The 1,153,433-nt window shown below is 38.4% G+C and overlaps 2 protein-coding genes, 2 long non-coding RNA genes, 1 other non-coding gene and 5 pseudogenes across 9 annotated transcripts; 5 read left to right on the forward strand and 5 right to left on the reverse strand.

The window, feature by feature from the left end:
- Window positions 1-42,373: 42,373 nt before the first annotated feature.
- On the reverse strand, window positions 42,374-108,679 carry Gm51641. The gene is made up of 3 exons (XR_003947954.1): window positions 108,594-108,679; window positions 97,616-97,725; window positions 42,374-42,591 (listed from the first exon to the last, which is right to left on the reverse strand). It is a non-coding gene; the product is annotated as a predicted gene, 51641 (long non-coding RNA).
- Cntnap5b (contactin associated protein-like 5B) lies at window positions 93,550-811,903 on the forward strand. Of its 3 annotated transcripts, none has more exons than XM_006529594.4 (24): window positions 93,550-94,150; window positions 261,947-262,051; window positions 288,496-288,689; window positions 371,946-372,093; window positions 393,352-393,555; window positions 397,334-397,518; window positions 419,038-419,181; window positions 462,478-462,742; window positions 481,342-481,491; window positions 485,372-485,543; window positions 534,971-535,077; window positions 576,363-576,482; window positions 595,665-595,865; window positions 679,958-680,075; window positions 691,061-691,188; window positions 691,362-691,532; window positions 700,355-700,573; window positions 704,685-704,924; window positions 711,771-711,995; window positions 753,020-753,150; window positions 768,138-768,222; window positions 799,662-799,880; window positions 803,209-803,280; window positions 805,809-811,903. In XM_006529594.4, exons 1-24 carry the CDS (start codon window positions 94,069-94,071, stop codon window positions 806,003-806,005), a joined length of 3,882 nt encoding a protein of 1,293 aa, XP_006529657.1. In that variant the 5' UTR covers window positions 93,550-94,068; the 3' UTR covers window positions 806,006-811,903. The 3 variants fall into 3 exon arrangements, with proteins under 3 accessions (XP_006529657.1, NP_766439.2, XP_011246307.1); NM_172851.3 differs by having other exon boundaries at window positions 93,705-94,150; window positions 419,038-419,178; XM_011248005.2 differs by lacking the exons at window positions 93,550-94,150; window positions 261,947-262,051; window positions 288,496-288,689; ... (7 more) ...; window positions 534,971-535,077; window positions 576,363-576,482 and adding an exon at window positions 580,128-580,161.
- Window positions 111,503-112,400, reverse strand: Prdx2-ps1 (peroxiredoxin 2, pseudogene 1; annotated as a pseudogene).
- On the forward strand, window positions 327,319-327,888 carry Gm19029 (predicted gene, 19029; annotated as a pseudogene).
- On the reverse strand, window positions 571,291-573,812 carry Gm41923. Of its 3 annotated transcripts, XR_878421.1 has the most exons (3): window positions 573,765-573,812; window positions 573,002-573,160; window positions 571,291-571,484 (listed from the first exon to the last, which is right to left on the reverse strand). It is a non-coding gene; the product is annotated as a predicted gene, 41923 (long non-coding RNA). The 3 variants fall into 3 exon arrangements; XR_878420.2 differs by having other exon boundaries at window positions 573,006-573,793; XR_878419.2 differs by having other exon boundaries at window positions 573,002-573,793.
- Window positions 574,221-574,352, reverse strand: Gm23602. Its single transcript, XR_003949297.1, has one exon. It is a non-coding gene; the product is annotated as a small nucleolar RNA SNORA17 (small nucleolar RNA).
- On the forward strand, window positions 598,379-608,409 carry Gm29667 (predicted gene 29667). Its single transcript, XM_030244453.1, has one exon. It carries the CDS (start codon window positions 603,534-603,536, stop codon window positions 604,635-604,637), a length of 1,104 nt encoding a protein of 367 aa, XP_030100313.1. The 5' UTR covers window positions 598,379-603,533; the 3' UTR covers window positions 604,638-608,409.
- On the forward strand, window positions 918,378-918,926 carry Gm18700 (predicted gene, 18700; annotated as a pseudogene).
- Window positions 964,886-965,552, forward strand: Gm18185 (predicted gene, 18185; annotated as a pseudogene).
- Gm46243 lies at window positions 1,099,154-1,104,706 on the reverse strand (annotated as a pseudogene).
- Between the last annotated feature and the right edge of the window lie 48,727 nt (window positions 1,104,707-1,153,433).

A 1,153,433-nucleotide genomic window follows, 5' to 3' on the forward strand; every position in this document is an offset into this window, starting at 1 on the left:
CTCATGAGTCTCCTCATACCCTCATGCATCTATAATGAATAATGACTGTTAAAAGGCACTCTCAGAACAGCTGAACTAGCTAGAAGAAACATGCTTTGAGCAAGGCATTCCTCCTTCCTAGCATTTAAGAAGAACTATGGACATAATTTTTCCAGAATAATATAGTATATAGATTTTTTTTCTTGAAAAACATTTCTATTCTACAAAATCATAGTTTTAAAAACTCTCAGAGAGAAGCTGAGTACTATGTCTGGTTAGAATCCAACAGTTGCAAGAGAGAAGAGGTTAAATTTTAGTGTACAAGATTATACTTTTTTATTCCTACTGTATCTCTGTAACATGGATGATGCTTATAATGAGGTGTAGGTTTATACATTCATGAATTTGAAAAAAAAATATTTCAAAAGTAGCACAAGAATACAGCCATTACAGAATGCGCTGAAAACCAGAAAGTTTAACTCTTCCCCCTCCCCCCCTGACATGGCTGGAAAACATCATTATCTCAAGCCTGCCCATTTATGTAAAAAGTACATGTTTGCCTCTTGTTGTACTGCTTTTTATCAGTTTTATGTGTCTCTGTGTATGTTTGTGTGTGTATGCTTGTGTGTGAGTGTGTGTGTGCATGTGTGTGTATGCTTGTGTTTGAGTGTGTGTGTGCATGTGTGTGTGTGTGTGTGTGTGTGTGTGTGTGTGTGTGTGTGTGTGTGAGAGAGAGAGAGAGAGAGAGAGAGAAAGAGAGAGAGAGAGAGAGAGAGAGCATGCACATATTACTATCTTTGTGGACGCAGAGGACAATCTTGTTGTCTATCTTTGCCTTCTACATTGATTCAGACAAGTTCTCTTGTTTGCTGCTTCATTCACCAGGATATCTGACCTGAAAGCTTCTAGAATTCTCTTACCTCCATTTGTCTTCTCAGCACAGGAGTGCTGGGATTACAGATTTGTCTGACTTTTCCTGAGTTCAGGGGATCCAAACTTAGGTCCTTACACTTGAAAAGAAAGCATTTACTTCCTGAACAATTTCCCTAGCCAAGTATATTTTAGATTTTATTCTGAAAATGTCTGTATTAAATAATATGGTAACACATATGTATACATACATGTATAAAGTGCATATATAAATTTTGAAATGCTTTAATTTTGAGGATAAAAATACTATCACAGTGTCACAAAATCTTAAGAATTTAATAGCACTGCCATTCAAATCAGAGTTCAAAATCAAGTCAAACTAGTCGTATGCATTTCAAGCAGGGAAAAGGACCTATTTATGCATACCTTGTAACCTGACACCCCATATATTGCCAACTTTTGGTCTTGTTGACAATACCAAATTGAGAGTAATGTTGTGAACAATCGAGCATGACATTGATGAAACCATTTGAATATATAAGTCTTTTATGACTGCCTTTCTTCCTTAAAGGTGCATAAAAACAGAATGCTGAGGGCATCACTGCATATGGTCAGGAGATTCTAAAAGCAAGTGCTAAGTAGAAACCAGAATAACCCACATTGTACTCTTACCATCTGCTCACCAATTGACACACTGGGGCTTGCCAACATGTTATTTATTCATTTAAAATATCTATGCATTCCCATATTTTTATAATGGTATAAAATGTCATTAAAATAGAAATGTAGGTATAATATTTTTATATGAGCTCAAATTCACTTCAAATTTAAAAGATCTCAGAAAAATGTGCCTGAATTTTTCTATGTATACTTTCTATTTTCTAGAACTCCCAGATTAGTATTATCTAAATATGTAGCATAAGCAAGCCTCCATGTTATGCTTTCAGGTTAAAGTCAAAGTTACATAAAGTGGAGCAAAAGAAATGCAAGAATGGTTATGGCCACGTTCTTGCAGAGGACCAAAGGTTCTTTTTCAGGATCTACACTGGGTGGCTCACAAATGGTTTTAACTACAGTTCCAGAGCATCTACCACAAAAATGCAGCAGGTAGAGAGTGACCCACTGGGTCTGACTTGATCATTTGAAATCTTAAAGCCCACTCCCAGTAACATACTCCTTCCATCCCTACTCCAACAAAGCACATACCTACTCCAACAGAACATCCTTCAATAGCTTGTGACAACTCTTATCAGTGCCACTCCCTATGTCCCTTTAGGGGCCATTTTCATTTAAACCACCACATATACCACACTTTCATCCTCCCTTATAAATCCCTTATTTGGTTATTTAGAATTGGTTGTACATATAATTCACAGATCAGGAAAATATACATAATAGTAGATGGGTGTCTTTTAAGGACATTAATGAGAATGCCCTCATGTAACTTATTCATATGAATCGTAGCTTTTCTTGAGAGAGACTTTTTGAGAGTGTTAATTCATCTAAAAAGTCACAAATTGTTTCATTAATTTCGTGAAAATGATTCTTAAAGGAAACCTAATGTCTCTAAAAGTTTTCTTCTGTGAGGTATTGTAATTGTTATGCCTGGTACCTCTGCCTACTCTATAGACATTACAGCACTGGGTTATAGATGTGTCCACTAACTGTGCCTAACTTTCCGTGAGCATGCTCTTCACTCATCTAACCATCTCCTCAAACCAATAATTTAGCATTAGACCTCCTCAGATCTTGTGTTTGTATGTATGTGTGTGTGTTTTATAACAACCTATTTATTTTACTCCTTGCTAATATATTTTGAGGAAACAACACACATCAGAACCATACTTAAAAATGGATTTGTATTCCAACAGTTTGGAAAATGTAATATCATTCATGAGCAATGATGAGAAGTTCTAGAATATCATAAAACTGGAGAAAAACTCAGGAATGTTTTCTGCTTTTGAGAGAAACAGGGGTTGGTTCCTAGCATCCTCATCAAGAGGATCACAACAGCTTGTAATTTCATATCCATGGAATCCAAAGTCATGTCATCTTATGGATTCTGAGGGCAATTGCTTGCACATGATATACATAAAGTATCATATCTCTCTCTCTCTCCCCCTCTCTCTCTCTCTCTCTCTCTCTCTCTCTCTCTCTCTCACACACACACACACACACACACACACACACATACACATAGATACATTTTGTTTTTAAAGCTAGGGTATATGAACGCTTAGAGACTGTACACTAAAGAAATTTGGTGAATTGTACTTTATTCAAAGCTCTTCAACTTCATAGCATTCCATACACTACTTTTTGATTACATATGTGCTACTATTTCTGCTTGTATCCAGGAAACAAACTTGTTTTCAAAATGTTTGAAAATTAAATTCTGGGGGCTAGAAAGAAATGGCTCATCTGATAAAGTATTTCTCATACAAGCATGAGGATCTGCATGCAGTCCCCAGAACTCATGCAAAAAACCTCAGGGGACTGTGCTTCAAGCTGATCATTCAGATTCCAAGGAGATGGAGAAGGAAGGATCATCGTAGCTTAATGTCCAACCCATCTAGCTGATTCAGTAACTCCAGGGTCTGTTTGACACCTTGTCTCAAAATTAACACAATGGAGAGTATCAGAGAAAGATAACCAACATTGACCTTTGGCCTCTCCATTCACACATGTGCACATGCACCTATAGACACATGTACCCAAGCACAAATATGCTCACATAAAATGATGTAACTCAAGAGCATTGGCAAGAACCAACTACCTGTATCACTTTCTGAGAACTACTACTAGTGACCATACATCTGGGTCAAACTGTCTCACTAACAGTCTCCGGACAATATTTTGCAGACTCTGTTCTTCAACATCCTTATTGCACCAGTGATGAGTACTACCTCTATTCTCCCCAGAAATATCTACCCAATTACCATCACACTTCTGTGGGGCTTTGTCTCCTGACTCAAATTATGTAATGCTGCCTAGTGTTCTATGCAGAACCCTACTTTTTGACAAGGACAAAGAGAGAAATATTATTCAACCTCATTCAGATTTCTAAAGGGGAAATACACTTTGCCCTCTCCATGGGCGACAATCCCTCCTCCAGATTCAGAAGCATCGAAATGCAAATGGACACAAATGCCCACCATATCATTTAATGTGCTTTCTGTATTGCCTTTTTCTTTTTCATAATAGGTATTGTTTATAATTATGTTGGCACATATTTGATTTTACCACAGGCTTCCTTTATGTTATCCAGAAGCTTTGGGTTTTTAAAATGTCATGTCTTTCTTAATTAGTGTCTCGCCCCACACTGTTGTCCTAGCTCTCATTTTATAGCACCCATGCCCCATAAAATTGAATAAGATAACAACAGATGCTGACTAAAGTTGATTTCCCGTGCCTACAGTCAATCTGCTCAAAATCATTACCTTTGTCTTTGATTGCTCTTTTGTTTTTTGACACAAGACATTTCCTTGGATTTACTAATATTGCCTTACTCTTTTTAATTTATCCTTCCAAAGTGAAACAATAGTAAATTTGGGTTTTTATTTCTGAAAGAAAATGAGGATGAGTCTTCTTGTCTATATTTTGATGTGTTCTCTTAAGTTTGAGAATAGAATGCCAATTCAGCAGCTCTACCATTCAAAGAGGATCACTGGCTGCGATCTATGATCCCTCGTGGGTGCCAAATCTCACAGGATTCACATGCTTCAATATCTCTGTGAAAACCCCTGTCATTTTTCACCTGAAACCTGACTCTAAACTAAGGATCTTGGTGTTTGTTTGTTTGTTTGTTTATCTGATCTTCCTCTGGTCTCAGCAGAAATGAAGAGTATCATGATGTAACAAGGTCAAATGGTTCTATTCATGGTATAACTTCTAGAACTTGGATCTCTCAGGGTATGTGTAAATATTCTTAGTGATATTCCTGACCTGGCCACAAGGTTTTAAAGAAGAACATTTAATTTTATTTCTCTCAAGAGCTACATCTAGTACATTTCAGTACACCCATCTACTCTCTGGGCATGCAAGAAAAGGTCCCCGCAATTATAAGTGACACACATCTGAATGTTGCTGTCTGCTCATCCTGGATACACAGTTCAGTTGTGAAAAAGTCTCTGGGATCTATGTGAACCATATTTAAACTGTTTGACTCACTAATCAGAATGATACACCTTCCTGAATCTTAAGCTTTTCTCTCAATACCAAATTTTAGAGAATTTATAGTATCTAGGAGCTCTTTAACTGACATCTCTAAGACCAAGTTGCCTTTTTTTTTTATGGTTTATATTTAGGTACTCTTTCTATTGTGTGTTTGTTATGCCCACATTTTTTTAAAATTTTTTTAAAATTTTTTTATTTTTTTATTATTAGGTATTTTCCTCGTTTACATTTTCAATGCTATCCCAAAGGTCCCCCATACCCACCACCCCAATCCCCTACCCACCCACTCCCCCTTTTTGGCCCTGGCGTTCCCCTGTACTGGGGCATATAAAGTTTGCAAGTCCAATGGGCCTCTCTTTGCAGTGATGGCCGACTAGGCCATCTTTTGATACATATGCAGCTAGAGATAAGAGCTCCGGGGTACTGGTTAGTTCATAATGTTGTTCCACCTATAGGGTTGCAGATCCCTTTAGCTCCTTGAGTACTTTCTCTAGCTCCTCCATTGGGGGCCCTGTGATCCATCCAATAGCTGACTGTGAGCATCCACTTCTGTGTTTGCTAGGCCCCGGCATAGTCTCACAAGAGAGAGCTATATCTGGGTCCTTTCAGCAAAATCTTGTTAGTGTATGCAATGGTGTCAGCATTTGGAAGCTGATTATGGGATGGATCCCTGCATATGGCAATCACTAGATGGTCCATCCTTTCGTCACAGCTCCAAATTTTGTCTCTGTAACTCCTTTCATGGGTGTTTTGTTCCCATTTCTAAGAAAGGGTAAAGTGTCCACACTTTGGTCTTCGTTCTTCTTAGAAACATATAAACATATTCTTTCTCAAAACTTCTCTAAAATATGTTCTTTTGCTTCATAATCCTAGGTAGAAACCCATGTTAATAATCTTTTTTTTATTACTTCAGGATTTGGAAAATCTAAAAAAAATGTATATCACCCATTTTCTAAGTCAGTTTTTTAGAATTCTTACAATATCTCATTCTCATCCATTTCCTTACTTAACTTGATGCATATATTTCAATTTTATGTCCTTTATTCATAGAATATTAATTTTATGTATGTTTTAGTTGAATATTTATTAATTTCTGCATGTGATGGCACATATGAGGATGTCAGTGTACAATTTATGGCACTCATTTCCTCCTTCCACCATGTGGGTCTTAGGGATCAACTCAGGCTATCAGGCTTGCCAGAAGAGACATCTCACTGTTCCTAGTATATTTCATAAATTACTCTTGCAAGCCCATTTGCTACCCCATGACAAAAAAAAAATTGCTTTATTTCTGGTGTGTGTATGATCTAAAGCAATTCATTGGACTAAGTCATTGTCTTCTCTTATAGCCTAATATGATATTTTTACTCTTTTTTATCCTGAGAACTCCTGTATGTGTGTGTATAGCTGTATGTATTTATTCATCTCTCATAAATTGCATGTCAGCAACAATTTATCCTCCCTGAGTGCCTCCCAATCACTCCCGCCAACTTCCCGGTCCTCTAGAAGCATTCTTCCTTTATTTTCATTCAGCAAACAGAAGGTGTCCCAGGGATATTAACTGAACACAGCATGACAAGTTATAATAAGATTAGGCATAAACCCTCACATCAAGACTGAATGAAGCAACACAATAGGAAGGAAAGGATCCCAAGAGCAGGAAATCCTGTCAGAAACACTACACCACTCCTACACTCCTACAGTTAGGAGCTCCACAGGAATGTCAAGCTACATAACCACAACATATATGCAGAGAATCTGAAAACTTTCGAGGTAATTTAACTCCTATTCTCTAGTTTTGAAATATTCCGAATATCCTCATTAATCCGTAATGAAAATACTGAAGAAGTAGCTAGAAGTAGCTAACTAGGTAAAAAGATTGTAACAAAACCATAAGGAACTTAAGTCCAACTGTAGAACTCCCATAAAAGAAAAACAAAGAGGCATGGTAGTTTGTATCTGTAACCTGTAACCCCACCAAGGTAGTAAGTAGTGGATCTCCAGGGATTTTCAGCCATCTGTTTTTTGTTTGTTTGTCTGTTTGTTTGTTTTGTTTTTTAAATCTCCAGGTACAGTGAATTATCCTGTTTAAAGTATATAGAAAGGAAAGGATAGAGAAAGGCACCACACACATTAACTTCGGGATTCCATGTAAACATACATTGTTGAACACACACACACACTCACACACAAGCATGTGTTTATATGCATGCAGTAATACATATACACATATAGTTGCACAGACATATATACAATTATCCACACATACACCACCTACACACAAACACATACACTCACACACACATACTCTGTAGGTAGGCTTTATCAACTTGATATAAAGTTAGACATATTTGGGAAGAAGAAACTTAACTGACAAAATCTCAGTAAGATTTTCCTTTGGGCAAACATAGCACAGTATCATTAACAATGTCAGGGATTGGCACTTGCCCAGGGGATGAGTCTCTGTGTGGGCTTGTTATTGTTCGGACAATTCCCTCAGTTTCTACTCCATGAACCTTCCCTTCATTTCTTGTAGGCTGGATAACTTAGCCATCTTGACTGGATTCAAGGGAGAAGAAATGCCTAACTCTGCAGAGACTTGACATACCAGGGTAGAGGGATAGCAAGGGTGGTCCTCCACTTTCTCAGAGGGGAATGGGAGGGGTAGGGAAGGGTACTGTAAGATAGGAGAGGGGCTAGAAGGAGTGACAGCAATGAGGATACAAAATCAATGAAAAAACTTTTTTCCTCACAGAAAGTTTGTGCGGCATTTTCTTGATTATTAATTTATCTTCAAGGGACCAGTTAAGTGTGTATAGTCCCACTTCTGGGCTGGTGGTTTTTTGGTGTTATAAGAAAGTAGGCTTGGCCAACCACAAAAAGCAGACCAGTAATGAATCTTCTTCCATGGATCTCTATCAGTTCCTGCATGCTTAACCACTGAACAATTTCATACTACTTATTGTTTTCATTTAACTGAGTATGGTATATACAGATTTTACTCTGCAAAAATAACACGGAAAAATAGATTCCTTTTTGTTTGACAAAACAACAATAACAATCATGGAAAATAATTTCAGTTCCTTTTTCCTTAAAATTTGGATTTGTTTTTATGATTATGTATTTTGCCCTAATGGATATTAATATGATTATACAATGAGAATTCAGTTTAGAATCTTTATATATTTTAGAAAATGTGTGAGATGTCTTATTCTAACGTCCTTATCTTTAAGGCATAGAACATCATTTATGTCAGGACAGAAGACTTCAGCTTTGAATATAAACATCCTGAAAGATTAACCCTTTACAACTAATAGGTAATACTAGGTCCCATTGAAAATAAGGCAAATAAACATTAACAAAATGATTGGAGAACATTTGAAAGCCCATATAATAGGATTTAAAAGACACTATGTTGGAGTTCCCAAATGACTCAGCCTTAGAGGTGCTTGCTACCAAGTCTGAAGATTTAACTTTGATACAGAATACACATATGGATAGATAGAACTGACTAGAGCAAGTTATACTTTGACCTCACCAAAAGTCTTTGTATTGTATTCTTATTTAAGCATGTGCATCCATGAACACACACACACACACACACACACACACACACACACACCTAGAACATCTGACATGTGATTGTGAATAAGCAAGTAAAGACAGAATGGAGCCATAGAACGAAAAGGATCCAGAAGATCAGAATACAACGTTAAAGTCAGTATGAGGCCAAGCAGAGCAATCCAGGCAAAAGACTGAATCAATCAGCTTGAAAAATTAGGTGGTACTGAGGCTAGACGCTTCCAGTTAGGTCAGAAAAAGAAAGGTTCTGGACTTAGCCCAAGTCGTGTATTCACACAGCTTGAATATGGTTCTAATCTCATTCCTTCATATAAGCAAACAAAAGCAGCATTCAAACTCACCCCTCCCCCCACACACACACAAGTGTAGAACCTGTAAAATATGTATGTATGTTTATGCATTACTTATCAGCCTGATAATTTTTTTAATCTTTATTTTGGCAGGTACATATTTTTAACGTTTATTGTAAATTGTGGAGGAGTTTCCCTATACTCTGGTATGCACTACTTACAAAATCATTATTACTTTTAAAAGACTAGTTTTGTTTACATTTATGTGTCTGTGAACAAACACACATGTACATGGATGTATCTCTAGCGGACTGAAAATTTGATGTAGTGCCTGTAGCTAGATACAGGCAGGCAGTTATGTGCTATTGAACATGTTTGTTGGGAACTGACCTTGGGTCTTCTGTAGGAGCAGTCATGCTCTTAGGTGCTGAACATCTCTCCTACCCATATATTTTCTTCAGAAAGAAGAAGAAAGGTGGAACTCTGAACATCTCTCAGTCTGATTCATAGGGCTTTTCTAAATGTAAAGACATAACTGTTTCCTGTGATTTCTGTACTATTTCCACAACAATACTTATGTACCTTTAAAATGTAAAGGGGACATGCCCTTTCCCACTATCTTTCTTGATCAAAACCAAAATGGATATGTTTTCTACCACATTCTTCTTTCAGATGAAGAACCTTTGAGAAAGTATATCCATCACCTTCAATCAAAAGAGCTCTGTGGTACAGTCAGAGCTCAGAGAATTCCATGGTCTTTGAGTTGCTAGAAGAAAATATCAAAAGAGCTATTAAAATATTTGAAAAATTAAGATTAATAATGTCTTAAGTATAAATGAGTGAAGAAGTTTTTGGCTGTTAGAGTGACACAGAACTGTCATTTGATATGAAGGAGGGACAGAAACCAGGAAGTTGTGGAAACAGACTCCCAACATAATGATGATAAGGAATTGGGAAGATGGACCTCTTTGTAAAGGAGAACAGAGTCACTGGTCAATACTTTCACATGACTCAGCAGTGAGTATCTGCAGCTCTATTTAACACTCCTTTCTCTTACATGCCAATTCACATTTACTCATTTCCAAATGATTTCATTTTTAGAAAATCAGGAAGGGTCTAGGAATACAGCTTAGCAGGTAGAGAATGAAGACTTGGGATATAGATATAAATGTAGACATAAATTTATCTAAAAGCATATCTGTAACATCTGTAAACAACAGGGCTTCTGTAGGGACATCATTGCAATGCTCAGGTGGCACACACTGGGAAATATTTATAAAATTCTCAAAATGTTTTCATAAATTTAAAGTGAATGAGTCTTGCATAAAGCTAATTTTCTATTATTTCAAGTGTTTGCAAAATTATTATAATAAATTTACTTAATAAAATATGCAAAGGAAATTAAATAACACAGCACATGTTAAATGGGTTTCATTAAGACACACTAAGACTGCCCTAGGAGATGTTTCAAGCAAGTTTCTATGTCTCTGGCTTTTAGTATAACAGAAAATAAGATGAGGCTGATAAAAACGTGCTATTGTTTTGTAACCGTAATGAGTTTACCAAAATTATTTATATTCAGGACTGTAATTAACAGTATTGTTTATTTAGAGCCTACTCTATCACATGCATGTTATGATAGAATACTGGATATTTCATTATCAATCTCATAAAGTTATATCAAGATAACATGGGATTTAGGTCTAGAGTTCAGGCTCTTTTGATCACCTAACAAGCTCTTGGCCATTTCTATAGAGGGTATCTATATTTACACACACATGCATGCGCACACACACACACACACACACACACACACACACACACACACACACATACACACACATATAGTGCAAATATATACATATATGAATATATATATATGTGTGTGTAATTATAACTAATGAAATTATTTAAAATACTGAAGTCAGTTTCAGAGGCCATTTTAAAAGTAAATAGCAAAGCTTAGATTGCAGGTGACAGCTGAGGCTGTAGGTGATTGAGTGCAAAGTGCTTACTAGGTAATCAGAAAAACCTGAATTCTAGACCTAAAGCTTTTCTTAAAGAGCAGGGCACGGAAAAAGCTTCACTTGACAGTACACACTTCTGAGTATATCCACATGTACTCACTACTCCCTTATATATAAAGAACACATGTGTCTGTCTACAAGTTCAAATTACCCTTCCATGTACAACCACTGTTTAAGGATTTATCATTTCATCTAAATGCCAGGCACTTCCTGTCCAGGATAAGAAATTCAAGGTGTTATTACCAAAGGTCTCCTTCAGGACACTTCAGCAACAATTCAGCTGTCTTCACCTTGGCTAATGTTGTGAACTGCTATCACACCATTTTACTTCCCCACTGTGAGGAAGCCTCCGTCAGATTAGGGATCACCATCCCTTGATTTAATGTAGTCATTACTTGGGACTTGTCACCCTTATGGCCACCCCTGTTCCAATGAAGTGCTTTGTCCATGCTTATATAATTACAGTCTAATTGGTTCAGGAAGGGACCATTAAAGTGCTCAGAAAGTCATTTTACCTATAACCTTGATTTGAGTTTTAATTGAATAATAATTTATTCATTATCTCCTTTAGAGGATCCTGTTGTGATCCATAATTATACATCTCTCCAAGTGTCTATACATACTGTGTAAACTCAAGAAATGTTGCTCACAAGCTTCAGGCCTGGGAGGAAAAGAACTCTTCTCATTCAAATGTGATGAAAGTAAAGCCAGTAGTGACCTGGGTAAAACTGAATGCAATGAGCATTCTTTGGTTCAAATAGTAACAATGCTAGGCATCAACGTGTAATAAAAAGCTGGAATTTGAAGTTGAATCACACTGGGAAAATATGCTTGAACCCAAGTGTTGTGCCCACTGACTCCCTTCAGTCCTAGTTAGAATAATAAGTGCAGGTTTGACCACAGCATATTGACATTTGATATGTAAGCTTTCCTATATGCTCGTAAGCTAATGGTACTGAACTTAAGCCATGCCCACTACTCCAAGATAGGACTCTTTCTAGATACCAGGTTCCATTGGAAAATATAGAGTATATTCTTTTGCTGTTAACAGCAGTACCTTCTTTAATCTTAGAGAAAAGAGGAGCTGAGTTCAGCTGCAAGAGAAATAACATCCCACATGTCATCTGCTTGCCATGGGTGACATGCTAAACAGCTAAATACAAATAAAATTGTAAATAAAACCAGTTAATATATCCAGATCACGCATGTAACAAACGCACAGACACAAAATGTTAACTATTAAAATGGGTAAGCCTGAATGGAAATGGGTGCTTAAGAAGCAACTTGCTTTGTCAGTGGTTAAATAGATAAAGAACTTAGTATTCATCAGGAGAAATTCTTTTAGGTAAACATTGGAATGGATCAATACACAAGGCTGGCTTCCATTAGTAGCTCTAGTTTGTTTGCTTCTAGAGACCAAGGGATTTTTCTACTACATTATTTCTACTCTCAAGGATCTTTCCCTTTCCCTCTCTAAGCTAAGACATTGATTGTTTTCTCCATGGCCACATGTGTCATCTGAGTTTCCTTTCAGGTGAATTATAAGACTCAGTTATTCAAAATTTTCTTAGATTAGATAAGAATGGTGTTCACTATTCAGATTAAATTGATAGGATCTAGAATCAGTGAGAAGGCCTGTCTCTGGGCATACACTTGGTGCATGTTTCTAGATTATGTGGAGTTATATGAGGTATAAAGACCCACCTTAACTGTTTATAGCATTACTCCATGGGTAATTATAGCATTGCTTCATGAGTTCTGCACATGAAAAAAAAATGAGAAAGTCAGCTGAGCAACAGCATTCATCAAACATTTTTCTTCTTCCTGACTGCGGATGCCATGTGATAAGCTGCCTGATACTTATAACCATGCCTTATCCACCATGATGGACTATACCCTCAAAATATGATCCAAAATATAATATTCCTGCCTTGAGGTACTTTCTCTCATATTAAATCACAGCAGTAAGAAAAGGAAATAACATTGGATTTGAAGAACAACAATGGTTCCTTTCTTTTTCTTTTATGGTTTAGGGAACCTTGGAAATTCCAAGTCCTGTGTCATTGTGATGCTCTGTGCCTTTCTTTGAAAGTATCAGCTACCAAGCTTCATGCCTTAATCCCTAACTCTTACACGTGGATTGAATATCTGCTGTCTGTAGGAAAGACAAACAGACAAAAACAAACAAAACAAAACAAAAAAAACAAGAAATAAATTGTTACATAGCCTTGACACTTCCCAGGTATGTTATTCTGTCTAGCCTGTACAGTCATGTTCTAACCTTTTAATGGCAGATAGGATTTAAACCTCAGGGTTAAACTTAGTGTCTTCTGACACAGAAAACTCAAGTGCTTACTTCTGCCCATACCCTGCTTTTGTCTGTTTTCATTGATCCCAGATAATCTATATGTCTTCCTGAATATACTCTTGTATGTATCCAGAGAATAGATGCCTGCCCATTTAGACAACTTCTGAGAAGTTAACCTGGATGGCTACATTGTAGAAGTGACCACTCACTAAAAGTAGCAGAGAAGGAAGTGCAATATATGCCATTTCCTTGTCTTACCCAAGTTTTACCCCAGAAGCAGCTGTAGTTAACTCATTTGGATTTTATACATATCAGATGATATTCCAAATTGGAGAAATCTCTGAAAAATAATCCTTATTAATCTTTCCTTTTTCTACATTTTTAAACCTGTATGATTTGAGGGGCATGGAGGTCGTGCTGCCTCTCCAAAAAGCCCCCAAACTATAAGTGAGTCCTGTTACCTTTTTGCTGGACATCTGTTCTCTCTGTGTCACACAGCTAGTTCTCTTTTTGGTTATTCTTCTTACTGTAAATTTGTATTCCCCAGATGTATGCTGGCTCTTGCAATATTGTCCTTTAGAGAGTCTGTGTTCAAAATAAATCACACTATTATTTTGAAATGAAAATTGGCATTAATTATTTTGCTCAAAATCACATATGACTTTCCTTGTTCTCTTTTTGAAATTATAACTTAATTACATTTCTCCCCTCCCCATAACTATCCAAACTCTCCCATGCACCCTTTTCTGCTCCTGCACTTTCAACTTATGGCATTGTTAATTAGAGAAAGCACCGAGCCTTGACTACCTTTCTTGTTCCCTCTTCACAGAACACACCGTTCCATGCTTTTTTCTGTGTAATTTGTTCCCTTTATTTGCAAACATAAATGATTGTAGGTCACTCTCTTTTTAGACTACTTTTTTTTAAAATGTGACCTTCTTTTCATTGTTGAATATAGGTGGTAGAACCTCTGCCGTTCTGGCAATCTAACCATTTAGAATTTTAGAATTGTCAAGTGGTACTAAGACTATCCAACACCTTATAAAACCATGCTGCATTTCTAGAATCTCTCCTCCATTCCAAGCAGAAACTCCCCTAACAAAGCATAACCTCCCAATCTCTTCTCAGGCTGACAACATTTCGTCTCTGATTTCTCCCTCACTCTACATCCTCTAGAGACTTCATGAAATGGAATGACACCTCAATTTTACTTTTGTGCCTGGCTTTTACTATTTCCTGGATTTTCATCTCCTTTGTTCTGATGTTGTTGTGTCTCTAAGTCAGGGCTTCATATAGCACACACTGGTGTACTGATGTTCTTTGTCTATCTGAGTCAAGGTCTCCTTATGTAACTGGCCTGCTGGTAGCTGTCCAGGCATTTTCTTTTCTAAGCTTGTTCCTGTTGGACAAAGAATTCAACATCTGGGAACATAGAGCACCAAGGTAGAAGGAAAATAAAAGTATGTGCTTTATTCCTTCAGTGTAGGTCCTGAGGCTGGGAGTCCACTAAGGGAAACATTTTTGGGTATTTTATTGGCTCCTCCACTTTCTCCTTAAGGTCATGTTTAAATTTGTTCCCCTACACTGTCTTCATGATTCTCCTTGCTTTCTAGGGAAAAAATGCTGCCATTTCAGTAAGCTCATTTTTGTTTCTTTTTGTTTGTTTGTTTTTCCATGTTCCTCTAACTGTACTTCAGTTATGTAGCACAAGCAGGATATTTTCTTACCCTCTCATTGTATGTAATATTTTCTATTTTGTTATGCTTCTAATAAATTATATAATACCATTGTATTTCCACTCAATTGGCTCCTAAAAATTATCAACATTAGAAAATATAGCTTCATTGTCACTTTTAAAAGTGCTTTTTAAAAAAATTTAAATTATATGTGTATGTGCATGTGAGTGCAGTTTGTTCAGAGCCCAGAAGAGGGCATTATATTATCTGGAACTGGAGATGTAAGCTATCCTGAGCAGTCTTTTTTTTTTTTAATTTTTTATTAGGTATTTTCCTCATTTACATTTCCAATGCTATCCCAAAAGTCCCCCATGCCCTCCTCCCCACTCCCCTACCTACCCACTCCCAATTCTTGGCCCTGGCATTCCCTTGTACTGAGACAGATAAATTTTCCACTACCAATGGGCCTCTCTTTCCACTGATGACCGGCTAGGCCATCTTCTGATACATATGCAGCTAGAGACACGATCTCCAGAGGGTACTTATTAGTTCATATTGTTGTTCCACCTATAGGGTTGCAGATCCCTTTAGCTCCTTGGATACTTTCTCTAGCTCCTCCATTGGGGGCCCTGTGATACATCCAATAGCTGACTATGAGCATCCACTTCTGTGTTTGCTAGGCCCCAGCATAGTCTCACAAGAGACAGCTATATCAGGGTCCTTTCAGCAAACTCTTGCTAGGGTATGCAATGGTGTCTGCGTTTGGCAGCTGATTATGGGATGGATCCACAGATATGGTAGTCTCTAGATGGTCCATCCTTTTGTCTCAGCTCCAAACCTTGTCTCTGTAACTCCTTCCATGGATGTTTTGTTCCCAAATTTAAGAAGGGGCAAAGTGTCCACACTTTGGTCTTCGTCCTGAGCAATCTTAACCCAGTGTTGGATACTGATGTCAGGTGATCTCTAAGAACCTTACATTCTCTTCACCACTAAACCGTTTCTTTGGTTCTCATTTTGTGTTATACATTTGTTAATTTGTTACAGGATCAAGATCTGTGTATATTTCTTACTGATGCAACACAATTCTGTAATTTTCAATTCCGTTAATATAAGTGATAATGTTCTACCCTTATATTCTTTTGCTTAAAACTGCATTTGTTGTAGGTGCTGGTATTCCATGACTTTAATTTCACCACTGGAAAGCAGATCTGCTCTACAGAGTTAGTTCCAGGACAGGTAGGGCTACACAAAAAAATCCTGTCACAAAAAGGAGTTTTGTTAAACATCAGAAAGGTATCTGCAGCTGAATGTCTTGTGAATTCCTCTTTATGTTTTTACATCCCATCAGACACTGATGTAGGCCATCCAGACTTTATGTGTTTAATAAGTAAGTGTATGCATTAATCAACAGAAAATTTTAAACTGCATTATGCATCTTGCCCAATTGACCTGTTCCTGTACATTTACTGCCTGAAGTATAATGATATCATATCGAACATTAAATTGTGAATATAAAACAACAAAGAAATGATGTTTTCCCTTAATATGTTAAGATTGAAAAGGCATATTTTGATCCATTTTGAGAATCTGAAAGCATTTTAATTCTATTAAAGGAATGTATTCTTTTTTCCTCCAAGGCACTGCATGCATAAGATTAAGTACCAAAAGTGTTCATTGAGTATATAATTGAGTTGAAGAGTTTTATTCTGTGTCCAGGAATGCTGTCATTGTGAAAAATTGGGTGAGATAATAAAATATAAATGGAACTACCCTGAATTGGAGATCCCTGGAAATGAACATGGAATTTGTAACCCCACTTCTTTTCAATCTGCTAATGTTGTGAAAAAACTGTGTGGTGGTTTAAATATGCGTGTCCCAGGGAGTGGCAATATTAGGAGGTATGGCCTTGTTGCAGCAGGTGTGGTCTTGTTGGAAGAAATGTGTCACTGTAGGGGTGGTCTTTGAGAAGGCTTCTAGCTGCCTGAATCACTATCCTCCTACCTGCCTTTAGATCAAGATTTAGAACTCTCTGCTCCTACCTCACCTTACCTTCCTGATCTCTTCCATGGTCCCACCTTGTTGATAATAATGGACTGAACCTCTGAATCTTTAAGCCAGCACCAATTAAATGTTCTTTGTAAGAGTTGCCTTGGCCATTGTGCCTGTTCAAGCAATGGAAACCCTAACTAAGAGAAAATGAAACATAGACTTTATTAACCAAGCAAGATATGTTCCTCATCATATCGTCAGTGGGACATGGGTGTTGATGCCAAAGGCCTCAAATTCAAAACAGTAAAATTCCATTAAACTGGACGATAGTCCTCTCATAATCTTGTTTTGACATCTGTTCATGTTCCTTATATTTAGATTTGAGATTAAAAACCAATGACCCTTGGAACTGTTGAAAATGCACATTTCTATCTATTGCAAATGAATCTAGACTACAAACACTGCCTCTGTGCTTCACAAACTCCCAGCCATGACTGTGGCTGAGACAGGCTTGGTTACAGTGAGTGCTATCTGCTTCAATGTCCTTTTGGTGTGTACATGTATACATTAGTGTAGGTGTAGGCCAGAAGCCAACTTTGGGTGACTTTCTCAATCTCTTGTTATCATATTTTGAGACAGATCCTTTCACTTCTCTTAGCCCATAGTGAATTAGTTAGGTGGGTAGGCCAATGTGTTCTAGGAAGTTTCTTGTGTCTGCCTTCCCAGCACTGGGAATACAGACACACAGTGCAGTGCTGGGTTTTATATGTGTTCTTGGAACCAAATGCAGGTTAATGTAGATTGCTGTCAGTACTCAGGTGAGGTCAAGTGAAATATAAGGCTAGAGCCTGTGACTGGGCAATGGAAAAGGAAGGCAGGGCAAAACATTTTAGGGAGATGGAGACAGGGAGCAGACAGGAAGAAGAAGGAAGAAGATGAACCTGATCCATGTGGCATGAAAGAGCCACAGGGAGCTATGGATATCATAGAAGGACAATAGAGTAATGTAGGGTGGATTTGCCCCATCTAGGTGTACAGCTTGTGTTTATATTGAGATTTAAGTTCTTTTTGTGATTATTTTGGGGGTTGAGAATTTACTGTTGTAATTCTGACTGATAAATTATAAGTCTCTGAAGTTTTCTTTATACAGGGCTTGGGGTTTAGAACCACTCTTGACGGACTAGGTTCATGGGATAGATGACTGGGAATGTGAGCTGTTCTGAGCAGGCTAACTTCAGGAACCTGAGAAGACAATGGCTTATAGCTCTTAACTGGAGAGGGGAGACCTTACTGCCAGAGAGTAGCTGGCATTAGCATAGATTATTTTTTAATAATTACAAGCTACATGTTTCTGTACTTGTATACCAAGTACTTTATCAACCAAGTTCTCTGCCTAGCCTGTATTGAACATTCTTTAAGTCTCTGTATATTGTGTTACCTCTGGGAAAACTAACAATTACCTTTTTTGTGTCTGAAATATTTCCATGGATATAGAGGTTAAGCCACTTGCCCAAAGCAAGGGCAAATTGGCCCCAAAACCTTCTGTTCAGACCTGTGTTAGAATGGCATGGTGCATCATACAGAATCACAAGTGCAGTACCCACTGTTAAACAGATAAAACGGTCCCAAATAAACAAAACTATGAACTGAGAGGATCGGGCTGTGGTAGAGAAAGAAGGAAGTACTCATAAAAAAAAAAAAAAAAACAATTGGTAGAGAGAAAGAGATAATGAGGCTAGAAAGATGGCTTGACCCTGAAGAGCACTTGCTGCTCCTTCATAGTCCCCAAGTTCAGGTCCTAGTGTACATAAAAGGATCACCATATATGCAGCTTCAAGTAATTTAATGGGCTCCAAAGGCAACTTCACTCACATGCACGTAGACATGTGTTTGTATGTATGTATGTATGCATGTATGTACATATGTGCTTGAAGAGACTAGAGGACAACTCTGACTTGCTGAATCATTTCTACCTTGGTTGTAGGAATATTTTGTTTCAACTAACCTGGGAGTTCATTCTTTTGACTACACTGGCCATCTAATAAGCTCCATGGTTTTGCCAGTCTATGTTTTATCCCAGCAATGGGATACATCAGCATTTTCATGAATGCTGGGGGTCAGATTACAGATCCTCATGGTGTGCGTATTTATCTGTGCCCCAGAACTCTTATAAAGCAGGTTACCCTATGCCTTTTCACTGTCATTACAGAGAAACAACTACAGCATTTAGGAATGCATTGTGACAACATTGAACTCCACAGTAAAGACAGAAAGGGAAAACCAGAACCAAAACAAACAAAAAAAAAAAAAAAAGAAAGAAAGAAATGTTTCTACTTCTGACATATAAATATCTCTGTATGTGTATGCATTTGCATATGTGTGAATAGGCACATATGTGTGCATGGGTCTGTGAGTGTATGTATGTATGACTGCATATGTGTTTATGTATATGCATATGTGTGAATGCATATGTATGTTTGCAAATATGCATGTATGTGTGCACATATGTGTGCATTTATATATATATGTATATATTTGTATATATGCATGTGTGTGCATCCCATTCACCTGTATCTCTACTCATTTTTCTTTTATTCAGTGCTAGGCATAAATTCCAGACTTTTGCTTATGGTAGATAAGTGGTATCCTACTGAGCTCTGTCCTGAAACATTTCTCTACTCTTATTGATAGCATGATTCTGCTATTATACAGCAGACTATACCTATGAATGCAAAAGACAATGATTGTTTTCTGATTATTTTTTGTGAAATTTTGAAAGAAAAATTAGTCCAAGTCAACAATCATTTTAAAGATGTAGATGAACAGGTAGAAACCATGCTAAATAGTGAGCAGAAAAATGGAAGGGAAATAAAATTAGCACTGAAGGCTTTTTAGTTTAGTGGTGGCACAGGCAGATCAACAAAATGTATTTAATTATGAAAAGTTTTTTAACAAATTTGTTTAAGAGTTATGGTGGAGATTATATGAGGTGTCTATATACCCTGCAGTATCTATTATTGTGTGGGGCCTTATCTAAGTATGTCCTTGAAAGAGAAGGTACCTGATCTGAGCTTAAAATATAAATAATAGTTTTCAAATATAGAAGAGTTATGGGGTTTCAAGGCAGAAAACAAACAAACAAACAAAGACCATAGCATTATTATGCCCTGCTTGTGTGGAAGCCTTGTCAAATCTTAAGAGATTTGCTCATTCCTTCAATAAGTGTATATCAAGCTGCTGCCAGGATTTGGCCATCATCCTAATTTCTAGGGATATAGAGACAGCAACACAAATCACCACCATAGAAAAAAGTGAGTATGGAATAAATCTTATTATAGGATTATCCTTTGACAAACAGGACATACTTTGAAAAGAAAGTGATATTTGAAAAACTTTTGAGGAAACTGAGGAAGTAGGAGTTGGGACTGTGAAGGGAACATCTTAGTGATTGGGGCACTGGCACTAGTGGTGGAGCAGTTCTATAGAAGACGATGAGCCTCTGGCTACTTGAAGAGACAGCCAGAAGCTCCGTTGTTGCTAAACAATGAGGCACATGAAACGAAATGGATTCATCGGAATACAATCACACAGATAAATTTGTACATCCTCTGGCAAGCTTGGGAGCCATAGGAGTACAGAATGTAGGAGAGAGTTGGAGATCCTCAAAGTAGCACGGAGTTGGGTTGAATCTTGTGGAATGATCGGACACAGTACTCACTCTGAACCACACAAACCAATAGGATGCTTTAAGCTTAGACATACCATGTCAGTGTTAGAAGATCCTTAATGGGTAAAGCTTATTCTTTAATATTTCAGTATTCAGTTTGGTTCAAACTGAGGTTGATTATCTAGCATATCAACAAAAGAATCCATATTAAAAAATAAATAATACTTTTAAGTGAATTATTAAAATACAGTACAAACTTAAAAAAAAAAAAGAACTGCCAGAAAGCGAAATATTTCCTCCTGTACTGGGAAAGTTACCTTGCATGTACCACATGTTCAGAGAGGAACCAGTTCTGTTAGTTCATTTGTCTATCTATTAGCATCTATTGTATTTGTCAGCAGAACTCAGGAAAAGCCACATTTGCTATTTCAACACAGTTATAGTAAGCCGTGATACAGAAAAATAGATAAAGGATCTCAATACATGGTCAGCTATACAGAGACATTGAAGACACAGCAAGAAGAAACACAGCAGATATGGAAAATTCAAGTGGGTTTCTAAAGGAAATGAGAACTGAAATAGTTGTAGAGAATTCAGTGACATTGTTCACCCTGTAATTTCTGACACAGCTCCCACCTAAGCTAAGGTGATGTGCTGCAGTTTATGAAAATATCAGTAATCTCTTAGAGCTTCAAATAATTTCAAAGTCCAGTCCTCAGAGCCAGGTGGGTATTAGTTTTTTAGAGATGATTTGTTGAGGGCCAGAGAGGTCAAGAGAATTGCTAGGGGCAATATAGATAATTAGCTCCTTCTTAGGTCCAGGCTTTTGCCTAATGCCATAGAATGACCAGAGCTGAAGTCCACTGCAAATGTGAAAAGTTGTCACGTAAGAGTATTTATTTTAGGGACACATTCTCACCTTAGAACCTTTTTCATGTCTTTGTGCTGCCAAATGTGCTGGAGAGTAGATTTTCTTCTGTTTTGCTACGTATTTTCCAAATCTTAGACTGCAAGTGACCCCTCATCGCTAACTCGCAGGGGACAGGAAAGCATCAATGCCAAAAAGCCAGCCCACCTGTGGGATTATTTAGTAGAGAACTCAGAGACTGAAATCAAGGTTGACAATTTTTTTCTAAAAGGCAAGAAAACTTAGACAACTTATAGTATAATGTGTCTTGACTTGTTAGATTCTTCTGCCATTCTTTCCTTACTACAAAATAGCACAGCATTTTGGTTTTTCTTCATCCACTCACAAAGAAGCTGGAATTCCAATATTAGTTTTGTTAGCTGTGCCTTTAGAAGGGCTAAGAAAATGGTATGAGTGGTGTATAACTGTCTCTCTATGGATGTGTGTTTGTTAGTGTGTCTTTTTGTGTGTTTGTGTGTGTGTGTGTGTGTGTTTAGATACACATGTGTAAGAATGCCTGCATATGTGTGTAAACACGTGTGACTGTCCGACATGATCTCAAGTCTTGTTCCTCAAAAGTTACCTCTTATTTCTGAGACAAAATCTCTCCCTAGATCCTGGACCTCATCAATTGAGCTTCACTGGCTGGCCAGTAAGGCAAACATTTTCCTTTATCTACTTCCGCAGCACTGGTTAAAAGCATGCCACATCTGGTTTATTCACGGAGTTCTATGGGATGGAACCCAGGTCCAGACACACTTTAGGCTGATTTGTTCACACAGCCCCAGTTGTGCTTTTCTTAGGTAACATTTCTATTGACTTGGCATTTAGGATACAATAGTGAATATTCACTGAAGTTACATGTCACACAATCCTTTGAAAAGGGTCAAGGTTCTTAACCATTCACAGGCAATAGCTCTTATATTTGGTAAGAAGACAATAAAACAAAGCTTTACCGAACTGTAAAGGGTGAGCAGCCTTGTTAATACTGGCTAGCTTTACTGTCATGTTTTCTTAAGGCTGACTTGGTTTGCTGTTCTTCAGCAGGCTACATGTTCCCTCTCCTCTTTCTGGAATTGCTTTGCATTTATTTCAGTTACAGCTCTGACCATATGTAACGCAGTCCTGGGCTCTTGTAGCTCTTTTATTGTTCCACACACATCAGAGTGCAGGCATTTGCAAACTGAAAACTATAGTTTATCTTTAAATTAAGAAAACAGAATATAGAACATGACAGTTATCTAAATATCTCTGAAGTGTGGAAAATTTAATGGCTATAGAGTAGCTGTATACTTCTTCAGTTTGGGGATTATTCTATGTGCCTATTTTCAGGAAAGACAGTCCTAAACACAAAACAGATCAGAAATCCAAGAAGTTGAATGGACAAATATAAACTAGAAAGTAAACGTGGACAGTAGGTGTTATGTGTGTTTAATAATAAAGAGGTATGGTGTCAATATTATCTAACAATAGAGACAGTTTTATTTATTTTTTTTTCCATTTTTTATTAGGTATTTCGCTCATTTACATTTGCAATGCTATACCAAAAGTCCCCCATAGCCACCCACCCCCTCTCCCCTACCCACCCACTCCCCTTTTATGGCCCTGGCGTTCCCCTGTACTGGGGCATATAAAGTTTGCGTGTCCAATGGGCCTCTCTTTCCAGTGATGGCCGACTAGGCCATCTTTTGATGCATATGCAGCTAGAGTCAAGAGCTCCGGGGTACTGGTTAGTTCATAATGTTGTTCCACCTATAGGGTTGCAGATCCCTTTAGCTTCTTTGGTACTTTCTCTAGCTCCTTCATTGGGGGCCATGTGATCCAACCAATAGCCGACTGTGAGCATCCACTTCTATGTTTGCTAGGCCCAGGCATACTCTGACAAGAGACAGCTATATCAGGGTCCTTTCAGCATAATCTTGCTAGTGTATGCAATGGTGTCAGCATTTGGAAGCTGATTATGGGATGGATCCCCGGATATGCTAGTGTCTACATGGTCCATCCTTTTATCTCAGCTCCAAACTTTGTCTCTGTAACTCCTTCCAAGGGTGTTTTGTTCCCACTTCTAAGGAGGGGCATAGTGTTCACACTTCAGTCTTCATTTTTCTTGAGTTTCATGTGTTTAGGAAATTGTATCTTATATCTTGGGTATCTTAGGTTTTGGGCTAATATCCACTTATCAGTGAGTACATATTGTGTGAGTTCCTTTGTGAATGTGTTACCTCACTCAGGATGATGCCCTCCAGGTCCATCCATTTGGCTAGGAATTTCATAAATTCATTCTTTTTAATAGCTGAGTAGTACTCCATTGTGTAGATGTACCACATTTTCTGTATCCATTCCTCTGTTGAGGGGCATCTGGGTTCCTTCCAGCTTCTGGCTATTATAAATAAGGCTGCTATGAACATAGTGGAGCATGTGTCCTTCTTACCAGTTGGGGCATCTTCTGGATATATGCCCAGGAGAGGTATTGCTGGATCCTCCGGTAGTACTATATCCAGTTTTCTGAGGAACCGCCAGACGGATTTCCAGAGTGGTTGTACAAGCCTGCAATCCCTCCAACAATGGAGGAGTGTTCCTCTTTCTCCACATCCACGCCAGCATCTGCTGTCACCTGAATTTTTGATCTTAGCCATTCTGACTGGTGTGAGGTGGAATCTCAGGGTTGTTTTGATTTGCATTTCCCTGATGATTAAGGATGCTGAACATTTTTTCAGGTGCTTCTCTGCCATTCGGTATTCCTCATATATAAAGAACTCAAGAAGGTGGACTTCAGAAAATCAAATAACCCCATTAAAAAATGGGGCTCAGAACTGAATAGAGACAGTTTTAAATGAAATTGTTTTGGTGGACATCAGATGCTTCTGAAGTTTATGTAGAGCTACAACAATCGGGCATGTGCCTCAAATGGGAGTCAGCTCATATGAATGGATATTATGGGTTTGGGAAATAATGCAAGTAGTGAAGTGCCTGCTGTGAAAGCACAAGGGGATCTAAGAATTAACCCAAAACCTATCTTACAAATCTGGTGTGATGTGCAATTATAACCCCAGTTCTGGAAATGTGGGAAGATATGGATCAATGGAGCTTATTGGCCCTCTAGCCTACTGTATTTCATAATGTCTAGCCCTCAGAAGGTCTCAATTGTGAAAATATGATGGATGCTGCCTGAGGTATGATACCTGCAGCTGAATTATGGATGCTACACATACTTGAACATATCTACACACACACACACACACACACACACACACACACACACACACACACACTGCAATTAGTGAGAATGAAACCACATGTTTAAAGGGCTATTCATTAGCCCTATGTTCATGCAGCTGTACAAATGTCATGACTTATATTCTTAACAGATCCACAAATTATGGATCAGAGACTTTTGTAGGTTCCTGGAAAAAAGCAAAAATTAAACACAGTTAGACACTAATATCAGTCATTCAACATGGCTACTTATTTTAAGAAGCCATGCACAGTATCTCTACAAATCTTCAGAGGACAAGAATGTTTACCTTCTGTGTATAATTTTGTCTCTGAATATCTGTTTATAGGCTCTGTATGTCCAGAAATAGTTGCATATGTGTTCAAGGGCATATGCACATATGCAGGCCAGAGAACATGCACTATGCGTCTTACCCACTGTCCATCCTAGTTCTGAGAACGTTTCAGACTGACATGGAGCTCATCGAGTAAACTAGGCTGGGACCAGTGAGCTTTAGGAGTGCAGCTGTCTCTGCCTCTTCTGCTCTGAAATTATAACTGTAGGCCACTGTGCCTGGCTTTTAAAATGTGGATTCCAGTGATCAAATTCATGGCATTTTAATAGCAATAACATCATGTTACTGAGTGAACTCTGTCTCTTAACTACTGCTAAGTAGAGTTACAGATTTGTTAATAACAGAACTTTAAAAGTCAGGGAGATTTTTGCAATCCATAGAAATAGTAATAAAACTCCCTTAGACGATAACACAAATCCACTAGGTCTGTGAGTGGGAACTCAGTTACAATAACATTCATACCAAACATAAACCACCTTCCTTAAAATCAATTAATGAAATGCATCAAATTAAAAATATATCTTTGTTAGCCACCCCCTTAGGCTCTGAGTTGCACTTTTCTAGGTTATGAGAGACAACTTCCTCTGGAAAGACTGGTACTTGCTTTGAGACCTGACAAATACCACTTTATATGACCTCTACCACAGAAGTCTTGTTCTAAGGTAGATGGGTATCTATGAATACCAACCTTGTGAGAACTAACCCAAAGGATTGCTGCTAAGACCAAAATCATTCAGTGTTGTATTTTAACATACTAGATACTATAAATTATAGTAAAATACATCCATACATTTTTATTGAACATTGATTTATTCAATTGTGATAAGTGCATATGAATTTATATATGGTAACAAAGCATCAGTTCATAAAACAAACAAAAATAAACCTAAATCTCACTGTTAGGAAAAAAACCATTATGTTAAAAATTCTAAAATGGGCAGGGGTGATACATAACTTTAATCCTAGAAATGAGCAAGAAAATGCAGGCAGACCTCAGAGAGTCAGATACCAGCTTCTGGTCTACAGAGCTAGTTCCGGGACAAGCAGAACTACACAAAGAAACCTGGTCTTTTGGGGGAAAAATGTAGAATGGGTCTGGGTTTTAACTTTGTCAGTAAAATGACTGCATTAAAAACATAAAAAAATTTGAGTTTGGTCTTCAAGATCCATGTAGAAAAAAAAAAGGAAGGAAGGAAGGAAGGAAGGAAGGAAGGAAGGAAGGAAGGAAGGAAGGAAGGAAAAAGCTGGATGTAGTAGCTTATGATTATAATTCTAGTGCAGAGGAGGCAGAGGCAAGAAACATCCCTGGGTCCATGGCCTAACCTGCCTGCACTTTTAGTGTGTCCCAGATCAGTGAGAGATCCTGTTTCAAAAAATTACATGGGTTGCTTCTGAAAAATGAGTGCCAAGGTTGTCTTTTAGCCTCTACATGCATATACACTGGTGTGTGTGTACAACCGAACACATACATGGAAACCTACACACATGATTTTATAGATAGCATACACAAATATGTTAAGTAATGTCAGTAATAATTCTAGAGCACTGTGTTAGAGAAGGGAGAGTAATGGTGCGCATTTATCATAGAGCAGGGAGAAGTTTAAATAAGGAAGTCTGTGAGTGACATGTGAGTGATATAAACAATTATGACCTGAAATACTTTAGTAGCAGATAATATGACTGAGGCATCTGAGAGCAAACATTGCACTTTTAGGAAAGAGCATATGCAATAGTCCCTGGCTGGAGATGGCTGGGCACTGTGAAAAATCAGCCAAGGAATTATCATAGCAGTCTAAAGAGAACAAAGTGTAGGAACAGCCATAAGAAATACAGTAAGTGTTGTGGAAGAATTAAGAGAACAGAGTGCAGAAATGACACATCTTTACTGCTGACACTATTTAAATAGTGCTGTTCAAGTTGCCCTGTGAAAGCAGACTGCCGAAGAGCAAAATTCCTAATGAGGGACAAGACAGGCATGTGGATGCCTGAACAGCTCAGATACTGTCTACATCACAGACACATTAAAATTAAGATGTAAAAGAATGAGCAGCAGTATCAATAAGACTGAAAATCCATGGCCCAAACCACCATGGAAATGAAATTACCTGCCAGTGTCTGTAGACAATTATGGTTATAAGTTCCACGCCCTTCCATAGCCTACAGTTCCCCAGGCACATTTTCATTTCTACACAGCTACATGTTACTTGCTGTCTGTAATCTACTCAGATTGCTAGCTCATTCCAAAACAACCAATGGGTTTGTGTAACCAATGGTTCATAAGTACTAAAATATGAAAGAGTATCTGTGGTACCAACAGTCATGGGTGTGGGTTAAGGTTTGAAGCCTTTTATCACTAAAAACCCAATACTCATGTATGTCTCCATACTCTAAAATTGCATGTGGCCTCTAGCACCTAATACTTGGGAAGTTATTATTAAAATGCACTCCAGTTCTATAGTATTATAATTTCTAATGTGGAACCTTACGAATCTCTGAGTTTAATATACACCAGAATTTAAGACTATTCCAGAGCAAAAGTGAAATGTCCAAATGACTCCGAAAAGGTCATGGTTGCTTTCTCAAGGGTTACTATAAATGTGCTAAAGTTTTAGTCCTAATTGTTTTAGTATGTCAACTGAGAGAACAAATCACTATCAAGTCCTTCACTTCACTATGAGAAAATTGTACCTATTTAGAGAGTTTAGCTTACTTAAAAATTTACTCTGAACTGAAGCATTACCTTCTGGAAGGAATAAGAAAGGCTACTTAAGACATAAGCAATAAATCACTCACAGTCTCAGGAAGTTCCTACATCTAACCATACTCACAGGATCTCTCTTCAGCATCATTATAAAAGCAATAAAGAGGGCATGGAGAACAGATGCTCACATGTTGAACTGTTTGCACTTTGTTCAGGGAACTTCATTAATGCAGCTTTTGTGAGTTTCATTTATATGGGGTGAATTTCTTAGTGGTACTGCTACTACCCATTCTCCTATAAGTAATCTCTCAGACAAGCTTCTGTAAGCAACCTCAATTAACTTACTGGCTCACCACACTAGACTTGGTTGGAATCTTTCATTTGGTCAGACCTCAGTGTCCTATATGGAGTCAACTACCATTTGTTTAAATCTTCCCAAGGAAAGTCACAGTTTTCAATTTTGTCCTCTAATAAAGAAGGGAAATACATATGAGATGAAATGAGAAGATTACAGACATCAATTCCCCAGAGAAGAAACATAAAGTAAAATTTACAAAGAAGCCTTATGCCTAGCAACCATCAACATTCACAGAGGCCCAATCCCTGCTGGCTCTATTCCATGAGTGGGGACTCATGTTACACCTTCCCGTTCACATAGCCATGAAGAACTCTGCACATAATCTTTTCCTTTAAAAACATCAGAACTAAGGATTAACTTTTATGAAGAGAAAACTCTTGATAAGAAAACAGAAAGTAATAATTACTTAAATAAAAAGTGAGAGTGACTATGTTTATTTTTGTTACTCAGATCATCTTGCTACTTCCTTCCTGCTTCTCACCATATGTACACACTCTTTAAATTAAGTTTGTATAAAGTTCATAGCATAGTATAGATCCTTATATTAATCTCATGTATAGCAGTCTGCAGATGCAGTTTTGCACACTGCTGTTCTTTGGATTCACAATTCACCAACACTGTTCTACACATAGCAGTCTGAGCACAGTTTTCCCTTTGCTTCTGGAGTTCAATCAAATAATAATAAGTTAACTATTTTATTGTGTGCTTAAAGTGCTAGACCTCCAGTATTCACTGAGGAACAGTTTTGTAATTTGTTTTGTAAGTGACAACAATTACAACTGAAGTTCTGAGATCAATTATAACAGACATGTTTTCTTTTATTGGACATAATATATTTTAGCAAAATGAGATATGTCATAATATATTTTAGTAAAATGAGATATGCAATAGTAGATAACTATGTCTTATTTTATTTGGCATGGTATTGCTGATTGTACTGTATTTTTGAGCAAATCACTCAACTGACATTGTTGTGAGATTAGCTCTCATAGTATATGCAAGTGAAGGACTTTTGTTCTCAGTTTATACATGTCTCACTATAGGTTTCGTATTATGACATACACACACACACACACACACACACACACACACACACACACACACACTAGCCAACCCCTTTCCTACTTCAACAGGCTTATGAAATATCATTAAAATATTTAATTCTACAAACGTTTTAAACCACCTGTTCTCAGCAACCTTATTATATATCACAACCAGTTTGATGGAGACTAAGAATGCCATATGAAATATAATTCTTGACAGTATTCAACTATGAGAGGGTAAAAACATTTGCCAAATGAAATCATGTTATGTTGTTGATTCACTGATGAAGCTGGAGACCAAGATCCATAATGCAAAGCTGGCAAACACTTCATGGGTGCATCTACACCGTTCTCCTACCCACTCTGTTAGGAAGTACACATAAGGCATCACTGTAGAAGCGAGACACAGCCTTGGTGAGGGCTTCCCACCTTCTCCAAACAATGACCTATAAGAAGTGCATTCAGAGGAACCCTATCTGGAGATGGACCTTAAAAGTCATGCATAGATAGTTACTGACTTCAGTATCATGGTTTGTTCTGAAACAGCACCTGATGAGAATAGCAGCTTTGTTGCAGATGCAGTATTGCATACTGCTGTTCTTTCGATTCATAATTCACCAACACTATTCTACACATTAAATGTCTAACACACAGATTGGTGTTGATAGCCTATGAGATCTAGTAGGAGCTCTAGAGGTCATCTATGGTGTCTCAAGAAGGTGAACCTATAATAATGCCGCTTCCTTTGTTTATTTCTCTTTCCTCTTTAATGATGTGGTAAGACACTTCTTTTCCAGCCACTCCTTGACATGATGTGGAATCTTGTCTTAGCTTAAAGAACTGTTCTGAAAGTTCTCAGATTGGAAAATACAAGGTTGTAGGTGAAGTAAACTTTTCTAATTTAATTTCCATAAGCCCTTGTTAAGTGGTATAATGGCAGACTAACCTACTCTTCAATCTTCATCCCTAGTGATTAAAAAATGAGATCTATCATCAAGAATATTAGTACACGATAAAGAAAGAACAGGTCTATGAAAAATCATCACTCACGGAGCAGAGAATTAGGGAAGGCAATCCATTCATATTATAGGTAAAGTAGACCAGTCTGTGACCTTCCTGAGTTTCCATAATAGGAGGTCCAGCCAATCATTGGGCAATTTCTATAACACAACCATCACGAGACAAATCAATCAGCTTTATGTCTGGGATAGGATTTTGAATAAGTGATTAATTTTTACCAAGCCACTTTCTGGTATGGGTTTCCTAAACATACCAAGTGATGACATCAGAAATTGTATGGCTTAATTGTCTCCTTTTTATTAAAAGATATATGATTAAAAACAACCTTTAAAAATAAGGACTTGGCCTGAAGAGATGGATTGATGGTTTAAGAGCACTTACTAAGCTTGCAAAAGACCACAGTTTAGTTCCTTACATCTGTATCAAGCAAATTAACAACCATCACTAACTTCAGCTCCCGGGCATTAAATACTGTCTCTAGCTTGATGGGCACCTACATAGACATATTAACACACACACACATACCCACACAGACACACACCAAAAGTAAACAAATTAAATATACCACAAAATGGAAACTATAATATAAAAGCAAAAACCTAATAAGACCAAAAATAAATAATAATAATGCCCCCCCCAAAAGCAACATGAAGCAAAACATTTACAAAAATAATATTAAATTTGTTTTGTGTTGGCCATCTACTACTGGGAATGTGACTCTGAAGTGCAGTTAATATACCCAGTGAAACACCATATGAGAAACTAATTTTTCCTTTGCAAGTGTCTGTAGCGCAGCCATTATCAGAGAAGCTTCTTCTTGCAGTAAATGGGAATTAACACAGAGACCCGCAAGGGCACAATGTGGAGAGAGTGAAAGGTGTGGGAGCACTCAGTACAAATGGAATATGTCTTTATCAAATCCTCCCCTCTGGAGTCAGTGAAGATGAGGAACCAGAAATACTGTAAGTGCTAAAAGGGATGGATTATGTCAAGGAAATCTTCTTTCAGGCACAATGGAACTGATATACATTTGAATGCACAAAGATTGCTACAGCCTGCACAAGGCTTGCAAAGGGTTCAAGTCTTAAGAACCCCCTTACTGAGAAGGGGAAACAGACACAGACTGCTACACCATCTAGGAAAATTAATTCCTTTTATGGGGTTATTTTGGCTCACACTTTGTGAGTATAGTTTATAAGGGCAGATTACATATTTAGCCAGGAAGCAGTGAAAGCTCATTCCCATTTTCTTCAATCTAAAATCTCTACTGAGAATGCTGCTGCCAGTACTCAGAGAGGCATCAGCAATAGGAGCAGGTTAATTCATCCACCTTAGATAGTAGGATTCTGACACTTCTTCCCTGTCCAGTCAATGGATAATTCAGTAGCAGAGATATCTGTGGAGTACTTTTCAATGGTTTGTTATTTGAGCTAGTTTTGCTTTTTTTTTTTTTTTTGGTTAGTTTTGTTGTCGTCGTCGTTGTTGTTTTTCTTTCAAAAAAGCAAATGCAACCGAAAGGAATTTTCTATACCGTGCCACTTTAACTCACATTTGATTTCAAGGAGTCTTTATATATCAATAAATAATGGCCATCCAAGAGTTCTCTCAAACTGACAAATCAGCATGATTTGACATGGAGATGTTTTTATTGTCCTATTCCCCAATTATAATATCTCTAACCCAGGGCATTATAGGAAAAGGGCTATCTGATTTATTCTTACTTTTCTAGAAACACACTACTTTTGTAGTAAAGGAGTCTAGAGTAGACAAAAGAGACATCAAGATTTGTGTGTGAAAGAATCTACTTGAGCAAGATACATTAGAAGCCCTTTCCAGCAAGGTTTACCATCACAAAAACATCAAGGTCAAGAAAAACTTGATATGTGGATTGAGGCAATGCAAATTTCCTAATTAGAATTCTGAGTCTCCACCTGAAAGTTTTAAGTACACACTTTTCTGTCAGCTTACTAACCCCATTCTTAGGACTGCCTTCCTTTTCCTTACCTAACAACACAAGAATTTAGATATTCCAACAGATGCCCTGAGAAACATGGCAGGACTTTGGGTCAAGAATCACGCCTGTAAGATTCTCATTGTCAATTCTGACATTCACTGATGTTCAAAATGGTTTTGTTTGTTTGTTTGTTCATTTGTTCTGTTGGTTTGGTTTGGTTTATTTTCCTGTTTCCACTGCTACAGACACTAACTCTGTCAGTAAATTATAAAGCATGAAAATGTTTGAAATAGCTCCCTTTAAGGTGTGTGTCACTCATAACTCATTTCATGCACCAGTGGAACTGCATACTGACTCAAAGCTGTTTCTAATGATAATGGAAAGAAGGATTTTGACAAGTAAAGAAGAAAGAACCTATGTGCATGACTGGGTTACCTGTAAGAAACATTATTATGAATCCAAATATTATGATACTACCTTTAAGGCAAGGAATTCAAGTCTGTTTTCTCTCCCTCCTTGTGACATTGTTGCACAGATGTTTCAAGTCCCCTTCCCCAAACCCAGTATGACTTTTGTGTATACACAAGTCCTGATACATTCTTACTTTCAGAATAAAGTGACTGAGCTCTTCCCTTTGTTTCTGGTGTACTAATAATTTTAAGACTTTCTAATCAAATAAGACTGGTGTCAGACCTCAGTCCATGGGGAAAAGATAGGTCACCACCTTGTTTAGAATAAAAATCAAGTGTACTTCTGTATCCCTAGATTATCATTTTCAAAAACCTGATCAAAAGTAAAATTTTGTCTTGCCTAGATACTTCAAGTTGGGAGATGGGAACTTTTGACCCTGAATCTAATTTTAAAACAATACCAAGATGTATGTGTTGGGAGAGAAGGTGGTATATACAGTGTCACATGCTCTTGAGTATGTGGTACATCTACCTCTGGGAACACATGCAGAGGCCAAAGCTACTATTGTCTTCCTCTTTTGCTGTTCTCCTTGTTGCCTTGAGACACAGCACCTCACTGAGCCAGGAGCTCATTATTTGAACCAGAAGAAAACTCCATATGTGTGCCTTCATTGCCTTCCAAAGCAGGGGTTACATGTTCAGCTTTCACATGAGTTTTTGGGGTCCAACTCAAGTCATTGTAATGATAGTTATCATCCATTGAGCCATTCACTTGACCTAGAACATTACTGATGAACTATTCACTTAGTACACTATCCAGGTACTCACAACAGGATATAATTTAATGAAGATAGGAACAAAAGGAGAGTTGAGATAGAGGAAAGGAGAGAGACCGACAGGGTGCAATTGTAGAGACAGAGTAAGACACTAAGAGAGAAAGAGCAATTTGGGTTTAAGGGAGAGAATGTGTATGTGACAGCATGAGAAAAAAGATAATAACACCAAAAAAGAGAGAAAGAGAGAGAGAGACAGAGAGACAGACACAGACACAGACCCAGAGAGACAGAGTCAGAAAAAAACACAGACACATAGACAGAGAGATTTGGGCCCTGACAGTCAGTGTCACTTACATAATTGTTCTGGCTGTGTTCTTTGAGCTTCTCATGGCCAATTCCACTAAGCCAAGCCTCTGGAAAAAGCACAAACTAACTAAACTAACAAAGCAAAGATACACTGAGAAGCACAGTGTACAGAATTGCCACAAATATAATGAGCTTGAGTTTCCATTAATCCTTCACACTCAGGTTAAAAATGTTAATCAACTTGAGAGCACCCAATTTAGTTCCTTTTCTTAAGTAAATGAATTAGTGACCCATACAATATTAATTAATTTTGTGTTTATTATTCATAAAATGTTATCCTTTTCACCCTGGTACATATGTTTCTGATATTAAACAGTATGATATAAAAATTATAACCAGATTTTCTATAAATGGATGTCTTAAGATAGTATATATTTTCCCATTTTAAAGTAATATTGGTCACACACATCATAGTTCCTGTAATAGCAGATCCAATATTGATGCTCAAAATAGAGACATTCTCGTAAGTTTTCTTATGTGTCATTCATTTACCTAGTGCAACTTTCCCTTTCTCAAGGTTCATTCACTTGCTTGCTAATTTAGGCTTCTGGATTTGTGTGTGCTAGATATGCAGTACAGGATCTTAGTTAGACTCAGGGCAGGCTTAGGACAATGTTTCCACATTCCTGAAGCTAAACTATAGCCTAAATCTTACGGTGTCACTGGGAAAACTGGTGATTAGGATTATTGAAGATAATTATTGAAGTTCACCACAATTTAGGCTAGAAAAGAAGGGGCAATATCTTACATCCAAGTGCATAAGAATAGAAGGCAGCAGGCTGATAAAAAAAAAACAAAAAAACAAAAACCCTTACTGGAGAATGATTGGAATTTCCACACTGCTGTGTACTCAGAGGATGTAGGCAATACCACATGCCAGGTAAAGGAATGGATCCATACTGTGTTAATGCTTAGTGTCCCTGTTCTACTATAGCTTTTCATCTGGAATTCAGTATTCAATGTATCACTATCTTGCAATTGAGATTTCTTGGTCTGGTACATACAGCAACCAGAATTATACAAGGATAGACAGATTGTGAGCTATGGTGATGTAGATAATTTATATTCTTTAAGGGAAGGAGGGAGGTAAGAGCCAATGGATCCTCTCTGCCATCATTGCCTATCCAGGAATCACACATCCCTGCTCTCCCTTGACTGTAAATGGTCCTTTGATAGGTGTGTAGGAAGTATGATGTTAACAGAAGGGGAAATTTTTGTTTCAGTTTCCATGAGATCACCACCCAAGATGGATGAGGGTTAGAGAATAAGAGGAAGACAAAGCCCAGTTTAGTTTCTGCTAGAAGAGACAGACAGCTAGACAACCATCATAGCTCATTTACAGTGAAATAACTGCTCAGTCCATTTACGAAATGTTCCGAATCTTCATAGGTGTTAGAAATTAGGACATAATAGCAAAATTCTCTTAACATATCCCTTTCTTTTCCTTAGTGTTGTCAATGTGAGACAGAATCTTCTAGTTCTAAACATCAGAGAGACAGAGACAGAGAGAGAAAGGGGTGGGGGGAGGTTCACACTACTGTTATAACTGCCAAACCTATGGGCAGCCAAGCAATAATAGTCCTATTATAGGCAGTAAGTCAAATGAACATTATCACTGACTCTCCCAACTTCATCAAAGCACTCACTATAATTACATCATCTTAACTGAGCATCAATGAGCATGGTTGGTTGCCATGTGAAGATTATGGGAATACCAGGTGATCCTTAGACTGGTAAATTATATTTACTATTGGTATCTCATAAGGACACTTAGCCACAGATGTTCCTTTGAACCTCATCATCACCCTCATCTATCTCTAACTTCTTCTCAACTCAAGCCTAGCCAATATATCACATTTCACAGCCCACATGTTCTCTCCCTCTTTGATGATGGTGACTTGCTAGTATTTCCCAAAATTGTGGGGGGAATTTTACATGACTTTTCTCCTCCAAAGGATCCATATTCGTTTTATTCTTTCTTCATCTTCCTTTTCTCTTCCTCTTTTCTGTATAACATTAATGTTCTCATCATTTAAAAAAACTGTGTGTGTATGTGTGTATGTGCGTGTGTGTGTGTGTGTGTGTGTGTGTGTGTACTTTTGTGTGAATAAGTACAGGGGCACATATGCCATAGAGCATGTGTGGAGGTCAGAATACAATATTAGATATTGGACCTTGACTTCTACCATGTATGATACATGGCCTCTTTTGTTTTGTACTACATATGGCTATCTGGTCCAAAGGTTTTAAGTGACTTTCTTGTCTTAAACTTCTGCCTCTCCCAACAAGTTCAGACAAGTGCTGCTGCAACTGACTATGATTGATTCAAACTAAAGTTAATCATGCTTGTATGACAAAGCAAATTCATACACTGGGCTGCCTTTTTAGTACCCTTCATTCACATTTAATTTAAATGTGTTAGGTGCCCCATAGTCCCTGTCACCTGCACTGATTAATCCAGGTATATCCTCCCACCTCCCAGGGCAGATTTTCTTTTGGTGCAGTTGAAGGCACCCCCTTACCCTAAGGCTAGACTTCAGGGCTCCAAGAAGGAGCAGCATTTTTTCTGCGCTCCCAGAATCCACAGGATCACCTGTATTCTCAGCTAACATCAAGGTTATTGTCACTTCCTGTTCAGCTGCTGGCTCCACTCACTCTTCATCTCTGTGAAGAAAATGGCAAGTCTCCATGTAAAACATGGGTCTCACCTCCCTCAATGGGAATGAAAAGCAGTTCTTGAGCCAACTCAGAGTGAGAGCAGCCTGTGCATGGGAATCCAGCCAGTTCCCATATAACACTTCTTGTGTCTATACAATATTATAAAAAAATGTCTCTTACATTCTAACAGACTAGAACTTTTCAAGACTCACGATCATAGTTAGTAATACTGTTTGAGCCCTTAAGACTGTTATCCTACTGTGTACTCCCTTTTTAAAACCTGCTTTTAAGAAACCAACATAACAGTTAACCATACTTGCTTTGTCTGTCCTATGTAATCAACATTTACAAACTAATCCAATGAAGAGCTATAATCTTAAATTATAAATGCTTGCATATCTTTGACCCACAGCTATGCATGCGTATCATTTGATGAAAATAATAACAGAAGTTGAAAGCAACTTCCTAAAAATGTATCTGCAAAGTTGAGCACAATTATCAATATTTGTTGATCAAAAGCGATGTTTGTTGTACTGTTTACTGTTTATCACCTGGGTCAGTTGGATCTAGTGACTAAATAGCTTGTAAAGCTCTCTTAAATTTTTTATAAAGTCTCCCACTCCTTTCTCATGTGATGTTTTCTCTGTGGTTCAATAAAAACAAAACCAAGTTCTTTATTAGAGACACACTCACATATAAACAGACACATACAAAGACAGACACAAAGATGGAGTCACAAGAGAGCTTTCAGTCAGGCATAGATTGAGGTTCATGCAGTAGACAAAGGACAGAAGGCACAGGGAACATGATGAAGAAAATTTAAACATGCATTCACTCTTGGTTAAATGACTGCATGGGGAAGTACTTTATTTCTTGCCATAAAATGCCACTGTTACATTAATGGTGACTCAGAGTGAATTGCTAATGTGCTTAATACACAAAGTGTTCTAGGACGAGTTTAACATGGTTTTATGAAGATTTTTATAGGAATGGAACAAGGAAAGTCATAAGTCACACATATATTATTGGAAGCATTATTGAGGCAGGTTAAAGAAAGTGCAAAACCTCTTATACAGATTTCAAATATTATGTGTTTGATATTCATTGCACTTGGTTTAATAGAAACTCAGTGTCTATTATGTTAATGCAATCCAAGTGGTTCAGCTAGTTGTTACAAGGATTTGGTGGTCACACAAAGAAATTAAAGTACTTTCTAAGGACTAAAGGACTAAAACTCTCTCAAGATATATTTGGCTCTGAATTTGCAGCATTTTCATTTTCCATGATGTGTTTTTAGATGGTCATTTTCATTTTTGTCTGTGTGTGACTGCTCATTTTAGTTTTGTTGGCATGTATGTATTTGCAGTGAGTGTTTGCCTAGTGCTCACTGGCAGTAGAAAAAAAGAGTCAGATCAACAGGAGAGAGAGGCCAGCTGCTCACAGTCCATGCACAGCCCAGAATCTGAGACTAAACAGGAAGGGGACAGGGCTCTATGGTAGTAGAAGCCACTCAGTATGAGAAGTACAGGGTTAGATGAGTGCTGGAAACTCACAAAATAGAAACTATGTGAGAAATGAATTTCCACATCTGCTATGTAATTTGGGTTGCTGTAGGAGAGCCTTCAGAAGTCAACAGTATGGGTAAGTACCATCGAGGGTCATTTTATCACCCATGATGCTAGATGATGGAGGTGGTCTGGTCTAGAGTGACTCTTTAGGAGCAGATACAAATGATTAACACATACAAACAAGAAGCAGTAGGGGCAATTCTAATTTTACCATAACTTAATTTTTTTTTACTTATTCATTTTAAATTGAAAAGAGATTCTTCTCTCATACATCTTCACCAATTTCCCCTCCCTCCACTGTTCCTACTTCCCCACACACCCCTCCACCAGGTTAAGTCCACCTATGTCTCTTCTGCAATGAAGAGCAGATATCCAAGAATGACAGCCAAATAGGACAAAATGATAAAATAAGACTACATTCAGAGGCTGGATAAAGCAACCCAATATGAAGAAAAAGGTTGCAAGAGCAGGCTGATGAGTCAGAAATATGCCTGCTCTTACTGTTAGGAATGTCACAAAACACCAAGCTAATAGCTATAACATATACTCAGAGGACCTATTGCAGGCTTATTCAAGATCCATGCTTGCCACTTCTGTCTCTGTGAGCTCATATGAGCTCTGCTTAGCCGATTCATTTAGCCATGTTCTCTTGATGTCCAGCTCTCTGACTCCTACAACTTTTATGCTCCTTTGCTCTAGTCTCCAAGGGGATGAACACAATGGACATCTCCAATGAAGATTATCTCTTCACATAATGCCTGGATTTGGATCTCTGTACCCACTTCCACCTGCTACTTCCACCACACTTCATCTCCATATTTGCTCCCGTAAGTATTTTACTACCCCTTCTAAGAAGAGCTTAAGCACCCACACTTTGGTCTTCCCAGGTTTCTAAGCTACTGCTAAACAGGATTCAGCTTTAAACCTTGTCTCAGGTAACAAGGCAGCTTCAGATCTGTGAGCAGGGTTCAGGAAACATGAATATACACACATATTCACCTTCTCCACAGTTGACAATTCATTTATAAGATAACTCTCTGTCTCTTTCTCTCTCTCTCTCTCTCTCTCTCTCTCTCTCTCTCTCTCTCACCTCATCTCAGAGCAATCATATTATAGGTATGACATTCAAGCTAGCACTATTCACTGGCACCACTGACTGATACCATCTTCGGTGCACATTGGCTAACAGGAGAATGACCTTGAACTGGAGAATGTTTAATTCACTTGACCTTGAACAGGATTGTAAAATTTTCTGGACCTCATTCACTTTATATGCAAAATAAATGTAATGAAACCTAACTTAAGTGCTTGTTGTATGAAATAAATGGCATAGTTTTAGCATAATTTAGTTCATTCTTTCCACAATAATGATCCACTTTAATAAAATGTTTCAACAAATTAAAGTTGGAAAACTTGCCCAATATGTGACCATTTGTGGACAGATTTAAGAGGGAACTACAGGGACAAATTACATAGAAATATATCTCCAAAAGGTTTACTGGAATTAGAATAGTGTCATTCACAAACCACTTGCCTATTCATATAAAGTTATAAAGGAAAGCAATAAGGTCAACTAAAAGTCTTTATTTTCATAACAGCCCAATCCCTGGATATATATTCTGTGGTGGTTTAAATGAGAATGGCCCTCATAGGCACATATCCTTGAATACATGATCATCAATTAATAGAACTGTTTGGAAAGGATTGGGATGTGTGGTTTTGTTGTAATAGTGAGTCATCAAGGGTGAGTTGTTTGATTTCAAGATTCCTACCATCCCTAGGGTGTTCTCTGCCACCAAATTGAAGTTTAGTGCTTCCTGCTGCCATGACTTTGCTCTGCCATCGTAGACCCAGACTCTCTGAAATATTAAGCCGAATCAAATGCTTTCTGTTACAAGTTAAATTCTCATTCTGTCATGTCCTAGAAATAGGAAAGTAATTAAGATATGTGATTTTAAAGTAAATTATTTTTTTCTATCATTAGTCCATTAAATATTCCCTCACAACCTAAAATATACAGTCTTACACAAAAATGAGAAGGAAATGTACAAAATTGTTTGTAGAGGACAGCAGAAATGGCTCATTTCTTTATATATATATATATATATATATATATATATATATATATATATATATTTTATTAGATATTTTCTTCATTTACATTTCAAATGCTATTCCCAAAGCCCCCTATACCCTCCCCCTATCCAGCTCCCCAACCTACCCACCCACTCCTGCTTCCTGGCATTCCCCTGTACTGGGGCATATGGTCTTCGCAATACCAAGGGCCTCTCCTCCCATTGATGGCCGACTAGGCCATCCTCTGCTACAAATGCAACCAGAGACACAGCTCTGGGGGTTTACTTGTTATTTCATATCATTGTTCCTCCTATAGAGTTAAATGGCTCGTTTTTTAAGAGCACCAGCTGCTCTTGCTGAGGACCCAGACTGAGTTCCAACACCTACATTGTGGCTTACAACCACCTCTAAGTGTAGTTCCAAGGATCAGGTAGCTCTTTTTCTGGCCTTTACAGACTCCTATACAGAGCACACATACATATGCTCAGCAATTTTATATAAATATACACACATATTTAAAAATATATCCTAAATGTTGTCAGTTTGAGAATGGAGTCTGTATTTCCTATATAAAATTTGAACAGATTTACACTTTTATTATGTCTTGGACAGAATGCTTGATATAAGCAATTTTCAAAAAGGAAAGTTTTATTTGGTTCATAGTTTCACAGAGTTCAGTCAGGGTCACTTTAATTTATTCTATATATTTGTGCAGAATATCCTAGCAACAGAACAGATAACATAGTGCGCGCTCTCTCTTTCTCTCTCCTCTGCCCCCACACATCGTGTGTGTGTGTGTGTGTGTGTGTGTGTGTGTGTGTGTGTGTGTGTGTGTGTGTGTGTTATGGTTGCACCTGCACTTTTGGGTATCTTCTACTCTTTTGTTTAAACCAGGGATTTTGCTGCCTGGAGTTTTGCAAGGTGTTCTGCTTCTGCTTCCCATCTGTTGTAACATCCCCGACTGTTGGGATATTACTGTCCTTCAGTTCATAACTACTTTATGGATGGTGGAGGAAAGGGAAGGAAGGAGAGAGAGAAAGAAGGAGAGATCATGGGCAAGATATAATCAAATACCTGACTTCAGTGACATGTCTTTCTTGTCTAGATGCCTCCATCTAAATTTTCCAGAAACTCTCACTATAGTATCACCAACTTCACACCAAATACTCTATACATAAGCCTATGAGGTCAGTCTACATTGAAACTATTACAAACTCCAAGGTGGTGAGATTAATGGAGAGGTGCTTTAGGATTTGTTTATGCCATGAGTTTGCATCCTTATGGACAGGGTTACTAAGCATTTTTTTAAATAAAGCTTGAAGAAGGAATATTGATTGTTTTGCTCTTTTTCCATGCTGCTATTGTAAAAACACCCTGAAAAATCAAGTTAAGGGTTGAAGAGTTTATTTTGCCTTGCAGATCAAGGAGGGTACAGTCCATGATCAGGAAGTCATCAAGGCATGAGCTAGCCAGTGGGCCATTGTAGTCATGAAGCAGAGCAAGAAATGCATTTTACTTGTGGTCAATTCACTTTCTTGTTTTATGTAGCTCAAGATCTCAATCAGGCATATGGGTATCATACACACTAGGCTTGTGATTCCACCTCAGTTCATTCAATCAAGACTACCTCTCACAGGCATGCTGAGAGATCCATCACTCAGGTGACTCTATCTTAGTCTTCTTCAATGCCTTCCACAATGTGAGACTAATGAATCTAGAGTCTCCATATGATAATCTTCTATGAAAGTGTTTTAATTTGGATGCTTTTGAAATGAGAAGACTAACTTTAATGCCTGCAAGACCTTCTGGAAGGGGATCTCCAGTTATAAAGACACATGGGTAAAGGGTTTATCTTTTTAGATGCTGCCTATTACCTGCTGGTGAGAATGGTTTATCTGTGGCTGTCCCAGCCTTGTTGTCTTTACTGACACTAGAACCCAGTTCCTTCATCCTTATAATATGAATTGAAGATCTGCAGCTTTTGGGAATCCTCCAGGGTTTACATTCTAGGTTGGAACTGTTGAGGCCTCCACATCCCTGGGACATAGCAGCTACTAACTTTGTAGCTTCCACAATGTGAAGGCAACCATTGTTATCCTGTTCAGGGCTTATCTTGTAAGACAATCTAATAAATATTGTTGTTCAACAGTATTGATTCTATTGTTTCTCTTTCTCTAGAGATCTCTGATAAATATAATAGCTGATATTTATTTTTTTACCTCTTTTTAAAGAAATAATCTTGCCCAAGTATTATAGGTTTGGTGGTAAGTGTAATTGCTTACGTATCATTTGATGCTCCAATATCATCTCCACTCTGTGATTCTGCACACAACCATATGCATCACAGAAACATGGGAATGTGGATTTGAGCTGGGAAGGATTTATTTATTTATATTTTAATTGTGCAAGATCTTCATACATCATAGAATTAAAATGATGTTTTTAATTACTTGAAAACATTTGTTTAGCCCAAGGGACATATGAAAACAGAAGATAAACTACATTTGTGACAATGTATATATCTGACTGTTTAAGAAAATAACTATGAGTGAGTGGCTCCTGTGAGTCTCATTAATGTGATTCCACAGCATGCATTAATCCCTGGATTCTGTCTTCAATACCTGGGAATAAAAAAAAGAAAGAGGAAATAAAAATTGTGCTTGTATGAAACTCTAATTCTTACACTAGGGAGGAATGTGGGGCAGGACAAGCAGGGTCATCCTCAGATATACAGTGAGTGTGATAGAAGCCAAGCGTACATAAGCAGGAGAACCTCTGCCAAAATAAACAAACAAAACTAAAAAGGAAGAAAATTGCTGCAAGTTAGTGACTGAGAGATAGATTCATAGGCTAACTAATTGGAGTTTACTCTCAGTTTATCCCTGGCATAGACCTGTGACATTGAACTTCCTAGACTCCTTAGATGGGGCTTTATACAGGACTCAAAGTCTTCTTCTAGAATTTGATGGGAATACACTTGAAAATTTTTCCACTATGCAGGAGACAAATGTGCTTTGTCTTTTGAAATCTCTTCCAGGAGAAAAGGGGATGTTGGACCGTAGTTGACTAGGTAAGTGAAATCCCAGTGATGGGGAATGAAGGAAGACATTTTACTCATGGAGTTAGACTTTTCTGAAAAAGGAATACATGTTTTTTTTTCTTTTTAGATATTTTATTAGATATATTCTTTATTTACTTTTCAAATATTATCCTCTTTAGTGGTTTCCCCTCTGAAAACCTACCTCCCCTCCCCACTCCCCCTGCTCACCAATCCACCCACTCCCAATTCCTACACTGGGGAATTGAGCCTTTACAGAACCAACAGTCTCTCCTCCCACTGATGACTGACTAGGCCATCCTCTGCTACATATGCAGCTGAAGCCATGAGCCCCACCATGTGTATTCTTTGGTTGGTGGTTTAGTCCCTGGGAGCTCTGGGGATATTGGTTAGTTCATATTGTTGTTCCTTCTATGTGGTTGCAAATGCCTTCAGCTCCTTGGGTCCCTTCTCTTGCTAGGAATACACGTTTCATAGTTAAGCATGACATATGAATCTAAGCTTAATTCAGTTATAGTTTTGAACTAACATTTCCATATTTTCTTCTAATGCCAGTCACAAATATTTTATCGTTTCCATACCATAGAGCTGAAAGGTCAACTGCAGCATGACCTTGTGATCATCACATTTGAAAGCAGTAGATCTATAGTCTGTACACTGCAGATATGAATGTTTTTCTAAAATTCCTTTACTAGGAACACAACCTATTTGTTTCCTTTGGTGATACAGTATCTCTGCACATACCATAATTTCAAATGACTAATGGGGTTGATTTTACAAGTCAGCTTTATCTGTTGCACCAATGATTAATAACCCCAGAGCCAAACTTGCTTATAAGAAAAGAAGAAATACATGTGAACGATTTTGTATTTGAGGGAGCTGGATCCAAATTTTGTGAGCAAGATTAAAGTAAACTTCAGCAGATGCCATGGGGTGGACGTTTTCTTGTTTAGACTATGAGGAAGAATGTGGGATATCACCTCAGTCCTTTGGTGATTAAAATACTGATTATCAGCTTGACAGGATCTAAGTAAGGAACAAACCTAAGGACAGTCTTCAGGTGTTTTTACATAAGTTAAGGTGGGAAGACCTTGCTACAAGCACCAACCATGGGCTGTATAAAAAAGAAAAAAATGATCTGAACACCAACATTCCTCTCTCTCTCTCTCCTTTCCATCCATATATATATATATACCATGATTTCATCATTAGGATTGACTGTACTCTTAAACTTTAAGTCAAAATAAATGCTTCCTTCTTAAATTGCTTTTGTTGGTATTTTGTCACAGCAAAAGGAGGAGTAGCTGTCCTGCCTACTCCCAACTTTAAGTGTTCATTTCTTGAGCAATATTATCATCCCTTTTCCATCATCATTTTATACAAATTAAATTGAATTCTTTTTTAACATCATTGGTTGTTTGTGTTTCTAATTCTGAGAAAGTAAAAACAGTTAGAACATGTCCTCTGATTCCTCAACACTTTATGTATTCTATTAAATTCTTTTATCTTCGGCTCACTTATAATTATTTTGGTCTGTTCTGAAGGGTTGATTCTGGGTTAAAAGCACTTTCTGCTTTTGCAGAGCTGCTGTTCAGTTCTCAGCAACAATTTTAGGCAGCACACAATCACCTGTAACTCTTGTTCCAGAAAATCTGACATCTTCATTTGGTCTCCTTCTGCCCTGAACACATGTGGCATATACTCAAAGACTTACATGTACATAAAAATAAAACCAATATTTTAATGTATCTTCGTGGGTTGTCTCCTCTTCAACTTGATAGCATTCAGTGCCATTACTATCTTGTTTTTGTGCTCTGCTTTTAGTTGGTTTATAGGCTGTATAGAAGAAGTATAGTATCATCTTACTGTTGCCCATACTTGCTTATTGTTATCAATATATCCTCAAAAGAGAGCTATTGAATCCATTCTCTCTCTGTACCTTTTTTTGTTTGCTTTAATTGCACTTCAATTTGTGTGTGTGTGTGTGTGTGTGTGTGTGTGTGTGTGCGCGCGCGCGCGCGCGAGTACATATGTTCCTGCTATGGAAGCCAGAACACCCTGTATTGGGAAGTTGAATTACCTAAATAGGTGCTGGGAAACAAATTCAGGTCCTCTGCAAAAGCATCAAGTGCTCATATCTTGAACCATTTCTCCAACCCTTATTTAGTTTCTTACAAGAACAGCTTTATTCTTTTTTTTTTTTTTTCTTAAGCTGATTTATCTTCCTTTTCTCTTCAGGTGTTCTCTGCATTGTAATGCTTAGATTTTGTTGCCGTTGCTGTTGCTGTTGTTGTTGTTGTTGTTGTTGTTGTTGTTGTTGTTGTTAAATGCCTGAGACTGAAATCAGGATTTCATATATACAGATTTTTCTTTTTCTTTCTTCCTTCTTTCTTTCCTTCCTTCCTTTCTTTGCTTTGGATTTTCTAATAAAGATCACAAAGTTGCTAAGTTGTAAAATTCTGCCTTTAACTTACATCCTAGACCAGGCAAGTCTGGACTCTCCATTCTCCTGCATCAGATTCCCCCTCAAAGAAAAATTCCTGGGACTAGCTTTTATAGTTATGTGTCATCTCAAAAATATTTGCTTTACACATAGGTGCAATTATATATGAGAAATTCCTAAAAAGGGCCTTTCTCCTTATGGTAGCTGGAGTTTCTTGAGAAACAAAAATAATGCCATTCTAGCAGCAAGGGGTTTATTATGCAAATTGGATCAGGGGTTTAGAAGTTCAATAGAATCTAGCCATCTATAGAGACAAGCTGAAGATAGCCCATTATATAAATGACAGTGCCTGCATGAAGGCCTGAAATCTGGGATCCCCATCTTTGCAAATCCTTATAGATAACAGATTTACATAGCCAGTCCCAGAGAGCAAGTCCTTTATTGTTTATGCTTCCTGTCCTGTCCAGGTCCTGAGCAGTGAATGCAGTGCCTACTTCCACTGGAAAAGGTGATTTACTTTAATTTTTTATCATGTTAAAAAGAAATTTCTAGAATTAATTCATAAACATATTCAGAAATGATAATTAGCTAAACACATAGGCACACAGGAACATAGAACCATGTATGTCATCTATAACTGGTTTCAATTGTCTGTCAACCTAATCTACCTGTTGCTACAGGTCTGTGAGCAAACCTGTCTCAAAGAAATGACATGGAAGCCTTCTGAGGAGCTATACCTAGAGTTGATCTCTATCATCTACATTTAAACATGTGTACTTCTCCCCCTTTATGAACATGACTAAATTGGAACATGCACATGCATGTACATACATGCACATACAAACACATACACATATACACACACACACATACATACACACACTCAGAGTAGTTGGCATATCAGATGGTGGTAAGCAGATTTTAATAATTCACTTGTAAAAGTACTTATGACTTAGTATATTCACATTTGTATATGTAACACACACATGTATGTACACACACACACACACACACACACATATATATATATGCATATATATAATATAGAGAGAGACATACAAAAAAATAGAGATGATATACAGCATATATTGTAAGTGAGCCAATTTTAATATAATTTGATACAGTATATATTTTGCATAATTTGAAAATATAAATTACAGAATGAGAATTCATAGAATCTGTGACTACAAAGCTTGGATACCAGAGTAGAACTTCAAAGAAGTGGAAAGGTTGAAATATCAAATATTTTAACACCTAAATTCCTTATTATAGGCTAGTTTAGCTCTCTAAAACAGCCATTTCTTGATCATTAACATATTAGAAGTAACATTTTTAACTAATAGATATTAATATTCTCAGGTCTATTATTTTAAAAGACCAGTAACTTTCACCAATCTCAACTCTAATAATGCCATTAGATAACATTTGAGGCCTTTGGAAGAGACTGCCCCATCTTATTGTAACGCCCTTGATATTTCCAAGAATTTATTTTTAAAATACTTTGACTGATGACTTTCTTTGTTTTATTATGATAAAAACTTCATGAAACTGCTGCTACATAGGAAGAAGAAATCTGGGGTGACGTAGCTCTGTGGTTTCAGGGCCATAATCACTCATACGTAGCTGCAGAATAAGCAATCTCCTGTTTGCTTTAAGGTAAAAGCTATGGAACTTTTTGCATTGATTCTTACATTGTGTTCCATTTGCTCAGTTTTGCCAGGCTTTACCTAAAATGAGAAACATCTAAGTATGCAAATTCTAACTTCTAGAAACAGGTGGGGCATCAGATTGGAGGTGCAGTCAAGGGAGCATTGAACCAGCAGTTGGAATAGAAGCAGACTAAGTCCAGTTGATATGAACACCAGACATATGTATGTGAGAAATAGAATGTATGAAGTGTGTTTTTAACAATCATAGAAGAAGGATGATAGTATTGTCCTATACTTATAAAATGTGAACTACTAAGGAAAAGAAAGACTTAATTATTTACTCCAATGTTCACATTGAGTAAGGTAAAACAATAAGTTGTAGTGTGTGAAATGGGGTGATAGATGCAACAACAACATGATTGCCAATAAGCATGTTGCCCTGCTGATAAAGGTCAAAGTCTACTATTGCCCAGATAGCCTTCTGAGCTCTGGGCAATATAGAGGTCTGTCCCTTCATTGGCTGGGCTCCCCCTTCTCTGACCTTGTCTTAGGAGAAACCCCCACACATACCTTTACCTGAAGAATGACACATAGTCTTATTGGAAAACAGGTCCCACTTTCTTTCTCCTGATATGAACCCTTCCAGCCAGCATCTGAGATTGCTGAAGTGCTTCCCCATGCTATGAGGAATTTCAGTACCTTAAGCTTTTACCAGTGACCTTTGCCCAGACATTTGCTTTTCACCTGCACGGGTACACACACATATACATGCATACATGCACTCCTTCAATATTATTTTATATTTATAAAGTAAAATTTTAGTACTGTCTACCTAAATTTCTGGATGTTATTTATTGGAGTATAAATGCATCAAATAATATATCCACTTTGTGTTTCTTAATATTCACAAAGCATTAGTTCCCAGGCCAGCATTTCACATGAAATGTGGAATATGGAGTCCACCAAAACCAAATGTTACTACTTGACTCTGAGAGTGTCTACCAAAACAGAGAGTTTCTGAGAAATCTGTAGTAAAAAGAAACCAGTTAACTTTATCAATTAAAGAAACAAAATTTAAAAGTCACACTATTGTTGTCTTTGTATATTATATATATCATGAGCCTGTGAGCTAGCATTTCCTTCATTGTACATTACGAAGTGTGACTGAGGTCATTCTTAAATGAGGACCCAGGGGTGATGAAGTTAAACTTCCTCCTACACAAAAGATTCTGCACACTAATTAGGTTGGTGGCGCCTGGTCATGTCTTCATTAATTTCCCTTCTTTCTTGGAATTGGTTCCTCTATAGACCTGAAAAAGACATCATTTTCACAACTCTCTCTGTGTTTTTGAGATAGGCAATATTAATAAACAGGAATGGGGCATTATTGCATAATATTTCCTGTTAAATGAATGCTGTTCCAACTGTTCCTATTCAGTAAGAAGTTACAAATTGAAGATTCAATAATTGGCCTCTTTTTAAAGACCCATTTGAAAATTCTGATAAAAGGGAGGGTAGACCTCATCTCTTAACTAAGTCTACACTCTCTCCAAAGATCAGGAAGATCCTTCTAGAAGAGGTAACAGAAAAATATAATAGCCAGAAAAAACATGAAGTGCTTTCACATTTTCTAGCATGTTAAGTTCTTGAACTGCAAGTATGATTATGTGAAAAAGACTTGTAGAAGATTGGGCACTTTGTTACCCTGCTATAAAAAGAAGGTTACATATGGTGATTTATATACAGACAGTAATTGATGCTGGAAAAGATATTTTAACAGTAGACATGCATGCACATGTGCATACACTCATATGCACATGTGTGAACACCCCCCCACACCCACCCCACCCCCCACACCCCTTTGAGCCATGGATGATAAAGGCTGGGGCAATGATGTACCCATTAAGGTCTTAGATATTCCTTGTTGGAAAGCATTTAATATAGTCCTGAATATATTAGAAACTAAGACCAACAGAAAACACAGGAGGTTTTGATTTCATAGTGCAAAAAATAAGATGACTCATGATGTCCTCTAGCCTCCACATATCTACAAAAATATGAAAGAACGCATACACACACAAGCACACACACAAAGAAAGGAAGTCGCACATAAATGACAATAGGCTTGGATATTATATGAGGAAAAGTCTAAATTGATCATTAATACAATACCTGCTTATTTTCCAAACATTTCAGATTTGCTCAGTGATAGCTTTAAGGGTGTGTGTTTCAAGTATACAAAACTGCAAGTTGCTCAAAGAATAAATCTCTGATAGATGGAAGCCCTCACATTTCATTTTGACCTATGACATATCTGAATGCTTATTTATATATTCTGCAAAATCTTCAAGTGATATCATAAAATCTGCTACAACACATGCACACATACACACATAGTTCACATAGTTATATCATATTGAACCTACATGAACTCCATGAACAACTGTAAACTCTTTTTTTTTTTTTTTTTTTTTTTTGGTGGTTTCTCTGTGTAGCCCTGGCTGTCCTGGAACTCACTTTGTAGACCAGGCTGGCCTCAAACTCAGAAATCCACCTGCCTCTGCCTCCCAAGTGCTGGGATTAAAGGTGTGCACCACCACGCCTGGTTTAACAACTGTAAACTCTTAAAATATCAATGGTAAGATGTGCAAAAATGTTTCACTGTAGAGATGGCTTAGCAGTTGAAAGCACTTGCTACTCTTGCAGAGGACCCAAGTTCTGTTGTCGACACCCAGATAAAGCACATCACAGCTAACTGCCTGTAACTCCAGATCTGGAGGCATATACTAACACAGATACACACAGACACATAAAAAGAAATACTTAAACTTGGACATTTAATTGAGAAGTACTAGGATAAAGACAAAAGAATGCTGGCTGTGGGAAGATTAACTCCAAAGCAACTTCTGTGATTGGAAAGTTTGAAAGGGTTTCTATATATTTCGAGTCACAGTCATTCTGCTGTGCCTGGCTTGGGGAGCTGGTGTATGGTGATGTCAGACAAACCCTCTGGGCTGCCCAGCCTGACTAAGTTCCAAACCACAGGGGACCGTGGATGAACCCTGACTTTGAACCACTATTTACAGCACTAATATTGTCAGAGATTAATTAGAAAATGAGGAAATATTTTCCAGTTTGAAGTATCTCATTAGGCTGCTGTTTATTTCTAAGAAGATGTGATTTGAAGGTTAGGTCTGACGTGCAGAGGTGAAAAGATTCCCAGTGAGACAATCCATGGGAGGCTGAAGAAGACTCGGAGAACATGTAAAGATGTGAGGGAAACCTTTTGGGAACAGGGGTTCAGAGCATTTGATAGAAACTATTTCTGAGAGCAGGAATCAGACAATGCAGCTGGAGTGTCCGATGGAGGCCTGCTACTGCTGTAATACAGGGCCTCAGCTCTCCTTTAGGCAGCAGCAAATTATTGAACCATTTTGCAAAATGATCGTTATAATTGTAAGGAATAACTCTGGAAAATATTATTTCAATGAAAAGACTATTTTCTGGTAATCTAAAAATCACTTTTATGTGTGTATCAAAAGTAAATGTAAAATTTCTGCTCATGTAAATGCTATCCCCTATAATTAATCTACACAGAAGTGGGGAATATTGATGTTTTGCTGGTCTTGAACACAATGCCCCCCATACACACAGAGTAGATATATTATGAAATGTAATTACAATATGCATAACAATTTCTGAAATATTTTATCCATTTAGATAATTTCTAAATTTAATGTAGAACAGATTTAAATTTTAACATATATTTTTGGTTCTAAATGCACAAAGATTTAACACACAGACAACCCCCCCCCCCGACCACACACACAGTATTATGTTTTTTTTATTGGTTACTTTATTCACTTACATTTCAAATGCTATCCTGCTTCCAGTTTCCACACTGCAAGCCCTTTATCCTATTCCCTCCCCCCTGCTTCTATAAGAGAGTTCCCCCACCTATCCACCCACTTCTGCCTACCTATTCTGGTGATACCTAGAATTTCCCTACGCTGGGTCATCTAGCCTACATAGGACCAAGGCCCTCACCTCCCAGTGATGCAAGATAAGGCAATTCTCTGCTACATATGCATTTCTATCCATGGGTCCCTCCACGTGTACTCTTTGGTTGGTGGTTTAATCCTTGGGAGCTTCAGGGAGTCTGGTTGGTTGATATGGTTGTTCTTTCTGTGGGGTTGCAAAACCCTTCAGCTCCTTCAATCTTTCCCCTAATTCCTTCATTGGGGTCCCCATGCTCAGTCCAATGGTTGACTCTGTGCATCTGCATCTGTATTGGTCAGGATCTGGCAGAGCTTCTCATGGAACTATTATACCAGGCTCCTGTCAGCAAGCACTTCTTGGCATCAGCAATACTGTTGGCTTTTGATGTCTGCAGGTGGGATTGATCCCTAGGTGTGACAGTCTCTGGATGGCCTTTCCTTCAGTCTCTCCTCTATTTTTTGTCCCTGCATTTCTTTTAAACAGGAACAACCCTGAGATTCCACCTCACACCAGTCAGAATGGCTAAGATCAAAAGTTCAGGTGACAGCAGATGCTGGTGAGGATGTGGAGAAAGAGGTACACTCCTCCATTGTTGGTGGGATTGCAAGCTTGTACAACCACTCTGGAAATCAGATTGGTGGTTCCTCAGAAAATTGGACATAATACTACCAGAGGATCCAGCAATACCTCTCCTGGGCATATATCCAGAAGATGTTCCAACCGGTAAGAAGGACACATGCTCCACTTTGTTCATAGCAGCCTTATTTATAATAGCCAGAAGCTGGAAAGAACCCAGATGCCCCTCAACAAAGGAATGGATACAGAAAATGTGGTACATTTACACAATGGAGTACTACTCAGCTATTAAAAGGAATGAATTTATGAAATTCCTAGGCAAATGGATGGACCTGGAAGGCATCATCCTGAGTGAGGAAACACATTCATAAAGGAACTCACACAATATGTACTCATTGATAAGTGGATATTAGCCCAAAACCTAGGATACCCAAGATATAAGATACAATTTGTTAAATGCATGAAACTCAGGAAGAATGAAGACCAAAGTGTGGACAATGTGCCCCTTCTTAGAATTGGGAACAAAACACCCATGGAAAGAGTTACAGAGATAGTTTGGAGCTGTGATGAAAGGATGGACCATCTAAAGACTGCCATATCCAGGGATCCATCCCATAATCAGCTTCCAAACACTGACACCATTGCATACACTAGCAAGATTTTGCTGAAAGGACCCAGATATAGCTGTCTCTTGTGAGACAATGCCAGGGCCTAGCAAACACAGAAGTGGATGTTCACAGTCAGCTATTGGATGGATCACAGGGCTCCCAATGGAGGAGCTAGAGAAAGTACCCAAGGAGCTAAAGGGATCTGCAACCCTATAAGTGGAACAACATTATGAACTAACCAGTACCCCGGAGCTCTTGACTCTAGCTGCATAAGTATCAAAAGAAGGCCTAGTTGGCCATCACTGGAAAGAGAGGCCCATTGGACTTGCAAACTTTATATGCCCCAGTACAGGGGAACGCCAGGGCCAAAAAGTGGGAGTGGGTGGGTAGGGGAGTGTGGGGGGGAGTGTATTGGGGACTTTTTGGATAGCATTGGAAATGTAAATGAGGAAAATACCTAATAAAAAATTAATTCTTTAAAAAAAAAGTGGTTGAGATGGGTGGGTAGACCCATCCCTTAATTGGGGGCAGCGCCAGTCTACAGAAGATGGTCTCTACAGGTTCTATCCCCCCTTTGTTACATATTTTGATTAATGTCATCTCAGTTGGGTCCTGGGAACCTCTTGCTTCCCTTGCATCTGGGACTTTCTAGTGGCTATCCCCAGTTTCCCATCCCCCATTGCTACACATCTCAATTTAAATTCCTGACCCTCTGTCCTTCTCCCCTCTCTCCTCTGGAATCTGATCATGCCCCCCTTTTTTCCTTCCTCCAGATCCCTCCTTCTCTTTACCACCCATGATTATTTTCTTCCACCTTCTGATTAGGAATGAAGCATCCACCCTTTGGTCTTCCTTCTTCCTGTGTTTTATAAGGTCTGTGCGTTGTATTGAGAGTATTCTGCGCTTTTTTTGTTATTTTAACTAACATCCACCTATTTGTTAGTACAAACCATGTGTGTTCCTTTGTGACTGGTTACTTTTCTCAGGATGATTTTTCTTTTTTTTTTCTTTTTTTTTTTTGTTTGTTTCATCCATTTATACCCAATAGAGAGTTAATATCCAATATATACAAAGAACTGAAGAAGTTAGATTCCAGAGAAACAAATCACTCTATTAAAATGGGGTACAGAGCTAAACCAAGGATTATCAACTGAGGAATCTGAAATGGCTGAGAAGCATTTAAAAAGCTGTGCAATATCCTCAGTCATCAGGGAAATGAAACTCATTTGACCCTGATATTCTACCTCACAGTCAGAATGGCTAAGATCAAAACTCAGGTGACAGCAGAATGTTGGCGAGGTTGTGGAGAAAGAGAAACACTCCTCCATTGCTGGTGGGATTGCAGCTGCTGGGACTGCTCTGGATATTAGTATGGCTGTTTCTCAAAAAACTGGAAGTATTTCTACCTGAGGACACAGCTATAACACTCCTGGGCATATACTCAAAATATATTCCAACATATAACACGGATACATGCTCTACTATGTTCTTAGCAGTCTTACTTATAATAACCAGGAGCTGGAAACAACCCAGACGTCCCTCAACAGAGGAATGGATGCAGAAAATGTTGTACATTTACACAATGGAGTACTACTTAGTTATTAAAAACAATGACTTACAGTATTGTTATCTTTACACAATAGAAATATGAACAGAATAAGTAAAATCTCTTATTTGGGCACAAGGAAATTTATTAAGTTTATAGAAACACTGCCAAACATAAATAAAAATTTAACAAATATGTGCATTCATAGATTGGAAGGTGACTCTCTGCTGGTTTAGCAGCATCATAGTTACAAGAACCTAAAGTCTAGATCCCAAAAACCTTTGTAAATGTTTGCTAGGTATGTCAGCCTACCTGTAATCCCAGTGGATAGAAGGCAGAGACAGGGCAACAGCAGAACAAGTTGTCAGGATAGGCTATACAAAATAGTGTGCTTAGACTCAAGTGAGGGACCCTGCTTCAATATTTAAGGTGGAGATTATCAAGGAAGATGCTAATTGTCAACATTTGGCCCTCATGAACACTAGAACACATGTGATATGAATTACACACAATCATATACATAAAGAAAATAATTTTAAAAGTAGAATAATAAACAAGTACACATCTTAAAATATGCATTCACGTTATAGAAGATTTTACATGTATGAGCCTTGTAGATAAGACTAATTTCTCAAGATGAGTCATAAATTGTAGAATAAGTACTAAGGGATGTGGTATCACATTCAGTGCAAAATACAATGAGCCACTGATGCATGCTGGGATGGTCATTAATATTTAATGCTAGGCTGAGTGTAAGTCAGGCACAAAAATTCAATGAAATGCAATTTAAATGGATGCTCTTTATACAGCTTTTCCTTAGTGAGGGCCTATATGCAAAGAGACAGAACACAGATTAGTGGTCTCTGCATGTTGCCGAAGGGACAAATGAACAATACCAGTTTTTCAGTGTAAGGAGACTGCTGTAATATCCTTTAAGGTATCTTCAGAGTCTTGCAAATAAGTTATAAAGCAGAGCTGCAGACTTCAAACATACTCTGTGTATGAGGACGAGCATGTTATAGTGTGCATTTGGGGGATTCAGTTCTCTCCTTCCACTCAGTGAATTCCAGGGATTGAATTTAGGTTATCAAGCTTTACGGTAGGTGCCTTTACCTACTGAGACATCTTTCTTGAACATAGTTTGATGGCATGAGGACATAGTGTCAAACACACTCTGAGTCTAAATGGATCATTGATAGTGGATGTTGAAGTAGAGAAAAGTACACTGAAGTACATCGTTGCGGGGGGGAAAGACAAACATTAACAAAATCTGTATTAAACCACAGCATTATATCAATGTTGTATTACTTCCGTGACTGTGTATAAGTTACTTTTGGTTAAGTTAATCAATAATCCTAGTTATTCCATATTGTTTTAGAAGTAATATAAAAACCGAATGTTGCAAACAGAGATTTTTCTATCTAAAATTTATGTATTTATTCACTTTATATCCAGAGTCTTAACAGCTCCCTCTCCTTATTATCCATTCTCCTCCCCAGAAAAGGGGAAGCTCCCTTGGGTCCCATGGACCCTGGGAAGACATCCATTCTCAATAGACATAAGTGCATCCTCTCCCACTGAGGCTCAACAAGGCATTTGAGTTTGGGGAAGGAAATCCAATGTCAGGAGAAGAGTCAGAGGCAGACTCTGTTCCAGTTGTTAGGGTTCTCACCTGAAGACCAAGTTGTACATCTGACACAAATCTGTAGGAGATTTTACTTCAGGCCCCACATGCAATTTTGTTGATGTTTCAGACTCTGCCCTCCTTGGACCAAGATTAGTCAAAATTAGTAGACTCTGTCTTCTTTTGGTGTCCTACATCTCTCTGTCTTGCTCAATTCTATCTGTTACTCCTTCCTCAAGCTCTCCCCACTACAACACTGACTGATGTTTGACTGTGTATCTATACATCTATTTCCTTCTGCTGCTGGATGGAGCCTCTCAGGAGACAGTTATGCTAGGCTCCTGGCTGCAAGCAAAGCAGAGTGTCATTAATAGTGTCAGGGATTGGCTCTCTTACATCTCAAGTGGCTACAGGAGGTAGTCACTTCAGTTTCCACAGCTGCACTCCCCACCACCCATTGGTAGGAGTAGCAGCAAGGGTCACAACAATAGACACCCCAGAACATCCCCAGTGACAGGTTCCAAGCTACTCCTAGAGATGTCCCACCATCAATTGCCATTCTCACTCCCAGCCCTCCACAACCATTTCTCCCACACTTGATCCCCATCACCATTCCCTTTCTCACCCCAACTCCCACCCAGTTTCCTCCCTATATCCAGCTCCAACACCTATGATGACTATTTGCAAAGAGTTCTCTGAATGTGGGTAAAGGGTTCAAAGCACATTTCTAAACTTTTCTTTAAGAAAGAATTGCTAGGCCCCGGCATAGTCTCACAAGAGACAGCTACATCTGGGTCCTTTCGATAAAATCTTGCTATTGTATGCAATGGTGCCAGCGTTTGGAAGCTGATTATGGGGTGGATCCCTGGATGCTCACAGTCAGCTACTGGATGGATCACAGGGCTCCCAATGGAGGAGCTAGAGAAAGTACCCAAGGAGCTAAAGGGATCTGCAACCCTATAGGTGGAACAACATTATGAACTAACCAGTACCCCGGAGCTCTTGACTCTAGCTGCATAAGTATCAAAAGAAGGCCTAGTTGGCCATCACTCGAAAGAGAGGACCATTGGACACGCAAACTGTATATGCCCCAGTACAGGGGAAATCCAGGGCCAAAAAAAAAAAAAAAAAAAAAAAAAAAAAAAAAAAAAAAAAAAAAAAAAAAAAAACAAAACTCCAATATTTTACTGTGAAAATATGATGATATAAACAAAATGATCAAAATAAAATACATATTTTAAAAGTCCTTGGATGTATAAATGCTTTTCCTGTAACTCTTTCATAATCTCCATAAAGAAAATTGCTACTGATAAGCTCAAAAAAGTACCTCTTTTTTCTCCTCCTGACGAACACATAATTTTAATAACCATAACAAAAGATCTTCTTGAGACAGTAAGGGACCAGGAACGTATCTCAGTGAGTTCAGGCGCTGACCAACAACCTACATGATGGAGAAAAACCCAAATCCTTCAGACCGTCCTGTAAACTCCACATATGCACAGTAGAATAGGTCTGGGCACAGCTATGCCCATACTTGCACCCTCCCTGACCACCACCATAGTAAATGCATAAACTGGAAGAAAAAAGCTGAGATATTCCACTAATTACTTAAATCAATAATCCTAATTAAAAGATGAAATGGTAGTTTTTCATGATTTGCTGTTTCTTCTGTCCCTACATGATAAGAATGGACTTATTCAACATCATGACATTCCAGATATTCAGATTGCTTTTTCTTTTCTGTCATTGGAGTATGTTGTTTTTCTTGTACATTTTTTGTGAATATAAATGTATTTGGCCATATATGTCCCATCTTCCTTGATTTTTCAATGGTACCTTTACTGCAATTCATCCTCATTCCTCTGGATACTCTCATTTTACTTTAGGGTCACATATAGATGTAATTTTATAAATCAGTATGCAATTTTGGAGTCAAAAGTATTGTCATTTTGAGTCAGATATATTTTGTTTGCTGTGCTTTCCACTTGAAACCATTTTCTTGAATATATTTCTTTTGAAATCTTAATTTTATTTATATATGCAGAATTTAATAAATCCATATAATGAAAAAAAAAAAGGTCTCTACAAGGAACTTCATAAATGCCTCTTCCCCAAGAGAGAAGACTGACTGCAGAGTTGACTGCTGGTCATACAGGGAACTCTGCGAATATAGCTTTGTACACATCCATGATGGGACTTTGTAGTGATGCAACTGCCTCAGAGTAGACCATGCTCCTGTAACCCCTTATTCCTATTTACTTTCTCTCTCCCTTTCTCTTTTTCTTTCTTTCTATTACAGACTTGCCTTTTAGAACACATCTTTGTTAAAACTAAAATTTTAATATATACAGAAAAACAAAGCACCATAATACAAATAAAACAGCAACATGGAACCCTTATATTCAAATTAGACCCTAACTTGTCAGCTACAATCTGCTAAGTAACATTAGAAGTAGGTATTTCTATTCAATCTACAAATATTCAAAGATATTAAAATATTTGCATGCCTTTGTCCAATTTTCATAATACAAAAGCATTTGCCTCATGTTATTCATTAAAAAGCACTCATTCACAGAACAATACATATTTCCTGGGACTGGGGGAAATGAGTAAGTACTTTTTCCCCAATTAATTTAATATTCAAATCAGGATAGGATATGATAAACTTTTAATTTAAGTAATGTTCATATAATTAAATAGGAAGACACACACAAACATGCATACATATACTCTTACACACACAAACACACACATACATGCACTCTCTCAGATACACAAACACTTATATCACATATAAACACACACACACACACACACATACACACACACACACACACACACACACACACACACACACATATATATATATATATATATATATATATATATATATATATATATATATTTACCACACACACATACACAGACAGCCATATACACACACATACAAGCACAGTCACACCCAAACACAAACACAACATGGTATATAAACATACACATAATGATATGCACAAGTACACACAAAGGTGCATAAAGATACACAAAATGATTCATATACACAAACACACAAACTCACACAAAAAACACACATACAAATGCACAGATATACACATGCACACACACATACAAAAATACACACATAGACACATACAAAAAACACACACAGAGACACAAACACACAGAGTCAAACAGAAAAAACAGAGAGGAAAGAGAGACAGAGACACTGAAAGAGAGACAGAGAAAGAATGTGACATCATTTAAGAACTCAAGGATGATTCTTTTTTTTTTTAACTTTTTAATATTTTTTGTTTTTCTTTAGATATTTTATTTATTGACATTTCAAATGTTATCTCCTTTCCCGGTTTCCCCTCCAGAAATATCCTATCAGCTCCCTCTGCTTCTGTGAGAGTGCATCCCCACCAATCCACCCACCCACTCCTGTCTCACCAGCCTGGAATTCCCATTCACTGGAGCATCGAGACTTCACAGGACCAAGAGCCTCTCCTCCCACCAAGGCCATCCTCTGCTACATATCCAGCTGGAGCCATGGTTCCCTCCATATGTGCTCTTTGGTTGGTGATTTAGTCCTTGGAAGCTCTGGGGCTCTGGTTGGTTGATATTGTTGTTCTTCCTATGAGGTTGCAAATCCCTTCAACTCTTTCAGTCTTTTCTCTAACTCCTCCATTGGGGGCCCTGTACTCAGTCCAATGGTTGACTTTAAGTGTCTGCCTCTGTATTTGTCAGGCTCTGGCAGAGCCTCTCAGGGCATAATAATTCAAATATAATACAGATGTGACAAACAGCTCCTCTACAATTTTCTCCAAATATCATGATACAAAACTTAGTAACTCTATCATATTTTACCTGAAGTATATGGTAGAAATAACAACCTAGTAAAATATAGTATGTCAATAGGATCTACAAAATATAGTAAATCAAAAAGATCTAGTTTTATTTTTAATTGTTTTCTTGTTCTTGGTGTTGTTGTTGGTGGTGGGTTTTTTGTTTATTTATTTGTTTGTTTGTTTTTTGGTTTGTTTGGGGTTTTGTTTGCTTCTTTGTTTTCTGGAAAACAAAGCATGATCCCAAAGCTAAGAACACAGGACTAAAGCTTATAATCCCTCAGCGATACCTTCCTAAATCCTTTGTAGCCTTCACAGCATGCACAGATTTGTGTCTACCATAGGATGTGAATGCTATACTCTCCTTCCTGTCTACCTAGCTAAGATTTCAGTTTTTAATGTGGGTGCATGTGTGTGTATGTGTGCATGTTTGAGTGTGTGTGTGTATGTGTGTGTGTGTGTGTGTGTGTGTGTGTGTGTAGAATAAAAGCTAACACCAACTGTCTTTCCTCTAGTGTCATTATACCCCTCCCTTTCTCTGCTTTTCTCTCCCCCTTCACTTTCCCTCTTCTCTTCCTTTCTAATCTTTTACTTTTCCTCCCTTTATTCCCTCCTTATTTTCTTTCTTTTGAGGAGGACAGACTAAAGAACTCAAATTGGTTTTCGACAATAGTTAAGCTAGGCTAGCTGGTCAACAAATGCACTCTGCTATTTGCTTACAACTTTTTAACTGTTTCTGAGAACCACATCCACATTTTCACAAGGAAGCTATCTCCCCAGCCTTAGCTAACATCTCTAATATAAAGACCAATTTTTTTTTTTATGTGAAGACACTGATCCTAATTTTGCAATTAAGATCTTTATGAAGACCATGTACAAAAGAGTCCCTGCTTCTATGCATTACATATTTGTGTGTTTTCCAAAGTATATAACCAAATTCTTGGGAAGAGCAATTCCTCCTGGTAGTGAGGAGATTATTAATATAACTTTGATTTCATACAGATTTCATCTACCTAATATGGCATGTTATCGTCACACTTAGTATTTCAATGGCTGGAAAGTAGTTGTGGGTTTGTTCTTGTATGTATGTATACTTTACATAAGATGGAGAACCAATGAAGCATATTGAGACCAATGTTTCGACATTTTTTTGGGAAAGTGAGGAACATAAAGCAATAAACTATATCGTGCATGACATTTGACTTGCTCAATAAAATTTACTTCATCAACTCGACAGTAATTCTGCAACCTGACATCTATCCACTTCATTTTTCATGTGTTGCTATGAAAAAGAAATTGTAATTTAAGGAGATTAGTCAATTTGCAAAAATCTAAAAACTGCTAAATTTGTTGGAGACCAAATACCAACTCATGTAAGCCTCAATCTGAAGTCTATAAAAGCTCTCCTAAAGCATGAAAAAAGACTCTTCTCTGGGGAATAAACAATATGTTCATGAATATGCCCAAGATTTCTCCATGTTCACTATTCTAGATCATGCCTACCAGTGAGGAGGCCATATTCTTACTGAAATTGGATACAGAAACAGGATGAGAAGTAACACAAAAGACATTGTCACAATTGCTGTTTTAAATATTTGTGTTTGAGTCCATTGTGTTAGTAGAACTCTGGTATTTCCTTATGAAAGACACCACAGCCAAGTCATTAATACACTCTCTTTCTGTAAGTCTGAGAAGTGGGGAATGACTTCAGTACCTTCCATCAGGAGTCCTCTGATATGATTGTTTAGCTTATTGTAGTTACTTAAAACCTGAATACCTTGGGCTAGGTCTTGGTTCAATGAGCAAAGTGCTTGCAGTTCAAACCTGGAGGTCTGTGTTAGAACACCTAGAATCACAAAAGACCTGGTTATGATACAGAGTGGAAGCCCCATTATAGCTAAAGAAGGAAGGAATGAACAGCCAATGAATACTCAGAAATTCCAGGGTCAGCAAACCTGAAATACAAAATTTGGAACAGGAGACTTGTCCTGACCCATGGAACAGTTGAACAGGGACTTGAGGGGAACCTGGAAGAGAATGGGGGGAGGGGGGACAAGAAACACAAAGGACAGACAGCAAGTCAAGATTCCCTGATCAAGCTGAAAAAAATTTTATTTTTCCTACACAGGTTATATACTCACAGGAGCAGAAAGAGGGGTGTTGAGAGGGACCGTTTCGTCTCTGGGTAATGCACCTGTTCCCAGGAAGAGGCTATTGACTGGGTAAACAGTTGAGCAGGAAGATCATAACAGAATGGGTTATTAGGCACCTGTCCACAAGATTTATAGCTATTTGTTCTCTTCTCATTCAGGATCTATGTCTATTTGTACTCAGCTGGGCTAGTACTTTCCCACAGAGGCCAAGACTTTATGCCAGCAAGCACTTAAGATAGCAAATGTTCAAACAAGGTCAGTCACAACAGAGACTATCTTCAAATATCACACATCTCAATTTGTCCTTTACTTATACAATGGCATAAGTGTGTGTTCCAACATACAAACATACAGATACTTATACCTTACAATCACACATGAAAAAATAGGGGTGGTTGTGGGGGTAGTAATGTAGTAGTAGTAGTAGTAGTAGTAGTAGTAGTAATAGTATTAGTAAATAATAATAATAATAATAATAATAATAATACCAGAACTCTTTTGGAAAATATGTTACCAGTAGTTGTAATGTCATATTTCTCTTGTTACAATATTATTTCCTATTGGATTGTGTTTTAATGATGAAGGAATTGTCATTAAATAATCACTAAATTCAATCCAAGCATTGTTGAACCCACAGAAGCTAAAGGGGTCATATTATAGTCATATTTTCAGACACAGTTTGGGTCTGTATCCATGCCATTCTCAGAGTTAGGGACATTTTAATGGAAGCACAGATTCTCCATAGTTAGTAACAGAAGACAACAAAAGGCCAATAAGAAGCTTATATAAAGAACTAGAGACATCACTCAAGATCTTGACTGCTAAAAGGACCTCCTTTGCATGAAGCACCTTACTGGGTGATTACAGCCTTTTCCAGAAGCTTTCTAACTACTGGGCAGAGAGGTGGGTGTGACATGGTTAGCTTGTCCCAACTAAACAAACTCTACATCTAATAGCTCACGGCATAACAAAGAGCGGCCACAATTTCACCTCAAGGAAAGAGTCACAGGAAGAAAAGGCCTGTGTATGTAAACCAGGAGCTGTGTCTACCCTTAGTTTATAAGACAAGTAAGAGAAAAGCCACCACATTTTTTCTGCCTTTGTCACTTTACTGCTCCAAACTTTCAAGCATCCTCATACTGACCTAAGCATCTTGTCAAATATGAAACAAGGTAGCCAGGCCTCATATGATAAGGTATGTGCCTTGGATCACAAGAGACAGGTGCTAGCAGTCCACATTGCCTTTCAGCTTACCCTCTTCTCCTATCCCAAAACTGCTATAGAGACTGCATACACTTTGCCCCTGCTCTTTCATGCTTTTAACTTCCCAGATTCTCTCCTACCACTGCCTTGGCACAGGATCTTACTGAGCTTTCGTTCATACCTATCTCTTTGCCTTTCCTCACAAACCTTTCTACAGTCACTATTTCACTTTCTTTGGCACTCCCTGCCAATCCTTTGTCTTTTGTATCCCTTCCAAATTTTTTTTTGGCAGGGGTGGGGAGAGGAAGAGATTTATTCAGTTCACATTTCCACATTGCTGTTCATCACTAAAGGAAGTCAGAACTGGAACTCAAGCAGGTCTGAAAGCAGGAGCGATGCAGAGGGATGTTCCTTACTGGCTTGCTTCCTCTGGCTTGTTCAGCTTGCTTTCTTATAGAACCAAAGACTACAAGCCCAGAAATGGGACCTCCCACAAGAGGCCCTCTCATCTTGATCACTAATTAAGAAAATTCCATACAGCTGGATGTCATGGAGGTATTTCCTCACCTGAAGCTCCTTTTCTCTGTGATAATTCCAGCCTGTGTCAAGTTGACACAAAACCATCCCATATAATTGACACCTTGTCAACTTGACACATAAACACATCACTATTAAGCCTCAACCCCCTACTTTCTTATTCATCCCCAAAATCTAATAACTTTAAAAGTTCCATAGTCTTTGTAAATTCTTAAAAACTCAATCCCTATAATATATCCAATCTCTTTTTAAAATTCAAAGTCTTTTTACAATAGGAAGTTTCCTAACTTTGGCTCCACTAAAGTGCCTTCTTACATCAAGAGGGAAAAATATCACGGCACAGTCACATTCAAAAGCAAAATCAAACTCCAATTGTCCAATGTCTGAGATCCACTCACCATCTTCTAGGCTCCTCCAAGGGCTTGAGTCACTTCTCCAGCTCTGCCCTTTGTAGCACACACCTTGTCTTTTAGGTTCCAGATGCCTGTACTCCTGCTGCCACTGTTCTTGGTGGTCATCTCATGGTACTGACATCTCCAAAATTCTGCTGTCTTCTGCTGTAACTAGGCTTTCCCAATAGCCTCTCATATGCTCCCTTCATAATGCCAAGTGTCAACTCCTTTGCATGACCCCAAAAAGTCTCCAAAACAATGTGTACAGATGCTGAGGTGAAACATGATACAAATAAATACTACTCTCATTAGCCACTAATGTAGCCTCTCCTTGAACCCTACTCATCATCCTTTATGCTTCAAGACTCCCTACTGCAAGAAGCAATCCCCTTTGACAGTATGTGTAATGCTGCACCACTTTTCTACTCCTTTTTTCCTAGAATCCTGACTCCAGCATTTTCAGGCTTAGCATCTGAACTTATAATATGAAAATGGACTCTGATTATCCTGTAGTTTATTGTAGTGAACAATAATACTTTAGGTAAGTGTAGTTACCTTAACAGAAGCTAAGGTAAATGGTTAGCTGGATATCAAGGTTTGTACAAGCACACAATTTAACAGGGCCTAACCATCTTGGGTTCCCAGAATAGAGTTGCATTACTTTCCATGGGGTTCTCTATTAATATATCAAATTCTAGTTAAATCTGAAGTGGTCTCAGCAATAATACAAGTGGAAGAACTACTGCATTGTATGCCACTTTCATATTAATTAGTTACTTCTGAATAGTCTTTTAAATAGACCAAAGTTACTTTATTAACTCAGATCTTGGTAGTTGTTCTGTTTTGCTTTTAGTTCTTTTTTTTTCTTCATTTTTTATTAGATATTTTCTTCATTTACATTTCAAATGCTATCCCAAAAGTCCCCTATACCCTACCCCCACTCCCCTACCCACCCACTCCCTCTTCTTGGCCCTGGCATTCCACTGTACTGGGGCATATACAGTTTGCAAGACCAAGGGGCCTCTTTTCCCAGTAATGGCCGACTAGGCCATCTTCTGCTGCATATGTAGCTAGAGACACGAGCTCTGGGGGTACTGATTAATTCATATTGTTGTTCCACCTATAGGGTTGCAGACCCCTTCAGCTCTTGATTTTAGTTCTTAAAGTGAAGGTGCTGTTAATGTTCTTATGAAAGATTTAGGAATGGGTTGCCTAAGTTTTATTAATGTTTATGTCTATCTTTTAAATAAAATTGAAGTGATTTACTTCTTTTTACCTTATTAACAAAGCAAAAAAGGACATCATTTGCTTAGTATGGTAAGGGTTTTTTATTTATTTTTTGAAAAATACATACATGTGTCCAAGATATCCTGTCCATACTCAGGCAGTTGTGGTGCATGCCTTTAATTCCAGCACTTGGGAGGCAGAGGCAAGTGGATTTCTGAGTTTGAGGCTAGCCTAGTCTACAAAGTGAGTTCGAGGATAGCCAGAGTACACAAAGAAACCCTGTCTCAAAACAAACAAACAAACAAACAAACAAACAAACAAAAGATATCCTGTCTATGTGCCTCACCAATCCCCTCTATACATCTCTCTGCTGGTTCCATCAGTGTGGGAACTCTGCAGGTAAAACACAGGGGAGCTTATTTTTACTCATTTACTTTTAGTAATTAGTTTTGTATTAAGACACACATGAACACCTGACTGTTTCATGGTCAATATTTTAGAAATGTGAAGATATATTACCTCAAACAACAACAAACAAATGAAGAAAGTTTTGTTAAAATCTAATGTACAATACTGTGTTTGGAAGAAAGGAAATGGGAATTTGTCTTTTCACATTTCTAACCTGAGAAATGCTACTTGGCTCAGACTCAGCCATGTAAAAGGAAAACAGTCAGAGATGAAAACAATAAAGAAAACAAACAAACCAACAAACATATCCCAAGAACTTGGATTCTTAGTACTTCAATAAAAATATACTTAGTGTGGTATTACATTCTGTAATCCAAACTCTTGGAAGAGAAGCCATCAGGGCGCCTGACACTTGTCCAGTCAGTATAGAATGCAGCTGTGAGTTTTGAGTAAACCAGGCACAGCATACCACTCTGTCCCTTCCTACAAAGGAGAGAGGAGAGTTCTCTGAGTCGACAGTGACTGGTCTGTGGCCCAGGGCTGGTGGTTAAGGTCACAGATCAAACACTAATCTGGACTTCCTCCTTTGCCCTCTCCCTTCTATCTGCCTCCTTTCTCCTTTTTTTCTCTTCTTTCTTTACCTTCTCTTCCTTCTCAATCTAGACCCCCTTACTTTTCCTTCCCTTTTCTTCCTCCCTCTTCATGATCTCCTCATCTTGCCTGTTCTCTTCCTCTTCTTCCTTTCCTCTGTGTCATCGTCTTCATTTCCTCCCTCCTCCTCTCCCACCTCTCTTCCTTTCTTGTACTCATATTTATTCTCCCTCTTCTCCTCTCTTCAAACTATCCCTTTCCTTCTTTATCCCTTCCTATTCCATCTACTACTCCACCTCTTCCTCCTTCTTTTATTCTTTTTCCTCTCATTCCATACTTCTTCTCTTCTTACTCCTACTTTTCTTCCTCCCTTTCCCTTCACTTCCATCTTCTTTCTTCCCTTGTGCTTGTTCTCCTACTCTGCCTTCTCTTCTCTTCCTGCATCTTTTCCTTTCCCTTCCCCTTTTCTCTTGTTCTCCTGTATCATCTTCCTCTTTCCTTTTCTTACTCAATATTTTCTTCTTCCAAGATCTTCCTTTTGCTCGATTTTATTAGCATAGAAACCTATGGCCAGCATCATTGTCTATAGAACAATGTAATAAAAGGAGTAAGTTTCATGCCTCTGACCTATAGGAGACATTCTTAATTTATTTTTGAAAAAGAAACAGTTTGATTTGGAAAAAATACCTCAATAAGCTCAGTGTACTCTGACTTTGAGTGCTGGAAGGAAGCCAGAATAGAAAAGGCTTAAATTCCCTCTTAGAAATCTTGGTTACTTTCTTTTTGGCTTAGTTTTAGTGAGAAACCCCAGAGCACCAGAGAGAGGAGAAGATGAAACATAAGATTTGAATGCCCTGAGAGGTAGAAATATTGAGTAGGAAAACTCTGTCCCTATTGGGTGAAACAACCAAGGAAAAGTGAAGTAATTCTGTCCATAGGAGGTTTAAAATTGGTGCATGTATGATATTGTATCTGGAGGGCTAGAGATCCCCTGACCTGAAGTTTGCTTCTTCTGTATGATTCAAGCTCAACTCTAACAGAATTCTTATACCAGGACCACACTGAACATCTGTCATTTTTGTTTTTAGACATCAGTCAAATATGGAAAGTGTCAAGTATGTAATTAACTGACCTGGGGGAGAAAGGTCAAGGATTGATGAACAAGAGAACTAAACTCTAAAAGCTTTGCTTTTACCTTCACATGTATGTGCTGTTGAAAAGAACCTTATACATTTCCTGTACATGTAGCATTTATATACATTCTGTAGAATACTTCCAATTCCCTTGTATCCTTGGTTTATGTACTCTAAGTGTACCTGTGTGTCAACAGCATAGAATTAAAGAATATATACATTGCCAAAGAGATCCAGCACTCTCTCTCTATCAATATGTATTCCACTGCAAAAAATCAAGTCCCGCTCTTAACAAAAATCACAGATTTCACTTAGATTTGGGGCTTCTATAATATGTACCATGTACCATTTCCATCAGAAAATGTGTGTTCATTGCAGAATGGGATTGTGGTATATTTAGTTTGTTTTAATTGACTCCTATATTGCATATGTCCTGCTAATCAATCTTGTTTATGTTGGGCTGTGTTATTGAAACAATAAAGTGACTGCTATACAAACATCAGTGTGGGCCTGAATTTGGCCACTATAACCCATAAAAAGCCACATGTGCTTAGGGCTGCAGAGTTATCTCAGCTGTTTACAGTACCTGTTGTTTTTTCAGAGAACTTGGGTTTGGTTCCCAGAATCTACATGGAAGTAGAAATAAACAAACAAATAAACAATAAATAAATAAGTAAGTAAATAAATAAAGTGAATCTGTAAGAGAATGTAATGCCCTTTTCTGGCCATAAGAGTAGCAAACATGTAATTTCCTAGTCACATATTCAATCCATACACATTAAAAAAAAATCTTAAAATAAAGGCACATGTGGGCCAGCAAGATGTTTCTAAAAGTTAAGGTGCTTGCTGCTAATCCTGCAGATGGGAGTTTGGTGCTTGACCCCACAGTGTAGGAAGAAAGACCTGACTTCTTTATATTTTCCTCTGTCCTCAACTCCACGTGCATGCTATGACAAAAGCATCCCTGCATGCATAGACATGATAGTTCACAGCTGTTATTCCAGTCCTGGTGTTTCCGGGCAGCAACAGGTGGATACTTTAAAATTTCTGCCAATCTAGTCTAGATAAAGCAACAAGCTTGGGGTCCACTGGGGAGCCCTGGGTAAAAATTAAGGAGGATATCTCAATATTAACTTCTGGTCTGCACACTTTCCTGCATACAGAAAGATACCTGAATTTATGTGAATATATATGCTGTCACTATGTACATACATTCAGAATATCGTTTTGTTCCCTGTTGAAAATTGGAGAATTTTCTTTCTCTACAGATTGTGAGTTAGAGAAAGGACTGGAGTTTAAGAGATTTACAACCCCATTGGAAGAACAACAATATCAACCAACCAGACCTCCAGAGCTCCCAGGGACTAAACCACCAATCAAGGAGTACACATGGAGAGACTCATGGCTCCAGCTACATAAATAGCAGAGAATGGCCTTGTCAGGTATCATTGGGAGGAGAGGACCTTGGTCCTGTGAAGGCTTGATGGCCCAGTGTAGGAGAATGCCAGGCTGGGGAGGCAGGAGTGAGTAGGTGGGTGTTGGAAGACTATCATAGATGCAGAGGGGGTGGGGGTGGGGGATGGGATAAGGAACTTCTGAGGGGAACTGGGAATAGGGATAACATTTGAAATGTAAATAAAGAAAATAACTAATAAAATATGGACACAAAAAATTTTCTATTACAGGTATTTGGTGTATTCTGCTATGATGTTGCACTATTCTGTCACATGGATATATGACAATATATGTATATGACATACACACACATATATATAATACACACACACATATATATAATACACACGCACATATATATAATACACACACACACACACACATATATATATATATATTACAGACACACGCACATGCACAAGCACACACTAGGAGCCATCTAGGAGAGGCTAAAAAATCTAGTAGGTGATTTTCTCAAGATGATTTACCATGGAATATAAATGATGATGAATAAGACAGTTTCAGGCAAGGCCAAAAGGGACTACATTCTAGGAAAGATTCCTACTATTAATATGAGTTTCCTGTTTTTACATATATATAACAATCACTAGGTATTAGCCCACAATTTTGGGCAGATTTCTTCAAATCAATGAAGATTTTTTTTCCTGTAGTGATGCAATATAAAGGAATATATGATTTCTTAATTCTTAATGATGATCATATAAGAATTCCTAAAATTATATTAGTAATTATTAAGCCCATTATAATAGGACTGCTATGAAAACCAAAACTGTACTAAAACTCTGCCCATCTTCCAATGTCAAGACTTAATTGCTTCTGAGATAGAAACTTACAACTTAGAACACATTCCAAGAAGTTGTAAAACAATGGAACTAACCATTTATTGTAGGTGCAAGGAAAGAGGATAAAATATTGACTGACATTTTATATACATTTCTTCTATGTTAACTTAGCCACAAAATTATGGTTTTAAACTCTATGAACCCATGGAGCTCGTGTCAGTTAATGAATATCTAAGAAGATAACTACTGTTAATGAAAATACACTTAAACATCTAAGTTGTATACTTCTTATTCAATTTATGATTTGAATTTATGCCTCAACTTCTAGTGAACTTTTGTGGTAAAAAATGAGACACTTGGAAAAAAACAGGTGATATATTCCCCTAGAAACGGTACCAAAAACTAGCAACAATTACATTTCATGGAATCACATTACAGCAGATGGAAAGAGTAAAATCAGGAAGAGAAGCATAAAGCAAAATTAGGAGGAGGAAGGAGAAGGAAAGCAGAGTAGAGTAATGTAGAATTTAAGGAAGCAACTTAGATATTTAGAAAGCATACACCCCGCTCATTTTTTTTTTTAAATAAAGATTAGATTAAAAAAAAATCTAGTCGGCCATCACTGGAAAGAGAGGCCCATTGGACTTGAAAACTTTATATGCCCTAGTACAGGGGAACGACAGGGCCAAAAAGTGGGAGTTGGTGGGGGGGGGGGCTTTGGGGGACTTTTGAGATAGCATTGGAAATGTAAATGAGGAAAATACCTAATTAAAAAAAAATGTGTCTTTTTCTTCTCTTCCTGTGAACAACTTTGTCTAGCTGACAAGTGACAGGTAGTTCAAGCAGAGGCCTGTAGCTGCTGGCTGCTGGCTTTTAAATAACTTAGAATCAAGGTAGAGTATATATAATCCAAATACCTGCCAAGACTATGTCTTGACCACAGTGACAGGCTTTCCCTCAGCTAACTCCAAGAAAGAACCAGAGCCCAGAGACTCAGAGCTGGTCTCTGATATGCATGCACACACACTACATATAGATAACCACCATATGTATGTATAAAGTTACAGTCAGACTGGGCATGGTCTCTTGTAATGAACCTGGATGAGGCAACCAAGTTGATGCAGAGCAATAGTGGAAGATAATTCAAGTCAACCTCCAGCCTCCAAATGTACAAGCACAGAGAAGCACACAGAGTCAGCATGCATACAAACACACACACACACACACACACAGAAACTCACACACATACACACACATACACACACATACACATGTACACATACAATAACCAACAGCAACACTACCAGTCATTCACAGAATCACTTTCACCAATAAAAATACATATTAATCCATTCAAATCATAGTTCTATGTGAGTACTAGCTCTAAAATGTTACATATGAGTCCTTGTAGAGGATAGTGTTGATCAAAACTGGGTATAAAGTTTCCAGTAGAAGCCAATAGTTACTTCAATGGGGATAAAACAAGAAAGAAGAATCAGGGGATTTTTGATGGACAGGAAGCTATTCTGTCACCCAACATTAGTGGTATATCCTCTAATCAAAATGTGTTATAAACTTGAGATGCAACAGGTTAGAGGAGTTTATTGCATGGAATTGAAAAGCCTTATAAGGAAAAACAGGAGGAAACAAAGCAGCTGTGGCAAAAGGATCAAACTTGTAGAGATCCCTGAGGTAAAGTATACCAATAATAAATTTTAGCTGGTAATAAAAGCCAGAAGGCCTATGATTGATTGAAGATGATGAGGTTAACCATAATGACCACATTTTGTGAAGTGCCCTCCATGTCCAGGAGTGGTGGCTTGGTAATAAAGCGGGCTTGCTGCAGAGGTCTCTGTTTCTAGGACTCATGCCAGTTCATAACAGCCTATGACTTCAGTGGTTATGACAAAGGCTCTTCAAGTCTTTGTGGGCACCAACACACAAACAGATAAACATACACAAAAAGAATCATTTAAAGGCAATGTAGTTTCTGCTACAGAGGCTCAATTATGTATAAAATTTTTAGGGATCTTGTGGAAAGAAACCACCTGTTTAATATATGATGATTTTGAGTTAGTGTTGTAAGTCCTGGAGTCAAAGGCCCTACACAGCTCTGGGAAAACAAAAACAAAAACAAAAAACAATAAACAAAGCTTGATCTTTGCAGAACATCAGAAACTCAACATGTGCTGTTATCAGTGTAAAAAGAACAATGTAATGTCCTGTCAATTATGGGCTTTCTCCATTCTATCACCTATAAACATGTTAATTTTTTTATAACACAATCAGTTTTTCAGTCACTAAAGATTTTGAGTTTATCAGGATTTATTCTGATGGGCCCATTGCACATGTGGAAATTGGAGGCTGGAACTTCAAAGAGCTTTGAAAATACAATTCAATTAACTTGTAAGAATATAAGAGGATTGTCAAGGAAGCAAAGCTTGGACTTCTATAATCAGGGAAGTGAGTATTGTCTTCTTCAAGACACTCAGAAAGGGCAGCATCAGTGAACCTCTGGCTCTGCCTACTATACCCCTTTCAGCCTTCTGAGCAACCGAAATTTCAGATAACATGTTTGTGTTGATTTAAATCAAAACAAGGTAAAACAAAACATATGTAGGGGCTAGAGAGATGGCTCAGCCAGTGAAGTGCTTGCCACACATTCATGAAGACCTCAGTTTGGTCCCTATAATCCATATGAAAAAAGAAACAGAAAAAGCAAAAACAAAAACAAAAGCAAAAAAACAAAAACAAAAAAACAACAACAACAAAAAAAAACAAAAACAAAAAACGAAAGCAAGTGATGTGGCACTTGCCTATAATCTCAGAGCTAGGGTGGCGGAGACTGGAAGATCCCTAAGAGTCTAGCCTAATAGTACACACACACACAGACAGACACACACACACACACACACACACACACACAAACACACACACACACACACACAAACACAGACACACACATTCACTCATATAGATAGAACAAAATGTTTCCTTCTTTTCTCTTGTTTGCTTCAAAACAAGAATAGAAGAACTGAAATACTCCAAGGTATCAAACGATGTTTCTATAGTCATTTGTTCTGAAGGTGCTTGGAATGAACTGGAATAAGTTGGTTCTTAGGGCCACAAACACACTGCTCTTTGCCAGTTATTGGACAGAGTCTCTGACTGCAAACCATCTCAAACTGTCACTGATAAATAACTCCATCTCCTTGGTGGTATTTTCTGCCAAGACATCAAGTCCTAAGCGTAGGGTGAAAGGCTGAAATCTATAAATATTGCAATTTATCTCTACTTAGAAAACAAAATATATATTTATTTAGCTATCTACCAGTTATAATGTGTAAAGTGTTCTCAGAAACATGCCATAATTACTACCCTATGGATTAGTCATATATAAACCTGCTTCTCTTTTATTATTATTTGTTCTTTGAAAATTTTACATTTCTATAGAATGTGTCTTTTGACAATAGCCACTTCTCTTTTTCTCTCTCTGTCTCCCGCCATCACCATTTCGTTCCAATTTCATACCCTCCATTTATGTTTATTCAGTCAGCCCACAAATTCAAATTAGTTACATTCCGACATACAGATGAGTGTGAAGTCATTTACTAAGTTATTGGCAACCTACCAGCAGTCATACTCTTCAAGAAAAGTGACTCTCAGACCTGTAGTTAGTATCAAATGTCAAAAGCTACTCAGAATGGTAGAGCTTTGAAGCCATTTCTGCTCCTTCCATAATTTCTCAGTGATTTATGTTGTGACCGCAGGTCACAAGTACAACTATGTCATGCTCAGAGAAAAGCATTACACAGCACTCCTCTTCATCCTCTGGTTCTTACATTCTTTACTGCCCCACTTTTCTGAGAAGTTCTGTATGTCTTAGATGTGGCAGAAAGATTTAAATAGAAATGTTGTCTGTGGAATTCTTTCAGAGTTTTGTTTTGTTTTGCTTTGTTTTTTTTTTTTTAATGTCTACCAGTAGTGTTACAATCATCAGGATTGATATATATCATATATTTGTCTTCTTAACCTCTAAGGCTACCCAAACTAATTTCCCTTTCTGCCTGTGAGCTCTTCTCTGATCATTTTTCTTGGGACAGTTTGCATGTACATCCACTTCAATTGTAAAGCACAAATTAACATTACTTGCAATGAGACAATTATTTTGTTCTTCCCAAGTAGTTTGTTGAATCTTTAACTGTGATGGCATTTACAGATGGTCCACTGTGATAGAAGTGATTAAGCCCTTCGGATGAAGTTAGCACCCTTGGAAAGGACATCCAAAAGAATGATTTTTATCCCCCCCCCCACTTGCCCAGGTGAGTTAAATGATATATCATTTGGATCCAAATAAGTAACTTGATTTTGTCATCTTCAGCCTCCACACAAAGGAGATGAAAATTTCTGCTTAGTAAATCTCCTAGCCTCAGATATCTTGATATCTTGATATTCACATTAGTTTATTTAGTCAAATGTCTTTCCATATGTACTTTGTAGTCAAAAAGAAAGTTTTATTTAACACTTTCTCTTAGATACTTTGTTTTCAATTTTTGAAAAGATATTTGTACTTATGACATAATTCTATCAACTTGAAGTTTTAACTTTTAGTCTTATTCTTCAAACATGAGTATTGGTGAGCCACAGTGACTGGAGGATTCAATATTGGACTGCACTGCGTTATAGCAGTAGCATCCTGAGTATATTCATATGATTTAATAGACAGTGCTCTCTAGAGGAACAGAATTGATTTAATGAACATATACTATAAAAGGAGATGTATTTAATTGGCTTAGACATTTTGGGCTGGTTAGTCTAACAATGGCAATTTACAAGCTGAAGAGGTGGTAACCTGGTATCTGCTAAGTGCATGAAGTTGAGTTTGCATGTTAGCAAGAATGACAGTAGCAGCATCAACAACAGCACAGAGTAGATATACTCAATATCAGGGCTAAATATAAAGTATTGAAGCATATGGGCAGACAATGTACATGGCAGAGACCGGTTGATAATGAGTGATGGAATAGTGCCCCAAACTGCAGAGATAATCAGTGGGGACCAAGGGCAGGAAAGAGAGAGAGTGTAAGAGGGACAAGAAACACGAAGAATGAGAGCAAGTCAATTATACTGATCAAGTTCTGAAAAACTTTATTCAAGAGTGGCAATATAAGCATAACTAAGAGGAGACTCCAAGGGAGGAGGGAAGAGCCTGGGCACTCTCTGAAGGTCAGATGGCAATCTTCAACTCCTGGAATCAATGGTCACAGTGTGCTTTTTACCCACAAACATTCTTACTGTTATGACCACAAACGTTCTCTCAGGATTGTTTATATAATCTAGAAAATTTCCACAAGGCCATGGCTCCCGGCAGAATAGGGACTTGGAAAGAGACACTTAGACCAGCTGGTGATGTTTTTTGTGTTCCACAAAAAAGGGAAACTTTGTGGGTACTAGCCAAAAATAGAATGACTTTAAGGAAGACAAATATGGTCCTAACTTGAGGGACCACTTAAGAAATGGAAAATTACTATTAAAATTGAATCAAAAAATTCTATGAACATTGGAATCCAACAACTCCAAACACTTCATGAGGTTTCAGGATATATCACTATGTGATGGTTAGTTTTTGAAATGTTTTTCTTATATTTGTTTGTGTGGAGTGTGGTTAGGAGGTATAGGTACTTGGATATGGATGTCAGAGAACAACATATGGAAGCCAGTTCTCTCCTCTCACAATGTTGGTTTTTGGGATTAAACTAAAGTTCTCAGGCTCATCAGCAAGTGTCTTTACTTTTGAGCTATCTGCCTGGCCAATGATTCTTTACCTTAATTTTACTGGATGTAGAGTCAACTAAAGGACAAGTCTCCAAGCATGAAGATGATCCGTTAAACTTCAGCATCTCCCTTCAGTGGTTCAGATTTATAGAGATGCATGTAAAAAGCAATATTGTAGTGCATCTAGCTTTTACCACCATGCGACTTTTAAAGTGTGATGAAACAAAGGAAGGCAACTACAGTGTTAGTATGGGACATAAACCAGAAGGTTCCATGTTTATGAACTTGATCCACAGTTGGCTGAAATGCCATTATGTCTCATTTTTCTACATTTCTTATTCTCACATTTTTGAAAGTATAAACTATAAACTATACTTTATTCAACTGTTTTTCACCTTAGGGAAAAATAGCAATGAGATACAGGTTGTGCACAAAAATCATAAGTATAAAATAATCTCAGAGCTGAGTTTGTAAGAGATGTTAACTGCTTACTTACCTTCTAAAGACAAGGGAATGAATGTACATTGATATTAAAGAGACTTCACAGAAAAAGTGAAAATAAACTCTTATCTGTGCAGAATTTTAAATTATTGGTGTGTGTGTGTGTGTGTGTGTGTGTGTGTGTGTGTGTGTATGTGTGCATGTGTGAAAGTAGAAGTCAAAAGTCAATTTACAAGGTCTTCCTCAATCACCTACTACCTTATTATGGGGTGGATGGGTCTTCCAATAAATTTGCAGCTCCCTAATTTGTCTCCACTCTACTGTTCATGAGTTTCAGGTATCCTGTCGACTCTACTTTAACTGTGCTGGGATTACAGTTACAAGAACAGTATGCCTGTCTTTTTTATGTAGGTTCTGAGGATTACATTCAGATCCATTTGCTTATATGCCAGGCCTTTTAACAATTGAGTCATCCCTCCAGTTTCATGGTGCCAATTTGAATCACTAAGTCAATCATTCAGTTTAGAAATCACAGAAAAGATTAATAGTGGAAAATGAGGGTAATATATTCTTGGATAATATATATTCAAACAATCCCATCTTTTAGATAATGACATCATAATTTAAATTAATTCTTACCAAAAAAAATATCTTGATGAGAAAGAGAATTATCCTCACTTGATAGATGGGAACACCAAAGCCCATTGAATGTAGGCAATAAATCATCTATATGAAAAGGAGCTACACTGGTATTCAAGCTCAATTCCATGCCATAGAGGGTTGTTCATTGTTTCTGCAGTGTTGTGCTGGACTGTTTCACTCAAGTCCAAAAGGTGCAGAGTATGTTGAGAGTTTTGAGCCGTACCATGGCAAGAAGCATGCTCTTCCTACAACAAAGTGCTCAGGAGCAAATGCAATTTGGGATTAGGTGTGAAGCATTTAGGGACCTACTCAGTGACCACTCACCGCCTCCATTTATCTGAGAGGACAATTTAGGCGCCATGGCTACTAAATATAGGTTTTCTAGACATATTCCTTGTCTCTAGCTCCAGTCACTTATCACATCACCTTGCCTCATGCCCATTTAGTTCTCCATACATAAAGTACTTTGGCTACCTGCCCTTCAGAGAATGCTGGACAGCAGACTTGAGACTGGCCTGGGTAGAATTCCTAAGAAGGTACTCTGGTAGAATTCTAAGAAGAATTCTAGTAGAAGGATACAGGGGTTGACCAGAGTGGAAAGAAGTTTGCTGCTCATTTGCCATTAATAATAAGGCAGTCTGTATTTCTGGGCTTGCTCCAACCTGCTTATAGTTACACTCTCGGTTACAGCCTTATCCTCCTTCACAGGCAGAGGAGAGCCATGGCAGAGCATCTGTGGATCTAAAGGACTTCTAACCTCAGAGGACTCCTCTGTTCAAATGGAAGAATGACAGCTTCCAAGCATCCAGAAAATGAGGAAATTGAGTTATTCCACCTGCTTTTTATCTAAATAGTCTCTTTGTTAGAAGCTCAAACTTTTGATTTAGTTAAAAGATTAACAGCAGTACAATCTATTCTCCATGTCTCACCTGATTTATCCTGGACTATAGCTTGAGTTACCAGTCACAAAACAGGAATGAGAGAAAGAGTTTTGGCCAATTTTATAGCCAGATGAATCAAAGCACAACTGGGGAAAGGCTGAGTATAGTGAATGGAGCAGGGATGCAAAGTTGAAGCTGCTGGATTTCTAACCCAGCAAGAATCTCATCACCTTGTTATTTTGGGCAAGTCCCTTCTGTTCTTTTCTTATTTTTGAATGACCTGGTTCTATGAACTTGGCTATTTATGAGAATTATGAAAAGGATTAAAAAAAATACCAGAACTCCAGGACTTAGTTAAAATAGATGCTCTAAATTTCAAAGAAAGCTTGGAAAGACCCTAGGGTTTGATCTGTGCCAGTAAATTTCCTAATTCTCTGGATCCAAGGAAGCTGTCTGCATCCACTGACTATGCTGAGGTACAAACATGTCCCAGTAAGGGTAGAAACGGGCTGGCCTTCAGGGCTATTCCCACACTTCTCGTGAAGATCCAATAGTGTAGCAGGATAGTGAAACATAACCTGGTCAGTACTGGGAAATTGAAAACCAGATGAGCCCATTTTATGTATTATCCAAATATTTCTTTATCTGCTTTTCTCCTCCATTCACAAGATATGAATTGCTCCAGAGTGGTCTTTCCCTTACATACACCATCCTTCATATATACTTAAAGTTTTATGTCTGTGCATCTCTCCTCTCAAAACAACTCTCAGACTTGAAGACAGTTCTGCTGTAAAGCATGTGGTGTACAAGAAGGAGGATATGAGTTTGGTTCCCTTGCCCAACTTAAAAATAAAGCAAAGTTGAATGCGGTGACACATACACTCAATCCCAGGACCAAGGAGATGGAGACACAGGGATCCCCTGGCCTTGGTAGTCAGCTAGTCCTGCAGCATTATTGGGGACTGGATACAGAGAGATAGGCTTCATTCAAAGACATAATGGAGAGTGACTGAGAGGGACAATGACCTGTGGCTGTTACCCACACAAGTATACTTGACACATGCACCCCCACAAATGCAACTTTTTGTATGAACACACATACTCACACATTCTTAATTCTACAGAGCTAATGGTATTTGACACCTAATATGGACCAAGGTATTAATAATCTATTTGGGCATTAACCTATCTTTATAGGGTTTTTAACTAAGGACATTATCTAAATCCAAAAAAACATTTCTCTTCAAGGTATTGCAGCTTTTTACAGCATGTGAAGCAAGTGTGGAGATATTTTGTCCAATGTCATATTTCTGACACTTTTAATCATATCCCAACACTGTGAAAGAAAGTTCATTAATAGCTCTTTACTTTTAAACATTTTGATGGCTGGAGGAGATTTACCTTCTAGGACAAAAAAAAATCTTTCTGCTATATCTGCACAATCATTTCAAAATTTAATAAAATTACATTTACCCCATTCTGATATTTCCTATAAAGTTATTCTTAACCCTCAGTTAGAAGCATTTCTGCACTCTAGCTTTCACTGACAGTGAAGCTGATCCCTCTCAATGCAAATCTAAGTATAAATTATAACTTTATGAAATATTTGCATCTTGGAGGAGGTTAGAGGGGAAACATGATTGTGTTGAGACCATAGGTAATCATATTCCACAACAATGCAGTGGTGGTGTTTGTTTGTTTGTTTGTTTGTTTGTTTGTTTTTTAATAAAGCTGATGGACATATTTGATCTTTAAAATCATTTTACCAACACTTAAAAGGTGATGCTGAGGATTTTCTTGTATATGCATAGGAAAAAACTGAGGAATGGTGATACTTGAAAGCAAATAGAAATAGAAAGAGAAATATTACTTCCAGGTTTCATCTAACTAAGTTCCCAGGAAACTTGGGAGGAAAGTCCAAGCACTGTCTTTGTTTGCACTATGCAATGACACTGTGGTATGGAACCTGAGTGTACATGTAGACTGTCTGAGTGAGATGGATATCCAACTGTATTTAAATTGCAGTTTCCTAAATGAACCCACTTATTTCTTTATGTCTTAGCACCTGTGTTTGTTTTTTTTTTTTTTTTTTTTTTCCATTTTTTATTAGGTATTTAGCTCATTTACATTTCCAATGCTATACCAAAAGTCCCCCTTACCCACCCACCCCCACTCCCCTACCCACCCACTCCCCCCCTTTGGCCCTGGTGTTCCCCTGTACCGGGGCACACAAAGTCTGCGTGTCCAATGGGCCTCTCTTTCCAGTGATGGGCACCTGTGTTTGTTAACAGTGCTTTTTGAACTTATTAAAGAAAATTCCCAGAACCCAGGGTGGCAGTTCCCAACTGCCTGTAGCTACAGTTTCTGGAGTTTCGACACCTTCTTCTGGTCTTCCCAAGCAGCAGCAGTATCCCAACTCTCTCTCTCTCTCTCTCTCTCTCTCTCTCTCTCTCTCTCTCTCTCTCTCTCTGTCTCTCTCTCTCTTACACACACATACACACACCACATGTATATGCACACATATATACATACAAATTCAAATGAAATAAATCTTTAAGAAGAACTAAACCATTTCTCACTAAATGTTTCTATGAACACTAAATGGGATCTTAAATATACTAGCCTCAAATACCATCCCATCACCTACCTAATTATGACTTATATGTAATAACCTAAAATAGCACCTTGAAGTCTACCTAGTTAATACTTACATGTAATAGCCAAGAATAGCATGCTTTCATATTCCTAGCTAAGATTTGACATTCATGACAGGTATTTTCACTATTACTCAATATGCTTCTTATACAGAGTGTCTGTTAACTTGTCCTTTGTATGTAGTTGTGCAGTTCCCATTTTCCAACATTAGGATAAGGGTCATTACTATAAGGGAAATCCCAAAACTGATTTTGGGGAGGGCAAAGTTCTGTCTTAGTAGGTAAAAGCACTTGCCATGCAATCCTGATAAACTCGGGTGACAGCAGATGCTGGAGAGGATGTGGAGAAAGAGGAACACTCCTTCATTGCTGGTGGGACTGCAAGCTGGTGCAACCACTCTGGAAATTAGTCTAGAAGTTCCTCAGAAAACTGGACATAGTACTACCTGAGGACACAGCTATACCACTTCGGGGCATATACCCAAAAGACGCTCCAACATATAACAAGAACACATGCTCTACTCTGTTCATAGCAGCCTTATTTATAATAGCCAGAAGATGGAAAGAACCCGGATTTCCTTCAACAAAAGAATGGATACAGAAAATGTACATTTACACAATGGAGTACTACTCAGGTATAAAAAACAATGACTTAATGAAATTCCTAGGCAAATGATGTAACTAGAAAATATCATCCTGAGTGAGGTATTCCAATCACAAAAGAACACACATAATATGCACTCACTGATAAGTGGGTATTAGTCCAAAAGCTCTCAATACCCAAGATACAATTTACAGACTATATGACGCTCAAGAAGGAAGACCAAAGTGTGGACTCCTCTGTTCTTCTTAGAAGGGGGAAAATAATACCCACTGGAGGAAAGACAGAGACAAAGTTTGGAGCAGAGACTGAAAAAAAGGGGGGGGGCTTCATGAGACTGCCCCACCTACGGATCTATCCCATGTACAGTCACCAAACTCAGACACTATTGATGATGCCAAGAAGTGCTTGCTGATAGTAGCATGATATAGCTGTCTCCTGAGAAGCTCTGCCAGAGTCTGAAAAATATAGAGGCAGATGCTCGGAAACAACCATTGGACTGAGCACAGGTTTCCAAATGGAGGAGTTAGAGAAAGGACTGAAGGTTTATAACCCCTTAGGAAGAACAATCATATCAACCAAACAGAAGCCCCAGAGCACGTGGGGACTAAATCACAAACCAAAGAGTACACATGGAGGGATCCATGGGTCTAGCTGCATATGTTACAGAGGATGGCCTTTTTGAGCATCAGTGTGAGGAGAGCCCCTTGGTCTTGGGAAGACTTGATACTACAATGTAGAAAAATGCCAGGGCATGGAGGCAGGAGTATGTACATGGGTGGGGGAACACCTTCATAGATGCAGGGGAAGGGGGAATGGGCAAGGGGTATTTGGGGGGACCAGGAAAGGGGATAATATTTGAAATGTAAATAAAGAAAGTATCTAATAACAAAAAGGGAAAAGAAGGAGAGATGAATACAGTTTATCAGTTCAAGTTTTCCTTCTTATTTAGTCTAGGACACCTGATCATGTAATGATTCTATAGCAGTTATTGTGTGTTTTCAATTAACCCAACCTAGGAAGTCTCTCACAGGCATACTAAGAAACTTGTCTCTCTGTTGACTCTAGAACCTGCCAAGTTGACAATCAACATTAATTATTGCAGATGTATTTTTTTTTAATTATGTCTAGGGTCATTCTGATACCAAAGAACTTCAACAGTTCAGGAAGTCCTTTGAAATACTGAGGCCACTCCTTCATCTAATGGATGTAAACAAGTGATACAGCAGATTTCTGCTCATGCAGCAGAGTGACTCATGTTCATCTCTCTGGCTCATGAGACATTGTGAAAAGAAACCCCATCTTCCACCCACATGTGTACTCAGTCTGCCTCATCAGCCTTCTCAATCATATTCTTGCATATTCTCTTGTCTTGGTCACATTGTAATGAAATTCCATTTCCTCTTCTTAGTGCTCATGGGAGCTTACTCAATTTGTTGATTGACTTTATGTCATCGCCTCCAGATAATAAGAAAGGCAGCACTAAGTCATCTGGTCTCCATCAATGCCTTTTATTCCCTCAGCCATTCCCTCCCTAGTCTATGTGTAGACTTTAGGTTGACTTTTTGAGACAGACATAAACATTTTATGGCAGAAGTATTGTACAAATTTTCCATTCTAGCATATATAGTCAGGAGATTGCTAGACAATTTAATGACTTGTGTACACAGAGAATAAACATATGTAGATTGAGGCTTGGATCCTCATTATATGCTAATTTTACCTCAACAAGTTATTAAATTTTAAAGTCATTTTCTCCATAATCATCAGTGGGAATAGTTGTGTAAGATTCCATGCTATGAACATACAAAATGCTTTTTGCCAATGTGTGAATTACAAATTTATTGTATTGTCTTTTACTTATGAAAGAAAAGCTATGATGATCATCTGTTTAGGATTTTCAGTTTCTATATTTAGAAAAATTTTCTAAATTTTTAGGAATTTAGAATATTCACATCTAAATTTTGAATAATTTTGTTACTAAATACTTTGTAAGAGTAACACTAAAACAAAATATAAACATCTTAATTCTGGGAGTACTTCTCAGTGATATAATCCTTGACTATATGTGTGAAGACAGGCTAGATCCTTTGTCTAGCCCTATACCCACCCCCTCCCCCCATAAGTTTGGAACTGTTTTCTCCTCTAAACTAATTTTTAAGCCTGTGTGTTTGGAGACTTCCATTCTACACTGAAACTATGTGTTAACAGTTGGAATGAAAGAAACCAAATATATCTACAAATAATTCAAAGTTAGTATATCTAAAACGTCCTACAGTCTCTATCCCTGTATTTTTATTGCTAACATTTGCAGAATCTTCTAAACTTAAATATGAGGACTATTCTATAGAAGATCAACATTTCCTTTTTTCATAGCTTCTTTCTTTTTTTCTTTTTTTTTGTCAAGCTTAAAATATAGGCAACATAGGCACACTTGCTAACAATTCTCATTATCTCTTTATAAATTTCACACTTGGATACTGCAACTCTCCAGTTCTCTCAGAATGTTGAACACAGGTCCAGGATTCTGAGTCTTTTCCTTTCTGTGGAATAATTTTTTTCATGGAAATAGATACTTATCAGCTCTGGAAAGTGCAAATTTTGTTATTATCGAGTTTCAGGTGGGCAGAGACCATTTCTCCTTCTCTCACTTCCTTAGTTCATTGCCCATTTAGTAAATGATTTGTTTTGAGGTGTAAGATTATTCACATCTAGAAGCATCATTTGCTAAATCCTTACCCATTATCTATTCAGTTTGGTCATTTACACTCCAAATTGTGAAAATCTTCCCATCTGTACACATTAAACATAATAGCCAATAGTGTCAAACTGTATCAATAATAAATTTCTCAAGACTGGAAAAAAGCTTGTATTAATAAATACGTATAAAAGTAAAAAAAAAAAAAAAAAAAAACGAATAGAATGCTTTCATCAATATCCCAGAACTACTTCTGTCAAAATAAATAAATAAATAAATAAATAAATAAATAAATAAATAAATGTCAGAGGAAATAGGAGCCTCTAATGGCCTGCTCCCAAGTGTTCCTAGTGGTCATCAAGTAATCTGTGTGCCTAATCAGTCAAAGTATAGAATTAAATCTCACAAGGACAGCCATGTATCTTGTGGGTACTGTGCTCCCTACCACTACACACTGTGATGTTGCATCATTGTGGTGTGTCCCTAACCCTTCTGTTTTGTAATTGCCATATTTTCTGTTTAAAAGTAAAGTAAATGCTAGCAAGGAGTGTAGAAATAGTTCAAAATCAGCTGAATTAACTAAATATCCCCTACAGAATATCTCCTTAAGACCTGTTTTGACCTAGACTTCCCTGATGCATATCATGAGCCCAGAAAATATCCAATATCATGAATGTAAAAGTTCACACTTGGTATTCATAGATTTGTCTAATCTAATTCTTGAATGTTTGCTCAATGAATAATAGCAAACTAGAAAACAAACAAACAAATGAGGTTTAAAATTTATTATTCAGATTTTCTGACAAAAAAGGGGGAGTATATTTTTTCTAGAATTCCAAATATGCATAAGAAACCAAGTTTCCCCCATTTTCTGTTTTGGTGTGGGTCAGTGTTTCCTAGCCACTAAAAGTAATATGACCATTTCTAGGCTGCAAATTAAATATGACAAAGAAAGGGAGGTGGGTAGTGTCAGGAAATACAAGAGAAGTTTCCTCTGGAAATGTCTGCCTCCAAAATTTGGTAGCAACTGTTCAAGTTTAACATCTGATCATCCCAAATTGTGGCATGTACCAATAAAGCCAGTAGTAGGGAAGTGGAGGCAGGAGGATTATTGATGCTATGTCCAGTAAGGTAGTTGTGTTGGCAATTTCCAGGTTTAGTGAAAATCCGTTTGAGAAAATAAGGTGGAAAATGACTGAGGAAAACAGCTGATGCCAAAACCCAGCCTCACCATGAACCCTCATGCACATATACACCAGAACACACACCTGCATTATTGCATACACTAAAAGGTGTGTTCTTTATTTAAGTTGTACCTATATCACAACAAACACCAAGATGCCACACATAGTGACACTGAGCCACATCAAGGATCCAGAAAGGCAAGCCCAGTAATCACCAGCTATGCTCAGAAGAAGGCAACCCCAGTAATCAACATTTATAATAGCCAGAAGCTGGAAAGAACCCAGATGCCCTTCAACAGAGGAATGGATACAGAAAATATGGTACATTTACACAATGGTAAAACAATGAATTTATGAAATTCCTAGCCAAATGGATGGACCTGGAGGGCATCATCCTGAATGAGGTAACACAATCACAAAGGAACTCAAATGACATGTACTCACTGATAAGTGGATATTAGCCCAAAACCTAGGATACCCAAGATATAAGATACAATTAGCTAAACGCATGAAACTCAAGAAGAATGAAGACCAAAGTGTGGGCACTGTGCCCCTTCTTAGAATTGGGAACAAAACACCCATGGAAGGAATTACAGAGACAAAGTTTGGAGCTGAGACAAAAGGATGGACCATCTAGAGACTGCCATATCCAGGGATCCACCCCATAATCACCTTCCAAATGCTGACACCATTGCATATACTAGCAAGATTTTGCTGAAAGGACCCAGATATAGCTGTCTCATGTGAGACTATGCTGGGGCCTAGCAAACACATAAGTGGATGCTCACAGTCAGCTATTGGATGGATCACAGGGCTCCCAATGGAGGAGCTAGAGAAAGTACCCAAGGAGCTAAAGGGATCTGCAACTCTGTAGGTGGAACAACATTATGAACTAACCAGTACCCCGGAGCTCTTGACTCTAGCTGCATATGTATCAAAAGATGACCTAGTCGGCCATCACTGGAAAAGAGAGGCCCATTGGACATGCAAACTTTATATGCTCCAGTACAGGGGTACGCCAGGGCCAAAAAGTGGGAATGGGTGGTTAGGGGAGTGGGGGGGGGGGAGGGTATGGGGGACTTTTGGGATAGCATTGGAAATGTAATTGAGGAAAATATGTAATAATATATATAAAAAAAATGGAAATCATTCTAGGACATTCTGTTTTTAGAGGACAGAAATGGACAGCGATTGAAATGTAAATGCAGCTAACTGTATCCAAATCTACACTTGCTGGGCTAGTTTTCAACTGACAGATATTGGTTTCTTATTGAATTTTATCCCACAGCATATGACAGTTGTTTTACATTGGGGAACTGGGCTGCAGACATGGCTCAGGGAATAATAGCAGTAAAGGCACTTGCTACAGCCCTGAGGACCTCAGTTAAATCCTCAGTTCCTATGTGAAAAACAGCCAAACACTGTGTAATCTTAACACTCCCATAGCAAGAAATGAGACAGCTCCTAAGCCAGTTAGGCTGCAGGTCACAGGAAACAAAAGCAACAAGAGAGACAGAAGGAGAGATCCTACTAGTGTCATGTGTGCTCCAATTTCCCCTGTATAGCATGGCATGTATGTACCCACCCTACTCTCTTCCCCCTTTCTCCTTCCTTCCCTATATTTTTGTAAGCCATACCCCCTCTCTGTTTGTGTGTGTGTGTGTGTGTGTGTGTGTGTGTGTGTGTGTGTGTGTGTGTGTGAGAGAGAGAGAGAGAGAGAGAGAGAGAGAGAGAGAGAGAGAGAGACTGGGTGGTGAAGTTGGGGTTTCATCTTTAATTGCTCTCTAGTTTATTTACTGAGGCATGATTTTTTTGAACCGGGAGCTTGCTAGTCAGCTTGATGCAGGGGATACCCTGTCTCTGCCTTCTTGCCTTTAGGATTACCTGCAGCTAACATACTCACCAGGGTTTTACATGGATTCTGAAAATCTGAATCCCAGTCTTCATAGTTGTGTGAAAAATGTTTTATCCCCTGCTCCATCTGTTTGACTCCACCTTGGTTTTCAAGTGAGAGTGTCTCTCTGAATCTGTCTATCACATATTTTGATAGATCAGCTGACCAGAGAGCCACAGGGACCTACCTTTGTTTGCCTGCTCAGGACTAGGATCACTGGCAGACACCACCATACTTAGATTTTGATATCTATTCTTTATCTTTTTTGATTTTCCAGGATGGAGGAATAAGTACAGAAGCTTGATAATGCTCGTAAGAGAGTGGGTCACTAAGGCTTAACTGCAGCTTCCTGTAATTTCCCCAAGTATTTCCCAGCACCACAAAATGTGTGAAGGCAGCTGGCTACACGTGGACAAAAATCATACTCAGGCACACTGGAATATAGTATGCAGTTCTCATATTCTACAAGGTACTATTCATGCCTGGATATTTTAAACGTAAAGACATAAAGACAGTTCATAGCTGTGTTTTTCTCAAAGCAAAGCAAAGCAAAGCAAAGCAGAGGCCCCCTTGGTCTGTAATCCAACCTTGTCTACTATTTGTCCGTTTTTGGTCTTTATTTTACTTGGACACCAATCTTTTTTTATGTGCTCCTATGCATCTTGCTTTATATTTCCAATCTCATAATTATTTCACTAATAGAAAATTCTAGCTTAACTTGATCAATATAGAGTCCACTGAAATAAATTCATACCAGTAACACTTACTACAAATTTCCCTGTTTAAATACTTGTGGAGTGGATAGAGTTGTTTTCAGAGACTGATTTAATCTGATATCAAAGGTATGGCTCCAGAATATTTCTATGGATATGAAAAGTTGAGGATTCTTGAGTCATTTGTAAGAAATGAAGTGATATGTACATTATCACTCATAGAAATATCTCTAGTTAGTTATGATAACCCCCTCAAATTCAAATGGCATTCAAATCCTTATAATATGTTACTTAGGAGGTAACTATAAGAAAAATATGTAAATATACGGAATACAAACAATTTTCTGATTTTTTTTTACTTGAGCTGACAGAATGTGCTGGTGTGGTAGCATCATATATACTGACACCCACATACATTTGTCACCTAGTACAATCTCCTATTGGACATATTGGGTTGCAGTGCTATGAATCCCTAAAAATAAGGGAACACTTAGTTATTCCACAATTCACATCTCTTTTAATGAGATTAATGCAGAAAAATTACTTAATCAAAAGTGATTGAAATTATTTATGATGACAATAGAAGCTCATGCATACTTTTAAAAAATATATTGTCATGATTCCATAGTACAAAGCACAAAGATATATAATTTAAATTTTATATATCTTTAAATGATTACAGTAATATAATTTTTCTATTGGAAGGGACAAAATAGCATATTTATTTTAATGAGAATGCAACCCAATAGGAAGACAAAAATATCAACTAACCAGACAACTCAGAGCTCCCAGGGACTAAATCACCAACAAAAGAGTTCACATGAAGAAACCCATGGCTCCAGCTACACACATGTAGCAGACAATGGCCTTGTTCCTATAGAGGCTTGATTCCACAGCATAAGGGGACGCTAGAGCAGTGATGCAGAATGGGTGGATGGTGTGAGGAGCACCCTCATAGAGGTAAAAGGGAGGATGGATAGGATGGGAAATGGGGAAGTGGGAAAACATTTGAAATGTAAATAAATTAAATAACCAACAAAAAGTAAAAATAAAAAGAATAATTTAGATAACCAATGTTATTCTCTATATTGGCTTGCAAATAATAATAAATTTAGGACTTGTGTATTTTACTTAACAGACATAATCTCAGAGACACTAGAACAACTTAAAGTGAGTCATCAATGCATTTGTCTTTCTCTTCTGATATATTTTGCATCCTTTCTTTCACTTCCTGCACTAAACAACATTTCTACACCCTACAAAGTTTCTCACACAGCAACCTTGTCCTCTCTCTCTCTCTCTCTCTCCCCCCCCCCCTCCCTGTGTGTGTGCGTGTGTGTGCGCGCGCATGAGCGCATGCGTGCATTTGCTATGTTTATTTCATATTAGGGCAACACACCTGCTAGCTCTAGGCTAAATGTTATTGAAAATGCCAATAAAAAGCGTATTAGAGATGTTTTCCAGTGTGTTTTCTGTTGTAGATTAAATTCAAAAAGGATAAAGGGACACTAAGGAAAAGGTTACATAATAAAACAAAACCAGGAAATTAGCTGTTTCTACTATGTATTAATTTCTTGAAAAGTATCACTTTGGAGATCATTATGAGATTATTAGTTTCTCACTACTAGAATCTGCTAAAATCTTCTGTTCAAATATTCGCCTGGATTATGTAAAAATCAAGGAGGGACCTTAGATGGGACAGATATCTTTTTCTTCATTAAATTCAGTAAATTTAGCAACAGAGCACTGGCTGCTCAATTGTTTCCTGGGGGAGAAACCTGAAAGTAACCTTTTTAATAAATATGAAAATTTCAGTGATATTTAGTTCAAATAAAGAAAGTCAAAAGGACATTGATGTTTCATAATCATTATTCTACCTTTTAGAAATTTTACGTATGACTAGCATGCATTTAGATCCTGTATTCCACTGTGGAAGTCATTTTCTATAAAAAAAAAAAAAAAAGGAAAACAAAATGTAAAACAAGTAAATTAAGTTACCAAGAAAAACAATCATACAGGAAAACATAATGAACTTCTACTGCATCAATATTTTACAAAAACGCAACAAAAACAAAAATCAAGCAAAGACCTTGAAATGTGGCAGTAACAGGAATTATCCTTCAGCCACTAGAACAAATCATGACATGTGGAGTCAAAATCATCCAAAAAGAGTGCTTTTCTAAACAAAATAGCTAGTGTGGTCTTATGTAAGTTCTGTTTCTGTATACTCTGGCATTCACATTACAGAGATTTCATCCTACAGGATCTTGAAAATAGAGGAAAACAACTGGGGAGGCATGCTCATTGGTTAGTAGCCTATGAGTAGAAGCCATTACGTTTTGTCCAGTTTAATGTGTTGCCTTGTCTCCTGCTAGAATGAATCCTATCAATAAAATGAAGATGACCAAACATATTTCTCAGGCATGTGTTTTATGAGTATTACGAATTAGTAGACGGACCACTTGCTTGGATACTCAACAGCAAAGACTAAGTGATAAATGATTCCTTTTTTTGTTCCATTGTGGATGAAAAAGAAGTGTTCCAGAAAAATGAAAAAAGAATGAAATATAATACAACTCATTTCACTTTATTTTATCTTTTCTATGTATTAATGTACATGATCCATGTGCATGTGTGTATATATAGTGTATGTATGTATATATGTGTGTGTGTGTGTGTGTGTGTGCATCTGTGAATGTCCTTATGGAGGCCAGGTGTGATGTGCCATGGATGTTAGAAATCAATCTCACTCCACCATAACTAATGTTGCAGCTATGCCAAATAACATCAGGAGTTTTACTTATTTGCCAGGGAAAGATCTTATGTCAATACACTTACATGTACTTTCCAAACTGATATAAACCCCATTTCCTTTTATTTATATCTAAATAAGGTTCTGATTTAGGATGTTGTCCAGATGAATATTTGTAAAATATGGCCATTCCGAATCTTTATTATCCGTTTTTTTCTCACTCTGTATTAATATTAAGCATCCACCAACTGTGCCTAAACTGTGAACATTTTCAAACTCATATGCCATACAGGTAGGAATTATTTTATGTGCAGCAACATGAAAAGTAATACATGATCATTTGTCCCCTCTATCATGTGGCAGTTGCATCAATCAGATCAAAAATCCTTATGAAAGAAAAGGATTTCAATAGGCAAATAACGATCTGACTGAAAACTGTTTAAATAGTGATTGATAGTCTACTCTGACTAAAACCTTCTTGCAGCCAAAGTACCCTCAGAAGATGGCTTTGTTTACACTACTGTCTATGAGTAACAGCTGTTTTCTGTTCACCATAGTCAGAGGCACAATAAGCTTGCTGAAACATTTGCAAACCTTAAACAGACATCTGCTGCTTAAAGCTCAAAGTTGGTCAAGAACTGGTGTGTTTGAGGCAAAAAATGAAAGTCTTAACTCTAAATATGGTTTTGAATTAGGTATATCTAATACACTATATACTATGTCCACATATGGTTATCTAAAAGAGGGAGTCATGGTATTTATCACCAACTTGAAAATAAATCACAATTGTGAACTCCATAGTGACACATATTCACACATATTCACAATATCAGGGGACTTTACTAGAATAGACAGAATTTTTTAATTAAAAAATTTTTTTTTATTTTTTTTGGGGGGGAGGGGGTTTTGAGACAGGGTTTCTCTGTATAGCCCTGGCTGTCCTATAACTCACTTTGTAGACCAGGCTGGCCTCAAACTCAGAAATCTGCCTGCCTCTGCCTCCCGAGTGCTGGGATTAAAGGCGTGCACCACCACGCCTGGCAAGACAGAATTATTAAATCTTTCATTGTTAAAATATTTTGCCTAGTTGCACTGTATTTTGGAGCTACATTGTAGCTGTGATAATATTGAGGAACACTGTCTTTTATTCTTAGCTATCATTTTTCTCTTCACAATAGCCAAGATGCTTCCTTCTGGAGAATATCACTCCCTTTTAGCAAAGGGAGAAACATGAGTTGATGTCATCTTATTACATAATAGTGGAGAGACACGAAACACTAGAGAAAAACATTTTCAAAGAATGTAGAACTTTCACAACTAAATGTAAGACAAATTGCAGGATGGTTAAAGAATTGTATAATTTAAATTGAGGGAGAAAAATAGAAATAACTCAGGCCTAAAACAGGGCCATTAATGTGTAAATACTGGCATATTCAAAACATGGAAAAATATAGTGAGTAAAATGAAACAAGCAGGGATTCATGTATCAAAACACTAAATTTCAACAGTGATATTAAATAGATTGAAAAGGAGAATATCAAAAAGTTTGATACCATTTCTATACATTTGAAGTAGATATTAGATAAGTGATAGATAGATAGATAGATAGATAGATAGATAAATAGATAGAGGGTGAGTGGGTGGATGGATGGATAGATAGATAGATAGATAGATAGATAGATAGATAGTCAGATAAGCCATAGATATAGTAGGAGAATGGATTCTCAAGTAGCCTTTCTGGACTGAAACTCCATTTGTTGCCTAGGATAACCTTGAAATTCTTATCTTCTTGCCTCTACCCTTCATACTGATTGTGTTGCAGTACCATGTCTAACAACCACATTCTGTTTTATAGTATTACAGGTTGAACCTAAAGCTTCCTTCATAAGCACTCCATCAACCATACTCTATTCTCAACCTCACCATTTCTAAATTGATAAAAGATAATCATAATAATACAATGTGATTTTTAAAGACAAAGATGTGATAACACTCATAAAAGCAACATATATGGACATAATATACCAATAAATTAACATTTTTTATATTATTTTATTCTTTTAAAACTTGCTCAAGAGATGAGACTAGAGAGAAATATCTGTGATTAACAGCTCTTTACTGCTCTTATAAAAGTTAGGAGTTTACAATCTCAGGCAGCACACAAACATCTCTAACTCCAGTTCCAGAAGATCTGACATCATTTTTCTGGTCCATGTGGGCACTGAATGAATAAGATAAATGTACACCCATGCAGGTTCACATACATCCACACAGGCTCTCATACATATATACACATATAAAATTAAATTTTAACAACCTTAAGAAATCAAAAAGTCTAAGTATTACACACAATTAAAACGTACAAAATAATTATCAGTCATGGGTTTGTACATTCAAGACCTTTTGAGTGTGATTAAACTAGTCAGCAGGGGAATTTTCAACCCAGACTCTCTAAGGCCAGAAAAAGTGATGGGAGCATCTCTGGGGTTATCTTAGAAAGGCTGTAGGGGAAACCACTCAAAGCAAAAGGACATAGAATCTCCTTACTCTTTTCATTTCTACACTCCCCTCCCAATATGACAGGAAAGGGTGTGTCCCACAGAATTGATATGTTGTGAGCCAAAGTCCCTCTCTGTATAGTTATGCCTCAAAACCTTGTATTGAATTCACTGTGAACCAGGAATCTACTGACATAATTGATTTCAGTTAAAGTATAGGGATGCTATTTGCTTACAGCTAATAGGACTTTCAGAATTCTTTCCTTAGTAAAATATTGGCCTCTTGTTTTGTTTTCATTGAACTGTCTTTCAGTATTCCACTGATGGAAGCTGAAAGGTTGGGATTTATGCAAAGGCTGCTTAAAGCTCAGTCCAGTGTGGAATAGCTGCAGAGCTGGCAGCTGAAACCAAAGGCTGTCAGGAATCTGTGGTGTAAAATAAATCTGTGTGCTCAGTAATGCTGGGAAGGAGAATTAGTTAAGAGAGAGAGGAATTGACTTCCTTTGATGTGGAAAAATCCTATAGACTCTAACTTGATGTAAATTTCACATAGAAGACATCATTACTGGTTCCTCTTTTGTTAACATTTGACACGTTTCTGGCAGCTTCACACTAAATGCACAATAAGTTGATCTATGGCAAAGCAAGCAAGTCAGCAGACTTATGCTAGAACCTAAATAAACAAGACCTCTAATGCAGAGCCCCGAGGAAGCAATCAAAATGCATCTTCTCTATTATAGATGTAAAGCTTTTAAAAGCCAACAATGGGCTCACACATGACCCTCACACCCACTTGTTTCTACTCATCCTCCAGCCCCTTCCTGTTAAAAATAGTTTTTAAACGTTTTTCTTTTATGCCAGCGTACCATCTTGGCTCCTTTGGGACCCACAGCAGCAATCATCCTGTAGTACTTGTGGAAGCAATGTGCCAATAGCAACCAAGGATAGGTGCAGATAGGGAAAGTCAAAAGTGGAGAGCGATCCTATCTCTAAATGGCTAAACCGGAAATCCCAATGAGATCAATACTAGTCAATTACACATCCCTACAGTTGAAATTGAACCCCATAATTGAAGCTTCCTTTGACTCTCTCCTGCGAAGTGAGGAAAAAGGTATTAGGCACTAGCATAGGTCATTGCTGAGTTCTCCATGGGAAAATCCCATTTCCTAAGGCTTCTTTCTCTCTTCCAACCCCTTTAAGCATCACTTTAGCATCATTGTTTGAAAACCTGATTTAAATGCCAATACTGGCCCCTAATTTGGGAGGAAAAGAAAGAGAAGTGATAAGTGGTTAGGGATGCTGGGATGCATGGACAGGAAAGAGAGAGAGAGAGAGAGAGAGAGAGAGAGAGAGAGAGAGAGAGACAGAGAGAGAGAGACAGAGAGAGAAACAGAAGACAGAGAGAGACAGAGAGAGAGACAGAAGACAGAGAGAGACAGGGAGAGAGACAGAAGACAGAGAGAGACAGAGAGACAGAGAGAGGGAGAGGGAGGGTCGGGGCGGGAGGGGAGGAGAGAAGGATGGAGAGGAAGGGGAGAGGTAGACGGAGGGAGGCAGGCCGGCAGACAGATAGATTGGATCTTTTCTCTTTACTTTCCCAGCAAGTAGCCTAAGCGAGTCACAGGAGCGTCTGTGGGGGGACGCGGGAGCAACCAAGGACCGCCCAGGGCACTCTGATAGGCGAGCTCGCTTCTAGGCAGGGGGCGGTGCCGCTCAGAATGTGCGGATAAGGAGCTGTCCTTCACCCTGGTGCTGAATCTAGCTCTTGCGCCGGAACAAAGTACTTTAGACTATTGGTGGAGCTGTGCGCAAGATCTGAACCTTTAAGAAAGGCAATCTTTAAGAGAAGGCAAGCAAGAAAGGCAAGCACAGAAAGGGACAGTTGCAGGAACTGTCGACTGCAGCTCGGAGCTCCGAGGAAGCTCTGCTACGGTTTCAGTGGAGGATCTGAGAAGCAAAATGGAGTGAAGGAGAAGAGTGTCTGTTTAAGGGGGGGTGGGAGGGGGCGAGGCTGTGCGAAGGAGTGGAAACAGAGAGTGAGAAAAGAAAAGAAAGAAAAGCCAAGGCTGGTGCCTATGAATTTGGGATTCAACTGGAAGAATCGCTCACTCGGGGGAAATGGATTCTGTACCAAGACTGACCAGCATTTTGACTTTGGTGCTGTCTGGCTTGTGGCACGTTGGATTAACAGCGACAAATTGTGAGTACTCAGAGCTGGGGGAGGGAAGATGAGGTGGGATCGATGCTCTTTGGAATAACTATCCACTTTCTGACCATATATGCCCTGGGTAGAAGGAAAGATGAAGGGGGAAACTGTAACCACCACTCCAACTATTTCAAAAGTTATCAGAACTGTAAGGAGCTTGCTCTGCTGCCTGCATTGCTTGCCCTTCTTTTGTAATCATAAAGTTCCCTTAGCTCCATGGTTCTTAATCTCAGCCAGGGATGCACGGCCATGAGCAAGCCTCTAGGGGCAGAGAACCTTCAGAGTCAAGGAACTCTGTAATAGCAGCAACTGCATCTCCCACCGATCTGAAAAGTGCCCCAAACAACTCAACCCCCACCTCCACCCTAAGTACTGAGCTCTCTTCACTGCCTTTGGCATAAGGTTCCAATTGGGGCATTTTATAACCAATGAACACCCATGTAAAGGGTTTGGGAGTTTGGGCCTAAGAATTGTAGTCCAAATGTAGTTACTACAGGAGATCAATGGTTCCCTATTACAAGGCAGAGGAGGGAGAGCTCCAGAACACACTCCACCCTCCAAATTCTGGTGCCTGAGAAGGAATAGGGAGTATGCATCGCACTGTCCACGTTTCGACCCGAGCAAGCATATAACAGTTATTTAATTGGCAGTAATTTTTGACTCTCATAGATCTGCCCCTTGTACTACATATTTAAAGAATCCAGTTTGTGAAACTTGAACACAAATAGCTAAACCTATGAGAGGTTCAAGCTCAATTGCTCAGTTGCTTCTTTAGGCAGAAGGAGGGAAATTTTGCCTTCTTTGGGAACTCCCAAATGAGAAAAAATGCAATTAAGCCATCTGTGTTCTTTGCAAGGGTGGCTTACCACAGACTCTCAAGTTTATGCGTTTGTTCCCTCATCTTCTTTTCCTACACTGAAGCTCAGAAATATTATCCAGACTTGACCAATATTGTTTTACTTGTATTATTTTTTTTATTTGTATTATCATTTCTTTATTTGTATTATCATTTTCAGGTGGAAAAAGATAAGAAGACTTACTATAGACGATCCTTTTGCCTTATTACTTAATTCTTAGAGGATCTTGTCCCAGAATTTGCATTATAGAGTGCAGACAGGTGAATAGATGTTCAAAGTAGAGTCAGTGTTTCTGTTATCCAAAGATTGGAAAGCTTACAATTGTTAGGCTTCCCTGTCCATTGTGTTTTGATAAGTGAATAAATTATTTTAGAGGATATATTGAGGGAGATTACATTCAGGTAAATGGAATTTTCTCTTCTGCTTTCTCAAACTTCCTTTCTCCCCCCACCCCCACCCCCGACTTTCTTCTCCCCCCTTTGCCCTTTTCTCATTGAAATTATCCCCATGGTGCCCAAGGGAAAGACCCAAGAGCCTTAGACAGGAAGTAAACTTTGCTACTGAGCTAGTTTCTCTACCTTCTCGAACACTAGAGGTCAGTGCTGCCCAGTTAATGTAGAGGCGTGGCTCTGAATTGTGTTTTCCCTGTAGCACATTCCTTTAGCTGAAGAGCATGAATACTTTGAAGATCCTATAGGTGAGAGTGAGGAATACTGATGAAATGGGTAGAGTGCTCAGCGTGACTTAGGCTTCTTCAAGTATCACCCTTCTTGAAATTCTTTCTTGGAGCTATATTTTCTGTAAATTAATTTGACTATGGTTAATGTATTTTAATTATGTACATGAAACTAAATGACATGGGTTTAAGACTTCAATCTGTCATATCCACAATAGTTACAAAGCCTGTTCTGGGTATTTAAAGAGAAAGTTGGTGATAATGGTCTTCAGAATTTCCCAAGTGGTCATTGCATTCCCCATTTACAAGTAACACAGTCACTGAGTGAGTGAAGCTGGCTAAGTATTCTAGAGACAGTTTTCTTCAGGAATAGCAGTGAGAGTTTATTGTACTGTAAAAACTGGATACATTCAGTAAACAATAGGTTGGCAGCTGGTTCTGAAATCTATGCATATTAGTGGTCTTCAGAGCCTATAAGGCAAAACTTCTCAATGCAATCATGAGTATTTCCCAGTTTCTCTAAGCTATTGTGCAGTTTTTGTGTAGATATTGGATTTGCTAGTAATATATAATATGTTCACATTTGCATATATTCTTTGATGACCTAGATATTTCCTTTCCAAGAGTTTCCTTTTAATTTAAGAGAATTATTCTTTTTAAAAATTATTTCCCCTACATGTTAAGGAGTAATATCTGCCTTCAAAACAGATCGTGTGACCAAGTTCTTCCATGGGGGACAGTTATGGGTATTAAGTTATAGGTGTGAGGTTTCTTAAAAAATAGCTTGCTTGTCTCCTCTTTTTTGTAATCACTCTTTATTGCTGTTGCTATACTCTGTAGTGTGTAAGTATCTATTTGTATATGTTTGGTTTTCTCATACACCCTTTCACACATAGTCCTTTCTACTTACCAAAGTACAAATTGTGTAAGTTTCTTATTAAGCACTATGTAAACAAAATCAGGCTAGAAAGAATGCCAGCATAATACAGATATTCCATTTCTATGGTAAGAATCTAATTACCTACCAGTAATAAAAACCTCTGGAAATTCTCGCATTCTTGATTTTCAGGATATTAAACAGCTAGAGTGTTTCCATTGGGTATATATATTCTAAGAGGACTGTTTAAGTTTGAATATAGATATAGGTCAATGTAAAAATTTTTAAAGTATTATACATTCACCTTCTTTGACATGAGAAGCTATGGTATGACTTGGGAATTTGGGCAAATGTGTCTAGAATCAGTATCTAAGAAGTTCTAGAAACTAGGATGCCTCAGACCAGAGGGGTCAAGTGTCTATCTAATTACTGTCCTTTCCAGCCTGCCAGTAAAATGTAGCCAGCAAGTAAGATATGTGTTTACTCCAAATTGAACAGCAGCTAAATATCTTAATAATGCTATTCTTCTAAGATTAAACAAGTTTAATTTTTATCATGACAAAGTAGGGTATCTAGAAAGCAGGAGAACTAATTATGACACGCATATAAATGTATTGTTAATTTCATTTTAAAAAGAAACATAATACATGATGTAATTTTTAATTTAAAAAAACCTTTAATTTTTCTGAAAAAAGAACAAGAACTAAGTACCTCTTGGAAGTTTGATGCTTATTATTAGAGTCACAGAGACATGTTACTATGATAAGAATATAATAAGCTCTATTCTAGATTTTTCTCACATGCTGTTTTAAAAAGTCTGTGAGAATGCTGATCATGACAGTAAAGAGATATCAGACTTTTAATAGCAACTTCATGTTGATCATTAAAGGTAAAAAAAAAAGTTGCTTTCCATTTCCTTCACTTAACTCCTATATCTAAAAGAGATTAACATTTTGCAACTATAAAATATAAATTAAGAACTAGAGTAGAGATTTTTTTAAGAACAGGACTTATGATAATAATGTCTACTGGAGCAACTCTACTCTCACCTGTGTTTTCCTAGTTAAGGAACAACCACCTTCCCAGTTGTAGTCTTCCTTTGTCTCTGCTCATCTGTCCGGTTGGCTTCAGTTTTCTTTGAGTGAACCACTTTAATTTCCTGTATCCATTTAAAATAAAATGATATGATTCAATGAATTTCTAAATATTTTGTTGTCACCTCAATGTCTTCCAGCTGAAAACACACACCGTGGTGAACTATGACCTGTGTGTGGTAATTACTCAGAACAGATAAGAAGGTGGAGAATGGAGAGTTACCTAATAAGGCAGAAGACAATGGTGTTTTAAAATTTTGAGAAGTTGCACTGTTCCAATTTGGAAACAATACTGACATTTATATCCCCAAAGGAAATAATTTCATTCATTAAAACACTAGTGCCTTTGTCTGGTGAGCTTGTAAAGATTACACACTGACCCCAGGAACCTTGGTGTCTGGAGTAAAAGACTGGGTTTAATGAAAAAGACAATGTTTACTTGTAATGTTTTGTCATTGTTACCTAGAGATGCTACTTCCTGGTTATTTCATTTATGTGTGTTTGAGATTAACAAGCTTCAAAGTTGAGAAACAATGATATTCAGGATAAAAGTTTAATGTGATTTTAATTCCTACTAGTAGACATGCAGAATATACCCCCAGGTTACACACTTTAGAAGGCAAAGTAGAATAAGTGATCCAGTTCATATGAATAAATTTCAATTGAGTAGATCTTAACCATGTCCCAAATTTAATAGTCTAAGCAAATGAGAAAAATGTAAATCCCAACCTACATCCATTTTTAAACACAAATATCTTTACAACAAACTGTCTCCCAATGCATGACAGTAGGTAGTTTGTATAACATCCACAGGAATTTGGCACGGGTTCTCTAAGTTCAGCCTCATAACCTTAGCCTTGGAGAAGGACATGAGCTAGCAGTTTTCCATAAACTCAACTCTAGAGTCATTCCTAAAAAAAGAAAATGAAAAAAAAAAAAAAAAGAAGAAGAAACTCACACCAAGATTTGAAGCATAGCTGTAAATATCACATTGTTCAAAGAAAAGCAACTTTCTATCTGGGCTTGTACCCTGGGCTGAGGATTTACTCTCGTTCATATCTTTAATTAAAAACTTGAGAAGGGATGGAGAAAATCTTAAGAAGAAATTTAGAATATAGTGCTGTGTATACACAAGCACAGGGCACTGCCACAAAGGGCACTTCTATAGACATTATATTCCATAAGTCTGACAATGTCAGACCATAGTTATGCTTAGGTAGTGCTATGAAGTCCTGTTATGTGTGGTATGGTGAAACTCATCTGTCTTTACATAATCATCTAATCCTCATCTACAGTATCCCTCCTAACAAAATACAGAGCTCTACTTTTTACAAGCAAAAAATACTGTCTCATATCTCTTGGATTTATTTGTATGTGTTGTTTATTAATTTGGTCTACAGTACCATTTTCTCTTAAAAAAAAGTTTCCTTGTAGTCTTTCAATCTACATACAGCAACCCCCCAACCTACACACACATTCTAATGCAGGATGTACTGGAAGTGTCTTGGGGACAGGGAAAAGAAAACTGGAGATGGTAAGAATCAGAAATGTTGTGTATATATGAAATTGTCACAGAAAAATATATTTTTGAATATTCTGTCTCAGTAAAGTGACAATTTCTATAATTCCTTTTTCTTCAACTAAGATTCATTACCTCTTTGTCATGTTTTATTTGCACTACTGCACCCAAAACCTAAAAGACTGAGCAAGTTGATGAATGAGCGAATGATTTAATGATTTTCTAGCAAGAGCTTTCAGGCTTAAACTCAGAATTTTCTACTTTGTATTGGCAGAGACTTGCATTTAAGATGTGTTAACTTTGTGCTGTTATTTTAACAACTATTACTTATGACTGTTGTGGAAATTCAACAACAATAGCATCCAACTATGGTCTTGAAGAATGTAGAACTGAAGCTAAGGGTTGGAAAAACTCAGCAGACTAATAGGGGTGTGCTGCTGATTAATATAGAGAAGGAGGAGAAAGTAAAGAAGTAGAAGTCAATTGTAAAGTTAAATAGAAGTTCAGACTGGCTTAAAGAATGTGGGATCTGCAGCATGAACTTCCTTCTGGATTTCTTTCAGAGCAGGTCTAACTTAGGCAGCATGAAAGCATTTGTATCCTGAAGTAAAAAAGAAGGCAAAAAAAAAAAAAAAATAGAAAAGAAAAGAAAAGCAGAAGTGGATGCTCACAGTCAACTATTGGATGGATCACAGGGCCCCCAATGGAGGAGCTAGAGAAAGTATCCAAGGAGCTAAAGAGATCTGCAACCCTATAGGTGGAACAACATTATGAACTAACCAGTACCCCAGAGCTCTTAACTCTAGCTGCATATGTATCAAAAGATGGCCTAGTCGGCCATCACTGGAAAGAGAGGCCCATTGGTCAGGCAAACTTTATATGCCCCAGTACAAGGGAACGCCAGGGCCACAAAATGGGAATGGGTGGGAAGGGGAGTTGGGGGGAGGGTGTGGGGGACTTTTGGGATAGCATTGGAAATGTAATTGAGGAAAATACGTAATAAAAAAAATTTAAAAAAAGAAAAGAACAACAAATAAACAGCTTGTTAGTTACCTGACTTTTCTACAAGATTGAGCTCATTTGATTGACTTTCTTTATGCTATGTTAATGAAAGTTTTATCTAAAATCTTAAAAATATGTGTTCCCCTTGCTATAAGAAATTTCTCTCATTGCTTTAGGTTTGATATAAAGGAGCATTTGGATTCTATTCAATGAAATTTAGTGCTGGATTATAGAAAAGCCTTTTTAATGGAAAACTCACTTCATTTCTCTTGCAAAATGACTGTGCCATCTTAGTTATGAACAGAAAGGTGTCAGGAGTGAATTTGTGTTACAGACTTGAAGAACTTGCTGATGAACTTAGTTCCAAGGACTGGTCTACTTTCTTAAAGTCAAGTTTCTCATGTAGTTAGAGAAGTGAAAATTAACAAGATATACTGCAGGACCTCTAGGTATTGTGAAATGCTTGGCAGCCAGTAAAATAATTCACTAGTTGTGTCAGTTTTAAATATTGCAACACATGTAAGCACATGCACAGTGGAAGGTATATAATGAGCATCCAACTATGGTCTTGAAGAATGTAGAACTGAAGCTAAGGGTTGGAAAAACTAAGCAGACTAATACGGGTGTGCTGCTGCTTAATATAGAGGAGGAGGAGAAAGTAAAGAAGTTGATTATCATATGGGACTCTTTTTTTTTTTAATTGAAAAGATGCAGTTTCACTATGGCATTTTACTTTTTAAAATATCATTAATCTTTATGCACATGAGTATTTTGCTTGCATGTATACATATACATATCTATGTACATGATCTTACATGTCTAGTGCTTGCAGAATCCAGAAGAGGATATTAGAAAACATAGAACTAGAGTCAATGAAAGTTGCAACCCACTATGTGGGTGATAGGAACTTAAAGTCCAATTATCAATGTAAAATTTTAATTTTCCCCTAATAATTGTGTGTGTGTGTGTGTGTGTGTGTGTGTGTGTGTGTGTGTGTGTGTATGCATATGTGTGTTTGTAAATGTGGACTGTGGTCAATTTCTGGTTAGCACTCAATGGTGAAGGCCATCTCATGTACCAAAAACATAGATTTTTTTTGTGGGTTCTATGGATCAAACTCAAGTTTTAAAACTTTCAAGGTAAGAGAACTTTACCACATAAGCTATCTCTAGACCCTCCATTTTTTCAAAAGGATTAATGAGGCTTAGAATGGAATAGAACAAAGTGTTGGTAAGAAAACTCACTTAAATAATTACAACACATCAGATAATAGCTGGTGAGGAACCCAAGAAGGACATTTGGAAGGAAAGCTCAAAAAGTTCTTCAAAGAGAATAATGACCCAGAAAATTCAAGTCACAGGGATGTATGAGATCCTAAATATACAGAAGCTCAGATTTGCAGCTAAAATATACTCTGCAAATGGTCCCATTGTTTGTGACCAATGAGAGCAATAGGTACTCAAAAGGTATGCAGTGCTCTGAAATAAAGTTAATTCTGGAAATACAGTGTCCATATTCTGAATATCACATTTAATTTTTACATGACAGCATTTTGCACACACTGCCTATATGCATCACTCCGACACAGTCTTCTGGTTTGTAAATTATATTGGTTTGTGTCAGCAAAATGAGAACTAGTTATTAAGGAGTTTATAATTAAAGCTCAACACCGTGAATGCTGGCCTTCTCAACTGGGAATTGATGAGGCATCCTAGCTTCCTCTGGTGTCTGCTCTGTGGAAGGAGAACATCTAGAGTTGGGTGTATCAGGTATATGTGTTACTAGTAGTAATTTATTTTCAAGCATAAATTCCAACGTCCCTCTGCTGTTTACTTGCCTTTGTGAATATTCTTGGGAGTGTGTTAATGTTATGTTTCCTGTACCAGCTAAATTGATTGAGCTCTTCTGGGTGATAACCACAATGGTGAAGACAGAAAGGGAACAGGTCATTACACTGCATGCATATTGTTTTTAACAACTTATGTTTGATGGAAAAATATTCCATCTGAAGATAGTCCAAAATCAATGACAGGTTAGAGAATTTTGAAGGGCTCATAAGATAGCTGAGTGACTAAAGTGCTTGTTCTGAAAGAGTGAGAACATGAGTCTGAATCTCAAGCAACAACAAAGAGCTGGATGTAGTATTATACTTCTGTAAGCACAATGCCCCTAAGCCATCTAACCTCCACACATGCACCAAGATATGTGTAAGATTACACCCAACATAGGAACACACACAAGAATCACATGCATATCCACAAATACATTTTCCATATACATATATATCACAAAAAGAAATAAATCAGTTTATACAAAGAACAATATTTAATATGAGTTGTATGGCCATTGTACCTGAATGTATCTTTCTTTGCTGCTACTTCCTTCCAAATATCACTTGCATTTCCTTGGTCTCCAGTCCTATGTAAGGTCACATAGCTTGTGCATTGTGGATGTATTTCCCTGAGCTCATTGCTGCATAGAAGGTATAGCAGGAGAATTGAGTGTCTGCTCAATTTCAGCACCAATTTGTTATACTGTGTGGGCAGTCACCGAATAAGATGATGCATCCCAGCAAAGACTGTTGCAGCACAGACTTGATCTACAAGATACCTCAGGATACTGGCCTAGTTACATCACCCCTACTCTCTGTCTCTAAATTACTATTCTATGATTGCACTAATTTCCAAAATCTGTCCTTATGGGGAATACCTTTAAATTCATAGAAATTGGGCGTGCAGAGTTCATTAGAAGAGAAACTAGAGAGAAAAATCTGCACAGAACACTTGAATGCTGTGAGGACAGACTGTCCAGGTAGAAGTACTAAGTATAAGGAAGATGGAAAGGGATGTCCTGGGCTGAGGTAAGAGAGAGATTAAGCATGTTCAGGAGATCAGAACTAATGCTGCCCTCTGCAGATTTGGTGGCTGACCATCTTCATTGTGTTTCTGCTCAGTGAATGAAGGATTCTTCCCTCATTGTGTTTACTCTCACCACCTCCTGCCCAGCTGTCCTCTCCACTGTTCCTTCTTTCTCTTCTCATATCCTCCCTCTGTTTCTTGCTTCCTTCTCCATGCTTTCTCCTTCTTGTCGTCCTCCCCTCCCCTGCTTGCTCCACTTGCCTTTTATGGAGTGGCAGTTTTATACTTTAGGCCCAAGCTAATGCTTTTACAGATATCTCCCTCAAATGCCACATCTCAAGGAACAGAGTCTCAGGAGATCAGTAGAAATTTGAATAGTACAACACCCAGTGACCAGTGAAGTGTACAATGTCTAGAAATTTTGTCTTAAACACTCAAATTTGCATTTAGCTTTATGTTATATTCTTGTTTATGATTATAACATTTTACTCAAATCTTTAATTAAAATTGATGAGCCAAGTGTCCTTATGGGGAATACCTTTAAATTCATAGAAATTGGGCATGCAGAATTCATTAGAAGAGAAACATTAGCCCAAAGCAGAGTACTTACTATGAGTGTTAGGGTAAATGCTTGACTTTTTGTCTTTCTCTGTGTTTGTGCCTTCTAAGATTACTCTATCAGAGAGAAGGCCAGTGCCATTATCTCAGAACAATAGTTTACTTCATTTTCCATTATCCACTGTTACTTGTCTTCAAACTACAGACCATGGTTAATCAATGACAGGAAATAGACATAATGCACAGAAGCAGGGAGACCCACCTGCACTGCAGTGTAGAGAAAAGGAGGTCTGAAGAAATGCTATTCCTAAGAAAGATATCTTAGTGCACCTAGGTCTATAGGGTCTCCACTACAGTCATATGGGAAAGCAGGTCAATATTCCCTCTCTAGTGGCTTCCCTCACACTGAGTCTTGGGGGCAGCCTGGACTGAGATCCACAAGGGCAAGTTCTTTCTTATAAGGAAGCAATTAAAATAAATTAGCACGTCTCATTTTAAGTATTTACTAATAATTAGACACAAATTAGCACTATGTCAGTAGATTGGATTGGTATATCACTAGAGAGAGAAGTAGTATTAATCAATGTGTCTTAAGAGGATTTCAAACATACACCCCCATCCCAACTTTGGCAGTTGATGAGGTTTTACTTTGTTCCTTATGACAGTCATACAGGAAAAGTGTTGTGTCCTTTTGCTGGGAATGTGGTAGCTTGCCTAGGTAGATAAGTGCACCAAGATTACATCCTATACAGGGATTGCAGTGAGTTTTCAATCCACTTTCCATGATTTTAAATCTCACATATATTTTTCTCAGTCTACCATATTATTAAGAATAACACTCAAGTGGATCTGTTATTAATACCTGAGGGGTTGTTCATCTTTTCAAAGCGAGCTCTCTCTAACCCCTTTTGGGAAATGCTTTTGTTGTTCAGACCCACAGATTCTGCCCACTACTATACAAGGCAGCTTATGCTAACCATGTAAAGATTCCCATCCCATCTCTAAAGTATAACACTGTTAGGTAGCACTATCTACCTACCTGAACCACTCATTAAATCTTTCTACAACCTCTTCATGACCAGGATCAACTTGTCAAAATGACACTGTAGCTTCCACTCTCAGTGCCTACTGTCTATCTGTGATGAATTTAATTCTGATTACTAACTTGTTAATATTTATAATCACTATGGAAATGAGCTTCCAATAATACCTATGAAGAATTATCTAGAATATGGTAATTGAGTGGTTAGACTCACTCCAAATGTGCATAACATCTTCTCCTGGACTGGTTTCCTGAACTGAGTGAAAAGGAGAAAGAGCAATAAGTATCAGCATTCACTGCCCTTCTTCCTAATTAAGGATCCCATGTGCATAGCTGCCTCACTATCTCCATGTCTTCTGTACGACGATGAACTATAACATGAAACTATGAGTGCAAATAATTTCCTCCTTCCTCAAGTTGCATTTGTCAGGTATAAATTACAGCCACAAGAAAATAAAGTGAAAGAGTTTATCTCACTTGTTTTGTGTTCATGGAAAATTGTTCTAATTAAAGAGTTTCAAGTCCTATAGGATGTGTATTATCCATGGAACTCATTCATGGGCATGCGGGTTTTTGTCTTTTTTTTTTTTTTTTCACAAATCCTTAACTCTTAAACATGGAGCACTCTTCACATACCCATGGTGTAAAATAAGGCAAGTGTTCATCTGCTGATGAATACTGATTATATGAGAAAGTAAAAACTAATAACCTCTACCAAATTTCATTCTTTATGCTGGGCCAGGTGCAGTGAAGAACCGTGTATGATGGCCACAAAACAGACATCTAGAAATAAGAAGTGGCCAATATAACATACTTCTCTCATCATCAACGTAGTGAAGATAGACCAATACATTCTTGGCTTTAATTTCAAGATCTCATGAGAATTTCCACCTGCATCTTATTTTTCAGTTTCTCCCTTGATTGTTTTGGTCATGCTTCCTCAGGCTTAGGGAGTCTAAAAAGACATTGTTCATTGTTCAATGTCTTTTTCCTTGGGCCACCCCTCAATTCTTTTTAAATTCTTACAGACAAGAAAAGTCTTTAATAATCGTGACTGTTAACAACAAAGAAATCAACAAATGTTTTTGTTTTGTTCTTTAAAAATATCATGAAAAGGAGTAAATCCATAATTACTGACGCTTATTTCTTTTTTTTCCTATTCTTTATTTTTTTCCCTTTTTATTTTTTTTTAATTAGGTATTTATTTCACTTACATTTCCAATGCTATCCCAAGAGTCCCCCACACGCTCCCCCACCCACTCCCCTACCCACCCACTCCCACTTCTTGGCCCTGGTGTTCCACTGTAATGAGGCATATAAAGTTTGCACAACCAATGGGCATCGACCAATGGGCCTCTCTTTCCACTGATGGCCGATAAGGTCATCTTCTGATTCATATGCGCCTAGAGACACGAGCTCTTGGGGCGGGGGTATTGTTTAGTCCATATTGTTGTTCCACCTATAGGATTGCAGATACCTTCAGCTCCTTGGGTACTTTCTCTAGCTCCTCCATTGGGGGCCCTGTGATCCATCCAATAGCTGACTGTGAGCTTCCACTTCTGAGTTTGCCAGGCCCTGGCATAGACTCACAAGAGACAGCCATATCTGGGTCCTTTCAGCAAAATCTTGCTAGTGTATGCAATGGCTGACACTTATTTCAAAAGCATAATATTTTCATTTTCTAGAGGAAATTTATATAGAATTTCATCATTTAAAATAAATTACTTAGGGATGCATTGGAGAAAACGGGGCAGGATAGCCCAGAATTTTATGTTTCAGCATGTCCTTACTCTTCTGATTCTTCAAGGAAGGATCTTGTGATATTCCTCACATGTTAACAAAATCTCTCCTCCCTCTTCCTCTTTCTCTTTGTGCTTGTATGTGTTTGAGTGTGAGCTCATGGAGTACAGAAGACAGTACTGATGTCAGTCCTCACCTTCCACCTTGAATAAGACAGATAATATCATCATTGCCTATAGCAGGCTGGCTGACATGTGTGCTTGTAGAGATTCTCCCATCTTCTTATTGTATGTTTCTATAGTTAATATGGAAATATACATGTGCTATGATATCTAATCTTACATGGTTTATAAGAACTTCAAACACGTTATCATACTTCCTTGACAAGTACTGACCCTGGTGTGCAATTTCCCTAGCCTTATCTAATTCTTAGTTGTAAGAATTAAATTTCATAATTACATGCAAAAATAATCATATTTTAAAGTTTCAATGAAAAAGGATAGAAGGTGCTATTATTCAGACACTATTTTCTGGCTGGGTTGCAGTACTAGGGCCATTCTGGGAGGACAAGACTGCAGCTGTTTGCATTAGTCAGTGAATGTCTGGCATGGTTATTAATATGATCTCTGTCTCAAGTCATATTAAATAATTAGGTACTATTTTCTGATGTTATGAACACATAATAATTATGTATGTGTATGTGGGGAGGTTTAATGTTTTAACATACTATATACATTATATTCTGATCATACAAGGAGATTCAGCATATTGCTTCAAGTACTTACCATTTATTTTTTGGTTGCCTAATAGCAACAAATTCTGGCACTCTTAAATATACAGTAGGATATTCTAGCTAGCAATAAATATTGTATAGTTTATATATCCAGAAGAGATGCTCCTATTTTTATTTTTACCCGCAGGAAATCTGATTGCTATTTTCTCTGATTGCTATTTATATGGGTCATCGTATTGGCTTTTACTGATCTGAAAAGGTAGCAGCTTGCCCAAAAAATGCCTCCTCACCTTTTTCTCCTTAGTTTGAAATCAGGAGCTATTTTTGTGTGAAGAAATTATCTTGTAAAGGCCCTTGAATAATCTACCTACATCCAGGCATCCCCTTGGGACCCCCTCAAAAGAAGAGATCTTGTGCTAGCTATGATTAAATTGTCTGTGTTTAGCACAGTGAATGGAAAAATAACTACTTGATAAAACTGAAACACAGGCAAATTGAAAGAAACTCTAACCAAGGCAGCAAGCCCTCATCCAGTAAAGGGTACACAACCCTCTTTGTTACACATCTTTTTATATTTGGGGTAAAAAAAAATGAGCCTTGGATCATCATAAGCAAGAATACCCCAGTGCTACCTTCTACTGACCAATGGGATTGGAAGAAGGGACAAACACAAATTAAGCACTATTTTTACAAATCTGGATTTGGCTTTGGTCATTGTTTCTGATCTAAGTGCTGATTTTTATCACATATTTTGTGCTCACTCTGAGAAACATCCTTCAGAACATCTGTCCAATTAGATCTTTTCTCTCCCTACTCTTCTCTTTAGGGAACTGTCAAGGCCTTGCTGCTTTTGCCATTGCAGTGCATATTCCATGTTAGCAGTCCAAGAGTCTCTGGCTGACTCTCATGTCTCCATGCCCACATCTGTGGGAACACTAGGATGAGATGTGTGTTCCATAAAACCTTCCTATTTAAATGACTTACAAATATTGAAATTCAGGCATCAGGCATGAGTGGAAAGTGCTTTTCCTGTACCTGGCCTTTAATACTCAAGTCATACAGTATTGCATGTCTTTTTGTAGGCAACTTTAAATATATCAGTTGTATTTAATTTTATTTTAAAATTTGAATCTATAATATAGTTTTTTCCCTATTATTCTTGACATCATCTTTATATCAATTCTGAGTTCAGAATGACACTATGTTGTCTCGGGACAGAAAACAAGAATGTGTTTGAAGCTCTGAAGTGTAAGGTTTCTCTCCTGTCTTCCCTGAAGAAGTGATTTTCATACTAGGGACATGAAGCCACAATTAAATTCTTTGGATGAAGAGGATGTAGTGAGAAGCAGGATGTTTGACTACCAATACTAATATCAATAATTTCCAAAGGCTGAGAAGACTGGTGAGCCCCTGTTGGTCTTGCCATACAGGTAACTTATTAGGAACATTGTTATGTATAATTTATGCTTCGAAATACTGACCTGCATAGATTTGTTTTGCCAGTTTTAGTTTTAAAACCTCTTTTACTTGGTCAAACTTCATGCTTCACAGTTTCTGTTTTGTCTCCCATTTTGCCTGTCCTGCAATGAAATCAGAGGGAAAGAAAGACACAAACCACTTATTGCCTTTGAGAAAAATCTCATGTGGCTTCCTGATTTTTGGGGACAAATAAAGCTCAAATACTATAAGGCACAAACAAGTGCTTGTGACAAGACCAGAACGGTTAGCAGATTTATTGTCAACAAAAATCCTCTAAAGAAGACCACTAACCTTAGTCTATAGCCAGTTGTGTCTTTATTCCAGCTGGCTGCGATTATACTCAGGTACTCAAGACCCAACTGTTTGGAGTAAGGGGTTTTTAAAGGCAAATTCACACTTTGGTATCTTGCTCAGCAGTTACAGGAGGAGATTTTGTGCAAGCAAGCAGTTTAATAAAAACTAAAATAGGCACTTTGCTTAGAGGAAGGTTTAATAGAAGGTGAGTTCGTTGGGGCACCTTGACTTCGGGTTCCTAGAATAGAATTGGGTAAACTTCCATAGAAATCCCTATCAAAGAGATTGAGTTTTTGCTAAACATTAAACAACCTTACCAAGGATGAAAGGTGAAGGAGCTTGTAGAATGTCTTACCATGTCACATTATTATGTGCTAAAGAACATGCAAAATAGCTCCATAGGTTAAAATGCTTACCCCAAATCCAAGAGTTCAATCACAGGGAATTGGAGAACCTACAAGTGGTCCTCTGACCTCTATATGTGTCCCACATCACAATTATATCCCTACACACCCACCCCCCCCCACACACACACACACAAATGTAGTAAGACAACAAGAACTCGTGAATGGCTAATTATTTTTTTTTAACTTGAACAATAATAAGGTTGGATGTGTCTGCCAGAGCCTGACCAATACAGATGCAGATATACAGAGTCAAACATTGGACTGAGTGCAGGAACCCCGAAGTAGAAGTTAGGGCAAGGAATGTAGAACCTGAAGGTGTTTGCAGCCTCATAAGAAGACCAACAATATCAACCAACCAGATTCCCTAAAACTCTCAGGGATTAAACCACCAACCAAACAGTATACAGGATATACCCATGGCTCCAGCTGAATATGTAGCAGAGGAATGCCTTATCTGGCATCACTGCAAGGAGAGACCCTTGGTCCTGTAGAGGCTTGATAATCCAAGATAGGGGAATACTAGGGCACTACAGGAGTGAGTGGGCGTGTTGGGAGTATCCTCATAAAGGCAGGGGGAGGAAAGAGGGGATACGGGGCTTATGGAAGGGAAACTGGGAAGGGGGTTAACATTTGAAATGTAAATAAATAATATAACCAATACAAAATGAAAAAAATTAAAAAATAAAGCTTGGAGGTATCTTATTGGCTTCTTGATGTACATAGCTGCTCTGATTCCTGATGGCAGAGAAATGATGATGATGATAATAGTAATAGTAATAGTAATAGTAATAGTAATAGTAATAGTAATAGTAATAGTAATAGTAATAGTAATAGTATTAGTAATAGTAATATCTGTTTAAGGATCAGCCTGGTACAGGCTTTGGCTCTTCACAGGCTTTTGACCATTGCAGCTGAACTGCAGTTTCAGCATTTCCTTGTATGCCTCTTGATTATAACAGTAACTACTTTGTGACTAAGTAGAAAAATAATTGAGCTGCCATGTGATTGCTGGATTGTCTAGTACAAAGTTCCAGTCCATGTAATTTTATACACACACACACACACACACACACACACACACACACACACATGCAGAGGACACGTTGTGATGAATTTTGACCATATCAATCTTCCTCCCAACTCCTCCAAGATCTTGCCCCCATTCTATACAAATTAAACTTCATGTCTTTATTAAAAACAGAATATAACATTAAATTAAAATTTCAATAAGTGTCAACTATATATTTTTAAGTGTTTAGTCATCTACTGAAATTTTATAGACATATCAGGGGTCACACCCTTATGAAAATTTCATCTCTCTATCCACACAGCTTTTCCACAGCTATTTTAAATAGGGGTGTGGTTTCATGACCACTTCCCCCTTTACGTTAAGGATTTGTATTACTTGAGCTGATACAGGTCTTGTGTGTGCTGTAACAGCAACTATGAGTTCACTTGTGCAACTGAACTCCTGTGTCTAGAAAATGCTAGTCCCCCTCCAGAACTTAATGGTAAGAATCCCCTGTTGAATACATCATAATTCTTGAGTCCTACAGCAAAATCTAGTGCTGACCTACAATTCATCCAGGCTGGCTTGTGTTGCAAGCCACTCCAATCACTGCAACTAAAGTAATTCACAATCCATCAGCTGCTTGTTAAATGAGGCCTGTTGCCTCAGCAATCCCAATTTGGTGCTGAAGGCCTGGAAGAGTCCTTCAGTCTCTGGTAATATTGTTGCAAGAGAAAAATGAGTGAGTTCTGAGGTCAGGGTAAGAGCAGCAGTAGTGACAGTGATGCACTTTCATGCAGACACTGGAGGCATACAGGGATTGCACTATTTTCCCGCAGACTTCCTTATATATGGATTGTCATGGGAAGGAGCTAGTCACTCTCTGGGGAAAGGATCCTTCCACATCAGTTAGTCTTTCTAGTAATTACCCTCCCAGGTCCACCCAGGAGCATGGCTTATAATTGACAACCAATATCAATCATCACACCCAGGTACTTGGCTCTACTGGTTACTTCCAGGGTAGCATGTCTCCAGGATGTTGCGAAACAGTCAGCAATTCGTTGATGCCAATTTGCTAAAACTCCCTGAAATGGATTATGGATTTTTAAAGTGGCATTTGACATGGAATCTTAAAAATCAAGAAACTTTCTTTTTTTTTTTTTTTTTTTTTTTTTTTTTTTTTTTTTTTTTTTTTTTTTTTTTACAGTCCCTAATACTTTATTGGTTTCCTACAGACCTGGGCCCAGCTGGGTGTGCTCAGGGCAGGATCACTATTCACCAGATTCCAGGTGGGTAATGAGAAAGCCTCAGCCTAGACTCTAGCCCCTTCAGAGAGTGGAGGAAGATCTAGCATTTTCTGGGCCAGCACAGGACATCCAGGTTGGGGCACAGGTGAAATCCAAGCTTCAGGCTCACCGATGTTTACCCATCTCAGTTGTGTTTGGAGAAGTATTACTTGCTGTAATCCACATTGGGCTTGATGGTGTCACTGCCGGGCTTCCAGACAGCAGGAGAGACTTCCCCATGCTCGTCTGTATACTGAAAGGCCTGGACTAGGCGGAGAGCCTCGTCTACAGAGCGTCCCACAGGTAGGTCATTGACTGTGATCTGGCGAAGGACACCCTTGGCATCGATGATAAAGAGACCCCTGTAAGCAATGCCCTCATCATTTTTTAACACGCCGTAATTCTGGGACAAGCTTTTAGTCACGTCAGCAAGCAGAGGGATATTCAGGGGGCCCAAGCCTCTCTCCTTCCGTGGGGTATTGATCCATGCCTGGTGGGTGAACTGAGAGTCCACAGACACTCCCAGCACCTCGCAGCCTAGCTTTCAGAAGTCCTCAGAATGGTCGCTAAAAGCAATGATCTCCGTGGGGCAAACAAAAGTGATGTCCAGTGGGTAGAAAAAGAGGACTACATACTTCCCTCTGTAATCCGAAAGCTTGATTTCCTAGAAGGTACCATCCACCACCGCTGTGGCCGTGAAGTCAGGAGTCGACTTTCCTATGTGCGCGTTGCCAGAGGCCATGACTGCGTGAGCAATAGCCGGACACACGGACGTCCAGACACCGGTAGAGACAGGAAAGAGATCTCAAAACCCTCAAGAAACTTTCTTAGGATACCTTAATGTCACTCCCCCCCCCCCCCCCCCCCCAGTCAGGAAGCTAAATCTAATGCTAACACTAAATGGCATGGAAGGGTAAGAAACCATGTGCTACTAGAGTGTATTGACTCAGAGTTTGCATCATTTGAGCTAAATTTCAGGATAAATCATCTGTGTGTACTCTCCAAGTCCATCCCTTCAACTGATAAGTGTCTATAATAGCCACCCTATAGAGTTTGTGTGAACTTTGAGTAAAAGCAACAATTTGTCTGCTAGATATACACCCAACAGCATTAAGGTAAACTTGCACATATGTGATGCCAGTGTTCAGATATGGAGACAGAATTATCACTAATTTAGGGTTATCTGGGTCTACAAAGCAATTCCGATTTCATCTTAAGCCTTTTCCTTGCTATAAGAAGTAGAATACTCTTCAAACAGTCTAGGATGGAGTATTTTTTTTCTCTTAAGTCCTCCAACAGTCTTCATCTATTCTTGGCTAAGAAAACTACAATAATTAAAAAAAAAACTGTACAAGATAAAGTTTAATGGTTCCAGTCAATAGAAATAAAATCCAGATTGATAGAGATGCACTGGTGTTTACCATGATACTCTCCTTATATCTTACCTTGGCTTCATGACAGAGATGCCACATACCCATCCTTGTCAGCACAGCACATTGGGAGAGCATGAACCATGAGGGAATGGAGCTGGAAATCAAAGAGATAGCTCTCTGGGATATTTTGCCCAAAGCAAGTATTAATAGAGAGAACAACATTGGAATCTGGAGAGATGACTTCACAATCAAGAGCACTTCTGCATAATCATGAGGACTGGAGTTCAGTTCTTAGCACCCACAGCAAGTAACTTAGAAGAAATACCTGAAACTCTTGCTACAAGGAATCAACACTGTTGTCTAACCTTTGTGGGACACTTGTATAAGTGCAAACAATTACACAGGACCATATATGCAGTCACAGGTACAGACACATGCACAAATAAAATGAAACAAGTCCTTTCAGAAAATCAATATCCAGTACAAACTGTTAATAAAATTTAATCTGAAACTACCTTATGAAAAGAGACCTCAAGGTCACATATAGGAGAACATAAATACAAAAGTTACTGAGACACACCACTCAGCTGAAAGAATCAGAGCCACTCTGGGAATTGACTTTATTATCTCTCAAGCAGAAGTATTGTTATTTATAGCATAAGGATGGTATAGTAAATGCAACCATTTTATAGAGCAAAATTTTTAGAATTTTATAGATTTCCATTCTAGAGATTCTATTCAGTAATTAATAACCCTTTGACTCTAGATTGTTTAGAGATCACTAGCCTTGTGGGAATATTCGCCTCCTACATTTCTTTGTACCTCCCACCTTGGGGCAGAATGAGCCCTGTACAATATGCTCCTGATCGTCTCATGTTCCTCCTGTTTTTGAAGCATGCTACAGCCTCACAGCCCTAATTCTTGCTGGCTTCTCTGGATTTAGCTTTCCTTCTGAAACCTGTATTTCATGTTATAATTTCTTAGAGTTATTTTAAATAGTTTAGTTTGTTTTTAGTGAGTGGGCTCATGTGCATACATGCACACATGCATGTATGTGTGTATGTGTGTGTGAGTGTATGTGTGTGTATGTGTGTGTGAGTGTGTGTGTGTGTGTGTGTGTGTGTGTGTGTGTGTGTGTGTGTGTGTGTGAGAGAAACATCTGTAGAAAGGTAACTCACCTGTGAATGAATATGTGGAATTGAGATTCAGGATGCCTTCCTCAATTACTTTTACAGCTTTTTAAAAAATTAGGTATTTTATTTACATTTCCAATGCTATCCCAAAAGTCCCCCACACACTCCCCCATCAACTCCCCCACCCAGCCAATCCCAGTTCTTGGCCCTGGCATTCCCCTGTACTGAGGCAGATAAAGTTTGCATGACCAATGGAGTTCTCTAACCACTGATGGCCAACTAGGCTATCTTCTGATACATATGCAGCTAGAGACACAAGCTCTGGGGAGTACTGGTTAGTTCATATTGTTGTTCCACCTATAGGGTTACAGATCCCCCCAGCTCCTTGGGTACTTTCTCTAGCTCCTCCACTGGGAGCCCTGTGATCCATCCAATAGCTGACTGTGAGCATCTACTTCTGTGTTTGCTAAGCCCCGGCATAGTCTCATATGAGACAGCCATATCTGGGTCCTTTCAGCAAAATCTTGCTAATGTATGCAAAGGTGTCAGTGTTTGGAAGCTGATTATGGGATGGATCTCCAGATATGGCAGTCTCTAGATGGTCCATCCTTTCGTCTCAGCTCCAAACTTTGTCTCTGTAACTCCTTCCGTGGGTATTTTGTTCCCAATTTTAAGAAGGGGCAAAGTGTCCACACTTTGGTCTTTGTTCAGTTTCATGCGTTTCACAAATTGTATCTTATATCTTGGGTATTCTAAGTTTCTCGGCTAATATCCACTTATCAGTGAGTACATATTGTGTGAGTTCTTTTGTGATTGGGTTACCTTACTCAGAATGATGCCCTCCAGGTTCATCTATTTGCCTAGGAATTTCATAAATTCATTCTTTTTAATAGCTGAGTAGTTCTCCATTGTGTAAATGTACCACATTTTCTGTATTCATTCCTCTGTTGAATGAATACCCTCTATCTGGGTTCTTTCCACCTTCTGGCTATTATAAAAGGCTGCTATGAACATAGTGGAGCATGTGTCCTTCTTGCCTTTTGGAACATCTTCTGGATATATGCCCAGGAGAGGTATTGTGGAATCCTCCGGTAGTACTATGTCCAATGTTCTGAGGAACTGCCAGACTGATTTCCAGAATGGTTGTATAAGCTTGCAATCCCACCTACAATGGAGGAGTGTTCCTCTTTCTCCACATCCTTGCCAGCATCTGCTGTCACCTGAATTTTTCAACTTAGCCATTCTGACTGGTGTGAGGTGGAATCTCAGGGTTGTTTTGATTTGCATTTCCCTGATGATTAAGGATGTTGAACATTTTTTCAGGTGCTTCTCAGCCATTCGGTATTCCTCAGGTGAGAATTCTTTGTTTAGCTCTGAGCCCCATTTTTTAATGGGGTTATTTGATTTTCTGGAGTCTACCTTCTTGAGTTCTTTATATATATTGGATATTAGTCCCCTATCTGATTTGGGATAGGTAAAGATCCTTTCCCAATCTCTTGGTGGTCTTTTTGTCTTATTGACAGTGTCTTTTGCCTTGCAGAAGCTTTGCAATTTTATGAGGTCCCATTTATTGATTCCTGATCTTACAGCACAAGCCATTGCTGTTCTATTCAGGAATTTTCCCCTGTACCCATATCTTCCAGGGTTTTCCCTATTTTCTCCTCTATAAGTTTCAGTGTCTCTGGTTTTATGTGGAGTTCCTTAATCCACTTAGATTTGACCTTAGTACAAGGAGATAGGGATGGATCACTTCACATTTTTCTACATGATAACCGCCAGTTGTGCCAGCACCATTTGTTGAAAATGCTGTATTTTTTCCACTGGATGGTTTTTGCTCCCTTGTCAAACTTCAGGTGACCATAGGTGTGTGGGTTCATTTCTGGGTCTTCAATTCTATTCCATTGGTCTACTTGTCTGCCGCTATACCAGTACCATGCAGTTTTTATCACAATTGCTCTGTAGTACAGCTTTAGGTTAGGCATGGTGATTCTACCAGAAGTTCTTTTATCCTTGAGAAGAATTTTTGATATCGTAGGTTTTTTGTTATTCCAGATGAATTTGCAGATTGCTCTTTCTAATTCGTTGAAGAATTGTGTTGGAATTTTGATGGGGATTGCATTGAATCTGTAGATTGCTTTTGGCAAGATAGCCATTTTTACTATATTGATCCTGCCAATCCAAGAGTATGGGAGATCTTTCCATCCCTGAGATCTTCTTTAATTTCTTCAGAGACTTGAAGTTCATATCATACAGACCTTTCACTTCCTTAGTTAGAGTCATGCCAAGGTACAAAAATAAAAAAAGAAAGAAAGAAAGAAAGAAAGAAAGAAAGAAAGAAAGAAAGAAAGAAAGAAAGAGAGAGAGAGAGAGAAAGAAGACAGACAGAAAGAGAAAGAAAGAAAGAAAGAAAGAAAGAAAGAAAGAAAGAAAGAGAGAGAGAGAGAGAGAGAAAGAAAGAAAGAAAGAAAGAAAGAAAGAAAGAAAGAAAGAAAGAAAGAAAGAAAGAAAGGAAGGAAGGAAGGAAGGAAAGAGAGAAAGAAAGAAAGAAAGAAAGAAAGAAAGAAAGAAAGAAAGAAAGAAAGAAAGAAAGAAGAGTCAGAGGATGGGGAGAAGGAAGAGCAGAAGGAAGTGTGGAGAAGAAAAAGAAAACAGGCAACAAAAGCAAAGCTGCAACCAAAAAAAGATCTGTGCCCCGTGCCTTAATCCTCCAATATTGCAAATGTTCTTAGAAACCCAGGTTTATACCCACCCTCTACTTCTAGATAAACTACTAGCATTCTTTTGTATACATATTTATAATGCTTTTATTAAACTATCACTCACTGTTTTAGCCATGCATACATTCATTTATTCAGTTACACTTAAAGGATAACCTGCATTGATGAGAATCAAGGTATAAGACTTGGTGAAGCCTTCAGGCTGTATCTCTGCTGTACCGTGGGCTTGGTTAGGACAATGGTGATGCCTGTACCACAGACTATTGGGAAGATGAAGGAAATAATGCATGGTCAGTGCTTGAAATCATTCTCTGGATGAACTATAGAAGTTACCACAGTCTTTCTGGTAATTCTCATCTCATTATTCCCCAGTCACTACATAAAACCTAGTGTCCCAAAAATTTTGAATAGCTTCAACTGTTTTTGTTTTAGTTGTTGCTTGTTTGCTTGTAATAGACAAATTGGGTATAACAAATAAAATATTTGCATACATATAATAATGTATTTATTGAGTATTTAATATTTATCTTGCACTATGAAAGGATTTTGTAAAATTTCCTTATTTGTTTGTTGGCTTGAAACAAGGTTTCTCCACGTGGCCCAAGCTCATCTGGAACTCTAACTACAGACCAGACTGGCCTCAAAGTCAAAGAATCACCTATTTCGGTCTTCAGAGTGCTGGGATTAAAGGCACCACCTCCACACTATAAATTTCATTACTTAATGCTTGATTCTAATGTATTTAGCAAGTTCTTTAAGGAGCAGGTTAAAAAAAATGACCCCAAATTGTACTACCCCCAAGTAGCTAAGGTGGTAGATTATGTGGAGGATGGGAAGTGAGCTTGCTATTCAGACTGGAGGTTAGTAGGTTTTGTACGTGACCCAATATAACTGAAAGCTTATGACTTACTTTCTTGCATGTCTTATGATAAAATGCCCAACAAAGGAGATTTGAGGAAAAAGAATTTGTTTTGGCTGACTATTCAAGGAGTTTCAGTTTATCAAGGTGGGGAAAGGTGATAATAAGAACACGGAGTATTAAGTAACAGCTGTATTAAGATTGAATTTATATGCTGGTAGCTCAGAGTGCACAGAAAGTCTCGGTGGGCTATAAAGCCTAAATGCCCAGCTCCTGTGACCTACTTTTAGCAAGCTTCTACTCAGCAAACAAGAACAAGAGCTGGTGACCAAGTCCTCAGTCTGCCAGGGAAATTTCACATTCAAGCACAACAAATTGTTTAGGCATGGAAAGACGTTGAGGGCACATCCCAGTCTAGCTATTTTGAGTTTGGAGGATGGGGTCATGAACAAAGTAACAAGGTGCAAGCTAGAAGAGTCAAGGCAATATTCTTCCAGATATTTGAGGCTCAGATTTTGGCACATACCCAGAAATGTCTCTATCTAATGATTCTCCATTATGTCTTCTAAGATCATATTGATTTGGATTCTGAGGCATTGGGAAAAAAATGCACCAATAAATTGCTGGATGATTGCTCACACAATATAACATATAATTTGTAACCCGAAAAATAATCTTTAAAAGGATAATCCATTCTTCCCAATAAGTTAGCAGTATTTTTTTCTTCTTTTCAAAATTATTTTGTATTTCATACATTTATAAACAGAATTTTGGTCATTCTCACACCCCAAAAACCATTCTCATTTCCTTGTCTATCACATTAAAGTCTCCTTCCAAACAAGGACCCTCCAAAGCTCCTTCAATCGGGCCTTTCTATGACCCACTGAGTTTAATGAAGGCTGTATAATTTTGAGTTGGGAGATATTTGCTAGAACAAGGACAACTTGTCAGTGGCTACTGAAAGAAATAACCTCTCCTCTGCACCCTTCTCTGCCCATAGTGTCTTACTGTGGGGTTGGCAGGTAGGAGCCATGATAAAATTACAATAGGTCTAGCCTTGTCCAAACAACTCCTGCTGCAGTGAGTTGATGAGAGTAAAATTCTTGTCCAGTTCACATCACCCCTCCCCCATCTCTGTCTTTTACATATTTTCACTTTTTTCTTTGTGATATTTTCTGAGTCTTCTGGGATATATATATATATATATATATATATATATGTTAAACTATGGTGGACTATTAATACTCATTCTCAACACTTTACATATATATATGTAGTGGTAATCTATGAACATAACCATGGGTATTTTGGAGGCAGTTTGCCACCACGTCTATTTGGAAAAAAAATGGTAGTAGATGTTTCCTCTAGGGCTGTGACCTCTCAGACTATGGACTCAATGGGCTCTAGTTACATTGTATCAGCCCTAAATTCCCCCTTCAGAAAGTAGGGTTTTTTTTTTGTTTTTTGTCTTTTTGGTTTTTTGCTTTTGTTTTGTTTTTGTTTTTGTTTTTGTTTTACTAACTTTTACTATAGGAGCCAAACACCAGTGATAAGTATGTATGATGTCTTGTACAATTAGAAGCTATAGTTTTAAAGAAATTTTGAAATGTGTCTCAAATCAGATTATATTTGCATCTCAATATGGGAAGGTAATTATTTCCTAACAAATACAGGTGTGAAGATTCTCTAGTTTATCCTGTACATCTAAAGTGTGACTAATCATTTTTAAATTTTTAGATGGATAAATCTGAAGCAATTAGCAGCAGGTACATGATCCAAACTGAAGTCTTCCTAGTGTCAAATTCTGTGCTCTTTGTCTTCCAGATGGAGCCTTGCAAGTCTGTAAGGGCATAAAACCATTCTGTACACAGGTGTGCTCACAATAATCTGCTTCAGTGTCAAGTTTCAACTCCTTGAGATTGAAGTTCCTCAGGGGGCCTTTTCAATATTATCACCTCTCAGATGTAAACTGAGGCTTTTCTGTGGAGTAAAGAAGGACCTGCCTCTTAGTATCTGAGTAATTTCATACCCTTCTCCAACCTGTTTTCACCAGGTATATTGACCACCTCCAGCTGCCTTACAAACCAATTAATGTGTTCTTGGCAGATACTTGCAGCAAACAAATTCATTTATGCGCTCCCGACTGGGGCAGCTTAGCATGATCTATCATGACAGATGTCTTCACTGTGGATGGATTTCTGCTATAGCAGATTTCTCTGAGCTAGAAACTCTGCTAAGCTCTGTGCAGTTATCAATTCAAATTCAACAAGACCAAGAAATGTAAAAGGTACCATCAAGTTCAAAATAAAATAAAATTCTCTCTAAACCATCAACTACAGCTGAAGTCTTAACATTAGTCTCAGACAAGATACAAACCACTTGTAACTTTGTCATTTTAAGAAGCATGTATTCATTAGAATTAAATTATTTTTTTTCAAGCAAAACATGCCTCCCACCATCAGACATTTTTTATATAAATAATTTTCTTACCCTTAGGGAATTTGACATTTTGTTGGGAAGACCAGTGTCACACTTATTAACCAGCTTAATGATGTTAAAGGGAGTAACAGACAGAAGACAAGCAAGATGACAGAAAGTTGCCAGAAAAACGCTGTTTTCTCAACTCCTTCTTAATGGCTCTATCATAAAATAAAACTCCCCACTATAACAGAAAGTTTATCAAACAAAATCATCCAAGAAAATGTATCAGAGTCCTTGATAGAGGCACCTGTCACAACAAACAATATAGGTCATTGCTATTGTATATCCCAGCACTAAAGCGCTCATATAATTATATTCATTTTATTATTTCTTTTATTGAAAATATATTTTCTTATGAAATATATCCTGTTTAAACTTCCTCTCCCTCCACTTCTCTCAGTTCCTCCTCAGTTCCTCTGTGCATTCATCCCCTTTCTGTCTCTCATTAGAAGAGAATGTGTTTCTACAACATAGCAAGCATTACAAAATAAATATAATAACATACAGTAAAACTATTATATCATAAGTAGGAAACCACAACCTAACAGGTGGACAATCATCCCAAGTGCAGACACAAAAGTCATCAGAGACTCACTTTTCATATGGTCAGGATTCCCTTAAAATACTACAATAATAACTATAATATATAGGCAAAGGTCTTGGTGCAGACCCATGTAGGCCTAGAATTTCAGCTTCAATCTCTGTAGATAATATGTGCCTTGCTTGGTTGATTTAGGAGGCCTTGTTTTCCTTATATCCTTCATCCCACTGTTTCTCACAATTTTCCTCCTCCTCTTCATTGAGATTCCTTGAGATCCAAGGAAAGAGATTTTATTGAGACCTTCCAATTAGATTTTTTTTCCATGGTTGTGGGTCTCTGCACCTGTCCCCATCTGCTGCAGGAAGAAACTTCTTTGGTAGTGATGAAATAAGGCACAAATCTTCACAGGAGAAGTCACAATTTCATATGAAAAAACAAAAGACCCAGGATAACTAAAAGTAGTTATAGATGGCCTAGTCGGCCATTATTGGAAAGAGAGGCCCCTTGGTCTTCCAAACTTTATATGCCCCAGTACAGGGGAACACCTGGGCCAAGAAGTGGGTGTGGGTAGGTAGGGGAGCGGGGGGGGGGGGAGGGTATCGTGGACTTTCCGGATAGCATTTGAAATGTAAATTAAGAAAATATCTAATAAAAAATTGAAAAAAATAGGATAAAAATGTTTTATTATTTTAAATTGTCAGTGAGTGTGTATGTGTGTGAGCATGTACCCGTATATGTGCATTTTTGTATGATGACAGCATATACAAGTAAGTTATAAGCTGTAGGGGTCTGTGAACAAAAGAGTAGGATCCCCTCTCAAGGCTTAGGTGAGGCAATTCTGAGGAACTTGGTATGGATGCTATGGCAAGAACTTGAATGGCCTGAAGAAGTACTGAGCACTCCTTAACCTCTGTACCATTTCTCCAGCCTCCTCTCCACTTTAATGAAGGAAATCCAGGGGATTAGGAACATTATCTAATCTAATATTTTATAGACCAGGTCCCAACGTTCTGTCATCATTCTTGTGAAGCACACAATCTTTCCAGACACTAGCTAAAGCCTAGATCTCTGAGGACACACATATCCGTTAGTTGCTCTATTTATGTCATTTCAACACACAATGAAATTGTAGATAGAATAATTGAATGATTTATTAATGCTGCTAAAAAGAGGTGTCATTACTTAAGATAGGAGTGAAGAATAAATATAATAAATTATATATTCATTAATTTTATTGAGAATACATTTTAATAGCAAACATAGAATAAAGATAATATTACAACAAAAGCCAAAAATTAAATAGCATTGTCAATTATATTACTTCTAGTAGTGAGTTCAGTTCTATAATTTAAGAGAAGCCCACACAATAAAAAAATTTTGTCACCAGGAGTGGTGGGGGACAATTTACCTTACTGGACAGCCTCGGAACAAGTACAGGGGCAGTTAAACATCTTTAGGATAGCAGACCAACAGAAAACAACTGAAAATCATTTGCTTGAAAGTAGCAGAAGTAGGATCAGTAGATAAAAACCCCAGCCACACAGCATGACTATATCAGTTCAATCTCTGGGATTCACACTAATTCTCTCACTTCCACATGACAGCTCACACCTCACCTCTTCACAGTCCAATTCCAAGATGATTCAGTGTAAAATGTTTTTAAAAGTGAATTGAGTTCAAAGTGTTGATACTATGTTTGCCCCTGACTGTAGATTTATCTGCTTAATGTCCCTCTGCTTTGTAAAGCTAAAACAGAACAATGTATTTGCAGTCTGATCTGGATTTCAAATTAAGAAATGCATTCTAAAGCCCATTAGCATTAAGTAGGTATTCTCTCAGGTAGAATTTCAAAGTGTCCTGCACATAATCAGACAAATGAACATTATTCCTGCTGCTGTTTCTCTCCATAGGGCTGTCCATGGAGTGGTATGCATGTTTCTCCTCTCTTTCTCCCTCCCTCTCCCTCTCCCTCTCCCCCCCCCTCTCTCTCTCTGTGTATGTATTATGTATGTATGTATGTATGTATGTATGTATGTATGTATGTATGTATGTGGTGTGTATATGCATATGTGTGAATGAATGTGAATATGTGGGGTTTTTTTGTATGTGTGTATACACATCTCTGCAGGTGTAGCCATGCATAGACATGTGAGGATGTATATAAGCAATTATGTATATACATGGGTGTATGCACATATTTGCTGTGTTTTGGTTTGTGCGTTTGTGTATTTGTGTGTGTGTATATATGTGCACATATGTGTTTTCATCTGTGAATTTGTTTGCATATGTTTTTGTATACCTGCTTGGGATAGGAGTCCATATAGGAGAAGAACAGCAGTTTGTTCTATCCAAACTGCACAGAGTATTACAGGGAAACTCATTAATTCTCTGGAATGCTTCTCTTTAACTCACAATTCGATTCTATCCTGCTTCAACATCAAAATCAGAATTAGTTTTTGAAAACGTCCATGTTTGCTCAGTTCCAGGTCAGTTTCTTTACACAGTATAATACGTGGAGATCAGAGTTTGTATTCTTACTCTAGTGATGAGACTTATACTATTTGGAAAACATTAATAAAGTCATGACACCCCTTTGATTGATGTATCCAAGTGTGGCTCTTGTCTTCATCATTTTCCCCAGGGAGTCATATCAGATCATCAGATATCTTGGATCACTGCTTTGTCATTTTTACTCCTAGAGTGTCCTTCTACCTGGCACAGGTCCCAGAAAGCTTTTACCACAAAACACTTTGATTGTTATCTTATTAATAAAAATGAGAACATAGGTAAACAAATCAAAATGAAGATTGAAATTAAAACCATAATTCTATAACCATAAAGAAACTAGGAACGATGATTCATATAATCCATGATCATTTTAATATCATTATTTGATGGCCATCTTTTACATATCTATATATGAATGTGTTTCTCTGTACATTTGCTTGTAAACATATTTTTAAAAGGCAAGTAAAATTATATTATATGATGCCCTACTGTTTTTTTTTTTGCAGTCCCAGGATTTAAAGGATTGTGCAGTGTTATACATGTACAGTTCACGCATTCAATTAGTGAAACAGTACGTAGAACTCAAACCCTTTGTCCTATTCAAGCTAATAGATATCTAGCCCCACATACCTCACTTTGTCATTTCTCAGTAGCTATTTTTGAGTTTTATTTAGCCAATTAAGGTAAAAGATACTTGGGGGTAATATTAAAAATATAGAAATAAAGTACTCCTGTGCCTTGGTATTTGTGTTAAGAATTATTACAAAGTCAATGGCAGGAAAAATTGGACTCTCCAAATCTAGATATGAGAAGAGGGCATTTGTTATTTTGCCAGAATTGAAATGTTAGTAAGTACACAATCACAGGAGGAGCTCCAGAAGAAAATCACTCTTTGCCACTTTCACCTTTAGGAGATGGTCAGCATTCTTTGAGCTATTGGCACATTATCACTATAATTAGTGAACACTTTATCACTTCCAAATAAACATTCCCTGTCCCTTCATCATATGAGGAAATGTGATTTCATTTAGATTCCAGTGGACATTTCATAATAATCAGATATCAACATCTGATCATGAATATTATCTGTAAAGACCCCTTGCGCCATACAAGGTGAATGTAAAACTTCCAGTAGGAAATGAATATTTGGGTGTGTGGTAGAGGTACTATCAATCCAAACACTAAAAGCACACAGATTCAACTGTAGGGCTAATTATAGAAAAATAAGTATCAAGTCAAGGGAGAGGAGGTCAAGTAGAAAATAACACACAAACACCTTTTCCTAGAAGAGTCATGTTGACACCTAGGAAGAAAGTTTTATTTTAATATTTTTGTTTCTATGAAAGAGGGGAGGACAGATTTCTTAGCATTTTCATTGAAGTCAGAGGACAATTAATGTGTGTCAGTTCTCCCCTTTCACTATGTAAGTTCCAGGGATCAAACTCAAGTCATCAGATTTGGCAGCAAGCACCGTGACCTCTGGGAAGATGGCTCAGCTGGTACGTTACTTACTGGGTGTAGGAATGTTCACTGTGTAGTAGGAAGGCTTTCAAGGGTTAAATACCTAAAGAAAAATGACTTTCCCTCTCCTGGCAGCCAGCAATTGCTAATAGGTCCTAAGTGATATAGTTTTGTTCCCACTCCCTGAGTCATGCTGGGAGTTTTTCCAGCTTGAACTTGTGCAGGAATTGAGTGATAATGTTATCTCAAATGTGCACCATCCCTGTTGTGACCCACACATACTGTTATGCTACATTCTTCCCATGCCTATGGATCTTACTATCTTTCTGACCCACATTCTGAGATGATGCCAGAATCTTGGGAGCAGAGAAGAGGGTGGTGATATAGTTACCCCATTTAGGGATGAACATACATACAAGGTCTTTTGTTCTCTGCATGTTGCCAGGTGTGGATCTCTTTGTTAATCATCATCTACTGAAAGATGAAGTTTCTTTGGTGAGGTTTGAGAGATATACTAATGTATACATATAACATCTAGTCCTAATGTTTAATACCATGTTTATGTTATTTTAACAAAATAAAATATTAGATTTTTCCTTGGGGCCTGTTTCATAGCCAGCTATAGATCTTGACACTAATAATTGTGCAGGATATGAATTCTGTCTTGTGGAATGGACTTCAAATCAAATAAAAATGTGTTTGATATTATCACAACATTACCACCACTATTGTACCAGTGGGCATGCCTTGCCAAGTCATGGACTATTATAGCTTTCAAGGTTCAGAGGTGGGTAAAATAAATTATTAATTTTCTATTATTGTAGAATGCACATCAGCTTTCAACACTATGAAAATTATCCAGTTGGGGTGAATGTATCACCTTTAGTTGGATTTCACAATATCCTATGATTCAAATATGTGTTGCCTTCATCAACAGTATCTCAACACTAATTCTGGATGGTAACCAAGAACAACACTAACTGCCTGTAAAACATTGGGGATCTTGGAAACACTTTGTTGCTCAAAAACAATAAACAGATCCACCACAAATCCAGCTATGCAACTCTTGGATGTATATATCCAAATAACTCTATAACCTAAATCTCTTATGTTTTTTATCCATTTTCAATGCTGCTTTATTCACAGTAGCCAGAAAATGGAAACAGTCTAGATGTCAGTCAACTGGTGAATGAATAAAACAAATGTGGTATTTTTACATGATGGGATTTTCTTCAATTGTTAAGAAAAATGAAATTATAAAATTTTAAAGTAAATGGATAAAGCTGGAAATAATTATTTAGAGTGATGTATTCCAGACTCAAAAAGACAAATACCACATTTTCATTCATTTTTGGAAATTAGCTTTGAATCTTCTGATGTGCATGCTTATATTGGATTATCTTAAAAGTGAGAAAGCTTAGCGGTCAGCAAGATATCATGAGAATTTTTAATGAAAGTGAAGTAGAAGGAAAGTGTATGCAGGGAGAATTTGGAATAGTGGAGCAACAAGTGTAGGGAGAGTGCAAGTGTGAGGAAAGAGTCAAAGAGTGTATACAGGAAGGATAAATAACACTGAGAACCATAGAAAAAGCCATATACAAACCTATTGTAGAAATTTCCTAGCATATACACAAATGCACATCAAAAATGCTTAAATGGAATTATTGTATAATGAGGGACAATGCCTTTCTTAGACACAAAAGGCTCTCAGGTACAAAATTCATGCCAAGTATGAGTGAATTCTCCTATACATTCTTACAGATGCTGATGAATATATGAGGAAATGGAACAATTATAAATATTAATATTGATTTTGTGATTTTCTTATTTATTTTTGTTAGGTATTTTCTTCATTTACATTTCAAATGCTATCCCAAAAGTCCCCCATACCCTCCCCTGCCACTCCCCTACCAACCCACTCCCACTTCTTGGCCCTGGTGTTCCCCTGTACTGGGGTATATAAAGTTTGCAAGACCAAGGGGCCTCTCTTCCCAAAGGTGGCCAACTAGGCCATCTTCTGCTACATATGCAGCTAGAGACAAGTGCTCTGGGGGTGCTGGTTAGTTCATATTGTTGTTCCACCTATAGGGTTGCAGACCCCTTTAGCTCCTTGGGTACTTTCTCTAGCTCCTTCATTGGAGGCCCTGAATTCAATCATATTAGAAACATTGAGAACTAACATATTTTGTTTCTTTATAAAGACATTATCATTAGTTCACTGAATAGTGCTTGCCTTTTTCCCACGATGTGACTTACAAACAACATCTCTTTTAAGTTTTAGTGAATCGTAATATTCTTTTAATCAGCTCAAGACTCTAGCTGCCATCATTTGTATTTCCAGCAAACATCTGTGGACTCTCAAGTTTATGGGTATCAGCAGTACCTCTGGATATGCTAAGTTTGCATCAAAACCACTTGAAGAAGTTATTGTTGACAACTTCGTAAATGTATATAATACATTGTAACTCTCCCTCCCACTATCATGTTATTTTGTTTTGTGATTCTCTGGGTTTAACCATAGATGTCTTCATGAGCAGAAGGATGAAGCTCTCCATTAGAGCATAAACAAATTCCCAGTAGCTACACCACTCTACTCTCTCTCTAGTTCAGTAAGGACACTCCCTTATTAATGGCAGTATTCCTAACATTACAGTTTTTTAAAAGGGTTTTTTTTAGACCCCATTTCATGTGAATATTCTCAAAAACAATAGGTCAAAGCCATAGTTGTGTTTATGTGGTGTAATGTAGAATTAGCTATTCTCCTAATTACTGTGACAAATTGATGCACCCAAACAATTGAAGGGAGAAAAGCACTTTGGCTCTTTTTCAACCCATTAGTCCATAGTCATGGGGAAGGTCTAGTGACTGGAAGGTATTGAAAATATCCTCAAGGAGCCAGTGAACATATTCTCAAAGGGATCAGCTGTTAAGAAAACTTATTGCTCTTAAAGAGCACCCAAGTTCAGTAATCATCATTTCTCAGCACTCACACAGCAGCCCTCAACTGCTTTTTATTCACGTTCTAAGGGACTTGGAACTCTCTTCTGGTCTCCATAGCACCTGTATACAGGTAGAACACATAGAATTATCCAGTCATGTGAATCCACATGCATTCATATGCACACATGCACACACACACATACACACACTTAAAAGAAAATAATAATAAATATTTTTTAAAGAAAGCTCTTCACACTTAGATGGACCAAGAATTAGAGAGAATGTTGGAGTTAAGGGTGGAAGTAATTTCAAAGATCTTTGTTGGTAGAGTATTTCTACCAGTCAGGTTTTTCCTCTTGGAACCTCCAAAGAGGCTTATAAATGGCAACAGCACTGGAGACACATTTTTAAATCATGAGCCTGTTGGGATGTAATAGATCTGATCCCTTTTACAAACTGCATTTTCTTGACCTCTTGTGGACACTTCTATGACATTGTTAATTTTGCCTTTAATTTTCTTCTTAGTGAGTCTTTTTGTGCATGATTGTTGATTCTTTCTCTTCTGCTTTGAGGTTGAGGCTTTTTTGTTACTATTATTTGATTTTGTTTGTTTGATTTTTTTTTCTATTCCCTTTACCCCCAGAAATGCCTGAATAGTGCCTTTGAAGTTTTACCTTTCTAAAATCTCCCAGAAGAGAAGATCTATTTGCATAACCCCGTATTTCTCAGGCAACTACCTGTGTGTATGAATATTTGTGTGTGTACATGTGTGCGTCTGTACAGTTGTATATATCCATGTGGAGACAGAAAAGTGACCAGAATGACTTTTTACTGTGTTGTGGCACTGTCTGCCTTGTTGTATTGAGACAGAGTTTCTGACTAATCTAGAGCTTGCCAAGAAAGCATAGAGATCCATCAATCTTGCCTCCTAAACTCTGGGAATACAAGTCTACATACTACAGCCACCAAGATTTTTTACATGGGTTCTGAAGTACAGAACTCAGCTTTATACATTATCAAGGCACACTGAGATAGCATGGTAACTCTTCTAGGCAGTTCTTTTGTAATTTCAGGATAATGTGGCATTTCTTATTCTCTTCCAGTTTGACATAAACTGATGGGACTGAGAATGCATAAGATAGATGGAAAAACACATTTTTCTTCCAAGAAATAAACACCTACTCTTCTCAAAACCAAACTGACCACTGATTTGTCTCTCATGATCATTTTGGAAGAAATTAGACACATTTGACACTAGAATCATCAAACCTAAAAAGGAATTATTGTCTGTTCATGCATGGCAACGCTGCCTTAGTTCTTCAGGTCTAACACCCTTGGCCCTGTATCTAAAGGCCAACTGCAGTGTCTGGTGATTATGACTTGAGCCAAGAATGAACACTCAATCCACTCTGTCCTTTGTAAAATTAAACTCAGTTTCGATCTGTGTAGCCACTGAAGTTGTAAAGACAATTGTTGTAAAGTTGTTGCCACATATAAGGTCATGCAAAAGTAATTTCTATTACCAGGACTCTGTGACTTATGCATGTATAAACACATTCTTTTGTCTATTCATGCATTTACTTAAATTATCCAGAAGTCCTTTGTTTTACCTCCCATTATCTGTGCACTGAACATTACCAATATGCCACAGAATAATTTATTAACTGTATGGCATGTTTCCAAATGCTTCTCTATAGTGCCCCTTCTATTTGACAGGTACAGTCAAAAGTAAAACCACAATTGTTAACATTGCTTAGGAGATCATCAGCAATAGTCAATTCTCCTGAGTTAACCCTTACAACAAATCTAAGGTAGTACCTTGAGTTTGATAGTCAGCTCTATTTCCCTAGAATTTACGTTGTCACAGGTTATTGAGAGGTCATTTGTGATTGTCATTAAGAACATCTCACCTATTTGTGACTAAGCACACAGGTAAGGAAACAAACTAGGTCTTTCCTTAAGCCCTGACCACTACTGGAATCTCAACTTGCTCTAACACAAACTGAGCATCGTACCCCCCCACCTCTTTCACTTGAGCTCCACACCTCTGTTTATCTTTTCTCAATGTCACCCTACCATGGAATAAAATTGGTTCTCCTAATGCTTTGCCTCTAAGTAATCAGATAAATGAGTGTGTTTGATGTCTCTGATATCAGAAATTATGGTTTGACCATTTGGGAAGTTGTGAGAGAACCTGGAAATTGGAAGTTGTGTTAGTGAGATGCTTTGTTTTCAATGGAAGAAAACTTCAGCAATAACACAACAGACACTGAAAGCAGAATGGCATGATTGTGCAGGGGAAAAGCAGTGAATAATCTCTGGATTTGTCTGTTCAAGAGCAGATAGCTGTGAGATTTTGCTACCTGGGTAAAGGTGGACCCCTGGATCAACAGATCTTCTGAATGTGTGTGGTTGTCTATTATAGTTTCATGCACTTCAAATGTCGTTCATACTATTCATAGACGTTAATTATACTTGTGTTAGCAAGACTTTCTGAAAAAGTATAAGAAATCATAAAGTAGAGTAGGTATAAGATTCAGGACAACAAAAATAGCTGCTGCATAATACCAATATAATATGCAGGATATTTATCTTAGAGATATTAATTCATTTGCCTGAAAACACTCAGCTTGTGTGTCAGGCCCATGCTTGAGGCTTTGTTCTTCTGGTAACGGCCATGTTTCCTTACATTCCATAGCACTGATTCCAGGATGGTCAACTCCTTCACTTTGCTTGCACAGGAGCTCTGGTCATCTGGTGTCCCATTCAGGTGCATGAGCACAGAAGGAGGGCATTTCTAGCTTCCTATACCAACTCAGCAAAATCTCTGACAAACTTAGGACTTCTTTATAGTTCTTTATGAAGTAATTGCCTGTTTTGGTTATCTTTGACATTTGGGTAGGGGGTTAGTCAATTTCTAACTTTTAATAATTTCATAAAAAATATTCATTTGTAGTCTGTTGATTACAATATATTGAATTATAAGAACACTTTAAGGACATTTTGATTAGCATTTTTAGAATGAAACAACTGAGAAAATGAAAATATCAGAGGACATGATTTATGTCACGTTATCAAAGGACGGAAACAACAGCCTTTTCTTTTGGAGTACATGTGTGTGTATGTGTGTTGTGTGTGTTTAATAAATATATATATTTATTTGTGCATCCTTTGACCCTATGCAGGAAATATAATATAACATGAAAACAAAATTAAAAAAAAAAGAAAATAACCAAAGACATTTGATAGCTCATAGTTTCAAACTATGGGATCAGTAATGTGTAAATGCTTAGGTGACAGCTCCTAGTACCATCTCACACTACTTGGATTTTTTATTCTGTCCACAAAATACCATCAACCTTGAGGAGCTGCTGTGAGCAAGAAAGTAATGATTATAAGCAAAAATCCAAAAATGTTACCTACATATGAGAATCACCAAATGAATATTTTAAGAATTATACAAGTATAATCAATGCATGAAAAATAATTTGAGATGCATTCTTTTTTCAGTATGGAACAAATGATAAGAAACTCATCCAAGTTTTAAGCTTCCTAGAAAGATATATTTTCAGAATTAATATAAATCTAAAATTTCCTGCAATTGTCTTTATATTCTCTTCCAAAGAGCTCATAACTAGCTAATGTTTTGGTTATACAAGCACAGTATTTCTCAATTTAAGCCATGAAGATCTTAAGAAAATCAAAGTAAAGTGCCTATATTTATGAACCACACTGTATTCTGAAGTAAACACTGTATCATTTCTTTGGGATAGAAGATGTGAGTAAAATTATCTAATGCCTCAAATAGTCTTGTCAGCTTAGCAAAATATTGTCAAGTTTCCATAACCTAGCACATAATTTTCATACAAATGCTCACGCTAGATGAGATACCAAGAATAGTTCTCAGAAATTCCACCCAAAATAAAGCTGATTGAATTTCATCCAAAATAAAGCCAGTGAGTATACTAACAGGAGGCTGGATGGATTGCTGAAAAGCCTACCCATCATTTGTGATGACCTACAAAAGCTGCATCCGTGGTCTTTTCTGTGTCACTGAAAGGCAGTTCACCTAGTCAGGTCAAAGTCTTCTCCGAGTTGCTACTGTTTGTACAACCTAGGAAAGGTCTCTGTGCATCATCCAAGTTTCACCAAATTTCTGATGCCTTTTGTTTTATATTCTTCCTTGGACAGTTAAATTTTATTTACTCATTGATTATTTTTCATTAGATATTTTCTTCATTTACATTTCAAATGGTATCCCCAAAGTACCCTACACCATCCCCCCCCCTGCTCCCCAACCCACCCACTTCTGCTTCCTGGCCCTGGCATTCCCCTGTACTGGGGCAAATGACTCTTTCTAGGATGGGATGTTTCACTTTAGAGGAAATTCTAACAGCACAACACACACTTTCAAATGCAGAAGGATACTATAGTCTGGTCTTCAAGTTGGAAGCATTGACTTTGAGCTATTACTGAGTATGGCAGTTTTCTTTATGTAATCTGGAAGAGTCATTCCTGAATTGAGTGCACACCAAATACTACAGGGCAATTTTGAGTGGTATTTTCTATCCCATTAAGTTTGTTAGATTGTAAACACTGACATTTTCCAAATGAATTCAAGATAGAATATAAGTAGAAAATGACAATGGATCCAGAGATCAGCAATTTTGAGAAGTCCTGGATTGCACAGTTTGCTGACTACTTTCCTTGGCTGGAACCAATGCTGTAAGTGATGGTTTCTGTACATCTGCAGCAATGATTTCATAAATTTATACTCCCTGCCCCATTATGGTGATGATCAGCACTTATAGACTAAGTGTATATAGCCATGCTCATAAATATCCTTTACAGGATTGGCAAGGCATCACTTACAAATATTCTTGTGTTCTTTTTCCTATAGATAAAATATTGTGTTATGTTTGCATGTTCATGTGCCTGAGTACAGATATATGTGAGCCAGCATACAATTGTTGAAAGTTCAAAAACAACCTAAAGTGTCAGTCTTTGACTCCTACCATGTTTGAGAATGGGTCCACTGAATGGCACACCAGGTTGCCTATCCCTCAATCTCCCAAGGATTCCTCAGAGCCAGCCTGTCATTTCACTATAATTATGCTGGGATTTCAACATGAATTAACTTGTCTGGCTTTTCAGGGGTTCTGGGCTTCCAAATCAAGTCTTTTGCCTCACAGCGATATTATATCTGACCCTCACTTGTATTTTTATTTTCAAAACCTCCTTTATATTCAAATATACTATAGAAAATATTTCATCCCCAAGAATACTAAAGCTGTGTCATTTGCAGATAAATTGATACAACTAGAAATAATCACATTAGGTGAATTAAATCACTCTAAACAACAAATGCTTAGGTTTGCTAGGTATGTAGAAGTATGCTTATACTGATAACACAGAGGTAGAAATGAAAAAGTAAGACAAAGGAGATCACAGAGCAAAAGAAAGGGTAAGTTGGAAAGCATGAATATGGGTAGGAAAATCCAAGTACATTGTACATATACATAAAATTCACCTAAGCAAAAAAAACCAACTGCATTAAAAACATGCACTATACTATAACTGACAAATGCATAAATCCTTCCATAGGCAACAATTTTCTATTACAACATGTTAGTGTCTATATTAGAATTTATTTCCTAATACATATTTAAGTTACAACAACACAATGTGCACAAATATATCACATCTTACAGCACCTGAAATCATCTATTAGAACCTTCCCTTGTGCAATTCTCAGTTCATAACAGGAAATAAGCCTCTTATGTGTCTCAGCTAACAGCTCTTTGGGTACATGCATCTGCTAGTTAACATTTCTCCACACTGGCTAAATCTCTAAATCTACCTTAACCACTTCCTGCATTAAGTGATTTAGTAAGTGATCTGTGTCCTAACATTCTTCCCCTAAATGCTCTCTGATGTGTAAGAGTCACATTTAGAAAGTGGAAGGAAGGGGCGGGAGTAATGGCTTAGCGGTTAAGAGCACTGTCTGCTCTTCCAGAGGTCCTGAGCTCAATTCTCAGCAATCATGTAGTAGCTTACAACCATCTGTAATTGGGTCTGATGACCTCTTCAGGTGTGTCTGAAGAGAGAAGTGGTGGTATACCCATATGCATAAAATAAAGAAAATAAAATAAATCTTTAAAAAGAAGAGAGTAGAAGGAAGCTTTTCAAAGGTGTTAACTTCTTACTTGTTTCCATGACACTTAAGCATCTACCTCCTCTGCTTCCTTTTACTGAGCTATTATAGGCCCAAGGGACTGACTTCTGTAAAGGGTAAAATGGATCATGCATTAGAGAGAGCATTACTTAGCATACTGCATGAATACTCTGTGCTTCATTCACATTGTACTGGTTATTGAAGACTGATCTTTGTCTGAAAACAAGGTCCTTCACATGGGCACTACCATCTAGTCATACTCATGTCCACTCGCAAAATCTTGCACCACATAAAAATTAAAGGTGGCACACTGACACAAACAATACACAGAGATCCTGTGCATCTGTTCCCAGGCTTACCTGATACCAACAGCTCACAAAATTGTACAACATGATAATCATGATATGGCCCTAAAATATTTAAAATACAGAAAAATCTGTCATTTCAGTATCCTGTATTTGCCTGGTACAGTCAATACCTATGTGACCTCAAACTCAATGTTAATTCTAGTAAGTTATCAAAAGTTGTTCATCCAATAATCTAACAATCATGAATATTGCTAATGTAACTACATTGTAAAGGTGGGTTGGTATTTATTATTTAACATAGTGTGCTGCAGATTCAGAGTGGCATGTATGCAAACATTCATCATTGATCATTTTCCAACTCTTGCCTTGTAGTTTTCCATAATGGCCACTTCATTTATGTATTCATTGTTAAAGAATAATTGGATTGGCTAGAGTATATTTCAATTGGATATAAAGTTAATCTAAAATTCACACAAAGGTTTTTGTATGAACACTTTGCATTTTATTCTCTTAAGTAAATACCTGTATATAATAGCCAAACCATATGGTAATGGCCTAAACACCTTGAAGGAACCAGCAAGAGTGTGTTCTAGATACCTCTGTCTTGCAAGTGATCTGATTTCCCCACATCCCAGAAGCACTTGGTGGCATCACTGTTTTTCAGGTTGTGCATTTCTGTAGCTGTGTACTGATCTCTCCCTGCATTTTAATTTGCATTTCTCTGCTGGCTAATGAGGCTGAACATCTTTCAGCTGGTGATTTGCCATCTGAAGGTCCTTTGGGTGGAAATTCACTTTCTGTTTCTTTCCTGATGATAACTGTTTAATTACTGTTGAGGTTTCTGAGATAATTCCAACACTGGATATGGCACGTCTGTTGTGGAGGAAGTTTGTGTAAGGTTTCAGAATTTTTCTTCAGTATCACAATCTCTTTCCAGTGAACAGTTTTGGATTTGAATGAAATTTGCTTTATGTTTATGGGTACGGTACACTTCGCCAAGTCTTACGTGCCAAATATTTTTGCCCAGGGTTTGTTTATTAAACTTTAATGGTTTCAAAAGATTATTTTTTCTCCACTGAATTGCTTTTAAGCATTTTCTAAAATCGATTACTGTGAGTTGCCTTTCTGTTGCACTGAACACCTGCTGTTGCATCTGCCTCCAAACAGCACTCATGTTTCCTAAGAGGGCTGGATGGAGTGTTAGAGAAGGCGAATTGATCTGCCCTCATGCCTTCTCTTCTTCTTTGTTTTCATTTTATTTTAAAAACTTAGATCACTCTGATTCTTTTGTTTTTAAATATGCACATATGTATGATCTTTTTGAAACAAAATGCCTTGCTGGGACTGAGAAACAATGCTCACATGTGCTTCTCTAGGAATGAATGAGCCTTTCCACAGTAGAGTTTTGAGCTATAGACTTCCTTCATTCTTCAATTTTGTAGACAGTTTAGTTTTCATCATCAGTCGCTAGTTTCCAGCATATACACTCTTGTCTACATTTGGATTATATTTAGACATACCTGCTACTTAACTAGAAGAGTTAGAAATATATGTAACTTGTATTTCCATATATTCTCATTCTGAGTATATAAAATATATAATGATTTTTTGGTTTCCTTTTATTCTCTAACTCACTTATCAGTTCCTGGTGTCTTTTGTAAATTCTTACCATTATACAATCAATACTTTTGAATAGTCTTTACTTCCCTACGATATTTTGTGCAAAATAATCAGAGTCTTATCAATAAATGATCAATAAATGTAGTGTCAGCCACAATACTTTAAAATATTGCTATTTTTAATATTTCTAATTTGCTATTATTGTGTATGCATGATGTGTGTGGTAGGAAATGTGTGTCATGGTGCCCATGTGGAGGTCAAAGGAAAACCAGTTTTCTCATTCCACCTTCATATTGGCTCTAGGGATGACCTCTAGGCCTTCAAGGGCAGGAGGAAAGATCTTTGCTCCAGTAAACTATTCATCTATCCCTAGTCATAGTATTTTGTGGATAGTCTTAATTTAGATGAGAAACACCTTCTGTTTTTAGTATTCTGAGAGAGTTTTCTGGGGGTGTGGGATATGGCCAGTTTGTGAAGACAAATCCAGGTCAGAACTATAACACTGACCTACATCCTTAGTCCCCAAGAACTTTCTTCAGAAATGGGTGTTGAATTTTTATCAAAGCCTTTTATTACATTGGTAGCAAATTTTCCCACTTTATTCTATTAATGTATTGGATTATCAATGACTTTAAAATAGTCAATATTTAATCAATAAACATATCTGAGAAGGAGAAGCTCATTCCCTTTCAGAACAATGTTGAGCTATTTTTGTATGATGGTAAAATTTGTGTAAAAATTCTGTAACTCTTTTTTCTCTGTTTTTTGTTGTTGTTGTTGTTGCTGATGCTGCTGCTGCTGTTGTTATTGAAGAATAGTCTTAGTCTATTGTGGTCAGGTAGAATACATTGAATAAATTCAATGTTTTTGTTTCAGTTCAGGTTTGTTTTATGTCCAATTATATCACCAGTTTTTTGAGAAGTTACCATGAAGTGCTGAGAAGAAGGTATATTCATTTGCTTTATGATGAGACGTTCTGTAGAGACCTGTTCAATCCATTTGGCTCATAACTTTTGTTAGTTTCAATGTATCTTTGTTTAATTTCCATTTCCATGATCTGTCCATTGGTGAGAGTGGGGTGTTGAAATCGCCTACTATTATTGTGTGAGTTTCAATGTATGCTTTAAGCTTCAGTAATGTTTCTTTTACAAATGGGGATGCCCTTGCATTTGGGGCATAGGTGTTCATAATTGAGAGTACATCTTGTTGGAATTTTCCATTGGTGAGTGTATAGTGCCCTTCCTCATCATTTTTGATGTCTGTTGGTTGAAAGTCTATTTTATTGATTATTAGATTGACGACACCAGCTTGTTTCTTGGGTCAATTTGCTTGGAGAAAGGTTTTTTTTTTTTTTTTCTTTTTTTCTGCCTTTTACTTTGAGGTAGTGTCTGTCTTTGTCACTGAGGTGTTTTTTCCTGTATGTAGCAAAATGCAGGATGCTGTTTATATATCCAATATGTTACTCTATGTCTTTTTATTATGGAGTTAGGTATATTGATGTTGAGAGATATTAGGGATCAATGGTTGTTGGTTCCTGTTAATTTTTGTTACTAGAGGTTGAATAATGTTTGTGTGTTTCTCTTCTTTTGGGTTTGTTGTAAAAAGATTAATTTCTTGCTTTTTTCTTTGCTGTAGTTTACCTCTTTGTCATGGATTTTTCCTTCTATCATCCTCTGTAGGGCTGGATTTGTGAAAAGACATTGTTTAAATATGGTTTTGTCTTGGAATACCTTGGTTTCTTCATCTATGGTAATTGAGAGTTTTTGTGTGTTTGTTTGTTTGTTTGTTTGTTTTGTTTTGTTTTTATATAGTAGACTGGGCTGACAATTTTGTTCTGTTGGGCTTTGTATGACATCTTTCCAAGATCTTCTGGCTCTCAGGGTCTCTGTTAAGAAGTCTGGTGTAATCCTGATCTGTCTGCCTTTATATTTTATTTGACCTTTTCCCCTTACTGCTTTCAATATTATTTCTTTGTTCTGTGCATATGGTGTTTTAAGCATTATGTGACAGGAGGAGTTTCTCTTCTGGTCCCATCTGTTTGGTGTTCTGTAGGCTTCTTGTATGGTTATGGCCATCTCTTCCTTTAGGATAGGGAAGTTTCCTTCAATAATTTTGTTGAAGATGTTTGCTGGCCCTTTGAGTTGGGAATATTCACTCTCTTCTATACCAATTATTCTCAAATTTGGTCTTTTAATTGTGTGCTGGATTTCTTGAATGATTTGAGATAGAACCTTTTGCTTCTTGTATTTTCCTTGACTGTTATGTTGAAGTCTTCTGTGGTATCTTCTACACCTGAGATTCTGTGTTCAGTCTCTTGTATTCTGTTGGTGATGTTTGCATCTGTGACTCCTGCTCACTTTCCAAGGTTTTCCATCTCTGGGGTTGTCACCTTTTGTATTTTCTTTAATGTTTCTATTACATTTTTAGATCCTGGATGGTTTTGTTCAATTCCTTCTCCTGTTTATGTTTTCCTGTATTGATTTAAGGAACTTAAGTGTTTCCACTTTAATGGCTTCTATTTGATTACCCGTGTTCTTTATTTCTTTAAGGGAGTTATTTATGTCTGTATTAAAGTCTTCTATAATCTTCATGAGATGAGAATTTAGATCTGAATCTTGCTTTACAGTTGTGTTGGGGTATCCAGCACTTTTTTGGTGAGAAAACTGTATTCTGATGTTGCCAAGTAGTATTGGTTTCTATTGCTTATGTTTTTGTGCTTTCTTCTTGTGATATTTTTATCTCTGATGTTAACTAACCTTGATGTCTCTGACTGGAGACTCTCCCTTCTGTGACCCTGTGATCCTGTGACCCTGGGTGTTTTAGAACCCCTGAGGGTTTGAACTGCTACTTGTTGTGAGCTGAGTGGGTTGGGATCCAGAATAGAGGCTCTGCTCCTGCTAAAAATGTAAACAGGAAGGAGTGCTTGTCTCTGGCTGGGTGGAGTATCTGTGTTCCAGGGTCCAGGGTTGTCCCAGTTCTACCAGGTATTGGGGCAGTGTTGGGGTCTCACATATGTTTCTGCATATGTCATAATACCTGGGACGTCCAGCTGCAAATGGGTTGTGGGCTTAGTTTGTTGGGATCCAGAGCAGAGGCTCTGTTTCCAGCACAGGTCCAAACTGGAAGAAGCCTCCACCAATTCTCAATAACCATCTCTCATGTCTTTAATTGGTGTTGCCCATAATCATCATTGTAAGGCCACCCACTAGAGCATTCTAGCCTACCAGGGGCCATGCTCATAAGGAAAACTGACTCTTGGGAGTCATCAGCTATTAATAGCTCCTCAGTTAAGGTTATGGGATAGTGAGCCTATCCTTCCTCCATGCTAGAAAAATGGCTGGCGTGATCTTGTGTAGATCTGAACACTGAGACCTGTTCAGACTTGTTCTACCTTTTTTATTTAAAGTCCTAATTTTAATTTGTAGTATGACCAATAAATAAATAATATAAGCACACATGAAATGATTCAAACAATGACAATATCTTAAGTGGAGCCCTGATCTCTCTCTGTGGTGTATTTTTTTTTTTTTGACTTCACAAGTCACATTTATTTTTTTTCCATTTTTTATTAGGTATTTAGCTCATTTACATTTCCAATGCTATACCAAAAGTCCCCCATATCCACCCACCCCCACTCCCCTGCCCACTCACTCCCCCTTTTTGGCCCTGGTGTTCCCCTGTACTGGGGCATATAAAGTTTGCAAGTCCAATGGGCCTCTCTTTCCAGTGATGGCCGACTAGGCCATCTTTTGATATATATGCAGCTAGAGTCAAGAGCTCCGGGGTACTGGTTAGTTCATAATGTTGTTCCACCTATAGGGTTGCAGATCCCTTTAGCTCCTTGGCTACTTTCTCTAGCTCCTCCATTGGGAGCCCTATGATCCATCCATTAGCTGACTGTGAACATCCACTTCTGTGTTTGCTAGGTCCTGGCATAGTCTCACATGAGAGAGCTACATCTGGGTCCTTTCAATAAAATCTTGCTAGTGTATGCAATGGTGTCAGCGTTTGGATGCTGATTATGGGGTGGATCCCTGGATATGGCAGTCTCTACATGGTCCATCCTTTCATCTCAGCTCCAAACTTTGTCTCTATAACTCCTTCCATGGGTGTTTTGTTCCCAAATCTAAGGAGGGGCATAGTGTCCACACTTCAGTCTTCATTCTTCTTGAGTTTCATGTGTTTAGCAAATTATATCTTATATCTTGGGTATCCTAGGTTTGGGGCTAATATCCACTTATCAGTGAGTACATATTGTGTGAGTTTCTTTGTGAATGTGTTACCTCACTCAGGATGATGCCCTCCAGGTCCATCCATTTGGCTAGGAATTTCATAAATTCATTCTTTTTAATAGCTGAGTAGTACTCCATTGTGTAGATGTACCACATTTTCTGTATCCATTCCTCTGTTGAGGGGCATCTAGGTTCTTTCCAGCTTCTGGCTATTATAAATAAGGCTGCTATGAACATAGTGGAGCATGTGTCCTTCTTACCAGTTGGGGCATCTTCTGGATATATGCCCAGGAGAGGTATTCCTGGATCCTCCGGTAGTACTATGTCCAATTTTCTGAGGAACCGCCAGACTGATTTCCAGAGTGGTTGTACAAGCCTGCACTCCCACCAACAATGGAGAAGTGTTCCTCTTTCTCCACATCCACGCCAGCATCTGCTGTCACCTGAATTTTTGATCTTAGCCATTCTGACTGGTGTGAGGTGGAATCTCAGGGTTGTTTTGATTTGCATTTCCCTGATGATTAAGGATGTTGAACATTTTTTCAGGTGCTTCTCTGCCATTCGGTATTCCTCAGGTGAGAATTCTTTGTTCAGTTCTGAGCCCCATTTTTTAATGGGGTTATTTGATTTTCTGAAGTCCACCTTCTTGAGTTCTTTATATATGTTGGATATTAGTCCCCTATCTGATTTAGGATAGGTAAAGATCCTTTCCCAATCTGTTGGTGGTCTTTTTGTCTTATTGTCGGTGTCTTTTGCCTTGCAGAAACTTTGGAGTTTCATTAGGTCCCATTTGTCAATTCTCGATCTTACAGCACAAGCCATTGCTGTTCTGTTCAGGAATTTTTCCCCTGTGCCCATATCTTCAAGGCTTTTCCCCACTTTCTCCTCTATAAGTTTCAGTGTCTCTGGTTTTATGTGAAGTTCCTTGATCCACTTAGATTTGACCTTAGTACAAGGAGATAAGTATGGATCGATTCGCATTCTTCTACACGATAACAACCAGTTGTGCCAGCACCAATTGTTGAAAATGCTGTCTTTCTTCCACTGGATGGTTTTAGCTCCCTTGTCGAAGATCAAGTGACCATAGGTGTGTGGGTTCATTTCTGGATCTTCAATTCTATTCCATTGGTCTACTTGTCTGTCTCTATACCAGTACCATGCAGTTTTTATCACAATTGCTCTGTAGTAAAGCTTTAGGTCTGGCATGGTGATTCCGCCAGAAGTTCTTTTATCCTTGAGAAGACTTTTTGCTAACCTAGGTTTTTTGTTATTCCAGACAAATTTGCAAATTGCTCCTTCCAATTCGTTGAAGAATTGAGTTGGAATTTTGATGGGGATTGCATTGAATCTGTAGATTGCTTTTGGCAAGATAGCCATTTTTACAATGTTGATCCTGCCAATCCATGAGCATGGGAGATCTTTCCATCTTCTGAGATCTTCCTTAATTTCTTTCTTCAGAGATTTGAAGTTTTTATCATACAGATCTTTCACTTCCTTAGTTAGAGTCACGCCAAGATATTTTATATTATTTGTGACTATTGAGAAGGGTGTTGTTTCCCTAATTTCTTTCTCAGCCTGTTTATTCTTTGTATAGAGAAAGGACATTGACTTGTTTGAGTTTATTTTATATCCAGCTACTTCACCGAAGCTGTTTATCAGGTTTAGGAGTTCTCTGGTAGAATTTTTAGGGTCACTTATATATACTATCATATCATCTGCAAAAAGTGATATTTTGACTTCCTCTTTTCCAATTTGTATCCCCTTGATCTCCTTTTGTTGTCGAATTGCTCTGGCTAATACTTCAAGTACTATGTTGAAAAGGTAGGGAGAAAGTGGGCAGCCTTGTCTAGTCCCTGATTTTAGTGGGATTGCTTCCAGCTTGTCTCCATTTACTTTGATGTTGGCTACTGGTTTGCTGTAGATTGCTTTTATCATGTTTAGGTATGGGCCTTGAATTCCTGATCTTCCCAAAACTTTTATCATGAATGGGTGTTGGATCTTGTCAAATGCTTTTTCTGCATCTAACGAGATGATCATGTGGTTTTTGTCTTTGAGTTTGTTTATATAATGGATTACATTGATGGATTTTTGTATATTAAACCATCCCTGCATCCCTGGAATAAAACCTACTTGGTCAGGATGGATGATTGCTTTAATGTGTTCTTGGATTCGGTTAGCGAGAATTTTATTGAGGATTTTTGCATCGATATTCATAAGAGAAATTGGTCTGAAGTTCTCTATCTTTGTTGGGTCTTTCTGTGGTTTAGGTATCAGGGTAAGAGTGGCTTCATAAAATGAGTTGGGTAGAGTACCTTCTACTTCTATTTTGTGAAATAGTTTGTGCAGAACTGGAATTAGATCTTCTTTGAAGGTCTGATAGAACTCTGCACTAAACCCATCTGGTCCTGGGCTTTTTTTGGTTGGGAGACTATTAATAACTGCTTCTATTTCTTTAGGTGATATGGGACTGTTTAGATGATCAACTTGATCCTGATTCAACTTTGGTACCTGGTATCTGTCCAGAAATTTGTCCATTTCATCCAGGTTTTCCAGTTTTGTTGAGTATAGCCTTTTGTAGAAGGATCTGATGGTGTTTTGGATTTCTTCAGGATCTGTTGTTATGTCTCCCTTTTCATTTCTGATTTTGTTAATTAGGATTTTGTCCCTGTGCCCTTTAGTGAGTCTAGCTAAGGGTTTATCTATCTTGTTGATTTTCTCAAAGGACCAACTCCCCGTTGGGTTAATTCTTTGAATAGTTCTTTTTGTTTCCACTTGGTTGATTTCACCCCTGAGTTTGATTATTTCCTGCCGTCTACTCCTCTTGGGTGAATTTGCTTCCTTTTTTTCTAGGGCTTTTAGATGTGTTGTCAAGCTGCTAGTATGTGCTCTCTCCCGTTTCTTCTTGGAGGCACTCAGAGCTATGAGTTTCCCTCTTAGAAATGCTTTCATTGTGTCCCATAGGTTTGGGTACGTTGTGGCTTCATTTTCATTAAACTCTAAAAAGTCTTTAATTTCTTTCTTTATTCCTTCCTTGACCAAGGTATCATTGAGAAGAGTGTTATTCAGTTTCCACGTGAATGTTGGCTTTCCATTATTTATGTTGTTATTGAAGATCAGTCTTAGGCCATGGTGGTCTGATAGGATACATGGGACAATTTCAATATTTTTGTATCTATTGAGGCCTGTTTTGTGACCAATTATATGGTCAATTTTGGAGAAGGTCCCGTGAGGTGCTGAGAAGAAGGTATATCCTTTTGTTTTAGGATAAAATGTTCTGTAGATATCTGTCAGGTCCATTTGTTTCATAACTTCTGTTAGTTTCACTGTGTCCCTGTTTAGTTTCTGTTTCCACGATCTGTCCTTTGAAGAAAGTGGTGTGTTGAAGTCTCCCACTATTATTGTGTGAGGTGCAATGTATGCTTTGAGCTTTACTAAAGTGTCTCTAATGAATGTGGCTGCCCTTGCATTTGGTGCGTAGATATTCAGAATTGAGAGTTCCTCTTGGAGGATTTTACCTTTGATGAGTATGAAGTGTCCTTCCTTGTCTTTTTTGATAACTTTGGGTTGGAAGTCGATTTTATCCGATATTAAAATGGCTACTCCAGCTTGTTTCTTCAGTCCATTTGCTTGGAAAATTGTTTTCCAGCCTTTCACTCTGAGGTAGTGTCTGTTTTTTTCCCTGAGATGGGTTTCCTGTAAGCAGCAGAATGTTGGGTCCTGTTTGTGTAGCCAGTCTGTTAGTCTATGTCTTTTTATTGGGGAATTGAGTCCATTGATATTAAGAGATATTAAGGAAAAGTAATTGTTGCTTCTTTTTATTTTTGTTGTTAGAGTTGGCATTCTGTTCTTGTGGCTGTCTTCTTTTTGGTTTGTTGAATGATTACTTTCTTGGTTGTTCTAGGGCGTGATTTCCATCCTTGTATTGCTTCTTTTCTGTTATTATCCTTTGAAGGGCTGGATTTGTGGAAAGATATTGTGTGAATTTGTTTTTGTCGTGGAATACTTTGGTTTCTCCATCTATGGTAATTGAGAGTTTGGCCGGGTATAGTAGCCTGGGCTGGCATTTGTGTTCTCTTAGTGTCTGTATAACATCTGTCCAGGCTCTTCTGGCTTTCATAGTCTCTGGTGAAAAGTCTGGTGTAATTCTGATAGGCCTTCCTTTATATGTTACTTGACCTTTCTCCCTTACTGCTTTTAATATTCTATCTTTATTTAGTGCATTTGTTGTTCTGATTATTATGTGTCGGGAGGAATTTCTTTTCTGGTCCAGTCTATTTGGAGTTCTGTAGGCTTCTCGTATGATCATGGGCATCTCTTTTTTAATGTTTGGGAAGTTTTCTTCTATTATTTTGTTGAAGATATTAGCTGGCCCTTTAAGTTGAAAATCTTCATTCTCATCAATTCCTATTATCCGTAGGTTTGGTCTTCTCATTGTGTCCTGGATTACCTGGATGTTTTGAGTTAGGATCCTTTTGCATTTTGTATTTTCTTTGACTGTTGTGTCGATGTTCTCTATGGGATCTTCTGCACCTGAGATTCTCTCTTCTATTTCTTGTATTCTGTTGCTGATGCTCGCATCTATGGTTCCAGATCTCTTTCCTAGGGTTTCTATCTCCAGCGTTGCCTCGCTTTGGGTTTTCTTTATTGTGTCTACTTCCCCTTTTAGTTCTAGTATGGTTTTGTTCATTTCCATCACCTGTTTGGATGTGTTTTCCTGTTTTTCTTTAATGATTTCTACCTGTTTGGCTGTGTTTTCCTGCTTTTCTTTAAGGGCCTGTAACTCTTTAGCAGTGCTCTCCTGTAATTCTTTAAGTGACTTATGAAAGTCCTTCTTGATGTCCTCTATCATCATCATGAGAAATGTTTTTAAATCTGGGTCTAGATTTTCGGTTGTGTTGGGGTGCCCAGGACTAGGTGGGGTGGGAGTGCTGCGTTCTGATGATGGTGAGTGGTCTTGATTTCTGTTAGTAGGATTCTTACGTTTGCCTTTCGCCATCTGGTAATCTCTGAAGCTAGCTGTTTTAGTTGTCACTGTTAAGAGCTTGTTCTTCAGGTGACTCTGTTAGCCTCTATAAGCAGACCTGGAGGGTAGCACTCTCCTTAGTTTCAGTGGGCAGAGTATTCTCTGCAGGCAAGCTCTCTTCTTGCAGGGCAGGTACCCAGATATCTGGTGTTCGAACCAGACTCCTGGCAGAAGTTTTGTTCCACTCACTAGAGGTCTTAGGATCTCGTGTGGAATCCTGTGTGGGCCCTTGCGGGTGTCAGGCGACTCGGCTGGCAAGGTAGCCCGGGACTCGAGTGGAGCGGAAGGGGTTTGTGCCCCAGATCAAGCCCGGGTAGCCTGCTTCCCTATGTACCGCAGTCTCAGGTTCTGCGCGATTGGATTGGGGCAGGCACTATGTTCCACTCACCAGAGGTCTTAGGATCCCGTGGGGAGTCCCGTGTGGGCCCTTGCGGGTGTTGGGCAAGACTCTGCTGGCAAGGTAGCCCGGGGCTCGAGTAGAGTGGAAGGGACTTGTGCCCCAGATCAGGCCCGGGTAGCCTGCTTCCCTATGTACCGCAGTCTCAGGTTCTGCGCGATTGGATTGGGGCAGGCGCTGTGTTCCACTCACCAGAGGTCTTAGGATCCCGTGGGGAGTCCCGTGTGTGCCCTTGCGGGTGTTGGGCAAGACTCTGTGGTGTATTTTTTTAATCACAGTTTTAGGATAGAAAATGGAAAGGAACTGGAAAGACAGCACAGAGTTCTTTCTGCCGTATAAAATATAAGAATCCTAAAAGTGACTTGACAAGCTGGGCATGCCTTATATATGTATTCCTGACTACTATGCAGGATTCAATGCTCTCTTATACTCCTCTGGCCTCCGTAAGTACACGTGTTTGTAGTTGCCCACTCCACAAGTGTCCCAGTTAGGGTTTTTATTTATGTGAAGAGACACCAGAGACAAGGTGAGTCTCATAATGGACAGCATTTAATTGGGATTACCTTAGAGGTTCAAAAATTCAGTCAGTTTTCCTCAAGGCAGGTAGCAATGGCAGCCTCCAGGCAGGAATTGTACTGGGAAAGCTGAGAGTTCTACATCTTATTCTAAAACTAAACAGGAAAAAAATGGTCCAGGAAATTAGAAGGAAGTTCTCTCATTGCCCATATTCATAGCAACCCACTTTCTCCTACATGGCCAGACCTCCTAATAGAACCACTCCCTATGTCAAGCATATTCAAACACATGAATCTATGGGGACAAATATTCAAACCACTACACTATGCATGTGCACACACTCTCAGATACATACTTCTATAAATAAAATTTGAAAAACCACAAATGTTATTTCTAAGAAACAAAACAGGGCAAGAAAATATGGATTGACTGCAGCCTGTACAGTGGCCAAGATTTCTTCATGTAATCTTTTAAGTGAAAGATTTCAAAATAGACAATATTCACTCAGATTTACACTCAGGAAGTATCCAAGGCTTTGAGAGATTGAACAGCATGCATAGTGCTGCACATTAATTAGGAAAATCCAATGTCAAGCAGAGTTTGAGAAAAGAACTCAGTTTCTGTCAAATACATTAAGCTTGTTGATCTCAACAGCCAACATAAGTTTAGTAAATATGTGTCTCAAGATTTAACAGGAAAAAAGAATGAGTGGAAAGAACATTCTTTTCATGTGAAATATATAGGATTTAAAGGGTTCTGAATCATTAAAAGAAGAAATGAAGAGCTTGTCAGGAGTTGCAAGTGGATCACCCATACCTAGAGGAGTAGGTAAGTGAGTTCAAGACAGAGATGCAATATGACACAGAGCGTGTCATAGTGCCATCAAGTTATAAAAATAGGAGAATATGTTAGAACAAATAGATGACACAGGAGATCAGAGTCAAGCCATTTCAGGAAAATCAATCTGACTAGTTCCCATATGTATGTGTGTGTAATGAATGTGGGACAGAGGAATGAGATATGTGGCTAGAATAAATAATGGCTAGGACCCAGGATGCAGAGTGAAGAACCTTTTCATTTCTATGAATCTGAGAATGATATTTTTATGGTCTAATACTGAATTCCAACAACAGGAAAATAAGAATGAAAAGCAAGAAAAAATTACAAAGGCAAAGCAATGTTGTGCTTGAAAGAGAATTGAAAAGTAGCATAGTTGTCTTGTATGATGCTATGCCAGTGCCTGACAAATACAGAAGTGGATGCTCACAGTCATCTATAAGATGGAAGACAGGACCCCAATGGAGAAGCAAGAGAAAGCACCCAAGGAGCTGAAGGGGTATGCAACTCTATAGGTGAAACAACAATATGAACTAACCAGTATCTCCAGAGCTCATGTCTCTAGCTGCATATGTAGCAGAAGATGGCCTAGTCGGCCATCACTGCGAAAAGAGGTCCTTTGGTCTTGCAAACTTTATATGCCCCAGTACAGGGGAATGCCAAGGCCAAGAATCAGGAGTGGGTGGGTAAGGGAGCAAGGTGGGGGGATGGTATAAGGAACTTTTGGGATAGCATTTGAAATGTATATAAAGAAAATATCTAATAAAAAATAAATAAAAATGTTAAGTACAGGAAAAAAGAAAAAACAAACAAACAAACAAACAAAAAACCAGAACAAAACAAAGAAAAAGAAAAGCAGTCACTACCAGTTTGTGATCCTGGATTTGATCCTAGCACCATGAAAGACTAAAGAGCAAGACAAAGAGAGGGAGACAAATAGATTGTACACACATGCACACACACACACACACAAACAAACACACAGACCTCAGAAACATACACAGAAATAGACTGCATCCAAAGGACTACTATGGCTCCCCTTTAACATTTCATCTTGTCTAAGTCTAGAAGGTAAAAAGCAAATCTAGGTAAAATATTTGTCTTTACTTATGGATTAGATCTACCAAGTTTAGCCAAAAATTTACATCATTCATCTGTATAATGCTTTAGCTGGATTCAACACATGCATCCAAAGGTCTACAAGTTTTGCCAACATATCCATGATCCTGATGTTTGTGCTCACACAGAATTACCAGGTGATATTGATGCCACTGGCTGTATTAATGTCCGCATCTTAGTAGTCATTTACTTAAGTTCTTTCTCTGAGAAGGCTGATTTTTCTGAGACTTGCATTTTGATTAATGTGGAATATCAGTTTAGGCTCATCCCAACAACTCTGTCCTCGTGCCTGACACTCAATGCCACATTGATGTGTCTCTACTGCTCAGTCTTGGAAGCAGTGACGCCTTTAATGCCCACTGTAGATGTTAACTAGAACCATGATCTCTTCATGAGCTGACTTTTTCCAAACATTGCGCTTTCAAATCTATTGCCACTCTGTCAGAATTAAACATTAAGGAAACAGAAAATATGAAGGAAGAAAGTGACCTTTGAGTTTTCCTTTGTAGATATTAAAGACATTACAGAAGCATAGGAGGGAACCCAATCTCTGAGGCCACTTTTCAAAGACATTTTAAAATTATAAGTAACTGCTCTATGAAATAGATGAAAAACCTCCCAACTCAAATTATGAAATAATGCAGTAAAGAAATGTAAATTATCCTCAGGGAAGAATTGTACCCTGGACTCTGAGTGACTTTGTAGATGAAAAGAGCAAAAGATCTTGGGGCCAGAAACTAAGTGGTCTGTACTCTGGCTTTCTGACCTCTCCTTAGGGAAGACAGAACAGTTGGATTTCAGGCAGTTTGTTTGAGAATGTAATGACTTGGTGCAGAGAAACAAAAGCAAGTATAAAAGCAGAGACAGAGCAAAAATTAATGAGAAAGTTATGTCCAGCCTGTCTCTCTATCTTTATTTATATTAATTAAAAACGGAACCCTGACCAATGCTTTCATTACTGTTTTAAGATTTGCCTCTGGGCAAATATGCTCTCCATGTATACCCTATGACCTGCTCTCATTCCTAGGAATGAATTCCCTTGAGAAACATATTCATGTTCCAAAAGTTTCAATCCACACATATAACGTTTTCATTACAAAATGTTACTGACCTTACAAGGCTGTTTGAATACAAATATGATAACTTGGGAAAGGCTCTGAGAACCATCCCATCAAAATATATGGAAAATGCTGTGTCCAAAAGGAAGTGCATGGAGCTGACTCAAAAAGCACAGTCCTGGTGATGTAAGCTGGGGTAGTGGAGTTTGAATGCCTAGAACTCACAAGAGTTGGGATATGGTAGTACATGTTTCTAACCTCAGTTATTCTAAAAAACTATTTGAGGCAAAGACTCCTGGAAATTCACAGGCCAGGTAGCTTGCTATACACAAGTAGTCGTGGTTTCTATTGCTTATGTTCTTCCCCTTGCCTCTCACCATCTGGTTATCTCTGGTTTTAGCTGGTCTTGTTTCTGACTGTGGCTTGTTTCTCCTGTACGCCTGTATGTCTGAACTCCTGGGAGACCAGTTCTCTCCGGGAGGAATTTGGGTATGGAGAGCTGTTGCACAGGTTCAACTCCAGCTCCAGGATACAAATGCAAACTGTAATGATCCTGTGATTCCTGTGTTTTGATGTCTCTGAGTGGGTCCCTCTTGAACTCATAATTTGACGAGAAGTGGTGGTCACATCTGTGCTTTCAGGAGTGTCTGCAGTTTGGGGAGACCATCTTTCTCCTGGTGGGACCTAGGTATTGAGAGCTGTGCTCTCAGATGTTTTAGCAGTCATGGGAGACATATTTTCGTCTGGTAAGATCTAGATGTGGAAAGCTGTGGCCAGCTACAGGTACACATGAAAACTGGAATGACCCTGTCTCAGGTTGCTCCTTGGTTCCTGTGTCCTGAGGGTTCTGGGAGTAGAATTGGTGGTCTTTCCTGTGCTCACAAGTGTGTCAGCACTCCTGGGAGACCAGCACTTTCCTGGCCTGACCTGAGTATGGAGAGCTGTGGAACAGAGACGGCACCCCAGCACAGATGGAAACTAGAAGGGTAGCACCTGATTCTTGTGATGCAAGACACACACCTTATCACTTGAAGCTTGGCTGCCTTGTTTCATATTTGACAAAATGCCCTAGTCTTCTTCACTTAAGTACAAGGACTGGCAGCTTGTAGCAGGTCACCTCCATCCTGGAGCAGGGTGGCAAAGGGAGTAGAGATTTGATGGATTATATTTTGTGTTGCCTGTGAACTAGGGATGTGCATAGCTCCCTGTTTACTATCACGGGGTTTTTCCTGTGACTGTTTCCCTGGTCACTAAGAAGGTGGATTTCTGGCAGGTCTTTTTCATGCAGTAATTTCCTAAATGTTAAGCATTATTGGCTGCCACAGTCTAACCAGGGCATTCCCAACTGTCTGCTCAGTAGTTGGGAAGCATCTGGAGAAAGGTGTACCTCGTAAGGTCCCTCATACAAAGGAGGTTCTGCTTTTCAACCAATGCCTTAAGTGCTGTCATGGTTTTTATGTATATTCTTATTGGCCTTTTGTTGTCTCCTGTTATTCCTCTCCTCCTTCTCCCTGAAGCCTCCTTTCCCTCTCTGTCTCTCACACAACTGTTTTTTCTCTTCATTCTTTTTCTTGTTCTCGATGTCTCCCTTTTTTCTACTCCTCTCCCTCATCTTTCTCCCCCTCCACACTCCTAATTTTTCTTCTCTAATTCTTTTTATTTTTTATTTTACTTTTTTTTACTTTTAGCACAATGTTCCTTAATCTAGGAAAGTAGAAGTTAGCCTATGCCCTTAGTTGCATATCTCAGGTTATTTGCAATTTTCAGGCAGGCCTGAGATTTCATTTTTGCCCTGATAGATGTCATTGCTGAATTTGGGAGGACTAGAACATGCAGGAATTTTAACTGTCCATTATGGAGTCCCAGCTTTTCCTCCTGTGGGGAGGGTGTAGGTAGAATGACCATTGTACACGGGAGGTCTTCTCTGGTTATGGACTTCCTGGCATTTACAGACTGATTCAGGTAATACCACTTATCCCAAGAAAACCATTATTTACTGAATAAAATTTGCATAGTGGTAGAAGATAAGCCAAACAGAAATTACACACATCTGATTGTAAGCTCTGAAGCCAGTCATACATACAAAAAAAATGTCTAGCTGCAACCTATATGAGATAGACTTTGTTTGCTAGGGCAGGAGTAGTGGAAGAATTAGGAGGCATTGAGAGCAGGTGTTGTGATGCAAAAATCAAAACTGAACAAACTTGATGCTTCTTCAGGGCACTGTGATAAGATGGACCACACTTCAGAATCCTAGACTGAGATCCACCATGACAAAATGTAGTAGGTCTGTGGTGAAAATGCTAAAAGCCTAGTGTATAGGAAAGTCAGATGGTGCAAGAACTCCAGAGTCCTCCCCTGAATCTCAGTGTTGATTTAAACTGGGGTAAGCTTCCTCATTTCCACTCCTAGTACATCTGATTCCTGTCACTTTAGGTATTCAAGAGCCAACATGATATTGAAGGCTGGATGAAGGAATGTGGTATATATTGAAGGCAGGCAAGGCCTGTTTAGACTTCTTTTCCTCATTTTAGAAGGGTACACTGAAAAGAGTACAAAACAATGTTGTTCAGTTAGTATTTTGTTTACCCAGAATGCACAAATTCCTGAGCTCTAGTCTATAGCCTCAGCATCACCATGCAAACATGAATGGTGCCTATACATAGCCTGAGCACTAGGAGAGTTAAAGAGGAGTCATTGGAAGATCTAAGTAGGCCTTGAATACAATGGAATTCAAGTCCTCCTGGGATATATGACAGCTTATTTCATGTGTATACATACATACACACGTGCACACGCACACGCGCACACACACATAGAGACAGAGAGACAGAGAGGCAGAGAAGCAGAGAGTTAGAGAGACAGAGAAGCAGAGACAGAGAGACGGAGATTGATACAGGGATAAGGACAGAATCAACCTACTACTCTTCCTTAGGTCACATAGCAGCTTGAACAGTTAGTCAGGTATAGTAGATCAGGAAACCACACATCTCATGATGCCTAATGTAATCTCCTGGGAAGACCGGGAGTAAAGATCACGATCAGAGCTTCCTTAGCAGCACTTTTAAAAGTTAAACTCCACGAATGTTTGATGATCCACTCCTGCAGTATCTGTCTGTATTTTCATCAGCTCATTACTACACACCGATAAGAAACCATGCTTCTTGGTCTTTGTGACATATTTCCAGAGAAGGAATGCCTCATAGATTGTCAAGGTAGTGGTAGTGGTATGTGTTGAATGAAAGGAAGATGCACAGTTTTTCACTGGAGATGGACTCACTATTGCAAGCACTGTTAACAGTTGTCAAACTGTTTTTTTTTTCTTATGCCTAGGAGAAGATACTTTCCATTGGTAAGTTATCTTGCCAGAGGGCATATATTAATCTTCTAAAAACTAGCATCTTTAGGAGAAGAGGAAGGTATAGAAAGTTCCACATCCCTCTCTCATGTTCCATTGGTTCTGGTGTGGCCAACGCTTCTCATTCTCCTCTAAGGGGCATTTCTTTGTGTCAAATATTAAAAAGATGTTCAGAGATTCCAGAGAGCATGTGTGTGTGTGTGTGTGTATATATATATATATATATATATATATACATGTATTCATATGTTCATGTATATATGTATATGTATGCATATGTATGAAATGGTTAAATATGTATTGTCCACAATGTCCTTAAATTCATATTCCTTTTCCCCTTATCATTCCTTGTGCTGGATTCTGTGTGAATCATCAAGGCAATCCTATGCTTTAGGTTTTCAAATTTCTTTAAGTTAACGTTATGCATATATCATAGATTACAAAGTTCATTTTAGTCCTTGTTCATAAGCACTGTTTCATACTATCTATAGAGATTTTTGACTTTTCCTCCAAGCAAAACCTGGGATTTCCATGCCAATAAAATTTGGCTCATTCCCCAATTCTGTTTGGCAAATATGAAAAGTCCGTTTTACACACTCTAGATTCATATATGCTCTACCTAGAACACTGACCATTTACTTCCCTGATATGTTTCCTACAGAGTCCAACATGAAAGAAAACAGTTTGTTTTCTTGAGTGTGTTGCTTCTGTTGACTTGCTGATTTCTTCTAACTTACAATTACTCCTACTCTATCTTCTTACATTCTCCCTCTGACTGTTTCAATATTCTGCAGCGTTTAAACAACACATCCTTTGCTGTTGCACTGTTAGTGTTTAATTTTATCATATAGACAACCAGGTACTGACAGGACAGTCTCTCTCATCTAATTATTTAATCAACCTTTTATCTGTATTTATATGTCTGAAATTTTCTGTATGTTTAAATGTATATATTCGTACATGAATATTTAGCTCAAAGGCCAGCCAGGGCACACAGCGTTTAGTATTTTAATTGATGGATATGTTTATTTACCATTTGAAATAGAATTTCTCACCAGGACCATGGGATCACTGATTAGGTTATGATAGCTGACCGTCAAGCATAAGGGGTCTTCCTGTCTCTGCCTCCCAAGTGGTGGGATTACAGGTATGTACCACCATAATCAGCTTCTTTACATGAGTTTTAAGGATCTAATTCATTCTTTCAAGAGCAACTTCTTTTATTTTCCAAGTTTTTATTAGGCATTTTCTTCATTTACATTTCAAATACTATCCCGAAAATCCCCCATACCCTCCCCCCCACTTCCCTTCCCACCCATTCCCATTTTTTGGCCCTGGCATTCCCCTGTACTGGGGCATATACAGTTTGCGTGTCCAATGGGCCTCTCTTTCCACTGATGGCCGACTAGGCCATCTTATGCTACATATGCAGCTAGAGACATGAGCTCTGGGGGTACAGGTTAGTTCATATTGTTGTTCCACCTATAGGGTCGCAGACCCCTTTAGCTCCTTGGGTACTTTCTCTAGCTCCTCCATTGGGGGTCCTGTGTTCTATCCAATAGGTGATTTGAGCATCCACTTCTGTGTTTGCCAGGCACTGGAATAGCCTCACAAGAGACAGCTATATCAGGGTCCTTTCAGCAAAATCTTGCTGGCATATGCAATGGTGTCTGCATTTGAAGGCTGATTATTGGATGGATCCCCGTGTGCGTCAGTCCCTAGATGGTCCTTCCTTTCATCTCAGCTCCAAATTTTTTCTCTGTAACTCCTTCCATGGGTGTTTTGTTCCAAAATTCATAGAAGGGGCGAAGTGTCCACACTTTGGTCTTCGTTCTTACATGCTCCACTATGTTCATAGCAGCCTTATTTATAATAGCCAGAAGCTGGAAAGAACCCAGATGTCCCTCAATAGAGAGAAATGGATACAGAAAATGTAGTACATTTACACAATGGAGTACTACTCAGCTATTAAAAACAATGAATTTATGAAATTCCTAGGCAAATGGATGGATCTGGAGAATATCATCGTGAGTGAGGTAACCCAATCACAAAAGAACTCACACAATATGTACTCACAATAAGTGGATATTAGCCCAGAAACTTAGAATACCCAAGATACAAGAGCAACTTCTTAGTGACTTTGCCATCTCCTCAGGTCACTCCTTCACCCTACCCATATCTCTTTCATATCCTCCACACATTTAGTATTTTTATTCTCATTAACCTCATGATCCTCTTTTGCATTATGCTCTGACTCACTGATCAGAAGGTAGGAGTGCCTACTTTACCCAACTATGTGCACATTAGATTCATTAATTTCATTTGTAGTAGTTTAGAGAAATTATTCTCAGATTAGCTCAGAAGATGTCTATAGTTTTTCCTTCATTCAACTTGATATTTTCAATCACATATCCAGTTTGTGCCTGCCATACAATGGAAGGTCACATCTTCTGGACAGATAGAACAATAGCATTCTTAATGCATTTCAGAACCATCTCCCCAAATGAATGTGACTTGCAGCAGGTGACCCCACAGAAAGCCCACTTCATCTATATTCATATATTTCTGTAGAGTCAGAATATGATGATGATGATGATGATGATGATGATGATGATGATGATGATGATGATAGCGGGTCTGGGCTTAGGACTGAGTGTTGTTTTGGGTTTGCAAGTGCCACAATTTGAGTGTGAAGGTCAAAGGAGAACTTTGTGGCTTAGTTTCTCTCCCTTTACCTTTACAGCAATTCCAGAGATTGAATTTATGTCATTGGTCTGTACAGCAAGCACTTTTCCCATTGAGCCAAACTGCCGGCCTTGAACCAGGTTTTTATCAAGACATCATTATATTGACATGATAAAAGTGGAATTTTGAGGAGAGTGTCAGCTCAGAGCTTTCAGAGACTAGGAGCTCCCTGTCAGCATAAAAGAAATTATCAGTGGCTACTTTATGGGCCCTGGCCGTTGAAGTCACATAGGTTCCCAAATTTAGAACTCTTCTTATTTAGGAAGGATCAGTATGGCTAGTGTTATCTTTGAAGTTTTGTTTTGGAAATTAAATTCCTTGAGATAGAACATGTGCTTGGGTAATTATAGCATTTGTTCTTCGAAGACAATTAAGCTTTAATCTTCCAACCACTAATGAACAACTCCTGCTCACACAGGGTATGGATTGTGCAGACATAGAAAACCCAAACACCCACCCACCCACACACATACAATATATATATATATATACATACACACACACACACACACACACACACACATATATATATATATATATATATATATGTATATATATATATATACACACACACACACACATATATATATATATATATATATATATATATATATATAGAGAGAGAGAGAGAGAGAGAGAGAGAGAGAGAGTTGAGGCTGGTTACACATTTCAGTGGCATCATTGTGAGTCAAGACATAAAAGAATATACTTTTTTATATATTTTATTAGGTATTTTCCTCATTTACATTTCCAATGCTATCCCAAAAGTCCGCCATACCCTCCCCACAACTCCCGTACCCACCCACACCCACTTTTTGGCCCTGGCATTCCCCTGTACTGGGGCATATAAAGGTTGCAAGTCCAATGGGCCTCTCTTTCCAGTGATGGCCAACTAGGCCATCTTTTGATACATATGCAGCTAGAGTCAAGAGCTCAGGGGTACTGGTTAGTTCATAATGTTGTTCCACCTATAGGGTTGCAGATCCCTTTAGCTCCTTGGGTATATTCTCTAGCTCCTCCATTGGGGACCCTGTGATCCATCCAATAGCTGCCTGTGAGCATCCACTTCTGTGTTTGCTAGGTCCTGGCATAGTCTCACATGAGAGAGCTCTATCTGTGTCCTTTCAGCAAAATCTTGCTAGTGTGTGCAATGGTGTCAGCATTTGGAAGCTGATTATGGGACAGATCCCCAGATATGGCAGTCTGTAGATGGTCCATCCTTTCATCACAGCTCCAAACTTTGTCTCTTTAACTCCTTCCATGGGTGTTGTGTTCCAAATTCTAAGAAGGGGCAAAATGTCCACACTTTGGTCTTCGTTCTTCTTGAGTTTCATGCGTTTAGCAAATTGTATCTTATATCTTGGGTATCCTAAGTTTCTGGGCTAATATCCACTTATCAGTGAGTACATATTGTGTGAGTTCCTTTGTGATTGGGTTACCTCACTCAGGATGATGCCCTCCAGGTCCATCCATTTGGCTAGGAATTTCATAAATTCATTCTTTTTAGTAGCTGAGTAGTACTCCATTGTGTAAATGTACCACATTTTCTGTATCCATTCCTCTGTTGAGGGGCATCTGGGTTCTTTCCAGCTTCTGGCTGTTATAAATAAGGCTGCTATGAACATAGTAGAACATGTGTCCTTCTTACCGGTTGGGATCTCTTCTGGATATATGCCCAGGAGTGGTATTTCGGGATCCTCTGGTAGTACTATGTCCAATTTTCTGAGAAATGGCCAGACTGATTTCCAGAGTGGTTATAAAAGCTTGCAATCCCACCAACAATGGAGGAGTGTTCCTGTTTCTCCACAGCCTCACCAGCATCTGCTGTCACCTGAATTTTTCATCTTAGCCATTCTGACTGGTGTGAGATGGAATCTCAGGGTTGTTTTGATTTGCATTTCCCTGATGATTAAGGATGTTGAACATTTTTTTCAGGTGCTTCTCTGCCATTCAGTATTCCTCAGGTGAGAATTAATTGTTCAGCTGTGAGCCCCATTTTTAATGGTGTTATTTGATTTTCTGAAGTCTACCTTCTTGAGTTCTTTATATATAGATTAGATATTAGTCCCCTATCTGATTTGGGATAGGTAAAGATCCTTTCCCAGTCTGTTGGTGGTCTTTTTGTCTTGTTGACAGTGTCTTTTTTGCCTTGCAGAACCTTTGCAACTTCATGAGGTCCCATTTACCGATTCTAGATCTTACTGAACAAGCCATTGCTGTCCTATTCAGGAACTTTTTCCCTGTACCCATATCTTCAAGGATTTTGCCTACTTTCTCCTCTATAAGTTTCAGTGTCTCTGGTTTTATGTGGAGTTGCCTAATACACTTGGATTTGACCTTAGTACAAGGAGATAGGAATGGATCAATTCACATTCTTCTACATGATACCCAGTTGTGCCAGCACCATTTGTTGAAAATGCTGTCTTTTTTCCACTGGATGGTTTTAGTTCCCTTGTCAAAGATCAAGCGACCATATGTGTGTGGGTTCATCTCTGGGTCTTCAATTCTGTTCCATTGGTCTACTTGTCTGTCACTATACCAGTACCATGCAGTTTTTATCACAATTGCTCTGTAGTAAAACTTTAGGTCAGGCATGGTGATTCCACCAGAGGTTCTTTTATCTTTGAGAAGAGTTTTTGCTATCCTAGGGTTTTTGTTATTCCAGATGAATTTGCAGATTGCTCTTTCTAATTTGTTGAAGAATTGAGTTGGAATTTTGATGGGGATTGCATTGAATCTGTTGATTGCTTTTGGCAAGATAGCCATCTTTACAATGTTGATCCTGCCAATCCATGAGCATGGGAGATCTTTCCATCTTCTGAGATCTTCTTTAATTTCTTTCTTCAGAAACTTGAAGTTCTTATCATACAGATCTTTCACTTCCTTAGTTAGAGTCACGCCTAGGTATTTTATATTATTTGTGACTATTGAGAAGGGTGTTGTTTCCCTAATTTCTTTCTCAGCCTGTTTATCCTTTGTGTACAGAAAGGCCATTGACTTGTTTGAGTTAATTTTATATCCAGCTACTTCATTGAAGCTGTTTATCAGGCTTAGGATTTCTCAGGGTCTAGACAGGCTGTCCACTCTCTCCCTACCTATTCAACATTGTACTTGAAGTTCTAGTCAGAGCAATTAGACAACAAAAGGAGATCAAGGGGATACAAATTGGAAAGGAAGACATCAAAATATCACTTTTTGCAGATGATATGATAGCATATATAAGTGACCCTAAAAATTCCACCAAACAATATACTTCTTTGGACTGTCAATATCATAGCAGGATAGGCCAGCAGCTCATGAGAAGCAAATGCTCATCAACAGTTCATCCAGGAAACATGTCCTGAAACAGTAGTTAAAAATTCTTAGCCTGGAGAAAGGACTTGTGGACAAGAATATTCTAAATTTTCTAATTAACCATGACACAACATTGATGTTTTGGAAAGAAGGTAAACTTGTATCTGCTGAACCAAACATTTTCATTTGCCAAAGTCCAAGGGGATTTCACCTATCTCCCATTGTCTGTACTCACTCCACGTTGACCCTTTCTTACAAGGTGTGAACATAAATTAGTAAACAGCAAATAACCATCCAAGACAATGAGAGATGAAAGTAATTAATTAAAATATCCTTTATATATAAATGATATTTTATAAATATATACATTTATAAAACTGTGTGTATATGTGCACTTGTGTGCACATGTATTTCTTCAGTGTAGAAGTCAGATATCAACATTCAGTAATTGGTTGTATCTTTCCATTGTAGCTTTCTGTTTACATGAAGCCCAAGTTCTCAGGCATGCATAACAAGTACTTTTTACTTACTGAGCCATCTCTGTGGCTTATGTTTTCTTGTTTTTGAACCTATGTTTTTTATTTAGCCTCTTCTATCACATATGCATTCAGTTCTAGAGGTTGTATTGATACTAGAAAATTGTACTGGTGGTTCCAACTAGAGGGTATTCATTCACTAAACCGAAATACCTTCACAAAACATGGGTTTTTCTTAGTCAACTGTGCTAAAAGTCTGACAATAAACTTCTGTGTTTTACTGTATTACCAGATACACACTTTCAGGATGAAAATCATGGTTTGCATATTTGCTGTGAGTTCTTAGGAAGTATTTGTCTACCTTGTCTTCCCATGAAATTATCAGGATATATGGAGGTCCTGTCTCCTACTCCAAGCATAGGGATCTCCTTTAGCAGTAAGGGAGTATGTACAAAATTAATTAAACCAGTTTAGAGTTTGCATTTTCAAGCTTATGCATATGAAGCAGTCAGGTTCCTATGCATATATTTGACTGGTTGGGCATTGGGGAAGGGATAATGATAAAGCAGATCAGTATCTCAGGATTGTAGACTAAATCTGACAGCAGAGCACACATCCACATTAAAGAAAGGTAAATACAGTGATGGGCTTCATAAGGGAGTTCATCAACAAATCAACAAAGAGCAAAAGCAAAGGCGATTACAGAATGCCTGTCACAGATGAGACTGGATAAGGTTACCGTCCCAACAGTAGAAGGATGCCCTTTTGCTTTGTGTGCAGTCACAGGCATGCAAGTGTGTGTGTGTGTGTGTGTGTGTGTGTGTGTGTGTGTGTGTTTATATGTGTGCTAGCAAGAGATCAAGAATGGTTGTCTTCCCTCGGTGATTTTGCACCTTGCTTTTCAGAACAGTCTCTTACTCAAACTGAAACTTATCAGTTAGATTTTGTTTCCTGTCCAATGAACGTCACCTTCTTGATCACCCTCCCCACCACCATTTTGGATGATAGGCATGTGCAGCCATGTCTGGCATCTTACACTGGGTCAGGGATCTGAACTAAAGTCTTTGTAGTCATATGTCAGGCACTTCACCGATTGAACCCCCATTTTGCTCAGTTTAAAGTAGGGCTTTAATTGTTTAGATTGATCTTAGAAGTCACTCACATACTGCATTCAGAAGCAGGTCTCTCTCACTGGAAAATCTTCTTTTAAAAAATTCTGCATTACAAGGATCAGTATCTAGGTTTATTCAGTGAATTGATCAATCAGAGAACTTCTCCAACTATTCCTTAATTTGGTCTTCAGAAAGGCCCTTGATCATCCACATCAGAAAAGGAGCCAAGGACACAGAGAGGGTGAAAAGCCTAAGTTCGTTATCAATTCATAAGAGTGTCTATTCTGATCTCCAGTGATCTCTAACTGGTCTGTGAAGGGAAAGGACTGAAAATTGAATGCATAATCAAAATGTGGTTTATCAGGGTGGTGCTACATGAATAATGCATACAGCATCAACAGCACTTGATGGAGCACTTAAGCAAGCCCTTTATCAGATCCTCTTATTATTTGGCAGGCAAACAATCAAAAGTGCAAGGAAATTTGGGTAAGTTCCATAGAGAGCTTAGAAAAGTCCATAGGATGCAATGGAAGAACACAAAAGGAGAGAAGTCTTGAGGATTCAGGGTACATTTGGATATCTAAGATTTATGGATGCCCATTATGGAAAAAAATCTTTGCATGCACAGCATAGCTTAGACTGAGTATCTTAGACAGCAAACTGGAAGTGCATGCAGTAGCTTTACTGCACATATGCAAGAATGTCCTTTCTGGCTAGGATAAGAATAGGTATGACAGGTGAGTTGTTTCATAAGTTTGCAGCCTGGGTTGGGGTATAGGTTCAGGTCTGAATTTGGACTGCACCCAAAGATGTTTTCAGTTCTGTATGTCCCATGACAAATAATTGAAGCAAGAGTATATAGTTATAAATAGAAATGGAACATTTTTATTTAAAAAGGGAAAGTATTCTGAGAATGTGAGAGGGCCAAAGATCTGAGAAGACATCTCTTTCTAAATCTCTAGGCACGAGGCTCATGACCCTTTTAGTGGTCATTTTCATAACACCTACCTCTTCTAAACTTGTCTCTCATGGGACTTTTGTCATACATTCTTTTAGGTTTTTCTTTAACCTAGATGATGAATAATTTCTAGCCCTTTCCTAGCTGGCTTCTTTTGTATTATGTTTTGTTTATTTAGTGTATTATGCATGCATTCCTGTTTGTATATATGTGTGTGTGTTTGAATGTGTGTATATATGTATGTATGTACTTATGCACGCATACATGTGAAAGAGAAACAGAGGTGGGTGAGAAAAAAGGAGATGAAGGGAAAAAGAGAGAGGAATATGCCACAGAACATTTTTGGAGGGCCCAGGGGATCCAATTTAAGTCTTCAGACTTTGTATCAAGAATCTTCAGCTTCAGAAAAATCTGAACTGGCTTCTTTCATGTGTTAATCTTGATGCTGTTATTTCATATTTTCCTATAGCAGCTTACCCCACATTTATTATCAATAACAGTGAGAGACCTGGGTGTTACTAATAGGCCCAGCATTACCTGAACCCTAACACACATATGCCTATCACAATATCCATCTGATTACACAGAGCCATAGTGGTACTGTTCTCATCTTGAGGACCCTAATACTATTCTCAGTCCAGGCTTCAAAATTACTGAGTTATTGAAAACATTTGAAGAAGCTACAACATGACTGATCCAAAACCAGAAGGAAAGCTTTGAGGAGAAATTGCCAACACTCCAAACTCGAGGACCTACACTAATGACTCACTAATGCTCACATAAACATTTCCATGACACCGATTCATCTTCTTCCTGGCACTTCCTCACATTTATTGTACACCAGTTCCTCCTTCCAAGTAGTAGTTTTCACATGTGATTTTGCAGTTTCTCCAAATCATAAGTTCTGATTCACCACACTATGGCTAATATGGATTTTCCATCACTGCATAATTTGACACATATATAGCAGGCCATGTCCCAGGAGATATCTCTGATGTGGAAGGGCACACAATAGTGACTTTGCCTAGCAAGACCAATGAGGATAAGCTGGCTGGAGACAGTGAGCCCCAGTGTAGCAATTATAAATATATACTAGCACATCCAAATATCTATACATAATTGTTGCAGATTTAACTCAGCTCCTTTTGCTCTGAAAAAAAGATGTGTTACAAATGGAGCTGTCTCTCTAGTTCCCATTGAATGAGTCCTACAAGACAAAATATCAGTCAGTTTAATGGTTAATACACAGTTGATGCATCATCAGTGTTTATTATTTTTCTTTATTCAGTTAATACTAACATACAAGGAAAAGGGATATTATTAAATGTTTTAAGGGTCATCCTTATTTTTCTTGCATTTGGGGAATCAACAAATGATTATCAAGAAGGCAAATGTAATAGCACCCCTCACAAGAAATTTGCTAGCAGATCAAGGCCAGATTCAGCTACATGCAAAGTTTGAAACCTTCCTGGGAAATTTGTGATGATATCTCAAAATTAGAAAGGAGAGGAAAGGAGAAGAGAGTAATAGAGGTAAAAAGGAAGGAGAAATGGAAATAAATAGGGAACAGAAAAAGAAGAGAAAAGGCAGATAAAGTTTGAATAGTTTAATAGTTACACCACTGAAGAATTTAGTTCCTCTTCCCTACAATCTATTAACAGTCTATATCTACAGAGAGAAGGGTAGACCTTATGGAACCCCCTCATCAGGTTGGGATGCTAACTAACTTTATCTTGTGCTGGCAATCACAGCTTCTGTGAGTCCATTGCTGTAACAGTCATATCATGTCCAAAAGACAGCATTTCATAGCAGTTCTTCACCATTCTGAAGGGGTGGCATAGATGCTGTTTACAGCTTTGCACTCAGAAGTTACTTGTTCTCACAACTTTGATATGTCTGAACCCACTGCAGCCCCTGAAAAAAAATTTGGTACACTTGAAAGCTGTGAGAGTAGAGATGGATTCTTTCCTTTGGGTTCTTTCTCTGACCACTTTATCAAAATTTTCACATATACTCACTTTCTGCTCAAAATTTCATGTTTGCAATTTTCTTCCAAGATGATAAAAGTCTCCTGATGTATGCATATTAACTGTGTAAAGAACATTGCAGCACAGTTTTCTAAATCATTGGAAGAAACTTCAGGCAAACATTCTTATAGGATCCAGATATTATCATCTGAGGATGCTTTAGTCTTTTGGCATGTAGTGTTGTTGTTTATTTGATTAATTTGCCTCCTTTCCTAACATCTCACAAAGGAGGAAATCAAGTACTGTGAGTCCCCAATGCTTTAAACAAGACATATTTCTCAGTATACTTTGTTGAGCTAGTCCTTATTTCAATTTATATATAAGTATGTTGAAGTCTAAACTCTCAATTTGTCTTGGTTAGTAAATTAATTTGCAAGATGAAGGACAAAAATATGCATGTTAGTATGAAGTACTAATTTAATGAGTACTAAGTTTTCTACTATTTCACGTAAAAAAGTCCTAGGTCAGGAACAGTAATCCCTTCCTTAGTCTCTGTTACTCACAAACTATTGGTGATCTCTCCTATTCTCCATTCAAACATAAAACTCTCTAAAGAGCAGTGGACACTAAATGTGAAATCCAAGGCAAGTGCAAATTGGCCAAATCAGGCAGAGCAGGAATAGATGGATTTTGATGCATGATCACACTTGTTGGTTTATATGATTTTGTTGTTGTTGATTGCACTGAATTTGCAGTTTTTATTAAAATTGTCTGTTCAGACCAGGAGATAAAAGTCTGTTGATAGAGTGCTGGGCTAGCAAGTACACATTTTCAAGTTTTCTTCCCAGATCCACATAAACTGAGCATCATTCTGGATACCTATAATTCTGCCATTCAGGAAAGAAGGGCAGTAGAATTAGATGTCCAAAGTCACCACTGGATATATGGAAAGTTAGAAGACAGTGTTAGCTACAGGAAATCCTATTTCATTTTTTTCTAATACTTTTAATCAAATATGACAAAGGTGAATACAGTGATAAAATGGTGGGAACACAACCATGTATTTCACTGCATACATTTTTATAGCACATGTACATATGCATGTATATACATGTTAGGTATATGTGCATATACTACTCTTTATAGGAATACCCACAAAGAGTATTTATCACACAAATGAACTTGAATGAATATTTTGAAACTTCAGAGACACAAAGCATAAGGCTTGCTTTGGACTGCAGTCTATCCAGGTAACACAGCAGGTGTTCAACCTGTAAGAGATGACAAGGTAATCCCACTATAGATTCCAGTGTCTGAGGAAAGTAAGAGACAGAATTATCATGATGTAGGTCTAGACTAGTCAGGAAATACAAGGATAACTCTGACCAGCACTTGCTTTAGGTACACAGGCCTGGTCTTCTATAACCACTCCATGATTACTTCTCAGAGCCTTAGCAGAGCAGTGAAGGACAGGAACAGTGACACAGTCTGAAGGAGGATATCTGAGGTAAAAATGAGAGATTTTCAACAGAAAGGAGTGAAGGAGAGTTAGAGAAAATGAAAACCTTTGCCATTGTGGGAGGTCAATGAGTATGGGTGAGGAAAAGAATTAAAGCTAAGTCTAAACAAATATTCTTGGAGGAGTCAAGATATGAGCTTAAAATGATAGAAATTATAAAAGTATCATAAACAACACTAACTATAAAAATATGCATAGTTAAGGGTGGTGGCAAGTGTTTAATTACAAGTTGTTGTAAGATGTGTCACAGGAATGTGGAAGTTCAAGGCCACACTGAGCTACAGAAGATGCTATCTCAAAAGAAAAAACAAAATGGATGGATAGAAGGAAGAAAGAATGGAAGGAAGGAAAAGAAGGAAGGAAAGATAGAAGGAAGGGACAAAGGGAGAAAGAGAGGAAGAGAGAAAAAGAATGAAAAGAGCATGTGAAATGGATAGATAAGAAAGGAAAAGGGGAAATATGTACATATCACATCATCTAACTAGCTAATCTTACCAGAAAAAAAAAAGGCTATGATACAATATTTGTAGTCATCTGTCTCCAAACAACCAACTAGATTTTGGTGAAGGTACAGTTTGTATTGCTAAACCTGCCTAGAGACTTCTGTGTGAGAGTATCTGAGATTTAAGTTACGAATTTGACATTGGAGAAATACACATACCTATAGAATGTAGACATATATGCTATCTGTTATGTTCTATGACCTGAAAAAATTATTCCTGACTATTCAATTACCCTTGCAACAGACTGTTTTCAAGAGATGTCCTTCTTTTCTAAGAATGGTAGCTCTTAGAATAGGTAGGTGACTCTTCTTGTAATGTCCCGGCCATCCAAGAATAAGCAATCCATGAAAAAAAGCTGGGCATAGTGGTAACCCCAGTTCTCAGTGCGTAGACATAGGCAGATATGTGGAGATCATTTGGGCAAAAATCAGTCTACCAAGATTGCAATACATGTTGAGTGACAAATCTTGTCTCAGAAAGCAAGGTAGAGAACAAACAAAAAAGATATCTGGCCTCTATGGATATAATCATATACATACATGATCTCACACCTTAGGAATGTGTACAGACACTACATCATTACCACCACACACTTTGTTTTAATCAGAAACTTGCTGAAGGAAGTATGCTACTATGAGTGAGTGCTTTGAGGTTTCGTACCTTGGCCCTACTTCCTGATTCCTCTCTCTCTTTTCTGCTTATGGATAAAATGTGATAAAACTGCTTCCTGACAAGTACCTCATTTTTCTGATGCTAAGCCTTCCCTTGATGCTGAACTGGATCTACTCTGCATCTGTGATTTAAAGTAAACTCTTCCTCCTTCAAATTGCTTTTGATTTTAGCATTTTATCACAGCAACAGGAAGGAAACGCATACAGTAAAATGATAAAGTCACATACTTATTCCTCCATGTGATGAATTGAGCACTCAGGAAGATCACTGTTCTCCAGACTTTGGCTGGTTGTTTGAATAGGAATGGCTCTCAAATGTTCATATATTTGAATTCTTAATCCCCAGTTGGTAGAACTATTTGGGAAGGATTAGGAGGAGTGGTCTTGTTGGAGGAGGTGTTTCACTGCCATGGTATTTGAAGTTTTAAAACTCCATACTCTTGCAAATTAGATTTTTCTGTTTTTTGCATGTGGATCAAGATGTTAATTCTCAGCTCCTATTCCAGCATCATGCCTGCTTGTCTGCTGCAATAACCCCACCATTATAGTCATGGACAGTAACTCTCTGGAACCATAGCCCTAAATTAAATGCTTTATTTTATAAATTACCTAGACCTTAATGTTTTCTCACAGTGACTTAAAAGTAACTTTAAAAACTACTCACATCTTTCTGGCAAGAATTTTCTATATTAGAAGTGTGTAAGCTTTTGGTATTGTTATGACACTCCCACTTCCAACACACACACACACACACACACACACACACACACACACACACACACACACTGATGACCTTCTCTTACATCTAAATTAATTTCTAGGTCTCCCCTCTAAGTCTTAACTCATAGATCAGTTGGAGATTGACCCTTTAAATCAGTCTCCAGACTGTAAAAATTCGACAGAAATACCCCACTGCTTAACATGGGTAGACATATTTCCTTGCTTGCATTCCATGTTGGACTTGTTTTTTTGAAATATTTCAGAGGCATTCTCTTTTGCTAGTATTTTCAGTTTATCAAAATCAATTCATCTGAAGCAATCTAGCTGTAGAAGAAAAGCAGTCTGTGATTGGTACATTTGCACAGTCAACAAAATCATTGCTTATTCTGGCTTCTAGGACTTTTATCATCACTGAGAATAGTTACATAGCTAAATGCATTCGCCTTTGTGGTCAAACACTGAATTAGATTTAAAGACAGTCTACAGATGGGAAACTGATAGGTATTTTGACTCACAGGCTACACCATAGGAAATGTGCTAAGGAACTTATTGCTTCCTCTGTCTCTATCCTTTCCTGAGGTTGCCATCGTATTTCAATTTTACACACTGCTTGAAAACAAGAAAGCTTTCCTACCAAGAAATTCATGTTGATCTCTCTTCTGGGAACATCATCTGAGTTTTATAGTGTGTACCAAAAAGGTAACACTTAAAGCTAATTAAATGAGGTTAAATAAAATCACTTCTACAAAAGTGTCTGCTTTAAAGAGTACTAAACAGATGCATGGCTCTATTACTGCTTTTAATTAGATTAATTGTCTTTTTGTGTTCATTTATTTTCTCCTCAGCTCTTTGCTGTGCTTTGTGCTTGAGGTTACATGTCAGGTAATTCATGAAAGAAAAAGGGGAGATGCTAAATGGCTGTGAATTTTGTATAGGTGGAATCATACTAAATGCCAAAGTCATAGTGATGTTATTTCTTCTTGCTAGTGTCTTCTCCTTGAAAAGTTTCACTCATCTTCAAAAAAAGCAGCAGTGCCAGAACTCACATCTAGCCATGTTTAGACAGAGAGAAATGAAATAATTGCATTATGACTAACTATCTGTAGCCACTGAGCAGTGAAGAGAACTGTGTGTTTGAAATCAAGGTTATTTGTGGCCCCAGGCTAAGTCTGCTAGAAATTATGTAACCATAAGTGCCTCAGCCAGAGGTATCTTCATCTATTACTTTCCTATATTGGGATAATAATGTCCACACTGTTGGTTAATGGAAGATTGAATGGACATAACTTTTATCAGCCTACAAAAAAAAAAAAAAATCCCAAACAAACGAACAACAAAAACAACACAACAAAAAAAAAGAGAGTGGTCAAACTGGTTAATGAGACCCGACACTTATTTGTACCCTGATTTAACACAGGAAATGTTTACATCACAACCATCCTGTGATAACACCTTTGAAAACAGTGCTCTTAAAGGCCATATTCAGGAAGGAAGATACCCCAGAGTTAATGCTGTGAGAAAGCAACCTGAGAAATATCCCTCCAGGACCAAGTTATGTCAATAATCCCATATTTCTCACCACCCTTGCGGCCCAGAAAATAGGCTACTAGAAGAGCTAAAGGCACCATGGTAGCTACTGAGAAGGATGTCTACACTAAGAATTGATCTCAAGTTCACATGACACATAATCTAAGACCTAGGCTCATTGTTGCTTTTATAGGCACCTAATACCCTTTGCATCATTAACTGAGATAATAAATCTGAGAATGATCTCAGAATTCCTTTTGGTTTGTTGGATGCCTACAGATTTGGTTCTAGTGTATGTTAACAAGCTAACAAGAAGACACTGAAGCTGTTTTCCACTTGTCAAAAGTAGATTTTTTTCTGTGCATGTGCTAAGTGAAAGAGGACTGAAAGGCGGGGAAAAAAGCCTCATAGGTATATATTATCATCAACTTTAGATTGTATATTCCATTCAACTATATTATACTCTTAATGAGGCAACTCATTCAGACTTATGCATAGCTTTGGATGCAAATACAATCAGTGTTATTAACCCCACTTTCCAGATAAACAAGTTGGTAAATAACTGATAATAATTAGTGTTGATTCTAGGACTACTCAATAGCCATTCTATGTAGACATTCAATAAATTTAATGCAATTATACTTGTGTTAATACAAAATACTATATAGAGTTCATATTTGATTATTGTTCTTTTTGTGTTAGGCACCCAGCTAAGAACCATCTCAATTTTTCTCCAGAAAGTTGAAGATATAATTTGGCCTGATGCCTACATGGGGCTGTAGAAAAATGTGAAGTAATGTGTGCGAGAATGTGTATTATTCACCAGCAAGTGTTCATTTACACAATTACTGATGCTGAAGAATAATACTACTCTACCACAAAGTAAACTGCCCAGCTCTGACACTCAAGTCAGTTCTTTACAATTGTATCTCCCATGTTTATTCCTTTCTTTAATTCCTTAATAGCAATATGAGTAGCACAGTGTTGATGCCAGTGGTAATGACAGAATAATATTCTTTTCCTTTTTAAAAGGCTAACTAACTTACAATGTTTTTGTTTTTATATATTTGCTCAGCAAAGTCCCCCTTGTGAACAGAGTAATCCAGGTATCATTTTTTTTTCAGAGAAAGTAATTGAGATTTAAACCTAATAGTTCTAGCCCACTCCAACAACAAAGAAAAATTCATAGCAGTCTTTTTCCTCCTTGTTAGCAGCCTCACCTGATGTTTCTGTCCTTGTCTTTATCTTTAAAGATAAAAACTTTATCTAGAAATACTTTTGTCTTCTTTAGTGACACTCACACCATCATTATACTGTAAGGTTCTATCTAACCTTAAGTGACCCTGTTCCCTGTGATAGTCACCCCAATTTCTAGTCCCCTTTAGAGACCCTGAAAATATCATGGGGACCAACGGCCAGAGCTGCTTATTCTCGGCAGGATCTTTCTATGCTTGTCTTTCTGAAACACTAGAAGATTCCACGCCACTGTCTTCTGAGAAATCTTTGCCCACACTCTTCAAGGATCTCTGCTGGTTTTTCTTTTTCTTTTCTTTTTTTCTTTTTTCTTTGTTTTTTTTTTTTTGACTCTTCTGAACCCACTGCCCACTTTCCATGTAATAACACACACATGGTCTATTCCCCATAATTACAATCAAAAATATATCATGGCTATGTGACTGAGTGCATACACTAACACCATATGTGGCACATAATAAACACTTGACACAATTTGGAGCAAATCTATTTGTAATGCAGAAGTCCATTACACATGTTAGAGGACAGAGATTCTCCAATTGCTGTGACTCAGTTGTCATATGATGGGTATTAAAGTAGCTGAAGCAGCTGCCTCATTCATTGCTTATTAATTGATGTTCTTTTCTGCAACATTATACATGTAATGTGTTGGTTTTTCCTACATGTCACCATGATATACTTTGCAGATGTGCATAACACCTAATTCTGGTTGTTGTCATATGTAAAAGCCAAAGTTGGGAAAGTGACAATCTCTAACTATCTAGTAACAGCAAGCTTCTTAAGGGTTCATTCCCAGGTCATTAGTGGAATAATTTTCCCCTCCACATCTTCATCTTCTTGCATAAAAAGCATAAAAGCTAAAGAAATTACTAGACTCCCTCCAGTAAGAGAAAAGAGGGGTGATATGATTTAGACATGCTCTCCAGACAAATTAGCCTATGGAAAAGCAAGAAGAAAGGTGAGATCATGCCTATCTTTATAGTAGTTATCTTAGATTCCAAATTGACATTATGTGGTCTTTTAATACAAAAATAGTTTAGAAAGAGCAGTACAGTAGGTCCAATTATATGGTAGTTTCTTCTTCAGAAATATTAGTAGTGAAATAGCTCCTGCAAGTGGTCTGGCATGATTTGTACTCATCTCATAAAATCGATACAACCTACTTTTAGTCAACACTCTTTAATAGAAAAAAAAATTGTGTATGGTCTTGAGGTAACTGAAATGAAAAAAAAAGCCAAAACTATAAATAATTGGCTATAGTCAATGTTGCTAATTATTATGCCCCATGACTCTTCAGATATACCTGCATTTATGAGCACATTTCGACATCTGTGAAAAACCCTAGTCTTCATTAAGCCCTTGATTTGATCCACCCTAAATGATATGATTTCCTGAGAAATGGTGTCCTAAGACCAGAAAGATGCCTCAACAAATAAAGCATGTGTCACATAAGTATGAGGACCTGAATTTGGATCCCTAGAACCCACACTAAACTGGACACATATAGCAATGTACACAGTAGCACATATGTGTAGTCACACATACTTAAGTCAAGACTGATGGGGTGACAGGAGAAGCCCCAGAATCTCTGAGGCCAGTTTGTCTACTTTACCAGTATTTACTCTTTACTCATAATTTTCCATTGTTAATATAGCTCCCCTTTCTAAAGTATTCCATCTTATTCTCTATATAAGACAGATAGATGATAGATAAGGATTATGTGTAACATAAAAAGATTATACTGTAACTTACAGGCAAAAACATCTTTAACCACTATGCAATTATTTGTTGTGTCATCTAGGAAGTGTCACTCCATCAAGAATAATCTATTCATTTTGAGTAACATGTATTTTTTCTCTCTTTCTCTCCTGAATATGTGAGTTTGTTCATGTTTTACCTGTGTGCTGGTGAAGATGCACATCTGTATATACATGTGAAAGCAAAAGCATAAGGCTCTAGTTATCATGCCAAAGATGATGTCCACATTCTTTGTGGACACAGGGTTTTGCAATAGGTCTTGAATTTCAGGGATTTGCCTAAGCTGGTTTGTCAGTGAAAGCCAGACACCCTCTTGTCTCTAGTGCCTGACATTAGGGAGAGGAACTTATAGAGCCCATCTCCAGCAGGAAACCATGGCATCAACTGAGGAATGGGGTTACTATCCAATGGTCACAACTCTGACCCATAATTCTTCCTATAAGAAAGAATTACAGGAATGGAAATGGAGAAGAGCTTAAGGAAAAGAGGGTCTAGAGACAGACTCAAAGTGGGATCCAGCTCAAGGGGAGGGCTGAAGGCCCAACACTATTACTGAGGCTATGGAGAATTCACAAAAAGGGACCTAGCATGACTGCCCTCTGAAAGACCCAACAAGCAGCTGAAAGAATCAGATGCACATATTTGCACCCAACCATTGGACAGAAGCAGCTGACCTCTGTTGTTGAATGAGGGAAGGAAGGATGAATAAAAATGCGGAGATGAGCGATCCTGTAGGATGACCAGCAGTCTCAATTAATCTGGATCTCCAAGATCTCTCAAACTGGACTACCAACCAGGCAGCATACGCCAGCTGATATGTGGCCCCAACACACATACAGTAGAGGACTGCTGGGTCTGTGCTCATTCAGAGATGATGCACCAACTCTTAAGATACTGGAGCCCCCAGAGAGTTTAGAGGTCATGTAGGGTAGGGGTGGGGACATTCAGCAGGGTGGGAAGGAGGTACAGGAAGGATGTGGAACAGTCAAAGGGTGAATGGGGGGAGATAAAATAGAAAGTGTAAAAAATAAATTAATTAAAATATAAAAAAATTTAAAAGGAGTTTTGAATCAATTTTCAGGAAGAAGTTTAATATCTGAGAAAAATTTCAGGTATCCAAGCTCATGTACTGATCACATAAAAGACACTGTAGCTTTGGGGCTTTAATAATAGAAGAAAATATTTGGTTAAAACTACTCTCTAATTTTAATGAATTTAGGTTGTCCTCATGATCAGATGACACACAAATATAAAAACGTTGTTGGGAAAGGAGCTGGAAAAATGCTCAAATAAGCACTTGACCAGAATTTGGATCACCAGAGCCAAAGTAAAATGTCTGATGCAGTGGTGCAGGGAGAGAATCTCAGTCACAATTAGATGGCACTCACAGACAGGCAGATCCCTTGATATTTTTCATTAGTTATCCTAGCTATGTAGAGAATTTTCAGGACAATGACCAACTCTATCTCAAACAAAAGGTGGAAGTTCACTAAGAAATGTCATTTGAAACTGTCCTTTAAAATATACACCTTCATCCATACAGCCCACACATACAGAGGTGCAGAGAGAGTGAGAGAGAGAGAGAGAGACAGAGAGACAGAGAGAAAAACAAGAGAGACACAGAGAGACAGAGACACTGATACAGAGAACAAAAGAGAGCATCTAACAAGGATTATCATATTGGGTCCTACAATGGCAAGTGATGCTGAGGCAACAAGGCAGGTAGAAAAATCATGAGGGAAAAAATTGTGCTTTTAAAGGCCTTTTGTGATACACATAAGTAGTATTTTTTGTGAAGTATAAAAAGAGAAGTAGAACCTGTAGTGGAAAGTATGATTTTGCATACGGTATTGAAGATACATATTATCTTAACATATGGAAAATCAGGGATTACTTTATGGAAGAGCATGGTGTCTAAGGGCTCCAAACTTGGGCTAGACCAAGTAAATCATTGCTAGAGGAGAACATTGGAGTATAAATGTAGAAAGCAAGTCAAGGCGATGTCCTTCCCATGACTTCCACACCCCTCGGGATCCATATATAAGAACAATTCAGTTTTACTCTTAATAATGAACAATTTCAGTAGTATACACATTTTGGTTTTCCACACAATACCCAAAGAACATTAAATATACCTTAAAGGGGAAATTTTATGGCTATTTATATTTATAAGTTTATATATGTGTGTATGTGTTTTGGAATATAACTTCCTTATACCTAAAGGAATCAAAAGACAATTTGTAGGAGTTGTTTGGGTTCTTATATTCTCTGATCTGATTTCTGGGGATTGAATATAAGTAGTCAGGCTTGTGGGCAAGTACGTTTAGCAGCTAAGCAATACAGTTCACAAAGTCCAAATTGTTCTTTATATATGGGGAGTGGAAGACCAAAGGCAGGAGAATGGGAAGCCATCATCTCTGACATTTTGTGTGTTAACATCTCAGAAATGTTGTTTGATTGTTTGTTTATTTGTTTGTTTGTCTGGTTGTTTTTATCAGAACTGAGGGACTCCTAGATGCACAGTAAGAATCAGCAGTATATTTTCCCTTTATTAATTTTGTAACTTCTCCTTGAAAACAACAAGTAGCCAGTGAAAATGAGGGTACACCTTTGTCAACACTGAATGATTTTGTAAAGTATTATTTTTCAGCTTCTAAATAGCAGTTGGCAACCCTTTATTTTTATTAGAGTCATTTAAAAACTGGTGAATGTTTCAAAGTTTAGTAGAGACTTTTCTTTTATAATGATTTATAAGCACATATTAGGTACACATAAAAATGTTTTTCATTATAGTATCTTTATATATCTCTTTAATATGTTCTATTTTGTTCATACTCAACACTTGTTCTCTTCATCTATTCCTCTCCTGCTCTTTATGATTCCTTCTCTGTTCAACTAGTACCTTTTCTATTTAATTATGTATATCGTATTATATTATATATATATGAATATATACATGTAAATATATACTATAAGTCACCTTAATAAATAGTTTTTCTACTTTGATTATATATTACAATATATTATTAAAATATATTTTATAATATATTATATAATTATATTATATATATAATCAAAGTAGAAAATTCTAATTGAAGTAATTTATAGCATATATTTACAGTGTGCATATACAAATCTATATGTGTATTATGACCCAATTCCCAATAGATTGCTTCTTGGGCATGGATGGCTAGTCAGTGTTTACACTACTACTCTACACTATTCTACTACATAAATCTATTCAGTATCACCACAAGAATGATTTTCTGCCTTTGGAATGTAGAACAGGGCCTTATGATTTCCACAGTCCCCTATCCCATAGGCTACTGAGGAATGATTCTTGCTTGGGTCTTTCAATGGGAGCTCTTTTCTTCTTAAGAAAAGTATAAGAGTTGATGGTCATTTTTTCACAAATGTCAATACATCAACTTTGAGAAATTGGGATATGGGACTTTTTTCATAGACCTCAGATGACTTCCGTCCCTTTTCCATGGGAGGAGTTCTCTATACTTCCCCATCTTATCTTTTATCTAACTTGATCTGAGATTTCCACTGTGAGATCATCTGGACCCTAGGCAGATAGGCTGAGCGCTTAGAACCAAACTAAAGATTAGATTCTAAAAGTCAGAGAAAGCCTATTCAATTTGCTTGTTGACAAATAAATAAATAAATTGCCAAATCATTTTACTTTGATGTCCTTAATTTTGGATATAAAGGCATACAATATGAAAGTCCTAGCTTCTGCTCCTCCCTTACACAGACACACAGAGAGACTGACACACACACACACACACACACACACACACACACACACACATCCCTTCATATTAAAACCTTTATGCGGATCCCTATTACCATGGTTTGTAGGTCTTAACTTGGGTGCTCTGTAATTTGACAAAAAAAAAAAAAAAAAACTAGAGAAGGTCTCATCCCCTACACTTGTGCAGCTGAACATATTTTATTTCATCCTGAAAATGGACTTGTGTGGCAATTATCTATTTACTTTTTCTGTTTTAGTTAAAGCCAAAGATCACGATTTTATTTTCACCCGGGAAATCTCATTTCTCCTCCATCCCCCTCTCCCTTCCTGGTTCCCTTCCTTTATTCATTCATTTGCCATTCTTACTTTCCTTTTCCTATGAGGAAGATTCCCATGTACCTGAGGCTAACAACAAACATGTAGCAAAGAATAATCTTGACAGCACACCTGAAAGCTCTAGAACAAAAAGAAGCAAATACACTGAAAAGGAATAGAAGGCAGGAAATAATTAAACTTGTGGCTGAAATTAACCAAGTAGATACATAAAGAACTATACAAAGAATCAACAAAACCAGGAGCAGGTTCTTTGAGAAAATCAACAAGATGGATAGACTCTTAGCCAGACTAACCAGAGGGCAAAAGGACAGTATCCAAATTAACAAAATCAGAAAGGAAAGGGGAGACATGATAACAGAAACTGAGGAAATTGAAAAAAAAATATCAGATCTTATTACAAAAGCCTATACTCAACAAAACTGGAAAATCTAATACAATAGACAATTTTCTAGACAGATAACTGGTACCAAAGTTAAATCAGGATCAGATAAACCATCTAAACAGTTCCATAACCCATTAAGAAATAGCATTAGTCTTTAAAAGGCTCCAGGACAACAAAAATAACAAACAAACAAAAAAAAGCCCAGGGCCAGATGGGTTTAGAGCAGAAGTCTATGAAATCTTCAAACTAGACCTAATCCCAATACTCTGAAAACTATTCCACAAAACAGAAAAAAACAGGAACACTACCTAATTCGTTCTATGAGGCCACAATTATGCTCATACCTAAACCACACAAAGAACCAACAAAGAATGAGAACTTCAGACCAATTTCCCTTATGAATATAGATGCAAAAACATGCAATAAAATTCTTGTAATCAAAATTCAAGAACACTTCAAGACAACCATCCATCGTAAGACTTTATCCCAGGGATGCAGGGATGGATGGTTCAATATATGGAAATCCATCAGTGTAATCCACGATATAATCAAACTAAACACACACACACACACACACACATAATCATCTCACGAGATGCTGAAAAAGCATAAAATTCAACACCCCTTCATGTTGAAAGTCTTGGAAAATCAGGAATTCAAGGCCCATACCTAAACATACTAAAATCAATATCGAGCAAACTAGCCAACATCAAACTAAATAGAGAGAAACTTGAATCAAACCCACTAAAATCAGGCAGTAGACAAGGCTGCCCATTCTCTCACTAACTATTCAATATAGTACCTGAAATCCTAGCCAGAGCAATTTGACAACAAAAGGAGGTATGTCAAAGGGATACAAATTGAAAAGGAAGAATTCAAACTATCACTATTTGCAGATGTTATGATAGTATAATTAAGTGACTCCAAAAATTCCACCAGAGAATTTCTAAACCTGATAAACAACTTCAGCAAAGTGGCTGTATACAAAATTAACTCAATTCAGTAGAGTTCCTCTACTCAAAGGATAAACAGTCTTAAAAAGAAATTAGGGAAACAACACCCTTTACAATAGTCACAAATAGTATAAAATAACTTAATGTGACTCTTACAAAGCAAGTGAAAGATATGTATGACCAGTACTGAAGAAAGAAATTGAAGAAAACCTCAGAAGATGGAAAGATCTCCCATGTTCATGGATTGGCAGGATTAATAAAGCAAAAAGGCCATCATGCTGAAAGCAATCTACAGATTCAATGCAATCCCCATCGAAATTCCAACTCAATTCTTCATAGAGTTAGAAAGAGGAATTTGCAAATTTGGTTGGAATAACTAAAAACCCAGGATAGCAAAAATTATTCTCAACAATAAAATAACTTCTGAGGAAATAACCATTCCTGACCTCAAGCTGTATTACAGGGAAATAGTGATAAAAACTGCATGGTGTTGATACATAGACAGGCAGATAGGTCAATGGAAAAAAATTGAAGACCCAGAAGTGAACCCATTCACTTATGGTTACTTCATCTTTGATAAAGGAGCTAAAACCATCCAGTGGAAAATGACAGCATTTTCAACAAATGATGCTTTCAACTGGTGGCCACTGTGTAGAAGAATGCAAATTGATCCATTCTAATCTCTCTTGACAAAGCTCAAGTCCATGTTGATGAAGGACCTCCACATAAAATCAGATACACTGAAACTAACAGAAGAGAAAATGGGGAAGAGTCTCAAATACATGGGCACAGGGAAATTTTTCCTTAACAGAACAACAATGGTTTATGCTCTACGATCAACAATAGATAAGTGGGGCCTCTTAAAATTGCAAAGCTTCTGTAAGGCAAAGGACACTGTCAATAAGACAAAAGGGCAACCAACATATTGAGAAAAGATCTTTAACAACCCTACATCTGATAAAGGACTAATAATATCCTATATAAAAAAAGAACTCAAGAAGTTAGACTTCAGAGAATCAAATAAAGCTATTAAAATGGAGGTATAGAGCTAAACAGAGAATTCTTAACTGAGGAATACTGAATGGCCAAGAAGCATCTAAAGAAATGTTCAACATCTTTAGTTATCAGGGAAATGCAAATCAAAACTACCCTAAGATTATCCCTCAAACCAGTCAGAATGGCTAAGATCAAAATTCAGGTGACAGCAGATGCTGCCAAGAATGTGGAGAAAGAGGAACACTCATTCATTGCTGGTGGGATTGCAAGCTAGTACAAGCATTTAAGAAATCAGTCTGGATATAGAGACTGCCATATCCAGGGATCCATCCCATAATTAGCCTCCAAACGATGACACCATTGCATACACTAGCAAGCATTTGCTGAAAGGAACCTTATATAGCTGTCTCTTGTGAGACTAGGCTGGGGCCTAGCAAACACATAAGTGGATGCTCACAGTCAGCTATTGGATGGATCACAGTGCCCCCAATGGAGGAGCTAGAGAAAGTAACCAAGGAACTAAAGAGATCTGCAACCCTGTAGGTGCAACAACAGTATGAACTAACCAGTACCCCAGAGCTCTTGACTCTAGCTACATATGTATCAAAAGATGGCCTAGTAAGCCATCACTGGAAAGAGAGGCCCATTGGACACACAAACTTTATATGCCCCAGTACAGGGGAACGCCAGGGCCAAAAAGTGGGAATGGGTGGGTAGGGGAGTGGGAGGGTATGGGGGAGTTTTGGGATAGCATTGGAAACGTAATTGAGGAAAATACGTAATAAAAAAAAAAAAAAGAAATCAGTCTGGTGGTTCCTCAGAAAATTGGACATAGTATCACCTGAAGACTCAGCTATAACACTTCTGGGCATATATCCAAAAGATTCTACAACACATAACAAGGACACATGCTCTACTATATTCATAGCAGCCTTATTTATAATAACCAAAAACAGGAAAAAATCCAGATGTCCTTCACTAGAGAAATGTGGTACAGAAATGTGGTACATTTACACAATGGAATACTATTGATGTATAAAAAAACAATGACTTCATTAAATACTTAGGCAAGTGGATGTAATTACAAAGGAGCATCCTGAGTGAGGTAACCCAACCATAAAAGGTATGCTTTCACTGATAAGTTAATATTAACCCAAAAGCTCAGGGCTGAAAACCTAAGATACAATTCACATACCTCATGAAGCTGAAGAAGGAAGACCAAAGTGTGGATGCTTCAGTCCTTCTCTGAAGTGAAGACAAAATATTGGAGGAAATATGGAGACAAAGTATGGGACAGACTGAAGGAAAGGTCAGACAAAGACTGCCAAACGTGGGGATCCATCCCATAGATAATCACCAAACCCAGACACTATTGTGGTTGCCCAAAAGTGCTTACTGACATAGCATGATATAGCTGTCTCCTGAGATACTCTACCAAAGCCCGGCAAATCTAGTTTGCTAGCAGCCAACTATTCGACTGAGCATGGGGTCTCCAATGGAGAAGTTAGAGAATGGACTAAAGGAGCTGATGGAGTTTGCAACCTTATAGGAAGAACAACAATGTCAACCAAGCAGATGCCCTCAGAGCTCCCAGGGACTAAACCACCAATCAACGAGTACACATGTAGGGAACCATGGCTCCAGAAGCATATGTAGCAGAGGATGGCCTTGTTAGGCATTAATGGGAGGAGTGCCCCTTGTTCTTGTGAAGGCTCAATGCCCAGTGTACGGGACTGCCAGGGCAGGATGGGTAGGTGGGTGGGTGGGGGAGCACCTTTACGAAAGCAGGGTGATTGGGGATGGAATAGGGGCTTTCTGGAGAGGAGATAGGGGATAACATTTGAAATGTAAGTAAAGAAAATATCCAATAAAAATAATCTTGAACTCCTAACCCTCTTGCATTTACATCCCAATTGTGAGGATCAAATGTGTATATCACCTTGCCAGATTTATTAATTTTTGAGAAAGGAACACTTGGCTTTAATAAAGTCAGGGAAATATTGCTCTACCACCTAGTACATGGCTTTATTCCTCTTCACAATTCTTATTGCTGAATAAGAAATTTATTCCTACCAAAGGTAAGAGGAATCCAAAGACCCATATTAAAAAACATCATGGAGTTTCCAGAGCAAGCAAGGAGTGAGGAGTGAGAACCGTACATAGAAGAAACACCATCTAGACACCAGTGCTCTTTCTCCTCTGAAAGATATGGTATCACAGACCTAACAAACACTGATGAGTTACATAGGGGCAGATGCTGCTCCAAAAAAAACTCCCTTGGCATAACTGAGCATGCTAAATACAGCGGCTCATCCCTCCACACCATTATAGATTGTGCAGGTGCCTTTTTCACTTTCAGTACCTTCTCTCCTTGGATATGCACATGTGAGAATGAAGAAGAAAAGACAGTGTCTCAAACAAGAAGAAACTCCTGAATGCCACAGGAGTTTGTCCTCTGAGGTCTTTATATGTTACACCTGTATTTACAAAGCTAGGTTAAATCACTAGCTTTGCTCTTTGGTTTGGGGTGTGTGTGTATGTGTGTGTGTGTGTCTGTCTGTATGTATGTATGTAAGTATGTATGTATGTATGTATGTATTTCTAATTATTTTCTCTCAATTACATAAAGCAAATGAGCTATTTAACTCAGATTTGAAATTCAACCAACCATAACTCTAGACGTGTCCAAGGATTAAGTGTTTATTCATTCTGTGAAGTCATTTATTTTGTCTTTTTGAGTTATAGTCACAAACTGAACTATTAACTGGAAGTATATAAATGATCTTAAATATGTGTAATGGGAATCATCAATCTAGAGAACGTGAATTTCTTGTTTTGTTTTGCTGTTACAAAATATTATAAGCCAGATTGACAAATCAACAGATATTCATTTATTGGTTCTCTGGGCTATAAATATGAGCTCAAACTGTCACTGGATTCTCAGACTGATGAGAGACATGCTTCTTGGTTTCGGATTGTTGTCATCAATCTGTAACCTCACAGATTGGAGAGGAAGAGAGGAAAAATCAGAGAATATTTTATTCCTTTTTTATGAAAATCTACGTGTGCCCTTTTCCATCATGGTCTTAACTTTCAAAGGTGTATTTTGGCAATGAAAATCTCAGAATGTACTTTTAAGGAGCATACATACACATGCATGTGCGCGCGCGCGCACACACACACACACACATATCATTCATATATATATATATATATATATATATATATATATATATATGTATATATATATATACATATATATATATATATATATTCCTTTGATGTGGGTAACTATATTCAATTATTCTGTGAAAATTCCCACTGAATATCAAATTCCTGTCCAGGGATCAAGCTCCGTGTCAAAAGTAAAGAATTGGGATGCAGGAAGTACCCAAAGGAGACACACATTTGTGAAATGGACCTAATATAGCTTAGACTCAGGCAAAAGGAAGAGAAGAGGGATCTATACAGTGGCTTAGCTCCTATAGAACTCTTATTAAAGTACTCAGAAAGACAATGCCTGGCATTGATGTAAGTGTGGACTGACTGGATTATTGTTTGTAAAGGTCTTATAATCCAGTTGATTGAATGAGCTAGATTGGAACTCATGAACAGATCCTTGTAGTCAACCCCAGAAATTTGAGCTATATCCTATGAGTAGTACCACACTGGGATCCAGAAATGCAATGGATACATCTGATCTCTAGGTATATCTCACCAAGCTTGCTCTCCATAGGATCTGTTATTGTCTCATCTTTGAGTACTCTCCTGAACGTCCTCTCTGGTCTTGGCCATCACTGTCAGTTTAATGAAATTACTTTAGAGACTGTGGTTCCAAGTTAAAATCAAGGTCTTCCATTAAACCTGTGTGATTTAAGAGTCATTTTGCTGAGGTTGTCTCCCTTTATTGGATCTCCGAATAGACTGTAAATTTAGTCTAAATTTCGACCTTAACAATATAGACTATTCTAGAAATTTGTATTTCAATTACATACCCTGACTCACTTGATACAGCCATTTCAGTGGAATTCCAAAATTATAGACACACACACATATATGTATATATATATACACATATACATACACACACACACACACACACACACACACACACACACACATTTCTACTCTGTCCTGCTATGTCAGAGTAGATAACATACAGCCAAGCTAAATGGTGTTGCCTTGCACAGATGATCACATACTCTTGTCTACTTAGCTAAGTAATCTCTATAATTCATGGTTCTAGGAGTCAACAAATTTCAGACCCAGGATTCAGTAACAACAGCTATTAGTTTAGCCTGCTTTTGCACTGCGTGTCTTTGTACAAAATGTGCATATGTCTTTAGGCATTTAACAATGCATTAATTATCTGGTGAGAACCAGACACTGATATTTACTGAGAAAATTGTAACTTCCTAAATGTTAGGGAGGAGAATCAGAGAAATAAGATCAGCTTTATTTATGCCAACTTTAAGAAATCCTACTGAAAAGTACTTTGCTTAAATTGTTCATTGAAATGAACCTGATTGAGACATTAGTGGATATGTTTTTTAAAATAGTTTTATAGACAAGGATCAGGAACCGAGTGACAAAAACCAAGTGGCATTTGTGTTAACTATAATCGTTATCCAGACTAGTAATCTCCAGCTTGTTGGCATCTTACTTGAATGATCAGAATAAAGACACATGGATTGCCAAGAAGCATGGAAACAACTCAAAATTAAAGTAAGTTTCAGATACACAGTAGAATCAGTAGCATGCCACCAGAGCAGGAGAGTACTCAGAGGGCTCATGTTGTTTGCAGGGCTTCTTCTATGGAAATCTAGGTGAAGAAAGACAATTGGAAAGGTATATAATTTGAATGGATTCTGTTTTACCTTGGCAGGCTTGAATTACGTAAGCCTTACACATTATGCATATACCTTCCTATGATGGACCTGATATTAGTCATATTAGGAATGGTTAAAACAGGAATTTCTCTAATCATTTAAATTACTGCTCCTGTATTCAATCCCACTGTGGATTGGATCATCCTTCTTTCCACAGATGGATATGATCTGAAATGTATGTCAATTTAAATGTTTCATAAAAATGTTCTTAATAGATGTTACAGAAGACATTGTTCCAAGTTCAGTGTTCATGTACTGCAACATAACCTAGATCATAGGCCACTATGGGCACTGCCTGAAAAATGGTTTGTCTTCTAATTAGGTTTCTAGGTTTCCAAATTCACTGTTAAAAGAAGGACACATTCAAAATCCAAGATAAGTGGAGTTCCAGGTTTATAACTTGTTATTAACGCTTACCAGCCTGGTTGTAATTGTGTACTTATGAGTACATATATAGGAAAGCTGTCAATAAAGAGATCATCTATTTTTTAAATCCTTGTACATTCCTTGAACATATTTGAGGAAGTATCAAAGTAAATGCTGCTGCTGTTTTAGTTACCAATTACCTAATGCATTGTATGTGCAGATACTACCCTATAGATATTGTAGTTTATATATAAAAACACTGGATTTCACAAAGGTTAAGACATAGTTCATGTATGTGCAGATACTACCCTATAGATATTGTAGTTCATATATAAAAACACTGGATTTCACAAAGGTTAAGACATAGTTCATGTATGTGCAGATACTACCCTATAGATATTGTAGTTCATATATAAAAACACTGGATTTCACAAAGGTTAAGACATAGTTCATGTATGTGCAGATACTACCCTATAGATATTGTAGTTCATATATAAAAACACTGGATTTCACAAAGGTTAAGACATAGTTCATGTATGTGCAGATACTACCCTATAGATATTGTAGTTCATATATAAAAACACTGGATTTCACAAAGGTTAAGACATAGTTCATGTATGTGCAGATACTACCCTATAGATATTGTAGTTCATATATAAAAACACTGGATTTCACAAAGGTTAAGACATAGTTCATGTATGTGCAGATACTACCCTATAGATATTGTAGTTCATATATAAAAACACTGGATTTCACAAAGGTTAAGACATAGTTCAAGATCAATACCTCTGAGTAAACTGGGGCCATATGTTGAATCATTTTACTGCCTTTTGGCCTTTGCCAATATATTTGGCAGCAGATTACAATTACTCCACTTACACAAAATGATATCATCAAATATTTATATGTTAATTTTTATCTACACATGTCTATAGGTACTTATATATATCTATATATTGATACAGATGCATATATATGATGATACATAAAATAATACTAAATATTTGATTTTCACTTAGAGTTGAGATTAGTTAGTGAAGACCTAAAAGTATTTGGAGAGTGAGAGAGAAAGAAATATAGAAGTAAATCGAGATAATTCTTGAAGGTAGTGAGGAGAAAAGAAAGATTTGCAATCAAGGAAACAAGACTAATAATGTTTACAGGATGAGAAACAACATGGAGGTATTATGAAAATAACACAGAGGTAGGTGTATATATTTCAGTGTGAAATATAGAGCTGGTAAATATGCTTTATTATAGCAAGGTGGCTTTGCTTGCTCAGCAATGCTCATTCATTTCTAGATTCCTAATAAAATAACATTACAATGGCTAGAAAGACAGTTCACCTAGTAATGGATAGTGGAAGGAGATAGCTTAAGACAAGAGCAAAAGGGGGAAACTGAACCCAAGGAAATTTCATAAGATTCCAGTTCTGATCACCAGGCTAGACTTCAGAGAGTGGGCTTTACTGGAAGATATTCCATTACATACTGGTAATGAAAGGGTTATCAACACTAGGTCAATGACAAACTGAACTGAGTGAATGGCATCAACTGATGTCTATGCTGGTCCTATATGGAGAGCCCAAATGAACATGTGTATTGAATCTACTTACTACCAGGTCCTGAGGTTGGGTCAGGATCACTCAGCAAAACAATAAATGTAGTCACCTGACTTAGAGAAGTCATTTATTATCCCTTTAGCTCAGTTTTGTCTTCTGTAAATGGGAGATAATATTACTGATAATACCTAGTTTGCGTGTTGCATAGATGCTTAGTGGACAATTGACTTTCCATACAAACCTGAGAACTAAACTTTGAACACTTAAAACACACATATAGCTAAAAGTGGTAGTGAGTGTCTATAATCCCAGAAGACCTTTGGTAAAATAGGAGGCAGAGAAAGAAGAATTCCAGAAATTCATGGAGCACCTAGCCTAAAGTACGAAACTGTAAAATGTGGGAGATACTTTATAAAACAAGGTAGAAGGCTTGGGCTATATGTGTGTGTGTGTGTGTGTGTGTGTGTGTGTGTGTGTATATGCACACACAACACACATGCACAAACGCACACATGACGAAATAATATTCATGTTGTGAGATTATTCTGTGGATAGAAAGTGTGCATAAAGTTCATGTAATAAGGCTTGTGATTTGTAAAGATAAGGAAAGTAAGATAGTATTTGAAGGACTTTTTCTAAATTGATTCCCAAAAGTCACAAATCCCACAGGGTCAATTCAAATCCACACACATTACACACAAATAGAGGATTTTTTCAGTGAAGTCACTAGCTTCCACTCTCACAAATTTTCTAATGCGTGCATCATTTTCCAAATGCACGCTATCTCTATTCCCAGTTAAACCGACTGGATTTCCTTTTTCAGCACCTGGATATCATATTGTGGCTACAATATTTTAATTGTCACATAATCGAAATTCCTCATTATTGTTGTTAATATTCTCTTTCTTTCCCCCTTTCCCTTTCCCTCCCTCCTGCACACCCCTCATCTATTTATATAAAGGACAGGTATGCACTTCTACATGTGTAGACATCAGAGGACATCGAGGTCTTCACTTTTCACCTTGACTAAGATAAGGACTCTTGTCTTCAAAGATAGTATACCATGATATGTGATGAGAAAATTTCAAAGACTTCTCTTTTCTCCTATCTCCATCTCACTCTTCTCTGGAGAAATCCTGGGGTTACAGATGTCCTATCATATTCAGTTGTACATGTGTTAGGGACTCAACTTCAGGCCATCATGTTTATATGGAAAGTATTTTATCCACTGAGCCCTAGCCGGTAATTCATTTTATATTAATGAATGAAGTTATGCTATGGCATGTTTCCTATGACTTCACAGATTGATTTCTATGTTTTCTCGTGAGGAAGCTGTATATTGTACCCTTAGAGCAAAAATCTGACATGGCTTATTATTCTTTTGCTTCCTAGTTTCCTCATTTTAATTTTCCTTTTCTTTTAAATGCCTATCCACTTAGTACTTTTACTAAATATGTGTTTAAGTGGCTATTTACTTCTATATTGTTATATTACAGGTAAATTTTAAGTCAAAGGGTTTTTTGAAGAAAGAATGTGTTTCTATTGGAAATATATGTTAGGATCAACTTATAAAGATGCAAGTTTTATTTTTGCTCATAGTTTAAGAGTTTTAGGAATAGCTGCATATCCATAAGCTTAAAGCTGGCAATGGATTGTGATGAATCTTCATGGAAGTATTTTATCTTTAAAAGAATATTTGGGGAAAAAAACACCTTATTTTCTTTTATCAAAGATTGCCATAGCTTCAATCTGGGCAACATAGAGAAGGGACACATGGAGAAAATGATAATGAAGTATTCAAATGACATGGACTCAGTTGTGTTACTGAGCTATCAGACTGAAGACTCCAGGAAATGCCATCCCTTTTATACTGCGTGAGATGAGATCCTTTCCTCTTGAGATTCACTGGTTTGGCTTTATCTGTTTCTTATGACTCCATGTCTTCTTTGGAAAGCATCATCCTACCAGAGAGCATAGAAGAAATGGACATCTTATATACTATATAATAACTATTACTAACTTATTTGTGACAGTTATGTTTTCATGCTTAACAAATGGATACCTTTATGATGTTTAAAGAAGAGTTTACATGTGTTTAATTTTAGTAATAGTAAAACATGTATAACTGTTATAGTTTTTTCAACTTTCATATATCCAGGTATAATCCCTCTTACCAAGGCATATTACTGTGGACAACACATGATGCATCCCTCATTGTTTAGGAAAATCTGAGAAGCACATTTATCTATTGCATGCCAAGTACATGGTTAACAGACTATATATGCCTTATTGATGGAATAGTAAGATCTTCTGACGCAGAGAATTCTTATAGTTCAGGGCTAACACATCTTTCTTATAGTTATGTATATGTATCATTTACATATATTAATACATGTGCCCATGGGCCCATAGATTCCAAATGTCAATATCACATGTCTTCTGCTATCCCTCTCTTCCTTATTCATTGAAGCATGGTCTCCCACTGAACATTGAGTTTGCCAGGCCAGCAGGCCTGGATGACCAATCATCTCCAAAAGTCCTTCTGTTTTTATCTCTGTATCACTTGAATTATAGGTATGCACTGCCAGGCAACAAATTTCAAACTCAGATCATCATACAAGCACTTTATGAAACATGTTATCTTCTAAACCTCAAATATTTCTTCCTTATAAAGCAACTGTGTAAAAGTAAGAGAAAACATAAGAGTAAGAATCTACTTGATGTGATTTTCAAAAAATTTCCTATTTTCTTGGTTTTAACGTTTTCTCTCCAGATGTATTTATTACCACCTCCTAAGAAGATTTGGGGGTGTGATGATGGAAAGGTTTCAGCTAGCTCGGTTTGTGAGTTGGAGTATGGAGGTATTCATTTTTCTTAAGAAGAGGTTAGAAACGAATCTGCAAAGGGCCAGCGTCTAAATATATTCCCTATTCAGGCCATATACTTTATGTCACAGCTACTGAACTCTTCTGTTAGATCAGCAAACTACACAGTATGTAAATGCATAAATGTATGACCTCCACAGTCAAACAATCCTTACAAACATCGTTATCACATGACATTTTGCTTCTGGGTCATAACTTTCCAACCCCTGGTCTTACTCAGTGGGAATATCAATTGAAATTTGCACTAGCTTTCTCCCTGACCAACAATTTGGCCATTGATAAAATTACTTATCCTCACTGTGTTCTACTTTTCTTCCACTGGGAAACAGAAGGGTTGAACAAAGGGACTCTAGGTTTTCTTCCATATCTCTCAAGTGTTATTTGTGATGTGTTATTTGTGATGTTACACGCACGCACACTCACGTGCATGTAAGTGTGTGCTTATTAGTGGAAATGAGCGTATGTGTTCCTGAATATAGAGCTCAAAATTAAACTCTCGGTGTCTTCTTCAGTCACTCTTTAACTTATCTTGGTTCCAGCAGGCCTCCTGTCCCTGTCTTTCCTGTGCCAGTGCCACATATACACACAAACATGCCAGGCTTTTACTTTTTGCTGGTATATAACTTGAGAGAGGCATTCTTGCTTGACAGGTGTTTGTTGAGTGACCTACATCGCCATCCTCAGCAACTCTTTGATGGAGGATGCTGCATAATCTAATTCTATTTTGCCTGATGTTTGCTGGATCAATCTTCTTTTTTTTTTACAGTTTAAGATCAATTGACCATGGCACAGAAGTAACAAATAATAAAAACTGAGCATGCAGGGATGGAGAATTGTGGTATAATCAAAGAAAACTTACAACAGAGTTAATTTGACACACAACTAATGATATACATGATGTAGTTTTGAAGCATAAAAATTAGCTATATACAGTAAGCTGTTAACACAAATGACTGTAATTAGCATTGCTCCTGCCCAGGCAAACCCTCTGTTTAGTTGTACATTTCTTAAAATTTTTACATCTTTTGGATTTATAAATAAACACAATTTTTTGACAGACTTTATAACTAGAGAACCCAAGGCTTTGGAAATTTGTGAACAAAATGCTACATTTATTTTTTATATTTACCTGTTTTCTTAGAGTGTCTGTACAAAATCTTGTCAGTTTTCCAAAGGGCATTTGTGGATCAAGTGCAAAAGCAATTAGTCATGCTACAATAAAACCATAACTGTTTATAAGCAAATGATTAAGATCAGAGAAAACACCAATTAGGAAAAAAAAAAACATAGATTATAGAAATGACTAAGCTCTGGGCACCTTTCATCCATAGATAGATAATAACATTTGGGCAACGAATTTTTAATACATCACTTATTTTATGATTTTTCCACAGTTCTGAAGTAAACTATCTAGTTGTCATTGCAAAGACAGAGCCAGGGAGATGTGTGTGTGTGTGTGTGTGTGTGTGTGTGTGTGTGTGTGTGTGTGTGAAACAAGTAGTAAATGAGCAGAGCTGATTAAAATTTACCTCCATGACCAATCTCATGTTATATGGTACAGAAGAGAATAGAATCTAGAATAATATAGTGATAAGAAAATGTCAAGTCAAAAATGTGGGGAAATAAACCTTGAATCTATGTCACTTAAGACTGTAAGAATTAGGAAAGAAATAGTTTGAGTGTCTGTACAAACACATACACACTCTGTAAAGTACCACATGAGTACCATTCCTGATAACTACCTGCAATTAGTATGTGAATGACACTTTTTCAATGATTTTGCAATGAAGAAGTACTTCAAAATGTCTCAAGCATGTAAATGTCAATGGAGGTATTTTAAAAATATTGCTGTTTTTACTTTGAGTGTAGTATCCTTTTCTGCGTTTAAATGACTTCCTTTGTTTAAAGAAACATGATCTAGAAAGAATATCATCTCTGTGTTCATAGCAGAGAAAGGCAAAAATAGAAGAAGAAAGAAAGAGAAAGAAAGAAAGAAAGAAAAATAAAAAGGCAGGGAAAGGGAGAGAAGAAGGAGGAGGAGGAGGAGAAGGAGGAAGAGGAGAAGGAGGAGGATGGAGAATTTCAACATAGAATTTTAAGAGTTAAAAAAGTAAAAGAAACAAATGAAAAAAAGAAATGTACAGCTGCTGACATGACCTGTGTTGCTGTGACAGAGAAATTCACTGACTTGGATCCTGGGTTATGATTATATTAAAGCTTTGGTCCTCTTTCCATGCATACCTCTCTCTAAGAAACATCATTAAATTAGAGCATCAGTGTTGGGACCTTTAATTATTTCATTAACAGAGTAATTTTATACAGGTACGTTTACTTTATATTACTTCCCTTTCTTATAAAGAAAGTATGTTTTCATGAAACTTCAAATAAAAATCTTTAAACCCTTGTGATGCCTAATCTCAATTGTCAACTTAATGAGACCTAGACTCACTTGGGTGGCAGGCTTCTGAATATACCTGTGAGTGACTACTTTTACTAGGTTAGCTGACATGGGTAAGTATGCCTGATATGAGTGGACATTTTCCTCTATGCTGGATCCTGGGATGAACAGCAGCATGCATTACTCTCTGGTTCTCAACTCTCTATGCAATACGGCCAGCTAAATCACCTTCCTACTACCGTGACTTCACAGACATAAGGAACTGTAACCTCACACTGAGTCAGAATAAAACCTTTCACTCCCATGTTGCTTCTTTCAGGATACTTAAACACAAGAGGAGGAACGGTATCTAAGATAAACCACATTAGCAATAAGGAGCCCATATTTCAAATGTAACATATGGTTATCATTAAATCAAACATTTCACTGCTCTTGTTTATTTGATAATTGTCACAACCATTATCAAGTCATCCATTCTGTTATCCTCATTTCACAGACAATCAGTCAAGACATAAAGCTGTCAAATCTCTCTCTAGACTCTGCTTAGATCAAGGCCCAGAGCTGGACTTCTCACTCACATCCTGGAGAGAATTGTCTGATTACTATTTAGTCTTTCTACAGTTGTCATAGCAATGCAGATTCAACCATCACTGCTTTGGAAATAAAGCCTATGGCACTCAAGTTGAAGAAACAGCATTACCCCTGTTAATTAACAGCATGTCCTGTCCATAGAGTGTAATAAGGCTCAATATGTGAAAATCACAACTAGGTAAAAGAGAGTAACCTTTTAACCAAGAATTTTATCAGAAATGATCAAAAATGGAAGCTAGGAATTATTTTGCTACCACTGTTCTATAAGAATAGTAAAACTAAGATCTTCGACCCTATAATAGCCTTTCTATATTCTCCTTAAATATTTATTTATTTAGTGTGTTTGCACGTACATGCATACTTACCACCACTTGCACGTGGAGGTCATAGGATGTCATTTGGGCGTTAGATATCTCCTATTATGTAGACCCCAGGGATCAAACTCACGTAATCAGTCTTGGCAGCAAGCACCCTAACCTCTTGAGGGATCTTGCCCGACCAGTAGCTTGTAGTTCTAAGCATACTTAACTTTGATTTTCTCTTTGGTATTTGCTTCTCTCTACTACTTCATATAAGCAAATATCACTGAAGGAGGTTGGAATCTCACTAAAAGGATGAGCATTCTGAAACCAAATTTTCTTTAAAGTGAACATTATTCTCAGAGTTAATGAAAATGCATCCTGATAATACCATTAACAGTATACCTCTGACACATTATTTGATTGGAACACTCTTCTGTCATTCCACTATGATGGTCAATTATTTGGAATCACAAAACTTTAAAATTAGAACTGATCTTAATTCCAACCTTCCTTTCATTCCCTAAGAAGAAAAACTGAAACTCAGACATATGAACACAGCTACGAAATGTGGGGCTGGACCAGAATATTCAACCTGGTCTTGGTCTGCATCCAGTTGTTGTTGTGCTGTACCCCAACTAGGAAGCACAGCAGTGGCAGGACCACATTTTTCATAGCAAGTTACCATTGCTGGATATCCTCAGAAAGCAGACATCTTATCTACCAGCTGGCAGGTATTTTTCATTTACTAGACATATCAGGATAGGATCAACTTACTTTGAGGATTAAATATGAGGCACCTAATCTAATTTACATGAAGGTACTCCAGGAAATAAATATTGTCTATTGAGATCATTCTGCATGAATTAAGCAAGCAAAGGTTATTTGTATTAACCCCTGTGATTAGTATAAGAATAACAAATTTATTTGAAGATCCTGTTTTGAAGGCAAGGTGGATTTTTCTTTGTCTACTACTACAAGAAAGCTACAAACCTCTGGGACAACTATTGAGATTACACCCTCCTCCACGCAACTCTGATAAGTTTTCTCTGCCTTCCAATCCCTTTCCCCAGGTTTCTTATGTGCTTGTACAAGATCATGTGCATGTGGACATGACAAGTTATATGTGTATTTGAATACATGTGCATATGGGAACTAGAGCTCAACATTAGGTATATTTCTCAATTGCATGTCACTGTGTGTTTTGATATCAAAGTCTCTTGTTGACCCTGAAGCTTATAGATTCTTCTTGCTAGGCAGAACAACAAGCCTAAGAGATCTTTTCTGCTTCCCCTATATAAGATTACAGGTACACATGACTGAAGCTGGCTTTTACAGGGGTCTGGGGTCTGAACTCAAATGTTATATTTGTGTGTAGGATATTTTATTGAATGAAATATCTCACCAGTCCCATGATTTTTCTAATTTGAGAAATAGCATGATAACAAATATTTTTAAAGTTCCATTCATGAAAAAAGACCTCTTCTTCCTCTATCTTCTCTGTGTGCATTTTCTAAACTAAATACCCCTCTTACCAGTAAGCATAGATTTATCATTTTCAATATTTCTTCCAAGATCTATGGCTTGTGTTGGTTAGCTGGAATCTATCTGTAAGTATTCTCTCCTTAAAACTGTATTCAGTGCTAGTATGTGTGATGAATTTCAAATCATGGCAGTTCTAGTATTTATGGCTTCAGTGAATTCTTGCAACCACCCAGTGATCATGAAGAGAATTACACAGATCATACTTATTTGGACGTCACTCTGATTGACAGATGTGCATATCACAACCATATTCCTGGATGGTACTTCAGACAGGGAAAGGAAAGAGGAAATAAAAAGCACATAGTTTATACTATAATATATCTTTAGATACCCTTAAATGGAAGAAAAGACATAATAGCCTAAAGGTCTTTCCCAGAGGAACTATTGATAATTTATTGTTGTTGAGTAAGGGGATTTTTTTTTTAGTTGGTTAGCCACAAAAAATGTCACTCTTGCTAGGCTGAATAATCTTCCATCCAGAGAGATCTAAGTGACTAACTCAGTGAATCTTACACAAAAGAATACATGAACATAGGAAGGAGACTTCATCAAAACAATGTTGCCAGATGGAGAAGAAGGAGAATGAAAATCAGAGAAAGTCATGGTATAAATATATGAAGCTATAAAACAATTATTTTCTAATGAAAAGAAGTGGAGAGGTGGCTCAGCATTTAAGAAGGAGTACTGTCTTTCCTTCTAGAGGACTGAGTTTGGTTCTTACCACCTTCATGGTATCTCACAGTTATCTTTAATTTCAGTTCCTGACAGTCCAGTGTATTATTCTGGCCTCTGTCATCACCAGAATTTCATGTGGTACTAATCATGCAAACATTCATGAATATAGAATAGGAATAATAAAAAAATTAAAAGCCCAGAGGAATACAGAGAACCTATTTTAAATCATATGTATTTCTGTTCTTCTATTTAAAGTAAAGCCTTTTGAGCAAGAGATATTTGAACAGACACCTAAATAAAGAGAGAACAAAGTTTAGAAAGAGAATTTTTAAATATAGAAGACAATCCACCATGGCAAGATGCCCGTCAGTTCTCAGAGGATCTTGAAAAATGAAAAGGTGAGAGGAACTAGAGAATGGGCAAGTGGGATGTGGAAAGGTTAGACAAAGACATCACAATAGGACAAAGGAGTCACATGAAGAAATGTGGATTTTATTTTAAATATAATACAGGACTACTCCAAGATTTCAAGGAAGGTTTAACAATGCTATTTATATGTCCTTCAGGACAACTTTGAAACTCTGTAAAGACAGGCCTTAACTGGGAAAAAAAAGAAAAAAGCTAACAATTGGTCTCAGCTTTTTTTTAAGTGAATAGGGCATGTGTGTGTATACACAGAGGTGAAACAGCATAAGAGGGATCACTGTGTCTTGATATGTAACATGTAACAGGAACATTATGTCACAGAAGGGGTAATTGATTCTCAGAATATAATCTTTCTCCATCTGGTTAACATCTGTATGACATGCATGAGGGGCTGGCCTTCAACTGTAAAGTATGGACACTCTGTGGAACCCTGTTACTGGACCTGCAGGAAAGTATGAAGCTATTGTATAATGAGATTAACACGGAAGCCACTGTTTATCTAGGAAAGCCATGATGTGATTTGAGTCAGATTTTATTATTAAATGTATTATTATATGCATCACTTTAAATGCCAGTTTGCACAGTCAGTTTTCTTGGTCTATAATCTTGTACTCTCACTAAAGCCCTGGGGGCCTTTATTCTAAAACAAAAGTATGTGCAATGTTGTATAGCTCATATGATGTTTTGAGGATTAAATTATGTGTAAAGGCATCCAAATACAGAGAACGTGATTAAGTAGTTGGAGAAATTTGGACTGATACACTTAATCTCTACTATAATTTATCTTTTAATATTGCTTTCTTTTTCTGTGAGTGTGTATGTAATCCACATGTGTGCACAGAGATTATGGATAATCATTAAGAAGAAATATGTTACTCTTGCTTTAAACTTTTGAAATCTAAATATTTCTGGTAAAAGCCTGCATATTTTGCAATTATATGAGACAGTGAAGAGACTAGCTATTTTCATGCAGCCCTTGCACCCTCCTTAACGCACTGCAGTGCGCCGCAATCCACCCACCCAATGACTTTCAGTTACAGCATCCTGAGTACCAGGAGTATGGAAATGTGATCAAATGTGAGAAAGGCTGGGATGAAACTCACTTGGTAAAGTACTAGCTGTACAAACATTATCTGTGTTTCAGCCCTTAAAACTCATAACAAAAATACAGGTAAGAGTTCAAACCTACAATAACAGGGCTGAGAAAAACAAGACTGGGCAGCCTTGGGACTTCCAGTCTAGCCAAACACACAAACACAGACAACCCCCCCCCACACACACACACAGAGGGACCAAGACACAGACACAGAGACACACACAGAGAGACAGAGATAGACAGAGACAGACAGACAGAGACAGAGAAAGGGGTGGACAGGGACAGGGATAGACTCTCCAAATTTCCCTGTCACACAATACATTTTTGGCTGGAGTGTGAATACCATTGATCCCTAAAAAGACAAAAGTCAAAACAGCCATGTGTTAAGGGTAAGATGTGCTGATTGTTTTTCTACTTCCTCCAGCCCTATGGTTTAACATCTGTGCTTCTGTAAACACTACATGGATCAAATTACAGCGACTGTTGTTTTGTTTTAATGAATGTGCTATAATCCTGCTTAAAGTATCACATGGGAGATTTTATAATAATAATTATATTTAGTGCTTCTTAGAGCCAAGGAGAACCTAAATCATGTTTAATAATCTAAAGCTTGGAGCTAGTCATGCTCATTTACATAGGAACCAGGGGCTGAGTGAGGGTGTACTTTCATCCTCTAGATGTACTGAGAGCTTTCACACTTAACATTACATAGTTAGTGAAGGTGGTGTCTGGCAGATCTTTGGCTAGTGGCTGTTCTTGCCTCCTGTCCTTTGCTCTAATATGCTTCCCATTTACCTCTTTATCATGCCCATGTAGTTTTATGCTTGTGCCAATAAGTTAAGCTACTTAACAGGAACCACCAAAATACGGAGCTTCCCCATCTCCAAAGTGAGACTATTCTTTCTGTGAAACGGCACCACTTTGCAATGATCTCAGTGATTGGCTTGACAGAGGCTCTGGCCCAGAACAGATATATAGCCTTTAGGATCCCCAAATCCCAGGCAAATAATTCTACTTAAAGCTTTATTTCTTCTATAGAGTTTGTTTAAATCTCTTCCCCTACATGCCCAAGATAGAAAATGGAAATCAGGTCCAATTTTTGCTAGGTTTTTAATGTGTGTGTGTGTGAATGTGTATGTGTGTGTATGTGTGTGTGTGTGTGTGTGTGTGTGTGTATGTGTGTGTATGTGTGTATGTATGTGTGTTTGTATGTGTGTATATGTGTGTGTGTATGTGTGTGTGTATGTGTGTGTATGTGTGTATATGTGTGTGTGTGTGTGTATGTGTGTGTGCATGTGTGTGTGAAAGAGAGAGACTGAGAGACAGAGACCAAGACAGAGATAGACAGAGAGACAAACAGATTCAAGAGACAGAGGCTGCAATAGCTGAGGCAGCAGAAACCTAGTAATAATCTCCTATATGAACTCCACAGGATGCACTGTCAAAATGTCTACTCACCTTTCTTGCCTGGAGTATCTGTGAATACAAAACAACAACAACAACAACAACAACAACAACAACAACAACAAAAGAAAAACACTTTTTTTTTAATATAGTGGACCCTGTATTAGATACCTTTCTATTTGTTGTGAAAAAATCACTAACAACAGAGACTGAAAGAAGGAACAGTTTGTTTTCACTCATGGCTTGAGGACATATTTATCAGAGTGGAAAGTATAGCTTCAGAAGCAGGAGGTACATTGTTATGGCATACATTGTTAGGAATCATAGACTGATGAATTCAGGTGCCAAGCTGACTTTTTCTTTTTGATTCAGTCTGGGGTCCCAGCCTGAAAAGGTGCTGGCTCCAGATAATGTGCCCATAGACCTGTCTTTTCTGTAAATCTATATACCCTGTGGAGTTGCAGATATAGAAGGATACCTGCAGGAAAGCAGCATGAGTGAATAGAGGATGTAGGGTCTCGTGTGGATACAAAGCCCACAAAGGTTTTGAAGGTAAATTATTCCTAACATTTATCCAAATATTTCATTCCAACTTAGACTAGAAGCACTCAGGTTCCATGTGGCTTCCACTCTTTCCTAAAGCCTTCAGTGTAAAGCTCAAGTGTTTATATAACTAGATATAATTAAGGTTAAAAAAAATACTGTTGCTTCTAACTGGAAGGAGTTGTTCCTGATGTGTTTTCACATGTGATTGTATTCTTAAACCAGAAGAGGTTAAAACATGCACACAGGGCATAGAAATGGATTCTACAGTTCCATGCATGTTAGGCAAGCACTCAACTGTCAGAACCATACTCATGTCCTTCAAAGATCTGCTTACATTCCACTGCTCATTTTAATGCGTTCATTTCAACTTCAGTTATCATCAGAAGTTGTCAAGTACAAAAGTACTTTTAAATAGATTCGCGCTTTTCTCACTATTGTATAAAATCATCAAAACAAAACCATGTACTTTTCACATTTATTCAAAGGCATAAACAGAAGCTAGCAAATTTTATATGAAGAAAATGTCATTACCATGCATTATCTCTCAAAGTCTGACCTGCAAAGGTTGCGGAAGAACAGATTGCCCCTCAAGCATCCAGTTAGGTGGTTCCTAGCCACCTAGCCAGCCTATATAACCAGGGACCTCAGGAGATAACCATGCATCTGATGCTTTGAAAGCTGAAGTCTTTCCACGACTCTAGAAGACTACCCAGTTACATTAATATGCTGATTGTAGATATCTAAAATTTGTTTTTAAAAGGGAGGGGAGATATCTCAAGTATAAACTTGTGAAATAAAAAGCATATATATTTTTATTAACAAAACACAACATTGGGAAGAAACAAATAAAGGAGAAGAGATGGAGAATTAAAAAGAAAATCCAGGGAAGATAACTCTACTCTCAATTCTAATGATTTCTCTACTCCAAATTCTAATGGTTGCTGTAGTTGCTTTATCTATGCATATGATCAGAATACATTAGAGTTTTTGTGTAATAGAGACTGACCAGTAGCTTTAAAAAACTTGTATGAGGACATGAAGATTTGGGTCTGCATCGGTGTGTGTATATATATATATATACACACACCGATGTGTATATATATATATATATATATAAGTTTTCAGGTTTTTTTTTGTACATGTATGTATGCATGGACCTATGTAATTTGTGCATATAGTTGGAGTTTATAAAACAACATTGGTTGTCATTATTTGTTACACCACTCAACTTGTATTTTGAAACAGGCTCTTTCATTGATCTGAAATCATCAAGTAGGTGAGTGCCAAGAATCTCCCTATCTGGTCTCACTAGTGCTGGGATTGCAAATGCACACTACTCCTCCATGTCTGCCTTTGTTTTACATTAATTGTAGGGAGCCATATTCAGGTTATCTTTGGAAGGTTAGTGCTTTGTCTACATAGATACCATCACAAACCTATCACAAGGAGTTAAACAGCCCTGCTATCAGAAGTGAATGTACTTACTTACTAGTGTGGGACAATTGGCTTCAGTCTCCTAGCAGGTTACCATTATTTTTTTTCAATATTTTATTAGGTATTTTCTTCATTTACATTTCAAATGCTATCCCAAAAGTCCCCTATACCCTCTCCCCACCCTGCTCCCCTACCCACTCACTCCCACTTCTTGGCCCTGGCATTCCCCTGTACTGGGGCATATAAAGTTTGCAAGACCAAGGAGCCTCTCTTCCTAATGATGGCCTACTAGACCATTTTCTGCAACATATGCAGCTAGAGACACTAGCTCTGGGGGTACTGGTTAGTTTATATTGTTGTTCCAGACCCATTCAGCTCCTTGGGTACTTTCTCTAGCTCCTCCATTGGAGGCCCTGTGTTCCTTCCAATAGCTGACTGTGAGCATTCACTTCTGTGTTTGCCAGGCTCTGACATAGCCTCACAAGAGACAGCTATATCAGGGTCCTTTCAGCATAATCTTGGGGGTGTATGCAATAGTGTCTGGGTTTGGTGGCTGATTATGAGATGGATCCCCGGGTGGGGCAGTCTCTGGACAGTCTCAGCTCCAATCTTTGTCTCTGTACCTCCTTCCATGGGTGTTTTGTTCCCGATTCTAAGAAGAGGCGAAGTGTCCACACTTTGGTCTTCTTTTTTCTAGAGTTTCATGTGTTTTGCAAATTATATCTTGGCTATTCTAAGTTTCTGGGCTAATATCCACTTATCAGTGAGTGCATATCTTGTGAGTTCTTTTGTGATTGGGTTACCTCACTCAGGATGATACCTTCCAGACCCATCCAAAATTGGAACTCTATGCTTGTATTTCATACTCTATGGAAGATAGAACTCTGATCATTTCCTGGTTTGGCAGTGATAATATGAGCTAAGAAAGTAATATCCCTTTGGGCCTAGAAATTGTATGGCAGAAGGGAAAACATCACTACATCAACTACCTCTCAACTGCCAAAATTTTCTCCTATGGGTTTTTTTTTTTTATGTTAGGCTCCAATTATGAAAAAGCATAAAGTCACTTACCCTTCATGCAAATGACTCAGGGGCAGGGGAGTTGGATGAAATTTCTTTATTCATATAATACTGGGAAGAGAGTTGGGAGGGAATTTGGAACAATATTGCCCAGTCTTGGTTGCAGAAAGAGAAGGATGCAAGAGGTAGTGCCCTGATTTATTTCTGATATCTTTAGCAATCTCATTTTGGGATGTGACTTGCCCAGGAGAGAAGGAAGATCATGGAAAGATTGAAATCACCTAGTCCTGACTATATCATAGGAACCTCAAGATTTATTATTCCAGGGAGTGCAAAGAAATGGAAATAGCTGGGGCAATTATTACCATTTAATTAAGATTATTTCTTATCCAAATTCAAGCTCTACTAGTCAGTTTTTTGACACTACAACAGTATATCTGATAGAGCTAAATTTCATAAAGAAGTTTGATTCACAATGATGCAGTATAGCCACGGATTCTTTTCATATCATAGAACACCTTGAGGACAGTGTTCTGAAAGAATAGAGAATGTGGAGTCAGCCTTTTACATTTGTAACAACCCTCTCTTGAAAATTCAAAGCCCACAATAGTAATACATTGTTTCCTTTCTGTGTCAAAGACCATCTATTAGGTTCCACATCTTAAAGATTTCATAGTAACTCTTAAGGCCTAGTGGACTAAGTCTACAATCATAAAGGCAGTTGGGGACACAAAATAGATCCAAAGCATAACCACAAAACTGAATTTGGGGTACAAACTGATGTTTGTACTAATATGCTGTATAACTATTTCTGCTAATTTAAACCCATTTCCTGAAGGTCCTAGTGAAACTCACTAGGCAAAAGAAACCCCTAAAACTGACAAGACCTGTCCCCAAGGTTTTATTAGCAGTAGGAGAAACAGGGGAAAGGAGCTTCTTTTTTTTTCTTTGTTTGCAGGCTTGTTTAAAATTATGTAGAGTGTACCAGGATGCAGCTTTTGTGAGTCATTTTTCATGGTGAGTGGGCTTTTCAGTGATGCAGCTTCCTAAGTCACACATTCTTCTATAAGTAACTCCAGCAACTTCAGTGGTCTACTAAGCCTGACTAGTGTTGAATCATATTTTTGGTCTGTCCTTTGTGCCCTATCTGACTTAAATAAATTTCCAGATAATTTATACAATAACAGCATTTAAAATGACTGTTCCATCTGACTTCTCAGCATGCACACAGCACACCTGAGTACCATCACTCACCAGGGTTAGAGTCTATAAGTTCCCTTCCTTTAGATCCTATACGTAAATGATAGTCTCTTTTGTTCAGTTCTTTATATTCTTTCCCACTAGACAGGAAACATGTAAAGCACGGGCTACCCATTGTGTTTGTTAGTTTTTTATTGTCAACTTAAACAACCCTGTATCATTGGGAAGGAGGAACTTAATCAGAGGAATGGCTTCAGTCAGATCTGTCTATGGCCATTTCAGTAGCAAATTGTCTTGACTGATAATCGATGTTGTAAGTCCCAGTCCACAATGGGTGACAACATGCCTAAGCAGATGGTCCTAAGTTATATAAAAACTTAGCAGAACATGAACCAGTGAGTAAGCCAGTCATCAGAATTACTTTATGGTTTCTGCTTCAGCTCTTGTCCTGCCTTCCCTCAGTAATGGACTATGACATTAATATATAAGGTAAAATACACTCTTTTCTTGCTTAAAGTATTTTTGGTAACTTTGGTCATGAGATATATATATATATAAAACACAGTGACAGAAATTAATACATGATACTCACCATTTCTTACATATACATGAACAAATATCACATGGCCTTTTTTTCCCTTCCTTCTATATGTGTTCTGTTATGTCAGGGTTCTTTCTTGACTAAATATAGAACTAGCCTAGAGACAGTTGACAGAATATCAATGTAGATGTTCTTAGTAACACTTTTACATTGATCACAGCTGGGAAGATCCAAAAGAAAACACTTAGCCCATCCATAAGATGAAACTAACCTTAAGAAGGATAGAAAAACAGTGAAGAAAAATTCATCAGGAGGGTGAAGTATGGAGACAGGAGGTGGGAGGGTGCATCTAGGAGGAGAGACAAGAGGGGGCCAGTGATCAGATTTAAAGTAAATAAAGTAATTAACCTCACAACCACCACCACTATCACCAAAACCAACAACTCCTACGTGGGGGAAGTAATGATATAGAATCTCTTGAATTATTAATAGAAAAATAGACATGAGGAAGGCTTAGCATTTCCTATGAACTTTCAAAAAACTACAGAAAAATATAGTAATATCTTGTTGTTACATTATTATGAGAGTCTCTCATTTTATTTATTTCATTTCTTCCTCGATTTTATTTTAATTATTTTCTTTATTTTTGAGATTCTAATAAAACTTCATCATTTCTACTTACTATTCCTAAAAATTATTCCACATGTTACTATCTGTTATCTTTCCAAATCATGATCTCCTTTTTTTTTCTATTAAGTGATAATGTTTTTGCATGCATCTAACAAACCCATGTATGAAACTCTATTTTTAGTACCAAGTAACCAAAGGGTGCAAGACGTATGATTCTTTTACAATAAAAAATTAAAGAGGTACCTGGCTAACACTCCTTGTTTTTCTATTTCTCTGTGTAAGGAGTAGTGGAGAGTGATGGGATAGCATTACTGGACTTAAGCTCCAAGTGACTGGGCAGCTAATGTGAAGAGACCACAGTGAGGGCAGAAGAGTCTGGTTATAGGAGCTAGGGACACTGGAGACAAGTACCAACTCTTTTTTTTTTGACACCCAAAGTTGCTTTTTGTGGTTGTACTTATGGAAATGGTAGTGTGCAAAGCCTGACCAGGAAGCATATATGTGTCCATGTTCAGAAAATGGCTACAGGAAACATATGTAGAAGAATTAGTTTTATTCTACACTTTGGACAAGGAAAATGCAGAGGTATTTAGTGGAAGAAAACTGTAACCTGAGGATGAAAAGTGCAGGAGTAATTTGAAGCATGCAGCAGATGGAGACAATTTTAAATGAACCTACTTCCTTAGCTAGCCTTCACTTTCTTCAGTTTTCTCTTGCCTTCTCCTAGAATAGCCAGGACTGATTTCTGTTTCAGGCACTGACATGACCTTGGTTTTCCTCTGAGAAAACATTTTGGGAGAATGCCAATATGTTTTGACTTTTTAATTTGGCATAATTTAGTTCCTGAGAGAGCCTTCCAATATTAGCCTTGCCAATATTAGCATTGTGTGCAGACACTTCTCAAATGAGTGCACCCAAGGATGTCAGTTAGATGGTGCAAGTAAATCACACAGAAGAGTCCTCTCCCATTGTGGGGAAACCAGGTCATGGTTCTATAGCTCTGAATATCCATTGTCAGATAAACTGTGAAGTTCTTAAAATCTGTGGAGTAAAACTTTGTCCTCATGAGATGGTTTAAGTTAAGTGCAGGGTCCAGAAGGGGATTAATATTGGAGCAGAGGTAACTACATAGCATTTTTCACAACATGTTACTAGCTTTCATATCTCCATAGTGAAGAATAACTAGAGGAAGTCCAAACAGGATAAAGGCCTTATTAGAGGTGCAGCAGAATGGGGAAAATAAGTGTAGAATATGGTTAGCAAGATAGTTATAGAATAACGACAATCAGAAAGCCAGAGTTCATTGACCCCAGTGTGTCTCCTTTCCTGCAATATGACACTGTATATGTTACCCTAATCTGCCTGAGTAGTAGAATTATGACTCTTCAATATGATACACAGTGGTTACTGGTAGCCCTATTCTGATCCTTCAGCCTTCAGAGGAGCCCCTTAACTTCCTGACCATCTTGTTTATGGCACCATAAAGTTTGATAATTTTTATTCCCAAATTGATGAAAACTGTAATAATAACACCCTCTAGCTATCACTCACATAGGAAAGAATAAATTGCTTTTCAAAACAGAACAGAGTAACAGCAGGAATATAAAAGGTTGCTTCCATTGGCTACATTCAACTGCCCAGGTGTCTTTAGAGAGACTGTCTTCCCTTGCTCACTGGGGTGACTACTGCATCTCTTTGAGCAAGGGCAAATGAAAAACCAAAGAGTATTTTCTGATCTACTGAATACATAAATCATAGTAATCAGCTGACTCTCAAGAGTATCCTAGTTTTGTTTTTGATCCTGCAGAGTTGAGATGGCAAATCATTGGCATGGAGCTAGTCTAAGCTCTTCTCCAAGATAACAGTGAATATCATGTGAGGTCAGATGCTGGGGAAGTCAAGAGAACTCAGATAGACGGAATGGGCAATGAGGTAAAGGAGGCACCCCAGAGTCTGTGGCCTTACTCTGTTAGCTAGAAAGGGTGCTGGAGACCAAGGTATTCATGAAGTTTGCATCTTTGTCTCAGACACTCAAGTTTTCCTAGATCAGATGATAGATATGGATTATATCCCAGAAGCTAAGGGCCAAGTTTTCTTCCCATGCTACTCTTTGGTAAATACTAAAAGAGGGTTCTCTGAGCAAATTATCCAGAAAAGTCTTCTGTCCATCAAAAGTGGGCATGTTTTACCTTTGTTCTAGAAAATAGCAGCATCATGACTCCCTCCCTCACTTAAGCCAAAGGCAACGTCTTTTTTGGCTTCATAATGCAAAGCTGTGCCCATTTGTTCTTGTGCTGTCAAAATTATAGCTAAGGAGTGTATCAGTGTTTCCAGTGCTCTGATAAACAAGTAGCAAGTGCTCGATACCCAGAATATATATAAAAGTGAACACATGAAATGATATGGCTTGAGGTACCCGCAAACTCAGAGTTAAGTTGAGAGAATCTATATATATGATGGTATATATATGATGGCTAGCTTCAGTAGTCACCAGGACACAGCTGACCCTTACCTCAGTAGAGTGTCGAGGTTATTGTCTATCTGTGTTATTTTTCTGTTGTCAGGTTTGTAGGGGACTGTCACTTTAATCATGTGAGAACACCAACTACACCATGGTGACACAATTCCTTTGGCATAGAGCCCTGAACTATGACTTCAGGAAATGAGTAAAGTACAAGTATGAGGGCAAGCATTTTTCTCTTCTGTGGATAGGATATGACAAGTTACTTAAAAGTTCCTACCTTAGCTGTCCCATAACAACAGACTGTAACCTGGAATTGTAAGATGAAATAAGCCCCAGTCTCTCCTAAGCAGCTCTTTATAGGGTATTACAGCATACAAATGAAATTGTTACACACCTCTCTAGATAATAAGATATAAAAAGATGAAGAATCTTGATGTTAACCTTGTGTTTCCACATCGATGCACACATACAGACATGCCTCTAAACACATGTGACTGCACATGTGTAAAATAATGCCCTCTACACTCATATTTGTTTTTGAAGAAAACCTGCCCATGGCCCATGCCTTCCAATTGCACTACAATGCTTCAAATTCTAGAATCTACCTGCATAGTTTACATTTCTCTATCAGAATTTGATAAATATATTATAATTTGATGTACATTTTCAAAAGTTTCTACATTCATACAACATATACTTCTAAAGTGTATGTAGACAAGAACCACCTTCATGAAGCTAAGTAACAGTCACTGGGACATTACTACTGCTTTTTCCTTCTCCTCTGTTAAATTTGAGTTAGTTATTAAGTATTAAGAAACTATAAAATACTTGTATATTTGTTCACATGTAAAACTAGTAAGGCTCAATTTAGAAAGACTTAAACTACTTTTTAAAAACATATGCAACTTTATATTTTATTTGTTTATGAATAAGATCAACTTAATATTTGTTTATACCAGACTCCTTAATTTGGTCTTAAGTTTATTTTTCTTGATATATGCTTATATATGTTGCATATTTATATGTCATGGGCATAAATGTATGTATATAAATGTGCATGTGTGTTTATATACATTACTATATATGTATAAATATGTACATGTAGCACACAACTAGATTCCTCACTTACATATGAGTAAAGATATATTCATAATTATATATGTTTATAATTTTCAACTCAGCTTCTATTGTAATATTTTCCATGATTTTAGCTACCCTCAAAATATTTGTACAGCTGAATTAAGAGGCAAATGAATCATCATGCAATTTGTTCGCTGAGATTTGAAAATCACATGAGCCCTAGAATCTGAAACCAGCCTGGGCCACACAGAAGGGCTGTGTCTCAAAACACCTTTCTCGCTGCTTCGAGGAATTTTACTTTTTTAAAATTATAATAATAAAACCCTACTGCCTTGTTGGATCAACCCTCAAAGGGCAGCAAATTATAATGGCCAGAAAGCAGGGCACTTCTCCACACTCTGTTATCAGAAAAAATGAATTAACTTGTATGGTGACAGGAATTGTCTTTTCATATCTCTGGTGAAATGACTCCTGTGTTTGGATGTTCAGTGCTTCACAAGAGGCTCCTCCACACCAAGCAACTCTCAGCTGTTCTTTTCTTCCAAAAATCAAGTGCCAAGATCTCTGTTAGAACATGTGTTAAGAAAACTAAACTCTGAAATCAAGGAGAGCTGTAATCAATTGTGCTTCATTTACCCGGATGACATGTGTTATTCCTAGCTTTGCTTCTTAGGATAAAATTGGGGAAATTCCTGGTTAACCTGTGTTGTGGGAATTATTTAAAATGGTGGCACCATCCCGTGCTGTACCCAGCTACTCACTGCCCCTGTGGTCTAGCCGCCTCTGTCTCTAGGCTAGCCCCTACTCACTTCCCCTGTGGTCTAGCCGCCTCTGTCTCTAGGCTAGCCCAGCTACTCACTGCCCCTGTGGTCTAGCCGCCTCTGTCTCTAGGCTAGCCCAGCTACTCACTGCCTCTGTGGTCTAGCCGCCTCTGTCTCTAGGCTAGCCCCAGCTAGAACCTATAGAGGTTCTCTTGCCGAAAGTTCTGCTCACATTCCCAGCCATCCACCCCCTGTTGCCAGTGGTTCCAAATCCCAGAAACCCAGTAAAATCAAAACTCTAGAGACTTGGAATTTATAAGTCAGATTTATATCAGTAAATTCTCACCCCACAAAAGGCCCACACAATGAACCCAGGGCCAATTAATATTCATATAAATTGCCAACCTAGATAAGACAAATTGTCCTATAATTATCCATCCCTTATAAGATATTCAGAGCTACCTGTAGCTATTTAAAGGTACGCAGAATGTGAATTGTCTTGCTCTTCCTCCATCTTCCTTCCTTCTCTCCTTGTCCTCTCTCTCTCTCTCTCTCTCTCTCTCTCTCTCTCAAAACTCTTAGCTCTGCCTCCTTTTTCCCTGTCCAATCAATCACAGACTACTTGTATTAATATTCTAATTAACTGGGGGAAAATTCTGTTACAAACCTGGTATTAGAGAAGAATATATGTACAAATTTATGAAGAGTTACTGACTTGTGCTGGACAGTGTGTGTAGTGTGTATGAGAGGAGGTAGAGTAGGTGTATGTGTGTGTGTGTGCACACACGTGCACTCATTTGGTTGGTACAGGTGTACACATGCACGTACCACAGAATGCATTGGAAAGTCTATTTCAGTGTTATTCAATACCTTTTACCTTACTCAAGTCAGGGTCTCTTGATCTCTGCACTGTATGCAAGGCTAGCCTGCTAATGAGTTTCTAGGCATCTTCCTGCCTTCACTTCCCATCTCCCTCTGAAAGTCCTAGGATTACACATGGTCTGTGCCCGTTCTTATTTTCAGGGGATTTTGGAGAATTGAACTTAGGTTCTCCTGTGCATATGGCATATACTTTACCCAATGTGCTACCACCATCCAGAGTAATATGTTTTAATCAATGAAAATTCTGTCTCATGTAGCGATTCCAAGAGATGTACACACCGGACACATGCCACATATCTCTCTGTCTTTCTGTCTCCCTCCCTCTACCTCTCCCACTACCTAGCTCCCTCATTGCCCCATTACATTCTATCTACAGAGCTTCTCAGAACATAGATACATGAGAGGAGCGCTCCTATCTCTGCAGTCTCATGCTGCACCTGCTTTCTGTGCTACATATAGGTGGGTTTTTTTTTCTGCTTTTGTTTTGCTGTTTATTTCCTTGTGTTTAGCGTTGACATTTGTCTTCCTATGTATCTCTTCCAGGATCCATTCCTTTCACCACCTTTATTGCTGAAGATGCAAAGCATTGGATCTTATCTATTCTTTTTTTTTAATATTTTTTTTATTACGTGTTTTCCTCAATTACATTTCCAATGCTATTCCAACAGTCCCCCATACCCTCCCCCCCCCAATCCCCTACACACCCATTCCCATTTTTTTAGCCCTGGTGTTCCCCTGTACTGGGGCATATAAAGTTTGCCTGTCCAATGGGCATCTCTTTACAGTGATGGCTGACTAGGCCATCTTTTGATACCTATGCAACCAGAGTCAAGAGCTCCCTGGTACTGGTTAGTTCATAATGTTGCACCTACAGGGTTGCAGATCTCTTCAGCTCCTTGGATACTTTCTCTAGCTCCTCCATTGGGGGCCCTGTGATCCATCCAATAACTGACTGTGAACATCCACTTATGTGTTTGCTAGGAACCGGCCTAGTCTCACAAAAGACAGCTCTATCAGAGTCCTTTCAGCAAACGCTTGCTAGTGTATGCAATGGTGTCATCGTTTGGAGGCTAATTATGGGATGGCTCCCTGGATATGGCAGTCTCTAGATGGTCCATCCTTTTGTCTCAGGTCCAAACTTTGTCTCTGTAACTCCTTCCATGGGTGATCGTTTCCAATTCTAAGAAGGGCAAAGTGTCCACACTTTGGTCTTTGTTCTTCTTCAGTTTCATGTGTTTTGCAAATTGTACCTTATATCTCGCTATACTAAGCTTCTGGGCTAATATCCACTTATCAGTGAGCACATATCATTTGAGTTCTTTGTGATTGTGTTACCTCACACAGGAAGATGCCCTCCAGGTCCAACCATTTGCCTAGGAATTTCATAAATCCATTCTTTTTAATAGCTGAGTAGTACTCCATTGTGTAAATGTACCACATTTTTTGTATCCACTCCTCTGTTGAGGGGCATCTGGGTTCTTTCCAGCTTCTGGCTATTATAAATAAGGCTGCTATGAACATAGTGGAGCATGTGTCCTTCTTACCGGTTGGGACATCTTCTGGATATATGCCCAGGAGAGGTATTGAGGGATCCTCTGGTAGTACTATGTCCAATTTTCAGAGGAACCGCCAGACTGATTTCCAGAGTAGGTGTACAAGCTTGCACTCCCACCAACAATGGAGGAGTGGTCCTCTTTCTCCACATCCTCACCAGCATCTGCTGTCACCTGAATTTTTGATCTTAGCCATTCTAACTGGTGTGAGGTGGAATCTCAGGGTTGTTTTGATTTGCATTTCTCTGATGATTAAAGATGTTGAACACTTTTTCAGGTGCTTTTCAGCTATTCGGTATTCCTCAGGTGAGAATTCTTTGTTTAACTCTGAGCCCCATTTTTAATGGGGTTATTTGATTTTCTGGAGTCCACCCTCTTGAGTTCTTTATATATATTGGATATTAGTCCCCTATCTGATTTAAGATAGGTAAAGATCCTTTCCCAATCTGTTGGTGGCCTTTTTGTCTTATTGACGGTGTCTTTTCATTCTTGATATATTTAATTTACTAGGGATACAATTGGAATGATCATACTAATGATAGCCTAGTCAATACTTCCGCTGGCAATAAAGACATAGCCAAAATGTGTACAGGTCTTTGCCTCCCCACTAGCAGCTTGAAGAATTTCCTTCCCCTCACAGACCTTCAATCAGACCTTCAGTGAAGGAGAGATTTTTTTAAATATATTTTTATTCGATATTTTCTTCATTTATATTTCAAATGCTATCCCCAAAGACCCCTATACACTCCCCACACCCTACTCCCCAACACACTCACTCCTGTTTCCTGGCCTTGGCATTCCCCTGTACTGGGGTATATGATCTTCGCAAGACAAAGGGTCTCTCCTCCCATTGATGGCTGACTAGGCCATTCTCTGCTACATATGAAACTAGAGACACAGTTCTGGGGGGGGGGGTGTACTGGTTAGTTCATATTGTTGATCCTCCAATAGGGTTGCAGACCCCTTTAGCTCCTTGGGCACTTTCTCTAGCTCCTACATTGAGGGCCCTGTGTTCCATCCAATAGATGACTGTGTGCATCCACTTCTGTATATGTCAGGCACTGGCATAGCCTCACAAGAGACAGCTATATTAGTGTCCTGTCAGCAAAATCTTGCTGGCATATGCAATAGTGTCTGGGTTTGGTGGTTGTACATGGGATGGATCCCCGGGTGGGGCAGTCTCTCGATGGTCCTTTCTTCCATTTCAGCTCCGAATGAACTTTGTCTTCTCTGTAACTCCGGTGAAGGAGACAATTTAAGGGAACTCCACTATGAAGTAATTGAATTCTTACTGAGAGCCATTATTACTGTGAATGTTTAGCATAAGGATTAGTAGAAGAGGCAGTCAGATAGGTGAGTTTTAGCTTCTAGGAGAGTGCAGAGCTTGGTGAATTTACAACATGTATATGTATGTATATGTGTGCTTGTGTATGTGTGTGTACGAGATTTTGCTGTCTCTCAAAGATATATATATATATATATCAGGGTTAAGATTCATATATTCACTTGAACATTTCTCTGGGTGTAGTTTAAAACAAGATTAAAATTAAAGAAATATGGCACTGGAAGATGCAATACCAGTTAAGCACTTACTACTAATAGAATGAGAAACAAAGTTGTGACCCTCAGAACCCAAGTAAATGGTGATTAGGTATGGTGACCTATCTGTAAGAGTGAGAAGCTCTCTGGGGTAAGCTGGCTTGTGAGTCTAGCAGTATTGGTGAGCTCCAGGTTCATTCTGTCTCAAAGACTAAGATGGAAGAGAAAGGAAAGAGGATTCCCAACTTCAACCTCTAGGCTTCCTCAGGCCAGCAGACAATCATATGCACCCACATGTGCATGTGCTCAAACAAGCATTCACTTCTACATACACATGAAGAAGACAGGAAAGGAGAAGAAGTTTAGGAAATAAAGTTATAACTTAGGTTCATTAGAAAGGTTAGAATGCTCATTGTAACAAACAACTTGGGGAAGTTGTTTCTTAATTCATTTTGACTACTATGTTTTGGTGATGTCTGTAGCAAAACATGGACCATCTTAATAATGTTGGCTTCATTGGAGTTCAAAGTTCCTTGACTTGGTCAATAGGACATGAAATCCAGATCCTGTACGGAACAATGTTTCACTCTCCTCTACAATCCTGCATGCTTGCCTTGTGTTGCCCCCCAGATTTCCCATGTCTGTCTGTCTGTCTGTCTTTCTAAAACATTGAATATTTATTTTATTAATATTAGTAAGCTGTTATCAGACACACCAGAAGTGGGCATCTGATCCCATTACAGATAGTCATGAGCCATCATGTGCTTGTGACAAATTAAACTCAGGACATCTGGAAGAGCAATCAATGCCTTTAACCACTGAATCATCTCTCTGTGTCCTCTCATGTTTTTCTAATTTGGGATATTCTGAATGATTGGCAGTTCCTGCTTACAAGGATTTGTCTGCCACAGAAATTTAAGTGATCCGTTTAGCCTCAGAGTCTTAAAATGTGGTCAGTAGTATTTTGCTTGTAATCCTCTAATTTTATTACGTCTTCTATAATCTCAGTGTCCCAGAGGCAAGATTCAGACTCAGTTTTGAATGTGAATTATGTGCTGTTGTAATTGGTTCTAATAGTAAGGTAGTATTTGATTGTTTTCTTCTGTTTCTTTGGTTTATGGTCCTGGGCTTTTATTCTTGTTCCAGTTTGTTTTTGCTGATATTTAAGAAAACTTTTAAGATTCTTAGATTTCTAGTTTTTGGGCTCTTGTCAGTTTGCTTATTAATATAAGATTAACATTATTGGCAATAGATGCCAGCAACTGTTCTTCTAAAAGAACAGACTTCCGTGAGTTCTGTATCTGAAAGAGCTCCTCCTGGAAAGTATGCTGGATTTAGAGCTGAGGGAGTGAGTCTTTGGCTGAATGCTTGCCTTTCAAGTCCTTGCATGATAAAGCCAACTACACTGAAATGCACTTGTAACCCAGCACTAGTAAGACAGAGTCAGGATGAACCCAGTGTCTCTCTAGTTAGCTCTTTCTAGTCTTTCTTGTGAGTTATAACCTTGAGAGACTTTTTCTCAAAATAAGGAGAGGGCTTACTCATTTACTCCCTGACATTGCTAACCTGAGTTGACTACAAAGAACCAACATAGAGATGGAAGAGGAGAACCAATTCCACAGTGTTTTCTTATCTCCACATTTTCTCCATGTGCACCATGGTGGCACACAGGCTTACTCTACCTACCCTTTACATGTATATACATATACTCACACACACACACACACACACACACACACACTCACAAACAGAGAGGGGGTAGAGGGAAAGAGAGAGAGACAGAGGCAGAGAGACAGAGAGACAGAGAGAGACAGAGACAGAAACAGAGAGACTGAACCTAAAATACTTTTTGGAGCTCACATATTATTGTTGAATTCCACAGGCCAAAAGAAATCATCCTTGAAGTTATTTCCTTTAATTACATGAAATGCAGTACTAAAAGCTGAACAGAGCAGAAGGAGGAATTCCACTTCAACCAAAGACAAATGCACTCCCTATTACCAACTATTAAAATCCAGTGCCTGTGGCTTTCCCAAGATTAATAGGATTTAGATTCATTTTTGAGAGGTTTGACTTTTAGATTCCCAAAGCTAGCCCTATGCTTGTGCTGGTGGCCATTCATCTGCTTATTTCTGCTCCCTGAGGACAAAGCTATTTCAAAATATACATTCTCTATTGCCAGAAAAAAGCTAGGGAGGGCTGGTTTAATAAATAAGCCTCTGAGACTAGAACTTCCTTTGTACCAGCATGCCTTGGGTGGTTCTAATGGTTATGAATCAGAATAAATAAAGCATTTGGCTTCTGGCTTCCTACAACAAGTAATTTAATGAAAGAATATTTTGGAAGCTTACAAACAATGCATAAAAATATGTGATGGTTCTGGACAAGACTTCAAAAGACATGTGGGGCTGAGATGATTCCTAGCACAGAAAACTAATTTCCTGTAAAGAGTAAATGGCAAATATTTGAGGAAAGCATCAGTTATAATTCTGGAGAATCTATTTTCTGCTTCTTTTCTGGAAGTACTGCCTAAAAATTTGAAATAGATACTTTCACTCCAACTTAATTCATTTGCACTTTGCTCTTTTCATTGGTGATATCAAAGTTTACATTTTATGAATTATTTCAGACCTGCTTCTATTCCAAAATATAAGTAGGAAGGAAACAAAGTGTACATATACATACATTAGGTATAAAATGAGAAATTTCTAAATATGTAGATAATTTTGTGCTCCTTTCCTGTTTTTTATAGCAGTACCATTTATCAAACTGAATATGTCTTTTGTGGCATTCTCTTCAAAATGAAGAAGAATGTGTGTGTGTGTGTGTGTGTGTGTGTGTGTGTGTGTATGCAAGAGGGTCCCTTGGATCCTTTGCCTCATAAATTACCTGTCTTACTTTTGTTGTTGTTGTTTAGAGACAGATTGTCTTATTTGCACAGCACGTTTACAGCAGTCTGGACTAGGTGACCAACAAGTCCCAACTGTCTACATCTCTCCAATTCCCAAATGCTGGGATTTTAATTGTACAGAGTCATGTATTGATGTTTTTCCATAGATTTGGGGCATTATACTCAGGAGTTACTGCGTGTAAGGCAAGCAGTTTCCTGGCTGAAATTATCTCCTCATCCCTGCACACATGTCTGTGATCTATTTGAATATACCTCCACTTTCCCCATCAACTCTCCTCTGAATCAGAAATGCATTTCTTCCAATTTTTTGATTCCAGCCAATTTATTCTACTTTGACATTCACAAATCTTCATTTTTACATTTTATTCTCTTTAAACTTCTGCATATAACATTTGTTCCTCAATAGAAAACAGTAAGAACTATTTCTCTCAAAATAGTGTACAGTCTATATTTTTACTTGTTCATTTCTGTACTTTGTACCACTGTTTCACTATTTGGTGATAGAAAGACATTAATTCTGTCTGCCTGGTACATTGGGATGACAAATAGTTACTTACTCTCTACGGTTGGCAATTCCTATCCCCTACAACAATTATTGGCAAAGAGCAAATATTCCACTAAAAAAGATACTATAATTGGGTACAAGACTGATTGTAAAAATGACAATGAGTGATCAGATATAGAGCAAACATCTATAGCAACCTCTTCCTCCAAGGCTCAGTGATTGATCATACCAGAAGTTCAAAATGAATCTAAAGCCAGAGGATGGAGAGGAATGGTGTAAAATACTGCCCGTTTGACATGACATGACATGACATGACATGACATGACTGTTGCATACAGTGGCTTTAACACTTGCACAACATCAAGGAAATTATAATCCCAGTATACAATGGGAAGAAACTACAGAAGCTCCACCTACACTTAGGAGATACTGGTAAGTGAGGAGAATCACTTTTCTTTAGAGTTGTGGTACCTGTAAGGTTCCTTGTCTTGCAGGGGGTAATCTAACATCTATGTGAAGCCGATGGACAGCATTAATAATATTCAGTGGTAAACACTTATTTAAAAAGGGGAATGAAGTTGGGAGGAAGAAAAGTTTGGTGTAGTAGAGGAGATTTCTACATGGGGTTGAGGGGTAGATATGATTAAGATACATTATATATAGATATTACATTTTCATGTAATAAATATGAATTATTATTGGAAAAGGATGCATGAATGGATGAACAAAATATGCATCTGAAAGTGAGGAGTAGCTTTAAAAGTCCATGTTATGCTGTCAACTCCAGAGAGATACATTCTCTGCTAGCTACTTTAAAGGATCATTGAAATTAATATAATATTTTCTTTTTTTTATTATTAGGTATTTTCCTCGTTTACATTTTCAATGCTATCCCAAAGATCCCCCATACCCACCCACCCCCAATCCTCTATCCCCCCAACCCCCCTTTTTGGCCCTGGCGTTCCCCTGTACTGGGGCATATAAAGTTTGCAAGTCCAATGGGCCTCTCTTTGCAGTGATGGCCGACTAGGCCATCTTTTGATACATATGCAGCTAAAGACAAGAGCTCCCGAGTACTGGTTAGTTCATATTGTTGTTCCACCTATAGGGTTGCAGTTCCCTTTAGCTCCTTGGGTAATTTCTCTAGCTCCTCCATTGGGGGCCGTGTGACCCATCCAATAGCTGATTCTTTTTTAATTATATAAAATCTAGCAAAAGTACCTGTTTTGCTTTAAAGTAGACTTCATACCTAAGAATGCAAAAGAAAAAATAATGAAATATATACTCAATGTGCCATAACCTAATGGAAATGACTGATATTAAATTTGTGCTGCCGTGCTTGCGCTGGGCTCAACTGGTGAACGCCTTTAATCCACTTGGGAGGCAGAGGCAGGCTAATTTCTGAGTTGGAGGCCAGCCTGGTTTACAGAGTGAGTTCCAGGACAGCCAGGACTACACAGAGAAACCCTGTCTCGAAAAACAAAAAACAAAACAACAACAACAACAAATAACAACAAGAACAAAAAAAAAAAAAAACCTTGGCTTTCATCCACCAACACCCATAACCATCTGTCCACAGGGTTGAATGCCCTTGAATCTTTCTCTTCTAAAGAGTAGTGTAAAACAAACACTATGCATTTTCTTGCAAGCATCATGATCCCTTCCTAATGTTTGTTTTCAAGACACAGAGACCTAAAACCTCAAGAGAAAAGCTATCTTTAGATCTTGTTCAGAAGTTGACACATATTTTACAATAAGGAGGTGGTGTTAGTGTTCCAGTGCTGCAAACCTGGTCATGTGATGGAGACATCTATTCTTCTAATTAGTAGATGCATGAGTGCCCTATCTGCTCCACAGACTGTGGTGTAAATATTATTGTAAATCACCTAGGATACAAGGACTCAGTGTTTCTCTTAGTTCTCAGGCTTAAACTCTCAAACCTGTGAAAATGTAGAGCCTTTATTATGATTTGAATATTTCAGTCTTCACAAAATATTAATTCAATGTCTTTCTCATCAAAGGACAGTAATGTTTAAGTCAAGGATCAGAGTAAGAAATCAGTACAATGAAGTAGTCTGATTTCTTTCCCCTGATAATGTCCCCTTTGTTATTCCAATGTAAAAACAAACAAACAAACAAACAAACAAACAAAGAACAAAAAAAAACCTATGCTTTTCTTAGCAGAGGTTCCACTCTCCACTCTCTACGTGTGATTCCTCATCCACTCACAGTGTCAGCATACCTCAGACTGCTGCGTGGCTCATTTCTCAGAGCTAGTTTGGTTTACTGTTTGTATTCACACTAAATTCAACATTACCAAAGCAGGAAGATGAATCTCTGTCTTGTTCTAAGATTCCTCTAGAAAGTCTTACTTAGCATTGGGCATGTGGAAGGCCTAATAATATTTTCTGAATAGAGTAGCTTTGTCAGCCAGGAATGGCACAAGAATCTAGTGTCATATGGCACTTTACATACTTTGGGTTCCCTCTACGGCCATTCTTATTTCAAACCTTGAGGAACTACATGAAAGTGCATTTAAATAAGCAAAGAAAACACAAAATTGTAGTCACAGGACTGTTTAGAGGATGTTCTGCTCATCCTTCAGAAATGGGAGAATGAAACATAAACCACACTAAAAAACAGAATCTTAACATTGATTGATCAAAGTACAGCCACGAGCAATAAACCTGATACTATTTTAAGAACACCTCAGACACAAAGTCTCAGTGGATTCTCTTGGGTCTCAGATCCAAGATTACAAACATGCCCCATCTCAGAGAGATGTCTCAAGAGTTTAAAATCACTTTCTACTCTTGCAAAGAGCCTGAATTCAGATCCCAGGAACCATGCCCAGTGGCTCAGTTATACCTGAGGCTTCAGAGGATTTCCTGCCCTCATATGGCCTCTGAGAAGACATGCCATCAAACACACACACACACACACACACACACACACACACACACACACACACACACTCACACACACACTCACATAAAATATACATACATTTTCTTTTTTTTATCCCTCTCTTATACAATACATTCCAACAGTAGTTTCTCCTTCCTGTGCTCGTCCCAGTTCCTTCCCCACCTCCTCTCTCTCTCTAGATAAACTGCTTATCCGTTTCCCTTCAGAAATAAGCAAGCCTCCCAGGGATACCAACAAGATACAACATGACAAGATGCAGTAAGAGTGGACACAAATCCTCACATCAAGCTTCACCTAGGCAACCAAGTAAGAGGAAAGGGCTCACAATAATAGGTAAAGGAGTTAGTGACACCCTCACTCCCACTACTAAGAGTCTTAGAATACCTCAAAGCTAAACAATTACAAGATATATGCACAGGACCTAGCAGAGACCAATGTATTCTCTGGTTTTTTTTTAAGTATTTTTTTATTATTATGTATTTTCCTCAATTACATTTAGAATGCTATCCCAAAAGTCCCCCATACCCTCCCCACCCCACTTCTATCCCCACCCATCCCCACTTTTTGGCCCTGGTGTTCCCCTGTACTGGGCCATATAAAGTTTGCATGTCCAATGGGCCTCTCTTTCCAGTGATAGCCGACTAGGCCATCTTTTGATACATATGCAGCTAGAGTCAAGAGCTCCGGGGTACTGGTTAGTTCATAATGTTGTTGCACCTACAGGGTTGCAGATCTCTTTAGCTCCTTGGTTACTATCTCTAGCTCCTCCATTGGGGGCCCTGTGCTCCATCCAATAGCTGACTGTGAGCATCTATTTATGTGTTTGCTAGCCCCGGCCTTTAATCTCTGTGAGTATCTATAAGCCCTGGTTGGTTAATTTTGTGGACTCTATATCTCTCATGTTCTAGACCCCTCTGTCTCCTACAATCCCTCCTTTTCTTCCATGGGGTTACCAAGCTTTGCCTAGTATTTGGTTGTGGGTCTCTACATCTATTCCCTTCAGTTGCTGGATAATGCTCCTCTGATGACAATTGGGCTAGACACTAATCTGAATATAGCAGAGTATCAAAATATAATTAGAAATCATTTCAATTCCCTTTTAAAAATTCTTTGTTCTACCCTATGTCTCTGGGCTATCCAGGTTCCAGTTTCTGGCAATCCAGGTAGTATCACACATTGGCTCCAAGTTAGACCAGTAATTGATTAGCCATTCCCACAAGTTTTGAGCAACCATTCCCCAGTATATCTTGCAGACAGGGCAGGTTATAAGTTAAAACGTTTTTGACTCGATTGGTGTCAATACATTTTTTAAAAAATAGGAGTACTTCCATCTAATTCCTACTTGCCTTCTCAGAATACCTGCTCAATATGTGTCTCCTTTTTGGATCTTTTAAATTCAGTGTCCCTTAACCACTGTCTGGTTTCTGTATTGTGCTGGGAAGTGGTATATGAATGCAGCCTTTCAACTTAGCCGGGAAGTTAATCCTCCAATTACTTACCCCGACTAGCATTACTGTGTAGTGAATTATATTAATGAATACTTTCCATAGGACTCCCATATGGTAGCATTAGGCAGATATGTACATTCCTCTAAAAATGTGTAAAAAGTCTGTTTCCTATATGTTGACTCTAATATATTCATGATTATATGCAATCAGAATCATCCACCAGATTTCTTAATGCACAGCTTTCTGAGTTTCCCCAATTAAAATCTAGTTGGTTCTAATGGGTATGATATCTGGCAGGTTTTTCAAGTTTCCAGATGAGGTTAACCATGCTGAATCAGAACCAAACATTTAAACTAGTTGTTACAAGAAACACCTTCTGATATTTTTCTATATGTGTTTATTTGCATCTAGATATATTCTACAGTTCAGTGTTATGTTTAGAAGCAGATAATTTACCACCCTTATCTACATATCTAAACTTACATCTATAAAATATAAACAAGATATGCATTCATGTATAAATATATCAAAACAACACTTTGTGAAAGATTACAAGCATAAGTATAAATTTTCTATATCTGCACATGCATAGATATATATTTTTTATGTATGTCTATTTATGTGAGTGTTCATATGCATGTTCACAGGCACATGTGTATATTTATACAGTAAACAGAGGACCATCTTTAGTGTTATTTCTCAGCTTCTTTTCAGTTTGTTTTTGGAGACAGCTTTTTTTTGAGACTGGTCACAAACTAGTAACCTAGTCTGGCTGGTTAGCATGTCCCAGGGACCTGCCAGTCCATGTCTCCCCTCCATTGAGATTGCAAGTGTCTACCACCATGCCTGGATATGCTTATACAGGTTTTCAGAACCAAATTCTGTTTGAGGTGTTTTCCAAGCAAGCACTTTTCCAATTGAGTCATCTTCCTAACAGTTGAGGCACCTTTCACCTAAAGATACAGTTATAAGTACATTTCTTAGTGGCATTTAGGCTGAGTGTGCATGCATGCATACCATTACTCTGTTTCCTTCTTCAGTAATAATAAAGTGCATGAACACATTTCCTATTTTATGATAAATTCATTGCTAAGACTGTTCCTACAGACTTATCTACCTGCTAGCTGTGTTAAATTATATTAGGATGATGATTTTTTTTTTTCAATTTTGCTGCAGTACCTTTTTACATTGCCATATGTCACAGGCAAGTCTGCCAAGTCAAATAAGGTTTATAAACTTGTGGGATCACTTGGATTCTCCTATAAAGTGAAATATCAACCATTTTCATTTTTTTTCCTCCTTCACTAAGCTGTAGAGAACTTATTTGGCCATTTAATTAATGAGAGCACAGCACAAACTTAATGTGTCCTGCACTCCTGTGTACCTCCAGTGGAAGTGCTCATTCTCCTCAAAGGCAAGTGTTGTCTTTGAAGAAGGAGAACAAAGTGGTATCAGAGATGACTTTTTGGTCTTACATTTTGGAGGCAGAAAGTAGATAAAAATAATGAAACATAAGATAAACTATAAGGAGATGTCTTAACGGGAAACATACTTGTTGTATAAACATGAAGAATTAGGATTAGATTCCGAGGTAAACACCCCTTGGGAGGATGCCTCTGTTATCCTAGCACTCTTACAGGGAGACACAAAACTGATCCAGCAGATTTCTTGGAAGCTCCAGGGCAACCATTCTGGACTGAAATTAAATCTTTTTTCAAATACAATGGAAGGTAGGGCTTGACAATTAGGACTGACCTCTGACCATCACACACATCATGACATCTAAGTACATACACTTTTATACACAAACATACACAATTGCACATGCGCATCATCAATTTAAGTAGAGTTGATTGGAAAAGATGTCAAAAAGGGGCCAGTTGTTCAGATCATATCAGGACACTCACTGCTTATTCACATCTGCTTTCCCTTACTCAGTTAATCAGGATCAATAAGAAAAAGAAACAGAGCCCAGAAAAAAGAGAGAACCTTGAGAAAAGTGGTTCCTATATGTTGTTGGCTGCTGGCTTCTCAACACAAATTGCATCTTTATGCTACTGTTTTCCATCAAAGTTAGCCTTAAATATGCCCGTACTGGAGGACAAACAGCATCTATTAACAACATGCTTAGGAGTTCTTGTCTGAAAGCAGAGAAGCCAGATTTCAGTGAGAATTCTTTCTGACCTCAAAACTTAGGTCCAGGACACTAGTACTTCCATTTTAGAAAACACGGGATGAGAAAAAGACAGTTATTTTAACAGAAGCTGGCAAGGTAGACTACAAGAGTAAATCAAAATCCCTGGGAATTTACTAGAAGCCATGTGTCACAATCATGATCAAGTGAAGAGCTGGAGGCAGCCTGCTAAGCACCAGTAAGATGATCTTGGTGTGTGAAGGATGGCAGGAGTTCACTATAGTAAGCCACTTACATCAGTGTGTCTTAAACATAGACTGGATAACACCTGTCACAATAACATTGACACACATCTAAGATTCTTACACATTTATTCACGTCAGTAGCGCATATAAAGTTTTTTACCTATAGTAAGTTAACAGCTGACCCTCTGATAATTAAGTGTTCATGTGTGCTGGCTAGTTTATGTCACCTTGACAGAAACTAAGAACTTCAGGAGAGGAGAACCCCAATTGAGAATGGGGTTCATAACATTGTAATTTAGAACAGCCTGTAGAATATTTTCTTGATTAGTGATTGATAGTAAGAGGCCCCATCCAATTCTGGACGGGATCAAGTCTTAACTGGTGGTCTTGTGTTCTTTACAAAAGCAGGTTGCACAAGCCATAAGGAACAAGCCAATAGACATCATTTCTCTAGGGTCCCTGCATCAGCTCCTGCCTCCAATTCCCTGTCTTGTTTCAGTTCATGTCCTGAACAGCAATGCGTATGCATAAGCCAAATAAATCCCTTTCTTCCCAAATTGCTTTAGTCATGGTGTTTCTTCACAGCACTAGTAACCCTAAATAAGACACCTTGTTTCCAGCTTGGCTTCCCTTCCTACTTTTCTAGAAACTAAAATAATTTGAAGAAAGGATCATATTTTTATTCACAATCTGAGAAAAGGTTAAATGCAAATTATGCAGGAAGCCAGGAACATGGTCTCAGCAGCTGGAAGAATATATAATGAATGGAAAACTATCCTCACTGGTGATGACATATTAGAGAACAGAGAAGGTCACTGAGATGCAATAAGTGGGTGTGGATGAGCATATAGATGAGATTCAGGTAGAGACAAATACAAGGAACTGGCCATGCCAACTGAGGAGACTGTAAGCAGAGGGAGGATGAGCAGGGCTTTTGGAGATGGTAAAGGGGCACAGAACCATTTCTGACAACTATCTATGTGTCTGTCTGTCTGTCTCTCTGTCTGTCTGTCTATCTATCTATCTATCTATCTATCTATCTATCTATCTATCTATCTATAAATCTATCAGTGCAGTATTCTGTATCAGAGCTTCATAGAGGTTAGGCAAATACACTGCTGCGGGACCATATCAACACAACAAATTGCTCATTTTGTGGTGGTGGCTGTGTGTGGGGTGTGGTATATGTTCTTCAGCATAAGTTTGTGGGGGACTATTGGATTGTGGACATGTGAAAGTAACACTTTACCACTGAGCCATGTCCTTAGAATTAATTATTCTTAACTTTGATTGTTATTGTTCAGGAAACAAATATTGCTCATATCACATAATCACAGCCCTAGTTAAAAAAATATAAAAGCCAAGAATTAACACACTCCACCTTGCTTTATGTTCATAAAATGGCTAATAATCAAATTATGTGAATATTTTTAAATGAGATCATTGAATCACACCAAATCAATCATTTAAATCAGTCTTTTCTCTAATTTAAAATACAAGGATCAAGGATCAATGGAAATAACTTATAGTGAGCCCCAAAGGCAATGTCTAATGAAATACATCAGGAAGGAGGGCAGCTTAACTGAGAGTTCAGGCATATTGGCAAAGTGAGGACTTTCTACCACCATTCAATTCAGACATTTGTTTCCTTAAAAACATATTAATGGTTTGTTTTATTTTATTGCCTTTAGATGTGGGGAAATCTTTCAGAAGACAGTATCATGAGCATGCATGTGAATGATGACTGAAATAGTTATCTTGTGAATTTGTTAATGTGGGTGTGATTTCATTTAACTGGGAAGACAAGTTGCTTCCTTTGGTATGTTGCACCTCTGTGGTCTTCGGCTCTGGAGGTTAGTTATTGATGGGCAAGCAAACCTTCTTGCCTTGTTAAAATCTAGAGAGTTCAAGATCGTATATATATATATGTATTTTTTACTTATTATTATTGGAGGGATTGCACGTACCATGACACCAGGGTTGCATGCATAAAGTCACAGTGGAATTGACTCTGTCCTTCAAGTTTCACATGTTTCCTGGGAGCTGCTCAAGTTTTCAGGTGCATATGGTAATCTTCTTTATCTGCCATCTCACCAAGCAAAAATACTGTCCTTAATGTCAAACATGACTGTGAAACGTAATCATTCTACCTGAATATTATTTTAAAGTTATAAATGAATAGAGAGTCCTTTTTTTTTAATTAGGTATTTTCTTCATTTACATTTCCAGTGCTATCCCAAAAGTGCCCCATACCCTCCCACCCCACTCCCCTACACACCCACTCCCACTTCTTGGCCCTGGCATTCCCCTATACTGAGGCATATAAAGTTTGCACGACCAATGGGCCTCTCTTTCCACTGATGGCCGACTAGGCCATCTTCTGATATATATGCAGCTAGAGACATGAGCTCGGTGTGTGTGTGTGGGGGGGGGGCTACTGGTTAGTTCATATTGTTGTTCCACCTATAGGGTTGCAGATCCCTTTAGCTCCTTGGGTACTTTCTCTAGCTCCTCCATTGGGGGCCCTGTCATCCATCCAATAGCTGACTGTGAGCATCCACTTCTGTGTTTCCTAGACCCTGGCATAGTCTCACAAGAGACAGCTGTATCAGGGTCCTTTCAGCAAAATCTTGCTAGTGTATGCAATGGTGTCAGCATTTGGAGGCTGATTATGGGATAGATCCCCGGATATAGCAGTCTCTAGATGGTCCATCCTTTCGTCTCAGCTCCAAACTTTGTCTCTGTAACTCCTTCCATGGGTGTTTTGTTCCCAATTCTAAGAAGGGGCAAAGTGTCCACACTTTGGTCTTCATTCTTCTTGAGTTTCATGAGTTTCACAAATTGTATCTTATATCTTGAGTATTCTAAGTATCTGGGCTAATATCCACTTATCAGTGAGTACATATCATGTGAGTTCTTTTGTGATTGGTTTACCTCACTCAGGATGATGCCCTCCAGGTCCATCCATTTGCCTAGGAATTTTATAAATTCATTTTTTAAATAGTTGAGTAGTACTTCAAAGAGAAAATAATATCTATATAGATACAAGGTAAATTGAGCATGTTTTCTTTTATCTACTTACATAATGCACAACCTTAAATTTCATATTCAAATAAAACAAAGAAGAAAATTTTAATTAGTAGTTAAGTTAACAGAATTTACTACAAATTATTCAGAATAAGATGATAACATATCTAGTCACATAACCTAGAACATGATTTTAAAGTCAATATACTGATAGGAAATCAAAATAATTGGGCATGGATTTGTTTTTTCTTATTTTCTGTATGTGTGCATGTTCCTGTGTGTGTCTTCACATATCTGTATAGGTGTGCATGCATATATGAACATGCATATAAAGAAGGTAGACGTCAGCCTTGTATGATGACCTCAGCGCGTCTGTCACCTTGATTTCTGAAACTGTCTCAGTTTGATCAGACTTCCAGCCAGGAAGATCCAGTAGCCCACATGTTAGCACCTTATCGGTGCTAATATTATACTCATATGCCACTAAAACCAGATTTTATTTTTTAACAGTGTACTTATTACTGTGTGTATGTATGTGCATGTATCATATTATGCATTTTGAAATAAAGGACACCCTATAAAAATCAATTCTCTTTTTCTCCATGTTGAGTCCAAGGGATCAAAATAAACTCCTCAACTTTGGAAGAAAGTGCATTTACCCATTAAGTCATTTTGCTCTCCACTTTTTGTGTGGGTTCTGATAACTCAGGTCCTAATGTTCATGCAAAGGTACTTAACCAATTGAGCTGTCTCTTTGCCCTTTGTTCCTTATAATCCTTAGACGTCTTTATTAACTGCAATCTTTTACAAAGAAGTGATCCTTCAGATATCCAACAGTTGAAGCACTGTTGATATTTTGTACATTTTTTATTTATAGACACAAATGTATTTTGGGATGGCAGAGGCAGTAGTCTAAAATTGAAATGAGTTATTTTGAAATAGGCAAAACAAACATAACATTTTATATGATCAAACAGTCAAAATCCCCATTTGGAGTCAAACTGTAGTTGTTATATAAGTAATAAAAGGGAAATTAAAACTCTAAACAAAAGATAGAGAATTCTGCCCCCACTGGCTAGTATTCTAGGAAATATTGTTTAAGAAAATACTATTTGAAGGCCCTTAAGATAATGTTGCTGGGGGAAGAGGAACTTGTGTTCATCTTTGGGCCTTCAAGAGACCCAGAGAATGAGATAATGAATGCAATTGTGATTACTAATGGGAACTAAAAGGTGAAATAACTGTGAGGCAAGAGGATGCCAATTTAGCATTTATCACTCATTGGACAGGATCCTGGGTGACTGTAAGGCACAGGACCAGCATAATAAGCTTAAGTGTTTTAGCTTGCCTACATGAATTAATAATAAAGGTGAGAAGAGGTATCAATGATATCAAATATGATCAATGAGGCTAGGTATTATGACAGACAACTGTAGAGTCTATGTAGCAAATGATTCCTGGGAATGTTGAGACTTCTATTGTGGGCTGAATTTGCTGATTAGAATTATCACACAGCAAAAGTGTGGTGAAGATTTTCCTTCTCAGACCCATTTGCTGATCTCCAGGTACATTCACTGATGGCTTCTTGTTCTTCCCAGTCTCCTGCCAGGGCAAAATATCTTCATAAAAACTGTTGCCAATAGTGTCCCTCACAAGAGTTATTCCTTTGACAAAGGTGGTAGGGATTCCAGGAAAAGAGAGAAGGTGCCCGAGCGTGGTGGCCCATGCCTTTAATCCCATCACTCAGGAGACAGAGGCAGGCGGATTTCTGAGTTCCAGGCCAGCCTGGTCTACAAAGTGAGTTCCAGGACAGCCAGAGCTATACAGAGAAACCCTGTCTCGAAAAAACAAAAAAAAAAAAAACAAAAAAAAAAAAAACAAAAAAAACAAAAAAAAAAAACAAGGAGAGAAGGCACAGCATCCGTAGGCCACAGAGAGAGAGGAGAAACTGCTAATCCTTGAAAATCACTCACTCAATGTTCCTTGATGTGAAACCATGGGAGAGAATGAGGTGGAGACATCAGGCTAAAGAGGTCAGTAAGGCCAGAGAAACTAGGATAAGACTGGTATTTAAAGCTCACTAATGGATTCTAACACATGTTCTCTGAAGAACAAAATGCAAACTAGTAGACTTGACTTAGTGAGACTTCAAAGCCTCCTTCCTGCCTCTTTCAGATGCTTCATCTTCAGTTTTCATACTGCAGGTTTGGGATGGGACCTGGTGACTTAAAGCCTATACAATTCATTCATTCTGTGAAAAATACCTGCTTTTCAGGTCAAGGTTCTCTCTTAGGATTTTGGGTTTTCTCTATGTGCTGGTTTCTCACCACTGTGACTAGATACCCAACAGAAGCATCTCCATGGATAAAGGGTTCATTTGATTCAATTTTGAGATGACAGCTGATCATGGTGGATAAAGGTGTCTAGTCAGGTTGCATTGGTAATTGTGAAACAAAGACATGAGCACTGGAGACCAAGTGGCTTTCTCTTCTCTCATTTACTCCAGGAACCCAGCTTGGGTAGCTCTTCCCTCTTGAATTAACTTATCAAGAGCATTTTTAAATATATACTCAGAGATGTATTTCCATGATGATTCTAGACCCTGTCAGGTTAGCAATGAAGATTAACTATGGTGCCATCTCAGTCACTTTTCTTTCTTTCTCACTTCTGCTGGTTTATTCCCTGAAATGTAAGGCCTGGCTTAGTGTGAGGTCAGAATATGTGTGGCACATTACATGCCTGCCCCAGAAACTGGGAGAACCTGCTTCCCCTAAAGAATCCTGTGACTCCTGTTCTTTCTCTCCAGTTTTCCTGTTGTCCTTGTGTCCTGCTTGCCTCTATACAAGACTTAAGCACACTGAAAATTCTCCACTGTGGTCTGTCAAAACCAAGCTTTCCTCCATCACCTCACAATTTGGAGACAGAACCTTTGTTCTCTTCTCCTTGTTGCAAGTATCAGCTGCTGCCCACTGGTACCCTAATTGATATGATATATGTTAGATATTTCACACTCCATATGGCACAACAAAACTCCACTGTACTCCCTACCTGTAAACTTTTTAATTCTCTCAGTTGTGGCAATCTCCTTTCACTAGTTGTCAACCTCTAAACCTCAGAGCACATCTTGCCTGCTGCCCAGTTCCTCTTGTGAACCACACAGAATTACTGAGGAAATTACTTTCAACGTATAGCCAGAAGTTCTTCCTGACTTTTCTCTCCAATAGTTGGGCACAAGTTCTAGCTTTAGCTTTTATTTTCCATTGTCCAGATTAATGTATTGGTGCTTCAATGACCCCTGTTTCCGGGGCCCAGCTCAGTTGTAGAGCTGACATCAAATATATTATGATAGATCTATTGGTGGGACCCTTCTAAAAATGAAGCCACTGCCAGGGTAACATGCCAACCCTCTCACTCTGAGCCACATAAGTTAGAGTATGTGCCATGCCTACATGTACTTTCATATGATCCTACCCATCCTGACCACTCTACTTAAGTGTGTCTCATCCCAAGCTGCTTTCAACTCTGATCTTCATCTATGTCATGCTATTTTGTTTCTCAGGAAGATGGTTCTCCAGTGTGCATGGTGTGTCACTTCTCTCACTGTGTTTGTATTAGATAGTTTTTCATTGCTGTGACAAAGTGCCTGGCAAACAGAACTTCAGAGAGTAAAGATTTATTTTGGGTCTCAGTTTGAGGACACTATTATGCAAGTAAAGGGAGGGAGAATTATGAAGCAGCTGATTACATTGCATCCATAGTCAAGAATCAGAAGTCAATGCTGATGTTCAACTCACTATCTCTTCTTTATTCATTCCAGGATCCCAGAGTAGGAAATGGCGCTGCCTACATTTAGGGTAGGTCCTCTCACTTCAATCAATCCACCTAAAAGCTCCCTCATAGCTATGCCCAGAAGTTTTTCTGCTGAGAAATATTAGACCATGTTGAGTTTACATAGCACATTAGCTATCACACTACAAATGACCAAATGTTGAAAAGCTTAGAACAACTGAGACATGGTTCCTCAGGTTCAAAGACTAACACTGTATAAGGGAAAAAATTCCCACTTCTCAATAGCATTTTTGCTTTCTTAATGATACTCTTACTAGGGTGATATAGAATTTCAATAAACTGTTTTTTATTATTACCCAGAAGATAGAGGGTAGTAAACATTGTTCATAGGTTCCATGACAATTTGTATCTCTTTTGTGACAGCCATTCTTTGATACATTTATTAGTTTGATGCTCCAATGGGTATTTGTGTTTAATATTTTGAGTCTGTTATACAGCCTGAATGTTAAGAAAGTGCTTTGAGCATGTCATCATTAATGATATAATGGTGTCATACACATCTCTGATGGTTCAAGTTCATTTTCAGCTTGATTAGAGTTAAAATCACCAAGGAAACACAACTCTGGAATGTCTATGAAGATATTTCCAAAAAGTTTAACTGAATAGAGAAGACCCACATTAAGTGTGGCACTCACTATCTGACAAGGTGTGGTTCTAGACTGAATAAAGAGAAAAAAAAAACTAGCTAAGAACTGGCATTCTTCTGCCTCTGCTATCTGATACATGCTATGCAATTGACTTCCTCATCCTCCTATCCCTGTGTGTCCTCTGCTGAAATGTTTTGGACCAACAACTGGAGCCAAATAAATCTTCATGTCTGTAAGTTGCTGCCTGTTAGGTATCATAGCAGCAGGACAAGAAACTAATACAATGATCTCCGGCTTTTAATTTGCTAAAGCTATTTGTCAATAATAGATATTTAGATATTTTATTGGATATATAATTTTTATCTATTGAATTAATCATGTTTTTTCTCTTGGCTTGTAATTTTGAAAATAACATTACATAGCATTCTATGTAAAGCCATTCTTGTCATGTTGACTGGCGATAAGTTCTTTTTTTTTCTTTCTTTCTTTCTTTCTTTCTTTCTTTCTTTCTTTCTTTCTTTCTTTCTTTCTTTTTTTTTGTAACATACATGCAGTCTCCCACATACGTTAACTTATAAAACCATACAGAATGCAAATGTTATATTAATAGCTACTTCTCTATACTGTTAGGTAATAATTACCAGAAGATATATGCATTTGTTCAGTATAGAGGCAATCATTTTCTTTTGTGATTTGTTTTTAATTTATTTTTATTTTTTTATTAGATATTCTCTTCATTTACATTTCAAATGCTATCCCCAAAGCCCCCATACCCTCCCCCTGATAAATTCTTTTAGATTTCTTTCTCCTTTTTGGCACAAGTTTATTTTTTTATATAGTTCTCCAGGCACCAGTCATTTTTAAAATGTTTCTCAAAACATTCTGTCATTATTTATATAAACCTATTTGAACTCATAATTAGGTTAAAACTCTATGTACATCTTAATTCATGAACATTTTATTTTTCTTTTTGTCAAATCTTAGTAGAACACAGTAAGTGATTTATCTACTAGCAGTTGTTTACACATAATATGTTGTTGTCAAAGATGTGAGATTGTAAGTGGCTCTGGAAATATGCAGTTGGCAACAGGAAAAAACATGTATAATAATCTAAACTATTGCTATATTCAGTCTCTAGCCTAACTGAGAGGGTTCTGAGCCTTCTCATTTTGTTTAAGCCCTATCTTTTTTCTTTTTTTAATGTTCCTGAGTTTGTTCATGAGTGTTCAGATGGGAGCATGCATGCTGCTATATAAGGACATGTGTCTACATGGGTGTGCACACGAGGGGACCACTTTATGTGGCATTTATCTAGTGCCACCCATCTTGGGTTGTACTACAAGATATTTCATATTTACCTTAAATTCAACAATTTATTATGGGTGACAAGTGATTCCCCAAGGATGTACCTGTTTCCACCTCTACCCCGGACCCCCAGTGCTAAGATTACAGCTTCAAGAAACAATACTTGGCTTTTCCATGTGGGATCTAGGGAATCAAATTCAGGTCCTCTTGGCTGTGAATCAAGAACTTTCCTGATTGAAGCATGTCTGTCAGCTCCTTATCATATATTTTAACACCCTAAATGGATTGTGAATCACAGGCTTGAGGCAGAATTTACTCCCTAGGTTATATAATTTTGAACTTGTTTCTCTGACATCTGCATTCAGACTATAACTCGGATTCCCTTCATGGTCTCTCTCTCTCTCTCTCTCTCTCTCTCTCTCTCTCTCTCTCTCTCACACACACACACACACACACACACACACACACACACCAAAGTTCTTTAGAGTCAGTAACTATATAGGAGAACAATGGTGAGTAGCTCCCTTTGATCCCCTTCCCCCACCAGTGTTCTAGAGTTAACTAGTACTGTGAGTAAAGGATTAATCCAGTCATCCATCATTTTCAAAGCTATCTCAAGTGTCTCATGCTAGGTCAGAACTTGTAACAATTGCATTATTTGTGGACCACTCTATCCTCACAGCACGTTTAGTCATGCCCATCACTTCTAAAGGAGAAAACAATATTTTAAAATAGCAATTTCTAAAGATTACTAAACTCATATCTGTCTGCTTGTTAAAAAGAAAATGAAGGATCATTTATAGGCCTCTGATAATCGGCTGAATCCTTTATGTGTCCTCACATTTTATCCTCTTAGAAGCAGTGCTGCTATGAAAGACTGATGCCCTCATTTTTGCCAAAGAGAACAAAATTCAAAGAGGGCAAATAATTACTCAGGAGTCTTCATCTAAAATCTTACTCATTTCCCATGACACCAGTCTCCTCATGGGACTTGGCATTTGGAGCATAGAATAATGTTTATGTCACCTACTGAGACCTTGTCTCACAGGAGATACAGACAGCAAGGATCACCTGAAGCTGTAAGGGATGAGCCCACAACCAGACAAGTGAGGAATGAGAAAAAAGGAAATAGAGTGCTTGACTTGATACAGGGCAGTGCTCTGATTTCCCTTTCTGTACCTGTGATGGAACATTTGGACGGAAACCCACTTAAGAAAGGAAATTATTTATTTAGCTCACACTTCCAGGTCATATTCTATTTTTATGGGAGGCCAAGGCAGGAACTGACACAGAAACCACATGGGAGTACTGCTTGGTGACAAGCTTACAGCTTTGTGCTTAGCTAGCTTTCTTATACAGCCCAGGACATCTGCCTAGGGAAATGTCACTCACAGTGGGATGTGCTCTCTACATCAATTAACAAGACAATTGACTCAGACAAACCCACAGGCCAATAGGATCTAGGCATTCTTCCAGTTGAGTCTCAGGTGATTTGGGCTGATTCAAGTTGACAATTAAAGCCGCATAGGAAAGGCTGTAATTTTAATATATTTAGATTTGTTCTCAAATACCTATGAAAGTACAGATGTATGAATAATAATTCAAGACACACTATATAACTTAAACTTATAATTTATACTAGGCACAAAAAACAGTCTAGAATTATTTGACCTTTGTCATAGCTTTACTTTTGCTCAAATTCAGAGCCTAATTGATGTTTAAGCCAATTTTAGATGTAATAAAGGAGCATTTGAAACCTATGGTAATGATGTCAGTTGTAAAGTAAATCTGCTGTTAATTTACATATGTATATAATTCTTGTGTATATTCTGAATCCTGGAGGAAGTGAATGTCAAAAATATTATTAAAATCATTAAGTTTAATGGGATGCTCAAACTACTGGTGCTTGTGGAAAATCCTGACAAGCTGAGTTTGACTGCTAGAACTCACATAGTAAGAGAGAACCAACTGCCAAAAATTGTATTCTGTCCTCAACATCCAAAGTAAATAAACACAATATAATCATTTGAGGTTAGTTCTAAAAACAGAGAGAGTTCTCCGTAATGTTTGCTCATCATTGCTGGTGTTCCAGACAGAAGCACGTCGCCATCACCCATTCTCGATCTAGATACTTCAGTGAGCATTCCAAATCCTACAAGAGCCCCAATCAGAAAGAATTGTGGGAGTGTCCAAGCTCCAACCACCCCACTCATAAGTGAATAGATGCCCTCTCTAAATGTCTTGGTTTTGGAACTTCCAATTTTGTTGAGGTCATTTCAGTAGTGCAAAGCTGAAGCATATCCTCAAAAAGGTGAGATGAGGGCCTCACTGAAGATTCCAGACAGGCAGCATGGGGATCCCAGAGACTGAGTGGAAGATTTCAGGGTAGCAGCAGGGCTGCACTGAAACATCAACATCCTAGTGACATTAAGGAACTCAGCGTAGTGATGCCCTTTATAAGGGACAGGTTTTTTTTTTTCTTTATCCCAGCTACCTCCCAAATAAATTAGGCAGAACATATAAAATGTTTCATAGGCTTTATATCATAATACATGACAATTTATTAAATTATGCTAGCCCTCTAGGCTAATCTGGCTACCTCTCCACCAAAATTCCTGAGATACTAGCATTTTAGTATTTATTTGGCTCTCTCTGCTCCAAGTACCCATGCTCCGTATGGTAAATCCTAATTGTCCCCTCCCCAACCCCCAACAGACCCCAGGCTAGTGGATGTTCAACTCTTTATTGACAGATCAGATTTTATTGACAAATAAGAGAATAAATGGGGAGCAATATTTATGTAAACTTGAGCTTGAAGATTCTTAGGATAACCATTACAATGCCATATCCATATGGCAACCATATATGGGAGCAGAGAAATCAGCATTTGAATAATACAGGAATAATTTTTACATAGTGAACATCATGATGACATCAGGGTTCACAGCCTTGTCTTCTATTATAAGCCTTAGAATCCAAAGAAATCTTTTTTGGCCAATACATCCAGTAAAGGTCACTGACCAAGCCACACTTTTGTGTCTGGGTCACAAAATTACACATTTTTCAAGAAAGCAAACAAAACCATATTTAGGCCCATGGTAAGAGCTCTACTGTAATTTGTTGCATGATATTGATTCACCACAGTTAGAGAATCGAAGGCAGGCTAAAATGGGATTTCTAAGAGAGTTCAACTTAGTGAGCCCATGACTTAATTGGGATTATTTGTTGAAGGGTGGTGAAGGGTACACATAGGAGCAGGATAGCTCAAAAGAAGCTACATAACCAAAAGCCTATGCCAGCATATGATGAGTCTCGGCATCACTTGCAGATAGCTCAGCATATCTGAGAATCTCATCTCAGGAGATCTGCTGGGCAGGCTTCCCTTCCAGGAGAGAAGGGGATATTCTGTGCTTCCTTCCTGGGTTCTAATGAATTTTGTCTCACCTTTCTCAGCTGTGTTACACTTGATTATGTCTCCAGTCACAGAATTTCCCTTATCCTTCCATTGAAAGGAAACTGCTCTACAACACAGACCTAAACCTACTTTGGAAATAGTTTTTTTCTTAGTGCTGTAGTGAGTTTTCTGCCTTGGTTATAGGAGAAAAGAAGAAAAATGCGGCACCAAACTAAACCAGGTATCAGATTCTTGTCCTAAGATGGAGGCCTAAGTTCAGTCACATATTGCTCTATACACCTTTAAATTCCTTCTCCCGTATGTGATTAAGCACATATAAAGTAGTCCTGCAAATTGGTTGGTTGATTAGTGGAGTCTAGTAATATACTGAATTTTCCATCAGTCATAGAATTAGCCACAAATAAGAGAAGAGAATGAAACATACCCAGGTGCATTGATGAGGATGAGGAGGATGTAGGCTGAAGCTGACTTGAGATTCACAGGAAGTCCCTGATATGATCCTTGCTATGTACCATGTGAAGAGTCTCAAAGCTAAGAGCTGAGAGCTACTGCAAGTTCTTTTGTCATCTTTGTAGCCAACCAGAGAGACTCTATGTGGTCCAAAACTATAGTAGCTCTGAAGATCCTGCTATATATGCTATATATGCTCTCAGGTTGTTCTCAAACCTCTGGACAACAATCCTTATGCATGGCTTGAGGAAGTCTTTCCTGTGAGTCTGTAGCTTTTCCTGGATACAATAAATAAATAAATAAATAAATAAATAAATAATTGATAATTTAACAGTCCTGATGAAAGTGGATATAGAAATTACTTTTTATTTTTCCAGTACTTCAAGTTTGTTTCCAGATTGAGAGCAACTATTTTGAAATGATTTGTATAGTGTGTGCATTAAATTCCTTTAGGAAGGTAACCAAGAAAATTAAGAGTAAGTTATTGGAAGTATTTACGTTGAACCCAGGTTTGTGAACTTGAGCAGTCACTTGAATACTCAAAGCTTTAATTTGTTTATGAAAGCAGAATGATAATGCTTAATCCAGTGGTGACTCCAGTCACTTGTCACAGTGTCCCATCTTCTGAACTCAGTAACTAGTGCATGCAGTCATAATAAGGGAAGTGAATGTAAATGAGCAAGTCAGATGAGGATGGTCATTTTGAGATGGACAGGGATAATTTGGCATGTTGCTAAGGAAAATGTGCCTCTGAACTCCTTTTCAAGAACCACCCCTTTTCTCTTGAGTAAAGGAATGAAATGTATTTTCTCAGCTCTCTGAGTGCTATCCCAAAGGATTGGCAGATGCCAGAGTTCTGAATGAGCCAGGAAGGGTCCTTTGCTCAAGAGATAAGTTAGAAGAAAATGGAGAAAAAAAGATCACCAATGTTGTCGGGCCTTTTAGATCCAAGTTCAATTCATGGGACCATGGAACAGCTTTATCAGTGGCAGTGGGAAACTCCATATGGAGCCAGAATCTGTATATTACCATGACACGACAAATATACTGTCTGTCAATTAGAAGTCATCCCCATCTTAACACTTTGTGTACACTGTATTTACCACTAAATTAAATTTTCATTTAAGGAAATGACTCATACCTAAGTGCTGGGCTGCTATGGCATAAAAAGGATATGGCAGGCTCCAGAATCAGTAGGAGACCCCATCTCAAAAACTAATCTAGGAAGCAACTTGGGAAGACAACCTGATGCTGACCTCTGGCCTCAAAGGTGCACACACACACACATACACACACACATACACACACACACACACACACTGGGTGGGGGAGGGGAGAGAGAGAGGAGGGAGGGGAGAGAGAGAGAGAGAGAGAGAGAGAGAGAGAGACAGAGAGAGAGAGAGAGACAGAGAGAGAGAGAAATGAAGAAGGTAGATTTTATTCTTAAAAAATTTGCACTCTAAGGAAAGTACACTGTGTCTTAGTACATTAACAACTGTCTGGAATTTTTAACCAAGGTTTTTTTTTTTTTTCCTCTCTTTTCCAAACCCACAACTTTAGCTACCTGAGACAGAGCTACAGCTCTTGTAGAAAATATTTTGTATTCTATCCTGGGGAAAGTGCCTCCTGGGAGAATTTTTAACTATTTTGCCATCAATGCTAAACTTAATCTTGTGTGAGAAGGGGTTGAGGGAACACTTAACTGGAAGCACTGGCCATGCAAGTGTTAAGTCAGAAGTTCAGATCTCTAGAGTCTGTGAAAAGTAGAGCAGATGTTGTAGGCCTCTGTAATTCAGGCTCTGCAGAGCTACAGACAGAGTTTCCATGGGTTCACACTGGGCAGCTAAGAGAGCAAATAAGCAATCTCTCAGTTCAGTTGAGGTTTACCAGCTCAGTGAAAGCTAACAGCACATTTGAGCCTCCACGTGTACTGATACACAATTGCACACAGACACGTGATCATACAAACAATTATGTATATGCAGACTATACACACACCTTTAAAAAAAAAAAAAAAAAAAAAAAAAAAAAAACCTTAATTTCAAACCTACTCATAGCCAGGACCATTCAACTTACAAAATAAAATGCTGGAAAGAAAACCAAACAGTAAATGCAGTTATAATTGATGTTGCTGAGGGCTGGTACATCAACATCTCCTGGGTTATGAGGATGTCATCGTGAAATGTACTGCTTCTCAGTTGCCTCTTCCTCCTCCCCAAATATTTGTGCACCATTTTGAAACATTTCAGCCTCTGTACTGAGAAATGACATTTAATATTCCTAGGGCTATAATTGCTTTCCAATGTGTCTTTTTTTTTCCTTTCATGTAATATAACTGCTGAAGAATTTCTGTAAAATGAAAGATATTTAGTGAATATAGTAAGGTATTTTTCCTGCTGTTTTTAATCAAACCATTCATAACTAGAGAGATTAGTGGAGGGTAGAAAAAGAAGGTTGAATTCATCTGACCATAACTCTGGCAACCCAAAAATGTATTAATAGTTTCAAATTATAAAAGAGAATTCATAGACCTGTCTCTGTGATATTAACATTTGTAGCATTTTATTTTCTCATAGCCATGGCCAGAATTACCTCAAGAATCACGGTTGTGATTTGGAAGAAGTAGAACATGCTGAAGCACTTTGCCAGATTTTTATTTTTAGTCTGTTCCTAGAATAATCATTATCTAGAGTCCAGAAATGTCTCAAAAAAGCACTACATTAGAGAAGCAGCCTGTCATTCCACAGAGGCTATAGGACATGGCTGTCAGATGGCTGTATTTTTCCATACAAGAGAACTTTATTTGCAGTGGCTGGGCACTGCTGGGACCAGATCCCCCTTTGTAGTCCAGCAAATCAACTGGCTATGTTAATACTGCTGTAACACAGCACAGCCCACAATCTGGCCAAGTAAATTCACCCAGGGTTTTGACTGTTTTGTTTTAAAATGAGTATTTCCACAAATGAAATCTGGTTTTTCTCTCTAGCATAGATACACTTTTAAAACAATATCATATTAACATTGACAGTGATGGATTGGAAATTCAGCTGTGAGCGCTGTTCTGTCTCCTTTTGAAGTAAGACAAGGGTTTTCTAGGGAGTTGGAGAAATGGCTCCATGAGCTGTAAACATAGGACATGAGTTAGAATCATTAATAACCATTTAAAATCTAAGTCAGGCAATGTGTTCTTATAACTTAACAGTTGAGGGGCAGAGCCTAGAGGATGCCCAGGGACTGCTGACCTGACCAACAAACAAAACCAAATACTGAACTTTGGGGTTAGTGAGAGTTTCTCTCAAAAAGAAAAGTTGAGCAATTTCAGGAATCCCTCTACTTGTTCCTGCTTGGGTGCACACACCCACATGCACCAAACTAAGATGCACACACAAACATGTGACAGCAATAATATAATGTCTTGTCAGAATAAACATTTAGTTTAGAAACACATAAAAATGGTACCAGAGCTTCCAGTTTCCATCTGCACCTGGAGCTGATCCTGTGCCAGAGTGCTCCATACCCAAATAGCCCAAGGATAGAGCTGTTCCCCCAGAAGTGTGAACACACCTGTGAGTATAGGTAAGACCACCACGTCTGCTCTGAGGGACCTGCAGGAAGCCCTCGGGACACAGGAACTGAGAAGCATCTTGGGACAGGATCCTTCTGGTTTCTGTCTGCACAGGGAGCTGATCCTGGGCCACAGTGCCTGAAGCTGGTCCTGTGCCACAAAGCTCCATACTCAAATACCATGGGAAGAAAGCTGGTCTCCCAGGAGTGAGACCACCACTTCTGTTCAAATTCCTGGCCCAAGAGAGAATTGCTCAAAGCCATCAGGACACAGGAACCAAGGAATATCCAGGGACATGATCCTTCCAGTTTCTGTCTAGAGCTGACCCTATGCCACAACTCTCCATATTCAAATTCTTCCTGAAGAGAACTGTTTTCCCAGAAGTACTGACACACAGGCTTGCAGAAGGAACAAGCCACAGTCTGAGACTGCAAGATCAGCTAACACCAGTGATAAGCATATTGATAGAGGCAAGGACACAAACATAAGCAACAGGAACCAAGGCTACTTGGCATCATCACAACTAAGTTTTCCCACCACAGTGAGCCCTTGAATACCCCAACAAACCAGAAAAGCAAGACTCTGATTTAAAATAATATCTCATGATGATGATAGGGGACTTTATGAAGGACATAAATAACTCTCTTAAAGAAATACAGGACACAGGTAAACAGTTGGAAGACCTTAAAGAGGAAACACAAAAATCCCTTTTAAAATGCCAGGAAAACACAACCAAACAGGTGAAGAAATTGAACAAAACCACCCAAGATATAAGAATAGAATTAGAAACAATAAAGAAATTGCAAAGGGAGACAACGCTGGATATAGAAAACCTAGGAGAGAGATTAGGAGTCATAAATGCAAGCACCACCAATAGAATAGATTGAAAAGAGATAGAAAAGAGAATCTCAGAGGAAGAAAATAACATAGAAAACATTGACACAACAGTCAAAGAAAATGCAAAATGCAAAAAGAATGCCTCTGCATTCTTAATACATTGCCCAAAAGGAGCATCTACAATACTCAATATCAAAGATACTAACCCAAAACATTCAGAAAATTTGAGACATAATGAAAACCCCAAACCTAAGGATAATAGGTATAGAAGAGAGTAAAGATTCCAAACTTTAAAGGGCCAATAAATATCTTCAATAAAATTACAGAAAAAAAAAAAAAAAACTTCCGTAACATAAAGAAGGAGATGCTCATAAACATCCAAGAAGTCTACAGAACTCCAAATAGATTGGACCAGAAAAGAAATTTCTCCTGTAACATAATAGTCAAAACACCAAATGCACAAAACAAAGAAATACTATTAAAAGCAGGAAGGGAAATAAGTCAAGTAACATACAAAGGCAAACCTATCAAAATTACACCATAATTCTCACCAGAGACTATCAAAGCTAGAAGATCCTGGAGAGATGTTATCCAGACCCTAAGAGAACACAAATGTAAGTCCAGGATACTACACCCAGCAAAACTCTTAATTACCACAGATGGAGAACCCATGATATTTCATGACAAAACCAAATTTACAAAATATTTTTCCAGAAATCCAGCCCTACAAAGGATAATAGATGGAAAACTCAAACAAAAGGAGAGAAATTCCACCCTAGGAAAAGCAAGAAATTAATAATGTTTCCATAAACCCAACAGATGATAGCCACACAAACATAAAAATAACATAAAATAACAAAAAGTGTAATTTTTAAAGTATTATTTACCTTTAGTGACTGTCCATCCTCTTTTGTTCCTACTATTCAAATGCAGGATTTGAGATCTTCCCTACTTATATGATACTATTTTTTTCCAGGTAAAATTCTTGCAAGCCTTTTTCCTGTAACACCCTTCATATTTCTGAAACCATCAGCCTCCACATTCTTAATACATTGTCCAAAAGGAGCTACTACAATACTCAATGTCAAAGATACTGTTTCTATAAAAATTTTAGTAACTCAAAACCTTGACATCACATTGACCCACTGATATAGTACTGTATAACTGAATACAGCATATATGTTATGACTTAGTAGCTTGGTGTTCTTATGTAAAAACCTAACAATGTAAAGTCTAAGTGTGTATAAAGATTGTCCCTGACTCTTTTGCCTACTTGTGAGACCATTTTTCTCTTACAGGGTTGCCTTGCCTAGCCTTCATGTTATGGTCTTATTATAGTTTGTTGGGCTGCTTGGTTGATGTCCCTGAGAGACCAGCTTTTTTCAGAGGGGAGGCAGTTGGGGTGTGAATCTGGGGAAAAGCACTGATGGTCATTGGTGGAGGGACTGTGGTCAGGATGTAATATGAGTAAAGAATTAAAAAATATCACTGGCCGGGCATGGTGGAGCACACCTTTAATTCCAGCACTCAGGAGGCAGAGGCAAGCAGATTTCTGAGTTTGAGGCCAGCCTGGTCTACAAAGTGAGTTCCAGGACAGCCAAGGCTACACAGAGAAACCCAAACAACAAAAAACCAAAAACAACAACAACAAAAAATCACTAATGCTACTGCTTCGGTAAAAACTACATGTTGTTGTACACATTACCCAATATGTTCATTATTACAATTATTTGATAAAAGTAAAAAAAAAATCTGAACTTAAATACATAAATCAATTCTAGACTTAAATTGTTTAAGCCAAAGGTAGAGCTATTGTCATTACAGTGAGAACTGGTAAACTTTCTGTCATAATATTGTTCTGTCCAAATATCAGTATCATGGACATCTGCTACTATCATCATTACATCATACAGTTTATAATTCAGCCAGGAATTTCCACATGTGTCTTTTCATAAAACCAGTAATTACTTATTTTGCCAGGTAAGGAGGCCTGCTCCAACCAGAGAGAAAACACACTCTCTTTGAATTCCTGTCCTTGGCTTCTCAAATACAAAATAACTTCCAGGGGATTTCAAGGAATATGCTCCCCAACAAATCTGAGTCCTGTTAGGCCAGTATAATGGTGGCTTCTTCTTTTCTATATAGCACCAGAGAGGCTCAGGGTCTGGAAAAAACCTGGAACTTGGGTTCGAGGATGGCATAAGCACCTGTAGGGATTGCATATGCCAAAAGAAAAGAAACAGATTCTGAGGTCTGCAGGCAGTTGTTACCCCAGATGTCAGCCTCTTAGGCAGGAATTAAAGGAACCCAGTTCTGACCCATATTCCCAAGGATCTGTGTCAATTAGGCCAGTGAGCTGAACTGAAGACTACTATTAATATGAGTCTATAGTCCAGGTCAGGACTGCCTTTCAAGTTCATCAACATTGAAGAAGGAATAATCTAACTGTGGTCACAAATTTCAGAAGAAGTGTCCATATGTTGAATGAGGAATAATGAATAAATTAACCACAAATAAACTGCTCATTTTAATTACTATTTTTGTTTCAAATAAATGAGTCATTTATTGTTACTTTACTTGCTTATAGGCATAATGGTAATAATCAATGAATGATAATGTAATAAGCATTTCCAAAAAATAAATATGATTTTATATAAGTGAAAAAAAAAAGAGGAAGTCGAATATAGACCCAGCTCTTTTGCCTAAATCCTGTTGTACACTATCTGAAGGGAACCAGATCAGCCTCCTACCTACAGCTACCAGTTGCTGCTGCTGGTGTGACCTCTATTTAACAGGAAAAACTTCAACAAGTGGGAGCACAATCAGACTCTGAGGCAGGGCAAATTTAACTATCTGCTCTCTTGTACGTGGATTAGCTCAGCCTAGAGATACTGAGAATCCTGTATTCTTACCTCATTGGGTTTATAGGTGTCAAAGCCCAGGGCAGGAATGAAGTGGCCGTCATTTAGTTTGACACACTGCTGTTTGGAGCTCGTTGACTTTCACTCCCCTGGCTAAGCACATCCTGAGTCTTCCATTGCAGTGAAGGGGAAGTGGGTATCATCATATATCAACTTCCTGTCTATTGGTTAACAAGGAACACTTCCTTTCTGGAAGTTAGCCATGCCTACTCACTGGCTAATGTTTAACTATCTTTGCTCCCCAGCTAATGATTAATCAGTGCTACTGTCTGGTTAATGGTTAACAGTACTGTTTTGTTCCTACTTTTTAAATACTACTATTGTCTGTCTAATGGACAACCAATAGAAGTGAGGAGTCAGGCATGTCAGGCATGTAAGCAGTATTCCACATATAAGGGAAACCACTCATTTTCCTATGAAGGATGGATTTCAAATAAAGTACTATATAATGATAAAAAAAAAATGGTACCAGAGTGTTCATTAAGACCAATAATGTTAGTAGTGGCCATTTCTAGGTAATAAACAGCTCTATCATGAATATAAACTACAAATGCCATGCCCACAAGGGCTCTGGTGTTAAGAGAGAAGTGCTATCACATTACAGCTTTTTGATTCAAACGTCTGCACAATTTACACATCATCTCCTTATTTAGCAGTCTTCACAGTATATTATCACCACAATGCTGTAGTTACTGCTATCTGAGCCATTGCTTTGGACTAGCATTTTTCTCTGCCTGTGGCTGCTGCTGTCTTTGTGTGAAGTTCCCTTGTGGAGAGGAGACATCATCCTTTCTTTCCTGAGAAGACATTGAAGCACAGAGAGGAGATGGATTTGCATAATTACTCAAGCTGGTTGGTTGAGTGGCACCTTTTTAGCAATGGGGTGGAAGTGACAGTTATGAAGTTTAATTTGCTTTGCATAATTTGTACATTATTAAAAATTCTGAGTTCTATATAATCAGATTCTCTTCATTTCAGAGACATTTCTTTCATGTCTGTGTACTAGGAACATATAAGTTATTCTTGGAATAAGTGTCTTATTTCCCAGAAGATCTCATATAACTTTGGATCCTATGCATCATATTTTGTCAGAGAGCGAGTACCATTCTTTGTTCTATAAATCACACATGTTTGGGGAAAGTATTTATTTCTTACCTATCCACCTTAAGAGCCCACACTCCAACCCAATGTGAATTTGGTAAATAGAACTTTTTACTTATACTCAGTGTTATTTTTTATTTGATGAGTTAACGTTCTTGCCATAAAAACACTCAGATCTAAATTTGATCAACAAAATCCACATTGAAAAAAAAAAAAACTCTGCCAGTTATGGTGTTGCAAACTGGTAGCATTTGCTGAAGGAGGCAGAGGCAGGAGGATCAAGGCCAGTCTGGGCTACACATTTGCCAGGCAGTGGCGACTCAAGCCTTTAATCCCAGCACTCGGGAGGTAGATGCAGCCAGATTTCTGAGTTCAAGGCCAGCCTGGTCTACAGAGTGAGTTCCAGGACAGCCAGGACTACAAAGAGAAACCCTGTCTCAAAAAATAAAATAACAACAAGAAAAAAGGCCATGTAATAGCACACTCTTTTAATCCCAAAACTGTATGGGAAAGGGAGAAAAGCAGACCCCCTGGTGCTACCTATCCAGGAAGCCTAATATAATCACTGAGCTATAGTGATATTCTGTAAGTGTTGAGAAAAATCACATGATGTTGTTCTTTCATCACGATGTAGACATGCACATGTATGGAATACCTACATACATGTACCTGTGTGTGCATACATGAATAAGCCTATAGAGATGTATAGTTGCATGTGCATACAGACATATACATACAAACATGTGCAGACACCCAGAAATAGCTGCTCAATACCTAGATTTTGGTTCCATTAAAAGACTGCCTTCAGCATATCTAAAATTTTTGTCATTATTGATGAAATACTTTGTGTTCCTCATTGTAAATAAAGAGGATGACATGGTGTCTGCATGCAAAAAGAAATGTCATAATGTGTTATCAACCAAATAAATGTACATCATTAATTAGGTTCAGTACTGCGGATGCACCATACCCAGAAACTGCCAGTAAACTGGGAAAGAGAGAGCCAAGATGTAAATGACCAATAGTCTGACCAAAAAGGGATATCCAGAAATAAGAAACTAGAATTGTACACAATGGTAGTTCCAGATTAATGCTTCACTTGCAAAGAAAGTTTAAAGAAAGTATTAGAAAATGAAATAGAACCAACATTGGGGCCCCGAGAAAGAAAAAAATTATTAAAGTTATGAAATAAGTTTTGCACAACATGTAAGAGTGGTTCCTGGATAGGCAAATATAGAATATGTAAAATCTTATATTAGTAAATCCAATTAAAAACACTGGGACTTTTAGGAGAGTCATTGTGTGCAATGTGTAGAAGTAGAAAGCTAGCAGAACTATTGAGTTAAGGGTTAACTTGATTCTTTCTGGCCACTGCCTGGCAGCTTTGCCCATGTCATTTATCATTAGAGTTTCACAAGAAAATACAAGTATCTGGCCTCAGAGCTCTGAGCTCTGAAGTATAATAAGTTAAAATTTAAGTTCAAATAATGATAAGTTTGGAATTTTATTATTTTGACTATAGACCTGGGAATAGGTAAGCTAGAAACTTTGGGGAACAATTGTAATTCTTGATTCTTCGTGGTACGTGGTACGTGGTTATTCTTTTGAGTTTGATTGGGCAGTGATTATACAATGTCTTTTTTAAAAATCTGCTTTTAGAGTATCAATAAAAGACTGGGGCAATAAAAAGGTTACAGAGCATGTAGAAAGCAATTGAGGAGCATGTGAGGGGAATGTGGAGAGTGAATGAATAGTGAAAGAGAGAAAGAGAGCTTGAGAAGAGAATGTGAAGAGTGAGTGAATAGAGAATGTGAGGTGTATATGGAAAGTGTGTGTGTGAGTGAAAGAGAGTGCATGTGGTGTGTGTATGAGAGATGTGAGAGACTGAAAGGTGAACACAGAGAGGTGTGTATGAATGTGGTAGTTCAAGAAAAGCAGAGTGCACAGACAGATGCAGAGTGTGTGCAACCTCAAGCTGGGAGGAAGCAAGGGAGAGAAAAAGAAAAGTGATTAAAAGAAAAGAGAAATTTTTTGAAAAATATTTTTCTTTATTACGTATTTTCCTCAATTACATTTCCAATGCTGTCCCAAAAGTCCCCCATACCCCCCCCCCTTCACGGCCCTGCCCACCCATTCCAACTTTTTGGCCCTGGCATTACCCTGTACTGGGGCATATAAAGTTTGCATGTCCAATGGGCCTCTCTTTCCAGTGATGGCCAACTAGGCCATCTTTTGATACATATGCAACTAGAGTCAAGAGCTCAGGGGTACTGGTTAGTTCATAATGTTGTTGCACCTACAGGGTTGCAGATCTCTTTGCTCCTTAGATACTTTCTCTAGCTCCTCCATTGGGGGCCCTGTCCTCCATCCAATAGCTGACTGTGAGCATCCACTTATGTGTTTGCTAGGCCCCAGCATAGTCTCACAAGAGACAGCTATATCAGGGTCCTTTCAGCAAACACTTGCTAGTGTATGCAATGGTGTCATCCTTTGGAGGCTGATTATAGGATGGATCCCTGGATATAGCAGTCTCTAGATGGTCCATCCTTTTGTCTCAGCTCCAAACTTTGTAACTCCTTCCATGGGTGATTGTTTCCAATTCTAAGAAGGGGCAAAGTGTCCACAATTTGGTCTTTGTTCTTCTTCAGTTTCATGTGTTTTGCAAATTGTATCTTATATCTCTGGTATACTAAGTTTCTGGGCTAATACCTACTTATCAGTGAGTACATATCATTTCAGTTCTTTTCTGATTGTGTTACCTCACTCAGGATGATGCCCTCCAGGTCCAACCATTTGCCTAGGAATTTCAAATTTCATTCCTTTTAATAGCTGAGTAGTACTCTATTGTGTAAATGTACCACATTTTTTTGTATCCATTCCTCTGTTGAGGGGCATCTGGGTTCTTTCCAGGTTCTGGCTATTATGAATAAGGCTGCAATGAACATAGTGGAGCATGTGTCTTTCTTACCAGTTGGAACATCTTCTGGATATATGCCCAGAAGAGGTATTGCTGGATCCTCCAGTAGTACTATGTCCAATTTTCTGAGGAACCTCCAGACTGATTTCCAGAGTGATTGTACAAGGTTGCAATCCCACCAACAATGGAGGAGTGTTCCTCTTTCTTCACATCCTCACCAGCATCTGCTGTCACCTGAATTTTTGATCTTAGCCATTTTGACTGGTGTGAGATGTAATCTCAGGGTTGTTTTGATTTGCATTTCTCTGATGATTAAGGATGCTGAACATTTTTTCAGGTGTTTCTCAGCCATTTGTTATTCCTCAGGAGAGAATTCTTTGTTTAGCTCTGAGCCCCATTTTTTAATAGGGTTATTTGATTTTCTGGAGTCTACCTTCAGGAGTTCTTTATATATATTGGAAATAAGTCACCTATTTGATTTAAGATAGGTAAAGATCCTTTCCCAATCTGTTGGTGGTCTTTTTGTCTTATTGATGGTGTCCTTTGCATTGCAGAAGCTTTGCAGTTTCATGAGGTTCCATTTGTCAATTCTCGAATTTACAGCACAATCCACTGCTGTTATATTCAGGAATTTTTCCCCAGTGCCCATATCTTCGAGGGTTTTCCCCACTTTCTTTATAAGTTTCAGTGTCTCTGGTTTTATATGGTCTTCCTTGATCCACTTAGAGTTGACCTTAGTACAAGGAGATAGGAATGGATCAATTCTCATTCTTCTATATGATAACTACCAGTTGTGCCAGCACCATTTGTTGAAAATGCTGTCTTTCTTCCACTGGATGGTTTTAGCTTCCTTGTCGAAGATCAAGTGACCATAGGTGTGTGGGTTCATTTCTGGGTCTTCAATTCTATTCCATTGGTCTACTTGTCTGTCCCTATACCAGTACCATGCCGATTTTATCACAATTGCTCTGTAGTAAAGCCTTAGGTCAGGCATGGTGTTTCCACCAGAGGTTCTTTTATCCTGAGAAGAGTTTTTGCTATCCTAGGTTTTTTGTTATTCCAATGAATTTGCAGATTGCTCTTTCTAATTCGTTGAAGAATTGAATTGGAATTTTGATGGGGATTGCATTGAACCTATAGATTGCTTTTGGCAAGATAGCCATTTTTACAATGTTCATCCTGCCAATCCATGAGCATGGGAGATCTTTCCATCTTCTGAGATCTTCTTTAATTTCTTTCTTCAGAGACTTGAAGTTCTTATCATACAGATCTTTCACTTCCTTAGTTAGAGTCACACCAAGATATTTTATATTATTTGTGACTATTGAGAAGGGTGTTGTTTCCTGAATTTCTTTCTCAGCCTGTTTATTCTTTGTGTAGAGAAAGGCCATTGACTTGTTTGAGTTAATTTTATATCCAGCTACTTCACTGAAGCTGTTTATCAGGCTTAGGAGTTCTCTGGTGGAAAATTTAGGGTCACTTATATATACTATCATATCATCTGCAAAACGTGATATTTTAACTTCATCTTTTCCATCTTTCCTTGACCTCCTTTTGTTGTTGAATTGCTCTGGCTAGGACTTCAAGTACTATGATGAATAGGTAGGGAGAAAGTGGGCAGCCTTGTCTAGTCCCTGATTTTAGTGGGATTGCTTCCAGCTTCTCACCATTTACTTTAATGTTGGCTACTGGTTTGCTGTAGATTGCATTTATCATGTTTAGGTATGTGCCTTGAATTCCTGATCTTTCCAAGACATTTATCATGAATGGGTCTTGGATTTTGTCAAATGCTTTTTCTGCATCTAAGGAGATGATCATGTGGTTTTTGGCTTTGAGTTTTTTTTTTTTAATAATGGATTAGTTGATGGATTTCCATATATTAAACCATTACTACATCCCTGGAATAAAACCTACTTGGTCAGGATGGATGAATGTTTTTATGTGTTCTTGGATTCGGATAGCGAGAGTTTTATTGAGTATTTTTGCATCGATATTCATAAGAGAAATTGGTCTGAAGTTCTCTATCTTTGTTGGATCTTTCTGTGGTTTAGGTATCAGAGTAATTGTGGCTTCATAAAATTAATTGGGTAGAGTACCTTCTACTTCTATTTTGTGGAATAGTTTGTGCAGAACTCAAATTAGATCTTTTTTGAAGGTCTGATAGAACTCAGCACTAAACCCATCTGGTCCTGGGCTTTTTTTGGCTGGGAGATTATTAATGACTGCTTCTATTTCTTTAGGGGATATGGGCCTGTTTAGATGGTTAACTTGATTCTGATTTAACTTTGGTACCTGGTATCTGTCTAGAAATTTGTCCATTCCATCCAGGTTTTCCAGTTTTGTTGAGTATAGCCTTTTGTAGAAGGATCTGATGGTGTTATGGATTTCTTCAAGATCTGTTGTTATGTCTCCCTTTTCATTTCTGATTTTGTTAATTAGGATGCTGTCCCTGTGCCCTCTAGTGAGTCTAGCTAAGGGTTTATCTATCTTGTTGATTTTCTCAAAGAACCAGCTCCTCGTTTCGTTGATTCTTTGAATAGTTCTTCTTGTTTCCACTTGGGTGATTTTGCCCCTGAGTTTGATTATTTTTTGCCCTCTACTCCACTTGGGTGAATTTTCTTCCTTTTAAGAAAAGAGAAATTTTAACCCTTGAAAAATTGCCTGTCAGCTTATATCAAAGATAAATGGAAAGAAAGAGAGAAAGAAAGAAAGAAAGAAAGAAAGAAAGAATAGAAGAAAGGAAGAAAGGAAGAAAGGGAAGGGAAGGGAAGGGAAGGGAAAGGAAGGGAAGGGAAGGGAAAGGAAGAAAAGAAAGAAGGAAAGAAAGAAAGAAAGAAAGAGAGAAAGAAAGAGAGAAAAGGAGAAAAAGAGAGAAAGAAAGAAAGAAAGAAAGAAAGAGAGAAAGAAAGAGAGAAAGAGAAAGAGAGAAAGAGAGAAAGAGAGAAAGAGAGAAAGAAAGAAAGAAAGAAAGAAAGAAAGAAAGAAAGAAAGAAAGAAAGAAAGAAAGGAAGGAAGAAAGGAAGAAAGAAAGGAAGGAAGGAAGGAAGGAAGGAAGGAAGGAAGGAAGGAAGGAAGGAAGGGGAAGGGAAGGGAAGGGAAGGGAAGGGAAGGGAAGGGAAGGGAAGGGAAGGGAAGGGAAGGGAAGGGAAGGGAAAGGAAAGGAAGGGAAGGCAAGGGAAAGGAAAGGAAGAAAAGAAAGAAAGAAGGAAAGAGTGAAAGAGAGAAAGAGAGAGAAAGAGAGAGAAAGAATGAAAGAGAGAGAGAGAAAGAAAGAAAGAAAGAAAGAAAGAAAGAAAGAAAGGAAGGAAGGAAGAAAGGAAGGAAGGAAGGAAGGAAGGAAGGAAGAAGGAAAGAAGGAAAGAAAGAAAAAAGAGACTAGAATCTAGAATTGTATTTTGATGGTGTGGGGACTCACGGTAACATGCACATATGATCTTTCACTTTCCTGACCACATGGCTCATCATTCTCTGTCTTTCGACTATTAGAAATACATTACATTACCTCATCTTTTTTTTTTAAATAGCAAGAAATATAAAATATTTTTTTTTCTTTTTCCATTTTTTTATTAGGTATTTTCTTCATTTACCTTTCAAATGTTATCCCCAAAGTACCCTATACGCCCCCAAAAACCCACTCCTTGGCCCTGGTGTTCCCCTGTACTGGGGTATATAAAGTTTGCAAAACCAAGAGGCCTCTCTTCATAATGATGGCCGACTAGGCCATCTTTGGCTACATATGCAGCTAGAGACACAAGCTCTCGGGGTACTGGTTAGTTCATATTGTTGTTCCACCTATAGGGTTGCAAACCCCTTCAGCTCCTTGGGTACTTTCTCTGGCTCCTCCATTGGCAGCCCTGTGTTCCATTCAATAGCTGACTGTGAATATCCACTTCTGTGTTTCCCAGGCACTGGCATAGCCTCACAAGAAACAGCTATATCAAGATCCTTTCAGCAAAATCTTGCTGGCATATTCAATAGTGTCTGATTTTGGTGGCTGATTATGGCATGGATCTCCAGGTGTGGCAGTCTCTAGATGGTCCATCCTTTTGTCTCAGCTCCAAACTTTGTCTCTGTAACTCCTTCTATGGGTGTTCTGTTCACAATTCTAAGAAGGGGCAAAGTGTCCATACTTTGGTCTTCGTTCTTCTTCAGTTTCATGTGTTTTGCAAATTGTATCTTGGGTATTCTAAGTTTCTGGGCTAATATCCACTTATCAGTGAGTCCATATCATGTGAGTTCTTTTGTGATTGAGTTACCTCACTCAGGATGATACCCTCCAGGTCCATCCACTTGCCTAGGAATTTCATAATTTCATTGTTTTTAATACCTGAGTAGTACTCCATTGTGTAAATGTACCACATTTTCTGTATCCATTACTCTGTTCAGGGACATCTGGATTCTTTCCAGCTTCTGGCTGGAAAAAAATACATAAGGCTGCTATGAACATACTGGAGCATGTGTTCTTATTACCAGTTGGAACATCTTCTGGATATGTGCCCAGGAGAGGTATTGCTGAATCTTCTGGTTATACTATGTCCAATTTTCTGAGGAACCGCCAGACTGATTTCCAGAGTGGTTGTACAAGCTTGCCATCCCATCAACAATGGAGGAATGTTCCTCTTTCTCCACAGACTCATCAGCATCTGCTGTCACCTGAATTTTTGATCTTAGCCATTCTGACTGGTGTGAGGTGGAATATCAGGGTTGTTTTGATTTGCATTTCCCTGATGATTAAGAATTTTGAACATTATTTTTTTCAGGTGCGTCTCAGCCATTCAATATTCCCCAATTGAGAATTCTTTGTATAGATTTGTGGTCCATTTTTAATGGGGTTATTTGATTTTCTGGAGTCCACCTTCATGAGTTCTTTATAGATATTGGATATTAGTCCCCTATCTGATTTAGGATTGGTAAAGATCCTTTCCTAGTCTGTTGGTGGCCTTTTTGTCTTATTGACAGTGTCTTTTGCCTTACAGGAGCTTTACAATTCTCGATCTTGCAGCACAAGCCATTGCTGTTCTATTCAGAATTTTTTCCCTGTGCCCATATCTTTGAGGCTTTTCCCCACATTCTCCTCTATAAGTTTCACTGTCTCTGTTTTTTTTTAATATTTTTTATTATTACGTATTTTCCTCAATTACATTTAGAATGCTATCCCCAAATCCCCCATACCCTCTCCCCCACTTCCCTACCCACCAATTCCTGTTTTTTGGCCCTGGCATTCCCCTGTACTGGGGCATATAAAGTTTGCATGTCTAATGGGCCTCTCTTTCAAGTGATGGCCAACTAGGCCATCTTTTGAAACATATGCAGCTAGAATCAAGAGCTCTGGGGTACTGGTTAGTTCATAATGTTGTTGCACCTACAGGGTTGCAGATCTCTTTGCTCCTTAGATACTTTCTCTAGCTCCTCCATTGGGGGCCCTGTCCTCTATCCAATAGCTGACTGTGAGCATCCACTTATGTGTTTGCTAGGCCCCAGCATAGTCTCACAAGAGACAGCTATATCAGGGTCCTTTCAGCCAACCCTTGCTAGTGTATACAATGGTCTTATCGTTTGGAGGCTAATTATGGGATGGATCCCTGGATATGGCATTCTCTAGACGGTCCATCCTTTTGTCTCAGCTCCAAACTTTGTCTCTGTTACTCCTTCCATGGGTGATTGTTTCCAATTCTAAGAAGGGGCAAAGTGTCCACATTTGTTCTTCGTTCTTCTTCAATTTCATGTGTTTTGCAAATTGTATCTTATATCTCGGGTATACTAAGTTTCTGGGCTAATATCCACTTATCAGTGAGTACATATTGTGCGAGTTCCTTTGTGTTTGGGTTACCTCACTCAGGATGATGCCCTCCAGGTCCAACCATTTACCTAGGAATTTCATAAATTCATTCTTTTTAATAGCTGAGTAGTACTCCATTGTGTAAATGTACCACATTTTCTGTATCCATTCCTCTGTTGAGGGGCATCTGGGTTCTTTCCAGCTTCTGGCTATTATAAATAAGCTTCTATGAACATAGTGGAGCATGTGTCCTTCTTACCGGTTGGGACATCTTCTGGATATATGCCCAGGAGAGGTATTGCTGAATCTTCTGGTTATACTATGTCCAATTTTCTGAAGAACCGCCAGACTGATTTCCAGAGTGGTTGTACAAGCTTGCAATCCCACCAACAATGGAGGAGTGTTCCTCTTTCTCCACATCCTCACCAGCATCTGCTGTCACCTGAATTTTTGATCTTAGCCATTCTGACTGGTGTGAGGTGGAATCTCACGGTTTTGATTTGCATTTCCCTGATGATTAAGGATGTTGAACATTTTTTCAGATGCTTCTCAGGCATTTGGTATTCCTCAGGTGAGAATTCTTTGTTTAGCTCTGAGCCCCATATTTTAATGGGTTTATTTGATTTTATGGAGTCCACCTTCTTGAGTTCTTTATATATATTGGATATTAGTCCCCTCTCTTATTTAGGATAGGTAAAGATCCTTTCCCAATCTGTTGGTGGCCTTTTTGTCTTACTGACAGTGTCTTTTACCTTACAGAAGCTTTGCAATTTTATGAGGTCCCATTTGTAGATTCTCAATCTTACAGCACAAGCCATTGCTGTTCTATTCAGGAATTTTCCTCTGTGCCCATATCTTCAAGGCTTTTCCCCACTTTCTCCTCTATAAGTTTCAGTGTCTCTGGTTTTATGTGGAGTTCCTTGATCCACTTAAATGTGACCTTAGTACAAGGAGATAAGAATGTATCAATTTGCATTCTTCTACATGATAACTACCAGTTGTATCAGCACCATGCTGTCTTTTTTCCACTGGATAGTTTTAGGTTTCTTGTCAAAGATCAAGTGATCATAGGTGCGTGGGTTAATTTCTGGGTCTTCAATTCTATTCCATTGGTCTACCTGTCTGTTGCTATACCAGTACCATGCAGTTTTTATCACAATTGCTCTGTAGTACAGCTTTAGGTCAGGCATGGTGATTCCTCCAGATATTCTTTTATCATTAAAAAGATTTTTTGCTATCCTAAGTTTTTTGTTGTTCCTGATGAATTTTCAAATTGCCCTTTCTAATTCGTTGAAGAATTGAGTTGGAATTTTGATACATTACATCATCTTATGACTTGCTTCTTGACTGTTTACAGTAAAACGCATGTAATCTTCAGTCCCTTGCTATAGTGGTTTGGATATGAATGAAATGCCTGCCATAGGCATTTGATCTCTTGGTCCTTAGTAAATAGCACTGTTTGTGGAACTTTAGGAGTTGTCTTGCCCAAGGAAGCACAGCACTGTGAAAGTGCTTTGAGAGCAAAAATCCTCAAGGCACTTCCAAATCAGTCACACATACTCACAAACACACACAGGCACACAGACACACACATACACACACACACACACACACACACACACACACACACACACACACCTTTATGTTTGGGGTTAAATGTGATCTCTGAGCTTCTTCTCTCAAGGCCTTACCTGACCCTTACCATCATGCTGGCGTTCCATCATAGACTCATTCATCCATTTGGAACATTAAACTAAAATAAACTCCTGGATAAATTGCTCTTTCAGTGGTGTTTTAGCACAGTAACACAAACATATCATCAATTTTACTGCATTGTTTTTCTTCATTTCAGGAGAAGATGAACACTTTATGATTTGGTAGTTGTTAAATGTGTGACCATTGGTCACTTCTCTTTCTCTTGATATAAAGATTTGTTACTTTTAGAAACTGATCCATGGAAAACAAAGAAGACCATCAACTTGTCAAGAAATCTTGAGGTAGTCCTTCATTCTGGCCTCCTTATCTTACCTCATGTCCAGGCTGTTTTGTTTGCATGTAGTTTGGCTCATTCTCCTGTCTCTGCATACAAATGCAATTATTTACTTCAGATTTTTCTGCTTCTTCTGTACTCTCTATATCTTCTAAAAGAAACCTTAAAAAGTTTGCTCATTCCTCTACCATCATACACACATATGCCTTTACATACACACACACACACACACACACACAGAGAGAGAGAGAGAGAGAGAGAGAGAGAGAGATATCAAGGCTACACTTTTCAAACTGAACTCATAACAAACTTTCCCTTTTTTCCTGTTTTTATTATGTTTTGAAAGTTTCACCCAAGATATACCCAAGTGTATCTTGCTCATAACTACCACTACACTCACCTGCCAGACAAGTATGGAGAAGTTGTCCATGGATATAACCCACTGATTTTTTTTAACTGGTTTTATATCCTGCTCCTCAGGTCAGAATTCAGGCCTGGTATGGCAGACTCTGTTGTAGAAGAATATGACCTAGGACAGAAGTTGGTGAAGTTTTTGATAATGGCTGTGTCCTCAAAAACAAATATTTGAAACTTCGAGTTAGTGTCTTTCATCTCCAGTGCAGTGTTTTTACGCGCTAAAGCTTAGTATCTGAAAACACAAACATGTTAGATGTCATTTTAATTGCTACATTTTAAGTAAATTATGTTAGTACTAGAAATACATATAAGCACATCCTTGCTTAAGTGCAATTGTGTATGTTTAAAAGCTAAAAGGAACTTACGTGACTATAATAATGTGCCAATCAGTGGGATGGACCATTCAAGCACAGTCTCTCATCCCATTATACACTGTTGTCTTAATTATTTTCTATTACCATGAAGAGATATCATATCCACTGCATCTGCTTTAAAAGAAAACATTTTAATCTGGGCTTGTTCACAGTTTCAGAGGTTTAATCTGTTGTCATCATGGGGTGAAATATGGCAAAATGCACACAGACATGGTGCTGGAGAAGGAACTGAGAATTCTACATCTGCATCAACAGGCAGCAGGAAGAGACTGCCATACTGCTTGAGCATCTGAGAACTGAAAGCCGGCCCCCAGTTAACACACCTCCTCCAATAAGGCCAAACCTACAGTGAAAAAGCCATTCCTTCTAATAGTGCAACCCTCTATAGGGATGCACCACATTCTACTACCTGGACCCCCATAGGCTTATGGCCATATCTTAATGCAAAATGCATTTAGTCCAACTTCCAAAGTCCCAGTAGTGAATGACCATGGCAAACTCATTTAAAAGTCCACAGTCAAAAGTCACTTCTGAGACTTATGCCATCTCATAACAATAACCCCATGTAAAATCAAAATGAAAGAGAAGATCACATACTTCCAACACACAATGGAACAAGCTATACACTACTATTATAAGACAGGAAAAAGGGAATACAATGAGGAAATGTTGAACCAAATCATTACTGAAAACCAGAGGACAAACTACCAGAACTGATAGGCATACAAGTAGATCAATCATCATGATAGGATGAAGCTATAGAAATGAGGTACTCAGCTATACCTTTGATGTCTCCATGGTATTAGCAATAAGCCATTGATTATTTGCTAATGGCTCTAGACATCTTAATGCTAACTGACTTTTCACTGAGAATTATCAAAATCTAAGCTATCCCATAGGTAATGGGATCAGTTGTAATTAAGTAAGTGTGAGGTCCCCACCCATCATGCCTAGCTCTGCCCAAATTAAACCTCCTGCCACTGAAGCTAGTTCATAGCATGCTTGTTACCAAGGTTTAATTAACATGTTAATTTCAACTGATCACATATGTCTTTTGGTACTTCTGTACCCGCATGCACACACCTACACACACACACACACACACCTACACACACACACACACACACACACACACACACTGTATTGTTTTATTCTCATCCTCCACTTACATTTCTTTACATTTCTCTCCTACTCTCATCATCCCATTACTCTCTAGAGGTTCTTTTTTTTTTTTTTTTTTTTTTTTTTTTTTACATTTGTGTCCTTGTTATTTGTTCTGTGGCCCATTCATATTAATCAGGACTGTCTTGTGACCATGAGTTTGAAATTATCCTCTGGAGCCTAGTTAAGCTCACAGTTAGCTTACACAGTTGAAGACAATGCCTCTTGCTTCCCAAAAGTTTATCAGTAAAATGTGCACATTTTGTCATGTGGAAACCTCTTTATCTCTCTTTATACAACTACTTCTCACTATGGTCTTCCCATTCTGTGAACTCAACATGTTGATGACTGAACATTGTTATTAGATGCCCTGCAAAGTTATTCTATTTTTTTTAATTTAGTTCAGTTCATTTTAATTTTTAATTGTCATACAAAGTGACAGTTTTCTTTAAGGTATTTTCATGCATAGATTGATCATCTCTCTAATGTCTATTGGTCTTCCTTATCTTCTGGGCCCCATCTCTGCATAAGACCACCAGTATTGTCCCTTCCACTTTTATATCATATATTTTCTATTACTATTCCTGCTTCCTATCTGAAACAAGTAAATCATAACCAATAAAGACCTGTACAAAATTAATCCAGTCAAACTTCCAGCAATGGTAGTAGAGAGCTCCCAAGCCTGTACCCCTATTGAAAGAGATGCTGTCAATTGCTCTTAAGGGTGGGAAAGTCACTCTCATGTTTGGAAAGAGTTTCACTGTATTATACTTGCTAAAGTGGATGGCACATAACCCTTGGCCATATGGGAGGCACTAGTTGAACTAGAGATTATAAACAACCAAATAGAAAGTAGATATGAACTTAGGAGGGTGGTGGTATAGAGAATGCTCAAGGGAATAGCAGAGAAGGTAATGGTAGATGGATGTGATAATCTACACTGTACAAAGGTATAGAACATTCAAAAGTTAAAAATTAAAAACCAACAGCAAAATGAAAGCACAACTAGGCTAGGTGTATAATTCAATAAGAAAGCAGTTTAAGGCTTGAATTGTGGTATATCCTTGCACAATCTGAGATAGAAAGAGCTAAATTCATTTGAGGTAGTCAGTCCATAAGTCTTACTACTGTAGTATTGAAGAGCAGATATAAGACTGACAAAGTTTAAAGGCTCATAATGACCTTGGTTGAAAATGCAAACTAGAAAAAAAAGACAGTTTCTGTGTGCATGATGGACATTGCAAGTCCTCATTTTTTAATGAAAGTCTTCCCCATTCTGTTTCTACAACTGTTCTTGACATCTCAGAACTCTACTGTTGACAACCCAGGACTTCATCTGGCTAGTCACTCTACAAAATGGAAAACTTACCTAACATCCTGGGAATTGTGCTACTGCTGACCCCAGACAGAGAGGTGCATCGCTACTGATCCTAGACTGAGAATACATCACTCCAGGTCCACAGCCCTGTATCTCAGGACATGTCATCTTCAGTCTTACATGCAATTATTCAATAGCACAAATTTTTAAACACAATTTTTAATTTTAAGCAAATTTTTGTTATTGCTATTAGAAACTGCCCCATGGGCTTTATGCTGGCTAATTAACTGATTACCACTGAGACCCTTGGCTTCACGACCTGTTGTTAAAATAAAAGAAGATCTGCTTATAGTTGACCTCAGGTTTGTGTCAACTTGAGTTGAGTCCAATATCTTCTTGTACCAAATAGTCTGGCTCTGAGTGCCCATAGGCAAGTGATGCAAGGTCATAAGTTTGCATATTGTTACAATGTGAAGACGGAGGGCAGACACAGAAGATGAGTTTCTCTGTACTGTACTGCTGTACTGCTCTACTTTAAAGGACTTTTGTATTCTGGTCTCTTCATTTTGAAGTCCTTCGTCCTTGGATTTTTATGTTTGAGTAATGATACAGGAACATATTTAAGAGCAAAACCAGACTAATTGTTCTCATTGTTTGCTAAGTGAAATTATAGGTTTCAATGTGAAAAATAAATGAAGTCAACATCCTGAGTTATCATCATTAAGTACCAATAAAGACATGTGAGAGAATTCGTCTTTTATTACCTTTTAAACAAAGTAGGTTGTTACATATTCAATCCAAAGAGGAATTTTATCTTGCCAATAAATACAAGTGAATATCTTAAGCTCCAAATCCCCATATGCAGACTATTTACTGTAATAATCAAGAACATACACACAATGCAATTTAACTTTAGTGTTGTCTATAACTCTGTTCATGTTTTAATAACAACAAATAAAATATCTGTTGGCAACAGAAAAAAATGTTACTAAAGCAGCAGCCTCTTAAACATTGAACACTAACTTCTAAAACGCTACGCTAATGGCGCATTTACCCTGCAGTCTGTCTGTGCTGTTCCGTGCTGTGAAAGAAGCTCCTTGGAATTCAGTCTTCTTACTTGTGGAGAGCAAGTCTTCCCCACCTCTGCAATGTGAAGGGTCAATGTTCCTGAGTATACATGCAGATCAGATACTCAGAAACAAAAAGATGAATTTCTTCCATTTTCTGTTCTTACCTGTTTATCCATTCTGTGTCCTCCCGCAAAGAGGAGTGATGCTAGGGGATACTGAAGGAGAAACCAGAAAGCAATGTAGATGTAAAAAACGGAAAACACACTGTTACATGTCAAGGATTTCCACTGTTAAGAAAACAACTTTGTTGTAGCAATAAGACATATTTATTGTCTTAGTTACTTTCCTTATTACTGTGACAAAATACACTGATCCCTGTGTCAGGAGGCACAGGCTTACCAGGAAGTGGAGCTGAGGTGAAACACCTCAAGATGTGCCCTCAATGCTCAATTTCTTGCAAGGAGACTCCAGTATCTGAGGGTTCAACAGTCTTCCAAGACACCACTAACACCATAATTCTCTGAAGACATTTCTCATTCCAAACACATTTCACATTAAATAAATAGTTATGAATTATGTAAATAATGGCAGCATATCACACAGAGGTGGTACCTGCCCAGTGGTCATCACTACACAGTGATATACTATGTCCTGCTCCAGGCTAATACAGTAACAGTCCTGGATGACTTTTTTTCAACTCTTTTGGCCTAAATATCCTCAAACATAAACTGAATTCAGGTGTATTTCTGATTCCATAGACCTAATAATCTTTGAATACTAGAACATGTTATTGGTAGATGTGTCAAATGTTGTGTCAACAAGGTTTGATCTGTAAAAGCAAATGTGCTTTTGGTCTCGCCATGCAGCCTTGGATTTTTATTTATGTGGGGATGGAAAATTGCTAGCATTTTGTTTTTAAGTAATAAAAGAAAACAGTAGAAGACTGGAGAGATGGCTGAGCAATTACGACTACTTGCTGCACTTGCACAGGATTTGGGTTCAATTCCCAGAACTCAAGTCAGGCAGCTCACAGCAGCCTGTTGCTCCTGTTTTAGGGAACCATTTCTGCCTTCCACAGACACCCACATGTGTACATATACACATAGACCACATAGAGACACATACATGCCTAAAATTCAGTTTTAAAAAAAGAGAAACTGCAAAAGAAAATTAGTCATAAACATTATAATTGAAGCTTGAATTTTACTTGCAGCTGAGAGTTGGAAGGAATGCCACGGGAAGGGAGATTTGAGAGCTCATTCTGGAAATAGTTTGTTGTAAATTAAGTTATATCTACTTCACAGTTTTTTGAAGAATCCCTATGGTCTATCTCAGTACAATGCATTAGAACTGCTCATGATGAAAAGCTGGTGTTCACTTCCTGTCCTGGTCAGGAGACTCTGTAGGAAGGCAGCGTAGAATGAATATATATTAAAGTGGAATTTATAATTTGATTCACATGTCATCTGGGTGGGCAACAATGGCTGTTTTCACATTGGAGAAACTTAGAATAGATACCTGCTCAGACAAAAGGTACTACCATCTGGTACAGGATCCTGGTGCTTCAGCATCCCCAATCTGATACAGGACACTAGTGATCCAGCATCTGAAATCTGGTACCAACATCCTGAAGGATTCTTGGAGAACCATTGTCCTGCACTCCACAGTTGATAACCAAAGACATTGAATCATGATATCAATGAAGGATGGCATCAATAGATTCAGCAACAATTGAGTAGACAAACTCTTGGCAAGGTAGATACGCCTGTCACTAAGGTGCAATAAAAAGGCAAGGAGGATAAAAGCAAAAGCTTTTCTATTGGACCTTACATCTAGGTACTACCAGAAAGTGCAGCCTACATTTTGGGTGAGCTTTCCTGTTTCAACTAACCTAACTAAGAGATTCCCTGATAACTGTGCCAAGAGGTTCCACTGCAAGTGATTCACAGTAGTAGTAGTAGTAGTAGTAGTAGTAGTAGTAGTATTTATTCCTTTAAAGTTCAGTCTTTATCTGCCTCCAAGTCCTGCCCCCTGACCGCTCCCCATCCCATACCTCCTTTCCTTTCCCACCCCACCCAAGAGGATGCCCCCAAGCCCACTCCACCAGACCTTCCCACTCCCTGGGGCCTTAAATCTCTTGAGGGTTAGGTGCATCTTCTTTTGCTGAGGCCAGACCAGGCAGTCTTCTGCTGTATATGTGTCAGGGGCCTCTATTAGCTTGTATGTACTCCCTGGTTGTTGGATCAGTGACTCAGAGATCTCAGGGATCCATGTCAGTTGAGACTGCTGACATTCCCATGGGGCTGTTCTCCTTTTCACCTTCTTCCAGCTTTTCCCCTATTCAACCACAGGGGTCCCAGATTTCTGTCCATTGGTTGGGTGTTAGCATCTATACCTGAGTCTTTCAGCTGCTTGTTGAGCCTCTCAGAGGGTAGCCATGCTAAGCTCCTATCAGTTGCCCTGCTTTGATGGACCTATGGGGGTCTGCAGACTGTAGTATTTGCAGAGGAGCAGACAAACTGGTGATCTGCTCAGGCAGAAGACCCCAGCCAGAAGGGCTCTTAGTGATTCTTGATTCAGCCAAGTTGACCACTAATTCCATTCATCAAAGCTCCTCAATTGTTTGATTGTTAGTTTGTTTTTGTTTGTTTGTTTGTTTATGAAACTTAAAAAAAAAAAACCTCTCTTGCACTATAAAGACTGGTACTGTGGATGATGAGGGAGAGGAATTTCAAATTGGAGATTATGAGCTACATAGACACCATCTCACAAACAGGAACTCCCTCCAGATCAGGATTCTTCCTATTTTACAGTCTCTAAACACACACACACACACACACACACACACACACACACACACACACACACGCCACAAACATGGTGGTAGAGGGGTGCCCACCTTTGGTGAAAACTCTAGAAAACTGAAGAAGCAGAGTAGCCTAAATTTGAAAGGCAGTGTAGTAAGTTTGCTGGAAACCCATAGGCGTGACAGAACAGGTGACATTTCCTTTCCTTCCTTTCCAGACATGATAGGTGTGAAGTCAAGCCAGCCTTTATCTGGATGCTGTGTGTTGAGTACACCTTGTTATTTCTTCCTCACACACCTTTACTTCCCTCTCTTCTGTACTCCTGTGCCCTTGGTTCACTCCGAGCCCTTAGCACAGCAAAGCTGTCAGCAACACCTGTTCTTTGGAGGGTTCTCATAGCACAGTAGCAAGATCCTAAGAATAAAACTGTTAGATCTTTTTTAGAAGGCAGCAGATATCCCCAGAAGCCTGTGCTCATGTCTGCTCATGTGGGCTTCATACTGACTGCTTTTCTTCCTCTTATTCTTATTCCATCACATAGTTTATGGCAGGATATGGCTCAGGTCACCTTTTATTTGTCATACATAGAACACAGCTTCTTCCACTTACCTAGATTGTCTTCTGACGATGTCAGGAGGAGCAACAAATCTAGGAATTGGGAACTCCAAGCTCTCATGCCTAGTCTATTTTCTGTCAGAATTATTGGGTAAACATAGAGATGCCAGAAGTAACCACATTCTTCTTCAAAATGGAAGGCAAGATGATCTTTCTTCTTTCTAATTTGAATTTTCCCATTTTCATCATTGGACATGAAATCTTAATTCAGTCAAATTCTTAAAAATCCATTCTTTAAGCATATCAAGTCTGTGAAGACAAGACACTTAAGTTTTTCTCTGGCCTGTCCCTTGACAGAGATTCATAGATTTGCTGTTAGTAAAGTGGAAAGTTTGTTCTTAGAAATGTCATAGGTGGATAAAGCTAGTAAGAAACTTAGCTGTTATTGCTGTGAGGGCAATGGATTCTTGGAGATCAGCTCCTCCTAAAGCTATTGTGAGGGGAGCACAGAGGCTGGAAACATATGGAAGCATCTTGAGCTGTGCTAGTCCCTTATTAAAGCTTACCCTGCAGTATATCTGTTCATACACTTCTATTTGTGAGTGGTCTGTAAGCTCTGATGGATGGCTTTGTCTTGATCAGATTTATTCCCAGTGCCCATCTACAGATGGGCAAAAGCGAAGTGATTAGGTCATACCTATGATTCCACATTTCAGGTATTTTAGCAAAAGGTGAAAAATTATGCACTAGGTCTGTTTTCTAAGCAATGTGTCACTTGACCTGACTTCAGATTTTGAGGGACTACATTCAGTTTTGTTAGAATACAAAATAGCAATGTGTAAAAAATGAAGGGGTGATGATTCTATAAAACCTGATAAGAAAGGCTTAGGGATGGACATAGCCAGGTGCACAGTACTTATCAAGGTCATCTATGACATATGGAAAAGTTATCTGAGCCAGATAAAGAGAAATGCACTCTGTGTGTGTGTGTGTGTGTGTGTGTGTGTGTGTGTGTGTGCATATCCATGTGTGTGTGTGCATTCATGATCTAGTGTGCACTTGTACAAGTTTACAAGTACATATGCATTCTGGTACCTGTCTGTGTCTTTGCAGGTCAGAGGTCAGTCTTGAGCATCATAACTCCAGATGCTGTCTACCTTTTCTTTCAAGACAGAATCTCTTACTGTCCTGGGCTGGAGTACAAAAGAATTTGTTATTCTCAGTGGCAAGCAAGCCCTAGAGATTCATTGTTTCTTCTACCCCACTGCTGGAATTAAAAGAGGGCAACATAGCTCTCAGGATTTTATCTGGGTGGTTGATATCAGGTCCTTGTCGAATAGCAAGCAAAATAAGTTATGCTTCCAGCAATCTCTGTTCTGATGTTTCTTGATGTCAAAAGATTCATAAGCAAATGCAACATCTGCCTTGTATTTTGTGTGTGTGTATGTTTGTGTGTTTGTGTGTAAGAGAGAGAGAGGGAGAGAGAGAGAGAGAGAGAGAGAGAGAGAGAGAGAGAGAGAGAGAGAGAGAGAGAGAGAGAGAAAGAGAGAGAAACAGAAAAGTGGAGAGATAGGGATTAAAAACATGCTGTGTGGTACATATGCAACACTCTACCACCATCCTGTGTTAGAAGTAAGGTAGCCACATGGTCCATGTTTTCTTGCTGGCTTGTCCCATCCCAGAGACCCCAAGCTGCCACTAATGTAATTCTGATAATTTGCTGTTCCAGCTGTAATGGGCCTCTGTTTCATCATTGTCAAACATTTTTAGATGTGTGTATGTGGGAGAAACCTAAAACCCAGTTTACTAGATAATTCTTAAACATACTTATCAAACAAGAATTTAAGTCTCACATTTCTAGTTATTTTTCCTGCAATTACCTGTAAAACAGCTTTGGAAGAACTGGCTGGATAAACAATCAAGATCTTATGTAAATGTTTTTTTCACATGTCAGATCAGTTCCTCCCAAATGACTACATAATAGAAAACTTATCTTGAGTAGCACATTTCAAATCTCTTTTGAATAAGGTCTAGCTAGATGTTATGAAGTCATTTTTCAATGTCTCCGAGAATCAACTGTATACAAAATAAAAACAGGAAAAGAATGGTGAGTTGGTGGGGTTAGCTAATTGGTTGATTGCCTGGTCCTTGTTTGCCTTTATCATTCACCAACCCACTCTTTACAAACATCTTTACTTGAGTTTTATTATACAGTATTCTCATTGCTAAGTAATCCCCATCCCACCCCACCCCCCCCCCCCAAAAAAAAACAAAAAAAACACAGACCAACTTGTGGAAGCACTATAACTCATTGATAACTAAGTAGCCTAACCTGTCTTGAACTGCTATAACAGAATATCTGAGACAGAGTAACTTATAATAAAATATCTTTGGCTAACATTTGTGGAGGATGAGAGGCCTGATATCAAAGTTGCAGTATGCAACAAGACCAACATGATAAATCATTATGTGTCCGAAGGAAAGAGGATGAGAAACTGCACTTCTGAAGCAGTAAAGCCACCAAAAGGCTGGAACTTTCAAAGATCCATCCTCTTAGTTTGGTTTCATGGTAATTAAATCTCAATGATAGTTTTGTTGAGCACAAATGTTCAAACCAGTTATGTATATGGTATGTGTAAATGTGACCAGCAAGTCCCTCCATCTGTAATCCCATAGTTCTTACTTAGTGTGAACTTGAAGGGTATTACTGTCATGTCAAGTCATGTATTGGCCCATGGTCTTATCATATTTAGTATTATCAAAGCAGCCTTAGTATGTAGTTCACCAGAGGAGGCTAGAAAGTTAGCTATTGAAGTTCCTGTCCAGCTCAAGATTGTACAACATCTGAGGCTATTCTCTTTCATATCCTGTAACATATGTAAGTAGCACATTTCCCACTTGATTACACACAAGTTGTAATAAGAAATTTCAAGGTATCCTATTTTGATAAACACATTAATTGCAAAGGTTGTTGGAACCTGGGTTGGAGAAAAAATGTTGCCCTGTATGAATCTCCCTTCTCTTAGACAAACCAGACATGCTATGAGCCTTTGATCAAATGTTCAACTAAAGGAAAGGATGGGAAACTGGGCTTTCAACCCAAGCAATTCTTCCTGAGAGTTTTTGCTTATGCTATTTACTAGAGTTGTGAGCTTAACTGCTTCAGCCTTCATTTTTCTATCAATAAAAAGAAGTCATACCATGTTTGAGGGTTTTGAGAAGTAACTACAAAGACACACACTGAAAAATAATTCCCAACCTTTTCCAGACCAGATGCTTATTAAAAGAGTGTCTACACTGCAAATTTCCTCTTCGTAAAATGTTACTTGCCCATAGAATCTGACCTTTCCTGCTTTCACCATTTTTTTCAGACAATTGTGATGACCCATTGGCCTCTTTCCTCTCACCGAAGGCTTTCTCCAGTTCCTCAGATCTCACTGGAAGTTCCAGCTCAGCTCAACTGAATGGGAGAATGGGTAAGTATTGTGATTAAGCTTGCAATCCAAGTGTTAGATAAAGACATTGTGAGTGCTAAGGAGAAACTTCCTTGTTCTGTCTATACAGGAGTCTCATCCAAAGTCACAGTGCAGAAATAAATCTAGGAGGTTAAGTCTATAGCAGAAATACTTCCCATCATGTAATAAATAATCAACATGTCCCTCTAGCACTACGATCCACTAAGGACTTACCTGTGTATTTTTTCTGTTGTTGTAGTTGTGTGAGGTACTGACTTTGGGACCCATTTTCATGAATATTAGGACATTGCTCTGCCATAGGAGCCGATAGTCATCATATGAAATTCTCTGAGTGTATGAACTTGTGTATAGACTGCAACATGTGAGTGTATATGGATGAAACGTGTGAGTGTATATGGATAACATGTGAGTGTATATGGATGCAACATGTGAGTGTATATGGATGCTTGCATGTATGCAATTGTATGATGTGGAAGGGGCTCAGGACAAACTTGAATGATATTTTTTAGGTGTCATATAACCTTATGAGAAAGGATATCTCATTTTCCTAGAGCTTGACGATTAGGCTGCTGTTTCTGTCCTCCAGAGGTAGTACTATAAGCAGGTACTACCATGCCTGTTTGTTGTTTAACATAGGGACAGTGGGATCAAACTCACATCCTCATGGTTTTATGTAATCATTCCATCCACAGAACCATCCCCAACCCTATGAATTTCTCTTTTGATCATAGTAAGAAATATTAGAGGATGTTATATATTTAAACATTTATTTTATTATGTACATTTTATACATCAGCACAACTAGGTAGCAAAACATGCTTCATGACAAGTTAATAAAATGTTTATTAAAATATTTCAGTATATTTAATTTTATAGTGAGATTAATATTACTATTTAAAGTATATATTAAATGTACTTAATTAATATAAGAATATAAATAATATATAATACTACAATATAGAGAGCATCATGTGTAAGTACTTAGTCTGGTAAAACTAGAGTAGTTACACTTGACTTGTCTGTTATGAAAAGTGTACTTAACTAATATGATGTTTATATATTTAGCTATATTTTGATATTGATTTTGTGATGTAGAGAGATTAATATAGAAACTAATTTGTCTTGTTTTGAAAAGAATTTAACCTCTAAAAATTTAAAATCTGATTATTATAAGCTTATCCTTGATTTAAAATAGTTGAGTGCCCTGGCTAGGGAGATGGCTCAGTGTGAAAAGTACTTGCATGAAGGCAGAGGTCATATCCCTAGAACCCATGTATATGCCAGAAGGGTATGGTAGCTGCCTGCAGTCCTGACACTCAGGATAAATTAACAGATCATGCCTAGAGCAAGATAGCTGGCAAGACTAGCCAAATAGTGACTTCCTCATCTCTAAGACAGCTTGCTGCAACATATCAGGTGAAGAGCAACTAAGTACTACCTCTAGAGTTTTCTTTCTGTTCCCTTGATTAAAAACACTCTGAACAAAGCAACTTAGGGGAGGAAGTGTTTATTTAAGCTTCTGGATTCCAACTCATAATTGAAAGAACCCTGGACAAGAATTCACAAAGAAATCTGAAGATAGGCTGCTTGCTGTTGCATTACCTCTAACCAAAGATTTCACTTTCTGCCAAAGAAGTATAGTAGAAATCGTGGAGGAGTAGACTGTTGCCTGATGATTTGGTTACAGCCTTAACAAGCTTTTTAGTACAGCATGAAACCACCTGTCCAGAAGTGTGGTGTCCTTCCTACATCTATTAATGATTAAGAAAATCCCCATAGACATGCCCTTAGGCAAATCTGGTCTCTTAGTCAAGAAGCTTTTCTTGGGTGCTTCGAGACTATATTAGGTTGATAATTAAAGCTATCTAGGGCAATGCTGATGTCAACTTTGGGCCTCCTTATATATAAATTAGTACATGTGCATCCACATACATTCACACGCACACATACACACACACACACACCCTCTCCTGTGCACACATTTAAACATACCATACACAAATGTATATAAAATTTTGTTGGCAAGTATGCAGTATTCATTGGTCTTTTTTAATTTATGCCTCTCTACTGTACATAAAATAGGTGTATTAGGATGACTATTTTGTATTTCCCCTATTTTGATTTACCTTTGAGTTCTAAAATGTATTGTAGTTAATTATTGATTATTGCTATTGATGTATCAAACTTCAAAGGATTAATTTGTTAACACCTTATGATTTTTGAATATCAATTCTGATTTATAGATATGTTTTTACTCTTGTAGTTTAGTTCATGATAGATGTTACAAGGTTACTATTATAATGTTATTTATAACAAAAAAAAACAGAGTCAGAATTTATTTGAAAATTCATCTAAGAATACAGATTTTTCTCCTTAATTTTTTTTGGAGAAAATGGAAGAAAAAATGCTTAAGCACTGAACATGAGTGTTTTTCTTGCCATGGTTCCCAAACAATACTGTACAGCAGTTATTTATTTAGCATTTACAACATATTAGATGTTATAGAGAGTCACTGTTCTGTCATTTTATACCAAAAATATTGAACATCTGTAGGTGCTATGAATGTTTCTGGAACTGAAGCTTTAAGATGCCAACAGGCTGTAAAATGCTAAAAGGAAAATAAAAAAAAGGCTCATTATAGCACAGTGGAGAGATTATTGATGTAATTACTGTTATGATACTGGTATGTGATTAGTCATATAAATTAATACCAAATTGTATTAGTTGTTTTAGGTATATTATTTTATTAATCCATAAAAAAACTACAGTCAGTCATTAATTACAACTTTTTCACACTAAATAAAGTTGTTGAACTTCAGAGTAGTTACATAGTTTTCCCAACATCACACAGTAGTAAAATATTTGGGTCCAAACCCAAATCAAATGAATTCAGGATTTAGCATGCTCACTACTGCTGTAACAGCAGATTGGTTCATTAACAAAGCTGTGAGCAGAATGGAGCAGTACAAAAAGGGATGGCAGAGAAACAATTCAGCTGGGGCTCACATACTAGCTATGACACTGTGGAGTTCCATGGGTATAAACAAACCACTTAATAAGCTCAGATTCATATTCATATTAGTAAGTTCATATTCAGACATCTCTGGATGATACCTGTCTTGCAGTATCACCTGGAAAAACAGACTGCATATCCATGTTGAGAAGAGCTTCCCCACTACAGGACTGAAAGCTAAGAGTCAGGCACTGAGATCCCATTTTGATTTCAGGAAAAAACATATGTTGAGACATTTTAATACAGTTCTAAATGTGCTTCCCAAGACAGTTTGTCTCATCTTTATTCAAATTGTGGGATACCCAATCATCACACTCTGGGAACTCCTTATCCACTTACAGGGATTCTAAGGGTCTAATTTTAGGCCAGTAACCTCTGTACTGGACTGATATTTACTGGAGAGAGTATCTCTGTTAATGACTATTTATACCTGCCCTTTTCTGATTTGGTGAGAGAGAAGACTGCCTCCTAGCTTATCCTTGTTAGACTCTAAACAGATATGATTGAACAGAAACTTCAGTCATGAAAATGGGATGCACAGATTAGAACTCCCCCCTCTAGCTCAGTGTACAATATACTGTTAGGAAGTTTTGTTTACAGTGCCTCATTTTTCCTTAGGGAATAGCAAACGATGGATCCAGGAAAATTAGAACCCACCCCCACCCCCATGTGTGTGTCTGAATCACCTGGCCATTTGCTAGTGACATTGCCCAAAACATCATGCAGATGTTTTGTGAGGCTATTGATAAAGTGAATATACAAAATGTTTCTGGAAGGTTTCAAAACGCAAGCAGAGGTACAAGCCAATAGTTTATGCCAATTAAGAAATAGACAGTGCTTCTGTGATTATTCAAGAGTACCTCTTATGTGTTAGTCACTGCACTAGAACCCCCACGCATCATTGCTCAAAACAAACAGGAAGGCTATTTGTAAAAAGTTGATGGTTTGAGACATGGCTCAGTTGGCTAAGTGCTCTCTTCACAAACATGATGATCTGACTCCATCAACCATACAAAAATCCAGGAATAGTAGTATTTATAGGAACCCAAGAGTTGTGAGGGGTAAATAAAGTCAGAAGGAACACTGGGCCATGCTGATTGCATACTATAACCAGACCAGTGTGCTACCATTTCAATGAGAGACTTTGCATCAAAAGGAAAAAAAATGATATGGTGGAGGTGATGGAAAAATGGTTAAGAATACTTGTTTACTCTTCCTGAAGACCCCAGCTATCATAACTGGTGGCTACAAACACTTGCTACTTCACTTTCAGTGACTATGTCATCTTCAGACCCACACGGGCATGTCACACACATGCAAATAGCCACACATAGACACAAAGACACAAATATTAAAATAATAAAATAAATATTTTAATAGTTAGTTTGCAACATGTTGTATAATTATTTAATCTCAATTTTGGGTTTCTACCTGCCATTGATCATTCAGTTCCCAAACAAAAGACGCACACTTTTATTTTTATAATAAACCCTAATCAGCACTGGAGCCAGGCATGTATCTATCCTCTTTGTTATTACCATTCCCCATCAATAACCCCAAATTATAATTTGCTAAGATCCATCTAGGCTGTTCTTAACTCCAGTTGTCCAGCTCTCATGACCATGTATTCATAACTCACCCCATGGCAGCTTCTTCCTCTCTCGCCCTTCTCTCTCCCTAGTGGTCTCCCCTAACCACAAGCCTGGAAACCAAAGATCTCTCTCACTGTCTCCTTATTCACCAATCAGAAATAGCTTGTGTGTATGTGGGCGGGGGGGGGGGCAAGTTTATATCACTTACCTATGTCACTTGGGTATATGGAGACTTTCCTGTCCCTGGAAGCATCTAGGTCTTGGGGGCCAATATTTAGCATTATAAATACAAGCAAAAGACCAAAGCTCAGCAGTATCTCTTTTGGGAATGTAAACACATAATTTAAGAACTCAAATTTTTTAAACTGTATGCACATATAAATGGATAAAGTAATAAATATGTGTGCATTCAAATATATATCTAACATAGGGAATATGTGCACACTTGTTATAAAAGATGAAAGTATGGTAACGTTATAAAGAACAAATTTTGTCCTGTAGCTAGGAGGTAGTGGCGCACACCTTCAATACTAGCACTTGGGAGGCAGAGACATGGAGATTTCCAAGTTTGAGGCCAGCCTGGACTACAAAGTGAGTTCCAGGACAGCCAGAGCTATACAGAGAAACCCTGTCTCGAAAAAACCAAATCCAAAACCAAAACAAACAAACAAAAATTTGTCCTGTGAATGGACAGGCAAGTATACAATTTAGCAACCCAAGAATATACCACTTAGCATTAATTTATATTGAAAATTACACCAAAATGATTTCTTTTTCTTCTTCTCAGACTAGATTTATGACCTGTCTATAAACTATCAAGGCTCAAAACAAATGAGAGCCTGACCGTCCCATTTCTACATGGAGTTTTTAAATTTCTTTGTTTTAATAATGGACAGACATCAAATAAAACCCACTAGAGCAAAGAGTTCCACAGTACAAAATGCTCAATGCTCTGAGAGCCACAAAGGTATCAAAGAACTTCATTAGTACTAAATTGTGTGTCTAGAAATTTAGTCTTGTTGCTAGCTTATGTAATGTACAATTGAAAAATCAGGGGAGAAATATCTACTTATGGTGTAGAAAACCTTACTGCTTCACTTCTTAGAACAGTGGCCACTTCCATATCCAAGATGCAGAGCTTCAGCACAGGGTGAAATGCCATGGCTATACCAGAAATTTACCAGTAATTCACCTTCCACATCCTCACTCCATACAGGGGCACCCTCTATATGTCTCTGTCAAAAGGATTCACTTAACTTTGCTAATGTACGGGTAAATAGATGTGCATGATTCTTATTAGCTCAGTTACTTCCCCCAGTGGTGTTACTGAAGCATAAGTAATAAAATAAGTGTGTTATATGTCATGCTGTGATGATTTGACATCTACACACATTATAAAGTGGTTAAGACAATCAGATTAGTTGATACCTCCTTCTCTTCCCATACTCCCTTTTGGGCATGTTCAATCTTGTCAGATTTGAAGTGTGCAGAAGCAGATTGTCATTAATAGTTAACTATGATGTGTCACTGTAGTGTCAGAATTCTTCTGCTGTTTCAGCAATTGAATTTTTAGTTCAGGCTGGCCTGAACCTCACTTTGCAGCACAAGATGAACTTGAACTTCTGATCCTCCATGTGCTGTGTCCTCAGTGCTGTGAATCCACAAATTTAGGGACATACATGGATTATACAGTGCTGGTGAACCATCCCTGGCAAGCACTTTATCAATAGAGCTCCATCTCCAGCCTCTCAGACATAGTGTTTCCATAACAGTATACAATTTCAGCATTCTATTTTAGTTTTCAACATTCCATTCTCTCCTTCTTATCTCCATCTATTACAAAATCACTGCCTCTTCTAAATATCTACACACCAATTTTGCCACAGGCATATATACAAACACATACACTCAAACATATCCATCTCCTCTAAACTAAATTTAAACTCTCAGAGATTGGGGATTAAGGTTCACATGCAGGGGATCATGAACTTGACAGCCAGTCCCACAGCCCCCACAGGAGGCTCCACTCCCAGGTGCTCTAGTAATCCCAGGATCTTAGGATCAGGGATGAGTAGAATACAACATCAATTCCAATACCAATAGTGACTGGGACCAGTAGGATCCAGGGACACAGGATCCCTGCCTGACCAGTGGCTTGGTTTCCTTCTGGACTGTGCCAGTTTACCATGGGCTCGAACTCAGCAGTCAGTCCCACAGCCCACAAAGGAGGTTCCACTCTCAGGCACTCTAGCACACTCAGGATCCTGGGATCACATGTTTCCAGTATCCAGGAGCTTGGTCACACAAGGACCTCAGGGTCTCACAGGCAGCTTGACTCCTAAAAACTCTGACACACCAAGAATTTCAGGATCACAGGATCCAAGAATCATAGGATCACAGAAACAGCTGGACTCTGAGGCGTTCTGACTCAACAGCATTAGAGGAATGAGAGGCACCAGTAAGATATAGGAAGGGAACAGAGCACTAGAAATAATAAGATGGTAGGAAGCAAGCATAAATACATAAGCAACAGATACCAAGGTTAGTTGGCATCATCAAAACCCAGTTCTCCCACCATAGCAAGTCCTGGATACACTATCACACCAGAAAAGCAAGACTTGGATCTAAAGTCACTTCTCATGACAATGACACAGGGCTTTAAGAAAGACAAAAATAAATACCTTAAAGAAATACAGGAGAACACAGGTAAACAGGTAGAAAACCTTAAAGAGGAAACACAAAAATCCCTTAAAGAATTATAAGAAAGCCAGGTGTGGTGGTGCAAGCCTTTAATCCCAGCACTGGGGAGGCAGAGGCAGGCAGATTTCTGAGTTTGAGGTTAGCCTGGTCTACAGAGTGAGTTCCAGGACAGCCAGGGCTACACAGAGAAACCCTGTCTCAAAAAACAAAAGCAAAACAAAACAAGACAAAACACAAACAAACAAACAAAAAACAAACAAACAAACAATAAACAATCAAACAGGCAAAGGAAATGAGCAAAACCTCCAAGATCTAGAAATGGAAATAGAGACAATAAAGAAATCACAAAGGGAGACAACCCTGGAGTTAAGCAACCTAGGAAAGAGATCAGGAGTCATAGATGCAAACATCACCAAAAGAATGCAAGAGATAGAAGAGAGAATCTCAGAGGCAGAAGATAACATAGAAAACATTGACACAACAGTTAAAGAACATGCAAAAATGCAAAAATCCCAAAAGATCCAGGAAATCAACGACACAAAGAGAAGACCAAACCTAAAGATAATAGGTATAGAAGAGAGTGAAAATTCCAAACTTAAAGGGCCAGTAAATATCTTCAACAAATTTATAGAAGAAAATTTCCCTAATCTAAAGAAAGAGATGCCCATGAACATACAAGAAGTGTACAGAACTCCAAATAGATTGGACCAGAAAAGAAATATCTCCTGTCACATACTATTCAAACCACCAAATGCATTAAATTCTTTGTTTACAAGGAAAGGATATTAAAATCAGTAAGGGAAAAAGGTCAAATAACATATAAAGGCAAACCTATCAGAAATACACCAGACTTCTCATCAGAGAGTAAGAAAGCTAGAAGATCCTGAGCATATGCTCTAAAGACCCTAAGAGAACATAAACACCAGCCCAGATTATTATACACGGCAAAACTCTTACTTACCATATATGGAGAAAATAAGATATTTCACAACAAAACCAAATTAAAAATATAAATAATATTTTTCCACAAATCCAGCTCTACAAAGAATATTGAAAAACACCAATACAAAGAGTGAAACTACTCACTAGAAAAAACAAGAATGTCATCTTTCAACAAACCCAAAAGAAGATAGGCACACAAACATAATTCCACAACTAACAACAAAAATAACAGGGAGTATCAATCACTTTTCCTTAATAACAATATCAATCCCAATATCAATGGACTCAATTTCCCAATAAAAAGACATAGACTAACAGACTCGATATATAAATAGGAACTAGCATTTTGCTGCATACAGGAAATGCACCTCAGTGACAAGGACAGACACTACCTCAGATTTAAAGGTTGGAATACAATTTTCCAAGCAAATAGTCCCAAGAGACAAGCTGGATTAGCTATTCTAAAACAAATAAAATCTAGTTTCAACCAAAAGTTATCAAAAACAATAAGGAAGGACACTTCATACTCATCAAAGGAAAAATCTACCAAGATGAACTCTCATTTCTGAACATTTATGCTCCAAATGCAAGGTCATCCACATTGATAAAAGAAACTTTATTAAGCTCAAAGCATACATTGCACCTCACACAATAATAGTGGGAGTCTTTAGCACCCTACTTGCAGCAATGGACAGATCATGGAGAAAGAAACTGAACAGTCACAGAATGAAACTAACAGAAGTTATGGAACAAATGGATCTAATAGATATTTATAGAACATTTCATCCTAAAGCCAAAAAATATACTTTCTTCTCAGCACCTCATTGTGTCTTTTCCAAAACTGGCCACAAAACAAGGCTCAACAGACAAAAGAGGATTGAAATAATCCCATGCACCCTATCAGATCACAACAAACTAAGGCTGGTTTTAAATTCCAAAAACAAAACAAAACAAAACAAAGCAAAAAACAATGGAAAACACATATACACATGGAACTGAGCAATGCTCTTCTCAATGATAATTTGGGCAAGGACAAAATAAAGGAAGAAATTAAAGACTTTTTAGATTTTAGTGAAAATGAAGACACATCATTCCAAAATTTATTTACTTACACAATGAAAGTAGTAGGAGGAGGAAACTCATAGCTCTAAGTGCCTCCAAAAAGAAACTGGAGAGAGATTACACTAGCAGCTTAACAGCGTACCTGAAAACTTTATTACAAAAAGAAGGAAATACTACCAACTGTAGTATACAGCAGAAAATAATCAAACTCAGGGCTGAAACCAACCTATAGAAGCAAAAAGAACTATACAAAGAATTAACAAAACCAGGAGCTGGCTTGTTGAGAAAATCAATGAGATAGGCAAACCCTTAGCCAGACAAACCAGAGGGCAAACAGACAGTATCCAAATTAATAAAATCAGAAATGAAAAGGAAGACCTAACAATGGAAACCATGAAAATTCAAAAAAAATCATCAGATCCTACTGCAAAAGTTTATATTCAAGTAAATTGGAAAATCTGGGTGAAATGGAAAATTTTCTAGACACGTACAAGGTGCCAAAAAAAACCAAGATCAGATAAACCATCTAAACAGTCCTATAGTCCCTAAAGAAATAGAAGGAGTCATCAGTATTCTCCCAACCAAAAAAAGCCCATAACCAGGTGGGTTTAGTGGAGAATTCCATCAGACCTTTAAAAAAGACCTAATACCAATACTCTTCAAATGATTCCACAAAATAGAAACAGAATTTACACTACCCAATTCATTCTATGAAAACTACAATGTTTATACCTACGCCACACAAAGACAAAACAAGGAAAGTAAACTTCAGACCAATTTCGCTTATGAATGTTGATACAAAAATACTCAAAAAAAAATTCTTGCCAACCCAATCCAAGAACACATCAAAATGATCATTCACCATGATCAAGTAGACTTCATCCCACGATGCAGGGATAGTTCAATATTCAGAAATCCATCAATTTAATCCACTACATAAACAAACCCAAAGAAAGAAAACACATGATCGTTTCATTAGATGCTAAAAAAGCTTTTGACACAATTCAGCATCCATTCATGTTAAAAGTCCTAGAAAGATCAGGAATTCAAGGCTCATATGTAAACATAGTAAAAGCAATATAGAGCAAACCAATAGCCAACATCAAACTAAATGGAGACAAATTTGAAGCAATCCCTCTAAAATGATTTACTAGACAAGGCTGCCCACTCTCTCCCTATCTATTCAACATAGTACCTGAAGTTCTAGCTAGGTCAATTACACAACAAAAGGAAATCTAATGGATACAAATTTGAAAGGAAGAAGTCAAAATATCACTATTTGCAGAAGATATGATAGTATACTTAAATGACCCCAAAAATTCCACCAGAGAAGTTCTAAAGCTGATAAACAACTTGAACAAAGTGGCTGGATATAAAATTAACTCAAACAAATGAGTAGTCTTCCTCTACACAAAGTATAAAGACCACCAGTTGAAATAGCACCATTTGTTAAAAGTGACATCTTTTTTCCACTGGTTGGTTTTAGTTCCTTTGTCAAAGATCAAGAGACCACATGTGTGTGGGTTCATTTCTGGGTCTTCACTTCTATTCCACTGACAGAAATCAGGAAAATGACATCCTTCACAATAGTCACAAATAATATTATATACCTTGGTGTGACTCTAACCAAGCAAGTGAAAGGTCTGTATGACAAGGACTTCAAGTCTCTGAAAAAAGAAATCAAAGAAGATCTCAGAAGATGGAAATATCTCACATGTTCATGAATTTGCAGGATTAATATAGTAAAAATGGCTATCTTGCCAAAAGCAATCTTCAGATTGAATGCAATCCCCACCAAAATTGCAATTCATACAGTTAACTTCATATTATATTCTATATTCATATATTCTAATGTCATAGATTTAGAAAGAAAAATTTGCAAATTCATTTGGAATAACAAAAAAACAAGATAGTGAAAACTATTTTCATCAATAAAGTAACTTCTGAGGTAATAAGCATCCCTGACCTCAAGCTGTATTACAGAGCAATAGTGATAAAAACGGCATGGTATTCTTACAAAGACAGGCAGGGATATCTGTGGATATCTGCCTTCTCAGAGGCAAAGGGAAGTGGGTAGAGAGGGTGAAGAACTCAAAGAAGAGGGTCTGGGAAAGGAGGGCAAAATTTGGTATGTAAATAAGTAAAATATTTTTTTTAAAAATTAATTTAAATTTCCTTTTAATAAAAAGGAAAAAGAGAAATACAATGAATAGATAGGCACATAATAGATGATACAGGTATTCAAGAAGAGACTCATTGTGGAACTTGGTCATGTGGTCATGGAAGCTGAGAAAGACCCCTTTAGCTTTCTACAAAGTATAGAACCAAAGGTACATCCCAGTGAGCCCAGAGATCTGAGGACAGAGATGATTGTTAGAGTAACTCTTAAATTGGAGCTTTAAAATGAGCAACTTCCTCTATATTTCTTCAAGCCCTAATATGTTTGAGCCTAGACTCCTGCTAGCTATGAACAGGAGAGAACAGATGTAGCAGCCCCAGAAGAGGGGGCAAGTGCTCTTATTTTATCTGATTGTTCCAGGGATTTCATGGAATCTTCTCACAGGAATGAGGATAGATCTACCCCACTAAGTATAAAAATTAAAATGCCAGTCTCACCCAGAGATATCCTTACAGACAGAACCAAGGACAATATTTTTTCAGCTGTCTTGGTGTCCTTTATCCAAGTCAGACTGACACTTGTAACTAGCCACCATCTTCTCTTAAGTGATGCCAAAACTCTAAAAGGCAGATTTTCATTAGCTAACATGCAATTTCATGGTATCTGAAATCTAATCAGTCCTCAAATAGAAGAAAGAAAGAAAGAAAGAAAGAAAGAAAGAAAGAAAGAAAGAAAGAAAGAAAGAAAGGAAAAAAGAAAGAGAGAGAAAGAGGGAGAGAGAGAGAAAGAGGGAGAGAAAGAAAGAGGGAGAGAGAAAGAAAGGGAGAGAGAAAGAAAGAAAGAGAAAGAGGGAGAGAGAGAGAGAAAGAAAGAAAAGAGAAAGAAAGAAAGGAAGGAAGAAAGAAAGAAAGAAAGAAAGAAAGAAAGAAAGAGGGAGAGAGAAATAATGAAAGAAAGAAAGAGAGAGAGAGAAAGAGGGAGAGAGAGAGAGAAAGAAAGAGAAAAGAAAGAAAGAAAGAAAGAAAGAAAGAAAGAAAGAAGAAAGAAAGAAAGGGAGAGAGAGAAAGGGAGAGAGAAAGAATGAAAGAGAGAAAGAAAGAAAAAGAAAGAAAGAAGAAAGAAAGAAAGAAGGAAGAAAGAAAGAAAGAAAGAAAGAAAGAAAGAAAGAAAGAAAGGGAAAGAGAGAAAGAGGGAGAGAGAAAGAATGAAAGAGAGAAAGAAAGAAAAAGAAAGAAAGAAGTAAGAAAGAAAGAAAGAAAGAAAGAAAGAAAGAAAGAAAGAAAGAAAGAAAGAAAGAAAAAGAAAGAAAGAAAGAAAAAAAGAAAGAAAGAAAGCCAACAACTTGTGATTTGCAAGGAGAGCTGACATGGCCTAGCAAACTGAATAAGAGGAAAGGATGTATGTTATAAAGGAGCCCTGTGTGCCCCTGAAAGGACATAGAGTTCTTCCTTACATGTCTGAGATTTGTTTAGGTTTTCTAAACATAGTCTATTCTTAACTTTTGCTCCTGTCACAGCAATTAACAAATTTCTTCTGTGTTGTGCCACCCAGCTTTACACACAAGTGTTAGGGTCTGTTCCTTTATTTTCCAAAGATGAACTCCAAATTGTAAAAATCTTTCAATGAAGTTCTGGCCCATTAGACTTGCAAACTTTATATGCCCCAGTACAGGGGAACACCAGGGCCAAAAAGTGGGGGTGGGTGGGTGGGAGGGTATGGGAGACTTTTGGGATAGCATTGGAAATGTAAATGAGGAAAATACCTAATTAAAAAAAAGAAAGAAAGAAAGAAGAAAGGAAAAAGAAAAATGAAAAAGAAAAATTGCTTTGGGAGCAAATAAAGATTTCTCAAAGAAGAAGAAGAAAAAAAAAGTTCTGTTTTCAGGCCTAGGGGTGCTCAGTAGCTGTGTCTGGCATTTTCTAGAATGATATAAAGAAACATCTGTTTATTCTAGACATGGCACTTATGACATCCCAAGCAAGGAGTCCACTCGAGTCTAGCTCTAGCTCAATACTTGCAGGGGTGTGGCTGAAAGGCCACTTATAGCAACATGGATGTCTCATTAGCAGTGAAGCATTGAAAAGCACTGTCCATCCTTCAGACAGCTTAGATGATTCCAAAGTTGTCTCTCTCCAAATGATTATTATTGGTGTAACATCTGAGAGGGACCTTGTAAAAACTGGTGGTTTATGGGACTTTATGAGACATATGAGTTTTGTTTACTTCTTGAGATTCGTAAACTTGCCTTCTATATCCAAAAAGGAAATTTTAATTCAGTGTTTTCTATTCTTGCACTCAACCTGCTAAGACATTTCAAAGGGAGGAAGGAATTTTCCTGCTAGTCTTGGGAATCACTCAAGTCCCCTGAGGACCACATTAAATCCACTATGTACAGAACATGTGTAAAATAGTTTACTTCCAGTGTATAAGAGATCATTGAATATATTCATGTCTGACTACATACAAGAAGAAAATATATTGCAGATAAATATATACCAGCACACAATAATTGTCCAAAATGAGAGGGAAAATCCAAGAAGGCTGTGATCCAACCCCAAGCAATACCAGTATAATGTGTACTATTGATGCCAAAATATTTTTTAAACATAAAATTAAAATAAAGTAGAAATACCACCCTTAATGCTGCTATTATATAAATCAAGATCCAGCAACCACGCTCAGGAGTTGAGAACTAGGTGGTTAATGTCTCCCTTAACTCCTCAACGTTGCTTTCTCATCAGTGGAGGGGATATAGCAAACTGACTTTATTTCTTTCCTTCCATGTGCCCTCCAACCTCCATCTCATCTCACACAAGAAAGTTGAAAAGCAAGAAAGAACACTAATCCCTCCTGAAAAGACCTGGAAACTGCACTAAGCTGATGTCAGTGGCCATTAACTCAATCAGCCAAGCTATTCTATGCAATTATGGCTTAGGAAGCATCTTTGTGTGTCAGATGTGATGCATTTATGGCAAGAAAACTGTGAGTTAGGGGATTAATTCAGCTGGGTTTTCACAAACACTGTCAACAGGAAATTCAAGAGCTGAGGGGCAAAGATCAAACTGCCCAGATGTGGCTTAGATCTTGACGATTAGGGGAAGAATTTAAGTTACTCTGATTAAAACACAAATGAACATAGAGCTCTTTGTATCCGTAAGAGGAAGAAAATTCAAGGCTCTCCATTCAGTGAAACGGAGTTTATCAGTAATAATCTTTAACATTATTACTTGAAATTTTAAGTCTTCTTCCTCATATCTTTTTTTTGTTTTGTTTTCTTTTTGTCTTCTTCCTCCCTTAAATACATATTTTGAGGTGTTTACATTTAGAAGTTCAGAACATACACCTCTGCTGCAACAATTGTTTTTGTTTGTTTGGTTGGTTGGTTTTTGTTGTTGTTGTTTTGTTTTGTTTTATTTTTTGTTTTTTGTTTTTTGGGTTTTTTTTTTTTTTTTGGTTTTTTGAAACAGGGTTTCTCTGTATAGCCCTGGCAGTCCTGGAACTCACTTTGTAGACCAGGCTGGCCTCAAACTCAGAAATTTGCCTGCCTCTGCCTCCTGAGTACTGGGATTAAAGGCGTGTGTCACCACGCCCAGCTGACAATTTTGATTAGATGAAGAGTTTGATTATTTTATATGAATATATTGTAGAGTTCTAAAATCTCTTTTTGGATACAGAATACAGACATACACACATGCACGCACACAAATATGCACATACTAAGCAAAACATATTATGTGCCACATACACACCAGATACAGAAAAAAAAATACTAGACTATACTACCCCTACACACATACACACAAAACACATTCACACCTACAACACATACACACACACACATACATACATATACTTACAAACACACTAAAACTGCATACAGACGACACCATACCAGAACACACACACACACACACACAAACACACACACACAAAATCTTTCTCTGGCAATACTAATCACCCATGACTAGTACTCGTCCTTAGAAGTGGCTTTTCATTTTGTACCATTTGACTATGAAGAGATGGAACTGGAACAAATTTGTGGATCAGAGTAAATTGTAAATTAGTGTGGACACCATAATGGTATGATTGTTTAATGAAAACTCTAGGCTCCCATATAATCTGACTGATGCTGTGTTTTTTCTATTTAATATGTTTAAACAGGTTTAGGGCTCGGGATGTAGGTCAGTTGTTAAAGGACTTATAACATGACAAAAGTGTAATGTCATTTTCCAGTACTGAATAAATGAAATGTGTTAGTATGCCTGTAATTCTAGCTCTTAACATGGAGATAGAATCTATAGGATCAGAAATTCTAAGTCATGATCAATAACACAGACAGATTGAGGATGCCTTGCACTAAAGATCTTGTCTCAAAAACTGATAAACAAAAAATAATGATGTAAGTCATGTTTGTAGAAATTGGCCAACCCATTTCCTCTTTTACCATTCATCTCTCCCAACTTCATTTTTGTCAGTACTTTCCTATCTTCATATTCTTGCTGTCCCAGGTTGTGCAGACACTTGTACAATGTCTTCCTTTTGTGGCTTCATATTGCATTCTACTGGGAAGTCCTCACAGTGGAAACAAGTGCATCTTGAGTAGTGTGGCTTCAAGAGGGACAATGTGGTGGGTCATTGTGGTTCACCACATTGTGGTTATTAGAAGTTCTTAATGTTGTGGACAGATGGGAAAATAGACATACATCAGCATGGAAATATTCTGAAGAGTAAAGTAGAACCTATGTGGTGACTTGGGTGTCTCTCCTAACTCTCTGAGGATGGAGGGGCTTTCACAGCACTAACCTGCATACAGCCAGGATCTGCAGTTCCAAGGCAGAATCCTGATGTGTGGTCTTCAATAACCACTTTACACATGAACTCACTTCTGTAGGGATGAGATCTCAGCATCTAGGGACCCACATGCAATGTCTCAGTACGGTGCTTGTGGGTATCTGGGAGAAAGGAAGCCTGTTACAGATATTGTGGCCTGAACAAGAGATAGATTCAAATATCACATTCTTACAGTCTCCTGATTGGCTGGGTCAACAGTTTTCATAGTGATTTTGTTTATTCCAGTGTGGGAAACACTTTTCTAGAATACTTCTGAAATGCCTGCCTTTTCAATTCTTACTTCTATATTTTATTCACAGTAGATTTAAGTGACTAAGGAGCTTGTGAGATATTGAAGTTGACCAAGATTTTAAGAACACGAAAATGTGTGAGAAACTTTAGTGCTATCTCTCTCTCTCTCTCTCTCTCTCTCTCTCTCTCTCTCTCTCTCTCTCTCTCTCAATGAAATCAGTATCCTAAAATATTTCTTCTGTTTTTTCTATTTCTCTTCCCCCATTCCATTTCCTCACTCTTTTCCTCCTTTCTGTTCTTTTCCCTCTGCCTCCTTTCCTTCCTTTCTATGTTGCTTTGACATACAATTTTACTCTGCAGCTTAGGTTAGTCTTGAATTTGTGACAATGCTCCTGCCTCTGCCTCTAGAGAGCCAGTATTACAGGCCTGAACAGAATCCCCAGAGATGAACTAAAGATTTAAACAGTAATATCAACAAGATTTCCATTCAAATGACTAAGATTTCACATCTCTTATTTCATCCCAAAGATACTGATTAAGTGAATTATTTTTACTGTATATGTCAGAAATCAGGAATAGTGTCTTACTCTGATGTTAAATTTTCTAAATTGTTTAACTTATAGACAGAACTTAATAATTATAAATAAAACAAATAAGTAGTAAAGAATTCACTAAAATCTATCAAAAGATCCCCTAGCATGACCTGTAGGTGCCCATTAGTACATACATGTACTAAATTAAAATGAAGCTAAACATCAAGTCACTATATGAAGATAGACCTTCTGCAAGTTCAGAAATATCTTATTGTGACAAAGAATACAGTAGTCAGTAACCACATAAATCTACTGAGTATTGTGACTGAAAAATAGCTCATTTGGTAAGGTGTTTGCTTTGCAAACTTAAGCACATATATTTATTTCCCAGAGCCCACGTTAAAAAAAACAACAAGGGCTGGTGAGATGGCTCAGTGGGTAAGAGCACCCGACTGCTCTTCCGAAGGTCCAGAGTTCAAATCCCAGCAACCACATGGTGGCTCACAACCATCTGTAATGAGATCTGACTCCCTCTTCTGGTGTGTCTGAAGACAGCTACAGTGTACTTACATGTAATAAATAAATAAATCTTTAAAAAAAAAAAACGAGTATGGTAGAACATACATATAATCCCAGAATTGGAGAGGTGAAGACAGGAAAATTCCTAGGGCTTGCTGGCTATCAAACTATACAAATGGTGAGCTACAGACCAATGAAAGACCCTGATGCAAAGGAAAAAACGTGGACAGCTTCTTAGAAATGATTTACAACATTGTAATATTTACCTCTGATCTCTCTGATCTTCATACCGGTATGAATAAAACTGTACCTGTACACATACAGAGAGAGAGAGAGAGAGAGAGAGAGAGAGAGAGAGCAAAATCAAAGAAGTCCAGTCATTTTAATTTAGCTTGAATGTAGGTATCCAGTATCATATTGAACCATTTATAAGTCTTCAAGCTTTTAAATGCATCAGCACTCAACATAATCTATAAACGACTGGCTGTTTTATGTGTGTACGAAGCAATTCTTGATCTGGAAAAGATACCACTGTGTGGCATTCTCACTTAGAATTAAGATGCAAACTGTCTTAGCCTCAATGAATTCCTGTTTGCCACATCATTTCATGAGTAACCCCAGGCCTGTGAAATAGAGAGATGGGTATTTACAACATCCAATGCCCTTGATAGCTCCATTTTTTCAAGGGTGAAAAACCTTGCTATGGGGTTCCATAGTGAGCACTTAAGTAGACTGTCCTTTGGGGTAGTAAATTTCATAGTAGAGGTATTAATGTTGTATGCAGACAGCAGGAGAATATATCTCTGAGAGAGTTCAGGCCCACCTACAAAACCAGGTGTTCTTTCTTACAGATTTCAGATGAAAGAGGAAGATTCCCATGATGTGGTTGTTCTGTATTCCACAGCACAGTCTGTAGCCAAGCTGTTATACCTTCATAGGCAGCATGGAGAAGTGAGGGCTGCTGCATTATAGGAAATAAACCACACAATTCTGAGCATGTGGTAGAAGTGTGCAGGAGGGTCACATCTATTAAAGGTACTCATTTATTACCATCATCCTTTTGATGCCCCAAAGTCCAGCAGTTGAACCCTATAAATACCCTGCAGGAACTGAGACTAAAATTAGAATCCTGGCCAGGCTTCTGATTTCCTGGTACCTGGAGGTGCTGTTAAAGGGTTAAAGACTCAGAAACAGAGCCAAGATATGTTTTCTTCCCAGGTGCTATGAGAAAAAGGCTGCTGTCAATGGCTGATTACTCCCTAACCCCACTTGACAGAAACTATTCACTGAAGGTCATCACAGTACAGAGCTTTGGTGTTCAGCTAGCTCTCACAGCTTTGCTCCCTGTCAGGGAATATTCAGAGGCAAAGAATGCCCCAGCAGAAAAGCTCCACATCATGGCAACATCAAGGTCTTTTTCTCTTTGCTCAGCAAGGCCTTTGACTCTGCCTATCCTGATGCATTCCTTAATCACTTCCTGTCAGAGTCAGTCTTCAAATCCCCCAGCTTATTCCCACTATGCTGTGATGACTGTGGGCACCCCCTGTGATGGTAGAACCGACCTCTCATTTACACCCAGATGTAGAGTTCCATGAGAAAGGGCTGCCTTTCACACAGTTTCTTTACCTTCAATAGTCTCCTGGTGTCATGCACGAATGAATTACTTGCACTGAAGTCTTTGTTTCATAATTGATACCCAGAAGAACTGAAGTAACAGGACCCCCAAAATAGTCTTCCAACATTGCACCAGTGGCTCGCATCTCTTGAATACAACTGAGTCTGATTCAGACACAAAGTTGTCCTCCCTCTCCAAGAATCTCCTGTTATGAATTACTTTGCTTTTCTTTGCAAATTTGTCTCAATCAGCCCCACCCCAGGTATGTATATGTATATATATATATATATATATATATATATATATATATATATATTCCCTATATCTGTATCTCTCTCTTTTTTTCTCTCAGTAGATAGATAGATAGATAGATAGATAGATACATGTTTCTTATATCTCTCTGTGTATGTGCCACTTATTTGCAGAAGCCAGAATAGGTAATGGGATACCATGTACCTAGATTTATAGATAGTTGTGAGCTTGCCTGATAAAGGTGCTAGGAACCCACCTTGATTCCTCCAGATGAATGTTAATTAAGCTATCATTCTAGGCCTATCCTATAGAATTTTATTCTTTTTTAAAAATCACATTGAATAATTTTGAAGTTGCTGTTTAGTTTTCCTCTTGAAAATTTTTATTCCTTAAACTGGAACTTTGGTAAATGAGTAACAGTCACCTGTAGCATCCTGTCATGCTGTACGTGCCTGGTGTCACTAGAAGTGTATATATGTTTCATCCAATTATGTTCCAGCCGTAAGAGTTTTTGCTCAGCACAGACCCAGTTTCATATGGGTGAGAGTGTTCTACAAAGAAGAGCAGGTGTCCTGCTAAATGTTGCAGATGCAGGCACATATGAGCATAATGTTATTCCTCTTACATACATGATGCAGTGTCATGTTCATAGAAGAGCCTCTCATGAGGGTTAAGTATGTGTATTTATGTGTGTGTGTATGTCAAAAGACAATCTCGTGTAATTTATAGACTCTACCCACCTTACTACTACTACTACTGCTACTGCTGCTTATCATAATAATAATAGTAATTATTATTATTATTATTATTATTATTACTATTACTATTAGTAGTAGTAACAGCAACAACAATAATAGGAGACAGGTTTTACAAAGGCCTGAAACTTCTGAAACTCACCAAGTAGGCTTGTCAGTAAGCCTCAGCCTCAGTGTTCTATTTGTCTCCTCCTTCCTAAAACTAAGATAGCAGCTATGAACCATTATGTTCTTTATGTTACTATGGGTGTTTGGGTTTGAACTCTAGATTTATGTTTGCAAGGCAAATGATGTCTCTATTGAATGAGCCAGCTTACCAGCCATGAGTTCTCTGTTTACTCTTTACAGTGTTTTACTCACTTAGTATATCTGTCTATAAAATAATTTTGTATACTGGCTTACTGGGTCACCAAGTGTGTCATAACTGAGGTTACAGCTTGTCCTTCCTGCTAGCTCCCCCTTCATTTGTGAAAAAATGTTTGCTCTTCATAGACTTCTGTGTGATGTGTGGGGAGACATGGGACTTGGAAACATGTTAATTATAAGATTTATTTTATGGTTAAAAAAGAGTCAAGACCTGGGTTAGTAGGTAAGTTTTTAAAGTGCTTATTGTAGAAGCATAGAGGCTTGTGTTAGGATGCTCGACATCATGAAATAGCCAGACCTGGTTGGCCCAGTAAAGAGAGTCTGCAACTAGGCTCAAGAACACTAAATGACCTTGCCCACAAGTTATTTCAGATTTGTAAATAATGATGCTAACAGCCAATATCTGGGCAGAAGATATATTGGTTTAGGGTTCCTAGATTTTGTGTCAGAGGAAAATAACTACAGGCAGAAAAAGGTAGAGAAAGGAGAAAGCCACCATGGCTTAGGTGAGTCAAATGACCATGTGCATTAGCAAATACAAATTAAGAGCAGCCCAGACAAAACATGGCAAAATATATAATGGGATTATTGGCTGGGAAATAGATACAACAGCATAGAGGGTAGATATCTGCCCAGTTCTTATGCTGACTAAGGCTTATTGTAATTTAAAAGTTGTGTGTATCTTTTATCTAGTAAATAAAGAGAAAAAGGTGAGGTAGAAACCCGGGATTGACCTTAATATTCCTACAACAAAGCCTGAATGTCAGAAATTACTGCACTGGGAAGGAGGAGAAAAGTTATGCGTGGCTATTCCTTGGCAAGTATAGCTGAATCATTTTATCCCAATGTTTGAGTTCGCCTTCTGGTGCTATGATAAAACACTGGTAAAGCAACTTAGCAGAGGAAAAGTTTTCTTTGGCTTACACTTACAAGTCACTTCCATCTTTGAGAGTATTTAATGCAGGAACTCAAGCAGGAACCTGGAGGCTGAAAACATTGAACACCACACTTTGTTGGCTTAATTACAGGCTTCTACTTTGTTAGCGTCCTTATAAAACCCACCATCTCCTGTCAAAGGAAGGGAGTTGTCCACTGTGGATCTGGGCCTCCAAATCGATTAATAGTCAAGATCATCCCTACAGGCTTATCTGAGCAATCTTTCAATTGATCAGAGCTTAGATGGCTCTGGGCTATGTTAGGGTGAAGTTAAATAGGACATCAGGGAGAGACCTTGCCTCAAAACCAAAATGGAGTGCAATACAGATACACAGTAGACACTTGACTCTGACTTTCAGACACATTTGCACAAGAACCCAAATCATATATGCAGATTCATACAAGTACACACATGGCCATATAAATGCGTCATCGATGCACAAAATAAAAAGAAATAAAATAAAATAAGCCATTGTGCTTATAACTTATTATGTGTGAAAGTATTGGATGTCACATCTGACTTGTTCAGTTGGCCTTGTACAGATGGAGACTATTTTGGAATGCCTGCTATTTAGTTTCCCTGAAAAGAAAGTATGTTCTTTTCTCTGTGTTCCATTTTCAATGTGGGACATGCATCAATTCTCATTTCCATTTTTGAGGAGGAAAAGAAAAACAGGTAGAATGGAAAGAGTTCTGACTTCCCCATGAGTTATTCTGTTTCACAATCAGAATCTTCTCAGCCTGCATTCAAGCTGACTATCAGCAAGGTGGCATAGAAGGCTGAGAGAGAGGCTTGCCAAGGTAAAAAGACGAGTTTTTTATTTGTTTTATTAAAAGTTTGATTGTGCTTTATACGAGTGGTTTGTACATGCTTACGATTTTTAGTCACTGCTAAAACCTATGGCATAAACCTGAAATCAGAAAAATGGAGTTAAAGTCTCTAGTTACATTCTCAACACTGGTGCTAGGCCTGGTTTGTTTCCTGATACATGGGTAATAAAATAGCAGTTTGGGAATAGATCATCAGGAAGAGGCACTTGCTGCTAAGCTGAATGTCCTAGGTGCAATCCACATGGCCTACATGACGAAAGGATAGAATCAACTCCCACAGTTGTCCTCTCACCTACATGTGGACACCATGGGACACTCCTACCAACCCACATGCACAAACATGCACATACTAATACAATAAGTAATGTTTTCATGAAATGCAATGACTGATTTCCCTGAAAAGCTAGAGAAACACTGGAGTGAATTTGAGTTATGGCTTAGGTGGGAACAAGGATTATGAGTGAGAGAGGGTGACTTAGCGTGGTTAGGAACATAGAACTTTGTTGCAGGATTCAGAATCTCCTGCTTGGTCACATATAGGTTCCATGAGGTTGGATAAACTGACTGACTTCCTGGCATTGGGTCTGAACACAGTTGGGAAAACCACCACTAATCTAACCCTGGGAGAAGAACTCGGTACTGAACCTGACTTCTATTTTTTGTACTCAGATCTAGACGCACCAAATTTTCTGAAAGAACAAGAAAAAAATGAAAAAAACCCTGAAGTTAGCTATACAGTGGGGAGCATACTCATATATTGCTAAATTGGTAATTAGCTAATATACACAAAGCACTGGTTAGATTCCCAACATTATGTAAAATCAGGCACCATGGCACTAACCTGTAATCCCAACATCCTGTAGATGTAAGCCGGGGATTCATAGTTCAATATCATCCTTAGCTACATAAGGAACTTTAGGTCACCCTGGACTCCATGGGATCTGGCCTAAAAGAAAGAAAAAATAATATCAACAGCCCAGTATGCAGTTAGTAATGCTTATAGGGTGTTAGAAACCAAATCAGACATAGTCTTAAAATCATCCCTGGTTTTATGAAAAACTGTCATTTAATTCTGGATGCTGTACCTATCTAAGGTGAGATCTTATTTTCTCTTTTCATTTGCAACTTAAAAGATGGCTCAGCAGGTAAAGACATCTACATCCAAGGCTAATTCCCTGATTTTAATCCCTCAGGTTCACATTACAGAAGAAGAAAACCAAATCCCACAAAATGTTTCCTGATTTTTACATGCAGGCATTGACACACACACATGTCCAAAGGTGGACAGACAAACACACACTGAATAAATAGATAAATGAATAAATGAATAAATGTCATACATGCAGATGTGCAAATACCTATGTAATGTCAGGGACTCAATTAACATAATACAAGCAATAAACCAAATCTATAAAATTTGCATCCACTTACTATCAAGTTTTAGTGTTGCTGAGGTGACACTGTTTAAAATCACTTTGAATTTTTTTACCTTTTAAAATCAGTGAAATCTCTAAAATGAGCATCAATAGAGATTGCACATGATGAATGCTTCAAGAATTAGCTTGAATTTCCTAGGAAAATAAAATCTGCACCTCTTTCAGTTCTAAGGAGTAAGCAGAGAGGCAGGAGTAGTAGTTGGGACTTTTGAGCATGGTGAGTAGTAGTGATAGTAGTAACAGAAAATGTATATTTCTTGGGCTGATATCTCAGGAGACTCAACGGCTTCCTCCCATGACTATTAACCTATTGAATTTGTTTTTCTCTATTATTTATTGAGAAATACATGGATATATATATATAATATGTTTTAATCAAGCCTACCCATTTTCCCTCCTCTCCTATTCCTCTTCTATGGCCTCTACTACTTATTCCTCCCATCTTCATTTGTTTTACATTTTCTGTTTTTGTTTCTGTTGTTTTTGTGGGTGGTGGAGGTGTTTGGGTTCATGTGAAAACACTTAATGAAATAGTCCCCTCTTTGTGCCACATGGTTCTGAGGATTTGAGTCAGGTGGCCAGGCTTGGGAACAAACCTTTTTCACAATGAGATGTCTCCTCAACCTGAGATTCCCTGGGGATGAGCCACGTGACTTCCTCTTACAAGGGAATCTCAGGGAGCTGCATTTCTCTTAACTGTATCTGAATCCTGGCTGTCTGGATGTTTAAACTGTTTTGACCTCTTCCTTCCACTATGTCAAGAGATGTATGTTACTTCTTTCATAGGGCATTGTGCAGGGAGTCAAAGCATACTGAACACAGTAAATTCCAGTATAAAATAGCTGAGTCACAATAAGCATTGATTCTTATCCCAACTCTGGATTTGTTCAGTCTAACAAGTACATGGGAGGGTCCCTCCAAGTAATGGTGCAGACACCCAACATCTTCCCCAGTAATTATTCCAGCACCATCTAGACCTTGTGTGCTGTATGTGTTATAGGAATATGAAAACAGGGGGGAAGACATAACCAAAAGTCTACTTATAGCTTTATTCTTGAGAACTTGGTCTTGTAGGTATAGCTGGATTACTATAAAAAAAATGAAAAAAGAAAAAAGAAAATCAGTCATCCCTTCCCCCACACCCCCACATCACAAACACACACACACACACACACATACACACACACACACACAACTCATACTAGAACAAGAGTGGAGAGTATCAGCATACCATTGGGCCTATCTTGTTTGTGGCATACTAACTACTAAGAAGAACACATTTCAAAGTAGATGACAATTATGGGCCTTTCGCCATCCCAGTTTCAAATCTTATTTAGTTGGTAGAACTGAAAAGAATCTTATCAAACAAGATAAGATGATGCTGGAAGACAATCTCTGCAGCAGAAGCCAGAATGCAGAGTGTCCCTGAGCTATTAAGTCAGATCTGAATGGAGACCAGAAATAGAAAGTACCTGAGCTACCAAGCTGAGGTCTGAGTAAATTCTCTTTCATTTGGTAGGAGGTAAACTAGAGCATCAGGAGAGTGTGCATGCAAGTTTAAGGAAATGGCAAAACTATTACGCTATATTTAGAAGCACTTTTCCATCCAGATCTCAGCAAAGGAGCCAGCAAGATGGTTGATTTTTACCACACACCTGTCCATCTCAAAAGACACTGCAACATCCCTCAGCCCAAGTTCCAGAGTACTTGAGCATTAAGCAGTCATTAGAAGTTTATATTGATTTACTTTTTCCTTACTTAAGGTGGAGACAAAACTTAAGGCATAGGTTTTCCAATTCCAAGAAAATGAATATTGATTATCTTCAAAGTTCAAATTTCATGATTAGTCTAGGAGCCAAGCAGCTGTTGCAAAGCCCTTCTGAGTACAGTGGGTTATATGTGAGATGTGACAGATGTCCTCAAGTACTGCAGCTGCATATGTATCAATTCCTCTTTTGTTCCTAGCACGTGGATGATTACAGAACTATCTGCTTCCCACCTTTCCAGGCATGGCTACCCTGGACTCAGGTTTCAGCTTTACTGTCTCTGTCTTAGAAAGGCCTTTATAAGGCATATAAAATTTGCAAGACCAAGGGGCCTCTCTTCCCAGTGATGTCCGACTAGGCCATCTTCTGATACATATGCAGCTAGAGACATGAGCTCTGGGCGGAAAAAAAAAAGGCCTTTCTAAGCACCTGCTAAGACATTCTGTCTCCTGTACCAGCATTGTAACTTCTGTCTTTCTCTTGTGAAGGTTCCTCACAGGCTTTCTTTGAACCTTTCATTTCCCTTCACCAAGCATTCTCCTCATAGAGAATAAAGCTTAAAGTAATCAATGATGCCCATGGAATGCTTAATGAAATCCGTCTTTCAGCTCTGCATCCACACTGAGATATGAGTCCACTAGTAGGTTCATTTTACAGATTTGGACAGAGAAAGGAAAAAAATGGAGCTAAAGAGAGATGATTATTAGAAGGAAAGAAAGAGGAATGAAGTTGGCTCCAATAAACACTGACCTTTCCCTGGACCAGGTGCCCTGGGATATAAGTTAGAAAATTGGTTCTGAAACTAGGAGCTTAATTTCAGAAACAAAAACTGTGCCATAATTGAACATAGTTTCATTGATCTTTGGCATATGAAATGGTGACTTCCTAAGGCATTATTACAAGTCTTTCTTTCATTATATTCCAGGAACTGGTGGTTGGTCTCCAGAAAATTCCAGTGCCCATCAGTGGCTGCAGTTGGACCTGGGAAACAGAGTAGAGATTACAGCAGTGGCCACACAGGGAAGATATGGGAGCTCTGACTGGGTGACAAGCTATTGCCTGATATTCAGCGACACAGGGCACAACTGGCAACAGTACAAGCAAGGAGACAGCATCTGGGTAGGAAATACTTCCTTTTCAAGTGAATAAAGATAAGATATGCTAATGCTAACCAGTGAGAGTCTCTGCCATCTCACTGTAACCAGACTGTGTAGCCTAATAACTGTACTGTATCTATTCAGAAATAATGAGATCACATCTAGGCCCTGGTTCAAGTGTAGTTCTATTTCAAGGGAAATTGGACTACCAGCTGTAGAGAGATTGGTGTGTTACTTCCTTTATTGAAATTTCAATGTTTTTAAACACAGAATCTTCTATGCCAACTATAAAAATAGGAAAACATGGTAATAAAATATGATTGTCAGTAAGATTGTGTCATTGGCTATCTTACTTTCTTATGTTCAGTGTCTGAGGTAAAATTCTGCCAAGAAAAGTCACATAACTGTGAAATGGCTCATTTTGGCTTAATGTTCAAGTTTACATTCCATCTTGGCAGGGAATTCACAGTTGTTGGAGATTAAAGTGGCTGGTCACATGACATCAATAATCAGAAGGAGCAGTGAATGTTGTTAGGTCAGTGCTCAACTCACTTTCTTCACTATTATCTAGTTCAGGATCTTAGCCAGGGAATGCTGCTGCCCAGTGCTGGCAAGTGTTCCCATGTAAATAAGCACAAACAAGAAAGTTCGCTACAGACATGCTCAGAGGCTCATCTCTCAACTGATTTTAGATTTTGTCAAATTGACATTCACCATCATATTGGCTGAGGATATGTCTGCATATATATCAGACACTTTTCATAACTTGTCTAAATAACTCAACTATGTCACTTGTCCAACATTGCTATTTGTAGGATTACATCTGAGGAATCTGTACTCTATTCTGAGTATGCTGAACAGTCAGCCACCACTCACAGTTCTAAAAACATTCAAATATATATGACAATGTTTAGATTTAGCCCAGGGTTGAGGGGGAAAGGTGGGGATAACCCCTGTTGGGTCCTGAGAGGAGGAGAGTCCTTGGCTTGTCCAGAGGGTGGCTTAGATTGGTGGAGGCCATAGCTGGGAGCCTGAGAGGCCTTCTGCGAGAGATTAGTGGCTGACTCTTTAGAAGAAGGCCTGTTCCATTGCTCCTCATGGTGGATCCTGATGAAAAGAGACAGTCTATGGTTTTAAGGAATTTATTGTCATGGTGGAGAGTAGCAATGAGTAAAACCATACACCACTTTCTCAAGAAGGGCCTGGGGTTAAATATCTTTTGCAAGGAGGAGTGCCTGGGAAGGGAGTTTATTGGCTAAACCTCCAGGCCTTTAGGTACCTCATTAAAATGAAGATCTGTCTTGAGACTACATGACCTGTGGTCATGTCCTCTACCTATGGAGGGGCTTCCGGCATTGCCCTTACTTGATTGATAGCCACAAAATTATGGAGGACTGTGGCCTCCTATCAAGAGCCTGTTGCCAATCTGTTTTTCTTTCTTAAGTGAAAATTTGCAGTGATGTTTCAGGGTATTGCCTGCTTTGAGTATAGCCTCTTCAGTAAGCTAGTGCTTTTCTACATTTACCTGTGTACACACATGGTGCTTAATAACATTCCTTCGACATGGAGTCAGCATATAGACTTCAGTATTAATACTCATGGACACTGTGTGTAAACAAGCAGATAATTGTAGTCACTACCATGCTTGCATTGGCAGTTGGATATAATCCAGCAGTTGATATCAAATGATCAGGATGATCTGTTTAAAATGAATGTTAGACCTAGTAGGGAAACCCCCACCCAATTCCCAATTCAGCATGCACCCAAAAAAATCACGAAGGACCATCTCTTGATGTAATTACGTGAGGACATTTAATGACGGAGCTCTGGACCGACATGCATCCCACACAGGAGATAACAGATATCGGCCACGAGGCTCGAAAGCTAAGGGTTTTTATGAGGTAAGGGGATTATGGGTGTAGAATTCAGGGTGTAATGTTATTCAAACATTAACACAAAGATTACATGTTAACAAAAGGGCATCAGGACTTTGTTCCTGTAGGTTGGGGGCTTATCTTGTTCGCATAGCATCCAGTTGATGTATGACTTTACCCGGAGTCAAGGGGCAGTAGACAGAGGGGAGGTTCCGGCCAGGTGGTGTTGACCCAGACAAGATAGCCCTGCTTGTACAATCAAGCTTTTCTTAGGAATGTCTTAACAACAGCCCTGTCCTGCTTTGTTCTCGGCCCCAGGCTGTGGCTCATAGACAACTCTTTTACATGAATCACAAGATACAAAATCTCATTTTCTTTCATGAACTCTTCTAAATCCACTGCTATAAAATGGATCTTGTCACAGTACTCTAAGATTTTTAGGAAGTTCAACTCATAATGGTATGCTTAATATATATAAACCAAATATGTTCTGAACACTTTCTCTTTAGAAGTCAGAGTTAATATTTCAATTTTAACACTTTTTGCCTCTTTAAAATTACTGTATCACGTGAAGTATTATAGTGTCTGCAAAAGTGAGAGTTATTTCTAATTGCCTCTTCTTTACTGAGATATGTGTTTGTGTGTTTGTGTCTGTGTGTGTAATGATGTGCATGCACATGTGTGTGATTGCATTTGGAGCCCTGACCTAACATGTGTCTGTCCTCTATGCATTTTTGAAGTCAGGTTTTCTCAGTAGCCTGGCTCCCTTGAATTTGGCTCTGCTGGTTAACCCGCAGATCCTAGGAATCCACTTGTCTCTACCTGTCCAATGCTTGGATTATAAAGGTACACCCAAAACCCCAAATTTTCTCTTGGTTCAGATCCTTATTTTGCATATCAAGCACTTTACCAACCAAGAAATCTCAGTACTGAGAATTTACTACTATATATGCAGCAATTTCTGTTTCATCTTTAAGCTGTTGCTTTCTCTATATATTTTGTCTCTGTTTTGGAGTTTAAAATAATCTGTGGCTCTGATCAGTAAATCCCTAGGAAGCTTAACTTCCTCTCTTGAAGAGCAAGTGTAATGAGGATCCTGACCTCATATGACCTGTAAAAGGGATTTTCAAAAATGAGCATGTTTCAAAATAGCCCCACAGGGCTTGTTAAGGTGCAGTGTACTGAGCTCTGCTTGGAGAATATCCAAGCCAGTATGTCAGAGTAGGTTTAAGAATTTACATTTCTAAAAAAGTATCAGGTAATTTCGGGGGCATCTGGTCCAGCCCTTGCTTTGTGAAGCTCTGTGTAAGTGTAAACCATAAGTAATTGACTCATGCATGTGATGAGCATTGACCAGAGCTAAAGTGGTGAGAGCCATGACTACTGCTTTTAAAGCCAGTGCGTGGCAAACACTTAGAGAAGATACCCAGTGTACACAGGCTGTCAGCTTCTGTGTTTTGAGCTTTGAATACAAAAGAAAGAACAATATTTCAGTGCTTTTTGAGTAAACTGAAAACTCAGTGGGACAGGTAAGCTCTCCTTAGGTTATGGGCTATTTCCCAGACAGGCTCATTAAGAACAATTGGCTCAGAGGCCTTTCAGCAGACAAAGAGGCGCTATAGCTGAACCTAGGGGAGTTGCTGACGCCTAAAGAAAAGAACTCTAGGCCAAAATCTGAAGCCCCAGGTGTCTACATGCCCTGCAGTCAAATGGAAAGCATCCAGACCTGGAAGGGTTCCTGGAAACAAAAGACTCCCTCTGGCTTAAAAACAAAGAAAAGAAGCTCAAAGGAAATTCATCTCAATAAGATTATTAAGCCCATTATCACAATAGCAGTCAGTGCCAAGGAGAGAATGTGACATAAGAACCAGAAAGCAAAATCTGTTAAGGAGGGCTATATTGTTGTTGGCTCAGTGTGAAATGCGAGCAAGAGGGATAATGGAAAATTGATGGATGCAGGGTTTAATAAATGACCCACCCCACAAGATAAATGTGAAGTAGTGCTGGAGTTGATTTGTTTCATGATTGTTGATTTGTTTTCTATGCCTGGTTACAGTTATTCATATGGGGAAAATATTTCTCTATGTCTGAGAGTATCAAAATACTTTAAATACTGTTCTGAACTACAGGAAAATACCAAATGGACCCACAATATGTGTTTAACATCTCCCATTTCCATTGAAAATAGTTCTTTCATTTTGTAACCCGAGAATGTATCAGAAACTTAGCTACAGTCTACAGATGAAGGTAATAGCGATTTTTTTCCTTCAAAGTTATCTCAGAAAAGAGATCCCCAAAGATGAAGAGAATGCGCATTAGTTAAGATCTCAGAGACCTGAGTTCAGTTCAGTTTTCCTCATCAATGTATGGTAGGTCACAACCACCTATAAGTCTAATTCTAGTAGATCCAATATTCATGGCCTTCACCTCATTCATTTACACACACACACACACACACACACACACACACACACACAGAAAAACAAACACACACACACACACACACACACACACACACACACACACACACACACACACACACCTACAAACAAAACATGACTACCACAAAAAATTTAAAAACAAGGGTCCTTTAGAGCTATGCGGGAGTTTTCAAAGAATCCTGGGTCTCTCATTTCCTGTCTTGTTTGAGTATATTTTAGTATATCAAGCATGTCTGACACTATAGATTAAGTTGGTTTTAAAAGTAAGACGTGTCAGTCTTCTGTAAGAGACAGATAAATGTAAAGAAGGACACTGTAAAGCTCTATGTGAGGCTGGGGAGATATGTGTTTCAGGCTTGTCAGTAGATCAAGTTGTATGGTACCTTTTCCCTAGAAGCGATTTTGACTTTATAAATATTTGGCTACATTTTTGTGTCATCTTTCTTTTTTATGACAAGCTGCAATGATAGATGTCCAGACTTCTATTAAAAGAGTGATAAACTGAGTATCTATAAGGGACAAGGACTTAGCCGGATAAGCATCTTTGCTGACTGAGGATCTGCTTGAGATGGACATAGAAATATTGAGTGCATAATCTCCTGGCCATGGACTTACTCTAAGGTAGCTGCTTCTGTGATGTGCTGCTGTTTCAGACATTGTGTCTATGTGAATGCTGTATGTTAAAGAGAACAGAAGGTATACACATAAGGCTCACATGGCTACATTACATAAAAAGGTAACTTGCTGCATTAGCATTAAGATCTGAGTTCAAATACCAGGTGTGGTTCCACACATTTGTAAACCCAGAGCTGTGCAGGACTGAGATTGAAAGACCGATGAACATTCTGGCTGCCAGGTAGCTCAAGGACCAGTCAGAGACCCTGTATCAAGAGAATAAGTCAAAGACTGTCAGAGCAGAGTACCTTCTGTCTTTCTCTGGACTCTGCTCATATGCACAAGATACATGTACCCACACATACATGTGCACACACACTCCCAAATCAAGAAACAAAGATGTTTGCACATGCACAGAAGAAATGCATATAGTGTATAAGAAAGATAACCCAAGCCACCTTAGTGAAGAGATAACAGGGAATCTGTGCTTGACAAAAAACTCCACTTAGAGGTTAGATCTGGGTGTCCCTTCCATTGAGATAGCTTTCCCCACACCTGCAAACACTAAGACTGTATTGCTAATGTGGTTGGACACATGCAAGTGACTGTACTTCCAGGGATTCCTGAGTGATCACTAGCTACTCTGCCAAGCAAATGTAGTGCTGCTTCTCTCCCAGACCAGAAAAGGCTTGATCTAGGAGCCCCAGTGCTCTTGTATTTTGCTTCTCTTTCCCTGCTGGGTATCTAGTTACAGTTCCGGCATATTCTTTATGCACCTCCTTCATCACACTAATATGTCATCCTGTCAGTGTTCTCCTTTGAGACAGATTTGTCACTTAATAACTTCTGAAACAATTAGATGACAATTCAGTAAGTGGATTTGTCAGTTCTGTGTAATGAAAAAGAAAAATTATTTTGTAAGAACATGCAAAATCTTCAAGTAACATTGTAGAGATTTTAAAAATAGAGTCAGAAAACTCAAAATTTGAAGTTTTTTTTAAATTTTTGTAAACTTCTTGAGGATGTTTATAAAACCATTCCTTCAGGAACCTGAAGTCTTCCAGAGAGCTATATTTAAATATACAGATGTAAGTGAAAAAAATATTATTCTTTAGAATGTGACCCTAGTATTTAAACAAGAGTTGGGAAATTTTCTCAAAACACACACACACACACACACACACACACACACACGTATACGTATACGTATACGTATATCACTTCCTCCCATGAGAAATCTTCCCAATTGTCAATCATTCCAATACTCAGTCTTTCCAACTTGCAATTTTTTTAAACAGCACTATTAGCTAGGATCCAAGGGTTCAATCATATGATCCTTTAGAAGATATTTCATATTTAAACTGTGACAGATGGGTTGGAGAGATGGGTCAGAGCTTAAGAGCACTGACTGCTTTTCTAATAATAATTTCTGAAACAATTAGATAAGTCTCCTGTTCAATTCCCAGAAAATACATGGTGGCTCATAACCATCTATAATTAGATCTGGTGCTCTCTTCTGGTATGCAGGAATACATACAGGCAGAATTCTGTGTGTGTGTGTGTTCTGAAAAATAGCTACAACACTCAATAAAAGACATGAAAAGTGCCTGAATTAATTCTTTTTCAGATGTAACATATGCTAATAAGTTTGTTTCCTGGCTGGTCTATCAATGAACCACAGACACTACTTGACAGTTTCAAGCCTTTACATTTTAGTGCCTTTAACTGTGGAAGCTTTTCTGTGTGCTGGTGCAGGGAAGTAGGCAGGGCAGAGGACAACTTAACTAGAACTTCTTGGGTGTTGTCTGTCTTAATTATTTTGAGACAAGACCTCTCATTAGCCTGGTGCTCATTAAGCTAGACTAACTTGAAAATAAGCCCTAGAAATCTGCCTTTCAAAGCATGTACCACTAATATCTTGATTTTGCAAAACAGATTCTGTGGATTGAATTCAGGTCCTTATGCCTATAAGGAAAGAATTTATCAACTGAACTATTACTGCGCATACAAGTAGGTTTTGTTTATTTGGTTTTGATTGGCCATTTTCCCCTCTCGATTTCTTCTGTTCAAGCCATTTAGAAGGAAGTATATTAGCAATATGTATGTAGTAGGTATCTTCCCCTGAGTGACATTTGTACTCTTCTAAACTCATCTCAAAGTACAGGAGAGATAGGTGGTCCACATGTAGAGATGAACCATTAAGGAGTATGGCTGTAGCTCAGTTGTAGTTGAGAGAAAGCTAGGTTTCTTCCATGACAGACTTCAAATTGGCAGTTAAGGAGAGTAGACCTAAATACTGGGCAAGTTTAGGCAATCCTAGGCAAGTCAATTATTAATAGAATAAACCCCAGAATCCAGCCTTCACACCCAGATAATAGACAGCCCTAGTCAGTTGGTTTGAAGCAAGGACAATAGGTCAGCAGCAGATTCCAGATGTCCTTAGCTACTTCCTTGGCAACAGTTCCTAGACATCTCCAGCAAGTTCCTGGCCACCACACCCCAATAATAGAATGCCCATATATGGACCAAACAGATTAACATAGAGGCCACCTTCCCCAGAATTCCTTTGACTGCTTTCCAGTGAACTTGTTTTGCAATTTGACTCATTGGTTAGATAAATTATAAATAAAATATAAAATAAAAATATTTCTTATCTCTCAAGTTGGCCTTGCAGTTGCTCTATGGTCAAGGATCACATTGAAATTCTGATCTTATCTTCAAGAATGTTAGTATTTTAGTCATGTACCATAAGGCTAAGCTTGTACAGTGATGGGGTTACATTCAGCATTGAGTACATGCTACTACACTATATAGTAGCATGTATAGTATAGTACTATCATACCAGTACACTGAGCTACTCGAGGTCTGCTGATAGAAATTCTCTAGATTCCTCTCAGAAAATGAACACACTATCTAGGAGGAATCTCTATAAGAAACTACAATGTTACTGTTACTCATGGTGAGAGGATTGAGACAGTCTGACTTCATAACAGGCTTCAAACTGACTGTTCAGGAGGCTAGGTCTAGATCTCAGTTTCCCAAAACTGGTCAAGTCCAAACTAGTCATTTACTGAAAAAAAAAAAAAAAAAAAAAAAAAAGAAGAAGAAGAAAAGAAAAGAAAAATCCAGGCCTCACACTGTCAATAAGAATCTGAGATAAGGGCAAAGAATCAAAAAGTTTTCAGGCTTCCCTAGCAACAGTTTCTAGCCTCCCATCCCTAGCAATGGTTCTGGAATGTTCTTAGAGATTGAACAAACTAATTAAGATAAAGGTCACCTAACCTTCACAGGAATTCCCCTAATGTGTTTTAAATTAGGCCTTCGACCTTGCATGGATGTCTACATATGGTAGATCCCCAAAATGCTGGAATTCAGTAGAATAAAAGACTTTTTGCTTTTGCATACTATTTGAGACTGGGACATCATTCTTCAGCAAATCATGGACACTAACAAGGGAACATCAGGCACATAGCCTAGATATCAGAGTCCCTAAATGGGGAAGGAGAACTCAAGGAATTACCAGATTCTGGACCAGGGAGATACTGGCTCAAGAAAGATCTCGGGATTATGAAGACTGGAAACAAATCTCTTCAGACAGGCAGAAAAAAAAATCTCTTACATGGGTATTGAAATTAGGCATCTAATACCGAATGGCAGAGAAGCACCTGAAAAAATGTTCAACATCCTTAATCATCAGGGAAATGCAAATCAAAACAACACTGAGATTCCACTTCACTCCAGTCAGAATGGCTAAGATCAAAAACTCAGGTGACAGCAGATGCTGGCGAGGATGTGGAGAAAGGGGAACACTCCTCCATTGTTGGTGGGATTGCAAGCTTGTACAACCACTCTTGGAAATCAGTCTGGCGTTTCCTCAGAAAATTTGACATAGTACTACCAGAGGATCCCGCAATACCTCTCCTGGGCATATATCCAGAAGATGTCCCAACCAGTAAGAAGAACACATGCTCCACTATGTTCATAGAAGCCTTATTTATAATAGCCAGAAGCTGGAAAGAACCCAGATGCCCCTCAACAGAGGAATGGATACAGAAAATGTGGTACATTTACACAATGGAATACTACTCAGCTATAAAAAAAATGAATTTATGAAATTCCTAGGCAAATGGATGGACCTGGAGGGCATCATCCTGAGTGAAGTAACCTAATCACAAAGGAACTCGCACAATATGTACTCACTGATAAGTGGATATTAGCCCAGAAACTTAGGATACCCAAGATATAAGATACAAGTTGCCAAACACATGAAATTCAAGAAGAACGAAGACAAAGTGTGGACACTTTACCCTTTCTTAGAAATGGGAACAAAACACCCATAGAAGGAGTTACAGAGACAAAATTTGGAGTTGTGACGAAAGGATGGACCATCTAGTGATTGCCATATGCAGGGATCCATCCCATAATCAGCTTCCAAATGCTGACACCATTGCATACACTAGCAAGATTTTGCTGAAAGGACCCAGATATAGCTCTCTCTTGTGAGACTATGCCGGGGCCTAGCAAACACAGAAGTGGATGATCACAGTCAGCTATTGGATGGGTCACATGGCCCCTAATGGAGGAGCTAGAGAAATTACCCAAGGAGCTAAAGGGAACTTCAACCCTATAGGTGGAACAACAATATGAACTAACCAGTACCCGGGAGCTCTTGTCTTTAGCTGCATATGTATCAAAAGATGGCCTAGTCGGCCATCACTGCAAAGAGAGGCCCATTGGACTTGCAAACTTTATATGCCCCAGTACAGGGGAACTCCAGGGCCAAAAAGGGGCAGTGGGTGGGTAGGGGATAGGGGGGGGTGGGTATGGAGGACCTTTGGGATAGCATTGAAAATGTAAACGAGGAAAATACCTAATAAAAAAAAAGAAAGAAATTAGGCATCTATATTCTGTTGTTGACTTTGTCCTGTATTGGCATATTTTCAAGCCCACTTTAAGCCTTTCAGGTTGAATATTGACAAATACACAGCAGTCTTGCAATGAATGTTGGCTGTAAAAATTGAATCATATGTCATTTTTCTGTTTGCTTGGAATCCCTAGCTTGCCATGCTTCCTCCCACACATGACCCAGCAAATTTAATTTCCTCCCTCTTCCTCCAACCCCACACACTCTGAAAGCCTCAGGAGCAGAAAATGTACCAAAAAGGCCCAGTCCAGCAGTTCTAACATTCCAGAGTGGTGTCCCAATCCCCCTCACCTTAAGTCACACTGCCCCTGCTCCGCAATCTATAAGAGGCTTCCACAAAGTAGTCTGATTACCATTAATTCTAATATCATCCCCTGAGACTGGTGAACTTACCCAGTAGCCTGTTCTCAAGTAAACCTGCCTTTTTCTTTTAATTTGTCTGTGCTAGCTCATTTCTTCAGAAGAGAAAACCTATCATTTCACTAAAGAGCAGATAAATATTATGATTAATCACAGAATTAACTAGTGAGAAATATATTTACTTGCCATTGACTGCCTAGGAGTTAACAATAATGTCATCAGTTGGAGGCATTTCCCCAACTGAAGCTCCTTTCTCTGTGATAACTCCAGCTGTGTCAAGTTGACACAAAACTAGCCAGTACAATTGATCCCTTGTCAACTTGAGACACAAACACATCACTAGTAAGCCTCAACCCTTGCATTCTTATTCATCCCCAAGATCTAAATAACTTTAGAAGACCAACAGTTTTTACATATTAAAAGTTAAATCCTTTCAAAATATCCAATATATTTTAAAATCCAAAGTCTTTTTACAATTAAAAGCCTCTTAACTGTGGGATCCACTAAAATACTTTCTTCCTTCAAGAGGGAATAATATCTGGGCACAGTTACAATCAAAAGCAAAATTTAAATTCCAACTGTCCAATGTCTGGGATCCAACTCACGATCTTCTGGGCTCCTCCAAGGGCTTGGGTCACTTCTCCAGCTCTGCCCTTTGTAGCACACACCTTGTCTTCTAGGCTCCAGCTGCCTGTACTCCACTCCTGCTGCTGTTCTTGGTGGTCATCTCATGGTACTGGCATCTCCAAAACACTGCATGACCCCTTTAGTCCCTGGCTGTCCATTGCAACTGAGGCTGCACCTTCAACAATGGCCTTCCATGGCCACTCACAGTGCCAAGCCTCAGCTGCTCTGCATGACCCCTTCATGCCTTTAAAATCAGTACCACCTGGGTGACCCTTACACATTACCAAGTCCAGCCACAGCACAAAGTACAACTTTGGCTATCTCTGGAACACAGCCTCTGTGCTCTCAGAAAACACATCCCAGAAGATGTCACCTCAATGATGCTGGTCTCTCCTTAATCACTGATAATTTCTTAGCTCCAGCTAACCAGCATCAATAGTCCCGGTAATGCCAAGGTTTTGCTTTAGTAGTTCTGGTATCTTGTTAATCACAGCTGATTCTTCAGCCCCAGCTAACCAGAACCACAGAATCTTCACAGTCCAAAATAACAATGGCCCTGAATAGAGTCTTTACTTTTACCTCTGAAATTTCACAAGCCAGGCCTCCATCTTCTGCACTGTTTTCAACATTATCTTCCAATCTCCTATACAATGTCTGAGAGAGCACTTAACGCTTAATGGATCTTCTATCCCAAAGTTCCAAAGTCCTTCCACAGTCCTCCACAAAACATGGTTAGGTTGTCACAGGAATACCCTACTATGCTGGTACCAATTTGCCTTATCCAGGGTTTCTATTCCTGCACAAGCATCATGACCAAGAAGCAAGTTGAGGAGGAAAGGGTTTATTCGGCTTACACTTCCATACTGATTTTCATCACCAAGGTAGTCAGGACTGGAACTCAAGCAGGTCAGAAAGCAGGAGCTGATGTAGAAGCCATGGAGGGATGTTCTTTATTGGCTTGCTTCCCCTGGCTTGCTCAGCCTACTCTCTTATAGAATCCAAGACTACCAGTGCAGAGATGTTTCCACCCACAAGGGGACTTTCCCCCTTGATCACTAATCAAGAAAATACTTTACAGTTGGATCTCATGGAGGCATTTCCTCAACTGAAGCTCCTTTCTCTGTGATATCTCCAGCTGTGTCAAGTTGACACAAAATTAGCCAGTACAATTACCTTGTGTGCATATTGTGATGAACTTACGTTTTTCCCCACAAACTCATTAGCACCCAGACTCTCAAAATAATACCTTTTTGAAAACAGCTTGTTTGCTGATGTATCTACTCTTCATGTAAACTGTTTCTAAAATTAGAAGAGCCTCTAAATTAGTTGACTAGTGTCTTTATCAGTCTAGAGGTTGGGCTGGGAGGTGCTGTGTAGGTGAGTATTTGAATTCTGAGTTCCATCCTTAGAACACAAGTACATGAGGCTTTCTTTAGTGATGTGCACTTGTAATCCCAGTGATGGTGATACAGAAACAGATGGATCTCTCCAAAGCACTGTTAGCCCAGGTTAGCCTAAACAGCAAATTCCTGACAAAAGAAGACGTGAGACTAGGCCAGTGCCTGGCAAATACAGAAGTAGATGCTCACAGTTATCTGTCCTATGGAACACAGGGCTCCCAATGGAGGAGCTAGAGAAAGTACCTAAGGAGCTGAAGGGGTCTGCAACTCTATAGATGGAACAAGAATATGAACTAACCAGTACCCCCAGAGTTCATGTCTCTAGCTGCATATGTAGCAGAAGATGGCCTAGTTGGCCATCATTGGGAAGAGAGGCCCCTTGGTATTGCAAACTTTATATGCCCCAGCACAGGGGAATGCCAAGGCCAAGAAGTGGGAGTGGGTGAATATGGCAGCAGGGTGGGGGGAGGCTATAGGGGACTTTTGGGACAGCATTTGAAATGTAAATGAAGAAAATATCTAATAAAAAATTGAAAAAAAAAGAAATTTCTACCTGGATTCTAAGTCATATCAGAGGGAGATCATTCTTTCTTCTGGGCAATGTAAAAACTGAAAAGGATGGAGGGCTATGTACTGACTTTTTCAAGTCTCAGATTTTACAGAAAAATCCAAGGAGAAAAAGAAAGAGCAAATCATTGGAATCCAAATACACCCTTCACCTTTCATTTTTTAACAACCTTGTTAGAAAGAGAATGCATGCCAGATACACACAGACACACACAGACACACACACATACACAGAAAAAAAAAAGAAGATACTTTGTCTCAACAAACAATGTCAAGGTAGACAGCAAAAGAATTGCAGCCAACTTTAATCTCTTGCCTCCACACATCCTGCTGTATTTATATTTACCTACAAGAGGATAGAAAAAATGTATATGGAGTGAGTCATAGACAAAATGTGGCTGCAGCTGGTCTGATACATTTGGAGGCAATCAAAGCTGGGAGGAAACTAGGTAAAATACTCCCTTAGAATATTCAGACAACATATAGTCAGTCCTATAAATATCAGTTGAATTTGTGAATTTCTGATCTCCATAATAATGACATATTCTTGGTTTTATTAATAACCTAGATACTGAGAAGTTGTCAAAGCAAACTAATCTAATCTACGTTTGTACCGACTGTTTTTTGCTTTACACCTCATTTAACTTGGACTCCTACAGAAGACAAGTCACTAAACACTGGCCAGCAAGTCCTGTCTACATGGCAAAGCAATGTCAATTAAAACTGCTCAAGAACAGCAATTGTTCCTTGGTCTCCACACACACAGCACATATGCATGCATTAGGTTAAACACTAACTTGCCCAACTCAAGAACATTACAGGTCCTTCTCCACCCTCAAAAGAGCTCTAGCTCATGGTAACACCATCTATAGAACTCAGGATTCGCTCCTATGTGCTTCTTGACACTCATCTCTATTGCTGGAACCTTTTTATAGACCTGATTCAAATGCATTCAGCCATACTTGTTCTGATTAAGATGGGGCTCAAGTTTTTAAAATGGACACATGTTATGCATAGCTACTCCTGGTAAAAATGTTTTCACACCTATCACTGATTCATTTTTGTTTGAGATTTAGTCTTTCCTGCCCTGTAGTCTGAGATGTTGTAGAATTCTGTGAAGTCCCTTCCTAGAAGACAAGCTAGCACTAGAATTCCAACCATTTGCCTATACCAACAAGAAGTTTCAGGAGAAATTTCAATTATTTGGACTCCATCATTTCAATAGTCTGATAGACTTAGAAAAGGCACAATGACTCTAGAATATCCTCATTCCTTCCAAGATAACATAAGATGACTCTTCTAACCCATCACTGGTATCCCTTAAACACTGAAGTATTCCTTAAGAATTTTTAGTCAGGGGCATGAAACCTTAATTTTTGGGAAAGATAAATTTTACTTAAAGACTATAATAAACACCTTTTTATAAAAAAAAACACTTTTTTTCTGGAACCCATAAAGTTCCAGGAAAACACAACCATTTCCCTGACTCTTAGGCACAAAAGCACACTTATAATAAAGTGTCCTTTATTAAAACTCCCATAGTGTATGTCATTGGTCTATGGAATATCTTAAGTAAGAATGATGTCTTTTCAGTGTAGCTCATCGATGCTTGTCATCTTCTGTATCTATTAAAGTATGAGTGAATGGCAAAGCCTTTCTGCACATTGTGATCATTGTGGTCCTGGCTTTCTCATTCATTTCATTAATGGACTCACCATTCCTTGAGCTTATTGGGTTAAACTGCCACTTGACCATCATCCCTCCACCCTTAATCAATTGGCATAAATTATTGAAACCAAGAAATTTTCACTGAACAAGACTCTTCCGAGGGTCTCGGGAAAGTATTGTGGGAGGCAAGAACAACACACCTGAATAAGATGATTGCATTCAGGAAGAGAGAAAGACCTACTGGCAAGGTTTTGTGTTGCACCCAATGCAACTAGCTCATGGAAAAGGAAGCATTACAGGACACTGGTATCTGTTCAGGGTGTGTGGCCACTCTGGCTGCTCTAGGTGGTAGCTGGCTGGTCTAGGAGCCCAGTATTTTGTCTTCTGGTTCCATAGCCCCAGCTAGACTACACACAATTAAGGAGCATTCACCTTTACATGTGTAGCATGAGAATTATAAAAAAGAGTTGTTTCTTTGTGTGATGTTCTGGCTCAATGTCACAATGAGACAAAGAGCCAAACTTCAGCTTTTTGTTATATAGCCAGTTTTCTGGCCACTCACAAGACATAGATGATATATATATATATCCATACTCTGGGCCTCAATCAAGTTCCCAGCATTCGTAGCTGTATAATTTTGAGCAACCTCCTTAATTTCACCTATAAAAGTCAGGGTTTCCTAACTGAAAGAATTGATAACAGCTTATAGATGGATTCCTTGTTGCCATAAGACTAAAAGACAGAATAACAGAATATAGTGTTAACAAAACTTATTGGCAATTCAATAATAGAACATTGGTAGTACTCAAGAGACCATCAACTTCAACAGGGGTAAAATTTCTTTGGTGGGTTTATGGTATCCTCTTTCCTGACGTCCCCTTCCTATCTTCATTGGTCTGAAAGTATCTATGTACCCCTTCTACATCAGGGAATATGTCTCTGTCTTCATTGACAAGCATGAAATAACTGACTCGTTGGTTGGCTGGAGTAAGAATGAGGTCCCAACTTCCTCTTCTCTTTGTGATATATCAGACACAGAGACACACAGGATGTGCAGGACTTGCTTCAGAAAGATGGAAGCTTAAGTCTGGGGAGCAAAATGACACAAAGAAATTGTGACTCACTGACTATTGCTAGGGCAAAGAACCATGACAACCTTAAACTGAGATTATTAAATTCCATTTTATCCCAATGTACAGCCAATCTAGAGCCTCCAAGGGAATATGTATTGCATGAAGATTTATTACATTGCTTTCAATGTTGGCTGTTGGATAGTCCAACATTAGCTGTTTTATACCAGAAAGACTGAGAACTGAATAAATGCTTAGTCTTCAAGGCTGGATATCTCAGAAATCTCAGTCTGGTGTTGAAAGCCTGGATCTCTGGGCGAAGTTAAATTTCCCCTTATTAAAAAAAAAAAAAAAAAAAAAAAAAAAAAAAGGTTTGGCAGCCCCTTAGAATGATTTATGCATGGCACTCTGGTGCATAAAATCTCATTTTCTTCAGTGCATTTGACAAGAACTTTCCAGGCATGTGCCTCCTGTAGGACAAATTGCTGTCCTTTTTTTTTTTTTTTTAAAGATTTATTTTTTTATTTCTATGAGTACACTGTAGCTGTCTTCAGACACACCAGGAGAGGGCAAAGGATCCCATTACAGATGGTTGTGAGCCACCATGTGGTTGCTGGGAATTGAACTCAGGACCTCTGGAAGAGCAGTCAGTGCTCTTAACCGCTGAGCCATCTCTCCAGTGACACCTTAGTGGAAAAGGACAATTCTGTTTGAAAGTTTCTCTTGACACACATTGGTCCTCTTGTCTTTGACTGATGTTCTGCTCTTCTTCCTTTAACTCCTGCACTGTGAAGTTTATATCCAGTCTTACCCTCCTGTATATTAATACCTGAGTTTTCATGGCCAGATGAAGTGAAGCCATAAAAGTCAGACTCTATAGCCAATTAGGTTTGCATCTGATAAACTTGGCTTTGTCTTTTGTGTACTATCCCCTGGACAATGAAGAGATTGCACCTTGTTCCTTTTTACAAAACACCCCACACACACACCATAGAATAGAAATTGCTTGCATGTTTGCTGGCTTAAGCATAATATTGATTTATTACACCAAAGATAGGTCAGGGATTTTTTTTAACATGCGTGCAATGCTTTAAAATTATTTGTTGTCCTCATCATTAGGAAGCAGGCATTATCTGATCTCTCTCTCTCTCTCTCTCTCTCTCTCTCTCTCTCTTTCTCTCTCTGCAGTGTTTTATGATGAGGCTCTATTTTAAGATTCATAATTTTAAAGCATCTTCTGCTTCTGCATGGAAGATGCATGCAGCATGGGGAAGAATGAGGGCTGACTAATGTTAATTGGCCATCTGTATTAGCTAAGGTCCTCTAGAGGAGCAATACTTAAAGATTGAATACCTAGCACACAGGGAATTCATTGGATTGCCTTACTTGATAACAGCAGTGTAATTTACCAATGACCATAAGCAGGCTGGAGAGGTTGAGTACCAAATATCTGCTCAGTCTGCAAGGCTGGATGGTGCAGCGTTCCTAGTCTGCTGCTGGGGAACCAAGAAGACTCCTGGAGTATCACTGGTCCTCAGAAAAAAGCTACAGAAGTCATACTCTTCTGTAAGTGGAGCAGGGCAACAGTTTCCATAACATGAAATGGCTTTACTTGCCTGCAGACCATGAAGCTACAGAGGCAGAAGCTGCCACTTTCCTCTACCATATATTTTTGTTTCTCCAAAGTTGCTGCATACTCTGGGAAAAGGACTTGCCTCCTCAGTTAGTCCTTCCAGGATGCACCTTTACACACTCACCCAGAGGTATATCTCTTAGCTGCTAGTCAAGATGAACCACAACATTATCCCAGAAGCATATTCAGAAAGGGGCAAAACTGAGTCCTGAACAAAGTGGACACTTCATAGAGTTTTTAGAAAAAGACTGACTGGAATTTATAATACGGACATTTAAAATCTTGAACAGCTAAATCTTCATGTTTGGGGCCATGGTTATTAATTCCCACTATAAAAGTAACTCTCCATATAGACTAGAAATCAAGTTAACAGTCTTCTGTGACCAACAACCCCATGAATGAATGCAGAATTATTAAAGTTGTAGGGATCTTGGAGACATATCCCTTCTATTTGTATGCTACTTAATTGTAAGGTATAAATATACACGTTGTACAAGATGGCCACATATGTCAGATGTTAGGGGTTCAGCTTCTATTTCTATTATCAATTTCAATTAAATTAGAGAAAAGAATTCTGATACAGAAATAAATAAAGTTTATGACAATTTTTTTCTAGGAAAAATACTTGAATTTTTTATACAGCATGAATATCCTGGGAGAAATTTTTATTACTCTAATATACATCTTTGGATAAATATAAGATGTTCTGTATATAAGAAAACAGCTTGGCAGAATTTGAGAGTGAATGTTTCTATCAAGCAAACTGTTTTCATGAAGAAAATGCAGAAAGTCTTTGAGCAAAGACAAAACAGCATAGCCTTGTTTCTCATACTTTAAAATATGTGGCTTGAAGAGCTGAAAATTCTCTCCTGGGGATGTGTGCTTGATGCACATGGAGGGAGAGGCATGGAGCATGAATACTAATCTGCCATCTGTGTGAAAATCAGGTCTTCAGAGCAGGGTTTGAGCAGTTTAAAACACACTGAAAAGGAGAAAGTCCTGAGCATTCATGGAGGACGTTGGGATGTGACTGCCATATATGACTAAGCTCTCTGTCTTTAGACAGATATATACTGGCAAAATCAGAAACATGATGGTGCTTTGTAACCATCCCCACTGTGTTTGGTTTGAAATATTAAGAAAATGACTCTTATTCAGAAGAATATAAAACTGTCTACATAGCTGGGAAGTTCGCTCAGGAGGTAAGGGCATGTTGCACATGAGTATGAGTCCAAATCCCAGAACTCACATATGGATATGGCCACACAGAGCAGTTGTGGGTGGAAACACTAGGATGGCAAGTTTGTGCTCACTGCCAGGTCAGTCCCAGATTCTGTGAGAGAATCAGTGTCAATAAAATAAGGTATAGAATGACAGAACAGAATACTTCACATGCTTCACTGACCTCCGCGTACACATGTGCAATAGGGACACAACACACACACACACACACACACACACACACACACACACACACATTAAAATATTCATTCCCTTGTTCGCCTTTCTTATTGTGCTCACTTCTGCCAATCACCTTTTATGTGTCAAATGGTCCCATGAAGACTTTCATGTCTTTTATTTTAAGAGAGTGACTCAATATGCATCATGAGAGTTACTTATAGGAGCATGGATTAGGCATTATAACAGGAACATGAGAGCCTTGCCAGGGACTATTTCATTCAAGAAAATGTCTTTTACTCCCCTTCAACTATTAACTGCCAGTAGTTCCTAAGAGGGAGTGTGGCCAGGTTTGCTTTTCTTCTGTGAAAGGATATTGGGGGCTAGATATTTCATAAATTTTGTGCAGGTAATCACAGCTGCCATGAGTTGAAAATGCAATGGCCATATTTATTCTATATGTTGGTGTCACACATACTCCCCACCTTCCTCTTACATCCTTAACACATAGGGGATATATTGGAAGAAGTATACAGAATCATCATAATTATTTAACTCAACTACTGTGAGGATTATTATTATTATTATTATTATTATTATTATCATTATTATCATCTTTTCTACCCTCTGAGACCTACAAGCTCTATGGATAGAAAGCTTGTAAACTTTATGACTGACCTTTTTTATTGCTACTGATACAGATTCTATGGAATTAAGTGCAAGAAATGGCTGTTGATCAGTGTGTTTGTGTATGTCTAAGTATGTGTGTATATATTTCCATGTATATGTTCACATCAGTGTGAGGATCTATGTACATATGTGCATGTGTGCGTGCATGTGTGTGTGTGAGAGTGCATGCATGTGAATATGTAGGTCACTAGTCCACTCAGGTACCCTTCCATCCATCTGGTTTAGTGAGACCTCACCAGGGACATATCAAGGAGGCTGACTAGTGAGCTCCAGAGATAGGCTTATCTCAACTTTCCTATGGTAAGATTCAAATAATCCACCATATAACCTTTTTTTTTTTTTTCCAAGAGCCTGAGGATCAAACTCAGGTCTTCATGCAAATGTGAGAAGCACCTTGTTGACTGAACTATCACCCCACCCTCAAATTCCCTTGTATTACTATCTTCATTTTGTAGATGTGATTGTAAAGATGTATTTGACAGATACTAAGAACTACACCCCTGTGGACATAGGGTGGTCACATTCTCCCAGCAACATGGGGCCTGGTCATTTTCACAATTATATTGACTCTAAGTGGCTATAACATAAAGTTTGTGAATGATTTTACCACGAACATTTGAGATGGTAGGTATATCAAGTAGTCCCAATTGATGTTTACATAATCCATACACGTGTCTAGTTACCACAGTATTGTAAGTAGCTGGCTATCACATGCCTCATAAAGTGATGACATTAATGGGGCAATAGAGATGGCTTTCACATAGCCCATGAAACTGGCCATGATAGTACGCATTTCTAATTCCAGGGGTGGGAGGTAATGACAAGCAGATGCCTTGAGCTCATTGGTAGTCAGTGAGCTCCATATTCAATAAAAGAGTATCGCTGTGAAGAGATCATGACCAAGACAACTCATAAAATGGACAACAATTAATGAGGGCTAGCTTACAAGTTCAGAGTTCAGTCCCTTATCATCAAGGCAAAAAGCATGGCCGTGTCCAGGAAGACATGGTGCTGGAGAAATTACTGAGAATTCAACATCTTGTTCTGAAAACAAGCAGGAGAATACTGGCTTCCAGGCAGCGAATGAGGATGGCCTCAAATCCCACCCTCACAATGGCACACATTCTCCAACAAAGTCACATCTAATAGTGCCACTTCCTTGGCTAAACATATTTAAATGACCACAGAGATCATTTCACAAAAAATGAAGTGGAGAGCAGTCAGTGAACAAGGATGCACCTGCTGCTGACCTTCAGCTTCCAAATATAATTTACACCACACACACACACACACACACACACACACACACACACACACACACACACACACTCACACATACATACAAAACACAGCACATACACATGAAAGATGAAATTATAAATGAAGTTCTATGTATGTAGCAATTGTAAATTATATTTTAAAAACTGAAATAACAATTTTGGAATTTCCTTCCTTGCACACAAGTATGCTTTCATACCACAGAAGTTCAAGTCCCAATCAGAGCATGTTCTATTTGTGAAGCAACACTGTACTTAAAATACCTGACTCACATTTCCAACTACCCCACCTGTTTCTCCTGCATTTATCCTGCAGGTACCCATGATGCTTATCGTCTTCAGGCCTAGCATTCTTATATTCTCTAGCATCTCTGAAAATCACTTTCAGTTGAGGGAAGGCAGAAGGAGTAATTGTTGGACACCCAGATAAGTAGTCTTATCACCTGTCAAACCCCAAATAGTAGGAAGTGAAAGAGATGATCAAGAAAAAGAGTACATAGCAAATTTGCTTGGAATCTGAAGAGCTAGAAGAGAGGCCTACTATCAGCAAAAAATGGCTAAAGGAAATGAAATGCTAATAAAGACTTTGAATTTGAAACTTGCTGCCTCATCCAGTGTTTCTGGCAAAATTTCTAGTATTTTAAGTGAAAAACTAAGAAAAATTAAATCACTATAGTAGATACCTGGTCTGTTGAGTAATATTTCCAAAATAAAAAATTTCTAGAGAAGTGCTACAAAGTCATTTGGGTCTCATGTTGCCATCAAGAAGGCCACTGTATACTTAGCCTGCCTTCTTTCTTTGTGATATACCTGAATTGTGAATTTGGAGTATCCTGGTCCATTTATCTGCTAGTTGAGCTTACGATAAGACATGCAGGGCTCACAGTGAATGATAGGAGCTTTGGGCTTCTTCCTCTGCTCAGTCAACAGGAACCAGAGGCCAAGATAAGCACCTGTGAGAGGGATTTTTCTTGCTCGTCCTCTGAATGCAGAATGTGATAAAAGAGGGAGGTCTCTGTACACTGACCCAGAAAGCAAATGCAAGTTGAATAAAACAGTGCTGTGGCTGCCAGAAGATGAGATGGTCACAAAATTGAACCTGGCTGGAGGTTATCTGTTTATTCCAGGCACAATTCAAGCTGACAACATAGACAGGAACAGAAATAAAAATATTGTTTAAAATACAGATGACAAGAAAAGGTCTCATTTCATAGTTTGCTTTATTTAGCACCTCAAAAGTGCAAGTCAGAGAGAGGTTAGAACATGGAAAGTATTGGATCCCACTGAAAATCCAGATGTGTGTGTGTATGTGTGTGTGTGTGTGTGTGTGTATGTGTAATATGTGTATATTTGTATACACACAGGCACTTAGGTGTGGTTGATGTTGAGTGCATACATATAGGGGTGATTGTATGTGCACACATCTGTGTGTGTTTATGTGTGTGGGTGTGTAGTAATGTGTGTACACATGCATATCCACATTCACCTGCATATAAGTGATATTGCATGCATACATGTAGGAGTGCATGCACGCACGCATGCACGTGTGTGTGTGTGTGTGTGTGTGGTGTGGTGTGGTGTAGTATGTGAGTGTGGAAATGTGTATATGCACCGTAACTTGTATCTGGTTGATGCTGAATGCATCCATGTAGGGGTGTGTGTGGAGTCCAAGGCTGACATCGGCTGTCTTCTTTTATCAGTCTACCTTATACAATGTCACAGGGTTTCTCTTTGTAACTAGAGTTGATTTCTGTAGCTAATTTGAACAGCAAACTTCCTGTGGTGATTTATTGTTTTTGCCTCCTGTATTCAGGGATTAGAGACAGGCTACCTCATTCATCCTATTTTTATATGGTTTCTTTTCATGCAAACTATGATTTATATAACTCTATGGCAAGCACTTTACCTGATGAGCCATCACCTAAGGCTTGAAACCTGCACATCATTGTGGAGACATTTTCTGCATACTCAGGTAGTCTATAGGTGCTACCAAAGACAGACTAGGAAAAGAATCAGATTACATTTCATGTTTACAAATGACCTGGAAGTATAAATGCTCTACCTATAAATAATTTTCAAAAGCCAATATCTGATCATCCTATAGTAACTCTGTAGTGACCCCAAATAGAATTGAAACATCTCAGATTATAGGCTCATGTCTCCTGTGAGAGGCAGAGCAGATGACATACATACCTGTTCTGTATTATTTAATTTTCTTGTTATTGCAAAAAAGTATCAGAGACAAATTAAGAAAAAAAAGCATTTCTGTGGTTTAAAGTTTGTGAATATAGTCCTTCTTGGTGGAAGAGACATGGAAGCAGGGTCATAAATAGGCTGATCTCATCGTACTGTAGTCAGGTAGTAGAAAGAGGTGTACTCAGTTGTGTGGTGCCACTCACATTTAGGATGATTCTTTCCATCTCAATTAACACAATCTGGAAACTGAGAGGCCGGTCAGAAGATTTGTCTAAATCCAGTTAAATCGACTAGAAAATTAAATATCTCATGTCTAACTTCACATACAACTGGAAACACCATGCTCTAACAGGCATTTCTTGTTTGTCCAACCATTATAGGAGGTAATAAAAATGCTTTTTGTGCCTGTGATCTGAAAACTATTGTGTTTGTAAACTTGATGAAGTTAGTTGTGTAAAGTGTTTTATAACCAAAACATCATGACTTAAACAAAAATGTCAATATGAAATGTCACATTCTTATTTCAATTGCTATGCCAGTAATCACATGGAAGAGGTCTATGAGAAGCGGAAGTTGCTCTTCCTCCTCCTCAATTATCTTGCCATTAGAATACGAGTATAAGTATCACATTTTCTACATCTATATTCAGGTCGCTGCTTAGAGACTTTAGCCCTGCAACTGCAAAGTTTTACTTCTGGATTAACGCACAGAAGAAATTGTTTATAGAGTCATCAAATGTCATAGCTCTGGACAGTAAAGGTGTATTTGCATGATTACCAAAGTCTTTGTTCCTATGACCATTGACCTTGCATCTGTGTTAATACCCACATGTAAATTCTGAGTATTATGATCCCAGAACAGTTGAAAATCACTCCTATGGAAAGTCTAGAGAAGATGGAAGTGGGAATAGATTCAATGAATCAGGAAAATATTACGAGTAAGTGGTATTTACATGTGTATCGAACAGAGGCGCACAACTTAAAATTAGAGTATAAAGATAATGGACTTCACAGGGGAAGAAAGACTTATACCATAGGAAAAGGACACATCTGACCTTCTGGAAAGCAAATTAAGGATATTAGACACTTGTCAAGGCATCTGTGGATGTGATAAGTGAAAGACCAGGAAGAGAAGATCAGAGACAGAGATGTGACATGGTATTCCAGTTTACATTCTGTTTCTATCCTAAAGCACTGGCCAGAAAATCATTGTGAGGAGAGAAAGTGTTTATCTTGTATCCAAGAATCTTTGAATGAAGCTGAGGAATTTATGGCAGAAACCTGGAAGTAGGAACTGAAACAGAGATCACAGAGGAAAGTTGCTTTCTGGCTTGGTTGATCTAGCTCCTGCTCAGCCATTTTATTATATATTTCAGTCCCATCTGCTCAGTGCATGGCAACACCATGTTAGATTATTTGCTCTTATATCATTATCAATTAAGAAAATGGCCTGCAGCAATGCCACAGGCCAATCTGATTGAGGCAATTCTTCAGTAGAGTTTGTTAGGTTGACAGTCAAGATTTGCTATAGTAAAAGGTAAAGGCAGAGCTTACAAAATACAGTACTTAACAGCATGCATGACTTAGAGAAGTCAGAGGAAGTGTAGTTAGGGAATTGGAACAACGATCCTCCTGAAAATATCTTTTGAACTTTAAAATATCATTGGGAGTTGAAAGATACACAGGCTTAGGGGTTGGAGAGATGGTTCAGTTGGAAAAGTCCTTCTCTTTTCAGCCTGAGAACCTAATGTTAGTTCTCAAACATCCATATTAAAATGAATGAATGAATGAATGAATGAATGAGAGAGAGAAAGAAAGAAAGAAAGAAAGAAAGAAAGAAAGAAAGAAAGAGAGAGAGAGAGAAAGAAAGAAAGAAAGAAAGAAAGAAAGAAAGAAAGAAAGAAAGAAAGAAAGGAGGAAAGAAAGAGAGAAAGAAAGGAGGAAAGAAAGAAAGAAAGAAAGAAAGAAAGAAAGAAAGAAAGAAAGAAAGAAAGAAAGAAAGGAAGGAAGGAAGGAAGGAAGGAAGGAAGGAAGGAAGGAAGGAAGAAAGAAAGAAAGAAAGAAAGAAAGAAAGAAAGAAAGAAAGAAAGAAAGAAAGAAAGAAAGAAAGAAAGAATAAAGTTCCAGGTAGAGCAGTTTTGTTTAATCCTAGTACTGGGGAAGTGGAGACAGTAGGATTCCTGAAGCTTACTTAGGTAAAAAAGTGAGCTTCATGTTCTGTGAGTTATTTCATCTCACAAAATAATGTAGAGAACAATGTTTGGCCTCCACACATATGCACATATAGTTCCCTGCATACATAATCACCTGCACACACAGTCACCTGCACACACATGCACACAGTCACCTTTATGCACACACCCATAACTAATCACCTGCACACACACATATATACAGAGTTATTTGCACACACAGATATACACAGTTACCTACACACATATGTGTACCCACATACTACCTGAACAGACATGTGCATAAACACAAACATACCATACATAAAAAGTAGAATTGTTTATTTTCAAAATTTTTATAGTTGATTTTATACATGTTTTTGAGAAATAGTTTGTACTTGAGAAATTCCTATTTATATCTTTAAATTTTCTGTACTTGCCACTTAGAAAATTTTCTTGTGCTGTACATTTGAGACATCAATATTGATAGTTATCATTAAAAACTAAGCAGCAGCAGAGTTTATTTATAAGATAGTTTTAGTTTTCCCAATCTCTGATTTGCACTTCTGGTTTTCATTTATTTTCTTTAATTTGGATACGATGGATTGTTTTGGCTTATGAAAGGGATATTTTTTCTGTTACTCAACTCTACTTTGAAGTATGTTATGAAAGTGGATTGAAATAGTATTTTACAGAAACTAGCTAGAGTATACACATATATTCATATGTATATATACAACCAGACACTCAGCCCAAGTGTGTATAAAGAAAAGTAAATACAGAAGCCATCTGGTCTTTCCTCTATCTTTTTGGAGGAAAGCAGGGAAAAAAGCAGTGAGAGAATGCTTCACTCTAGAATTTTAGAGTCAAAGTAATAAGCCTAGAATTACCAATGCAAACATCGTAAAATTTTAATAGCGGTTTTAGAAATTTTCTGGCTACGTTTTAGTTAAAACCTTCAAGTGCCTGAGTCTGTTCCCTTATCTGTAAAATTACATATATCTACATGACTTAATGGAATTTGGGGATGATTAAATAAGGCACTATGTGATGTGTAACATTGGCAATCATCTCAACAGAAATGATGTAGAGTTAGATCTACCCTAGATCTGTTTTATTGATATCAAGTGCTCAATATAGACAGAGCAATTCCACCCACATAGTGAGTGATCAGTGTGTATTGACTCTTTATCCTTAGTGTATCTTAGAATGTTACTAGATTCACCTACATTGCAAGGTTATTTTTTCAAAGGATAGGTAAATGATATAGCAGAAACTTGAAATGAATAAGTAGTGAAAGAAAAAAAAATCCTCCTTTAGTATCTATTTCTCATAGTTTCTGACAAGATCAGGTTACAAATCGTACTACTAAACTGTACATACTACTAATATAGCTTTAAATCATTTCACTCTTTTGGTTACACTCATAGGGTTTTTAATTAATTAATTAATTAGTTAATTAGTTAATTAATTAATTCACTTTACATCCTGATGGCAGCACCCCCTCCTATCCTCCTATCCCCACTCCTACCACCCTGCTTTTATTCCAATCTTCACTCCTACTCAGAGAAAAGGAGCCCCTCACAATACCAAATCACTCTGGTACATCAAGTCTCATCAGGACTAAGCAACAGCTGATGGAAACAGATGTAGAGATCCACAGTCAAATACTAGACAGAGTTCTGGAGTCTTGTTGAAGTGTGTTGTGGGGTGAGGAGGGAGGGTGTTGAGGAAGAGAGAGGGACCAAGGACAGCACAAGAAGATCTATAGAGCCAATTAACAGGGGTCAATGGAGAGACCAACTCCCAGAGACCAACCATCAACCAAAGAGCATGCATGCACTGGACCTGGGTCCTCTACATATATGAACCAAATGTACAGCTTGGTCTTTATCTGTGTCTCCCAAGAATTGGAGTGGGGGCTGTCTTTGACTCAGACTCTGTTGTGTGCCTTTGGATCTCTTTCCTTTAGTTGGACTGCCTTCTCTGTCCTCAGCAGGAGAAGTTGTGCATAATGGATTTTTAAATAATGTGTGAAATGTTGTATTCTATATGACTATATGGTGAATGTGACTGTCATAGTGCACATGAGGAGGGCAGACATAATCTTGGAAATCATGAAAGTTTATCTTTACCTAGCACCTTGCTTGAGATAGGGATTCATGTTGTTCTCTGCTATGTATCCCAGGCTAGCTCACTCATAAACTACTAGGATTCTCCTATTTCTGTCTTCCAACTTCTCTTAGGAGCACAGGGATTAGGTGTGTGCTCTACTGTGTCAAGCTTACAAATATGTGTTCAGTCTGAGAAAATATATTCATACTTCCATGGCAGTGCTATTACCACCCATCCCCTTCCTCAGATTCAGTTAATTTGGATTTTACCAATTGGTCTGAATATTCTTATTTTATCTCTGCTCTATTTTCAAATCACACACACACACACACGCACACACACACACACACACACACACACACACACACACACACACCTAACACACACACACCTAACACACATGCCCAGCATGGTTCTAGAATCTTCCTCATTATCTACTTCACTGTATCATCTCTTACCTCTCAGTACTTCCTTCACACTTAGCACTACAGAATTCAGTTTCTGACATTACTTCAAATGTTATCCAGAGTGTAATCCATTATACCTCATTCCATGGCAGACTTACTTCTTTCTAGCTTTCTCTTTTGAGGCTATGCCTGTGCTTGGCAAATACAGAAGTGGATGCTCATAGTCATCCATTGGATGGAACACAGGGCCCCCAATGAAGGAGTTAGGGAAATTACCCAAGGAGCTAAAGGGGTCTGCAACCCTATTGGAGGAACAACAATATGAACTAACCAGTACCCCCCAAAGATTGTCTCTAGTTATATATGTAGCAGAGGATGGCCTAGTAGGTCATCAATAGGAGAAGAGGACTTTGGTCTTGCGAAGATTATATACCCCAGTACATGGGGAATGCCAGGGCCAGGAAACAGGAGTGAGTGGGTTGGGGAGCAGGGCGGGGGGGGGGTATAGGGGACTATCAAAATAACATTTGAAATGTAAATGACCAAAATATCTTATAAAACTGTTTTTCAATAAAGTTTAAAGTAATTTTTCTCAGAATATACTTTTAATTCTTTTTTTTTTTTGTATGTGGAGATATTTAAAAGACTCTTGTTAGTATATGAGCAATTTTACTGTGAATGTCTACCCCAAGGAAATGACAGCTAATCCAGGATGCTTGGCAAATTTGTATTCTCTTGAGACTAGTTAGGTAAGGATAAGAAATGAGTTTCACCTTGTTGTTTCTGTGGTGGCTTCCCAGAATGGGTACTAGGTTGCTTCTGATCAGTACAGAAGCCAGATTGGACCTTTCAAGGAAATAAGTGAAAGGATTCTCTCATAGCTCTAATTCCCAGACTGAAGCAGAAGATCAGAGTGTGGCCTGACACACCTGCAGGAACATAACACTGCACACTCAGAATTCACTTGTCCTCTCCCCTTATCTTTGTTCCCAGATGAATCAACCGTTCTTAAGTTTGATTAAATTAGGTTCAAAATAATATAGGTGCCAGGTGTACTTCAGAGCTTTCTTAATGCTTCCAAAGTTCCAAAGACCATATGTAGAAAATTCAAATAGGACTTGACTCACAATAAAGGCAAACCGCATTACTGGTGACAAAAGAAAGGATTTGAAATACAATGATCTTGTACTAGAATTTCAGCATTTGGTATGGTAGATATATGCTTTGTACTTAATGTGTAGACATAATAAGCTTTCACATGCTTAATGAAAGTATCGATTTATAAAAGAGTTCAGTAAACAATTTCCATGTGGATGAAGTAAAATGTTATTAGTACCTGCTGTTACCTCTTACCCCCATTTGTCTTTGGAGTCAGCAATCATGGATAATAATCTAAATGAAAAGACAGTTCACACAGGATTGGATGGGGTTCAGCGAGTAATTAAGATGCTATTGCAAACATTAAGACCAAGTTAGATGCCCAGATTCCATTTGCAAAGTCAGGCACATTTAACACACTTAAATGTCAGGACTGAGGAGGCAGAGACAGGCTGATCCCTGCGACTCACTAGTTTACTTAGTGAGCTAAAGGCTAATAGGAACTGGCTTAATAAGTGAAGTGAGTAGTTGTTGAGGAAGGACACTTTTGATTACCCTCTGGCCTCTCTACCTCTCCATGCATTTCTATACACATGCATAAACACCTACACACACACACACACACACACACACACACACACACACACACACACACAATGCACACACACACTCATGCTCACACATACACTGTAAGTGCTCAATACTCAAGTGCAAGATTGTTCATAGTTAGCCTCCTCTGCCTGACAAAAATAGCTGCAGCTTGCTTAAGCATAGAGCACCTCTACAGAACTGGTCACAGTTGAAGTTTACTTACTCGTGCATCCAGGCAAAATATATTTTCTAAAAGGCTGAAAACTTTCATTCATTGCACCACTCCTGACACAGCATGGGCCAATGCCTGGTCCACATTTACCACACAACATATACTGAACAATTTGAAGTCCAAGAGAAGAATTTGCTAAAATGTTTCCCATTTTGCAGCGAAGCAATATGAGACTCCAGAAGAACACTTTCCTAAGATGGAATAGAGAATAAATGATGGGATGATGGTGGTAGACTGAGGAGTCAGTAGTTTCCACCAAGATACATACCTTCTCATTAACATCACCTTGGCATAAGAATGAATAGTGATCAGACAATGATACATAGCTTTCCTAAATAGCTACTCCCAGACTTGGGCTCAAATTCAGGCATGTTGTTAGGTGTCCCTTACACCTATACTGTCTGGTCTCCTACTCTCTCACTAATTAAATATTTGGGTTGGATGCTTTCCCTCTCCAGTGTTTGTTATTGTTGTTGTTTTGTTTTGTTTTTAGATAAGATCTTCCTCTGGGTCTTGAGCTCATCAATTAGTTAAGCTGGCATAGATTCCCGTGTATGAACCATCCTTCTATTTTTGTTGGTTTGTTTGTTGGTTGGTTGGTTTTATTTCACATGCCTGGAAATCTCCACAAAGGTGAGACTATCTGGCCATATAACCACACATTCTCAAGAAATGAGAAGACACAGTTATCATGATTTTCAATACTGGCAGATCCTTAACCATGTTAGCCATGGAATATTCAGAGCGGTCCCAAAACCCTACAGCGTGGCACACTTTCCTTTTACACTAGGGGTCACTTCTATTGATTTTAGATTGACATGCTCCAATCACTTTCTTCTTTGCTATTATCCATGTACTTTTATAGCAATTGTGTCAGTACAGTTTCACAAGAGATTCAGAATAATTCTATCTATGTGCTTGGATTGTTTTGGCAGCTTGAATTAGCACCCCCGGGAACAGCTGGGACAAATTATGACCTCCTAGCTTTATGCTATGTAAAATATATAATAAACAGAATGTAATGAAATTTTGTACAGTTGTACTAAACTGTGAACTAGCTTCCATGTTCTAACTATAATTCCTCTCTAGATTTCCCATACCCAGGTCCCCATTTAGTGCAATGCCAGAGTGCAGATTGTTCAAAAAGAGCCATATTTTTAGAGACTTATGATATACAATGAGTTAAATACCAATTAACTCATTCTTTCTAATATCTTTACATTTAGAATGGAATTTTAAAAATCCTGACTGGAGAGAAAGCTCAATTGGTAACCAGGAAGACTTAAATTCAGTTCCAAGATCCCATGTGAAAAAGCCAGCCTTGCCGAGATGTGGTTCAGTGGTTAAGAGCATATACTGCCTTTGTAGAGAACCAGAGTTAGATTCCTTCACTCATGTTGGGCAGCTCACGCCTGCCTGTAACCCCAGCTCAAGATGACCACTCATCTTTTACCTTTGTCAGTCCAAAGCATCACACACACACACACACACACACACACACACCCCTAAATCTAAAGCTAAATATGCTTTTAAAAGGTCAGATCACTCTTCTATGTATATGTTGTGGCTGTTACTTGGTGTTTTCTATGGGAATCATAACATTAGGAATGAATATGTTTCTGAATCCTTTTCCTCGTTTTTGGATCCTTTCCCTCCTGTTAGGTTGCCTTGTCTAGTTTTAGTCTGAGGGCATTTGCCTTATTGCATTTTGTTTTGTTGTTTTGCTAGTATCTAGGTATATGACAATGATACTCTGGACTCAATTAGTATGCAAAAGCAGAGTGTTTCTTCAGCTGAATTTCCTGCATGCAGGGGTCTCCCAATTTGGGAATGGAGAACCCTAGTGGATTCACAGACCCAGCTGTTATTGCCAGTTAGGGGAATCCCAGAGAGTGTTGTGGTCCCCTTTACCTTGATTGGTGAGCTCTATCTATACGGGTATAACTGATTCTATAATTAGTTAGGCTCCAAAGATTTCAATCCTGGGGTTGTTTATCCATTCTAACTACCTTTTCTTACTTCAGGCCAGATGATAAGGTGTCCTGTAATTAGCTGCCTGCAGCTGTGGTTGGCTTACCACAGCTTCCTGTATCTGGGTTTTCATTTCTAGGAAATAAAAACTAAGACCAAGTCTCCCAAACTGATAGTTTGCAGACTGTCATGGAGTCAGCCTGGCTCTGGCTAACTCAGTCCTCTTAGTGTATGGTTGTTGTCCATTTGAGGCCTGCTGTTTTCTGTTGGGAGATAGAGGAGGCATGGATCTAGGGAAAACAGAAGATGGGGGTGGGTCTGGGAGAAATGAATATTGTGGTCAGGTGGTAATTTATTAGAAAATCATATATATATATATATATATATATATATATATATATATATATATATATATATATATATGGCATATCTCAGCCTTGTGGAAATGAAGATAGAAGGATCCTTAGGGCTCATTGAAAAGCCAATTAGATGAGGTCCTCTATTGTGACAAGCTCAATCTCAAAAGTCTACGGTGGATGGTGCCATCCAAAGAATGAGATCCAAGGATGTCCTCTAGCCTCCAGATTGAAATGCATTGATGTGTGTCTATACACATATGTTAGCATATGTATCCAAATATAGTATTAATAATTATATTTTAATAGTGTGATAAGGTAATACTTATTATTTACTGATTACACAAGTAGGTGGAGCTTTCAATAGATGCCCTCATGTTTCTCATGTTTTAGTAATACCTTTCTAAATTGAATATTTTTATCTTCATTTTTACCAATAAGAAAAGTAAAAGGTAGAGGTTACATGATTTTCCCTGTGTTGTAAAACTCTCTAATTGGTGACTCAGAATTCATGTTTGGTCTGGCTCTCTTTTAATCTCATTAGGCTTCCCCTTACCTCTATCCCCTTCTTTTTCCCCACCCCTGAGGACCAGTCTCAAGTTCAGCATCTCACAGAGGGCATAAATGACTCTAATGGATGGAAGCATCACCCACACCCAGCAGCATTCTCACCAGGACAGTATTCATTGCCAGATTCCTTTGCACATGGAAGACCATAGCACCATCAGGATTGGAAATACATAATGCACAAAGGGGGCAGAGAAATAATAGCCTCCACACTATCCTGCGTGGAATCTGCTACCCTTGGCCTTGTAGAGTAGATGACAAACTATGCTGAAGGACATTACCTTCTGAAAGCTTCATTCTGTAAGAAAGTAAGGACTCAGTTTGGGAGGGGCAGAGTGGGAACTAGGATGGCAGCTGATTGCAACCTTGAGCTTATAAACTTCACAGGTAATTCATCCTTATCACCCCATCCCTGATCCTTCACTGGGTCCTCTAATTCATTATGATAACGAGTCCTTTGCTGATACCCTGTGGTTTTAAGCCCGTTTAAATACCAAATGAAACACTTAACAGTCCAAATTTAACAATATTGAACTGCACCCACCAAGAGCAGTCAGTGTGCCTGCTCATTGAACGACCCGTAAATGGGTCTAATCATCATTTCCTCTGTCTTCTGATTTGTCACAGGTTTAAAAGCTAACCTTTCTAAGCTAGAACTTGGGATAAGTTCTATTTATTCACATATATCTGGGTCTCATGCAAACTTCCCTCTTGTTAGCATGTTATATACTATGCTCAGATTTTACATGTTTACAAGAGTTTTAGTAACACTAATTTTGATAAAATCATTTTAATTTATTTTTATTCTTTATTTTTCAGATTTTTTCAATCATATGATTTTTCTGTATCTATTCTATGCCATGGACCGGGCCTAGTAGACCCCCCTCAATCCATGGGAATCAGGGGTTCAGACAGATGGGCATGGAGTCAGTGAGAATTGACAGACAGATGCAGACATGAGAGAATGTGTTGGATCTGAATGTAATTTGTCAAATCAAGCATCAAACTTTCTATACAGAAGAAAATAGGGAAGTTAGGTGACACATCGGCAAGGTACAACGAGGTTACCAGATGCTTAATGACTCTTACACAAAACAGAGGAATGCAAACACAAAGACTGACAGGAACTGGGCAGTGAAACAACTGAGACAAAGTCAGTTCTATTAAAGGTCAGCTATAGTCTTATAATCCAGGTGTGAGGTCTTTACACTCCCAGCGCAAGGGCTTTCATGCCCAAGTCATGGTTCTAATTAGGGAGTTCCACTCTAGCTAACCTTCTCATGAATAATGCAATACTCTAAAACCACAGCCCGATCTACTTCCTAAACTATTGTAAATTCCTGTATATAGGAGTGACTTGGATTTTATTCTAAGTGATAGTGTGGGGGGACTTTCTACTAATAAGTAATGTAGTCTGCCATATATAACTATAATAAGAATTCTAAACTTACTTTGCTAAGCTTGCCTTGAGATTTCTAACTCTGTGTAGTAGATAGTAATGCCTGTTTTCTTTCACTATCTCGCTTAGAATATTAGATGCAATTCTGAATGTTATTAAATAGGCAACATTCTTACTGAATTCCAAGCCCATGGTCGGGTCAAGGACTACCTATGACATTGATGAAGGCCAGGAAGCAAAGTTCGATTTTGCTTAGGTATTTGGCAAGTCATTGCTTGGAGGCACCTATAACAAAACAATACTGAAAGGAAGCACACAGATCCATTCGCAAGGACAAAATTGGAGTGTATGTGCTATGGAATGTCACAATACCAGGAGACTAAGTTTCCGTGAAACTCTTCATCTTGGGACTGCTTCCAGGTTTCTCAACCTGTCAAGCAAGTCACTACTGGAGTGGATGTAGCAATTCTATCCTCCAAACTTTCCCATATACGCCTACCTGCTCTCCTTCAAATATTTTGCCTTGTTTTTTCCCATCAATTATTATTGCATATATATATGTATATAAATATTATTAAATATAAAGTATTTATTCCATATAATGTTACTTGTAGTATATGTTTTCAGGAATGGCACTTTGATACTGGAAAACCAATTATTGTGCTCCTCCCTGGGAAGACTACCAGTACTGCACCCAGCTTTATTTGATTGTCAGTATTTCTTTATATAATGGGATTAAGGCCTCATGAGCTTTGGAAAAAATATTTTGATCAAAACCATTAGGGGTTAAGGGCTGAAGAAATGGCTCAATGGTTAAGAGCATTGATTGCTCTTCCAGAGGTTCTAAGTTTAATTCTATGTGGTGTCTCACAACTATCTGTAACGGGGTCCAATGCCATCTTCTAGTGTGTCTGAAGACAGCTACAGTGTATTCATATACATAAAATAAATTAACCTAAAAAAAGAAAAAAAACTAAAAATTAAATAAAAAATCAGAACTTGATATGTAGTTCACTAGGTAAAGTGCTTACCTAGCATGAAGCCTTATGTACCATCCCCATCACCTCATGAACTGAGCATGATAGCTCACTCCTAATTCACAGAAGCAAGAAAATCAGGATGAACTATAGAGCAAATAAGAGCCCAATTTGGTCATGAGACTCTGTATCATAAATCAACCAAACTTCTAAGAAGAAGCTACAACTGTCTTGATTCAGTTCTGCAATACTAGTGCTGGGGAGACAAGAGGATACCTGGTGCTGCTGGCCAGGCCGCATCACTGAATCTATGAACTTCAGATTCACCAAGAGACCCCCATGTCAACAAAAATAGGGAGGTCTTAGTTTTTTTTTTCTTTTTAAAATTAATTTTATTTGTAATTCATTTCTTACAAACCTTATTTCATTCCCCTCCTCCCCTCCCACCCTCCAACTGCTCCACATCCCACACCTCCTCCCCAGTATACCCAGTCTCCACATGGATGCCCCCACCCTCTACCCCATTTGACCTCTAAACTCCCTGAGGCCTCCAGTCTCTTGATGGTTAGGTGCATCATTTCTGAATGGACATAGATCTGGCAGTCCTTTACTGTATGTGTGTTGGGGGCCTCATATCAGCTGGTATATACTGTCTGTTTGGTGGTCTAGTGTTTGAAAGATCTCGGGGGTCCAGATTAATTAAGACTACTGGTCCTCCTATAGGACCATCCTTTTCCTCAGCTACTTTCATCCTTCCCTAATTCAACAACAGGACTCAGCTGCTTCTGCCCATTGGTTGGGTACAAATATCTGCATTTGACTCCTTTAGCTACTTGTTGGGTCTTTCAGAGGGCAGTCTTTGTGAGTGCTCCATAGCCTCAATAATAGTGTCAGGCCTTGGGATCCTCCCTTGAGCAGTATCCCACTTTGGGCCTGTCACTGGACCTTCTTTTCCTCAGGCTCTACTCCATTTCCATCCCTGTAATTCTTTCAGACAGAAATAATTATGGGTCAGAGATGTGACTGTGGTATGGCAACCCTATCCCTCACTTAATGTCTTCCTGCTGGAGGTTTGCTCTATAAGTTCCCTCTCTCTACTGTTGTGCATTACATTAAAGGTCCCTTGATTTGAGTCCTGGGAGTCTCTCACCTCCCAGGTCTCTGGTGCACTCTGGGGTGTGGGGGGTCCCCCACCCCCTTATTTGCTGAGGTTGCCTGTTTACATTCTTTCTGCAGGTCCTCAGGGCTTCAGTCCTTTTCCCATTCCCAATACCAGCTCAGGTTCCCCTCTTCCCACCTCCACCATCCTTCCACCCTGTCCACTTTCCCTCCCAAGTCCTTCCCTCCCTCCCCACTTATGATTGCTTTCTTCTCTCTCCCAAGTGGGACCAAGGCATCTTTACTTGGACCCTTTAGCTTGTTGAACCTTGAATTCTGTGGACTGTGTCTTGTGTATTCTGTATGTTTGTTGTTGTTGTTGTTGTTGTTGTTTTTGTTTTTTGCTAATATCCACTTATTAGTGAGTGCATAACATGCATGTCCTCTTGCATCTGAGTTACCTCACTCAGGTAACTCAGGATATTTCCATTTGCCTGCAAAAGTCAGGATGTCTTCATTCTTAATAGCTGAGTAGTATTCCATTGTGTAAATTAACCACATTTTCTGTATCCATTCTTCTGTCCTGGAACATCTTCTTATTGTTGTGAAATTATACTATGAACACAGCAGCTCTTATATAGGAAAACATTTCATTGAGCTTGGCTTACAATTTAGAGTCCATTTAATCAGAACAGGAAGCGTGAAGTCATGCAGGAAGACATGGTGCTAGAGAGGTAACTGAGTGTTCTATATCTGGATTTACAGGCAGTAGAAAAAGTGTGAACTAATGGACATAAATTACAAGGTCAGTTGTCAAAGTCTGTAGTTAACAGAGTTCACAATGGGTAAGACTATTGATTACATTTCTGCCTTGAAAGGTCATAAAAAAGTAAAGAATGCATCCAGTTTTAACGAGTAATATAAGTTTAATTTTTTCTGCCTATACATGTAGTATTTTTCTATAAATCATTTTATAATAATAGGATCATGAGTAGATTTCTCAATGGACAAAGGGCTTACTCTGCAATCTTGAACACAGGAATTTGGATGCCTAGAATTCATGTAAATGATATGTGGGCAGCCTTGTATTATTATTATTATTTGGGGGGGGGGCGGTTCGAGACAGGATTGATTGCTCTGTGCAGTCCTGGCTGTCCTGGAACTCACTCTGTAGGCCAAGCTGGCCTCAAACTCAGAAATCTGCCTATCTCTGCCTACCAAGTGCTGGGATTAAAGGCATGTGTCAACACTGCCTGGCAGGCAGCCTTGTATTTCTAGCCTTAGAGGATGGAGATAGGGGATTCTCTTAGTAGCATCACTGGATGCCTCATATTAATAATCTTTGGGTTTAAATGAGATATACTGCCTCAGTAAATAAAGTAGAAAAGTAATGGGTGACAATGCCTAACATCAATCTTACAATGTATCCATATTGAATGAAAAAAATGGAAAATTTGTTTATGGTGTGTGTGTGTGTGTGTGTGTGTGTGTGTGTGTGTGTGTGTGTGTAGCTATCACATATAAAGGCTAGCAGAGAGCCTTGGATGTAATTACTCTAGTATTGTTTTAAAATAAACATTCAAACTGACATGGAGTTTGTGAAGTCATCCAGACTTTCTGATCCATAAGCCCCACTAATATGAATGTTTTCTCTGTGTCAGAACTGGGATTAAAAGCATGCACTATTGTATGCAGTTCTCTTTCTTTACATGGGGGTTCTGGGTTACCAACTCATGTCCTTATTCTTTCTAGGCAAGGACTGTACTAACTGAGTAATCTCCCCAGTGTTTATTTTTCATTCAAAAATTTACAAGAAATATAAAGAAAGTTTTTCTCTACTGGCATTTAAAAATCTTCTTAGATTTGTTAGAAAGTATAACTCTTTAAAATCTAGTTAAAGAGTATTCTAGTGATGCTACCCCCAGCTATTGGAATTCTTGTAGGAAGTAGAGTCCCTGGTTGGAAGGATCATCATTCTAGTTTAACAAGCCCAGTCTGAAGAGAAACTTTTGATCATGACAAACTCAGTTTGTCTTCTTGTGTTACACTCTTGAAACAAACAAGTGACAGAGTTCTATATTGAAATGGCATGGGACTGCTTACTATTCTTTCCCCAGTGCTTAGAGTTTGGGGATCACCAGGTAAGTTATTACTATAATTATACAAATGAATGAATAAGAATTTCTTGTTCTCCCAAAAATTTAATCTTGTATAAATTGAAGTGATCCTTCCAACAACTAAGCCAAACTTTCCATCAAAATATACTTAGAAAACAAATAGATACGATTGAAACTGGCCATGATATTTCAAAACTCAGAGTTTTGAAATCTCCTGGGGTTTCTCTTGGGTTATCCATGTGTGGGGACCACAACAATGTAAGCCTCTGAACTGTTATTCCATGTAAGCCATGATTTTTTTCAATGTTGAACTAAAATACATTGCCTTACAACCATTTAAATAGCAACTAAACTAAATATTGGTATTAAAAACAATAAGGTGTAATTGTGAGGATGGTCTCTGTGAAAATCTATGAATCCTTTATAACCAAGCACATTGGCAGGTTTATGTTATCAGTGAGAAACTACAGCTCACTCTCAGGCATGTATCAGTGTAAAGACTATATGCACATTTTGTGTAATTTTTCTTTTAGTGAGATTTATTTAATTTTAATCTTATTATTCAATCTTAAATTGGTGACATTTTTCAGTATCTTTTGTTTTCTCTCACTAAACTTGTTTTAATGTGTCTCAAGATTCTGTGACAGATTTTTGGTCAAGTTGTTTCCATTCAAAAGTACTGTTTTTGTAAACTAATAATTTAAAACTGACACACCCACCCACACACACACACACACACACACACACACACACACACACACACACAAATGGTTCACAAAACATTCTTTCCTACTGAAGGTTTTATAATGCACTGTTATCAAAGAAGTCAGCACCTACATTAAGAAAATTGGCTACAACCTTATCACAGTATCCTTTGTGCCAATTTCTGGTTGGAATGGTGACATGCTAGAGCCAAGTGCTAATATGCCTTGGTTCAAGGGATGGAAAGTCACCAGCATGGATGACAGTGCCAGTGGCACCACACTGCTTGAAGCTTTGGACTATATCCTGCCACGAACTGGTCCAACGGATAAGCCTCTGCAACTGCCCCTTCAGGTTGTTTATACAATTTGGAGAATTGGCACTGTCCCCGTGTGCCGAGTGGAGACTGTTGTTCTCAAACCCAGAATGGTGGTTACCTTTGCTCCAGTCAATGTAACAACTGAAGTCAAGTGTGTTGAAATGCACCATGAGCCTTTGAGTGAAGCTCTTTCTGGGGACAATATGGGCTTCAATATAAAGAACATGCCAGTCAAAGATGTTAGATGATGCAGTGTTTCTAGTGACACCAAAAATGACCCACCTGTGGAAGCAGCTGGCTTCACTACTCAGGTTATTATCCTGAACCATCCAGGCCAAATTAGTGCTGGCTACATTCCAGTATCTTTAATCCGTAAAAAAATTATTCCTTTCAAATTACCCAAACATAAGTTGAGCCAAATAAGCTGTAGGGATTTTTATTTGTTGGCTTTTTGTATGTGTGTGTGTGTGTGTGTGTGTGTGTGTGTGTGTGTTTGGAAAAATTACATTTACTGAAATAAAAGCAAAAGGATCATATTGAAAATATTCCAACATGAGAAAGGCAGGGACTGAAAAACTACAAGATGAATACCTAAATATTCCAAATTAAATTTCTTTGATTGTGTGTTAGAATCTCATATCTTTGTGGAAGAATATTTTGATGCAGCTCCTAATTTCTAATTAGATCAATTCATCTTCTGAATCATAGGGGAATAAAATTAGTAAATTCTGTGAATTTGTATAAACCTTAATTTAATAAAACTTGTACACATATCATATAGGAAATATATTTGACAAATCTTATTGTGTAAAAATATTAATCAAAGGAAAAAAGGGAAGATTATATAAAGAGGTAAAAATATTCCATCCCAAAATAACATGGGCTTAAATGTTTCAAATGTTATTATAATGATTTAAAACTGATGATACCCTTAATTTTTGTGTTTTCTCTGAATTGGCCTGAAACATTAATACCATATAGAAGTATGTTCTATGTTGCATCAATGAACAATTTCAAGTCACACCCACCAAAGTATTATTGAGTTCACGTCCAAACAATATTATTCACAAATTTTAAACTGTAGCAATAAGACATGACAAAACTAACACTGATTAAATAATTAGAAAGGTGAATAGTTAGCTTGCTTATTTTCTTTTAAATATTAAAATTATTTGTAGCTAGATCTAAAAAGAACTACTACTATAGGCCAGTAAATGACTCAGAAGGAATAAGCACTTTCTGCCAACTTGGTGACCAGAGTTTAATTCCTGGAACACACAGCAAAGAATAAAAGAACCAACTGTTCCAAGTTACCCTCTTAGGGAAACAGAGTGTCTGATATTAAAGTAGATCATGACAGGACTTAGGAGGAACCTTATGTAATAAACTGCTTGCTAACAAAGCATTAGAACCTGAGTTTGATCTCCAATACCCAGATATACAGCAGAAGTCTTGATATGTGTTTGCAATCCCAATGCCGAGGCAAGCAGATCCATGTGGCTTTCTGCAGATTGTCCAGCTTAATGGGAAAGCCTCAGGTTCCAGTAAGAGACCTATTTAGAAAAATATCTATCGGCATGGATCCTTAGTAGTGGCAACAGTGGTTGACTTCTGACCTCTACTCTTATTCACACACATGTATATGTACCTATTTATGTGTTTATCCATGAATACACAGGCATACATATATATGTGCATATGATAATAATTCAATAATAACAAAAGTTGGCCATGCTACCCTTGACCTGCTGCTGATTCACTCAGTTGTGTTTTTATAAATAATGCACATAATGTGCTATTATCCCACGTAGGATATTCTCTCAAGAGATTTTTTAATGACATGTACATACTTGACCATTGTACCAATCACCAGGAGTAAGTCTTGTGGCAGAACTGATAAGCACAGTCACAGTAAATAAAATAACAAGAAAAAGTAAACAATGTCCATGTTATTAAATATATTCAACCAGTTAGGGTTTTATAAAAATGCTTGGACTAAGTTAGATATATATTAAAGTGTCCAAATAGCTCTGTCTGAAATGCAGTATGTGGATTTGCCTTAGCTTCTTTTCCTACAATTAAGTGCTCTACCCAAAGCAACTTAAGGAGGAAGGGCTTATTTTGACTCACAGTTCTAGGTTACCATCTATCATAATTGGAAAGTAAGACAAAAGTATACAGGAGCTGTTCATATCACATCTTCAATAAGGAGGCATAGAGATAAATTCGTGCGAGTGCTCAGCTCACTTTGTCCATTTTAAACAGACCATAATGCCCAGCCCAAGAAATGGTCCAGCCAATATTTAAGATTAGCCCTTTCCTAGTCAGTGTTTTATTTCAATGAACAGACACCATGATTATGGCTCTTATGAAGGAAAGTACTCAATTGAGGCTTGCTTACAGTTTCAGAGGTTTATTCTATTATCATCATGGTTGGGAGCATAGTATATTGTGCACAGACATTGTCTTCAAGAAGTAGCTGAGAGTACTACATCTGGTACTGCAGGCATCTGACACTGGGCCTGGATTGAGCTTTGGAAATCATCAAAGTTAGTGACACTGTACCTGCAATAAGGCCACATCTCCTAATCCCTTTCAAGTAGTGCCATTACTTAATGACCAAGTGTTCAAATATATGAGCCCATGGGGACCATTCCCATTTAACACCACAAACCTTCACACATCAAATAATATGATCAAGAAGATCCCTCAGACATATGTCCAGGAGCACATCTCTCAGGTGATATAGAGTTTTGTAGCTTGATTACTAACACCAAAAATAACAAGATTGTAGCACAGTTCAGTGCTCAACCATCTTAAGAAGCAAAGGATGGGTAGTAAACAGAGCAAGAATGAAGTCCAGGAGGATCATGCTGGATATCGTCTTCTATAAACTAGAAGAAATCCCAGGCCAGTTGTATTGGAAGAGAATAAGAAAGAGGGGAATATAAGAAAGACACATAGACAGCAGACAAAACTCTCAAAGCTTTAAGTTTTGAATGTGTTTGAAGCTAATTACCTTGGGCACCTCTTAGACATTTCTGTAGTGGATTGAAATAATTGGTAAATGAACCAGTAAGTTCATTTTTACTATCATTCCAATGTGGACAGAGATGCAGCTGTGTTCACAACATAATGGTACATCTCCTGACGGCAAAGTAATGTTTGAAAATACTCTATAATGCCTTATAGCACTGAAGACCAGAACATGAGATGACTTGAAGAAGATCGATCTCTCTCTCTCTCTCTCTCTCTCTCTCTCTCTCTCTCTCTCCCTCCCATTTCTCTTCTCCCTCTTTTCCTTTTTCTATTCTCCTTAGTTTTCTCTTTCAACTGAATGTGGTTGATGATACCACTGCCTTTCTCATCTTGCATATGATCAAATACAGAAACAAATGAATGCATGAAAGCAATTACTTCTGGGCTGTTATAGATGCCATAACTATATATTTAAAACATATTTTTTGAGCATAGTGGGTACAGTAAAACCTTTGAGCTAGCGCTGAATTTCATTCAATTCAGCAATGAAAACAAAATCTTTAATTTTTCCATGTTTTTATTTTTTTAAGATATTTTCTTTATTTACGTTTGAAATGTTATCCCTTTTCCTGGATTTCCCCCAGAAAACCTCCTAACCGCCCCCCCCCCCCCGCACCCCCACTGCTTGCCAAACCATCCACTCCTACTTCCCTGCCCAGGCATTCCCCTACAGTGGGGCATATAACCTTCATGAAACCAAGGGTCTTCCATTTTATTGAGCTTCATGTAATCTATGAATTGTATCTTGGGTACTCCAATTTTCTGGGCTAATATACACTTATCAGTGAGACCATACCATTTGTGTTCTTTTGTGATTTGGTTACCTCACTCAGGATGATATTTTCTTTCTTTCTTTTTTTTTTATTACGTATTTTCCTCAGTTACATTTCCAATGCTATCCCAAAAGTCCCCCATAACCCCCCCCCACTTCCCTACCCACCCATTCCCATTTTTTGGCCCTGGCGTTCCCCTGTAGTGGGGCATATAAAGTCTGCGTGTCCAATGGACCTCTCTTTCCAATGACGGCCAACTAGGCCATCTTTTGATACATATGCAGCTAGAGTCAAGAGGTCCGGGGTATTGGTTAGTTCATAATGTTGCACCTACAGGGTTGCAGATCTCTTTAGCTCCTTGAATACTTTCTCCAGTTCCTCCATTGGGGGCCCTGTGATCCATCCAATAGCTGACTGTGAGCATCCACTTATGTGTTTGCTAGGCCCCGGCCTAGTCTAGTTCCATCCATTTGCCAAAGACTTTCATGAATTCATTGTTTATGATAGCTGAGTAGTACTCCATTGTGTAAATGGACCACATTTTCTGAATCTATACTTCTGTTGAGTGACATCTGGGTTCTTTTCAGCTTCTGGCTATTATAGATAAGGCTGCTCTGAACATAGTGGATCATGTGTCCTTATTACATGTTATTGAAACTTCTGAGTTTATGCCCAGGAGTGGTACAGCTGGATCCTCATGGAGTACTATGTCCAGTTTTCTGAGGCACCACTAAACTGATTTCCAGAATGATTGTACCAGCTTGCAATCCCACCAACAATGGAGAAGTGTTCCTCTTCCTCCACATGCTCACCAGTATCTGCTGTTATCTTAGTTTTTTATCTTAGCCATTTTGGCTGGTGTGAGGTGGAATCTCAGGGTTGTTTTGATTTGCATTTCCTTAATGACTAAGGATGTTGAACATTTCTTTTTTCTTTTTTTTTTTTTTTTTTTTACTCTTACATTAGTTATTTTACTGTCGTTGTGCTAGAATACCACCACAGAGGCAACTCAAAGAAGGAAGTGTTTATTTGGACTTATGGTCCTATAGGGTTAGAGTCCATGACTTGGAGCAAAGTCATTTGAGGAATGATGCATTTGAGGAACAAATGTGTTTGGGAACAAGGACATTTGAGGATTCACATTTCAAATAACAAGCAGGAGCCTCCCAGTGACACACTTCCTCTAATAAAACCATACATATGGGATCCCACTTCTTTTTTTTTTTTTCTTTTTTTTTGTAACCCAATCACAAAGGGACTTGCACAATATGTACTCACTGATAAGTGGATAATAGCCCAGAAACTTAGGATACCCAAGATATAAGATACAACTTGCCAAACGCATGAAATTCAAGAAGAACGAAGACAAAGTGTGGACACTTTACCCTTTCTTAGAAATGGGAACAAAACACCCATAGAAGGAGTTACAGAGACAAAATTTGGAGCTGTGACGAAAGGATGGACCATCTAGTGATTGCCATATGCAGGGATCCATCCCATAATCAGCTTCCAAATGCTGACACCATTGCGTACACTAGCAAGATTTTGCTGAAAGGACCCAGTTATAGCTCTCTCTTGTGAGACTATGCCGGGGCCTAGCAAACACAGAAGTGGATGCTCACAGTCAGCTATTGGATGGTTCACACGGCCCCTAATGGAGGAGCTAGAGAAATTACCCAAGGAGCTATAGGGAACTGCAACCCTATAGGTGGAACAACAATATGAACTAACCAGTACCCGGGAGCTCTTGTCTTTAGCTGCATATGTATCAAAAGATGGCCTAGTTGGCCATCACTGCAAAGAGAGGCCCATTGGACTTGCAAACTTTATATGCCCCAGTACAGGGGAACGCCAGGGCCAAAAAGGGGGAGTGGGTGGGTAGGGGATTGGGGGGGTGGGTATGGGGGACCTTTGGGATAGCATTGAAAATGTAAATGAGGAAAATACCTAATAAAAAAAAATGAACATTTCTTTAGGTGCTTCTCAGTCATTTGGAATTCCTCAGTTGAGAATTCTTTGATTATTTCTGTACCCCATTTTATAATAGGTTTATTTGGTTCTCTGGAATCTACCTTCTTGAGTTCTTTGTATATATTGGATAGTAGACCTCTATCAGGTGTAGTTATAGTAAAGATATTTTCCCAATCTGTTAGTTGCTGTTTTGTCTTATTGACAGTGTCCTTTGCCTTAAAGAAGCTTTGCAATTTTGGGAGGACCCATTTGTCAATTCTTGATCTTAATGCATAAGCTATTGGTGTTCTAGCTGGGCGTGGTGGCACATGCCTTTAATCCCAGCACTCGGGAGGCAGAGGCAGGTAGATTTCTGAGTTCAAGGCCAGCCTTGTCTAAAAAGTGAGTTCCAGGACAGCCAGAGCTATACAGAGAAACCCTGTCTCAAAAAAACCAAAAAACAAAACAAAACTACAAAAAAACCAAAATTACAAAAAAAAAGAAAAAAAAAAGAAAAAAAAAAAGCTATTGGTGTTCTGATCAGAAAAGTTTCCCCTGTGCTTTGTGCCTGAGGCTGTTCTCCACTTTCTTTTACATTAGTTTCAGTGAATCTGGTTTTACTTGAAGGTTCTTGATCCATTTGTACTTGAGCTTTGTACAATGAAATAATAATGGATATATTTACATACTACTATATGCTAGCCACCAGTTGAAACAGCACTATTGGTTGAAAATACTGTATTTTTTCCACTGGATGGTTTTAGCTCCTTTGTCAAAGTTAAAGTTACCTTAGGTGAATGGGTTCATTTCTGGGTCTTTAATTCTATTCCATTGATCTACCTGCCTGTCACTATACCAATACTATATAGTTTTTATCATGATTTCTTTGTAGTACAGCTTGAGGTCAGGGTTGGTGATTCCACTATAAGTTCTTTTACTGTTGAGAATATTTTTCGATATCCTGGGTTTTTTGTTATTCCAGAAGAATTTGCAAATTTCTTTTTCTAATACTATGATGTATGAAGTTGGAATTATGATGGTGATTGCATTGAATCTGTAGATTGAATTTGGCAAGATGGCCATTTGTACTCTATTAATCCTGCCAATCCAAGAGCATGGGAGATCTTTCCTTCTTCTGAGATCTTCTTTGATTCCTTTCTTCACAGACTTTAAGTTCCTGTCATACAGATCTTTTCCTTTCTTAGTTAGAGTCACACCAAGGTATTCTATATTTTTTTGTGACTATTGTAAAGTGTGCTGTTTCTGTAATTTCTTTCTCAGCCTGTTTATTCTTTGAATAGAGGAAGTCCAGTAATTTGTTTGAGTTAATTTTATATCCAGCCACTTAGCTGAAGTGTTTATCAGGTTTAGGAGTTCTCTGGTGGAATATTTGGGGTCACACAAGTTTACTATGATATCATCTGAAAATAGTGATATTTTACCATACATTTGGGTTGTTGTGCCTCCATTTTCATTGAATTATTAAAAAAGTCTTTAGTTTTTTTTTTCTTTCTTTAATCCTTGACTAAGTTATCATTGAATACAGAGTTGTTTATCTTCCACATATATATGGGCTTTCAGTTGTATTTTTTTGTTATTTGAAGATAAGCCTTAGCCTGTATTGAACGGATAGGATGCAAAGGATGATTTCAATCTTCTTGTATCTGCTGAGGCCTGTTTTGTGACTGATTACATTGACAGTTTTGGAGAAGGTACAGTGAGGTTTGAGAAGACAGTATATTATTTTGTTTTAGGATGAAATGTACTATAGATATCTGTTAAATCCATTTGGTTCATAACTTCTTTTAGTTTCAAAGTGTCTGTTTATTTTCTGTTTCCATGACCTGTCCATTGATGAGAGTGGGGTGTTGAAGTCTTCCTCTATTATTGTGTGAGATGTAACATGTGCTTTGAGCTTTAGCAAAATTACTTTTATGAATATGGATGCCATTACATTTGGAGCACAGATGTTTTGAATGGAGAGATCATCTTGGTAGGTTTTTCCTTTGATGAGTGTGAACTGTGCTCCTTATCTTTTTTGATAACTTTAGGTAGAAAGCTGATTCTATTTGGTACTAGGATAATTACTCCAGCTTGTTTCTTGGGACCATCTACTTGGAAAACTGTTTTCCAGCCTTTAACTCAAAGGTAATATCTTTGTTATGGATGTGGGTTTCCTGTATGCAACACAATGTTGCATTCTGTTTATGTATTCCGCCTGTTAGTTTATGTCTTTTAATTGGGGAATTCAGTCCATTGATATTAAGAGACATTGAGGAAAAATGATTGCTGCTTCCTGTTTTCATTGCTGTTAGAATTATGTTTATGTGGCTATCTTCTTTTTGGTCTGTTAATAGAAGATTATTTTCTTGCATTTCCTAGGGTGTAGTTTCCTTCCTTATGTTGGAGTTTTTCATTTATTATTCTTTGAAGGGCTGGACTTGTGAAAAGATATTGTGTAAATTTGTTTTTGTCATAGAATATCTTGGTTTCTCCATCTATGGTTATTGAGAGTTTTGCTGAGTATAGTAGCCTAGACTGGCATTTGTGTTCTCTTAGGGTTTGTATGACATCTGCCCAGGATCCTCTGGTGTTTATAACCTCTGATGAGAAGTCTGGTGTAATTCTGATAGGTATGTCTTTATGTGTTACTTGACATTTTTTCCATAGTGCTTTTAATATTCTTTCTTTGTTTTGTGCATTTGATGTTCTGATTATTATATGACAGAAAGAATTTCTTTTCTCATCCAATCTATTGGATTTCTGTAGGCTTCTTTTATGTTTATGGGTTTCTCTTTCTTAAGGTTATACAAGTTTTCTCCTATAATTTTTTGAAGATATTTACTGGCCCTTTAAGTTGGGAATCTTTAATCTTTTCTATACCTATTATTCTCAGGTTTAATCTTCTCATTGTGTCCTGGATTTCCTGAATATCTTCAGTTAGGATCTTTTTGCATTTTGGAGTTTCTTTGACTGTTGTGTCATTGTTTTCTATGGCAGCTTCTTTACCTGAGATTTTGCCTTCTATTTCTTGTATTCTGTTGGTGTTGCTTAGATCTATGACTCCTGTTCTCTCTTCTAGGTTTTCTGTCTCCAGTGTTGTCTCCCTTTGTGATTTCTTCATTGTTTCTACTTCCATTTTTAGATCCTGGATAGTTTTGTTCAATTCTTTCACCTGTTTGATTGTGTTTTACCACCTATAAGTGATTATGTCCACCTTCAGAAAAATTTGATCCAGGTAACCCCTCAATTGAGATTTTCTTTTAAATTGTCAACTTGATTGTGTTAAATCGACAATAAAAACACATAAGTATAGACTATAGGTGAGAAGTTAATCAAATGGGTTTGGGAACTAAAAAGGGGGCCCAGGGGAAGAGGGGGAAGGGGAAGACCCTCACACCACCAGAGTTTTACTTATTCTCTCGTCTGTCAGGCGTGGGAGGGCTGCTGTCTACCTTCCATTCATCCCCTGGTGGGCATCTAAGCCTCTGACCCATTCTTCAAGGGGTGGCAAGGGGCAGCCCTACCTGGGATTCCTGGAGCTACTTTGCTAAAACCACTGGGGTTATGGGAGAAAAGGATGAAGAAAGAGAGGTTCCCAACACCTCAAGAATGAGCGCAGCAATGATGAGCAGAGACTGTCTATAGTTTTAGAGCTTTATTGTAGAAAGGTAGGGGAAAAGAAAGAAGGTAGAAGAGAGAGAAAGAAAGAGAAAGGAAAGGCTAGAGAGAAAGAGAGAATAAGAGGGAGAGAGGAGAGGAGAGCGGAGAGAAGACAAAGAGAGAGGAGAGAGGGGGTGAGAGTGAAGGGTAAGAGGGAAACAATTAAGAGAGTGAAAAAGTAAGAGAGCAAGCAGGGGCTGAACAGCCCTTTTTAAAGTATGCTGTCTTATCTTATTGTTGCTAGATAACTAGGGAGGAGTTTATCCTGAAGGTCAGAAGCTTGGGCTATTGCCTATGTGACTTCTAGCCATGCTTCCCTTGTAGGGGCTGTGGGGAGCAGTAATTTAGGCAGGAGCCAGAGTTCCAGGAGCATGAGGGAATGCCTACCGTATCATGTAGGTGAATTATCACCATTTTCAGGGTTCAGACCTCAGTTCTACTGGAGACCAGCCTGTCTTTGCTTAGCCCAATTCCCCACAGGTTTTCACAACTGAAACATTGTTATGTTAGAGGGCCTTCACTCAGCATGGATTCTGTCTTTCCCATAGCCTCATAGATGCAACATCCTTTTCTTATTAATCCCCAACCTAGGTACTTTAGTCCTACCCATCTAAATTCAATTAAGGCATCTTTTCATACAACTGAGTGGCAGCAGGGAATCAATACTCCAGTGATTCTCATTACCCCTCCTTCCTGGAGAGAATATGAACAGTCCATAGAAACCTCTCCCCATAGTAAATTACTCTCAAAAGGAGGCATAGCTGATATCTTGAAGATGGTGGTATTTCTAGGTAGTGTTCCTTGTTCAAAAAACTGAAGAAATGTACAAATAGCAAAGTCATGAGCAAAGGTGCAAAAAAAAAGTATATTTGCTGCAAAGAACAGCTGGGCCTGCAGAAGACTGGTGCAAAATTTCTTCTTATAGCCTAAGATCACAAATAGGGAACTTCTTCCAAAGAGTGACTCAGCCAACATTGTTTTCTGTACCAATAGTCAAGGCTGAATTGGTACACTAGACCATGATGCATTTGACAAATAAAGAGTTCCTTTGAGTTGCTGGGGGCCTATAGGTCACAATCACCAGTTACTTCATTTGGAGCAGCTCAGTGAAGTTGGGTATCTCACATTGTTAAAAGCACTGGTAGAATGGGATAAATAAATACCTCATGATGAATGGGGTTCCATGTTGCTGTCATCTTTAAATTACCTGCCTCCATCTTGAGTCCATAGTAAACCATATCAGGTTCAGAGAAGAAGTATAGTGGAGAAGAGTCGTGGCAGCTGCTAGACTGAAAGACAACTGAATCCTGGTGCTGGGGAAAAGGATCATGATAGCTGTAGGCTAGCTGAAGGGACAGATGGGGATTGGTGGAAAAGCCAAATTTAGGAATTTGTAGGTAACTTGCAAGCATTCGTCTTTGCTCTCTCCCAGTCCTCTCCTGGCTGCAGGCCACAGGACTTGGATGCATGTCTTTCCTGAGGCAACACTGGTTTCTCAGCAGGATCTACAGGTGAATCTCTAAGTGTGGAGCCAATGACAGTGATTACTCTTTCAAATTCCTGGGAGCTATACTCCTGTTCATAAAAGCTTCCCAAATTTGGGTCCAATAACATCCTGTCCTGGAGGAGAAGGGACTTGTAAGTTTCCATGGAGAGAGGGACAGAGAGAGAGACAGACAGAGACAGAGAGAGAGAGAGAGAGAGAGAGAGAGAGAGAGAGAGAGAGAGAGAGAGAGAGACAGAGAGACAGAGAGACAGAGAGACAGAGAGAGAGATACACACAGAGAGAGACAGAAAGAGACAGGTTTTCTTCAGTTTTGAGGTCAGTGGTAATGTGGCTATTCTTCTGTATTCTGTCAACAGCTCTAATGACTGATTCTCACTGGATCAGAAGGGGCATGAGAGTATAAGGGAACTAGTTAGAAAGTAGAAAGAGGATAAAGTGACTAGTGGGTGGGAAGTGACACAATTAAAATGCATTATGCATGCACACAAATGTAATGAAATCTATGTTGTATGAATAAAATATGATAATTAAAAATAAAAGAAAAACCGATTTAAAACTTAGGCTTTCAAGATGGGTCAGTAAAAGCTGGGCAGTGGTGATGCATGCCTTTAATCCCAACACTTGGGAGGCAGAGGCAGGCATAGTTCTGAGTTCAAGACCAGCCTGGTCTACAGAGTGAGTTCCAGGACAGCCAGGGCTACACAGAGAAACCCTGTCTCGAAACAAAAACAAAAACAAAAACAACAAACAAAAAAACCAAAGATGGGTCGGTAAGTAAAAGCATCTGTTGCCAAGACTGTTAACCTGAATTTGATCTTCGGGACTCAAAAGATAGAAAGAAAAACCCTAATATTGCAGGAGCCTTCTGACCTCTGTAAACACACACACACACACACACACACACACCACTGTGGCATGTATGCTCCACTTCCAAATAAATAAAAGAATAATGTAATTAAAATACTTTAATAAGAGAAAGGCATAAGATGCTTTAGCTTTTCTATGTACTCTCTGAACAAGGTATCACATGCAAGAACACCCTTGTTTCCAGTCTGATTTGGGCCTTAGTCATTAAGTGACTAGGTATCATGATTTACAGAGACAACACTTTTGCCTGGATGATGGACTGCATCAGTGAATCTTCATTTTCTTTGCAGAAGCAGTATATGATCTACAAAAATGGGACAGCTGAATTTGCTAAATAAAGTGTATTATTGATCAACCTCTTAAACTATTATGCCCTTTCCAATCTGTGAACTAATCCTTTCAATCCTTTCCCATCACACCTGCATTCCCACAGCAGATGCCCTAATGGAGTATTTATGCCTAGTGTGTTTTTATTGGCTGTCCTACTGAAATTTTTATACTATTAGGGGAAAATAATCTCTATTATATCACACTCATTACTTTATCCTACCACGATCAACTGGTTTACTACTCTTCTATCTTCTGACGGTCCCACTTACCCTTTTTTTTTGTTTGTTTGTTTGTTTGTTTGCTATAATTAGGCAGGGCACAGATTCAATGACCCATTCATTACAAACATGTTGTAGACTTGTCTCTGAGGCTCCTACTAGAACATACTTGCATCACCTCTCCTATTTCTTAGAATCAAAATATCCCCATGTTCATTTTCTCTCTCTCTCTCTCTCTCTCTCTCTCTCTCTCTCTCTCTCTCTCTCTCTCTCTCTCTCTCTCCTCTCTCTCCCCTGTTACAGGTTTGTTTCTACAAATGTGTACATGAATGTGTGTATGCTTGGGTGTGGAAGACAGAGGCAGATTTCTGGTGCCCCTTTTCTTTCTCTATTTTTTTCTTAAGATTTATTTATATATTTTATGTACATGAATGCTTTCTCTGAATGTATACCTGCATGCAAGAAGAGGGCATCAGATCCCAGTCTAATTGTTTGAAGCCTCCATTTGGTTGCTGGGAAATGAACTCAGAACCTCTGGTAGAGCTGCCAGTGCATTTAATTTCTGAGCCATCTCTCCGTCCCCTAGTGCTTCTTTTCATGAGTAAGGCAACTCTGTGAAGGTGACTTAATTTCCAAGCCTTTAAACTAGTACACTTAGTGAAACACATCCTACCTCTGGATCGCTGGATCGAATTTTATTATTCCATTGCTCAGCTTGTCTTCCCTGGAAGTGGTTTGCTCTTAGTATTGACTAAACAGATTATTTAATCTTTGCCTTCATAAGGTTGCAAGTCTCTATCTACTGGTTGTTTCTTCCCAAGCTAACATGCTGGATATTATACTAAAAATACCACAACTTGTATTCTATCAGCTGTGGTATGGAGCTTTTCCTCAGGTCATCACAAAAGGCTGTCTTTGACTGCAAATCTAGGAGTCATGGAAGTTAGAGTGGAACTTGCAGTGAAATCCAGGTCTGTGGTAATAGTAAAGAAGCTATTGATACTGCCGAGTAGATGGACAAGGCTCATCTGACCCTCACCTGAGATTGCAGCTTTTATTTCTTCACCTGCATCCTCAGCAGCAAGTGATGTTTGTAAAATAAAAGGAAGTAGATGGTTAATAGAAGTTTGGGTGCAGCAGTGGCTCTTTCTATTAGGTCGTCACTGGTGATAGCTTGGGACTTTGTGGTGACACAGCTATTTTTAGGTATCCTAGAGTCCTGGAAGTAATCCTGCTTGCATAATATTTAAAGAAATCTGATAAACTCATTTGCCTGACCAAGTTGAATTAAAAAAAAAAAAAACTATACTTTAGCCTGTCATTGCTGTCTACATGGTAACAGGATTTTGTTTTTCCCTAGGAAATGCTGACACAACTCCAGCTCCTGCGGCGCCTTGGAAGTTTCCTTACTCCTTTTCATGAATAGTCAGGAGACAGAATTTTGCTGTCCATAGAGGTCATTAGATCACTTATTTGCATGTGGGAAAGAGGGAGAGAAAGGCTAGACTCAAGTAGGGTAGGAACTGTGTACACATGTAACCAGATGCTCTGAGGACACGTGCCCATGAATTTGTGTGTTCGGGAATAAAACATTTTGAGATGATGATTTTTCAAACACAGATAGATCCTCCTTGCAAACTTATTTACATAGGTTTTCAACAGATGAAAAGGTAGTCTCTCTATTCCAGCAGATATTGAAAGGCCTAAATCATCCTCTGAAGTTGTTGTGGAGTTCTAGATCACAAGAAAAAGACCAGAGACTCTATTCAGATTCTAATTATCTGAATTTATTTAAAACTGATAGCAAGACAACAGCCTTAAAGCCAAATAGAAGATATGCCATCCAGAGAGGATGGAGGCCAGAATTATTACGTTCATGTGAAATTACAGCTTCATGAGAAACTGCTTCACTCCCCTCCGCTACATAAGAAGAAGCTGTTGATCTCAGAGGGACAAAAGGTCTCTTACTCAGCTTATGCCAGTGATAGAGTTATAGAATCCAGGGCAAGTGGTTAATTATCTCATAGCAGTTACACCAATCTGGAGATCTTGCAGATTGCTAGGAGTTCACCTTTCTGGTGTTTAGGGCAGAGGCCAATGGCTACTAATGAGTGTACCTGGTACAAAATGGAATTTCCTTAGCCATTCCAAGGTCAGAAGCAGCAGTTAGTAAAACTTATGACCATCAAGAGAGGTACTCCATTCAGAAAAGAAAAAGAAATAATTGAGGAAATTTTTAGTACCATCTGCTTCAATATAACATTAATATATTATATTACAGTTTTCAGTTATATGTGATAAAATACAGATTTTTGAAAATAATTTAAAACAATTGATGAGGCATTTTTAGGGCTCAAAGGACGATATAAATCTAGTTTTTATCTCTGTGTTCACTACAACACATTCTAATTTTGCCAAAAGTGTCTGTGATGAAATTAGACAAATGCTCTGATTTTTACAAGTTGATTGTTCTATTAGTGAAAGTAATTAAGAAAATAATTTAGCAAGTCTTCAGAATCATAACTATAATTATTATGCTACAAATGTGAAATACTTTGTGAATGGAGTGGTCAAAGTTTGAGCAACTGACTCAGGCTGGTGATCCAAGACAGTTTCTCCAAAATGATGATATTGCACATCTGGCATAAAAAATCAAGGATGGGGATGGGGGGTGGAAGGAACAACAGAGCAAACAGACATTGAGATAAGTCATACCTAAGCACAGTGTGTTGGTGGAGAGTGGCAAGAAGTTTTCAGGCACTCATAAATGTTCTCTACCCCATTCTCAGGTGGGTTGAGATGGTGAAAAGCTGGTTTTAAGTAGAGTGTGAATATCAGACTCCTCTATGGAAACAAGGTTTATACTATAGTTTCAGAGTTAATATTGATTGTTGTAACATATATTTATTAAAAATCAGTCTACACTGTTGCTGGCTTGGCACCAGTGGTCTCAGTCTGTTCCCAGTCCAGTATGTTGCCCGAGATCAAAACTATATGTTTCCCCTTGCAAATCCCTCTCCTACCAATGTTGGCTCTGCCTTTCAAGAGCTCTGAAATTGCTCTCTCGGTCCAGCAGGTAGCTGCTGCCAAAGGGATCCACACTCCCAGATTTCTGTGGCTAGCTGGGGGTGCACTTTCATCAACCCATGCTCCACTGCGGAGCTCAGCTGAGTTGCTGCAAAATGGAAAGCACCAGGCAATCTTAGTTTAGAATCAACAGAGAACACAACGACTGGGCACAGAAGCTATTGTCCTAAACTCATTGACAGTCTATGTCCAAATCTTCCAGTGGTGGATTCTGCCATTGCATCTAACAGTCCCTGGACTAAATTTTGCCTGCTTTCACTCCTGCCTTGCCATCCAAAAGGAAGTGCCCTCCTCCTACATCCCTTCTATCTCTCTTGGACCCAAAACGCCCACCTCCTCCTTGACCAGCAATTGGTTTCTTATAGTCTTTATTATCCATACAGTTAATTAAGGGAAAATTCACTACAGACTGTCAACTTGACAGGACCTCAAACTACTTAGGCAAAAAGGACTCTGGTCACTATTTCTTCAATGATGACCTTGATCATTAATTCACTCATTCATTCATTTCTCAAACCCCCATTTATTGTGGACTGAACCTTTGTGTGGCAGACGACAAAGTAGTCTTGTCTGGTGGCCCAATGAGCTCCAGGAACGCACCTGTCTCCTTCACATTATCCAGAGAGCTAAATCCACAATATTCAGTTTTTCCTAGATACTTTCTCATACTTTGATCATCCTTTTAATTTTTTAGATTATAATTGTATTTCTTCCTTCCCTCTACTTTCCCTAAACTCTCTTATATACCCTTTCCCACTTTCCTTCAACTTTATTACATTCATTTTCATTGTTATTGCATACATATATGCATATACATATATACATACATACACACATATAAAGGATATATGGATTCTGAAGTGTGTGTATATTTATTTTTTTCATAAGTATAACCAGCTCACTTAGTATAATTTTATGTTTTCTGGACTGACAACTAATTGGTGTTCTTTTCCTTGGAAAAAAATGTTTTCCTTTTTTTTTTTAATTTTATTTCAGTATAATTCCAAAGAGAAGTAAAGCTTAGCAAAGCTAGGAAGTGAAAGAGGATGAGGTTACAATTTAAGAGCTTCAACTTACTGTAAACATTGCAATTGAACTAAGTCTTCTGCCTGAGAGATTTAAAAGTACACAATACAAAAGAAATACACTTAAAAAATATATATATATTTAAAGCTATTTTGCAAAACCAGTTAGGTTATTTTTGTTTACAAAGCATGTGGCTTGAAATTTGTTTTATTGCTCAATAAAGGACAGAGTTTGAATCTTTAAAAAAATGTTTTCCTACTCCCCAATTTCCTCAGTTCCCTATAGTTCTCTGTGTAGGGTTGGAGCCTCCTGGGCTTTCTCACATTCATTTTGACATGCCCATTAGTATTGTTCAAATTGAGCTCATATTTGAGCAGTCACGTTGGTGAGAATGTATGGGTATATCTTCTGCCATTACTAGGAGACTCGATCACCCAGAAAACCACCTGATTTGATGGCTTTTATACTCTTTTCATCTTGTCATCTACAATGCTGCCTGAATCTTCATAGAGAGAGTATTTTGTAGACATATCCAATGGGCCTGGGATCCACAACTCACTGTTTTGATTGGCTGTGGTTTCTATAGCCGTCCCCCCTTTATTGCAAAGAGAAATTTCCTTGAAGAGTGATGGAAACTACACTCGGGTGTAAGGACGAATATTTATAGATTGTTGTTAGGGGTTATGCTAGTTTAGGTTATTGTAGATTCTCCTTCAATAACCATGACTACACTAGCACTGAGTGAGTGAGTTAGCCAGATTTCCCATACTAGTCAGGGTTTCCTTCCAACTGAGCTTGTCTTCAGTCTAATTAGAGAGATGTTGGTTGCTGTCAATATAAGGGTTATTGTATCTTTCTGGCCTTTGTTGTGGTTCATAGGCATCATGCTCCATAAGACTGGTGGTAGCTTCTTTCTTTTGGAAGCTTTCATGACATCACCTGGTACCATGAAAGCTAATATTCATGAAGGGGACATTCAAGGAAGCTCCAGATTAGAAGTCTCTGGGGGTTTGTTTCTGAATTTTGTGATGTCTTTAGTCATAGGAACTTACCTTCTAATTCTGGAGAAAATCAAGTGTAACAACAATATAGCTGTATGTTTTAAAAATCTCTTGAATAGCCTAGTGCAACAAACTAAATGATGGCTCATAGTTGTTTAGTCTGTGTACTGGCTAGTTTTGTGTCAACTTGACACAGCTGGGGTTATCACAGAGAAAGGAGCTTCAGTTGAGGAAATGCCTCCATGAGATCCAACTCTAAGGCATTTTCTCAATTAGTGATCAAGGGGGAAAGGCCCCTTGTGGGTGGGACCATCTCTGGGCTGGTAGTCTTGGTTCTATAAGAAAGCAGGCTGAGCAAGCCAGGGGAGGCAAGCCAGTAAAGAACATCCCTCCATGGCCTCTGCATCGACTCCTGCTTTCTGACCTGCTTGAGTTCCAGTCCTGACTTCCTCGGTGATGAACAGCAATATGGAAGTGTAAGCCGAATAAACCCTTTCCTCCCCAACTTGCTTCTTGGTCATGATGCAGGAATAGAAACCCTGACTAAGACTAAGACAGTCTGCAAGACTGTCTGTTTCAGCATTTCCAATCTGGTGCTGTAAACCCAGATAATTGTTAAAAAGCTGCTAGTCTTTAGTTTACAGTAGAATATAGATAATGTAGGCTCTTATACCAGCAAAGGGATATTTCTATGCCCAGACAGGTTAACTTTCTACTTGTGTTAACAAGCAAAGTGGATCACAGTTCTCCACCATGTACAGTGTTATTCACCTCATTATTCACAGATGAATGAAGTCAAATGCCATTCCAGGCCTGTGTAACTTCTACCATTGTCTCTATATGAGCATTTGCTTCTGGTCACCACCTGCATTATTGTTTTATTATTTGTTCCTAAGCATATGTAGCTCTGTTCCATATCATTGTTTCTATACTAAAGATCATTTTTGGGTAGAAATCACATCCTCAGATCACTTTTCAGAGGTGCTTGTTCTGAACTATCCAGGCTCAGCTCAAACATCACTTTTTAAGAGACTACAACCCTCTTTTCTACAGGTCTTTAGGGAACTGTGACATCCTTAATACTTTACAGAGCTGCAAAGGACTATTGTTTACAATGCATATCATTATGTAAGATTATTTGTTTCTTTTGAGGATATGTGTATTCTCCTTTTCTTCTTACTGGAGCACAAGTTTCCTGAAGTGACAGACTGTTTTGATGGCTGTTCTCTCCTTAGAGTCATGAATTAAGCATATCCCAGAGAAACTAACACTTGCTTCAAAAGTAGAATCCAGAAAAGACATATTTTTTCAATTCAATTTTTATTGAAAATTTGGAAAGAGATAATACAAACCCATGGAAGGAAGCAAGGTGTTGTTCAGAGTGTCCAATTTAGTTCTGAGAAACACAAAATATATAAGTGTTGTAAGGAATATGCTTGTTTGTTGAAAACCAAAGTCTAAACCTATGCTCCCTTGGAAACTAAGACTAAGCATAAGCTTCTTCTATCTGCAGAGAAATATAGCCATTCATTCACTCTGTACATACTAGAGAGGCTTTCCATAGTGTTCTTACTTGCAAATCCTATTAATATTGGTCAATATAGTGAAAAGTGTGAATTTTACCAGGATAGAAACTTAATCAATGCCTTGCAAGTTCACAGATTTTGGTTGAATTACTGAAACAAGGAAATGTTGGATATAGAAGAAATATAGCATATTCCTGTGCCCAGGTTAATCACTCAGAAGGCGAAGAAAGGGGATGACTGCAAAGTCAGGGTAAGTAGAAGAGTAAGACAGAGAGGAGGAGGGGCTGGCAGTAGAGCTTGAGAGAACTCCTGGTACTGCCATTTACCCTATGGATGCAGCCCAAGCAACAATATTAAGTGCTGAGACCATTCTGCTCTAGTACTTGCTGCCAAGGCCCATAGATTTGAAGGAGTCATCCTCTGAATGGGGAACTGATGTGGAACCAGTAAAGCAGACATGTCAGAGTAGAAAAGGTAGATGTGAACATAAGAAGTCATATTGAAGGAGGAGAAGAAGTTTATCTGGGAAAACCACTACAATGTTTAAACCTTAAGAGATTTGAGAGAGTCTCAACTCATTCTTCCTAGCTTCATATACATGTAGAGAGTTGTATAATGTGTAGTTACATAAGTATGCATAGATGTTGTGTATGTAAAACATTGCTTAATCATATACATATTAAATAATTTAATCTGGTTTTCTTACCAATAAAAATTAAAATATTTTAATATAAAAATTATTATTTTTTCAATATTTGAATGGTGGGATATAACTCAGATGGTAACTCATTTGCCTTTTTCACATAATAATCTAAGTTCAAATCCTAGTATCCAAATAAAAAGCCTGGCATAATGAAATGTACTTGTCAAGGCAGTGTCTTGTAGGTGGAGACAGGAGGGTTCCTAGAGTTCACTGGCCACTTAGCCTTGCCTAGTACGTGATGAGTTTTAAGACAATAAGAAAACTTGTCTCTGAAAAAATGAGGATGCACAGCTCCTATGAAGCAACTATGGTTGACTTCTGGCCTTTAAATACACATGCATACATGTGCTTACACATTATGCATACATTTGCATCTCTTCTAACAAATACACATGCCCAAACCATATTGAGGTGTTTGAATATCAGTCCTTTTATGAGAGATAAAATTCTGTGAATTGTGTGATCCAATCTAATTTGTAAAATACTCTGCATTTACTTGAGAACCTCTTTGAAGATAAAAGTGTGGCAGTGGGTGGGGAAGAAGGAAAACAGAGGGAGGCAGAGAGGAGGGAAGAAGGGACAGGGGGAGGGTCGGAGGGAGGGAGGGAAAAACAGAAAGAATATACTTGGAAAACTATGCCTTTAACACATACCATTGCCTTTATTCTTGCTTACCCACAAATATCAGTGACTTTGTATATGGCTTAGTTGAGTCTTTGGAGTCTTTCTTAGTATTTGTATATAAAGTCCAAAGATGAATCTGTATATCCTTTAAAGCAAAGCAGAGTATTTAGCTGGAGAAAAACTGCCAACACTTCCCTAAAGCATTCTTAACGTTCTCAGATTCTGGCATTTTCTAGAAGTAAAATTAGTTGTGTATTTGGAAATGTCAAGTTTTCTAGTGTGCAGCTGCCAAGTTTCTCCTGTAGCTTTGATGGTTTTCGTACCTGTGCCATTCTTGTCATCTCCAGCCCTACAGGACCATGCCAAGGACCACAGTGGCCCTATGCATTCTCAGGTCACCCTTCTCAGGAGAGCTGTAAACACATGGCAAAACATTTTCCCTGGAACAATGAGACAGTTCCTTAGGTCCTACCTTTTGTGTAGTCTATGGATTCATTTATATTACCTGACTTCCTCACATGTTTCCACCCAAATCTAGGTTCAGAATTTCTGTGGTTCTATCCAAATCATTTAGTTTAATGTCCTTCTGAACAGTGAACATATAGGCACCTGTAGAGACCTAGTTTACTTTCTCTGCATTGCAAAGGCTTCTCTGTCATCCATATTCCTTATCATTCTGTTCGCTATTATGTGCATATCCCCAGGGACAGTTCTGCAGACTTGGGACTACACTCTAGAGAGAAAGAAAGAGAGAGAGAGAGAGAGAGAAAGAGAAAGACAGAGACAGAGAGATAGAGACAGACAGAGAAAGAGACAGAGTCAGAGAGAAACAGAGACAGAGATAGAGAAGTTTGATGTTGTAAAATCAAAAGAATGCTACAAAAGATATGGAAGGGGCTGGTGAGATGGCTCAGTGGTTAAGAGCACTGACTGCTCCTCCAAAGGTCCTGAGTTCAAATCCCAGCAACCACGTGGTGTCTCCCAAATATCTATAATGAAATCTGATACCCTCTACTTGTCTATCTAAAGACAGCTGCAGTGTACTTAGATATAATAATAAATAATTCATAAAAAAAGAAAGAGAGAAAAAAAGAAAGATATGGAGATTTTTCAGCTGGGAAAGTGTCTGTGTTACATGTACAAAAACTGGAGTTTGATCCCTAGTTCTCTGTAAAATATGCCTGCTCACTATGCTGGCTATGGGGCTTAGGTAAATAGTTCTGTGGTTATAAGCACACACTCATCTTGAAAAGGACCAGAATTCAGACACCAGTTCCCAGATTTGGCAACCCACTACCACCAGCAACTCCATTTCCAAGGGAAGCCAGTACTTTTAACTTCTCTGGGCATCAGTGTGAATACATATACTCACACTCACATGCATGCACACATAAGTAATCAAAAGGCGAGTAAGTTCCAACAAAAGAAAATGCTGTGTGTGATGACAGGTACTTATCAACTTGGTTCTGGGACTCAAAAACAGGTGGTTACTGGGGATGGCTGGCCAGCTTAATGAGCCAGGTGAGTGATATGGAGTTCACATGCATACATATCCATATATTCATACACATGCACATAAAGAAGTCAAATAAAATAATAACAATTTAAAAACATGAAAACATAAACAACTGTAAGCAGACAAAAACATTTGCTAGAAAATATTTGAATCCCAGTGCTTTCCTTTACTTATATGAACAAATTTCAGGCTCCTGCAAGTGCTAAGGCAGGTTGATGCAAAGTATCTCGTTATAATTTCCACCATTGTTGGGTCTCTGGGTTGTAATGCATGGATTAGAATCAAAACACATCCTAGCTCAGTTGGTTTAGATCTCACTGTGTAGAACAATAGGGCTTCAAACTCACAGAAACCCATCTACCTCTGCATCTACAATTCTGAAACTAAGGCTAGGGCCACTGGGGCCTGTTTAAGATTTCCTTTTTCTGACCCTGAGATTCTACCTTACACCAATCAGGATGGCTAAGATCAAAGCCTCAGGTGACAACACATGTTGGAGAGAATGTGCAGAAAGCAGAACACTCCTCCCTTGCTGGTGGGATTGCAAACTGGTACAATCACTCTGGAAATCAATCTGGATGTTCCTCAGAAAATTGGAAATAGATTTATCTGAAGACCCAGCTACACACTCTTGGGAATATACTCAAACGATACCCCACCATGCCACAGGGACACATGTTCCAGTATGTTCATAGTGGCCTTATTTGTGATAGCCAGGAACTGGTAACAACCTAGATGTCCCAAGACAGAAGAATGTATACAGAAAATGTGGTTCATTTATCCAAAGGAATTCTACATAGCCATTAAGAATGAGGACATCCTGAGATTTGCAGGCAAATGGATGGAACTAGAAAATATCATCTTAAGTGATGTAACTCTGACACAGAAGTCATGCATGATATGTACTCACTAATAAGTGGATATTATCCAAGAAAAAAAGTGTACAGAATACACAAGATACAGTACACAAAACTCAAAAAGCTAAACAAGTGGAAGTGCCCAAGTGAGGATGCTTCAGTTACACTTGGGAGAGAAGAAAGCAATCACGAGTGGAGAAGGAGAGTGACCAGGGAGGGAAAGTGGACTGGATGGGGTAGCAGTTGTGTGGAGCTGGGAACCTCTTCTGTTATTGGGTGAGGGAAAAGGCCTGAAGCCTTGAGGGCAAGCAGAAAGAATGTAAACAGACAACATCAGGAAATAGGAGGATGGAGGAAACCCCAGAATGCACCAGAGACATGGGAGGTGAGAAACCTCCTAGGAATCAAATGGAGGGACCTTAGATAAAATACCAGGCAGTAGGGAAAGGGAACTTACAGAGCCCATCTCCAGGAGGAAGACAGGACATCAAGTGAGGAATGGGGTTGCCTCTGACCCATAATTTTTCCTGTCTGAAAGAAATACAGTAATAGAAATGGAGAGTAGACTGAGGAAAAGAAGGTCCAAAGTAGGATCCAGCTCAAGAGGATGTCCCAAGACCTGACACTATTACTGAGGCTAAGGAACACTTACAGAAAAGGATCTATCATGACTGTCCTCCAAAAGACCCAACAAGCAGCTGAAAGAGTCAGATGCATATATTTGCACCCAACCAATGGACAGAAGCAGGTGATCCCTGTTGTTGAATTATGGAAGGCTGAAAGAAACTGAGGAGAAGGGCAATCCTTCAGGAGGACCAGCAGTCTCAATTAATCTGGACCCCCTAGATCTCTCAAACACTGGACCACCAAACAGACACCATACACCAGCTGATATGAGGCCCCCAACACATATACAGTAGAGGACTTCTGGGTATGTTTTCATTCAGAGATGATGCAAAAGACTGGAGGCCTCAGGGTATTTAGAGGTCAGGTGGAGTGGGGGGGGGGACTAGAGGCATCTACAGGGAGACAGGGTGGCGTAGGTAGGAGGTGTAGGATGTGGATGAATCAGAGGGTGCATGGGGGCACAGGGAATGGAATATGGAGTGTACAACGTAAATTTAAAGGAATTTTAAAAAGAAAAAAGAAAAAATCCTTTTTTCTTTTTTTATTACATGTATATACCTGTGGGTAGATGGTTATGTACACATACACAAGAACAGTGTCTACAGAATCCAAGAGAGATCACTGTATTCCCTAGAGCTCTAAGTAAGTTACCCTGATTTGAATGCTGGGAAATAAACTTGGGTCCTTTGCAAGAGGACAGTCTTGCTCTTAATGTTTTGTTGTAGTGAAACCTCCTAAAGTCTATCTGTACTATGGAGACATTAGTGTTCATGGTCATTGTAGAATATATAAAGAGAAATTAGGTGAACTTTGAGCAAGATAAATAGTTCTCTCTCTCTCTCTCTCTCTCTCTCTCTCTCTCTCTCTCTCTCTCTCTCTCTCTCTCTCTGTGTGTGTGTGTGTGTGTGTGTGTGTGTGTGTGTGTGTGTGTCCCTTTTTCCTTCCTTCCTTCCTCTATGGTATTTTAGTCTCTATTTAAAAGACTGGCAATGTGTTAGATATTTTTCTTACTACTGTACTCAAATATCTGACCAAAACACACAAACAAAAAACACCTTAAAGAAAGGTTTGTTTTATATGTAGTCTGAGGGTACAGTGTATCATGGTGGGGAAGGCTGTTTGAGGCAACTGTTCACATTATATCCATAGTCAGTAATCAGCAAGAGATAAATATTGGTGTTTAGCCACTCTCCTTTTTATTAAACCAGTAGCCTTGGTCCATGGAAATGGAGATGCCCAAAGTTAGGATGAATTATCCTTCCTCATTTAAACCTTCCTGGAAAATCTCATGAATGCAACATATTCTCAATATTTGTTTTCAATGTGATTCTAATTTCCAATAAATTGATATTTAAGTTTAACAATTACACACAGTATCTTTAAACACATGGAAACTGAGACCTGAAAATGATAAGCAATTTTTCTGAATTCAAGTTCTACTTGACTACAGCTGTGGGGTTCTAATTCAAATACATCTGAGACTAATACATATAACCTTTATAACCTCCTTCTGATTATGTAAAAGATAAATACATGGGTTCATACAAAATAAGGTGTGTCTCTCATGTTCTTCAGTGTTGTTATTCCTCTATTTAACTTTCCTAGTAATGTGAGGCAGAGATAATAACAGTGCCAGGTGCAACATTAGGCCTTTTATACCCCTGATTCTCCTGCTTGCCTGCCTTATACCATCTGAAGCTCCACTTCTGACAGGTGAGTTGCAGACAGGCTGAAAACTAAGATGATGACAGGTATGCCATATGTACTGAAGGATGATTCAATTATTTAATCAGATTAAGTTGTTCCAACAAGCAACTGGTTCTTGGCAAATGTTTAGAGGTCACTTTGGGAATGGTGAATACCCAGGCATGAAGAAGGCAGTCCTTTACCACACCTTAAGTTTTGTCAATATAGACAACAAAGTTTTGCCATTTCAACTTCAAATAAAGATGCATGTTACTTACTCTCTGAGTTTGGAGGGATGATAGTGTGCCACAGAGGGAAAGCTGGTACTGAAAATCTTTAAAGAGTACAAATCTCTATTTGCTGCATTAAAACACACACATACAAAATTTTACAGTATGGAAGAGAAATTCAAGCAGTAATACCCTAAATATTCCAACATAACGAGGTAATTAGGTAGATGTCCCAGAAATATAAGAGTTTGGCTACAGTAGCACATACCACAGGAAATACAATTCTGGTGTTCAAAGTTCCAATTCTTGGCACTGATGAACAAACTAGGTCTTCCATTCAACTCACTTGCTCCATTGGTACAATGTAACAATGTGTTCAGGTTAATTTAATTTTCAATTTGCCAAAAATCTAGAGTCATATGAAAACTCAGTTTCAGTGTAGGACCCTTTAGATTAAGCTATCCTTTGAGCAGGTCTGTTCAAATTGTCTTTATGATATAGTTAAGGTAAGTGAACCCAATAGAGAGCAGGGAATCCCAAACTTTAAAGTGTAGAGAGGGAATCAGCAAGAATAGACTCACATGCATTCATTTCTTTCTGTTCAGTGGATGTGATATGACTTGCTGTTTCAAATTTCTGCCTTGATGACTTCCATCACTGCTGTCTGATAATCTGGAAGTGAGAGCAGAAATAAAATACTTCTTCCCCTTAAAAATGGATTTTAGGGTATTTTATAACAGCCACAATATTAATGCATCATATAAGGAAATTTCCTTGTGATTGATGATTCCTCCTTATCTCACACAGGTATTTCTTCTGTATCTGGATATATATTTTCATTTCAAAACCACATCTGTTTTTTCTTACATGACATTTACTACTAAATAAGGAACCACAACAGCCACTTCTGGTTGCATGGAGCTATATTTACATGGATTTAATTAGCAATGAAAGGGCAGAACCTGAACAATGCAAGTCCAGCATGAACATCTTCAATGCTGTAATAAGTATGTTGTAGTTCATTCTTGAATAAGAATAACCATATGAGAAAAGTTTAATCTCCTTGCTGTACTCTGCAGACACCAACATTGATGGGGTGCCGTCCTACAGTTTACTCTCTTCTCTATCAGTATTCTTCTCACTGTATTTTTCCCTTTCTGTTTCTTGCCTATTGGCTATGGATTCCTACAGAAATTATCATTCATTGTGCATCTTTGCAGTATCCTGTACATAGACTTTACTGATATTGTAGCTTAAATAAGGGACTCAATGAGTAAGCTGTTTGGAGTGAGTGTACCAGAGGATTTTACAGTCTATGGTTTATTGGCCCCATCCCTGTATAATAGTGGAGAGAAATCAAGATAAGCATAAGCTATCAGGTTAAACAGTAGGCATGTGTGTTTTCATTTCATTATGCTTTTAACTGTGCATATGATATGACCAGATACTTCAGGTTCCTGGTGCCTTGACTTCCCTGCAAGGATGTACTATGACCTGGAATTATGAGCTTAAAGAAAGCCTTTCTACGTTGTTTTATTTTGTCAACTTATTTTGTCACAGCAACAGAAATGAAACTAGGACACACTCCTTATATAAGCCCTTACCCAGGATAACCTGGAAATATAAACATTTGAAGGACTTTCCTTTAGGGAATACACAGGCAGTGCCAAAGACTTGTCTTGTTAGCTCAGAGCCTTTCTATTCTTAGCAGAAAGTTAGAAGGTGAAAGTGATACGTTAGAATAACGGCTTGAGTCTGAACACAGCACCCCAGGACAAAATAGTTGCACATGTAAGAGATTTATTGGGAGGGGGGCAAGGAAAGTGGCAGAAGAAAGAGAAGGGGAGAGAGAGAGACAGAGAGAGACAGAGAGAGAGAGAGAGAGGCATTACTCATATATATATATATATATATATATATATATATATATATATATATATATATGGTTATGTGGTCACAGATAAAGGTGGGAGGTGAGCCCAATGGATTCTGGGAATATGGTGGCCGTTGTCTTGGCAACAGTTGTGAAGGTTGCACTGTCGCCTATGTGATTTCAAAGGTTTCAGTGGTCCTGATGCCAAAAGAAAACAGGTTCTAGGGACATGCCCAAGAGACAAGAGTGATCAAATATGGCTGAGACCACGGAAGATGTGACAGTAACATGAGTAGAGATGACCAACAGGGCAAAATGACTTCTCCCATCTCTGCTTTGTGCCCAGAAAAATTAAGTTGAGGCATAAAGATATTTATCATGGGAACCTTTTAAAGGTCTAATTAGCATTTACTATACACCAAGGTTGCTTACTGCAAAGAAATGTCACAAAAGAGCAGAACTATAACAGATGACAAAGAAAGGTCTCATAATCCAAACTGGAGGAAATGGTATATGATCAACAACTAGCTGCAGTGATGGGGGTAAATGATTTTGATTGCCTTTGAATGGAAAAAAGTTACGAGGCAGTTAACACATTAAACTAGTTGTTTTGCAGATCTCTACAAATAGGTTGAATAAAAGAAACCTTGAAATAACTCAACCATCAAGCTCATAAAACCCAAATCTGCTTTAATGGAGTCAGAGCTTTAATGCATTTTGATAGCCTCATTGGAAATTAAGACTGAGATTATATCATAAAGAAGTAAAGGCTGTGCTGAAATTTATTCACACAGCCCTGTCAATGTTTCTCAGTGTCTTTAGCCCGGCCTCTGAATAATTTGTTGTACTATGTTTCCTAAATGTAGCATGTGAATATATCTGCCTGGTGATTTGCATTTTGTCTTTGTTTGCCAAAGAGAGAGTGAGATGTAGAAAGAAAAAGAGAGAGAGGAAGGGAAACTACAACAAAATATGTCAGAATTTTGCTTTGGCAATGGGTCTCAGGATATGTGAGGAATCACAAGGAAGCAATTTGGTCATAATGCCTGTCAAAGTCTGGAGTATATATTATTTTCTGTGAACAATTCATTCCACTGGGGATATACTCCAGGGTACTCCTACAACTGTGCATGTTGTACCTTTGCTGTATAAACCTTGTCCACACATTGCTTCATATTTTGTAACTTGTGTGTTCTGTAATAGATGTAAAAATGAAAAGATATCTAAGTGATTACAGATTGTACAAACTTACTTGTGTAAACTTTTAATCTCAATCCAAGGTTTCTACCTGGCCTTGAGCATTCAGTTTCCAGATAAAACACGCACACAACCTTTCTTTTTATAATAAGGCTTACTTATCACTAGACCTTGGCCGATATCTACTCTCTATGCTGTTAGAATATACATTCCTATCAATAACCCTGAGTTATTACTTACTATGGGCTAGTCTTAACTCTAATTAGCTAGTCTTCAGGGACACAGTGTTTTGGTTGATTTAACCCATGGAGGCTTCTTCCTTCTTCAACTTCTTCCCCTCCTGGTCCTCCTTAGATCCCCAAATCTGGGAATCCTAAACTGCACCTATGTCTCATCTGCCCAGCCATTGGCTGTCAGCATCTTTATTCACCAATCCCAAATAACTTGTGGGGAAGGCCACATGTTGTCACTTGGGTCTACAAGCAGATTCTTGGGAGCCCAAATTTAGCATTATAATATAAGCAACATTAGGCTGACTTACGAAACTTACTACTGTCCATTATAGAACAATGAATGTTATGGAGCAGCCTCTTCAGACACCGTATCTCCCACTGATTTGCAAATGGTGATCATCCAACTTTCCATTCTCTGTAACTGCTGGATCAGAAGGCAAGGAAATTTAATAATCCTCCTCAACCAGGCAAAGAGTTAATGTAGGTCATGGACACAAGGGGGATGCCAGGGAATAATGAGAAAACTTCCAAAAGAGTTCTTACACTCTTTTGTTTATTCATGTGAATCAAGGTATGTACATAGAACCATGCACATGTGAATGGCAATTTATCAGGCTATCTGGCTCATGAGCTCCTAGAGAGTCTATCTCTACTGACTAAATTATTGTCTGAAAACTGGGATCATAACTATATTTAGCATTTCTCAATTATCCATGGGTTCTAAGAACTTGAACTCAGGTTTCCTTCCCACTGAGCCATCCATCTAGTCCCAATTATTGCATTTGGATGTGTTCATGGTTCATCAGCTTCTGCTAGATTTGCCTCTGCCTCACTTACTGCATGATTTGACTATAATTTTACCATACTTTGGAGCAGACCTGAGTATCTTCATCTGGGGTGCATCTTTCTCCCTCTTTGTTCTGGTGGCCAGTGCAGTAGGGACAAAGTGCACCGCAGTTACCTCATCCCAGTTGAGAATTCTGAATACATCCCTGAGAGTACACCTCCCTTTGTCTCAGGCTTTACTTTAGTGGATATTTCATGAAATAAATATGTGATTTCTTCCAGTGTAGGGACAAAGGGGACTCTCAGCTTTAGCAATTTCAGCTTTTCAGATGCTCAGGGTCCACCGTAGTTGGATAGCTTTGTTATATTTTATATTTGATATGAGCCATATTTTACAAATATATAAGTTCTAATTGTTAGTGCAATTTTGTGTTTTCTCTAATCATTTGATAAAAAAAAGAATGAGTCCCATATACAGTTTCCAAACCCAGACACTATTGTAGATACCAACAAGTGCTTGGTGACAGGAGCCTGATATAGCTGTCTTCTGAGAGGCTCTGCCAGAGCCTGACAAATACAGAGGTGGATGCACTTAGTCAACCATTGGACCCCAATGGAGGAGCTAGAGAAAGGACCCAAGGAGCTAAAGGGATTTGCAACTCAACTCCCATGGACTAAACCACCAAACACAGAGCACACATGGAGGGACCCATGGCTCCAGCCACATATATAGCAGAGGATGGGCTTGTCAGCCACCAATGAGAGGTGAGGCCCTTGGTCCTGTGAATGCTCAGTGTCCCAGTTTAGGGGAATGTCAGAACAGGGAAGCTGGAGTGGGTGGGTTGGCGAGCCAGGGAATGGGTGATGGATAGGGGGTTTTCTGAGGGGAAACCAGAAAAGGGGATAACATTTGACATGTAAATAAAGTATCTAATTAAAAAAAAAAAAGAATGCAGATCACAAAAACTGAAGAAATATAAATGCTACACTGTTGCTCCACAATCATAAGTACAGCTCCTGACAGAAAGGCTTATCCCCCTTTGCATGCAGTGATTCAATCTTGGACCTTAAAGATACTGAACAGGCAGAGAATTATTTGAATGCAGGGCACTAGCATCACATGAGTTTTCCTACCATTCTTATAATATTCCCCTGGCATCTCTAGGTCTATTGCTCCCATTTAACAGAGAAGAAAACCAATGCAGAGAGAGGCTAACTAACCTTGACCATGTTTAATGCCATAGAGTATATATATATATGTGTGTGTGTGTGTGTGTGTGTGTGTGTGTAAATATCTCTTTCTGTGTATGTATGTATAAATCTGTGTGTGTCTGTCTGTCTCTGTGTGTGTACATATGCATTTGTTCCTCGTGATATATTGCACATTAACTTTTGGTTCTAGTACTCTTGAAGGGAAGATACCTATCAAGATGTGTAAACAATGTAAGCAGAAGTCTACTTAGCAACGTTAAGTAAAACAAAGTTGTGAAAGAAATTTTGTCAGCTGCCTCAAGTTAGGAGGCATTCTTGTGCGTAATTTGTTGTGAATTTTAAAGACATTTTTGGTAATATTTATAAGTTATATATATTCATGTGATAAGGCATTCCTTTTCACCACCCAAATCATGGTAGACTAGATCTTCCTTTTATGGCAGTTCTTTCATGTTACTCTCAAAAAGGGATGTTTGTTAAAATCTTGGCCCAACAAACCATGAAGAGCAAGCCAGAAAGCAACATTCCTCCATGGCCTCTGCTTCAGTTCTTGTCTTGAGTCCATGTTCCTACTACATTTCAGGATACACTGTAAACTCTAAATTGAAATAAATCCTTTCCTCCACAAGTTACATTTTATAAATATTTTCTAACAGCAGTAGAAAGATAAACCAACCCCCCACAAACGCTATACTGAGGAGTTGGATACAGAATTCTATGACTTATTGTATAGCTAGCCTAGTAGGCTCCCAGAAACTTAGAATACCCAAGATACAATTTGCAAACACAAGAAAATCAAGAACAAAGACCAAAGTATGGATACTTCATTCCTCCTTAGAATAGGGAACAAAATAGGGCGTTATAGAGACAAAGTTTGGAGCTAAGATGAAAGGATGGACCATCCAGAGTCTACCCAACCCGTGGATCAATCCCATAATCAGCAACCAAACCCAGACACTATTGCATATGACAGCAAGATTTTGCTGAAAGGACCCTGACATAGCTGTCTCGAGTGAGGCTATGCCAGTGCCTGGCAAATACAGAAGTATTTGTACAGTATAGATACAGTATAGATCACAGTCTTCTATAGGATAGTACACAGGGCCCCCAATGGAGGAGCTAGAGAAAGTACCCAAGGAGCTGAAGGGATCTGCAACCCTATAGGTGGAACAACAATATGAACTAACCAGTACCCCCCGGAGCTCTTGTCTCTAGCTGCATATGTAGCAGAAGATGGCCTAGTCAGCCATCAAATGGAAGATAGGCCCCTTGGTCTTGCAAACTTTATATGCCCCAGTACAGGGGAACACCAGGGCCAAGAAGTGGGAGTGGGTGGGTAGGGGGGCAGGTCTCGGGGAGGTATAAGGGACTTTCAGGATAGCATTTGAAATGTAAATAAAGAAAATATCTATTAAAAAATAAAAATAAAACGACTTAAAAAATAAAGTGGAAGATGAGTAAAGAAAATATCCAGCATTGTATTCTGGTCTCTACAGACACTATGCATACACACATGTGAATGCATGAATGCACACATGCACACACACATACAAAAAAAAAAAAAAAAGAAAGAAAAGTCAGAGAAAGAGTATGCTACATTAAGTGGTCATTGGTCAAGCTATCACTCAGAATTGTTTGTTTAAGCTTGGAAAAGATGTTAAGTTTGAGCAGAACCTCAGTGTTTCTCATACTTGACACAGTTTTGTGTGAACAAGTTTACCCAGTGTTAATCCTCTAGATTATATCTGCTGCCTCCTGATCCCTGTGATGTTTGCAGAGAAGAGCAGTAGAGAGCATAATTAATGCCTGTGGAGGAAGCATTGTTGCAAGCAAATGCAAAAGACTGATCAATTCTCAGTTCTAGGGTATATTTCTTATCTTGTTTTACTGTTGCTTTAGTCGTGTTTAAAAATTCCCAACTATAATTTTGTTTATAAGTACCAAATGAAATTCAGGATACAGTAAGCAACAGTTTTCCACTCTACCATAAAACTGTTAATATTCAGTTACTATTTCAAATCCAATGTAAGATTATTATTACTTTTATGTTATTCTAAATAAATAGCTTCCTGTTGATGTGCCAAAAAACATGGAAATGAAAATAATTCTTTTCCTTTCTTGGCGGAGTAAATTCACTGACTATGTATGGGTCAATTTAGAACCTCAGACAGTATGCCAACAGCAGCAGAAATACACATGTGACATTTATGTGTAAGTGAAATGGCAGTCTTGAGCATTTTACTTCAGGTTATGTGGACTCTCCACTAGTGGTAGAGAATACAGCTTCTGCTGCTGAACAGCACTGAACACTAGGCAGTATAAAGTCTTTTGATTCTAAAACAAATGTCTTTGAAATTTTTGCACTTGCAAAGTTGAATCCCCTTAGGCATTTTTGGGTACTGGAATAGGCTCTCATGTAGCCCAGATGGACCTCCAATTCATTAATTTAGAGGAAGATGATGGTGACTTTCTGATGCTCATGTGTCCATCTCTTGAGTGCTGGTGTTATAAAAGTGTGTCACCATGATGGAATTTTGGTACTAGGGATTAAACACAGAGCTTTTTTCTCATCTGAGCTACATAAGAAAGCTTCATGTGTAGAAAATAACATGTGATACTTCATTGACAAAAAGAGGCAAAAAGCATTCTTTACTGTTGAGTTTATACAGTGGGGCTCTTTGTATTGAGATTTCAAAGTAATTCAGTGCACACTGTTCATTCTAAAAATCTGTTGTCTTAATCAGTGTAGACTCTATAAACTAAAAAAAGCAGAAATTTATTTCTCCTGTGTTTAGAGTCAGGAAGAACAAGATAAATTTATAAATCCATCATCTGCTGAGGACTTACTTTCGAATCTATAATTAGTTCTTCTCTCCTCTCCTAAGACATTGTATGGTGGGGGTAGTGGGGGCAGGGAAGAGAAAGAGAAGGGAAGAAAGCAAAAGAAATTAGAAAGGAAGGTATCTCCCCTTTTGATCTTGAACAACACAAATATCGTTTTGGTGGCATCAGAGATGGGAGCTTCCAGCCATAACAAATTGACAATTATATATATATATGACAGTGTAGATTATTAAGTGTTTTTACTTTCAATTTCTCAAATCCAGGGAGTCTTCTACTTAGACTGAAGTACAAGGAAAGTGGTAAGCATTGTTTTGAAGCCATGTTTAGGGTCTGGTCCTGCCAGTGGCTAGTTCCACATAGTACTTCCTGTAAGGGGTCTGAAAATTTGTTAAGATTGTGTGAAGCCTTCACAGGCCGGCATAAACCTTTTCCTCTTCTCACAATAAATGCCCTAATTTCTTATGGTCCATTGCTTCAACAAAGTCACATAATTAATTCTCATACAAGGAGTAAACCTCCAGAAACTAATATATTTCCCAATGCCAGCTTACCTCATACCATGTTACAGTTTCAATGTATTAATTTTAGGGACCCACAAGCATCCCATGATCAACTTTCCCTAAATCATATTTTGATTCCAGGAAATAAAAAATAGTATTTTACATATTCATCATTTCTACCTTCCCCTTCTTATCATTCTCCTTCTCTTCTTCTTCCTCTCTTCCTCTTCCTCCACTTTTTGAGGTATAGGTTTCCTATTTTGCTGACTCAAACTTAGCATCTATCCTAGCCTGCTCTGGAACTTTACCTTGTCCTGCTTTGGACCCTCCAGTGCTAGACTGCAGCTGTGAAACTCTTTTCATGGTTCCATAGTTTATTCCACCAAGAATCTTTAACTCTACTCAATAAATGAGATAATAGAGATCAAAAAAAAAAAAAAAAGATTCTGAGAGGAAAAATGGAACCTGAAAAAGAAAAAAAAACAATCATAGGTAATTTTTAGTAATTTCCTCTTCAAAGTTCAGTGGCTTCCTACTCCATTATGACATCAAGTATCCAGTAACATTACCCAGAATTTTCCTAACAAAAGACAGGTAATTTAAAAGTAAAGTAGAATATTTGTAGACTCATTGGTAAAATGGTTACACATTCACACATCTATCTTCTTGTGTGTGTGTAGTTTCAAAGAAATAGATCTGTGATATTAGCTTCCCATACACTTCAAAGGCTAACATTACTTTCAGCAGTTAGAAAGATACCTTTCCTCCTCCTTCCTCTGTCTCTGTCTCCCTGTCTCTATCTCTCTGTGTCTCTGTCTTAGTCTGTCTCTCCCTCTCCCCTTTCCTCTCTCCCCCTCCCCTCTCTCTCTGCATGTGCAGATGTGTATTCCTGTTTCATGATGGGATTGCACCAGATATAAACACTCAGGCCACTCAGATACAGCCAAGTGCAGATCTTTATTTTAGCTTGCTTAGAGTCAGTGAAGAAATTTGGAATGTAAGTACAGCTCAAAACATTTAAAACAAGAGACTTTTAAAGGCAAAAATAACTTATGCTAGTATCTCTCTCTGTAGCTCCATGTAAGAGGTGACAAAGTTGTTGCAAAGGTTTCACAAGCAGTTTAACAAGACCTAGAATAATTTAGCTGGAGTGTTTTGTCCTCAGGTTACTAAAATAGAGTTAGGTAATTTTCCATGTGTTTTTCCATCAAGATCAAGTTATAGCTGTACTTTCTGGCAATTTCCAGGAAATTTCCTGCCACTGTGACCTCTCAATATTCACGTGATGACCTGAATTTCTCATTTGGCATTACTGACTGCTGCCGAGCTCTTTTCTCAGGACACCAGCACGAAAGGCTCAGTGACATCCACGCCCACCCCCACAATCCCAATTCACCCAAGGATGCTAAATTATTCAATTATATTATTCAGATATATATTTTAAATGTTCTTCACACATACTGCCAGCAGTCTGGTAAATGAAAAGTGCCCAGACGCTTACTTCTCCATGCTCACACAGTCCCTTGGCCTGTTCTCATGGCCTCAGTTTATATCATAGGCTTAAATCTGCCTGGACAAACTCATGTGTTGTTACAATTTCATGCCACTGCTTCCAGTTCTCTTATTCTGGTTCTAGCCATATGCCTCTTTGCTAAAGCTATCTAAGGTTTTCATTTCTATCCTGTCTCAATATGATTTTTACTACTGTCATTAAATTCAATTCAGTTATAATAAATCTATATTGTGTTCAACCTTGTCAGAAGTTTGTTTCCTATTAAGTTTATGACATACAGAATTCCCACAAGCCTCTACAGTTTCTCCCACGAGGTCTCAGAAGATATGGATACAGCTACAGGATGCTGCCAAATTGTGATATGAGAACCACTGAAGAATGTAGTGGAAAAAACTGGATACCCTGAGTATGACTTATATTGTCTAAAACAAGTAAGACATTTCTCATGTTACATGTATCCATTCCACAGAGAAAAGACCCTGCGTCATCTGGGCCTGAAAGCCAGACTGACTGCCCAAGTTGCCATGGAACCATGGAGCCCACAGAGAACTGTTGACTAGTGGACTCTGTCATTTTTTATTAAATAATATAACTGCTAAATTTTTGTTTATTCCCCAGACTTCTGACTACATTAACAGCTAGAAAAAACTTTCACAGATGTAATCTCTTATATCCTTACTTAAACTCTGTTTTCATTAACTAAATACTTCATATTTCCTCTTCTTGCTGTGCCACTGTTATATTACCTGAGTTCCTATAAATTTGCCTAACTCTAATAAAATATTCCACTATATGATCCAACTTTTCCAACTTTTTATACTTGTTCCTTTTGCTCCAAAAAGGGCTAATCTTAAAGACTGTTCACATTGCTAAGTCTTTTATACTTATAAACTACAGAAAATCCACTCAGATCTACTTCTCATGGACCAAATAGTACATCCAGATAAGTACAACCACCCAAAGTTCCCACTTGCTACCTATTCCAAAGATTGCAATTCTTTTGAGTTCAAATATACACCTTAATAAAAATTTTTCTTTATCCCAAATGTACTTAATCTTATTCTCTACCTATAATAATGTGTTCCAACATCTTGTAAACTCCAGGCACTTGCTACATTCAGGACAGGTCAGGTTTCCAGGTTTTTAATTTGGTTTTCACTCACTTAGAGCCAGACTTCAAGGACTGCAATAAACAGCCACGGGTTTGGTCTTAATTTATCAGCAAACCTGGCATCAGAAATTACTTCCTTTACTATGGAAATGTTTTCTGTGTCCTTTCTTTTTCTTTTCTTTTCTCCCCCAACACCCCACTGTATTCCAAGAATCTCTTTTATAACTGCAAAAAGAGTTTTTTGTTTTCTTTATGGGGGGAATCAGTGCTTGAACATTGATCATTTCCTAGATCTACCTGCCCAATAATGATGAGTAACAGCCAAAATAAAAATGAGAGCAGGATAGAAGAGATTTTGATAAGCTTTGTTTTGTGATTCTACCAAAGGCTGACATCAAATCTATACAGCTTCTGCTGAGATCCAAATCTCAGGATAGTAAAAGAAAAAAGACATGTGCTATCTGCTTCAACACTACTTTCCCATTGAGTCTTTTATCTGCTCCAACATTCTCAGTCATGGGAATTGAGCTTGGAAGGAAACTGCTTACCTGACTGATAAGTTGGGGCTTATCTACTGCTGTAGACACTGATGCATGGACCTCAGCCTGGAAAGTTCTGGGATTAAATACTATAAAACATAGTCAGAACAACTTTCTCATCATCATTTGACCCCCACAATACCAGCACCAGGTATAACCTTACCTTGGCTAATCATAGTTGAAAAAGACTAAGAAACCATTCTAAAGTCATATCTAGCAGGAAGAATATGCAAGTGAAACATAACCATCATAGATACCATCAAGGAAGAAAGAGCAAGTACTACTCTCCCACACCTTGTGACCCTTTCCTTGCCTTCTTGATAGGCTGCTAGCATGGAGCAGCAGACTCCTCCATGCCAACTCTGTGCTTCTCTGTAGCACTCTACACTGAGAATTAAGAGCTATGAGGTGAGCTGTTGGAATGGTAGAAATTCCAAGTTGCAAAGACATTCCAGGGCCCTTAAACCTGAATCAACAGCAAGAGTATATCATAGAACTCCTGACCCTTGACTTATCATTGAAAGCAGTGTACAATTCTTTCATATATCACATATTAAAATTGGAAGCTAAAGCAGAAGGATTGGAGGTCTGAGTCCAACCTGGATAAAGAATAAGACATTCTTTCCCAAATGCCATCAAAATATTTAACTTCTGTAAATGAGTTCCCAGGTTATGACATTTCTGGTTACAATAATCAAATAAGGTATTTTATGAGTAGTATCAGACAAATGCAGAATATCATTCTATTGTCTACTGAGAAGGTATTTGTTATGAGTCTACAAGAATTTGTCTCATGCACCTTACAGTGCATTGACAGGAAGATGCACAGTAATTGATAGAAGATAAATACTAGATAGAGATATATGGCAAACATTTTTATACATACACAAATTCATATATAATATTTTTCACTTGTCAAGTGGCAATAAGTTCTACATATGGTTAGGCTTGGGAATAGAGTTAGCAGGATCACAATATGGAGTCATTTCCATGCATATATACATGTGAACTGGTCAACACGCTTGTCCAGCCTTCTTTCTCAGTTTCACTATCTACTTTGTGGTCTTACCTTAGACACATGAATTAGTTCTCACCTTTAATTGGGCCTAGCTCTTATAGAAATGCCATATCTTACCCTAGATTTAATAACAGATGGCCAAGTTCTGCTGTCAACTTTCAAAAAATAGCTCTCTGCTTTACGTGGAAGAAAGCTTTCTATCTCTTTTCTCAGAATGGCAAAGGCATTCTTTCATTAGCGGAGTGTGAAAAGATGAATTTTTCTAAATAGGTATTTCAGTCTTGCCAAGGGTACACTGTATGGCAGAGTTTCACACATATTGGAGTTACAGCTTCATTGTAGATATGGAAACAAACTTGAAACAGGCTTTTCAACAGTCACTCTACCATTCCTTATCCTCCCTACAGGAGGAGCTACAAAAACACAACAGCAATGGAAAGCTTTGGTGAGGCCATCTGTGATCGATAATTTAATGCCTCTAGCTTTTATGAATAACTAGTTTGTTGATTATATTATTCAAAACAATGGGAAACAAATTCATACATCTACTTTGCCATTGGTTGATGTTGTGGTTTGAATATCCCACCATAATCTTGCATTTTTGTATGATTTGCAAGCAAAGTAACTAATACAGGCATATTGACAACAAAGTTCACTTTATTCAGACTTTCTTTGGGGTTTATTTTTTTTTTTAATGACAGTGAGTGTGATGGCAAGCTGAGGTCATAAAAGTAAAGTAGAGGAGCAAGCTGCACAAGCATGAATCAGGCAAAAGCATGAATGTTAGATGCTGGGCCAGGGATGGGAAGTACTGAGAAAATACCAGATTTCCTGGAGGATTTTTAATAAGATAATCACTGGAGTGAGCACATATGCCATTGTGGCATAGTTATTCTATCTGAATAGTCAGGGGTTAGGGTGCTTCTTAGGGGTAAAGAATGAGCATGTGTGTATTAGTGTTCTCATATGCTGCAGCATAGTTATCATTAACCAATCCCTATCTATAGTCACAATCAAAACACCCTGATAGCTGTCTGTACATCCTTCATAATTTCATATCCTGATAAATCCACTGTACATTATAAATGAACTCAACATAGCACAAGTAGCTCAACAAGAGTGTGTCATCAGTTTTTCTTTGTGGCTGGTAGCAATGTCATTTCACTTATGCTGTACACCATACCAGGACCATTCTACGTATCATTCCAGGATTTCCAGATTCTAAAAAAATCAGTTAGCACTTTTATACTATTTCCAAATTGAGTCATATTAATGTATAGCAGTGTCAGTCAAGACAAATAAGATATATTGTTTCTTGAAATTCTTTCATTTTTCCTTACTTTAAAGGCTAAAACTAGTGCAATGGACTTTGTTATGTACCAATACTTCCTGGGGAATTGCAACACATGTCTATTCATTTCAGATAAGGAATAAAATGATGAGTATCAACCTAGGAACCCCAAAACCAAAACACAAAGGAGATGTATTTGCCAGAAAGGGACAAAAGGTAGGAAATAAGAGACAGACAAGAGATGGAAGATGAGGGACAAGTGGATGAGTACAAAGAGGAAGGATATTTGTCCCAGAGGACAAAAGACTGCCTCTTGATAGAGAGAAGATAGACATGGCCCATGGGAAAATGGCAATTTAGAAAGGTACAGGAGTAACCCATTTTAGAATGAGATGCTGAATTGTAATTGGCCATGCTTATCATGTAAGTCAAAGGGAACTTTTAATTCATGGATTTCAATACTTGATATGCGGACTTTAGTAGTCAGCCTAAGACAAGAAAGTGCCAAATAAGGGAATAGACCTTGGGGACTAACTATAGGAATGTAATTTAAAGGTTTTTACCAGGGCAGAAGGAATGAGAGAGAAGGGCAAAACCTGCCATAGGCTTGTTTTTCCCATGTTCTAGATAGCTAGAGTCCTTTCATGGAAGCCACAACAGACCAAAGTATGGATACCACCAACATCCATCAGGGAGTTGATGATGAACCAGGGAGTTTTGTTGAATTGTTTTCAGAAACTGTTGTGTCCAGATTGCAAAAATGCCAAAGAGACCACCAAGAACCACAACTCCAATGTAAGCACATAATGGTTTTAATTCAAGCTCTAGCTTAGGCCACGCTACCTTCTTCATGGAAGAGGAAGGAAAGTGACCCCCAGCTCTATGTGAAGGGGGGACTATAAAAGAAAAAAATGCAAGTGGGGGTTTCTAAGCCTTGGCATTACATGAGAGTGTAAAGAGGAATGTTGATCTCTTTCCAGAGCCCAGGTGTGGTGGCCACATCACCCCAAGGACAGCAGACAGCTTCCTAGACAGTAACTTTATCCAAGAACAGCAACTTAAAATAGAGTTTGGAGGACAAGATAGAATCTCTCCAGCTATTTTTAAGTCTCTTCACTGGCCGTGTTTCTCTAAGGGCAAGTTAATTTAGAATGGAGTTTTAAATACAAAATGGAGTTTATTCTGCTAACTCAGCCCTTCAGAATCTGCATGAAGAGTTACTTACAGGAGCAGAAATGACTGAGATAGCTGCATCATCAAGACTTACCCCAGCGTGGATGGTAGCTCATGGGTAAAAGCTGGGAAACCTGGAACCTTCTGTACAGCTTTCAGGCAGTGCAATAGGTTGGACAATGTGCTTTCCACACTCTTTAGTTTGTCTAAATCTCATTCAGGCAGCTTGGCTGGTTTCTGTTCTCTGGTCTAAGTCTCATTTGCAGCTTGGCTCTACTCTTCTGAGAGTGATTCTCAGCTGTTATTGTCTCAGCTTGTTACTCAAGCAGGGAGTAGCCAAGTGACTCTAGTCAGTTTCAGGGAAGTCTTGAAGCTTTATTTGTTCACCTTCATGCTTAAGTAGTTTCTTGCAGGATTACACAATGGAATGTTTCAATCTGAGAAAAATTATTTACACAACAAAGGGGAACCAATCATCTCCTTTCAATAACCACAAATCTATAATTAATTACCTACACAGCCATCAAATAAGGAGTGTCTGGTCAGCCTAAATCAGTGAAAGACCTGTGAAACTGCAACATAATTGGTACATTTCTCTGCAGTTAAAATGATGAAAGAGGAATTCATCACTAACAAGACAAAAACAGACAAAAATCTTGAACTCAGAGAGCTCCCTGTTTTGAGTTTCCTTTTTTTTTTTCATAAAATGTAATATTTTACATTCTTGATAGTCATCAAAAGCAGGCCAATTCCTTGCACATAATTTCTTCATTTCCATTATCTGAAATCCTGATGCAAACCCATTTTATCACATATTCCAGAAGAATAGTCTAGAACTTGGAAGCTGGAGTCGGGTATTCATTTCAGCTTTAAATCTGTGTTTTGCATGTTAATTACCGCCTCCTATTTTAAATTTATCTTATCAAAAACGAGAAAATTCCTTTATGATTAGCTCTGACCTTCTTGTACTTCCTTCCTTTATTTTTCTCTCTTGGAGAGAGAGGACTTTGTATGGCATTTACAAACTGTTGATTTTTTAAATTTTGTTTGTTTTGTTTTGTTTTTTCCAGACAGGGTTTCTCTGTATAGCCCTGGCTGTCCTGGAACTCACACTGTAGAATCGACTAGTCTTGAACTTGGAAATCAACCTGCCTCTACCTCCCAGGTGCTGGGATAAACTGTTGATTTTCAAATGCCTTTCATGGGGCTTCAAGGAATCTGTCTCTATTTTAGAATATACAATATACTTTAACACAATTGTATTTTCACAAGTATGTCCCTTGAGGAATTTTTCACTGTCTCTCTGTCCCTGCCCATGTCCCTGTCTGTCTCTTTATTTCTATCTGAGATTCTTTCTCTCTCTCTCTCTCTCCCTCCTTCCCTCCCCTTTCCCAGTAGTTGTCTCTCTGTCTGTTTGTCTCTGTATCTTTCTCTGTCCCTCTTTCTCTCTCTTTCTCTCTCTCTCTCTCTCTCTCTCTCTCTCTCTCTCTCTCTCTCTCTCTCTCTCTCTCTCTCTCTCTGTGGGTGTGTTGGGAGGGAGATATTCTTCCTCTATGTATCTCAAAATCATTTTCCTTGTTGTTTCCTTTGACCATTACAGTGAAATCAGATATATACTATTTGGTGTCTGCGCATGATCAGGAAGACTATCTATAGATTACTAAAGCTGACAAGGACAATTATGATGAAACACACATCTTTGAGTAATAGCTGACAGACTATCATTGTAATATAGACAACAATCTTGGCAAGCTCAATTGGATTAGTTGTATAACATAAACACACTAACTTACACTTAATTATGTTCTTTAAAATGGTTTAGATCTTAAATTTTATTATGGATATTTGATTCTGATGTTTTCAAAGCTTAGGATCGGAGCTCATCTACAGAAAAATAATAATTGTAAAATAATAATTCATGTAGATGATTGGAACAGGTCTTGTACTGTGTTTGTGTGTTTGTGTGTGTGTTTACTTATGAAGCATGTATATGTATGTAGTATATGTGGATATATGTGCATGGGTGAGTTTGCCTGAGCACATACAGAGCCCAGATGACATATTCATGTGTTCTCTTCTATCTCTTAACCACTCACTGCCTTGGTCCTTTGAGCAGGCCCTCTTGCTGAACTATAAATGTTTGGATTTTGTCTCGGCTGATAGCAAATCTCAGCAACTCTACTATATCTTCTCCCTTTAATAATGGGATTATGTGTATGCATGGAACCATTCCATGCTCATCATATGGATGCTAGAATCTGTACTATGTCCTCCATGCTTGTTTAAAAAGTATTCATTGTTTATAAGATTTACTTTTTAAAATTAAAATATAATTTTATCATATCCTACTTCACTTTTCTTTCTCCATACCATTGCTTGTACTTCCCAATTTCTCTTTCTCAAATGTACAACCTCTTTTTCTATAAATTGTTTATATATATTCATATATAGACTGTATATACTTATACACATATGCATACACACTCACACACTCACACACACACACACACACACACACACACACACACACACACACATCTTGTTCAGTCTGAACAATGTTGTCTGTATTATCTGGTTATCTGATTTCAGGACTGACCATTTGATAGTGGATAACCACCTGAAGGTTTCTTTTGCTCTCAACATTGCTTAGTTTCCTGTTCTTCCTAAACTTTTTCCTTCAATATTAACATGTATATTGGTGTTGTCCTTGTTTGGGTTTTATTTAGGCAGCCATATGGGTAAGACTTCCTGGTTGTAATTCCCTTGATATTCTTAAGAGACTAAATATCACAGGAGAAGTTCTGTTCCTCTGACTCTTACAGTCTTTCATCTATCTCTGCCATATTGGTCCCTGAGTCTTAGGTGCGGGAGTCCTGTTGAGGATGTATGTATCAGTTGGCACTGGGCATTCTACTGTTACTTGTTCTCTACATTTTCATCAGTTGTGGTTTTCTGTGATAGTTTCTTTGTTTCAAAAAATCGTTTCCTTGATGAGGGGTGAGGACTTCACTTATCTGTGCACATAAGCAGAAATATTTAGAATGCAGTTAAAGGTTATGCTGATGTAGTAAAGTGGTGGTTTTATGTTCTCTCCCAAGGTCCTTGACCACACTAGACCTGGGTAGTGGGTGAAGTTAAGTTTAAACATTTTTAACCACTGAGCCATCTTTTCAGACCATGTGTGACTTTTAAAAACAATCATCAATGACAAATGAACAGAAAAATTAACTACACATATACCTAGAATGTGATGATTCATTTTTGTAAAACTTGATGACCCATCAGAGATTGGGAACTACAAAAATCAGGATGGTTCTTGGATTAGGACAGACTTGGAGCTGAACTTTGGAATAATTTCTAAGTACTAAGTGATGAAAGTTTTAAAGATAGATTTCCTTATAGTTTTCCCATCCTGCCCAAAATTTTTCTTTTAATTTTTAAAATGGTGGTGATAATGTTATGTATTTTGTGTTATAACTGGCCTCAAATAAGATTTGCAATTATTTCAGTAAAACACCTTTCCTTCCAGGAGGAGGTTGTCAGGTATCTTACAGTTCACATGAGCATAAACTTGTGGGAAACTGGAACATCATGATGTTATTAACTTTTAAATCTTCAGGTGTCATACCCTCCAGATTCCTTTATTCATAAAATTCAGCTAGGCCTGATGGTAGGCAGAAGCACATCCAAAAGTATAGTATTTGGTGCCTATGAAAAATTGTAATGCCTGGGCCATCACTATATTAGAATAATGTCAGGGGACTTAGGGCCTTTGTTTTATTTTGTCTTGTTTTGTTGTTACTGTTGACATTCTCCAAAAGCCTCAGTGGATAAGCATGCATACTTCTTTTTCTATGGCTTGGTACTGCATAACTCACTGGGTTTCTTTTTGTCTTCAGACATTTATAGGAAACATGAATGCTAACAGTGTAGTTCACCACAAGCTACTGCACGCTGTGAGAGCCCGCTTTGTTCGCTTTGTGCCCTTGGAATGGAATCCAAACGGAAAGATTGGCATGAGAGTGGAGGTCTATGGATGCTTCTACAGTAAGTACTCACAAGGATCAAGTCACACAACATAAGATGGCTACGTAATACCAGATTATTTATATTGAAAATTAAAACGTGTGTCTGTTTGCACATGGGTATGTGTGGATTTGTGTGCTTTTGTGTGAGTTTGTGTATATGTTCACATGTGTAAGTGAAAAAAGTGGCTAAGCAAAAACCTCCAATATTTCCCAAGAGCATCACATCATTTGACCTAGAACTTTTCACTTGATCAGAAATATTCAGCTGAGCCTTTACTGGCTGAGCATGACCCACAAAGATTTTGAAATCTCCATTTCCAGAACAGTGGTTGTCCACCTTCATAATGCTGTAATCCTTTAATATAGTTCCTCACGGTGTGGTGACCTCCAACCATAAAATTATTTTGTCATTATTTCATAACTCTAATTCTGCTACCACTATTAATAAGAATGTCAATATGTAATATGTAGGGTATCTTATATGTGATGTCTATGAAAGGCTCATTTGACCTCCAAAATGGTCATGACCATAGGTTGAGAAATCACTGTGCTAGAAATGAGTCAGTCAAGAAGGCAGCTATTTTAAGTTTCTCCTGAAGGCATAAAGATGAACATGTATACTGTGTCATTATGAATTGATTTTCTTCTTTAATTCAGTGGCATTCACCTGCTGAGTTTATAATATCCAGTGTCACCTAAGGAGTAAATACACTTAGTCAACACACTTTAAAAAATCATTAGTTATATTAGTTCAGTTTCCTATTTCTGAGATAAAGTACCTTGAAAAGCATTTTTAGGGAGAAAGATGTTAATTATTTCAGCTCACAATCTCAGGTTACAGTCCATCATTGCCAGGCAATCAAGGTGGCAAAAAGCATAGGAGGCTAATCACATCCCATCGACATCTAAGAGCAAAGTATGATGATAACATGCTCACATGGCTCCTGTCCATCCATCATACAATGCTTAGGAAGTGGTAACACTCAGAGTGGGCATGTTTTTCTACTATTCAAGGTAATTCTCCCATAGTCATGCCCACAAGCCAACATATTCTAGAGAATCACTTACTGACATTGCCTTCATGGAACATTCCTTGTGTTCATGCTGGCAATTAAACTTACTAGAACAGTCCATTGAATTAGTACTACTTTGGGTCACAGAGGGACTCAAATGTGCCTACTTCTGTTCAACAAAGCCAGCATAAAATAGTACTTGCCTCAGAAGCATTCAACGTACTTCATAAAAGTGCATTTGCTTTCCTGTTGTCCTACACACTAAATTAAGAACTCTGAGAATGAAAACACAAAACTCTCAAGCATTAATGGCTCCTTGGGCAAACTCTTGGCTACAGTGGATATGTCTGAGAAGTAAAGTTTAAGGGGAGGAGATTGACTGTGGAACCAACTGCCTTTATCATGGACAAACACTTTTTGAAAGAGTATGATCTATGAAGGAAGCATTGACAGCCTATCAAGAAAGCACTTTGTCACCTGTAAGTTCAAGGAGGCCTTTAATTCCCCCTGTACCTCATTGCTCAATGAGGAACCTTTGTCATTGCTGGGAGGCTTCTGTGGCTCTCATTGGCAATGTTTGCTTACTTGTATGTTAAGAAACTTTCAGGATGAAAAACACTGAAGAAAAATTATTTGTTCTTTATAAATCCATCTCTTTGGGCCTAATAATTTCAAGTAGTGTGTGTGTGTGTGTGTGTGTGTGTGTGTGTGTGTGTGTATCAGCCTCTGTTTTCTCATGCAATCATATTGAGCTCAGATCATCAAGCATGGCAGCAAGGATATGTACCCAGTGAGGAGTCATTTGCTAACCCTGGTGTAGGATTTTTATTAGTCTTTCAATGTCTCTACCTTTAGTTTTACCCAAGAATGATATTGATCATTATTTCTTGTACCTTTTGTATGCCAAGCCCAAAGGATCATGATTTTAGTTAGATCACAGCTGTTACTTTAGTTGTGTATACTGGTATATACAGCATTGCCTGTAGATGTAGAGACAAGTATGAAGAGGACAGTGGTCAACTTCAACTATTCTCAAACAGGTACTGCCTACCTTGCCATTGCGAGACAAAGCCTGATGCTGGACTGTGGCTTGAAAAATGGACCAGGCCGGCTAACTGGCCAGTTACCCCAGAGATCTGCCTGATTCTTCCTTCCTAGTGCTGGACTTATAGCACATACCACACTTAGATATTTTTACACAGAATCTGGGGATCAAAATAATGCCCTGTTGTTTGAAGGGAAAACACTCAAAAATAAGTATAATGGTTATAGAAGGAGGTTTCAACTTCATCCTCTACTCTTTCATATTTAAGCTGGCACATGCATGTACATGCACCCATACAAACACACACACACACACACACACACACACACACACACACACACACACACACATTCAGAGAGAGAGAGAGAGAGAGGGAGACAGACAAACAGACAGAGACAGACAGACAGTGAGACAGAGAGTCTTTGAACTCAGTGTATTCATTTTCAATCTTAGCACCCATGTGATAAATAAGCAGGGGTGTTGATATACTGAGGGAGTAGGATAAATTGAAAGGGGGATGAGGAGTCTATGAAATTTTCAAATAATAAATAAAAATATTATTTAGAGGAAAGCAACCCATCATTTTCCCCCTTTTCAGCTCCCTTTCTCTCAGGGCTTAGCTTCAGGTCTGTTAATTTTTCTGTGTATGGCTGATGGCTGCTATAGTCACCAGATCCACTAACTGTGAAGAACCTTTACATATGTATCAGTTCCAAAACTCTCTGCCAGCCTGGTTTATGGAAATATTAATATACAATTGCTTACATTTTGCTTCCATGAAAATTTTCTAAATATATCCAGCTTAATATAGATGAAAAAATCTTGTCTCCCCACAGTTTGCAGGTCTTCTTCTCAAAATTCATTCTGTCTCAGTCATAGGTGTCTACACCCTGCCTATTTGTGTAGGACACTGAAAGGGAATTTAATACCTTTCTTCCCTCTAAGGTCTTGTCTAGTAACCCACCCACAATTCAAAGTGTCTCTACAAGTTCTTTTCTCTAGAGATGTATAGGGCCATGAAAGGCAGCCTGGTTTCTGGCTGAGTTAAGATAGATCCATCCCATAATCAGCCACCAAACCCAGACACTATTTCATATTCCAGCAAGATTTTGCTGAAGTGACACTGATATAGCTGTCTCCTGTGAGGCTATGTCAGTGCCAGGCAAATACAGAAGTGGATGCTCACAGTCATCTATAGGATTGAACACAGGGCCCCCAGTCGAGGAGCTAGAGAAAGTACCCAAGGAGCTGAAGGGGTCTGCAACCCTATAGGTGGAACAACAATATGAACTAACCAGTACCCCCAGAGCTCATGTCTCTAGTTGCATATGTAGCAGAAGATGACCTAGTTGGCCATCATTGGGACGAGAGGCCCCTAGGTACTTGCAAACTTTATATTCCTCAGTACAGGGGAACACCAGGGCCAAGAAGTGGGAGTAAGTGGGTAGGGGAGCAGGGCAGGGGGAGGATATAGGGAACTTTCAGGGTAGCATTTAAAATGTAAATAAAGAAAATATCTAATAAAATTAAAAAAACAACAACAACAATAGGATGGACGATAGGTGTTTTGCCATGCTCCTGGACACCAGGCTCCTGGACGAGGTCACAGCTCTTCATAGGTTTATGGCCATCAGTCATATAAGGGCAATGTCCTAAGCCCCTCCAAAGGTAGACGACTTGACCTTTGGTCACATAGCCTCAAGACAGATCTCCATTTTAATGACGAACCTAAAGACCTGGAGGTTTACCCAATTAAACTTTTCTTCCTAGACACTCCTCCCTGCAAAAGGTGTTTATCCTCAGGCCTGCCCTGAGAAAGTGGGGTGCTGTTTTACTCATCGCCACTCTCTGCCATGATAATAAATGCCTTAAAACCATGGACTGTCTCTTCTCATCGGGATGCGCCATGGGAGCAATAGAACAGTCCTTTCCCTAAAGAGCCAGATGTCTAATTTCTTGCAGAAGGTCCTCTCAGTGCTCCCAACCAAGACCTCCACCAAGTCAAACCACCCCTGAACAAACCAAGGACTTTCTCCTCCCCTGAGGACCCAGCCGGAGTTTTCTCTTCTTTTCCCCTTCAGCCCTGGGCAAGATCCATCCTGCGCTGGGGGTGGGTGGGTGGGGGACTCCATTCTCAACTCTTCTGAGGCTTCCAGCAGCACCTGGGGGCTCAAGAGCCTGAGAACCAGACAGTCCCGGCTTCCCTGCAGGCCCGTGAACCCCTGAGCCAGCTCCAGCAGTTGCCTGGGACCTCAAACTGTGCTCCACCATCTCTGGAGCGGTGTCTAGCATAGTCAAAACTTATCCCTCCTCATCTCTCTGATCCTGGTTTCTCCCATCTCTACTTTTCTCTCCTCCACTGGCCCCCAATTTTATCTTTCTTTCCTGTGCTCTGGCTGGACAGATCTCTTTGTTCCTTTACTATGCCAAAACTTCATTACCCTTGGATCTGTGCCAGTCTTTAGACAAATATTTCCCCTAGATATTTGTCAATGTGATTGTCAATGTAATCTGAGACAGTGACATTCTCAAATGTGTGCATTCTAAATGCCCCTTAAAATCACCTATGCTACTTCCAGTATTCATGTTATTAATGTATAATGCCGGAGTATACTTCATTTACTATACAATGCCACAAACCATAACTATTGGTTTATGCTATGTTGATAGCTATCTTCTTCTCTAGTTTCCTGCACTTTCAGGTAAGTTCACTATTAAGTACCTGCTTTTAAAACTGCTTATTTGTTAGTAGGTAGAGACATGTTTTGGGCCAGTCTCATTGTCTAAGCTTAGCCAGGATGGTTCTTATAGAATTAATAATATTAAAAATATTAACTTTTCATTAATAAAGGCATTTCAGTATTTTAAGGGTATTACTTTTGTTTCTGTGTGCTCATAAATCTTAAATTTGTCCACAGTATATTGACAAAAATTGGTGGAAATTTATAACTTTAGGAAGTACCTCAGTTGGTAGACTGCATGCTTAGCTATGAGTTTCATTTCCAGAACCTCCTTAACCTAGCCTGTTGGCTTACTCCTGAGGTCCCAACTAAATGAAATAGGTCTAAGACTTTGAGAGGATCACATTCATTCTCAATTACTTGGCATATTGTTCTAAACTATCTAAAGAATGAGCCACGACAGTGATACTTTTGTTAGAATGAGTGACCTTATTAAGTAAATAACAGGCTAAAGTAAACGAATAAATACATGAAAACAATGTTGTTTCCCCACAGCAGTTCTACTTCACACCATTCATTCTGTCTCAGTCATAGGCCCCTATACACTGTCTATTGGTATATAATACTGCAAAGGAGTTTAGCACTTTTCTTCACCCTAAGACCCTGTCTAGTAACTCACAGGACTTAGATACATGTGCACATAGCAAACACCATCACATTTCCTCACACAAAGTTTTTTGACTGAAATTGTCTGGAGAAGCCTTCTTGAGGCTGGAGTTCCTAATAGAAAGTGGCCCTAGCCTAACCAACTCTTAGCTTTGGTGAGGTTTCCGAGAAAATCAGGTAATAGCAATAAAGGAGATAACATCATCTGCCTCTCTTTCTATCCTTCATCTATTTTTCTATAATTTGTCATATTTTCTATATTTTTTATGTTTCATATTTTACTTATAACCTATCCATGTTTTAAATTAATTATTTATTTACATTTCAAATGTTAACCCCCTATTGGTCCTTTTTTCAATAGTACTCCACTGTTAAGAGAGTGTTGCTTAATGGTGGAGTACTCCCTCCCCTGTGCCGTTAAGAGAGTGTTCCCCAACCAACCCACTCATTCCCACTTCACCCCTCTCTCATCCCCCTTCTCTGGGGCACCAAGCCTTCATAGGACCAAGTGAACCCCTTACCACTGAGGTTAGACAAGACAGTCCTTTCTAGCATAAGCCATGGATCAGGTGATGTATGCTCTTTGTTGGTGTGTTAGTCCCTCTGAGCTCTGAGGGGATTAGTTAACACTGATTTTTTTCCTATGGAGTTAACAATCCCCTTCAGCTCCTTCAGTCATAATCCTGACTTTTTCAATGGGATCCCCAGGCTCAGTCTAATCATTGGCTATAAACATCTGCATCTGTTTTAGTCAGATGCTGGCAGAGCCTCTTAGAGGACAGCCTTTATAGGCTTGTCTGCAAACACATCTTGGCAACAGCAATAGTGTTGTGGTTTGGTGTCTAGGCCTGGTATGGATGCCAAGGTAGGATGGTCTCTGGGTGATCTTTCCTTCAGTGTCTGCTCATTTTTTTTGTCCCTGCATTTCTTTTATACAGAAACAATTTTGGATTAATTTTATTTGAAACGGGTGGGTGACTCCATCTCTCAATTGGAGGCCATGTCTATCTACTGAAGATGGTCTCTTCAAGTGCTATCATCCCACTGTTGAACATTCCTGTTATTGTCATCTCCACTGGGTCCTGGGAGCCTCCCACATCCCTGATGTCTGGGATATTCTAGTTGTTTTCCCCATTCCCCACTCCATGCTTATGCATATTTCTATTCATACTCCTGACACTCTGGGCTTCTCTCTTGTCTCTTCCTATATGTGAACCTGCCCCCCTTTTCCTCCCCTCCCTTCCTCTGCCTCCTGTGGTTATTTCTTTCCCCTTTTTAAGTGTGATTTAAGCATTCACACTTGGCTTTCCTTTCTGTTAAGCTGCAAATGGTCTGTACCATGGGTGTTCTGAACTTTTTTATTAATATCCACTTATCAGTGAGTACATACCATGTATGTCCTTTTGGGTGTGTGTTACCTCATTTAGGATAATATTTTCTAGTTCCATCTATTTTCTTGCAAAAATCCATGATGTCTTAGCTTTTAATAGCTGAGTAGTATTTCATTGTGTAAATGTGCCATATTTTCTGGTTTGATTTTTCTATTAAGGGATATCTGGATTGTTTCCAGCTTCTGGCTATCATGAACAAGGCTGCTAATAACATAGTGGAACACATATCCTTGAGATATGGTCAAGCATCTTTTGGGTATATGCTCAAGAGTGGAATATCTGGGTCTTCAGGTAGAACTATTTCCAATTTTCTGAGGTACTCAAAGTTCTAACTAGACAACAAACAGATGTCAAAGGGAAACAAAATAGATAGGAAGAAATCAAAGTGTCACTATTTGCAGATGATATGGTAATATATATATATATATATATATATATATATATATATATATATATATATATATATTTATACCTAAAATTTCTACCAGAGATATCCTACAGTTGATAAACAATGTCAGCAGAGTAAAAACAAATCAGTAGCTTTCCTCTACACAAAGAATAAATGGTCTAAGAAAGAAATTAGAGAAATAACAGCCTCCACAACAGTCATAAATAATATAAAATATCTAGGTGTAATGCTAACCAAGCATGTGAAAGATAAGTATTATAAGAACTTCAGATTCCTGAAGAAAGAAATCAAAGAAGATTTGATTTCTTCTTCAATGGAAAGCTCACTAATCCTCATGGATCAATAGAATTAACATAGTAAAAATGATCATCTTAGCAAAAGCAAAATGCAATCCCCATCAAAATTTTCAACTCAATTCTTCAAAGAGATAGAAAGAGTAATTCTCAACTTCATATTGAGTAACAAAAAACCAAGGATAGTGAAAATAATTCTCAAAAATTAATGAAATTCTTGGAAAATCACCATCCCTGATGTCAAGCTGTACTACAGAAGAATAATGATACAAATCAAATGGTATTTGTAGATAGACAGACAAGTCAGTCAATGGAATAAAATTGAAGATGCAGAAATAAACCCACATACCTATAGACACTTGATCTTTGGCATAGGAGCTAAAACCATTCAGTGGGTGAAAAAAGCATACTCAACAAATGGTGCTGGTTTAACTGGTAGCCTGCTTATAAAAGAATACTAATTGATTTATTTTTATCTTCTTGTACAAAGCTAAAGTCCAAGTGGATCAAGGATCTCAACATAAAGCCAGATACAGTGAATCAGACAGAAGAGAAAGTGGGAAATAACCTCTAACACATTGGCACAGAGGAAAGTTTCCTGAAGAGAACACCAATGGTTCAGGTTCTAATATCAACAACTGACAAATGGGACCTCAGGAAACTGAAAAGCTTCTGTAAGTCAAGGGCACTGTTAGTAGGACAAAATGGCAACATACAGTTTAGGAAAAGATCTTTACACATCTTCTATCCAATATAGGGCTAATATCCAAAATGTTCTAAGAACTCAAGAAGTTAGACTCTAGAAAACCAAATAACCCAATTAAAAAATAGTATATATAGCTAAAGAGAAAATTCTTAACTGAGAAATTTTGAATAACTGAGAAGCACCTAAAGAAATTTCCAACATTCATAGTTATCAGAGAAATGCAAATCAAAACGAAGCTGAGATTCCACCTTACACCAATCAGAAAGGCTAAGATCAAAAACTTCAGGGGCAGCAGATGCTGGTGAGAATGTGGAGAAATAGTAACACTTCTCCATTGCTGATGGGATTGCAAACTGATTCAACCACATTGGAAATATCCATAGGGTTTAAATTACTTTTAAAAATAATTTATAGTCACATTTAATTTAAAATTACCTTTATCAGCTATCAAGTCAAGAGCTCCAAACAGACAACAAACATATGTTCTGAGATCCCTAGCACTCTGCTTGGATAAGGCCAATTTCTCTCAATAATTAAACTTTTAAGGGACAGTGTCTCTAAAGTAGCAATAAGGCCATAAGTAGCTGAGGCAAGGTAGGGTCTGAACAACATTTGCTCTCATCTTCCCTTGTGGAATACTTCCATGCATTTATATATGGAAGTATTTAGTCATGTGGAATAAAACATTTCCTTGGAAGAAAAATATAATCTTTTGACAGAGGGTTAGTTTTCACTGCCAAAGTCAACAAGGAACCTATATTTTTCAAACATACACATGTAAGTGGCTTCAGGGACATGGTTTAATTGTTGCCAGGAGCACTAGCTCCTACACACATCTCCAATCCTGTGTCCCTCACCTACACATTCACTCGTAATTTTGCCTAAGAATCACTTCTTTCTATTTGTTTGTAAATAAGTCTCTGGAGCTCTGCCAGAAGAATGCCTGAGCAGGTGAACAAAGCCCAGTTGCAATCACCAGCACCATCTAAACCTTCTTTTATTCCTAGGATTTATTCAGGAGGTGGAGGCAGAATGATCACAAGTTTAAGGTGAACTTCAGCTTCATAGTCATTTCAAACTCATCATTGGCTAGATACTCTGTCTCAAAAGAAAATACCACAAAAATACCTACTTTGACCACAAGCAAATTACTGTTGTTTATTTATCACTACTTAGTTGTGATAAAGAGCCAGAATTTAAGCCAGTTGTCTCAAACTCTATTTCTAATGTAACTATTATGTATTTGTTCTTCAGATATTTGGGTCACACTTTCACCATTCTTTTTTCAGTTCTATTCAGGTACACACCCTGTTGCTAATTTAGTAGACGGTAGCTGGGATTTCATATTCTTGGTCCTAAAGGATTTTGACATCTTCTATCAAGCCATCTGGAGACTTTAAGCTTCTTTAACTTTTCTCTGGAGCTTCGATTTGAATTTCTTTATGTATGGGAAGCTAATTAATTTTGAAAGCATTATAAATTCTGATAACACATAATGATCTGCCAGGCTCCCCAGACTCATTAAGAATTATAACCCTCCTTTTATATCCCAGGATCCTCCCCCTACACAAGACCTTGCTCCTATCTGGTTAATTACTTTCAAGTGCTCATCCAAAACTCATCACTTTCTAAGCTAAAATCATGTCCCCTTTCCCCAAACAAATTCTTTATCATCATCTCTGTTTCAGCTGCTTTCTTTGCTATTGTCCTTACAATCCAGAGTCAGTTGTCACAGCAGCAGAAGTCATATAGTTGTAAATTTCATCTTTGGGTTGCTAACATCAGTATAGTCTTATCCTGGGAATGATGGGAGGCTTTGTGCACAGCCAGGTCAGCCTTGGAGGTATGGAAGATAGGAAAACAGTGGGCAGATGTGACACTTGGAAGCCCCAGATCCCACTTTGCAAATCTGACACCTTATAGCCAGATCTAGATAGTCTCACCAGATGATTGCAAGTACTTCACTCAGGATATAAGAAAACATAAATCCAGATGTACCTAATTTTAGATCAACATAAGGGTCTTATTCTTAGAAATCACTGAAAGCTCCAGGGAGTACTGCTTAGCTTTCAGTCTCTAGCTGCATATGTATCAGAAGATGGCCTAGTCAGCCATCACTGGAAAGAGAGGCCCATTGGACTTGCAAACTTTATATGCCCCAGTACAGGGGAACGCCAGGGCCAAGAAGTGGGAGTGGGTGGGTAGGGGAGTGGGGGGTGAGGGCATGGAGGACTTTTGGGATAGCATTGGAAATGTAAATGAGGAAAATACCTAATAAAAAAATCACTGAAAGAACTGAGGAGCTAAGTGTGAATATTTATAGGTAACAGAAGTACAGTGCACAGAAAGACTTCTGTCTTAACCCATGACCACTCTGTGATGTTTCTAATCAATTGAAAACCTGAATATTCCTCAACCATTGATATATGTTAACGCATTGTCTTTGCTGCTGTCTTTGGGCTATGGAGGTATAGGAGCCCACCCTAGATCTGTAGAAATATAGACTTCAGAAGCTGCAGGGATCTGTCAAAGGAATGCTTATGACTAGGGAGAGAGCACAGACAGTAAGTGTCACCCTGCAAACAGGAGGACCTGAGTTTCTTCCACAGGTCAAATGTTTAGGAAAATGATGAACAGGTTTATCCACATGTGTAATCTCATTATTGAGATATAGAGTCAGGTAGACCCGCTGGGGACTATTTGGCAGCCTATGTACTAGATGTCTTAGTGAATCCCAGGCTAGTGAGAAATTTTGTCTCAAAATCCCAAAGTGAATAGCACCTGAGGAACAACACCCAAGATTAAGTCCTCTAACCTGTACAATCAGTCCTGATGAATGAGTGCCTCATGGATAAGCTGCAGCCATGGCTCTGAAAATATATTTGCCTTATGCTAACCATGGAATTTAAAAGACAACCTGCCCTCATATTTGGACCAACCACTCTGCAGTTAGTTTCCCCACAGCAGTCAGGGTCATACCTGTCAGCTTGTTTTACCTTCAGTTTCTGTGGAAGTGGTCACCTCAGTGATGTACGTATTGAAATATTGGCTATACAACAGAAAGCACCCATGCATAGTCATGTATCCACACATAGAATCTATGCAAAACATAAAATCATGGAAACTTTTTTTTTTATTTTTCTGTTCTGTGTATTTGTGGTATATATGTGTATACAAGCATATACATGTGTGTGTGTGTGTGTGTGTGTTGTGTGTGTATGTTTGTGGCTGTGTGTTTGACCATGTGAAGATCAGTGGTAGACATTTTATTTTTATTATATCAGGTTTCTGAGTGGACCCCGAATTCACTAAATTCACTTGGAGGTAAACAGCATGTCCCCAGATCCTTTGCCTATGCCTCTACAGCTCTGAGATTACAGGCTACATGGTGTCACCTGTTGTTGTTGTTATTGTTGTTGTTTTGTTTGGGGGTGGTGGTGGCATGGAATGTGTGTGTGTATGCTTGTGTATAGTGTAGTATGATATGTAGGTGTGTACATATTCTATTATGCGTGTGGAAGCCAGAGAAAAACATCAAGTCTCCTGTTTCATCACTGTTTCTTGTTACCCCACGAAAAGACCTCTTAATGAGCACAGCTCTGGGCTGCCAGACTATGCCGGGGCCTAGCAAACACAGAAGTGGATGCTCACAGTCAGCTATTGGATGGATCACAGGGCTCCCAATGGAGGAGCTAGAGAAAGTACCCAAGGAGCTAAAGGGATCTTCAACCCTATAGGTGGAACAACATTATGAACTAACCAGTACCCCTGAGCTCTTGACTCTAGCTGCATATGTATCAAAAGATGGCCTAGTCGGCCATCACTGGAAAGAGAGGCCCATTGGACACGCAGACTTTGTGTGCCCCGGTACAGGGGAACGCCAGGGCCAAAGGGGGGGAGTGGGAGGGTAGGAGAGTGGGGGTGGGTGGGTAAGGGGGACTTTTGGTATAGCATTGGAAATGTAAATGAGCTAAATACCTAATAAAAAAAAAATAAAAAAAAAAATAAAAAAAAAAAGAATCCTCATGACCTGCAGAGCACTGTAATAACAAGCAAATGCCTTGACTCCCTTATATTTATTATTTTCTTAATGTAGTTTCTAGAGATTCTGAACCTTTTGCTTGGGAAGCAAATGCTCTCCCTCAGGGAGTCATCCTTAGCTTTTTAAATAGTAATGAGAGCGCTGAACTCAGGTCCTTACTGTACTGAGCCCACCATCTCCCAGGTCCATGGCAACGTTTCTGTACCTACTGTCACAAAAGGGAAAACTAGAAGCTTTCTGCTCAAATTTTGAAACTGCTGTTTAAACAGCAAGTAGCCTTCCTGGAGTATCTGCATGCTGCATCTGAGAAGAACACTGAAAATGGTGTAGACCAGAGACACAGCTAAAATCTGCATGATGCTATTTCACAGGCCTTCTTCCCTATTCTCAGCCTTTGCTACAATCATCCCTTTCCTTCTGGTGACCTGTAAAAAAAATACTTATGAAATATTGCCCTCTTGATGAGACCTTTGTCCATACCTAAATGAGTGCCCATGTCTCACGACTATGCAAGCTGTTCTTTTCATTTGAAGTCTTCCAGTTTGCCTCACTATGTCCTACTCCACTCCTTTTGTTACCGACTAGTTATTTATATCGTATTGCTTTACTCCCACCAGACCCTTCGGAGAAATGAATTGTGTGAAGCATCTTAACACTTCCCTTTATTGCATAACATTCCATCATTGTGATTCGCTTATATCCACAATGTTGTGTGTGATTGTCTAGATGGCTTGACCCATTGTATTTATCGTATTTGCATCAGAGAAATGAAACCAAAATTAATTTAGACTATTACCTACATGGGATTGAAAAGGTTTAGATGGTAATGAACTTGAAATGCAAGCATGAGCACCCAGTACCTAGGACCCAGGTGAGGGATAACCTTGGCTAAAATAAACTGCATATGATGATATATGTTGTGGGGGGCATAAACAAAAAAAAATCTCTGGATCATGCTAGCCTACTTCCAGAGTAAATTGTTCCTTAAAAAAAAAAAAAAAACTTTCCCTGGCATCCAAATGTTCTTGTGCACACACACTGATACACACACACACACACACACACACACACACACACACACACACACTGAGAGTAAGAAATAATAAACTCAATACATTCCATGAATTCAGGGATAAATAAAAGAAGAAAAATCTTTCTTAGGAGTTCTCTAACATGATTTTGGTATGTTTTTGTAATTTGTGAAAAGTTTAATGACACTGTAAACTTTAACTATATTCACAGATATATGGAGATTGTTCAAAAATATGGAGAAAACCCTCATTAAGAGAAACTCGTTTGTTCTTCTTAGCAAGATAAGTCCTAGTGTTCAATACCCACATGATATAAACCAGGCTGGTTGGTACACACCTGAAACCCCTACACTCAGAAGGTAGAAGCAAAAGGACCAGAAATTCAATGATGTCCTCAGCTCCACAACAAGTTTGAGGCCATCCTGGTCTACTGGAGACTCCTTTGCAGGAAAATAAGACTGGAATCTAGAGTTTTAGTTTTTCTCTGTTATAATTTTTTAAAATGTTGTCTTGATCCTTTTCCTATCCATTTCACCTCCTTATCAAATACAGAAAGTTCTGAAATTTTCTTTGAAGAGCTGTCTTTAAGCTTTTACAGTTTACTAATCAAACTTCCTTTGTGCTGAGGGTTCATCTCCGGTAGTCAGAGTTGTTGATTAAGCCTGGACAAATCAGAGAATAGGTGTGTGGTGGGACAAGTGAAATTCAAGCCAACTTTGAAAACCTTTTTGGTTTATGGATTACAAGCTAAGACTTCAGGTCTTCAGTGCAAGTACATGATCTAAATACAATATTTATTTTCGTATAATATTATATAATATGAGAAAACCTTCAAATGTATTTATATTGAAAATCTTGTTTACTCTGAGTAGCTGAAGAATCCAAGTGAGACTAATTGTTTCAAGGTGAGTGAGTATTTTCTCCTGTCAGAGTTGACCTTCACCTTTCTGATTCTGAGACACAAACATCTTCCCAGGCACTCCCCAGAGCTGTTTATCATCCCACTTGGGAATTGAAACTTGGACTGTTTTAGTCAGAAAAGCCCCCTTTAGCTGGTTTGTTGACAGTCTTCCTAAACTCATCAAATGTGTCAGATTTTGCTTCAAGAAGTCCGTATTTCTCAGAAAATAAGCTTGACAGCTGGGTCAGCAATTATGAGGCCAGTAGGAACTAAACCTCATTGGCATTCTGTGGCTGCTCAGAGAAGCAAGGAGATGGGGCAGGATTTGCTTTGACCTGCAAGGTCAGACGGGGGAGATTTACCATCTACCCTTACTGGGGGATTTTCAGGACCATGATTTGCCTAACAATCATAGTCTAGAAAAATCTTCCAATGAGTCATCACTGAAAAAAACACACATTGCATTGAACAGAATTTACAATAATGAGAGAGTTAAAGCCAATTTTGAGATGGAGAAATATTACTCACCCCAGTATGTATTTACCAGTTGTGTTCCAGGTCACTGGCATTGTGGGTGAAGTAATAAACTCTCAGTAGTGGTGTACCAGCCAGTCTCATGCACATAACATAAAAAGAACAAATCGATCCAAATGGTCCTTGGAATACCTCAAATATCAAATACTCCTTAATATACCAACTGTGGGTCCATGCTGTGAGAAATGTTGATACTCACTTCATAAAAGCACCAGAGATTTAGAATAATGAAAACAGAGCAATATATCTTATTACTTTGCAATACATATTATCATCTCAAAATGGCAGGCACACTGACTTAAAGCAGAGAGCAACTTTTAGAAAAGAACACAAGACCTTCCTTCATTTTCTCTCTCCCTTCCTGTCTCATTGGCTGGATAATCAGGAATCTACAGTCTTATACATTATGACTTCATCTCCATGATTTACAACCCATTCATTTTAGAGATTGACTGACTGTAGGATGCTTGTTAACCTTGACTGTTAGTAACTATCTACAATAGCCAGAATCATCATGCTAGTATAGTTTGAGTATGGGTTGCTAGCTTATGGTCTCCTGATGTAGAAGTTTCTGATTGTGTCATGGGATGCAAACACAGTACTATGCAGAGGTAGACTCACGTTGTGTGTTGGTGAGGCAAGTCCTGTGGAGGCTCATGTGATGTTTGGAAAAAGTATAAGTATGACTCAACACACAGCAACAGGGTGCTTGCATAGCTAGCTGAGCAATTCTTCCTTGGTCTCATGTCTTCACTGACCTACATTTTAAGGGAGGCAAGTCAGAAAACTTCTGACATCCCAGCTGGTGCTGATTGCTCCTGCTAACTGGTGCAGAGTCAGGGGGGCTTGGCAGTATTCACGGGATCACGCCACAGTTACTGATTCATGTTCGGTGACACTTTTGAAACCGAGTATTGGTATCATGACACTACTGAACAGGAGTCCTGGTATCCTGACAAATGGAGATTGAAGTCACCCCAAAGAACTATTTCTAAACATATTACCTTGTCTTATTTACCATCTTTTGACCTCTATATTGGGACAGTAGGCTACTGGGTTTAAAGCATATAAAAACCCTCATTAAGGTAGCTTTTAAAGAAATCTAAACCAACAGTCTCCCAGAGTTTCTGTCCATCTGTATCTGTACTTAAGATGATTTAAAGTATTTTTATATTGAAAATGAACCAACAGACTTTATTTCTTCTGTATGCCCTGAATTACATCAATGAGGTCCTAGATTCTGTACTTCTGGTCTGCTTCCTTGAATATAATACTGTTGTTCTATGAAGATGGGGGCTCCAGTCAGCTGATCTTTGCATCCACAAGATCAAACCCTGTGTGTACTCTTTTCCTGACATTTCACTACCGGCAATACCTTTGACTTTCAGAAATACTTCCCTTGATTGGATATACTCTTGAAACTCTACTTCACTTTGGATGAGGTGGGTGCCTGCTTCTACTGGGCTGAGAGTTGTGTCTGTGCTCCCTAGCTTGAAGTTTAGAACCAGAAAGCTATACCTAGGGTGTCATTACTCATCCATGCTGTGCAGCCAGGATTTAGGCACATATTATGTAAGTGATTAATAGGAGTAAGCCAGGGATTTAGGAAGTTTTCTTTGTGGGTAAAACAGTTGCTGCACTGGTATGCATATCTCAATTCAGGTCAAATGCACCCAAATAAATACCAAGCAGATGTAGAATTCTGCTTCAAAACTTAGAAAGTAGAAACAGGAATCCTTTCAACAAGATGTCAAGCTAGACTAGCTTTAGTGAACTGAGGATTCAAGTCAGTGACTCTGACTCAAAAATTAAGATGGAAGCAAGAGGGAAAAGATTTTACATCAACCTCTGGCCTCCATCTCTACATATTTATACATACAATGTGACCTCCCCATATTTATACAACACACACATCATACATATCAATCAGTCAATATAAATATAAACAAAAGAATCAAGGATAAACCAAGAATATTGGAGAACAATCTAGTTCATATTAATCAGCTAAAAATAATAGACCTAGTAGGAACCAAGTAGGCACTGGCAGTATAGAACTGAGGGAAAGTGAAGAGACTAACATACATATCACAAGAACAGCATCATACTTCCACTAGCAAATGTTATAACAGATGATGCATTATACAAATTCAGGATAAAACAGTCTTTTATAAATAACACACAAAAGGGTCAAAACCCTCTTGATTCTTGCCATCAAGCTTCTGGTTTTCCCAGCTTTTTGTGATCTCCTACTTTACAAAGTGCTCCCTTGATAAACTTCTTTATGTATCTACTTCTAGCTCACCACCTATTCCCAGTCTCAATCATAGCTCCAGGACATGAGAACATGAAAAATTACCAGGGATAGCCTCCATATTCAATCCATGCCTATTGCAAAAGTACCACAAAGTATTTACCCTAAGAGCTTTCCAAACACAAATCTTTTTGTTCAGGCTCTCACTTGATAAGCCACTGCCCTGAATGACCATGTAATTTTTGTGTATGAAGAAATACGTAACACTAGGTGCCAGGGGATTCCACATTAACTTGTAAAAAAATATAAGTAATCTTTAAAAAATATGTGTGAGTGGGGGGTAGAGGGACAGAGATAGAGATAGAGACAGACAGACAGAGAGAGAGAGACAGAGGTGTGTGTGTTTGGGGAAGTGTACATACTTGGTGTACATGCAGAGGTGAGCAGAGAATCTTGTTCAGTCTCTCTCATGTACTTTTCTGTGGGTTTCAGATATTTAACTTCACTGTTAGGCTTGCAGAGCAAAGCATCTTATTTGCTGCACCACCTTGCCTGCTCTCCATTTTTCTTTGTTTTAGCCTCTTTTCTGTCTTTTCTTGTCATTTTTATTGATAGTAAATTGTATTAAAGTGCAATAAAAGCAGGCTATAATTTCTCTACTCTCAGATCCCCCAACGTCCCCTCTCCCCTGGATCCATTCTCCCACTGCCTTCCTTGAGAAAAGAGTAGGTTTCCAAGAAACAACAACCCAATACAATAAAACAGAATACAATAAGACAAAGCAAAATCCTTTACACCATGGCTGGATAATGCAACTCAAGAAAAGGAAAAAAAGTCCCAAGAGCAGGCAAATGAGTCAAAGACTCAAATTTTTAGGAATCCCACAAGAACACCAAGCTTACAACCAACACATATAACCTAGTTCAGACATTTGCAGGCCCTATGCTTACTGGCTTTGTCTCTGTAAGTTAACATGAGCCCTGTTAGTTGACTAGATGGGCCATCATTTCCTGTTATCTTCCATCCATTTTTACTCCCACAATCTTTCTGCAATCATTTTCCATAAGATTCTATAAGCTCTGAGGGCAGGGACCTGATGATGACCTCCATTTTAAACTCTTTCTGTACAATGTATGACTGTGGATATCTGCATCTACTTCCATTAGCTGCCAAAGGAAGCCTCACTGAAGATGCTTGGACAAGGGGAATCTATGAGTATAGCAAAATATCATTAGGATTCATTTCTTTTTTTCTTGACCAGTCATGTTTGGGTTTACCCTAGGTCACTGGGCTACCTAATCTCTGCTTCTTGACTACTCAGGAAGTGTAAGACATGCATTCTCATGGAATTGCCCTCAACTTGAATCAGATATTGCTTGACTACTCCCACAAGTTCTGCACCACAGTTGACTCAGCACATCTTGCAAGCATAAAGATTTTAGGTCAAAAGTTTTGAGGCTTGGTTGATGTCCACATTTTTCTTTTAGTATCCTATAGAATACCTTCCCACACTGAAGACACTAGAATATAGGGTTGAAGGCTTCACATGGGCACCAGCTCAATCTCTCAATGTTCAATGAGCTTTGTGGATATTTTCCTCAGCAATGAGTCCTTGTTATAAGTTTCTATTTAAAGAGCACAACCGTCTGTCCTAGCATTAACCTGGGTTTAGATTTACCCACTGGATTTAAAGATCTCCACAGGAACCTCTTGCTCAACAACTCAATAAAATATATCTCAGTCCTGCCATTGGGAGCCTTGTTTGGTGACAAGAGAAGGCCCGTTCATACTCTGCATCCCCTATTACTAGATCACTTACTAGGATCACCCTCATAGATTCCCAGGGTTTCCATTGCACTAGGTTTCCACATAACTCCCTCAAAGTTCTCGAGTTCCAGGTGACTCTCTGCATATTCTTCTTCCATCTCCCCCAACAGGATCTGTGCTGTCCCCATTTATACCTGCACAGCAGGTCACGTGCACAATCTAGTTCTCCTTCCATGGGAGAGCCATCTGTTGGATCAAGAGCCCTCCTTTTTAACTTAGCCTCTCTGAATCTGTGAATTGTAGCTTGTTTATTATTTACTTAATAGCTAATATTTACTTATTCTTTTGCCCACTTTGACTTTCACTGTGTATGTTTTTCTCAAACTGCAAACATTTCTTTATATCTCACAAAAACCTTAAAATACCCCCATTATTTAATTAGGCAAAACTTGCCTTCAATGTCAAACAACTCATTACTCTGTGAATTCCTTCCTGCAGGTGCATCATCTTCTGAGTCTCAACTTTCCTTTTTTAAAGGAAGGATAGTCTAGATCATGCATGACTGCAAGGCTCATTAAATGAGCTAAATATATGCTAACAATTACCCAAGGATATTTTGTTTAACACACAGCATACTCATCTCCATAAGCCATTGCAAAATTGTGAGCAAATTTGGAGGGCATATTGAATTCTGTTGGCTATTTTGGTTTCCCTATTAAGTAGTAATCATGGAATTGAGGAGATACCTCAGTGAGGTAAAGGGTTTTCTATATAAGTTGAGTGACTTGAGTTTGAACCCATATAAAAAGCTGAATATGGGGGCACACATTTGTAGTGACACCAATCCCTCAGAATAATTGGAAACAGAAATGAAACTAACTTCAAGCTTATGAGCCAGCTGAGTTGGAGTACACATTACAGAGGTAGAAGCAAAGGAGAAAACAAGAAGAAGAAGAAGAAGAAGAAGAAGAAGAAGAAGAAGAAGAAGAAGAAGAAGAGGAAGAGGAAGAGGAAGAGGAAGAGGAAGAGGAAGAGGAAGAGGAAGAGGAAGAGGAAGAGGAAGAGGAAGAGGAAGAGGAAGAAGAAGAAGAAGAAGAAGAAGAAGAAGAAGAAGAAGAAGAAGAAGAAGAAGAAGAAGAAGAAGAAGAAGAAGAAGCCTATTTTGAATAAAAGGTGGAAGGAGAGAACTGCCTCCTCAAAGTTGTTTTCTGATCTGCAACTGCAAACAACAGTACATGCATACCTGTAGCATACCTATAAGTATACACACACACACACACACACACACACACACACACACACACACGAGCATGCACACATGAAGAGAGTCTATAAACCATAAAATAATAACTTTTAAAAATAAGAGCTCATTTTTAATTTTGATGCTTCTTATTATATGATACATTTTCTTTTGTTATCTTATTGTTTTAAAGAGACTAGGTGAAAAAATTTACATAGTAAATAAAGGTTCTATTGTTCACAACAAATTAAAATTCAAACAAGGCAACATAACAGAGGTGTTAAAATATCCAATGCTGAAAATTTTATGTGTGTTGTATTTCTTTTTGTTTAATGGCAACAGTAGAAATGATGAGCTATTCTTACCATTTTAAGTCTGCTTATCTAAGTCATGTTGAAGATAGTAAGCATCTCCCTGGTGCATGGAGAAAGGAGTAAGTATTCAGTGGATGAACTTAATCTTTCTTCAAAACTTCTCTTAGACTTCTGGTTTTCTAACTGTGAAATGGTTATAGTGATTCATGTGCAACTTAATTAATATTGCAAATATTGGCATTTGACTGACTTCTCTTGAATGTGCAAAATGTTTCTGTTGATAATTATTGACAGCGTTAGGGGAAAAGCTTGCATCACCCTACCAGGTTGAGTCTGTATTCAATAAAGCAAACATCTTATTGCTATAAGAGTCAGCAAGTACAAGGGATAGTGAGCCACCACAAGTCGAGTGGCAGTAGTCCTCAGAGAGCTTTCTTCAAAGGAACTCTAAATGCTGCTCTCTAAGGAGACTCCTAGCTTGTGTTGATATCCCTTCCATAGCAGCTATATATTTCTCTCATTCTCCCTATCTCCCTCTTACTGAAACAGTTATGAACTTCCTCTCCAGGCTTTAAAGGAAACCTTTCCTTAGCTCCAAGGCCCCATCATATATAGATTTACATGTTTTGCATCTTATTTTTCTAATTATTTTCCTCCCATCTGAAGTCCAAATCATGGCCTTGAGGCTGTCTTAGTACACCTCACTGGAGGAAGTTATGAAAGCGCCCTTGTAGGTCTGGCTACTGTTCTCTTATTTTGTTCAACAGTCCCAAATGGGAGCTTCTACTTTAGCCAGATGTGTCTGTGCTGCCTACAAATGATTGATTCCTTAGATTCTATATAGGTCGGTTTTATTTTATGTACTTTCTTATAAGAGAGATCTTCCTTGTTTCAGGAATATTCCTGTGAATTGAGCAGCATCAAAGATGAGAAGCAAAGATAGGAGCCATGAAGAAACACACTGATGTTTCTTTCTCTTTTCTCTACTCTTAGAATCAGATGTTGCTGACTTTGATGGCCGGAGCTCACTTTTGTACAGGTTCAATCAGAAGACAATGAGTACCCTCAAAGATGTGATCTCCCTGAAATTCAAGAGCATGCAAGGAGATGGGGTTCTGTTCCATGGGGAAGGACAACGTGGAGACCACATCACCCTAGAGCTCCAGAATGGAAGACTAGCCCTATACCTGAACTTGGGTAAGGACAGACCTATGTATATGTCTTTATATGACTGTTGAAGCCAGAGGTAAATCTCATGTATCTTCCTTGATTACTGTTCCACACCCCTTTCCTCACATCGTTTGAACTCAATTTATACTTTGTTCAAACATCATGTGCCCACCCACCGATCTTGCCTCAGCAAAACTCCACATGAGTCTGCATCAAATGACATATCCCAAAACTTCCATTTCAGTCACTAACATATATTTATAGAATAATTATAAAGTCTTCTGAAAAGGCATTTATTTCCAATTTTCTACTTTTTGAGAGTCAAAATTCAGTTACTTAAATATATATACATAAATATGTTTCATGTATGTCACATAAAGCTACAGACCTTAAAAGCAGAACTTTGTTTCCTACATTTATTTAGTTAAGCCACAATTCACCAGCTTTAATGTAAGATATATGAATTTCAGTAAAAAGATCAAACAAACAAACAAACAAACAAACAAAAAACAGTGGATAGAATTTATTTATATCTTCCTCTTTTGTAGTGAATTTGGAATTCAACTTGTAGGCTCCTGAGAAGGCTCATTTGCCTGCTGCCAAAGTTTACAACCTGAATTCAAAACCTGGGACCCAGAAGGCAGAAGAGAACCAATTCTTATTTTTTTTTTTTTTTACTAAGTTAGTGATGTACACAATTGCACTTACATTGTCCCATATAAAAAAACAAATACATGTAATATAAATTGAACCTGTGAATATGGACATAACTCAGTGGTAGAGTATATTCAGTCCCCTACCATCATGTTCAAGACATTGAATTCATCCTTGAACCTAGCACAGAAACACATGAATCTCCTTGTAATTCAGGTGGCATTCAGTAACTCACATAGAATAAATATAATTTCATAGTAGTCTTTCTGTCTATTAAAATAGTTATTCTAACTCTAAAATATAGAGGAAAAGAAGCATCTTTTTCATACTGTGGCAGAATTTTCTCATTTATGAAGACACAGTGTTTATTGGTGTTTTTGCTTAGCTGTGTTTAGTGTACATTTGCACATTTGTATTCTTCTTACATACATTGTAAATTAAGAATGTTAAGTTGTTAGATATTTTATTTATTACTTATCACTTTAATTTCATCTAAAATTACAGTATTCACTCATAAGTATTTTAAAATGTTATAACTTTATAAATGCCATTTTAACAACTATCTTATATACTATTATTGATTTTACATTTATGTTTAATCTCTCTCCAAACTACTGAATATGATCTCCAGTTTTTAAATCATTAGTCTTTTTAAACCCACATTAATTTATAGCCTTAGAATACATTTACAGAGAGCAGATGATCTAGCTAATGTCCTGATGTTGACTTAACCATATAGCTTGCTCTGTCTGCACCTCAATGACTGTGTTATCTTAAGATGTTCATCTGAGATATTGCACTAATGATGACCAGTTAGTGCAAACTGCCTACCTTCTACCATAATACAAGAACTCAGTTTTTAATTGCACAAGGAATTAGTGATGAAACATACTGGGGTATTTCCTCTTATTTCAAAGAAATGATCAGAGAACAGAAATTATGGTAATCTTTTTTCTTTTTCTGTTTTTCCTATGTAATAATGGTAGACATATGTGAGTGCAGAATTTTCCTTTGCATGTATGTGGGCACACATTAAAGGAGGGTCTCTCAGGGAAACCCTGAACTCAGATGGGGAGTCTTGTGAGTTGTTTGCACTGAAATTCTTAGTCTTCACTGTACAGAGCTGGAATTAGAGTGGGCCTCCACATCCAGAAGGAATTTACTAGGGTTTCTAGAAATCTGAATTCTGGTCCTTGGTCATGTATAACAAGCAGTTAGACTGTACAGCCATCTCCCCAGCCCTCACATAATGAATTTTCAATGGAAAAATATCTTCAGTATTAATGTACAAAAATTCAAAGGACAGAAAGATTCCCCTCAAACTCTATATTGTGGAAACTCGACTATATCCAAATTGTTGGACAAACAAACTGATAACAGTCAGAGACAATTGCTTATAACAATGAAATAAAAATAAAGAGATTTTTTTCAACTATATCCATTTAAGAGAAATAAACACTACATGGCTCAGTGGGTTAAGTGCTTGCCATATAGTGTGAAAATCTGAATTGGATCTCCAATACCTGCATAAAGCCAGCCTGTTTATTGTCCAGCTTTCTTACTGTGGATAAAGAGACAGAGATAAGAGAATCTAGAGAGAGTCACGTGCTGAAATATTCAGGGGCAAACAATACATCCTATCTCCAATAAAATAGAAGATGTAGATTGATATTTAAGACAGTCTCTGACCTCTGAAGGACATTGTAGTCTAGTAGTACAGGTCATGGCCATATAAACAAGGTATGGAACAGGCATGGAGGTCTGTCTTCTGAGAACACCAGTGCTAGTATCTTCGAGAAACAATAACTAGGACACAGGACCACATAAACGCAGGCAAGAGGCTAAATACAAAGCAAGAAGTAGTATCTACCCAGCTTGGAGGAACTGGTACCCAGTAGCTGAGGGGTTGTAGGAACCATTGTCCTTGGGAAGGAAGAAGAGACAGGGATATTTACTAATGCAGTAGTATACTATGACAATGGTGAGAATCCAAGGCTTGTTGAGTAGATAAATAATAAATCAATAAAACAAAAGCACACATCAAGTTACCAGTCCTACTTTCCAAGTATGGTAAGTCTGGTGTCCCAGTACTAACTCCTGCAAGAAGCCAGGCATCCTTACTCAGTGAGACAAACAACACAAAGAGGCATGAGTGAAGATGGGAGTGAGCAGAGTGAGAAGCTCACAGGCAGATTAGCTGGTTCTGACTCCTTGAGGCCACATAGTGTCATCAGTGCACAGATAAATACAGGTGGCATTAAAGATGACACAATATAAGAAAGAGAGTATCTACACTTTGCTATCATATTCTGAGTGGAGTGTCAATATATACTATTCCCTCAAACTAAAACTAATGGATTAGAGGCCCAAATGATGACTCAGTGTGTAAAGGTGCTTCTTACAAATCATGGTGGCTAGAGTTAGATCTCAGCACACACATGAAGGAAGGAGAAAAAAGAAATCCATATATACACACATGTGTGTGCACACACATACACACATAGAATTTATTAAGATATTTTAAAAATTACATTATCAGTAGTGACAGTTTTTCTTGAATGTTGACACAAATTCTTTGTGATAGTGGCAGACATATTTTTGATAGGGGGACTCAGTTCATACAGTACTTACTGAACATTTGCAGCTGGGATGGTTATGTTTTCCTCTCTTTCTATGTGCACAGACACACTCTGTATGGCCAGTGGCTTCCTCTGAAGTTGTTTCAAGATCTGCTTTCTTCATTTATAATCCATCCAAATTGTGTGGTGTGTGTGTGCATGAGTGCGTGCATGCGTATGTATGTATGTATGTAGTTATTTTTTAATAAATATTGACATTTTTGTTTTAGATCTTATTGCTTTGGCTAATACTGTAAGTATTTCTGTTACCAGGTGATTGATGGTGTCCTGAAAACATTACATTTCCTGTGTGGAAGTGGGGGTGTATATCATTTGAGCTAGAACCTGGTTCTGGAAACTGAGACGAAAGCCTGTTGCATGACATTTTCCAAATGCTCAGTGGTATGCCCTGTAGAGGGACAGCTTGAACTGAGTTAGTTTGAGGGAACATCAGGTTCCTGGTACTCAGTGCTGCAGATAATTAGGATTCAAAGTTGACAGGCTAAGACTCTATTCCATCTTCCCCTATGCAGATGATAGCAAAGCCCGCCTCAGTAGTATTACACCCTCAGCCATTCTGGGTAGCCTTCTGGATGACCAGCACTGGCACTCAGTTCTCCTGGAGCGTGTGGGAAAGCAAGCAAACTTCACTGTGGACAGGAACACCCAGCACTTTCGGACCAACGGTGACACTGATGCCCTGGACATCGACTATGAGGTGAGACAATCCTCCCAATATGTTCCAAGGAGTGGGAGGGAGGTTGCTATATAAAAATTTTAAGCCACTTTATCTTAGCTGGGCTACCAGGGAGAAATCTCTGATGAAGAACTGCACCAAGGTCAAGAAATGTCTGGGCCAAACTCTGTGTTCCTGATGAAGTGTCAATTGTACAAGCTAAAAACCAATACTTCTATTTACTTTCTCTGTGTGTAACTATGTATGTATGTATGTATGTATGTATGTATGTATGTATGTATGTAGTGTGTGTTTCCTAGTAAGTTTCTGTTGGTGTGTCAGGTACAACATACACAAACCTATGGGACACAGTGAAAGCAGTGCTATTAGAAAAATTCATAGCTCTGAGTGCCTCCAAAAGGAAACTTGAGAGAGCATACACTAGCAGCTTAACAGCACACATGATAGCTGTAGAAAAAAAAAAAGCAAATATTCCTACAGAAGAGGAGTAGACTACAGGAGATAATCAAATTCAGGGCTGAAGTCAACCAATAAGAAACAAAAGGAACTGTACAAAGAATCAACAAAATGGGAAGGTGGTTTTTGAGAAAATCAACAAGATAGATAAGCCTTTAGCAAGTCTAACCAGAAACCACATAGACAGTATCCAAATTAACAAAATCAGAAATGAAAAGGGAGCTATAACAACAGAAATTGAGGAAATTCAGAATATCATCAGATCCTACCACAAAAGCCTATACTCAACACAACTAGAAAATCTGTATGAAATGGACAATTTTCTAGACAGATACCAAATACCAAAGTTAAATCAGGATCAGATAAACCATCTAAATAGTCTCATATCCCCTAAAGAAATAGAAATAGTCATTAAAAGTCTTCCAACTGCTTGGAAGTGGTGGCACACGCCTTTAATCTCAGCACTTGGAAAGTAGAGGCAGGCAGATTTCTAAGTTCAAGGTCAGCCTGGTCTATAGTGTGAGGTCCAGGACAGCCAGGGCTATACACAGAAACCCTGCATCAAAAACCAAAAAACCCAAAAACCCAAAAACCCAAAAACCCAAAAACCCAAAAACCCAAAAACCCAAAAAACCAAAAACCCAAAAAACCAAAAAACCAAAAAACCAAAAAACCAAAAAACCAAAAAACCAAAAAACCAAAAAAAACCCCAAAAAACAAAACAAAAAAAAACCCAAAAACCAAAAAACTGAAAAACCAAAAAACGAAAAAAACCAAAAAACCAAAAAACCAAAAAACCAAAAAACCAAAAAACCAAAACCAAAATACCAAAAAACCAAAAAAAAAAAAAAAAACCAAAAAAAACCAAACAAACAAACAAACAAACAAACAAAAGAAACCCAACAAATAAAGTCTCCCAACCAAAAAAATCCCAGGACCAGATGGGTTTTGTGGAGAATTCTACCAGACCTTCCAAGAAGACCTAATAATGATACTCTTCAAACAATTGAACAAAATAGAAACAGAAGGAACACTACCCAATTCATTCAATGAAGCCACAATTATGCTGATAACAAAACCACACAAAGACCCAACAACAAAAGAGAACTTCAGACCATTTTCCCTTATGAATATTGATGCAAAAATACTCAATAAAATTCTCGCAAACCGAATCCAAAAACACATCAAAACGATCATCCATCATGATCAAGTAGGCTTCAAACATTAACAATAGCATCAATTTGACACACAGACAGTTCTATTTGTAAATACTTGGTGTGTGTGTGTGTGTGTCTGTGTGTGTGTCTCTGTGTGTGTCTGTGTCTGTGTCTTCTGTGTCTGTGTCTGTGTCTCTGTTTGTGTCTCTGTCTATGTGAAATCAAAGTTCAGGACAGTGAGTGGCAACATATAAGAAGAAGCTAGATAATGTAGAAGAGGCTCAATGGTTAAGTGCACATATTCCTTATACAGAGGAATTGGGTGTAGTTCCAAGCTTACATATGGTGTCACTCACAACTGTCATTGTCTCCTTCTCCATGAGACCTGACTCCTGCCTCTTGCTTCTTGGGATACTAGCACTCACATGTACATATCACACTTTCACAAATACACATAACTATTAAAAAATTTAAATAAAAATGATAAATTAAATCTAACTGATGAAGAATAGATAAACCTTTTGTAAGGAACTTAAATTATGTTGAATAATGAACATATAATTACTATTTGCAGGACAGCTGACAATATTAAATATTTGTTTCAAGGGCCAGGCCAATTACAACTACTAAAAATATATTGAGTAGAACTCACTTAGGCTTCATCTGGACTAAATCAGAAATCTGGGAAAGGGATCTGATCTATGCCCAGAAATCCTTCAGGCGACTTCTGATACCACTCCCTCACACACTGGCTGAAGGCCTCGACCTTGGATCTCTCTCTATATATATATTTCTCTCTCTCCATTTCTCTCTCTCTATTTCTCTCTATATATTTCTATTTCTCTATCTCTATTTCTCTCTATATTTCTCTATCTCTATTTCTCTCTATATTTCTCTATATATATTTCTCTCTATATTTCTCTCTCTCTCTCTCTGTCTCTCTCTCTCTCTCTCTCTCTCTCTCTCTCTCTCTCTCTCTTTCTCTCTCTCTCTTTTTCTAGATTGCATGCTTGTCCTTGGGGTGTAACTGTCAACTTTTTTAGATGTGAAGTAGACAGTACCTATAATCAACTGGAACACGTTTCCAGGCACACCTGTAAGGGATATTCTAGGTTAGATTAGTTTGTTCATAAGGGTGTTTTTCAGTCTGGATTTCTATTGCTATGATAAAACTCCATCACCAAAAGTAGCTTGTAGATGAAAAAAGGTTTATTTCAGCTTAAATTTCCAATTATCTGTCCATTATTCAGGAAAGTGAGGACTGAAAATCAAGGCAAGAGACAGGTTGCAGAGAGCATGAAGAGACCATGGAAGAGTGCTGTTCATTGGCTTGCTCATCATGCCTTACTCAAACATCTTTGTTATATATATCAGGTCCAATGTTGACATACCATGACTGGCACCACCCACTGTGAAGTGGAATTGCCCATATCAATCAAAGAGACAAATGCACCACAGGCTACTTAACGAATCAATCTTGTAGTGAAACTTTTTCAAAAGGTATCCCTCTGCTCAAATGACACTAGCTTATGTCAAGTTGACATAAAACCAACCAGAACAGATTGATTGTAGGATTAATTGAGCTAGAAACCCATCCTCATCAATGACACCATTCCCTGGGATGAGATGTTGGACTGTATTAAAAGGAGAAAGTGAATTGGAAATAATGGAACAATTAGAAACAACCCTTTTTCTTCTTTCAGTCATTATCATGAGCCTTAAGAAAGTTATTTTCCTTTGATGCCAACTTCAGTTCAGTGTATTGTAAATAATATATGTCATTCGTAACTTCAAAAGGCACATTGACATCTTTTGACTCAAAGGGAAGAATACCAGGTAGATATTTTTGAATTGCTGACAATGGAAGATCTTTCAGTACCCCTTGTGATTCTATGTCAACTTGTTTAATTGATTGAAGAAACAAAGACTTCACAGGAAATTAGACTTACCTCAAAGCACAGAGATATTTTTAATGAACATGGAGACATTATTGACAAAAAGAAAGTCATCAAGTCCTTATTCACTGTCATCATTTTTGTGAAATTCTTTAGTGTCCAAGGTAATTGTTCTAAAATCTATGCTATTACCTAATTTACCATCAAATTGCAAGCCTGTTTGCCTTTGTAAGATCTCATTAGCATAGATATTCTATGAGCTCACAGCTGTGTGACACTGAAATGACTGTTAGATCTTAAGGAAGTGAAACTCTGTGGTGACACAGTTTATGCAACTGGAGCTGCTTCCTTCATGTATGTCTTGTCATGTGGATAATACTCCGTAAGGGTGAAACATCTTGAAATACCTCTCTCAAGCAATTTCTGTGTCAGGAGCCTCGAACTTTTGCCAGAATGTGCAGACAGGACTCTCTAGACATCATAAAAGAAGATAGATTGAGGATGGTGTCAAAGACCACCTGCACTCGATTACAAGAGTTATATGTCAGAAGTCTCTATCCTTGGAGATTTACCTCAAAGGAAGGAAGTTGAGGGAAGTAAAAGCCATTTGGGTAGAGAGCATTCCATTCAACTGTTTCCCACATGCTGGTATAAACCTAAAAGATAAGAACTCAAAATTTCAGTAAATCAGAAGCAAAACCATTGCAATTGTTAGAAGGAGCTGAACACTGGTATACAAATTGAGAATGGTTTCTATCATAGGCCATTCTGTTAAGTTAACAAACAAACACACAAAGAACCATAAAAACACTATAGCTTCTGGCCTGAGTTCTGTGTGAACAAGAGTTGTGGACTACTATAGTTGGAATGATGCCGTGATCACTTCCTGAGATCCTCTGTCAGAGCATTCCAGGATATTTTTTCTACCTCCTCTATTATAGTTTATGTCAGGACAAGTTGTATTATGCAACTCTATCTTTATTTACAAACATTACCAAAATGTAGGACTACTGGCCAGAAAATGTGGTAGTTACTGATCCTTCTTTTACACCACGTGGTGCTTTGATTGGGAAGGCTGCCATAGGCTCATCTTCTAGTACTTGGTCACCAGTTAACAGAGCTCTTTGGGAAAAGTTGGAAGATGTGGCCTTGCTGATGAAGGTGTATCACTGGGGACAGGGCTTTGAGATTGCAAAAAGCCCAAACTGTTTCAAACTAATTAATTCTCTCTGCTTGGTGCTTAGGGATCAAAATATATGCTCTCAGCTACTGCAGCATTTTAATCCCTGCCTGCCTGCGATTTTGCTCCACCCCACAATGGTCATGGACTCAAAACCATGAAACCATGAGTCCCAATAAACTCTTTTGCTTTTCTTTTCTTTTTTTTTTCTAAATTGGATATTTTATTTATTTACATTTCAAATGTTATTCCCTTTCCCGATCCCCCTCTCCCAGAATCCCCTTATACCATCTCCCCTCCTCCTGCTTCTATGAGGGTATGACCCCACCCACTCACTCCCACCTACCTGCCATTGCATTTCCCTGCAGTGGGGCATTGAGATTTCACAGGACAGAGAACCTCTTCTTCCATTGATGCTAACCATCCTCTGCTACATATATGACTGGAGCCATGGGTCCTTCCTTGTGTACTCCTTGATTGGTGGTTTAGACCTTGGGTGCTCTTTTTTCTTTAATTTGCCTTGGTCATGGTATCTTATTTCAGCAGTACAAAGGTAACTATGAAAACATCATAGATGTTCATCAAAAGACTTGATGAAATTTTGTGAATCATCTAGAATGACAGCTCTAGCTTCAGAAGATCTGATGCTGTCTTCTGAGTGACTGCATTTATGTACAAGTACAACACACACACACACACACACACACACACACACTCACACACACATTTTATACATATATTTTTTCTTTATAAACACTAAACTTGCATGCCTGAGTGGAAGTAGGGCACATACCTGCAGTCCTAAATCTTGAGAGGTACAGATATTACTTCTGGCTATGTAGATTTAGTAATCATCCTGGGCTACCTGAAATCATTTCTAAAGAGTGAACAAATAATATGGGATTCAATGGGGAGAGGATATAAGACAATAATGGTAAAGACATATTATACATATTATATATTATATATATATATATATAATAAACTGTTAAGGAATGAATTAACTATAAGAAATATTCATGATATTCATATAATTGCATGAGTACCTTTATAGACATTTCTAAGAAAATGAAATGACTGTTTTATCATTAAACAGCATGGAGGCCTTTCTAAATAAGGCATAGATGGGGGAGGAGAAGTAATAAAATGTAGGAAAATTTTCATTTCTATAAAACCTTTCTAAGTCTTTCTATTAAAAAGAGCATATTTGATGCCATCATATTTCACCAAGTAACTAAAAACAGTGCTTCAAAGTATAAAACTAACAAATATAGTTTTTTTTCCATTTTTTATTAGGTATTTAGCTCATTTACATTTCCAATGCTATACCAAAAGTCCCCCATAGCCACCCACCTCCACTCCCCTACCCACCCACTCCCCTTTTTTGGCCCTGGCGTTCCCCTGTACTGGGGCATATAAAGTTTGCGTGTCCAATGGGCCTCTCTTTCCAGTGATGGCCGCCTAGGCCATCTTTTGATACATATGCAGCTAGAGTCAAGAGCTCCGGCGTACTGGTTAGTTCATAATGTTGTTCCACAGTATGGGAAAACAACAAAAGAACTCACTGATTTAAAAATATAGATTATTTAAGCTTATGCAAAATTATGATCCTTATGACTTCCAAAACAGAAAATTCTAACAATGTTCCAGTGAGGGGTTAACTGAGACTTTCAAGACCACCATCTTATAGCTTTCCACATTTGCATGTACATTGTTATAATGAAGTATAATAAATACAATATTTATGAAATGACAACATAATTCAATATTAAACATAGTTTCCCACACACAGACTGAGTTCCTTAAAATTTGGTCAGAGTTATACGCTAAGAATTTGAAAAAAAATATGAAGGAAAAAGGAAGACAATTGGTTATTCTCATAGTAGTCATGAAACTGTTTCATTCTGGTTACCTCCTTTCTGTTTAGTCATTATTATAGCTCACATGATTCATGGCTGAGTAAACCACTGATACCTCTGCTACTATGATGGCTACCTGGTAGGGAATAAACTTCTTGTTTAGATCCAGCCTAATTTTTATAATCCAATAACAAAAACGTGTGTGCTGTCAGCAATAAACCTTACCATCAAGTTCCAGTTGACAACCAAGAACAATAGTGATAACCTATTTCATTTTAAGGAATTCTGATGGAAATTTTTTTAATAGCCCAAAAGGGTTGGTAATTTAAAATTATGATTAGCCCCACAGTAGAGTAGCTTGCCAGAGTGTCACAAAGACTTTGCATGTGTCCACACAGACAAATGCTCATACTAGGGTGGAATGTTCTTGGGTCATCTGATATATATATATATATGAGATTTTAATTTTTAAAAAGTCAAACAAACTAAAAGGAAAATCAAACCATGCTGGAAGGACATTGAAGTGCTTGTTTTAGTAGAATTTGAGAGTGCAATGAAAGAAAAGGGACATTATCCATTTTAATATCTATCTTTAAGTAACTTTTAAATTTTTGTGTAACACTTTAAAATGAAGTAGGCCACATAAAGGATGAATGCTTCATGACATAGTTCTTACATGTACTTCTAAAATTACTTGTTCTCATATCTTTTTATTCAAAAATTTTCTTTTAAAATCAATTTTTTGGGGGCATGTTGGTATACACAATTAATACTTGCACTGAGAGGTAAAGACAGGCAAATCTCTATGAGCATGACATTATCCTGGTTTATATAGTGAGTTCCAGAACAACCAGAGCTATATTGAGAGATCCTATCTCAATATATAAAATATCAATACATATCCTGGTATATATTGATACATATTTTTCTGTCATATTTAATATTGTTTAGTTTTAATACTTACTAAGATGTGTCTGCTGTGTGTACATATTCATGTGTGAATATGAGGGCACATTTATATTACAGGTAAAACTCCACAATGGATGTTTTTTCTTTCTTTCCTCCCAAATTATTTTAATGCATTTATTTATTGTTTATACAGTTACTGTGATACACATTATATGTATACTACTTTGTACTATATGATTAAATTTACCTATATTCAAAACTACCTCATCATTCCATACATGACATGTAATTTAAGTATATAAGGGCTGAGATTTTTCTGCTTCTTTATCATTTGTTTCTATAAACTACAACTCTCTGATAGTACTAGGGACATTTCTTAACTATGAAAATGAATTTTGTTTGTGTGAATTAGCATAGTATCAATCTAAACTCAATCCTACTTTTCTGCTTGTAAGATTTTTTTTTTCCTGCTTGCTGTGGAATTGCTCAAATTCCCAGTCATCTGCCACTCCTACTCCCCTTCTAGGCTGATAGCTGCCAAACCTACTCTGCAATCCCAAATTTCCCAGGCTAGCTGGGTGGTATTCTCTGCAAACCCATGCTCAGCTGAAGTTCCCTTTCCCTGGAATTCAGTAGAATCGCTGCGAGAAGGAAAACACCAATCTTAGTTTAGAATCACCAGGTACCACAATTTCTGGTCATGGAATCTAGTATCCTAAATTTACCAACTATTCTATGTTAGAAATATTCCGGTGGATGATGGAACCTGGTGGATTCTGCCACTCAAACTAACAGCCTGGCCTATATCCTAACCGCTTTGCTCCCACTGTCCAATAGGAAGTCCCCTTTCCTGCTTTCCCTCTTTCACTCTGACAGAGAAGGCCTGTCTCTATCTCGTCCAGTGATTGGCTTATTTTCTTTATTATTTAATCAATTAGGAGGAAATTTAGCTACAGCTGGTGCCCTTGCTATTGCTTGACATTACCTACTGACAACTTCCCTCATCACACACACATGATTTAAAGGATGGTTGGACTTGTAGGACTGTTTATCTGTGATTGAATAAATACAGATTCCAGGAAAATTGTTTCTAAGACAATGTAAAGTATAAATGCTATTAATGTTTCTCCCCAACCCACCTCCACGTTCGGCACTAAACTAAACTATAATAAGTTGCAAGGCTAGTCTAAATTAATTCATAGAGAATACAGACCATCTCATGAAAATAAAATAAGAAAATAGAAAATGAGAAGATGTGAGATAAATAGAAAGGAGGGAAGGAAGGAACAAAGGAAGGAAGGAAGGAAGGAAGGAAAGGAAGGATGGAGGAGAGGGAGAGAGAGAGAGAGAGAGAGAGAGAGAGAGAGAGAGGAAACATTTGACCTCTTGTATTAGTTTCTCTTCTATTATTGTGTTGAAATACTCTGACTTAAGTTATCTTAGGGATAAAAGGTGCAATTTGGCTTAAAGTTTTAGAGGGATACTAGTCATCATTTTAGACAAGGAATAGCAGCAGGAGCAGGAGGCTATCTGCTATACCACAGCAGCAGTATAGACTTTGGGAGAAAATGAAATAGGTACAGCCTATAAAACCTCACGGTGAAGTACTCAGTCTAGCAATGCTCCATCCCCTAAATGTTCCAAGACTTTCATAACAGTGCAAACACTTAGAAACACTTGTGTCTCTGAAAATGTTTGACATTCAAATCATAACACTTGTTTCACCTTTAAACCAGTCCTACAAGAGATATAGTTCATGTTATAAATTATAGGAATCCCTAAGACACAGGGAGATGGAAGCATCTTCAGTCCTCTTGCCCTTTTAGTCACATAGTCATGGACATATGATGTCCAGAGATTCATTGGGGAACATCGCTGCTCTCTTGGAGATAGGAGATAAAAGATGGAAAGTGGAGCCGGGTGTGAACACTTTCTGGGAAAGACTAGATTTTACTAAGTCATTCCCTTTTGTTCAAATTTTCCAATTTGAAACTGTGATTTTGGTCTTGCTTATTTTATATTTCCTTAAATGTCATAATTCTGAAATGTAACAAAATGTTACCTATATGTATGCATATAATCCCAGGACTGTTGGGCTTGCTGGAAACCATTCTAGCATAATAGGTGAGCTCCAGGATCAGAGATTCTATTATTAAAAAAAAATAAATAAACAAAAAAACAAACAAACAAACAAAAGAACTGAATGGGTGGTTTATCATCAGGCTCCATAGGAAGATGCACTTGCAGCCAAGTTTCATGGCCTGAATTTAGTCCTTGAGTCCTATAAGGTGCAAGGCAAGAACCAACTTTCTCAGTTGTTTTCTGACTTCCACATGTGCTCCTTGGCAGGACTATTTCTCCCCCACAGGAACTACCTCTCTAAATACTAAATAAATGAGTTAATAATAAATAAATGATCTAGGAGGAGAATACAAAAAAAAAAAACACCAACAGAATGGAGCTCTGGCTGCTATATAAATGTGCATTTACATGTATGAGGACTCACACACACATGAGTATGCCCATGTGAAAGACATATATTAATATGTATTAAAAGTAAGCAAATGACATTAAACACGAGTGAACATCTTTTAATGCTGGCATCATACCTGAGAAAGCCCACCATTTCTCCCCTTATTGCTCCTTCAGTGCTGGAGGATTGAACAAGGGCCTCATGCATGTTAGGTGAGTGCCCAACCACTCAGCATCTGCCCTGGATAAGTTGGCTTGGAGCACTGCTCTCTGTGGCATGGTTGCTTGTGATCTTTCTGCTGTCTTTTTTTTTCAGATATTTTCTTCATTTCCATTTCAAATGTTATCCCCTTTCCTAGTTTCCTCTCCAAAAATACGCTAACCCTCCCCACTCCACCTGCTCCCCAACCCACCCCCTTCTGCTTCCTGGCCCTGGCATTCCCCTATCCTGGGGCATAGAACTTTCACAGGACCAAGGGCTTCTCCTCTAATTGATGGACAACTAACCCATCCTCTGCTACATATGCAGCTGGAGCCATGAGTCCCACCATGTGTTTTCTTTGATTGGTGGTTTAGTCCCAGCTCTGGGGTTACTGGTTAGTTCAGATTGTTAAAGCAGCTAAAGTAACAACATTGGGCAGACCCACCAAGCCTGGATTCCTTGTTTGTATCAACATTGCTAGAAGTGACAGATAACATAATTTCTTGTTTTATGCAAGTTTTTGCTAGAATGTTGATAGTATGGCTTAATTGGCCTTCCATTTGTAGTGGAGATGGATAATCAGACATTTTGGAGACAGGTTGAGGTACTACAGTCATCAGTAAAATAATAGAAAATTTGTCAGACATACACAGAGCCTGGGGCAAGAATACAAAGGAAGAGTCACACATGTCCTAATCTAAATATTTAAAGAGTTACAAAATAAGCTAAGGATTTAGTCAAAAATATGTTTTCAACTTTTCCAATATGATCAAATTGCCTTCAAAGTCACAGTGCTCCATGCACCTCTCTGTCCTTACTGTTAACAACTCCCTTCTAGACTCAGAAAACAGACACCGTTGATTTTGATGGTTAAGACAACACATGTTTGAGTGAAGAGACTCACCTGTCTTGGGAAGGTCCAAGTGGAAAACAGCAGTAACATACTTGTGGTCTTCTCACCTGGCCTATGAGCATCATTCCTAAGAAACAGGATGTGGTCTGTTGTCTCACAGATATATTCCATGTCCATAGCAGGATCCCCTGCTTTCTCAGCATATGGAGGACACTGAAGTAAAGACTTCCATACAGATCTTTTCTACAGTAATAAAATGTATACAATTTGACCAATTGGCCAAAGAACCTAATATTTGATATATGGAAACAACACCTATACCGTTTATGTTAGACCAATGTTCGACCTGGTTTGCCATCGGTGGTCAGAGTCTGTGAAAGACACCCATTTACTCATTTAGTAGGTGGAGCCATAGGCATTCCTCATGCTCTGGTCTGCATCCATCCTCAAGTGCAAGACCTGATCACACATGGAAAACAGTCCAGTGGCCTATGGGAAAGGTGGAATGGTCAATTTGTACTAGTAAGAGCTCACAGGCAACATCTGTTAATCTCTGCTTTACCTTCCTTTTTCTCCTCTGCAAGGGCTGTAGCAAGCTCTTAAAGAGCATTGATCTAACTATTGTCTGTATCTATCACAATGTGGCAAACTGCCAGGTCAGGCTGATGGCCTGATAGCTCACTGAGGCTTTGAACCTTTTAGTTTTCTTAAAGATCAGACTAAATTGAGATGACTAAGTAAGTTGCTTGTCTTTCAAGCATGACAATTTAACTTCAAAAGTGTTAGATGTTGTCTTGCATATTTATAATCTTAGTGTTGTAGCAACAGAGATACATGGATCACTGGGGCTCACTGGTTAACCAATCTTGCTGAATTGAAAAGGTCCAGAATAAAAGAAACACCATGTCTGTATTAGGTACTTTCTATTGCTGTACCATGCCCAGGGCAATTTACAGAAGAAAGAGTTTATTTGAGGCTCAGAGTTTAGGGTTTCATGATCACAGAGTAGAGGTTGCAGGTATTTCAGATCAAATCAATGCATAAAATACAGATCTCATCAGAAAACTGAGATTACTGTCTTCATTTCTAATGATAGAAACTCATCAACCATGACTGAATTCTGGCCATCTAGGTTGGGCTGACCTTATTGAAGTCTCAAGTGACCCAGAGGAGAGATGGCTCAGTTAGAAAAATACTTGCCCGGCGGTGGTGGCACATGCCTTTAATCCCAGCATTTAGGAGGCAGAGGCAGGCAGATTTCTGAGTTCAAGGCCAGCCTGTTCTACAGAGTGAGATCCAGGACAGCCAGGGCTGCACAGAGAAACCCTGCCTCGAAAAAACGAAAAAATAAAATAAAATAAAATAAAATAAAATAAAAATAAAAATAAACACTTGCCTTGAAAAATGATGATCTGAATCCCATCCTCAGAACATTGTTAGAGTTGGATTCTGTTGCTGTTGTTACTACCAAATACCATTGGAGAGGAAAGGGTTTATTTCCTCTCATTCTTCCAGGCAGCTGCCAATCACTGATAGAGTCAATGTGAGCAACTCAAACAGAATCTATGGATGATACTGCTTACTGGCTTGTTTCTCATGGCTTGACTGTCTTCTTCATTAGCATAGGACCAGTTCCTTACAGGCGGTACCCTTCATAGTGGGTTGGCACTTAGCAAAACATTCAATACTTAAGAAAATTCTCCAAGGACTTAATATAGGCCAATCTGATGGAGGTATTTTCTCAGTTAAGTATCCCTCTTACTTAGATGACTCAGTTTTTGTCAAGTTGACAAAATTAAACATCAAACAAATAGATACATAAACTATTTTTTTAACATTGATGTTCAAAGAAAGCCTGGTAAAGCAGGCAAGCTTTTAAACCTTAGTGTTAAGCAGACAAATAGAGATGGATTTCTGGTGCTATTTTGCCAGTCAGTCTCAAGTCCCAAAGAGAGACATTGTCTTGAAATACAACATGCAGAGCCTTAAGAACAGTCCTCCAGGTTTATCTCTGACTCACATATATGCATGTGCATACATACACATTTAGATTCAAACCAGTGTTTTATTCTTTATGCATGTCTGTGGGTGTCCACTTGTTATTGCTTGCCTGTTGTTTGAGATTTTTCCATCACAAAAATGACTACCAGAGCAAAGGCAAAGGCAAAAAAAAAAAAAAAAGTCACATATTTTGGGAAACTGTAAAATTAGAAAGTTCAGAACCTGCATTTAAACTGAGCTAGAGAAAAATTTAGTAAAGGAGAGAGAAACTCATTGTCATGGAAGTACTATCAAGGATCAGAATAAAGAGAACAGCTATGAGACAAAACCAGGGTAATAAGGTCAAAAGAAAAAAGAATCACGATTTAGAGTTTCATGTATTTAACATCAAAGAGGGCTTTGAATTTTTTCTGGCTGCAGCCTGCCTGTGTCACTAGATTCCTGGAGAGAGGATATTGGCAGAGGCCAAGCTGTGAGTAGAATATGCAGTCTCCCTGGTCTCTTCTGAGCCTAAAATCAAAGAAAGGCACACTGTGTAATTTGTCAGGACAAGCAAGTGACAAGGAGACAAAATTGTCAAAAAGCAGAAGGCCAAAGCAGAGTGAGAAGGAAATTGCTTATCATATTTTTTGATCCAAGTCAACAGGCATTATTTTGATCTATGACTGAATCACATGCTCAAAATTGAGGTGCTGCAGAGATATCTGATTTGATAAACTTTATGCTACACAAAGATAAAGGCTTGAATTTCATTCCCCAACCCTTTTGAAAAAGTCACCTGGACATAATGGCTTGTGTTCCAACACTGGTGAGATGGAAATGTAAAAGTGTTGAGGGCTCTTTGGCTACCCAGTCTCTCCAAATTTGAAAGCACTGAGCTCAGTGGTCCTGTATCAAAAAGGAAGGTGGAACTTAATTGGGAAAGTGAGTGTCCATATGTAAGTGCATAGATATGAACACATACACAAATGAAAGACTTAAGCCTTTGCAGCAAATTTAATTGAAAATATTTTAATGATGAACTCACTTAAATGCATAGAAAATAGCATAAGATAATTAATATGTTTGAAAGTAAAATTTAAAGTAAAAATATAAAGGTCATGGTGAGTCTGTCTGCTTTCTAATTTACTTCATACTTACTATATGAGGGTATCACATAAAATATAAACAAGTATAACACTTAGTTATCCACTGACACTCAAAATCCACTGGCTCACTCTGACATGCTGTAAGCTGCCCTGTAGCAGATTTCTGGTGAAAGGCATTAAAGGAAGGCTGAGAGGATTTGTCTAAGCAATACAGTTTTATACCTAGGCGAATGACCCAAGAGATAGAGTCACCTTACAGGAATAGAGATAGTTTATTATGGTCCCAAATATGAGTGACCCTGACCAAAGAACACATTCATATTGCCTCTAAGAGTATGTGCCACCATGGTAATACAGAACAAATAAATCCATACATCAAAGAAATTTTAAAGCACAGTCAGGTACAGGAAAGTAAGAAGTTCCTGCTATGGGTCTTTAATATTTTCTGATGACATTTGTAAAACTCTTTGGTTGGTGGAAGCCTGGCAGACTATTTGAATACTCCAGTAGAGATTTTACCTTATGGAAAGGATGTTAAGTCAGACACAGAAGTGGAGAGTAGATAGCTATGAAGGGGAACTAACTATAGCCCAGGTCTGTAAGATTCTCAGAACAGGAGATGTTAAGAGGCAGCCTTGCAGAATGGTTGTTACAGCTATGACATTTTCCTGAGAATGTCAGTTTGCAGAGTCAAGGAGAAAACCCAAACTGGAAACTTGAGTGTGTGTAACTTTTCCCTGAACAAGTCAGGAAACACCAAACAGTTTGCAAGCAATCATTATCAATCTTTACAAATAAGAGCTTCCATAATTTAACCATTGTAGATCATACACAAGAGTGACTTGGACAGAGAGATAATTCCATGCAAAATTTTAACTTTTACTACAAAAAAAATTTATAAATCACATAAAAATCAAATACAAACCTGAGACTGAAATTACTAACGGAAAATTCATTGTTTTCTATGAGGTAGCATATATGGTTTTGGGAAATAACATCTATGAAGCGAAGCTATCAGTACACAAAGCAGAGTTTTCCAGTCTGACTACATGGTAGTGAATTAAGTTTCCAATTCATAGTACAATTATATTGTCAAATTCTCTACTGGAAAATCTAGAGTGGAGGAGGTTATTTCTGTACTGGGACCCCTTTCCACTCCCAGGAGAAATTTTTTTTTCGGTTTTGCATTTTTTTCTAAATAAATTTAAATATTCTTTGCTAATAGAAAAAAAACCTAAACATATAATGCAGTTGTGAAATGGATATTCATGGTTAAGGAGAGCACCTCAGTACAATTTGATTTCATGTTGGACTTGAGCTGTTCCCCGTTGAATATAGGCATATGCTAGGAATTTCAATGATAAGTCAGTATTTATTGTTGAGTGATAAATGTGACTGTGGTGACTCTCTTACATTCACGCTGCTGCTGTAGTAAAATGCTATCAAATCAGTTCAGGTCAGCAAGTGTTTACTTGGCTTATCCTTTCAGGTCATCATTCATCATTGAGGGAAATCCGTGAAGGACCTCAATCTGGAACGTGAACAAAAAACTGGCTTTCTCTGGCCTACATTTAACTAATTTTCTTAGCCAGTGCAGACACATCTGTTTAGGCACGGTGCTGCCAACAGAGGACCTTCTCACACTAATAAGCAATCTTTCATAAACCCAGCCATAGAACATCAGTTACTACTTCCATGAAGTAGTTCTGTGTCAAGTTGATATCTAAAGCTAAGACACTGCCTAATAGTTAGTTGGTTCTTCTTAAAGCTATCTACATAAAGAGTTCCTTATTTCTTTACTGTGTACTGCTAACCAAGGTGATGCCTATCAGGGGTCTTGCATCCTCACCGCAGACATGTAATTTACGTTTTCTACCTGGAAATGTAACCCTGTACCCTTAGCCATTTGGGGTCCATGAAAGTCTTTTGCTACTTTCTGTTGCTTTCATATGTGATGTTTGTCATGGTGTGGTGCAGTCTATGAGATGAATCTCAAGGGCTCCCCCAATCCAGTTATTTGCCATTTACATTTTCTGAGAGATACTGTACATTAAACTTCTCTTGCTATTCTTGTGCCTTTGCCATACTAAGAGTATGACTAAGAGTGACTAAGTTGTAACCATGCAGCTCTCAGGCCTCCCATATTGTGTTCCACCCACCCAGATGTTTTAGTCTGGGGTCATTCTGAAACCCAAGCAACCTTAAAGGTCTTGAAGCATAATACGATATAAGAACACCATAAATGCTTTCTTACCTGCTTTATACATTGGTGGGGTTAAAATACACAGAGTAACTTCAAGAAGAAAGAGTTTTATTTTCAGTTCCAGTGAAGGGCACAGTTCATAATGTCCAGGAATACATGGCAGCAAAAATTCTGACAGCTATTCATATTGCATCCACAATCAAGAAGCAGAGAGTGTTAAGTGCTAGGTTCAACTTGTTTTCTTCATTTTTATTCAGTTCATGACTTTGCTCACTGAAAATTACTACCCTAATTAAAGCAGTCTAGAAACAATCTCAGGGAAATGCCCAGATATTTGTTCTTTAGTTACTCTACATTCAGTAGCCCATCAATATTAACTGTCCCAAGTGTGTTTTTGCCCCTTAGGTGCCCCAGAGAGCAGCAGAGTAGAAGTCCTGTTACTTCTCCCTTGTATAATCCCATCCCCACCCCAAATCTCTTTTCAAATCTTCCACACAACATTATAGATGGTTCCCCTTCCATGCAACATGAGATTGCAATTTTGTTATTTCAGTATTTCACATATTTTTCTTCTACAATGCTTCTGTTCTAAAACTTTTGGTCAAAAATCTTGCTGGGCGTGGTGGCACACGCCTTTAATCCCAGCACTTGGGAGGCAGAAGCAGGCAGATTTCTGAGTTCAAGGCCAGCCTGGTCTACAAAGTGAGTCCCAGGCCAGCCAGAGCTATACAGAGAAACCCTGTCTCCAAAAAAAAACAAAACAAAAAACAATACACAAAAAAACGAACAAAAAACAAAAATCTTGTTGCTGAAAAGTCAATGCTTTATTATTTTGCTTCAGAGTTTTCAAGAACTATTCTCTATAGTCTATAATTTTTATCAGTAAAGCAGACGACTAAGGAGTTTGCTTTAGAAATTAAAGGAGCCTAATATAATATTTAAGAGAACAAATTTAATAGGGTTATTTGATTTTCTGGAGTGATCTTCTTGAGTTCTTTATATATATTGGATATATCCCTTATCTGATTTAGGATTGGTAAAGATCATTTCCCAATCTGTTGGTGCCCTTTTTGTCTTATTGACAGTGTCTTTTGCCTTACAGAAGCTTTGCAATTTTATGAAGACCCATTTGTCAATTCTCAATCTTACAGCACAAGCCATTGCTGTTCTGTTCAGGAATATTTCCCATGTGCCCATCTCTTTGAGGCTTTCCCCCTCTTTCTCCACTATAAGTTACAGTGTCTCTAGTTTTATGTGGAGTTCAGGGTACAGAGCTAAACAAAAAATTCTCAACTGAGGAATACTGAATGGATTAGAAGCACCTGAAAAAGTGTTCAACATCCTTAATCATCAGGTAAATGCATATCAAAACAATCCTGAGATTCCACCTCATACCAGTCAGGATGACTAAGATCAAAAATTCAGGTGACAGCAGATGCTGGTGAGGATGTGGAGAAATAGGGACACTCCTCCATTGCTGGTGGGATTGCAAGCTTGTACAACCACTCTGGAAATCAGTCTGGCGGTTCCTCAGAAAATTTGATATAGTACTACCAAAAGATCCAGCAATTCCTCTCCTGGGCATATACCCAGAAAAAGTTCCAACTGGTAATAAGAACACATGCTCTACTATGTTAATAGCAGCCTTATTTATAATAGCCAGAAGCTGAAAAGAACCCAGATGTCCCTCAACAGAGGAATGGATGCAGAAAATGTGATACATTTACACAATGGAGTACTACTCAGCAATTAAAAACAGTGAATTCATGAAATTCTTAGGCAAATGGTTGCATCTGGAGGATGTCATCCAGAGTGAGGTAACCCAATTAGAAAAGAACACACATGGTATGTACTCACTGATAAGCAGTTATTAGCCCAGAAACTTAGAATACCCAAGACACAATTTGCAAAACACATGAAACTCAAGAAGAAGGAAGACCAAAGTGTGGATACTTTGATCCTTCTTAGGATGGGAAACAAAATAACCCTGGAAGGAGTTACAGAGACAAAGTATAGAGCTAAGAGTGAAGGAAAGATCATCCTGAGACTGCCCTGCCTGGGTTCCATCCTTATACAACTACCAAACCCAGACACTACTGTATATGCCAGAAAGACTTTGCTGACAGAACCCTGATATAGCTCTCTCTTGTAAGGCTATGCCAATGTCTGAAAAATATAGAAGTGGATGCTCATAATCATCTACTGGATGGAACACAGGACCCCCAGTGGAGGAGCTAGAGAAAGTACCCAAGGAGCTGAAGGGGTCTGCAACCCTATAGGTGGTACAACAATATGAACTAACCAGTTCCCCCAGAGCTTGTGTCTCTAGCTGCATATGTAGCAGAAGATGGCCTAGTCAGTCATCACTGGGAAGAGAGGCCCCCTTGGTCTTGCAAACTTTATATGCCCCAGTACAGAGGAACACCAGGGCCAAGAAGGAGTGGGTTGGTAGGAGACAGTGGTGGTGGGGTTAGACGGTATAGGGGACTTTCGGTATAGCATTTGAAATGTAAATGAAGAAAATATCTAATAAATAATTGAAAAAAAGAGAAAAATTTATCATTAGCTGTTTAAAATCATAAAAAATAGAAGTAACTTATAATAGTTTTATGCCAATTTAATTCTTGCAAAAATGACCAACTAAAAGCAGTTATTTTGAAAATACAAAACGTTCACAATAAGAGAATTTGTATAGAACATTAAATTAAAAAATACTTACAAAATAAGTTATAAACATCTTATGGGTATTTTAATTTTTTCAAAATTTATAAAGTTATAATATCAATAAATTTATTAGTTCATGTTGGACAAATCTTGACTTGAACAACAAAATTAAAACTTAAATTGATTTGCTACTTAAAATGTGTATATGTCTATTTTAAGGTAAATAAAATTCAGAGTAGTTCAGTAAGTTCACAATGAGCCTGTGAACTGAAGACTCTGTTCTACAATTAAATGTACTGATAGAACAAACGTAATGAGTGTTATATATGTTAGTATTCATGTTTGAAAAAAAAATCAAAGAATAAAATTATATTTCATTCTTTTTATTATATGTCAATAAATAAGAAAAATAAATGACTAATATACAGAATCAGTGGAAAATATTTTCTTAATTAGGAAGTTAGAAACACTGTTTTGTATAATTGGAAAATAGCAAGTTTTTCGTGTTGTATACATGTTTTATTTCTTGAAAACTCTCTATATATTATTGTTGTTTAAAATTGTTTAAAATGTTTTACATAGGTCTAAGAAATTTGGACCAGAAAAATAAAATAAAAGTAGAGAAAATAAAATTGATGAATAATGTGTTTTATGCATATCCCATAATTGTATTCTTTGAATTAAAATATATTACTTCAAATGTATACACATATATCTGGTTAGAGAAAAATAAGCACATCAAATTTAAAAATATATGAAAGCATCACAATTATGTTTAGAAAGCAAAGCAGAAGGAAATTTTATAAATAGGGTATAGTCCCATCATATTAATAAATATTTAAAATTCTGTGTATCTTATAAGAAAAACAAACAAACAAACAAAGAAAGCAAAAGATCTGGACAAAGCAAAGCAAAAGTTGTTCATGTCTGACTAATAATGGGAGAGAGGATGCTGTTGTTGGGAGAAGGTGTTCTCCTATAACATTTTACATTCAAGAGAGAGTAGGGGAGAGCAACAGATTGGCAATACATACAGGATACAGGGAAAAGAAGAGAGAAAATGGAGATGAGGAGGGAGGAGACAGAAGAGAGAGAGGAAAAAGAAGAGAGAGAGGAGAGAAGGGAGAGAAGACAGAGGAGAGAGAAGAGAGTGGACAGAGAGGAAAGAGGAGAGAGACAAGAAATGAGAAAGGAAGAGAGAAGCCGGAGAAAACCAACAGGAGAGTGATACAAGCGAAAAGAGTCCTAGGTAATATGGCATTTTGAAGCAATGAAAAAACAAACAAACAAACAAACAAACAAACAAACCTGGTTACTCCTTAATGAGGGTGAGGCAAATGAAAGAATAGGTACTATCCTCTTGTCTTGCACAGCAGTGTCAATATTCCCAACAGATACTTTGTTCTTTTCTATATCCATCATAAATTCTTTCTGTTACTTTTCTGACAGTATAGAGAGTAAAGAAAACTAACGTCTTGTAATAATACCATTCATCTACCATTAGGATGTTGTTCTGTTCTTAATCTTTGTGTATGTGTGTGTGCGTGTGTGCGTGTGTGTGTGTGTGTGTGTGTGTGTGTGTGTGTGTGTGTGTGTGTGTGTATGTGTATGCACACATGTGTGGACATGCCATATCGTGCCTTTGGAGGTCAGAAGACAACTTTTAGTAGTTTACTTTTCAGCTGGAGACAGGTCTCTTTCAAGTTAGCTATTACATTACAACTCCAGACTAGCTGGCTGCTGAGTTTGTGGATGTTTCTCCTGGCCTGGCCTAACATCTGTTTGTAGTAGTACCGACCACAGATGTACCTTACCTCATTACCCTTAGTTTTGTATTGTTGCTGGTTTTCTGTTTTCTTGTTTTGTTTTTATTGTTTGTTTGTTTTTTGTTTTGTTTTCAACAACAAGGAATGAAACTTGGGTTGTGGAGCCATTATGTCTAATGCTTTTATCCACTGAACATCTACTGGCCCTTCTGTACACAACTTCTTCATCACTGAATTCATACTTGACCACAAGTTATAGTTCTTGTACATTACAATCAAAATTGCATTGTTAATAATGGTCATGCTAACAATTTCATTATGCTGATATTTATTTGCTTCTCAAATCCATAGGTCAGTTTGTATTATATCAGTTTTTTATCTTTATAGATAACAGTTGGGGGGCAACTCTGTGCATATCCACTCTTTGGTACTGTGGGCTTTAGATTTAGGTTTCATTGTGGGTGAGCAAGGACCTGCTTTGTTTTTTAGCCATTTTATTGCCTTATCCTTTTTTATGCTGTTCTACAGAAAAACATAAAGATGTTGATTTTTTTCTTTTCTCCTTTTTCCTTGAAAATTACTGGTTTTATTTAGTATTTAAAAGTTTTAAGAAAGAAGGCAGATTATTTTTGTTAAGTGAGTCCATAAGGCAAGCAATTACAGATATTTTTACATGGACTAATCAGTATCCTCTAATCAAGTGGCAGCTGCATTTACTAAAGCTGTTTGGCTCACACATATAACTAAGTCTAAAGGAGTGTACTTAACTTCTCTTACATTCCTCCTTTTTCAGACCTTGTAACTAAGAGTTGATTTTTATTTCTTCCACCAAAAGCTCAGTTTTGGAGGAATTCCAGTACCAAGTAAACCTGGGACCTTTTTAAAGAAAAACTTCCAAGGCTGTATTGAAAACCTTTACTACAATGGAGTGAACATAATTGACTTGGCTAAAAGACGCAAGCATCAGATCTACTCCGTGGTAAGTCACCATCTCTGTTATCTGGCCGTTTGTGGATTTTAGATAAGTTTTACTTCTGATACTCTGTATCTCTTCACACTGGGTTTATATTATGCAATTAGAGTTTGGTCAGCCAAATCTAAGTATGAAGTTCAGTTGAGACACTGCCTACCTAGCATGCATGAAACCCTGGGTTCCATCCCTGACACAATATAAAAGCAGGTATTTTAGTTACCTTTTTAACTTGCTTGAAAAGTAGCAATTTAACATCAGAAGGCTTAATTCTGGCTGATAGTATGAGAGAATACATTTCATCATGGAAGCAAAGACTGCATTTACTAAAGCTGTTTGGCTCACACATACAACTAACATTCCTCTTTTTCAGAGCTTGTAAGGAAGAGTTACAGTAAAAGTAGGAGGCTGGCTGGTGACATTGCATAACTAATTAAGAGGCAGAGTGATCAGGACTTGTGACCAGTCTGTGAAACCTGTAGCCCATCTATAAGTGACCATCCTACAGCAAAGTCCTACCTCCTTAAGGTTCCACAATCTTATCAAACAGGGATACCCCCTGGATACTAAACATTCACCTATGTGAAACTGTGAGGAATATTTCATACTCAGACTACAGTTGACATGGTGTTGCAGGCCTATAATCACAGCACGTGGGAGGAGAAAGCCAGCAGATCATAAGTTTAAGTCATATTTTATTACATAGCAACTCTGAGACAAGGCTTTGCTATATTAGGCCCTGCTTCAAAAATTAAAAATGAAATAAAACAATTCTGATATTTTTAGCTGACTTTAGAGTGCAAATGAACCATGTAAGGACTGTGAATCATTTCATTGTTTCAGCTACAGAGGTTCATAGAATGCTGCTTTATTGGCTGTGAGGAAGATTTGAGATCTATGCAGACTAATATGGCATTTCTTTACAATTTCTAAGAAGTGCAATGAAAGCACCATTCCTGTTGAATTCCATAGGTAGGACATTGAATGTCTACCAATTGGTTATATTAAATAGGACATTTTAAATGCTACTGCACTGTTAGTGTCTTAGGGATTCATTGTGTAAGACTTATAATCCCAGTGGATTAAAGAATTTTCTAATTCACTAACATCTATTTTCTGTTACACATCAGAAGTAGTATCAGGAGTCTTTAAAAAATTTATCCTTGAATTTCTCCTCCATCCTCCAACTGCTCCTATATCTTTCTGTTCTCCCTTTTAAATTTACAGCCTTTTTCCTTTAGTTATTATTAAACACACACACACATTTGTACACACACACACACACACACACACACACACACACACACACACAAAACCTACTGAGTCCATTTATTGTTACTCCTATCTTTGTAGGATGAACTGCTTGAGTTTGGACAACCAATCAAGGAGTTTGGCCCTGGAGAAGACTTATGGTCTCTCTCAGCAGCCATTAATTTGTTGAAGCTCTTCATATAGTAAGATTTCCAAAATTTGGATTGGCATATCAACTGGTATTTTCACTGTGCAGGCTTTGCTTAGGAGTTGTATTGTGGAGATTGATGGGTACAGCTTCCTTGACATATATAGACAACACAATCACATGTCAGATGTTCTAGGTGTGTGTGTGTGTGTGTGTGTGTGTGTGTGTGTGTGTGTGTGTGTGAGAGAGAGAGAGAGAGAGAGAGAGAGAGAGAGAGAGAGATAAGTACTTAGGTAATCTCTTTTCAGTATTTGAATTTTATAGGTTTTTTTTCCCATTGTTTTCCTTTTAAGTTGTCTGTATCATTGGTTTTTGTTGTTGTTGTTGACAAAAAATAGTTGTGTTATAAATTTTAATCAGTAAAAGGCGAAAGATTTATACCCATTGGACACGCAAACTTTATATGCCCCAGTACAGGGGAACGCCAGGGCCAAAAAGGGGGAGTGGGTGGGTAGGGGAGTGGGGATGGGTGGGGATGGGGGACTTTTAGTATAGCATTGGAAATGTAAATGAGCTAAATACCTAATAAAAATGGAAAAAAAAGTTAATCACATTCCCACATCTAAAAAAAAAAAAAAAATTTAATCAGAACTCAAAAATTCATTTGGCATACTTGTGCCTTTTTAATTTAATTCAATTATTGGTATGTGAGAGCATAAATATTTATTATAGTTATTGTTTTCTGTTCATTTTGTTGTTTTTATTTTTCCCTCTACTTTATAAAATAATATGTGTTGAGTAAATTTTAGAATTTTATTTTGGCATGTCAGTGTATCTCTTCATAGCTTTTGTCTGTGGTTTCTCAGGTGTTATAATGTATGGAAATAAATTCTCAAAGCTTAATACCCTTATAATCTAAAACTGTAATTAAAATATTACCTTTTAAAAATGCATCTATCCTTCTCTTACTTTTATATAATTATGTCAATTATTTTGTTCTCTTTCCTTGTAATTAAGATCTAAATTAGTTGGTTTGGCTTTTGCTTAAACTTTCCAAAATAATTTGGAATATTTAAGAGAAGATATGTATATATATGTGTGTATATATATATATATATATATATATATATATATATATACACACACACACACACACACACACACACACATACATACATGTACTTGTGATATGATTTGATATTTAGAAAGAAAGGCGAGAGTGCAATAGCATAATGTGAAGCACAAGGGAAGATACAAGACAGGCAGAATGACACTTGACTCATAATGGGGAATGTAATGCTCCTGGCCCAAATGTCAACTGTGCCCATAGCTGATTTGGTCTGAGTTTCCTTGTTGTGGTTTTGAGAATTGAATTTTATCTCTAGTGTAGCATTGCAAGAGCCAGTGTTGCAAAAGAATATAATGTGGTATGCTTCTGAGGCAGTGATTGTGAAAGCTAGACTTGCTCTTTAGTGCCATTGACCATTAGACAGCACTAGTCACTGAATACATTTGTCACATTGATTACACACACACACACACACACACACACACACACACACACACACACACATATATATATATATATAGTTATTATAATTTTTATAATAACAGAATAGATCAGTGAATCACCATCCCCAACCTCAAGCTTTGCTATAGAGAAATAGTGATAAAAACTGCAAGGTATTGTGTAATATCCAAAATAAGTTCAATACCACCTAGCCCCTTCCCCTCTGAAGGGACTTTCAGAAATATAGCTGTCAAAATGACTGAGTTTACAGCTGTCAAACAAAATGAGCTGTTCTCAGAAAAATAATCATAACAAGATAGCAGTTCCCAGAGAAAATCCCCTAGCCTGCCCCACACTGAATTCTGAGAAAAAAACACAAACTGCCCTGACCTTGTCAATAGCTGTGATGTTAATAGCTGTGACATTAATAGCTGACTCATAAGTTCAAAATGTACCACTCCTTTGCTGACAAAATCACAATAACCTAACATGGGGGCAGGCAAAGTGAGTCACTAGGCCAAAGGGTTACTTAGTCACCCTAGAGAAACCAACCAATTCCTGATAGGGTTACTTGCTACATCAATAAGAATAAGCCAGTTATCCCGTTGCCTAAATCTGCCCCTTACAAGGTATAAATGTGTAATCTTTCTTTGATCTGGGTCTCTCCTCTTGCCTGTGTGCTGAGAGGGGGGTCCCCAACATGCTGGATCAATAAAAAAAAATCCTCTTGAGGTTTTTAGCAGTGGCAGTCTCTGTGTTTTTTGTGAATGAGGGTATTTTGACGAACTCCAAAAATTGTTACAGAAACAGACATTTTGATCAATGGAATATAATTGATGACCCAGAAATAAAACCACCCATTGACAGGCAGTTGATCTTTGACAAAGAAGTCAAACAAATACAATAGAAAAAAAAAGAAAGCACCTTCAATAAATGGTGCTGATATAACTAGCTGTTGATATGTACAAAAATGAAAATAGACACATATTTGTCACCTTGCACAAAGCTTAATTCCAAGTGGATCAAGGACCTCAACATAAAACCTGATATATTGAATCTAATAGAAAAAGAAGAGGAAAAGAACCTTGAACTCATTGGCACAGGGAGAAATTTCCTAAACAGACTTCCAAAGGCTCATGCTTTTAGATCAAAAATTGATAAATGGGACTCCATGAAACTCGAAAGCAAAAGATATAGCCAGTAAGACAAATCAGCAACCTACAGATTGGGGAAAAAAAAAAAAAACTTCACTAACCTCACCTCTGATAGAGGGTTAATATGCAAAATATATAAAGAACTCAAGAAGCTAACTACCAAAATAACTCAAACAACCCAATCAAAAAATGGTGTATAGAACTAAACAGATAATTCACAACAGAGGAATCTTGAATGGCTGAGAAATACTGAAAGAAATGTTCAAAGTCCTTAGTGATCAGAGAAATGCAAATCAAAACCATCATGTGATTTCACCTTACACCAATCATAATGGCTAAGATCAAAACCTCAGGCAACAGCACATTTTTGGCAAGGATGTGGAAAAGGAGGAATACTCCTCCATTGTTGGTGGGATTGCAAACTTGTATAATCATTCTGGAAATCAATCTGGAGGTTTCTCAGAAAATTGGATATATATCTAAATGAACACCCAGAAATACCACTCATGGGAATATACCCAAGAGATGTCTCACCATGTCACAGGGGCACATGTTCCAGTATGATCATAGCAACCTTTTTTGTGATAGCCAGAAATTGGAAACTACTCAGATGTCCCACAACAGAAGAATGCATTTAAAAAAATATGGTTCATTTACACAATTGAATTCTCCTCAGCTATTAAGAATGAGGACATCCTGAGTTGTGCAGGCAGATGGATAGAACTAGAAAAAAAATTCTTAAAGAGTTATGAAAAAGTAAAGAGCTGTGTTCGCTATCTATAGTTTCCAACCAAAGTTAGGAATTCCTTTAGATAAAAACTCTAAAAGAGCTATGAAAAATTCTAAAAGAAGTGTTTTCACTCTCCAGAGATCTCCACACAGCTGATCCAGATAAATACTCTAGCAAGAACTCTTCTCTTGCTAGAAACAAATATTTAAAATAACTACTGGGGCTGGAGAGTGTGATTGGTGTTTAAGAGCACTGTCTACTCTTCCAGAGGTCTTGAGTTCAATTCCCAGCAACCACATGACAGATCAAAGCCACTTGTAATGGGATTAAATGCCCTCTTCTGGTGTGTCTCAAGAGAAAGACTGAGTACTCACATACATAAAACAAGTAAATCTTTAAAAACAAAACAAAGCAAAGCAAAAAAAAAAAAAAAAAAACAAAATAAAACAAACAATTGCTATCATTTTCTGCTAGTTTGTCAACTCATCTCCTGTAGACAAAAAGCTCAGTCTTTCATTTACATATCAATTTAGTCATTTACCCCAAGTTCCTTTAGGGCTGTCCCATAAATCAGAAATTCATGCCCTAGCCTCTTGACACTTAAGAAATAACAGTGTGTGTGTGTGTGTGTGTGTGTGTGTATGTGGTATGTGTGCTATAATATTGCAAATGAATTCAGAGATCTGCCTGCCTTTATAAGCACAAACCTTAAATTTTGCTGGAGGAATCCTGTCCTGCAATTACTTTTCTAACCATTCCAGGAGAAAATTTTGCTCTGTTCCAGGATGACATTGAATTCAGGAATCTACCCACATTTGTATAAGTCTGCCTTTGTATCTTTCCAATAAACTGGCTCGAAGTGCAGCTGACTTTTCTTTTAGGTCATGAAGCCCCTAATATAATTCATGTTGCCTCTTTATATTTTGCATTATTGAGAAATTTTATTTATATATTTCTGAACTCATGTTTTCAGTGTTCTTTCCCACATCCTTATGGGCTTTCCTGAAGGTCACAGCATTTACCATTTTTGTTAAGGTTATAGAGAAACCTTCACCTCCAGGATTTTTGATGTGATACACACACACACACAAACTTCATGCCCTGTAACTACCAACACTCATGGCTGTGATCTAGGAACAGGAAACTGGGTCACACCATCCTGTCAAAATGGCCAAGCAGAATTCGTCAAGGAAAAACGGATGTTTTATTATATTATAAAAGTCATATTTAAACCTTTCGTTTAAAATATATTTAGATGACTTGGTCTAAATGGAGTAGAGAAAAGTTCAACTTTAATAGACTTATAGGGATATATATATGTGTATATACACATATATATATATAAATTTTTACTAGCCTTCATCAAAACTTGGAGATATAATGCTACTTTTTACTGCCAGATATATGGGATCCCTCTTACATTATTTCTTATAGATATCTGGCTAGGATAAGAGCAAAAAAAAAAAAAAAACTGATTGCTGTACCCGTGTGATTCTCCAGTAACCTTTGGTTACCAAAAATCTGTAAAGTGAGTCCTCACTTTCCATAAAGCCATATTGACACTACTCTACAGTGAGAGGACAGGTCCTTCAATTCCCCTGAATTAACTACAAACCTAAGTTCTTCATCAAATCTTTATTGATAACACAAAGAAAAACTTTGTAGTGGCCATAAAGGATGACATTCTTTGATTCTTGGGATTACTTTTTTTTCTTATTTCAGACATACTTACCCTGATGGTTCTTTCCTGAATATATGAGAACAAGAACTTAACACATTTTTGTGCAGCCTGGCTGAGTGGAAATTGCTCAAAGTTACTTTGTACTATTTATTTTTTTTGCCAAGTCTGACTTGGCTATGTAAGGAACAATATGACATGGTTTTCTGCCACTGGAACAAAGCCAGCAGGGCATGAGCCTCCACACGTGTTGATGTTGGCTTTGGGTACAAGGGTTGGTTTTATAATAGTGTACATATTTTGAAGTTCCTCCTTTTAGGAATGTTTTTCTCTGCCAAGGTTAATGACTCCATGATAATCAGAGACAGCATGAGTCTGGAAGGCAAGCGCATGTTTATGTCTCAGTCAAATGGTAGAGTTCTGTGACTTCTAGACAATCCCTTAAGGGTGTGAGAAAGAATGCTGAAAACCTGAGTTTAAAAATATATAATTTCTCAACTATGAAAAATATAAGGCTGCATTATGAATTGTGTTATGCTGTTCCCTTTGCCAGGCAATGGCTGAGTGAATTATCTTTGCAATGATAAATAATACTTGTTTTTTTGAGGGAGGGGTGTACCACCATAATTGATTTTTATTTGTTCTTCAGAACTATAGTAATAAAAACAGCAGGGCACTGATATAAAGACAGAAAGGAAGTCTATCCTCCCATTTTCATTTATTTTTGACAAAGGAGCCAACAGTACATATTGGAGAAATATCAACATCAACAAATGTACCTGTGCAGACTGATGACTGGATAAACTACAGTATTTAAAGAAACTAGTGAGTTCCTTTGTTTGATAAATATAACCTATAGGAGACATAGTTTGTTTAGGGATTCCATGTTATTGCATTTCTTAAAATTTACTGTTGAATTCTAGAACATATAGTGGAAATATTTGAGGAAACTTATATTTGGACAAAGAGTGTCAGCTTTTAAAACAATTTGTACCGTATTCTTGGCTCCTTAGTTTGGAAGATTTATAATGTTGTTAAGAAGATGGTATTCCCTGACTGGATATGGAATGCTGTGTAATAATACCTGGTCATCAGTAGGTCACACTTAAGATTCCTGAAAAGTTTCTCACTTATTCGTGAAAGCTTATATTATTCATCTTACTTAAGTAATCATTGGCTTTCTAATTATATTTCTAGTTGCTAACACTGGGGTCAGTCTTGTGATTTGAATAAGAATGCCTCCTCCCTCCCCTGTAGGCATATATCCAGTTGGTGGAATTTTTTGGGAGGGATTAGGATGTATGGCTTTGTTGGTGGAGGTGTGTCATTGGATACAATCTTTAATATCTCAAAAGATGCATGCCATTCCTGTAGGGGAAGGGGTGTTGCCTAATTTCCTGAAGAAGAAGAGGGTTGTAGCATTTCACCTTTAATGATGAGATATGTAAAATTCAGTCACTAAATAATCAGAATAACTTAAAGTAAAATATAATAGAGTGAGGAAAGGCAATATGGGTTTCCGGATGTCTAAAACCTTTGTATTATTCCCTTAATTGGTTAATCCTGAATGAAAATGCTAGCAAATATTTTATAATCTTTACAATAACTGCATTGTTTACTAGATTTTGAGAAACCTTTCTTGTATATTTCAGTCCTCAGGGCATAACTGGATATGTAGTTATTATGAGGCACTGAGAGCCATTTAGGACTAATGCACCTGTGAAGAAAGATTTAAACTAAGAATACAATTTTTTTCTTCAGGTACAAGAATCTTAGCTTTTGCCTGTATAATATAAAGAAAGGAACATACATTATTTTCCTTCTAGATTGCTTCTATTTCTTTTATTAAATAAGAACCCACCTCTACCCCATACATACATACATACATATATATATATATATATATATATATATATATATAGTCTATTTCTTTGGCATTTCTTCTAAGATGTAATGTAATTGCTCACACTATTAAATACAAAAACACAATTACTTTCTCCTTGTAGTCATGCTTAATATTTCTCCCAAAGGCACCACCACATCTGCCTCAAAGACAACTTTTGTTTGCTGTTAAGAATTCTAGAAAAAAAATTAAGATTCTGTTTTCTGTGTATTGTGTATTTTCCAATTATCTTGCAGTTGTTGAGCCTTCAGAAGTTCAGGGTTTATCACAAAATTCATAGGATTAAGGAATAAGGTAGAGAGGGTTAGTTGGTGTTCATAAATGACAAGTTGTAGCTCAATGCTCAAGGAAATGAAGGCCTCTCTATGCCTCACAGAGCACAAACTTTTTTACTAGGCTTTGTTCAGACAGCATTTTCCCAGCAATCCATCATCCATTTCTCATGGGACCTGCTTACTCACTGGAGATTTAAGAGCTGTTACATGGGGATAATTCAATTTAGTCCTTATAACTCCATTTGACTGCAGAATGATCAGCCACATTTTAGAATGCAATAAAACTAACAGCTTAAAGCAGACATAAAAAATACTTAGCTATTCTTCCCCAAGTCCACTACACTGTGCTAATACAGCTGCATATAATAAATAAACAACGACTAAATGGCCCAATGAAATGTGTGTGTAATGTGGATTATTATATACATAATATAGGAAGCATATTGTCCTGATGGCTTTTGGAGGATGATTAATTAAAATCCCTATGATTTACAAAGAATGATGTTTTCTTGTTGCCATTCTTTTGTGAGTGTAAGATTTTTTTCTTTGACACAAGAAGAGTAAAATGATTATTTGGCTATTGGCAGAAGTCCTGATCTTTTCATGAAGGGCTTCAAATTATTTTATCCTTCTTTATTTTTAAGTGAACATAGGAGCTCAGTTCTGAATACATAGTTAAATTTTTAAAAATGTATGATTTGTAAGAACCAGGGAGCTCAGACTCCTCTCTAGAAACAACATAAGAAAAACAAAACAATCAGTTATAAATAGTGGTATGAGCCTGTAAAACCAGTGCTGGGGACATAGAAACTGGAAGATCCCTAGAGCTCACTGACTAACCAGTCTGGTTGTTGGTGAATTTCAAGAGATTGAGAGAATCTCTCTCTCTCTCTCTCTCTGTCTCTCTGTCTCTGTTTCTCTCTCTCTCTCTCTCTCTCTCTCTCTCTCTCTCTCTCTCTCTCTCTCTCTCTGTCTGTCTAAAATAAAAATAAAAAAGAAGTTGGCATTGATAGGTTATTTTTCTGCCAATGAAAAGAGACAATTTTAGCCAGATTAGAATATATTGAAGGCATGTTTGTTGGGTAGCTGCTCTTGAGCAGATGAATTCACTGACCCCAAGGAAGGAGGTTAGGGAAGTTGCCGCAGGAAGTGGGGGTGAGAGAAAGGACATGTGTGTCTAGAGAAAAGAAGAAGAAGGGAAAGGGAAAGAGGGAAAGATGGAGAGAGAGGGAGAGATGAAGAGAGAGAGAAGGAAGGAGAGAGGGGGACAGATGGAAAGAGAGATAGAGAGAAGTGGAGAGAGACAGGGAGAGAGAGACAGCTGGGAAGGTAGGAAGGAGCTTCTGGGGAAATGGCAGCCCAAGTCATGGGCTGGAAAGTTCAGTCTTGAGGTCACATGCCAGGGAGGGACTGAAGAATGCTAGCAGAACATGGAGACCTGTTTCTATAAGAAAAATATGCATGACAGTTCCTTGATCTAGGGCCTGAAACCAAACAGACAATACCTAAGAAACAACACTCCAATCTAGGATATGACCTATAGATGTGTGTACAGATATTATCATTCAGATGCACATTCAACATGAAGGGCTCATGTTCCTTAGCTCTCTTTCATCCAAGAGAAGAAAAAGACAATTAGCTAAAAGCAATCCTACATGCTATGGAATTAGCAGTGCAGCCCATTGATGAAGTCAAATTGCTTGAGTGTGGCTCTCCCTAGATAGCTGAAGTCAAGACACTGGATGAACAGAGGCCAACTATAAACATGTACCCTGCTCATCCCTTCTATGTGGCTAAAACTGCAGAAGAATCACAACAAAATGTACCTTTCCATTTATTTTAGATGAAGCTTATTGGTTCACTCAACCAGAATTCCCATAAATAATTTTTCTGACACTCTGTAGAGAAGTATAGTGGTTCCATGAATGGCTCAGTTGTGAAGCCTTCCTTGGGCAAAGGACATACTGGTGGTGCCCTTAACTGAAAAGTGGGAGAATTAGAGTATCTCTTTTTTAGTGTTGATGTGCATGTAAAATCCTTTAACCATGGATAGAACAATTTGTAGTTGATAGTGATTACCTTGATACCTCATTAACATGGAGAAATCCAGGTATTTATGCTACTGTGATCCAGTGCCCATGGACCTTGGTCCTCAGTTGGCTGTCCAGTTACTTGTTCAAGAGCATGTAGGAGCAGGTAGAGAATGGCTCCACTCCTGAGATCCCTGGGTTTGAGCTCATCATCATGGCCTTCTTATAACACGATTCCACGTGTCCTACACAGGAATAGGGCCATATATAGTTTCTATGCTTTTGACTGCATCTAAATGCTAGTTTGTCCATGAACTGTATGAATTACAAAGTGTTTTTTAATAGCCAAATTTTTTTTTTACAATTTATTCTCTCTCTTTTAGTTGGAGAAATTTAATGATCAATTCAATCTTGATTTGACTGAATGATTGACTCCTATAACCAAAGACTTTTTGGAATACAATCATAGAAAATGTTTTCTGATGCACTTGAGAAAACTAGAAATATAAATGAATAGGCAGTGGGCATTTGTGAAGTTTGTCATTATTTGTCTGGATGCATGTTGGCATGAAAGTTAATGATGTGTAGATGTTTATTTTTGGTAGCTTTATAGCCAAGAAAAACTACAACTTATAGGTAAGTGTGCAAATATATGGAGGCTTATAGGAATCTGTGCAAGTGCATACACACACATACAGACAGATACACAGAGAAACAGAAACAGACACACACAGAGAGACACACAGAACCACACACACTCTAACAAACACACACACACACTCCAACACATACACACACACACACACACACACACACACACACACACACACACATACACACAGAGAGCCAAACAAACACACAGACAAGCACAGACAGACACAGACACATACACTCAGGCACACACATATACACATGCATGTGCAGAAATATGAGATGCTCATCAATGTTACACAGACGCAACTCTCTTCTATGTAGTGAAGCCTATATTCTCCTCATCTTGTCCCTGGGATCATGTTTCATCTCTGTGAGTGTCCTCTGTGATAATGACACTTTCCCTTTATGATTGCTGTCTTCCTCTGCCTTTTGACCAGTCTGATAGTTACATTGCCTGACTTTCAGCTGTGTACTCCTCAGACCCTGGGGAAAATGATTTCAAAGTTGTTTGCTTCCCGAGTCTTACTTCCTTTGGAAATTGAGATGAAATAGTTCAAGGTCAGAGGAAGAATAATGCATCTGAAAGTTAAATAAAAATAAAATAAGTGAACAGTTGGATGGCCATTATTTTAACTCATTTGGGCAGCTAGAATGAAAATTCATAAAGCAAGTGGCCTATAAACAACTGCAATTTATTTCTGACAGTTCTTCAGGCTGGAAACTGGGATCTCAGAGTGCAGTATGTTGAGTATTGAGATGGTCATCTTCTGGTCTTATGATATTCTATTCAGGTCTTCACAGGGCAAAAGTTCTAATCATGGTCTAGTCACCTCCTAGAAGACCTCCTTCTTAAAACCATCTCTTTAGTATTTTGAGAGTTCTTAGGGTCAGAGTCTGAACTCTGATGGTCCTAGCAAGCCATGGTAAGACATATATTCTCAATGTGCCAATCACACTTAATTAACAAATTAAAACAAGCAATAGAGAAAAGCTGGGGAAGAAGATTTATTCAATATGACCACATTCAGAAGGGTAACAAAGAAGAACATTGGTCCCCCCTAAGTCCACTTTTGGAATACTGACATGTAGTTTAGATATAAACACAGAGCAGAAGTTGTGCATAGCTAAATGGTCCTGGATCAAGGTTGTGGTCCTGATGAGCATTAACCTAGTAGCATCAGAAGTCCAGACTCTCCCACACAGGTGTTTGTTAATATGCCAACATTCTATGAGATGTCTTCCTAGGAGACAGGTTCCTCCTCTGACTGTGACCATGTGTCAGATTTTTCTTAGTTCAGCATGAGTTTTAGGGAATTCCAATTTCTTTTTTCTTTTTTAAGATTTATTTATTATATGCAAGTAAACTGTAGCTGTCTTCAGACACACAAGAAGAGGGCATCAGATCTCATTACAAATGGTTGTGAGCCACCATGTGGTTGCTGGGATTTGAACTCAGGATCTCTGGAAGAGCAATCAGTGCTCTCAACCCCTGAGCCATCTCTCCAGCCCAGGGGATTCCAATTTCTTAGGAACCATTTTAAATTTTCTTATATCCAAAGGCAGGAACACAGAATCTAAAAGTCTTTTTTAAGGCTATATTTTACTTAAAATATTTTCAATAACTTCAACATTTTCATCAAAAGTTCAAAATCTATTTAAATATTATTAAAACATTGCATTAGCTCATCTTTATTTCATTAAAGGTCAACGGCCTGATGCTTAAGTTGCTTAGGTTTCTATTGCCAAAAGAAAAGTTGAAAGAACTACCATGATTTAAAACAACTTTCTTAAATCTAAGCAGTTATATGAAAATTAAAATTATTAGGTCACACTTTTGTGTTGTTTTGTTTTGATTTTTTTTTGTTTGTTTTGATTTTGCTGGTTCGTTTTTTTTTTGTTTTTTGTTTTTTGTTTTTTGATTTGGTTTTTCAAGACAGGGTTTCTCTGTATAGCCCTAGCAGTCCTAGAACTCACTTTGTAGACCAGGCTGGCCTTGAACTCAGAAATCCGAGTGCCTCTGCCTCCTGAGTGCTGGGATTAAAGGCGTGCGCCACCACTCTCGGCATTGTTTTGATGTTTTGAAACAAAACCTTACTATATAGCACAAATTGGCCTGAATTTTCCTGTCTTTGCTTTCAAAGGGTGGCATCAGATAAGCATACCTTGAAGTTTTTACTAACCTGTATGATTTAAAGTCTGTATTAGCTCTGTGTAGTTTAGAATCTGCATTATGCCCCACAGAGTCTAGGGAAACATGCACAACCTGACACATGAACATGATATTGTCTGGTCATTTGAGGATTTAGAATATTTTAAGGGAATAGCAATACAACAGGAATTACTGTGCATTTACTTGGGAAGTAGACGCTAGGGGATCCTGAGTTCAAATAGCCTAGGCTACTAGTGAGTAAGAGACCAACCTGGGCTTCATGGTTGTCTGTTGAAAAGAAAGAAACAATGAAGAGAGAAAGAGGGAAGAGAAAGAGAAAGGGATAAAGAGGAATGGAAAGGAAGTTAGGAAAATTGCCAAACAGAATTGGAATCACCTCAGTTTTTGATATGTTTTCTCCAAAACATCTGAGCACATTACTCCTTCATTCCTCCTCCTGCAGAAGAGCATACATCGCATTTTCCTCTAAAGACATGTGTATCAGAGAGCTAGCTTATAGAGAAGAAGTGATAGGTTGGAATGCCACTACCACAGAGACAATAAAAAAGAAAGAGGGGAGGTGATTAGATATGGGGACAGATTGTTGCCTCCATACCTCACACAATGTGAGACAGGCTGAGAGCAGCCATTACAATCCATCCTTTGTAGGGAAGAATAGTTTACAATCATGTCTAGGGGATGACAATGGTATACAGGAGGAGACTGTCATTCAGAGCTTCTTTATTTTCTTCTGGAAAGCATGATACCTTCAGTTCTTATTCGTTTTTATGATGTATCATTTTTTCCTGTGGTCTTGACTGAATTTCACATCAATGTGCAGTGACAAAGAAACATTCACCAGTACATGCACACAAGGCTGGAAAGATCTACACATAATGTAGATTTGGGAATTAAAGACCAATGAGGCATTTCAGAAATGGCCTTAGATGTTAGCTAATTACTTCAAAATCTCTCCTGGGCATTTCCCAAGAAACATATCACATGCTTTCTTAACGCTCTGGTACTCTTATAATGTGAATTGAAGGTTCTGACCATAGTTTTAACTAGCAAATGTCTCCTAGACAATTCCAGGCTGAGAGAAAGTTCTTCTAAGCAGGCGTGTAGTATGTACAACATTCCAAGATGAAACAGAAGCACGAAGTTTAGGACTGATGAGATGCTTCGTGGCTATGGCACTTGTTGAAAAGGCAGACATCCTGATTTGGATCCATGGGATCCACATAGGGGAAATGAGAGAACACCTGTGTGTTTATTCTGACCTCCACATGTGTGCTCCCCATAGCAAATGAATAAATGTTTCATGATACCAATAGCCTAGAAAGTCAGTGGACAAAACCTAATTTGACTTCTAGGATAAAGTATAATATGTAGAGAGTGAAGCATTAGGACTGGTGTAGCCCGTGCTGCTTGCTCTCCAGACTCATCTTCAGACCTCCCCAAGAACAGGTGGTTAGCAGGCAAACAGGCAGCACATGTGACAAAGTGCATTGATATAGAATATACTTCCTAATTTTCTGTGGAATCTGTCTCTAGTAGACAGAAAAAGATGGGGCAAGGAGATAGTTCAGTTTGGGAAGTACTTGACTTGTAAGCCTGAGGACCTGAGTTTGATCTTCAAAACTACAAAAGCTGGACTGGGGCATGCATCTCTAACTCCAGTACACCTACAACTGGATGGTAGACTGTGACAAGAGAGTCATTTAAAAGCTTGTGGGTCAGCTAACTAGGAGTATATAAGAGACATAATAAGAAAGACTTTACCTCAAAGAGAATTAACACTCAAAATGTGTCCTTTAATCTCCATATAAATTCTGTATCACTTGCATGCCACCATACTCAAATATGCATAGCAGACACATGCAATTCACTGTACATTCATAATTATAATAATATTAAAAGTGAAGGCATAGAGACATGCTCTGGCAAACCCAGCACTGAGGGGGGAAATGGTAATCTGACCTCTGGGGCTTGTTGCCCAGCAATCTAGCCTAATTGGTGATAGTACCTGTATCACAAAACCAGGTAGACAACACCTGAGGAATGGTATCGTACGTTGACCTCTGACATCTTCATGTGCATACATGTGTATGCATGTGCATTCACTTCAGTACATATTCACATACAGACAGACATACATGCATAAAGCACAAAAAGAAAGTAAATATGTAAACTACATGTACAGAGCTACTTGGCTTGCCACTCAATAACAATGATGCGGGGAAGGAACTTCTCTTATTCCCTATAGTGGCCCTTGGAACTCAAAGCTATCAAAGGCTAATTAATATTCAGGGAACTGACTCTGAAGAAAATTTAAGATGGCAAACCTCATTGTAGAAAGTTCAGCAAAGAAGGGCACGTTTGGCTCTGAAACTCAGAAATAAATAAATATCATATTTCCTATCACCCTTTTATTTGAAAATGTTTATTTAAAATGATGGATCTGGCTACATACTGTTGAATAATTGACAATTCATAGATTCTGGGAAATGAGAAAGGATATTAATATCCAACATTATCTATCAGTGAGCCCACTAGACTAGTTAATAGATAATTCCATACACATCGTCACATACATGGTCTCAGTTCAGCTCTATGATACAAACACCAGGACAAAAAAAGGCATGAATATAGAAATATATTTGTAGGAAAACTGACATGATCATAAGATTAAAATGAGGAAGGGAGTCATGGTAATACATTTATATGGATATAAAAATCACACAATTATTAATAAAAATTGAATTAAAAAACTAGAAGCCTGTGTTTCTAGCAGACAGAAGTATGAAGAAGAAGGTAGGCATGTATGTATTCATGATTTCACATGCTGCCTGAGGAAAGTTTTAGAAAACATCATGTGCCTTATTAATGTGTAAGAAACCAGCTCTCAACTACAGTTCTAAGGTCATATGATCAGAAAAACCTGAGATTATCTAAGTTTTTCACTTCAAATATGTGGTTAAGCAATGAAGAAACTACAATGCTCCCATTTATGAGACCCCATAATTTGTCTCATTAAGAGAACTTCTTGGTTAAATTGCCCACACACTCTGTTGGTGTGCTTGTTTAAGAAAAACCAAAATAGCTCACTTTTCTGCATTATTTCTGAGTTTGCAATTTTTACGACAATCTCCTCATATTCTAACTAATGATTTTCCTCCACGGCTTACCATCCTCATCTCCAAGAATCTTCACAATTCTGTCCACACTTATCTAGGAGCACAGCAGCTCATCCCTTTCTGTAAGTCAGCTCAGGGCATTGCAGTTTCCCTCCTGCTGTTGGTCAATTCTCTTCCCCTGGTGTTGTAAAAACTTCTAAAATTTGGTCTCTTTAGCTAAGAAATTAAGGCTGTTAAAATGTTTTCATTTTTGTCTGCTTTATAATAATATAATTTAATATCAAAATAAATTCCACTAAAACAATAATAGTTTAAACTTTAGACTTAACTGATTGTGACAATAGGGATGGATAGGAGGGCACATGCCTCTGCTCAAGCATGGGGGTCAAAGTCAAGCACCTAAAACTCATTGATTTAAGGCTAGATCGATGAGCAACCATGTGTAGTCTCAGTGTTCCTGAATAGAGGCAGGTTGCAAAACCAGGAGAAACCCTGCAAGCTTGAGGCCCAGTTAGCCTTGTGAACAGAGTAGTGTACAACAAAAGAGAACCCGCTTCCAAAACGGTGGACAGCTGTCCTGTAACTTCCACATGCACCATGATGTGCACACACCCATACTTACACACACATTACATAAATATAGAACAGATACAAATACACAAACACACACACACAAAGATTTTTAAAGGTAACTGATTGCTTGAGTCTATTCAGAAGTAAAACTATGATCAAAGCCATGGCTGAGTGGACTGATGCTAGTCTGATAAGGCACATTTAATAGTGGTGCCAAAAGTCTCATACCCTGTTACATTTTGGAAATAGGAATTGCTCTGAAACTTACCACTGACTTGCAATGACACATGCTTATAAATATAATATGTCTGCATAGAACAAGGAATCATTTGGCATTTTTGAACTTTGTTATTCATTATTCTTATTAACTATTCCAGTGAGTGAAATATCAGACAGCCCCAGAAGACAACTTTAGTTTTTTAGACAGGTTTTGGTGAATAGTCTGAATATTCTGTATAAAAGGAACATAATAATCCTCAAATCTGAAGAATTGTTGAATAGCTTTTCCAAAGGCATTCAAAAAAAGAGAAAGCAAGGAGCTTTGTCAGGGTTCTAACTCTGTGTACTGGCTGCCAAAATCCATTAAGACTAAGAGACACACTTAAAACAAACAAACAAAACTATGGTTTTACCAACTGCTGCTGATACAGTGTTTAGCAATCTATTATGTATTTACAGAACTGTAGGACTTTACATAGGTATCTTTGTATTCCTAATAGCTATGATGGGAGGTAGCATGTCACCATGGTTCATAAACATACTAATATTCTGGGTTCATATTGCTTAAATAATTTTGAAAATTCACAAAGAACTCACCTCTCACAGTTCATTTAACAGTTAGAATATTGGTTTAAAATGTAAACCACTAAGCTTTTTTTAATGATCAACTTCTTTTTATTTTGTACGTATGTGTATGTTTTCTGTGTCTGTGCACCATCCCATAGAAGCCAAAGAGGCCACATACACTGGCTGTTAGCTTCCGTGAAGGTGCTGAGGATTGAATCCAGGTCATCTGGACGAGCAATCAGTGCTTGAACAATATAGCCATCATGCCAGCAACTTAGTAAGCTTTGAAAATACTAATATTTAATTTCTACCAAATATTATTGCTTGATAATTATATTTGAAAACGAAGAAAATAATTTCTTCCAATTTTATCAAGTAGAAAACCAGCTACACATTGCAGATATCTGTTTTGCAAAATCCTCCTCAAATGCATTTGAGTATGTGTCTGAGGTGTTTATGTATATGTGTCTTGATTCATATGTGTAAGTATCATTGTGTGTATGAAGAACAGAGGTCAAAACTAAGTGTCTCTATCACTCCACACATTTTTGAGACAAAGTCTCTCACTGAGACTTACGTTTATCATTTCAGCAAGACCGGATGGCCAGCAGGCTCCTAGGATCCTCTTGATCTGCTGTCCCACTATTGTGACAACAGATACATACTCAAGTTTAATGTGGATGCAGAGGATCTGAAATCAGATTCTCATTCTTGCCATAATTCACTTATTCATTAAACCATCTCCTTAACCCTTCCCTTTTATTTATAGAAGAGTGTTTTTAGTACTGTCTCCTGTTTTCAGTAAACATATACTAGCAGGAAATTTAAATATCTACAGATTATAATCTAGGTTAAATTTAAGATTTGAAATTTAGATATTTATGGATAATTTAGTATTTCTCAACCAAATTTCTATCAACCATATATATACCTGTAAACTAAATGTATACAAAAATATGTAAGTGTAAGACCATATGATAGGAACAAGGTTTTATCACTGGTCTCTTCCTTTTTTTCTAATTTCAGCACACATATGGCAGCTCACAACTGTCCTTAATTTCAGATCCAAGGGATCTTCTGCCCCCTTTAGCCTCCAAAGGCATTGCATGGATGTGGTACATGCACTGTATCCTTTAGTCATGTATATATGAAAGCAAGCAAAATTGACAAAATTGATATGAGAAATCCCCAAATGGCAGAGGGGTGTTGGTAGTGCAAGGGTATGTTTATGGTTTCTTGGGGGTGGGGCTTATTTTGTTCTTCTTATATACTTTTGAGATGGGATTTCAAACTGTAGCCTAAGATGAACTTTGATTTGTGAGAATCCTCTTGCTTCAGCCTCCAGAAGGCATGAACCACTGTTCTTGACTTGTAGTTTCTTTTCTAAAATATATCATTTGGTTTACTGACATACTAATTGCATGTATACATTTATATGCACATGGATATGTGCATGTGTGTGCTTATATGTGCATGTGTGTATGTGTGTGTTGTGTGATTGTATATAGATTCATGTGAACATGGAACTAGACATTCAGTGTTATTCTCAGTAGAGCTCCCTTAATATATATATTGAGCTCATCACTCATTAATTAGCTGAACAATATGGCCTTAAGCCCTATGATTCTCCTGTCTCCACAGTGCTGAGATTTAAAGCGCACATCACCACCCCCAGCTCATTTGACATGAAAATCAAACTTAGATCCTCTTGCTTGCAAGGAAAACACTTTAATGACTGAGTTGGCTTCCCAGGCCTTATCATATACTGCCTCATCACTCTATAGTAAAATAGACAGCACTAGAATAAAATAAGTAAATTGAGACAGTGACATAATTGAATTTACTTGCTATCTAGCGCCAAAAAGAAAGCACATGGTGCTGTCCTCATCTCTAGGTATCCCCCAACCCTGGGTGGGGCATCAAGCTTCTACAGGATAAGACACATCCTCTCCCAGAAATCCCTCTACGACATGTATACCAGGGGTCTCAGACCAGCCTGTGTGTTATCTTTGGTTAGTGGCTCAGTCTCTTGTAGCTCTGCAGGGTCCAGATTGGTTGACACTGTTGTTCTTCCTATGTGGTTGCCATCTCCTTCAGCTCCTTCAGTCCTCCCCCTAACTCTTCCATAGGGGGCCCCAACCTCCATCCTATGATTGACTGTGAGTATTTGCATTTGTCTCAGACAGCTGCTGGGTAGATCCTCTAGTAGTTCAGCCAAGCTAGGCTCTTATTTGTAAGCAACATATAGCATCAGTAATATATTCAGAGATTGATGTCTGCTTATAGGATGGTTCCTAAGTTGGGCACATCACAGGTCAGCCATTCCGTCAGTCTCTGCTCCAGTTTTGTCCCTGTATGTTTTTTTTTCAGACCAGAGAAATTTTGGATCAAAGGTTTTGTAGGTTATTTGCTATCCCCATCCTTCCAATGGGGGGGGGGGTTCCTGTTTGACTACTGAAGGTGGTCTCTTCAAGTTCCATATGCTGACTGTTGGGCATTTTGCCTAAGATCACACACAATGAATCCTGGGGACCTCCCCCATCTCAGGTCTCTGGAACTTTGTAGTGTGGTACTCCCCAAACCTTGACAGCTACATATTTCCATTCATTTTCCTAGCCTTCTGGGGCTTTCTCCTGTATCCCCCCTTACCTGATTCTGCCCCTCTATTGCCGTCTCCCATATTGTTTCCTCCCTTCCTCTGGCTCCTGTGATTATTTAAATTCCCCTTGTAAGTGGGATTTAAGCATCCTTACTTGGGTTTTCTTCTTGTTTAATTTCCATGGGTTTATGGGGTGTATCATTATTGGGGTGGGATGAAGACTATTTAAGCTTAACCCTAAGTCTGATTTTTAATCTCTCCCTCCATGTGCAAATGCTGAAATCTTGCTCTGGATTTTGTTTTACACTGAGGGTCAAAATTATTTGAAAACATTAATTGCTTTGGATGGAATTTTGTTTATCACACCCCAGAGAAAACGGTAATGTTTAGGCGCTAAAGAGAGATGTCAAAAATTGGTGAATCAGAGACAGAAGTAGCAATGAAAGCATGGAACCTGAGAACTGTGGAGCTGGCTGAGGCTGTGAAGTACTTGCCATTAAAGCATGAAATCACAAAGGTCAGTACTCAGCACCTACATAAAAATCTGGGCATGGTAGTATAGGCCTGTCATCCCAGAGCTGAAGAGGCAGAGACAAGTGGAGATTGGGGAATGTTAGCCAAGTAATCTAGCCCAATTCCTAAGCTCAAGGTTCTGTGTCAGACTTTGCCTCAAAAATAATATGGAGCGCTAGCAAGCGCATAAAGGCAGTCTTCATCTGGGTTCTCTTCTCATGTCTCACTTAGTAGAAGAAAGTAATTCACTCCCACAAGCAAGCTGTCCCTGATCTCAGTGTGTTATTTATGGCGTGCACGTGCACGCATGCACACACACACACACACACACACACACACACACACACACACACACACACAACACCAAAGGCAGCATGTAGCTTTTGTAAACTTCTGTTTGCTGTGTCTGTAGGTGACAGGGCTGACAGTCCAGAGCCTACAGGAATTTCTCTGTCCGCTTATGCCCTTTGCCCATTAGTGGAGCTCTCCTTACAATATCACAGATTATTTTCCCCTTGATGTCCCTTAACTGAATCTCTGAGAAGTCTCACCTACATTCTCAAGTGCCTGCTTTAAAAGAAAAAAAGCATAGTCATCGATTGCATGTTGATGCCAAACATCCAAGTTACTTCTTGCTGTTCTGTGCTGTTTCCTTCAAATTATAGTGGGGCACCTTTCTTGTTTATGCTTCATTTTTTCTCTCTTCATACAAATTCTCCTCCCAGCTCACCTCCACCCTAGTTTTCTTCAAAGTGTAAATCAAAGGAAACTTCTTGAAGCCCTATTTTGTGGAATTACAGGAGGATGCATGCTGCGACCCTCACAGCTCTGGGTCACAGTGGTGACAACACAATCTCTGAGATTATTTTGTTGTCATGCAGAGTTCAGGGGGCTGGGGGAAGTTCAAAGCATGTGTTCATCCAGACTTATGTTCTTAGCCAGAGCACCAAGAATGACCTGGCATGAGCTGCATATAGTCCATCTGTTGAAATATAAGTGAATTTGTGAAGGAGTCTATTGTTCTCCCAAACATGAAATGGAGCCTTAATTTGAATTGGCACCTTCCCTGAATTTGTACGTCAAGAAGCACATAGACAGTCATTTTGTACATTTGCTGGTAGCATGCTAGTCAGGCTTACTGGTTTTCAGATAAATCAAGTTAGAAATTGTTATAGTTCTTTGGGGAAAAAAAATCAAGAACTGGCTTTGAAATCTTTTGCCACAAATTAAATTGAATCAAGATAACTTTTTGCTCAGATTATAAACGTGTGACTGGCTTTGCTTAATGTTATCATGATTGAAGCTTGGCTTTGCACTGCTAGGTTTATTTTTAACACAGCAATGTGTTTCAGTGCTTGGATGGTGGTTAGGAAGACAACAAACACCTACAATGAATATTCTTCGTAAATAATATTTCAGCACAGTGATAGAATTCTGCAAATAGCCCTTCTAACAACATCTAAAATCAGTTAAAGTAAGGAAAAATTCAAACTTGGTCTGCTGCGTTTTCTTGGGGAAGTGTTGTCTTAAAAATTAGAGTCAAGGACTGAAATGTGGCTCAGCAGCTGAGAGTTTCTACTACTCTTACAGAGGACATGGATTTGTTTCCTAGAATTCACATAAGGCTTTTCACATCAGAATGTAACTCTAGCACCATAACAATTCTCCAGTGAACTGCTGCATTCATGTGCAGAAATACATCCATACAATTAAAAAAAGTCTTAACAAAAATGTATCAGCCACGTGTGACTTTTCACCTCCAGTCCTAGCCAAAAATGAGAGTAGGGGATGTCACCAGATTTCATCGTGACTAGATTTAGGGAGGTCCAGGGACAGAGAGCTATAAATCTGCCTTCCATGTGTCTACCTAGTCCTTGAAGCTTCTATCTTAGTAACTAGTCTACTTAAACTTGATCAGAGCTCATTGTGATTTTGATCCTGAGCCTTTCAAAAATAGTGATCAGATTCATTGTACTTTTTGTGTACTGCTACCTGACTCAAATCAACCCTAGGAGTTTATTGCTAATGAAATTATAGGTGTTTGAGTGGTGAAATTGTTTTGAACATATTTGAGATTTCCAGTGCACCTGACAAAGTTTGCCAGCTCTTATTACCTAAGCCGTAGTATTAGAGGAATGACACATGATTGGAAATACAATTGAAAATTGTTTATTAAGAAAGAGGAATACACTGATGATCTAAGAGTAAAACCCTGAAGCACTGGGCCACAGGGGCACAAGATTTAAAACATATTATTGAATATTCATATAATTTCACCTTTCCCCTGTTTATTTACCCTAGGTTCAAGTTGTGCATACTCTGTTTTTTGAGAATAGTTTCTAGTCTCTCTCAGGCAATGGGCTTATTTTACATCCTATTTTTGATGTTTCCCTCCCTATTCTTACACCTTTTTCATGGAGTGAAGCTTCCAAGACAGAAGTGAATAGAGGAGGGTTGTGAACAAACAGTCAAATTGAAAATGACTGAAGATTATTGATTTTGCTCTCTTTAACTTTTATTTATTGGGTATGTTAAGAACATCATTTAAAGCAAGGAATATGACAGCTTTATTTATTTTGAAATATTTACTTATGTTTTATATATATATAGGCACTAGTGGAACGTTCAGTCAGCTATCTTGAATTGGTAGGGTTAAAGTAGTACTATAGGTCAATAAACACATGTAAACTCAAAGTGCTAGCAGGGCTAACATAGTCTATTCTGTGCAGCCTCTAGGGTTTGGGGGCAAACTGGGGACAGAGGTTTACAGAGATTGTTTTAACACATGATCAGGCTCTATCACTACTAAGTTTATGAAAGAACAGTTCTCATTCTCAAAAGGGCAGTTATCTCAGAATTTTGGAATAGATTAGTGGGAAGTTTCTGAGCCTGGACATGTTTCTTCTTTTAGCATAGATTCTTTGAAAGAGTCACAGAGTAGAAACTTGCTCTGCACATTTCTTTTGAATTTTCCATCATGCTTGACCTCCTATATTCCTGCTAACACACTATTTTAATTAGCATAAAATGTTATAAATTTTTAATGTATAAAATATTTTACACTAAGACACCTGTAGTTCATGTTATAGGATTAATTTTGTACCTTCATTATTTTCAATACATAGATCATGCACTGTGATTACTCTCTTCCCCAAGCTCTTTTATTTCCTTTCAATTCCTGCCAAGCCTCATCTCTTCCCTACCTTCCTCTTGTCAAGATTCATGATTTGTGTGTGTGTGTGTGTGTGTGTGTGTGTGTGTGTGTGTGTGTGTGGTGTTTTAAAACCAGTAAGTGTAATCAAGGGTATCTGTGTGATCATTGACTTGGAAATATCCTTTAGAGCAAGGCAGGATTAAGACTGGCAAACACGTCATGGACACACCAGCCATCAGTTCTATAGAGTTGAAATAGCAAACACAAATCAGCAGTGGTGGCACTACTTAGCAGAGACTGCCAGGCTTCACCCTCAGCAGGAGGGACCAGAAGGAAAGTAAAGAGAAGTTCTCAGCTGTGCCTCTCAGTGAAGTGAAGATCAGTGAAGACATGAAGCCAACAAGCATTTAGCTATTCAAGCAAGCCTAGCTAATCCACCATCACTGTCTGTCAGGCCCTATTTATATTCCCTCCAAACATCATGTATCCTCTATGGGTCCTGCCTCAGTACATGCATTTTTCTCAGCTGACATCACTCTGCTGATCAGCTTGGGTCCAGGGAAGCAACAAGAAACTTTGACACACCACCTAAAGTATTTTTGATGTGTTTCTCTCTTTGGAATCCCAACAAATGAAGCTGAACTACATAAAGTATGCCAGACCACTGTGGTTAGAAAAGAATCCTTCATCATATGTCCTTTCATATGCTTGCCTTATCCAATATTAACTTGTGAACTGAACTGCCAATTTCCAGACAACACAGTTGGAGTTGCTCCAAAGAAACATCTAAACAGATACACTTCTCCCCTGACCTTTCTTTTCCACTGCCTCTGATGGGTGGTGGGCTAAAAGGAAGGTTAAAGAATTTAAGAACCATGATTAAAAATAGGCTTACAAAAATAAATTTATATATAAATGTCTTTTTTATTCTCAGGATCTTGTACACTCTTGGGTCTCTTCATTCACCATTATTCAATGTAAGGAGAAGTTTCTCTGATCACAATTAAAAGTACCATTTGTTTGTGGATATAAATGCATATAAATTGGAAGACAGTTTGATGATATTTCAATTTAGTTAAACATTCAGTTTTCCCTATGGCCTATGTTTTCCATTCAGTATTCCCAGGCTATGGTTGTCTGACCAGGTTTATAGTGCGAGGAATATATTTTTCCTTCAATCGAGTCATAAAGGGGTTAACACTGTAACATATTACCTGGCTGATTGTTTGCATATTTCATAGGGTTCACAGCTGTGTAAGACTGCTGATGGCTTTTCTCCCCCAACTGTATACATGACTTCTTCTGAGACTCTGAAAGTTAAACTTCAGGGAGGAAGTTTACAACTCACTTCTAGCTTGATTTCTCTATATCATGAAAATAAGGTATTAATATACTATTAAGTTGCACGTGAAACAATATGACAGGCCAAGAGAGAATGAAGTATCACTGGGCGTTTCTATCCTTTAGCATAGGCAGTTACAGAGGACTGGGCAGAGGGAGGAAGACGTTATTGTCAAAGCTTTGATCGCCTTACATTCTGGAACTCAAAAAATGTTAACTCTTATTTTTTCTGTGTCTTTTTCAATCCATTCTGTTCCAAATGGGTACTGTTCTATTCTTTACAAATGTCTCTCAGAATTCTCAGTTCTACCAGCTATTTTTCTCAGCTTAATAAGTTATAATTATAATCTATCCTGCAGTCTAGTGAAAGGGCCTGTTAACCAATGAACCTATGATGCATGCTGGTGAAGAATGTGTTTAAAATTTCAGCAGCAGGGGTGGAACCATATCTCTATAGCCTCACTAGCAGACACACATTTTCTTTTCAGAGAACTCGATTCAGACCATTCCCAAGATTTATAGTTTAATTGAGAAAATACTTTCAGGATAACCCAATATGAGGTATAGTTGAAGACTTATTAAAGATAGAAAGAATAGAACTCTAAAAAACACAATACTAGCATAGGCATGCAGTTCTCAAAGGCAAATCATGTGTAGGTATCTTTAAATGTCCACATAAAGGATTTGGGTAGCTAAAATTTGCAGTAAAAAAATGTGCTGTTGTAGACCAATTTCTGAGATAGATTTATGAAGAGCTTTGTCTAGATTTATGAATGACATGGAACTAAAACATGCACTCAAGGTTTTTGTTCAGTTTAGTAGTAGTTAGCGTGTTTATTGTCTTTGATATCTCTGATTGAGAGAACTCTAGAATCTTTCAGGATCCTATGTTTGCCTCAGTGGGCAATTTCAGGTTTATCAATAGTATCAGAAGGTTCTTAACTCTGTCTTCAGGAAAGATAAACCAGACTTATCTTTGTTGCCTGAACTGTTAACAAATAAGACCATGTCAATGTTATAGGGTCTCAGAATAGCATCATCTTCTGACTGATGCTTATGCTTGGAAGATCAGTGCCAATGCATTTGATTTATGCTGAAGTGTCCAGTCACAGAGATAGTAATGGTACTCAGTCCTCCCTGTTAGAATGTTCGTGAACAAAAGCTGTTGTCATGATATTCCACCTATCAATCATGAGGAAATCACTATTATTATATTACTAGAAGATGTCTGTTTTGATAATTCCCTCTGCCACAGTTGAAAGATTTTAGTACAGAATGCACAAGATACAGTCCACAGAACTGAAAAATGTCAACAAGCTGAAGGGCCCAAGTGAGGACCCCCTCAATCCCACTTGGGAGGGAGAAGAAGGCAATCAAAAGGGTCAGAGGAGGGAGGGACCTGGGAGGGAAAGTGGATGGGGGTGAAGAGAGGAACCTGATCTGGTATTGCTTGAGGGAAAAAGACTGAAGCCCTGAGGGCCAGCAGAAAATATGGAAACAGGCAATCTCAGGAAATAGGAGATTGAGGGGACCCTCCAGAATGCACCAGAGACTCTCAGGAAGATAAGGTACTCTCAGGACTCAAACGTTGGGATCTTAGGATAAAATGCCTGACAGTAGGGAAAGGGGACATATATAGCCCACCTTCAGCAGGAAGACAGGACATCCAGTGAGGGATGGGGTTTCCTGTCTGAAAGAATTACAGGGATGGAATGGACTCTTGCTTTCTTAGGAACCATCATTCTTCTATTTTTCTATTTTCCTTGTCAAATGCTTTATGTTGGGACATGAAGGAAAGGGAATCTTGGCAAGCACTCTCCAAATCCTATCGGCTCCTGTAACAATAGGCCATTAGAAATGAATACAGATCAATCTTGATTTAAATTTTGAGAAGAAATTGAGAGTATTGAATTTTGGTATAAGAGCATTCTGGTCATGAATACTTACTAGTCATTGATATTTAAATGTGGGAAACACTGCTTTTTCATATTTTCATTTATTTCCTACTGTGTTAGGCAAATGGTTTCACAGAACTTAATTTCTATGGAAAAAATGCCTATAATATTGGTCATGTCTGGCCCTCTGTTTACCTAGGTCTTACATGAGTTCTCTTTTTTATAACTTAGGCTGTTGGAGCAGAGAGTTCTTGGATTCTCACAGGTTCCCACATTCTAGAGACTGAACAAACTTATCTTTGTCATGTCATTTTTTGTAGAGGAAGTGATATCTAAATCTTTCTTTTGCTACCATGAGAAATATAATTAAGTACTTACATCTTTCAAGATATTTTCCTTGGATTATACTCCACATAAAGAAAGAACACTAGGCTTCTATCATCAATTCCTGCTGCATTGCAGAAAATGATCCAATAATCAATCAATATGAATGATAATAACACGAGTGTTCATGCCTGCACTAGTGCATACATGTGAATGTATGTATGCATGCATATGTCCCTCCCTCCCTCCACCCTCTCTCTCTCTCTCTCTCTCTCTCTCTCTCTCTCTCTCTCTGTGTGTATCTATCTGAACATTCCTGTGAACTATAATCATGAGAGTGATAACCCTTGCTTTTGTGACAGAGTGCTTCAGTGAGACTTGCGACTTACAAATTTAGTTAATCTTGCTAGCCAACTAGTCCCAGATATACTCCTAATGTCAGCTTTCAGCACTGACAGTAGATATGGTATCATACTCAGCTTTTTATGCAAGTGATCAGTGTAGAATGCAGATTCCCCATGTTTGAATAGGAAATACTCTCTCACAGTCCAATGATACACATAGATTAGTAGACGGCAGCATATCAAATTTAAGGAACATTATTTTAAATGCTCTAACCCGGGAATGACAACCAACTGCTTAGCTATTTCTTCTTTTTTTCCCTCTCCACACTAAAATGTTTTCTCAGGAGAATGCTTGATTAATACTGAACTCTATAGAGAATTAGAATGGAGCCTGAGGAAAAAAAGATCCAGTGACAGGCCCAAAGGAGGATCCAGCACAAGGGGAAGTCCCAAGGCCTGAAACTCTTACTGAGGCTATGGAGCACTTACAAAAAGGACTTATCATGACTGCTCTCTGAAAGACCCAACAGGCAGCTGAAAGAATCAGATACAGATATTTGTACCCAACCAATGGACAGAAGCAGCTGACCCCTGTTGTTGAATTAGGGAAGGCTGAAAGTAGCTGAGGAGATGGGCTATTTTGTAGGAGGACTAGCAGTCTCAATTAATCTGGACCCCTGAGATCTCTCAAAAACTGGACCACCAAATGGACAGCATACACCAGCTGATGTGAGGCCCCCAACAATACAGAAGATGACTTTCAGGTCTGTGTTCATTCTGAGATGATTCACTTAACCCTCAAACAGACAGGAGGCCCTAGGGAATTTAGAGGTCAGGTGGGGTAGGGGGTGGGGGCATCCACGTGGAGACAGGGGTTGGGGAGGATGTATGGGATGTGGAATAGTTGGAGGGTGGATCAGGGGTGAGGGAATAAAATATGGAGTGTATAATATAAAAAAATAAAAAGTAAAAATGAAAAATAAAAGAAAGGAAATGGCCATGCTGAGAATGGGAGTGAGAACTAGTGTGTTGGTTATACTTGGTCAATGCAACACAAATCCATATTACCTTGGAAAAGGAATCCTTATCTGAGGAACTACCCCCATCAGACTGGCCAGTAGACAAGTCTGTGGGGGCATTTATTGACTAAGATTTATATTAGAGAACTCAGTCCCTTGTAGGTGGTGCAATTCATGGGCGCTTTGGTTGTTTAAAAAAAACAGATTAAACAAGCCATGGAGAGCAAGTCTGTAAGCAGCTTTCCTCAAGGATTTCGGGCCTTATTCATGGCTCCTGCCTTCTGCCTTGAGGTACTGTCCTGACTTCCCTCAGTGATAGACAGATAATCATAATCACAGTGATCCAGATGTATAAGTCAAGTTTCTGTGGGGGAAAATATGTGCTCAAAATATTCCTGGGCCAAGAGGCTGATGATCTTTTGTTTTTCTTAAAGGACAGAATACACCAGCTGATGTGAGGCCCTCTACTCCATTTTCTGGCCTTTATAGTGCAACTATTTTATAAGTAGCCCAGGTAGGGAAGGGTTTTTAGTCTTTTGTCATCTACAAGCTTCTTAATATGTTAACCATTATTGTCATCATCATCTTCATCCTCACAATCATCATAATCACTATCTCTTTTCTCCCACATACACCCTTACTCTTCTGTCACTCGATTATATGCTTAACATACAGCACCTGCTTATTTTATAAAGTATTGTTAGGAATATGAAAATATCTATAGGTAAAATATACCATACAAAAATCACACTGAAATAAAGCATGTTGGGGATTGCAAATGGTTCAGGTGTGGGTGAAGAAGAAGACTCACTTGGCAATTAGAAGATATTATGCATGGTGGCTGTGGAATCTGGAGAGGCCACTGGTGGTAGAGAAATCAGGCTGCAAGTGTGCTTATGAGTCAGGTTGCCATAGAAATAACTTCAAGTGACAAATGACTGAGTTTCATTTGCTATGAAGATGTCTTCACACTTTAGTAGGGGTGGTATAACACACAAACAAAGCAGAAGATAGACCTTTAGAAGTTCAGAACCTTTTGTTCTTTCCTGATTGAAGTTTATTCATTGTGTAAGTAATGTTATGGGAGCCAGGCTTCTCCTCACCCAAGTGTACCTACATAGGTCCTGAAAGTAAGTGTATTATTTATTTTCCACCATTGCTGTTTATATGAGTTAGTTTTATCCATAGAAACAACCAAGATAAACACACACACACACACACACACACACACACACACACACACACACACACACTAGTAGCTCAAAGCAAAGACAGGAGCATATTCAGTGTCCCCATGTGGGCATGAGGAGAAAAGAAGTACAGGGTGTACCTCAAATCTGTCTGTGGGATCTTTTCTTGTCAGAGGGTTTTGAAATAAAGTTACTTTGTGTGGCTGTCCTGGTACTCACTCTATAGAAAAGGCTGGCCTCAAACTAACAGAGATCTGCCTAGCTTTATCTCCTGAGTGATGGGATTAATTATGTGTAATGATACCATCTGTGAGACCTGAATACAAGGTTTAGATTTAAAAGTAGGATAATAATTATCCATAGCAAAGCACTTCTGCCCATTATCATTGTCTGAGATTATTTTGCTTGCAAGGTGGCCAGAAAAGATGTCATAACAATGATAATCATAATCACAATCATAATCATGTCTCTTTCTCAGAAAGAGAAGCTCCCACTCTGGCTGAAATTGGGCTTCATCCTTTCCTTTCTCCCAGCCTGAGATTCCTGGAGGGATTTCAGATTCCTGGATTCCATTGTTTAATTCAGACAGTAGCTAAAGAGAGCAGTTTCTCATCCTCACATTCCTAACAGGACAGTCACATACACACAACAGACTGAGGCTGTGCTGGGCTTTCTTATAATGAGTTTGTCACCTAGGTTATAGATTCTGAGATGTATCATGCATGATCTTCCATTTCTTAACCAGACATACTTCAAAACAAGAGGTTAGAAGAAAATTAAGAAAATCAATGATGTAACTAAATTTGAAGGGGAAAAGTTTGAGGAAACTGGCCAACCTAGACTGGTAGGCTATGTCATAGCTGATGGCTAGAAATGATAAGCAGAAGTGGACTGAAGTTTATTTCCCTGCACCTATATCAGGCAGGTCAAAAACACATGTAACTACAGCACTTTTCCCTGTCTGTACTGTATTCACATTTGTAAATGTGTGTGCATGCACACACACACACACACACACACACACACACACACACACACACACACACTCGCACACACAATTAAAAATAAACAGAAACTTTATAAAGCAGGTGGATTCATGTATTTATCTCCTTCTAAGTGCAATCATTTCTCCTCCTTTACTTGTAGGGGGAGGGACTGATACTAAAATCTGGTTCCCTAATTGTTTCTTGTTTATGCCAATAAAGATGGCATAAGCTAATCGTGGGGTAAAGGTAAAGAAAAGGGATTTCTGGGCCCCAGGAGGAAGAGGCGGGAAAGAAATAGCTCTTTGGCCAGGCTTTGAGAGAGGAGCATGATGTCTGGGGGATACTAGAGCCGGTAGCGTCCTCTGCCACAGGCACAATTCTAATATAAGACAACTGATGAGTTTAGAGCAGTAGATTCTTCATCCAGCAGTTGTATTATCTGGCTGGTTTTAAAATACTAATATTGTCTGGTGTTTTCCATCTGCAGAGACTCAGTGAGCAAGATAAAGGGCATAACTTGTGTGGTTCTTACAGGATTGGCAAAGCTAGTTGCTGGTTAGTTGGTCAGTGTAGAGAGACTGCAGCTTCCTGATTTCATGGAAAAAACATGAGCTAGCCTTTTGGTGGAGGTGGGTGAGATGGCCTTTGCTGGTACCAGGCAAGAAACAAGCAGAGACTAGAGCGGCTTGACAAACTAGCTGTAGGGCCTGAGTGAGATGGCTATTGCTGGCACCAAGCAAGGAATAAGTGAGGATTCAAAATTACACACAACATTTACTGTGTTGTGACCCAATCAATAGACTGAACAAATGCCAAACATTTCAATGAAGCAGATCTTAGATTTTTCAACCTTCAAACTTACAAGCTACACAAAACTCTTTTCGTTGTAAAATTCTAAACTTTAGAGACTTTGTTTTTATCCTTTTAAAATTATGGTGTGTGTATGTGTGTGTTGAGATTTTAATATATTTACATTATTTTCCCCTTCTTTTTTCTGACTCCAAACCCTCCCATACACTTCTTTTTTTAAATTCATGTTCTTTTTAAATTAATTGTTGTAACACACACAAATACAAAAGTACAACAACCTGTTCAATCTCTATATTATATGTTTGCATGCTTTCAAGGTTGCCCATTTGTTATTGGACAACCAACTAATTGATAAGCTCCACCTTTGGGAAGACGGTTTTCTTCAACTTTCAGCATCCATTGTTTGTCTAGGTTTATTTGTACAGTGTTTATGTCTCATGATATTTCACCTGGCCACATTATTGTGACTATTGTTATTGCCTTGCTCACCTCCTGTTTGAGCAGTCATGTTGGTGAGACGTTACAAGTATAGCTTTGACATTTCTGTGAGACATAATGTTACAGCAAACTCTTGGTACTCTGGCTCTTATAACCTTTCTGCCCCTTCTTCCACAATGTTCCCTTTGCATTAGGTGCAGGAGTTGTACTGAAGATTTTATCCTTTAGGAGTCGGCTTCATAGTTCTGCATTTTGATTCGTTGATTTTTTTTCTATAAAGGTATCTGTCTCTTACAAAGAGGAGTTTCATTTGTGTGCCTTGAGAACTATATTTATCTGTAGATATAAGAACAAACATTTAGGATATAGGTAGTAATTGTGCACCTTATTAAAGTGCTAGTTTTAGGATCTTCTTCACAATCCACGACTTCATTAGGACTAAAGAGTTGGCTAGGATTTTAGTATCAGACATGATTCTGCTCTTATTGATTTGGTCTTAAGTCTAACTAGACATCTGTTGACTACCACCAAATTATGCTTTACATTAATGTACCCTTAGGGTTATTATGCCAAGCTGGTTGTTGATGGGATTCATGGGCATAATAGTTAAATAGGATTTCTGAGTGCTTGTTTTCTTTGGAAGATTACATGGCACTTTCTGGTACCATCAAAGTTATTTGCCAAGGAGGGGCTTTAGTTTAGTTTCAGCTTAGGAGTCCCTGAACCCTTTTCTAGAAGTGCATGGTATCTTTAGCAATAAGGGCTTAGTTTATACTTCAGAGCCCTTGTTTTAACACAATAGAGCAGAATAAGACAACTCAGTGGTTAACATTGGTGACTTGCCATGATCTTGATCCACCAAGGAGATAAGTTTCAAGGCATGTCTGAACAATATTATTTTAGGATTTTGGGTAGGTTACCTAATAAGAGAAGTTCCACTTTGAATATCGATAGTGCTCTGATCTGAGTCTTGGGCTGAATAAAAAGGAGAAAGTAAGTTGAACTCTACCATCCATCTGAGTCTGTTTCATGAATGTGAACTTAAAGTGACCATCTGCCTCAAGTTCTTGCCACCATGCTTACCACACCTGATAATATGTCTTTCCTGTCATGATGTATCATATACCCTTGAATGGCTAGATGGAATAAACTCTTTATCCTTTAAGTTGTTTGTTGACAGATGTTTGACCAAAGCAACAAGTAAAGTAAATAATACAAACAAGCAGGTTTAGCAATGAATGTGAAGGTGCTGTCAGTCTGAAAATCAAAGGAACTTCCTGCCACAACTATCAGTTGACTGTTTTGGTAGCTGCTCTGGTTGTCATCCTGAGTCCTCAATATTCAAATTGAACTGGACTGTAAGTTTGAAATCTCTAAGTAAAGGTGTCTTTTTGAACCTCTATTATTTTTGCATCTGTCTCCCTCTGATCTCCCAAGAACTACTCCTTCTACAAAGCTTCAAATTTTGGTTCCAGTGCAATGCTGGAGAAAAATTGTTGATATAAGCAATGATAATAATATCAGGCTATGGGGAAAATTAAAATTACGACCAACTCTTAGTCTCTCTATGGAACGTTTGTGACTTTATTTATTTCAAAAGTAAATGCCTGAATAGTTGGGATAGTCAATCATACACTGGGATGTATTTTTTCTTGAATATTTCAGAAATCCAAAGATGCAAATCGATATATAACATAATATACAGATACTTATACTACAAAAGTAGTGGAATTTTAAGCACAGGAAGGAATACAGGTGTCAGTGATAAAATATAAGCAATACATGGGATTCTTTCCCACAATAAACACCAATATAACATATAGACTTGATTCTAACTTACTTTTTATAATAAATTGTTTTGTTTACATCCTAAATGTAGTGCCTATTCCTGGTGCCCCTTCCAGTGTTCTTTACACCATGCCTTCCTCCTTCATCTCTGGGAGGGTGCTGCTGCCTGTTGAATTAAATTAATTATCTCCGCAGTACATTCACTACCCACCTCAATGGTTTAAGTTTCTGAATGAAAGATACACAAACACACATATTATATTTTAATATGCCTTGAACAACTCAATAGCTTGGCCACTGCCTAACCTTCATGTGGTTAATCTACCTCCCACCAATAATCCTGTTATTACTTATTAAATTTATATTCTATCTTGACTGCTCTTGACTGCACTTCAGTCCCTCCCCTAACTCTTACATAGTGATCCCCAACCTCAGTTCAGTGGTTGGCTCTGAGTATCTGCAATTGTCTTAGTCAGTTGCTTGTAGAACCTCTCAGAAGACAGCTATGCTAGGTTTCTGTCTACAAGTACAACATAATTTCAGTAATACTGTCAGGGTTTGTCACTGGTTTGCCTTTCCTTCAGTCTCTGCTATAATTTGTCCCTGCATTTATTTAGACAGGAACAATTCTGGGTCAAAAATCTTAATGGTAGTTTGTGACCCCATCCCTCCACTGGTGTTCCTATCTAAAGGTTGTCTTCAGGTTCCATCGCATCACTGTTGGACATTTTACTAACGTTGTGCCTATTGAGTTCTTTCACATCCCAGGTCTCAGGTGCTTTCTATAGGTTCTCGCCATCTCCCAGCCCCCATTCCCCCTCCTTCTCCTGACACTTTGGGTTTTCTTTTCTGTCTTCCCCATACCTGATCCTGCCTATCATTTCCCCTCCAACTCTTCTCTCCTACCCAGGTTCCTCCCTCCATCTGCCTCCCTTGATTATTTTGCTTGTGCTTCTGAGATTGAAGCATCCTCACTTGGGCCTTCCTTCATGTTAAACATTTTACCATCTGTTAGGTTGTATAATGAGTATTCTATATTTTTGGCTAAAATCTGGATATCAGTGAGGACATACCATGCATGTCTTTTTGGTCTGAATTACATCATTCAGGATAAAATTTTCTAGTTCCATCCATGTGCCTACAAAATTCATGATGTCTTCATTTTTCACAGCTTAATAGTATTCAACCTTGTCAATGAACAACATTTTCTGCATCCATTCTTTATTTGTAGAATATGTGGGTTGGTTCCTGTATCTGCCTATTACAAGGATGGATTCCATGATCACAGTGGATCAACTGTCATTGTTTTTATGGTGGAGCATTTTTTGGATATATACCCAGGAGCAGTATAGCTGTGCCTTCAGGTAGAACCATTTCCAATTTTTGGAGAAACTGTTAGATTGCTTTCAAGACTGGTTGTACCAGTTTGCATTCCTCCCAGAAATGGAGAAGTGCTCCTCTTTGTCCACATCCTTGCCAGTATGTGCTGTCACTAGAGGTTTTTATCTTAGTCATTCCGATTGGTATAAAGTGGAATCTCAGAGTTGTTTTTCTTTGAATTTCCCTGATGATTAAGGATGTTGAATATTTCTTTATATGCTTGTCGGCCATTCAAATCCCCCTGTTTAGAATTCAATGTTTAGCTCTGTATTCCATTTATTTGGTTTCTTGGAATCTAATGTCTTGAATTCTTTATATATTTTGGATATTTGCCCTCTATCAGATGTAGGGTCACTGAAGACCTTACCCCAATCTATTGGTTGCCATTTTGTCTGATTGATAGTGTCCTTTGTCTTGTAGAACTTTTTCTATTTCATGAGGTCCCATTTATCAATTATTGTTCTTAGAGCCTGAGTGAGCCGTTGGTATTCTTTTCAGGAAAATTTCCCATGTGCCAGTGTTTTCTATGCTATTTTCCACTTTATCTCCTATTTGATTCAATGTATCTGCTTTTATATTGAGGTCCTTGATCCACTTGGAGATTTATGCAAGATGATAAATCTGGATCAATTTTTATTCTTCAACATGTTGACTGTCAGTTTCACAAGCATGGTTTATTGAAGATGCTTTCGGTTCTCCCACTGTGTGGTTTTGCCTTCTTTGTCAAAGATCAAGTGTTCATAGATGTGTGGATTTATTTCGAGGTCTTTAGTTCTAATCCATTGATCAACCTGTCTGTCTCTGTACCAATACCATGTAGTTTTTATTATTATTACTATTACTCTGTAGTGCAGCTTGAGATCAGGGTTAATGACAGAGCTTCTGGCAAAAGTTCTTTTATGTTTGAGAATTGCTTTCACTATCCTGGGTTTTTTATTTTTCCATATGAAGATGAGAATTGGTCATCCATGTCTGTTAAAAAATTTGTTGGAATTTTGATAGGGATTGAATTGAATCTGTAGATTGCTTTTGGTAAGATATGGTCATTTGCTTTATGTTAAGAAGCTGAAATTATCACAGAGAAAGCAGTCTCCCTTGAGGAAATACCTCCATGAGATCCAGTTATAAGGAATGTTCTCGATTAGTGATCAAGAGGGAAGGGCCTAGTCCATTGTGGTTGATGCTACCCCTAGGCTGGTAGTATTGGGTTCTGTAAGAAAGTAATCTGAACAAGTTAGGGGAAGCAAGCCTGTAAGTAATATCCCTCCATGGTCTTTGCCTCAGCTTCTGCTTCCAGACCTGCTTGAGTTCCAGTCCTGACTTCCTTTAGTGGTAAACAGCAATGTGAAAGTGTAAGCTGAATATAGCCTTTCCTTCTCAAGAAATCCTGATTAAGACTAATTGGAACCAGTAGAGTGGGGTATTCCTGTGACAGCCTGACCATGTTTTAGGGAGGAGTGTGAAAGGACTTTTGAAATTTGGGCTAGAAGAGCCACTGGGTGTTAAGAGCAATATGGGATGTTCTGTAGGAGCTTGGAAGATAATATTGAGAACAGTGCAAATGATTGATTCCTGGCTTATGAAATTTCAGAGGGAATAGTAAAGATTCTTATCAGAGCATTGATGTTTTGATTGTGAAGTTTCTGTGGTTTTGGTTAGCTGGGGCTGAGGAATTAGCTGTGATTAACAAGATACTGGAACTATTAAAGCAAAACCTAGGCATTATTGGGACTACTGATGCAGGTTAGCTGGAACTAAGAAATTAGCGGTGGATCCTCCGGTAGTACTATGTCCAATTTTCTGAGGAACCGCCAGACGGGTTTCCAGAGTGGTTGTACAAGCCTGCAATCCCACCAACAATGGAGGAGTGTTCCTCTTTCTCCACATCCTCGCCAGCATCTGCTGTCACCTGAATTTTTGATCTTAGCCATTCTGACTGGTGTGAGGTGGAATCTCAGGGTTGTTTTGATTTGCATTTCCCTGATGATTAAGGATGTTGAACATTTTTTCAGGTGCTTCTCTGCCATTCGGTATTCCTCAGGTGAGAATTCTTTGTTCAGTTCTGAGCCCCATTTTTTAATGGGGTTATTTGCTTTTCTGAAGTCCACCTTCTTGAGCTCTTGACTCTAGCTGCATATGTATCAAAAGATGGCCTAGTCGGCCATCACTGGAAAGAGAGGCCCATTGGACACGCAAACTTTATATGCCCCAGAACAGGGGAACGCCAGGGCCAAAAAGGGGAAGTGGGCGGGTAGGGGAGTGGGGGTGGGTGGGTATGGGGGACTTTTGGTATAGCATTGGAAATGTAAATGAGCTAAATACCTAATTTAAAAAAAAAAAGAAAGAAAGCCATGTGCAAGCACCGAACTAAAAAAAAAAGAAAAAAAAAAAAAAGAAATTAGCGGTGATTAGAAGATACCAAGATGTCAATGTTTCAGATTTTCTTAGTAGGGGCAACAAAATATTCACAGGAGGAAATATGGGGAGAAAATGTAGAGAAGAGTCTAAAGAAAAGGCCATGCAGAGATTGCTACACATAGGGATCTATCCCATATACAGACACAAATCACAGACACTATTGCAGATGCCAAGAAGTGCTTGCTGACCGGAACCTGATATAGCTGTATCCTGAGAGGCTCTGCCAAAGCCAGACAAATACAGATGCAAATGCATGCAGCCAACCATTGGACTGAGCACAGGAACCACAATGGAGGAGTTAGGGAAAGGACTGAAGGAGCTAAAGAAGCTTGCAACTTTATAGGAAGAACAACAATATCAACCAACCAGAACCATCAGAGCTGCCAGGGATTAAACCACTAATCAAAGAGTACACATGGAGGGACCCATGGATCCAGCTACGTATGTAGCAGAGGATGGCCTTATCTGGCATCAATGAGAGGAGAGGTCATTAGTCTTATGAAGGCTTGATGCCTCAGTTTAGGGGAATGACATGGCAGTGAGGTGAGGTGGGAGTGGGTTAGTAGGTAGGGGAGCAGCCTCATAGAAGCAGGGAGAAGGGGGAGTGTGTGTGTGGAGGGAAAGCTAAGAAAGTGGATAACATTTGAAATGTAAATAAATTAAATATCCAATAAGAGAGAGAGAGACAGAGAGAGAGAGAGAAAGAGAGAGAGAGAGAGAGAGAGAGAGAGAGAGAGAGAGAGAGAGAGAGAGAGAGACTAGCATCATTAAGGTGAAAATTTTTTTCTTGGAAGTATTACTGAGAGCACAAAAAGGATGTGTTCCAGACAGAGCCAAAGTTGTACCTTGTGCTGCAGCTGGACTTGGTAATGTGTAAAGGGTCAGGTGGTGCTGGTTTTGTAGGTATGAAAGGCTCATGAGGAACAGCTAAGGTTTGGCAATGTCAGAGGCCAAGGAAAGCCATGGTGAAAATACAGCCTCAGTTGCAATTGGTGGCCCAGGACTGAAGGTGTCATGCCAAGGAGTTGAGGATTTGTACCTTAAAGAGAGCCTATGAGAGGCTGATGCTGAAGACTTGTAGCAGTGGAAGTCAGCAGTGTTTTGGGGTTGCCAGTACCACGAGATGACCACCAAGAACAGCAGCAGCAGTGAAGTACAGGCAGATGAAACGGAGAAGACATGGTGAGTGCTACTAATGGCAGAACTGGAAACATTACCCAAGCCCGTGCAGGAGCCGAGAAAATCATGAGTGAATCCCAGACATTGGACAGTTAGAGTTTAATTTTCCTTTTGATTATTCCCTCTTGAAAGAAGAAAGTATTTTGTAGAGCTCAGAGTTAAGAGACTTTTAATTGTAAAAAGAATTTGGATTTTAAAAAAGATTGGATATTCTAAAGGGATTGAAATTTTAATATGTAAGAATTTGTAAGATTGTGGGACTTTTAAAGTTATTTAGATCTCCAGGATGAATAGGGAAGAAAGGGTTGAGGCTTAATAATGATGTATTTGTGTGTGAAGTTGACAAGGGATCCATTTTACTGGTTTGTTTTGTATGCCAACTTGAAACAAGCTGGAGTTATCAGAGAGAAAGTAGCTTCAGTTGAGGAAATGCCTCCATGAGATCCTGATATAAGCCATTTTCTCAATTAGTGTTCAAGGGGGGAGGGCCTTGCTCATTATGGGTGATGACATGCCTATGCTGGTAGTCCTGGGTTCTATTAGAAAGCAAGCTGAGCAAGCCAGGGGAAGCAAGCCTGTAAGGAACATCCCTCCATGGCCTCTGCCTCTGCTCCTGCTTCCTGACCTGCTTGAATTCCAGGCCTAAGTTCCTTTGATGATGAACAGCAATGTGATAATGTAAGGTGAATAAACCCTTCCCTCCACAACTTGCTTCTTGGTCATGATGGTTTGTGCAGGAATAGAAACACTAAGAGTGGTATCTTCTATGCCTGACATTCTTTCTACTCTTTCCTAGCTTTTCCATATCCAGGTTTGCCACAGTTTATGATTTCTTTATTGTTTCTATTTTCATTTTTAGGTCCTGGACCATTCTGTTCAATTCCTTCATCTTTTTAATTATATTTTCCTATATTTTTGTAAGACATTTATTTGTTTTCTCTATATGGGCTTCTATATTTTTTCCTGTGTATTCCTGTATTTCTTTTTTCTTTGTTTCTAAATGTTTATATATTTATTTTTAAAATATTTTTATTAGGTATTTTCCTCATTTACATTTCCAATGCTATCTCAAAAGTCCCCCATACCCTCCCCCCCACTCCTCTACTCACCCACTCCCACCTTTGGCCCTGGCATTCCCATGTACTGGGGCATATAAAGTTTGCAAGTCCAATGGGCCTCTCTTTCCAGTGATGGCCGACTAGGCCATCTTTTGATACATATGCAGCTAGAGTCAAGAGCTCAGGGGTACTGGTTAGTTCATAATGTTGTTCCACCTATAGGGTTGCAGATCCCTTTAGCTCCTTGGGTCCTTTCTCTAGCTCCTCCATTGGGGGCCCTGTGATCCATCCAATAGCTGAATGTGAGCATCGCCTTCTGTGTTTGCTAGGCCCCAGCATAGTCTCACAAGAGAGAGCTCTATCTGGGTCTTTTCAGCAAAATCTTGCTGGTGTGTGCAATGGTGCCAGCGTTTGGAAGCTGATTATGGGTTGGATCCCCGGATATGGTGGTCTCTAGATGGTCAATCCTTTTGTCACAGCTCCAAACCTTTTCTCTGTAACTCCTTCCATGGGTGTTTTGTTCCCAATTGCTGAGTAAATAGTGGATTATTTCAAAATTTGTATTGTTACAAATTCACTTTGGACTGGTTATTTGTTTACATGAACATACAACAACCATAAACAAATGTAGTTGAGACCTGGGAATGTTTTATTTCTATGCTATGTAGGAGTCTGGAGTTATATGTTTGTGTGACTGTGCAGGTGGAAGCCATCACTCACTATGAACTTTCTGCTTCTGTTGCTTTTCACATTAAATTTTCAGACCAGGTGTCTCCTGGAACCTTGAATTTATCAATTTATTTAAACTGACTGCCTGGTCAGCAAACATCCAGAACACATCTGTATCTAGCTGCTTGTTTTGGGATTACAGCTGCACACTGCCACACAAGCACTTTTCTTTGGTTTCTGAGAATGTGTACCCAGGTCAGTATTCTGGCATAGCAAGTAGTTATTCACAGAATCCAATCCTTTGGATGTCTCTTCTGAAAAGTGGTGCTGTGGATTAGACTTTTGGCTTCCTGATCTGCACTAAGTATCTTGCCCTGACACTTGGACACTAGTGGAAACTGGTTGCAAGCAGCTGCCTGGCATATCCTGCTTCCCTGAGGAAGCCTCCCTTGTTTCTACCAGTGATGTTGGCATGGAAACAAGGGCTAGAGAAATTGAGCCCTGTCAGGCACAACTGCTGTTCAATGGTTATGGAAGGATGCATCTGTGGGGTAAGTGATTTGTGGCACTCATTGTTGTGGAGATTGGGTTTTAGAGACTAATGTACCTAGGTAGTTCAAATGAAGACATGCCATATTTGGATGTAGAGTTTGTTATATAAACACCTACAAAAGAATCCTTCTGTACCCTTCAAACAATAGTCCAGGCTTTCTTCTATACTCCTCTATAGAAAAGGCCAATAGTCTTATGGAAAACTTATTTTGTGGGTCATATATATACATATATATATATGTATATATATATATACACACATATATATGTATATATATATATGTGCATGGGTCTATATCTATATCTATATCTATATCTATATCTAACTATACATACAGGGGTCTAGTTCTTTTTTTTTTTGGTTTTTCAAGACAGGGTTTCTCTGTATAGCCCTGGCTGTCCTGGAACTCACTCTGTAGACCAGGATAGCCTTGAACTCAGAAATCTGCCTGCCTCTGCCTCACAAGTGCTGGAACTAAAGGCATGAGCCACCATGCCCAGCTAGGGGTCTATTTCTTACTGACTTATGCAAATAGTAATCTGATCACACCTTTCTTTATTTTAGTCAAACTGATTCTTTTTATTGTTGTCCCTTGCAGCCCAAGCTGGTCTCACAGTCAATAGTTAGCCAAGGGTGACCCTAAACTACTGATCCCTTTGCATCTACCTCCTGAGATCTAAATCACAGGTGTGCAATGCCATGCCTAGTTCATGTGCTCCTAAAGATATATTTATTTATTTTCAAGGCATTTTTATTAGATATTTTCTTCATTTACATTTCAAATGCTATCCCCAAAGCCCCCCATTATTAGTGGCTTTGTATATGCTAGGTGAATCCTCAACCACCTGAACTACATCCCCATCTAATATAAGATATTTTTAATATTCCTACAGGTTCAGCTTTGTCCTGCACTACTAATTGCCCATATTCTTACTAAATTTAAAATGTAGCCAACATCACCTTACTGCTGTCCTGTTTCTGTCTTCTGTCCTTGGTATTTATCATCTCTTCTAACTCCTTCCTTTTCTCTGTTGTCCCCCAGTGGTTCCATTGTGCTCATTTTCCCAAGGGTTTACAATGCATGTTTGCAGACAGTTACAATGGAAGCACATTCCTTCCTCTTTCTACCCCCCCCACTTCCATGAAGGTATTTTTTCCTTGGAAAATCAATCTCTCTCTCTCTCTCTCTCTCTCTCTCTCTCTCTCTCTCTCTCTCTCTCTCTCTCTCTCTCCCTCTCTTTCTCTCTCTATCTCTCTCTCTCCCCCCCCCCTCCATCCTTCTTGGAGAGACACAATCTATATCTCTATAGCACATTCCTTCTTGTAATAGTATTTTCCTATATGTATGGTTTTCAATGCTATTCTAGAGTTTAGAATAGAGTTTAAAGTAATTATTTTTATATCTTTAGTTTCCTAGAAGATGTAACTTTTCCTTGCCCTCTCCATAGAATCTCAGGCAGCCTTTTACAGATAACATTGTGATTTTAAGAAATGAACAGAATGAGTTGATCTGAGCAATGCTGACATATTTTTCCCCTTAAGATTGAGAAGCTAAATGTGGAATGATATTGAAATTAAGGATAGCGTGGTGTGGTTGTTTATACTGACTATTTGTCATATTGTCAAATTTTTAAAAATGGCTTTTTTTTTCTTTTTTATTGTTTTTCAGGGCAATGTCACCTTTTCCTGCTCAGAACCACAAATTGTACCTATCACATTTGTCAACTCCAGGAGCAGTTATTTGCTGCTACCTGGCACCCCCCAAATTGATGGTCTATCAGTGAGTTTCCAGTTTCGAACATGGAATGAGGATGGTCTGCTTCTGTCCACAGAGCTGTCTGAAGGCTCAGGAACCCTGCTGCTCATTCTGGAGGGCGGGACTCTGAGACTCCTGATTAAGAACGTGGCAGGACATGGAACTGAAAGCCTCACAGGTACAGAATTTGTTGATTTCTTCTGTAATCACCATCCCCTCTCCTCTCTTCACTTCTCCTCTCCTCTCCTCTCCTCTCCTTGCCCCATTCCTTCCTCTTCTCCCCTTCCCTTCCTGCTTCACTTCCCCATTCTCTTCTCCTTTCCTTTGTTTATAAATGTTACTTCACCTAAGCCAACCATGGTCAAGTTTCTCCCTAAAACATACCAAATCATACACAGGGATGAAGGATGGGCCAGTGCTAGAAAATGTAAATTCCTGTAAATTGAGGTGAGTTAATTACTTTGAGTTATAACATATTTCATGTTAATTATTATAAAACATGATCCATGATCCTCCTTATTTGGAGAACATAAATATGAGTGGTCGCGGTGCTGTTTCTCACTAATTAGTAAGATGTGTGAGCACAGATATTGGTAGGCCTTCAGTCACAAATGCAGTTTTACTACTTTACCATGATTACAGGTCCTGCTGGTCCTCTGCTCTAAAGAATCCAGGAGCTGCTTCTATTATTAAAACATGCCAGTCCATTAACACACATTTTCCATTGATAGGCTGGTAGGAGCTGCCAGGTTACCCAGTTATAAGGGAGAAAATAATTTTATTTCAGATATGTTTCTCAAATTCTAGATCAAGAGGAGAGAAGTTAAATGAGTAGCGAAACTGGCAACTCTTGGGTCAGAAAGCTAACCTATAGTCCTTTCCCCAAGAGGATTTTCCTACACTTCAGAAAATTCAAATCTCTTAATGTGTCTTTCAAATGGATTAAACCATGTGCTATAAAATTTTTACCAGGAAAGGTTGAGAAGGGGAAAAAAAGCCAAAATGAGCACTGTAGATTATCCTGATTTTAAATGTCTAAAAAACTTATTTTTAAAATAATTATGATCTTGCTGGCTTTATGAGAGGAATGTAATACATAAATAATTGGCAATTGTCTCAGTAACCTCTGTGTGTGTGTGTGTGTGTGTGTGTGTTTACTTAGGGTTTCCATTGCTGAGAAAAGACACCGTGACCAAGGCAACTCTTATAAGCGACAACATTTAATTGTGGCTGGATTAAAGGTTCAGAGCCATGGTAGGCAGTATAGAAGCATCCAGGCAGACATGGTGCTAGAGGAGGAGCTAGGAGTTATCTATCTTTATCTGAAGGCACTCAAGAGAAGATTGTCTTCCTGGCTGATAGTGGGAGAGTCACTTCCATACTGGGTGTAGTTTCCAGGTCCATGCCCTAAGTGATGTACTTCTTACAACTAGGCCATACCTCCTTATAGTTCCACTTCCCATGGCCCAGGCATATTCAACCCACCACAGTGTGTGTGTGTGTGTGTGTGTGTGTGTGTGTGTGTGTAACTATGCATGTGTGTTTATGTGTACATGTGGGTTGTACATGTGCATGTCTATATATTCCCAGGTCACATGTGCCTTTACATAAGTATAGGGGTCTGAGAGGAATATAAGGCACCTGCTTTATCTTCCTGCTTTATTCCTACAAGATATGATCTCTTACTATACTTGGAACTAAGGTGGCGGCCACCAAGAGCCAGGATCCTCTTGTTTCCACCTTTCATATAGTTAGGGTTATAGACTCCCATGTGGCCACAAATGGCTTTTGATGCACTGCACATTGTTTATCAGGTCCTCATGCTTGCTCAGCCTTTTTATCTAATGAGCCATATCTTCAGAAAGCTTTAAGGGCCAACAAGTTTCCCTGCGATATGTAATGTTTCTTCTAAAACTGAGTGTGACCCTCTTTATTGATTGTTCAGATTTCAGAAAGCTACCTGTGACCAGTTCAGTGTTTCTCATATTGCTATCTTAGAAGGAAGTTGATTCTTGGGGAAAGGATAGCACAGATCTATCTTCTACCTTTCTATATGCAACATTTCCTGTACAAGGACACTGCAGTTCCAAGATATTTGGGGCCTTTTACACTGAAACTGCGAGAAATGTTTGCAAAGAAAATACATTTCTCACTTAGAAGGAATCTGAGTTCCATTGCTCTGGGTGCTGGGATTTAATAAATATCAATACGGTAATAATATCAAGACTGCTTTGATTTTTTTCTTTGTTTCTTTTCTTGAAAGACTCATAGATTCGAGTACTAAGAAAGAAAAGATCCTCATTTCTCTATCAAAGATTTGAAGCAGGATTCATTGAATATTGTACATGGCCTGATGCTCAGGCTAGACATTATTATAAGGATATAAACAAATATCATCACGCTTCATGATAGGATCATATTAAGACTTGAACACCTAGAAAAGAAAAGACAAAATACAATTAAGATGGTGAGCTAAAGGAACCACGATGTCATTCACCCTAAGAACTTTCATTTAGATTTCAATATGAAACTTTTGGATGATTTCTAGCAAAATGTGGCAGAGTTCTGGCCCATTTTTCCCCAACTCCTTGTCTAAAGGGCTTTAAGGATTAGTGATTCCAGACCATAGTGTTGATGGCTCACAGTTTCTTTTCTGTTAGTGTGATAAAATACCCCAATAAAAACAATGTAGGGAGGAATGCTTACTTTGTCTAACAGTTTCAGGGTACATGTCCTTCATGGTGAAAAATGGAATTGCATGGTCCCATGGGATACACTGTTAGAACAGTTTTCTTTTATATAGTTCAAGATCCTAAGCTGAAGAATGATGTCACCCACAGTGTGAGGATCTTCCTACCTAATCAATTTAACCTATCATAGGTATACACAAAGGTTAACCCTACCAAGAATTCCCTCACAGATTGGCATGGAAATTTGCCTCTGAAGGGATTTCAGATCCCATCAAGCTTACACTTATTACCATAGAGTTGCTCTTCATGAAAGAAGGCAGTGAAATCAACCAGAGAAAGGACACAGCCATGTTTAGACTTGATTTTTTTTTCTACTTTCAGTTCCTTAAATAACAGATGTAAAGAAGTCCTTAATTGATGTGAAAATTCGGTGGACTAACTCTGATGGGATAATAAGAAATGTGCTGCTTAGCATCTAAAGTTGTGTCTTTTGCTCCAAAATGTTTTTCTCAGTAGGCTTTTTCTGGAGAGTGGTGGACTTTACACAAGATGGCAGGAGGGTCTAGTTTTGTTTCTTTGTTTCTTTTTTGTTTTCTTTTTTTGTTTTTTGCTTTCGATTGGTTTGGTCTCCTTTTTACAGACATCTGGCCTACATTAAGTGAGTTTGCTTAAGAGTCATAACATATACATATTAATATATCATACATTTGTGGGAATTTTGTATATGACATGTTATGCATCATGTATGTAGTGTGGACTTCATGTGGACTTCATGGGAAGACATTAAGCATCTTCTATTGCCCTCCACCTTAGTTTTGTTTGTATTTTTATTTTTTGTTTGTTTGTTTTGGGGGGTTTTGGTTTTATTTTATTTTTGATGTAGAATATCTAATTTAACCTGGAGCTCCTGGGTTGGCTACAGTATCCAATGAACCCCAGGGCCCACCTGTCTCCATCTCTCAGTACTGGTATTATAGGCTTGGGCTGCCAAGTTTATGTTTTATATGTGTTTTAGAACTTTGTATTCAAGTATTTATATCTTAATAACAGGCACATTACCCACTGATCCATCAACAGGCCCTTTTTGATGTTCCATGGTGGGATTATTATCCATGACAAGGACTAAGGTGACATGGCATCTACCTCAGGAAGGGCAAACCTTCTTCTAGAGATTTTGCCCCTTACTACACAGCCCTTTCTATGGAAGAAACCTATACCTGTGGCCATAATCTAAAACTCAGAAACAATATAGATACATAGGACAGACTCAACGCATCACAGTCCAGAGTCAGTTTAGCTGAGTTCCTTTTGGAACTGCAAAGTCCATTTAGGTAAATCTCATATGTGTAAAAGAGTTATGGTATTCTTGCTTTCTGTATTTCTTTTCTTTTTTATATATGTTTTTATTTTTTATTTTTTTATTTATTTATTTTTTGTGGCAGGCAGTTAATCATCTCTACCTCAAGAAAAATGTCCCAGGAAAGTATCAAGAGAAAGAGTCATTTTGAAGCATTTTGGACAGTTAGTAATGGATATTAAACTTAAGTGGAGCAGGGATCTGGGATGAGCTGTAGAGAAGACTTCGGGGTGAAATTTACCAAAATGCATTACACACACATATACAATCCTCAATAGATAAAGTATATTATATTTAGAAAATAAAGCGAGTTTAAAATTACCAGTCACATGCCATCAATCACTATAGACTTTTCTGAAGTATTATTTACTTCCTGGATTATGCCCTCTTATCAAACTTCTCACCAGGAAAAGTGAGCAGGAGCTTCAACAAGAACAGGGAGAGACTGTGGTCTACTTCAGGGCTGCAGGCTTCCAAGGCAGTTGGTCTTGGTTGCTGCAGGCTCAGGGGTCAGCCTTCTTGAAACTCGACTTCTGTCAGTCTTATCAGCTCCTTCCACTGCTCCCTTCACGTGGAATGGGAACGTGGAAGTCTCATTTTACAAGCTTCCCAGTTGAGATTTATTTGGGAAAAGGACACTTGCATGCTGGTTCTTCTTCCCCCAACTCCCATAGACTGCCAGGCACTGTGAAGGCCCTGGGCCCTGATGTCCTGAGATTTTAGCACTTGTTCTTCCTGGAACACTTATCATTGTCTTTTATTTCTTTTTCTTCTCTTCTACCTTCTCCTTTCCTCCTCTACTCTCTACTGCTCTATTCTTTCTTTCTCCCCTATCTTCTCTTTCTTCCCTTTCCTCCCTCTTTCCCCCTCCATTCCTTTCTTCTTTCCTTCCTTCTTCTCTTTCATCCTATTTCTCCTCCCCTTCCCTCTCCTTTCTTCCTCCCTACCTCCATCTCTCCTTTCTTCTTGGTTTGTTGTCTTTCATTTGTTTTTCAAGATTTCTATCAAGATCTTGTGATATAGCCCATCCACTCTTTAATTATAAATTTTTTTGCCTCATTCTTCTGAGTGCTGGGGTTATAGAATGAATGGCAATGTTAGTCTAAGATTCTATCATTTTAATCCTTGTGTGTGTGATTTCATGGTATGGTCTTTGTGTGTTCATGTGTGAAGCACTCAGGTATGGGTGTAAAATGGTGTATATGTGGAAGTCAGAGCACTATTGAGTTTCAGCCCACAATGTGACATTTTTCAGACACCATGCCAGTCAAGCTAGCACATAAGCTTCAAGGAATTTTCTCATTCCCTTCAATTGTGTTACAGAGTGTTAGGGTTACTGACAGTGCTGGCACATCTGATTTATGAGGCCTCTGGGGCTCTGAAATCAGATCCTCACACATTGTTGTGATTTTATATATTATGCCATCTCTTCAGGACCATATTCTATTTTTAAGGATATTTTAGTAGCCCTCAAAGTAATGCTTAGAATGGATTATATTATTGTAAAAGTCTATATTAGTACTAAGAAAACAGAATATTTCATAAAAGTAAAATAATATCCTTGCTTCATGTCATAAACAAGATTTTGAATGTCATATAAAACATTAAGTAATAGGGAAAGAAAAATTGTTCTGCTATGCTTTCCTTCAAAATGGTGGGTAATTCGTGTGATTTTTACTTTTTTTTTATGGGAAAACTTCAGGCAATAAGAAAAGAAAGTATGAAAAAGGAAGTTTAAAAAGGAACGTGTGAAACTCCAGTTTTCAAAATAACTTTTATTGTAGTACTTTTCCCTCTCCTCTGAAGACAGAGTTAAGAGCTAGAGAGCATGCCTTTTTGTCCAGGGGATTAGTGAACAGAGCTCTGCTTGGCTGAATTCCTATTCTGTAGACACCTATGTCCTCTGTCACTAAAAGAAAGTATGTCCTAGATTTACAGATACTTTAGTCAATCCTCCATACAAGTCCTCAAAGAGAAAAGGTCAACCCTGCCCTTTGGTATTTTTAAGGTTGGCAAATCAACCATTGTCTTTTGAAGATGGGCCAATTTGACTTGATGAGATATACTAGGAGTAGGTTGTCTTTTTTTTTTTATTAGGTATTTATTTCATTTAAATTTGCAATGCTATCCCAAAAGTCCCCCACCCACCCACTCACACTTCTTGGCCCTGGCATTCCCCTGTACTGAGGCATATAAAGTTTGGCACGACCAATGGGTCTCTCTTTTCACTGATGGCCAATTAGGCCATCTTCTGATACATATGCAGCTAGAGACATGAGCTCCGGGGGGCGGGGGGGACTGGTTAGTTCATACTGTTGTTCCACCTATAGGGTTGCAGATCCCTTTAGCTCCTTGGGTACTTTCTCTAGCTCCCCATTGGGGGCCCTGTGATCCATCCAATAGCTGACTGTGAGCATCCACTTCTGTGTTTGCGAGGTCCCGGCATAGTCTCACAAGAGACAGCTATATCTGGGTCCTTTCAGCAAAATCTTGCTAGTGTATGCAATGGTGTCAGTGTTTGGAAGCTGATTATGGGATGTATCCCTGGATATGGCAGTCTCTAGATGGTCCATCCTTTTGTTTCAGCTCCAAACTTTGTCTCTGTAACTCCTTCCATGCGTGTTTTGATCCCAATTCTAAGAAGGGGCAAAGTGTCCACACTTTGGTCTTCGTTCTTCTTGAGTTTCATGTGCTTTGCAAATTGTATCTTATATCTTGGGTATTCTAAGTTTCTGGGCTAATATCCATTTATCAGTGAGTAAATATCATGTGAGTTCTTTTGTGATTGCGTTACCTCACTCAGTATGTTGCCCTCCAGGTCCATCCATTTGCCTAGGAGTTTCATAAATTCATTCTTTATAATAGCTGAGTAGTCCTCCATTGTGTAAATATAGCACATTTTCTGTATCTATTCCTCTGTTGAGGGGCATCTGGGTTTTTAAGGAAATACAAAATCTCTCATCTATAAGCAAGGTTGTAACATCTTCATAGACCCTGATTAGACCTCTGTCTTATTTTCTGTATATATGAGATAGGATCAGCTCCTTCAAGTCCATTTATTATCACAGTTCAGATATTCTCCATGATTTAGAAGTCACTTACCAATATAAGCATACTTACACATTCAAGCACATACAATATTTTTGTGTGATTTATTGTACATACAGAAATTTGGATATTGACTCAATTTTCGAGTGTTGTATTAATGGTCTGGTTCCTACAGAGAGTGTTATCAAGAAGTATTAGAACTTGGAAGAGCTAAGATTTCATGTTTCTCATATAAAACACGCTATTATAAAGTGTAGAATGAGGAAATGGATCCTTGCAAATTAGATAACGTGTTTTTTTTTAACAGAGGTGATTGTATTTATCAGAGAGGGCATATCTTTACATTTTGATCATCCATAGAGAATTAGGAGACTTATCTTAATATGAGTATTTTTCTGACAATCTTCAAATAGTTAGCTTTATGCATGTCAGAATATATTTGTACACAGATCAAGTGTCAGTGATGAAGTGCAACTTGCGTATTGAAATGGTCTCAGGCTTGAACATAATTTTAGCATGCAGAAATTAGGACAGTATGCTTAGGTCTACACTAGAAAATTAGCACTGTCACATTCAACTTAAGTTATTCAATCAGACACTAATGATGACAGCACCAGATGCCACCCTGTAATATGCTGACCAAAGGCCTCCAGATCCATGGTGGCTTCTAAGAAACCTTGAGACTGTATGGGCAATGCAGGCAGAAAGTTTGCTGGTGACAGTTGGCACTGGAATTTTAGCTGCTTGAATCCTCCATCAATCAAGAAGTATTTGGAGGAGGCAGGATGTGGTCCTATGGATGCCAAGGGAAACAAAGAAACATTATTCATACTCTGACACACAGTCATTTTTTTTTAACTAGAAACAGGAGGTGTACACAGACAAATTGTTAATTAAGACCACAAGGTTATAAACAACATAACCCAAATGAATGGATCAGACTGTAAATACAGATATTTATATGAAATTGCTGAGGAGTGGTGTATTCAAACGAAACACTTTGTTTGCCTTATGCGTTTGCTTCTCTGATTATATCTTAAATTGTTTATTGGTTTGTAATGACACTCCCCATCATAAAATTTTCATATAATTCATGTATGTATTTTTATAATGTGTACCCTATTGTTCTCTTTTCTTCCTTCCAGTCCAACTGCTCTTGTTTTTCTTTCCAAATGATTCTATTCCCATGTTCTCTTTTTAAGTGGACCAGTAAGTTTAATGAGAATTACATATAGGAACATGTGTCAGGGGTTATTTACAACAGCATGAGCAACTTACCAGTGAGGACACAACTGGAAAAACAAAAGTCTCCTCCCCTCACCTGCCACTGTTAACTGCCTAGAATCCAATTGCAGCTCCATGACAGAATATTGATAGGCTCAATCTAGAATAGGTCTGGGGCAGGTTGACATGGTTGTTTTACTATTCATCTATGAGCACATGTGATTACCTGCATATTTTTAACTTATTAAAGTTAGTAAAACATTAATTTATCAGCTTTAATCTTCTTTGTGTCATTTAAGTGGCTACATTCTAAAATCAAAAGATGCCTTCCCCCTGTTCATACAGTTTATAAGAGGATTCATGCAAAGCAAATAGGCGGGGAAAGTGGGGGATAGATGAAGACAATGGAGTAACCAGAAAGAGTATAAACTAGGCAAAAAATGATTTGTCAGTGGTCAGTTCAGTGCTCTACATGGAAATCTTAGTGTACTGATGTTATATCATAGGAATCTCATGCAGTGATGAGAATTGGGAAATAAGAGACAGATTGCAACTTGTCTCAAATTAAGGAAAAAAAAATGGACCTGTAACTCAAGCAAGCGGTTTCATTCTTTGGCTTCACAATACACCTCAGGGCATGTGCACTGAATTCATTACATGCTTTCTCCTTGACTAGATCAAATGAGACATGTCTGTAATTCAAGAACTGACAGTCAGAAGTAGGAAGATCATGAGAGAGAGGCTGGCCTAGGTAACAGTACAAACTTATCTAAAAGACAAGGGCTAGAATACAGCTTAGTGGTGTTAGACTAGAATTGATTTGCAGGTACTATGTCCCAACTTTGATCCACAGCCACATTCAAAATTAAAAATATATCTTCATGTTCTTGAAGTAACTGGGTGGTTTGTAAGAGAATGAGAGAATGCTAATAATGCAAGAAGTAGGACAAAGAGAGTGATGATCATGGATCCTTGCTCTGGCAATTAGAAGAAAAGCATCAGTGGTGCTGGGAAGGACTTCTCAGGTAAAGAGGAGGACCTAGATATTTGAGGTCTTGACATTGATACCTAGATATAGATAACAGGTGATATCATAGATATTAGGTGAGCTATCACAACTATTCTACATCGGCAAGAATGCAGAGGAGGCAAAGAAGGAAGAGGAAGAGGAAAATAAAGATGAAGACAAAGAGAAAGACAAAGTGAAAGAGATAAGGGACCCCAGAGAATTCGAGGATTCCCAGAGAGTGCTAACCATTCATCTAGCAGAATCAAGCAGTGAGCAGAAGATTCAGTAATAGAGCCTGTCTAAAAGATTAAGCATGATCTTATCTATTTTATAATCTGTTTCAGGAGTTTAGTTTTGAGGTCCTCTCCTCTTCTTCCCTCCCCTCCCCTCCCCTTTTCTTCCCTCCTCTCCTCTCTTCCCCCTCCTTCCCTCATATACCCCCACCTCCTCCTTTTTCTTCAAGTAGAATACTCTCAAGTGTTGTCATGTTTCCTTGGAAAACAGAGTCAGGCTCACAGTCTCTGTCTCTCTCTATCTCCATTTCTGTTTCCAATATCCCTTTTATATAAATGCCAAGCTGAATTCTAGAGCATAGAAGAAGCAGAGAGGGAAAAGTTAAGAAGTTATCTTATTTCAAGTGAATTTGTTTCTTTTTTTGTATTAGATACTTTCTTTATTTACATTTCAAATGTTATCTCCTTTCCTGATTTCTCCTCTGAAACCCCATAACCACTCTCGCCTCCCATGCTCACCAACCCACTCCTGCTTCCTGGCCCTGGCATTCCCCTACACTGGGGCATAGAGTCTTTATAGGACCAGGGGCCTCTCCTCCCACTGATGACCAACTAGGCCATCCTCTGCTACTTATGAAGCTGGAGCCATGGGTCCTTCCATGTGTACTCTTTGGCTGGTGGTTAAGTCCTTGTGAGCTCTGCGGGTACTGGTTGTTTCATATTGTTGTTCCTCATATGGGGTTGCAAACCCCTTCATTCAGCTCCTTGGGTCTTTTCTCTAGCTCTTCCATTTGGGGACCCTGTTCTCAGTTAAATGGTTAGCTGAGTGCATCCACTTCAGTATTTGTCAGGTACTGATAAGAGTCTCTCAGGAGCTGCATATGTACCAAAAGATGGCCTAGGCGGCCATCACTGGAAAGAGGCCCATTGGACATGCAAACTTTATATGCCCCAGTACAGAGGAACGCTAGAGCCAAAAAGTGGGAGTGGGTGGGTAGGGGAGTCGGGGGAGGGGTATGGGGGACTTTTGAGATAGCATTGGAAATGTAAATGAGGAAAATACCTAATTAAAAAAAATTAGAAAAAAGAAAAAAAGTCTCTTAGGAGAGAGCTCCTGTCAACAAGCACTTGTTGGCATTCACAATAATGTATGGGTGTGAGGACTGTATATGGGATAGATCCCCAGGGGAATCAGTTTCTGCATGGTCTTTCCTTCAGTCTCTGTGCCACAGTTTGTCTCTGCAACATCTCTCATGGGTATTTTCTTCCACCTTCTAAGAAGGACCAAAATAACCACAGTTTGTTCTTCCTTTTTCTTGAGCTTCAAGTGCTCTGTGAATTGTATCTTGGGAATTCTGAGCTTCTGGACTAATATCCACTTACCAGTGAGTGAATACCATGTGTGTTCTTTTGTGATTGGGTTACCACACTCAGGATGAAATTTTTTACTTCCATCCATTTGCCTAAAAATTTCATAAATTCATTGTTTTTAATAGCTGAGTAGCACTCCATTGTGTAAAAGTACCACATTTTCTGTATCTATTCCTTTGTTGAAGAACATCTGAGTTTTTCCAGATTCTAGGTATTAGAAATAAGGCTTCTATGAACATAGCAGAGCATGTGTCCTAATTACATGCTGGAACATCTTCTGGGTATAAACCCAGGAATGGTAGTACTATGTCCAATTTTCTGAGGAATCACTAAACTGACTTCCAGAGTGGTTGTACCAATTTGCAATCCCACCAACAATGGAGGACTTTTCCTCTTTTTCCACATCTTCACCAGCATCTGCTATCCCTTGAGTTTTTGATCTTAGCCATTTTGACTGGTATCATGATGTTGAATCTCAGGGTTCTTTTGATTTTCATTTTCCTGATGACTAAGGATATTGAACGTTTCTTTTTTCTTTTTTCCTTTCCTTTTCTTTTCTTTTCTTTTCTCTTCTTTTCTTTTCTTTTCTTTTTTTTTAGAATCTTTCAGCTTTATTGGAGTTAGTTACAGGACAATAGGAAAGGACTTGTTGACCAGATCACAAGAGACTTTTAGGTGCATTTTAGCCATTCGGTATTCCTCAGTTGAGAGTTCTTTATTTAGCTATGTACCCCACTTTTTAATAGGGTTATTTGGTTTTCTCTGAAGTTTAAATTCTTGAGTTCTTTATATATATATTGGATATGAGCCCTCTATCAGATATAGGGTTGGTAAGATTATTTCCTAATCTGCTGGTTGCCTTTTTGTCCTATTGAGAGTACCCTTTGCCTTACAGAAGTTTTATAATTTTATTAGGTCATATTTTCCAATTCTTGATATTAGAGCATAAGCTATTGGTGTTCTGTTCAAGAAAATTTCCCCTATGCCCATGTGCTCAAGACTCTTCCTCATTTTCTTTTCTGTTAGTTTTAGTATATTTGGTTTTATGTGGAGGTCCTTGTTCCATTTGGACTTGAGCTTTGTACAATGAAATAAGAATGGAACAACATGCATTTTTCTACATGCTAACAGCCAGTTGAACCAGTACCATTTGTTGAAAATGCTGTCCTTTTTTCCACTGGATGGTTTTAGCTCCTTTGTCAAAGATCAAGGGACCATAGGTGTGTGGGTTCATTTCTGAGTCATCAATGGTATTCCATTGATCTACTTGCCTGTCACTGCATCAATACCTGTAGGGTTTTTGGTTTTTTTTTTTTTTTTTTTTTTTTCACAATTGCTCTGTAGTATAGCTAAAAGTCAGGAATAGTGAGTCTACCAGTAGTTCTTTTACTGTTTAGAATAGTTCTCAATATCCTAGGTTTTTTTGTTAATACATATTGATTTGCAAATTGTTCTTTCTAACTCCATGATGAATTGAGGTGGAATTATGAAGGGGATTGCATTGAATCTGTAGATTTCTTTAAGCAAGGTGACCATTTTTACCACATTAAACCTGCCAATCCATGAGCGTGGAAGATCTTTCCATCTTCTGAGATCTTTGATTTCTTTCTTCAGAGACTTGAAGTTCTTGTCATATATATCTGTCACTTGCTTGGTTAGGGTCATACCAAGGTATTTTATATTATTTGTGACTATTGTGAAGGGTGTTGTTTTCCTAATTTCTTTCTCAGCCTATTTATCTTCCTGTAGAGAAAGGCCACTGATTTCTTTGAGTTATTTTTAAATCCAGCTACTTCACTGAGGTTGTTTATCAGGTTTAGGAATTCTCTAGTGGAATTTATGGGGTCACTTATATATACTATCATATCATCTGCAAATAGTGATATTTTGGCTTCTTCTTTTCCAATTTATATCACTTTGACCTCATTTTGTTGTCTAATTGCTCTGTCTAGGATTTCAACTACTATATTGAATAGGTAGGGAGAGAGTAGGCTACTGGTTTGTTGTATATTGCTTGTACTATGTTTAGGTATGGGCTTTGAATTCCTGATATTTACATGACTTTTATCATGAAGGGGTGTTGGATTTTGTCAAATGCATTCTCAGAATCTAATGAAATGATCATACGGTTTTTTTTCTTTGAGTTTGTTTATCTAGTAGATTATGTTGATGTATTTCCATATATGGAACCATCACTGCGTTCCTGGGATGAAGCCTACTTAATCATGATGGATGTTCATTTTGTTGTGTTCTTGGATTCAGTTTGGGAAAATTTTATTGAGCATTTTTACATCAATATTCATAATGGAAATTAATCTGAAGTTCTCTTTATTCAGTGAGTCTTTGTGTGACTTAGGTATCTGTCTAATTGTGACTTCACAGAATGAATTATACAGAGTTCCTTCTATTTTTATTTTGTGGAATTGTTCGAAGAGTATTGCTATTAGGTTTTTTTGAAGGCCTGATAGAACTCTGCACTAAACCCATCTGGTCCTGGGGTTTTTTCTGATTGGGAGAGTATTAATGACTGCTTCTATTTCTTTAGGGGATATGGGACTGTTTAGATCACCTATCTGATCCCGATTTAACTTTGATACCTGGTAACTTTCTAGATAATTGTCCACTTCATCCAGATTTTCCAGTTTTCTTTAGTATTATAGACTTTTGTAGTGGGATCTGATGATCTTTTGGATTTTCTCAGTTTCTTTTGTTATGGCTCCCTTTTCATTTCTGATTTTATTAATTAGGATACTGTCTCTGTGCCTCTGGGTAGCCTGTTTAAGGGTTTATCTATCTTGTTGATTTTCTCAAAGAACCAGTTCCTCCTTTTGTTGATTCTTGGTATAGTTCTATTTTACTTCTACTTTGTTTATTTTGGCCATGAGATTGATTATTTCCTGCCCTCTACTCCTCTTGGGTTTCTTTCTTTCTTTTTGCTTTAGAGCTTTCAGATGTGCTGTTAAGTTGCTAGTGTATGCTCTCTGTAGTTTCTTTTGGAGGTTATGAGTTTTCTTTTTAGCACTATTATTGTGTTCCACAAGTTTGGGTATGTTGTGGCTTCATTTTCATTAAACTCTAAAAAGTTTTTAATTTCTTTCTTCCTGATCTATTTATCATTGCTTCCTGATCTAATTATCATTGAGTAGAGTATTGTTCAGCTTCCATGTATTTGTGTGTTTTCTATTCTTTATGTTGTTATTGAAGACCAGTCTTAGTCCATGGTGATCTGATAGGATGCATGGGATTATTTCAGTCTTCTTATATCTGTTGAGGCCTGTTTTGTGACCAATAATATGGTGAATTTTGGAGAAGAGAAAATGAGTTGCTGAGAAGAAGGTATATTCTTTTGTTTTAGGATAAAATGTTCTGTAGATATCTGTTTAAATCTATTTGTTTCATACCTTCTGTTAGTTTCACTGTGTCTCTATTTACTTTCTGTTTCCATGATCTTTCCATTGCTGAGAGTGAGGTGCTAAAGTCTCCCACTATTATTGTGTGAGGTGAAATGTGTCCTTTTAACTTTAGTAAAGTTTCTCTTATCAATGTGAGTTCCCTTGTATTAGGAGCATAGATATTCAGAATTGAGAGTTGTTTTTGTTTTTGTTTGTTTGTTTGTTTTGTAGATTTTTCCTTTGATGTGTATGAAGTGTCCTTCCTTATCTCTTTTGATAAATTTAGCTTAAAGTCAATTTTATTCAATATTACAATGGCTACTCCAGCTTGATTTTTGGATCTGCTTGCTTGAGAATTGTTTTCAGCCTTTTATTCTGAGATAGTATCTGTCTTTGTCACTGAGGTGGGTCTCTTGTATGCAGCAAAATGTTGGGTCCTGTTTAATTATCCATTCTGTTAGTCCATGTCTTTTTATTGGGGAATTGAGTCTATTGATATCTGCAATCCTATAGGTGGAACAACAATATGAACTAACCAGTACCCGCCACCCCCCCCACCCCCGCCCCAACCTGGAGCTCGTGTCTCTAGCTGAATATGAATCAGAAGATGGCCTAGTCGGCCATCAGTGGAAAGAGAGGACCATTGGTCGTGCAAATTTTATATGACTCAGGACAGGGGAACGCCAGGGCCAAGAAGTGGGAGTGGGTGGGTGGGGGAGTGGGTGGGGAGCGTGTGGGGGACTTTTGGGATAGCATTGGAAATGTAAATGAAATAAATACCAAAAAAATAAAAATTTCTAAATCTTATTGGATAACCTCCTGTTGTGTTTTTTTTTTTTTTTTAAACATACTTACAGAATGATTTTCATTACATGGAGTAAAAATCTGAGATCAATAAAAAAAAGATTAATTTTTTACTTTTTCTAGGGTGTAGTTTCCCTCGTTGTGTTGGAGTTCTCAATTTATTATCCTTTGAAGGGCTGGATTTGTGGAAAGACATTGTGTAAATTTTTTGTCATGGAATATCTTGGTTTCTCAATCTAAGTTAATTGAGAGTTTTGCTGGGTGTAGTAGACTGGACTGGCATTTTAGTTCTCTTAGAGTCTGTATGGCATCTGCCCAGTATTCTGGCTTTCATAGTCTCTTACGAGAAGTCCGGTATAATTCTTGTAAGTCTGCCTTTATATGTTACTTGGTCTACTTCCCTTACTGCTTTTAATATTCTTTCTTCGTTATGTGCATATGGTATTTTGTTTATTATTTGATGGGAGAATTTTTTTTCTGGTCCAATCTATTTGATGTTTGTAGGCTTCTTGTCTGTTTATGGGCATCTGTTTTTTTTTTTTTTTTTTAGGTTAGGCAAGTTTTCTTCTATAATTTTGTTGAAGATATTTACTGGCCCTTTAAGTTAGGAACCTTTTCTTTCTTCTATGCCTATTATCCTTATGTTTGGTCTTCTCATTTTGTCCTGCATTTTACTGGATGTTTTGGATTATGATTTTTTTTGTATTTTGCATTTTTGATTGTTGTGTCAATGTTTTCTTTCTTTTTTTATAATATATTTTTATTACGTATTTTCCTCAATTACATTTCCAAATGTTTTCTATGGCACCTTCAGTGTCTGAGATTCAGTCTTCTATTTCATGTATTCTGTTGGTGATGCTTACATATATGACTCTTGATTGCTTTCCTAGGTTTTTTTTATCTCCAGGGTTGTCTCCCTTAGGCATTTCTTTATTGCATCTGCTTCCATTTTTTAGATCCCAGATGGTTTTGTTCAATTCCTTCACCTGTTTGGTTGTGTTTTCCTGTAATTCTTTAAGGAATATTTGTGTTTCATTTTTAAGATCTTCTACCTATTTATGTGTATTCTCCTGTATTTCTTTAACGGAATCATTTATGTCCTTCTTAAAATCCTCTACCAGCATCATAAGATGTGATTTTTAAATCCAAATCTTTCTTTTCCGGTGTGTTGGTAGATCCAGGACGTGCTGTGATGGGAGAACTGGGTTCTGATGATGCCAAGTATCCTTGGTTACTGTTGGTAAGAATCTTGTGTTTGCTTTCACCAGCTGGTTATCTCTGGTGCTAGATGGCCTTGCTGTCTCTTGCTGGAGCTTGTCCCTCCTATGGGTTTGTAAGCCCATATCAGCAGTCCTAGGAGACCAGTTTTCTCCTGGTAGAACTTGTGTACACAGGGCTGTGGAACTGCCCAAGCTCCAGGTGCAGATGGTGACAGGAAGGATCCTGTCCTAGCTGCTCTACTGTTCTTGTGCCCCGTGTGCTCCTTGCTAGTCCTACCCTGGACAGTTATTGTAGAGAAAATAGCTATCTCACCTTTGAACCTGGGAGTGAAAGCATTCCTGGGAGACCAGCTCTCTCCTGGAGGGACCTGTGCATAGCGTGCTTTTGAACAACCCCATCTCTTGGGTGCAGATTGTGACTGGAAGATCCTGTCCCAGCAGGGTCACTGTTCCTGCACTCTGAGTGCTCCTGGCTGGTTTTGATCCCCTGAATTTTTTTTCTTACTTTCTTCATTGCCAGTGATATAAAAAATATCTACTTTATACTTTGGAACTGAAAGTTCCAATTCTTTGTAGGAGACAACAAAATAATATTGTGCAATTTTTTCATTCTAAATGTGTCACTTTTGTTATTATTATTTATTTTCTTTTTATTAATTCGGGATTGCTTTTTACACTTATGAGTATAGATGCCAACCTGGGCCAGAAGAAGATATCAGATCAAGGGAACTGGAATTTCCTCCAGTATGGGCTTCCTGAAGTTGTGCTGTGAACTGAACTCATGTGCTCTGGAAGAGTAGCCAGTGCTCATAACTGCCCAGGCAACTCTCCAGACTACATTTTAGTAGGTACCTTGGGAAACTTTGGCATTTCACTCTATAGGATACTGGCAGTGTTTGTTTGGCTTTGTTTTTTTTTTTTTTTTTCCTAAAGTGTATTGTAATTCCTAATATGAACTTATCATGTACAATCCAAATAATTCAGTGTTATTTGAAATACTAATCAGTTTGAACCTTTACTATTGTAAAAAATAAATAAATGACCTCATGAAGTATTGACATCTCACATGTTGGCTGCATACCTTATTACTTTAGAATTAGTTCTTTAGATACAATCCATGGAAATGAAATACATTTGTAAGATATTTAATATTGTAGATATAACACCTTCCAAAAATAATGTACACATTTATGTTTAAAATCAAGATATATTGTCTGTTCCACTCTAGATCAGTTGTTCTATATGCTGTGGTCCTTTAATAAAGTTTCTCATTTTGGAAAACCCCAACCCTATAATTATTTTGATGACTACTTTATAACTATATATTTTTTACTGTTTTGAATTATAATGCAAATATTTGTTATACAGGATTCTTGATATTCCACCCCTGTGAAAGCCTCATTCAACTACATAGGGGTAGCAACCTGTAGGTTAAGAACAACTGCTCTAGGACAGTGTCTTTTGCCTTACAGAAGCTTTTAAGTTTCGTAAGATTCCATTTATTATTGATCTTAGTTTCTTATCTACTAGTGTTCTATTCAAGAAGTTGTATTATACCAATGCATATAGCAGTCAAACACAGAAAAACATGGGTAATGATATTGAAAAGTATCAAGGCATAGAACTCGCATATGAAGAGATAAAGGAAGGCTCTGGCTTCTACAGGTATACCTTAGCAAACTCCTGTGATGTTATGCAACATCAATAAGGGGAGATAGTAGAGCCTATGACTATAATAAACTTTTATGAATTTTATGTACTCCTATACAAAGCCTATGCCTAGCCTAATCCTTGGCTCCTGGATACTAACCAGACTCTGCATGGTGAATCACATATCTCCTCCTAGGATTGTCCATAGCTTACCTTTTGCCTTACAGAAGCTTTTCAGTTTCGTAAGAAAATACATTGAAATATAGCTTCATACATTGTGGGCATATATTTAAATTAGTAAATGAAAGCAAAGCACACCTACAATTGCTTATACCTCAAATGTTCTTGCAAAATATATATTCATTCCTTGGAATCACCTGACAGAATATTTACCTCATTAGCACAGCCCCCATGGCCAAGACCCAAATTCTAGCTTGTAAAAGTTTTCACTAACAGGATGATACAACCTTTAGATGATTCAAAATTGCAGAGTATGAAATGACCTAGGCCGTTTCTGTATGAAGAAAAAACTGCTGGTGTCATTTTGAAGCATTTTAACAGTTTTTTTTCCCCAGCTTTTTCCTTTGCAGCCACCCATGACTATTCTAATTAATATATAGCATTTCTTTATTTGGCACAGATGTCCAATATTTTGGTTTGCCTCCCTTTTTTTCTAAGAAAACAAAAACTATCAGAAATGGTTTAAGGAAAGAGAATAAGATGTAAGGCAGAGGAGAAATATGGCCCTCATGAAACAGCCCTTCCTGTGTCTCTTGCAGGCAGAAGCTTGAATAATGGCCAGTGGCATTCTGTCAACATCAATGCAAGGAGAAATCGTGTTACTCTCACACTGGATAATGATCCTGCTTCTCCAGCTCTGGAAACCCCCTGGCTACAGATATATTCTGGATATAGTTACTACTTTGGAGGTAAGTTTCCTGTCTTTAAGAGTTCACAAAAAAAAGGGGCAAGGAACCGATTCCAACCAATGCTTTGTCAACTAGATAACCCACCCCATAGCTGGGCATGCACACATGCAGCTGCATTCAAGCAACAAACTGCAAGAAAGCAAAACCTCAGACAACCATGCAAATGTAAGTTATCTATGGCAGAAGGAACTGCAGCTATTAGAGTTGGGTTACATAACTTACCAAAAGTGATTTGTGTTGCTAGGCCAAGCTTCTTGGTCTCACATTGGAAAGGAGACCTCAGCTGAAAACTTAGAAAAATGGGGTTGAGAGTCAGCAAATAACCACAAGAGGTAAAAACTCAAGTGGGAGGCATCAACAGTCAGCCCTGCCATCTAAGTCATCCACATTCATGGAGGATGGAGTAAAGTGGAGAAGAGCTAGAGGCTCCAAGGTACAAGGGGAGGAGCCATTGAAATTTCTATCATCATTCTTTCTATTGTTTGCTGAACCCTTGCAACATTTCAAATAACAAAATCAAAAAATTACTGGGGTAGATAAAACTTATATGGCATATTACTATTTTTTATAAAGGGACCCATTTTGAGGATTTTAAAAATATCTTTTATTAAAAGAGATGGTGTCTACTTCTGAAACCAGTGGTCTGTCTTACAGAAGTCACATCTAACTGGAACATAGTCCATGTGCCTCTCTAACCTGGAGCTCCTAGGATACAGTTCCTGGACTCCTTTTCTAGAACAAGCTCACATTCAAAATTATTGGGAGATATAAACAAGAGCAGAATGCAGGCTTGTGGAAGCTTAGTAGTGAAGGTCTTATTCAGCATGTAATAGGCACTGGTCACCATGCATGGCACACATGTACACACAACCCCATGGATATTGGTCTGTCTGTTCATGTTTCTCCTACACAATGTAAAGTATAGCACAAGCTGGTTCAGATAATGTACATGTAAGCATAAGCTAGCCTTGCCCTAGAGATAACAGTTCCTTCCCATGAGATAACTGAATACTAGCATTTTATTATAGCATTCACTGAAGAGGTAGCAGAAACACTTTCCTCTCAAAATGAGGACCTGAGTTCTATCCTTGGAGCCAGTAGTGAAAGAAGAGAATGGGCTCCATAATTCTGTCATCTGACTTCCATACACACATAAAGGCATGCAGAATGATAAAAATAATAATAACAGGAATGAAATACACACTATAGTTACTTAAGGCCTGCCACATAGTAATCATGCATTCTACACTGATCTCTATTCTAAAACTTTTAGTCTGTTATCTCCAAATCCTTCTTCCTAAGGAAATGTTTGACAGGCTTAAAACACGCAAACACACACACACACACGCACACACACACACACACACACACGCGCGCGCGCACACACACACACACACACACACACACACTACACACATATTATTTGCTTTGCACATGTCCAGAATATGTATTTAGGGTCTCTTTGGAAGGGAGCTGTGTGAAACAAAATCAGTGAGGTTGGATTTTAGCATGAGGAAGGAGCATAGTCTTTCACCCACAATTATCATTACAGACTCTGTCATAGTATATACTTATAGTGGTGATGTGTCTATATGATACATAATAAGGCTGCTATTTGATGAAATAAAATAATGTGTAGGTTGGAGATATGACTCAGTCATAAAGCTCATATTGTGCAAACACACAGACCTAGATTTGGACCCCTAGACCTCTCAGAAAGCCAGACTCTGTAGCTCATGACTGTAATCTTCCTGCCACTCATGCCAGCAAACCAGCAAAATACTGTGGCAAACAGAAAACTCATCTTCAGACAAGGTAGAAATCAGCAACTGCTGTAGTTGTCTTCTAATCTCCATGTATTGACTGTGGCACATGTGCAACTGTACTTATATACATCCTCACTCAAATAAAATCAAAATAATCTGTTGGTAGCTGTAGAGGCAGTGAGTGTATGGAGCAGATTTAATCTATATTTACTGCAGTCTCATAGTGAAAGGAAATGAATGGGAACAGATGCTGAACAGTGGTCTCAACTCCAAGCTGTGCATTCTACATTACATATGGAATTTCATCAGTGAAGAAAGAATGGTGGTCAGGAAATTATTTTCAAGCAAAATGGCCTTGATGAATCCTGTCACAATAATCTTCCGAAACATCACAGAAACAGCTTTCCTCCCCCTAGTTAGAATATTGTCAAATTCTGGGTGGGTTTTTAGGGTCCTTGACTTAGAATAAAAACCTTTATTTGTGATATATATGTTTGTACAAACCCTCCATATATAGACTGTAGACATTAGGAAGGTGAAAAATGAGCTTCAGAAATAATAGTCAACTTCCAAAAATTCTTTCTAGAGCATCAATTTGAAGTTGTAGCATCTCTTCACTTTATGGTGTGACTGTGTGCTATTAACCAGATGTTGGACCTCGAACTCCTGTCTATTAGAGATGTATGAGATAAATCCCCTTTATTTATGGCATATTGCCATGTTCTCAAATTCACATTACTATATGTTCTGAGCCTATTAAAACCACTGAGATGGCATTTTTAAGAAAATACATATTCATTTACCTGCTTGCTCTTCACCTGTCTTAATGAGGAGAAGATTGGCCTGGCCACAGGAGGTGCTATACTGGTATAATGCATTTATATTTTTAAAAGAGCATTCTTTAAGAGCTGTGGTGTTACCCTTTGCATGTGCTATTACAGTCTATAATTATGTCCACTTAAGCCCATTATTCTCTTAATGTCTGCATTATTCTCTTAATGTCTGGATTTTCTTTGCACAGCATGTCAAAAACCTGCTTAGTTCCTGAGTATAATTTTCTTAGAAGCTAGACCTGCTAATGTTCCACAATTAACCAGTTACTCAGCTGCTATCCTTACAAAGCATAATTTCCTTAGAAAATATAGTTCAGAATTACATTGTGAATTTAGATGTGTTTTTCAGACAGGCAACATTCCCAAGCACTTACCATATATGAATAGTATGTGAAGGATGTTGTTCAAAGTAAAAACAAATAGGTTTCCAACAGGAAGGTGTGTGTGTGTGTGTGTGTGTGTGTGTGTGTGTGTGTGTGTGTGTGTGTCTGTGTGTGTGTGTGTGTGTGTGTTGCTGACTCAGTTGGTACAATACTTACCATGAAAGTATGGGAAACTGAGATTGGATTCCAGTACTCATATAAAATAGTGGGCATGGTGTAGAACCTCTTGAGTTTCAGTGCTGGCAAGGCTGAGATGAGCAGGCTCCTGAGGCTTATTAATAACCCAGCCTATTCCAGTAAAAAAAGCCTCCCAGTGGGTAAGGAGCCAGTGTCCATCAAAGTAAAATGAAGGCAGAGACCCAGAGTTAAGAAACAGCCAGTCTAGAAAAATTGGTGAACCCCTGATTCACAAACTAACCTTATCTTAAAGAATAAAATGGGAATTGGTACAAAAAGACACCCTGAGGTTAATCTATGGCTTCTAAATGTATATTCATGAAATATTGCATCTTCTACATGCACTCACATGAAACACAATATTTTCTATATGTACTCACATGAGACACTGCATCTTCTTCACTTACCCAGATCTTCAGGCATGCAATACACACACATAGACACTCACACATACAGAGAGAGAGGGGGGGGGAAGCGAGAGTTAAGGTAAATGTCATACCAATAATATTCCCTTTGGCAGTTTTTTTCCTTTATATTGACTGAGCATCCACATTTTAAATAATTTTTGTACCTCCTCCTGAGCTAGGATTTACAACAAAAGTATTCCCTGCTGTGAATAAAAAATGCCCAAATAATTAGACCTTAAGGTCTTCCATCAATAGGTTGCCAAAACAATGACAGATAATTTCAGTGCTCTTCATGTTTTTTCTCTGTCTCACAGGGTGCCCTGACAATCTCACCGATTCCCAATGCTTAAATCCCATTAAGGCTTTCCAAGGCTGCATGAGGCTCATCTTTATTGATAACCAGCCCAAGGACCTCATTTCAGTTCAGCAAGGTTCCCTGGGGAATTTTAGTGATTTACACATTGATCTGTGTAGCATCAAAGACAGGTAATTATTGTCTTGTCTCCTCTGTTCCCTGACCCCTTCCCATTCTCAGTTATGAATATGAATTTATTTAAGCAAAATTCTAATCCACAGACATTAGCCACATTAGATATAATTGAGTTGCCTAATAGAAAATATTTCTAAAAGGATTTCAGGCTCAGAGAAAAACAGGTTAAATTATTTGAGTCTCTCTCTATGTTAACTTGCAGTAAATGAGATATGCAAAGTAAATCAAACTACAAATTTGTGAAAGGATTGAAATTTTATGCATAAACTTTTGATTACATTGAAGTTAAAGCACAGAGGAGAGAGAAATTACTCTCCCTAAACCATTTCATCCTTTGCCAGAAGTGGATGTTTTTCCTTTAATATCCAAAGCTTCATTAAATCTATAGCTAAGGGATTGGCTGTGCTCAAGGTAGATATCCTCAATTGGAGATGGCTGGTCCTAGCTGACACCAACTCCACCTATTTGTTTCTTTAGTTCCAAAGCGACTCAGACTAGTGATAATCAGTACTTTTATTTTACAACTCAGAGATTCAACATGACACTCACTTTCTGGCTAGATCTCTCTTTGGATTTGATTCTGCTTATGTTTCTAGATTGAATGTCAGAAAACCAAAGTGAATGGATACTGAATTTCAGCAGTATTTTGCTATGTTCCTTCTATAGCACATACCTGGTTTTTCCCTTTAACTCTTAAGTTCTTCTACCCCTCTTAAGATATCAAGGAGCCAGTGGGTTAAAACGATTTAAGTGCAAACCTATGTGTTGGTGTTAGAAGTCCTTGGCTAAAATAATTAGCCATTGCTATAAATTGAAATAGTCCCTTATTTGTGAAACATGTGTTACTAGTAAGGCCCCATGATGCCAGTAATTAGTATCACTGTTAGAATGAGGAATGAGATGGAGGAGTTAACATCTTGAGGGATGAGCAAAAATCATGATTGACTACGGTAAGAATAAACAGAAGCTGGTAGTGCTGCAGAATGTCTAGGAAATAGACCATGTTTTGTGTTACCAAGTCAAAGTACTTTGACTTTACATTTAAAATCTCTAGCACTGGGAAACATTTTATAACTAATTGTACACAATAGTATTCTTAGCAATATATGTTTCCAGAGAAGCAGGATGACTTGTCTTGTAATCCTCCATGTTTTAGATTCAGTGGACATGCTATAGTTCAGCTGATTTGCTATAGTTCAGCTCATGGGTCATTCAGGGAAGACACATGGGTTCCACATAGCTGGTGATGTGGACCGAGAATCATTACAAAGAAGGCCTTTGTGCTAGCAGATTTTGGTTTCATATTCTATATGAGAATTGAGAAGGAATACCATGAGATTTAACTAGAAACATGAATTAAGAAAAATATCAACACATCTAGGGGAGTTCAAGTGATGAGTATCCCAGTCTAGGAAGAAATAGTGAAAAGCATCAGGTAACTTTACTGGAGAACCTGGGAAAGCAGCCATGCAGAACATGGTCTCTGCTAATGCTGGAAATAATGAAAATAATTAGATGGAACATTAGCATACATTTCTGATACTATTACACATGGAACTACCAACACATCACTCTGTATTCTTCATCCTTCCCCACTGCCCCCCACCCCTTTATTTTCCATTTGGCCATGTGTGCTTCATTAAAATGTGCTTATTTAGAGGTCTCAAAATCAGAGCAATTACAGGAAATGGATACTACCCCAAGTAGTATGCTGTACTCCTGGCAATGAAGAAACTTCCAAAATCATCATCTGGTGCAGCATTAGAGTATTACAGATCAATATTAGAGTATTACAGATCAAAAGCACATTTGTCAATTGGTTATCTTTGATATCTTAATATAAAATCAAGGAAACTCTCATTATTTTTGATTACATGAAAGTTATTGCCATCTACCTTGCATCATTACTTTTGTGTAGTTGCAGTCTTGAGTGATTACATACATTTGTGTTTGGTTTACTTGTTTAATGAGAAATGTGATTCCTTTCATGGATAACTGGTATGTTTCACTTGAATTGCAGTTACTTTCTCTTACAAAAAAAGGAAACCTGTGTCCAAAGCTTTCATTGCTCTCCTTCTGATCTAATTCACACTTGTGTGAAATCTGGGAACCTAGGTGAAAGGTTACAAAGGCAGGTGTTCCAGAAGTTTTGTTGTTGTTGTTTTGTTTTGTTTTCCTTCAGTTTTTGTAATAAAAATAGATGTCATAATGAAAGTGAGTATACAAGTAAACTGTTAGCAGCAATAGAAGCAAGGAAGGGAAAATGTGTGGTATAGATGCATAAAATGAAGAGGCAATTTGTCAGAGGTCAGGAATGGAGAGAAAAGCTTCAGTGCTTGGCAAGCAGACACAGGGAATCTCTGGAGCTCCCTAGCCAACTCAGACAGGGAATTCCAGTTTATGGGAAACTCCTGCATTGTTCCATGTTTAATGTGTTAATCAGGGTGAATATTTTGGCCTGCTGCTAAGAACCTACCTGCTAGGGACAGCAAGGGTTAACTCTGGCTGTGGTTTCCCTACCTATGCACTTTCCTGGCAAACAGGACCAGCAGATACTAAGACCTCTATCCTTGCTTTCTATGTGTTTTTTCTCCTTCACAGGGACATGGGACCGATCTACACATCCTGGCTTTTCTTTCATAATCTTTCGTCCGTTTGTTTGTTTGTTTCTTTCTTTCTTTCCAAATATGCCTGGGAGGAGATTCAGATACTGAAGGCCATGCAGTACATTTTTTAATTGGTTGTTTTATTTATTTATATTGAAATGCTCTCCCCTTACCCCGTTTCCCCTCTGCAACCTTCCTATCCCATTCCCCCTTACCCTGCTTCAATGAAGGTGCTCCCCAACCATCCCACACATTCCTGCTTCACTGCCCTAGCATTCCTCTACACTGGGGCATCAAGCCTTCACAGGACCGAGGGCCTTCTCTCTCATTGATGCCATATGAGAACCCTCCAGCTCTTTCAGTCCTTCCCCTAAGTCGTCCATTGGGGTCCCTGTGCTCACACTGCAAGCATTCACATCTATACTGGTCAGGATATGGCAGAGCCTCTCAGGAGACAGTTGTATCAGGCTCCTGTCAGCACTTCTTGGCAGCCCCAGTAGTGTCTGGGTTTGGAGTCCGCATTTAGAATGGATACCCAGGTGGGGTAGTCTCTGAATGCCCTTTCCTTCAGTCTCTGCTCTACTCTTTGTCCCCGTATTTCCTTTAGACAGGAGCAATTCTGGGTTAAAATTTTGGAGATGGATGGATGACCCCATTCGTCAACCCAGGTGCCATGCCTAAATCTCTGGATCTGATATTGGCAGGTTATCTATCCCCTTTGTGGAGTATTTCAGCTAACATCATCCCTTTGGGTGTCCTGTGAGGCTCTTGCTTTCCTGGAATCTGGAAATTTCTGGTTGCCACCCTCAGTTCCCCATCCCCCACTGCTACACAACTCTGTTCAGTTTCCTGATCCTCTGTACATCCCTTCCACCTCCTTCCATACCTGACTCTTCCCCTCTTTTTCCCCTCCCCAACTTTTCTTCCTCCCAAGTCACTCCCACTGTCTACTTCCCTACATTACTTTGTTTCCCCTTCTAAACAAGACTGAAGCATCCACTCTTTTGTCTTCCTTTTTCTTGAGCTTTATGTGGTCTGTGAGTTGTATAATGGGTATTCCATGCTCTTTGCCTAATATATCCTTATCAGTGAGTACATACCATGTATGTTCTTTTGTGACTGAGTTATCACACTCAGTATATTATCTAGATCCATCCATTTGCCTGCAAATTTCTTGATGTCATTGCTTTTAATAGCTTAATAGTATTCTATTGTGTAAATGTACCACATTTTCTGTATCCATTCCTCTGTTGAGGGACATCTGGATTCTTTCCAGCTTCTGGCTAGTATAAATATGACTGCTATTAACATAGTGAAGCATATGTCCTTATTACATGTTGGAGCATCTTCTGGATATATATCCAGGAGTAGTATAGCTTGGGTCCTCAGGTAGTACTATGTCCAGTTTGTTTTGATGAACTGCCAGACTAATTTCCAGAGTGGTTGTACCCACTTGCAATCCCAACAGCAATTAGAAAGGAAGTAACAGGATGGAATGATTCTCTCTCTCTCTCTCTCTCTCTCTCTCTCTCTCTCTCTCTCTCTCTCTCTCTCTCTCTGGACTGAGCTTTTATTATTTTTTTAATTAGATATTTTCTTCATTTACATTTCAAATGCTATCCCAAAAGTCCCCCAACTCAATAAGAACGAAGACCAAAGGAATGATTCTTTTAAGACACATTCATTCCCAAACCATAAATCCATTTTATTAACTGTGCATTTGTTACTGTAATACAAATGATCCTGGCAGATTTTAATTATGTGTTTTGGTGTTTATATGTGTATGTGCCCACATATGAGTAGATGCACAGGTATGAGGGTGGTCTGGAGGCCAAAGGCTCACAACTTTTGTCATTCTCAGTCATTTTCCCCTCCGTAATTTGAGCAGGGTTCTCTCATTGAACCTGAGCATACTTGTTTGTCTGCTGTAAAATGCTTTCATAGCACATGTGAAGATCCCAGAATGCCCCCAGTTCTATCCGAAAAAACTAAAACTGTACCAAAAGCCCACCTATCCCTAAACCCCATCTTATAATTCACACAGCTCTTTTACTATTTGACTGGGTATAGTTTAGTGTCCAGCTGTAATCAATAATTTTACTCTGCATTTTGGGAAAGAGTTCTTGGTGTCAAATATTGCATTATGCTGGGAGCTGATGCTTTGCCATAAGTCATAATTTGAGCACTTCTGACATTAATAGCATTTGCTCTCGTGATTGCAGATGAACCAGCTATGAAGCTTACATAAGTAAATATTATCCTCTGTTATTGAAAATCATATTTACTGAAAGTGAAGAATAAATTTGATATCTACCTAAAACCCTTCATACCAGAGTTCTGAGAGAAGGGTTGTTTGAGAGTGGGAAAATAAATGAAGTCAAATCATTGTTCCAAGCTGAAGTCCTATGTTTAGCTTGAGACAGTTTTCAGATTTCTCTCTCATTCATTCTCTCTCTCTCTCTCTCTCTCTCTCTCTCTCTCTCTCTCTCTCTTTCTCTCTCCAGACAACTCTCTGCTTGAGATAGATTTCTTTTGCTCTTCTAAAATCTGTCTGGATAGCTAATTTTCTGTAGATGAAAAATCCATTCTTTCATTTTACATATTAATCAGTATTTCCCCCAAGTTCCATTTTGATTATTCCATGAATCAATATCCATGACCCCAGTCTGGAAATCCACCCTAGCATTACCATTCTAACCATGCCAATGCCTAAACTAGTCTGTCTCAGGCTGACCTTGTAATCTTAAGCAAACAAATACAAATAAACAAACAAACAGCACAAACCTTATCTAGGTGAGATTTTGTCTTATGATCACTACATCCTAAATTGCTTTATTTCTTTCTTTAGTATCTTTCTGACAAATTGGATTATAATGCAGCTGGTTCTGTTCCTTTTCGTCTATGAAGCTCCTTATACAATTCATATTGCATCCTTATATTACATAGCTGAGAAATTATTTATTTTTGAACTCATGTTTTCAGCGTCTTTCCCATAATTTTAAGGGCTTTGCTGAATGTCACAGCATTCTAGCATTTTGCTGAGATAGAGATACATCCTCACATCTCAGACTTGTGCTGTATCCTGTTATCATGGCGTCATTCTCCTTTGCTGAGAGGGCATTCCTCCAAGAAAGAACGTGAAAATATGTACACTATGATAAAAACAAGCCTTATGCCCACAGAAACCATCAACACCCATGGAGGCCGATGCCATGCTGGCACTGTTAAAATGGCAGGAAACCATGTCATACAATCTCTTATACAGCCAAGCCAGATATGGCACAAGTGGTGTTCAGTGTTCCTTATTTTGTTTAGCAAGATGTTCATAAAATTAGAAAAGAAAGCTACAATAATGTATCTAAGCAATATAATCTGTAAATAATACAGTGAAAGGAAGAACAGGAGCACACTATCCTTATTATAGTTTTGTGCTTTAAGAAAAAAATAAATGGAGTGTGTCTGCCATGGAAGGTGTGTGGAGAGACAGCAGCTAAAATGAAAGAAGATACAGACAATGTGTCCTTAGGGAAGTTGGAGGACATGAGTGCTCTCCCTGTAATCAGAAGGTGGAGAGTGCTGTAGGAATCCATGCAGCTCCTGGATGCCAGGTTGGCAGCTATTAAGTTGGCTCTGTCTGCCTGGAGGAATGATACAAGCAATGGTCCTGAGGGTGCTAACAAATTTGTGCCCATGTCAGCTCTTATTAGACAGTGAAATTACTGGAGAATACCAATTTCTCTTTGGCCCAGGAACCAAGAGTAGAATTGGATATACTTCCCCACACCCCACCATTTTTATCAAAAGTAACTGGCAATGACTAGAAAGAAAAAAAAAATCACTCAATTTTATTTATTTATTTATTTATTTATTTATTTATTTATTTATTTATTGGCTATGTTAAACTCTACCATTTTCTGCTCTCTAAAACTGCCAAATGTGGTCTATCATCCGGTGTGTGTGTGTGTGTGTGTTTGTGTGTGTGTTCACACTCACGTGCAGGTATCCATGTACATGTATGTGTATATATTTATAGGTCCAAGGTCAGTGCCAAGTTTCTCCCTCAGTTGTTTTTCTTCCTTTGCCTTTTTGAGACAGGATCTCTTATTAAAATTATTTATAGATTACTGGTTTGGCTACACTATCTAACTAGGAAGCCCCAGCGATCTTAAGACCTCTTCTTCAGTCATAAGATTATAGGTTCATGCCATCATGTCCAACTTTTCCATGATTTCTGAGTAGTCAAATCCAGGTCCTTATGGTTGCATAGCAAAAACTTAACTGGCAAATCCATATCCTTAGTCCCTTAAATGTCATTATAAAGATGAAAAATAGTGGCAAAAGAATAAAAGAAATGTGGGATTACTGTTCTTTGAATTTTTAAAATATCTTTGGTTTTGTATTTCAATCTAAGTAGGAACATTTATAAGTATAGTAAAATAAAACAATAAGACAGATTCCATGCTAGAGTCTATTCTCTAATAATTATCTGGCTCAAACCTTTGGGTTTTTCTATTGGAACATAAACGTAAACCTTTCTCATTTTTCAGTTAAAGGAGTTGAAATTGATAGGTGTTTAATGGCTTTTCAACTTACATAGAAGAAAGTATTTTCATTAGAAACTTTGAACTTTTAAAATAATGTTTTCCCTTGAAAGTTAAGCTATACACTGAACAGGTCTTTGGATTTTTGGATATAGGGTAGTATCTGTGCAAAACTAAGGTGTGCCAGGAAAAATGCTGATGACAAAGGAAGGCTGAGTCACATTTAAACATGTCTGGATGAGAGAGCTGAGACAGTCTGACTCAATAACAGGCTTTAAACTGACAGTTCAGGAAACTGTTTCCAAGAACTTGGCAAGTCCAGGCAAGGCAGTTACTAGGAAAACCCCAGGCATTGGGCAGCAAATCAGAAACTGACCCACCATCAAAAGCTACTGTGCCACCTGGCCTGAGGCAAGGACAATGGTTCAGCAACAGTGTCCAGGTTTTTCCAGCAACAATTTTCAGCCTCATTCCTCATTGACCAGCAATGGTTCTGGAATGTCCCTAGCCAACCAATTAAGATAAAGGTCACCTACCTCTCCCTGGAATTTGCCTAATGTGCTTTAAATTGGATCTGCAAACTTACTTGGGTGTCTCCATTTTGGTAAATGGAAGACCTCCGCATGCTGGACTTCTACAGAATAAAATGCTCTTTGCTTTTGCATACTATTTGAGTTCAGGGTATCATTTCTTGGTGAATCTTGGATACTTACATGAAAATACTTGGTCAGAGGATGTAAACAAAACCTATGCTTGTAACAGATTTTTGAAATAATGGTTCCCCATTCTCAGGAAACTCATCAAACAGGAAATTCGAAAAGGTTCAGTTTCACACTTCTGTGTTTTTATACATCTGAGGGCAAATAGATCAGAATCGCTCTCCTAATGATTTAAATGGAAACTGTTCCCCACAGCAGCACATGTTTGAACACTGGGTATTCTCATATTTAGAAAGCTCCAATGATTCTTTTTTTAAAGGAGGTAAAGAGTAGCTGAAGAAAGTAGATCACTGGGAGTGGCCCATGAATTTTGATAGCCAGGCCTAATTCCTGTTCACTTTTTACCTGCTATGGTTACCATGTGTCTAGCTGGTCTCTGGTTTCTGCTGTCAGTCACTTCCTACCTGCAGTTATGTTTTCACTGCCACGATAAAATCCATCCTCTTGAGCTGTAACCAGATAAACCTTTTCTTCCTTATGTAGCTTTCATCAGGTGTTTTATCAGCAACTGGGACAGTAATCAATACAAAGTACATTTAATTGATAGAGTTGCAGTGTAATGTTTGCTTTAAAGACTTAAGTATGATGAATATAGACCACACACATTTGAATGTTTTGTGACAAATGAAGTGTTCTCTTTTATACTGTAGTGATTACAGCAATTAGTGGTGATTATGAACTTGAATTATGATTATTGAATATAGAAACTGATTTTTAAAACATATATTCTATTTTAATAAATTTAAATTTTGATGACATCCAAATTGGAAACTCCAGAACTAACCTTAATTTGATCTCAAGTAGAATTCAAAGCCTTTTAAATATTTTTCAATTTTATAAAGATGAGGCAAACATATTGCCTATCATCCCACCCCCCAGTAAAATATTGGGTCCCAGTAAAATCATAATTTTCAGAATCATCTTGTGCACTGTGAATCTCATATGCCACACCAATGTTTTGTGAGATTTCTTTGCAGAGATCATAATCCTGGTGCTAGGTGCTCCTCTAAATCCAGTAAGGGTGAATTTTAAGACTTGTGAGTTGTGAGTCTTCTTGGTTGATGAGTTTCAAGGTAAAGATCATATATAGGGTCTCTGTAAAAATTTGCTCACTTCAGCTGCTGCTGCTGTTGTTGTTGCTGCTGCTGCTGGGGGTAGTAGGGGTGGTGAGTATGTGTGTATGTGTGCCTGTGTGTGTGTATAGTCCAGAGGTTGACCTATGTCTTCCTCTATCACTCTTACTTTTCTTTCTAAGACAGGGTTTCTTACTGAATGTGTAGTGCTTTAAATAATGTAAGTTAGATGGCCATAAAGCCAGAGCAATCCTCCTTTCTCTATCTTCTAGCCACAGGATCACAGTGGGTGATGGCTCATTCAGTTTATTCTTTGAATGACTACTGGAGATCTTCATGTTAGATGGTGCTCACTGAATCATTTCCTTATCCTCTCACCTGGGTCTTTCTACTAGCACAAATGAAAGTTTTCCATGCCAGATTATAATTAGTATCCTACCAAATACTTCAATGCTACACATAAAGTAATCCTAAAATTTTGTCTCAGTACTATCTCCATATTTTGGAATGTTTAAAAATTATTAGAAAATCTTTTTAAAATGTATAATCTGATAACCCTGAATCCTGAACATTCAGATTAAGTTCCTTTGGAATGCTGGTTTTGTACAGTGTCAAACACCTTAGCAGGTCTGTGAGTCATTTAGAAATTTTGAGTCAGAAGATAAAACACATTTGTCTACTGGACACATCATAATATTGGCTCACCCAAAAGTCTTTCCCTAAATAGCAATAAGTCAGACTCCCATTTCTGCCAAATGTAAACCATGATCTCAAAAAAATGTCTCTTTGTTAAAATAAGTTTGAGAAATATCAAAGTAACAAAGGTTAATTGATTTATTTTTTTCTGCAGGATCTCTCTCTTTCTTTCTCTCTCTCTCCCTCTCTCTCTCTCTCTTCTCTCTCTCTCTCTCTCTCTCTCTCTCTCTCTCTCTCTCTCTCGTGTGTGTGTGTGTGTGTGTGTGTGTGTGTGTGTGTGTTGTACAAGTATATATTTCATATGCTTATAAATTGCAAGAAATGTAATCATTGGAAAGAATCCTACAATTTCACAAATACACATGATCACTGTAATGGTTAATATTGATTTGTTTTATTTTCATGTATTTTTATTTCATGTACTTCAGTGTTCTGTCTGCACATGTGTCTATGAAAGGGTGTCAGATCCTCTGGAACTGGAGTTACATACAGGTGTGAGCTGCTATGTCAGTGTTAGGAATTTAACCTTGTTCTTTTAGCAGAAGAGTTGGTGTTCTTAATTGATGAGCCATCTCTCTAGCCCTAATATTGATTTTTAATAAGGCATTATCTAAATTCATATAGTAAACAAACATATGAGCATGACTATGAGGGACTTTATAGATTGAGTTAATTGAGGAATACCTGTCTTAGATGTGAGCAGCATCAGTACACGTCCTAGAAGGAATGAAAAGGAGAAAGAAGCTGCTCAGTTGCATGCATCTCTCTGCTTCTAGACTGCAGTCGCTGTTATGATTTCCTGACTTAACCTGTTGCCCCCGTGCAATGCTCAATTGTTACACCAAACTGAGCCAAAACAAACCTTCCTCTCTTAACCAGATTTGTCAAGTGCTTTGTAATGCCAGTGTTTGGAAAGAAGTGGCTAATACAGCCATGTAGCACTTCTCTAGCTGAAACTGGTTCTCAGCATGTTTTTCTTCTTTAGATTTTTATAAATCTTCATAAATACCAGGTACCTTTGGAATTCACAGTTGTCACAAAGGTTACACTTTGTGCAAGGCAATTGTGGGGCTATATAGGTAGACACTGACATCCCTGTCCCCTTTTCTGCAAAACCAATTCTTCTGTTCTCTGCTCTTTTCTTACATGTTTCTCTTTCCAGTGTTGAAGAAATTGGGATTATTATATATTCATTTGGGGGATCACAATTGTATACTGGGCTTCTCCTCTCTTAAATCCCCAAGTGTCTCTTGAGTTCTAATCCTCATTTTTTATACATAGTGATACTGTCTTACAAGGTTGTTTTATTGATCTGTTAGAATAATTCCTGATATAGACTTTACTAAGTATGAAGTTGAACACATGGCAGAGACAGTGGCTTTGTTTTACATATGAGATAGAAGAAAACGGAATCTATTTTCTCTACATCTGAGAACCCGTAGGAAACCACTACTAGCAGTTTGTTGTTGTTGTTGTTGTTGTTGTTGGTGGTGGTGGTGGTGGTGGTCTTTTTAAAAAAGATTTATTTATCATTATATCTAAGTACATTGTAGCTGTCTTCAGATGCACCAGAAGAGGATGTCAGATCTCATTATGGATGATTGTGAGCCACCATGTGGGTGCTGGAATTTGAACACAGGACTCAGTGGTTAAGAGCAGTCGGTGCTCTTAACCACTGAGTCATCTCTCCAGTCCCTACCAGCAGTTTTTACATCAACTTCAGTCAGGTGTCTAGATAATGGTAATAATAAACTTGATACAGATTCCAGCCAGTGTTTGCACTCCAGGGGGAAAAAAGAGGTTGGTGAATGAGATAGTCAGTAGAGGAATGAGGTATTCTTCAGAAAGGACAGGTAGGATGAGGTTACCAGTTGAGTTTCTTAGCCTCAGGGGGGAAAAACAATTTAAAAGAAAACGAGAGGAGACTACTGTCAGCAAACAATTGTTATATGACATTCCATTAAAAACAAGGGAAAATGGAATTAATCAACAGTTAAGGACTAGAATTTCTTATGCAGGTTATGAATGTTAAATGACATGAGACTTATACATGAGAGAATATGATTGTAGAAAATTGTGTCTTCTTGTGTTGAAATAGGTGGCTGTGGGAAGTCTTTTAGAACCTTCTATAATTTGTGATGTTTATGTGTGTGTGTGTGTGTGTGTGTGTGTTATACATTAGTATGTGTAGGTGGTTATGGTTCTGAATATATGAACATGTGGTCATATTTTAGAGGAGGGTGTCATATGTCCTTTTCTATCAATGTCCATCTTTAATCTATTTCCATCAATCACCTGAGACAATGAATTTATTGACTCTAGAATTAAACTGGCAGCCAGCAAACCCCATTTATCCTCTTTTCTTTGTCCCACAGAGTACCAGAGTTACAGGTGCATGTGGCTATACTCAGCTTTATTTTTAATTGGGTGCTGGGGATTCAAATTTAGGAACCTTCACTACATTCCCAGCCCAAGCATCTTTACATTGTTCTGTGTTAAACTAGGGCATTCTTCACCATTACTAGTTGTGCTGGATGATTTTATGTCAACTTGTCATAGGATAGAGCCATTTTGGGAGAGAAAACATCAATTTAGAAAATGCCCACACCACACTGCCCCATAGGACATTGTCTTGATTGATGATTGATGTGTGTTATCTATAAATCACTATTGATATGGTATAGCCAGTGCGACCTGTGAGTTTGTGGTCCTCCCTGGGTAATATAAGATAGTAAACTGAACAAGCCATGAATAGCAATCCCATAAGTATCCCTCCTGTGTGGTCTTTGTACCAGCTCCTGACTCATGGTTTCCTTCCTATGTGATTTCTCTGCCCTGACTTTGATGGGGTAAGAATTGTAGGCTGAAATAAACTCTTTTCTTCCCAAGTTCCTTTTGGTCATGTTTTTTCACAGTAATAGTCACTCTAATAAAGACACGGTTATAGGGAAATCTTGAGTTTCCTCTACTATAGACACCAGTAGTGGTCTTCTTCCCATGTTCCCAAAAGAGAATAACTCAGATATTATAGGGCAATAAGGCAAACAGATGAAAGTATAGAAAACAAACTTCTTCGTGATAAGAAGGAACAGATAGGATCAGGGCACCTTCCTTGCCAGAGGAAAGGTGTCCGCCCAGCCCAGGAAGTCATTGCCAGAACATCTGTGGGAGCCATCTTCTTTCCCGGATGCTGCCAAGACTAGTCTGCACAGGTGAGAGTGTGGACGACAGAAGCTAACAGCTACTGGGACAATCCCTGTTTCAGGCCTTCATCTTCAGCCAGGAGGCAAGTCTGAACAACAGATATCTGTGCACCTTCTCTGCAAGAGGAGAGCTTGCCTGCAGAGAGTGCTCTAACCACTGAAACTCAGGAGAGAGCTAGTCTCCCAGGTCTGCTGGTAGAGGTTAACAGAACCATGAAAGGAACAAGCTCTAATAAGAGACAACTATAACAACTGACTCCAGACATTACCAGATGGCGAAATGCAGACATAAACTTTTACTAACAGAAACTAAGACTGCTCACCATCATCAGAACCAAGCACTCCCAACTCAGCCAGTCCTGGGTACCCCAACACACCTGAAAAGCTAGACCTGGATTTAAAGGCATATCTCATGATGATGGTAGAAGACATTAAGAAGGACTTTAATAACTCACTTAAAGAAATACAGGAGAACACTGCTAAAGAGTTACAAGTCCTTAAAGAAAAACAAGAAAGCACATCCAAACAGGTGATGGAAATGAACAAAACCATACTAAAAAGTGAAATGGACACAATAAAGATAACCCAAAGTGAGGCAATGCTGGAGATAGAAACCCTAGGAAAGAAATCTAGAACCATAGATGCGAGCATCAGCAAGAGAATACAAGAGATGGAAGAGAGAATATCAGGTGCAAAAGATTCTATAGAGAACATTGGCACAACAATCAAAGAAAATGCAAAATGCAAAAAGATCCTAACTCAAAATATCCAGGAAATCCAGGACAAAATGAGAAGACAAAACCTACGGATAATAGGAGTAGATGAGAATGAAGATTTTCAATTTAAAGGGCCACGAAATATCTTCAACAAAATTATAGAAGAAAACATCACAAACCTAAAGAAAGAGATGCCCGTGAATATACAAGAAGCCTACAGAACTCCAAATAAGCTGAACCAGAAAAGAAATTCTTCCAGACAAATAATAATCAGAACAACAAATGCACTAAATAAAGATAGAATATTAAAAGCAGGAAGGGAAAAAGGTCAAGTAACATAAAAAGGCAGGTCTATCAGAATTACACCAGATTTTTCACCAGAGACTATGAAAGCCAGAAGATCCTGGACAGATGTTATACAGACACTAAGAGAACACAAATGCCAGCCCAGTCTACTATACCCAGATAACTTTCAATTACCATAGACGGAGAAACCAAAGTATTCCATGACAAAACCAAATTCACACATTATCTTTCTACCAATCCAGCCCTTCAAAGGATAATAACAGAAAAAAACAAAACAAAACAAAACAAAACAAACAAACAAACAAAAAAAAAACAATACAAGGACGGAAACCACATCCTAGAAACAGCAAGAAAGTAATTCTTCAACAAACCTACAAAAAAGACAGCCACAAGAACAGAATACCAAATTTAACAACAAAAATAATAGGAAGCAACAATTACTTTTCCTTAACATCTCTTAATATCAATGGACTCAACTCCCCAATAAAAAGACATAGACTAACAGACTGGCTACACAAACAGGATCCAACATTCTGCTGCTTATAGGAAACCCATCTCAGGGAAAAAGACAGAAACTACATCAGAGTGAAAGGCTTGAAAAATATTTTCCAAGCAAACGGTCTAAAGAAGAAAGCTGGAGTACCCATTCTAATATTGAACAAAATCTACTTACAACCCAAAGTCATCAAAAAAGACAAGGAGGGGCACGTCATACTCATCAAAGGTAAAATCTTCCAAGAAGAACTCTCAATTCTGAATATCTATGCTACAAATACAAGGGCAGCCACATTCATTAAAGAAACTTTAGTAAAGCCCAAAGCACACATTGCACCTCACACAATAATAGTGGGAGACTTCAACACACCACTTTCATCAATGGAAAGATCATGGAAACAGAAATTAAACAGGGGCACAAGAAACTAACAGAAGTTATGAAACAAATGAATCTAACAGATATCTACAGAACATTTTATCCTAAAACAAAAGGATATACCTTCTTCTCAGCACCTCATGGTACCTTCCCCACAACTGACCATATAATTGGTCACAAAACAGGCCTCAACAGATACAAAAAATATTGAAATTGTCTCATGCATTCTATCAGATCACCATGTATTAAGGCTGTTCTTTAATAACAACATAAATAATAGAAAGCCAACATTCATGTGGAAACTGAACAGCACCTTCTCAATGATACCTTGGTCAAGGAAGGGATAAAGAAGGAAATTAAGGACTTTTTAAGAGTTTAATGAAAATGAAGCCACAACATACCCAAAGTTATGGGACACAATGAATGCATTTCTAATAGGAAAACTCATAACTCTGAGTGCCTCCAAAAAGAAACTAGAGAGAGCACACACTAGCAACTTGACAACATACCTAAAAGCTCTAGAACAAAAGGAAGCAAAGTCACCCAAGAGGAGTAGACAGCAGGAAATAATCAAACTCAGGGGTGAAATCAACCAAGTGGAAACAAGAACTATTCAAAGAATCAACCAAAGGAGGAGCAGGTCCTTTAAGAATGTCAACAAGATAAATAAACCCGTAGCCAGACTCACAAAAGAGCACAGGGACAGCACCTTAATTAACAAAATCAGAAATGAAAAGGGATACATAACAACAGATCCTGAAGAAATCCAAAACACCATCAGATCCTTCTACAAAATGCTATACTCAACAAACCTGGAGAACCTGGATGAAATGATCAAATTTCTAGACAGATACCAGGTACCAAAGTTAAATCAGAATCAGGTTAATGATCTAAGCATTCCTATATCCCCTAAAGAAATAGAAGCAGTCATTAATAGTCTCCCAACCAAAAAAAAAAAAGCCCAGGACAAGATGGGTTTAGTGCAGAGTTCTATCAGACCTTCAAAGAAGATCTAATTCCAGTTCTTTAGAAGCAGAATGTACTCTACCCAACTCATTATATGAAGCCACAGTTACTCTGATACCTAAAACACAGAAAGACCCAACAAAGATAGGGATATCACCTGGGCGGGATTCTGACTTAGAGGCATTTAGTCATAATCCCACAGATGGTAGCTTTGCCCCATTGGCTCCTCAGCCAATCACATACACCAAATGTCTGAACCTGCGATTCCTCTCGTACTGAGCAAGATTACCGTGGCAACAACACATCCTCAGTAGGGTAAAACTAACTGTCTCATGACTGTCTAAACCCAGCTCACTTTCCCTAATAGTGGGTGAACAATCCAATGCTTGGAGAATTCTGCTTCACAATGATAGGAAGAGCTGACATCAAAGGATCAAAAAGCAACATCGCTATGAATGTTTGGCAGCCACAAGCCATTTATCCCTGTGGGGGTATCTTCAGAACAATTTCCCTTATGAATATCAATGTAAAAATACTCAATAAAATTCTCGCTAACCCAATCCAAGAACACATCAAAACAATTATTCATCCTGACCAAGTAGGTTTCATTCCAGTGATGCAGGAATGGTTTAATATATGGAAATCCATCAACCTAATCCATTATACAAACAAACTCAAATACAAAAACCACATGATCATCTTGTTAGATGCTGAGAAAGCATTTGACAAAATCCAAAACCCATTCATGATAAAGGTCTTGGAAAGATCAGTAATTCAAGGCCCATACCTAAACATGAGAAAATAAATCTACAACAAACCAGTAGCCAACATCAAAGTAAATGGTGAGAAGCTGGAAGCAATCCCACTAAAACCAGGGACTAGACAAGGCTGCCCACTTTCTCACTACCTATTCAACATTGTACTTGAAGTCCTAGCCAGAGCAATTCGACAACAAAAGGAGATCAAGGGGATACAAATTGGAAAGGGAGAAGTCAAAATATCACTTTTTGCAGATGATATGATAGTATATATGTGACCCTAAAAATTCCACCAGAGAACTCCTAAACCTGATAAACAGCTTCAGTACAGTAGCTGGATATAAAATTAACTCAAACAAATCAATGGCCTTTCTCTACACAAAGGATAAACAGGCTGAGAAAGAAATTAGGGAAACAACACCCTTCTCAATAGTCACAAATAATATAAAATACCTAGCTATGACTCTAACTAAGGAAGTGAAAGATCTGCATGACAAGAACGTCATGTCTCTGAAGAAAGAAATTAAAGAAGATCTCAGAAGATGGAAAGATCTCCCATGCTCATGGATTGGCAGGATCAATATAGTAAAAATGGGTATCTTGCCTAAAGCAATCTACAGGTTCTATGCAATCCCGATCAAAATTCCAACTGAATTCTTCAATGAATTGGAAAGGGCAATCTGAAAATTGATCTGGAATAACAAAAAACCAACGATAGAAAAATCTCTTCTCAAGCATATCACCTTGCCTCTGGTGGAATCACCATGCCCGACCTAAAGCTGTACTACAGAGCAATTGTGATAAAAACTACATGGTACTGGTATAGCTACAGAAAAGTAGACCAATTGAACAGAATTAAAGACCCAGAAATGAGCCCACACACCTATGGTCACTTGATTTTTGACAAGGGAGCAAAAACGATCCAGTGGAAAAAAGACAGCATTTTCAACAAATGGTGCTGGCACAACTGGCAGTTATCATGCAGAAGAATGCGAATTGATCCATTCCTATCTCCTTGTACTAAGGTCAAATCTAAGTGGATTAAGGAACTCCACATAAAACCAGAGATACTGAAACTTATAGAGGAGAAAGTGGGGAAAAGCCTTGAAGATATGGGCACAGGGGAAAAATTCCTGAATAGAACAGCAATGGCTTGTGCTGTAAGTTTTAGAATTGACAAATGGGACCTCATAAAATTGCAAAGCTTCTGTAAGGCAAAAGACACCACCAATAAGACAAAAAGGCCACCAACAGATTAGGAAAGGATCTTTACCTATCCCAAATCAGATAGGGGACTAATATCCAATATATATAAAGAACTCAAGAAGGTGGATTCCAGAAAATCCAGTAACCCCATTAAAAAATGGGGCTCAGAGCTAAATAAAGAATTCTCACCTGAGGAATACCAAATGGCCAAGAAGCACCTGAAAAATGTTCAGCATTCTTAATCATCAGGGAAATGCAAATCAAATCAACCCTGAGATTCCACCTCACACCAGTCAGAATGGCTAAGATCAAAAATTCAGGTGACAGCAGATTCTGGCAAGGATGTGGAGAAAGAGGAACACTCCTCCATTGTTGGTGGGATTGCAAGCTAGTAACTTGTAACTACTCTGGAATTCAGTCTGGTGGTTCCTCAAAAAATTGGACATAGTACTACAGGAGGATCCTGCAATACCTCTCCTGGGCATATATCTAGAAGATGATCCACCCGGTAAGAAGGACACATGCTCCACTATGTTCATAGCAGCCTTATTTATAATAGCCAGAAGCTGGAAAGAACCCAGATGCCCTTCAACAGAGGAATGGATACAGAAAATGTGGTACATTTACACAATGGAGTACTATTCAGCTATTAAAAAGAATGAATTTATGAAATTCTTAGGCAAATGGATGGACCTGGAGGGCATCATCCTGAGTTAGGTAACTCAATCACAAAATAACTCACATGATATGTACTCACTGATAAGTGGATATTAGCCTAGAAACTTAGAAAACCCAAGATATAAGATGCAATGTGTGAAACATATGAAGCTCAGGAAGAAAGAAGACCAAGGTGTACATACTTTGCCCCTTCTTGGAATTGGGAGGAAGGCACCCATGGAAGGAGCTACAAAGACAGAGTTTAGAGCTTAGAAGAAAGGATGGACTATCTAGAGACTGCCATACCTGGGATCCATCCCATAATCAGCCTCCAAACGCTAACACCATTTCATACACTAGCAAGATTTTGCTGAAAGGACCCTGATATAGATGTCTCTTCTGAGACTATGCCCAGGCCTAGCAAACACAGAAGGGGATGCTCACAATCAGCTATTGGATGGATCACAGGGCCCCCAATGGGAGGAAGTATCCAGGGAGCTGGGGGGATCTGCCATCCTATAGATGGACAACAATATGAACTAACCAGTACCCCCCAGAGCTCGTGTCTCTAGCTGCATATGTATCAGAAGATGGCCTGTTAGGCCATCAGTGGAAAGAGAGGCTCATTGGTCATGCAGACCTTATATATCAGTACAGTGGAACACCAGGGCCAAGAGGTAGGAGTGGGTGTGGGAGGGTGTGGGGGACTTTTGGGATAACATTGGAAATGTAAATGAAATAAATACATAATAGTAATAATAATAATAATAATAATAATAATAACAACAACAACAACAAAGAAGGAACAGATAGTGAGGAACTGATAGTGCACAAAGATCCTAATTCTGTCAATCATAAGGCTTGCATTTTTCCTCTTTCTGTTGTCCTGTCCTGATGCATCCTCAATACTATGTACTATCATTGAAGAGGTGCACTTTTTTGGCAGGTCGTTTAACTCAGAGTTAAAACTCTTAATATTTTGTTTACTTAGTAGTAGATCTGTACTATGTGTAGAGGTTTAATGTTCATTGAAGTTGAAAAGCTCACTAAAGAAAATGGGAACATCATGCTGTATGTGAGGTCCTGGAGAGGAATTCAGGTTTTACTTATATAGAGTACATCACTACCTTCTTTTATATATATACATATACATATATATATTCTGTTGCATTAACCTACATTATTTTCTCCTATTTGGTGGACCTGAGCTGGCCTGGCTGGGATTATTTTGACTGATGTTTGGCCTTTACATCCTGTTTGGGTGCATGCAGCTGTGATTAGTCAGTCCTTTCTAGAGATAACTCCTTCTCCACATTAGCACAATTTCTGAACGATTTATATTAATTATAAAGAATATATGGCCTTGCTTTTGCCAGTGTCAACTAACCCAGGCATCATCCAGACCAAAGATATAATCTTTAAGGTTATCTAACTCTTGATGAGTGAGAAAATCTATTTTCATGATGGATGCCTTGGGCTTCAGAGTTCTCAAGTAGAATATTCACCACTGTGGTGGTTTAAATGAGAATGTCCTCTGTAGGTTCATGTGTTTGAATGCTTAGTTACATTTACTTACTTGGATGCTTAGTTAACATTTTGGAAAATATTAGAAATATGTGGTCTTATTGGAGGAGGTATATCACTAGGCCTGGGTTTTGAGATTTCAAAACTCCAAGCCATCCCCAATAAACTCTCTCTGTCTTGAAGTTTTTTTCTTAACATGTAAACTTTCACCTGCTGGTACAATGCCTGTCTGCTGCCCTGCTCCCCAACCTGATATTCTTTGACTCATCTTCTGAAAGTGTAATTTCCACATAACTCTTTCTTCTATAAATTGCTTTACACATGGTATCTTATTATAGCAATAGAAAAGTGAATAAAACTCACACACAAGACCTTGAAAGCAGAGAAGTGAACAGAAAAATGAAAAGTTCTGAAAACTATGACTCTGGTGGGAAGCAAGTCTCAGGCACAGCAGACTTTGTGTGTCTGTGTGTCTGTGTGTGTTTGTGTGTTGGTCTTTGGCTGTATGTTGTGAGTTTGTGTTTAAGTGCATGTGTTTGTGTGCATGTGATACTGTGTGAGTGTGCATGAGATTTTGTGTGTGTGTGTATTCTGTTTTTCTGTAGAGAGTTATTTACTCAACATTTGAATAATGTAATGCATCTCATTATTTTCCTAAAATGACTTAATTTGGGGGGTTGAGCATTTTCTAGCTAAGCTTATTATTATGAGACATTTTAGGCCAAAATATTCACACTCTTAAACACTGAAGTGTCTAAGGAAATCTAAAGCAATTCTAAAAATTTAGAATCACATGAGAGAAGATTTGCATTGTTCTTTATATATACATTTGTATGTGTGTGTGTATGTGTGTGTTTGTTTGTGTGTATGTGTGTGTATGTGTGTGTTTGTGTGTGTATGTGTGTTTGTGTGTGTTTGCATGTGTGTGTGTGATAATTTACAAGTATCAATGGATGCTTAGCATGCCCAAGGCCATAAGCAGAGTCTGTAGTTTGTCAAAACCTAAAACATCCACCTTTGTTTTTGCTAAAACATTCCTGGATAATAGATACATATATTAGTTCAAACAATATTGAGAGTCTATTGTGAGGACAAACACAAAATCAGGAGCCCAAAGGGCTATTTGCTGTCTGCCACTATTACTGTAGTTGTTAGAGTCAAAGCCTAAATCCTAATGGTCAACTAGCAAGCCTGTTTTAGCCACCTGTCCTCAATTAGCCAATTAGGGCAACAAGTAATGAAACCATGAAGAGGTAGTGTACTCAATTTGTCCTTACTGAGATGGGGAGGGGAGGTATAGTGACCCTCCATTCCCCAAGACTGTCTTCAAAATTCTTACATGAGGTTCAGGTTTAAATAGAGACTAAGAGGAATACATAGCTGAGTACTCCTCTTAGTTCTGGCACATCTTAGCTCTGCTGCAGTTTGTTGGTAAGCGGCCTAATAAGTTACAAATCTTTCTAGAGTAGGTAAGTCCCTCCCCTGGCCATACCTGCCACTTGAGCCATTCTTTCTCCCAGAGGGGAATACCTTCAGAAATTCCAGTTTGTTTGGTTTCATTGTTCCTGGTAGCCAAACCAGGAACAATGAGTCACAATATCCTTAGAATATATTTATTTTTGTCAGCTCCATAAGTGCTGCCTGTTTGGTTCAGTTCTCTGCCTTTCTTTCTCAATCCTCAATAGGAAATCTGCACAAAAATGAAAGAGAGTGACTGCTCAGGCCAGGAAGCTCGATTTTTTTGCTCAGGTACACAAGATATGGAAAGAATATAAATGAGTGAGGCTGAAAGTGGGGCCTCTCTTAGCAGCCCATGTGGCTAGCAACACAGAGTAGAAATATTGTTGATCTTAGAGCATAAGATATTGGTATTCTGTTCAGAAAATTTTCCTCTGTGTCCAAGTGGTTGAGACTCTTCCCCACTTTCTCTTTTATTAGGTTTAGAGTGTCTGGATTTATGTGGAAGGCCTTATCCACTTATACTTGAGCTTTGTACAAGGAGATAAGAATGGATGGATTTGCTACCTGTTGACTACCAGTTGAACCAGCCCCATTTTTTGAAAATGCTGTCTGTTTTTCCTAGTGGCTTTAACTTCTTTGTCAAACATCAAGTAATCATTTCTGGGTTTTCAATTCTGTTCCAAAGATCTACCTGCTTATCTCTGTACAAATACCATGCAGGTTTTTTGTTTGTCTGTTTGTTTGTTTGTTTTATTTTGTTTTTATCAGGATTGCTCTCTTATACAGCTTGAGGTCAGTTATGGTGCATCCCCCAGAATTTCTTTTATTGTTGAGAATAGTTTTTGCTATCCTGGTTTTTGTTGTTTTTATTCAAAATGAATTTGAGCATTGCTCTCTAACTCTATGAAGAACTGAGTTGGAATTTTAATGGGGGTTACATTGAATCTGTAGCTTGTTTTCAGAAAAATGGCCATTTTTACTATATTAATTCAGCTAATCCATGAGCATGGGAATCTTTCCATCTTCTGAGATCTTTGATTTCTTTCTTCAGAGACTTGAAGTTCTTGTCATACAGACCTTTCACTTGTTTGGTTAGAGTCACACCATAATATTTTATATTATTTGTGACTATTGTAAAGGGTGTCATTTCCCTATTTCTTTATGTGCCTGTTTATCCTTTGAGTAGAGGAGGGCTACTGATTTGTTTGAGTTAATATGATATCCAGTCACTTTGCTGAAGTTGATTATCAGGTTTAGGATTCTTTGGTGGATTTTTGGGGGGTCACTTACATATATTATATTATCTGCAAGTAGTGATATTTGTACTTCTTCCTTTCCAATTTGGATCCTTTGTCCTCCTTTTGTTGTCTAATTGCTCTGAATAGGCCTTCAAGGACTATATTGAATAGGTAAAGAGAAAGTGAGTGGCCTTACCTAGTGCCGAATTTTAATGGGATTGCTTCAAGTTTCTCTCCATTTAGTTTGATGTTGGCTCATGATTTACTGTATATTGCTTTTACTATGTTTAAGTATGGGCCTTGAATTCCTGATTTTTCCAAGACTTTTCCCGTGAAGCACTGTTGAATTTTGTCAAATGCTTTATCAGCATCTAATGAGGTGATCATGTGTTTTTTTCTTTTTCTTTGTATTTGTTTATAAAGTGGATTGCAATGATGGATTTCCATATATTGAACCAACCCTGCATTCCTGGGATAAAGCCTACTTGATCATGATGGATGATTGTTTTGATGTATTCTTGGGTTTGATTTTGAGAATTTGTTGATTATTTTTTCAAGACAGAGTTTCTTGTGTAGCTCTGGCTTTCCTGGAACTCACTTTGTAGAGCAGTCTGGACTCAAACTCAGAAATCTGCCTGTCTATGCCTCCCAAGTGCTGAGATTAAATATATATGCCACCACTGCCCAACTGTGAGAAATTTATTCAGTATTTTTTCATCAATTTTCATAAGGAAAATTGTTCTGAAATTCTCATTCCTTCTTGGGTCTTTGGGTGGTTTAAGTATAAGCATAATTATAGCTAGGACAAATTGGGTAGTGTTCCTCTGTTTCTATTTTGTGGAATTGTTTGAAGAGTATTGCTATTAGTATTGCTCTTTGAAGGTATGATAGAATTTTATACTATACCCATCTGGTCCTGGGCATTTTTTTTTTTTTGGTTGGTAGACTTTAAATGACTGCTTCTATATTTTTTAGGGGTAATGGGACTGTTTAGATTGTTTATCTGATTCTGATTTAACTTTAGTACCTGGTCTCTGTCTAGATAATTGTCCATTTCATCTAGATTTTATAATTGATTTATGTTGTTATGTCTCCCTTTTCATTTCTGATTTTGTTAATTCTTTTTGTTCTAGATCTTTTAGTTGTGCTGTCAAGCTGCTAGTGTATTATTTTTCAGGTTTTTGGTGGCACTTAGAGCTATGAATTTTCCTCTTAGCACTGCTTTCACTGTGTCCCATGAGTTTTGGTGTGATGTGTCTTCATTTTCATTAAATTTTAAAAAGCCTTTTTTTTTCTTTATTACTTCCTTGACCTAGTTAACATTGAGTAGTGCATTGTTCAGCTTCCATGTCTATGTGTGCTTTCTGTAGTTTCTGTTGTTATTGAAGAGCAGCCATAATCTGCAGTGATTTGACAGGATGCATGTTATTACTTTAATCTTCTTCTTTCTGTTGAGCCATGCTTAGTGACCAGTTTTGTAGTCAGTTTTGGAGAATGGACTAAAAATTCTAAGAAGGAGGTATATTGTGGTTCAAAAAATGGGGTCCCTCATCCACTTGGGGCTAGGGTTGATGGGCAAAGTGAAAGCAGTGAGTTTGATTGAGCCTGGCGGGCGTAGGACTGTGGAAGGCTGTGGGATCCCACTCCAGGGTTGGAAAAAGGTGAAGTCTGGGGTTCCCTCAGACCTGCGGGAGTTGGGCTCCAACTCTCAGTCACCACAGACCTCTGAGCACCTTGGAAGAACCTATTCTGAGATCCCTGGGCTACAGCGCTCCCAGGAATAACAGGTTCTTACTCTCGGAGATCCCAAACACTACTGTACATCATGAAAGAGCTGAGAACAAAGTTTGGACCCTCAGGTGGACTCTAGCCTGGGTATACTGTTGGTATGAACTCCAGACAGAATACCAGGAGCTTGGGGCACTGACTATGTGACTGATGACCACACGCCTCTCTGCAGGGGGCTGTGGGGGATCTGAGCTGCAAAAGGAGCCAGGGGCCCAGGAGGCATGGCCAAACTGCTATGATCACATGAAGGCAGAAGTCACAGCCCACCAGATCTCCAGTGTTCCAGGCCTGTGCTTGAGTGGAGACCAGGCTGCCTGTGCACAGTTCACGACCACACAGTATATTGTTTTGTTTTGGGATGAAATGTACTTTAGACATCTGTTAAAATTATTTGGTTTGTAACTTCTGTTAGTTTCACTGTGTCTCTGTTTAGTTTCTGTTTCCATGATCTGTCCATTACTGAGAGTGGTGTGTTGGAGTATCCCACTATTATTGTGTGAGGTACAATCTTTGTTTTGAGGTTTCCTAAAATTTCTTTCATGAATGTGGGTCCCTTGCATTTGGAGCATAGATGTTCACAACTGAGAGTTCATCTTGGGAGATTTTCTTTTCATTAGTATAAAGTGTCCTTTCATATGTTTTTTGATAACTTTTCATTGAATGTTAAGTTTATTCGATATTAGAATGGCTACTCCAGCTTGATTCTTCGGACCATTTTTTTGGAAGATTGTTTTTCAGCCTTTTACTCTGAGGTACTGTCTGTCTTTGTCACTGAAATGTGTTTCCTGTATGCAGCAAAATGCTGGGACCTGTTTATGTATCTAGTCTCTTAGTTTCTGTCTTTTTACTGGGGAATTGAGTCCATTGATGTTAAGAGATATTAAGGAAACATGATAGTTGCTTCCTGTTATTTTTGTTGTTAGAGGTGGAATTGTGGCTATCTTCTTTTGGGATTGTTGAAAGAAGATTACTTTGTTGCTTTTTCTAGGGTGTAGTTTCCCTCCTTGTGTTGGTGATTTCCATCTATTACCTTTTGTTGGGCTGGATTTGTGGAAAGATATTGTGTAAATTTGTTTTTGTCTTGGAATATCTTGGGTTCTCCATCTACATTAATTGAAATTTTGCTGGGTATAGTAGACTGGACTGGTATTTGTGTCCTCTTAGGGTCCATATAATATCTGCCCAGAATCTTCTGGCTTTCATAGTCTCTGGTGAGAAGTCTGGTGTAACCCTGATAGGTCTTCCTTTATATGTTACTTGACATTATTTACTTACTGCTTTTAATATTCTTTCTTTGTTTTGTGCATCAGAAATTTTGACTATTATGTGACAGGAGGAATTTCTTGTCTGGTCCATTCTATTTGGAGTTCTGTAGGCTTCTTGTATGTTCATGGGAATCTATTTTTTCATGTTAGGGAAATTTTCTTTTACAATTTTGTTGAAGATATTTACAGATCATTTAAGTTGGGAATCTTTGCTCTCTTCTATACCTATTGGCTTTAGGGTTGGTCTTCTCATTGTGTCCTGGATATCCTGAAAATTTTTTGTTTGTTTGGAGTTTTTTGCATTTTGGATTTTCTTTGACTGTTGTGTCAATGTTTTCTATGGTATCTTCTGTACCCGAGATTCTTTCTTCTATTTCTTGAATTCTGTTGGTGATGCTTGCATCTATGACTCCTGGTCTCTTTCTTAGGTTTTCAATCTCCAGGATTGTCTCCCTTTGTGATTTCTTTATTGTTTCTATTTCCATTTTCAGATCCCAGGTGGTTTTGTTCAATTCTTTCACTTGTTTGGTTGTGTTTTCCTGTAATTCTTTGAGGGATTTTTGTATTTCCTCTTTAAGAGCTTCTACCTGTTTACCTGTGTTCTCCTCTGTTTTTTAAGGGAGTTATTTATGTCATTCTTAAAGTCCTCTATCACCATCATGAGAAGGGATTTTAGATCCGAATCTTGCTTTTCCATTGTGATGAGCTATCCAGGACTTGCTGTTCTGGGAGAACTGGGTTCTGATAATGGCAAGTAACCTTGGTTTCTGTTGCTTATGTTCTTATGCTTGCCTCCTACAATCTGATAATTATCTCTAGTGCTATCTGCTCTCACAACATCTGACTGGATCCTTCCCTTCCTGTTGAGTCAGAACTCCTCAGAGTTCACCTGTTTCTATGATCATGTGATTCTGGATCCTGTGATCCAGAGAGCTCCTGGGAGTTAAACTGCCTCTGGGATCCTGAGATCCTCATGTGACCAAGCCCCTGGGATACTGGGATCCTGTGGTCCTGGGCACGTTAGAGTTCCTGATGTGAATCTTCCTCTGGGTGTTGTGGGACTGGCTATGGTTTTAACATACAAGGTCTGCTCAGAGCACTGGCCCAGACAGGAAGGAACCTGTGCTGCTGATCAGGCAGATTTCCTGGGTGTCTGGGTTCTGCTGGTCCCAGTTACTTCCTGTGTTGGGGCAGATATTGTGTCCTTCTCACCTCTGATCCTATGATCCTGGGCCTGTTAGAGCTCCTGGGAATGTATTTTCCTCTAGGTGTTGTGGGACAGGCTCTGATCCTTATGTCCTGGGCGTGTTAGAGTGCCTGGGAGAAGAGTTACTTCTGTGTGTTGTGGGATTGGCTGCAGAATTAGCGCCCAAGGTCTGCTCAGGGCACCTTTGATCCTATGATCCTGGGCATGTTAGAGCTGCTAGATTCGGTTTCTTAAGAAAGAGTATTCTTCCAAATATAGAATTGGTCTAAAATATTGAAAAAAAATGGAAGTCCAATAGCATGGACCAGAAACATATGGCAGTATCTGGCTCATTCTGTCCTCCCTAGCTTTTTTTCTGTTCATATACTGGGGGATTATCATGTAAACAATCATTCTCTTCCAGTTATTTCTGATGATGGTGGGGTTCCAATCTTTCTCTGTAACTTTTTTAAATATGTCAATATTTTAAAAATATTTTATTTTTACTTTGATGTATTGCATATGCATCTGTGTATGGGAAACTCTATCCACTGGAAGAAAGTTAGAGTTTATGAGGAGCCTGGTGTGGGTACTGGAATCTAAGTTCCCTGGAAGACTAGAACATGATCATAACTGCTAAGCTACCTTACCCCTACTACTATCATGATGCCTTTGTCTTCCATTTCATCTACTTATACAAAGCCAGCAAACACAGGATAGTAATAGATACTATTAAAAAGTATAGGACTTTAAAACTAGCAAGCAAATTACTCCAATGTTAAAATAATCTGAATAATGAAATGTATAGGGCATCTGTGGAGCCCAAGGGTAAACCAAATCATCTAGGCTTTGTTGTTTGTGTAGACTATACTATTTTTTTTTTATTATGACTACTTTCAAGTATTAGGGACTGAACCTACGTCTCTGCAAAATAATGGAAAGAGTGGTAATATTGAGCCAATATTTTTTATCCATTTTTATTTTGAAGCTATATTCTACATTCCCTTTTAGGTCAGCCTCCCTCCCATGTAGGTGAAATACAGACTTATATCAATGGCACATTCTGATTTAATTTTTCTTTCATTCACTAAAGCCATTTTATTCTGTCAAATGAAATTCTAGGCCTATCTATAACAGACAAGAGCAATACCTGAAGATTAAATTAAGCATTTCTAAATAGAATTTATAAAATCAAGGTCTCTGTGGGTGAGGAGAGGCACATTTTTTTTTCTTGAATTGCTTTTGCTCTCCTGTTTGTATTGATGAATTCTGAGAATACTGTGACTTGCACTGTTAAGTAGCTTTCTCTTGTTAGGAGTTCAATCCACCTTACTTTTCTGCAGATATTTTTCAATAATAATAAGTTGGAAGCTTTCAGAATAGATCTGATTTATTCTTTCATTTATAGTTATAATGGGGTGTTTTCCTTATAGATACAATATAGATTAGAGTGTTGTCAAAGGTCCCATTCTCAATTACATGGTATTTCTCTAATTTTATGTTCACTCTTTCCCTTTTTCTTGCACCATTCCTATGCCTTGCAATGATGATGTAGCAGGAAAATGTTTCATGCCTAGGTTTATAGGGATGAGACTGGAGAATATTTGTACTTTTACTTTCTATAATTGACCTGTGGGAACTCAGGCAGAATGTGTGACATGACTTGTGAATGTGACTTTGTTCCACATCCCAAATATATGTGACAGAATATCCCAGCAATTCACAGTAAACATAAGAGAAGTTGACTTGCAAGTCCACCAGAGTTTCCCCTAAATATAAAATGACCATACTGTATAAAACTCATGCACCACATATTTTAAAATAGAGTATTTTAGTTTAAGTTTTATAAAGTGATTAGAACTCTTTACACAAGGACAAAAACAAGATTAAAAAAAAGAATAAAATGGAGTAAAGAAACATTGTATTTTCTCCAAATCTGGGATATAAGAGCTTTTCTGTCAGATAGAAATGGAATTTTACAAACCACCTCAACTTGGGTTACACAAAAAAGCCAGTGTTTTAGATTCATTTTCTTGTTACTGTGATAAGATACTCTGATAACAACAACTGAGGAGAAAAGGTTTATTGTAACTCAAGGGCAGTCTATGTAGCAGGAGGTTAAGATGGCTGGACACATCACAACCATAGTCAAGAACAGAGAGAAACAAACACATCTGCATACACTACCCAGCTACCTTTCTCAACTCTTAGATGACTTAAGGGCCAATCCCAAGGAATAGTGTCAGCTGGTTTGGGGCTGTGCTTTCCTGCATCAACTAACATAATAAATGGCAATTTTTCATAGACATGCCCACAAGCCAACCAGAAAAAAGATAATTGAAACTCTTCTCTGGTGGTGTTAGGTTGTATTGACAACTAAAACTGACCATCCATGAATAGGCTCTTCACTGTAACCAAAGTTTGTAATGTTAAACATGACCACAAACATGAAGATTTTTACCTTTCATCTTTACTGGTTTTCTGAAGCTTTTAAATGAAACCGGCCTAGTAAATTGAAGACCTACTTTTTCCACACATTCCCAGTGAAAGTTGTTATAGTCATTGCTATGTCAAATACCTGGGGAAGCAATGCAAACTAGAAAGGGTTTGTTCAGACGCCCGACTTGATTATACTATGTTGACTAGGAAGGCAGGATAGAATAGTGAAGCAGCTGACGGCCTTGTGTCTAGTCAGCAATCACAGAGAGACGAATGCTGATACTCTGCTCACTTTCTCCTTTTTACTTAGTTCAGGATCCAAGACCACAGAGAGTGCCACCCACACTGAGTGCTGTACATAGGATTTTAGAAGCTTTTGCATGAAACTGGAGCCATCACCACATGGTATTTTTTCCAGAAGGCCTACGTTCCATTCCCAGCATCCACTATGAAGGACTTGAAAATCTTTGTAACTTGAGCTTAAATGAATCCAAAGCACATCCACTGAGCCCCCATCCTCACACACATGCACATACACTTGAAGGAAAAATAAATCCTTAGACACTTTTATAATTTTGCTGTTTAACATATTTCTGAAGGATACTTTCTTCTTTTCTCTGTTCCTATTTTTAATCACCAGTGTTGTAGGTTGGCTCTGGACACGCCTTTGATGGCAATTCAAGTTAATTATGGGGATCCACTAGAGGAGCAAAAGGGAATTATGACCGAACTTTCACTGTAAATAGAGCTTAGTTTATGCAGAATTTCCCAGAAAATTGCAGTTTGCAATGGGGGAGAAAGAAATGTTATTAGTCATGTTGAAATCTTTGATCCTCAGCTAGGGAAGACTTCAGACACTGAAGTCTGGAGCCACTTTCCCTGCCATGTCCATATGAATGTACCTGCCTTTTTATTCTTATTTTTTTATTGATTATTTTATTCATTTATTTATTTCCATTTCAAATGTTGCCCCCTTCCCAGTTTTCCCTCCACAAAACCCCTACCCCAGCCCGTTCTCTCCTGCATCTATGAGGGTACTCCTTCACCTACCCCCCAATTCTACCTCACTGCACAAGCATTCCCCTGTGCTGGGGCATAGAGCCTCCACAGGACCAAGGGCCTCCACTGTCATTGATGCCAGATATTGCAACCCGCTGCTACATATGCAGCTGGATCATAGGTAACTCCATGTATACTCTTTGGTTGGTGGTATAGTTGCTGGGAGCTAGTAGCAGGGACTTGGGGGGGGGGAGTTGTTTTAGTTCCTATGGAGTTTCAATCCCTTTCATTTTCTTCAGTCTTTCCCCTAACTCTACCATTGGGACCCCATTGCTCAGTACAATGGTTGGCTGTGAGTATCTGCGTCTGTATTGGTCAGACTCTGGCATAGATTCTCAGGGGACAGCTATACCAAACTATTGTCAGCAAGCACTTCTTGACATCAACAATAGTGTCTGGGTTTTGTGTCTGTAGAGGAGATGTATACCTAGGTGAGGCAATTTCTGGATGGCCTTTCCTTCAGTTTCTGCTCCACTTTTTGTCCCTGCATCTCCTTTAGACATGAAATATTCTGGGTTAAAACTTTTGAGATAGGTGGGTGTTCCCTTCCTTTAACCAGGGATTGCACCTATCCACTGGATATGGTCTCTACAGATTCTATAGCCCCTTTGTTGGGTTTTACAGCAAATGATTCCTGGGAGCCTCTTGCTTTCTTGGCATCTGGGACTTTCTAGTGGCTGCCCCCAGTATCCCACCCCCCACTGCTACAAACCTAGGTTCAATTTCCTGACCCTTTGTCCTTCTTTCCCATCTCCTCACACACCTAATCCTGCCCCCCTTTTCCCTCCCCATCCTCTTACACTCCAAGGTCCTTCCCCCCTCTAACTCCTATGATTATATTGTTCCCCCATCTAAGTAGGGACTGAAGCATTCACACTTTGGTCTTCCTTCTTTATGAGCTTCCTGTGGTCTCTGAGTAGCATAATGGGCATTCCAAGCTTTTGAGCTAATATCCATTTACCAGTGAGTACATACCATGTGTATTCTTTTGTGACTGGGTTGCCTTTCTATCCTACCTAAAAAAAAAAGGTTATTTCTTTGCTAATACTCCTTCTCTTGCTAACAGTTTTGAAATACTGGAGCGAAGCATGCTGATAAGTTCTGATCCTGAATGTTCTCTGCTTTGAAGAAGTGGCTTTGAAAAATCCTTGGTAGTACAAACCTTTTAGTATTCATTGGAAGGGAATGCTGCTCAGTGGTTATCAGCTTCCAGTGAAGGGAGTGTACTTAGACTACATTTGAGCTCCTCCGTGAGACACAACATTCTTACTGACAGTCCTTTTTAGCATCACAGATGAGCTTAAAGGCTCATTTGACCACTACCACATGTCCATCATTTGAGGATTTTCCCAGAAACAATCCACCAGGGAACTGGCTCTCTGCTGTGAATCAGACCCTGGAAAGTATAGGAGACTGATTTGTGACATGGTCTCTTTTTATTCACTTAATTCTTTAATGTCAGCATCTGCTTTAATCAGAACACGTTTCAATTATCTTGAAAACCCAACTGTGAGAGTCCAATGAGATTATGATAATTAGTAGACTGTAGAGATAGAAATGGGTTTAAAAACTTCTGTGAAAAAGCTGTCTGAGCTAACCAAGATCAACACAGTTGGTGGTTCAGTAAAGCAACAGGTAAATGAAGGTAACATAGCTAATTTCTAATGTATGAGCCTCATTAAACTGCTTATATTAATCAGCTTGCTTTTTGATGACTATTGAAATGTTTGTTTTGAATTCTCTAAGGAAAGCACATAGAAATTAAAACTGACCTTGAACTGCATGGAGAAGAAATATGAATTCTAAAAAAGGAGAACACAAAGCATACATACACACAGCTTAATCTATAGAGTGGAGCATTTCTCTGGAATTGAGAGATGCTCACTAGTTAATCCTGAAAGGGACCAGAGTTTGACTCCCAGCATCCATGCTGGACAGTTAATAACTGTCACTTCTGCACTGCGGATCCAACACCCACTTCTAGCCATCTCAGTTGTCTATTCTTAAATGTATATGCTCACAGATGTCCCTGATGAACATCTACTTGTCTTAATTTGTGTAAGTGCATTCTACAGTACTTATTCTCTGCTTCAAGAATATATTCCCATCAGGATTTCTATCATGAGGCAAGACATGACTTCCAAACCAACTGTAAAATACACTGAGTGGTGTAGGCATTTATAAAGGTTAATCTAGTCTTTTTAGAGCTTAGAAAGTAACAAAGTGCTTGCCTAACAGGCATGAGGTCCTAGATTTAATATGGAGTTGCACAATAAAACATCAAAAACCTGTTTCTGATCCCATATTTAACCATCATTAATATATAAGTATTCTGTTTCTTCCAGGACTTATTTCCTCTAAATAATAACAGAGAATACAACACAACTACACATTTACTTTGCCTATTTGGGTATTTGACACATGCATGAGAGTATAAGGGTGCCTGTGCCTATATGACTGCATGTGGAGGCTACAGCAGGATATGAGTGCCTTTCTCTATCACTCTCTGCCTTATTGCTTTGAGACAGGGTCTCTCACTGAACCAGAAGTTCAATGTTACATTAAGATGGCCAGGCAAGCTGATATAAATGGACTGGCCTAAACTCCCTCTGTGCTGGGGTTACAGACAAACTCGGGCAGCTTGAATTTTGACCTGGTGCTAGAAATTGAACTCTAGTCTTTGCAAATGATCTTGGCTAGTGAACCATTTGCACATGGCCTATTTCACTTACTAGCATGTTGTTCAATGGGTGACTTCCTGTCGCCCTTACATGCAGATGCTCCTCTTCATTTTAGTTGCTTCTGCACTCCACAGTATGGGTGTGCCACCTTTTGTACACTCCCAATGGTAGACTATATTATTATGTTAGCTTCTAGTTATTTTAAAATTGTTATCTTTGCTAATTATTTTATAGAATCAATTGTATGCATACTTAAGTATTTCTAGACTTTTTTTTTCATGAAGAAGATTTACAGGTTAAGACAGACACAGAGTCTATGTGTTGAAAATATAGACATGATGATAGCACATCAGTAAGAGGTATTAAAGGAGCACCAGCAGATGAAGTAGAAACATATTTTATAGTTTCAGTCAATATCAGGAAATTTGTTCTGATAATTCACAATTTAGATGAGAGCTATGTCCTAATGGCCTTTGTATTGTAGGGTTTTTCTGCTATTGGCCTAAAACAATAGATCACTGGAGGCGGAGCCTTTAGGGTTATATCTTGTCCTTCACTTTGCTCTCTGGTTGTCCTTAAATGAGCTTCTCTGTCACACTCACTGTGATTGACAGAAACTTTGTTGGACAGAAATAGAAATTTGTAGAAATATTTAATCCCAACCCAGGGGTTCTATCTCAACTTAGACCATTTGGATAAAACACACACACACCCTTTTTACTTGTAATAAGTCTTAAACAGTAACAAAGCTGGGCAGTTGCCAATGCAGTATGCTATTGGGGTCCACTTACCTGTTAATAACGCCAGGTTATTACTTATAATGTTCCATCAGGTCTTCTTTTAACTCCTATTGGGCAGATCTCAGGGCCACGTTCTCTTAACTCCTAACCCAAAGTGGCTTTTCTTCTTCCTCCTGTCCCTTCTTCTCCCTTTTGGTACCTCTTTGACCCCAATCACTGGAAACCTAAACCCTACCTATGTCTCTTCTGCTTAACTACTAGCTGTTGGCATACTTATTTACCAACCAGAAATAATTTAGACCCAAGGTGTAGGTACAGAATCTCTTCTATGGGACAACCAGGTCATAGGGGCTATACTTAACATTACAATAGATAAAAAAAAAAATTGACCATCCTCAACAGAAAATGAAATACATTTCCTTCTTTAATCTAGAGTATTTTGTCACAGTGTCAAAAAGAAAACACATGGGGCCTGGTTTAAATCTGTGCATAATAAGCTGTAACAGCAGACATCCAGCTTGTGATTAGGTATGATTAGGATGTAAGCATCCATGATTCACTGAAAAATGATATCCCAGACTCAAATAGTAGGCAAAAGTAAAGAGCATTTTGTCCTACAAAAGTAGAACATGCAGGGGGTCTACCATTTACCAAGACTGAGACACCCAGGTGTGCTCCTAGGTCCAATTTAAAGCAGATTCCGTGAATTCCTAGGACGGGTAGTTGCCCTTTGTCTTTCTTTATTGGTTTGCTAGGGTTATGGGGGGGGGGGTCCTTTGTGATTGGCTAGGCCTCTTGAGGATATTTAAGAAGATTGCTGGGGGCATGGGGTGGAAAGTGAAAGCTATCCCTGAGGAAACCTGGGAACTTGTTGCCTCACTGCTCTTGCCTCAGACCATGGTCAGAGAAGCTTCTAATTGGCTGCCCAAGGCTTGCCCAGTTCTGGGACACAGAAATTTAGGACTAGTCTCCTGAACTGCTAGTCTGAAGACAGTCATAGAATTAGCCTATTCTCATTCCTCCCATTCCCCCCTTGAGTAATGGGCCATTTTGAATCCTTGGGATGTTTCTATGGGGTAGTATTGTTGTTTGAGAATCATTAATTGACTTGTGTGAGGTGGAATCTCAGGGTTGTTTTGATTTTCATTTCCCTGATGATTAAGGATGTTGAACATTTTTTCATGTGCTTCTCTGCCATTTGGTATTCCTCGGGTAAGAAATCTTTGTTCAGTTCTGAGCCCCATTTTTTAATGGGGTTATTTGATTTTATGGAGTCTACCTTCTTGAGTTCTTTATATATATTGGATATTAGTCCCCTGTCCGATTTGGGATAGGTAAAGATCCTTTCCCAATCTGTTGGTGGTCTTTTTGTCTTATTGACGGTGTCTTTTGCCTTGCGGAAGCTTTGCAATTTTATGAGGCCCCATTTATCAATTCTTGATCTTACAGCACAAGCCATTGCTGTTCTATTCAGGAATTTTCCCCCTGTACCCATATCTTCAAGGCTTTTTCCTACTTTCTCCTCTATAAGTTTCAGTGTCTCTGGTTTTATGTGGAGTTTCTTAATCCACTTAGATTTGACCTTAGTACAGGGAGATAGTAATGGATCAATTCGCAATCTTCTACATGATAACAGCCAGTTGTGCCAGCACCATTTGTTGAAAATGCTGTCTTTTTTCCACTGGATGGTTTTAGCTCCCTTATCAAAGATCAAGTGACCATAGGTGTGTGGGTTCATCTCTGGGTCTTCAATTCTGTTCCATTGGTCTACTTGTCTGTCGCTATACCAGTACCATGCAGTTTTAATCACAATTGCTCTGTAGTACAGCTTTAGGTTGGGCATGGTGATTCCACTAGAGGTTCTTTTATCCTTGAGAAGAGAGTTTGCTATCCTAGGTTTTTTGTTATTCCAGATGAATCTGCCGATTGCCCTTTCTAATTCGTTGAAGAATTGAGTTGGAATTTTGATGGGGATTGCATTGAATCTGTAGATTGCTTTTGGCAAGATAGCCATTTTTACTATATTGATCCTGCCAATCCATGAACATGGGAGATCTTTCCATCTTCTGAGATCTTCTTTAATTTCTTTCTTCAGAGACATGAAGTCCTTGTCATACTTTCACTTCCTTAGTTAGAGTCACGTCTAGGTATTTTATATTATTTGTGGCTATTGAGAAGGGTGTTGTTTCCCTAATTTCTTTCTCAGCCTGTTTGTCCTTTGTGTAGAGAAAGGCCATTGACTTATTTGAGTTAATTTTATATCCAGCTACTTCACTGAAGCTGTTTATCAGGCTTAGGAGTTCTCTGGTGGAATTTTTAAGGTCATGTATATATACTATCATATCATCTGCAAAAAGTGATATTTTGACTTCTTCCTTTCCAACCAGAGATCCATCCCATGATCAGCTTCCAAAGGCTGACACAATTGCAAACACTAGCAAGATTTTGCTGAAAGGACCCAGATATAGCTGTCTCTTGTGAGACTATGCCAGGGCCTAGCAAACACAGAAGTAGATGCTCACAGTCAGCTATTGAATGGACCACAGGGCCCCCAATGGAGGAACTAGAGAAAGCACCCAAGGAACTAAAGGGAACTGCAACCCTATAGGTGGAACAACAATATGAACTAAGCAGTACCCCAGAGCTCTTGTCTCTAGCTGCATATGTACCTAGTCGGCCATCACTGCAAAGAGAGGCCCATTGGACTTGCAAACTTTATATGCCCCAGTACAGGGGAATGCCAGGGCCAAAAAGAGGGAGTGGGTGGTTAGGGGAGTGGGGGTGGGTGGGTATGGGGGACTTTTGGGTTAGCATTGGAAATGTAAATGAGTGAAATACCTAATAAAAATGGAAAAAAAAAAGAAAAAAAAAAGAGAATCATTAATTGAATAGTGGAAATCTATACCTTAACAAACTAAACTATAACATTGATTATGCAGGGAACACAGGTAAAGGACAACATCAATAGGAAAAGAGAACCTGTCAGGGCAGACAAGGGCGTTCAAAAACAAAACAAAACAAAACAAAAAAAAAAAAAAAAACAGTTGAGGAGGGACTCATAATAACCCTGAGACTGTCCTTTTCCTATTCTTCTGTCTTATTGTCTCTTTCTGACTAAGGCCATGGAATCTTTGACCACCTCTGAGTGGTCAACATAGAAACAGCATTCTACTGCATGGTACTGGTATAGTGACAGACAAGTAGACCAATGGAATAGAATTGAAGACCCAGAAATGAACCCACATACCTATGGTCACTTGATCTTCTACAAGGGAGCTAAAACCATCCAGTGGAAGAAAGACAGCATTTTCAACAAATGGTGCTGGCACAACTGGTTGTTATCATGTAGAAGAATGTGAATCGACCCATTCCTCTCTCCTTGTACTAAGGTCAAATCTAAGATGATCAAGGAACTTCACATAAAACCAGAGACACTGAAATTTATAGAGGAGAAAGTGGGGAAAAGTCTTGAAGATATGGGCACAGGGAAAAAATTCCTGAATAGAACAGCAATGGCTTGTGCTGTAAGATCGAGGAGGTTTGACAAATGGGAACTGCAAAGCTTCTGCAAGGCAAAAGACACAGTCAATAAGACAAAAAGACCACCAACAGATTGGGAAAGGATCTTTACCTATATTAAATCAGATTGGGGACTAATATCCAATATATATAAAAAACTCAAGAGGGTGGACTCCAGAAAATCAAATAACCCCCTTAAAAGATGGGGCTCAGAGCTGAACAAAGAATTCTCACCCGAGGAATACCGAAAGGCTGAGAAACACCTGAAAAAGTGTTCAACATCCTTAATCATCAGAGAAATGCAAATCAAAACAACCCTGAGATTCCATCTCACACCAGTCAGAATGGCTAAGATCAAAAATTCAGGTGACAGCAGATGCTGGCAAGGATATGGAGAAAGAGGAACACTCCTCCATTGTTGGTGGGATTGCAAGCTTGTACAACCACTCTGGAAATCAGTCTGGCGGTTCCTCAGAAAATTGGACATAGTACTACCGGAGGATCCAGCAATACCTCTCCTGGGCATATATCCAGAAGATGTCCCAACTGGTAAGAAGGACACATGCTCCACTATGTTCATAGCAGCCTTATTTATAATAGCCAGAAGCTGGAAAGAACCCAGATGTCCCTCAACAGAGGAATGGATACAAAAAATGTGGTACATTTACACAATGGAGTACTACTCAGCTATTAAAAAGAATGAATTTACGAAATTCCTAGGCAAATGGTTGGACTGGAGGGCATCATCCTGAGTGAGGTAACCCAATCACAAAAGAACTCAAATTAAATGTACTCACTGATAAGTGGATATTAACCCAGAAACTTAGTATAGCGAGATATAAGGTACAATATGCAAAACATATGAAACTGAAGAAGAACGAAGACCAAAGTGTGGACACTTTGCTCCTTCTTAGAATTGGAAACAATCACCCATGGAAGGAGTTACAGAGACAAAGTTTGGAGCTGAGACAAAAGAATGGTCTATCTAGAGACTGCCATATCCAGGGATCCATCCCATAATTAGGCTCCAAACGATGACACCATTGCATACACTAGCAAGCCTTTGTTGCAAGGACCGTGATATAGCTGTCCCTTGTGAGACTAGGCCGGTGCCTAGCAAACACAAAAGTGGATGCTCACAGTCAACTATTGAATGGATCTCAGGGCCCCCAAGGGAGGAGCTAGAGAAAGTATCCAAGGAGCTAAAGAGATCTGCAACCCTATCGGTGGAACAACAATTATGAACTAATCAGTACCCCAGAGCTCTTGACTCTAGCTGCATATGTATCAAAACATGACCTAGTCAGCCATCACTGGAAAGAGATGCCCATTGTTCAGGCAAACTTTATATGCCCCAGTACAGGGGAATGCCAGGGCCAAAAAATGGGAATGGGTGAGTAGGGAAGTGGGGGAGTGGGGGGGGGATAGGGGACTTTTGGGATAGCATTGGAAATGTAATTGAAGAAAATACGTAATAAAAAAAATATTTTTGTAAAAAAAAAAAAAAAAAAAAAGAACAGCATTCCACATCTAAGGCTACACAGAATCCTCCTTGCTAGCAGAACAAGTCTAAGTCTCTTCTCTTCTTTAAAACTACTTTTGCCAAGGAGGATAGGAAATCCTGTAGTACCATTATGGACTTTTACATCTCCTGTACATCTAGATCTACAGCCAAAAGTAGGGTATTGTAATTTTTATCTTGCAGTATTCGCGCTGAAGACCCTACCTGAGCAGCTCTGACCAGCCCTAAGTCAAAGAGATATTCCAGTAACACAGAGAAACTGGCCACTCTTTTTACCCAATTATTTGGAGGTGTTATCTGGCTGAAGTTGTCCTCTCTAGAGTAAAATTTCACTCTAGGTACAAGCTTTATTAGAACTCAAGTGTCCTCATTCATATTTACAACCAGAACATAAATATATAGGATAAGCCCTAAAGTACAAGCCCACCAAGCATTTTCTGGAGGCAGCATGTATTCTGCAACAGTAAGGTTTACAATGTGGTTGCAAATATGGGAATAGGCTGAGGGTACCTTATTTCCAATTCAGAGTCCCTGCCCTGTTATTGATTGTATGGCCAGCTTAGCTCTATCTGGTTACTGCCTTCTACATTGAGTACTATCTATAGTCTGTAAATACTCTCCAGGGATAGCTGTTCCTTCATAGTAGGGAGTCTTAATATTAACTCATAACCAACAGTCCTGTGTTAAGTCCAGGAGGGAGAAGTTAAGAATCTAGCAGGTGGCTTTGAGTAATTGCAGGGGTTCTGAATTTGGTGATGAAGAGGGCAATGCCAGAGGTGGAACAGTTTTACGAAGTGATTGATTAGATGAAGTGAGACCTCACTGGAGCAATAGGGTGATGGGTTCTGATCAACTAGCAATGGTGGGCAAAGGTAAAGATTGGAGGGTGGTTGGTTTGTGCTTGCCAATATTTTGTTGGGCCTATGGGGACCATGGGTCTTGGAAGGTTATTTTGGAGCACTTGGACAGTATATAGGAGTGCTGGATCATAGCTAGAGATGGAAAGTCTTAGTTCCCATGTCTTACCAGCAGTCTAACTTGCCTTCTTGTCAGTTGCTATGAATTTGATGACAAGGTTGTTGTATTGTCCTCTGGAGGTATTCAGATAGTAAGGGGGCTCAAAAATAAGTACACAAGTCTCTCCCAGAAGGTTGAGTGCCCCTCCAAGTGTCTGTGTATACATAAACTGGGTCATAGTCATGAGATCATCTTTGTTGAGGGGTTTTCAGTTTATCCACCCAATAGATTCACATCCCCATTCCACACAGAAAAAGGACTGTAGACCTCCACATTTAATTGGCTCCCTCTGATCCTGACAATACCCTGGGTAGACTTAAAAGACCCGAGACACTGTGTTCTTTTGTGTCCTGGGCAAGCTGCAACCATAACAAAGACTGTGTTGATTCAAGGGGTCCCTTCACTCATTCAGGAAGTCACAAAGGTCTACATGAATGTAAGGGAACTAGTTGCCCATGGGAGCCAACTGGGAATTAGAGTTGGCAATCTTACTCTTTGCAGCATTAACTATCTGCCAGATGAGATTCTGGGGATAGTGGGGGTTAGTGGCTAGTGCAGCAAAGCATAAGCAGAAATTAAGCAGGATTAGGAGTGCTGAAGTCAAAGTTTTAGAGGATTGACGGGGTATTGGTGAGGTGACATTACTCTTTTGGTGGTTTGTCAGGAAGTCTCCTCCAAGAATTTCCAAGAATTTTCAAGATTTATGTTGGTTTACATCTAAGATATCATCCTAGAGTTTAGGTAGCAAGAGAGGAGGCCTCCAAGATAGGATTTCAGAGATTGTATGATCCAAATATAGGAGGTGTTCCTAGCTCTATATAAGTCATTAGGTAAGAGGGACACCCAATCTCCACCAGTTTCAGAATTTAACTTGTTCCAGGCCTATGTCAGGGTCCAATTCATCAGATTTGTCCTGAACTCTGGGGTTTGTATACATAATGTAATTTCCAATTGGTCTTCAAAACCTGTGCTAGAGATTGAAGTACCTGAGAGATTAATGCTGGTCCATTGTCAGATGCAAGCATTTTAGGCAAACCTATAAGGGGATGATGTCTTCCAGAAACTACTTTGTCACTTTGTTGGCAGTCTCCTTTTTAAGAGTAGGTTATTACCCTGAAGACGCATCTATAAAAACTAGCAACTACTTGTATCTATATAATCCTGGTTTTATTTCTATATAATCTATTTCCAAATTAACCCCTGTCCATTGGCTCTTAATTCTTGTTCCTGGAGAGGCTTCTTGATTGGGACCTGAGGTGTTCATGTTCTGGCAGGAGGACCAGTGTGAGTATACCTAATCAACCAAGTTTCCTAAGTTAAATATTTTGTACCTTGCACCTTGTAACAATTTCTTCAATTTTCTGTGACCCAGGTATAAATATTTACAAATCCAATGGAAGAGTTGCTTAGTAAACTCTTTAGGTAGGATGGTGTGGCCTTCAAGGCTCATCAACCATCTTTGTCTTCTGGAAATTCTTTGTCATTTCATGTGATCTTGTTTGTCTTTAGGAGTATATTTAGGCCCATGTACCTGAGCAAAAGGCATATCTGTTGTCAGTATAGAGGTTAGCTATGGCCCTGTTAGCCAGTTTTAAAGCCTGGGTTAGAGCATATAGTTCAGCATTCTGGGCTAAAGTTCCTGGAGAAAAAAATCAGTTGCCCAAATAACAGAGTTTTACTCCACTACTGCCACCCTTGCATTATAATTGAACCACTTGGCTCCATTATAAATGAAGTAGATGAAGTAGATAGATCCTGTTTATGGCCAGGGTATGCATGTCCAGGGTATGCCATTCAAATCCTATATTGATAGAGAAATCATGCTGCACATCTGAGGACAGGCCAAGTAGCAGGTACCTAGGTTTAGGACAGATGATATGATGGGTTATGTCTTATGCAAAATCAATTCACAAGTATAGTCTGAAAGTATATGAAACAGTCTAGAAGGTTGGGATTCTTGTGAAGCTATGCCAGTGCCTGGAAAATACAGAAGTAAATGTTCACAGTCATCTATTGGATGGAACACGGGGCCCCCAAAGGAGGAGCTAGGGAATATACCCAGGGAGCTGAAGGGGTCTGCAACCCTATAGGGCAAACAACAATATGAAATAACCAGTACCCACAGAGCTCATGTCTCTAACTGCATATGTAGCAGAAGATGGCCTAGTCGACCATCATTGGGAGGAGAGGCCCTTGGTCTTGCAAAGATTATATGCCCTAGTAAAGGGGAATGCCAGGGCAAGAAGTGGGAGTGGGTGTGGAGGGGAGCAGGGCAGTGGGAGTGTATAGGGGACTTTCGAGATAGCATTTGAAATGTAAATGAAGAAAATATTTAATAAAAAAATGTTTAAAAAATAAATTTGGTGGCAAATTTAAGTGCTGTTCCTCTTGACATTAACAGCTGTTGTTGTGATTTAATACTACTATAATCCATTGCAAATACATTTAATTAAATGTATACTTGTTTTTAAAATTCAGTATTTCTAATTCATTTTCAGAGTGAAGCAGAAACTTTTGTCCTAGAGAAACTCACATATACTTAATGTCTTTCACTACTGTACTTTTCTTCATACCCAAATACTAATATTGTGTTATGGTTATTTAGATTTTGATAGTAAATATCAGATATTTTTCAGATTTGTTTTAAATAAAACACTTGTATGCATAAGAGATATGTTCAACTTGTTGAACAACAAAAGCTTGATCCTGATGTCATCAGGGCCCTGGTGAAGCTCCTGCCTTATCCTGTTCACAGCGTACCTACAGAAAAGAGACTTAGATAGCTGAGAGGTATGCTGAATGAATCTTATTCTACTTAATAAACACTGATAGCTAGTGGTCCAACACTTAGTAGAACACTAGAAGTTTATTTACTGTTGAATATAAAAAAAATCTTATGTGCCTCTTTAATGACAGTAATACTGTGTATAGCTTTAACACACTTCAGATTCAACAGCTTCTTTATATGATATGTAATCACTTATACAGTCAGAAAGCAGTCCAGTGGTGTTGTTTTTAATATTAGTGTTAATGGCAAGGAAAAAAATCCTACATCAACTCAGATAAAACACATAGAAAAGCTCTGCCAACTGAAAGGAACATTTAGGAATATGCCAGAGGCTGCCTTTTGGTCAGTGTATTTTAAGGGTTTCACAAAATTAATGAAGCACATGTGAAAATAAAACCCAAATCTGCCTTTTTAGTTTTAGACACTATATTGAATTAATTGTGACTTATTATTCTTATATAATACATGAATAAGTATATTTTACTATGCATAGAATTTTATTTGTTCCTATTTAAGCCATTTTATATTGTTATACACCTCTTTGTACCAAGATATCTTTTTATGTGTATGAATGGATGTTCATGTACACATATATGTGTGTAGGAGGTGGGTATGTGAATCTGTGTATAAAGGCCACAGGAAAAAGTTGGATATCATTCCATTTTGAGACAGTCCCTGTAATTGAGACCTGTGACTGGAAGATTAGGCTGGTGTACTGGCTGTTTTTGTGTGTCAACACAAGCTGGAATTATAATAGAGAAAGGAGCCTCCATTGAGGAAATGCCTCCATGAAATCCACTGCAAGGCATTTTTTTCAATTAGTGATTAAGGGGCACGGGCCCATTGTGAGTGTTGTCATCTCTGGGCTGGTAGTCACCGGTTCTATAAGAAAACAACCAGAGTAAGCCAGGGGAAGCAATCCAGAAAGCAGTATCTCTCCATAGCCTCTGCATCAGCTGCTATCCCCAGGTTGCTACCTTGTGTGTGTTCCAGTCCTGACTTCCTTTGGTAATGAAAACCAACATAGAAGTGTAAGCTGAATAAACACTTACTCCCCTACTTGCTTCCTGACCATTATGTTTTGTGCATGAATAGAAATCCTCACTAAGACAGCTAGGGTGCCTAGACAGCAAGCCACTGTTACCTACATGTCCCTATCTCCCCAGTATCGAAAGTACCAGTGTTTATCAACATGCCCCAAATATTTTTGCTGTTTTCATGGTATTGGGAATTTGAACACAGATCCACAGTTTGCATGACAGTTTACCAACTGAACTATTGCCCTGGTTTCTAAAATGTCTTTAAGGTAACAAATCTGACAGCTTCATTTACTATCAGTATTATCTTACTAGTCTCTCTGAATCTTCTCTCATTTCTCCCTGGCAGTGTTACTTTAGTACGTACACATGGAGCTCAGTTTGAAGATGATTCTCTGGCACAGATATAGGAAGAAATCTAGTACACATACCAGTCATGTGAATGTCAGTCTCAAGCAAGATAGCTTTCAGGCCTGACTGTTGATTCACCCTCACTAAGTGGTTATACTTTTCACCTATAGACTGGAAAATACTATTACAGCTACATCTCATTTATTATTGTGAACAGATGTCAAGATTTTTTTTTTTTTTAGAATTTGTTGACAAAATAAACCTCTTAGCAAGCAAATATCCAGTTTCTGATAACTGTGAGAAATATTTGGAGAAATTCAGATCAAAAATAATGTTTGGTTAAAATCAATAAATATGTTGAGTATTTGGTTTAAAATGATGAGATTTAAAGTAAGATAAGTGAGTAGGAAGTTGAATTTTACAACACAATTGACATTGTAAAAATATAAATATATATATTTATAAAATTGATTTGGAGCTTAATTAATATTTGAATAAAGGCTTCAGAATGTGAATTGAAAAAGAAAGGGCACTCAGAAGAAAATCAAACACACCCAAGAACATGGGAATGGTCTCATCATAAACAAATGGTATAATGTGAGACACACATAAGTGTAGATAGATCCTCCTAGGAAAGTCATGGAAATAAATCAGTATTGGTAGAAATTTTCCCTAAAGAAGTATTAATTTCCCTCACACACAAATATTCTGCTTCTTTGGTGCAATTATTTAAAAGTACTTAGGTGATGAGGTTGTCGGAGCTCAAAAGTCAATTTCAATTGCCAGAGTAGTCAAAGTAGGTTTTCTTTAAATGCATCCCTAACCATCAGCACGGAGGAGCAGTTTGTGGGGTCATCTTAATTTCTCTATTCAAGTAATTCCCTGATACCATCTTTTGTTTTCGTGCATGAATGTGTGTATGGAGTATGTGAACATGTATGTCATAATCTGTAGCACCATTAATACACATGTAGAAGTCAAAGAATGATATTGTATATCCCATTCTACCCTTCACCATATTTTATTCTTTTGAACTGGGATTTGCACAGAGCCCAGAACTGACCTGGCAGCCAGAAAGCTTTGTGGTCCTCCTGACACTTGCCTTTAAAGGGCTAGAGTTGCAGATAAATACATGCCTATGTTTGGCTTTTTAGATGGATGTTAAGCATTCAAGTTTAGATCCTCAGGCTTGCATGGTAAGCCACTAAGCCATCACCCTGGCACCCATGCTGTCCCCTTTCACTCTGATTCCTTTTTAACATGAGAAGAGGACTCTTCAGTAGTATAAGTTCCTGTCACCCTGATATTCTGCCCAAAGTAGTCACTCAATAGCAGACCAAATTTTCTGAAAGCATGAGCACTATAAGTCTTTCTTCCTTTAAGTTCATCTGATATATTAGTCATAGTTGTCTTACTATAGCTTATATACTTTGCTTCCTTATATTACCATCTCTTCACTGTTCAATCTCCCATAGATATCATAGTGCATGACCCAGGAGCATTCTGGTGTGTAGAAACAAAAGCTGGCTACACTGTGTCTTGCTAACAAGGCCTAGCTAATCCTTGTTACTCTTACCTGCAAAATATATTAATTAACCCCCATATGAACTCATTGTACTTATCATGCAGTAACAACAGCTATTCTAAATGGGATGTGGCTAAGCTGGCAGTTTGCTGGCTTAGCATTTATGAAGCCCTATTCTTCCATTTCTAGTTCCACATAACTGACCTGATGGCAGAGCCAACTGAAGTTTGAAATCATTCAAGGCTATATAACTATTTCAAGGACAGCTCAGCCTGGGATACATAAGATATTGTCTAAAAAAAAATTCAGTGAACTGGAAGAAAATTTATTGAATGGAGAGGGAGAAGAGCAGAAAGGAGAGGAAATAAAAGATAGGAAAGAAATGAAAGAAAAGAAAAGGAAGAGTAGTGACTAAAGGGATGGGTCAGCAGTTAAGAATTCATATGGCCTCTCCTGGAGCCCATATGAAGCAGCACTTAACTCCCTGTAGCAATTAGCATCAAGGGATCCAACACCCTATTCTAGCTTCCTCCACAAGAAACTACACTCATTTATGCATACCCATATATGGACACACACACACATAATTAAAGATAAAAACAAATTATTAAATAAGTAGCAAATACTAAAGACAAAATGGGACAGTTAAAGAGGATTGGAGTCAGTCAGTGGAAACAAGTTATAATTGTGTGATGTAAAACGTAGACTAGTTGGGACTCAACAAAAATTTACCTATGTCTGACTCCCAAACACAGGAATTAAAGACATGGGAGTACTCTCAGATCTGCCTTATTTTTCAAGGAAGAGTATCTCACTGAACCCTAGTAGCTTTCTCAGTTGCCCAGCAAACACTAGAGGTCTTTTTGTTCCCATGTTTCTAGCTGTAAGATATAGGCCAGGGATGTTATGTCCAGTTTTTTATATTGAGTCCAGGATATTGGGGCATATGAGGCTATATATATATATATATATATATATATATATATATATATATATATATATATATATATATATGTTTTGTTGTTGCTTTATGAGCACAGGTGTTTAGGCATTAATGACATTTCCAGTTGTCACAGAACTTGATTAACCCATTTTTCACAATCCAATGGCTTCTTTGTTTAACTTTATAAAATCATGACACTGGGAACAATATGGATCTATGTTGCTGGTAAGCTAGTGAGTGCCAGGAGGCTGCTTGTCTTTACCACCTAGAGGTAAGATTACAGACACATATGACCATGTCTTGACTTTTTATATAGTTTCTCGGACCTAACCTCAGGATCTCATACTTGCTTAATCAGTGACAGACCTATCTCCCTGGCACCAGTTTTCAAGTGTTAGGATACTTTCTGAGTTATCATATTTTTTCTTTTTATGCTTATTGATTTTCTTCCCCTTCCATATCCAATGCTTTCTTTGAAATCTTGATCATCTACTGAAACTCTTGTGCACTCTGATTTCATACAGAGTAAATATGGCAGTGTGTCTGCCATATTCATCAAGTCAGACACTAACTGTGTTACCTCATCTGGGCTTTGAATCATCCAGAAAATTGATATATTTAAATTGAAAAAGTATGCATTAAGAAGTCACATTTGTCAAGAACATTTACAACAATTGGCAGAGGGGGATGTTGCACATGATGTCTGTGTGTTCTCCATTTATCATGAGTGCATATGGAGGTCAGAGGTTGACAAAGCACATCTTGCTTTACAATTTCCACCTTGTAGATAGAGTCAGAGTTTCTCATTTGACTCTAAAGTGAGTGTGTTTTGTTTTCTAGCTAATCAGCTTGCCTTGGAGACTTCCTTTCTCTGCTTCCTGGGTATAAAAGTCACAAGTGTTCTGTCTTGCTTGCCTGGAATATTGCATGTGTGCTAGGGATACAAACTCTATCCCTTATACTTATGCAGCCAGTGCTTTACCACTGAACCATCTTTTCCATCCTACCATGACTGTTTTAGATATATTATTTTGGTTGTGACTACCAATATCCACATACAATGTTAGTTCCCTTTTATATCTATATGACATTTACTTTCTGTGTTTGGTTCTAAAATAATCAGTTTGTGCTACTTGATAGAGCAAAGAAAAGAAACAGCATTTAACAGGAACTGATTAAAGCATCTGGAAACCATGCTCATGAATCAGTCTTTTCACTTGATCTTAGCCAAAAGGCTTAAAAGCAGTGAAACAGCCTCTTCAAATAAGCAAATTATAAGACTTACCTATAAGTCTCCTATCAAGTAAGTGTGTTGAGATGATCTTTTCTAGTCTCAGTACACTGGTCCTAAATACACAGTGCTATAAGAAAGCTCTGCATGTTCTCACTCAGTTTGTTCCTTATTCTAGAATTATTAGACTTTTCCATTTCTCAAATGTTCTTTTCATTGTGAGAAATACAACAGTGATTCTTTTAGTGACCATAGACAAATGACTTTGAGCCCTATATTTTCAATGTTAGGTTGAGTTTATTAACACTAGTGCAAGGACTATGGGAAACTTATTAAAAATGTTTTTAAATGACTAGTATTTCTGACAGCTTACACCAAACCTTTTTCTCCATATACAGCTGGACTTGAGAATGTTGTCCTAAAATCATTATAATTTGTGTAGCATAAGAAAAAAATGTTATTTTAGGGTGTTTTTATATTGATAGAACTGTATAGTATGTATGTTTTCATGTTGATGTTTGTACAAATGCATGTGTGTGGACCTCTGGATGTAGATGCCAGAGGATATCCTTAGCTGTTGTTCTTCAGGAATCATCCATTTTAGTTTTGAAACAGGTTCTCTCATAGGTCAGGAACTCAACAAGTAGGCTAGACTAGATAGCCAATGAGTATAAGGGATTTGACTGTCCCTAACTCCTTAACTCTGTCTGGCATTAGCAGCATGCAAAATCATGTACACAGATTCTGTGGGATTGAGCTCAGGCCCTCATATTTGTAAGACAAGCATTTTTCTAATTAAACTATTTTTCCAGTAGCTATGAGTCGTAGTTCTCATAGCAGTGTATGTATTTTATCTTCTGCTGTTCCACTTCTTCTTTATGAGATGTTCCTGATAGCATAGGCTAGGATTTAAAGAAAAAAATGGAGACTATCCCTTGAGGTGGGGTCACTAGCCATGACCTTATCTACAGAAAAACCAGCGCTTTACTTTATAAATCACTTACAAAATCACAAAATAGTATTAAGATAGATAAAAACTTTCCCAACAATAAAATTTCATATGGATATATGTGTGTCATCAGAAGTTGGCTTTAGTATATGGTAAAGAAAGCCTTAAATAAAAAAAAATTAAAATAGTTTAAATTTACACCTTAAAGATTCACCAAAAAATCAGGTAGCAGAGGTTAAATAATAACTGACCATAAAAATTTATTAACCTGCTCTTGGAAATATGCCACTAGACTTGGATGATTTTTGTGCTTTACTGTGCCAAATGTCAATGATGATATTGCTTCATGAAACACATCTTCTAAGAGTTGTAATACTTGTTTCTTTATATATAAAAACCTTTGTTTGAGAGCTGCAAAATACACTCAGATTCAAACTGGCTCTGTGTTTGTTTCAGTTTGTCACCAATGAATCCTTACTGATCTAGCCTTTGAGGACCCTCGTCCCAGGGACCCCCATATCCGACTGGCGTGGTCTGTGGCAAGTGTTTGTTCCGATGTAAAGTTATAACCATTCTGCATTTTGTGCCACAATAAATATTTAGCTATTCTCTAGAATATTCCTACCTCCATTCTTGTATCTGTGCAAAAGAATTTAAGGTTTTACTTAAAGGTGTAATTCAATTCTGAGTTCTCTACGACTCAGCATGTCTGAATGGTTTTCAAATCATTTAACTGTGGCAGTAATAGGACTTTAGCATATCCATTTCCTGTTGCTCCTGTTTTTGCTTGCCTGTCTGTTTCAACCATCTTGGCTTGATTGCTTTGCATTTCCTCCCATTAGGTGTTTCCCCAACTACTGTGAACATGGAGGACACTGTACTCAAACCTGGACAAACTTCTACTGCAACTGCAGTAATACTGGTTACACAGGAGCCACCTGTCATGATTGTGAGTACACAAAATGTGCCTACAGTATGTAGATACAACTCCAGGAATGCAGTGTGGGGACCCTGGCTACTCACCACATTGTGAGCACTGTCTATACCTTTAGCATAAATTATCAAATAGGATACAATATTCCAAATACTGAATGGTGCAGAGGAAAAGAATAGACACAAGCCATATCTTTATGAAATTTATGAGAACAGGGTAAACAAAGTGAGGTCAGATATATGGTAAATTAAAAGAGAAAAATGATGCTATAATTACACAGGGGAGCTTTGCAAGATGGCAATGTCTTCATTACTTGAGTTGTACTGTTGCAACAAGTAGCTCATATATCAATGGTCCAAGTGACAAGTGGCTTGATGTCTGTCTTAGTTATTTTCCTACCACAATGATAAAATACTATGACCAAAGCAACTTAAGAGAGAAAAGATTTATTTGGGTTTACAGTTCCAGAAAGATACTAGCTATTCTAAAGGAAGAAGGCATGGCAACCAGTGGGGAAGGCATGGTAGAAAGAACAGAAATCCTGACATCACTTTGTATTCACACTCAGGAAACAGACTATACTAGAAAATCGAATAAAGCTCTATAGCTTCCAGTCCTGTCCCCAGTTACCAATTTATTCCAATGAGGTTACACCATCTAAAAGTTCTGAAATTTTCCAAACAGCACCACAAGCCAGAGACCAAATGTTCAAACATGAACTTATGGAAGACAGTTCACATTCAAACTACAACATAGCTATACCACAAAGTCCCTCACACATTTTCAGGCCTTCTTTCTCATTATCTTAATAAATGGTAGCGGTATCTTCTGAATATTGCTATGGCCAAGAGAAGGAAAATACAGGAAGGAAATACATGATAAGGGTACAGGCTTGTATTTTATTCAAAGGCTTCTACTGAAAATATGAATGAGTAATATTTCTGCTCACATTTGCCTGATCAGATACTACCCTACTGTCTTCTTCAATAGAAGGAATAATATGTCAGACCATGAGAAGAGAGGCTAAAAATCTTAAATATTGATTGTAAGTATTCGTGACTACATGTCAGTGGTGGGCATTTGGAAAATTTTAGATTGAAGGCCTAGGCTGATTGTGTTCAAGATATAGAAGAAAAATAGAAAGAAGAATTCAGAGTATGGAGGAAGTGTATATACTAGTGAGTATAACATTGTCCTGTGGAGAAACTGTAAAGAACCCATGCGCTAGAATGGAGCACTAATGACAGAGTCAGGAGACAAGAGAACAGGACTGGGCTGATATATGTGAAAGGAGAAATATCCATTTTCTTGTGGTTGGCATAATTTCATCCTTGTTTAGGGTTGAAAATAATTTTTTTCATGTGTATGACTACATTTTTTTATCTATTCCTCTTCTGGCAGTGCCCTGGGAAGGTTCCATGACGTAGCTACTGTGAAATGAGCTAAAGCAATACTGATGTGCAAGTGTTTATGGGATACTGACTTGGAGTTCTTTCGATAGCCTTCCATCCCCCGGGGTGATTTGGCTAATATATCTTGTTGGTCTAGTATTCAGTTTTCCAGGCATTTTTTTTTTCATTTGTGAGTCCTAGATTGTATTAGATGAATTAAGTCATATATACAGAAGACATGAAGTTAGAAGTGAATCTGTGTGGGAAAGAGGTGTAATGATGGGAGGCATAATGAGATTTGGAGCAGAATGATCAAAGATATATGGCATGGTCCACAAGATGTGGACTCTTTTTGTGCTATGTATATGGGTGTGTATATATGTATGCATATGTCCTAATTTGTACTGGTATGTATAGAGGATAGAAGCTGAATTCAGTTGTCAGTTTTATCTTTGCTTAGTTGTTTTTTTTTTTTTTTTTTTCTGAGATGCAGCTTCTCCCCTATCCTGGAGCTCACTGTTTCTGATGAGCTGGTGAGCAAGGCCCCAGGATAGTCACTACCTATCACCTAGCTCTGAGACTGCAGGTGCAAAACACTCTTACTTACCTTTTACATAAGTTCTAAGGACAAATTTAGACTCTCATGCTTATGCACAGCAAATTCCAACTTAGCAATCTTCTCATCATCATGAGTTGCATTATTTACAGGATTAGTCCTCAGAAATGGCAGAAGGTCAAGAAACAAATTGATTTGAAAGGTCTTACTTCATACTTCTAAGTGTCTGAAAGACTTAAGACAGTGTATACTTCACAGTTCTTTTCTCTGACTTTATTTTCACTTTTCTGTTGGAATCACTTAATAGATAAAACTACTTACCATGTCTTTCTGCTAAATGCTTGGATATCAAAATGGAAGTTAATATTTGTACTCTTGGAGTTAGTATTTTTCATTTGCTTTGTTTAAATTGTTTAAATTTGACTGCTAGGACCATAGAATGACTGTTCTTCATTTACTGACAAACTGCCTTGTATATCTGATAATTAATATTTTGATTCCCTGAAACAAAGAAGGATTTTTACTGAATTATATTCTGACTACACTCAGGAACAGCTCCAGTTGACTTTATATCTTAGACCAGACAAAGTCAGTGCATGCCTAGCTCATCCCCAGCTGCATGAACAAACTCACTTCTCTATATTTTTCTTTGTTTCATCCTGCTTTTCTCCAAGCTCTTTAAAAATCCACCTATTTATCCATCAATTGACATCCATTAATATAAGAGGTGATACTGTCCCCAGAAAAAAAGTAATTTGGAGATCAATTCAGAGAAGTTGTCACCCTGATGATCACCTCTTATATTAAATACTATTTATCCTGAATTTGTCCCCTGGGACACATATCTGGAAAGCATCAGGAAAGTGATTCCTGTAAGTTGTTCTCTAGTCTATGATGATTTACACACACACACACACACACACACACACACACACACACACACACACACACACACAAATACATACACATGCACATGCACAGTCATGTAGGAACAGCACCCTAAGCCCTCCCACATGCAGATAAGGCAGCTCCAAGCTCTCAGACCAAGCTAATGGCAAGTACCTGCTGCCAGACCCTGACCCATCCCCAAACTGTATATAAGAATCCTATCCAGAAGGAATAAAGGTGTGTGAGAACTACTTTGTTATCTGAGAGCTCCTCTCATCAGAGCTGTAACACTGCCACTTGGGAAGAGGTCTGCTGTTCCGAAAGGCCACCAAAAGTTCCTCCACACTCCTCCCCTGCTAGTCAGCTTCTCATTGACTCAGCCCAGTCAGACTCAGCATTAAGTAACCCCACCTATTGTGCCCCTCTAGTTTTCCTGCATATCAGTGTGCTTTCAATCAGGTGAGCTGCTGCTCACTCTGCTCACAGTTCTATCATATACAAATTGATTACTTCTGTTTTGGTGCTTAGGCTAAGTTCTTGGAACTTCTTTGTGTTGCCAGAAGACCAAGCTCCAAGCAATTTACCCTTTGTATGTTATTTCTTCTTTCAGAGTCAGAAAACAGATGCCCTCTGTAAATTTCAGGCTAGCCTGGTATACAGAGCAACTTCCAGGACAGCCAGGGCTACACAGATAAACTCTGTCTTCAAAACTCTATTAATTAATGAATTAATGAATGTGTTATATTTATTTACCTGTTTACTTACTTGGTGTGTGTATGTCTCTGTGTATGCAAGCACATACATGAGTGCATGTGTATGTATTTGTGAGTGTGTGTGAGTGTGTGCATGCATGTGTGTGTGCATGTGTGTATGTGTGAGAGAGAGAGAGACAGAGAGAGAGAGAGAGAGAGAGAGAGAGAGAGAGAGAGAGAGAGTGTAAATCATCATAGACTAGAGAACAACTTACAGGAATCACTTTCCTGATACTTTCCAGATATGTGTCCCAGGGGACAAATTCAGGTCATCATGCTTGACCAACCAAGCATTACTAGTAGTCAATATATCCTGCTGATTCTCTCTTCTTACTCTTTTCCTTCTCCTCTTCAAATCTCTTCTGAAACCTCCATTATTGTTTTCCCAGGAACAGAGCTCTCATCCCAGCAACTGAACCTGATGCTGTCTGCAGTATCACAATCTCACTTGTGTTTTTCAGCACCTATCAAAGATCAAATATCTACTATGTAATGGACATTAGATCAGTGCTGGGGGAGATAGAGAGATGGGTTACTTAGTAAATAGCTTTCAGTACAGGCATAAGAACCTGAATTCGATGTTCAGCACTCTGTAAAAATTAAGGGTGATATGTGATGTTATGACAGGATCACTTGGGCTTACAGGCTTGTTAGTCTAGATAAATCAGTGAGATAAGAGAGATATGTCTCAAAAATATGAAAAAAAACTATAATAGACAGCAATGTTGAGTCCCTATACATGCACACCTACCAACAAGATACACACACATATATACACAGGCATATACACATTCTCTCTCTCTCTCTCTCTCTCTCTCTCTCTCTCTCTCTCTCTCTCTCTCTCTCTCTCATCACATATTGGAATACATTGGAATACATACATGCTCATGCACAGACACAGATACACATACATACACATGAACAAACTTCTTCTCTTCTGCTTCTTTCTTCTTTTCTTATTGTCCCTTCATCTTTCTCTCCTCTTCATCATTCCCTTTCTTGTCCCTCTTCTTCCTTTCTTTCTCCTCTTTCCTCTTCTATTTCTTCCCCCTCATCTTTCTTTCATATTGTCCTTTCTTTCTCCGTTTCTTTCTCTTTTTTCTCTTCCTTCTTGTCTATATGAAGTTGAGAGCTATCTCTTATTAACATGGAATTTAAAGAACGTTAATCTCAATAAGAACCTCATCTTATAATATTAATATATGAGTTAAGCCTATGATAAAGATATGAAAGATAGTTTGTAATATATTTTTTGTCAGAGTTACTTACTATGTGCAATTGTCTAAATGTGACAGAGACCTGTTTCCATAAAGAGGAACTAGCAAAGCTACTCTGCTGTGTGATGACTGTTAACTGTGAAGACCAGACAGCTTGATATGTTCCTAGTCAATATATGCTTATTGACTATCCAAAGCAAGAAATACTCCATCAGACTTGAGAGAATAAAGCTGACACCCTTTTGTAAAGCTGAAAAGGGACCTGAGGTGCTTTGTTAGGATGTCAGCAAGCTACACTGTGAAGAGACTAAAGGCGCTTGAGACATGGGGCATGGTGCAGAGATCCTAAACATATACCTGCAGGTGTCATCAGACAGATATTAAAAAGATCAAGGACAGCTATTTCATAGGAAGCAGACAGAAGCTGGGACACAACTATCCTGTCCCTTTGCAAGTCAGCACAAAAACTAAACACATGACAAAGAGCAGTGGTTTAATTTCTGTCCACTTCTATTCTTTGCCTGTGACACCATCCTCTGCAGAGTCCTTTTTTGAAACAGAAAGAAGTGCTCTCCAGAAAAAAAAATGACTAATACACATGTAAGATCTATTTCCATGTTAAATTCTATTGATTACATATAAAGAATCACCTTCATCAAACATCATAAGAATTTTTCATGAAATTAATGATTGGCATGCCAATATCCCCACATCCTATGGCTATTGGAACAGCATTGCTGCATAAATTGCCCAATGTAAATGAAGGATTGGCATAGTAGCATTAGTGGGAGAACCTCAGACATAGCTGAGATCACAGCTGGCACCCATGATCTCACATAACTTGCTGAACTTTTGTGCTCTATCATTCATCCTGAATATTCATTAGGCTATGAATTGATTTTTACTAAGAAAGCCTGTGTTAAATCTCTCTAGAAACATGGCTCAGAATGAGTATAATGATTCAGTGTACTGTGTCACAATCACATTGTGTAATTCTCTTTTATATTTGTATTAGTTTCTCTCTCTGTCTCTCTATCTCTCTGTCTCTGTCTCTCTCTGTCTCTGTCTCTCTCTGTCTCTCTCTCTGTCTCTCTCTCTGTCTCTCTGTCTCTCTCTGTCTCTCTCTGTCTCTCTCTGTCTCTGTCTCTCTCTCTCTCTCTCTCTCTCTCTCTCTCTCTCTCTCTCTCTCTCTCTCTCTCTGTGTGTGTGTGTATGTGTGTGCACATGAGGCCATCTGTACATATGTGTCTGGCTGTACACTCCGGAAGAGGATGTCTGGTGTTCTGTTCTGTTACTCTCCCCCTTATTTCCTTGTGACAGAGTCTCTTGCTGAACATGCATCTAGAATGACAATCAGAGATCCTCTTGTCACTGCCCAAAAGCTGATGCCATCAGTGCATTGGTGATATGCCTGTCTTTTTATTTGGGTGCTGGGGACCTAAATGCAAGTCCACATGTTTACACAGGAAGCACTGCTACTAAGTGAGCCATCCCCAGGCCTGAGTTCACAGCTTTTAAACTATATTTTGATGTCCGTTCCTAGAACAATATCTATATGACTCACATAGCCCATCCCTTGTAAATGGTTCAGAAAACCCTAAGGATTCCCTCACATTCTTTGCTGTTTGCTTTAAAAGGCAAAATTGCCCCCCCAAAAGGCTGTTTTTCTAAGAGTTATGAGTATCCAAAGTTCCCTTCTATTCTATTACCCTTGAAGCAGTTCACAGATGTGAACCATGAGTGCTTTTAACAAGAGAAAGGAAAATCAGAGTTCTAAGGAGTAAAAATATGTGCTATTTCTAATCAATATTTTATGAACTTTATTTTAAACTATGACTTACTCCATTGGTTAAATTGTCAAGTAAATAATTTTGAGTCTGTTCAATTTGAAAGATATAAAGTTTTTAACAGTGTAGTTCAGACAAAAGGTTCAGAAAGTTTTCTCCACATGTTGAAGTTCTCTAATACCACATCTCTGTGACCTGTATCAAGTTATTCCACTAATTGTAGGCTTGCTGATGTCACATTCAAGGGAAAAATAATATAATCTGCCCCTACAGCTACTGAGATAAATTCCTGAGTCAGTGGGCGTGAAATCTCCCAGACAAGTATGATAATAGCCCTTCCTTGTGGTTTCTGCTGCATTTGCATCATCTTGTCTACCCTGCAACCTTGAGAAGAAACAAAGCAAGTGTTCTTTTTCATACAAAGCAAAGAATAAGATGAAGAACAGTTTAGGATGGAAAGTCAAGGACATTCTACTACAATATCAAGTAGGACAAAAGCCTGACAATTTTGGCTCCTTCTAAAAAAGAGGTTAGGTCCATTGCATCCTAGAAGAGATTCATTGTTTTTGATAAAGTACCTATGTGTGCATGGCTGTGTGTGTGTGTGTGTGTGTGTGTGTGTGTGTGTGTGTGTGTGTTCATGTGTGTATGTATGTGTGTGTGTACTGATGAGGCAACAGGTTGAGTTTGGGTGATTTTCTCCACTCCTCTCTACCTTTCTTTTTTGGGAGAACAGGATCTCACACTGAACTTTGAGTTCACTTTTTCATGTAGGCTTGATGGCCAACAAGTCCCTATCTCCACACCCTCCTCACATGTATTTTATTCACACATAATTGAGCATGGCTGTTCGCAGCTTTTAATTGGTTCTAGAGATCTGAACCAAGGTAATCTTGCCCCAGGAGTAATTCTTAATTATATTCCTGTTGTGTCCTTAAAGCTATCGTGATTATACCCCTAGATTATTTCAGATTGTTTAGTGATTCTTCATTAACTTTGATTTCTATGTATGTGTGTGTGTATGTACATATATATGTAGGTGAGAACATCTATTTTGAGGTAGGAGACCTAAGGTCCCATTACTTAGAATCTCTCGATCTTCTTTGTGACAGAAAATGGTCAATACATTGGTTTAACTGGGCAGGAACTTTAAGTGCTCCACATGTCTTGCTTCCCAATTACTAGGACTTTCAAGGGCAACAACCAGGCACACCTTTTTGTGTGTGGGCTCTGGGCACCAAAATCAGACCATTATGCTTCACCAAATAACTCAGCTTCCTATTCCTTCTTCCTTATCTTAACACATATAAGCTCTGTGGTCAGTTTCTGGGAGTAGAGAATTTCAAGCCCTGACTTCTGTGATCTTCTTTAGAGCAGCTCTGAGCCACTTGTCTTCACTTGTTCATAGTAAGAACTTCTCCCTCTTCCTGTCTGTTGGCTTTATTTCAACTTGGCCACTTCCTGCCAGATCTAACTTTGTGTTTTTCAGGTAATTTGTTATTTAATTCAACATTCTTCTCTTAGACTACATGTACACCTGGTTGCCATAAGTAAATTCTTCGTCTTTTTCTTGGTCTTTGGCGTCAGAAGCATTGGCTTTAATTGTGTTTCCTAAAACTAGTACTAGGTTTAGAAATCTGTTTGTGGAAAAAACAAAAACAAAAATACTGAGAAAGTAGAGTGGTAAACTTTCTTGTTGGCATTTCTTTCTGAAAGCTCTACCCTGATGGAACTAAAGACAATATCACATAACCCATGTTTTTCTTTCCATCATCACTTATGGAGAAATTTCTCACTTTTAAGTAGTGAAAGGACTGAGGCTCTAGCTTTTCTTTCAATGAATATTTCTTAAATCTTTTGACATTAAGTCCCATGAATTCTCAAAGGGCCTTGTAAACCATCCTTCAGTTGATATAGCTGTAGGTGAATCCAATTTTAAGAGACCTAGTATAAATAGGACATGTAAAAAACTAAATATGTGCAGACAACATAAAAAAGAAAGAACAGTATCCATTGCTGTAGCAGGACATGAAACTGAGTTTATTATACTGTCAGTTGAGTGGCTGTCAAAGTCAGTTTGCAGCAGTGAAGATTTCCTGCTGGCATCTAATGCAATGATTGAGACCCTGGCAATTATTCCCTTGCTCCTGACTCAGTGATACCTCTGTCATTATGGCTGGAAGAGGAAATGAGTATTTTCTTTCTGCTAACAATTGAATTCATTACAGCCTGTTGTTTTAATGAGGCATCCAGGGAAAAATAACTATGCAACATATTCAAGGGATGCCTGAGCTCAGGAGCCATCAGACAAAGTACCCATGCTTCTTGGTGTCTACTACACAGGTAGTTTCTTAATGGCATCATTAGGGGATATTCAAATGATGTAAAACATACTGGCAGGGGTAATGACTTCAAGGGAAAGACTGAGAGTGCTGGCCATAAAACTATGAGGGTCTGAATTCATATCTGCAAATCCTACATGGGAAGCAAAAAACTGCCATAGGCACCTCTAACCCCAGTGCTGGAGAAGGAGGAGGAGGAGAAGGGAGAAGAGAAGGAGGAGAAGGAGGAGGAGGAGGAGGAGGAGGAGGAGGAGGAGGAGGAGGAGGAGGAGGAGGAGGAGGATTTCAGAAATAGAGGACTATTGCTGATTCTTATTGCCCAGCTCTCCCAGGTATAAAATGGTGAGCTCTTAGTTTATTAGAGTAATTGGGGTCCATTGATGCCAATATGTGGGGTGAAAGGGAGATACAGAATATCCTCCTCTGGCCTCTGCACACACATTGTACACACAGTTATGCGCGCGCGCGCGCGTGCACACACACACACACACACACACACACACACACACACACACACACACACACGGTAACATGAACACAAACACATACAGAGAGACACAGGAGCATACCTGTTTCCTTTTGGTTTTTATTTAAAATGTAGCACGAAAATTGAAGGGTATTTAAAAACTAAGGTGTCTTGTTTCACTTCTAAACTCTAATAATAACCTAATAAATTGCACGAAGTCATTTTACATTGAGCCAGGTGTTTCTGTCTCCTCTAAATATGACAGTAACAACAACCATGATTCTTTTATAATGAGACATAGTAGATCATAATTTTCACTTTTATTTTTGGAAATTTTATTATTATTTATTTCTAGATTTGTTTTAGGTATATTTAGGTGTGTTTGTATGTGTCTATGTGTGGATATGTGCGTGTGAATGCAAGTGCCATCAGATGCCAAGAGACTCCTGCAAATTCTTGTATGAGACACTGAGATTTGAGGCAGGGCTTGCTACACACTAAGCAGGTGTTATCACAGTGAACAATAGCTCTATTCTGAATTTATATAAATCATCTCATCTTCCCCTTCTTTCCTCCATTTCTGCTCTTCTGTGGTGTAGTAAATGCTGACTTCTGGGTCTGAGGAAAGTCTGAATTTTTGATTCCTTGTATATCTCTTCATGCTGTATCCCGAGCTTATCCCCGTCCCGCGGGAAATAAACACAGGACACACCAGATTCTTCCACGGTTAACTTTTACTTCTATATCATATTGAGGTAGACAAAGAAAGCTCAGAAAGTGTGTGGCTTAAATACTTTTGGTGACGTGTCTAAACTAGGACTGGTAGCAACACCCATGATCCTCATGCACCCTGGGGATAGGTTAAAGCCCCCAGGGGTTGGGCAAAAGCCTCGGAGATGGACTGGTGACTTTGGCTGGCTGTGCTCTCGCAGCTGCGCACAAAGAGGTTTAGCACTATCTAGTGGCGGCACGTAGATTGCAGCCCTTTACATCTCCCCCTCTATAATTTATTAAAATGAGGCTGGTCTAGGCCTATGTAGTTATGTCCATCTGCTGTGGCCCCTGTTTTAGGTCGTTCCTCCAATGTCACAGCCTTACCCGTTATCGGGTAACCCTATCACCACCGGGCCCCATTGTCTTAGGTTGGTCTGTGCATGAGGAAAGTTGCCCGTCTTTGGATACCACAGTGCTGTGTGACTATAACTGCTAAATGGCCTAGGGTGAACTCTACAAAAGAGGCCAGCCAAAAATGAATTAGTGGGGAAATCATGATCACCTTATCACATGCAATGAGGAAACCTCAGCAATGTGCACGGACTGATCAATGATCGTTGAGTTTCTCTCATCTCAATGCAATGTATCCACAATTTTGTGGGATGCAAGGACAGAGAACTCAAATGCCAACTAATTCTTGAGAATAGATAGCCAAATTTCAGGGGAGGTGCCTTGCTCTATGGCAGCAAGTGCTTGAGCAATTACCACCTTGTCATGTTTCTGTTGAGATCTGAGTTTGCATACCAGCCATAGAAGAAACACTAGTCCACAACACAGGGTTGCACCAAACAGGCCCACTCCCACCCACTCTTTAAAATGTGAGAATGCAGAGGACATCCAGGAAGAAAGTCCTTTGATTCCATCGATCAATGATGGGTCCACGCGCGTAGAATTAATCGTCATCACTGCTGTACGTAACGCCTCAAGCTTTTCGTCAAATCCTTCAGACCAGTTTCCTGTAAGAAACAAAGACAATTCTTTAGATAGATTAGCTGCATGTGTCCAATTTTCATATTGGACACTAGTAATACATAAGGCTACTGATTTCTTATCACAGCCAAGCTGAGCCAATTGGAGCAGAATTTCCAGTCTTTCCTCTACCAGGTCAATGCGCTGGTTCACTATCATTAGCCCACCTTTTAATTGGGCACTGAGCACTGAATGTTGATCGATGGCTTCTGCCACAGAGGAGGACAACTGCTCGACAGTTGTACTTGACTGGACTGATGTTGCCATAGCAATTCCAGCAGCTGTAGCTGCCGCCGCACTGGCAGCCATTGCCACCACAACGGCTGCAGTGATACCAAAGTCTCGCTTTTGCCTGTGTAAGGTTATGGTGGAAGGGGTCTCCACGGGGACAGGAACCCATCGTGGAATCTTGGCAAGCATTGCACGGCTGGCCCACTTAAGGCTCCAGCATTGTGACATCCAGCAGGTTTCATTAGTACAGGATTCAAAGGAACCATTAGAAAGAATAAACAAGAAAGGGGTATACACACAAACTGGAGTAGGTAAATAATTAGTCTGCTTTATCAATGTCTTATTAAATCCAGTGATTTCAGTAGTAGAATTTTGATAAATGGTTCTATCAGGTAACAGAACTTGATGAAACTGAGCAAATTTTGAAATACCATTAAAAATTGTTTTTCCAGCAGCTCCTCCTTGGAGGAAAACCAAGGGATTAAGATCTGTACAGCTACCATTAATCCCACAAAGTACCCATTTATGAAAAGGATGCATTCTAAAGTCCTGTATGAAAAGTCCCTTTTTCATAACATATTTCTGCTCTGGGTCATCTATCATGTTGGGAGAAAAGGAAAAAGTTTTACTCTGATCTGCCCAACGAGTGACAGAGGATTGACAATCAGACCAAGGCAGGATCAGCCCTTCATCTTCCAAGCTACAATGAGGAGCCATTTTTGGTTGATTGGGACGTTCTTTATCTGAAAAGTTAGGTGGTAGAAATGTACCATTAACCCAAGTTGTCTCATGCCAGAAGGTCCGATTTGTAAGGGTTATATCTCTGTTGGAAGTGTCTTGGGTTATTTTCACCACGCCTCCTCGATACTTAAAAAACATTCCCAAAGCTTGGCTGGTGAGTCTGATACAATTTCCTAATTCATAAATTTGGAAACAGAGAGAACCTCGTTCCCTTAAAGAGCGTTTTTCTCCCAATGGTGCCCAGATAGGGTCAAATGGTAGGTATGGCAGGCCTAAAGTTTTATTGGTCGTAAAAAACTTGGGGAAAACAGCTGTATATGACGAACAGGCATAGGCTTAGGGAAAGCAGACAGAATTGCCCATCTATACTCTCCAAATATACTAGGAACCCAAATCCACAGAGGTAGCATGAGGATTAGAGGTAGTTTCCAAGGGATCCATCTGGGAGTCATCTTCAGGTGTCGGAATTCTCCGTGTCAGTCGTTCCGGCAGCCAGAATGGGTTGTCTTCTTCCTGTGGGAAAACACAAACAGCTCCCCTGGATCTTATTAATATAGGATCCGGGCCTTTCCAGAGACCAGTCAAAACATCTTTCCATTTTACCATCTCTTTTGGCCTGTCAGGCTCTGAACAGTGACGTTCAGCCGCAGTATGGCCTTGAGCATCAAGGTTTAAAAAATTAAGAGTGAAGAGTGCCATAGAAACAGCTACTCTTGGCACTGTGGGTAGAACTTCCTGGATTCCCCCCTTTTGTTTAATAAGGTAGGACTTGAGGGTGCGATGGGCACGTTCTACAATGCCCTGCCCTTGAGGATTATACGGAAGACCAGTCAGATGAGTTACTTTCATCTGGCGACAGAACTGTTGAAATTTTTGAGAGGTGTAAGCTGGTCCATTGTCTGTCTTAAGGAGTTTGGGTTTTCCCCAAGCACTCCATGCCTCGAGACAATGTTGTATAACATGAGAGGCTTTTTCACCTGTTAAAGGTGTGGCAAACATTACACCAGAGCAGGTGTCAATAGAAACATGTAAATATTGATTTCTCCCAAAGGAGGAAAAATGCGTGACATCCATTTGCCAGACCTGTAATGGCCTGACGCCACGAGGGTTTATCCCCACATGAGGGACAGGTAAAAATTCACAACAATTGTGACATTGAGTAACAATCTCTCTAGCTTCTTTTCTAGTTAATGCAAAGCGGCGACGTAAAGTCTCAGCTGTCACATGAAAGCGCTTATGAAATTCTTTTGCTGCTTTTACCTGGGAAGACAGAGCAACAGCTATAACCTTAGTGGCTTTGTCTGCTAAATCATTTCCCAGAGACATAGGACCAGGGAGGCCTGAGTGTGCCCTAACATGAGTAATATAAACAGGGAATTTTCTATTTAATAAAACAAACTGTATTTGTCGAAAAATATTGGCAACTCTGCTGGAGGGTTTTATTACCCCAGCTGTTTCAAGAATGTTAACTGCATTTACTACATAGGAGGAATCTGATACAATGTTAAGCGGTCCTGGGAATGCCTTAAGAACCTCTAGTACTACTAAACATTCCACAACTTGAGGTGAAGTCTCATTATATTGCTTAGTTACTATCTCATTATTAACCACATAAGCACCTATACCAGTTTTTGATCCATCAGTGTACACCACAATCCCATCTGTAAGTGGGTCTTTAGCTGTTACTTGTGGAAACACTATAGCCTGATTTAGAGCAAACTGTAAAATCGGATGTTTAGGATAATGGTTGTCAATCTGTCCTGAAAAGGAGGTGACTAAAACTGCCCAATCATCAGATGTAGCTGCCAAGGTTTGAACCTGTGCAGCAGTATAAGGTACAATTAGGATTTTAGGATCTTGTCCAAAATAAGTAATAGCTGCTTTTATTCCTCGAAGTGCAAGTTGTGCAACTGCATTAGGATACCAATCTATTATTTTAGCAGGAGATGCATTTGGATGAACCCATAATAAAGGTCCATTTTGCCACAAGACTGCGGTTGGCAACTGGGCTGTCTTAAAGACACACAAATCAAAAGGTTGTGACTCATCAATGCGTTGTAATTGAGCCTTTTGCAAAGCTTTTTCTACTGTCTGCAAGGCCTGATTTGCAGCAGGAGTAAGGACTCTAGGGGAGGAGATATGAGACTCTCCTTCCAAAATGTCAAATAAAGGTTTTAACTCAGCAGAGGAAATCTTTAAAAATGGTCTCAGCCAATTTATATCTCCTAATAATTTTTGAAAATCATTTAAGGTGTGTAAATGATCTCTGCGAATCTCTAATCTTTGAGGAACAATTTTGTCAGGATAAATGAGTGACCCTAAGAAGGCTCCTATTTGAGCAACTTGTACCTTTTCAGTGGCTACCTGCAGTCCCCATTTCCCTAACGTTTTTATTAATATAGGATATGCTTCTTGTAATAACTGTAAATCTCTGTGACATATCAGTATGTCATCCATATAATTTATCAGAAGAATCGATGGAAAATGATTTTTAACTGACTTAAGTGCCAATTGCACATACAGCTGACACATAGTGGGGCTATTTGCCATCCCCTGAGGCAAGACCTTCCATTGGTACCTATGATCAGGCTCTAAGTGATTAATGGCTGGGATGGTAAATGCAAATCTTTGCCTATCTTGAGGACATAAAGGTATAGAGAAAAAACAATCTTTAATATCTATAATTATAATTTCCCAATTTTTAGGTAGGGCGGAGAGCAATGGGAGCCCTCGCTGAACTGATCCAAACAGGCGCATTTGTGCATTAATTGCTCTAAGATCATGTAATAAACGCCATTTGCCAGATTTTTTCTTAATTACAAAAATAGGTGTATTCCAGGGTGAGGTAGAGGGTTCTAAATGACCTAAGCGTAGCTGCTCAGAGACCAGTTTTGTGGCTGCTTCTAATTTTTCAGAGGATAGAGGCCATTGAGGAACCCATACATTCTCCTCTGTAATCCAAGGTATGGGCATGGAACCCTCAACAGCTGATTCTAGAAAAAACCCAAGCCTTGTCTTCCTTTATTACCCTCTTGAGGAATAGGTTCAAGTCTACCCTGCTCTCTTTTCCCTAATCCCTTTCCCTCTTTATAGCCCATTTTCTTCATCATTTGAACAGCTTGTGGTGAGTACTCATTAGTCAAGGTTATTCCTAGTGCCTGTAAAATGTCTCTCCCCCAAAGATTAACTGGGAGTGGTAAGACATAGGGAGTAAACCTTCCCGTTTGACCTTCAGGTGCTTGCCAGCTCAGAGTGCGAGAGCTGATAGTGGGGCAGGACTGATAGCCTAACCCTTGCAAAGAATGTGATGATTGAGTAACGGGCCAAGATTTTGGCCACCAGTGGGAAGAGATGATACTTTTATCTGCTCCTGTATCTAGAATCCCTTTGAAGTGTTTCCCTTCTATAACTAACTCTAAAGTTGGCCTGGAATCAAGAGGCATTATTAAGTAAGCAGAATCATTTTCAGCAGAGCCAATTTCTCTAGCAGCTTGAAGGACACCAGGGGAGGGGGAGTAGCCATGTAGGCTTGGCAAGACTATTAGCTGAGCTATTTTATCTCCTTGTGCTATAGAAAAAACACCTTGAGGACAGGAACAAAGAACTTGAAGTTCCCCCTCATAGTCTTGATTTATGACTCCAGGGTGGATAATGAGGCCTTGTAAAGCCAAGGAGGCCTGGCCCAGTATTAGGCCAACACTTCTGGATGGCAGAGGCCCTTTGAAGTCAGTGGGAATGGGCTGCATCCCCATTGAGGGTGTCAGCATGAATCGAGTGATGGCACAGAGATCCACTCTTGCTGAGACTTCTGCAGCTCTGTGGACTGTAGTGTCCGCCTGTTGTGAGCTGGGATCCCATATGTTTTGGGGCCCTGGGACCTGGGGCCCAGAAACTCGTTTTTTGAATTGTCTTCACTTCTTTCTGCCTGAGGTCCAGACTGAATAAATCTGCCTCTGACGTCTTTAATTGAACGACACTCACTGGCTCGATGATAGCCTTTTCCACACCTGGTACATAGCCCTAGCACTTTTCCTTTTACGAGTGCCTGGCAGTCTCTTCTCATATGCCCTGGTTTGCCACAGTTATAGCAGACCCTGTTATTACTATTTGTATCTGAACGCCTTTGGCCCTGCAGGATGGCAGCCGCTAACCCTGCATTAGATAAGGGGCCTCCAAGCTCACGGCATACCCTTAACCAATCTTGCAGTCCTTTGCTCTTTCTAGGTGTAATTGTTGCTCTGCATTCTTGAGTGGCTTGCTCATAAATCAACTGTTCCACTAAAGGCATTGCCTGTTCAGAGTCTCCAAAAATTCTGTCTGCTGCCTCTGTCATTCTAGCTACAAAGTCTGAGAATGACTCCTGAGGATTTTGTATAATTTTTGTCAAGTATCTTCCAGACTCTCCCTTTTTGGAAAGTGCCTTCCACGCCTTAATGGCAGCAGTGGAGATTTGATTGTATGCTCCCCAATCATAATTCGTCTGATTATTAGCATATTGCCCTTGTCCTGTCAATAATTCAAATGTCCAATTTCTCTGATTGCCTTCAGTAGTGGCATTGACTTTGGCCTGTGTCTGAGAAGCATCATGCCACAACGCTTTCCACTCCATATATTGCCCCATATTAGGGAGTGCAGCCTTCACTGTTGTCTGCCAGTCTCCAGGGGTCATGGCTAAAGTAGCAAATCTTTCAATTTGGGAGATAGTGAAGTTGGCACTAACTCCATAATTGCGAACCGACTCAGCAAGTTCTTTTATCTGAGTATACTCCACGTGGGCGTGTACTCGCCCTCCATCTGCAGCTTCAAAGACAGGAAATGTCTGATATAATTTTTTCTTTTCCTCCTTTGAAAGAAAAGAATCAGAATAAAATTTCTCCACATAAGGTGGAGGTGTATTGAGACTAGAAGGCCCAGAGGTGGCCTGTTCTGTGTCTCCAGTAACTTTTAATTTTTTCTCTGATTTCTTCACTCGCCTTTCCTCTGGATGGTATCTTTCTTTTTTATAATGAGCTGCCTCATAATGCGACTCCTCTTCCTCAGAGGAGCTAAGCTCATCTGCTTTTAAACTATCAAGCTTCAAAGCCTCTAGTTCCTTTACCGGATAAAGGCTTTTCCTTTTCTGAACTTTCTCCTTTTCCTTTTTCTCTCCCTGAGGACTTATCCTCAAATTTTTCACTTCCTCTGACTCAAGGTCTCTGGAAGGGCTTTTTACTTTGTGCACATTTTCCTTTTTTGGAGCTCCTAACCTTTCACACCATTCCGTTTCTGCCATGCTGTCCTGTGCTTCTTCTAATATTGCCTGCCCTGTTATTATTGCTGGACGGCATCTCTCATCCTCCAGGCACGATCTCACCAGTTTCCATAATGGCATGGTCCCTGCCTTTAATTTCCCATTCTGTTGTTCCTTAGCTAAGTCTTCCCTTAATTTCTCCCAAGAGGAAAGAGTTAACGACCCTGAACACGCGTACCAAGGTGATATACGTTCTATTTCCTTAATGAACGTTTCTAAGGTTCTTGTAGAAACTTTTATCTCTCGCTGTTTTAAAACAGAGTGTAGAGCTGTAGTTACAGAATGTGAATTTCCCATACTGCTCCCTTATCTACGAGAGGCTTAAATATGAGACGAGCACTGCGGCTTATATACGTCCGTCTGATCGTGCTTCACAGCATTCAAAACTTTTTCTTTCAGCGCCACTTCTGGTGAGTGCAGGATCAAACCAGGAGAAATAGGGTTAACACAGCCAGCATGAGAACAAAAGGCTTTTAGTGCCACCTTCCAGTTAAGGGGAGGGATTAAGAAGGATCAGAGTTACTTACAAGGATTCAGCATGCTCTCGGAATTCCAAAATCCACCGTGGTTCTGAAATCTGCTCCGGTTGGTCGGAGGGTCTCCTCTAGGTGCCGCGTTGTTAAGGCGTTTTTTCCCGGGTTTCAGCACCAAGTATCCCGAGCTTATCCCCGTCCCGCGGGAAATAAACACAGGACACACCAGATTCTTCCACGGTTAACTTTTACTTCTATATCATATTGAGGTAGACAAAGAAAGCTCAGAAAGTGTGTGGCTTAAATACTTTTGGTGACGTGTCTAAACTAGGACTGGTAGCAACACCCATGATCCTCATGCACCCTGGGGATAGGTTAAAGCCCCCAGGGGTTGGGCAAAAGCCTCGGAGATGGACTGGTGACTTTGGCTGGCTGTGCTCTCGCAGCTGCGCACAAAGAGGTTTAGCACTATCTAGTGGCGGCACGTAGATTGCAGCCCTTTACAATGCTGGTCTCAAAACTGTCTGCAATGTCCCAGCTACAACCTTCATGTTTCTACTGATAGCAGGAGGAGCTGTTGCTGTTGGCAGGTGCAATTTCTCCCCTACTTTCTTTAGTTATATTTGAGTTACTAACAGTTCTTTTTTACAGAGAACCTGACCTTGAAAATCCCCTTACACAGTTCCCACTTGTCATCAAAAGGAGACTATCATTTTTAAAATTGGAGATTTATTTTCAAATTATCTATCTGTGTCTGTGTACATACATGTAAGGGGAGGTATCTTCAAAGGCCAGAGGAATATGTTATACTTGTCACAGATCATGTTACAGACATTTGTAAGACAACCATCATGGGCAGTGAGAACTGAACTCTGACCCTGTGCAAGAAGAGAGCAGTCTCTTAATTTCTGAGCTGCTGCTCTAGATTTCACTGTTTCCCACAACCCTTACCTGTTGGTCTCTGGCAGGCGGTCTCTGGAGAGTTATGAACTTGTTGGATATAGAAAGTGCTTTGCGCACGCCTTTAATCCTAGCACTTGGGAGGCAGAGGCAGGCAGATATCTGATTTAGAGGCCAGCCTGGTCTACAGAGTGAGTTCCAGGACAACCGGGGCTACACAGAGAAACCCTGTCTTGAAAAAAAAAAAAAACAATAACAAAAAACAAAACAAAAACCCAAACAAACAAAAAGAAATATTTAACAGAAAGGGGAATTTCTGCTGATTATTAATTAGTACAGAGTATGCTTTGAATCAAAATGTGATAATCACTATAGCAGACTTTCAAATCACTAATCATAGTTATATATATATATGTATATATATATATGTATATATATATATATATATATATTCATAGTTGATTCTATATTTTATCTTGTCTGAGATTACAGTAACATTCTTTTGTCATTTTTATTTCATTCACCTCATGATCCTGCAAATTTTTCCTCTCAAACTTACTCATCTGTGCAAAACACGTTTATATCAGTTAGGTACAAATAAGTGTTTACACTGGACCAAATCATAGATTAAATATTGTCTATAGCATTAAAACACTTTAAGACTTGATTTCGAAGGCAAATGGCTTCAGAATAGCAAACTCTGAAGGGCAGTATTATAATACACACTGAAAAATATATAAGACTCGGTATGGATAAATCAAGCTGAAGAAAACATGTAGCCTATTCAGCAAAGAGCAAGAGTGAGATTAAAAAAAAAGGTACATGTTCACCTGTGATCTTCACAGTCAGAGAAGATAAGAAGGTAAGGAAGTTTCAAGAAACCAGAGGATCTGAACTAGGATGGGAGTGGGCAGGTAAGAGAAGGGCTGGCCAGAATCATCTGGAGTTATTACTGAAGAAGATGAAGGATGATAGACATCACTGATATCAGTCAGATTGCAGGAAAAGAAAAAGCTCAGTGAAAGATGTACTAGAAGATTTAGTGTGATAAACTGATTTAAGTAATTGTGGGAATTAATTGGCAAGTCTGAAATCCAAAGGGCATGGAGTTGGGAAAGAAGGCTGAATGTCCAAGACAGGAGGTTAAGCTATTTTCCTCCAGTGAATGTGTTCATGTGTGTTCATTTGACTTCGTTTGAGTTCATTTGAGTTCATTGTGTGTGTGTATGCATGAAAGGGTGAATTGGGTGTGTGCATGCCTGTGGCATGTGTGCAAGTGTGTTATTTTCTTTGCATGCATGTTTGCCTATGTGTGTGACTGTATGTACATATGTGTATTTCTGTATAAATGTGTGTGGATCCACATGTGAGTATGTGTGTTTGAATGTGTTTGTGCATGTGTGTTCATATGTGTGTATGTGCATGAGTATGAATGTTTGCATCTCAGGGAGGCAGAGGAAAATCTTTTGTGTTGTTTTCTCAGAACTGTCCATATATATATTTTATTAAGATAGCACCCTCCCCAGGCTGAAATTGCTAATCAGCTTAGGCTGGCTCTCCAATGAGCCTCTCACTATATCTGCCTCTTCAGGACTAGCATTACAAACTCTTGTCACCACATTCAGCATTTGGGGTGTGTTCTGGAAATAGAACTTCATGCTTCTAGACAGTTTACTGCCTGAGCCCTCTCTGAGCTCCTAGGCAATATTTCTTTCAAGGAAGACTCAGCTCCATGTCATGCTTTTCTGATGATTTCAGACTTCCCACCCAGATTTTCCACATAACCTCCGTTAAATATTGTCAGCTGCTCATAGATTTTAATCTCATCTACAAAACCCTTTTACAGCAGCACTGAGATCAGTGATTCACTAGGTGACTGGGTGCAGTATTCTTGCCAAGCTAATACATGAAACTCACCCTCACAGTCATATATTACCTTGGCCCCATTGTCATTCTCCGCTTCAAATATATTCAGTTATACTTCTGAAAATGTGGCATCCTGCAGCATAAGAGTTTTGACTGTATTATTTACAACCATGTCACATAAGCTTGTCTAGCCCTGTGATATTGACACTGGTTATAGTGTCATGTAGCATATGATTAAGATGGAAGTATACTAATTCTTATGTAAACAAATTATAGCTCACTCTCTTATCCTTGATTTAAAATGTATGTAGTGAGGTCAGGGGAGGTGGCAGAGTTGATTGATGCACAAGCAGGAGACTGAGTTTTATCTTCCAAACTCCTATACAAAGGCAGACATAATAGCATGTGCTTAGAATCATAGCACTGGACAAGCAGATTTTTGGAGCTCACAAACCAGACACCCTAACTCAACCAGTGAGTCTCAGGCAAGTTAGGAGACCTTGCCTCAAGTCACAAGTTAGACTGTGGCCAAAAATGACACCTGATGTGGACTTTTGGTTTACACACACACACACACACACACACACACACACACACACACACACACTTCATCAATGAGGAAAAGTGGCTCCTGGGTTTGTCTATTATCTTGTTCAAATGCCAGGGTCTTTCTTATGCTATACACATTCTTATGATTCTTTTATGGCATAAAACCTATGTGCAACATGTGAATTTAGTGGCACCATATCTAGTTTGTATATTTACTGTCCTCCAGAGGTCCATGTCTTAAAGATTGAGCCCAAAGTAGCACCATTAGCAAGTGAATCCTTAGAATTTGGGCTGCTTAAGACTGAGGGACAACTTCTGCTGTCTTTTTGTCTGCTGGTGTGTTCATATGAATGCCTTGGCATACCTCTGAGATGAACTGTTCTGACATAGGCATAATGGGAATGGGTTTTTAGCTTCATGGACCAAAACTATTAGACTATATACACCTTCTATCTTTGCAAATTAACTATGTCAAGTGTTTCCATTATAGTGACATAAAACTGGCACAAGATGAGAACTTCATTCAACCCTTATAAAACATTATTTCACACAGGATTCCCTTTAAATGAGGTTACCTGTAAGCAAGAAATCCTGCCCACTTCTTGGTGAGTCCCTTGGCACTAGACTGATGTCTAGGTGTGGGAAGCCACATGTGCTGTTGCAGAGTGGTGCTGGCTACTGCTGGCCACCATGCATAAGTTTGGACAAACAACCAATGTGTACATATGCAGTAAAGTTTTTTGCCAAGACACTGCCTGGCCCGGACATGATAATGAGGTTCTGAGAGTACCACCAATCAGATGTGAGACGTGCAAATGAGGTATGATAATGAGGTTCTGGGAGTATAACCAATCAGATGTGAGACATGCAAATGAGTTATGATAATGAGGTTCTGTGAGGTACTGAGAGAGAGTAACCAATCAGATGAGGAACATGCAAATGAGGTATAGTGCATAACCAATCCGGGTGTGAGACATGCCTCTCTAGGCCTATATAAGCAGCACCAATTCTGGGCTTGGGGTCTCTTTGCCTCTGTAATCAAGCTCTCCCAATAAACGTGTGCAGAAGGATTCTGTTGCAGCATCTTACTTGCTGGTCGAGTCCAGCGCGCAAGATCTAGGTTTTCAGCAGAGTCACACATCTCAGGCTAGGGAAGAAAAGGATGACTCAGTTTCTTACGTAGTACCAGGAAAAACTTATATCTGGTCTTTTTGTGGATATGGTGGGGAATATATGCCCCAGTGTACAGATCTCTATTCTTGTTTCAGGCCCTGATCTCCAAACACAGTTTCTAACCTATCCCAGAGTTCTCATGTGGCTGAAGGGACTTTGTCCAACTTGAAGATAATGAGCATGGCTCTGGAAAACCTTACCCTTTTCTGTCTACCTGGATAAAAACTGGTTAGATTACAATCCTGAAGCTAGCCCCCAAGGGCTATTTCCTCCTTCTGAGGGTGACTACCAAAGTCTAGCTATCAATGTACTAATAGCCATCAATGAAAAACCTCCTTTGGCTCATATAGTTAACATGCCCAATTAAAATGAAACACCTCATCTGTACATGGGGTTTCTTTCCCTTGTACCTTTATAAACTGTCACTTTCCTATGTACCACATCTCTCTTCTCTCTATTCAGAAGTCCATTGTCTGACCCCTCCCTTCCCTGAATAAATTCTCAGTATCCCTTTCCTTTACCCATTTTCTCTACTCTCCTTTGTTCTCTTTCCCTCCTCCATCTTCTATCTCCTGTCTTTGTCTCTTATTCCGTGGCTTCTGTCCTTTGGGGTATGTAAATCTCCTTTGGGCTCCACACTTGGTTTTGGGGGTCTTGAGCCAAGACTTTTCCAAATAATGGCAAACAGTCTCAGGGATATCAAAGAAGAGTTATCCAGGCCATGCTTTCTGTAGTGTAATTCTCGTACAGAAATAATTCAGTATATATGAATTCTACAGAATAATTAATTTCTACACATATTAAAAACAACATTTAATTACATTTTTATAAAGTTTTATAAATAGTACACATGTGTTCATCCATATAATTGAGCCCTCAGCTTGTTTGTGTTTTTGTTTGTTTTGTTTTCCTAAATGGCTGTTCAAAAGAATGTTTGGAATTCATTAACTTATTTTGAAAAATATCTTGTATTTTCAAGTCTGTGATTAACCCACCCAAGTAGCTAGCAGGAATTATACACATTTCCCAGTCCCCATACTGTTTTCAATGTAAATATTATAATTTGGAGGAATCACAAATGAAAGCAGATGATAAGTCATGAGAACCCCACCCCCTTCTAGCCCTGTCTTCTGTCTACATTTACAGTCAGTTACTATCAGGTAGCCTTTATCCTTATAGAGACACGAACAGACACACAGTATGCATCACACATATGTTTTATATTTTTTATTTTACCATTTAGCAATCTGTCTTATCTAAACCACAGCTTTTCTTACTTGGCCACACATACATTATTCACTTATCACTTATCAAGTGCTGGAAAATTTGTATTTTAGTTCACTTTTAGAAATCCTAATTGGTGTCCTTTTCAGAAAGATATTATTTTGGAGTCAAAATTAATACACTTGAACATTAGGATATATTGTCTTAGGATTTTACTGCTATAAAGAGATACCATAACTAAGGCAACCCTTATGAAAGAAAACATTCAACTGGGTCTGGCTTACAGGTTTAGTTACAGGATCAGAGATTCAGTGCATTATATTATCAAGGCAGGAACATGACAGTCTCCAGACAGATGTGGGTCTGAAGGAGTTGAGAGTTCTTGATCTTCATCCAAAGCCAGACAGAAATAGAATGGCTTCCAGGCTTCTAGGATGAAGGTCTTAAGGCCCACACCAACAGTATCACACTTCCTCCAACAAGGCCATACCTACTCCAACAATGCAATCCCTCCAAATAGTGCTACTCCCTGCACAAAATGTAGTTAAAACACCACACATCACTTCACAGACTTCAAATTATTTCAGTATGTTAAGAATTTCCAGAAAACTGCTTGGTGGGTGAAGGGTTTAATGTGACTTTGTGACATACTGGAAATTTATGTTCTATAGTCTTGAAGCCAGTTTCACTCCTAGTAACAATACCTTGCTCACAGACTTGCAAAGTAACTTGTCATCGTTGGAATTTTGGCCAACTTGAACTATTTCTTGAAAAAACAGAAATAATTTAAGGGAGATCGTTAGCATGTGATTTTAGAGCTCTTTGGAAGAAGACATCTACCCAGTTTCTACTATGCTGGATGCATGGTCATGGTGCTAGGAGGAGTAGAGTCTGTCTGTCTGTCTGTCTCTCTACCCCTCTTTCTCTTTCTCTCTTATCTCTCCTTTGTTTTATGTGTTTGTGGGTATATATTCGTGTTTGTCTCCCTTTCATATTTCTATATCTATATATAAAACCTAAACTTATATATATTGTGGACAAGTGAATACAGTTATGATTTATATTGTAGATCCATGTACAACAGGGTAATCTTCTGTTGCTCTGTTTTCCAGCCACATTTACTGCTGAGGAGGATTGTGAGCCTACATGGGAAGCAGTTTGTTATAAATTAGTGAAAGAAGAAATATATATGTCAAAATATGGGCATAAGTCTCTTTATATATATATTAGGTATTTTCCTCATTTACATTTCCAATGCTATCCCAAAAGTCCCCCATACCCTCCCCCCACTCCCCTACCCACCCACTCCCACTTTTTGGCCCTGGCGTTCACCTGTACTGGGGCATATAAAGTTTGCATGTCCAATGGGCCTCTCTTTCCAGTGATGGCTGACTAGGCCATCTTTTGATACATATGCAGCTAGAGTCAAGAGCTCCGGGGTACTGGTTATTTCATAATGTTATTCCACCTATAGGGTTGCAGATCCCTTTAGCTCCTTGGGTAATTTCTCTAGCTCCTCCATTGGGGGCCCTGTGATCCATCCAATAGCTGACTGTGAGCATTTGCTTGACAGTATAGCCACATATTGGTTGACACCATTGGACTAGCAGCAGGTAGCAAAAGCTTGTCTGAAAAATGTCTTTTGACAAATGTTCATTTGATTTCAGTGGGATTCCATATGTATAAGGCCTTAGGAGCCATAACCTGTTACATTGCCTATCCAAATGGTATAAAGTCAAGACATGCAATGTTTTATCATCATGATATGATGTTTTCATTTAAAAATACATTGGACCAGTTCATAAATTAACTGGGATGCATGCTGTCAGAAGGCTTGGTTGTGTTTAGGTCACAAAATTTTGCAGCATTTACTGTACCTAATACTGTCAGAAACTAACAAAATGGTAGGTATTTTATATCAAAATATTGAACATCTTTTAAAAATAAAGCAGGATGGGCTCTTGTGATATTCTTGAAGTAAAGATGATTGCTATGTAAGAAAGACGACCATGGAAGGAAGGGCATAGCAGACTGTAATTTCAGTCTTAGAAGGTAGAAATTGAGGATTGCAGGTTCTAGCTGGGTATAAGACTAACTGTATCTGTATAATCTGGTTTAAATTGATGTTCTACCACAAAAACTAAAATCAGAGAGTGGTTGAATTTTTTAAGCTGCATTATACTTTTATTTACCTATTGTCATGTGCGTAATATATGGTTGTCTGACACATTGTACAGTATGCAATAGTGTGTGTGTGTGTGTGTGTGTGTGTGTTGTAGTCTTATAGAAGGCACTGAATATTTCAGAAGAATATAGGTATAGGGTATCCAAAATGAGAAGATGAATATCTACATAGTACGTGAATGTTTGCTAAACTAGAAGGAATGCAGCAGACAAGTTTATGCATCCAGAGGACATGCCTGGATCTTCAGAGATTTATTTAGTTTTACTTGCATATAAGCTGATGATTGACATTTACTGTCAACTAAATAGAATTTTGATCAAGCTTTGTCTCTTTCAGAATGTTTAGACTGGGATAATGAGGTGTAAGGACCCAGTGAGACCCACCTGAATGTACATCATAGGTGGTCCAGGATAGAATAGCAAAGTAGCAAGTGAGCTGAGCCTCAGCACTCATCTATCTCTCTCTGCTTCCTGACTGCAAGCAAAAAGTAAGCAGATGCCTAATGCTCCATGTTCCATGACTTCCTTACCACAATGAACTCTATCCTCTCAATGTGAGCCCACTCGTCCTCTCATGTTCTAAATTGCTTATGTCCTGTACTGTGTCACAGAAATGTGACCAGTACCTCACTGGGACCATGGTGCCATTTTGGATTTGTCTTGGTGTATTCTCCATTTTTTTTCTTCTTTCCTATCCCCCCATTTCCTGTTGTACACTTCCACTCTCTCCCCACAACATCTATCCTATTGTCATGTCACAGATGCCCCTTTGCCCTCTTCTATTCCACTTCCTCACTATCTCTTTTCTCCCTCATATGGTCTGTTCTTGGGTTCTAAACAAGTACACACAAGCCCATACACTCTCCACACCCCAAACACACAAACATACATATATATGTATATATGTGTATATATATATATATATATATATATATATATATATATATATGTATATATATATATATATATATATATATATATATATATATATATACCAGTAATATATATATATGAACATCAGTAATAAATTCTTCTGATATATATCTTACATCATACATCATACATCATTCGATGTATGTACAATGTACGGTGTATGATGTTATATACCATATATTGTATATCATTTATTGTATATTATATCATATATTATATTATATATTATATTGTATATCGTAAATTGTATATCGTATATCATACATTGTATATATCATATATCATATATCATATATCATATACCATATATCATATATTATATATTATTTATTATATATTATTTATTATATTATATAATTATACACACACATATATATAAACGTATATATATATATATATATGTATATGTATATGTATATGTATATGTATATTAGGATATTAGGACTTGTTGGGAAGCAGCCGAGGCCTTGAAGAGCCTGGGTTAACTATGCAGCCTGTGGTAATTATTTGCCTGGGGAGGCAAAGGCAGCTTGGATATTAGTCACTAGCAATGTAGGACAGTCAAGTACTCAATATGTTTTCTCATTTTCTTAGAATTCTCTGAAACATATTGATTTTCTTTTTTCTCATTAGCAAATATCATTTTAGATATTTAAATTATAAATGGAAATCATGGTAACATGGGAGTAACAGCAAAGGAAAAAAACAAAAATGGAAAACTTGGTATAATGCCTTTGTAAGATTCACAAATCCTGTCTTTTGTCCTGCTTAAAAACAATTAAATCCTTTAATTAGAAGATAAGGAGTAAACAAGAACACAGATTCTCCTATGTGATTCCTCAACTAAGAAATTAAAGCTCTTTAATTTTCTGTTTTCTAGCATGGCAACATAAAACAATCTCACTAAAAGCTCTATAGAGCATAGGTAAAGGCTAGGCAGAGTACATGGAGCAATGACTAAGGAAGTATGCTTATATGTAGAGGAAATGCCTGGATTTTTAGAAGCTTAGAGTAAACAGAAAGTGGATGCACATAAGAAGTGGTCAACTGAGCCACATTCTCAAGCCCAGAGTACAACAGGTGCAGAGACAAACTACATCCCATAATGTAGTATAATAAGAAAATAAGAGAGCTATGCGGGATGATATCCCAAATATTGATATGGACTAATTTGTTATTTCAGCTCATGGCTACTGCAGTACCTGAGGATGTCGTCCCTACAATTGAGAGTCATTTTATAGGACCTTCATGGAGATCAGATTACAACCTTGGATGATATTCTATAGACGTTATTCACCATTTTATTTATTTGTTTGTTTATTGAGATAAATTCTTTCACTGGGCTGGAACTCTCCAAGTAGTGAGGGTGTCCTGAAGGTTCGCGTTCATTAGCTTCATAGTAAAATCCCCTCCATCAGTGAGGCTGCACCATTGTAGGCATTAGAGTTATTTGAGTAATGGATTAATAATCAGTTTATTTGCTGAGGAGGTAATGTGCTTGATCTGTGAACATCAGGACCTTAGTTCAGATTCCAGACTTGATGTGAAAAACTGTTCTTAGTGGAATGTGCTTGTAATGTTTGTGCTATGAGATGGAGACTTCCAGGTGGATCCCTGGGACTTCTTATTGTCCACATAGGCAGGCTTGCTAGGCCAGACAATTTATTATCATAGAAACTGACAGACAGTGGTTACACATGCCTTTAATCTCAGCACTTGGGAGACAGAGGCAGGCGAATTTCTGAGTTCGAGGCCAGCCCGGTCTACAGAGTAAGTTCCAGGACAGCCAGGGCTACACAGAGAAACACTGTCTCAAAATAAAATAAAATAAAATAAAATAAAATAAAATAAAATAAAGGAGGAGCAGGCCACATGAGAAACAATATCTTCGGTTGACCACATCATTGTGCAGGAAGGATGACACGGTTTTAAATTTAGAATTTAGTATGGACATAAATATGCTGTAGAATAGCATTGAGGCATGCTCATAATAGAAATTTTTATCTTCCCTAAAAGTTTGGTGAGGGCACATTTGTTAAAAACTTATGTAAAATATTATAGGAATTGCTGAGGTAAAAACACACATTTTTCACTGGAAAGTGTCTTCTTTGCAGATTAAAACCTAAGAATTTATTAATTCATACTGGAAGACAATTACATTATGGTATATAAATGCATAATATATCCTTAATGCTCAATTTTTAGCTCATGTGTAGAAGACTTGAGATTCACTAACAATGATGACATGGACTAATCTTGTGTAAATAGGATGCCCTCTGAGAACTTCTCAGAAATTGCTCATGTTTCTCTGTCATGTTCAGGTCCATTTTGAAACTTATGAGCATGGTATAATTACATTATATGTGTGTGTGTGTGTGTGTGTGTGTGTGTGTGTGTGTGTGTTACTTCCAGCATTTAGAGGACAGAACATGGAATTTGCAGATTCTCAAATACGATTAATACCAGCTAAACAGCTTAGAACAAACCTTTTGCATTACTTTAGCGAACTTGCAATATTCATGAATAGGCTTGTTAGCTATTCAGGTAGCTGCTCCCTGTTTAGTGTCTGAGCAATGGAACTAAAGTCTAAGGCCAAGTGATTTGAGGAGAGTGGGCTGCGGAGCTAAGCAGTAGTTTATTACATGAAAATCCCTGTTTTGTTTCACCTTGTTTCATTTTTATACGAAGAATGGTTAGGAAAAAAACCATGGAATCCTTTCTTGGATAGATTATATTACAACATAAGTGAGTAGGGATAACAATTTTTTAGTCTTAGAATGATTCAAGCTTGCAAATTAGGCTCACAGCTCACAGGGATCATACTGCTCCAGGAAGGTCTATAGAGACTTTCATCTTTTATCTTATGACTTCATACCATCTTCCCTGTACATCATAAAGAACCTCTAGTTCGTCAACAGAGGAGTAACACATTGAAAGTCTCAGGTTGAGAATTTGAAAGATCATGTCTAGATCGGAGCATGTGTCCCAGACCATTTCTGCTTGAAATGCTGGTCTTCTCTTAGTAACCCACATATGTTATGCTTTCTTAACGGTGTTCTTTTGTGTTGTAGTTATCCTTAATTTTCAGTTTGACACAGCCTATAGTGAAGAGAGTAATAAGAAGGAGTTACCTAAATTGCATTGCCCTTTGGAAATATCTGTGGGAGAAAGGTTAAATTAATTGTGGTGGTAAGACACAGTCCAGCCTGGATAGCACCTTTCCTACACAAAGATTTCTGAACTATTTGAAGTAAAGAAATAAAGCTGTGGAAAAATCCAGCAATCAAGCTGCATATTTTCATCTACTCCTTTCTGACTTTACTAGTTGTGGCCAGATGCTTCAAGCTTTTGCTCCAGTGAATTCTGACATGATAGAGTGTACCTTGGAATTATATGCCAATAAACTCCTTTGTCCCCCAAGTTGCTTTTAGTTAGTGTATTTTATCAGAATGAAAGATACTAGAATATCTTGTGTAGTTTCAGAGTGGTTTTTTCACCCTGCACACTTACATTCTTTTCAACCTCAGCTCCAATGAGTACTTTCTGTAAACTCAGCTCTTATTTTTGTTAGTTGCTATTTTTTCTGCATTACCTGACCACACAGCATATTATATTACATGGTATTATATGTCTATTTGTTTGAGAATATAAAGCCTGGCTTCTCATTTTTAAGGTCATTACCATTAGGCTGTAACTCTCTCTCTCTCTCTCTCTCTCTCTCTATATATATATATATATATATATATATATATATATACATATATATATATATATATATATATACACACACACACACACATATACATATATACACATACACATATACACACATATATGTATACACACATGCATATATACACATACATACATATATATAGTGTTACAATAGCTGGAATTAGGTATAGTTGAACTTGGAACCTATATTGGTACTTTTAAATTTACTTGGAGTCACCTGACTGGCATGATGCCTTCATCATTTACTGTGAGGAACGAATCATCAGCACCAGGGCTCTGATGTACTGTAGCCCTGGAGCCCAAAACACCTTCTGCTTCCTTTTCTGTGGTCTGATATCACAACTTGCCATTTTGCCACGTCTTTTGACCTCTTTTTGTGCCCTCTGACATCAAAAGCTCTGCCTCTGAAGAGCTTTATTTGTCATTAGTTTTAGCGCTATTATTTTTCTTTCTTTTTTTATTTTTATTAGATATTTTCTTCATTTACATTTCAAATGCTATCCCCAAAGCCCCCTATACCTTTCCCTCACCCTGCTCCCCAACGCACCCCCTCCTGCTTCCTGGCCTGGCATGCCCCTGTACTAAGGCATATGATCTTCGCAGACCAAGGGCCTCTCCTCCTATTGGGGGCTGACTAGGCCATCCTCTGCTACATATGCAACTAGAGACACAGCTCTGGGAGGTACTGGTTAGTCTATATTGTTGTTCCTCCTATAGTGTTGCAGACTCCTTTAGCTCCTTTGGAACTTTCTCTGCTCCATCATTAGGAGCCCTGTGTTCCATCTAATAGATGACTTTGAGCATCTACTTCTGTATTTGCCAGGCACTGGCATAGCCTCATATGAGAGAGATATATCAGGGTCCTGTCAGCAAAATCTTTTTGGCATATGCAATAGTGTCTGGGTTTGGTAGTTGTATATTGGATGGATCCCTGGATGGGGCAGTCGCTGGATGGTCCTTCCTTCTGTATCAGCTCTGAAATTTGTCTCTGTAACTCCTCCCATAGGAATTTTGTTCCCCCTTCTAAGAAGGAGCGAAGTATCCACACTTTGGTCTTTCTTCATCTTGAGTTTCATGTGGTTTGCAAATTGTATCTTGAGTATTCACTGATAAGCAGATAGTAGCCCAGAAACTTAGAATACCCAAGATACAATTTTCAAAGCACTATTTTTCTTTTCTTTGTTGACACAGGGCCAAGTCAAATTCTCAAAAATCTAGTTCACTGGGGGTTTAAAAAGCTTAATTAAATAAATGGCTGCTAAATAAAATGCTTAACAAGCATTTACTTAGTTCTCAGAATTAAGAGAAATCATGTTTATTTATGTCTATGGGCAGTGTGTGTCAATTTGTAATTTGTAATCACATAGTAAATCCTCTATTACCCATGACACCAGAGGAAGAAGAAACATAGCGCTAAAGCACTTTTTAAAATTACTTCATTTATTTTTTGAGATCATAATTACATAATTTATCTTGTCCCTCTCCTTCCTCCAAACCTTTCCATATATCTTTTTTTGCTGCCTTTCAAATTTATGACCTCTTTTGAAATTAATTTTTGTTATACACATACTTCTTTAAGTATATAGAGCAATGTACAGATAATGATAGACACGCTAGGAACAACTGTAACATTTTGAAGATCTTAAAAATATGCACTGAGAAGCAAGTGACAAGGCTTACTGAGTAAAGAAGCTTGCCATGTTAACACGAGCAACTGAGTTCTAATTTCTGGCACCTACAACCAAGAGTCAGGCATAGTAGCACGCAATTGTAATGCCAGAGCTTGCAAGGCAGAGGCAGGCTCATCTGCAAGACCTCCTGGCCAGTCAGTTTAGCCAAACTGGTGAGCTTCAGGTTCTGTCTCAAAAACTAAGTTGCACAGTAAACAAGGTTGTCAGAGGGTTAAGATGCCTGCTGACAAGGATAAAAACTTAAGTTCAATCCTCAGTACCCACAGGATGGAAGGAGAAAATCAACCCAACAAGTTTTCTTCAGACTTCATGTGTACTGCATGACAAGAACACATCAAATTTAAAAGTCGGGGTGGGTAGCACTACAAGAATGTTGAAGAGACACCTGATGTCAATCTCTGACTGCTACATTAACATACAAATGTGTACTCAGATACATATATACATACATACATACATACATAAATACACACACACATGTACACACACATGTACTAAGTTTCATATTTGTTTCCATATTTTACTGTAGGAATAAAAATGGTGACTATAGCATTGATCATGGTACTTGAAAAGGTGAGTTCTAAATAAAAGCATTTTGCCATCTGAATACTATCATTATCAAAAATGAGAGAGAACATCACAAGGACATTTCAAATTGTACCTTAGGCACTAAATTATCTGCCAGAACTGTCTGCAGGATTTCCTTCAGATATGAAAACATGAATCAGTCTGCTCTGCCAGGTCTTACATCTATTCTATTTGTGTAAAAATGTGTCCTGAAGAGCCATGCTGTGTCTACCATTGTCCTTTTCACTAAGGACTGCAGCTCTTTGCATGAACTCCTGATAGTCACTCTTCAGCAGCAATGCAGACGTTACAGGTCGGTGTTTTTAATAGAGACAAACTTTGCTAACTCCAAAGCATCTTTGTTTGCAGCAAAATGGAATCTCTTTCTTTCTGAAGACAGAATTCTCTCCTTTCTTAAGAGATAATACAGTTGGGCTGGGCAATTATCTGGTTATGGGACTAAGCCTCAGGAAGTCAGGTGCTTAAACTATGCTAAGCATATAAAGGGTTTATTTTATTAATCATTTTATTTGTTTACATTTCAAATAGCTCCCTTCCCAGTTACCCGTCCACAAACCCCCATCTCATCCCTCCTCTCTCTCCTCCCCTTGTCCTCTATGAGGGTGCTCCTCCACCTACTCACCCACTCCTGCCTCACTGCTTTAGCATCCCCTATGCTGTGGCATCAAGCCTCCACAGGACCAAGGGTCTCCAGAATTGTTTTTTTTTTTTTTTTTTTTTTTTAGATAATTCTCCTTTCTAGAATGCCTACTCCCTCAAGCAGTTCCTGTGAGGTACCCTGAGGTTTTTCTGGGTCTGTGGGAATATTTGTGTTCTGAATAAGAAACTTGTCATTTTCCTTCTTTTCCGCAATTCTTTATTGGATGTTGCCAGAGCCTAAGTGTGCTCTCCCTGGTAACCAGGCTTTCTTCCTCTTTCTCAGAAGATCCCCTCCACACCATGTAGCCACATGCCACAGTATGGGTAACCTCCATGCCTGCTTACCTGAAACAGAATGTCACTTCCCACCACCACCACCACCTTTATATTTTCAATTCTCTTGTGAGCAGCTACTGATAATTTTCAGCTTGCTTTCCTTAGTGGTTTCCTTTTTAACTCTAATAAAATTTACCTCAAATGTTCCATTGAGTCCATTCTTAAATTATTCTATTATGGAGACAAAGAATCCCAAGAAGGCATCTACACTTTCCTGGTATCATCTGCCGACCACAAAGAAATTTCTCTCAAATGACCAGTAATACTACATGCATGCCTGTTCATTGATATGCTTGTGTTTGCAATCACATGTACATATGGAGACAAAAGTTGGATATAATTTACAGTCACTCTCAAATTTATTTTGAGGTAGGGACTCTCACTGAGCCTGGAGGTCTCCATTCAGCTGGCATTACAGGCACACACTGGAACAACACAGCTTTGTATATGGGTCCTAGCAATACAGGTATGATAAGCACTCTAATTATAGCAATCTCTTCAGCCATACCAACAACTTCCTTTTTAATTTTCTTTTAGGCACTCAGTTTCTCTACAGCAAAATGTGCTGATTGTCCTATAGGTCATTTCCTGCCTCCATGTCTTCTATGAAATTTTAAACTTAATATGTTATGATATGTGTTTTCACCTTGACATCTTGTCATATTTTTATGATTAACCTCTATCTATATCTTCATTTTCATTCATTTTTATGAGTATTTTGGTCATTTTATTTTACTATTTCTGAATTTAAATATTTTCTAGTATCTTTGCTGCTTTTAGTTCATGAAGAATCTGAGTGTCCTATTTTTCCAGAACATTCATATATTCCACTTTTTAATATCTAAATCTTTGATTCACTGGTAATTTGATTTTGGTGCCCATTGTATGACTGAGTCCAGTATTACCCCTTTCCTCATTGCTTCCTAATCTAAGCAACACTAGTTAAGGATTCAGAAAGGAACATAGATCCAGCTGTACCTCATGGTGGCTCATCTTATAGAGACCAAACTGGAAACACGAATTCTGCAAAGTATCCCAGTAAAAGGTACACTTATCCCTTCTATCTTCTTAATATGTGTTAAGATGAACTCAGTCTCAAGGCAAATTGTCTAATCTGGAAAAACTACAGAGTTAAGTACAATGTTAAGTTCTATCCTACCCAGATGTTCTATTTTCCTTTTTTTTTCTTTTTAAAATAAAGTTATACTATGTAACATTGTCTGACCTGCAGTTCTCTATGAATAACAGGCTGGCCTCAAAATTATGGAGTTCTTCTTTTATCTTAATGAGCCTCCATTACCACACTAATATTCCCTCTGAAGAAGAGATGGTATCTCTGGCCTCTGGATAAATAAATAAATAAATAAATAAATAAATAAATAAATAAATAAGGCTACCCAGGAGGAAATTATTTCCTTTTCTTTGGGGTCTTTTTACACTGAATTTCTTAGCTATTTTTTTTTACCTGCTCTTATTTGCTACCAGTGTCAGAAAATTCAACAAAATCTGATATATGTGAGACTATACCTTGTGCTCTGTCATGTTCTCACAAGATACTATGAGAACAATGTTGTGCATTCCTAGTCTCATAGCACATGTCCTTTGGAGCATGTTAGATCAAATTCATGCAGAAAAAGGAATGCTGGAAATATTAGGTATATTTGACGTAATTTGACACAACTCAACTAAACATCCAACAATAATTTAAACTCATAATGGCAAAAAATATAGAAAAGAGTAAAACACACACTAACCAAAACAAAGACAGAATCAATTTAAGAAGGAACAAAATGGTAAAAACAGCAACAATAAATACATAAATAAATTAAATCAATCAATCAGTCAATCAATCAATCAATCAATCAATGAAGCAGGCAATCAAGTAAGCAATCACAGGCACAGTAGATAAGAGCAAGACAATTTTGAAAGGTTTAGAATGCATAGATGTAAGAGAGAGGGACAAAGTAACAGATCTGCAGTGCTGAAACCTTATATGAAATAGCAGAACCTAGGGCTGCAGAGATATTTCAATGGGTAAAAGTGCTTTTGCCATGAAGCCCTGAATTCACATTTCCAGGGTGCACAGAAAAGCCATAATATTCTGTCCTTTCTGAGGCCAGCTAGCCTATGGAATATGCAGTGGAAAAATAGCAAGGGGTTCTGAATAAAACAAGGGACAAATTGCTAACAGACATCTCGGGTTATCCTCTGACCATCATGTACACACATGGACTTACTGTTCTAGCCAGATTTTGTCAATATGTCACAATCTAGAATCATCTTAGAAGATGAAACCTCAGGTGATACAATGTCTCTGTGATATTGGCCTACAGGTAATCCTATAAGGCCATTTCTAATGATGGAAGTGGGCAGTCAATTGTGGGTGGTGCTATCTAATGGCAGGTTTTATTCTATGGGATAGTAAGGTAGCCAGAATAAGCCACGAGGAGGGAGCCTGCAAGCCATACTCCTTCATGGCCTCTGCATCTGTTCTTGAAACATAGAAACTGCAGATAGCATTCAGTTCTGTAAGTTGAGTTAAAGATGTGAGTTTTATGAAAGACATAGCTTTATCTGAAAACACACAAGTTGATCACCAGTCTTTCTTCAACCATTGTGAAGCTGTGGCATACAATAGAGACTCCCAAGATTTTCCAGGTAGGACTTTTTCATCAGGGTCTCTTCTGAGATGGCCATTAGCTTCCACCTCAGGGAGTAATCCAGGAGCTGCAAAGATGTTGGCCAATGCCTTTTAGAAATATAATCCTGACATGCATCTCTGCAATCTTTTATTCTTCTCCATTGTGGCCTGTACCCACGTGAAATATATGTCAGACATAGTCCTTCCTCCTTTAAGTTGTTCAGTCAGGTATTTTGTCACAGCAATGAGAAAATTAACTAAGCCAATCATGAGTATGTGAATACCAACAAATGGAAATTACCTTGCGGTTGGCCAGCAAAAGAAAAGTCACTTTCCCAAAGTACAATAGACACTAAGTTGAAGCAATACTGTAAAAATTTACCTAGTTCATTTCTAGGTTTTATGTTTTTTGTGACATATTTAAAAGTTACATTTAGTGTGTGTGTGTGTGTTAGTACTGACTACATGTGTGTGATGATGTTTGCTGCAGAATAAATGTGTAGGACAAAGAAGAACATGCAGTGTTTTTTTTTTTCTCCTCTTCTACCATGTAGGTCCCAGGGACAGAACTCATGTCATAGGGTTTGGCAGCAAATACTATGACTCACTGAGTCATATCATTGATTCAGTGACTGCAGCATTTAGGGAAATGCTCATAGGCTGTCTGGTTATTATCCCTCTTTCATGTTCATGAGAAAACCGCAGAGACAACATCTTTCATGTATTTATCCTCCTATGAATATAAGCATATTCAGTGAGAGCCACACATTCTAGTTGACGTTCAGGTATATGAAGCATACCAAAATGCATAACAAAGGTCCTGAACATCATAGTCTTCAGGTAAGCATACTATCAATTAATATATTAAGTTTTATCAAAAATATATGAAACTAGTGTGTGCACTTTATAAGGTACATATTTTGACACTATTACGTACCTCTGCTTCAAAAAAGTGTTCCTGAATACCAGAGAGACTTCTGTGAATACAGGATTAACCTTGAATTCATACCAAATTATAAAACATTCCAACTCTCTCACTCTTTAGTTGACTGAAGTGACTCTTAAGACTTGAACTTAATGAATTATTTGATGCTTCTTTCACACTTGATCACAATGAATTGTACCTTCATATTACTGGAATGGTGCATTAGTCACATGGCACAGAAGTCAGCTAAGGTGAGAAGCTTTTACTAGATCTTGAACAATGTTGGGAGCCACTAAAGTGTTCTAGGCATAACTAGGTGCCATAATTCAATGTACACATGCTGCTCAGAACTATAATACATTGTGTGATGTACTAGATATATTTTTTATGTCTAAGTTGGCTAATGTGTTTTTTAAAAATATATTGGTTCTTTGTAAGTTTCACACCATGAATTTCAGTCCAACTCGTCTTCCCCTGCCCTCGTCCCAATCCTTCACCCTTGTAACCTCCCCTCCAACAGGGAGAACGACATCCTATTGTGGAAACTGTAGTCTGTCACAGTTTTTCCACAGTATACTGTCCATAGTATGGAAAGTTTTTCCATACTTTCTGGCTTGCAAATTTTCATTGCAATGACTTTTTGGTCTGGTATAAGGCCCCCAGCTTCTGCTACATTACCTACACTGGATCCTCACTGGGACTCCTCTCAGTTATCATGTTTTTCCTTGTGTAGCAGGAGATCCTATAGTTTTGCATCTTAAGGACAAGCCATTCATGTACTCCAGCAGTTCATCGATAGGGTAGATGTTGACGTGAGCCCTACTCAAAGTCCTGGATCTTGGGAAGAAAGGTATCTGAGAAGATCAACTCACCAGCTCTTCACTACCCACATCACTGGGGCAAGATCTCCCTGTCCTGCCTCAGCTGACCCATCCAATGTCACAGCCACCAAGGGACACATCCAACTCTCCACTCCAATGCCCTTGGGGCTGCTCATCTGTCCCCAGGTCATCAGAACATCTCTACTGTGCTGCCTAAATTAAGTAAAGGGCCCACTCTCTTAAGCACTGCAGCTTGTTATAGTCTGGGTCATCTCTGCTCTCAAGTCTGGAAGGCAAGCTCTCTCACAATGCCTGGGCAGGGGGTGGGGGAGTAAGGCAAATTCTGCACAGCCCTCAGGCATCAACATGTCTCTGGGAAAGCAGCCAACACAGGGATGTCTGCCTGGCCTTCTATGGTAATAGACCCCTCTTGCTGCTGGGCCACTGACCCAGAAATTGCCTCTGGTACCAGCACAGGTCAGAACCCAACCATAGTCCTAGGTGGTATGATCAGTTACTCACAGGCTGTTCCTCACTACCCTTGATTCTACAGTTCTGCCTCCCTTCATTGTGTACACACGTGTCTTCTTTTCTTTCTCTTCCATTTGTCTACCACTTACTTGCTCCCCTTAGTGCCACTTGTGGGGGGTCTTTGAGCATCTGGGGTCATCTTAGGTGTGGTCTCAGAAGTGATATGCTCTGCTTATGCATTATGTCACAAAGAAGTGTCCATATTTGGCATGGTCTATCCACCCTTCCCTGTGAGGTTCCTGACCGGTGGTTATCTTAGGCTAGCTCTTGGTCCATGCATTACATTATGGGACTGGGTACTCTTTTGGCATCACTTCCATCAGGGGCTCATGATCCCAGGTAAGGTAGTCTCAGACTCACTCTCACTGAATTATATTGTCCCAGGTGGGTTATTCTTGTCTCTGCCTCATTCCCTGCTCTGGGAGCTAGTCCAGGTCTGCGCAGTGATAAACTGTTGGTCCTCTTAGTCTAGTTGCCTGTCTAGGCTCTCTGGTGCTGGATTGATGGTTGTCTCAGGCTTGTTCTTCTTCTTTTTTTTCCCAGGGAGTGTTAGGCTACTAGTCAATCAGATTTCCACAGGTCAGAACACTGAGCATTGACCTAGCCTCTTTCCTCTCTGCTACCTACTGATGCATTTTTTGACATTACAGCCACACCTAGAGTACCTCTAGAGGTGTGATTGATATGTTCTTTTAAAGAAACCTTTTATGTATTCTTACAAATCTGTTAGTGCTGCTTTAATGAGAGTAACATTTATCAAATATACAGCTCTGTTAAAACTCCATGTTATGTGACATGTGTGACATGACTCTGCTCATGTGTGATCACACAAAATTCTCTGTGCCTCCTAGGAGATGTAAGCAGGGGGACATGGACTGATGGTCTTGTCAATGGATTTGACCTTTGATGAAAATTATACTTGTTGACATATATCTGTAAATTAGTGACCAATTGTTTGGTGGTGTTGGATTGAACCTGGATCTCATATTACATCACTTTCAGAAGCTTGGAATGTATAATGTAAAAAAGTGTCTCTTTGTGCTGGAGGATATCTCAGTTGGTAAACTGCTTACTTTTCAAGCATGAAAACCAGAGTATGATCCCCAGAACATATGAAGGCCAGGTAGGTTATGCACTCTTTTAATCCTCATGGAGAACAGGGGTAGATAGGCAGAGTCTTAATTCTCATTGGCCAGACAGCCTATTCAAGTAGGCAAAGAAAGAATAAAGTTGTGACTAGTTAAAAAAAAAAAAAAAAAAAAAACAACCTTCTCATATACAAGCATGCAAATCCATAAACACACACATACACACACACACACAAAACCATACCTCTCCCAAAATTGTGTCCTCATATTTTATTGTTAAAAAAGTATAACAGCTTATGTACATTATAAACTTATTAGCCAAATATGTGCTGAACCCTGGTGCAATATGATACATGCCATGATACAATGTCACGTGGTACACATCCATGGATCTTAAAGTTTCTTTAGCACAATGAAGATAGAACATTGTGTTGATGATTTTATCTTACTATACTGTGGGGACATATAGGCAGAATGAAAACCGAAAAAGAAAAAAAAAAAAAAAAAAAAAAGACTGACCAGGGACAGAGTTTAAGGTAAATGTAGTTCTGATATGGGCTAAGAATAATTAATTGATTAACTAGTTAATTAATTATAATAAAGTAAGGGCATATGATTTAGCTTTAACTCTCAATTTTACACAATCAAGAATCACCTAAGAAGAGAGTCTCATTGAGGGATTGTCCGTATTGAATTAGCTTGAAGACATGTTTGTAGGGATCATGTTAGGTTAACTGGGATATAAAACTCCAGCCCACTGTGATGGGATTATTCTCTAAACAGGGGTTCCTTGCTTTAGTTAGGCTCCCTTTGCTGTGATAAACACTATAAGAAGAGGGTTTCTTTCAGCTTAAAGTTATAGTTCTTCATGAGTGAAAGTCAGAATAAGAACTCAAGCCATGAAGCTAGAGGTAGGAACCAAAAAGAGGCAGTGGATGAGTACTGCTTACTGGCTTGCTCGTATGGCTTAATCAGTCTACTTTCTACTGCCACTTAGGACAATCTTCTGAGGAGGGAACTTTCCTACAGTGAGCTGAATCTTTCCACATCAAGTATTAATACAGCAAATGCCCTATACGCCTCTTTACACTCCTGTCTAATGGGAAATTTTTCTCCATTGAGGTGCCTGTTTTAAAAATAACCCTATCTTGTGACCAAATGACAAAAAAATTCAACCAGAATAATTTATGAACTGTTTGAGTGGAAAATTCAAGCAGAGTATAAACAACTCCACTTATATACACTCAAATGTGAATTTGTTTCTTGGCGTCCTGGGATTCAGATGTGAGGTGTCTAGGGGCCTCAAGTTCCAACAAAAGTGACTTCTCTATAGTGATGGACTGTGACCTAGAATTGTGAGCTAAAATAAGCCTTTTGTTACTTGCATTACTTTCTTTGCAGGGTATTGTTTATGCAATAAAAATGAAACTGAAATATTGTACAAGGTTTTTAAGTGCCAGAGCACTGAGCTGTACAGGCTTTTGGGGCCTATATAGGAAGGAAAGGGAGAAGAATGAGAAGTGGGCCTATGTGTGAACAACTGACTCCTGCAGGGGAATATTGAGAATCAAGCAAGTGTTTGCCTTTGTGTCTTTCCAGCCATCTATGAGCAATCCTGTGAGGTATACAGACACAGAGGAAACACAGCTGGGTACTTCTATGTTGACTCTGATGGGAGCGGCCCACTGAGACCACTCCAGGTGTACTGCAATGTTACTGGTAAGAGTCATATTTTCTAAGCCTGCTCAACCTGGGTGACTGATTGTATGAGATAAAAAGGGAATTTTTGGAAAAGTGTACAGAGTGTAAAAATACCTACAGGACTAGATTCATGGGGGGAATGTTATCATGAAAAATAATTGGCCTTAGCTTAGTTCTTTTCTATTAATATCTTTTAAATTTATTTTTATTATTTATGTATTTATTTATTTTATACTCCAGATTTTTTAAAAAAATTATTAGAATTTTTTCATTTCAATTTCTTTCTTCCAATTTTTTATTAGGTATTTACTTCATTTACATTTCAAATGCTATCCCAAAAGTCCCCTATACTCTCCCCCTGCCTGCTCGCTTACCCATCCACTTCCATTTCTTGGCCCTGTTGTTTCCCCTGTACTGGGGCATATAAAGTTTACAAGACCAAGGGGCCTCTCTTCCCAATGATGGCCAACTAGGCCATCTTCTGCTACATATGGAGCTAGAGACATGAGCTCTTGGGGTACTTAGTTCATATTGTTGTTCCACCTATAGGGTTGCAGACTCCTTCAGCTCAATAGCTTAGTTATTTTCAAAACAAAAAGTAGAGAGATGTCGATGGTCATGACACTATTCTTTGAAAGAGGAGGAAGTTACAAAATGTTTTCTATAAGTCTTGGAAAAGACAGTTTCTCTATTAAAGCCCAACAACAGAATGAAATAGAGATGGAAAAATAAGCACAAAACAAGGCATCAAAGCAAGTGGAAAGTCCTGATTCACAAAGGGGAACTCCATTCACAGATGGCTCTATGGACTGTGTATCTGGCTGAGTGCTACCATCTTGAGCTTTATTTGTTCATCAGTGAAATGAGAATGAGATGACTACACACCAAGGAGTTGTGAGGGCCACAGATAATCAGTTCTGTTGGACAAGCTAGTGAGGAACCAAAAAAATCTTTTACCTCAAAATTACTAAGATATAGTTTATTCTATAGCACAACCACAGCCCAAGAACATAAATTTAGTGTTGCTTTAATGAGAGTAATATTTCAAGTATACAGATCTGTTAAAACTGCAAATTACTCATTCTGTCATGCTAAGGGTTTTATGAAGATTTTATTGTGTCCATTGTATATCAGAATACTTTTCAATATACTTGTTCCCCACCATTTGGGGGAATTACAGTAAGCAGAACCATCTCTGCTCTGAGCCTCACATGCTATATGATGGTTTTCTTAGCCTGTGGATTCATAAACATTCATAAACATGAGTTCTCTTCATCTATTTCAAGAGAAATTTTCAGATAGTCATAAGAATGTTTGGTTATGCATAGAAATTGGCAATACAGCACTGTTCAATATTCCAAGATTGCCCAGGAAAATTATTTTAAGTCAATCAGCTTTGAATAATATTCAATGTAGATGTAGTTTCTTTTACTGGAAATTGTAGTTCCCTTGAAAATCACTATCACCACCATCATCATTACCATCATCATCGAGAATATGTGTTTTCTATGGAATATCCTGAGAACATGTAACTTCTTTACAAATCAATTGCATAGGTTTAGAAATGGCATCTGAAGAGATCACAGGTTGACCAGGTACTATTAGGCATTTGGTACTATTCCTAATGACCTAAGATTAATCCCTGGACCTGATATCCTGGAAGGAGAAATCTGACTACAATATTCCCATATGTTCTCCTCTGACTTGTAAAATTCACAGTTGTTCCCATGTATGTGCCCCATCATGAGTATAATAAATGTATAAAAAATGTACTTTGATGGTTCATGTATTCTATAATACAATTCCACAGTGCCAAACATTAATGAAGGTTTTTAAACATTTAGATTTGCAAACAGTCTTAACATGATGGACTGTCATTAATTGGGAAATCCCCCCTCCCATTTCTCTCTCTCTCTCTCTCTCTCTCTCTCTCTCTCTCTCTCTCTCTCTCTCACACACACACACACACACACACACACACACACACACACATACTGGGAGAGAGATAGAGACAGACAGAGAGAGAGAGAGAGAGAGAGAGAGAGAGAGAGAGAGAAAACACAGAGAAGCTACATAATAGAAATAGATATCCAAGGAACTACTAGGCTGAGATGTTGTAAAGGACATACATCTGAAACACATAGTCTGATGGTAGAGATTTGACCTTCTGAAGTGAAAGGTCACCCTTCAGATATATGTGTGTTTGGTGTGCCCAGAATTCTTAGATAACTCTAGATCCTGCCAGTCTTGCTGGTAGTATTAACCCTCACCCACATGAAATATCAAATCTTCTAAACTAGCAGTCTTGAAACAGTGATCTGATGTTAGGTAGTGATTGTAGATCCAAGTATCCCTCACTTAATCTCACAGTTGTCCACAGGATTGAAAACTACATATCCACTCTCAACAAAGAGATAAAACAATAAAGTCTTCACCTGTTCTAAATGGCTATGCTATTTGTAAGACTCTAGGAATCTGGAGTCTATCATTCTTGAAAACAATCTATCAGGATGAAGTACATCCTGACATTTTCCTTAATCTCAAATTGTAGTCAGTTTGTGGACTTTTAAAACGTTTTTCCTAGAACTCAGTTTGTAGTCAGCTTGTGAATTTTTAAATGTTAACAGATACTTGACCATCTATTGAAATATATTTATTTTTAAACTTCACAATTTTTCTGTTGCTCAGTAGATTACATACTTATGTGCAGAGTTGTCTATGGAGAGTCATTCAAAACACACATTCCCTTCCTAGTTTGATAGAGCCAATGCCAGTTTCACATAGTAGAGCAAGAGAGTATAGTTCCATGGAACTTACAGAAAATGTTTAGGTGAATTACTAAGCCAAAAATTGTTTTCCGTTCTCAAACAATTCCTAATCCATATCCAATCTACCTTTATAGTCTTCTAATCTTACTCCCTGTCTATTATGATGCTCCATTTCTCTCTGCTTGGCAGCAGCCTCTGTTTCCATTACAATTCATCAAAGCATGCATAATGTAAAAGGTAGAGAATTGTGTTTGAATGCTCTTCAATAATTCTAGCCATGATTTTAAAGTGTGATTGAGGTAACAGGTTATCATCCCAGCTATTGATGGCAAGAAAAACTGTGTCTGCACGGTTTGGCTTCCATTGTTAGCTTTGATTCCTGAAGTTAGATTAATGGCTGTAATTTACTCATTGCATGTATACCTGTCAGTATAAGGAGAATGAAAGACATTGGAAACATAAGAATAAGACATTCACAGGCATCATTTTCTTTACACTTTGAATGTGCATACAGTGTTGAACAAATGTATTAAAGAGCAAATAAGTAGAACTTAGTTGTTAGTGTCATCGTAATGGTAATACACTTTTGTGCTGGCATCTGTCTAGTGATTTCCGAACTAAGCAATATACTTCTAACAAACACACAGACCAACACTCATATATATATATCTGTCACATAAGAAAACACATTCCTGTGAAGACATACAAATGCACAAACAGATATATAGCCATACACATGTGTCTCCACAAACACACAAAAACAAACACACAGAACAGAAGAATATGCAGTTTCCATTGTTCTCCCAAAGATGGGAACAAGAATAAAGTAGGTCAAGATTTTAGATTTCTTTTACTTAAATCATCAGTTCTTGGTCATCATTGCAAAATTACTGTTTTCCAGGTACTGAGGAGACAGCACAATCAGTAAGGTACTTGCTTTGCAACCATGAGCATATAGTTTTAATCTCTAACACACTTGTAAAAACCCAGCTCTTCTGGCACATAGCACTGGGGAGATACACTTGGATGAATCCTAGACCTTACTAACCAACTCTGGCATCTAAACATCAAAAGCATATGCACATATGTACTTATATTTTCTCCCCGCCCCAAAGTACTATGGCCAAAAATTGTCATTTGAATTGAGACTATATACTTAATATCTACTATATATTTACTTGGAGAAGCATGCATCATTGAAGGAGCTAGAATTGTTTATATAACAACATTACTGATTAGTAGAAACAAGATAGCCATTATAGCTATCTAAGATGGAAGCACTGGCACTATGAGACGTGTTTTATGCCACAGAAGACCTAGAACAAGTTGCATTATATTTTCTTCATTTATATGGTTTTGGCCATTGCTCTAACCATGTGATGATGAGGCACTGGGAATATAGAAATGATTTTGATATTGGGGGCTGTGGATGGGCTAGTCTGCAATGTTGGGGCTATGCAAGCTTAGAAAATGAGTGTTGATACCCAGAATTCACATAGAAACCAGCATAAATGTACAAGTGTCTAATCCCAGTTCTGGGGGAATAGATAAAAGCAGATCCCTGGAGCTCATTGCCTTACCAACGTAACTGATAATTAAACCTAGATGCACAGAGAGTTATATCTGATGAATCAAAATGAAATACTTATTATTGAGGAAAGAATCCCTGTCTGCCTGTTGCTACCACACATACATACACACATGTGCATATGCTGCCATGTGTATACACATGGTGTATAAACATAGTGGATGAGGAGAATTTTCACATCTTCACACTGATGCCCTTCTAATATGGCTAGTCATTGTTAGAAGCTTGAAATTTACTTTGGGAAATCTGGAAAAGGAAGAAATGCCATAGCGAAGTCCATGATTTTTAAAGAACCATTCCTTCTTTGGGTGAAGTTGGAGTCAAGGTGAAGAGAACTAACTATTTAGGCATTCTTACTACAAAGACAAAACATGACAACTTAATTCTGGGAATGTTGGAGACTGTACTATAGTTAGTTCTTCCTCTGTCTCTGTTTTTGTCTGTGTCTGTGGAAGGGATGGCAATTTTTCATCATGTATGTTTTACTTCTGTGTATGTAAGAGTATGAGGAGTAAAAGTCAGAGAAAAATCTTCAGCAGTAAAATTTCTCCTTTTATTACGTGCACCCCAGAAATTAAACTTGAAATCCAACACTTTTTCCCATGGTGCTATTTCTCTGTCCTCTTGCAATACTATTTTAATAAAAAAATTTAAGCAGTGTTATTTGAACAGAGTGGGGCTCTCCAAGAAAGAACAGGACATATCCAGATATGAGTATGGACTTATAATGAACAGTAAATATTGAGTGCCTTACCATTGGCCTTATATATTATTTTGCTAGCTCTCAGGGTACATCTGACAGAAGTGTTAAAAGACCTTACACAGTGTCCTTTCTTCCGAGAAGTAAAATTTTAGGGTAGCTATAGATGTGTCTTTGAGAAGGATATAATTAGTAAAGCTAATATCTGGAGCCATTTGGGTTACATAAAGTGTTTCTGTTGAAAGCTTTGGAAAATTGAAGCTTTTCAGCAGAAAGAGAGAAAGGCAATTATCCACTATATTCTAGTCCTGGCTTGTTCAAAAATCAACCAGACTCCCAGGTGAGGTTCTCTTTGTCAATCTCATGGCTTTTTCATTTTTCTCTGACTTTATATCTTGCCTCAATTTCCCCACTATATCTACAATCCCTAAAAGTAGGACCAGTGTCCTCATTAACAGTGGATTTGGCTCATCTTTGGAGAACTTTGGTTTCCTGGTAGAGATTCACTGTGGTTCACTTGAAAATTAATTACTTGGAATAATACTAGTGTTTTTGCTCCTTTATATCTTAGCAACTTCTATTGTGGCTAACATTTCAGAAGGACAGTTTGCTTTCAGTAATGAAGGATTTTCCAAAGAACTCCAAGACATCCATCCTCCAGTTACAAGATTCAACTTCATATCTTTATTATAACTTTATTTTCATCATTCTGTTACAAACTGTGGGCTACATGGTGCTTCTACAATGCTTGTCTATCAAGCTAAGGCCTGGAGTGGATCCTGAATCTCTATATGCAGAGGCCTCTGCTTTGAATTAGTCTCTCAGTGCTAGCAGATGGCATAATCTTCTGCTAAATTGATCCATTAAACAAAACATCTAAGTCATAAAGCTGTGTCATTACACTGAAATTAAAACATTCTCACCTTCAAAAGGCTAAGAATTTTAACAGTCACTTAGAGGAATTCCTTTCACCCTTCCATTTAGCATGGCCAGTTGAGTCCAACTACACTGGAGCAGAGGAATGAGGTGAGGAATCCTGAGTCCTGGTGATTATCAGGCTTTGGACTGTCATGCTTCTCTGTATTTACCCACACATTTTTCAAATTCTTTATTAATCTCTTACTTATTTATCTATTTGTCAACTCTCTTATTTATTTCCTTCCTTGTATATTTCAGATATGCTCCTTTATTGATGCATTATTCATTTATGTAGAAGTTAATTCATTCAAATTACATTCTAATGTTGATTGGGCTTAGTACCAAAGTTCAAGCAGTGAATAAATCTGTTTTTGTCATTTAAAACTCATAAATATATTAAATATTTAAATTAAATTAACTTTTCAAAAAGTCTACTTATTGTGTGTGTTTGTTTGTCCATCAGTCTATCTTTGAATGTTTGTTTGTGTCTGTGTGTCTGTGTGCATTTGTCTTCATGTGGAGGCCAAAACAATGGTGAGTGTCGTTCCTTTGGTGCCATCTACCTTTGTTTTGAATAATTAAACCACATTTCTCATTGGCCTGGTGCTCACTTATTCAGCTGGCCTCACTGGCCATAAGCTCTTGGAGTAGTCTTGTCTGTTTCAACTCAGCACTAGCATGCTTGACTTTTCTTACCTGTTTCTACTGATGGAACTCTGATCTTTATACTCACCAAGAAAACACTTTACCAACAGAGCTTTCTCCAAACCTCAGATTGTTTTGTGAATCTCTCAATAAATTATGTATTTGTTAATTTTTATTTACTTGCTTCCTCATTTGTTTATATGAGTTGAGGTTTTTTTAATGCATTATTCCTTTAGTCAATTATGCAAAAGTTAATTCACACAAATTATATTCTAATATTGACTGAGTTGAATACCAAAATCACAAAGTGAATATATCTATTCTTATCCTCAAAATAATTTTTTTGAGAGCAGACAGTGCAGTAGACAGATATTTTAAATTCAGTGTGGAAAATTGGGAAGCCATTGATGGAACAGAAACAGAAGAAAGGGAATGAAAAGAATTGTACCAGGGAACCAAGAACTATGGTCATTCAGGGTATTTTTGATTAGTTGCCTTTTGAGCTAAATTTTGTGCATATGTCTGTTGGATTTTATACCTATGTGCTATATTCCTGTGTGGTGTATAGATACACAAGTATGTGAGCATGTGTCAGCAGAAGTATGCGAAGGGGTCACCAAAACACAACAGATGCTAGAGGGCCTCTCTTGAACTTGGAAATAAATTGATGATTAGAAAGTCTCTAAATCCCCCTGACTCTATGCATCACAAAGGTTATAAGCACAAGTGGCTATGTCTAGCTTTTTATGTGGTTAATGGGTATTTAAAGTCAGGTTCTCAGCTTGGCCAACAGATACTATTTGCCCACTGAATCATGTCTCCAGTCCCTGAGCTGACTGTGTAGTAGAATTAGCTATTAGTTACAGCACACTAATTAGCCTGAGGTTCAGTATTCTGCATTTCACAAAGGAAGTGGCACTGTTTCACACCGCCTGTATGAAGAAGATGCATTGTCTCTGTTTTACTGAGGAAAGTACAGAAACTAAGGTGCTAAACATCTTGCCTCTAGTTGAACATAACCCTGAAATTGTGAGGTTGTGACTGTGATGACTAAGGGCTCAGTTTCACAGTGAGTCTGATGTACAGAGTGGTCATGTGCCCTATCATGCAAAATTCAACTTGTACTATTCCTTCTATTGCTCACCAGACCTTCAGAAAGGACTGCACATAGCAGAGGTCTCCAGTAAATTACTCACCACTGCTTTCCTCTTCTGTAAGATGGATGTGATTAATTTCTGAGGAATGAAAGAAAAGACTATAAAGCTGAGGTTCTTAATGTACAATTATCTATAAAGCATAAGCTTAGAGGGGAGTTTAAAATGTCATTCTCTAGCTCTGTTCCTGGTACTGTTTATTCAATACGTGTGAAGGTAAGTCAGAAACATTATGTTCATTGTGCTATAATGCTTAATGTTGTCAACTTGTCAATCTATAATCATCTAAGAGAAAAAACATTGTGCATATCACTGTGAGATTTTCTAGATTGCTTTACCTAAGGTGTGCAGACTTATGCTAAAGTGGAGGTGACATTTGATGTGCAGCAGTCCAAAAAGTAGCAAAAGGACTGAGAATAATTCAGCATTTTTCACTTCTGCTTCTTGACATGGGTGTGAAGAAATTAGCTTTCTCAAGTTTCTGCTCTCATGAATTTCTTGCTCTCATGAATTCTGTGCCATGAGAGATTGCACCATTGAGCTCTGCACCAAAATAAAGCCTAGCTTCTTTAAGTTGCTTTTCATATTTTTCATATAAAAATGAAGAGAGTAACTTCTACATATAAGTATAGGCATTGGCACAGATTTCTTTGAAGCAATCTCCCTAGTCCTTGAGCAAATACTAAAGCCCCAACTTTATTCATCCTTCCACAGCTAGGGAGCCCTTTCTTAAGATGAGTACAAGACTGTCTTGTCTGGAACTGTATAAAGTTTTCTGTGCAGATAAATGGAGTGTCCCTGGATCTAGGAACAGGAGAATCAACAAAGAGCAATCAACATTTTGCTTTGTGTCCTGTTTACTGCTAGCATCTATGCAAAAGACCCATGTGCAACACAAAAATAATGTAATTTGGTCATGAATGCAGTTTTATTCAGTCACTTATATTTACTTCATATACATATATTGATGTTTTCTGCCTATGGAATCCTGCCTGTGTACTCAACATTCTCATGGGTATGTAAAAGAGTCATCTTACTTCAATGTATGTATGTATGTATGCACAAGTTAAGTAAAACTAAATGACAGGGTGGATTGGATGCCCCAGATTTATCATATGGGGTTCTCTAAAACTTCCTCCAAAGTGTCAAAGGGCTAAAGCATCAAAGTACAAAATGAATGCAGAGGTAGGAATGTTTGAGAAAAGTTTCATGATTCCAATTCTTACCCACTTGTCCATGACTACTAATGTGCCATAATCTCTGTAGGGAAGGCTAGCCATGGCTGGTTTCCTGCTTGGGATAACTCATACCTGCTTCTAAAATGCAGCTAAGTAGTGAAATATAAACCCAAGCACAGGAACTTCATGGCTTGTAAATATGGTACCCAAGATTGTGACTATTATCATTGCTGCCATCAAGATCAAGATCAATATGTTTAGTACATGACGAAAGCTATTTGATTATCATCTTGTCATAACTTAGAATCTTGGGGACAATTTTCTGGTCACTTCTGTGAAGAAGTTTCCATTTTGTATTGAATTATGTAAGAAAACCTAACCTAAGTATGTGTGACACCATTACCTGAGCTGGGAACTTGGACTGAATACAAAGAGTCAATAGCACTGAGCAGCATGCCTCTTTTTCTGCTTTCTGATTGTATATGGAGTGTGACCAACTGCCCCAAGCTCCTGTCTTCATGAATTTCCTGACAGGATGGCAGACAGTTGAATAAGGTTCATTATGCCATGTAGATGCCAAGCCACACAACCAGAGGTTTGATAGCCTACATGGACCACAATTTGACCTGAAATATACCAAGTTTTTTAGTACTCAGGTTTGTGTTAAGAACATATGATAAGTTACTATCTCTGATACCAGGGGTAGATAGCTGACTTGAATAAGGATTACATAGAAGTAGATATCAATTCCTTCTAGGACTTTGATGATGGAGAAGAACACACATCCAGTTGGAGTCTCAGCACTATGCTCATTGCCAAGTCCTACTAGACAGCCTCTTTGAAAAAAAAAATTGGAAGACTGGTGTCTCTGAGCAAACAAAGAGAAACAAAGATTAAATCCCACCTTGGGATGAGTTGAGTCATGATGTCCTGTCTGAAGATGCTTGGTTTGCTCAGGGATTATGAACATATTTCCTGTTAAGAAGAGAAAAATAACATGTCCAGGGTCAAAAGTACCTCATAGAATGTTTGCTTGTTCTTGCTCAGTTTTGCTCTGAGCCTTAGAATCCAGGGTGACATGAACAATCAAAGTCAGTTCACCCATCTCAAGGAATGAAAAGAGCCCAATTTTACTGGCAGCTTGTGACTTCTTCTGTGAAAGGAAAAGGAGAGAAACACTTCAGCAGAGGACATTTCTTCCGTTGCTTTTTCCTTCTATGGATTATTTTTGTGTTTGTTACTGCCACAAAATACCTGAGCTCAAATACTTGTAAAGAAGTTTATTTAGCTCACTGGTTGGGTTGTTGAAATTTTGTTTTCTTGTTTTTCCGTAGTGTGAGAGGTATCAATGAATTGATGCCTGTGGAACATAGAACACAATGTGCAAAAGAGAAAGCAAGAAGGTTTGTCAATGAAGCAAGGTTTCCTTTGTAGCTTCCTGTAGTCATTTTAGTCCTGTGAGAGCAAGATTCTATGGGAGATTACAATTAGTCTACCTCAAACCAAATTGTATCTCTTAAGTTCACAAACTTCTAAAACATCATCTCACTCTTGGTATATCACAGAAGGAAAACAAGTCTACAGCCATGAATCTTTTGGGGTCAGATCATATCTAATGACAAGCATGACCCCTTGATACAGAAGCCCCAGCCTACCATGCATTCTTAACATGCAAGTGCTTCTCTCTCTGTCTATCTACCTGGCTATAGATGTTGACTATTTCTGCTATAATTAGAGTTTAAATGTCCTGCACATGTTTATATATTTGAATACTTAGTGCTGTTTGGGGAAGCTCTGGAACCTCAAGAAGTAAAATGTTTCTTATGGTTACTGGGGAGAAAGTCTTAAAGGTTGTAGTCCAGCCTTCTTCTAGTCATTTCTTTCTGCTTTTTGATTACTGTTGTTATATAGTCTGATGATTTCACTGCCATGCCTTCTCTACCATTGCAGAACAAAATCATGAGCCACATAAACTTCTTCTGCCTTATCCAGCATCATTCATGTCCTTTGTCTCACAGACAAGAAAATGAATTAAACACAGAAAATTGAGGCATTTCCAAGCTGTGAGAGCTCTGTAACACTTGCCTTTCTTGTGTTTTATATGCCTTTGCTCTAAAGAATTTCCCTCAGCTGCACTTTTGTCCTAAGCAATTATTTTTTAGCTCTTATGAAGTGCTTTAACCAGGAATATATTTATGATCCTTTGATTACATCATGAAAATAAGAGACTTCTCCTAACTCCAAGTGAATGTTTTTTTTTTCATTTCTTTTTGTAATTAGGTATTTATTTCATTTACATTTCCAATGCTATCCCAAGAGTCCCCCACACGCTCCCCCACCCACTCCCCCATGCCCCACTCCCACTACTTGGCCCTGGCGTTCCCCTGTACTGAGAAATACATATAAAGTTTGCATGACCAATGGGCCTCTCTTTCCACTGATGGCCGATTAGACCATCTTCTGATATATGTACAGCTAGAGACACGAGCTCTGAGGGTTACTGGTTAGTTAGTTCATATTGTTGTTCCACCTATAGGGTTGCTGATCCCTTTAGCTCCTTGGTTACTTTCTCTAGCTCCTCCATTGGGGGCCCTGTGATCCATCCAATAGCTAACTGTGAGCATCCACTTCTGTGTTTGCTAGGCCCCAGCAACCGTGGGTTGGTTTGAATCTAACCTGACATTTTCTAGCTTTGTCATATTGCTTGAATTACATGATTTCATTTTCCTCTTTGAAAATGTTTTCCTCTGTTATTAAGAATAATACCTGTTTATAATTTTAATATGAAGATTATATAGTATAATCACTGAAAACCACAGGAAAAATGACTGGCATTGTGCATCAAATATTCAGCCCCTGTTTTTTTTCATATTCTTGTTCAAAACTTAAGCAGTACTCCTGTTTTAAATTTAATTTTCAAATTTCTCAGTTCCTAACTTCCTTCCTTCCTTTCTCTCTCTCTCTCTCTCTGCATGTGTATGTGTGTTTTACTTGTCTCTTTCTTTCTGTCTATGTCCCTTGCTGTATGTATAGTATGTGATATATATACCACACATCTCATATATATATATATATATATATGATATGTGTATGTATAATATGTAGCTAAGAGGTAAGTATGTAAGTATATTTCATGAACAATTGTTCAATGTGTCTGTGCAAGCATATATGGGTGAACATATATGTATGAATAAACACATATAATTCAAAAGTCAACATTAAGAGCATTCCTGGATCACCCCACCTTAGTTTATGAGATAGATGCCCAAGAGAATCCAAAGCTGGTCACTTCCCCTTAGTTGGTTGCCCACTGAGCTCCAAATTGTTCTGTAACTGCCTCTCAGTATTGATTCAGGAGCCAAACTCAGATCCTTGAACTTATAAAAGAAGCATTTTACTAAGAGAACAATCTCTATATACCCTATTTGTTTATTCTTCTTTTGTCTGAATTGTCTTTAGTTGTAACACAAATTTGGGAGGAAATGAAAGAGAAGAAAGACTAATTTTGTCTCTCAGGTACAGAGCTGTCAATCACGCATGGTGGTGAGTCTGCTTGTAGTAGTGCAGCCTGGTAGTCACACCCAAGAATGGAATGTACAGCTATTTAATTTTCTACTTCACTTATATCGCATCTAAAACCCCAACCAGAGAGACTTTGGCCTTGCATTCCAGGCCAGTGTCCCCTTCTTAATTATCTAGGGTCTTCACAAACAATTAAGATTAAAATAAAAATTAACCTTCAAAGTTGGCTTCCATGACAGACTTTTGTAGAGAGCATCTAGTAATTATACAAATTTCCCATGCAGCAGTTTTGATTCTTTATTCACTGTTAGGACAGTGGCAAGTAAACCTCTTGTCTAACCTTGAAACTTCCTCTTAGCAGAAACATGGTGTCAAGCTGTTTCAGTCTGAGGATGCTCAGCTCTATTGTTTGGCTGAGTTAGTGTGCCAGATCTCAACTGGGTGGATGATCTATCCTGATTCAAAAACATCAGGTATTTCCTGCAGACACATGGCAAAAGTGCCAGTTCCCTAGCATGTCCTTGAATTTTGTAAACATATAAGAAGTTATTTACATATATGTAAATGTTATACATTTACAAAACATTTCTCCCTCCTCTGTCTCTCTTTCCCTCCGTCTTTCTCTCTTTTATGTATTTCTCTCTCTTTCTGTACATCTGTATATCTTCCTCTGTCTCTCTACCACTCCTCTTCCCTGTCTATGGTAAATAAACAAAAAAACAAAACATCATGACAAGGACTTTTACCTGATAACCCATCTCACTGACACTAATACTTGTTTCAATGTTATTTATATACAGCTACTAATATCCTTTCATTCAGTTACTGTGTTAAGTTTGCATGCCCCTTGGAGCATCTTGCTGATTTCTACAGCAATGAATTGATCAAAGGTTGTTCTGTCACAAATCCTTGACAAAACTCAGTTAAGGAAGGGTTGATTTGGGCTTACAGTTGAAGGATCCATCGTGGCAGGAGTATAAGATGGTTATGTACATTGCCAAGAAACAGAGACTGATGAAAGCCAGTTTGCAGTTGACCATTTGTCTTTGTATGAAGTCTGAAACAACAGTATATAACATAGGCCAGTCACACTGAAGCCTTTCTTTGTCATTTAACACAGTCCAGAAACCTCCTCTCTGACATGCACAGAGTCTTGTCTACTAGATCCTGAAAATATTAGCCATAACAAGTTTACTGAACTTGTAATGCAAAACACAAACCATTAAAATCCTCCTGATTTTTTGTCTTTTTTAAATTAGGTATTTATTTCATTTACATTTCCAATGCCATCCCAAAAGTCCCCCACATGCTCCCCCACCCACCCACTCCCACTTCTTAGCCCTGGCATTCCCCTGTACTGAGGCAGATAAAGTTTTCATGACCAATGGGCCTCTCTTTCCACTGATGGCCACCTAGGCCATCTTCTGATACATATGCAGCTAGAGAAACGAGCTCTGAGGGGTACTGGGTAGTTCATATTGTTGTTCCACCTATAGGATTGTAGTTCCCTTTAGCTCCTTGGTTACTTTCTCTAGATCCTCCATTGGGGGCCCTGTGATCCATCCTATAGCTGACTATGAGCATCCACTTCTGTGTTTGCTAGGCCCCGGCATAGTCTCACAAGAGACAGCTATATCTGGGTCCTTTCAGCAAAATCTTGCTAGTGTATGCAATGGTGTCAGCATTTGGAAGCTGATTATGGGATGGGTCCCTGGATATGGCAGTCTCTAGATGGTCCATCCTTTCGCCTCAGCTCCAAACTGTTTTTTTGTTTCTACCCTCTGTGTCTCTCTTCTGTGAGACTTGCTCCATGGCATTAAAATACTTTCTCATTTACTCCATTGTTCAACACACAACAAACAGGCTCAGAATCATATCTATAGTATCAGAGCTGATGTCAGAGTTTAAGACTTCCTTGAGCATCATTTAGCTTTCATCCTTAGATTGTAATCTGCTAAGAGTTCATAGTCAGACAAAACAATGTCATCAGGAATTACTTATTATTACTTACTATTTTTCATTTAGTTCTGTGGTTATTTTTAACATCTTAATGTTGATGTAGGAGTTTTACTTGATTAATATTCAGTAGCAAAACTTATACTTCCTTCATTCTTTTGATTTCATTTCTGTAAGAAGTTACAATATTTTAATGTTAAACATTATGGGATGGAAATAGCCACAGTCAGGGTACTTATTCCAGTCTTAACCAATCACCTCTATTGTATCACATCCCTAACAGCTTCTCCTGTCATCCACAAGTCATAATTATATGTGAAAAGTTATCCATGCTTTTTTTAAACTCCCTTTTAAAAGATTTATTTATTTTATGTATATGGAGTATTCTATCTGCATGCACACCTGTGTGCCAGAAGATGGCATCACAACTCATTATAGATGATTGTAACCCACCTCATGTTTGCTGGGTATTGAACTCAAGACCTCTGAAAAAGAGCATCTCTTAACTGTTAAGCTATCTCTGTAGCCCCCGTTTTGAAATGGAGAAAGCCACTGAAAAGCTGCCACCACTGTCCTTTGTGCCATTGAGGGTGTAAAGTCAGCACAGAGGTAGACAAAATCTGTAATATTTCCAGAATACTTTGGAGGCCTAAACAGGTCTCTTCAGGTTTTATTAGCATTTTCATAAGCTAATTGTGTCGACAATATACCTGCCATTTTTTCTAGGGATTTTGTGTGTGTGCGTGTGTGTGTGTGTGTGTGTGTGTGTGTGACTGCATCCATTATATGTGCCACGAAGTCAGTGTAAGGTTCTTCTCTGCCTTGTCGGATGTTTGCCTAAGCCGAGGTTTTTGACTCATAGGAGGATAACTTATTCTAGGCAGTAATAGTAAGGCTTGAGACAGCTATCAAATTTTGTTTTGATATTCTTAATTATTATATAGGGTGAAAAAATGACCTTATTCCAGCCAATGTCTCATATGTAGCCTCCTTATTTTCTTCTTGTTTGAAGGATAATTCTTTTCTGACCTCCTCAGACTCCATTTTTCACAACAGAAATTGTCCGCCTGATTTTTCTACATGCTGCCAGTCCTGTGGCATCAACCAATATGTGGCCATGCTATCCAGCAAGTATATTACATAAGGAGATACAGGTCCATATTTTGATATAGATTTCATAACTTCCTTCAGTAATTTACAGGGAACTGCTTCTCATATTGGTTCACCATCTTTCTCAGCAGTAAATTGACTGGAAAACAGCAACAGAAGATCGCTCCATTGGGTAGCCTCTTGGACTGCATCTCCCAGCCTTGTATGAAACTGTTTTTTATGTTACATTTTCTTTCTAAACTTAATTCACCAAGTAGTGCTTGTCAAGCAAGGTGGCTAATCCTAATTATGATACTGAGCAGCCTCCTCTTCCAAAGTGAAAGCATCCTGTGATGGACTGGCACTTCTGATTCACTTTCAGGAATAGCAAGATTTGCCTGTAAAATCTTTAGCATGGAGTGTGGTGGGTGGAAGCTAAGCTGATGTGGGCAGTCTTAGTAAAGGTATAGTTTTTCCCAAACTAATCATATCAGAGAATGTTGACTTTACTGAAGCTGATTTGACAGAGGTTGCACTAGAATGAGTTAGATCATCAATTGTTTCTGTTTTGGAGGTTTGCTTAATCCTAATCCATAAGAAAAGACCATGCTCAGGCATTTCATCACCTTCATGGATCTCCACACACTTGCAAAGTTCTTTATGGACATTACACTATGTTTGAGGGCTCAGTGACCTTTCTTCAGGTAACCATGAAATTTCTGTGTTAAGTCAAAGAAATCTTGCAAGAGACTTGTATGGATTTTGACAACTTTCTTATCAATAGCTTGTTTCAAAGCCTTAAGTTACATTTCTTTGTTTTTTGAATTTGCTTGATCCATTTTTTCTTAGTCATTTTTTATTGGATATTTTATTTATTTACATTTCAGGTGAACCAGATAATCAACTTCAGCAAAGTAGCTGGATATAAAATTAACTCATACAAATCAGTAGCCTTCTTCTACTCAAAGGATAAACAGGCTTAATTGCCTTCCTCCTCCACCTTGGCTCTTTTGTTTTGTCCTTTCTGTCCACCTGATAACACTGTGTCTCCTTTCTCATTCTTACTTCCCTCTTCCTTCGACTTCTCCCCTTTTTGCTTAGTCAAGTCAGGGTACAATTTGTTTTTTTTTTCCACTCTCTTTGCCAAACGCTCTAATTCCTCTTCTGTTTCGCTTTCTGAGCTGCTCGACGATGTCTCCTTCTCAGATTGTAACGACCTCTCCTATTTTAACTGCTCCAGAACTTGCTGGCTAGCTTCTAGTGCCCCGCAACAGCATTCATCATCCAAACAGCTCCTTACTATCCTGCACACTGCCTTCATGTCTCCCTTCAAGATCCCCTGCTCCCAGGCAACATCTAAGTCCCTACCTAGCTTCTCCCTGCAAGCGACTGTGAGGTTGCCTGAGATGGCGAACCAAGGTGCGACGTTATGGTGAGCTTCCCGATAAGAAACTTTTCTATGGTTTTTCTTTGAATTTTTAAACCTTTAGACTTAAGGAGCTCCTGAAGAGCTAAAGAAATCAGATGCAATGAGTATGCTCCCATGATTTCACTTTTACTTTGTGCCTGCTTCCTGGCAACTTTATATTCGCCTCTGTTTTATCCGTGGTCCTTCCCTATTCAATTTTACTTTGTGCCTTCTTCCTGGCAACTTTATATTCACCTCTATTTTATCCAAGGTCCTTCCCAAAACTCCTGGTGTCGTAAGTTTCAGTTACCATGAACTTACCCTGCTGGTAAACACTGACTGCTGAAAGTTCTGAACTCATTAGTGGGGGAGTAGGTTCTTCATACGGGCGACCACTTGTCGAATCCATTCTCCACCAGCAAGAATGACACGATCACCAGTTCTTCTAACAGCAGTTTATCCAGCAAGCTTCAGTCTTCATCTCTCTCCCTCTTCATCTCTCTCCCCCTCGAACTCCCGGTCTCTCACTCTTATATACTCTCAGACCCCATCCACTCACGGCAGGTCACATCACCTCACCAGGCATGGCTTCAGCCAATCAGGGCAGCAGGAGCATGTCTCCAGTAAATATGAACTTGTTTACACTGCCAGCATCATGGTGCACCTGCACAGTTCTCATGATGGTTGTGGCTTATTTTCAGGTGTATGAGGAAGTCAGGTGCAAGTCATAAGACTTAGCAGCAGTCCCGGGCACCATCTTGGAACTGCTGCCACACCCTCTCCTCACAGTATCAGAGCAAAAGGCATCACAATGGGAACATCTAAGATTTCTTATCTCAAAACATCTGCCTGCAGATGTCTGGAAGCTCACTTAGAGTGGTGGAAATCTACTGAAGCTTCATAGCACACCCATGTCACTCACCTTATCCAATAAGGCCATACCTTATAATCCACCCCAAGGTATTTTGCCAACTGAGACCAAGTATCAAAATATATGCAACTAAAGGTCCTAAACTACCACTACAACCTTTTCTTCAAATGTGGTCAAGGTTTTAGAAAAGTTGCAGAATACATTTTATCATGTGTTTGTACTTAGACTTGCAATAATTAAGCATACTTTTGCATACAAGGCATGATATTTTGCAGATCCTAGAAAGCATTCAGCCATGTTGGAAAGGAATTGAATGTTCTTGTGGTCCACTTAATACTAGATGGTAATATCTGTGAATAATGCTTCAGAACTTTATCAAACATAGTTGGCTCATTGGTGTAGATCTAGACACAAACAACCTTTCTCATACCAGGTCGTTGGGATGAATGGTATTTTATATTTTATGTAGATGAATATTTTAATGATTTTTAACTATATATTTGTTTTTTTATTTTTGCTTTTATGTACGAGGACATGTTGTGTGTGTGTGTGTGTGTGTGTGTGTGTGTGTGTGTGTTCAATCTGTATGCACACATGTGGAAGTTATAGGATAAATTTAGGTGCTATTCTTCCATCCTCTATTTTCTTTTTCTTTGAAGTTACACATGAACATGGAACTCACCACAAGTGCTATGTTGACAGGCCAGGATATAATACTCAGATTGTATGCTTACATACTATAGTTTCATCCTTGATAATAATGAGCTCATTTACAGATGCTTATTGTGTTATCATTATCTATTATGTAGGTATTCTTTTCAACCTGATACTTAATTGTTCTCTAAGAAATTACCTCTAATAGTGGGTTTATAGTCAACTTTCACAGGTATCTTATCCTTGTCAAAATTTCCTATGCAATATAGTATGGCAACAATTTACATATATTATTTATCTCTTAGTATATATCAAATAATATTAGGATAGGTTAAAGTTTAAAGTGACTGTATAAAATACATCAAATGCCATTTTATTTGAGAAAGTTGAGTATCAGTATACTTTGACATACTTTAGAAAGTCTTCTTTCAGTCTTCTTATGGGTAAGGAAGAAGACTCTATTGTCAATCTTTAAAGCTAATGGACATTAAGTGCACAGTATAAAGCATGTAGAATAAAGATTCATAAGCATTAACCCAATGCCTATTTGCCTCTTGTTAGCCTGAGGTAGAACCTTACAAGAAAAGAAAAGTCTCTGGTCCTTCTATAAGGTCTAGAATGCGTTTGTACCATTGTCTGTCTGGAGTACGCAGGTGGAGACTGCTTTGTCCTTTGAGTGACTCATGTTTATGTACTCTTGCTTGAGCTTTACTTCTAACTTCTCCTGATTTGCATTTTTATTTGTGCAGAGGACAAGATCTGGATGACGGTTCAACACAACAACACAGAGTTGACTTGGATACAGGGTTCCAACACTGAGAAACCCTATGTCATGAACTTAAATTATGGTGGGAGTATGGAGCAGCTGGAGGCTCTGATTGATGGCTCAGAGCACTGTGAACAGGAGGTAACATACTACTGTAGGAGATCACACCTGCTTAACACACCAGGTAAGGTCCTGCCCTTCTTTATGGTACCACAAAATCCACAAGCCAATAATTTGCTATAGTTTTTCTGTCACAAGCTAGAGTCATTGGAGAAGTGGGAACCTCAATTTAAAAGATGTCTTCAAATATTAATTTTCTCCAAGACTGATGTGGAGTGCTCAGACAATTATATGTGGTACTATCTCTGGGTAGGTAGTCTTGAGGTGTATTTAAAAAAACAATTTAAATAAACTTGGAAAAGCCTGAAGGAGCAAGCCAATAATTAGTGTTCCTCCATGGCCTCTGCTTCAGTTCCTGCTTCCAGAGTCATGCTTATGCAAATTATAAGCTTTCCTTCCCAAGTTTTGTTTAGTCATGGTATTTTATCACAGCAATTGAAACTCTAAGACATTAAAAGAAATGTGTATTTGATAAGAAGTGGGTCACAATGCTCTTTCTCACTCTGCTTTGAAGAGAGATATGACCCAAAGAAGGCCATGAATCTTGAGTTTGACATTCAGGCACTATCTGTGGAGTCTATACTTCTCTCTATTTCTTCAGAAAGACACCATGACAATACCCATCCTCAACAATTAAAAATAAAAATATAAATAGCCTTTGAAGATAGAACATTTGAGCTAGACACGTAAAGTGTGGTAGTTAAAAGCTGGGGGGAAAGGAAAGATGGCATAAAGGATCCCAGTATATCCATACAAACAAGAGGAATGAGTTATGTCTAGAACAAAAGATATCTAAGGATAGAATACCATGAAAGAAACCAAACAAAATAATCATATGCTACTCTGAGTTCACAAAATATATTTTGCTGAAAGTATAGCAACTTCAATTGATATGACTCTAAAAATAAATTGCCATTTTTAATGAATTAATTTTTTATTAAGATGAAAGATCTTATGTAGTGTACATTTGGTTTGAAATTACTATGTAGCTGGGAATAACCTTAAACCTCGGATTATATTGTCTCTACCTCTGAAGTGCTGAGAGTACAGTTGTTTTCCACATTTTTTGGTTTAATTTCTCTGTGGTGATAGGCATCAAACTCAGAACTCTGTTGCATGTCTAAAAAGCACAATACCTATTTAGCTAATAGATAACTGCCAAATACCAGCTTCAGCTTGGAGAGGGGTTCTGAGGAAATGGTGTGTGGGAGTGGCAAAAACAAATGACTCAAGTCAAATTGAGGGTCCAAGCTGGTGACTTATATTCTACTGAGAGGGCTTTCCAGATTGTTCTCTCTGTTTTCTGTTTTGCTATAGATAGCTTTTTCTTGCTATTATAAAAGCTCTCTGGTTGAGACAGCTAGGTTTCTTCTAGAGAAAGTTCTCCCTGCTAGTAAAAATTCTGAATGCTCTCTGGATTTCCAACCAAAGTGGAAAAAACTGCTATAAAAAGAATTCTGTGGATCTTCCAGCCAAGGCCAAAACCCTGTGAGAAAAATTTTAAAAGTAATTCTTGGATTTTCGAACCAATTCAGAAAGTTCAATATATATATATATATATATATATATATATATAAAGATTAGGAATAAAAAAAATTTTAAAAGAGCTCTGTTTACTCCTAAGACAGGTTCTCTGAATAGCTACAAATAAATATTCAAAAAAAGGTGAGTCAGCTCTCTAAGTAATTCTTGGGATTTCTGACAGTTTTGTCACAAATCCTGTTATAAAAAATTCTTAAAGAACTATGACAATCTCTAAAAGAGCTGTGATTAGTATCCATAGATTTTCTTACTAAAATGAGAAATCATATTAGAAAAAAAATTCTTGAGGAGTTGTTTTGTTCTCGAGACCTTCAGACAGCTCAGATCTTGCTAGAGAAAAATGCTAAAAAAGAACTGCTATCACTTTTTACTAGCTCATTTCATGGACACCAAAAGCCCAGTTTTTGATTTGCACATCAATTCAGTTATTTATTCCATGTTCTCTTTTGATTATCCTATGAATCAGTATCCTATAACCCGGCCTCTTAATTTTAAGAGACAGCAAGCACATTTAGTTACAGAGACAAAATTTGGAGCTATGAAGAAAGGATGGACCATCTAGTGATTGCCATATGCAGGGATCCATCCCATAATCAGCTTCCAAATGCTGACACCATTGCATACACTAGCAAGATTTTGCTGAAAGGACCCAGATATAGCTCTCTTTTGTGAGACTATGCCGGGGCCTAGCAAACACAGAAGTGGATGATCACAGTCAGCTATTGGATGGGTCACACGGCCCCCAATGGAGGAGCTAGAGAAATTACCCAAGGAGCTAAAGGGAACTGCAACCCTATAGGTGGAACAACAATATGAACTAACCAGTATCCCGGAGCTCTTGTCTTTAGCTGCATATGTATCAAAAGATGGCCTAGTCGGCCATCACTGCAAAGAGAGGCCCATTGGACTTGCAAACTTTATATGCCCCAGTACAGGGGAACGGCAGGGCCAAAAAGGGGGAGTGGGTGGGTAGGGGATTGGGGGCGTGGGTATGGGGGACCTTTGGGATAGCATTGAAAATGTAAACGAGGAAAATACCTAATAAAAAATATTTAACATTGCCCAAGAATTCAGAGATCTGTCTGCATTTGTAAACTTAGCTAGGTGGGTGGGACCTTGTCCTGGGATTACCATTCTGACCACACATATACCTAAATTAGCTCTGTCCCAAACTGACCTTAGACTCAGGGATCTGCCTGCATTTATATCTTTCTGACAAATTGGCTCATAATGAAGCTGCCCCTATGCCTTTAGATTTGTTGTATAAATATAGCCTGCTCAGTCTATATAATGTTAAACATATGTATGTTTTCAATACTGACCATTTGGTCTTAGGTAATGTGTGTTCTTTCCTGGAGAAGGCTACTTCTTCCTTGCCCATTAACTTGCTTGGTACAGACTTGAAGAAGAAATAACGACAGTTAAGAATATACAAACTGCAATTCTACCATTTAGCAGCAAAGTCATTGAATAAGACTAAGAAGTGAACTCCCGCATAGCAGAGGCAAAAGTTGCGGACATTTCCTCAGTAGAAGTGGACCCACTGTAGAATTACTAATATGCATGATTTTATGACATAGGAAATCCACATGCTAGGGCCAAATTAGAATTATTCCAAAGACCATTTAAATGAGACTGAAGAGGAGACCAGTGATGTTCAGAAGTATTACATTCCAAGGGAGTTTTACAAACACAAGAGAACAGTAAATGCTGTTGCACTGAGAACATGCTTTTTAATATGGTGAATTTGATTTTCACCGGAATAGAAATGCTTGCACCTGAATGCCCCTCTCAATATTCTCCTGTGTCATGGATGCTATTGACATATATTTGGAAAACTGATCTACATGATGTGATATATGAATTTGTTTAACTAAGAATGTAGTAGATAAGACAAAAATTGAAACCACACCTATTAAGTTTGTGATCCCCAATATCAAAGCTGCAAATATTGATTGTGAGTATGGTTACTGTGACCTCAAATTGCTTTGTACAGACTGGAAGAATAAACAAAACCCTCCTCAATATTTCTCAAGAAATATTTTCTTTAGATCTCTTGAGAGCCTATGGGAAGCCTCTTTAAACAAACAAATCTGGCTGACAGGGCAATATCCCCCTGAGAAAATGTGGTTGCATCATGAGTGTGATCCAGTCTACAATAGATCAGGCTGTCTCTTTAGATGTTGCAAGAGGAATGGGTTTCTTTTGGTTAGCCAACTGCTGAGGATCGAGTACTTCTAGGACCTCCTTTGCTCCATCTGGATGTTCAGGAATGGTACACCAACCACAGTAGGATCTGAGTGACAAGTTTCACAGAATGAGGTCATAGACTTTAAAAGAAGGAGACCTCCTGGAACTAGTTGTGGAACTCTTGGCCAGAAAAAAATTATTGAGCAGTAGTTCTCTTGGCAACTTATCTTTTTTATCTTTACTATTCTTTTTCCTAAACATGAGATGTTCTTGATAGCCTAGGCTAAGATCTTAAGTTAGAATAATGGGTGAGAAACTATCCCTTGAGATGGAGTTATAAACCATGACCTTATCTCTGAGAAAACCATGTTATAAATCATCTTGTATAATGTATTGATAAATAAAAACTTTCCCAACAACAATAAAGTTTTATATGGTTGTATGTGGGGCATTGGAAGTAGGCTTCAGTATATTGTTTAAGAACGCCTTAAATAGAAAGAATTAAAACAGTTTAAATTTATGTTTTGAAGATTTATAGAAAATTAGGAACTAGATGTTAAACAGTAACTGATCATAAAATTTCATTAAGTTGTTGTTGGAAATTTGTCTAGTCATAGATGATTTATGTATCTTACTGTGTTAAATGATTATAATAATATCCATTCTATCTGGCTGTTTCATTGAATTTATATTTTTTAAAGTTGAAATACTTAGATGATTTTGTATTTTACTGTATCAAATGATTATTTTAATACCTGTTCTATTTGACTGTTTCACTGAGCACAGGTTTTTAGGGTTGTAATATCCGTTTCTTTATACATAAAAACCTTTATTTAACAGCTATAAAACATACTCAGATTCAAATTGTATCTGTGTTTGTTTCTATATGTAATCACCATATGCTTACCCACCTAGCCTTGAGAACCCACATCCCAGAGACCCCCTATAACCTACTGGGGTCATCCATGGCACAGGAATCTCTACCTTCCTCATTTTGATGAGTGTTTGTTGCTTTTTTTGATTGTGGAGTAGTCACTACAGGGTGGAGAGAGGGGGAAATGCTCACATTAAGCCTGTGACACATTGATTGACAGCACTATTGGTGGTGGGTTGTTAACGGCCTAGAAAAGACAGAGTCATGTTAAGGAAATCTTGGTCAAGGAAGGAATCCTTTAAGTTGGAAGTCACCTGTATCTTATTTTAAAAATCAGATGGAAAAGTTGTAAATTATTTATTTCATCTGCTTTATATAGCTGATACCATGATAATTATGTATCTGGAATTGGTAATAACAACTTATTGGTGGAAAAGAAATTGACTTACATTATTAGCATTATTTTATCAATCTAGGATCAAACAGTGGTTATTAACATAAGCAGATTGACCTATGGGAGGTAGAACCAATATGATTCTTTGAAGCTTAAAAGAATTTTAAAACAACTTGAAATTAATTTAAACAATTCTGGACTTAAAAACATAAGCATTATTTAGGTATTTTTGTTATGAGAAGGGAATAAGCATTTTAGTAAAAAAAAAATAGCAAAAGAAGCATTACATTTTTAGGTTTTGGATGAGCTGTCTTGTTCCAAGCTATTAGCACCAGTATTCCATCCTTGCTGCCATCATCTGTATATGACCTAGAGGAGGAAGAAAGGCTCTTCCACCATGGCCAGCTGCCCCCTCCAGGTTCATGCATGTAGGTGACTGGCAGATTTCATTTCCATGCATATGTGTCCCCTTGGCTGAGTTTTATGACAACCTGGCAGGTGACAGTAGGAGAGATGATGATACCCTCTGAAACCCCTAGACAAAAAAATGGAAGAGAAAAGGCAGACTAGACTCTCTGTGGAGCCTTAGGTCTGTCTCTATCTTTGGTGTGGCTTAATGAGCATAAGCATACCCTGGTGTTTTTGCCCAGACCTCTCTGAGGATCAAAGCCAATCTTTAGCAGGACAGGATCTGAAGAAGTTAGCAGAAATGCACAGGTTGGACTGAGCAAATCTCTTCCCCATGGTATGAAGGGTATGGAAGGTAGCACATAAACCTGGAAGACTTCTTTATTTATCTGTTCCTCACAATGCAAAAAGGCTATGCTTTGAGCAACACTGGGGGCATGTACCACACCATAAAGTGTGGAAAGAGATGTAGTGGGCCAATTTGCAGGACATTCTTTGCCAACTATTTAAGAGACATCTGTTCAGGTACCCTAAAGGTCTTTGATAATTTGTTTTTATCTCTTTTATTTATTTTTATCTCATTAAAAAGGCTTTATTTTCTTCTTTATTTCTCCCACCTAAAACATTAGATTGCTTGAACCAAAGCTTTCCTCTCCTTTCCTCTGACTTTGTATTGGCTGATCCCTAACACATAATGGCAACACTATTTGAGCAACCTCTGTCCTACATGAATCTCTACTGTTTTGCAGGCAGCTGCAACAAGATTTCTATTTCTACTGTGTAGTCAGACCCAATACCCTCTAGAATTACATGCATCCCTTTTATAGCTTCTGCCTAATATTAGCAGAACTATGCTCATGAACAACAAACAATAATCTCTTGTGGGCACGGTGGGGGGTCAGAATTTAATATTACTAAGCTGCAAGAATCACTTAAGATATACCAAACTCATAATATGCAAAGGCTGAACATTTATTTTGCAGATATTACCAGCATGCTGGAATACTCCATATAAATGTGCAGGCTTGCAGGCCCCCTTTTATGCACATGTTGGGGAATTTCAGGGGGAGTGGTAGACCTTTACATTGAATTGATCAGTTGACTTGTAGTACTCTGACGAGGCTTAGCTTACCAGGACCCGCTGAGTGAACAGACATGTAGCCCGGAATGTATGCAAAAAGCAAGAGAAATGTATTGTTCAAATGCGTTGGGGTCATTTTACACCTGACGGAGAAGTGGTGACCCCGCACAGCTTATCTGATGAGCTTCTATACAGTTTTCAGAGCAACAGCCACTAGGCACAATATGATTGACAGAACAGTGTGACTTTTAAAACTGATTGGTCTTTAGGGAATGAGGTGGCAAGGACTTCCCTTGTCTGTAAGTGGCCAATGGTTGGTCTATCCTTTGGAATGTGTCTACATGCTCTGGGCCTCCCCCACCTGCAAGTGGCTGATGGTTGGTTGCCCCCTCCCCTTATGGTCTGAGGGATATTAATTAGCCTTTCCCTTCCAGAGGGTTAATCTTCCAGGAGGAGTGATCTGTTGAAATTTTCCAAAGTTCCTGAGCTAACTCTTCAGGCTCCCTCTCTAGGGGTAGAAGTAAATCTAAGATTGGTGAGTTTAGAGGATATAGGCAACAGAAAGTTGGATACAGAAACTAAGAGAAGCTTAAGCCTGATAATTCAATTATTATCAAACTAACAAAAACTTAGGCCTAGTACTATAAGCTGTCAATTTTCAGTTTGTCATTGATTCAGGTTGGCTCAGTCCTCTCATTTCCCCCTCGAGTAATGGCTCATCTTAAACTCTTTGAGATGTTTCCATAGACTGGTTTGTTGTTTCAGAATCATCAGTTGGCCAGTGGAAATTCACTCCTTAGTAAACGTGCATTAATTACATAGGGTCCACAAATGAGTTCAGTTAGCAGGAGCAAGACTGGTCCTTTCTATGATGATATTTAGCATAGTTATCCAGGGGGACCAGGAAAAGAATGATTCCTAGCAGTTTTGATTTTGTTGTCTAAGTTTACCTCTTTTCTCTAGTCTCTGCTGTACCATGGCCAGGCTATTTCTGATAATGCCTGAGATGATTGTGCAGAAACAACGTTGTTCTCCAAAGGCTAGGCAGAGCCCTCTGTGTTCCAAGAACATTCCTAACCACTTTCTGTTTTGTAGTACTACTTCAGCAAATGAGTCTGACTGTTCTAGGTAATAAATACACTTTTCTTTTTTTTTTTTTTTTGGGTGCAGCGAACTTTATTGATGGTATTCAATAGAGTAGGGAGGGCTCCCTAGGCCCCTCCTGTTATTATGGGGGTCTGGGATGGAAATTGTGAGGGAGATGCTCAGTGTTGGGGGCCGAGTTGGGATAGGGCCTCTCTCTTGCTCAGTGTCCTTGCTGGGGTGGGTGGTCCAGGGTTTCTTACTCCTTGGAGGCCATGTGGGCCATGAGGTCCACCACCCTGTTGCTGTAGCCATATTCAATGTCATACCAGGAAATGAACTTGACAAAGTTGTCATTGAGAGCAATGCCAGTCCCGGCATCGAAGGTGGAAGAGTGGGAGTTGCTGTTGAAGTCGCAGGAGACAACCTGGTCCTCAGTGTAGCCCAAGATGCCCTTCAGTGGGCCCTCAGATGCCTGCTTCACCACCTTCTTGATGTCATCATACTTGGCAGGTTTCTCCAGGTGGCATGTCAGATCCACTACGGACACATTGGGGGTAGGAACACGGAAGGCATACCAGTGAGCTTCCCGTTCAGCTCTGGGATGACCTTGCCCACAGCCTTGGTAGCACCAGTGGATGCAGGGATGATGATGATGCAGGCTCTCTGCTCCTCCCTGTTCCAGAGACAGCCGCATCTTCTTGTGCAGTGCCAGCCTCAACCCGTAGACAAAATGGTGAAGGTCGGTGTGAACAGATTTGGCCGTATTGGGCGCCTGGTCACCAGGGCTGCCATCTGCAGTGGCAAAGTGGAGATTGTTGCCATCAACGACCCCTTCATTGACCTCAACTACATGGTCTACATGTTCCAGTATGACTCCACCCACGGCAAATTCAACTGCACAGTCAAGGCCGAGAATGGGAAGCTCGTCATCAACGGGAAGCCCATCACAATCTTCCAGGACCGAGACCCCACTAACATCAAATGGGGTGAGGCCAGTGCTGAGTATGTCGTGGAGTCTACTGGTGTCTTCACCACCATGGAGAAGGCCGGGGCCCACTTGAAGGGTGGAGCCAAAAGGGTCATCATCTCCGCCCCTTCTGCCGATGCCCCCATGTTTGTGATGGGTGTGAACCACGAGAAATATGACAACTCACTCAAGATTGTCAGCAATGCATCCTGCACAACCAAATATACTTTTCTAACTGGGCTATATGTGAGTCCATGGGATTGTATAAAACATGAAGAATCTTATCCACTTTGATTAGCACCAGTACCAATTCCTGAAGCTACATCTGGCCCAATTGGCATTGTAAGCAAGATTGCTAAGACCCCAGCATCTCATTTTTGCCTTTGCTGACTCAGAGCCATTTCCACATAGGCATTGAAAGGAAGGTAATAAACTTGAGGGAAGAGAATAACCAACACATACAAGCTGGAATTTTTGAGTACCTGTGGATAAACATGAGGAGTTAGTTAATGCAAACCAAGTTCCATTGTACAAGGTAGGAGTTGTTGTCACCTATCATAAGGGTATGGTTGCAAAAATATTTAAGGTGAGTGAAGCTATGTAGTTTTCCCCTTCTTCCTATTACACATAATCCCTTTCCATTCACTATTTGAATGTTGAGGACAGGGGAACTTCCCCAGGAACATCTCAGTGGGCTATTTAGGGGTGTTGACAAATTTCCTGTGGTAGCCTAGCCAGTATAGTGTAGGGGCCTGAGGTCCAGGTAAACCTGACAATCTTCTCTCATGTTAGTGGTGAAATTAATAAACCTAAAGGTAAAATTTAGCTGCCTATACAGGACAGACATGTCAAATACCCTAGAGAGGGGTGTGATGGTTGAGAGCAAAACTGGATTTGTAGGGGAGGATGGATCTAAAATTGAGAATGATATTGAAGTTTTTAGGGCAGTTATTGGCATTGACAGGGCCACTGGTTCCATAGCTGTAAGGGGTAGATTCAGGTGAGACCAAGTATTTTTGTATCTATAAGAGGAATCCCTTATGGTTTCCTCCTCTGTGTTGACCCTATCAATTCCCTCAGCACTGGAGTAGTTAGTTGTTCTGCCTATCTCGATGAGGTCCCCAACTATTATGTATCCATGGGGCATTCATCTCACAGCTGCAACTTTTGCAAAAGAAGCTTTCTGTACTATCACAAGTCACATAGTCATTTGTCGCTGGACATGCATAGAGTCTGATAGTTCCAAGTTTTCAGTCTTTCCAGTCCTCTTCACAAGTTGCCTTAGCAGCTTGCAGTTCCTTATATGACAAACAAGATGTACATGTTGAACCCAGATTTTTACACATATATCTGGCCAGAACATAAAGGTCTATGTCAAAAATGGAAATGGTAATACTCACCAGTACAGTCAATGTCAAGGTTGGTACCTCTCTCCCCAAGTCTATAAGAGTTCTTCTCTCAGAGCCTTGGAGTATCTGTTTGATGGTGACACCCTGATGGGAGTTATCAACAGCAGTTGTTACAAGATGCAAGATCAGGATCAATGAAGCCAGGATGAGCAGAATCAGGATCAATGAAGCCAGGGTATGATTAGCTCTTCATTGCTCTTAAGTAAGTCATGTGGAAGTTGTTCTTGGTGGGGCCTCAGTTGTTGGGTTGTTTCTTTTCCAGCCGGTGTCCACATCTGAATTCTACCCACCTTCACAGCTATTGGCATGGTCAGGATCACAGTGTGAGATCCTTTCCAGTGAGGTTCCAGAGTTTTCTGGTTATGTCTCTTAATCTAGACCTCATCACCTAGTTCAAACCAATGATGATTAGGGGGAGGAACATACTCATAGACCTGACAAATTTGGGACAAGGGTTGCTTCTAGACCCTGTGGACAGCTTCCAAGGTTTTCAGGAATTTGTCTTGGTCAAATTTAGCTAGAATGTCAACTGGAGGTTAGGTAACATGGAAGAAGGACTCCCACATATTATTTCAAAGGGGATGAACCCTAACATATAAGTGGTATTCCTAGCCTTAAATAAGGCATGAGATAAGAGATACCCCATCGCTGCCAGTTTCAAGGGTTAATTTTGTTAAAGCGTCCTTCAGATTCTGATTCATCCTCTGTCCTGAACCTTGGGGTCTGTAAGCACAGTGTAACCTCTAATTAGTTCCCAAGATTTTTAATAAAGATTGAGTTACCTACCTGAGAGAGGAATGCTAGTCTTATGTCAGACCCCAGAAAGGGGGGTAGACCATACCTGAGTATGATGTCTTCTAGAATCTTCTTTTCCACTGCATTAGAAGTTTCTTTCTTCATAGTGAATGCTTCTAGATATTCTGAAAGGGTATCTATAAAAACTAACAAATATTTATATCCATATATTCCTGGTTTCATCTCAGTTTAATCTGTTTCCTATTTGACCTAAGGCTGCTGGGCTCTAATTCTAGTTCCTAGAGTTTCTTGGCTGGGGCTGGAGGAGTTCACAGCCTGGCAAGTGGGGCAATTTGAGATTACCTGATCAACCAAGTATTAAATATTTTCTATTTTGCTCCTTGTAACAACTCTTTCAGTTTCTGGTAGCCTAAATGTGAGGCTTGATGAATTTGATGCATAAATTGTTTAGCAAATTCCTTGGACAGGATGGTACAGGCTTCATTAGTATGGAACCCTTTGTGTCTTCTTTAAATTCCTTTATATTTGATCTGATCTTATGTATTTTTCAGTGGAGTTTTCAGGGGCCATGGTGAGTGCAATAGATGGCAGAACGATCAGAATATGTTCATTGGAAAACATGGCAATTTTCTGTGTAGCTTTGTCAGTCAACCTATATCCCTACACTGATTGTGAAGTCCCTATTTTGATATCTGGGAAAATATATTATGGTTACCTTGAGAATGAGCCATAATGCTTCCAATAAAGCAAGTAGCTCTTCTTTATTTTAAGGTGTTTTGGATTTTTTGTTTTATATTTTTTGTTTTTGTTTTTCTGAGTTTAGTTTTGTTTTTTTTTTTTCTTCAGAATTCAGCAACACCCTCTCTTAGAGTATCAATCCATACACATGAGCTATGACAAAAGCATATCTGCTGTAAGAATAGATATTGACTATTGCCTCTTTTGCCACTTTTAAAGGCTGAGTGAGAGATGTTAGTTCAGATTTCTGGGTTGATGCTCCTCATGGCAAGGCAGTTGCCCAAACACCAAGGTCGAAATACACCACTGCTACCAGTGGTTCTGTTCTGGGTGAAATTCCTCCTGTCCATGAAGTAGATGCTCAGCATCTGGACATGGTATGACAATCATGCATGGCCTAAGATTCTGTTGTCCCCACACTAAGGAGCATTTATAGTATATGCCTAAAGAGAAGCCAGGCAGTAAGAAAATGAGGTTCAGGGATCATAACGGGTTATAAATTATATGAGGGGGATTTAGGAGCAGGACTTAAAAAAGCAGATGAGAGAGAAAGGGAGAGAAAGACAAAGACAGACAGACAGAGACAGAGGATAGGAGTAGAAGCTAGCTATGAACATGTGGAGAGGGGGAGGAGAATGGAGAGAAAAAGGAAAGAGAGCAAGAGAAGAGTGAGGAAGAGTCAAACAGCCCCTTTTATACTGACTCAGGCATGCTGGTTCTTGGCAGGTAACTGTGGGGTAGATCCTAGAAAGGAATGCTAGCATTTCCTCCACTTTGGCATAATTAAAGAAATAAGTTGGAAAGAAGTGATGGTGAAGCATGAATATGGTCATAGTGATCTTTAGCTACTTTCTACTGAGTTTGTGGCCACATATCTCTGGGAAACCTGAGAAAATGGGTACCTGGATGTTGGTTCAGTCTTAGGAATGTTGGCTGTTTCCTTGCTGTACAGAGTCTGTGCAACCATTTGTGGGTAGATAGGAAGGCACAGGTACAGGAAAAGCATCTGTTAGAGAAAATTAGAGCATCTATGAGTTGCTTCTCTGAAGTTATCCTAGATGTAGTTAACACCTAGACTTGACAAGATGACAAAATGCACACACACACACACACACATGTATACACAAATGCATGCACACACACACACACATATATACACACACATATACATATACACATACACATACACATACACGTACACGTACACGTACACATACACACATACATACATACATACATACATACATACATACATGCATACATATTACAAGTAGAGAATAAGGTTTAGTACATTTGGGAGAAAACCGTTTTTTCTTAGGTGTACATTTGTAACCCCTAGGTTTTGATGTTTGGGGGTGAAGAGAGGCCACAGAAAAGAAATCCCACTCTCTAGAATTGGTAAAAAGTGGGAACTTAGGCTTTTGATTAACAGGTGTGTTTATCTGGATTGAATCTATTTGTTCTAAGAGAGGTAGATCTGAGTGGGTTTTCTGTAGCTTATAACTTTACAAAAGAGGTAAATATGTTAACAACTAATGTTTTTTTAACATGAATGTAGGGAAGACAAAAAAATTTTTTTTTGCAGCAAGAAGGGTTTTTTCCTTTGTCTAGGATACCGATTATACATCAATTTAGTATAACAAGAAACAATTTTAAGTTTACATTTGAAAAAAAAGGAAACTCAAAACCCTGACCTTGTGAATATGATATATGATCATATAGTTTTGATAAGAAATACCTTTTTCTATAGTTAAAAGGGAACCTAAGGAAACTTTTATATTTTGTTATGATAGCTGATAGTATAGATTCAACATTAGGAACTCTTTAAGCTTATCTGAAAAGGCAATTAAAGGAAACTTAAAATTGGAACTTGTGATTAACCAGTTGGATGATATAGTAGAATACTTTATTTGAGCTAGGCTAATTTATAAGAACTATATCAATTAATGTTAGGGCAGTGTCTTAGCAAGAAGGGAAATGTGAAGTATTAGTTACTGGAAACTGAGTTTAGATAAGGAAGTAACAGGAATTTACATCTATGAAAGCTTATATATGAACTTGTGTATCCTTTATTGTGAAGCCTGTGAGCAACGCAAACCTATCTATCTTTGATAAGAAATCTGGTAGTCTTAACTAGTTAACAAATTGGCTAATGAGCAAATAAGTTGCATTACCTTAGTGTAAGCAGCTAGGTCTGTTTTCTAGCTGTCAAGCTATAGTTACGTTATCTTCCAATATAATCAGAAATCTCAGAAAAATAAATTATAATCTAGGAGTTGTATGTAAGTGCAAATGACAGAGGTTCGTCTATAGCCCACTACCTAAATTGTTCCCAGGTCCCTATGGTCTCTGTTGCAACTTGGACAGAGTTAGTCTGGCTGTGAAGCCCAGAAGATGAAAAGCTTTTCCCTGTGGAGTAGGTACTTGCAAAAGAAATGACCAACCTTGACCTAGCCAGTATGATACATTTAACTCTCTAGGTACCCTCTGTTTGTCCACAGTGTAGGCCAAGCCCTGGCAGCATACAAAGCAATGAAGCAGTGTTTCTCAGTGATTATTATACCATAATCCAGGTAACTTGGGAGTGGGGGCTAATTGTCAAGCTTTGAGGGTCTCTGTCATAAGCTCAAATATTTAACAGATTTCTGACAAGACTGAGAATAATTTGTTAAGCATAATATGAGTTAGACAATCTGTGTTTCTTTAATTACTTGTTCTAGATGTATCTAGCAAATAAAGAGAGCACATTTTAAATTAATTGCAGTAGCAAAACATAAGGATAAACATAGATAGACAGACAGATAGATAGATAGATAGATAGATGATAGATAGATAGATAGATAGATAGATAGATAGATAGATAGACAGATAGACAGATAGATATGAAAGTGATATTTAACCTTTTACTGTTTAGAAATCATTATCTGCCAAGACAGGGTAGAATGAAAACTTTTTCTTAATTAACAGGCTGAATTCCTACAGGCAACAAATTAGAATCTGTCTGTAACAATGATAATGATAGTAGATGGTCCTAGGACTGCCCTCAATAAAGATGGGCGAATGGGACCAGGAACAGAGAGCAAGAGAGTTGTTTTTTAAAATGCCAGTTAAATGGCCATGTAAAGATATTGTTTGCTGTGTAGCTGAATACTATGAATTAGTCCTAGAGATGTCCTACTAAGTAGGGATACAAAGGTGATGACCTTCCCTTTGAGTGAGGGCCATTATTAAAATGTTTCTACTTGTGCCCCAAGAACAAAATAATAATGATAATGAGCACCCAAGCCTAGACTTACCAGGTCATATGTGGAAGCTGGTGGTTGAGAGGATCCCGAGCCTATGGGTGAACAGTTTACCTAAGTTTAAGATTTTTCTAAAGCATCAGAAAAAACCACTTGGGAGAGGGACGGGGAAGTGTTCGAGGTCCTAGAACAAGGATCAAGGAAAAGACCAGTCATAATGGCTGAATGTCTCCATCCTCGGGGAGAGCACAGGAGGTGGCTGGGAGCTCAACAACCCTCCCTTGGGACCAGAGGATATTTATGGTGACCAGTGGAAGATTTTACTAGTTCTCCTCCAAGTTCAGGTAGATAAGTCTGTTGATCTGGTGGCTGCCCAGGTGGCAGGGAGAGATATAAACCTACAACTATCTAAATCTAGAGTCTTGGCACCAATCTTATCTTATATCTTATAAAAAAGAGAAAGATGCCAGAGATATGTTTGGTGAAGACACAGTATGGTGTGGGGGACTGGGTTGCCTCTGTGGCCCATGCTGAGTCATTTTTTTCCCATGAGAAACGGCAATGAGACAGTATAGTGTAGAATAGGGTTTATTCGGAACATGGGGAGGGGAGTTGAGGAAGTAGTACAGATGGAGAAAGAGTCAGAGAGACAGAGACAGAGACAGAGTGACAAATAAAGTAGCTACAGATAAAGTAGAGGCCAGCCATAAACATGTGGAGAGTGAGGGGGGAGGGGAATGGGGAGAGAAGGGACAGACAGGTGGGGGAAGGGTAAGAGAGCAAGAGAAGAGAATGAGGAGGAGGCAAGCAGCCCCTTTTATAATGAGTTAGGCACACCTAGTGTGGGGCAGAACCTAGAGGGAATGCTTAAACCAGGGCTTAATATTTGCAGGTTTAGAGTTGCTATGGAACAATAGAGACTGAAATGTCAGGAAAGCATGAGTGCAAAATGCCTAACTCAATACACTGTGCAATGCACTGTTTGACTAATCTGGAATCTTTAGAGGAAGAAAATGTTCTACCTAAATGAATTTTCCAGATAACTGTCACTTACCCCTTTAATCACCAAATGCATTCCAAAGAAAATTTAACTATTTGAAATGTAAATCTTTCTCTAATGGATTGCATGCCTCCTTGCCTTCTTAAACACATAATTCAGGACAGAAAATAGAACCTTTATTTCATAATTCAGGATCATCACTGTGAAATCAATTCTAGACCTCTGTTGGATTTAGTCAGGCTTGGCAGACTGATTGCTCCTTCTCCGTGTTCTTTCCCTTGTATCTCATTTCCCACAATCGGTCCTATAAGGTTCAATATCAGTGGTTTCTTGTATATTTCTCTGCCCCCTGATAACTAAGCTGAAAACACTTGCTACCCTACACCCTTCTGAGGATATCTTACTCTAGAAACTGCTCTCCTATTTTGCAATGCCTTGTCGTGCTCCACTGTTTGAGTTCCTAGAAAAAAAATAGAAATGTGACTATTCCAACTGGGACTTTCCTAAAGGACTTAAACTGTCATGTCACTTGGGTTATGGAATTTTTATAAATATTTTTGTGTACATATGTGTATCCATGCAAACACACAAACATACAATATGTTCACACACACACACACACACACACACACACACACACACACACACACACACACACAATCATAATGCCCATAGAGGTAAGATGTATTGGACAAACCCAATACTTAAATCATATTCTGTTTTAAGATATGCTACTTAGGTACTAAGAACAACAGCACAATCTGGCAGAGTGGCATTTTTAGACGCTGAGCCATTTATTTCTCTAGTTCCTGCTAATCCTTTGTGTGCATTCATTGTTTTCCTAACTCAATTGTATTATATATTCTCTTAGTTTAGGCTTGCATAGATTTTGTGGTGTTCATACTGGGAATGTGCTATCAATCTAGTCCTACTATCATCTTGGTTTGTGCCAGTTTCTTTAGTTTTACAGTTCAATTTCACCACTTCTTAAATTTACACAAAGATCTAAAATTCACAATGCTAAGAAGAAAAGAGAAAGACAAACACTGTCTGCAATCCTTGGACTGTACCAGTCATCCAGTAATGAATGTCTTTGCGCAAAGCATCCAGCTCAGTAGACAAGAACCAAAGTTAATGCTCTCAAAAGAAATGAAGAAAAAAAGAATTTTCATTTTATTAGTTCTTTGAGAAATTCAAATGTTTCCAATGCCTAATCCCTTTCCCCCAATTCTTCCCATATTCTCACCCCAGTACCCATTCAACTTCATCTTCTTTTTAGTATTCATCAAGTCCAATTTGTGCTACCCATATACTCATTGAGGTGTGGCCTTCCACTAGAACATGGACAACAATCAGGGGCTACACCCTTTAAGAAAACAGATGCTCTTTCTCTAATAGCTATCAGTGGACAACATCTCCTTAGGTAGGAGTGGAACATCATGTCTACCTGTCTTAACTATGTTGATATATTTGGATGGATAGAGCTTTAACAGATCTTGTGCTGTTAGAACCTAGTGGGGAAACCCCCACCCAATTCCGGATTCAGCATGCACCCAAAAAATCATGAAGGACCATCTTGATTTAAATACATGAGGATGTTTAATTTCGGAGCTCCGGACCTACATGTATCTCACACAGGAGATAACAGATGTCGGCCATGAGGCTCGAAAGCTAGGGGTTTTTATGGGGTAAGGGGCTTAGGGGTGTGGAATTCAGCATAGTGACACACTATTGTCTTATTTAAACATTAACAGAAAGATTACATGTCAGCAAAAGGGCATCAGGATTTTGTTCCTGGGAGCTGGGGGCTTATCTTTGTTCACATAGCAACCAGTTGATATATGACTTTGATGTGTGACCGGTGTCAAGGGGCAGTAGACAGAGGGGAGGTTCCGGCCTGGTGGTGTTGACCCAGACAAGATAGCCTTGCCTGCGTCCTTGCATTTTTTCATTTTTACAGTCAAGCTGTTCTTAGGAATGTCTTAACAACAGCCCTGTCTGTTCTGCTTTGTTCTCTGCCCCAGGCAGTGTCTAGGCTCACAAACAACCAGCAATTTTTGAGTACTTTACATGACTTACAGGTCTTGAAATTTCATGTGTTTAGCTGTCCTGTTATGTGCAGAGGACACGCTTTCCATATATTCATTCACTGTCTTTAACTCTTACAAACCCTAGACCTCCTCTTCAGGCCCTTATTCTATGAACCTTAGCCAGCTATGTGTCTTAATCATCATCTACTGAAAATAGAAGCTTTTCTGATGGGGGTTGTGATATGCTTTGATCCCTGAGAATAACACTCAGTTATCATGAGTCAGTTTAATACTTTTTTTTTCATTTAATAGAATGATAGTAGTAGGTACTCTGCTAGGACCTATGATCTTGATAGCCATAGAATCCTGGCCTAATGATGGTCCCAGGTATGAATTTGATCATATTGAAAGAAACTTCAATCTATCAGAATGTGATTGATTATTTATGTGATGTTCTTGCCACTAGAGTACCTGTGCACCTGTTATTGTATCATGCACGGTTTACAGTTAGTGACAATGATGGTACTATTCTACTCCAATAGAGTTTTATTATCAGGTTTTGGAGGATAAACAAGCTTATTGTGCCTAATCAGAGCACCTTTGTCCTAATATAATAGAGCTACGTTTTAACTGTGTGTGTGTTTACTGATTATTTATTGTCAGGAAATTTTCCAGGCCCCGAGAAATAAGTTTTATAAACTAAGAATGACAAAATAAAAACAATATTTTTATATACATGATTATAGTCAGGATGACTGAAACCACACACAGAGACACAAAAGTAAGATTTATAGCACTCAAGGACAGTACATATTAAAAATGAGACAGAAAATACAAAAGGAGTAAGAGACTGGAAAGTGGACAAATATTAGAGCTGCCTTCAATAGTGTGGTGTTATACTTCTTGTACAACCCAAGTGATGGGGCCTCTATAGCAGAAATAAAGAAATTAATGAAAGAAAGCAGGGACACAATATTCACTTCTCTATATTCACAATTTCTAACACAGGGGAATCAATGGAAGGCTTAAAGGTTACCAGGATTTGCTTGTGCATTTTGGCAGGACACATGCTTTTCTCCTCCAATTAAACTGAATGAAATTTGCTTTGGTCTTCTCCATTTTATTATTATTAGCCAATAACCTTCCCGCCACAGGTACACATACACATATACAATATGTAAGAATATAAATGATTATTAAGTCCACATCCTTTCATTATACCATGATATCCTTGAATTATAAAATAGTAGAATAAAAACAGAAGCTTAAACCTATCTTCCAAAAGAAGGATTAATAACCAGTAAATATTTAAAAACATATTTAGTACTCATAGTCACCAGAAAATACAAATTGAAATTATAGCTATGAGAGTGCCTGTTTTAAAGGAAATGGCAAATGCTGGCAAGGACCAGGGGAGCAATGATAGAAATATAAAGTGGTTCAGATACTATGGAAACTAATATGGAGATTCTTAAAGAAAAGTAATTAGAGCTTTCATCAAGCTATGTACTATGCACTATGAGTACATACCTAAAATATCTAATGTAGCCCATTGAAGATACTTGCACCTCCATGCCTACTGCCATATTATTTACTGAAGCCAAGATATGAAAATAGCTTAGCTTCCCGTCAACAAATAAATGGATAAAGAAAAGATCAGTACATACATAATGGTGTTTTACTCAGCCATGCAGAACAAAATTATGCCATTTTTATGAAGATAGATACAACTAGAGACCATTATGTTAGGTGAAATAAAACAGACTAGAAAAGAGAAATAGTGTATCATGCCCTTTCTCATGTGTTGCATCAAGAATATAATTATATGTAATTTTAATATCTATATATGCATATATAGTATATATATGTATATATGCATATATAGATGCATATTTGTGGTGCATGTATAGAAGTCAAAGGAGGATTATGTGGTGAATTAAAAGGACCAGAGGAAGGAAATAGAGAAGAGAACAGAATATAATTGAGAAAAATATGAGCAGAGTGAAATAACATACAAATTTTATAATAAAACACTTTATTTTTGATGCCAAATTAAAAATTACTGTCATGATTATTGTATATTGACATAGAAAATATGAGTTTTTATTAAAATGTTACAGAACTTGAGTGCTATATTCAGAAAGGTCCAAAGTTAATGTTATCTTTTGTTCTACAGTGAACTTGAAGCCAGCTTAAACTACCTGAGATACTATCTCAATAAAATTAAGAATAAAATAAAATAAGTGTTATTTATGCTTTCTATCTAATAAGAATTCATACTTTCTATGCTTTATTATTTTATGCTATGGAAACCATGATTTTCAGCCCTAGTAATATTGACTTTAAGAAACTGAAAATCTGGTTCATGTCTGTTTTTTTAAACACATATCACTGAATACTCTTAGTAGGTACATGGAAATTTTATTATTATTACAACTACTACTGCTACTACTACTACTACTACTATTATTATTATCTTAATGATGGAATAATAGGTTGTTGAGGTCAATGATCTATGTTCTTATATATTCTAAGTGCTGGAAACCAATTGTACTTCTGCCTTCTTTAAAGCTTGGTTTGCAATCTATCATCTGAAACAAAAAAGTGAAAGAAGAATGGCTTAAGAAGAGAAGGAAAATGATATAAAGAAATCTCAGTTATCCAAAGAAATGGCTGACCTGCTCATATTATCAACTATTGTGTAATCATGTCTCATCTACCCTGCTTTAAAAGTTACATCTGTCTTAGGATTTTACTGCTGTGAACAGACACCATGACCAAGGCAAGTCTTATAAAGGACAACATTTAATAGGGGCAGCTTACAGGTTCAGAGGTTCAGTCCATTATCATCAAGGCAGTAACATGGCAGCATCCAGGCAGGCATGATTCAGGAGGAGCTGATAGTTCTACATCTTCATCTGAAGGCTGCTAGCAGAATAGTGACTTCCATGAATCTAGGGTGAAGATCTTAAGCCCATGCCCACAGTGTTACACCTACTCCAACAGACCACACCCCCAAGCAGTGCCACTCCCTAGGCCAAGCATATTCAAATCATGACAGCATTCATTTCTCATTTCATGAGCTCTGGGGCAGTGAGTATGAGTATGTTCTAGGCAGAGCTGTGTGATGGTTCTGTCATTCACATATTTACAGTATTGGTAGTTGTCAATGAATGTGACCTCATCCAAGCATGTGTTTCTTATCTCAGTTTGATGCATGGCTCTCTCATACATTTGGTAATATGCTGAGTTTGATAGACAGATACTTAAAGAGTGGAGTCAACCATGGGGAAATATTTCATATTTATTACCTAGATTGTAAGACATGTAGCATTCTATGCCCCTTTATGATTCCTGGTTATTTCATTGATATACAGACAAGAGGGCAATAATTATGTTGCTCTACCCTAATGTGAAAAGTATAAGACAGATTTCACTTAGGACAATATATTCTCTCTCTCTCTCTCTCTCTCTCTCTCTCTCTCTCTCTCTCTCTCTCTCTCTTTCTCTCTCTCTCTTTACTTAATGGACTAACTTCAGAAAATGCCACAAATAAAGGGGAAAGACCCTTAGTTTCTCTCTAACTCTAGTTCAAGGCCTTGGGAATCTTTTCTCTCATTAGTGAACCAATTATAACTCAGTTTGGCCCTCCATATATGTTTTTTAGAGACTTAACAGACAAAGTTTATAGGATTTTTGTCACAAAAAATTTAAAGATAGAGACTTGTGCAAGTGAGATCAGTCAGCAAGTAAAGGAAAAGCCTAACAGGCCTGAGATTTTATTTGGATTCCAAGGATCCATATTATTAAAGGGAAGAACTGATTCCCACAAGTTCGCATTATGAACACTGTGACACACATGCAATTTAAAAATAAACATAGAGACAATTCATGAATATAATCAGTTATTTCACTGTGAATTAAAACCTGTTCCCTTAATATTCCTCTGCTAATAGACTTGGTGATTATCTTGAGGCAGGAAGTCAGAATAGAATTCAGTGGATTCATAACAAAGGTACTACCTATTCTAAGTCACAGATATGGACTTTAATAGAAATGTCTGTAGCCACATTTAAGTTGCTGTTGTGATCATTAATTGTTTATATGACCAGTGTGATTTCATAAGTATGAAAACACAGATCCTCTACAAGATATATTCTGCATTTTCCTCACAACATTGTAATTGAATGTGTTCACTTACTCTGGTGGTTTTAGTAGGTTTAGGCCCATAGCCCAAGTGTTTGAATGCTTTGTCCATAGGGAGTGATCCTATTAGGAGATATGGCCATGTTGGAGAAGGTGTCCTTGTTGGGGGGAGTGTGTCACTATAGGGTGAACTTTGAAGTCTCTATGCTCAAGTCTCCTCCTAGTTCCCTTAGGACCAAGATGTAGCCCCAAGTTCTCCAGCCCCAAGTTTGCCTCATGATGCCATGCTTCCCGCCATAATGATGATGGACTGAAACCCAGAATCTGAAATTGTAAACTGTCCCTAACTAAATGTTTGCCTTTTATAAGAGTTGACTTGGTAATGGTGCCTCTGAACAACAATAAATCCCTAATTAAGAAACTTACTATACTGTAAAGATACCTACAGAGGAAAAAAAAAAATCCATTTTTTTTCAACCCTAAAATACAGGGACAGTAACAGGAAAAGAACATGAAATTTGGAGTCGTATAACCTAATCTTAGTTATTGTGTCATCAACCTATAAACTTATAATGTGGTTTCTGTTGGGTTTTTGTTGTTGTTGTTGTTTGTTCTTTGGTGGTGTGGTCTCATGTATCTCAGCCTGGCCTTAAAAGTGTCAAATAGCTTAGGATGACATCCCACATTCCCTCACCCATGCTGGCATTCCAGGCCTCCACTACCCCATCTCATTTAGGTGACACTGGTGAATGTGCCCAAAATTTGTACTTCAGAGAAGCACTCTATTAACTGAACCATATCCTCAGGCCCATTATTATCTCTGCATCTGTGCCTTAGGAATAGACAATGAGATACAGCCTGCTCCTTGAAATAGGGGATAAGAAAGTTGCTCTTGTTACTTCATTCAGTATCTTCTTCACATTTGCTGGGGAACACAAGGAATATGATCTCCATTACCAACAAACAGAAAGTCTTAAGACCTACTCATTCTGTGTGAGAAAATTCATCTTTGGAGTTTAACTCTAAATAGTATATAAGCCATCTGTACACTAGTTCACTTATAAATATGGTACATAAACATTTCAAGAAATATTCTTGGCCATTTCACAGAAAAGTACAGATTTTTTTTGACTCCTCTTAGCTATCCATATTCACTCAGGTAGCTACATATCTCATATGAATGCCCATATGAGCACTCTCATTTGTTAAATTCCAGTTCAAAATTAAAACTCTTTGCTTCCATACCCATTGAGTATGTCAACATATGTTCAGACTTAGAGTTTTGTTAAATAATGCAGCCTGCTTTGTACCCTTCCAAGTCACCATGGTTGTCTGGTGCAGTATACTTACTTCCTTTCTTGCATCACTATATATCCAAGCTCTAGCCTTATTAACAAAATGTTATTTTCAAAATAATATTATGAAACTTGACTTCAGATCTTTTCCTCTGTCTCTTACATTTCCATTTTTATTTTTATACTTTTATATCATTTTTCATTCAGCCCTCACCTTGAGTTTTATATGAAACTGAAAATCTATTTTATTGCTCTTTACTGCTTAATACTAAGTTTATAGTCTGCATAGATATCATTATAGACATTTTCTTCCAATTTACTTATTGATGTTCTTTGTGCCCTGATTAGTAGAAGGTGAGATTCAGATAAAGTATATTTGTGTTATCTCATTTTTGACCCCCAAATGCTTATAACTGTACTTGGATATGAGAGAGACTTATTGACTCGTTGATGAATAAGTAAAATATCTTTCCTCTCCAATAAGCATTAGTTACCTCATGTATGTGGCATAGAAGAGAACAGTTGCTGAGCAAGTGAACTAGGTCAAGCCTCCTGCCACAGTGCTCACAGCCAGCCAGCCACATCACAAAATAGAAACTGCTGGTCTGAGAAGCTCTGTGATTGACTCTCTGTGATTGTGAACAAGTTACTTATATATTATGGGCCTTGGGTTTCTCCTTTTTAGTGCTAGAGATTATATTTCATGTTCCCCAAGTGTCTTTTCTACCATAGCTCTCATATATCTACATTAACCAAAGAATCTGAGTGAAAATTTATGTCAGAGTTGACTATTTCTTGTCACAGTAAAGAACTAAAAGTGTTGAGAAAACAGGGCTCAAAAGGCCTTATTTTTGAAGACACTTCGGTCAGTGACACATAGTAAATATTTAAGTATTAAGTAATGTTTTTTCTTCTTTAATAACCCCTACCTTCTCAGAAAACACTGATTTCCACACAGTAATACTGATTGAGCAAAAAATATGGGTCTGCTGCAGTCAAGATTAATTGGAAAAAAAAAAGAGAGAAAAGTACAGCTTAGTGGTAAAACATTTGCCTAATTTGTATGTATTTGCCCTGGGTTCATTCTCAGGCACTATAAAGTAATTAATCATTACTACTAATAAGTGCAAGGAAATATTTCTTATGGTGTTAGTTACTATTATCTCTATAGATGAACTCTCTGCAGCTGAAAACAATTACCAGAAGTAATTAAATGACACAAGGCTCATGGTTTGAGATAATAAATCAGGAAAAAAAAAAAAACAGTGGGAACAGATCATAAGGCTACTTACTAAAGTATTCACAGAACTACAAGCAGGGGATAGAGAGTGTCAGCACTCTTTTGCATTCCTCCTTTGTCTTTTTCACTTACTCCAAGATTCCAGTTCTATGATAATGTCAACCACATTCAGAGTGAATCTTCTCCTCCCAGTTCTCTCTGAAATTTCTCTCACAAATACACATACAATTGAGGCTCACTAGTGCCCTTGGCATTACCTAACCCAGTCAAATTGACAGTCATAATTAACCACTGCAACTTTACAGGGCATATAAGAGAGAGAATATGGGGAGGAACTGCTTGCAGTCAGGGGCATTTGAGGAATCATATGGAAATTTACTACATTTGAAGTTTCTTAAAATATATTCATTTATGAAAGAAACCTAAATGAAATCACTAGATCATGAGAGAGGCAATACTCCAACTAGAAATCTCCAAGTAAACCTCCAGTATCAGGAATAGGTTACATCTTGTTGCATTGCTGGTCAAAGGGCCCCCATAGAAACCCATAAATAACTTAGGCTATTGCCAGGTCTATTGATTTCTCTTCCATATCTGAGAACAAGCCCCTTTGCTGAATATAGCAGCTATATATCTCAATGAATATGGAGTTATCTGGTGCCTAATTAGAGCCTTTACCTGTATTGACTAGTGTTCATGATACTGGAAGGTAGTCTGCATTCTACCAAAGGAAAAATATAAATGCCAACCTGTCTACAAATCCTGTATTCTACAATGGTGACCTGCATGATACATTGATAGAATGGTGGCCTAAATGACATAAAAGTAACCAATTATTTTCTATCAGATTTAAGACTCATTACAAGAGATGGAACTCATCCCTAATATCAACATTGTGGCAAAGAACGTGATGTTATAAAGGTCATGGACCTAGATGATAACTAAATACTACTTTTCTAGTAAAGGAATGGAGCAAGTAGAATGGCTTCTAAGGAGATTATGTTGGTATATCCATAATTCAGTGTCTTAGTCATTATCGGAGAAGCTTTATTCTGTAGTAGACAGGAACTAATATGAAGAAAGACCCACAACTAGGGAGAGTGACCTTGAAATACTCAGTTCTGAATGGAATGTCTCCATTTAATCCTTCTCATCAGACCTTGGGAAACTATGCTGAAGAGGATCCAGAAAGGTTGTAAGAGCCTGTCTTAATTAGGATTTTATTGCAGTGAAGAGACACTATGGCCACAGCAACTCTTATAAAAGGCAAATATTTAACAGGCTGATTTAGAGTTCAGAGGTGTAGCTTATTGTCTTCATGACTCTATCAAGGCTGTTAATCCATCCTTCTTAATTAAGCCTCAGGCATATTTTTATGTATGTTTGTATGTATGTATGTATGTATTTATTTATTTATTTATTTATTTATTTATTTATTTATTTATTTATTGCATGAGGACAGGAAGCAGCCTCTTTGCCAAAATTTTACAAGAATGGTCTCTTGGCCATTCTTTAGCTAGAGTCAGAGTTAAAAACCACCCTGAGCACCACTCTTTTCCATGGTTCTACCTTTCTGGTTCCTAGCACTTAGATGGGCAAGTAACCAAGAAACTTACCTTGGAATTAGATTTTCCCGAGAGTGTCTCTCTAGGTATACAAACTAAGCCTAAAAGCAGGTTCCATTCCTTGCAGCAGATGACAACATAAATATAAACTCAATGTTTGGGATTCTTTTAAATTATTACCAGACTTTTGCTTCTATTTTATAGATTTCAATTTTGTCTTTGTGTGTTTGTGCATTTGAGCATTTCTTATGGTTTTTTTAATTTTTTTTTTCTTGTTGTAATTGTTGTTGTTAGGTTGTTCATTTTGTTCCATGCTTATTTGCTTATCCTTTCTGTTTTCCTGTCTATTAGGAGAGAGAAAAAGAAGTCTTGTAGATGAAAGGGTAGAGATGTAGGAAAGGTCTGGAAGGAAATGAGGTAAGAAAAAGTAATCAGAATATGCTATATAAAATAACTATTTTGTTTAAATCACCCCCAAAAATAAAAACAATAAAATGAACACATTTACCCCTTAATAATTTGCTAAGGTCTCATATTCATCACCTAATGAAAATGTATTAGTCAATCTCTAAGAATTACTAAAATATTAATGGTTGCATCAATTTTTAAAAACCCACATTTAAAGTGAGATTTCACACTAACTCCAAAAACTTTGAAAGAGAAAAGAAGCTGAAAAAAAAAAAAAAAAAACAACCCTGACAAACTCAAATACATGTTTATTCAGAGTAAATGTGCCTATTACCAAAGGGGGGAGTAGAGCCCAGCAAAGAAGTCATAGGAACAACACAAGACTCTTCCTGGAAAACCAACATCCTAGAGCTCCACATAGCATTTCTGATTTGACACACATAGTCTGGTCTCAGTGGCATCCTTGAACCTTACTAAAAGCCTCATTCTTATATCTTCTGTCATGGTAAATGCCATGTTCTGCTGTCAGCTGGATATGTGACGTGGATGGACACTTTGAGCTACAGCTTCAGTGGTTTCTTGGCATGTACATGGCTGAACATATGGAAATACTTCTTAGGTGTACTTCTTTGAGGATACCAGGTTCACTGTCTGTTCAAACACTTTCTAAGAGAAAGATTTCCCAATGTGTTTATACTGTTCTACTCTGGAGCTCTGAACATGAGCAGTCTGGCCTTGTCACCTTTTCTGTCATTATCAAGCAAAGTCTGTGACTTTTCACTAATGACATGATAAAAATTGCAGATACTTTATTTTCACTTCCTTATGCTCACATTTAACTTGTTGCTTTCCCTACCAAAGTGCACATTTTCATGTCTTTCTTTTCCCTCTCACAAGCCATCTAAACAGAGCAAATGTTTCATGTGAGAAATGGTTCCCATGCTTTCTTTAAAATTCCTCAGCCAAATTCTTTACCAGAATGGAATATAAATAATGTGTAGCTGAGTCCATGACACTTCATGGGTCCATTGATAGCTGCCTGCCTTTCCGTAAGTCTTCTGATCTTCTCTGTCACCATAATGGCACTTTTAACACTGCTTACTGTAGCATAGTAGTTTTCTAGGATAAAGTCCTAATTTCTTCACACTTCCTTCAAAAACTAGCACTGGTTGTACATAGATAGGGCCAGAGCAGGTCAAAAAATGTCTAGGTTCAAGATATAGTGAATATAAAAAAATTTAAAATTACATATAGACAGGAATTTGGAAGAGGAAACTTTTAAATTCCATTTGGGAGGACAGGAATGGATACTGCACTAGATATGGTGATATGGAGACATGTGGGAAGAAGGGCAGTCATTTCAACAGGCTGTATAGATGGCCTGAGGTTAGAGTCATTGGTCAAAGGGTCATAAGACATTACAAGAAGAAGCAGCAGCATTGAAGCTAGGAGTGAGGAGAAAATACATGATAAGAAAACTTTCCTAATGAGAATATATGGGGTGGTATAGTGGGGGAAGGAGCCCTGTGGAACGCAGGCTGTGCCTGAGCTTTGTCATCTTCAGTGAGAGCTGGGGGCAGAGGTTCTTAGAAGCATCCCAGAAATGTGATCAGGTTATTCACTGATCCAAGAGTGGCTTATGGTTGACTATGGAAGACTGTTTCCTTCTGATATGGAGAAGGAGATTATAAGAAGAGTCTAGAGCTTCTGCAGCCAAATGTGCATGAACAGTCAACACAAGAAAATAAACATAATACTGTAGGGTTAAGGGAACTCGTATCCACTCTCCCACAGGCTGCTCATGGAGGCACAACACAGGAGTTTTGACTGTGCTTACCCCACGCTGGCACTGGGCAGGTGTTCGGATATGGGAAGCCCCTGGAAACCACTCCCTGGGTGGGGGAACACAGTTTGAGGTTCCCGGGGACTACTAGAGTTGGCTCACTGGTCCCAGGGCCTGCAGGGAAGCCAGGACCTTCTGGTTCTCAGACTCTTGGACACCCCGGTGCTGCTAGGAGTAACTGAAGAGCTGATAATGGAGTGGGGGGGGGGGGCTCCAGCTGTATCTAGCCTGGGGCCAAAGGGAAAGGGAGGAGAGCTCCACCTGGGTCCAGTAGGGAATAGAGTCCTTGGCTTGGTGATAATATCTGTGAGCGCTGACAGGCTTTCTTCGGGAGATTTGGTAGCCATCTCATTAGGCAAAGGTCTGTTCCATAGTTCCCCATGGTGGATCCTGATGAAAAGAGATTGTCCATGGTTTTAAGGCATTTATGGTCATCACAGAGAGTAGTGATGAGTAAGACTTCTTAGTGGAGGGCTTGAGGTTAAATGTTAGTGAGGAGTGTCTGGAAAGGGGATTTTATTAGCTAAGTCTCCAGGTCTTTAGGTACCTCATTAATATGGAGAGCTGTCTTGCAGCTATGTGACCTGTGGTCACATCATCTATGGAGGGGCTTGGGGCATTGCACTTACATGAGTGAAGGACACAAAACTATGGATGGCTATGGCCTCATATCAGTAGCCTGGTACTCAGGAGTGTGGCAAAATGCCTTCTGTCCCTTCAGGGTCACCGGGGTTTCAAGCCTGTGCTCCATCAGAAACCAGGCTGCCTTTCACAGTTCTACATAATTCTACACTAATCTCTATTATATTAACAACAAACAGATCAGTGCTAACCAATTAGCACTCTCATTTGCCTAAACTCAGCCAACAACCACAGTAAGTTGTATATACATACATGCATACATGGATATTAATGTGTATGTGCGTGAATCTGCATTATCCACACTCAACATTGCATTCTCACAGTAAACACCAAATATGACCTCAGTGGTTCAGTTGTACAAGGAGACAAAACAGCTAAAACCAGTTTCCCAGGTTTTCTTGACAGGCTCTGATTCTAAATAAATGTAACTCTAGGGTTATAAACATTTGTGAAGAATGAGTGACATAAAAGGTTGAGATGATGTCCCCATACCCAAATACCCTTTTTCGTGGGATATTTCCCCCAACAAAGAAAACCAATCTTTGCATTATAAAAAAAGCTGATTCCAGATGCCTTATGTACATAAATATGTAAAATCAGTCTTAGAAATACACACACACACAAACACACACACACATCACACACACACTTTTCTATACTTTCTATTTCTGTATAGGAGGCAGATAAGCTAGGTAGATAGAAAAGGAAAACTGGTAGCAACTGGAGATCTGTACTGGCCAGAGAGTGGCACCAAAGACACACAATGGGATGACAAATTTGAAATGAGAATAACTTTTTTTTGACAATATCAGGAATGTTAAAGATTATATAGTCAAAAATGGATATTGCTTGAAGTTTTACTTTTTTTTCTAAAATTCTGGCTCTTCAAAGAGGCAGCAGACAAATTTACTTCTCAAGACACATGTCAAGCTTGGTAATTGGCATAAAGTGTACATTGAAAAAAAAACACAAACATTTCTTATGTCTGGAGAGATTACTCAACAGTTAGCAGTAATTTGCTAGTCTTCTGAAAGACCCCACTTCATTTCCCAACACTCACATAGTGGCTAACAATGGTCTGTAACTCTAGTTTTAGGGATCTGACACAATCTTCTGACATCTTTGGGCATTCAACATGCATGTGATGCACATTTATGTAGACAAAACACTCAAAAACATAATATATGAAAATGTAAAAAAATTTCTTAAGCTTGAAAAACGTGGGAATTTATAGAAACTGTTGTAGAAAAGTATGAATTTCAATCTGTGGTTTCTACTCTACCTGGATAAAATACACACAGCCTTTACATTTACAGTAAGCCATAATCAGCATAAGTACTGGACAAATTTCTATTGTCTATGCTGTTATGTCTATTTCCCAGCCAAAATCCCATTACATAATTTGCCATGTTTTGTCTGCACTGCTTTTAACTCCAATAGCCAATCCACATGGCCATTATTTTATGACTCATCTAAGCCATTATAGTTTTGTTCCACTCTACACCTTCCCTTTACTCTTGTTGTTACCTGATTCCAAGTTTAGGAACCCTTAACCCCACCTATATCTCTTCTTCCCAGCTATTGGCTGTTGGCATCTTTATTCACAAATCTGAAATAACTTGGGGGCAAAATCACACAGTGTCTTTGGGATCTACATGCAGACTCTCTCATCTGTGGGACAATTAGGTCTTGAGACCTACAATTACCATTACAGTACATAGGAAAAAAAAAACAAAACTTGGCAAGAAACTTGTTTGGAAAGCAATAAACAGCATCTCTTAAATTGACAAGATAACTCAATACTAAAATAGCTTAAAATATATTGAAGACTTAAAATAATATTCCATGTGTCAAATAGACCAGTTTTCTATCTGATCTGGGCTAGTATATAGAATAACGCAATAGAACTTCTCCAGAATATTGTAGTTACTTATGTTTTTGGTTTTGAAACCACATAGACAAGTAACTCAAGGAGGAAAGATTTTGTTTGGCTTACAATTCTAGGTCACAATCCATCATTTAGGAAAGTTGGCAGGAACACAAGACAGGAGATGAGGCAGGAACCATGGAGTAACACTGCTTGCTATCTGTCTCATAGGCTCATACTTATCTAGCTGTTTTACGTATTCCATGACCACCTGCCTAGGAATGGTACCACTTATACCAGGTTGAGACTCTTAAATAAATTAATAATTAATGAACACACTCCAGCACAGATATGCCCACAAGACATTCTAATCTGGGAAATTGCTCAACTGACACTCTTCTTCTGGTCAGTAGGCTATGCCACATTGACAAAGTTAATGTGGGACACTTTTACAGAAGACAGTATTCTGAAATGCTTCCTCACTGGTGGGACATATCAGTTCTGATGTAAGATCCAGAGAATGGGAAAGGTTAATGTTATCATGTTCCTGGAAGGTAAACAAAATGAAATAATTGGTGTTAAATCTTAAGGACCACTTGCACGAAGGAAAAGAAAATGGGCAGATAGAAAAAAAAGTGTTAGAAAACTGAAATGGAAATAACAATGGCAGAAATCATGTGTTCTCAGAAGTGCTCCCCGCTATTTCCCATTGAAGTCTGCTTCCCATCCCTTCCCTTCCTCTCATCCTTACTTTGCCTGTTCCCTAATCAGAATCTTGAATGTTCTAACTATCTATCTCCAGCAACCCTTGATTGTATTACTTAAAATTGTAAAGCACACTAAGAATATACAAGAAACCTCTAGGAAACTAAGTTGTTTCTAATGCTAGAACTCTATTTTAGATCACCATGTTAGCATGTGTATCTTGGATTTTAGGTGAAATAACATATTTGATCCATGTCAAAATCAGGTTAACTATTTAGGTTTTAGAATTTTTGTTTTTGTTGTTGTTTATTCATGTTAATTACAATAAGAAATAGGACATTTACATTTGAGTAATTGTTTTATTTCCTTTATTAGAAAGGAAAAAGTAACTTTCAAAATTAATTTTATTTGTTCATTGAGGCTACACATGCATATGTTTGGCATGCATATGTATAAACATGTCTTCATATGCAAATAAAGATTTATAGCTCAAAAATGATACACAGGGACTAGGGACATGGCTTTGTGTATGGCACATGCTTGCTGTGCCAGAATAAGGATTTAAGATTGGCTCCTCAGTACCGAGAGAAGGCTGGATTCAGCAGTGTATGTCTGTAATCCCAGTGTTTCTTCTGCAAGACAGAATGTTGAGCAGAGAGGATTTCCAATGATTCCTGGGTTGCCTCATCTGGTATACTTAGTAGTAAACAGCTAAAGGGTCTTTTTTTTTTTTTTTTCATTTTTTATTAGGTATTTAGCTCATTTACATTTCTAATGCTATACCAAAAGTCCCCCATACACACCCACCCCCACTCCCCTACCCACCCACTCCCCCTTTTTGGCCCTGGCGTTCCCCTGTACCGGGGCATATAAAGTTTGCAAGTCCAATGGGCCTCTCTTTCCAGTGATGGCCGACTAGGCCATCTTTTGATACATATGCAGCTAGAGTCAAGAGCTCCTGGGTACTGGTTAGTTCATAATGTTGTTCCACCTATAGGGTTGCAGATCCCTTTAGCTCCTTGGGTTCTTTCTCTAGCTCCTCCATTGGGAGCCCTGTGATCCATCCATTAGCTGACTGTGAGCATCCACTTCTGTGTTTGCTAGGCCCCGGCATAGTCTCACAAGAGACAGCTACATCTGGGTCCTTTCAATAAAATCTTGCTAGTGTATGCAATGGTGTCAGCATTTGGGTGCTGATTATGGGGTGCATCCCTGGATATGGCAGTCTCTACATGGTCCATCCTTTCATCTCAGCTCCAAACTTTGTCTCTGTAACTCCTTCCATGGGTGTTTTGTTCCCAATTCTAAGGAGGGGCATAGTGTCCACACTTTGGTCTTCATTCTTCTTGAGTTTCATGTGTTTAGCAAATTGTATCTTATATCTTGGGTGTCCTAGGTTTAGGGCTAATATCCACTTATCAGTGAGTACATATTGTGTGAGTTCCTTTGTGAATGTGTTACCTCACTCAGGATGATGCCCTCCAGGTCCATCCATTTGCCTAGGAATTTCATAAATTCATTCTTTTAATAGCTGAGTAGTACTCCATTGTGTAGATGTACCACATTTTCTGTATCCATTCCTCTGTTGAGGGGCATCTGGGTTCTTTCCAGCTTCTGGCTATTATAAATAAGGCTGATATGAACATAGTGGAGCATGTGTCCTTCTTACCCGTTGGGGCATCTTCTGGATATATGCCCAGGAGAGGTATTGTGGGATCCTCCGGTAGTACTATGTCCAATTTTCTGAGGAACCGCCAGACTGATTTCCAGAGTGGTTGTACAGGCCTGCAATACCACCAACAATGGAGGAGTATTCCTCTTTCTCCACATCCATGCCAGCATCTGCTGTCACCTGAATTTTTGATCTAAGCCATTCTGACTGGTGTGAGGTGGAATCTCAGGGTTGTTTTGATTTGCATTTCCCTGATGATTAAGGATGTTGAACATTTTTTCAGGTGCTTCTCTGCCATTCGGTATTCCTCAGGTGAGAATTCTTTGTTCAGTTCTGAGCCCAAAGTTTTAAATCAGGGACTGAAACCCATTTTTCTTGGACCAGAAAATTTAATGGGTCACTCGTGTGCTCATTCACAGTTACACCCTACACACAGACACACACACACACACACACACACACACACACACACACAGGGAGAGAGAGAGAGAAGAGAGAGAGAGAGAGAAAGAGGAAGAGGAAGAGGAAGAGGAAGAGGAAGAGGAAGAGGAAGAGAAAGAGAAAGAGAAAGAGAAAGAGAAAGAGAAAGAGAAAGAGAAAGAGAAAGAGAAAGAGAAAGAGAAAGAGGAAGGCAGAGACAGAAACACAGACTGGCATACATAGAACGAGACAATGAGACAGAGTAGAAAAATACTACTTAGTTATTTGAGTCAGTCATCCTACTTAATACAAGTGGGATTGTGTTGCCTGTGCATCTTGTCTATATATTTGCATATTTGTGAATTGCAGAAAACTACAGTATGGATTCCTGAGGACATATTTACCCTCATGATCAGAAACTTGTAACAAAACAGTCAGTGGTAACAACCTAGACCAATAAGATCCTCCTCTTTTTTTTTTTTTTTTGCCTTACTGCACAGTGCCCATAATCATGAACATGTCAGCAAGCTTCCCACTCTGAGTACATTCTAGCATGTATCTAAGCCTCCCCCTGTGGCCTGTCTGCTGCTGCCTATATCAGTTCCAGGGTCTATATTGATCTGTTTAGTTTTTTTTTTTTTTTTAAGATGCTCCAAGATTGTTTGAGGTATAGCAAAGAAGCAAAGGGCATCTGAGACTCTTCCAGAGGAGGACCCCTTTTCCATAGGAGCATATCCCTAGCCCTCAACCTTAATCTTCAAACCTTAGCATGTAAGACTTTTTTTTCCTAGCATATGCAGTTATAACATACTTTAATTTATAAACTTGGTACAATAAGCTGTCGTGAGCTGTAAACTATCAGGACAATTATGGCTACTAATTGACTGTTTGGCTGCTCCAGTGTTGTCTTGACACAGGATCAATTATCCTGCCAGGTGAAAACCCTTGATATATGATCATTCCTTTCAAAACCACATAGAAATACAAATGTATGAATTACTTGTTGCTAGAGATATCCACTTTAAAATTTGCAAATGCCTTGGGACTTTTATTGCTGTTACAAAACACCATGACCAAAAATCAAGTTGAGAGGAAAGGTTTTATTCAGCATACACTTCTACACTTCTGTTCATCACCAAAGAAAATCAGAACAGGAAATCTTCAAGTTGGGATGCTAGAGGCAGGGGATGTTGCAGAGACAATGAAGGGGTGCAACTTACTGACTTGCTCTCCATGGCTTGCTCAACCTGATCTCTTACAGACTCTAGAACAACCAGCCTATAGAACGCAACACTCAATAAGGGTTAGGGCCTTCCCTGTTGATAACTAACTGAAAAAAATGCCTTACAGCTGAATATTATAGAGGGATTTCCTCAACTGAAGACACTTTCTCTCTGATGACAACATACTGTGTTTGGAAAGGTCTGGGTAAAATATTATAGCCTAAATGGAATATTAAGGTCTAGTTAAGTTGTTAAGGCCTAGGTAACTCTTACCTCGCTAGCCTGCCATTGATTACAAGGAACCTTTCCCATATGTTTCTGCTGATAATAGGAAATTTTCTAATGTCAAATTGATTACATATTCTGTTATGTTTTATGCCCTTGGAAACCAATCATAGTAAAACTTCTTTGTATGGTTACCACCAGTAAGGTTAGACCCAAACCAACCACCCAGCAGCACTTCCTGTACCTATGCATAAGCTTTTATGGTATATGCTATTATAAGGTATGTTAGGGTGTACCCCACCTCCACCAATATAGGACACTATTTGGAATAAGACTTCCATTTTGAGTAGTAGTCAAGTAAAGTTTAAGTTTTCAAGACATCCATGGGAACTGACATTCTACTTACCAGAAAGAACATGTACATGGATATCTGATACCCTGGCTTGCAAGACAAGATGTAAATGTTAGACAAAGCAAGTCCCCTTTCACAGTGGAATACTCCAACCAATGGGAGCAGGATAAATGTATAACAGACAAGTTCCCAAGAAAATCTCCCTATCTATAAATCCTGATTAGTAGAATAACTTGACAAATATGTTGGTAAATTTCAGGCATGAAAAGCCCTTCAGCACCTTAACTTGGGTCATTGTTCACCTCCTGAGCGTTAATTCTGTCCTTGATCAGTCAGTTATGGGGTGTGGTATTCAATAAGTCATCTCTAGTTGACTGGTTTGTGTAGCAGTTCCCAGGCCCCAACAGTATCAAGTTAATACAAAACCAGCCAGAAGGGCAAGTTAGAGTTATGAAGGATAACATAGAATTTAGAGGCTTTAAGAGGACCCACTGATATGTTTTATTATAAGAAGGTAGTATTTGAGAAGAAATGAAGGGAAATATCTGGATAGTTAGGCAAAGTTGTCTGGTGTTATGAAGTGCTTTAAGTATCATTGTATCTTGGGAAAATTAATCTGAAGAAATGGAAAAAAAATGGTTTTGGCTGATGGTGATTAGAATACTAGTCTGTAGGGTTAACAGAGAACATTGTGGTGTTGATGGATGAAAATCTATAAAGTTTCCTTCCTTCTTGGTGATGCTTGCTCTGTGCTGCCACAGAGAATACCTTAATTTCTCCTTTTATCTCCCAATGTCATATTTTTTATATCTACAACTGGAGCGTCATGTCTATAGTGTCTTAGAGATATCATGTCTTTCACAGCTGGCAGATGAGGTTTTGCCCGCTGGGCTTCAGTGGTTTCATGTTAGCAATCTGGATCACACCTGTGTCCTGGTGGGATTTCAGTGGAGCTAAGCATATGAGGCACCTGTAATCATACATCAGTAGCCTCTGACCTTTGTTACATGAGTACTATCATGCTTTGGGAAATGCTAATTTCATTTCTAATCTTCAGCTATGCTTGAATACACAGTTTAACTAGGGGTTAAGAGTTATGATTCTAATTAAGAGGATGGAGCAGTTCTACTACATTACCATCAAAAGTGCATGGAAAGCACTCCCAGAGGATTCATTCTTTAAGCAGCAGCCATTTCCATGTCTAGTCTTGTTCCTCATTTTTCTTCTAACACCACTTAATGAAAATTTAATACTAAAATTGGCTCCAATGTTTATGAGAGATCAACGGTGATCATTGTTTCTGCTTATCTCTTTATCATCCCACCAGGAAAAGATGCTAAGCACAGTATCCTTAAGACAGTTCGCTGTAGAGGCCTTAAAGATGAGAAATTATCAAGAAATGTATGCAGCAGAAAAAAAATACAATGTCACTTACTCATCAAATAATAAAATGTGAACTTATCCTCATACTAAACTTGAGAGGTTATTATATAGAAAGTCATTTCTATAAAGGTTATATATGAATGACAGTATGATGGACTAGGGAAGTCTCTGGCCTTTTTGCACTTACTAGCCTCAATGTGGCTTCAGTTTAGAGTCCCAGCCTGAGAAAGAGTTCACTTTGCATTTTGACCTGGGGACACTGCTAAGGAAAGGCAATGTTAAAGGAGCTGAGATGTTAAGTAGCAAATTGAGAGGTTTAGTGGCAACTGATTAACAAGAGGTATTGAGGGCCACATAGAAAACAGATTATGTTGAATTATTAAAAGAAAGTAAGGAAGGGGTGTGTGTTCTTTATTGTTCTCCCTTGGAATCTCCAGAGGTTTTCAGTTTGCATGCTTTGAGTTTCCTTTTAATGTATAAACAAATTAAACTCAAGCTTCCATTTCTAAATTTTTAATGATAATAAGCACCTCATAATCACAAGAACAGAGAGGGATTGTGGGTAAAAAGATGTAAAGAGATGGCTTAAAAATTCTTATACAATATTTTTGCAGAGAACCCAACTTTGGTTCCAAGCCCCCATATCAGGAGATACTCACAAGATACGGACTCTAAGAGAATCATGAATATATTCCTGCATGTATGCATGCATGTACAAGGGTAAAATGCATATACACATTATATCTTAAAAAGAAAATAAATTTTAATAAATAAATTATAGAAAGAAAAATGTAAGGAAGAAATTCAGAGCAAGAAAGGAGTAAGGGAGGGAGAGTGGGAGGGAGAAGGAATGGAGAGAGGGAAGGAATGAAGGAAGGCAAGAAAAAGGAAGGGAGAGAAGAGGGTGAGGGGAGGAAGGAAGGAAGGATACTTCATCACCCCACTCTCATCAATGAGCAGATCCTAGAAACAGAAACTAAACAGAGACACATGGACACTAACAGAAGTTATGAAACAAGTGGACTTAATAGATATCTACAGAGCATTTTATCCTGAAACAAAAGGATATACCTTCTTCTCAGTACCTCATGGTACCTCCTCCAAATTTGACCATATAATCAGTCACAAACAGGCCTCAAAAGATACAAAAATTTTGATATTATCCCATGTATCCTATCAGATCACTATGGACTAAGTAAGACTGATCTTCAACAGCAGCATAAATAATAGAAAGCCAACATTCAAGTGGAAAATGAACAACACTCTACTCAATGATTCCTTGGTCAAGGAAGAAATAACAAAAGATATTAAGGACTTTTAAGAGTTTAATGAAATGAAGCCACAACATACCCAAAATTATGGGACACAATGAAAGCAGTCCTAAAAGGAAAACTCATAGCCCTGAGTACCTCCAAAAAGAAACTAGAGAGAGCATACACTAGCAGCATGACAGCACAACTAAAAGCTCTAGAACTAAAGAAAGCAAATTCACCCAAGTAGAGTAGACAACAGGAAATAATCATACTTATGGCTGAAATCAACCAAGTGGAAACAAAAAGAACTATTCAAAGAATCAACCAAACCAGGAGCTGGTTCTTTGAGAAAATCAACAAGATAGGTAAACCCTTAGCCAGACTAACTAGAGGGCACAGGGAGAGTATCCTAATTAACAAAATCAAAAATGAAAAAGGAGACATAACAACAAAACCTGAGGAAATTGAAAACATCATCAGATCCTACTACAAAAGGCTATATTCAACAAAACTGGAAAAACTGGATGAAATAGACAATTTCCTAGACAGATACCAGGTACCAAAGTTAAATAAGGATCAGATTAATGATCTAAGCAGTCCCATTTCCCCTAAATAATAGAAGCAGTCCTTAATCATCTCCCAACTACCCCCCCCCAAAAAAAAAAAAAAAACAACAGGACCAGATGGTTTTAGTGCAGAGTTCTATCAGACCTTCAAAGACCTAATTCCAACTCTCCTCAAAATATTCCACAAAATAGAAACAGAAAGTACTGTATCTAATTCATTATATTGAGCCACAATTACTTAGATACCTAAACCACACAAAAATCCAACAAAGAAAGAGAACTTCAGACCAATTTCCCTTATGAATGCTGATGCAAAAATACTCAATAAAATTCTAGCAAACTGAATCCCAGAACACATCAAAATTATCATCCATCATGACCACATATGCTTCATCCCAGGGACGCAGGGATGGTTTAATATACAGAAATCCATCAACATAATCCACTATATAAAGAAGTTCAAAGACAAAAATCACATGATCATCTCCTTAGATGCTGAGAAAGCATTTGACAAAATCCAACAGCCCTTCATGATAAAAGTCATGGAAAGATCAGGAATTCAAGGCCCATAACTAAACAAAATCAAAGCAGTATACAGAAAACCAGTAGCCAACATCAAACTAAATGGAGAGAAACTTGAAGCAATCCCACTAAAATCGGGGACTAGGCAAGGCTGCCCACTTTCTCCCTACCTATTCACTATAGTAGTTGAAGTCCTAGACAGAGCAATTCTACAACAAAAGGAGATCAAAGGGATACAAATTGAAAAGGAAGAAGTCAAAATATCACTATTTGCAGATGATATAGTAGTATATATAAGTGACCCTAAAAATTCCACCAGAGAACTCCTAAACCTGATAAACAGCTTCAGTGCAGTAGCCAGATATAAAATTAACTCAAACAAATCAGTGACCTTTCTCTACACAAAGGATAAACAGGATGAGAAAGAAATTAGGGAAACATCACCCTTCACAAATAGTCAAAAATAATATAAAATACCTTGGTGTGACTCTAACTAAGGCAGTGAAAGATCTATATGATAAGAACTTCAAGTCACTGAAGAAAGAAATTAAAGAAGATCTCAGAAGATGGAAAGATCTCCCACGCTAATGGATTGGCAGGATTAATATAGTCAAAATGTCTATCTGGCCAAAAGCAATCTACAGATTCAATGCAATCCCCATCAAAATTCCAACTCAATTTTTCAAAGAGTTGGAAAGGGCAATTTGCAAATTCATCTGGAATAACAAAAAACCTAAGATAGCAGAAAGTATTCTTTTTTTTTTCCATTTTTTATTAGGTATTTAACTCATTTACATTTCCAATGCTATACCAAAAGTCCCCCATATCCACCCACCCCCACTCCCCTGCCCACCCACTCCCCCTTTTTGGCCCTGGTGTTCCCCTGTACTGGGGCATATAAAGTTTGCAAGTCCAATGAGCCTCTCTTTCCAGTGATGGCCGACTAGGCCATCTTTTGATATATATGCAGCTAGAGTCAAGAGCTCCGGGGTACTGGTTAGTTCATAATGTTGTTCCACCTATAGGGTTGCAGATCCCTTTAGCTCCTTGGCTACTTTCTCTAGCTCCTCCATTGGGAGCCCTATGATCCATCCATTAGCTGACTGTGAGCATCCACTTCTGTGTTTGCTAGGCCCCGGCATAGTCTCACATGAGACAGTTACATCTGGGTCCTTTCAATAAAATCTTGCTAGTGTATGCAATGGTGTCAGCGTTTGGATGCTGATTATGGGGTGGATCCCTGGATATGGCAGTCTCTACATGGTCCATCCTTTTATCTCAGCTCCAAACTTTGTCTCTGTAACTCCTTCCATGGGTGTTTTGTTCCCAAATCTAAGGAGGGGCATAGTGTCCACACTTCAGTCTTCATTCTTCTTGAGTTTCATGTGTTTAGCAAATTATATCTTATATCTTGGTTATCCTAGGTTTGGGGCTAATATCCACTTATCAGTGAATACATATTGTGTGAGTTTCTTTGTGAATGTGTTACCTCACTCAGGATGATGCCCTCCAGGTCCATCCATTTGGCTAGGAATTTCATAAATTCATTCTTTTTAATAGCTGAGTAGTACTCCATTGTGTAGATGTACCACATTTTCTGTATCCATTCCTCTGTTGAGGGGCATCTAGGTTCTTTCCAGCTTCTGGCTATTATAAATAAGGCTGCTATGAACATAGTGGAGCATGTGTCCTTCTTACCAGTTGGGGCATCTTCTGGATATATGCCCAGGAGAGGTATTGCTGGATCCTCCGGTAGTACTATGTCCAGTTTTCTGAGGAACCGCCAGACTGATTTCCAGAGTGGTTGTACAAGCCTGCACTCACACCAACAATGGAGGAGTGTTCCTCTTTCTCCACATCCACGCCAGCATCTGCTGTCACCTGAATTTTTGATCTTAGCCATTCTGACTGGTGTGAGGTGGAATCTCAGGGTTGTTTTGATTTGCATTTCCCTGATGATTAAGGATGTTGAACATTTTTTCAAGTGCTTCTCTGCCATTCGGTATTCCTCAGGTGAGAATTCTTTGTTCAGTTCTGAGCCCCATTTTTTAATGGGGTTATTAGATTTTCTGAAGTCCACCTTCTTGAGTTCTTTATATATGTTGGATATTAGTCCCCTATCTGATTTAGGATAGGTAAAGATCCTTTCCCAATCTGTTGGTGGTCTTTTTGTCTTATTGACAGTGTCTTTTGCCTTGCAGAAACTTTGGAGTTTCATTAGGTCCCATTTGTCAATTCTCGATCTTACAGCACAAGCCATTGCTTTTTTGTTCAGGAATTTTTCCCCTGTGCCCATATCTTCAAGGCTTTTCCCCACTTTCTCCTCTATAAGTTTCAGTGTCTCTGGTTTTATGTGAAGTTCCTTGATCCACTTAGATTTGACCTTAGTACAAGGAGATAAGTATGGATCGATTTGCATTCTTCTACACGATAACAACCAGTTGTGCCAGCACCAATTGTTGAAAATGCTGTCTTTCTTCCACTGGATGGTTTTAGCTCCCTTGTCGAAGATCAAGTGACCATAGGTGTGTGGGTTCATTTCTGGGTCTTCAATTCTATTCCATTGGTCTACTTGTCTGTCTCTATACCAGTACCATGCAGTTTTTATCACAATTGCTCTGTAGTAAAGCTTTAGGTCTGGCATGGTGATTCCGCCAGAAGTTCTTTTATCCTTGAGAAGACTTTTTGCTATCCTAGGTTTTTTGTTATTCCAGACAAATTTGCAAATTGCTCCTTCCAATTCGTTGAAGAATTGAGTTGGAATTTTGATGGGGATTGCATTGAATCTGTAGATTGCTTTTGGCAAGATAGCCATTTTTACAATGTTGATCCTGCCAATCCATGAGCATGGGAGATCTTTCCATCTTCTGAGATCTTCCTTAATTTCTTTCTTCAGAGATTTGAAGTTTTTATCATACAGATCTTTCACTTCCTTAGTTAGAGTCACGCCAAGATATTTTATATTATTTGTGACTATTGAGAAGGGTGTTGTTTCCCTAATTTCTTTCTCAGCCTGTTTATTCTTTGTATAGAGAAAGGCCATTGACTTGTTTGAGTTTATTTTATATCCAGCTACTTCACCGAAGCTGTTTATCAGGTTTAGGAGTTCTCTGGTAGAATTTTTAGGGTCACTTATATATACTATCATATCATCTGCAAAAAGTGATATTTTGACTTCCTCTTTTCCAATTTGTATCCACTTGATCTCCTTTTGTTGTGGAATTGCTCTGGCTAATACTTCAAGTACTATGTTGAAAAGGTAGGGAGAAAGTGGGCAGCCTTGTCTAGTCCCTGATTTTAGTGGGATTGCTTCCAGCTTCTCTCCATTTACTTTGATGTTGGCTACTGGTTTGCTGTAGATTGCTTTTATCATGTTTAGGTATGGGCCTTGAATTCCTGATCTTTCCAAAACTTTTATCATGAATGGGTGTTGGATCTTGTCAAATGCTTTTTCTGCATCTAACGAGATGATCATGTGGTTTTTGTCTTTGAGTTTGTTTATATAATGGATTACATTGATGGATTTTCGTATATTAAACCATCCCTGCATCCCTGGAATAAAACCTACTTGGTCAGGATGGATGATTGCTTTAATGTGTTCTTGGATTCGGTTAGCGAGAATTTTATTGAGGATTTTTGCATCGATATTCATAAGAGAAATTGGTCTGAAGTTCTCTATCTTTGTTGGATATTTCTGTGGTTTAGGTATCAGAGTAATAGTGGCTTCATAAAATGAGTTGGGTAGAGTACCTTCTACTTCTATTTTGTGAAATAGTTTGTGCAGAATTGGAATTAGATCTTCTTTGAAGGTCTGATAGAACTCTGCACTAAACCCATCTGGTCCTGGGCTTTTTTTGGTTGGGAGACTATTAATAACTGCTTCTATTTCTTTAGGTGATATGGGACTGTTTAGATGGTCAACTTGATCCTGATTCAACTTTGGTACCTGGTATCTGTCCAGAAATTTGTCCATTTCGTCCAGGTTTTCCTGTTTTGTTGAGTATAGCCTTTTGTAGAAGGATCTGATGGTGTTTTGGATTTCTTCAGGATCTGTTGTTATGTCTCCCTTTTCATTTCTAATTTTGTTAATTAGGATTTTGTCCTTGTGCCCTTTAGTGAGTCTAGCTAAGGGTTTATCTATCTTGTTGATTTTCTCAAAGAACCAACTCCTCCTTTGGTTAATTCTTTGAATAGTTCTTCTTGTTTCCACTTGGTTGATTTCACCCCTGAGTTTGATTATTTCCTGCCGTCTACTCCTCTTGGGTGAATTTGCTTCCTTTTTTTCTAGAGCTTTTAGATGTGTTGTCAAGCTGCTAGTATGTGCTGTCTCCCGTTTCTTCTTGGAGGCACTCAGAGCTATGAGTTTCCCTCTTAGAAATGCTTTCATTGTGTCCCATAGGTTTGGGTACATTGTGGCTTCATTTTCATTAAACTCTAAAAAGTCTTTAATTTCTTTCTTTATTCCTTCCTTGACCAAGGTATCATTGAGAAGAGTGTTATTCAGTTTCCACGTGAATGTTGGCTTTCCATTATTTATGTTGTTATTGAAGATCAGTCTTAGGCCATGGTGGTCTGATAGGATACATGGGACAATTTCAATATTTTTGTATCTATTGAGGCCTGTTTTGTGACCAATTATATGGTCAATTTTGGAGAAGGTCCCGTGAGGTGCTGAGAAGAAGGTATATCCTTTTGTTTTAGGATAAAATGTTCTGTAGATATCTGTTAAGTCCATTTGTTTCATAACTTCTGTTAGTTTCACTGTGTCCCTGTTTAGTTTCTGTTTCCACGATCTGTCCTTTGAAGAAAGTGGTGTGTTGAAGTCTCCCACTATTATTGTGTGAGGTGCAATGTATGCTTTGAGCTTTACTAAAGTGTCTCTAATGAATGTGGCTGCCCTTGCATTTGGTGCGTAGATATTCAGAATTGAGAGTTCCTCTTGGAGGATTTTACCTTTGATGAGTATGAAGTGTCCCTCCTTGTCTTTTTTGATAACTTTGGGTTGGAAGTCGATTTTATCCGATATTAAAATGGCTACTCCAGCTTGTTTCTTCAGTCCATTTGCTTGGAAAATTGTTTTCCAGCCTTTCATTCTGAGGTAGTGTCTGTCTTTTTCCCTGAGATGGGTTTCCTGTAAGCAGCAGAATGTTGGGTCCTGTTTGTGTAGCCAGTCTGTTAGTCTATGTCTTTTTATTGGGGAATTGAGTCCATTGATATTAAGAGATATTAAGGAAAAGTAATTGTTGCTCCCTTTTATTTTTGTTGTTAGAGTTGGCATTCTGGTCTTGTGGTTTGTTGAATGATTACTTTCTTGGTTGTTCTAGGGCGTGATTTCCGTCTTTGTATTGCTTCTTTTCTGTTATTATCCTTTGAAGGGCTGGATTCGTGGAAAGATATTGTGTGAATTTGGTTTTGTCGTGGAATACTTTGGTTTCTCCATCTATGGTAATTGAGAGTTTGGCCGGGTATAGTAGCCTGGGCTGGCATTTGTGTTCTCTTAGTGTCTGTATAACATCTGTCCAGGCTCTTCTGGCTTTCATAGTCTCTGGTGAAAAGTCTGGTGTAATTCTGATAGGCCTTCCTTTATATGTTACTTGACCTTTCTCCCTTACTGCTTTTAATATTCTATCTTTATTTAGTGCATTTGTTGTTCTGATTATTATGTGTCGGGAGGAATTTCTTTTTTGGTCCAGTCTATTTGGAGTTCTGTAGGCTTCTTGTATGATCATGGGCATCTCTTTTTTTATGTTTGGGAAGTTTTCTTCTATTATTTTGTTGAAGATATTAGCTGGCCCTTTAAGTTGAAAATCTTCATTCTCATCAATTCCTATTATCCGTAGGTTTGGTCTTCTCATTTTGTCCTGGATTACCTGGATGTTTTGAGTTAGGATCCTTTTGCATTTTGTATTTTCTTTGACTGTTGTGTCGATGTTCTCTATGGAATCTTCTGCACCTGAGATTCTCTCTTCCATTTCTTGTATTCTGTTGCTGATGCTCACATCTATGGTTCCAGATCTCTTACCTAGGGTTTCTATCTCCAGCGTTGCCTCGCTTTGGGTTTTCTTTATTGTGTCTACTTCCCCTTTTTGTTCTAGTATGGTTTTGTTCATTTCCATCACCTGTTTGGATGTGTTTTCCTGTTTTTCGTTAATGATTTCTACCTGTTTTGCTGTGTTTTCCTGCTTTTCTTTAAGGGCCTGTAACTCTTTAGCAGTGCTCTCCTGTAATTCTTTAAGTGACTTATGAAAGTCCTTCTTGATGTCCTCTATCATCATCATGAGAAATGTTTTTAAATCTGTGTCTAGATTTTCGGTTGTGTTGGGGTGCCCAGGACTAGGTGGGGTGGGAGTGCTGCGTTCTGATGATGGTGAGTGGTCTTGATTTCTGTTAGTAGGATTCTTACGTTTGCCTTTCGCCATCTGGTAATCTCTGAAGCTAGCTGTTTTAGTTGTCACTGTTAAGAGCTTGTTCTTCAGGTGACTCTGTTAGCCTCTATAAGCAGACCTGGAGGGTAGCACTCTCCTTAGTTTCAGTGGGCAGAGTATTCTCTGCAGGCAAGCTCTCTTCTTGCAAGGCAGGTGCCCAGATATCTGGTGTTCGAACCAGACTCCTGGCAGAAGTTGTGTTCCACTCACTAGAGGTCTTAGGATCACGTGTGGAATCCTGTGTGGGCCCTTGCGGGTGTCAGGCGACTCAGCTGGCAAGGTAGCCCGGGGCTCGAGTCGAGCGGAAGGGACTTGTGCCCCAGATCAGGCCCCGGTAGCCTGCTTCCCTATGTACCACAGTCTCAGGTTCTGCGCGATTGGATTGGGGCAGGCGCTGTGTTCCACTCACCAGAGGTCTTAGGATCCCGTGGGGAGTCCCGTGTGGGCCCTTGCAGGTGTTGGGCAAGACTCTGCTGGCAAGGTAGCCCAGGGGTCGAGTCTCGAGTGGAGCGGAAGGGACTTGTGCCCCAGATCAGGCCCGGGTAGCCTGCTTCCCTATGTACCGCAGTCTCAGGTTCAGCCTGATTGGATTGGGGCAGGCGCTATGTTCCACTCACCAGAGGTCTTAGGATCCCGTGGGGAGTCCCGTGTGGGCCCTTGCGGGTGTTGGGCAAGACTCTGCTGGTAAGGTAGCCCAGGGGTTGAGTCTCGAGTCTTGCGGAAGGGACTTGTGCCCCAGATCAGGCCCGGGTAGCCTGCCTCCCTATTCAGAAAGTATTCTTAACAATAAAAGAACCTCTCATGGAATCACCATGCCTGACCTGAAGCTGTACTATAGAGTAATTGTTATAAAAACTGCATGGTACTGTTACAGTGACATACAGGTAGATCAATGGAATAGAATTCAAGATCCAGAAATGAACCCACACAACTATGGTCACTTTAACTTTGACAAGGGAGGTAAAACCATCCAGTGGAAAAAAGACAGCATTTTCAACAAATGGTGCTGGCAGAACTGGCAGTTAACTTTTTTTTGGGGGGGGGGGTGAGGGGTTTTGAGACAGTTTTTCTGTGTATCCCTGGCTGTCCTGGAACTCACTTTGCAAAACAGGCTGGCCTCAAACTCAGAAATCTGCCTGCCTTTGCCTCTGAAGTGCTAGGATTAAAGGCATGCAATACCACACCCAACTTTTTTATATAGTTTTTTTCTTTTCTTTTCTTTTCTTTTCTTTTCTTTTCTTTTCTTTTCTTTTCTCTTCTCTTCTCTTCTCTTCTCTTCTCTTCCTTTCTTTTCTTTTCTTTTCTTTTCTTTTTTTTTTGAACTGGTCGTTATTATGTAGAAGAATGCAACTTGATCCATTCTTATCTCCTTGTACAAAGCTCACATCTAAGTGGATTAAAGAACTCCACATAAAACCAGAGACACTGAAATTTGTAGAGGAGATAGTGGGAAAAAGCCTTGAAGATATGGGCACAGAGGAAAAATTCTTAAACAGAACAGCTATGGCTTGTGCTGTAAGATCAAGAATCAACAAATGTGACCTCATAAAATTGCAAAGCTTCTGTAAGGCAAAAGATAATTTCAATTAGACAAAAAGGCCATTAACAGATTGAGAAAGGATTTTTACCAATCCTAAATCTGATAGGGGACTAATATCAATTATATACAAAGAGGTCAAGAAGCTGGACTCCAGAAATTCAAATAACCCCATTAAAAATGTGGTACAGAGCTAAACAAAGAATTCTCACCTGTGGAATACTGAAGGCCTGAGAAGCACCTGAGAAAATGTTCAACATCCTTAATCATCAGGGAAATGCAAATCAAAACAACCCTGAGATTCCACCTCACTCCAGTCAGAATGGCTAAGATCAAAAATTTAGGTGACAGCAGATGCTGTCAAGGATGTGGAGAAAGAGGAACATTCCTCCATTGTTGGTGGGATTGGAAGCTTGTACAACCACTCTGGAAATCAGTCTGGTGTTCCCTCAGAAAATTGGACATAGTACTATTGGAAGATCCCGCAATGCCTCCCCTGGGCATATACCCAGAAGGTGTTCCAACTTGTAATAAGAACACATGCTCCACTATGTTCATAGCAGCCTTATTTATAATAGGCAGAAGCTGAAAAGAACCCAGATGTCCCTCAATAGAGGAATGGATACAGAAAATGTGGTACATCTACACAATGTAGTACTACTCAGCAATGAAAAATAATGAATTTATGAAATTCTTAGGTAAATGGGTGGATCTGGGGGATATCGTCCTGAGTAAAGTTAGCCAATCACAAAAGAACTCACTTGATACACACTCACTGATAAGTGACTATTAGCCCAGAAACTTAGAATACCCAAGGTACAATTTGCAAAACACAAGAAAATCAAGAAGAAGGAAGACCAACCCGTGGATACTTCATTCCTCCTTAGAATAGAGAACAATATACTCATGGAAGGAGTTACAGAGTTTGGAGCTGAGAGGAAAGAATAGCCCATCCAGAGACCTCACCACTGGGGATTCATCCCATGATCAGCCACCAAATGCAGACACTATTGCATATGCTACCAAGATTTTGCTAACAGGACCCTGATATAGCTGTCTCATATGAGGCTATGTCAGTGCCTGCAAATATAGAAGTGGATGTTCATATTCATCTATTTGACAGAACACACAGGGCCCCCAATGGAGGAGCTAGATAAAGTACCCAAGGAGCTGAAGGGGTCTGCAAACCTATAGGTAGAACAGCAATATGAACTAACCAGTACCCCCAGAGCTAGTGTCTCTAGCTGCATATGTAGTAGAAGATGGCCTCGTTGGCCATTATTGGGAAGAGAGGCCCCTTAGTCTTGCAATCTTCATATGCCCCAGTACAGGGGAATGCCAGGGACAAACAATGGGAGTGGGTGGGTAAGGGGAGCAGGGCGGGGGGAGGGTATAGGAAACTTTTTGGGATAGCATTTGAAATGTAAATGAAGAAAATATCTAATAAAAATTAAAAAAAAAAGATTTTATAGTCCATTTAAAATGATAAACATTGCTTGGATCACCACTCTCTCACTCTCTAATCCCCTTTCCTGATTGTCTTTCAGCTTGGATTTTCAAAAAATTTCTTTACTGCTCTTGTGTAATTATAAGAGTTCTGCCTGTGACTGACCTGTTTCATTCCCCTTGCCTACAGCAGAGCCTGGAGGCAGAGGGTTCCAAGCACAACTGGGCAGCCTGTGTCTCTGCCTCTCTTGAGATCCTGATTAATCCTGTGTGCAAAAACAGATCTGTGTGCCTTTTCTTACCTGTCCTTGACAACTACTCTGACTGAATCACAGATATAATTGTTGGCATTCATTATCAAGTAATATTTAGAATGACCCCATTCTCTCACGATGATAACTATAACTATAGAAACACCATTCTGAGATTTTATAGGATATTCTAAAGTTAAAAATAAATGTTTCAGATGAAGGAATTCAATTTTTCCATCAAAAAATTTGTGTATTAGAACATGCGGTATCAGTTAGGAGTTAATTGATTTTATGTCAAAATGAAGGTCATTTGCAAACACAGTTTCCTTATCGATATGATGCCAATGTTGTGAGAATTAAAGGGAACCATTCCTGGGGTGATGATACAACTCAGTATTAGAACTCTTGCCTAACAGACCTGTATTTCATCCCCAATACCCCAAACCAAATGATTTAAAGAAAACTACTAATGAGTTGCTGTTAGCAAAATGAACTCTTGTGCTTCACTTAGTCTCCAAGATAGCTTAGCATACATTATTTTATCTTGTACAAGTACCCAGGTTGCTAAGTATTATTATTACTGACTGTATTATCCACATCCTGAATCCAGAAGTGATAATGTGTCCTCTATCTACTTGTATGATTTGTTTCTTTATGATCATTTATTTTATTTTAATGTTTATTTTCAAATGAGAAGACATTTGAATTTTCTGTTTGGCATTTCAGCTATTTCAGTGACATTGGACTTGGTGATTGCACAGTTGTAATCTCTTGGAAATTGGATTTCTTATGTTTTTCAGTTTGAACATATCTTTTGGTTGTATAAACGGTTTTTCTTTACAAACAACTTGCACTCAATGGCCCAGTTCATGGTACTACTCAGAAAAGCCATTTTAACAATAATAGCACCAACCAATTAAGATGTAGGCATACAAGGAAAATAGATTTAAGCTAACATAAGTCATCAATGACAATAAAACCAAAATAAATGGCAAAAATAATTTCAAGTAATTCAGATTAAAAGTCTTTTGAATAAATGTAAAAACATTCAATGAATGAAGCATATTGCAAAGGAGAAGACATAATGTTTGCATCATCAGCCTTAACAAATCTCACCTTCACACTGTGAGCTTATTTCACCATCCATGACTTATTGCTTGAGTGTAGGAAATATAAAATTCTAACATCTGTTTGGTTCTATGTCCTCTGCTTAGGAGTGAAGATATGAGGAGAGGAGTGGGTCTGATCGTTTGTCTTACAGACTTTCAGAAATCGTGATTTCTCTTTACAGCATCTACATTGGGTGGCTTACAAACTCCTTGTAACTTCAGCTCCAGGAGACCTAATACCTTTTGTACTCTGCAAGCTGGCAACTGCATCCATGTGCATAGATACACACAGATATATAAAATTAAAACAAAAACAATTACTTAATTACTTATCAGAAGAGTATTCCATTCCCCTGGAGAGAGGGTTACAGGTGGCTGTATGCTACCTGACATGACTAGTTGGAACCAAACTCCAGCAATAATTGCTCTTAACTTCGAGAAAATCCCTCCAGTCCAAGTAAAAAGTATTGTTATAAAAAAAAAAGGATAAAACAAAACAAGCAGGCAAGCAAGAAAATAAACAAAACTAGTGCTGTGTTTCCCCACCTCCTGAAGAACTCCCAAAGTAAGAAATTGTATTAGCTATTATCATCCCCCACATCCTATCCTCACCCCTACCCTGCCATATCACTAAACACCCCTTGGCATGTTGCAGGTACTTAGTGCATGTTGATGAATTAATGAAGTGTAAGTGCTGTTCTTCCAGAATCTCAAACTTGTCATTTGTTAAATCATAGTTGTAAATGTTTGGTTTCTCTTTTAGTTGTATGCATCCTGTGCCTTTTACAAATGCATTTCAGCAGAATGGAAAGGAAGGGAACATCAGCTCCACTCACATGCTCTGCACTAGAGGGATGCATACATAGAACCATGTCATAGAAGACTGCAGGCTGAATTCAGAGTCATAACCTTAAATGGAGTAAGGTGGACTCAGAGAAACTTCATCCTCTCATGAATAGAACCTATATTTAAATTTATAAACACACACAAATTTATAAATGCTTGCTGTGTGGTGTGTGTGTGTGTGCTTGTGTGTGTATGTGTGTGTGCTTGTGTGTGTGTGTATGAATGTTTATGTATCTGTGATATAAAACTAGAAACGGAATAGTCAGACAGAAGGAAAAGATCTTAAGGGTAGTAAATGGAATAATGGAACGCATGGTACATAAGAGCAAAAGAGGGGGCTAATTGGCAGGAAATGAGTTTGATCTCTGGAGCTCAGGTGAAGATAGAAGAAGTGAAGTAGCTTCACAAAATTGTCCTTTGCTCACGGACACATCAATAATAAATAAGTAAACTTAAAAAGTACATTAGGATGATCCAGAAAGACAGAAATCAGCCATAGAGTTGAAGGGGACTAAAGGGGAAGCAGTAGAGATATGGATTAGAACTAATATTGTAAGACACGTGTATATATGCAAATACTATGAAGAAACTTTTCAGTTCATAAAAAGACAAAAAACTGTCAGGAATACTAATGGCTCAGAAGTGCAAGCCAATCCCCAGGTGTAAAGTAACTTCAATGCATGTAAGACAAACAGACTTAGTAAGTAGGCAGAGTTAAGAAAAAAATCCAGCTGCCTGGATGCACACCCAGGGGTTTTTCTTAATACAAGTAGATCCTAGAGTCCTCTGTTTCTACTCCTATTGGAAACAGTAACCACAGTCTTCTCATTCACTTCTTTGCATTGTGAGGCACTTAAGTTTATGTAGGTATAGCAGGAGCATCCCTGTGGGGAGTAAGGGGATTGCCCTCATCTGTCTCCATATTGTAGAAAGGAAACAGAAGCTCTCGAATTTCCCCACTAACACATCATGAGAAATGGCTGTGCAGATGTAACCATGGTTTCTGGATAATGGTGCTGTTATTACTCAGGTCTTAATTCAGGGTGACTGAACATTCCAAGGTCTTCTGTTCCAAGACAGAGAATACCACCACGGACCAATCGTTAGTAATAAAGACAGGGGCAGTTTAATAAAACTAAGAAAGACACTTCCAAGAAAGCTAGTTAACTGGGGAAAGACATGCTAGACTGGTCATAGGTCATTTAATTAGCAGCTGCCTCTCCCATATTTGCATACAGTGAGCTTTTTTTGAGCATTTTCTGTTTGATAAATTGGGTCAGGAAGGGTAGAATGTTCTTGGTCAATAGGCCTCTCTCCTGTGTTAATCTTAATGATGTCCTCTCCAATCTTTATTCTCTTTCTCTCTCTGTACCACAGAACCAGCTTTCATTACTCTTTCTGTGGAGGTCAAAGTAGGATGACTTTCTTGGTTAATCTCTTTGTGATTGTGGTTTTGTGTATCTCAAGTGGCGTCATACTGGTCTAACTCTTCACATCTCTCTCTCTCTCTCTCTCTCTCTCTCTCTCTGCCTCAACCTGTTTTTTTACTTAGTAGACATGTTTTTGAAGCTCGTGGATACAGACATTGTGATTTTATCATAGAATATGGGCATTTAGGAAAGAAATGAAAGAGAGAGATAGTGAGAGAGAGAAGGAAAGAAAGATAGATTCAGTCTTTTAAGAGCACCTTAGTAAAGTTTTCATGTAGATAAAAGCTGATGAGACCCCAGAATCCATGCAGATAACATACGTATATTATTAGCCCTCCCACATCAATTGAAGTTAAGTTCTTCTTATCCTCAGGGCTCTGCTCCAGAGACCTATCATGTCTCTTTGGGTCATACTTCCTATGTATGCCTTCCCTATTCTTAACCTCCAGAAACACAATATCTAGGCAATTTAGATCATGCCTGTGTCATCCTCACTCTCTACGGGGATGTCTGTGCTGTACAATGGGACCTTTGTGTACTGAGACATAGTCTGGACAGCACCATCACAAAATGGAGTTCCAAATGCTTTCCTCTCTTAGCTCTGTGTTTGCTGAGTCTAAAGTTTCTGTCCTTTAGGCCACTTACTGGCAACTGTTTGTCCTTGTGTTTGTATACAGTCTCCAAGGCAATGAATTTCATGAGGTACCCATGATTAGAAGTAGAAATAGGAGCTGATATTTTAAAAAGGAAAATCATTCCCAAGAATAGAGTAATCTAATGGACAGGGGAAAGAATTTAAAAAAATATCTAGCCAGGAAAGCATGGACACCTGTAAGACATTTCAAGGCCCACCTCTCCCATTTGTATTTGGCAAGTCTCTCAACTTCTAGCATGATGTGATCCTTAGATGCAACTCAGGCAAGGAAGACATCTAGTAGTCCTGTTCAAATTGCCTTCTTTCATAGGCTAATATCAATATTTTCATTTCCAGTCCACACTCTACTACCACAAATATTTTGGTTGCAAACCATCTTTGCACATCATACACTTTCTGAAGCATTGTTAGCCTCCTCTCTGGCTGTGCATTTCCCCCAGGTCAGGCAGAGAGAAGGATATGATGTTACGTCTTTCAAAATCTTTTCAGGGAGGTTCTCATTTTTACTTTTGAGAGCAGCTTAGAGCTCCTAGAGCATTTTTGGAGCTTTCTAAAGTCTCACTGGTAGTCTGTTTCTCTAAGATTTCATACTGAACTTCTTGTTAAGCTCCAGTTTGCTGCAATTGAAATCATAACCATCAGCAGGTAAGTAGATGCCAGAAGGGTACTATTGTTTTAATAAAATCCTAAAGTCACCGCGATCCCCCCCAGAGTCCCAACCCCATTGATGCCCGAGTTAAATTAAATTGCCCTTGTACAATGTGAGTAGATATTTGCTATGAAAATATGAGCATAATGAGGAACATCAGGGAAATATGAGATTAGAAGAAAATGTCAACAGTACATTTATCACAGTACTTTGCAGGAAGCGCTGGGGTCCTGGAGTATTTCATTACCTTTTCATTTCTGGCTAAGGGCAGATTAAGCAACAGGTATAAAGGAGGATGTACCAAAGGCACCGTAGTCTAATTACCTTCACTCAGACTCAGCTACTTGCTGCAGCTTGTCCTGTGTTTTTGTTTGTTTTTGAGATAGAAAAAAAAAATGGCTAGCCCTTTTTCTTGAATTTCAGAAATAACTTTCTTTAATTACTTGAGTTTTGTTTGGGAGGTTTCTTTCTCACCATTTTGTGGAATGGAGTGATAGCTCACTCTTTTAACCCCTGGACTCAAGTAATCCACTTGTCTCAACCTTCACAGCCAATAGAATGCCAGACTCTCACCACTGTACCTGCCTGTGGTGGGACTTTTGATGTTTGCAGTTCTGAGTCTTGAACAATGAGTAAAAACTGCCTAAAAGAACAGCACCTCCCACTGCCACTTCTGCAAGGCATCTGGTTGTTTGGAACTTCAATATTTGTTACAGCATAAAATGTAGTATTCAATCATAATTGTAATTTACCTCTTGCTACCTTCAGCCTCCTGAAACCACTTTTTGACCAGCTCAATAGTCGGCACAGACATTTGTATAACTAACAGATTAAGAGATGACTACCTTCAATCAACTGAAAAACTAAGATGTAATGTAATGTAATGTAAGAAAGAATTCTCTCTCTTGCTGAATCCAGTTTAACTGACAGTTCTACCAGTGTATTTAGAAAATAAGTTGATTTATGATATTGTTTTGTGTGTGTGTGTGTGTGTGTGTGTGTGCTAAAAATACTCAGGGTCTTACAAACTATAGACCAATCTCTCACTAAACTACCTCCTCATCTGTGATACTGTTACTGGCAGGGATTCTGGAGAGTTTCCTGTATGAGGTTCTGTGTCTGAAACAATAAATTGGTTAATTCATGGGATGTTAATAGTGAAGATATGGACCTATTAAAACTGACTAGGAAGACAGAAAAAACAACCCACAGTGTGAGAATGGGCCCAGGCAAGTTATAGACTTTCATAACTATACTTTATGGTTTAGGGCTTTCAGATTATTGGAAAAACAAGGGAGAAAAGGAAAGAAGAAAGGAAGGAAGGAAGGAAGGAAGGAAGGGAGGGAGAGAGAGAGAGAGAAAGAGAGAGAGAGAGAGAAAGAAAGAAAGAAGGAAAGAAAGAAAGAAAGGAAGGAAGGAAGGAAGGAAGGAAGGAAGGAAGATAGGGAGGGAGGAAGGAAGGAAGGGAGGGAGGGAGGGAGGGAGGGAGGGAGGAAGGAAGGAAGGAAGGAAGGAAGGAAGGAAGGAAGGAAGGAAGGAAGGAAGGAAGAAACCATGACGGCCCCTAGGTATGATGGAGAAGGTTTCCTAGGTATAATGTAGAAGATTTCTTATAGATATGTGATTGAGCATAGCCAGAAGCCGGAGCCTCTAGAAGTCCACAGTGAGTATGGCCAGACTAAACTATGTTGTGTGGGGAGAGAAGGGGAGGGGAAGGGCAAGTGCAGAGAGTGGAACCAGGTGAAGCAACCAGGAGGTACAGAGAAAATAGGTAACCAAAATCAATCTTTAGGTTATATAGGAAAAAGCAGTCCAGAATTCTGAGCTGAAGAATTCATGGTAGAGGGCTGTTATGCCAGCCAGGCGGGCCCTGTGACAGGTAGGAACTGAGACTGAAGGGAGAACCTGGTGGCCAGGTTCACTTTAATATGTTAAAGTAAAAAATAATAGAAAAAGTAAGAAATAATAGTAAAATAAAAAGCAAAAACCAAAAACCAAAAAACCAACAACAACAATAACAACAAAAAACCCCAAAGTTTAAATTATTCATATATTTACTATAAAACTGTTCAGTCACAAAGAACATTTCCTGAATTCACTTACATCTGAATAGCAGAAGGGAATACTGTAATGACCAACCATGTAAGATAGTTCTTTCTGAATTTGTTGTTGCAAGGGATAATGGCACTGGAGGCCTTGTGCTTGTTTGGGACCATTTTTGTAATAGTGAGAATATTTAATTGAGACGATACCACTTATTTTCAGGAGGTCAGGAGAACATGCTAGGTATTGGCTCTAGTAGGTCTTAATTATTAAGGAGTGTCTACAAGTAGAGTGTGGCTGAAGTGTCACTTCTGGTCATTGGAGGGGTAGTATGTCCCTTTTATTGACACTGTAACTCCTTGTACTTCAGGCTATTTGATTAGTTCATTGATTTATTTTTTATTTTTTTATTTTTTTTTCCTGTGCTGTGGATGGAAGTCAGGATCTCATGCATGCCATGGAGGGTTCTATTTCTAAGCTGTGTGTGCAAGTACAGGTTAGAAGTTGGCATCTGGTATCTTTGTCCATTGCTTTCTACTGTATATATTGAGGCAAAGTCTCCAACTGGAACGCAAAGCTTGCCAGTTGGGCTCGTCTAGCTACCCAGCTTGTTGTAGGGATTCACTGTCTCTTTGTCTAGCACTCTAGCACTACAATCAGGCCACCACGTCTGCCCATCATTCACATAGGCGATGGAGACCTGACTTCTGGTTCTCATGTTTGAGGAGAACATGTTTTATTCCACAGACATGTCTACTTTTTACCAGAGAAGTCTATGAAGCATTGAGAGAAGTCTATGAAGCATTTCCCCTCAATTTCATTAAGATTTACTTTCCTGCCCCTTAATTACTTTGTTCGTGTTAAATTTGTTCAATTTATCCTCTCATTGAAGCTTAGCTAATAGTATATGTACAACTATTTTTTTCAAAAAAATTACAGCAAAATGGCTATAAAGAATGTGTAGTCATTCCTGAAAAGATTTAGGAAGCTATCATTCATGCACAGACTAACTAGTTGCCTAGTCCATCTGACTGAACCATCATCTATGTGATGAATTTTGGGAGAGAGTACTTTGTGAACAGCCGTTTCAGACTATTCAACTGTTCTTTCTTAATGTTTCTACTACAAAAGGCCTGGGCATCCTTCAAGACAGGTGTACAAAGAACATGTTTCCAACGCTAAAGTTCATCAGCAGTAAAATAGACCGTTAGATCCACTGCTATGGTTTAGAGTCTGGGGTGGGGAAGGAAGCCAAAGCAAAGTGTACAGCCAAAGTTTCCTGAAATAACCAGAACTATCAGTATGTGGTGAAGGTTATGGTCACTCAAATAGAAACAGAGAAGTGCTGTTACTATGTGATATCTAAACCCACATTCACTGAATATGTTTTAATCTTAAAGGCAGAACTAGATATCTCAGATACTCGGTATGTGCAAATGCATTATATAGTAAGGAAAATAATGACTGAGCTTGTTTACTTTCATCCTTTTAATTTTAAATTTAAAATGTAAATGTATTACTTATGTATGTGGTGTATGAGTGTATGTGTTCATATGTGTCTAAGGTGCAAGTGTGTGTGTGTGTGTGTGTGTGTGTGTGTGTGTGTGTGTGTGTGTGTGTGTGTGTGTGTGTGTATAGGCCAGAGGTTGATGTTCAGTGTCTTTTTCAATTGGTCTTATATTGAGACAGAGGTTCTGATTGGACCTATTGCTCTCAGACTGTCTAGACTGAGGGGCCAGCATCATCAAGGACCCACCTATCTCAACTCTGATTCTCCAAGTTTAGGCATGGGTTCTGGGATAGAACCCATGTCTTCATTCTTAGATAGCAAAATCTTTACCCATGAGGCCATTATCCCAGCCTCTCTGCTGCATTTCTTTCATTATTCAAAGATTTTCTAGCGAGCACTTACTGTGCTGAAGTACTATCAAGCCTTATTCTATGCCAAGGCTCTGGCTCTACACTTTTTTTGTTCCATTTATGTGGATTTAAAAATAGCAATGTTTCTATTCAAAAGGTTATTGACCAAATTGGGTTAAAGCAAGGGACAGATAACAAAATAGACTGTTTGATAGTGCATGCAGACTCAGGAAATTTGTGAGGCTTAATCTCATGACATGTAAAATAAAGGTAGTCCACATTGTGGGGGACTTTTAATTGTCAGGGATAAACAGGGAAACAGGATAAACAATATTAATCCCAGATGATTCTAAGTGAATCATAGGAAGCTTGCAAGGAGACTTACATGCATTGTATAATTTAATTCTAACTGCAAAACTGTAGGGTGGAAACTGCTATAGTTTACATATTATATTAGGAGAGTGGAGTTTGATAAGTCACATATCCTCCCCAAGACACTGAGGTAATAAATACAGGGAGGAGGTCCTCAGATCCAAGACATCTGACCTCAGAGGCTTGAGCAATCACCAGTTGTATTCGTAGTGACCCTCAACAGATGCTTCATTCCAGGGCTGGATAGTTCAGTGGTTAAAACACTAGCTCCTTGTTCAAGAGACCTGAAATTGATGCCTAGCACCCATGTCAGGTCATTCACAATGGCCCTTACCTGCAGCACCAGGTAATCTGACACCCTTTCTGTCCCATGAAGATACCTGTACTTAATTGCACATACCCCCACACAAACATACAAACACACACACACACACACACACACACACACACACACACACACACACATACACACACACACACACACACACACACACACACACACACACACACACACACACAAATAAAATTAAATCTTAAAACAGAAACTTATTTTATTAGTCTCATGGCTTTTGTTACCTCACCTAATATCTACCACAGGGATCATATCTGTATTTGGGTATTTTTCTAGCTAGGCTCTGAGGTACTCCATCTTCAGACTGGTTAATAAAGCCTGAAATCCCCTGAATCTCCAAAATGTCAATTACGTGTCAGGCCATGTGTTTCTGAATGAACCTCCACTTGGATCTCTTCTATTTCTGCCTGCCAAAGTGCAGGAGTGCATGTCCCACTTGCCTGTTCGATACATGTGAGCGGGCACCTGGTTCCATTTTTCTTTCTTGCCTTCCTTGCTATTTTGAAAGCTGTGCTGAATAAATACTGAAAATGACTGTTTTCTGATTCTACTTCATTTCTACTATGCAATCAATCATCACAATCACCTATAAAAACACTTATGTCAAAGGCTAAAGCAGCTGATAAAATTTCATTCTTGCAGGTTAGGTTATGAAATCCGAGTAGCCAGCATCTCCACACTGAAAGGAAAGTACTTACAAAGGTTCTCTGTGATGGCTTCAGATTGCTGACATATTTTTACCACCAACAAAAGCACTTTGTGACATTCAAACCTGAAGCACAAAAATCCTGGAGTTTTAGTGGCATAAACTGCACTTCTTACAGCTGTGATTTTCAAAAATTGAGTGCAATTTAATATCTAGACATTCTTCCTACTCAAGTTAGTCTCTGTGCTTAATGTCTTTAAAGCATATGGTGACACTTAGAATGTGAGTGTGGTGTGTGTGTGTGTGTGTGTGTGTGTTTGTGTGTGTGTGTGTGTTTGTGTGTGTGTGTGTGTGTGATTGAGTGTTTCCATGAACAACATTGAGAAGTATAAGAAAAAGTACTGAGTTTCTAAGCAAATCAAAAGACTCAAGCAATAATAATTTGATTTCCTGATTCATTTTTGTGACCATGTAAAGGTTTGTGTTTAACTTTGTGTGTAACAATGTACATGGGGAAGATAGAGATCAAACTAGGGTACCATCCCTCAGCAGTTGCTCACCTTGTTTATTTGAGACAGATTTTCTCATTGGCTTGGAACTCACTCATTTGGATTACTCATCTGGCCAGTAAACCTCAGGGTTCTACCTGATAATACTTCCCAGAACTTAGTACTTAAGCGTATCTCTTAAGCTTTTTCCATGGAATCTAGGAATACCAGTGTTTTATCTCTGAGCCATTTCTTCATCTACTGTTCTGTTTGTTTTTTAATTCTAAATATTTGCTAAGCTTTTCCTACATTTAATTTTCACAGTTTGCTGAATACAGCTGTATTTGAAGCTGTATGATGTAGTATAATATAAAATCAAAGATTTTTAGTCATGGCTTAAAATACATATACTTTTCTGTCTTAATTGTTTCTATAGAGTTGCTGGACTGTCCTATTTCGTGTAGTAGGGAGGAGAGTCAATTAACATTTTTGTTCATTGTTGGCTTAGTTGTGGGAAGCACTTAGCTAGATGCATCCACATCAAGAAAGATTCATAAATATTAAACATAACACAAATATTAAATATTAAACTGAACACAAAAGTTTTCATGTTACAAGCTCATAAACATGGTGAACATTAGTAGAAACATACTTTATGGGCTAGTGATATGCAGGTTAATTCTTTCTCATGATGCTGGGCCACATCTGTTTCCTATCAGTCACATTGTCATGAAGACAGTCAAGGGTCACTGTATACTGTACTGTGATGCTGGTAAGTGTAGCATATTAGGAGTGTTAAATGCACTTTCTTCCTTAAGATATTGTAAGATTCCATGGATTTTTTTAGAGGTCAACTTTAGACACATCTGTATTTAGAGACAAGACCTCTTCTGAAGCCACTTTGTGCACAAGGAAAGGCTGGATAAGGCTCCTGTTTTCATAGAAAAACTGAGCACTGGACTCTGAAGATGATTTAGTGAGCAAAGTTTGTGATTTATAATAAGTGAAAAAAAATCCAGGATCTAAAAATGCAAATAGAAACAATAAGGGAATCACAAAGTGAGACATCCCTGAAGGTAGAAAACCTAGGAAAGAGATCAGGACTCATAGATGCAAGCATCACCAATCGAATACAAGAGATAGAACAGAGAAACTGAGGCATAGAAGATACCACAGTAAACATTAACACAACAGTCAAAGAAAATGTAAGATGTAAAAATCTCCTAACTCAAAACATCCAGGAAATCCAGGACAAAAAGAGAAGACAATATTAGAAGAAGAAAAATATCTAAGAATATTAGGCAAGGATTCACAATTCAAATGGCCAGTAAACATCTTCAACAAAATTATAGAAGAAAACTTCCCTAACCTAAAGAAAGAGATTCCCATAAACACATAAGAAACCTACAGAATCCCAAATAGATTGGACCAGAAGAGAAATTCTTCCCATCACATAGTATTCAAAACACCAAATGCAAAAAAACAAAGAAAGGATATTAAAAGCAGTAAGGGAAAATAGTCAAGTAACATATAAAGGCAGATCTATCAGAATTATACTAGACTTCTCAACAAAGACTCAAAAAGCCAGAAGATCCTGGGCAAATGTCATATAGACCCTAGGAGAACAAAAATGCCAGCCCAGACTACTATACCCAGCAAAACTCTTAATTACCAAAGAGGGAAAAAAAAATCAAGATATTCTATGACAAAACCAGTTAAACAATATCTATCCACAAATCTAGCCCAAAAAAAGGAGGGAAACTATTTCCAAGAAAAAGCAAGAAATTAATCTTTAAACAAACCCAAAAGAAGATAGCCACAAAACTTAATTCTACTTCTAACAAGACAAATAAGTGTAAGCAAAAATCATTGGTTCTTAATATTTCTTACCATCAATGGATTCAATTCTCCAATTGAAAATACATAGACTAACAGAACAGATTTGTAAAGTAAATAGCACCCATCCTTTTGCAGCATAGAGGAAATGCACCTCAATTAAAAAGAAAGATTCTACTCAGAGTAAAATGCTGGGAAAAAATTCCAAGCAACAAGCTGGCATAGCCATTTTAATATCTATTAAAACTGACACTCAACCAAAAGTTATAAAAAAAATGAGAAAAAACATTTCATACTCATCTAAGTGAAAATCTGCCAAGATGAATTCTCAGTTCTGAATAACTATGCCGCAAATGCTAGGGCATCCACATTCATAAAAGAAACTTCACTGAAGTTCAAAGTACACATTGTACTTCACAAAATATTACAGGAAGACTTCAACACCCCAGTCTCACCAATGGACATATCATAGAAACAGAACAGAAACTAAACAGAGATACAATAAAACTAACAGAAGTAATGAACCATACGGATTTAACAGACATTTATAGAACATTTCATCCTAAAACAAAAGAATGTACCTTCTTTTCAGTACCTCATGGTACCTTCTCCAAAACTGACCATAGAATCAGTCACAAAATAAGCCTTAAGAGATACAAAACATTTGAAATTATCCTGTGCATCCTAACAGATCTCCATGGAATAAGGCTGGCCTTCAATAACAACAAAAACAATAGAAAACCCACATATAACTCTCAACTCAATGATAATTTGGTCATGGAAGAAATAAAAAAAGAAATTAAAGACTTTTTATAATTTGATGAAAATGAAAGAACAACATTCCCAAACATGGGAAACAATGGAAGCAGTGCTAAGAGGAAAACTAATAGTTTCCTAGAGTGCTTCCCTAAATATATTGGGGAGAACATACACTAGTAGCTTAACAGCACATCTGAAAGCTCTACAACAAAAAGAAGCAATACACTCAAAAGGAGTAGGCAGCAGGAAATAATCAAGCTCAGGGCTGAAATCAACCAAATGGAAACAAAGAGAACTATATAAAGAATCAACAAAACCAGTTTTGTTTGTTTCTTTCTTTTTTCTTTTTTCTTTTTTCTTTTTTCTTTTTTCTTTTCTTTTCTTTTTTTTAAATCACCAACAAGATAGATAAACCCTTAATCAGACTTACCAGAGGGTACAAAGACAGAATCCAAAATGACAAAATCAGAAATGAAAAGGGAGATATAACAACAGAAATTGAAGAAATTTTTAAAAATCATCAGGTCATACTACAAAAGCCTAATACAACAGAACTGGAAAATATGGATGAAATGGACAATTTTCTAGACAGATACCAGGAACCAAAGATAAACCACTATCAGATAAACCAGCTAAACAGTCCCATAACCCCTTAGAAAATAGAATCAATCTATAAATGTTTCTCAACCAAAAAAAGTCCAGGACCAGATGGTTTGAGTGCAGAATTATGTCAGTCATTAAAAGGATATCTAATACCCATACTCTTCAAACTATTCCACAAAATAGAAACAGAAGGAATACTACCTAATTCATTTTATGAAGCTACAATTGCACTGAAACCAAAACCACACAAAGGCCCAACAAAAAAAGAAAACATCAAACTAATTTCCCTTGTGAATATTGATGGGAAAATAATCAATAACATTCTCACAAATCAAATCCAAGAACACATCAAAATGATCACTCATCATGATCAAGTAGGCTTTATCCCTTGGCTGCAGGGATGGTTTAATATATGGAAATCTATCAGTGTAATATACTACATACACAAACTCAAAGAAGAAAAACCACATGATCATCTCATTCGATGCTGAAAAATCATTTGACAAAATTCAACACCATTTCACGTATAAAAGTCTTGGAAAGAACATAAATTCAAGGCCCATACCTAAACATAGTAAAAGCAATATATAGCAAACCAGTAGCTAACATAAAACTAAATGGAGAGAAAGTTGAAAAAAAATCCATTAAAATGAGGGACTAGACAAGGTTGCCAATTATTTCTGTTATCTATTCTATATATTGCTTGAAGTTCTTGCTAAAGTAATTAGACAACAAATGGAGGTCAAAAGGATACAGGTTGGAAAGGGAGAAGGCAAAATATCACTGTTTACAGATTATAGGATAGTATATTTAAGTGACCCCAAAAATTCCAGCAGAAAACTCCTTCATTTGATATGTAACTTCAGCAAAGTTGCCAGATATAAAATTAACTCAAACAAATCAGTAGTCTTCCTCTACTCAAAGGATAAACATTCTGTGCAAGAAATTAGGAAAATGACACACTTCAAAATAGTCACCAATAATATAAAGTATCTTGCTGTGAGTTTAACAAAGTGAGTGAAAGATCTGTATGAAAAGAAGTTCAACTCTCTTAAGAAAGAAATTGAAGAAGTCCTCAGAAGATGGAAAGATCTCCCATACTCCTGGATCAGCAGTATTAACATAGTAAAAATGATTATTTTTTTACCACAAGCAATCTACAGATTCAATATAATCCTTATCAAAATTCAAACTTAATTCTTCACAATGATAGAAAAAGAAAATCTCAAATTCATTTGGAACAACAAAAATACAGGATAGTGAAAACAATTCTCAAAGATAAGAAAATTTCTCAGGGAATCACCGTCCCGAACTCAAGCTCTACTACAGAGCAATAGTGACAAAAACCACATGTTATTGATATAGAGACAGGCATGTAGATAAATGGAATAGAACTGAAGACCCAGAAATGAACTCACAGACCTATAGTCACTTGTTCTATGACAAAGGATCTAACCATCCAGTGGAAAAAAAGAGAGCACATTCAACAAATGATGCTGGTTGATATTCAGTCAGCAGGTAGAAGAATGCAAATTGACACATTCTTTTCTCTGTATACAAAGCTCAAGTCCAAGAGGATAAAAGACCTCCAAATAAAACGAGATATACTTAATCTCTTAGAAGAGAAACTAGGAAAGAGACTCGAAAACATAGGCATGGGGGAAAATTTCCTGAATACAACATCAATGGCCCAGTCTCTAAGATCCACTATAGACAAATGGGATCTCATAAAATTGCAAAGCTTCTGTAAGGCAAAGGATACTGTCATCAGGACAAAATGGCAATGTATAGATTGGGAAAAGATCATTACCAATCCTACATCCAATAGAAGACAGATATTCAATATATACAAAGAATGAAAGAAGAGAGACACCAGAGAACCAAATAACCCTATTTAAAAATGAGGTACAGAGCTAAACAAAGAATTCTCAACTGAGGAATCTTTCATGGCAAATAAGCACCCAAAGAAATGTTCAGCATCAGGGAAATGCAAATCAAAATGACCGTGAGATTTCACCTCACAACAGTCAGAATGGCTAAGTTAAAAAGCTCAGGTGACAGCAGATGCTAGAAACGATGTGAAGGAAGAGAAACACTCCTCCATTGTTGGTGGGATTATAAGCTAGTAAAACCACTCTGCAAATCAGTCTGGTGGTTCCTCAGAAAATTGGACATAGTACTACATGAGGACACAGCTATACAACTCTGGGCATATGCGCAAAAGATGCTCTAAAATATAACAAAGACACTTGCTCCACTATATTCATAGCAGTCTTATATATAATACCCAGAAGCTGGAAACAACCCAGATGTCCCTGAATGGAGGAATAGATACAGAAAATGTGGTACATTTACACGGTGGTGCACTACATAGCCATTAAAAATAATGACTTCATGAAATTCTTAGACATATGGATGGAAGTAGAAAATACCATCCTCAGTGAGGTAACACAGTCACAAAATATCACACATGGTATGAACTCACTGATAAGTGGATATTAGAAAAAATGTTTTAAATACACAAGATACAAGTTAGAGACCATATGAAGCTCAAGAAGAATGAAGACCAATGTTAGGATGCTTCAATCCTACTTGCAAGGCAGATCAAAAAAATCATGGAAGGTAGAGGGTGGAAGTGGTTATAGAGGAAAAGAGAATGGAGAGAGGAATAAAAGGGCAGGATCAGGTGTGGTAGGAGATAGAGATATACAGAGGGTCAAAGAATTGAACAGAGGTGTGTAGAAAGGGGGGATGCAGAACCAGGGATAGCCAACAGAAAGTCTCAGATGCCAGGAAAGTAAGAGGCTCCCAGGACCTAACAGGGATGATATTAGCTAAAATACCTAACAAAGGGGAGAGAGAACCTGCACAGACCATATCCATAGGTAAGGCATGGCCTCCAATTGAGGGACTGGGCCACACAGCCTTCTTAAAATTTTAACCTGGAATTGCTCCTGTCTAAAGGAACTACAGGGACCAAGAGTGGAGCAATGATTAAAGAAAAAGTACATCCAGAGACTGCCCCATGTGGGGATCCATCTCATATGAAAGCTCCAAAGCCAGTCACTATTACTGATGCCAAGAAGTGCTTTCTAACAGGAGCCTGATATGGATGTCTTCTGAGAGGCTCTGCCAAAACCTGAACAATACACACGTGAATGCTTTCAGCCAACCATTGGACTGAGCACAGGCCTCCAATGGAGGAATTAGGAAAAGGACTGAAGTAACTGAAGGAGTTTCCAACCCCTTAGGAAGAACAACAGTATCAGCCAACCAGACACCCCAGAGTTCCCAGGTACTAAACTACCAATCAAAGAACACACATGGAGGGACCCATGGCTCCAGCTACATATGTAGAAGAGGATGGCTTTATTTGGCATCAGTGGGAGGGGAGGCATTAGGTTCTGTGAAGGCTTGATGCCTCAATGTAGGGGAATGCTAGGGCAGTGAGGAGACAGTGGGTGGATGGGTAGGGGAGCACCCTCATAGAAGCTGGGGGAGAGGAGAGCAGATAGGGGACTTGGGGAGGCTAAACCAGAAAAGGGGAAAATTTTTGGAATCTAAATAAATAAAATAACCAATAAAATTAAAAAAAAAAAGAAGAAACATTAGATTTGATCCTCAGAACCTGTGTTTTTAAAAATCATCTGGTTGGTACACAAATGGAATCCCAGTGCTCAAGAGAAAGAGGTAGGGCATTCATGTGGCTTGCTGGCTAGATAACCTCACTTGCTTTATGACAATCAATTCAATGAAAAACACTGTCTCAAGAATAAAGAAGGTCACTGGCATCTGAGGAGTGATCCTGGAGATTGTCCTTTAATGCTTTGGCCTTAATTGCATCTTCACACATGTGAATGCACACACACACACACACACACACACACACACACACACACACACAGATAGACAGAGAGATGGGGAGAGAGAGAGATTTGAAATGACACAAAAACACTGGAAAGCTGGGAGCAAATTAGTCTTGCAGAAATTAAGTGGTTGAAGAACACTTAATAGAAGAATGAGATTTAGTCAGATGGTGAATATTCTCTAAATGTGGGTCTCAACAGCAGAGAAAACCTAGAACTACATGGAAGTAGAGAAAAAAGAGAAAGGGGAACAGCTTTTCCTGTGCTCCAGATGTACCAGCTGAATAACCATTACTTTATGTTATGTTTATGTGGGAAGCAGCTCCCTCAGACATTCAATCTCACAGTCACCTGACAAAAAATTGTTTAAGAAGCTTTAAGCAAGGACATAAAAGGAACCATTCAGCAAGATTCAGTTGACTCTGTAGAGGTGTCAGAAACAACAAAACAGTTCACTACTTTTGCAAGGTCTTTGGCTGACTAGTCGATTTCATAATGGTAGATCAGCAAGATACTGATGAATTGAAGGACTGATAAAATTGGTACAAACACATGGACATTATACATCCAGCAGTAATTAGGAGTACTTTGTCATCTCTGAACTTCTGCATATGATTTTTAAGTGAATTATGTAAAATCTCAAGTATAGATTTTCCCAATCAGATCTATCCACTAAAATACTGTCATGGTAGATGTGTTCCATAGGCACAATGTCATGAAAAGTTGACTTCTAGCCTTCATATGCACACACAAACTTGTACATGAATCTATTAGTGTGGTGTGTGCACTGACACATTACCAGAGGTCACACTGTGTGGAATTGGTGTTTCTATATCCTTGATGTATATTCAGAAAGTCAGAAATAAACACAAAGATTATAGGGTAGCAAGTGAAATTTATTCACAATCAAAGTGATAATAAAAATCTTTTGTGCTATACACAAGCAATGGGCTTCTTGAACTGCAGTACTCAAAGACTTAGATGACTGTCTCCCAGATTTCCTTTTTGAGGTCTTAGAGTAGGAAAAGTTTGGTTGTCAAGAATCATAGTACAGGGATTTCTCTTGTTTTGATTGACAGGCATAGATTCTGTAAACTGTGAGCATTTTTCTTAAGGATATACTCTTTTTCCACAATAAATCTGATTTTACTCATGGATATGTCCAAGTGGAAGTTCTAGGTTGCCAAGGGCAGAAAAAAAAAATTGGTTGTGTATGTAAAACAGGCTAAGTCAAGGCTGAGGTTGTTAATTTATTTTCTTTATTTGCCTAACACACAGAGGAGGTATTTAAAATGAGGTACCTAACTTTTGGTTCTATTAAACTTAAATCACAATTGAATACTTTTTTAGACAACATAGCTCTAAAACTAAGAGCAGATTTATTTGAGTAATGCTTCATGCAATTCATCCCTTTTGAAATTCAGATTGAGTTACTGGATTCAGGGGTTTGAATGAAAATTGCCCTCCCCCCTCCCACCCTGCTGCACCCCCCCAAGACATGTAGACATGCCCAAGCATATGTGTGTACACATGCACAGACACACAGACACACACATACACACACACACACACACACACACACACACACACACACACACACACAAAGCCAAAGGCTCATATATTTGCATAGTTGGTCTTTAGATTGTGGAACTATTTAGTAAAGATTATGAGATGCAGTCTAGTTGGATGTGTGTCACTGGGTGGGATTTGAGGTTCAAAATCCCACATAATTTTCAAGTAGAGCTCTTTCCCTGTCCCCACCTCTCTATCTCTTTCTCTGTCTCTGTTTTCTCTCTCTCTCTCTCTCTCTCTCTCTCTATATATATATATATATATATATATATATATATATATATCTGTCTCCTTTGATTTTTGCTTTTATGCTTGTACATCAGATAAAAGCTCTCAGCTACCCAATTAAACAGTTATATTTCTGAATTAACTATAATCCTCAGTCTGATAGTGAGAGTTTGGTCTCAACTGATCCTCTTGCTCCAGTCTCCTGGAGAGATGGGAATGTGGTTATGATTAAACTTGCCTGACTTTGGCATGGGTTTCTTTGAAATGCAACTGTCCCTGAGCCTTTTGACAATGAGATCTTCGGAACTTCTGACATGGTTAATTTTTCATAGCAAAAGAGTTCTAAGGAGGTTTGGGGATTCCCAATATTTTAGACAGTGAAATGTTATAGTGTAGGTTGAAATTTGAAATCCTTAATTGGGTAGCCACATAGGAAACAGACTACGAAACTGAGATAGACTGAAAGCCAGAGACACAATCTGATTCCATGTTTGACATTCTGAGGAAGAAAGGGAATAGGCTCAAATTTCAGGAAAAAGTAAGTTTTATTTATTTTTAAGAAAAAGGAAGTATAAAAACTAGAATCAAAACAAGTGGCAGAAGCTCTGAAAGAGTATGTGACAAAGTAAATGGCCCAACAAGAATGAAAGCATCTGTGTAGGAGGAAAGGCCTATGTTTGGAAATAGCAATAAGACAGTAAGGACCATACTTGGAGGGAAATCTCAAAAGAAAGGCATAGTATATAGGATTGCATGGGGCTATTAAGTAAGCATTCACTGTACAACTAATAAAATTCATTGCCCTTAAATAATGATTCACATCAGAATTAATTACTGCAAGCAGAGATAAAGGGTGCCTCCTGCAGATAAAGTCAATTATCTTATATTAATCTAAATGCATTATGAAAAATTAACTAGGAGAATTTAGCTGTAAAACATGGTTAAAAAATAAATGGAGAGGAAAATACTGAGTTTAGTAGTAATACCCATGTATGAGGACTACGGTTGAAGGCCAGGATCATGTCAGGTTTCATCCTTTATTGATTTTTGTGACAGTGTATTTTCATTAAAACTGGAATCCAACAGTTCAGCTAGACTCCATCAAGTTCTGGGGATGCAGCCATCTTCAGTTGCAAGCACTGAGGCTACAGACTCAAGATTTCCCATGAGTGCTAGAAACCAAGCTCAGATTCTCCTGCTTTTAAAACAGACACTTTACTGACTAAGCCTTCCTTTCATCCCTGAATTCTGTTTTAAGACACTAAGTAGCTGACAAAATGAGAAATTCCATTAATCAGCACAAGGACATTGGGATACCTACTCTTAGATTTTGCTATTCTACAGAGATCAAGGAGAGGAATGTGTCATAAGTGACATGAATAAGATGTGAGAAACTGACATTCTTCAATTTTTTATGAGATGAACTCCTCACTAGCTTCTCCTAAACAAAAACATGCATGGGCTCCACCTCACCTACCAAATATCCAGGCTTATCCACAATGCCATTATCTGCTCTCTTGTCTATAAGCATTAAAATGTATCATATTGAAAGTTGGTAATGTACAAAGAAAATAATAAACTTCAAAATATAAGTACAATCTTACTGAATGAGCACTAGTTTCACATGATTAATATCAATTATGTTCCTTAAAGCTTATGACAATATACTAAACAAAACAACTTAAAAAGAAAAGAGAGAGAAAAAGAATGAAAGGTGGATTTGGTGATTTCAGGTACTCTCTACCATGGAGGACAAAGGCAAGAAAGCCAGAGCATAAGGCAGCTGATCACTTTATAGCCACTTTCAAGAGGCAGAGAGATGGAAACTTGTGTTCAGCTTGCTTCCTCCTTTTTATATAGTGCAGCACCCCAAGCCATTAGAGGGTGATCCCCACATTCATGCACTGTAGTTCTTTCTGCTTAATTAACCTAATCTACAGTCCCCTTACCTACAGAGTGGTAGCATCCACGATAAAAAATATTATTGAGTTGATAATCAAGATTTATCTTTGAAAAAAGAGTTATTAAAAGTTAAGAATCATCTATGGGAGTGTTACTGAGAGTCAATGAGGGTTAATATGGACTAAAATCAAGAGAAAAGGGGTTGTTGCAAGTTTGGTCACTTTGTGCACTCTTTCCTTTTGTTTCCAAGTAGAACACAAGAACCTGTAACACTTTATTATATTCCCTCCACACTTAATATCAATTTGTTTTATGTATATTAATTTATTACTTAAGCACAAAAATTATGTGATTTTTGTTTTTATGTCTTCTTTATATAGAAGATTGTCCTCTAGATTCATGTAAATTATGAAAAATGGAGCAGTCTGCTTTTTAGAGTTAAATAACACACATATGCCACATAGTTTTCTTTAATTAATGAACACATATGTTCAATCCACATTTTGACTATGGTTATGAACATGGGGAGATATACATCTTATAAGGCTGCTGTTGTTAATATTAAGAGATTGCATGTTCCACACAGATATTAGTAGACAAATACCACCTTTCTCCTAAAGAAGAGCTTGAATAGTAGTTATTAGTCATCCCACAGATGGCCATGACAGAGCTGGAGAAAGAGATGGAGATAGAGAGAAACACAAACACACATACACATACACACACACACACACACACACACACACACACACACACACACACACACAGAAAGAGAGAGAGGGAGAGAGAGAGAGAGAGAGAGAGAATTGTCCAGTTTCTGAACAGAGATTTTTGTTTGATTGGTTTTGTTTTGTTTGGTCCTGTTTTTACTTACACAGATTCCAGATGACAGGGGAAGGTTCATGTACATTGCTGTAGCCTAACCAGGACCTAGAAAGTAAGTCAGCTAAAGATAAAATGGTAAAGCTATAATTCAGTGCAACCTTGGGGTTGGACATGTGGCTAGATTATCTACAATGAGTATGAGAGGCTATAAGGCCACAGAGATTCTCTGTAGCTATGCCTTCAGAGCAAGAGGGCAGTTTTGTATTGCCTATTTTTGGAAGAGAGACAATAAAAGCAACATATGGGGATTTATTAGGTTAGGTTAGACAATAATGTATTGGTAGTCTAGCAATGGCTGCCTCACACCACAGAAGCCAAGAATCTAGTACTTTTTCAGTTCACAAAGCAGAAAATTTCAGTGGTCCAAATTTGACATCTATGATGGCTATTCCTGGTTGTCATCATGACTACTTCTGGAATGAACTACAATCCATAAATGGAGGGTACACCTACAACCCACATCTTAACGCTGGAAGACACAGATTTCTGACCCAGATCTTGACATGAAGATCTTGAGGCATAGTTGCCATGAAAAAGTTAGGGCTAGGCAAGGTAGTATAAGCCTTCAATCCCAGGAGACAAGTCAAGACTGAGTTAAGCAGATCTCTGAGTTCAAGGAAAGCCTAAGACAAATAAATTCGAAATCCAGGTGTAGTGGTACACAACTTTAGTCTGGGCAAACCATCTGTTGGAGGCCTAACTAAGAACATTGGAAGAAAGAAGACTCACTCTTCTTTGCCCGCTGGCACTTACTTGACAGCACATCTGTTGGAACCTAATTCTTCAGGATTTCCGGTTTATAAAGAAAGCCAGGTTAAACAACTCACTCTGTGGGATTGAGCAGCTACTAGAATTTTGGACTAGGCGGAGTATTACAAGTATTTAATCCCAGGAGACAAGTCAAGACTGAGTTAAGCAGATTTTTGAGTTCAAGGAAAGCTTTAAGACAAGTAAATTCCAAATCCAGGTGTGGTGGTACACAGCTTTAGTCTTGTATTCAGAGCTGCCCATTGTTGGGTTAGTTGAAATGTAGACTATAAGTCATTAAAATAATTTCCCTTAATACAGAAAAACATTCAAAAAGTTCTGTGACTCAAAAGAACACTGACTAGTACAGCATCAAAGGCCAAGGACTCCTGTAGAACTAATCTTCAGTCTAAATTAGACTACTGGAATCCTAGGTTCTAATACTATTGCAGGAATGCTGCATCGATGGAATAGATATACTTGCCAGTGAGAGTGAGGGCAAGCACGCAGAAAGGAAATATCCTTCTTCTCTGTCCTTTTATTTGAACTGCCTACAGAAGGTAATGTTCAAATTTTGGGTTGGTTTTTCTGCTTCAAATGATCTAAAAAAGAATATTCTTCACAGTATTGTCTACTGGCTTCCATATTAATTGATGACAGATCCAGTCAAGTTGACAGGCATGACTAGCCACCACAATTTATATACTCAGAAATAGAATTATTTGGTCATAAATTAGTTTTCTATTTGATTTATTTAGAGACATCTATTTTGTTTTCTATAATGTCAGAACCAATCTATATCTCCACGCAATGTACAAGGGATTCCCTTTTGCCATACCTCCTTGTCAAGTTTCACGCAATGTACAAGGGTTCCATTTTGCCATACTTCCTTGTCAAGTTTCACTGTTATAACTGGTTCTTTCTCGCTTTCCCTCTCTTCCCTCCATTTCACTTACCTTCCCTCTTTTTTGAGGAGGTCTAATTAGTTGCCAAAAAAAAAAAAAATGATGTTTAGTTGAAGAACTTCTATTCAGCAAATGATATGGAAATCAATGCTTGTAATTTACTAATTAGCAAGAAACTTATTAGCATCTCCGTTCCTCAGGAGTAAAGGATTGAGTGTCAACCTGAGGACATTGTGCATCCAAGCATGGCTTCTGCTATAGAGCTACAGGCATCATCTTGACCTTATGAAATCTAGGAAAGACTTGTACCTTAGATCTACATGTATAACCTCAGTATCTCCTTTGTTAATGAGAGAATTCCCAGGTAACCACAGGCATAAATATTATCTGATTTGCATATTTTTCTCAGTGAGGTGACAAAATACCCTATAAGGTGTGAATTTTTGGGGGAAAGGATTTATTTTGGCTCACAGCTGTCCATAGAGTCCATCATGTCAGAAAGGTCATGAAGGCAGTTTACACAGTCAGAAAACAAAAGGAGATGAGTGCCTATTCTTGGCTAGCTTTATTCTTTTATACTATCCAGGACCTCAGGTCAAGAAATGTTCCCACATTACTTCAGAGTAGGTATTCCATTTGATTAATTGAATTCAAACAAATCCTTCACAGAAGTTATCCTGATGGATTGCTAGGTGATCCACAAACAGTACTGTTCATGATACACTCTTGAGTTTTTGAGTATTCTATGACCAGAATTAATTGCTTAGGGAACAATAATGACATACTAGATTTTCTAAGATTTGTGAGAAGTCATAACTTTTTGTGTCATACTGTGTGTCCCTTCAATCTAATACTACTAATTCCTGATGGCTTAGTTCACCTGTTTATTTGTCCCAAAGATAAACTCCCACAAAATTGCAGAAGGACTAGACAAGTAATGTCTGTCTCTGCCCTTTTTAAATGTTGTACAGCTATCAGAAAAGAGAATTCAAGCAAAATTCTGCCCGTTATGTGAATGCAGTTCATAGAAAGGCACAGTTGAATTAATTAATTTTGGCAAAGATGGAAAAAGCATGAGGATCCTCAGAGGTATGGAAGCATAGTACATTTGGGAGTAGAGGACCAAGATTGATTTACCTTCTGATCTTCCAGATTTGAGCATTTATTTCTCAGTTACTAGAACAAACTATTTTAATCCTGCCTGAATTTTTGGAACATGAGTGTTTGGTATGCTTCTTTTGATACTTGAAGATTAACATGTTTACATTAATACTCTTAAATGTACCAACTATTTTCCTGTCAAGATAAATGTCTTATTTAGAGTTTTATTCCTGTGAATAAACACAAGGCAAGTCTCATAAAGAACATTTAATTGAGGCTGGTTTACAGGCTCAGAGGTTCAGTCCATTATCATCAAGGCAGGAAGATGGCAGTAGCCAGGCTGGCATGATACAGAAGGAGCTGAGAGTTCTACATTTTCATCTTAAGTCTGCTTCCAGAACACTGGCTCCTATGCAGCAAGATTGAGGGCCTTAAATCCCACACCCAAAGTGACACACCCACTCCAAGATCCCACTTACTCCAACAGGGCCACACCTTCTAATAGTGCCATTGCATGGGCCAAGCATATACAAACAATAAGAATAAGCATTTCTGCAATTTGTTTACACTTGAAAGGAATCTCTTTAATCTCTTTTGCTCATATATACACATGTGAAGGGCCTAGCTCCTACTCCCTCCATCACATCTTTCCTTCCTTCATCCCCAGATCTGTAAATTTTCCTTTGAAAGTATTATATTTTCTTGGGCTAATATTTTGTCTTTGTAAATGTATCATGACAGGTCCATGGTCTACAGCATCAGCCAAGTCAGAGATTGAAGTATTTTTATCTTTATGCAGATATAAGGGAGTTTAAAGGACACATATACCATTTACATTGTTTTGAAGTTTTCTTTCACTGTTGTAAAGAGGAATGGCCATGCAGTTTGAGAGATGAAAGCCTTAGAACAGCTAAGTCTAATGACTATTTTAATTTCCTGATATGGTACAATATCCAAAAAGACATTGATTATTCTACCTTTGCAAATTTTATTAATATAACCATATATAAGACTTAGTTCTATACTCGCTTTAGTTCTCTAATAATTCCCCTAAAGGTAAGATGATCTCCAGAGATAAACAGGACCACTGCTTCTTCTGTGTTGCAAGCTCAGGTGTTTCTTCTCAGTGTCTAAAGTTCTAGTTCACCTGAGCAGGTAAATCAGCTCCGAAAAGATTGTTAATGTTGAAGTTGGTTTATACTCTTTTCTTTATTGTGGTTTCCACAACAATCATTAAGCACATGTAATACACCTGTGTTTGAGTATAAGCGTGAGAATAATTATGCCATTGTTCTGGAAATGTACTATGAGATATCTTTAAATTCTGTGTTCTCATGTATTGTAGGAAATATTAGACTGTCATACTGTCCATAATTATGCCTACGCATAATGTGTATATCATGTGGAAATGACTATGTATTATCACTAATGAAATATAGTTATTGATCTAGCAACACATTCAAATATTAATCTGTATATGTAAAAATCATCCAAATGGTTACTGTCATTTGGTAAGGGTTCCCTGCAATGGCCAATAAGTACACTCACAATCATGTCCTTCTCTACTCTTCCACTCCAACTCCCATTCCAACACATTGGATTCCCGACCACAGTGTCCTGCTTACTTTCTGACCACTACCCTTTACCAGCTTGTCCATTCACAATACATGACTTACTGCTACATTCCCCCACTTCAATCCTCATGGAGTCAAGTATAATTTTCTGGTATGTCTCTCTTGGAAAACTTCATGTAGAGTCTTATACTGCTTTGTCCTCTAAACTCTGCATCTGTTCTCTAAGTATACCTTTCATTGATGTGAATTCAAATCTTTCAGATTCAACTAACATCAGACTAAAGGTAGAAATAAACAATCAAAAACCAATCATCGTTTACAGAACATCTATAGATTTTTCCAGTCATAATTTTATCTATGAAAACCAGTTTTCAATATTTCTGACTTATTTAAAAGTTTATGAGTCTATGAGAAGGTGGGTGGGGATTAGGACAGAACCACACCTTAGAAAGAAAGGCTTGATAGCCAGGACCTTGAGCGTAGCTCTGCCTCTACTTACCATGTGACTTTGAATAAATTCTTTCATTTCAGCTCTTCATGATCACTCTTCAGAATTTTTTTTAAGTTTTAGTATATTTTCTAATAAAAATTTAATGCAAATAGAATAATTTTAGTCTAGTCCTCACATACGTCTTTTCTAAGCCTGTGGAATGCTCTAGAGAGCCTTGGCTGTTTCAGTTTAAGTGACCTCATCAAAGAGACATTTATCATCTATATGAAGTAGCAGTGTCATTAATCTTTTCTATTTCCCCTTCTCGATCTTGGTTTCACTTATGCTGAATAAGCTGGAAAGGGAACAGTGAACAACACTATGGAAATGTTCATTCCTGATGTGGCTGACTAGCTCTTAATCACACTATTAAGTATATTCTCTGATTTAATCATGCTAGCTGACAAGCAGTAAGATCAAGACTGATGTTGATAAATGTCTGTCATTATCTTGTGATATGGATGAGGATGATTTTTCTCTAAATGTTAGGGGCTTGTTGTTGTTGTTGTTCTTTCAGAAATGATAGGCTATCTTAAAAGGGCTTGTAAAACATCTTTGTGTGTGTGTGCCTTGTGTGCATGCATGTACATGTTCGTGAATGTCCACCTGTATGTGGGGAGAGAAGTTGATGTTGACTGTGTTACTTAGCCACTCCTCTCCCTATTTACTTTTTTTCAATGGGATCTGACATTGATCCCAGAGTTTCCCAACTCAGTCAGGCTGCCAGGTGTGCACAGCCTTCTGACTCTGATGGTTTACTGTTGGGATTACAGACATACTACCTGTCCTGGCTATTTATTTTTATTTTTTTTAGTTTCTTTAATTAGAAAAAATTTCTTTTTTTTCCATTTTTATTAGGTATTTAGCTCATTTACATTTCCAATGCTATACCAAAAGTCTCCCATACCCACCCACCCCCACTCCCCTACCCACCCACTCCCCCTTTTTGGCCCTGGTGTTCCCCTGTACTGGGGCATATAAAGTTTGCGTGTCCAATGGGCCTCTCTTTCCAGTGATGGCCGACTAGGCCATCTTTTGATACATGTGCAGCTAGAGTCAAGAGCTCCGGGGTACTGGTTAGTTCATAATGTTGTTCCACCTATAGGGTTGCAGATCCCTTTAGCTCCTTGGGTTCTTTCTCTAGCTCCTCCATTGGGAGCCCTGTGATCCATCCATTAGCTGACTGTGAGCATCCACTTCTGTGTTTGCTAGGCCCCTGCATAGTCTCACAAGAGACAGCTACATCTGGGTCCTTTCGTTAAAATCTTGCTAGTGTATGCAATGGTGTCAGCGTTTGGATGCTGATTATGGGGTGGATCCCTGGATATGGCAGTCTCTACATGGTCCATCCTTTCATGTCAGCTCCAAACTTTGTCTCTGTAACTCCTTCCATGGGTGTTTTGTTCCCAATTCTAAGGAGGGGCATAGTGTCCACACTTCAGTCTTCATTCTTCTTGAGTTTAATGTGTTTAGCAAATTGTATTTTATATCTTGGGAATCCTAGGTTTGGGGCTAATATCCACTTATCAGTGAGTACATATTGTGTGAGTTCCTTTGTGAATGTGTTACCTCACTCAGGATGATGCCCTCCAGGTCCATCCATTTGGCTAGGAATTTCATAAATTCATTCTTTTTAATAGCTGAGTAGTACTCCATTGTGTAGATGTACAACATTTTCTGTATCCATTCCTCTGTTGAGGGGCATCTGGGTTCTTTCCAGCTTCTGGCTATTATAATTAAGGCTGCTATGAACATAGTGGAGCATGTGTCCTTCTTACCAGTTGGGGCATCTTCTGGATATATGCCCAGGAGAGGTATTGCTGGATCCTCCGGTAGTACTATGTCCAATTTTCTGAGGAACCGCCAGACTGTTTTCCAGAGTGGTTGTACAAGCCTGCAATCCCACCAACAATGGAGGAGTGTTCCTCTTTCTCCACATCCACGCCAGCATCTGCTGTCACCTGAATTTTTGATCTTAGCCATTCTGACTGGTGTGAGGTGGAATCTCAGGGTTGTTTTGATTTGCATTTCCCTGATGATTAAGGATGTTGAACATTTTTTCAGGTGCTTCTCTGCCATTCGGTATTCCTCAGGTTAGAATTCTTTGTTCAGTTCTGAGCCCCATTTTTTAATGGGGTTATTCGATTTTCTGAAGTCCACCTTCTTGTGTTCTTTATATATGTTGGATATTAGTCCCCTATCTGATTTAGGATAGGTAAAGATCCTTTCCCAATCTGTTGATGGTCTTTTTGTCTTATTGACGGTGTCTTTTGCCTTGCAGAAACTTTGGAGTTTCATTAGGTCACATTTGTTAATTCTCGATCTTACAGCACAAGCCATTGCTGTTCTGTTCAGGAATTTTTCCCCTGTGCCCATATCTTCAAGGCTTTTCCCCACTTTCTCCTCTATAAGTTTCAGTGTCTCTGGTTTTATGTGAAGTTCCTTGATCCACTTAGATATGACCTTAGTACAAGGAGATAAGTATGGATCGATTCGCATTCTTCTACATGATAACAACCAGTTGTGCCAGCACCAATTGTTGAAATGCTGTCCTGGCCTTTAATGGACAAGTCCTGATGATTCTTCAACAAAGTGCCTTTGTTGACAGAGCCATAGCTATATCCTATTGAGTGCCATCTTTTCTCTTACACCCACACTTAGCAGTCCTGCATTTTGATCACATAGTGAAGTAATCACTTGACCTCAGAACTTCAGTGGTCTCAATATTCTCCCTTACTTTCTACACCCGTGCCCTCCAGCTATAGTCAGTACCAGATGATACTTAGTGCCTGTGGAGTCCTCTTACTGCTAAAGACAGTGAAGTAGGCAAGATCCCTTTTGCTTGGGGTCCTTACCCACATAAGTACTTTTTGCATCAGGTCAGTGTTTGTTGAAGTCAACAGGTAGCCTTTAGCAAATGCCACTGTTTCCATGAGACTTTCTTTAATGATCCTTGGGCAAAAGTCAGTGTCTAGCTCTGCGTTGTATTTGGATGCATATATCGCTCATATTATTTATGTTACACATATCAGAAAAACATGTTCACTCTTCTTCCTCTGGATGTTAGGAGGCACCATAAGAACACTGATACATCATACCATGACCTTCGCAAAACATAGACCTGAGAAAATGTTAACATGATGATTACGTATGTTTTTACATTCTTTTATGAATTATTCTTTATATTTAATTATGATTAATATCTGGCATATACAAATACACACATATACAAAGAGAGACAGACAGACAGGCATACAGAGTGACAGAGAGGACTGGGTTTTGGAAGCTTTATGTGGTGAAGTCCTATAGTCAGAAGTAAGTTACTGTAGGCAGGTCTTGAATATTGATAACTCATACTCACTTCCTGTTCACTCCCTTCTTCCCTAGTATGGATTTTTTAAAGCACTGTGACCATTTAGCCCCCTGCTCAAGCCAACATGTCTTCTCTGTCATGACGGACTTCAGGACTACTAATTAAAATAACCTGTTGTACATTAAGTTGACTTTGTCAGAGATTTATTATTATGATTTTAATCACAGCAACAAGAAAGGATCTAAACGTTTTGTTTATTCATGCCCATTGTAAAATTTGTGGGAAGGAGTACAGTGTTTACAAGGTTATAAGTGATTAGTCATGAGGAGAGTTTCTTCAACATTCTCAGAATAGCTTCTACCAAAGGAGCTAAAGGGGTCTGCAACCCTATAGGTGAAACAGCAATAGGAACTAACCAGTACCCCCAAAAGCTCATGTCTCTAGCTGCATATGTAGCAGAAGATGGCCTAGTCAGCCATCATTGGGAAGAGAGGCCCCTTGGTCTTGCAAACTTTATATGCTCTAGTACAGGGGAATGCCAGGGCCAAGAAATGGGAGTGGGTGGGAAGGGGAGCTCGGCAGGGGGAGAGTATAGGGGAATTTGGGGATAGCATTTGAAACGTAAATGAAGAAAATATCTAATAATAAATTTAAAAAAAGACACCAAGAAGAAAAAGAAAAAGAATAGCTTCTGAGTGAACACATCAACAGCAGCCATTAAACTCAGATGTGAAGAGCTGGGGCTAGAACATACTTGGAATTGTGCTTGTCTAGGCTGCATGAAGCCCTAGGTTATATCCCAAGCATGGCATATACCGGGCATAGTAATGAACACCTTTATTTCTGGTACTATATCAATGGAGACAGAAGTATCAGAAGACCCTGATCATCTTTGCTTACATAGTGAGTTTGAGGATGCCTGTGATTTTTAAGATCCTTTCTTATGAAAAGAAGTCTCAGAGTTGACCCAGCACCATCATTGTTAAGGAAAATAGTCATATGATTTGAAGAAAACATCAAGCATCATATTTGACAGGCATGGTATGTCTTAATACAAGGGTTAATGGCAGAAAATAGGACTGGATTGAAAGTCAGATAGTTTGCTCTTTCTTTTGGCATCTTGAGTTAACCAAAATATAAAGCTGTGAGACTGTACCACATCAAAACAGTAATTCTTGTACCTAAGTCTCCAGAAATACCATGGATGAGGAACAGGAAAGATTGTAAGAGCTAGAGGATCAGGATGTCAGCTGTGAAACTCTCTTAAAATGACAGAGAAGCAACATGAATGATCCATTAAGAATAAAACTGCTCGAAGATGAATAATGATAGTTATACAGTATACATGCTAATATAGAACAAGGAACTCTGATAGGAGCCAACTCCTAGAAAAACAAGTACAGTATCTAGTGATACTAAGAGAGGAAGAGTTAGTCTTTTTCAGGAATGACCTCACTAATAGACTTTCCATTAGCAAATGTTCATCCCTGAAATCATATGCAAAGAAGCAACAATAAATGTACTTAGAATGTTGCACTTATATATTTATGCATATATGTTTAATAAAGTCATGTAAATGGAGGAATTGGTACAATGGCACATTGGAAAATGAATTGAGGAGATGATGTAATTATATTTTAATTCAAATTAAAAATAGAGAAAATGTGAGACAAAACAAAAGAAAATGAGTTGAAGCAGTAATAATGGTGGCAGGATCAATTCAGCATAACAGCATCTCTGCTTTCCCAGGGCTTTCTAGATCCTTGCTGATATTGCTTGGAAGGCCACCTGAATGCTTCTGGACCCAGATGCAGCTGAACTCTCCCGGCTTCTATGTTTAAGTCACTGATAGGCTGAGTGTTTACTGTTTTTTAAACTGTAACAATTCAAAATTCAAGAAGATTCTCCAATTTGAATCCAATTGATTAAATCATAATTGTGCAAATAGGGTGCTCCATGACTTCACCTGGATTTCTTATATCAGAAAAACAATAATTGATACATATGTCAATAAATTAGGCTCATACATAATTTTTGTACAAAGTTGATTATGTTTTCGAGAGGGAGATATGGCACCATGGGTTAAGTGCTTGTTTTGCAATTATGAGGACCTGCGTTAAATCCCTGGAACGCATATCAATAAAATATATAAATAAAAACTCAAAAGTAGTCACATAAATGCTGAGCATGCTCATCAGTATCTGCAGTCCTGGTTTTGGGACTAGATACATTAGGATTCCAAGACCCTCCTATGCAACTTGTCTAGCTGAATTGACATATTCTGGGTTCAAGGAGAGGGCCTGTCTGAAAAAAAATGATGTGGTGCATGGTTTAGAAAGACACTGGGTCAGGCAGTGGTGTGCATGCCTTTAATCTCAGCACTTGGGAGGCAGAGGCAGGAGGATTTCTGAGTTCCAGGCCAGCCTAGTCTACAGAGTGAGTTCAAGGACAGCCTGATGGGTAAAAGATGTGCTAGTGGGATGAAGGTAGACTTTTCCAGCTCTTCTCAGGAATTTACATCCCAAAATAATTATGCATTTTGCAAAATCCTTCCCCCATTTGTCTCTTGTTTTATAGAATTAGACTTCTAAATGTCTTTTCTCTGCCTGTTTGCCTCAAAGACTTCTGGGAGACTTAGATGAGTGAACAACTCAGAGAAAGTGGGTGCTTTGTATATGTAAATAAAGAGTGTATAAAAAATAAGAATTTCCCTGTATAACAAAATATTACTTGGGTAAAAGTACCGCATACTGGCACTTACACACCATATTTTCTAATGCTTCGGGATTGTTGTTTAGTTTGGAGGCAAAGATCCTTGTTGCCCATGCTAGCCTCTGGCTTGTTATGTAGGCTATGACAATGTTGCACTTTTGATTCTCTTCTCCATATCCCTAATGCTGGGATTTCATGCCTGCACGATTATACATGGTTTATGTTTATTGTGCTGAGAATCCAAACCACAGTTCCTTGCATGCTAAGAAAGCACCCAATTCCAATTTCAATATATGCCCACTTAAGTTTAGAATCTTAAATCTTGAAAATCACTCAAAGGAGCCAGCAATACCTTTTTAAGTGTCTAGCACGTGCTAAGCAAAAAGAAGACAGCGATTGTCAAGGGAAGCAGTGCTGGGTACCTTCAACTGATGCTATCCAGGGCCTCCATGTCTGTGTTTGTTCTATTTGGGATGTACTACAATTTTGTGAATCACTGCTATATTCAACTGTGGTTTTCACAATCTTTAAGGACAACAGAAAGATAATAATGAAATCAGACCCCAAACAAATTATTCTTTTTTTCCCCCAGTATCTCAGTGAGTCATAATTTTAGAATGCTTTCCCTGGCTCACAAGGGTATCATCTTCACAGGCTCATTTCCTCTTAAGTCTAGGAATTATCTTTGAGCATTTCTTCTAGTATTGTTGTGACAAGAAAAAAAAAATCAATGAGGACAAGGTCAGGGTCCCTTTTAAGTATGCTTAAATTCTATTTACCCTAAATTTCTACACTCTTTACTATCTACCAAAAGGACCACATGTTTAGCTAATGTTGGCATTTAGTGTGTTATTTTGTCTTGAATAATTTTGAAGAGACATTGTTTTATACACACACACACACCTCCAGAGATATGTGTGTGTGTGTGTGTGTGTGTGTGTGTGTGTGTTGGCATTTAGTGTGTTATTTTGTCTTGAATAATTTTGAAGAGACATTGTTTTATACACACACACACACACACCTCCAGAGATGTGTGTGTGTGTGTGTGTGTGTGTGTTGTTTGTTTAAAAGCCACTTTAAAATTTAGAAAGAATTTAGATCATAAAGTAATGTTTGGTGATTAAGATGAAAAGGAAGCACTGAAATGGCACAAAGATCAAGAAACTACACAGATTTTTTTCCTAGTTTTAACTTTCCCTTTTTTCTATTACCCTGCCTAAAACTATATCAAATCATTCTATTATGCATTATTTAAACTACAAATTTTGCATTGATGCACATAAAAATAATGTATACACTTAAAATTGTTTTTAGCTGAGTCAACTCAATCAGTCTTGCCCGAGCTAGTATCTCGCCGGCAAGAATTCACTCGGACAACTGGATCCTTCTACGGCAAAGCTTTTATTGCTTCAACATAAGGAAGACCCGAACCTGGAAAATGGTGCTGCTTAGATAGCCCGCAGCTTGACGTTTCAGCACCTGATGTGGTGTGACAGCACCTGATTAGTTGTTTGCCCATCACCCCATTACTACGCCCGAGATGGACAGTGACTGGGCGTGAATTTACTCTTGCACTTGCTCCTAAGGCTTGTTTACTAGTTAGGCGCAGTGGAAGCCAGCGCCATCTTATAATGGCGATTGCTCACAGCACGGCTCTCCACAAATCAGCTGCAGTATTTGGTAATCTGTTATCTTAGTGGTTTCATTTATCAGCCTTTAACTATTTTTTTTTTAGTTAAATCTCTTTTTATATGCAAACTCGTATGTGTGCATTAAATTTCCCCCTTTTTAATGAAGGGTATGTGAATGCCCCTTTCTTTATATTGAAGTAGACCATCTTCGCATTCAAAAAGTATCCAAATTCTATTATTCTTCTGAGGTAGTGGTTATGAAAGTTCAGTTTTCATTTGGGCTGGTACAATACGCAAACATGTCTATTCTCTGAATACACATGAGGCACTGGCCCACTTAAAGTGACTTTTTAAAAATTATTTATGAAGGAAGGATTTTTTAAACTGAAAAGTTTCCCTTTTTTCTATTACCCTGCCTAAAACTATATCAAATCATTCTATTATGCATTATTTAAACTACAAATTTTGCATTGATGCACATAAAAATAATGTATACACTTAAAATTGTTTTTAGCTGAGTCAACTCAATCAGCTGCAGTATTTGGTAATCTGTTATCAAGTTGAGTGTCTGTCTTTGACTCTTAATGGTTTCATTTATCAGCCTTTAACTATTTTTTTTAGTAAAATCTCTTTTTATATGCAAACTCGTATGTGTGCATTAAAATATAGAGAAAGTTGGAAGGGATTAATGAGGAAAGACAGAATAAAATGCAGAAAGTTTGGAAAAGAGAGTTAGGAGGGAGAGATGAGAAGAGAGACTATATGTACACACACACACACACACACACACACACACACACACACACACACACAACTCTGTGAGCTACTCTGTAGCCTTTCAGATTGCATTCCTGTCTTATGAAACATCTTGTGTTTTAGATGGAGCCCCATTTGCCTGGTGGACTGGGAGGTCCAATGAGAGGCACCCTTACTGGGGAGGTTATTTTCCTGGAGACCAGAAGTGTGGATGTGGCCTAGAGGAGAGCTGCCTGGAGATGTAAGTATAAATATATGGATGGTTTCTTTTTCTTCTACTCATGTTCTGTGCCTTGACCACCAGTTAGTAACTGTAGCACTACACTAAAATGTCCTAATCTACTTACTGATTTTGACTTAACTTACAAAAAAATCTTTTTTTAATTATTATTTAATTGTTTTATGTAGTGAGTACACTGTTGCTTTTCTTCAGACACACCAGAAGAGGGCATTAGATACCATTACAGATGGTTGTAAGCCACCATGTGGTTGCTGGGAATTGAACTTAGAACCTCTGGAAGAACAGCCAGTGCTCTCAACCTCTGAGCAATCTCTACAGCCCTACAAAAATCTTGATATTCCATAAGAATATGTACATTGAGGTTGAGAAATGCCAACTACAGAAAAGTTCAGTGGTGATTTTCAATGTTATACATATCTGTCAAATGGCAAGACAAGAATTCAAACCCAACTCCATCATACCAAAGTCCTAGTCCTCTTTTATACCAGCTCAGTCCAGCAAGGGGATGTTTACGTTCTCATGTCTATTAGGTCTACATCATCTCCAACTGCCAGGAAAGCTTTTCAATTTCCACTGTATCAGTTGTACACACCACAGTGATTGATAAATACTGATGTTCAGTTTGCTTTCTCCTTTGTATTCAGTCTGGAACCCTAGCCCAGAAAATAGTACTGCTCATTTTAAAGTGGCCTTTATACTTCAAATAACCCAGTACGGACACTAGATTTTCTTAAGTTAACAATCAAGAGGCAAGATCATGACTAAGCTTTATCTTCAAATGTATAAGAGATGTGTGAATATTTTAGGTAGTTATTTTACAGAGAAAGAGAATGTGGGAACTAAAAGGGGGCAATGGGGAAGGGGAGGAAAGAGAGGATAGCCAATGTCTGGCCAGAATTCCTCCTATGCTCTCGGCAGGCAGACAGGGGAGGCCTGCTGGATGCCTTCCACTATGCTGTGGGTGGGCATCTAAGCAACTGACCCCACTCAACTGGGGTGGACAAGGGGAAGCCCCTGAAACCAGGGGGCCCCAGGGCGACACCCTGTGCCCCAGGGTTAAGAGAGAGGGCATAGGGAGAGAGGTTTCCACACGGGTGAGATTCTGCGCATGGGCCTTGAGTCCAGGAGATAGTCTATGGTTTTAGAGCTTTAATGTAGAAAGAAAGGCAGGAGGAAAGATAGAAGGTAAAAGAGAGAGAGAGAGAGAGACCACCCATGGCCAAGAGGAGAGAAAGTGGAAAAGAAAGGAGAGAGAAGAAAAGCTAGAGAGTAAGAGGGAGAGAGAGAGAGAGAGGAGAGGAGAGTAAGGGGTGTAAGAGCAAGAGGAGTACGAGAGCTAGGAGGGGCCAAACAGGTCCTCTTAAAGTGTGCTGCTATCTTTACTGTTGCTAGGTAACTGGGGAGGGGTTTAGCCTGAAGGTCAGAAGCTTGGACTTTGCCTATGTGACTACTAGCCATGCGTCTCCTGTGCTTATAATTTCTATAGGAGCCAGGGTCCAGGAGACATGAGAGAACTCCTTCCATCCCATGTAGGTGAATTTTCACCACTGGGTCCCAGAGTTCAGACCTCAGCTCTACTAAAGACCAGACTGTCTGTGTATTGCCCAATGCCCCACAAGAGAGAGAGAGAGAGAGAGAGAGAGAGAGAGAGAGAGAGAGAGAGAGAGAGAGAGAGAGAGATCCTCTGATCCTAGACACTCAGATTCACTTTTGAGTTTGAGTCATAATTTCCCTTGTTGTATCTGGCATTAAGCATTATTTGCAAGTTTATAAGCTCAGGATGAAACATCTTCACTTTACTTTATGCTATGCTATTTGAGAATCTGACACAGAAATAGAATGATAAAATACAATGCAGAAGGTGTCATTCCTCAGGAGCTATCTACCTTTATTTTAAGTCTTTGTTTCTTACTAGAACCAGGAGGTTGTCACGTAGACTAGTCATCTTGAACATTCAAAAGATATGCCTATATCATCCTTCCCAACTATAGGCATGAACTTATGCCAATACACCTGCTTTTTCATGCATGTCTCATTTATCACATGCATATACTACAAGTACTTTCCTTGTGAGATATTTATCCCCAGATCAGTGAACTTGCTATGTAAATTCTAGTGAGCTAATTTTATCAGTTCAAAATATTATAAATTTTTTAAAATCACATTATCCGGTAAAATTTGAAATACACCTGTCACATGTACCCAACTTCAGTGTCTATTAAAGAAAAGAAAGTACAAAGTCAAAAACGATGTACAAACTGTGTATCTGGTTTACCTTTTTCTACATTCATGGCGAACATAGACCGAAGTTGGCTGTCCACATATTTCAATGTTTCTGTTTCTAAGCCTCATACTTCCACTATTATCTTCAGGGTTCTGAGTGAATGCTAGAATCTCCCGGAACTCTTTCCTCTAAAATTCCTTCAATTTATGCTATTGTAGAAAGTTAATAAGAAAGCAAGATTGTGCTAGTGGAGCAGTTTAATCAATTATACACTATAGACAACGTTGTCACTTAAAAGTGTTGAGATGTTTTAGTGCTTAGAAACCATATATGATATTTATAGCCCAGAAATCCTATCGTTGATTTTTATTAAATTGTTATTTTTAGATGAGTTAAAAGTTCTTCTTAACTCTACCAAAAGAACTGCTAATGTGATTGCTTATCCCAGAGAGGAGTCTCCTAGATAATAGAGAACTTATGGGGAGAAGGGACATATTGTTCTATAAAACTAATTACTCAAGAATTTCTGTTGCAATCAAAATCAAAATAAGTATGGAAATAAAGAAATAAGTAAATCAGTCTTGTTTTCTAACAACAGAGTATTGACTAGGGAAAATATGGCATACATGCATAAAAAATTTTTAGCAGTAAATTATTCAATTTGTTTTGTTGTTCATTTTCTTTTGTAGGAAATTAAAGGCAACTGTTTATAGGAATTTTAGTCATATTAAACAAATCACAGAAAGAGAAAATTTATATACTTTCATTTATGGATATTTGTTTTTATATACATATATGGTATATGAGCATGCACATTTATATCAATGTTTGTTTGTGTGGTTGTGTGATGTTGCATGCATAATTATGAGTATAGGTGGGTGCCTTCCTATGCTCTTATGTGAAGAACAAAGTTTTAGAAGAACAAAAGTTTTAGAACTTACTCTCTCTCTCTGTCTCACTTACTTTCTTTCTTTCTTTCTCTTTCTCTCTCTCTCTCTCTCTCTCTCTCTCTCTCTCTCTCTCTTTCTTTCTTTCTCTCTTATCTGTCTTTCTTTCTTTCCACTTCCCCTTGTGCCCACCCCAGGGTTTTTTATTAAACCTGGAAACTGGCAGGCCCATGAGATCCATGGATCCTTCTGAGTTCTAGAGAGCTAGGGTTACAGACTCATGCAGGCACATTGCTTTTGATATGGTTTCTGGTGATCTGAGCTCAAATCCTCATGTGTTTGTCATAACTATTTTCATCTACCAAACCTTCTGTCTCCTCAGCCCACAAGAAGGAGCTTTTCTGGAACAGTCTGGTAGACACCTGAGAGTATGCTAGAAAACCCAGGGGAGAGCTGGGTCACAGACATGGTGTAGGCAAATGCTTCACTTTGCAAGGAGGAAAGAAAGCAGAGTTGAAGGTGGGGAGACACAGTAATGGTTGCTTCCTGGTTGCAGACAACAGCATGGCTTGCATGTTTTCTCACCCTAATACCAAGTTTAACAAATGAGAAACTCCTGCACATAGAGCTTCTACCTGCTTCTTTAATTGTTTCCAAAGAAACTGAGGAGCTTCTAAGGGTTTCTAGTTCTGGTCATTAAATCTGCTGTTTAGTTGGTGCATCCCTTTATAAAGTTGGTTCCTGACATTTTATCAATGGAAAAGAAAACCTGTCCCTTGCCCTCGCCCTCGCCCTCACCCTCACCCTCGCCCTCTCTTGTTTATTTTATTTATTACATTTCAAATGTTGTCCCCTTTCCCAGTTTCTCCACAAAACCCCCATCCCATTTCCCTCCTTCTCCCTCTATCATGGTGCTCTCCCACCAACCCACCCACTCCAGACACTCTGCCTTAGCAACCCCCTATGCTGAAGAATTGTGCTGCCATAGGACCAAAGGCCTCCCCTCCCATTGATGCCAGATAAGGCAGTCTTCTGCTACATATGCAGCTGGAGACATATGCCCTCCATCTCTGTGTGTGTGTATGTGTGTGTGTGTGTGTGTGTGTGTGTGTGTGTGTGTTTGTATTAGATATTTTCTTTATTTACATTTCAAATGTTGTCTCCTTTCCTAGTCTCCCTCTAAATACCCCCTCCCCTTACCCTTTCCTTCCTCCCCCTGCTTATGAATCCACCCACTCTCACTTTCTGGCCCTGGTATTCCCCTACACTGGGGCATAGAGCCTTCACATGACCAAGGGCCTCTCCACCCATTGATGACCGACCAGGCCATCCTCTTCTGTATATGTAGCTGGAGCCATGGGTCCCACCATGTGAACTCTTTGGTTGGTGGAACCTAATATAGTTGCCCCCTGAGAGACTCTGCCAGTACCTGACAAATAGAGATGTGAATGCTCAAATCCATCCATTGAATTGAGCACAGGGTCCCCAATGAAGGAGCTGGAGAAAGGACACAAGGAGGTGAAGGGGTTTACAGGTCCATAGGAGGAACAACAACATGTGTATTTTTTGGTTGGTTGTTTAGTCCCAGGGAGATCTGGAGGTGGTCCAGTTAGTTTATATTGTTGTTCTTCCTAGGGGATTACAATCCCTTCAGTTCCTTTGGTTGATATCCCATTACTCTTCCATTGGTGTCCCCATGCCCAGTCTGATGATGGGCTGAGAGTATCTGCATTATACATTGGTCAGGCTCTGTCAGAGCATCTCAGGGGCCTTTCTATATATATCTATTTATATATCTGTCTATATCTGTATCTCTATCTCAATCTCTATCCATAATCTGTCTGTCTGTCTGTCTGTCTGTCTGACTGACTGTCTATAGTTTATTTTCATTATATGGGTGCCAGGAACCTGAAGAGCTGGATTTCACTCTATCCCTCAGAGAGATTATTTATGCAATAATTTTGAAGTAACATGACAACTAATATAGTTCTGCTTGACATATATTTACCTCTGTTCTTTGGTAGGTGGGTTAAATACAGTTCAGACTTAACTGGTATTGATTACATTGTTAACCACATTTCTCTCTGATATCATCATAAGATTTATCAAGTTTACAATATATGATTTTATTGTGAATTATTTTTCAGTTCCATTTAGAAATTCTTTCTTGAGCTAGAAGGGATAACTCAGACAACAGTATTCCCCATGCATGTATGAAAACTTAGCTTGATTCCCAGTATCCAAAAGAAATGTTGGATACAAAAGCTAAAAGAGAAAGATAGAAGAAAGAAAGAATGAAGGAAGAAAAAAAAAGAGTAATTTCAGCATGCTATAAGGACTGGTAGGCCCCCTTTTGGATAGGTGGAGAGAGGCAGGTCTTGGGGTTCTGCCAGCCAGCCTTTTCAGGACACACTACTTTTACCCTCAAAAGATTACAGGAAGATATAAAAAGAAATTAAGTTGCACTTATAACCAATGATTGAATTTAAAGCTAATTTTATTGGGTATTTATTTCATTTACACTTCCAATGCTATCCCAAAAGTCCCCACATGGTCCCCCACCTACTTCCCAACCCACTCACTCCCACTTCTTGGCCCTGACATTCCACTGTACTGAGGCATATAAAGTTTGCATGACCAATGGGCCTCTCTTTCCACTGATGGCCAACTAGGCCATCTTCTGATACATATGCAGCTAGAAACACAAGCTCCGGAGGTGGGGGGTGGGGGGGGTGGTACTGGTTAGTTCATACTCTTGTTCCACCTCTAAGATTGCAGATCCCTTGAGCTCCTTGGGTACTTTCTATAGCTCCTCCATTGGGGGCCCTGTGATCCATCCACTAGCTGACTGTGAGCATCCACTTCTGTGTTTGCTAGGCCCCAGCATAGTCTCACAAGAGACAGCTCTATCTGGGTCCTTTTGGCAAAATCTTGCTAGTATATGCAATGGTGTCAGCGGTTGGAAGCTGATTATGGGATGGATCCCTGGATATGGCAGTCTCTAGATGGTCCATCCTTTTATCTCAGCTCCAAACTTTGTCTCTGTAACTCCTTCCATGGGTGTTTTTTTCCCAATTCTAAGAAGGGGCAAAGTGTCCACACTTTGGTCTTCATTCTTCTTGAGTTTCATGTGTTTATCAAATTGTATCTTATATCTTGGGTATTCTAAGTTTCTGGGCTAATATTCACTTATCAGTGAGTACATATTGTGCGAGTTCTTTTATGATTGTGTTACCTCACTCAGGATGATGCCCTCCAGGTCCATCCATTTGCCTAGGAATTTCATAAATTCATTCCTTTTAATAGCTGAGTAGTACTCCATTGTGTAAATGTACCACATTTTCTGTATCCATTCTGATTATCTTGGAAACTTCTAGATGAAATATAATTATTTGGCATTCTAGTAATAACAACATTAAAGGGCTTTCTGAAAATGGATTCAATGATGTGTCTGTGCCATCATTTCTATAGTTAATACTCTAAATATGAATAGTTTTTTATCTACTTCTGCTCTATAAAGCATCTTTTCTAATGTTTGTAAGAAACATAAATGAGGATGAAGAGATAACTCAGCTGGTAAAGTGCATTGTGCATAAGAATGCAGACCTGAGTCTAGTCCCTAGAACTCATGTGAAATAAGTCAGGGATGATGATTCACACATGTAATTCTTTTTTTTTAAAAAAGAACAATTTTATTAGATATATTCTTTGCTTACATTTAAAATGCTATCCCGAAAGTCCCCTATACCATCCCCGTGCCCTACTCCCCAACTCACCTACTCCTGCATGTAATTCTAATGTTATATTAAAGAAGACAGGATGAGACCTGGTAACACAGAGAGCTCAAAGTTTACTTTTGTCCTCTCCTTACATGTGCACATACATTCATGAGCACAGATGCACCCAGCTAGTCATGAACATTATACATATACATACACCCACCCCCCCCACACACCCCCCCACACACACATGCACACACAAGAAATGATGTAGACTGAGATGTGTCTGTATTTGTCATTTGTCATATCCAAATAAGACACCAAGTACTAGTGATCTATGAAGCTTAGCCAATGCATCAAGTTCCAGAGCATGGAAAGGCAGTCTCTAGAAACAAAGTGGAACACTCCTAGAAATGACACCCAGGGTTTACTGCTATGTGTAGCTCACTCTCAGATCTGAGTCTACAAGATGAGCCTTTTGTCTTCTCTATCTGCTTTGCAAACATCATTGTAGTTCTAGGTTGTTATCTGCTACATTTTAAATGATACATATGGTTAGCAATTTTGCTGAGTTTGTAGCTTTAAAGTTTATTAAAAATAAATATGCCTTTATTATAAGATATTCAATAGGAATAAAAAAGGGAACATTTTACATCACTAGCACTTTAAATGCTCATGTGACTACTGCATGTGCAATTGTTTTTAATTTTTTGTTTAATAGTTTAATGTACTTGTATCATGAATTTTTATATATTTTCATTCTGGTCTGTCATCCTTTCAAACTCCTGCTGGAGCTCATCTCAGTATGATGAGATCATATCAGTTTTTTCCTCTATTGCCATTGATCTTAATTATTGTTGCTTGCTCAAACTTGAGTGACAGGCTACTTCTTGGAATCAGGGCAATGCAGAAACCCCAAATTAGCCTCAGTGTTGAGGTTAGGATAATAAACTGCTTATTGCTAAAACAGCCCAAGAAATACTAGACTTGCGACAGTTCCAAGAAAACCAATAAGTGGGCTGCTCATGCTAGGCAGAGCAAATAGAGAACTGCCCACTCCTTGAAAGAACAGCAAAGGTATATGAAGGTCAATAAGGATGGCCAATTGGACAGTATCTGGAATCACCAAGGAAGTAAGCATGATTAGGTCAACTGAGATACAAAGACTACTCTGTATCCTGGGAGTCCAGACTAAGTAAAAAGATAAGGGGAGCTGATCACTAGTATTCACCTATTTGCATCCTAATGGCCTTGTGAGGAGTTGTGGTCATCTCCTGGCACCATGATAAACAGTGCCCTTGAACTGAGAGCCAAAATCAACCTTTATCAAAGCACTAAGGGGGCAGTAACTCATGAAGTGAAGGAACAAGTAGCCACCTCTCAACAGGCTCACTCAGCCATATGCAGAGATTCCTGGAAGCCTCATCATGTTGAAAATTTTCTGGAGCCCTTGATTAGCTGGGGTGAGGATAGATCTGAAGTGTGACATCTGCTCCTCAATTCCCATCTGATGTCATCTTTTTCTTGTTCATCCAAAGAAAATGGACAAGTACATGGATTTTTCAGACAAGTCAAATGACTTTCTATTTAAAGTACATAATTATTATTGATTATGCACAAGAAAAAAAGCTAATTCTATCTTCTTTGCACATCTACAACACTGATACTTTGATTAGCTTATACAGTTGCGCCTATTTTGTTAGTTTTGTTTTGGCTTTTTTTTTGTAGAACTTTTATGATCTGCATGCTAATTATAAACTGACTAAACTTTTATTATGGAGCAGGATAATCAAAACCTATATTTGTCATTTGTTTACTTAAGTATCTAAATCATATAGGATCCTGGGTGCCTCCAGTCCTTATTTGATTTTTAAAAATGACAAAAGGCACAATAGCTGTTTCTAGAGAGTGCTAGCTGAGTTACCAAATAATATAATCTCTATCTGATATGGCTTATAGTCAGTTTTGACACAGTATAATATATATATGTATATATATATATATATAACATATTTTATTATATTATTATTTTGCATGATATTATAAATTCTTTAAATCAATTAGAGACAGCATTTTTACATATTAAATTTATGTTTATGAAAAATCAGATAAATATATATGTAAAATAAAAAGATGAATGCTAATAAATACCATGCCAACCTAAAAACTTTCCTCCAACTATAAAATTTTGAGTGGAGTAAAGAGATATTGCTAATAATCAGAAATATCTAAAAAGAGGACTTCTGGTAATTTTACCATGCAGTAGGTGGACTTGCTGTGAAGCTTTGAGTGTATAAAGGAGGAGGCTGTGGTCTCACGTAGCATCTGCCAAGGTGACTTTCTAAGGTATAATCTTAGAGAGTCAGTGTTGAAATGACTGCAAATTAGCAAACTGATACCTAATCAATTCAATTGTGTGGAGAAAACCTGTTTAAATAGGATTGGAATGTCAGCCGGAGTTTGAACAAGGACAGTTCCACTACTCAGTGCTGTTGCCATGCATATAGCAATGTCTAAAGAAGATGGTACCTGCTTGGTAACGTACCAGCTTCCACCCAGGGGAGACTGCTTTCCTCCAGTGAGATATCAGAGAGCATGTTCACATGATGTGCTAATACTTGGAAAATCATTCTTGGTTTCATAAGTTGGTTTTTTGATTTCACATCCTCTACCATGAGAAATGAGTATTAGAAATGCCATTTGCTGAACAAAGCATAGATGTGAAAACAGAAACGTCCCACAGTGCCTCTGTGGATACCATCACTTTCAATCAGAGCACAAGATAAAATGGCAAAACTAATAGTTTGCAGGGCACACAATTATGATTCAATATTTCTTAGATGAGATTTCTCAGGTACATCTTTCTTCACTGCTATAAATCAGTTGTATTCAGCAGTGTGGTTATTAATTTTACACTTCAACTTTCTGTATTTTACAATTACTGGAAAGAGAGTTTCAATTGAGGGTGTCATTAGGTTAGCCTTATGTGGGATAGTCTTAGCTGTTAATTGATTCTGGAAGAACCAGTTTACTGTGGAAAACATTATTCCCTGAGAAGGAATCCTGGATTGATTTTACTGTTTCAAATTTCCATATAAAAGTCATTCCTCTCAGAGAACAGCCATGGCAGGCTCCAATTGGGGAAGAGAGGCAACTTTTGGAATGTAAATAAATAAGTTAATAAAATAAAGCAATTTTTAAAAAGTTAAATTTAAAAAAACATATTATTCCTGATAATGTGAGTTACATCTTCAACCCAAATATACAATTTTCCATGTTATTTAGAAGAGATTTTTTAAAAACTTAGTATGTTTTTTATATATGCCAATATGCTGATTCAGGGGCATCAAGTGGATATAGACAAGATATTACTGTGTCCAGGTTTAGCATCTCCATCATACACCAAGCATTTGAACTGACAGAGCTATCTCCATAGGAAAACACTACCAGGTTTTTAGTTCCAAATTTAATCCTCTGGCACCATCTTCACCTTGATTCCAAAGATAAATTTAAATGTCAAGAAAATTTGATTTTCTCTATTCTTTTTGTTTTCCTATCAAAAGAAAATTGAGTAAAACTTTATTAAATAGCTAACAAGAATAAAGCCAGAGCCATTAACCATTAAGATTTTTCTAAAGAACAAAGCAAAAAGCAACCAGCTAACTATAGAGGTTTACTTTAACACAATTTAAATTCAAGCCTGATAAAAACCTGTTTGCAGGTGATACAGGAGGGACCTCTAAGTAAGTTTTGATTGGGATTTGCGATTTGTCCTCAAGTTATTTACTTAGATCGTAGACCTTCTTTTATAGCAAAGTGAAGTGATGTTTAATGTCACATAAACACGGGAGTGAGTATTTGGATCCTCTTGGCCATGATCAGCACTGTGATCTTTGTAAACTACCTGTGCTCCTGAAAACACATTTAGGGAAGATATAAAAAGCCTGTGGTGTTTGGATACAGGCCATAGGCTACGAAATTAGTATTCCAAGTATTCCCACTGGATGAAAATAAAAGGCCTCTGTTATCCTCCTCCCAACTCTAACCAGACTGCATGCAAAGTGAGTCCCATTTTAAAGGGGGGGGGTCTTTGCTCAGAATCTCTAGATAATCTACATTTTACCCTCCCCCCACCCTTTAATTTATGTTTTGCAGGTCAAACGATACTGGTTTTCTTTCCTTCAAAGATCACTTGCCTGTAACTCAGATAATTATCAGTGATACCAACAGATCAAACTCAGAAGCAGCTTGGAGAATTGGCCCCTTGCGTTGCTATGGTGACCGTGAGTACATTCCCCCACCACCATCCCATTTCTGTGAACCTTTCTTCTGCCTTTTCCCTTATCCCCTTTCTGTTCAGTGCCCTCCCTGTCTGGAAAATCACCCACTAGCCTACTAATTTAACATACCCCATTGAAAACAAGCCAGTCATGTTCAAAGACTCTTTGCTTCACAGGACACTTCTGGAATGCTGTCTCATTTTCTACTGAAGCTGCTTACCTCCACATTCCTACCTTCCATGCAGAATTCAGCGCTGATATTTCCTTCTTTTTTAAAACCACTGCTTTATCTGGCGTTTTCCTAGAAAACCTTGGCGTTAAAAACTTCCTCCGACTTGAAATGAGCTGTAAGTGCCATTATTTATGAGTTTAGTCTCATTGGTCTACAGAGTTTTACTTTGTCTCTACCACCAGTCTCCAGTACAGTTTTTTACCATCAAGCTAATTCCACTGGCTGTCAGAAAAACTAGCCCTGAAGTGGTCAAGCATGTTATGATTTATTGTGTCTTAGGACAGTTTGTTATTGTTTCATCAGGACATATGCATTCCAAGAGTACGCATCCATAGGTTTTGCAGGCTGTGCTTTTTATTAAGACATGGTCATTTCTTAGCTGTCATTTTAAGCTGTGACACTCCAACCTTATATTCTATGGGAAGCAGGGATGACTACTTTATCAACCATTTTCTTCATATTCAAAATCATTTTTTATCTTAGGTCTTTGATTTGTTTGTTTTGTGATCTCAGAACATAGCTCAACCAGTAAATGACTTTTATGGAAGCATAAAGATTTACCTTCAGTTACCCAGAATCTGAGCAACATAGCTGGTAATTCTCATGACAGGAGGCATGGACAGGCAGAGCAGTGCTGTTCATCTAGCAGAATTAGAGAGTTCTAGGTTCTGTCAGAGACTGTGTTCCAAAGAATGAGCTAAAGAGTAAATAAAGTGCAGCTCTTACATCAAATTCTGGCATTCATGACCAGGTAATACCCCCTACACACACACACACACACACACACACACACACACACACGCATGCATGCTCAGACGCATCCAATTCCTTATCTCCCACAAACAGACGATTATAACTAGTCAGTGAGAATTCATGCTGAATCTCCATCTCTTTCTTACCAGCAGTAGTGTGTGTGCAAGTTTAGATGCATGACTTATACCTTTATAAGAGCTCTGCTCCCATTTTTGACAACTGTAAAATAATGATCATGCAGCCACATGAGCACTAAAGAAATACGAATCAGATGACTTTCTATTGTGAGACATTGTATGTCAGTGTGTTAACAAAAATATAAGCAAATAACAAAAATACAATGATTAATTTTTATGAAAATGGGAAAACAATGTTTTACTCTTTTACAGTAACAATAACTTTAAAAGTCTGTCTATAAATTTATATTTCTGCAAACTTGTCATCAACTTCACAAGTTGACTTCCTGTACTTATTTATGTTCAAATGAGATTACAAATTGTTTGAGCCTGTTTATCATCTATTATGCTGAGATGATAATATTTTTTTATATTTTGTTCATTTTCGGTAAGTATTTTTTCATAAACCTTCATAGATACTCAAAAGGTTTGGGAAGAGTTTTTTTTTTTTTTTAAACATAAGGGCAAGTTTGGTTAAGCAAATCATTTTTATAATATACTTTAAAATATTGTAACACTGTCTATGTCTCTCTATGCCAAGATCAGTTCTAGAGATTTCTAAATATCCAAGTAATCAAAAATCTTTCCAGGAAATATTTTAATGCAATTTTTTTTATAGATTTCTTTCCTGTTTGTAGAAACTGAACAGAATTATCAAGGTTTTCAGTACCTTGAGTTCTTTTTATTCTAGTGCTGACACTTATGTTTGTATACTTTCAAATTATAGACGGTAGTGAAAAATCAGAGATGAAATGGAAAAACTATTGTCCTACTCTTGCAAATAAGCACACTCACCTGATTTTTCATGGAGGCAGTACAGTATATTCCGTTGTTAGTATTAACCGTTCTTCAGGGTATAATGTTTACTAAGTGTAAAGTCATAAAATGTATCTAAGAGCTTAATCTGCAGCCAAGAGACCTGGAATTTTATTCCTAGAACTCATGTGAAAAATAAAATGGCAGATGTGTTATTATGGTGTGTACTTATAATACCAGTCTGAGGGAGACAGAGAATCATTTTAGCCAGTGAAAATCTCTGCCTCACACAAGAAGGTTCATAGGTATCCTGAATAGTGACACCAAGGTTGTCCTCTAACCTCTCTATAAATGTCCACACACATGAATGAATGTACCAGCAGATATATGAATGGACACATAAAAACAAACAGATAAATAATCAACAGTAACATTGAACATCTTTAACGTCTCCTACAGTTGCTTTTGGGTTCCTTGCACTGAATGCACCCAGACTTGCTCTTACTCTTCTCTTGCCACAGTTGCATGAGCTTGTCTTTGACTATCTCTCTACGCTCGTCTATGTAGATGTTCTCCAATGCTGTGACTGAGGAGATTGACCATAACACAGTGACATAACTGCATGCAATACCCTTGAAAGCTAAGCAACTATTTTAGCCAAGGATATTGGAAATTTGGGAGTTCATGAAAAGGAGACAAGTCCATTTGTAGAGGTTTTTGTGGGTATTCTTCAGCACGTAGGTCAGCAGCTAAGTCTTTCTTTTGTAGTTTCAGACTGTACAGGAAAGACAGTGTTTCCCATGTTACGTTTTACTTTCTTTAGAGTCCACAGACCTCAGCTATTGGTGGAAGAAGCTTTTGTGATTTTATTGTAAAATAAAAATCTTTCATGTCCAACTTGGTAAGGCTCTGAAAAGCAGTTTGAATACTAACCATTCCATCGTGTGGGAATAATAACTTCGGTGTGTGTTTAATAAAAAAAAAAAAATCAAGCCCTGCAGCATTTTCATTCATTAAACTCAAAGTTAATGTTATATTGTTTTATCGAAAGTTGCTGAGCAAGAATTGAATGTTAATTACAGATCAGTGTCCAAATTGTTTGTACTATGAAGAAATGCACAGTTCTCTTTGTACTGTATAACCTTTTAAATTAAAATTAGCATTAAATTTAAAACCAAACAAAAATTATTATGTAATTGTTTGTATTTACTAGCATCTTTCTGTCAAAAATGACTTTCTTAAACATAAACATTTGATATTCATCTTAAGTTGAAGTCTGGGAATGTAGTTCAGTAGCAGAGTGAAGGACTAGCATATACAAGACCTAGAGTTCATTTTTTGTCGATAGACAATTAGTAATTATATATGTAAATGTAAAATCAAAAACTATAGGGCTTTATATTTACTAAATTTATTAATCCTGTTGTTGTTGTTACAACTTCAATGATGGGAAAAAGCCTGAAGAAGATGTCAAAACCCTAAACCTTTTTAGCTCCATATATAATCATATTACTGACTTAAGCAGATTAACTTTTTATGCTAAAGAGTTCATAGCACGAAACCCTGCAGCCCAGCTACTTGGAAAGGAAAACACCTTTAACAAATGTAGTGAGTCAGAATAGATACAGACCAATCCCCTAAGAGTATCAATCTCAGCTATGCAAATCAACACTTTCCTATGTGTGTGTGTGTGTGTGTGTGTGTGTGTGTGTCTGTGTCTGTGTCTGTGTCTGTGTCTGTGTGTCTGTGTATTTTTGGACAGAAGAAAGGGTGTAAATTCCCACTTTCAACCCACTTCATTCCAGGTTACTTCCAACTAAGGTGTTTCAATTTTATTGCCTTCGGTTTATAATTCACAGTCTCTGAAAAAAAGCAGACAACACCTGTGTACGTAGTTCTGAGTCAATGTGTTCATAATTGTGTTGGGGATGAGTTGATGATTCTCATAGTAAACTCATACTGGCTGGGAAGAGATAGATATCTGGGCATGGCCCGTTAGTGGGGAAAATCTCTCTCTCTCTCTCTCTCTCTCTCTCTCTCTCTCTCTCTCTCTCTCTCTCTCTCTCTCTCTCTTCTTTTCCTCCCTCCCTCCCTTCATGCCTCCCTCCCTCCCTCTCTCCCTTTCTCCTTCTCCCTCTCCTACTTCCTCTACCCCCTCCTTCTCTCTCCCCCTTTCTGTTCCTTTATTTTGTGTGTATAAGCAGTCAAATGATCATGTTCAGTATCATTCTTAGAAATGCCATCCACCTTCACTGAGGCAGTTTCTCGTTTGCTTGCTAGACTGACTATCAATATGCTTCACGGATCCTCTTGTGTCTACTTCCCTAATGCTAGGACTGTAAATGTATGTCCTATGCCTGGCCATTTCATGTGGATCCTAGGGATCAATCTCAAATACTCATGCTTGGGAGGCCAGTGCTTTCCTGATTAAGGATCTCCCAGAGTGTGCTACCAAAACAACATCAAAATAGCCTAGATTATTGAATCTAATATAAATATTTTACACACATATTATATGTATAAATATATGTGTATGTGTATTATTATACACATATATATGTATATGGATTGATGTATATATACATATACATATATACATATATACTCTTCCCCCATAAACTATTTGACATATTTCTTCATATATTCATTACTTACTTGTACATTACAGAATTAGTAGATCTCAAATGTTCATGTGATGAATAAAAACTCATTTTTACTGGTTCACATTAGGATGAGAATTCACTGGCAGTGGTTACAATACAGTGTGCAGCAGACACAGGGCTCACTTTACCTCTGATTAAAATCTTCCACAAAGTGAGATATGACCAGTTTCTTCCCTCTTCATACTTCCCAGTATCTCATTCAGTCTAAAACTAGCTCTCCCCCTGAATGGAAATTCCTTCTTATGTGTTATCTAAATGGTCTTGCTGATATGCAGCTCACCTGAGCACTTTCTTCTCAGTAACTATGACCCAGAAGAAAAGCATGCATGGTTCATGCCAATTCCATGTCTACCAGAGGAAGGAACTAGATCCCACTAAGACCTTAGAAAAAAGTAAAAAGCAGTATTTTCTCACATCAACTCAGAGTATTGTCAGAAATGGATCATCATGGAAAACAAAAATAATTCTTCTGAGGCACCAACTTGTTCTGTTGCTGTTGAAGTGAGTGATTTATCAAAAATAAATAAATAAAAATAAATAAATAAAATAAATAAAAATGGCCTGAATCAGGCAGGTGGCTCAGTGGGTGAAATAACTTGACTTCAAATATTATTTTATTATTAGCCATGTTGAATACTGGGAATACATGTAATAGAAGAACTCTAATGTAAATTTTTTTCTTTCAATAACTAATTTTTAAATTCATATTACATTCCAATCACAGTCTCCTCTCTCCTGTCCTCCCCACCCTGCTCTTACAAATCCCTCTCTGAGACATCTAGTCCCAGCAGGACTAAGAGTTTCCTTTCTAATTGAGATCCAACCAGGAAGTCCAGTAGGGGAAGGGGAACCAATGGCAGTCAATAGAGTATCAGAGACAGCCCCCACTCCATTATTTAGGGGACTAACAGGAAGACTAAGTTGCATATCTGGTACAAATATGGCGGATTCTAGGTTCAGTGCCTGCATGATTTCTGGTTAGTGGTTCAGTCTCTGTGAGCCCTCATGGGCCCACGATAGTTGACTCTACAGATGTTCTTGTGATGTCTTTGACCCCTCTGGTTGGCTCAGTTTTCTCCCCTACTCTGCCACAAGACTCAGGAAATCTGACTAATGTTTGGCTATGGCTCTCTGCATCTGTTTCCATTCAGTGCTAGATGAAGCATCTCAAATGATATTATGCTAGGTTCTGTCTGTAAGCATAGCATAGTACCATTAATTGTATCAGAGATCAGTTCTCTTAAATGGGTTGGGTTTCAGATTGGGCCAGTTGTTGTTCAGCCCTTCCCTCAGTCTATACTCCATCATTTTCCCTGCACATTTTTTAGGGAGGACAAATTTTGGGTTGATGGTTTTATGGATAGGTTAATGCCACACTCCTTCCATTGTCGACTCTGGTTACAGGAAGTGGCTACTTCATTCTTTATATACCCAGCTGGTAATAGTTTCAGCAAGACTCTTTACTTTTATTCAGCTATAAAGCTGAATAGTATTCCATTGCATATATGTATCACAGTTTCATCATCAGTTCTTCAGTTGAGTAACATTTAGGTTGTTTGCAGTTTCTGGATATTATGAATAAAGCTGTTATTTATATAGTTGTCCCTATAGAATAGTGAGGTATATTTTGAGTATATTCCCCAGAGTGGTATAGCTGGGTCTTGAAGTAGAACAATTCCCAATTTACTGAGAAACTGACAAATTGATTTCTAAAGAGGTTGTATAAGCGTGCATTCTCACCAGCAACGGGGGAGTGTTTCCTTTTTTCCACATCCTTGCCAGCATGTGCTATTACCTGAGTAAAATGGAATTTCATAGTTCATTTGTTTTGCATTTTGCTAAAGACTATGAATGTTCAAGTGTTCTTTAGACCCTTCTTGACCATTTAAGATTCTTCTGCTGAGAGTTTCTCTTTGACTTTGTACCCCATTTTTAATAGGGTTATTTTGTTTGTTGTTGTCTAATTCCTTGAGTTCTTTATATATTTTGGATATTAGTCCTCTGTCAGATGTAGGGCTAATCAAGACCATTTCTCATGCTCTAGGCTGCCTTATTGATGCTGTCCTTAGCATTGCACACATTTTTCATTTTAATGAGAGCCCATTTATTCATTGTTGATCTAAGTATCTGAACTCTTGGTGTTCTTTTCATGAACTAGTTTCCCATTCCAATGAGTTCAATGTAGTTTCCTTTCTGTTAGATTTAGTGTGTCTTGTTTTATGTTGAGGTGTTTGATTCACTTGAATTGAGTTTTATGCAGGATGGTACTTATGAATCTATTTACATTCTTCAACCTGGAGACATCCAGTTAGAGCAGCAGAAGGTGTTTCATTTTCCACTGTATAGCTTTGCCTTCTTTCTCAACATTAAGTGTCCATCATTGTGTGGGGTTATTTCTGGATTTCTATTCTACTTCATTAATCAAGCTGTTTGTTTATATGCCAAAATCAAGGTCTTTTTATTACAATTATTCTATATTACTGGATATATCTGAAAATAAGGGCTGGTGATACCTTCAAAAATTCTTTTATTGTACAGGAAAGTTTTAGCTTTCCTATGTTTACAGTTTTTCCAAATAAACTAGAGAATTTCTTTATCAAGATCTGTAAGGAAATTTTTAGAATTTTGATGGGATTTACAGTGAATCTGTAGATTCCTTTTAGAAATTCATTTTTAGTATATTAATCTGAATCATTAATGGGCAGGGGAGCTTTTTTCAGGTGCTGATATATTCTTTAGTTTCTTTCTTTAGAGATTTCTTTAGAAGTTCTGGTCATACAGGCCTTTTACTTTCTTGCTTGGATTTACACCATGTCATTTTATGTTATTTGTGTCTATTGTAAAGAATTTTGTTTCATTAATCCCATTCTCAGCACATTGAAATTGTTCTGAAGTTCTCTTTCTTAGTTGAGTTTCTTTGTGTGGTTTGGGTATCAGGGATATTGTAGCCTAATAGAGTAAGGCAGTGTTCCTTCTATTTCTATTTCCTGGAATAATTTGAAGAGTGTTAGTATTCGATCTTCTTGAAAGTCTGGTAGAATTCTGCACACACACACACACACAGACACACACAGACACACACACACACACACACACACACACACACACACACACACACACACACCATCTGGCCCTGGCTTTTTTAAGTTAGGGGAATTTTAATCATGGCTATATATTTATTTATTTATGGTCATAGGAATATTTAAGTAGTTTACCTGATCATGATTTAGCTTAGTAAGTGGTATTTGTCTAGAAAATCATCTATTTTGTTAAGATTTTTGAATTTTGTAGAGTATAGGCTTTGAAGTAAGACCTAATGATTCTTTGACTTTCCTCAATGTCTGCTTTTATACGTCCCTTTACATTTCTTTTTCTTTATTCTGTATTTTTATCTTTTAGTTAATTTGGCTAAGGGTTTGTCTATATTATTGATTTTTAGAATAAACAATACTTGGGTTTGTTGATTCTTTGTATTGTTCTCCTTATTTCTAGTTGATTGATCTCATCACTGAATTTGATTGTCTTTTGCCCTCTATCACTTTTTAGTGTGTCTTTTTCCCTCCTCCTCCTAGAGCTTTCAAGTGTAGTTTTAAATTTGTAATATGAGAATTCTCAAATTTCTTTCTGGAGGCACTTATTACTGTGAAGTTTCCTGTTAGCACTGCTTCCATCATTTCCCATTATTTTAGGTACATTGTACCTTCATTTTCATTGAATTCTAGAAAGTCTCTGAATTCTTTCTTTATTACTTCTCTGACACAGTAATCATTGAGTAGAATGTTTTTAAGTTTCAATGAGTTTGTAGGAATTCTGCTTTTGTTTGTTTGTTTGTTTAATTCCAGCTTTAATCCATGGCTGTCTGATAAGATACAGGAGTTATTGTATCTTTGGAGGCTTGCTTTTTGATGGACTATATGGTCAGTTTTGGAGAAGGTACCATGAAGTGCTGAGAAGAAAGTATTTGTGTGTGTGTGTGTGTGTGTGTGTGTGTGTGTGTGTGTGTGTGTGTGCGTGTATGTCTTTAGGTGAAATATTCTGTAGATAGGTCCATTTGACTCATACTATCACTTAGTGCCATTATTTCTCTGTTTAATTTCTGTTTCATATTATATCCATTGGTGAGAGTGGGGTGTTGAAGTCTTCTACTACTGATGTATGGGTTTTGACATGTGATTTAAGATTTAATAATAATTCTTTTATCATGGTTGTCGTTACATTTTGGGCATAAATTTCCAGAATTTAGATGCCATCTTTCCATGTTAGAGATGCTTCACTAATCCCATGTATACAATAAATCACAGGAAAATCATGGTAGACCAAGGAACTCAGAGCTTCAGACAAGCACAGATACCCAAGGTCCCTGCTGTATTGAACAATTTGGAAGTACTGAAGTAGGAAGGGCAAAGAATACATGCTTCCTTAGTCTTTAGAGTTTGATAATGCTAATAGTGATCCAGTGCTACAGGAGCTCAGAAATGGCCTTTTCACATTTATATATATATAACATATTATCTCTTTCACTAAACACTAAGATCATGATTTTGCCTGTAACACACCATCGATATTTTTTATCATTTTTTTTTTCGCAGCTCCTTCTGAAGTCATATTCGCCATTGATGTTGGGAATGGTCCTATGGAACTCCTTGTCCAGTCTCCTTATCCTCTGAATGACAACCAATGGCATTACATCCAGGCTGAGAGAAACATCAAGGAGACCTTATTACATGTAGACAACCTTCCGAAGAGTATGAGGATGGCCTCAGAGGAAGGCCATTTTCTGCTTCAGCTGAATAGCCAGTTGTTTGTAGGTATGAGACAGCATAGATTATACTTCATGCTAAATGCTTACAAAATGACTCTGTCCTTTTCTCAAAGAAAATTCCTACAGTTTTACAACTAGAAAACAACAAAAATAGTATTATTTAATAACCATACATTTAATTTTATAAATTATATTCTAGCATCATGGTCATCCAATACTTTGTGTTACTCTTTCACAAATTTAGGGTACTTCATGCTGTTTTGGTACTGTTTCTTCTTGTTGTGTTTGTTGTTTTCAGACATCTATGGAATTTTATGTTTTGGATCATTATAACAGTTACAGTGTAGGCAGAGATTTCCCAGATCATCACACTTCTTAGTGGCCCTTGACTCCTGATAATGATTGTTAACAATGTGCTCAAAGAGTTTGACTAAAACAATTAATTTCAGTGTTCAGTAGTAAACATTGGGCTGTGTGCTGGCTTGGTTCTTTGTCATCCTAACCCAAATTAGAGTCACTTAAAAGAGGGATTCTCAATTGAAAAATAATGTCTCCATATATTTGTACTATAAGTAAAATTGTAGAGCATTTTCTTAATTAGTTATTAATGTTAGGGTATTACAGGTATGCACAACCTTGAATTGGAGGAATACTGGGATTGCACATGTTCAGCATCATGCCTCATATATGCAGTACTTGTGATCAAACCCAGAGCTTCATGTTGAGGAGGCAAATATTATGTTAAATGAGCTAGATCCCTAGTTTTGCTGTTCCTGTAAAATTCAAGCATATTTTGTTATTCTGTGGAAATGCATTGCTGAGTAAGGGCTGTCTTGATTTTTCCCAGAGAGACAACCTGATCTTTGAGCTGCTCATTCTCTCAGTGAGCACTAGTACCAATATATTCTCTGAAAATGTGGCCACTGATAGTAATGGGAATTGATAGATGCAGAAATCATGGTCTGAATTTGTCTTCTCCTTTATTTCTCTACCTCTTCTTCTCTTCTTCCTCCCTAATTTCCTCCATGAATAGCCATGGAGAAAGTAATTCTATTCAGGCATTTGATAGTAGGGGTGGAAATATGTCACTGCTTTTCATGGTAATAATGTGTATGTGTGAGTGTGTACTTCATGTATATGCATGTTTATGAGACTGTGTGTGTGACTGGAGAATATTTTAGATACTTTAATCCAAGTCTCATAATAAGGTCAATCTTTGCACTGTAATTTAGAAAACAAGAATAATAAAAAAAAAGTATTACAGAGCTGTTAAATCAAAGCTATGAATAAAAGTTAGGGATTTGCATGTTGATAGAGCATAATTCTGTAAAGGCTAAAGGTGTGTGCTTCTGTGTAAAACTTGAAGTTGGATGCTTTGACAGAGGAGTAAGTAAATTACAGAATAACTATTCTACATATCTCTCTCTACCTTTATTTTTTACCAACACTCGCACTTTTTACCTCACCATGAGCCATGCAACACTATTTCCATTTTATGTACATTGCTTATTCATTCCCTCTATATTTGAGATACTGTAATTTTTGAATCTGCAGACATTATCACTGAAAACATATTTGCCAAATGAAAGGAGATACTAGAATATAAGGATATCATATTTTTAATTCATCATCTAACATACATGTGTCTTTATTATCTGTGTTTAGAATATAAAAACATCATATTTTTAATTCATCATCCAATATATGTGTATCTTCATTATCTGCGTTTTATATGTCTAGTAGAAATTAAGATTGACTGATTTTAAACATGCTTATGATTATGGGTTCTTGAGTCACTCCTGTAAGCATTATGAATTCTACTGGAAAAAATTAAATTTATTTGCTTCCTTAGTCTATTTAAACATCATATTTTATTTTTTGTAGAAAGTCTACTAGTCATCAGAATTTAGTATCTTCTTTATGGTGGAATCAGTTCAAGTATTTTGCAAATTTAATAAATTATACTCCATGTAAAACTCTAATTTATTGTCAGTCAGTATTTATGAATCTTTCTGGCTAAAGCAGAATCTAAAGGACTTGTTTTCTACATGCTCATGGCTACCCCTCTATTACAAGAACATTGCTAACATAAACATTGTGCGAGTTAAAAGTGAAGAGAGTGGTTTGTTTCAATTTTTTTATTATATATTTTCTTTATTTACATTTCAACTGCTATCTCCTCTCCTTGTTTCCTCTCCAAAAACCCACTATCCTCTCCTCTTCCTCCTGCTCACCATCCCATCCACTCCTGCTTCCTGGTCATGGCATTCCCCTATACTGGACCATTGAGCCTTCTCAGGACCAAGGACCTCTCTTCCCATTGATAATTGACAAGGCCATCCTCTGCTACAAAATGTGACTGGAGCCATGGGTCCCTCCATGTGTGCTCTGTAGCTTCATCTTGTAGACTTTGCTACCTAGCCTGTGGGCTTCTGGAAATTTGCCTGTCTACCATCACTAGAATTAGAGGCATGCACCACATAACCTAAGTTTTTCATTGGTTCTGAGGATTAAACTTGGGTCCTTATGCTTGCAAGGCGCCAAGGACCAGCCTCAGTTTAGGGAAGGGTTCCTGAAGAGGGGTGTTTGGAATATGTGGAAGAAATGATTCAAAGTCATGTGTGGGTACAAGATGACAGCTCTGTGTTCTGCTCTTGTTGGCTCTCCATACAGTTCTTGAAGTCCAAAGCCCAGTCTTTTATTTACATATCAGTTCAATCATTACCCCAGGTTCCATTTCAATTATCCCACGAATCAGAATTTTATAACCTTTCATTCATAGAAAGATTCAGCAAGTGCATTTTCTTAAATAGAGAAAATGAATTCAGAGATCTGCCTACCATTGTAAGCACAAATTCATCTGGGTGGGATCCCATCCTGAGATTACCATTCCCAGTATCCTTGACTATAGCACACATACTTATGTGAACACAACAAAGAAAAGAGTTTCAATGCTTGATGGGGAATATTGGAGCCCCTTATGACCCCCTACAGATGTTGTTTCATCTGAGATTCATATCACAGCTCAAGTATAAATAGGGGTGAGAAATTTTATCTGCTAAATAGTATTTTATAGATAAACTCTGGGATCAATAATGCTCAATGAACCTACTATTTCCTGGAAGTAGGCCATGGCTCAAGAGAAGGCCAAGTAAACAGCAGTAACTAAACACTGTACTGCATGATGTGCTGTAAGCTTTACTATAAACACATGGAATAATAGAAGGAATGGCTTATAGGCCACTTAAAATCCATATTTTATTCATGTATAGAGACCATGCTTATGTAACGTTTAATTCTTAAGCATTTTAACAACAGCTGTTTCCTCTCTCAGTCTTTCCTTTTCTCAAGGAAGTTTTTCTTTGAAACAGGGCCTCAAGTCACTCAAGCTGGCCTTCAACATGGTATATAGTAAAGATAACCTTCAATTTCTGATCATCCTGATTTCACATCCTGAGTGCTGAAATTATTGATGTGTACTGGCACACATACTTTATTCAGTGGTACAGGAAATTGAACTCAGGTCTTTTTGCATGTACTGTAACTGATTCACATCCCCAGCACTGACTTTCAGTTTCTTTAATTTCTGCTCTCATTGAGAACTTAACCAAAATTTTAGCAGAGCTCACAATAGCAATGCAGCTAAGTGTTACTACAAAGATGTTACTTTTATGTAATAAATTACAAGTCAACAGAAGGAAGCTGAGATGAAATTGCCCTTTGACTTAGCTATCTTGGGGGGAGTAAAAGCATCCTGATCATAAAATCCTGACCGGCCCACAAATGAGCACCAGGAGCTCCCGGGTTCAAAGAACAAAAAGGAAAATTTTGTTCTTATATATTTTCAAGGAGACAAGGATAAGTCCTACAAAAAATGCCTTATTCTACATTCTAGACATTATTAGCAGCTAGATTTAACTCAAGTCTATATTATGTCATGGCAGTAGGATAGGGGCAGCCCTTGTTTGCATCTACAAAGGAAACAGGAAGAGCTGTGACCACAGCAGACTCTCATTCTGACAAGGGAGAGAATCCATAGCAGGATATGGCCTGGTTTCTGGGAGAGGGGGCAGCTAGTGATTTGTGATCTATCAGTTATACCTATATAATACAGATATGATACCTGCCATGTTTTCCAACTCATTTTTCACCATTAGGGGGGACATCATCAAGACAGAAAGGCTTTCTTGGATGCATCCGTTCATTACACTTGAATGGGCAGAAAGTAGACCTGGAAGAGAGGGCAAAGATCACATCTGGAGTCAGACCTGGCTGTGCAGGTCACTGCAACAGCTATGGAAGGAACTGCCAAAATGGGGGCAAGTGTGTGGAGAAGCATATTGGCTACACCTGTGACTGTACCAACTCACCATATGAAGGACCTTTCTGCAAGAAAGGTAAGAGAAACATACATGCCACTACTATGTTTAGTCTTAAAGCATCTAAATGTGTTGGTCAATGTTTCTATGCCCTTAGGCAATCCACACCATTGCTACCAAAGGCAATGCTCTACTACCCATGTACCATGTTTAAATTAATGGTATCTATGCATTCAGGCAATCTATATCGTTTATCCATGTGTGGTAATGTAGTACCGACATGGTATTGTCAAGCCAATGTTCTTCACACATTCAATCGTACCCAACCTTTGTGCTCTTAGAAAGGTTCCCTGTCTTTAGACACTGATTAGCTCATCAACATAATCATATCCATTCTTTCAGTTTGTTTACTTGCGGGCAGTGAAGTTGTGACTAATAATAATTAAAAATGGGCATATCAGCCAGGATGACGGATCAGGTGATGGTTGGAAGTGGATTGTCTGTTTGTGTTTAGTGATACGCTAACATTTTTAGCTCCAGTACTTCAATTAAAAGCATATCAAAGGGGCTGGTGAGATGGCTCAGTGGGTAAGAGCACCCGACTGCTCTTCTGAAGGTCCAGAGTTCAAATCCCAGCAACCACATGGTGGCTCACAAACATCTGTAACAAGATCTGACTCCCTCTTCTGGAGTATCTGAAGATAGCTACAATGTACTTACATGTAATAAATAAATAAAAAATTAAAAAAAAGCATATCAAAGGACCATGGTTTTTAATACAAAAGAAGGTATAGAAACACTTAACCTATTTTTTTTTTTTTAATGATTGGCTTCTTAATGTAAACGTGGCTGGTTAAATGCTTTAAGTCTTCTAAGACCTGTTTGAGAAGTGTGTTTGGTGTGGTTATTGCATGCTTAAATTGACGATAGTGGGTGGGGTGGGTGGGGATGGAGATTGGGAGGGCAGGACAGGCAGCTGTAGACACTTTGGCCTTGTAAATATGTCTGCCTTGGCTAACATTTATTTCAACATGGGGCTGTCTACACCATTTGACAAAAAATAAATTTCAGAGTTTTTATTGTGTAAAAAGAAAAAAAAAAGTATGTGTCCTAGTTCCTGTTGCTTTTACACTCTTAAAAATTTGCAACTCCTATCCCACCCACTTTCAAGACACTCTTCTCCTTTTGTATCTCAATTTGCCTAGCCTGAAACTCTCCTATAATGGAACCCTAACACAAGTTGCCTCATTGTATTGTCTTTTTTTCATTATATAATGTTGTCACTTCACCCATTAAATAATAATGTCACTTTTTTTCTATTGTCTGAGCATTTTTCTAGATATTCTCTACTTTGCTTGAGTATTTGTCTTCTGATGTTATGAATAAGACTACCACTGAAATTCATGGGTATTTTTGCAAATAATACATGCTTTGATTTTTAATTATTTTATCACATTTATTCATTTGGCCACGTGACTGTTGGGTTACATATATATCATGTGATCCTGTAAGACCCCAATTCTCAGTTAGTGGTACTTACTTTGAGATGCCCCCGAGTTAGACAGATCTATGCAAAAGTAAGAGGTGTATTATCTGGAGCATCAGGGTCAATCTTTAATCAGTCCCTCAAAGCAAGTGATGAGAAGGTAACCCCTAAATTGCTATTACAAGCAGTTTTTATACTTTTTAGGGGCACAGGTTACATTAGCAAGGTTACAGTTCAAACTTATTTGCTAAGCATATTGACCTTTAAATCTATTGGCTAGCAAGTATGACACCTATTTGAACTCTACCTGGAACTGTCTACAGGGTCAAGGGACTATTAGTCAATACATTCTGAGAACATTTTTTACTCAAGAATATTCCTGTGGGTGGAGAATGAAACTTTCTCTAGCCCCAGCCCCAGGTAGGTGTGGGAAGCTGTATTGAGTTTGTGGGGCTGGAAAACCCCTTAGGGTCCCTCAATCCTTTGGAAGACAAAGAACCACTTTCAGAAATTGGTTTCTCTTCCAGCTGTGAGGACAAAGTGAAGAAACCTTAGAAATGGCTGCTTCATGGGGAGTGTAATTTTGTTGATTGTAGATATGAAAGAGAGAGAACAGAGAGAGGCACCAGAAAGAGTCCAGAGCAGAGAGAAAAGGAAGCAGATAGGACTGGCCAGGGCTAGGGCTATCTCTGCTGCAGGGGTAGGGGAGTGGCAGAGAAAAGTGGGAAAGGACAGCAGAGAGACTAAAAAGGAAAGCAAAGAAGCAGGGGTGGGCTGGGAAGGGCACTTGCTAGTTTTCTAATCTGGAATAGCTTAGGAGCTAGGATAGTGAAGGACATAAAATGGACCAATTGGTCAGGATGCTACTGTGGGCTTTGAAATACATAACAGGTACATGTATATAACAGGTACTGAGGTGCCTGGAAGTTAGCTTTGGGCTTCAATGTTCAACACTGTGTATGGCAAGGACGCTAGCACTTCCTGTCAGGTAGAAACTTGTCACACAGGTTCCTGCACAACACTACCTATCAGCATTGCTCAGTCCACCAGACCTCCTCCTAGAGTCCACCTTGAGCTGAACCTAGACTTTCATTTTGGACAACATCGGTGGGCAAACCATTTTGGGGGCTGCTTGGTATTTTCCTGTTTGGATCTAACATCACTGTGTATAACTGGGAATTAAACTCAGTGACCCATGGACATTTCTGCTGAGTCATCTTGCTGCTCCATGGTTCATTTCTTACAGAACTGGCAAATTGTTTTTCAAAGTGGGTTGCAGGTTTCACATTCTTACTATAAATGTCTGAAAAGCTCCACTTTTTTTGTAGTCTCACACACCTGTTAGTATGTGCTTGTCTTATAGAAGACATCCTACTGTCTGGGAAACGGTGCCACACTGTTCTGCTGACTTGCTCATATCTAATGACTACACATGCTAAACATTCTTTGAAATCCTTATCATTCATTTCCATGTCTTTTTTTTTTTTTTGAATAATGACTGCATATCTTAACCTTTTGCAGATATTTATTCTGGTTGATATTCAATTGTAATTCATTTGAAATATTTTTCTGTCTTCTGAATGTATGTCCCTTATACAATAAAATTTGCAAATTTATCCTCCCATTGGGTTGGTTTTCTTCTCACAGTCCTTAGTATATCATTTGAAACAGAAGGCTCCTTCATTCTGTTGGAGGTCATTTATCTTTTCCTTCTTTTATTATTTCTTTTACTCTCACAGATGAGAAATAATTGATTAATTCAAGGAAGTGAAAAAGTATACCTCTAATTTCTTTTAAGTATTTCTTCTTTATATAATTTTATATCTTCTATTGAGGCCTTGCTATACTTTGAGTTAATTTTTGTATTTCTTGTAAAATTGTGCTCTTACATGATTCCATTTTTAAAATAAATTTAATTAAATTTATTTATTAATTTGGGAGTGTGTGTGTTTCCCAGCATACCAGGGCACATGTATGGTCAGAAGATAACTTTCAGGAGTAGCTTCTTTCTTTCTACCATGTGGACTCAGGGATTGAACTCAGGTCCTCAGGTTTGGTTGCAAGTATATTAACCATCTGCACCACCTTGGTATTTTTGAATTGATTGTTTTGACTATGAATATCCATAAGCCTCACCACTATTATCAGTGCATATTTTTTTTGCCTTCAACAGTCTTCCATTGTTGACTGAATAACTCGTGCAATCACTTAAATATTTCTGTCACTAAACTTGCGAGATAATAAATTTCTAAATTGATGTTCTAATCTGGAAATCTAAACCTAAGTTAATCATACTCATTCATTTATGAATATTACTTATATTTAATATGTGGAACACAACAGCTGTTCCAAAACAAACTTGAGGTGCCTGTACCGGCAGGAGCAGGGACACAGGAAGCCTGCCCAACTAGCAGCTCGGGTTCCTTCTGGTCAGTGCTGGCCTACCTTGGTTTCGAACAAAGTAGACAGCCCATTGGTCCCCAGAGGAGGTACTACTTCCAGGTTCTGTAACTTGCTCAGGATTTTAGGATTACAGGATCCCAACAACCAAGGAGTTTGGTTACACCAGGATCTCAGGGTCTCAGAGGAAGCATGACTGCAAAGAACTCTGATACACCCAGAATCTCAGGTTCACAGGATCCTGGAATCACAGGATCACAAAGAATACTGGACTCTGAAGAGTTCTGAGTCAATTGGGATTACAGGAAGGACAGTCTCCAATCAAATAAACTAAGGGCAGAAAGCACATGAGGAAACCAGACAGCAGGAGGCAAGCATAAGAACAGAAGCAACAGCAACCAAGGTTACATGGCATCATCAGAACCAAACTCTCCCACCATAGCAGTCCTGGATACACCATCACACCAGAAAAGCAAGATATGGGTCTATAGTCACTTCTTATGATGATCATGGAGGAATATAGAAAGGAAATAACTAACTCCTTTAAAGAAATATAGTAGAACACATCCAATCAGCTGAAAGAATTGAACAAAACCATCCAGGATCTAAAAATGGAAGTAAAAGCAGTAAAGATATAACAAAAGGAGACTACTATGGAAATAGAAACCCTAGGAAAGACGTCAGGAGCCATCGATGCAAGCTTAACCAACAAAATACAAGAGATAGAAGAAGAATCTCAGGTGCAGAAGATACCATGGAAAACATTACCACAACAATGAAAGAAAATGAGAAATGCAAAAAGATCCTAACCCAAAATATCCAGGAAATCCAGGACATAATGAGGAGACCAAACCTAAGAATAATTGGTATACAAGAGAAGGAAGAATTCCAACTTAAAGGGCCAGTAAGTATTTTCAACAATATTATAGACAAAAACTTCCCCAACCTAAAGAAAGAGATGCCCATGAACATACAAGAAGCCTACAGAACTCCAAATAGGTTGGACCAGAAAACAAATTCCTCCCATCACATAGTAATCAAACACCAAATGCACAAAACAAAGAATACTAAAAGCAGTAAGGGAAAAAGGACAAGGAACATATAAAGGCATACCTATCAGAATTACATCTGACTTCTCCCCACAGACTATGAAAGCCAGAAGATCCTGGGCAAATACCATACAGACCCTAAGAGAACACAAATGCCAGCCCAGGCTACTATACCCAACAAAACTATCAGTGACCATAGATGAAGAAACCAAGGTATTCCATGACAAAACCAAATTTACAAAATATCTTTCCACAAATCCAGCCCTTATAGAGATAATAATCACAAAAGAACACATATGATATGTACTCACTAAAAACTAGATATTAGCCCAGTAGCTTAGAATCCTTCCTAGATTGGGGAAGAAAATACCCATGGAAGAAGTTACAAAGAAAATTTTCAGAGCAGAGACTGAAGGAATGACCATCCAGAGACTGCCACACTTGGGGAACCATCCCTTAAACCATCACCAGACCAGACACTAGGCAGATGCCAACTAGAGCCTGATGACAGGAGCCTGATACAGCTGTCTCCTGAGGGACTTTGTCAGTGCCTAGAAAATACAGAAAATAATCATCCTTAAGACAGAACATAAAGTCCCCAATGAAGGAGCTAGAGAAAGTACCCAAAGAGCTGAATGAGGTCTGAAGCTCTGTAGGAGGAACACCAATATGAACTAGCCAGTATCCCCAGAGCTCCTTGGAACTAAACCACCAATCAAAGAAAACACATTGTGGGACATGTGGCTCTAGCTGTATATGTAGATTAGGATGGCCAAGTAGGTCATCAATGGGAGGAGAGTCCCTGGGTCCTGTGAAGGTTGTATGCCCCAGTATAAGGGAATGCCAAGATTGGAATTGGGAGTGCGTGGGTTGGGAAGTACAGGAAGGGGGGAGGGAATAGGGGATTTTCAGAGGGGAAACTAGGAAAGGGGATAACCTTTGAAATGCAAATTAAGAAAATATCTAATAAAATAAGTAAATAAGTAAAGGATAAGTAGCAGCATCTACATATACTACAAAATTTAGCTTTCAACTGAAATATTTAATATTGATATATTAGAGTTAATTAAAACAATCTCTACTAGTAGAATAAGAGTATCAACTTTTTGACATTTCTAATTATAAAAGTTTTTCAGTTTTAATTTATTGTTATTATGAAGATGGAAAATCATATTATACTTCCCCATACCTAGTATGCTTTTAATGCACTGTGCACAATATATACATTTAAATATAAACCCAAAGATATGACAAGGATTTTATTATGTTAACTAGAAAATTACTAGCTCAAATTGCAGGTCATATTTCCATAAGGGAAATACTTGTATCAAGCAGTGATAACCTAACATCTGCATGGCTATAAGTGTCTGCTTTGTAGTTAACCTAAGAAAAACTGACATAACATGCCTGATAAAAAAACAAAAAAACAAAAAAACATAACATTCTTTGGGAACTTTTCCCAAAATTGAAATAGTGGTCCAGATCTGCTAGACAGTATGCTTTAACATGTAGTGTTAACTAGGCTGCACTACTATAAATAGTTAACAGAATTTCACACCATAGAAAAATAACAAGAACATTAGGAAAGAAAGCCAAGGTTGTTCTTAGTGTCATAGACTTAGCCAGAGAATGTCAAGGGAGGATTAGAATACTGCCTGCTCCTTTGGGAAAAAGAGAAACCTATCATATTCCTTTGAAGCCCAGGTTCAATGTCTCAAAAAACAAAGTGGAGAATTATAAGGGAAGAAATCCAGCCCTTAGTCTCCAATATTAACATGAACCCACACCTGCACATATGCACATAAGCACAAGAATGGATTTGAATATTTTTAAATTTAAGAAGCACATTGTGTGTATGTATGTATGTGTGTGTGTTTAACACCCATCACACAGTGCTAGAAGCAGGAGAATCAATGATCAGGCATTACAACCACTTAGAGTAATTGACTTAACATTTGAAAATATGCTCTCTCATCTTCTCTTTTGCAGAGATTTCAGCACTTTTTTATTCTGGGACCTCTGTTACATACATGTTTCAAGAACCATACCCGGTGACCAAGAACACAAGCCTCTCATCTTCAGCTATCTACAAAGATACAGCTCCATCCAAGGAAGCCATCACACTGAGTTTTATGACAGCACAAGCTCCCACCCTCTTGCTCTACCTCAATTTCTCTTCTCAGAATTTTCTGGCTATTCTGCTCTCCAGGAATGGTAAGTGTTGGTGGCATGAAGCCACAAGACCAGCCTTCATTATACTGCAGACACTCACAGCTAGGTGGCTTCAGGCTAACATTTCTTCTAGTTCATCTATATGAACAATAATTGGTATTCTGTGCCAGGTCCAACTTGATTTTGAAGTATAAACTCATTAAATTAATTTGCCGTGATTGTCTTGCAGTAATTATTTATTATTTGTTCCATGCTGAAATCCATTAAGTATAAAAGATGATAAGTAGATCTGAATTTAAGAAGGATGCTTGCAATATGTATTCTGCTATGTTTGCTGCTGTGCTCATCACTGAGGGCTGGGAGAGCATAAATACTGTGTTTATAGATAGGCATTGTCCAGATCTTCCAGAGAAATATGATGTGGGAGCCACAATACTATGACACAGACCCTCACTTTTCAGAGTGTGAATTTCCGTTATAGAAATCAATTCTTTCTACTATGACTAACAACTGAAGAGTGATATTTGCCCCTTGGAAATGGCCAGACATGGAACATTTTACTTGGCCAAGGAGTACTACTATTTCACAAATGAATTTTTTTTATCTCTTGCCATTATTACAATTAGCCATAAAACTCATGCATTAGGGCATTGTCCCCTGTCTTCATATACATAGAAGAGCTCAAATGCCTTTTGAATGCTACAGTTCATTGTTATTTGTGCTGCCTTGCTGGTGGAATCCTCAATAAAATAGAATTTGCAAATTATATCTTGCTTTCCAGTTTTCAAGGTATCTCTGTAGCACATAGATTGTCATGATGACATTGCTGATTATGAGCATTCAATAAAGATGAGAATCAAATTTTGGAAATAGGGTATACATAGTAGATATAAGCCAGTAAGAGAAAGGACAGAAACTATATCATAGAAGAAATAATGATAATAATTACATGATAGTTTTATCACATGATATTTTTATCACACTATGTCAGGACAAAATTTTTTAATTGAGCCATAAGCAAGTACACTATGAAATCAGAATCCTACCATATGTAATAATTGACCAAATAAATGGAGGAAATGCACATATATCCTTTTAGCATGATCTCATACAACATTCTCCTATGATCAAGGATATGCTTGTACTTCACTTGCAAATTCTGTCACAAAAATAGGCCTCTAGACTTTTGTTCTATTAATCCTAAACACACAGTTGTGTTAAGGTGGACTGTGTAGACAGCAAAATGAGCTCTATGAAAGGTGCCAATATGCAATACTGTCTACACTTCAAGTGCACTTATTTCCATAATATGCCTTTTCTGACTGTGTATGTGTGTGTGTGTGTGTGTGTGTGTGTGTGACCTTTCTTTCTCATGGTGTATTAGGAAGGACTTAAATATAAAGAACTATTTATTTAATGTGAAAGGTGTAATAAAAAATGAGGAATGTTTGGGATGAACCAGCCTAAAGTCCAAGAATAACAATAGATGCTCCACATGATGCTGTTGTAGTCATTTATTCTGAGACCAAGGTAGAAGGAAAGAACAGAAAGTACACACAGGCATGAAAGGAGGAAGAGAAAGAGAAGAATGAGGAGGAGAAGCAGGAAGAAGAGGAAGAGAAGGAAGAGGAAGAAAAGGAAGAGAAGAATAAAAAGGAAGAAGTGGAGGAGAAAGATGAAGAAAGTGAGGAAGAAGATAAAGAGAAGGAAAAAGAGGAAGACTGTTTTTTTCAAGCCCATGAGCCATTTAATCACCAACTTATCATCAGTTTACAAGTTTGTGGCCCAAAACATGTCAATATATCAGGCAATTGAATTTGCCATTTCAGACTTTAGAGTATATGAGGCTGTCTTTGAATCACTGGGCGTGGGCAGTTCAAGAAGGTACATATAAGGCGTGCAACATCCAGGACACTCAGCCCACTAATCTTCCTTCTTATCTACATCTCAGTCTCCTGATGTATTTGGACTATACTAATGGTTATATTGAAGACTGTCTCTGAAGTCTCTTTAGGGTAGGTCTTCACATACCTACACCTCTGAAAATATGACTGCCAAGAACACATAAAATACAGAAAAGGAATTACTGCATCTAATTATTCTAATGAGCCCATACTGTGTTTAATGTTGTTTACTCATTGATATTAATATACCTACTATGTCATGTCTCTACAGTTTTAAAAACTGAGGCATGAGGACATCATAGTTCATGATATCACAGCAAGTAATGCACAGATAGGTCCCTTAACCTACCTCAGTATCATATTCAGGCTTTGTTTTTGTTTTTACTTTTCCTTGTGGGAGAGTCTCACTGGACTCCCAGGTCTGCTGGCCCACCCTCTGAGTGCTGGGATTTTGGATGTACATCACTACTCCTGGCTGTTTCCTTAATCACAAGGGCTAAATGAGAAGTGCTAATGTGTTAACCTTTGAAACACATACTTCTTTTAAATAATTGGCATTTCTCTACTAGAGAATTATTCTTGAATTCCTCCCTGACAAATTTTCTGTGGTTTCCTTTCAAGATATTTATGCAGTCCCCTTATTGGAAACTTCGCCTGACTCTATAGATACTTACATTTTGGAAACCTGACTGAATTCAGAAAACAAAGAGACGAAAAGCTAAGATATGTAGCATGGCCTCTCAGAGTGACTCACAGGAGAACATCTTGATACAGAAATCACTTCCATTCAAGATGTGGATCCTGTCCTAACAGACACTCACAGATATTTTCAGGTTCTTGTGTCCTGGAACAAAGAATTGGAGCATGACTTTTTAAGAAGGAGAAAGGCTTTCCTGAGCATGATAATAGAGCAGTGGATTAGGGCAGGCTCAGGCTCAAGCTCAAATCTCTGGATCTATAGATTCACTTCCATTTATAGGTCATTTGCATAATTACCTTTCTTTTCCTGGGGCCTGATTTTGCAGTTGTGTGCTATGTTTAATAACAGGAAGCCTTTAAGGGAGGAGTTTCTCTGCTAATTAACGTTTTATATGCTAATCTTGATCCCCTCCCTCTTACTCCTGCCCTTTCACCATACTTCCTCTTTAAGTTCCCCCATGTTGTGGGTAGTCTATAGTCCAAAAATGCATTATTTAGAATCTGTGAAACTTCTTCCATCTCCTTGTCTTTGAAGATACAACAGATGGACTAGTCTTATTTTCGTTACTGCTCATACTGGTTACTGGTATTATAAATATGAGAGACTGTGGAGACCAGCAAAGCTTGCTGCTGTCTCCACAATACAAGAAAAGAGACAATTTCATAAACTACCTAAAATGGATACAGAATTGGAGTGATGAAATTTCTCAAGCAATCTAGTTGTTGGAGGAGGGGGCAAAGAATGACAGAAAACCCAAAGATTCATCTACATTCAGTACTTAGGGGCTCACAGAGTCTAAACCAGGGAGCCCTAATGGGACTAACCTACACCCCCTACAGAAAAGTTACAGTTGTGTAACTTGATCATAACAGTGGCAGCAGGAATTGTCTCTGATTCTGTTGCCTGCCTTGAGATTCTTTCTCCCTACTGGGTTGCCTTGCCTAGCCTTAATAGAAGAAGTGCCTAATCTTACCACAAATTGATATGCCATGACTGGTTCATCTCCATTGGAGCCTATCCTTTTGCTGAAGAGAAAAGGAGGAGGAGTGCATGTGGGGAGATTAGAGAAGGGAAGGTACTGGCAGGAGGGGATAGAAGGGAAACTGACATCAGAATGTAAAATGAATAAAATTTAAAAAGGAAGAAGAATAAGTTTCCTCATTATACCAATGAACAAATGCCTACAGTGCTATGAAGTCCCTTATCATTACTGGTCTTAATATAACAATTAAGTGACTATTGACTGAGGAAACTATAATATTCTAAAAGGTGTGAGACAAAATAATAACTGGCAAGCATTGAGTTTCTTTGTAAGTCTTAGATTTTGCAATTCTTTATTTCCTCCTTCTATTGTCTTCCATGACTATTTCTTTCTGTAAAGACTTTATTTGCAGAACTTAAAGGATTCCTTGAGGAATTACGAAGAATTCACAGCTTCAGTGTGGTCCTAGTACTTTCATAACATTAAGCCATTGACCTGCTTAACAGCAGATCAGGGACTAGGAACATTTTAGTGGATGTAGGTACACTACAGTGAATGTGTGTTTTTGAGTACAGAGCACTGGCCCACACCTGGACGTGGAGGCAGAAGGCCAACATTCAATGCCATATTAGCTTTGTAGCATGTTCACGATCAGACTGGGTTAAGAGAGACCATGCCCCCCCCCCCAAAAAAAAGAAGAACCAGTTCCTCGTTTGGAAAATAGGGATCTTCATAAGTTGAAATAAGATAAGGAGAATGAATATGTTTACCTTGAAACCTTCTCTAATCAGGATTCATTCACACCCATCTCAGTAGAATCAACAATTCTGTGTTAGAAATCACCTTACCTTGTTCTGATTTTAATATAAATTCGGGAATCTGTGGTAATGATGAGGTGGCTAGCTTAAAAGGAGTCCCATTTGCTACCTCAGGAGGAGCCAGACCCCACTTTCAGCTCTGCAGGATTAGAAGCAACTGTGAAGGATTAGAAGGATAAATCTAGCAAACACTCAGCAAAGTTTTCATCTTATATATTTATTTCACATAGTTAATCAGGCCAGAGCTGAGAAGATGCCTGTGAGTCAAATTCATGTATGTGAACATTGACCTGTCAGTTTGGTTTGGCAGGACTGAGATTCATCATTGTTCTTATTTGATGACATCATATCCAGACTAGCTCAGCCTAACCTGCTGTCACTTCAAGGATAAACAGGGCCTGATGCTTAAATAGAGGGAAGGATTGCCATTTCTCCGAAGTAAGCTCACACACATAAAGACATTCATAGAGGGAAGGATTGTCATTTCTTAGAAGTAAGCACACACACATAAAAACATTCATATGCATGTGTACTTGCAGGTGTTCTCTCTCTCTCTCTCTCTCTCTCTCTCTCTCTCTCTCTCTCACACACACACACACACACACACACACACACAGACACACACACACACACTTGAGCACATGAATGCATGCATATGGAGGCTGGAAGGCAATCTGAGACATCATTCTCAGGAATGCTATTCATTTCTTTTTCTTTTCTTATTAGGTATTTATTTCATTTACATTTCCAATGCTATCCCAAAAGTCCCCCAACCACTCCCCCACCCACTCCAGCTTCTGGGTCCTGGTGTTCCCCTGTACTGAGGCAGATAAAGTTTGCAAGACCAATGGGCCTCTCTCTCCACTGATGGCCTACTAGGCCATCTTCTGATACATATGTAGCTAGAGACACGAGCTCTGGGGGGTACTGGGTAGTTCATATAGTTGTTCCAACTATAGGGTTGCAGATCCCTTTAGCTCCTTGGGTACTTTCTCTAGCTCCTCCATTGGGGGCCCTGTGATCCATCCAATAGCTGGCTGTGGGCATCCACTTCTGTGTTTGCTAGACCCCGGCATTGTCACACTAGAGACAGCTATATCTGGGTCCTTTCAGCAAAATCTTGCTAGTGTATGCAATGGTGTCAGCGTTTGGAGGCTGATTATGGGATGGATCCCCAGGTATGGCAGTCTCTAGATGGTCCATCCTTTCGTCTCAGCTCCTTCCATGGGTGTTTTATTCCCAATTCTAAGAAGGGCCAACATGTCCACACTTTGGTCTTTGTTCTTCTTGAGTTTCATGTGTTTAGCAAATTGTATCTTATATCTTGGCTATTCTAAGTTTCTGGGCTAATATCCAATTATCAGTGAGTACATATTGTGTGAGTTCATTTCTTTGAGAGATATTCTCTCATTGGCTGGAAGATAGCATAGTCTGGCTAACCTGAGAGCTTCAGTATTCTGTCTGTCTCTCTCTCCTGATGCTGAGGTTACTGGTATATACCAACACACCTGTTTATTTCAATGTAAGCACTCTATCAACTAAAACATTAATATAATTAGACATTTTAATGAATAACAATTCTCCCTTATTTATAATATCAAAGTTTTTCTTCAAAATTGTTATTTGAAAAATGTTCCTAGAAATCCTTCTAAGTGTCATGTACTATGAATCTATCAGAGACACAATAGAATGTCTTGGCATTAAGACTACTTTTCTGCTAGAAACATATATAAGTACGAGCTTATCATGGACATATGGTTCATATACATTGAGTACAGTTAAACTATCTGTCAGGAAAGACATAGATACTATAAATAGGGAAAGATGAATGGAGTAGATCCATTTACCCTGGAAAAGAAAGTCACAAAATGTTCCACAGACTAACTTTTCAATCATAAGATGTAAGTTAGCATTTTGTTGGCAGACAAAATTTTAATAAAAGATTTTATTTGTCTATATAATCATCACAATGCTCACAAAACCATTTCAATTGGTCTATATGATTTTCTGCTGGTTAAAATAAACAAGAGAAATTAAAAGATGCATAGATAAAGCCATTACTCTATGCTGAAATCCATTCAATACAACATCCAAATGATGCTCCAGGTTACCTTCACTTTGTCATTGCTCAGCTCCCTCTGGCCCGAGTTAATTGTATGCCTTTGCTTCAGCATTTCTCTTTTATCACTTCTTTTGGAGCTCATAAATTTATAAGGTTCACAGTCTGAATTTCTGATTGCCTGTTCTTCAAAAAGAACTATTATGACTTGAGGTACTTTGTATTTTGTATGTACTAGCTCAAGATAAACAGAGGAAAACAAAACAAAACAAAACAAAACAAAAAAACCAAACCAAAACAAAACACCAGGGCAGGAAATGCCTTCAAAGTGCAAAACCTAACAATCTAACAGTTGCCATACAGGGTTAAGTTGACAATGGATGTTCTTAGTATCACTGCTTTCTCTCAGGGAAGTGCTGTAGGGATCACTGTTGCATCTTATCACTCCTGAACACCAGTGTATGCTTGAGTTCCTCTGAACCCAAGGAATTCTGAAGCACAGAAGTGTAGAAGAATACACCAAAATGTTTTTCTTTTTTTTAAATCTCACTCAACCCTGACAAAAACTTCTTCCTTAGGATTGCTCTCTCTTTTGATAGTTTCTAATTAGAATCAATTAAGCCATTGCATACATACATGAACTTTAAATAATTTCTTTCTTCTCTTCCATAATCCATTTTATAAGTATGTTGCAGCGATCCATTGTAACCTTTCAGCAGTTGATATGGGTTTTAATCAAGATTAGGACATGTCCAGTATTATACAGTTACTCTACAGTGCTAAGGGTTAGATCTGGTCTTAGAAATAAAGACGTGGGTAGAATGAGATGCTTACACTATTTATTTCTCTTTTTGTTGCTAATGTTGCAATGAACACTTTATGTTTTATTTTTTGGTCTTCTCCTCACTATCTAAATATTTTTATGAAAAAAAAATGCCACTATTTCTCAGTCTAGATGTTGAAGTCCTGATTTCTCCCTATTCAATTAAGGATAGATTTGGAGTAATTAGATCCAATGAGATCATGGAGTTTAGAAGCTTGATCACAAAGAAGACACCAGAGGCCTCTCCCCTCTTTCCCAGGCATTGTAAGGACAAAATTGGGAAATCAGCCACAACAAGGAAAGATGAGATCCCTCTCCAGGAGAAAAGAATACACAGTTCCATCTTGATTTCCAGCTGCTGGAATCAAAAGACAAATAACTCATAGACCCACCAAGAGTTTACTCAGTACATGATATTTTATTTTAACCAATTGAATAAAGCCAAAGCAAAATGATATATATCTGTACATCATAGACAGGAATTTACAAAGCATTTCATGTTATTGATATCAGTAATGATATGAATTATTTGCTTAATATTGTGTTATGAGACCATAAGTACAAAGGCAAATATTTGGGACATTAGTTATAAAGTATAATTAAAAGAGGAAATGCAAACTGCCCAGAGCTTAGTGTATGAGCACTTTACAGGTAGGAAATTGCTAGAGTATGGTGAAAGAAATGTCTATGGGTGTTTTCATACTAGGTGGCTACCATTACACAGGGAGAGTAGTTTTACTACACATGAATATGAAAGAAGAAAATTTCAGAATGGCTTTTATCTAACACCGTGTGAAATACACCCTCTAAAAACAGATAGTGAGGTCAGAAGAAAGGATGAAAACTAGTGACCAGAGAGTGTATGTGAAGGACTAAAAAAGAATCATATATACTTCTAGACCTTTAAGACCAAGTCAGCAGATACAGTTAAAGATGCTATTAACTTTCTATGTGTTTCAGTCATGATGAGTGTTGAGCTCCCTTCCTGAATAAATCATCATCGAAGAAAACTAAAATACTTAGAGTAGAAAATTTTAATCATCCCTCTAAGTCCCTGTAAAAACAAAACAAAACAAACAAACAAACAAAAAAACAAATACCAAAACACCCTACAAACGAAAAGAAAACAAAACAAAACAAGACAAACAAGCAAAACCACCAGTCAAATTCTTATATAGAAATGAAGCTAATGAAATATCATATATGATTAACTCTACAGATAACTGTTGAGTATTGTTTTGTCTGTGAGGAATAAAGGCAAAATGCTGCTGATTGTGTTACTTAATGGGATAACTCATTCCCTTACGGCATTTGAAGACTAGGAGTGCAAAATCAAGGACTAGCAGATAGCTGTTTTATGGGGGGAGGGGATTCATTTGTAGGGTTGACTACCTTATCTACTTATGCTTATGTGTTTTTATCAAAGGGGGATATAGAAGCAGAAGAAATAGTGAAGTAACAGAAGTACTTATATGTGTGCGGGGGTATAGATAGATAGATAGAGAGAGAAAGAGAGAGAGAGAGGGAGAGATTTCCTAATCCTTCTGTGTCTTTTATTTGAAGGATGTTAATCCTGAAAAATAAAGGAACATTTTATATGACACTGACAGTATTTTGTTACTGGGGAAATTGTACTAAAGTACAGGCTCATCCATGAGAGAATGTTCTGAGGAAGGGGTAAATGGGAACAGTGGAAGTATGACCAGAAGTCAGCGATGGATTTAAGCTGACATCTCTGTAATCTGTTGGAGATAGCTTGCTTTTGCAGAAAAAAAAAAAAAAAAAAAAAAAAAAAAAAAGACCAGTGTTTTATTTGCTACAATTGTATAAGCTACCTCCTTAAACCTTTCATAACAATTTAAGAATTTACTGTTATGTTTTATATAAAGAAAGAGAAGTAAGGAATATGTTTGAGGGAGGTGTGGTATGGTATGAGGAAAGGGGGTGCCTCAGTAGGCCCATGCAGAGGCATCGCTTTTCCCCAAGGAAACTAGCCACACAATGGTATAGTAGAGAATGGAATGTATTGATGACATGGAGAGGAGAGGTGAGATAAAGTAAGAGAGAGAGAGAGAGAGAGAGGGAGAGAGAGAGAGAGAGAGAGAGAGAGAGAGAGGAAGAAGGAGGAGGAGGAGGAGGAGGAGAAGGAGGAGGAGGAGAAGGAGGAGAAGGAGGAGAAGGAGGAGGAGGAGAGGCTGGCCATGAACACATAGAAAGAGGGTGCAGGTGAAAGGTGTTAGAGGGGAAAGAGTGTAAGGGAACTAGTGTAGAAGAGCAAGAGCAAGAGGGTAAGAGAGAGAGGAGGGAACAAGCAGCCCCTTTGATAGTGAGTCAGTCAAAAGTAGCTATAGCCAGGTATCTGTGGGGAGGAGCCTAGGATAAATGCAAACATTTATTCCAGGTTCCCTTTTGATAATTCCATGGATCAGCATTTTATGGCCTTAGTCCTTGACTAACATAAAAATATTGTCAATGCCATATACAATATTCCCTTATTTTACAAGATTAGCACTCTTCAAGAAAAAACAAGAGAATTAGAAAATCTCACTCTTTTTGTCTCTCTTTGTCCACACACACACACACACACACACACACACACACACACACACGAGGAAACTGAAATACATTGTGCCTTCAAGGCAAATGAACCAGATACCACAGTTATTATTATTATCATTATTATCATTATTATTATTATTATCATTATTATTTTAACATAGCAAGTTCGATGTGGTTTGCTAGGCACAGAACTTAGGATTTCCAAGTCTACACATAGAGACTATTTTTATATGAGAAAGTTAGCATTAAGTACAAAATACAAAAGTATTAATACTTTTAATAATTTTTTGGCAAGTTAGTGAGCTATTGTCTATGCTGCTGTGTACACCATTGAAACCTATTTTGTAATTCTTAGCCATATCAATATATTCTTTTACTTTTGTATTTTTTCTTTTTGATCTCAGCAACTCAAGACTTATTATTCAAAATATTAAATGATCCCATAAAGTAGAAATATAATTAAGACATCATCTTTTTTCTTGATACCAGATGTATGTTTGGCTCCAACTTCTATTTGGATTGCACATATAACTACCACCTTTAGGGAGTAGAATAGTAGAATATCTGGATCAAATTTAGTTGTTGATACCTTCTGTGGAAGAGATCAACACTTTACCACTAATCCTCTATATTCATATATAAGTATCTATAGGAGCCTTAGTTTTTTAACTATCCTTTCTCTTTCATGATTCAGGTTTTTCCTCTATTTACCAAAACCTGCAATCTTCCCTAATATCATTTCAACTAAGCCGATTTATTTCTATAGTTGCCTTTGTTTTTTTCAGGTCTGTGAAGCCCATCTTACAATTCATATTGCACCATTGTATTTTCATAGTTGAGAAATCCTGTAAAAAAAAAGAAGTTCTTGAACTTCTGTTGAACTCATGCCTTCAGAGATCTTTCCCACAGCCTTAAGGGATGACCTAAAGGTCTTAGTATCTCCATATTACAGGATCATCAGATACATCCTCACTACCTGGAATCATGCTGTTTCTGATTATCATGGAGACGCTATGTAATTTTATCATGCAAACAAGCTCTACACCTAAAGCAAACATCAGCACTTGAGGAAGAGACCCTTATCATCTTGGCTCTGCTCAAGGGCTGAGATCAGTATTATAATGTCCCTTCCATGACCAGGCAGATCAGGTAAAATTGGTATTCACTTTTGAGGATTTTAGTCTCTTATAAAAGTAGTCAAGAATGACCTCAAAAAGAACCTCAAGGATTATTTGGGAATCTAAATCAAAAACCCCAAAGCAGGCAAACAAACTCTTTACAGCTGCAAAGAGGACAGAGATACAGAAGAGGAGGAGACAGACTAGCTGTTTTAGCTATGAATGGAGATTGGCAACATGGCAAAATAATAAAAAAGTAAGGAAAATCAAGATGTCAGAAAGAGCACAAATGAGGTCTGACTGCATCTGAAGAAAAGAACAGAAGATATGAAAGAGGGAGAGTTAGTTCTCAGAAAGGAGGGCAGATCCACCAGAACCTCAGAGCAATTATGGAGCTGCATTGAGGAATTCTGTGATAGAAAAGTACATTAACTCATTGAAGGAATAGTTATTCGTCCCATCTCTTTAGCTTGGTTTAATATGAACCAGTGGTCCTTTTAACATGTGACTGGCCAGCTCTTTTGAATGATGTTATGGTAGGTCTCCACACAAACGGCTATTCTATTCTTAGTGTTAATAAATGATCTTTATTATCACCTCGACATGTAGTTATATGAATGAGAAGCTTCAACCTACATATTTTATTGACAAAGCCTAAAATGTACTAGATAATGACATAGGGATACATAATAGAGAAAAGAATAGAGAATTATTTAGTTTTAAAAAAATCCACAAAGTTATGAACCATGTTTGATTCATCTTAATATCACCATTTAGCAAAGCATCTTAGTTTACAGTGTATGCTCAAGTTGAAATATGTGTTTAGCCTGCCTTTACTCAGAGAAAGGATCACAGAACTAGCAAGTGTTAGAAGTCCCCATAGAGTCCAGGAGAAGAATTGTAGACAGACAGAATGGCATAGCCTTTTGAGGCCCACAGAGCCTGTAAAATTTTAAGACAAAAGGAGTGAAGTGTCAACATAAAAATATAACTCTCATTTCAAAAAGGATAGGAGATATTTTATTCTAGGGCCAGCTGTGAGTGATCAAAGATACAGAACTCAGTGTACTGACAGAACATAAATCTGGATTACCTCAAATTTTATGTTCCAATGTGGTTTGGTGAAGTTTATATGGTAACAGAGAAATCATGAACTGAAGCCCTTCTCATATATATTTGGTAAATATTAGGTAGTATGGTTAAAGGAGATACTATCCAAGGATACTCACCCTTATTAGTGGTGAGAGATCTTGACTTTTTAATATATCCCAGAAGATTCCATTTATTAGTAATAAAGATATTAACTGAGATACAAAAATGAGTTTATGATAGATATTGAGGGTATGAAAAATGATCTATGAAAAAGTGTAAAGAGGTTTCAGAAGGTAGGCTTTTTTGATGATTTTTTTTTCCACAGAAAAAAGACTTATCATTGCAGCAAGGACTTCCCCAACAGTGTTGACCCCAAAGAAAGCAAAGGGTTTTATGTATAGGCATGCATACACATGAAGGACACTCTCTTTACAAATATAATTTCTATCCCATGGCATATGATTGCTAACACAGTGCTAGGAGTCAGAGATAGGAGGATTTCTGGAGATTAATGGCAAACTTGTTTTGATTTTGATGAATACAAGCCTCAGAAAGAGACATTGTCTATAAAAAGAAAACTTTGGATCCAGCCACCTTCCTGGCCAGAGGACAGGTGTCCACCTGGCCCTGGAGGCATTTGCTTCAGGATCAGCGGGAGCCATTTTGGTTCCAGGACTCCGTAGAAAGTAGTCTGCACAGGTGAGAGTGTGAACTACAGAAGCTAACAGCTTCTGGGACAGGTGAGAGCCACAGAGCTTCTGAGGCAACACCATTTTCGGGCTCTGACATCTGGCCACCTTCCCGGCCAGAGGAGAGGTGTCTGTCTGGCCTGGGAGGCTTTTGCCTCAGGATCAGCAGAAGCCATCTTGGTTCCAGGACTCCACAGAAAGTAGTCTGCACAGGTGAGAGTGTGGACTACTGAAACAACAGCTTCTGTGACAGGGCAAAGCAACAAAGGTTCTGGGAAAGGTCCTGTTTTGTGCCTTCATCTTCGGCCAGGAGGAGATCCAAACAACAGACAACTGTGCACCTTCCCTGTAAGAGGAGAGCTTGCCTGCAGAGACTACTCTCACCACTGAAACTCAGAGGAGAGAGCTAGTCTCCCAGGTCTGCTGATAGAGGGTAACAAAATCACCAGAGGAACAATCTCTAAACAGAGACAACTATAACAACTAGCTCCAGAGATTACCAGATGGCAAAAGGCAAACATAAGACTCTTACTAACAGAAACCAAGACCACTCACAAACATCAGAACCCAGCACTCCCTCTTTGCCCAGTCCAGGGCACCCCAACACACCCAAAAAGCTAGACCCGGATTTAAAAGCATATCTCATCATGATGGTAGAGGACATCAAGAAGGACTTTAATAACACACTTAAAGAAATACAGGAGAACACTGCTAAAGAGTTACAAGTCCTTAAAGAAAAACAGGAAAACACAACCAAACAGGTAGAACTCCTTAAAGAAAAACAAGAAAACACATCCAAACAGGTGATCGAAATGAACAAAATCATACTAGGCTTAAAAAGGGAAGTAGACACTATAAAGAAAAACCAAAGTGAGGCAACACTGGAGATAGAAACCCTAGGAAAGAAATCTGGAACCATAGATGCGAGCATCCGCAACAGAGTACAAGAGATGGAAGAGAGAATCTCAGGTGCAGAAGATTCCAAAGAGAACATCGGCACAACAATCAAAGAAAATACAAAATGCAAAAGGATCCTAATTAAAAACATCCAGGAAATAAAGGACAAAATGAGAAGACCAAACCTACCGATAATAGGAGTTGATGAGAATGAAGATTTTCAACTTAAAGGGCCAGCAAATATCTTCAACAAAACTATAGAAGAAAACTTCCCAAACCTAAAGGAAGGCATGCCCATGATCATACAAGAAGCCTACAGAACTCCAAATAGACTGGACCAGAAAAGAAATTCCTCCCGACACATAATAATCAGAACAACAAACGCACTAAATAGAGATAGAATATTAAAAGCAGTAAGGGAGAAAAATTGACTTCCAACCCAAAGTCTCAAAAAAAGACAAGGAGGGGCACTTCATACTCATCAAAGGTAAAATCCTCCAAGAGGAACTCTCAGTTCTGAATATCTATGCTCCAAATACAACGGCAGCCACATTCATTAAAGAACCTTTAGTGAAGCTCAAAGCACACATTGCACATCACACAATAATAGTGGGAGACTTCAACACTCCACTTTCACCAATGGACAAATCATGGAAACAGAAACTAAACAGGGACACAGTGAAACTAACAGAAGTTATAAAACAAATGGATCTGACAGATATCTACAGAACATTTTAACCTAAAACTAAAGGATATATTTTCTTCTCAGAATCTCATGGTACCTTCTCCAAAAATGACCACATAATTGGTCACAAAACAAGCCTCAACATATACAAAAATATTGAAATTGTCCCATGCATCCTATCAGATCACCATGGACTGATCTTCAAGGCTGATCTTCAATAACAAAATAAATAATAGAAAGCCAACATTCACGTGAAAACTGAACAACACACTTCTCAATGATACCTTGATCAAGGAAGGAATAAAGAAAGAAATTAAGGACTTTTTGGAGTCTAATGAAAATGAAGCCACAACATACCCAGACTCATGGGACACAATGAAAGCATTTCTAAGAGGAAAACTCATAGCTCTGAGTGCCTCCAAAGAGAAACTAGAGAGAGCACACACTAGCAGCTTGACAACACACCTAACAGCTCTAGAACAAAAGGAAGCAAATTCATCCAAGACGAGTAGACAGCAGCAGGAAATAATCAAACTCAGGGGCGAAATCAACCAAGTGAAAACAAGAATTATTCAAAGAATCAACCAATCGAGGAGCTGGTTCTTTGAGAAAATCAACAAGATAGATAAATCCTTATCCAGACTCACTAGAGGGCACTGGAAAAGCATCCTAATTAACAAAATCAGAAATGAAAAGGGAGACATAACAACATATCCTGAAGAAATCCAAAACACCATCAGATCCTTCTACAAAAGGCTATACTCAACAAAACTGGAAAACCTGGATGAAATGGACAAGTTTCTAGACAGATACCAGGTACCAAAGTTAAATCAAGATCAGGTTAATGATCTAAATAGTCCTATATCCCCTAAAGAAATAGAAGCAGTCATTAATACTCTCCCAACCAAAAAAAGCCCAGGACCAGATGGGTTTAGTGCAGAGTTCTATCATACCTTCACAGAAGATCTAATTCCAGTTCTTCACAAACTATTCCACAAAATAGAAGCAGAAGGTACTCTACCCAACTCATTCTATGAAGCCACAATTACTCTAATACCTAAACCACAAAAAGACCCAACAAAGATAGAGAACTTTAGACCAATTTCCCTTATGAATATCAATGCAAAAATCCTCAATACAGTTCTTGCTAACCGAATCCAAGAACACATCAAAATAATCATCCATCCTGACCAAGTAGGTTTCATCCCAGGGATGCAGGGATGGTTCAATATATGGAAATCCATCAACTTAATCCAGTATATAAACAAACTCAAAGACAAAAAACCACATGATCATCTCCTTAGATGCTGAGAAAGCATTTGACAAAATCCAACACCCATTCATGATAAAAGTCTTGGAAAGATCAGGAATTCAAGGGCCATACCTAAACATGATAAAAGCAATCTACAGCAAAACAGTAGCCAACATCAAAGTAAATGGTGAGAAGCTGGAAGCAATCCCACTAAAATCAGGGACTAGACAAGGATTCCCACTTCCTCCCTACCTATTCAACATTGTACTTGAAGTCCTAGCCAGAGCAATTCGACAACAAAAGGAGATTAAGGGGATACAAATTGGAAAGGAAGAAGTCAAAATATCACTATTTGCAGATGATATGATAGTATATATAAGTGACCCTAAAAATTCCACCAGAGAACTCCTAAGCCTGATAAACATCTTCAATGAGGTAGCTGGATATAAAATTAACTAAAACAAGTCAATGGCCATTCTCTACACAAAGAATAAACAGGCTGAGAAATAAATTAGGAAACAACACCCTTCTCAAAGGTCACAAATAATATAAAATACCTTGGCATGACTCTAACTAAGGAAATAAAAATTCTGCATGATAAGAACTTCAAGTCTCTACAGAAAGAAATTAAAGAAGATCTCAGAAGATGGAAAGATCTCCCATGCTCATGGATTGGCAGGATCAACATTGTAAAAATGGCCATCTTGCCAAAAGCAATCTACAGATTCAATGCAATCCCCATCAAAATTCCAACTCAATCCTTCAACGAATTTGAAAGGGCAATCGGCAGATTCATCTGGAATAAGAAAAAATCTAGGATAGCAAAAACTCTTCTCAAGGATAAAAGAACCTCTGGTGGAATCACCATGCCTGACCTAAAGCTTTACTACAGAGCAATTGTGATAAAAACTGCATGGTACTGGTATAATGACAGACAAGTAGACCAATGGAACATAATTGAAGATCCAGAGATAAACCCACTCTCTTATGGTCACTTGATATTTGACCAGAGAGCTAAAACCATCCAGTGGAAAAAAGACAGGGTTTTCACAAATGGTGCTGGTACAACTTGCGGTTATCATGTAGAAGAATGCGAATTGACCCATTTCTATCTCCTTGTAGTAAGGTCAAATCTAAGTGGATTAAGGAACTCCACATAAAACCAGAGACACTGAAACTTATAGAGGAGAAAGTAGAGAAAAGCCTCGAAGACTTGGGTACAGGGGAAAAATTCCTGAATAGAACAGCAATGGCTTGTGTTGTAAAATCGAGAATTGATAAATGGGACCTCATAAAATTCCAAAGCTTCTGCAAGGCAAAAGACACCGTCAATAAGACAAAAAAACCACCAACATATTGAGAAAGAATCTTTACCTATCCCAAATCAGATAGGGAACTAATATCCAATATATATATGAAGAACTCAAGAAGGTGGATTCCAGAAAATCAAATAACCCCTTTAAAAAAATGGGGCTCAGAGCTGAACAAAGAATTCTCACCTGAGCAATACCAAATTGCAGAGAAGCACCTGAAAAAACGTTCAACATCCTTAATCATCAGAGAAATGCAATTCATAACAACCCTGAGATTCCACCTCACACCAGTCAGAATGGCTAAGATCAAAAATTCAGGTGACAGCAGATGCTGGCAACGATGTGGAGAAAGAGGAACACTATTCCATTTTTGGTGGCATTGCAAGCTTGTACAACTACTCTGGAAATCAGTCTGGCAGTTCCTCAGAAAATTGGACATAGTACTACCGGACGATCCTGCAATACCTCTCCTGGGCATATACCCAGAAGATGTTCCAACTGGTAAGAAGGACACATGCTCCACTATGTTCATAGCAGCCTTATTTATAATAGCCAGAAGCTGGAAAGAACCCAGATGCCCCTCAACAGAGGAATGGATACAGAAAATGTGGTACATTTACACAATGGAGTACTACTCAGTTATTAAAAAGAATGAATTTATGAAATTCCTAGGCAAATGGATGGACTTGGAGGGCATCATCCTGAGTGAGGTAACCCAATCACAAAGGAACTCACAATATACATACTCACTGAGAAGTGGATATTAGCCCAGAAACTTAGGATACCCAAGATATAAGATACTATTAGCTAAAAGCATGAAACTCAAGAAGAACGAAGACCTATGTGTGGACACTTTGCCCCTTCTTAGAAATAGGAACAAAACACCCATGGAAGCAGTTACAGAGACAAAATTTTAAGCTGTGACGAAAGGATGGACCATCTAGTGATTGCCATATCCAGGGATCTATCCCATAATCAGCTTCCAAACACTGACACCATTGCATACACTAGCAAGATTTTGCTGAAAGGACCCAGATATAGCTGTCTCTTGTGAGACTATGCTGGCGCCTAGCAAACACAGAAGTGGATGCTCATAGTCAGCTATTGGATGGATTCCATGTCACCCAATGGAATAGCTAGTTAAAGTACCCAAGAAGCTAAAGGGATCTGCAACCCTATAGGTGGAACAACAATATGAACTAACCAGTACCTGGAACCTCTTGTTTTTAGCTGCATATGTATCAAAAGATGTACTAGTTGGCCATCTTGGAAAGAGAGGCCTATTGGACTTGCAAACTTTATATGCCCCAGTACAGGGGAACTCCAGGGCCAAAGAAGTGGAGTGGGTCGGTAGGTCAGTGGGGGGTGGGGGTGTGTATGGGGGACTTTTAGTATAGTATTGGAAATGTAAACAAGGAAAATACCTAATAAAAAATTTAAAAAAAGAGAAAGTATATGGATGTGAATAATAAAAAAGAAAAAAGAAAACTTTAATTGATATAGAGGAAGACATTCACTTAAGCCTTTCATGTAGTGAAAATATATGTGTTTACATACAAACATGTAAAATATCTTTATTAACATGTGTAAATAACATATACAACACCTTTATAGAGATAGTAGAATTATGTGTATTCATGAGATAAAATTTCTATACTTTCATTTCAAAGAAAGCCATACAGTATAACAGAATTTAATAAAAGAGCTTTTTATGCCTGTGAAGTTGGAAGATAGAATCTTAAAAACTGCCCAGATAATTGAACGGGGATGAAGCGAGGGTGGGTGGTTGGGTGAATGAGCAGACAATAAAAGAACAATAAAAATTATAAGTTTAAAACAGGGTCATGAGGTTTCTAATATCTAGAGTATTTTTCATGAAGAAAGATCAATTTGGAAGAAGATACTAGTAACCATGTAATACTTTATGAAGTGAGGAAGATATAAACATGAAAGTTTTATTTTGTTTTGTTTTGTTTTGTTTATGTAGCTCAGGATTTAGAACTGTAACACACCTAAGCAAAGTCAAGACCCTCAATCTACAAAACTGATAATTAGGAATAAAACTAGAACAAAGTTTCTTAGTAGAAGCACAGGTGTGTTGGAGGTAGAAGAAGACATATCTCCACAACTAAGTCAAAATTATTTCCAAGGTGAACTTTCATGGGCTATGCTTATCTATATATTCACAAATGAAAAAAATAAAGTTAAGTAAAGAAATTAGATCTCTTCTAGAAATACTGGTGGAAGTATCTTAAAGGAAAATCCAGCAAGACAATATCTGAGAATAAGATTGCACTCCACCTGAGTCTGTGTATCCATCCAGAATGAAACATGGCAATAAAGAATTGTGGAGAAGCACTGTTTCTGCCCCCACAAAGCTCACATGGAATGTCCCAATAGCATGGTGAATAAAGTATGTCCCATGCAAGCAGGAATCCTGTGGTTCAGATCACTAAAGCGCAGGTAAAATGCTGGCTATGCATGGTGGCTTGTGTATGAAGGCAGATATAAAGCAACCCAGAGTGAACGGGTTAGTGACACTAAGAATAACACTTCTCTGTGCATTTTGTTCAGTTAAGATAACCTGCCTCAATATACAAGTTAAATAACAATGAAGAAAGATTCCTTATCTAAACCAAGGGTCTCTATACATGTATACTCACACACACACACACACACACACACACACACACACACACATTGGGGTAAAAAACCCTACTGTTCCTTTCCAATAAAAAATAGCACCTAGAGATGTTGGAGATATTGGTCCATAGTTAAGAGTACTTGTTTTCCTCACAGAAGACAGGATTTCAATTCCCAGCACCTTCACAGCAGCTCACAACAAACTGTATCTCCAATACTTAGAGACTCAACACCCTCTGCTGGCATGCCCAGGTAGCAGCACAAATGTGGTATACATATAAACTCAGACATACATATTAAAACAAAACAAAACAAAACAAAACAAAACAAAACAAGAAAAAAAACATTCTTTGGCAGGAAATGGCTTGTATAACAAAAACAGAAATTTATTAATAGATGTTCACTGGTACCAATTAGACTTCCAAGAGCAAATCTCAACTGGGAAGCTACCTGGCAGATGAGTTATATTTATGGCAGCACAGTACACATACACCTGGAGGAAGCTGAGAACCAGCCTTTCCTTTGAGGTTTATTCTGAGAAAACTGCTGGATCCGGAATGGTTGCATAAAGGTAAGTGTGACATAATTTTTGGCCTTTCAGCATTGCCAAGCCATTGATCTCCATGTGTGCTCATGGGTGCTATTGCCCAGAAGCTAAATGTCTGTCTTTTCTATTTTACTTTCAGTTTCTGGTGGACAAGGGACACACTTTCAATTTGGCCTTTAGGCCCATGGAAAGGATCTAGCAATATAACTGCAGAGGCTGTAAAAGCCTACCTAATTCTTTGTAGAAACAGTTCCATGCCAGACTTGGCCTTAAATTTGGAATTATGAGGAGATATTTGTACCCTCCTGTCCAGTGACTTCTGCATTAAATACTGGGGTGAACTTGAGACATCAGGGGTAGAGAATTAAGGTGTTCTCAAGAAGAAAAGGCATGGATACAAAAAGAATCTATAAAATGCAAGCAATGATAGATGGGTTTATCTTATAGGAAAAAGGCTTATATATGATCTACAAATAAATAATATTAGAAGAAGACTACATGAGACTATGCAATCGCTAGAATAAAGAAACAAAGATTAGAGAATTAAAAGATGATGTATAACCATATAAAAATGTTAGTACTTAACTTTCATTTTCTAGCTACTTGCAGAATTGGAGATGACAATGTGTAGAGAGATACTAGAGATAGGTAGTTGCTTACTTAAATTTTAAAATTTTGTAAGAAATCATTTTAGCTGTAGTAGTCTGTCACCTTTCTGTTCTTACATGAAAATACTTAGTAAAGACTGTTGTCTGCTGTACCAGGAACTGTAAAAGCTATACGCAGCTACCTGTGAAGAACAGGCTGTGTGAAAACTATGAGAGAATGTGTTTTTGCTTAGTGTTTAGTTTCTGTTTTTAGGAGGCAGGGGTTGAAGCTAATGAACTTGGACTCAGAATATTCACAAAAATTTGGGAATTTCTTAAAATATTATTAATATGATGAAAGCCTTGATAGTGCTTTAATATATAAAAGAATGAGTTCTGGCTCTCTGGTCAGGAGAACGCAAGAGAATGGAAAGGAAGGAGGAAAAAGAATGAGAAGCACGAAGAAGAAAAAAAGGGAAAGAAAAGAAGGAAGAGTGATGAGAATGATAAGGCAAAGAGAGAACTCTTGAACTGACAGCTTGTATCCATTCCTGACTCTGAGTCTTTATCAAGTCAGAGCTGCTCCTATTCTCCCCTTTCTCAGGACCATCATCACACTGAGGCTGGACCTTGGCAGTAAACTACCTTGGACAGCAGAACTACTGCTGGAGAACTAATAATCTCTCTTTTCCTCTTGATCTTCTGTAGATGCATTTATTGTGTACGTACAGGCTGCTGTGTTGAGTGTGGCTATGGTCTTACAAAGCTGACTTATAGCCATCACTTTGTCTCTTGAATCAGTACAATCATGCTCTACCTTTGCACATTTCTTAAGCACGTTAGGTTTATGTTCCTCATTAAAAGCAAAATGGAAACTGAGGGTTTAGGAAATCCCATGCTCTCGTTCTGTAGTGTGTACCAGTGCACATATATGGAGGACGGGAAACAAACTTGACTGCTGTTTCTCAGAAACCCATTCATCTTGACTTATGAGACAAGATGCCTCACTCTACCAGAACTTACTAAATCACATAGACTAACTGTCCAATTAGCTCAGGATCCATAATTCTCTGCTCTCCATGTGTTAGGATTATAACTACTAACACCACATGTGGTTTCTCATGTTAATACTCTACAAGACAGTCTGTCACCTTAGCCTTAGAAACATCTGATTTCATCCTGACCCTACTGTAAATTAGTCACGAAATTATATGCAGATCAGTGAATTTTTCTAAACTATGAAGGAAATTATCAATGTTGATTCTCACATTGTACATGCTAATTATCTTATCCATCCTGATCAGGGGAGGGATTTTTTTAGCTATCAGCTCACTAGTAAGGCACTTTATCCACGCAGGGATCACTCAGGAATGGCATCTGGTGAGTGCTGCATAAAAAGTCCATGTCTTTCAGTTATTTTGAAACTATGAGATATGCATGGAGACATGTATAGCAACACACACTGATTAGTGACAGTACCCCGGGAGCGAATCTGGAGTTGCTTTGGTCCTGTAAGACGAACAAATGTGCTGTGCATGAATGGAATGCTAAGGATCTGCAAGGCCTGGAGCAGAACTAAGAAAGCATGGAGACCTTAGTTCCATCTTGGGCAACCCTTGTATAAAAAGCAGGTAGTGCTGCATACCCTTGTAATCCCAAAACTGGGGAGGTTGACTCCCTGGGTCACTAGGAACTCACTGAGCAACCTGATCTAATTAGCAAAAGGAATGAGATCATTCCCAAGGTAGTATTTGCCCAAGCCTTTAACTGTCAACTTGACATAGCCACAATTCTTATGGGAAGAGAATCTCAATGAAAAGAGCAGGTTGCTTTGAGTATTTCTGTGGGCTTTGTACATTGTGGGCTCTACTGTTCCAGTCCTGAGAAACATAAGAGAGGAGAAGGCTACCTGAATATAAGTAAGCAAGAATTCATGAATAAAATTCCTCTGCTTTGGACAGTGATTATGCCATTTAAAGTTCCTACCTTGACTTTCCCACAGTGATGGACCCTTATCTGGTATTATAAGCTGAAATAGATCCCTTTCTTCCCTGTACCATTTTGTTTTGAGAGTATTTCATCACAGGAACAAAAATGGAAGTAGAGAAGTCTTTAACCCTTGCTTCATTGATATTTTAACATTGAAATATTTTGATATAAAGGAAATATTTGGTATCCTTAACAGCAAATGTTGATTGGGCAGAAATTCCACATTTCCAGCAAGTGAGAGGCCTATCCTTGGCTGTGGCGAGAGCCCTTTCTTTCACATAATAATGACTTCCTGGTCTTCTTCTCCCTCAAATTCATGGGATGTTTGAGACTTGGTCTCCAGTTTGCTGGTGAACTGAAAACTTCTGTAATTGTCTTCTTAACCACATACCAGCTTGCCTGACAACAGTAGCTCTCCTGCACCCTGAGCCTCAGGAGGGCAGAAAAGTGTTAGGGGAAAGAGAGTAAGGAAGTAAGAAAGACTGATTTAAAAATAAAATGTCATAATTTCAGCATTTATTATTACAATTGACAGCCAAACACAATGCATCTGGTAATGAAACATCATACCTATTTGGGATCTTCCCAGAACCATTCTTTTTTTTTTTAATGTTTTTTTTAATTAGGTATTTTCCTCATTTACATTTCCAATGCTATCCCAAAAGTCCCCCATACCCTCCCCCCCACTCCCCTACCCACCCATTCCCACTTTTTGGCCCTGGCGTTCCCCTGCACTGGGGCATATAAAGTTTGCAAGTCCAATGGTTCTGTCTTTCCAGTGATGGCCGACTAGGCCATCTTTTGATACATATGCAGCTAGAGTCAAGAGCTCCGGGGTACTGGTTAGTTCAAAATGTTGTTGCACCTACAGGGTTGCAGATCTCTTTAGCTCCTTGGATACTTTTTACAGGGACAAAGTTTGTAGCTGAGACAAAAGGATGGACCATATAGAGACTGCCATATACAGAGATCCATCCCATAATCAGCCTCCAAACGATGACACCATTGCATACACTAGCAAGAGTTTGCTGAAAGGACCCTGATATAGCTGTCTCTTGTGAGACTATGCCGGGGCCTAGCAAACACATAAGTGGATGCTCACAGTCAGCTATTGGATGGATCACAGGGCTCCCAGAACCATTCTTAAGGCAGCTAAGTTTCCTATTCTATGTTGCATAATTTTCCCCTAAATCTCTTGCTGTCTACAATTTCTGATCAAGACTCTTTGAGAGCAAAATCCCTGTATCTTGTTGCCTATAGTTCCCACTGCTCTTGTTGCATTTGAATATTTTTGGTCTCAGTGAAATGTTTAAGCAAAGAGAGTCCAAGTCACTTCCAAATTTCTTTCTCCAGCCAGGGCTGGCGTGTCATTGGCATGCCATTCCAACTGTTAGGAGGAATACCACTACTGCTGTAAGCTTGCACGAATGATGTACTTTCTCAGAGACCATAGCCATAAAGTTTGATAGCAATACATATGTCACAGTTTGAATCTGAACGTGCCCTGCAGGGTCACAGTTTCAATAACTGGTCCCAGCTTGTGACACAAATTTAAGGCAGTGTGTCCATTAGGATTTGGGCCTTGCTGATAGACAAGCTACTCTTAGGATTCTGTGAAGGTTCCAGACTTCTATCTCTGCTTCTTGCAATGAAGGAGTCTCTGCTTTGGCAGTGCAGGAATATATGGAGTGGGCTGCCTGGTTTCCTTTCCATGGTGGAATACAGTTTCTCTTAGCTCTGGAGCCAATACATCTTGGCACCCTTAATTTTCCTTTCTCAGATATTGTGGTAGCATGAGACAAAGTCACTCAAAAAGAGGTGGGGACATAGTTCATTCAGTAATGTCTTTGCCATACAAGCATGAATACCTGATTTTTATATCTAACATCTACACAGACAGCTGGGCATGTTAGTGTATGCCTTTAACCTAGTGCTCGGACCTAGAAGCAAGGGGGCTTTCAAGGGCACACATACACACAAGGGCATGCAAGCACGTGTGTGCACACACACACACAAATACAATTTCTGTAGAACATGAAAAGTCATCATATAGTAAGTGAAATAAACCAACCAAAAACCATATGATCTCACGTATGTGAGGAATTAAAAATTTTTATCTGATGGAAGTTGAAATAGAAAATTGTTTATTGGACATTTGAAGAGCAACAGGTCTGGAACAATGGGAAAAGCTACTAACCAATAAAGGATAAAGTGATCAGTGGTTACTAAATTATCACTAAGATGTTCATCTATGTGTCATTCATTACAGTGACTATAAATCACAATATGATGTGCCTTTTAATGAATAACAGAAAATATATAAAATATTTCATCTTAGAGAAATGATGAATGAGGTGCATAGTTTGGCTAAGCTGATTATACAATGTGTAAAAATAAATGAAATATCATGGGACACAGTGTTAAAATAAATAAAATATTATACGATACAATGTGTACAGATAGGCAAGTACCACAAGAAACAATGTGCAAAGATGTATCACATGACACCTGATTCAGTGTATATTGTTTCTCTTTAATGTGACAAGTAGAAAAGAATTTTAGGGACAGTGATGTAGTTTTGTTGGTGGGGGAGTATCCTGGATTGGTCCACATAAAACCAGCTGTGGTGTGACATGGCTATAAGCCTGACACTTGTTGTGTGTGTGTGAGGGGGGAGGGGGTAACAGATAGAGGCATAGTGAGTTTGAAGCCAGATTTATCTACAAAAGACCATTTGGTAAAGAACAAAATGCCACACCAAGGAAAGCAGTTTTACACTGAAACAAAAAGTTAAGTCTGCTGACTTGTGAAAGTGCAGATTAATGTGTCTGAGAAATAGCTTCTATCTTATAATATGCCTATTAGCTTAGGAATTGTCTAAGTACTTGCTTTATACGTTAACAGAGACTTAGCAGGTAACATGGTCACATTGCACTTGCTATCATTTTAGGCCTGTAATTATATGTGGTCAATATTATCAGTGCCATCCCAGATAATATTGAAAGAAATTAAGGCAATGTGGGTATAAATAAATTTTCTCTCAGGTTGGCAAAGTCCTTATATTGCCTATGTCAAGCCCTGGTTTTATTCCCCCATATCACATACACTAGGCATTGTGGTATAAGCTTTAAAGCTGCTGCTTTGCCCAGCAGTTGGCAAATGGAAGCCTAAATATCAGAAATTCAAGGCTATCCTTGTGTATATATGGAGTGTGAGACCATAATGGACCACAAGATGAGATCTTGTCTCAAAGGTGGAGATGGGTATAAATCACAGCTATTCAGCTGTCTTTCTCTTTAAAATCTGTGTTCACGGTCACTGTATTACATAATTTAGGTCTGATTGGATCAGGAAAGTGTTTGGCCTGTAATACCTCTGACACAAATGAGCCTCTCTAACAGACATGCATATACACAAACATTCACCAATTCCCCCTAATGATGAAATTGGAGACAATTGGCTCTGTTGTTTCATCTCACCAGCTGTACTTCATCTGAAGAATGAATTCCCTGAACACAAATCCTCAGGGAAAAGATGCTAATTAATGTACAGGATTCCTATCCAGCTGTTTCATACAAAGAGGTAGGAGCACAAATCCCCAGGGAAAAGATGCTAATGAAGGCACAGGATTCCTATCCAGCTGTTTCACACAGAGAGGTAGTCCATATTTAAATATTCAGGCTATAAAAGAGAAGTACTGTAGCAGAAGCCTGTGAGTGCTGTCAGAAGGTATTTCTTGTTGAATGGCAGTAGGAGCAGAGTCTGCCAACAACATGATCTGTAAGTAAGGGACAGCAGCTGTTCTACATCCTGTTAAGGGAGCCCAAGGGGAAAGCATGACTGTGGTCAGGAGTGAGACCATTTCCATGCCTTACCCAACACTTTCCACTACTGTAGTTGTTAAAGTGAGAGGACAACCTCAGCTGTTGGCTTTCACCTTCCATCTTTGAAGCAGGGTCACTTGTTTTGTACAATATGTGCCATGAGCCAGCTGGCCAGTGCCCCTGAGATTCTCCTGCTGCTGCTTTCCCTCTCACTATGAAAGATCTGGGGTTATGGATACCTGCTACTTTGTCTAGAATGACAGGGGTTCTGGGGATCTGAACTCTGATAATCATGTTTTCAAGACAACCATTTTATCTTCAGAGCCTACACCATAGTCTTATTGAAAGCTTTAGGATAACTCCCAACTATCAAGTACTTAACTGAAAAAAAAAAAAAAGAATATGTATATAGGAAGAAATAGCCAAATACCCTCAACCATATCATACACGTGGGTTAAGATTTATTTTTAGATCTATTGCTTTAACTATATGAAGACCTAAGTTAAATGCCCCCAAACCTACTTTTTTTTTTTAAGGCAATCACCACAGTATGCATGAGTAATCCTAGCAATAGGGAGCAGAGACAGACAGGTCTATGGAATTAGGGGTGCACATGCACAGTGTGCACAGATAGTCAGATGATTTACACACACATACACACACAAACACACACAAACACACAAACACACACACACACACACACACACACACAAGTAAACGTCAAAAACCTTATTTGGTGAATGGTTTTAATAGGTGGCACAAGGCACCTGCCTGTGCAGCAGACATTAGCTTACTCATTCTGTACCAAGAAGCAGAACAGGCTGATGACACTTCAGATTTCACTCAGTGAGTGAGAGGTTAACTCTTTTTCTCCTGGCAGAACTTGTAAGACATGCAGTGGCCTGTCTCTTGAACCAGAACATACATATTAACATCAAGGGCAGCACCCCACTATCTCAGCTGAGACCATAATTTTCTGGGTGGAAACTGTACATTTTTTTTGTGGTTGATAGTGAGGTACAGCTGGTTTTAAACTGAGCAAACCTATAACAGACGAAATACAAGACCGTGAGAAAACATTTTCATCCTGAAGATGACTGTATTGCTTAACTTTCTCATGGATATGAAGTAAAAGCCTACAAAGGCAACTTACATAATGATCAACTTTCTTTCACTCACAATTTTAGGGCATAATCCGTCACAGCAGAAAGGTCACAGAGGCCGGAGCATATGACAGTTAGCCACTTTGTATCTGCAGTCAGGAAGCAGAAAGAGGTGAATGCTGTTGCTCGATCAACTCAGTTTCTACTTGTCCAGGATTCAATATCATGGAATGATGCCACCTACATTCAGAATTAACTTACCCAATCTAGGCAGTGCATTGCAGACATTCCCGGAGGTTTGTCTCCTAGGTAATGCTGGATCATTTCAAGTTGACCTTATTAATCATTGCATGATTATAAAACGTTATAAGGAATATAATATCCCAAAACAGATTTAGGAAGTTATTCTTCTCTCTGTACTAATGCAAAGTTCTTAAGTGAATGAATATTAATAAGTCCACAGAAATATTACTGTATAATTAATATTTTCTGTAAAGTAATATGCCAGAGCAGATGTTGAGATTACAATACCATTTGGAAATAAAATCAAGTTATAAAATTAACTCTGTCCACTTTGCATGTTTTATAAACTCCATCAGTATTGGTCAGTGGTTCTGAAACCGTGGGCCATGACCCCTATAAGTGTCACACATCAGATGCATTGCATTCTAGATATATACATTTTAAGTTATACAAGTAGCAAAATTACAGTTATGAAGCAGCAATGAAATAATTTTATGGTCACCAAAATATTAGGAACTGTACCAAAGGCTGAAGCATTGGTAAAGTTGAGAACCGTGGATCTGATGCCTCCAGTTGTATGTACTTAATTATAGATGAAACAGTTGAAAATGCTGGTTTGGCTTTCTGTTATGCTTCAGGATTAGGAGAGCATTTCTGGTATAGTTTAGTCATCATGATATTCAAATCAAGTATTACAGAATCTCTGTACAGGAATATCATGTATAATGTGATAAATTGTAGAAGTATGCTGTGTTCTTTGAGGTTAGGGGCAAACTGTATCATATTATACTGATGATTAGCTTGTATTGTGTTCTTAAGTAGCCTTTAAATGAATTCATGCTACAGGCAGGCAAGGCTATGTCCTGGTTTGTTTGAAAATCGTGTAAGTATCTTTTTTGAGTGTCTCTGTATAAATACACTCTCCCCAAATTGTCTTTAGTCCCCCATTTTATTGTTAATTATGCACACACCTTTTGTTTTTGTTCTAGCTTCCCCAGGGACCTCAAATGAGTATATAAATACTAATCACAAACAATAAATAAAACCTTGGATTGCTAAGACAGTGAATCACTGAGGACTTAAGCGTTTGTGTCTCTAAGCATTCTAACAGTAACCTCCGCACTACTGCTTAAGGTCAAGAGTAAGCAAGATACTATCTCCTTGAGAGAGCATTGCAGTCATCCAGCACAGTGACCATGGTTGCATATAAACAGAGGATGGGAGATCAGTGAGGTTACAGAAGTGGCTTTTATTTGGAAAATTATGGTCTTGTATTAACTTTAGCTATTAAATATTCTGTTATTCAGCAACAAACTTGAAGGGGAGGGACATTTAAAAGCATAAGCATGAGTCTGTACTTGGGAGCTAATGAATTGCTTTTGAAATACCTCACTGACTGGTTTCTAACTGTGGCCGAAATCTCTGGGCTTTCTTCTAGCAGAGGCCATCTTCTAGGTGAAATAAATGAAGATAAGTTGACTTCTATTCTTTGTCCCTTCCTTATCTAGAGAAAATGGGTAAAGGAGACATGTGAGTCCTCTGCTTACATTGAAATTCATGTATAACTGAGTCTGAATTCAAAAAATATGTTTCTGAGTCAAACATTTGTTTTTCTTAAAACATAACCAAACAACAACAAAAAAAAAAAAAACAAAAAACAAACAAACAAACAAAAAAAAAACAAAAACAAAAACAAAAAAACCTTTGGTCTCTTTGTATGTAAACTCACCACTCCAGTATTTTATCTGTTTTTAAAGTTTCTTGTCACAGCAGAGAGTTCTAAATTTGAGATGAAGATTAGTTCTTTGAGAGTCCTGCTAGGCTGCTGCCTGCCCAGCAAACTGTGCACACTCAATCGATAGCAGTTGCTAAAGAGACATCCCCAGGCAGCAGACTCTGGGTTCAGCTTTGCACTTCTTTCTTTTTCAGATCCCTGTGGTATTAATGGAGCCTTTACATGTGATGTCAAATTAGCAGAAATGTCATAATTGTTTTAATAGTGACAAGAATAATGACACAGAAGAACATGATGTAGTTTGATAAAGATGGAGATGAAGAAGGTGGTGATGAATGTGAAAATGATAGTGATGTAGGCAGCGCAGTGTTTATCCAGGTCCCTTATTCAATTCCTGACCATGTAGCTTCAGAGAGTGTAAAAAACAAAATCAAAATGATAAATGAAATGCAAGTTAACATTTCTAAGTGCTATATTCCATGTACCCAAAGTATTTCAGATAGTTTTAGTTGGCACAGTTTTATGAAATATATATTTATGTTGCATCCATACCATGATACACTAGGGTGCTTCTGTGATTGGACAGGGCCATGTAGACAGTATCTTGAGATCCTGGAATCTGATGCAAACAAATTATCTGAAGGTATTACACATCTTTCATGCCTCTCAGAAAAAAAGCATGTTGATGAATAGGTATACAGGCTCAAGATTTAAAAGGAACATCATATTATAGTGTACCTCTCACTTCCTTCTTTCTCTGGACACACATAGTAGATGTATGCACGTCTGTGCTCCCGTATCCATGGAAAGGTTAAATAAAACATAATAATTGATCCAAAAATAAAAACATCCTATATAACATTCTCACCTCTGCCCAGGTGAGTTTTTAGAGTAAGAATCTGATGTGACTCTCAATCCAAGAAGCTGTGTAATGAATTGCCTTCCTGATACTAGCAAGACCTGTGGTTGTGTGATATTCTGCATGTGGGAAATCCCTGAAGCTATTTAAGAGCTGGCTATTCTCAGAGTTAATGACTACAGAAAATGGTTTAAGAAATCATCTTTCATTGACCAACATTTATATTTTCATTTATGGAAATGCCTGAAGCTGGCTCAAATAGTTTTGTCTCTTCATATTTGGCAGAAGACTATAATGGAGCTAACAAGTACTAAGAACTAAGAATATACAAGGTCCAAAGATATGATCTTTTTTTTCTATGTTAATTTTTCATGCTACTGAACTAGTGAAATCTTATTAAACATAGGAGGTGTGTGTGTGTGTGTGTGTGTGTGTGTGTGTGTGTGTGCGTGCATGTGTGTGTGTGTGTGTGTGTGAGAGAGAGAGAGAGAGAGAGAGAGAGAGAGAGACAGACAGACAGACAGACAGAGAGAGACAGAGAGACAGAAATCATCTAGTGCCGTCCTCATCAATCAGTTCTACTCACTGAGACATCTCCCTAGTTCCCCACAAAGCATATTTTTAGTGCTTCTCTACCAGGTAGTTTTATGTCAACTTGACACAATGACACAAACAAAAGTCTTCTGAGGAGGGGTCACAATTTAAAAAATGGCTCCATAAGGTCTGGCTGTAAGGTATTATCTTAATTCGTGATTGTTGGGGAGGGTCCAGCTCCTGTGGGTTGTGCCATCCCTGGGATAGTGGTTACAGGTTCTATAAGAAAGCAGACATAGCAAGTCATAAGAAGTAAGCCAGTAACTCCACGGCCTCTACATCAGCTCCTGCCTCCAGGTTGAATTTCTGTATGAGTTCCTGTCCTATCTTCCTTCAATGATGGACTGCAATGTGAAAGTTTAAGGCAAATATTCTTGTTCTTCTGCAATTTTCTTTTGGTCATGGTGTTTCATCACAGCAATAGTACCCTAAGACAAGGAGTAGGATATTACCATGATAGATCTGACCTTGTTTTAGTGAGCAAAATAGAAGCCCCCTCCTCTCAGAAGACGTCAGTTTGTGTCAAGATAACAGAAAACTATCTGGTAGAAAAGCATTAAAAATATGCTTTCTGGGGAGCTGGGCGGGTGGAATGTTGGACTATAATAGACATTGAGTGTTGAGAACTCAGTGAGATGTTCTATAGGAGCTCAGGAGATAAAAATATTGAAAACAGTTCAGATAATTGAAGCTTGGTTTGGGAAATTTCAGAGGGAAGCAAGACTTTACAATTTGAGTTAAGAATCTGTGATTTCACTTGAAGAATTGAATTTGATTAACAAGTTATGGTAACAATTAAAGTGAAACTTTTGTTTTGGTGGGATAATATGCTGGGGTTTGTGAAGAGGAGACTGGGAGGACAGGTGGATGCTGTGATCTTAATGTAAAGTGAATAAATCAGAGAGAGAGAGAGAGAGAGAGAGAGAGAGTATTAAGGCAAAATCTCTGGGAAGTGTTCCATTAAGGTCAGCACACAGAAGATGTGTTCCAGAAGTGGCCAAAGTTGAACCCCCTCTATTGGTAGCCAAATTCAATATTGTAAGATTCATACAGTTATTACTGGTTTTGAAGGTATGAAGGAGACATGGAGAGCATCTGAGGTTTTTCACTCTGTGGCAGCTCTAAAGTTCCTAAAAAAACAAAACAAAACAAAACAAAACAAAACAACAACAACAACAACAACAAAAAACAAAACAAAACAAAACAAAAAACCAGAAAACAAAACAAAACAAAACAAAAGTTCAGAAGAAGGTATTCATGAAAGGGAAGTTGAATTTCAAAAGAACAGTCCAGCATTTGTAAGATGCCAGTAACATGGAATGGCACCAAGAAAAGAAACAGCCATGGAGTGGTCTGGTCCTGAGCCTAAAAGACAATCCTTGAGTCCTGCATAAGGAGAATCCAAAAAAGTGACCCAAGCCCTTTGAAGGAACCCCAGAAGATAGTCAGTGTATCCAGACATTAGGCAATGGGTTATTTATACTGTTGGGAGTTTGGCTTTGTTTTGTTCAGATTGGAATTGTGTCCAGTGTTTTATCTCTTGAAATAACAAAGTGTTTATCTTAATTTTGATTTTTTCAGGAGCCCACATATTTTAACCTTTAAGAGAAAATTTAAAAAGTAAAAGACACTTGATTTTTTAAAGTGTTGAACTTATAATATGTTTGAATTCCTGAAAACTGTTGTACTTTTAAAGTTATTTATGTTTTTAATGTGAGCTCAATTAGATTGAATGATAAATAAAAGATTCTGGTTTAATGGTGTTGTATTTGTATGTTGAGTTAACAAGGAGTGAATTATGTAGTATAGTTTCATGTCAGTTTTTCACAATTCATCTAAAAGGAGGGGACATCAATTAATAAAATGTCTCCATAAGATCAGGTTGTAGAAAAGTCTGTAGGAGGGTTTCTTAATTAGTGATTGATGGGGGAGGGCTAAGCCAATTGTAGTTGCGGTGATTCCTGGGCTACTGGTCCTGGATTCTATATGAAAGCATACTGAACAAGCCATGAGAAATAATCCAGTAAGCACTACTCCTCCATGGCCTCCATATCAGCTCCAGCCTTCGGTTTCCTGGACTATTTGAATTCCTTGTTGGCATCGCTCAGTGATGGACTAAGATTTAGAAATATAAGCCAAATAAAACCATTCCTTCGTAGAATTCTTTTGGTCAATGTGTTTTATTATGCAATATCAACCCTAAATAAGATAGCTTCCCAAGATTCGTTAGGGCAGGTTATTGAATATAATAAGGTTCAGCTCCATGTCATGTGGATTTATACATGGTACACTAGGTTGGCTACCACCCACCACCACCCCAAAGCAGTGGTAGTGACATGCAGAAGCTCCATTCACAGTAGACTCTCCTGAGTACTGTTTAGAAGGCATTAAATGATGGCATTTTATAATGCTGAAATTTTGAGTAATAGCTTTCCTGGGATCAGTTTTGTTCATATCTCAAACATGTGCAAGATATTGTCTTCCAAGTAGTCCTCACATACTCTGCTATCACCCATCCAAATACACAATCATTCCAGCCTTCTTTGCAAAGCACAGGCTTTCCTTTCTTTTCTTCCTTCTTTCCTTCTTTCTTCTTTCCTTCCTTCCTTCATTCCTTCCTTCCTTCCTTCCTCCCTCCCTCCCTGCCTGCCTGCCCGCCTCCCTCCCTCCCTGCCTGCCTGCCTGCCTGCCTGCCTGCATTCCTCAGTCTTGTTTTGCTTAATCTTCAATCAAGTTTCTAAAGGAATGATAAAACAGCAGTTCCCTATGTGTAACACTGCAAGCTTCTGATTGGAAAGGTTATTGTGGATAAATCTCTCTTTAATGACTCTGCATAGTTGCAGCCCAAGCTTACTTGCATCCAAACTGTGTCGAGGGGCAAACTGAGTGTAACAGTGGTGATAGAGACAGGATGAGATCCTGATGTACCTTCCCTCTCCAGGGAGGGCACATAGTCAGGCATCAGCCCTTTTCCAGATCCAATTAAAAAGGTATGTCCAAATGTGATTGTGTGTGTGTGTGTGTGTGTGTGTGTGTGTGCACTCATACTTACACAAGCAGAAGACAGATAATTGATGATTTTATTTTTCTCTTGAAAAAGCCTTTGAGACAGGGTTTCCCACGGAATCAAAGGCTGATTCATCAGACCTCTCAGTTTCCACCTTTCTCTGTACATTCAATGTGCTTGTGATATCTGTAAGTATTGTTATATCCAGATTGCTTGTGAGTGCTGGGGATTCAAAGTCAAATCCGCATGCTTGCAGGAATAATCTTACCTGCTGTCTCCCAGAGTCCTTATTTCCATGGTTTCTTTTGTTTGTTTGTTTGTTTTAAACATATTCTTTCCTGTAATGAAGAATTTTCTTTAGGTTCTGGCTTGTACTATATATGTATATGTATTATGAATGTATAGGTATTTGTGTGTATGTGTACACGTGTACACATGTGTGGAGGTCAGAATCAGAAATCTGGGTGCTACTTTATGGCTTTCCACCTGCTTGTTTTCTGGGTTTCTCACAAATTGAGACTCTTTGAATGGGTAAGCTGACTGGCCAGCTAACTCTGGAGATCCACAAGTTTCCACTTTATCTCACTCTGAGGTTTGACATGTGCACCCTATGCCAAGCTTTTTCATCAACGGTGGGAATAAAAAAAAAGTCCTCATGTTTGCCCAGCAGGCACACTACAGACTAAGTCTTTTCTCTAGCCCCTTATTGCTAAATTCATAATTTTTCTCTTCTGAAACACTTTGTGATTTCCTTGTTTAGACCTGGATCAGTACCCTTGTACTATTTCTGACCATGTTGTAATGACTGCTCTGGTTCTCCATTGACCTCTGGTGCCTTTGTTTTATGAGTTGATATCTGTAAGACTGAGTATGCAGAGGGATATATACATTGTGTGGAACATATCAATAGAAGGCCTACAGAAGCTGGACCCTCCACAAGACAACAGAAATAAATAACATGGGAGGGTGTTCCTCATGAGAGGGAAGTAGTCCCTCTTAGCAGCATTCCACTGACCACACACTAAGCCTCAGGTAATCTCTCAGTATTCCTTCATTCCATCAGGGTGTGTGTCTAGTGAAACAGTCAAAGAGTATTCAAAGACACAGATGAGTGACATTACTGCCAGATAACATAATATTTTCACTCTTGTTATAAAAAGTGTATATAGTTAAAAGAAATTGGATCATAGAGCCTAATGTGAAATTCATAAAGCTGCCACAAAGGAACTTCTTAAAGACTAATTACTGTTTTGAGTCCTAATGACTATTGCCTTCAAATCACATAAATCATATACAAATAAGAGAAATATTTTTCTTTTAATGGAAGTGAATTCTACTTTGGTCTCCAAAAAAAGAACCACACAGTTTTAGAAGCTTAATGGGATCTCTAAGCACATAAAGGATCAAGTATCTCTTGTGAACCCAGTGTCTCATGTACATGTGAAGACTGAGCTCAAAGCATATATCTGAACCAATGAGCTGGATTAGATTTGTTCACACCTGTTCTGGTTTCATTCTGTTTCTGTGGTAAAATACCCTGGCAAAAAGCAACTTGGAGAGAAAGGGGAAGAAAAGGGTCTATTCAAAGTATACTTTTTATCACACACACACACACACACACACACACACACACAAACACACACACACACACACACAGAGAGAGAGAGAGAGAGAGAGAGAGAGAGTTAGTTTAGTATCCCTTGCCTCAGAAATAGTGTTACTCACAGTAGGATGGGTTCTCTCACATCAATCAAAAATAAAGACAGTCTGTTAGAGACATGCTGACAGGACAAGATGATATAAACAATTCTTCAATTAAGGCTCTCTTTCCAGATAATTCCAGATTATATCATATCAACAGTTAAATTCTAATATCCACCAAGTCAAAATTTAAAGTTAAAGAAACTCTTAAGTTCATAATTCAGCATATTTTTCTACCATTTGAGAAAGGCTCCATAGGGAAGTAGATAAGAACAGAATGCCACAGGAAAGTGCCAGCTGGTTTGTATTCAGTTGCAATAATGAAACTTGGTTCTGTGAAACATATTTTGAGCTAAAGGTAAGTCAGATTGTGGGATATTTTGTGCTAGCATAAATAGAAGCAGTGAAATAGAAGATAATTGTTTCTCATTAAAGTGCTTAAAATTGGGCTGAATAAATAAACTGGAGCCCATCTACTAGGTGTGCTAGAGGCCTTGGTGTCCAATTATTACTTCCTTTGAGGATTTTCAAGGAAGCCATAAGATTAGACTGAGGTTACAGATTCAGAAGAAATTCTCAAATGGCTGAGTTTCCTGCTACTAATCTACCTTCCCCTCATCCAAAATAGAAATAGTGTGGAATAAACTTTGCATTTACATTTGCTACAGAGGTGACTATTACTTCCACTGACTACAGCTTTGCTAATAACCTTCCAAATACTAGATTTTCTTCATTGTCTAGGTAACTTCTGTTACCTCTTGTCAACCCTTGGCACTTCAGTAATATCCATGCCAATCAGTAAAAGATCACATCTCACTAAGGTATTGACTCATAGTTCTCTGATTCAGCACATTTTATTTCCTTTGGTTAGTGTCTATCTTCTTTAAAATATCCATTTAGGATGTGTCCATTTCAACAAGGTGGTTTTATATAGCGGTTGAGTAGCAAAATCTTTATGTATTTAGATGTTACTAACCCTTTCGCTGGACAACTATTTGGGAAGTGATTTTTCCCATTCTATTGTTCAGCATTTTAAAAAGTAGCCTATGGAGTTACAAGACTATATGAGATTCCCAGTCTTGTTTATAGAGACATTCAGAAATGTGCATACCCTGTGATCTTCAACATTACACAAGGACAGTATAAAGGAAAACCAGTCATGAGACAGAGGAAGGATTTAACAGTGAATTGAATAAAATTAGAGGCAGAAATATTATGAAAATAATTAATTTGTCATGAAAGAGAAGGACCATGTGAATGGCTGACAAGATTTAGGTGTAGATTATGGATGCGTAATTGGGGTTATAAACGTCTTTGACAACATTAGCATTAGTTCTGGGTGAATAGGATTGTGATTAAAAGTAAGGAGGACAGAGGAACTAAAGACAGGAAGCATCAGTAGAGCCTATGGATTTTCAGTGTAGACCAGAAAAGAGTATAAAAATATAGCAAATACTAAAATTTATAAAATCAAGGATATTTCTCATAAGATGAGAAAATACTAATGAGAACATAGGTATAGATATGATGAAACAGATATAGATTGTAAATGAGGGAGGAGTGGTGGTTCCTGAAGTAGTGCCTTTTACTAGACATGAAGGATGAGAAGAAATGTGTAAGTTGGTATTAGATGCTAAAATAAGTAGTTTGTTTGTTGTGACTAACAAAGAAGTAGGAAAGATGTGTCAATGTGGAAAGAAGTTGCTATACAAATTTGAGAATCTGAGTTTGAAGCCCCAAAGACAACATTAAAACCTGACATAATAGTACATGTCTATAATTTCAGCACTCCTAATGTGAGGCAGAATGCATAGGAGGCTAAGACTGGAGAATACCCACAAAATATAGGCCAGCTAAACAACCATGAACCATGAGATGTAGTCTCAGTAAAGGTGGAAAACAAAGCCAGGACACATGACATTGTCTCCTGACTATACATATGTGTACCCATAGTCACATACATGTGTGCATACACACACACACACACACACACACACACACACACACACACACACACACACACAAGACTAAACAAGAAACAATAGAAATGATATCAGAAAATTCACATTCTGGAGCTGATATGTTGACAGGTCACAATACACACTGTGTAGGAATTTTAGATATTTTTGTTTGATTCCTTCAGTGTTAAAATCCTGGGGAGCTTGCTTGGTCAATAAAATAGTTGCTGTGGAAGCTGAATATTGATTCCCCAGTGTTCATGAAAAAGCCAGGTCTGGTGGTCTGCAACTAAAATCCCAATACTGAGAATGTAGGGACCTGAGGACTTACAGGGTTCCATGGCTAACCTGTCTAACCAGTCACTATCAATGAGCTCCAAGTCAACCATTAGGAAACTCTATTTCAACAACCTAGATGAAGATAAACCAAGGAATACATTGCTGACATTTAGCATGTATACATGCACAAGTGAGTATGCACACTGGCATATATATATGTTATACATACAAATTAGTCACACACACACACACACACCCCAAAGACATAACCTGACTTCTAGAGAGTTTACAGCTTACAGCCAATACATAACAGTGAATGTTAGGATAAATATAACAGGTGATATCAGGACTGTGATCTTCAAGGATCCAGGTAGTTTCCTGAGAGATGCAACATCGTGCTGAATTATGAAGGATGTGAAAATAGAAGCCTAATGTGAAACTTCCCACACAGAAGGCCCTCTGTAAGGGAGGAATGGCTACTTGGGTTGCTTCGTTTTAAAGTAAGACTATGATCTTTAGAAGAAGCTTGATTTAATCTGTGCACCATCTGACTCTAAAAATTATTAAGTAAATACATTAAGAAGTTCTTCAATTCCTAACTCATTCTTTCTCTATGAACACAGATGGCAAAAACTCAACCATAAGTAGACAAGTTTCATAAGGCAAGTGATACAATTCTGTCTAGTTTGGTGAGATTATATTTTAGGATGTAAATGTGGTTCCCTTGCAGGAGCATCCTAATCACTATGTTTAGTTCTACATTTTCCTGTAATATAAGTTTTGTATTATCACTTTCAATTAAACACTTTTTATCATATTAATATATTCATTGTATGTTTCATATGAGTGTACATTGTGACATGCCGTGTGTGTAAGAAGAAAACAACTTTGTGTCATAGTTCCCTCCTTTTGTGTGGGAACCAGGGATGGAATCCAAATAATCAAACACCTTTATCTGTTGAGACGTCTCTTCAGATCCCACTGTTATTTTCAAATAGTAATTCATACTTACATCCGCACACTCATGTACACACACACACACACACACACACACACACACACACACACCACAGATAGAGTCAAAAATGAAGAAAGAGGGAAGAGACAGAGACAGAAACAGAGACAGAAACATACAGAGAGTAAAAAAGAAAGGAATATATATATATATATATATATATATATATATATATATATATATATATATTTGTCTCAAAGTTATATACATGCATAAATAAGATAGATTAAATTTTAGTGCTTCAAACTGAAATGTTCCACTAAAATTTTGTGGGGTACTTGTGGAGACCATAGTGTATTCTATTACAAATGTTTAATTCAGAAACATATTTGGAAAGAGTCAATAACTACATTTTTAAAAATCACTTTTATTTTTAATTTTTGTACTGTAAACAGAAAAATTCTGCCCTTTGTTATGCAAAAAAGTATATTCTGAATGCACAGCACTGCCAATGTGTAATAGAAAGAAATATGAAAACTATATGGGAGATAAAAAATGAATGATGCACTACTCTCATGCACTTCTGACCTGGCACTTGGCCTATTCTTTAGTTTGTTGTACTGATAGTACATTCCCTGTGACAGTCTGCTACCTCTGGGACTATAAACTTAAATTGTTTACCATTGTGTAGGCTTGAGGGAGGAGTGTGGGGAAATAAAACCCTAAGGAAGAGAGAGACAGTAAATATTATCTTTCACAGAAGCATACACAAAAAGGAAAGGGGGTTTCAAGCACTAGAAAAATTCATATTAATACTGAACACACACTTGTAATTTTCCTATGATTGCTAGCAATAATTGGAATCATACTTTTTGGCCCAAATTTGAGTAAATGTGCTTTTCTCCTTAATGTCCCTTAATATGACACTGTGCTATGTTTATAACATTTTCTGCTCTCTTGTGTACTCAAGGAAAGTTTTCATTGTCTGGGAAAGAGTCCAACTCTACAATGCAGCTGACTGCAGAGAGTGTGCAAAGCATCACATGTTATGCACTTGGGCCACTCTGCTCAACCATCTCAGGCAGCTTTGTTGGAAATGGGAAATGAGTATAAATAAGCTTGGTATAAAGATTCCAGTGAATGTTTATCTTCGATGCCACATTTTCATACAGAGGATCCTTCAAATTAAAATGTAATATTCAGGCTATTGTAGCTATTCAGATTTTGCTGTACTGGTTTGTCTTCCTGTATCCCTCAATTCTCTTCCTCATCCTCACATATTAAATGGAAAGAAAGGAAAGTCCTTCATATGCCCTTTCTGACTCTCCTAAAACCCTTCAGTTTCCTTTGATTATATAAGTGGGATCTTAGGTTTTGATTCAATGGACTAGTTTTGTGACTCTGTGGATAGCGAACTGTGTCTTCAAAAATATTCTCCTGAAAAAAACTGGAATTTCCTAAGGAAACATGAAAATTTAGATTGTTTACCTTGTCTTAACTAGACCATTCTTAAACAGGAGATGTTATGTTATATCTCAGTGAGTAAAAACAAGATGGTGTCCTCTCTCTTCAGCTCAGAATAAAGGAGATTATTGCAAGAAAACCATATCATGAGAGTAACCATGTCATATTTATGTTCTCACATTACAGTTACAAAATAAGTCTGTGGATGTGTGTGTCAAATTGGATCTCTTACTTCCACTATCTTCTCCCAACCCCTCTCTCATCCCTTCCTTTCTCCAGCTATCTTCCCTTTCTCTTTCTTTCTAGTTTCTTTTCTGAGGCACTGTCACACTGTATTCAAACTGGCTTGAAAACCCTGACCTTCCTGTCTCAGCCTACAAAAAGTTAAAATTACAAGACTACACCATTGCACTCTTCTTAAACTAGATTTTTAATTTAAAATGGCACATTCAGAAACAACAAAGAAAACAACAACAACAACAACACAGAGGCAACTCACTTTAATTATTATCTATATTCAGAAGGTTGTATTTCAACTCTGATGAACAGATGGGCTTTTTAAAAATTTATCCCAAGTTATTGAGGCCCAGAAGACCGAAATAATGAATTTGTGAACAATTTGATGACATCGTTCTATGTTATGCTTGCTATTCTTAAATCTAATCCCCCTCCTGTTTTTCTTTTAAGGAAGTTTACAGATTCAATATCGACTAAGCAAGGAAGAAAGTCATGTGTTCACCATCAGCACAGAGAATCTTGCCAATAGAAGAGTACACCAGGTGAAGATGAGCCGAGATGGGCCAGAACTTTCCATTCAGGTACTTCACTTTTCACCTTTTTACACAGCCAACATGCCAAGGCTTCTTTATCTAACATATCTGAGCTCCACCAAATCACATACTGCAATGATCCTCCTTATCAGTGGTGTTGTAATCACATGGGAAAGAGCTAGAAATGCAAATTGAGTTCCCCTTGAGAGCTATCTTATCAAATATTATTGAAGAGGAGGAATCACTGGACATTCTACTTGTACTCAAGTTTATTCACCTCTTAACCAGACTAAATGAAGAACAAGAATGGATGAGTGAAAAGAGTAATGTACAGAAGACTGTAGCTAGGCTGTAGGGGAAGTGGGCATAGGATACCAGCACAGGTTTCCTCTACACATCACTATGCACTTTCTAGTAAAAACTGTGTATTGAAGACAAGAAAGAGTTACCTGGGCAGAAAAGACAGAGACATTTGAAGGGTTTATATATACACAGGCACAACTTTCAAAAAGAAAGAGTGCAGCAGGCTTCTGTGAATTAGTAGTGACTGTAAAGAGCCAACAGCAGAGCAGTGCTGATCTTAATCAAGTCCAGCAAAATCAAGACTACCCTTTTTTGATCATACGTGAGAATGGCCATTAGCTTGCTAGTCACTATTTTTCTTACTTAAGCTTAATACATTCATCTTGTATCCTCCAAATGTATCACATCAAATGCCCTCATTCCTTGCAACCAACAGATGCAATGACATCTTTCTCAGAAGATGATTTTGCTGTCTTAATCTCTGAATTATGTATCCTTTAGAAGAGGCTTCACACATTCTCATTACTCTATCTCCTCCTAGCTGGACCTGAGAGCTTGTGCACACTCTCTTTCATGGCTGATGTCAATAGTCCTGCCATTCTACCTGTGAGTTAGACCTCGTGATCTTCTCACAAGCACAGCTTTAACTTCCTGCTCTTTTCTAGTCCCTTGACCATCTTTCCAGTTCCACCAAATAGTTACCTGAAGCACAAAACAAGTAATTCTTGAATGTAGCAAAAACAAGAAAGCAAACCAACCAACCAACCAAGATTTTTCTGGCATAAGGAAAGAAATCCATTTCTCACCAGGTATTCAAATTGCTAGACTTTTATATTGTAAAGGAAAAGTTGAGATATACTGATTTCCAAAGTTCATCTTCTATGTAACAAAATACCTAGGAAGCTGATGAAAGGAATTGTGGCTTGCTGCTGGAGGGTACAGTCTGTCATTTCTACAGAAGCATGAGGCACTATGTCACATTCCCTCTGAGGAAGTACAGAGAGAGGAATGCTTGTTCTCAGCTCACTTTCTATTTTTTACTGATTCCAGAACCTCAGCTTTTAGAATGAGGGTATACTCATTTGAGTGGGTATTTTCACCACAGTTAATCTAATCTAGAAAGTCTCCGCAACATGATTGTAAGTTTGTTTCTATGGTGATTCTAAATTCCATGTATGCACTACAGAGCAATTGTGATAAAAACTGCATGGTACTGCTATAGTGACAGACAAGTAGACCAATGGAACAGAATTGAAGACCCAGAGATGAACCCATACACCTATGGTCACTTGATCTTTGACAAGGGAGCTAAAATCATCCAGTGGAAAAAAGACAGCATTTTCAACAAATGGTGCTGGCACAACTGGCTGTTATCATGTAGACGATTTCGAATTGATCCAGTACTATCTCCTTGTACTAAGGTCAAATATAAGTGGATTAAGGATCTCCACATAAAACCAGAGACACTGAAACTTATAGAGGAGAAAGTAGGGAAAAGCCTCGAAGATATGGGTACAGGGGAAATATTCCTGAATAGAACAGCAATGGCTTGTGCTGTAAGATCAAGAATCGATAAATGGGACCTCATAAAATTGCAAAGCTTCTGCGAGGCAAAAGACACCGTCAATAAGACAAAAAGACCACCAACAGATTGGGAAAGGATCTTTACCTATCCCAAATCGGACAGGGGACTAATATCCAATATACATAAACAACTCAAGAAGGTAGACTCCATAAAGTCAAATAACCACATTAAAAAATGGGGCTCAGAAATGAACAAAGATTTCTCACCCAAGGAATATCGAATGGCTGAGAAGCACCTGAAAAAATGTTCAACATCCTTAATCATCAGGGAAATGCAAATCAAAACAACCCTGAGATTCCACCTCACACCAGTCAGAATGGCTAAGATGAAAAATTCAAGTGACAGCAGATGCTGGCGAGGATGTGGAGAAAGAGGAACACTCCTCCATTGTTGGTGGGGTTGCAAGCTTGTACAACCACTCTGGAAATCAGTCTGGAAGTTCCTCAGAAAACTGGACATAGTACTACTGGAAGATCCAGCAATATCTCTTCTGGGCATATATCCAGAAGATGCCCCAACCAGTAAGAAGGACACATGCTCCACTATATTCATAGCAGCCTTATTTATAATAACCAGAAGCTGGAAAGAACCCAAATGCCCCTCAACAGAGGAATGGATACAGAAAATGTGGTACATTTACACAATGGAGTACTACTCAGCTATTAAAAAGAATGAATTTATGAAATTCCTACCCAAATGGATGGATCTGGAGGGCATCATCCTGAGTGAGGTAACCCAGTCACAAAGGAACTCTCACAATATGTACTCACTGATAAGTGGATATTAGCCCAGAAACTTAGGATATCCAAGATATAAGATATAATTTGCTAAAAACATTAAACTCAAGAGAACGAAGACCAAAGTGTGGACACTTTGCCCCTTCTTAGAATAGGAAACAAAACACCCATGGAAGGAGTTACAGAGACAAAATTTGGAAGTGTGATGAAAGGATGGACCATCTAGTGATTGCCATATCCAGAGATCCATCCCATGATCAGCTTCCAAACGCTGACACCATTGCATATACTAGCAAGATTTCTGAAAGGACCCAGATATAGCTGTCTCTTGTGAGACTATGCCAGGGCCTAGCAAACACAGAAGTGGATGCTCACAGTCAATAGCTATTAAATGGACCACAGGGCCCCCAATGGAGGAACTAGAGAATGCACCCAAGGAACTAAAGGGAACTGCAACCCTATAGGTGGAGCAACAATATGAACTAAGCAGTACCCCGGAGCTCTTGTCTCTAGCTGCATATGTATCAAAAGATGGCCTAGTCGGCCATCACTGCAAAGAGAGGCCCATTGGACTTGCAAACTTTATATGCCCCAATACAGGAGAACGCCAGGGCCAAAAAGGGGGAGTGCGTGGGTAGGGGAGTGGGGGTGAGTGGGTATGGGGGACTTTTGGTATAGCATTAGAAATGTAAATGAGCTAAATACCTAATAAAAAATGGAAAAAAATGTTACTGGCACATAAGCCAATACACACCAAACAAGCAAAACAAAAAACAAAAAACCAAACAACTGTGAAAAAAATTTATACATACTAAGCAGACTGTACAGGATTGCAAAGCAACTGTACCTACTAAAATAATTTTCTGTTCATTAGAATGGACACAGTGTTCTTTCGTCCTTCATAGTTAGCTTCCTTAGCAATATACTTTTCTGCCTCTCATCAACTGTCGTCTCGTTAGGATCTTTTTCAGTGTTGTATGACATTTCAATGATTCAAACTGATCTGCCATTCATCATGATTAGTATTTGGATTCAGTGGTTCAGCCCAACTTTCTAAAGCGATAATTTTAGGTCAGGGCTTCATGTTTGATGAGTTTTGAGCCACATAACAATAGTGCAATGAACCTCAAAAAATAATCACAATCATTTCTACAGTGTACATAGAACTCTGTTTTCCCAGGGGTTATATATGAGTGTGGTACACCCTATAGACCCTTAGCAGTGCCAATCTTGATTTGAGACAGCAAGGTGAGAATGCAGTGGTGCTGTATTGTGGTTTTAATTTTAATAAAAAAAATTCCATGTATCTGACCATCATGATTAACTACTAGTTCCTCTTAGTCGCACCATGTTACACAAAAATTGTACTACTCAAGACATGAAAGAGTTTACTTTTGCCAAAACCCAGTGTTAGAGCATTGTGTGAAATATTTCTAGTTAGGCATGCACAAATGTCTTTTCATTCCAAACAGCAACACAACATTAGGATGCTACTAAGTCTAAGTTAGTGAACTCATGAGTCTTATTGAAATTACTAGCAGGAGTATATATGAGCTGTTACATTAGCAAGCAATGACATAAAGACAGCTATATCACCAAAATGCACTTTGGCGTAGGTTTTGACTCATGCTGGTAACCTGGGATGTACTGTACAAATTAAAGGCAGAGCAGTGGTTAGGGAAGTGCTTGTTTTAGGCAACATATTTTGGGAGCTAAGAGCCTAGTCCTAATGTATCTGGCCAGTTTCAAAGTCATCCTGAAGGCTTTAAATTATTTATGTATTTATGAAGATAAATGAAATTCCCTGTAGGACATAATATTTACCTTCCCCATGTGTAACCAACCATGATTACTTAGCAGACCAAGGCTACCTGATATGACTGACCAGTGAAGGAATAAAACCAGGCTCTCTTTGAATGGGCTGCAAGAAAAGTGAGGCTGTGACATATATTATTGTGAGTAATTAGACCTTTTACCCTATTATAAGAAATAGAATACTGTGGTGATTGCTACCATCAATACAGTTGCAGTTGCTGGGATATAATAATGTTTGCAAGTTCTTCAATATACACTAAATTAATGTCTAAGACCAACTGTCCTGTTATACTTCCAAGCAAATATACAAAGAAACATAGCTGTCTGAACACATCACTACCTGAGGGAGAACCTCAGTTTCTAGAGAATTTAAAGTCCCACAGTGGCCCAAAATTCATAGACAGTAACTGGAAAAACCTATAAAATGTGGCTACCATGGCAGATAGGGGAGGCCCACTCTATGGTTCCCTGCATCCAGGCTTTTCTCCAATAGAAAAAAGGGCTATGCATGGGGCACAGCAGCCTAGATTGCTCTCAGTCTTTGGGACTTAACTTACATTTTGTTTGACTATTATTACTCTTCTCTGAGTTTTTTTTCTTACCCCATTAGCTTATTGGATCATTGCTGTGTTTTGTGAGACTTAAGTCATTCCTCCTACCTAGTGGTGAACACAGTATTCAATTTGACCTCTGCTTTTGTTTATATAGTCATGTGATAACTTATGTTATTCAGCCTCATAGTTTAAAATTTGCCCATATATCAATGCCTTTCTATATCCGGACCTCTCCTAATGTCCTGCAACCTGTCCCCTTGACTTTTTCCACACACTGTTCATTATTTTTTTGTTATCTTATTTTTAGCTTTAGGAAATTATGCTATATAGCATATAAAGTAATTTACTTACTTCCTTTTCATCATGTAACCCTCCCCTAGAATGTAAGTTTGATGAAACAGGTTTACATTTGCTATTTCAGAGATAACTCTTTACCAAACAGTCCCTAGAGGGATATCTGTGAATATTATACACAAAGCAGCTGGTTTCCCCACTGTTGCATGAAAAATGTTCTAAAGGTTTATGGGCATTGTGGAGAAGAGGAGATCTTCTAGTTTCATTTCTGTTGCTGTAATAAATATCCTGAAAAATATCAACTTAGGTCAGAATGTGTTTATTTTAGCTCATAATTTCAGGTTACAGTCTAACATAAGAGTAAAATCAAGAGGAGGCGTGACATAAAATAGCTAGTAATATCATCATTCATAAGCAAAGATAAATGGATGTATCTAAAGTCACTTGTTTACTTATACACAGTATAATTTCTCTAGAATTTGGTACTGCTCACTGTAGGCTGAGTCTTTCCACATCAATTAATTTAATATAATTCCTTACAGACTTGCCCAATGACTGATGCCATGCAGACAATGTTTCATTGAGTCTCTCTTCCATTTGATTCTAGAATGTGAAAAGTTCATTCTTAAATCAAGACTAATATAAATAAGAATTAAGAGATTAAACATGGGAATATCCTGGTAAAAGCTTCACTTTTTTACATCCATGTGTTCATGGGATAGAAAGATGTATTTAGACGTGAGTGAACTAAGGCAAAAATCAGTCAGAAAAATTTTCTCCCTTGAAACATACAACACAGAGAGGAATGGAGAGCAGATATCCTTTAATGTAGCCTATGAGAGAACTTAAGAGTGACTACTAGTTATTCTGATGATATGGAAGACCAGATATAATTATTGGATGTATAAAACAAATGATTCACCCCTTCTGCCCTCTGCTTGCTGCTGGGGTAGACCTCTTGTTGGTCTGCTCCCGTGAAGACTCCATATCCTGATCCATTCTAGAGGACCTGTTGCACTCAGCAGTTGGTAAGAACTACCCTCCTGCCACAGTAGTACCAGAGCTGCTGATGGAAGCCTGGTGTACTCGGGTACCATCACCAACCAAAACCCATGTCCTCCGGAATACCACTCCCCTTCAGTCCCTTGTACCCCTTCCTCCTGGTCCTTTTTGCTGGGCAGACTACTTGTTGGTCTGCTCCCATGAAGACACCATATCCTGATCCATGCTAGAGAACCTTCTGCACTCAGAGCAGTTAGACCCACTGTACTCAGAGCAGTTGAGCAGCTGATGATCCTCTGCACTCAGAGCAGTTGAGGATTGGCTGTACTCAGTGTAGTTGGACAACAGCATGACTGTTCCACTGAAGACCCAACAGTCTAAAGGCTTCCCAGGAGAGCTACAACAGCCAGGGCAACAGATCAGCAGCTTCTCTGCCACTGCAAAGAGCCCTCAGTTGGAAGGCCCCACAGGTGGTCTGATACAGTCAGGGCCACATGCATATGGGAAGAACTGAAGCAACCCAGAGGCAAGAGAGGCACACTCCTTATAGTCACCCAAACTAGCAAACAGCAGGGATATCCAGATGGAGAAAGGCAAGCAAAAGACTATAAGCAACAAAAGCCAAAATATGTGGGCATCATCAGAACCCAGTTCTCTCACCACAGCAAGCCCTGAATACACCAAATCAGGAATCTGTTCTAAAATCCTACTCATGAAGAAAATAGAGTCCTTTAAGGAAGATATCAAGAGTTCACTGAAAGAAATACAGGAAAACACAGGTAAACAGGTGAAGGAGTTGAATAAAGAGATCCAAGACTTAAAAGTGGAAGTAGAAACAATAAAGAATCCACAAATGGAGGCAAACGTGGAAATGAAAAACATAGGGAAGAGGTCAGGATTTACAGATGTAAGTATCACCAACAGAATACAAAATACAGAAGAATCTCAGGTATAGAAGATATAGTAGAAGAGAGTGACACAACTGTCAAAGAAAATTCAAATCATAAAAAATCTCCTAACACAAAACATTGTTGAAATTCAGGACACAATGAAAAGAAAAGGCCAAATCAGAATTAGGAATACTCAGAATAGAGGAAAACTAAGATTCTCAGCTCAAAGGTCCTGAAAATATCTTCAACAAAATCATAAACAAACAAACAAAAAACTTCCCCAACCTAAAGAAAGAGATGGCCATAAAGGTACAAGAAGCCTATAGTACATCGAATAAATGGGACCAGAAAAGAAAATGTTCTTGTCATATAATTATCAAAATCCTAAATGTCCAGAGCAAAGAAAGAATATTAAAAGTTGCAAGTGAAAAAGGCCAAATACAAATCTTATAAAGAAAGATGGACCTATCAGAATTACCATAGACCTCTCACCAGAGACTATGAAAGCCAGGAGAGCCTGGTCAGAGGTCATGCACACTCTAAAAGAACACAAATGCAAGCCCAGGCTACTATATCCAGCAAAACTCTCAATCAACATAGATGGAGAAACCAAAATATTCCAGAACAAAACCATATTTAAACATTATCTATCTACCAATCTAGCCCTACAGATGATCCTGGAAGGAAATCTCCAACACAAGGAAGATACCTGCACCAAAGAAAGGACAAGATATTAAGCATATCACAACAAAGTCAAAGCACATAAAGCCACTTACAAAAACAAACATATCAAGAACAGTCATCTCTCTTTAATATCTCTCAATATTAATGGACTCAATTCATCTATAAAAAGACATAAGCTACCAGGCTGAATATGCAAATAAGTTCCAGCATTTTTCTGCATACAAGAAACACACTTCAATAACAAAAACAGACACTATCTCAGAGTAAAAATATGGAAAAGGTCTTCCAAACAAACGGTCCCAGGGAACAAGCAGGAGTCGCCACCGTAATGTCCAATAAAATGGACTTTCAACCAAAGGTATCAAGCATGAGGAAGAAGGATACTTCATATATCCTTCATAGCACTAAGTGCCCTGGTAAAGAAACTGGAGAGATCTTACACTAACTGCTTAACAGCACACCCGAGAGTTCTAGAACAAAAGGCAGCAAACTCAACCAAGAGGAGTAGAAGGCAGAAAATAGTCAAATTCAGGACCAAAATCAACCAAATAGAAACAAAGAAAACAAAACAAAGAATCAGCAAAACCAAAAGCAGTTTCTTTGAAAGAGTCAACAAGATAAAAACCTAGTCAAACTAATTAAGGGCAGTATCAAAATTAATAAAATCAGAAAGGAAAAGGGAAACATAACAAAAGAAATGGAGGAAATTTTTTTAAAAAATCACCACATTCTACTATAAAAGTCTATACTGAACAAAACTGGAAAATCTAGATGAATTGGATAGTTTTCAAGAGAAATGCCACATTCCAAAGTTAAATCAAAAGAAGGTAAACTATCTAAACAGGCCGATATCACACAAGGGAATAGAACAAACCATTAAAGACCTCTCAACCAAAAAAACCCAGGACCAAATGGATTTAGTGCAGAATTCTACCCGACCTTCAAAGAAGACCTGGTACCAATTTTCTTCAAACTATCCCATAAAATTGAAACAGAAGGAACACTACCCAAATCATTCTATGAAGGCAAAATTACACTTACATCTAAACCATACAAAGACCCAAACAAAAAAGAGAATTTCAGACCAATCTTGCTTATGAATATTGATGCAAATATACTCAATGAAATTCTTGCAAATCAAATCCAAGAACACATCAAAACTATCATTCACCACGATTAAGTAGGCTTCATCATCCCAAGGATGTAAGGTTGGTTTAATATATGATAATTCATTAACATAATCCACTATTAATCAGACTGAAAGAAAAAAAATCACCTGATCATCTCCTTAGATTCAAAAAAGCGTTTGACAAAATATAAAACCTCTTCATGCTAAAAGTATTGCAGCGATCAGAAATTCAAGGCCCATATCTAAACATAATAAAAGCAATTTACTGCAAACCAACAGCCAATCATAAATTAAATGGAGAGACATTTGAAGCAATCCCACTGAAATCAGAGACAAGACAAGGATGCCCACTCTCCCCATATCTATTTAGTATAGTTCTCGAACTATAAGCTAGAACAATAGTACAAGAAAAAGAGATCAAGAGGATGCAAATTGGTAAAGAAGAAATAAATATCCCTGTTTGCAGATGATATGATAGTATACATAAGCAACCCAAAAAATTCTACCAGAGAACTTGTTTAGCTGATTAACAACTTCAGCAAAGTAGCCGGGTATAAAATTAACTCAAATAAATCAGTAGTGTTCCTCTATACAAAGGATAAACAGGCTGAGAAAGAAATTAGGGAAACAACTCCCTTCACAATAGCCACAAATAATATAAAATATCTTGGGGTAACTCTAATCAAACAAGCGAAAGACCTGTTTGACAATAACTTCAAGTCTCTCAAGAAAGAAATTGAAGATCACAGAAGACTGAAACATCTCCCATGCTCAGGGACTGGCAGAATTAACATAGCAAAATTGGCCATACAAACAAAGGCAATCCATAGATTCAATGAAATCCCCATCAAAATCCCAACACAGTTATTCAAAGACACGGAAAGAGCAGTTCTCAAATTCATTTGGAAAGTCAAAAGCCCAGAATAATGAAAATAATTCTTAACAATAAAAGAAAAGCCAGGGGAATCACAGTCACTGACCTTAAGCTTTATTACAGAGCAATAGTGATAACAAACTGCATGGTATAGGTATAGAGACAAACATGTTGATCAATGGAATAGAAGACCCAGAAATGAAACCACACACTTACAGTCACTTGATCTTTAACAAAGATGCCAAAAATATGCAATGGAAAAAGAAAGCATCCTCAATAAATAGTGCTGGTCTAACTGGCTGTCTGTATGTAGAAGAATGAAACTAGACCCATATTTATCACCTTGTACAAAGCACAACTCAAAGTGGACCAAGGACCTCAACATAATACCAGATACACTCAATCTCATAGTGGGAAAGAGCCTTGAACTCACTTGTACAGGGGGAAATTTCCTAAACAGAACTCCAGTGGCTCATACTCTAAGATTAAGAATTGATAAATGAGACCTCATGAAACTTCAAACTTTTGTAAGGCAAAGGACATAGTCAATAAGACAAATTGGCAACCTATAGATTAGGAAAAAAATCTTCACTAACCCCACATCCAATATATAAAGAACTCATGAAGTTAATCACCAAAAAAACCCAAAACAACTCAATCAAAAATTGTGGTACAGAAGTAAATTGAGAATTCACAACTGAAGAATCTGGAGTGGGTGAGAACCACCTACAGTAATGTTCAAAGTCTTTAGTGATCAGAGAAATGCAAATCAAAATGACCTTGAGATTCCACCTTATACCACTCAGAATGGCTAAGATAAAAACCTCAGGTGACAACATATGTTGAAGAGGATGTGTAGAAAGAGTAACACTCCTCCATTGCTGGTAGGATTGCAAACTGGTACAACCACTCTGGAAATCAGTCTGGAGATTCATCAGAAAATTGGAAATTGATCTACTGGAATATACCCAGCTACCAATCTTGGGAATATACCCAAAAGATGCTCCATCATGCAATAGGGGCATATGTTCCAATCTGATCATAGTGGCCTTATTTGTGATAGCCAGAAGCAGGAAAACCTAGATGTCCCAGGACGGAAGACCGCATACAGAAAATGTGATTCATTTACACACTGGAATACTGCTCAGCTATTAAGAAAAAAAAACATCCTGAGTTCTGCAGGCAAATGAATGAACTAGAAAATATCATCCCGAGTGAGGTGCCCAAAAGGATGTGTCTGGTATGTAGTCACTACTAAGTAGATATTAAGCAAAAAACAAAACAAACAACAACAACAACCAAATACCCAAGATATAGACAGTCTACAGAACTCAAGATGGTCAACAAGCTGAAGTGCCCAAGTGAGGATGTCTCAGTTCTATTGGGAAAGAGAAAGCAATCATAAGTGGAGAGGGATGGAGGAACCTAGGAGGAAAAGTGGATGGTGGGGGCAGTTGTGGGGAGAGGAGAACCTTATATGGTATTGGGTGAGGGGAAAGGACTAAAGCCCCGAGGACCAGCAGAAAGAATGGTAACAGGCTACCTTAGGAAATAGATGATTGGGGGAGTACTCCAGAATGCACCAGAAACCTGGGAGGTGAGAGATTCTCAGGATTCAAACAGAGGGACCTTAGATAAAATGCCTGTCAGTAGGGAGAAGGACTTTATAGAGCCTACCTCCAGCAGGAAGACAGGACATCAAGTGATGGATGGGGTTGCCATCCCACAATCACACGACCCAGAATTGTCCCTGTCTGAAAGAATTCCAGGGAATGAAATGGAGAGGAGCCTGAGGAAAAGAAGGTCCAGGGACAGGCCTAAAGTGGGATCCAGCTCAAGGAGAGACCCCAATGCCTGACACTATTACTGAGGTTATAGAGCACTCACAAAAAGGGACCTATCATGAGTGCCCTCTGAAAGACCCAACAAGCAGCTGAAAGAGCCAGATGTAGATATTTGTACCCAACCAATGGACAGAATCAGCTGACAGAAGCAGCTTTAGAGAATTAGTGAAGACTGAAAGAAGCTGAGGAGAAGGACAATCCTTTAGGGGGATCAGCAGTCTCAATTAATATGGACCACAGAGATCTCTCAAACTCTGGACCACCAAACAGACAGCATACAGCAGCTGATATGAGGTCCCTAGCATGCATACAACAGAGGACTCACGGGTCTGTGTTCATTAAGAGATGATGCACCTAACCTCAAGAGACTGGAGGCCCCAGGTAGTTTAGAGGTCAGTTGCGGTCGGGGATGGGGGCATCCATGTGGAGACAGGGAGGTAGGAAGGAGGTATGGGATGTTGAACAGTTGGAGGGTGGATGGGGGCAGGAGGGGAATAAAATATGAAGTGTAAAAAATAAATTAATTAAAAAACTAAAAATAAAAATGAATAAATAAATGATTCTTGTAATGTCAGAAGTTACCTCTTATTATTATTATACTCTTTCTAAAATGAGTAGGGTAAACACATTTGAATATGGGTGAGGTAGGGTGGTTTGTATAGCTGCTTAATTGATGAGTGATACAAATTGTAAAGATAGCTTCCTGTTTGGTTAATATGTGTGGGTACCATGTGGACTCAAGAGGACAACCACTTGTCTAAGAGCTATCCTTTGATACAAGGATTCTTGTAGGTCTATAAATCATGAAGAGATGCTAATTTGGCTCCTTAGTGAGCTCAAGAGATCTGTGTGCTTCTTCCTTCCAAGTGCTGGGATTACCAACAAATACTGTCACACTTGACATTTTATCTGTATTCTGGGACCAAATTAAGGTCCTTTCACTCCTGAGGCAAACACTTCACTGACTGAACTCATCCTCCAGCACCTTGTTTGTTTATAATTTTACTGAAACCTTATGGAAAAATTGGGCATGTTCATTTCAGCATTTAACAAATAACATTTTTAATACTTTTATATTTTCTGACCTAATCACAATTAAGACACATAGAACACACACAGGGAGAATGGTAAAAGGTGTATGCTTCCTTTTTCCGTCTATGTAATATTCACTAATCAATTTATAGTTTATAATAAGCAGGCACTTCCTATTTGCAATGTTATGAAGAAAGCAAAAAAAAAAAAAAAAATCTAGAGCACAGATCTTACATTGTATCAAGTCTGTTGGCCAAGGAAGAAAGTATGCTTGTCTTTCTGACCATTCTACCCCATTACAAGCCAATATATATCTCTTTCTCTTTCATTCTGAAAATGTTATTTAATGCAAGCAAGCATACAAATACAACAAAAGCATAAAGCAGGTCCCAAATATATCCCTAGCCTGGGCCAGCCTGTGTGGAGCATTTCAGGAATGCTACACAACTGTCAGAAAGAAAGGGCAGGTGGTTATTACTGCACTCAGCCACCAAGTAAGATCCCTAGCACACTTGCATTTCCCTATCTCTGTTTGTCTATTGACATTGTCTTTTGAAGGACATGTAGACAAACCTGGCTACTTGAAGACATAGACAGGGATCTTGAGCCCAAAAACAGCATGACCATACAAAGCTACTTAGGTATTAATGTGTGCCTTGGCTAAGTTATTCTCCATGTGACTTCTCTTTCTCTGTCACTAGGTTGATCTATTTCATAACATTGTAAGGAAAAAGAAACTCTAATGTATGCCCTTGTGTCCAGTTTCATACATTATTTACTAAATAAGAAATAATTTAGTCTAATTAAAAAAACCTGTGAAATAGCATTAAACCACAAACTATGGGTAATAGACTGTACTAAGATTACAGAATACACTACAGGATCAGGAGTTTCCTGCAGAGTCACTTAGTGTGTGCATGTGTGTGTGTGTGTGTGTGTGTGTGTATGTGTGTTTGCGTGTGCGTACATGCATGCATATGTGTGTGTGTGTGTGTATATATGATGTATGTGTGTATGTGTATAGAAAGAGAGTTATGGATGGAGGACCTAGGTGGAAAGGTTAGGTATTAGTCCTGACCCATTATTTTCCCCAAGTAGAGCAATCTCTTCCTTTCTAGCCTCTGTACTATTAAATGAAGAGGATAGTATCATTTGGATATTCAAAGTGGAGATTTAAGGTCAGGAGCCAGGTCAGAGGCCAGGGCTCAGTAGATGAAGCACTTGCCTTCCCTGAATGAGGATCTGAAGTCAGATCATAGAAGCTTTATAACAATCTAGGAGGGATGGCAGGCATACACTTGTAAATGGTGGTGAGAGAAGAGGTGGAGACAAGCTGTTTTGGGGAGCCTGCTGGCCAGGTAGCCTATTTAGTAAAGTTCTCAGCCAAAGAGATATACCATCTTAGACAAAAGGAAAAAGAATCCTGAGCAGTGACACATGGGATTGTCTTCTACCTTTTGAATAATATACACATATGCATACTGTTCCTCAAGTAATAGAGATTGGAAGAATATACTGTATCTGACTAAATTGAGAAAAAAATCAAGATAGGTGGTGGTGCAGCCCAGGAAGATGAAAGGGGGGGGGGAGCAAATCAGATTCAGCCGTACCTGAAGCCAGGGATTATTATTAAAGGAGCAACCTAGAAATCAAGGCATGAAAGAATCCATCCCTGACTTCTGTTTAGTCTTCTAGTGCAGGTTGATCTGTTAGTCCTATCAATATTTTCATCCTTTCCTAAAGCATTTATCCAACTATGTTAGAAAGTCTTACAGTCCCTACCTGAGAGCAGGTCAGGGATATGGAGGGAAAAAATGGTGGTGGCTACTTAAGAACAAGAGGGAAAGGAAGAATGTGCAACACAGCCAGGTCCCATTTAATGTGGCAGAACAGGTAACAGAGGGCTTCTCTGCTTACTTGTTTTCAAAGAAGAATCTGGTGAACATTCTCAGCAGGGAGATTGATACATAACAATTGCCCTACAGGGTGTCTACAGGAATGAAACCCCCATGAAACTCTTCTATTTACTCAGAGTAAAGAAAAGGGACTTTATGTGCACTGTGGAAAAACTGGTGGGACATTTCAAAACCCTCTTTTGGATACTAAAGCACACAGGATTGAAAACCTTTAATAAATATCGTGAGAAAGAACTCAGAGAGAGAGAGAGAGAGAGAAAGAGAGAAAGAGAGAGAGAGAGAGAGAGAATTCTGTAAACTCTAAGTGGTTTACAGATGGGATTGCTTTATGTCTTCTGAAAACCTGGACTGATGGCTTTGTTTTATTTTCCTACAGATGGACCAGCAACTCTTCAGCTATAACTTCCCCCCAGAAGTGGAGTTCCAAACAGTGAGGTCACTCATCCTAGGCAAAGTTACAGGTTTGCTTTTCTATTCTATATATTTCGTAGACGTGGTTAAACTTGAGGAATTTGTCACCTCTGTTGGTGTGTTCAACTGAAGACATTTCTCCTGTCTTCAGTCTTGATGCAGGCTTTGAAACAGGATATACTAAAACACACATGTGCCAATGAAGCAGAATGCCACTCATGTCTGCTTTATTAATTGGTTAATTTTTACTTTCTGTTCTCTGTATCTTAGATGTTTCTGTTTTTTATATAATGTGTTTTTCTCTCTTTTGAGGGAAATGTGTTTTTCTCTCTTTTGAGGGAAATGTTTGTTATTTTTATGTCTTAAATTCCCTGAAGGAAGGTATTGATCTCATCTTGATTCTCAGAAGATCATTTTGCTAGACAGTTAAAGATATGTCAGATGGGGGAGAGGGAAGGGGCAGAATGTGAACGCCGGGGGAAGGAGGGCAGGAGAGGAGGGAGGGAGGGAGAGAGAGAAAGACAGAGAGAGAGAGAGAGAGAGAGAGAGAGAGAGAGAGAGAGAGAGAGAGACAGACTCAGTGTGGGAAGGAGGAGGGCAAGAGGGAGTAGGAAAATGAGTGAAAAAGGGAAGGGGGAGAGGTAGAGGGAAAATGAAGTAGAAAGAGGAGGAGAGAAAGGGGGAAAGGGAGGTAGAAAGAAAGCATAAATGCCTTCTGAGTTGCTTTAGAGACAGGCATACTGCCTCATGACTGCTACCAATGAACACTTCTCCCAGCTCTGCATCTATGGTATTTTGGCAGGAGCTAGAAACTGTTTATATGAGGAGAGATCACTCTGAAGATATGACAGCTGTGCACCCTGATACTGCCATTCTTCTTATGACCAGATTTGTAGTGCAGAAATGGCAATGAGCACACCCCTTCTCTCTTGTCTCCTTGGTTTGAAATCTCATTACTTGTTTCTAAGTTTGAAATTACTCTATGCCCAGCGATACATATTTTGATTGTATGTTTGCAGGCATAAGAAACTAGGTGTGTGCTGATGTTTGTAATTTTATATGTCTGGATATAGAGTTATTTCTACATTTTTCTGCTTGATATTTTTATACTTCCCCAGTATATTAATTAGTTCATATGTATCTTTGTATCTAGTCACATTCAGTATTCATCTTTATTCATTAATTCTCACATTCTCAACATATCAACTATTGATTATTTCACATTCTAAGTATTCAATTCAGAGATCTAAATTCAACCAATTTTGCACTGTCTAATTATAACCTCACATATTTTACGCTCTTCAAAAACTTTACTGTTATAATAGTATGGATTCTAAGAATATTAAGCACTTAATATTTTATTAGTGATTGTGTGTGTGTGTGTGTGTGTGTGTGTGTGTGAGAGAGAGAGAGAGAGAGAGAGAGAGAGAGAGACAGACAGACAGACAGAGAGACAGAGAGACAGAGAGACAGAGATACAGAGAGATACAGAGAGAGAGACAGAAAGAGAGACACAGAGAGAGAATGAGTGCATGCCATGAGCACTTGGATCATGCCTTTGGTGGTTGTTTATGGGATGGATCCACAGATGGGACAGGCTCTGGATGGTCCTACCTTCAGTCTCAGCTCCAAACTTTGTCTCTGTAACTCCTTCCTTGAGTATTTTGTTCTCTTTTCTAAGAGATATTTTCTTTTATTTATCTTACATGATTTCATAGATTGCATATAATCAACCCCCCATTGCTCTCTTCCACCCTACTTTTTAGTTAACAATTTCTTCTTCTCAAAACTGTTCTGAATCTATTTCTTTTTCCTATAGTGTGATTTATTTACACTTATCTGCTTTATCTCTACTCAGGGAATCACCAATTGTGAGGATGGCATACCTCATACTCCCATTTGCATGAGGCAATTTTTCTTCTCTGGTTTCCCTTAAAAGCTATGTGTTAAATAAATCAATGACTTAATAAATACACGTACGTTAAATTTAGTGTCTGAAATACTACCAACATGTTAATGCATATCATATACAATAATTGTATGCAATGTTTAATAGAATGTTAATAAAATTTACCAACTGCAAAGTGGGTTCCTAAAAAAAAAAAAAAAAAAAAAAAAAAAAAAAAGCTATCTTCCTTGTGCAAGGTCTCCAGACTTGATATTCTCCTCACCCCTACTCACCCCCATCCCAGTCTTTAATTCTGCCCCCTGACTTACTGCCTAGGTCTTAAAGGACCTCCCCGATGGCCATTAGAATGTAGGAATGGGTGGGGCACGTGGTTTAGTGAGTAAGCTCCATTACCTAAGAAGGCTAATGAGCTGTGTTTACTCTCCAGAACCTACAGGAGGAAGAGGATTGACTTGTCCAAATTTTCCCTGATTTCTGTACATTTGTTATGGCATATGTGTCTTCTCATTCTTAAGTAAACATATGTAATTTGAAAATAAAAACATAATGAAAGGGAGCCATGGCCCTGGGGCTAAGCTTCATAGTAGCACAGAAATGGAGAAAAAAATGATGGGTTTGGACAGAAATGAATGTGTTAGTCGCATGTCACAGAGGGAGATGGGTTCAGCAGAAATATTGCTTGGCCCTGATAACAAATCCATACCACTACACAATCTTAGAAAAGATAGCTTTGAGGGACAGTTTCTCCTGTAAAATAAAGATCTTCAAGCATTTTTTATGGTAGATTCTAGGGGGAAATATGTATAAAAATTTGTCTCACTTTATTTCAACAATGTTTCATTTCAAAGCCCAAATCAAATTTATTCACTTTCTTTCTGAGAAAGGAAGGAGAAATATACTGTCCTAAAGTCTAGTGAATTTGCACATACTCTGTACCAGCCCTGGTTCTTTAGGCAACATGATAAATGGAAGAGATTATTTTCTGAGGGATTCTTAGTTGGAGATATTAACTTAGAAAGAGAGCCTATGCTACTGTCCACATTAAAACTGAGATGGGGCTGGCAAGATTAAAATCAGAAAAGACAATGTATGAAGTAAAAAGTAAGATGTTCTTTTCAGGGAACTATGAACTGTGAAAAGGAAAAATTAACCTTGATTAAGAGACAAGACAGGAAAAGCAGGTTACAGCTTCAGGAGGAACTGAGAAATATCTTAGCCTAACTGAAAAAAGAAAATGTATTTGAGAAACTTTTAAATTTCTGTGATATTCTTTTTTTTTAATCTAGCATGTGTATGTGTTTCTCCCACCCTTCTTCTCCCTCTTCCTCTCCCTCCCTCCCTCCCTCTCTTTCTCCCTCTCTCTCTCTCTCCCTCTCCCTCCTCCCTCCTCCCTCCTCCCTCCTCTCTCTCTCTCTCTCTCTCTCTCTCTCTCTCTCTCTCTCCTCTCTCCTCTCTCTTCTCTCTCTCTCTCTCTCTCTCTCTCTCTCTCTCTCTCTTTCTCTCTCTCTCTCTCTCTGTCTCTCTCTCTCTCTCTCTCTCTCTCTCTCTCTCTGTGTCTGTGGCTGGTGTTCTGGTGTACTTGTAGAGACTGGAAGTCTTCCTTTATTACTCTTCATCTTGCTCAACAATATTGTTAGTTTTGCTGGCCAGTGTTCTCTGGGAATCTTGTCTCCACATTCTGAACATGGAATGAAAGAAGATGTTCCCATGTGCCCATCCAACACTTCATTTTTTTCTGGAGACCCATAAATCCTGTCCTGACATTTGCAAATCAAGTCTGAGTCACGTACATCTTGATGTATCACAGCCAATTCTTCAGCCCCGCTTGACCACTCCATAGATTTTGAGTTTAAAACATGCAATGGCACTGATAGATTCTATAAATGACTCTCAAATTTTCCTTTGAATTTTACAAGCCAGACTTCTCTCATCTGCCCTTCTCCTAACACTCTTTCTTATAAGATTCAACAGAACAGCCCATCAAGCTTTTGACAAACTTAAAAGCTCTTCTAATTCAAAATTTCACAATCCTTCTTCCTCAAATCCTTCCCAAAAATCATGTTCAGGTCTATCACAGAGATACCCCACAATCCTGATCAATTCTCTTTTAGTCGTTGTTACTATTGTCATAATGAAATACTATATCCAAAAGCAATCTGAGGGGTGGGCCATTTTACACACATTTTAATATCCTGATCAATTCTCTCTTAGTCATTGTTACTATTGTCATCAAAAAATACTATATCCAAATGCATTTTGAGGGGTGGGCCATTTCACACACATTTTAATATAACAGTTCATCATTGAAAACTTTATGGACAGGAAATCAGTGTAGAAATCTGGAGGCAGGAACTGATGTGGATGCCATGGAAGAATACTGGTTATAGTTTTATTTCTCATGGCAGTTCTTGCCTGCTTCCTTTTTTATAGAACACAGGACCAACACCCAAGGAATCAAGTTGAATTACCAATAATGGGGTGGTTTCTGCAACATCAATTACTAAGTAAGAAAATGCCGTATAAGCTTGCCTAAAGCCTGGTCTTATGATGGCATTTCCTGAATTGAAACTTCTTTCTCTTAGGTGATTTTAACTTGTGTCAAGTTGATATAAAAACTAGCCGTGACAACACGTTAGTCTAATACAATACTTAGCCTAAATACAATATTTAGTTTTGCTTCATGCAGCAGACATACACTTTACAGCATAGATGTCAATGGTACATTGATTGCAAATACAGTTTTCCTGTGATGGGAGTAAGAGTTACTACTGTGCTCCGATTAGAGGCAGCTTTTCCATGATTGGATTAGGCCTGCATACTTGTACTTTTCCTTGGTAGTAAAGGATGTTTTCTGTGGCTGACAGGAATTATCATTAGCATGACTACTATTGATACATATTTCAAGTCAGTTATCTTCAAACAAAAATTACAGATCATGACTTTGAGACACATAACGGTAGAACATAAAAACCAAGCACAAATAAAAACATTGCCATAATGGTACATTATATAATATATATAGTAATTCAGTGCAGAGGTGTCGGTATGTCTATATGAGTGTGTAGATATCATTCTTGGAACAGGAGCAGTATGTCACCTTACAAAGAAGCGAAAAACCAAACTTGAGTATTCAGTAAGAGCAGTATGTGCTCATAATAATTGAAACATTTCTTTGGTGCCATATATTCTGTTTAATTTAAAAATTACTTCTTTCAGAAGAACATCATCAGTTGAGGTAAAGTTGAAAATATTAATGTTTTTCAAAACTTTGTAGTGTTTTTGTAGGCTTTTTTCCTCTAAATTTTCCTTCATTATCCCCAAATAATAGCTCTAGTACAAATGGAATATATTTAGCATACTAAGATTACAATAAGGTATGTATTTTCATTATTATTATTATCTATAATATATAGCTTGAGGTAGCAAACTTATTTCTTAGATTAACTCAAATTTTCTCACAATTCAAGGGGTAAATATTATCATTACTAGGTCTTTGAACATTGAGTTGGATGTGGAGAAATGACTCTGTGGATAAAGAGTCATTGCAATGTAAACAGGAGGAATGAATTCAGATACCCAGAATCCAATAAATACCAAGGCATATAAAAGGACATCTCTAAACCCACTGTTCTTCTGCAGTCACGGACTACAGGTTCCTGACTTCTGAGGTCTTGAATGCAGAGTCAGTGAGAGACATCACCTAAAAGCATATGATAAATTACCTCCTTTTAAATAGCTGGTCTTATAGAAGACCTTAGTTTGGTTCAAAGAACATATATGTCTCACAGTTTACAATTGTGTGTAACAGTAGCTCCATGGTATCTGATGCCTCTTCTGACTTTCACAGGCAATTGTTTTTTTAGACACACAGACATTGACAAAGAAATAATGATAAATAAAAGGAACATTTAAAAATATGGTGGAGAATGATTAAAGACTCCTGTCCTCGAGTTTTGTACTCACAGGCAACACATCTGTACGCATATGCTCCTTCATACATACACACCTGCACACATATGCATACAACTAACAGACACACACATGCAAGACAAATATAGAGAGGTTGATAGGGAATGAAGGGTGAGGAAGTGGAAAAAGGGAGGGAAATGCTAAAGGGAGGCAGGGAGAAAAGGGAGGAAAGGGAGAGGAGAGGGAGAATGAAAGTGAAACAGAAACCGAGTCACCTAGTTTAAGGACTTATCCAATGACTCCAGTGTAGTAGATGGTAGAGCTGACATTTAAAGGCAGTGACTTAAGCTTCCTGGTCAATCCTGCTTCATTTCAGTTATTATGTTATAATATCCCTAACAGTAAATGGTATATCTCACTGGTCCACATATTCTTTTCTGGCTGAGAGCTCCTTCATAAATGGCTTCCTCTTCAGAACCAGTGGGATAAATCACCCATGTAGAGTAGGGCTTTAATTTGTTTTTTATACTTTTTATTAGGTATTTTCCTCATTTACATTTCCAATGCTATCCCAAAAGTCCCCCATACCCTCCCACCCACTCCCCTACCCACCCACTCCCACTTTTTGGCCCTGGCGTTCCCCTGTACTGGGGCATATAAAGTTTGCGTGTCCAATGGGCCTCTCTTTCCAGTGATGGCTTACTAGGCCATCTTTTGATACATATGCAGCTAGAGACAAGAGCTCCGGGGTATTGGTTAGTTCATAATGCTGTTCCACCTATAGGGTTGCAGACCCCTTTAGCTCCTTGGGTACTTTCTCCAGCTCCTCCATTGGGGGCCCTGTGATCCATCCAATAGCTGACTGTGAGCATCCACTTCTGTGTTTGCTAGGCCCCGGCATCGTCTCACAAGAGACAGCTATATCTGGGTCCTTTCAGCAAAATCTTGCTAGTATATGCAATGGTGTCAGCGTTTGGAAGCTGATTGTGGGATGGAACCCTTGATATGGCAGGCTCTAGATGGTCCATCCTTTTGACACAGCTCAAAACTTTGTCTCTGTAACTCCTTCCATGGGTATTTTGTTCGAGTAGGGCTTTAATTAAGGAGCAATTTTGATATAAGGAAAAGGAGAGGGAGATGGAAAAGGAAAGGGAGAGAGAGGAACTCATGTATTATAGTCAGCCCTTGGGTTTCTATCATCACTCCCTGCTAGCTAATGTAACATATAAAAGTGGCCTGTTCTGTGAACGTAGGTGTTCATGTACATGGTTTGCTTTACTTGTACTAAAACCTCAGCATAAGTATCACAGCAATTTTGTGATTGTGATCCTGTTGATATGAGAAGGCTCTCCATCTACTTTGGCTCAATAGAGAGTGATATTGACCCTTAACTATCATTTAAAACTAGGTATTTGATAGGGGAGATAACATGACTCCTGCCATTTACATAATTAAACTTTAATTTCACTCTCTCTGGATGGTATTAGAGAGGATGTAATAATGTATTACCTCTAATTAATGATTAGTTAATAGTGGAAGTGCAGAATAGGCAATAGTAAAGTTCTGATCATTAAAACTTCTTACAATAGTTGAACCTGAGAACTAGAGATTAAGCTTGATTGACTGATGATATATACCTCTGGCCTCCTTACTTACATGCATACAAAACACACATTCAAAACTAAACACACACACACACACACAAACACACACACACACACACACACACACACACACACACACACATACCCACACACACATATGGAAAAGAAATGGAGAGTGTTTAGCATCCAGGAAACACTAACTTTTATTCTTAGTAATTCATAAATGGTATATAGAGATATAAACCTATATTCACAACACTCAAAAGGGAGCAAATTATGTAAGAAATTAAATGTCAATGTCTACCTCAGTTACCTCAGGTACAGAGAGACTTCATGAACCCTGATAATCATATTTGATATTATTTAAGCTTCTCTATTATGTAGCAAAGCTGTTCATGATAGATTCTAAAAGTGTGTTTATGAGGCTAGTATAAAAGTCATGGAATCTACTCTAATGTTTGAAGATTTCAGACATTATTTCCCCCTTTCTTAGCATGCTATAGTTGTTAAGCTCCAAATGGAAGACCAGATACTTCATTATGGATTTATTCTCTTACTAATGTTATATTACTTCCATCACATACTGATTTATATTATTGTCAAAAATATGTATGGGTATGTATATGCATGTGTGCACATATGTGTACATGTGTATGAATATGTTTATGTATGTGTGTGCACTGTATGTTTAAGTGGGCATGTAGTGGTGTGTTTGTTTTATGTATGTATGTATGTATGTATGTATGTATGTGCTTGTAAATATATGTATGCTTGAATATGTAGTGAGAACATGAAAGTCATTATATTCTATATTAACTCCCTCTGGTATAGTGTATTGCTCTGTACCCAGGATCTTAGGTCTTTAGGACTATCTATACACATCTTTATTTTATAGTGATACATGAACATTAGGTGAAAACCAAATGAACTTGGAAATAAATAGCTCTGGGTCAAATATTTGAAGGTCATTTGACAAGATTACTTACCACTAATGTGTCTTCTGTAATGAGTAATATTGATTACAAACTTGACAGTATATAGAATTGCCTAAAGAGACAAACTTCTGTATATGACCTTGGGGGTAAATAATAAACTGAGTTCATTGAAGTAGGAAGACTCATCCTGAATGTGGACAGTACTATTCCATGGATGGGACTTTGGACTTAATGAAAAGGAGATAGTGAGGTGAGCACCAGCATTCATCTCTCTCTGCTTACTGAGAGTGCAATGAGCCCAGGTCCTTCATCTAGAACGTCTCTGCCATAATAGACTGCATCTTCAATCTGTAAGCACAAATTTACCCTTTCTTTCTTAAATTGGTTCATTACATTAAACAATAAATATCTAATACAACCTCTATGTGCCTCATTAATACCGGGATGGTGATTGCCCCTTACTGCATTTGTTTAATGGTAGATATTCTTGTGTATAAACTGTGGAGCTATGGGACACTTCATGACAGATGTTGTTCCTAAGCTCCAACAATGCTGCCTTCCTTTCGTCTTTCTTGCTAACATTTCTCTTCCTGACCAGGGACACTGCTATTGACTTGTTTGCCCATTGCTTGGGGAGTCAGACGTAGTCTTGTAAATGTCAAGGCTGACAGGGCAAGGAACTGAAAATAATTCTTATAAGAGTAAACAATTTCTTGAGCAACTTTGGAGGGTCCCATCAAAGTGTGCTGATTTAGGGCACACATGACAGCACTTTATATGACTGCTGTATTACCTTGCTTCCTTGAAGCTCTCCAGTCTTGTTCTGTTGATCTACAATGGAGCATCTGATCATAGGAAGAAATAATAAAATCAGCTTACCATGGAGTGAGCCTGAGTTGCCATCTGCAGAAAGGTTACATTAATTATCTCATTGTTGTGACAAAATGCTTGACCTAGGAGACTCAAAGAAAATAGGTCTTATGTTGGCTCACATTTTAGTGGTACAATCTGTTATGGTAGAGGAGCCATGGTATGAGGATTGGGAAACAAATAGTTATAGTGTCTTTGTAGTCAGGCAGAGAGTGATGGATGCTGGTATTCAGCTCTCTTTCTTATTCAATGGAAAACTCTGGATCAGAGAAACATGATGCCCACAGCAGGAATAGGTCTTCTCACCTACATTTATTCAATCTAAAACTTCCTCCTGATATACCCAAAGGCTTGTTTCCTGGAAATTCTATAACGTGTTAAGGTGAAGTTGAGTGAAAAACAAAATGGTGATTATCATGCTACTCCACAGCTGTTGAAACTGCTTGCACTCCCCAGCCCCTAAACCAAACCCTGAATTTTCGCAGTATTCCTCTTTGTCATTTCTTACCTGCTACTCCCCTGAGAGACTTTAGTCTTTTTCTGTTATCTTTCTTATCCAAATCCTTTTTATTACTACCATCTGATGCACAGCACTAAATGCTTTGCATTTTTTCCATTCATATTTTATACTGTAATCCTTTTCATCAGTACATTGCTGACAGAGTGCAGAAGGCAAAGGCCTGCATTAATTTCACTGATTTTAAAAATCCATACATTCCTTTACAGCTTCTGTGATAAAAATAACAAAAAGTAACTTGTGAAAAAACAGGCTTATTCTGATTTGCAGTTCCATGGGAATAAGAGTCTATCATCTATCATGTTAGTACATAGAGAAGGCATGACATTGGGAGCAGAAAGCTGGTCAATCATAATGAATCTACACCCTCATAGCAAAAGTAGAACAGGAAGTAGAGTGATGATATGAAATCTGAGCCTTTTTTTTGAGTAAAGTACTTCTGCCCACGAGCTCCACCTTCTAAAGTTCTAAGATGTTCACAAATAGCAGCACCATGTGGAAATGGAATGATCACTATGGGAGACATTTCACATTCAGAGTACCATAGACACCATTCTGGCCTTATCTAGACTGGGATATTTTTCAGAATTTAAGATTATGTGTTTCAAGAGAGAAGTAGACTAAGGTAAGATGGGACCGTAGGTCAACGTAAATCTTGCTCATGTAATAGGTTTTTATAGCTGTATGGAAATGGACTTAGCTGTGAATGTCAACTCAGCTCTCCCCTTCTCTCCCCCCTGACTCTCTCTCACAGCTGTATCTTACTGCTACTGTCTAGGAATGTGTGCTCTAAGATAATTTAGAAGATGCTAGAGAAGGAGTGAAAACTAATCAACAAGTTCATGGTCACTGGTAGTCCGGGAATAGAGAACGAATAGTCATCAAAGCTTGAGCTCATTTCTGTTATTAAAAGTACAGTTTTAGTAGAGAAAGAAATTTACATGCAAGAAGCTAATTACCCAGAAAGTTGTCTTTAAAGCTTAGAGGTTTCTGTCTCTAGTAAAATAAGAGATCAAAAATGACAGTATTGTCACCAGGCTACTGTTGCCCTGTTGGCTCTAGGTAGAAGGCCTGACTTTTTTTGAGGAAAATTATCCTACCATACTACATAATGTGAGCTGTTTCCTCCAAGCCAAGAGTCTAGAGCTCAAGTGTATTCCATCATGGGCTTCAGGTTTGAGACTAGGAAGCTCTGCCTGTGTCATCTGGTCTGTCAAGAGACAACATTATCTTGTATCTTCTGAAAGTTATTTTGGTATATTGTGAAAGATGGCACCTGATGCCATATGTTTGTAGAGCAATTTTCCCAGTATCCATATAAGGCTTTGCTATAAAGGGGCTTAAAGCTAAACTCCAGTTTGCATTATCTTTAAATAAATCACTCATTTAATGGCATATATATATGCCATTAAATGAGTATACATACACACACATATATATATATACATATACATATGTGTGTGCATGTTTGTATGTTTTTATATGTTTATGCATATGTATATTTTTCTGTGTGTTTGTGGGTATACTTATACACTTGTCTGTGTGTATCCCTATACCTGAGTGTATAAGTCAGCATTTCCTTGAGTAAATGGAATCAAAGTGATAGATTTTTTTTCAGTTTGAATATGAGTGTATTTTGCAGTTCTCAAGCAAGGGTTTTTGTACATTAAAAAAAAAGGAAGTATTACAACTCTGAAAGATATACTTAGTGAAACAATCACACATAGAACAGAAAACGTCATTTGGCACAGTAAAAAAAAAAAAAAAAACTCATCCAAGTAGTACAACTATAAAAAGATGTATTCAGTAAAGCAGTCACAAATATAAAAGGGAACGTCAGTGTTATTTGGCACAATAGAAATCATACAAGTATTACAACTCTGAAAGGGTGTATTCACTGAGGCAGTCATCCAAGAATAATGACATATTCCCAAGAGCAGGTCGACACATTTTTATGGTCAGTTATTGATTAACATCTAATCCAGATATTTTGTAAAACTTCAAAAAATAAATTTAAACGGTTTTAAGGCTTTTTATTTAAGGATTTCTTTACCATATACCAAAGCCCACTTCTGATTACGCACATGCATCCATATGAAATTTTATTGTTGGGAAAGGTTTTATCTATCATAATACTATTAAGTAATTTTGTAAATGATTTATGAAGTAAAGAACCGTGTTTCCTGGAGATAAGATCATGGTTGGTGAGCCCTTCTCAAGGGATGATTTCTAACCCATTTTTCTCACCTAAGATCTTCACCTAGGCTATCAGGACTATGTTGTATATAGGAAAAGGAATAAAATAAAATAAAACAGATAAATTTATGAAAACTACAGCTCAATATTTTGTTTCAGGCAAGAGTTCCACAACCAGGTCCAGGAGACCTCCTTTTGAAGTTTAAGCTTCAGTCTGTGGAACTTGTCATACAGATCCTACTGGAGTTGCTGTTGCAAAGGAAGAATACTCAATGTAACTGTGGCTTCATAGAATAAACGGGGTAGTGTTCCTTCTGTTTCTATTTTGTGGAATAGTTTGAAGAGTACTAGTGCTAATTCTTTGAAGATAGAATTCTGCTCTAAAACCATCTAGCCCTGGGCTTTTTTGTTCTGTTTTGTTATTTTGGTTGGTAGACTTTTAATGAATGCTTCTCCTTCTTTAGGGGTTAGGGGACTGTTTAAATGGTTTCTTTGATGCTGATTCAACCTTGCTATTTGCTATCTGTCTATAAAATTGTCCATTTCATCCAGATTTTCCAGTTTTGTTGAATGTAGGCTTTTGTAGTATGATCTGATGATTTTTTTAAAACAAAATCCTCAGTTTCTGTTGTTATGTCTCCCCCCCACCTTCTTTTTTTTTTTTTTTTTTTTTTTTTTTTTTTTTTTTTTTTAGACAGGGTTTCTCTGTGTAGCCCTAGCTGTCCTGGAACTCAATCTGTAGAACTGGCTGGCCTCAAACTCAGAAACCCGCCTGCCTCTGCCTTTCAGGTGCTGGGATTAAAGGCGAGTGCCACCACTGCCCAGCTATGTCTCCCTTTTCATTTGTGATTTTGTTAGTTTGGATTCAGTCTCTGAGCCCTCTGGTTAGTCTTGCTAAGGGTTTATTTATCTTGTTGATTTTCTCAAGGAACCAGCTCCTAGTTTTGTTCATTATTTCTATATTTCTTATTTCTACTTGGTTGATTTCAAAACAGATTTTGATTATTTCCTGCTGTCTACTCCTCTTGGATGTATTTGCTTCTTTTTCTTCTAGAGAATCAGGTGTGCTGTTAAGCTGGTTGTGTATATTCTCTCTAGCTTCTTTTTGGAGGCACTCTGAGCTGATTTTTCCTGTTAGCACTGCTTTTATTGTGTCCCATAAGTGTGGGTATGTGGGGCTTTCATTTACATTAAATTCTAAAAAGTCTTTTATTTCTTTATTTCTCCCTTGACCAGGTTATCATTGAGTGGGACAATGTTCAGCTTTCATATGTATGTGGGCTTTATGTTCTTTTTGTTGTTATTCAATATCAGCCTTAGTCCATGGTGATCTGATATTGCACATGGGCTTATTTTGATCTTCTTGTATCTGCTGAGGCCTGTTTTGTGACCAATTATATTGTCAATTTTGGAGAAGGTACCATGAAATGCTGTGAAAAGGTGCATTCTTTTGTTTTAGGATGAAATATTCCATAGATATATGCTAAATAAATCTTGTCCCTAACTTCTCTTAGTTTCAATGTGTCTCTGTTTAGTTTGTGTTTCCATGATTTTTCTATTGAGAGTTGGGTGTTGAACTCTCCCCACTATTATTGTGTGAGGTGCATTTGATGCTTTAAGCTTTAGTAGAGTTTCTTTTATGAATGTGGATGCCCTTGCATCTGGAGCACAGACTTTTCAGAACTGAGAGTTCTTCTTGGTAGACTTTTTCCTATGGTGAGTATGAAGTATCCTTTCTTGCTTTTATTTGATATTACAATGGCTACACCAGCTTGTTTCTTGGGACCATTTGATTGGAAAGTTGTTTTCCAGACCTTTACTCTGAGGTAGTGCCTTTCTTTGATAATGAGGTGTGTTTCCTGTATGCAGTAAAATGTTGACTCCTGTTTATGTATCCAGTATGTTATTTTATGTCTTTTTATTGGGGAATTGAGTCTATTGATGTTAAAGATATTAAGAAATAGTGATTGTTGATCACTGTTAATTTTGATGCTATTTTTTGATTTGTCTAGCTATCTTCTTTTGGGTTTACTGAAAGAAAGTTGTGTTCTTGCTTTTTCTAAGGTGTTGTTTGCTTCCTTCTTTTGCAGTTTTTCCATCTACTATCCTTTGGAGGGTTAGAAATATGGAATGATATTGTGTGAATTTCATTTTGTCATGGAATATCTTGGTTTCTTTATCTATGGTAACTGAGAGATTTGCTGGGTATAGTAGCCTGGGCTGCCATTTGTGTTCTCTTAGGGTTTATATAACAGCTGCCCAGGACCTTCTAGCTTTTATAGTCTCCTCTGAGAAGTCTGGTGTAATTCTGATAGGTCTGCCTCTGTAGGTTACTTCACCTTTTTTTGCTTACTGCTTTTAATATTCTTTCTTTGTTGTGTGCATTTGATGTTTTGACTATTATGAGATGGGAGGAATTTCTTTTCTATTAAAATCTATTTGGGATTCTGTAGGCTTCTTTTATGTTTATGTGCACCTTTTCTTTTTATTTTGTGGAATAGTTTGAGAAGTATTAATATTGGGTCTCCTTTGAAGGCCTGATAGAATTCTGTACTAAAACCATCTAGCCCTAGTGATTTTTGCTTTGGGGTCCTTTAGTGAGTGTTTCTATTTCCTTATGGGATTTGAGGCTGTTTAAATTGTTTATTAACTTCAAGACCTGATATCTGTCTAGAAAATCATCCATTTCATCTAGATTTTCCAGTTTTGTTGTGTATAGGCTTTTGTACTAGAAGCTGATGATTTTTTTTCCCAGAGACTCTGTTATGTCTGACTTTTTCATTTCTGATTTGGTTAATTTGGATACTGTCTCTGTGCCCTCTATTTAGTTTGGCTAAAGGTATATCTTTCTTGTTATTATTTTTTTTCCAAAAAAAAATAAGCTCCTAGTTTTGTTGATTCTTTATATAGTTGTCTTTGTTTCTACTTAGTTGATTTTAGCCCTGAATTAGATTATATCCTGCCATCTACTTGGTGTGTTTGCTTCTTTATGTTGTAGAGCTTTTAGGTGTGTTATTAAACTGCTAGTGCATGATCTCTCCAATGTCTTTATGAAAACTCTCAGAGCTATAAGTTTCCCATATGACTGGGTATGTTGTAACTTAATATTGGTTAAACACTTAAAAGTCTTTTATTTCTTCTATGACCAAGGTATCACTGAATAGAGAGTTGTCAGCTTCCATGTGAATGTGGGCTTTTCTGTTGTTTTTGTTGTTATTGAACAATGGCCTTAGTCCATGATGGTACTATAGACTATATCAAATTAATTCAATGTCCCTGTATCTATTGGGTTTTGTTTGTGCACACTTATATGGTTAATTTTGGAAAAGGTACAATGAAGTGCTGAGAAGAAGGTATATTTCTGTTTGTTTGTTTGTTTGTTTGTTTTCTTATGGTGAAATGTTCTGTAGATGTCTGTTAAATCCATTTGGTTCATAACCTCTGTTAGTTTCACTTTGTTTCTGTTTAGTTTCTATTTCTATGATCTGTCCATTTGTGATAATGACATGTTGAAGTCTCCTACTGTTACTGTATGATGTTCAGTGTGTGCTTTGTGCTTCAGTAATGATTCTTTCACAAATGTGTGTACCCTTGCATTTGGGGCATAGGTGTTCAGAATTCAGAGTTCATCTGGGTGGATTTTTCCTTTGATGAGCATGTAGTGTCCTTTCTCATTTTTTTGATAACTTTTGGTTGAAAGTCTATTTTATTGTGTATTAGAATAGCTACTCCTGTTTGCTTCTTGGGATCATTTTCTTGGAAAGTTTTCTGGAGGTGTTTCCTATATGCAGCAATATGCTGGATCCTGTTTACACATCAAGTTCGTCAGCCTATGTCTTTTTATTTGGAATTGAGTCCATTCATTTTTGAGAGTTATTAAAGACCAATAATTGTTGTTTACTGTTATTTTATTTTTATTTTTTTGGTTAGAAAAGTGGAAATATTTTTCTCTGGTTTTCTTCTTCGGGGTATGTTTTGAGATTTCTTGTTTTTTTTGTTGGGTATAGTTTCCCTTCATGTGTTGGAGTTTTCCTTCTATTATCATCTGTAGGACTGGATTAGTTGAAATATATTGTTTAAATTTGGTTCTGTTATGGCATATATCAGTTTCTCCAACTATGGTATTTGAGAGTTTTGCTGTAGCCTGGGCTGGAATTTTTGTTCTCTTATAGTCTGTATGCTATCTACCCAAGATCTTCTGACTTTTAGAATCTCTGTTGAAAATTCCGGTGTAATTCTAATAGGTCTGCCTTTATATGTTACTTGACATTTTCCCTTTCCGTTTTCAATATTCTTTCTTTGTTTTGTGTATTTGATACTTTGATTATTATATGACAGGAAGAATTTATTTTCTAGTCCAATCTGTTTAGTGTTCAGTAGGCTTCTTATATGTTTATGGGCATCCCTTTTTTTAGGTTATGGAAGCTTTCCACAATATTTTGGTGAAGATGTTTACTAGTCTTTTGAGTTGGGAATTGTCACTCTTTTTTATACCTATTACTGTTAGGTTTGTTCTTTCCATTGTGTCCTACATTTCTTGAATGTTTTGAGTTAGGATCATTTTGCTTTTTGTTTTTTCTTTGATGATTGTGCCAATGTCTTCTATGGTAGGTTCTATGCCTGAGATTCTTCTATCTCTTGCATTCTGTTGGTGATGCTTGCATCTATGACTCCTGATCCCTTTCCTCCTAGGTTTTCTATCTCTAGGGTTGTTGCCCTTTTTGGTTTCTTTATTGATTCTATTTGCATTTTTAGATACTGGATGGTTTTATTCAATTCCTTTACCTGTTTGGTTTTGTTTTCCTGTATTTCTTTAAGGGATTTATGTGTTTCCTCTTTAAAGGCTTCTATGTATTTACCTCTGTTCTTCAGTATTTCTCTATGGGAGTTATTTATATCCTTCTTAATGTCCTCTATCTTCTTCATGAATGGGATTTTTGATCTGAATCATGTTTTTTTCAAGTGTATTGGGGTATGCAGAGATTGTTGCGGTAGGAGAACTGGGTTCTGATGCTGCCAATTGGAATTTGACTTCTGTTGCTTATGTTTTTGCTCTTGCCTCTTGCCATCTGGTTATCTCTGATGTTAATTGGCCTTTCTGTCACTCTTTGGAGGCTATCCCTCCTCTGAGCCTGTGATTCAGGCTGTGTCAGACATCCTGGTTGTCAAGCTAACTCTGTGAATGGGTGGGTTGCGGAAGGCTGCAGCACATGCTCCAATCCTGGGCACAGATGCACCTGAAGGAATTCTCCGGCTGGGCAGGGGTTCTTGTGTCCCCTGAGAACCAGGACATCCCAGTTAGACCAGGTCTTAGGGTGGAGATTGAGGCCTCACCTGTGAATCTGGATGTGTCAGAACTCTGAGAGGTCAAGATGACTCAGGGTGTGGGATCAGTGGGTAGGGATCTAGAGCACAGGATCCTTTACAGACTCAGGTGCAAACTGGACATTTAGTGTGTCTCTGGCTGGGCAGCAGTTCCTGTGTCTGTATCCCTGACGGTATGAGTTAGGTCAGGTATGGGGGGTGTCCTCACCTGTGATCCTGGATCTGTCAGAACTCCCAGGTGTTAAGCTGTCTCTCTCTGTGGGCTGTGTGGGTGGGAGTCAAAATGTCTCATTTTCAATATCCCAAATGAACTTAGAAAATGGCTCAATCCAGATAGTAGTGTAGACCCTGAAAATAAGTTACAATCCCCCAGGTTTTAATTGACATATGGGATGAGTCAGAATCTTCTACTTTGTGTGATCTTTTGCATGTATATGTATACATGTATATGCATACATGTGTATGTATGTTCCTACATGTAGAGGCAAGAAGAATACTAGTTGTTGTTCATTTTTCTTACTCATTTTCTGAGACAGACTTTCTCAGTGGACCTGGAGCTCACTGATTGGCTAGACTTTCAGGTGATCAAGTCCTAGTTATACCACTGTCTCCACCCCTCATAGGGGAATCACATCCTCTACTCAGCTTTATTCATGGTTCTTGGGATACAAGCTCTTGCACTTCGGTGGTGATCCCTTTACTGATTCAACCATTTTCCCAACCCTTCTTTTATTGCTCTATTTCATTCTTGTGGTGCCTGAGACTATAAGATCTCTACAGTCAAGTCTAAGACTGAGATGGCCTTAGAGGGACCTCCCTGAAGTCCATTGTTCAGAGATGCCCATTAATGTAGGCACACTGCTATGTGAAAGAATTAATCACTGTTGTTTAGATTTTGTACAATTGTCTGTGAAGTCCCAGTTCAATGCAGCTATTATAGCTTATTTGCATCCTGTACAGTGAACTGCTACTGGGGCATGCAATGCTCTACTTTTATTCATATACTTTAAAAACGTCAGAAACAGGAATAAATGAGTTCATGGCCCCTGCTTAGATCTGTTAAATCAATAAAAAATGCCTGAGGAGGAGGAAATCCTTATTTTAATCTTCAATCCAAAGGGTGGATTCTACAGCCTCTTTTAAATATTAGCATAAACCCTCAACATTATTTTTTTCTGTGGAAAATAAAAGAATATGTCCTGAGGGTGTGAAACCAAGAAATTTAAAATTAAGTCATATTGCTAAAGTCTTTGCAATTTAGCATTCACATCCAGGGAGGTGCCATTCTATGATGATTGTTGCCAGGAAACCAATTAACACGTGTTCAATTATTCAGGCAGTGAATTGTTAAGCTGAAGTAATGGATTCTTAAATGGTAGCATTTACATTTTTAAATTATAATTACATAATTTCTCCTTTCCCTTTCCTCCCTCTAAAACCTCCAGTATAACCATTTTTTCTGTCTTTTGAATTCATGGCCTTGTTTTTTTATTAGTTCTTGTTATATGTACAAATATATATTCTTAGGTACATAAATTCACTTTACTCAACCTGTACAATGTTACTTGTATGGATTTTCAGAGGTAACCAGTTGGTTTTGGTTTTAAATAAGCAATTCATGTGTTCTTCCTTGAGAAAGCATTTTTCTCCTGGTCTCAGCATTTCTTAGTTTCCTATAGTTCAATGTGTGATGTAACAGAGTTTTAGGCTTAACCCCATCTACTTTAGCATGTCTATACCTATAACTATTAAGTTCATGTTTAAGCACTCATGTTCTCAAACTTTATTGTAGAAAATTTCTACCTAACTTCTGATTTTTTTTCCTGTTTGCCTTCATATATCTCATCTATCTACCCATTTACCATCTATCATCTATTTGCCTACATACATAAAATTTTTCTACTGATATATTTGTTTAGATATCTAATTTTAATAAACAATTTTAAGTATATGACTTATGTAAGGCCTACTATGGTCTAGGCCCTATGTAACAACTAGTTCTTTGAACACCTAAAATGTTTATTTACCAATCTCTGAACAAAGATTGTATTTTTAAAGAAATTTCATAATTTTCTCATAGAAATTATTGAATATAATAGTACATAAGGCATAAACTAATAAACATACACACATACATAGAGATATATACATACATACATACATACATACATACATACATATATATACACATATACGTGTGTGTGTGTGTGTGTGTGTGTGTGCGCGCGCGCACGTGTGTGTGTGTCTGTGTAGGTATTAGGGGAAGAAAGGAAGGAACATTAGAGGCATACAAAAATCATGAGTTGTGGGTAGAAAGTTGGAAGTTCACCCATTAGTAAAGAGCATTCAACCTGACATACCGAGGAAGACATCTGGCATATCATCTGTGAAAGGACCCTCCTTGGAAGCACCTAAAGATTCTAGGTATTCCTCCTTACTTGTAAAGTATTTTAAATCATTATAAAGAGAACAGACAATGACATTTGTCAATCAGCCCAACATGTTTTCCTAAATTCAAATACATTGTTCATTAAGCTTTAGGTTACAGAAGGTCCAGGATATTGAAGGTAAATGTTCTATGTTCAGTCTTAGAAGAGCTCCGAAGAAACCAATAAAGTTGAAGAAAGAACATAACTTCTTTCATAAAGGAAAGTTCCAGATGACATGCCATTATTATGGAAGTAAAATTAAAAATCCATGTTTTTTATTGGCCAGATTGAAAGCATTTTAGATATACTTATATATGTTTTGTCATAAGGCTACATATCATTAATATTACGAAATGTTCTTTTGTTTTTGTTTTCTTCCCATTATTTCCCTTTATGAGGGTTAAGGAAACTCTACTTCTTCATCGTGACACTTTGGTACTAGCTGAGAGAAGAACTGAGAAGGACACTCTTCTTACAAACAGAAAGTAGATTGGCATGATGGTGGAGTAAAATCAGTGCAATGAATGGGTATAAGAAAAGTGGCTTGAGAGAAGAAGAATCTCATTTCCATATGCCTACTTATCTCTTCAAAATTTTCTCTTGCCTTTTTAATTCTTCCTTATGTTCTTTGTTTCTTTGTTGTTTATGCTTTGCTTCATTTCTTAAAAATTTCTAATATTTTATCCCCCCCCCCTTTATTTCATGTTTTAACCACTTACCTAGTTAGCATCAGTAGTCAACTTGGCAGTCCTGAATTATCTGGGAATGTCTCACTTGGAAGATTGTTATAATCAGATTGCCCTGTTTCCATAACTAAAAAATGTTTACTGATAATTGATGCAGGTGAGTCCCGCCCACTCTGGAAGACACCACTCCTAGATAGGAATCTTGGGGCTCCATTAGAAAGTTATCTGACAATGAGCTAGAACTCAATGGAAAATGTGAAAAGTTAAGCATAATTCCTTTATAGTTTCTAATTAGAGGTCCTATCCCATGTTCCCTCAATGACAGACTGAGGATTGAAAAGTAAGCCAATTAAACTCTTTCTGTCCCAAGTTGCATTTGGTCATTGTGTTTATCAGAGCAACAGAGAACACAACTACAAATACATTAGCTCAATTACATCCATTCCAAGTCAGTTAGGTGCTTTTTGTGCTAGATACAATGAACTTCTCTTCATCTTAGATAGTAGCACGAAGACTGAAAGGCAGCTGAATCACTGAGAATCTCACCTCATCCAGAATGATGACTCATGAAGCCTACACCCCTCAAACTCTCTATAGATATTTCAGGGAGTGTGCTTTGTTGGAAAGTCTCCTTGCCCTGTTGATTGTTATCTTATGAATCTTTTAAGTTTCAGGAAATTCATAGAAATTTGTGCTAATTTGCTTCCTGAACTTTACAAGCTTTATTTATGTATTTAGTCTCAAAGTTCCCCTTCCAGGAAAGAAATGTTTCAAATATGAAAAAGGTGTTGCATCCTAGTGCTTCTTTTTTAAATAATTTTATTAGGTATTTTCCTCATTTACATTTCCAATGCTATCTCAAAAGTCCCCCATACCCTACCTCTCACTCCCCTACCCACCCACTCCCACTTTTTGGCCCTGGATACCAGTGCTTCTGAAACTGAGCTATGGGCCATATATACTACAATTACCTAATTATTTATTTTTAAAAAAATCTAAATGTTTTTCCTTATTTTTGGATTTCATGAATGTTTTTGTTCCACAGCATTATTTTTACTATTCAGGTTTTTTATCCAAGGGGAAACTTAGTTGTTGTACTATTATACTTTTTTTCTAGCCTAGTGAATTCCATATATGTATATAATGAAATGTGATCACATTCTCACACTTAAATGCTCAAATTACCCTCATATGCCTACAGCACACCACTTTCCATCTTCATGTGGGAAGAGAGACACATCTTTTGAGGATGATCACTGGTAGGTTTGTTTGCTCCAGTGGAAGACCCAAGCACCCAACACTTTTCATATCAGCTCACTGTTTGCACAACAACTGTGAAATGGAGTTTATAAATGTTTCTGGAGGAGATTACATATTGGATGCCACCCCTGCACTACATGTGCCAACATTCCTTTCTGTTGTTTTGCAGCCAGTCATCTCTCTTAACTGTAAGATATATTGTCTGAAATCATTACTTATTAGGGAGATGGGAAACATGCAGAGAAGAGTGCTTGTCTGAGTATCCTTCTCTACTACTGTCTAACTTATTTCCTTAGGACAGGTTCTCTCAAGGAACCTGTAGTAAACTTTCAGCAAGCAAGTTCCAGGAATTTTTTTGTCTCTATTTATGCCACACACCCAAGCCAGAGGTGTAAGTATAGGTGTCCATACCCATGTCTAGTTTTTATATGGATACTGGGCATTTTAACTTAGATCTGGCTGAGCTATCTTCCCAGTCCTAATGCTTGACATTTCATCTAGTTAACCTTTCACTTTGTTTCAGCTCTAGTGAATTTTAGAGGTAAACCACTTGCTTGTATTTTCTGCTCATGTCTTCATTTACAACAGCTCCCCCTATTTATATCTTAACCTGGTATAACACTTTTCTTTTAGAAGCCAGTGCTATAAGGCCCTGCTTGGCTTGTTTTTATGACATTTAAGGGATTCAAATATTATAAATGACTTTTGACATATAGCAAATATCACATTACATTCCAGAACTGAACTGTTTTGAGCACATTTTTCGACTTATTTCGTACTTTTAAAAGTAATACTACATTCCACTAAACCTGCCTGAATAGTTCTGCTGGATTAGATATGTTCCTCTCTCGTTGTCAAAAACTTTCCACCTGATGATTGTGTATTCAAGCTAAGATTGATATCCAAATTCTTTCTCTGGCTTTTAAAATCTGATGGAATATTTATAAATTAATGTGAAAATTGAGGAATTCATAAAGAAGGAGCTGGAGAAAAGGTTCAGTGCTTAGAATTTATTGCTTTTACAGAGGATCCTCAGTTCAGTCTAAAGCACTGAGGTTTGATGAATAAGGGACCTGATGCCTTCTTCTCTTCTCTGAGAACACAGTCAAAAACATGTTGGTATTCATTTAGCACACATGCACACACACACACACACACACATCACGAATAAAAGTAAGAACAATAGAATCTTTAGAATGGCTGAAGAAATTAGTCCTTAGTAACTTATCAACTGAGTCATTCAACATTTGAGTAACATGTATTCAATGGCAAATAATTATGAGGTGAACATTTCCTTCAAGTATAACACCTCTTGCGTTTCAATTATTCAATATATTGAAAGGATATTGAAAGTAGTCAAAGGAATTTGGAACTGATATACAATAGAAACAATAATGATAATCACATATCTCACACCACATCATTAATAACATGCATTCACTCTGGGAAGATGTTAATCAAAATGCAAAATTTTGATGCTAGAAATTAGATTCTGCCATCTTTTGTATGTAAGTGATTACAGTTATTTAAAATATTGATGCTAGAAATTAGTTTCTAGCAGAATTCTTTTGTATGTATGTGATTACAGTTATTTAAAATACGTTGTGAGTAAGGCGTGTTGGGAAATACCTCTCATTTAAATATCTGGGTGAGTGTGGCAAGGGAATTGTGTTTCAAGCTAGTCTGAAGTGTCTACTGAGACCTTGTCTGAAATAAACAAACTATCAATAAATAGATCCACAAAGGGAATGTTCTATTCATTTGGAATGAATTGAAAGAATGTATTTTAGGTGTTCTTATAATCAGAGAAAGAAGGGAGTATGAGATATGAAAATAATCATATATAGTGTGTATGTGCAGTCAAATAGGCACATGGAGTAGACAGAAGGATAGTGATTCCTATCCTCTATGGTTTTCCACCACCTCCCCTTGAGAAAGTCGGTCACTGAACCAAAGGCTTGATATATATATACTGCACTGACTCTCCTGGGAACTCCCAGGATCTGTCAACATACATCCCCCAAATTACAGTATTACAGGAACAGACTGTTGACTGTCATGTCCAACTTCTTTTATGTGAGGTTTGGGAATTCAAGCACAACTCTTCAAGCCTGTGTAATAAACACACATATCTAAAAAACTACCTGCCCAAACATGATGAAGATATTAAATAGCTCCATTTTGCTACTTCATAACACATAACTATATTATGTTGGACAAAATAAATGTTTATAGGAACATGTAAGCAAATATAATAACTGCAAAATGTGCCTATGGGCACTGAGCTAAGATTTAGAAGTTTATTATTATTTTTTTATTATTGTTATTATTATTATTATTATTAATTTACCTAAACTTTGTGGCAGATACAATGACAAATGGTTAATAGTAGGCAAAATCAAAACTCGAAAACACAGAAGGAGGTCATATATACAGCAGCAAAATTTATCTGCTCAGTTTTACCCAGAGTCGTTCCTGTGCTGAATTAGTGACTTCCCCATTACCATTTCAGAGGGCAGGTGGAACTTTAATGGAATGAGAAACTGTTATTTGTTAGTATTTAAACTATTGTCTGTTAGTACAATGTCCAATTTTCTGAGAAACCGCCAGACTGATTTCCAGAGTGGCTGAACAAGCTTGCAACCACACCAACAGTGGAGGAGTGTTCCTCTTTCTCCACATCCTTGCCAGCATCTGCTGTCAGTTGAATTTTTGATCTTAGCCATTCTGACTGGTATGAGATGGAATCTCAGGGTTGTTTTGATTTGCATTTCCCTGATGATTAAGGATGCTGAACATTCTTTTCAGGTGTTTCTCAGCCATTCGCTATTCCTCAGGTGAGAATTCTTTGTTTAGCTCTGAGCCCCATTTTTTAATGGGGTTATTTGATTTTCTGGAGTCCACCTTCTTGAGTTCTTTATATATATTAGATATTAGTCCTCTATCTGATTTAGGATAGGTAAAGATCCTTTCCCAATCTGTTGGTGGCTTTTTTGTCTTCTTGACGGTGTCTTTTGTCTTACAGAAGCTTTGCAGTTTCATGAGGTCCCATTTGTTGATTCTCGATCTTACAGCACAAGCCAATGCTGTTCTATTCAGGAATTTTTCCCCTGTGCCAATACCTTCGAGGCTTTTCCCCACTTTCTCCTCTATAAGTTTCAGTGTCTCTGGTTTTATGTGGAGCTCCTTGATGCACTTAGATTTGACCTTAGTACAAGGAGATAGGAATGGATCAATTCACATTCTTCTACATGATAACCACCAGTTGTGCCAGCACCATTTGTTGAAAATGCTGTCTTTTTTCCACTGGATAGTTTAGCTCCCTTGTCGAAGATCAAGTGACAATAGGTGTGTGGGTTCATTTCTGGGTCTTCAATTCTATTCCATTGGTCTACTTGTCTGTCATTATACCAGTACCATGCAGTTTTTATCACAATTGCTCTATAGTTAAGCTTTAGGTCAGGCATGGTAATTCCACCAGAGGTTCTTTTATCCTTGAGAAGAGTTTTTGCTATCCTAGGTTTTTTTGTTATTCCAGATGAATTTGCAGATTGTTCTTTCTAATTCATTGAAGAATTGAGTTGGGATTTTGATGGGAATTGCATTGAATCTGTAGATTGCTTTTGGCAAGATAGCCATTTTTACAATGTTGATCTTGCCAATCCATGAGGATGGGAGATCTTTCCATCTCCTGAGATCTTCTTTAATTTCTTTCTTCAGAGACTTGAAGTTCATATCATACAGATCTTTCACTTCCTTAGTTAAAGTCACGCCAAGGTATTTTATATTATTTGTGACTATTGAGAAGGGTGTTGTTTCCCTAATTTCTTTCTCAGCCTGTTTATTCTTTATGTAGAGAAAGGACATTGACTTGTTTGAGTTAATTTTATATCCAGCTACTTCACTGAAGCTGTTTATCAGGTTTAGGAGTTCTCTGGTGGAATTTTTAGGGTCACTTATATATACTATCATATCATCTGCAAAAAGTGATATTTTGACTTCTTCTTTTCCAATTTGTATCCCCTTGATCTCCTTTTGTTGTCGAATTGCTCTGGCTAGGAATTCAAGTACAATGTTGAATAGGTAGGGAGAGAGTGGGCAGCCTTGTCTAGTCCCTGATTTTAGTGGAATTGGTTCCAGCTTCTCACCATTTACTTTGATGTTGGCTACTGGTTTGCTGTATATTGCTTTTATCATGTTTAGGTATCGCCTTGTTGGATCCCACAATACCTCTCCTGGGCATATATCCAGAAGATGTTCCAACTAGTAAGAAAGAAACATGCTTCACTATGTTCATAGCAGCCTTATTTATAATAGCCAGAAGCTGGAAAGAACCCAGATGCCCCTCAACAGAGGAATAAATACAGAGTGTGGTACATTTACACAATGTAGTACTACTACTCAGCATTTAAAAAGAATGAATTTATGAAATTCCTAGGCAAATGGTTGGACCTGGAGGGCATTATCCTGAGTGACGTAACCCAATCACAAAAGAACTCAAATGATATGGACTCACTGATAAGTGGATATTAGCCCAGAAACTTAGAATACCTAAGATATGTTACTATTTGCAAAACACATGAGACTCTAGAAGAACGAACACCAAAGTGTGGACACTTTGCCCCTTCTTAGAATTGGGGAACAAAACACCCATGGAAGGAGTTACAGAGACAAAGTTTGGAGCTGAGACAAAAGGATGGACCATCTAAAGACTGCCATATCCAGGGATCCAACCAATAATCAGCCTCCAAATGCTGACACCATTGCATACACTAGCAAGATTTTTCTGATAGGACCCTGATATAGCTGTCTCTAGTGAGACTACGCCGGGGCCTAGCAAACACATAAGTGGATGCTCACAGTCAGCTATTGGATGGATCACAGGGCCCCCAATGGGGAAGCTAGAGAAAATACCCAAGGAGCTAAAGGGATCTGCAACCCTACAGGTGAAACAACATTATGAACTAACCAGTACCCCAGAGCTCTTGACTCTAGCTGTATATGTATCAAAAGATAGCCTAGTTGGCCATCACTGGAAAGAGAGGCACATTGGACTTGCAAACTTTATATGCCCCATTACAGGTGAACACCAGGGCCAAAAAGTGGGAGTGGGTGGGTAGGGGAGTGGGGGAGGTTATGGGGGGCTTTTGGGATAGCATTGGAAATGTAAATGAGGAAAATACCTAATTAGAAAAAAAGAAAAAAATGTAAACTCACACTATTTCTAATAAGGCAGTTAAAAACATGGGTTCTATTATTAGTATTAGTATTATTTATTATTAGTATTATTCATAGCTTTCTTTTTCCAAAGCAGTACACGTGCTATGGAAAGAAACCTCATGGTTCTCCTTGCTTCAGTAGAGGTCATGTGTATTCAGAAATATTGGGAACAGAGCATAAAAGTGATATATTTTGGTGGTATATTTTAGATCCCTATGCTTATGTGAAGGCACTTTTATCTGTTAAAGGTGTTTTTGATCTTGGTTTTCCAGGTCATGACATCAAGTAGTTATTTTTTCCCTAGCTACATCTGAGTCAAAATATATTACCAAATATATCAGACCATCAATGTAGATCCCTGTGAAGTGTGAAAAATTCTTCAAATATCTGAGTTCATTTGGTGTTGTGAAATTATTTACATATTTTATGTAAAATTCTTTCACAACAGCTCCTGGAGTTCTGATGACATCTCCTCCCTTCTTGTAGGCACTGTGCTTATCTGCACATGCAAACACACACATAAAAAGCATTAAAATAGATTCATGCACATCTATCTGCATATATAAACACACAAACACATATGATACAAATAAAATAAAATCCTTTAAAATTAAATATATATTACTATTTTCTGTGGTAATGAATATTGAAAAATTGTACCCTTTCACTTATTTGGAAGAAATAGTTATGTTTTTACTACTCACAAGTTTATAATTCAATGAGAGATGAAAATGTTTTAAATTATCCTTTGTAGTTTTTGTTTTGTTTGTCTTTGTTTTCGTTTTACTATTTCATTTTTGTAAGCATCAAATATATAAGTATGTGGCCCTCAAACAAAACACGCATTTATTTATTTATTTATTTATTTATTTATTTATTTATTAACTTTTATGGGTGTGTGTTTATGTGTGTGTGTACTCACATGCAGGCATTTGGTTCTCTTTTTCCTCATTGGGGTTTTCAAATATAACTCATATTATCATACAGGATAAGCATTTTTTAAAACAGTGATCCCTATTACATAACTCTGTCTTCATAACAATTCTTCCCTTTTCTAAAACCTTTTGTTATCTGTTGATTTAGGGTTTGTGTAGAATAAACCGTTGTGAAAAAATAAGAATATTTCACACAACTTTCCTTTAAAGAAAGAATGTCACTTTCTCACATTTCACCCAGTTTCTTTATATTCCTATTTTTGTATAAAAGCTTTTACTTGTGAAAATTTCAATAGTAGTACCATTCTTGGATTGCTGAAGGCTTCCTTCTAGCAATATCTGTGAATGAAAATAAACTTTCTTGACTTGGACCCTGAAGGCATAGTTCAATGAATTATCACTTTCCACTGTTTAGAAATCTGTCAGCACAAAAATATCATTCCAGTTTACACTTTCCTTCTCTTGCCTTTAACTTCTTTTTCATCTCTGAGATTTAATTTTGTTCTTCATTCACTACAAATAAGTAGGTAACTTCACTCTTCACTTCTTTTTCTTTTTCCTTTTTTAAATTAGAGATTTTCTTCATTTATATTTCAAATGCTATCTCAAAAGTCACCTATACCCTCCTGCCACCCTGCCCCCCTACCCACTCACTCCCACTTCTTGGCCCTAGTGTTCCCCTGTACTGGGGAATATAAAATTTGCAAGACCAAGGGGCCTCTCTTCCCAATGATAGCCAACAAGACCATCTTCTGCTACATATTCAGCTAGAAACATGAGCTCTGTGGGTACTGGTTAGTTCATATTGTTGTTTCACCTATAGGGTTGCAGACCCCTTCAGCTCCTTGGGTAATTTCTCCAGGTCCTCCTTTGAGGGCCCTGTGTTCCATTCTATAGATGGCTGTGAGCATCCAATTCTGTATTTGCCAGGCACTGGCAAAGCCTCACAGGAGACAGCTATATCAGGGTCCTTTCAGCAAAATCTTGCTGGCATATGCAATAGTGTCTGCATTTGGTGGCTGATAATGGGATGGACCCCCGGGTGGGGCAGTCTCTGGATGGTTCATCGTTTCATCTTAGCTCCAAACTTTGTCTCTGAAACTCCTTCCATGGATATTTTATTCCCTATTCTAAGGAGGAATGAAGTATCCACGCGTTGGTCTTCCTTCTTGATTTTCTTGTGTTTTGGAAATTGTATCTTGGGTATTCTAGGTTTCTGGGCTAATACCCAGTTATCAGTGAGTGCCTATCAAGTGACTTCTGTTGTAATTGGGTTACCTCACTCAGGATTATATCCTTCAGATTCATCCATTTGCCCAAGAATTTCATAAATTCATTGTTTTTAATAGCTGAGTAATACTCCAATGTGTAAATGTACCACATTTTCTGTATCCATTCCTCTGTTGAGGGACATCTGGGTTCTTTCCAGCTTCTGGCTATTATAGATAGGGCTGCTATGAACAGAGTGGAACATGTGAGATTATTACCAGTTGGAACATCTTCTGGGTATATACCCAAGAGAGGTATTGCTGGATCAACTGGCAGTACTATGTCTAGTTTTCTGAGGAACTACCAGACTGATTTCCAGAGTGGTTGTGCAAGCTTGCACTCCCACCAACAATGGAGGAGTGTTCTTTCTCCACATCCTCACCAGCATCTGCTGTCACCTGAATTTTTGATCCTTGCCATTCTGACTGGTATGAGGTGGAATCTCAGGGTTGTTTTGATTTGCATTTCCCTGATGATTAAGGATTTTGAACATGTCACTCTTCACTTCTTACCAATCAATGGCTATTTATATGACTTGGCAATTATTTTCACGGCTGAGGCATCTCCTCAATCTAGATAGTTTTAAATGATTTTGATGAAACCATTGTAGACACAAATGTCATTAGGTATAAAATAAAGAGGTAAAGAAGAAAATCATATGCCGAAGTGGTCATGAAAAAAGTACAACGAAATGAGACAACATTGCTTATTATGGAGACAGGCAAAGGAAGCTAGGAAGTAAAATGAAGGATAAAGGAGCTGGCCATGTGAAAGAACTATACTTTCCTTCAAAGGATCCACAACCTGATGATACTGACTCTTTGATTTTAAGCCATAAAGATGCTGCTAAATTTCCAAACTACAGAAATAAAAAAATTATCAGTATGTAACTGAAATTATTTAAACTTCCACCAATGTGTTATACTCAACACATGAAATTATATGGGCTGTTATTGGTTTTACATATAAGAAAGGACAAATGAAATGCTGGTTTTGTTTGTTTGTTTTGTTTTGTTTTGTTTAGATTTTGATTTTATGTGGATGTTGGAGGTAACAAAGCAAGAGTGGGACAAAATTTAATGAGAGCAGAGAGAAAGCTCCATGATTAAGAGCATTTGCTGTTCTTGTAGAAGTTTGATTCCTAGTAGTAACAAAATTAATTCTTGCTTCACAAAATTTGATACATTCTTTGTCTTCTATAGGTACCCATACACAAACACGTGTGTGTGTGTGTGTGTGTGTGTGTGTGTAAGAGAGAGAGAAACAGAAAGAGAAAAACAGAGAGAGGAAGAGCAATAAAGCAAGGGGGGAATACGAGGGTTTTTGTTTGTTTATTTGTTTGTTTGTTTTTTTAAGAATTAGGAAAAGTACAAAGGCAAGAAACACTAAAAGCTATTAACATCTTTTATTCTATCATACTGTCATTATATCTTTTCCTTAATGCTGCTAGCCAAATATATACTTAGAGTTCAAGGAATGCACTATTTTAACATTTATTAATCAAGATAAAATTACAATGTATGCTGGTAAATAAGAAAATTCCTGTACCTTTTTCAAAAACTAAAAGACTTCTCCTAATAAAATAATCAGTTGAACCATCTAGTTATGTTGAAACTATTATACTTTAACAAAAATATAGTTCATTATGCACTGTAGTTTATGTAACAGTACCACAGCAATTTTATCAAATGACCCTCTTTGAGAAAAAAGAATGAGACGTCTTGATGCAAATGAGACATTTGATCTTACTCTGAACCCAAATTATTGCATCTCTATCTCTTATAAAGACTCAAAAATACTCCAGCAATTTGAATATATTCGTAGGCGAAAAGCCATCTCCCAAGTTAATGTCCAATCAGTATGATGCAGTGATGTGATGTAGGTAGAAATGTTTACTCATTCAGTCTACACAGCTTCCCGGAGATAATGAACATGATGCATCTTGGAGAGACCAGCTTTCATTTTTAATCCCATTGATTTCTTATTATTTTACCTTGTTAACAATTATGAATTAAATATTGCAATGAGTATTGTGATTTGATTGTGTTTTAATAACCTGCATCCATAGATAAATCCTGATGGGAACAATGATAAAAATTCTTTCAAATATCTAGATTTGTAGAAGAGTATGAGAGAACTACATTATTCTTTATACAGTTCATAAAATACTTGAATAAAAAAATTGAAACTTGAAACATTTTTACTTCAAAGGAGTGATAGTCATAGCCCATTTCTGTGAGATATACATCTTGAATGATATATTGATGCCTGAAGTAAATGTATAGTTGAAAAGAGAAAGAAGATAAGTAAGAATTTCCTTATTTAAAGAACAATGAGAGAGTTTCAGCTATTTTAGTTATTAATCAACAAAATTACATAAAGTATTTTGAAAAAAAAGACCTATGATTCTTTTTATTCATTGCAGAAACTCTTGGGTTGGATCCAGAAGTTGCTAAAGCAAATACACTGGGTTTTGTTGGATGCCTCTCTTCAGTCCAATATAACCATATCGCACCATTGAAGGCAGCCCTCCGCCATGCCAGCATTTCTCCTGTGACTGTTCAAGGGACTTTGACAGAGTCCAGCTGTGACTCCATGATAGACTCTGATGTGACTGGAGTGACTACTGTTTATTCTCCATCAGGTACTTCCCAGAGGATGCTCCATTGAATATCCATCACAAATAACACTTCTGCTGTTTTATAACTCTGCTAACAAGTTTTGTTATTTTTTCTTTATTATGAGTGGCTTATTTCACTTGATATATTTGTCTAGTCCACAACGTTTTAGAATGAGCAAGTCAAACTTTTTTGTGGCTGAGTAATATTCCACTGTGTGCATGTGCATGTATGTGTATGTATGTTTGCATACATGTATGTGTGTGTGTGTGTATACTTACCCATCCATATCTATCATCTATCAACCATCTATCTGCCTTACATAAATAAGCACAGAGGTTAGTCAGCAACGGAAATAATTAGGAGAAAATAGGATTTATGGCCTTGATTGTGTCGTTTGTGTGGTGCAAGGCTAGCAAGCTTGAGCCTTTTAGGATTGGATCTTTTGAGGAACTTGATCAAACTTGTGCTATGTAGATAATTTCAAATGGTCCTATAATGGTCTGTATGGTGTTTAGAGGAGAGAGCACATTGACTTGGGGAGGGTCAGTTAAATAACAAGCTGGTTGCTGATGAGGCAGTGGACTTGCATTTTCTGTGTGTTGAAAGACATGCTTGTAATGGGGAGCATTTACTGCCCCTAGGAGTTAATTAACATAGGATTGTCTGTCACTAATCCTGAGAATATGTGAAGAAATATCTAGTCTGCTTAGATCAAGAACAGAAGACAGACCAACCTAAGATCCTACCAAATTCCAATTTGCTGAACCACTGAGTTTAATTGGTGCTATTTATAGAGATATAAGTGATTGATTACTCACAGGAATAGAAATGACTCAAAGAGATTCATCTCCAAATCCTACCCAAGCATGGGTGATAACTTATATAAGCTGACAAAGGGAAAGTCACTGGACAATCTGTAGGCAGCTCAACAGCTCAGACAGGGCCTCTCCCAGGCAGTCTTGATAATCTCTGCACATTTCAGCAGCCTTGTTGATCTGAGACTCTACCAGGTATCTTGACTGATATGAGAATATTATTAATCAGTCCTACATAAGCTTGGGGTAGGAGGGACCTACTGCTTCTTATCTGTTTCAGCAACTTCCTGGAGTCGTTGAAATATCTACTCCCTGAGTCTTAAAAAAAAAAGTCGTTTAGAACATTCTGTCTCTTTAAAAAGTATCCCTGTAGGGGGCACGTATCCATTACATGAAAAGTGTTTCATACCTGGGAAATACATGCATATCTTGAACAAGAAAGTGTTCAAATGAGTCAGGAAATTCCGGGGAAAAAATAAAGTATTAGTTTCCTGTTTTAACTTTGATAGACCACTCTTCAGCTACAGAGTAGTGCCAGATATAGAAAAAATAATAATGACAGTCTCTATGTTCAAATTACTCTTTGACACTCTCAGATAATGATTATTTTCAAAGGTAATGTATAGGTATTGTTACATATTTCTTATGAGATCTAGCATATTTAGTACAGGGTGAAAGATTACACTTGCTTATTCAGCAAGCAATGTCTGGTACTATACACAAAAATGGGAGTCCTTACATACATACATGCAAATATGTATACTCAGATGGTATTAATTTTTTGACAGAGAAATGGAAGCTAGGTGAATAGATAAGTAGATATATGGTATGTAGATAAATAGTAAATGGCAAATATTGATAGATGTATTTATGCATTTACACTAAGGAATTTATTTTTGGAGGTGGGAAATTTAAAGCTAAGATGTGATTTTCAAATATCATATTCAGTGAAGATCAATAGTGAAGAATAAATACTCTTGGACTATATCACCCGTTTCATAAAGGTTACTTTGTAGAAAGTGATCAACAAACATACTTCAGAATCTATTATCTTATTAAATCTGAACTTTTCTTTGTAGCATTAGTGAACACTCAAGTTTATAAAGTAAATTCATATCTATTATCATATCAACTTCAAAGCATGCTAGAATGGATTAACATAATGAATATATTATTTATAATGTTAAAATTAGCACATAAACTAAATAAAGTTGGAGCCAATTTGAGCTGTGTTAAGAAAAAGGAATTATATGAACTGTGGACAGTTAAGATTTGAGTATTCATGAAAAAAATAGGAGTTCCTGGAAGGAACCTTGGCATAAAATGTACCAGAGTAAAAAGTTGTAAGTACATAGGAGGTAGTAGCTAAATGTCTGGTATTCATTCCTGTCATCTCCCTCCTTCCCTGACTTTTTCTTTCCTTACCTTCTTGACATTCTCTCTGCCTCTGCCTCTGCCTTACTAAATCCTGTCTGGCCTCACTGTCTCCCTGAGATCTGTTACTCCATCTATACTCTTTACTCTTTCCCAGTTCTTCCCTCCCAGTTTCCCTCTGTCTCATTCTTATTCCTTATGACTCTGACTCCTGTCTTTCTTCATCTTTAAATTTTTCTGTCTCCACTCTTCTCTAACTTCTTTCCTATCCATTCCACTCTTTTTCTTCTTTCCATATCTTATTCCCTATCCTCTTTCTCTCTTCTTCTCCCCATTCTCCTCTTCCTGTTTACCTTACTTCCTATCTTGAAGTCTCTCTGTGTCTCTCTCTATTTTTTCCTCTATGTCTCCCATTCTCTAATACACAGTAAAATCAAGGTTACTATATCATAAGTTAAAGACCAGTAAGGGATATATAAGACCCTATCTCAAAAGAAAAATTGGACTATAGCAATGGCTCCCAGGTTAAGAGCACACACTGGACATCTGTTCTCATGGTGAGGGCTTCTCCAAGGTACTAATTCTTCCAGTGCCTTCAGCTATCCTCCGATCTTCTGTAGTTAATGCCACTAGAGTACATTGAGGCAAAGAGTAAAGTATGTTTGGAGAAAAAGGCAACTATTCAATCCCAAGAATTCTCTAGCAAAGTAGACGACTGAAGGGAAGACTGAAAGTACTTGGGCCAGGCAGCAGCTTCACCAGCTCAAGGCTATCTCATGACTTATGAACTAATGCACTCATAAATTGTAAGCTGTGCATTTTATTCATCTTTAAATATGGACAAAGTGTGTTCATGTTTATGACATGGAACCTGTTGAGATGAGAGGACAAGGCAGCAGGAGTCATGTTTCTCCTTCATCTTGTTTCATGGGCACAGTCTTCCTTTTGTTTATATGTCACTTAGATATGAGACTGACTACTCTCTCACTAGGAGTACAGTTTGGATCTCTAGAATTCAGCTTTTAATATAGGTTCTGGCATTGAACTAGTTCATATCTCATTACAGCAATGCTGTTACATTTCATACCTGTATATTGTATATTTGCTTTCTGTGTATGACTAAATGGTAAAGTTTACTTTTTTTGTCTTTTCCTCTTTCAAGTTCCCTTTGGAAAGACAGATGAGCATGAACCACTCACAAATACAATCCAGAGTGACTCAGCATTCATTGGAGGTAACCTGTCTTCATTACTAAAAGCAGGAGAGATATCTATGACCCTATTCTCTACAGAAAGTTATTTGAAGACTATGATCATCCAGAACACAGATTCAGGCACTCTGTCCAGCACTTAGCCTCTTCATACATTACAAGATTAAGAGCAGATCCTCCTTCAGTGCCTTCATCTTGCCTTATATTCAGCAGGGAGCTGATTTCTGAAGCAACAGCTGGAACATTTACTCTCAGGCGGGCATCTCAAATCATGTTCGTTTCATCTACTTGTCACTTCTAAAGCACAAACACAACAGACTGATAAAATTATGTGTGGAAAGAAGTCACATTTGAGCAGACAGATGGACAGAGCTGCAGTCATTTTCAGTTTTCCTTTACTAAGTGACTTGGGTTAGATCTAATGAGCAGGATGAACCCTACACAACTGAAGTTCCAAGTCTAGCAGGCCATCTACTTGTGGATATAGAGCTTGCCTGCTCTGGTTGTAGCTCATTCTCCACCTTTGCTTACTTTACTGTATCTGAGTTGACTGTCGGCTGCATCCTATTCTACTTTTCATTCTCTTAGCTAGTCTAAAGGCTGCAGTAGTCAGTAGTTTGATGTTCTGATCTGGGCCTTACAATGCAAATTATCTCCCATGATTGACTTAATATAAGATGCCTGAAATATGAAAATCAATTGATTATAACTCTAGCAGGTGTCTCACCCCTGCATTCTGGCAGCTGGGATGAATGGATCCACAACAGATGGAGTTCTATAAAATCAGTAGGAGTCATTCATTTCACTCCCATTTAATTTGCTTCCAGTCTGGATCAGACCTGTATTGAGTATAGAGCCAGAAGATGAAAGGTAAAGTTAAGGCCTGCCTAGAATGAGCACACTAGGAAGGCCATAGGAAATCAGGCAATGTAGCAGCATAGACCCTGGTTACAAAGGAAAAAAAAAAGAAAAAAGAACTGGGATAGGAGGAGTCCATCACAGTAGCACACCAGAGAAGCAGAAGAACCACCTTTCCTTAGGAAGCTCCTTAAGATACCCATGCGAGCTGAATGCCATGTCCAGGGATGACAATTGAACTTGATAATTTTTGAAATCAGTAAATGTCATAGAAACCTTTGTACTTCTTTTTGTTCCTGTAAATTCTCAATAAGAAAAGACTGTGTTTTGCCCTTCTGAACTCATTGACAAACTATATTGAGTCTCTCTGGTAGTGGGAAGGTTTTCAAAGTTCCACAGGAGATCCTGGGACACTGCCGCCTGCAATAACCCCTTCAAACCAGTTGCAGAAAAAGAGGCTACACCTGGCACATTTTACGTCAATAGTTTGTGCTTCAGAACAGACATTTGTTCCCATCCTGATTAGACTATGAACTTTGATATAGTATTTTTTTCTTTAAAAGTATTTGGGAAATGTATTACAAAATAAGTTTAGAATATATAACAAACATGGCTGATCTTAGTTATTGTCACAACTGTTTAAAAAGTGGTGGAAGATAGGAATAAATATTTAACTGTGTGATTTCTATTCACATAATTAGTACTATTTAGACAAAGGAATTCTTGGCAAGGCTGAGCAATGACCAGCAACAAGTTTCTAAAATAGGTACCTTTTAACTAGTTAGACAACTTAGAAAATAGGAAATATGCAAGTATTTATCAAAAATATTTATCAAAAATGAAATTATTTCTGATGTTGATATTAATTATTAATTTTGTGTACATGTTGTTTGTTGTTGTCTGGGTGAATTTGTGTTCATTTATTTTGAAATATAGTATCTGTATATAGCCCAGAATGGTGAAATGGAAGAGAGAACAAGAGAAACTTGCCTTCAAACAATGTAGAAGGCAAGAACAAACTACTAAAAGTTGTCTTGTCATTAACACAAGTGCTATGGAAGCCAGGCAATTACACACACATATACAATTATACACATACACATAAATACACACACACACACATACTCACATACATACACACATACATACATTAACATATATAGAAGCACATACACACACGCATGGAAACACATGCAAGAGAGAAAGACAGAAAGAAGGAGAGAGACAGAGAAATAGATAAAAACAGAGACAGAAACAAAGAAGAGGGGTGTCATTTAGACCAAAGAGTTCTTGGCAAATCTTGGTTTATTGAAAATTTTGAGAAGTTTAGGATTGATCTCTAGCAAAAAAACAAAACAACAACAAAATACAAAACAAAACAAAAACAAACAAAGGAAAACATAACTCTGGAAACGTACAAATCCTTTGTTGTTCTAATAATATATTTATTCTTTGGTTATAAATATAACCTTCTAGAAGAAGCAGCCTTTCTCCCTCAATACTGTGCTTGCATGATCTTTCATAGAGACTGAAAGTCAAATGCTTATGAACAGATCTTTATTTCTAGATACAGGGTAGATTAGTCTTTGTATGTTTGTATGTTGGCATTTTTTTTCACTCCAATGCTGGCCTTTCTCTAGCCTGTATTTTCTCAGTGACAACTTTCTTTTCTTTCCCCCCTTTTTCCCCAACAGGTGTCATAGCAATTGTAACATTTATCACTTTTTGTGTCCTTGGAATCATGGTGCACTTCCTCTATCAGCAAAAGCAGTCACACCGTACCAATCAGATGAAGGAGAAGGAATACCCAGACAACTTGGACAGTTCCTTTAGAAATGACATTGACTTGCAAAACACAGCCATCGAGTGCAAACGGGAATACTTCATCTGAACTATTGTGTGGTCATCTGGTCCTCTTTTTTGCAGAGGTTTCCATCTCTTTTTCTTTTCTTTCTTTTAATTTAGGCATTCTCTTTCTCTCACAGACCATTCATTTCTTAGAATACATATTATCCACCAAGAGCACCAATCTCCTCGGCCCAGCTCAGGAGATCAGGTAGCTGTGGATATTGTAATCTATTGACATATGTATCATTGTAAAAAATGACCACTGGGACAGGGACTTTACTATTTTAAACAAGGAAGAGACACATGTGCCCACGTGCACATTCTATGATTGTAGTCCAGTTTCTAAACTTCTCTCTTCAGATTCTCAGGCACTTGATCTTTCCAGCTTCGAATAGACTTGAGCTCTGTGGTGTTTGCCTTTAACAATTGTCCCTGGTCAATATCACATTTTTAGGTATTACGGCTTTAGAGAAGAAAATGGAGTGTATGTGTCTGACAGAGAATGATATTGTCAGATCATCTTTTAAGGGATGAGTTTATCAGGGAGCAGTTTCCCAATTAATCAGGAAAGTATGAAGAAGAGAAAATCTACCCAGAGAAAGCAACATTTGTTCTTTTAAGTTCCTTCTGAGAGAGGAAGGGAGTGTTGAGATATTAGGTTACAAAGAAAAGTTTGTAAAGTTGATAAGCTGTGTGAGTCTAAATCAGGTAATTCCCTCTTGTCATGGCTTAATGAGCTTAATGACAAGGCAGAATTCATTTTCCTGCCAATAGCCTTTCTCCACTCAGGACTTAGATTTCTAGGAGAACATGACTCCATTAACAGGTGGGGAGCTGAGTTGAGAGAGGCTATAGGTCTGCATGGGATATATAACAGCAGCTCCCCATAGCACCTTGGAGAACAAAAGGAATGTAGTTGTAGAGTCCCAGTTATAAGGACACACACCTGGTAGACCCAAGGCAGAGGGAAACTCTTCTTGCCTGCTAGATTTTGTGGCATTCGGAAAGAAACAAGAGATGTTTAATTTTGTTAGGTTAATGTCCATACTATAAGTAGCCCCCTGACTCAATTCATTATTTTTTTCCATAGAATTTTAGTACTTTCTAATACTAAGTGAATGAATAGTGAACATCTATTTTGCTCCTCTCTTGCTATGCTATTTTGAGGCATGAATACCAGGAGGTTTCAAGAAAGATATGATGAAGTAGCTGTTCCTGTACCTTGCCACTTCCCTTCTCCACATTACTAGAACATGTTAGCTATGATCTTTCAAAGATTTTCCTAAGAAAAGAAATATACATGTATGTGTATAGTGGTAGTATACACAGAATTCGAATAAAAGTCTAACTTGTTTCTATGAAAAGGCTTAGGCCAATCTAACTGAGATTGTAGGAAAACAGGAAAAAATAAGGGAAAAAAGAAAATATCATGGAAATTTAATCTAATCAAGAAATGGTGCAGACCTTTAATCCCAGCACTTGGAAGGCAGAAGCAGGTGGATTCCTGAGTTCGAGGCCAGCCTGGTCTACAAAGTGAGTCCCAGGACAGCCAGGGCTATACAGAGAAACCCTGTCTCAAAAAAACAAAACAAAACAAAAAAACAAAAAAAAACAAAAAAAAAACAAAAAAAAAAACAAAAACAAAAACAAACAAAAAAAGAAATGTCTGGTAAAGGAAAAATGTACAGGTTAGCTACCAGGATTTACATTATAGAACACATGTGGTGACTTCATTCCAACAACAGAGATATTTCCCAGGAGGCAAGGGACTAGATGTTATTCGGGGCAGTGTGGTTACCTCTATATGAGAGGATTTCATGGGAGTCCTTAGTTTGTGAAGCACATCATGTTTTCCAGTCTGTACCTGCACCAATGTAAACATAAGTATCTCATGCAGTTGACTGATGTGCCTAAGTAAGAGTAATGCATTTCAGGGTGTGGGTTCTATTGGTGGCAAAGCACATTCAAAGAAGCATCTTGAATTTGCTGCAGGTGTGTAATATTGATCATTTCATGGTAACAATAGTTTTAACTGTGCCGTTGGACCACCTCCAATAAATGAATAGGGAGAAACTATCTAAGCATTTCAGTTCCCAAGAAATACTAGAAGCAAGATCCTGACCAATTTCCATTGCATGGAAGACCTGATTTGCAACACATATACTTGAGAGACAATAGGCCTTCCTTCTTAGTCAGTATCCTACCTCTTACTGTCCATCACTGCTCTGGACAAGGAGGTTCTTAGTAAAGAGCTTGCTAGCTTAATCCAGTTTCCCAGCTGTAGCTTTTATTCCTTTACAAAGCTACAGAGGGAAGGATGGAGTGTGGCACACACCACAAATATGAGATATTGTTCTAAATATATGTTCTTTCCTTAGTATTTTATGTTACTTCTGACATACCACTTCTTCTTTTAGAATATTAATTTTTGGTAGTGAATTTATTTTAAAGTAATTCTAACAAATATGCCCTCTTACATTTTTATATCTTTGATAATAGAAATGTTCGTCTAATAAAACAATAGATATTAAGAGTATATTTCTTTTTCCTTCTATTTTCCTTTTGTTCTGTTTCTACTTTTGAATGTTATATCTCTAAACAAGACTTTATAATTCACATTTTCTCTTGGCTGCATATTTCTCTCACACCAGACATGAAGGTCATGCGTAGTTTAGCCCTAAGCACTGTTAGTAGTGAAATAAGAAGTAAAAATGAGTGTTGCCTCTAAAATACTTTCTAACTGTAGTCCTTAGAAGCAAGCATTACATTTTGCTGACATGATGTTGATAAATAGAATTGGTGTTACAAGCCCACTAAGTGTGTTCAGTTTCCTCATCCTCTAAGGTGTACTTACAGGTAATCATGTAGGAAAATTCATGAAGCCAGTCTCTGCCCTCTGCATAGCACACATTTTACTGGATTCATCCTTAAATAAGTAGGCTGTACAGACCAGGACACTGGCATGCAAACAAAATGCTGAATATGTGCCAAGTTGGTGCAATGTGTGATCTCAGGGCTAAATCATAATTTTCTCACAATGCCACAATACACACCAAGTGAAAATGTAGTAATCTGCACCCTCCTACACTGAATGCCATCACAGTGAAAAGCAAGAGCCAGTGTTAGCATAGTGGCAAGATCTATTTGGTTTATCCACTTTCTCAATTGTGTTACAGCAACAGAAGTCGACACAGAACACCAGTGAGCAGAGAGCAAGTAATGTGCACATTAAATATATAAATCGTTTCCAGAGACTTCTAGAAGACAACACATTTCTGGCTAAATCTTTGAATTTTGTGTCATATTTATTAATTCTACCATATGTAATTTCTTTGTTTCTCTTCTTCAAACTATGTAACTGCCCATGCAGGCAAATTTCTGTACAAGACAATAAAGCATGTCTTGGACAGAGAAAGAGAAAAAGGTACCTATATCACACAATTTCTGTAACTGGGTTCCACCTGGTAGCCCTGGCTGGTCTGGTGTTCTATTATAAATCAGCCTTACCTCAAAACTCAGAGAGAATTATCTGACTCTGGCAAGGTGTAGACTATCATCTCTCCTTATATAAGATGCATTTGAAAAATGTTAAACTTTTTATATTATTGATAAAGCATTTCAAATGCATGCCTCTATATGTGGCAGACACATGTAGACTGCAAGCAGGAAAGAGCAGTCTACTTCCATCCCCTTCTGTGACCACTTCTTTGGTGGATAATCCCTTATGCCACAGCTCTCTTAGATCTCCCTTCCAGTGGTTGATAGCCTGGAATTTTTAATTCTCCCCACTGTGCTGCAAAGAACCATTAGACTATAGTTAGAACAATCTCTGAGACCTATCATTATTTGTCTATTGAGTTAATAATTTATTGATGTGCTTCTCATCTAAGCAACTTCATACTAATGTATGATCTACATGGCTTTTTACAGCCTTGTGTTTCATACATGTTCTCTCACCGTATCATATCATCTCAATTAGAAGACTTACACTGGGAGAGTGCATTTATAACATCCACATTGTATCCGTGGACATGGGCACAAATCTGTGGAACTATTGTTTAGTTTGTTTGTCTACCAACTGCTTCACTTCTTTGGAATTCACTAGTGCTACAATCTATCAATGTTATTACAACTGCAGTCTGGTAAGAGAATCATGGGCACCTATATTGTTCTTCCACTTATTATTCTGGAAATGATTGCTTATGTATGCTTGGTCTTCAACTGTCCTCCAGACCATGTTTCAGCTAAATAAATAAGCATACAAGGTTATACCTGTATGTGGCAAAGAAGGATAATGGAAGAGGGATACAGGCAAATGAAAACATGTTTCAGTTTTTGAAGAATGATTGAGTAATCTTTAATTTTCTTCACACAGATTGTAAATGTGTTGTTTAAAAGACTCAGCTTATCTGAATCACTTCTATACACTTTTGGACTTTATTAACATCTCTTTGGCTTTACCCTGAGTCTTCCTCACATCATTTGATTTGAATATGTGTTTTTCTTCTTTCTTATGTTTGTGTTCACAAATTCTATATAGTTTATCCACCTGAAGGGAGAGAATATGCAACACACACACACACACACACACACACACACACAGAGACACAGAGACAGAGAGAGAGAGAGAGAGAGAGAGAGAGAGAGAGAGAGAACCTTAGCAGAGCTTTTTCTCAAATATTATTCAGAAAACTAAGACTATTTAGACAGCCATCACCTGAAACTCTATGAAGAGTCTTCATATGATTTTCCTCAGTAGACAGTTTGCATCAAATAGCAAATTAAAATTAGTAGGCTAGTCACAAATTATTACAAAGCTGATATGTGCTAGTCATAGTTTCATTAGCATTATACTGTGTCATACTTCAGATCCCAGTAGTAAATCTCAGAGGACAAGGAAAAGACACTGGATACATAGAATAGGCTACTATTGCCTCCTTGAATTCCTTCCTCAGATGTATATTTTCATTGTAATCTCATAGGATGAAATGAATGGGGCTCTGTATAGATTTACTTTTACATTATACTCAGCCATGTCCCAAAGACATATATGAAGTACGAACTTAATCTCTTCTCTTTGAATGAGAGTATCAGTAAGTACAATCTTGCCCTGCCTTAAATAGCATTGCAAAAAATAAATAAATAAATAAATAAATGAATAAATGAATAAATAAATAAATAAATAAATAAATAAATAAATAAATAAATAAAGTAAATGATCATACCTGGCCCAAATTAGTTTGCTTGAATCATAAGAAGGACTTTGTATTTGGTGAAGATCAATGCCAGTAATTTTATCTTCAACTTGGGAATAAATAGGCTTCTCAATAGCCTATGTTCATTTTAATAGACACTTCCAACTGCCAGAGAACCTATGGCAGGAAAGTAGAATAAAAGGACATGGAGGCACAGGACACATTCTAATTATACCATATAAAGTAGACAACACTTCATATTTGGTTCATGAAATTTCCAAATTCCAAAGACAAAGACTGTCCATGTTCATTTGAAATGAGAAACTAGAGTCTTCCTGACATGGTCAGGACTTTCTTTGGAAGAATGAGAGATCAGAGAGATCACTTTCACAAGGTAAATAACAAAGTATAAAAGACAATTTGCCAAATACCTAACAGGCTGTCCTTTGATTAAAGCACAACAGAAGCAAAAAAAGACCATTTATTTCCTTTGGGGTTAACATGAGACTACTTGTTTTTTGGGGTTTGTTCCTGTAACAGAATCCCTAGACCCATATGATGTTGCCACATTCCATGTCTGCTTTGTAGACCATGTAATATGTCTTAATACACTGTATAGTGAATGTTAAAGTTAGCCTTCAATTTCTTTATTTTCTATGGTTTTTTGCTGTACAGAAATAAGACTTACACATAAATATTGTATATTTAATAAAGAAAGATTTTGTATCTTTTGTGTGGAATATAAATATGTCTTGCTGATTTGTTCTTTGGTTAATGCAGTGTCAAGTAATTAATCTCTCAGTACCCACTTTGATTTCTTAGATAATTAACACCTAGCCAACATGACCCATGAAAAAACAAAACACCTACACTTTGTGTTCATTGATTGCAGTTTGGTTCAAAGTACTGTCTAGGGTTCTCTTCTTAACTGACTTATTCTAAATTGCATGTCAAGCACACACACACACACACAAAAAAAACATGTAAGAAACTCAGTAATTTGGTTAAAAGTTTCTTGAATCATCCTGATTTCAGTATTTCAGTGTCCAACTTGTGTCTTATTTTGCCTACATTTCTGTCTTCCACAAGACTGTTATATAACAGTAGCTCTATGTTTCAAAGAACAGATTCACATTGCTCTGGGGGAGATTTGTCATCCTATAGTGTTTATTTGGATACGTGTTTATGAGTCATATTGTAGACATAGACTATTAGTAAAAATATGAGTTAATGGGGTGGGATGTACATCAGATGTTAAAGGGCTTTGTGGTATGTACAAATGCCCTTAGTTTCATTCCCAACTTCAAATAAACAGTGAATGGTAGCACACACATGTAATTCCAATATTCGTCATGAAGGAAAGGGAAGAGAATCACATGTCCAAGGCTATAGTGATTTTGAGGCTATCCTGAGCTATACAAGATTGTCTCATAAAAACAACGACACAAAGAAATAAACAAATTCCCTACAATGGAATGAACTCTGCCAGAGAGGACATTTAGGGAATTCTTAATCTGCTTAGTCCAGAAAGGATTACAGAGAATAAGAGGGAAGAAGTTAAGAAGAATGACCTAAAAGTTTTCAGAATGCAGCACTGGGACATCACAAAATGGGGAAATTCCAAGTGAATCTGAGTTCAGAAGGAATCAGTTAGGGTTGCCGATGCAATGTAGGAAAGTATAAAAGAGAACAAAGCTGAAGATTTGATTTACACAACAAATGGATAAGATAAGATTTTATCATATTATTATTAATTATTATTATTATTATTATTATTATTGTATTTGTAGTGGGGAGAATAGGGGATATTATTTGAGGGAAATGGGCTACATGAAACTCATCATAAAATCTACATAGGATCATTATTAGAACCATAATAAAGAATTTAGCAAAGAAAATATTGGAAGTCTGAAAGGAACTGGAAGTCAGACTACAGACAAGGCTGGCCTCAAATTTACAGGGATACACTTGCCTCTGCCTCCTGCTGGGAATAACAGCATGTATCATCAGTGCCAGGCAGGATTCCTTTTTTAATGCCATTTTCTTGGTTAACATTTCAATGCAAAGATTTGTGGAAGATACAAATATTTAGTCCCTTGCTAGCAAAGTATTAGGATAATTTTCATGGCTCATGAGGAAGGGATTTTCCTGGGTCAAACTTCATCAGGTACTTGCTGTCAAAGGGGTAGCTCCTCTGAGCCACAAATGAGGTTTTAAATGTCCGAGAACAGCAGCTGTGGCTAGGTTGTCTGACACTTCACAGGCAGTCTGCAGAGAGCCAGATTTCTCTTTGAATGTAGAATCCATGTGGGGGAGTAAACATGAGCAATCATGACAGTGCTGATCAGTCAGAAAGATAAACTCATCTTGGCTGTGGTCTCCAAGGAACTCTGACTGCTCAAAGGAGTCTTCGAGACTTCAAACCTGTCTGAGGGCCTATCCATCTTTAACAAGAGGAGAGTGGAAGCAATTTTATAGAAAGTAGACAAGCATCTCTATTGATAAGGAAGCATAATACCCTCCCTTGGTCACCCTTTGATTTAGAGAATCTAATACCTTGTGCATGTCTTCTAGGGCTCATGTTTACAAGGTTGCATTTTTCCAGGCTGACTGATTCTACTTGATAGTTCACTTAGTCAAAGTCAGAGAAAGAAAGAGTACAAGGGCAATTCTTTGAGACTGCATAGAAAGGAGAAAGGGTAGTTATTATTTATTTGATGCTCAGTTTGGAGGGAAGAAAACATTGTGGAGGCAGGTGGTGGTTGTAGAACAACACTATATATCTATGATCTGAACACGTAAAGAAATGAACTTCCTTTTGTACATTTTGGCATAACAAAGCATGAAGTAAAGAATTCTAAAATGTGTCTTGGGAAATGGCTGAGCCCATATATTACCATCTATATAAACATGAGTTCCTATGTTCAATCCTTCTTAAAAATTAAAAAAACAAAAAAAAACAAAAATAAAAACGAACAAACAACAACAACAATATAAACAACACTTAAAAAAACCAACCAAACAAACAAAAAAAAACAAGGCCAGGTAGAGTGGAATGCTTTTATAATCCCACTGCCAGTGAGTCATAGAGAAGGAGACAAGGAGACAAGAAGACAAGGAGACAAGGAGACAAGGTGATCCCAATGGTTAGCTGGTAAGCCTGTTTTGGCCAATGAGAGACCCCATCTTATGACACTAAAGGTTGACTTCTTGCATACATCCACCCCCCCATGCAAATACATACACACTCATACACACACATACAAAGAAGAGCTGAGCAATCAATTGTTTGTCTGTATTGTACAGGTGCCATGTATCATCTATTATTGTCATGATAAATCCATGGGAGAGGTAATTCTTTTTTGTTTGTTTGTTTGCAGATAAATGCTCCTAGCCTGAACAAAACAATTTGGTAATACTAATGAAGTTTTTGAATCACAAATGCTTGGACTCAACCTGAAGCTTGTTTACCTTTATTAAAACACAGTAGGAGACTGTCTTAGTTAGGGTTTCTATTCCTGAACAAACATCATGACCAAGAAGCAAATTGGGGAGGAAAGGGTGTATTCAGCTTAAATTTCCACATTGTTGTTCATCACTGAAAGAAGTCAGGATTGGAACTCAAGCAGGTCAGGGAGCAGGAGCTGATGCACAGGCCATGGAGGGATTTTATTTACTGGCTTGCTTCCCCTGGCTTGCTCAGCCTGCTCTCTTATAGAACCAAGACTACCAGTTCAAAGATGGTCCCACCCACAAGGGGCTTTTCCCTCTTGATCACTAATTGAGAGAATGCCTTACAATTGGATCTCATGGAGGCATTCCCTCAACTGAAGCACCTTTCTCTGTGATAACTCCAACTGTGTCAAGTTGACACAAAACTAGCCAATAGAGAGGCTTTCCCAAACTATGATTCGGGTCATCATTTGGAATAAAGAAATATGAATGTCTCTTAATGAATCACGAGGTGGAAGAGTCTATAACCACATTTAGCTGTTCAAGCTGCGACGGTTAATTCAAGTAAGACATTTGACATATGCTCTGGTGCAAATGTTCTCCTACTGCCTCTTCTTATTTGTGTTTGTCTCAGAACACCTCATGATTAGATAAATATGGCACAAAGTGAATTGTCAAAGATGGTTAATGCTCATGGAAAACCATTGCAGATCAAGTATGTGAGGAAAGAATTAAAGTGAAGACAGTAGAACATTGGTCTGCCAGTGTAAGACCCCCTTTTGGGGACCCCCACTCTAGCCTTGGGAGAGAGAGCGAACCCAAAGAAACACAAGAATCCTTTCTTGTTGTAAACACATGAGGCAGTTTAATGACAGAGCTCAGGATCAAAACGTATCTCACGCAGGAGACAATGGATTTGACCCCAGGCTAGAAAACTAGGGGTTTTTATGGGGTAAGGGGCTTAGGTGTGTGGAATTCAGCATAGCAACACACTATTGGCTAATTCAAGCATCAGCAGAAAAATTACATGTACGCGCAGGGTGTCAGAGTTCTGTGAGTTGTTGACTCAGTTCAGATAGCCCTGTTATGTCTTCACATTCCCTTTTATCTTATGGTCAAGATGTTCCCAGGAATGTTTTAACTATGGGGCATACCCAGGTTTGTTTTTCTTTTTTCTCAGCCCCAGGCAGCCTCTAGGCTCACAAACAACCAGCAATTTCTGAGTACTTTACATGACTTATAGGTCTTGAAATTTCATCTTTCTTTCACCAGAAGTTCTTTGTGTCCCAAGGAAACCTCCTGTGAGAGGCTCGTGTATCATATTAAGAAATTGTCATATATGTATCTTCTTCCTTAAAGTGAACCCTAGGAATGGTGGGACAATCCCTTGCCTTAAACTAAACCATCCTTATTTCAAGTGTTTTCCAAAATTTTCACCTGGGACAGGCTGGCCCCTTGCCTCTGTAATAGGGGAAAAAGGAGAATAGCTATGGGCATTGAAAACACTACACCACTGAGAATAACTAGAAGGCAAACTATTTCTATCAGAGGGTATTATTATATTTCTTCATGTTACAAAACAAAACAAAACAAAACAAAACAAAACAAAACAAAACAGAAAAATGTCTGCTATGGCAATGAGAAGCTAGAAGTTTATTCTTGAAGAAAATGTGCTCTGCCAATGAATCTCAGTCAGAAACCCCAGCATGACTGTTTCAGCAGGGCTTCTCTAGGCATTTTTGCTTGATGTTGTAAGCTTCTCTCTCTCTCTCTCTCTCTCTCTCTCTCTCTCTCTCTCTCTCTCTCAACTTTTTATTGGTTATTTTATTTATTTATATTTGAAATATTATCTTTCTTTCCAGTTTCCCCTCTGCAAATTCCCTCTCCCATCCCACATCCCCTTGCTTCTATGATGGTGCCCCTCCTCTGCCCCACACCCCTTTACTCCTACTTCACCACCCTAGCATTCTGCTACACTGAGTCATCAGGCCTTAACAGGACCAAGGGCCTACCCTCTCATTGACGACAGATAAGGCCATCCTCTGCTACATATGTAGCTGGAGCCATGGGTCCCTCCATGTGTATTCTTTAATTGGTGGTTTAGTTTGTTTGGAGCTCAGGGGAGGAGTCTGTTTGGTTGATATTGTTTTTCTTCCTATGGGGTTGCAAACCTCTTCAGTTCCTACAATCCTTCCTCTAACTCCTGCATTGGGGATCCTGTGTTCATTCCACTGGTTGCCTGCAAGCCTCTGCATCTGAATTGGTAAGGCTCGGGCAGAGCCTGTCAGGAGATAGCTGTATTAGGCTCCTGTTAGTAAGCACTTGGAATCAGCAATACTGTCTGGGTTTGATGGCTGTAGGTCCTCTCTTGATGAGGTTTTGTTGTGTTACTCAGCCTTCTATCTTTTTGCTAGTTGGTAACTTTGTAAGTACCTGTTTATTTTTACTTGTTATATACTTAGGAAACATATGCATTCAAAACTGAATCTATAGATATTATAGATTGTTTTTGCTGCTCCCAGACACGCATTCTCTGAGAACTCCAAGCTGAGGATTGTCTTTGGCATTTCATGCTAAATAAATATTCTGTAATACAGAAAATAGTACTTAATGCTTCTGATCCATTAAAGGATCTTATACCTGCATTGTCTATGCCTATAGGTTACATTATGTATGAAAACTATTCATTTCCTTTCCTATTCATTTACTCATTGAACAGTGGACAGCCCATACACATGGACTTTTATAGGATAGGAATGATCAAATAATATATGGCACCTGTGTACAAGAAAACACTGCTTAGTTGAAGATAGGTGGATGGTAGGTTTTATACAGAATGTCAATGAGATATACTCATCATGTTCATGACACCCAGCAGAGGTTATTATTTTACTAGTGTCTCCAAGATATACAATGGAGAAATAATCAAAGGCTCTGTTGAAAAAAAAAAAGTTGTGTTTGAGAGAGAGGAGACATCCTCTGAAATCAAGCATAGGCTAAGAGTGTGGGTGATGATTCTCTGAATTGCACAGAACTGAATGCAGCATAAAATGTAATTGCAGACTTGCTACTTTAAAATGACAGGTATTGTTGCTGAGATGTGGGAGTAACTGTACAACAGGGGATACATTGGGATAGGAAAGCAAAGGAGTCAGATAGCGAACATGGAAAATGGCTGATTCTTAAGGCAGATTGTTACCAGGGAAACAAGAATGTCTCTTATTGGTTTCTAAGTTTTGTTAATTAAAAAAAACATTAAAACAGACTCAATAGGACAATGTTATTAGAGTTTAAGAGGAAAAAATTGGCAGGATAGCACAAAGGCAAATTATATTTTTTGAGTCAGAAATCAAAATGTTTGGCCAGTTTACAGCAAGCTTAGTTATCTTTATGGTAAGCTTTACAAGGGTGTGCTAGTCTGGGAAGAGAGTCACTTTTTTATATAGGTGAATAGTGTTGTCTTAGAAGCTTGGCTCCAGACAGACCACACCAGGCCAAACAGTTTCACCTGAGGTTTATTTTAAGAGATAAGGGCAAAGGTGGTGGCAAAGAAGAAGTTTGTATGTGTGTGTGTGTGGGGGGGGGTGGTTAAGAGAGGTCTTCCTTTTTCCTTTTATTTGGATAATGACATAGCTGTTCACAGGTAGAGGTAGGAGGTGAGCCAAGTAGATTCTGGGAATATGGTGGCTGTTGCCTTGGCAATAGATCTGTGGGTCACTGTGATGTCACTGGGTTCAGAGTGAATCCTGATACCAAATTACCTTCCTTTTTCCTATCATAAAGAGAATAAAAAAGGGGGGAGGGGGAAGTTAATGGTGAAAGAGAATGGATATTTTGTGTCTCTTAAGCTGTTTCCTGCTGTCTACAGGTGTCATCAAGTTTGGGCTGTAGGTGACTCTCACCCTTGGGGTCTACTTGGTAAATGTTCATGTCAGGTTCCTCAGTGGACACCAGCTGGTAATCTTGTAACAGGAACAGATTAATAGTTTGGTTAGAAGGAATCTAGAAACAAGATTAATGAGGCCAGGAAAGAATAATTGCACCAGGAGGTTGACTAGAAAAGACATTATGAAGGGTAATATTCACTTCCACATAGGTTTTCAGAAATCCTGGAACTGGAGGTCATACATTTCCTAAAATTCTGTATGTCTGACTGTAGCTTCTGAATTTTATTTCTTACTATCCCAGATTGGTTGAAGTAGAAACAGCATTCTTTTTGGCGGAACAGGCAAAGATCATCTTCTTTACCTGTTTGGACATCTAACTCTCATCAGTTCTGAAGCACCACAGCTGCCAAAGAAACAATCTGTTTCTGGATAGAAAGTATGGTTTCAGACACTTTTCAAAAACTGTTGCTAAGCTCATAAATGAATTTACTATATTTGATCATGGAAGTCATTATCCCTGCAATTCCAGTACTCTTATGTTGGGCAACTATTATATCTACAACTGGGATTGGCAGGGGCTCATTTCCCTGAATTGATCCCAGTTCAGGGAAAAGGAGTACCAAAGTGCAAACTCCTCACTCCATTACTTTGCTACCTCCATTCTCTCCTATGGAACTTTGCTGACTACCACCTACCATGGCCACACACTGTCTCCTGTCCACTGTCTGTCAACATTGGAGACCAATTCCTTCTATTCTCTCCAGATCATTAGCCCTCACTCCTCTCTCCCAAATGGCAGGGCTCTTTTAAGGTAATTCTCATGACCTCTACAGCTGCTAAACTCAAGGGACTCTCATTGGATCCATCTGTCTCACCTTAAAACTTTCATCCCTCTCCCTAAAAATGAATCTTCTTCATACATGTTGACCGTAACAGGACTGTGCTCTGTTAAACTCCAGAGGATTTTGAGACCACCCAACTTGTCCCCAATCCCAGAAAATGAAACTCAACTCTGGCAGCCAAGCTCAACCTCACTGGATTAGAGATGAGTTTCTTGTCTTCCCCCTGCTCTTCACTTCCATCCAGGGTAGCCCTTACATCTGGTGGTTTGAAGTTAATGAAGCCCCCACAGATAATAAACAGTCTTTCCAAATAGGGCCAGGAAACTGCTCCATAGCTGGATGCCAGGAACTGATCCAAACTGCTATCACCCCTGTATCTGTTTTCCTTTTTAATATTTCTATACTTGCTTCCTCTTTGACCAGACAAAAGATTACTGTAGAAAATGGCCAAATGAATATGGACACTGCCCATATTTGTTGTGTCAGATACATATGCTAGGATCAGGAACCAATCATTTCTTCTATCAACACTGAAAATCACTATCTACACACAAAACCTGTGCCATTTAAGGTGGGAGACAGGAGTTGTTGATAAGCTCTATCTTAAAAATCAACCCTGGTCCCTAGTAAGCACTCTCCATATCCAGAGAAAATATGTCTCAATTGCCCAACTCCTAGATATCAGACGAGTAGGCAAAGTAATCAAAGACTCCTCTAAGGTCCTTACCTCTCTGATATCACCCCTCATATATTGCACTATCTTGTTGTTTCCATGTTTGCTTCAGACCTTGACCTTGGCATACCAAATTCTTAATGTCTCCAGAACTGGTCCATGTAAAGATTGCTGGTTATGCATAACCCCTGGAGCTAATTCACAATTGTTACTTGTAGCCTCTCCAGTGATACTGCCAAGTAACCCTACCTTACCTTTCCTCAGATGCCCTGACTCTGATGTTGCCATGACTCCTTACCTTTCCTCTATTCCTCTTTTTGGCATGGCAAACTGTTTTAAGACTTTTGGGTCATGTTCTGTAGGAAAACTTTGCTCCCTGGACTGCAATAGAACCATAACCCCATGATGTATCATCTCTGCCCAGCCCTTCAGTCCAGAACACATCAATTCTTTGTAGCAGTAAGGCATATCTTATGGGAGGGGAGAGCATTTAGGTGAAAGACCAGGAGTTAGGATCCGGTGTGCATATTTGAGTTCAAAGGAGAGGCCCCTTCGGGAGAGCTCACAGCCTGAAAAGATCCAGAGGTAGGAGGTTTACCCAATCAAGGTGAAGTTCCTGTGACAGCTTACCAAGAGTGATTTTTCAGAATGGTTAGTTCTTTCTACCTTATCTGAAGATTGAGGGTGTTATCAAATGTGAAAATGCTAGGGGATGTCTAAGGCCCTAGGTAAAATTGGAGAAATGTGGGAAGTAAATTAAGGACCACTGTATGACTGGAAGAAGGCTAGGACACCAAGAGATATCAGAGGATAATATCTTGAAGGAAGAGATCAGAGACTTTTAGTCCTTTTGTTAGTTGTGGGAAATACCCACACCCACACTGAGAAGGTGTCAACCAAGACAAGGAGGTACTTGGCACATTTGACAGTAGGCATATGGGTAAAGTCAAGTTGCCTGTCAGTTCCAGGAAGGGAACCTCTAGCCTGATGGGTAGCAAAAGGGGTGCAATGATACCTTGAATTGGAGTCTGACATCAGACAGGTTTTGCAAGAAGCATAGATAGATTTAAAGAAATTCAAGTCCTCAGGAGTAGGCTGTAGGTGGGTCTTCATGAAAGAAGGCAATGCTTGGTTGTTAGGATGAAAGAGTTGGTGAAAATAGGACAGAGTTTGGTGAGTATCAGGGGGTGAAGATGGGGATGTGAGTTGCAGTGTAAGGATATACAGATCAGGGTGAGATGAGTCTAGGCTCCTAAGGGCCACAGCTCTAACTTCTTTGTTTACTCAGTTGTTTCACTTGGAGACAATAGAGTCATCCATCTTGTGGAATCTGCAGTGTACAATCCAAATAGCTGTGGGAAATGGGAGGCTTTTAGCATGGCTCTAATATGGTTTGCATAAGCTAATGATCCTTCTTTTGTGGTAGGTGATCCACTCTCATAACAAATAGCAGTGTAAGAGATGAGTATATGGAAAACATAATTGGATTCTGTGTACATGTTGAGGGATTGTTCATGTAACAGTTGAAAGGCACAGGTAAGGGCTATTAGTTCAGCCTGTTGATTAGTGTTGTGAGTGAGCAGGAAGGGCCTGTGCTTCCACCACCTGGTGTCGGACACCATGACATAGCCAGATTTTCTGGCCTCTTCATATAGAAGGGAGCATCCATCTGTATACTAGGTATAAATGGCTTGAGTCAATGTGCCCTCCTATATGTGTAAAGGATGAGGTAATAGTTCCTCTAAAGTTTAAGTGCAGGAGTGAGATAGGGAGTGGTTATTATTAGGTGGAAAAAGACATATTGGAAATATTAAGTGGCAGGCATGATTGGAAGGTGAGTGTGTATTCTTCAATTAGTGCTTCCTGAAGAGAAAGAACCACCGAGGAAGGTAGAGTCTGTAAGCCTTTGTAATTTAGGAGCTGTGACGTGTTATGAGAAGAGCAGACAATTATAGGAGACACCAAATTTAGGTTTTGGACGGTTGAATAAGAAGTTCAGCAGTTTCTAAGGTAAGAATACAAGGTGCCCATACCGGATGGTTAGCTCTAGTCTGTTTTATTTTGTTTTGTTTTGTTTTGTTTTGTTTTGTTTTGTTTTGTTTTGTTGGTTTTTTGACAAGGATGCTACAGGTACAAAAGAGGATCCCAGTTGGCTACCTAAGACTTCAAGGACAAATCCCTCTTTCTCAGTTACAGAGAGTGAAAAAGGCCAAGTCATGTCAGGGAGATGTAAGGCTGGGGCCATAAGGAGAGCCTGTTGGAGCCTTTGAAAGGGCTTGGTAAGAGGTTTGAGAAGAGGTTTATGGTGGGGCCTAATGCTGCTTCATATAAGTTGCAAAAAAAGGATGGAAAAGGAAGGAACCCAGGAACAAGCTAGCAATCCCTAGGAACAATAAAATCACTTCCTTTGTTGAAGAAAAAATTTGGGGCTTAATCAGATTCTTTCTGTCTCAGTCTTACTGTTTGGGGTAATTGTTAGTCTTAAATAGGTGGCCTGAACAGTGGACAGTTGGATTTTAGAAGGTGAGACCCTGTAGCTTTGTCTGGAAAGGAAATTTAGAAGAGCAGAGGTGTCATCTTAAATAATATATAGAGAGGGCTAAAGAGAAGGACATCATCTACATAAAATCAAATCTTAGAATTAAGGAGAGATAAAGCCAGTAAGTCAGAAGCCAGGGCCTGGACAAATAGGTGTGAGCTATCCCAAAATCCCTGACATAGAACAGCCCAAGTAAGTTGGATAGAAAATTGGGTGTCAGAATCTGTCCAGGTAAAGGCAAATATGTTATATGACTGGGCATCTAGAGGGATAGAGACAAATGCATACTTGAGATCTAGGACTGAGAAATGGGAAGTTTCCAAGGGGATAGTGGAAATTAGTGTATAAGGTTTAGCCACAACAGGATGGAGGGGAATCAGTGCAGAATTAATTTGCCTGAGGTCATGAACAATGCAATAGGTACCAATAAGTTTCCTAGTATAGGGGTGTTAATAGGGGAAGAGGTGGTACAAAAGAGTTTTTTCCTTAAGAGGTGAGAAATGATAGGCTTAAGTCCCCTGAGGCTCTGGAGAGAGAAAGTGTATTGAGCTTGGGTGATGTACCTGGTAGAGTCCAATAACTGACTGACAACAGGAGAATGACATTTATCAACAGAGGGGTTCTGGAGATCCCAAACTCAGGGGTCCACCTGAGAGTCTGGTAAAGGAAACAACATGTTAGTGTTAGTATGTTGACTGACTAGAAGAAGGAAGGAGGTACTGCTGGTGAGCTTCCGTTTAGGCAAATAGAGGGAGCAAAGAAATAGAGTCTACTAACTTAGCTAAAAGATCCCTTCCCAATAAGGGGAGAGGCTATGTTGGCACTATGAAAAAGGAATGGGTGAGAGGTACATCCCTAAAAGTGCAACTAAGTGGTGGGGTCTGGTGAGGAACTTTAGGTTGTCCTCCTACCCCTACAATAGGAAAACACAAAGGTAAACTGGGTCCCCCAAAATTCTGCCAGGACAGAGTAAGTGGCCCCAGTGTCCAAGAGGAAGGAAATAGGCTGCCTACATATGATGATATCTATCTGGGGATCCCTGATAGTGATAAGCATGGTAGTTGGGTCAACAGAGCTTGGACCTTTTCAGTTATCTATAGCCAAGCCTAGGAGATCAACTGTAAGGTTCCCAAGGAGTGATGTCCCTCTGTTCTTTGTGACATAAGGGCAATCAACAGCCCATTACCCCTCCAGATGGTTCCTAGGTTATTTCTCATTTAGATTGCTGGGGGTAGGGCTAACCTTTGCCCAGTGACCTTGTTGACCATATCTATAGCAGGGGCCTGGTGGTCTCTGAGCCATAGAAGACCAGGAGTCCTAGGTAGTAGTTGAGGCTGGTTGGACAGTCTTTGCCAGCATGTGGTACTTTTATTTTTGGACTTTCTCATCTCTCTCATGGTACACCTTGAAGAACAGTGCCAAGACCTTTGCCTGTGAAGTTAGGAGCCCCTTCTCCAAACACCTAAGTTTGGCTTTTATGTCAGGGTAGCTCGGGGGTTGGGGGAAGTAGTTCATTAGAAACTGCTTACTTTCTAGTGTATAAAGCCTTTGTAAAGTGTTCTAAATATTGAGATGGGTTTTCCTGTTTGTCCTGGACAAACTCTTGGAGTTTTTCAATATTTACTGGCTTTATGGTTGCCTTTCTTAGACTGGTCAAAAGGCATGTTATAAATCTATCTTTGGCTAAGTTACTACCTGTGGAATTATAATTCCATCGAGGATTCTGGTCAAGCACTTTCTCAGATCTGATGGAATATGTTCTATGTATTTGAGGAATCCAGTCTGCATGCATTTTTGCCTCTTTCCAGACTTGCCTGTGTTCATCAGGAAGTAAATTATTAGTGAGGATCATATGTGCATCATGGAAAGTCAAGTAATAAGATTGAGTGATGTACTGGAACTCTGTAATAAAGCTGGAGGAGTTAGAGGAATAGGAACCCAGTCTGTATTCTATTTGAGAAAGTTCACGCAGTGAGATAGGAACATGCACTCTGATAAAAACCATTCACCCCAGCATCTTCCCTTAGAGGAAAGACCAGTGCTAGGTCAGGTGTCCCTGGAGTGGACTTAGAGTGAGTGATAGGAGGGGTAAAGTGTGTTGTCAATGAAGGGCAATTGAAGAAACCTGCAGCTGACAAAGAAGGAGGGGAGGCGTCTGGGGAGATTGAGCTAGTAGACTCCGGGTTATCTTGGTGTGAATGAGAAATAAGGTCACAGTTTGGATTATCAGTGACATGGAAACAGGTCTTCAGCAGATGGGAGGAAGTTCATTAGCTGGATTCAGGGTTGTATAGTCATATAGTGGTGGTTGAGCAGGTTTCATGGCTAAGAGTAGTTGGGTTGGGGAACAAGTAGAGCACATAGAGGGATGGGAGCGAAGGTAGATGAATTCTTGGACATAGGTGACCTCTTTCCATTTACCAGACTGCTGGTAGTATGAATGGAGATCCCTTAAAATGATAGGATGCAACGTGCCACTAGGTAACCTTTTGAAGCTATTATATAATGGATACTGATTCCAGACCTTATTTCAGATGTATATCATGTTTGATGCTCCCAATCAGGCAATAATTTCAGAGATTTGGGATTTTCCAGGAGATATCCTAGTGGAGTGCCTAGGAGTACTTCCGAAGATAATTTAGTGCCCATTGGGTGATGGGGATGTTACTGAACTACTCATACCAGCATCCTAAGTAAAGTTCAGTAACAGATCACAAGTGTACAGCCAAGCTAGAAATTTAGGTCACATGCATAACTAGGGGCTACTGATGCTATTTCCTGGAATCTGCAGAAAACATTCCAACCTAGATCTAGGAATGCTTGACCAGCTACAAGAGCTCAAGGCATTTATGAAGTCACCCAAGGGTCTAATTCTTTAACTTGTAGATAAGCCAAGTGGCTGGTTATACCAGGGTATTGAAATGCTAACCCCTTAGCCCAAAATGGCTGGCCAGGCCCTATCTAGGCATTTAGAGTCCCTCCCACCAACTGAAGAAACTCCTTACCAATCAATATGCTGCTGTGTGTTTGTGAGGTTCTGCAGTCTGGTAGCAAGAAATGTGGTACAGCATGATTGGTGTGGGCCCCTCCAGATGTATAATCCACATGACAGAGGCTAGCTCCACATGCTGGGCTGCAGCAACACAGCTCATGTGGTAGAAGTCTGAGAGTCTCACAAATGCGGGTGGCAATGGTCTGCAGCAGCAGTGGAAATCCACAGGGTACATGGCTGCAGGTCACAGTAGATGCAGTCTACTTGGTGAAGCAATAATGGTGGTGGTGGTGGTGGTGATGGTGGCAGTAGTGGTGCTGGTCCATGTGGTGGCAGTCCTTCACAGTCATACCAGATTGCAATGGCCACCTGAACTCCACAGCTCTCCTGGGTAGTGAGTGATACCTGAAATCTTCAACACCAATGTTGTGTTAAAAGCATGGCTCCAGAAAGACTACACCAGGACAAACAGTTTCACATGAGGTTTATTGTAGGAGAAAAGGGCAAAGGTGTCGGTGAAGAAGAAAAGAGGGGAAGAGAGGGAGAAAGAAAACTCAGAGAAGTCTTCCCTTCTTTGGATAGTGAAGTAGCCATTCACAGGTAGAGGTGAGCCAAGTGAATTCTGGTAATATGGTGGTGGTTGCCTTGGTAACAGATGTGCCAGTCAGTGTTGCCTAGGTGTGATGTCACTGGGCTTGAAGCTGATACTGATACCAACAAATAGTTCCTGATCAGCCTCCTCAGAATACTTTTGGAAGAATTAGATTTCCTGGGGGGAGGGGGGGGACACACAATTTCTATCCTGTGATTGATAGATATTGCTAGCTTAACTCTTTAAAGGAATTAACCTACACAATGGTCTTAGTATCTTGGAATGATTAGCATTTTGGAATAGTTAACCCTATTCTAGGGTTTTAGTATCTTTCAATGTTGAGTCTACCCAGAGAGAGAAATAGGACTCAAGTTCTATTCTTTTGACTCAAATGCTGTAGCTTTTAGTTGGAGGGCCTTAGCAAAGCCCTGATACCTCTACTCTTTCATATGTTAATTTAAACTAAAAGAAGCTGTTCGCTTTCTTGTGTTGTCAAGGATAAAGGGAAGAGTCATCCAAAGTCCAAGAAGGAGGGATCTATCTCTGTTGTAAAGTTGTTTCTCCTGAGTTAAAACCTTTAGGGAAGGATAAAGATAGTTTAAGATACTATACACTAAGGGATTGTGGGAACTAAAAGGGGCCTAGGGGAAGAGAGGAGAGGAAGGATAGCCTGTGCCTGGCCAGAGTTCCTCCTATGCTCTGGGCAGGTGGACATGGGAGGGCTGCGAGATGCTTTCCACTTGGCCCCAGGTGGACATCTAAGCCTCTGATCCCACTTGACTGGAGGTGGACAAGGGGCAGCCCCTGAAACCAGGGGCCAGGGGAAGCACCCTGTCACCCTGGGGTTATGGGAGAGAGGACTTATGGAGAGAGGTTACCACACAGGAGAGAGTCTGCACAGCAGCCTTAAAGAGCAGAAACTGTCTATGGTTTTAGAGCTTTATTATGGAAAAGCAGGGAGAAAGGAGAGAAGGGAGAGTAAGAGAGAGAGAGAGAGAGAGAGAGAGAGAGAGAGAGAGAGAGAGAGAGAGAGAGAGAATGGCCAAGAGGAGAGAAGGGGTAAAAGAAAGAGAAGAAAGGCTAGGGAGAGAGAGGAGAGAGGAGAGAAGACAAAGAAAGAGGAGAGAGGATTGTGAGGAGTGAGAGAGAGAGAGAGAGAGAGAGAGAGAGAGAGAGAGAGAGAGAGAGAGAGAGAAGAGAGGCCAAATAGCCCCTCTTAAAGTATGCTGTTATCTGTTATCTTTTCTATTGCTAGGTAACTGGGGAGGAGTTTAGCCTGAAGGTCAGAAGCTTGGGACATTGCCTACCTGACTGCTAGCCACACATTTCTCCTGTGGGGGCTTAGTGGGGGCGGTAACTTCAACAGGAGCCAGGGTTCCAGGAGACACGAGAGAACTCCTTCTGTCCCATGTAGGTGAATTATCACCACCAGGTCCTGGGGTTCAGACCTCAGCTAGACTGGAGACCAGACTGTCTGTGTATAGCCCAATGCTCAAAAAGGGATCATGAAAATCAAGACAATATATTGATGTGAAAACAGGATATTTTAAGGAGGAAATTAATTAATACTCATGATGTCAACAGGGGAGTGAAACACAAAGATACTTTAAAAAATATTATTCACTCATATATTATACTCCAAAAGCAGTTTCCTCTCTATCTCCCCTCTCCAGTCTCTCACCTTGAACTTTTTTTTCCCTGACTCATGACTCCTCTTTAACTCCCCTCAGAGAAAAGCGGACCTCCCAGAAACATCAAGCGGACCTCCCAGAAACATCAGCTAAACACAGCATAACAAGCTACACTAAGACCTGACACATGCCATCACATCAAGGCAAACTAAGAGGAGAAGCAGTGTCCCAATGCCATGATAACATCAGAGACAATCCTTATGTTCATCGTTAGGGATTCCATAAAAACACCAAGCTACTCATCCATAACGTAGATGTAGAAGACATAGGCTAGACCACTACAGACTCATTAATTTCTCTCTACAAGTCCCCTTGAGTCCCTGTTAGTTGATCCTGTGGGCAATGTTCTGGTGTCATACCTTGACTCTTCTGATAGCTCCAGAGTACTCTGTTAGATTTGCCTAATGTTTGGCTTGAGATTCTCTATCTGCTTCTATTGTGATCATAAAAAGAAAATGAGCTATAAGAATATGTTCTGGTGGGGTGTTGGGGAAGGGGTTGCCCTGGCAGGCCTATGCCAAGGTATTCCTTCCCCCTGAGGGACCAGACACACACCGGTATAGTATAGAATAGAATTTATTTAGGGCATGGGGAGGGGAGTTCAGAGAGAAGTAGAGGCAGAGAAAGGCAGACAGAAGGAGGAAGCTGGTCTTGACCATGTCGAGAGAGGAGAGAAGGGAAGGGGAGCAAGGGGGCAAGATGTAAGAGAAAGAACAGAAGTGCCTTCCTTTATATATGGCTGATGTTCATGTACATATTTGTGCATGTTTGTGGAGCTTAGGTCACAATTTGATGTGTCATTCCTTAGGTATTGTCTACTTTACAAAATTATTTAAGGATTAGAGATTCTTATTGTGCTGGAAAGTGTACTTAAGAAGTATTGCACTTAAAATAGCAGCCTAGCAAGTCTGAAGGATCCATGTGTATTCAACTCTGTTTCCAGTACTGGGATTAGAAGCAACCAAGCTAACTTGTATTGGGGGCTTGTTTACTGTTTCAGAGGATGAGTTTTGAATATCTTGGTCAAGAATATGGCAGGAGGCATTCAGGTATGGTATTGTAGCTGTATCTTCTTGTTTATATCTGATTTTTTCAAACATAAGTGGGGTGACTGTGGGTCCAAGTCTGGTGGTTACAGCCTATTGTAGAGTTGGAATTCAGTGATTTTGGCTTGTCTCAGTGGTGACTAGGAATGCAAAGAAGTCTTCTATGGGAAAATTAAGCTGTTGCTATGATAAAAAAATCATAACAAAAAACAACTTATAGAATAAGATGTTTACTTTGGTTTATAGTTCCTGAAGAATATGAGTTTATCATGGCCAGGAGACATGGTGGTAGGAACAGAAATGTGAGAGCTCATATCTTGAACATCAAGTACATAGATGAAATAAAAAAGTATAAAGGGCTAGCTAGCTTTTGGATCTCAAAGCTCACCACCAGTGATACATATTCTATAGCAAGACTCCACACCTGTAAACTCCACAAACATGCCAATAACTGAGGAACCATGGATGTCAGGGAGCATTTCTCATTCAAAGTATTACAATGGCATTCTCATGTATAGCAAAGCGTTTTATTCATGAATGCTTTACATGAGTAAGAGGCCTGAAGTAAGAACTCTTCCAAAACCATGATTAAAAGGCATGGGTTAGGGTGATTGAACAAATCAACTCATCTCCTGTCTTCAGTTTCAGAAATTACTGAAATGCAAATTTTTCAAATGATGATTCAATTCCATTTGTCCAGTCTCTAGTTTGGGAACAGAACTAAGATTGGAATTTGAACAGCTTAGCAGAATGCATGAAGAAACATAAGTCTTTTAAGGACAATGTGAGGGAGAGTATACCTGGCCAGTCAACATTTTTAGTCATGGTAAAAAGAAGATGAAATGCTGCAGACTTATATAAATTCAAAAGTCAAAAGCTCTGCTAAAAAAGAAAAGTTCAAGGCAAAAGTAAGAAAATCCTAAAGAAGTTTTGTGACATTGTCACTATTCACTTTCAAAAGATGGGTATGGATTTTTGATTTGAAGACTTTGCTTTTGTGGAAAAATGTGAAAATGCTGGAGAGGAAGAACACTGAACAAAACTTAGAAAAAAGCTACCCTTTCCATTACTATTGATCCTAAAAAAAAACTCATAGATAAGAAGAGAAAAACAACATTCTTAGAAAGTTATGGACTTGTTAAAGAGAGAGAGAGAGAGGGAGAGAAGAGAGAGAGAGAGTTGTCTGGCGCCCATCATAGACCCTTTGGTAGTCTGAGTAGGCAAAGGATATTAGGTATTTAGCACAAACATTAGAGGGATTTTAGAATATACTGCATTATTGTAATTTATTGTATTAACATAAATTTTAAATAAATTGATATATATAGAGATATCAGAAATAGAACTTCTTAACTGCCATCAATCTTTGTGTGCGTGTGAATATGTATACATGTGTGTGGTATATGAAAAGGGGTTTTTCACAGAAACTAGAGGAGGATGCCAGATTTCCTGCTATATTACTCTCCATGTCATCTTCTTGAGATAGGGTCTATCCCTGAATCAAGAGCTAAACTAGGAGCCAGGAATCCCCTGTAATCCTCTTATTGGTTTCACATGGTTCTGGAGTTATGGGCTCATGCATATACATCTTTGACTGTTGAAATATGTACAAGATATTTGAATTCAGGTCATAGCAATCACTTTTATCCTTAGACCATCTCTTCATTGTTTCTCCCACATATATACTTCATACAGACATTTTGATCTATTCTATTTTCAATTATGATTTTCTAAGTAAGTTCTGCCCAGACAGAAATGAGAGTAGCACTACTAGGAGAGTAAGTAACTTTAAGAATGATTATCAATAACTTAGCTTTAATTTGAACTATCATTATGTTTCTGAATACTAAAGCTTAACCTGTTGACTACTGCAGAACTCAGAATTCTAAATAAGAGATTAATGGATTGCTTGCATTCTACATAGATCAACTGTACTGTACTAGGCAAGTCTATTAAGATTAAAGAGATAGATATATTTATTTCAAGGTGATATAATATGCTGACCAAAGTTATGACTAAAAAAATAAAAAATAAAAACAGTAAAGTAAACATATTTGCTGAACCTGAGGATAAATGAACACAAGTATGCTTTGACTTCTGACAATGGCAGGTATGTTATAGTGTCCTGGGACCCTGGCTTCTGTAGCAGCTACAGCCTCCTACTGCCTTTCCCCACCATCCTCCCACCCTCCCACCCCAGGAGAGATGTGTGCAGCAATCAGTCACCTAGGCAATGCCCCAAGTTCCTGGTATTCTCTCTGGACTCCACCTCCACAGTTACCTGGCAACAGCCAGGTAGGCCCAGCCCACTATAAAAGGGGCTGTTTGTCCCCTCCTCTCTCTCTTACACTCTTGGTCTTCCTTCCTTACTCTCCTCTCATCTTCCTGCCCCCCCACCACCACCTTATCCCCTCTCTCCACATGGCCATGGTTAGCCTCTGCTTCTCTACTGTTCTTCTTCTCTCTGCCTTTCTAGAATAAATACCTTAAAACCATGGACTGCCTCTTCTCAACTGGACCAGCTGTGCTGGAACAATAGAGTAGGTCTCCCTCTAAGGAGCCACACCTAACCTCCTGCAGGGAGGCCTCTCTGCATTCCCAGAGATGGCTTCTACCAAACCAAGATAAGCACCAGAGCAAGACATGGAGTCTTGCCTAGCAGTAACAAGCTGGAACCCTCCTCCTGCCTTTTTCCCTTCGGGCCATGATGACTTTCATGCAAGAATAAGGCAACCGGGGACTATATGAGTATTTATAAATCAAATATTGCACCTTAAACTGTGCTTAAAAAATATGTAGAATCTAATAGAAAAAGTATGGTGTAGGTCAAATCTGTGAACATATGAAAAATGTATGAATTTAGAAAACTTTGCTATTATCCTTCATTTCAGATAATTCCGTATCTATTAGATTTCCTTGTTTTGTGTCTCAAAAATCTATTTTGCACCAAAATATTATGTAAAGGCAAGTACGTAGGATATTTTAACTCTGTTTTTGTTGTATTCCCCCTAAATCCTAGAGAATTAACATAGACCCACAAATGGATGTTCAATGTGAGAGGTTTTGGAATTCTCAGTTCTAAATTAAATGTCTTTATAAAACTCCTCTTCAAGGAGACAGAGAGTAACAGATCTTGAGTTAAAGGCCCCCCTCATACAGAACAAGTTCCAAGTAGAGACAAGCTTAAGTCCAGACATGGGGGTATATGCCTTTGATCCTAGCATTCATGAGAGAGAGCCATGAAGATCTCTGACTTCAACATCCATCTACAGAGCAAGTTCCACTACAGCCAAGCTTAGATAATGAAGGATTTGGAAAACAGAAAGCTGGTGATAATATGATAGAACTAGTGTTCCATGTTCTAGCTACAGGGAGCATCAGAACTCAGGAGTTTGGGCCATGTGTCATTGGATTTAGAGTGAAACAATAAGAAGGGACTACTGGAACAATTGATCCTGGTTAGCTGTATCTAAAAAATTAACTATGATTAAGAAGAGATCAGCATCACTGACATGAAATATGGTAAGTGTTTTCTGAGAGCCCAGAGAAGTATTCTTGAGATAGCTGAGGTTGTACCTTGATGTGCAAGGAACACCTAGGTGGTACTGGCTTTGACTGTATGAAGGGGTCATGGAGAGCAGCTGAGTATTTACCCTATGAGAAGCTAGGGAAGGTCATTGGTAAAGGTGCAGTTTCAGTTGCAGTTGACTACCCAGGACTGAAGGTGTCTATTGCTTAAGTCTAGTTGCAGTTGAAGATTCCAGTATATTGATGATGTCAAGACTATAGGATGTTATAATCAAGAACAGCAGCAGTGGTAGAATGGAATCAACAAGAACCTAGAACACTATAGAAAGTAGAGCTATAGATTTGATCCAAGCCTTTTGGAGGAACCTGGAGTGTCACATGTATATCCCAGACATTGGTACAAGAAGCTGTGAAGTTGAAGTTCACTTGGAGACCCAAAATATTAAAGATGTTAGAGCTGTGCGATACTTGCCAAGGAAAGCTGCTAACAAGGAGTGGAACAAGCTCAGAACAAAGGTGTATGTTGCATTCAACAACGCTGAAAAAATTATTGGAGATTTTGAAGACAACTTTGACATTCGACATACTTGAAGATGCAGAGTTTGGAGTTTATCCAGCTGTTTTCCTGTCTTGCTTTAGGATTTACAGTTAAGTGATTGGGTAAATCTCAGAAAGGAGTTTGAAGTTTGTGCTTTAAATGTTGTTGAGACTGATATAGATTAAAGAGACTTTGGAGATAAATATATTTTGCATAATGCCATGTTTAGCTATGACCCTCATAGATTCATATTTGTGAGTAAGCCTATGGAAGCCAGGGAGCAGAATTTGGTGCTTGGCACAGGAAGTGGCACTATTTTGAGGTGTGGCCTTGTTGGACTAAGTGTGTCACTATGGGAGTAGGCTTTAAGACCCTGATCCTTGCTGCCTGAAAGTCAATTTTCTTGTTTGCCTTTTGATTATGATGACGAAATCATTTTCCTTTTACTTTTTTTATTAGATATTTTATTTACATTTCAAATGTTGTCCCCTTTCCTAGTTTTACCTCCAAAAATCCCCTATCCCCTCCCTTCTCCCCCTGCTCCCCAACCTATCCACTTCTTATTCCTGGCCCTGGCATTCCCCTATACTAGGGCATAAAACCTTCACAGGACTAAGGGCCTGTCCTCACTTTAATGATTGACTAAGCCATTCTCTGCTGGATATGATGATGAAATATTATTTCCCCTGTGCCATGCCTGCCTGAGCACTGCCATGATCCTGCCTTGATGGTAATAGAATGAACCTCTGAACGTGGAAGTCAGCCCTGATTAAATTTTGTCTTCATAAGAGTTGTCATGGTGTCTGTTCACAGAAGGAAAACCCTAAGAGAGAATTCAGAGGTACAGTCCTTCATGGATGGAAAGGTAGTTTATCAGAAGCATGGGTTATTGACTCATAATATTTCTAATCAAGAAGCAGAGAGAGGTAGACCCTGGTATTTGGTTTTCTTTCTTCTTTCTCTTTCATCTGGACCTCCAGCTCAGTAATGCTGTCCACATTTAAATGAGTCTTCCATCCTCAGCTTAATCACTTACAAAATTCCCAATATATGCTTAGTGATATGTTTCCATTATGGCTCTAAATTTTATCAAGCTAAACATTACTATTAAGTATAAAACAGGGCACTTCAGGATTGAAGAACAGAGGCATGGCAGGGTGTTGCCAGGGTCATCAATGGTTGCTTTTTTCAGCAGCTTCATTTTATTGACTTTAGCCCTAAATAGACCAAGAAACCTTAGTTGTAAGTCATTTGATATCCTTTACTTTGTTCATATTATTTGCTCATCATCATTCCCCAAGCTCTTAGAAAAGCAATATTTATTGTATTTAGAGCAAAAACGCCACCAATATCTAGACTAGATGGATTATTTAAAAATGTTCAGTCCTACATGGTGAGGATATTTTATTTAACACTGAATAGGTAGTAGTTATCGCTGTCTTATTTGTTTATTTCTTAGCAAGAGGCTATTTGCAAAGTGATCCTATAGGAAAGGTCTTTTGTTTTTCTTATTGTGAACAATTGTTCTCAAACCTTACTCATCGTGCCCTGATAACAAAAGCCAATATATTTTTCTTAGTTACTTTTCTATTATTAGGACAAAACACCATGAATAAGGCAACTAATAAAGCATTATTTAATTTCAGGCTTGCTTACTGCTTCAAAAGGTGATTTAATGGCAAGTATGACAGAAACATGGTGGTAGAAAGGCAGACATGACACTGGACCTGTAGCTGAGAACTTAGATCTGATCCACAAGCATGAAACAAAGAGATAGAGAGATACTTAGGAATGATGTGTCTTTTGAAACCTCCTCCAACAAGCCATATCCCATATTCTTTTCCAAACAAGTCTACCAATGGGAGAGCAACATTCAAACATATCAGCCTATGGGGACCATTCTCATTTAAAAACAAAACAAAACAAAACAAACAAACAAAAAAAAAACAATCAACCAACCAACCATACAAACAAACAAACAAAAAAAAAACCCAATACACTATGACATTTTATTGTTTATTTTAATTTTTCTTTTTTAAAAAATTTTATTAGGTATTTTTCTCATTTACATTTCTAATGCTATCCCAAAAGTCCCCCATACTCTCCCCCCCGCCCCACTCACCTACCCACCCACTCCCACTTCTTGGCCCTGGCATTCCCCTGTACTGAGGCATATACAGTTTGCATGACCAATGGGCCTCTTTTTCCACTGATGTCCAAGTAGGCCATCATCTGATACATATGCAGCTAGAGACACGAGTTCCGGGGTGTACTGGTTAGTTCATATTGTTGTTCCACCTATAGGGTTGCAGATCCTTTTAGCTCCTTGGGTACTTTCTCTAGCTCCTTCATTGGGGGCCCTCTGATCCATCCAATAGCTGACTGTGAGCATCCACTTCTGTGTTTGCCAGGCCTCGGCATAGTCTCACAAGAGATAGCTATATCTGGGTCCTTTCAGCAAAATCTTGCTAGTGTATGCAATGGTGTCAGCGTTTGGAGGCTGATTATGGGATGGATTCCCGGATATGGCAGTCTCTAGATGGTCCATCCTTTTGTTTCAGCTCCAAACTTTGTCTCTGTCACTCCTTCCATGGGTGTTTTGTTCCCAATTCTAAGAAGGGGCAAAGTGTCCACACTTTGGTTTTCATTCTTCTTGAGTTTTATGCGTTTAGCAAATTGTATCTTATATCTTGGGTATTCTAATTTTCTGGGCTAATATCCACTTATCAGTGAGTACATATCATGTGAGCTCTTTTGTGATTGGGTTACCTCACTCAGGATGATGCCTTCCAGGTCAATCCATTTGCCTAGGAATTTCATAAATTCATTCTTTTTAATAGCTGAGTAGTACTCCACTGTGTAAATGTACCATATTTTCTGTATCCATTCCTCTGTTGAGGGGTTCTGGGTTCTTTCCAGCTTCTGGCTATTATAAATAAGGTTGCTATGAACATAGTGGAGCATGTGTCTTTCTTACCAGTTGGAACATCTTCTGGATATATGCCCAGGAGAGGTATTGCGGGATCCTTCAATAGTACTATGTCCAATTTTCTTAATTTTTTCTTCAAATAGCCTCATGTATTTTAGGCTGAAATCAAACTCACTGTTCATCCATGGAAATTTTGATGAATCTACTACTATCTCTCAAGTGCTGAGATTACAAATGTAAAACACCATATTTGGTTTACACAGTGCTATATATAGAACCTATCGTCCTAAGCATGGTAAATAAGTACTCTATCAACAGAGTTGCATTTTCCATCTTTTTCTTATTTTGAATTTCTCAGTGTAGATTCTTAACTCCATGTTGGCATACAAAAGTCATAAAAGATGGGTGGACCAGCTTCTTCATGCTACAATTACAAGTTTGACGAGAGCATAAAGGATGAGAAGAGGTATTGGTATAACTTGGTATTGGTTCCTGGTGGCATGAGGCCAAGAGACAAACGGTTTAATACCATGAGATATGCATAAAGAAACAGAAAAATCCACAAAATGGCTTTCTAAAATTTATCCAGTAATGGATGCTCAGGAAAGGTTTCAGAATATTTTTTCCAGTAAAAATGTATATATTTTATGAATTTCATGTTTTAATTCATGATTTTATGTTCTATATATTAACTTAGCCTATAAATTCAGATGGAAACTAGGTATCTTTATGGTGTCTTTCAGGGAGGAAATGTCTTCCTTAAATGTAAGATTTTTATTAGTTTGAGAAATTCATACTTAATTTTATAATGAATAATTGAGGATATCATAATTAACCATTTTATTGTGTTTCTTAAGTTCATACTTCATGCCACAGCACCTCATTGTTCTGGTTTGTCTTTTTCTTTAAAAATCAAGATCTACACAGGCTTTTCACTTATCATTTCTCTTCATAAGTCTTGCTAAAAGCATGTCCTATATGCAGGTAATGATTTTTATGATTCAAAGAAGACATTAATGGGAAATAACATGAATTAAAGGAATGCCTTTTTCCTTTGCCCAAAGCATTCTTTCACAACACTGGCAGATATCATAAAACAAAGTATGGGTCATTGTGCTTTCTTTGTGCATTTTGTGTACATCAAGTTGTGCATTTTCTCACATGTATGGGGACCAATGTATATGTGTTCATTTGTGTGTGTGTTTGCATGTGAAATCCAAAGTATCTTTTTCCTTGGTATTCTTCGACCTTGTTCTTTGAGGTAGAGTGTCTCCTGGAGCCTGAAGCTTACTTCAGATATCCTTTTGTCTCTACCTCCCTATTTCTGGAATTGGAAACACACACTACCACTCCAGCTGAATAAATAACTTAGGCTTTGTGCTTATGAATCAAACACTTTACTTACTGACTTCCCCAGCCTTAGCAAAAAACAGTTAAAGGCCATATCACAGTCTATGATACAGTGCCATATAAGCATGAGACAACATCACTTACATCATCATATTTTGTCCAAAATGGAAAGTACCACCAAGGTACTGTATGATCATCACACCACAAATATAAGACATGTTACCATAGACCTTAACCACTAGAGCAAATCTTTTAAGTTACATGCTGATGTAATAATATGGACATCTGCTTCATTCAGTCTTGGTCATAGGGCTCTTACTGATGCATGCAGGATGATGTTTCTGAATATGCAAATGGGTTATGACCAACTACATAGGAATATATAGAAACTTGTTTAGGTTACAAATATGGAAATATATCAATCAGGACAGTTCCTACCCATGCTGCATGTCTGTCTACATTGACTATAAACTGGTTTGTTTCTGTCCATAAATGACACTGTAAAGATTCATACTGTCATATGTTCAAAGTAATGTATAGATTTATTAGAGTTTATGGGGAAAGTGCACAAGGTGCATGAAGGTACAATGTACTTTTCTTTCAGGGCCAAATACAATGGTATGTAATGTGCTGACAGATCCTTGTTTAGAGTGACTAGATCCCTTTGATATTTAGCACTGGTAATGATAAAATATAAATAAATATATATGTATACATGCAAATACATGTATAATGTATATATGTATATATGTGTATGTATCTGGATATATGTGTTTATGTGTACTTGTATATGTATATATTACATGTGTACATATGTATGTCTTAGTTAGGGTTTCATTGGTGAGAAGAGACATGATGACTAAGGTAACACTTATAAGGGACAACATTTAATTGGAGCTGGCTTACAGATTCTAAGGTTCAGTTCATTATCACCATGGCAGGAAATATGCAAAGTTCAGGCAGATATAGTACTGGAGAAGGAGCTGAGAATTCTACATCTTGTTCCAAAGGCAAACAAAAGATGACTGGCTTACACGCAGGTGGGAAGTCAAAAGCCAACCACACACTGTCAAATTTCCTCCAACAAGGCCACACCTACTCCAACAAGGCCACATCTCCTAATAGTGCCACTATCTGGGCCAAGCATATTCAAATCACCACAATGTAAATATGTAAACAAACATGTAAATACACGAACACACAAATCTAAATATGTAAATATTTAAATGTGCAAATATTTAATGAAAATATGTCAGCCTAAAACCTTGTGAGTGTGTAAATATTAAAAAATGCAATCATGTAAACCTGTAAATATGCAAGTATGTATATGTGTAAATATGAAAATTTGCAAATAAGCAAGTATGTGAATATGTGAATGTGCAAATATGTAAATGTGTGAATATGCAAATATGTGTGTAGGAATATGAGAATATTTCTATATTTGATTATGTTTATATGTATATGTGTGGATATGTAAATATGTATATATGTGTAAATACATATGCGTGTAAATATACATAAATATATATATGTTTATATATGAGTGTATAAGTATATAGAATGTATAGACACACACACACACACACAGACACACAAACACACATACTCACCTAAATATGTAAATATGTATTTATCAGCGACTTGACTACCCACAGGGATCATAAGCTATTTTTTGACCAATGATAGTTTGGTAGTTGACCCATGAGAAGTGGCACTAGGAGGAGGTGTGGCTTTATTGGAGATGTGCAACACTTTTGGGGTTGGATTTGAAGCACACAGTCAAAATCAAGATAAAGAACTCTCAATTTCTTCTCTAGCACTAAATTTGCCTGGACACTGCCATGCTTCAAGTCATTATGATAACAGACTAACCTCTGAAACTCTAAGACAGCCCCAATTAATGTTTGCTTTCCTAAGCGTTGCCTTGGTTATGGTGTCTCCTTTCAGCAAGGAAACCCAAACTAATACAGAGAGAATGATTGTATGTATCTACATGCACATATCCCTCAACATTCTTAATTTATAATCATCAACACTCTTAATTTTTAAATGTGGTGACAATTCAAATTTAATTGTTAATTTATTAGTGCCAGCAACTTAGAACAGTGCTAGAGGGCTAACAAATTAACCCTTTAAATTCTAGTTATAATTTTAAATTTCAGAAACTATTTAGAGGTTATGAGATACTTTTCCTGCCCTTCTACCACTTAGTCATCCTTGTTATTATTCTTTGGGTGAAGTATAAATATGCAGCTTAGAGCCTGGCTTCAACCTAAACCCTGCCTGCATCTTCTGCCTTAGTCCTGGGATGGCATCTACTACAGTAGAAGGCAAATGATCTGTTCCCTGAACAGTTGTGAGGTAAGCATAGAGACACTGCACAGCTGGTAGCTGTCGGAAAACAGAAGCCTTCTCCCTGATGTCACAAGATCATGAGGCCTTCTGTAAACAGAAATGCACAGACCTGACTAAGAGTTGCTGCTTTTAGTTCCTGACCAGAGTCTTGAAGGAGAAATGCAGATGAGAGGAGATGCAGATGATTGAGTGGAGCATAAAGTTCAAAAACCTTGTGACTATATTTTGTCTTTGGGAGAAATAAAATGAATGGGTGATTTAATGAGTTTGTCTCTGGCTGCTTATGTTCACTCTTATTCCTTTTGTACAAGGAATGTTACCTCTTCTTGACTTCACACCAAACGGAACAATAAAGGCAATACAATTACCCAGGGAACATCAACGCACTGTGATTAATTTTACTTGGGTTAGTGCAATTGCCAGTGCTTGCCATAAAGCCTGACAACCTGCATTTATGCCAGTGAACTTATATCTCTAAAGGGAAAGAATGACACCTTGTAGCTGTCTTCTGACTTCTACGTGTGCATTATGACACGAACATGACACTTTAAATAAGTAATGAATGTACTTCTAAAAACTCATCACCTCATGCTAGACAGATAGCTCAATAGAAAAATTACTTACTATAAAAGCATGAGTATCTGACTACCATCCCCAGAACATAGGTCAAGAAGCTAGGTATGGTGGCAAAAACTTGTAATTCTAATATTGCAGAGTTAGAGAACAAAGGAGTCCTGGGGCTATAATCAAAGCTGGATAAATTTTAGTAAAAGTCTCAGTCAAATATGTGATAAAGGGTAACTTGAGAAGGTACCTAGCATTCTTCTGACCTCCACATGCACATGAACACATATGAATAGCCTCCCTATGCAACCCAAAATATAAAAATATAACAAAAGTCTTCTAAAACTAAGCACCTGCCGAAGCCTAGGCTAATATCTAGAAATAAATTTAGTAGATGTATATCAATACAGTTACTCTTTACTCTCTCTCATTTGAAGGACATTTCCCAAAGCAGGGTCTTTATCTGAACTTGTGTAATTTTTTCCCCATAAACCTTCTCTTTTACACCAAGGAGTCTGAGGCCAGAACTAGTGTGTGAACCACATCCTTCATTGAACCTGAGTCTTCCTTTTGCTTTCAAATAACTCATCTCCTTCTTGTCATGCAGCTTTGTACTCTGCATTCAATTCCCTTATATAGTCTTTCCTCTCCCATACACTCCCTTTGCTGGCAATTAGCTTAATATATATTGTGAATGCAGTTTGTGCTGTCTTTTGTGTTAGGCACAGTTTCCCTCTCTGCTGTGCTATTCAAGCAACACTTGCCTTTGTATGCCCTTTCAATTGCCCTTTCCCTGCTGCTTATGACTCATTAAGGTAATTGATTTTTTTCAAACTTTTATTTTAACTACCATATAAATCTGGCTTCTTAATAACTGCAACAGCCTGAGTGGTTTTAAAGAATGTTAGGTGATTGCAATGGCACATGCCCTTGGGAGGAGATGGTATAACATGAATAATGGGGAGTAGCTATTTCCAATAATGCCAAAACACCTCTTAAGTGTCAGAGGCACTAGACAAAGAAGAAAGAGTTAAAGCAGAAGTCATGGAGTGTACTTCCTGGGAACATGAACAATTCCATCAACAAATCTTCCAACATGAGCAATTGAATGCATAGGAAAGGCAAAACTATGTGCCAATGTCTACAGTCTGAAGCATTCCCTTTTTTTCCCAGAGGACTTCATACAAGCAGAACCAGGATTCTTTATTTTGATAGTGAAAAAAAAATGCAGATGCTATGGTAATCAGGAAAATTTATCAGAAAGCTATAAATGAGTTACCCTACAGTCAAGATACATTACTCCTGGAAATGTACCCTAAGTACTTAGTAATAAGTGGATATTCACCAAGAAGTACAGAATATCCATGATACAATGCACAGAGCATACTAGGTTTAATGAAAAGGAAGGCCTAAGTAAGGATGCTTCAGTCTCACTTAGAAAGGGTAATAAAATAATCACAAGAGGCCAAGTGGGGGGCTAGATGGGAGAGGTGAGGGGAAGGGAAAAAGGGAGGCAAGATTAGGTATGGAGTGGGGGAGACAGGAGTGAAGCCCAGAGGGCAAGGTGAATTAATGGAAATAGGCACCTGTGTAAGGAGGTGGGTAGCTGGTGGGGTGGAGGAAGAACTGTAAAAAGTCCTAGAGACATGAGATGCAAGAGACTCCCAGGAATCAATGATAATTACCTTAGCTGTGGGTTATTCTTAGGGTGTACTGCCATTGTACATCCCTCTATCACATTTGCTTTGTGGCCATCTTGATGTGAACTGTTCTCCATATCTTCCTCATATATTATATAAGCTTTTTCAGGATCGAAATATTGTGTCCTGTAGGATGCTTCTGAAATAGGAAAGCAAACATCTCAAAATAGCTTCAAGAAGTCCCTGGAAATGACCAAATTCACTAGCCCAAGACCTGTCAGAGTAAGCAATAAAAGTGGTTAATTCTCCTCAAATAGAAGGAAGTCAAGATCCATGAGCAGAAGTTAACCAAGCTGGAAGAACTTTATACCAAATGGGGAACCTGAAACAGACACTCTTCAACCTGTTGAGCTGCTTACAGGCTGAGTGTTACACTCCAGGTTGCTAGATTTTGTGAACTATCAACCATACTGGTGTAAGGGCTGATGATACAACTTTCTTTGAGTCATTTCTGTTCATTGTCAACTATACTCTGTAAATAACCTCAGTCAAACTCATTGGTTCATCAATTGGACTTTGGTGATATCTGTTCTTTGATATGTTGTGAGCTTTCTATGTGGAGTGAGTAGCTATGTGTTAGATTTCTCCAAGAAAAAAGTTGTCACACAATATCAGTATGATGAACTGAAATCCACAAGTTAAAATGACTCTTATCCACTTTACATTTTTTTAGTCTTGCCTAAGACTTAGAAACAATAGAAATTAGTGGGACAATATGTGGCCACATGGTTCTTAAACATTTGCAAGAATTTGGAAAATTTCGAAGAAATTGCCTAGAGAAATCCTAGAATGTTTCAAGAAAACATCCTCTCATATGTCTGCTTCAGCAAAACATCCTCATATAAGACAGCTTCCAGAAAAAACTGAGTCTCCAAAGAAACCAAAAATTTTTACTTCATAAGTCTTTTTCTATTGGAAGTTCCATTTAAAATTGACAGCTGTTCTAATGTGGTCCCCTATGGATATTGCCGCTGGGTTTTGGTAAAAATTGATGATAATCATTAAAGACTTAAAATTCGTGTAGTTTGCTAGAAAATCCTGTGTAAAGTTGTAGCTAAGAAATATACGATGGACTTTAAACAAGTCAAGCCATTAAAATAAAGTCAAACACATTTTTTCCAGGACAAAAGGAAGGACTCCCGAGAGCACCACAAATGGATGATGGCATCCATCAAAGTCTCGGGAGTATACATATTTTAACTCCTTTGACACATTGGTTTGAGGAAAGAGTTAGAGGTTTCTCCTTATAAACTGTTGCTCCACGAGATAACATCACTGTTTTGGATCACTGAATTGGAATTTTAGCATTTTAGATATGCTTGGGTTTCAGATTTACAAGGGGTTGGACCTGATGATTGATATTTGTTGTGAACTGAATTATTGGGAAACATCTCTGAGTGTGTAGCTAAAGACTGTTAGATTATGAGGCCGCTGAGTTAAAGAATGATTTTATTCAAATTCAAAATTTGAAATGGGACTGATTGGAGGAAAGACTCACTCTGGTCAAGTACTTGGACCTATATTTTGCCAGGGAGCTTTCCTTTTTCTCTTTGCCATTATCCTGCTACCAAAACAGGTTGATCAGCCATAGTGCCTCCTCCACAATGGATGGAATCCTCAGAAACTGAAGACTAAAATAAGTCTCTAAATTGTTTGTATGATATTTGGTTGAACAACAACAAAAACACTAATTAACATCTTAAATTTCCTTAGAAGACTATCTAGATTGTTGTAGAAAGTAAAATACATACTATTAGTAAAAGATATAGTTTATTCTTTAACACACACTTTCCTCTGAAAACTGTACTAAATTTTATGATATTATAAATTTGATTTTCATCTACATGTTTTCAGGGAAACATTGCCACTGTGTTGCATCTCAGCCTTTCAAATCTTTTTTTATTTAAATAGGTCAAACATGATTAAGAATCATTAAACAAAATTATAAAGATTGTGTAGTCAGAAAATCTGTATTACAGTATTTTAAACTCTCTCTCTCTCTCTCTCTCTCTCTCTCTCTCTCTCTCTCTCTCTCTTTCTCCCTCAAAGCATCTAAATTGCAGACACATTCTGCCTGATCAAATTTTACTGGATCTGACTAAATAAATGTAATCTTCCCTTTGTAAAATTACTGGGATCGGTAATATTATGAGCAATCACACAGAAGGTAGTCCAAGTTACTGACTTTAGGACAGTAGAAAAATTAAACAATATTAAGGATAATCCCTTGAGATAAACTTTAAATCTGTGTAGTATGAATACATATAGGGACATAAAGAATGTGCTTGAATTACACAAAATAACTTAAAAACATAGAACATATTTATAAAGGTGTAGTAGGCAATTATATCAGTGAACACAGCTAAGTAAATGCCACATATCCTCAGAGGTTTGACTCTAAAGAGATGCTGATATTGTCTATTGCTTTTCTATCTGATTCTCTATGAAAAAACAACAGGTTCTGTACATTCCAGTAAGTTCCTATGGAATATATTGCTCTAAGTTTGCCAAAATAACTTATGCAGGACATATTTTCAAGTATTTAATTGAACATAGTGCTCCATATGCCTTCATTACATAGAATATGGGATCATTATTAAAAACCCACTAAAAATATTTCTAAATCAAATTATTCTTAATGTAGCAAATGCTTTTTAAAATAAATATCCCTAATTGATATGCACAAAGCAGTTGAGACACTCTTTCTCTCTGTTTTGCAACTAGGCACTGGGTCTTCACCATAAATGTAAGCAGTTGTTGCAGAGAAAAGGTTGTTGCTGCATGTGCAGAACTGCAGCAGAGGACATTAGATCAGCTTTCTGATCTTAGCAGTAAAAGGTTGCCCCTTAGTCAAAGGTGTATAGTATAGTAATTTCCACTGAATTAAAACATTCACTCCAGGAAGAAGTATGAAAGAGGCTCATGCATCTAGGAAAGTAAACACAAGAGTCTTGGGGGCCTTTTCACCTGAATTTGGTAAAAGAATTAGAAACCAATGACTGGGGGAATGTCTCACCAGCCTTGCTGAAAATCATTCAGTGAGCTTCAGAATAGTTGCTTTTATTGAATGAACACTTGTGTACAATGGGCTTTTTCAGAGACTCATCTGATTATGAATTATCCCTACTCCTTTAACTCCTCAGCTCATATTACCATAAGTTATTACAATAAACCCTCTGATTCATCAAGTGGAACTTTTTTTTTCTGGTGTAGATATTTTATTCTCATAACAAGTTAAGTGCATTTTAGTATTCATAGGAATATATTATTCCCAGGCAACATTATGTTTTATTTATAGCCAACTCTTCTGTGTCTATGAAAATGTCATCATGATATAAGGTGTTAGTTGGACATGTATATGACTGGACTATGCAGATTAATTAATGGTCTGTAGGGTCAAAAATAAAAGAAGACAAAGCACTTAATACCAGAATAATAGAAAACAGGATAGAAATAGGGATGTCTCAATTTATTGTCACAGAAAGTGTATATTCTCTGTAGAGTTTATAGTACTGAAATTATGAATTTTAGGGTAATTATTTGATATATAAAACAATTCATGTCTTTGAGAAATTACAAACATGAAACAAAGAACAATTTTTTGTTTGTTTTTTTATTTGTTTTGTTTTGTTTTGTTTTGTTTTTGAGACAGTGTTTCTCTGTATATCCCTGGTTGTCCTGGAACTCACTTTTAGACCAAGCTGGCCTTGAACTCAAAGCTGCCTGACTCTACGTCCCGAGTGCTGGGATTAAAGTTGTGTGCCACCATGCCCGGCTCAGAACTCTTTTCTTTTTAAGTGCAAGACTCTACAGACCATTAACAGTGAAAATGACACTATCCCAACTTTTGTTTTATAACAAAGAAAAGAAATATTACTCAGCATGTGAAACAGTGGTAAGGTTTAGTTTTGAAAATCTTTCTTGCTTAGCTGCTTTAGAAATAAATTTGAGGTTTTTTTTTGTATTTAGATTATATTTATTTATTTATTTTTATAAGGCATTTTTTAATTAGACATTTTCTTCATTTACATTTCACATGCTATCCCCAAAGCCTTCTATACCATTTCCTGCCCCGCTTAAGGACACATGCTCCACTATGTTCATTTCTATTTATAATAGCCAGAAGCTGAAAAGAACCCAGATGTCCCGCAACAGAGGAATGGATACAGAAAATATGGTACATTTACACAATGGAGTACTACTCAGCAATTAAAAAAAATGAATCCATGAAATTCTTAGGCAAATGGATGCATCTGGAGGATATCATCCTGAGTAAGGTAACCCAATCACAAAAGAACACACGTGGTATGCACTCACTGATAAGCTGATATTATCCCAGAAACTTAGAATTCCCAAGATACAATTTGCAAAACACATGAAAATCAAGAAGAAGGAAGACCAAAGTGTAGACACTTTGCTCCTTCTTAGAATGGGGAACAAAATGCACATGGAAGGAGTTACAGAGACAAAATTTAGAGCTGAGATAGAAGGAAGGACCATCTAGAGACTACCCCACCCGGAGATCCATCCATAATCAGCCACCAAACGCAGACACTATTGAATATGTCAGCAAGATTTTGCTGATGGGACCCTGACATAGCTCTCTCTTGTGAGGCTATGCCAATGCCTGGCAAATATAGAAGTGGATGCTCACAGTCAGCTATTGGATGAAACACAGGGCCCCTAATGGAGGAGCTAGAGAACGTACCCAAGGAGCTAAAGGGGTCTGCAACTCTATAGGAGTAACAACAATATGAACTAACCAGTACCCCCCAGAGCTGTCTCTAGTTCCATATGTAGCAGAGGATGGCCTAGTCGGCCATCAATGGGAGGAGAAGTCCTTGGTCTTGCAAAGATCATATGCCCAGGGTAATGCCAGGGCCAAGTAGAACTTTTATGTAATCATTACTTTAGTCTGCTGTGTGTTGCCTTTCTGTGTTGAATAAATCCTCATTATCCAGGAAAACTTTCACATAGCTACAATTTACCTGTAAGTGTTTTCTAACATAATGTGTTCTCTAGAAACTGTTCTTTTATCTCACTCGTGTTTGTTACTTGCTTTCAATGATTCAACAGTGCAATAGAGCACAATATGTAAATTTGATCTAGGACTCAGTCTTCCACGGATTCTTTTATTAACCTACAAAATAATTGGATTCATTTTTACATGCATATAATGTGTTTTTATCTTTATTTCTATTGTGCTACTCCCACCTCACTGAATTACACTTCTTTCCAACATGTCCTGGTTTGAGTTACATATGTCCTTCTCCTTTTCTAGTGACCCACAAATTTCTTTAGGGCTGCTCATAAGAGCATGGATCAAAGGAGCATGGGTACACTACCAGTGACAATACAACTGAAGAGGATATTGCTTTCCTGCAGCAATCATTAACTTCTGATACATTCTGATTATAAAAGGCTTGGGAGGTGAATACTTTTGTGTTAACATATAGATGAGCTTAATATTACATAAGTACTGTGGAGAGACTTCCAGATTGTAGCAGCCATATCATGGCCAGAGGCATCTTTACTATATTTCCAAACAGTGGGTTTGCATGCCTTATGTTGGACCATATACAATAGCCATAATCATGCATGCTTTAGCAGATCTCCCCTGGACAGAAAATTAGTAAGCAGTCTTGTCAGTGACTTTGCAGCTCTCACTTTGTTGTACTCCATGTTCCTTGTCACATACTCATGGTATGCTGGACTAAATCATGTGATAAATTTTGCTTCATGCCTAAAATGTTAAAATCTGATTTCCCCCTGTGTGCCCAGGACTGTTCCACATTCCTCTGGTAGACTGCTTGACAGATCTCCCTAAAGGTTCATTGCATTTGTCTCCCTACATAGCACTCCCCTCCACCCCCCCTCCCTGATTCCTTTGATAGCAACTTTCCTCTCTGTTCCCCTTTGTCTTTCCCTCTCTGATTCTCTCTCTTAGTGAAGCTATGATCCAGGCTCAAAAAGCAAGCCTCTTCTTACCTCTAAGATCCCATCATGTCTAGATCTCTATATTGTATTGTTTCTGTCTTAGGTTAATCCATCCTACCTTGACCTCAAGGTCTTTCTCTTTAATATACCTAATGGAAGGAAGTTATATGTTGGCTTATTCTCTCTGCAGACAACTCCTTTTAATTTTTTTAAAGGAAAATATCCTACAAAGTGTTGCAATGATAATATCACCTGCATGTTTTGTTTTTTCTGCTTTGTTTTGTTTATGACAGAAGCATTGAATGACAAGACCATTGTTGAGAGAGACAGTTTACATAATTATTCTTCCTAGATTATGGTCTGTGATATTTTCTTGCTTGTCAATAGTGATAAAATGAGAATAATGGCAGCTGTATTTTAAAGAGTTTTGAACAGCTAATAACAGGGAGCTTTAAGTGTTCTCTGGTACATCATAGGCACCAACAGGTTTTAAATATAAACCACATGCTAGAGTATGACACTTATTACATATTTCTAAAGTCCAGAATTGACAACACACTTAACATTACCTCATTTAATTCAGTTTTTATAATGACATTGTAAAGTGCTTCTACATATATTGACATAAAAGCAATCTTGAGGTTATGTGGTTCAATTACAAAGAATTATTTAGAAAATAGATTTAGAATCTACTTAGAATTGATGGACATTAGTTGATGCTTTATGTTAAACACTGAAATGAAATGATTTTTAAAAACTCTGGTTTTATTAGAGATCACGTTTCATTAGAGAAAATGAAACTTGCATCCATTGCTGGAACAACATTCCCCTATGTTGAACAATTGTAAGCATGTACTTTTTCCTGGAACTCACTCTTATAGACCAGGCTGGCCTCAAATGCAGAAATCTACCTGCCTCTGTCTCCCAAGTGCTGGGATTAAAGGCGAGCACCACCACTGCCTGTCATATTTTTTTTTCAATTAATGACTCAGTCAATAGAATCATATACAAATGAGCCAAGTTCAGAGCATGTCCAAAAATTATCAACTAATGAACTGGGTGCTCTACAAGTAACTCCTTTTATAGAAGGAATATTATCTATATATCATTTGTGTATTTTTCTGTAATAACATCAACAAAATAATACTTCAGTAATGATGTTGATGATAATAAAGATGATGATAAAGATGATGATTTAGGAATATTGAGACTTCTCTGGCATTTTAGTGAACCCAAATTGATCTATTTAAATAGATTAAAATATGTTTGTTTTTTCTAGTATAAAAAATATAAACATGAGGCTAACCTCTCAAGGATTCATTTAGTGAATGTTGAATACTAAATAGAAAAGGTAAATATTGAAAGGAAAAATCTGTGAATTCATACAGTTAAGTCAACAAAAGCAGAGCAATCATCTTTACCAAACCTATTATAAAGTAATATGCAATATGTTGGCAACATAATAATAAATTCACAAAGTTTATAGTATATTGATCTGCTGAGGACAGATGTTCTTCCAAATACTTTCTTATATATTTTGAAATCACATACACAAGACAGAGCATTCTTTTGTTTTGCAGAGGCAGAAGAAGAAAAAAGTGAAAGAAACGAAACAAATGTATATTTAATAAGTAAGGCAACACAACAAATAATGACAAAATTCCCATTAAACTTATCACATGTCATTATTGATTTTTAAGTATTTATTCATCATTGGAGCAATTAATAAATAAGTAAGTAATACATATCTACTTTGTACACAGCACCATTCTAAGAACTGTCAATGCAACCAGGTTGAAAAATAAGTACCATGATAGAGAATGTGTTCTTGCTGAGTGGTATTAAATGTATGAGATCAATTTGGTATATGATAGTAAAATGCATAAATGCTGTTTATTGCCTATAGATGAGAATGACAATTAGAAGAGGTCAAGAGGATCTTGATCATCCCACAGAAGAATGTAAAAGAATAAAATTTTGCTCCCAATATGAGTTGTTATATCACCCATGTGTTTCTTGGGTATAGGATGACTAAGGGCAAAAATATGAGACAAACTTTGCAAGTAGTGGCCAATTTCACCCCTTGTTTGAATATTCTCTGAAGAAAAATTTTAGATACTTATATCTTAGTTAGAGTTTTATTTTTATGGAAAAGCATCATGACCAACACAAGTCATATGAGGTTAAACATTCAATTGGGGCTGATTTACAGTTGCAGATATTCAGTCCATTATAGTAGTGGCAGGAGGAAAGGCAATGTACAGGCAGACAAGGTGCTGGAGGAGCTAGCTGAAGCTTCTGCATTTTAATTAGACGATATCTAGGAGGAGACTGTCTTCCATAAGCAGCTAAGAGTAGGGTAAATTCTGCTCTGGGAAGAGCTTGGGCAACATGACTATGTTTCCTAATAGCAATTCCCATGAGCCAACAATATTCAAACCACCACACAATACCATGTTAAAACAAGTAATGCTGTATATTACAGTCTGTGAGGAGCCGCCCTCACATTTGCCATTATAAGATGGCACTGACAGCTGTGTTATAAGTAGTAAACATAATCTGCACACGTGCAGGGGAAGTTTTCCTGCCATGTGTTCTGCCTTTCTCGTGATGACAACTGGGCCGATGGGCTGCAGCCAATCAGGGAGTAATATGTCCTAGGCGGAGGATAATTCTCCTTAAAAGGGACGGGGTTTTGCCATTCTTTCTCTTGCTTTCTTGTTCTTGTTATTTTTCTTGCTTTCTTGCTCTCTCTTGCTCTTGCACTCTTGCTCTCTTGCTCTCTTGCTCCTGAAGATGTAAGCAATAAAGCTTTTGCCACAGAAGATTCTGGTTTGTTGCATTCTTCCTGGCCGATAGCGAACGCGTAAGAGTTCCCCCTTTTCTTTTAATAAGAGCAATAGGCCACCCATATTAATGAGAGTGGAGATAGATGTCAAATCCCCAGTGTGCAGGTAAAGGAGCCATGTACAGGATTAGCTCTTAGGCTCACAGGCTTTTACCCAGAGCAACCCTGACCTGCTCCCTTGTAGTTTTTCCTGGGGAGAAGGACACTTGGACACTCAACCTTCTTGAAAGATGACATGTCTCCCTAGAATAGGCTCATATGTGCCGCAGAGCCCTTCTACTGCAGTGCTTAGCCGTGCAACTCTCTCGGGCTGCTGAAGCACACTCACTCTATCCCGTGCAATGAGACTAGCCTCGTGGGGTGCAAGAGCTGAATGACCAGCGACCTATTGCTTAAGCATAGATATATCAGGGGAAGCACCATGTTCTAGTACTGCAAGTGCCTGGGCAATAACCACCTTGTCTCTCCTAGTTTGGGCCTTAAGCTTACAGACCAACCAAAGAAGCAACACTAATCCACAGCAAAGTGTATCTCCAAATAATATCAATCCCACCCATTCTTTAAAGAAGGAAAATGCTGAGGAGATCCAATTGGGTAATCCTTTGATCAGGGACAGGTCCAAGCGCGTGGAGTTGACCTGAATGATGGCAATTCTCAATTCCCGAAGGGTCTGTTCAAATTCAGCCGTCCAATTCTGTAACATATACTGAGAAAGACTTTTTGACAAATTAGCTGCCCTAGTAAATTTCTCATACTGAATGGAAGTAACGGACAATCCCTGAAACTTTTGTTCACATCCCAGCTGAGCTATTTGCCATAATACATCTAGTTGTTCCTGGACAAGATCTATGTGTTGATTCATTTCTGCCCATGGAGCATTTTTTGGGATTGGAGGATGGCGGCCGCTAAGCCTGCATTGGTGAGAGGTCCCCCAAGCTCCCGACAAACCCTGAGCCAGTCTTGTAAGCCTTTGTTCTTTCTTGGGGCTATGGCCGCTCTGCATTCCTGTGTGGCTTGCTCATAAATAAGCTATTCTACCAGAGGTGCGGCTTGCTCCAAATCTCCAAAAATACGCTCTGCTGCCTCTGTCATTCTGGCCACAAAATCTGAGAAGGACTCCTGAGGTCTCTGGACGATCTTTGTTAGTTGTCAAGTGGCTTCACCTGCTTGGGAGAGCGCCTTCCAGGCCCTAATAGCCTTTTCATCTGATTCAGAACTATTAAGAACTGGCTCCTTGAGCTCATCTAGTGATGAGTATAGGCTCCTTCTCCTAGAGACCTCCGCTAATTGATCTTTTTTCTTTTCTTTTTCCTTCTAATCTCTCCCCAGGTATTCTTACCTGACCTAAACTTTTCCTCAGGTTCAAGACCCTTGGAAAGGCCTGTATACTTATTTTGTGTACCATATTTCCTCTTTGCTCCTACTCTCTCTCCCCGCTTTACTTCTGATAGATTGCCCTGAATTTCGTCCAGAATTTTCAGCCCTGCCTTAACCACTTGATAACATGTGAAAAGGAACAAAAAGGCTCCTAACACTAGAGAAAGTTCAAGGCCAAACATACCTTGTAAAGCTATTTCCCACTTTACTTCTGATAGACTGTCTTGAATTTCGTTAGAAAGTTCAAGGCCAGACTTACCTTGTAAAGCTATTTCCCACTTTACTTCTGATAGACTATCTTGAATTTCGTTATAAAGTTCAAGAACAGACTTACCTTGTAAAGCTATACTTACGGGTACCCTGTTCCCCAGCTGAAGAGTTCTGAATTCACGCAGTTGAATCCTTCTCAACAGTCTGTGTTACGGGAACACTTCATTACCACCGTTCCCCAGCTGAGGAGTTCTGAATCCACACCGGATCCTTCTCAACAGTCTGTTTTACGGGAACACTTCATTACCATGACCCGCAGTTCTGGTTCCGGAATGAGGGATCTTCCTTGCGCCAGTGATGGTAACCTTCCCAGGTCTTCTCGTCCCAGGTCTTCTCGTCCCAGGTCTTCTCGTCCCAGGTCTTCTCGTCCCGGGTCTTCTCGTCCCGGGTCTCAGCACCAACTCTTACACGCGTTCTCGCGACCGGCCAGGAAGAACACAACAAACCGGAATCTTCTGCGGCAAAAGCTTTATTGCTTACATCTTCAGGAGCCAGAGAGCAAGAGAGCAAGAATGCAAGAGCAAGAGAGAGCAAGAAAGCAAGAAAGCAAGAAAAAGAACAAGAACAAGAAAGCAAGAGAGAGAATGGCAAAACCCCGTCCCTTTTAAGGAGAATTATCCTCCGCCTAGGACGTGTCACTCCCTGATTGGCTGCAGCCCATCGGCCCAGTTGTCATCACGGGAAAGGCAGAACACATGGCGGGAAAACTGCCCCTGCATGTGTGCAGATTATGTTTACCACTTAGAACACAGCTGTCAGCGCCATCTTGTAATGGCAAATGTGAGGGCGGCTCCTCACAACAGTCAGCAGAATGTTTATGTCCCACTGCACTTGACATGCCACCATACTGTTACAATGATAGAATACTTGGTCTTTGAGCTTCATGAATACCAAGCAGCTGAATAAGACTAATGTCCTAACAAAAGATTCCTAGAGAAAACTTTGAACACATCATGAGAATGCAGTGAGAAACATATTCTCATCACTCACTGAATCTGCATTTATCTTGGGCTTTTCCATCTTCAGAACACTGAGAAATAAACTTCTTCTTCTTCTTCTTCTTCTTCTTCTTCTTCTTCTTCTTCTTCTTCTTCTTCCTCTTCTTCTTCTTTTTTTTTATAAATCCTGCACCCTGTGGTAATTTGGAATATCTGTGTGAAACTAAGACAATTTTTCATAAAGGCCTGCTGAGGGTTGCCTATTCTAATATCATTTACTCTGTTTCACAGGCTATTCTCCACATTTGCTACCTTCTTCCAATCATGTTTTTATCAATATGTCAGTGGTTCACATTTTCTATTGCTTTTCCCTTTAATTTTTATCTAGATTGATCCTGGTGGCTTCAAATTCCCCATGGCTGATTCAGCAAGGTTTGTGTCATTATGGTTCATGTGTATCTTCTCAGTTAGGCCCTATGAGGAGCTCATCTGAACAAGTCACCAGCAAGATAATGCACGAATTGCAGAGTGTCTTTCTATCTTCTTCTTAGGATATAAGGGCCAAATTTCAGGACTGTAAATAAGACCGATTGCCCTGTGTCTAGAAGGAAGTAACATGAAATTTGAAAAAGAGAAGTAACCAGAATCTACTTCATAAGACATTCATAGAGTTGAGGTAAAGCTGGATAGGAATTGGCATCAAGAGGGCCAGAACAAGATGTTAAGAGGCTTAGACCATTGTCATCATTACAGGAAAGATGGTGGCAGACATGAAAGGACAGGTACGGGTGAAGTAGTTGAGAGCTACATCTTGATCTGCAGGCAAAGAAAGACAGGCAGACTGGTTTGGCATAGACATTTGAAACCAGAAAGGACATGCCCGGTGACATACTTTTTTCAACAAGACTACATCTTCTTATATTTTGAATCCTATCAAGTAAATAAATAAAATATATGAGCCTATGGGGACTATCTTATTTAAATTACCATAAGTATAAAACTATAAAAGAAAAAAACACCACTAGGATTTAGAGAGGACCCAAAAAGTGGAGTTATGATTGAACTTCCAGCCCTAAGTCATCTTCAAGACGAGTTGTTTCTCCTATATGCTTTTCATTAAGTTTTCTGTTGTCTCCAAATATTTAATTGGTATATATAGATTTCATAGCAGGCAGGGTTTTCTTTTGTCGTATGATATTTGAAATAAGAGTCACATTGACACTAAAAGTTGTTGGAATGAACATGTTCACAGATTCTCTGCTAAGTAAAGTTAATAAATCAAAAGGAAAGATGTGCCCTGTAAGGGAGATTACACTACTGTTGAAGATTTAGTACACAAAAGAATAGTGCCATGCTTCTGTCCGTTTAGAAGTTTAACTATCTTGTACGAATCTCCGAAACAAATTGGTTCTAAAAAATAACAGTACACTGTTTTAAACTTTTTTTGTTTTGTTTTTGTTTTTCAAGACAGGGTTTGACAGTTTTAAACTTAATAAGTATGGTTATAATTATAATGATGCAGTTGCTGTGGTTGATTTCTCCTGCAACAGTAACGTAGTGTACAATTGTGCTACGGCAGTTTATCTGATGATACATGCTTCTAAAACTGTACTAATAAAAAAATAACAAAAGAAGTTGTAATTGGAGCAGGAGAATATATTAAGAGTCTTTGTATTTTGTTAATTTGTTCACTTTCTGTCTTCGTATGATCTAAGAGACATTGATATTTACTATACACAATATTTGTGGACTGAGCCCTCATTTCATATTTTGGGACTTAGTCTCCAGTGTGAAGACATGAAAAGTGTGAACTGACATAACTATCATAAAAGAAATAATTGTTTATAAAAGTGAAACGACACAGAACCCTCACCATATTCTTATGAGGTCACATTATTCATAGAATGTACTATCTTACTGTCACCTCATATAATAAAACTGTGGGAAATGCCCTAGACCTGAAGAATCTTTCAACAATGTAGGCTTGAATGTTCCAACACCAAAGCTGAGAATAATAAATCTTTCTTCTTTTTAGGTCAGCCAGCCTATCAAGTTTTGGACACAGCACCTGTGAACATAAAGGTCTGATAGCCACTAAGGCACCAGGGTGCTCTGAAAACACAGTGTAATGACAGAATATAATTAATATGGTGTAACGAGTAGGATAATGTAAAAAAATACTTTGAAACATCTATGAGGACACTTAAACACCAGAAAGAGAAAGAAAACTTCTACAGGTATTTAACAGTTCACACACAGTTTATTTACAGGGGCTGAATGGATGGTAACACGTCAAAATATGTAAAAAATAACTTGTTCCAACTTATTCGTGCTACAATCAAGATATAAACCTAGTATTTTGTAAGTCATGAATAATATATTATTGTACTTGGTAATACTATTCTCTGGTGAGTTGAAAGGCTTGAAGACTGGATTCAGATTGTGACAATAAGAGATATTTGAAAGGCTTTAGGGAATATTAAAGTTGCTGGAATACTCACTCTACATGATCTACAGTGTCAATGAGCATGGAATTAATAAGGACACAATGTCAGTCAGATACATTCTAACACAGTGATTTCTTAAATATGCCATTTTTCAGAATAAACCCACGCCTAGGGTGATAAAGGACTGCTCATTGTCAAAAAGGAGCATATATCATGCTATGTTATATATTATAATGGTCCCGGGGATAATCAATTTCTATGCAACAAGAAACACTGAAGATTCAGATATGATGCAGTGGTTTAAATAGAAATTATTCCCAAAGCCTCAAGTATTTTAGTGCTTGGCCAATTAGGAGTAGCACTATAAGGATATGTGACCTTGTTGGAATAGGTGTGGCCTTCTTTGAGGAAGTCTGTCATTGTGGGGATGGGCTTTGAGGTATCAAGATATGCACAGTGTGACACATTGTCTGCTTCTGCTGCATATAGAACAAGATGTATAATTCTCAGCTCCTTCTCCAACACTAAATGTGGCTATATACTGCCATGAGAGAAATAGACTAAGCCTATATAACATTAAGCCAGCTCTAGGTAAATGCTTTCCTTTATAAGAATTACCATGGCCCCAGAGTATATTCATAGCAATAGAAGCCCTAACTAAGAAAGAAGTTGGTATTAGGAGTGGGACACCTGTGCAGGGGAGCTTCCATCAAGGAGTGGAACCAGCTCATGAGAAAGAAGTGTGTTGAAGTTAACAAAAATGAAGACTTAGAGATCTGAAGAATACTTTGACATCAGACATGGAGATTCATAGTTGAGCTTAGAAGCTTTGGCCATGAGGTTCTGACCTTTGAATCAAGGATAGAAGGAAGAGGTTATGGAATTTCTATCCATGACTAAGAAAAGCCCCCGAGGATAGGCATGTGTCAGAGGTATTCTTGCATAGAGGCACAGAGAGTGTATTATGCGAAGACAAAGAGATTCCAAGATCTTCGAGAAGAGAGACTCATTTTATAACTGCCAATGAGAGCTGATAATAGGTAATGGAAAGATCCCAAGGGAAAGAACTGTTTTGCTGTCTACAATGATAAAAGAATTTGGAGATCTAAAGAGTATTTTGAGATCAGACCTGGAGATATAGAGTTTGTCATTTTTCCAAGTGTTTTTTGGGTTTTGCTTAGGGCAAGTATTTCCTCACTGTGTCCTCTTCCCTATGTTTTGGAATAGTAATGTATACCCCATGTCATCACATGTTGGAAATAAGGCATCTTTTTCATTTTGATTTTATAGGGGATTACAGATTGTACTGATCTCTGAAGAAATTTTGGACTTTGAACATTTACGTAAGCTTAGACTGTTGTAGACTAAGGTGACTTTTGAAGTTGAAATGAATGTGTTTTAAGATTATGTACTTGCTACAAGCCTACGGGAGCAAGAGAGCAGAAGTGATGGTTTGAATAGGAACGCCCTCCCTCCCCCCCCCCCCCACTCATGTGTTTGAATGCTGGGATCATAGCTAGTCCACTATTAGGAATGATGAACTTGTTGGAATTCGTGTGACCTTGGTGGAGGTAATATGTAACTGTGTGGAACAGGCTTGAGGTCTCATATGTACCTACTATGCTTAGTGTGGTATACAATGTGCTTTTGATGCTTGAAGATGGAGATGTAGAACTCTTAGCTCTTTTTCCAATACCATGGTACTGTATTTTTGGCACTAACAAATAATAAAATAAAGCTCTCAAATTGTAAACCAGTACCAATGAAATGTTTTCCTCTATAAGAGTAGCCAGGGTCATTTTGTCTCTTCCTCAAATAGAAAATCTATGATATAGAGCATCCAGTTTTTAAGAAATTGTGGTACTTTCCTAAGTGGATTATCTGAGCTTTCTTATGAAAAAAATATAGAAGTTAGTTAGCTGTCAGGATTTCATGATGATGCAATCACTTTTTATTACCTAGAAACCAAAATACTGATAGAATAGAGTCTCTTCCTCTCTGCCTGACACACATTCTCTCTCTCTCTTTGTGTGTGTTTATGTGTACATGTATGCATGCATGTTTCCATGTGGGTAAAATGTGAATGGATGTGTTTGCCATGTATGTGAAGGGTATATGGTACGTTTAGGATATTACTCTTTTGGAATGCTTGGGATTCACTGATGAAGTTAGGCTATTTCCCTTAAAGCTTCAGAGATCAGCCTGTCTCTGGTCTCTTATGCTGTGATTACCAGAGGACAAACATTCTTGACCACTTTCTGAATTCTGGGAGTAGTACACATGATTTTGTAGTTAGAAAGAGAGTCTCGAGTCTTACCAAAGGAATGCTGTCTCTGAAAACAATCATGAAAATTGGTAGAAATATTTAAGAAAAGATAGATCCCTATTGCTCCTAAATGTCATTAAATTGATCTCTGAAACATTAGTTCAACTATGGGTCATTTAATATGACCTTCCATCATTTTGTTTTTCATGAACTTTTCCAATGTAGATTAAAGAACAAGCAAACAAACAAACAAAAACAAAACAAAACAAAACAAAACAAAAAACTCTTAGCCAACAGACAACCGGTTTGACCATCTACATCCAAATATCATAGCCAAAACTTGGAAAGCTTTTGCTTAAAGTCTCATAAAAGGAACCAGAGGCTTGAGCCTCACTTGTGGCTTTGTGATTACTAAGGGAATGGTCTTTGGAGTTGTCACTTAATTTGAGATTTTCCTTTATCTGCTGCTCAGGGAAGTAAAGTTTGTTGGTTGGTTTCTGTTACCATTTTGACACAAATGTTAATGGGAAAGGTACTTTCCTGATTGAACTTGGGTCTTCCAAATCTCAGGATTGTGTCCAGAAGGAAAGTATTATCAGAGTAGTATTTTTGTTGACAACTTTTGCTCTCCATAAAGAATGTGGTTTGGCTATTTTTATTGTCCATGTTTCTCGGGGTTATGACTGATATCAGCTGAAGGTGAAGGATTTTGGTCCCTAAGAGATGGATTTGGCAGAGGATGATGGCTATAAGTTGAATTCCATACACCTGTAACTTCATGAATGTTTCAAGATTTAGAATAATCTATATATTAAGTGGTTAGCACATGATCAATATTCATTTTTAAAATATTTCTAAATAACTTATTTTATGTTGATAATAAAATGATGTTTATAGTTCTTGGTGTAGGACAGACCTGTTGGAAGAAAAGACTTCCCTTACTCAGGTAGAGACCACACAGATCAGAAGAATAGGAGAGCTGACCAGTGCTAGCTGAATTGTCTTACTCCCTAGATTCAGTTTTTAAAGACCCATTCCAATTACCCTTCCACCTCACTACCTATCTGGATACCATGTCCCTGCTGCTTGCCACATGAGTAAGAACAAAGAGACCTGACAAAATAAAGGGAGAAGCTAGCTGTGAGAAGAACAGCACCTAGTATGTATAGAGACCCCTAACACCATGTAGAGAAGTCACACCATTGCCCAAAACTAGGCCACAAACATCAGAAAATAAAGGAGAAAATGGAAGCTAAGAAACAAAATACTTGTCCAACAAAGACAAACTCAGGAACCAACACCTAAACATATATTCATCCCAAATTCAAATAGATAAACAACAGTGTAAGGACAAAACTAACAGAATTCAAGACAATATGCCAGTACTAGAACCAAGCTGTCATAGAACAATAAGATTTGAATACTGCAGGGTAGCTCTAGCATAAGAAAATGACTTTAAAACAAGATTTATGAACATGATAGAGGCCCTTAAAGAGGCACTGAATAAGTTTCTTAACAAAGTTGAAGAAGAAACATAAACTTGTTAGAAATGAATAAATCCTTGTAACAGTGCCAAAGAAGCCAAAGAAGTACAAACAAATAAATGAAGGAAACTATTCAAGACATGAAAACAGAAACAGAAGCAATAAACTAAACACAAAGTAAGGGAATTCTAGAAATAGAAAACCTAGAGAAGCTTACAGAAACAATGCATGCAACCATCATCAACAGAATAGAGGAGATGGAAGAGAGAATCTCAGATATGGAAGATTCCTTGAAGAAATATAGTCATAGGTCAAAGAAAATGTTACATATAAAAATTTCCTAATATAAAACATCCAGAAAATCTGGGATAATATGAAAGGACAAAACAATAAATAGAATAGAAGATTATTCTCAAGGCAAAGGCCAGAAAATATTTTCAGCAAAATCATAGAAGAAAAATTTAATAACCTAAAGAAAGAAATACCAATGATATCTATCTATCTCTATCTCTATCTCTATCTCTATCTCTATCTCTATCTCTATCTCTATCTCTATCTCTATCTCTATCTATCTATCTATCTATATCTATATATCTATAAATCTATCATAGGTATATAAGATTACAGAACATCATATTGATTGAACCAGAATAGAAAGTCTATTTTCCAAATAATAATAAAACCACTAAACATACAGAATAAAGAAAGAATAGTAAAACTTACTATGTAGAAAGGAAGAAGTCAACATCTTTCTATTTGCAGATGAACTAATGGTAGTATACATAGGTGACCACAAAAAGTCTACTAGGGATATCCTCCAGTTAATAAACTTCTTCAGTGAAGTGGCTGGTTGCAAGGCTACTTCAAAAATAATTCACCCTCCTATATCATAATAAATTGACTGAAAAGAAATCAAGGGAACAACATTTTTCACAATAGTCACAAATAATTTTAAATGCTCTGAGATATATCTAACCAAGCAAGTGGAAGACATGTGTAACAAAACCTTCAAGTTCTTGAAGAAGGAAATTGAAGAAAATATCAGAGAAATGGAAAGATATCCCATATTCCTGGACCTGTATGATTAACATAGCAAAAATGTCAATCCTACCAACTACAAACTCAATGCAATTCTCATCATAAATCCAGCATAATTTTTACACACCATGAAAAAACAACACTCAACTTCATACGGAAAAACAAAAGAACAAGGATATCTAAAACAATCCTACTCAATAAAAGGACACCAGGGGGTATCTATCCCTTGCTCAGGCTGTAGTCCAGAGCTTTAGTAATAAAAATCTCTTAGCACTGGCATAAAAACAGATAAATGGAATCAAATGGAAGACATAGACCTGAATCCACATAACTATGGACAACTGATATTTTATGAAGAGGTCAAAAATATACATTGGAAGGAAAAAATCATCTTCAATAAATCTGACGATCTAACTGGATATAGACATATAAAAGGATGCAAATAAATCCATATCTATCACCCTGCATAAAACTCAAGTCCAAGTGGCTAAAAGAAATTGATATAAAACATCATACACTATACCCAAAGGAAGAGAAAGTGTGGAGAAACCTTACTATATTGATACAGGAGAAAACTTTTTGAACAGAATAGCAATAGCTCAGGCACTAAAATTAGCAAATTAAAAATGGGACTTCAAGAAACTTAAAAGTTACTGTAAGATAAAGAACACTGCCAGTACAACAAAATGGCAGCCCGCAGAAAGGTAAAAGGTTTTTACCAACTTCAAATTTGACAGAGGGCTAACAACCAGAATATATTACAAACTCATGAGAACAGAAAATTAAATAATCCAATTAAAAATTGGGTACATCTTTGGAGAACCCTCTATGCCAAACCAAGCTGCTCTGAGCACCCTGCTAGCTCAGGAAGACATCCATTCTGCCACCATCTATTGAGATCTTTCTAGAATTAAATAAAAATGAAGGTACACCATACTCAAATTTATGGTACTAAATGAAAGTATTGCTATGAGGAAAATTCATAGCACTTAGTGCCTTCATAAAGATATTACGAAGATTCCATACCAGCAATTTATTGTATACCTGAAAGCTCTATGAATAAAAGGAAGAAAGCACATGAAAGAGGAGTAGAAGGAAGGAAATAATCAAAATCAAAGCTAAAATCAATCAGAAACTAAGGAAACAATACAAAGAATAAACAAATCTAAGAGCTGTATCTTTGAGAAAATCAACAAGATACACAAACCCTTAGCAAAACTAACTCAGAGACAGAGAGACATTATCCAAAGAAACAAAATAAAAAATGAGCAGGAAAACATATGGACTGACACTGAATTGAAAGAATCATTAGGTCTTACTTCAAAAGGTTGTACTCCACAACATTGGCAAATCTTAATGAAATGAATGATTTTTCAGACAAATATTACTTACCAAATATAAATCAAGGTCAGGTAAAATATTTAAATATCCCTATAACCCCTAAAGAAATAAAAGTAGTCATTGGAACTCTCTCAACCAACAAAAGTCCAGGGCCAAATGGTTTTTGAATGGAGAATTCTAACATACTTTCAAAGAAGAGACAATTCCAATACTACTCAAATTATTCCACAACATAGAAACAGAAGGTTCACTGCCAAAATTATTCTGAGTCCACAGTCACTCTTCTTTTTTTTTCCCCCGAGACAGGGTAACTCTGTGTAGCCCTGGCTGTCCTAAATCTCACTCTGTAGATAAGGCTGGCCTCGAACTCAGAAATCTGCCTGCCTCTGCCTCCCAAGTGCTGAGCTTAAAGACATGCTCCACCACTGCCTGGCCACAATCACTCTTATACCTAAACCACACAAAGACTCAACAAGGAAAGAAAACTTCAAATTGATTTCTCTTATGCACATTTATGTAAAATACTCAATAAAATGCTAGCAAACTAATCCAGGAACACATTTAAGACATTCATCAAGATCAAGGACACTTCATCTCAGTGATGCAAGGATGGTTCAGTATACAGAAACCAGTCGATATAATCCACCATCTCCATAAATGGAAAGAAAATGAATCACATGACTCATTCCAAAGATACTAAAATATGCTTTGATAAAACCCAATATCTCTTTATTTTAGAGGTATAAGTGAATTCATTGATGCAGGTTGAAGTTTTTGTTTGATGCTCCATACTATCACAAAGATACTATCTCAACTATGTTCATAGCAGATTTCTTCATATTAGCCAGAAACTAGAAACAGGTTAGATGTCCCTCAATGAAATATTATTCATGTGTTAAAAACAATGACACCATGAAATTTACAGACAAATGGATAAAAATTATATATATATATATATATCCTGAGTTTTGTAAGGTAGACTCAGAAAGATTTAGAAGGCTTCAAGTGGAGGGATTTGGCACTTCTGCATCCACTAAACCTGCAAATTTTCCTGACTTCAGAATGTTACTAGACTGGAGCCTAGCAGAATAGTCATAAAAGAGACCAGAGAATCTTCATCCAGCAACTGATAGGAGTAAATGCAGAGTCCCATAGCTGACCACTAGGTAGATTTCAGGGAGTCCTGAGCAGGAGGAGGAGGAGGAGGAGGAGGGGAGGGGGAAGAAGAGGAGCAGCAGATAAGGATCTGAAGAACAAGAGGGGGAGGGGTTAGGAATAATATAGAAGGACAAGTCCCACAGAACCATCTAAACAGGACTCATATGAACTTGCAGGTATCAGGGAGCCAGCACGGGTATGACCTAGGTTCTCTGCATAAATGTTATATCTCTGTACCTTTTTGCTCTCTTGGGAATCCTAACAGTAGGAGTAGGGGCTGTTCCTGACTCTTTGAACTGGTTGTTTCTCCTACTGGTTTGCTTCATCCATCATTCATTTCATGGTATGAGCTTGGTCTTATTTTAACTTGCTATGCTGTGTTTGGTTGGTGTTCCAGTGAGTCCTGTTCTTTATCAAGAGAACACAGGGGAGCATGGATCTCAGGGAAACTAGTGGTTGGGAGAGGGACTAGGGAAGGTGCTGAAGGAAACATTTTGATCAAGATTTAATAATTTAACCAAGATTTAAAAAACAAAAAAAACAAAAAAGAAAGGGACTAGAGGGATGACGCAGTGATTAAGAGCACTGACAGATCTTCCAGAGGTCTTGAGTTCAGTTTGCCTCAACCATGACCATCTGTAATGGGATCCAATGCCCTTTTCTTGCTTGTCTGAAGAACTATCATGTACTCATAAACATAAAATAAATAAATAAATCTAAAAATTAATTTTCAATAATTGAAAAAAGGAGTTATAAAATCATAATTATACTTTTCCTTTGAATCTGACATATTTCTTCTACAAATATATTGTCAGAGTATGCTTTCTTTGTCATGTACAAATAACTTTTTTCATTTTTTATCACATTCATATCTAGTCTTGCAGATTTTCTTGGATTCTCTTAAATTTCACATTATATATCTGCCTCTTTTGTTTCTTCTACATTTATAGATTTGCATTACATGTTTCCTACTTTAGTTATTTAATTTTAATAATGGTGATTTCACTTTTTCTTATAGTTTTGTGTGATTTAATAATAATATTAAATATTTACTTATGTGTTTTAATTTAAATGTCATGTGTCTGCATGTGCATGGCATATTTCTGTAGAGGTCAGAGAACAACATTGAAGAATGTGTTCTTACCTTCTATCTTATTGTGGAATTATTTCCCTTGTGTTCAGATATGCTTTGTATACCAGGCTAGCAGGCCCATGAAGTTTTATACAATTCAGCTGTCTACACCTTCAATCTTATCAAGGCATGCTATGATTAAAAATGAGGATACTAAGAGACCAAATTTTTGGGTTCAGATTCCCGAATTATGTTTGAACTCAAGTAAACTAACAGGACTGTACCAAGTACCAGTTTCCAGGATGCCTTCCAACAAGACTGCATCTAGCACCAGTTTCCAGGTTATTCTCTCAACAATTCTGTACCTCCAGGTTACAAATCTGCCCCCAGAACCTTAATTCCTAACAGCCACCAACTGGGAGAAAAGCACACGTTAAATTTATGGTTTGGCTACCAGCATTAGTCAATTATGTTAAAGGCCACAGTAACCCCACAATTAGATGCTTGCCAGACTAAAAAACACTCAGCTCTCACTTGCCATTTTCTGTAAAACCTTGTCTGCATAAGACTTTGGGGCTTCTCCACCAAAACTCTCTTGTGGATTGATTGGCAGTCATTTTAAGTACGTTAAAATAATGAAGGAGACTCTCTCAGTTATCATTAAACTGATCATATTTTGAAGGTCAGAATGGCACACTTCCAACACTGGATGCCCTCCAGCCTCCGTCCACCCCCCACGCCCACCCACACACACAGGGATTTTTGTCTGGGATTGGTCCAAGGATTCAAGAAAGTAATTTTCAAATGTAAATTTGGCTGCCCAGACCAAAAAGCTTATGTGGTTGTTTGATGAGACATCCCAGAGGGCCATCCTTCATGACTTAAACTTTTTCACCCTAGACATCAGGCAGAAGTTCTTGTCTTGGCTACCAAAAACCCCAAGGACGCAAAGGAAGAGATAGCAGATCATCTATCTCCTGCACAGTCCTCTAATAAGGAATGTAGGAGGATGTTATCTTTCTACACTTACCTTATTCGAGTCCTCAGATGGAACAACAGCCACCACAGGCAGCCCCATCACAGGCAGGGGAAGGTGGACCTGCTGCAGGTGCAGGAAGCTGACAGGGACTCCTCCTGAGTTGGAGTCTGTTGTCTTGTCCTTGTGCCAGCAGGGTCAGAAATTGACTGAGGAAACCAACCTTATCCCTATTTGCCATTTGCCATCAGTGACATTTATAACTGGAGAACTCAGAACTCTTCATTTTCAGAAAACCCTAGAATCAATCTCTTAGAAACAGACCTCTTTACTCACCAGCCCACTTGGGATTAGTGTCATCAACGTTTTGAGGTTCACTTCACCACAGACGTGAGGGAGAGAATCTAGACTGAGGCCAAGAAGCTAGTTCCTGGCTCCTCAGGAGAACACACCAATAATCAAGCAGCTATTGATAGTTGCTTTCCCCCTAACTAACAAACCTGGAACTTTAACACCATTGGAGGTAAGAGGAAGCACTTGGTTTAATGTCAGGCTTTTCTGGCAGCTCTCAAGGCAGTTGCCAGATGTCCAACAGATCTGGACAAAGTGTATGATATTAGACAGAGAGATTGAATTGATTGTGTAGCCATTATCTCATTTAGTAGAAATCTTTACAGTAGTTATTAAGTTGAAGTCATGATTCTTATTTTGGTACACACTTTATTTTGATGGAGATTTAAGGTTTTCATTGGTATAAATTTCTCCTGCATATATGAAAATTTTAAAAGTACAAGGCTTGGACCCATTCCTTCTATAAATGCCATATCTGAGATGATTTATCCAGTGAGTTAAGGGCCAAATAGCAAATTAATGGCTCTGAATTCATTATTAGGGTGCTTTCAATTATAAGTAGAAATAGATAAGAGTAGTTAACAGACAACAATCTAGATTACTTTACATAGATAGTTGGTTTTGAATTGATACAATAGAAACAAAGAAAGCAAAACAAAGAATCAATAAAATGAAGAGTTGGTCCTTTGAAGAAATCAACAAAACAGAGAAACCCTTATTCAACTACCTAAAGGCAGAGAGAGAATATCTAAATTAATAAAATCAGAAAGGAAAAGGAGGCATATTATAGACATGGAGAAAATCATGACAATCACTTTATTATATTTTATTTTGTCATGTTTGGTTGTTATCTCTTAGAAGCTTGTTGTAGTCTTCTGAAAGAAAGGGAGTAGATACAAAGAAGAGCAGAGATGGGGAGGAATTGGAAGAAGTAGAAGGTAGAGAAACTATAATCAGCCTATTGTGTAAGAGAAAAGAATCTATTCTCAATAAAAAGAAGAGAAGCATACTGAAAAAAAAAATGTCAGAAATCCACAGAATGTGACTGTCTCAGTTAGGGTTTTACTGCTGTGAGCAGACACCATGACCAAGGCAAGTCTTATAAAAAACAACATTTAATTGGGGCTGGCTTACAGGTTCAGAGGTTCAGTCCATTATCATCAAGGTGGGAGCATGTCAGTATCCAGGCAGGCATGGCACAGGAGGAGCTGAGAGTTCTATGTCTTCATCCAAAGGCTGCTAGTGGAAGACTGACTTCCAGGCAACTAGGGTGAGGATCTTATACACACACCCACAGTGACACACCCATTCCAACCAGGTCACACCTATTCCAACAAGGCCACACCTTCAGATGGTGCCACTCCCTGGTCCAAGGAAATACAAACCATCACAGTGACCATTAATGTTATTTATTCATGTGTTGCTGAGACAAATCTGCTCCTAAGAAGTCCCCATTCATGAAATCAAGGAAGCGACAGAACATCTATACCTCCAGGTGAGGTTGTACTTTGTAGCTAGATGGCCACTGGACAGAAATTATCTTTTTCTTCTGTACCCCATGTACCATTCATGAGAGAACACAAGTTAAACATTAGGACAGCTTAGTTCTGACAAGACAGAATAAGCCATTTCTTAATAACTTATGTTTTTCAAGGTCTGTCAGAAAATCCTGGGCCAGAAGGCTGAAGACTGATGCTCTAACCTCCTGAATTATTGGGGCTGTATAGCTGACTTATTGCAGCTGTCTCTACAATTAGTCTCAGTTCTGGAAGCTGTGTTAAACTTCCTATATTTTCAGATAATGTTGGTTCTTCTCACATTTTTGACGGGGTTGAAAGACTACTTATAGTCTCATATTTAGCATTGAGAGAACATATTTGAGAAGATAGTTTTCAGATAGTTTATAAGCTAAGCCAAGTCACAACACATGGATTTATGAAACTTTTAAGTTAGTATAGATGACAGTGTTGTATTTAACTGACAAAAATGATGGACTATGTGTTAGGTTTATCTTGTACTTTATAAATTACAAAATGGTGATAGTGTTGCTCAATTTTTATCTGATAAAATAGTCTTTTAATCAAACAGAAAGGGTGAAATGTTTATAGTCCTGGTGCTGTTTGCATTTTGATGCCTGGGACAAGGAGTGAATCACTTACTCAGAACTTCATGTGACCATTCTAATGAATAAAGAAATCAATCACGTGATGAGTAGGCAGGACTTCCAGGTCAGACAGAGGGATGGCCGGAGAGAAGAGTGGGCTGGAGGGTGGGAGCATGGAGGCAAAAATGTAGATAGTGGAGACCCCATTTCAAGTGACAGGTTCATTTGGATCTGCTACCAGAGGATTTAGCTTAGAATGAGTTATACTTTAGGATGTTAATTGTTGCACCCAGAGATTGAGTTACCATTGATTTTGAACTAAGATTGTGTGGTCTTTTTCTTTTTGTGGCAGCTCCATTGGCTTCTAGAGAGAAAGATATGGCAGCAAAGCATGGGTTTGCAAGAAGTGCACTCCAAAAGGCTGTGGGAATTTGGAAGCATGGGGCTGGTGTGATAGTGACCCATCAGGGGGATCTTAATGAGTTGAGTGGTAAGATTTCAGACCTCTGGTTCAGAGACTTTACCAAAGATGAGAACAAGGTCCACCAGTGCCTTGCCACTGTTAATGTGGATTGTATTTTTAAGTATTTCACATTACACTTACCAAGCCCAGAGTAGCACTACAAGTGGAGGGAAACCACACCAGTTTCTTTGTAGACATCAGTCCTCAACATTCTGCATTGTTGAACCCTAAAATTTCTTCAAAGAAATCCTGAGAATCCAAAGAACAGTAGACTTGAAAATGAGAAGGGTAACCCACTCATTCCTCATTGTACCTGAATGTCCCTACCTCATATTCGGGAGGGATTTTTTTTTTTTGTGACAAAAATGGGGGCACAACTGCATATCTCCCAAGAAGGAGCCAAATTATTGGATTCAGAAGGTAAGCCTATTCATGCCCTGACTTCAACTCTAGTACCAGTTGTTTGAGTACCTCCCCACCTCAAAGGACAAAGTTACTACTTGGATAGATTGCCTCCCCAATGCTTGTAGAGAGTCGGGAGGAATCAGGAAGCTAAATAGCAGACTGCAATCTGGATTGAACTCAAGCCAGGGGTGAGCCTTTAGAGGTCCAAAAGTACCCCGTCCTCCTGTGTCCCAAGGTATAACCCCAATATCAGGAAGCTATTAAGTGTGGGGATTTTGAGACCATATCAAATGGCCTGGAATACCTCCCTCCTACCAGTCAAGAAACCTGGAACTAACAATTATAGTGCAAGGCTTAAGAGAGGTAAAAAATGAGTTATGGATATCAACCTGACAGTCCCTTATCTCCATACCCTAATCAGTGCTTTTTCTCTTGAGCACCAATGATATACAGTGCTGGATTTAAAGAGGATTTCTTCAGCTTAGTTTTGGGATACAAGAACCAAGATTTCTTGGCTTTGAATGACACAATCCAGAGCTTAAGATTAGAGGACAACTGTCTTGGTCTTGTGTGTCCCAAGGATTTAAGAACTCACTTACCATATTTGATGAGTCCCTCCATGAAGATCTGAGTGAGTACAGAACCCAGCACCTAATCTGATTTTTGCAGTATGTAGATGATCTCCTTGTGGCAGCAGAGACCAAGAAAGAATGCCTGATGGAACTCAGGATCTCTTGGAGGCTTGGAAAATTTGGACTATTTAGCCTCAGCTAAGAAAGCTAGTCTGCCAACCACAGATGACCTATCTAGGGTATATATTAAAACAAAGTCAGAGATGGCTCTCAGAGGCCAGGAAAGAAACTGTGTTGCAACTTCCATCATCCAAGACTCTCAACAAGGTAAGGGAATTCATGGGGTTCACTTGATCCTGCTGAATTTGGATACCAGGCTTTGTAGAAAATAGATAGGTCACTATGTGTGGCTTCCAGAGAGTCTCATGAGAACTTTATAAGGACATAGGGACATTAGAAAGCCTTCAACACCTTAAAAAAGGCCTTAATTTCTGTACTTGCTTTGGGGTTGCCAGATGTGATGAAAGCCTTTCACCCTTTCATGGATGAAAGATCTGGGGTAGGAACAGGGGTATTGACACAGACTCTTGGGTCCTGGCACTGACAAGTGGCCTACCTCTCAAAGAAATTAGACCCAGAGGCCAGAGACTGGCCCCCTTGATTATGCATCATTGCTTCAATAGCCTCCCTGGACAATGTTTCTGACAAACTGTCTTTGGATCAGAGCCTGGCAATCACAATGCCTCATGCTATTGAAGTGGTACTTAAGCAGCCCCCACCCCAGTTGATGGCTCAAGAATCCAGAATGACTCATTACTGGTCTCTTCTCTTAAACCCTCCTATTATAACTTTCCAGGCCCTAACTGCCTTGAACCGAGCTACCATACTCCCAGATCCAGATCTCAAAGGGCTGCTGGATGACTGCTCAGATATTCTGACCCACATTCAAGGGACAAGACCAGATCTTCAAGACACCCCTTTGAAGACACACATGGTTCAGCAATCATAGTAACTTCATTCATGGCAGTCAGACAAATACTGGGGCAGCAGTAGTCTCAAATACTGAGATCACATGGCCACAGACACTATAGGCTGGAATATCCACCCAGAAAGCTGAATTAATAGCTCTAAGTAAGTCATTAGAATTAGGAAAATAACAAGAGACTTAACTTTTATGCTACTACCTGTATGCTTTTGTTACACCTCATATCTATGGGGCTATTTAGAGGGCAAGTGGCCTTCTGAAGGCAGATGAAAAGACTGTCAAGGACAAAGAGGAAATCCCCTTCCTACTAAGAGCCCTACAGGGGTCAATACAGTTGGCTATTTTTCACACTCCAGGACACTGAAAAGAAAAATACTTCATTTCAGATAGAAACAACAGGGTAGATGAAATAGCTCAGTACGTGTGACCCTAGAAATTGGGCCCTTCATGGCCTTTAATGTTGACTTATACTGAAAAAGATCTATCATTCTTCACATACAGGTACACGAAAAATGCAGGACCTAGTTCGCCATTCTCACATCAAAATTAGAAGTGCTAATTGGAAAACAGCTGAAAATGTTAAGAACTGTAACACCTGCCAATTGACCAATGTGGATGCCAGCCAGAAAAAAAAAAAAAAAAAACAGTACTTGATTCTGGGGCACCAAGCTAGGAGTCTATTCAGAAACAGACTTCACAAAGGTAAAACAAAGAAAATCCAGATACAGATACTTACTGGTCTTCATAGATACGTTTTAAGGATGGACTGAGGCTTTCTTAACTAATCATTGGACTACTCAGATGATAGCAAAGAAACTACTAAAAGAAATTCTTTCAAGATCAGACAATGGACCTGCATCTGTGTCCCAGGTAAGCCAAAGATTTGCTAATATCCCAGGAGATTGATTTGTAACTTCATTGTGCTTACCCTACAGTTTAAGACAGGTAGAGAGGATGGAGAGGTTCTTACAAGAAACCTTAACTAAATTGACTTTGGAGACAGACAGTGACTGGGTGACTAATCACCCTATCACCCTTTATAGAGTATAGAACTCCCCATACCAGATTGGAGTTACTCTGATTGAAATTTTGTTTGGTTCACCTCCTTGAATTATCCCCAACCTACAGGCAGGGGTTATGGCAGAAGCAGACAATCACCAACTATTGGGCAATCTAAAGTGTGTCCAAAGTGTACACAACATATTTGGCCCAGATTTCTTACTCTCTATGAAACAGGTCGACCTCTGGAGCTCCTCGGATTCCAGCTCACTACAGCCTCGATGCAAAGGCCCTTACACCATCCTTCTGACCATATCTACTACTCTGAAAGTTTACAGAATTGTAGCATGGAATCACCATATTGATGCTTGAATTGCAGAGGGATTTCCAGTTGAGGATGACTTAGAGACAAAAGAAATGAAGGGCTATCAAGCACCCTTCCAACTGTCTAAAGCTTTGATCTTGATGAGCCTCCTTGCTGCATGTACAGCAGAACCCAGCCCTCACCAGCCCCCTAATCTTACCTGGCCCCTTGTTAACAAGACCACAGGGAAGACTCTCAATTTTATTTCATGGGGTATATCCCCAGGTACCTGGTTCCCAAATCTCCTGTTTGACTTCTGCAATGGGTAAAGAATGCCTCTTTCCCCTCAAAGCTTTGTTAGAAGAGTACTTGCCAGCTTACGACTGCAACACACATGTGGTGCATTGGGAGACGAACCACCAAAGTTTTTTATGTTTGCCCAGCACATTACTAAAGTAATGACCAATGCAACAAGTGTGGAGGCCCTGATGTCTTCTGCGCAGTCTGGAAATACAAATCCACTAGATGGATACACTGGAAGGACCCTAATAAGGACTTCATCACCATGCCTAGGCCCCATACCTGCAGCTGTGGGGAGAAATGCAATTCTCTTATTATTAGATACACAGATGATGATAGGAATGTTGAATGGACTACCAGTACAACTTGGGGACTGAGACTTTTTGCTAATGGTAATGATCCTAGAGTCCTATTTATCATTCAACTCTATGTTCAGACCTCTCAATTGCTCTCAGCCCCAATATCTGGCTGGCTAAACCCCCATCTACACCACCTCTGAGGGCTCAGACACATACCCTTATAAAAGACCCATACCCATTGCCTTAGTCAGGGTTTCTATTCCTGCACAAACATCATGACCAAGAAACAAGTTGGGGAGGAAAGGGTTTATTCAGCTTATATTTCCAAATTGTTGTTCATCACTAAAGGGAGTCAGGACTGGAACTCAAGCAGGCCAAAAAGCAGGAGCTGATGCAGAGGCCATGGAGAGATGTTCTTTACTGACTTGCTTCCTCTGGCTTGCTCAGCCTGCTCTCTTATAGAACAAAGACTACCAGCCCAAAGATGGCACCACCCACAAGGGGCCTTTCCCCTTTGGTCACTAATTGAGAAATGCATTTCAGCTGGATCTTGTGGAGGCATTTCCCCAACTGAAGCTCCTTTCTCTGTGATAACTCCAGCCTGTGTCAAGTTGACACAAAACTAGCCAGTACACCCATCTTCCCCTAATATATCCCCAACCCAAGACACCAGGACAACACAAAGACAGAGTAATGAGAACCCTGACCCCCATCTGGAGTATGATGGTCAAGTCTTTTCAGGTCACCAATGCCTCCAGACCTGAGTTAAATAAGTAATGCTAGCTGCACTATGATATAAGACCACCCTACATTTAAGGCATAGCCCTGATTGGAAAATTTACTGAAACTTAGAACCCCAATGAGTGCAGACAAGTGAGTGGCACCCCAATGAGTGGCAACAAGGTGAGGCTAGGTTGACCGTAGTTGTCATAGAAGGTCAGGGCATCTGTACAGGAACAGTCTCTGTAGTCTATAGCCACCTTTGCAACCAAATCTACAAGATAAGCACAGATAATGATTACCTATTAATCATTATCTAAATACCTATTACCACCCACAAATGCCTGGTAGGCATGTGATGCAAGACTTACCCCATGTGTCCAAGAGGCTACACTGCATCACAATAAAGAATTCTGTAAACTGGTCCAGTTGTTACCTAGATCTCCTAGATGGGACCTCAGATTTACTCCCCATAAGATCCAAGTGAGAAGCAACTTGGGCTATAATTCTGGTGGTTCTCATAGGATTGGACATGGCTGTCACAAGAACGGGGATAACTTCTTTGGTGCTATAAAACAAAATTATAACAGTCTAAGAGAAGCTATAGACACTGATATAGTAAGATAAGTAAAAGAAGTTATTCTCCTCCAAGATTCTCTGGGCTCCCTGGTGGAGGTAATACTCCAAACAGGAGGGGGCTGGATCTCCTGTTTATGCAAAAGGCAGGATCCTAAAAGAAGATGTTGACCATTCTGGAGTAGTAAAAGAGTTGATGGCCAATGTTAGAAAAGGCCTGGGCAAGAGAAAAAGAGAAAGAGAACAGGTAAAAAGCTGGTTAGAACCATGGTTCAACAGCTTCTCATGGTTGACAACTCTGCTACCTACCCTGCTGGCTCCTTACCTTTGGCTCTTTCATTTTAAACTAATTAGTCCAGTTTATGAAATAAAGACTTTGGACTGTTAAACATATGATGACGAATACCCACCTCCAGTCCCTCCATAAGGAATACTAGGAACTTCAGGAAGCCCATGAATTGGCCTTCTCATTACCAGAGAAAGTGGAAAATGAGTGACCATTTTTTTTTTAAATATTCAGACTCCAACTTAGAGAGTCTGACATAAGTTTGAACTCAAGTAAACTAACAGGCTGGTACCTAGCACCAGATTGAAAGTTAACCTCAACAAGACCTGAGTCCCCAGGTTACCCTCAACCCTAACAAATCTAGCATCTAGCACCAGTCTCCAGGATATTTACCAAACAAATCTGCACCTCCAGGTTACAAACCCACCCCTGACACTTCACTTCCTAACAACTACTAATTAGGTAGTTGTAGAAGTTAAACTTATGGTTTGACTCCCAGCACCAACCAATTATGTTAAAGGCCATGGTATCTCCTCAGTTAGATGCTTGCCAGACTAGAATCACTTATTCCTTGCCATTTTTCCTAATGAGAATGCAGAACTTCCCCACTGTCTTGTGGGTTGACAAGCTGGAGCTTGTGAATAAAGATCCTTGTGTGATTGCATTAGACCAGTTCCTGGTTGGTCTCTTAGGCTTCATGAATGCTTCCTTGTACCACTCCACTACATCCAGCCTTTTTTACCTGGGTTGTAGATATTGTGCACAGGTTTTCAGGTTTGTGTATCAAGCAACATTAACTGCTCAACCAGATAACCAGGCCTTTCACTTACATTTTATAGTATCAACAGCTTTAAAGTTATACAATTCCTATTTGATGCTATTATTGGTAGGTCTGCTAATTATAATCATATCATCAATAATTATATATATATATATATATATATATATATATATATATATATATATATAACTTGTCCATCAACCATTCTTAAAATTTTACCTTTTCTGCCTCCGTTTCTCTTGTTTAATTATTACTAAATAAATTACACAAATGTTACTTTTCTAACTATGATTATGTCAGCAAGTAAATGCCATCTTATGTGGGGAGCCGCCCTCACATTCGCCGTTGCAAGATGGCGCTGACATCCTGTGTTCTAAGTGGTAAACAAATAATCTACGCATGTGCCAAGGGTAGTTCTCCACTCCATGTGCTCTGCCTTCCCCGTGACGACAACTCGGCCAATGGGCTGCAGCCAATCAGGGAGTGACACGTCCTAGGCGGAGGATAATTCTCCTTAAAAGGGACGGGGTTTTGCCATTCTCTCTCTTGCTCTCTCTTGCTCCTGAAGATGTAAGCAATAAAGCTTTTGCCGCAGAAGATTCCGGTTTGTTGCGTTCTTCCTGGCCGGTCGCGAACGCTTATAAAAACCTTATGCATGTGTAACATGGTAAATTTTTTGTTTAATAGCTATCTGGTCCATTGGTCTGAGGTCTGTCCTATGCTCCCTGCCCTCCATACACAGTCTATAATCTATTTTCTTTAGTGAGGGAAGCCTGGGGATATCAACAGTTCCTGTGAAAAGACTTGTTGAAGAGCTCATTTTACTGTTTCTTACCCCATATTCATTTGTTAAACTTTATTATAGGCTAACACTTGCTTTACTATATTCAATAATATATTGGTACCCCAAGAACCAAAGGAGGTCTTTTGTAGATTCTTAGTTTTACTGATGTATTAATTTAGACCTGGACTCAGAAGAAACAGATGCTCTCCTGATAGAACACAGTCCAAGAAGGTGAAAGTAGAGATGAGGTTTTGTCTAGGATTCCTTCACAGCACAAAATGCCTTTCGTGGTTTAAAAGAGAATGGATTTCAGATCAACATCTTTTCAATTCTGGAAGCAAAGTTTAACTTATACCCGACCATGGCAGTGGATTTGAGATTGGGTTGGGAATAGGATTAGGGAAGGAAAGGGTCAAGAGTTCTCCTTTTTTGGCAGATTTCTGCTGTTCATGGGTGATAGAACAGAATGAAAAGGTTCCATATGGTGAAAATAAAACTATATACAACTCCAGATATCAAGCTATCCATGCTTCATAATCCAAGACCATAAAGTTGAGGTAGAGTGACAATTTTCTAGCATGTTACCAGGTATCCCAAGTGTCATTGATATAGAACACATTTGTAATCTATGCCTCTGTTTACTAGGGATTTCAAATGCAAGTAATTCATATTACAGGGCTATAGACAAGATTCTCTGTGGCTGTTGACATGTATTATTTTAATAATTTGTGTTTTTATCCTATGAAGGGAAGTTCTAGATTTGAACTTGTTGGGATCTAAGAAGGTAAGTGGTATGTGGTTGGCTAACAGAAGATGAGTTCTGTGTTCTAAACATGATGATGATGGCTGAAGATGCTGATTATTATATAAACCTATCAGGAGATCTCACTTATATTCCCTCCCCTCCCCTCCCCTCCCCTCCCCTCCTCCTCCTCCTCCTCCTCCTCTCTTCTTCTTTTCTTCTTCTTCTTCTTCTTCTTCTTCTTCTTCTTCTTCTTCTTCTTCTTCTTCTTCTTCTTCTTCTTCTTCTTCTTCTTCTTTTCCTTCTCTCTCTCTCTCTCTCTCTCTCTCTCTCTCTCTCTATCACTCTCCCTCTCTCTCTCTCTCTCTCTCTGTGTGTGTGTGTGTGTGTGTGTGTTTTGTGTGTGTGTATGTGTGCATGGGCTCACATCTCTACAGGTATATTGGGACATGGATGCACATAAACATCCATAGGCAACTTTTAGAACTGCTTTTACCTTCTACATTTCTGAATTTAACGTCTCATTTTTACCACAGCATTCACCAAGGTAGTTGGTTTATGATCTCCAGATTCTACTGATTCCACCTGTCACCTGACAGTATGCTGAGATTTTGGTTGTCTGCTGCCATGACCACTTTACATGAGTTCTGGAGATATGATCTCAGTTCTTAACATTTGTGAGACAAGTTGTTTCTCCATTAAGACATATCTCCAGATGATACTACTTTCTATCATAAGGTTATTCATAGTCAAGTCATGCTACCAATATAGTCTTGTTTGCCCTAACAGTCTATTTGTCATTGCATTTTCCAATGATTTTATTCTACTTTTGGATTTAAAACAATTTTGTTTATGTAAATGAGAAGTGAAAATACTTCTGTTTTTATTACATGATTCTTTTCAATGTGGGTGATTATAAAGCCTGGGAATTAGACTTGAAATTCCATACTGGTCATGTTGTTTCTGTCAACTGACATCAACTGCTTTTTCTCCTGGGGGTTCAGATTCACCAATCTAAAAACAAAGGCATTGGCTGAAATGATTCTCTAAAAACTTCATCAAAATTTAGTATGGTATAGGCTTCAAAAGAACAACTTTTACAAAATTTATTCCTGGAAACCCTGATAAAATCACTTAGTAAACAATGCCAGGTTGATGTCATGGAATAGAAAAGATACACGGCTAAAATCATGTAAGCAAATACCTGTAAAGGTCACCTAGTTATTTACTATTTACTTTGGTTAAAGGAAATGTTGATGTGTTCTAATCCATTTAATAATTGTTTAAAATTCAATGATTTGCCAGCATGTTACCTAAACTTATCTTAATGTTTTTGAAATTATTCTAATATTCTCACCCCTCATCTCCACTCCTTCACATGCCTCCTCGGAGATTGTTTGAATAGATTCAGAGCTTGCTGCAATTATAAAAATTAATCATCTCTTATTCTCAAGTTCTCATTATCTCAATTTCCATTGTTATTACATTTCTAATTTCTCTTTCTTATTTCTTCACCTCAGCATTTGTGTAAACACTGTCTATAATGATGAGCAATTTATTCATTTATTTTTAATTTAACTACGGATATTAAGCAATTTTCTTCCTAGGTTTGAATGGGCAAGAAGTGGCTCTGGGCAAAGATATAAAGGAATTAAGCTTAGCTTTATTCTGTTTTCTCCTGTTAGGGTCCATGTTTCATTGAAAAATGATACTCCATACTCAAATAGTGTGTAAACTCAAAGAGTTTTTTTTTTTTTTTTTTTTTTCAGAAGTCCAGCATGCTGGGGTCTTCCATTAACAAAATAGATAGAGACACCCTAGTGAATTCAGGCCTGATTTACAGAATTTTTGGGTAGGTGACCCCTATGTTAATCTCTTACATCTATCTCTATGAACATTTCTTTACCAGGGTGTGAGGGCTGGAAAATTTCTTTCGAGGTATGGGAACTATTACTGAGCAAGTAACTGAGGAAGTTTGAAAATTGTTGCTGATGCCTGGGCTTGCTTGGACCTGCCCAGTTTTTAGGTATTGTCTCCTTATCTGTCAGTTTGAAGTCTGTTATGGAATCAGCCTAGCCTTCTTACTCACTCTTGTAATTTTTCAAGGACACATAATGAAAATAGCAGAAAATGAAAACCAAAACCATACCAAACCAAACCAAACCAAAACAAAACAAAACAAAAAACAGCCTTGTGTCTTAGGGTCTGCCAGTTCCTTAAGGAAGGGCATTATATTCTGTCTCCAAAGAAATTCTCCTATCTGACCCTATGCTCTTGTCCCACTCACAGAATGATCAGATTCCTCACTCAAATACAAGATTTATTCTTGTTCCCTAACTCCTCAATTTTAACCTTGTTCCAAGCCATCAGTGCTCTAATCCCAGCTGTTGTTCACACAGCTACAATAAACTCTTGCAGAAAGGATAGAAGAGAGCTGGAGAGGCCAGTTCTTAAGGTGCTCACTGTGTTAGTGTGAGTTTGCGATTTTCTCCCCAGAATCTATGAAAATCAAATGAACAAAAAACCAAATGAGAGCAAAACAAAACAAAAACAAAACATCATCAACAACAAAAACAGCAGATGTTTGATTCCTCAAGGCTGCAAGATAAAGAGAGGAGGATTCCATGGCACTTGCTACCAGACAGCCTACTTGGTTTAAGTTTAATATCAGTGTGAGAACATGTTTGAATTCTGAAGATAGTCACTCCTGAGCTGTAGGCTTGTGGATCCTCCTCTTCCGCAGTGTGTGGCCACTAGGGGGAGGCAGGATGCTGGAAGTTGACTGTACTTACCTCAAGCTATGGTGAGGCAGATGTTGGGTCACATGGAAGCCCCAGGACACCGCTCCAGGGATGGGGAAGCATAGTCTGAGGCAGGGGACCTCCTGAGCTGGCTCAGTGGTCTGCTGGCATGTGAAGTATTTGAGATCATAGAGTTCTTAAGGTTTTGGACACCCAGAAACATCTGGAAGTCTCAGAAGAGCTGAGAACAGATCTGGGCTCATGGGCAAGATCTATTTTCCCACAGGAGATTAGAATGTAGAGATGAAAACTCCAAATCTGAACAATCTCTATGTTCAATAAATTGTATAGAAATTGCTTCTGTTATATGGCATGTTGCCAGTTTTCATAGAGAGAATCTCTGTCCTAGAATGAGCCTGTGCTCTTTAAGGATCTCATTGGGGACCCCTTGACTCAATTGGGGACCCCTCAACTGAATGTTACCCAGGCCCCACCTCTAGAAGTCTTGCAAGTCTCCAGAAGATTCCTAGTTCAGATTGTGTATCTTCCATTACTGATTCCTCTTTACGGTCGTCTTCATATATTCAAGAATGTTTCCTCTGTACTAGGTTTCTGTGCCACCCATGAAATGCTCCCTAATTCTAGCTTTCTCTTCCTCAACTCACTCCCCCATACCCCTTAATGTGATTCCCTATCCTCACCTATTCCCAGGTATTGAAGCCTTGATTGAAGCCTTTACAATCACACATGCATACAAAAAGAAAGAAAGAAAGAAACAGAGAGAGAGAGAGAGAGGGGGGGGGGAAGGGAGGAAGAAAGGAGAGAGAGAGAGAGAGAGAGAGAGAGAGAGAGAGAGAGAGAGAGAGAGAGAGAGAGAGAGGGAGGGAGGGAGGGAGGGAGGAAGGAAAGAAAGAAAGAAAGAAAGAAAGAAAGAAAGAAAGAAAGAAAGAAAGAAAGAAAGAAAGAAAGAAAGAAAGAAAGAAAATTTCAGGGAACAATGGAGTTGCCCTGGCCTAGATGATTTGTAAGGTATACTTCATATGTTTTTAAGGTTTAGATTGTGGCTCCTGGAACATTCTGTGCTTTTCAGTTCTTGAGTAACTGAGGGGCACTCTCAGGCAATGAAACATTGAGGCACACATGTGTTTCTTTAGAAGTCAAGGAAGTATGGACTATTGACAAGACAGTTGTCCTTAGATAATTATGTTTTATACCTTGAATAGCTAGCCAACAACATTGTATATTTCCAATCGCCCTTGTATTGATGCTGAAAATTGGTATAATACTCTGTTATGTATAAGTGTATAGAATATCTGATTGCTTTCAATAAAAATTGTAGTGGTCTCAGCCTCTATGTGGCTCTTCAAACTAAAGCCTGGTTTAATATTTTTTCTAGCCATATCAGGTTAATTTGGCTCAGTAGTAAATACAGGATCATACTCATACAAAGTTGAAAAATGTCCTTTCAAGGTATGTAAACAATAGTGTTAAAACTTTTAAAAATTGATTGAATCTTTATATTGCTTTTGGTAGAATGACCATTTTTACTATGTTAATCCTTATCCATGTTTTACTGATCCATGAACATAGGAGTTCTTTCTAACTCCTGATATATTCTTAATTTTTTTCTTTAAAGATCTTAAGATTTTATTATAAAAATATTTTTATTTGTTTGGTTAGAATTATCCAATAGAGTTTATATTATTTTTGTCTATTGTGGAGTGTTCAGATTTCTTTCTTAGCCCATTTACCACTTGTATATAGGAAGGCTATTGATTTTATTTTGAATTCCTATGTTATCTAGTCACTTTGCTTAAAGTGGTTATCAGGTGTATGAGTTCCCTAGTAAAAATGTTAGGATCATTTATTTATACTACCATATCTTCCTCAAATAAAAATATTTTAATTTCTTCCATTACAATTTGTATCTCCCTTTATCTCTTTTAGATATACTATAGTTCTAGATAAAACTTCAAGCATTATATTAAATAGATTTTGAGAGGGTGAACAATCTTGTCTTTTTTCTTACTTTAGTATAATTGCCTTCAGTTTCTTTCCATTTAATTTAATGTTAGGTATAGGTTTGATGTAACTTGTCTTGATTGTGTTTAGATGTGTTACTTGTATCCTTATCTTTTTACAGAATTTTTATCAAGATGATGTGTTGGATTTTGTCAAACTGTTTTGTTGTTTTTATTTATTTGCTTGTTTTTTGAGATTCTAATGGCATGACAATATGTTTTTTCCAGTTTATTAAAATAGTGCATTATATTTATTAAATTTAGTATATCAAATCATCCTTGCATCTATGGGATGAAACCCATTTAATCACAGTGGATATTGATTTTTGACAAGTTCTTGGATACAGATTTTGAGTATTTTATTTAGTATTTCTCAATCAATATTCATAAGGAAAATGGTGTATAAATCACTTTCTGTGTTGAGTCTTTATGTGGCTTGGATATTAGGATAACTGTGGCCTTTTAAAGTGAATTGAGGACCTGGGGCACAAGCCCCTTCCACTCCACTCGAGCCCTGGGCTACCTTGCCAGCAGAGTCTCGCCCAACACCCGCAAGGGCCCACACAGGACTCCCCACGGGATCCTAAGACCTCTGGTGAGCGGAACACAGCGCCTGACTACCCGGGCCTGATCTGGGGCACAAGCCCCTTCCGATCCACTCGAGCCCCGGGCTACCTTGCCAGCGGAGTCGCCTGACACCTGCAAGGGCCCACACAGGATTCCCCACGGGATCCTAAGACCTCTAGTGAGTGGAACACAACTTCTTCCAGGATTCTGGTTCGAACACCAGATATCTGGGTACCTTCCCTGCAAGAGGAGAGTTTGCCTACGGAGAATACTCTGCCCACTGAAACTAAGGAGAGTGCTACCCTCCAGGACTACTTATAGAGGCTAACAGTCACCTGAAGAACAAGCTCTTAACAGTGACAACTAAAACAGCTACCTTCAGAGATTACCAGATGGCTAAAGGCAAACGTAAGAATCCTACTAAGAGAAATCAAGACCACTCACCATCATCAGAACGCAGCACTCTCACCCCACCTAGTCCTGGGCACCCCAACACAACCGAAAATCTAGACACAGATTTAAAAACATTTCTCATGATGATGATAGAGGACATCAAGAAGGACTTTCATAAGTCACTTAAAGAATTACAGGAGAGCACTGCTAAAGAGTTACAGGCCCTTATAGAAAAGCAGGAAAACACAGCTAAACAGGTAGAAGTCATTAAAGAAAAACAGGAAAACACATCCAAACAGGTAATGGAAGTGAACAAAACCATACTAGAACTAAAAAGGGAAGTAGACACAATAAAGAAAACCCAAAGCGAGGCAACCCTGGAGATAGAAACCCTAGGAAAGAGATCTGGAACCATAGATGCGAGCATCAGCAACAGAATAAAAGAAATGGAAGAGAGAATCTCAGGTGCAGAAGATTCCGTAGAGAACATCGACACAACAGTCAAAGAAAATACAAAATGCAAAAGGATCCTAACTCAAACCATCCAGGTAATCCAGGACACAATGAGAAGACCAAACCTACGGATAATTGGAATTGATGAGAATGAAGAATTTCAACTTAAAGGGCCAGCTAATATCTTCAACAAAGTAATAGAAGAAAACTTCCCAAACATAAAGAGATGCCCATGATCATACAAGAAGCCTACAGAACTCCAAATAGACTGGACCAGAAAAGAAATTCCTCCCGACACATAATAATCAGAACAACAAATGCACTAAATAAAGATAGAATATTAAAAGCAGTAAGGGAGAAAGGTCAAGTAACATATAAAGGAAGGCCTATCAGAATTACACCAGACTTTTCACCAAAGACTATGAAAGCCAGAAGAGCCTGGACAGATGTTATACAGACACTAAGAGAACACAAATGCCAGCCCAGGCTATTATACCCGGCCAAACAATCAATTACCATAGATGGAGAAACCAAAGTATTCCAAGACAAACCCGAATTCCCACGATATCTTTCCACAAATCCAGCCCTTCAAATGATAATAACAGAAAAGAAGCAATACAAGGACAGAAATCACGCCATAGAACAACCAAGAAAGTAATCACTCAACAAACCAAAAAGAAGACAGCCACAAGAACAGAATGCCAATTCTAACAACAAAAATAAAAAGAAGCAACAATTACTTTTCCTTAATATCTCTTAATATCAATGGACTCAATTCCCCAATAAAAAGACATAGACTAACAGACTGGCTACACAAACAGAACCCAACATTCTGCTGCTTACAGGAAACCCATCTCAGGGAAAAAGACAGACACTACCTCAGAGTGAAAGGCTGGAAAACAATTTTCCAAGCAAATGGACTGAAGAAACAAACTGGAGTAGCCATTTTAATATCGGATAAAATCAACTTCCAACCCAAAGTTATCAAAAAAGAAAAGGAGGGACACTTCATACTCATCAAAGGTAAAATCCTCCAAGAGGAACTCTCAATTCTGAATATCTACGCACCAAATGCAAGGGCAGCCACATTCATTAAAGACACTTTAGTAAAGCTCAAATCACACATTGCACCTCACACAATAATAGTGGGAGACTTCAACACACCACTTTCATCAATGGACAGATCGTGGAAACAGAAACTAAACAGGGTCACAGTGAAACTAACAGAAGTTATGAAACAAATGGACCTGACAGATAACTACAGAACATTTTATCCTAAAACAAAAGGATATACCTTCTTCTCAGCACCTCACGGGACCTTCTCCAAAATTGACCATATAGTTAGTCACAAAACAGGCCTCAACAGATACAAAAATATTGAAATTGTCCCATGTATCCTAGCAGACCACCATGGCCTAAGACTGATCTTCAATAACAACATAAATAATGGAAAGCCAACATTCACGTGGAAACTGAATAACACTCTTCTCAATGATACCTTGGTCAAGGAAGGAATAAAGAAAGAAATTAAAGACTTTTTTGGGTTTAATGAAATGAAGCCACAACGTACCCAAACCTATGGGACACAATGAAAGCATTTCTAAGAGGGAAACTCATAGCTCTGAGTGCCTCCAAGAAGAAATGGGAGAGAGCACATACTAGCAGCTTGACAACACATCTAAAACCTCTAGAAATAAAGGAAGCAAATTCACCCAAGAGGAGTAGACGGCAGGAAATAATCAAACTCAGGGGTGAAAGGAACCAAGTAGAAACAAGAAGAACTATTCAAAGAATTAACCAAACGAGGAGTTGGTTCTTTGAGAAAATCAACAAGATAGATAAACCCTTAGCTAGACTCACTAAAGGGCACAGGGACAAAATCCTAATTAACAAAATCAGAAATGAAAAGGGAGACATAACAACAGATCCTGAAGGAATCCAAAACACCATCAGATCCTTCTACAAAAGGCTATACTCAACAAAACTGGAAAACCTGGACGAAATGGACAAATTTCTGGACAGATACCAGGTACCAAAGTTGAATCAGGATCAAGTTGACCATCTAAACAGTCCCATATCACCTAAAGAAATAGAAGCAGTTATTAATAGTCTCCCAGCCCAAAAAAAGCCCAGGACTAGACCGGTTTAGTGCAGAGTTCTATCAGACCTTCAAAGAAGATCTAATTCCAGTTCTGCACAAACTATTTCACAAAATAGAAGTAGAAGGTACTCTACCCAACTCATTTTATGAAGCCACTATTACTCTGATACCTAAATCACAGAAAGACCCAACAAAGATAGAGAACTTCAGACCAATTTCTCTTATGAATATCGATGCAAAAATCCTCAATAAAATTCTTGCTAACCGAATCCAAGAACACATTAAAGCAATCATCCATCCTGACCCAGTAGGTTTTATTCCAGGGATGCAGGGATGGTTTAATATATGAAAATCCATCAATGTAATCCATTATATAAACAAACTCAAAGACAAAAACCACATGATCATCTCGTTAGATGCAGAGAAAGCATTTGACAAGATTCAACATCCATTCATGATAAAAGTTTTGGAAAGATCAGGAATTCAAGGCCCATACCTAAACATGATAAAAGCAATCTACAGCAAACCAGTAGCCAACATCAAAGTAAAAGGTGAGAAGCTGGAAGCAATCCCACTGAAATCAGGGTCTAGACAAGGCTGCCCACTTTCTCCCTACCTTTTCAACATAGTACTTGAAGTATTAGCCAGAGCAATTCAACAACAAAAGGAGATCAAGGGGATACAAATTGGAAAAGAGGAAGTCAAAATATCACTTTTTGCAGATGATATGATAGTATATATAAGTGACCCTAAAAATTCTACCAGAGAACTCCTAAACCTGATAAACAGCTTCGGTGAAGTAGCTGAATATAAAATAAACTCAAACAAGTCAATGGCCTTTGTCTATACAAAGAATAAACAGGCTGAGAAACAAATTAGGGAAACAACACCCTTCTCAATAGTCACAAATAATATAAAATACCTTGGCGTGACTCTAGCTAAGGAAGTGAAAGATCTGTATGATAAAAACTTCAAATCTCTGAAGAAAGAAATTAAAGAATATCCCAGAAGATGGAAAGATCTCCCATGCTCATGGATTGGCAGGATCAACATTGTAAAAATGGCTATCTTGCCAAAAGCAATCTACAGATTCAATGCAATCCCCATCAAAATTCCAAATAATTCTTCAACGAATTAGAAGGAGCAATTTGCAAGTTCATCTGGAATAACAAAAAACCTAGGATATCAAAAAGTCTTCTCAAGGATAAAAGAACTTCTGGTGGAATCACCATGCCTGACCTAAAGCTTTACTACAGAGCAATTGTGATAAAAACTGCATGGTACTTGTATAGAGACAGACAAGTAGACCAATGGAATAGAATTGAAGACCCAGAAATGAACCCACACACCTATGGTCACTTGATCTTCGACAAGGGAGCTAAAACCATCCAGTGGAAGAAAGACAGCATTTTCAACAATTGGTGCTGGCACAACTGGTTGTTATCATGTAGAAGAATGCGAAACGATCCATACTTATCTCCTTGTACTAAGGTAAAATCTAAGTGGATCAAGGAACTTCACATAAAACCAGAGACACTGAAACTTATAGAGGAGAAAGTGGGGAAAAGCCTTGAAGATATGGGCACAGGGGAAAAATTCCTGAATAGAACAGCAATGGCTTGTGCTGTAAGATCGAGAATCGACAAATGGGACCTAATGAAACTCCAAAGTTTCTGCAAGGCAAAAGACACCGTCAATAAGACAAAAAGACCACCAACAGATTGGGAAAGGATCTTTACCTATCCTAAATCAGATAGGGGACTAATATCCAACATATATAAAGAACTCAAGAAGGTGAACTTCAGAAAATCAAATAACCCCATTAAATAATGGGGCTCAGAACTGAACAAAGAATTCTCACCTGAGGATTACCGAATGGCAGAGAAGCATCTGAAAAAATGTTCAACATCCTTAATCATCAGGGAAATGCAAATCAAAACAACCCTGAGATTCCACCTCACACCAGTCAGAATGGCTAAGATCAAAAATTCAGGTGACAGCAGATGCTGGCGTGGATGTGGAGAAAGAGGGACACTCCTCCATTGTTGGTGGGATTGCAGGCTTGTACAACCACTCTGGAAATCCGTCTGGCGGTTCCTCAGAAAATTGGACATAGTACTACCGGAGGATCCAGCAATACCTCTCCTGGGCATATATCCAGAAGATGCCCCAACTGGTAAGAAGGACACATGCTCCACTATGTTCATAGCAGCCTCATTTATAATAGCCAGAAGCTGGAAAGAACCCAGATGCCCCTCAACAGAGGAATGGATACAGAAAATGTGGTACATCTACACAATGGTGTACTACTCAGCTATTAAAAAGAATGAATTTATGAAATTCCTAGGCAAATGGATGGACCTGGAGGGCATCATCCTGAGTATGGTAACACATTCACAAAGGAACTCACACAATATGTACTCACTGATAAGTGGATATTAGCCCCAAACCTAGGACACCCAAGATATAAGATACAATTTGCTAAACACATGAAACTCAAGAAGAATGAAGACTGAAGTGTGGACACTATGCCCCTCCTTAGAATTGGGAACAAAACACCCATGGAAGGAGTTACAAAGACAAAGTTTGGAGCTGAGATGAAAGATGGACCATGTAGAGACTGCCATATCCAGGGATCCACCCCATAATCAGCATCCAAACGCTGACACCATTGCATATACTAGCAAGATTTTATCGAAAGGACCCATATGTAGCTGTCTCTTGTGAGACTATGCCGGGGCCTAGCAAACACAGAAGTGGATGCTCACAGTCAGCTAATGGATGGATCACAGGGCTCCCAATGGAGGAGCTAGAGAAAGTAGCCAAGGAGCTAAAGGGATCTGCAACCCTATAGGTGGAACAACATTATGAACTAACCAGTACCCCGGAGCTCTTGACTCTAGCTGCATATGTATCAAAAGATGGCCTAGTCGGCCATCACTGGAAAGAGAGGCCCATTAATCGTGCAAACTTTATGTGCCTCAGTATAGGGGAACGCCAGGGCCAAGAAGTGGGATTGGGTGGGTAGGGGAGTGGGTGGAGGAATGTGTGTGGGACTTTTGGGATAGCATTGGAATTGTAAATGAGCTAAATACCTAATAAAAAATGGAAAAAAAAAGAAAATGTAAAAAAAAAATAAAGTGAATTGAACAATATTTCATCTGTTTCTATTTCCCGTGTGTTCTAAAAGTTGAAAAAGAAAAGAACAAACATTCTATTGGCCGAGAAATATAAAGTAGAAACAATAAGTATCCTAAATGTTGAAATCTATTAATTTTCTGAAAGTAGAATATATTATAAGTTACTTAAGGAAAGGATCTTTTCAACTGTGTGTAGCAACACACACTAATAATCTCTATTCTTGAAAAATGCAGGGAAGAATATCTAGAGTACAATATAATAATTAAGTATATATCAGTTTGGAGCCAGTGTTATTTATATAGGATCCCGAGATGGTGGTTCTTTGGGTAAGACCATTTGCTGTGCAATCATAGTATAGTAAACTAGGATCAAAATTACAGCATCCATTTAAAAAGTTCAGCATGACTGTACTTCAGCACCAAGGATAGAGATGAGTGGCTTCCCTAGACCTTCCCTAGACGGAGCTGGTCAGTCACCTTAAGCTACCCAGTGAACTTCCAATTCAGTGAGAGATGCTGTGTCAAGGCAATAAGGGGAAAAAACAAGACGTGTAATAGGAAATGGTACCTCTCATTCCATTCTGACCTCCATGTATATGTGCATTTGCAGAAGTATATGTACATGTACATGAGTATGTGTACAGAAAATTTCTTATCCATAATAAACTGATGGTCTATGGCTTAGAGAGAAAATTGGAGCGGGAACATCTACAAGGCAGAAAATAACTAGGAGAGTACTTGGCAGGAGGTTCTGCCCCAGGAAATGTGAGAATATAGACACATGTTACCTGAACACAAGTACCAACCAAGTGGCGGAAAGAAGATTAGAAAAAATGGATTATTTTAAGTTATGAGCTAGTCAGAGAAGATTCTGTCTATATTGTCTATGTATTTGTAAGTGTATTTTGAGTCTGAGTTATTTATGATATCATGGTGCTGGGAGGAAGGATGTCCAAATTTCTTTAAGTACGCACTTCCCACATACATGTTTATTCATCACACAAACATAAATACACACAGGCACACAGACAGACACAGACACACACACACATGCACACACACACACACACACACACACACACACACACACACCCACACACACACACCATGCATCAAATATTTCCATGTAGTAATAAAAATTGATAAGATAAAATATGCATTGACTGGTCTACAGAGAGAGACATTGCACTGCTGACCAATGCATTTGGCCAATTTTATAAACATCAGCAGCATATTTTAACAGTGCATTCAGGGGTCCTACATTTTCAAATTTATGATAATTCCTGCCTGGGTATAGTGGAGGAGCACATATTGTAGATGAACCTCCAGTCTAGGGCTTATATGAGATCATCTATTGGAAACAAGCAATCACTTTGAGCTAGAAACAGGAAGTTCTTGGAGGAGCAGAGGCACTAAGAAAAGAAGATAGCATTAATCTCATCCACTTGAACGAAAGTAAGACCCTGTTGCCCTTCTTAATATGCTTTACATCCAATTTTCTGAAAATTTGACTATTTTTAACCTAAAGAAAATTTCTCTGTTTATATGCACCTCATTTCCTTAACTGTTTGCCTATTGATGGACAATTAGATTCCCTTTTCTTGGTTATAATGAATTGCTACAAACTACTGATGTACAACTGTATGTGATAGAATGAAAAAGGTAAAGTAGCTCATGTTCTCCCTCAGATGCTGATTCTATCTATTAGTATTTAAGTGCAATTATTAAACCATTAGATGGAAACAAGATGAAGGATTGAGAAGGCAAAGGAAAACGTGACAAGAAATCAGAAAGGAAGTAATTGGAAGCAAAGGATAAAAGAAGTAATGGAGATGAGAGGAAGAGAATCAAATGGATTGTTTGAAAAATGCTATAATAAAAACTAATACTTTTCATATTTTCATTAAAAATAATGAGTGGACTCTTCCTCCTGAAGAAGTAAGCAATAAACCCTTTTGCCGCAGAAGAAAAAAATAATAATGAGTTGAGCTCCCAGTCTATACTTCCCCCTGCACCTGTGGTAGATCATCATCCCTGCTTCCTGACCCTGTGCCTGTTTCCCAGTAGGTCTGCCCTAATCAGGAACACAGGAGGACTGCTCTAACTTGGAATACTGGATGGACCCTGTTCTAACTAAGGACACAGGGGGCCTGCGTTAACCAGAGCCACCACTACCTGCCTCCCAGGAGGATTGCTCTAACCCAGAACACACAGCTTCTCCAGCTTCTGAGAAGTCCTGACCTAAGAGACCCAGATCACTTAATACAAGAGAGATCAAAAGGCAAGGACAAAAAAATCAGCAACAGAAGCCTGAGACAATTGTGTTGTATTCCTAAAGGGTCTGCATGTATCTATACATGCCTTGATTTCTTCTATTGGCCAGATTATTTACTATTACACAATAGTGAAGTTGTTCTGGAAACTTCACCTTCATTTTGAAAAATTTAATCTGTTTCTTCTGTTTCCTTTCTTCCTATCATTCTCTCTTTTTTAAGCCAAATCTACATTAGAAATATTTTCAAAAGTCATTTGCATAAAATACCTTTAAATAATTATCCTGGAGTTTCCAGTCACCTGTTAAACAAATGCCAGAAACCTATCCAAGAGACAAGAAAATTGTGTAGCAGAGGTTCTCAACCTTTGTGATATGACTTCTTTGTGGATCAAGTGAATATTCATAGAGATATCATAAGACCTTTGCAAAATATATGTTTACATTATTAGTAGTAAAATACCACAATTACACTTACAAAACAGCAACAAAAATAATTTTATGGTTGGGGTTACCACAATGTGAGGAACTGTATTATAGATTTGCAGTATTAAGAAGATTGAGAATCAATGATCTAAAGGTGTTATACATCCAGGATTTATCAAGAGCAATAGCTTGTCTGCCCAGTCATAATCATAGCTTTGCCCTCCTTGTAGTCTGAAGCTACAGATTTCACATAGCAGGTACACAAGAGATGCCTCTACAGAGAGCTAACAAACATAAGTCAACAAAGACACTTGAAAAAGAACCACTGGCATGTCACATTTTAATGTTTTCTTATGATTTTCTGCAGACATCCAACTTAATGATTTCTAACTCTATGTTATAGGAAATGTAGTGTTGTTAAGCTTGTGTCAAGCAGGCTTTGAAACTCTACTTGTTTTGTTACTTGGAATGAAAATATAGTTTAGGAGTGACTAGAGTTTAAATTTGCTCAACTATCAGAATCTTAATTCAATACTAAACTAAACTAGTCACCAACATTGACAATGCTAAACAGAACAACAATCCCTCCAAAGTATTGCCACTACTTGTTCTCTTTATGCCATTTTGCAAACCCTTCTCAAACTCTGATCCTGGAGGCTGACTTAGGAAGAATTCCATTCTTTGATTAAATGGACATTGGTCCTAATTCTTGAAAATGGACAGAGAGAACACATTCCTTAACAAAAATATCTGATTCCAAGTTATCTCCAGTCTGTCCTATACTGAGCTTGCAGAGTACTTTTGAGATCTGAATAGCTTCCTGCTGATAGCCTAATATATAGACTTTCCTCAGGCATAAAGCAGCATGGTCAGCATGCATTAAATAAATCCACATTTTCTGGGTTGGACACAAAGGCATCTCTTTCCTTTTGATTGGATCTTCCCTTTGTGCATAGTTCACTTGTTTGTTTTATATAATTCCTGTATCAATAAGGTCTAAATACCTTAGAAGAATAAAACAAAACATAATCTAGGAGACTTACTAAAAATGAAGGCTGACCTCATAAAGAATGTTAGTTCACTTAACAAGTATACATATGCAATAATGATAGGGCATTCATTGAAACAATAGATAAAATTATTTAATACTGCCATGGTTACTGGGTATATCATAATGGTTAACATCAATTACCCAATAATTATGTTTAGTTATTTAGTGAAAGATTCATTGTATATGAACCATACATATTATCATCACTATTGTAAACCCTGAGCATACGATGCTGAAATGGATGAGTGTCATCTCCTCTCTGTGAGAACTCTACAGTTAACTGAAAAAAAAACATAAACAAACAAAAATATTGTGTAGTTATCATTTATTTTCTATCATTTTCTTGATTACTTTCTTATGTCTGTGATAAGATACCCTAAAATGCAATTGTGGATGAAAGAATTTATTGTGGTTTACCACGCTAGTGAGGTACAATTTATCCTTGTCAAAAGACATAGTAGCTGGCAGGGAAGACATAGTTGCAGGGACAGATGGCTACTAGTCACACCACACCAGCACACAAAAAGCAAAGACTGAAAAGAAAGCGAGGTCAGAAGATATGGCCTCATGACCTGAACCTCCTTCATTAAAGTTCCAAAACACTTGTTAAAGAGATCCACCATCTGAAAATCATGAATTTATACATATGAACCCATGGGCACACTTCACATTCAAACCACAAGTATAACTATCTATGATATTCAATAATATTTACTATACTTCATATGGTAATAAATTTGTAGTCACTATATCAGGCCCTATTTAAAATAGTATCAATGCATGTCATACTAGGTTAGATTCATATCCACACTTATATGTATAGATATTCTAGTTTTGTTTACTTGACACTATGTCTAGTTTATTTAAACTATCACAAAAGCCCTTGGATAATTTAGCATATAGAAAACTGAGGCATATTGATATTAATTGCAATTGTCCAAGTTCACAATGGTAGAAAATTACAGCCCTTTGAATTCAAGGTAGGTCAGTCTGGTAAAGCAGCAGAAAAGATCATTTCAGGAGGCATTTTGTATATTTCTATGTGTGTGAGTATAGCTGTGAGCATAAAAACACAGAGGAGGAGTTCTTTATAGGCTTTTCTGCAAATATGAAATAGAGGTTCTTGCAAAAGCCTCATAAAGTCACACCTTACCTTTTAAGAATGAAATAAAATGACACATAATTCAGAGTCTAAGTGAGCATTTTAAAAATGGAATAACATTTATTCAATATATAATTAAATTGATAGATTTGATTTGAGTTTTAAAAGAATAATTTCTAAATTCCCCATACTTAAGACAAAGGATATCTTTCCTAACCACTTTGCACATGAGAGATTAGAAACAGAGTTCAGCAGTCAAGAAGAAATATACTGAAATGGAACAAAATGGGAAATAGAATTTTTGCAAAGCATGTCAAGTAAACAGGATATATCAGTAGAAGATGAAATATAAAAAGCCAAAAGTCCACACTCCTTGTGTCCCATCTAGTGCAGTAATTACTATTTTTCTGCTTTCTTTCCTTATGCCTTGCAGTTGTACCATCGGTATTTACTACACTCATGCCATTTGTATAATGAAATTTGGAGAATATAGAAAGTAGTGTTTTACTCAAAGGTTGGAAGAAAATCAATTATCATGTAACTTTTGTAATTTTCAACATGGCTATAATCTCTATGTAGGTACAAATATGCATTTGTTTTATTAGTATATATTAATTACAAATAAGATTTCAATTATGATATTTTCATATGTTTGTACAATGTAAAAGAACATCAAAAACAAACAGTTAAACAGGGCTTTTTCTTTGGTGTGTCTATGTTTTTGATATGTGTCTACTGTATTTCTGGATGTGGGTTGCTCTCCATCTTAGTTTTTGAGGTTTCTCATTGAAGCTTGATATCATAAATTATCTAGACTAGCTGTCCAGTATGCCCTAGGGATCTATCTGACTCTTCCATCTATTCACACCACAGTTTCTGTACATACCTCCATGCCTGACTTTTCGTGTAGGTACTAGGAATCCAAACTTATTTCCACATGTTTGCATGGAAAACACTTTATAATCCAAGACAGTTACCCAAGCATAAGAGTTCTTTGAAACAGTAATGAAAGATTGATCACCTGTAACCAAACTAACTAAGGGTAAAGAAAGAAGAGAGAAGTAAATAAAATTGAGATAAAGGGATTCTAAAGGATCATGGATGAATACCTTGAATAAACATATTTCAATATTTTGAAAATTCTATAATAAATGTATGTTTCTAGACACATATAACTTACCTTCAAAATTGAACAGAAATGGATATGAACAACCTAACCAGATTGATAATGAAGATTGAGATTGAAAGAGTAATAAATAGTCCCTTAGGAAAGAAAAGCTTGGATACAGATGTTCTGATGGATATTAGTGAAGGCTGTTTAAAGAAATAGATCTGATTATAAGTGATTATATATTCATATGTATAGACAACGTTTAAATTATTTTAATTCAAGATTTATTGACTTATATGGTATAGATTGGTGTTTAAATATTGTGTGTTGAAAAGTCTTGAAATCAGTTTTCTGATATAAAACATTGTTATGCCTAGCAGTTATTGTGCAGCTTTAGGTGCTGGAAGCTTCCTATGGAGATCATCTTAATGACTTGATGTTAAAAAGCAAAGCAAAACACAAAGCTAGAGTCAATAGATTGTACAAAACCATTAACTAACTTAGTCGCCATGACAAACTAAAAACCTGACTTGCTTCTAACAATCTTTATTTGCCCTAACACAAAACCTACCAGAAAGTTGAGATGCAATAAAAAGATCAAATCTAAGAATAATAGGTATAGATGACAGTGAAGATACCCAGTTCAAAGGGTCAGAAAAATCTTCAACAAAATCATAGAAGAAAACTTCCCTAACCTAAAGAAATAGATGTCCATTTATATGCAACAAACCTAAAGAACATCAAAGAGATTGGACCAGAAAAGAAAATCCTTCCACCATATAATAATCAAAAATAAATAAATAAATAAATGTACAGAACAAAGGAAGAATATTAAAATCTCTAAGGAAAAATGCCAAATAATATATAAAGGCATCATTATCATAATTATACCAGACTTCTCAAGAGAGATGCGTAAAAGTCAGATCTGAGACAGACGTCATACAGACTCCAAGAGGCCACAGATGCCAGCCCAGGCTATTATAGCCACCAAAACTCTCAGTTATTATAGATGTAGAAACCAAGATTTTCCACAAGAAAACCAAATTTAAACAATATCTTTCTACTAATCCAGACCTCCAGAGGACACCAGAAGGAAATTTCCAAAACAAAAGAAGGGTAACTGCAAACATGAAAGCACAGGAAAATAATCATCCCACAACAAACCTAAAAGAAGAGAGTCACACACATAAAATACTACCTCCAATAACAAAAATAACAGGAATGAGCAATCATCGGTATTTAATATCCATCAACATCAATGGACTCAATTTCACAATAAGAAGAACAGGTGACTGAATCTGCAAACAGGATCCATCATTTTGCTGCATACAAGAAACACACCTCAGAAACAAAGATAGCCAGTACCTCAGAGTAAAGGGTTCAAAAAAACTCTTCTAAGCAAACAGTTCCAAGAAGCAAGCTTAAAGTCAACATTCTAATATCATATGAATTCAAAAGTAATTTTTAAAAGATGGAAAAGGACAAATTCAAAGGAAAAATTCGTGGAGAAAAAGTCTCAATCCTCAACATACATGTCCTAAATGAAATGGCATTCATATTTGGAAAAGAAACTTTACTAAAGCTCTAAAGATATATTAAAATCACAATATACACATGAACACACTAGTAGTGGGGGACTTCAACATCGACTGTAACCAATGGACAGGTCATTGAAACAGAATCTAAACAGAATATAGTAAAAAAAAAAAAAATGGAAGTTGGGATTTTGGTGTGATCTTGGCAGAGAGCCCTAGGATCCCCAGAGGACTCTCCATGCAGGCACCCTAGCATAGCTGGGTCCTTGAGATCACTGGTGAGTGGAATGCGTCGTCAGATCCAAAAATCCCAGAGGGTCTTGAGCTAAAAGGAACAGGAACAAAGGACAGCTGACAAATCAGCTGCTGGGGTTCATTCTGGTCAGCGCCACCCCTGTGCCATCTTTGGTGCAATATTAGTGGAGTCCCCAGAGATCTCTTCATGCTGCAGGCACCCTAGCACAGACAGGTCCTTGAGATCACTGGTGAGTGGAGTGCATCATCAGTTCAAAAAAACCCAGAGGGTCTTGTAGTAGCAGCAACAAAGTCAAAGGACAAAGGCAGGCCCTAACACACCCAGAATCTTGGGATCACTGAGACCAGTCTATGCAGGAAATCACGTGGGCAACAGAAGCAACAGAGATTCTTGGACAAGGTCCCTTTGGGTCTTCATCCTCAACCAGGAGACAAAGCTGAGATCCAGACCCCTGGACACCTTCTCTGCCAGAGGAGAGTCAGCATCCAGGGAGGGCTCTGACACTAGAAATCAGGAGGTGGATCTGAGCTCCAGACTTCTGTGCACCTTCCCAGCAAGATGAAAGCTTGGCTGCAGGGAGTATTCTGAACACTGAGACACAGGAGAGAGTTGTTCTTCCAGTAGTGCTGACAGAGGCTAAAGAATCACAGGAGGAACAAGCTCCAGCCAGAGACAGGTAGAACATCTAACACCAGAGATTACAAGATTGCAAAAAGCAAATGAAAGAACCTTTCTAACAGAAACCAGGACTGCTGAGTATCATCAGAACTCAGTATACCCACCACAGCGAGTCCTGGATACCCCAACACACCCGAAAAGCAAGATTCAGATCGAAAATCATATCACATGACACTGGTAGAGGATTTTAAGAAGGAAATTAATAACTCACTTAAAGAAATACAGAAGAACACCTCTAAACAGGTTGAAACCCTTAAGGAGGAAACACAAAAATCCCTTAAAGCATTACAGGAAAACAACCAAACGTGATGTAATGGAACAAAACTATCCAAGATCTAAAACTGGAAGTAAAAACAATAAAGAAAACCCAAAGGGAGATAACTCTGGAGATAGAAAACCTAGAAAAGAAATCAGGAACTGACTGGGTCACCTTGGGCGTTGAGTTGGTGGATACCCCCAAGGTCCCCTAGAGGACTCTCCACACGATCTTAGGACCACCAGTGAGTGGAATACAACTCTGTTCCAATCCAATCTCGGGACCTGAGACAGCATTAGGGAAGCAGGAAACCCAGCCTGAAAAGGGTCAGAAGTCCCTTCTGGTCAGCGCCAGCACTGGGTCACCTTGGGTGTGGTGTATGTGGACACCCCCAAGGTCCCTTAGAGGTCTCTCCATGCGATCTTAGGACCACCAGTGAGTAGAGCACATCCTCTGTTCATTCCAATCATGCAGGACCAGCATTAGGGAAGCAGGAAACCCAGCTGGACCAGGTCACCTTGGGAACAGAGTTGGCAGACACCCCCAAGCTCCCTAGAGGACAGCTTCTGAGGCAGACCCAGTTTCAGGCTCCAGATATCCGGGCACCTTCCCAGCCAGAGGACAGATGTCCTCTTAGCCCAGGAGGGCTTTGCCTGAGTACTTGGGGAAGCCATTTTGATTCCCGGATCCCTCTGAGACTAGTCTGTGAAGGTGAGAGTGTGGACCACAGAAGATAACAGCTTCTGGAACAGGTCCTGTTTCAGGCCTTCATCTTCTGCCAGGAGGCAAGTCCTAATGCCAAATATCTGTGCATCTTCCCAGAAAGAGGAGAGCTTGCCTGCAGAGAGTGCTCAGACCACTGAAACTCAGGAGAGCTAGTCTCCCAGGTCTGCTGATAGAGGTTAACAGAATCACTAGGGAACAAGGTTTAACCACACACAACTATGACAACTAACTCCAGAGATTACCAGATAGCAAAAGGCAAATGTAAGAATCTCACTAACACAAACCAAGACCACTCACCATCATCAGAACATAGGACTCCCACCTCACCCAGTCCTGGGCACCCCGACACACCCAAAAACCTAGACCTGAATTTAAAAGCATAACTCATGATGATGGTAGAGGACATCAAGAAGGACTTTAATAACTAACTTAAAGAAATACAGGAGAAAACTGCTAAAGAGTTACAAGTACTTACAGAAAAACAGGGAAACACAATCAAACAAGTAGAAGTCATTAAAGAAAAATAGAAAAGTACATCTAAACAGGTAATGGAAATGAACAAAACCATACTAGACATAACAAGGGAAGTAGACACAATAAAGAAAACGCAACGTGAGGCAACGCTGGAGATAGAAACCCTAGAAAAGAAATCTGAAACCATAGATTCAAGCATCAGCAACAGAATACAAGAGATGGAAGAGAGAATCTCAGGTGCAGAAGATTCCATAGAGAACATCAGCACAACAATCAAAGAAAATGCAAAATGCAAAAAGTTCCTAACTCAAAACATCCAGGAAATTCAGGACACAATGAGAAGACCAAACCTACGGATAATATGAGTAGATGAGAATGAAGATTTTCAACTTAAAGGGCCAGCAAATATTTTCAACAAAATTATAGAAGAAAACTTCCCAAACCTAAAGAAAGAGATGCCCATGAACATGCAAGAAGCCTACAGAACTCCAAATGGACTGGACCAGAAAAGAAATTCCTCCTGACACATAATAACCAGAACAACAAATGCACTGAATAAAGATAGAATATTAAAATCAGTAAGGGAAAAAGGTCAAGTAACATATAAAGGCAGGCCTATCAGAATTACACCAGACTTTTCACCAGAGACTATGAAAGCCAGAAATTCCTGGACAGAAATTATACAGACACTAAGAGAACACAAATGCCAGGCCCGAATACTATACCCAGCCAAACTTTCAATTACCATAGATGGAGAAATAAAAGTATTCCATGACAAAACCAAATTCACACATTATCTTTCCACAAATCCAGCCCTGCAAAGGTAATAACAACAACAACAACAAAAATACAAGGATGAAAACCATGCCCTAGAAAAAGCAAGAAAGCAATGATTCAACAAACCTAAAAGAAGACTGCCACAAGAACAGAATCCCAGAGAAAGAGGAACACTCCTCCATTGTTGGTGGGATTGCAGGCTTGTACAACCACTCTGGAAATCAGTCTGGCGGTTCCTCAGAAAACTGGACATAGTACTACTGGAGGACCCTGAAATACCTCTCTTGGGCATATATACAGATGATGTCCCAACCGGTAAGAAGGACACATGCTCCACTATGTTCATAGCAGCCTTATTTATAATAGCCAGAAGCTGGAAAGAACCCAGATGCTCCTCAACAGAGGAATGGATACAGAAAATGTGGTATATTTACACAATGGAGTACTACTCAGCTATTAAAAAGAATGAATTTATGAAATTCCTAGGCAAATGGATGGACCTGGAGGGTATCATCCAGAGTGAGGTAACCCAATCACAAAGGAACTCACACAATATGTACTCACTGATAAGTGGATATTAGCCCAGAAATTTAGGATACCCATGATATAAGATACAATTTGCTAAACACATGAAACAGAAGAAGAACGAAGACCAAAGTGTGGACACTTTGCCCCTTCTTAGAATTGGGAACAAAACACCCATGGAAGGAGTTACAGCGAAAAAGTTTGGAGCTGTTTCAAAAGGATGGACCATCTAGAGCCTGCCATATCCAGGGTTCCATCCCATTATCAGCTTCCAAAGGCTGACACCATTGCATACATATACTAGAAAGATTTTGCTGAAAGGACCCAGATATAGCTGTCTCTTGTGAGACTATGCCGGGGCCTAGGAAACACATAAGTGGATGCTCACAGTCAGCTATTGGATGGATCATAGGGCCCCCAATGGAGGAGCTAGAGAAAGTACCCAAGGAGCTAAAGGGATTTGCAACCCTATAGGTACAACAACATTATGAACTAACCAGTACCCTGGAACTCTTGACTCTAGCTGCATATGGATCAAAAGATGGCCTAGTCAGCCATCACTGGGAAGAGAGGCCCATTGGACTTGCAAACTTTATATGATCTCTCTCCCAGAGGAATTTTTATATAGCCACCATACTCAAAATCATACTTGTTTTGATAAATTAAATTATATAAAGCAAATAATGCAATCTAAACAATTATTGTAGGTTGATACAGTGCTTCTCCTGTTCTCTGCTTCAACCTTCCTAAATTATTCATATAATATCTCTTTCTACTTGCTATATGAACCTATTTCACGGCTCTTTCTTTATATATGTCCTCAAAGCCTAAATTTTTATTGTCTACGATAGGATAGACATCGTATTCTCTGCCTTCAATCTACTCTTTTAAGATCTAATGCCTCAATATTTTAACAACAATAATTAAAAATCCTCCTGCTTACTGTATAAACCTATTCTTAGGCTTCTAATTTGTCCTAGCAGATTAAATGATTCCAAAATTCTTGTGGATCCCACTATTAAAGAATTGAAATATTTTCCTATGAAGACCTTTAAAAATCTTCTCTAAAGCACTTTTTCATTTAATTGCCCTATCTTCTCCCTTCATTGGAGTTTAATATCTTTGTATACTTAAAAACAAAACAATTACCATTATACTCCTTTCTTCATTAAAAACATTTAAACCAAATTGTATTTATCACTAACCTTTGATTATTTTCTTGTAGGTAGCCAACAGCCTCTACTGTCTACCTCTCTCTGTCTTCCTCTAAGCAAGCAGCTTGTCTCTGCACAGCAAGGGCTCCCAGCTCCTCTGAGCCCAAAATCTTTGTATTAGTTTTAAACCAAAATCCTCACGTGCCTTCAGCAAAATCTGTGTATTCTCTTGCATCCTAAAAACAGTTAAATCAAAATGTTAAAACATATACTTTGATATTTGTTGGCTGGAAACAAGCAGCTTGTTTTGTTTTGTTTTGTTTTGTTTTCTCATAGTTTCACCATAGCGGCTAAATGCCTGCTGGGGCAGCTGTGTTCCTTTGTTCTAGCTTTCCTCTCTTAAACCACTTGACTTGCTTCGCTCTACTCAGAAATCAACTTTCCCCTCTTCCTAGACATATTCCTCTGTGTGTGTGTGTGTGTGTGTGTGTGTGTGTGTGTGTGTGTGTGTGTGCGCGCGCGCGTGTAATCCACCCAAGAATTCCATATTGGGTACCATGTACTGTGTGTTATCCTGCCTTGTGATCCCAGCAGGTTGCATGATGGCACCTGACTAGGAGCTGTCTCAGGACCTTTTATAAATAATCACATGTACACACCTGTTTTTCTCAAAATGCCTTGGCCAACAATGACTGAGCTTAGCTATTTTAACCCTTCTACCACAGACCCAGTCAGCTAAGTGGTCAGAGACCACTTATCCAAGTTCTTACACCACTGGTTGACATGTCTCCCACCAAGGATGGAACCCAACTCTCTCTGGGTCTGCCAGCTTGCCTGTGAGACATGGAGCTCCCATGTTTTCTGCCCAGACTTTGCTCTGGACACCTTTATTGATGGATCAAGAAGCTATTGAGGAAGAGGACTTCAGTGTCAGTACTTGCAGATTCCCTACTAAATCAAAGTATCAGAAGGACCACTTACATCAGACAGTATCAAAATTAACAAAATCAGAAATGACAAGGAAAACATAGAAACATCAGAAACTGAGGAAATTTTTAAAAATCAGATCTTATTACAAAAGCCTATAGTCAAGAAAACTAGAAAATATAAATGAAATGTATGGTTCTCTAGACAGATTCCACTTAACAAAATTAAATCAAGATGAGGTAAACTACCTAAACAATCCCATAACCCCTAAGGAAATAGAAGTGGTCATTGAAAAACCTCACAACAACAACAACAGGGCTAGATGGTTTCAGTGCAGAATTCTACCAGAACTTCGAAGAAGAGCTACTACCCACACTCTCCAAGCTATTCTACAAATTAGAATCAAAAGGAACACTGCCTAATTTGTTCTGTGAAGTCACAGTTATTCTGATAACTAAATCACACAAAGACCCAACAAAGAAAGAGAATTTGAGACCAATTATGTTTTCGAATATCGAGGCTAAAATATTCCATAAAATTTAGGAAGTGGAGTACAAGAACATATCAAAACCATCCTTTAAAACAATAAAGTAGGTTTCATTCCCAGGATTCAGAGATAGGTCAATATACAAAAATCCATCAATGTACTCCACTATATAAGGAATTTTAATAAAAAAAGTCACACAATTATCTCATTAGACACTGAAAAGGACTTTGACAACACCACTTCATGTTAAAAGTCTTGAAGAGATCAAAAACTCATGGCATATATCTAAACATAGTAAAAACAATGTACAGCAAATTAACAGCCAATATCAAATAAAATGGAGAAAACCATGAAGCAATCAGGACAAGGCAAGGCTGACCAATCTCTCCATATCTACTTAATATGACATCTTTAGTCTTGCCATAGGATCACTGTGTTTTTCCGTTCCTTTCCTTTCCTTTCCTTTCCTTTCCTTTCCTTTCCTTTCCTTTCCTTTCCTTTCCTTTCCTTTCCTTTCCTTCCCTTCCCTTCCCTCTTCTCTTCTCTTCTCTTCTCTTCTCTTCTCTTCTCTTCTCTTCTCTTCTCTTCTTTCTCTTCTTTCTCTTCTCTTCTCTCTTCTCCTCTTTTCTTCTCTCTCTCTTCTTTCTTTTTTCTCTTCTCTTCTCTTCTCTTCTCTTCTCTTCTCTTCTCTTCTCTTCTCTTCTTTTTTGTTGAGATCGAGTTTCTCATTAGATCTCAACAAAATGATCAGTAAGTGTACTGTGGGAACTTGGGGGAGAGAGGGGACATAAGTCTTGTGGCATAGAAGAGGTCTGTGACAAGGGACAAAGCACAAAGTACAATGATATATGTGTACATATCATTCTCCTTCTTCAGATAAACAAAGTAAATGGGTGTAACAAATATGTTTCAAAAATAAGATCCTTTTTTACCCTCTGAAAACCCCCTATACCTTCCCTCTCTCCCTGCTCACCAACCTACCTACTCCCACTTGCTAGCCCTGGCTGTCTTCTATACTGGGATTTAGAACCTTCACAGGACCAAGGGCCTCTCCTCCCATTGATGACCGATTAGGCCATCCTCTGCTACATATGCAGCTAGAGACATGAGTCCCACCATGCGTTTCCTTTGGTTGGTGGTTTAGTCCCAGGGAGCTCTGGAGATACTAATTAGTTCATATTGTTGTTCCTCCTATGAGTCTGCAAACCCCTTTAGCTCCTTGGATACTCTCTAGCTCCTTCACTGGGGACCCTGTGGGAGCAAGGTTTAAACAACAAAAGCTAGTATATAGGAGAATTCACACTTTGAGAAACAAGATCTATGAGAACAGAATTTAACATTTGAATACATAGCAACACCAGACCAACCCCAACATCCCTTTAATTATTTTCCTATTATTTTAATGTAAATGTTGCTGCAAGTCAGATGCATCTTATTTAATAAGCAATACAAGTATTGGAAAGAGTTATGTTTTTATAAGCCATGATATGTATATTTTCCATTTGGAAAAACCTTTCCAATGCTTCATTTTATTTTTCAGAATTTCACTCTATTAAGTATAGTTATACATCTTTTGAGGGTGTTATGATTCAGAACTTTCAATGCACTTTCATAATCTAACTACCAGTCTCTTTTCTCTTTCAACTTGTAAAATATCTATTTTTTCTCATTACATTCTCATTACATTCTCATTACATTCTTATCTCTTGCATGTTTCTCTCATATATCATGTTGGGATATTTTTGTAATGTTTTATGAGAATGTGAAGATGAATGCCTTTTGATTATTTGATGTATATGTATAAAATACAGGATCCATAAATATATGGGATTTTTCTGGCCTTGGATTTTATGGTGCTAGAAAATGTAGAAGCATAAAGTAATGATAGATGCATATAGAAGTGTGAAACAGGATCCCTATCCATTACCCTGTATAAAAAAATAAGTAAAAATAGATCAATAACCTTAATATAAGATGTAAGACTCTGAGATTCTTAGTGGAAATTGCTTCAGGTATTTGGCATAGGTAAAGACTTTTTACTAAAATATTGAATAGCTCAGAAAATAACAGCAAAAGTTTACAAAAGGGTCTTGCATATGTATTAGTTTAGGTTTTATTGTTGTGAAGAGATACTATGGCCAAGTAAATCTCTATAAAGGACAATATTTAGTTGAAGCTGAATTATAGTTTCAGAGATTTAGTTCATTGTCATCTTGGTAAGAAGCATGGCAGCATGCAGAATGACATGGTACTGGAGAAGGTAGTGAGAGTTCTATGTCTTTGTCCTCTGGCAGCAGAAGACTGTCACATTGGATATATGAGCCCATCTCCACAATGACATACTTCCTCCACAATGCCACACCTACTTCATAGGCCATAACTCTTAATAGTGCCATTCCTATGGGCCAACCATTCAAACGCATTATCCTATCAGGGCCACACTTATTTACACCAGTACAGAATGTTCCCAGTTTTCATTGCTCGGCTTGTTCACTGGGAAAAAGTCAGGCATTGCTGTCCTCTGTATTTCTGCTAGTGACACAGTTTTCCTCCTTGATTTTGATTAAAGTTGCTCCTCTGAGAATTTGACTACACTCAGTTACAAATATGGGTGGTTTTATTTCTCTTTCTTTGTATATTACCAATTCCAGTTTCTTATAACATATCAAGAGTTTAAGCATCTAATACAGGAGTAAAGATCAATGATAGCAGGCACTATCATTGTTTTCAGTACTGCAAAGTATGTTCTGTTTTCAGTACTGCAAAGAATGTTCCAGTGTTCCATTTCCTTGACATTATGTAAGGCTTAGCTATTTGCATACATACACATCATTCATGAAATATAATTATTCACTGAATAAACGTTTGTTTTGCCTAGCAATAATTCTTACAATAATATATTACTTACAAATCCATTTCAAATTCTAAACCCTATTTTCAGATATTGTCAATTTCAAGATACATTTTTTATTTGTTTGCAGTTTAATTGCATTGAAATTTTAGAATGCTCAGTATAAACTTTTGTCACATAATTCCCTCTTCATAATGCAGTAATTTTGTTAGAACAATGCAAATTCATAATTGTTCAAGACTACGAATAATACTCCCAAATAATCACATTACTCCTCTTCTTCCTCTAAATATTTTTTAAATCAACTAAAAATATCAGAACAAAATACTTATTTTCATTATTGCTCCTGATCTACTTGTTCTATGAAGAATTGAAATTGCTGAAATTTTATTTTTCATTGGCCTCATCTCTGAATAAATTAATTTAATTTTATTAAGAGTAATAGAATAATATTCTAAAAACTTCTGATCTGAGAGTTAGGAAATATATATATATATATATATATATATATATATATATATATATATATATATATATAAAACTTAACACAAACAAGTGTCATATGAGTCTTTGAAACCTTAGTTGAGAAAATATCTTTGAATTGGCATGTAGGCAAATTTGTGGGGCATTATCATCATTAGTGATTTATGTGGGGTGGGGAGATCCTTGCTCATTCTAAATGGTGCCTTGTTGTTGCGCTCACCTCGACCGGCAAGGATGACACAACACAGTTGGATTCTTCTCAACAGCCTTTATTGCAGCAATGCCTCGATGTGCTGCTACGGGGACCCCGGGCACCCAGGGAGGCCCAGTCAAGTGTAGACAAGGTCATCCCTACTGAGCTTTCATGAGTTTTACAAAAATGCAAACCTATTGAGAGCAAGCCAATAAGAATTACAACTTAAAGTCTCTGCTTCAATATCTGCCTCTGTATGGCTGACTTGTTTGAGTTCCTGGACTTACTTCCCTCAAGAATTTTCTAAAAGCCATCTAAGCATTTCATTCCCAAGTTACTTTTGGCCCAGGTCACATAACAGCATTAGAAGCCTAACACAATCACCATTTCTTCCTCTTACTTTCTTGAGTTTCTTTAACTATCATCCTGTTCTTGCATTCTACAGTTCAGATTTTGTCTCTTTATTCAATTGTCAAAATACTATTTGTTTAAATGACAACTTTTTCTTCATGAATTACTTTGTATCTTTTGTCAAAAGTCAGTGATATTTGTTATCACTGGAATAATAAACTGTGGTCTTCCAAGCTCTCACTTTTCTACAGAAAAAATAAATCCTTTACCTTAAGTTTCACTTTATCTCAACCAACTTGTTAACTTCTGAAAATGCACAAAACTAGTCAAGAAGAAGAAAATGTCACCAAGGTGCTGATGATTTATGTTATTTTTAGTAAACCTTTCACTCTCTACTTAAAAATGTAGATGAAGGTTTATTCTGAGTGATAGTAGCCTCAGTTGCAAGAGTGCAGACTCTTTTCCCTCTGGGAAGAGCAGAGTAGACATCTTGTGCAGCATGCTGTGTACTTTTTCACCTTTCAGGGCAAAAGTGGTTGTCTCTACTTTAAAGAATTCATATCATAGGCAAGCAAAGTAGTAAACACTGCTCATAAAGTCTATAATAAAGGAGAGTCCCTTCAGGAAATTAGCTATTTGAAAGTGTCTCATAAGATATTTAAGCCTTCTTTATTTGTGTGTGTGTGTGTGTGTGTGTGTGTGTGTGTGTATGCTGTTTTGTGTTTTGGTCAGGGTCCTCTACATTTGCATAACTTATGGAATTTTCTTAGGGTTTTATTATTATGAAGAAATGCCACAAACAAGGCAACTTTCATAAAGGATAACAATTAATTTAAATAGTTCTGTCTTATAGATTCAGATGTTCAGGCCATCATGTTCATGGTGGGAAGCATGGCATCATCTAGGTAGATATGGTGATGTAGATGGAACTGAGAGTTCTACATCTTGATCCAAAGGCAGCCAGGAAGAAATTATTTTCTTCAGGCAGCCAGGAGGAAAGTCTCTTTTACAAATTGGATAGAACATAGCATAGGACCTCAAAATCCACTCCCACAGTGATGACCTTTCTTGAACATGGCATGCCTACACCAACAAGGCCACACCACCTATTGGCAAGGCATCTGCATAATGTTCTGTTCTACATAAGTAGTAATTTAAGTTTTTCTTTTCAAATTCTTTTCAAATGAATATATTCTTCTTCCTGAATCATAAGTTTTCTTCACTTCATTTGTTACACATAGGTTTTCCAAAATTGTTTTTGTGTCTTTTGGTGACATGTTAATTTTGTCTATTTTCTTTACATTATTTGACTTTTAAATACACTTAATCCTTTTGACTTAGAATTTTTCTAGTAAGTCTTTTCTGAATTTTCTCAATTGTCTCTCTCTCTCTCTCCCTCTCCCTCTCCCTCTTCCCCTCTCCCTTCTGCCCCCTCCCCTCTTGATAGGTAACAGTTTATTAGTATGCCTTGGGATCGATACAAAGAATATTTAGCATCTTATATTAAATGTTAATGAATTTGGAAATTAGATCCTTCTTTCACAGAGCTTGCTGATTGATTACTCATGAAGAATACAACATTTCTCTTATTTCAAACTTGTCCAAAAGAAAATTGTCCAGCATAAATGTCTTATTGAGTATAGTGTGTGCTTAGGTACTCAAAACTTTGTGAATCATAAAGAGTTAAGAAAAGGTAATTAGTAGACAGACACACAAATGAGCATTTGTTTTTAACTCCACTTTCTTCACTTCTAAAGAACCAAAAAAAGCAATTATCAAAAATATAGATACATGATACTGTGTATACAATATATAAAGAATTCTTTTGTCTTGACTAGCACATAAAGAAGCGAGCTACATATTCAAATTTTTGTACATGCTTAAATTTAATTTTACATGGTCTATATTTGGTTACTTTATCTTCTTCCATCAATATTTCTTTTATAGTAAGGACATAATCAACTCATAAAAATGGAAGTGTGATAATGATTCAAACATATTACTACCAAAATTCAAATATACAGGAAACATTGCAAGGACATGAACAACAAAAAATTTGAATGCCAAAATTGATTACAAAGATCTACAAGTTACTACTTTCTTATCAATTTTCCATATATATAAAAAGGAAATTAAATAATGAACATAATAAAAGTTCAAAATATGTAAAGAGGCCTTAGGTAGCAAGGGCAAATAATTTAATATGGGCCACTGGACAAAGCAGAGCAAAATTATTTAATTCTACACAAGCACAAACTCACTCACACACACACACACACACACATGCACACACACACTATAAATATATGACATATTATGTGATATATATGCACCATATATATCATAGGCTGTAAAATATTTGTTCCTATTTTAAAGGAGCAAATTTAAGCAATGTGTCTTCTCAAATTAAAATGAAATAAAATTGTAAGTCAGTGAAATCTTAAATACACACATACATGAATTCCCATACATGCTACTTAAGACACTGAAATACTGGGCAAAGGAAAATTATAATCTGATAAAAATTACATAAGCTTACCTTATATTTAAGCCTACTGAATACATTATAAATGTGGTAAATGAGAAGTTTATAGTTCTGAATCTATACATTATCAATAAAGAAACATGAAAATTTGGGCTTCATGTCTTAAGAAAAGGGAAAATAAAGAGCAAACTAAACACGAAGCTGACAAATGGAATAATAAAGATTACATTTTTAGTAGACACGTGATAAAAAAAAAGATAAATCCAGAGTCAGTTAGATTCCAAAATTCAAACATATATTTAGAATAAATTTTTTATTATTAATTACTTGATTTATTTACATCAAATGTTGTTCCACTTGGTTCTCCTTTGTAGTTTTCTTCCCTGTATTCTCCCTACCATTTGCCTCTGAAAGGTGCCACCACTGAGGCATCTCCCTCCCTGGGGCAACAATATCTTCAGAATTAGGCACTTTCTTTCCCATTGAGGCCTGACTAGGAAGTCCTTTACTATATATGTGCTAGGAGCCTCTGACCTGCCAATGCATGCTCTTCGGTTGACTTAGTCTCTGAAAGCTCCCAGGTGTCCAGGTTAGTTGACACTCTTGTTCTTCCTATGAGGTTGCCATCCCCTTCAGTTCCTTTAGCCTTTCCCCTAAGTCTTCCATAGACTCAGGTTTGGACAGTAACTGAGAAGTTATGAGGATATACTGCTCTTAGAGAAAACCTAAGTTCAGCTCCCAAGAGCCATATCAGGCAGCTTATATCCTAATATAATCCCATCTGCATTCAGTGCTCTCCTCTGGACTCTTTTGTGTCTACAGACACATGCCAAACACACACACACACACACACACACACACACACACACACACACCCACACACACACACACAAATGTACACATACACACACATATGAATGGCATCAACCAAAAAATGTTGTAATACCAAATAGTTTCAAAAATGAATTTAAAAAATCTTAGGGAAAATTAAAAGAGGATTATACACAATTCTATACAAGCAGAAAGGATATTTTACATGAAATATAAAAATACTTATAATTGAGAATCTATAAAAACTGATTGAAAAAGAAATGGGAAATCAAAATAGTGTTTTACCTCCAAAAAAAGTGTCACACCCACTCCAGTGGAAACTGCATGACAGGACCAAAAGCCTGGATGCAGTTCTGAAACAAAACATTTCAGGGAAACTTAGTCTTCTGGAATCTTGGCATCTCATAGCACAAATGCTCCAAACTTGTCCCTATGTCAGTCGGTGAACGGATCTGTGTGCTTTCCTTCAATAACGTTTTATTATAATTGAGCTCAAGGAATTTTTTGACACATAAGTAAGTTAGATTAGTCTCCACCAGTGTTCTAATATCCTAGGAAATCATTCAGCTGACCTGGGGTTTTTAATTTAGTAATAATGCTTCTTCTTCAGATGAAATTCCTCCAGTGTAGACAGTGAAAGAAATCAGGCATTACAATTTACTGGGAAAGAGCTAGTAATCTCAGGACTAGTTCTATAAAGTAAACTTAGAATAACAGCCAAGTCACTACCATGTGCAGGAATTACAGTGGCCTAGGAAGAAGGAAGGTTGTGGTCTAAGAAGGAACTAGAGTAAATACTTAGAATAACAGCTGAGTCACTCCCATACATAGAAATTTACAATGGCCTAGGGAAAAGGTGAATTATACAATTGACTAGAGTTGGAACTATGGCAAGGACATAAAGCCCTTGCCCTTGACTTCTAAGGATAAGCTGACCTTAGGTGGGGGCTGCTTTTTATCCCAGTTGTAAACACTGATTTTTATTTCAGTTCTTAACACTGCCTGGTTCCTGTTAGCTTTTATGTATACATTTCTCTGTTTTGTATAGAGTCATTTTGTATCGGGTAACCTCAATGTACCTTGGATGACCTTAATGGGTCACTTAACTTTCTTGTTTTCTTCTGTAATATAAGTCTGATGTTCGCTTTGAGAAATTACACTCAGATTCAACACTCTCTCTGGTGTTCATATCTGTTTGTCACCTCGCTGACTCCTTGCCCACCTGAGTAACAGAACCCTGATTCTCCCGCGAATTGAGGGACCAACTGAGTCCAGTCTGCAGCAAAAAAGAACGAAAACTTAATAATTAAATGGCCTGTGTATTCTACCAAAATTGTATTCTAATCTGAAATGAGTAAGTTAATAAACTAAGCTTCCTAAATTATTCTGTGAGGAAAGCCAGATGAGGACTCAAAAGCAAAGAACTATACAATATTTCATATGGGAATGGAAATAACAATCCTTAACTAAATATGTGCTAATGAAATCAATCAGTAGCCTGCAAATTACCACAGTAATATGTCTGGCTTTTATGTCTGGAATACATAAAAATGTCAACATTAAAGTTAAGCAATATTATATGCCATATTGGTAGCAAAAATAAGGGGAGTAAATACACAAACCATCACTTTACCAGGTGCAAAAATTGGAAACTAAAATAATTGTATTTATTTTATATTTTGACAAGGGTTTTGATCATCTTCATACCCCTTCCCCAACTTTTCCCAGCTTTATTCCTTGCTCTCTACACACCAAATATTCTTTTTTCCTTAATTTTAACCTATCAAGATAATTTGAGCTGCTTAAATAACTTCTCTATTTGAGAAAACTGTCCATTTTTCAACAGCTAGCAATTACTCACAGCTTTATGGCTTGAGGTAAGCCAACAAGTACAGCTCTCTGGTACTTTGTAGCTGTCTGCTGTCTTTGGTTTTACACAGATTTTTAACCCTTTTATTCAATGGTACTTGAGACTTTCTTGCATGGTGTTGTATATAAGTACTACTTATGGCTGAAGATACTATAGTTTCTTTTTCCATGAACATTGGTCAGTTGTGATCTCTGTATTAATGTAATTCAATTAGAAGCTGATTAGATATTTAAGAGATGTGTTCATCTATGGTTATAAGTCATTTGGAGTCTTTTAAATACCATGATCATTTTGCAAGTAAGTTGTTCCATAGGAGTCTATCTTGTGTACCCTTAGAATCTTGGTTTGGTAATCATACTGATTATGGGTTTTTCTTTGTGGACTGAAAATTTAAGTCTAATAAAAAAATTAGTTGGTTACTTCCAAAAATGTTGATGCCATTATTGCACCAGCAAAACTGTCATTCCAGATATTTGAGTAGTTAATAGCTGTAAGTACAAAATCTTTACATCATAGAAAATGGAAAAGTCAAGAAAATTCAAATTAAAAATTACAATATGAATGAATTGAATATCCTTTCATGAATTATCATGGCACAGAAATATGTATTAAACTAGGGCCACAAGGCAATACACTTGACAAGACAAGCAGTCTATATTTCTTCCAAAGCACTGGCAGCTACATATTCAATGATGAGAAAATAATGTTGAAAACACTTTTTGGTATCACGATATGAGCAATCATATTTTCTAGTTCTTAAGCAAAAATGAAATTTCATGTAATTTTGAGGCATCTGTAAATTCTGGAAACCAAACCTGGGTTCTCTGAAAAAAACTCCAAATGCTCTATGAACTAGGCAATATCTCCAGCCCCGTTTGTTACTTAATTAAAAAAAAAAATCATGAGTCTTTCTGTGTATGCTACATGCATACATACATGCAGGTACCCACAGAGGCCAAAATGTGCCATATTCCCAGCAGCTGGAGTTACAGAAGGCTTTGACCCTCCTGACATGTGTTCATTAAATCAAACTCTGGCCCTCTGGAAAACATTAAACAATCTTAAATACTTTCTAGTTTTTCTACTCCATCTATTTAAAGTACACATTTTCAAATTCAACAAAGAATGATTTTCAAGTAAATAAAAAAAAATTCTAAAGCCAAGGACTTGACAAAGCTGCCTGCTTTCCTAGGTAATATTATCTCTATTTGTAGAAACAAGTATTGAGCTGTTGAAGCCACTGAACCAATTCAGCAAATCTTTTGGCAGATATTTCCCATCCCCAATCCCAGTTGCATTTCTGTGCAGATGAGAATTTTAAAAATTAGATTGAGAAAAGTGATGATAGTACTCATATTGCAGAATCGATGACTTGGGACATGTTTAATCAAAACAGTGAAATAAACACATGGTAAGCAAGAGACAAAGTATGAACCGGTACTCAAGTAGACAAATATAGACAGAACTCATCTTTACATGCAAGGAAGAATGTAGAATCCCACAACAGAAGCAGTTAGATATATGCTAAACAAATATTACAGACTAATATATTCCATGGTAGTGAATCAGAGTAAATATGACTCAGTTCCAAAAGTCTCTTTATACAGTGCGTATAAAGTGTAAAGCTTATAAATGATGTTCTTAGACACCAAGATTATAATTTCTTACATTGAAATGTTTTGTCTTTTTACTTCTTTTAACTTTTTATTGATTATTTGTGAGTTTCATATTGTGTACTCCTGTCCCACTCATCTCACTGTACCCTACTATTTCCCTCTACCCTTTCAAAACTACCAAATGAAAAACACATGTACAGAATGGATAAATAAATGAAATGAAACATACCATAAAAAACATTTTATAGTTGAAGCTGTATTGTGCCCCACAATATACCCCTCTATTCACACATCTTAACTAGCAAATATCCATTGCAATGAGCACTGGTTCAAGACCTCTTGCGTTATGTGACACTATCAATATTGGATCATCAACAGAACTCTTCCAATTTATCCTATTGTTGATCTGTGTCTTTTAGAGCTTGCAGCTTTGGATCACCAGAACCAGCCCCTCCATGTGACCAAATAATTCACAGATGATACAAATTTTGGGGTGGGTTGACTCAAAGCCCTGGATCAGGGCCTGTGTGGTGGCTGAACTAGTCAGACCACTAGCTATGCCTAATTCGTACCATGTGTGCTAACTCACCAGCACTTCTCAGGCTGGCCACCAAATGTTGCTACAGGAATGAGGCCAGGTCAGTTCTCCTGCTCTCATTTCCTCAAGGTTCTGTTCACCATTGCCCAAGCCTGCAGAGCAAACTCCATCATTCTACCCAGTCAAGGAATGGGTCACACTTTTCCAAGTGCTGCTGTCATCAAGGGATTGGTTCATCTATTCCTTTGCTACCAGGCCAGCTCCATTGTGTTTCCCAGTTGAGGTTCTGTGACCCCTCTCCCACCACTGAGATGTATAACAAGCTCACCTCCATTCCTGACCCCACTGTGGCAGGGGGTAAAAGGTAAAGTGACAAGGAAGATATCACTCAATACCCATGCCACTTTACCATAGACAAGTGCTAGGAACGAGGAACATCTCTGTTTAACTCTTGTTTTTGGCCCTCATCACCAATGCACCCTCAACCAGGAGCATCTCTACTGTCATGCCCAGGTGAGGCACAGAAGCTGGACTTCTGCCTAATTTCTAAGCTAACCTGTTAAATTGAATTCCAAAGTGGACATATTGGTCCCACAGGGGCCCATCTGAATTTCCTCATGCTTCTTAGATGTTCAGAAACAAGTTCTGATTATTGTTTCTATGAATGCTTAACTTCTTCCTGAAGATTAAATATTTAGTCAGAAACCTATAACCATTGAAAGACTCTTGCAATTGGGAAGTCTTATTCTCCTAGTTGAGCCTCAACTGCTGCTTCTACATAGGGTATCATTGTTCACCCTTTGCAAAAGGCTGTGCACACTCAGGTCTACTCTTAAAAACTCTACATACAAGTCTAAAAAGCCATACAGAGAGATTTCCTGTCACCTCTTCTCCTAATGGAGAGACCTTCTTAAGAATCTTGTTCTAATATTGATGATTTTCTTTATAATAAAAAAAAATGCCAAAAGATGTCTCAGCCATAAAAGAATTTGCATTCAAGCCTGGCACACTGAGTTCTAATATAAGAAGCTCCATAGTACAACTATCAAAATTGTCCTCTGCCACACACTGTGACATTTGAAAGTGATTTTTTTCTTTCTCTTTGTTTGTGTGTGTGGATGGTTTCTGTATATGTACTTGTCCTTGTGTATGCATGTGTATATACAGGTGTACTTGTGTTTATGGTTTACACATATAGACAAACTTGTGTGTTCATTTTTGTATAGAGTTGTACCTGTGTGTACATGTGTATATATATATATATATATATATATATATATATATGCATACAAACACACAATACACACACACATATATATGTGTATGTATGTATATATATATATATATATATATATATATATATATATATATGCGCGCACATGTAAAGTCCAGGGTCCAGGGTAAATATCAGTTGTTTCCTTTAATTAGTTACCATGAAGTTTCTTTTTGACTGAGTTTCTCAGTGACTCTGGACCTCAGCATTGTCCAGGATAACTGTCAGGGAATCTCTCATGTCTACCTCCTCAGAATGGGGATGGAAATTACAAGTCATTTTGCAGCTTCTCATTCTCAGGACCTCATACCTTTATGGCCACAACTTTATTAACCAAGCTGTCAAACTAGCCACATCAAGTGCTTTAATTTATCTTATAACGTTTTATTTTGGCATAAAGAATGGACCCAGGGCATGACAAGTATAAGATATTATTCTGTAGACCCAGCCCTACGTTTTCATTCAAAAGTTTTTTCTAAGACTTTATATTTACCACCAACTACTCTGTCCTTGATCTCTATTTTGAAGCTCAAAGGCAGCATTCTTTTTCTTTTCTATGGCATCCTTTATTTTTGAAATTATTTTAGAAATTTACTGAGCACAGATTGATATATTCAACCAATGTCTTTATAATATGATGCTAATTTACGGCAATGACACTTGTTTTGATAAAGTGATTTGCTAAGGCACATAGCAATGGAATGTCTGGTATCAGCAGCTACCACTGTAGTACCATTTTTCTATCTCTCTAAGTAGAGCCTTTCACTCTCAGATATCATTGAGGAAATAATTTCTCTTCTAATGACTTGCAAGACAAAGAAAAGCAGTAGGGCAAGTACTTAATTTACTTCACTCTCTTAGCCACTCAAAAATTATATGCATTCAAATTTTCATCAGCTAATCCTGGGCCCCTCAGATATTCTATAATCATAGACAGTTAATATAATGCATAAAGTGGGGTTCATGTGCATGATATTTCTATAATTATTGATGTATAAATATTCTAAAATATGGATGTGTTATTTATGATTTTATAATATGGCAACATTTTAAAATCAGAATATGCCAATAATTGCATTGTTTTCAAAGATAAATAGAACTTCCAGTATGAAATAATTTTTTTTAAATTGTGATTGTTGAGAAAATATTTTTCTTAAATCATTCTTTCCCAGAGTTTAAATGTATATTTATTGAGTGTATAGATGTGTTTGTGTGTGTCTCAATGTGTATCAGTGTGTGTGTTTTATTTATTCATTTTTGCCATTGTATACAAGTGGGCATCATATGTAAACTAGGAATCAGTCTTTTTCCTATCCCATAGGTAGAGGGGATAGAATAAAGGTTGTCAACTTGGCCACATTTGCCTGTATACATTCAGCCATATCATGAGGCTAACATTTTGGATTCTTCAACAATCATCCTATACATTTCCAATAAAATATATGCCAGAATAGAATCTGTCAAAGAATAAGACCAGCATAATAACACATTTTTTTTCTTAGTAAACTTTGGTGGGAAGTCAGTTACACTTGATCATTAGTTGTATACAGGATATCATTTTCGAATTGTAATTTTAGAACTGAGTAGTGGAGGTAAGAACAATATGAAACAATAACAAAAGCTTAAATTACTGGAGACTTGGATCTTGATTAAAAATGTCTATAGACTCTCATTTAAAAGTTAGAAAACACAAACAAGGCAAAAACAACAACAAAAAACACAGAGAAACAAACAAACAAACAAAAACCTCTTCAAAATCTGAAACAACTTGTTCAGGAAATTATATCACATGGTTGGGATATATAATGTTTTTCCAGTAACTGAGTTTCAAATTGTGCATTTGAAAGAAGAAATGAATGGGAGTTTAATGAGAAATTTAACTTGTTATTTTGCTTCCTTGGTTACTTTGAATTTCAGATGCTTCTGTACACCAAAGTCAGAATTAATAGTCATTATATTCCCAGGATACACCAGATAAAAAATGAAGTCAAGCTTTTTGAAAGATAATTTTAAGGAAATAAATCTGTCCTATTTAATTTTTTATGGATTTGGTACTCCTGGGTGGAGGAAGCCTCAGCTGAAGAAGTTCACTGATTAGAGTATCTTTTGGAATAGCAAGAAGGTGAGGAGATTTTCTTAATTTCTAATTGATGTAGATAGACCAAGCTCGTTGTTGACAATGACCATGCAACACAAATTGTTTCTGTATATGAAAATAGTCTGAATAAGCCAGAGAGAACTATTCAGTAAGGAACATTATATACCTGCTTTAGTGTCTAACACCAGACCAGGCTCTGAGTTCCTGCTTTGTCTTCCTTCTATGACTGACTGTGATACAGGAATGTAAGCCAATACATCCTTTCCTCTTACAGGCTGCTTTTTAATCGTTTTGATCACCAAAGTAAACTAGGAAAGTCAGGTAAAGTACAAAGTTAATACATAGTGTTGATGCATGAGAAGAAATTTCAACACTGGTAAAAAGAGTCACATTAAAATCCATTTTATTGACAGGCAATTTTTATAGTGGGTTAAATCCAATAAGTTTTAATACATCTTAATAACACATTGAGTTTGATCAGCAAACTCTTCTTGGTATATGTAATAGTGTCTGGGTTTGGTGGTTGTTTATGGGATGGATCTCAGGGTGGGGCAGTCTCTGGATGGTCCTTCGTCCTTCCTTCAGTCTCAGCTTCTAACTTTGTCTCTGTAATTACTTTCATGGGCATTTGGTTACCCCTTCTAAGAAGTAACAAAGTATCCACACTTTGGTCTTCCTTCTACTTGAGTTTCATGTGTTTTGCAAATTGTATCTTGGGTATTCTAAGTTCTGGGCTAATAATATCCACTTATCAGTGAGTTCATATCATGTGTGTTCTTTTGTGATTGGGTTGAGTCACTCCAGATGATATCCTTTAGATGCATCTATTTGCCTAAGAAATTCATAAATTCATTGTTTTTAATAGCTGAGTAGTGCTCCATTGTGTAAATGTACCACATTTTTTTGTATCCATTCCTCTGTTGAGTGGCATCTGGGTTCTTTCCAGCTTCTGGCTATTATAAATAAGGCTGCTGTGAACATAGTGGAGCATGTGTCCTTATTACCAGTTGGATCATCTTCTGGGTATATACCCAGGAGAGGTATCACTGGATCTTCAGGTAGTACTATGTCCAGTTTTCTGAGGAATCACTGAACTGATTTCCAGAGTGGTTGTACCAGCTTGCAATCCCACCAGCAATGGAGGAGTGTTCCTCTTTCTCCACATTCTCGCCAGCATCTGCTGTCACCTGAATTTTTGATCTTAGCCATTCTGACTGGTGTGAGGTAGAATCTCAGGGTTGTTTTGATTTGCATTTGCTTGATGATTAAGGATGTTGAACATTTTTTCAGGTGCTTCTCAGACATTCAGTATTCCTCAGTTGAGAATTCTTTGTTTAGCTCTACACCCCATTTTTAATAGGGTTATTTTTGTGTTCTTAAAATCTGTATTATAAAAACTTTAAGTCTCTGAAGAAAGAAATCAAAGAAGTTCTCAGAAAGATCTCTTATGTTCATGGATTGGCAGGATTAATATATTAAAAACTTTATCTTGCCAAAAACAATCTACAGATTCAATTCAGTCCCCATCAAAATTCCAACTCAATTCTTCACTGAGTTAGAAAGGGCGATTTGCAAATTCATCTGGAATAACAAATACCTAGGATAGTAAAAACAATTCTCAACAATAAAAGAACCTCTGGTGGAATTACCATCCCTGGCCTCAAGCTGTACTACAGAGCAATTGTGATAAAACAAAACAAAACAAAAACAAAAGAAAACAAAAAATAAAAAACAAAAACAACAACAACAAAAAAAAACCTGCATGATAGTGGTAGAGCAACAGACAGGTAGATCATTGAACTAGAACTAAAGACCCAGAAATGAACCCACACACCTATGATCACTTGATCTTTGACAAAGGATTTCAAACCATCCAGTGGAAAAAAAGACAGCATTTTCAACAAATGGTGCTGGCTTAACTGGCATTTGTCATGTAGATGAAGAGGAATTGATCCATTCTTATCTACTTGTACAAAGATCAAGTCTACGTGGATCAAGGAACATAACAGAAAACCAGAGACACTAAACCTTATAGAGGAGAAAGTGGGGAAGAGCCTTGAAGATATGGGAACAGGGGAAATACACCTGAATGGATTAGCAATGACTTTTGCTGTAAGATCAAGAATTGGCAAATAGAACCTCATAAAATTACAAAGCTTCTATAAGACAAAGGACACTGTCAATAAGACAAAAGGCCACCAACGAATTGGGAAAAGATCTTTACCAACAATGCTATTTATAAAACAGTAGCACATGTCCAAGAAAAGAGATGGATTGGGTTTGAGTGGTTAGGAATATTAAGGATGTTATGGGGTGAGGGAACCTTGGGCATATATGGTGGGAGAAGAGAAACCACTCCAAAGTTATGCTTTGACCTCGGCACCCCCACTATCCCAGATACAAATAAATATTTAAATATAGTGTAATATCATTTGAATTTTAAAAAGGATTGATTTAAATTTTATTTTTTGTAACAGTGTTTTTCTTGCATGTTTTCTATGCACTAGATTTCTGCAGTCTCCATAGTTGCCAGAAGAGAATATCAGATTCCACAGAACTAGGTATGGATAATTGTGAGCCCCCATAAGGAAACTAAGAAAAGAAGCAGGGTTCTCTGGAAGGGAAGCAAGTTCTCTTAACATCTAGATCATATTTCCAGACTCCATTTGGAAGGGCTTTTTTTCCCCCGTTTTGAAAAAGAGTTACTTATTATATACACAGTGTTCTGTTTGCATACATCTCTGCTTACACTACAATGATGCAAGCCTTTAAAAAACACATTACTATGTTTCTCACAAATAGAAAGTGTTTATGAGTAACAGAAAATCCCTTATTTTCCAGAAAGGAAAAGCACCAAGTAGCACAGGACACCCTAACTGCTGAGTGCCAGGCCACTGGTTTCAGGAATTCTGAGCTCTACATAACCTGAATCCAAAGCTTTCACAGATTCCAAATCCATAGTTCCTGGAGACAGAGTGGCCTATTTGGCCTGTGGTGGTAAACTGAGCAACTGGGAACCGAAGGATGATACTATGTCAGAGCACCACACACATTTTCCCTACTGTACATTTCTGGAAAATACTTCAGAAACACAGATGTTTAGTATATCTAATCTAAGTATGCAGATACACTCTGCTTGAATGAGGACATTTCTGTACTGGCCATCTAGTGTTCCCATTCAGTCTGAGCAGCTTGCAAGTGCTGGATTCTATTATGTGGATCACAATGATAATGTCAAATGCTTTTGTTGTGATGGTGGCTTGAGATGTTAGGAACCGGGAGATGACCCCTGGATAGAACATGCCAAGTAGTTTCCAAAGTGAGAATTCTTGATATGGATGAAGGGTCAGGAGTTTGTTGATGAGATTCAAGCTAGATATCCTCATCTCTTGAGCAGCTTTTGTCCACTGCAGACACCCCAGGGGAAGAAAATGCTGACTTGTACATTTCAGCCCTGGAGAAAGTTCAGAAGATGTCATCATGAAGAGCATGCCAGTGGCTAAAGTTTAGAAGGATTTTAAAGCTGATAGTGGTAATAAAATGTTAAAAAATAAAGTAGTTTGAAAATACTCCAGGGAATGAGGTAGGAATAACTACAGTTATTTTACAAACAGTAATATTAGGAGAAATGTTGCTGCAAGAAAAATTATCACTTCTCATTGATAACAACTCATTCTATTTCAATAAAGCTCACTCTGATATTTATGTACTTAATTATGTGCCATGTTTCAAATTTATGATAAAATATTGATAGTCTAACATGAACTTATTAACAGATATATATATTTATATTTATATATATATATATATATATATATATATATATATATTTTAATCAATCACTACCATTCTCATTAAAAGACCACATAGAGGCCAAAAGATGTCACCATATTCCACAGAACTAGTTATGGATGATTGTGAGTCATACAGTGGCTCACACCATGTGTTAACTTATAATTAAGATTATAAATATAAATTATAGATAGGACATATAACAACTCAAATACTAGAATTAAGTTATGCATATAATTTCTTTGCAAATAAAGCAGGCCACTACTAATTAATAGAAAGTGTGGTTGTTAAGCCTTATTAGGTTCATACGTTATTATTATAGGAGAAACACAGGACAATCACCTTATAAGGAACTTATTAATTAATAATAAAAATGTACATATTGTCTTAGCTAAGTATATAATTAAAGTAATCCAGGAATGGTTTCCTGTGCTCTTAATCCCAGCATTCAGAAATCTGAGCCTGTATATATCTGTGAGCTCCAGGTCCAAGGGTTACATAGACATACTCTGTTTTAAAAAGTAAAACACAAACAGAAAAGCAAAAAACAACAAAAAGAAAATATTAAGGGGGATATTCGTGTAAATATGTTTATTCTGCTAAATTATGAGAAAGAGACGTTTTAAACACATGCTTTACATACATTACCATATATTCTATAAAAAACCCTACAATCTGCGTTATATAGGTAAATTGGAATTACAAAAGGCTATCTTTATACAGATTCTGTCCATTAACTTCTTTTCCTCAAGAGGATTACAGAGTGAATAAATCTACAAGGGCATTCAAAATGACAATGAGCAGAAAAGGGGGTGGGTAAAGGAAAGAATGAAGAAAGAAGAAAGAGGAGTAAACAAACAGAATGAAACAATCAATGCTAAGTATGAAAGTACAGGAGTACTCCACTTTCTATGCAATTAAAATCATAAGAGAGTATTGTATCAATGAAATATATGAATTATTAGAATATATTATTAAAGCATACTGACACAAAAAGATAGAAAATAAAAGAATGTCATATAATAATAAAAGACTTATTTATTATTTCCATATACTGTTTTTCAGGCTCACAAAGTATTATCAGTTAAACTATCAATTTCCAACTTTGAAATTGCTCTTCTGAGAACATATAAAGCCATAAGTTGGGGTCAGAAAGTCATTTCAAAAACCACTCAAACATGAATCTCAGTCAGACAGGGATGTTGTATTGAATGCACATCCTAGTACTGAACATTTAGAACCACAAAAAGAATAACCTAATTGTGGTACCTGCCTTTACTCAGGGCAAGATTTTTATAGGAAAAAGCTGGTTCAGAATTTTAAAAATCTTATTAGTAGCATTCTTCAGTGTCAGCTGCAAGAAAAAAAATAAATAAACTTATTATTTTTTTTAGGTGCAGAAGGGTCTGCCTAGTGTTCATATTGACCTTTAACTTGATGTGTCCTACATAAACTTATGTGTCATTTCTTAAGGTTAAAAACCTCATACAGAACATGTCAGAACAAGATATGTGATCAGCAGTGCCTCATTCTCAGTCAAGTTGTTTTTTGGGTCAGTGACTGGCAGACATGGTACAGCAACAATATGAAATAGCTGGTAGGTATGGAGGAAAATGGATACAGCTATGTTGGGGGTTATGTCAGACTATAACATGTATCCCTATAAGACATTCTAAAACTTATAAGTTAGCAAGAAAAGAAGAAAGCATAGAGCAGTCTCACCTAAGAAAATATATTAATTTTAAAAATTGCTATGATCATATATAGCCAGAATCTGAAACTCAGGAGGCCAAAGTGGGAAGTTCGCAATGTTGTAGCAATCCTGGGCTACTTCATGAGAACAATAAAGTATCTAAGCAAAATGGTAACTAGCCAAATATTAGCAAAATACAAAACTATAGTAAGACAATTTCAAGGTGACTCTCCACAGTGAGTCTAAACTGTGAATTTATACAACCCAGAGTCACCTGGGAAGGAACTTGCATCTGAGGGATTACCCAAACTCAAACTGGCCATTGGACTTATCTGTGGAACACTGTCTCAATTGCTAAACGGTGTAAGAGTATCAACAATTGTGAGTGGTACCACACATGGGCATATAATCCTGCCTGTATAAGAAAGCTAAGGAAGCATAAATCTGCAAGCAAAACAGGGAACAATATTTCTCCAAGACTTCTGCTTCAGTTAATGCATGAAGCCCTTCCCTAATTTCCCTTGGTAACAACCTATGGCATATAATCCGAAGTAAATACTTTCTTCTACAGATAAATGCAAAAATTAATTAGAGAAGGAAGGGATATGGCTGCCCCTAGTTATAGTCGAAGAGAAGGCTTATTGTAGATAAAAGTGAGGGATAGGCAGAGGAAGGGACATCTGGAAAAGTCCAGAGTGGTCATGACTCTGATACTGGCTGCATAAGACGGGGAGTTAGGGGAGTAATGGGAGAGAGGAAAAAAGGGGAATCTGGAGAATAATAAATAGATCAGGGTACTCCCCCCTCAAATATCAGAGTAATCAAAATGGCAGAGTTATTGTAGTGGCTATTCCTGGTTGTCAACTTGACTATATTTGGAATGAACTACAATCCAGAATTGGAAGGCTCACCAGTGACCCTTAACTGGAGGCTGGTAGATAGAAGTTTCTGATCTGGATCTTGGTATGGAGATCTTGAGCCATAGTGGATATGAATTCTAGCAGATTAAATCTCTGAGTTCAAGGTGTGGTGGAACACACCTTTAATCTGGGCTACACCTTCTGCTGGAGACTATATAAGGATATTGGAAAAAGGGAGTCTCGCTCTTGCTCCCTCGTCTGCTTGCTTGCCATGTGGAACTGAGTAACTGCTAGATCCTTGGGCTTCCATTCACAGCTACTACTGAACCATTGTTTGGAATTGGACTGCAGACTGTAAGTCATCAACAAATTTCTTTAATATATAGAGACTATCCATAAGTTCTGTGACTTTAGAGAACCCTAACTAATACACTTATATATGGAATAACATCTGGAGGAATGAGAGCCCAGCTCCTAGGCTGGAGAAGCTTAGAATGGGAAGTGGGGTATGGTATACAGAAGAATTCTATAATATGTAAAGACTGAGAAATGCTACCAGAATATGGCTGCTAGCTTGGCATTTGATGTTGAATAGACACTTGAGACCTTTTTCTTGGTTTGAGACCTAACATCTATGAATTTGATTTATTCAGGAGGTCAGTATATATATCACACCAGTAGAAATCTGATTTTGATTAAAGGTTTGAGCATGACTCCCATAGATCAGAGGTAAATACTGCCCAACAGTATTCACAAATGCTGTCAACAGTATTTAATCACCAGCACAAAAAACAAAATAAAATAAAGATAATACTTAGAATATATTTGATGTGCTTTTCTGCAGCAAAAATCTCTCAAAATATTTATGTAATTGTCCTAATAAATGTGTTTCTTAGATAAAATTAAACATACATTTGTAAATTGAGACAGGAAAGACATTTAGAAAGTCTGGGATACAAAAGAACTTTATGGGTACAATAAGATCTTGTTAAAGGTTTCAACAAATTTCATAGACAGAAGTTAACATCATTTCTTTAGAGTAGACTGTTTAACAAAGCCGATTATTTGGTTTTTTAGGGTCCTTCTCATGCAGCCCAGGTTACCCTTGAACTTCTGATTCTCTTGCTTCCATCTGCAAGCTTGCTTTCAGCTGTCTCATTCCTAGCTCCACTTGCTTTGCTTTTTATTTGTTTCTTTGACAATGTATTGGTGTCTATAGCCAGTATGGTAGCTAAATAAAGAACTAAACAGATAACTGAACTGATTGAATTACCCAAAGACTATAAAAGACAAAATATTTAAACTGGTGATTTGGCAAGATTTGTACATAAGAATTAATGCTGAAGGGTAGGCATACTATGCAAACTAGGGTTATCATTGCTGTGAAAAAAAAAACACACACATACACAAAAGCAACTTGGGATGAAATGGGCTTATATGACTTATCCTTCAATACAACTGTTGATCTTTGAAGGAATTCAGGACAGGAACTCAAGCAGGACAGGAAACCCAAGACAAAAGCTGATAACAGAGGCCATAGAAGGATCCTGCTTACTGGCTTGTGTAAGGATGATCCTGTTGCTGACATGTTCCTCAACTGGATCTTGATCTGTCAATAAAAAATCCATGGACCAATTTTCGGGTGGGAAAAAAAAAAAAAAAAACAGGTGGAACTTTCAGGTCCCTGGAGGAAAGGAGCAGATGCAAGGAGAGAAATGAGTTTCACCATGCTTCTGATGGAGAAGGGTTGACAGCCGTGTGATATCTGCAAGTGGAGTGACCCACACAGGCTACTCCTACAGGTCGGTGGTCAGGAGTCTTTAGCAGGATCTAGATATGACTGAGCCACTAAAGTTTAGGGTAGGTGGGAGGTACAGAGATAGGAATATTGCTAAGTTCACACTAGCAACGTGAGTTTAACATTGGCCAGCAATTGTTCCAAGAAGGCAAGTGGAAAATGAACAACTGTGTGCTTATCTTTTATTGTGGATTCAAAGGAAGCAGGATGGGGCTGGTATTGCCATTTCTGGAGTTAAGTCAGAGTTGCCAAGCTACAAGCAACAGGCTTGCTCAGCACACTTCATTATAGAAACCAAATTGGGCTTGGCTCTTCCACATCCACCACTAATTTTAAAATGTCCTCTAGGCTTGCCTATAAACCTATCTTCTGAATGCATTTTCTCAATTAAGATTCTCTCTTGTCTGATTACTCCAGCCTATGTCAAGTTGACAAAACCAGCAAGCACAATTACTAAAATGAAAATATGGCAAACCCTAGAATAAGTATAAAAGCAAAACACTTAAAACTTTAATCTCAAAAGTTGATTTATATATTGAATGTAGTCCTAATGAAAATACAGACTGCATGCCAGAACTCTGAAGCAGCATGACGAATATGATTTGTGACTGAATGGCAAGTTGGTTGTTCTTCATTATCATAGATTGTCTGTAGAGTATTGCACTGCTATTTTTGAGGAAGATCTATGATTCTTGGCAGTTAATATATTTGCTTAAAAGGAATCAGTGAAATTTTTAAGCATTCAGCAGTGCTGCTTGAAATGTTGAATACAGGATTGAGAAAACTTTAAATGTGTAAATCAGTATAAAAATATAGATTACTATTTTTGCATTTTTACAGGTAAAAATATATGTTTTGAATTAAAATTCACATTGAAGATACGTTCAGGGCTACACAGGTGTTCTGTAGTTAAGTTGACTTTCCATGCAAACAGGAGGATCTGAGTTTGATTCCTGTGCACAATAGATGTGTGAACTTGACTCAAGCTAGGAACCATCAGAGACAATGAAGTCTCAACTGAGAAAATGTCTCACTTTAAGGTCAAGAAGTAGCTAAGCATTTTCTTAATTAGAGATTGATGTGGGAAGACTCAGATCATGTGAGTGTGACCACCCTTGAACTGCTGGTCCTGGGTTCTATTAGAAAGCTGTGTAAGCAAGTCATGGGAGTCAAACTAGTAACCACACTTCTTTGTGACCTCTACATGAATTCCTGCCTCCAGGTTTAATCCCTGCTTGAATTCCTGCCCTCACTACTTTTGATGAACGATTGAAATGTGTCATATTACAGTGTGAATGAAATAATCTTTTTCCTTCCCAAGTTGTTTTAGCTTATGGTGCTGTTTATGACAAATAGTAACTGTAATTAAGACAAACTGGAACCAGGAGTAAGATAGTATTGTGTCACACTTAACAATGTTGTTCTTTGAAGTATAGTGAAAGCCCTGGAAAATACACTGAGTGTTAAAGACCCAGTGACCTGGTCTGCATGAACTTGGACAGCAGGAATGTTGAGAGCAGTAAAGAAACTGAAGGACTGGCTTGCTTATGATGTTTCAGAGGGATGCACAGATGTTACTGAATCATTTATTTAAAGAATTGTGGTGTCTTGAGAAGGAACTAAAAAAAATCACATGAAATTAACAAGAGACAATAACCCACTGCAATATAACATTTTTTTATTTTTATTTTTGGCTGGGACAAGGAATGCTGGTCAACTAGAGTTGAAGAATGAGCTGTCATTAAGACCAGCATCATCAAATTGAAATATTTTGGGAAGTACACAGAAGAGTCAGTGCACAGAAGTTGTGTTCCAGAGGCAGCTGATATTATAATTTTTGCTGGTACATGAATTTGGTAATATAAAAGTCACAAAGGTTGTAATGATTTGTAGGTATGACAGGATCTGCTGAGGCTTCACACTGTATAGCAGAGTTGAAGAAAGGTGTGAAGAGGCTATTAGTGATAGTACATCTCAGTTGCAGCAAAAGAATCCAGCAATATATGAATGGCAGTACCATGGGGCAACCACAAAGAAGAATAGCAACAGTACAGTGGAGGCAGCAGGAGTTTGGTAAATAAGCTGTGTGTACTGCAGAGAGCAAAGCAAGAGAAATGATCCAGGGCTTTGGAAGATCACAGAAAACTATGAGTGTGTCTCATAGAATGGACATTGTGCTATTTCCATCGCTGAACTCTCATTTTGCTCTTATCTGATTCTGCCCTGGTTATTCCCTCTTGTAGAAGGGAAGTGTTAAATTTAGTTTCCATGTTTAAAGGAGACCAAAATTGAAAGACTTTGAAATTTTAGGAGAAATTTGGGATTTTTAAAGAGACTAGGTATTTTAAAGATAATGAACATTTAATGTATTTGAATTTGTAAAGACTGAAAATTTCCAAGTTATTTGAATTTTAGACTGTAATATTTTTAACATTCTATCTTGAGTATGAATGAAAGAGAATGGTTTAATTGAAATGTGTTATTTTTGTGTGTCAAGTTGATAAGGGGTCAGTTCTTCTGGTTAATTTTATGTCAAGTTCACACAAGCCATAGTGTTTTATCACACTAATAGTAATCTTAACTAAGCCATATTCCCAGCATCCATGTAAAAATCTTGGCACAGCCCAAAGCTGTACTTGTCATCCTGATAATATGGGAAAGCATTCAGTAGTATTGCAGAAGTTTGCTGACTTCATGGTCAGTGAGAGAGCCTGTATCAAGGGAATATAGTTGACCTGATATAGCAGATGCCATAGTTTACCTTGGTTATCTTGAAAATATTATCTTGATATTAATGTTAAAAGTTAGAATTATGCAGTTAAGGGAATCAATGTGATATTGAGAAAATTATGCATTGGCTACAGTACATGGGAACTTTTATGCATTAGAATTAAATATTCAAAATGGCACTGCCATGTCTCATATTTACAGTTTCTGATATTTAGTTTATGGCAAAACTTAAGCTCAGGAAAGTGTAACTCTAAATTTCTTTCTATCAAATGAATAAATGTACAAAGATAATGTGATACACATGCATAGTGAAATGCCATGCAGACAGAAACCACTGGAATCTGTGCTGGGGGCATGGCTCAGTCACAACAGTACTTCAATTACTAGTATGAGGGTCTGTGTTATACTTAGATTATATTCATTAGTGATTAACTACAGGTAACTATTAAAGCATTGGTGCCACATTAGGGAAAAAATAAAAGCAACCCCTCTTGGAGTCATTTAACAAAGATGGAATCCAGATTTGGTTTTTCTACCTCATACTCCCTGTGTCTTTTGTGCTCAGTCAGTCTGTTATATCAATCTGCATCTGTGCCTATCTGAAGGTTAACTTGCTGTCCTTGTATTGCTGTGTCTATCCTTATGTGTCTTTCTTTGTTGTAAGACCTATGCTTATGTTACCTTCTTGGGAGTGACTCACTGTTTGTCTGTGTATAACAAAGGGTTTTGTAATGCATTTATTAAACAGCATAGAAAACATCACATGGGGAAAGAATGAGATACTTTGCAGAATTCTTTAACAGAGTTTTACAAGGGAGTAAGTCACGAGGTCCAACTGATCCCCAATGACTCAGACAACAGGCAACCTAAGTATGTACATCATGAGTGGAAAGCAGAAAATATAGAAAGTAAAACTAGACTCTTAAAAGCTACTGTAAAGGGTGAAAGCAACAATTTATTGTTATTTAGTTTTACCTTCTATATTTGCTGCTTTCCACTCATGATGTACATACTTTTTTTTTCAGGTGAGAGCCATGGAAGAATATATAACTTTACATTGTAGCAGTACATTCACTTGGATTAAGGTAGTTGCTCAGATAGAGAATTAAGGGCAAGTAATATTAATTGTTGTATTGTTCTCTTGAAGGCAAGGTAAATAACAGATTGAAAAGACCATCAGTGTTAAGTGAACTCAAGTTATATTATTAATTCTGTCTGTCAGATCCAGTCAACATTCCAGTCTTCTTAGTATATAAGATATATTTTCATTGTATTATGTCATTACAGAATTGGATTCTCCAAAGAAGACATTTTTTGCTCAAGTCACTCACATTGAGTCATACTTTTAATCACACTGCTAGAAAGGAGAGACAGCAGGAAGCCCAGGGCTTTATTGTTCTACCAGCCTACAGGCCAGTGAGAGATTCTGCTCAAAAAAAAAGTAAGCTGCATATTCCCTGAGGAATAAAATTGAGACTATACTATTTTCAATCTATAAGTATACACATACCTATCTCCACTGTCACACATGTATGCTTTTACACAGATGGTCATGTGAGTACACAGATATACTGCATACACAATACACACACACACACACACACACACACACTAGTTCACTCTCATGTATACTGATATGAATAGGTCTAGATATTGTTAAATTAAGTGAAACAGGAAAGTGCCAAAAATAGTAATCACAAAAAACATATAAAAATTCATATCAACATTTTATAGAACCTGAGAGTGAAATGGTGGTTGTCAGAGGCTGGAAAGGGAATAAAGGCGAGAGAGCTGGGTAAGTTGCCACAGTTGTGCCAAATGCCTCTGAAGTGTTACTTCGCAGTAAGATATTGTAGATAACATAAACTGGATATTTTAAAAGAATATTTTATCCCAATGTTAGGAAGGAGAGACAGCAGGATGCCTAGGGCTTTACTGTTCTGCCAGCCTACAGGCCACAAACATGATAAATATTGAGGGAATGGGTATGTACAACCTGATTTAAACATTACACAGGTGTCCTGTAATGAAACATTATATGGTCTCCCACCACTATATATAATGTGTGACTTTTATGTTTTCATGTGTTGGGCAATAAAATTTAAATAAAATGTATCTTGGTTTGAGTGTTCGTGTTTTCAACATATGAAAGCCAAACTTAAAAGATTGCCTGAGATATAATGATGTAATTTAATATATAATAGAAAAAAATCTATATCTATCCCTCAGGTGATAAACTTAACATGAAAACAAAAAGTGCTTGGAAAAGCCAAGGAACATGCACCTATAACCGTGATAACTACTTTGGAAATGATACTGACAAGTTCCATCTCTACTTATGATAATGCACCACAGGCCCTGGCTACTTTCTACCCAGGGCTATTAAGAAGAATAGTTAGATAGTTTCCACAAATCTCCTTCAACCCTTTGGACAGCTTTTCATACAGATCTCTGGCAGCATTTTTTTTTCAAATGATGTTGCAATTCAATATGAATTAAAGTGAGTTTAAATAACTGCAACTGTGCTTGCTATCTAAATGGAGAGATAAAAAGAGAAAATTGTTTTCTTATTTCTCTCTTTCTCAAACTCCATTCTAATTTCAAAACAGCATGAAAAAGGCACCTCTGGGCAGCCAATTCTTTTAGCTGCTGGAGTTCTAGCACCTGCCTAGAAACCAGAGTTCTGGAAAATTAAGAGGTAAATTAATTGAGGCTGGTTAGTATCAGAAGGTTTTCTTATCCTCCTTCCATACCCAAATCGCTATGAGACAGATGCCCATCTCTGAGCTCCCCAGCAAATGCTTTATATTTATTGTGAACACCCCTAAGTTTATTTTCTCATTTAAACCCATTAAACAGTGGATGAGTAGTCTCTTGTTCCAAGGACATTATTTTTTCACACAATGGAGAATAGGGCCTGAGAGCAAAAACGCAGGATACTTGTGGCCACTTTGTTCTATGTGAGTCACAGCTTTCATCACATTACACTCTCATTGCCATTATAGAATGGAAGTCAGTTCATCAAGGAAGCATATACTCCAGCATTCAGGGCTAGTGGGGCAGAGCCAAGAGGCTGCTTGGGGCTCAGTGATTAGTCGGTTAATCAAAATTTGGTGAGATCTGGGTTTCACAAAGGACTCATTTCAAACAAGTAACTGAAGTCATCCAACTATAAATTCAATGCACACACATACATATGTAAATGCATGTGTACACATAGAGTAATAGCTATAAATACACACACATCCACAAGAAATGCTATAATATCAATAAATTGTCAAAATTCAGGAGCACTTTATCACTTCAGGAATTATTTTGACGTGCTGCTCTTTTAAAAGGTCCCCAACAGCTGAAAATACATACTTTTTCTGAACTAAAAACTGCTTCTTTTCAATGCACAATTTTTAATGTGTGTGTGTGTGTGTGTGTGTGTGTGTGTGTGTGTGTGTGTGTGTGTGTAAGAGGACGCAATGATAGAAACGTGACATTAGACTGATGGTTCCCAACATAACTTGATTTTCCTCTCACATAGGTAATTCTACATCACTGTTCATGGTCCTGAAATCGCTACAAAGATTGCTACCTCACATTCCCAACAGGTGGTTATCAATCCTTTGGGTTTCTATGTATTTTACTGCAGGGAGCCCGCGGTAAAATTCATCCAACAAGCAAAATTATTCTCAACTCATAAAATGTAGCTAAAAATAAGTTATGTTATCCAATTAATGTTATCAACAGGATGGAGGCCCCTGCTCTTTACTTCACTTTCTGGACATCTGGGTTTAGACATTATAAGAAGTAATTTGTAAAACTGCTTTCCAATAGTAGTCAGAGAAGAATCTACAGAAAAACTATACCATAATTTGTCTAGAATCAATTTTGAATAATTTTTAAATTGGAAATGACTTTGTGGCTGAAAAATGCATAGGATACATGGATCTAAATTACACATTTGTTAAATTCCAACTACTGGTAATCAATTTTCTATCTTGTAGAATTATTAATTATGCACCCTGGTAGCATGGTTGCTACCCACATCAATGTTTTAAGTGAAAGACACACACACAGACACACACACACACACACACACACACACTTTATATTTTAATATGCCTTAAAAAGCACAATAGCTGAGCTACTGTGTAACCTCCATGTTGGTATACTCTGCCTTCCATTTATAATTGCATGTTATTACTTCCTAATTTATATGTACAATTTTGACTACTCCTGACCTAATTGAGCAGTTCTCTGGACTATATTCTCCTGGCTCCAATAACAGTGCAAGAATGGCTTTTATCTCATAGAATATGCTCATAGATTTAATTAAAACATGGTTAGTTTGTTCTATAATAGTGGTGCCAGGTTTAAAAAAAGTGTTTCTCTCTTTTTTTTATATATATTTTTATTAGGTATTTTCCTCATTTACATTTCCAATGCTATCCCAAAAGTTCCCCATACCATTCCCCCAACACCCCTAACCATTCACTCCCACTTTTTGGCCCTGGTGTTCCCATGTACTGGGGCATATAAAGTTTGCAAGTCCAATGGGCCTCTCTTTCCAGTGATGGCCGACTAGGCCATCTTTTGATACATTTGCAGCTAGAGTCAAGTGCTCCAGGGTACTGGTTAGTTCATAATGTTGTTCCACCTATAGGGTTGCAGATCTCTTTAGCTCCTTGGGTATTTTCTCTAGCTCCTCCATTGGGGGCCCTGTGACCCATCCAATAGCTGACTGTGAGCATCCACTTATGTGTTTGCTAGGCCCCTTGCGTAGTCTCACAAGAGACAGTTATATCAGGGTCCTTTCAGCAAAATCTTGCTAGTGTATGCAACGGTGTCAGCGTCTGGAGGTTGATTATGGGATGAATCCCTGGATAAGGCAGTCTCTAGATGGTCCATTCTTTTGTCTCAGCTCCAAACATTGTCTCTGTAACTCCTTCCATGGGTGCTCTGTTCCCAATTATAAGAAGGGGCACAGTGTCCACACTTTGGTCTTTGTTCTTCTTCGCTTTCATGTGTTTTGCAAATTGTAAATTATATCTTGGGTATTCTAAGTTTCTGAGCTAATATCCACTTATCAGTGAGTACATATCATTTGAGTTCTTTTGTGATTGGGTTACCTCACTCAGGATAATGCCCTCCAGGTCTAAGCATTTACCTAGGAATTTCATAAATTCATTCTTTTTAATAGCTCACTGGTACTCCATTGTGTAAATGTACCACAATTTTTGTATTCATTCTTTTGTTGAGGTGCATCTAGGTTCTTTCCAGCTTCTGGCTATTATAAATAAGGGTGCTATGAACATAGTGGAGCATGTTTCTTTCTTACTAGTTGGAACATCTTCTGGACATATGTCCATGAGAGGTATTGCAGGATCCTCTGGTAGTAACATGTCCAATTTTCTGAGAAACCGCCAGACTGATTTCCAGAGTGGTTGTACAAGCTTGCAATCCCACCAACAATAAAGGAGTGTTCCTCTTTCTCCACATCTTTGACAGCATCTGCTGTCAGTTGAATTTTTGATATTTATTTGATTTTTATTAGGTATTTTCCTCATTTACATTTCCAATGCTATCCCAAAAGTCCCCCATACCATTTCCCCAACACCTCTAACAACCCACTCCCACTTTTTGGCCCTGGTGTTCCCATGTACTGGGGCATATAAAGTTTGCAAGTTCAATGGGCCTCTGACGCTGACACCGTTGCATACACTAGCAAGATTTTGCTGAAAGGACCCTGATAGAACTGTCTCTAGTGAGACTACGCAAGGGGCCTAGCAAACACATAAGTGGATGCTCACAGTCAGTGACTGGTGTGAGATGGAATCTCAGGGTTGTTTTGATTTGCATTTCCCTGATGATTAAGGATGCTGAACATTTTTTCAGGTGTTTCTCAGCCATTTTGTATTCCTCAGGTGAGAATTCTTTTTTTAGCTCTGAGCCCCATATTTTAATGGGGTTATTTGATTTTCTGGAGTCCACCTTCTTGAGATCTTTATATATATTGGATATTAGTCCCCTATCTGATTTAGGATAGGTAAATATCTTTTCCCAATCTGTTGGTGGCCTTTTTGTCTTATTGACTGTGTCTTTAGCCTTACAGAAGCTTTGGAGTTTCATGAGGTCCCATTTGTCAATTCTCTATCTTACACCACAAGCCATTGCTGTTCTATTCTGGAATTTTTCCCCTGTGCCCATATTTTCAAGGCTTTTTCCCACTTTCACCACTATAAGTTTCACTGTCTCTGGTTTTATGTGGAACTCCTTGATCCACTTAGATTTGACCTTAGTACAAGGAGATAGGAATGGAGCAATTTTCATTCTTCTGCATGATAACTGCCAGATGTGCCAGCACCATTTGTTGAAAATGTTGTCTTTTTTCAACGGGATGGTTTAACTCCCTTGTCGAAGCTCAAGTGACCATAGGTGTGTGCGTTCATTTCTGGGTCTTCAATTCTATTCCATTGGTCTACTTGTCTGTCAATATACCATTACCATGCAGTTTTTATTACAATTGCTCTGTACTAAAGCTTTAGGTCCGGCATGGTGATTCCACCAGAGGTTATTTTATCCTTGATAAGAGTTATTGCTATCCTAGGCTTTTTGTTATTCCAGATGAATTTGCAGATTGCTCTTTCTAATTCGTTGAAGAATTGAGTTGGAAGTTTGATGGGGATTGCACTGAATCTGTAGATTGCTTTTGGCAAGATAGCCATTTTTACAATGTTGATCCTGCCAATCCCTGAGCATGGGGGATCTTTCCATTTTCTGTGATCTTTAATTTCTTTCTTCAGAGACTTGAAGTTCTTATCATACAGATCTTTTACTTCCTTAGTTAAAGTCATGCCAAGGTATTTTATATTATTTGTGACTATTGAGAAGGGTGTTGTTTCCCGAATTTCTTTCTCAGCCTGTTTATTCTTTGTGTAGAGAAAGGCCATTGTCTTGTTTGAGTTAATTTTATATCCAGCTACTTCACCGAAGCTATTTATCAGGTTTAGAAGTTCTCAGGTGGAAATTTTAGGGTCTCTTATATATACTATCATATCATCTGAAAAAAGTGATATTTTTACTTCTTCTTTTCAATTTGTATCTCATTGATCTCCTTTTGTTGTCGAATTGCTCTGGCTAGGACTTCACATACTATGTTGAATAGGTAGGGAGAGAGTGGACAGTCTTGTCTAGTACCTGATTTTAGTGGGATTGCTTCCAGCTTCTCACCTTTTACTTTGATGTTGGCTACTGGTTTGCTGTAGATTGCTTTTATCATGTTTTGGTATGGGCCTTGAATTCCTGATCTTTCCAAGTCTTTTGTCATGAATGGGTGTTGGATTTTTTCAAATGCTTTCTCTGCATCTAAGGAGATGATTATGTGGTTTTTGTCTTTGAGTTTGTTTATATACTGGATTATGTTGATGGATTTCCATATATTAAACCATCCCTGCATCCCTGGAATTAAACCTACTTGGTTAGGATGGATGGTAGTTTTAATATGTTCTTGGATTCTGTTAGCAAGAATTTTATTGAGTATTTTTGCATTTGTATTCATAAGGGAAATTGGTCCAAAGTTCTCTATCTTTGTTGGATCTTTCTGTGGTTTAGGTATCAGAGTAATTGTGGCTTCCTAGAATGAGTTGGGTAGAGTACCTTCTACTTCTATTTTGTGTAATAGTTTGTGCAGAACTGGAATTAGACTTTCTTTGAAGGTCTGATAGAACTCTGCACAAGTGTTTCTCTCTTATAAGAGTAGTTATTATAGTAATCTACAGGGCTCATAGCTTGGTGAAACGAATAAATGCATTTTCTCTCTGTTTTTATGGGCATCACCTTCTAACATTGTTGAAGCTAGCCAAGAGCAGTGAAGTATCAAGATGCAGACAAACACCAACTTTGTTTCTCTACATTTTCTGACTCAAGCATATGGTATCTGCAAAAATAGCATTGTACTGTCATATTCAGTAGGATAACCAAGAGTATTGTTAATTTACTGTAATAGTTAGGGTTTTTGACTTCCCATTGATCAACAACTCATCTAGCTGTAGCCCAGTCCAAAATGTGTAAGTATTTTATTTGTAGCACATGATGCCTAGCTGTTTTATTCCCAACCATTATAGACTAGTTCCATTAAACCTGTTTGTAATATGTGTGTATATTTAAAGAAGATTCTGTAGTATTAGGTTTTCATGTGACTTTTTAAAATGGTGTTTAGAATTACTTATCTTGCCTCTCATTATTTCTGTTAGTTTGCATTCCCATCCCCAACACCAATTTATCTATTTCTGTTCTATTATTTCCCATTAATCTTTTATACATTGTGTTTTCTCTACCCTTCCTTGAAAGGCCTGTAACAATAATACCTTACTTATGTCTTGATTACTATTCGTAAACAAAATGCAACACACATTCAAGAATAAGGTGTATTATCTAAAAATAACATAAAACATCAAAACTTTGTTTTACTTGTCACAGTTACCTCATTCAGAATGTTTGTTTCATATTCCTTCAATTTTCCTGAAAATTTCATATCTTTGGTAAGAGTGGAATAATATTCACTTGTATAATTGTTCCATATTCTCATTACATCAGCTTGTGCAAATCTAGACTGTATTCAGTTTCTGAATCTTATGTATAAAACATTAAACAAGGTGGAACACTATCTCTGCGGTAAAGTACAATGACTTTTGACTCTACAAACATCAATTTCTAGGTTTTGAATAAGACTTCATATTGGAATTTTATAGTGGTTATACCAGTTTAGGTTCCATCCAGCAGTGAATAAACATTCTCTTTTCCCCATATCCATGCCAACATCATTTCCTGTTTGCTTCTATTTTATTTCGGCCACTATGAGTAGAGTAGGTTTGAATCTCAAAGTACTATTAAATTCCATTTTTTGATTACTATATATTTTAAAGGTTTAAAAAAATGTCTCTCAACTGTTTATATTTCATGTTTTGAGAACTATCTGTTCTTAGTTTAAAACTAAAATTTTTTTGTCTATTCTAGATATTAACCCCTTATTAAATGTGTAGCTGGTTAAGGTTTTATGTATTCTGTATCCTGAATTTTAACTTAAATGACAGTTTGTATGTTGTACAAATGTTTGCTGTGGTCTCAATTTTCAAGTCTCAACTTTTACTTTCATACAGACCATTAAATAATTTCATTTTAACTTATTCTTTTATAGATTTTAAAAGATGAGAATTGTATTTGCATTATAATCCCTTGTCTTTCACCTTTTTTTTTTCTCAAATTCTGTTGTAGTGAGAATTTTGATTTCTTTAAAAAAAAGCCCAATTATGTTATAAGGATATGTTTTTTGTATTAATCCCAGGTTTGTAACAGAACTTCTTCAGATTTTCCAGAGCCTTGATGTATGATATGTCTTATACTCTAGCAGGGGGCATGATTTTGCCAGCTATACGTACTTTAAATTTGGAATTCAGAGGACAAATGAGAAAGTATAAATGTGACAGCAATGAGAGGATCTGGGGTGGCTCCTCCTCTACCTGCTTTCCCTACTGCCCGAAGTATATGCTGCTCTTGATTCCTGCTTCTGCTGGTTCCTGTAGTTGCTGCTTCCTCCTGGTTTATTTGCTTCTTTTGCTATTGTTGGTTGCTGGGTTGCTGGATTGCTGGATTTCAGAGTTGCTGGATTGCTGGTTACTGGTTGGAGATATCCTGAAGACAAAGATTAGACTTGCCCCTAGGTACTTGTAGAACTTGAAGAATGTAATCAGCAGAAAGTATCTAAAGAGATCTATGCTCCCTTTACACTTTAACCTTCTTTCTCTTCTACATAGTGTGGGGGTTGGAAGGGATTAAGGGGGGCTAGGTAGAAAATGGTGGTAGGTAAAGGAACCCAATAAAGTAGCCAAAATATATGGCTACATTTGTTTATACTAGCAGATATTTGGTCTTATATTGAAATTCTTTTTAAGTCCTCAAACCCATTTTAATGTGTTAGAAATGAATTCTGGCTAACTTTAGTAGGTACAAAAGCTGCCATTTTTCATATATTATACAGATTAACATTTAGTCATGAAACTCTTATGCATTCATTCTGATATTTCTAATAATTGAGATCCCTGAGTAAACTGATAACTGATAACTCCATGTGTATTTAAATAGCATATTTTAGTGAAAACAGTACCATATGTCAATAGAAACTAATTCCCCTTGTTCCTCAATTCCCTCCTTTATTCTTTGTTATGAATCAACATACTAGGAATTGTGTGTTTTTCTTTTATAGCTATTGAATTCACTTTTAATTATCTTCTTTTTCCCATCATTCTGTCTTTATGAATATAATATGCTATCCTCTTTTTGCACATATACATACATACATACATACATACATACATACATACATACATACATTCTTGTAGTTCTACAAAAGTAGGTGTTCATTGTCATGGGAAGGCATGACATTAAGTGTGAGAAATAGACACAGAACCAGGAGGCTGAGAGTTCACAGTGTTAATTGGAAAGGCACAGCAAAGAGTGACTTTTTCTGTGTGGAGCAACTCTGAATACAGTTATCCTAGGCTCCTCTCAAGCATGTCTATTTGAGTCTGAGTTACCTAACTGAGATGATGTTTTCTAGCTCCATCCAAAGTCCTGCAATTTGCATGATGTCATTTTTTAATAGACGAATTACTATGTAAACAAACCACATTTTGTTTATATCATCTATAGTTGACTGATAGCAAAATAAAGCCACTACAAACATAGTTGATCAAGAGTCCTTTTGGTATGGGGAGCATAGTGTATCTTCTGTGTATATATCCTGTCCATATAGTTTGAAGAGCATCCTTTGGTTATATGCTCAGGAGTGGTAAAGCTTGGTCTTAAGGTAGAACTTTTCCCAATTCACAAAGTTTTGACCCTTAACTACAAACAGATAACTGCCAGTGGAACAGGAATATGATGTCACAATAATAGTTGCCTGTGATGTAATTTTTTCTACAACAAGACTGTATCTTTCAATGACCTTCTCAAACATTGCAAAAATCTAGGAGTAAGTGATAAAGTGTGTGAGCAAATGGAGAACATTTATCATTCAAAATAACAAAGGAAACTTGCAAGTGTTTGATTTTAATCAACGGATTGTAAATACTGACATTATAAAATAACAATTGACTCATAGAGAAAAATGGACTTCTCAAAAATATGTCATCTTCCATCATTTCTAGTCTAAGAGGATAAACATGAAAAATGTTATGTCTCAGGATTCTAAGACTGTCCTTCCACTTCTTTTTTACCCTCTCTTTGTCTGTTTCTTGTTGTTGTTGTTGAGGATCAATAGTTATTCTTTAAAGATGTTACCTTGTATTCTAGAATGAGTCATTTTATTTCTTTGAAGTTCAGATAAATTTTCTTTCATTTGAAAACACTGATAAGCATTTATGTTCAACAGTAAAGGGGATATACTTTATAGTAATATCAAAGCAATGCAAAAAGTATCTGGCCAAGTCATTGTTTAAAACATCAGTCTATTTATTTTGCTGTTGTCCAAATCTTAAAAAAAAAAAGAGTTCTTCCATCAAAATTTACTGAAAAATGTATATTTTTAATTTTGAAATTACTAATTGCCTTAACAATCAAATTTAAAAACTTCAGTTTTTCCTTGTGAAGCTTCATTTAAGAAAAAAAAAAAAAAAAAAAAAAAAAAAAAAAAACTATGTATAACTATGTGCCAGAAACTTGGATAGGGTATGTAACAAATATATTAACAACCAAAATTATTTTTACCTTTCTTTTCCTTATTTATTTATTTATTTATTTATTTATTTATTTATTTATAATTTATTTTATTTTATTTTTTTATACTTTTTATTAGGTATTTTCCTCATTTACATTTCCAATGCTATCCCAAAAGTCCCCCATACCCTCTCCCCCAACCCCCTACCCACCCACTCCCAATTTTTGGCCCTGGCATTCCCCTGTACTGGGGCATATAAAGTTTGCAAGTCCAATGGGCCTCATTCCAGTGATGGCCGACTAGGCCATCGTTTGATACATATGCAGCTAGAGTCAAGAGCTCCGGGGTACTAGTTAGTTCATAATGTTGTTCCACCTATAGGGTTGCAGATCTCTTTAACTCCTTGGGTACTTTCTCTAGCTCCTCCATTGGGGGCCCTGTGATCTATCCAATAGCTGACTGTGAGCATCCACTTCTGTGTTTGCTAGGCCCTGGCATAGTCTCACAAGAGACAGCTATATCTGGGTCCTTTCAGCAAAATCTTGCTAGTGTATGCAATGGTGTCAGCGTTTGGAAGCTGATTGTGGGATGGATCCCCCAGATATGGCAATCACTAGATGGTCCATCCTTTTGTCACAGCTCCAAATTTTGTCTCTGAAACTCCTTCCATGGGTGTTTTGTTCCCAATTCTAAGAAGGGGCAAAGTGTCCACACTTATTTTTACACTCCAGATTTTATCCTCCTGTACCAGTCCACCCTCCCAGTGTTCCACATCCCATACCTCCTCCACACACCCCTATCTCCATGAGATTGTCTCCACCCCCATGACCAACCCACCTGACCTCTGAACTCTCTGGGTCACCCTATGTGCATCTTCTTGGACTGAACTCAGACCCAGCAGTCCTCTGCAGTATATATGTTGGGGGACTCATATCAGCTGGTGTATTCTGCCTGGTTGATGGTCCAGTGTTTGAGAAATCTCAAGGGTCCAGGTTAATTGAGACTTCTGGTCCTCCTACAGGGTTACCCTGTCTCTCATATTCTTTCAGCCATCCCCTAATTCAACCACAGGAGTCATCAGCTTCTGTCCATTGGCTGGTATAAATATCTTTATCTGATTCTTTCAGCTACTTGTTAGGTCTTCTGAAGTGCAGTTATATTAGGTCCATTTTTGTAAGTGCTCCATAGCCTCAGTAAGAGTGTCAGACCTTGTGACCTCCCCTTGAATTTATGAAATCTCAGGGTCATTTTGATTTGCATTTCTCTGATCACTAAGGACTTTAAACATTTTTTTTGTTTAGTTTTTTTTTTTTTTTTTTTTTTTTTGAGAAAGGTTTTTCTGTGTAGCCCTGGCAGTCCTGGAACTCACTTTGTAGACCCGACTAGCCTCGAGCTAAGAAATCCACCTGCCTCTGCCTCCCAAGTGCTGGGATTAAAGGCATGCACCATCACACCTGACACATATGAGGGTTTTGAAGTCCTCAGGGCATCCTCAGTGAAACCCTGTTGGTTACTTATACATACAACATGTTTAGCATATGCTTTTGATTCTTATTTTTTAGAAAGATTTATTTATTTATTTATTTATTTATTTATTTATTTATTTATTTATTTGTTGTATGTGAGTACACTGCTGCTCTCTTCAGACATACCAGGTGAGAGCATCAGATCCCATTACAGATGATTGTGAGCCACCATGTAATTGATGGGAATTGAATTCATGGACCTTGGAAAGAACAATCATTACTCTTAATCACTGAGCCCTCTCTCCAGCCCCTGATTCATAATTTTTATAGCAGCAGTCCATTCATTTTACAAATATATATATATATATATATATATATATATATATATATATATATGTATGTATTAGGGTATTGGTAGTGAAAATTGTGGGAGTATGCTATATACACACATATTTGACTATGGACTTCAAAGAAAAATATCAGGTGTCCTGCTTTGTCAGTATACTTTATTCCCTTGACAAATGGTCTGGAGCCATGCTAGCAGACAAGAAACCCAAGGATCCTCCTGTCCTTTCTTCACAATGTGCTGGAGATAATGATATTACATTATTTGTCCTTTTATAAAGGTCCTATAAATATGAATTTAGATCCTTATAATTGTGTGGCAAGAACTCTTACACATTGCACCATCTCACCAGGTGTTATACTCGTTATAAAAAGCAAAAATGCACAAGGTACAAAAAAGGAATAAAATGAAATGAACCAACAAGTTCCTGGTTTTGAGTTAATTTCCTTACAGTTGATGCACTCCATTTGAGATGTATAACTTTGCATATAAATTATTATTATTTTCTCAATTAAAATTATTTTTGATAGTACTTTAACTTTGTATATACTTATTATTTATCATTTCTACATATATTATTGTCCCTGGAACCCTATTTAATTGTTACCTGACTTTAGTTATATTAAATTGAACAATGTCACTCTGTACTTTACCAGTATTTTAATTTTTATCACTGAGTCTTTCAAATTAAGGTCCCACAATTGGGAGCATAGTCACACATGACATTTGTGACATTTCACTCAGTACCTTCTGATGACTCCCACCAAATCCATTATAGATTTTACTTTCTTGTTTGTGGTTTGATTTTGTTCGTCTCCTTCTATTTTGCTTTTTGCTTTTACTTCACTTACAAATCTGTTCAATTCTGATCTGCCAATAACATTCTGAATGAGTTAAATTTGGAAAGCTATAGTTTATTTGTAAAGTTACCTGTTGTGTTGGTATAAACACAAAGATTTATTCAGCATTATTTCTTTCTTTTATTTGCAATGTATATAAAGAAACAATGTAAAAGTACATATTCTTTGAATTAACCTTCTGTTTCTAGAAATCATTACATTTATTTACTAATGTATTTATTAAAGGAGTCCATGGACAACTTCTGGGATGCAGTCTCTCTTTTTACATCCCACAAGTTGTTCATGGCTCTCCAAATTTAACTCAGTCAGTATTTTATTGGCAGGTCAGATATGAATATGTTCAAAAATGAACAGAAAGCAAAAAGAATTTGGACTCTGATCTTGAGACTTGGTTTCAATTATCACTACCTGCTAATCCAATTTGTTTGTCGCACAAATATATTTTTATTAATTTTAATGTTCGTACCATGTAGATAAAATGATGTAGAATTTGTGGTACTGCCCTTAAATACCAAGTATATTTTAGTTCTTTCTTCAAAAGCAGCCTCAGATTTCACTGACTTTCAAAAACTTCCATGAAGCAATTAAACAATACCATGGGACAGTCTTCCTCCATTACAACTTCTGCCCACTAGTTGAATGTCATTCTCTAACACATTGCCAAGACTGTTACTAGTTGGATGGAAAGCTGAGCACATTCTAACAAATGAAGATCACTTAGAATTTGTAACAAAATCTTTAATTGTCTATTGTCATGTCCCTGAAACTTCATCTTTCACAGTAAATTTTGCTCATATTTTCCAAGGGAAGAAATCCAACATTACACAATTTTTGTGTTTACACTTAAGGTTTAACAATTTTTGTGACATTGTTTTTAGCCTTGTTTCGAACTTTGAGTCTTTGAATGATTAACATGGGTTTATATGATGATATCCACACTCAGGTTGGTATGGTAAACTTCAACCTCATATCAGTGAGATTGAGATTGATTGTTTGGGGAGAAATAACTTAGAAGCTAGGGCTCTGGGTAGCTTTGATGACTTTTGACTATCATCGACAATAATACCATTCCTTTGAATTAATTCTTATTTGGGGGATACAAGACCTCTGTAATATTGCAGGACACCCTGCTTTCTCATTTTAAGATCTTCAAAATCCTCCTGTTGTGCCTTAAACAACATGAAGTTTTATGACTTTAAGAATTTTATTTAAAGAAGCTGTGTGTCTTCTATTCCTGGATGAGCTTCATGAGGAATATGGGTGGGCCACCTCTCCCTTGTGGTATGTTGCAGTTGCACTGGGACTATCCTGAAATCTGACAAATTATAGATTCTCAGCAGAGTTAGTGACTACATGAAAGGCATTTACAGGGTGATGAATCCTTCTTCCTGGACTGGAAAAAATTACTCCACAGATTCCTCTCTTTTACATTAATGTACTGACCATTCACTGGTGTATACTTACCATATATTGTGGTGGGTTTTATGAAAACATTTTCATTCAAACATATACGTCAACTGTGTTAAATTCACATTATTTACCCTCCCCATTTGTACTACTATGATTTATTGCCAATTTTTTCTTTAATTTTTATACACAGAGAAAGTAGATAATTAGACCTGAGAAATTAATTCAAACATTCAGTCTTGGTTGTAGTTGCCTTGTTACCTTAACACACAATGCCCTCTCATTTTCACAAATATTATCTAATTTATTCTTGTGTGTGTGTGTGTGTGTGTGTGTGTGTGTGTGTAGCCGTGTGTATGATTCATGTGTGAGTGTGTATGTATGAATGTGTGAGCCATGTGCATTTATGGGGTGTGTGTATATGTGAGGTTCCTTGTGAGTATGTTATGTTCATGTATGAGTGTGTTTGCATGAGTAGTGCATATGAGGAGGGGTGCATGCACATATTCTCATGCCTGCCACTATATGCATGAAGATGATAAAGGATGATTTTATGTAGTTGGTTCTCTCTTTCCTCTATGGTTTTGAGTGTGGAATTCAGACCACCAGTCTAGAGTGGGAAACACTTTCACACCTGAATATTTCACTGCAGCCCAGTTTTCTTTTTTTAAACTGTATAATTTTTTAAAATAGTAAAACACTACTAAGAAGGTAATGCATACTCTATTTCATCTGATATAATTGAGAGTCAAATTAAAAATACACAGTAAAACATCAACTTAACTTTGCTTTACTAGAAGCCAATACTTGACACATAATACAATCATAATTTGTTAATGGTAACTTTCCACAGATTACTATATTTAAGATGAAATTATATCAAGTTTATTAGCATCACCTATTTCCTGTGAAAAATAAAGATAACATTTTTATATAAAAGCTTTTGAAAATTTTAGTTTTTCTGCTCATGAATGGAACATAGACTGAGGGAAAAATGATTAATTTGCATAATACAGTAAATTTATACTATCTAGTCTTTCCTCTAGAAAAGTCATCACAAATGCCATACTTTTATGACAGATTTTTCACAATAGTTCTTGTAATTATAAAGGAAGCCTAATCATGCCTAAATTCATGTTTTTTATGTCTCTATTATATTCTTATTAGCACTAAATTATATTAAAATAAACACATATGTTACATTTATGTTAAGTGTTATTCCTTGGCTTTGATGATGCATATCTTGTATTTCAAGTTTCTGTTTTCAGGATTCTCTGTTTACTATTTAACACACATGTCACCCAGGAGCCCTTATACATAATTTCTCCATCAGATGGGCCATCTGTCTTCACATGTATTCTGACCTACCCCTTTAGAGGCTCTAAAATTTTTTCATACACTAGTCCCTCAGTACAGGAAGTTCACAGATGTTAAAGATGTTACAGTGGAGAAGTTTTGGAAATAATCTAATATAGAGAGGAATGTAGTAGAAGAGGGACAGAAGGATCAGGATTGGAATAGATCATGTGGAATTAAACTCAGGTTTGAGTGACATATTCTAAAGATGAATGAGTCCTGAGAACATATACTTTTTAAAACAGAAAATACCAAAGAATCAAGAAATTAATCTCTCCAAGAGTACACAGAAAGTAAAATGCCCCGTATAATCTTTTGTCATAAAAGACATACATTATATTTTTGGCCTTCAAAATATGCAGCAATCTGCTGACATTGTTTAAAGGCATAGACATTTTTAATATTTACAATGCAATAAACAAACATTCTTGATTCCCCTACATTGTATATTAATATTATGGTTTTTTAATATGTACAAAGAATTAATTGCTCATTTAAATGGCTTTATTAGGATTCTTTGCTTCAGTACTTCATATATGAATCATGCATACTACTGTACATTTTTTCCAACTACTCACATCATCAGACAACCTCACTAGTTCATCTATTTTATCTCTCTGTGTGGGTATATACCATAAAATGAGTATATGTAAGTCACAACATTACTTATTTTCTGCACAATATTCAAACATACCCAAGGAAAACTCCACGTTTTATATAACAACATAAATATGTTGGATCTTCAAATTACGAAAAAATGTGGTAGTTTACTGTCTGCATTTCTGTTACTTTGTGGAATCTGATGATTTTTAGTTTTTCATTTCCTGAATATGACATGATTTATTCTTTTCCATGAAGAACAAATCCCCATTGTGTGTGTGTGTGTGTGTGTGTGTGTGTGTGTGTGTGTAAAATCTTCATCCATTCCACTGTGAATAAACATGGAGGGTAATTTTGTTCCTTTTTTCTTTCTTATGATGAATAATTCTACAATAAATGAAGATATGCAGTGAACATATGATGGTTTCTTTGGCATCTCCAAACTGATTTAAAAGGAGACTGATCAGCTCATAACTTGCCTTTTTACCATGTGCAGCAGAACTTTGCTGTTATGATTTTCATATATGTACATATGTATATATATATATATGTGTATATGTATATGTATATATATATGAATATATATATATTCATATATATATATTCATATATATATATATGAATAAGGTAATTTTGAATGTTCATGTAGTATTACGTTACATTTTCCCTGATGAGTAAGGATGATAAAAGTCCTTCAGTATTTGGTTTGTATTTGTCCTTCAGGTTTTGAGGACTTTCTGTTTATTTCATATCCCATTCATTAGTAAGATTATTTAATTCTTAATTAATACATTTTTTCCACTTTTATATGTATTCCACAGATTATTTAGTCAGATAAATAGTAAATAAAGTTTTTCTCCCATTCAACAGTGCCACTTGATTTGATTAGTTCCTTCTCTGGCAATGAAGATTTTGTGTTTAAGGAAGTCCCAGTTAACATAACAGTCTTTGGACGTTTTTCCTGAGATATCTGTATCTGTCTGTATGTCTATCTATCTATCTATCTATCTATCTATCTATCTATCTATCTATCTATCTAATCATCTTTGAATAATTTTTGAGTGTAGATGAATCCCTAAAAGTCTTTGATCCATTTTAAATATTTTGTACATAGTGAATAATGAAGTCTGACTTCATTTGCTACATATGGAAATTTCATTTTCTTTTTTTGTTTAATTTGATTTTGATTAGGTATTTTCTTCATTTATTTTTCCAATGCTATACCAAAAGTCCCCCATACCCCCCCCCCCACTCCTCTACCCACCCACTCCCAATTCTTGGCCCTGGCATTCCTCTGTACTGAGGCATACAAAGTTTGCAAGACCAGTGGGTCTCTCTTTCCACTGATGGCCAACTAGGCCATCTTCTGATACATATGCAGCTAGAGATATGAACTCTGGGGGGTGCTGGTTAGTTCATATTGTTGTTCCACCTATAGGGTTGCAGACCCCCTTTAGCTCCTTGAGTACTTTTTCTAGCTCCTCCATTGAGGGCCCTCTGATCCATCCAATAGCTGACTGTGAGCATCCACTTCTGTTTGCTAGGCCCCAGCATAGCCTCACAAGAGACAGCTCTATCTGGGTCTTTTCAGCAAAATCTTGCTAGTGTATGCAATGGTGTCATCATTTGGAGGCTGATTATGGGATGGATTCCCGGGTATGGCAGTCTCTAGATGGTCCATCCTTTTGTCTCAGCTCCAAACTTTGTCTCTGTAACTCCTTGCATGGATGTTTTGTTCCCATTCTAAGAAGGGGCAAAGTGTCCACTATCTCCTTGTACTAAGATCAAATCTAAGTGGATCAAGGAACTCCACATAAAACCAGAGACACTGAAACTTACGGAAGAGAAAGTGGGGAAAAGCCTCGAAGATATGGGCATAGGGGAAAAATTCCTGAATAGAACAGCAAAGGCTTGTGCTGTAAGATCGAGAATCGACAAATGAGACCTCATAAAATTGTAAAGCTTCTGTAAGGCAAAAGACACCGTCAATAAGACAAAAAGACCACCAACAGATTGGTAATTCCATTTTCATACCACCAGTTGTTGGATAGGCTGTGCTGTTTCCAGTTTATGATAATTTAAAGCTTTGGAAAAATGTGCATTTTCACCTTTTCTTGATTTTTTTAATATTTATTTGGTTCTATATCTGGGCAAATTTTCTATTACATGGATAGATGTATTTGTTTTTGCATCAGAACAATATTTTATTACATTGTCACTGTTGCATTACTTAAAACTAGGTATGGTTGTAACTCTAGTAGTGCTCTGTCTCTCTTTCTGTTTTTTGAAATCTGGATTTCACCATTGAGGGGTTTTGGCACCTTCTCTGTACAATTTTTAATAGTTCTATTATGACTATCATTAAAATTTGATAAAAATTGTAATTAATTTTTTAATTACTTTTACTCTTATAGACATTTTTACAACATTATTTTGTTGTATCACAAGCAGACATATATGTCTTGATATTATAGTATTTTTTTAAATTTAGTCAGTATTTTAAAGTCCTATCATAGTGATTACTCATTTTTTTATGTGGACTCAATGAGTGTAGAGGTGTGTGTGTGGGCGTGTGTGTGTGTGTGTGTGTGTTGCTTAATTTTAAATGTCAATTTTCCACAATTTTGAATAAAACAGTCTACAGATATGTATGTGGAATATTATCTTGATTGTTAATTGGTTTAGAAAGACCTTTTTCATTTTGGGCAGCACAATTCTTTAGGCTGGGAATCTTAAACTCTGTAAGACAGGAGAAAGCTATGTTGAAACAAAGTAGGCAACTTGGATGTATTTGTTTCTGTCTCTTCTTGATATAGAGATAAGACTAGCTAGTAAAATTTTTACAATGAGTTACCCAAAATAATGAACTAGATCTTGATGGTATGATACATTGAATAAATCCTTTACACTCTTTTATTATTTTGGTTACAATGCTTAATTATAGGAACTAAATGGAAACTACAATGCTATTTGGAGAGAACTCATTTTTTATTATTGATTTCTTATAATGTTCATTATTGGTACATTGAAAAATTAGTCATATTTTTACCTTGCTTTTTGTCCTGAAACAAACAATTCTAAAGAAGCTTTTCTGAAAAGTGATATGGTACCAAATGCCAGTGATATTTTTTCAAGACTGAAAATAACAATAGTGATGCTTTTTAAAAATATATAATATAATACAATGCTCAACTCATACACATACACAAATACTGCATATATATATGTGAAGTATTATATATATGTGTATATATACACACACACACACACACACACACACACACACACACACACACACAATCTTCTGAATGTGTGCTAAGTAGGCTCACATTTAATCAGTTTTCTTCAGTTGCATTTGTTTGAAATCACATATTTGGCAATGCCCTGTGATGTTTCACTTTTAGTACATGCCATGGTAAAAATAACTCATGGACAATACTTACTCCTCAAATAGGCCTTACATTTTGTGGTGTTTTGAAATTTAAAGTTATTCTTGTTACCTATGGTAACTGTATCTGGCATTGCTCGAGAACTGGTGAGACATGTTTTTTCTTCAATTATATTTCTAATGATTGAATAATTTTTACCTGTATACAGTGTACATTGATAATATCCATTCTAGATTCTTTCTTCCTACAGTGCAGCAACATATCTCCTCTCTCCTTTTTAAGATGTAGATTTTTAAGCACCTATAAAAATACTATGACTATTCTGTAAAAATTATTTTTAAAATGTAGATATGCCAGAAACCTGGAGGTAATGAAAGTAACAGACAGCCCACTGCTTTGCAATTCAATCAAGAAAATAATAAAGAAAATTGAAGCATGAACAATTTCACATAGGTTCTTATTCTAAAAGCAAAGAAATTCTGAAATTCTCCTGAAGGAAGTGTGCATTAAGTGTGGGTCAAGCCAGCTTTGTCACAAGCTGATGGTCAGAATACTCTGTATAGATATTCAAATATATTTAGTGTAATGTTTGGTACATAGAGTTATTAATGAATATTGGTTGTCAGACACTGTATTTCCTCTGCACATGTAGCAGTTTCAATGAGTTCTGTTTTCAAAATAATATAAGATATAGTAAAAACCAACATACAGTACTGAGAGAATGTTTTTATAAAACTTCATTAATACTACCTCTTTCTCAGGGCTTCTATTTAACAAAAGGTGTTGATATATGATATATGACATCTCCATCAATGAACCAATAGAGAGATATTATTACTAAATTCCATATTTTAAATTAGTTTTATCCATTTTAACACATATTGTAAAATTGGTGTGTTGAGTATCAGGGAGACTTTGTTTGAGTTCTGCTTATTTTTGACACACCAGTCTGTGTATATAGATTTTTAGAACTCACTCCCACAAATGCTGCTTTTTCTATTATCTTCCTTTTTTGCTACAATTTTCCACTTGTACATATCACAATTCATGATGTATGTTGTATAGTTATTCTCTGACAACAGAGTAAGTAAATATTTTCATGGCTTTAAAGATAAATAAGCACAATGCCTCTTCAAACATGGGACCACCATTTTATGCTAGCAATCCTCTTTACAAATTCAGCTCTGCTGCAAAGATTCATTGACAAAAAGTGAGGTGAACCCATATGTGATACAGGAATCACCCACTATAAGACCCCTGTCGAAAGTAACACTTGAACAAACTTTGGCCATGATACTACTGAGGTGCTGCTGATCTCCTGTGCAGATGGCTCACTGAGCATTGTCTATTAGGTGTGATAGATGGCATGGGATGGAACAGTCGGTGGTTAGGACATGACATGGCATTGTGGAGCAAAGACTGGGGAGTACTATTGCTTCTGTGAGTGTGTCAGTCAGTGTGAAAACACTGTCGAATTCCTTTTCGGTTCTCATTTAGTTAGAACTCATTTACAACAGTGTTCAGAAGTCACCAGGTTCAACTAAATATTTATCATATTTATGTCTGTCATTTTATTAAAAAATATTAAAAACGGAAACCCAAATTCTGACATCTAATAAATGGGGAAGTCAAAAGAAACCAATTTAGCAGGATGCTAACATTCATGCTGCCTTTTCAATAGGGGGGGGGGGCATTATTCAGGTTTTCATTACTACTCAGGGAAATGTTTTAAAACTTAAAGGAAATTCTGTCTTCCAAACATACTAGTTTGTTTTTATTTCCCTACTGAGTTATTAAGCTATGAAATGAGAAAATTAAAAATAAAAAGGAAACAAAACCAGATACCAATTGGCTTTCCAGTGCTAAAGATTGCCATTATATTTATTTATAAATAGATTTAGAATTTGTCCATTCTTCTATCATCTGGTTTCATAACCAACATACTCACTCATTCTCATGAAAACATTCTGGTTATTAATAAAAAAATAAATGAGATGCTTGCATATTCCATTCTAATTGCATTTCTTTATTAGTTAATTAATTTTTGTATATGTGTGAATGTGTGTTGTGCATTTGTGTGTGGATATATTTACAAGTGGGCACATGTCTGTATTTGCATATACATATGGAGGCCTGCCGTTATCTTTTTTCTTTTTTTTTTTTTTTTTTGTTTTTTATTTTTTGTTTTTTGTTTTTTTGAGACAGGGTTTCTCTGTGTAGCCCTGGCTGTCCTGGAACTCACTTTGTAGACCAGGCTGGCCTCAAACTCAGAAACCCACCTGCCTCTGCCTCCCAAGTGCTGGAATTAAAGGCGAGCACCACCACTGCCTGGCTCTGCTGTTATCTTTAAATGCCTTCCTTCATAGTTCTCTCTAACTTTCTCATGAGGCAGGATCTTTCAGTTTACATACACCAAGTAGAACCAGCTATGAGGGGGTCTCTCTTTGTCTTTCAAGGAGGATGCAATGTGCACTAATTAGGCATTTGCCTGTGCACTAGAAATCCCAGTTGGTTTCCCTGGACTGTTTAGCATATAACTTTTTTTTTTTTTTTTTTTTTTTTTGGTTTTTCAAGACAGAGTTTCTCTGTGTAACCCTGGCTGTCTTGGAACTCAGAAATCTGCCTGCTTCTGCCTCCCAAGAGCTGGGATTAAAGATGTGCAACACCACTGTCCAGCTAACATAAAACTTCCTAAATGAACTTCTCCAAGATTGTTTTAATTACCTTTCATGATATTTTGGACAGATGCTAATAATTTTCTTATAGTTTTGTTTTAAACTTAGTCTAGTGTAGGACTATTTATTATCAGTCTTCTGTATAACCCAGTCATGGGCTTGTTTGGTAAAAAGGGAGTTTTGAATTCCAGGTTTATAAATGAGCTCAGAGTTTATCAAATATTTCAAGTTTATCTGGCAACAATATTTATGTTCTGCATCAGTTTCCTCTGAATCAAATCGTTTTTTCCTGGTGTGGCTGAGGTAAGCACATGATACTCAGAAAATATGCTAATTTATAGTAATGGATATCTAGAATAACAAAATTTATAGAATGAATATTATCTCTCTATCTATCTATCTATCTATCTATCTATCTATCTATCTATGTATCTATCCATCCATCAATTTAGATATAAATTTACAGATAGATATAGAGAAACATGATATGTCAGTGAGCTCTCAGGATCCTCTGTCTCTTTCCCTTCAGTGTTGGGATGACAATTACATTCTGTCAAACCTGAACTCATTCAGATCCTCATTCTTGAATGGCAAGCACTACATTATCTGGGACATCTTCCTAGACCCTAATTGGAAGAGGGTTGATAGTGTAGTGAGACACTGATCAACAAGGTATACAGAGGCTTTTATCCTCTGGAGGAGTGCTCTTTCCAGCAAAGACTTTGTTCACAGGACATCACTGTGCTCTAGCATCTTGGTGTCTAATAATTGGTAACTGATAGCCACAATGCCTTTTCTGAAATGAAACTACTGGGTGAACCCAACACTTTTGTCAGAGATAAGTCCTAACCATGTGGTGACTTTCTTGTAACTATGGGTGCCAGTCAAATCTTCTAGAAGTACACTCTTGAGTTTTCCTGGAACAAGGAAGGTAGGGAGGCCGTGTCTCTGCTGCCAATGGGATGCATTCTTTCTGTGCTGTCAGCCAAGGTCTCTGTGCACTGCTCAGTCACTTTGCTGCCCCTTGGTCACCATTGCAGTATAGGAGTCTAGTTGTCTTTCTTTAATTGGGCACTTCTACTTAGCTACCTTTAAATTTTTCATTTTAGTTATTTTTGGCTCTCTTTCATTTACATTAAAATTTTTTATTTATATATTTATTTATTCTAAAATATGTGTATGGATGTTTTTCTAACATGTATATATGTATACCAGATGTGTGCCTAGAGCTCAGGGAGGGCACAAGAAAGTGATGGATCACAGTCAGCTATTGGATGGAACACAGAGCCCCCAATGGAGGAACTAGAGAAAATACCCAAAGAGCTGAGGGTGTCTGCAACCCTATAGGTGGAACAACAATATGAACTAACCAGTACCCCCAGAGCTCATGTCTCTAGCTGCATATGAATCAGAAGATGGCCTAGTCGGCTATCATTGGGAAGAGAAGCCCCTTGGTCTTGCAAACTGTATATGCCCCAGTATAGGGGAACACCAGGGCCAAGAAGTGGGAGTGGGTGGGTAGGGGAGCAGGTGTGGGGGGAGGGTATAGGGTACTTTTGGGATAGCATTTGAAATGTAAATAAAGTAAATACCTAATAAAAAATTGGAGGAAAAAAAGTGAAAGTGATGGACCTTCTGGATCTACAATTAGATATGGCTGTGAGCCATTTTTAGATGCAGGGAACTTAACCTGTGTGCTTTGTTAGACCAACAAGAGATTTCAGTCACTGAGCCATGTCTTCAGCCACTTCTTATACTTATATTTAAAGTTTTTATTTATTTATTTATTTATGTGTGTTAATTTGTCTGTTTACATGTGCAAGTGAACATGTGTAGAAGTCAGAGGACAACTCTAGGAACTTACTTTTCTCCTGAAGCATTGTGAAATGGAGGCAATGAATTTAAGTTGTTAGACATTAATTTACATAAAAATGCCTGCAAGAATTTTGATGACTTATTTTTATTCCATGAATCTATTTGGAGAAAATAGATATGCTTGTAAAATTGTGGCATTCTTTAATTGAGCCAACTCTAAAGTGTTGGTTTTGTTCAAGTACCCTGAGAAATTAGTAGAAAACAAAGTTTCCTGTTACTTCTTTTGAGCTTGATTGTTACCAGACTGATTTTAATTACATAAACTTCAGCAGAAAATCTCTATGAAGGTAGGTTTGTAGTTATGAATTCCAAGGGAAGTGTCTGTGTATCAATCAACTGAGTTATTTGTTTTCTATCTAAAGTGGTGAAAGATGTTTTCTTTTTCTTGTTATTTATTGTCAACTAGGTTGGTAAGAGATGTTTCCGGCTATGTTCATACCTTCATTGCAGATTTCACTTTGTGTGAGCATCAAGCCCCAATTCTCATAGCACTTTTGAATTCCCTAGCATCCTGAACAAGTTGTTATAGTAAAAGCTAATATGAGGATTTTGGCTTCTGTGAAGTTCCATGTACTTCCGTAGGACACCATCCTGGTTAAAAGGGATATTCATTGTGGTTATCTAGCAATTCTTGGAGTTTGTCTTTTAAATTTTTTATTTTTATTTACTTATGCACTTCATACATGCATGTGTGTGTTTGTGTGTATGCACATGTATGTGAGTGCCCATGTGCATGTGGACACAGAAGAGGCCATTGAACACCTTGAAGCTGGAGTTACAGGTCATCTTCCTTCCTTCCCTCCTTTCTTCTGTCCTTCCTTCCTTCCTACTTTTTTTTTTTTTGACAAGGGTTTGCCATTAGCCCTGGCTAGCGTGGAACTTCCTATTGCAGTTAACTCTGCCTCTGCCTCCATTGCTCTTATTGTAAAGTCAGTAGTTGTTGGCTGTTCTTACACGTAGGCCACTGTTATAAGTGCTAATAACATAGGTACATAGAGTGTGTTCTTATCCTGGGATAATCTTTCTTTTTCTTAGGTTACTGAGACACTTCTAGTTTAAAAAAAAGAAAAATAGTTCTTAGATTGCATTTGTCCAGTGATGATTTCATACAAAGATGCAGTGAATCTTTTATACCATCCCCATTTTATATATCTGTACTCATGGCAATTACCCTCCACCCTTTTCCACACCCATGATTTTTTTTTTTAATTTCATTTATCCCCCACATCCAGGTTTAAACCAGAGGGACTGTGTGGCCATGGCTTTGGAACTTTTCAGGACCTCTTGGTGGGCTCACTGTTTGGTTCACTGAATGAAATGATTGCTCCAGAATACATTAGTTGTCAAAGTTCAGTGAGGAAGTGTAGGGCCCATGAATCACTCTTTGACACATGATTGACTTTTGAAAACAGGCCCAGGTTTGAAAAGGAACTCTTAATGCAACAAAGACAAGAAAGGCCTTAAGCCAATGAGCAGAATCAAGGAATGAGTGGACAATGACTGAGACAAATGTGACTAGGTGTCACCGATGGAGAATGAGGAGCTTGGTATTCTTTCTCAGGTGAGAAATTCTTCACCTTCTTAAAATGTTTTTTTAATAGAGTCTAAGGGTAGATTCAGAGTTCCCTGATGACATGTTTATAAAAAAATAAAGAGAGGAGGAATATGTTCTATGGAGGTGTGGTAAGTTATGGGGGAAGGGGATGCCTCTGTGGGCCTGTGTTGAGGCATCAATCTTCCCTGAGAGAACAGCCATATGATGGTATAGTATAGAATAGAGTGCATTAGTGAAGAGGATAGTAAAGGCAGTGAAAGCAGAGAGAGAGAGAGAGAGAGAGAGAGAGAGAGAGAGAGAGAGAGAGGAAGATGAAGAAGAAGAAGAAGAAGAAGAAGAAGAAGAAGAAGAGGAGGAGGAGGAGGAGGAGGAGGAAAGCATCTGGAGAAGAAAGGGGGGAAGGGAATAGGGAGAGAAGGGGAGGATAAAGCAAGAGCAATACAAAGCAAAAGAGGGAAAGAGAGAGGAGGGGAAACGCAGCTACTTTTATAGTGAGTCAGGCATACCTGGCTGTTGTCAAGTAACTGTAGGGCACAGCATACCTGACTGTTGCCAAGGATCTGTGGAACAGAGCTTAGACAGAATACTAACACCTGAGTACACCTAGTTGAGAAGAAGCTTGTAGGAGCCCAACTGAAGCTTGTTCAAGGAGGAGATTCTAAAATCATAAACCTATCAGCTAAGGATATGTATAAAATGGTACCAGCACCCACCTTGAAAGCCCTGCTGGTGTGATGTCTGCTGTACTCTGACACCTGGGGATGTTACTGTTTTGCATTTTGCAAAACTCTACTGTATCCTCTTAGAGATACAGACTGGAAATGAAGCCTCTCTTCTTACTCATAATTCTTATTAAAATGAGAGTAGAAGTTAATATCAATGGTCACCTTGAGAGAATCTACAATCACATAGATTAGCCTTCGGGGATATCTATAAGAGTGTCCTTTTCTCTTTCATTTTCTCTTTATCTCTCTCTTTGTAAATAATGCCTGGTGAACCATTTGCAAAAAGAAAGCCTTGCTTCTTTCTTTGTGCCAAGCATATGCAGGACCACATTTTCCATGAATAATATTCAGCCCTAAATGCAATTTTGCTTAATGAAAGTTAGGTTTTATTAAGTAAATACTGCTCCATTTTAGATTCCAGCTTCACACCTTCCACCTTATACTCCTCCTTCATCAAAATTCTATGATAACTGTGAGGCTTGGAGAACAGGAGTGATTTTCATTCTTTTCTACTATTTCTAAGGCAAAGCTTAAACAAGTTGCTGAGATTTGAATGGATTCACAAAAGCTCTGTAAGAAAAGCTGTGTAAGAGGTCGGGTTTATTCTTTCTCTGGATGTTTTTGTCTGGGTTTTGAGTCTTGAAGCAGTTTGGAGGGGCGAAAAGTTGCCTTTCTATGGATGTGAGAATTTCTTCCCTTGGGAGATGTAAATTGCCTCCTCCAAAGGTCCCAATGACAAACCAAGTCATAATTCCACCAACGTCTCCCATCTCAGAAGATGGAAAAATCTCCCATACAAAAAGCAATCTACAGATTCAATGCAATCCCCATCAAAATTCCAACACAATTCTTCACAGGGGTAGAAAGAGCAATTCTCAAATTCATCTGAAATAATGAAAAACCCAGGAGAAAAAAAAATCTCAACAATAAAAGAATTTCCAGGGGGAATCCCCATTCCTGTCCTCAAGCTGCACTTGAGAAAAATAGGGGAAAAAAGCTATGCAGTATAGGTACAGAGATAGACAGGTAAATTAATGGGACAGAATAGAAGACCCAGAATTAAACCTACACACCTGTGGTCACCTAAACTTTGACAAAGAAGTCAAAATCATCCAGTGGAAAAAAAAAAAGACAGCATATTCAACAAATGGGGCTGCCTCGAGTAGCAGTCAGCATATAGAAGATTGCAAACTGATCCATTCTTATCTTCTTGTACAGAGCTAGAGTCCACGTGGATAACCTCTAAACTGAATCTAATAAGTGAGAAAGAGCTTTGAACACACCAGTACAGGGGAAAATTTGCTGAACAGAACACCAATGGCTCAGGCTCTAAGATCAAGAATCAGCAAATGGAATCCCATAAAATTGAAAAGCTCTGTAAGGCAAAGGACATGGTCAACAGGAAAAAATGACAACTTATAGATTGGAAAAAATCTTTACCAAGCGTCCATCTGATAGAGGGCTACTGTTCAATATATACAAAGAACTCAATAAGATAGACTCCAGAGAACCAAATAACCCTATTAAAATGGAGTACAGAGCTAAACAAAGAATTCTCAACTGAGCAATCTCAAATAGCCAAGAACCACCTAAAAATATCCCTTAGACATTGGGAAATGAAAATGAAAATGACCCTGAGATTCTACCTCATACCAGTCAAAATGGCTAAATGTACCACATTTTTTTTTTAATCCACTCTTCTATTGAGGATCATCTAGGCTGTTTCCAGGTTCTGGTTATTATAAATGAAGCTGCTATGAAGATAGTAGAGCATATGTCCTTTTTAAATGTTTGAGCATCTTTTAGGTATATGCACAGGAGTGGTATAGTTAGGTCTTCAGGTAAAATTATGTCCAACTTTCTGAAGATCCATCAGACTGATTTCTAGAGTGATTGTACCAGCTTGCAATCCCACTAGTAATGGAGGAGTGATCCTTTCTTCATATCCATGCCAGCATCTGCTGTCATCTGAGTTTTTGATTTTAGCCATTTTGACTGAGCACTACTCAGCTACTAAAAACAATGACTTCTTGAAATTCATGGGCAAATGGATAGAACTAGAAAATGTCATCCCAAGTGAGGTAAGGCACATGATATGTATTCACTGATAAGTTGATATTAGGCAAAAAGCTCGGAATACCCATAATACAACTCGCAGACCATATGAAGCTCATAAAGTATGAAGACCAAAATGCTCAAGCTTCAATCCTACTCAAAAGGGGAACGAAATAATCATGGGAGACAGAGAGAAAGAGGGACCTTGAAGGGAGAGAGGAGGAGGGACCTGGGAGGGAACGAAGAGTAGAAGGGAAAGGGGGGGGTATGGTCACATTGGGAAGAGACAGGGGAGAAGTATAGAGGGTCTGGGTATTGAATGGAAGTGTGTAGAAATAGGGGATGGGAAACTGGGTATAGTCACTAGAAAGTCCCAGATGCCAGGAAAGCAAGAAAGTCCCAGGACCCAAGAGACATGACATTAGCTGAAATACCCAAGAAAGGGGAGAGAACCTGTAAATAGACGAGTCAAAATCTAGGAATTACTCATTAGTCAGAGGACAGCTATACCAAGTTCTTGTTAGCAACAGGGTCTCACTTTTAGTTGGAACTCAGCTGTTTTAATTATGCTGTCTGGTCAGCAAGCACAGGAATACACTTTTGCCTGCTTCCCTAGCATGGAGACTGGAAGCGTTCAGCACCGTGCCTTATATTTCTATGGCTGTTTGGGGGTTTGAAGTTGGGCCTTCATCCTTTCCTCACAAATGTGTGACGAGGAAGCCTTTTAGAAATTTAATCATTTTCCTAATGAGTAATTCCTAGATTTTGACTCGTCTATTTACACTAACTCTTATTTAAAAAAAAAAAAACAAAAAAAAAAAAAAAAAAAAAAAAAAAACCAAGCCCTTCTGCTCGACTCGAGCCCCGGGCTACCTTGCCATCAGAGTCTTGCCCAACACCCCCAAGGGCCCACATGGGACTCCCCACGGGATCCTAAGACCTCTGGTGAGTGGAACACGGCGCCTGCCCCAATCCAATCACGCTGAACCTGAGTCTGCAGTACATAGGGAAGCAGGCTACCCGGGCCTGATCTGGGGCACAAGTCCCTTCCGCTCAACTCGAGCCCCAGGCTACCTTGCCAGCAGAGTCTTGCCCAACACCCGCAAGGACCCACACGGGACCCCACACGGGATCCTAAGACCTCTGGTGAGTGGAACACAGCGCCTGCCCCAATTCAATCGCTCTGAACCTGAGACTGTGGTACATAGGGAAGCAGGCTACCCGGGCCGGATCTGGGGCACAAGTCCCTTCCGCTCGACTCGAGCCCCGGGCTACCTTGCCAGCAGAGTCTTGCCCAACACCCGCAAGGGCCAACACGGGACTCCCCACGGGATCCTAAGACCTCTGGTGAGTGGAACACAGCGCCTGCCCCAATCCAATCGCGCGGAACCTGAGACTGCGGTACATAGGGAAGCAGGCTACCCGGGCTTGATCTGGGGCACAAACCCCTTCCGCTCCACTCGAGCCCCGGGCTACCTTGCCAGCGGAGTCACCTAACACCCACAAGGGCCCACACAGGATTCCACACGAGATCCTAAGACCTCTAGTGAGTGGAACACAACTTCTGCCAGGAGTCTGGTTCGAACACCAGATATCTGTGTACCTGCCCTGCAAGAAGAGAGCTTGCCTGCAGAGAATACTCTGCCCACTGAAACTAAGGAGAGTGCTACCCTCCAGGTCTGCTTATAGAGGCTAACAGAGTCACCTGAAGAACAAGCTCTTAACAGTGACAACTAAAACAGCTAGCTTCAGAGATTACCAGATGGCGAAAGGCAAACGTAAGAATCCTACTAACAGAAATCAAGACCACTCACCATCGTCAGAACGCAGCACTCCCACCCCACCTAGTCCTGGGCACCCCAACACAACCGAAAATCTAGACCCAGATTTAAAAACATTTCTCATGATGAAGATAGAGGACATCAAGAAGGACTTTCATAAGTCACTTAAAGAATTACAGGAGTGGGTGGGTAGGGGAGTGGGGGTGGGTGGGTAAGGGGGACTTTTGGTATAGCATTGGAAATGTAAATGAGCTAAATACCTAATTAAAAAAAAAAAAAAAAAGAATTACAGGAGAGCACTGCTAAAGAGTTACAGGCCCTTAAAGAAAAGCAGGAAAACACAGCCAAACAGGTAGAAATCATTAAAGAAAAACAGGAAAACACATCCAAACAGGTGATGGAAATGAACAAAACCATACTAGAACTAAAAGGGGAAGTAGAAACAATAAAGAAAACCCAAAGCGAGGCAACGCTGGAGATAGAAACCCTAGGAAAGAGATCTGGAACCATAGATGCGAGCATCAGCAACAGAATACAAGAAATGGAAGAGAGAATCTAAGGTGCAGAAGATTCCATAGAGAAAATCGACACAACAGTCAAAGAAAATACAAAATGCAAAAGGATCCTAACTCAAAACATCCAGGTAATCCAGGACACAATGAGAAGACCAAACCTACGCATAATAGGAATTGATGAGAATGAAGATTTTCAACTTAAAGGGCCAGCTAATATCTTCAACAAAATAATAGAAGAAAACTTCCCAAACATAAAAAAAGAGATGCCCATGATCATACAAGAAGCCTACAGAACTCCAAATAGACTGGACCATAAAAGAAATACCTCCGGACACATAATAATCAGAACAACAAATGCACTAAATAAAGATAGAATATTAAAAGCAGTAAGGGAGAAAGGTCAAGTAACATATAAAGGAAGGCCTATCAGAATTACACCAGATTTTTCACCAGAGACTATGAAAGCCAGAAGAGCCTGGACAGATGTTATACAGACACTAAGAGAACACAAATGCCAGCCCAGGCTACTATACCTGGCAAACTCTCAATTACCATAGATGGAGAAACCAAAGTATTCCACGACAAAAACAAATTCACACAATATCTTTCCACGAATCCAGCCCTTCAAAGGATAATAACAGAAAAGAAGCAATACAAGGACGGAAATCACGCCCTAGAACAACCAAGAAAGTAATCATTCAACAAACCAAAAAGAAGACAGCCACAAGAACAGAATGCCAACTCTAACAACAAAAATAAAAGGAAACAACAATTACTTTTCCTTAATATCTCTTAATATCAATGGACTCAATTCCCCAATACAAAAGACATAGACTAACAGACTGGCTACACAAACAGGACCCAACATTCTGCTGCTTACAGGAAACCCATCTCAGGGAAAAAGACAGACACTACCTCAGAGTGAAAGGCTGGAAAACAATTTTCCAAGCAAATGGACTGAAGAAACAAGCTGGAGTAGCCATTTTAATATCGGATAAAATCGACTTCCAACCCAAAGTTATCAAAAAAGACAAGGAGGGACACTTCATACTCATCAAAGGTAAAATCCTCCAAGAGGAACTCTCAATTCTGAATATCTACGCACCAAATGCAAGGGCAGCCACATTCATTAGAGACACTTTAGTAAAGCTCAAAGCATACATTGCACCTCACACAATAATAGTGGGAGACTTCAACACACCACTTTCTTCAAAGGACAGATCGTGGAAACAGAAACTAAACAGGGACACAGTGAAACTAACAGAAGTTATGAAACAAATGGACCTGACAGATATCTACAGAACATTTTATCCTAAAACAAAAGGATATACCTTCTTCTCAGCACCTCACTGGACCTTCTCCAAAATTGACCATATAATTAGTCACAAAACAGGCCTCAATAGATACAAAAATATTGAAATTGTCCCATGTATCCTATCAGACCACCATGGCCTAAGACTGATCTTCAATAACAACATAAATAATGGAAAGCCAACATTCACGTGGAAACTGAATAACACTCTTCTCAATGATACCTTGGTCAAGGAAGGAATAAAGAAAGAAATTAAAGACTTTTTAGAGTTTAATGAAAATGAAGCCACAACGTATCCAAACCTATGGGACACAATGAAAGCATTTCTAAGAGGGAAACTCATAGTTCTGAGTGCCTCCAAGAAGAAACGGGAGACAGCACATAATAGCAGCTTGACAACACATCTAAAAGCCCTAGAAAAAAAGGAAGCAAATTCACCCAAGAGGAGTAGACGGCAGGAAATAATCAAACTCAGGGGTGAAATCAACCAAGTGGAAACAAGAAGAACTATTCAAAGAATTAACCAAACGAGGAGTTGGTTCTTTGAGAAAATCAACAAGATAGATAAACCCTTAGCTAGACTCACTAAAGGGCACAGGGACAAAATCCTAATTAACAAAATCAGAAATGAAAAGGGAGACATAACAACAGATCCTGAAGAAATCCAAAACACCATCAGATCCTTCTACAAAAGGCTATAATCAACAAAACTGGAAAACCTGGACGAAATGGACAAATTTCTGGACAGATACCAGGTACCAAAGTTGAATCAGGATCAAGTTGATCATCTAAACAGTCCTATATCACCTAAAGAAATAGAAGCAGTTATTAATAGTCTCCCAACCAAAAAAAGCCCAGGACCAGATGGGTTTAGTGCAGAGTTCTATCAGACCTTCAAGGAAGATCTAATTCCAGTTCGGCACAAACTATTTCACAAAATAGAAGTAGAAGATACTCTACCCAACTCATTTTATGAAGCCACTATTACTCTGAAACCTAAACCACAGAAAGACCCAACAAAGATAGAGAACTTCAGACCAATTTCTCTTATGAATATCGATGCAAAAATCCTCAATAAAATTCTCGCTAACCGAATCCAAGAACACATTAAAGCAATCATCCATCCTGACCAAGTAGGTTTTATTCCAGGGATGCAGGGATGGTTTAATATACGAAAATCCAACAATGTAATCCATTATATAAACAAACTCAAAGACAAAAACCACATGATCATCTCGTTAGATGCAGAAAAAGCATTTGACAAGATCCAACACCCATTCATGATAAAAGTTTTGGAAAGATCAGGAATTCAAGGCCCATACCTAAACATGATAAAAGCAATGTACAGCAAACCAGTAGCCAACATCAAAGTAAATGGAGAGAAGCTGGAAGCAATCCCACTAAAATCAGGGACTAGACAAGGCTGCCCACTTTCTCCCTACCTTTTCAACATAGTACTTGAAGTATTAGCCAGAGCAATTCGACAACAAAAGGAGATCAAGGGGATACAAATTGGAAAAGAGGAAGTCAAAATATCACTTTTTGCAGATGATATGATAGTATATATAAGTGACCCTAAAAATTCTACCAGAGAACTCCTAAACCTGATAAACAGCTTCGGTGAAGTAGCTGGATATAAAATAAACTCAAACAAGTCAATGGCCTTTCTCTATACAAAGAATAAACAGGCTGAGAAACAAATTAGGGAAACAACACCCTTCTCAATAGTCACAAATAATATAAAACATCTTGGCGTGACTCTAACTAAGGAAGTGAAAGATCTGTATGATAAAAACTTCAAATCTCTGAAGGAAGAAATTAAGGAAGATCTCAGAAGATGGAAAGATCTCCCATGCTCATGGATTGGCAGGATCAACATTGTAAAAATGGCTATCTTGCCAAAAGCAATCTACAGATTCAATGCAATCCCCATCAAAATTCCAACTCAATTCTTCAACGAATTGGAAGGAGCAATTTGCAAATTTGTCTGGAATAACAAAAAACCTAGGATAGCAAAAAGTCTTCTCAAGGATAAAAGAAGGAATCACCATGCCAGACCTAAAGTTTTACTACAGAGCAATTGTGATAAAAACTGCATGGTACTGGTATAGAGACAGACAAGTAGACCAATGGAATAGAATTGAAGACCCAGAAATGAACCCACACACCTATGGTCACTTGATCTTCGACAAGGGAGCTAAAACCATCCAGTGGAAGAAAGACAGCATTTTCAACAATTGGTGCTGGCACAACTTGTTGTTATCATGTAGAAGAATGCGAATCGATCCATACTTATCTCCTTGTACTAAGGTCAAATCTAAGTGGATCAAGGAACTTCACATAAAACCAGAGACACTGAAACTTATAGAGGAGAAAGTGGGGAAAAGCCTTGAAGATATGGGCACAGGGGAAAAATTCCTGAACAGAACAGCAATGGCTTGTGCTGTAAGATCGAGAATTGACAAATGGGACCTAATGAAACTCCAAAGTTTCTGCAAGGCAAAAGACACCGTCAATAAGACAAAAAGACCACCAACAGATTGGGAAAGGATCTTTACCTATCCTAAATCAGATAGGGGACTAATATCCAACATATATAAAGAACTCAAGAAGGTGGACTTCAGAAAATCAAATAACCCCATTAAAAAATGGGGCTCAGAACTGAACAAAGAATTCTCACCTGAGGAATACCGAATGGCAGAGAAGCACCTGAAAAAATGTTCAACATCCTTAATCATCAGGGAAATGCAAATCAAAACAACCCTGAGATTCCACCTCACACCAGTCAGAATGGCTAAGATCAAAAATTCAGGTGACAGCAGATGCTGGCGTGGATGTGGAGAAAGAGGAACACTCCTCCATTGTTGGTGGGATTGCAGGCTTGTACAACCACTCTGGAAATCAGTCTGGCGGTTCCTCAGAAAATTGGACATAGTACTACCAGAGGATCCAGCAATACCTCTCCTGGGCATATATCCAGAAGATGCCCCAACTGGTAAGAAGGACACATGCTCCACTATGTTCATAGCAGCCTTATTTATAATAGCCAGAAGCTGGAAAGAACCTAGATGCCCCTCAACAGAGGAATGGATACAGAAAATGTGGTACATCTACACAATGGAGTACTACTCAGCTATTAAAAAGAATGAATTTATGAAATTCCTAGCCAAATGGATGGACCTGGAGGGCTTCATACTGAGTGAGGTAACACATTCACAAAGAAACTCACACAATATGTACTCACTGATAAGTGGATATTAGCCCCAAACCTAGGATACCCAAGATATAAGATATAATTTGCTAAACACATGAAACTCAAGAAGAATCGAAGACTGAAGTGTGGACACTATGCCCCTCCTTAGATTTGGGAACAAAACACCCATGGAAGGAGTTACAGAGACAAAGTTTGGAGCTGAGATGAAAGGATGGACCATGTAGAGACTGCCATATCCAGGGATCCACCCCATAATCAGCATCCAAACGCTGACACCATTGCATACACTAGCAAGATTTTATCGAAAGGACCCAGATGTAGCTGTCTCTTGTGAGACTATGCCGGGGCCTAGCAAACACAGAAGTGGATGCTCACAGTCAGCTAATGGATGGATCATAGGGCTCCCAATGGAGGAGCTAGAGAAAGTAGCCAAGGAGCTAAAGGGATCTGCAACCCTATAGGTGGAACAACATTATGAACTAACCAGTACCCCGGAGCTCTTGACTCTAGCTGCATATATATCAAAAGATGGCCTAATCGGCCATCACTGGAAAGAGAGGCCCATTGGACTTGCAAACTTTATATGCCCCAGTACAGGGGAACACCAGGGCCAAAAAGGGGGAGTGGGTGGGCAGGGGATTGGGGGTGGGTGGATATGGGGGACTTTTGGTATAGCATTGGAAATGTAAATGAGCTAAATACCTAATAAAAAAATGGAAAAAAACAAAAAACAAAAAAAACTTTAACAAATTTTGTTTGGTGTGGTTTTGTTCAGCATAATAGTTTTTCTAGAAATGTTTTTAATTTTAATTATATTTTTAATATTTAAAATATTAAAATATATTTAAAATTAAAACATATTTTTATGTTTACTATTTTAAATTTTGTGTGTGTGTGTGTGTGTGTGTGTGTGTGTGTGTGTATGTGAGCGCTTAATGTATGCTAGGTGCTGTTGAAGGCCTGAGGTGTCAGAGGCCCTGGAAGCAGAATGTACAGGCAGTTGAGAGCCACCTGACGAAGGTCTTAGGAAGAGAATTCAGGTCCTCAGCAAGAGTAGTATGTGCTCTGAACCATTAGTCTCTTTCAGCAAACCATGCCACTTAATTAATAAAGGAGATCTCAAAGGAGTTATTTGGACAGTTGTGCTACACACAATAGACCTGAAGGATCTCAGGCAATGCCCCTGAGAGAATGAGCAAGAGTGAGAGAGACCTATGCTATTGCTGTTTGTCATGTAGTTTCAGATTGTAGGCCAAGATACTGATAGGAAAACCTTAAAGTAATGCCAGTTAAGACAAGATCCATGATCTTTTTTTTCTTTTTTCTTTTTCTTTTTTTTTTTTTCTTTTTTTTTTTTTTTTTTTTTTTTGTGGTGTCACTAGGTACTCCATTACTGTGCTAGAGCGGTCTCAAGTTAGCCCATGAAAGTTGATAAGTAAAAATCTCATGCTATATAGGACTCAGGAACGTAGTTTTGATGGGTGACTTTAGGCAAAAACCTTTCAAGGTGAATAAAATTGTATCTTTTTTTTTCCGTAGCTGATGTAAAAGGTGTATATTTCATAGACTCTTTATGGAATGACTAGTAAAATCCTAAATCTTTGACCCAGGGAACTGGATATGAACTCACTTAGTTCCTAGAAGTTTCAGTTCTGGTACTTTTCTTGTTTTTGCGGCAAAATTCCTCACAGGAAGAAACGTTAAGGGCCACAGTGATGGGCAGTGTCAGCTTGATCTTGGACAGGAATACTTGATGCTGTTGTGAAATGGCATTGGCAAGAGTGATGATTAATGCATTCAGGATGATAAATCTGTGGTTGTCTTTAAAAATGCTCTAAAAAAAGTGGCATTTGTGAAACCAGATAAACTGAAAGGCATAACTAGAGGAAAACCTGCTAAGAAAACAAAAATATCAAAAATGAATGCTGAAACTCCCTGGAAAGGCTATAAAGTTTAGGATAAATGATATGCAGTTTAGTCACCTACCACAACTTCAGTTGATTCACCAAGAGACACAAGTGTTGTGGTTCAAACTGGTTATGTAAATAGAGCAGAACAAAATGGGTCTGATCTGTTTTTCCCAAACAGTTGATGTAGCTACTAATTTAGAACTGAGATTTCAGAGGAATGAAATGAAAGCAAGCTTCCCCCAGATCTCATGGAAGTCAACAGCAGGAGTCCAAATCTACTCAACAGGATCCAGCTTCTCCTTTCACCAATCCTAATGCCAGGATCAAGATGGACACCAAGAACGACAGATCTAACATGCAATGCTTCTCCAATGCTTCCACCTCCCCTACCACTTCTTGCCACATTGGATGCCTACATTCCATTTGGGACAATCTATAACCTCTGCCCTCCAATCTCTTATATCTTCAGACTGAATGAATACTGATGCACTGGAAAATATATTAATCTTCTTCATATATGAATTGCTTTTTCCTGATTATTATGTGAGTATCAGACAATTTTTTTAAAAAAAGTGCTTACATATAAACTAAGCAGATCAGCTTTCTCCCAAGGTGGTCTGTTGGTTTTCTATTTGATAGGAAGAGAAATCTCACTGTCATCTTTGTGTTGTGTGTTTCATCATCATCTTTTCCCAACCTGAGTTATATGCCTAAATAATCAGTGGAGCACTATCATTTTGAGGAACCTAATTATAGAAATCTGAGCGCATGGAATTCAATCTGCCACAATTCCTGTTGAACACAGTCATAGAATTGTATGTTTGCCAATTGTTTTATTAATGTTTTAAAAATAAATGTAAGTCAAGGGCTGAGGATATAGGTCAGGGGAGAGTATTTGCCTAGCAAACACAAGACTGTGGATTTGAGCCTCAGCTCTGAGGGAAAACAAAACAAAACAAAAAACAAATATATATGTGTATATATATATATATATATATATATATATACATATATATATATATATATATATACATATACATATACATATACATATACATATACATATACATATACATATACATATACATGGAAAAGTCCTTCTTTTGAAAAGAAAAGGAAGCAATGTAAGTAAGGAAGGAAGGGTATATTTTTGCTCAGATTTTGAGTAGTCTGTCCTGGAGAGGAATCATAGTGACAGGAACATGAAGCAGCTGCTCACATTTGCCTGAATTCAGGAAGCAGAAGGGGATGAATGGTAGTTCCCAGCTTACTTTCCCCTTTTTATTCAGTCCAGGTCCCCAGCCTATTGAATACTGCCACTTCTATTACAGTGGGTCTTTCCAGCTCATTAACCCAATCTAGAAACTCCCTCACAGACCTGCCTAGGGCTCTGTTTCCATTGTGATTGTAGATCCCATTACACCAACAGGACTAACTTCATCACATCTGAGCTTAGGAGTCTGCTGGGTCATTGCTGTTCAGAGTCCTAACTTCAGCTGGTACTGGTTTTTTGTTATTGTTGTTGTTGTTGTTTGTTTGTTTGTTTTTGTTTTTTTGTTTTTTTGTTCCTAGAAAATGAACCACACTGGGTGGACATGGTCAGATGGCCCAGCAGTTTAGAATGCTCTTGGAGTTGATCTGAGCTTGGTATCCAGAATCATATGGGGTGTTTCACAAACTCCAGCTCCAAAAGCTTCTATCCAAAATCTTCTGGTCCCTGCAGGTCCCTGTAGTCATGTATGCAAATACAATTAAAAATAAAGGAAAATCTGTAGAAACTGAGCTCTCTGGCTGTGTGATCTGTGATATGGGTTTAGCTAAGACTGTGGTGGTAGTAAAGGAGAAGGAAGATTTGAGAAGAAATTCAGAGAATATGACAGGTATGGCTTAAGTGACAGATTAGCTGTGGAAGGTGAAAACTTAAAGATACATATTAATTTCATAATGTAATTGTAGATTTTTACATATACAATAATAATAATAATAGTAGGAAGAGATCAATCACCCCAACTTAATGATCATTAGCATACTCTGTCTCATCTGCTCTATTGAAGCATGTAGAGTAAATTACAATCATCATGACAGTTCAGTCATAAATAATTACTCCCATATCTTCAACAGATTATCTAATGTAGCCAACATGAGCCCATAGCAATATCTTCAAAATTACCACCAAGACATTTTACTTCCATTCAAACTTGGGTCAGACAAAGGCAATTGATTTAAATTTATTCCTATTTTTTCTGGTGTGTGTGTGTGTGTGTGTGTGTGTGTGTGTGTGTGTATCCAAAGGCTCATACCAGGTTCCTTACTCAATCATTCATATTATTCTTTAATTTAAAATTTTTATTTTTCATTATTAGTGTGCATTTGAGCACATACTTGCATGCCATGGCACACAAGGATATCAAAGAATGATTGTGGAACTTGGTTCTCTTTTTCTATTTTTGATTCTGGGGACTAACTCTGGTTGTTATGCTTTCAGAGCAAATATTCTCAGAGAAATCCTGCTGAAACCTCTTTCTTATTTTTGAGACAAGGGCTTCAATGAATCTGGAATGTTTTTCTAGACTGGCTTGCCAGGAAGCACAGGGACTCTCCTGTCTCTATCTCATTCCCAGCACTGAAATTATACGTGCTCCCCTCTGCACAGAGTTTTGATGTCACATATGAGTAATCAAATCTAGGTCCTCACTTGTGTGACAAACATTTAACGACTAATTTATCCTAGCCCATTGCCCAGCAGTTTCTGTTATAAAGGTAAGGGAGCAATATTTTAGGCTTTGTAGTTAACATGCAAAATTAAAGATTTGGGGCTTTTTAGAGGAGGAGTTTGGTGACAAACATGTTACTTTATAATCCTGGCTATGTAGAACAAGCAATCCTGGAATTCATAGAGTTCACCTATTTCTGCCTCCTCCACGGTGCTGATATTGATAATGTGCACTACCACAGCTGATTGGATTTTAAAATATAACGTATCTGCATATATTAATTACATCCATTTATTAATTAAATACATTATGTGTAAATGTATTTTATGCATTTAATTATCTACATGTTTCACACATATATCAGATGTAAAAAATCTAAAAGTTATTCTTAACTTACCAAGACAGAAACGGTGGTTAGTTTTGGTTCTCACAGTCCTAGCTTTCTGGAGGAAACAGAAACTTTTCCTAATTTTTGCCTGTATTCTTCTTTGTCTAACCCAACCTTAAGAGACTAATTTTTTTTAATAATTTTCTTGCTCAGAAATCCACAGAAAATCTGCTCTTGGAACCTGATTTATCATACTTGCCCCCACTGCTGGACTATTGAGCACAGAGCTTGGAGACATTCTTCTTTCTCCTTATTCCTTTACTTAGGCACCCAGCAAATTGGATACTGCCTGTTACCTTCAGGAACACTCTCTTTAGTTGATCTTCTCTAGAAACACCCTGAGAGGCGCTCTGATCAGATATGCCTCCTCTACCAAGATTCTAGGTGATTCCAACTCCAGACAATTAGCAATGAAGTATAATGACCATGTCATCTACTCTCAGCTTTGTGTGGCTAGATGATATATTGATGTGCTGCTGTAGATGGAGATCAGAATATATTAATTGCATAGCAGGTGTCAGGCAACTAATATTTGAGCCATAACAAGACAAAGGAAGTGGATCCTGCTCATGTTCCTAGGCATGGTGGGTACTGACCGCTGGATTTATTCTTCAGGATGTCAACTGAAAAAGAAATAGGGATGTCATGGAATGTAAAAGAATATCCACAGCTGGAGATCATTTGGAAGGTTTGGTGTTTAACATGAGACTTCAAATCCTAACTAGAATGAGGCCAGGAAAGGCCTTCCCCTCTGGCTCCCTTCTCTCCCACTACAACCCTTGATGATCAAACACATAGAATGATTAAGAGAAATTGTGGCTTGAATGAAATTTTCCTAGGGTCAGATAATTGATAACTTGGTTTCCTGTTTGTGAGGAGCGGGTGTGGCGGCAGTCCCAAGAAGGCGCCAGGGACTGCAGCTAAGTCTTATGACTTGCACCTGACTTCCTCACCTGAATATAAGCCACAACCATCGTGAGAGCTGCGCAGGTGTACCAGGATACTGGTGAATCCATTTTGGTGGAGATATGCTCCTGCTGCCCTGATTAGATGAAGCTGTGTACCTGGTGAGGTGACGTGGCCTGCTGTGAGTGGATGAGGGCTGAGAGTATATAAGAGTGAGAGGCCCGGGTTAGAGAGAGGATTATTATTCGAGAGAGGATAATTATTGGGAGATATAGATGAAGAGAAAGAAGAGAGAGGAAGACTGAAGTTTGCTGAATGAACTGCTATTAGAAGGACTGGTGGTCGTGTCGTTCTTGCTGGTCGAGAGCGGACGTGACACCTGTTGATGCTGTTATGGGTAGCCTTAATGCAGGAAATATGCCACTGCTTTGAGAGTAAAAGCCACATGCCCTTTCCAGTTTATTGTCTTTTCCCTGCTTGGTATTGAAGATATGAATTTCCAGCCTTGTGCTCCAACAACCATGTTTGCTGTGCACTCTTGTGTCTTCCACCAAGATGGAAACCTTTTTTCAATTTTATCTTATTATTTTACATATGTGCATTTTTGTCTGCATATAAATCTGTGTACCACATGAATACAGTGTCCTCAGTAGCCAGAACTCAGCATTGGAGCTTCTAGATCTAGATTTCCAAACAGTTGTGAGCTGAGGTGCTAGGAATTGAATTCAGATGCCCTGGAAGAAAAGCCAGTGCTTTCAACCATTCAGACAAAGCTCGAGCTACCAAGCAATGGATTCTTATTCATCTGGAATTGTAAGTCAAAACAAAATCTTTCTTTGATAGGTCACATTGGTGATGATATTTTATCATAACACCAGAAAAATAATAGAACACTTAAATCTGCCTGTTTCCCCCCAAGATTCATGAATTTGTCCTGTGCTGAGAATGAGCTATGCCTTGAAACAAAAATAAGATTGAAGTTCTAAAATGAGTAGGATCAAGCTTTTAAAACTTGTATGAAATTGCTTCAATTAGCCAAATAAACAACCCCAACATTATGGACCCAACTGTAATGTCATTAAGATAGTAGTTGCCCAGGAGGAGAATCGGAAGGAGGTGTGTGAGTAAGCCTGGTTGGTAGCAGGCATTAAGACAATTAAAGATTAATATTTACTCCCAATGTGCTTAGGTTGTCACACAGCCAGTTCCAAAGCATATGGACAAACTCTGACCATGTTTTAGTCACGAGAGACAAGTTGGAGCTTTCATAATTGAAAAAAACTAATATCGAATCATATTCAATTGACCAGTACTCCTTGAGGGTTGCCAGATCAAAAGCAGGATACCTGTTACACTGAAATTCAGTAAATAATTTTTTAGTATAATTTTTTCTGATGCAAACTGAAATGAAATTGTGCCCCCTATGTGTTTGAATGTTCATGTTGTAGCGCAGAACAGAGGTCAGCCATGGGTGTGTTCCTCGGGTAATAGTGAACTTTTTAATTTTTAAACACTGTCTATTCATGTATTCATTTGTGTACTTCAATGTAAATGTCTGAAGACAACTGGTGAGAGTTCATTCTGCTTCCCTCCTACACAAGTGCTGAGCTGTATAACCAACTGCATACCTCATTTTTGCAGACAAGATCTCTTGCTGATCCTGGAGTACATTGAGCATGAGTGACCAGTGAGATCTCAAGATCTGCATATTTCCCTCTCCCTAGTGATGAAATGACAAGTACGTGCCATAAAATCTAGCTTTTAAAACTTGCTCTATTTTATGTGATTTGGTGTCAGGTGTGTGTGTGTGTGTGTGTGTGTGTGTGTGTGAGAGAGAGAGAGAGAGAGAGAGAGAGAGAGATGCATTGCAAGAGTGCTTGGTGCCCTTGGAGGTCAGAAGCGGTTGATGGATCCCATGCAAGTAGGATAGAGATGATTGTGAGTCACTATGGGGATCCTGAGAATTGTCCACAGGTCCTCTGCATGTGAAAAAAGGTGCTTGCAACCACTGAACCTTCTCTCCAGGATCCCCATTCTAACTCCTTTAAAAAATAAAGCAGGGTGTGCTAGTTAGGTTTTTATCAGCTTGATACAGGCAAGAATCTTTTAGGAAGAAGATCTCCCAGTTGAGAAAATACTTCCATAAACATGCCTATAACCAAATCTATTAGGTATTTTCTTGATTAATTGGTATGAATCTTCTGTCTACTCTGAGCAGGACTTCTGGGATTGGATAACAAAACAGTCCATTTAAGTCAATAAATAGCATTTCTTCATGGCTTTTCTTTCAGTTCCTGCTTCCAGGTTCCTGCCTTAATTTCCCTGGTTATGGGCTTATCTATAAGAAGAAATAGCTTGTGTCATCCCCAAGTTACTTTTGGTGTTTTAACACAGCGATAGCAATCAAGGAATTAGAGATTCCATCATTCTTTCAAGGCAAGCACTCAACTGATTGAGCTATTGCCTTAGTCTACATCCTACTTTTATTTAATAAACCCAGCAGTTTGCGTATAACATTCTTCAGTGTATTAGGATTCTTTTTTATTCCAAGAGTCAATTCAGAAAGATGGGGATGGAGTAGTGTGATGGGTGGCTGAATAGAAGATGAGGGGTGTCCATTCCACAAGGTAGTCAGGTAACAACTGTAAACACTGCTAACAAAGAATTAACACATGCTGGTGGTAAGTTGGGAAACATTGATAAATTTACCATAAGAACCTTGCAAGACCATAATGTTGATATGCCATTACTATGTCACAGCTGGAAAGGTAGAGGCTCAGAAAATCAGCAGTAGTAACTCATATAAAGGTTAAGCCTATTATTTTTCATTTGTAAGGGAGTGACTGTGTATACATGTATTTGAGCCTATGAATGAATGTGGAGAGGTCTGGAGGTCTTGTCTTCTATCACATTCTTTTCTAATTTTATTATAACTTAGAAGTTGCTGGGTTTGTTGTTATCATTGTCATTTTGTTTTGTTTTGGCAGCAGGGTCAGTATATCCAGTGATCTGCATGCATATTCTTATTCTCTAGTATAGCAAAATATGCAAGCCTCAAGTCAGTAAGAGACCCTGTACCCCAGGTAAAAAAGTAAAATGGAGAACAATTGAGAAAGATACCCAATGTCAAGCTGTGGCTTCCATAAGGTAACATATGTGTCTTGCATGTGCTTCCACATATGAGCATGTTAGAGAAGACAGGGACAGGTGGGAGTATGAAATGGGAAATTGAAAATCCGGTGAAAACTGTTGAGAAGATATTTTCTGTCCCTTTTCTTGATGCTGATTGGTGAAGACTCCTTGAAAAGTGATGGTTTCCATGGGCTCCAGCAGCTAAAAGGGAACATGTAGACTAGAAATTGAGAGAGAGGGAGGCAGAGGGTGAAAACCTACAGTCATACATAATTCCTGTACAGATGAAGAATCCTACTTCCTTAAACCATTTAATTAATAATTCAAGATAGAGAGGCCAATGGTGCCTTCATATGGTCACAAATGGTCTGGAAAGCTTTTGGGTCTGTGGAAGAGGCATTTATAAATGTACACCCAGTCTGGAATTATGGAACTATGAGAAGAGCAAAGAAGAGGTACTTTCCTGGAATTTGAAAAACCTAGTAGAGATTCAGTGACAGACCTGCTGTCTGGTTAGAAGAAACCCCTTTGATTGGAACGATTTCTTTAGAAATGTTATATACTTTTAAAAGCTGTTATTAATTTTTTCTAGAATTGATTTTTGCAAAAAATCAATTGAATGCTGTTTATTTTCCTCTACTCAGTCAGTGTGTATAGACAAGCTCACCACATAAAATAGCAATGTAGGGCATTATCAAAAATGACCTGAGTTCCAAGTCTGATAAAATCATAGACTGGAACTAGTACAATTTGGATATGGAGAGGCTCCAGTGGTTACAATTCTCAATTCTTTACTGTTCATATGAGGTTGAGAGGCAAGGAGCTTTGCCTAATACTATGGAACGTTGTACCACAAGGTGAAGTCTGACACTGTATTTGGGCCCTAGCCTTATTAATAATCAGCTTTCCCTCACTTAACATCACTCAAGATCACACTTGTTAGGACATCATTATAGGAGACACAAGGAGTAGTTTCCCAAGGCACACAAAATTGGACAACTTCTCTTTAGAGACCAAATGTGCTTTGACAATATTCACTTTATAATTCTCCAACACTGTGTGAGCAAACCATACTTAAAGAAAATACTTAAAAGTTTGGAAAATAGTATTTATTTACTTATTTTTTTATTTCTGAAGCACTTATGCCATGGTACATATACAGAAGTCACAGGGGTAACTTCTGGAAGATGATCATTTTCTTGACCATGTTGGTTCTCGAAGACTCAACTTCCTTGTGATCTCCTTGAACAAAAGGTTTTTAATAAAAATATCCATTTAGCTGGCTAGTAATGCTGCATGCCTTAATCCTAGCACTCGAGAGACACAGTCAGGATGATCTTTGTGGGTCTCAGGCTACATGATCTACAGAGTAAGTTACAGGACAACTGAGGCTACACACAGAAACCCTCTCTTGAAACATCTCCCCAAAAGCATCAAATTAATTGTACATATTTATGGGGTACAGTCTGTTAAAATATTTATATAATGTTGTAAATGTAAATGTCAATTTATTTCCTCAGATGAAAGGGTGAAATAAGAGGTGTATTCAAGCTTTAGGAATAGATGGCATGAGCTGATCCCAGAGCATTTCTAACTACACTCAGGCCTACGCCTGGAATGGTCTAGCCTCTGTACCACCCTAAACTTCTGCAAGTAAGGAACTTTAAGTCTTCATCTTCTAGCCACCATCTGCTAATCTAGACATAGAATATTTCAGACCCCAATACTTACTGTTGAATAAGTTCACCCCTTCAAGTTCTTTCTGAAATATGGCTGACCAGTTCAACTCTGTGATTCTGGCCCAAACTTCTCTCCAAGCTGACTGATTCCAACTTGCTTCTCTCAGCTTCTGATTGAATTGTTCTGCTCAACCTGAAACTAACACTGACAATCAGTTCTATTCTTCTGACTCCTCATTCTCTAATTTGTTCTGTCTTCACCTACAACCTGATACAGTAAAACTGTCCTAGTAAAACTGAATCTCCTCTCTCTCTCTCTCTCTCTCTCTCTCTCTCTCTCTCTCTCTCTCTCTCTCCTTCTCTTCCTCGCTCTTGCCCTCTGTCCCTTCTCATCCCTTCTCTGTCTAGCACTTCCTTCCATGTTAGTCCCTGCATCAAGATAAACAACCAGTGTTCCCCACTTTGGTGCAGTTTTCCCCTGTCTTTGAAGGAGGCATATAATGAATGCCCTTAAAGTGATAAGGCTCCCACACTTGAGCTATGGGAAAGAGACAAGGAAGTATTCCCAGACAGCTGTGGCCAAATTGTAAAAATGCACTAGTCTCTTATAACACAATGAGTTATTTCTTCCAAGGTCAAAAAGGTCCTTTTCCAGACATATGGTCCCACCTGGCTGTCTGAACAAATATTATAGGTTTTGAAGGATAGCATTCCTTTACCCCCCTACCCAATCATGTAATGCTAAGGCTCAAAAGCCCCAGCTTATGCATCTCCTATATATATACCCTGAACCCCAAGACCTGGGAGTCACATTCCTAACCTGCAGAGCAGTGAAGGTTGCATCCTGAATCTGGGCTCAAATAAAGATTCTTGTGTATTTGCATTTGTGTCATGATCTCTGGCTGTTTCCTGTGGCTTTTGTGAACTTGGCATAACAGAAGGCAGGGAGAAATAAATACTTTAGCAGAGACTGAGTGAATGGCTAACAATTACTGCCCCAACTTGAGGCACATCTCATGTGAGAGAGCCAACCTCTGTCACTGTTAATGATACTCTGATGGGCTTGCAAACAGGAATCTATAATAACTGTTTTCCTGAGAAGTTTAATCTAGCAGGAGATGAAAACAGATGTAGAAAATCACAGCCAAACTCAGGTAGTCTTGTGAAAAATGCAGGAGAGAGCTTTCTGTCAAAGACCAGTGAGAATAGTGTTCTTTCTGGGGTTTGTATGGCTTTTGTTCTTTCTGTTCCTGTCATAACAGAAACAGAGCCCCAGATACTTTCAGAAGAGGAAGCTGTTGTCCCTTGTAAGGTCTCTAGACGCAACTTATGCTTTACCAAAGTACACATCCTGTATGTGGGATCTACACCACTCAAAAATGATTTTTGAGAAACTATCTTCAAGGAAATTATCCAAGCAATTGAAAGAGTCTGAAACTTATAAGTTTCTGCCCAGGTGACATTGTTTTGGTCCAAGTTGAATTACCCGCTGAGCACAGCTAAATGTGAATTAGGAGGAGTAGTAGCCCATATCACATCAGGTGTGTGCATGGTGGTTCCCATCAGCTCCTGTGGATGCAATATCCTAAGGCCCACACTTCTAAAAAGAATTCTGAATAGCAGCCAGAGTACTGTGGGACAATGGACTGAAAGACCCACAATGTGAGGACAATCCCACGTTCTGACTCAGGAGAGGTGACACCCCAAATCACTCATATGATGAAAAGTACAAGAGGTTCATTCAGGAAAGACTAGTGCACTGGGGACAACTCATATCCCACTCAGTGGTAGAGGAGTCGACAATGAGCTCAAGGGGTAATGAGGTTATATAGACACACAAAACACGTTTATAGCCCTGGCATTGGGCTATAAAGGCAAAACCTGCAAACACCTGGCAAAAACCACAAACACCTGACATCCTGGAATAATGGAGCTATTTTGGACACAGGTCTAGGGGCTTTTTTACTCTCTGTCAGGATCTTTTAGGACCATGCCAACAGATAGAAAACCTGGTAAGTTCAGGCAGATTCAGGAGCGCTGACAATTCTCAAAATTGAGAAGTGTAAGCCTTTAAATCTATGACAATCCATTGGGAGGACTGCGACAATCAGTCACAATAAGGGCAAAACCTGAAGTCTTTCCACATGCAGATGAGCCGTCCCTAACATCTCAGGCCAGATAAATAAAAAAAAACATCTGCCTTTATATCCTAACCCACACCAAAATGTATATGAGTTCCTATCTACAAGGAATAAAGTGAACTAGTCATTTCATCAGAGTTTATCAGAGATTGCCTGCCTTATCTAGCCATAACAGTTCAGAGAAGAGTATTATTTCTCAAAGCTTTCATCTCTAGACCTGGCCCATCCTGCTGGGTAGTGAAATCTACTGCAGCCACTTTCTGCTCAGTGAACCTGTCCTTGGCTCCTTGATTCCCACTGTGTCTTATGCTTCTCGTTCTGGCTTCCCCTCAGAGAGCTACAAAATTTTGTTAGCTCTGACTAGGCTAGACCCCAGTGAATACTCTCCAATATCACTTGGTGCCCAGACTGACAGAGTACAGCTGATTTCTTACAAACCTATGGACAGTTTACTCCAAGATGGAGTCAATTATTTTCAAGAGTATACCTATGAAAAGAAAATCAAGATCCCATGGTCTTTATACAGTACCTGTACTCAGCTAGTTAGCACCTTGTGAAAAATCTGCCAGAAATGTAGTCATTTTGTAATGATTACCCAAGGCTTCTGCACCTGAGAAATACTTTCTTATGAAACTTATGAAGTCAGTGGATGCACACAGAGAGTAAAACATTAAAAACTGTAAAATACTAAAGATGATCAATATATTCTTCCCAAGTATGATGACAGCCTCTATTGCATAATACTTGAAACATCATTTTTGGCAAACAGTGATGTTTATTCTCTTGGATGGTGATTCACATTTAAAGACATCCAGCAAACAAACTCATAAAGTAGCTAATGGCTTCTTTATGGTATATATGCATATGCATATATATTATATGACTGGAAAATATTCTTCAAAGAAGATTTATTTTTATTTAAATGTCTGTGTGTTTCTGTGTATATGCATGTGAGTGTGTTACCTGTGGAAGCCAGAATATCTCCAGCTCTAGCAACAGGATATTTCAAAAAACTATATAGTAGCTTTTTTTTCATCATTGGAACCAAAGAACTTCCTTTCAAAAGGGGTAGGAGCAAATGCCCATTGGAAGGAAGAAGCTCCTGGCCCTCATTTCTGACTCCAGCCCAATGTGTAGCCATTATTTAAGATGTAGTAGTCAGCCTTAGTCTTTAGGAACAGCTGGAAAACCTGAGGAAACCTGAATCAATCTTGCTTTTATTGGCCAGGTCGGCAATGGTGTAACTACAATAGGAAGATAGACCAAGTGCGTAGCCAAAGGAAAAGAGAGGCACTACATCACTTATAATCTTTTCTACTGGGGTTTGGAGATCATCTAGTTAATACTGACTCCAAATTCTATGTCCAGATCACTGCCTTTTTAGGTGTCACAAGGACTGCTATGGCAGCTTTGTGGCAGCACTCCTGGGAGACTAGCTCACTCTTGGCAAGACCAGTGCACAGAGGACTCAGGAACAGCCCCACCTAGCTGCAGATGTAGGCCAGTAGGACCCTGTCCCAGAAGCTCTGTTGCCTGTGCTTTCCTGAGCACACCTGCCTTAGACAAACACCTTAGAGAAAAAGGTGATCTCACCTGAGTGTTCTGAGCACTCCCTGGAGGCAAGCTCTCCACTTTCAGGGAAGGTGCAGAGTCCTCACGGAGGACTGAGGATCAGCTCCACCTCCTGGCTGAGGATGAAGGCTCATAGGACCCTGTCCTAGAAGCTTTGATGCTTCTGTGGCCTGCCTTAGAGAGCCATACAATGCATGTGGAACAGTACAAGGTGAAGCATTTCTGGCCAAAGATCAATTTCTTGGCAATTTAGGGCCAGTTTCATTTTAAAAGTCTTGTTTATTTTCTCAACAAGGCTGGAAAATTGGAGGTGGTACCATGTGTAAGTTCCAAAATTAATTCTCTGTGTATGTTGAAAAAGCACCTAATGAAAGTAAAAGGGTACACTCAACTTCTTGGGTTACTGCTGTGACAAAATGCTTCTCAAACAACCTAAGGAAGGAAGTGCATATTTTGGCTTATAGTGTGCACCAGATATTCTCCTGTTTCGGTCTCTCCAGTGCTATGATTAAAAGCAGGTGCCACTATGTCTGGCATTTTTACCAGGACTCTGGGAAGGGATAAAACTCAGGTTCTCTACTTGCTAAACCAGTCTTTAGTGACCAAGCTATGTCCACAGCCTTTGCTACACACTGTCTCCTTGTAGGAAATAATTCTTTTCTGCTCATATAAGATGCAAATATTACTTCACGTGTCAAAGAATCACAGATTTGAATGGATTTATGAAAACAGATAGATTACCAAGAATTTCTCTGACTTAAGTCATTGGAGAATTTGGCAGAATGCATAAGGAACCCAGCTACTCAGCTGGGAGGTGACAGTGACTGGGGAGATAGCAGAAAGATTACACAGAATCAGGCTAGACTATGGAAAGAAAGTCAAGTAATTGGAAGGAAGAGGAGGGTGGAAAAAGGATGGTAGTGAGTATGAAGTATATAACATATTTGAGTGAAAATGCTTGAATAAAACTTGTTGAGGCTGGAGTGACTATTCATCAATTAACAGTGCATATTGGTTTTGCAAAGAATACAAGGTCAGTTTTAAATACCATATCCTGTGGCTCACAGCTTGTTATGTTTCCAGCTCCAGGGCATCTGATGTCCTTATTTGTTCTTTATGAATACTTGTATTCATGTGCACACACTCATATGCAGATACATTTACATGTTTAGAAATAAATAATTCTCCAACCCTTCCTTATTATATAAAAATGAGGGTTAGCTTTGTCAACTCTATGCACCCTAGATTTCCTTGGAAATACATAGAGAATTAATGAAGTGTTTTCTATATTGAGTTAGCCTATAAACATGCTTTTGGTGGATTGTCTTGATTATTCATTGATGTAGGAGGACTTAATCCAATTATGGGTAGCACGAATACTTAATCAGGGGACGCTGAATCTTATAAGACTGGAGAAGTGGAGGCAAGCACAAGCAAGTAAGCAATCACACATACACTCATTTTTCTCTGCTCTTGACTGGATGGGCTGTGATCATCTTTCACAAGGTCCAAACAGAAATAATCAAATTCAGGGCTGAAATTAACAAAGGAGGAACACAGAGCACTAGACAAAGAATCCATAAAACTAAGAGCTGGTTCTTTGAGAAAATCAACAAGATAGATAAACCCTTAGCCAGACTAACCAGAGGGTACAGAGACAGTATCTAAATCAACAAAATTGGAAATTATAAGGGAATAACATAACATAACAACAGAAACAGAAAATTTTAAAATCATCATATCCTTCTACAAAAGCTTATACTCAAAACAGGAAAACTTGAATGAAATGGACAATTTTCTAGACAGATGCCATGTACCAAAGTTGAATCAGGGTCAAATAAACCATCTAAACAGTTCCATAATCCCTAAAGAAATACAAGCAGTCATTAAAAGTTTCCCAATGGAAAATAAATCCAGGAACAGATAGGTTTAGTGCAGAATTCTATCAGATCTTCAAAGAAATCCTAATACCAATATCCTTCAAACTATTCCACAAAATAGAAACAAAAGGAACACTACACAATTCATTCTATGAAGCCATAATCACCCTTATACCTAAATCACACAAAGATCCAACAAAGAGAATTTCAGTCCGATATTCCCTATGCGTATCGATGCAAAAATACTTAATAAAGTTCTCAAAAACTAAATTTAAGAACACATCAAAACATGAGCATTAAACATGATCAAGTAGGCTTCATCCAAGGGATGCAGGGATGGTTGAATATACAGAAATCCATCAACATGATATACTATATAAACAAATTCAAAAAAGGAAAAAAAAAACACATGATCATCTCATTAGATGTTGAGAAATCATTTGACAAAATTCAACAACCCTTCATATTAAAATTCTTAGAAAGATCAGGAATTCAAGGCCCACACTTAAATATCATAAACACAATGTACAACAAACTAGTAGCCAACACCAAACTAAATGGAGAGAAACTTGAAACAATCCCACTAAAATCAGGGACTAGACAAGGCTGCCCTCTCTCCCCCCTATCTATTCAATATAGTACTTGAAATCCTAGTCAGAGCAGTTAGACAATGAAAGGAGATCAAAAGGATACAAATTGGAAAGGAAGAAGTCAACATATTACTATTTCCAGATGATATGATAATATACTTAAATGACCCCAAAATTTCCACCATAGAACTCCTACACCTGATTAAAAACTTAAGCAAAGTAGCTGTATATAAAATTAAGTCAAAAAAATCAATAGCCTTCCTCTATCCAGAGGATTAAAATGGCTGAGAAAGAAATTAGGGAAATCGCACCCTTCACAATAGTCACAAATTTGGTGTGATTCTAAACAAGCAAGTGAAAGACCTGTACTGAAGTAAAGACAATGCAGAGGCTGCCCCACCTGGGGATTCATGCCATATACAGACAACAAACCCAGACACTATTGTAAACACCAAGAAGTGCATGCTGACAGCAGCCTGGTATAGCTGTTTCCTGAGAGGCTCTCCCAGAGCCTGACAAATAGAGGTAGATGCTGGCAGCCAACCATTGTACTGAGCATAGAGACCCCAATGGAGGAGTTAAGGCAAGGACTGAAGGAGCTGAAGGGGTTTTCAACCCAATTGGCAAAAATACCCCCACAATATCAACCAACCAGACCACCCAGAGCTCGCAGGGACTAAACCACCAACCAAAGAGTACACATGAAGAGACCCAAGGCTCCAGCCACATATGTAGCAGAGAATGGCCTTGTTGGGCATCGATAGGAGGAGAGGCCCTTGGCCCAGTAAAAGCTCTAAGCCCCAGAGTAGGGGAATGCTATAGCAGTGAGGTGGGAGAGCATGGGTGGTTGGGAGGGTGTGGGAGGGGGAGCACCCTCATAGAAGCGATGGGATAGGAGGTTTGTAGAGGGGAAATCAGGAAAGGGGATGACATTTGAAATGTAAATAAATAAAATATAAAAAATGAATAAAGGAAGAAAGAATGAAGAGAGAGAGAGAGAGAGAGAGAGAGAGAGAAAGAAAGAAAGAAAGAAAGAAAGAAAGAAAGAAAGAAAGAAAGAAAGAAAGAGGAATAATCTGCCACGTGTAATGCAGTGACCTGCATTTGTGAGCCCAAACAAACAGTTTTCTTTCATAAGTTGCTTTTAGTCTGGCTAATTTATCACAGTACCAGAAATGAAACCAGGACAATATACTAGTAGCAAAAGAAAACAAAACAAACAAACAAACAAACAAAAACGTATGAGGGACTCTTTCCAGGTCAATCTTCCAAAAAGTCATGCATCTGTCATTTTCAAATGGCCCTCACTCTTGTGCTGCCTACCACCAGTCCTGGGATGACCTTGAAAACTTCCAGGCACATCCAATTGCCAATGTCTGTCAGGCAAAAGGTATGGAAGGACATATTTTCTGCCCCCAAAGCAGAGATAGCAAGGCATGCATGTTTATAGGTATTGTTGTTTGCTAGGTGTAAGAATTATTTTATTAATAATGTACATATTCTCATTTTCCTCCTTCATGGAATGCTATCATTATTAAGGCTAAGGACTCCGTAATGATTAGGAATTAGGAACAGCTTAATTCAGGAGGTGAGGATGTGTCTCTGTGATGCTGAAGCCTTTCAGGCTTTAAGGCTGTGAGAAAGAAGTCTGAAATGGTAAGTTCAAATGTATATAAATGGAGTTTCTCAATTGCGCAAAATTTAAACATTTAACATAAATTATATATGAGGCTTCATGAACCTAAAAGAACAGAGGTGGGTGCACTATGAGTAAGCTTGTCAGAACAACATTGAGGAAGGAGATAAAAAGCTATTGGCAGTGTTGATCACAGGAAAGGATCCCACCTAGTTAAAATTATTGTTTGTGTTTACAAAGGCAGACAAATTCCTGAGTTTAAGATCAACCTGGAGTAGGGGTAGATTAGGCCTGAGCATGATGGGAATGGTGATATCAGAGTCATAGCTCACATAGCTAATCTATGGTCTGCACTTATAAAGGTAGGCAGATGTCTGAATTTATTTGTTATTGTTAAAAAATGTGCTTGCTATCTTTTTCTAAGAATCAAGGGGCTAAAGTCTTAAAATGCTGTTTTGTGAGAAAATTAAAAGAGAACATAGAGTAAAGATTGAATAGATGCACGTATAAAAGATACATGTAGGATTTGGTCTCTGAGACAGAAATATCCAAAGGTTTTATAATCGTTTCTAGCAAGAGTGAGCCTTCTCAAGCAGAGAGCTGTCTAGAAATCTCTGGAGAGCTGTCATGAGCAGAGCTGTCAGCTTGTACCCACAATTGAATTCAAGTCTTTTTTTCACTGCTCCCAAATACCTTTCCTCGGGAACCCTTCTCCAAGCAAAGGCTGTAACTTGGAATGCAGCCACTCCACTCCATTTGTAACTCATTATGGCATGTTTTATGGCATCTTTCCTTATGCTTTTCAGAAATTCTCTTGCTCTAGGAATTCTAATCAGAATTTTCTAGTGTCTGGGTCTTTTGTTACATCTTGTGTAACATTAACATGTCTGGGTAACAGCATTCTCTAAGTCTCACCATGCTTGGATAATGTTGGGAGACACTATGGGGTTAGAGGAGAAGTTCCTTACTTCATTGCTATTCTGCTCTATCTCAGCGCACCTTACTGTTTCTGCTTCTTACAATTTTTGTCTTTCCATTAAAGCAGGTTCTTGTTATTTGGAAATTTATTATGCTCTGAGAACTTTACCTTCCCCATAAAACCAAATGAACAAACAAACAAAAAAAAAAAAACCAAGCTTTGTAAAAGAATGCTTGTCTTTGGAGCCTAGTGTAGCTCTCCTCTGATAGGCCCAACCAGCAGCTAACTTAGACAGATGCACTTACACACAACCACTGTACTGAAGTTGGGGAAGGAATTAGGGGAAGGATTGAAGGACCTGAAGGGGATTGTAACACCATAGGAACACCAGCAGTCCCAACTAACCTTGAACTCTGGGAGCTCCTAGAGACTGACTCATGAATAAGGGAGCATATATGGGCTGTTTCAAGGACACTTGCACATATATAAATCAGATGACTCTGGTCTGGCCTCATTGGGAGAAAATGTGTTTAGTTCTGGAGAAACTTGAGGATCCAGGAAAGGGGAATGCTTGGGACAGGAGGGTAGGTAGGGGAAGTTGGATGAGGAACTATGGGAGTGGGACCAGGAGAGAGAGCAACATCTGGCATGTAAATAAATAAAATAATTAATTAAAAATTAACATCCTGTGTGTGCTAGGGTGCCTGAGGCATGGAGAGTCCTCTGGGGACCACGGGACCATCCGCAGAGCTCAACCCCAATGTGGTGCGGGGCTGGCACTGACTGGAATGAACCCCAGCTGCTAGTTGGGCCGGTTTCCTGTGTTGCTGTTCCTGCTCACACAGGCCACTCCCAGCTGTTTTGGAACAGATGTTGTGTTCTACTCACCAGTGATCTCAAGATCCTAGGTGAGCTAGGGCACTTGCGGCATGAAAAGCCCTCTGGGGACCATGGGACTGTCAGCTGAGTTTGCGCCCAAGGTGGCACGGGGCTGGCTTATGTCTGTCTCTTATAGTAGCTGCTAAATGACTAATAGAACCTACCTGACTTCGGAGAAGGCCACCCTGAAGTTGATGTGTTCACAGCAACAACTTGAGAATTGATAGGCCTCATCAAAGTCCCCTCAGAAAATGTGAGGTCTCAGCTACAGAGAGACAGGCAGATATGATGCTGTTCTGAGAATTGAAACTGAATGTCTTTCCTGTTTCTGAAAGGACTTAATCTCAAAACATTTAACAATTGCACTTGTTTGTATGGATGTGTGTGTGTGTGTGTATGTGTGTGTGTGTGTGTGTGTTTGTGTGTGTGTGTGTGTGTGTGTGTGTGTGTGTGCATGCCTGTATGTGTGCAAAAGTGTGTGTGCATGTTGAGGCTAGCAGTCAATCTTGGATGTTTCTCTCAGTTACTATCCATCTTGATCTTTCGAGAAAGGGTTTCTTTGTGGTTTGGATTTTTCCTATTAGTCTATATTGGCAGGCCAACTAGCCTCAGGGATCATCCTCTCTCCTTTCTATCAAAACACTGGAATTACAAACATGTACCATTATGCTTAGATTCTTTTTCTAATGTGAGTTCTCTGAAATTAAAAAGAGGTTCTTATGCTAGTGTAGCAATCACTTTAACAAATGAACTATCCTCTCTTCATTCATTTCCTCCTCTTCTCCTATCCTGCCAGTTGTTACCTTCATTGCTGATCTAATGCAACCATGTGTGGTATCACTGCTACTTGAGCAGAGTTTAGAGTACAGCCAGTTTACAAAGGGTAAAACTGAGTCTATAAAACAATATTGCCTTCGAGAGGTCACATAGATGTACTAGACTACTCACCTTTCACCCTTGAGTAACCATAGAAGTTCAGAATATCATGTGACCTAAAACTGACTTTGAAGCTCTGACATGATGGGACATTTATATAGAAAAGGCCAATCCTGCCTGCCTGTGTCGGTGAAGCTTATGAATAAATGACAATAACTTTTTCATTATATGGCCTTAGCATAGTTGCTTTCAGAAGAAAAAGCTTGCTTTTGGCACAGGAGTAGTTACTAGATTAGAAACTGGGAAATTCCTTTCTAGATAGCAAGAGGACAATGACAACTCAGGGATTGCCAGAACTCCTTTCTGATGCAGGACACTGGGATAGAGGGGCTTTCATTTGTTCACCACTAGATACAGAAAAACAATGGCCACTATTTGACAAATGATTCCTCTATTAGAACCTCAAGAGGAGAAGAAGTGATTAGAGGAATGTATAGCAAAAGGAGAATTATTAGGTTGTCTCACACAATACAACTTGGGCAGTCTAACAGAGGAGAGAATGAGAAACCAGTAATTACTCAGCTCATGAATATATTCCTGATGGTACTTAATGCCTGGAGGAATATTATAGAGGCACGGTTAGAACAGGTTGGAAAACTGAAAAATCAGATTCTCACATCAGGAAAGGGTTTCCTCATTGTCAGTTAATCCTTCTTGGAAATGCTCTCACAGTTTTTCCTAGAGGCATGAATTTAGTTGACACTATTTTCTATCAAGTCGATGATAAGGATACATTATAATAACTCTCTTGTGCTGGATCTCATACATACATAAATACTCATACATACATATATACATGCACATGTATTCACACACACATCTACACACAGACACACACATGCATACTATACACACATCTTTACATATTCACATAATCCACACATACATAGAGATACACACATATGTATGTATATATACATATATATGTATGTATATATGTATATTCCATACCTGCACACATATACATATTTATCTATCCATCCATCCACACACATATACATACATACATACGTGTATACCCATACACATATGCACATACTTATATATTACCTTATCTTAACTAAATTCTTCAGTGTATGATAATTTGTCCCATTTTTGTAGGGAAATAGGTTTGGTATTGTGGTGTTTTGAATAGTTTTGACTCCTATAGGCTCATATATTTGTGTGGTTGGTCATAGGGAGTGGCATTATTAGGAAGTGTAGACTTGTTGTATGAGTAGTACTATTGGCAGGAGTATGTCACTGGGAGTGGGCTCTCTCACTGCTACCTGTCTATCCAGATGTAGAACACACGTCCTCTTTTCTAGCAACATGTCTGCCTATGTGCCATCATGCTTTCTTCTATGAATATACTAGACTAAGCCTCTGAACTGAATGCCCACCCCAGTTAAACTTTTTCTGTTATAATAGTTGCCTTGGTCATGGTGTCTCTTCACAGCAGTAGAAAGCCCAAGACAGGCAAGATATATTACCTTGCTCAGAATTCTATTGCTTAGTAAAAACAGGGTCCAAGGCTTTGCTGAGTATGGTTTTCTATGAAGTCTTCATTGAAGAGTATTAATAGGTGCTTGGCAGGAAAATCCTGTTGGCATAAAAGTGTCTTTAGAATGATTTCCTACTACCCAGAAAAGGTCAAGGACCCATAGAGAGAAGAGAAGTAACATTTACTTAATTTCTACTCTGCACTTTCTCCAGATACTTGTTTTTCTTGGCAGACATACTGTGAAAATAGCTTAAGAACCACCAGCATCATTATAAAAATAATTGCATCAGTGGAAAAAAGGTTTTTGAAAGCCAGGGAGTTTGGGACTTGAAATTACAGTTACATTTTAGAAAATGTACTTAAAATGAAAATAAAAATTACAATAACCATTTAAAAATCTATAAGCTGAAAGTGACAGACATACCACCAAAGATTTCCTGAATGGTGGGTGCATAAAAATCAATATTAAATGGAAGGGCTCTTTGAGAATCCTCTGCTGATTCATACACAGCAGAAAGTGTTTTGTATCCTCTGAGCATGTGGCTAATTCTCACTTGCACACACAATCAATTTCTCCTTAGGCTCAGGCACAACCCTCAGCTTTGCGGAAATGAGTATAGTGATGTCCTTCATTCATGGCATAAATATGCCCCATCAGAACAACTTTCCAACCTCTCATCAAAGAGTCATACACCATGGAGCTCTCTGGGGCTCCACTTCCTTGGGAGCTGGTTTAGAGGTTTTAAAAGGGACACAAGTACTTATTGGAGAGCATCATCCTCTATGATAAAGCACGCAACTTCTGTAGCGTGACCACAGTATAGAGAAAGAAGAAGGAGATACTTGTCTAACCAGCTACATCAGCTGAATCAACCCTCTCAGTGGGGTAACAGACAACACAGGCAGATTGCCCTTATATCGCTTACCTTCCTTTCTGAAGCAATTGCTTATGTGAGGATTTTGTCTTGTCATAGGTGTTGATTTGATTCAAGAGGGACTGCTGAGATATCCAGATTAGGCTATCCTCAAAGGAGTGTCTCAGGAATACATGGCTCGTGATAGGAACAGAGACAGTTCATTCAAAAAAAGAGAAAAGGTCTCCTCAGAGTGGATGTCGCAAATAGAGAGCTGGGGTAGATTTAAGCCTCAAAGGCCTTGAACAACACCTGTCAGGATCCTTTGCAGGTGACTCACATGGCTGTGCCTTCATTTTCTGTGATGTCAGGTTTGGTTTTCAGCATGTTCTATTGTATTAATATAGCCCTGTTGGATGTACTTTCCAACCTATCTGCCAATTAGATTCTTTCATATATTAATACTGATGCCTTTCCCTTTATGTCCTGCTTTCCTGACACAGTCTGCTGAGAGTTCTGGCTTTTCCAGGAGGTACATGGGAGAAAAATCTGAGTATACCAGCAGGCATTTGACTCTGAAAAATGAGAATACAAAGGGACGATAAACTTTTTTTCAGGGAGCATTTGCTTTCTTTTTTGTCTTTACACATTAATTTCAATTACTGCTTAATGTAAATGAAGGTCCCTAGAAAAATTTTACTATTCAGATACACTTCTGCAAGGCAGATAACTAGTTAGACCCTGAATAGTACAGAGGTTGGGATGTTGCAGGTCCAGAGATAAATTATATATATATATATATTTGGCTATCAATCTTTAGTTATTCCTTGCCCAATTCTGTGTCTGACCTAATATGGCCATAAGACAAGAAACTTTAACAGACCACTAGCCTCCATTAATTTCACCAGCTAGCATTTAGACCTAATAGAAGAGGTTTCCCCCCTCTTTTCTGTAACCCACATTCCTGGTATTTTCATCGTAGTTGAAAAGTTCCTTCATATATGACTCTTTGTTCCCTTACCCAGAAATTTTATGAAACTATTACTTCACAGGAACAAGTCAAGCAATGGTCACTCAATTTGAATCCAAAGTAAACTATCTCTTAACCATTTTCAGTTGTGAGATAAGTGTTTATGTTAATACATGCATGAGTTAAATTGAAATAAATGAAAATAAAAACCTAAAATCTTCCTCTTAATCCCCACTCTACTTGTTCTACTCAGTCAACAGTATAGGACAGACTCAAGCCTCACACAGGTCAAGTCTTCTGCATCACTCATCATCATTCATTTTCTTCTTTGCAAGAGACTTGTTGAGGTGTTTATAATGTATGTGTGTGTTGGTGTGAGGGGCACATTTGGATTCCAGAAAAAAATCATTGTGCCCACTTCATTTGAAACAAGGTCTCTTCTTGGCCTAGATCTCACCAATTAGTTTAGGTTGTCTGAGCAGTGAGCTACAGAGATATGTCTATCACAGTGATGGAGAATAAACACCACTGTCATACCTGTCAGTTTCACTTTGGTTCTTGGTATCAGATCCAGAGGCTCACACTTGAGGGGCTGACATATTATGACTAAGATGTCTTCACAAACCTGAAGGGTATTTTATGCCATGTTCTTTCTCTGTTTATGTTTTGGTCAGATGTTTACTACATTGGGGGTTACATTTAATTGATTGGATACATCTACGAAGACTTTGAACTTTAGATTTTTGACATTGTTGATCATTGTTGAGACTGCTATCATATAAAAAAATAGTATATTTTTTAATATAGCAAATGAATTCAGAGATCAGTCTGCACAAACAGTAATCTTAATTGTGTGGAATCAGACCTGAGGTCACCACTCTGACCATGCATTGACCTAAACTTGCTCTGTCCCAGACTGACTTGAACCCAGGAATCTGCATGTTTTTGTACACACAAACAATAAGCTTAGCTGGGCAGAACCTTGTCCTGAAATCACTACTCCCTAAAACTCTTTATCTCCTTCCTTAATAGCTTTTTGAAAAACTGGTTCATTAGTGCAGCTGCTTCTGTTCTTTATGCCCATGAAGCTTCTCATACAATTTATATTGCATCCTTATATTGTTCATAGTTTAGAAATCCTGTAAAGTTCAGATCTTGTACTGGTTTATGTATTTTTTCATTCATGTTTTCAGAGTTCTTTCCCACAGCCTTAAAGGCTTTTTGAAAGTATTAGCATCACAGAGACATATTCTTGATTTTCTGAGTCATGCTGTCTTTCATTATCATGGAGTCATTAACATTGGCAGGGAGGACATTTCCTAGAAAGGAGGAGCATTAAGTAAAGTATGTACATTATTACACACATAAGCCCTATGTGTAGCAACCATCAACATTTGTAGAGGCCCAAGCCCAGCTGGCTCTGCTATGGAGGTGAGGGAGCTTTTATGCTGTCCTTTCTGTTTCCATGCAGGACTTGGCACAAAAGCAAGTTGGGGAAGAAATGATATATTTGCTTACATTTCCAGATCATAGTTCATTATCAAAGGTAGTGCACACAAAAGAACACAAATATGACAGGAACCTATGCAGAGGTGATGGAGGGATGCTCCATTCTGGCTTGCCCCTTGTGGCTTTTTTAGCCTGATTTCTTATAAAGCTCAGGAACCCCAGAGATGGATCAACCCACGATGGTCTGGGAACTCCGACATCAATGCCTATTTAAGAAAATACCCTGCATTCTTGCCCTATCTGATCTTATTGAGGTATTTTCACAGAGGGTCCCTCCTCTCTATTGACTCTAGCTTATGTCAAGTTGATTTAAAACTAGCCAACATACATTCTCTGCAGACAGTTATGGAGAGAATGTATGCTGAGTCTATCAGGCTGCGGTATCTGACTGGATCCTTAAATGTGGAAGGCAGGTTCTAAAAATCAGCAACAACTGAGGATAAAAGAAGGAAAGATTAGAACTAACTACTCAATAAGTGCTAGAGCATAGTGATACTGCAGAAGTGATCACAGAGCTTCTGTTGGACAGTCGGTGGCTACAGAGGGACATGGTATATTTTATGTATGGGGAAAGTAGAAATACATTTGGGATATTATTACTATACTGAGATGCTGATAATTTGAGATGGCAGAAATCACTGATTTGAACCCTAAGTAATACACACAGCAAGAAAACATCATATGATAACCTGTGTTATCATTTCTCTCCTCCAAGCATAGTATATGTAGGAAGTGTAAGGTTGAGAGTGTGATTCTATGATGCAGTTCCTATGAAGATGGTACTTTGTAGTTTTGAAGCTCTTTTGCTACTGTAGGTAGCCCTTTACTCATGTTCTTTAATTAAGGCTCATAAAATCATTAGTTTCCCAGGTTGGACTTTGATGAAATGGTTACTTTGGTCATTCATCAGTGCCCTATGAAGAATGAATAGATGCTTATTCTTGTTACCCAAGAAAATTAATGTAATATCTTATACTTGTTATATTGGTTTGTTTCATGTCTACTTGAACAGGCTAGAGTCATTTTGGAAAAGGAAACATCACCTAAGAAAATGCACCTACCATACTGGTCTTTAGGCAAACCTATGGTGTGTGTCCTTGATTGAAGATTGATTTAGGAGGGGCCAGCTAACTGTGGATAGTATCACTATTGGGCTGCTGGCCCTGGCTTCTAGATAAAAGCAGGCCGAGCAAGCTAAAAGAATAAAGAAAATAAGAAGCATTCCTGCATGAACTTTACTCCTGCTACTGCCTTCATTTTCCTGCCTTGATCTCTTTCTCTGAATTCCTTCAGAGAATTAGTGTAACCTGAGAGTAAGATGATATATTTCCTCTCCAAGTTATTTAGTCATGGTGTTTTAGCACAGCAATAGAAACCCTAACAAAGACACCTGTCTATGATTTTATGTGTCAATTTGAATTTAAAATTAAGAATAGTCACCCAATCACTCCATGCCTGAATATCATGATTGCACACCCTGGTAACTCTCCTACCTGATGTCATCTAGCCTGAGGAACACCCTTACCTCTGTCCTCATTGTCATAGGTATTCAGGGAACCCTCAACAAGTATAGTTCATTGCCATGGCTAAGAACCCAGTAATAACTGTAAAATGATGATCACTGTGATTACCAGTAAATATATAGTTCATAATAACACATTAGTGATCATGAGACTTAAAGAAAACAAAAACAAAAAAAAAACCCAAAATCATTGGTTTCAAACAGTTTAGTGCCTGTACCACTCTTGGGAGTTACCATTAATGCTGGGCTGGACTTTTTACTGTTGCTGATGGATTTGAAGTGTCCATGCTTTTCTAAGTAACACCATGCTATATCTCTCAGAACTATTGTTTCATTAAGCTAGACTTGGGTAGAATTATTTCATTGGTCTGTTGTTGGTACCCTGACTAGTTTCAATACATATTTGTTCACATCACCATTGGAAAAGTGCAGACCTGTCTAAGGAATAACTCCAGAAGCAGGGATTACAGAGACATCAGACAATTGTTTCAGGTGATTCTGGTATAGGCTTACAAGGTGAATAGTGCTATTCAGGTTAAGCCAGAGAAACAGAGGGTAGAGAAAAGTCTTTTGTCTTTGGTAGATCATTTACTATATAGTCCATTTATTTATATCACAAACATGGTAAAGTGCTTTTTATATAATATATCATGTATTATAATAACCTAAAGTACACATTACATATTATAGATATATAAGCATATAAATTCATATGCCTGTGTTCTAAGATGTGATAACTAATATTCATTATCAGTTTGGGAAAAACCTAAGCATACTGGACAGATAAACCTTTGGCCATATCAATGAAGGATTTTCTAGATAAGATTAGTTGCAGTGGAAAGACTGATATTAATTATTGGTGGCACCATTTCCCTAGGCTGGGGTTCCAAACTGAAAGAAGAGGAGAAAGAAAAAAAAAAAGCTAACAAACAGCATTTGTCTGTCTCTACTTTCTAACTTGTTAGGAGCATGGTGTGAAGACCGCTTGTGCCCAAGAGAAACATGGTATGTTAACAACACAGAATAGTCTTTTCAATGTAACGATAAAACACCTATTCTTCTATCCAAAAATCTGAATAAAAATGATTAACTGTCTAGTGATCTGTGTTATCTGTTGTTCCAGATAACATCATGCTCCTACAACTAGGAATAGAGGTGTTGCGTAATCTAGATGACTCTTATAACTAGATGCTCCCTCAAGCTCACACCGAAAAGGAATAGTTGTCTAATAGCTCAAATGGCCTCTATGCTATCTGTTTGACTCACACCAGGCAAGACCTTTAGGCTTTTAATCTACTATATGTAGCTTATCACTAGATCTCATCTTGAAAGTAATGATATTACACTGTGTTGAGTTTCAGATATGCTTCTTTGAGAACCTTGGATTCTATTTTGTAAGAAAATTATCTTTCCAAATTTACTGGGCTTAAATATATGCCTATTTTTAGATTCCCTTAAGTCTGATTTTAATTGAAAAAGTTAATATGCACTGGGTTTTCATTCATATCTCTTTGTGTGGTTTATTTTCCTGTATCACACCTGCATCAACACCCACACTGACTATAGGTGCAATGAGACCAGCTGTCTTAAACTCCTGCCACCATCATATTTCCAATGTGATGGACAGTACCAGTGAACTTTTATGCAAAATAAACCATTTTTTACTTAGTTATTGTCAGGTATTTGATCATAATAATGGGAAAAGTAACTAATACTACAGTTATGGGTGTATATGTATGCAGTATAGAGTCATTATATAGACCTGTATATGTGCTCTAGATGTATGTGTGTAGTGTAGTTTTATATACATATATATATATATATATATATATATATATATATACACACAAATATATACATATATGTATATATAATATATATATATTATTTTGTGGTTTATATTTGTTGTAGAATAAGGATATTATGCTTCTATGCTGTGTATTTATGTGTGCACCAGCATAAGGGTATGATATAGCCCAGTATGTGGTTGTTCATGTATATGATGTATATGTAAAGCATAGAGTTGATCCATATACCTGTATTTATGCTGTGGGTGTATGTGTGCAGGACATATTTATCATTTAAATCTGGATATATACTTAAGTAAAGACTGACCTTGACTAATTTAAGTTACTGCTGTGTTAACTAATCTCACATGGCCTGTCTAATCATGTTTTAACAAGGACATGACTGGCACAGTTACTTGAGAGCCTGTGTCATGGATATATGCCACTTGATCTTTCCTTCAGCAAGGAATGTTACAGTTGATTTGGCCATATTTCCTGCTGTCCTGACATTTTCTCTTAGTGGCATTCTACCCACTGGCCCATGCGCTGGTTCCTACAATAAATCCCTGTTGATTATTTGTGTTTGAAGCAGAGCCCATGTTCTTTTCCCCATTAAGAAACTCCATTGCAGTATTCTTCTTGAACGAGGTCTTCCTATCTTTAAAAATTAAGAAATTAAAAAATATATAATATATAATCATATAAGATTCTCCATCTTCCATTACTAAAGATAAACATATGTTTTTAATCTCTGTTTTATTCTCAGCAGAGGTAAATACTTGCCTATGTTTCCTACACACAGGAATTACAGTTCTTTCTACAATGCTCACCTTTTTTGGTGATTTTTATCAGTTTGTATCTTATTTTAGATTTAACCAGTTATTCATACACATTTCATTTTTACTGTACAAAATTTTAGTAGGCTATGCATAATTTTCTTTCTATATCTAGAACTTTATTACTTTGTGTGTTCACACACTTGCTTCTATTTTTATTTTACTGCTATTTAACTCCTTTAATATTTACTGTTTTAATCTACCTAATTTTAATATTCTGTACATTCCAGATTTTTATTTTGAAAAATAAGTATAATCTTGGAAACATGTAACTTCAAAACATAGTGAGTGGTTCTTATTTTAAGGAATTTCTTCAACAAGTAAATACTGTGACATGCCAAAGAAATTAGCCAGTGTTTGTGATTTCCTAGTTTGCATATTGTATTGCACTTTTCCATTTAGAATAGGTATGTATGGAGAGTAAGACCTGAATATTGGAAGTGTCCTGGCTGCTAATTTCTCAATCAAAGAGCAATGCTAATGCCTTCCCTGTTTCCTTGACATCAGAGTGAAAATACTGCTGAGAAGCACTAAGGCAGTGGCATATTACATGTTAAGAGACTGGAATATTGGTGGACTTTAGAGTCAGAGTTATTGATACAGATTGAGATCACGTAACACTTAAGCCTACAACGTTTCTGTGAACTCAGCCCTTGTTTAATCTGCTTTTAACAGAACAATGTAAAGATCATCCATACTTGCCTTGGAATTCCCTTATGTTCATTTTTTATAAACTAAGTTAATGTGTGCTATGAACTTAAGTTATGTACCCTTACATGCCCCTAACCTACAAGTAACACAAGTATTTTTGTGGGTGTTATGAGAGTGATCTGTTGGAAAGCAACATTATAAAATTAATATCCATCATAAATGCTGGATGTAAACTGAAATATATAGCTTCATAGCATCGGCTTGTTTGTTTTCTGAGTCATTCTGAGTCAGTGATTTAATCCTGTTCATTCAAATTTGTTAAAGTTTCTGTAACCTTCTCCATGTGATGCTTCCCCATGTGATGCTTTCTTTGCTGTTCAAGAAAAGAGAGAGCAAAGCCTTTCATTAGCAACACGTACAGATATACATACACAGAGAAAGGCATAGGCAGATATACAAGACAAATTTTAGGTAGGCAGATTCAGAATGTTGTTTCTATCATTACTAGTATTATTATTGTGTCTCTCTGTGTAGGCCATACCCCACCAGAACAGAGCTCTTTAAAGTCTTAGATCCGAGAAACAGATTTCATCACTGAGCCATTCCCTCAATAACAGCTTCTTCCCTGCAAGTTGTGGGGCCACTGGGGATTGCTTCATTCTGCAACTACCTTTTATCCATTTTGTAGTTCTCCAGGACTCTCCTATGATGGATAGGAAATAGCTCCTTCCAAGTTCCCTCTGATCCCACCTACAGAATTAGTATTTTGGTTTTGTTTTGTTTTGTTTTGAAAGAAAGAAAACTAAATTCAAGACTACAAAGCCCTAGACAGAGGGTTTATTCAAGATCCTAGACACAAAGAAAAGAGACACAAAGGCTGTAAAGTCATCCCAGGAACCAATTAGCCATTGAGATAAGAAAGGCACAAAAGGACAATCTCTGGACAAGCTCAGATGAGTAATGGGCCACCTACTAATATGGTTTCAGCTTAGCCAGATGTCCTGTCAACCAAGATAAACACCCTCCCTTTAGAGTTACTGACACATAGTGCTCCCTGATGTTTAAACTGCCCACTTGTGTGTAACTGTGCCAATTTCCCCTATCCCCCCACTCCTTTCCTATATAAACCCCTAACTTTTGGGCCTCGTGGTCGACACCCCTGTCTCCTGTGTGAGATACTTGTCAGTCCGGAGCTCTGTCATTAAACTACCTCATGTGTTTGCATCAAGACTGTCTTTTGTGATTCCTTGGGTGTGCGTGCTATCTCAGGACTTGTGAGTGGGTGTCTGCCCTTTAGGTTCTTTCAGTTTCATTCTGTTCATTTGTTCATGGAGGAAAATTATTCTAACAGGGCTAAGGTATAAGGTAGAGTGAGCAAGCAGTTAAGGTTTATTTTTTAGCAGAGGCAAGAGAGAGAAGTGGACAGTGCAGTGTATGAAATGCAGAGTGGAGCCAGCAGAGCAGCATTGCCATCTTAACTTCTGTTCCATCTCGGCAGGCCTGACACCCTCACAGTTTGAACCATAACATTTGTTTTAATTGCCACATCAGCCATCACAGATAATGGAAGGGGGGAAACTGAGGAAGAGAGGAACTAAAAAGGGAGGAATGGAGGGAGCAGGCCAGGAAAAGTAATGGGGAAGGAATATAAGAAGCTTTCAGAGGATGTGGGGAAGACGGGAGATGGGCAACAGAACCTCCAAAAATGATATTTGGACATTGGCAGTTAAGACAACCTAAGGAGACTAGTAGGTAGATAAGGAAGCAAAAGCAAACTTCTGGACTCATGCAGCAGCTACATGGTTTGGCGCTGATAGACTGTACTCCTTTCCTGAACAAGAGGGACCACTTGCATGGCCGCACTAGGCTCCCTCTCTCACGTTGTCGTCTGGGACTTTAAGACCTCCATAGATGGTTTGTCAATACAAAAGGCAGCATTATTGCCTGCGATTAAAGCATTAGTACCTTCATGTTATTTTTATGTTCATGAAAACCTTGGTTTCCATCTCAAAATGTTGCATTACCATGGTTGTCAATGCCATTTGTTTCCTTTTTATTTCAAGGAAGAATGCTATCCAAACATTTACATCATCTAAAATTTCCATGTTGCACTCTGATGGGGGCGCTGAGTTGCTATGGTTTTGAGGTGAAGAGATTCATTCAAATTCTGACATAGATATTTTCTTACAAGAAGTGGATGAGTCAAGAAAGAGTAGTCAAACTGAGGGTCTTTAATCAGGCTGGGTAATATGGTACAGATGGGTAACAAGGTGTGAAGTCACATGTCTACCCCTGGATCATCTTCCTCTTGAAAGAACAGAAAGTCAGAACTGAGGCTACATTGCTGGAAACCCACATCATCTGCTCTTAGATGAGGTTCTTCTGTCTCACTGACTTTCCCTGCACACTGAAGACAGGTGTTCAAACTCCTTTTGCCCACAGCTCTATGTAAACTAATGAGTAAATGGCTGTTTTGTCCCAAAGTCTTGGGAACCATGTGCACACCTGTAACAAGGAGTTCCCCAAAGTGGAAAAAAGGAAAAAAGCACATGAAAGCAGTAGAGAGAGAGACTTACTGGGGGCTACAGGATGAGAGGTATAGAGAATACATCCTGTAACCAGGTGTGACCAATCATTTTACATTAAAAGACCAGTACTCTAACTCTACAGTAATGTGCTGGGTTGGACTCCTAAGTTATCTGTCCTGGTATCTATATGGCCTGCATGCTACAACCCTGCCAATGTAGACTGAAGTGAAGCATATGAGTGACTTTGAAGGGCCAGAGGACTTGAGGGACAAGAGAAGTTCAACTGAGGGTGTAATTATGTGTCCACAGAAAGATAAAAATTCCCTCAAGTAAAGGGAAACTAATTGAAATGTCAGCATCATCAGCTTGAGTTCACACTAAACCAGTGTTCCATCTGCCTCCCTAGAGTATGTCTAGAAATCATTGCCATAAATTGCTTTTTAAATTGCGAATGACTCCAACTCATACAATGCCTTTCCAGCATGGATTAAATAAAAACAGTTATGTAACCTAGATTTTTTTGCCTCTGACGGGAATGCCTCTGAAGGGGTAATTGGAAGAGGTTGGGTCTGTCTTCACATATTCAAAAATCAAACCCTGTCAATGCCTTCATATGCAGAGCATGAGAGTAGTGAGGCTAAAAACTTACAGGATCTTCTGAAGTCAGATGCCTCCTATGTCTTCCAGGAGCAGAGGCAAGAGAATGAGTAGAGAGAGAAAAGAAGGTATGCACAGAGGAGGAAAAAAAAAAGAGGAAGAGAAACCAAAAGACAGAGCAAGAGAAGAGAAGAGAGGCAGAGGAAGGGAAGAGAATAAGAGAGAAAGGAGGAGTGGTAGAGAGAAAAAATAAATTAAGTGAGGAGAGAGAATACTGGAAGGGAGGAAGTGATTAAGAGAATGGGAGGAGGAGAAGAGGAGAGATGAAGAATGGAGAGAATAGAAGCTCCCACAATCGGCCCTCACCACAGCTCACAGTCCTCACTGATGCTACCATCATACTAGTCGTTAGTTCTCAACAAATGCTTTTGGTATAATGCAGACAAACCCATTAGCAGCTCCAGAGTATTCCAAACTTCCATCTACTCATGACTACATTAAAACATAGAAAGAAACATAGATCTTCTCTCCCTGAGTCATTTATCCCTAACAAGAAACAAAGTCCTGTCCTATGCCAAAAGGTGTATCGTACTTCATTCAGTTAGCAGCTAACTTTAACTGTAACAACAAGGTTGAATAAAAAGGGATAGAGGCACCACTAGGATCTTTCTCTGGAGGTTTCATTCCTACTTCTTGTGATGTTTTCTGCTTTTGATTTGCTCAAGAATAACTGGTGTGCTGTTTCCTTCACTGTGTCTTCCTTGCTGTCTTTGTTACTTTGATAAAACATCTCAACAACAACAAAATTCTTAGGGGAGAAAGTGATAATTCATTTTATAATTCCAGATTACAGATCATTATTCAGGTGAAGTCAAGGTCTCACCCGAGCTAGTATCTCGCCTGCAAGAATTCACTCGGACAAACGGATCCTTCTAAGGCAAAGCTTTTATTGCTTACTTCTCAGGAAGACCCCAAACCCAGAAAATGGCGCTGCTTATGTAGCCCGCAGTGTGACGTTTCAGCACCTGATGTGGCGTGACAGCACCTGATTAGTTGCTCGCCCATCACCCCATTACTACGCCCCGAGATGGGCAGTGACTGGGCGTGAATTCACTCTTGCACTTGTGCATAAGGCTTGTTTACTAGTTAGGCGCAGTGGAAGCCAGCACCATCTTATACTGGCGATTGCTCAAGGCACGCCTCTCCACATCAAGGCAGAAATTAAAAGCTGCACATGCACAGACAAGTGCAGAAAGGGTATAAGTACACTGATACTTCCTTGTTTGCTACTAAGATGTTTCTCTTCATTCTAACACAACCAGAGTCCAGTCTGTGAATGGTGATACCCACATTCCCAACATAATTAATAAGGCATTGTCTTATAGACAATCTATAGGCCAACCTGATCCTGACCATGCCTCAAAGGAGATCTCCACAGGTTAATGCAAACTGACAAACACTTATGATCTAAACATTGAATGCCATAAAGATATGCAATGTGACTGATTTCACATATGAAATCTACTGGGGAGAGGGTATACAGAGGCTGCCTCCCAATAAAAGTAGAAGAAAAAGAGTGAACAGAGAAGGGGCTGGCCTTTATGAAGGGCTGTAACATATGTGCACGAAGAAGGTATGGGACTTATAGTGTGACAGTGGGAATGTGTCACCTCCTGGCAGCTAGTGATAATGTGCCCTGTTGTTGTTGGGTCACTAATTAATGTACCCACCATTCTGGATTCTCTATGATGCAAAATATACCTTTCTTCCTAGGGTACACTCTTCCTCTTTTCTAGATATTTACTTGAAGTTATGAGAAAAATGTTGAAGAATGACTGTGGGGATGTGTTTACTGTAATTCTGAAGCTTTGGTATAGCCAAACCAGCCTTCAGAACTCAATTTACTTATTCTCACTCCCAACCCTTCTTCTAGGTTTACTTCTACCATTTTCTGAGATCTTATATAGATGACTAGTCTCCATCTTTGATGTCTAGGGCATAAATGGAGGTGTTCATCTTGCTACTGGATAAATCTGAATGTAGCTATCATGCCACCCTGTGCACTGCAGGGGTGTCCTAAGGCTGCCAAGGTCCTGGACAAAGAAGGGTATTCTTTGTACATAGAACACCCTCTGTACAGTGTCTCCCTCTGAGGTTGTGCAAGAACATGGTGCATGACATTGACAGGAACATGGTCAAGGGCATTGCCAGGAAGAAACCAGCCATACTAGAACTTGCAGGACAACACTAGATGGGTTATAGATTGATGCTCTAAGCACTAACTTTGTAGCCCAGCCCAGCCAGCCACTCTGATTCACAGACCTACATACCCATTTGATTGGGTGGTATATGTGATGAATCAAGCTTTAATACAGGGAGTGTGAATAGACAAGTCTCCATCTAATCTTCAATAATTGCTTTCTTTATTAGCCAACACATTACAGCATGAGAGCTATTGAATTAGACATCCATTAACTTCTATTCTCTGGGGTAGCAGGACACTTTCCTGAATTCTTGGAGAAAAAGTTAAGAAAAATAACACAACCTAGACAGATGGAAGACCTTCTCACTAGAGGGTGCTGAGAAGCTGAGTAACTTTAGCAAAGAAGAGATACAGGACACAGAGAACAAGCCCGTCTCTGATTACCACCATATTCAAAGTAATCTCCAAAACGGAGACCTTTTCATGCACCTTTATCTTACTGTGCATTTGAAGAAGAAAATCTTATCTTTGTGCCTTTGTGGCCTCGCCCTGGGCTCACTGTGTGTCACACCAAGTGCAGAATGGGAGAAACAAGCATTTTTTGTTCTCAGACAAGCATTCCAAGTCACTTGTTAACTTCGAGCCGCTCTGCACTGAGTCAGGTACAGCTGGGCCGATGAGAAGTCGACTGTCCGGTGAGGAGTACAGTGGAAACTCAGGAGGAGCTTTGGGAGAAAAGATCTCTTCCCAAGTGTTACAGCTCTTGGAACAAAAGAATCAGATGATGGAGTAGTTCTCATACCCCTTCAATTCCCTGGATAGGATTTGGAGGTGATTCAGGGTTCGACAGCAGGTACCTCTCTTTGGCTTTTACTGAGAGCTTAGTGGAAACCTTATTTGCACTGGTGCTGGTACTACATGACTGATAGCCACACACCTCTCCTGCAGGGGCTGTGGGAGTGGGAACTTCGACAGGATCCAGGGATCCAGGAGTCATGATAGGAAACCTTCCCTACCATGTAGGTGGAAATCACGACCCATTGGTTCCCCTGGTTTCCAGACCTTTGCTCGACTGGAGACCAGGCTGTCTGTGCTCAGCCCACTGCCCCACACTGGGTCTCTTTTGTCTGGTATTACCCATCTTATCTAGTACTTTTAGGGATAGTCAGTGCCTTCCACTAACCTGGAACCGGGTAATTATGTTAAGGTGACTGGCCAGTGAGTCCTGTGATCTGTGTGTCTCTACCTTTAACAACTGAATTGGAAGTACACATCAATATGTCCAGCTTTGTGTGTGTGTGTGTGTGTGTGTGTGTGTGTGTGTGTGTGTGTGCCTCTGTGTGTATTCTGGGAAATTTAACTCAGGTCTTCATGTACCATGGGGCAGAAAACCAAAGCATGAGATACTTATCTCAATGACACTTTCACATAACTTTCCTATTGGTCTTAGTAACTTGTCTAGTTGCTATAACAAAATATCCAGCAAGATCAACTTCAAGTAGGAAGTGTTTATTCTGGCTCCTACAGTTCCAGGAGGTTTAATCCATCAAAGCACAGAAGTAATGGCCCCAGGGACATGAGACAGTTGGTGTTCACAGTCAGGAATGATGATCCCATGGTTAGCTTGGTTTCTTCTTTTTATTAAATCTGGGACTTCAGCTCATGGAATGGTGTCTCTACTTTAAACTAATTTTGAAACTCCCTCACTGACTGTACTGGCTAGTTTTGTGTCAACTTGACACAGCTGGAGTTATCACAGAATAGGAGCTTCAGTTGAGAAAATGCCTCCGTAAGATCCAACTGTAAGGCATTTTCTCAATTAGTGATCAAGGGGGAAAGACTCCTTGTGGGTGAGACCATCTCTGGACTGGTAATCTTGGTCCTATAAGAGAGCAGGCTGAGCAAGCCAGGGGAAGCAAGCCAGTAAGGAACATCCCTCCATGGCCTCTGCATCAGCTCCTGCTTTCTGACCTGCTTGAGTTCCAGTCCTGATATCCTTTGGTGATCAACAGCAGTATGGAAATGTAAGCCAAATAAACCCTTTCCTCCCCGACTGCTTCTTGGTCATGATGTTTGTGCAGGAATAGAAACCCCGACTAAGATACTGACATATCCAGTGATTTTTATCCAAGGTGACAATTATCCCAAGTGGGCTGATAGGTAAAAAGGATGGTGTCTAAGAGACCAATGATCTCTCTAGGGTTTTCAGATATTCTAACATTCTTTCTCTTCAAATTGTAAAGATCAGCAGTAGTGAAGGGCCAATAATGGTGGGGGGAGTACCCCTTTTTGTTGACTGGTCCTGTTGCCCTCAGGAGTAAGAGAGCAGAATCTGCCTCGGGCTGTGGCACTTCCTTCTGGGTAAGCACAGATGGGGCCTGAAGAAGTGCTAGCACAGCTGGGGCTAGTGCCTGTGGGTATGTCGTCCTAGCTTGGGTTTGGGTGTAAGGTGGTGGGAAGAGAACCTTCTCCAACATACTGTCTTGTTAAATGGGGTAAAGAGAAGCAGAAGGTTTTGGGAACTTCCTGTTTCTGTCCTTCTGTCACCAGGGCCAACACTGATCCTGGTGATGAAGAAGCATTAGCTAGAGGGAAGTGGAAGAATTTAACTCATGGCAGCAGATTATTAACCAAATTCTTCCAAGCTAGTATATAGTGGACTTTGCTTTGGATATCCCTGCACTTTTTGAAACACTGCCTTCCACTGCTAACACCATGATGAAATGAAGGGTATCCTCTTGTGTCCTTCTGACTCTGAAGGCAGGTCATTCTGAGCTGCAGTATGTGTACATTTTTCTTTTCTTCACATCCACTGAGATTTTGAGCTCTAGTTCTCCTTTGCTTAAAGTTGGCTAAAACAATTCTGAGGTGGTGAGAATCTGCCTGTCCCATATCATCCCTAACAGTCTAGTACAACATGAATCAAACAGTACAAGAAACATCACAGACAGACCCACATGTGGGAAATAGCTGTTTCATAAGTGGAAAAAAAGTAAATCCAAACACAGGACTCACATAATACTACCAGAAGATCCAGCAATTCCTCTCCTAGGCATATACTCAGAAAATATTCCAACTTGTAATAAGGACACATGCTCCACTATGTTCACAGAAACCTTATTTATAATAGCCAGAAGCTGGAAAGAACCCAGATGTCCCTCAGCAGAGGAATGGATACAGAAAATGTGGTACATTTACACAATGGAGTACTACTCAGCTGTTAAAAAACAATGACTTTATGAAATTCTTAGACAAATCTGGAGGATATCATCCTGACTGAGGTAATCCAATCACAGAAGAACTCACATGATATGCACTCATTGATAAGTGGATATTAGCCCAGAATCTTAGAATACCCAAGATAAAATTTGCAAAACACATGAAACTCAAGAAGAAGGAAGACCAAAGTGTGGATACTTCATTCCTTCTTAGAATGGGGAACAAAATACCCATGGAAGGAGATACAGAGAGAAATTTTGGAGGTGAGACAGAAAGCAGGACCATCCAGAGGCTGCCCCATCCAGGGACCTATCCCATAAACAGCCACCAAACCCAGACACTATTACATATGCCAGCAAGATTTTGCTGACAGGACCCTGATATAGCTCTCTCTTGTGAGGCTATTCCACTGCCTGGCAAATACAGAAGTGAATGCTCACAGTCATCTATTGCATAGAACACAGGGCTCCCAATGGAGGAGCTAGAGAAAGTACCCAAGGAGCTGAAGGGGTCTGCAACCCTACAGGGAGAACAACAATATGAACTAAGCAGTACCCTCAGAGCTCATGTCTCTAACTGCATATGTAGCAGAAGATGGCCTAATCGGTCATCATTGGGTGGAGAGGTTCTTGATCTTAAAAAGATTATATGCCCCAGTACAGGGGAATGCCAGGGCCAGGAAGTGGGAGTGGGTGGGTTGGGGAGCAGGACGGGGAGAGGGAGGGTTTAGGGGACTTTTGGGATAGTATTTGAAATATAAATGAAGAAAATATCTAATAAAAAGAAAGCAAGTGATCTTTCTGATCTAAGAATAGTAACTCTCTGTGTATTGAGAAGTGAGTGTTCTTTACAAACTGGTAGCAGCTGTCTGGGAAGACTTAATTGCCTTTTTTTCCATAGTCCAAGAGTGGGCTTTTATCACTTAAGGATATTGGCTGCTGCTTCCTTCAAGGGGAGGATCCATCTGTACCACAGACATGCTAGTTGTTAATCAAGGGAGAGAAGGGAGTGTTGTCAGGAATGAGAAGTTGCAATATTCTGGGGCAAATCTGTGATCTCTTTTGTCTGCCCCCTCCAAAGGCCAGAGTCACCCATGTTGGGAAAGAGGGGGGAGGGAGTGCTTACTGCAGGGACAGTAGAGTGCATGATTTGATACACAGAAGTGGGGGCCAGTTTTCCCTGTCTGTTCAAAACTCTCTAGAGAATAGTAAGACCTTTAACAATGACACTATCCTTCTGATACCCAATTAATGGGTTGTCTTACTTCCTCACATATCCACTTATAATACTTCTAATTATTCAGTGGTTATTTTTATTTCACCTGGATCCAGATGGAGACACACCTATAACTGGTTCCCTTGGATCCCTTGGTTAACATGGCTCCCTTTTTTTTTTTTTTTTTTCCTGATCTACTGCAGGGCTTTCAGGGTCCTGCTTGTGGTTTAATAAAGAAAATGCAGGAAAGCTATATAGCTTAAGGCTGTTGACCTTTTTGCTGTGGCAGTCTCTCAGCTATCTTTTAACTTTTCCAGATTTCTCTGCCATTGCATCCTTCCATGTTGTTCTCAATGCTTCTTTCTTATCCATGTTTCTTTGACTCTGCCAAGATCAATCAGCTAGCTCCTTATTTATCAAAAACAATATTTCCTTATCATTCAAAAAATATTAGCACAGTGAGTTCCACAGTTTACATATTCTTAGGCAATCAGCTGCAGGACTATGCCCAGTCCAAATTTAAATGTTGCCTTTTGGCCAGACTGAGGTCAATTTGACCTTCTGTGTCATCCTCCACAACAGCTTGCTTTTTAACATAATTTCCTTTTGGGCTGATGAGGATCTAACAAATGTTTACATATTGAAAGTATGTAATGGGCCATAGAAATACCAAATATACTCATAGCAATTAACAATTGAAAATACAGGGACCCAAATACAGAGCCATTTGATACAATTTGTATCAATAGGTCATCCCAAAACTGATCTTTCTTTATCTTCTGTCTGCTTTTTTTCTCCCTTAGGGTTTTTTTTGTTGAAAGTCTGTGGTCTGTTCTCTAGCATGGCTAGGCGTGGCTTGCTGATTGATCTCCTGTGGAATAGTTTATATTGTTCCTCTTTTCTTGTAAACTGTTTAGATTTAAAAGCTTAATGATATTCAGGTTCTGTGCCCACAAATCAAGGCTATTTCCTAAATGTTTTACTTCACTCCCAAGAGACTCCAAATGTCTAGTTTGTTCCTTTTATGTCAACTAATGACCCACATTTATTTTCTATCCTACACCTATCTCTAGGTGTAAAATAGTGGCTTGAGAGATAACTCTGCAGTCAAGAATATCCGCTGCTTTTTCAATGACCTGAATTTGGTTTCCTGCAAAACCTTTGTGATTCAACCTCCAGGTAGACTGATGACTCATTCTGACTTCCTCCAGCATCTGCATTCACAAGTGCAAATCTCCCCCCCCAAACAAACTGATACTAAAATATAGAATAAGAGAGAAAATGGTATAAAAGGGCTATATGTTAAATTATCATATCTTTTATATTATATAAATATTTCTGTGAGATGTAATCTATGATTTAAAAATCTATTTATTTATGACTATTTAATGTAAAAATGCTGTTTGCTTGTATACCTACATTCCCAAAAGGACATCAGATCCGGTCATGATCCACCATGTGCTGTGGGGATTTGAACTCAGAAATAGCAGCCTGCGTCCTTAACTGCTGAGTTATCTAACTAACCCTACAATAGAATATTCTTTAAAATATATTTCCTGTAAATACTTTTTTGTTTCTGGAGGTATAACTTGAATAGGAAGGAAGAGAAAATGCTTGCTTTTTATTTTATTTATTTATTTTTTTATGTCCTGGTTTTCAATATTGTAGTTGATTCCGATTCCTCCTGAAAATGAAGACTGCTTTTCTTATTATAATCATATTTGGCATGATGCAGTGCTTTCTGGTACCTTGCTTTTAAACATCACATTATCATTTATCTGTGCAAATGTAAGTCTGGAAGTCAGTTTTCGTGGTTGCACAAATTATCTCTTGTATAAAGTATTTGAATATGTTTAACTATTTCTTATTGGTGATCACTTTTGTTCTGTGTATATATGTACACATTTTTATATATGTGTTGTTGCATGTTAGGGGTGGTTATAAGAGTTTAGAGGTCAGTCTCAGGTGTTGTTGCCTGTCACCATCTACCGTTTTTCTCCTGCCCCATTTGTTCTTGAGGGAAGGTTTAACCCTGTGGCAGTCTGGCTTGTGAAGTACAGGCATGGTCATGTCTCTACTTCTCCAGCACTGGGATTATAAGTGCGTGCTACCTTGCATAGGTTTTTGCATAATTGCTGGGAATTAGATTCAGAATATACATTCTTTTAATTTAGAAGTTCTGCTCCAATTCAATCTTGCTTTTAATATATATGTATATATTTATTTATTAAAGAAGGATAGTGCTTTCTCTAATGTTATGGGAAAAGTGAAATTAACAGATAAATATTTAATGATAACCAAGGTATAAAAGGAACTTGGTTAGTTAAGTCACCCTTTTATTGAAATATAAAAGATATTTTACTCTGTCTACTTAAAATATTCATCATTTATGGGAGAAAATGTCTCCTTTTCTCTTTGAAGGTTGAAAAGGTCCTTCAGCAAGGATAAAACAAAACACGTAGTGTTCAACTTGAACTTGACAAGTTGTTAAATGTTTAAAAATGATAGTACCTACACATCTTTTGGTATTCTCATACTAGTTTCAAAGTTTTCTTTTTTTTATAATAATAAATGATCAATCTTTAAAAAAGAATTTTTCCCTTTGCTGATTTTCGATATGGTTCAGATATTCACATATGTTACTAAATAAAGTCTAATATAACACAGCTATGTACATTGTCACTTAGCTGGTCATTAACTCTGCTCTGTCTAGGATAGATCCAGCCTAGGCCTGCGCTGAAGTAATCATTAATATTGCACGCTAGTATTTTCCAGAGTCTTAGGCTTTATATTTAATTATATAGTCACCCAAGATATTAGCATTTTCTTATCCTTTTTCTTTTTCTTTTTCCTCAAATGTTCATATTTCTACATTTTTGAAGATGACAGAGGGGGTTAAAGAGCACTCCTAGTCCACCCACTCCTCCTTTTTTCAGTCAGCTGTGGCTGAAGGGTAGATGGAGGGACATCAGGGTTGACATGAAATTGTCCATTTGGGAGAAAGATAATAGACCATTCCATAAAAATATTACATGTAAAAGACAGAACATGTGAGGAAAAACTTATGACATAAAAATATTAGAGAAAATAGGTTTCTGTAAATTAACCATAACACCTCATGACTCTTGTGGCCTGGAACCATTCACTGAGTTTCTCACCTTTTCCAGCTCTATCAAACTTGGGCCCTGATTCCTTCACAGACTAAAATATCATCCCTAGGCTTTCATCAACCCTTGATCTTATGTTGGGTACACACCCTCACCACTCAGCCTGCAGAAATACTTAGATGAGGGACAATCTGGCCATAATAACAAAGCTGTGTGCTGGCAGATCTGAGCTGTGTGTGTCTTAAATATTTCTGTTGAAAGACAAGTTTTAGGTAGGGAGAGAGTGACTTGAGTCTGGTAAACTGCACCTTTTCTTCATTTTCTCTGTACTTTTATTCTTTCACTTCTGCCTGTGGAGGGGAAAGTACATGTAGAAAGGAAAAGCAAGAATAAATGTGCCTTACTCCTTGCAACATGGGAAATGCAACAGGGACGCCCTTTTCAAGCCATGCTGAGAGCAGACAGTCACTTCAAGAAATGACCTTGTGGTGGGTGAACAATAACTAATCAAGGCAATTTGTCTTACATTTACTTTCAGGGATGCAGAGAGCACAGGGTCAGAGCACAAGAGACTACCTGCTTAAACTCTTCTGCTGTGGCAAGGATCTCAGAGAATCATTTCTTACTGAGTCCTTGGAGCTCTGATTTTTTTTTTTTTTTTTTTTTTTTTTTAATTCTGGGTCTTATGTGTTCTTACAACCTGCAGTGCGGCAATTTCTTTCCAATTGTAATATTCCATCCTGAATATTTCAATTAATGAGAATATAATTAAAACTCAGAAAATTCTAAAGGGAGACCAATCAATAGCATAGAACTAATACTGAAGTCTCAGGAAACCCCTGAAACTTACGGCTGTGTTAAGCCCCTCTTCCTAAGGTATTATATGCAGTAAGACTACTGAGGCAAGAGGACTTTCTGACCTGATCAGCTGCCTGTAAGTCATGCAGGGAGTTCCAGCATTACAGTTTTCATTAGTCAACAGCCTTACTGCTGTGGGCTTTCTGTGAGTCAGTAGGCTTTCAGATGTCCAGTGCTCATGTAAGTTCCCTAGTAAACTCATTGGGTTACCAGGTCAGACTTTAGTGATATTAGTATTTTGATCTGAGTAAAGTTATTGGTTTACAGTGAATAGATGATAGTGCTAATATCCCTGGGAATAGTATCACAGAATGTCAACTCTTTTAGACCAGGAATTGGGTGTCCATAGCATTTAATTTTCAAAATGTTTCTTTTTCAGAACTTAACTAGATAAGATGACAAATTATTCTAGACAAGAAGCAAAGCCCTAGTCTGTTCTGAGTGAATTAGGGATGACAGATATCCTGGACGGCTTAACTATTCATTCTCTACAAAAAAATCCTTCAGTTTTCCTTTCTATTTCCAGAAATTTCCCTTAACAAATCTGAAATACAGAAAAATCTTTCCTAAGCACTCCCCTTAGAGGTTAAATTCTTATAACAGACATCCTCTGAGAACCTCATTGTGAAGATAGTATTGAACAAGTCTCCTGTATCTGATTTTGTGTTATCTAATTAGTCTATTTGGAAGGTTGGTGTCTTGGCTATTCCTGGATATTAACTTGACTACACCTGGAATGAACTACAATCCAGAAATGGCGTACCTATGGTACATATGTTGAGGCAGAGTTGCCATGAAAGCTTAGGCCCACAAAAAGTAGTACAGGATTTTAACCATAGGAAACTTAAGCAAGTAGATCTGAGTTCTAGGCCAGCTTGAGACAGAGCAAGTTACAAATTTAAGTGTAGTGGTACAAACTTTAATCTGTATCATACCTTCTGCTGAAGACCTAAATAAGGATATTGGGAGAAGACTTACTCTTCTTTGCCTGCTAGCACTTACTTGGAAGCACATCTGTTGAAACCTAATCCTTAGACCAGGACCATTTGTTGAAGATACTTACTTTTTATACTGTATGGTTTTACTTTTGTTTTTGAAAAATAAATTTCCATATGTGATGATTTGAATATGCTTAATTCGGGGAATGGTACTGGAGGAGGTGTGGTCTTCTTGGAGTAGGTGTGGCCTTCTTGGAGAAAGTATGTCAGTGTGGAGGTGGGCTCTGAGACCCTCCTCCTACCTGCCTGCAATATAGCAGTCTACTTCTGGCTTATTTGGATGAAGAGGTATAAATTTCAGTTCTTCCGGTGCTATGACTGCCTGAATACTTCAGTATTCCTGACTTGGTGATAATGGGCTGAACCTCTGAACCTGTAAGCCAGCCCCAGTTAAACATTGTCTTTGAAAAGAATTGCCTTGGTCATGGTGTCTGTTCATACCACTAAAACCCAAGCTAAAACATCATAAGTGTGAGGGTTTATTTCAGCATGCTTGATTTAATTCTATTGATCAACCTGCTGCTCCTATAAGAATACCATGCAGTTTTCATTATTATTGCTCTATACTATAGCTCGACATCAGGGATAGCTCAGTCACCAAAAGTCCTATTGTTCAGGATTCTTCCCGCTATCCTGGGTTTTTTGTTTTTCCATATGAAGTTGAGAATTGTTCTGTGAAGGTTTGCCAAGAATTGTGTTGAAATTTTTATGAAAATTGTGCATTTGAATCGATAAATTTCTTTTGGTAATATGGCCATTTTCATTATGACAATCCCATATTAATCCATGAGCATGGAAGAGTTTTCTGTCTTCTGATATTGTCCTCAATATTTTTCTTCAGTGACTTGAAGTTCTTTTCATATGGTTTTTCGTTTGTTTCATTAGAATTATACCAAGATATTTTATATTGTCCATGGCTATTGTAATGAGTATTATCTTCTAAATTTCTTTTTCAACCCCTTTATCATTTTTATAAAGGAGATTTACTGATTTTTTTAGTTAATTTTGTATTCAGCTACTTTACTGAAGATGTTTATCAGCTATACTAGTTCTCTCAATGAATTTTTGGGATCATTTATGTATACTATCTTATCATCTGTAAATGGTGATACTTGATTTCTTCCTTTCCAATATGTATTTCCGTGATCTCCTTTAGTTGTCTTACTCCTCTGGCTAGAAATTTAAGTACTATTTTGAATAGATATAGAAAGAATGGGCAGCCTTGTCTTGCCCCTGATTTTAGTGGAAATGTTTTAAGTTTCTCTCTATTTAGTTTGATACTGGCCACTGGTTTGATGTGTATTGCTTTGAATATATTTAGACATGTACCTTGTATCACATATAGCTCTAATACATTTAACATGAAAGGGTGTTGGACTTTTGTCAAAGGCTATTTCAGTGTCAAATGAGATGGTCATGCAATTTTTTCTTTTATTTTGTTTATCTGGTGGATTACATTGATGGTTTTTCATATATTAAACTATCCCTGCATCCTTGAGATGAATGGTGCTTGGTCATAATAGATGTTGTTTTTGATGTGTTCCTGGATTTAGTTTGCAATTATATTATTGACTATTTTGCATCAATGTTCATAAGAGAAATTTGTCTGAATTCTCTTCATTTGATTTAGGTATCAGAGTGACTGTGGCTTAATAGAATGGGTTTGGTATCAGGGTGATTGTGGGTTAATAGAATGAGTTTGTAGTGTTCCTTCTGTTTTTATTTTGTAGAATAATTTGAGGAGTTTGGTATTAGCTCTTCTTTGAAGGCCTTGGCATTAAAATCAACTGACCTTAGACTTGTTTTGGTTGTAATGAATATAACCCTTTTCAGGTTATAGGGCTGTTGAAATATTTTGCATGATATTAAATTAACTCTGTTAAGTGGTATCTATCTGAAAAATTTGTTAAACACATGAAACTCAAGAAGAATGAAGACTGAAGTGTGGACACTATGCCCCTCCTTAGATTTGGGAACATGACACCCATGGAAGGAAGGAGTTACAGAGCCAAAGTTTGGAGCTGAGATGAAAGGATGGACCATGTAGAGACTGCCATATCCAGGGATCCACCCCATAATCAGCATCCAAACTCTGACACCATTGCATACACTAGCAAGATTTTATTGAAAGGACCCAGATGTAGCTGTCTCTTGTGAGACTATGCCGGGGCCTAGCAAACACAGAAGTGGATGCTCACAGTCAGCTAATGGATGGATCATAGGGCTCCCAATGGAGGAGCTAGAGAAAGTAGCCAAGGAGCCAAGGATCTGCAACCCTATAGGTGGAACAACATTATGAACTAACCAGTACCCCGGAGCTCTTGACTCTAGCTGCATATATATCAAAAGATGGCCTAGTCGGCCATCACTGGAAAGAGAGGCCCATTGGACTTGCAAACTTTATATGCCCCAGTACAGGGGAACACCAGGGCCAAAAAGGGGGAGTGGGTGGGCAGGGGAGTGGGGGTGGGTGGATATGGGGGACTTTTGGTATAGCATTGGAAATGTAAATGAGTTAAATACCTAATAAAAAATGGAAAAAAAAAATTACCCATTTTATTAAGACTTTCAAATTTTGTGGAGTATAGGCTTTTGAAATAAGATGTAATGATACTTGATTTTTTTTCATTTTCTGTTATTCTGTCTCTCTTTTCATTTCTGATTTCATTTATTTGGATTCTGCCCTCATGAACACTCTCTCTATTGGTTAGTGTCTTAGTCAGGGTCTCTATTCCTGCACAAACATCATGACCAAGAAGCAAATTGGGGAGGAAAGGGTTTATTCAGCTTACACTTGCATACTGCTGTTCATCACCAAAGGAAGTCAAGACTGGAAATCAAGCAGTTCAGGAAGTAGGAGCTGATGCAGAGGCCATGGAGAGATGTTCTTTAGTGGTTTGCCTCCCCTGGCTTGCTCAGCCTGCTCTCTTATAGAACCAAGACTACCAGCCCAGAGATGGTCTCACCCACATGGGGCCTTTCCCTCTTGATCACTAATTGAGGAAATGCCTTACAGTTGGATTTCATGAAGGCATTTCCTCAACTGAAGCTCCTTTCCCTGTGATAACTCCAGCTTGTGTCAAGTTGACACACAAAACCAGCCAGTACAGTTAGTTTGGCTAAGGGTTTTTTGTTGTTGATCTTCATAAAGAAACACCTCTTTATTTCACTGATTTTTTTTGTATTGTTTTGTTTGTCTCTAATTCATTGACTTCTGTCCAGATTTTGATTACTCCTCATTTTTCTGTTGCTTCTTCTTCTTCTTCTTCTCCTTCTCCTCCTCCTTCTCTTCCTTCCCTTCCTCTCCCCCTTCTGCCCCTTCTTCTCCACCTTCTCCTCCTCCTTCTCCTCCTACTTCTTTGTGTCATAGAGCTTTTGAGTACACTTTTAAATTGTCAGTATAAAAACATTCTAATTTATTTATGGAAATATTTATTGTTATGCATCCTCCTCTTAAAATTGCTTTTATTATGCCCCATATATTTGGGTATGTTGTGCTTTCATTTTAGTTGAATTGTAGAAAGTCTTTAATTTTATCTTTATTTCGTTCCTGACCCAGAGATCATAAAATAGAGAGTTGTTTAGTGTCTATCAGTGTTTAGGCTTTCTGTTATTTTTGTTGTTGTTGATGTCCAGCTTTAATACACAATAATTTGATAAGATACAAGAAATTATTTCAATTTTTTCTTCTGTTGAGACTTGCTTATTTACTGACTATATGCTCAGTTTTGGAGAAGGATCAATGAGGTACTCAGAAGAAGAAGATATAATCTTCTCCACATGAACATTGTTAAAGTTGAAAAGAAAGTACCCCATGGCCAGAGACACTCTGTGTGTTTGGAGGGTAAAGGACCATGATGTAAAAGAGGGTAACTCTTCCAATACAAGCTTATCCAGTATAACTTATCCCCCATTCCTTTCTTTTCTTTTCTTTTCTTTTCTTTTCTTTTCTTTTCTTTTCTTTTTTCTCTTCTCTTCTCTGCCTTGCCTTGCCTTTCTCTCTCTCTCTCTCTCTCTCTCTCTCTCTCTCTCTCTCTCTCTCTCTCTCTCTCTTTCTTTCTTTTTTCTCTTTCTTTCTTTCTTTCTTTCTTTCTTTCTTTCTTTCTTTTTTTTTTTTTTTGACAGGGTTTCTCTGTATAGCCCTGGCTGTTCTGGAACCCACTTTGTAGACTAGGCTGGCCTCAAACTCAGAAATCCTCCTGCCTCTGCCTCCCAAGTGCTCGGATTAAAGGCCAGGCCCCCATTCCCTTTCATGGCCACTGTGATGTTGGGACATTCAACAAAGGAAAGAGATTTTCTCCTGTGGTTCTAAAAGAATAGGCTGAGGTCTGGGTTTCTCTGGCACTAGCTGAAAAAAAAATGAAATAAGTGTGTGTCACCAACAGAAGGGCACAGATTTTAAGCCAGAGAGGTGGGTCTTGCATGAGAGGAAGCCTCTGGTCAATATAGAGAAACTGACTGGCCTGGATGGGATCTCTAGTCACAGTGTTCCGGACAGCCTGGATCATCTTAGTGGCCAGAGATTCTTCACTGGATCACCTGACTCTAAAGAGGGCCAATCTATTTCTATTTCATAGAAGGTCTGGATTTTTCTGGATGAAAAAAGTACACCATATTCATCCTTGCTTGCAAATGCCTCTGTGGGTTTTGCTGAGCCTAGTCAAAATTTGCAGTGCAGTACCTCCTCCGCACCAGAGTGAGAAATCCAACAGCTTGCACAAAATTGTGTATTACTTTGTGGGTAGAGGTGGTGATATTGGAAATGTTCTTGGGACTGCCCATTCCTCCTCACAGTTTAGATTTCTTTCTCCAATCAAAAGAATTAACAGAAGCACACAAAAAGACAAACAGAGATAAGCAATAAAGACAGCCAAGGGTGGCCATCACATAGACATAAACCAAGGAGCCCAGTGATGTCTTACTTGGATCTTGTACACCATAATCCAGGCCATGTCTAGATTTTACTAAGTGTCTTATTCAGAAGGTGGCATAAACAGACTTATCTCCAAAGGTTTCAGGTTGAGATACCTCTCTGCAATTTCCTGATTTAGAGTAGGAGTGTAAGGAATGTCTATGGTGGCAGAACTAGAGGCTAGAGAAGTTTGTGGGACCCTGGAACTTCATAGGGTGTGCTTCCCCAGAAACTTTTGTCTGTGCTACTGTCCTGCCCTCAAGGGAAACTATGATGCCTAGTTCCCCAGCATCACTTCAGCCTTTGAGGATCTTACTTGTCCTTTTAGAATGTTGTGAAGAGAATCCATTAGAGACCACTAGAAAGACCCTCTTAAAATTGAAAAAAAAGTATTTATTGCTGTCCTTAGGCTCATGGGAACTTATCCAAATATGTCAGCCTTGCTAGAATCTTTTGCAATCAAGAGATTGAGTGGCTTTGCTATTCTGGATATGTAATTCCTTGTATTTATTTGTGAGCTAATTATAATAAGATGACTTTTATATTTAAAAAGTTTAAATAAAAGCCACAATGTAGGCATGATCATGGGGTGCTAGCTAAGTCAGTGAAGTGCTCACATCAAAGGAATAAATACAACCCTCTAGAATCCCTTATAGATTGGCTGATTGGTAGAACAGGACATAGTTGTGCACTACTGTAATCATAGTTCTGAGGCAAAGGAGACAAGTGATCTTTGGCTTCATTGATGAGTCAGTTAGTTTCAAGCCAGTTAGGGACCCTGGTTCAAAAGCATGTGAATGGTGCCAGAGGAACAATCTATTAGGTTGTCTTCTTGCCTGTACACCTTCCTCTAAGCCTATGTATATCTGCACATGCACACACACACACACACACACACACACACACACACAAAATCATGGATTGGGAAGTTCAGAAGAAGCCCCAGGAATTATTGCTCAGAGTGAGAAATATGAAGGCCATGAGAAATCTCGAGGCTTTTTGGTGAAGAACATGATGGTAATGATAGTGTTACAGGCCTGATGAGGTTGACTTAAGGGTTGCTTACTACCCACCATGAAGGTAGAAACAGAGGCTAGATACCAGCAGTTAACAGTACATCTGCTTTTCTGGCAGACCAAAGGTTCAGTTCTCAGTATCCACATGAGCACCCTCACAACTGCATGTAACTCCACCCTGGGAGGGGATATGACTTCCTCTTCTGGCCTCGGAGAGCACTTTACACATATGTAGCTATATTTCTCCTTTCTCCCTGGGGTCAATAGCCACTAACCCAGAAGGACAAAGGGAGCAGAATCAATGAATATGACTCCTCAAGAGCACTAATTGGAATACTGATAAGTTGGGATCAGCTTTGTGAAGATAGAAAAACATTATTTGAGGTAAATACAGGGTTATATAGTTTTGGAGAGGGAATTGGAATATACAGGATAGGCAAAGGTGATTGGCTGAAATCTAAGGTTCAGAGATGCCTTTTAAGGGTAGGGAGGCATTCCAGGAATATCAGGTGCTAGCTGAATGGGTTTGGAGAAAGGAAGTTAAACCTGTAATCTAACCAAAGTTACATGATATTCAGCAGGTTTAGGGTGTGGGATTTGGAATCCTTCAGGTTGAGAAAAAGATGTCTGGCTGAAAAAGGGAGTCCATAATTTTGGACTAAGCTCAGGAATTTCTGGTATCATGAGAATTTGACCTTGGCTACAAGGAAACATGCAATATGTATGTTCATTCATGCACACATACACATATATACACATACAAACACACATGCATGCAGACACAGAAATAAAAATCAATCTTATAAATGAAGTTGGAGACAATACTCAATGAAACTGTGTGAGGGGGGAGTTTCTTGTCTAAAGGAAAACCGAGAACTGTGAAGACAAAATTATGATTAGCCAATCCATCACTGTGTTTACAGCTGAACCTCTGGGTTTGTAAATGCTATCATTTTGGTTTTAGATTTATTGATTTTTGTGTTCTTGGGTTGTATCTTTGGAGAACAAAAGACAACCTCAAATTCTCTGGACATAGGTGGCTGTGGGCCATCATATGGGAGCTGGGAACTGAACCCAGATCCTCTGGAAGAGCATTCAGAGTTCTTAATCACACAGACATCTCTCTATTCCCATGAAAAAAAAAAACATTGTTGTAATTTAAAAAGGTAGTTTCCTGTAATAAAGGTCTTAATATTGAGCAGAAATATTTAAAAAATCAGTGGAGTTGGTATGATTTTTTGATCACTAAACCTCTCAGCCAGGTTTGTTCTGGGGCTGAGAGGAGGGACAAGGGAAACTTCTCTCCATATCTGGGGTAAGATACAATGTTGTTTTTCTCCTTACATTACAGCATCCATTTTCTACCATTCTGTCTTAAGACCAGACCTGAGATAATTGATCTGCCACAAACTAATGTGAGCTTTTTAAGAGGATCGTCTTAATCACTGAGTCTTTTAACATGAAAGCCAAGGAGAACTTGGCTATGTCAGATTACTCCCATGTGACTGGTGTTTAGAATAGACTATCTGGCTCAGCAACTGTTTTTAATGAGTGAATTCTTTATTAAAATTATCAATACACCTTTATGACTACTAACATGATTATAGCAAACATCTTTATCTTCCTCCCTTTAGAATCCCTCATCATGTAACTTTGCTTTTTTTTTTTTTTTTAATGGATATTTTCTTTATTTACATTTCAAATGTTATCCCTTTTCTAGGTCTGCCCTCTGGAACCACCTATCCTCCACCCCCTGCCTCTATGAGGGTAATACCCACCCACTCACTCACTCCTACCTTTCCACCCTGGTATTCCTACAGTGTGATATCAAACTCCCTGGGGCCCAAGGGCCACTCTGTTGGAGACCATACCATGAGAAAGTAAGCCTTTCACAGTTTCCTACCCTAATAAGCCAAATGGCCTTGTGTTAGGAGCCGGTCACCTCCTCCTCCCTATCCCTTCCTGGCACCTAAGACCCTAAAAGTTTGAATTATAGTCCCCTCTTCCTAATCTCTTCCTGACTCCCAAGACTTGTAAAGCCTGGGCTGTTAAGGAGGAATCTACATTCCTGAGTTAAGACTCAGGGTGCCTCTCCCCTGCAGTCTGAATTCAGCCTTCATGTCCCCAGATGCCTACCTCTTTGTTCTTTGTTAATTCCCCCTCAGCCCCTCCCTATTTCCCCTCACTGTGTGATTATAACCTGGCTTTTCAGCCTAATAAACTCAGACCTTGACAGGAATCCTCCTTGGTCTCTCTTTTTTTCCCCGCCCGTTTCTCTTGCAGGTTTGCAGTTCCCCTCGTGCCCACGAATAACTGGGTCCTGCTGGTCAGGACACCACTCCTCCCATTTATGTCCAACAATACCATCCTCTGCTACACATACGCCCAGAGCCATGGGTCCCTTCATGTGTACTCTTCGGTTGGTGATCCAATCCCCGGGAACACCAGAGGTGTCTGGCTGATTGACACTATTGCTTACCTCCCCCCCCCCCCCCCCCCCGCCCCATGGGTTTTCAAACTCTCTCAGCTCCTTCAGTCCCTTCTCCAATCCCTCCATCAGGGACCCTGTGCTCAGTCCAATGGTTGGCTGCAAGCATATCAGGCACCTCCCAGCATCCTCAATAGTGTCCCAATAGTGTCCTGGTTTGGCAACTGTATATGGCATGGATCCCCAGGTGGGGTAGTCTCTGGGTGGCCATTCATTCAGTCTCTGTCTCACACTTTATCTCCATCCATATTTGCTCCTGTGAGTATTTAGTTCTGCCTTCTAAGAAGCATCAAATCATCTACATTTTGGTCGTCCTTTTTCTTGAGCTTCATATGGTCTGTGAATTGTCTCTTGGGTATTCCAAACTTTTGGACTAATATCCACTTCGTGAGTGCATACCATGTGTGTTCTTTTGTTGACTGGGTTATCTCACTCTGGATGTTATTTTCAATTTCCATACATTTGCCTGTGAATTTCATGAAGTCATTGTTTTTAATACATGAGTTGTTTGTTCTTTGGGTCAGTTTTTGCAGTAGTCTGATAGCCAAAGAGAGGCATACAAATGTCTTCTTAGAGTAGCTACGTTTCTGCAGAGATGGTTACCTAATCAGCATGGCAACACAGTGACTTAACTATTTTTGTTACGTCCAGTTTTGTTTATTTCTTTTTTGAAAGAAAGTATTGCTTGAAATTCTCTGACCTCAGTGTTTGAAATGCTAGGATTAGAGTGGGCCACCATTCCTGACTGTCTATTCCCTTTAGTATATTGACCAAGGTAACTAAAACTCAGAATCACACAGGTGTCCATGGTAATCAGTTACACCTCATCCAGGCTCCTGTCATGTTATGTAAAGTTACAAGCCACAGCCTCTTCCAGGTCTGAAGTGGTGAGTAGGTCATATAGGCTGAACGCTTACAAGTTTTCCTTAAAACTTCTGAGTTGATGAAGATGTATTTTCTCATTGAGAAAAAGATGAAAATAGTCAAGAAAAGTGAAAAAATACCTGCAATTCTGCTGTATGACTGCGTTTTGACAAAACTACTCTCCTGTTACTATGAATTGGTGGACAATCAATTTTTCCCTCCCACAGCATCATGCCAGCAATATGTACTATTATGTCATCTGTGTACTGGAAACTATCTGTGGAAATCTGTGGCTCAGCAGGAGCATTCAAGTGAAGGGAAAAGGGGGTGTGAGCAGGGAGGGGAAAGTGCTACTGATGCCCCTGCTCCACCCGATGTTGCTGCTTCTGGTGCCACTGCCCCAGGAGAGGGTGCAATGTGCAAAGCCTGTGGAGTACTCCACTAAGGCTAGCTAACAAGCAGGGTGCAGAGGAGCTTCCAGCAGCAGAAGCTTTGTGAGAGGCCCTTTGTCTCCACGAGGTGTTATAATCCTTACATGACAAATGCTCTCAAGTCATGGAGTAATTCTCACATGCCTTTATTCTTCTGGATAGGAACTTATATACATTTTTTAGATGGCTGGGGGGTCTGACTGCAGATGCTTTCTTCCTACTGGGTTTGTCTAAGATGTTAGGGATGCCTCATTTGCATGTGGAGAGGTTTTATGGCAGCTGCCCATACATAAATGATAGTCACAATCCTTTCCATGAGGGGCTATGGTCACAAGACAGGAAGCACATCAAACCTAGTTGGAAGAACCTGAATCTCAGAATTTCTAGGGAGGCAGGGCTTCCAACCCACTCAACCTAGTTTCCTGGCAAGGAACACTGCTCTACACTATTAAAAAAAAAAAAAAAAAAAAAAAAAAAGTTATTTACCCAAAAAGTGCTCCTACAGTAATTTTTTTTTTTTTTTTTTTTTTTTTTTTTTTTTTTTTTTTTTTACAAAATCAACTTGACTGGCACTCTTTAATTTCATTACAGATTTTTTTTTTCTTGTTTTTTTGAGACAGGGTTTCTCTGAATAGCCCTGGCTGTCCTGGAACTCACTTTGTAGACCAGGCTGGCCTGGCCTCAAACTCAGAAATCCTCCTGCCTCTGCCTCCCAATTGCTGGGATTAAAGGCATGTGCCTCCAACACCCAGCTTAACAGATCTTTTGATATGAAGTGCTTGACTCTCATCTCAAACTCACAAACACTTTGTGTGTACAATTATGCAAGTGCCTAAATGTGTTTGCCATAGGAGAATTTCAACTGTCAACTTTCAGAAGCTGTCAACTTCTTTTCTGAGATAGGGTCGCTTACTTTGCAAAGAGCATATAGAGCATGGTCATTTTGTTAGAATGATTAGCTGGCAAACACTGGGGTTCCTACTGTGTTTGCTATCCTAGAGTTGGCATTACAAACGTTTGTTACTACTGTGCTCAGAGTTTTTGTGTGTGTATTTTGGTGGTTTTCTTCCTGTTTTGTACTTTAAGCACTTTACCACTTGAGCCCCTACCACAGTCCATCACATTTGCATTGTTAGAATATGGATTTCAGTCTTTTGACTTCTAGGGACACCTGTATAGAAGGCAATAATTTTGTACATTAACTTTAGTAAACACAGTGAGGACTTCATCTGGCCCTGGTCCTTGTTTATGAAGGTACATAATTGCTTCCTTCATAGGGTTGTAGTTAATGTCAATGCTTAGCACATTGGCCAGCCATAATAAAGGTTCAGTAAATGTTAGCAGATATTAATAATAAATTCATTTTAGATGACTGGCATAATTAGCATATCAAACATTGGCCAGCACATCACATCCTGCTTCTAGAGCTGAAATTATATTCTGTGTAGGCAATTGAGTTCCTAAGATGTTTAATCATTTTATTCTTTGCAGTTGGTAAATACTGCTCCTGTAATTTGATTTACTCTGTGAGATGAGGTCAAATCTAAATCTTTGTCTTGAGATTTAGGCATTGAATTTATGTACTTGAATTGTCAATAGGTGAAGAAAATTTGAATAGACAAAGTCCACTGCATGTCAAATTTTTATGTTTACTCCTGGCTACAGTATTGATCTAGCTTGTCACTAATCTTAAATCACTGAAGTCAGCATAGTAAATTCATATAAAATCTACTGAAATATTTCCCTCTTTCCAACCTCCTGTCTCTCCAGGATGACATCTAATGGCCTGGGTTAAAGGAAAAGAGGGAGATCTCTCTCTCTCTCTCTCTCTCTCTCTCTCTCTCTCTCTGTCTCTGTCTCTGTCTCTGTCTCAGACAGAGACATATATCTCCAGATGCCCTTACTCACTCTGTAGCCAATTATGTCAGTGTACTGGATGTCATCCTGCCTTCACCTCCTCACTGCATGTCATCCTGCCTTCACCTCCTTAGTGTTAGATTGCTGGAGTACACAGCCAGTTTGCTTCATGATATATGTAGTTATGGAGATGGAACCTATGGCTTCTTGCACGCTGATCTGAGCTGTGTGTCCAGTATCAGAAAGAAGGGAGGATACTTGGAAAGGCATTTGAAATATCTCCTTGAAAGTCTCTCAGTCAGAGAAAGCACAATGAGTCCTCCTGTCTCATTGATGCCTAGCTGCCTCCTCTTCTGTTGATTTCCTGGACCATAGGAGGTGGGCTTTCCTTCCCTTTTCACTTGCATTCCCTCCTGTGTAGAATTCCTATTCCTGGCCCTCATTTGCTCAAGTAGATTCTAAAACAGTGGTTTTCAAGTTTTCTAATGCTATGCCCTTTTAATACACTTCTTCATTTTGTGGTGTCCCCCAACAATAAAATTAGTTTTGTTGCTAATTCCAACTGATTTTGCTTCTGTTATGAATCATAATGTATTTTTTTTTTCGAGACAGGGTTTCCCTGTATAGCCCTGGCTGTCCTGAAACTCACTTTGTAGACCAGGCTGGCCTCGAACTCAGAAGTCTGCCTGCTTCTGCCTCCCGAGTGCTGGGAGTGCACCACCACACCCGGCCATAATGTACTTTTTCCCAATGGTTTTAGGAGATCCCTGCAAAAGGATCACTTAACTCACAAAGGGGATCATGATCAACAGATTAAGAACCATCATTCTAAATGAATGCAACAAATTCTTCCTCTTTTTACAGTGTCTGACTTTTCAACCCATTGTCATCTCAAAAAAGCTATAGGCTTGATTCCTTCTGCCTTGGAAAAATTAGCCTTTTTTTTTTTTTAAGAGAGAGGTTATAAACATGGAAAGTGAATAGGTAGTGTTAAACACTTATGTATTTAGTAACAAATATTATCCTCAAGGGATGGGGTTGGAAATGTGTGAAAATCTGCCAGTCAAAATGGTCACATTACTTGGGTTAGTGCCAGCAGGGAATAGCTGCATAAATGGCAGGACACAGCAGATCATTAAAAACTGAAGTTTTCATAGAGTGATCATGGAATTAATGGTGAGTTTTGACCAGATTGGTAACTTACGGGGGCTTGTGAGATCAGGAGCTTCTATGACCTATTCTTGCATAATCAAATGGGAGGAGCAACAGAAAGATATGTCAAAGTTTGCGTTTACTGAAGGTTCTATATGAATCCATGATCACTTTAGTGATTTCCACTACACCAGTACAATCTTATTCATCAAAGAAGCATCACTTAACATCAAAATGATGGGCCTCAGGCTTAAATTCTGGAAAAACTATTCTCTGAACCACTGAGATTGAGTAATATTCATACTGCCCATTTAGTTTCCTTTTCCACCATCCTCTGTGTGCATATGTGGGCTTCCTCTTTTTATTGGGATCAACTGTGGGGAGCCACAGAGAAGGCCTTCTCCTACAGAGCTAGCTGCCTTCTCATTTCCTATAGAAGGACTCTCTGCACTCGAAGCCACAACTGCCACCAAGCTCAAGCCAAGGAATATCACCATGAGACAACAAGAGCTCCCCTTTCATCCACTGCCCACCCCGGGCTAGATGCCTGCAGGCCCCAGCATGGTTCTCAGCTCTTCTTTGGCATCCAGTGACACCTGGATGTCCAAGAGCCTGAGAACCAGATAGCCTCACCCTCCTTGCAGGCCTGGGGACCCCTGAGCCATCTCTGGCTTTCCCATTCCTCAGACTGTTCTTCACTACTCCTGGAACTGTGTACCCTGTGTCCGGTGCTTCCCTACAGCCCAATACCCTCCTGATGACAGCATCCAGTAAACTCGGTCAACTTCCTACTTCCTGGCTCCCTGAGAGGCCTAGCTCTGTAGTAGAGCAGTCATGGGATGGTAACCCTACAATGGAGTGTCTTCCTTTTCTGCTATGCACATAATACCTTCAACCCTTAAACTAGAATCAATCACTTAACTAGAAACTGGTCTTTTGACTACCTGACTAGCATGGAACTCTTCAGGTCTATATTTTTCTGCCTCAGTTTTTGGGATACAGGCATGTTCAGCCATGTCTAGCTTTTTATTTGGGTGCTGGAATTTTTAATTGACATCCTCACCACCAAGCACTCTTGTCCAGTGAGACAAAAGTGGATAATTTTGAGGTAAAAGGTCTACTATAAATTTTCCTTTCTTTTCTTCTTTTGACTTCAGCAGGTTCTGCTTTTCTTTTCCCTTCATCCCTCCTTGTTTCCCTTTCTTAGGATCCTCTTACATTTGTCATTCAGTTACAAACCCTAAGACTGTAGGCCTTGTGGGCCACATCAGTTTTAGCCATTCCTATACCACCAATGGGACACTTTAAAACTTATGAAGGCATCTTCTTAATGGGACCACAAAAAACTCTCATATAATATAATCTAGAGTTTTGCTTTCTACTTTCTTTTTTATTAGTGAATTGTTGGTATGAGATTGTTGTGGTTTGCATGAGAGATGTCCCCCTTAAGATAATGTGTTTGAATACTCAGTCTCCATTAGTTATGCTGCTTGAGAAGGTTGTGAAACCTGTAGGAAGGTGAAGCCTTAACAGGGGAAACTCACTACTTGTAATAGGCCTTGAAACTTTATATTCCAACACCACTTACTGAATTTTTATTCCTCTTGTGTATGAAAATATGATGAGCCAGTTTCTTGCTCCTCCTCCATGCTTTCTCTGACAGTTGGATATCCTAGGCATGTGGCCATTTGTTGAAACACAGCCCAAGAATGGATTCTTGTAAGAAGATTTCTAAATACTTATGAGCAAAGTTCAAGCAAAAGATTTCTGTGGCCTCAGTTTCCTCAAAACCCTGAATTGTTCTTGAAATGTGTTTTTATTTTTTTATTCTGCCAGGTGTAGCTGAGTAGAATGAGTTTCCCTCAGATTATTCATTAAACTTTCTATCGTTATTTATTAATATGTATCTATGGAAAAACATGGTTTATTTCCCCAAGTAGTTTGTTGGCCACATGTGGATTTCCTTGTGTTGGTGTTCTTTATTCATATGACTCCAGTTAATCCTCAGAGTATAAATTGTCTGCTGCTCTCTATAAAGTTGGATATTGCATGAGAATTTAGTCTGATATATTTATTGGCTCCATATTCCAAGGTCTCACAGTCTCTACAATAATGACAGGTTCTGTCCTACTGGAATTGTGAACACACATACACACACACACAAAACAAAAACAAAACAAAACAAAAAACAACTTTCTTCCCTGAGAATCTGAAACGAACTATTTAGACAACATTGTCAGGCGAGAGAGAAACAGGCATCCACCTTTGTCAGCCTAAAAAGTGCTGGGATTACAAGTGAGTATCAGGTTGCCAGGGTTCATTACAGATATACTAGAAATGGAACTCCATTTGTCATGCTTGAGTGGCAAGCACTAATCAAGTTTCTTGTATTTTAGTTTCTCTTAGGTCACTTCCTGGAGAAATGGGATGTATTAGTTGCATATATATGCACATATACTTGTATTTCAGTTCTGCCTCTGAGAGACATGTGGCTGCATCAGAGCATGGAAGATTATATCATGAAAGAAGCATGCACAAAAGAGACAATCAAGTGACATGATGAAAAAATGTTAGAGCCAGTCACGCTCTTATAGAAACTGACAGAATTTTCAAGAACTGCATGTACCCTTTTAAATATAGTGGTCCCTATTTTGGAATTTGGGTTTTTAGATTAGAGATGCTGAATGTGTGCATTCAGCTGCAATAAAAAAAAAACCAGAAAGAACAAATATTTGCATTGGTGGATAATGATTCTTAGTAATAATAACCTGCATTCATATATTCTAATAAAATTTGACAACATAATTAGTCTTTCTTCAAAGGAAATCTGACAAATTACTTAGCTTATATGTTCTTTACCTGGATGCCTCTGTAGCTCAAATTTCCCCCGCCTACCTCATTGCTTTACAATAGTCTTCATCTCTAAAAGTCCTCTGTATCTTCTTAATAGATGTCTTTTATTATTTGGGCTTTAGAGAGCCTTGAACATGCCAAACAATATACATGTATTTGAAGAAAAGATAGTTGCTTCTGTTTCTTGTAGATTAATAGCATTGGGTTAGCATCCCCTTGTGTATCAGTAACTTTCCTGTTACTGTAATAAAAATACCATGAGCAATTACAACTTAAAGAACAAAACAGTTCATTTTGGCTTATGGTGACAAAAGACAGGATGGGAGGCCATGGCAACAGGTGGCAGGGCCAGAAATTGGCTGCTCACATTTCATACACAAATAGGAACCTTAGAGCAAGAACAGGAAGTAGGATAAGGCTATAAACCTGAAAGCCAGACCACAGTGATGTTGTTCCTCCAACACGGCTCAATCTCCAAATGATTGCACAACCTTTTCAAACAGCATCACTAAGTGGAGATTGAATATTCAAACACATGAAATGGGTATGCCACAAGTCTTCTGTAAGGCAGTCTTGAGAGTGGGTTCATTCATTAGAAAGTCTATATTTCTATTTGAGGCTTTCAGTAGTTACATGGGTCCACAGATATTAAATTAGAGTACCCTGCTTTAACCCAAGACTTCTAAATTCAGTGGTAATGACATCAAAAACAATAGCTTCTATACTCATGTTTCACAAACTTCTTGAAACTAGCTTATCCAAGGTAGTTGTCTAGTTTAAACTCATCACTGCCACCCTAGATAGCCCTGGGAAATCTTCATTCCCCCGGAGCTCAGTGTTCCTATGCATGAGATGGTGTTACACCACAGAACTCTCTGAGGAATTCCAGGAGTATTAATTCTGGACTCCTCCAGGCAACCTATGATCTGGTACTAGTAAATAGATAGGGTGATTTTGGTACCTCTTTCTGCCTTGCTAATTTGCACAGACAATTCCCATCTCAGCTTCTATAGGGACGTCGAACTGGATACTTGCAAGGAGACCCTAGGCCAGCCTATGTGGTTGCCACATGATGGTGGTTTTCTGCCCCACCACTGATATACTGAGCTGGTCCCTTCCTTTAGAACCTAGGTATCAAGTGTACATGCTTGGCTTCTTGCCTGCTTGTGGCTGGATTTGGCCCATAACTTGTGTCTGGTATGAGCCCTATGTATAATCTGCAGTAGATGGGGAATAGAATCCTTTTGTTTGGCTTATGGATTCTCAGTTGGTATGGGAATGAATTTCTAGAGAAATTGGTTTTTATGTTTATGTATGTGTGGTGTGTATATGTGTGTTTTTTGCGTTAGTATGTGTGTTTTCCATATGTATGGGTGCACATGTGTTTGGGTCCACATATTCATGGACATATGAGGTTGGCATTGGTTCTGCTTCTTGGTTGCTTTTTACACTATTCATTAAGTCATTGTTTCTCCGTGGAACACAGACCTGGAGAATCTTGCTCCTGGTGTTTCATGCTGTCTGAGTGACAAATAGGCTGCCATGCCCACTCAGCCTTTCCATACATGTAGAGGTTCTGAATTGTAGTCCTCAAGCTCCTGCTCAAAGTGGATTATGCATTAAATCAACTCCCAGATCAGGGGAGGTTTTGTGGGGGAGGGAATAGCCCAGGAGGGGAATGCTGCCCCATGTGACTAGTGTGATCAGTGACTTGTCTCTGTTTCTGTGGTGTCTCTACCACTCAAATCGAATCAGAGATGCTCAATATGACCTTGATATCTATGGAGAGCACAGAGAGAACAAATATTCTGAAGAAAAACAAATGAAAACTTTACTAACCCCAAAATTTACACACTGATCCACAGTCTTCAAATAAATGGCTATCTTGCCAAAAACAATCTACAGATTCAGGGCAATCCCCATCAAAATTCCAACTCAATTCTTCAACGAATTAGAAAGAGCAATCTGCAAATTCATCTGGAATAACAAAAACCCTAGGATAGCAAAAACTCTTCTCAAGGATAAAAGTACCTCTGGTGGAATCACCATGCCTGACCTAAAGCTTTACTACAGAGCAATTGTGATAAAAACTGCATGGTACTTGTATAGTGACAGACAAGTAGACCAATGGAATAGAATTGAAGACCCAGAAATGAACCCACACACCTATGGTCACTTGATCTTCAACAAGGGAGCTAAAACCATCCAGTGGAAGAAAGACGACATTTTCAACAAATGGTGCTGGCACAACAGGTTGTTATCATGTAGAATGGGAATCAATCCATACCTATCTCCGTGTACTAAGGTCAAATCTAAGTGGATCAAGGAACTTCACATAAAACCAGAGACACTGAAACTTATAGAGGATAAAGTGGGGAAAAGCCTTGAAGATATGAGCACAGAGGAAAAAATTCCTGAATAGAACAGCAATGGCTTGTGCTGTAAGATCGAGAATTGACAAATGGGACCTCATGAAACTGCAAAGCTTCTGCAAGGCAAAAGACACCTTAAATAAGACAAAAAGGCCACCAACAGATTGGGAAAGGATCTTTACCTATCCTAAATCAGATAGGGGACTAATATCCAATATATATAAAGAACTCAAGAGGGTGGACTCCAGAAAATCAAATAACCCCATTAAAAAATGAGGCTCAGAACTAAACAAAGAATTCTCACCTGAGGAACACTGAATGGTTGAGAAGCACCTGAAAAAATGTTCAACATCCTTAATCATCAGAGAAATGCAAATCAAAACAACCCTGAGATTCCATCTCACACCAGTCAGAATGGTTGAGATAAAAAAATTCAGGTGACAGCAGATGCTGGGGAGGATGTGGAGAAAGAGGAACACTCCTCCATTGTTGGTGGGATTGCAAGCTTGTACAACTACTCTGGAAATCAGTCTGGCGGTTCCTCAGAAAATTGGACATAGTACTACTGGAGGATCCTGCAATACCTCTCCTGGGCATATATCCAGAAGATGTCCCAACCGGTAAGAAGGACACATGCTCCACTATGTTCATAGCAGCCTTATTTATAATAGCCAGAAGCTGGAAAGAACCCAGATGCCCCTCAACAGAGGAATGAATACAAAAAATGTAGTACATTTACACAATGGAGTACTACTCAGCTATAAAAAAGAATGAATTTATGAAATTCCTAGGCAAATGGTTTGACCTGGAGGGCATCATCCTGAGTGAGGTAATACAATCACAAAAGAACTCAAATGATATGTAGATGATATGTAGATCCACTGATAAGTGGATATTAGCCCAGAAACTTAGTATAGTGAGATATAAAATACAATTTGCAAAACAAATGAAACTGAAGAAGAATGAAGACCAATGTGTGGACACTTTGCCCCTTCTTAGAATTGGAAACAATCACCCATGGAAGGAGTTATAGAGACAAAGTTTGGCACTGAGACAAAACGATGGACCATCTAGAGACTGCCATATCCAGGGATTCATCCCATAATTAGCCTCCAAACGATGACACCATTGCATACACTAGCAAGCATTTGCTGCAAGGACACTGTTATAGCTGTCTCTTGTGAGACTAGGCCGGGGCCTAGCAAACACATAAGTGGATGCTCACAGTCAGCTATTGAATGGATCACAGCGCCTCCAATGGAGGAGCAGAGAAAGTATCCAAGGAGCTAAAGAGATCTGCAACCCTATAGGTGCAACATTATGAACTAACCAGTACCCCGGAGCTCTTGACTCTAGCTGCATATGTATCAAAAGATGGCCTAGTCGTTTATCACTGGAAAGAGAGGCCCATTGGACTTGCAAACTTTATATGCCCCTGTACAGGGGAATGCCAGGGCCAAAATATGGGAATGGGTGGGTAGGGAAGTAGAGGGGAGGGTATGGGGGACTTTTGGGATAGCATTGGAAATGTAATTGAGGAAAATACGTAATAAAAATATTTAAAAAAAAGAATAAAGCCATTAATTACAATGTTGTCAGCAGGAAAGAGAAAGTAAATATTTGAATTTCTTTGCTACTCATTCCACACAATGCTTCTTTCAGGTCCAAAGTACCTGGACCTTGGTGTGTGATGCAATAATTGTTTGTCCTGAGTGGCACACTGGATGGGCAGAGAGGGGTCTGAGTTATTGAGATCAAATTGACTCTTTTTCTTCTGAGTTAGAAGCCTGGTCTACCTTGCAATTGTGCAAAAGTAAGATTGTATGGTAATGATAAAATAGTTAAACAGGTGAAACTCACGCTCAGATTGCATAACAGCCTGGGCTCGCTCTCTCTCTCTCTCTCTCTCTCTCTCTCTCATCCCTCCCTTCCTCCCTCCCTTCTTTGTGACTTATACACAGAATCATCTGCCAGCTCAGGAGAGAAATGTTTTGTGTTGTGGATGGGAGAGACTGAGTTAGAGATGCTGCCCTGTGTTTGTAGACAGATTGAGTGATGTCTGAGTAGATCAGTGCCTCTCTCTTTCTGACTTTCTGCCTCTGCCTCTGCCTCTGTCTCTGTCTCTGCCTCTCTCTCTCTCTCTCTCTCTCTCTCTCCCTCCCTCCCTCCCTCCCTCTCTCTCTATCTCTATCTCTCTCCCCCTCTTTTTCTGTATATGCCATGTGTATGCATGTGTGATATTTATGTGTGTTTGTATGTCAAATACATATAGGAATGTGCATGTACATATGCATGTGGAGTCTCAATGTTGATAGCTCATGTTCTTCACTGATTGATATCTACTTTATTTACTTAGTTAGGGTCTCTCTGAACCCACAGCTCAATAGCTCCAGATTACGTGAGATCCCTGGACCCTATCCTCAGATTGTCATATTATAAACAGTCTGGTATTTGGGTTCGGAGGACTGTGATTTTTGAACTCCTGTCCTCATGCTTGTAAGTCAAATAATTGATTCACTGAAGTCATCCACACAGAAGCACCATTTTGTTTTCTGAATAGTATATTGTCACCTTCCCTACTACCCAGGATGCCCAAAAATGATGTCCAATATCAAATTACTGACTTAAGGCATTATGAAATTAATAATAAAGAAAAAAATCAGAAAACCCTAAAACTTCTACTTAAAGGTTCCCAAGATGATGTCAATGTGTGGTCAAGGTGTCCCAAGGCAGAACTTGTCTAAATACTTATAAATTTTACTCCCACAGTAAGCTGGACTCTCGTTTTCCTTCTGCAATCTAATAGACTTATTTATTGATTAATTAAATAGTATTTTTGTAACTGGCTAAGCTCAGTGCTGAGTTATTTACCTATACAGATATTTCTTGAGTTACATTAGGATTATGTCTTAAGGCATTATGGGATTAAAAATAAAGAAAAAAAATTAGAAAACCCTAAAACTTCTACTTAAAGGTTCCCAAGATGATGTCAATGTTTGGTCAAAGTGTCCCAATGCAGAACTTGTCTAAATCCTTAGAAATTTTATTCCCACTGTAAGCAAGACTCTCATTTTCCTTCTGAAATCCAATAGATTTATTAAGTGATTGATGAAATAGTATTTTTGTAAGTGGATATGCTCAGTGCTGAGTTATTTACCTATATAGATAATCCTTGAGTTACATTGGGATTATGTCCTAAAGAACTCATCATAAATTGAAAATACCAAAACATCTATCTCACCCACTTAATTTCCAGCAGTCAACTGCCCTTCTGAATATTTTTAAAATTAATTAATCTTGGTTTGTGACCATTTCTTATATGCTTATTATGTAGCTTGATTGTTCTCCCACCATCTGAGACTCCTTATTTTTGCAGCACAAACTCCCTACAAGTCCTTTTCCTATATTCTTGGGTTTTGTTATTGTTTGTTTTCTGAACTATGGAGTTTAAGATGTACTGATGTTTGGAACTATTTGCTGAACACTGTTTGGCTCACCAGAGGGTACCCAATGAGTATGTTTATTGCCTCTTTGCCAGAATAGTCCCAGTACAGCAGGGATAGACAGGGTTCCAGGTCATCTGAAATATGAAGGATCAATGAATTTTCTTGGCATATTTATTCATTTATTAATTGTGAGTTATAGAAATATTTAATTTTAATCCAGGGCTTCTACCCTATCTTTGATCATTCAGTTCCTGAATAAAAGTCACATGACCTTTATATTTATAGTAAGCCATAATCGGCCCTAGAGCTGGGCTGATATCTACTGTCTATGCTATTAGAATCTATTTTCCAATTCATCAACCCTATTCTACAATTTGCCACGTTCCATCTGAGCAGCTCTTAATTACAATTGTCTAAGCCTCATGACCATAATTTTATGATTCACCTACCTCATGTCATCTTACTCCTCTCTCTAACGGCTTCCTCTCATACTTTCCCTCAGATCCCACATTCAGGAACCGCAAAACTCAAGTATGTCTTTTCTGGTCAGTAGTAGCTGTCAGAATGTTATTTAACCAGTAGTTTTAGATTAAGAAGCTAGGTTAAATTACACATGCAGATTCTTTGTCTCTGGGAGCAGGCAGGCCTTGGTGGCCAGTATTTAGCATTACAATATATAGCAAAAACCAAAAACTTAATGTGTGTGTGGGGGTATGCTTGTGTGTGTGTGTTTGTGTGGGGGTATGCTTGTGTGTGTGTGTTTGTGTGGGGGTAGGTGGGTGAGTGTGGGTGGGTGGGTGTGTGAATGTGTGTGTATGAAGCATGTGGAAGTGACAGGAAAATTCAGGCAAGTCTGTTCTTACCTCCCACCATGTGGGTCCTAGGGATTGAACCCAGGTTGCCAGGTTTGGTGTTTGGCACCTTTTCTCATTGAGCAGCTCCTTCCAGGTACAATTTTATACCATTATCTGTAGACTCATTGAGGAGTTCTCCAAGACTTCCATGGCTAAGGGATGATTTGAGAGTCCTTTTGGCTAATATTCATGGGGAAAACTTCATACCTCCACACACAACTATGTACACATATACAGAAAGATACACACACAAACACACATACACACACACACACACACACACACACACACACATACACACGAATACAAACTTCAAACAAAACAAAAGAGAAAACCAGACAACTCCTGTTGACACAAAGAAAAGGACAAATCAAAAGTTGCATGACCCTGAAGCTCAAAGAGCACAACTGATTTGATTAACAATTTGAACTTCATTATTCTGGCTGATTTCCTAGCTTCCTGTTTGTACTTGGCTGTTATTACAAAGGATTTCCATCTGACTTTTTCATTACTATTCCATTTTTAAAGTTCAGATTCAACATTTGAAGGCTGTATTTTCCCTTCATATCAAACTTTACTAACAGAAAGATAGAAATATATTTGACAGCAGAGATGGAAATGAGGTAGGGTAAACTTCAAAGTTAATGAAGCAAACACAAATGATATGGTACGAGAATTGAGTTATTTTGATAATTTTATGGTGTTCACAAAAGAATGGGACCTGGTCTTCTAATTGTTTTAATTAGTGCTAGGATTGGTATTTTTCTGAGGTACATTGTTAAAGTTATGGGATTTTACTGTCCTAACTTTAATGTTTTTCTTCTGAGGCTGCAGAAAGACTACAAACTAATTTTGGAAGCAGGCATGGCGGTGGACACCTGTGTCCCAGAACTCAGTGGACAGGGACAGCATGACCACAAAATCAAGTCCATTCCGAGTGACACAGTAAAACCTTTCTCAGAAAAGTAATAAACAGAATAAAGGAACAAAATGAATTTTGGTGGCAACATGATTTTAAGTGCTTAGTGCTGGGTATCTTAATACTTCTATTTTAATTACTTATTTAAAAGTACACTAAAGTCATGGTCTCATGATGGCTGGTCATCTTTCTTCTTTCCTTTGCTTGTCTGATATATGTGTGTGCTCCTGTGAGTATATGCACATGTGAATGCATGTAGAAGCTGTCTGCCTAACCTTTGGAGACTGGATCTCTCCCTGAATCTGCTGCCACTCTCATATCTTCTAGATTCTGTCTTTATAGGTCTGGGAATTCAGGGAAATACCTCTGTGCCTGGCTTTTTCTATGGGTTCATGCCATAAATTGCAGGATATCATTCTTGCTGACCCAAGTCATCTCCAAAGTCCCTTATAATAGGTTTAAAAAGGTATTTTTATTTTTAAGTTGCATGTATCTTTGAGTGCAGTTATGCTCAAAATTCAGAAGTTCTCCTAGAACGGGAGTTACATGTGTGGTTATGAAAGGTCCCTCCTGCGTGCCTGAAAACACATTCAGATCCTCTTAAGGAGCACCTATTGCTCTACTGCTGAGCCATTCTGCTAGCACCAGAGGTTTAGTTTGGAGGGTCACGGGATCTTTGTAATGTACTCTGATCATTGTATTCTAGAAAAAAGGGTCATAGAAGGTTTAAAGACAGGAAGGGCATATGTGAGAGCCAAGAGCATGGCTGGAATCCTGAGACTTACATCAATATTGCTGATGGTGATGGCTGACATTTGTTCAGACGAGAGAATGAGGAGGATGCTAAGAAACATGAAGATCATGGAGATCTGGGTGTAGGCACCACTCAGAGGAAGGATACACACAGGCATAGAAGGCTTGGTTTGTCAACATCTGAAATAAGGCATGATGGAGAGCAAACAGTTTGGGAAATTGCTGAAGAATATGAGAAGAGCCCAAAGGCAACAGTTATCTGTAATTCTGAACTTGTCAGAAAATTATGTGTGATGAGTTCCTTTCATTATCTCTTATAAAACACTGAAGCCATGATGGCTGGGTCCTTCTCACAGGACTTGGTTCTGTTTCTTTTCTTTTGCCCATTTGAGTTACTAGCTGGGATTCAAATCTAGACTGTTCTGGTCATTTGTTATTCATAGAAGTCCAGCATTTCCTGAACTGTTTCTGAAGCCCCCTGTGTGAGTGAGGGAACAAGCTAATATTTCTGTGCTTATGTATCTTATGTCATCTACAAAATCAATCAAATCAGTTTGTTGCAAGACCTTTCTGATGACTTACTTTGTTCTTGTGTATGTGAGTCCTTAAGAATGAGGATTAAGGAAGTTTTTGGATTCTTTTCGGTGGGACACACACAAGCATATGAAGATTAGAGAGCACATTCCAATGTACACACAGAAATGTCCACTGCCTTTAAGTCAGGGATTTTTATGGACCTGGAACTCAACAATTAGGGCAAACTGATTGGCCAATGAGACCATGTTGTTCTCAAAAAACAGCTTGGACAGCAAAGTGTAAACTGAGTAAAACAGAAAGATGTGGTATTGCTGATGGGGATCAAAGCTAGTATCAGCTAAAGGGGGTACATGCTGAGAGCAGCTGACAGGGACTGCTGCTGATGGCAGCCAGTTATTAAAGAAAAGTAAGCCATGAAATTCACACAAACACACACACACACACACACACACACACACACACACACACAAACCACAGTTGTTAAAGCAAAAGCAGGCTCCAGAGACACTTATTTTTTTCTTCTCTTTGTCCCTTTTAATACCACTTAAGACAAAGTTTCACCAAAAAATAAAATAAAATAAAAATAAAATAAAAACCAACATACTCTTCAAGAACAGATTAAAATCATGACACCACAGTAAATTATACTACTATTTTTGACTATTTTTGGAAACTTATATCTAGCTAAATAATTCTCATCTTTCTTTTCACAAAAGCAATAACTCTCTTGTCATAGATTAACAAAGATTAAGTAGGCCAATTTATACCAGCAAGGTTATCCTCATGCTTGGTTGACAATAATCTATACTTAATAAGGAAAAGGTCATCTGTCTCATATCTTGATAAGTTAGACCAGCTAATCAACTGTTCTCTGTTCTTATATTCATGATAGAATTGTTTACCCTTTATTTAAAAGCTTATTCTTTCTTGGTGCACACTGAAACCCTGTTATCACATACCTAGATTACAAGATCAGGGCAATGAGGCCCACACTAGAGAGGATAGATTTTTTTGATTATTACTTTTTCCCAGGCCTATTTTTCTTGCTATTACTATTACCTCCCTGCAATGAATGAATGCTCACTATACTCCTCTCTCTACCTCTAGGAGGAATTGGAACATTCTATTATTGATTCTAATGCTAAACTTTCTATCAACTACCCCAATTTCCAAAAATTATTTAAATCAAGCTAACTTCCTAAAATTCTTACAAACAAATCAGGAATTACATAATAAAAGTCAACAATTAATCTAAACAGGATGATTTCAAGAAAACTTATCTTCATGTTGATCTGTAGGAATGTTGCCTAACCAAGTGAACTATCACCCAGGAAGTAATCACCCCAGACTAGAGGTAGTGAAGGTCTACTTACACCAATGCTAATAAATGAGTAATGTAGTAATGGCAAACATAAGAAAACACATTAGTAGTAAGAAGCAATTCTGGGACAATGTCTCTGGGGCCATGATTTTCCAAAGTTCAGCTATCATAGTGAAGCAAGATAGTTGGCCATCTCCAGGGAGTTTTCTTGCCCACTGTAGCAATTCCTGCATAGTGCCCACCTAGGGACTTTCCCATCTTTACTTCCCAGTTTTAAGATTAAAATTGTGTTTCACCATGGCTTACAGTTTTATGAGGGTTCTGGGGCTCAAGTTTGCATATCAAATGACTGAACTATTTTAAAGAAGTCAGGAAGAAATAGAAATGTGTTAAAGATTAATCAACTATCTCTCATCTTGAGTGAGTTGTAATATTAGATTTCATTAGTTCAACTATTCTGAGAAATGTGACAGGTACTAAGTAAAAACAGCTTGGTGCTGTCTATTTTATGATCCTTTGATAGTTCCTTCATGTCTCACATTGGTACTGGAGGCTGTCAGCTCAGAGTTTGTACTCTGTAACTAATAAGCCAGACTTAGCTACCATCCCTTGATATGCAGTTAAACAGACATGTAACTGAAAAGTGGAGATGGGAGATTTATTCAATGTGGCCATGTTGGAAAGAGAAACAAAGACTCCCACTATACCATTGTTCTAGTTTCATTCTGTTGCCATCTTGGGAGAGGAAATTTATCTAGCTTGCACTTTAGGTGACAGTGGACCATTTTGGAGAAATCAAGGCACATACTCAAATCACCTCACACCCATAGTCACAAGCAGAAAAGAATACTAGCAGTCATATATGTTGCTTGTTATCTTCTTCTTAGTAGCATTAAAAAAAATTAGGTGATCGTTAAAAACGTGGCTACAAAATTTATTATACAATATGCCTTCATAATAATATTAAAACGGGGGAGATGTTGGGAGCTATTAAGACAACTCTTGATCTCTGAATTGGGCCTCTCCCCCTGAGAAGAAAAGGGGGTCAAAAGCGGGCCACCAACACATGGATTCTGAGAACCACGGGATGTTCCAGCCCTAGGTCAACACCGATGTCCTGACCACACCCTGATACCACCAAGTTCCTGCTTCCCCGTGTAGCTGCCAAAAGAAAGAATTTCTATTGCCCCCCTCCCATATTGCTTGTATTGCCCTACCCCTCCCACTGATAAGTATCTGTACTTCCCCTTTTGCTTGTGCATTTAAACCTTGGACCTTTCTCAATACATTGGGGTCTTGATACAAAAAAAAAAAAAAAAAATTGTCTCCTATTCAAAACATAAAAGCAGGGAATGTGGTGTCACATTCATGATAGGTTTTCTGCCTTTAATTAGCAATCAAGACAATCCTTCACAGACATGCCTACAATGCAACCTGATTTCATCAAATTCTCCTCTGAAATTGTCTTCTTTAGCAATTCTAGATATGGGGTATTAGCATTTGATACTAACCACAATGCATCTCCCCTGGTAGCCAAGTCCATTTTGAGGGTATTAACATGAGATTTGGTTTTAAGCATCAGAACAACAGTATGAATAACCAAGCATTCCTTGAGAAGGAAAGCACAGGATTCCAAGACACAGAAAGCATAGCCCTGCACACATTTCCTCATACCTTCACAGGGAGGATTTCTCTCAACTCAAAATAAATAACTCAGCAATCTTAGATGTAGTCAGAACTCTTGATCCAGACTGTGACCTTTCCATTTCTATTTATTTTTAAGACTAATCAGAGTCTTTACTGGGCTCATGTCAATAAACAACAGTCTTTCTAATATATACTACATAAACATTTAATATATCCAAGGTAATGAAAATTTATCCACAGGGATTAGCAGCCATCACCAAGAGGCAAGCAACGCACTTTAGATTATTATAGTCCCAACTATCTATCTCTTCTAAACAGAACAGAGGTTATCCCAGAACACTGTGCTCAGTGAAAAGAGGTACAGCACAGTAAGCCATATTTTCTACTGTTTTTTTTTTTTTTTTCAAAATATTCACTTGTAGAATAGCTTCATTTTTATGGCTGTATCATGGATAAAAACAGGTCTCCAGACGCCAATGTATACCCAACTGGGATAAAGGATGAAAAGAAAGGAAGGAAAGAAAGCAAGAAGGGATAGGAGAAATAAAAAGGGAGGGCAAGATGGGTAAAGAGAGGAAAGGGGGGAGGATAAAAAAAGAAAATATAGTATTAGCAGAGGAGCTAGAGAGATGACAAAATGGATAAAGTGCTTGCCACACAAACATCAGGAATTGTATTCAGATCACCATCAACCCTCTGGAAATCTGAGGGATACACCTTGGATTCCAGCACTAGGGAAGTAGAGACTGGTATATATCAGATACTTAACAACCAGGCCACTTAGCCCAAACAGTGAGTTCCATACTAAATAAGGGATACCATTCAAATTCAGTCTCTGGACTCCACACAACTCTTAAGTTAAAACTTAAGGCTTCTTTGGAAAGTCAGTTGGATGGTATTTGGCTGGGGCAAACATATGAAGGAACATTTTGCAGAAGTAAACACAGGAGATAGCAGACATGTGAAGGAACATTTTGCTGAATCAAACATAAGAAAGAGTATGTTATGCTCAAGCAAGCATGGGGAAGGACATTTGATGGAGGACATTTTGCTAACAATGCACATTATTGGTCCACCTTACATTGCTTATTTGAGCTGAATTTGTTGTGTCTCCATAGAGAGAAACATTCCAAAAAACATCTGCTGGTGTTCTGTGAACTTAGATTGATTGGGAAAGTGATGTTAGCTGAGAAAGATGCTCATGGTGAAGCAAGATGAGTGCTGAGGAAGGCATATGGAGAACACATGATATGTGGAGGAATATAAAAGTACTTGATGGACAGTGACAGAGGCTGAGCTAGGCTTGCTTATAGAGCTAGCTGTGCAAGACTGGTTGGTCTCATGTTTTGTAGATCTTTGCTTTGCTGAAACACATAGCCAAGAACTTCATCTTGTATCCCTCCTTGTCCCTCATGCTGCGGACTTGTGCTGAGGGTGAGGTCTGGATATCTCTGATAGGTAGGGGAACTGCTACTGACTCATGTTTGCTACATCCCATCTCTACTGAACTGGACTTTTGGTATATCAAGGAAGTGTTTTCAAGTGGATCAAGCTGCCACTGCTGACTCCTGTGAACTGAACTGAAGATTTCCTGACACCACAGATGGGAGTTGCTTCAAAGAAACATTTCTAAAGAGGTTGACTTCCCCCATAACTGTTTCTTTCCCACTGATTATTTTGGATGGTAGGATAAAGGGGAGGTTAAAGTGTTTAAGAACATCATTAAATATATGTTTTGAAAAATTAAATTTACTAACATTCATAAAAGAAACATTACTGAAGCTCAAAGCACACATTGTACCTCAGACAATAGTAGTTGGAGACTTTAATTGTTCCACACATGAAAGTTGAACAATTATCTACTCAATGATAACTTTGTCAGGGGAGAAAAAAGCAGAAATTAAAGACATTTTAGAATTTAACAAAAATTAAGGCAGAGGATACCCAAACTTTTGGGACAAAATGAAAGCACTGCTAAGAGGAAAACTCATAGTTCAGATTGCTTCCATAAAGAAACTAGAGAGAGCATGCACAAGCAGCTTAACAACACATCTGAAAACCCTAGAAAAAAGTAGACCCAAGAGGAGTAGAAAGCAGGAAGTAATCAAACAGTGCTGAAATCAAATAAGTTGAAACAAACAGAACTATACAAAAAAAAAAAATCACCACATACAGGAGCTGGTTATTAGAGAACAAAATATCAGCAAAATAGATAAACCCTTAGCCAGATTAAAAAGGGGGCACAGAGTCAGTATCCAAATTAACAAAATCAGAAATGAAAATGGAGACATAAAAACAGAAACAGAAGAAATTCAAAAAATAATCAGACCCTACTACAAAAGTCTATACTCAACAAAACTGGAAAGTCTAGTTGAAATGGATGATTTTTCTAGGGAGATAGCAGGCACTAAAGTTAAATCAGGATCAGATAAACCATCTAAACTGTTTAATAAGCCCCTAAGGAAATAGATGTAGTCATTAAAAGTCTTCCAACCAAAAAACGTCCATGAACACATGGCTTGAGTACAGAATTCTATCAGACCTGCAAAGAAGGTCTAATACCAATACTTCTCAAACTATTTAATAAAATATAAACAGAAAGAACACTATTCTATGAAGCTATCATTACACTGATACATAAACCACACAAAGTCCCAACAAGGAAAGACGGTGTTGGACCAATTTCTCTAATGAATAATGATGAAAAACACTTAATATAATTCTCACAAACCACATACAACTTCACATCAAAATGATTATTCAACATGATAAAGTAGGCTTCATTCCAGGGACACAGGGATGGCTCATTTTTATGGAAATCCTTCAAAGAAATTCACTATATAAACAAACTTAAAGATAAAAAACAAATGATCATCTCATTAGATGCTGAAAAAGCCTTTGACAAAATATATCATCCCCTCATGCTAAAATTATTGGAGATATCAGGAACCCAAGGTTCATTCCTAAATATAATAAAAGCAATATACAGCAAACCAATAACCAACATCAAACTATGTGGAGAAAAACTGAAGCAATCCTATCAAAATAGGGACAAGGCTGCCCACTCTACCCCTATCTATTCAATATAGTACACGAAGTTCTAGCCAGAGCAATTTGACAACAAAAGGAGATCAATGGAATACAAATTAGAAAAGAGAATTTGAAGATATCACTTTGCAGATGATATGATGGTATATATTAATGACTAAAAACAAAAGAAAACAAAACAAAACAACTGTATGAGAGAACTCCTTCAGTGGATAAAGTGGCTGGATATAAAATTAACTCAAACAAATCAGTGGCTTTCCTCTACTTACAGAATAAACAGGCTCAGAAAAAAAAATTACGTAAAAGATAACCTTCACAACCAAACAGCAAACCAGGCCAAGGAGGATCCACATGAGAGAAGTTTATTGTGCAGAAGCAAAGGGGCAGTGAGGCAGGTAGAGGGGCAGAGAAGAAAAGAGAGAGAGGATGGGGTGATCTACTAATTTATACAGAAAATGATGTCACACAAGTGAGGGTGGGAAGTGAACCACCACGTGGGTTGTGGGATTGAGAGTCATTGACTTGTCAACACAGGTCAAGGGTCATATTGTTAAGCCTGGGCTTGGGGTGTCCTGGTACTAACATAGTCACAATACAAATATCTTTATGTAACTGTAACTAAGCGAGTAAAAGATCTATATGACAAGAACTTCAAGTCACTGAAGAGAGAAATTGAAGAAGACCACAAAGGATGGAAAGATCTCCCATGATCATAGATTGGCGGAATTGTCATAATAAACATGGCCATCTAACCTAATCAATCTACAGATTCAATGCAGTTTCAATCAAAAGTCCAACTCAATTCTTCACAGAGACAGAAACGGCGACTCTCAAATTTATCTGGAATAAAAACAACAACAAAAAAATCTCAGGATAGGAAAAAACTTCCTCAACAATACAAGAACTTCTGGGATGTCATCATCCCTTTCCTCAAGCTATACTATAGAGCAATAGTGATAAAAACTGCATGGTGTTGGTACCAATACAGATAGGTAAATCAATGGAATAGAATTGAAGACCTGGAAATTAACCTGCACACCTTTGGTCACTGGATCTTTGACAAAGGAAGCAAAACAATCCAATGGGAAAAGACAGCATTTTCAACAAATGATGTTTGTTCAAGGACTTCCACATAAAACCTGATAAGATGAACCTGATAAAAGAGAAACTAGGAAAGATCCTAGACCATATTGGCATAGGGAAAACAGCTTATGATCTAAGATAAGGAGTTGACAAATGAGACCTCATAAAATTGAAAAGTTTGTATAAGGCAAAGTACACCATCAATAGGACAAAGCAGCAACTCAGAGATCAGAAGAAGATGTTTACCAACTCTACATCTATTAGCGGGATAACATCCAAAATATACAAAGAACTCAAAAAAGCTAGATTCCAGAGAAACCAATAACCCTATTAAAATGGGGCACAGAGCTAAGCAGAGAATTCTTAACTGAGGAATCTTGACTGACTAAGAAGCACTTAAAGAACTGCTCAACATGCTTAGTCATCTGGGAAATACAAATTAAAATGATCCCGAGATTCCATCTTACACTAGTCAGAATGACTATAATCAAAAACTCAGGTGACAGCAAATGCTGGTGAGGATGTGAAGAAAGAGAAACACTCCTCCAATTGCTGGTACGATTGCAAGCTGGTACAACCACTGTGTAAATCAGATAATTGGACCCAGCTATACCACTCCTGTTCATATAACCAAAAGATTTTCCAATATATAACAAGGACATATGCTCCACGATATTCATAACAGCCTTATTTATAATAGCCAGAAGCTGAAAACCACCCAGATAACCTTCAAAAGAGGAATGGATACAGAAAATGTGGTACATTTACACAATTAAGTACTATCCAACTATTAAAAACAATGACTTCATGAAATTCACAGGCAAATGGATGGGATGTGAAAAGATCATTCTCAGTGAGGTAACTCAGTCACACGCGCGCACACACACACACACACACACACACACACACACACATACACACATACACACACACACACAAATCATGTGTACTGATTGATAAGTGAATATTAGCCAAAAAGATGTTCAGATCATATAAAATCAAGAAGAATGAAACCCATACCATAGTGTGGATGCTACAGTCCTACTCAGAAGAAGGAGCAAAATAATCTTGGGAAGCAGAGGGAGGGGGAGAGAAGATGGAAGGTTAGGGATGGACCAGTTCAAATAGGGGAGGAGATGGGGAAGAAGTACAGAGGGTCAGGAATTTGAAAGGAGGAAAGTATCAGTGTGGGAGGGAGAACTTGGGAGTAGCCACTAGAAATTCCCAGATTCCTGGGACCCAAGAAGTTCCAGAACCCAACAGCAAGGACAGTAATTGAAATACCCAACAAATATTTGTAAAGACCACATCTTGTGAATAGGCATGGCCCCTTGTAGAGGTCTGGGACCACCCACCCACCTCAAAAATATTAATCCAGAATTCCTCCTGTGAAAAGGAAATGCGGGAATAAAGAGTGGAGCAGACTCTGAAGGAAAGGTCATCCAGAGACTGCCCCACATATATACCCATTCCATCTACAGACAGTAAATCCAGGCTGTATTGTTCATGCCAAGAAGTGCTTGATGGGAATCCAGATGGGAACCTAGTACAGATTTCTCCTGAGAAGCTCTGCAAGAGCTTGACCAATACAAATGCAGATGCAGGCAGCCAAACATTGGACTGACCATGATGACCCCAATGGAAAAAATTAATGCAAGGAATGAAGGAGCTGAAGGGGTTTGAAACCCCATAGTAAGAACGACAATATCAACCATCCTTATCCCCCAAAGCTCCCAGGGACTAAACCACCAACCAAAGAGTACACATGGAGGTGAACATGGCTCCAGTTGGTTATGTAACAGAGGATGGCCTTATATGGCATCACTGTGAGGGGATCAACTTGGTTCTGTGGAGGCTCAGTGAATCAGGGTATGGGAATGCTAGGGCACTGGGACATAATTAGGTGGGTGTAGTGGGTAGTACCCTCATAGAGTTAGGGTGAGGGGGAGATGATTGGGGTTTGTGGAGGGGAAACTGGGAAGGTGGATAACATTTGAAATGTCAGTAAATAAAATAACCAATTAAAAATATAGACATAAAAACTTCCCAATATCTTTCTTTTTTTTCTTTCTTTTTTTTTTTCTTGTTTTTTGTTTTTGTTGTTTTAGTTTTTTGAAACAGGGTGTCTTTGTGTAGCCCTGGCTGTTCTGGAACTCACTTTGTAGACCAGGCTGGCCTCAAACTCAGAAATTTGTCTGCCTCTGCCTCCCAAGTGCTGGGATAAAAGGCTTGAGCCATCAATGCCCAGGTGTAGTGACTTTTTTTTTTTTTTTTGAAAAACTTCCCAAATTAAGACCTGCATGAAATAAAACAGGGTGATAATGTAAGTTAGCAAAGTACTTGCTTAGCATGGTTTAAATGCTGGACTCTACGCCCATTATTGCATAAAACAAATATAGTGGCTCACATCTGGAAACCCAGAATCAGAAGTTCGAGATCATTGTTTGCTACATAAGTTAAAAACCAGCCTGAACTACACTGAACTACATAAGAGCCTCCTTGCTATGCGTCTTTGTGCATCTCTCTCTATAGATAGATAGATAGATAGATGATAGATAGATAGATAGATAGATAGATAGATAGATAGATAGATAGATAGATAGATAGACAGACAGACAGACAGACAGATAGATAGATAGATAGATAGATAGATAGATAGATAGATTGCAAGTGTTTATATTCCCTCATCCTTCTTTTTCTTTCTCATGTAACTGCTTTCATTGGTGACTTTTGTTCACATTTGAGAGCAAGCCTAAGTCTCTAGTAACTACAAGTGTCCTGAAGCCAGACACTGTTTTTGTTCTTTAGTTGTTTGGAGGAGCATATGTTAAAGCACACAAAATACTGCATTATATATAGGTATGTCTATGGACTAAGTTATGTCAAATTTTGGAAAACTCTTCTTTACTCCTACCTTGAGTATACTATATGCATGTCCATGTAGAGACCAGAAGTAGACATAAAATTTTCCTAGCCATTTTTCCACCTTACTCTTTGAGATAGGGTCTCTCCTTGAACCTACATCTCCCCATTTTGGATAGATATTTTAACCAAGAATTTTCAAGGATCCATTTGTTTTTGACACCCAGGACTGAGTTGTAAGAACATGTTACCACACCCAGCTTTTATGTAGACTCTGGGGCTCAAACTTAAGTTTTCTGGTTTGTACAGAAGGAATTTTTACCCATGAAACCATTCTCTAGCCCAAATTGTTTAAAACATCAAAGACAAGCACAAATGAAGACATCTCAAGATTATTGTTTGCTCTTCTTTGCTGCAGGGCTTCTGAAATATTTTCATATATTTGAATCTCTCAGAAGATATTTGAGGAATAGTTAATGAGTTCTGCTTAGACTTTCTGGCCTGAAGTGGGGTCTTTCAATTCCTTTTATCTCTGACTGGCCAGTCAGTCCAAAGTGACTGCAGGAATCCAAGAAAGAATGATTGCTGAGGATCCCTGGGCTTCTCTCAGTTAGAGATCAAGGCCAGAACCATGCTGAAGACTACCTGCATCATCTCAACCCTCAGCTATGGCTTCTGTTACCTCCTTGGTTAAGGGTGAAATTTTTGAGTCAGAATTATACCTACTTTTTGCTACAACTTTTCTTGCCCATACATCATCTAGGGATATTGACCCAGCCATCATACTTTTTGCATTACTATTGCCATTCTTCTTCTGAGCAGTACTCCTGTGTCATGAAACTAGTGTAAGTTCCCCCAGCTACATAAAGTTGTGAACATAGGTGGCAAGACATTCCAGTTGGTAAATGCTTGTTTTGCATGGGTAAGAACAAGAGCTTCAGTCTCATAACCCATTGTTAAAAAGTAGTTTGTTGTGTGCGCACTTGTAGTTTCTATGATGGGGAAGTAAAGTTGAGTAGATCCTTGGGGCTCCATGTCCCACTAACCTAGCACACTTGGCAAATTCCATTCTTATGAAACGGCTATTCCTATCAAAACCAGGTGGTAGATGGTACCTGGGGAACAACATTTCCCTCTGTCCTTCACATGCATGTGCACATACATGCACATGTATACTGCACACATGTGCTGTAAGGTTCTAGTAAGGAGCTTTTGGAGGAGCTTCGTAGACCTGTAATAGCCCAATGGCTGGAAATCCACTTTTTATTATTTTAAAGACTATTTTTATGAATGTGTTACTTGCATATATGACTTGTACCACTTGCATTCCTTGTGTCATTAGGGAAGAAGGCACTGGTTTCCTCCAGAACTGGAGTTACAAATGTTTGTAAGCCACTATTTGCATGCTATAATATGAATTCTGGTCTTCTGTAAGAACACCCAATACTCTTAACCATGAGTTATCTCTCCTGCATTCTTTATGTAACTCTATTATGGTAACTTCTTTGTGTAATTTCTTGATGGCATGCCTTCTGAGAAGGGATATCAGAAAGAAGAAAAGCATCTCAGATGTTCCTATGACCTTACAACCATCACTGGCACCTTCAAGGGTATGAGAGATCATAAGAAGGACTTAGGAAGTTAGGAAGTTAAAGAGGCAGACCATCAGACATTGTGATTTGTTGAATGTGATTAGTTCATGGATTGGCACTATTAGGAGATGTGGCCTTGTTGGAGTAGGTGCACCCTTGTTGGGGGAAGTGTGTCATAGTAGGCATGGGCTTTAAGACCCTTACTTTAGCTCACCAGAAGACAATCATCTCCTAATTGCCTTTGGGACATGATGTAGAACTCTCACTTCCTTCTATACCATACCTGCCTGGGTGCTACCATGCTCCCTGCCTTGATAATAATGGAATGAACCTATAAGCCAGCACCAATTAAATGTGGTCCTCATAAGAGTTGCCTTGTTCATGGTGACTGTTTACATCAGTAAAACCCTAACTAAGCAGATATTTAAAAAGTACCAAAATAAATAAATGCATAAATAAATAAATACCACCCCACTGTGTTTCTGAACTCATAACAACTTGAAAGTGTCATACATAAACTTTCAGGTTGAGAGTTAGAGCTGATGCATACATGGAGTAACTAGAGACTGAAGGAAGGAAGGAAGCCACAAAGAAGAGGGACAGGTCATACAGTTTTTCATATAGAGGAGAGGGGAGAGTCAAGAGGGTGTGAGAGGCTTTTGAAACAGGTTTCAAGCCGATTGCAAGGACAGGCAAGATTTGGGTAGGCAACAATAATACAACAAAAATTTTCAAAATGGAAAAATAAAAAGGTTCATTTCCTCTTTCTAGCTTATGAATGGAGCATAGAAGTCTGATGAACCCCAAGATCACTGATTCCATATGTCACAAGTTGGGCTTTGCTGTGGTCATTCTATTATGATTAGTATATGAACATCCAAAATAGTTAATGACTTGAAATTTTTCATGATGGTCCTGTATCCAGAGGTCATGGAAAGAAGAAATGTATCTTCTTCCTCATTCCTAAATACAGGAGCAGCTGCCATTCACTTGGAAGGCAGGGCATTTATCATCATACTTTCGTAGCAGATGGCAGTAAAACATCAACTGAACAAACCTTGTCTACTAGGTCAATTCAAAGAAATTGAAATGAAGGGGCTGGAAAGCTCACACAAGTCCCAAAATTGTTTTTTGTTGCTCACCCAACTGTCTAGCTTACACAGGCCACTGTTATCTGTATAAGATACAGGTTGTGGTTTAGCCCTTCCTTTACCCTCTGGGGATCATTGTAGCTCTTACAGAGGTGTCTTCCTACTCTCGCTTCCTGGCCCTGGAATTCCCCTATACTGGTGCATAAAACTTTTGCAGGATCAAGAGTCTCTCCTCCCATTGATGACCAACTAGACAATTCTCTGCTGCATGTGCAGCTAGAGCAATGAGCCCTTAGACAAATGTAAAAAGAAGAGGAAGAAGAAGAAGAAGAAGAAGAAGAAGAAGAAGAAGAAGAAGAAGAAGAAGAAGAAGAAGAAGAAGAAGAAGAAGAAGAAGAAGTTGTTTCTTCGTACTGGTTGTAGTTGGTTGACTTGAAAAATAAAACTTATACTTATTTATTTATTTACTTACTTACTTAATTAATTACTTACGTACTTACTTACTTACTATGTGTGTGTGCCTGTCATTAGTCTGTCTGTACAGTTGGGGGTACTTGTTGTACAATGTGCATATGGTGGTCCAAGAACAGTTTTATGGAATTTGTTTTCTCTTTCTACATTTATATAACCTCTAGTGGTCAAACTTAGTTTTTCTTTCTACTCGAGGTACAATGTGGAAGGTTGGAATTTGTATATATAACATGTATCAAGTTGTGTTTAAGGAATTCTATATCAGGGATGGACCAATATACTTGCAAATTATGTTTAATTATACATATACTTAAAGGTGAGGCCAGAAATATATATACCAATAATCTGAGTTTTCTCTGCTGAGGGCACTGTGAAAGTGGAGTGCACCTGAGTGGATTCTGGATTGGGCTGTGTCTGGTCCCAGGGCAGGGTCAGCAGTTATTTCAACTTCCATCATGAGGTAAATATGTTCTTAGAAAGACATCATAAACTAGTAAGGAAGAAGGTGAGACCTTAGGACATGGATGATAAAAAAACAAAAAGAGATATTGAGCCACTCTGAATGAGAAATGGAGTGTTTATTATTATGTTTTTCTACAGGAGAGAGGGAGAAAGTGGGGACTGTAACCAACCTGGGGAAAGAGAAGGCATGCTGAAGAGACATTCATGTCTCTTATTCTGAATATTAGACTGTGGAAACAATGGATCCTAACAAATAATTCCCTAGGAGTCTTATGTTTAGAGAAGGAAAAGCCAGAGGGAAACATTTCTGTAGGAAAAGAAATAAAATTTTCCAGATAACAATATAGGATGATAGTGGAAACCCTGAAAATTGATGTGTCTATGGTAAGTTGGGTGTGCATGTCCTTGCTTCTATAGTTAAGTTCACTTCAAGATGTTCTAAGTTAGACTAGAGAAGAACAGTCACTAAAGCTCTTTGTCCATGTTCCTAAAGTGGCCACACTATTTCTGGTTTTGACTATTATTTCAGTTGTTTCAATGGCTTCTCAAAGGTGGGTGTGTGGAAGAACTTAACTTCCTGGAGCTTCACATTTGTAAATATTGTATAGAGATGCATAGGACAGCGTAGCAGGTAAAATGGGGAAACTGGGACTGGGGAGATGGTTCAGTTGAGAAAATGTTTGTCATGCAAGTGTGAGGCCCTGAGTTCATATCCCCAGTACCAAGGTAATAAAGCCTAGTGCATGCATGCAATGCCAGTGTAAGGGAAGCCAAGATATTAAGATCTTTGTGTAACGCTGGATAATCAGTCTAGCCAATTAGCAAGTTCTAGTGAGGTTGTAGGAGCTAGTCAGACAGCTGTCATACACACATACATACATACATACTGACAGACAGGAAAAAAATGCCTTCGATAAATAATAAAGATGGCACAGTCCTGGTTTCTAGTTCACTCTGCCTCATTTAAGATTAATTCATGGCTGCTTTTTCCTCTGCCAACAGGCCACCCAACCCTAATTTCTAGATGAGCTATTTTGGTTGGTCAGATGTGTTCATTCTGAACATGTTTACCCAAAGCTGGCTGCTTATTGGCTTCTCTTTGTTTGTCTAAATTGGCCAACAAAATTAGAGGAAGGGCCATGCCTTTGCCACCAAGCTACTTGAGATTCCTAGCCCTCATGGGAAAAACAGATTTCAGCTTTGCAATTTTGAGAGCCCTCATTCTTCTACAGAGACTCTCTCTCTCTCTCTCTCTCTCTCTCTCTCTCTCTCTCTCTCACACACACACACACACACACACACACACATACATAAAAAAAAACCTCAAATATGGGAGAATTTCAAGTTAAGAAGGTGTAGAATCTATCAGAGAAGGTAATTGCACCAGGGATGTTTGTATATATTATGATTCTCATATATTTGCACACTGAAGGCTCAGTACCATGGTTTTTTGTAATATGATGGCTTTTGGAGGAAGCAAAGTCATGTTGAGTTGGTAACTGGAGAAACGTAGAAATCTGTGGGGCTCTATTTCCTCTTGGTCCCTTCCTATATATTATCCCCTATTCTGGCCTGCCACATATCCCCACTTTTGTCATACAAAAACAAACAAACAAAAAAAAAGTTTTGTTGTTCTACAATATCATGGGTCTAAAATCAATGGCACCATGGACTTGAGACTATAAACCAAAAGAAATACTTCCTCCCACAAGTTCTTTCTGTCAGATTTTTTTTTGTCACATTAATGAAAATCCTGAGTAGCATAAGGCCACTAAATGAAATACGGGGACTCACATACAAAACAATGTCCATTAGGATATTAAATTATAGGGAACGACTCTATAATTGATACCCTTCCTTGCCTTTGGCAAATCTTATCAAACCTGTTGATGATTTGTCTGAAAGTTTCATAGTGTAAATATACACTATGCACTTGACTGTGCCAAGGATGTGCCTATGAGCAAGAATCCTGGAAAGGCTGCCATGCCACAGAATAAAGATAATAGAATTATAACAGAGTCCAGAAACTGTAGGACCATGTCAGTAAAACTTTTCAGGTCTCTGCAACCTCTTGGTGAAGAATTTTCCTTCCTTGAGGTAGAGTAATCAGTTTCACTCACAGTAACTTAGATATCAAGATTATGTCATAGTTATCATAATTACAGAAACAAACCTGTGTGCAGGAAAGGCACATTTAGCAATCTTCATGATTTTTAGGAATATAGCATGCAAACATAATCTGTACATGTATATATGCATACCCAAACATATCTTCATATGAATACTTATATTTACTAAAGAATGTTCACATCCTTATTTATCCTAAGTGAAGGGCTAATTTTTCTCAGTCTCCTATGCATTTATCTAGCATGTTCAGTACATTGATAGAAAGATTCCTAAATAAGTAAGTGGTGTTGTGGGGCAAGAGCTCAGTTTGTGAAGTGTTTGCCATTCATGTATGAGAAATTGAGTTTGATTTCAAGAACCTATGTTAACAATTGGGGCTCACTGGCCTGTCACCTTAGCCTACTAGTTTAGCTCTATGGCCATGAAAGAACAAGTCTCACAAAACAAGATGTGCATGACAGTTGAGAAATGACACCTGAAATTGTTATCTATCCTTTCTTATTTGTGCATGTGTGCTCCCACATGCATTTGCACATGTTCAAACACATATACACACAAGCAGGAATAGGCACCCACTCTATATACAAAGCTGTCAACTACTTAATTCATTGACAGACTGTTGGATTCATTATAGTATTTTAGCAGTCACATGTGTACAAGAAGCTTGGCTTAGTCTTGGGGCTGTAGAGAAGACTGGTACCCTTAAGATCAGTGCATGAGGAATGGCAGGGATTGCTCAGACTTCCAGGCTCAACGTTTTATTTTTAACAACTACTTTTAATTTGCTTGACAAACTAATTCACTTGACAAATTCTCAGAAAGATTCCTGGGTAGAAGTGAGGACTTGAACTACTGTGAGCCTGACTCAAAATAATCCATTGACAGAAGACTGGAAGACATGAGGCTTTAACCCCTCTGCTTTTCCACTATAGAGACTTTATGTTTCCTTAGTCTCATGCTGGTTTGCTAAAGAGATTTCAAAACTATTCTGAAAACCAAAGGAAAAAAAACTGCTCTGGAGAACTCTCATTTAGATCTCCTGTTGAGCTGTAAGCCAACACAATCTTGGAAGCTGACTGAAGAAATTCTTTTGTCTCAAGAGGATGAAGCAGCTGTAAAAACTGTGCTTCCTTGGGAGCCAGGACCTCGGCTATCTACCACTAATAGAACTGAGTGATAAGGACATCACCTGGCAGTTCACAAAGTACATTGTTAAGGACTCAGCAAAAGAAAAAACAAAACAAAACAAAATGAAACAAAGCAAAACAAAATTAAAACAAAACAGAGGGGATGGAGAGATGACTCAGGTATTAAGAACATTTGCTGTTCTTGCAGAGGATTAGTTTTCATTCCCAGGACTCACATCAGATACCTCACAACCCCCTCAAATTCCAGCTCCAGGGGATACCATATGCTCCTCTGAGACCTCTACAGGTATCTGTGTTAGATACACAAACATCCTCTCTCTCTCTCTCTCTCTCTCTCTCTCTCTCTCTCTCTCTCTCTCTCTCTCTCTCTCACACACACACACACACACTCACACACACATTTAAAAACAAAATTGTTTACCAAACAACCACTAAGGAGCAGCAGAACCAATGTCACATCTCTATTTCTCCACTGTACTAGTTAAGGATTTTATTGCTGTGAAGAGACACCATGACCAAGGCCAATAAATAGAAAAAACAGCATTGAGTTGGGGCTGGCTTACAGTTTCAGAGGTTTAGTCCATTATGAATGCAGGAGCATGGCAGTGATCAGGCAGGTATAGTGCAGGAGGAACTGAGAGTTTAATGACTTGTTCCAAAGGCACAATGGGGAAGACTGGCTTCCAAACAGCTAGAACTATGGCATTAAAGCAATCTCTGGGTGTGGACTCACAGTGACACACTTCCTTCAACAAACCACACCTATTCCAACAAGGCCAAACCTCCTAATAATGTCACTATCTGGATCAAGCATATTCAAACAACCACATCCACCAATGGTATACATGTTTTACAATTTTAAAACAAGAAAAAAAAATCCCATTTTTAATTTACTTTTTCATGTATCCATGATTATGCTGGAAATGGGTATGTACACATATATGTATACGTGCAAATAAAGTCATAGGTCAGTGTTGGGTACTTTCCTTCAAAATTGTACACATAATTATTATTTCTTTTTTAAGACATGGTCTTTCCCTGAACCTGGAGCTTACCTATTCAGCTAATAAGTCAGTATACCCTCCTGTCTCTGCCTTCAAAGCATGTGGATTACATCCATGTGATGCTGTAACTGATTTATTATGTGGAATTTGAACTCACCCCACGCATGTGGCTTATTGACAGATACATCTCCCTAAATTTCTAAATGTTATGATTTTACTCCTGCCTAAAGGCATAAACAATTCCAGTTATTGATCCCTTTTCTGAACAGCTTTGGAACTGACTCTCTAGATTTTCATGGTGAAATGAATTATGTCTATTCACCACATTCAGAACACTTCCTAAATTGTTGTAGGGTGAGTGGCTCAGGGCAGAAAATTTTACAGTCAAAAATAGCCTCTGCAAGTCGGGCGTGTTGGTGCACGCCTTTAATCCTAGCACTCCGGAGGCCGAGTCAGGCAGATTTCTGAGTTCAAGGCCAGCCTGGTTTACAAGGTAAGTTCCAGGACAGCCAGGGCTATACAGAGAAACCCTGTCTTGAAAAATAGCAAAGTGTGGACACTTTGCCCCTTCTTAGAATTGGGAACAAAACACCCATGGAAGGAGTTACAGAGACAAAATTTGGAGCTGTGACGAAAGGATGGACCATCTAGTGATTGCCATATCCAGGGATCCATCCCATAATCAGCTTCCAAACGCTGACACCATTGCATACACTAGCAAGATTTTGCTGAAAGGACCCAGATATAGCTGTCTCTTGTGAGACTATGCCGGGGCCTAGCAAACACAGAAGTGGATGCTCACAGTCAGCTATTGGATGGATCACAAGGCCCCCAATGGAGGGGCTAGAGAAAGTACCCAAGGAGCTAAAGGGAACTGCAACCCCATAGGTGGAACAACAATATGAACTAACCAGTACCCCAGAGCTCTTTTCTCTAGCTGCATATGTATCAAAAGATGGCCTAGTCAGCCATCACTGGAAAGAGAGGCCCATTGGACTTGCAAACTTTATATGCCCCAGTACAGGGGAACACCAGGACCAAAAAGGGGGAGTGGGTGGGTAAGGGAGTGGGGGGGTGGGTATGGGGACTTTTGGGATAGCATTGGAAATGTAAATGAGGAAAATACCTAATAAAAAATTAAAATGAAAAAAAGAAAAATACCACTACCACCACCAATAACAAAATAGCCTCTGCAACCCTGTAGGAGGAACAACAATATGAACTCACCAGTATCCCCTAGAGCTCCTGTCTCTAGCTGTATATGTAGCAGAGGATGGCCTAGTCGGTCATCGATGAGAGAAGAGGCCCTTGGTCTTGTGAAGATCGTATGCCTCAGTATAGGGGAACGCCAGGGACAGGAAGCACGAGTGGGTAGGTTGGGGAGCAGGGCAGGGGAGTGGGGCGGTGTGGTATGGGCATTGGGGATAGCATTTGAAATGTAAATGAAGAAAATATCTAATTAAAAAAAAACAGGAAAAATAATTGCTATATGGGGACTTTGGAAGTTGGACTAAATGTAGTTTGCATTATGCTATGTGTAGGTAAGGTCCCCATAGACTCATAAGTTTGAACAGGTCTATGGGGGCCAGGCAGTGGAATGTCATGGTTGGTATATACTTGGTCCAGGGAGTAGCACTATTAGAAGGTGTATCCCTGTTGGAGTAGGTGTGTCACTGTTGGTGTGGGCTTTAAGAGCCTCATCCTAGTTGCCTGAAAGTCAGTCTTCCACTAGTAGCCTTCAGATGAAGATGTAGAACTCTCAGCTCCTCCTGAACCATGCCTGCCAGGATGCTGCCATGTTCCCACCTTGATGACAATTGTCTGAACCTCTGAACCTGTATGCCAGCCCCAATTAAATGTTGTGCTTATAAAAAATAAATAAATAAAAAAAATAAAAAGATTGCCTCTAGGAGGCTACAAGTCATTGTCTTCTCAACAAAGACTTCCTCGGGACATGTGCATGTCCAGATATTTTCACTTTCTTTTGTCTCTGTGTTCTAAATTGCTTTCCCTAACAGTTTAAGTTTTATACTTTTTCTCTGAAATCCCTTCCACACCCTGGGGCCACCTGCTGCTAGGAGTTCTATCTCCTTATCATCTTAACAAAAGTAACATGGCTACTTTCCTCTCCACTCCCCCTGCCCTCCAATAGCTTTCCTTCCTTTTGCTCCTTCTGGCAGCTGCTGAGATTTATAGCTTGCCTGACCTAAGAAGCATTCTTTTATTGCCCTAGAGCTCCTGTTTGAATCTGTTATTAATGCTAATAATGCTTTTATTATTAATGAGTCTACAAACATCTGTAGAGGATTCCAATTTTTCTGTTACATTTGCATGTTACTCCTGCACAGCCTCACATACTCTATGACTGTATGGTACTATGCATCAAACTAAGATTCTTGCTTTATTAAAAACTCTTATTTTCTTTGTAATTCTAAACTTTTGGTTCGGTTATATTGACTTCTCAATCATATATTTTTCAAAATTCTCAAAACTGTACATTTTTATTTTTAAATTATTTAGCCTTAAAATTAGTTATTTAATGCTTAAACTCTTGAACATTATTAGAGAAAGAAAGGTGTAACACAAAGGATAAATGAATAGATAAATTTTAATTACAAAGAAAATAAGAGGTTTAAATAAGGCAATAAATGTGTAGAAATACTGGGTGGCATGGGACATGCAAAGGATGCATTGGGAAGGCCAAGACATGTGGACAACCTCAGACCAATGAGACACATTGTCTCAATGAGCAAAGTGGACAGCAATATCTGTGGTTCGGCCCTGTCTTTCACACACTTGTGTACAAATACACTTGTGTACACCTGTGCATGTGTACACATAAACATTTTGCTAGTAGGATAAGAAGTGTCTTTCTTTACAATGTAAATAATGAAAAACTGACATAAGAAAGAATGCAGAATAACAGGCCTGCAATGAACAACTTGCTTAACCTGCAACAGAAGTAGGCAGATGTCAGCATGCTGTGCCTTGAGGGAGGCTGAAGTGTTTTTTTGCTTTGTTTTGATTATTTTGGTTTTTGTTTTGTTTTGTATTTTTTTTTTCATTTGTTTGTTTGATTTTTCTGGAAGACCTCATGAGGGAGAAGGAAATCAAGACAAGAACGAGCCTTAGATATCACGATTAGTATGTATCATTTCCATAGGAGTCACCTAGTGGTTGAAACATGAATGAGGGGTTAAGTGTTATGTTTCAAAGGCTATAATTAAGTACAGGCTGAGGTGTAGGTGTGATGAAGATTTTCTTCAGCAACAATAGAGGAAACATTTAGAACCTTGGATAATTATGTAGTTAGAAAAGTCTGTAGAGATTGTGTGTCTATTCATGCCTGAAAGCATGTGTGCCCAAGCTCTTGTGACTACCTATGTGTGTGAACATGTGCATATAGGTGAGAGCTCATCACCAGGCATCTTCTTCAATTCTTCTTCACCTTATATTTTTGTATTGGATCACTCACATAACCTTCATTTCATCAATTTTAATAGACTAGCTGGCCTCACAATCTGCATGTCACTAAGTGTGCTGGCATTCCAGGAGTCCAACCATATCTGTTTCTTTTTTATTTGGATGTTGAGGGTTCAAAATCAGGGTCCCATTCTTACACTACAAACACTTTATCCACAATCGAGCTCAACATTTAGAGAGTTTTACTCACTCAGAGCCAGAAAAATTAATTCAGACAGAAAAATGAAATGTCTTGGAAAGGTTTTTATATCAAAGGATGGAACATAGGTGAGTGTTAGCATAAGTTTGATTAGAACAAACAAACAAACAAACAAACAAACAAACAAACCATCTATCTGGAGAATTCCAAAGTGATGATTTGTGCATTAGGTAATGGCTCCATAGATTTATGTTTTGAGAGTTAACCTTTCATGTCTCTTTTACAGAGGAAACTAAATCCTCCTTGGCTTATATTTCCAGTAGGACTCTCATGTGTTTCATTGTGAGTTCTTTATGCAAAACAGGGTTTTATCTTGAATTTGTGAAATTTATTTTGGACTAACTGGTGTTTGACATTGACCCACATACTAAATGTGTGAAAGTTGATAAATGACTCTTTATATGGATATTTAGGAATATCAATTCCTCTATCTTAACACGGTCAGGATAAGAATATTAACTATGGACCATAAGAATTCTGTTTTGTGATGTTACCAATTGCCTTTACTTTCAATTATAGTTCCAGTTGGAAATTTATGGATGTGTTGTCAGCTCAAAAATTATTATTATTATTTTTTTTACTTTTACTGTTAAGGGATATGCTTTTTGTTTGTTTTTGTTTTTGTTTTTTGGGTTTTTTTTTTTTTGGTTATTGTTTGAGACTGTATTAGTTTCCTCTATCACTTGTGCCACTTGTTGGGACTGTAGGAATGGTTCAGTGTCTTGCTGTGTGTATTGGTTAAAGCAATGTAATGTTTTCTGACATTGCCATTTTCTATGTGGTCAAGAAAACATATAACTTACTGGAGTTGTATGGCCGTTTTAGGGGAGATTAGGGAATTTATCTCAAATGGAGGAAACAAAGTCATGGAAATAGGGAGAAATACTATCTCAACAAATAATAATTAAGAGATATTAATTTCCTTAGCAGGGAAAAATACAAGTCAAGAAAATGCTATCTGTTCAAGCATAGAAGGAAAAAAATGGTAATTGCTTTAAATGCTTTTAAACATGCATGGGGGAATAAAGAAATTTAGGCCTTAATCTTAAATGCAAGAAAGTAAGAGACAGAAAGTTAATGCATTAAGTTATAGAGAACCCCTATCCCAACAGATATTAGAAATAACACTATGAAAAATGGGATACAGGCCTAAACAAAGAATTCTCAACTGAGGAATACTGAATAGTTGAGAGGCACCTACAGACATTATGTATGCAGAGATTCTTTTTGGAATGGGCTATTAACTACCATTTATGAACTGGTCTAAATTGCAAGAAGGCAGCATCCAAGGATGACCTGGGTTCAGATGTCATTAAATTATTCTGCATAGCATTTGGCTCTCTTCTGCTATTCCTGGACTGAAGCTGGGTTACTTATTACACAGTCAGTAGGCATGTCCTTTTTATATTCACAGGTTTTCACCTCCTTAGTTGTCTGATTGCTTTGAGAACTTTCTCAGTGAGCCTCTAACTTTTATCTGACTTCTCTGAAAAATATGACTTCATTTTAAGTAGGAATAACTCATGTTTATAAATCATTTCAGGAATTGACTCTACAAATGTTCAACTTGTGTAACATTATTCTGAGATGAAGGAAGGTAGGGATGATATAACTTCAGAATGCAAATCCTGGTGAGTAGCTAAGGTTTGAGATTTCTCTCCATCACACTTCCCGTTTTCTGCTTTCTGTGCTTCTCTCTCTTTCTTTCTCTCTCTCTCTCTCTCTCTCTCTCTCTCTCTCTCTCTCTCTCTCTCTCTCTGTCTCTCTCCTCTCTCCCCCTCTTTCCTTCTTCCCCTTCCTCCCTCCACCCATCACTCCCTATATAATGATATTTTAAAAATATATAAGACTATTCAAAAATTAATCATAAGGTATTGAAATTTCTGCTGGAATATATTCTGGGAGAAAAACAAAAATGATCAAGAACCTAATGCTACCAAAGTGTGTGTGTGTGTGTCTATGTGTGTGTGTGTGTGTGTGTGTGTGTGTGTGTGTGTGTGTGTACTTAACTTCCAGGATGAGATTTTTACATAGTTCTGACAATGTGATGGACCATCTTGCAGAATAGGATGGAGCAAGACAATGAGAGGTTGATGATGAGCAAGGTCACACCTGGAGCAGTACTGGTTATGCACACTTCTCATCCTCTGTTTAAACCTGAACATTTTTTCATTACTCAGAGTATGGTCATGTGGAGGAGGCTCACTAGACCCTTTTGTTTTTCTTTATGAAGCTGAATTGAATAACTACTCCTTTCTTGCCTTCACTATTAACTATATCTCTACGCTGGGTAGTTGATCTTAATTTGTTAGTGATGCTCTGACACTAAGCCATGCTTGAAACATGCTCTCAGACTAAGCCTAGCCTGAAGCATTTCAGAAGGGCCTGGCCCTTAGTATCTGGGATGTAAATGTGGGTTACTAGGCCCATCTTTTCATGTTCTCTTGCTTTTATTTGTTCTTGCAAAGGAGCTTAGCAGGTGTTAGACCCATAAGGGCATGTGATTTAACAGAAAGAACAGCCACTCTCAGAGACAGTAGCAATGTATCTTTATAGAGGCTTAAACTGAGCATACAAATTTAAATCTGTAGTCCTTAATAGGTTGAAGTCTGGTTTTGAAACTTTCAGCACTCCTGGACAGAGGAATCTTTAAAATGTTGCCTTGAGAAGCATGCATGAATCCACAGAGCTTTGAACCACAAAGGTTAATAAGCTTTTCTTGTTCCTTTATTAAAGTACTCTACTTTCAGTTTTTTGCCTATTCTGATTATGGATCATGGATGGTTTACAGTTTCTAGAACTAGATTGCAGCCCAGTTTCTGGCAATGCAAGTAAAGACATGCTTTTAGTTGAGGCCAGGAAACATTTACAGCATGTGAGCAAAGGATTTTCAAGTTGCTGCAGTCTCATAGTTTTCAATGGCTGGTGCTATGGATCCATCAAGCACTTAAGACACTTCTGATTCAAAAAGTCACCAGAGATAATTTCATGGCAGAAATGATTAGGCAAAAAGATATGAAAGTGTTTATTGGGCAGCCACAGATTACCTAATGGTTGGGGTGTGAAACTGTAGCTTGCAGATCAGTTAGTTCCCCTTATTTCATCCTGTACCTCCATGAGGAAAGATTATTTAGGGCATCTCTGGTTGCTGATATCATAATATACCTCACCTGGCTTCATTTTTAAGGAAGCATGTTGGCTTATTTATGGGCCCAAAGAAAAGGTACTGAGATAATTGTCAATTTCTTCAAATTTACACCTATCATAGATACCTGTCTCTATGTGTGACATTGGAGGTGAGTTTAACCACATCCAGTCACAAGGTTAATAACAGGGAGAAAAGAGGAAAGATGTCCAGGGAACAAGTGGAATTTTCATACAGAATACTGTGGTGGGTGCAAGACAGGCTGATAGGGACAGGCCTATCATCTTGTGCAGGTTCACATGATAAGGGGAGGGCACTCAGAGGGATAATTTTTCCTTTCTATCACTGCAAGTTCAGCATTTGATGGCCTGGGTTTTTTCTCAATGGATCCAAAGCTTAGCACAGTATAACACTCAGAAAAAAAAAAGTTGTTAAGGGAGTATGAAATAAACTACTTTGGTGAATGTTCTGGATTAAAAGGGAAACCGAAAATAAAGGGAACCAACTAATTTCTGACTGGTGTTGGGGCTTGCTTCCCAGAGGGTAGGTAATTTATGCCTTGAGGAATTTCAATTTGTGTGGATAATTGTTTCAACTATTTCAACAGTCCAGTAGCTAAAGCAAGATGCACAGTATTTCTTTAAGATATTTTAACTCCTGCCAAGGACATTACACAGAGACTGAAGCATTCATGCCTTTACAATACAAGAGTGAACTATGGTTGCAGTTAAATATTCAAACATTAACAAACACCATACACATTAGGGTCTGTCATTATGAAGTGTTAGATAGACATGGTGGCCCATACAGCTGTCTCTGTGTCCTGGTCTAGACATGGCCAATGCTGCCTTTCTGCTTGCTCAGGGTGATTGTGATAGCTAGTCTTGATTGTCACCTTGGCTACAAGTGGAATCAACTTAAACACAAACAGCTTAGCATACCCCTGAAAGATTTTTCTTGACTGGATCATTGGAGGTTAAAAAAAAAAAAAAAAAAACTACATTAATTGTTTGGACAGATTGTTTTGTGACAGCCTACATAGAAGGACATGGAAGAAGGACATTTTCTTTCTTTCTTTCTTTCTTTCTTTCTTTCTTTCTTTCTTTCTTTCTTTCTTTCTTTCTTTCTTCTATTTTTTCTCACTCCTGCTGGCAAGTTCCTCTTTCCTGCTGCTGTGGCCTCCATTCTCTATTATTAAGAACTACTATTTTAGGCTGGGAACCAGAATATGGAGGTTTGAGTCAGAATGATCTCTGTAGGCTTAAGTCTTTGAATATTTGGTTCCTAGTCAGTGAAAATATGTGAGAAATTTTAGAGGATGTATCCTTGTTGGATAAGGTATGTCACTGGGTTTTGTGGATTCAAAAGACATACACAATTCCAAATTTGTGGGGAGCCGCCCTCACATTCGCCGTTGCAAGATGGCTCTGACATCCTGTGTTCTAAGTGGTAAACAAATAATCTGCGCATGTGCCAAGGGTAGTTCTCCACTCCATGTGCTCTGCCTTCCCCGTGACGACAACTCAGCCGATGGGCTGCAGCCAATCAGGGAGTAATACGTCCTAGGCAGAGGATAATTCTCCTTAAAAGGGACAGGGTTTCGCCATTCTCTCTCTTGCTCTGGCTCTTGCTTCTTGCTCCTGAAGATGTAAGCAATAAAGCTCTTGCACTCTTGCACTCTTGCTCTCTTGCGCTCTGGCTCCTAAAGATGTAAGCAATAGAGCTCTTACTCTCTTGCTCTCTGGCTCCTGAAGATGTAAGCAATAAAGCTTTTGCGGCAGAAGATTCCGGTTTGTTGCGTTCTTCCTGGCCGGTCGCGAACGCGTGTAAGACCAAATTAGCACTCTCTGCCTCCAACTAGCAAATCAAGTTATGTGTGCTCAGCTCTTCCTGTTATCTACTCTTTGCTCTGTTATCATGTACTCTGACCCTCTGAAGTAATAACTTCCACTTACTTCTATTAGATACTTTGCTAGTGGTGTTTTGCTGCAGCAATAGAAATAAGGGAAAATTACTTCCTTACCTAGGACGTCTGAGGCTCAAAATTGTAGACAAGGGTCTTTTTATCCCCACTATGGCTTGTCACAAATGAATTCACATCTTCTCTCCCCTCATTTACATTTTCACGTTTTTGAGTGAGAGTCTCAATAAGGAAACTGGAATGAAATGTTGGGGGTAAAAAAATTGTTAGAAGATTTATTACCACCATGGAGAGACAAACAGGAACAGGAACATAGATAAACTAACATCATAGGAGCTCTGAGGAGACTTCATTCCCCAGTGCCAGAATGGACTTTCAGGTTTAGGGTTAGGGTTAGGGTTAGGGTTAGGGTTAGGGTTAGGGTTAGGGTTAGGGTTAGGGTTAGGGTTAGGGTTAGGGTAGCAGCTCTGAAGAGGTTCTGAACCACATGGCAGAGTTATGGTCTCTTTTCATAGAACTGTGAGGAAGATTTCAGAACGAGCTTATGTTTATGCTCATAGAATCCTTAGCAGAAAGTATGGAAAGGGTGGCATGCAGGAATTTTTACCACTAGCAGCCCTTCGATTTTTCTGTGCTGGTAAACCTATAAAATCACTTCCCTTAGGTGAGAAACTCAGACACCAGGAAGCCTGTTAGCTAGTGGTTCATGGGCAATGCTCCCAGTAGGATGCCTGTCAGTATTGATGAGAGAGTCTGTGGACTGGACAGCAGTCTGGTCTGGTGTCTATCAGGTGCCCTTTGCAGAAAATGACTTCTGAAATCCCTGTTGGAATGGGATGAAATAGGGAGGTGGGTTGTGGGGCTTAGAGTCTTTTGCTCTTGGTGTCTGTTCTGCTTGAAGAGAAATTGGCCTAGGCCTCCCAGCGCGTGTGGCTATTAGTTTACCAGCCTTTTTGCTGGTGATGGGAGAAACTGATGGATGATGGAGCATATGCCTCCAGCTGACTTTTTCCAAATGTACTTCATTGATTTTACATTTTTCTGTGGAATTTACCCCCTGAGTTGCAGTATAGACAAAGGAAGGTGTGCCTCTCTGTAGTGCCAGTTGGGCTGCTGCCACACCCTGAGAAGCACAGGGCACTTGGGACAGATCTACAGCCTAGGGTACCTACATTTTTTTTTCTTTCTTATGGATTACAAGTGATTTTTCTCAAGTCACATTCTGTATGGATTCTTATAGGAGCAAAGATATTTTACAAGGAGACATCTGTCTTCTTCACTTTAACTATTGTAGTTTTAAGACAGGGAAGCCACAAGAAATTGGCATTTCTCCAGGTATCAAGCTGAGAGAAACCAAAAGCTGAGGCTCTTCTGCCAGCCAGAAGCAGATCTTGCTTCCTAGGAGGATATTTCAAATAGTTCTAAAAATGTGTCAGAATACCTTTCAGGAAAGACTGCAGCTGAGATAATGATGGGCCAGTGATAGACAGGACCATGCCTGGACCAGGACTGCTTAATTATACATAATTACACTGGAGTGTGAATGGGAAATTACTATACCTCTTAATTCATTCCCTACTCTGTATGGTCATTGAGTAAAGCTCCTTTCTCTGTTTACCAATCTTCCTTGCGTATTTGATTGGCTTGTTGGGCTTCTAAGAACTTTTTGGATTGTTCAGGCCCAGTCTTTGATTGGAATAACTCTGAACACCATGAGCATAAACACATAAGTACATGATTTAGAATAATTATCACATATCGACAAGGTAGGTTTCTATACTACAACCATTGGTTGTTTTTTAATTACTCTAAGGAAATATCTCAGGTAAAGTTTTTTTTTAAGTTATAAAATATTCATATATTTAAATCAAATAATAGCATTCCTTAAAAAATAGTAATATTTGTATATTAAAAGTAGTGATTGTGCAATTATATAAATATACAAATAATTGTTGAATCGTGTATTTAACATGAGTTAAGTGCTTTTTAATTAGTTTATAAGTTAATGGTTTCCTTAAGGTACTTTCATATATACATTGCATTGACTGATTCTACACTCCTTCCCGCCCATCTCTAGGATGCTCAATTTCCCTGCCATACTTTTTTATGTTCAATATTCTCCTTCTATTTTAATAACTCGTGTGTTCTATTATCTTACACACTCCACCTCTTGAAGCTTCTTTTTCTAGTCCCAACTTTGTGGTTTATTTTATTTTTTTGTTATTGGATATTTTCTTTATTTACATTTCAACTCTGATCGCCTTTCCTGGTTTTTTCTCCGAAAAACACCTTCCCCTTATGCCCTCCCCCATCCACCTGCTCACCAGCCCACCCACTTCTGCTTCCTGGCCCTGGAATTCCCCTCTACTGGGGCATAGAACCTACACAGAACCAATGGCCTCTCCTCCCATTGATAACCAACTAGGCTATCCTCTGCTGCATATGCAGCTGGAGCCATGAGTCCCACCATGTGTGCTATTTGGTTGGTGGTTTAGTCCCTGGGATCTCTCAGGGTACTGTCTAGTTCATATTGTTGTTCCTCCTATGGGGCTGGAAAACCCTTTGTCTCCTTGGGTCCTTTTTCTAACTCCTTCATTGGGGATCATATGGTCAGACCAATGGATTGCTGTGAGCATCCACCTCTGTATTTGTGAGGCATTGGCAGAGTCTCTCAGGGAACAGCTTTATCAGGCTCCTGTCACAAGCACTTGTTGGCATTCACAACAGTGTCTCTGTTTGGTGATTGTAAATGGGATCCTTAGGTGAGTCTCTCTAGGCTGTCATTTCTTCAGACTCTACTCCATACTTTGTCTTTGTAACTCATTCCATGGGTATTTTGTTCCCCCTTCTAAGATGGATAGAAGTATCCACACTATGGTTTTCCTTATTCTTGAGTTTCATGTGTTTTGGTGAATTGTATCTTGGGTTTCTGGGCTAATATCCACTTATAAGTGAGTACATATCATGTGTGTTCTTTTGTGATTGGGTTACCTCACTCAGGATGATATACTTCAGATCTATCCATTTGCCTACAGATTTCATAAATTCATTGTTTTTAATAGCTGAGTAGTACTCCATTGTGTAAATGTACCACATTTCTGTATCCATTCCTCTGTTGAGGGATATCTAGGTTCTTTCCAGCTTCTGGCTTTATAAATAAGAATACTAATAATTTTTTTAAAGGAAAAGTTACTTAGCCCACTGATTTTTGAGATGCAAAAGTGTAGTATCCATATTTTCTCAGGTCTGATGAGGAGTTCATGGCTATGGTCATAGTGGAGTGTGGCTATGGTCGCAAGAAATCCAATCATCAAACAGGGGACAGAGATCAACTAGAATCTGGACTTGTCATTCACTGTTCATGCATCTTAATCACAGCATGACAACTATTTTATCCCACTTAGAAGGCAGAGCCTGTAGTGTTCTAAGTTCCTTTTAATAGCATTTGTAAATGTAAGCAATTGTAAATGTATTCCAACATTATCACACTGGGAATCAAGTTTAGCACAGGAAGCCTTAGATAACAAACAATGCCTAACTATGGTGGGCTTCACCACCTATATCCAGTGGTTAGGTACAAATAGAAACTTAGGGAGTTTTGCAGACTTCATGCTGCACAGCTATTATGTAGCAAGAGGAAAGATTTGAATTTTTCACGTTGGTCCTATTCTGTCTCAAATGTCTTTAATGAGTGAACTCACATTTCTGAGATACAGAGGTAAGCAGATAGACTGATTGGCATTTTGTGTGGTCTGTATGTTCTGGTGCTCTCATACATGGATGTCCATATATTTCAGTTGCAATTGGTCAAATGAATTTGTTGGGTCTGACATGGCTGTGTAGTGGAAGGTGTGGCACTGGCCCTACCACTGAAGTATTGCCAGGCTGTGGTTCTCCATTATCCCCAAGCATGCTGATGGTGGCTGTTGCCCTGAAACTGATCTGCTATCTTTAATCCTTTACTTTTCATCTTTGTTTATGGAGATACTTCATAGGAAGTATACTTCCTCCCTCTTACTCAGAGCTAATCATGCCATAATAAATGAAACAGAAGTGCTTCTCAGCAATGAGGAATGGAGGTGATCATGAGACTGTGGAGGATGAGGAACAGGGCTTTTGCTTAGCCTTTAGGACCATGGGAGAGGATCTATACAACACAAACACGGATGCCATAAAAGCCCACATGGCCATTTATGGAAATAGTTCATTACCAGACTTGGACTTGAATTTGGAATCATGACAAGACACATGTATCTTCTGCTCCAATGACTGCTGCATTAATTAGTCAGGTTGAACTTGAGGACATCAAGGATAAAGAATTAAAGTGGTCTCATGAAGAAAATATATGGACAGACAAAAGTGAATTTAAATATGATTTAGGAATCATTAGGATTAGTAAGAGAGTACATGAGGTTTTAGAATGGCTGGGATGAGGAACAAAGATTAGAGAATTAAACGGTGATGTGGAAGAATATAAAAAGTGAGTACTTTGTTCTCCTAGCTATTTGAAGAATTGGAGGTGATAATGCCTGGAAAGACCTTAGAGATATCTAACAGCTTTACTTACCCAAATCTGAAACTATGTAATGAATCATTTTAATTTTAGTAGTCTGTCATCCTTCTGTTTATATAGGAAAATAGTTATTAAAGACTGCTGTCTGCTATATGGGGGAACCCCAAGTGCTGTGTCCAGTTATCAGTGGAAAATAGGCTATATAAACCTATAAGAAAGTGTGCTTTTGCTTTGTGTTTAGTTTCTGCACTAAGAAAATTGGGGTTGGAACAATTGATTCAGGATTCATAGTGTATACATACATTTAAGAATTTTTGAGGATTATTAACAATGATCAAAGTATTGAATGCATAACTTTGGCCAATAGAAGACTGGATTCAGGATCTCTGATTGACAGAAGTCAAAAGCATGAGAAGAGAGTAGACTAAAGCAAGAAGAAAGAAGAAAGAATAATGATAATCTTCAGGGATCAGAGAAAGTATCTGAACTGATAGCTTGTGTCTATCTACTACTGACTCTGAGTTATTACTGAATCAGCTCTGTTCCCATTTCTACCTTTCTCAGGATCCTCCTCATACTGAGGTTGGGCCTCAGCATTGACTGTGTGTGTGTGTGTGTGTGTGTGTGTGTGTGTGTGTGTGTATGTGTGTATGTGTATGCATGCATGCATGTGTGTGCACATGCATATGTAGGTGTGTATCTGCATATATGCATAAGCTCATTTGGATATGAATTAATATAAAGGCTATAGGTCTTAACGTTGCTTTTTCTCAGGAGACATAAGCCTTGTTTTCTCAGATATCTTCTTGAATTATCAAGGCTGAATGGCTAAACTGCCACATATAATCTGCCCATTACCACCTCCCTGACAAGGGGATTACCCATAATTATCTCTACATCAGACTCATTTACCTGGTTACTCAGGAATGAACTCAAGTAGTATGCTTATGTGGCAAGTTATTTGTAGTATGAGGACTCGCCCATGTGTATTTTATTAGTAATATTGCCATTTTAAGCCACACAAAATATACATTAACCAATAATGCAATAAAACATTTTTACTTAAAGTATGATTTAGAAAGGACAGAAGAGATCATCTAACTTAGCAGACTTTTTCCAAACTTACATGATCATTGGGCAAATTTAGCTTCTATTTCTTTGTACATGTAAGTAGTTCCTTTTTTTTTTTTTTTTTTTTCATCCCATTTTATTTCCACCCAGAAATTAGGCCACAGTCTCATTGCTAAGGTACTTTGCTTTCAAATCTGATCTACCTGTCTTAGTCACTTTGGGGCTGGAAGCTTCAGCCTCTGATTATCACAATGTGACATAGAGGGAGGCTAGGGGGAAGCAGCCTTTCTCCTGTCTCTGTTGTAACTGTTACAGCTCTAAGTCTGGGAAGAAAAGGAGAGGGAGACTTATCTCTGTCCTTTGTTCTCATTTCTTGCATATGCTCACAAGATAAAAAGATCACTAGAAGTTTGCACTTAAATTCATGTCATAAATTGAAAAAGTAGCTATAAGAGAATGTCTGTGTGCATATATCTTAGAAGCAATTATCTTGCTTTACATTCACTATTTGTTACTAGATTAAAGGATCATGAAAAGCTTAAGACTCTAAATTAGCCATCTTTGAAGTTTTGTTTAGATAAACCCAGTCAATATCTTAGCTCCTGTTTTTGCACCAGGAATCCCGTGGTGTATATCTTCTTTATACCTTCTTTTTGTTGTTTTTTTGTTTTTCGAGACAGGGTTTCTCCATATAGCCCTGGCTGACCTGGAACTCACTTTGTAGACCAGGCTGGCCTCGAACTCAGAAATCCACCTGCCTCTGCCTCCCGAGTTCTGTTAATGTTTTTTTGTTTTGTTTTGTTTTTTGTTTTTGTTTTTCCCCTAAGAATGTGTATTATGTTTCAGTTATCTCAGAAGCGATTGAGCAGTTCTGATATAAAAGGGACTCAAATGTCTTTGTCTACTCTTGCCATTTTGAACAATGGTTACACTTTTATGCTACATGTTTCTTCAGAATAAATGCTTTTAGTCTTTGCATACTATCTGAGTCTGGGGTCTTCTGTAAGAAATTTTCAGAGCTCAGGTGATGCCTCATGAATCTTATTAGCCTGAGCACTTTGCATGACTCAACAGATCAGAGAGCTTTCCATGCGTTTCCAGGCAGCTTGGATGGTCTGTGACTCCTTAGGTGTTCTTACTCTGTATAAAAGTTGTGAAGGGCTTTTTGCATCTGTCCTGTTTTAGAGACTTTCTCAGACTTCTGAATTCTTTGCTTCCTGAGATATTTATTTCCTGAGTCTTAACAAACCTTTCCTTAGAACTTCCTCCATCTTACCTAGCTTCAGAGTATATTGCTATAAGACAGCTTCTCTTCATGGCATGCTGCGTGTGGCTACTTCAATATGAAAGTTCAGAGCCTCATGCCAGAGCTGTCTTTATTCTCACAATCACCTCTTCTTTGTTATAAACTCGTCATTCTAAGCTAAAGGTCATGCCTTTCTTAACCTAGGAATATAAATATGTTTGCTACTATCTGTTTCAAAGATATGTGGAAATACTGGCAAAGATAGGACACATATGAATGCAGAGATTAGGAGGGTATATAAATATAATTATGGAGAGATAATAATTAAGAATGGCTAAATAATTGCCTTACCAGTATATTCAATTTGGAGATCTTACAGGGGAAGATAGAGTGAAGGAGTCCCTGTTGTGTCTCTTCTCTCCTATGAGCTGTTGGTGAACCAGATAATGCACAGACACAGAGGTGGAGGAAGTGAATATCAGTCACAGCTCAGTTAATGTAGCACCTGGCATGGTTTTATTATTTATTGGATCACAGAATTCAGCTCTACTATACCATGGTGTGTTGTTACATAATTCCATTCTCTCCCTAACACAATATGCATATACACCCTATGGATATCATGAGGATATTTATCATACCTTGGATATGTATTTATTTTTGGATTAAATAGTTTTTGGCAACTCAACCTGAAAACCCATCTGAAGCACTAATTTGTGTAAGGCAGCATTTGTTCTATTCAGTCGTGGAATATGTGAACTGTATTCTTATAGGTTCTCCACCTGGAGATATAAACAAATGGTAGGTCCTTTCCTGATTCACTTCATCTAAGCCAGCTTTGATGTATGGAAACACGGATAAAGGCTGTTTTTTTTTTCCATTTTTTATTAGGTATTTAGCTCATTTATATTTCCAATGCTATACCAAAAGCCCCCCATAGCCACCCACCCCTACTCCCCTACCCTCCCATTCCCCTTTTTGGCCCTGGCGTTCCCCTGTACTGGGGCATATAAAGTTTGCGTGTCCAATGGGCCTCTCTTTCCAGTGATGGCCGACTAGGCCATCTTTTGATACACATGAAGCTAGAGTCAAGAGCTCTGGGGTACTGGTTAGTTCATAAAGTTAATCCACCTATAGGGTTGCAGATCCCTTTAGCTCCTTGGGTACTTTCTCTAGCTCCTCCATTGGGAGACCTGTGATCCATTCATTAGCTGACTGTGAGCATCCACTTCTGTGTTTGCTAGGCCCCAGCATAGTCCCACAAGAGACAGCTACATCTGGGTCCTTTCGATAAAATCTTGCTAGTGTATGCAATGGTGTCAGCGTTTGGATGCTGATTATGGGGTGGATCCCTAGATATGGCAGTCTCTACATGGTCCATCCTTTCATCTCAGCTCCAAACTTTGTCTCTGTAACTCCTTCCAAGGGTGTTTTGTTCCCACTTCTAAGGAGGGGCATAGTGTCCACACTTCAGTCTTCATTTTTCTTGAGTTTCATGTGTTTAGGAAATTGTATCTTATATCTTGGGTATCCTAGGTTTTGGGCTAATATCAACTTATCAGTGAGTACATATTCTGTGAGTTCCTTTGTGAATGTGTTACCTCACTCAGGATGATGCCCTCCAGGTCCATCCATTTGCCTAGGAATTTCATAAATTCATTCTTTTTAATAGCTGAGTAGTACTCCATTGTGTAGATGTACCACATTTTCTGTATCCATTCCTCTGTTGAGGGGCATCTGGGTTCTTTCCAGCTTCTGGCTATTATAAATAAGGCTGCTATGAACATAGTGGAGCATGTGTCCTTCTTACTAGTTGGGGCATCTTCTGGATATATGCCCAGGAGAGGTATTGCTGGATCCTCCAGTAGTAAGCACTATGTCCAATTTTCTGAGGAACCGCCAGACAGATTTACAGAGTGGTTGTACAAGCCTGCAATCCCACCAACAATGGAGGAGTGTTCCTCTTTCTCCACATCCTCGCCAGCATCTGCTGTCACCTGAATTTTTGATCTTAGCCATTCTGACTGGTGTGAGATGAAATCTCAGGGTTGTTTTGATTTCCATTTCCCTGATGATTAAGGATGTTGAACATTTTTTCAGGTGCTTCTCTGCCATTCGTTATTCCTCAGGTGAGAATTCTTTGTTCAGTTCTGAACCCCATTTTTTAATGGGGTTATTTGATTTTCTGAAGTCCACCTTCTTGAGTTCTTTATATATGTTGGATATTAGTCCCCTATCTGATTTAGGATAGGTAAAGATCCTTTCCCAATCTGTTGGTGGTCTTTTTGTCTTATTGACGGTGTCTTTTGCCTTGCAGAAACTTTGGAGTTTCATTAGGTCCCATTTGTCAATTCTCCATCTTAAAGCACGAGCCATTGCTGTTCTATTCGGGAATTTTTCCCCTGTGCCCATATCTTCAAGGCTTTTCCCCACTTTCTCCTCTATAAGTTTCAGTGTCTCTGGTTTTATGTGAAGTTCCTTGATCCATTTATATTTGACCTTAGTACAAGGAGATAAGTATGGATCAATTCGCATTATTCTACATGATAACAACCAGTTGTGCCAGCACCACTTGTTGAAAATGCTGTCTTTCTTCCACTGGATGGTTTTAGCTCCCTTGTCGAAGATCAAGTGACCATAGGTGTGTGGGTTCATTTCTGGGTCTTCAATTCTATTCCATTGGTCTACTTGTCTGTCTCTATACCAGTACCATGAAGTTTTTATCACAATTGCTCTGTAGTAAAGCTTTAGGTCAGGCATGGTGATTCCACCAGAGGTTCTTTTATCCTTGAGAAGAGTTTTTGCTATCCTAGGTTTTTTGTTATTCCAGATGAATTTGCAAATTGCTCCTTCTAATTCGATGAAGAATTGAGTTGGAATTTTGATGGGGATTGCATTGAATCTGTAGATTGCTTTTGGCAAGATAGCCATTTTTACAATGTTGATCCAGCCAATCCATGAGCATGGGAGATCTTTCCATCTTCTGAGATCTTCTTTAATTTCTTTCTTCAGAGACTTGAAGTTTTTATCATACAGATCTTTCACTTCCTTAGTTAGAGTCACGCCAAGATATTTTATATTATTTGTGACTATTGAGAAGGGTGTTGTTTCCCTAATTTCTTTCTCACCCTGTTTATTCTTTGTGTAGAGAAAGGCCATAGACTTGTTTGAGTTAATTTTATATCCAGCTACTGCACTGAAGCTGTTTATCAGGTTTAGGAGTTCTCTGGTGGAATTTTTAGGGTCACTTATATATACTATCACATCATCTGCAAAAAGTGATATTTTGACTTCCACTTTTCCAATTTGTATCCCCTTGATCTCCTTTTGTTGTCAAATTGCTCTGGCTAATACTTCAAGTACTATGTTGAAAAGGTAGGGAGAAAGTGGGCAGCCTTGTCTAGTCCCTGATTTTAGTGGGATTGCTTCCAGCTTCTCTCCATTTACTTTGATTTGGCTACTGGTTTGTTGTAGATTGCTTTTATCATGTTTAGGTATGGGCCTTGAATTCCTGATCTTTCCAGAACTTTTATCATGAATGGGTGTTGGATCATCTCAAATGCTTTTTCTGCATCTAACGAGATGATCATGTGATTTTTGTCTTTCAGTTTGTTTATATAATGGATTACATTGATGGATTTTCGTATATTAAACCATCCCTGCATCCCTGGAATAAATCCTACTTGGTCAGGATGGATGATTGCTTTAATGTGTTCTTGGATTCGGGTAGCAAGAATTTTATTGAGGATTTTTGCATCGATATTCATAAGAGAAATTGGTCTGAAGTTCTCTATCTTTGTTGGATCTTTCTGTGGTTTAGGTATCAGGGTAATAGTGGCTTCATAAAATGAGTTGGGTAGAGTACCTTTTACTTCAATCTTGTGAAAAAGTTTGTGCAGAACTGGAATTAGATCTTCTTTGAAGGTCTGATAGAACTCTGCACTAAACCCGTCTGGTCCTGGGCTTTTTTTGGCTGGGAGACTATTTATAACTGCTTCTATTTTTTTAGGGGATATGGGACTGTTTAGAAGGTCAACTTGATCCTGATTCAACTTTGGTACCTGGTATCTGTCCAGAAATTTGTCCATTTCTTCCAGGTTTTCCAGTTTTGTTGAGTATAGCCTTTTGTAGAAGGATCTGATGGTGTTTTGGATTTCTTCAGGATCTGTTGTTATGTCTCCCTTTTCAGTTCTGATTTTGTTAATTAGGATTTTGTCTCTGTGCCCTCTAGTGAGTCTAGCTAAGGGTTTATCTATCTTGTTGATTTTCTCAAAGAACCAACTCCTCCTTTGGTTAATTCTTTGAATAGTTCTTCTTGTTTCCACTTGGTTGATTTCACCCCTGAGTTTGATTATTTCCTGCTGTCTACTCCTCTTGGGTGAATTTGCTTCCTTTTTTTCTAGAGCTTTTAGATGTGTTGTCAAGCTGCTAGTATGTGCTCTCTCCCGTTTCTTCTTGGAGGCACTCAGAGCTATGAGTTTCCCTCTTAGAAATGCTTTCATTGTGTCCCAAAGGTTTAGGTACATTGTGGCTTCATTTTCATTAAACTCTAAAAAGTCTTTAATTTCTTTCTTTATTCCTTCCTTGACCAAGGTATCATTGAGAAGAGTGTTGTTCAGTTTCCACGTGAGTGTTGGCTTTCTGTTATTTTTTTTTTTGTTATTGAAGATCAGCCTTAGTGCATGGTGATCTGATAGGATACACGGGACAATTTCAATATTTTTGAATCTGTCGAGGCCTGTTTTGTGACCTATTATGTGGTCAAGTTTGGAGAAGGTACCATGAGGTGCTGAGAAGAAGGTATATCCTTTCATTTTAGGATAAAATGTTTTGTAGATATCTGTCAGATCCATTTGTTTCATCACTTCTGTTAGTTTCAGTGTGTCCCTGTTTAGTTTCTGTTTCCATGATCTGTCCATTGGTGAAAGTGGTGTGTTGAAGTCTCCCACTATTATTGTGTGAGGTGCAATGTGTGCTTTGAGCTTTACTAAAGTTTCTTTAATGAATGTGGCTGCCCTTGTATTTGGAGCATAGATATTCAGAATTGAGAGTTCCTCTTGGAGGATTTTACCTTTGATGAGAATGAAGTGCCCCTCCTTGTCTTTTTTGATGACTTTGGGTTGGAAGTCAATCTTATCAGATATTAGGATGGCTACTCCAGCTTGTTTCTTCATACCATTTGCTTGGAAAATTGTTTTCCAGCCTTTTATTCTGAGGTAGTGTCTATCGTTTTCTCTGAGATGTGTCTCCTGTAACCAGCAAAATGTTGGGTCTTGTTTGTGTAGCCAGTTTGTTAGTCTATGTCTTTTTATTGGGGAGTTGAGACCATTGATGTTAAGAGATATTAAGGAAAAGTAATTGTTGCTTCCTGTTATTTTTGCTGTTAAAGTTGGCATTCTGTTCTTGTGGCTGTCTTCTTTTAGGTTTGTTGAGGAATTACCTTCTTGTTTTTTCTAGGGCGTTGTTCCCGTTCTTGTATTGGTTTTTTTCTGTTATTTTCCTTTGAAGGGCTGGTTTCGTGGAGAGATAATGTGTGAATTTGGTTTTGTCGTGGAATACTTTGGTTTCTCCATCTATGGAAATTGAGAGTTTGGCTGGGTATAGTAGCCTGGGCTGGAATTTGTGTTCTCTTAGTGTCTGTATAACATTTGTCCAGGCTCTTCTGGCTTTCATAGTCTCTGGTGAAAAATCTGGTGTAATTCTGATAGGCTTGCATTTATATGTTACTTGACCATTTTCCCTTACTGCTTTTAGTATTCTATCTTTATTTAGTGCATTTGTTGTTCTGATTATTATGTGTCGGGAGGAATTTCTTTTCTGGTCCAGTCTATTTGGAGTTCTGTAGGCTTCTTGTATGTTCATAGGCATCTCTTTCTTTAGATTTGGGAAGTTTTCTTCAATAATTTTGTTGAAGATATTTGCTGGTCCTTTTTAGTTGAAAATCCTCATTCTCATCCACTCCTATTATCTGTTTGGTCTTCTCATTGTGTCCTGGATTTCCTGGATATTTTGAGGTAGGATCTTTTTGCATTTTCCATTTTCTTTGATTGTTGTGCCGATGTTCTCTATGGAATCTTCTGCACCTGAGATTCTCTCTTCCATCTCTTGTATTTTGTTGCTGATGCTCAAATTTATGGTTCCAGATTTCTTTCCTAGGGTTTCTATCTCCAGTGTTGCCTCACTTTGAGTTTTCTTTATTGTGTCTACTTCCCTTTTTAGGTCTAGTATGGTTTTGTTCATTTCCATCACCTGTTTGTATGTTTTTTCCTCTTTTTCAGTAAGGACTTCTACCTGTTTGATTGTGTTTTCCTGTTTTTCTTTAAGGACTTGTAACTCTTTAGCAGTGTTCTCCTGTATTTCTTTAAGTGATTTATTAAAGTCCTTCTTGATGTACTCTACCATCATCATGAGATATGCTTTTAAATCTAGGTCTAGGTTTTCGGGTGTGTTGGGGTGCCCTGGACTGGGCGAAGTGGGAGTGCTGGGTTCTGATGATGGTGAGTGGTCTTGGTTCCTGTTAGTAGGATTCCTATGTTTACCTTTTGCCATCTGGTAATCTCTGGAGTTAGTAGTTATAGTTGACTCTGTTTAGAGATTGTTCTTCTGGTGATTCTGTTACTGTCTATCAGCAGACCTGGGGGACAGATTCTCTCCTCTGAGTTTCAGTGCTCAGAGCACTCTCTGCTGGCAAGCTCTCTTACAGGGAAGGTGCGCAGATATCTTGTTTTTGGACCTCCTCCTGGTCGAAGAAGAAGGCCCAAAACAGGGCCTTTCTCAGAAGCTGTGTTGCTTTGGCAGTTCCCAGAAGTTGTCAGCTTCTGTGGTGCAGACTCTCACCTGTGCAGACTAAATTCCTAAGTTCTGCGGAATTCCCGGAACTGAGATGGTTACCGCTGCTCCTGAGGCTGAGGCCGCCTCCCGAGCCAGGTGGACACCTGTCCTCTGGTCCGGTCGGTGGCCGGCTGTCTGCGTCCCGCCAAGGGTGCTGTCTCAGTGGCTCTGTGCTTCCGCCTGTCCCAGAAGCTGTCCGGTTCTCTGGCGCACCCTCTAACCTGTTGAGACTAATTTCCTAAGTTCTGCTGAGTCCCAGAACCAAGATGGCGACTGCTGCTGCTGAGGCTGAGGCTGCCTCCTGAGCCAGGCAGACACCTGTCCTCTGGTCCAGAAGGTGGCCGGCTGTCTGTGGTCCGCCAAGGGTGCTGCCTCAGTGGCTCTGTGCTTCCACCTGGCCCAGAAGCTGTCCGGTTATCTTAGGCTGTTTTTTATATTGGTTAATTTGAGTGCTTGCTTCCATTTCAGAGAATTTTGTTGTTGTTTGTTTATTAAAATCTCTCTCTCTCTCTCTCTCTCTCCGTATGTGTGTGTGTGTGTGTGTGTGTGTGTGTGTGTGTGTGTGTAAGATTACCTTATTTTTTGTGATTGAGGTCTCTTAATGGAGGGGACTTTCCTGATATGACTAGGTGATCTTCATAGATAAGATTGTATCCTCCCTAAGTTTTGAGAGTGCTTAGAATATAACTGTGTGCCACAATATCCATCTTAGTAAATAAATAAACAAATATTTATTCATGTGTGTATATTTGTTTATGTTTATGTGTACTTAATGTATACAAATATTCAATGTTTCAGGATTGTACATGGTAAAAACTATGCAGCTTATCCAGCCCATTTCCTCGTGAAGTTAACATGGCTACATACTTACTGTTTATGTGTATAGAATTTTATTATCCAAATGAGAGAATCTATGTCAGTTCATGATAAACAAGCACACATAAATGCTGGGATAGGCATGTCAGTGGTAGACTATGTGCTTAGCATTTGAAAGATATTGGGGTCAAGCCCAAAATCACTTTGTAGGTCATTCTGTGTCTTGCTTTTCCACTATGCATTCTACCATGGGAATCCTCCTGAACTTGCATAAAAGTCAGCATTGGTTTGTACCCTAATCATTGACTTTCCAGTTTGTGAATGGACAGTGCTTTACTACCTTGTTTCTGTAATGAATATAATTTGTGCTACACCTTGGCTTTTACTATTACAAGCAACGCTGCAACTGACATTTTCACTGAATGTGTTTGTACACACATACAGTTATGACTGATGTAGAAATGTATCTTCATTGGTGCAAGGAAAGCTTGCATCTGTTATGTAATTATTACCTTTCATTGGAAACATTCCCACCCTGAGAGAAGATAGGAGCTCCTAAGATTCTGGGGGAAAAAATCAACTCAGAAGTCTTAGGAAGCTCCGGAAAGTTACAGTATTCAAAAGACCTCTCGACAAGGCTATATATAAACCATTAACAACTTCTAGGAAAAAGACTCTCTGTGACTGGTTAAGGTGCCTGAAAGTCACATATGAAGCTCCAGGAAATAGGTTTCATGAGTTATTATCCATTCTGATATAGGCTTTTTAGTAACACAACTTCCTTTGATTGGTCTTTGAAGTTATGATTAATCCATCGTTGGGAATGCTTATAGCATTCCAAGTAAACCCATGTGTTTGCTTAGTGAGGTTTGCATGGATGTTTTTTGTTTGTTTGTTTTTTTGGAGAATTGTTGGTGCCCTATCCTGGATGAGCTGACATTTATTCATGTATACCAGGAAAACTTACACAATAGTTTTCTTACTCTTCAGAAACAAGAATAACAGATTTTTTTCAACTTTCTGATACCTACAAACATCACAAGAGTAAACATAATTTTCATCTCTATAATTGCTCAAAGATATTAATTGAGCATCTGTGGTGTACACTACACTATTTGTTATGTTCTGGGAACAGAAGGAAGAAAGAAACCAAAGTAAATGTCAAATATAAAAACTCCCAAGGGAGGATATGTTGCAGATGGGGGGAACAAATGTGCATTACATAATCATATAAGGAAATGTAAAAGTCACAACCTTAATGAGTTCTGTAAATATATGATATTTGGTGAGTAGTTGAGATAGATCTATTTAAGAATGGGCTGGAAAGAGAACTCTAACGCCTTCCGCTCGACTCGAGACTCGAGCCCCGGGCTACCTTGCCAGCAGAGTCTTGCCCAACACCCGCAAGGGTCCACACGGGACTCCCCACGGGACCCTAAGACCTCTGGTGAGTGGACCACAGTGCCTGCCCCAATCCAATCGCGCGGAACTTGAGACTGCGGTACATAGGGAAGCAGGCTACCCGGGCCTGATCTGGGGCACAAGTCCCTTCCGCTCAACTCGTGACTCGAGCCCCGGGCTACCTTGCCAGCAGAGTCTTGCCCAACACCCGCAAGGGTCCACACAGGACTCCCCACGGGACCCTAAGACCTCTGGTGAGTGGATCACAGTGCCTGCCCCAATCCAATCGCGCAGAACTCGAGACTGCGGTACATAGGGAAGCAGGCTACCTGGGCCTGATCTGGGGCACAAGTCCCTTCCGCTCGACTCGAGACTCGAGCCCCGGGCTACCTTGCCAGCAGAGTCTTGCCCAACACCCGCAAGGGCCCACACGGGACTCCCCACGGGACCCTAAGACCTCTGGTGAGTGGACCACAGTGCCTGCCCCAATCCAATCGCGCGGAACTTGAGACTGCGGTACATAGGGAAGCAGGCTACCCGGGCCTGATCTGGGGCACAAGTCCCTTCCGCTCGACTCGAGACTCGAGCCCCGGGCTACCTTGCCAGCAGAGTCTTGCCCAACACCCGCAAGGGTCCACACGGGACTCTCCACGGGACCCTAAGACCTCTGGTGAGTGGATCACAGTGCCTGCCCCAATCCAATCGCGCGGAACTTGAGACTGCAGTACATAGGGAAGCAGGCTACCCGGGCCTGATCTGGGGCACAAGTCCCTTCCGCTCGACTCGAGACTCGAGCCCCGGGCTACCTTGCCAGCAGAGTCTTGCCCAACACCCGCAAGGGTCCACACGGGACTCTCCACGGGACCCTAAGACCTCTGCTGAGTGGAACACAGCGCCTACCCCAATCCAATCGCGTGGAACTTGAGACTGCGGTACATAGGGAAGCAGGCTACCCGGGCTTGATCTGGGGCACAAACCCCTTCCACTCCACTCGAGCCCCGGCTACCTTGCCAGCTGAGTCGCCTGACACCCGCAAGGGCCCACACAGGATTCCACACGTGATCCTAAGACCTCTAGTGAGTGGAACACAACTTCTGCCAGGAGTCTGGTTCGAACACCAGATATCTGGGTACCTGCCTTGCAAGAAGAGAGCTTGCCTGCAGAGAATACTCTGCCCACTGAAACTAAGGAGAGTGCTACCCTCCAGGTCTGCTCATAGAGGCTAACAGAGTCACCTGAAGAACAAGCTCTTAACAGTGACAACTAAAACAGCTAGCTTCAGAGATTACCAGATGGCGAAAGGCAAACGTAAGAATCCTACTAACAGAAATCAAGACCACTCACCATCATCAGAACGCAGCACTCCCACCCCACCTAGTCCTGGGCACCCCAACACAACCGAAAATCTAGACCCAGATTTAAAAACATTTCTCATGATGATGATAGAGGACATCAAGAAGGACTTTCATAAGTCACTTAAAGATTTACAGGAGAGCACTGCTAAAGAGTTACAGGCTCTTAAAGAAAAGCAGGAAAACACAGCCAAACAGGTGATGGAAATGAACAAAACCATACTAGAACTAAAAGGGGAAGTAGACACAATAAAGAAAACCCAAAGCGAGGCAACGCTGGAGATAGAAACCCTAGGAAAGAGATCTGGAACCATAGATGCGAGCATCAGCAACAGAATACAAGAAATGGAAGAGAGAATCTCAGGTGCAGAAGATTCCATAGAGAACATCGACACAACAGTCAAAGAAAATACAAAATGCAAAAGGATCCTAACTCAAAACATCCAGGTAATCCAGGACACAATGAGAAGACCAAACCTACGGATAATAGGAATTGATGAGAATGAAGATTTTCAACTTAAAGGGCCAGCTAATATCTTCAACAAAATAATAGAAGAAAACTTCCCAAACATAAAAAAAGAGATGCCCATGATCATACAAGAAGCATACAGAACTCCAAATAGACTGGACCAGAAAAGAAATTCCTCCCGACACATAATAATCAGAACAACAAATGCACTAAATAAAGATAGAATATTAAAAGCAGTAAGGGAGAAAGGTCAAGTAACATATAAAGGAAGGCCTATCAGAATTACACCAGACTTTTCACCAGAGACTATGAAAGCCAGAAGAGCCTGGACAGATGTTATACAGACACTAAGAGAACACAAATGCCAGCCCAGGCTACTATACCCGGCCAAACTCTCAATTACCATAGATGGAGAAACCAAAGTATTCCACGACAAAACCAAGTTCACACAATATCTTTCCACGAATCCAGCCCTTCAAAGGATAATAACAGAAAAGAAGCAATACAAGGACGGAAATCACGCCCTAGAACAACCAAGAAAGTAATCATTCAAAAAACCAAAAAGAAGACAGCCACAAGAACAGAATGCCAACTTTAACAACAAAAATAACAGGGAGCAACAATTACCTTTCCTTAATATCTCTTAATATCAATGGACTCAATTCCCCAATAAAAAGACATAGACTAACAGACTGGCTACACAAACAGGACCCAACATTCTGCTGCTTACAGGAAACCCATCTCAGGGAAAAAGACAGACACTACCTCAGAGTGAAAGGCTGGAAAACAATTTTCCAAGCAAATGGACTGAAGAAACAAGCTGGAGTAGCCATTTTAATATCGGATAAAATCGACTTCCAACCCAAAGTTATCAAAAAAGACAAGGAGGGACACTTCATACTCATCAAAGGTAAAATCCTCCAAGAGGAACTCTCAATTCTGAATATCTACGCACCAAATGCAAGGGCAGCCACATTCATTAGAGACACTTTAGTAAAGCTCAAAGCATACATTACACCTCACACAATAATAGTGGGAGACTTCAACACACCACTTTCTTCAAAGGACAGATCGTGGAAACAGAAACTAAACAGGGACACAGTGAAACTAACAGAAGTTATGAAACAAATGGACCTGACAGATATCTACAGAACATTTTATCCTAAAACAAAAGGATATACCTTCTTCTCAGCACCTCACGGGACCTTCTCCAAAATTGACCATATAATTGGTCACAAAACAGGCCTCAATAGATACAAAAATATTGAAATTGTCCCATGTATCCTATCAGACCACCATGGCCTAAGACTGATCTTCAATAACAACATAAATAATGGAAAGACAACATTCACGTGGAAACTGAATAACACTCTTCTCAATGATACCTTGGTCAAGGAAGGAATAAAGAAAGAAATTAAAGACTTTTTAGAGTTTAATGAAAATGAAGCCACAACGTACCCAAACCTATGGGACACAATGAAAGCATTTCTAAGAGGGAAACTCATAGCGCTGAGTGCCTCCAAGAAGAAACGGGAGACAGCACATACTAGCAGCTTGACAACACATCTAAAAGCCCTAGAAAAAAAGGAAGCAAATTCACCCAAGAGGAGTAGACGGCAGGAAATAATCAAACTCAGGGGTGAAATCAACCAAGTGGAAACAAGAAGAACTATTCAAAGAATTAACCAAACGAGGAGTTGGTTCTTTGAGAAAATCAACAAGATAGATAAACCCTTAGCTAGACTCACTAAAGGGCACAGGGACAAAATCCTAATTAACAAAATCAGAAATGAAAAGGGAGACATAACAACAGATCCTGAAGAAATCCAAAACACCATCAGATCCTTCTACAAAAGGCTATACTCAACAAAACTGGAAAACCTGGACGAAATGGACAAATTTCTGGACAGATACCAGGTACCAAAGTTGAATCAGGATCAAGTTGACCATCTAAACAGTCCCATATCACCTAAAGAAATAGAAGCAGTTATTAATAGTCTCCCAACCAAAAAAAGCCCAGGACCAGATGGGTTTAGTGCAGAGTTCTATCAGACCTTCAAAGAAGATCTAATTCCAATTCTGCACAAACTATTTCACAAAATAGAAGTAGAAGGTACTCTACCCAACTCATTTTATGAAGCCACTATTACTCTGATACCTAAACCACAGAAAGATCCAACAAAGATAGAGAACTTCAGACCAATTTCTCTTATGAATATCGATGCAAAAATCCTCAATAAAATTCTCGCTAACCGAATCCAAGAACACATTAAAGCAATCATCCATCCTGACCAAGTAGGTTTTATTCCAGGGATGCAGGGATGGTTTAATATACGAAAATCCATCAATGTAATCCATTATATAAACAAACTCAAAGACAAAAACCACATGATCATCTCGTTAGATGCAGAAAAAGCATTTGACAAGATCCAACACCCATTCATGATAAAAGTTTTGGAAAGATCAGGAATTCAAGGCCCATACCTAAACATGATAAAAGCAATCTACAGCAAACCAGTAGCCAACATCAAAGTAAATGGAGAGAAGCTGGAAGCAATCCCACTAAAATCAGGGACTAGACAAGGCTGCCCACTTTCTCCCTACCTTTTCAACATAGTACTTGAAGTATTAGCCAGAGCAATTCGACAACAAAAGGAGATCAAGGGGATACAAATTGGAAAAGAGGAAGTCAAAATATCACTTTTTGCAGATGATATGATAGTATATATAAGTGACCCTAAAAATTCTACCAGAGAACTCCTAAACCTGATAAACAGCTTCGGTGAAGTAGCTGGATATAAAATAAACTCAAACAAGTCAATGGCCTTTCTCTATACAAAGAATAAACAGGCCGAGAAAGAAATTAGGGAAACAACACCCTTCTCAATAGTCACAAATAATATAAAATATCTTGGCGTGACTCTAACTAAGGAAGTGAAAGATCTGTATGATAAAAACTTCAAATCTCTGAAGAAAGAAATTAAGGAAGATCTCAGAAGATGGAAAGATCTCCCATGCTCATGGATTGGCAGGATCAACATTGTAAAAATGGCTATCTTGCCAAAAGCAATCTACAGATTCAATGCAATCCCCATCAAAATTCCAACTCAATTCTTCAACGAATTGGAAGGAGCAATTTGCAAATTTGTCTGGAATAACAAAAAACCTAGGATAGCAAAAAGTCTTCTCAAGGATAAAAGAACTTCTGGCGGAATCACCATGCCAGACCTAAAGCTTTACTACAGAGCAATTGTGATAAAAACTGCATGGTACTGGTATAGAGACAGACAAGTAGACCAATGGAATAGAATTGAAGATCCAGAAATGAACCCACACACCTATGGTCACTTGATCTTCGACAAGGGAGCTAAAACCATCCAGTGGAAGAAAGACAGCATTTTCAACAATTGGTGCTGGCACAACTGGTTGTTATCGTGTAGAAGAATGCGAATCGATCCATACTTATCTCCTTGTACTAAGGTCAAATCTAAGTGGATCAAGGAACTTCACATAAAACCAGAGACACTGAAACTTATAGAGGAGAAAGTGGGGAAAAGCCTTGAAGATATGGGCACAGGGGAAAAATTCCTGAACAGAACAGCAATGGCTTGTGCTGTAAGATCGAGAATCGACAAATGGGACCTAATGAAACTCCAAAGTTTCTGCAAGGCAAAAGACACCGTCAATAAGACAAAAAGACCACCAACAGATTGGGAAAGGATCTTTACCTATCCTAAATCAGATAGGGGACTAATATCCAACATATATAAAGAACTCAAGAAGGTGGACTTCAGAAAATCAAATAACCCCATTAAAAAATGGGGCTCAGAACTGAACAAAGAATTCTCACCTGAGGAATACCGAATGGCAGAGAAGCACTTGAAAAAATGTTCAACATCCTTAATCATCAGGGAAATGCAAATCAAAACAACCCTGAGATTCCACCTCACACCAGTCAGAATGGCTAAGATCAAAAATTCAGGTGACAGCAGATGCTGGCGAGGATGTGGAGAAAGAGGAACACTCCTCCATTGTTGGTGGGAGTGCAGGCTTGTACAACCACTCTGGAAATCAGTCTGGCGGTTCCTCAGAAAACTGGACATAGTACTACCGGAGGATCCAGCAATACCTCTCCTGGGCATATATCCAGAAGATGCCCCAACAGGTAAGAAGGACACATGCTCCACTATGTTCATAGCAGCCTTATTTATAATAGCCAGAAGCTGGAAAGAACCTAGATGCCCCTCAACAGAGGAATGGATACAGAAAATGTGGTACATCTACACAATGGAGTACTACTCAGCTATTAAAAAGAATTAATTTATGAAATTCCTCGCCAAATGGATGGACCTGGAGGGCATCATCCTGAGTGAGGTAACACATTCACAAAGAAACTCACACAATATGTATTCACTGATAAGTGGATATTAGCCCCAAACCTAGGATACCCAAGATATAAGATATAATTTGCTAAACACATGAAACTCAAGGAGAATGAAGACTGAAGTGTGGACACTATGCCCCTCCTTAGATTTGGGAACAAAACACCCATGGAAGGAGTTACAGAGACGGAGTTTGGAGCTGAGATGAAAGGATGGACCATGTAGAGACTGCCATAGCCAGGGATCCACCCCATAATCAGCATCCAAACGCTGACACCATTGCATACACTAGCAAGATTTTATTGAAAGGACGCAGATGTAGCTGTCTCTTGTGAGACTATGCCGGGGCCCAGCAAACACAGAAGTGGATGCTCACAGTCAGCTAATGGATGGATCATAGGGCTCCCAATGGAGGAGCTAGAGAAAGTAGCCAAGGAGCTAAAGGGATCTGCAACCCTATAGGTGGAACAACATTATGAGCTAACCAGTACCCCGGAGCTCTTGACTCTAGCTGCATATATATCAAAAGATGGCCTAGTCGGCCATCACTGGAAAGAGAGGCCCATTGGACTTGCAAACTTTATATGCCCCAGTACAGGGGAATACCAGGGCCAAAAAGGGGGAGTGGGTGGGCAGGGGAGTGCGGGTGGGTGGATATGGGGGACTTTTGGTATAGCATTGGAAATGTAAATGAGTTAAATACCTAATAAAAAATGGAAAAAAAAAAAAAAAAAAAAGAATGGGCTGGAGCTGAGGCATTCCTTGTGTAGATAGTGAGAGATGGTTCCTTCCATCTGAAGTATCAATTAGATACTCACTAGCCAAGGAGGAAGTGCAAAGAAGAAGGAGGAAGGTTCACAGAATGATGGAACATACTATGCACAGAAACCTTGTCAGGAGAGGACAGTTCAGGGTCAGACCACTAGACAAGCACTCTACCAAAAGCTGTGTGTGTGTGTGTGTGTGTGTGTGTGTGTGTGTGTGTGTGTGTGTGTGTGTGATAGAGAGAGAGAGAGAGAGAGAGAGAGAGAGAGCGAGTTTCTCAGAAGAAACCTCTAAGTCTCTCATTATCCTAGAATTTTAGCAAAGAAAGCCTTGCTGCCCAGTGAAAAAGCTCCAGGGTTCTGTCTGTCTACTCTATCACAACCACTGCTAGACTTACATGGGTTTGACTCTATCAGGTTTTATTCAAATGTTAAGATAAACAACTTTTGTCCTTATACTTGTAAGGCAAATGCTTTAGCAACTGGTTTATACCCTCAGCACATTTGCAGAGATTCACATAGGAAAGGATATAATTAACCTTGTTTTGGCAAGGAGACAGCAGAAGTTCTGTCCCCAACCAGAATTGTTCAGATCAGTCAACTGTTGGCACTCCTCTGCTATAGCTTTTAGGATGACTCTAGACATATGCTCTAAAAGAAAACTTCTAAGGTCTTAGAGGTTGGGGAGTATGAATGATTTTTCCTTCTCTATTCTTTCTTTACATAAAGACAGGAAAGGTGGATGGGGCAGTAGTTTAGTTGGTAAAGTGCTTTCCTAGTATATAATGAACCTGGGAGGCTGATAAACAGAATAAACTAGGTGTGGTGTGTTGGGAACTAAAAAAGGGGGGCCAAGGGGAAGAGGGGGAAGGGGAGACCCATGCCCCACCAGAGTTCCACCTATGCTCTGGTCAGTCAGGTGTGGGACGGCTGTTATATACCTTTCCACTAATTCCTGGGTGGGCATCTAAGCCTCTGTCCCACTCCTTAGGGAATGGCAAGGGGCTGCCCTACCTGGGAGCCCCAGGCTACTTTGCTAAAGTCACACAGGTTATGGGAGAGAGGGATGATGGAAGAGGTTCCCAACACTGACAAGAGTGAGCACAGCAGATCTTGACTAGAGCAGAGACTCTCTGATTTTATAGCTTTATTATAGAAATGCAGGGAGAAAGAGAGGAGAAAGAGAGAGAGAGAGAGAGAGAGAGAGAGAGAGAGAGAGAGAGAGAGAGAGAGAGAGAAATGGAGGAAAGGCTAGAAAGAAAGAGAATAAGAGGAAGAGAGGATAAGAGAGAGGAGAGGAGAAGACAAAGAGAGAAGAGAGGAGGGGAGAAGACAAAGAGAAAGGAGAGAGGAGAGGGTGAGAGTCAGGGGTAAGAGGAAGACAAGTAAGAACATCAGAAGTAAGAGAGCAAGGTGGGTTTAAACAACCAGGTTTTATGGTCTTTACTGTTGCTAGGTAACTGGCGAGTTTAGCCTGAAGGTCAGAAGCTTGGGCCATTACCTATGTGACTTCTAGCCATGCTTTTTTATGTGGGCTTGGAGGGGGGTGGTAACTTAGGCGGAAGCCAGAGTTCCAGGAGCATAAGGGAATGCCAACTGTGCCATGTAGGTGAATTATCACACTTTTGGGGGTTCATACCTCAGCTCAACTGGAGACCAGCCTGTCTGTGCACAGACCAATGTCCCACAGTGTTGGTACAAACTTGTAATCCCAACACTCAGAAGGTTAAGGCAGGGAGATCAGATATTTCTAGCAATTTTCAGATACATAGTGAGTTGACATTAACTTTGGTGGTCTGCTATTATCCTCATGTGGGAATATCCTCACCAAGTATGCAGACTCATATCAGCCCACACTTCTGCCATAAACTTTTATATATTCATCATTTTGTGATCTTAATTAGCTAAGGTTGAGCCAATGGACTGGAATAGATGGAAATGTCTTTAAAATAAAATACCAGTTATTCTGAAAGCCTTTACAAGTGTCAAGAAATAGCTATATAACAAAATAAAACCCAAAGCTAATGTTTCCCTGTTCTCTTATTTTTCTTGAAAAAGAAAGGGATGATAAACAAGAAAATATATGAGTAAAAAAAATAAATATAAAATCAAATAAAAAAAGTACAATACCAACAATTGACATATATCCTTCCCAACCAGTACCTTTGTAGGTGTTGTTAAGTTCTACTCTTGGAGAAGCCAGAAATCCTTGCAAATATCGAGTTTCTAGGAGGTCTTAATCACTGTGATATTTCATTATCAGAAGTGGTCAAGAAGTGTTCAGGTAAAGAGAAAATAATGTATGTCAGACAGTAATATGGAAATAGAGGTGGCCTTTATCAGACAGAGGTAGTTGAATCTTCATTAAAGGTAAATACCGAGTGACAAGACTCCAGGGCTGGGTCTGCATGAAAGAATCAGGGTTTGGTAGGAGTGATGGACATGTTCTGGTAAAGTGAAGTATATTAATTGATTCCTGTTGCTGTGATAAAATGACTGAAAAACAAAAAGCAACTTAAGGAAGGAAGAAGTTATTTTGGCTCAAAGTTTGAGGGCATAGCATATCATGGTGAGGATGTCATGGTGGCAGAAGTGTGAGTGTGAGACAAATGGCCACAATGCGTGGCCACTGTTAAGAAGAAAAGAGATGAATGCTGGTGGTTTAGGATCTCATACCATGGTGATGTATACTGTTAGGGCAGTTCTTTCCACTTTAATTTACTTGATCTAAAAAATAGTCTTTCTGTGTCTTTCTGCCTCTATATATTTTTGTTTGTCTGTCTGTCAGTCAGTTAGTCTGTCTGTCTGTATTTATGTCTGTCTGTCTGTCTCTCTCTCTCTCTCTCTCTCTCTCTCTCTCTCTCTCTCTCTCTCCCCCTCTCTCTCTCTCATCTACATACATAACCACACCAGGTGTTTGTGGTGATTCTAAATCTAAACTGCAGAGAATGGAGGCAGGAGCATGATGCAGCTGGTCACATTGCATCCACAGTCAGAAAGCAGAGAGTGATGATTGTTATTGTCAGCTCACTTCCCTTTCTTTCTGTCAGAAACCCCAAAAGATGACACAAGGCTGCTGGTCATTAGAATAAGTGTTCCTACCTCTATTAACCCCATCTAGAAATATCCTCAAAGACAAGCTCATAGGTATGCCATGTAGATTCTAGGTTGTGGATTCTGCAAATCTAACAGTCAATATTAATTATCACATGGAAAATATACAGTGCATCCTTTTTCTTTCTGTCTCTCTCTTATAATCCCTTTCAAGCATGCAAACATAGTGAATAGTTTATCAACTTTGCACTCCACTTGGTATAGAGTATATATGTTTGCTTTTCCTAACAATGCACCAAGGAACCATTTGGCAACCTGCGTTTTCCACTGGTATCAGAATGTACATGCTTTAAACAATGGAAATCTGTTACTACCCTTAGGAACCCTTGAAAATGTCCTGTAATTATTTACAGGACAATCTGGGAACACACCCAGAATCAAAGAAAGATGGGACAATCTGACCTGGACTGGTTTTGGGTGCATACGCAATAGGACAATGTGTGCAGCTTTTAAGAAGAATCCACTGTTTACAATGTTATACCTATATACAATTAAATGTGTTTATGAATAAAATCAGCTGCATTATGGGATAGGACAAGCTCCACGAGGAAATATTTGTATAACTTGAAAATGAAGGACCATCCAATCTGTTCCTTATCAACCAATGTTTTCCTTCTTCTGAAAAAAGAAGAAAGATTCAAACAATAACAGAGATATTGAGCACCCTCACTTACATGGCCTTCAATTTTGAAAGTGTTTGCTAAATGCAATACTGAGTTACTTTGAGTTAAATGATCTTGCTACTTTTGCAAATCTATGTAAACTTTTATTTTATTCTTATATAGGACACCAAGAACCTTAAAATATCTGGCCTAGATTCTGACTACTGGTTAAACTTGTACATTTGCGATCCCTCTTAGGTGTTTACCCACATATTTCCCAGATCTATCCCTGACTAGTTCTAACTTGCTTCCCAGAGATGAAGTCAAGCATCTCTTTCTCACAAAGTTTCTACAGCACTCTTTCTTGGCTGGATATCTCTCAATCTCACCTAGTGAGAGAACCCTTGCCTTGGCTCTTGGTGCCCTTGCTTGACCACAAGCCCAGAAGAATGGGCCTTATGTCTGTTGGTAAAGTCATGCATCCCTCTGTTTAGGTGTGAATAGTACTTTTTCTATCCTCTTTTTCCTGACAAGTGTTCACCAGTGGAAGGAGCTTGGAGTGTGTCAGGCTTCCTAGGAAGTAGTTCTTAGGGTGGATTTAATAGTCTGAAAATGTGATGGGTGTATTAGTCATGGTTCTCTAGAGTCACAGAATTAATTAGTAGTCTCTATATAGTAAGGGAATTTATTAATGACTTACAGCCTGTAGTACAACTCCCAAAAAAGTGTCATCAGCAGCTTTAAATGGAAGTCCAAAGATCTAGATGTTGCTCAGTTCCACAAGGCAAGCAGAAGAAGAAGAGAAAATCTTCTTTCTTCCAATATCCTTTTGTAGGTCTCCAGTGAAGGTGTGGCCCAGATTAATGGTACCTACCACCATGCCTGGATCTGGAACTTGCTTTGTCCCAGATGACATTGAACTCAGAGATTTCCTTTATTTGATTTCCTGGGATTCATATCCACTATGCCTCACGACCTCCATGCCAAGATCCAGGTCAGAAAAGTATATTTCCCAGCTTCAAGACAGGATCACAGGTGAGCCTTCCAATTCTGCATTGTAGTTCATTACAGATATAGTCAAGTTGAAAACCAGGAATAGCTACTACAATGTATTCCTTGTCAACTTGACACAAATAACATCTCATGTCCACATGAAACAATAACAAGTCCATGAATACACCTAACATGATATAACTATTCCTTGTAAAATCACAAATGCACTTGTAATTTACAATGGGGCAATGTCCCTTAGGAACATTCTTTTAGTATCTCTTTTTAAATACCAATTGATGTTAAAGCAATTGGAGGAAAGACACATGTATTCTTTTTTTTTTTTTTATCCCAATTAAATGTTTTATTTTCTTTTTTTTTTCTTTTTTTTTTTATTAGGTATTTTCCTCATTTACATTTTCAATGCTATCCCAAAGGTCCCCCATACCCACCCACCCCCAATCCCCTACCCACCCATTCCCCCTTTTTGGCCCTGGCATTGCCCTGTACTGGGGCATATAAAGTTTGCAAGTCCAATGGGCCTCTCTTTGCAGTGATGGCCAACTAGGCCATCTTTTGATACATATGCAGTTAAAGACAAGAGCTCCCGGGTACTGGTTAGTTCATATTGTTGTTCCACCTATAGGGTTGCAGTTCCCTTTAGCTCCTTGGGTAATTTCTCTAGCTCCTCCATTAGGGGCCGTGTGACCCATCCAATAGCTGACTGTGATCATCCACTTCTGTGTTTGCTAGGCCCCGGCATAGTCTCACAAGAGAGAGCTATAACTGGGTCCTTTCAGCGAAATCTTGCTAGTGTATGCAATGGTGTCAGCATTTGGAAGCTAATTATGGGATGGATCCCTGCATATGGCAGTCACTAGATGGTCCATCCTTTCTTCACAACTCCAAATTTTGTCTCTGTAACTCTTTCTATGGGTGTTTTGTTCCCATTTCTAAGAAAGGGTAAAGTGTCCACACTTTGGTCTTCCTTCTTCTTGAATTTCATGCGTTTGGCAAGTTGTATCTTATATCTTGGGTATCCTAAGTTTCTGGGCTATTATCCACTTATCAGTGAGTACATATTGTGCGAGTGCAAGCTTGTACAACCACTCTGGAAATCAGTCTGGCGGTTCCTCAGAAAATTGGACATAGTACTACCGGAGGATCCCGCAATAACTCTCCTGGGCATATGTCCAGAAGATGTCCCAACCGGTAAGAAGAACACATGCTCCACTGTGTTCATAGCAGCCTTGTTTATAATAGCCTGAAGCTGGAAAGAACCCAGATGCCCCTCAACAGAGGAATGGATACAGAAAGTGTACATTTACACAATGGAATACTACTCAGCTATTAAAAAAAATGAATTCATGAAATTCCTAGGCAAATGGATGGACCTGGAGGGTATCATCCTGAGTGAAGTAACCCAATCACAAAGGAACTCGCACAATATGGACACATGTATTCTTAACAGAATAAAACAAAAGCATTCATATTACTTTATAATCCTTGTTTCTGCAATTGATTATGCAGCCTTAGCAGGTATGTATAACTACCTTCCTCTACTACCCATTCTGTAAATCCTCTACCCTCTGCAAGCACCTCAGCAGGTCTTTTCCTGGAGGATTGACCTATACCTTCATTCCTGATGGGTCTCTGTCCTTTGTCATTCTGCTTGGATTAGACTGTTGTAGTTTCCTATTGACTTTAATCACAGTGCATGGTTGTACTAAGTGATACCCTAAGGGATCTCCTGCACTCCAGGCACAATTCTTCTTACCTCCACTGTGGAGAGGCAATTCAATTTTCCCATGGAAATATCGATCAATCACCCTTCCTAACACTGTTATTCCTTTCTTAGCCTGTTGGTTTAAGGGCATCAGAATCTCAAAATGACCAGGGGAGAAGTCTGAGGTTCCAAACTTCTAGCAGAAGCACTCCCTCCTCTGGAACCAAAACTTCTAGGCCAGCAGAACCTAGAGTTTTGAAGATAGGAAGCAAAACTTTTTCTAGAGAGTTACTAGGAGTGATAGTGAGTGGAATTATTCTTTTCCACCCCTTGATTCCTGGACCCATGGATCCTTCCTATGGAAGAAACTGTACCATATATTGGATGCTGATTCACAGCATATACTACTGCCTTCCAAAGAATTCTGCACCAGCACTCCATGCTGCTGCCACTTAATTGATGCTGTAACTGTGTCTTCAAAAGGCCATTCCATCTTTCTATCAGACCAGCTACTTTAGGATGATGAGGAACATGGTAAGACCAGTGGACTCAATGACCATGGGCCCATTTCGCACTTCTCTAGCTGTGAAATGAGTTCGTTGGTCAGAAGCAATAACGTGCGGAATACTATCTCAATGGATAAGGCATCTGTTAAGTCTGTTAATGGTGGTTTTGGCAGAAGCATTCTGTGCAGGAAAGGCAAATCCATTACCAGAATAAGTATCTACTCCAGTAAGAACAAAATGTTGCTCCATGGAGGAAGTGGTCCAATGTAGTCAACCTGTCATCAGGTTGCTTGCTGGTCACCTAAAGGAATTGTGCTATATCTGCAACTCAGTGCTGGTCTCTGCTATTAGCTGATCCGGCATTCAGCAGCAGCTATATCTAGGTCAGCCTTGGTGAGTGGAAGTCTGAGTTAATACTCACGAACAGATTAGAAAATGTTGGGTGTGGTGACATAGGCTTATCATCCTGCAGATACAGAAAGAGAGTCAGGGTGTATCCATGGGGCTGGGATAAATTTCCAACTTTATATACTTGGTTATTTCCAGGTTAGTGAGAGATCCTGCCTCAAAAGTAGGTGGTCATTCCCTGACTCAGCTATAAACTTTTGATCTACAATGATGACCTCCTAGTACCATTATTAAATGATACAAATGTAGGAGCAACCAACTGCTACCTGATTGGATTTAAGGCTGACTTCATGAGATAAAACTCATGGCTGACACTTTTATGATAGGCCAACAGACCCAGAAGAAAACCAAACATTATTCATCTGCAAAGGAAGCAATGTAATGACTCCTAATGACATGTTTCTTTACCTATAGATCAGAGTCTCACACAGCCATCATCACAGGAGCTATATCTTACAGTATATTGGAACTAATACAGAGACCCACAACTGTGCAATGTGCATAGAGGGACTAACTGGATGACCTAAATGGGATGTTGAAAGAAAATCACTCATCTCAGGGCTCAGATAACTATGAGGAAGAGGAAGTGGAAATATTGTTAGTGCCAGAGAGGATGGAAACTGACTTGCAGATACAAAATGACTAACATATATGAACTTATAAAGAGTATGGCAGCTTGCACAAGACCTACACGTCTGAAACAGACAGTTCTACCACGAGATGGGAAAGCTATGTTCAATGGACAACCATACCCCAAGAAAAAAGGAGTTTCTCCAATGGATTCTTACTGACTATACAAACAATACTTAAAGGCAGGCCCAATGTCCAGCAGTAGGATGATCAACAGAAAATGAACTCAGGAGATTTTGGGGATTTTTAATCTAATATTACTTTTAAGAGAAATCTTACTGGTCTTTTGATAGTATATTATTGATTCTGTTTTTGTGTTTTTGTGGATAATTTAAAAAATTTTTTTCTTTCTCTCTGTGCATATTCTTTCTTAGTTTCTTTTCCCTTTTTGCTTGGTAGATTTTTTTCAATTTGTTTTATTCTTTGATTTTCAATTTGCCTGTTTATTTTATTCAGAAAGAGAAAGAAAGAATGTAGTCAGAAGAGAAGGAGAACATGAGAGGAAATAAGGGATAGAAAATCATGCTAAGAAATACTGTATAATTTTTTTAATAATAATAACAAGAAAATGTAGTTGCCACATATGAGATGACAACTGAGTATTTCTCTAGGATCCAGATTCCTAATACATATCAGCATACATATCTGTATGCACAGACACATATGCATGCACATAAACAAAGAAAAAGAAAGACAGAAGTAGAGAAAGCAAGAGACACAGGGGGAGCAGGAGAGGGAAGGACAGGGACAGGGAGAGGGAGAGGGAGAAGCAGACGGAGAGGGAGACGGAGAGATGGAGAGATATTTATTCAGGACTACCAGTGAAGGGATCACTGAAGTGGAGGAAGACTGGGTTCAACTATACAGCTGTAAGTACAGAGTACAAAATGAGTTCTGTGTAGCAATGACAATCTCACTGAGTGGATGGGAAGTACCTAAACAGCAGAGTGGATATAGTACATTTTAGGTAATAGTATTCTTGGCATGGATAGGCCAGGTGACCAGACATCCCTGGAAAGTTGCCAGAGAATAGAGAACCTGATCACATATTCAGTGTCAATGGTCACTGGCCTGTAAACTCAGAACTTCCTGGCTGATGACTGGTGAATGTACTAGAGACCACATAGGGAAGCATGCTTCCTCCTTGGTGTATACATTTACAGAGAACCATAGGATAACAGCATCTCCCCGTGTCATTTGCTGAAGTGAGATCTGAGCAGATGAAAAAGCTACCTGTATGGACACTGGTAGAGTCTGCAGTTGAACATTCTAACACAAGAGACTAGGTGTCAGACTTCTACTCCAAATGCAGCAGAAGCCTCACATCCAGATGAACACTAAGATTTAAATACTTTGGAAACAGGTATTCAGTATTCTTTGCAGAGGAAGAATTCTTAGGCTGCTCAGGGACTTTAATGATAGTCATTCATCATCTTCTACCATCAATGTGAAATTAACCTCTAGCATACACTTAATCTTCAGGAGACTTCACATCTTAAGTGGTATATTCTGTCATTTCTGACAAACTGTGTGTATGTGTGTGTGTGTTGAATAGGTATTGTATAGGTGTGCATATATACACATTCTTATGTATGTGTGGAAGCCAGAGGTTGATGTCAGTTGTCTTCCTTAGTCAGTCTGTACTTGCTATTTTTAAGATAGGCTCTCTTTCTGTGTGTGTGGCTCACTGATTTTTCTATGTTCACTGGACAGAGAGCCATACAGACCTACCTGTCTCTGCCTCCTGAGTCCTAGCATTACAAATTTGTGCAACAGTGCCTGGAATTTTAAAACACAGACCCTCGAGAGATTCAACTGAACTCCTCATATTTGCACAGCACACATTTTGCCCACTGAACCTGCTCCCAACATATCTTCATATTTTTCTTGTAAACTTCTAGGAAAACACACCCTTAAAAACATAGTTGTTGAAAGCTGGATGAAAATAAGTCTGCCTCATTGTTAAATTCAAAATGGAAATAGTCTCTTGGGAAACAGAACAACTTTTATCAGAACCGGCTGAGGAATTGCTGAGGTGCCGTCCCTCTACCACCTGTGTGTGGAGAAAACAAGTGATGTGATATTTGCATTCAAACATCTATGCCTGAGAACATTATATAGCCACATTCTGATACATCTCAGTACATTTAATTGTGTCCTGCAGATTTACCTGCAGTGTACCTACAAATGCACCCACTGAGAGCCTTCTTTCTTAAAGATATACCTGTCATACATTATATCTATATCTATGTCTGTCTATGTCTATACCTGTCTCTCTCTCTCTCTCTCTCTCTCTATATATATATATATATATATATATATATGTATGTATGTATGTATGTATGTATGTATATATATATCTTCACGGGCTTACCAGTATCTCTAGAAACTGATGTTCTTTGGGTAGGGTCTTGATAAATTGACTTGCTGGTTCACTTGAAAAGTTCAATTTGAAAGTTAAAATGGAAATACATGTAATCTATCTTTTCAAACAGTTGAATATTCTCCAGTAGTGATTCTTCCCTTGCTATGCCTTCAGCAAGTCATCCAGAGGGAGACAGTCAGGTTTCCTTATTTATTCTAAGTTTTCTGTGGGTGAACATCCTGGTTGTATTCAGTTAGACATGTTACAAGCTAGAGAGTGGAACATGGGCATAGTTTTGACATTTTAAGCAGTGACAACATTTGAAACCAAGGCGGAGAATGACTTTTATTAATTAACCACATCTCCTCCTGCCCTTCTGTCCTCCACCCTATAGCAGCTGCTAAACAGTTGAGAAAATGGTAAATGAAAATGATTGCAGGCAATTATGAGTTTTTCTTTTTAACAGACAGATGGAACCAGCGTTGCTATTTAAGAGGCTTCCGATTTTACATTATATCTACACAGTGCCATATTATTATAAAGGAGCCATATTTCTTACTTAGTGCCAGGGAAGTTTCTTCATTGTAGAATGATCTGGAACAATGATCTGTGGTTTATGACAGGACAAGTTCATAAACAGTTCATTGATGAGCACAGCTTCAAACTCAGAGTTCCACTGTTTTAATCCTTAATATTTTGAAATATGCATGTTTGTAGTGTGTATGCTTGTGTGCAATCATGTGGTAACCTCAACATGTATATATGTGTGTAGTCCAGAAGTTGATGTCCAGTGTCTTTCCCAGTCTCTTCCTGCTTATATACTGAATTCAGTGCATAAAAATTGCACTAGTCTGACCAGCAGTTTGTTTAAGGAATCCAGTATGTCTATCTGTAGTGTGGCTAGGATTAGAGCTAGGCTGCCATATCCATCTAGCACTTTCCTGAGTTCTGGGGATCATAATGGATCCATATTCTGATTTTTACAATTGTGTGGTGTTATCAAAATCCAGAGATGAAAATGGCCTGCTTTATACTCTTATTAAAGGAAGTATGGATGCAATTGGGCAGATTGGTTGGGTTTGGCTTAGTACAATGGCACTTTAGTATTTTACATTTCATTTTGTTCAAAGGAAACTTGGGGAGGAACTGTTAACCACAAGAAATAAATCAGTATGGTTTATTTCCACTGTGAGTGCATTAATTAGACTTCAAGATCATCAAAGAATCCCAGCCAAGCAGGAAGCACTACTCTGTCTTCCTTACCAGACAGTTGGTGTCTTCTTGCCCGGGCACTTTTGTGTATCCTGGTCTTAAAAGTTACAGTCTGTGTCATTGAGCCCATATGTCAGGAGGGTAAAGGAATTTCAAGCCCTATGATACATATTATATAAGGCTATCCATCCTGAACAAACAGGATCAGGAATTTGGGAATCAGGGGCTACATTACATTCTTGGGAGGTTATATGTCCCTGAAGTATTCACACAATGAAGATTGGGGGTGTTAGGGAATATGAAAATACCAAGGGATGTCTAGGGCTTTATATAGAGTTTGAGAAATTTGGGAAGTGAACTCAGGAACATTGTCTGACTGTAAGGAGGCTGGGACATCAAATTATGGGATGATCTCTCAGAGGAGGAAATGCAGCCCTTTTGTTAGTTGTGGAATATGCCTCCACCCACCATGAGTAGGTGTCCACCAAGACCAGGTGGTACCTGGCACATTTGACAGTGGGTATATGTGTAAAGTCAAGTTGACCACCAGTTCCAGGAAGGGAACCTCTAGCCTGAGGGGTGCTGTGATACCTGGACCTGACAGGTTTTGCAGTGGCAGTGATAGATTTTAAGAAACTTAAGTCCTCAGAAGTAGGTTGTCGGTGGGTATTAACAAAATAAGACATTGCTTGGCTGAAAAGATGGGAGAGTTGGTGAAAATAGGACAAAGTGTGTCAAGTGTCAGGGAGTGGGGGTGGGGATACAGGTTGCAGGGTAAGAATCTCTAGGGCTTTATATAGAGTTTGAGAAATTTGGGAAGTGAACTCAGGACCACTGTCTAACTAGAAGGAGGCTGGGACACCAAATTGGGTGATGATCTCTCAGAGGCGGAAACTGGGGAGGGTTAAAAGAGTCTAGGCCCCTAAGGACTGCAGCTATAGCTGCCTTGTTGGCTCAGTTTTTTCCCTTTCCCAAGGGTAGTCATTTTTCTGGTGACATCTGCAGTGTACAATCCCAAAAGCTGTGGGGAGATAGGAGGCCTTTACCATGGCCATAATTTGGTTTACATTAGATACTGATCCTCCATTTGTCATAAGAAACCTGTGCTCCTTACAGATAGCAGGATGGGGCAGGAGGATATGGACAGTGTATTTGGAGTCTGTATTGATGTTGAGGCATTGTTCCAGTGCCAGTTGAAAGGCACAGATAAGAGTTATTAGTTCAGACTGTTGATAGCTGGTATGAGCAGTAAGGGCTGTGACTAAACCACCTTTGTGTCAGACACTATATCCTAGCCAGCTCTTCTGGCCCCTTCATGTAGAAAGGAGATGCCATATGTATACCATGTATAGATGGCCTGAGGCAATGTGCCTTCCTGAATGTGTAAAGGATTAGGTAATAGTTCCTCTAAAGTTACAGTGCAGGAGTAAGATATAGAGATATAAATAAGATATAGAGAGTGGTTTGTATTAGGTTGAGGAAGAAGATTGGAAATATTAAGATACAGGCATGATTGGAAGGTGAATGTGGAGACTTCTATTATTGCTACATGATGAAAAAGAACCCTGGAGGGAGGTAGAGTCTGTAAGTCTTGAAAGTTAGGAGTTGTGACCCAAAGGTTAGTTTTCTTTTGTTTCTCTCAAATAAGAAATTCAGCATCTGTTAAGGTAAGAATACAAGGTGCCCATCCTTGGATGGCTAGACCTAGGTTTTTGTTTTTGTTTTTGTTTTTTGGGGTATTTTTTGTTTGTTTGTTTGTTTTGTTTTTGTTTTTTGTTTGTTTCTTTGTTTTTGACAGGTATGCTACAGATGTAAAGGAGGGTCCCACTTGGTGACCTAGGACTCCAAGGGCAAATCCCTCTTTTCCAATAGAAGTAAAAGGTACTAGTTAGGTCAGGAGATGTAATGCTGGGGCCTTAAGGGGAGTGTGTTGGAGTTTTGGGAAAGGCTTTGTAACAGGGTTGAGAAGAGGTTCGTGGGTGAGACCTAACATTGTTTCATATAAGGGGAATGCAAGGAGGGAAAAGGAACCCAGGAACATAAGAACTTGCTATTCCTAGGAATGATAAAATTTCCTCCTTCATAGAAGGAACAGTTTGTTGCCAACTAAAAAGGAGGCCCTGGGGAAGGGGGGAAGGAAAAACCCACACCCAGCCAGAGTTTTACCTATTATCTGGTCTGTCAGGCGTGGGAGACCTGCCTTAGACTTTCCACTCAACAGAGAGTCAGAAAGTGGCAAAGGGACAGCCCTACCTAGGAACCCTGGAGCTACTTTGCTAAAGCCACCAGGGTTACAGGAGAGAGGAATGAGGGAAGAGGTTCCCAACACTGATGAAAGTGTGCAGCAGATCTTGACTGGAGCACAGAAAGGCCTTCTAATGGGAGATTAGAAACGTCTAATTAGGAGAAAGCCTGTCCCATCCTCCAAGTGCAGTGGGCCTTGATGAGCAGAGACATTCTATAGTTTTAGAGCTTTATTATAGAAAGGCATGGGAAAAGAGAGGAGAGGAGAGGAGAGGAGAGAGAGAGAGAGAGAGAGAGAGAGAGAGAGAGAGAGAGAGAGAGAGAGAGAGAGAGAGAGAGAGGAAGAAGAGAGGAGAGGAGAGGAGACAAAAAGAGAGAATAGAGGGGGGAGAGTGAGGAGTAAGAGTAAGAGATAAGAGGAGAGCCAGGCATGGTGGCACATGCCTTTAATCCCAGCACTCAGGAGGCAGAGGCAGGCAGAATTCTGAGTTCAAGGCCAGCCTGGTCTACAAAGTGAGTTGCAGGATAGCCAGAGCTATACATAGAAACCCTGTCTTGAGAGAGAGAGAGAGAGAGAGAGAGAGAGAGAGAGAGAGAGAGAGAGAGAGAGAGAGAGGAAGAAGAAGAAGAGGAGGAGGAGGAGGAAGGGAGCAGTGAGAAGTAAGAGGGAGACAAGTAAGAGTTAACAGAGAGAGGTGGGTCTGAACAGCCCTTTTTATGGTCTTTAGTGTTTCTGAAAGACTCCAAGAGGAGCCCCTCGCTCAGGCCTCAGGACAATAGCAGACACCCAAGAACTCACGACAGACAGAGCTTGTTGCAAACCACATGAGGCTTTATTCGGGGAAAGCCAGAGCTCTGGGGACGACTCATATCCCACGCAGGGGTAGAGGAGTCGACTTCGAGGGGAAAGAGTTTCCAGTTTTTATAGGCCCTCAGGGGGGAAAGGAGAAGGGGGAGATTAGGAGATTTCCAGATCTAAACAATATCTAGTCTAAAATGATTGATTCCTCAAGAAATGGGTATGAGAGGGAAACAAGGAAAGAATCTAATGAAGGTGCAGCAATGGGCACACACCTGGTCAGAACATTGGCAGACACACAGGTTCGAGGAGTGGCCAAAGCATTGTGCACCTTTATTTTTCTAAATCAGTGAAGCCAGTTCTACTAACAATAAAATCTATTTTACCAATTTCAGGGCTTCTATGACCTTTTACATTCCCCACTTCTTCTAGTTACTAGTTCTAATCTTAGAACTAAACTGCAACCTCTTCAAGGGTCTATAAAGACTGATATTGTTGTCTTAATACTAACAACTGAACAGCACTAATCCTCTCTCTAACAAAGGTCATTAGTTTATTAAGAATTAGTGGGCCACATGTCAGCAGTAAAAGCAAAATTATTAGAGGGCCCATCAAGGTAGAAATGAGGGTGGTCAACCAAGGGGATTTATTAAAAAGTCCTTCAAACCATCCAGTCTGTGCTTCTCGGTCTCGTTTTCTCTTTTCTAGTCTGTCTCTTAACTTGCTCATGGAGTCTTCTATGACTCCAGAATGGTCTACATAAAAGCAACATTCTTCTTTTAAGGCAGCACACAACCCTCCTTCTTTAAGGAAAAGCAGGTCTAACCCCCTGCGATTCTGAAGAACTACCTCTGACAGGGATGTTAAAGACTCTTTTATCTTAGTAATAGACTGTTCTAAGGCCGCAATATCAGTGTCCATTGCTTGTCTTAACTGATTATAATAGCAGGGCATGCTGTCTAGGGCTGCAGCTCCAGTTCCGATTCCTGTCGCTATTCCTCCTACCCCTAAAAGCACGGCCAAAGTCATAGTCACAGGCTCCCTGTGAAGGCGAGTCAGCTGTCTATCAAACTCATCAACAAAAGTTTCTGAGGGATGGTAGATGACTCTGGGCACTAACTGCACCAGGATGCAATAGTCTCTAATGTCTTTAAACACTGATGTCAATACACAGGGGGTCAATCCAGTGCTGCAAGCCCACCACTTATTGGGACCAGGTGACAAATAATAAGTCAATTTGGTCCGGGGGCTCTCATAGGTAACATTACACAAGTGTCGATGACTCAGAGGCACTTTCCCTATGCATGTGCCTCTGCCAGATACTTCAGTGAGGGTGAGTGTGTGGCTACGTCCCCAACTGCAGTGATCATGACTGGTGGTATTATTATAAGTTCCCATTACTTTCATCCCCTCGTAATAGGGAGGTCCAGATGTTAGACACAGCCAGCAAGACTTGGTGGCATTGGGATTGGTACCATTTAACACAGAGAAAGCTCCTTGGAGGAGGCCTAACAGTCTTTGTCGGGTGGGTGATAGTTCAACTTGCTCTGGGGCTATAGAGTACAGAACAGGACTCGAAACGTTTTTCTGTGGGGAAGACATTTGGTGAGTCTTTTGAGTGTGGGGTAAGGTCGGGGCTGGTCTTGGGAGAAGAGGTCGATTTGGCTCAGGGAGCACCTTATTAGGGCCTACTGGCAGGGCCGGAGGACTTTCACTGTTTAGACAGACATGGAGCAATGAACCAGGTCTACTACCATAATTGTAGAACACAACTCCCCAGGTCATGCCTCCAATCCACTGGGCAAGAGCATATTTTTTCCCATGTTTGTGAACTGCAGTTTCACATGGTCTAAATCTGTAGACTTACATTCCTGATTTCTGTATAGCCTCATTACTGCATGCTTGCCTGGCCCCTTATTTTGAAAAGAAAATTCTAATCCATCCCCAGATGGCTCAACGGCCCATTTCCAATCTCCATCGTTTGAGGTAACACAACTCCATTGACTGCAAAAGTACCACCTAGGCCTCCCACACCAGGAGCTGTTAAGGTGCTTGGGGCAGCTATAGAACCCATAGCTTCGAACCACATTAGGAGGAGTAATCCTGGCTGCAGGAATGATTTGGCGGAGGCAAAAATACAGGGTTGGCCACCATGCCCCCGGAGGCTCTAATTTTGAGGTGGCAAATAGTATTTCCCCTGATTGGGATAACACTTGCCAAGTGAGAGTCATAGGCTGGTGTGGGTTGTCATTCTTCTCTTTCAGGATGGCGGCGATGACGTAGGTGTAACTTAAGAGGATTATCAGTCCTTTCCAATTCCCATTCATCTTGAAGTTCTCCAGGAGCTCGCTTTACATGAGAGGAGTGAATCCAAGCAGAGATGCCTTCTACTTTGACAGCAGTGGGGGTGGTCAGTAGCACCATGTAAGGGCCTTTCCAACGAGGTTCTAGATTGCCAGCTCGATGTCATCTGATGAGAACTGTATCTCCCACCTGGAACTGGTGAGGTACCATCAAATCTCCTGGTTCATAGGCCTCCTTGAGCTGCTCCCAGGCAGTGTTTCTGACCACTTCTAGGGCTTTCATGCGTGTAAACAATGAAGAACCAGGGTTAAATTCTAGAAAATCTATCACTCTCCCTACTTCAGTGAGCGGGGGAGGCCCACCGTACAGAATTTCATATGGAGTAAGCTTAAGTTTTCCTGGTGTGTTCCTAACACGGAACAAAGCAAAGGGAAGGAGGGCTGTCCAGTCATTCCCGCCGGTCTCTACTGTCAATTTAGTCAAGGTCTCTTTTAGAGTTCTATTCATCCTTTCTACCTGTCCTGAACTCTGGGGTCTATAAGCACAATGTAATTTCCAATCAATCCCCAGTTGGATGCCCAGTCCCTGACTTACCTGGGCAACAAAGGCGGGTCCATTGTCAGACCCTATTACCTTAGGTATTCCAAATCATGGAAAAATTTCTTCTAGGATTTTCTTAACCACAACATTGGCTGTTTCCTTTTTTGTTGGGTAGGCCTCCACCCATCCTGAAAAGGTATCTATAAAAACTAAAAGATATTTATTACCATACTTAGCTGGCTTTACTTCAGTAAAATCTACTTCCCAATAGGCTCCAGGGCGATCACCTCGTAGTCTTCTCCCTGGGGGATATCTCGAATGTCCTGCATTAGTCATGGCACACGGTACACAGCTCTTAACTACTGCTTCTGCAACATCAGAGTCTTAAAACATAAAAAGCAGATGCTTTTACCAGTGTTTGCAGGTGTTTGACTCCCAGGTGGGACAGCCGATGTATATTTTCAATAAATCTCTTCCCTTCTTTTTGTGGTAATATTATTTTACCATTAATGGCTGCTCGTTGGCTCTGTGAATTTTTTGCAGTAAACCCTAAATTGTCCATTAGTTTTATATCTTCAGGTATATACTCAAAACTCTGGCTACACAGTTCCAGTTCTGGCAGAGCAACTTTCTGGAAAGGTTCTATCTGTTGAGTCCTGAAGGGCAGAATCTTAGGGCCGAGTGCAGCCTGTTTAGCTTTAACATCAGCCATATTATTTCCCCTTGTCACAGCATCATGTCCTTTTTGATGTCCAGCACAATGTATAATGGCCACTTTGGCAGGCAGATAAATAGCCTCAAGGAGGCTCAAAATCTCCTCTTTGTTTTTTATGTCCTTGCCTGCTGACGTCAGCAACCCTCTTTGTCTATAGATGGCACCGTGGACGTGGGCTGTAGCAAAAGCATACCTGCTATCGGTGTAAATGTTGATGGACTGCCCCTCAGCCATCCGAAGGGCCTGGGTCAGGGCAATTAATTCAGCTTTTTGAGCTGACATACCTTCTGGCAGGCTGCCAGCCCACACGACTTGCTTACCATCTACCACCGCTGCCCCTGCCATCCTCTTACCTTCTACTAGGAAACTGCTTCCGTCTGTGTACCAGTTTGGAACACCTGGCCACGGCTGGTCACGTAGATCACTTCGGATCCCAATTTCCTCCACAAGGATGTCTGCACAGCAGTGAACGGGTGAGGAATCATCCGTTTCAGGGAGGAAGGTGGCAGGGTTGAGAATAGCGGGGGAGCAAACACGACCCGTTCAGTCAGCAGCAGACTCTGATAGTGAGTCATCCGGGCATTTGTCATCCATTGGACTGGGGGCTGACGGATAATGCTTTCAAGAGAGTGGGGGGCTACCACAGTTATTTACTGTCCCAGAGTTAATTTGTCAGCATCCTTAACGAGTAGGGCTACTGCAGCAACGGCCTTTAAACATGTGGGCCATCCGCTGGCCACTGGGTTCAGCTTTTTAGACAAATATGTCACCGGCCTCTTGCACGGCCCTAGATCCTGAGTAAGAACTCCTCTGGCCACCCCTGCCCTCTCATCAACATAGAGGATGAAGGGCTTGGTTAGATCTGGCAGTACCAAGGCTGGCGCAGTCAGTAGGGCCTTCTTAATATTTTCAAAGGCTTTCTGATGTTCTGATGTCCATCTAAATTCTCCACTTTCCTTGGTCAGGGGGAACCAGGGGCAGCCAGTGTTGCAAACCCAGGTATCCAAAGTCTGCAGAACCCAGCGGTGCCCAAGAATTCTCTCACCTGTCTTGGGGTAGCTGGTGTTGGTATTTGAGTCACAGTCCTTTTTCTAGCCTCTGTCAGCCACCGTTTTCCATCCTGGAGGATATATCCCAAATAGACTACCTCCATCTGACATAGCTGGGCTTTTTTAGCAGAGGCCCGGTAACCCAACTCACCCAGTTCTACTAGCAATCTCTTGGTCCCCTGCCAACATTCTCTCTCCGTGATTGCAGCAAGGAGCAAGTCATCAACATATTGGAACAGGGTTACCTGGGAGTTTTCAGTTCGGAAGGAGGCTAAATCTCGATGTAGAGCCTCATCAAAAGGGTGGGGGAGTTTTTGAACCCCTGGGGTAACCGTGTCCAGGTCAATTGTCCCGTTTGTCCAGTGTCAGGATCTCTCCACTCAAAGGCGAATATGGGATGGCTAGAGGGATGTAACTTCAGGCAAAAGAAAGCATCTTTTAAATCAAGTACTGTGTACCATTTTCGCTCCGGAGGGAGTGAGCTGAGGAGGTTATAGGGATTAGGAACAGTTGGGTGAATATCTTGGACCCTCTTATTGACCTCTCTCAGGTCTTGGACTGGTCGCTAGTCACTCGTGCCAGGTTTTTTTACCGGCAGTAAAGGAGTATTCCAGGGTGACTGGCACGGTACCAAAATACCTAATTGTAATAGTCTCTGACTATGTGGCCTGATTCCATCTCTTGCTTCACGGCTCATTGGATATTGGCGCACTCCTATAGGGGTTGCATCTGTCTTCAGTCCCACAACCACAGGGGGAACTCTGACAGCCATTCCCATGCCTCCAGTCTCTGCCCATGCTCTAGGGAAAGCAGTCAACCAGTCTTTTAGGTCTGGCACCTCTGTTTGCTTTATGCCTTCATGCAATCGGTATTCTTCCTCAAGCTGCAGGGCTAAGACTACGGAGGTGGGAGATTCCCAAGTTACTCTCGGCCCCTCTTGGGTAAATCTGATCTGGGCCTTTAATTTAGTCAGAAGATCTCTTCCTAGAAGCGGTGTGGGACACTCAGGAATGACCAAGAAGGAATGACTCACTTGGCCTTTCCCCAGATCTACAGTGCGTGCAGTGGTCCAGGGGTATTGTTTCTGACCAGTGGCTCCAATCACTATGGTTCTTTTATTTTTTAGTTTTCCCAGTGGATGTTTCAGCACAGAATGCTCTGCCCCTGTATCAATTAAATAGTCCGTGGGGGTCCCCTCCACCATCAGGGTTATCCTAGGCTCGGGGAGGGGGTCCGAGCCCCGTCTCCCCTATTCATTATCTTTCAGAGTCAGGGCCTTAGGGGCCCTTCCCTTCTTTGGACATTCCTGTGCCCAATGTCCTCTTTCTTTGCAATAGGCACATTGGTCCTTCTCTAAAATCTTCTGGACAGATCTTCTTCCTCCAGATCTGGATTCCTTGTTGCCCAGGTACCCTATCTGTCTATTCTCTGGCCTATTCCTTCCTTCACGTTCCCCTACTACTGTGGCCAAAATCCTGCTTAGATTCCTCTCCTGTCTTCTTTCCCTCTGTTTCTCTCTCTCTTCTTCTTCTCGCTTTTCCCTCTCTCTCTTCTCTTCCTCTGTTTCTCTCTTATGATACACCTTCTCTGCCTCCTTAACTAAATCCTGTAAAGCCATGGCATGTAATCCTTCTATTCTCTGTAACTTTCTCTTAATATCTAATGCTGATTGTCCTATAAAAGCCATTGCAACTGCAGCTTGTTGGCTCTCAGAGGTCGGGTCAAAAGGAGTATAGCGTCTATAAGCTTCCATCAATCTTTCCAGAAAAACAGATGGGGGCTTGGTAGGGCCCTGCATCACTTCCCTTACCTTAGCCAAATTGGTGGGGCGTCTCGCCGCTCCCTTTAGACCTGCGACCAGAGCCCGGCGGTAAACTGCCAGCCTCTCCCTACCTTGAGCCGTGTTGTAGTTCCAATCTGGTCGATCCAGAGGGAACCCAGCATTAATCTCATTAGGTAGGTTGGTTGGGGCTCCATTCACTCCAGGAACATTTTTCCGAGCCTCCAAGAGAATGCGCTCTTTGTCTTCAGTAGTAAACAGAACCTGGAGGAGCTGCTGACAATCATTCCAAGTGGGTTGATGAGAAAACATGAGAGACTCTACCAGCCCCACAAGGCTGGTCGGATTCTCAGAAAAGGAGGCATGGTTAGCTTTCCAATTATACAGATCAGCCGATGAAAAAGGCCAATATTGGAGGGTCTTCAGAGACTGCGGATCTGTTGGCGTGTCACCCACAGCCCGTAAAGGAAAAGCAGTAGTGTCAGGAACTCTATTTGCTGGGGGACTCTGGGCTCTTCGGCTCCGGGTCCCAGATGCTGGCCCTCCTACTGCACTGGCAGCAATCCCAGAGCCTGGTGCAGGGACCTGCGGAGGCAGAGTATAGGGAGGAGGGGAAGGGGACTCTGGCCACTCGGGAGGCCCTTCAATTTCAGGATAGATCTTGGGGGGAGCTGTGGGTTGAAAAGGAGGCTCCGTTTCGGGTGGAGCCTGTGGTTTCATTTTTGCTTCTTGTAGAGTCAGGACTCGGGAGCCTGACCTATGCTGGGGAATCCATGGTTTTATCCAAGGCAGAGGATTCTGGACGAGGTCCTGCCAAACAGTAATGTAAGGCTGTTGAGCTGGGTGGGACCCAGGTCCATTCTGAAAGACAATGGCTTTAACTTCAAAAATGAGAGTCAAATCAAAAGTCCCCTCCAGTGGCCATCCTACATCAAAAGCTGGCTACTTGGAGATGCAAAAAGTATGCCAAGGTCGTTTCTTAATTTCTACTGAAAGATTATGGGCCCTTGATCTAACTTTAGTCCAGTGGTCTAAAGTCAAACTTAGGGGGGTCGTTATAGTCTGTCTCATTGTTGACACTACGTAAAACACAAAACAAACACAAAAAACACACATACACACACTGACAAGTACCTGAAAACAGACACAAAAAGCAAACACACACTGACAGATACCTGACTTCCATCAGACAAAACCAACTCAGAAATACAGATGGTCGAGGGAGTATACTCCCCGCCCCAGACGGACTCCTAGAGTCCTTCCCCTCTCTCAGGGCGTCCCCAGAGCGAGCAGCAGCCGGTTATTCCAGCACATCTGCTGTATACACTCAGTGTCTCATCCCGAGGCAAAGGTCTCCGTTTCTCACGAAAAGTCGCGGCTGCAAATTTCAGCACAGAACCTAGCCGGCTTACAGAAATATTTTTCGACAAAAAAAATCTCACCTCCAAGTGGGTCTTCGGAGACGTGGGTGGTCACGCCAATCCCGGGACGAGCCCCCAAATGAAAGACTCCAAGAGGAGCCCCTCGCTCAGGCCTCAGGACAATAGCAGACACCCAAGAACTCACGACATACCAAGCTTGTTGCAAACCACATGAGGCTTTATTCAGGGAAAGCCAGAGCTCTGGGGACGACTCATATCCCATGCAGGGGTAGAGGAGTCGACTTTGAGGGGAAAGAGTTTCCAGTTTTTATAGGCCCTCAGGGGGGAAAGGAGAAGGGGGAGATTAGGGGATTTCCAGATCTAAACAATATCTAGTCTAAAATGATTGATTCCTCAAGAAATGGGTATGGGAGGGAAACAAGGAAAGAATCTAATGAAGGTGCAGCAATGGGCACACACCTGGTCAGAACATTGGCAGGCACACAGGTTCGAGGAGTGGCCAAAGCATTGTGCACCTTTATTTTTCTAAATCAGTGAAGCCAGTTCTACTAACAATAAAATCTATTTTACCAATTTCAGGGCTTCTATGACCTTTTACATTCTGCCAGGATCTTTCATTTCTATGTAACTGGGGAGGAATTTAGCCTGAAGGGCCATTGCCTACATGACTTTTAGCCATGCTTCTCTTGTGGGGGTTGTTGAGGCTGGTAACTTAGGCAGGAGTCAGAGTTCCAGGAGCATGAAGGAACGCCTATAGTGTCATGTAGTTGAATTATCACCCTTCGGGGTTCAGACCTCAGCTTGTCTTGCGCGCGCTCGACTCGACCAGCAAGAACGACGCTGCAACAGGATCCTTCTGCACACGTTTATTGGGAGAGCTTGATTGCAGAGGCGAAAAGACTTTTTGCCCAGAGCTGGTGCTGCTTTTATAGGCCTAGGAGAGGCGTGTCTCATACCCTGATTGGTTATGCACTAAGCCTCATTTGCATGTTCCTCATCTGATTGGCTACTCTCTCTCAGTACCTCACTGAGCCTCATTATCATACCTCATTTGCATGTCTCACATCCGATTGGTTATACTCTCAGTACCTTACAGAACCTCATTATCATGCCTGGGCCAGGCAGTGTTTTTGCAAAAAACTTTACTGCATATGTACACATTGGTTGTTTGTCCAATCTTATGCATGGTGGCCAGCAGTAGTCAGTGCCACTCAGCAACGGCACATGTGGCTTCCCACAAGCTTGACTGGATACCTGCAATTCCCCACAATAGTTAAAGACTGTATCAGATTTTTTCTATCTAAGGTAAGCCTTGTGGGCTGGGGAAATTGTTAGTCTGATATAGGTGACCTGAATAGTGGATAGTATGTATGTTCTTTTGTGATTGGGTTACCTCAGTCAGGATGATATTTTCAAGTTCCATCCATTTTGCCCAGGAATTTCATGAAGTCATTGCTTTTAATAGTTAAATTGTACTCCATTGTGTAAATGTATCATATTTTCTGTATCCATTTCTCTAAGGGGGGATATCAGGATTGTTTCCAACTTCTGGCTATTAAAAATAAGGCTTCTATGAACATAGTGGAACATGTGTTCTTATTACATGTTGGAGCATCTTCAGGGTATATGCCCAAGAGTGGTATAGCTTGTCCTCAGATAATACTATGTCCGATTTTCTTAGGAACTGCCAGCCTGATTTCCAGAGTGGCTGTAAAAGCTTGCAATCTTTGTTTAGCAACAGAGGGGTTCTGTATATCCCAGACCTGGGGGTCTACCTGAGAAGCTTTTAAACAAAAGAACATGTTAAGGTTAGTAGGTTGACTGTCTAGAAGGAGCAGAGACGCTGCTGGCAAGTTTGGGTTTAGGTGAATTGGAGGAGCAAAGGAAATAGAGGCTCACAACATATCTAGAATATTCATTCCCAATAAGGGGGCAGGACTTTTTGGCACTCCCAAAAAGGAATGGGTGAGAAGTATAAACCTAAAAACCCAACTAAGTCATAGGGTCTGGAGAGAAATGAAATGTTGCCCTCCTACCATAACAATAGGGAAATGAGAGAGGGTATTGGGTCCTCAAAACTACATTAGGACCAATTAAGTGGCCCCAGTGTCCAAGAGGAAGGAGATGGGCCACACATATAACATGATGACTACCCAGGGTTCCCTGCTAATGATGGCAGTGGCTGGCTCAAGGGAGCTTAAACCTCTTCAGTTGTCCATAGCCAAGCCCAGGAACTCAGCTGGAGGGTTACCTGGGAATGATTTCCTTCTGTCCTACAAGATGTAAGGGCAATTGATAGCCCAATATCCCTGCCAATGGCACCTATGACATTTTTCCTTTGACTTATGGGAGGGGGGGCAAACCCTCGCACAATGACGTTGTTGACCACATTTGTAGCAGAAGCCTGGTGGTCTCTGAGTTTTAGAAGACCAGGAGTTTGGGGGAAGTGGCTAGGGCTGGTTGCACAGCCTGTGCCAGCATGTGCTATTTTTGTCTGCATGCCTTTTCATCTCTTTCATGGTATGCTTTGAAGGCCAGTGCCAAGACTCATCGGGAACTGGCTTTATGGTCACGAGTCACCTGTCACCTCTGTATCCATGAATTACAATAATGTTACCCCTAGGTGACCAATAAAGGACTGGCAGCAGTTGAGGTGGTCAGTCGGTCACGGTCCCTGCTGGTGGCACACTTGGGTCTAGTGATATCCACATCTCAGCACCAATTGTGTTAGAACTGGGAGATGTTTATTCTGGGGGAAATGACAAAGGGGGATTTCAAAAAGAAGGGAAAAGAGTGAAGGTCAAGGGACTCCACCTTTTATTTGGGCTGTGACTTAATCACAAGAACTACTGTGGGCAGGCAAGGTCAGGCAGGTAGACACTGGGAATATATGGTGATTGTCATGGCAACAGATATGCAAGTCCTCTCATGGTTGCCTAGGGATGAAATCATTGTCATCATTGTCTTTGGAGGTGACTGGTGAGTGTAAAGCCAGTTCCCAACTGTAAAGCCAGTTCCTGATGGTAATAATTAACATCACCATTCTGTCAGCAAAACAATCTATGATATCAACTGCTTTTGAGACTTAAGTCAATTTGTGCTGAAGTATAAATAGCTGTACACATAATTTTGCATCTACATGAAAATGTCAATACCATAAAAATTCAAGCAACATATTTATGTGATTATGAAAGTGGGTTTAAGCTCACAGTTCTGAAAGGGTTTAGGATTCCCTAATGTTTCCAACCTTCCTTTGAAAACCATTGTGCGACAAAATGCTGAAAATATCCATAATTACTTTAAATTTCAAACACTTTCCTAAGTATTTCACTTAAAGATATAGGATCATTCAAACCACACTGGAAGTAGAGAGAAAAGAAAGGGAGGATGGCTATACAGGATTTTCATGGCTGTCACTACTTGTGAATCACATATGTGTGTCACACCATTTCCAGGGAGAGATAAGCTACCCCAAACTGCTCTGCAGACCTGAATATATAATCAAAACTGAAAGTCCGGAAGCCCCCAAGAATGTAGGCTTTTGTGTCTTGCTTCTTCCTAAGCTTACAAGCTTCACAACATTACCCAGTGACTGCTTATCATTCATCAATTAAGTTAATTAGCACATAGTCACTAGCCCTTGAGCTGTGTGCTATGCCAAACTCAGATGATGAGTTCATTTTGCTGAAGCTTGCTCTTTAGAATGTATGTGAATGTCAACTTTTGTCTCAATGATTAAGGAAAATGAAGATTTCAATATACAAATCTTTGAGCAATACCTGAAAAGCATCCATACACCTGGACAGGGGCAAATAAGACCTTGAATGGTTCAGCAAGCCTTACCCTTAGCCCTTGTGCTATGAGGGTGTGGGAGTCTGGGAAAACCAGGATCTTAGTAGCACAAGAGAGCATGTATAAAATGTCAAATCTCTTTTTGCTGTGAATGACATGTTTCTAGGTGCTGTTGACTTATTCAGTTTCAGATGACCTTTCCAATAGCAATTTTCTAGGACGTCCTAAAAGAAAAGTGATTAGGGCTCAACCAAGAAGATGCAACATCATGTGTGAAGGAGTCTAAAAATTGTGCCCCTCTAAGCCTCCATCATCAGTCCGTCCCCTCCCCCCCCCCCAGACTTGAGGAGGCTGAATAGACCTTGAGAGTTGGACATAAATGACCTACATGGAGTCATCCATCTTGGTAGCAAGTGCAACTTCCTACAGGAACTTAGAAGAATAGACTCCCCACTGACCTTGCTTTGCAACACAGTCCAGATAAAACAAAGGATGGGTCTGTGAGCTCTTCCTGTATAAACAGCAGTTCTGAATAATTAGCTTAGAGGCTTGACCTGAACATTGTCCTGGCTTCATTCTTCTCCCTCCCCCCTCCCCCATCTTTTTTCATTTTCAGCTCCCCTTTCAGGTAAACCCAGTTTGTTCATGGCCACTGGATGGCTACAGAAAATAAAGGTTTCTGTGTTACTCAAGCCATAAACCAGTCCATGACAAAGTGAATATAATTTACTTCAGTGAGGGAACAAAAATCTCACAAGGTCTCTAATGGAGATGTAATTAAAAAAATGCAACTTCACAATTTTCTTAGTTATACTTTTGTTGCTGTGATGAAACACCCTAACAGAGACAATTTATCTTTAAAAGTATCCCGTCCCGCGGGATTCAGTTATTCGTGGGTGCGATGGGGAACCGATGGAAGGAAATGGGAGGAAAAGAGAGTCGGAGGACCAAGTAGATTGGTCAGGAGTCAAGGAATACCACAAAGACACACTGCACAATATGGGAAAGACACATGACTGTGACTGCCTCTGCTTTCATGAGAAGAAGCAGGGAAATGGATTAAAAAAACAGGCTCATACAGCTTTTTGGGGGTAGGATATTTCCAGTGTGGGGATTTCCAGGACGGGGTTGGATAGATGGTAAGCCTTGAGCTTATAGTAAGCTCAAGCCTTGGTGGTTTTGTTCGGTTGTTTGATTGTTTGGTTTGGTTTGGTTTGGTTTGGTTTGGTTTGGTTTGGTTTGGTTTTTTTGTGCTCAGTGATTGATGGGTTTTGGTAAGGTTTCATGTTGTTATTGCTGTTTTCATTTTATTTATTTATTTTTTTTCCCAGAATTGGGCTCAGACCTTTTACTCTACATTGCTCACAATGCCTTCGCAAATCAGTCATCAATCAAAAACATGCACACAGGTTTCCCAGTCTACTCTGGAGGGGACATTTTTCTTATCTTCAGTTTCCTCTTCCAAAATGAATCTAACTAGTGTTACATTAACATAAGCAGAGAAGTTCATCAGTGGTTCAATAGGGCATGGCTTAAAGAAGTACAGAAATAAAAGCATTTCTTTGGGAAGAGCTGGCTTCTGTCTCTGCCTGCCTTCTAGTTCTATGAGGAGAACAGTCTGCTCTGTCATATACTCCCACTTCTAAGACATTCTGCCTTGCATCAAGCTCAACATAATGAGTTGGATGACCATGGACTGAAACCGTGAACCGAAATTAATTTGCCTTCTCTTTGTTTTCTCCTGTGTTTGCTCTAGTGACATACAAAATGTATGACTTTGCACATCTGCTTTAAGCCAACTAAAAAACTGAGGCTTGAGCACAGAACTCATTCACAGCCACTCTCCTGCAGAGACTCTTCAGAAACAAGGTCAATTTGACTGCAGTCATTTCTTTCATGGTCATATTTAAATTCTTCCCATTAAAATTACCCTCATGGTATAAGAGAGTGAATGTATTTATCACCAGAGGAGTTCCAGTGGAAACTATCTAAATTGACCATCTCAGTATAGAAAACCTTCAAAATTTTTATCTTAAAATGATATATTAACTTTGAATTTTGCTCTCTTTCTTTCCATGTAGATGTTCCCTGATACCCTAGATTGGAATGGATGCTTCAGTAATATATGTACATTTATAGAGTGATTTTTTTTCAGTACCTGTGGTACCTAGCTGCCTGCCTTAGAAGCCTGTCTATCTCCATCTGAGAAGCATGGCATTGCACAGACAGTATTCTTACAACAATGAAATTGATCATTAGAGTCTTCTGGGTTATTAATATCATCTGTTTCAAAATGCAATGACACATTTAGGCTAACACCTGCCACTTTGGGGGACATTCCCAGAGATTTCCATGTTATTATCACTGATATGTCAATGGAACTTCGTATAGGAGTGTCAGAAACAGACTGGTAGAAAGGAGACAATATTGATTCTGGCCTTTCCAGGTTTGCTCCTTAAATATTCCTTTGAAACTGATTAATTTTCGTTCAGACCTTTACTGTATAATGGGATCAAAAACAGTTTAAAGGTGCTTTAGCTGTGAATTTGTTTTCATTTCAACATATTGCAAGAACATAGCATTGTTTTCAATGTCAAGAAGCTCAGGTTCCCCTTAACACTAGAATTTAAAATTCCTCTCTAGATTCTGGGAAGACAACCCAGACATTCAAATGCTTTCCTTGTATGTATTTTGACCTGACTTAAAACACCAAGAACCCAAGTAGAGAAGGTAGGTGTACAAGTGCTTGTAATCCAAATACAGAGGACTTGGTTACTTGATATGCCTAGTCTACCTTTCAAGTTCCAGAAAAGTCATACACCATATTTCAAAAAAGGAAGGAAAAGGGCAGGGTAGAAGATAGAGAGGACTATATCTCAAACTGAGGATGTATGAGAGAAAAATTGGATACCATCTATTTTATGAGTTCATTAAAATATAATTAATAAAAAAGTTTGAATGGAATGGATAATACTTCTCCCAGAATCATAGGTTATTAACTGAGATTTTCAATGTTAAATGTAGGAAAGTCTTCTCTGAGGGAAGGAGCCCTATAGTCCTCCAAATGATACAGGCTACTGTGATTGCTTTCAGTTTCCAATCATACCTTGTTGGTAAGACCCTGTAGCTGAAGACATCGTAACACAATTTGTGTATATAGTACAGAGGAATCAAAGTGGAACTAAGCTGGAAGCTTCCTACCTATAATCTAACTTTAATGAGTCTGAAACATGTTCTGAAGAATCTAAAAGAATAAACACACGAACTCTTATCCCACTATTATGGTGAGCTCACCAGAGATACTCAGACACAGTTTATAACCAATTAAAAGTCTTTATTCCAACTAGCTGTGGCTACATTCAGGCTACTTAGTCCTATATATAGTCCCATATATCCAGAACCCAGGATTTTTGAAGGCAATATCCATGTCCTGCCCCCCCCCTTTTTGGAAGCTGCAGGAAGGCTTCACAGAAGCAAGAAGTTCAACAGAAGCTAAGATAAGCAGTTACCTGGAAAGATTCTGCACAAGTAGGCAGTTTACAAAAGCTAAGGTAAATTAACTGGCCTTGTATTCCTAGAATAGATTTGGGTAATTTTCCATGGCATTCCCCATGGAGAATATCAAATTCTATTTAAACCTGAAATGGCCTTAGGAAGAAAAAAATGATGGAGTAACCTCTATAATATCTTTCCCTGTCACACCACTAGCTGAAATGCTGACTGGCCAGGCAAGATTTGTCAATTGACAAAATAGTGGCAAGATTATTATGGAGTCAACCAACCACTTTCTGATTTGATTTGAGGACTTCACAGGAAGAAGCTTGGGCCTGATTGTATGTGTTTGGTTAAGACTGATTGTATGTGTTTGGTTAAGACTGATTGTGGGAGATTTTTAAGCCTTAGTGATTGACTTAATACTGTTGTTTTGCTAAGTGGATATGTTGTCAAATTGCTTTCTAAATACTTATGTTGCAACATATTATTTTTAACCTTGATCAGAGAATTTCCTTATTGCTGTGCGTAATTCTTGATGCAATAACTCAGAACTTGTCAAATGACAAGAATAAGTGTGGGAGAGTATTTGGCTCTAAGTACTCTATATCCTTCCCACTAAGGATTAGGAAACAATGCAGAGGGTGTCCTGGCTCCCTCTGAGACCAGTCTGCACAGGTCAGCTCACATACTGCTGAGGGTGAGCTAGTGAACTGAAGAAGCAACATAGCTTCTGGGATAGGCAGAAGCTACACAGCTTGCAGGACAGATCCCCATTTGAGACTCCAAACATCTGGGCACCTTCCTGCCAGAGGTGAATACCTGGGAGGGCTCTGACTGCTGGAACAAGTGAGGGAGCCATCTTGTGACCTGGGTCCCGCAGAGACCAGTAGGTGCAGGTGAGTGTGCAGACTGCAGAGGCAACACATCTTCTGGGGCAGGACCTGTTTCAGGCCTTCATCTTCAGCCAGGAGGCAGGTCTGAAAGCCAGATCTCTGTGTACCTTCCCTGCAAGAGGAGAGCTTGCCTGCATAGAGTACTCTGACCACTGAGGCTCAGGAGAGATCTGGACACCCAGGACTGCTGACAGAGGCTAACAGAATCATAAGAGCAACAGGTACCAGCCAGAGACAACTATAACAACTAACACCAGAGATTACCAGATGGCAAAAGGCAAACATAAGAATCTTACCAACAGAAACTATGACTGCTCACCATCATCAGAACCCAGAACTCCCACCTCAGCCAGTCCTGGATATCCCAGCATACCCGAAAAGCAAGATTCAGATTAAAATCATATCTCATGACGCTGGTAGAAGACTTTAAGAAGGGCAGTAATAACTCACTTAAAAAAATACAGGAGAATACTGATAAAAAGGTAGAAGTCCTTAAATAATTAAAGGAAAAGACTGCTAAACAGGTAGAAGTTCTTAAAGAGGAAACACAAAAATGCCTTAAATAATTACAGGAAAACACAACCAAACAGGTGATAAAATTGAAAAAAACAATCCAAGACCTAAAAGGGGAAATAGAAATAGTAAATAAAACCCAAAGTGAGACAACTCTGGAGATAGAAACCCTAGGAAATAAATCAGGCACCATAGATATGAGCATCAACAGAATACAAGAGATGGAAGAGAGAATCTCAGGTGCAGAAGATTCCATAGAGAACATGGGCAGAACAATCAAAGAAAAGGCAAAATGCAAAAAGATCCTAACTCAAAACATCCAAGAAATCCAGGACACAATGAGAATACCAAACCTACAGATTATAGAAGTAGAAGAGAATGAAGAATTTCAACTTAAAGGACAAGTAAATATCTTCAACAAAATTATAGAAAAAACTTCCCAAACCTAAAGAAAGTGATGAGCATGAACATAAAAGAAGCCTACAGAACTCCAAATAGACTGGACCAGAGAAGAAATTCCTCCTGACACATAATAAGCAGAACAACAAATGCACTAAATAAAGATAGAATATTAAAAGCAGTAAGGGAAAACCGTCAAGTGACATATAAAGGCTTGGCCTATTAGAATTAAACCACACTTCTTACCAGAGACTGTGAAAGCCAGAAGATCCTGGATATATGTTATACAGACTCTAAGAGAACACAAATGCCAGCACAGGCTACTATACCCAGCAAAACTCTCAATTACCATAGATGGAGATACCAAAGTATTCCATGACAAAACCAAATTGATACAATATCTTTCCATGATTCCAGCCCTTCAAAGGAAAATAAAGGGAAAACACCAGCACAAGGATGGAAAGTACACCCTAGAAAAAGCAAGAAAGTAATCCTTTAACAAGCCTATAAGAAGACAGCTGCAAGAACAGAATCCCAAGTTAAAACAAAAATAACTGGAGGCAAAAATTACTTTTCTTTCATTTCTCTTAACATCAATGGACTCATTTTTCCCAATAAAATGACACAGACTAATAGACTGGCTATACAAACAGGACCCAACATTTTGCTGCTTACAGGAAACTCACCTCAGGAAAAAAGGCAGCCTGACAGCACATCTAGAAGCACTAGAACTAAAGGATGAAAATTCACCCAAGAGGGCTGAAATCAACCAAGTGAAGACAAAAAGAACTATTCAAAGAATCAACCAAACCAGGAGTTGGTTCTTTGAGAAAATCAACAAGTTAGATAAACCCTTAGCCAGACTAACTAGAGGGCCCAGGAACAGTATCCTAATTAACAAAATTAGAAATGAAAAAGGAGATATTACAACAGAGCCTGAGGAAATTCATAACATCATCAGATCCTACTACAAATGTTATATTCAACAAAACTAGAAAACCTGGAGGAAATGGACAACTTCCTAGATAGATACCAGGTACCAAAGTTAAATCAGGATAAGATTAATGATTTAAAGAGTCCCATTTCCTCTAAAGAAATAGAAGAAGCCATCAATAGTCTTCCAAACAAAAAAAGCCCAGGAAAAAATGAGTTTAGTGCAGAGTTCTATCAAACCTTCAAAGAAGAACTAATTCGAACTCTCTTCAAACTGTTCCACAAAATATAAGAGAGGCCCATTGGACTTGCAAACTTTATATGCCCCAGTATAGGGGAACGCCAGGGCCAAAAAGTGGGAGTGGGTGGGTAGGGGGTTGGGGGAGTGGGGGAATTTTGGGATAGCATTGGAAATGTAAATGAGGAAAATACCTAATAAAAATATGTTATATATGTTATATATATGTACAGAAGGTGCTCTACCCAGTTCATTCTATGAAGTCACAATTACTCTGATACCTAAACCACACAAAGATCCAACAAAGAAAAAGAACTTCAGACCAATTTTCCTTATGAATATTGACGCAAAAATACTCAATAAAATTCTCGAAAAAACAAATCCAAGAACACATCAAAATGATCATCCATCATGAACAAGTAGGCTTCATCTCAGGGATGAAAGGATGGTTTAATATATGGAAATCCATCAACACAATTCACTATATAAGCAAACTCAAAGACAAAAACCACATAATCATCTCATTAGATGCAGAGAAAGCATTTGACAAAATCCAACACCCGCTCACAATAAAAGTCTTGGAAAGATCAGGAATTCAAAGCCCATACCTAAACCTAATAAAAGCAATCTACAGCAAACTAGTAGACATTGTCAAACTAAATGGAGAGAAACTGGAAGCAATACCAGTAAAATCAGGGACTAGACAAGGCTGCACACTTTCTCGCTACTTATTCAATATAGTACTTGAGGTCCTATCCAGAGCAATGCTACAACAAAAGGAGATCAAGGGGATACAAATTGGAAAGGAAGATGTTAAAATATCACTATTTGCAGATGATATGATAGAATATATAAATGACCCTAAAAAATTCTACCAGAGAACTCCTAAACCTGTGCAGTAGCTGGATATAAAATTAACTCAAACAAATCAGTAGCCTTTCTCTACACAAAGGGTAAACGGGGTGAGAAGGAAATTTGTGAAACAACACCCTTCACAATAGTCACAAATAATATAAACTACCTTGGTGTGGCTCTAACTAAGGAAGTGAAAGATGTGTATGTTAAAACTTCAAGTCTCTGAAGAACTAAATTGAATATCTCAGAAGATGGAAATATTTCCAGGCTCATGAATTGACAGAATAAATATATTCAAAATGGAAAGCAATCTACAGATTCAATATAATTGCCATCAAAATTCCAACTCAATTCTTCACTGAGTTAGACAGGGCAATTTGCAAATTCATCTGGAATAATAAAAAATTTAGGATAGCAAAAACTATTCTCAACAATAAAAGAACTTCTGCTAGAATCACCATGCCTGACTTCTAGCTGTACTACAGAGCAATTATGATAAAAACTGCATGGTAATGGTACAGCGACAGACACTAGATCAATGGAATAGAATTGAAGACCCAGAACTGAATCCACACATCTATAGTCACTTGATCTTTCACACGTGAGCTAAAACCAACCAGTGGAAAAAAGATAGTATTTTCAACAAATGGTGCTGACACAACTGGTAGTTATAAAGTAGAAGAATGTGAATTGATCCATTCTTAACTCCTTGTACAAAGCTCAAGTCTAAGTGGATCAAAGAACTTCACGTAAAACCAGTGACACTGAAATTTATAGAGGAGAAACTGGGGAAAAGCCTCGAAGATATGAACACTAGGGAAAAATTCCTGAACAGAATAGCAATGGCTTGTGCTGTAAGATCAAGAATTGACAAGTTGGACCTCATGAAATTGCAAAGCTTCTGTAAGGCAAAAGAAATTGTCAATAAGACAAAAAGACCAACAAAAGATTGGGAAAGGATTTTTACCAATCTTAAATTTGATAGGGGACTGATATCCAATATATATAAAAAAGCTCAAGAAGCTGGACTCCAGATATTCAGATACCCCATTAAAAATGGGGTACAGAGCTAAACAAAGAATTCTCATGTGAGTAATACTGAAGGGCTGAGAAGCACCTGAAAAGAATGTTCAACATCCTTAATCATCAGGGAAATGCAAATCAAAACAACCTTGAGATTCTACCTCACTCCAGTCAGAATGGCTAAGATAAAAATTCAGGTGACAACAGATGCTGGCAAGGATGTGGAGATGGAGGGACACTCCTCCATCGCTGGTGGGCTTGTAAGCTTGTACAACTACTCTGGAAATCAGTCTGGCAGGTCCTCAGAAAATTGGACATAGTACTACCAGAAGACTCAGAAATACCTCTCATGGGCATATACCCAGAAGATATTCCAACTGGTAATAAGAACACATATTCCACTATGTTCATAGCAGCCTTATTTATAAGGCTATTATAGCCAGGAGCTGGAAAGAACCCAGTTCTTAAACAGCTGGATACTGAAAATGGGGTAAATTCACAATGGAGCACTACTCAGCTATTAAAAGCAATGAATTTATGAAATTCTTGGGCAAATAGATGTATCTGGAGTATATCATCCTTAGTGAGGTAACCCAATCCCAAAAGAAGTCACTAGATATGTACTCACTGATAAGTGGATATTAGCCCAGAAACCTAGAATACCCAAGATACAATTTGTAAAACACAAGAAAACCAAGAAGAAAGTATACCAAAGTGTGGATACTTCATTCAGCCTTAGAATAGGGAACAAAATATCCATTGAAAGAGTTACAGAGACAAAGTTTGGAGCTAAGCAAAAGGATGGACCTTCCAGAGACTATGCCACCTGGGGATTCATCCCATAATCAACCACCAAACCAGACTCTATTGCATGTGCCAGCAAGGTTTTGCCGAAAGGACCATGATATAGCTGTCTCCTGTGAGGCTATGCCAGTGCCTGGCAAATACAGAAGTGAATGCTTACAGTCATCTATAGGATGGAACACAAGGCCCCCAATAGAGGAGCTAGAGAAAGTACCCAAGTAGCTGAAGGGGTCTGCAACCCTATAGGGGGGACAACAATATGAACTAACCAGTACCCCCAAAGCTCATGTCTCTAGCTGCATATGTAGCAGAAGATGGCCTAGTCAGCCATCACTGGGAAGAGAGGCCCCTTGGTCCTGCAAACTTTATATGCTCCAGTACAGGGGAATGCCAGGGCCAAGAAGTGGGAGTGGGTGGGTAGGCGAGCAGGCCGTGGGGAGTGTATAGGGAACTTTTGGGATAGCATTTGAAATTTGAAATGTATAAAAAGAAAATATCTTTAAAAAAAAAGAGCTATTTACCCATGAAAGGATAATGGTTGTATTGCAGGGCACTGTGCCTTCATTGATAACACCGGATGGTTTCCAGTGGAGATGGCTCTGAGTAGCAAACAGCTTTGTTTCTTTGCCTGCTGAGAACACAGTTTTCATAGTGTGAAAAGATGACACAGTGATGTAAAGATCCTTTCTGTGGGACTGTGGCTCATAGAGAGCTTGTGAAGTAAGAGTGAGGGTGAGTGCCTTAACTTACCTCTGGTTTTTACAGAACAGATTCTGAGTTGTAGGGATCTATCTTGGTTTGAGAATTTAGTCTTGCATATATCCTGTTGAGGTTTCAGTATGAAGTGTTTCATATTGGCTCATGTGCTTGCATACTTTGGAAATGTTGTGAAAATTTTAGGAGTATAGCTTTGCTGAGAAAGTAGAGTATAGTGGTAGGCTTGAGGTCTTATAGCCTGATCCTATCCCTGTTAACACATCTTTTTTTAATGAAGATACAGTGTGACTGGCTGCTTCATGCTTCTGCCATTTGCATTCCTAACCATGAAGAAATGATGTTATTAATCTGTAATCAAAATGTATTTTTCTTTAAAATTGATTCTAATGGAATATTTAGTCATAGTAAGGAGAATGATGAGAGTATGGATGCTGACCTGGAACTGCACTTATAAAATCTGCCATTATTTATTAAGCATATTTGATGCAGTATAGATTTTGCATTTTAAATAAATGATAGCCTAAATATATAGGTACTGTTGTCCTTATTTTGATTAATGACAATAGAGGTATATTGTCCACATCTGATATATCATTACATACTTTATTTGCTTATTTGTTCCTTGGTAATTTCATATACATATACAATATATATTTACATCATACCAACTTCTTACCCTTTTAAGTACTCCCATAACTCTCCTTAAATTTCCTACTCCTTTTTCAAAAAGCCACTGAGATAGCAAAGGAGTGAGAATAACCAGAATGTACTATATCTAGATGTGTAACCTTAGCAAGGGACACATTTAATAATAAAGTAATGAAAACCCGATTGAACTGTGTTAGTTTTGTCTATTTGTGCACAATTATGATGTAATTCACTGGAGAATGAACATCTTATAAGATTCACACTACTGAAGGATGTTGTCTCTTGATCCCCCCAGAAGCCTTCAGTTCTCAGTAACTCCTTAGTTAAGGATCAGCACTTTCGTGTTCATTCTCTATCCTTGCTGGAATGTTAACTGGTTTGATCTTGTGCAGGCAACTACTTTACCTAAGAAAAACTGCTGGGAATTTTTGGTATCTATTAATAAATTTTTCCCTTGGTGTCAAAATGTCTTGTGATTGCCAGGCAGTGGTGGCCCATAACTTTAATCCCAGCACTTGGAAGGCAGCGGCAGAGGCAGGCATATTTTTGAGTTTGAGGCCAGCCTGTCTACAGAGTGAGTTCCAGGACAGCCAGGGCTACACAGAGAAACACTGTCTTGAAAAAAAAAAGTCTTGTGATCCTTGTAAGGTAAGAGGAATAATACAGAAATCTCTTCAGGGCTGAGCACTACAAAATTGCTCATTCTCCATCCTTTGACTAGTTGTGAGTCTCTGGGTTAAATGTACAACCGACTTCATCCAGCAGTTTTCTTAATTAAGGATGAAAATTAATCCCATGAGTGGCAGAGTTGTTTCTCCTCTTTCTCTTCTGGCACTTGTATTGCTCTACAGGTCTCTGTACCATATAGTCATTTCTATATTATCTTCTACATCAGTGTTCTGTGCCCTTTCACAGGGAATTTGTGAACAAACATCTATTCAGCTCAGTTTTGATACTAGAGAAAGAAGAAATAAATTATTCCACTCAGATCAAGCTTTGTGCACCAAAGAGTTTATTGGCATTACCTAAAGGAGAAAGGGTGACTCAAAAGTAACTGAATGACAGAAATGCTGATCCTTATATGGATGATAGTTCAAAAAAGGGGCATCCACAGAACACCCTATAAGGAATTACAAACATACACCAGCCTTGTCTCTCCAGTTTATATATAGATAGATAAAGATAGAGTTAGAGATAGAGATAGATGGTATAGATATACAGATAGATAGATAGATAGATAGATAGATAGATAGATAGATAGATAGATAGATAGATAGATAGATACATGCATACATACATACATACATACATACATATATACATACATACACACATACATAGGTACACACATAGGCACATAGATAGATAGATAGATAGATAGATAGATAGATAGAACCTTGAGTCCAGCTTTTGTGAAGCTTGTACACTGTATGTTTTAGGATCTTTCTTAATCTTGTAAGATTTGTTTAGTTCTTGTACCTTATATGTTTGGCTTACTTCAGTTTTATGAGACTCCTTCTAGGAGAGAGTGTTTTGATTTGGAGGTGATAGCTACAGTGCACTTAAAATAATTTCTGTATTGATATTTTTGTTCTTTTTTCTTTTATCAGTCTTCTCTTTCTTCTGCTCATCCAATCTTTTGTGGTGACTTGAAGTACATGCATACATACACTTAGTTTATACTGTATGGTTTTGACTCATGATTGCTTCCCTGGAATGTTAAAAATTTATAAATGATCTAGAATCCAGACAGCTGACATTAGTTTTGTTTCTGCTTTGAACTGGTGAAGGGCTGACTCTGATTAACAAACAGCTTTGTTTCTTTGCCTGCTGGGAACACAGTTTTCATAGTGTGAAAAGATGACACAGTGATGTAAAGATTCCTTCCACCATTATAATTTTACTTGCATACTGAAAGCTTAGTCCCGAATAATTTCAGTTATTTTGAGCACTAAACTGGTTAATTGTGCCACATTAAGAGGAACAAAATGAGGCTTAGCATCATTTACCTACAGGGTCAACTTTACACTGTTGGTGATGTCTCTGAGGTGCCATGATCTTCACAACTTCTCTCTGCCTCATGCAGGTGGTGCACACTTACCTCTAAAGCTGTGCCTGGCATCCTGGTCTTCTCTATTCTGTCCTCCACCATGCTCACCAAAGCACGTGAAAAGATGTTCCAGCTGCCTTTCTGGGCACTATTTCCTGTGTGGTAGGTGTCCTTTTCATTTGGTGCTGTTTTCTCAGACACTACATACTTCTGTTCAGAGATAACTAAGGCAGGCACCCTCAGGAATGGACACCTATGTTAACATACCTTCAATGTATCCCTTTCTTGCTTTTTACTAAATCTTTTTGGTTCAAACTGAACATGCACAGAGATGCTATGCTCATCACTTTCAATTTTTTTTCCACATGTGGTTAAAGCTTTGGCTAAGTTCATGAAAGAGTGTGTTTACTCTTTTTTAAGTTATGACATAAACTCAGTGTGCTTAGGAATGTACTCAATTGTGGATCCTTAATGTATGGCCTTATATTTTCAGGGAAGCTGAAGCCAATTGCCCTTTGGAATAAGAGATTTATCAGAAGTGTTTTTATGACATAGATTGGCAGTGGCCATATCAAGTCACCTGAGGAGGGTTCAGTCCCACAAGGCTATGTGGGGACCTCTCTTATAGATTTCATGTTTATTTTGATGAGTACCCCATACAGTTGAGTTGTCTCTGATCCTTTGGTAAAGAGAGAAGGAGCAAAGGTCAATGAGTGTCCACCATATGGGAGGTGGCATCTATAGCCCCTGAATGGTTAGGACATTTAGTAAACTTGCTTCAGTGATGGGAAGAAAAAGGATAGACAGACAGAATCTCTTAGTAAAGTGCCAGTAACTTCCTTGTGGCAGTTCGAATTACAGTCAGCAGTGAGAGTGCAAAGAGGCTCATGGAGGTAAATGTGACCTAAGTGGTGCCTAACCCAGCTTTGCAGAGTCTCTTGGTTTGTTTTTGCTCTAGTATTCTTTATATTGCCGCAATTTCACCAGTTTCTTTAAAGACAGGAGTCCACATTGCTGTGTTCCTACCACTGTTAATATCTGGCTAGTTCTTCAGCTACTGGTGTGTGGAAGTCGACTATTCATTTTCAATTCCAAGAATTACAGCCTCCCAAAGGGACTCCTTCCAATATCCATCAGTGGTATCCTGGCTGGCCCCTCCTAGAATATTCTAATGAACAGTACTTAGCTCTCCCTGATGAAACATTCCTGTAACACAATTACTTTTTAATTAAGACATCATTTCCTCTGAATGTAATGATCCTAATCTTCCCATGAAGGAGAAGAAGAAGACTATGTTTTTTGCTAGTGCTATTACCAAGCTGACAAAGACCTGTTAGTGGAAATGGGCTCAATTGATTTTCAATTCTGTCTGATTTATGGGACTCCATTTCTTGTTATTTTTTTTCCTTGTAAGTAGTTCTATGTGGTAGTTTCTGCACAGTATTGCATCACCCACTTGGTTTCTGTGACAAGGGCAATGTAGTTTGTCTCTCTGGATATCAGTTTCCTCATCTCCTTTTTTCTCTGACTTAACCTTCTCTATTTAGAATATCCTTATATTTTCATGAATAAACTCTCAATTGTGACCACAAGGTATACAACACGCTTCTCCTCTCATTTTTGTCTCATTTCTTTTTTGAAGATTTATTTATTTTCTTATTATTTATTTAGAGAGGCACATTGGTGACCATAGAGATTAAAACAGGACTTCAGAATTTCTGGAGCTGGAGTTACAGTAGGTGGTGTGCTTTCTATATGGAGGCTAGGGACCAAGGAGAATCATAATAAGTACAAAGCCTTTCTGGGCTAGAACAAGATCACTCTCAGCCTGGGCAATTTAATGAGATTATATCTGGAAAATTAAAATGTACAGAAAGACTGGAAATACAGTTCCCTGGGAGAATGCTTGGTTAGCCTATACAAGTGTATGTTCAGAATGGCATACTGTGTAAGAAGGATTTTGATTTTAAAGGCGTAAATCTTGGTGACTGTTATAGGATGTTTGATCACACTATGAACCCTGATATTTTGTTAGTTGCTAGAAAAACCTGTTCCTAGTTGTGGTATGGCTCAGCCCTAGTATACACCTTTAATCCAACAGCTTTCTGGTTATGCAAAGAAACTTAAATAAGTTCAACAATAGGTTAAAGAGATGAAGCAGGCAACCATTTGACAGGGAGTCAAAGAGACAGGGGAAAAAAAACAGAGAGTAAGATGAGTCAGGAGGATAAATAGAAAGATACGCAAGAAGTACAGGGCAGAGGCATTCAGTTTGAGGGGGTTTTGCAATGATATGGAGAAGGAAGACTTCCTTTATGGGATATTGGCTGTGAAGCAATGTCAAGTGGCTGCTTTTCTCCCTTTCTGAGCTGGAAAGTTTTTACCCCATCATCTGGCTGCTGAGTGTTTATAGATAAAATCAAATGTTTGAGATTTTGTTAAAAATGACTAATGACTGTTCTGTTCTGCTCTGTTTTTTCTGGATTAAAATTTTTGAATTGTGGTTTAGAGATAAAGGTGTTCCTAGAAGGATTTTCTGAAAGACAGTTTTGATTTCCACACTCTACAGCAAACAAATATGTCTACAGACTTGATCAAAACTGTTGTAATTTTTGTACACTCTGTGTGTATCTGATCCAAGATCTCTCCATTCCTAATCTCCCTTTCCTCCATTCAACTCTTCCAATCCCCCTTTAAATGCAAAAATTTGAATAAGAGATACATTCATAACTTACATAATGTCCATTGAAAATGTGTTCAAAACTCTCAAAAGAATGTCTTTACATTAAATTATTTTGTTTATTTATATTCCAAAACTTGCCTCCTTCCTGGCTCCACCTCCCCAAGTTCTTCACATATCCCTTTACACGTCTGAGATGGTGCTGCCCAACCTACCCAGTCAAGTCAACCTCACCTGCACCAGCATTCTTCTTCCCTGGGGAATCAAGTTCCACTGGATTAGTCGAATATTCTCTCACTGAGGCCAGACAAGACAGTCTACTGCTATATATGTACTTGGTACCAAGGTTCAGCTCAAGAATGCTACTTGATTGGTGGCTTAGTCCCTGGGATCTCTGAGGAGTGTAAGAGACCAAACTGTGGGAAACCAGACCTTCAGCAACTCCCACCCTGAGATCCAATTGACCCTTTGTTGGGAGCTGAGCCACCCATCCTTCTTATCTCCACCAGGCACCTGGGACAATTTAGACAGAGCCAGCATTCCAAGATAAGCCACAAGATGTTTGAAGCCTGCACTCAGCATCTGCCCCAGATGTCCGTACCTGTCTCTGGCTGTTAATGATACCTTCCAATATGTTGTGGCCCCTAATGATACTTAACTTGCCTGCTCTTCAGGTTTAACTACCTTTATAGTTACCTCCATTAAAGAAAGAAAGAAAGAAAGAAAGAAAGAAAGAAAGAAAGAAAGAAAGAAAGAAAGAAAGAAAGAAAGAAAGAGAGAAAGAGAGAAAGAAAGAAATGGGAACAAAACACCCATGGAAGGAGTTACAGAGACAAAATTTGGAGCTGTGACGAAAGGATGGACCATCTAGTGATTGCTATATGCAGGGATCCATCTCATAATCAGCTTCCAAATGCTGACACCATTGCATACACTAGCAAGATTTTGCTGAAAGGACCCAGATATAGCTCTTCTTGTGAGACTATGCCGGGGCCTAGCAAACACAGAAGTGGATGATCACAGTCAGCTATTGGATGGGTCACACGGCCCCCAATGGAGGAGCTAGAGAAATTACCCAAGGAGCTAATGGGAACTGCAACCCTATAGGTGGAACAACAATATGAACTAACCAGTACCCCGGAGCTCTTGTCTCTAGCTGGATATGTATCAAAAGATGGCCTAGTCGGCCATCACTGCAAAGAGAGGCCCATTGGACTTGCAAACTTTATATGCCCCAGTACAGGGGAACGCCAGGGCCAAAAAGGGGGAGTGGGTGGGTAGGGGATTGGGGGGGGTCGGTATGGGGGACCTTTGGGATAGCATTGAAAATGTAAACGAGGAAAATACCTAATTAAAAAAAAAGTTAAAAAAAAAAAGATAATAGCCACTGGGGGGGGGGGGGAGGCAGAGAGTTTTGACTAAATTGCTTCCCTACTTGACAGTACACCCACCTGATGATTTTCTAAGATTCTGGGAAAGAGGGTCCATACTTCCATCAAGGCACAGAAGAGAGCCTATCACAGCTGTCAACCTCGCGGTTATCCTTGGATTAGGAGCTGCAGGGCCAGGAACAGGGATTGCCTCCTTAATGATCTCCAATCAACAGTGTAGCCAACTTAGTATGGCTATAGATAGAGATTTTCAGCAGATGCAGGCTGGGTTAAAGAATCTTAAAGATTCTGTTTCCGCACTTTCTGAGGTAGTGTTACAAACTAGAAGAGGGTTAGATTTGCTTTTCCTCCAACAAGGAGGACTGTGTGCTGCTTTAAAAGAGGAGTGCTGTTTTTATACAGTTAAGACAGGGTTAGTAGAAGATAGTCTGAAAAAGGTACAAGAGAGTTTAGAAAACAGAAAAAGAGAACAAGAAAAAAAGTAAATCCTGGTATCAAAATCGGTTTTCTACTTCTCCTTGGTTCTCCACCTTGCTTCCCAGCCTTTTGGGACCCTTCGTGGGCATTCTGTTGCTTTTGTCATTTGGCCCCTGGGCTTTTAATAGATTAACCAGTTTTGTTAAGTTACAGATTGATTCTGCCTTAAACAAACCAGTTGCAGTCCACTACCATCGGCTAGACATCCGAGGCTCAGTCGAAGACCTCTCTTCTGCTGATGCAGAGAGGACAGTTGGCCTTCAGTTTTCCACCCTTGCTGCAGACTCGGAGCCTTCTTGGTTCCATAAGCTGTGGAGACGACAATGAAGGAGAGGGTGACCTTCAGCTCCTAATAGTGGCTGAGGGCCATAAGCTGTGGAGTTTCCAATGACGGGAATATTGTGGTACCACAAACCAGATGCATGCTGCCTATTGGCTGCAGGGTGACTCCATGACGGGATTATTGTGGGTCCACTGCCTGAGTGCCCATCACGACTACCAATGGCCCGATTAAACCATTGGAATAAGATCTGATGCCGGGAATGGGTGCCACTCGCATAACCTAAAACAGAGGACCTGTCCTACTAGGACCTGAAAAGGCCTAGTTACCGCGGTGCTGGATGTGGGTTCAAGCCACATAGCCTAAGACAAGCTCTCCACCGACCCTTTTTTTATGGCCACCCCACTAACTTTAATAAAGAAAAAATGGGGAGATGTGAGAGACCAAACTGTGGGAAAACAGACCTTCAGCAACTCCCACACTGAGATCCAATTGACTCTTTATTGGGAGCCGAGCCACCCCCTCCTACTTATCTCGACCAGGTGCTGGGCGCCTGGGACTGTTTAGACAGAGCCAGCATTCCAAGATAAGCCACAAGATGTTTCAAGCCTGCACTCAGCATCTGCTCCAGATTTCCGTCCCTCTCTCTGTGCTTTGATTGTTCCCCCTCAGCCTCTCCCTATTTCCTCTCACTTTGTGCTTGTAATCAGGCTCCCAGCCTCCATTAATCAGATCTTGACAACACTTTGCTTGGCCTCTCTCCCTTTTCTCGCCCATTTCTTTTTCAGGCTTGGTCCCCCTCAACCCCAGGAATAACTAGATATCGCAGGTGGGATAGAGGAGTCCAATTTAGTTGACATTGTTTTTCTTCCTACGGGATTGAAATCCCCCTTGGCTCCATCAAACCTTTCCCTACCTAACACTTCCACAGGGTCCCCAACCTCAATCCAATGGTTAGCTGTAAACATCTGCATCTGTCTCAGTCTTCAGCTGGTAAAGCTTCTCAGAGGTCAGTCACACCATGATCCTATCTGTGTCAGTGGTTACCAAAGGCCTCCTAGGAGATAGACAGGCTGTGAAGTGTGGGAGTGAGGCAGGTAAGCCGATTTGCCATGGATGAGTTACAGACCAGAAGCTCTCTGGAGTAATTTTAGATGGTCTCCAATAGTTTCCACTTTTACTTCTCTAAATTTTTTTATTGTAAATCAAGTTTTCATATAATTTTTCTCAGAAGTTTAGTTTGCTGTCAGTTTTATTACTATAAGAAACCTTTGCTGATTATTGTTTCTGCAAGAGTGAGCTTTCTCTTTTACTCAGCTGTACTCAGTAATTTCCCCCGAGTTCAACTTCAGGGGTCAAACAAAGCAGACATGTATTTTATTGTTGTTGTTGTTGTTGTTGTTGTTGTTGACTATTTTCATAGCAGCTTTATTTCTTTTTTATTTGTAATTCATTTTTTATACTCCACATTCCATTTCCCACCTCTCTCCTCCCAACCTCCAACTGTTCCACATACCACACCTCTTCTCCACCATACCCAGTCTCCACATGTGTAACGAACTGGATTCAGTAGGTCCTTCAACCCATGGAGAACCAGGATCCCAGTGTTCAGGTGAGCAAGTAGTCAGCAGATGACAAACAGACCTGGACACCAGAGAGAGTGCTATACCTGAATGTAATTTCTCAAATGGAGCACCAGACTTATAATACAGAAGAAAAACAAGAACGCTAGGCAATATATCAGCCAAGGTACATCGAGATGCATAATGGTTCTTTACACAAAACAGAGAAAATGCATATCTAAAGAGCTGTCAGGAGCCAGGCAGAATTTACAACTGAGATAGAAACAGCCCTATCTAAAATCAGCTATTTACAGGAGCCAGGTCAAAGGTCTGTTGCAATGCTAGTCTATTGTTAAACCCACCACCAGGGATCCCTTAGTAAATACCTAATTATGCTATTCCTCTGCGCCTAGTGAAAAACATGCACCAGGGGAGTTCTGTTCTACTAACCTTTTCATTAATAATACAATACTGCAGTTCCTTCTAAAACCACAACCTGCCTTCTTTCTACTATTATGTAATATAGGCTGCCATTCATGTCTGTAATGAGAATTCTAAGTATACTATTTTGAACTAGCCCTGAGATTACTAGCTCCTATCTAACAAACTGTGAGAAGCTTTAATGCTAATTGTCAGCACTGGGGCATTTCATCTGAATGAGTAACATTCTTATAAAATTCCAAGCCCAGGGTCAGCACAAGGGCTGCCTAGGACTTGGTGAAGTCCAGGGAGTAAAGTTCAAACTGATTTAGGTATATGTAAAATCATTTCTTGGAGGCACCTATAAGAAAACAATACTGAAGGGAAGTGCACAGATCCATTCACCTACTAACACAGGGGTATGTTTGTAGTATTCGTGCCAAGGTTCCAGAAGACTGAGTTTCTGTGAAAATCTTTGCCTCTTTGGGCCTGTCATGTATTCTTCACTGGAGTGGGTGTGGTATGCATCGATGCCCCCACCCTCCACTCCATCTAACCTCTAAACTCCCTGGAGCCTCCTGTCACTTGAGGGTTATGTGCATCATCTCTGAATGAACATAGACCTGGAAGTCCTCTACTGTATGTGTGTGGAGGGCTTTATATCAGTTGGTGTATGCTGTCTGTTTGGTTGTCCAGTGTTTGAGAGATCTCAGGTCCAGATTAGTTAAAACTGCTGGTCCTCCTATAGGATCACCCTTCTCCTCAAATTATTTTAGCCTTCCATAATTCAACAACTGGGTCAGCTGCTTTTCTTTTTTCTTTTTTTTTTTTTTTTTTTCTGAGAGTTATTTTTTTTAATTAGGTCTTTTCCTCATTTACATTTCCAATGCTATCCCAAAAGTCCCCCATACCCCCCCCCAATCCCCTATCCACCCATTTCCACTTTTTGGCCCTGGCTTTCCCCTGTACTGGGGCATATAAAGTTTGCAAGTCCAATGGGCCTCTCTTTCCAGTGATGGCCGACTAGGCCATCTTCTGATACATATGCAGCTAGAGTCAAGAGCTCCGAGGTACTGGTTAGTTCATAATGTTGTTCCATCTATAGGGTTTCAGATCCCTTAGCTCCTTGGGTACTTTCTCTAGCTCCTCCATTGGGGGCCCTGTGATCCATCCAATAGCTGACTGTGAGCATCAAATTATGTATTTGCTAGGCCCCGGTGTAGTCTCACAAGAGACAGCTATATCAGGACCCTTTAAGCCAAATCTTGCTAGTGTATGCAATGGTGTCAGAATTTAGAGGCTGATTATGGGATGGATCCCTGGATATGGCAGTCTCTAGGTGGCCCATCCTTTTGTCTCAGCTCCAAACTTTGTCTCTGTAACTCCTTCCATAGGTGTTTTGTTCCCAATTCTAAGAAGGGGCAAGGGGCCAAACTTTGGTCTTCATTCTTCTTGAGTTTCATGTGTTTAGCAAATTGTATCTTATATCTTGGGTATTCTAAGTTTCTGCGCTAATATCCACTTATCAGTGAGTACATATCATTTGAATTCTTTTGTGATTGGGTTACCTCACTCAGGATAATGCCCTCCAGGTCCAACCATTTGCCTAGGAATTTCGTAAATTCATTCTTTTTAATAGCTGAGTAGTACTCCATTGTGTAAATGTACCACATTTTTTTGTATTCATTCCTCTGTTGAGGGGCATCTGGGTTCTTTCCAGCTTCTGGCTGTTATAAATAAGGCTTCAGCTGCTTTTCTACATTGGTTGGGTGCAAATATGTGCATCTGTCTCTTTCAGCTGCTTGTTGGGTCTTTTGGAGGGCAGTTATGATAGATCTCTTTTTTTGAGCACTTCATAGCCTCAATAAGAGTCCTTGGGACCTCCCCTTCAGCTGGATCCGACTTTGGGCCTGTCACTGGACCTTCTTTTCCTCAGGCTCCTCTCCATTTCCATCCCTGTACTTCTTTCAAACAGAAACAATTATGAGTCAGAGGTTTGACTCTGAAATGGCAACCCCATCCCTCACTTAATGTCCTGTCTTCCTGCTGGAGGTAAGCCCTATATGTTTCTTCTCCCTACTGCCAGGCATTTCATCAAAGTCCTACCCTGAGAGTTCTGAGAGTCTCTCACCTCCCAGGTATCGGGTATAAGGGGTGGGGGGTAACCCTAATTTCCTATTTCCTGAGGTTGCCTGTTTACCTTCTTTATGACATCCTTCAGGGCTTCAGTTCTTTTCCCTCACCCAGTACCAGATCTGGTTCCACTTTCCATTCCAAGTCCTTCCCTCACTTCTAACTTCAGCTTGTTGAGCCTTTTGAATTCTATGGCCTAATCTTGTGTATTCTGTAGGATTTTATTTTATTTTATTTTATTATTTTTTTTGGCTAATGTCCACTTATTAGTGAGTACATACCATCATACCATGCAAGTCTTTTATGTCTGAGTTACCTCACTCGGGATGACACTTTCTCGTTCCATACATTTGCCTGTAAAAGTCAGGATGTCCTCATTCTTAATAGCTGAGTAGAATTCCATAGTGTAAATGAACCACATTTTCTGTATCCATTCTTCTGTCATGGGACACCTAGGTTGTTTCCAGCTTCTGGCTATCACAAATAAGGCTGCTAAGAACATAGTGGAACACGTGTGTCTGGCATAATGGGCTATCTTTTGGGTATATTCCCAAGAGTGGTATAGCTGGGTCTTCAGGAGGTAGATCTATTTCCAGTTTTCTGAGAAACTTCCAGATTGATTTCCTGAATGGAATCCCACCAGCAATGGAGGAGTAATCCTATTTCTCCACAGCCTCCACAGCATGTCTTGTCACCTGAGGTTTTGATCTTAGCCATTCTGACTGGTTGACTTGCATTTCTCTGATCACTAATGACTTTGAACATTTCTTCAATTGCTTCTCAGCCATTCAATATTCCTCAGTTGTGAATTCTTGGTTTAGTTCTATATCCCATTTTTTGATTGAATTCTTTGGGTTTTTTTTTGGTGATTAACTTCTTGAGTTCCTTATTTATTTTGGATATTAGCCCTCTATTGAATGTGTAGTTAGTGCAGGGTTTTGTTTTGTTTTGTTTCCCCAATCTGTAGGTTGCTGATCTTAGAGCATGAGCCACTGGAATTCTGTTTAGGAAATTTCCCCCTGTGCCAATGAGTTCAAGCCTCTTTTCCACTTTCTCTTCTATTAGATTCTGTATATCTGGTTGTATGTTGAGTTCCTTGATCCACTTGGACATTAGCTTCGTAAAAGGTGACACATATGGGTCTAATTTCATTCTTCTACACACAGATAGCCAGTTAGACATCCACCATTTATTGAAGATGCTTTCTTTTTTCCATTGTATATTTTTGGCGCCTTTGTCAAAAATCAAGTGACGTTAAGTGTGTGGTTTTATTTCTGGGTCTTCAATTCTATTCCATTGATCAACATGTCTGTCTCTGTACCAATTCCATAGTTTTTATTACTATTGCTCTGTAGTAAAGCTTGAGTTCAGGGATGAATCATCTGGGTGATTCCCCCCAGATGTTCTCTTATTGTTAAAAATTGTTTTTGCTATTCTAGGTTTTTTGCCTTTCCAGATGAATTTGGGAGTTGCTCTTTCTGGGTGTTTGAGGAATTGTGTTGGGATTTTGATGGGGATTGCATTGAATCTATAGATTGCCTCTGGTAGGATGGCCATTTTTACTATGCTAACTCTTCCAATCCATGAGCATGGAAAATATCTCCATTTTCTGAGATATTCTTCAATTTCTTTCTTGAGAGATTTGAAGTTTTGTCATATAGGTCTTTCTCTTGTTTGGTTAGAGTTACCCCAAGATATTTTATGCTGTTTGTGGCGACGGTGAAGGGAATAGTTTCCCTAATTTCTTTCTCAGCCTGTTTATCCTTTGTGTAAAGGAAGAATACTGATTTATTTGAGTTAATTTTATATCTAGCCACTTTGCTGAAGTTGTTTATCAGCTGGAGAAGTTCTCTGGTAGAATTTTTGGGTTGCTTATGTAAACTTTCATATCATGTGCAGATAGTGATACCTTTATTTCTTCTTTACCAGTTTTTATCCTCCTTCATTTCCTTTTATTGTCTTATTTTTCTAGCTAATACTTGAGTACTATATTGAATAGATATGGGGAGAGTGGGCATCCTTGTCTTATTCCCAATTTTAGTGGGATTGCTTCAAGTATGTCTCCATTTAATTTGATATTGGCTTTTGGTATACAGTAAATTGTTTTTACTATGTTTAGGTATGGGCCTTGAATTCCTGATCTTTCCAATACTTGTAACATGAAAGGGTGTTGTATTTTAACAAATGCTTTTCAGCATCTAAGAAGATGATCATGGGATTTTTTTTTCTTTGTGTTTGTTTATATAGTGGATTACAGTAATAGATTTTCTAATACTAAACCAAGCTTACATTTCTGTACTGAAGCCTACATGATCACGGTGATTGATGGCTTGAGGTGTTCTTGGTTTCAGTTTGCAAGAATTTTATTGAGTATTTTTGCATTGATATTTATAAGCGAGATTGATCTGAAGTTCTCTTTTTTGGTTGATTTCTTGTGTGGTTTAGGTATCAGAGTAATTGTGGACTCATAGAATGAGTTAGGTAGTGTTCCTTATGTTTCTATTTTATTGAATAGTTTGAGGAAAATTGATATCAGGTCTTCTTTGAAGGTCTGATAGAATTTTGCACTAAATCCATCTGGCCCTGGGATTTTATGGTTGGGAAGTTTTTAATGACTTCTTCTATTTTCTTGTGCCATATGGGCCTGTTTAGATAGTTTACCTGCTCTGGGTTTCACTTTGGTATTTGGCATCTGTCTAGAAAACAATCCATTTCATATTGATTTTCCAGTTTTGTTGAGTACTTTCTTTTAAATATGATCTGATGATATTTTGAATTTCCTCCATTTATATTGTTATCTCTCCCTTTTCCTTTCTGATTTTATTAATTTGGATACTGCCTGTTGGCCCTTTAGTTAGTTTAGCTAGGGGTTTATCTATCTTTTTGATTCTTTCAATGAACCAGCTTTTGGTTTTGCTGATTCTTTTTATTGTTTTCTTTGTTTCTATTTGGTTAATTTCGGCCCTGAGTTCATTTCTTGCCTAGGGTTCTCGGGTGTGCTGTTAAGTTGTTAGTGTAAAATCTCTTCAGTTTCTTTACCATGGCACTTAGTGGTATGAAAATTTCTCTTAGCATTGCTTTCATTACTTCCCCTAGGTTTGGGTATGATTTGTCAAAATTTTCGTTAAATTTCAGGAAGTCTTTAATTTTTTTCTTTGTTTCTTCCTTGACCAAGTTATCACTGAGTAAAGAGTTGTTCAGTTTCCACGTTTATGTGGGCTTTCTGTAGTTTTTGCTGTTATTGAAGACCAGCCTTAGGCCATTGTGGTCAGATAGGATGCATTGTATTATTTCAATCTTCTTGTATCTGTTGAGCATTGCTTGTGATCAATTTTATGGTCGATATTTGAGAAGGCACCATGAGGTACTGAGAAGAAGGTGTATTCTTTTCTTTTAGGGCAAAATGTCAGTAGATATCTGTTAAATTCATTTGGATCATAACCTCCCTTAGTTTCACTGTGTCTCTGTTTAGTTTATGTTTCAATGACCTTTCATTGGTGTGGATGGGGTGTTGAAATCTACCACTATTATTGTGTGGGGATCAATGCGTGTTTTTGAGTTTTAGTAAAGTTTCTTTTATTAGTTTGGGTGCTCTTGCATTTGGGGCATAGATATTCAGAATTGAGAGTTTCTCTTGATGGATTTTCCCCTTAATGAATATAAAGTGTCCTTCTTTATCATGCTTGAAAACTTTTGGTTGAAAGTCTATTTTATTGGATATTAGGATGGCGTCTCCTGCTTGTTTCCTTGGACCATTTTCTTGGAAGACTTTTTTCCATCCTTTTACTCTGAGATAGTGCCTGTCTTTATTGTTGTGGTGTGTTTCTTGTATGCAGCAAAATGCTTGATCTTGTTTGTGTATCCACTGTGTTAGCTTATGTCTTTTTATATGTGAGTTGTGTCCATTAATATTTAGATATATTAAAGAGAGATGACTGCTGGTTCCTGACATTTTTGTTTTTGTAGGTGGTTTTATGTGCCTGTGGCTCTCTGTTCTTGATTTTGTTGTGAAATGCTTAATATTTTGTCCTTTCTGTGGTGCAGGTATCTTCCTTATGTTGGATTTTTCCTTCCAGGATCCTCTGTAAGGCTGGGTTGGTAGATAGATATTGTTTGAATTTGGTTTTGTCCTCGAATATTTTGTTTTCTCCATGTATGTTGATTAAGAGTTTTGCTGGGTATAGTAGCCTGGGCTGGCATTTCTGTTCTCTTAGAGTCTTCATGACCTCACCAGGCCCTTCTGGCTTTCATAGTCTTGGTGAGACGTCTGGTGTAATTCTGAAAAGTCTATCTTTGTATGTTAGTTGGCCATTTTCCCTTGCAGCTTTTAATATTCTTTCTTTGCACTGTGTATTTAGTGTTTTGATAGTTATGTGATGAGATTTTCTTTTCTGGTCCTATTTATTTGGTGTTCTATATGCATCTTGTATATTTATGGCCAGCTCTTTCTTTAGGTTGGAGAAATTTTCCTCCATAATTTTGTTGAAGATCTTTTTAGATCCTTTGAGCTGGAAATTTTCATTTTCCTCTATTCTGATTATTTTTAGATTTGGTCTTTTCATTATGTCCTGAATTTCCTGGATGCTTTAGATTTGGAGATTTTTATGTTTTGAATTATCTTTGGCAGTTGTGTCAATCCCTTCAACTGTATCTTCTACACATGAGATTCTCTAGTCCATCTCTTATATTCTGTTGGTAATACTTACATCTGTAATTCCTGACCTCTTTCCTAGATTTTTCATTTCCAGGTTTGCCTCATTTTGTGTTTTCTTTATTGTTTCTACTTCTACTTTTATGTGTTGAATCACTTTATTTCCTTCTCCTGTTTGCCTATGATTTCCTGTATTTCTTTCAGTGAGTTATTGATATCCTCCTTAAGGATTCTATTATCTTCATGAGATAGGATTTTAGGGTAGATTTCTGATTTTCAGGTCTATTGGTGTTTTCATGGCTTGCTGTGTTGCAAGAACTGAGTTCTGATGATGCCCACATATTTTGGGTTCTGTTGCTTATGGTCTTGTGCTTGCCTTTCACCATCTGGATATATCTGGTGTTTGTTGATCTGGGTGAGTTATGGACTCTGCCTCTTTTATCCCTGTGTTGCTTCGGGTCTCCCCTTATTCCCTGAGTGTATCAAACCACCTATGGGGCCTTTTAACTGGGGGCTCTTCACAAGTGCAGAGACACTGCTGATTTGTTGCACTGGCTGTAACTTGCAGGAGGCCTTCAGACTGTTGGATCTTCAGTAGAGCAGTCAAGCTGTTGTTCAGCTGAGTGCAACTGATCCTCACATGCTCTGACAGCAGGGGATCCTCAACTGCTCTCAGTGCAGAGAGTCCTCAACTCCTCAACTACTGTGAGTGCAACTGGTCCTCTAGGATGTATCAGGATATGTAGTCTTCACAGAAGCAGACCAACTAGGAGTCAACTGCTCTAAATATAGTGGATACTATAGGATGGGTTGAGATATGGAGTCTTCATGGGAATAGACCAACTATGGGTCTGCCCCAGCAGCAAGGACCAGGCAGAAAGGATAGGAGGGATGGACCAAAGGGGAGTGGTATTCAGGAGGGCAGGTGTTTTGGTGGTTAATGGGTCCCAAGTTCACCAGGTTCCCAGCAGTAGATCCAGGATTCAGGGTGAGGGTGGGGGGTGGCTGGATCTTATTAACTGCTCTGAGTGCAGTGGGTCCTCTAGGATGGATTGGGATATAGAGTTTTCATGGGAGCAGACCAACTATGGGTCTCCCCCAACAGCAAGGACCAGGTGCCAGACCTGTATTTTGATATGTATGGCATGAGCCATTGTTCTTTTAATCATGAAAGAATTATTTCCATTGGTACAGACTCAGTAGAAGATGAGTAATATCATTTCTTCATTAAACCATGACAAGATAGTAGTAATTTTTCACTCATAATTCCACATGTATTCTGCTGTGGTTCCTTGTTTCAGTAGTCCACATTTTCTAGCTATTCCTATCATATGCCCTTGAAATTAACTTACTACCCTTTATATCAATAAACAAATAGCTGGAATAAGCATCCATATATTGGTAATGTAGTTATGATCATTATTCCTGTGGTGAGACACCAAGCACAAAAGTAAACTGGAAGGACAGTGAGAAAAGTCTCTAAGTTGACCATACAGAAATATTGAAGGAAATAGAGACCTATAACTGGACTGTGTAGATGGTGTATTGATGCTAAACTTCTTGTAGCTCTTGTAGCAAAGAACATATAAATGCAGAAAATAAAATAACAGCATTCATCCCTTGGAGAGGTTGTGAGAGCCAAGGAACTATGTAATGCATTGCCAGTGTAGTTTAAAGTGAAAAGACAGAGCTCAATGAGTATGGCTATTATGTGTGGTCCCAAAGATCTGAGAAGCAAAAACAAGAAACATGGCATGGTGAGGAGATCCTAAGGACTAATAAGACAGTGGAGTGGTAGAGTCCAAGCAGTGTGCTATCTCTTTCACTCCATAGGAAATGTGGCAAACAGTAAATTCCAGGGTTCCATAAGCAGTTAAGGCACTATAATTCTCCAAACACAAATCATAGCCAGGCACTTTTCCCTGTCTAAGTCACTTCCTTGCTTTATCCCCATGCCACAGCAGTTACTTATATATGACCCACAAGAGTTTAATTGTTGACTTATTCACCACCCATATTTCAAGAGATGGAATATTTTGTTTATGTTGACTCTCCCACAGAGTAACTTGAATGATTGATGTCTAAGAGGTTATGACTTTTGTAAATACTTGGTAAAGGGTGAACAGATCCTTCAGAATTTCCAGTTCCCAGTACATATCTGAGAATACATTGTGTTCCACAAAGGCTAACTGGTCTGTTAACTGGTTGACTGGATTTTATATAGGCCTGACAGCATATGACAGGAATATAAGAATGAAGGCCATCAAATATCTGGCATTAATAATATACAAGAATAATGCATGATTTTTATGTGTTCACCTGTGAATGGTGATGGTACTGGGGCAACAGAAATAGCTTCTGCAACAAAAATGACCACCATTTTTCACCAGTATCTTGTCAATAGCTCAGAAAATTTGTTTTTATGATAAAAATGTTTAAGGAAAATAACCAATTTTGTGAAAAGAGGCAAAGAAAAGTATAGAGTTGTGTGTGTGTGTGTGGTGTGTGTGTGTGTGCTGTAAAGGCTTATAACTTTCTTTCTGTCTGTCTGTCTTTCTTCCCTTCCTTCCTTCCTTCCTTCCTTCCTTCCTGTTTGTCTGTCTGTCTCTCTCTCTCTTTCTCTCTTTCTTTCTTTCTCTTTCTTTCTTTCTTCCTTTCTTCCTTTTAAAAAAATTTTTATTGGATAAATTGTAAAAGAGGCAATGAACTGCTTTTTATTTCCCTTCACCTTTAAAAATGGGATGATCTCACTTCCTCAATATACTGCAGGCTAGCTCATCAATTCTCTTTTAAACAGAAATTCATTTAGTAGGGATGACCTTTGCCCCAGTCTACGTGTTAAGAAATGTCTGTTGCTTGATATAAGCAAAGGACTCAATGTGATTAGTTTTTTTATTTTTTCCTGTCTCTGTTTCTGAATCTGGGTCTAGAATGTTTCAGAATCAGGAAGTGTGACTCTAGCGTGTCCTTTTTGTGGTGGGTATGATTCCTCTCTCACACAACTTTTGTGTCTGTTCCCAGGTTTGAAGCTATTTTGAAACAACCCGTGTTACTTATCCTTTTGTAACTAAAACAAATACATGAAATAAATCAACTTATAAAGAGAAAATGTTCATTTTGAATCTCTGCTTGGTACCTTTTAGTCATGGTCAGTTTGTTCTCTGTCTTTGGGTCTGTGTTGAGGCAGATATGTGTTGCAAAACTATGCATGTCATGATTAGGAAGCAAAATACAGAAAATGTCTGTTTACACGTGTGGTTTTGGGCTACAGATCTATAGATAGAATTCTATATTTTGTATAGAAATATACAAAAAAAAAAAATACCTGACTCCCTGTATCCCATAAATCTGGCCTGGGCACTTTCCTATAATCATAGCTCTTAGGAAGTAGAGACAGGAGGGCTAGAAATTCAAGGTCATCTGTAGCTACATATTGAGTAGGAGGCCAGCCTTGACTATATGAAACTTGTTTCTATAACCTTATCAAGCAAGCACATCCAAAAGACTAATGTCCTGGAGTACCACTACCACCTTTAAAGGAACCCAATGACCTAAGGAACTTTCATCAGGCTCCTGGCAGTAAAGGTCACACCAGCTAGTCTAGGGAGAGGTTCATGACACATAGGCCTTCAGGAAAAATTTCAGTCCCAAATCAAGCGTCTGCTAAGTCATAATTGTATGTGATGGAACTAGATATTGATTCTAGTCCAGACTAATAGACTGTACCTGCATCTAGTACAAACTCAGCGCATTAGAAAATAGTTACTACTGTTAGGATGGAAGGAGTCTGCTCGGAGACCAACCTCTCAGGCCAGTTCATTCTCAAGCTGCTGCCATTTGTCTGGAGGTTGTTGTCTATGACAGAAATTTTGACTTGCAGAAACTTCCAGAAAAATTTTAGGATACAGTTTCATGATTCTGTGAAGGTATAGAGACAACAGTAGAAGAAGCATCTGCCAAGGACCTTGAAGTTCAGGTGAGAGTTGCATTATCTGCTGATTTAGGGAACCTGTGACCTGAAGCAAGCCATAGGCTTCCTGGAACTGCAGTTAATATGGGGATTTCGTTGTCTAAAGAGAAAATAACCAGTAGCCCTGCTAATAACTTCCTAGGAAACACCATTCCTAGGAAGATGCAGATGGGAATGTGGTCTGGTGCTGAGTGAAGGAGAAAATAAGTAAGTCTCTAAGGGATGGTTAGTCAGAAGTCTAAAAGTTAGTGACTCAAGCTAATCAGTTTAGGTTACTAAGCATGTAAGCAGAGCCAGGGAAGAATTGACTGTAGCTGCTTTCTGTGTGAATTTGTATGTAGAGGGATAGTAGAGAAGGGCTCTGATGATAAATACTGTCAAGTTGACGATTCAGAACTAGCAAGGCCAGTGCTCTGGGTATGTGAGAGACTTTCTAGATTGAGTTAATTAAGATAAGACCAACCTTGATGTGGCTGGGACTACTCTTTAGGCTGAGAATATGGACTGAATAAAAAGGCAAAATTGAGGGGCTGGAGACTTGGCTTTGAAGTTTAGAGCACTGACCACTCTTCCAGAGGTCCTGAGTTCAATTTCCATAATCATCTGTAATGGGACCCAATGCCTACTTCTGGTGTGTCTGAAGATAGCAAGAGTGTAGTCATATAAATTTCCATAATTTTCATAATCATCTGTAATGGGACCCAATGCCTACTTCTGGTGTGTCTGAAGATAGCAAGAGTGTAGTCATATAAATTTTTAAAAAATCTTAAAAAGAACAAGAAAAACAACCACATAAAAACAAAACAAAAAGAAACAGACAATTAAACAAAAAACAAAACAAGTAAATGAGCTCTGTACCAAGATCCCTTTCTTTCTGCTTCCTGACATGGGATGCAATGTGACCAGCTGCATCATACACCTACCATCATCTTTCCCAGTCTTTGTGAAATGATTATTTTGAATAGTGAAACAAATTAAGCCCTTCCTTTTTAAGGTGGTTGTTATCAACTATTTTGTTATAGCAATGATTAAGGTGGGCTGTGAGATTATATCTGGATCCTGATTTTGTTTCTAAGTGACCTACCCCCAACTCCTTGCAGGTCTTAAAGGCCTTTATGCTCTTCTTGAGATACCAGGACATGAAGCTTCATACCACCCAGTCAGTGAATCTAAAGAAAGAACTGTATGTCTAGTTATAAGAGATATGCCTGCAATATGAACAAGTGAGGCTGTAAAATCACTTCTGTCTTCTATTTCTTCCTTAGAGAAAAGCAGTAACCCTTGCAATGACTCTGACATCTTTAACATTTTCTGGTCTCCAAGTCAACTTCAGCTTCACAGCTTCTTGTTCAATCAATGTCATGGATCCACACAGGATCTTCTGGGCTCATCTATAGGGCTTGATTCACCTCTCCAGCTCTGCCCTCTTTAACACTCTAGACTCAGGTTGATTCAATTCCACTGATGCTGCTGTTCTTAGTGATAGTCCTATGGTACTGGCATTTCCAAGACACTGGCATTTTCCACTGCAACTAGGCTTCACCAAGAGCCTCACATAGACTCTCGTCATGGGGCCAAGTCTCAACTTCTTTGCATGATACTTTAAGTTTTGGCCCATCCACTGAAACTGAGACTGAACATTAATTAACCTTCTATGCCCTTTCACTTTCACAGTGCCAAGTCTCAGCAGCTCACTATGACTCCTTCATGTCTGCAAAACCAGTACCACCTGGGAGATTCTTACACATTACTATGTATAACTGCTGCATAGGGTACAACCTTGGCTTTCTTTGGAAAATAGCTTTGTTCTGCTCTCAGAAAATACTTCCCAGATACATTCTCCTCAGTGATGTTTGTCTCTTTTCATTACTATTAGTTTCTTAGCTGCAGCTAACCAGCATCAATTGTTCCAGAAGTTCATTTTGTTCTTAACTCTAAAGCCAGAGCCATGTGGCTGAACCTGCCACTTTCTGCTGCTTGCTTAAGCTAGAATATGGTTCCCTTGTTCTATCAGATTATCATCAACTTTCTGTTTTCCAACTCCTTCACTGCCTAAGCTTATTTTTCCTGGAACTTGCTCTGTAGATTGACATTAAATTGAGAGATCTGCATGGCTCTGTCTCCTGGGATTAAATGTGTGTACCACCATGTCTGGACCTAAATTTAACTGGGTGGCCTCTTGCCCCAAAGCCGCACTCCATTATTCTGTTATCTCCTAGAATATAGGATTCAGCTCCATACTATTTCCTGGTGCCCCTTTAATACTTGAGCCATATATTTTGTATTTTTTTCTTTCTCAGCTTGATCCTTTTCACGAAAATATTCTTCATAAAGATAACTTTAGTAACCATAGAACAGAATTAATACCAGGCTGCTTTGAAACTTCCTTCTTCAAAGCAATTAACCTAGGTCTTTTCACCTTAACCTCAGGCAAATTCTTTGAACAATGACAAAAAGCAGCCATATTCTTCACCAAAATTCTACAGAAACACTCTTTATGCCACATACTGAAAATTTCTCCACTGAAATTTTTGGGCCAGGTCTGAACAGTTCACCTACTGTGATACACCCACTCCACAGCTACTTCAACGAAGCCTCACATGCTAATTTTGCCAGTTATACAAAACATCACATCCAGTAAAAGATTCAAGGTTATTCAGGTGGGAAATGCCAGCTCATGGTCACTTCTAAATTAGCTGGCTTCCAAGGCCATGCACATTTGCTATCTTGCTGCAGCAAAGCTTTTTTGATATCCTAACACAGCTGAAAATCAAAATGATGAGCTTAAATCCAATCTTATAATGATGATAGAGCCCTTAAAAAGGGCAAATATATAGAACCCTTAAAGAAATTGCAGGAAAATACAACCAAAGAGAGGAACGGAATGCATAAAACTGTCCAAGAACTTAAAATGGAAATAAAAGAAATAAAGAAAATACCAACTGAGGGAATTCTGGTGATGGAAATGCAAGGGAAGAGATCAGAAAATGCAGATGTAACCATCATCAACAGAATACAGAATCCCATGTTGTGATTTGTTAATAAAAATAAATCCAACTAAACCTAAGAATAATATATTAAAAAAAGATAATATGCCTTCTACAAGGCCCAAACAATATTTTCATCATAAACTTAGAAAACACCCCCAACCTAAATAAAGATATGTATATTTACATACAAGAAGTTTATAGAATACCAAGTAGACTGGACCAAAACAGAGATGGAAAAGAGATTCTCAGACATAGTAGATACAACTAAAGAAATTGATATATTGATCAAAGAAAATGGGAATTCTAACAAGTTCACAACACAAAACATCTAAGAAGTCTGTGGCTCTAGGAAACAAACAAAGTTGTACCTTCTTGTATTACAAATCCTAACTATGTTCCCCTAAAAGTGTTTTATATGGGAGGGGCTGCATGTAACTCTGGGAACCTGCTCCCACTTGATTCAAACTGGTAAATAAAGATCCCAGCATCCAATAGCTAGGGAGAACAGACAGAGTTCAGATTTTATGATTCCCAGGCATGAGACTTGGAGGAGAGGAAGAAAGTGATCTGCTTTAAGAGAGCATGGAGTGATGAAAGACAGAGGTCTTAATGGGGTAAACAAGCAAGGAGAACTTCCTGGGCTCTGGGCCAAGGAAGCAGGGCCCAGAGGGCACCACAAAATGGGTCCAGAGTAGCCAAGGTGAAATATAGAAGTCAGTGAGTAGTAACTCAGAATTATTGATGGGAGGTAAATTCTAGCAGGATGGAAGGTTAGGCAATCTCTCAGTTATTGTGCTGCTTAGGGTATATTAAAATAAAAAGGCTGTGTGCTCATCTCCCATTTGGAAACATAAATCATTAAGGTACATCACAGTCCCATGCTGTGATGTATTAATAAAAATGAATCCAACAAAACCTAAGAATAATATATTAAAAGAAGAGAATACTCCTTCTACAAGGCCCAAATAATATTTTCATCATAATCATTGAACACATCCCTAACCTAAATAAAGACATGTCTATTTACATACAAGAAGCTTATAGAACACCATGTAGATTGGACCAAAAAATAGAATTTTCCTGCCACATAATAATTAAAGCAGTAAAATTACAGAAGAAAAACAGAGGGAAAAATGCCAATTAATATATGAAGGCAGATTTATTAGGATTATATCTGATTTCTCAATAGAGACTCTAAAAGCCAGAAAGTCCTGAGTTGAAATCTTATAGAGTCTAAGAGACCATAGATAACAGCCAAAATTTCACTCACCATATATGAATAAAACAAAATTTAACCATTTTCTATCTACAAACCCAGGTCTAGAGAGGATACTAAATGAATTAACTCTAAACAACAGAGAATAACTATGTTCAAAATGAAAACCCAGAGGAAATAAAGCCACCTACACCAGCAAACAAAAAGTACCAACACACACACACACACACACACACACACACACACACACACACACAGAGACACATAAAACCATCACCACCAGCATCAAAATAGGAAATAGCAATTGCTTGTCCTTAATATATCTCAGCATCAGTATACTCAGCTCCACAATTAAAAGTCACAGAATAACAGAATGGATGTGAAAACAGTATCAGTAATTATGTTGCATATAAGAAACAAATATAGCATTGTAAAAAAAAAAGGGGGGGACTGGAAAAAAGATTTTTCATGCAAAGGGATTTAAGAAGTAAGTTGGAGTAGCAAGTCTGACATCTAATAAAATAGACTTTCAACCAAATTTAATCAAAAGAGTTAGGCAAGATCACTGCAGACTCATAATAGGATAAATCCACCTAGATCACATCTCAATTCTGAACACTGATGCCCCAAAAGCAAAGGAACCAACACTCATAAAGACACATTACTAAAGTTTAAACCATACATTGAACTCTACACGTTAATAGAGGGAGAATTCAAGACTCCAATGAGACAGAAACTAAATAGAAATAGGGCAACTAACCGAGATTATGAATCAAGTGGACCTAACCTATATATCATTTTACCCAAACAAAAAAGAATATATCTAATTCTTAGTACCTCTCAGAATCTCCTCTAATATTGCCAAAATAGCCACTCCCAAAAAAAAGTCTCAATAGATACAGCACACTTGAAATAACACTTGGTCTCTCATCAAACCCCCATGAAATAAAGCTAGAATTCAATAACAACAGAACAAACATGGAAAATTAAAAATTGTCTACTAAATGATCAGTATGTCAGAAGATAAATAAGAAAGAAATTAAAACTTTCTAGAATTCAATGAAAATGAAAGCACAAAATAACAAAATGTATGGGACACCATGAAAGCAATGCTAATAGGAATGTTTATAGTATAAAGTGCTTTCATAAAGAAATTGGAGAGATCCCATACTAGCAAATTAACAGCACACATGAAAGCACTAGAATAAAATGAAAAAAAAAACTTGCCCAAGAGAGTTAGGTGGTACGAAATAATCAAATTTAGGGCTGAAATCCATAAATCAGAAATAAAGAAAACAATTCAAAGAACGAAACCTAGAGCTGGTTCTTTGAGAAAACCACCAAAATAGACAAACCCTTAGCCAACTAACTAAAGGGCAGTCAGGCATTATCCAAATTAAAAAAAAAAAAAACAAAACAAACAAACAAAAACAAAAACAAAAAAAAAAAACCACATGTGAAAAAGAAGCTAGGAAAATAAACTGTGAGGAAATCTAAAGAATTAAAAAAATAATAATTAGAAAAAGCATATACTTCACAAAGTTGGAGAATCTAAACAAAATTGAATATTTTCTCGATAGATACCATTTACCATTTAAATCAAGATCAGTCAAACAATGTAAAAAATTCTATGACCTCTAAGGAAATAGGAGCTGTATTTAAATGTTTCTCAACAACAACAGCAGCAACAACAGTACATGGACAGATAGTTATAGTGCAGAATTGTACCAGACTTTCAAAGAATATCTAACACCAACAAATAGAAACAGAAAGAACATTGCCAAACTAATTCCATAAGGCCAGTCACTCTGATACCTAAACCACATAAAGACTCAACAAAAAAAGAGAATTTCAGTTCAATTTCCCTAATGAGCATTGATGTAAAAATATTTGACATATCCAAGAACACATTTAAAAAAAAACATCCATGTTGGTCAAGTAGGTTTTACACCAGGGATACAGGGGTGGTTCAATATACAAAGATCCTCCAAAATATTTTACCATAAAAACAAACTGTAAAAAAGAAAACAAAAACAAAACAAAACAAAAACAAAAAACAAAAAACAAAAAAACAAACAAACAAACAAAAACCCACACATGATCATCTCATTAGATGCTCAAAACTTCTTTGACAAATGTTAAAAGTCTTAATGGTATCAGGTATACAAAATCAATATCAAAACATAAGAAAGGCAACATATGTCAAATGAAGAGCCAATGTCAAATTAAAAGGAGATCAAATTAAAGCAATTCCACTAAAATCAGGAACAAAACAAAGCTACCTGATGTCTGTATTGATTCAACATATTACTTGAAGTTCCAGCAAGAACAATTAGAGAACTAAAGGAGATGATTGGGATACAAACTCAAAAGAAAGAAGTCGAAAGTATCACTATTCACAGATGATATGCTAGTTTACATAAGTCTATATAACCCCCAAAATTCTATTGGAGAATTGCTCCTGCTGATAAACAACTTCAGTTTCATAGTTGGATACAAAATCAACTATGAAGGAAAAAAATAGCAAACAAACAAAAAACGAGTAGCCATTCCTCATACAAACTATAAACAGGCTGAAAAAGAAATTAGGGAAACAATATTTTTAATATTTTGCCTTTCCAATAGCCACAAAACGATAAAATATCTTTGTGAAATTTTAACCAAAAAAGTGAAAGACCTACATGACAAGAACTTTAATTATGTCTCAAAACCACCAAACCCTGACCCTATTGTGGATGCCAGGAAGTGCTTGTGGATAGAAGCCTGATACAGCTTCTCCTGCAAGGCTGTGTCAGAGCCTAACAAATACAGAGGGGGATGCTCACAGCCAGCGATTGGATTGAGTACAGGTGTCCCTAGTGGAAGAGTTAGAAAAGGGAATGAAGGAGCTAAAGGGGTTTAGCAGTCCTGTGGGTAGAGCAAAAGTGTCAACAAGCCAGGCCTCACTGGAGCTCCCGGGACTGGACCACCAACCAAAGGATATACATGGAGAGACCCATGGCTCTGGCCTCATATGTGACAGACAGTGGCCTTGTTGGACATCAATGGGAGGAGAGGCCCTTGAACCTGAGGGTGTTTGATGCCCCAATGTAGGGGAATGCCATGGCAGGAAGACTGGAGTGGGTGAGTGGGTCGAGGAGCACTCTCATAGAGATAGGAGTAGGAGGCATGGGATAGGGGTTTCTGAAGGGGAGACCTGGAAAGGGAGAAATGTTTGAAATGTAAATAAAGAAAAAATTCCAATTAAAAAAAATCTGTAATTAAACTGTTGAGTCTTCCTTACAGATATGTACATGTGAGATAACATTAGTTACTGATGTGTATAATCTAAGATTAGCCTGGGACAATGGACAAGTAAAGAATTCAATCAAATAGTGAACTGTGTATTATTTTCTACTTTGAAATATTATATTTGAGAGTGAATCATGAAAAATGAAGTAAATGTTTCTGCTCAGTTTAAAAGTTGATAGTACTCTTTCATAATTATTTTTGTTATGTATTTATTTTTGTGCACAGGAGGGTGGTAGTTGTGTGATGAGAGGATAAATATGGGGTATCAGGTCGCTCCTTCCATCATGTGGGCTTTGGAATAAGTGCTTTTACCCACTGAGCAGTCTTTCTGGACCTAGTATTACCCTTATACAAGAATTAATATCTCTCTCCCTCTCCCTTTCTCCTTCCTCCCTCCCTCCCTCCCTCCCTCCCTCCCTCCCTCCCTCCCTTCCTTCCTTCCTTCCTTCCTTCCTTCCTTCCTTCCTTCCTTCCTTCCTTCCTTCCTTCCTTCCTTTTCTATTTCCATGTCTTATTTTCACAATTCTCTGGATCTTTCTAGAGGAATAGGGAAGCAATAGGGATATGTACTATTTTAGACAATGGTACCAAGGAACATGAGGAGGTCACTTGCCTACAAGAGTTCATTACCATAGTTAGTAAGCTCTCAGTTGATGGACCAATGCATAAATTTCATGCTTATATCTTCTCTAGTGAAGAAATACCTGTTGAAGGAAATTTAAAAATAATAATTATTTTTTGTGCATGTGTATATGTGTAAAAGCCAGACAACAACCTTGAGTGTCATTTCTCAGGTACGATCTACACTGATTTTTAGACAGGATCTCTCACTGGCCTAGAACATACCAAGTAGACTGTTATCTTGCCAATGAATCCCAGTAACCTGCCTCTCTTCCTCTCCAGTGCTAGAATTACATACATATATAATAAAATATTCTATTTAGCAATTAGGATAAGGACCTTTAAATTCTTGAAATACAGCAGAAGTCTGCAGGGGGTCATGAAATATGTGGATGATAACATCTGTAATCCTGCTCATTTTTCAGACTGTTCAAATGAAGATGTTTCCAGACCCTGATGTGAGTCACCATTATGCACAGGGCTCCCTTTGTCATCTCACACTGAACCCTTCTGTCAGTGGACCCAAAATGTTCAGAACCTATCAACCAGATTTGCTGATCTGCTGAATACGATAGTCTGGACTTCTATCAGTATTTCATGTCATGCATCACCTAACCTGTAAAGACCTCTTGCATGTCATTACACTGTGCCCCCACACACCTGCCCTTGAAACAGAAGAATTAAGTTCTCTGAAAGGTCCTGAAGTTGCTTCATTCTGGCTATTTCTTTGATTGAGGCTGGGGAGGAGGCTGATGACATTTGGAATCAGAGCTTGTCCTTGGCAGGAGGCTCAGGTGCACTCTGGATACTAGAGTAATTAATTTGCATGAAGGGGCCACACTTCTGCCTCTTTCTATTCAGTCTGGATTTAGTTGCCAGAGCAAAGTGGATGTATCATCTTTGCTATGGCAGGTGCCTTGCCATCCCAGCAGGTGGGCACCATGAGCATGTGCCAGGGAGAAAGAGGTCTTAGGATTAGGTCCAGACACCTGTCTTTGAACATCAGCATAGCCCTTGGGAGTGAGTGTAGTCCATACATAATACACTAGGCAGTGAAGTCTGCTGGCTGTAAGCTGCTCCAATTCTCATTGCCTCTAGGCACCTGTTACTGCTGGCACTTGATAGCACTTTTTGGTGGTATTTGTCATTTTTCTTCTTGCTTATTAAAACAAATTTGGTCATAAATGTCTCCTTTGGAGGGGGCTGAAAGGACCAAGCACTGGCAAACCACTCACTATTCTCCCTGTGGATGAGAAATTCTGAGTCTGAGTTATACCCCTTGAATAAATGTCCTTTTGTACATTCATTTTCAGATCCCCATTCTAAGGAAAGTTCTAGCATGATCAGAGTATGAGGGGATCTTGTCATGGACAAAGCAGATGGTCCTCCATTGCAGGACCTCTGGATTATATGTGCAAATGTCTTAATGTCGTATCCTTTTTCAAAATTTATAATTTTGGATTTGGGATAGCTTAAATAATAATCATTTTTCTTATCCCAAGCAGAACAACCTGTGTTCCATCCCTAGACATCAGCTAAATTCTGACAATTGTGTCATATATTTGTAATCCCAGATCTCAGGAAGCAGAGCCATGGAAACATTTGCATCTTGTTTTCCACCCATTCTATCATACATGATGAGGTTCAGGCACTGAGAGATTCTACCTCACAAAAAGAAGATGGACAGTATTGGAAGAATGGCAGATGAGCTTGAGGTCTTGCCTTCAATTATAGGCACATACCTACATACGCATGTGCATGTACATACACACACATATACACACACACACACACAAACACAAACACACACACAACCTCATTTGTTGAGAACTAGTCATCAAAGTGATGGTTTTATAAGGTAGGGGATTGGTAAGTGAGAAGTCAAGAGATAGAGTCCTTGTTAATGGGAGATAACAGGGAGCTACCTTGCTCTATATGGTGGACCAGAGAGGAAATGGCCATCTTTGAATCAGGACACAGGCCCTCACCATATATTAAAACTGTTGCCTTATCTTGACCATCTCACCCTCTTGCACCAAGAGAACCATGAGATTTCTGGTGCTGTAAGTCTCCTAGTCTACAAAACAGAAGATACTAAGATAATAGTCTCAGGATTGAAGTATAGCATCAAGCACTTGAGGTCTCTTAGGAACTGTTTCCAAAGAGATCAAGTATGTGTTTAATATAGAAACTTTCTCATATTTATTTCTATTCTTCAGTAAGTCCCACTGTACAAAAATCTGAGCAGGGTTTTTCCCCCCATATGAACAGTATAGTTTTGCTTTATTTTAGACTCAAACAACTGTTAAAACATTTGATCATAGACTAGGTAAATTGAATGATTCATACACGATCCCTTCTCATTTTGACTGCCAAGAAATTCAGTGCTAAACTGGCAGTTGGCAGGCTGATGTTCATAACAATAAACAGTAACTAATTGTTTCCCTGGTGTTGTTATGCCATCCTTCTAATTGGTTTCCTGCTTGGACTTTTAAAACTAATTATATGTCTATGGTAAGTCATTAATTATGCATGTCTAGTAAGCTGTCACAGATTCTAGTGGTTTTGTGTATTGTGAAACACATTATTGGACACAAATCCTTTCTGAATTTATAGGATAATATATTAATAATAACATAGAATCTAGTTTTAATACTTGTATTTTGTGTTTGTACATGTGTATGTATGTATACATGAATGTATTTAGAGGCCAGATATCATCCCTCCAATGTCTACCTGAGATACTATCCACTTTAATTTCAGGGCAATGGCTTCTCATTGGCCGTTGGCTTGAAAATTTCGTCAAATTTGGTGGTCACAGAGCTTTAGGCATCCTCCGGTCTACAATTCCATTGCTGGGATTTTAAGTACAGGCCACCATGTGAAACATTTTTAGAAAAGTTCTGGCATATTAACTTAAGTATTCATGCTTGGCTGGAAAGCATCTTAACAACTGAACTTTCTTTCTAGCCCATCACTTTCATTTCAAGACTTGAGGACAATGAAAGCCTACTATTCTAGTTTGCTTATTATTCCTTTGATAAAGAGTGTGGAAAAACAACTTGAGGACATTTCTCATGATAGTCTGCACTGGCTAGTTTTGTGTAAACACAAACTAGAGACATCAGAGGGAAAGGAGTCTCAGTTGAGGAAATACTTCCATGAGATCCATTTGCAAGGAATTTTCTCAACTAGTGCTCAATGGTGTTGGGCTTAGTCAGTCCCTAGGCTCAGCCTTATTTGTAATAGCCAGAAGCTGGAAAGAATCCAGATGCCCCTCAACAGAGGAATGGATACCAAAAATGTGGTACATTTACACAATGGAGTACTACTCAGCTGTTAAAAAGAATGAATTTATGAAATTCCTAGGCAAATGGTTGGACCTGGAGGGCATCATCCTGAGTGAGGTAACAAAATCACAAAAGAACTAAAATGATATGTACTCACTGATAAGTGGATATTAGCCCAGAAACTTAGTATACCTGAGATATAAGATACAATTTGCAAAACACATGAAACTGAAGAAGAACGAAGACCAAAGTGTGGACACTTTGCCCCTTCTTAGAATTGGAAACAATCACCCATGGAAGGAGTTACAGAGACAAAGTTTGGAGCTGAGACAAAATGATGGACCATCTAGAGACTGCCATATCCAGGGATCCATCCCATAATTAGCCTCCAAATGATGACACCATTGCATACACTAGCAAGTGTTTGTTGCAAGGACCCAGATATAGCTGTCTCTTGTGAGACTAGGCCGGGGCCTAGCAAACACAGAAGTGGATGCTCACAGTCAACTATTGGATGGATTACGGGACCCCCAAAGGAGGAGCTACAGAAAGTATCCAAGGAGCTAAAGATATCTGCAACCCTGTAGGTGCAACATTATGAACTAACCAGTACCCTGGAGCTCTTGACTCCAGCTGCATATGTATCAAAAGATTGCCTAGTCGGCCATCACTGGAAAGAGAGGCCCATTGGACACACAAACTTTATATGCCCCAGTACAGGGGAACACTGGGACAAAAAATGTGAATGGGTGGGTAGGAGAGTGGGTGGGGGGGGGACTTTTGGGATAGCATTGGAAATGTAAATGAGGAAAATAAGTAATAAAAAAAATAAAAAGAAAAAAAGTAGGCTAAGCAAGTCAGAGAAGCAAGCCAGTAAGCAGTACCCCTATGACAATATCCTCTACATTAGCTCTTCCTTCCAGGATCCTACCCTATTTGAGTTCTTGTCCTGACTTCCTTCAATGGCAAACAGTGCTGTGGAACTGTAACCCAATAAACCTTTTCCTCCTCAACTTGCTTTTGGGTCATGGCATTTTGCTGTAGCAATAGAAATGACAATTAACTCTGTCTTATTCTGAAGTTTAATTACAATGATAAAACACCATTACCAGCCACAACTTGCTAAAGAATTTGTTTCACTTACTCTTCTAGGTACCAGGGCATCACTGAGGGATGACAGCATGAGAACAAAAGAAGACGGGAACCTAGAGGCAGTTCTTAAACTGAAGCCAAGAAGGAATGTTGTTTACTGGGTTTCTCTCTGTGGTTCACTCAGCCTGCTTTCTTTTTTTTTTTTTTTTTTTTTTTTTTTAATAAACCCATTATCCTTTTACTTTAAAAGTATGTCGTCACAGAAATAAAAAGTTGACAATACAGAGAGAAAGCACTAGGGGAGGAGAAAATACCAGGTCAGAATACAGAGTGAAGTCCTCACCCAGTAGCCACCTGCTGAGGCACTGTGGAGTCATCTGGCAGAAGTCCTCAGAGACACTACCCGCCCAGTTGAGAAGAGTTCAGAGAAGTGACCCCAGATGATAAAAATGCTCTACTTGAAACTTTTTCTGTTAGCCTTTGTAGTTTATTCTATCATTTAACAAAATTAAGGATCAAGACTAATCTTTTTTCCTTGGAAGATTCCAAGTTCATTATACTGAACATGAATGAAACAAAGTGAAAATAGATACTATATACCTAGGCAAACTCAAAGCTCAAATACTCATTGCGTTTCTAGCATCGTACAAAAAAAAAAGGCTAATGAAGAATTGAGAAATGTGCTCAAATAACATTCCCACTATGGCCATCATTACATTGAGGGAAACAACCAAGAACTGTTGTAGCAACTGGTAGACTTTAATATTTAAAGAAAAGTCTATACACACATTAAAGATATAGGAAGTTTCATGCAGACATGAAGCTTCAAGTTCCGTCTTTCTGGCGATGTCAGAACGTGAATTACACACAGACCCCATACACTCTACAGTTCCCCGGCATGACCAGTGCACACTGTGGGCTCGGGAGCCTTCCCGTATATTCTACATGCCCTATCATGCTTATTGATCAGAACCTAAGTCTTCACCACCTCAGAAAATGTAAATTTAAAAACAGAAAACACATGATCACCTTATAAAACTGAGAACATTTGTATATAGCACTAATTTAAGAAAAAAAAATTAAATTTTTCAGGCTTATACACTTTAATAGCTGGACCTAAATATAAAAAATACAAAATTAAACTCCTCCAGTGACACTTCTTTTTTTTTTTTAAGATTTATTTATTATTATAAGTTCACCGTAGCGGTCTTCAAACACACCAGAAGAGGGCATCAGATCTCATTATGGGTGGCTGTGAGCCACCATGTGGTTGCTGGGATTTGAATTCAGTACCTTTGGAAAAGAAGTCAGTGCTCTTACCCACTGAGCCATCTCACCAGCTCCCCAGTGACACTTCTATTATTGGTTTATACCATATTTTCTTCTTTTTTTTTTTTTTTCAAAATCCCAAACGTACTTAATTTTTTTTAATTAGGTATTTTCCTCGTTTACATTTTCAATGCTATCCCAAAGGTCCCCCATACAAACCCTCTCAATCCCCTACCCACCCACTCCCCCTTTTTGGCCCTGGCGTTCCCCTGTACTGGGGCATATAAAGTTTGCAAGTCCAATGGGCCTCTATTTGCAGTGATGGCCGACTAGGCCATCTTTTGATACATATGCAGCTAGAGACAAGAGCTCCCGGGTACTGGTTAGTTCATATTGTTGTTCCACCTATAGGGTTGCAGTTCCCTTTAGCTCCTTGGGTAATTTCTCTAGTTCCTCCATTGGGGGCCGTGTGACCCATCCAATAGCTGACTGTGATCATCCACTTCTGTGTTTGCTAGGCCCCGCCATAGTCTCACAAGAGACAGCTATATCTGGGTCCTTTCAGCAAAATCTTCCTAGTATATGCAATGGTGTCAGCATTTGGAAGCTGATTATGGGATGGATCCCTGCATATGGCAATCACTAGATGGTCCATCCTTTTGTCAGAGCTCCAAATTTTGTCTCTGTAACTCCTTCCATGGGTGTTTTGTTCCCATTTCTAAG

Source organism: Mus musculus, chromosome 1 (genome assembly GCF_000001635.26).
Source record: "Mus musculus strain C57BL/6J chromosome 1, GRCm38.p6 C57BL/6J".
NCBI lineage: Eukaryota > Metazoa > Chordata > Mammalia > Rodentia > Muridae > Mus > Mus musculus.

Coding starts and splice junctions, on each gene's coding strand:
- Cntnap5b (XM_006529594.4), top strand. CDS start 94,069: ATGGATTCTGTACCAAGACTGACCAGCATTTTGACTTTGGTGCTGTCT. Junction 94,151..261,946: donor TGGATTAACAGCGACAAATT/GTGAGTACTCAG, acceptor CATTTTTTTCAG/ACAATTGTGATGACCCATTG. Junction 419,182..462,477: donor AGCATCAGATCTACTCCGTG/GTAAGTCACCAT, acceptor ATTGTTTTTCAG/GGCAATGTCACCTTTTCCTG.
- Gm29667 (XM_030244453.1), top strand. CDS start 603,534: ATGGAAATTGTGAGGGAGATGCTCAGTGTTGGGGGCCGAGTTGGGATA.